Source organism: Symphalangus syndactylus, chromosome 15, assembly GCF_028878055.3.
Source record: "Symphalangus syndactylus isolate Jambi chromosome 15, NHGRI_mSymSyn1-v2.1_pri, whole genome shotgun sequence".
Classification (NCBI taxonomy): Eukaryota; Metazoa; Chordata; class Mammalia; order Primates; family Hylobatidae; genus Symphalangus; species Symphalangus syndactylus.
In genome coordinates, this window is record NC_072437.2 from 96,963,475 (window position 1) to 98,116,907 (window position 1,153,433).

General features: G+C 39.2%; 8 protein-coding genes, 3 long non-coding RNA genes, 1 other non-coding gene and 2 pseudogenes across 78 annotated transcripts; 6 read left to right on the forward strand and 8 right to left on the reverse strand.

Annotated features, from left to right (window-relative positions):
* Nucleotides 1-21,671: 21,671 nt before the first annotated feature.
* RXFP2 (relaxin family peptide receptor 2) lies at nucleotides 21,672-85,343 on the forward strand. Of its 2 annotated transcripts, XM_055244287.2 has the most exons (18): nucleotides 21,672-21,852; nucleotides 40,365-40,511; nucleotides 44,027-44,104; nucleotides 47,403-47,508; nucleotides 48,325-48,396; nucleotides 57,339-57,410; nucleotides 58,034-58,105; nucleotides 60,131-60,202; nucleotides 61,271-61,342; nucleotides 64,407-64,478; nucleotides 65,399-65,470; nucleotides 69,122-69,193; nucleotides 69,306-69,377; nucleotides 71,036-71,107; nucleotides 73,733-73,962; nucleotides 74,608-75,018; nucleotides 79,147-79,365; nucleotides 84,102-85,343. In XM_055244287.2, the coding sequence occupies exons 1-18, from the start codon at nucleotides 21,810-21,812 to the stop codon at nucleotides 84,359-84,361; spliced, it is 2,214 nt and encodes a 737-aa protein (XP_055100262.2). In that variant the 5' UTR covers nucleotides 21,672-21,809; the 3' UTR covers nucleotides 84,362-85,343. The 2 variants fall into 2 exon arrangements, with proteins under 2 accessions (XP_055100262.2, XP_055100263.2); XM_055244288.2 differs by lacking the exon at nucleotides 65,399-65,470.
* Nucleotides 85,344-96,319: 10,976 nt separating this feature from the next.
* LOC129463604 (uncharacterized) lies at nucleotides 96,320-129,787 on the reverse strand. Of its 2 annotated transcripts, none has more exons than XR_008651237.2 (4): nucleotides 129,603-129,787; nucleotides 123,219-123,503; nucleotides 122,323-122,407; nucleotides 96,320-96,401 (listed from the first exon to the last, which is right to left on the reverse strand). It is a non-coding gene; the product is annotated as an uncharacterized lncRNA (long non-coding RNA). The 2 variants fall into 2 exon arrangements; XR_008651236.2 differs by lacking the exon at nucleotides 96,320-96,401 and adding an exon at nucleotides 108,866-109,088.
* Nucleotides 129,788-129,928: 141 nt separating this feature from the next.
* On the forward strand, nucleotides 129,929-583,267 carry FRY (FRY microtubule binding protein). Of its 4 annotated transcripts, XM_063619275.1 has the most exons (64): nucleotides 129,929-130,127; nucleotides 229,718-229,890; nucleotides 360,208-360,407; nucleotides 382,888-382,941; nucleotides 398,000-398,139; nucleotides 404,939-405,029; nucleotides 405,256-405,335; nucleotides 405,449-405,529; nucleotides 412,154-412,322; nucleotides 415,373-415,465; nucleotides 415,560-415,658; nucleotides 417,339-417,440; nucleotides 427,502-427,605; nucleotides 428,058-428,166; nucleotides 429,976-430,062; nucleotides 436,116-436,287; nucleotides 437,881-438,013; nucleotides 447,978-448,085; nucleotides 458,150-458,408; nucleotides 460,729-460,911; nucleotides 462,923-463,009; nucleotides 465,544-465,803; nucleotides 466,211-466,400; nucleotides 467,035-467,159; nucleotides 470,396-470,453; nucleotides 472,315-472,406; nucleotides 472,693-472,865; nucleotides 473,975-474,135; nucleotides 475,262-475,372; nucleotides 482,126-482,280; nucleotides 489,887-489,986; nucleotides 490,622-490,793; nucleotides 497,100-497,356; nucleotides 497,830-497,976; nucleotides 499,069-499,237; nucleotides 500,494-500,584; nucleotides 506,935-507,017; nucleotides 507,992-508,142; nucleotides 508,690-508,793; nucleotides 509,546-509,731; nucleotides 512,228-512,426; nucleotides 514,864-514,985; nucleotides 518,193-518,380; nucleotides 519,676-519,770; nucleotides 520,955-521,562; nucleotides 522,813-522,910; nucleotides 523,272-523,442; nucleotides 527,629-527,769; nucleotides 530,914-531,093; nucleotides 533,110-533,271; nucleotides 535,487-535,561; nucleotides 537,842-538,012; nucleotides 541,587-541,595; nucleotides 545,472-545,672; nucleotides 546,169-546,330; nucleotides 549,323-549,489; nucleotides 551,043-551,232; nucleotides 558,383-558,532; nucleotides 560,138-560,236; nucleotides 562,423-562,506; nucleotides 571,777-571,794; nucleotides 573,541-573,651; nucleotides 578,525-578,727; nucleotides 579,359-583,267. In XM_063619275.1, the coding sequence occupies exons 3-64, from the start codon at nucleotides 360,288-360,290 to the stop codon at nucleotides 579,615-579,617; spliced, it is 8,919 nt and encodes a 2,972-aa protein (XP_063475345.1). In that variant the 5' UTR covers nucleotides 129,929-130,127; nucleotides 229,718-229,890; nucleotides 360,208-360,287; the 3' UTR covers nucleotides 579,618-583,267. The 4 variants fall into 4 exon arrangements, with proteins under 4 accessions (XP_063475345.1, XP_055100862.2, XP_055100861.2 ...); XM_055244887.2 differs by lacking the exons at nucleotides 129,929-130,127; nucleotides 229,718-229,890; nucleotides 571,777-571,794 and adding an exon at nucleotides 315,080-316,117; XM_055244886.2 differs by lacking the exons at nucleotides 129,929-130,127; nucleotides 229,718-229,890; nucleotides 541,587-541,595 and adding an exon at nucleotides 315,080-316,117.
* On the reverse strand, nucleotides 172,995-179,957 carry LOC129464049 (uncharacterized). Its single transcript, XR_008651408.2, has 3 exons — nucleotides 179,513-179,957; nucleotides 179,307-179,372; nucleotides 172,995-174,239 (listed from the first exon to the last, which is right to left on the reverse strand). It is a non-coding gene; the product is annotated as an uncharacterized lncRNA (long non-coding RNA).
* On the forward strand, nucleotides 229,940-237,535 carry LOC129464048 (elongation factor 1-delta-like; annotated as a pseudogene).
* Nucleotides 583,268-588,448: 5,181 nt separating the features above from the next.
* On the reverse strand, nucleotides 588,449-600,114 carry ZAR1L (zygote arrest 1 like). The gene is made up of 6 exons (XM_055244922.2): nucleotides 600,066-600,114; nucleotides 599,068-599,288; nucleotides 595,956-596,777; nucleotides 595,324-595,416; nucleotides 593,383-593,457; nucleotides 588,449-588,772 (listed from the first exon to the last, which is right to left on the reverse strand). Exons 3-6 carry the CDS (start codon nucleotides 596,607-596,609, stop codon nucleotides 588,629-588,631), a joined length of 966 nt encoding a protein of 321 aa, XP_055100897.2. The 5' UTR covers nucleotides 596,610-596,777; nucleotides 599,068-599,288; nucleotides 600,066-600,114; the 3' UTR covers nucleotides 588,449-588,628.
* BRCA2 (BRCA2 DNA repair associated) lies at nucleotides 599,701-685,087 on the forward strand. 8 transcript variants are annotated; one of them, XM_055244877.2, is made up of 27 exons: nucleotides 599,701-600,406; nucleotides 601,159-601,264; nucleotides 603,807-604,052; nucleotides 610,780-610,888; nucleotides 611,793-611,842; nucleotides 611,933-611,973; nucleotides 612,186-612,300; nucleotides 615,147-615,196; nucleotides 616,606-616,717; nucleotides 617,972-619,087; nucleotides 621,952-626,886; nucleotides 628,849-628,944; nucleotides 631,111-631,180; nucleotides 639,102-639,529; nucleotides 640,949-641,130; nucleotides 642,259-642,446; nucleotides 647,030-647,200; nucleotides 647,686-648,040; nucleotides 654,839-654,994; nucleotides 655,411-655,555; nucleotides 661,191-661,312; nucleotides 663,829-664,027; nucleotides 664,262-664,425; nucleotides 664,519-664,657; nucleotides 679,522-679,766; nucleotides 681,720-681,866; nucleotides 682,985-685,087. In XM_055244877.2, the coding sequence occupies exons 2-27, from the start codon at nucleotides 601,198-601,200 to the stop codon at nucleotides 683,591-683,593; spliced, it is 10,257 nt and encodes a 3,418-aa protein (XP_055100852.1). In that variant the 5' UTR covers nucleotides 599,701-600,406; nucleotides 601,159-601,197; the 3' UTR covers nucleotides 683,594-685,087. The 8 variants fall into 8 exon arrangements, 7 of the variants coding, with proteins under 7 accessions (XP_055100852.1, XP_055100853.1, XP_055100855.1 ...); XM_055244878.2 differs by having other exon boundaries at nucleotides 664,313-664,425; XM_055244880.2 differs by lacking the exon at nucleotides 654,839-654,994.
* Nucleotides 669,084-670,944, forward strand: LOC129464044 (interferon-induced protein with tetratricopeptide repeats 1-like; annotated as a pseudogene).
* A 447-nt stretch (nucleotides 685,088-685,534) lies between the features above and the next one.
* On the reverse strand, nucleotides 685,535-719,770 carry N4BP2L1 (NEDD4 binding protein 2 like 1). Of its 17 annotated transcripts, none has more exons than XM_063619308.1 (9): nucleotides 712,626-713,074; nucleotides 710,619-710,701; nucleotides 701,309-701,514; nucleotides 700,767-700,837; nucleotides 692,476-692,603; nucleotides 692,071-692,159; nucleotides 689,011-689,079; nucleotides 687,955-688,005; nucleotides 685,535-686,721 (listed from the first exon to the last, which is right to left on the reverse strand). In XM_063619308.1, exons 1-9 carry the CDS (start codon nucleotides 712,808-712,810, stop codon nucleotides 686,692-686,694), a joined length of 912 nt encoding a protein of 303 aa, XP_063475378.1. In that variant the 5' UTR covers nucleotides 712,811-713,074; the 3' UTR covers nucleotides 685,535-686,691. The 17 variants fall into 17 exon arrangements, with proteins under 17 accessions (XP_063475378.1, XP_063475376.1, XP_063475377.1 ...); XM_063619306.1 differs by having other exon boundaries at nucleotides 689,011-689,205; nucleotides 712,626-713,073; XM_063619307.1 differs by lacking the exon at nucleotides 689,011-689,079 and adding an exon at nucleotides 689,129-689,205 and having other exon boundaries at nucleotides 712,626-713,070.
* LOC129464257 (small nucleolar RNA SNORA16B/SNORA16A family) lies at nucleotides 705,168-705,294 on the reverse strand. The gene has a single exon (XR_008651496.1). It is a non-coding gene; the product is annotated as a small nucleolar RNA SNORA16B/SNORA16A family (small nucleolar RNA).
* A 104-nt stretch (nucleotides 719,771-719,874) lies between the features above and the next one.
* On the reverse strand, nucleotides 719,875-835,852 carry N4BP2L2 (NEDD4 binding protein 2 like 2). Of its 26 annotated transcripts, none has more exons than XM_055244902.2 (10): nucleotides 835,691-835,849; nucleotides 832,698-833,956; nucleotides 824,370-824,494; nucleotides 818,809-818,897; nucleotides 817,999-818,075; nucleotides 814,458-814,604; nucleotides 729,884-731,622; nucleotides 726,169-726,254; nucleotides 723,431-723,475; nucleotides 719,875-720,058 (listed from the first exon to the last, which is right to left on the reverse strand). In XM_055244902.2, the coding sequence occupies exons 1-9, from the start codon at nucleotides 835,727-835,729 to the stop codon at nucleotides 723,452-723,454; spliced, it is 3,585 nt and encodes a 1,194-aa protein (XP_055100877.1). In that variant the 5' UTR covers nucleotides 835,730-835,849; the 3' UTR covers nucleotides 719,875-720,058; nucleotides 723,431-723,451. The 26 variants fall into 26 exon arrangements, 24 of the variants coding, with proteins under 24 accessions (XP_055100877.1, XP_055100880.1, XP_063475359.1 ...); XM_055244905.2 differs by having other exon boundaries at nucleotides 835,529-835,738; XM_063619289.1 differs by having other exon boundaries at nucleotides 835,663-835,727.
* LOC134732674 (uncharacterized) lies at nucleotides 781,496-788,038 on the reverse strand. The gene is made up of 2 exons (XR_010116101.1): nucleotides 785,105-788,038; nucleotides 781,496-784,787 (listed from the first exon to the last, which is right to left on the reverse strand). It is a non-coding gene; the product is annotated as an uncharacterized lncRNA (long non-coding RNA).
* Nucleotides 835,853-882,193: 46,341 nt separating the features above from the next.
* LOC134732585 (basic proline-rich protein-like) lies at nucleotides 882,194-883,818 on the reverse strand. Its single transcript, XM_063618515.1, has 2 exons — nucleotides 882,700-883,818; nucleotides 882,194-882,504 (listed from the first exon to the last, which is right to left on the reverse strand). The coding sequence occupies exon 1, from the start codon at nucleotides 883,816-883,818 to the stop codon at nucleotides 882,802-882,804; it is 1,017 nt and encodes a 338-aa protein (XP_063474585.1). The 3' UTR covers nucleotides 882,194-882,504; nucleotides 882,700-882,801.
* PDS5B (PDS5 cohesin associated factor B) lies at nucleotides 883,007-1,072,620 on the forward strand. Of its 14 annotated transcripts, none has more exons than XM_063619276.1 (36): nucleotides 883,093-883,171; nucleotides 928,214-928,297; nucleotides 947,129-947,255; nucleotides 950,278-950,481; nucleotides 956,709-956,795; nucleotides 956,902-956,999; nucleotides 957,620-957,746; nucleotides 967,387-967,467; nucleotides 972,791-972,931; nucleotides 975,418-975,533; nucleotides 978,401-978,495; nucleotides 983,854-983,999; nucleotides 987,084-987,235; nucleotides 988,353-988,466; nucleotides 994,107-994,188; nucleotides 996,772-996,820; nucleotides 999,647-999,786; nucleotides 1,001,237-1,001,352; nucleotides 1,006,868-1,006,973; nucleotides 1,009,885-1,010,045; nucleotides 1,028,515-1,028,638; nucleotides 1,031,594-1,031,752; nucleotides 1,037,860-1,037,928; nucleotides 1,039,355-1,039,491; nucleotides 1,042,728-1,042,851; nucleotides 1,050,067-1,050,271; nucleotides 1,052,555-1,052,669; nucleotides 1,054,786-1,054,918; nucleotides 1,055,233-1,055,352; nucleotides 1,056,350-1,056,412; nucleotides 1,057,337-1,057,482; nucleotides 1,061,241-1,061,346; nucleotides 1,066,833-1,067,272; nucleotides 1,067,363-1,067,473; nucleotides 1,069,913-1,070,048; nucleotides 1,071,731-1,072,620. In XM_063619276.1, the coding sequence occupies exons 3-36, from the start codon at nucleotides 947,148-947,150 to the stop codon at nucleotides 1,071,764-1,071,766; spliced, it is 4,347 nt and encodes a 1,448-aa protein (XP_063475346.1). In that variant the 5' UTR covers nucleotides 883,093-883,171; nucleotides 928,214-928,297; nucleotides 947,129-947,147; the 3' UTR covers nucleotides 1,071,767-1,072,620. The 14 variants fall into 14 exon arrangements, with proteins under 14 accessions (XP_055100868.1, XP_055100870.1, XP_055100874.1 ...); XM_063619278.1 differs by having other exon boundaries at nucleotides 1,067,366-1,067,473; XM_063619282.1 differs by having other exon boundaries at nucleotides 1,061,241-1,061,340; nucleotides 1,067,366-1,067,473.
* Nucleotides 1,072,621-1,153,433: the final 80,813 nt, after the last annotated feature.

Here is a 1,153,433-nt window from a genome sequence, read left to right on the forward strand (position 1 = left end):
TAGTGTGCCTTCTTCCCAGACATAGCATGACAGCATGAGAGGACCTCTCCAGACTTACACTGGAATTCATGAACCACCATTTGGAGATGGTGTTAAGGTTCCTCATGTGATTTAATGCACTTGAAGCCTTCTTATTTCTCTGCAGTCAACTTCTTCCTCAGTAGAGGCACATTAATCCTTTGGCAGAAACCCAGTTCCTGTCACAGTGATTTCTTTAATTTCACCTTCATGTCCTTGACATTACAACCTTTATTTTGATTTGACTTTATTTTTATTTATAAAAGATATTTAAATATTTATAATTATTTTGATTTCCCAGTCAATTCTTTATAATATGGCTTTTGGCATCATTCTAATTGTTTTTTCTATAAGTCCTTTCTCCTTTTCTCAAATGGTCACTACTGCCTGCACACTGGGGAGCTCAACAGCTTCATCAGAGTCTTCCTACATGTCCCCATCCCAACTTTCAGGATTCTGTTCTTTCCCAATAAATGCCTTTACTCTAACAGTAGACACCTACAGGGCTGAGAGTTCAACTTTTGCTATAATTCAGACAATCACATGACAAAGACCTCTGTTTGATTTTCAACAATTTCAGCTCTGTAGTTACACGAAAGAAGATTCTCCTTCAGAGCACACTTAGAGGCTTTTAGACTATTTATGTGAAGCTGGAACCAGAAATTCAAATTCGTGAGCTCATCCTTTCCTTTTGTCACTTTGTCCAACAGTATTAGGTGCAACTAACTAACATCATTTCATTCCTTCATTTTCCAAAAATGTTCACAGGTATCACACACAGAGTTACTAGGTTTCTTGTGTCTTAAAAGTGGTCAATTAGGAGTATCCAATGCAGATATTTTGGGTCTCCCTATAAACAGTTTATGCCATGAACTACCAGTACTCTCTGTATTATTATTGGAAATAGAGTTCTTAGTATTTTTAAGCCAAATCAGATTATAGAACCAATTCCAGAAACTCCCAAAACAATGAAGAAAAGTCATTCTAAAAATTCTGTTCCTTTAGAATTCCACTCTCAGTGCCAAAACCTGTTTTAATCAGGATTTTCCAGAGAAACAGAAGCAATCAGATGTAAGTAGAGATATAGGGAAGGGAATTTATTAGGAAAATTGGCTCATTTGAATATGGAGAATGAGAAGTCCCACAGTAAGCTGTCTGCAACCCAGAAAACTAGAAAAGCCAATGGCGTGGCTCAACCCAATCTGAAGGCCTCAGAGCCTAGGAAATTTATTGTAATTCTCAGTTTGAGGACAAAGGCCCAAGGCCCTCAGTGCCACTGAAAAGAATCTAACAGCCAGAGCACCTGGAATTCTGACATCAAGGGCACGAGAAGAAAGGCATGCCATCACCAGAAAAGAGATGGTACGAATTTTCCCTTCCTCTCCCTTTTTATTCCATCAGGTTTCTTTTTTTTTTTTTTTTTTTTGAGACGGAGTCTTGCTCTGTCACCCAGGCTGGAGTGCAGTGGCGCGATCTCGGCTCACTGCAAGCTCCGCCTCCCGGGTTCACGCCATTCTCCTGCCTCAGCCTCTCCGAGTTGCTGGGACTACAGGCGCCCGCCACCACGCCCAGCTAATTTTTTGTATTTTTAGTAGAGATGGGGTTTCACCATGGTCTCGATCTCCTGACCTCGTGATCCGCCTGCCTCGGCCTCCCAAAGTGCTGGGATTACAAGCATGAGCCACCGCGCCCGGCCTATTCCATCAGGTTTCTATCAGAATAGATGGTGCCCACCCACAATGATCAGTCCACTGACTCACACTCTATCTCCTCCAGACATACCCTCACAGACACACTTGGGACAACCTAATCATTCTAATCAAATCCCAAACCACTTGAATTTCCCTTTCAGCAGAAGACAGGTGGGCTCAATGCTTACCTAAGCATTAAGAATAAATAATGCTTTACCAGCTATCTAAGTGTCTCTTAACCCAGTGAGGTTAACACTCAAACTCAACAATCACATTGCTTTCCTTAAATAATCACTATTGCATGCATATTGGGGAGGCCCAAAGAGATGATGATGGAAGGGCTGGGCATACTTATTATTTTGTACTAGCTATGTGGCTGCTCAGATTTCTAAAGAAAACATAAACTACACAACCTTGAATTGCTAATTCTAAAAATCTACCACTTTTCATCTGAGACAAAATAACCAGCAAGATAAAGTAACTTTCTCAAAGAGACAGCTAAGGATTTTAGTTTGGTAGAATAAGTTTCAAGAACTAGATGATTTTCAAATTATTCAGAATAAGATTCAAGATTAAATAAGTAAGTACATGTCTAATATTTAAGGCAAACATTTTGTTTTGTCTGGTAGAATTCAGATGTTGACTATTTATGGTATCTTATATGAGTAAACATGGAACATTGATTGCCAAGATAAACCAGTGATAAATAAACACAATTGTAGGAAATTTCTTCTGACATATACATATTGCAAGGTTTGAATTTCTGCTTTGTAGCTTGAAGCCATATATGTAATAATCTTTGAAAGATGTATTGATTCTCTAGGAGAGAGTAATTTTCTCCAGGAACTAAGAAATAGTACCGTATGCTTATAATGGAGGGAACATCTGTTAATCATGATTTTTTTTTCTTAATTCAGAAATCTTTAAATGAACAAAAAGAGAACAATAACCTATAAGATAAACATTAAGACATCAGTAGGTAAATAGATAAATAACCTGAATAGAAAATACACACAAAAAGGAAATATGGCTAGAGAAATAGGGAGGAAAAAAATGAAGGTTTAAAAGTTATTGTTACTCAGACAGAAAAGTGCATTTTGTTTAGGATAATACAGATGGGCCAATTCTAGCTGTGAAAAGATAGCTCTAGGACAAATGTTCCCTTAACTGAAAATAACAGTCTAGGTCTCTCTAAAGCTTTCTTTTCAGAGGTCTCTTTACCCCTGTCTTACGAGATCTGAGACTGAAAGAAGAGGCAGGGTAAGAGGATAAAGAAATATAGAAAATGTTTCCATGTTTCCAGAAATCCACTGATATTGTTTGGATGTCAGTCTGCTCCAAATCTCATGTTAAAATGTGATCCCCAGTGTTGGAGGTGGGGTCTGGTGGGAGGTGTTTGGGTCATGGGGTTGGATCCCCCATGAATGGCTTGGTGTCATCCCCATGGCAATGGGTGAGTTCTCGCTCTGGCAGTTCACACAAGAGCTGGTTGTTTAAAAGCGCCTGGCACCTCCTCCTTTTTCTCTTGCTCCCGCTTTCTCCCCCTTCACCTTCCACCATGAGTGGAAGCTTCCTGAGGCCTCGCCAGGAGCAGACACCACCACCGTGCTTCCTGTACAGCCTGCAGAACCATGAACCAATTAAACTTCTTTTCTTTATAAATTACCCAGCCTCAGGGATTCCTTTACAGCAAAGCAAAAACAGACTAACACATCCTGCCTAATGGCCACTCAGGCACTGGCTCAGGAAAACCCCTCTCTCCTGTTCTGGCTCAGATTCCTTTCTTCTTTCACTGGCTCTCACAGCATGGTTTCTTACAGTGCTAGAATAGCTGTTTCCCCATTTCCATGTCTGTAACATCTTGGTGGTCTGATTTTAAGCATACCTACATTATTCATCTGCTGCATTTCTCTAGCTCTAGTTAATCTCTATTTCAAATTTGCTCTTGCACAGATCCATGTGAATGTTGAGATGGAAGATTCTCCTGCAGTGTTTGTTCTCCAGTGCATATTCTTCCCAGAGCAGGCTCCAAGTTCTTCAGAAACATCTTTTCTGTACATATAACCAATTGCTCCTCTGGGAGGAAGTAGAATCCTGGACTGTTTCAGCTACTCTGGAACTTGGAGAAAGAAAGCAGCTTCAAAGAGCCTGCAAAGCTCTTCCCAGACCTTTGGAAGTCATGGATTCTCTGACTGCGGCATGCACTCTGACACAGTCCTCACCCACCCAAGCACCTGTTGTTTTGCTTCCAAATTTTGATGTTTAACTATTTTATGCTCACTTCTTTGAGAGCTGCGTAGACAGGAATATGGTAACTCAAAAACTGGCCCTCCAGATCTTCCTAACGGTGCTTTCTCTCCATCAGTACTTATTTTGGGAGACCCATCCATTCTCAATCTTAGCCCCCAACCCAGTTGTCACTGTTACCCAATTTGCAATGATATCCCAACGGAATTCCAGTCCCCTATGTAGCAAAATGCACCATCTCAAGTTAGAATATGACCTCCAGTAATGACATCTTGGAGAAAGAATATTTTAAGAAAACATACTTTTTCTAATCATAATTAAGTATACTTTAGTTACGACATATCTATTATTGATTTATATGATTATGCTTAGAATCATATAAAGGGCTTCTAATGTTAAAGAGAGAAATCCATCAAGGTTGAAAAATCAGCTTTTCTTTTGTTTTCTGAGAACTACAAAACATATTTATTAATTTACTCATGAACTACATGACCTCTAAGATTCCTTCAAGCAAACAGTTTTTAATTATTTTATCAATCTAAATCTATTTGAATCTAAATCTATGTGAGTTCTATATTGTGTTCATTTCAGTGAGGGAAACAGCAAGAGAGAAAGAAAGTGAAAAAGAGAAAAGCAATAGAAGGTGAAGAGAAGCAAGCAGGGGAAAGAGAAAGATGCATGAAGGAAAAATCCCCTGTTCACTCAATCAGCAAATATGCATTAAGGGATTCATCTGTGGCCAGCACAGAGCTAAAAAGGAGAAAAAGGAGAAAGAAGGATGAAATCAAAAGAATGGGAGAAGCCTAGTGTTTTTTTTAATTAGAGGGTGTCCGGGGTTAACTGCTATTTACTAAAGCTGTGGTGTGTGAGGTGTTATCGCCTGGAAGACGAAGCCACCTCCATTCGACATTTTATCGAGCTAAAATATGCAAATCACAGTTCTCCACAGCACATCATTAAATCTTCACAGACTCTTCCTGAGATGGAATCATCCCAGTGATAAAATCACACTGGGGGCTGCAGAAGCTCTTGCCAGGCCCGCACTCATATACGGGATATTTGCCAAGAATCAGATGAACAAGGGCTGAGGGCCAAATTTGGCCCATGAGCTGGAGGTTTGCCAAATCCAAAGTAATTCAAGATGCTAGTCCAACAAATATTCTTCAGCATGAAGTCATGTCCTGAGTTCACAGTTTCATGTACTGAAAACAATGAATATAATCAGGGGCTACTTTTTTTATGGCATGCCAACCTCTTTATATTCTTAAAAGATACATTAAATAAAAAATGCTCAATTATAGATGAAATATATAATTGGTGCCTGCTATAAATTTCAGAAAGACTAAATTTATTAAAATTAGTGAACAAAGAGTTTTTAAATTGCAGACCTAGTTCAATCTATTGCTAGCTGAAGACATACTCTGAAGATATATCAGCTTCTGTCAGTTCTTATTTCAGCAAATGGGGTTTTCTGATTTATTCAATGACCAGGACTTTCTGAATTGTTGACACTGTTTTTCTTGCTTAATTCCTTAAAAACCAGATCAGTTTTCTTTATTATTATTATTATACTTTAAGTTCTGGGGTACATGTGCACAACATGCAGATTTGTTACATATATATATACATGTGCCATGTTGGTGTGCTGCACCCATTAACTCGTCATTTACATTAGGTATATCTCCTAATGCTATCCCTCCCCCCTCTCCCTACCCCATGACAGACCCCAGTGTGTGATATTCCCCACCCTGTGGCCAAGTGTTCTCATTGTTCAATTCCCACCTATGTGTGAGAACATGCAGTGTTTGGTTTTCTGTCCTTGCGATAGTTTGCTGAGAATGATGGTTTCCTGCTTTAAAACCAGATCAGTTTTATTACCTTCTTCCCTACTGACCCCTCCAGTTTTCTGATAGCAGTGGCTTCAGAAGTATGTCTGAGAAAAGCCAAAGCAAAGAAGGATGAAATATATCCTGCTTTAGAATATTGGAGAAAGAGCTTTATAAACCTGTCATATTCTTATTTAGCAATTGTGTTTGGTAAGTTTCTCATTATTTATCATTTAGACTTTTAAGCTAAAGTGAGATAAAATTTCGTATAGATTTCTTCATATTCTCTTAAATTCTATTTGCATTTTGTGAAATTATTTTACTGAACTGTAAAATCTTTCTTTATATAAACTCTTTTGAAGGCTTTACTGTATCATGAAATATGATTTTCCTTATGTCTTATGCCCAAGTGGTTTTCAGAGAAAGACATTTTGGTTTTATAATGAAAATCAATGGGCAACTAAGACTAAATGGAAAGAAACTATACAGATACTATGGTTGGGAATGGAACTATTTCAGTATTCCATTACACATTAAGAATTTGGAGTTCTGCAAATTTACTAGAAAAAAAAAACCCCATCAAAAGACAAGCAAATGATATGAACAGACACTTCTCAAAAGAAGACATTTATGCGGCCAACAAACATATGAAAAAATGCTCATCATCACTGGTCATTAGAGAAATGTAAATCAAAACCACAGTGAGATACCATCACACACCAGTTAGAATGGCGATCATTAAAAAGTCAGGAAACAACAGATGCTGGCGAGGATGTGGAGATATAGGAACAGTTTTACACTGTTAGGAGTGTAAATTAGTTCAACCATTGTGGAAGACAGTGTGGCAATTCCTCAAGGATTTAGAACCAGAAATACCATTTGACCCAGCAATCCCATTACTGGGTATATACACAAAGGATTATAAATATTCTACTATAGAGACACATGCACATGTATGTTTATTGCAACACTATTTACAATAGCAAAGACTTGGAACCAACCCAAATGTCCATCAATGAGAGACTGGATAAAGAAAATGTGGCACATATACACCATGGAATACTATGCAGCCATAAAAAAGAATGAGTTCATGTCCTTTTCAGGGACATGGATGAAGCTGGAAGCCATCATTCTCAGCAAACTAACACAGGAACAGAAAACCAAACACCGCATGTTCTCACTCCTAAGTGGGAGCTGAACAGTGAGAACACATGGACACAGGAGGGGTATATCACACACCATGGCCTGTCAGGGGGTTGGGGGCAAGGGGAGGGAGAGCGTTAGGATAAATACCTAATGCATAAGGGGCTTAAAACCTAGATGATGGGTTGATAGATGCAGCAAACCACCATGGCACATGTATACCTATGTGACAAACCTTTATGTTCTGCACATGTATCTCAGAACTTAAAGTAAAATTAAAAAAAAAAAAAATTCTAAAAAAAAAAAAGAATTTGGAGTTTTGGCAATATTTTTGGACAAAGAAACTCCCACCAAAATTCTATAATATAAGAGCTCAGTCATAAAACAGAGCTCAGCTGGCGGAGCCTGATTTGCCTCCTGCAAACCTCCCTTTAAAAGGCTCAGGAAAACAAGAATGAGGTACAAAGTTGCAAAAGCAGTGGATTCTGGAAATATGGGTCAACTCATTGGAAGAACTTCAACTCTCCAGGGTGCAAGTAGGGCCCGCAGGTACAAGAGTGAGAGTGAACTAGAAAGGTACAGCCCATCTCCGATGTCTCTCTGCACCCCTTCCTTCACAGTCATGGGGACTCTACAGGCCACGGGGTGGGCTGTCAGCTTCCTTGATCGCAGAGACCCTTTCTGAAGGAAACAAGCTCATTTCACAAGCATGGCAAACCCTTTCCTCCTCAGAAACACTCTTTCTCACTAATTTTAGGGACTGTAATTTCCAGTACTACAAAAGACCAAGTGCAGAAGCAACAGTGGTTCAGTTCATGTAATTCCTCATGTTATACATTTATATATGACAAGGACTGCCTTAAGAATTCAGGATGAAATGATGAAGATACAGTATTTGCATGAATACGACAGTAAAACAAACACACACAAATTATAATATAAAAAAAAATCCTAGAGGCCAGGTGCAGTGACTTATGCCTATAATCCCAGCACTTCGGGAGGCTGAGGTGGGTGGATCACTTGAGGTCAGGAGTTTGGGGTCAGCCTGGCCAACATGGTGAAACCCCATCTCTACTAAAAATACAAAAATTAGCCAGGTGTAGTGGCACGTGCCTGTAATCTCAGCTACTAGGGAGGCCGAGTCAGGAGAATCGCTCAAACCCAGGAAGTGGAAGCTGCAGTGAGCCAACATCGCGCCACTGCATTCCAACCAGGGTGACACAGCAAGACTGAGTCTCAAATAAACAAACAAACAAACAAAATTCTAGAAAGCATTTCCCAAGGCCTGAAAGCTAATGAAGGGCATTTCACAGGTGACAAGTGGACCATTGCAATGTCTCTTCTCCCATTCCTTCGTAGCCACTCAGCCCTGCCTCTTAGTTAGGCGTATTGCTTCCTACAATAAAGGACTCTGCCTCACTTTCTCCTCTGAGCTATGCTGACATAGTGGAGCTACCAGGTCAGCCCTGGACAGCCATCTTTCCTGAATTATTTTACGTGAAAAAATGGTGCATTTTTATTTTACATTGTTATTTGGGGGCTCATCCGGTGAACCTAAATATAACTGATTCAAGGGGCCAGTCACATGAGGAGAGAAGGCAGAAAGGGCCTAGCTTAAGAAACAAAAGGAGGCATGCAGGGCCAGGAAGGAGAAGACCTCTGAGAGTAGGGTGCTGTGTCATTGTAGTATGGAACTTTCCTACTGGTAGCAAAGGAAGATCTAAATTCTGCTTCAGAACCACTAAGCAGTCACTCCTCATTCTAGTAGAGCCATGGTAGAAGAGTGAAACTGTGGCCCAACTTTGACTAGAAGACCAGGATATCAACCAGCATTTCAGTGGGGAATGAGGTAGCAGCAACAGCAAGGATTCCCAAGAGAAAGTACTGGTGGTGTGTGTGTACGTTAACAGTCACACTAGTGTGGCAGCAAAAATGTCACACTTATTTTACTTAGAAATAGACTTTACTTATTTTCAAGCTCCTGCTTGAGTTGATGTCAACAGGCTCGCCTATTGTAACAGGCACCCTCTAGGGTGCATACCCACACCCACCCGGATCCCTGCCTCCTCATATCCATGCCCTTGTGAAATCCTCTTTCTTTGAGTAGGGATTGGACCAGTGATTTGCTTATAATCAATAGAATATACGCATGTAGGTGTGTAGTAGGCGCTGTCATCTAGGTTGGTGTAAGTACACTCTGTGATGTTCACGCAATGATGAAATTGCTGAACAACACATTTCTCAGAACGCATCCCCACCAACAAGAGATACATGACTGTAGGCAGGAGGAAATGCATAAGTTAAATGCAAACACTAAGCCGTTTTATGTCAGGGACTTGAACATCTGTGGATTTTGTTATCTACAGCGGCCGGTCCTCTGTGGATACTGAGGTACAACTATAAGGTTTCACCTTTTAGTTTTAGATCTCTAATCCATTGGGAGTTTATTTTTGTGTTTTGCATGAGATATATATCTAATGTTACCTTTTTCCAAATTACTATTTCATCCTCCAGTCTCTTCTTTCTCTGTTCCATTTTCCATACACTGCCCGATCAGTCTTACTACAACAGTTTCCTCCATTCTTCTCTTACTCGGCGGCCACAAATGGCTTCTTGTCATTTGTTGCATCAAATCCAAACAAAGGCTTCGTGCCAAAAATTAAAGTTCTCCATGATATGCACCATTTAATATATTCAATTCCTTCTCCATGATCCTAAAATGCACCTGTTCCACAGCCTTTCATCTAGCCTTCAAAATGTCCCCTGAACTTTGGGATTTTGATAGTGCTGTTCTAATTTTTTCTTCCTGTCTACCTATAAGAGTGCTACAACTCCTTAAATCAATATATTTGAAGAAATAATTACTGTAATTTTATAAATGTGGTAAGAACTGAACACCAACAGATCCAAGAAGCTCAACAAACTCCAGGCACAGGAAGCATTTTTTTAAAAAAAATAAAGGACATATTATAATCAAATTACTTAAAACCAATTGTGAAGAGAAAATCTTAAAAAGAACTAGAAGTGGGTAAAGACCCACATTACAAACTGGAAATTAAAAATAAGAATAATCAAAGGCTTCTCATTGAAAATAAAGAAAGAAAACAGGGCAATATCATTTTTAAAGCAGTGATATTAAAAAAACAAAAACAACTATCAGGTTTGGGAGAAAGACTGAGATAGTCTGTGAAAAACTTTTAGATGCTAAGAATGAAGCATAAGATCATTTAAACAGATGTATAAAACAATGTGACAAAATCCAACACCCATTCATGGTTAAAAAAAAAAAAAACACACAAAACTCTTAGCAAACTAAGAAGGGAAGGAAACCTCCTCAATCTGATCAAGGGAATCTAGAAAAAACATTTACATTATACTGAGTGGTAAAAGACTGCATGCTTCCCCTTAAGATCAGGAACAGTCAAGGATGTCCACTCTCATCGCTTCTATTCAACATTGTACTGAAGGTCCCAACGTGTGCAAAAAGGCAAGAAAAAACATACAAAAGGCATACAGATTGGGAAATCAGTGTAACTGTCTTTATTGACAGATGGCATGATGATCTATGAAGAAAATTCTAAGTAGTTTACAAAAAAGCTACCAGAATTAGCAAGTAGGCTTAGCAAGGTTTCTCTATATGAAGTCAATATGCAAAAACAATTGTATTTCATATACATGCCAGAAACAAAAATTGCAAATGATTTATTTAAAGATAGGGTCTTGCTCTCTTGCCCAGGCTGGAGTGCAGTGGTATGAACATGGCTTACTACAGCCTTGAATTCCTGGGCTCAAGTGATCCTCTCACCTCAGCCTCCCAAATAGCTAGGACTACAGGCATGCACCAGCGCACCTGGCTAATTTTTTTTGTAGACACAGGGTCTCACTGTGTCGCCGAGGCCGGTCTCAAGCTTCTGGCCATCCTCTTGCCTCAGGCTCCCAAAGTCTTGGGATTTTGAAATGAAATTTTATTTTAAAAAGTATAATTTCCTGTAACATCTAAAAGAATGAAGGATGATTTTAACCAAATATGTGCAAGATTTGTACACTGCAAACTACTTTCATGGCTGAAAGAAATTAAAGAGGGCCTAAATACATAGCCACTAATACCATGTTTATGAATCAGAAAATCCTATATTGTTAAGAAGTAAATTCTCCCCAAATTTAGTTCTAGATTCCACACAACCCCAATCACAATACCAGCAAATGTAGAAATTCACAAGCTCATCCTGTGGAAATGCAAAGCACCTAGAATAGCATAAACAACTTTGAAAAAGAACAAAGTTGAGAATGTGTTTTGAAGACTTACTACAATGCTTCAGTAGTTAAGACAGGGTGGTATTAGCAAAAGGATAGACTGTAACTCAATAGAATAGAATAGAAAGTACAGAAATAGACCCACAAATGTATGGTCAATTAATTTTTAGCAGAGTTTTCAGGGTAATTCAATAGGGAAATGATAATCTTTTTAACAGCTGTTGCTGGAGCAATTGGACAGCCATATGCGAGACATTGAACCTTGACTCTTTTCACATATCATGAACAAAAAATAACTCAAAATTTACTATGGACTGAAATGTAGGAACTCAAATGTATGTAAATGTAAACATAAAATTAGTGATTTCATTGTATATAAGCTATAACTTAATAACTTGTTTAAATAAATATTTTCATTATTCTACAACACATATTTTGTTTACTTTGTTTATATTGAGTGCTAAAAGAATGAGTTAAAATTCTCCTCTCATAGAAAGCTAGTATTTTACAAAGACCCAGTTCAAATCATAATCTCATCTAGCATTTGTCCTACAAAAGTCTTATAGATTAAAAATCTATGTTTCCTAAGAAACACAGAATTGCATATAATGTTTCAGTTTTTCAGGAAGGTTCCTATATGCATCCACTATATCCACTAAAGGCTTCATATATCACTGAACTTGGCAACAGCTATGTAAGAATTATAATTCCAAACAACTTTTTATATAGTCACCTCAAGAGATTTGTTTATGAAACACTTCAACAGCAAATATCTTAAGGTAAAATTGAACAACACAAAAATAAGAAACTGATAGAAGAACTCTGCTTTAGTAAAGCCAAACCGCCCCCTCAGTAAATATTTCTTAAGCACCAAGCTCACATAAATGCCATAGAAACTGATGATGACGTAAGCTTTGGCCCTCCCCAAAAACCAGCAACCAAGCCATTCCTGTGAAAACTGGTATTTATTACTGAACCATGGGCTGCTGTTCTGTTAACAATATCTGAATGTGATCCTGCCTGATATGGTTGTTGATATGTTGTATGACTTCCTAAGTAACTGGTTGTTAATCATGTCAAATAGAAAAATAACACTGCCAGATGTGAGGTGAATAAAAACTGTAACTATTATTGTCATACTCTTGGAAGAGAAGCCGTCTCACTTTCTGATCTTCCCTAAGAAGAAAAGAAAATAATAGATACAATTCTGGAATTCCCCGACCGCTTCCATGGTGTTCTTCAAAGCATGGCTATGACATTTGGAAATCTCTCATTGTTTTAGTTTATTTTTATTTTTTAAATTTATTTTTATGTACTTATTCTTTTAGAGAGGGTCTCGCTCTGTTGCCCAGGCTGGAGTGCAGTGGCGCAGTCTTGGCTCACTACAACCTCCACCTCACGGGTTCAAGTAATTCTCATGTCTCAGCTTCCCAAGTAGCTGGGATCACAGGTGCGCCACCAGGCCCAGCTAATTTGTGTGTGTGTGTGTGTGTGTGTGTGTGTGTGTGTGTGTGTGTGTGTGTGTATTTTTAGGTAGAGATGGAGTTTCACAATTTGGACAGGCTGGTCTTGAACTCCTGGCCTCAGCCTCCCAAAGTGCTGGGACTACAGGCATGAGCCACCGTACCCGGCCCTCAGTTTATTTTTCTTAACTGTTCTCCACTGTACATGTTCACCTTATAAGTGTTTGTCACTGATTGCTCTACTGCATAGGTTCTTTCTCTCAGCACATCCACTTTTCATATACTGTGTTGTTAGGCACACAGCAGTAAGGACGTGTCCCCTTGCCAGTCCAATCTTCCTAAGTCATATCATATTAGATGACATATATATTTTATATCTATAATATGATAATGAATAATATGTATGTTAAATATGGCTAAGTGAACAGCATGGATAGACTTGGAGATGTACAGAATAGAAGGAAGTATCTGCAGCCTCAGGAGGCCTGCAGAAAGCAAAGGAAGTTCAGATTCTAGACAGCTAGCTGTGCTCCGTTTTATATATATATAAATATGCGAGACATATATATATATATATATATATATATATATATATATACACATATAAAAACTTCAGGCCACTGTTGGCACCAGCCAGTGAAGTCATTTCTCTCTCCAGTACCTCAGCCCGTATTTCAGCTGCCTTCCTCAATCCCTTTCAGATCCCTTGGTCCTTGGTAGAGCCCAGGGGACTCCTAACATAACGCCTTAGAGCAATTATCCTTGCATGCATCTGCCTCGGAGGCGGCTCTGTGATTTAAGAGAGAATCTTAGTCATTCTCTGGCTCTGTGCTTGAAAAAGTCTAGTTATTTGACCTCATCAATTTGATTGAAATGAGTTACTCTAGATCCCATGAAAATATACGAACATTTCAACAGTTTCACAGAGTTTAGTGTTTTATTTTCCCCATTCATTTGTTAACTCTGTATGCCTTAAATACCCATTTTGAAATCCATAGTATTGTATTGAAGGATCCAGCTAATTTTCAGCATATAATTATTGTATGACTTCCTAAGTAACTGGTTGTTAATCGTCTTAAATGGAAAAATAACACTGCTGGCTGTGAAGGGTGATTTTTCTTTTCCTTGGGTTTACCCAACTGAAGCCTGTGTATGCTAGCCACATAATAAATGCTCATTAGATAGTGATCTGATATTAACTGTATGTGGCCCTAATACCTTGAGTGCCTTAGAATTTTAATGACTTTTAATGAATATCTCCTACTATGTAACACTTGAGTGATTTTAAAATTTTAATTCACTTCTCTTTAGCTTTTCAATCCCTTTATTATTATAGTATTTTAAGGAAATATTTTTGCAAGTGAAACTCCTTGTTTCCCAGACTGCACCTCTTTCCTGCATTCTGATGTCTATTTCCACCTGCTGGCTAGACATTGCTGTCTGGATGTTCCTCAAGTTTCTCAGGCTCAGCACATGAAAATACTCAACATCATCCTGATCAAATGCTCCTCTTCGTAAATCTGTTATTCAGTGGCTCAATCCAGAAACCTGCGAATCACCCGACTTCTCTCTCTCCCCCTTCCTCCCATGGCTCATCATCCCATCAATTCTTCCTCCAAAATACATCTCACGTCTGTTTCCTCTCCTCATTCCCCCTGCCACACTGTTGGTTTGTGCCTTCTTAGATGACTGCAGTACACCTTACAGGTCTTCCTGCCTTCAGGGTCTGTCCTCTCCAGCACACCCTCTCCATGGGTCACGCCAACCTATTCTCCCCTCCTTGATTCAAGCTTTGCAACTACTCTCCCTTTCCCACCACATGAAATCTACATTTCTTCCCATGGCTTAAAGGGCACTTCACATGCTCCCCCTCTTCTACTTGCACACGATGCCCTCCCACACCCCCCTTCACACCAGCCTTCTACATATGCCACACCCTCTCATATTTCATCTTAAATGTAAACTCCAAATTTCATGAATGAATACATCAATAAATGAAATAAAAATATGCATCCTGACTGTCCCAGGATTGCCCAAAGAGGAGCAGAGTTAACTCAGATATTCAGATATCAATCTATGTATTGAATAGTTGGGACCTTGCTTCTGCTCATTAATTCATTCATCCAAGATGAACTGTTTAGGGCATCCTGGGGAAGACGTTTTTATCCTGCTAACTCTTGGGAATAGGAGGAGGAAGTGGCTGGCAACTGAAGGCTGGAAAACTTGCTACTGGTAATCGTAGCTTTTAACATTGCACCTCTTTAGATACTTAAAGAATTCTCTGTTTTGGTTCCATTTTGTACACGTTTGAAAAATAATCTAAAGAAACGAGCTGTGCTCACAGGACCTCGTAGCTCCCAAGAATTAAAAAAAAAAAAAATCCACTCGACCAACTTAATTCCTTTTTCTTTATCTTCCCTCCCTCATTCTCCTTCTGTTCCACTCTCTTTTCTAAGCTGTTTCACTTTGCAATACATTGCTGGTGAAGAGTTGCAAAATAATGCAATCTTAACTTGTTTTCTCCTATTTGATTTAAAACTCCTGTATCTAAAGAAATACAGTTGGGGTCATTAATAAAGAAAATCTTTTTATCTGAAAAAAAAAATTCCCAAGAGTTAGCAGGATGAAAACTTTTCTGCATACTTCAGGCAGCCGTCAGAATGAAGGAAATGAGGTAATCGAGAAATGGAGCACAGATCAATGTTCACACTCGCGCAAAAGGCGAGATAGGAGAAGAGAGAGAGAGGAATGGTCATTGTGGGTGTTTGAGCTCAGATGAGGGCCCCTGTGGGCTCAGCCAGGTCTGTGTTTTATAATCCTATCAAATGTAGAGCTGGCATAATGAATTCAAAACGAATTTAGATAAAAATGATTTGTGACTTTTCACTTTAAATCAAAGCTCATTACCCAGCAATATATATGGTTGGCACTCTATAAATAAAAATACATTTATTCAGGGTAAACTTAATACACAGACTTGGAAATTTAAACAGCCCCAATAATGTTCTAATTTATTTTATGTTCCCTGAAGTTTTATAATGAAGGCACTAAAAGATCATGATACACATACCTTAGAAAATAGCACCTGTTGACTAAACGCATACTGAGGTTCAGTCACATTACACAGAATTTCAGAAAGACAAAGGAATTTAGTTAATGTTCAGGAATCATTTTGTGAATAATAAAAGGAATGCCAGCTCTGGAAGTAATCTTTGAATAATTCACTATAAGAAACTTGGGAATAGTATATAATGTAGAACACATTCCAAAAGAAGAAAAGCTCTGCAAAGAAAAAATAAATTTGTGTATTCATTTATTCAGTATACACAGCACATGCCTCTAGGCCAATCATATCAGTTTTAGTCTTGTAAAACTAAGCATTACACTGATGATTTCCAGATTTATCTGTCTGAGTTAATTTTTATTGTGGCAAACACAGCAGCAACAATAAAGTCAAAAATTTCAGTGGCTCACACAGCAAACATGTATGCCTTGCCTATGGGTCTGTGGCTGTTGTGTGGCTCTTCTGGGCCGGGCTGAACTTGGGTTCACGCATGCCCCATGTGATTCTCATCCTGGCTAGGAATGGGGGAGTACAAATGACCATGCCATACCACAAAAGCACACATACAACCTCTGCTGAGCTCACGCCTGTAATCCCAGCACTTTGGGAGGCTGAGGCGGGTGGATCACCAGGTCAGAAGATTGAGACCATCCTGGCTAACATGGTGAAACCCCGTATCTACTAAAAAAAAAAAAAAAAAAAAAAAAAAATACAAAAAAAATTAGCCAGGCGTGGTGGCGGGCGCCTGTAGTCCCAGCTACTCGGGAGGCAGAGGCAGGAGAATGGCATGAACCCGGGAGGCGGAGCTTGCACTGAGCCGAGATTGCGCCACTGCACTCCAGCCTGGGTGACAGAGCGAGACTCCGTCTCAAAAAACAAACAAACCTCTGCTGGCAGGTGGCATATGTCACACCTAGTCACATTCAGTTGGTGAAAACAAGTCTCGTGGCCAAGGCAAAAGTCAATGGAGCAGAGAAATATACTACCTACTGAGGGGCCCTGCCAAGGCACAAGGCAAAATGTGGGGGCACATACTCTTATTATGGGGAGTGGAATAATTGAGAACAATAATCTAATATACCATAATATCTCTAATATGCTTTTTGAGTATCCACCCAGTTTTTGGTCTGGCCTGCAATCTTGGGTCACTGCAACCTCCGCCTCCTGAGTTCAAGTGATTCTCCTGCCCCAGCCTCCCAAGTAGCTGGGATTACAGGTACCCGAGGATGCTCTCAGTTTCACACAGAAGCAAGAATCTGTTTTACTTCCTTCTACCCTTCAGACTTACTTTGGCGTGTGTGCCTTGATACCACCAGGAGAATAGCTGACACTATTTCCTAATCTCTCAATCCATCAATCAAGATGGACAGAGCTGAGGTTTCACCTAATGACCTTCACAGCTCAGATTGTTCCCTTCCCTGAAATGCTATCAAACTTTTGGTCTGCATTTTTCATTTTGGTTCTTACCTAACCTCTTTGTATTCATATATCTTGTGCATGACTTTATTTTACACTCCTGTGAAAAGATCGTTTTGTAGGGTACACAATCTTTAGTTGTCAGTTATTTTTTCTCAGAACTGTGAGCATTACTACACTTCTTCTGGCTTCCGTTGCTGTTGTTGGCAAGTCTACTAACATTCTAATTTTCCCTTTGTAGGTGATCTGCCTTTTCCCTCTGGTTTCTTTTATATTATACAATTTCAAAACTGAAGTCTAAATATGGATTCATTTTATTTGTCCTGCCTAGTAGAAGTTGTCCTTGCCGTATCTATAAATTCTTGTATTTTATCAGTTCTAGAAAATTCTCAATAATTATCTCCTGAGATATTATCTCCTCTTCTTACTCACTAGTTTCTCCTATGGGGACTATAATTAGCTGTATGTTGAAATTTTCCCTGCTTTCCTCCTAGTCTCTTCTTTCCTTTTTTTTTTCATTCCCTGTTTATCTATGCTGCCTTCTGGGATGTTTCTTCACTCCCTTACTTCCATTTACAACTTATTTTCTCAACTATGTTTTGACAGCTCTTTACCCTATCCATTGAGTTTTAAAATTTTAGGAACATAGTTTTCATTTCTGAAAATTCTCTTTGTTGCTTTTTGATAGTTTCCTATTCCTTACTTATTCTGTGATTGCAGTCTTCAAATATTTTACGTTCCATAACTGATCATTTCAACGTTTGAAGTACATGGGGTTCTAAATCTATTGCTTTGTTTTTGTCAACTTTTACCCATATGTCCTTGGTTGATCTTTGATAATGAGCTAATATTTAGTTGATTTTAACCTGGATAAAATCTAAGGGTTTCAATTAAGGATATTTTTCTTATAGAGTGTGCATTTCTTTTGCAATGGTGCTACAGGACACCGCCTTTCATAGTCTGTAGCCTGATCCTTCGAGGAAGCTTTGGCTTAGCTCTCAGATTTGGCCACTGACTCAAGGCCTAAAAGGTGTAGTGCTGATATCTGCATTTTTTGCAAACCAATCTTGCCTTTTACATTTGTTCACTCTGTCTGCTCCATTGCCATTTCAGCATTTGGTTCTTATTTTTGTCATGTATTTTCCCTTTAGACTCGATTCCCCTCATTTTGAAGACTCAAGAAATGCAACAAAATTGTTTCATGCAGGAGCTATTACAGTATTTTCAAGTGAGAAGTCTTTTCAGTGTATCTAATCTACCATACTGCCAGTAGTGGATGTCTCAGGGTTATTTTTTACTCTGGGTTCGTGGCTATGCTCCTAATAGCTGAGCTTGCCAAGAGTTGAAATTCCCAGACAAATGGAGCATGACTTAAATTATTTTAAATTTAGAACATCAAAGTTAGACACTTAAGCCCAGGCATGGCAGCTTATGTTTATAATCCCAACACTTTGGGAGGCTGAGGTGGGAGGATTGCTTGAGCCCAGGAGTTCGAGACCAGACTGGGCAACATAGGGAGAACCCCTGTCTACAAAAAATGAAAATAAAAAATTAGTGGATGTGGTCACATACACCTGTGATCTCAGCTACTCAGGAGGCTGAGGTAGAAGGATTGTTTGGGCCTGGGAGGTTGAGGCTGCAGTGAGCAATGATAGCACCACTGCACAAGACGGTGTCTAAAAAAAGAAAAAAAAAGAAACCTTCATCTAGACTTTCTTGATCAAAATGGACCCTGTGCCAGAACTGGTTTGCTCAACTGATGGACACACTCTGTCGACTATGCTGATGAGATCATGTGATTGTTAGGTTTGCTGTGCCCACAGGGTGCAAATAAATCTCACTGAATAATGGCAATGGTATAAACTCACACATAAAGGCTAATATATAGCTATAATCACAAATACTTAGCTAGTATGGCTGAATTACTCAGATTTTACTATGACTTGATTTATGATAAGGAGGCTATTCAAGTGAACATTGCCATTATTGGCCTGCTATCATGAGCTTGAGATTCTGATGTTTATTATTCTATAATTTATCTTTTTGAGGACAAATCTTGTCTATTCATATAATTTGTTCTTTGAATATCACTATGTCTTGTTTTCCCCAAAACAGAAAGTGATACTAACTGCTAATGGATCGGGTTTTGTGAATAAGAGGCTACATAAAGTGAACAGGTTATAGAAGTGAGAAGTGTTTCCAAGGCTACACTCTCATGAAGTAGAGTAAGTGTTTAGTCAATATCTTAATTGAAAACATTAATTTGGCAAGATAATGAATTATAGCCTATATAAAAAACAATCACACAATTATGAAAATGTGTTAAAATTAGGGTTTCTGACCATTTTTAAGTAAACGATGTTCTTGATTTAAGAATTTTATATTTAACAGTGGTTTCCAAGATGTACACAAAAATTACAATAGAAGCTAAGAAAATGCTGAGCCCGCCCCCCACCACATAGAACTAGGTAATTAGTACTTTCAGTAAATAAATTCCCTTGAACTAGCCAGAATTATATTGAATTGTGCTATATAGTAAATAATATATTCACACGAGCTTTTATAGTATTATTGCTAAAAGTATGGGTCCTACCAACAGGTGACTGGAATGAAGGGATGAGCTGATTCAGGCAAGGATCAATAAAAAACACTTGTGCAGATTCGAAGTTACTATCCAGTGAGAATCAGTTTGCACAAGTCTTTCATCTCAGCTCTGCATGAAGCACTCCCTGGAGCCTCTTTACCAACTGTGGCTTTAAGAATAGACTAAATTCATTCACTCTTATTTAAACACATATATTATATCCCTGTGTACATGTCAATCATTTCAGTTTCAGTGCAAAAGGCTGGATATTCCCACCAGGTAAGTCAAAGTTAAAACATATTAAATGAAATGGTATGTCAAAGCTTGCATGTTCTACCTTTAAAAACCAGTGAGCCAAAGATGTTCCTAGTATTTATAATTAGTGATTTCTGAATGTTTGTGTTAATACATTTCAAAGATTAACATTGAAAAGCCTAACAGGAAGGAATAACAATTCAACTTTTTGGCAATGTATTGCTAGGGCTCGATATCATGAAGAAATCTAAACTAATTTCTTTGACATCCTGACATTTCTTATTTCTCCAAAAATTATATTTTCATAGAAAATATATTTATACTTCAAATAGACTTATGATGGACAATTCATGGTATTTAATTGCACTTAAAAACTCATGCTCAAAATTTCAGTACCAGAAACTAACATCCATCATCTCGACAGCAAAACACAAAACGTAAGAAAAACTAATCATTCCTTTAAGTGCAATAAGGCAATTTTTACCTAAAAAGACCTCGAGGTTAGTGAGGGAAAAAAAGATGCTTGAAATGTAAGAAAAGATCTTGAAGTATTTCTTTTCATCTTTATTCTCTCTGTTGCTTTTTCTTTTGATTTGAAAGATCAGATGAGACCACATATAAATATGTCTGGGAGGTGTCTTAGAGAATTTAACTCACTTCTTAAAAAGAGAAAAGAACTAAATACATTATGTGATAAATAAAGTATTTTTAGTGTAAATTCTGTTTGAATCCTTGTTCTCTCAAAGGCTAGAATGAAAGAAAGAACAAGGAAAACCCCACATTTTATGATTTGTGATGACAATAGTCACCACACAGTAGTTTTTTTCAGTGTTGTTAGGACACAGTTAACGACAACATATAAGAGAATCTGCATCGTTCAGTCACAAAATCTTCTCTCCAAATCAGAACTACAAACTATATTCTAGATAGATATTTCCCTGTTAGTAAAATATAAACTCAGACATGGAAATTCTACATCTTTTTGGAGAAGTCTTAATGATTACACTAGGATCAACAGAATCCTACAACCAAAAGTCAATTTTTATACTTTAACTTGTACTAACTATGCTGTTGAGAAAGCTGCTTTCAGGATGTAAGAACGAAATTATAATTACTGTTTTCTAATAGGTGTGCAATACAGAGCTGGAAGCAAGAATAAAATTATTCACTTCAAGAAAAAGGAATATGATTATGGGGGAAGTATGTGAAGTGAAAATATTGTATGAATGTTTTACAGTAATTATTTAACACAATGCCATATATTTAAATTATCTTTTCATATGTCATTTGAAAACATTTAGGTACATTTGAATAGAAGTGGGTGTTCTTTGTGTATCTGTCAATAAGTAGCCTTTTGACTTTGTTTATTGCATGAAAATATAATTGTAAAGAGTTTCATAGACTATTCAGTGTAAGCCTATATCCTTCATATTTGAGAACTTCGATATATGTTTGGATTTAAATAAGAGCAAATTGTTGTACGTGCTTTGGAGGAAAAAAATTTTTAAGTGATTAAAAAATGTTTCTTATCGGTTAATACCAAAGTCCTATTATACCTTCTTTTACACACCATAATGAATTAGTGATCAAGAACACAACTGTAGATTTAAACTAAAAGAAACAAAAAAGAAAGAACAAAAAAGACAGCCTGCATAGTGACAAGAATCCATCTCCCTTCATGCCAGTGAAGTTCTAGCTGTGAGCATGCTCAGAACATGGGAGGCACTGAACTTACTACATCAGAACTCCTGCTGAGGTATGAGGAGGATACGTCTAATAACTCAATTGCTGTAAACCTATGATTATTTTTCTGGTTTTAAACATCTCTTCAGCCTCAGATTGATTACAATGTTCTTTCTACTTCATTTCATCGTTCTGATCAATGTCAAAGGTAAGGCTGCTACTTTCTCGCTTTAAATGAGTGCAATTCCCAAAAAATACATTTCTATGTAGTTCTATGGCAGTTGTAATAAATGTATTGGGGTGTTTAAAAAAAAACAGACATCAAATTTGCCTGGTATTTGTCATTATATTTCATTGCTTGTAGTCCCATACAGCCTAGTAATTTTTAGATGCAACAAATTTTTCACGGAAACAAGCCTTTGTATGTTATTAAAGCTGTAGATAAAATATGTCAAAAAACAATGTTGACTATATCAATTAAAACATAGAAAACATTTTTGGCATTTGTTCTAAAAAGTATGACAAATTAATAAACTAAAATTGTGTTTTGTGGAATTTCAACCTGTTGAAATATGTCCGTAAAATTCATGTAATTGTTAGTAACTATCTTGCGTTAACATAATTAAACTGGGAACTCCAAAGCCACAGGCAGATCTAAAAAACAGTATCTGTCTCTAAGAGTAAACCTCTCTAAAATAAAGTTATTAAAAGTCTATAAATGCGCATTTACTTAATTTTCTTTTGTTTTTAATTTGTGGAAATTTTTATTTCAGTCAAACTCTTAATTTTCAAGTCAGTACCATTTTCATTGTAAAGCTCACCAAAAAATAAAACCTAAATCTTCACTTGCTTTTAAATAAAAAGATTCGTTGTCACCCTATACATGCATAAACAACCTATTAATCACGCCCAAGATTTGCTGGGGTTTATTATTGTTCAAAAATGTTTCTATTTTAATTTGTATTTTGTCCTAAAGAATTTTGATAAACCTCTGAAAATAAAGGTTAAAATTTGAAATTATTTTTATTTTCTGAGAAATTCATTTTAGGTTTTTTAAATATTCAGTTTTATTAAGTGAATTCCAAGTGAATATTTTAAATCTTGAAACAAAATGCAATATTTATGAGGAATTATTTTAAAACTTCTAACAAACAAAAGATTTTTAAAAGACTTAAAACATCTAAATTTTATTTTGAATTTAAAATAATACTAAAACTTTACTACAAATATTTAAAATATATATTTCCATAAACCTAGCATGACTTTTATTTTATATTTGAATATCTCTTACATGAAAAGCTAAGTATTAACTAAGAAGAAACAATATATGAACTCACCTTGCATGCACTACAGTTGTAGCAAGCAGTCTATTTCTATATTTAAGATCCTACTTCAGAAGTTCATGTTCTATCCACATTTCAACATTCAATTCTATACGATTTTAAGAATATACAGCTACCAAGTAGGTTCTTGGATTTAAGACATGTCATAGAGCTCATCTGTGCCCTTAAAAAGTTCTTTAATGTACAGGACTATAACCATAGTTTAACCAATTTTACTATACTTTTGCTTTTATACATAATGCATTTAATTGATTTTGCTTAAACTGTTTATGAGATGAAAAACATCTATTACTAAAATAACATTTTGTGGTTTACCATAATGTAAAGTCGCCCTTTAAACTAAAAAAGATTCAAGTAATAATTTTCGTTTGATTTTATTTCTAAGTAAAAGCCGTATTTCAAACTCCTAGTACCAACCTAACAAATATTTATTGATTAATTATAATCTCTGGAAATTTTTATTTTCTAATTTTATATTACTTTTGACTACTAATTTAAACCTTTATGTTTAAAATGATTTCAAAGCAAGACACATTAATCAATGTTTTGACATTTTATTCCTACTTATAAAATAGAATTTGCTCTATAATTAGTAAAACTTTTTTCTTTTTCACAATAAAATGGTGGACAATTAAAACGGTAAGGCTTTTCAGAGTAACCAAAGAAAGCTCATTTAGCATTGCCTAAGAGTAAAGGTCGTCTTTTTAATTTAAATAATATTTGCGATAGACCCTTAGGCCAGATCTAAACAAAATAGAAAATTAGAAATTATGTGATCGTCTTTTCTTCTCTGACCATCATCACTCTGGAGTGCCTAAGGAATGAGTGATTCACTGCCTTAAGCTACAGGCACTAACAGACAACTATGCACAACGTATCTTATTATTATTACCTGTATTTTATCATTAATTTATTCACTCTGTATCTTTGTTAACCAGCTTCAAACTATTTTTTAAAAAACATTTCTTAATGGACAAATTAGGAACCATATTACAAATCAAAAACATGGGCTTATGTAGGAAATTAAAAGCATGAAGTATTGAGGCTGCTACTTGGTAACTACCAATTGTGTTTCGTGGAATTTCAACCTGTTGAAATATGTGCATAAAATCCATGTAATTGTTAGTAACTATCTTGCGTTAACGTAATTAAACTGGGAACTCCAAAGCCACAGGCAGATCTAAAAACAGTATCTCTCTCTAAGAGTAAACCTGTCTAAAATAAAGTTATTAAAAATAACTTTAAACTTTTAAACAACGTTTCTTAATGGACAAATTAGGAACCATATTACAAATCAAAAACATGGGCTTATGTAGGAAATTAAAAGCATGGAATATTGAGGCTTCTACTTGGTAACTACCAATTGCTACTTAAATAATTTGCTTAACCTCCAAAATAGGTTGTCCAAAACCGGGCCCGAACAGTATTTTGAGGGGAGCAGTGTTTGACTGCCCCCTAGTGGCCAGGCTCAAGGCATGCCTGGCATGGTCCTTTCTTAGGGATGTCAGTTTCACTTGGCCACTCTGACTTGAGAAAAGGTTTTCCATCTGAATTTTAATTTCACACCTTTACATTCATGCTGTGGATAGTTGTGAAAATCAATTATATTTCGGGCAAGTCATCCCGAAGACCGACCTGCTTGCGGGCTGAATGAAGCCCACTGTGAGGGAGGAGGAAAAAGATTGGGAACATGGGAGTTAAAACCTTTAGAGACGCCAGCTAAATACATCTCACAACAGATGCTTACTCGTGTGTTCATCTTACTGTGAATAAATATGACCAGATGTAATCAAAGAGTTTTAAGGCCTCTCACTTGAAGTGACAAAATTGCCTGCCATGTGAATTTTAGAGGCAAAATTGGGATGCTGCTTTCTAATAGGTTGATATTGAAAAATGGCACATTTTTATTCTGGAATATAGTAACCCAAATAAAATTCAATTAACAAAGAATGATTTTGTATAAGTAGTCATGCAACAAAAACTGCACCTAATTTTTGGGAGTACATATCTATTTAAGAGCCCAGAATGGCTTGGTTTATTTATTTGGTAAACATATAACTTAACATTCTTTGGGTAAAATGAGTGTGCTTGTTTCACATGTGAAGTAGTAGTGGCATTAGAGGCCTAATTATCTAAAAACAAAAAATAAGCCTCTCATATGCTTTACTCACCCGTACTTCCAGGTTTTTGTATGTATTTTAAAAAATTAAGTTTGCAATGAAGGTCAATGTTGTTAAGAAAAGTGCCCCGAAGCCAAAATAAAACAGCTGATTCAACAGTCATGTGATAAACAGACTTTTGAGTGTTTTAAGATGCAAAAAGAATTGAGATTGAGGCCAGGTGTGGTGGCTCACACCTGTAATCCTAGCACTTTGGGAGGCAAGTGGATCACTGAGGTCAGGAATTCAAGACCAGCCTGGAAAACATGGTGAAATCCCATCTCTATTAAAAGTACAAAAATTAGGCAGGGATGGTGGTGCACACCTGTGGTCCCAGCTACTCAGGAGGCTGAGGCAGGAAGATCGCTTGAACCTGAGAGGCAGAGGTTGCAGTGAGCCGAGACTGCACCACTGTACTCCAGTCTGGGCGACAGAGCGAGACTCTGTCTCAAAATTTTAAAAAAAATTAAAGAATTGCAATTGAAAATTTAACTTTATTACAAAGTTAAAAGCCTTTACAATATGTTCAATGTGATTGATAAAGTTCTAGCCCTCCTTTCCCATCCTCCCACTTCCCACTGTTCTGACTCAGGCCCCCTTGCTCCTGTTCAAGCCTCTCTCCTCTCCTTCCCATCTTTATTTATCCTCCCCTCCTCCCTGCCTTTGCAGGCATCTGTCTCAGATGCTCTCCCAGCCTGTCTTCCCTCCATTTTCATGTCACACCCTCCTACCACCATCCCTATCTTCCTGGTGTCCTCACCTCTGAAATCTCCCTTCTGCTCTCCTGGGGTCTGCTCTTCAGCTCTCTTGCTCTCTGAGTTCCCATCTCCTCCAGCTCTGCCTTTGTCCTGGCTACCTCCCATTCTCGGTAACTCTCACACCTGGCTCCATCCTGATTGGTCACATCTGGCTTTTCATTTCCACCTTGGAATACATCTATCCCTCCATTTGCCCCCTTCCTCAAGTATTCCTGTCTCCAGTCACCTCCTGTCTTTGCCGAGCTCCCTCCCCAGGGGCTTCCTGGATCTTCTTTGTCTCCCTTTTTTGGCCTTTGCCTTCTTTCTATTATTTGTCTCTATTCCACAGTCTCCTGGCCTGACCAGTGGTCACCATGTCTGTTGCTTGCTAGAATACATGCCCCAAATACCACCAAATGAATATTGTATCTCCATATTACTTCAATATTGGTGTGCTCTCTTTTTCTAGGTCCAATGATTTGTCTACAATTCTAAAATCCAGAAAGCTCAGAAAACTGAGATAATCACCTTTGCCTACAAAATCTGGTCAGCATTGGCCAGGAGCTATTTAGATTCTTTACACACTTATTGTAAAATTTCATACATTGTGCTATAGAAAAATGTTCATGTGTTTGGTTACGGAACTTTGCCCCAGGCTGGTAGGAAATGTGTTATAGCATGTGCATTAACTTTCTAAAATTATAAAAAAATTATAAATTCTGCAACATATCTCTCCAAAGGGTTTCTGCTATGATGGTACAGATCTCCATTAGCCATGCCCCTCTACAGATCCCAACTGCTCTGTGCCATATTATTCTCGAGTGGTATAATGGCTATTTTATTTGCCCAAGGAAATTCAGTGTTAATAGAATGTGTCTGATGAAGGAAAGATAATTTTAACTAATTCTCCTTTTCTCTGATTCCAGTTTATTTTCTATTCAATAGCTAGGTTTTTTTTTTTTTTCAGTGACTATATTTTTTATTCCAATCATTCCAACTGCGTTTAAAGCTGTCTGTTTGGGGTTTTATAAACTTTCATTCTTATTTCATGATATCTTCCTTCCATTAGTTCTTTGAGAATTTTAATCATGCAGAGTTTAAACTAGTCTTTAAAGCTCTATCAGCTGGGTGCAGTGACTCACGCCTGTAATACCAGCACTTTGGGAGGCTGAGGTGGGCGGATCGCCTGAGGTCAGAAGTTTGAGACAAGCCTGGCCAACATGGTGAAACCCTGTCTCTACTAAAAATAAAAAAATTAGTCAGGCGTGGTGGTGCATGCCTGTAGTCCCAGCTACTTGGGAGGCTGAGGCAGAAGAATCCCTTGAACCCAGGAGGTGGAGGTTGCAGTGAGCCAAGATTGTACCACCATACTCCAGCCTGGGTGACAGAGTGAGACTCCGTCTAAAAAAAAAAAAAAAAAGTTCTATCATCTCTTTCCCAGGTATGAATTCCCCCTTTTTGTGGAGCCCTGGACATTTTCATAAAGTTGGAAGAATGTTTCTCCTGCACACAGCTCTTCAAAATAGTCTCAGAAGTACTTCCACATAGCCCAGGGAGTGTTCAGATCTGAACTGTCGTGTATGTTAGCATGTCAGAGATTTTGCCTGTGGGCGATCCGGTTCCAACTCTCATGCCCATTTGCAGTGGTATCACCACTGCTTTCCCTGCTGGCCGTGAGCAAGCATTATTTAAATCACAATCCTGGGTGGTCAGAGTGATTCCACACCCCATGCATTGTCAGGGCCTCAGTCGCAGTGCTTGGCTTCATGCAGATCCCAGCCTCTGCCAGTTGGGCTGCACTAAGCCCCTTTCTCAAACCGGCACTGAACGCAGTTCTGACTGTTTCTGCAGTCCCAGCTCCCTGCACAACAAGTGGTTTTACGTCCTCTCGCAACAGTGGCTTTTTCTGAATTCATGTTCTATGGAGAGCTTTCTCTCCTACAACCCAAACGTTTTCATGAAAAAGCATAGTATCAGTTTTTTCTGTGTCTATGGAAGAGTATGATGTGAGAGCATATTCAGGGTTTTCTCACAATGGATGACCTTGATCCAGAAGTTCAGCAAAGAAGGTAGCTTTTGTCCTTCAGACTGTGCATTTTCAAAGATTGGACATGGGTGGACATACACACACCAGAGACCTGGAGTCGTGAAGTAAAGTGCTACACAAACGTTAAGAGATTAGGAGACGGGAGGCAGCAGAGCAACAAGGATGCTGGATTTGGGGTCAGCAAACCCATGTTCAAGTCATAGCCCTGACCTTGACTGGTGTTTGGCCTTCGGCATACCAAATAACTTCTCCGCTTCATCCACAATACTCACATAATTATCGAGTTTCCAAGAACCACTTGTCATGATGTCAGAGACATAGATTCCAGAACTCCAGCCCCTGAGGATTCAATAGGTCTATGGTGGTGGGTCATGGGCTCTGCACATTTAGGAAGCAGCCCAGGTGATTCCGATAAACCTGTTCAACGGATCATACACCTGGAAAAACTGGCCAAAATATACATGGGCTTTTTTTTTCTTTGAGATGCTAATTTTTGTTATATTCTTTGTATGTACCAGGATTGCTAATTGGATTCACCTGGATTGTTTGACACATTAATTCTACTTGAAACGGTGTTTTAAATTTGGGGGCAATGAGGACAAATTAAGTATTTGGTAAGGGAATAGCTGAATCTACATTGTCTAGTTATCAATATAAAGTTTCTTAACAAATAGTATAGTTCAAAAACTGTAATTAATATGCTAGTTTACCTATAGAGCAGACTTGATGTTAATTACCACTTCCGCCTTTAAGAGAAATAATAAACTCATAACACAAATGGCTAAGGAAGAATCTCTTCTGATTTGGGGCCAGATTCTACTTCTTATTCGTCACCTGGCTTTCATTATCCAATTTTTTATTCGATTATAGCTCAGCCAGTAGACATTGGATAGTTGATTGCCTTTTTCTTTCTTTTTCTGTTATTCACACCTTGCCCGGGACATTCTGTTTCAACCTCATAGGCTAAAAAATAGTATAACTATTGCTGTAGATATTTCTACTTCTAATTTCCGTTCATGTAAATCCATGGTATACAAGAAATGTAGAAGATACTGATTATCTTTCATTCTGCCTTAAGAGCTGCTGTAAAAATATTCCCTTAAAAGCCTCAAAATTCAGTCTGAGGGTGAGATGATAGTCTTTATGTAAACTTTCTTATAGATAGGAAAAGGATAATAATCTACACTGAGTGTTACGGGAAAACTCTGTTCCCTTATTTGAAGCCATTTCCTTTTTGGCTGTTTCCTGTTTCCCACTTTAAAACGCCGCTCTTACTGTAATAACTAAAGTTAAAATTAACCACTTGGAAAAATAAGTTGCCCTCCCTAAAAGCACAGGGTTGTGTACATGCTGTTATTTTTGTTCATTTTGCCTGTGAATTGTAAGTTTTGAAAAGAATAAAGCATGAGAAAATTACCTGTGCTGTGACCCGATTCTCAAAATTATATGGGCCACCTTACCCCATCCTACATAGATTCCAGCTGAAAAATTAAGTGAGGCCCTTTGCCACCGCTCCTCTTCCCTAGAAAATGGCTTAAAAAAAATAGAAGATGTTGCCAAGCAAGTTTTTCGCTTAAAAAAACTGAACCATTGGTGTAAGATAAATGAAAAAAAGAAAATGAGCATAATGCTTCTATGACATGCACTCAACCCACATTGACGTCATCGTCAGCAGATGTATGCCCAAGTTTGGCCTCAGCTTCTGACACGGATTATCACTGAAGCACTGATGTGCTCTCCACTCCCACATATGGAGCTTTAGGTCTTTGTGGCTCACGTACAGAAACAGCATTGCTGTTCCTGAAAATGTTAATTAAGTTCAGACAACAATTTTTGAGGCATCTGCTATATACTAAGAACTGAAAACTTTTCTAGCCATTGAGAGAATCAAAATTAATAAATTCCATTACTTTTAATGGCAAAAACCACAATTTATTTTGCACAGCTTAATATAATAATAATAATGACATGCTATAAATATTACATAGAGGTATGTGCAAGATGGTTTGGGTAGAAAAAAGGGAAAGTCTGTACTGAGGAGTGGTTTTGAAAAGTCTCAGTAAAGTTTGTGCAAAAATGACTTCTGAGATGATCATCAAAGAAACAGGGAATATAGAGAACAGAACATGCTACAATCTTAGTATCTTAATTATCTTAAAAGTCAGGGCTGCAAAGAATGTTTTCCTAACTGAATATAAGATAATTGTAAAAAGTGAAGGAGAACTGTCCACTGGCTCTGCTTGATCTGAAGTCACTTTGGATGTTGTAGTTTGCTCATTTTCTAGACTATATAGTATGTCACTGAGAAATATTCCACAAATGTTTATCCATTTTATTTTTCAAAGACACTTGGATTGTTTCCGGCTTGGGGCTATTGTGGAATAATGCTGCTGTGAACATTCTTGTATGAATCTCTTGGTGCACATGTGCATGAATTTCTATGGGCATTTACCTAGAAGTAAATCTACTGACTCGTAGGGTTTGCACAACTTCAAACTTAGTAGATAATGACAAACTGTTTTCCAAAGCAGCTGTTCCAATTAACACTCCACCAGTGTATGAGGATTTGCATGATTTTACATCCTCACCAAATAGTGTATCACTGGGTTTTTTATTTTTAAATTACGCCCATACTAGTAATCTTAGTGATATTTTATCATGGTTTTAATTTGCATTTCTCTGATTATGAATTAGATTTAATACCTTTTCAGATGTTTTTTGTCATTCAGATATCCTCTTTTGTTTGGTACCTATTCAAGTCTCTTGCCCATTTTTCTATTTACCGTTCATTTTTTCTTTATTGATTAGTAGGACACCTATACGTTTGCTAATTACAGACCCTTTGCAAATATCCTCTACTCCACAGCTTGTCTTTGCACTCTCTTAATGATGACTTTTTTAAAAGACAGGCCAGGCACGGTGGCTCATGCCTGTAATCCCAGCACTTTGGGAGGCCGAGGCGGGCAGATCAAGAGGTCAGGAGATCGAGACCTACCTGGCCAACATGGTGAAACCCCATCTCTACTAAAATACAAAAAAAAAAAAAATAGCTGGGCGTGGTATAGTACACCTGTAGTCCCAGCTACTCGGGAGGCAAAGGCAGGAGAATCTCTTGAACCTGGGAGGCAGCAGTGGCAGTGGGCCAAGATCGCACCACTGCACTCCAGCCTGGTGACACAGCAAGATTCTGTCTCAAAAAAAATAAATAAAAAGAAGTTCTTAATTTGTATATTGTCTAATTTAGGTATCTTTTCCTTTATGATTAGTGCTTTTATTTGGTTCTTCTTCTTTGTATTCTCCTTAATACATCTACCTCACAGTCATAAAGATTTTTTCTTATGTTATCTTCTAGAAACTGTATTGTTTCACCTTTCATATTTCAACCTATTATCTATCTAGAATTGAGCATCATCTCGCCCCCCTGCTCTGTGGTACAAACGATTACATGTGTGTCTGTCTTTTTCCAAACTCTCTATTCTGTTCCATTGGTCTATTTTTCAATCTTTCCACCAACATCACACTGCCTGAACTATTGTACCATTATAATATGTCTTGCCATACAGATAATAAGTCCTCTCTCCTTGTTCTCCTTCTTCGATGGTGGCCTGGCTCTTCGTGTTCTTTTGCATTTCCATATGCCTTTGAGAATCAACTTATCCATTCCTACACACATACTCCTGGGATTTTTACTGAGATTTCTTTGAATCTATGGATTGATTTGGGGAAAGAATGAACATCTTTAAAATATTGTCTTCCACTTATTTAGGTTTTTAATGTCTTTCACTAACAGTATATACTTTACATAAATGTCTTGCCCATTTTTTGTTAGATTTATTCCTAAATACGTGACCCTGTTCATGCTGTAGTAAAAGGTGTGATTTTTAAAACATTTCATTGTCTAATTGTGGCTGAAATATAAAAATACAATTGACTTTATAGAAACTTTGCAAAATTCACCAATACTAATAATTTATTATTTTAATATTCACAGTCATATTACTTACGAATAATCACAGTTTTATGTCTTCTCTTCCAATATGTATGCCATTAATTTACTTTCCTTGTTTAACTCCATTAGCGAAGCTCTCCAGTACAACAATGAATAGATATACTAATAGTGGACATCATCAGTCTCAAAGGGAAAGACTTCAAAACCTCACTCATATGCTGTGGGGTTTTACAGATAACTACACTTAATTAAATCAAGTAAGTTACCTTCTATTTATAGTTTGCATAGTTATTTTAAAGTCAGGATCTGGCAGTTCCATCTCTGGAGCCTCTCATAAACAGACTTAAAAACAAGTGACAAACTGCAAGAAAATATTTGTGAGTTACAGAACAGAGGACTAACCTCCCTAAAGAATTCTGGTTGCATTGCCAGATTCCGTTTTCTCACACATGGTTCCAAACACTGGTCCTGACTATTGCGTCAGGAATGAAAGTTTCACTGTCTCATCAGCATGAATTAGATGAAAGACAATCTTTTCAAAGGAATACATTTTTCATAAAGCCAAATGTATTCCTTTGAAAAGATTGTCTTTTCTTCTGTAGATAGTCTCTCTAATTTTTAACAATAAAATACTACTTTTCTAATAAATCAATGTTAAAATATATGGCAACTCAGAGTTTTAAATCATCCTTATTTAACAAACTAAAACATTAGTAACTTTTGACAGGTTTCTCTAAATTCTTTAATTGAATTTATTTGGTCTAAGAAATGCAAAAATCTAGAAACCTCTGATCTAACGCATGTCAGATCAGTTAGTGTATTGACAAAGAAAATGGAGCTGATGAATTAAGGAGATAAAGAGGAAGAAAAGGAACTTTTAGAAAATACAGAGGAAAAAAAGCTTTTAACCTGGGGACCAAGGTTGGATGTGTCAAATGCAGAAAACCAAGCAAGATGAGGACTATGAAAGAGCTATTAGATTTAGTGTCAAAAAGGATGATAGTGATTCTGGTGAGAAGAATGTCAGCGGAGCAGCAAGGTCAAGATGGAAGCTATGGATTTAAGGATGAAAGTGTGGTAAGGAAGTGGAGACATTGACTTACTTGTATGGTTCTTCTGAGAAATTTAATTGTGAAGGGGAGGAGAGTATATCTCAGTTTTACAGGCAGGCAGATATAACAGGATTTGGGTTGGTCGACTGGTTTGTTTTGAAGATGGGAGCTGTAAAGTAGAGAGACAAAGATATTGAAAATAGCTGGGTGCAGTGGCTCACGCCTGTAATCCCAGCACTTTGGGAGGCTGAGGTGGGTGGATCATCTGAGGTCAGGAGTTCAAGACCAGCCTGACTGACATGGTAAAACCCCGTCTCTACTAAAAATACAAAAAAATTAGCCGAGTGTGTTGGCACATGCCTGTAATTCCAGCTACTTGTGAGGCTGAGGCAGGAGAATCACTTGAACCCTGAAGGCGGAGGTTGCAGTGAGCCGAGATCATGCCATTGCACTCCAGCCTGGGCGACAAGAGTGAAAATCCATTTCAAAAAATACATATATTTGATATAATATATATAAAATATATATAATTCTATATAAAATGTATATAATATATACAAAATATAGGAACGAAAGGAAACAATGAATGCAGAGTCTGAGAAAGCGAGGTCGAGTTGAGTACAGAACACAGATGGAAGGCTTTACTATGGGAAGGACAAGAGATCTTCATTCTTTGTGCATCACAAAAGAAGAATCCAGGGACTTGGTCTAGTCCTGTGCAGTTTCCATACACTCAGCACGAGCAGTCTATGTGGATGGTACCCACGCTTATGTGAAGTGGGTCATGCCCAAACATATACTGCAACCTGGGATGCAGGTACATTAGTAAGTTGATGGGAATAGAATCTAGGATAATTCACACTTAGAGGAAGAACAGCCAGTGAAAGTTCCATGGGACATAGCAGTCAATGAATCAGAGAAGAATTAAAAGAGAGAGGTGAAGGGACCAAGGTACCACCTTCTCTCCACATTTCCCAAACCAAGTTCCCATCGGGCTTCCCCTTGCCTGTCTCCTTCACAATCCCCCTTTCCATGGTCTTCTCCCCTTCACCCACCACGCTACCCATTCTCTCCATTCACTCGCCTCAGGCAGGCTTTAGGAAGAAGGTAGTTGCTCAACTCATGCAGAACGAGATGAATTTTACATACTGAAAGGTAAGATTTTAACCTAAAAGAATGCATCTCTATAGGTGGAGTTTTGGCAGTTTACCAGTCAGCAGAAATAATACTTTTGGAAGAGAACTCTTCCTTCTTCCCTTAAATCCCTTATAACCCACCAATGGCCACAGCATTCTGTTTGTGACCCACATAAAGACTCCCAGGCAAGGAGGATGCAGGGCTGACACCCATCCCTGGTAAGGACGATGTTGGCAGTTTGAAATTCTCTTTTTTTCCAATATAAATCAAAATGTATTGAGCCTACACTCTGTTCCACGAAGTTAGGCATCATTTCCCCAAATCTGTCTTTCAAACATCAGGCAGTCATCTGAAGAAGGAGGGGGGTAATATTTCCTGCCCCCTCCCCCCAAAAAATCTGTGAGTAGGGTCCTGAGGGACTTTTACCAGCATGAACTGGTTGCTTTGTCCCATAAGAACATGACAGAAAATAGAGGTTGGGAGACATTCCATTAGGGCAGGAATCTCTGAAGTGGAAAGGAGGTGGTGTAAATACGTGTGAATGAAACTGGATCAAAATTCTGAATATAATGATTGATGTGGCCAGGAAACACCATCCAGGCAGGGAGTACCAAACAGTTGCATGAAAGGGTAAGATTGTCAAGTTTGGAAAACAACAACAACAACAACCACCAAGAGGCCAATTTCTCTTCACCTACCTTAACATAAAAGCCTTTTAAGAAAGACTTTCCTAGTTTTCTTCAAACAAACAACAAATCATCTATCCAACAAAGGTGGACTTTTAGTAAAATTGACTGTTCGCAGAAGTAGGGGCAGGCTCCGGCCAGATGCACTCAACTGATGGAGATGCTTCTCCTTGGCTTCTCAGTGGAGCTGCCCGGGATGGTGCTGCTGGGCCCCTCAGAGATCCCAGCACCTAAGCTCCTGGTAGCAATGGACGCTGTCTGCCTTGCTGACTGACAACAAACTGTAGCACACAGTAGGCACTTAGTTAACATTTCTGGATGCTAACTGAATGTTCCCTCTGGTGCTGCAGTTAGTTGGCTCTTTGGAGCAGATGGCACAGGCTTTGCCGGCAATTTTTATAGCCCCTCTGCGGCACCCATTGCCATCCTCAGTGACCAGGCTGTCTGACTTGGGTTAAACACCACTAAGGGTGATGCACTCCTCCTTGGCCTATATCCCCCTGGAGCCATCGCCCCTGGTGTTAGAGCCAGAACATCTGGCTGAGAGGATACAGGCTTTCTTCAGCTTTATGTAGGATTAGCATTGGCAGAGAAATAGAGAAAGCAAAAAGGGACTTGTGTATCTCCATCAATTCTTAAACTGAGGACCTGAAAGATGATTCTCACCTGTTGTTTCCCAATAATCCAGGGAAAGTGTTGATGGGCAGCAAAAAATAGCCTTGGGCAGTTGGCTTTAAAAGGCCATCTAAACGTCATTTTAAAATCTCTTGGCACAGACATGTCCAGAATATTGACCAGAAGACAGAAGAAGGGTGATTACTGAGCAATTCTCTGTCATATGTTCGAGCCTCCTCTCAGCTGTGTGTTTGGCAGGGGTCCCATGGAAACCACTGCAGAAGCCATCAGCACTGCCACCATGCAGGCATCCTCCATTTTTATAATCCCCAAGCTTCAGTAAAAACTGTCTCTTTCCACTTCCACAGGTTGCAGGAAGAATAGACCACAGAATACACTTCCTACAGACAGCTAGTGATTCTTTTTTCACTATGTACCAAGTACAGCAGGGGTTCTTAATTATTATTTAATTTGTATAATTACAGAGTGGAATGATAAATGAAGTGCATGAAAGACTAAAAAATAATTTCTCATCAAAATAACAGCCTAAATCTGCTGCTTTGGGAAGCTTAAATTTTGAAAAGCGCTCTTCCTTCAATTCCTTTTTCTTAAAATTTCTAAATGGCTCATTAATTCACATGTTCATTTAAAAAATTACTGAGCACCAAGTAAGACACTAAGTTAGACAATAGAGATAGAAGACACAGAGAGAAAAGGGTGGGGAATACATTGTATTCATTTATTCTCCTTATACATAAAATTTGTGCTTTAAAATGTCTTCAGGAAGATGCCACTCTAGGGTGGAAAATAGGGAATGATGAGAAATGCAGTAGGCAGGTTCTATTCATACATGTTCAGTGTCTTCCTTCCCTTCTTTGTCCACACTTGTTAGATGCAACTCAATTTTTTTCTAAGAAAAAGGAAACCATCTTGATGCTTTTTATTTGTGACAGTTGATTATTTGTTTGCCCCTGCCACCTAGACATTCTGCATATGTGAGATGGGCATTTAGTTAGGTCCAGCCCTCAAAGAACTCACAGGCAGCCGGGCGCGGTGGCCCACGCCTGCAATCTCAGCAATTTGGGAGGCCGAAGCAGGTGGATCATTTGAGGTCAGGAGTTCGGGACCAGCCTGACCAATATGATGAAACCCCATCTCTACTAAATATACAAAACTTAGCCGGGTGTGGTGGCGTGTGTCTGTAGTCCCAGCTACTGGGGAGGATGAGACAGGAGAATTGCTTGAACTGGGGAGGTGGAGGTTTCAGTGAGTCGAGATTGTGCCACTGCACTCCAGCCTGGGTGACAGGGCAAGACTCCATCTCAAGAAGAAAAAAAAAAAACAAAAAAAACTCATAGTTATTTTCATAATAAACCCTGGAAGGAAACACCACATGCCACCTTCAAAAGATCCTACTCACATCGCCTCACCTCTCTATTTCAAAATTCTCTTTAATCGAATGCTTAATTGCTTCTTCTAAACATTAAGAAAATATTGTTAGGAGGTTGTAAGGACATTTTCCTTGGTTATTTATCATTTACAGTCCTCCTTCAGCTTTCAAAAGGGATTTGAAATAAAATAAAAATCATACATGTGATACGGCTTTTAAGATGGAATAATGTAAAGAAGTAGGGGAAGCTTTTATTTTAGTCCCTATTATTTCTTTCAGAGAAGACACATAAAAAATCATGAAATGCTGAGGCACAGCAATCTTCCATTTTACATAGAGCTTCCTTCTTAACATTCTATTTTCTTACCTTGTATGAAATTGCCTGTGTGCCAACATTAACCCAGGGTTACCATTGGCCAGGCGCTCTCCCCACTTCATAAGCATCAGCTTGTCTAGTCCCCAAAATACACCCACAAGGGAGATGCTCTCATTAATTCTACTTTAAATGTGAGGAAAGTAAGATTTAAAGAGGTTACGTAGCTTGCTCGAGGTCACACAGCTAGTGAGTGGCAGAGAGAATTCTAATCCAGGTCTGAGTGTCTCTGAGGTGCATTATCACTAACGAATGTGTTTAAATAGTGGGTCACATCCCATTAGTGGATCATGAAATCAACTTAGAAGCACGTGATCCCTTCTCAACTGAATAAGATAGAGTAGCAATGATCAAAGCTCATCCCACATAACTTTAAAAGAGTGATATTTCAGGAAATTTTGTTTTCAGTATGTGGATGTGGGTGTGGGTGTGGGCATGAGTGTGCATGGGTGTGTGCTAGTGTGCGTGGGTGTGAGAGTGAGTGTGGGGGTGTAGGTGTGTGTTGGGAGCGTGGGTTTGGCTGGGTGTATGCTGGATTTTGATATAAAATATATTTCTAACTGTAAATTACTGCCTTAAAAATTTCTAAGCCACTACACGAAGATATATTGACTCTCTCGTTCATGTTCCAAACACAGGAGGACTACACATTTTTTTAAATCTGCCTTCTATAGAAATCTTTACAAGCAAGAAATTAAGGGATTTTAAAATCTGTGACACAGTATGCCTCTCCCTGTGTGAACAGGCTTAACAAGCCAACCCCAGCGCCATGCAGCGGAGAAGTCTTCCTAAAATAGTCACAGACTTGACTGGTCTTATGCTTAGTTGCCGATAGTAAATCTTTCATCCACTACTGCAGCAATAGCAGAGAAAATAATTTTTGCTTTTGTAAGAACAAAACGCCAATGAGCAGAAAAGCATCCAAAAGCCACACTCTGAGTCTTCCTCCTCAGTCAGAAAAGACCCAGAGGTTGTGGCCACACCAGCCTCCGAGAGTGTGCACCAGCACACCCGGCTGCCCCCAGAGAGGGCCAGAGGCTCTGCTTTTCCATGCTTGCTGGATCTCCAGGGTCATCAGGACTAAACAACTCAGGCTGAAATGATCTACTCATCCTCCCTAAAGACATCACTAAAAGCTTAATGTGCATTTGTAATTCAGACGTAGTTTTGGTGCCTAAACTCCAACTCCTGCCCTTTAACAAATGACATCATTTGTTAATGAGAGCAGCAGGTTCTACCTCCTTTAGGAGAGTCTCCTGCGGGGCTTTACAAGGCAGCATTTGCTTGGAGGGCTCAGGCCTAACAAGGGCATTTTCCCAAGAACCAAAGTAGATATGCCTTCGAGTTCTCAGTCATTTCCTCATCTTTATTTGGGGATATTAATGCCAACCATACATAGTTGCCACTAACATCAAATCAAGTAACTAGGAAATGCTCAGCACAAAGTAGACGATGTTCCTACTGAAGTTTATTCCTTATCCTTCTGCTGTGTTAAAATATCATCTCCCACACCCGCCCAGGGGAATTCTGGGTCATGATGCCAGCCTTCAGCCAAAGTGCGTGGTTAGGAGCACTTTACCCACATCACTTGCTCCCTTCAATGAGTCACGATGACCTATAGCCATTCCTGTGTTTACACTCTCCTTAAATCAATTTCTGTGAAGTTCCAATTTTTTTTTTTTTTTGAGACTGAGTCAAGCTCTGTCGCCCAGGCTGGAGTGCAGTGGTGCCATCTTGGCCCACTACAACCTCCGCCCCCCGAGTTCAAGCGACTCTTCTGCCTCAGCCTCCTGAGTAGCTAGGACTGCAGCACGCGCCACCATGCCTGACTAATTTTTGTATTTTTAGTAGAGATGGGGTTTAGTGCTGGGATTACAGGCATGAGCTACTGCACCTGGACAGGACTCCTTTTTTAAAAAAACATGACTTCCGTAATTTTATTAGCCAACTTACAAACATGTCTCGTTATTTTCTGAAAAGTATCCTCTCAAAATTGAAAGAATATCTCTTACATATAGATTGCTAGAATGGTTTTGGTCATCCTATCCATAGATAGAGTACTTTTGTAAATGTCAATTATATTTCCTTTCTTTAATTTATTATTCAACTCAGCAGTTATTCAACTCTCATTGGTCTTCTCTTATATACCATGCACCAGAAGATTGTTACTAACTAGTCCTGATTTATGCTTCTTGAAATGCAGATTCCTGAATCGATTGATAGTCTCATAGTACAATGGCTAAGGGTGGGCCTACAAGGTCAGAGGGAGGATTCAATGCTACCCTGTATCACTTCCCAGACGAACCACTGCACACAAGATATTTAACTTCCCTAATCCCAAAACATGAAGGATAATATCGCCCATACCATAGGCTGGCTGAAAGATTAACAATGATAACCACTGTGTGAAGTGTCTGGCGAACAGTAGACCCAGTAGACACGATAGATGAGTGTTCAATGTTCAATTCTAGTTCCCCTCTTTCTAATGTGTTTCTGGATTTCTCTCTAACTCACACTTAAGCTCTCCTTTTGCAGATATATTTTTATCATGTCACCTCAAGTCCTTCTTTTAAAAGATTAATAAGTAAATACATCTACCCATTTGACATTAGCTCATGGTTTTACCTTTCTGTTTCCAAGGGTGGATGACTCCTTGATTTCATACAAAACTAGGACAATACATCTGGTTTTGTTTATGATTACCTTGTGGAGGTGAATTCAAAATGAACCTGGATTCTGTTCTTGATATAGCTGGTGTTGGGTGTGATTATGGCTGTTTAAAATGTTATCATTGGCCAGGCGAGGTGGCTCACACCTGTAATCCCAGCACTTTGGGAAAGGCCAAGGTGGGCAGATCACGTGGTCAGGAGTTTGAGACCAGCCTGGCCAAGATGATGAAACCCTGTCTCTACTAAAAATACAAAAATTAGCCAGGTGTGGTGGTTCACGTCTGTAATCCCGGCTACTCGGGAGGCTGAGGCAGAAGAATCGCTTGAATTTGGGAGGCAGAGGTTGCAGTGAGCTGAGATCGTGCACTCCAGCCTGGCAACAGAGTGAGACTCCATCTAAAAATAAAAAAAAGTTGTCATTAAGAATATTATTCAAAGAAATTGTGCACTAAGAATAATACCAGATGAACTCAACTCATATAGTTCTTGTGAAAATTAAATGGGACAACACGGAGAGAGCTTGGCCATGGTAACACTTTGTTTTTGCCCCTTCTTTCATGTAGATTTTGCACTGACTCAAGGTAGCGTGATCACTCCTTCATGCCAAAAAGGATATTTTCCCTGTGGGAATCTTACCAAGTGCTTACCCCGAGCTTTTCACTGTGATGGCAAGGATGACTGTGGGAACGGGGCTGACGAAGAGAACTGTGGTGAGTGCTCCCCTCGGCTCCCCATGTGTGCCTCACTTTATGAATACCCCAAAACTGTGGGTTGGTTGGATAATGATTGTGATAAACTAGGAAAGCTGATCTGTTGTTTTGTAGGGACTCCCTTTGAAACACAAATAATGACTCCCCAATGTATTTGTGATAACCACCTGAACTTTTGTATGTAGAGGTTACTTAAGTCAGAAATACAATATCATAAAATGTTATATTTTATAAAAATAAAATTATATTTGAAAATCTACTTCAATACTCATATTTTAATTATAAGGGGCTTTCTATGACTACTTCCTTATGGCTGGTAATTTGGTTTAGCTTCAAGAGTATTCATAAAGTGGCCGGGGGCGGTGGCTCACGCCTGTAATCCCAGCACTTTGGAAGGCCGAGGCAGGTGGCTCACCTGATGTCAGGAGTTCGAGATCGGCCTGGCCAACATGGTGAAACTCCATCTCTACTGAAAATACAAAAAAAAAAAAAAAAAAAAAAATTAGCTGGCCGTGGTGGCAGGTGCCTGTAATCCCGGCTACTCGGGAGGCCGAGGCAGGAGAATTGCCTGAACCCGGGAGGCAAGGTTGCGGTGAGCCGAGATGGCACCACTGCACTCCAGCCTGGGCAACAAGAGCAAAACTCCATCTCAAAAAAAAAAAAAAAAAAAGGATAAAGTGTGAATGGGCCTAGCTAGAGAATTAATTGATAGAACAGACCTATATTGAGTGCCCACTATGTGCCAGCAGCTCTCCAAATCACTGGGACACAGTGAGCTCAAGGGAGACTAGTGTCTTGACCTTGTGGAGTTCACATGGGCAATGTGAACTAACATAGTGATAAACCTGTATGTAAAAAATTCAATAATCTGAGTGATAAGTAAGGAAATGAAACAGGATAATGAGATAGAAAGTAACTTGGAGGGAGGGATACTTCAAGGATGTAACCAGAGAAAATCTTTTTAAGATGATGACATTTGGATTGAGAACGAATGAAAGAAAGAAAGAAAGAAAGAAAGAAAGAAAGAAAGAAAGAAAGAAAGAAAGAAAGAAAGGAAGAAAGAAAGAGAAAGAAGAAAGGAAGGAAGGAAGGAGAAAGAGAAAGAAAGAAAGAGAGAGAGAAAGAAATAAAGAAGGAAAGAAAGAAAAGAAAGAGAGAGAGAGAGAAAGAAAGAAAGAAAGAAAGAAAGAAAGAAAGAAAGAAAGAAAGAAAGAAAGAAAGAAAAGAAAGAAAGAAACTATGAAATATTCTGGAGAGGCAGAATTCCAGGCAAAGGCAACATCAAGTGCAAAGGCCCAAGGCTGACTGAAACAGGATGATGTGTTTGATGGTGTGTGGCTCAAGCAGAGTGAACAGGGGTATACACATGGAATGAAGGGGTAACCAGAGACCAGATCCCAGAGCATCTTACAGGCCAATTTCACCTCTGTTTATTGAAACCTAAAAAATATTTTTCTCTGGAGGAAACTGATGCCAAGGGAGGCTGACATGTCTAGTTAATCCAAAAGAATCCTGTGTGTTTTCTCCCACAGAGAGCTACCTCTCTTCAGCACTGCCCAACCATCCATCAAAGTGGGGCAGCAAAGCCCACAGCATGCATCTCTAGAATCTCCTGTCCTGCCCCTGGGTACTCAGGCATGCCTGTCTCTGAAGGACACAGCCTATACCCACACTTCCCGTGGATCACTTCTACTCATTCTTTAGGGCCCGGTTTAAGTGTCTTCTCCTCCAGGAGGGCTTCCCTGGCCCCCCTGAAGCTGTATCACCAGTCTAGGATGGCTGCAATTTCTCTGTGTTATCACAGCACCCTGGGTGTATCTGTACACTGCACAAACTAGAATGCCTTATCTTTTCAGTGTTGTTGTTGTTTGTTTGTTTGTTTGTTTGTTTGTTTTTGAGATGGAGTCTTGCTCTTGTTGCCCAGGCTGGAGTTCAATGACATGATCTCGGCTCACTGCAACCTCTACCTCCTGGGTTCAAGTGATTCTCCTGCCTCAGCCTCATGAGTAGCTGGGATTACAGGCGCCCTCCACCATGCCCAGCTAATTTTTTTGTATTTTTAATAGAGACAGGGTTTCACCACGTTGGCCAGGCTGGTCTGGAACTCCTGACATTAGGTGATCCGCCCGCCTTGGCCTCCCAAAGTGCTGGGATTACGGGCATGAGCCACTGTGCCTGGCCCTTATAATTGTATTTATCTTCCTAGACAGGAACTCCTTGAGAAGAAGCCTGAGTCTTATCACCAGAGCTTAGAGCGGTAGAGTACACAGCAGGTACTCAGTCAGTGCTCAGTTTTGGGGGCAACTCTCTGGATGCCAATGGGCAAGTTACTCAAATTCTCATCCTTTCCTCTTTGCTGCATGGGAATCAGAAGCCACAAATGTTTACCCCGTAAGGATTTCTGAACCCAAATTAAATAATACAAGTGAGGGAGCATCAAAGTAGCATCACTGAGAATATTAATAAGAAATAAAGATTTCAAAGATCAAAGCAGACTGTGGGCAATTATTTTAATTTACTTAGGTATTTGTGTGAACTTCAGTATCTTACATTATAATGCATATTTTATTATTTTATAACATATACTGAAATAACAATACTTCACAATTAGGCCTTCTTTTTTAAAAATATGATTTACCAAAAAGAAGAGGAAAATTTGGCAAATAAATTATATTTACATATGACAAATTGACATTAATATATGACAAATTGAGGAAATGTTATTTTACTAAAAAACCTTTATGTATGTATTTATTTGAGATAGGGTCTCCCTCTGTCACCCAGGCTGGAGTGCAGTGCCATTATCACGGCTCACTGCAGCTGTGACCTCCTGGGCTCAAGCTATCCTCCCACCTCAGTCTCCCAATTAGCTAGGACTACAGGTGCGCACCACCACACCCAGTTAATTTTTTATGTTTTGTAAAGAGAGGGTCTCCCTATGTTTCCCAAGCTGGTCTTGAACTCCTACATGCAAGCGATCCTCCCACCTCAGCCACCCAAAGTGCTGAGGTTACAGACGAGCGCCACTGCACCCAGAAAAAAAGCTTTTATTTTAAGAAACTTTGCTTTTGCTTTATTAAAAAAAAGTCAGATGACATAAATGTTATCAGAACTCAATATATCTATCAAGTATGTTTCTACAAATACAGCAGTATGCACGTGACAAAAACAAAATTCAGATATTTTCTTCAGAGGTCCTCAAAATTAAGGTCAAACATGGAAAATGTCAGTATTAGAAATAGTTGATATTTTCCAAGACATTTATATTTATGTAAAATAATTATATACTTGCATTGCAAATTTTATGATACATACATTTGGAGTACTTTTCATGTAAAAAAGGGACACCTTGCAGATGTTTGCCTAAGTTTTTCTCTCTTACTATGTATTTAAAATATCAATAATTCTATTACTTAAACATATTTTAGTTTAAAATCATTACCAAATTGTTAAACTTTTGTCAGATGGTATTTAATTTCTAGAATAAGTGACACATCTCAATCACCATTTCACAGGTGACACTAGTGGATGGGCGACCATATTTGGCACAGTCCATGGAAATGCTAACACCGTGGCCTTAACACAGGAGTGCTGTAAGTGGTTTTGATTCAAAGACAGTATCAGCTTTGTGAAAAACATGATTTGTGATGCACAGATTTATATGGGTAATGTGACAAATTCCCTTCAGAATTTCCATTTTAGTTCAATGTATTTCACTGGCTAACAGGTCTGCTGTCTGCCTGTGATTGGAAAGACAGAAAAAAAAAAAAACGACCATCTCCATTTATGCTATTTTCATGCATTACTCTCTGACTGCAAGAATACATAAATATTGAATAATTGTGACAAATAGTAAAGTTCTTATTACTTTTAACTACTTTCTTCAAGAGAGATGTTAGGCACTGAGAGGACAATGATGACTAAGATGGAGTTCTAATCCACAAACACCTCACATGTAGCAGGAAAGACAGCTCCTTACAAAAGCAGTGAGGATATAATATTATTGCTAAAAGGGAGGAATAATGTTTGCACCAGGGAATGGGGAAGCCCCTTGGAAGAAATGATGGCTGTGCTGAGGATGGGGAAAGATTCCCAGAGAGGATAACATTTGAGATGGACTTTGAAGTCCATGGATGAAGGAAAGGATACGAGGTGACAGATGAGCAGGGCAGCAAGATCAGCAAATCACTGAGGTTGGAAGATGTGCAGCAGGCTGCAGGATGCCTTTTCACAACCATGCTAAGTGCATGAGGTGGAGGGGCAGAAGCCGAGCCTAGAGGCTGGTGCTAGCCCATGAAGGGTTTTGGTGTACACCTTGAAGTGTGGCCTCTATCCCATAGACAGAATTTTAGGGGCGTGTGTGTATATGTAGAGACATAGATATATAATTATGAAGATGAATGTACAAATTACATACATTAGCATGTATATGTAAATGTATGTATATAATGTATATATATCAAATACTACACTAATAGTATTTTATGTACTCTATACCAGTTTATAATTACCACTTATATATTTTATTATACACAAGAATATTCTATATGAAGATTAGAAAATAAAAAAGGATAAGATTAAAAATAAAGTTCTACTATTTTCTACCTGACCCACAATGAGTTGTCTTGCCCACATCCCATTTTAAAGGTTACTACTGTATAGAACGGGCCTTAGGTTACTACTGTATAGAACGGGCCTTAGGTTACTACTGTATAGTTTTGGGCCTTAGGTTTGTTTGGTTTGGTCTTACATTTACTTCATTTTTTAATGAGGAGGAAGAGCACGTGATCAGAAATGTATGTGAGGAAGATTATTTCATTAGAATTGCAGAGAATGGATTAGAGCAGTGAGTCTTGGCCATGGCAACAGTGCCTGCAAAGAACGTTTGACAGCGTCTGGAGACATTTTTTTTTTTTTTTTTTGAGATAGGGTCTCACTCTGTTGCCCAGGATGGAGTGCAGTGATACAATCACAGCTCACTGCAGCCTCGAACCTCCCAGGCTCAACTGATCCTTCCAACTCAGCCTCCTAAGTAGCTGGGACCACAGACATGCACCACCATGCCTGGCTAATTTTCATATTCTTTGTAGAGATGGGGTCTTGCCATGTTGCCCAGGCTGGTCTCAAACTGCTGGGCTCAAGCAATCCACCCGTCTCAGCCTCCCAGAGTGTTGGGATTACAGGCGTGAGCCACCCATGCCCCGCCTGGAGACACTTTTGGTCTTCCTGATGGAGGAGGGTGGGTTGCTGCTGGCATCTAGTGGGTAGAGGCCAGGGCTACTGCTGAACATCCTACAATGCAAAGGACAGCCTCCCATGACAAAGAACGATTGATCCAAAATGTCAATCATGTTCAGATAGAGGAGAAAGAATGATGATAAAAGAGATACTGGTTATTATGTTTATTCCAATCCCCAGAAAATGCCATTGAGAAGATTGAGGTAGAGAGAGATGCAGAAGGCGTTTCAGAAAAAGAATCCACAGAATCATGGGGGCATGACTGGCTTGCAGGTGTTGGAGGGTGAACAGTTAATGGTCACATTTCTGGTTTTGACAACGCACCCAGCTTGACCATATGAAATTATTCTATTGGTAAATAAATTTCCAACCACAGGTTTTCAATTTAATCATATAACCACTATTTCAAGGGTGGCTATGTCAATAAACATTGACGTAAGCATATGAAAGTTATCTTTAGGAAGTTGAGCTAATTAACATATATGTATAGACAACATAAAATATTTTCCAAAATTTATACACTAAAAGCATCTTTTACATTAAGTACTCAGTAGAAGTTTGTTGGCTTTACTAATAAAATTCAGTAAAATTTATTTTTAAAATAACATTTGGATAAAAGTGATCTAAAAGAAGCAGGGCAACTGAAAAGAACTTATAATTACATTAAAATAAATAACAAAATTCAAAATTAACTCTCACATTCTTAGCTCTATCAGTACAAATATTCATAGGCTTAGAGGAGAAATCAGACTCCAAAAATACTTGCTGTCTCTCTGACAGCCTCTCTCTCTCTCCTCTGCCCTCTTCTGTCTCTCTCTCTCTCTCTCTCTCTCTCACACACACACACACACACACACACACACACAGACATACACACACATACCCATATACACAGTGATTGTCCTATGGACCAGCTTGGCCTGGCTTCTCCTTAGATTTCTCACTCCTTTACATGCCATTATCTTAGTAACCACGTAAGTCCCTTCAGAGTACATCCTGAATCCTTCTTCTTTCTTCTGAATGCTTCAGATAGATAGATCTTTGGTTATCTCAGCTTTGCAGCTTCTCTACAAATTTTACCTTCAACTTTCAACTTCATAATAATGAAAAACAAAGAACCAAAATGAAGGAATATCAGGCTGGATGATTTTAGTAAGGTGCCAGGGTGGTTATGGTAGAACCTGTATCTCAATCTTCTCACGGCTCTAAGGGAAGTTTGAAAGAAGAAAAAAATTGAATCTGATTTTAAACAACAAGCATTTATTGAGCAACTATTTTATGCTATTCAAATGAATTGACTCGGTCATATCCATTAAGAATTACTCAATCATATGAATGTTTTTCATTGAAGTGAACTTAATCTTGCTTCACTAGATGAGTTTATGCTAGTTAATTTTGTGCGTTTTTTCCAATCTCTTGGTAAATGCCTCTGAAATGACTACTAGAAGCTAGAACTGAGATTAACATATTAGTCTACATTTAAGTAGGAGAGAATTCTTATTTAATTTTATTAGGGGCTGAATGAGTTCATTTAACAGATGTAAATTTTATACATTCAATGAAAAGAAAACAATATCAGTTATTAAAGGCAAAGTCATAATTAAAGAAATATATTTTTTTACTAGTGAAATCTTACTCTTTTTGTCCCATTAGTTCTAAAACAGTATCCACAATGCTGTGACTGCAAAGAAACTGAATTGGAATGTGTAAATGATGACTTAAAGTCTGTGCCGATGATTTCTAACAATGTGACATTACTGTGAGTAAAACTTAATTATTGGTGGTATCTGTCCCTATAGTCACATGAAAACCAAGAAAAAACCCAATAGTGTTGCTTGTATATTAGCAAAATAATAGAAACTCTGTTTAAAACTACCAGTCATCAGAGAATTCTCCATGCTTCCTATTCAGGGGGAAAAAATGGTTTACACACTGTATGTTGGATTAGCCTGTGATCAGTTAGCTCACAAATGTCTGTGAGCCTGGAGTTCTTATTTTCAATTGCTTTCTGATTTATGTATGATTACTACTGTGCTTGTGCTGAAATGTTTTTTTTTTTTTAAAAAAAAAGGAAGCACACTCACTTATTCTATGTCATTTTTAACGTTGGTAATCTATCAAAGACTGCAAAGATATTAAAGATCCATGAAGCTGGTAACTATGTTATATCATGCAAAATTTTCTGTACTTTGCATAAAGTTCTTGAAAGCCTCAGGAATTTGCAGTCATGTCATCATTTGGGCATGCATGAGTGGGTAGGGATCTTTGGTTGGTTTTTGGTTTGGTTTGGTTTGGTTTGTTAATGCACCCACAGAGTAAAAACAAAGAAGTTAAATCAACATGGACTTTCCAGTCTACTATACTAACTAGCTACATTTGTCAAATACAAGCTACTTTATTTTGCTTTATAAACTTTTCAATCTCCCATGAAAAATTTTTAGCTATTGTGATGTTCAAATATGGATTAGTGTAATGGACATCATCAAATATTCTTTTCCCAAGCATGTGGCTTCTAGGGAAAAGTTGGGTTGGCCATAACAATCCATAATGAAGTTTGCTTTACATGTTATTTTAGGTCTCTTAAGAAAAACAAAATCCACAGTCTTCCAGATAAAGTTTTCATCAAATACACAAAACTTAAAAAGATGTAAGTAGCCATTAATAGCATATTTATTTTAAAAAGATCCTTGCGGTGGTGTAAGATGTTTTTGATCTAAAAATAAAATGAAATATCGTTTGTTATATTTATCATTACATTTATGTTTCTAAATGTAATTAAGATTAGAAAATAAAACATTTAAAAGTATGTTATCTTTCCATTTCATAATTTAAAGGAGCTGAACCCATTTTATTTAAACTTTTTCGGAGAATTAACTTGGAGTCAAGGTAAAACATCTCAATAGGAAAATACACAGTTCCATTATTTTCCTCAAGATATTGGGAAAATGACATTGCAGATTCAGAGGCACTTTTTCACTTGAAAAAAAAAGAGTGACAGCATAAACAAGAACAATCAGATCATTTCAGATACATAATGATAGGGTACAGATATCCCCCAGGGTGTTAGGAGTGAAAACACAGGAGTTGTGCAATCAGTGATATTAATATATCTGAGGAAAGAAAATGCCAATAAATAGGACGTGATCAGCAGAGAAGGTATTCTGTGACAAAGAAGGGCCAATATGCTTCCAAAATCATCCAACAAAGAAAACTGGGAACTGGGAAATATAATCCCTAGAGATGATCTCTCTTGGAGGGTCAGGATGCACCATCAATCTCCACCACAATTTTCATGAACAATCCCTTTGCTTTGATTCCCTACTCACCAAGCAACCTTAGGATGATGAATTTAGTTTCCCAACGTCTTCATTTTAAAGTATTTGAAAAGTTGCATGGCATAGAGAATAAGAGCATTCCTGTAAGTGGGATGGGATGCTTTCTATTCTCATTAATAAATGGAGAATATTCAAGTTTGTGTATCAGTCATTTGTAAGTTGGATCGGTGTCTGTCAGTCCCTCTGGGCCAGTTGCTCTGCCGCACTGGAGGGGCTATACCTGCTGAGATGATCATTAGACTAGATAACAAAATTAGCAAGAGAATGCTGTACACTCTGCAAGCCCCCTTGGCGGTACCATCATCTTATTGTTTTATCCTTCAATATCCAGCATAGAGGAGAAAAGTTTCTAGAAATGTGAAATTTATGAAAATCCAGGAACAAAAATTATCTGAATCTTTGCTGATACTGGGCACACATATTTGGTTTGAAATACCATCAAGGATTTTGTGTTCCTGAATTTAGGTACAAATTTCCTCATACAAGAAAAGAAGTAGCTAATGGAAGTCCACGAGGTAGAATCTTGTGTGAATATCAATACTCAATCATACCTGGGCTTGATTGTGGCCTTTGTAAACCCTGGCTGCTCTCAGACCTGTTGCTTCATCCTAAAGTATGTGGGTATGTGGTCATGTCATTGTCATACTGGAGTAGCTATGCATTGGCTCTGCATGTCCAGATTCCTCTAGAGAGGAAATTCTAACCACATTCTTCCTAGTCTTCCAAGAAATCCCTAAAATCACAACATGTTCACTAGATGAATCAATGTCATCTTTGTAATGCCTGAATAATACATGTGGGAGGAAAAATAAAATAGCACTAGCAGAAAGGAAGGGAAGAGATTTTTGTTTCAGAATTCTTGTTTCATAGCAATTGAAATTCTATTTTCTAGAGTCATAGAAGTTTTAAGAATTTCTAATCTAATCTTCTCATTATACACTAAGTAACTAAAGTCTGCAATGGTTAATGACTCACCTAAGATCTACAACTAGTAAGTGGAAGACCCAGAATTAGAGCCAATGTCTTCTGATGTCCAAGATAGTGCTTACTTTACCATAACAGGAAACCTTAAGAGGGAAAGAAATTGTTGTAGCAATCAACTGAATTTCTACCAGCACAGACTGTCCCACCCCATGTAGAATTCCCTTGTATATGTTTTGCCCCCTAATTTGGGGCAAGCTGACTTCTGGGGAGGGGGCGGGGTCGCTAGAGGTTCAAGCAGGAGGGTTAAAATTAGACTTCTCAGGCCACGTCCTTCCTTGGTCTATTAACTCATAACTGTGTTCTATGCCAATATCTCCCCCTGTGGTCCCAGGCCCTGCTAGCCCACTGAAGAGAGGAATATAGAAGCAATTTAATAATTCAGGTCCACAATTTTCCAAGTGAAAAAAGATAGAGACTAACCTTTATTGCCAAGATTAGCTAGCAATTTCTCCAAGTAAATGTCTAATTCTACTTTGTTGGAGAAAACAGGCACCACATCATAACCTGAATATCACCTGACAGGGCTTCTCCCCATGCAAGCTGCTATTTGATGATTTGCAGGCAATTTAATTTTCCCAGAGACTAACAGAAAAGAGGTTATGAGACTCTCATCAATAAATATTCACCAAGTATCTATTATATGTAAGATAAAGCACAGGAGGATAAAACACAATTGCTTACAGCCATCTACCACTTTTTAAAGTTTACAAAGATTCCCAATATTTGGAATTTTCATTTTGGCTTTGATCCCCAAAGTGTGAGGTGGGGCAGACACCGTTACAGCAGTTTCAGGAATGAGGAAAGCCACTTGGGGAGAGAGGTTGTTTGCCCAAAGTCAGCTGGCAAGTAGTAGAGATTGGCCTCAAACCCAAACCTTCTGACCATGCTCCTTTGGAAGCCCACCCACATAGTCCAGGCTCAGAATGTGTTATTATCAATGAAACCACCCAGTAAGTAAACTTTGATTTGAAAATACTCAAGTTCTTTATACTCAAATATCCTAGAGCAGCTCATAAGCTCAACAATGCTTCCTTAAATCTCCTTTCCTCCCCATCCCCTTTATCCACATTCTTCAATTCCTCCTGCTCTTTTCCAAACTCCCAGAAAAATAGCCCCCAGCACCAGTCCGACTTCTTGTCCCTCCTGTACATCTACTCTTACCTTTTTCTTCCCAATCCTCATACAATGACCTAAATAACAAATGTGTCAAATACCAAACCATCCCCAGGAAAAGATGTCAGGGGGAGGAAGAAACCAGATGGGCCTCAGCCAGAACTCTTGGTATCTGGTAGTAGGAGAGCAGCAGCTAGCAAGACCCACATATTCATTCACTCCTGTGATGAATATTTATTGATACCTACAAGGTGCTAGGCACCAAGGATACAGCATGAACAACACAGATGAAAAGCCACAGATGAAATTAAGCTTGTGGAGCTTAATTTCCAAGCAAGAAAGATAGTCAATGAACAAAGTTTAAAATATATAATTTGTTAGGTGGTGGTGAGGGCTAAAAGTAAACCAGAAAGAGGATTAGAAGGTGCTGGGGAAATGGAATTTCAAGCAATTCACTAATAATTTTGTCCACATTACTACTGCTCAAGGTGCCTCTAAAGCTTCTCATCATTCCTAAATTTACCCTCAAGAGACTGCTCAGAACACATCTAATCAGTCTTCTACATATGTCTACAGATATTTAAGACTAGCTATCATCACCCTCCACCACACCACAAATCTCTTCCCTAAGTATCCTCATTTCCTTAAATCCTCCGCAAAGGACATAGTTTCAAATCTGTTCTTCATTCTGGTCACAGTAATCTGCACATATTTGCCTACATTTGTCTTGATGGGTGACATCTAAAATAAATGTACTATTATCACTGTAACATGACCGAGGCAAACGGGTAAGAACTCGCATCCCTTTCCTTCTGCACTCTATGTGCCCTATGATTATATTGCTCTTTTGATGACTTCTTGATACTCTTAACTCCTAGTGATCTATAATTTCTAATCCCATGCCACATGTGTTGCTGCTAAGTGATGTGTGTGCTACATCTTGTACTCATGCACTTAGCATTTGAGAATTAGTCGTGGGTCCTTAAATACATCCCTAGTCAGTTTCATCCTGTTAGAATCAGCTTTTCTTACCGGAGTGTGAAGGTCTTTTTGTATTTTCCATCACAGTCACTACTCCTCTCATAATTATGTCATCTGCAAATAAGATCAACTACCTTCACCCAGGTCATGGAGTAAAATATTGAAGAGAACAGCACTAAATTGTCTTTCTATATTCCTTCATCATCATCCTTCAGATAAGAATATGTATCATTCTTTCTTTTGTCCATAAAAAATTATAAAACTGCTTGATCGATGCCCAGTACACATGTAACAATGTTTACCACATAGTTTTGCACAGTCTTTCAAAGAAGAATATGAAGTTGGTCTGCCATGTGATTTCTTGTGAACCCTCCTGATCACTTTCTCTTTGAGGCATAGACAAAGCAGCATCATATTCACCTGTTCTACGATCTTCCCAGGACCAGCATTGAGCTCATCCAACTACAGCTTGTGAAACCAACTTCTTCCCGTTGTGAGAACTTAAGACTACATTTGCCATCTTTTACTTTCCAGCTGCTCATCCTTTCTCTGGATTCCTCAGCAATTGATCATAATTTGATGTTCTCATTTTTTGGCATTTCTTAATTTCTGGGAGAAAATTTCCAAACCAGAGGGCTTTAATTAATTTTGATTAACACCTTCTACCATCTTGGGCTTTCACTGACCTGCCATATAGCCTTTCCATTTGCTTCAATCCTAAGACCATCTTCTTTGATCCAGAACACAGGAACAAAGTAGGAGTTGAGAAATAAGCAGTTGTTCCTTTTATATTATCTCACAACATTATAAAACAGGTTTCAGGAGGCAAACTGAGACTTTCCTTAACACTTTCTTGCTTCTCCAACTAGATACCCATTTTTATTGCCACAGTATTCTCTACTGTTTGACTTTTACACATGACTCGGGTCAACTACAATTCTATTTTCATGAAGCCCTCACTTTCCTTCTCGAAGGAACAACTCTCTGACCACCATACCCTCCTCATGGGCTGGACGGTCCTCCTGGTTCTCTCTTAGTCTACTGAGGCCTGTGTCATAGCATACCTAGTAAGAAACCCATAAGGATTAATGAGTATTTGCTGGATGAACGATGGGTAGGACTAACATGTAGAACTAAAGAGAAGGTGGGGAGCATCTTCACCAGGGAGAAGAAAGAAACATAAGCAGAAATGCTCAAAGGATGTTGAGAAGAGAGTGAACAGGCAGTTTGCCTAAAGGAAAGGCATCCCCACAGGAGATAATGGAGCGTATGCCGGAGAGGTCACTGAATCTTGACTGTATGCCAGCTAAGGCATCTGAATTTTATTCTGTTTGAGCAGAGAACAGACATGCACAAATATGTGTTTTAGGCTGTATTGAGTTAATAAAGTTAATCTGCATATTTAAGTTGTATTGGGATATATCCTATGCCAGGGGTCCCCAGACCCTGAACCACGGACCGGTACCAGTCTGTGGCGTGTTAGGAACTGGGCTGCACAGCAGGAGGTGAGTGGCGGGCGAGCAAGCAAAGCTGAGCTCTGCCTCCTCCTGTCGGATCAGCAGTGGCATTAGATTCTCACAGGAGTGTGAACACTATTGTGAACTGCACATGCAAGGGATCTAGGTTGTGCACTCTTTAAGAGAATCTAAGGATAAATGCAATGCACTTCAATCATCCTGAAACCATCCCCCCTCTCCATCCATGGAAAAATTGGCCAGGCACGATGGCTCATGCCTGTAATCCCAGCACTTTCGGAGGCTGAGGCAGGTGGATCTGTTGAGGTCAGAAGTTTGAGACCAGCCTGGCCAACAAGGTGAACGTCTCTACTAAAAATACAACAAAAACATTATCCGGGCGTGGTGGCGTGCGTCTGTAGTCCCAGCTACTCAAGAGGGTGAGGCAGGAGAATCGCTTGAACCCAAAAAGTCCAGGTTGCAATGAGCCAAGAACTCACCATAGCACTCCAGCCTGGGCGACAGAGTGTAACTCTGTCTTAAAAAAAAAAAAAAAAGAAAGAAAGAAAGAAAAAGAAAAATTGTCTTCTATGAAACTGGTCCCTGGTGCCAGAAAAGTTGGGGACTATTGTCCTGCAAGATCACCAAATTTAATGTCAAGGGAGTCTCCAGTCTGGAATGCTCTAAATATTCACAGTGGAGTTGAGGTCATTTAGGCATCCAAAAAAAAAAAAAAACAAATTCCTAAATCAAAATTAAATCTTAATTGCCAGATGAATAAGTGTTGCTTAACTGATCTGAATGTTTTTACTATTGATCAGTTTATTCATTTTAATAATCTTTTAAAATGTCAGGCCTTTCTAAATTGGGGGTGGATGCAGTTTCAAATGACCTTTCAGAGAAATAAAATACAATTTATGGGATTGACTATAATACTTTATCACTGCTACCATGGAAACAAACAGCAGTTCTCCTCCTTATTGTAACAAAACCTTTTATAAATTAGGAATTCCTTCTTAATCTGGGTTCTTGTCAAATGCAATCACTGAGGCCGGGCGTGGTGGCTCACGCTTGTAATCCCAGCACTTTGGGAGGCCGAGGCGGGCGGATCACGAGGTCAGGAGATTGAGACCACGGTGAAACCCCATCTCTACTAAAAATACAAAAAAAAAATTAGCCGGGCGTGGTGGTGTGCGCCTGTAGTCCCAGCTACTCGGAGAGGCTGAGGCAGGAGAATGGCGTGAACCCGGGAGGCGGAGCTTGCAGTGAACCGAGATCGCGCCACCGCACTCCAGCCTGGGAGACAGAGCGAGACTCCGTCTCAAAAAAAAAAATAAATAAATAAAATAAATAAATAAATAAATAAATAAAATCACTGGTAACAAAATGAAATTCAAGGTGTCTGCCTGGCTCTTGAATACAAAATGGCACATTCAAAAATAGCCTATAAACATGCATGTCATTAAAGCATTTATTTGCTTTAGTTCCGGGTACATAAATTCCTAGTGTTTCTGCTTGAAAAGTCCTGACAGCTGAAACAGCAGGAATTCATGAACCTGTAAGTTATCCTTCGAAAAGGCATTCAGTGTAAAGTATATTAAATGGGCTCATATCTCAGCTCTGAATAAAAAAAAGGGCACCACTTGCCAAGTTGTCATGTTTCCAAATATCCCCACACATTCTTTAAGCTACTATTCTGCAAAGAAGACAGCAGAGACTAAAGGATGGAGTTCAAGTTCAGCAGCCTAAATCTGAGACATGGAACGTAGGAGGGACTACAGTTCTCTATGGGGTGGCAACCAGCTAACTAAATAGAAGACTAGAAGCTCTTCGTTATTTAAGAGTTTGTGTTTTAACTGATGTCAGTGAAGGGAGATAGGTTGTACACATCAGATGAGTTGTGTGGATCATTGGTTTTACTCTTTTTTTCCCTTGACTTACAAGACAAAAGCGTAAGGTCAAATTCACAATTTGCAACTGCACTCATCTCTTCAAGATGTGACAACATGTAGGTAAAATATACATTCCATTTTTGAATTTATCATCTTGAATAAAATGTAAATAGCATTAGTTAAGCAGTGAATTGTATATTTAAGAGAAACTTCAATATACCTACAATACAGTATTTTGCTCTTTTTCTATTTTCATTTGCTACTGTAACATAATTCATCCTATTAACTTTCATTGCATCAGTCTCAAGGCTCTGAAAATGCTAAAACAAATACTGATCTGTGTGAGTTCATCCTATTCATAGCAGAACCTTAAACCAAAAGCAGAATGTATGCTGCTCTGTGAAGCATCTCCCCACAGATATGGTACCGGGAATGGGGGTTAAGATGGCACAAGGTCACACTGGGTTTCAAGTTTACTTTGCAGGATTGACACTGTTGCTTTGCATATCACCACAGATGGAATGCTTTGTAGTGCCAACCCTTGGCATATGGAGGAACATAGGGAAAATGACCATATTTGTAAAGTACTTGGGGTAAAAGATTGTGTCTGCTGATAACTGGAAGCCTGTCCTGGCTTTCTTTTTCCTTTCTAATAATCTTTATTTACTTTCATTTTCTTTTTTTAATTCAAGTTAAATATATATGCTTTACCATCTTTACCATTTTTAAGTGTACAGTTTAGTGGTAGTAAATATTCTTTGTCCCCCTTCATCTCCCCCCTTCCTGACCTCCGGTAACCACTCCAATTTTGGCTTTACCTGGCTCTCTTGAGGTCTGAAAGAGTCACTATCCTGGCATTCTTATAACACAATCGTGACTCAGAGACAAAGGCTGGGGAGCTCTGCTAGGAAATAATCATGGTATAACAAAATTCACAGTATAGCCAAATGTCAAACGAGCATGTGATCTACAAATAGTTTTGCAGTAGAATATCATAACAATGAAACAGCGCTGTGTAATAGTTTAGGAAGCAATTCAAACCAAAATAAGAGAAATGGAAGCCATTCAAAAGACTATGTAACAATTTGTTACTATTAGTGTAGGTATTGCCTGCCCCTGAGAGCCTTCAGAGAACAGGAATTCAGAGCTAACTTCCCATTGTACAATGAAGACAGCAAATGGAAATTATTTACTTAGATACTCCTGACAGCGCAATTACGGAATCAATACTGTATTGTTAAGTTGCTTCAGAGGTTAAGTCAGTCCTGATCCTGTGACTTGAAATTGGCATACTTGCCCTGGTTCAACTACTGATGTCCTTTGACATCCTGAGTACCTAACTTGCCTTGTCCTTCTCACTTTGCATCATGAAATAGAAAAGAATTAAAACTTGCCCTCTCCTTTATTTCATGGGAATAGAATAAAGATAAATGAGGAGTTAAAGGTGCATCTCTGTGCACAAAGAGGAAGAAAGTTCAGCAGTGTGATGCTGGCTAGTCTCCCATGGCCAGAAACTCCTGCCAGTCAGAACAGGTCGGTCACCACACTTCCAGTTTGTGGAAACAAGACTAGATCCTTCCGCAGACACATCACACTGGAGTTCAGTGGTATGAATCAGAGATGCCTCAATCTCGTTGCATGAGTACTATGAGGAAAGCATTGGCTAGTTCGTAGCCATTTCTCACTGACAACATATCCCCAACATGAGAACAGGACTTCGTACTTCAATTTCACAATTGTCTTCAGGTAAAGAAAGCGGAGAATATGTTCAGCAACCTGATATAGTCCATAAACTATAATCACCTGACTCTCTTATCTTATTCCTACCAGATTTCTTCAGCATAATTGCATTAGACACATATCCAGGAAAGCATTTTTTGGATTATATAATCTGCAAATATTGTGAGTAACTTCTTTCTCATATTGTAGGTATAATTTTAAGTAAAGACTAAAAGGATAGAATGGTACTTTTTCAAGGCTCGACTTGATTGTAGGGAAATGGGAGGAATATGTTATCACAAAGTACTTAGATTAGTTATTACACTGAAAGAATTAAAAGATTCCTATCTTTACCAGAACACATATAAAGGTTCTCCTTAACCTTGTCTTCTCTAGCTTGGGTCACTTCCATAATATTTTAGCATTTTATTTCTTTTCTAACTCTTGCTAACTTGCTATGTATTTTCTTAAAATGCTAGTCTACTAAGGATGTCACCAAAAAGGACAAAAGCAAAAATTGCCCCACATACTTAGTTATTATACCCTTACAATCTAACATGATGTAATATCCCAAAACATTTTAGGACCACTTTCTCTGCCCTGGCCCTGGTGTTGCACACACTGGGCTTGTGGCTATCTGTACCTTCTGGATACCCCTTGAATTTGCCCCCTCTGCTCATTCAGCCGAGTACTTTCAGATGCAGATGTCCATATTCATAATCATCATCAGTGGCTCATATTCTAATTATATGTGACTAAAATGGGGTATTGAGTTTGCCTAATTAACTCACCCATGCTATTTGTAGATATCTCAACCACAACTGCATCACAACTCTCAGACCTGGAATATTCAAAGACTTACATCAGCTAACTTGGCTGTAAGTACTCTAATTCTTCTTTCTCCCATAAAGGATCATAGTCTTGATGATATATAACAGTGCTAATATAGTTTCCACTATTTGACATATCTTATTTTTATACTTACTTTCCTGATTATCATATAATCTGCAGAACCTTATCCATGCAATTCAATATCATGTCAAGTAGTGGTTATGTGCCTGTGTATTTTAGGATGCTAAGCACCATCTGTGGCCTCTACCCACTAGATGCCTGTAGTATACCCCTTCTCCCAAGAGTCGTGACAACTAAAAATGTTTCCAGACATTGCCGAATGTCCCTTGGGAGGAAAAATTGACCTCTGCTGAAAACCACTGCACTGAAAAGTAAGCAAGTTAAGAACTTGTTCTGCTTTCCAGAGCATTCAGAGAGAAGTCTGAAAACATAATAGCTTGTAGTATTTCACCACTTTCCAGACTGAGCCACCAGCTCTGATCCAAGAAACCTCACGTCAGATGTCTGTGCTTTCACCAGGAAAATACACAAGGGGTGGTTAGAAAGCTTTCTGTATTGTTTGCCCATTTTCTGCAGGTTGGCCTGGTCTAGTGGAAAAAGCCAGGGCCTCAACTTCATCCAGGCCCTTCTGTATGCCTGGCCCTTAGCCCCACGCTTAGTCTTCCAGGCAACTTTTCTCTTTCTTTCTTTCTTTCTTTCTTTCTTTCTTTCTTTCTTTCTTTCTTTCTTTCTTTCTTTCTTTCTGTCTGTCTGTCTGTCTGTCTGTCTTTCTTTCTTTCTCTTTCTTTCTTTCTTCTTTCTCTTTCTTTCTCTCTTTCTTTCTTCCTTCCTTTCTCTTTCTCTTTCTTTCTTTTTCTTTCTTGTTTGCTTGCTTGCCTTCCTTCTTTCCTTCCTTCCTTCATTCCTTCCTTCCTTCTTTCCTTCTTTTTTTTTTTTTTTTTTTTTTTTTTGAGACAGGGTGTCACTCTGTCACCCAGGCTGGAGTGCACTGGTACAATCTCGACTCACTGCAGCCTCAATCTCTGGGACTCAAGCAATCCTCTCACCTCAGTCTGGAGTAGTTGGGACTACACGTGTGAGCCACTACACCCAGTGAATTTTTTGTATTTTTAGTAGAGACGGGGTGAGTCTCACCATGTTGCCCAGGATGGTCTCCAACTCCTGAGCTCAAGCGATCTGCCTGCCTCATACTCTCAATGTTAAGATTACAGGCATGAGCCACCACACCCAGCCCAGGCAACTTTCTTAATTTTCCTAGACCTCTTTATTTTCATCTGTAAATCATAATTTGTTTTTAAGAGGGATGTTGTGAGGATTATATCACATAACAGTTACACAGTTCCACATGCAACGCTCCTGGCATATAGTAGGTGCTCAATGTGGCTCCCTTCTCCCAATCTTGCCCTCACCAACCACTGCAAGTAAGAGGAAACACAACCTGGCTTCACAGGCAACAAGAGGAATAGAGGCCTATTTCCCCTTACTCTAATTTCTTCTACAAAATATAGTTTAAAACAGTAGTTTGAATATGCAAATAATTTCCCTCTTTCACCCAGAAAGTTCCTCATGAATAGCGTGACATCCATCCATTGATTTATACACACCTTATTTAATACATCAGTTTAACACCATGAGACCAAAGAACCCTCTATGATTTCCTAAAAATTATATTTTCATTCATCCTTCAGCTCAGCCAATCAGTAGGTTAAGGCACTTATGGAGCCCAAATGCATTCAATACATGGAGTTTGTGCCAGACCCAGGTACCCAGAGGTGACAGATACAACCTGGGTCTTTAAGTCCAGCGGGAGGTGGAAGCAGCAGGGAGAAAGCAAAACAATCAGGATCTAACTTGATAAGTGGGATGGAAGCTGTAGGAATTTGGAGGAAAGAGTTGCTCCAACCCACAGAGGGAAGGAAAAGCTCTCAGGGAAGGGACAGGTGAGCCAAGTATGGAAGCACACAAAGGAGTAGGCCAGGTATTCAGGGGAGGCAGGTTTTATTTCACAAATGTCTCTAATATTGGAAATGTTTCTTGATACATTTTGTCAGAATTCTAGATGACAATCCAATAACCAGAATTTCACAGCGCTTGTTTACGGGATTAAATTCCTTGTTTTTCCTGTAAGTATTCATCAACTTTTCAATACATCTCTCGATACATTGCAATGACATCTAGCACTAGCTTACAAAAAGAACCTTTAAAAAAATCAAGCCCACAAAAATTTGTATTAGTCAAAACTTTTCCTGTGTTTCCAGCCACAGTTATTGTTAATATAATACTTCTTGGCCATGGCTCAAAGGGAAGAGCTGACCAGATCATAACGAATATTTTAAGCCTACTAGTTGATTTTTCTATCCCCTTTAATTTCCTTTAGTACTAAGGCATGTTTTTATTTGCAGTGGTTGACCAAAGATTGTATTAATTTTCATATCCTAACTATGTTTATATTTTCTCAGAATCTCCCAGGAGTTCATCTCCAACTCCATTTTTAATGGAGGAAAATGTGCCTTTGCCCAGTGAGACTCATTGAAACTTTCAAAATCTTTGTCCTACCAAGAGAGCTGTCTCACAATAATATTTTCACTGTTTATTAACACACTGGAATGATTTATCAGCAGGGGATTATTATGTTCCTTTACAATTGATCACATAACATCATTATTTTTCCATTTGTCAAAAGGAACCACAATATCATAAATTAATCGTGCAACTTAACATGCTCATGAGTTGTTTTCTTTCCCCAAATTCCCCCTACTGTCACTTCTCCAATTTAATGCAGTTTTCAATGTGGCCCTTTAATATTATAAATGATTAATGATGCCCTTAAGAAGAAACTTTGGATGTATGGTACTGGAAATGATCACAACGTGAAGTTTACAAGGAAAATTACCATGAACTTCAAAATTATTACCCAATATATACTTTTGTTTCATCTCATAAAATTAAACTGTGTAACATCTATTCCTAGGAAATGTATCATACTTATGCATTCATAGTTTCTTTGACAACATCTGCTCCCTAATCTTTGCCATACACATATTTTAAAGACCATTTTGAAATAGCTATGTATGTTATCATCGTAAGATATTAATTTTAGCATGCAAGTTTTGAAATTTTAAAATAATAAAAAGACTGTCCTAAAAGTGTAATATCATTTTATTTCTAATTAACATTTTCTTTGTGTAAAGGTCTATGGTTAATAACTACTTAGAAGCTCTTCCCAAGCAGATGTGTGCCCAAATGCCTCAACTCAACTGGGTGTGAGTATTTATTTAGGAATTAATTTGTTATTTGCCCTGATTAAGGAAACTAGCCATAAAGTTAATTCAAGGTTACCTAGAAAGTCAATCTATAATTTCTTTCCAAAACCAAAATCTGATCATATTACCTTCCCAGTTTCAAAATTATTTGAGGGTTCCCAAAGGGTGAGGGTAAAGTTTGACGTTCCCTTTGAGCATCCAAGACCCTCATTTTCCATTCCTTACCCCATCTAGATGCTGTCCCTAACCCTCCTATGCATGTATCAAACTACTGCTCCTACAGTCAATTCCCTAAGCATATTGTTCCTTGGACTTAAAAAGTCTTGCTCCCTTATTCTTTTGGGTAACTTAAACATTTCCTTCAAAAGACAACTTAAACATCACCTCTAGGAAGCCATTCCTGACACACCAACCAGTTTCAGCAGTCGCCTATGTACTCCCACACATTGCATCATGTACAAAACTCCACCACACTGCCCGTTTTCTACACCTCATCCTTATCTCAGGGTACTATCACCATATAGTCATTGGGCTTATGTCTTTTTTTTTTTTTTTTGAGACGGAGTCTCATTCTGTTACCTAGGCTGGAGTGCAGTGGTGCGATCTCGGCTCACTGCAAGCTCTGTCTCCTGGGTTCAAGTGATTCTCCTGCCTCAGCCTCCCGAGTAGCTGGGATTACAGGCATGCACCACCAGGCCTGGCTAATTTTTATATTTTTAGTAGAGATGGGGTTTCACCATGTTGGCCAGGCTGGTCTTCAACCCCTGACCTCAGGTGATCCACTCTCCTCCGTGCTTATGTCTTCTGTACTGCTCCATAAATTCTGGGAAGGCAGAAACCTATCATATGATTTCCTACCCCAGCATTAGGACAATGACCAGTACATAATAGGTGCTCAATAAGCCTTTGTTAGGATGGATGTACTAAACCATTTCCACTCCTTGTTAGCTTTTAACCAATACCTGTTTAAAACATTCATTTAATTTACGTCGTAGCTTCACCACCATTACCCACCATTCCCTGCCACATACACCTTCACGGTCTTCTGCAACAACCAGGAGTGTCACGTCTATTGCTTTCCTGTTCCGTGAAAATGCTGATGGTACCGCTGCTGGAACTCCTCTCAGTCAAATCATGGAACTCAAGACCCATAAGATGATAAAGTTTTAGTACTTCAGCTTTTGATCCTCTCTAAACTAACCTCAAAATCTCTTGTTACAACACTATTAGGTGGTGGTGTGTTTATTTTCTGATGTTTATTTTTATGTATTTATTTAATTATATGCTGTCAAAAGGCTTCTAAAGCAATAGAGGTCTCATGTAAGTGTGCCACTATTAAAAACGGAAATGATGACCTGAACACCATGAGAATAAGAATAGGTGAAAAGAAAATACTTAGAAACTAAACAAGTGCATATACACAATGGGAAAAACACAGGAAAGAGTAAAGGTAGCAGAAAAATATCAGGGGGCTCAGCCTGCTCTCCCTCCCCAAAAGGGGCATCAGTCAGCAGGAGGTGAGGAACCAGGCTCAGAGCTCAGGGTTCCTGAGACACTCATTTTCACAATGGGCTCCCACAAACACTTGGGAAAAAATAGACACGCAATAAAAACGCATAGGTAGCAAGACAGCCTGATTGCAACCGAGAGCCTTTCAACACAGAGGATAGGAAGCTGAGCGGCCAGACAAGAGAAAACCTGTCCTGGGGAGGCCTCTCCTTTTCCCTTACTTGCTGTCAAGTTGGACAATTGCTCCCACAACCCCAAAGTGTCCTACTTCTGAGAACATGAAAAACACTTTTTCCATTCTATTTCACAATATTTGGATTTTTAGGAGAGTATGGTGTTTGTTATTTTTAATCACAGTATACTGTGTGAAAAATGTACATCTCAAGTTCCTACACAAATCTCCAAGATAGTTTTAAAACAGGATTTTCTTAAAATGACAAAGGGAGTGGTGATTTTAGTGTGACTATGAGAAAAGTTCAGAAGCAGAAAAATAGCTATTGCCATATTTGGGGAACACTGTAAGAAGCTGACTATGAAGAGAAATCAGGAGACTTGGCAGAAAAATGGGCTGTTTCTTCGTCCCCGCATTGCTCAAAGCGGGAATGTCAGAGTGTTCCGGAGGGCGCTGTCTGCGTATGTGGGATGCCACTGACCTGCAGAATTACCTGGCAGAATGAAATCTCCCCAGCAGTGTTTCTCAGACGTCAGCGTGCATCGTAAACAATGGGCGAAATTGCTGAGACACAGATGGCTGGACTTCAGTGATAAAGTTTCTGATTCAGTCGGTCTTGGGCAAGAATCTGCATTTCTAGCAAGTTCCAGGCAGGGCCTGAGGTTGTGTCCCTGCCATTCTGAGCAGCATTTCCCTTGGCATTAGCGTCCTTCAGACATCATAGAAAGAGCCTGCACTTTGGCATCACACAGATCGGGATTCACATCCTGACTCTGGTGTTCAGTATGTACAGGATAACTTTGGCCCGAGATTCTCCTTCAGCAAAACAGAGACAAAAACATCTACCTGATGTTGGAGGGAATGTGAGGATGTAATGATCAATGACGCCACAGACATCGTAGTTAAGTGCTAGGCTTTAGATTCTGACAGATCTGGGCTGGGTCAGTTCTACCACTTACTAGCTGTGTGGCCAGAAGGAAGGTGAATCACCAAAAGCCTCGGATTTCTCTTATGTTAAATGGGGGATAATAGCAGCAATTTGGCAGTGCTGTGTGATGCATGTACAACAGCACCTGGCACCATAAAAGCCCAATCAATGGTAGTTTATGATGGTTTGGGCAATAGTATAATTAATAGCATAGCATTCAGCACAGAAAGACACTCACTCAGTGTTAGGCTGCCCTTTCCTTAATTTTATTAACATTAGTTGGAAGGGGGAAAGAAGCATAATATTAGTTATACTAACCTTGCAATAATTAGGAGGAAAGCATAGTAACAACTGGAATGAAGTAAATATAAACTTGAGAACTGTTTTAAAAAGTATCTCTAAGCATATGATTTGTACAAAAAATATTAAAAGTATCTTTCCTCCATGACTTCCAGGGATTTGGAAGGCAATAGAATAAAGTATCTCACAAATTCTACGTTTCTGTCGTGTGATTCGCTCACAGTGCTGTAAGTATACAATGGACTTCACTAAATGAGGGGAAACCCTATATATTTGGAAGTTAAAAAGAAAACATTGACAAAGAATTTTAAAGTAGTGTTTTGTTTACAGCCTTGGTCTGACACTGCAGTGCTAGAAAATGCACACACTGATTTATTGATTTGGATGTTGGGGCTGAGCCTCAAGTTAAGGTGCCCACCCTTTAGGGACATCATGTGCCATCTTTATTTCTGTGTACCTTCTCAGCTGAACTGGGACCTGAAAGTTCCAGTTTCCTAACCCCATGGTCACCAAGGAAGGGAAATAATGCATGTGAAAGGGGTTAGCTGTACAATGATTAGCCAATGACTCTTACCATTTGATGTCCTTCTCCCTAAAGTAAAAAAAAAAATCATAATTTCATCTAAAAGGAAAAACATCTAATGCATTCTGATTGGCCAAAGATTCTGCCTCATGATTCTGATCGCTGTTTATATTTTTTATGGGGGCGGGAAGGCAGATGGTTTGGTCAATCAGTGCATTCGTGCTGGAAAGCTTCAAAACATGAGTGTTTTGGTTTTGTTTTAATTATAGTTTTCCACATTTAGTAAGCACTTAGTGATGTTTGTTGACTGGATGGATGATTGGGAAAAAGAATGGAAAAGGAAAATTAAAAGAGACATTTTCTAAAATAATTAGATCCAGACAAAATGCAGCTTTCTAGACCGCACTTAGGACCTCGAATTGCTCATGACAGCACTTCCTGAAGAGAACATGGGGATGTCCGTGGTGGCAAAGTCCTGCCTTAGGTTCCACTCCAAAAGACGCCTCCCTTGAAGACTTCAAAGGAGGCTTATAAAATTCTGCCTGGATCAGTGGCCTCTCCCAATGAGAACTGATTACTACAGCAGACGCAAACCCACATGCTGATTCTCGCCATGTCTTACAGGTTTCTGCCTAGAAATCAAATTGGTTTTGTTCCAGAGAAGACATTTTCTTCATTAAAAAATTTAGGAGAACTGTAAGTAGCGTCGTCTACTAGGAAAATATGATTGCTTCTTCCGAGATTATAAATTTAAATGACTAGTGAGACTGCTTTGCCACTAGTAGCAATCAAAATCCTGTAGACTATTGGATATTAAAAATCAATTAAGAAAACCAACATTATCCTGAAGTCCAAAGCACATTCAAATCAGACAGTGGGCTAAATATGGATTTAGCCTACCCTAGTTTCTCTACTTGTTTTCTTTGGGTGATTTCTTATTTATGTGTGTTTGGGAGTAAATGAGTTTTCCATGGCTTCTTAAACACAGGGGTCATTTCTTTCTACTGGCTGGAGTATAGTTAATTCCCAATAAATGTTTGATAATGAATAACTGACTAACTGAAATAATATTAATTCCTTATAACTGAACAAAGGAAAAAAGATGCTTACTATTCCTTGAGAAATTATGACATATATAACAGGTGAAGCAAATCTCAATGTTGAGAATGAGGGTTAGGCTCACTGAAAAAAATATTCAGAGAGCGCATGTGAATTTTTTCTGTTCAAATATTTGTTTTATGGATCTAAGCCTTTTAAAATCATTTCTCTCGCTATTAATTCATTGCTCCCCACATAATTGTGTATCAATGGAAGTTAAAATTAAGTCTGTTATGTTACACATAGCAGTGATTAGGATAGAAAACTCATCTTTCTGATTGAGGCCTTAAAATGGAAATTAATTTCTGAATTAACCACTCCCCATTCTTTACGCCTTATTTTGAAATCCAGAAACGATTGGAGAAAATAACTCAATAAGAGTAATCTAAAAAATAACTCATGAATAGTTAAGGTAATTCAATCTAATTAATGAGCATCGTAAATCAAATCCACACATATTTATGAAGTGCCTGGTATGTGCAAGGTACTGCATTAGAACTGAAAGTATGATCATTTTATGGCAAAAACTTAAAGGCAGCTCACTCAGAAAAGACTTCCTCCCAGGGCATTCCTGCCCAGGCTGTGGAGGATGACTGTGGACTTGGGTTGCATGGTGGGGTAGAGGAATAACCCAGGACAAACAGAGGGGTTTTTTGTTTGTTTGTTTTGTTTTGTTTTGTTTTTGAGATGGAGTTTTTTGCTCTTGTCACCTAGGCTGGAGTGCAATGGCGCGATCTCCACTCACTTCCATCTCTGCCTCCTGGGTTCAAGTGATCCTCCTGCCTCAGCCTTCTGAGTAGTGGGGATTCCAGGCACCTGCCACCATGCCCGGCTAATTTTTTTTTTTTTTGTATTTTTAGTAGAGACAGGGTTTCACCATGTTGGCCAGGCTGGTCTTGAACTCCTGGCCTCAAGTGATCCACCCACCTCAGCCTCCCAAAGTGCTGGGATTACAAGCGTGAGCCACCAAGCCTGACCCAGATAGGTATTTTATATATAAACATAAGGAAACAGTGGTACAGAGTCCATATTTTAAAAATTTTCCTAACCCTCTTCTCATCCTACATATAGGCAGAGGCACACCAAAAATAAGAGCCCACTTAAGAGATGCCAACTTGCTATTAAGATCTATAGTGATCCACTGCAATTCACTTAGCCTAGAAAGCTAAAAGAAATTCAGAAGCTGGTAGGCTTAACTTGAACAAGGCATTCATATGTCTTGAGTTTACAAATGTTAAACAATTTTACTGTGCCTTCATGACAACAAACCCATCCAGGGAGGAATAAGCACAAGTACTTGAGACCCCGAAGTCCTTTCCTCCAAAAGAGTGTGCTTTATTTTTCTAGGTAAGCCTTTGAAAGGCATTTTCTAGGTATATGAGATCATCATCATACTGCTTTATTGTCAGGCTCTCTCTGGCCTGTGCACACCTGTGGTCTCCCTTCTGGGCTGAGATCTAGGTGTGCTCCTCTCATCTGGAGGACTAGATGAGACATCTCACTTTGCAGGACTTCAGACTTTGGTGTCACGACAGCACCTCAAAAGCAACCCATTTGAAACAAAACTAACAAGAGACCCCGACCCGATGGCCAGATTCTTCACCTGGACTTGCCATCTCAGTGCCTCCTTCCTGGTAGCTAGGCTTGAAGACCATTCTGTTTCCCTCCAACTTTCTCTTAACACATGTTCAGCCAGACCCTGAGCCCTGCTCTGTCCCCTTAACCCTCATTTGCTCTCACCTGGTCCATGTAGAAGCTCCTGCCTGGTCTTCCTCCCCCAACTCCCAGGTCTTGTTGCCTGTCTTTCATGCTTCTGACAGAATAATCATTCCATAACCCGGAGCAAATGATGCCATTGCCCTACTTAATGTTCTCACTCCTTGTTGCCTGGTGTTTAGCAAAGTCCTTGACACAGTTCTCAAACATTAATGTGCTGAAGAATCACATGGGATGTTGGCTTAAATGCATGTTACCAGGCTCCCTCCCAGAAAGTCTGATGTGATAGTTCCAAGGTGGGTCCCAGGGATGTGCTCCTTTTATAAGCATCCTTGGGGACTTGGATGCTTGGACTCTACTGTGAAAACTACTGCCTTGAAGCGCACGCATGGCTTTCCTGTTTTGTCTCCACACACTCTCCATGATGTCCTCTACCTCTCCCTATATCTTCCATCTTCCACCCATGTTGGATCACTTCCTGAGTCCTGAAAGTGTCACTGAATTCCAAGCATCTGTGGTTCAGATCATTTTTTACACCCACCTGAGAAGCTGTTCTTTTAGGTGGGCTTTTACCCCACCTAAAATCATCAAGCTTTCTTCAAACACTTTCTAATGTCCCAGGCCAAGACCGATGACTCTTTCCTCTATGTTTTCTCTGCACTTCAATAATAGCACCTGTTTGATTCTTTCCTTGTTTTTATCCAGTTGCTACTCTAAATGTAAGCTTCTTTACAGAAAGAGCTAAGTCGTAGTTATTTGTAACTCCCACATATCCATCAGCAGTTCCAGAGTATCAAAAGAGATCATTTTTGTTTGACTCTTAGTTAGGCAGCTGTATATCTGTTTTATCTTTAACATTTTCTCTGACTCAGAAAAATACTCTGGACTCTTAAAGATTCATTTCTTCTGATTTTAACAGGTCTCTTTTCCACATTTTGTAGAGTCATTTTCTTAGGATTCTGTCTAGATTGGACAGTCCTATTATATTTAATTCTAAACTTGCAATTTCTTCTGCAAAAATAGTCCTGTAGAAGAACATATTAAAAGCGTGTGAACTTACTCAAGATTATCTGGGCAGATACTGAGTGGACAATATTGTCTTGGTTGGAATGCAAAATAAATCAAAGATGCAAGACTTGACCTCGAAAACTGTAGTTGGATAAACAAGAGGCCACATATATGAAGCAAGTGTCAATCATAGAACGATGAAGAGTAGAAGTGTACAAAGAGTACCTAGAGCAGGGGAAATTAACCAAAGTAGATATGAAAGCCAGGTTGGGAATGTGTTGGAGAGAGGGTAAGAGGAAATTCCAGATAGGAACTGGATGAGCAAAGTGTTACATGTCTGTAAGTGTTGGAAACCGTATCCGTTTGGCTGACTCATACGGCCCTGTTGTGTAACAAGTTATCAGGTTGGTTAAATTGGATTCATATTGTCTGTTACATCAAATGGGATGATGATAATTGTGAGGAGTAATAAGTCTGTCATTTACTTCCAAAGTAATTGCTTTGGGTTTTCATTGTCGTCAACAGGGATCTGTCTAGCAATACGATAACGGAGCTATCACCTCACCTTTTTAAAGACTTGAAGCTTCTACAAAAACTGTAAGTTCTACTTCTCACCATAATCAGATTTAAAGGGCAACATTTTGGGCTTCCAAAATAATAATACCTTCAAACTTCTTTTCCTCTCTCATCTAATGGTAAAAAAAAAAAGGAACCTGTCATCCAATCCTCTTATGTATCTTCACAAGAACCAGTTTGAAAGTCTTAAACAACTTCAGTCTCTGTAAGTGAAATATTACAATTATATTGATTATAATTTTAGTGGATGTACTTAGAGACACATTTATTTTTAAATGGGTATTTTGCACACAGGAGCATGCATTTCAGACAATTGTGAATATCACTGATCCCATCAAGTACATACTGAATGACAAATAAGCCTCATTATTTACCATTCAACATGTATGATGTCCATTTCTGTACTTGAAGAAGTTTTCAAGAATGTCCTTCTTGAAAACTGGGTTCATGTGGCAAAATCTCATCCTACAGTTTTCACAAAGAATTAAATTTGCAATAGTTTTGTTTCTAAAAGTTTGGTTAAAACAAATTATGTAAAGACTTGCCTGCTTTTTTTGTATTTTAGTAGAGACGGAGTTTCATTGTGTTGCCCAGGCTGGTCTCAAACTCCTGAGCTCAGGCAATTCACCTGCCTTGGCCTCCCAAAGTGCTAGGATTATAGGCGTGAGCCACCATGCCTGCCCGGTCTTTCTTTTTTTCCTACGATTTATTTACCCATTTATTTCACAAACATGTCTTAGCCACCAACTTACATAAAGCATTGTTTTATCACTTGGGGTACGGTGGCCTCTGCTCTTCAGGATGCTATAGGTTATTAATCAAATAATCACAGAATCCATATAAAGCTGAAACTGTACAAGTCAAGGAGAGAGCCAGAGGGGGAAAAAAAAAAAAAGGAAAATTAAACCTTTAGAAAGGGCTTAGAGTCTCCTGTGAGAGGGGCCACGCAATTACTCAGCAGTATAACAGCTTTCTCAGATTTCATTTCTGACTTCTAAAAAGCAAGGACTCCTTGGGCAAAGGAAAACTCAGAACTATGTTGAGAAATCTTTATTCGGATTAGTCAAAAAGAAACCAAGTGAGAATCAGACATATTTCAAAATAAACATTAAAAGCAAAAGGCCTCTGTCCTTTTAGATCGTCTCTCTCTATCTGCTTCCCGAGAACATGGCAGCTCTTAATTCATACCATCCTAAAGAGATCTTCAAAGTGTCCACATTTGTAGAAGCAAGCATTGAGGTCAACTAAGAGAACAGGAGTGATCCTTGGATCCCTTTGAGGACATTTTATGGGGCCTGAAGGATTTAAAGGAATTTAATTAAATTTAACTTAAATTTAATTAAAGGAATTCTAAGACATACCACTGGTGTCTTAGAAGACTCCTGAATTGGAGTTCCTTTTGCTACCTTCATGGTTTCCCATCCTAAAGACACATAGGCCAGGAATAAATGATCATATTTAAATCCAGATTCTCACAAAACTCACTTCAGTGATGCTCTCAGGTTGGAAATATCATCTCCTGAATGAAACCCTCTAATTCCTATGGCATTACTTATATTAATAAAATCAAACTACAGATCCAATTTCATAATTACACAAATTACCACTGCCATTCTTAAATCAAAGAAATGAATATGTTCTATTAGAATGTAATTCTGCATGTGAAATGACACAATCAGTGCTAAACTGCAGGAGGCATAAATAGAAACAGCCATTTTCTAAGATAGTGTACTGTAAAACTTTCATCCTAATTCGCATTGGTAACATAAGATCTTGAAGCATTATATTTCGGATATGATGAAGAATGCAATTATTAAAACATTTCATCTCAACAACATTAAACCTATTGTGTGTATTTTCCAGAGACCTGGAAAGGATAGAGATTCCAAATATAAACACACGAATGTTTCAACCCATGAAGAATCTTTCTCACATGTACGTATATATAAAAAATGGAGGAGGAAGCACGGTAAAATGTTTCAAATTATCTCCTGTAAACTGTCTAATGTATCACTGCAATGTGTTTCTATGCAACAAAAGTCATTTTATTGAGAACTTTTTAATTTTGTCACCTTTGGTCCCTGTTCAAATAGAGTTCAAAATTATGATGTGCCGACATGAATGACCCTTCTCTCTGGAAACACGCTGTTTATCCAATTGAGGCCCAATAAGAGATCAGGGTACCAGAATGCCACATATTACACAAGATGAAGTCACTGGCTAAATGGTACTCAGGCGACCTGGAAACATTAATTCACCTCTCATGAATGAGCAGTCGGCTGCTCTAAGATTTGAGCCCTTAGGAAGAAAGGTGCTATATAAATTACAGGTGTTGTTACTGTTACTAAGTGCACTACAAAATGGAGGTAATTAATCTTTATAGTAGTTTTTGATAAGTCACTTTAGTATATTTGGCTAAAGTGCACTGTGTAAGTTGTATTAATATATGTGTTCATAATTATTTATCAACTGTGTAATCTATGTGTTCATGATTTCAAAAATTAACCATTGTTATCTACAAAAATAGGGAGGATTCAATGTAAGATTACAAGTTGGGTGCAGCAAGTGGATGAAATGGTTGCTGTGAAGGTGCTCTTTCGGGAGAACATTTTGTTTATGTCTGTGCAGTAGGTGTGATTACTAAAAGACAAGTGTTTGATGCATTTCCACATGGTTTTGTTCGTTTTCTTCTGTGGCACTATTAGATAAATATTTAATGAGGATATCACTTCCTTGTTGTAGGCAGAATATGAGGTCTTCTTAGAATAGAGAAATGCAACCTATTTAGAACGTGATGGAGAAACTGCTGTGTTAAATATAGACCTCAGGCCAAGGTCAAGAAGCGGTCAACAATTAAGAGAAAACACATTAGCTTAGTTACTTCCCTACTAAGTAACCTGCTTACTCTTCTTTCATATTCCTTGTCCTTTATTTATTGAAACATCCCCACCTTGTCACCCCCATCCCTTTCACCTGACAACAAGTAGTGTGGTCACAGCGCAAGGGGGCCCTGAACCACTGAGAGATGCTAGATGGTTCCATCTGAAGATAGCAGATATAATGGAATCCTAAAAGGACCAAGAAGTCAAGCCAAGTGTGTGCCAGGGACTCCAGGGAAGGAGAAGAAAAGAGAGTTCATTATAGGTCAGGTTCCTTTAATTGGATGCCAGATATTAGGAAGCTGAACTGTAAGCTACTTGAAGGCAAGAATTGCCTCCTGTATCTCTTCCTGACACACCCAGTGCTAAATTATTCATCATCCACTTGCTGATCCAAGAAGTATTTGTTGAGTACCTACATGTGCCAGGCACTGCTTTAGACACCAGGGACATAATGATGAACAAAAGAGAGGATGTCTGTGCCTGAGAGCTTCCACTTAGCTTTGGGAACCAGAGAGTAAAGGAGCAAGAGAGTAAATAGTGAGTAAGTGCTACAGATTTAAATAAAGCAAGGTAAGGGATAGAAGGAGGATTGAGGATTACCACTGAGGTGAGGTGGATGGAAGTTGGAGTGAGGTGACATTTGAGCAGATCTGAGTGGAGGCAGAAAGCAGCCCCGGCAGTATCCAGGGGAAGAATCTTCCAGGCAGGGGCATAAGCAAAAGCAAAGCTCTGAGTAGGGCATGAGCACGGCTTGTCTGAGGGTGTGTATCTGGGTGGAGTAAGCATTGCAGGGTAAGAGGCGAGGTGGTGCAGGCAGCCAGGGGTCTGATGCCAGGCAGCCTTGGTCTAGAAACTGAATTGAGAAATAACAAAAAGTGAATTAAACTGACAGCAAAGAGCAGAAAAGCGAACTGAAAGAAGTAGCAAACGAATACAAATAGAGTAAGTTTTATGAAAGAAAATTCTAAACACACAGGTTTGAGGGATGGCGATGGCCAAATGACCTCACCAATTCCAGCACTTCCAGATGCCTTGTGCCCAGAGATCCCAACTCCATTGACCACAAACAAACTTATTTTCCCATAGAAATTAAGCCCTTCCAGACCCTGGTAAGAAATCTGTGTTTAAGGCAGCTGCTTCTCTTCCCAGATCCAGTGAGAATGTATTTTCCTAGCGTCAGAGGTCCTCCCTTCCTGCCAGTGTCAGGGAAGAGGAGGCTAGTTAAAGTCAGTAGACCTCAGTGTTTAAAACTCAGGACAAGACAGAAATGCTCTAGGTGAGCAACAACAGGCTTTTCCCTTCCCAAGCCCAAGCTCCTGAAAGTTTCCTGGAGATCACTTTGACAAGGATAATCCACTTTTCATAATACCTTACAGAATAATCAACAAACCAATGTGACCAGGGAACATAGAGCCCCTGAGATTTCAAATTTTCATGTCCTCCCAAACTCTCCTCATCCAAGTTACTGAATTCCTATGTCCTTTAGGTTTCTCATCTTTAAAAGGATACTGCCTAGTATTTCATGAAGAACTCTTTAATTATATAAACACTACTAAGCAAAAATAAACAAACCTAGTGAAGTTGTATACCTAGCATGGAGTTGCAGCCTCGATAGGATTGCAACTGTAGTTTCTGTATCATTGCCGCAAAGTGACACTTTTTTTCCCTTTGACTTTAGTTATTTCAAAAACTTTCGATACTGCTCCTATGCTCCCCATGTCCGAATATGTATGCCCTTGACGGACGGCATTTCTTCATTTGAGGACCTCTTGGCTAACAATATCCTCAGAATATTTGTCTGGGTTATAGCTTTCATTACCTGCTTTGGAAATCTTTTTGTCATTGGCATGAGATCTTTCATTAAAGCTGAAAACACAACTCACGCTATGTCCATCAAAATCCTTTGTTGTAAGTATGTTTCCAATATAAGTAGATTTAGGGTATCTTCTGTGAGTTGTGCACTAGACATATGTATGTATTTACTGGCTTTCAACAAATGGCATTTAATGTGAATTATACATCCTGGGCACATTTTTTGTTCTAAATATAAAAGTTCTGGCTGTTTATGGCTTTGTTTTAGGTTGTACGACCTTACAGTGGCCTGCTTTCAGGAGTATGTCTTGGGAATGGGCTAATAGGGAACCAGTGAGTCAAGTGACAGATTTTAAAGTTTTGTGGGTGATAAAACTAAGCTGAACTTCAATTACAACGATACCTAAGCTCATTAGGCCCAGAAAATGACTCCCTTTATTAACTCTGAAGATACTATATGTTAATTGTTTAACAACCAGTCCTTCCTCCTTCCAGAAAATTCCCATTCCCATTTTTTTAAACTACAAAATAAAAGCATAGTGTAGTACTTTAGAAATATTACAGATTTTTAAGTCCACTCGCTTCTTGGTACTCTGGTAGAGGTTTACATTAGTTTATTTGACGTAAGATGAAAGGAACTAGATCTAATTAGAAAATTAAAATCTGGAAATAGACTTAATCAGAAAACTAAAACAGAGACATTGGAAACTGATGACATACACTGTTTCGATTCTTCCACAGGTGCTGACTGCCTGATGGGTGTTTACTTATTTTTTGTTGGCTTTTTCGATATAAAATACCGAGGGCAGTATCAGAAGTATGCCTTGCTGTGGATGGAGAGCGTGCAGTGCCGCCTCATGGGGTTCCTGGCCATGCTGTCCACCGAAGTCTCTGTCCTGCTACTGACCTACTTGACTTTGGAGAAGTTCCTGGTCATTGTCTTCCCCTTCAGTAACATTCGGCCTGGAAAACGGCAGACCTCAGTCATCCTCATTTGCATCTGGATGGCGGGATTTTTAATAGCTGTAATTCCCTTTTGGAATGAGGATTATTTTGGAAACTTTTATGGGAAAAATGGAGTATGTTTCCCACTTTATTATGACCAAACAGAAGATATTGGAAGCAAAGTGTATTCTCTTGGAATTTTCCTAGGTAAATTATATTTTTTCATTTCCTAGAAAAACATGATTTTGCTAGAAATACTTTAAATTTCAGCAAAGGTGGAGTTGTTTGTTTCAGAAAGTGAGGTAATATAGTCAAGACTGTCTCCTTTTTTACAAAAAAAGTTTTTACTACTGTGTTTATTGAAGTTTTTATTAAACTTTTTGTTAGACAATATTTAGTGTGGAAAATAAATATATGCTACCAGGATCTCTGGATGATCTTTTTATTATCCATAAGATCCTTTGATTTCATGTTTATATGAAACGACTATGAGCTGGAAGAATTCCAGTTTAGTGCCTCATCCTGTAAACCTACCAAGTTATTTAAACTCTTTTTTTTTTTACAATCTAGTTATGAGTTAAATAAATAATAATAAAACTCAGGAAACTGACAAGTAAGAGATATCTGAATGGAAATACCAGGAAGGTTTATTGCCTTTGTTAAATGCAGCTGTTAAGTCAGCAATCTAAGGATGCTTAATAAAGCTCTTTCCTTTCCAGTTTTCTCAATTCTTTCTAATACTTGGAAAAGAAGACTCTGTGTTCTTTAGAAATGAATGACAAGTTTAGCCCTTTAAAGTTAAAAACACTTTTTTTCTATTTTCTAATATGTATCCCTCCTGCTTAAAATCAAGGCCTTTCCCATGTCCTCTCTTTGGGGTGATCTTCTTTTGACTTTCTCTTCTAATCTTTTCTTCCCATCCAAGGAGCCAACAAGCTCTTCTGTCCTTTCTTTTTCTTCAAAATTTGCTTCTGCTGCTGCTCCTTCCAGTCTCTACCCACTGCTGTTGCCTTGGTTGGAAAGCTTACTCCCTCAACCCTGAATTATTACCTTATCCCTTACTGGTCTCATAACTTCTAGGGCCTTCCCCTTCCTCTCATTTATCTATTCACTACCATTGTTATATTCTCTGACTCTCAAAAGGATTGTGTACACCTCTACTCAGAGACTTTCAATGGCTCCCTAGTACTATCAAGGTCAAGTTTAAATTAGTCACTTAAAACTCATCATGACATGACCCTAACCATCATGCCCAGTTCTTCTCCATTACTCCTTCTTTTCCTCCTCTGAAAAACAGAACATTTAGTTTGCACCACTTTAGTAATACCCCTTACACACTACCCTATTTGGTAGTTATTTGGTCATAGATATGTCATTCCCAGGATCCAGAGTATTATAGGCTATTCTTTGTATTTCCTTATCATTCATTCCCTCATTACTCCTAACATAGGTGCACTTAATAGAGACTCTCCCTGAAACACACCACACACACACACACACACACACACACACACAGCCCATGACACGCATTGTTTCAATAGGCATTTATTCAGCACTTACCATAGGCTGTGCACTATATACTATATTGGGTACTGCAGACACAACAGATCCAGCCTCAAAGGCCTTACAGACCACAGAGGAGGAGGCGGACAAGTCAACATGTCCTCACATCACACACAGGCTGATAAATGCTATCAAGGAAGAGTACAGAATGTTCTAGGAGCCCCAGATCTGAGGAACAGGGAAGCCTTCCCAAAAGAAATGAATTCAACGTGAGGCCCAAAGGATGAGGAGGAATCAGCCAAGCGAAGGCAGAGGAGGGAGGGGTGGGGTCTGTGTTCCAGGAAGACAGTGGATTCCCAGGCTCAAAGCCAGGGAACAGGGTAAGATGAAGGACTGAAGAAACTCATTTGGTGGAACATACCATGCAGGCATGGAGCTCGGCCCAAAGGGGTTAAGTATCTGGGATATCTTCCAGATAGATAAAGAGAGAGTCACACACACACACACACAAAATCATCATCATCAATTTGCATATGAGAGGAAGAGTCCCAGAGCTCTAAAGTACAATTTTTTTTTCTGTTTGAAGAATATAAGAATACATAATTTTTAATTAATGTTTTATTTGAAAATAGTTTTCATTTTAGAAAAGGCGCAAAGAGGCTGGGCGCAGTGGCTCACGCCTGTAATCCCAGCACTTTGGGAGGCCGAGGAGGGCAGATCACGAGGTCAGGAGATCGAGACCATCCTGGCTAACATGCTGAAACTCCGACTCTACTAAAAATACAAAAAAAAAAATTAGCCGGGCGTGGTGGCGGGCGCCTGTAGTCCCAGCTACTCGGGAGGCTGAGGCAGGAGAATGGCGTGAACCCCAGGGGGCGGAGCCTGCAGTGAGCTGAGATCGCGCCGCTGCACTCCAGCCTGGGCGACAGCGAGACTCCGTCTCAAAAAAAAAAAAAAAAAAAAGAAAAGGTGCAAAGATAGTACAATTTTCCACATATGCCCCATCCGGTTTCCCCTATTGTTAACATCTTTCTTATATTACTATCGTGCATTTAGAGCATACACTTTTTTTTTTTCTTTTTTTTTGAGACAGAGACTTGCCCTGTCTCCCAGGCTGGAGGGCAGTAGCGCCATCTTGGCTCACTGCAACATCCATCTCCCAGGTTAAAGTGATTCTTTCGCCTCAGACTCCCAAGTAGCTGGGATTACAGGTGCCCACCACCATGCCCAGCTAAATTTTGTATTTTTAGTAGAGTCCAGGTTTCACCATGTTGGCCAGGTTGGTCTCGAACTCCTGACCTCAAGTGATCTGCCCACCTCGGTTTCCCAAAGTGCTGGGATTACAGGTGTGAGCGACCACGCCCAGCCTAGAACATACACTTTTGATCCTTTCTGTAAGTCTGCTATCAGAACTTGGGGCAGGGGAGCATTTTCTAACAGAGTGATTATCTTTTACGCGTAACTAAATTTTTTGGAAAGAGGCCTAAGACAACTAGTTTTATAAAATTTTACCGTATGGCTTTATACTACGATTTCATTGAATACGAAATGATTTGGATAAAAATAACAGATCACCTTGAATTTAAAGTATTTTTACCCTAGACTTCACCAATCTTACATACAGTCTAGGTTCACATTCATATTTTTTAACAACTTTGCAACTATACGCAAGTCTTATTTTCACTGTGAGAAATGAGATGATCACTCAGGATTTTAACGACAGCAAGAATAAAGCAAAGAGTGACTGAGAAGTCAGCATGAAAGGTAATAGTGATGTTAGGTGGGAATCTTGTGAATATATTTGGGCCCAAAAGAGTAATTCACATAGTTGAATTTTTAACTTTTTTCTTATTTTTTTTAATAAAATTAGTCTAAAGGTTCTGAACCACAGTAGTTTAATTTACTGTAAGAAACATGAAGAAAAATAAACAGAAATACATTTTTGTTCTATGTGTTATTCTTAAGACCAAAAACATCAGGAATAATGTTTCTCAGACAATTATATTCATGATAAATTCCAAATTTATTTTATTCATTTTTTTAAATTATTTTTATTTATTTTTATTCTTTTATTATTCATGTTTATAGGATAATAAAATGGGGTTGTTTTTATTTTTTGAGACGTGCGTATGATTACAGTAATCCCTTAAGGTTTGAATTTGCAGAGAGCTAAAAACAAAAATAGCTTCTTTTCATGCTTTAAAAGAGCTAGAGTTTTCTTCATGATATGCCTAGATCTGAATTTTAGAAGTCTATAATTCCTCATAAGGGTTTATGTATTTGAAATCTCTTTTGCATCTGGTGAACCCAATTTCTTTGTTTTTATTCACTTGAACCCGGGTTTTACCTAACACCGTTGGGCTTGTATAAAAGATATTTCCTGGAAGTGCCCGTGGAAGAGGCACTGTATTTAACATCTAAGTACAGGTTAAGCATTTGTAATTTGAAAATCCAAAATTTGAAATGCTCCAAAATATGGAACTTTTTGAGCATCAACATGATGCCACAAGTGGAAAATTCCTCACCTGAAGCTTTTGTTGTCCGATGGTTCAATGTATACAAACTTTGTTTCATGCACAAGATTATTTAAAATATTTTACAAAATTACTTTCAGACTATGTGTATAAAGTGTATATGAAACATAAATTTTGTGTTTAGACTTGGGAACCATTTCCAAGATATATCATTATGAATGTGCAAATATTCCAAAATCCAAAATCCAACACATTTCTGGTTTCAAACATTTTGGATAAGGGATACTCAACCTGTACCACGGTAATTTTACTGTTGACTTTTATGCCTGAGATATTAAAAGTGTGCTTTTCCCAACAGGTGTGAACTTGCTGGCTTTTCTCATCATTGTGTTTTCCTATATTACTATGTTCTGTTCCATTCAAAAAACCGCCTTGCAGACCACAGAAGTAAGGAATCGTTTTGGAAGAGAGGTGGCTGTTGCAAATCGTTTCTTTTTTATAGTGTTCTCTGATGCCATCTGCTGGATTCCTGTATTTGTAATTAAAATCCTTTCCCTCTTCCGGGTGGAAATACCAGGTCAGTCTCTTCTATCATTCCCAAGTATAATACATCGTGCCTTCTTATGTCCTTCTTTTGACAATCCCAGAGTCTAGGACACATAATAAATTACCCATAAAAACCTATAATTTCAATACAAAGAGTTATTTCCCTCCATGTTTTATAATCAGTATTATAAAACAGAAACTGAGTAGTGGTGCAATCCAACCAGGAATAATAAAAAGCAGGAGCTACAGAGAAACTAAGTCTGAGTATCTTGCTTCTATCTGAGCAAGACATTGGTTCTTCACTAGGAGTATGCATAAAAAAATCAAAATATACATGCCCAGGTTCCACCCGGACTGTTTTGTCTCTAGAGGCTAAGACCTATAGATGAATGTTATGTAAAAATTCCCCCGTGATTCTGATGCACACGCATCTGGCTAGAACCACCATTCTATTCCATGGTCCTAGCCGTAAAATGTCATGCTGGGCTCTGCAGAGCACGAGATATTTCCTGAAAGAGTCTCCTCCAAAAGGCCAAATTCCCTGAACACACCACTACTTCAACCAGAGAAAATCACATTTCCTTAGCAGAATTTCATCTGAAGCCCCTTCTGGAATCTAGAGATCACAGCTATTTAGGGGCCACCACCCAGGGCTTTAACCTAACTCTCAGTAAAATAGTTTGGAATCATCGTCAACCTACTGTTCCAGCCGATAGCAGATCTACTTGGGAGTTGATCCAAGACAGTAATTATGTCTTATATATCTTGACTCCTCAGTGTCAAGCAGGATGCCTGATATTTTGATAGTCCTTATGAAAGAGTGATGAATGCACAGACGATAAACAGCTGTAACAACCTATGTCCCTCCTATGCACTCAGTTGTGAGGCTATGTCAAATACCTTGCTGCAAAATACCACACAACATTCACAACATCCTCTTAAGCTATCAGTTCTGTCTCCACATGGCACAGATGTTCATCAGGCCGTGTAGGATATGAAAGTGAAAATTAGGAAGGAGATCAGGTCAGGGCTGAATACTTGGAAGCCTTTGCTGGGCGGTGAGAGAAGAAGCTGTAAGAGGGTTTTGTGGGAGGTCGTGTGGGGACAGCCAGTTGCACGTGAAGAACAGAGTTAATTAAATGTTAACAGTCACATTTGTTCACTTGATGAACAGCCTCCAATCTATTACTGCTACCTGGACATCTCAATTTTATACCCTAACCTTTCAAATTCAGCAGGACAAAAGTGTCCGTTGGCCTCCATTGCTCATGGAACAAAGTCCAAGTGCTGGGGTGAGCATTATAATATTTCCTACCTCCCACCCTCACACACTGTGATCCAGGCCCACTGGAATGATTGGGCTTTGTTTTCTATGCTTTTCTGAGAAGACACCAGCCTTTCCTGAAGCTGTGCCCCCAAACTGGATTATACTTTCACCTTCTAAGATTCTAGCCTACTAAACACCACTTCCCATCCTCCAAGGCTCAACCCAAATACTCCCCCTTCTATGGTGCAGTGCCATTTTCGATCTCTTCTCACCCCACTTTCATGCAATCCAGTTGCTTAAACGTCCAGGATGGTTTGTTTACACCTCGTTTATTGGCCTCATGTGAACTGCCTCATAGCGACACTATTTCTGAGTGTGTCCATTGTGTCTTCAGATGATAAGCTTGGGGAGGCATGTATGTCTTATTCTTCTGTGCATTTTCCACAGTGTTTTTCACATTGTGTTTTCGAGTAAATGATTAGTCAACTAAAGAAGGTGAGCTGGTCCAAGAGTGATGGAATAGGGGATCAGTCTCATCAACCCCCTCCCCACTACTGTATCCACACTTTCTTAAAAAAAAAAAAAGATGGAGTCTCGCTCTGTTGCCCAGGCTGGAGTGCAGTGGTGTGATCCCAACCGACTGCAACTCTGCCTCCCTGGTTCAAGCAATTCTCATGCCTCAGCCTCCCGAGTAGCTGAGATTACAGATGTGAACCACCACACCTGGTTAATTTTTGTATTTTTAGTAGAGACGTGGTTTCACCATGTTGGCCAGGCTGGTCTCGAACTCCTGACCCCAAGTGATCTGCCCCCTGCCTTGGACTCCTAAAGTGCTGGGATTACAAGCATGAGCCACCATGCCTGACCCCATCTCCACACCTTTTGATGTGCTTTCCCACTTGTATGATGCAGCCTGGTGTGGTGGAAGAAGGACCTGGCAACAAGCAAGGCGGAGGTCCTGGGTTCCTCTCCTGCCCCTGCCACTGACCTGTTGAGAGATCTCAGGGAGACCATCTCACCTCACCTCAATGAGACTACCTCTAGATGGTCTCTCAAATTCCTGCCTGTTTTAATCTTCTTTGAGGCTTTTTCTGTCTGTATGAGACCACTAGGACTGCAAAGGACTTCCAGTTCTGCAGTCTGGAAGTCCAAGATTAGAGTGTCAGCAGGTTTGATTTCTCCTGAGCCCCTCTCATTGCCTCACAGGAGGCGTCCGCTCTGCTGTGTCCTCACACGGCAGCAGGGCTCATCATCCTCAGCGAGTCTATGACACCTCAGATCATGATAAGCTTAGTAAATACCCCCATGAAGGGAACTAGAACAGTAGAACATTGTCTTGTGGAAACATTATTGAGCCACACACCAGTCTTTCTTTACATGTATAGTTCAATAGTCTGAGGTTTGTCTTGAACACCTCAGTGGAACCAGGAAAAAATGTCATGATCACAGTTGACAAAGCTTCTTCTTGCTTGCCCAGCTTCCCATGGTGTTTTAAGAAATGCTGCCTTCACTGACCTAAACCAACCCTGTCCCCACCATCCAAGAAGTCCGGCGTTTACTGGTCATGGCATGTCACTGACAGTACCTGGGGTCACCCAAAAGATAGGCCAGAGTTAGCCTATCTCAGAACTCAGCTGCTGCTAATCTTATAAGAAGTCTCATCCCAGCACTTTGGGAGTCCAAGGTCGGCAGATCACGAGGTCAGGAGATTGAGACCATCCTGGCTAACTCGGTGAAACCCCGTCTCTACTCAAAATATACAAAAAATTAGCCGGGCATGGTGGTGGGTTCCTGTAGTCCCAACTACTCAGGAGGCTGAGGCAGGAGAATGGCATGAACCTGGGAGGCAGAGCTTGCAGTGAGCCGAGATCGTGCCACTGCACTCCAGCCTGGGCGACAGAGCGAGACTCCATTTCAAAAACAAAACAAAACAAAACAAAAACAAAAAGAAGTCTCATTCAGAGTGGAACTTAAGTCTATGGCCATACCACCCTGAACATGCCTGATCTCATTCAGAGTGGAACTTACGTGGCCTATTTGCCTTTGCCTAATTGAAAGCAGGCGCTATCAGGCATTGTTTTTCTATGATGTTGGGGTGGGATTCATGATCACAATTCCCTTTGTGGGCACAACAGAAAAAGGCCACTTATTTTGTTTTTCTTCAATCACTAACTGTTCAGACTGTCTAATTTTTTTAAATTAGGGACAAATAATATAAAACTCCACTTAATTTAAGACAGGCTAAAACATAATTTTTTCTTTCATATTCCTTTTAGTTGAAAAATAAGGACAAGGAAGAGAAGATAGGATAGGAAGAGAGGAAGTAAATATAGAAAAGGAGAGGAAGGAGAGCAAAGGAAAAGAAGAAGGAAGGTCAGATAAGCAGTCAGAGAAGAAATGGAAAAGGAAGAAGACATAGAGAGGAAGAACAGAAAGATACAAGAAACAAGGCAGGGTCAAGAGAAGAACAAAATAACAGTGGCTGAAGGATAAAAAAAAATTATGAGATTGTGAAGGAGGAGAGCAGACAAAGGATGATGAGAGAAAGCATCATTGTTCTTACTAGCCACCTCTTCACCTGAATGGGGAGTTCCTTGAAATTGTGAAGATGTGAGAGGAAGTAGCATCCTGTGGTAAGGTTTGAGGATCTCAAGTCTTAGTGCCAAAAAAGCACATCAGCAGAGCTGACTCTGGCCCAGCCCGCTGGATTCAGTGAGCAAGTTATCACCAGCCCCCTTTAACAGAGAGAGCAGATGAAGTTGAGGAAGCATAAGTGATTCGCTCACACTCACCTAGCGAAGTGTCCGGCCACAGGATTAGGCCACGTGTAAAGGGAAAGATGCATTTCATGCTAACCAAGCAAATGAAATGATGCTCTCAGGAAGGACACTATCATTCCAAATTTCACCTCACAAAGAACTTCTTGTGACCTCTTTCCCTGAATATTCTGGTAGCATTTGTAGGGCTACACACAAGAGAATTTCATCAAGTTTAGGGGATGCATTCCTCTTTGTTCTTCAAAGCTTTTAATAGGATAACAGGATAACCAGAATACCAGGGCAGGGCAACAAGCTTTGAGAACAGGATGGAGTTAAGACCAAGGTCAGATCTGGCTCCTGGACCAGAAATTTCATGAACCTCACTCTATTGACTAAAGATTATTTCTTTATTTTTTTATTTTGCTATAAAGTAAGGTGATAAAATAGGGAAAAAATGCATTATATAGCAATTTATAGTTTACAAAATGTTTTCACATATTTCCTCTTAATATCACAATGACCTTCACATTATTTACTGAAACTCAGAAAAGTTAAATCGTTAAGACCTTGAATTCATAGCTTCTGTGCTCTTCCAACAAAGAGATTTTCCTTCAGGTGAGAGAAAACTTAAAATGTACTGTGTCTCCCTCTCATAAATAGCATTGACTGCAAAGTGTTATTTGTATTTTATGTCTACTTAAAACTTCAACTTTCTTTTTCACACTTTGCTTCCTTTTCCAGACACAGTGACTTCCTGGATAGTGATTTTTTTCCTTCCAGTTAACAGTGCTTTGAATCCACTCCTCTATACTCTCACAACCAGCCTTTTTAAGGACAAGTTGAAACAGCTGCTGCACAAACATCGGAGGAAATCAATTTTCAAAATTAAAAAAAAAAGTTTATCTACATCCATTGTGTGGATAGAGGACTCCTCTTCCCTGAAACTTGGGGTTTTGAACAAAATAACACTTGGAGACAGTATAATGAAACCAGTTTCCTAGCAATCATTTTGGATCACTGGACTTTCAGTGGACTACCTAAAACAGGGCACAGCTTTTGGAAGATGACATCTGCAATGCTTTTCATCTTTACCAATGGCAAGCCTTTCTGCACAGAGAGCACAGCAGAATGGCTCCTGTCACCACATTCCAATGGCAGCTGTACTATCTACCAACCGTGCTGAGGACAGCACCAAAGGTTCCTCTCCTCACCCCACATGCCTGAAAAGCCATGTGAATTCGTATACAGTGGGCTGAGGTGCAGCTGATCTCTAGCTAATCAACACAACCCACCCACAAATGACCACAGGTTGGCACTGTGTGGTCTTTCACATTGGGTTGCACTGTCCATGAAATAGAAACACTCACAACATCTGACTCCAGTGTGGCCATAATAACAGAAGTCTAACTTCTCTTTCCTTGCTTTTTCGATATCAAATAAAACCATCAGCATCCTGCTGGATTGATAGCAAAGGATTTCCAAAATATTCATCTACCCGAAGTCCTCCTCTGTGAAGGCTGGTGGAGTAGCCACTTTGAAAACAGAACTTCAGACCAGGTTACCATGTCTAACCTATGACCAGAGAGTCACACTGATGAAGCCTCATACCATTCGCCTTTTGGATTTTATTTAATGTCAGAAGAGATGAATTCTTAAGATATTTTTCTGAAGGTTGCCCAGGGCACAAAGCAAATTGGACACCTTCACTGCCAAAAACTACACTTTAATATTCTTAAAGTATAATTTCTTTAGAGCAGTATCCCTATTGCTGTCAAGTTCTGCTTTCATAAAATATGCAGATAAGAAGTGTTAAAGGGGATTCAAGAATTGTGGTTTTATTTGGGACTGTTTGCATACTCACAATGGTTTTGTTCTCATTGTTTTTAACAAAAAAGCAACTAAGTTTGGGGTTGTTTTTTGAAAATGAAACTGAAAAAATTATATGTGAAAATGAGAATTGGGTAAATAAAATTATATTTTGCATTTGTCCATATATCATTTAAGCTTAACGAAGACCATGGATGGGGTTTATTGACTGTTAAGCATGTTTCTCCCGATAGAGAATACAGCCAGGCAACACAGTGTTTCAGTTCACAAGACACATCCTACATTTTTCTTTCTTTTCCCCTTTTGCCACAGCATTGAGGCAGTTACTTAATTTCTTCACTGTTCACTTCATTCTGAGTTCCTTTAACGAGATAAAATGTAAGCAGCTGACTAAGACCACCACAACACCTCCTATTACATATTAAATGGACACCCTTTATCCAGTAGCATCCAGAAGAGAAAGAAATTCAGAGTTTATGGGTCCCAGCCATTCTGGTAATTTACTTGTTATTACTCACTATTAACTAAAACCATAACGTGAGTTCCTTCATTTTGATCAAGTAAGATATTTCTCATGTATAATAAAAGATTTTCATTAGGATTCTAGAAATAATGTTCCTACTCATTGACTATGCTGTCCTTTCCCTTATGGCTTTAAATTTTTCTCCATCTTGTCTCTTCAGTATGATGAATTGCTTCCTAACTTGTTTTCCAGGTTTGCTGACATTTTATTAGATGTCTTTGCCAGTCCTTGATCATCTTATGAATTATTTCCTAATACATTTTCTAACACCAGGAGCATAAATAAGGGGTAGACCCTGAGCCAAGGGTATTGCAATTTTAGCACCAATGTGTGCCTCCCGTTCTTGAAAAGCATCATCCGTGGTCCATGAACCAAGTCTTTGGGAACCATGTAAGAGCTCGCACTTTACTGTAGTGCAGTGAGTGGGCGTGAGAAGAGGCACACGACCAGATGCTTTGGGGAAGGTGGCAGCTGTATGGAAAAATGGAAGCTCTACATAGGTCAGCAACATGCCAACAAATAGCACGAACTTCATATCTGATAGCTTGGTGATTTACAGTCCTATTCGGTGCTGCTCTACAAGTGGAAAACCATTAGAAATATGTATTATTTTAGCAAATAATAGTCTTTAATCTGGATTGAGTGAGAACTTTTGTGCTAGGCCAAGCCTGTTTTCTAAACAGGTGGTTATGAAAATATCACCTGTGTCCATGAACCATTTTCCATGACAATATAAGCATCAATTAAATGTCACTGCAGAATTTAAGAGGCCATAGACGGTGCCATCTCTGAGTGGGAGAGGGTGTGGGCAAATCATCTTCTAACTATGCATCTGTATATGACTGATGTCTTGAAGAGGATAAGAAAAAAATACCCTAAAAAATCAATATGGAGCTTCAGATGAGTGTACAGAAGAAGGGTATGTGTTTTATTTGTGTTAGACATTGATAAGATTGTTTACATAGCTTTGCTTCATCCTAGAGGCTTTTGTTCATAGCTTTCACAGCTTTTTTTCATTCAATAGGCTATTTCAGAAATTGCAATCGACATAAACTATTCTATCAAAAGAGTTCATGTCAATTGCAATTGCTGAAATGCCTCTTGGTGGTGTGGGCAGGAGCTTCAGGAGAAATTGTATTTATTTGAGCTTTATGTACAGGTAGCACTATCACCTTTCCCCAACCCTACCCTACACCCCAGCTCCACAGCTCCATTCAGCAGGTCTCCATGGCATCATGAAGCCACAAAAGCAGGCCCATCACCCCAAGGTTTATCTCTTAAGGATGACTCTGCTGCCAGATTGAGTTCATATTTGGTGATTTGCTACAGATTTGCTCATGCTACATTTTCAAGACTTTATCTCACCCAAGGTAAAGACTTACTTTACCATCCTCAAGTTAGTAAGCAATACAGAGCTCCCGAGAGTGCACATAATAGAAAGGAGAAACCATAGAGTATCACCAATCATATCTAACCTATTATTTTATAAATGTCCCAAGGGGAGCTGACAGAAATATATCTTCCAAAATTAACCAGAAATACTTGTAAGGCACATTCCTTTTTCATTGTTTTCAATGTAGCATAAATGGGCACTTACAAATTTGCCTTAGACAACTTCACTCAAGAAACAAAATATTAATTAAAGATAAGAATTTCTATTTCTTTATTCCCTTACCCTGTTGAATAAAGAAAGGGAGAGCCATTACAAAGATCTGCTTATATATTTGCCTGTTTATATGTCAGGTTTTTTTTTTTTTTTTTTAAGACAGTATCTCACTCTGTCACCCAGGCTGGAGTGCAGTGGCGCGATCTTGGCTCACTACAAGCTCCACCTCCCGGGTTCACGCCATTCTTCTGCCTCAGCCTCCTGAGTAGCTGGGACTACAGGTGCAAGCCACCACACCTGGCTAATTTTTTGTATTTTTAATAGAGACAGGGTTTCACTGTGTTAGCCAGGATGGTCTCAATCTCCTGACCTCGTGATCCGCCCGCCTTGGCCTCCGAAAGTGCGGGGATTATAGGCGTGAGCCACCACGCCCGGCCTCTGACATTCTGTTTATGCAGGATGTAAGATGCATATTTAGTAATGATCATTTTCATTTTTGAGCTAGGAAAATTAAATGAAATTAGACTATTCTCTTTTTAAAGGGCTTTTCAGTAGGAGACTTCAAAGTCCTTGAGAAATACTTCCTAAAGCCCTATAAACTAATAGAACCTATTACTCAATGTATTTCATTAGAATTGTCTTCAGGATATTTCCCCACATCCCACATATGGGAGAAGTAAATTAAAAATGAAGAAATTGGAAACAACAAGGCCAAGTTACAAAACTGCACATCCAGAAATGTGAACCTTCTGCTGTCTGAAGCCCATGGTGACATTTCTTACCTCTAAGCTCTAAGCAAACTCATAACTATTTTGAGTTATAAGCTCATAAGTGGCTTCAATATAAGAAGAAATTATTTCTAGACCACCTGAGAATCAATAATGCTGTCACTGGTTTCAAAAATTTCTGAATTCATGATGCTAGGGTGTTTGATTCAGCAATTATTTTTAATGGAAACCATACCCTTTCCTGCTATAGGCAACACACATTCAAGGTAAGGAAATAAAGGCCAAAAGTCAGGGGGCTGGAGCTATAGTTTTAGTTCAACCATCAACTGCTTACATGACCTCAGACAAATATCTTTACATCTCTTCCCTTATCTGTAATAGAGTTTCCTTAAGATCAAATCACATCAACAGATGACTGGTCCCCTGTCTGTCAAAATCCGTTTTGTGGATAAAACCACATGTTGAAGGTCCAAGTGGTAAGCATCTAAAAATTTACATCAAGTGCAAAGATCATTCCATTCTCAATTCCCCTGGGATATTACACATTGTTCACGAAGAGTCAATGCAAAGGGCACCAATGTTCAGAAATCCAGTCCTTTGAGGGGAGGCTTACAGGGCCCCATTCTGCTGTGAAAAGAAAGCTGAAGCAAACCACAGACAATGAAGCTTTTCTGAACCATGGCAGCTTACCAAAGAACAACAGTAAGTACCACGTAAAAATTAGGTAACCTATTGCTAGCAAAATTTAGGAATGCAGAGATCAGGAAGATTAACATGCAATCGTTTTACCACAGATCACAGACTGGTCTCTTCACATAAGTGTAGGTCTACTACTGCCTACATTATTCTCTAAACCAGACATAAATGCACAGGAATGTTTAGCATGTATGAGTGGGTATATTCCTGGGAAAAGTGTTGTAGGATAAAGAGATAACTATTTAATTTCCCCATAGAACCAGGATAGAACATGTGGTTCTTAACCAAGGTTGATGCCTACCTCAAGTCTTGCACCATCAGCAACACACCTTTTCCTGTGTATCATCAGCTTCTCTTCCTCTCTACTGGCTCTTTCCCCTCAGCTCTCAATGCTCACATTTCTCACACCTAAAAAGACATTCCTACCACCCAACACCTTCTTGTAGCTTCTGTCTTGTTCTCAAATGCTCTTTACAGCTAAACATTTTGAAATAATGATAAGCTCTTTGTCATCAACATCTTACCTCACTTTGACTTCTCAACCAACTGAATGTGGCTTCCACACTCACCACACCACTACACCACATTAAAGATTAATGTCTGCCCTGCTGGGTTTCAGACTTGTGTGGGAGCCTGTTGTCCTCATTAAGGTTGCCAGGACGACATCCAGTGAGCATTTGCCTTTCTTCAGCTACTTTGCCTCCCTGGAGAATTAATCTCTGATGTCCATTTTCTCAATCTCTAAACTCCTCTCTTGGAATGAAGGATACCATTCATTTCTGTTCTGAACCACTTCCCTGGCTCTTCCTTCTCACAGCTTTATGAACTTCCCTCTTTCTCCTCTTGGCCCTTAAACTTATGTAGAAATTTCTGGAGATTTACTCTTGGCTCCCTGATCTTTGCCCTCCATACAGATCTCCCTGACTTCAACCTGTCTACAGCTGTCATAGATAAGTTCATTTGTAAAAACTCTCTTTTAAAAACATAAATACAACTAGAGTGAGCTTATTTTGACTTTTCTTACTAAATATTGACACTCACTTTTTAATCTGATCTACAAATTATACAATAAGTTTTGTTGAGGCAGGTGAGCAGTGGCTCATGCCTGTAATCCCAGCACTTTGGAAGGCCAAGGTGGGTGGATCGCATGAGCCCAGGAGTTCGAGACCACCCTAGGCAACATGGTGAAACCCTATCTCTACAAAAAAATACAAAAAATTAGACAGCATGGTGCCCACCCCCTAGAGTCCCAGCTACCCAGGAGGCTGAGGTGGAAGGATCACCTGAGCCTAGGAGGTCGAGGTTGCAGTGAGCGATGATGGTACCACTGTACTCCAGCCTGGGTGACAAAGTGAAACCCTGTCCCAAAAATATTTATGGCTGGTAGCGGTGGTTCATGTCTGTAATCCCAGCACTTTGGGAGGCTGAGGCGGGTGAATCACGAGGTCAGGAGTTCAAGACCAGCCTGGCCAAGATGGTGAAACCCCATCTCTACTAAAAATACAAAAATTAGCCAGGCCTGGTGGCAGGCGCCTGTAATCCCAGCTACTCAGGAGGCTGAGGCAAGAGAATCACTTGAACCTGGGAGGCGGAGGTTGCAGTGAGCCAAGATCATGCCATTGCGCTCCAGCCTGGGCAACAAGAGTGAAACTTCATCTCAAAAAAAAATTATATATATGTATATAATAATGTAGTTGCTGAAATTCTATCCTCCCTGATGAAAATAGGCTATTCTCATAAATGCATCTAAAAGCAATAGATTTTTATATATTTAACAAATGGGTTCAAGACCCACCTAAATTTGGGAGGGGGGATTTTTATTAAACAGCATAGAAAATTCCAAAAGGTTAAAATAAATAAGTGGCCCAGGCTGGAGAGGGGAGATGAGAACCCTGGTGGGTCCATATATACATTTCCTAACTTCTTATTTTTTCTTTATTTTTTTCCTGGACCAAATAATAAGGCACAAACATGTCAACTAAAAGCATGAAATCTAGAAGGTGATCTTAAGGAAAAGTTTCACAGACCCTACTGAAGAAGCACTGAGTAGTGGAGTAAAAACCTCAATTCACATGATGGTTGTTTTAGGCAGTGGTATTAATTGATGCATCTTCCTTGTTTTTATGTCACAGGCAATAACCTTAGAGTGCTGTATTATTCCATTGCTTTGAAACAGAAAATCTTTTGGTTGTCATTGTCCGATCTTCTGCATTTCATGCTCTCCCTTAGATATTCTTGGTTCCTCACTTCCTTTGAATTTATTTCTACCCAGCCCTGCTCTTTGTAAGCCAGTAAGAAAAGGGTTGGACATAATACATAATTCAAGAGTAATAAGATTTTTAAGAAAGTGAATCCCTCCAAAATGCAATCATCTAAAATTCTGTTGTCATCTACTCATTCATTTATTCATTCAACAAATGAGCCTTGTGAAACCACCTGGAGCCAGACATGCTATCCAACAAGATCATCTCCAAGGGCAGGTAAAGTCAGATCTCAAGAAAACAACTGCTATGGTTTGTTTGGCCCCACCAAGTCTCATGTTGATATGTGATCCCTAATGTTGAGATGGGATCTGGCAGGAGGTCTTTGGATTATGGGGCAGATCCCTCATGCATGGCTTATTGCCATTCTCTCAAGTGGGTAAGTTCCTGCTCTATTAGTTCCCACAAGAGCTGCTTATTTTAAAAGTGTCTGGCACCTCCACTTGCCTTTACTCTTGCCATGTGATTTTTGCATAGGTCGGCTCCCCTTTATCTTCCACAATGACTGGAAGCAGACTGAGTTCCTTACCAGAAGCAGATGCTGCTGCCATGTTTCTTGTACAGCCTACAGAATGGTAAGCCAAATAAACCACTTTTCTTTATAAATTTCCCAGCATCAGGTATTCCTTTATAGCAACATAAGTGGGCTAAAACAGAAAATTGGTACTGAAGAGTGGAGTGTTGCTATAAAGATACATGAAAATGTGGAAGCCGTTTTGGAACTAGGTAATAGGCAGAGGTTGGAAGAGTTTACAAAGCTCAGAAGAAGATAAAAAGACAAGGGAAAGTTTGGAACTTCTTAGAGACTGGTTAAATGGTAGTGACCAAAATGCTGATAGAAATATAGACAGAAAAGGCTACATTGAGGAAGTCTCAGATGGAAATGAGAAACTTATTGGGCTCTAGAGCAAAAGTCACCCTTGTTACACCTAGCAAGGAACTTGCATTGTGTTTGTCCCCTTGGGCTTGATGGAAGGCCAAACTTAAGAGTGATGTCTTAGAGTATTTGGCAGAAGAAATTTCTAAGCAGCAAAGCATTCAAGGTATGGCATGGCTGCTTTTAACAGCTTACAATCAGACACAAGAGTAAAGGAATGAACTAAAGTTGGAACTTATCATTAAAAAGAAAGCAGAGCATAAAAATTTGGAAAGTTCACAGCCTGGCTGCATGTTCAAAAAGGAAAGAATATTTTCAGGTGAGGAATCCAAAGATGCTTCAGAGCAACCACTTGCTAGAACAATCGGTGTGGATAAAATGGAGCCAGGGGCTTATAGTAAAGACAATGGGGAAAAGGCCCCAAAATTATTTCAGAAATATTTGAGGCCGCCCCTCCCATCACAGCTCCAGAGGCCTAGGAGGACAGAATGGTTTTGGGGAAATGGCCTGGGGTGCTGCTGACCTCTGAAGTATATTCCCTGAATCTCTGCCACAGCTCAAAAGGCCCCAGATGCTACTTGGTCTGCCACTCTAGCTGGAAGCCTTGGCATCTTCCATGTGCTGTTAAGTCTGAAGGTGTGCAGAATGTAAGAGTTGGGGAGGCTTGGCAGCTTCCACCTAGATTTCAAAGGATGTATCTAAAAGTATGGATGCTCTGGCAGAAGTCTACTGCAGGTGTGGAGCCCCCACAGAGTGACTCAACCAAGGCAATGAAGAGCATAAATGTGGAGTTGGAGCCCTGCAGAGAGCACTTTACCAAGGCACTGCCTAATGGAGGGAGTGAAAGCAGGGCCATAGCACTCCAGACCCCAGAATTATGAAGTCACCTGCATGATGCAATCTCAGCCTAAAAAGGCAACAAGCATTAAACTCCAACCTGTGAAAGCAGCCACATGGGCTCTGCCCAGCAAAGCCTTGGGGATGAGGCTGCCCAAGGCCTTGGGAACCCACCCCTCACACCACTGTGCCTAAGATGTGGGACATGAAGACAAGGGATATGATTTTGGAGATTTAGAGATTATTGTCTGCCCTGCTGGGTTTCAGACTTGTGTGGAAGCCTGTTACCCTTTTCTTTTGGCCAGTTTCTCCCTCTTGGAATGGGATTGTTTTCCTGTACCACCATTGTTTTCCCGCCTGTATCACCCTGTACCTTGGGAGTAAAACCCTTGTTTAGATATTACTGGCTCATGGCTTAAAGGAAGTTGCCTTAAGTCTTAGGTGAGACTTTGGACTTTTGAGTTGATGCTGGAATAAATTAAGACTTTCCAGGATTATTAGGATGGGATGATTGCATTTTGCAATATGAGAAAGACATGAGATTTGGGGGCCAAGGGTGGAATGCTATGGTTTGTATATGTTTTGTTTGGCTCTGTTAAGTCTAGTATTAAAATTTGATCCTCAGTGTTGGAGGTGGGGCCTGATGGGAGGAGTTTGAGTAATGGGGGTGGATTTCTCATGAATGGCTTAGTGCCATTCTTGAGGTAGTGAATTCTTACTCTATTTGTTCTCACAGGAGCTTTTTGTTAAAAGACTCTGGCACCTCCCTCCCCTTCTTGCCTGCATTATTGCCATGTGATTTCTGCACAGGCCAGCTCCCCTTTGCCTTCCACTTGGAGTGAAAACAGCCTGAAGCCCTCACCAGAATCAGATGCTGGTGCCATGCTTCTTGTGCAGCCTGCAGAACTGTGAGCCAAATAAATCTCTTTTCTTTATACATTACCCAACATCAGCTATTCCTTTACAGCAACACAAACAGACTAAGTCAACGACCATAGCAAGATAACTGTAGAACTTCTGTAGATTTGACTCCAAAGATTAAGTCCTGCATGTTTACCAGTCTTATCAATTTTATTCATAGCGCATTCTTTCTTATTGCAATATCTTTTTTCTCTACTCTTCTTCCTTCTCTCTCTTTCAAATACTTTGCTGACATTTCTGACCCTTTTTCTTTTGCTCTCTCATCACATACTATGCACACACATAAACACACATACATACCTCTTTCTCTCTAAGTCTGCTTTCTTGCCTCCTGGTCTCTGTCCTACCTCTATATTTCTATTGTTCTCTCTCTTTCCCTGTTTAGGCAGTGTTTGTACCTCTCTCTGTGTAGGCAGTGTCAAGACAGGATGGAGGCCAAAAGTAAGATGGACACTTATATTGAGTGCATAAGAAAGCAAACTGATTGATAACATTCTTTTTTTTTGAGACAGAGTCTTTCTCTGTCCCCCAGGCTGGAGTGCAGTGGCGCAGTCTCGGCTCACTGCAAGCTCCACCTCCTGGGTTCACGCCATTCTCCTGCCTCAGCCTCCCAAGTAGCTGGGACTACAGGCGCCTGCCAACACACCCGGCTAATTTTTTGTATTTTTAGTAGAGACGGGGTTTCACCGTGTTAGCCAGGATGGTCTCGATCTCCTGACCTCGTGATCCGCCCACCTCGGCCTCCCGAAGTGCTGGGATTATAGGCTTGAGCCACCGCGCCCGGCCGATAACATTCATTTTTATGCTTTCAGCTTGCTGTAAGTGCCCTAACTTGGTAACATGGGTCTAACTGGCTGACAACCCTCATATAGCAACAGAATAATAGTATCAAAACATCACACCTGAACAGTACTTTATATATTGCCATATGCTTTCAAATAGCATTTAATTTGCTGGAAGTCAAGCATTATTTATTCACAAGTGCATGCTTTCACAGACACAAACATACACAGAAACACATCACACATTGGAATTAATTTATTTGGCAACCTCACCTTCTCAGAACATAGCTAACTTTAAAAAAAACCCACTATTTTTAAAGGCCTTTAAGGAACTAAAGACAAACAGTTGTCGCAGATTCATAAATTAAAGTTTAGAAGCAAGATGTGTATAGAAAAAAAGCACAGAGCATCTCATTTGAATTATTCACCCATTCACAAATATTTATTGAGTGCCCACTATGGGAGGAAATATTCTAGGTGATAAAAAAATATAACAGTAAAAACATAAACCTGTCTAAATGGAGCTTTCATTCTTGGGGAGTAGGTGAGACAAACAATAATAAAGGAAAATGAGCAAAATTTATAATACAGTAGAGGATGAGAAGTTTTAAAGCAAAAAATAAATCAGGGAAGTGAGATAATTATTACTAGAGGAGGAGAAACAGCCATGAATGTATTCAGTAAGAGGTGACATTTGAGTAAAATAGCCTGATGCTACCATTTCTTCTCAGTTTATTCATCTTTAAAATATAAAAAATAATAACCACTTCACAAAATTACTGGAAGTTTTAAGTAAACAAATATACTCTAGCACATAGCCTGAAACTAATTAATTACTCAACAAGTGATAGATATGTCTTCATCTCATAAATTTCAATCATCACAGAGATCCTTATCTACTCAGAACCCATTTTTCTATAATTCACATGTAATTTTAACAAGATTATTTTCCTATTTTATTTATTTATTTTTCATTGTTTTGAGATGGAGTCTCACTCATTCTGTCACCCAGGCTGGTGTGCAGTGGCATGATCTTAGCTCATTGCAAACTCCACCTCCCAGGTTCAAGTGATTCTCATGCCTTAGCCTCCTAAGTATCTAGGATTACAGCGCCTGCCACTACGCCCGGCTAATTTTTGAATTTTTTGTAGAGATGACGTTTTGCCACACTGGCCAGGCTTGTCTCGAACTCCTAGCCTCAAGTGATCCACCCATCTCGGCCTCCCAAAGTGCTGGGACTACAGGCGTGAGCCACTGTACCTGGCCTATTTTCTTATTTCTAAGCTCAGATATTTTAAGAAAGTATGTATGCATATACATGAATATGTGTGTATATATGTATGTGTGACATTCATTTGAATTTGTACTATAAATTTAGACTTTCTGTGGTCTATAAACTCTCAAGCCGAGAAATTTACCTAAAAATTTATCTTAGGATATGATACCTCTGTTGTAATTGGAAGAACTAAACATAATCTTCTCTAAAACACATATCCACAACTCAGTCCTCCCAGAATGTTATATCCTTATATTAGTCCAGAATGTTATATCCTTATATTAGCCTTTATAGACTTTCAGAGGTAATGTCTCACAGAGGATGAATTCTTAATCCAAAATTAGTAAATCATGAGGAAATAATCTACCATGAGTGAGATTCAAAAAACACATAAAAATGATGATGAGAATCAAAACCAAAACCAAACCAAAACAAAAAACTTCAAGGAACAGAAATAACTGATAAAATCTACAAAATACATTCTTCAAGAATATTTAAGAATTACAAAAGAAATTGAAACCATAAAATGAACACAACTCTGTGAATAATGCCTTAAAAAACAGAACACCTGGGAGTGACATTAACAAGGTAGCACAGAATAGGAGTTTTCAGCACTTACCTTTCAAAGAAACATCAATTTGAACTACCATCCATGCATGAAGATACCTTCACAAGAGCTAAGGAACCCAGGTGAAAGATTATGGCACCTGGGTGGAACACAGAAATAAGAAAAGACACATTGAAGAGGGAAGGAAAGACAGTTTCATATTACCCATATCATTCACCCATGACCCAAGCCTGTGCAGTATGCATAGAGGGAGATACCCTCTGTGCAGGGGAAGGAGAGTGAAGTGAGCACCCAACTTGCCACAGACCAGAGGACTAGACCAGCCCCAATGAACTTTAGAGCCAGCCCAGCCCCTGCAGCTCCACGCCCACTCCAACACCAGGCCAGCCGCACAGCACCCCCAGTCCCCCAAGCACCCAGACTCCATACAAGCCTACCTCAGCTCCAGGACACCTTCCACATATGGAGACTCCAGAACTGCCCCAGAACCAGGACCATGTCTTATGGACCAAGGTATCAGGCCCAAATCCCCACTGATCAGTCACCAAGACAGCCTACCCAAGGACTCCAGCAGTAAACCTGCTCATCGGCCTCACCAGCTGTTCCAGCCTGAATCCCTGGACAGGCTGATTTGTAAACAGCTTTTCATGCTGAAGTCAGTTGCAAAGACTGCAAGAGATGCCCACTTCCTCAAATGCACAGATACCAACATAAATCCACAATGATCACAAATAATCAGGGGAACTTGACACCAAGAAAGGGACAAAATAAAGCACTAAGTAACTGACCCTAAAGAATTCTTGATCTAGAAACTATGTGACAAATATTTCAAAATAATCATCTTAAAGAAGTCAGTCAGTGATACAAGAACACAGACAACTAAATGAAATCAGGAAAACAATATATGAACAAAATGAGAAGTTCACCAAAGATATAGAAGCGATAAAAAGTCAAACATAAATTCTGGGGCTGAAGAATACAATGACTGAACTAAAAAAATTCCATAGAGAGCTTCAGTGGCAGAACTTGATCAAATAGAAGAAAGAGTCAGTGAGCTCGAAAAGAGATTGTGGGAAATTATTCAGTTAGAGGAAAAAATGTTTAAAAAAAGAATGAAAAATGCTTATGAGACTTATGAGACAGCATCAACTGAACCAATGTATGCACTATAGGAGTTTGAGAAAGAACAGAGAAAGCAAAATAAACAGAAAGCATATTGCCGGGCGCAGTGGCTCACACTTGTAATCCCAGCACTTTGGGAGGCCGAGGCAGGCGGATCACAAGGTCAGGAGATCGAGACCACGGTGAAACCCCGTCTCTACTAAAAATACAAAAAATTAGCCGGGCATGGTGGCGGGCGCCTGTAGTCCCAGCTACTCGGACAGGCTGAAGCAGAAGAATGGCGTGAACCCGGGAGGCGGAGCTTGCAGTGAGCTGAGACTGCGCCACTGCACTCCAGCCTGGGTGACAGAGCGAGACTCTGTCTCAAAAAAAAAAAAAAAAAAAAAAAAACAGAAAGCATATTTACAGAAATAATGTCAGAACACTTCCCAAATCTGGATACATAAATGAACATTCAGTTCCTTGAAGCCCGAAGAACCCCAAATAATTAAACATAAAGAGATTTTCACCAAAACATATTATAATCACATTCTCAAAAGTAAAACATGAAGTGAGAATTTTGAAAGCAGCTAGAGAAAAGCTATTCATCACATATATGCATACTTCCATAAGACTATCAGTTGATTTCTCACAAAACCTTTGCAGACCAGGGGAGGGTGGGTTGATATAATAAAAGTACTAAAAGACAGAAACTGCCAACCAAGAATACTATACCCAGCAAAGCTGCCTAGAAATGAAGGAGAGATAAAGATTCCCGACAAATAAAAGCTGAGGAAGTTCATCACCACAAGACCTGCCTTACAAGAAATGCTAAAAGGAGTCCTTCTAGTTGAAACAAAAGAATACTAACTAAAACATTAAAATATATCAAAGTATAAAATGCACTGTAAAGGTAAGAATATAGTCAAATTCAGAATACTCTAATATTGTAATAGTGGTGTTTAAAGGACTTTCAACTTCAGTGTAAGAATTAAAAGATGAAAATATTAAAAATAACCATAGCTACAATAAAGCATTAATGAATATATGCAGTGTAAAATATATAAATTATGACATCATTAAAATAACATGTGAGGAGATGAGAAGTGAAAGTGTAATGCTTTTGTATGCAGTTGAAGTTGTTCCCAGCTTAAAATAGACTACTGTAACTATAAAATGTTTTTATGGGATCCCCATGGTAATCCCACACCAAACAAAACCAAACAAAAACTATAGCAGATATACAAAAGATAAAGAAAAAAGAATCAAAGCATAACACTCCAAAATAAAGTCATATAACAAATGTAGATAGCAAGAATGGAAGAAAGGAATTACAAAACAATCAGAAAAAAATGAATAAAATGTCAATAGAAAGTCTTTACCTATCAATAATTACTTTAAATGTAAATAGATTGAATTCTTCAATCAAAAGACATAGAACAGCTGAATGGATTCTTTTAATCCAACTATATGCTACCTACAAGAGACCCATTTTAACTTTAAGAACAAACATAGGTTGAAAGGGAAGGAATGAAAAAGTATATTCCATGCAAATAGTAAACAACAGAGAGCAGGGGTGGCTATACTTAAGTGAGCCAAAACAGATTTTAACTCAAATACTGTCATAAGAGATAAAGAGGACATTATATAATAGTAAAGAGGTCAATTCATCGAGAGGCTATAACAATTATAAATATATATGCACTCAAAGTCAGAGCACCTAAACACACAAAGCAAATATTAACAGAGCTGAGGGAAAAACAAACAGTAATATAATAATAGCAGAGACTTCAATACTTCATTTTCAACAATAGATAGATCAGAGAGAAAATAAAAAAGAAACAGCAGACTTGAAGGAAACTATGTGAGGTACTGTATATGTTAATTAGCTTGACTGTGGTAATCATTTCACAATAAATATGCACAAAACATTATGTTATAAACCTGAAAGATATTTAATTTTTTATTTGTCAATCATAGCTCAATAAAGCTGGGAAAAAAAGAACTTCTTGAATAAAAAACATATTTATTAAAAGTAATGATTCAATGGATACTTTACAAAGCAGATTATATACAGCTGAAGAGAACATTATTAAAGTAGACATGAGGAAACCATACAGAATAGAGACAGAAAGATAAAGTAAGAAGCTTTCTTTCTAAAGAAAGCAAAGTTTCTTGACATGATAAAAGGGTTATTTTTAGGACAATGTAATTAATGGGAAGTGTTACAACAATTTCTTCACAAGTCAAGAATAAGCCAAGAAGGTCTGCTATTCAAAGTTGTGCTGGATGTCTTAGGCCATACAATAAGCAAGAGAAAAAAATACATAAAGATTTAAAAATAAGTAAAAGAAAGAAATAAGACTCTTAGTATTCATTGACTATGCAATTGATTCAATAGAAAAATTTGAGAAAGTCTATAAACTATTAGTATTAAAAAGAAAGTTCAGTATGTTTGCTAGGCATAAAAATCAATAAGTAAAATCAAATCAAACTTTTAGAAAATGTGATTAATAAAAGAACTATTTATAATAGCAGCAAATCATAAGATATCCAGGAAGAAATTACAAATCGCAATGATATTCAAGACCTTATGATAGAAATTGAAACTTTAGCCAAGGGTGCTAGCTCATACCTGTAATCCCAACACTTTGGGAGGGTGAGATGAGAATATTTATTGAGTTCAGGAATTTGAGATCAGCCTGGGAAAAATGGTGAGACCCCAAATCTACAAAAAAAAAATGGAAATGTGTTGAAAAAAATAAAAGATGTAATTCCAATCAAAATCCCAACTGGAAACTGTATAGAATTTTCAAAAGCTGACTCTCACTTATATGGAAGACCAAGAAGTCAAGAATGGCAGATATAATTGTGAAGAAATATCAAGGGGAAATCATTTCATTAGGCATTAAGACCTACTATGCAGACTGGGCGCAGTGGCTCACGCCTGTAATCCCAGCATTTTGGGAGGCTGAGGCAGGGGATCACCTGAGGTCAGGAGTTCAAGACCAGTCTGGCCAACATGGTAAAAATACAAAAATTAGCCGGTCTCTACAAAAACACAAAAATTAGCCAGGTGTGGTGGTGGGTGCCTGTAATCCCAGCTACTCAGGAGGCTGAGTCAGGAGAATCACTTGAACCCAGGAGGCGTAGGTTGCAGTGAGCAGAGATTATGACACTGCACTCCAGCCTGGGAGACAGAGCAAGACTCCATCTTAAAAAAAAAAAAAGCCTACTGTGCAAATGCTAAAACTATGTGGTAATGATGAAAGAACTGATGAATAATCAATCCATTGGGTCAGAATAGCATACATAAAAACAGATCTACATAGAGGATCTTGGTATATAACAGAAAGCCTAAAAATCAGTAGAAAAGGTAATGGCTGAGTAGGTACTACAAAATCTACCATTTGCAGATTGAATCTAATTTTTTAAACTCAAAATCTTCAGAAAAATAGAACAGAACACAGACTCTCCATAAAATCACAGTCACAATGTTTAGAATACAATCTCAAATTATTCTACATGCAAAGAACAAGAAAAGTGTGACTCATTCTCAAGAGAAAATAAAAATCAAAAGAACTCAGCCTTAAAGTGACTCAGATGCTGGAATTAGCAGACAATAATTTTAAAGAAGCTATTATAACTATGCTTGACATAAAAGAAAATATGTTGGTAATGAATGAAAAGATAGGGAACTCTATCAGAGAAACAGAAACTATAGGAAAAGAACCAAGTGGATATTGTAAAGCTAAAAAATGCAATGTATTCCTTTCCTGTGGTTGCTGCAACAATTATCACAAACTGGTTAGCTTAAAACAATAGAATTTATTATCTCATAGTTTTGGAGGCCAGAAGTCTGAAATCAAAGTGTCAGCAAGGCCACACTTCCTCTGGAGATCTAGAAGAGAGTCCTTTCATTGTGTTTTCTAGCTTTTGATGATGATTGACATTTCTTGTCTATGGCTCCATCACTACAATCTTTGCCACTGTGCTCACAATGCCTTTTCCTCTTCTGTCTGGCAAATCGCCATTGTGTGTCTCTTACAAAATTGCTTATCATTGAATTAAAAGCCCGCCCAGATTATCCAGGGTGATCTCTTCATCTCAAGATCTTTAACTTAGTTACATCTGAAATGACTGGGTTTTTTTTTTCCAAAATAAGGTAACATTCACATGTTCTAGAGATTTATGTAGATACCTTCTGGAAGACTACTTTTCACCCTTATAACATACAATCTCCGAAATAAGAAAGAAAAAAGAATGTGCTGGATGAACGTACAGTAGCATGGAGAGTCAGCAAACTCGAGGAAAGAGCAATAGAAATTATTCAATATGAAGAAAAGGTAGAAAAAAAGAATGAAAAGAGCCTCAGGAGCCTATAGGTCAATATCAAAAGAGCTAACATATGTGTAACTGAAGTGTTAGAAGCAGAGGGAGAGAAGATGAAGGGAAAAAGTCCTTGTAGAAACAATGGTCAAAATTTTCCCAAAGTCTGTGAAAGACATGCACTGACAGATTCAAGAAGCTCTGCAAACCCCAGCAGAATTAATAAACCTAGGCAAGATTTCTGCATTTCGCATGAAGTTCTGCAATATTAATTCTAAGTAGATTCTGTGGGAATTGACTGAGAACATATATGAGGAAACTTTCCAGGTTGATGGTTCAACATTCAGATCTTGATAAAGGTTTGAATTACAAAAGGGCATGCCTTTACCGAAACTCAGCAAACATACACTTAAGATTTTTACATTTTACTGCTTGTAAATTTTACCTGAAAATTAAAAAATGTAAATAATATTGAACTATAGTTAACATATGCATGCTATAGTATTTAAGAGAAAGTATATCATGCACGCACTTTAATTTTAAATACATGAAAAATAAGGGAAATTGGTAAATGGATAGAAGGATGGACTGATGAATAGATATTTGATAAAGCAAGTATAGCAAATGTTAATGACAGAATCCAGGTGGTGTAGATAAAAGAGTTCACCAGAAAATTACTTTAACTTTGCTGTATGTTTGATATTTTTCACATTAGGATATTGGAGGAAAAATCAATGGGAAAATGAAGGACTGCTTTATATGTAGTTCTGAGTCCATGGATTATCCATACAGAAAAAAGATTAAACAAAATTCTGATTTTGTGGGATACATTAAAATAATTCCAGATGGTTTTAAAAAACCAAATGTGGCTAGGCACGGTGGCTCACACCTGTAATCCCAACACTTTGGGAGACCGAGGCAGGTGGATCATGAGGTCAGGAGTTCAAGACCAGCCTGGCCAACATGGTGAAACCCCATCTCTACCAAAGATACAAAAAATTAGCCAGGCATGGTGGCACACACCTGTAATCCCAGCTACTCAGGAGGCTGAGGCAGGAGAATTGCTTGAACCCAGGAGGTGAAGGTTGCAGTGAGCTGAGATCGTGCAATTGCACTCCAGCCTGGGCAACAGGGCAGGACTCTGTCTCAAAAAAAAATATATATATATATATATATTTTTCCTGTGGTTGCTGTAACAATTGTCACAAACTGGTTAGCTTAAAACAATAGAATTTATTATCTCATAGCTTTGGAGGCCAGAAGTCTGATATATATATATATATATATATATATATATATATATATATATATAAAATGCCACACTGTAATAGCACAAAAGTGGTGAGGTGGTGCATGCGTGCAGTCCCAGCTACTCCGGAGGTGGAGGCAGGAGAATGCTTGAACCGGGAGGCGGAGATTGCAATAGGCCAAGATCATGCCACTGCACTCCAGCCTGGCAACAGAGCGAGACTCCATCTCAGAAAAAAAGTGGAAATAACTGTCTTGCAGTAGGAATATGGATTAATAAACTATGGTTTGTTCAATCAATTTTCATAGAACAGTTAAAATGATTTTATGTATCAAAATAGATAAATGTCAAGACATAATATTGATTAAAAATAAAGTTACAAAAGATTGTGTACAATATATCATCTATTTAAAAATTTAAAATACACAAAATGATATATCCCGTATATATCCAATACATGGTAATGATATACACTCATGCATCACTTAAAGCCTGGAATACATTCAGAGAAATGTGTTGTTAGGCAATTTCATGAGCGTGCAAATATCACAGAGTCTATTTCCAAACTTCGATGGGATAACCGATTACATATCTAGGATATATGGCACAGTCTATTGCTCATAGGCTACAAACCTGTACAGAATATTACTGTACTACACATTCTAGGCAATTGTAATGCAATAGTATTTGTGTATCTAAACATATCTAAACATAGAAAAGATATGGCTAAAACATGGCATTATAATCCTATGGAACCACTGTCAAATACTGGTCTGTCATTGACAAAAAACTTCGTTATGTGGTGCATGACTGTACTCCTATTTCAAGAAAGGACTTACCTCTTGTAAAAGAGAAAAAAATATTTTTTAAATCTTGTGTCTTTAACAATTGTTCTTTTAAAAAGGAGACCTTGTGTAAATAGGACATGATGTAAATATGTCCCTTTTTCAAAAAAAGAGACCTTCTGTAAATATGACATATGTAAATATGATTTATCGGTTTAATTTTGTCAGTACATACATTGTTATCGATTATATTAGTTCATAATATTTTATGTGATCATGTCATCTTTTAAAATTAAAATGTAAATGACTCAAGCCCTCACCTTACATATAGCATATAATGTACGAAGTCTTTTCAGTATTTCTTTGGAATTTCAGGGGATTTACAATTGGCTAAATGAGTTCCTGTTCTGTGAGCATCTTTCTTTCTCCCCTGATCCCTGGCTCTGGGCTTCTGCCAGCCTTAACTGCCTCAGTCTTCTCTCAATATGTTCCTTCCACCAACACATCAGCATAGCAGAGGGAGTCTTAGAGGAGGGGTGCATTGTTCCTCAAACCCCATTATCATTATGAACACGGAGCTACCGTTTATGGTAGATTTGTACTGATAGTTGAGACTAATGAAGGATTACAGCTTAATACTTAAATAAAATATTCTAAAAGCTCATTCAGCCATTTCCAGCTCTGTGTTAGGCCTACATTGTTTCCATCTTCCTGGGCTTTTCTCTTAGGCACAGGTGCACCCCCACACACAAACATACACACATTCTACTTACTCTGACTGCCAGTCTCCTACCTCCAAATCCTGTTAGTCCTTCTGCAGAATAGTTTTGTTCTTCACCCTTGCCTCAAACTAAGTTTTAGGTCTACCTTTGCATATCCAAAATATGAATTCTTTGCTAAACAAAGGGCCTTCTATTCAAGGTCATTATTGTTTAACTGCACAAAACAAAAGGAAAAGCTTTAAAATTACAGGCTTTCCTTTAGCATGATCACATTTTTTTAAAAGACAGCTTATCCCTACAAGTCTTTCTGAAAATAGAGGGAAAACAGTATGAAAATTCACTCTACCTCTCTCCAGAATACATCTGCAAGAGTGGTGAGTCTCTTCCAGTCTCCTCATCCACAATTTACCAAACCTTGCTTCATAAACACAATATACACATGTTAAAAGCTCTGAAATCTTGGTCCATTTAGCAAAGGGCAAAGAATTCCATATATTTTAGTTGATACTGAAGAAATATGTGTATTATTACCCGTATTAAAATGAATGTCCATAATGATGATGCTTTAAATGTTTATGGCATTCTACAGTTTACAAGGAACTTTTACATAAAACAACCTGAAAAGAAATATGTAGGGTCCCATGAATAATTTTTAGTAAAACTAAAGCCAGAGTCCAGTTCTCTTGACTTCCAACATAGTGTCTTTTCAACCCATCATGTTGTCTCTAGCCCCACGATGCCAAGAAAAGGTTAGATTCGTGTCAGAGTATTATCGAAAGGATAAAGCAAAAGGAAATGTAGAAGGTGTTAGAAAAATAGATCATTTAAAAGTTTAAGGCTGGTAGATGAGTGTCTAGGACAGTCCCTAACACAAAATAGGTGCTCAATAATTATTTGTTGAATTAATACATAAAATGTCACTTCTGAGCTGTTTAAAATTACAATCTAGTTACCCAGAATGATTCAAGGGTTTTAAATGGCTGTGACGGTGCTACACGGGATAGAGAAGATGCCTTTATGTGCATAGATGTATCCATAAATTTCCCATAGCCATCATTCTCTTCCTTGCCATCTAATTGTACACAAAACCACATTAGAAAGTGTAAATTATAAACAGTTAATCAAACATATCCAACAATATAAAAACTCTACCTAGAGAAAGACACTGAGATTCAGATAAGATTGTTTTACAAATTTGTGATGTACCATATAGAGGACTTTTGGGTAATCTGCAGTGAAACTAGACTTTCATAAAAGAAAGAGTATGTCTGATATTCTTCTTCCTGGTGCTATAAACAGGGTTAATAAGAAGGGAAGTCAAATCCTTGACTGTGACTGATATGAGGGAGTAAAATCTGCTCCGAGAATGGGACATATCAGAGGGCAGAATTCTGGTCTAGGCTTAGAAACGGCTTCCAGGTGGCTGAGCAAATGGCAGTCTTTTATTTGGCAGAATTTGCTTCAGGGAGTAAGAGAAGAGAGGAGATTTGAAGAAAAAGAGTGAAGATTATTTTCTAAATCACTGATAAAAAGTATTATAATTAAAGCACACTGGAAATTTATAACACTAACCGAAGTATCAGCAATCCCTATCTAGCAAAAATACCAGAGTGTCATTAAATTACCAGCAAAGAACACACAGGAGAAGAGAGAGATCTGCATTTTCACCAAACCACAGCAATCCTGGAGAGGGCTCGATAGCAGGTTAAGGCATTCTAGGTCACAGGATGACATAGGAGGTCAGTACAAGATACAGGTCATAAAGACCTTGCTGTTAAAACAGGTTGCAGTAAAGAGGCCAGGCAAAACCCACCAAAAACAAGATGGTGACAAGAGGGACCTCTAGTCATCCTCACTGCTACACTCCCACCGGCACCATGACAGTTTACAGATGCCATGCCAATGTCAGGAAGTTACCCCAAATGGTCTAAAAAGGGAAGGCATGAATAATCCACCTCTTGTTTAGCATATCATCAAGAGATAAACATAAAGATGGGCAACCAGCAGTCCTCGGCGCTGCTCTGTCTATGCACTAGCCATTCTTTTTATTCATTTACTTTCTGAATAAACTTGCTTTCACTTTACTCTACGGACTCGCCCTGAATTCTTTCTTGCAGGAGATCTAAGAATGCTCCCTTGAGGTCTGGATCGGGACCCCTTTCCTGTAACACCTGCTCTGGAGAAGTTTGGGGTGAAGGAGACAGTCTCACTAAAGGGAGCAAAACACAATGCAAAGAGCATAATAAAAGGATCAAGAGTCAGAAGGTATAGGCCATTTTCAGAAGTCTTGATTAGCACTTCCCAAAATGTTTAGGAAGATGGAGGCAGGGACTGGAGTGATACTGCCACCAGTTAGGAAATGCCTGGAACTACCTGAAAGTGGAATAAACAAAAAAAGATCCTCCCCTAAAGGCTTTCAGAAAGAGCATAGCTCTGCCAACAACATAATGTTAGATTTCTAGCCTCCACAACTTTGAGAGAATAAATTTCTCACCCTGGTTTGTGGAGTAGAGGCAAAATAAAGATACTGGGTCAAAGAAGACCAAGTTAGAACGAGGAAATTAGGTGGCCTTGCTACTCAAAATGTGGCCAGAGGACTAAGAGCATCAAATTGATACAAGTGCAGGAGGATCTTGGGCCCAACCCCCAGACCCATCAAAGCAGAGCCTACATTTTCACAAGATCCCCAACTGATGGACAGGCCCACTAGGACTGAGAATTAGTGCTCTAGGGACACTGATGATGGAATCAGGCCTTATGCTCTTGGTAGGCCTTATGCTTATGTTGAGCATAATGCCTTCTATTCTGACTCTTCTTTAACACCTGTTAAGAAAGAGGCTTAGCCTCTTTTCTTTTGGAATGTAGATAAGCAATGCTGAGACTACAATGGTGAGATCTGCAGAATGTAAACTAGTTTTCTGTTTTTACATGGCCATTATCAGCAAGCATTCTCAGAAGCTTCTTACTGACCTTAAGATGACTACAGACTCTTTTTTTTTTTTTTTTGGAAGCTAAGCAAAATGAGTCACAACCTCACCTCCTCTTTGTTCTTTGTGGTGGCTACAGAGATGTGCCACCCACCGCATGGCCCTTCAATAAAGTACTAGTCCCAGCTGCCCTCCTAAAGGGGCAGCTGGCTTTCAGTGATGAAGTGGGCCCAGCCACTTTGGCCCAGTGCAGTCCAGTGCATGGCAGCTCTGATGGGTCATCTCCACTCCAGATCTTTCCATGGCGCTGGCCTAGGCTGCTGCTCCTGCATTCCAGCTCACTTCTCCCTCTGCCTACTCAGCTCCTGTCCTCTCCCTTCCATGAGTGTTGATCCCAAGAGCGCTCCACAATACTCCCTGAACACTAAATTCTGTCTCTGAGTCTGCTTTCTGAAGATTCCTAGGACATACCATAAAGAAAACGTAAGTTTGCCATGGCTTTGGGCACAAGTGGAATATAAATCTTACACTGGGCATTGAAAGATCTAGTTCAAGTCTCAGATCAGCCACAGAGAGGCAGTGTGGTCTTGAACAAGCATCTTGTTGTTTATGAATCTCAAATATCTGTAAGACAAGAACAATTCCTCCCCATCTATCTCACAGAGCTGTTGTCATGAGGACTTCAGATGAGATAATATGTGTCTGGGGAAAGCACTCTATAGAGTGCAAGACATTAAATATTTTATTACTAGTCAGTAGATTCTAGAGTTTGTTTTGTATTTTGTTGTTGTTGTTTCTTTGCCTGCTTCTTAAATCCATTCTTCTCAGCATTAAACCATTCAGATCACTCTAGCAAAATACTTCTCTGGGTTAGTCTCATATTTGGCTGAGAATGTGAGTCCTAAAGGCTCATAAGGAGTTGTCAAAAATCAAAAAGACCTACCTATCTTTGTCTTCCTCTTTTTCTGGAAGAGAAATAGTCTCAGACTAGTGTAATAATTCACTTACTAGTAAATTTCTATGAGAGAAAAATTAAGAGATATAATAAGAGCCTCTACACCTACAGTAACCTTCAGAGACCTTTGAGCTCCTCATTTAAATTTACTTAAAAAAAAAAAAAAAACATTCCTGGCCGGGCGCGGTGGCTCACGCCTGTAATCCCAGCACTTTGGGAGGCCGAGACAGGCGGATCACGAGGTCAGGAGATTGAAACCATCCTGGCTAACACGGTAAAACCCCATCTCTACTAAAAGTACAAAAAATTAGCCAGGCATGGTGGCAGGCGCCTATAGTCCCAGCTAGTGGGGAGGCTGAGGCAGGAGAATGGCGTGAACCCTGGAGGCGGAGCTTGCAGTGAACCGACATTGTGCCACTGCACTCCAGCTTGGGCGACAGAGTGAGACTCTATCTGAAAAAAAACAAAATAAAATAAAAACAGATTCTTTTCTGCCTGATTTTCTGAGGGCAAAAAAAAAAAAAAAAAAAAAGAATTAAAAAATACATTATTAATCAAAATCACAACTAAATTTCAGTTGTCCTTCAACAATTCTTTGAGTTCAGAAACAGGCAGCTCTTCTCTTTCCCTCTCTGGTCATCTCTCTTCTCTGTTTTCCTTAGGATCTTGCAATTTTTTTTTAAGGTTTTCTCCCTTTGAAGTTCTTGGCCTCCAAAATTCTTTATCCTGAAGCCATCCTCACAGGATTAACAAAAATTCTGGAAAGACATATAATTAACCATTGATTAAGCTGCACTTTGGCCCACTTCCTTGTAATTGAAAGTCAGGTAGCACTAGATACTGATCATTTGCATTCCCATTTTTCTGATGGATAGGCTTTCTGACTTTAGAATCTGTTTAAGAATTAATTTGTATGCCCATTGTTCTTATAGATAGGATCTCTGACATTAGAATCATAAGGCTTTCGTTTAGGAGTTGCTTAAGAGGTTTTTTTCCAAATCCCCAATTCCAGTGACCCTCCACATAGGAACTGAATCTGCATGATAATGCAGTTTCTTCATCTCCCTGTCCCATGACGTCACCGTGCACTCTTCAATGAATCAATGATCTCCAAATTTCAGCCCACCCCTAAACCCTTAAAAACCTTTGCCCTAAACTCCTCACAGAGATATGGATTTGAGGTTTTAAGTGACCCTAAGATTAACCCTCTTTCTCCGCTGCAACTTGGTGTCTTGGAGTACTGACTTGCCATGAACATCAGGCAATGGACCTATTATGGTTGAAATTCTACCTTGGTCCTGCTTGATCCAGTATCATTATTTTGCCTTCACCACCCAACCCAGGATGTATACTTCTTTCCCACCCATACCGCACCCCAATAGTTGATGGATTCTCCTGCTATCAGTATTTAAAGGCTAATTTAGCTAATTCAGAGGTCAACTGGTATTACAGAAAGAAGCTGGGTGGAGACAGGCTGCTTTCAGATAATATATAACATGTGCATGTTAATAATAACCTCCTAAAGGCAAATAGTCTGTGGGAACCATTTCTCCATCAGTGTAATGGTGGAGATTTTGGACTTGACAGTTGAGGGGGCCCAGACGCCAGCTGGTTGTGGGAGCAGAGATAACTGCTAGAAAGGCCACTTTCACCCTGAGGAGGTCCCTCCCCAGCCCTAATCATTTGAAATGGACGTCTTCACCTGCTAGTTTCCTTCCTGCCAAGTTCTGGGAATGTTGATGCTATCTTGCCAAAAGCCTTTCAGGTCTCCTTAATTCTCATTGGTCTAGTCATATACTTGGCTTTAGAACAAAGAGGATTTCAGTGCCTGTCAATGATGATCTCCTGTGATCTAGCAGTTCTGAAAGATGAACTTGCCAAAATGAGAAAATTAAAAGAGAAGTGCCCTATGTAGGAGAAAAATTATGCATTAAAGTGCTAAGTACCACCCAAGAGATAAGTAGTAAGCATAAGTACTCAAAGACACTTACAGTATCTTAACTTTCACATTGAAAAAAAAAAAATTGTGCAGCTTCTAAACTCCCTCAGTTTTGCATTTTCCGAGGTAGAAGATGTGTGAAAAGAGTGATATTGCCTATGGTGTTTGGAAGCTGACTGGCAGTGACATTAGGCAGCAGTCTCCTGTGAGAAGCACAGCTCCCACTCAGACAGGGTGAAGAATGGCAGAGTAAGGCTCCAGGAAGTGAGGCAGGACATATGGAGATGCTATAAAGGTTAAGTGGGAAAGCACCACTGAGAAGTTCAAATACTACTACAAGCAACACAGGCTTACCAGCTCATTTATTGGGTGTGTTGGCATGTGCACACTGAGAGCTCCCAGGGCTCCTGCAGCATAAAAATCAGTATAGGCAAGAATCCCCTTCCTTCCTCTTTTTTTGTTCTTATAAATTGGAAAATATAAGGCCCATATCATTCTGTTGTTCCCAAAAAGTCCTAACTATCCAAAATGATCAAAAGCAAAGAGTCATTCACTCATTCAGTGAAATGAATAGAGAAGAAAATGAAAGGATGGGGATTGGGGAGACAGATTTAACCAATTTTCACATATTCCAGAATGATCTTTATGCCTGCCCCTCATGTAGATGTAATATGTGAACACGGCTGAAAGAGATACTTTTATCTCCCATTAACATATGCATGGAGCTCTGCTTCACATGATTAATGTACATGTATATGTCTGAAATCAGTCAAATGAATTATAATGAAACTTCGTTCCCAAAGGGCTTGTTCATTGAGTTATTATTATTTTTTTTATTATACTTTAGGGTTTTAGGGTACATGTGCACAATGTGCAGGTTTGTTACATATGTATCCATGTGCCATGTTGATTTCCTGCACCCATTAACTCGTCATTTAGCATTAGGTGTATCTCCTAATGCTGTCCCTCCCCCCTCCCCCCACCCCACAACAGTCCCCGGAGCGTGATGTTCCCCTTCCTGTGTCCATGAGTTCTCATTGTTCAATTCCCACCTATGAGTGAGAACATGAGGTGTTTGGTTTTTTGTCCTTGCGATAGTCTACTGAGAATGATGTTTTCCAGTTTCATCCATGTCCCTACAAAGGACACGAACTCATCATTTTTTATGGCTGCATAGTATTCCATGGTGTATATGTGCCACATTTTCTTAATCCAGTCTATCGTTGTTGGACATTTGGGTTGGTTCCAACTCTTTGCTATTGTGAATAGTGCCGCAATAAACATACGTGTGCATGTGTCTTTATAGCAGCATGATTTATAGTCCTTTGGGTATATACCCAGTAATGGGATGGCTGGGTCAAATGGTATTTCTAGTTCTAGATCCCTGAGGAATCGCCACACTGACTTCCACAATGGTTGAACTAGTTTACAGTCCCACCAACAGTGTAAAAGGGTTCCTATTTCTCCACATCCTCTCCAGCACCTATTGTTTCCTGATTTTTTAACGATGGCCATTCTAACTGGTGTGAGATGGTATCTCACTGTGGTTTTGATTTGCATTTCTCTGATGGCCAGTGATGAGGAGCATTTCTTCACGTGTTTTTTGGCTGCATAAATGTCTTCTTTTGAGAAGTGTCTGTTCATGTCCTCTGCCCACTTTTTGATGGGGTTGTTTGTTTTTTTCTTGTACACCAATAACAGACAAACAGAGAGCCAAATCATGAGTGAACTCCCATTCACAATTGCTTCAAAGAGAATAAAATACCTAGGAATCCAACTTACAAGGGATGTGAAGGACCTCTTCAAGGAGAACTACAAACCACTGCTCAATGAAATAAAAGAGGATACAAACAAATGGAAGAACATTCCATGCTCATGGGTTGGAAGAATCAATATCGTGAAAATGGCCATACTGCCCAAGGTAATTTATAGATTCAATGCCATCCCCATCAAGCTACCAATGACTTTCTTCACAGAATTGGAAAAAACTACTTTAAAGTTCATATGGAACCAAAAAAGAGCCCGCATCGCCAAGTCAATCCTAAGCCAAAAGAACAAAGCTGGAGGCATCACGCTACCTGACTTTAAACTATACTACAAGGCTACAGTAACCAAAACAGCATGGTACTGGTACCACAACAGAGACATAGATCAATGGAACAGAACAGAGCCCTCAGAAATGATGCCGCATAGCTACAACTATCTGATCTTTGACAAACCTGACAAAAACAAGAAATGGGGAAAGGATTCCCTATTTAATAAACGGTGCTGGGAAAACTGGCTAGCCATATGTAGAAAGCTGCAACTGGATCCCTTCCTTACACCTTATACAAAAATTAATTCAAGATGGATGAAAGACTTATATGTTAGACCTAAAACCATTAAAATCCTACAAGAAAACCTAGGCAATACCATTCAGGACATAGGCGTGGGCAAGGACTTCATGTCTAAAACACCAAAAGCAATGGCAACAAAAGCCAAAATCGACAAATGGGATCTCATTAAACTAAAGAGCTTCTGCACAGCAAAAGAAACTATCATCAGAGTGAACAGGCAACCTACACAATGGGAGAAAATTTTTGCAACCTACTCATCTGACAAAGGGCTAATATCCAGAATCTACAATGAACTCATTGAGTTATTAATGTATAAAGAAAACAATGTTAAAATGCAAGCCTTAGGAAAATAAAAACAATAGCTTGAGTTTTTGCAAGATCGGCACGCTATTCACTTTTGCTCAGTACTGGTTTCTCAAAATTAATAATCATCAATTGCAAGAAAGAAATAATTCAAGTTTTTTAAAAGTCTTGACTAATGACTCAATTTTTACAAAGCAGAGAATAAGTTGTATGGTTTTTAATAATCTTTTAGACTTAGCATCTGAGTATTTTTTCAATTAAGAAACAACATTTTCAAGGAAAATTCAACTATGTCAGTAACTCCTAATGACTACTATACAATTAAACCAGATTAATGATTTGGTCTCTCTTTTCTAATAAATGACTTACAAAAGCTTAATTTCCTAGAATGTCACGTAAGACTATTTCCATGTATTTTTCTATTAATCAAACATTGAAAATCCAAATGTATGAGTGCATAGATAGCTGATGTTAAATTGGTTTTAAAATGAAGTACATTATTTCTCTGGTCCAAAAGCTATTACTGAATTCTACAGAGACGTCTGTGATTGTGTTTGTAAGCATAACTATAATGGTTTCTGAAATATGATTTAAAAATCAATATCTAAAAGAATTTTAAATGCATACTTGGACATTATTCATCCTAGAGTTTCTAGAAAAATCAAAGGCATACTCTTTCAAAATCAAAATTATATTTTCAATTCTGTCTGCATGATTTGATTGCATAGGAATAATACTTAGATTTAACCAATTTAGAGGAAGAACTATATGATGAAAGAATATTAAACTTGAGTAGCTTAGCCTTCATCTTCTATAGCTAGAACTTGGTGTCTTAGCAATATAAGTCTACCAGAAATATTGACTAACAAAGAAATTATTATAGTAAAAATGAACTATAAGTTTATTTTAACTTAATGTGCCTGAAGAAATACAGGAAAAAGAACTATTATGAATGAGTTCAATATTGTTGTTCCCTAATTATATAATACTTAGCTCATTTTGCTAAGGTATGTTTGCAGAAACAGAATGATGACTTAATATTGTACAGATTAAATCCATGAAGAACAATTGCTAAATAATAAAGCAAAAAATAAATATAAAAATTTTTTGTTGGCTGGGCGCAGTGGCTCACGCCTGTAATCCCAGCACTTTGCGGGGCTGAGGTGGGTGGATCACAAGGTCAGGAGTTCGAGACCAGCCTGGCCAAGATGGTGAAACTCCATCTCTACTAAAAATATAAAAATTAGCCGGGTGCGGTGGCAGGTGCCTGTAATGCTAGCTACTCGGGAGGCTGAGGCAGGAGAATTGCTTGAACCAGGGAGGCGGAGATTGCAGTGAGCCGAGATTGCGCCACTGCACTCCAGCCTGGGTGACAGCAAGACTCCGCCTCGAAAAAAAAATTTTTGTTGTTGTTTTAAAGTCCCTAGGAATTTTAGAATACATCCTAAATGAACAGCTATAAATATATTTTGCTTTAGATAAGGTTTTTCATGTTTCTTTTTAGGAAAATTAGTTTTTGAAAAAATAATTTATAATTATACATTACTTTAAGATTTTTAATTCATGCTCTGATATATAAGTAGATTATGATTAAATGAATTGACACATTAATCTGGTCCATGACATATCAGGCTATAGTTGATTCACCACTCATTACAGTTTCATCTTTAGTCTACGGTCAAATCTAAACCCAACTTTCTTCAGAGGGAAGAAGTATTGAGAATTGTATTTTTATATATTTATAATATTAAATGTTTAACATTTCCAAATTTCATTGAAATGATAAATTTTGTTGATTCTCTGGCACTTCAGAACTTACAATTTAATATTTTTAGGCATATTCTTGAAAATTATTTATAATTTGTTGTGTTTTAGTTTAGTTTTTATTTTATTTTTATTTTTTTTTTTGAGATGCAGTCTTGCTCTGTCACCCCGGTGGCACAGGCTGGAGTACAGAGGCTCCATCTCAACTTACTGCAACCTCCGCCCCCCAGGTTCAAGCAATTCTCATGTCTCAGCCTCTCGAGTAGCTGGAATTACAGGCATGCACCACAACATCCAGCTGATTTTTGTATTTCTAGTAGAGACAGGGTTTCACCATGTTGGCCACTCTGGTTTCAAACTCCTGACCTCAAGTGATCCGCCTGCCTCGGCCTCACTAAGTGCTAGGATTATAGGAGTGAGCCACCATGCCTGGCCTGTTTTGTTTTTAGAAACAAGGCTCCACTTTGTGGCTCAGGTTGAAGTGTAGTGGTGCAATCATAGTTCACTGCAGCCTCAAACACCTGGGCTCAAGCAATCTTCCCTCCTGCACCTCCCAAGTAGCTGGGACTACAGGTGTGTGCCACCATGCCTGGCTAATTTTTTTTTTTTTGGTAGAGACGGGGTCTCATTACGTTGCCAAGGCTTGTCTCAAACTCCTGGCCCAAGGCTCTGGGATTACAGGTGCTAGCCACTGTGCCTGACCTATTGTGGTTTTAGTAGGCATTTTTTCACGATCTCAAATCAGAAGCTTTAACTATAAAATACTTAGAGCCTCTTACTATAGAACTTCATAAGCGTTGATTAGAAAAGGCAATTACAGAAATACATCATTTAGAAATATATAGTGCACAGAAAAAAATGAAATACATAAATATATCACAAGGAATGTACAAGGTCTCATATCTGTATGCAAACCTGAAGCATAGGGAGCTACCTCGTTAGAGTAACTTTCCAAGAACTGTGAAGCCACTGCCAGACCACCACTGGCCCACTGGGCAGCAAAGGAGGGGCTGTGTGCAAGAGAGAAGCCAAGGACAATTCAGCCCAATGATGCTAAGAAGACCTGGACACACTTAACTACAAACTTTCAACCACTAAATCCCAACCGAGACGGGAATGCTCCCTCTTCTTGGCTGTCTATACCCCTCAAGCTGCATTTTATCCATCTGCCTTCAAAATGGCTGTTGAGGCCAGGTGCGGTGGCTCACTCCTGTAATCCCAGCACTTTGGGAGGCCAAGGTGGGCAAACCACCCGATGTCAGGAGTTTGAGACCAGCCTGGCCAATATGGCAAAACCCCATATCGAACTAAAAATACAAAAATTAGCCAGGCGTGGTGGTGGGCGCCTGTAATCCCAGCTACTCAGGAGACTGAGGCTGGAGAATGGCTTGAACTGAGGAGGCAGAGGTTGCAGTGAGCTGAGACTGCGCCACTGCACTCCAGCCTGGGCGACAAGAGCAAAATTCCATCTCAAAAAAATAAAAATAATGCTGTTGGCTGGGCGTGGTGGCTCACACCTGTAATCCCAGCATTTTGGGAGGCCGAGGCGGGTGGATCACGAGGTCAGGAGATCGAGACCATCCTGGCTAACACAGTGAAACCACATCTCCACTAAAAAATACAAAAAATTAGCCAGGCGTGGTGGTGGGCGCCTGCAGTTCCAGCTACTCAGGAGGCTGAGGCAGGAGAATGGCATGAACCTGGGAGGCACAGTGAACCGAGATTGTGCCACTGCACTCCAGTCTGAGTGACAGAGTGAGACTCCATCTCTAAATAAATAAATAAATAAATAAATAAATAAATAAATAAATAAGGCTGTTGAGTTAACCTGATTTCAGATCAATAAATTGTTAAGAAAGAAACATGCTGTTAGAGGTTTTTACACTGTGCGCACATATAGGGACAATGCTGCACTGATTTTCATCTCCACAGGCCTTTCCCTTGGGGCCAATTCCCTCATGAGCCCTCTAGGCTGCCTAGCCAACAAGTATACATGTAATTTTTCTCAGCAGAGCTCCAGAGTTTGGTCTATCTATTTTTAATGTTCCTGAGGATTAATTTATGACAGCTCTTGAAATTCAATGAGTCCCAGCTCTGAATCATGTTGAGGGCCGTGGGTGCAGAACACAAAGTTTCAGGAACCTACCTAGAGCTGGAAATGCTACAGTTGTGTTTTAGAATATAGCATATACATGGTTCTTTTGGCAGTCACATGTCTTTTAATCTAATGAAGGCAGAAAAGTGCTAGCTGGAAATAACTGAATCTGCAAAGCTAGCTAAGATGATTCAAATCTGACAGAAACACTTCACCCTGACCCCAAGCCTGTCCTGAGACAGCTTTGCATTTTATTGAATTAATCATTAATGTTGCAGCACCTCTAGTTTTATTCCATCATTAGAATGACATCATTTGGAAGAAGTAAAGAAGTTGCTATCAGATTAAGTGGACCAAGACAATCAACTGAAGTTTCTTAAAGGTGAAAAGATGGCAGAAATTCTTGTCCTTAGCTTGCCTACAAGATTTCCATTTGCCCACATACATACTATACATTATTTTCAGTACCCCCCACGCCCATCACTTTTCATATTCTCTACAGCAGGTTCTGTATTTTCATGGCAAATAAACTCACAGTTGTTCCACAAACTCGAATTTCCAGGAAAATCATATAAAACAGTAATAGAAAAAGGATAAAAAATTTATATCTTTTCAAATCATTCTTCTTACTTTGTATCTTCTAAAAAAGAGAAACATTTATTCATTCATTTATCCTCATATTGAAAGGAGGAGTAAGATGTGCTCCCTTTTGCAAGGAGCTCACAATTTATGAAAGTGGTTTTTAAAATGTGGGTTAGTAATCTCTTTTGGATTTCAATGAGAACCAAAACGCTTACTGGGAAAACGAACATACCCATATAAAACTTTGAATATAAATGTTTAGGGAGTTGATAACCACCTGTGGCCCATCTATACAGCCCATGTTATGAACTGAATGTTTATGTCCCCCTAAAATTTATATGTTGAAGTTCTCACCCCCAGTGCGATGGTATTTGGAGATGAGGGTTTTGGGAGGCAATTAGGGTTAGAGCAGATCATGAGGTTAGGCCTACATATCAACAGTGCTTGAAACCACAAAAAGAGAAATGACCAGATAATATATTTTCCTGTTGAAAGAACACTACCACCTCCTTGCCAAAGGAACCAAACCTGAGTCTGATCAAGTACCTGAATCCAGTTATGAATTTGCAGGCAATAATGAGGACAGAGATAATTGTTAAACTGAACAATGAGTATTATGCAGTCAACAACTGTGGGAAACTCTATTGGTCAAAAAGTGCCAGTTTTGCAATAGAAAAATTGTAAAGAAAGTAAAGGAATAGAAAAGGAATCTGTAGGCCAGGTGTGGTGGCTCATACCTGTAATCCCAGCACTTTGGGAGGCCGAAGCAGGCAGATCATGAGGTCAGGAAATCGAGACCATCCTGGCTAACATGGTGAAACCCCGTCTCTACTAAAAATAGAAGAAATTAGCCGGGCATGGTGGCACATGCCTACAGTCCCAGCTACTCGAGAGGCTGAGGCAGGAGAATCGCCTGAACCCGGGAGGCAGAGGTTGCAGTGAGTTGAGATCGTGCCACTGCACTCCAGCCTGGACAACAGAGCGAGACTCTGTCTCAAAAAAAAAAAAAGAAAAAAAAGAAAAGAAAAAGAATCTGTAGACTAAAAAAGACGTATCAAATTATAAAATGGGGAATATTCAGTGATAATATCTAAGGATGAAAATTTATTTAGGTGATAGAACTATAAACGTGAGGAAGTAATTATTAGAAGTCGGGCTAGTGGTTACTTAAGGCAGATATGAGGGAGCTGTGATTGCAACAGTGGGGGCTGGAAATGTTCCATTTCTTGATTAGTTGGCTGAGTGGTAGCTACAAGAATATTCTCTTATGTGATTTATTAAGCTACACATTTGTTTTGTATGTTTTTCTTTACCTTGTGAATTTGACTTTTGGTTTCTTTTGTTTTTTGAGAGAGGGTCTCACTCTGGTTATTGGCTGGTCACAATCATAGCTCATTGCAGCCCCAAACTCCTGGGTTCAAGCAATCCTCCCACCTCAGCCTCCTGAGTAGCTGGGACTACAAGCACACACCACCATGCCCAGCTAATTTTAAAAAATATTTGTGGAGACGTAGCATCACTATGTAGACCAGGCTGATGATCTTGAACTCCTGGCCTCAAGCAACGCTCTCCCCTTGATCTCGAAGCACTAAAATTACAGGCCTGAGCCACCACTGCCCAGCCTGAGGTTGATTTTTTAATTCAAGGGCAAGACTTGCACTTACCCCCACTAAATTATATTCATCTCCTGTCTCTAGATTCTTAAGACGCCTTTGGATTCTCCTGCTACCCAACATGATTGTTATTCTTCTTGGCTTAATGCTATCCACAAATTCAGGGGCAAAGTATCTTCATCAAAACAACGAATTAAAAAAAGAAGTTGACAACCCAAATTCTAGATCTTGATTTGGGTGGTGCTTGAACAGGTGTATATATTCATCAAAACTCACAAACTCTACACTGAAAATAGGTCCATGCCTCCCTCATGTTTGCTGGTTTGATTTGCTTTCCTTTCCTGACAGCAGGAGTCATTCATTGTGACTCATCCACAATCATGCAAACAACCAGCTGAAGATGAGGGAACCACTTGTTAGAAGGAACCTAAGGCTCTGCATGACCATTGGGGTACAGCTACTTACTGACTGGGAATGTTTACCTACAGCTTTTAGGTGAGAGAAAAACAAACTTCTTTCATTTTTAAGCCACAATATTGTCAGGGGTATTTGAAACAGCAGCATAGTCTATTACTCTAATAACTCAATTGCCTTCAGGAGCCAAGCAAGGAACAGAAATATACAAAGAGGCCAGGTGCGGTGGCTCATGCCTGTAATCCCAGCACTTTAGGAGGCCGAGGCAGGCAGATCACTTGAGGTCAGGAGTTCAAGACCAGTCTGGCCAACGTAGTGAAACTCTCATCTCTACTAATACAAAATTAGGTAGGCGTGGTGGCACTAGCCTATAATCCCAGCTACTTCAGAGGCTGAGGTGGGAGAATCACTTGAACCCAGGAGGCAGAGGTTGCAGTGAGCCGAGATCATGCCACCACACTCCAGCCTGGGCAACAGAGTGAGACTGTCTCAAAAAAAAAAAAAAAGAAATATATAAAGAGGGCCAGGCATGGTGGCTCACACCTGTAATCCCATATCCCAGCACTTCGGGAGGCCAAGCCAGGTGGATCACTTGAGGTCAGGAGTTCAAGAGCAGACTGGCCAACACGGTGAAACCTGGTCTCTATGGAGAATCACTTGAACCTGGGCGGCAGAGGTTGCAGTGAGCCGAGATCATGCCACTGCCCTCCAGCCTGGGCAACACAGTGAGACTTTGTCTCAAAATCAATAAATAAATAAAGTAACAAAGAGGCAGGAGTAAGACACTGAGAACTGTGGTGAGTCAGTACATACTGTCCTAAAAGCACTCAAAAAACTGTAATTTTTTAAAGCATTCTGTACTGAAAACAAAATGCAGAGTCAAATTCTACCTGATGGCTATAGTTTGCAAACCTAGGTTAATCAGGACAACTGGAGTAAGATTATTCTTCCAGCTACAAATTCATGTAATTTTCTTGTACGCATTTCTTCTCTTTGTATAGAAGTACTTCATAAGAGACCTAAGCAAATGACTTATTAAAGTACACGTTTTCTTGATTAGGATATAACCTAAGCTGCTATCACATGGAGACTTAAAAATGCAGTGGCTCAGATAAAATGCAGGCCTATTTCTCTTTAACATACAACATGTTGGGGGAGATAGGTGTTTTTTCTTCATGTGGCCATCCAGGGACTCCGGGACCCTTTAAGCTGTTGCTCCACCGTCCCCTGGGTATTGTTCTGACTACTTGGTTGATGTTAACTCACCACTTTCAGACTGCAGAACAAGGAAGGAGAAAGTGGAGGGGAGCAATCCAGGGACCAGACTGATGGCTCCTTCTTACACCCCATTAGCCAGAACCTAGTCATGTGGCCACACCCAGCCACAGTGGAGTGCAGAAAGTGGAGTCTCTATATAAGCCATCATGCTCCCAATTAAAACTCAGTGGCTGCTTTTAATAAAAAGATGGGGAGAATGTTTATTGGGGAACAATTAGCAGTCTCTGCCACATATTCACTAGTCTAATAAGTTTCTGGATGATCTGATGATATATTCTTCAACAATCTGCTGGATTCTTGGTCTTCACTTTTTATTAGGAGCAAACTTTGAATAACCCATTCTAGACCCTCACTCAGAATCATTGTCAGGTTCATCAGTCTTACTTTACAGAAATGAATGCTTTTTGCTTTAGAAAACTGGGGTTCACTTTTATTTTTTTCTATCTCCCTAGAGCACTCACCCCTCAGGATTCTTCAGAGATCAATACCTTGGTGACTTCCGTCTCAACCACTCCTGATGCCATGGAATATCATTCTTACAGGTCATGCGACAGAAAAATAAAAAAGTAAAGGAAAGAAATGAAACTATTTCAACTAGTCTAGTGAATAGGCAAAAACAAAGAGTGTTAGGAAATTTAAAAGGGTAATTAAAAAAAATTATTTTTTTTGAGATGGAGTTTTGCTCTTGTTGCCCAAGCTGGAGTGCAATGGCACGATCTGAGCTCACTGCAACCTCCACCTCCCTGGTTCAAACGATTCTTCTGCCACAGCCTCCCAAGTAGCTGGGATTACAGGCACCTGCCACCACACCCGGCTAATTTTTGTATTTTTAGTAGAGATGGGGGTTTCACCATATTGGCCAGGCTGGTCTCGAACTCCTGAGCTCAGGTGATCCACCTATTTGGGCCTCCCAAAGTGCTGAGATTACAGGCGTGAGCTACCACGCCTGGCCAAAATTCATTTTTGAGAGTTTAGCTACATCAAGACAAGGCTTCAAGTCATTTATTAAACAATGGATCATGATTTTTATGTCAATCTTCTTTACACACATGCATCCATAGGGTTTTGTTTTATTTTATTTTACCATCACTCAAGCTAACTAGAATTGCGAACATCAGCTTCTCTGAATAATCACTATGAAATCTTCCAAAAGAAAGGCAAGGGCTATAATCCTAGTCTAAATTTTTGGCAGTCCTCCCAATTAAGTGTCAAAACAATCACTGCCTTCGGGATAACGATTCTTTATTTTACTGAAGAGCCTTTTTAGTGGTTGATTCTGAATAATTATATATCATGCTTGACTTTCCTTGCATATAATATGAATTTTTTTTTTATTCTCTATGGTAACTGCTAAAATATTTCAAGCTGATTTCTTTTCTCCCTTAAGTACATATCTAGTTTTCTGGGGCAGGAGGAATCCGGAAATATACAAAGGCAGAGTTAGTATAGGAAGTTTAGGTTAAAAGAAACATACACAGTCATCCTTCAGTACATGCAGGGGATTGATTCCAGGACTCTCATGTATACCTGTGCATACTTTGTGGAAGGTAGATACGGAAAGGCAGCCCTCAGTATATGTGGGCTTAGCATCCCATGAATTCTGTATTTTTCAACATGTTTGGTTGAAAAAAATCTGTGCATATGTGGACACCTGCAGTTCAAACCCACCTTGTTCCAGGGTCAACTGTATTTCAAGCTTCATCTCTCAAAATCCCCTCCACATTTCAACCACATTGAGTCCATTTGCTTTTTCCTGAAACACATATACATTGTTACATCCTGTGACTTTCATGGTGCCCTTTATTCAACAGGGAATGTCTGTCTTCCCCTTTCATTCTCAGACTATTGATCCTCATTCAACCTTTATTGTCAGCTCCAAATCCACCTCCAGCACGATGTTTTCCCTACTCATCCACAACATAATCAAGTGTTTCTGTTTCAGCTGGCAAATAGCTGCCCACTAACTTTTCAAAGAGAGTGTATGCAAGTGAAATTTTTTTATTTTTAAAAAACTTCATAGTTTTTACATTTATACTACACCCAAAATTATTCTTTTTCATCAGACTACCACTTCTGTGGTCGCTATCTACTGGTATCATTCCTTTCCTGAAATTTAGCCATAAGGTAAATCGATTGTCCTAGAATAGCAAGAAACCCCAAGCTAGCTGATTGAAAATACTAGGGTCTAGCAGACAGCTCAGCAGGAAAGCATTTCGGTTTCTCTCCAGTCCTATCCTTGATTGGCTTTGTACCCATAGAAACAGGTCCCATAAGCATCCTAAGGGACATTAGATCACTGTCTCTGTGACTCTGCCCAGCCACCTGGGAAAGGAGGAAGCCTTCTAGAGAAGTCTGCAAAGCCATGGATGGGGGTAGAGCTGATGGATGACAACCAGCTAAGCTGACCTAGCAACACACTTTCTACTTCTCCGGGACTGTTTTCCCCATGCTATCATATATGACCCAATTAGGTCTGTGCTTTTGCTCAAATTATTTGCTTCTCAATGTATTTAGAAAATTATAATGTTCATTTGCTTTTGCTTCTATCAGTAAAGAATACTTACTCATTTAGAGCTCTGTTTGGTTGGTGCTGATCATATTTGATAACATTCACAAAATGACTTGTTTATATTCATTTTCTCATTTCTTCCAACCCGTAATAACTCCTTGGGGAGGGACAACATCTGCTCCTTCGAGATGAATAGCTTCAGCCTTCCGGATGGTTTCTCCAGGCTTCAGACTCCAGGGAGATCAGCACTCCCCAGTTCTTTTGGATTCCCCAGATTTCTGCACAGAAGTTTATGGAAAACAGAATTGTAATGCTGAGGTGTTGATTAGCTATCAGAAACCTGTGAAAGAGAAGAAAAATGAGCCTAAGATATTGAAAAAGAAAAAGAAACAAGGAAGATTTACAAAAGATTTCAAAGACCTTTAAAATCAATAGTAAATTACCTCCTCAGGGATTAAAAATTCTATAATGAATATTAAATTTCTTCTGCTCCCAAGTGTTTAGTGTCTTTACTGTTAAAATATTAATATTGTGTTTTCCTGGAATGAGACTAACTTTTAAATTCCAGGCATTTAGATTTAGAATTCAATACACAGCTTATTAAAGTGTGGGAAGTGTTAATGTAATTCTCTAATGTTCTTATAACTATGTCCCAAAGCCCTAGAGTACATATGCTATATGGGCCAATTAATTTCCACATTTCATAATGCATGTCATCACCATAGGCAATTAGAACTAAAAAAAATGATTCTCTTTCTGATGCTAACATGACATTGGACATTTAACAAACATTCATTGAGGGCCTACTGAGAATGGAAAGAGGTTAGGGAGGGGGGTAAGGATAGGGATGAGAATGCAAGTAAGGGGAGCGGAAGCAAGGAAATGACCAAAACACGGTACAGGTTGAGTACCCCTTATCTGAAATGCTTGGGACAAAACGTGTTCAGGGTTTTGGATTTCTTCGGATTTCAGAGTATTTGCGTATACATGAGATATCTTGGGGATGGGACCCAAATATAAACACAAAATTTGTTTATGTTTCATATTAGACCTATACACACAGTCTGAAAGTAATTTTGTACAATTTTTTTTTTTTTTTTGAGACTGAGTCTTGCTCTGTCACTCAGGCTGGAGTGCAGTGGCACAGTCTCGACTCACTGCAATCTCCACCTCCTGGGTTCAAGCGACTCTTGTGCCTCGGCCTCCTGAGTAGCTGAGACTACAGGTGCATGCCACCATATCCGGTTAATTTTTGTATTTTTAATAGAGGCGAGATTTCACCATGTTAGCCAGGCTGGTCTCGAACTCCTGGCCTCAAGTGATCCGCCCACCTCAGCCTCCCAAAGTGCTGGGATTACAGGCGTGAACCACTGCATCCAGCCAATTTTGTACAATATTTTTAGGAATTTTGTGCATAAAACAAAGTTTGTGTACATTGAACCATCAGAAAGTAAAGCTGTCACTGTCTCAGCCACCATGGACAGTCTGTGGTTGTTTGGGATCACCATCATTCCTGACTTTTTATTTATATGCCACTGATAAGCAATCATTTTCTTACACTTATTCACACATAAGTACTTAACAGAAAAAAAAGATTTACCATTATTACGGTTAGAAAAAATGTGTTCAGTGTAACCAAGCAGCACAGGAGCATCATCAGAATACCTGTATCAGCTGTTAAACCAGCAGCAACAGACCTGGTGTGGTGGCTTGTGCCTGTAATCCCAGCACTTTGGGAGGCTGAGGCAGGTGGACCACTTGAGATCAGGAGTTTGAGACTCGCCTGGCCAACTTGGTGAAACCCCATCTCTACTAAAAATACAAACATTAGCTGGGCATGGTAGCATGCTCCTGTAATCCCAGCTATTCAGAAGGCTGAGGCAGGAGAATAGCTTGAACCTGGAAGGGAAGGCAGAGGTTGGCTGCAGTGAGCCAAGATTGTGCCACTGCACTCCAGCCTGGTGACAGAGCAAGACCCTGTCTCAAACAAAAAAGAAAAGAAAAAAAAAGCAACAACAGATAACAGTAGGCTTTTGGTCTCCGCATATGATGCTGTATTTTGATTTAAAGGTTACTAAACATTATATTTTACTCTTTTAAATGAGAAGAAACATCAGAAGTAGTTGAGGGACAAGGAAGTGGGTCTTCTAGGGATAAGGAGATATTTGACTGGGTGGCTTTTTTTTTTTTTTTTTTGAGACAGAGTCTTGCTCTGTCGCCTAGGCTGGAGTACAGTGGCGTGATCTCGGCTGACTGCAACATCCACCTCCTGGGTTCAAGCAATTCTCCTGCCTCAGCCTCCCGAGTAGCTGGGATTACAGGCACCCGCCACCATGCCCAGCTAATTTTTGTATTTTCAGTAGAGACACGGTTTCACCTTGTTGGCCAGGATGGTACTGATCTCTTGACCTCGTGATCTGCCCGCCTTGGCCTCCCAAAGTACTAGGATTACAGGCGTGAGCCACCGCGCCCAGCCTCTGCTGGGTGGCGTTTTAAAATGTTTCCTCCGGAGTCATCTGCCTCATTAGCATTGGTTTTTGTCCTAGAAGTCTCTCTCTGATGTTATAAGTGGCATGATTTCTTGCTTTGTTATGAGTGCACCCTGCTCTAGTCCTTCAACAAATAAGCCCATCACACATTTTCACCATGTCATCTAGAGGCGTGAGCCACTGTGCCTGGCCCTGCGTCTTTAGTCACTGTGTTCCAAGCCTTGGAAACAGCATATACAGCATCATTCATGCCAAACTCCTTTTAAAAACCTTCTACACTCACGCCTCTGTTCAATGCTGCTAGTATGCTTTCCAAGAAAGTGTTCTTATAATTACTCTTCATTTGATATTTGGTCACATAGCTGAATTAATGAAGTCACATTTTTGGGGAAAGTATATGGCATAAATGATATTTTTTATGAGAATTTCAGCAGGAGAATGAGCAGGACAGTGGTCAAGGAATAACAATATCTTGCAGTAGTCATTCAGCCCAGCTTTTCTGCAGTGAGCACTAACCAACCATTGGTACAAAATGTTTGTGATACTAGTCAGAAAAGACGTCCCTGGCGATCCATGCCTTTTTGTTAGCATAATAATGGACTAGTAAGAAATTCATTTCTTGAAAACAGCCAAGGATGCAGGCTTTTGCCTATCACAGCAAGTTTACCCTTATGCGTGCTGGCTGCATTAGCACATCCCTGCAGTTATTCCGTCCTTGGCATCCTTAATTCCTGTAGGGGCTGTCTCATCAGTTGCAGTCAGTGTCTTTCTGGGGCAATAATACTAAAGCAGTGATGTTTCATCAGCATTATAGACTTGTTTTGACGTCAGATTTTAATCAGCCATGACCTTGGCAAACTTGTCAATGAATTTCTCTGCTGGGGAGAATCGCTTGAACCTGGGAGACAGAGGTTTCACTGAGCCAAGATCTCGCCATTGCACTCAAGCCTGGGTGACAAGAGCTAGACTCTCTCTCAAAAAAAAAAAAAAAAAAATTTCTCTGCTGCCTCATGATCAGCAGATGCTTTATTACAACTAAAATCTTTAACAATTTAATGCTGTGTTTTTTTCTTAAATTTCTTCAGACTGTTGAATATCACAGTTCCCTTCAGTTTTCAGTTCATCATGAATAATTCTTTTCTTGTTTCATGATCAGTATACCATTAAGTGGCATGTGTTCACTGCAAAGCTGACACATCCACTCTTTCAATACATGATCAAAATCTGCATTTTTAGCTTTATGCAATGTTTTCACATTTTTCATTAACTTCTATTCATCACTTTCAGCATAGAACCTCAACAGCCTTCTGATTCTTCAGGTCATATATGATGGTCATTCCTATCCCATTCTCTTCCGTAAGATGTTTCACACACCCTGTCCAGTTTCTCCAACAACTAAAATTTCTGTGCTATAGATTAACATAAATGCTTCCTCTATTTCTTATCATTGTTACCCACGGGGTATCTCCAGGCCCTTTTGACATTTTAAATAATATTTTTATACCATGGAGCAGAAAATAAGCAAACAAACAAACAAAAAACACAGTGAGCAATGCACTTGACCCAGTGTGGGGCATCGTGCGGAACCTGCCATTGAAGAGTCCAGCCTGCACATGTGCCATTTTATTATCCTATGTGGGCATGCCTGCGTAGGGAAATCTGTGTGTGCATGAAAAAAAATCATAGCTGATGGGGGCTGCAGGGGTCTTCTTTCTAAGTAAACTGTGTGTTGTATACCTGTGTCTTGACTGTAACCCATCACATAGGGTCAGGAATGGAATCTTCCACTTATGCCATCAGGTCAGCACTCAAAAACATTCAGATTTTGGAGCATCTCAGATTTTGGATTTTTTGATTAGGAATGCTCAACCTGTACCTACGTTCAAAAGATGTTTATAATCCCATGAGGGATGGAAGGATGAATGGATGTAAAGGAAGGTGCCCTCAGTATGCTGACATTTGTATAGTGACAATAGAAATAGGCAGCCTCCTGTTTTTACATTGTAGAGTCACTTTTTATGAAACCTGGAATCCAGGGCTTTGTTGAACAGACTCAATTGAAGAGCTAAGACTAGTAGCTAAGTTTTTTTCCTAGGGCTTGTAATGTTTCTAGCTCCCAATCAAAACACAGAAAGACTCCAAGTGAAAAAACAGGTTTCACTTGCTACTGCTTAGAGAGCTTTTTGAGCTCAAAAGTTCTTTGCACTTATAAGGAAGCTTTACAACTTGAAAGGTTGACAATATTGAGAATATAGGATCCAAGGTCAGTAGATGGAGTTTCATCCAACCTCTGTCACTTAAAAGACATAAAGCCTTGAGCATATCCCCTTCACCCCTCTGAGCTTCAAAGGAGGCAATGCACAAAAACCGTTTATACATACCATAAAGGTAGAAACAAAAGTCAGTTGGTGTTACCATTGTTTGCTTATATGATGATGATTGAGACCATTCACCAAAATCACACACTACACCAGGGATAGAAATGACCCAGAAGGAATAGAAAATTTACTTCCTAATTAGCCTGTGCCTCTTTAACTGAGCTCTAGTCCACAGTTCTACTCTGTCCTGTAACTGTCCAGCTTCACTTCCTGTCACACCTCTCACACTCAGCCACTTTGGCCACTGCTGAAACATTACACATCCTTCAGCCCCTTTATGATTGTCTTAGCGCCTTAAACCTACACTTCGTTTACCTCCCTAGAGTGACACCTTATTATATTATAAACTGTCCCCTCAGTAGACTGGGAACTCCTTGATGACAGAGATCATGCATTATTTATCTTTGTACCCATGTCAGAGTAACTTGATAAACATGGATGTGGATTGCTGAATGAATGGATGGATGCTAGTACATAAGTCATAATTTCTGCCCACAAAGAAAGAATTGTGACGTACTCCAAAATACGTGCTTATGTGGATTTCCCCACACCACTATCACTCTGGATACTTTTTTTTTTTTTGAAACAGTGTCTCTCTCTGTCACCCAGGCTACAGTGCAGTGGTACCATCATAGTTCACTGCAGCCTCAACCACCCGGGCTCAAGCGTTAATACAGTTTTATTTTATTTTATTTTATTTTCACGACGGAGTCTTGCTCTGTCACCCAGGCTGGAGTGCAGTGGCACAATCTCGGCTCACTGCAACCATCGCCTTCTGGGTTCAAGCAATTCTCCTGCCTCAGCCACGCGAGTAGCTGGGATTACAGGCACGCACCACCATGCCCGGCTAATTTTTGTATTTTTAGTAGAGACGGGGTTTTAGCATGTTGGCTAGGCTGGTCTCAAACTCCTGACCTCGTGATCCACCTGCCTCCGCCTCCCAAAGTGCTGGGATTATAGGCATGAGCCCCATGCCCAGCCAATACATTTTTACATATCAGAATTATTGAGATACTATTCACATTCCATAAAGTTCAGCCCTTTAAAATGTACAATTCAGTGGTTTTCAGAATATTCAGAGTTGTGCATCCATTCCCACTATCAAATTGCAGAACATTCTCATCACCCTAAGAGAGTCCCATCCATTAGCAATCACTCCCCAGCCCCCTCACCCTAGCAACCACCAATCTACTTTCTATCTCTATATTTTTAATTGATTGCTTGCTATACAGTATACATAGCATTACATATGAGAATGCAACTCTTCTCTGGACAGAAAAGAAATAAACGCTGAGGCAGCTTTGATTTAGCATCGAAATACAGAATCAATCTGTAACCAGCTCTATGACCTCGGACAACTTGTTTAACTGGATTTAGTTTCTTCATAAGATAAAGAAGTCTAGAGGTGTGTAAGGACACCTTCAGGTTAAAGAACAAGCAAAAACAAAAAAGCCTTGGTGACAATTCCAGTGCTCCACCCTAGACAGCCTTTCCTGGGCTTCCGTGAGAAACGAATTTATACAAATAAGATTTCACACCACAGGTGCCGCGGCCACTGCCCTCCCCGCGCACCTCTAGAGATGTTTTCTCTTTTTCTTTTCTTTCTGGCCGTCTATTTATCTCTGGGCTGGCAAGGAGAGGGAGAACTGCAGCGCCCAGGAGCGGAGGCCGAGCACGCCGGTGCCCGCAGGAAGCCTCGCCCAGCGCGGACCGCACCCTCCCGCGACGCCCCCGGAGAGGCAGCCAGTCTCTGTGCCGCCGGCAGCGCGCGCCCCCGGCGTGGGAGGAGCGCGGCAAGCAGGGGCGGGGCCAGCGACTCCCGCAGCCAATCGGGGCGGCGGCGCGTCCTTGGGGGTCCGCGGCTCGCCGGGCGCGCACGGGGCGGGGCTTTGCTTGACCGTGGCGGTCGCCGGGCAGCCGAGCCCGGGCGCAGCGAGCGCAGCGCAGCGCGGGGAGCGCAGGCGGTGGCGGCACCAGGTCCCCGAGGCTCCAGAGCTTGGCGCCGCGAAGTAGCCTCCGGCGGTGGCAACTACAGCGGCGGCGCCGGGGCGATGCTGTGGGTCTCGTTGGGCGCCAGTGTCCTGGCCTCTTCCTCAGGTACCCAGCCCCGCTCCCCCCTCGCCCCGGGGAACCGCAGCGCCCGGGAGGTAGCTTTGTGAGGCTGTGGGCTCCGCTGCCGGGGAGGTGGGCCGGGGAGCGGGTGGGTGGGGCCGGGCGGGGCTGTGCGGTCGGGGCCGCCTTCCCTCGGAGGAAGAGGGTGGGGACCGAGGGAAGCGGGCGGGGGTGGGAGCGCTGTCTCCGGGCCGCCGCTGGTGGCATCCCCGGGCTCCGTCCTCCTCCTTCCTCCATGTGGGTTGAAAGAGGTTTTGTTCCAAGAGAAAGTTTGATGCCCAGACTTGAGGAGCCAGACTCGGGGGTCCCTGAGGTCCGCGCCTTTAAAGAGGCAGCTCACCCTGCCGTGTGAGCCCGTGCCGTGCGTGTGGGCACGTGGGAACCCGTACCCGAGCAGCATTCCTGACACGGGAACTTCTTTGAGAAAATTCCTCTGTGGGAATCCCCCTTGGGGAGGGGGCTTTGTGGAGATGGCACCCAGAGCCCGCACAATGTGGATTTTGCTTGAAAACAGTGCAGCAGGTGGTCAATGGCCCCTTGTTATCTCCCCGTAGAATGGACTCGACCAAGATCTATGCTCTAAGAGCTTCAAAAATTTAAATCTACCTTGCCGTCTAATTAAATATCCCCAAACACTAGTGTGTCCAAGGTGCCAATAATTACTCTGCCAATTCTTAATGTTTTCTTATTGCCCATACTTTCGCTTGGCTTTTGCAGTTTTGGAAAGGGTGCTGTGGGGCATACCAGAGTGGGTAGAAGTTATGGCTCACCTCTCAGGGTGATAGCCCAGTGCAAAAAAAATACAGAACACATGCCTGTCCACTCGAAGATAGGAGAAAGTTTCAGCCTTCAAAGCAAGATAGATTAGGTGGGGGTTATTTGCTTTACAAAACTTCCTCCAATGCAGAGAAGTGATGCTTAGAGTTAAAATTGAGTTTTACACAAGATTGTAGGAACACATCTATCATAAAGCTGCTCAGAGTAGAGGTAGTGACAGGTAGAGGTAGATATCGCATAGTCTTGCCATTAAGCAAATCTCAAAAAATGCATGTTAAATTCTGCATCATTCTCACTGATCACACGTGGATGCTCACATTTACATGTTTCCTTTCTTATCAAGACGTATTCCTACCATAAGACAACTTCATAATTCCCTCAAAACACCTTAGCCAAGGCCATTTTATGGTCCATATAATTTACCCCCATGCTAAAAAACGTATCTGCAAAAACATTTACATTTAAGGGAATTTCTCTAGTGGTGACACAGTAGTGTCCATACATTGAGCATATTTTATTCACCAGACACATTACTAGGTGTGGACATATATTAATACTTTAATTCTTGCAATCACTCTAAGGAGGTATTATTATTAGTTTCCCTATTTTTGAATTTAAAGAGTTCAGGTAATTTTGCCAAGATTATTGGGCAAGTAAGTGATAGAGGCAGGATTTGAACCTGGATCTGTTTGACTCCCTGCCCATGCTCTATGCTATCTCCCAGTTCTTCTTGAGAGTTGCCCTTATTGTAATGCAGTGGCAACATATGCTATCTCTACTGGCCTGGTGCATCAGACCCCTTTACAGAGTGTTTTCTCCCACTGGGAACCCCTACTGTGTACACGTATACTGAAAGGCAACACTGGCGGTCTGCAGACTCTCCCCATCCCATCCCTAGCATATAAATCAGATGGACATATCCAAACATGTAAACCCACCTCATTCTTTCAGATAATTTGGCCCCAGAAGACAGGTAACCAAGTGTTTCCCTTACTGGCACTTAAAGAGCAGTCTCTACCCTCTCAACCATCCAAGTCTATTTTAGCTCTGCATATGGAAGTACAGCCCATCAGTTGGCAACAACACATCCCCTGCAGCGTTCACACTGGCACACTCGTTCTCTTGTACCAACTGTCAGAGAATTTCTGACCCGGGCCAGGCTACCTAAAAGGAAAGACTGAAATGAAGTCGCTGGGGAAAGTAGTATTAGTTCCAGGGAATCCCTGAATTCTCCATGCAGGGCCCTAGGGACAGAAAGCAGGCCTTCTGGATAGTGGGAAATACCACGTATATGATGCAGTCTATTTTCAACACTATTGAAATATGTGTTCACCATATAAAACTCCACCTGTTGTCTTGGTGATGGATGTAGCCACACACCTATTCCTGATTTGATACTCACTTTTATGTTAAAGTAGTTGTTGCTTGGCTGAATAGTATAAAAAACTGATGTCACAATTGTGACAGTTTTGAAGCTGTGCCTAAAAAATTATTTCTATTATAATCTACATCCATTGTTTTATAATTTCTCTTCCCTAGAGTTTTGTGTGTGTGTGTACGTGTGTGTGTTCTCTTCCTTGATATGGTTTTTAACTGTCTCTGGTTCTAAAATAATTTGCAGTAGTAAGCTTTAAAAAAAGTTCATTTTTGAGCTGTGACCATATGCTGCTTGGAAATGTATCCTTATAGTTGGCATTTTACTCATGTTACTCTTGTGCTAAGAATCTCAAAGTCCCATATGCATGCTTTGAGATTTCAAATGGACCCTCCTGTCTTTCACTCTATTCTTGGTAGCAGTAGTAAGGTTTGAGTTTAGAATACAGATCCAGCACCTCACTTCTAATATCTCTAAACTGCCAAAAATCAAAGTAGCACCAACTAAAGTTGGGAAAGAAGAACATGAGGCTTTCTTATCACACTCTTACATCAGAATGGAAGGTGTACCCAAAACATTGTTAGAAATAAGAGTGAATAGACTTTTTTAAGTGGCTAGTGATCTGCAAAACTATGCCAAATTATTGAAATTGTAGTTTTTCTAAAGTTGTGCATTTGCAATACCTTATTAACTTAAAACTGTCTAGAATCAACAAACTTCCACTCTGTGTGCTGTTCTCTTTCTAAAACTTCTTATTAACTAGTATTCCGTCTTTATTTCTATGTTTCATCAAATTAAAAATGCCATCAGTTGTAAGACATAGCATTATTTTTCTGCTGTACGCAAAGAGAAAATTATTATGACATTTCACTTTAAGGATATTCTTCCATGATAATGCATGGATAGGTCACACTAGTCTCGTTGCTTTCAAGTTTCCTTCATCTCTTCCTTGGGTTTCGGTACATTTTCCTGCCAGTGTTATTGGTAGCGTTGCTTGGGGTGTGACGGTTCACTTGCGTGAATCTCAGTAACAAACTGTAACATAGCTTCATTAACTTATGTGTTTCTTTATTCAGTCTGGTAAAGCATTTGGATCTTGCTTTGTAAAATGATATGGAAATGCCAAACAGAGACAAATGTTTCCTTTAGTAATAGAAGGTTTATGTCACACTGCTGTTTTGGTGCCTTCATGCATACACAGTAATGTCTCTTTGCAGTGCCAAATGATAGTGTAATCTTTTTGAAAACCATTTCAGTGGCAATTAAACAGAACACGTGCAGTGCCAACAATGCCCATAACTCAGTAGAAGTGAAAACAGAATGAATAGCTGTGACTAAGTTTATGCACATGCAGGGACATGACAGTTGTGCTGTGGGTACTGCCAAGTTGTCAGTAATTTTAATATACCATAAATGTTAAGACATATCTTGATTTCAGGGATGTTAAAATGTGAAAAAGTAATCTTATCAATGAAATATGGTAATCTGTGTTCACTTAGTTTCATGATCCCTAACCTGATTACATTTTTGTGTATTCATTCATTTATACAGTCATTCATGGTGTTAGACTTCAAGCTGCAGAAGGGCAAGGACTTTTTCTATCTTTTGTTCTCTACTATATACCAATAGCTTAAGACAGTCTGTTATACATAGTAAACCTGCTCAATAAAATAGATAGTAGAATGAGTGAGTAAATATCCTCCATGGAAGCCGTGGAGACACATTGAGAAGCTCACTACCCTCCTGTTGGTTAGAGTACATATTCTTAAAATTATGACACTGACAGGAGTGCCAAACGTGAAAAAGGCGAAGCAGTCCTTGATTTAATTTACAGGGTCCTATTCCAAATATGCCATTACAAAGCTACTTTAGGATAGAAGAAATTCCATTATATCTTTTATTCATCTTTACCACTGAAGGATTATATAACAACTTACATCTTGGTTCTGTTGTATGGTCTAAAATCAATTTCTTGAACTCTATACCTAGTCCAATTTTACATACTTGTCCTGTTGTACATTTAACATCTACTAGAATTAACAGAGAAGTGTCTGTAGGCCTCTCTGAAGCAGAAACTCAGTGCTTGTGACCTTGCTTGGAAATACATCCCCAGGAATATATATATCTACTTAGGTACATTGCCCTAGAGTCCATTTTTTAACCCCGAAAATGGCTGTCTTTACATTTTCACATGTTACGAAGAAAAAGAGAAAGAAACCTTGCTGGGCAACACAGATCTCCATCTGCCAGTGCCTCTGCTTCCTCACTGCTGCCGCCTGCTCAGGCAGAGCGCACTTTTAGACCAAGGACAGGATGCTAGATGAAGATGCCAGCAGAAGGAATGGCACAGAAACTAGCTTAGCACCCTCTCTGAAGCAGTCCCAGGATCTAAAGCCAATTAGCATCGCCCAAATAACCCCATACTCGGTGTAAGAGCTAGACCTGCAAAGACGCACCCAGCTTCCAGTCCAGTGAAATATGGGACCTCTGAACACATATCTTACAAACTGAGGTCGCCAGTGGGTTCCAGCCTGCTAGCTCAGGGGAAGATGATGTGGGCAAAGTGTCATTACTGCCTGTCCCCAAGTACGGTGAAGCAATGTGGCATGGTGGTGGGTGCCGGGAAGCGACATGGTAGATAGCTAGAGCTTGCTCTTTCATATAGTAGAAAATAATGGTTAATTAAATCTTTTTGGTTATTCACTAAAGGAACTTACATATAATTGCTTTTATTAAGTATTGTTAACGTGGGCCAGACAAGGTAATGTAATGTAAACGACAAAAAGTTTAAAACTTGTTTACTGAGCATAGAGGGTGGGATGAAAGAAAACCCAAATAATCTTAGCTGCCAATTCTATAATTATGTGGGATGTTTTAATAGTACCTAGGATTTGTTTTAACCAGGTATGGTAAAACATGCAGACACAGAAATGACTGTCATAAAGGAAGTTTATTATACTCAAGAGTCCCCTAGAAACCAGAGGTACAGCATGGCACGCCACGCAGGGGGCACACAGGGAAGCAGCAGGATCAGGCAGGAGGCAGGGGGAACAAGAAATAATGTGGGCAAGAGCCTTACGGTGGTTTCCATGGGAAGGAATGAGCAAAGCAGGGTAAGCAGGTTCAGGATTGATTAGTTTGCATCATTTTAGCAGGCTCTGAGGTACAGGGCTGTCTCTAGTTGTCTGCTACGTGGCCCTGGGGTGATTAGGGAAGGAGAATAGTGCTCCAGAGTATGAGTCTGATAATGGAGCTGGTGGGGTGTGGGCTCTTTGTTGGTTTGCATATGGAGAGGCGCTTGCAGGTGAGTCCCTTACTGTGTGCAGGCATTGGCTAACCCTGGGAGGGGCAGTCCGTCCAGGCCAGCAAGTCCCCAAGAGGTCAAAACATCAGAATATAGAGAATAAAATTCATGGTGGATGTATGGGGATTTTTGGAAAACAGTCAACTAATGAATTAAGCCTATGTACACATGGGGTATTCAGCCAAATGTGCTTTGGACTCTGACACATGGTATTCAGTAAACATTAATTAAATCTGAGTTGTGGTGCCAGATGGTCCAACCATGCTAACACTCAGTTCTTGAGATATTGTAGTCAGGTGTGCAGTGTTTATCTTGAGAGAAAGAAAAAAGTGAGAAACCTGCGCTACATAAAGGATCCCCAGATGAAGGATGAACCCCACTCAGGACAAAAAAGGCAAAACACTTGACTCTTTTAAAACATTAGGGAACTCTGGCCGGGCGCAGTGGCTCACGCCTGTAATCCCAGCGCTTTGGGAGGCCGAGGCTTGTGGATCACGAGGTCAGGAGATCGACACCATCCTGGTTAACACGGTGAAACCCCGTCTCTACTAAAAATACAAAAAAATTAGCAGGGCGTGGTGGTGGGCGCCTGTAGTCCCAGCCACTGAGGAGGCTGAGGCAGGAGAATGGCATAAACCCGGGAGGTGGAGGTTGCAGTGAGCAGAGATTGCACCACTGCACTCCAGCCTGGGTGACAGAGCGAGACTCTGTTTCAAAAAAAAAAAAAAATACTTGGGAGGCTGAGGCAGGAGAATGGCGTGAACCTTGGAGGCGGAGCTTGCAGTGAGCCAATCGCGCCGCTGCACTCCAGCCTGGGTGACAGAGTGAAACTCCGTCTCAAAAAAAAAAAAAAAAACACACACACACACACACACACCAAAACATTAGTGAACTCTTAAGCAAATACATTTTTAGCTATAAGGTCTTAAAATGAACAAGATAATTATATGTCTAGGGTAATTCCTTATCCACTGTGGATTTGGAATACCAACAAAAATAAGGAAACATGAAGGCTACATGCATCTTTTTAAAAGGGTGTTTCTCAGAGTAAATATTGTAGTTGCAAAGTAAATTGTGTGTTGCAAATTTTGTGCTCAGGAGTAGGCTTCTAAATGGAAGTTACTCAAAATAGCATAAAACATACTTTTCTTCTTGACTACATGTCAGTATTAATCAAATGATCAGATGATATATACACACATATGAAGTAATGATACTGGAGAGAATTACATGAAGGTAATTAACAAAATATGTGTTAGTGGCAAGCTTAGTCACAGAACGTTTAAAATGTACCTGTATTAACTCTGATGGACATGGGTTTAGACTCAGGCACTACTTACCATGATGAATGGCAGGAGTGCATGAAGGTGGGAGTGTTAGGGCTCACTGCTAAGTAAACTGAATGACCTATTGCTATGGTCAGCCTCATGACTTTTCTTTATGTGGTTGGTTAATGATTATAGCACCTTTAAAGTCCTGTGACTTAGAATCTTGACCATGCATGTTAAGAAATATTAATGAAAGCATAAGCAAGAGGTCAATCTAATAATCTAAGAAGAGTAATTCCTTCACGGCAGAAACTCTGAGATTGCCCTCTCCTTACAGCTGCTTTCACCTTGTAACCTTACACACATCTCCTTTGCATTGTGTAGGAGCTTATCCATGTTGATGGAAATTGTATTAATGTATTGCTGGAGCACAGCTGCTCTCCCATTGTGTTTCCAAACTGACATCATAACTCTTTAATTAAAGTGGCAGTGTTAGCCTCAAATGGCCGGCAAAACATTTCTGCCTGGCTAATGGTGTTGAACTGGGTTTGAGGTTGGTCAGGACAATCATTGGCTTTATCCATCCCAGTGAAGCATGTCTCTTAAGACAAATTTTTCAATCCAGGCTTTCATGTCTTTTAACCTCCAATTCCATACACAAATAAGGCCCCTATACATGTGGAATATTTAGTCAAATGAGATAATGTGCAGAAATCCTCTCAGGCCCTTGCTTTCCTGGAGCCTTTTGTTTATGTTGATACTTATAAGTGAAAGCCCATAATGGTGAGGGTGGTGGGTGGAGGGGGCAGGCGAACAGCCTTCCTGGAGCTGTTGTCAGTTTGTGCATTCTATCTTAGCTTAAACCTTCATAAATTTGAATTGCACTGATTGGGGGATGGGGTGGGAAGAGGCAAACCCTCCTTATCTTTTTAGTCCTAGAGCCTAGCATTATGCCTGCAAGTGGTAGGAGCTTAATGTATATTGGTTGAATTTAAAAATGTTAGTTGATTGGTTGACACAGAAATTCCCAGCCTTCTTTGGCTTAAGGATTCCTATAAATTATGAATAAAAGTCCTTACAAAATACTCTATAATCTGATAGTTAAATGATCTAGAAGGAAGAATCAAGAACATAAAAACTGCTTTTTTAATGAATAGAAGCCATGAAGTTAAACTGGCCTAAACAAATTAAAATATCAATTACAAGTGGCTGTTACTAAAATTCTATGATATTGGACTGAACACTAGACAGATTAAAATAAATAGAAATTCCATATTTAGATTATTTAGTGAACTTAATTTAAAACATACAAATGAACAATAGAGCTTTGAAGAAAGGATCAATTATTTAATGAAGTTTGCAAGACCAATAGAATAGCAGTTCTAAGAAGTAAAAACAGTAAGAAAGAGAATAATATACTTTTTGTCATAACCAAATAGTCCAATAAATTTCAGATAGGCCTTAGTGTTAAATGTTGGTGTGAGGGGGCAGGAAGGGGGGAAAAGAAAGCAAACAAAGTAATGTATTTATCCCAGATGTGAAAGCAGTTAATATTTTTTTCTGAATATTTATGACATCTTACAAAAGACAGATGCATTGGAATGAAGAAAACTGAAAAGCATGTAAATAATGAAATATAGTAAGATAATTCTAAAAGGGAAAGTGACAAAAATGATAAAAACATGGCTGATGAAAACTATGGAAGAAACGTAAGGAATTGAGATGAATATGGGATATATGGCATGAGTTCTCAGAATCTGGTTCATGGTGGTTGAGGGAGGTGAGCAGACATTTGGGACCTGGAAATACAAATGGAAGGTTCAGAGCACAAAACATACACATTTATTGCCACCTCTTTAAGATGCAGCTTGTGCTTTGACAAAAATCAGATGTGATTTGAAAAGTTGAAATTCTGTGTCCACTGACCTTTTTTTTCATTTGTTTAACTAGTAAAACAAAAATAACAATAACAATCCTTGAACCACTACTAAAGAAGGTAAATTGTAGGGACTTTATTTAGAACCCACTGAGACAGAATTAAATATCAGGATTTTCTTATTTTACATTGATGCTTTTCCAGACAGTAGAAATAAATTCAACAAAAGTCTTTAGTCTGGTCACTCAGAGACAATGGTAGCACATTAGGCAGTGTCTCTACCTTAGTTATATCTCTTGAAAACACACTTATCCAAAACATTATTAAGGTTTTGAAATTTGGTCTCAATCCCCAGGAAACGTTCACTTCAGCATTGTTTTTCTTATTTCTGTGAGAGCTGGAGGTTAAAACTGTATGAATCGTGCATGGAAATGAAGAATGACTTTTCTGTCTATCAAAAGTATTAAAATAGGGGCTGGGCATGGTGGCTCATGCCTGTAATCCTAGCACTTTGGGAGGCTGAGGTGGGTGGATCAGCCGAGGTCAGGAGTTCGAGACCAGCCTGGCCAACATGGTGAAACCTCGTCTCTACTAAAAAAAGTACAAAAATTACCCAGGCGTGGAGGCGTGTTCCTGTAGTCCCAACTACATGGGAGGCTGAGGCAGGCGAATTGCTTGAACCCAGGAGGCAGAGGTTGTAGTGAGCCAAGATCGCGCCATTGCACTCCAGCCTGGGCGACAGAGCGAGACTCCGTCTCAGGTAAAAAAAATAAAGTATCAAAATAGGGGCCAAGAAGTCCCTGGAGTCATAGCTATATTATATTGGATATGATTTTAGAATTGAAAGATCTTCAGCTGCCGCTCATCTGGACTTGCTTTCCCTCATCCACAGAATGAGGAGAGAATCAATGACTGTTGAAGACTGTATGGTTGGGATCACCCCTGGGGGCTTTACCTTCTCCCCTTATTTCATCCCCACAGTAGTCCCCCATGTGGTACACCCCATTATTGTCTTTATTTCACAGATTAGCAAACTGAAGAACAGAGAGGTGAGGTATTTTTCCCAAAGTCACCCTAATAGCCAGTGAAGAAGCTAGGAGAACCCAGAGTGTCTTCAGAATTATGTATTTAAGCACTTGATATGTGCTTACAAACTCATTTTTGAGTTAAACTCTTCCATTCAGTGAAAGAGAAGTTAATGATGAGCTGCTATGAAAGCAGGCTTCTATGTTGTTTTCATAGCTGGATGTTTCTATGTGCTTATGTCGGCGTACATTATATGACCATGGCATGTGCTTCACATCCCTCTGCCTTTGTTTCCTTGTCTGTAAAATAGGTCTATTCATTTCTACTGGACAGGTTTGTTCTGAATTTGCAAGATAATCTGTGTAAGGCATCTAGTGCATTAAAGTTACAGTTGTTATTGTTGCTTTGGGAAATTAATATAATGGTTTAGTGAAAGTCACAGGCATTTTTATCTCTAGATTTAGCCCAGCCATTTCCACTGCTATGGTACCAACCCCACCCTAGCTGCTCAACATCACACATTCACAGGAGCTTCCTTACTGGCCCTAATAAGTCCACTCTACAACCCTGTGTTTTCTTCCTTACATGAAGTGGCTAGATGAATAGAAAGCAGAAGTGGAAAAGGAAGCACTTCCAAAGGAAGGAGGCAGAGCACAGAGTGGCCTTATTCTCTGCAGAAAGTTGCACCCACTCAGCAGAACAGCAGAATTAAATCCACCAAAAGTAGAAAACAAGGAAAGTTTCCAGTCAACACTCTGGTGCCAACATTGGGGAACTATCATCTTTATTTGCTATCCTTTGAGTCTTGGATGTATTATCTTATCAAATAAGAAGAAAACCATAGGCAACCTCTAGTTTACTATTCATGCACTGACAAAATAGAGTGTATGTAATTACAGGTTCCATAAGATCTTAAGTAGTTAGCAGATCTTAAACATTCTTGCAAATATACTGTAGGCAGTGAAGCCTGCATTGTGTCCTCCTGATCTTTTCTTAAGAGATCCTGGGGCAGCCACTAGGAGCTTTTAGAAATCCAAATTGCTCTTTTATTCTCAGAGGTCCAGCACTACAGGTGTGTGACACCTGATTAACACATTTTAAAATATATTAAATGCATTTTTTTGTATGAATACCTTTTTAAAATGTATTTTTACTATTCAAGCAATATGTGTTCAATGTAGGAAAATGTAAAGATTTAGGTAAGCAAATAGAAGAAAATGGAAACAATCCACAATCCTACCTCCTAAATATAATCACTATTTGCATTTTATTTCTTCCCAGGTGTCTTTTTTTACCTGTAATATTGTTTACAAAAACTGAATTATTTAATATACAGTTTTATAAGCTGCTTTCTTCACATAGGACAACTTATCCCAGCTATTTTTCCATAATAGTAAATCATTATACTGATTTTTACATAGATTAAAGGCATCAGGCCTTGGTTCTTGTGTTTTGGGACACTGGAAAACCCCCTACTCAGTCCCTAGGCTAAGGACTTTTTCCATCTCTACATAAGGCATACTCCTTGCCTCATGGAGTTTTCAAATTGCTGAAGCTTGGGTCTACCTGCTAAGAGGGAGCTCTATATCTGGACTTTTACATCTGCCCGGTAGTCTTGTCATCATGAGCCTCCCACTATTTTCATGATCTAAAAAGGGTCTCTGAGTTATCCTGGTGGTTCTGACATGGAAGTGCAAATGATCTTTTTTTTTGCCTTGCATCTTCTGATATATGAATGTCAGGAGACACACAACCCTGCCAACTGGCCTCTTAAAACCAAGCCCATCTGCCGATAAAAACTGCCATTCAAAATGCTGATACCTTCTTCATCCTATAATTGCTGTTTCTACAGCTGGCTCTCAATTGTCACTTCTCCTGGGAGCCAAGATGCCAAACATAGTTGAAACTCACAGATAATAACCAAACTTCATGATAGTTCAAATCTCCTCCCCATAAATCTTTTAACTGGATCTGCTCACAAATGAACTGGTTCAGGTTTTTTCCTTCTTTTATTTCCCCAATCAGACCCTGATTCAGAGTCTAATGAACAATGAGGTAGCCAAAATTTGGTTTCCAGAGGGACAGGCAGACCAGTGTGTCTTGAGTATGTCAGTCTGAAACCACCATACTGAACTGTGTGTGATGAGTATGAAGTAAGGTGTTGTATACCAATGGAATCAGACACTATTCCTTCTTGGTTCTTTATTCAAATATTTTACCCAAAACACATATCTTATTTTGCTACCAAGGTTCTCCAAAAGCCCATCAAAGCTCTTCAAACATGTTTCAACTAATTGATGTTCTTTTTCTTTTTATACTACCTTGACCTGTTCTTTCCTCAGTCTGCTTCCATCTTATCCCCAACTTCCTGCAAAAAAAGAAAACAAAAAAAATAAAAGCAAAAAATATATGCATATGTGTAATGTGTGTATTATGTATAATTATATATTACAACGTGTGTATAGTATATGTATACACATTTAAAAACCAAAGTCGTCATTCTCTAGCCTCAAATGTTTTCATTCTTTTACCTTCCCCACTGTGGAGCACTGAGCCTTGAGCCCATTAGTCGCCACCTATATCTGTGGCAGTCAAGCCTCCTTTCCACCCCGGTCAGCGAGGAGCTGCCGCTTCACCTCTTCAGCCCTCTCTCTTCCTGTTTCTTCCTCCCCCAACATAAAGTCTCAGTTGCCAGATCCAATCTTCTTTCAGTGCTTCAATTTCTGTTCTCCCCATTTCTTTACTTTTGTACTATGTCTTTTTTATTTCCCTGATATTTTTGTCCTCTCGGTGAGACCATAGGATGTATCTGAAAGAACAAACCTTAAGATCATGGTATTTTCTGTGACCATCACACTGTTAAAGTTTCCTAAAATAGCACCATGTTTTTCCTTAAAGGAAGTCATTCTGTGCTTTTCAAGGCCCTCATGCAGCTAATTGGGTTGTAACTATAAGAAAGGGTTACTGCCCTCTGGTTACATCACAGATGCATTATGGAAGTGCCATTTTGATTTAGGCATTGCAAAGCACTCATTTCTGACCATGTTCTCTCTGTCTTTGCTTTATAAGTGGTTTATTCCTCAGAGGTAGTGGTGATTCAGGCCCTGGAGGACCGCTCCAGCCTATTTGAATAAGCTATCAATAACATTAAAAGCCTTCACAGACACTGATGTTTGCCAGCACTTACAGGCTAGTGCAAATTGGATGAGTGCCTTGTTGGTGTTTTCAGTTCCTCCTCAGTGTTTGTTAAACAGTTGAAGTATTTGTCAGAAATGTCAGTTGGACAGAAATGCATTATAATATGCACTTTTAATTTTTTTTTTTTTTTTTTTTGCTAAAACTGTGGAACTTGATTTCTTGTTGGATTATGTCCTTAGCACTGGAAAGGAACACTGGAAGTGTTGAAAAGAAATTATATGTGAATTACCCTCATTTAGTAGAAGACAGTCAAAGCTGGCACAGCCTCCTGAGCTTTCAGCCAGGGTTGAGTGCCGAAGACTGTTGATTAGCAGGCAGAAAGAGCAGGAGCCCAGAATCTGTGCCCTCCTCCTGTCTTCCACCCAACGAAGTGTCCCAGGCCCACTGACCCAGCAAGGGAGCGACGCCAGCTGGACCCTGGACTAGAAAACAAGAAACACAATTCAAAGCTAACAAGAGCCTGGGGAAAATGACCACAGTACCATTGATTTTATCTGGGTCCTGGTTTAGATTCAGGACATCAGTGATTTCTCCCTTGAAATCTTTGTAAAAGATAGGCAAAATGCATGTGCTTTTTTCTTTTCTTTTCTCTACTTTCCCCTCCTCCCTCCCATCCTTCTTTTCTTTCTTCTGAAGACAGTCTATATCTTTCATCAGATTCTCAAAGGAATCCATGAGTAAAAAGTGTTTAAGAACCACAATTCTAGATTTTCTGCTCTTTAAAATCACTTCTTTGCTGACTATGATTCAAGTTGCTCCTGGAAAGATGGAAATTTGAGGCGACGTCCCCAACTCCAAAGTTTAGATACCATGGGAGATAAAACATTTTAAACCCAAACTTTTTCATGTCCGTAGCACCCAGTGAATCTTAGAAACCATAAAATTAGAGGGAGGCTGCTATGGTGAGGCCAAACAGCACGGACAGTGATTGTGCCCACTCCCAGCATGGTCTGAAGGCTGTAGTATGACACTAAATTGCCTAACAAATGGTTGAACTGGGCTGCCATCTAACTTTTGTGAACAGATCTTTATTATTTTGTCTCCAGTAGGCATATATGCCCACAACTTTGGCTATAATTCTGAACAGCCATAGGTCCAAATACACCTTCTTTGTTCTGAAATTCTAAAATACACCCGACAAACACAGTCATTCAAAAAATATATGTTCTTTCAGATCGTAAGTGCAGTGAGAATTGATGATATTTATTTTGTTTTTCACTCAGAATATAAGTTCCTCAAGAGCATTGATATTGGTCTGTGGAAAGAATGGATGCTTGAAGGACATAGAGTATCTCTTTGTAAAAATGACTGGTCTGAAATAATGTAAATCAAAAGGAAATCAAGTGATATTAAGTCTGGTTCCATATGCAGTTAGGCTTTGAGAGCTTAGGGACTGTCCTTTATCGCATCACATGCTGTCTATGATGAATTGACCCAATAGACATACAGGGAAAAGAAATATATAAAATTTTTACTTTTGAAAGTTTTATATTAGTCTTAATACAGTATTAGAGTGAAAGCTCAACCTAATTTTGGAAGGGAGAGTCTAAGTGAGTTTATTTTACACTATCTATTTTGTTGGCTAAATTTCCTTCTGCCGGCCTTTGGACCTATCAGTTCTGCTCATGAGTTTTATCTGTGAACTTGAGTAAAGTTTCTGAATTTTTGTAGATGGATTTACTTATTTTTAAAACTTTGCATGGTGATCTCTATTTTACTTGAACACACGTTAAATAAGAGGGTATGCTTCACTGAAAGGAAAGTCTTCATTGAGGATTAACCAACCAATGCCAAAGAAAGTGATGAATGACTGATGTTAATTTAATTATCCTGCAGATGATCCTGAACCATTACTGCTTAAGTGCCAAACAGATTCTTCTGTTTACAAATAGAGCACTTTATTTGGCATTAGCAATAGCTTAGTGTATTGTTTGTAGGGTTTATGCTTCCTTTTCTTAAGAAAAAAAAAAAGACATAACCACATCTTTTTTAGTCTGCCATGTGCCACTTCACAAGTACAACAAAGCCTCATTTATCCACTGTTGTAGGGGAACGAACATGTTCCCAATAGGTTAGTTTTTCAGATTGCTTAAGCTCTCACTTTGTTGGTAATCTTTCTAAAATGAAGACACACTCCTCTGTCTTCTGAAGCAGAGAGGGCTGCCAGGAACTTTCTCTTTTCTGGATGGTTTGGGCCATCTGTGTGAGCATGGTGATGTGCCCTCCAGGGCTGTAAGCCTATGTATGTGGAACCATTTGTCCATTAACCTAAGTTACCCCAGATGCGTATGCTTGCTTTCTTATTCTCTCCAATTTTTGTGAAACTTTTAACTCCACAAATTGTCACGGTTACTTTTCCTACCTGCCACACTATCGTTTAATATACAGCTATTTCCTGTAGTTACCTGGGTGGCTCCACACCTCTCTTATGCTATCAAGAGCACTTTAAGAATGCCACACTTTTATTAATAATAAAGGAGTTAATATTGACATTTAATTTAGGGCAATGACACTGGTTTTAATTCCTTTTAAAATGGGCTTAGGCTGAAAAATAACTTCTGGTCCATTACAATGAAATTGGTAAATTTCTAAAATACACCTTACAATTTTTAGTTCTGAACCCTTTAGCAACTATATGTGCAAAGTCCATTATACAACTCTACTTGAAGTCAGTCTATTAATTGTACTTTGTTAAAAATCTCAGCTTGATGTATGTTGTATATTGTAAATAACATTAGTGACAAAATAATGCAATTAACAAGAGCCTAAAGGGAAATAAAATGGGAGTTTTGAAGAGCTCACATCACTCCAAATGTAAATGTAACTTTTCAGTCACTAGAGAGAGATTTAGGTACATTTAGAGTTATATGTCTCCCAGATATAAGGACCTGGCTATGTACTAAAGACTTAAAGACTTGATATATATGTGTGTGTGTGTGTGTGTGTGTGTGTGTGTGTGTGTGTGTCCACAGAAATAATCTTTCCTGGTACATGCTTAGCAATCTGAAAAAAGTTTTTTCATGGAATGGAGACAATATCTCCATTTTTTATTCCATCTTTTATAATATTTATTTGAGCATTGCAAGCAGATCCATTTTTGCCTGTGACAAACATCTATAGTTTTCTTGTCCAAAACTTCTATATAGCTGTGGTGGCAGTGGCTATAAATAGCTAATTAGGAGCCATTTGATTAGGTGAACACATGTTTCGGTTTTGTAGAAAAGTCTGGTTACTACAGCAGCTTCCTCTTTTGTCCTAGAGCAGCATTTAACTTTTTTTCTTTTTTCAGTTCCAGACTAGAATTATTCGTAGCCTTTTTGGCATTTTTTTTCCTCTATGAATGCTAGTCGTCTGGAGCTATGGCAGTTGTTCAGCAAAACTGATTCTTCTGCAGGTTTAAACCAGGTGATTTAGGGCCTCAAGCCATTTTAGACTGAAATCTTTATTTGCTTTTCTCTACTAACCGAGTTCACAAGATAATTACAAATCGTCCCATTCCTTTTTGGGTTTGCTTATAGAACATTATTTTTGTTTTCCTATTTAACTATCATTCCATTTGATTATATATTATCTAATAGTTTATAAGTTCATTTTCCCTGGTGTTTATCAAAATAACACTTCTACACACCTCTCTCACTTCATGAGGGAGAATCCCTGGGGATGACTGTGTAAAAATCTCTGCCTGAGAAATGCAAATCAAAACCACAATGAGATACCATCTCACACCAGTTAGAATGGTGATCATTAAAAACTCAGGAAACAACAGGTGCTGGAGAGGATATGGAGAAATAGGACCACTTTTACACTGTTGGTGGGACTGTAAACTAGTTCAACCATTGTGGAAGACAGTGTGGCGATTCCTCAAGGATCTAGAACTAGAAATACTATTTGACCCAGCCATCCCATTACTGGGTATATACCCAAAGGACTATAAATCATGCTACTATAAAGACACATGCACACGTATGTTTATTGCAGCACTATTCACAATAGCAAAGACTTGGAACCAACCCAAATGTCCATCAATGATAGACTGGATTAAGAAAATGTGGCACATATACACCATGGAATACTATGCAGCCATTAAAAAGGATTAGTTCATGTCCTTTGTAGGGACATGGATGAAGCTGGAAACCATCATTCTGAGCAAACTATCACAAGAACAGAAAACCAAACACAGCATGTTCTCACTCATAGGTGGGAATTGAACAAAGAGAACACATGGACACAGGGTGGGGAACATCACACAGTGGGGCCTGTTGGGGGGGTGGGGGACTTGGGGAGGGATAGAATGAGGAGAAATAAAAATATATATATATCTGCCCAATTAGACCTGACTTTAATAGTGGGTGAGGATAGGCAGACCCTCCACGTGGTGGCCACCAGCATGAGCACTTGGTTTGAGGCTGACATGGAAGGCAGTTGAGCAATATAGGTGTGGCGCTGTAGACAAACCCAGGCTTGTTTCTGATTGCTCATCCTTCTCTAAAATGTGTGGCCCCTACATTGATGAGGGCAGGTGCACAGCAGTAAAGAAGGAAGAAATCACACTGCTGAGCAGTAGAACCAGGGTCGGACAAGTCCAGACCTTTGCTTCTATGCTTGATCACTAATCTCAACCCCAGCACTTGACCTGGACCTGACACAGACTAGGTGCTTTGTTTTCTCATCTATAAAATGGACATTATAATGCCTACTTCAAGGTTTGTTGGAAGGGGAAAATGAGAGAGTAGGTAAACTGCCCAAGGCTGTGCCTAACACATAGTAGGCCCTTGTTATAAAAGTAATTCAGTTATCTCTTATCTGAGGTAATTTGGTTACTCGTGCTGGGATAGTGATGGAAAAAGGAGAATGGAGGCCTTGGCTTTATTTTTTTGTTATTTTATTTGTTTGTTTGTTTGTTTGTTTGAGATGGAGTCTTACTCTGTCACCCAGGCTGGAGTGTAGTGGCACGATCTTGGCTCACTACAACCTCCGCCGCCCAGGTTCAAGCGATTCTTCTGCCTCGGCCTTCCTAGTAGCTGGGACTACAGGCGCACGCCACCACGCCCTGCTAATTTTTGTATTTTTAGTAGAGATGGGGTTTCACCATATTGGCCAGGCTGGTCTCGAACTCCTGACCTTGTGATCCGCCCACCTCGGCCTCCCAAAGTGCTAGGATTACAGGTGTGAGGCTTTATTATTTTTAAATTGTCTCTGAACTCTCTCATGAATGCTTTGAAGTGCCTTGGGTCTGAGTGTTTTAAAACAATTGTCATTCAGAAAAAGTTGAAAGCAAAAACATAGATCCCAACGATACAGCAGTTCAATCCACTACAGTTTGTTCTGGAGTAAAAACTCTTCTTACATATCACTCCATATGCAGAGACGTTCATTTAAACGTCTGAATGAAAATGTCTCTAACACATTGGAGAAGCCAGCTTCCCTGGTGGACTCATTGCAAAGCCACACCTTCCTTTGGAAGGGCGGGCCTCTTCTTCTTTTTGGGGGCTGAGTAGAAAACCATGAGGCTCTGGGTTTGAAAGTGAGTGCGACTTACTGATCCAGGTGGAGCCTGGGGAATTCAGATAAGCTGTTCAGATGAAGTGAAAAATCAATAGGTCAGCAAGAGCTATACCCAGAGCAAGAGTGACGTGAATGCTCTGCCATCATTATTGTTAGCCAGGGAAAAGCAGTTAGACAGCACCACTCTGTCTGTTCTACTGATGGGTATGATAATTTCATCATGTGTGGCTTTAGATTATACTGTCTTAATGAGATCTGCAGCAAGGGGGAATTGAACCGCAGAGAATGATTTTGTGTGTGTGTGTGTATGTGTGTGTGTGTGTGTATGTTTAAGTAGCATCCTAATGATTCTGAAAATTACACAAGGAAGATGCTGTAATCGGCTAGACTGTGGCTGGCTTATCAACACTGGGCCATGTATTGTGTTTCTGCATTTCTAATTTGATTACCTGGAAACTTGCATCATTAAACTAAAAGGTATCCACATTTTATGTCTTGATAGGACAAAAAAAAAAGAAAGATTAATGATACTTTAGGAAATGATCAACTCGACTTTACCCAGGAAATGATCTCTTCTCACTAATGTTTCATTCTAGACTCAACAGCCCTGCCTATAATTCTATAATTAGAAATATAATATTCAAATCCAGGTACTAGAAAAAATGTGGGGCTTATTTTCTCTACCTCTATATTTGCTATATTTGTTTGGCTTATTGTCTTCTTTCTTGCTCAATGAAGAAAATGTATTTAAGTATGAGTATCAGAAAAATAAAATTAAATGATTTATAGAATTTTTTCATTTGGGGAATATTCTACTTTTATACTAGTTAATTGTGTTTTGGGACATAAGACACAGGAAAGGTTTTCCTGTAGTGTTTATGTAGTAACTTTTTAGCCCACAGAAATGTGTTATATTTTCTACCAGTATGACCAGTAAATACTTCTACTCAGAATATCTGAAGGGAAGATACTCAGTGTGATTTCCTGTGCATGATAGTGTGTCTCAAAATGAGAATTACAAAACCTGATAGTGCTGTAAAGCTGTAAAGGTTTTATGTTTAGACCAACATGCTGTCCTAAGGTGTTTACAAATTAACTGCTGCAAAAATACTGTTTACTAAAAATATTTTACTAAAAATATTTTTAAAATCCCATAGCCTGATTGTCTCTTACTAATAATCTTTATTAATATTCACTTGAACTTGATATTACAGTATTGCAGACAGTGCTTTGTAAGACTTTCTAATGGATCAAAGACAACTTTTATTAGTTGTTTGATGTGTAATTCTAGAAGAGTGTAAGTTTCCTTAGACCGCAAGGCCCTACTCTTCGAACATGCTTCCATCCTAGAATCCACTTACTTCTCCACTAGCATATACTATGTAGGCCCAGAAATCAGCTGGTCAGGGTCTAGGAGCTGGGTATATACTCTTGCCTAAGGAGGGCATAATAAAGGGTAGTAGGAAATGACACAAGAAAAATTCAAGACAGAATACCAGCCCTTGATCAAGGCTGTTGAAGACAGAGGGTGAACATGGAAAAAACAATGAGCAAAGAATACTATTAAGTACTCAACTGCACAAGGCTCAAAGTTGTTTTCTTGGTCTTAGGAATGGAATCAAGCAGGGCTGATTTTGTTAGACATAAAGAAAATTAAGCTCTACAGCTCTCTTGGGTAGTATAGAATTTCCCTGGTGGGTTACATATATATTGATAAGACTCCAAGACCAGAGTTTGGTACCTCTTAATATTGATTTATGGTTTTAATGGCTGAAATGTGTGACCCTAGGGTAAACATCCCCGAACCACCCTATATTGTGTACTGTGGGGGTTTGCAAAATGCTATTTGGCATCAGCTGAAAAACTGCACTTCATCTTAGATGAAGCCAAGTCGCCAGTATATAAATGGGTGGCCTCCTTACAAAAAAACTATGTGATAAAAAGGTTGGTCTATAATCCTCCTGAGAGTGGTATAGGGAGGAGAGAAAGAGAGAGAGAGAGAGAGAGAGAGAAACTAATCATTTGCATGCCTCCAAGAAAAATTTCTTGCTTATTGCAGCTTTTCTTAACTCTAAAATGAAGAACATGAATGTACCTATAGTAGCTAATTTAATTGATGCAGACATCCATATCCATATGATTTAGGGGGAAGATATGATTATGCAAGGAGAAAATATACATCAGTGCATGCTCAAGAGTGCTTTACCTCTGCCTTCTAGTTTAGGAATCTAGAAAATGTTCATCTTAACCCCTCTCTGAGAGATCTCTCAAGTGACCAGTGGGCTGCACTGTCAGAGCCTGCCAGGAGAAACCAGTGTGGACTCATCACACTGTGTTAACCTTCTGGACCATTTGCTATAAAATGATGCTGGTCACTTTAGCATCTGCAGCAGGCTTCCAGACTTCACCTGCTGTTCATGAATTCTTTGCTGAAGCACACCAGGAAATGATGCTCGGAATCTGTTTCTTGCTTGGCTTCACCTTTTTTCCTTGTCCGAAGTACTTTTCAGTGGGGACAATAACCTAACATACTGAGTTCAGTGTAAACAGGAAATCTGGCAGCAATAACTGGACCAAGGACTAACTTTGCAAAGCCAAGTTTTAATGAGTAATTTGCAAAGTAATTAATCAAGAGGTCATTGTCCCTAGAAAATGGAGTAAGTGTACCCCACACTGATGTGGACCTCTTTTGGCTGCCTGAGGCCACAGCTGATCTTCCTTAGAACCAGTGGTGACCCACTAGTAAGAGAGTAACCCAGCATTTCCAGGATCAAAGACAGAAAATGTGGAGTCTACCTCTTCAGTCTTGAAAACCTGCAGATCGTGAACCATTAATAACTCATCAGTGGTTCAGAAAATCAATTTAGTGAGTCCAGGCCAACTTTATTTTTTTGAGACTGAGTCTCGCTCTGTCACCCAGGCTGGAGTGCAGTGGCACCATTTCGGCTCACTGCAACCTCTGTCTCTCGGGTTCACATGATTCTCCTGGCTCAGCCTCCCGAGTAGCTGGGATTACATGCACCCACCACCATGCCTGGCTAATTTTTGTATTTTTAGTAGAGATGAAGTTTCACCACCTTGGCCAGGCTGGTCTCAAATTCCTGATCTCAAATGATCTTGGCCTCGGCCTCCCAAAGTGCTAGGATTACAGACGTGAGCTACCGCGCCCAGCCCCCAACAATTTTTTTTAAAAATAGAATATAGTAAAAATATTAAAGTGCGGATCACAAGGTCAGGAGATCGAGACCACGGTGAAACCCCGTCTCTACTAAAAATACAAAAAAATTAGCCGGGCGTGGTGGCGGGCGCCTGTAGTCCCAGCTACTCGGAGAGGCTGAGACAGGAGAATGGCGTGAACCCGGGAGGCGGAGCTTGCAGTGAGCCGAGACTGCGCCACTGCACTCCAGCCTGGGTGACAGAGCGAGACTCCGTCTCCAAAAAAAAAAAAAAAAAAAAAATTAAAGTGCATTGTGTGTTGTGAGGTTAAATATCTTGCAAAAAATAAATACACACAAATAAATATATATACCCATGTATGTACTGAATTATAATATATATTTCTTACCATGAATCTTCTGAAACTTCTTTAAGTTTGAAAACATTACTTTATTGAATATTCTTTTTGAAATATGGAAAGATAACATATTTCCAAATACATTTTAATATAATGATACAAGAGATTGTGTATTTCTTTATGTTTAGGAGAAATAGTGACCCTAGGGGAACAATGCATTGATTTAAAGTTGCTGTATTCAGATAAAATGAATGTGATTGTATAGTCTTCCAAAAAATATGGCATTAAGCATAAACTCTTTGAAATTTTACGCTCGGTTCAAGTATCCTGAAATATTTCAAAGCTATATTTATTACTGTATTTTCGTAGACACTGTTAAGGTATATGCAAATCCATGATGAGAATGCAAATAATTTAAATATGTAAACATTTAAAATCATATTTCAAAATTCAGAGTCCTTACACTAAAAAGAAATAATGAAATCTAATAAAAAGGCAGAAACAAAATAAATCTACAATTTCTTCTAAGCAGTAGAGAAATACTTGGGCTGTTTCAAGGCTGCCAGCAATATTTGTTTCCATAGATTGTCATAGAAATTCTAAAAGTCCTGTTACTTTTAGTAATTGTATAGTTTTCTTTACCTTCCATAGTGGAACATTTATTTCCTTTTTTGGGCTGGTGGGAACATTTTACTTTAAAGACATTATTTTTACTTAAAATATATGAAACAGAGAGGAAACATAGGAACGAACACACTTTGGAGCCAGACTGCTTAGGTTCTATGAGCTAGAGCTAGTCACTTAGCCTGTCTATGCCTCAGCTTCCTCCTTCATAAAATGGGAGACAGAGCAGTATCTATGTTAATGAGGATTCAATGAGTTAATGTTTATGAAATCTAGCCCACAGGAAGTGCTGCTAAGTGTTTGCTATTATTAGGGCACCTACACAGCCTTTATTCATTCAACAAACATTCCCTGAGAGCCCACAAGATCAGACACTGGACTAGGAATAAAAAGGCAACCTCCAGTATCTCACAAATACAGTGGGCAAGTCAGATTTCTAGACAAATTAATAGAAGACAGTGATGTAGAAAAGCTGAATGCCAATTTGGTGATATGGAGGAAGGTATGCTGAGATGGGCAGTGGAGGTGAAAACTAGCTTGTCTTAAATACATGCCATTTGATCAGTTGAAATAAGGTCCAGATGTTGACATTTATTTTGGATTTTTCCCTCAGCCAAGCAGCCTAATTCCTGCCCCTTTCCTTCCTTTTCCTAGTCTCACTTTTCTTTAAGAGGCCAGTCTTAATGGAGCCGTTGAAGGGCTGGATCGTGATAGAGGTGTAGCTGATAACACAGAACTCTAGTTGACAGATGTGCGTCTCTCAGTACTGATCCGTATGCCAACTGTAGCCTACAATTGACTGGCGTACTTATTGGAGATAGAAAGGAGTTACTGCTTTACTTTACAAACTTCCTTTCCACCCCTTCCCAGGGCAACTGCTACACTTATTGGAGCAATGCTGCAAATATTCTCTAGTTGTGTTGGATATGTGGCACAAATCCTCTAAAGTGTATTTCACTCATGAAAAGCCCTGGACCATTCTGATTTCCCAGCAATTTGTCACACTGTATATTTGCAAACAAAGTTAACATTACCAAATGGAAGTTGTGCATTGAGGCCCAGGGTTAGGAGTAAAGGAGCTTTTCCAGGAAAGTAATAGACATGTCATTTGTTGATCAGTTGGTGTCTCAGTCCACTTGTGCTGTTGTAAAGAAATACCTGATGCTGGGAAATTTATAAAGAAAAGAGGTTTATTTGACTTACAGTTCCACAGGCTATACAAGAAGCATGGCTCCAGCATCTGCTTCTGGGGAGCAGCTCAGGCTGCTTCCACTCATGGTGGAAGGGGAGCCAACGTGTAGAGATCACAAAGTGAGAGAGGAGGCAAGAGGGAGAGGGAGGTGCCAGGCTCTTTTTAAACAACCAGCTCTTGTGTGAACCGCCAGAGCAAGAACTCATAACCACGAGGATGGCACCAAGCCATTCATGAGGGATCCACCCCATGACCCAGAAACCTCCTTTTAGGCCCCATCTCCAACACTGGAGATCAGATTTCAGCATGAAGTTCGAAAGGTCAAATATCCAAACTGTAGCAATTGGTAAGCCCCAACTATGGGAATCCAAATATGAATCAGATACTCAAGGATCTCTTAGTTGGATAGAGGAAATGTGTATGGTTGCAAATGTTAGGAGCACAGTAATGGAATCATAAACATATTTCAGTGGTGGCTTAAAGGAGGGAGTGGTCAATTATGCTTGGGGTGGGGAAATACTATTAGAGATCCCCTACTAGATAATTGCCACAACAAGCAGCAGCACGTATTAACTAAGGACCTACTGCATGTGGAACAGAGTACCCAGGGCTATATTACACACCAAGGTGGGACAGTGGAAGGTAGACCAGCAAGCCCACATAGCCACATCTAGCCCAGTCCTGCACCATAAGGTCCCATCTGAGCTGAGGTCATGTTCCAGCCATCAGCACACCTATATTCATGTCATGTCTACTCTTGCAGGGATGGCTTAAAAGTTATTTCCCTCACTACTGAGATTGAGAGTGTGTTTATCTTATCTAAAATGTGCAGGAGATGCTGAAGCAAGCAAGTGAAAGGCAAACTTCTACTAAAATGATCAACATCACCAGCAAAGCAGAAACTTGATCCAAATATAACCATAGAATGTTAACAATGGGAAGGAATAGGGAGAGAAGCTTTGGGAAGGAGTATGGCTTTGAGTCAAATGAGAGATGATTAATGAGTGAGGAATAAAAGCAAAGCATTGAAACTAACACACACTGAGAAAGTGTAATGCAAAACGGGAAGCATTATGGTAAAAAATTCAAGTGACTGAACGAAATGGAAACTGATTTACTGGGTGGTAGGGATACAGCTGGAAGCTCAGCAGTTCATCTGGGAATAAAAAGTAGGAAGTTAACCTGTTCTAAGTGACCCTCCTCAGCCCAGTAATGATATTGTCAAAGGGGAAGGGGAGTGAGTAAATAAAATAAAGGGTTTAACTCCATGCAGAAGAGAAATTTCCAGGTTGGGATCAAGAAACCAAGATGATTAAATCAACCCAGAATACTTGGTGTGAAATGTGATCAAAGCGATAAGAAGATTATCTTCTCAAATTGTATCCTAAGTAGGAGTCCCCAGATGGGGTGGCAGGGATATATGCAGATTATAGAAAATGGCTAGTTTAAACAGTTCAGGAAGGTGGCCTGAAACAAAAAAAAATGGATAATGAGGACAACAACAAAATCCTAACCTATAGAGCCCTCCACATATACAAGACTTAAGAATAAAGGAATCGATTGCCTCTCTCCAAGCCATACCAGTTGTCTGGGTATGCCCAATCACCTTTTTCACAAGTCAGGAAAAGGTACCAGATCTAAAATTAAAATGACAGACAGACAGACAGATAGATTGACACAGATATAGACAGATTCAAAGAAGAGGGCCTTGTTGATTCAAAGCTGGAATAGAGGGCAGAAATGTCACAATTGAGATACAAATAGGGTGGCTCCCAGAACATAAACAGGCCTTGGCGATAGAGGAAATGCTGGACAGACACCCAGAAGCCCTGAATTCTAAGCTCGCTGCTGCTCCTGCCTAGCTTTATGGTCTTGGTGAGGGAGTTGCCTGATGTGTTTCTGTGTTTTCATGCTTGTAAAACAAGAGGGTTGCAATCAATGAATTCGAAGATCCTTCCCACACTTAAAGATTTCCGTAACGATATAAAGAATAGAAGAATATGAAGTGAACCCAGTTCTCATGACAAGTTCAAAGCGAATTCACCACTTGGGAAGTAAATATCAAGTTTCCATCTAGACATTAATTTATTTCTCTTCTGTTTTTAGATTGCCAACCCACTCCTGATCTAAGTTCACAAAAAACCTGTTTCATGTATTTCTCAAAACCTTCCAGGAATGCCATATTATCTGTAATTTAAATTTCAACAAGAATAGGCACATTTGGATTATTAAAGTCCATACTGTCCATATTTGTGCATATTCTTCCTGTTTTGCTCCTGCTGGAGGTACTTTTTGGGGTATTGGAACCCTCTGTTCACTCTCCTCTGTGAGTGTTATTTCTTTAGAATATACATGCCAGGGGACTTAAACATTGTGCAGTAGAATATTACTTGATAACATCAGTTGTATTTATAAATCATCAAATGTAAAACATGAGACACAAATTGCCTTGTTTCTACTGCAGGGTCAGGGGTTCTTTCTCCTGTTCAAGGTAATTAGGCAATGACTTGTATAATAAACCCAAGGTTGGAAAAGACATTTCAGCCTGCCAGTTACACATAGAATTGCACTGACTTTGTATCCGTAGGGTATTTAATGCCACCCTAAGGGATCCGAAAAGCAGGACCCCTCTCTTGTATAGATTCCAAAAGAGTGGAAAGTTATTGAAGAATATTGTAGAACCTTGCATGAAAATATGTCTTCAATAGAATTGAGGCTCTGTGTCCAGAGAGGCAAATCGATGAGAGTGGAGTTAGAGGAAGACGAGAATCAGAAAGGTAAGAGTCAGATGACAAGACTGAGCAGACTGGGGGAAAGTCCTGGTAAATTGCAGACAGCAATCTTGGTCAAGTTACATTTGAATTGCTGATGAGCTGCCTCAGAGAAGATGCTGCAGAGATAGTAGAGAGGCAAGATTCCACAGGATGAAGAGATCTGGGGTGGACAGTAGAACCGGCGACCTAGGAACATAAGGTGGATGATATAATTTGAGTACAGGTAATCGATTTAAAAAAGGCAATTAATGTTTGACAATTAGACAAACAGTGGAATTTATTTTACTTTTTGAAATTCACACAAGCAAGAGGAAGCAAAGTCCTTAAGGCTATGTGTACACTAAACTCACAAGGGAAGTCAGAGGGTCCAGAACATCTTTTAGTGTTCCCTGCAATCCTGCAACCTGGAGTTCCCCAAGAAATTTTTGAAACGGATGCTCCGTCTGCATTCCAGGTAGGATGTTTTGTGTTGGGTTCTGTTTGCTTTGCATTTTGATTCCCTTATAGAATAATCTACTAGAGTGGATTCTGGAACTCCATTCGATCTTTAGAACAGTGTGTTCCTTGAGGATCTGAAATATGAGCCTCCTAGTGAGTTTAAGTTTATAAATGGCCTGCCTTGAACATGCACTTGGAAAGATTAGTGGGAAATCCTCTACAGGCATAGCCATTGATAAAATTCCAGGAGAGACTCAATGATGAGGAAAGTCTTAGTTAAAAAAATCCACCCATAGTTTAATGAGGATAAAGGTATAATAGAGGCAATTAGCATTGTTCACAAGAAGCCAAATTCTGACTTTAATTAAGAAACATAAAGGTAAATTAAAGAAAAAAATTTTATTTAAAAATTCAGTAAAGTACTAGAGAAGAAAATGATGATTATCACAGAATATATCACAGGTTTCTGTTAAAGGGGAGGAAAAGAAATTAGTGTTATCAGGAAGAGCCATTGGTTCAAAAGAGGCTTTTATGAAAATTAGTTTGAGAAAGTGACATTCTTAATTGATGATATGAAAGGTTTAAAACATTTCCTGCACTTTTTTGTCTTTGTGTTTAATTAGTATGCTCTGACATATGTCAGGGCATTAACAATTTTGCAACATTAGTTATCTGCCCAAGTTATTATAAATGTATGTGCATATGTGTGTGTGCATTACTTAATAGAGCAAGAATGTGAGTCTGTAACTTCTAGCTCAGTTTTGAGATACCCAGCCTGGGTTGCCTCTCATCAATAGAATTAATGGAATTTAAGATATATTAAATAGTAACCAATTTATGATATTCTAATCCTTACTCCACAAATATATTGTTGTGTGAGTTTTAAACATTTCTACTTTAGTACCATACTTGAAAATTCAGGGTGTTGGCAGAACGAAAGCCCACTTGAAATATTAACTCCAAAATAGACTCATTTTTTCCTTGCCAGTATAGGCAAATCTACAGGGACCTTTTGTTGCCAGTCAAATGGAAAAATCCTATTTTAGGAATCAACCCTATTTTTAAATAGTTTTGAATCATTACTTAATGAAAGGCATAGCTCTTGATCTGCTGTTCAAAGGATTAAACAAAAATCTGGACTTCAAGTGAAATGTCAACAAATGCCACATATACCCTATATTGAAAAGTTTAAGTGTTGTGGGGCTAATTAATACTAGAGCATCAGAGATAAATTTGCATGACACTAGCCATTTATTATTTTAAGCTTTTTTGGTAAATGTTTTCTTAAACACATGTTAACAATTGTTTGATACAAGGTATAATAAAGGCATCCAAATTCATAGTTTGATAATTTGCATTAAGTTCTTTTCTCTATGCTAAATAAAGTATGGATATTGCTAAGACACAGCTTTCAAAGTATAATGTGTTCAATCATGATCATGATCGATGGCTGAATGTATTTCCAAATATACTCATAACTTTAGCTTAAATGTAGTTGAGTTGAGTGCAGATTGAATAACAAATGGAATTGAGATACAGTGGCAACTTGAAGCTAAGTCAGATAAAGAGCACTAGCATTACCCTTGGGTGTGGACCAGAGTGGAAAAGGAATCTGGGATTCTGATGTTGCAATAGCTAACCCTGAAACTCGATGCAATGCTTGACTTGTGAAGAGACCTAATCATGTGTATGTACAGTATTTTGAAAGGATCAAATATACACACACACACACACACACACACATAGAGAGAGAGAGAGAGAGAGAGAATAGATCATAAGTAGTTTGATAGCTAGATAAATAATCCATTCAAAAAATACATAGAGAAAGCATGGTGTGTGTGTGTGTGTGTGTGTGTGTGTGTGTGTTCTACGGATGGATGGGTGTATACACATATATGTATGTACACTTATATTTAAAGCTCTATCTCAGTTGTCTGGAAGTAATGCTCAAATTGTCTCCCTGCTTTTCCTGTGCATTCCTGTATAACATGGAAGTTGTAAATGATTGTAAAGTTGTCAGTAATGCCCCTAGGCTCATGTTAGCATGTAGACGAGAGCTAATTCTGGGTAGATAATATCTGAGCTTGTTTATTAAAACACATTTTTGCTTTTTTTAAAGAGTTACTTAAAAAAATAAATAAAGGCAATGGAAAGCTTTTCCAGTGATTTTTTTTCATGTGAAATTAAGTTTTAGCCTTAGACCATGTGAGGTGGGGTAGATATCATAGAAACCCAGGACCAAGCTGCTATCCCGAGGGTAACATTTCTAACATTTCTGACTTTGAGATGTAATTTCCATAGGAGCCTGTGGTTCAAATTTGAGGTGTTCAGAGCTAAATCTGGAATTTTCAGATCATGGAAGTGAGATTTATTTTGATGAGGAAACACCCTGTGCCTATGTGGAAACATAAGCTTTGAGACGTCAGTATTCATGTGCATCAGGGTTTATCTTTTATATTACCAGATCTGTTTCTGAATCTGCCCCTGCTCACCAAAAAAGTCTAGATTTGCTTCCAAATTAAAGATATGGTATATAGTACCTAGTGGTAAGAGAGTGAAGATATACAGTCTAGATGCAGTGGGTTGTTTCTAAACATTGCCTTCAAACAAGACTGCAAATATATTAGAAGAAAAAATATTAAGTGATTGAGATAAATATAATTAGCCTTTGGGTTGTTGCTTTTATTATCAATGCAGAAATCTCATTAATTTATGCACAGTTTGGAGTTGATGATTATGTGAGATCTCAGCATACTCTCCAATTTCTATATTTATAATAAAAGAAGAAATAAATAGCGTGGACAAGATAGATTTGCTTACATGAGCAACATAATGAGTGCCTGTAAGTGCTAGGCATGACGTATGTTATATAACTTAATGTTCATAAGTTGTCCATAAGGGGCAGATGATATTATCTGTATTTTACCAATAAGAAATCTGAGGCTTATGGTTTAAGGGACTAATCAGGGTCATGTATCTAAGGAAGTGGATTGAGGATGTGAAGTTGGGTCCTGTGCTTTTTTGAGTACCAACCCTCTTAAGTTCCTTAGGCATTTTTATTCCTTTGTTCAACCCATTTCCTGAGTGACACTATGGTAAACATTGTTTTTGCAAGCAGTATGCTTACTACTGTATTTACCAGTCATTCTTATCTGGGCACTAGAGCAGTTCTCTCAAGAACTTCAAGGTGCTACTGCTTTCTTAGACTGGCAGAGACTGTATATACATTTGAAATATTCATATCCTAGTAATGTATACTCTTTCCGACTCATGCATGTCTCTTACTAGTTTCATTATTGCTGTTTTACTGCGTGTTTTCATGGAACATCTTAGAGTCAGTATTCACCATATAAAAGGATTAATACAGTCAAGACTTAATAGTAGGTACTTCCTGGTAATGTTGTCTGCAAAGGCTCCTTCTGAATCTAAATCCTGAAAATGCTCTCAGATATTGAGCTGATGCTGGCACAAATGAAAATCAGATAGAACTTTTAGGTAGTAATTTTTAGAATCTTTACTGAGTGTCAGGTAGGAGGAAGCAGCTGGGAATATGCATTATTTTTAAAACTAAGAGCAAAGGTTTTCTTGTGTTCTTGTTGCCAGCTTCATGTTTCAGAAAATAGTTGACTCTCCTGATGTGTAAGTTCATAAAGGCATGCCATGCTTCCTTCTCAGCTCTGAATTTGGTGAGCTTTTAGGTTTTGAGAGGTGTCTAAAATATTTCTTTCTCCTATTTAGTGAGACATAAACATTTTTATTGAAATGCACAGGAAAACCCAGCATAGTTCCTGCCATGTGCAAGGCAATCTTGCCTGTTTCATCACTGCTGTTATGTTTTTTGGTGTTTTTTTTTTTTTTTTTTTGAGATGGAGTTTTGTTTTTTTTGCCCAGGCTGGAGTGCAATGGCATGATCTCAGCTCCCTGCAACCTCCGCCTCCCATGTTCAAGTGATTCTCCTGCCTCAGCCTCCCAAGTAGCTACGATTACAGGCGGACACCACCACGCCCAGCTAATTTTGTATTTCTAGTAGAGACAGGGTTTCACCATGTTGGTCAGGCTGGTCTCAAACTCCTAACCTCAAGTGATCCACCCGCCTCGGCCTCCCAAAGTGTTAGGATTACAGGCATGAGCCACTGTGCTTGGCCAATTGTGATTTATTTAAAGCCTTTCTTCAGTCTATGAGATACACTGAGTTCTAAGTGCCCCTGTGAAATGTCAGTGAATGGAAGTGGGCAGGCAATTAAAGAAAGAAGCTATATTGGCATAACTAGACTTTAGCATATGTATTTTAGGGAAAAAAAAGGTAGCTCAAGTGATGGAAGAGTGGAAATATTTTGAAAGATGTCTAGGGATTTGTTAGCAATGTATATCCTACCACATCATTTTTATTATACAATTTTCTCTTGGAAGAATCATGGGGTTTTACAGTAACAAAGACTTTCCCAGGCCTATAATAAGATGATGGGTTGCTTTTTCTCTTTCACTACTGCATGAAATTTCTATTAACAGAGCTAGGCCTCATTAACCTTGTGCCATCATTTCATCTGTCCTGTTACCCGTTTCATAAAGGATGTCCTTTTGTGTCCTATGATCAAGATGGAAACACCTCTAATGAGGGCTTCACAGATAGTGGAATGAGCCCCTGGTATGCACACTGGAAATCTACTATTTTGACATCTACTTGCTTGAAAGTCAGATTTACATAGAGTGATCCTTCTTTAGCAATAATATATGGCCCTAGAACTTGTGGCATCAGGCTATTTCAATCATAATAAAAATATTTTTTATAAAAACAGGTGAAATTGGAAGAAACTTGGAGGTGTTGGGGTGGGTAGAATAAGAGAAAGAACAGGTGACCAGAAGAGAGAGAGGAGGGAGAACAAAAGGACACAAAGAAAGACAAACTTCTGTCGTGTCCCAGTGAAGTTAGAAGCCACCCCAGAAATTTCTCAGATAGTTACATTGATAAACAAGAGTGAGAAGTCCATACAATTGCCAGATGGATTATGTCAGTAAATATGCAAATTGGAAAGTACAGTTTCAACACAGTTTTTCTTCAGAGTTGTGTTTTCCTTTTCAGTCATACTTGAATTGAACACCTAATTTCCTCAACCTTATGTGTTGAGTGAATGTCATCTGGAAGCATATGTATCAGCTTACACACCTATGACTTCTATACTAAAATTAAAATCTCATTTAATTTTAATGCATCTCATTTGCTAAGAAAATAGTAGTAATTTAGGCGGTTGTCTTTGTCACACACACCAAAAGATCAATTAGAATGGTTCCCTTGTTTTTCTTGGCTTAGAATCCTTTGTCTCATACCTGCTGGAAATTAATTTTAACAGTCAGTCACTTATTTAATTAAGTTAGAAGACTTTTAAAAGGGAATGTATCCAATAAAATCGTAGACTAATGGCCACTATGAAATGCTCGTTATGCTAGCAGCCTTTAAGCCTTTAGCAAAAAGAATTGTGAAGAGGGTTTATATGAATGGATTAGATTTCATTTTAAAGTGCATTAAGTGACATAAACAAATGTGAAAAATTTAAGTAACTTACAAGTACCTTAGATTACTAATTAAATGAAAATAGGAGTTACATATTGGAGTGGTAGTAAAGTTTCAGAGCAGCGTTTTCAGGTATGTTGTATTAGTATATCCACCAGAGAGGAATAAATGTGTTTGAAGATAATATAAGGCCTATGATGTCAGATGTTTTCATGTGAGCTACAATTTATTTAAATGATCAATATCCCCCTTGGGCTTGTTTTCTTGCTTAATAAATGAAATATGTGGTTATGCATTATAAGAAGAAATTAATAAGACATAATTCAAATGACAATTTCTTATGGGGAGAAAGTTCTAGATAGTCTATGTTAGAAGAAGCCTTAAAGTGGCATTACATAATAAAACTATAATGTAAGCCATATATATAATTTTAAATTTTCCACTAGACACATTAAAACAAGTAAAAAGAAACAGGTAAATTTATTTAATACATTTTCTTTAGTGCAATATATGTCAAACATTATGTTAACTTATAATTCATATAACAAATTATTAATGGAATTAAAACCTTTTTTTTCGGCCGGGCACAGTGGCTTATGCTTGTAATCCTAGCACACTGAGAGGCCAAGGCAGGAGTTCAAGAGCAGCCTGGCCAACATGGTGAAATCCCATCTCTGCTAAAAAAAAAAAAAAAATACAAAAATTAGCCAGACGTGGTGGTGCACACCTCTAATCCCAGCTACTTGGGAGGCTGAGGCACGATAATTGCTTGAACCCTGGAGGCAAAGGTTGCAGTTAGCCAAAATCCCACCACTGTATTCCAGCCTGGGTGACAGAATGATACCTTGTGTCAAAAAAAAAAACAAAACAAAACAAACAAAACAAAAAAACTGAGTCTTTGAAAACCAGGGTGCATTGTGTTTCATGTGCTCAGTAGCACATGTACTGGCAATTACCATGCTGGACTTCGAAGCTCTGAAAGCAAAGACTCATGGGGCCAAGCAGGCAAGAAAACGACTGAAACGGGTCACCTGGGACCTGTAGCAAACTGCCACTTTCTACATGCACAGGGCTGCTCTCAGCCCAGCCGGTTCCCGCCTTAGCCCTAGTGCTGCCAGATTTTCTGAAGCCAGAAATCCGGAGTCCTATTCTTGATATTTAAATGTTGGCAACTAATGTAAACATCATACCATGCTGGCCTTCAGGTTGCCAGTTTGTGGCCTCTGTTCCTGGGATTTCAAATTTTAAGCCATATAAGGGTTTCTGACTCATCTAACAAGCTGTATTGGGTTTGGTGAAGGATAATAAAAGATCCCTTTTTTCACAAATACAGTGTGTTTGAACATACTTTTAAATTTGTGGAATGGGTTCCACATTAGAATCAACTCAGTGGTTGCCGTTACCACCTTCCTGTGCCTGTAGAACATAGAGCTGGAAGGCTCTAGGATAAACTACTTCGTTGCTCTAGCTTACTTCACCTCTCCCCTGTTGTTAACATTCATCCCACCAAAGCTGTTGTTGAAAGTCCCTAATGCAGTCTTCTTGAAGGCAGGCAGCATCTGTCTTATTCCACACTGTATCTCCAGCACTTGAATGGATGAGTAGGTGATATATAAAACCCAAAGAAGCAGTTTGGCAAGGATATGGAGAATTTGGAACCCTTGTGTACTGCTGGTGGGAATGTAAAATGGTACAAGCTACTATGGAAATACAGTTGGCAGTTCCTTAAAAAATTAAAGCTAGAACTACCATATGATCCAGCAATCCTACTTCGGGGTATGTACCCAAAAGAAATGAAAGCAAGGACATGAAGAGATAGTTGTACACCCATATTTATAGCAGCATTAGTCACAGTAACCAAAAGGTGGAAGCAACCCAAGTCTCCACTGACAGATGAATGGATAAACAAATGTGGACTGTACATAAAATGGAATATTATTTAGCCTTGAAGGAAATTCTGATGTATGCTACAACATGGATGAATCTTAAAAATATTATACTAAGTGAAAAAAGATCCACTGGCAAAAGGGAAACTACTGTATAATTCTTCTTTTATTAGATACCTCCACTAGTCAAAGTCATAAAGACAGAAAGTAGAATGGTGGTTATCAGGGGCTGGGAGGAGAAGGAATAGGGAATTATTTTTTAATGAGTACAGAGTTTCAGTTTTGCAAGATGAAAAGAGTTCTGTGGATGAGTAGTGGTGATGGTTTCACAACAATGTGAAAGTGTTTAATGCCACTGACTTGTATGCTTAAAAATCGTTAAAATGGTAATTTTATGTTACGTATATTTTACCACAATTAAAAATAAATGATGTTTTTTAAAAACCCAAAGAGGTTAAATGATATATCCAAGGTCACAGTATTGTAGTCTGGAGCTTTTAAAACTATCCCAGGCTATTCATAGTATGTTTTGAGGTAGCATAATAATAAAGGAAGGACTTAGAGCTCGGAACCCGTAGACCCTTATCTTGGCAAGTCACGTGATATCTTGGCCCCTCAGTTCCCCTACACATCCACTCTTGTCTTCTGGAACCAACTGACCAGTAAGGGTAACATGATAAAATGAAATATGTATGAGAAAAATATATGTCCTAGATTAATCTGGGCCAAACTCATTATATGCTGGGGAATTCTTGTGTTATTGAGATTTTTAAAAAAAACTTTCCAGTAATGTAGGAAATGTGTAAGCGCCTTGTTGAACCCCAGCAATATGATTCCCCAGTTCAGTTAAAATGATCAACTGAATATAAAAGTTTGCCTCAGCCACTGAGCAAATTTGTTTCACTTTTCTGTTATCTATATGATGATGATGATTTTATTTCGTCGTCTTCCATGTGTGCTGAAATGCCCTAGAAGTCCAATTCTTCTTGTCTTCCTCTCAGAGTAAATTGAGGTGGGAAGAGAATCCCAAGTGCAATAGGATATCTAGTCTCAAGAGGCAGCACCACCCCCTGAAGCACAGCATCTTCAGTGACCTTTCCTGGCTTAGTAACTATGTGAATGTCTGTTATTCAGAGTTACCAGATTTCAACAACCAGAGAAAGACACAAGCATTTCCTATTTCCATTCTCTAGAGATTTGCTTTGTTAGGAAAGCAAGACTCTTAGTTTCTGTCACATGGTGTATTAAGTTTTATTGTTGAAGAGGACGTTATCTTGAGACCAAGAAAGCAAACAAGATTCTATGTTAGTTCTCAATTGTAGATGGCCCAGTTTATCCAGTCTCATGTTTTAAAAATGAACACAGCTCAATGGCTTGCAAGTTGCTACTTACAGATAGTTTCTTCCCATTGTTTGAGAGCCTTACATCACATTATGAACTAAAATAAATTCAAGATAGATTAAAAGAGTTACATGCAGAAGAGAAAACCATAAAAATAAAAAAGAAAATATAGGTGAGAAGCAAATCTTAGCTTGAGGAAAGCATAAAGTCATAAAAGCAATGAAAAAAAATTGCAAAAGGAAAATAGATACATTTAACTGCATTGATAAATGAAACTGCATACAAAATTTCTACATGTTGAAAATATGATAACATGTAAACACACATTAGTCAAATATTCGCAACAAATATGATAGACAAAGGCTAACATAAGATACGGCTTGGCTGTGTCCCCACCCAAAATCTCATCTTGAATTATAATAATCCCCATGTGTCAAGGGTGGGATCCAGTGGAGATAATTGAGTCATGGGGGTGGTTTCCCCCACGCTGTTCTCATGATAGTGAGTTTGTTCCCATGAGATCTGATGGTTTTATAAGGGATTTCCCCGTTCACTTGGCTCATTCTCTCTTGTCTGCCACCATGTAAGATGAGACGTTGCTCCTCATTCGCCTTCCACCATGATTGTGAGGCCTCCCCAACCATGTGGAACTGTAAGTCAATTAAACCTCTTTCCTGGCCAGGGCGCAGTGCCTCACACCTATAATCCCAGCACTTTTCGAGGCCAAGGCGGGCAGATCACAAGGTCAGGAGTTCGAGAGCAGCCTGACCAACATGAAACCCCATCTCTACTAAATGATACAAAAAATTAGCCAGGTGTGGTCGTGGGTGCCTGTAATCCCAGATACTCAGGAGGCTGAGGCAGGAGAATCGCTTGAACCCAGGAGATAGAGGTTGCAGTGAGCCAAGATAGTGCCAGCCATTGCACTCCAGTCTGGGCGACAGGGCAAGACTCCATCAAAAAAAACAAAACAAAACAAAAAAAAAACCTTTCCTGTATAAATTACCTAGTCTCGGGTATGTCTTTATTAGCAGTGTGAGAACACACTAATACAATATATGAATACATCTTTCAAATCAATTTAAAAACCTTACTAAATAAAATAATGGCAAGAGACGTGATTAGAGGTATGATTTTTCTTCACAAAGAAGAAATGTAAGTGGCTAACAAATGTGTAACGGGTCATTATTTTTAGTAATTAAAGAAATGCAAACTAAGATGAATAGGATCAAGACAGTTTCTACAATTAAACTAGGTTTTTTGGTTGTTTTTATAAGGTAACCCTCAATTCTGGCCAAATTACAGGGAGTATAAGGTGATACAGCCTTTCTGGAAAGTTATTTAGTAACAGGTGCTAATAACTTTAAACATGTAAAACTAATGTGTAAAAGTATAAGTAACTGCATTTATAGGAACCTGTCCTTGGAAAATAGTTAGAAATGCCAGTACAGATTTATATACCACAGTGTTCACTGCAAAATTATTTGTAGTAGTGAAAAATTGAAGATCACCCAAATGAACAACTATAAGGAGTTATTTATATAAATTATGGTTCACCAATACTGACATTATTGCTGACATTAAAAATTAGGAGTTTCAAGAATATTAAAATGGGAATATTTATTAAAATGTGTTTAATGTAAATTTGGCAGCTTGTATAATGTGTCATTGTATAAATTTGTAACAATGGTATAGCAGTGTTAAATATATGTGTATGCACTGAGAAAAGATTAAATGAAAATCAGCAATGTGTTAGAAACAGTTTTCTCTGGATGGCCAGATTACAAGTAATTTTAATTTTCTTTATACTTTTCTGCCTGTTCCAAATTTTCCAGAATAGAAGTATGTTATTTTTATAAATGGAAAGAAAGTTTTTAAAGAACTGTGTTGCTAACAAAGCAGATTTATTATGAAGAACACTCTTCAACTTTCTCCATAAACTTTCTCCTGACACTGTCATTCACTTCATAGTTAATGAATCCATTTTTCCTCCATATCGATCAAATTACCAACTTCTACTGTCTCTCTCTTCAATGTCTCCTAGACCTGGCCCTTTCTTTCCCCTCCTGCAGTCAGCCCAGTAGTTTGGATTAGCTCCTCATTACTCTTGGCCTATTTGGAAGCCTTCTCTGACTCTCCATTGCTCTCAGTTTTGAATCCTGAACCCGGCCTGGGATGCATGATTCTCAGTAACATGCTTCTCACCTAGCTTTTCACATTAGTCCTCAGACTCCCTTACACACATCAGCCAGACCCTCACACCCCTATGCCTTCACTTCCCTGTGATGTTCCTGCTACTAGCAATGCCCTTTGTTAATTCATTCATTCATTCAACAGATATCTACTGAGCAAATTTCAGAGCCCTAGGCACTCTGGGGTACAAAGATGAATTAAACACAAGTCTCTGCCTCCAAGAGGCTCAAAGTCAACTTGAGGAGACAGACAAATAAACGTTTTGTGTGAGAAGTGTGAGTTACGTTATTAATGTGTTATACACTGGTGAAACTGATTCGAACCCATGTCTGTCAGCCTCTAAAGCCATGTTGCTTCAAGGTAAGGAAAGAAAAGCAACTGCACTGGTCTGATATGGCTGGCACCTGGGTAACTGTTGAGGAGCAATAGGAGATGAGTCTGCAGAATAGTTGTGTGTGCCATGCTGAGGTATTAAAACTGAATCCTCTTGACAACTAGGATAGCAATAATTAATCATTAATACTCCACACCATGCTCTGCTCTAAGGGCTTTGCACGTGCTAACTCAGCTAATCCTCACAATGACTTTATGAGGTAAAACGACTTCATCTTTTCATAGATCAAGAAACCGAGGCACAGAAAGATTAAGTGATTGGCACAATGTTGCATAGTAATATTTATGTGTTTAATTGTCTTGTCTCTGCAAATAGATTGTAAAACATGAAAGGTTAGAAGCCGTCATGGGCACTTTTGCATTCCTAGCAGGACTCTATTCATGACCTAAATACACATAATGCACACCCAATAAATATGAATTGAATTGAATTGAAAGCCTTCAAGGTCTTCATGAAATACTCTTAATTGCTCTGATTATTATCCAGACCTATATTTTGGGGAGGGGAGGGGGAAGGTAGAGAAATGAAGAGACATCTTAATTTGACATCGCATGTCCTTCAGAAACAAATGACATATCTGTGTTAACTGAACTCACAAGGTAACTTCCGAACTCACAGAATCACAGTCTCCTCAGGTTGATAGCCATCATAGCAGTCGCCTTGTTGAAACTCCCACTCGTTTGAAACTGTAACTTGACTGGAAGGCTCTAAGAACATGATTCTGGAACGTGAGGGACTCTAGCTTTTTAAACTCACTTGTTCTAAGCATGTAACTTTTTGGGGGGAGAGAGTGAGCCCTGCTGGTCAGATTCCAACATAATAGGGTCACAGTGTGTAGGTTTAAAGGAGATGCTAGGCAAATGAGCATGTTTCCTGTTTGAGCCCAGAGATAAAACAGGAAGCGTAGAGTGCATATTAAATTTTGCATTACAGGAATCAGTCGATTGAGCTGCACAGCCACAATAGGAATCTCACTAAAGACTTGCATGCCTGTGTGCACAAAGAGTGGAATATGTTAAGCCTTTTCTCCTCACCCCTCACCCCCTCTCCCTTGCTCACACATGCTCACACATGCGGGAGGAGCAAGCTGCCATGAGGTCATGTAAGGACACACAGCACTTCTCATTCCAACCAGATCATTGCATTTGCTTTAACAGGGCAAGAGGGTGGAGAGGACAGATGAGAGAACAGCGACATCACACACCGTCTTATCCCGTGGCTTTGTCGTAGCTTTCTCTGTCACAGCCCTGCCCTCATCTCACAAACCAAAATCATCCATGGCCTTTGGGGCTAGACTCGACAGATGCTTCTTCTGTAATAACAGTAATCGCAGCTAACGCTAATTGAGCATGCCCATCAGGTGCATGGGTCTGTGTCCTTTCAGGAGGTGCATACTTGTAACCCTTGAGTGATTCATTGTTCCAGGCTGCATTTACCGATTGCAGAAACTAAGATTCAGAGAAGTTTAGTGAATTGCCTGAGGTGACAGAGCCAACAGATGGAGGAGCCCAGACTCGGGTCCAAGCTTCTTGCTCCAAAGCCCAGGCTTTTAGCTTTTGCGCTACATTTTCTTGGTTACAAAACCTCTGCCTTCAAAATTCTCCCTGCCTCCATCTCCAGCCAGAAATCATTTGCCCTTATTCCAAATTCTCACAGTGCTTTATCAGTGTTTCTTTTATGGGGCTTACTGGTTTTAACATCTTATTGTTGTCATTTATATAAAGTATTCACTTTTCCTGTTCGGGTGTGGGGCGGAGGATAGAGAGAGTCAATTTCTTGTTCTTTATTGTATTTTCCACAGCACCATATGTAAAGGTCCTTCAGACAAGGAAAAGCCAGGATGTTTCTGATCAGATCTGCCCTGTCTGAGCACCTGCACCTTAATAGGAATTTGGGAATGTATAAAACTACCTGTAGAATTTAACTCAGATTTCCTAAAGAAAAGTAAAGACCTAGCTGAGAAAGACCGAATCATGTTTCCCCTAACAATAGGCAAATCACATATCATGGTCCACCTTACACTGACTGTCTCTTCCTTCGTGTCCCCATCCCTTACTGTCCTAGTGTTCTTTAGCATCGCAGTCTGCTCAGAACTCTTTTTGTTTATGGTTCACATTTGCTGATCCTTTTCTGCAGGTCTCATTTGTTTTGTGACAGAGTTGAAGCTTCCTTGCATCCTTTATGGCAGGCTTCTGAGATGCTTCCCTCTCACATTGCTTCAGATTCAGACTTTAAAGAATGTAGTCGTCATTAGCTTGCTTTGAAGTTCTTGTATCAATTTATACACCACATGGATTTTAAAACATTCTGTGAGATGCCTGCTGCAGCTGTTTATTACACCAAGAATACCCCCACCTCTCTCTCTCTCTCCTCTCTTTCTGTTTCTATTCTGTCTGTGACTCCCTCTTCCCTCTCTGTAAGGCTGCTTCTCTCTAATCTTGTTTCTTGGGCTGTGACAAATGAGAATGGGTTTAAGTTCATATCCTGATCTAGTTTTTGGCAGAAGAGAGCTGTTTTGAGGATGAACTCAACTCTATAATTCCTCCCACATTCCACCCATAAACATTTTTCTGTATTGCTCAAGGTTTTTCTGTTTAATCATTTCATAATCACTCAGCCTAAGCTGTATGGTGACAGTATTTTGTTCATAATTAACCATATATATTTGCTAATAAATGAATCAGTGGGGAAAACAGGAAGAAAAGAAACTAGAGACTCCAGGTTCACTGGGACAAGCAGTGTACCCCTACTCTTCAAAGTACAACCCTAAACAGGCCATCCAGTCATAATACCACCACTTGGGACCCATTCCTGATGAATTCAGTAAATCACAAAGGTGCTCATGCTTGTCTTGAAGTCAGTCTTGATGTTTGTGCTGTTAATGGAGCACAATCTGCAGCTGGCCCAGATGTTGCTGACACTAGCCCTGCCTGCCTCCATCAGCATAGCAAAGATTCTAGCAAATCTGTAATGTTGTCCATGCACCTTGGTGCAGAGAGTCACATACTGCTCCCTAAAAGGAAAATGATATGGTTCCTTCTGTGTTGTATTTGCTGGAAAAGGCTGGAGACCAAGAAGTTCCCAAAGCCAGGCTACCTTGGCCCCTTGAGTGATAACATTCTTGCTCCTGCGACCGTGTCCTAAGGGAATTGAATGCCCTGACAGTCCCACAGAGATGAGGTTCTGGAAAAACCCCTTAACCCTGCTGGTCCTGGTGTTCCATTACTGCCATGGCTGAAGACAGAGGTCCAGTCTTGCCACTTGTTGAAATTCAACAAGACTACAGAGAAGTGGCACAATACGGCCACTTCGACTGCCAATGCCGCTTCACTGGCACTACCACTGGACCAGGTCCTGCTGGTTCCCCCAGGCTGCAGTGGTTCCTCAAGGGCAAGAGCTCTGTCACAAGGGCACCAGTGGCCTGGCTATCTCATTTCACCTACACTGAGAGCATCATCCTGCTGCCCACCAGCATCTGCCTTGGAGCAGATTCTAGAATCATGGACCTAGACTAATACACCCTTGAAAGTCTAGCTCTTGGTATAGAGGCAGTTGCCTTGGTCCCATCTCCTCCTGCCTTCAGGGGGATTCTTCCCTTAGGCAACTCCGTCCTTTCTTCCATCTAGCCTCTGCCAAGGTATGTTAATAACTTTGAGAGGGAAGGGACTGGGATTCAGATCACTTTAATTCAAAAAGATCTCTCTGCTTCCAAGTAATCTAGTGGGTACGACTAGAGGTACGGGAGAAAGACTCCACTCAACTCCTCCTAGGCCTGTGGAGCTCCAAATGTTGGCACATATAAGGGAGGGAGTAAAACCCCTCCGGTCATCTGCAGGGCTGAGCTCAGATCATGGGTCGACCCAGATGCATGGTCATGTAAGCCATCGTCTGTTTGCCTATAAGTGAAGGGGGAAATCCTTGTCATTGAGTTCCACAAGTTTCTTCCAAGTACATTAACTTTTTATTTCTATTAGTCTCTTTTAGGAAATTATTATTGATATAAATTGATTATAAGTAAATATTTGCAGGAAAAAATATACATATATTTTGAGACAGAGTCTTGCTCTGTCACCTAGGCTGGAGTGCAATGGCGTGATCTCAGCTCACTGCAACCTCCACTTCCCGGGTTCAAGCGATTCTCCTGCCTCAGCCTCCTGAGTAGCTGGGACCACAGGTGTACACCACCACACCCAGCTAATTTTTGTATTTTTCGTAGAGACAGGGTTTCATCATGTTGACCAGGCTGGTCTTGAACTCCTGACCTGGAGTGATCTGCTCACCTTAGCCTCCCAAAGTCCTGGAATTACAGGCATGAGCCACCGTGCCCAGCCAGAAAAATATTTAAAATTTAAAATTTCTACATACAGTTGGCCTACTATATCCTTGGGTTCTTCATCCGTGGATTCAACCAACCATGGATTGAAAATATATATATATATATAAATATTTTTTTTTTTTTTTTGAGACAGAGTTTTGCTCTGTTCCCCAGGCTGGAGTGTAGTGGCGCGATCTCGGCTCACTGCAAGCTCTGCCTCCCGGGTTCACGCCATTCTCCTGCCTCAGCCTCCCGAGTAGCTGGGACTACAGGCGCCTGCCACCACGCCTGGCTAATTTTTTGCATTTTTTAGTAGAAACGGTGTTTCACCGTGTTAGCCAGGATGGTCTCGATCTCCTGACCTCGTGATCCGCCCACCTCGGCCTCCCAAAGTGCTGGGATTACAGGCATGAGCCACTGCGCCCAGCCGAATGTCTATTTTTTAATGGATAGTTGTGTTTGTACTAAACATGTACAGACTTTCCTTCCTTGTCATTATTCCCTAAACAATACAGTATCACAACTATTTTCATAGCGTTTACATTGTATTAAATATACGTAATCTAGAGATGATTTAAAGTGTACAGGAGGAAGTGCGTAGGTTATACGCAGATACTACACTATTTTATATCAGAGACTGGAGCATCTGTGGATTTTGGTATCTGCAGGGGTCCTGGAACCAATCCCTTTTGAATCCCAAGGGACGACTATATATAAATTTTTGATGTATAAAATCTTTTTTTCCAAAGAATGAACAATGTCATAATCTAACACTTAGCCTCTAGAGTTAATATAATAAATAGAAACTTAAAGCGCCACAAGCACTGATTTCCACATGGTAGACTGTGACCCACTGGTGGGGTATAATCATCATTTTTAATGACATAGAAAGAGAATGTAGTGGAACAGGACTGGAAGCAGTGGCTCACACCTGTAATCCCAGCACTTTGGGAGGCCGAGGCGGGCAGATCACTTGAGGTCAGTCAGGAGTTCGAGACCAGCTTGGCCAACATGGTGAAATCCCATCTCTTCTAAAAATACAAAAATCAGCTGGGCATGGAGGTGGGCACCTATAATCCCAGCTAATTGGGAGGCTGAGGCACAAGAATCGCTTGAACGTGGGAGGCAGTGGTTGCAGTGAGCCGAGATCATGCCACTGCACTCCAGCCTGGGCCATAGAGTGAGACTCAGTCTCAAAATAGAAAGATGAGTGCTTTACACCTAGTATGGCTAAGTGTTATTTCATGAAACTTTTCAGTTGTCTGTTTATAAAAGTCTGTATTTATGTAAATCCTTCCGTGCACATACACAGGTCACCCATTTGCATGTATCCTGTAGGTCCTGGGGCCCTGTGTAGAAAGCAGGTCTCATCGTGGACCACAGTCAAGCAAACGTTGAAAGCTACAGCTCAGGAGGCTCCTCACGCCCCTGCTATGCCATCTTTGTCACTACTTCCTTCAGCCACTTTGGATTCTGCTTCCCTTTCTCTAACTTCCAGATGCATCTTTCTTCCCTTAAAGCCAGTCATGCATTCCAGACTGGTAGTGCCATCTTTGAGCCCTTTGTTTTTTTCATTCTTGCAAGATGACTGAGGGGAAGAACAGAAATAGCGATACACAGACATTAGATAAATGGCATTTTATCATTCCCACTTGAATATCATATTAAAAATAATTCCTGTTGCTATTTCAAGATGTTGCTCAATTTAACGTGGTATTTCTGCTGTTCAAAATGCATGCCTGTAGCAGTGCATAATGCATGCTAGTGCTTTGGTACATCGCCCTGCCTGAGTGAGTTTTGCAGATATCTGCCTACATATTCCTTGAGAACAGTCAACCTGGAGAGGCCTAAAAATGCTTAGGAATGTTGAAGAATGGCCTTTTTTTTTTTTTACTACTGAACTCCTTGTTCGGAGGTGCCAGTGAACAGACCATAAAATGTTTGTAAAATGAGGAAACAGTTAAATTTTCTACTAAGCACCAGGCACTCAAGCATGTGACTCCACTTTTGGCTGCTGGTAGCATGCACAAATGAAAGGCTATGAGGCCTTCTCCTAGATGCCAACCCTCCTATCAGTGCCTAGCGCATTTGGAGAACATTGCTATCAGATACAGTAATTCATTTCCTTAAGACAGAACTCAGAGTTGAAAGGAGGTTAAATGAAAAGGAATGCAGCAGTGCCAGGTTTCCAGCCCTTTCCTATGTGCTTAAATATTAATAGACACTTGGCATAAAAGCTTGTGTAGCTTTGTAATCCCTCAGGATAGTGGCAGGGCTTTGGGTTGGATATGCATTCTTAATTCCCCATTGGCTTGTCTTTGGTTACTCAGCATGTTTCTATGTCCTGGGACAATACTGTGACAAATGAGTGTAGTCTAACAGGCAGAAGCAGGTGAAGATGAATCTCTTATGAACTGCACTTCTTATTAAGTCTTCTGATCTACATAAAATATAAAAGGAAGATAATACCTTTCTAAGACACCTTCCATACCTTTGCTCATGGAATTGAACAGAACTCTATTTAGCTGGGAAGTGAAGTAGGTATAGGCTTTGTTTTTTTAATGCATCAAAAGTATTGTTTATCTGAAAGTAAAGATTGATACAAAAACATCCCCAAAGCAAATTAACGAAAGAGGGGCTTATTTTCCAGGGGAAGGTGAGGCAGAAGGCTTGGGTTCCGTGCTGTGTATCAGCCAGGTGACCTTAGCCTGGCCACTAGCCTCTCTGAGGCACAATTTCTGCATCTATAAAGTGTCGTACAAAGCAGCTATGAGTATACCGTGAGATACACCCGTGGAAAGGCTCGGACCCTGAGCACCACGTCACTGTCTTATTCTTGTCTCATTAACAAAGTTATATAACCCATATAATTTAACATGAGACCGGGCACGGTGGCTCACGCCCGTAATCCCAGCACTTTGGGAGGCTGAGGTGGGCGGATCACGAGGTCAGGAGATCAAGACCATCCTGGCTAACACGGTGAAACCCCGTCTGTACTAAAAATACAAAAAATTAGCCAGGCGTGGTGGCGGGCGCCTGTAGTCCCAGCTACTCGGGAGGCTGAGGCTGGAGAATGGCATGAACCCAGGAGGCAGAGCTGGCAGTGAGCCAAGATTGCACCACTGCCCTCCAGCCTGGGGAACAGAGCCAGACTCCATCTCAAAAAAAAAAAAAAAAAAAAAAAAAAATTTAGCACAGAAGACTGTAAAATTGCATGTTGTACTGTCAGGCCTCTCACTTGCTCATTTGAGACTTCATAGTGCCTACTGCACAGGAACAGCCTGTAAATTAGCTTTTCTAATCTTAGGCACATATCAATTATTCACCAGCCCGGCTCTTCTTGTACTTTATCTTATAGAATTCACTGGGAATGTTGCACCACATTTCTAAATCTTAATCTGAAACTGATACATTAATACTAGGTTTCAGTGGCCTTAGGTAATTCTGCATGTCAGCCGATTCTGAAAATAATTTTTTTCTTTTTCCCTTACTTATGTGAAACTCTATATGAAGGTTAAGAAACAAACTGCTGGCTGTTATTTTCTACTTTTCAGTATCATTATGAGATCATACATCTGACATATCAGCCATTTAGCTTTTGAGAGAGAACATAGAAGCAAGAAATTCTGCTTAAATTTATTTTAAACACCATATTGTTTGCAGTGTCTAATAAAATAGTATAAAACGTGTTCACTGTTCTTTTCAAATACATGTAATTCAAAATTACACATATTATAGTTATTTTCATTGCATAAGGAGAAAATTATATACAATATCAATATCTGTTGTTTCCATAGGTAAAGCATAAGTAATTTATGTTAAGTCTATGCCTGTCAGAAAACATAATATGAACATAAGAAATTCAGCCTATTTATGCTTTTTTTAATTAAAAAATTTTTTAAGTCATGGATACAAGCAAAAAAACCACTTAATGTCATTAATGGGCCCTCCTGACAGGATAGATAATTGTCCTCAGAGCACCTGAGATAAACGATTTGATGGTTCCTGGAGAGAATCTAGACAGCTCAGAAAAGGAACAGAGACTGCAGTTACAATATTAGTAGTATTAATGAGCATGTGTGTGTTATCCTTGGAGTGGTTGGGTGCCCCATGATTCATGCCCAGCCTTCAGTATCTGCCGAATTACTTCTACTCTGTAGTCATGAAAATTAGATAGTGGATGATTTCTCATGAGAAAGATAACATTCTTACAGAGATCTCAGAACAGTGCCATTTGACATGCTCTGTGTTTATCAGTGTGTCCGAAGATGGGCTCATGAGTGTTGCCCATCAGTGATATTGCTTCTGATTAGCCTAGGTGGAGGAGAGAGTAAGTGAACTATAGTAAGGGGCTTTGATAGCCTGTGTAATCAGGTGTTAGAGTTAGTAACATTTTAAAAAAACAAATTAAGGTTTAAGTATATCAAGGATCCAATGAAGAGGCCAGGCACGGTGGCTCATGCCTGTAATCTCAGCACTTTGGGAGGCTGAGGTGGGCAGATCACGAGGTCAGGAGTTCGAGACCAGCCTAGCCAACATGGTGAAACCCTGTCTCTACTAAAAATACAAAAATTAGCCGGGCGTGGTGGCACATGCCTGTAGTCCCAGCTACTCAGGAGGCTAAAGCAGGAGAATCGCTTGAACCCAGGAGGTGGAGGTTGCAGTGAGCTGAGATTGCACCACTTCACTCCAGCCTGGGCAATAGAGCAACATTCCATCAAAAAAAAAAAAAAAAAAAGATCCAGTGAAGGAAGTCAGCAGTATCATAAACAGTATCATACTTTAACAACATGCAACATGGAACTTTTTGCCTGCTTCTGGACATCTTCAGAATGGCAAATATATTCTAAAAGTGCATCTTCAGTTTCTTGTAGGATATCACTGAGCATTTTTCACTCTGCCTTTGGTGAGATTATGTTGTATTAAATAAAATATTCTGAAACATTCTAATTTTCATAAATAACTGGATGTTATTTTTGACAATATTTATCCAAATCTTTCTACTTCTTTTGAAGAATATTTTCATGGTAAGAAATATTAATTTGTTTAGTAAATTTTATTCAGCATCTTTTTAAGCTAAGCACTGTGTTAGGGCTGGGGACGCTGGTCACAGTGTCTAGAAAAGTGCTTGTTACATAGAAGATTATTGATATTTAGTGAATAATTGCATAAAAGATGGATAAAATACATCCTTGAGAAACTTGACAAACTCATAATCTAATAGCTCGCCCAGGAGATAGGAGAAAAAGACATTTGAATAAAAAAATCACAGTGAAGCAGAAGTAAGGGCTAATAGGTACCAAAAAGTACTATAAGAGAGAGTAGCAAATGAAAATACCTCCAAAAGATATTAAAGTCCAGTGATAGATTTTATTGGCATTTACATTTACAAAAGTTTGCTTCAAGGGGTACTCAAAGTTATAGCAAATTATATTTGCAGGGAAAAAAATAAAATGAGGTACATTCAGTATGATTTTTTCCCGGAAACAACACTAGAATAGGAATTTGCATTTCTATGCAGTCTTAATTTCCAGTAGTTTTTCAAATAATGAACAAAAGCACCATGTTAAATCAGCCATTTAGCCACCATAAATTATAAACCTTTTTGTTGTGCAGATTAAGCTTCCTGCCATATCAAATTATATTTAATATGACATGGTATTACCCTCAGTTCTCACCTTTATCATCCTTACTATATTTTACAACAACTACTCAAAAGGTCAAATAATTCATGAAGTGGTAGAATTGAGATTAAGTTGTGATAGGCATCTTTGAGGGAGTTTTTGTAAATACTTGGGTTCCTTGATGGCTTATTTGAGGAACTCACATAGAATATATTTTATTCTTTGCTTTCTTTCTCATTTTGAATTGTTCTGAAGCAGGTATACAGATTAGAAACCTAGTATTGATCTTTCAGTATTTGAAGACAAATCCTTCTATGGGCAACATCTCATCTATAACAGTGGTTTCACCTTGAATTCTAATAAAATTCAGTATAATTATATAAATCAGACCAGTATAAAGGACCGGTATAATTGCATATTTAAATTTTGCTATTTGTGCCTTATTTGCCACAGCATTGCTCCCTACTGTTAAGTTATTTGGTTCCTAGTGCCTAGTATGATTAATTTAAACAGGCCTGGGTTTGAGATGGGATCCATGTGTACCAGCTGTGTGAATTTGCACAATTTACCTAACTTCTTTTGAGAAGGAACCCCAATATTCCTACCTGTAAAATGAAAATAACAAGGTTTTTATGGGGACTAAAGGAACTAACTGATTCTCATGATATTCATAGTACAGTGTCTTGCACATGTTGTATGCTTAGTAAGTGTTAGTGATAATAGAGCAAGCTGCTGAAGTTGCAGTGTGCAGCCTGCACAGCTCACTATGGCTGCCATGATTAGCTACTGCATTTTTCTTTGGGAAAAAGTGATCTGAGATCCAAGCACTTGGTTTATCTAAGGCTTTTAGATTGTGGCTTTAAGTTGGAGTTATAAATTGTTGGAAACTTGGGAAAACAAATTAGAGATGTGCAGGGTTGGGAGAGATCTCTCTGAACTGGATCAATCAGAGAAACATCCTTAAAGATTTGATATTTGAAGAATGGGCAGGAGAAAGGGTATCCAAGTTAGGGAAAATGTTTTGTACTTACTCAAGTCAAGGTTTAAATAGAATTCAGTGCTGAGCTTGAAGAAAAGGTGTCTTTGTGTAATTTTGACTGGGAGAAAATCAGAAGGAACATGATTTACATTTACATTCCAACTTCTTAGAATTACATTTTAAGAATGGATTACAATCTTGTTAGGAAGCTTTTTCCCTATCCCCAGCCCCTGTGACCCTGAGTTCTAAAAGACTCACTGTTCATCAGGCACACATCTGATAAGACACTGTCCACCAAGTGAGGCCCATAAACCCTAGTCCTTGTCTGTGTTCCCGTGGAGGGGCCGAGGAGGCTCCACTCTATGACTCTGACAGTTCTGGTGAAAAGAATATCCCTGGCCGAGGAGGCAGCAAGGCTGTCTGATGGCTCACTGAATAGCCCTGGGAGTAAGAGCTGTTTCCCACCATGAAAACGGGGACTCCACCCTCAGAAGAAAGCAGCCTTCACAGCTGCTTAACTAAGTAGCCTCATGGGACTTCTGGGAGCTAAAAACCACAGCAGAGCTTTCTCCCCACAGGGCATGGCTCTAAGACAAGAAAAAGAGATAATTTTAGACCACAAACTTTGACCTTGTGAATAAAAGGAGAATAATGTAAATAAAGAAAAATAAGGTGGAAGTAACTCATAACAAGCAGAAAAATGGTAAGATATAAACCACTGAATCCTGAGATCAGGCATAGTTTTTTAAAAAATTGATAGTTTTTTTATTGATACATAATAGAGGTACATATTTTGGGAGTACATTTGACAGTTGGATACAATCGTATAATGTATAAAGATAAGGGTAATTGGGATATCCATCACCTTAAATAATTATCTTTTCTTTATGCCAGGGACAGTGGAATTATTCTCCACTAGCTCTTTTGAAATATACAGTAGATTAATGTTAACTATAGTCACCCTATAGTGAGCTGTTGAACACTGGGTTTTATTTCTTCTGTCTAACTGTATGTTTGTACCCATTCAGACATAATTTTTTAAAAGTTCCCTAAACACTAATATTGACTATTGGAGACTTTAAACCTTAACCTAGCTTTCATTACTTTTTTTTGGCTGGAGTGCAGTGGCGCAATCTCAGCTCACTGCAACCTCCGCCTCCCAGGTTTAAGCAGTTCTCATGCCTCAGCCTCCTGAGTAGCTGGGATTACAGGTGTGTGCCACCACGCCCTGCTAATTTTTGTATTCCTAGTAGAGATGGAGATGGGGTTTCACCATGATGGCCAGGCTGGTCTCGACCTCCCAGGCTGGACTCAAGTGATCTGCCCGCCTCGGTCTCCCAAAGTGCTGAGATTACAGGTGTGAGTCACTGCACCCAGCCTCATTACTTTTATTTTATTTGTAATGCTACATGGATTAGGAGCTGCTTAACATTATCTGTTATTTTGACATCTATTATTTCTTTACATTTTGCTTTCAACAGACAGTATGTAATGCCCTGCATACTTCTACCATGAGCATATTTATTCCTTATGGCTGCTGTAATAAATTACCACAAATTTAGTTGCTTAAAGCAATTTAAATTTCTACTACAGTTCTGGAGGTTGGAAGTCAACTGGGTCAGCATGGCTGTGTTCCTTCTAGACTGTAGGGGAATCCTGGTCTTGCCTTTTCCAGCTCCTAGAGGCCAACTGCACTGCTTGGCTCCTGGCCGCATAGACTGTCCTCTGTTTCCTGGATCACATCTCCTCTGACTCTGACCCTCCTGCCTCCCTCTTACAAGGCCCCTTGGGCTTGCATTTAGGGCCCACATAGATAATCCAGAATAAACTTCCCATCTCAGGGTCCTTAACATCATCTGCAAAGTCCATTTTGCTGTTAAGGTAACATAGACACAGATTCCAGAGATTAGGATTTGGAACTATTTAGCCTGCTACATTGAGGAGTGTGTGAGACCAACAACCTAGACGGAAATCAGATGGTGGAGAAAACGGTGAAGTGTTTTCTCCGTCGGAGAAAGTGGATGGAAGATTATGCATGGTCAGTTTGTCCTTGTACAGAATTCTATAGTCTAATCCATTTTATATGTAACAAATGAAAATGTTTTCAAGTATGATGATCAAAAGGAGTGAGTGTCTCCCTTACCATCCTATAAATATTTTAATACGTGGTCCAGTCCATCTTTCTCACTCACTCTGCAGTGTTTGATCCATTACCCAAGGTAACTGAGGGCCCACCACCTACTGGGTGCTCCATGAACCCCAGGCAAACCACAGTCAAGTCAGCTCATTTCCTGTGGGTACACAGGGTGTCTTTGTCTTATATTTAGCTTATAAATTGGTTGTCAGCTCCATTGCAGAGCAGTAACACGGACTTGTGGTTTAGCACATCACATCCTTTAAAGGACAATAACGTTTTTCTGGCTTCCCCTTGTGGCTCTTGATAACAAGATGGTGTGGAGAGCAGCAGGAAGAATGTCCAGGGTACAGAGCTGCCCTGGAGTTGGGGCCGAGATAGCAGATGGCACCCTTTCTGTGAGAAGGCTGTTCTGGGGTTGCTGGGTGACTGATGCATCCTGACAGTGCCCGAAGGGGCTGCTTGTGGAGAGGAGGTTGAAATTCAAAATCCAAAGCAGAGTCTCTGCACTGAGGCAGATGGAAGAACTCACTGTAGAAGCTTCACGCTGGGGTGTGCAGCCAAGGGCTTAGAGGTCGGGGCACCTGTGAAACGTGGAAGCCGGAAGGTTGGGAATGGCTTCATTGTGCTCAGACAGGTCCCATCCACAGCTCTGTGATGCTGCTGGGGACTCACATTCTCCTCACACTGGAAGTGCTTGTGCCAGGGCAGGGACCCTAAGACCTACCTCTCTGCATCCCATCCGACTTCTGCCAGCCACATGGATGGTGGAGAGAGCCCAGCTGCCCATGCTCCTCTCTCAGTGGACTGTGAGAAAACCACTCACAAATTGTGTGCTCTCCAATGCATAAGGGGCATTTGTTGATGCCTAATTAAAATTAATATTTATTGAATATCTACTAATACGCCAGACACTATTAGCTCTTTACATGACTTATGCCACTTAATTCTCAGAACTGTACATGGAAAGTGCTCCTAGTGTTTTTTTTTTATTTTTTAATTACAAAAAATGGGCCCAGGGTGATGAAATAACTTGCCCAAGGCCACACAGCTAGTGAGTGGTATAGTTGCCATTAAACCCAGACAGCCTGACATGGAAGCCCACACTTTGCCTGCCCCTGCATCCTGCCAAGAAAAGATGCTGACTCTTTGGTATAGGTATTTAAGAGAATTATAATGGTAATCCAAACACTAACGAGGGCTTTTCGTATAATTCATTTAATCCTAAGGAAACCCCTGAGGAAGGTTTGCTTATTATCAATAGAGGGACTAAAGCATGGGAGGGCTTAAGTAACTTGCCCAAAGTTCACGTTGATAGTAAGTAGCAGAACTGTGATTTGAAGCCAGGCAGCCTGCCTGTGTGTTCTTAGAAAATGTGTTGTCATTGAGATACAGCAATAACACCAAAGTTATAGGCTAAAATCATGGAATTTATTAAGATTGTGGAAGGCACTGTAATCGATGCAATACCGACATGAATCTGAGACACAGTCTCTTTCATTTCTTCAGTGTGTGCAGCCCCAGATAGATGCATACATGCAGCCAATTATAAGCTCAAATGAATTCTGGAACTTAGAAAACACCATGACAAGAGAGAAAGGGCCTTCTGGTGCCCTAGAAGCATTCCTTCTAAGGAGGATGATGTCACCCACATTGCAGCCTCTTCCTTTCAAATTTCATTGGTTACCTCTGCATATAATAGGTACCTTCCTCTTTAGGATGCTTTCTTCTACCACTCTCTTTTTCTTTTTCTTTCTTTTTTTTTTTTTTTTTTTTTTTTTGAGGAGTCTCACTCTGTCGTCCAGGCTGGAGTACAGTGGCATGATCTTAGCTCACTGCAACCTCCACCTTCCAGGTTCAAGCGATTCTCCTGCCTCAGCCTCCTGAGTATTGGGATTACAGGCGTGTGCCACCATGTCCAGCTAACTTTTATATTTTTAGTAGAGATAGGGTTTCACTGTGTTGGCCAGGCTGGTCACGAACTGCTGACCTCAGTTGATCTGCCCACCTCGGCCTCCCAAAGTGCTGGGATTACAGGTGTGATCCACCAAGCCTGGCCTTCTTCTACCACTCTCTGCAGTAAATACAAGTCTGAGGAAATGCAGACCGTGGTGTGAGTGCGGGCTTAAACTGGGAATAAGGCAAGTTAGTTGGCACTGAGGAGGGAAGTGACCCAGGCACAGTGACCCATGAGTGACAATGCAGGGAGGAAGGCAGGACTATGACAAGGCTGACTGGAGGGGGTGGAACTGAGAGGCCGTGACAACGAAGAGTGTGAAATAAATCTGTGATGGACAACAGCAGCAAGTTCCTTAGAGGCCTTTAACAAAGGGAGTGAGAAATTATTAATGACAGAGGTGAGAAAATGCATACACCAAAGATTCTCTACAGCCCTGTCTTCAGGGTTTACATTTTTGTTTAGAAGAGCATCATTCTTACCTCTTTCTTTAACACAGTTATGGTGAGATTTGGTTGTATTTTTAATTTATGATGACCAGACATGATTTGTGCATGAGAAAGGTATTCCCCACACAAATACATGACAGGAGATATATTCTTTCCCTACTGCTGCTGTAACAAAGAACCACAAATTTAGTGGCTTAAAAGAACACAAATGTATTTCTTACAGTTCTTTAGATCAGAAGTTTAACAGATTTCACTCAGTTGGGATCAAAGACGCATTCCTTCCTGGAGACTCTCGGGGACAATCCTTTTTCTTGACTCTTCCAACTTCCAGAGGCTGCCCACTTTCCTTGGCTCTCGGCCCCTTCATCCATCTCCAAAGCCAGGCTAAGTCCTTCTGCTGCCATCTCTCTGGTTCTTTCTTCATAATCACATCTTTTGATATCTGGGTTCTGCCAGTCTTTTGGATGATGCCATTCTCTTCCAAAATTGTGTCCCTAGGCTGTGTGTGTATCAGCTAGGGAGTTCGCAGTGAAGAGGCAGTGATGATGACAATGAGGCAGAGTTGGCAGGCATGTGGCCAGGCATCAGAAGCACAGGCAGGTGGGAGCAGTTCGGAAAAGAAAGGCACCAAGAGGATGCAGCACCAAGAAGGATGTCCTGATGAGTCTGAACTTTTCATTAGTAAAAAATGTGCTTGTCAAATAAATGAAGTTTAAATGCTTCTACACACAAATACATGGTTTTTATTATGCAGAGAAAATAATTCATGATAAGAAGAGTAAACAAGCTGAACAGATAGATATTTACTAACCTAGGCATTGCTGATACATTAGCATTGCAAAGACTTTTTAGAAAAATCTGGGTTCTGTTTGACTTATAGAAATGATATTTTCTATATTTATAAGTATGTATTCTTTAAGTATATTTATACTTCCCATCTCTCTATTACACTCCACATTACAACTCTGGGAGAATATAAAAATTGATCTATATCGAATAGAAACATGACTGGCAGCAAAATAGCTTTCCATTAAAAAACAGAGCAAAGTGGACCAAAAGAAGAGGTAAGCAGATTTTATTACACTTATTTTTGTCCACTTCCTCAGTTTTTCCTGATTTATTTGAAAGTTCTAGTCCCATGGCACAGAACTTACATTTGTGGTTAAATAAATATATTCATTGGGCTCAAGTCCATTTAAGGAAAGTAATGCTAATCTTGGTTCAAGTGACATTTTAAAATCTAACATTCTGTATTGGTTTAGTAACTTTAGAGTGCTGTTGTTTTCAGACTTTGCCCACAAATCCAATTGCCAGCTCTTCTTCACTTTTCTCACTTCCTATATACCATTAAAGCTTGAATGGGTGCCTTTCCTTCCAGGACAGTATTCTCATCTGTTTGCTATTCTTTTTTAATTCCATTCTTGCCTTTCTGCCTTAGCCATATGTTAGTCTCATACTTTCTCTATTGAATAACTCTCTTTGGCTCAATGGATACGAGAAACCAAGCAAAACTTCACATTTGAAGTAAATTATTGGCCTAGTTTATACACTAAGTCTCTCTTAAAATTCTGTAACTGTTTCTTATTCAGGCACATTAGTGAAATTCTAAATGTCAGCAAGCAGTACCAAAGGCCTGTAGTTATATGCTTTTCAAAATAAAGTATCGCCGTTGCCTGCAGTTTTGCATATTCTGGTAAAAGTCATTAACAGTTTCTTTGTTTCTAACTCAATTATCAAGTGGTATCATGCTCAAAAATTGCTGGAAGATTACTAGGGTTTGGTTAGTAGTTAAAGAAGGTGAGTCTGCTCAGAATCACAAGAACATAGTATAAACTGTTTGAGTTGTGCATGTTACATGCAGGGGTTAACTCATGTGCCAGTCTCTGGTGACTGGAGCACTGTGCTGAAAATTCTGGGTCTGTGATCAGTTAGTAATGTCTGCATGGGTGCAGAATTTGGGAGTGGAAATATATATGCCACATACTTTCTATCTTTGCTAAATCTAGGTGAAGTCAACGTAACAGCCTTTAGAGAAAGAGAAAAGCAGCATGGCGGTGGAAGGGAAGAATTTAGGCTCTCAAATCAGATAGCTCTGGGTCCAAATTCCAACCACACCTTTATCTAGTTGTATGACACTGGGAAAGTTAGTTAACTCTTCTGCAACTTATGAAATGTGTATAATAAAACTGGTATTACATTGTTGTTGGAACAATTAATCAGAACTATACATGTAAAGAAGAACATGGGCCCACGGAGAGCCTTCATAAATGATCGTCGTAGTGGTTATTTCCTATTTTATCTTCCCACACTGTTACTCACCTTTCTTCCAAGACAGTCTTCAGGTCATGTGGCTCTAGAGGGAGGAAAGGATATTCTAGCCTAAGCCAAGCACATTGTACTCCTCCCAAGCCACAGCCATTGATTGAGAGTGGAGCTTCTGACCCAAATCAGATCAAACCCAGGCCTTCCCTGGAGAATTTCTGAACTGAGGCTGGTGAAAGAGAGACATTTTCTCCCTGTTAGCATGTGGTCCCAGAGCCATGGGTTCTCCTCCATGTGACAAGGGCTGTCTACATTGTCAAGAAGAAAGTCAGAATGCCACGTATGGAAGTCTAGTTCCGGTGACTGGGGCCCCCAGAGACCTGGACAATTTCCTCCCAAGGTCGGGGACTTTGGTCATCTTTTCCTTTATTCATTAAAGCACCATCCCTCACCCCCATCCCATATACGCATTGCCGGCTGTAGATTTCTGATGGCCTTTAACTTTAAACGAGGTCCAGACTCAAAACACTTCTGACTAATATAGTAGTTATTATTATGTCTGTTTTTTAAGAAGTTTGATTTCTGTAGATTTATCACCTAATTACTGTATTGCTCCTCTCTTGACATTTTTCCTGTCTTCCTGGTACAAGGAAGCCTCAAAACCCAAAGTGGTTTTCAAAAGCTTTTCTTATAAACATGTCATATTAAGTAACTGAGCTATAAATATTTACTGATGATTACATATTGGGAGATTTATTGCTTGGAGTGGCCTAAGTAGATAAAAATTTATTTCTTAAAATAGGCATGATTGAGTGTTCTCTTAGAAAAATTTTGTGCCATAGAGTATAAAACAAAGCCACAGTCATTATTTTGAACCTGTTCAAGCAACTTAGCTCTCCACAAAGAAAGCTCTGCTCCACCTGACAAACTGTGCCCAGCATGTGCTGATGCTGGGGGTCCCTGTGTCCCCAGGATTGCCTCAGCCAAATGCATCAGCATGGTGGAAACCAGAAGCAGAATGCATGGCACTCTCAGCCCATGGTGTCTCATCCCCATCACCACACCCCTCCCACTCCAGTGTCTGGCCATGGCTGGTCTTCCAAAAATGTTTGATTGATCAGAACCACAAATATCAAGAGAACAGCACATTAAACATTAAACTAATGCATCTGTCCCCTGAATCTCACCCCAACAATTGTCTCTCCCTCACCAAGAACCTCTTCGCGTTTTTTTTCTAAGAGCACTTTCTTTCCTATACTCAAAAATGCTGTTCTCAGCTCTCTTAAGAAGCTTCACTTTGCCTTGCTTTTCATTCTGAGATTTTTTGATAATCTGGGTAGAAAAATCAGATCCACTGTTTTCAGTTTATTACTCACAAAAAAATGACCCTTGCCCTTGAGAAATTACCTACATTATTTTAGAAATCCACACAGGTGAAATAGTTGAAAAAAGTCACCAATTCACACTCTCTTAATTAGGAAAACTGAAAAGGAGGCAGCCACATAAGAGTCCTTTTTCTTGTCTGTTTTCCTCATTGTGGCACTAAGCATGAGTAGACCAAACATTTGCTTGTTAATTTGCACTTTAACTAAATGCCTACTTGATCCTGACAGCCTTTTAACACCAATTCAGCTTCTCCTTGTTTTTCAGTCATTTCACCTTGGTTGGTTATTATTATTTATAATAAATAAATTAAAAGAATAATTTTATTCTTTATAAAGTCTTCATGAACCAAATTTGAATTGAGTTTTTATAATTACCTCTATGCCTCCAGATATACATTAAATACTTAGTTGATATTTGATAACTGAATAGGGAATTACAGAGAAACTAATGTCTTTCAGAATCTGTTAGTCTAATGAGAAACACTGGGCAAACTCCATTATTTTATAATTTCCCAAAAAACACACAAATTAATTTAATGAGGTCTCACTTTAAAGCTGAACTAGAGTGCATTACTCAGTGTGACTGAAATTTTTGTGCCCCCCCCCAAAAACACACAGAGAAATATAATGTATGATATGAGCACTGTAGACAAACAGAATATTCTGGGCAGTAACGTGATCTGGTTCATATAATTTCAGAATTTCGTGACCTATAAGAGTCTTTAGTCTGAGTGTTTCATTTTACAGATGAGGAAACTGAAGCACAAAGGGAAATGACCTCCCACAATTACACACTTAACTAGTGGAGAGCTGTGGATCCTCAAACCCCACGTGACCACTTTGTCAAACAACTAGGATGAAATACAATAAACCGAGCATGAAACTTTTTGCGCAGTTTATCTTCTTGATGCTACAGAGCTATGCCATGGTGCTAAAAAACAGTAGAGTCAGAGTCAGAGAGTCCAGCTTTGAATTCCAGCACTCTTCATAATCATGGGCCTGAGGCACACCGTCCAGCCTCCCTGAGCCTCAGTGTTCACATCTGTGGAATGAGTGTGATGGCCACCTCCCAAAGTGGATTTCAGTGTCCACTGAAACCATATGTGTTAAAATATTTTGTAAATTGTAAAGCTTCATGTAAATGTGAGGTTTCATTTTTTTGTTGTTGGAATCTTTAGTTGGCTCAAGGCCTAAGAACATCAGTTACATGGAATTTCTGGTAGCATTACACACATGTCAGCTGAGGGCCAGGTGTGGTGGCTCATGACTGTAGTTCCAGCTACTCGGGAGGCTGAGGCCAGAGGATGGCTTGAGCCCAGGAGTTCAAGGTTACAGTGAGCTATGATTGCACCACTGCACTTTAGCACGGGCAACAGAGCTACGACCCTGACTCAAAAAAAAAAAAGAAAAGAAAAGGAAATTTCAGTTGAGGAAATGCAGGATACACCTGATTTTACTCTATAGTTACTTAATAACGAGATTTTAAAATACTGTATAAGTAAAGGGTGCTTTTAGAGTAAGCTTTCAAAAGAAGTGTGTGTGTGTTTTTAAGGCTTTTCATCCAGAGCAATAAAGAAAAACATTAGAAAGTCTTCTGATTCATTTCTTAGCCAGGTGTCAAGATTTTATTATTTGCTCTGAGATGAGCACTATTAACTAACTTTTATTTCTCTGTCAAAAACTGAATTCTCATCTCTATTCTCCTCCTGCTCAAATTTGGCAGCTCTGCATGACTGTCAGTCACGGCGGTTGGGAATGTTGCTCCCCTCCCTCAGCACTGAAAACGGTGAATAGATGTATTATTGCTGCTTGCAAAGTAATAGAATGTAGCTGCCATGGGAAAATTTAAATGGTCGCAATAACAATAACAATAACAACGCAGCCTGCCTGTCTTTCTTCTTGTGTTCCGGAGCAGAAAGGGAGCTACCACCAGCTGCGCAACTCAGTGGCTACACAAAATGCAAATTTCCCTGGCTTTGAACGTGGAGATTGTCCAACATCTAAAGAAAATTGTCTAAATAAAAGAAAGAATAAGAATTTTGGGGTGAAACAGTGCCTTTTCCAACATTAAGTTTCAATTGCAAATCTTCACAAAGTTAATCCTGTTTTCCTGCAGCAACAGGGGAATAATTTATCATTCAAATCATTGAAACCCAGAGACAATCACCAAACTTTATTTTAGTCAATGGTTTCATGTTTCTTATCAGGAGCAAGTGTTTTCTACAAAGGGTAACAATTTGATTTGAATTTTACCTATTTTTTTGTGCGCTGACTGCCGTTGATTTTGAATAATGTGAGAAAAAGTAGGAAAGAAAGCGAAAGGCAAAGAATATTATTCATAAAGCCAAGTTTGAATGTCTGTATCACAACATGTGCTCATAAGGTTAGAAATATTTAAGTGCATGTTTAGGTGGTTTGGTTATAGAAATTAAAGACATGAGCTGTAAATAGTGAAAAGATATTTTAGAACTTAGGAAAGGGAGATTATGTATGTAAAGTACGTACCGTGGGTATTCATGGTGTTGGACTGAATTTCAGTTGCCCAGCTTCTATGCAGACGCCTTCCTCCTTTTAATCTAGTGATATTGTCCAATTCCCTGGTCACCCTTTCTCTTCATATCTTACTAAGACATCTGTGGTAGTAACTAACTCCACTGACCTCCCTACTTTCCCCAGTTGTTCTCTGGGTACCATACTCCTGATTTCTTCATACTCCACTGGCTTCTTCTTTCCTATCTTCTCTGATAGCTTCTCCTCCCTTGCCCAACCACTAAATGCTGACTGCCCCCAAGACACTGGGTCCCAAAACCCCTCCTGTTCATTATCTATGAGGTCATCTCCTCCAATTCCATGTGCTAGTAATACCCAAATCTATATCTCTGGCACTGGCCTATCCCCAAAATATTCAACTCAAGTCCTAAATGCCTCTGTGTGGACATCTTGGAGACATTGCAGGTTTAACCTGGCCAAAATAAAAGTTGATTCTCTATCACATACCTGTTCCTCCAGTTTTCCTGTTTCTGTAGATAACACCAACATCCAACATCCAGACAAAAAAACTAAGGCTTATTCTTGATTATTTTCTTATTTTCACCCTCTGCATTCAGTCTATCCTATCAAACCTACCTCCCAATCAGATCCCAATCTATCTAATCCTTTCTGTTTCCATTATCAACACTCTAGTCCTAATCACTGTTTGCTCTTGCCCTCGCCTATTGTAAGAGCCTCCCGGTTTTGTCTTCCTCCTCCTATTCGTGTCTCCCTTCAGTCACTTCTTCACACAGCAATGATCTTTTAAATGATCTTTTAAAATAATAATAATATTGTATCACATTCTCCTCCCCATTTATAATACCCCTGTGGCTTCCTATCTCATTTGCAATGAAATCCAGACTCTGCCTGTTTACGAAGCCCCGACATCATCTGGGCCCTGTCTAGTTCTCCAATATCATTTTGCATCGCTCTTCCCTTTTTACACCCCACCCAAACTCTAGTTTACTTTTTATTTTTGTAACACACCAAGCGTGCTCCTACCATAGAGCCTTTGCATGCGTGTGTCTGGGCTGGATGCTTTTGACCCTAATATGTGTGTGGCTGGATTTTTAACATTCATGTGTCAGCCTCATTCTCTCCTCATAGACTTCTCCCTGACACCTAGCCTATTAGGTTGGTGCAAAAGTAATTCGGCTTTGCCATTACTTTTTCACCAGCCTAATAAAACAGTGACGTCTGTCATGTTACTATGCCTTAATTCTCTGTGATGTATTTGTTGTACTATTCGACATTTTCTTATGTATCTATTAATTTTTCCTTTTTAGTTTGTATGTGCGTGCTCACACATAATCATATTATCAGCTTATGAGAGCAGGGGTCTTGTGGTCTTACTCACTACAATAACCTCAGTGCTTGAAACAGTGCACATAGTAGATGCCCAAAAAACACATTTTGAACAAGTGAATAAACCAATTTGAGCAGCAGGAAAATCTGTTAAATGGGAAATAAGCGACATTTTATCTTTTATTTCATGGTGAGGTCTTGGCTGATTTAGCCAAATTTCTAAGGACTAACCGAGAAAATAAAACTGAAACACATCATTTGGCCGATTTGTTTCAGTGAAACCCCTTTCTTCTGAGTTTGTGATCAAGCCCACCATAAAGAAGAGACATGATGGCACTGTAAATCTGATAAATTTCTGATGCGATACATGGCAGTTTAATGCAACTTGGTGACGTGACCCTTATGCTCTTACCACTGCTGGGTCCTCATTCATGTGATGAGACTGTAGACCAAACTGTAAGTAGGTTCTGACAAAGATGGAAAGCTTGGAGTACTAAGAACTGCTCCAGTAATACTCCAGTTCTTTTCCCATTCTTTCCTCCTTTTTACTGATGCAAGATGAAATGGGAAGTACAGCAGGACAAGGAGTGCGATTCGTCCTCAGAGTAGCTGTATTACGGGTTCTCACCTGGCTGGAACTCCTGTTTGCATGGGATTATCTGACGCTCAGCTAAGATACACTGTTTCCCTAAGGCAATTTCAGAGGCCAAGCTCAAAAGTGACACATTTAGAAATTCAGGAGCAAAGAACTTTCTATTTATTTGTCGATGGAGTACTATTTATGACATTTTAATCATGTGGCACTCTTAAGACTGTAATTATAGAGGTCTAAGAAGAATATAGAACATTTCTTCTGACTTATCCTTTTGAGATTTAAAATTGAAAATAGTTTGATCTCTTTTTTCAGCCCCCTCGGAGATAACTTACACGACCTTTAGCCAATTCCCCATTCTTCCTTTCTCATTTCACAATTGCAAATGCTACTGGGTAGTTTTCCTCTGTTTTGAGCCCCACCCTTCCTGTTGCTACGCAGATGAACTGGATTACATAAATTGTCAATTTCTCAGCTGTGAAAATGAAAAAGATAGGACAACGGTAGCAAGAAATGAGGACAGCTGCTTCTAGCACTTGGGATTTAGGGTTAGATGATGAAGAGAGAATCAAAAGGAAATAGGTGAAGTTAGCACAAGTAAAAAGTTAGACACAATTCTATTACTTTAATACAAACTCTGTTAACAGTTGGGTATATTTCCTTCAGAGATTTGTACTCATTATATTAAAGTGGAGTTATTTGGGTTTTTGTTTTTCCTTTATGCCTACTTATAATTTACATGCTCTTATCCTTTGTTTTATAATATTTATGAGTTGCAGTTATTATTTTAATATTTCAGGTTAAGTTGACTTTTAAATATGGAGTCAGTTTTAAGTTTGTGCGTTTTAAAGGGGCATATTTGCATTTCTGACCCACAAAGGCTAACATCACTTGTGACAATTAATTTTCACTCATCTAAATTTTGCGATTTTTTTAAACCATAACAGGTTTAATAATGATAGGTATCCACTAAACATCCAGCTCTTATCACGTCACCTGTAGCTTCCCATGGAAATTTTCTACGAAGCAAACATTGGCTAGTATTACAGAGATTTCAAGTCCTCATGTTTAATCAACTCCATTTACCTGTGTGGCTTTAATAATCGTAATGCCAACTCCGTCTCCCCAGAGTGAGGTAAACAGTATGTATGGGCATAATTAGCAAATCATTTGGTTGTAAGATGTTGTATGATCCACATATTTGGTTTTCTTTAATGAGGCATTCCTCTCCAGACACATTAGTCACTTCCCAAAATGCTCCTTTGCAAGTAGCTATAGAAACAGCAAATAATGAACTAAAAAAGGTGTGCTGCATGTGGGACACCAGAGGGCGCTAGAGTAATGTTATAATGTGCCTCTGCTTTTTTCTCTTCGCTTTGCTATTAAAAAATTAAAGTTTTTAAAATAATACACTACCTTGTCTTGAAGACATTTATTTGAAGTTATACGATATAGCTTTATGATTTGAGTCAAACATTTATTATTATTTATCATTCCAGTCAGCATCTTCTCAAAAGCAGGTATTTTATTCCCATGCTGAATTTTAGAAAAGAAATTCTAACAATAGTTCTCCTCTTAGACTTTTTTTTTTAAGGAAAACACATTATTCTTCCAAGATTCTGACTTTGCCCTCTCCCAAGAGACAGTCACGTGTGTTAAAACGTTTAGTAGTTCTAGTCTGCTAGATATAGAGGAAATGAATTATTTCTAAACTTACTTTTAGAACCACAGAATTTGGGCATTTGATCAGTATTTGTCTACTGTTGAATTTAAAATAAAACATATGAATGTATCAGGATAAAGTGGCAGTGCTGCAAAAATTAGAGTGAAGTGCTGAAAAAAGTTAGAAAATTAAATTTGCATTTATTAATAATAAGCAACCATTTTAGTTTGGCTAGAAGGTTTATTTTCTAGTGTTAAGCTGTCTTAAAAATCAGAAGTATTTTTGTTCAACATAGTTTACTGAAAAGTGTGTATAGAATGCCTAATATGTATGTGCCTAAAATTGCTCTTAGTGACCAAAGATTCACATGCTGGGTGTGGTGGCTCATGCCTGTAATCCCAGCACTTCAGGAGGTAAGAGGTTTCCTTGAGGCCAGGAATTCAAGAGCAGCCTAAGCAACATAGCAGGACCCTGTCTCCACAAAACTTTTAAAAGCAGCCAGGTGTGGTGGTATGTGCCTGTAGTCCTAGCTGCTTGGGAGGCTAAGGCAGGAGGATTGCCTGAGTGCATGTGTTCAAGGCTATAGTGAGCAATGATTGTGCCACTAGACTCCAGCCTGGGTGACAGGGCAAGATCCTGTCTCAAAACAAAAAATCAAACCCAAAAACCACAAAAAATTCACATGACAACTTATGTAATCTAAGATATAAATCACACATACCAAACATGAAATTCTGCAAATGTGTATCAGATAAAATACTATGCGTTTAAAGGATGGGGAAGCTACGTGACTGAAGGGTTAGGGGAGACTGGTGGAATGGAAGGAACTAGCTGAGCTTGAAGGATGGGGTAGGATCTAATTCAGCAGAAAACAAATTGTAGCAGAATAACCATGGCCAGAAAGGGAGAGACGACACAAATGCATGTGCAGCAATATATCAAGCATCTGTTCTTCATTTTTCCACAGGGAGGTCCCGTCTAGCATTGTAAAGGGCATTGTTTTTATGTTATTTATTTGTCTTTCATGTTGTGGTTTGTATTGGTTTGGGTTTTTTGGTTGTTTTCTTTGTATTCTTTTACCAGAAAACAAAAACAGCCTTTCAGAGGGCAAATCATTCCCCATCCCCGATATGATCAGTATATTTTCCAGCCTTTCCCAGCTCTGATCCAGCCAGATGAGAGTGCTGCTGTAATGTCCAGCGCTATAGCTGGGCAGCCTCAGGGAGAGCGAGGGTTCAAGTCCTCAGCCTTCCCGCAATGCTGCATCCAGGTGGATGCCACAGATCTTTCGATGCTGTACCCTGTACAGTGGGAAAGTGTCTGTGTCCCTCTAGGGACTGAGGTTCTCAAGGTAAAATCATGGCCTGATGTCCACTTTGTAGTCCTAATGCTCAATGCACATTAGGAAGTCAGTATTTCTTTTTTTAATGTAATTATCTATTTATTAGTCCAAGATCAGTGTAAATGTATTGTAGAAAATTATAAAATACATATAAGAAAAATAATTTTTGAAAAACATTGTAATCCTACAACAGTTTATTGGTATTACCTTACTGCCTATCCTTCCAAACACTTTCTGTCCATCTCTATATTTATCTGTTTTGCTATGTATCTACCTATCTAGGTATTTTTAAACTGAGATTAGACTATACACACTGTTTTATAGCCAGTGTTTTCTCATTTAATAATCTCCACATTTCCATGTTAGTAAGTATTGATCTTAAATGATTATTCCTATCAACAAACTTGCTGCACCTGGATCTGGAGATTCAGAATCTCCAGGGTTATGGTTCTGGAATTTGTATTTTCACAAGCATCTGAATGCTCATATTCTAGTCACTGATTTACACCATCATTTTGGGGAGCCAGAATAGATTTCCACTGTCTAGACAGATATATTGCATTTAACCAATCCCTACAGTTCAGTTTTTTCATTATCATGAGGCAGGTCACAAAGATCATTAAGTGATGAGCATTGTAAGTTAAGGTGATAGACATGCTAAATCTCTATAAATGTCAACACAGATTTATTTATGGTTAATATAGGAAGTTAAAAATCTATGCCCAGTCTTGACAGATGAGGCTTTTTGGTTATAAGGTGGTTATCCCAAAACCACAAAGCAAAATCATAAAATGAACAGAACTGCAGGGGTGTGTCTTTCTTCCTTCCCTCCTTCCTTCCTCCTTTTCTTTTTTTTTTTTTTTTTTCTCTCAGTTGTGGGCCATGGGAACATAAATCCAGGTGTGGGTAGCCAGATGACTCAAGTCCCCAGATTTGGTGCTCCCTCCTCTGTTTATATGGACACAGTGACTAGTTTTGCCTTTCTCAATCCTTTTGACCTCTGCTGACAGATTCTTTCATAATACTGCTGATTTAGTTGTAATGAAACAACCCTGCCCAGCCCACATTATTTCATCTCACTATGCATTAGCATGACTGCTACAGTTCTCCAAGTTCTGGGCTGCCTCAGGGAAAAAGTCTGCCCATAATTTTTTCATAACTATTTCTTTCCTTTCAATTACATTTTGTAGCTCCCCCAGTTTCATGATGTAATGTTAGTGGAATTAAACTTGATCAGCTTAAAATTAAGTAATTAATTACATGAAGCTTCAATAATAGTTACAAATTGCTCCCTACCTATCTGGGTGACACCCGGTGACAGTGAATTTCACAGTGCTATGAGGGACAGATGGCAAAGCTCCATTTGGCCTGTCATTTAAAGTATTTAGGTAATTAGGTTAAAAAACGTTTTCAAAGAACTCAGATGGGCCACATTTGTCCAGCAGGCTATATATGAATGCCTGGACACCATTTAAGATATAATATTACTGGATGCTGTTTGGGCACAATAGATAGTGCTTAAACGTCTATTTATTTCTGTTGTTGAGATCTTGCTTAGTAAGTGCCAGGTACTGTGCTAGGCACCAGAGATTCTGTGGTGAATAAGAGAGACATAGTCCCTGTCTTCATGGAATTTACAGTCTAAGGGACCAAAGACAAAAAAAAACAAAAAAAAAAAAACAAAAAAAAAAAAACAGGCAATTCCTCTAAGTACAGTAAAGAGAATACATAAGAAAAGCAATTAACCCAGACTTGTAGTGATAGGAAAGACTTCTGTGAGTAATGTCCAAAAAGAAATCTAAAGGACAAATAGAAACAGGCCAAGAGAGGGCAGAAGATGTCTAAGGCAAAAGGACCAGCATCTAGAAAAGTTCATGAGCCACCACCATGCTACATTCAAGGTACTGTAAGAAGCTGGCTGAGACTCAGCATGGAGCTGGCTCTGAGCTGAAGCTGGGTGGGCATGCCAGGCCAGGATACCAGGTTCTTGGAAGCCCTGGCAAGGAGTTTGGACTTTATTATAAGGACAAAGCGGCGCCACTGAAAGTTTTTTAAGGAGAAGAGTGTTATATTTATGTTTTTAAAGGATCACTTTTGTCAAAGTAGGAGGAATGGGTTGAAAAGTTGCAAGATGAAAGGAAAGGAGATCAGACAAACTGTCCTGCAGTCATCCAGCTGAGAGATGCTGCTGACCCATTAGAGAAAGGATTCCGTAATTTTTTTACATTCATCAGGTATAACTATTTATAGCTTATTATATTACACAGCTCGTAACATTGCACTTGGCTCATACTGTTTCTGCCAGAAGCCAGGCGCTTTTCTATGCAGTCTCTGTGTTTTTGGAGCTTACATTCAAGTGAAGAGAGATAGAAAGTAAACACATTTTTAAAATTAATACAATAGCATTTTTCACAATAGCCAACAGGTGGAAACAGCCCAGATGTCCATAAGGAGGTAAACAAAATATGGTATACATACAATGGAATAGAATATTATTCAGCCTTAAAAGGAAGGAAGTTCCAGCACATGCTACAACATGGATGAACTCTGAGGACATGATGGTGATGATGTTTGCACAATATGAATGTACTTAATGCCACTGAATAGTACATTTAGTAATGATTAAAATGGTAAATTTTATGTTATCTTTATTTTTCTCACAATTAAAAAAATGTCATCCTTCCCCACAGCCAAACATTCTATGAAGCTGTGGGGCAAAGAAATGCAAAAAGAGTGGTCCAAAACTATGTTTCAGGTAGATTTTTTTTTTCACTAGGAAAAATTAACACAGGTTGTGGTAATTTATATGAAGAAATCAACCAGAGGATGCAATGGAGAGCAATTTGGAGGGGCAGGTGTGGGCTGGGCACTTTGTTTAGGTGGAGTGGTAAGAGAAGCCCTCTCTGAAAAAGTGGCATTGAAGCTGAAACCTGAAAGGAAGGCAGCAATGCACAGATCTGGTAAAGGAATATTTTGGGCAGAGAAAACAGCAGGGACCTAGGCCCTAAGGTTGTGATGAGCTTTGCAGAGAAAAGGGCTAAAGAATAGTGAAGAAGAAGCTAATGGTAGGAAATGAAGTGAGAGAAGAAGGCGGGAAAGAGGTTCTAAAGGCCTAATAGGTCACAGAAAGCAGATGGGTTTTATTCTCATTGCAGTGGAAGGCACTAGAAGTTTTTAAGCATACCAGTGATAAGATCAGATTTTTTAAACAAAAAGATCACCCTGCTGTAAGGCGATAGGCAGAGGTGGAGGCAGGAGGCCTTGGAGGCTGTCAGAGTGAGAGATGAAGGGGAGATACAGAAAGGAGAATGCATTTGAGAGCTACTTAGAGGGCAGATTCCGCAGGACTCAGTGTTGATTGACTGTTGAGAGTAAAATACTTGATTCTCCCGTGTCTAGCCTGGGCTTCTGGATGAACACTGGTGCCACCCTAGTGGTCTAGTTGGTAGAATCCTGTGTTCACACTGTTGAGGCCTGGTTCAGTTTCTCATGAGAAAAGCAGTATTTGGAAGGAAATGTGTAGTAGCGGGTTAGAGCATTGAACTCCGGGTCAGAGAAGCCTGGGTTTGCGTGAGCACCCCTTCCTAACTTTGGAAAAGATATTTCATCTCTTTTATTTTCTAGTCTCTGAAGTGAGGCTAATAATATGAACTCTGGGTGAAATAGGCTCCCTAAAAATGATTGATGCCCTTTCCCCCTGTGAGCCCCCCTCACCAGCTTCACCAAAGGAAAACCATGAGCTCAAAAGGCAGCAATACAAAATCTTGCCTGAAGGATCTGTCAGGCAGATCTCTGAAGACACCCCAATGCATGCACTTTCCTAAAGAAGCTGAAAAAGAAAAAAGAAAGTATTGACTTGCCGCTTGCCGCTAAGCCTTAGGGAAGTTGTGCATCTAAACTGCCAGACACAACCAACCACGAACACCTAAAGCCTTCTGTCAACAACAACAAAAAAGTGTTAAGTAATGGGGGAAAATAGAGATCTCATTCACAATAACAAAAGCTACACAGTATCTAGGAATAAATCTAAAAGACATTCAAGTCCTTATGGAGAAAATTATAAAATATTACTGAAGAATGTAAACTCAGATGCAAATAAAAAGAGAGATACACCGCTCTTAGAAAGATTCAATAGCAAAGTCAGTTTTTACCAAATTGATTTTAAAACTCAATAAAATTCCAGTCAAACTCCAAGTAGGTTTTGTGTGGGTGTGTGAGGGTGTGGAATTTTACAAGCTGATCCTAAAGTTAATACTGAAAGCATGAAAAAGAAATACCTAAAACATGTGTGAAGACCTGTCTGGAGAAGCTTACTCTATATCAAAACATATTTTAAAGCCGTAATAATTGAGTCAGAGTAGTGTTGGTGCAGAGATAGAAACATAGACCAAACAAAATAGAAAGCACAGAATGTATTCATGCGTATACAGAAACCTGATACATGCTACTTGATACTGACATTGCAGGTCAAGTAGGGAGAATGATTGATAATCAGTAATGGTGCTGGGATATTTGGTTTTCTATATGAAAAAATTGTGTGTGTGTGTGTGTGTGTGTATATGTGTATTTTTTAACCTCATACCACATACAAAAATACATTCCACAGGGCTTAAAAAGCTAAGTGGTGTTAATAAAAAAGCCAAACTCTGTAAAATATTTAAAGAGGTTTATTCTGAGCTAGTATGAGTGACCATGGCCCAGGGAACAGTTTCAGGAGGTCCTGAGAAAGTGAGCCTGAAGTGTTCGGGTTAGTTTGGTTTTATACATTTTAGGGAAACTGAAGTTACAGGCAAAGACATAAATCAATACATGTAAGGTATATGTTGGTTCGGTCCAGAAAGTTGGGGTGGGTACAGGTCACATGTGAATTCAAAGATTTTCTGATTGGCTATTGGTTGAAAATGTTAAGGATTGAGGTAAAGGCATAAAGTCAGTAGAAAGAAATGCTGTAGTTAAGATAAGAGGGGTTGTGGAAGCCAGGGTTCTTGCTGTGTAGATGAAGGTTCCAGGTAGCAGGCTTCAGGGAGAATAGATGGTAAATGTCTTTTTTTCAGACTTTGACAGGTGTCAGACTTTTGGTTAATCTCTCCTAGATCCATGAAAGCCATAGCTACATTAATGGAAATTCTCTACAGATGCAAAATTTCCCCCAAAAAGGATGGCTTTGCAGGACCATTTTAAAATATAGCAAAGACATATGTTTTGTGGTAAAATATTTTTATTTCCTTGAGGGTCTGCTGTCTGTCATGTGATGCTATACTACAGTCAGGTTGGAATTTGGTATCTTATTGCCAAAGAGTCTATTTTGTCAGTCTTATGATCTCTGTTTTAATGTTCATGCTGGTCAGTTGTGCCTAAACTCCAAAGGAAGGAGGGTATAAGAAGGCATGTCCTGGCCCCCTTCCCGTCGGGGCTAGGAATTCAGTTGTTTAGGTTTCCCTTGCCCCAGAGGGGGTCTGTTAAGTCAGGGGGCTTCGGATTTTATTTTTGGTTTACAGTGGGAACAACAAAAGCATAAGAAAAATATCTTCAAAATCTCTTGGGAGGATTTATCAGGATACAGAAAGTACAATCACAATTGACAAGTCTGACTACATAAAATTAAGAGTGTCTGTTCAAAATGAAATTTTAAGCAACATAATGGGAGGAGATATTTGCATTGTATATAATTTATAAATAATTAGGATCCAGAATATATTTTAAATCTATAAGATATAGAAACAGCCTAATACAAAATTAGGCAAAGAAAATGAATGTAAAATACACAGGAAAAAATTTAATTGGGTATGAAAAGAAGCATAGCCTCCTCAGTTATGAAGATGTAAGGTGTAGGCCTTACAGATACTTGTGCAATTATGCAAAAACTCTGTGACGTTAGTGGGAGGTCCAAGACTCACGATATATAGGAGTTCACAGGGTAACAGTGTGATTTGGGGCTAGATGCCAAGTCAGTGCCTAATTATTTCAACTTTGCCAAAGCTTAGAAGGCCAACAATCAGAATAATATGAAATTCAAGTCTCAAGCCAAATCATACAGGGTTTTCAAGAAAGCAGAATTTGGATGAAGACTTGGTCAGATGGGGGTGGGGCGCAAGGCTATAGGCATGAACAACCCAGGAGCATCACAGTTGGTGGACAGGAAGAGTCACAGGAAGCTGGGTTGTGGGCTGAAATCCATGCCACATCAATCCTAATGTCTGTTGGTGTTGGGCAAGTGAAGGCTGGATCCCAAGGCGAGCTGTGCCCCGTGGGGAAGGCGGTGACTCTAAAATGATTTGGTACAAACCTCTGGACACCTGGACACCTCTATCCCTGCTGCAGACCTTTCTCAGTTCTAAAGACTCGGCAGTGTCCCTTGAGCAAGACTAACCCCTCAAAGTGGGAACTGAGATCCTTACCCACTTAGTGTGGGAATTTTCAGTTAACGACATTTGCTTATTCAACACATAATGATTGAGCACCTTGCGTGTACCAGACACTGTTCTAGGTGCTTGGGATACATCAGTGAACAAAATAGACAAAGTTCCCTGCCTTCCTGGAGCTTACATTCTAGTGGGAAGGTGAACATTATAAATAATCTAAATAAGTACATTTATTTATCCCAGGCTCCACCCCAGACTTAAAACAAAGAATATGCATTTTAACAAGTTCCTGTACTGATTTTTATGTACATAAAAGTTTGAGAAGCACCATAAGTGTAGGAATCATTAGCTTTCTACCAAATCAATGCCTAACCTGTTCTTAGTTACAGACAGTTCTGCCATCTCACAGAGGTAGTGGTAGAAAGGGTACTGGTAAGCAGATATTGTAGGCAACATTTACCATGTCATTCTGAATTTAGGACTACTTTCTTTCTATAAATACGCCTATTTCTTATACTGAGCAACTAGTAGCTATAATTAAGGCAACTTTAATGGCAGCCAGTGGTTTCGTACGCAACTTACTATTTTGGAGCAATTTATTTTAGTTCTGGTATATCTGGTTATACAGAAAAAATATTGAATTCTTTGCTAAATAAAGACGTACTATTTTCCTCATCACTAACATAAAGAGGTAGACAGACAGTGAGAACAGAAGGTGAGCAGTTGGAATGGCCTAAAGTCCTTTCTGACCTCCACAGTTTAGCTTCCAACATTGCCACTTCCAGGACGTTCTGTTCATCTTTCTCTGCCAATATAACTCCTATCCATTCTTCGACATCCAGATCCTGGTTAGTCTTTTCCATTAATATTTTCCTGCCCATCCCAAAATGAAGTAATCATTTTTTACTTGCAACCCATAAAGCACCTACTGTCTCTGATTCATCTTAAAACTGATGCTAGCCCTTCCACACTTTGAACGGTCATTCACATCTTGTGAAGTGTCACTGAAATCTTGGTTCATTATTTATATGCTGACACTTTTATATTGTATCTTCCAGTATAGACTGTAGATTCCTAAGGACAGGAACTATGTCTTAGTAGCTGCGTGCACTTTCCTCAACACATCACCTTGTATAAAATAGTCATTCGATAAATACTTGCTGATTTTAGTATGTGTTTGTTCTACGGGTGAACAGTTTTCTTTTGAAAGGTCAGGAATCTAGCCTGTAAATTGTAAAATGTGGGACTGACATCACACAGGCATTTCCATTTGCTATTGGAGTAGAGCTTTAATATTTTAAGATTGGAGTCGAATCATATTAAGATTGGAATGACATTTCTCAGGTTGCTAAGTAGAAAGAAGTCTTCGAATATATGCTGGTTTGTTCATAGTGTGTGAGATGATAGGAGCTGAATTACAGTTTGAAAAATAAGGTAAGTGGTCTATACCATTAGAAAACAAGCAGAAAAGAAATTTAGACTTTAAAGTGAATGCCATTTATTTTCAGTAGGATGTCCCTTGTATAATGTCAGCACCAAATATTTGAAAGAAGGCTGTAATCTAAGTCTAAACAACGTTGTTGCAAAAGCAGAGAAAACGTGAAAAGTATACAGAGATTTTTTTTCCTATACTATAGTGGAAAAGCAATTCTGTACTGAAAATAACACAGTTTCAAAAGAAGTGGTACAGATCAGTACCCTAAAATGTTTTAGCAATTTATGCCTAACTATGCAGTTTACCCAAGAAGAGGAGACTAGCAGGTACTAAGAAATAACTGAGAGAGAAGCTAGAGTTAAGATAAAAGGTTACATTCCTTATGCATTCTTTTTTCTCCAAAAGATGCACATTCTTACTGTATTCTTTTTCCTTTTTCCAAATACCTCCCCTTTATATTGATGGAAGGAAAAAAATGAGCTATCATATTCTTCAGTTTATTTTTAATAGCTTAACACATAATTCTGTGCTACATTGGGCCAACTGGAATATTGCTATACACTGTTCTGCCAAACTTCTCAGTGGGATGAGCTGCAGTTGTCTACAGAATTGAAATTTTGGAAGATGGAAAAAGCAAAAAACAATTCTAAACACTCAAAGCTTATTTTGGAAAACATCCAAGCTCCTTCTCTTCCATGACTTTTTTAGGGTTTTCCTATTAACTGTAAAGTTTCGTAATCTAAAAATGTATCTCCTGAACATCTAACCCAGAGTAGACAGCCACTAATGTTTTTAAGAACTTGAATTGTAGGAGGCAAGCACCCACACTCAGATTTTCAGAAATCTGGTTGCCTCTCCTTCCCAAACTCAGACATATCACAAGATAGAGAATCGACTTGGGGAAAATAATGGCAAGTGTCCAAAAAGCATCCTGTCACACCCAAACCAATCTTTGTGGTCATACGTTTCCTCCTCAGGATGAATTTGTTCTTCCTTTCATTTCTCTATTTGGTTCTTCAAACTGTAGTTATATTTACTGCCATATAAATACTGGGCAAAAGGTGAAAAAAATGACTCTTGGTGCCTTTTGTGAGGGCTGTTTACTGTAAACTTCACATGAGTAGAAAGGTAATGACCATATTAAAGATGGTTTAATATGGCTAGCATAAACCCTTATCTATGTAAACCAAAGTTTTAAAAAATCTAAGTTACTGATTATTTGACTTAAGCAGCATGAGATGTCTTCGAACTATCAGATTCATGCCTCACATATTATTTGATGGAGTTTTGCAAAAACTGAACTAAATTTAGGGAAGATTGTCATTAAACCACAAGATATTTAAGTCACTTGTGATATGACAGAAGGTTTAAAAAAAATAAACTTACTGACAGAGGTTCCACAGTCTGCTTAGAATAGAGACAGCAGACTTATTAAAAGAAGGAAGAATGAATTTAGAATACTTTCAGGGTTAATTTCTTTCTGTTTTAAATTATTTTTAATATTAATATTTTCATTGTACTCCCATCCCCTTGGAATTTAAAGAATCAAACAATCTTACTTTCTTAACAATGTGGGCTGAAGTTAACTGGGCACTTTGAGTCACATCCTTTTGAGTGAAAGAACATCTTTCCTCTGAACATAAATAAGGTAGTAAAATAGGATGAAGAAAATAAGACTAGGAGACATTATTAGAAAGACCAAACAGCAAGAGGAGGTTTCGCTCCACTACCGTTATTAAATGTAGGAGCCAAAGAAGGGAATTTTATTTCAATCAGCTGACATATGTTTTTGGTTTAGTCTCTGGCATTATTACAATCCAGCTCAAATTAATGTCTTCATTCAGTAAACTGAGTACTTTTTAGGCCGAGCACTATGCTGTCCCACAGTAGACAAGATAGGCACAGTTCCCACCCTCAGGCAGCTTACAGTTCAGTGGAACGTTCTTTTGGATACCCTCTAGTTCAGAGAGGACGGTACCCCAATGCCCAGTGAGTCTACATAGTATTTTACTTTTTAAGGTGTGTTTTTTGTTTGTTTTTTTTTTGTTTTTGTTTTTGTTTTTGTTTTTGAGACAGGGTCTCACTCCCATCGCCCAGGCTAGAGTACAGTGGCACGATCACGGTCACTACAGCCTCAACTTCCAGGGCTCAAGTGATCCTTCCACCTCAGCCTCCCATTTAGCTGGGACCACAGGCACATCACCACACCCAGCTAATCTTTTTGTACTTTTTGTAGAAATGAGTGTCTCTCCTTGTTGCCCAGGCTGGTTACGAACTCCTGAGCTCCAGTGATCCACCCACCTCAGCCTCCCAAAGTGCTAGAATACAGGCATGAGCCACCATGCCCAACCTTTTTTGGGTTTTTAAAAATCATTTCATTGAAAAATCTCTCTTGAATTCCATGCTTATATTACCTTTAAGTTTCCCCTAATTTATTTGCTGCTCTTTCTCTTTCCTTTTTTTTTTTAATTTTTTATTGTTATTTTTTGAGACAGAGTCTTGCTCTGTCGCCCAGGCTGGAGTGCAGTGGTGTGGTCTCTGCTCACTGCAGCCTTCACTTCAGGTTCAAGTGATTCTCCTGCCTCAGCCTCCAGAATAGCTGGGATTACAGGTACCCACCACTACCCCCAGCTAATTTTTGTATATTTAGTAGAGACGGGGTTTCACCATATTGGCCAGGCTGGTCTCGAACTCCTGGCCTCAAGTGATCTGCCCGCCCGGGCCTCCCAAAGTGCGGGGGTTACAGGCGTGAACCACCGTGCCTGGCCTTCTTTTAATTTAAATGTTGCTGTTTACTGGGTTTACCCTAACTTTGTTTCCTATGCTAAATGCCCTGTTTTGGGGCAATCCTATTTTCTTTGGTTTCAGCTATCATCTGTATACCATACGCTGATGATTCCTGCATAATTTCTAGTGCTCTTTCTCTCCTGAACTCTAAACTCTAAGTAGTTCCTGAATATCTCCACATCCTGCCTGTCAGGCATCTCAAAGTCAACATAGTTTAAACTGAACTCATCTGTATTTTACAAACTTTTTCCTCCTCCTGTCTTACTTAATAGCATCATTCGTCTCTCAAGCCAGAAATCCTAGAAATCCTGGGGTCATCTTTGACCTCTTCCATTCTCATAGCATGGCTTCTCCCCCAAGGACCCTCCAGGCCTGTCATTTAGTTTTGTATCCTAAAGTCTCTCTCTCTCTTTTTTTTTTTTTTCATCTGTTTAGTTCTCTACATCTATATTGTCTTTGTCCCAATCTCAGGTCATCCTAAACTACACAATGCCTTGTAACTGGTCTCCTTGCATCCAGCCTCTCTCTAATGCCTCCCTGCTGCTCTGTGCTGTGATGGAAGAACACAGGTGTGGAATGGAGAAGGCCTGAAGTAGAGGCTCGCAACAGCATTGTTTTAAGAATGCAATACATAGCACAAAGCCTGACCCATAAGTAGTTTCTCTGACTACCACCACTTATTTACCTATGTTTCCATTAAAATTATCTTTCTAAAATAGTGATAATGATTTCATTCTATTTTTGTAAATTCTCCAATACCATTTGTTTTATACACTTAATACATATTGCATGTGTGTGCACACACATTCGCTTTTTACTAAAAAACAGGATTATGTAAAATATAATATTTTATAAGCTATTTTTCATTTAAAAGATACTTGTTGAGCCATTACTTTGAGCTGGGATCCCTGAGAGATCTACGTAGCCACTGCTGTCTGCCCTGCCTCCCACCCGCCTTGGATAATCTCTGCTGTGGGTCTGTGAATGCTGCTCCTTCATGTCTCAAGCACACACCAAAGAACATCTCCATGTTTCTGCCTCATTTTTCCTGATACCTTACAAGCTCATTTTTCTCAAACACAATCACATCCCAGAAGCAACTCTCAACAAGTGGAGATGGGAGCTGGTATATGAAGTGGGTAAATGAAATGTCCCAGCTCCCAATCCTGCATTAGGTCAGTTCGCAGGCTTGTTTACACAGTTCCTTATGAAGACTGCAGCAGGAGTGAGCTCCAGCACCCACAGACTAAACTGTTCAATCATCTTTTATTGGTTTTTCCCCTATCCCTGTCTCATCCCCTACTCCCTCACTCCCATATCTTTGGATCACCTCCCAATTAAACCACCTGCACCCAAGTTCTTCTCAAGCCCTGCTTCAGAAGACCCCAAACTAGGACATCATCAAATAATTAAAGGCATAATTATTTTAAGTTGTGATGAGTGAGAAAAGCTGTAAGTACGAGATACTATGAGAGAATATAATCAGGCAAAGGCTTTGGAAAAGAAGACCTAACAGATGACTATGGGTTGGGCAGCAGAAAGGGGAAGGGAGTCCATGAACATCTTAAGATATTAATAAATATGGATCTATATCTTTAGCAATCCAATCAGTGAAAAATCTCTTACTTGCATTCCTTTGATCATTATTAAGGCTGAACATTTTTCATATGTTTACAGGTTATTATTCATCTCTTGAATGATGGTAAATTAGTTGTTCATAACCTTAGCTTATTTTTCTGTTGGTGTTTATTTATTAATTAAATATCTATGTACTGAGCATCTACAATTTTCCAGGAACAATACTAGCAACTATGTTGTTAGCCTTTATAATTTAAGAATACGAACCCGCTGTACATCATATATATTGTGAATATGTTTCTTATTTTGTTGTTTGTCTTTTAACATTGTTGATGGTGTCTTTATTGCCAGACTTTTTTTTATGTACATGGTCAAATCTACCAGTGCTTTTCTTTATGGTTCCTATCTTTGTAGCCATACTTCGAAAATCTTTCTCTACCCCCAAGATTGACTTTTCTCATGAACTTGAGATTTTAGCTGTATCTATTCTGAATTCTTAGTAATATCTGTTTCTGCACTTTCTATTCTATTCTATTAACCTTTTTGATTATTTATGTTGCCATATTGTCTTAATTATTATGCTATTAAAACATATTTTCATGCCTAGGAGTATAAGCCACTCTTATTTTATAAATACGTATGTGTGTATGTATATATTTTACATATATGTGTAGTTGTTGTAACTTTGGTATTTGATATAATTATAAACTTACAGACAACTTGCAAGAATGTTACAAGGAACTTCCCTATACCCTTTTCCCAGATTCACCAGTTATTTACTTTTTACCTTATTGCTTTATCATTCATGCTGTCTCTTTCTTATCCTCCTTCCCTTTCTCTTCCTGTCTCACACAGACATATGCATGCTCACACACAGTCTCCACACTTTTTTTTTTAGCTATTTGAGTCATTTGCAGATACAGCTGCAGTGCAGATGCTCTAAATATTAATACTTCAATGTGTATTTCCTAAGTTCAAGGATATTCTGTTTCTGCAATACATTTTCCAAATTAGAAAAAAAGTTTAGAAAATTTAACATCTGATCACAGTCCACATTCAAAATTGTGTCAGTCGTCCCAATAACGTCCTGTATAGGTATTTATACCACCACCACATTCCTTTCAACCCCCCAAGTCCAGGATCCAATCCAAGATCACACATTTCATTTAGTTGTATTGTCTCATTAGCCTCCTTTATTATGGAACAGGAGGTCCTCATTATCTGTCTTTCTTGACCTTGACATTTTGAAAGACTACAGGCCAGTTATAGAATGTTCCTCATTTTGGGTTTGTCTGATGTTTTCTTGTGATTAAATTCAACTTTGGCATTTTTGGCAGGAATATCATAATAACAATGCTGTGTCCTTATTAGATCATCTCAAACAGAACGTTGGTTTGTGCCAGTACTGGTGATGTTGACTTTGATCCCTTGATTAGATTAATGCCATTTAGATGTCTCTAATTGTTTTAGAATTATTTTGTCAAGCTCCCAGAAAAGTCCTATTGGTATTTTTATTGGAAATCCACCTGATTTATATATTAACTTGGAGAGAATAGATGTTTTCTCTATTTTTAAAGCCTGCTTTTCTGTCTCTCAGCAACGTCTTTTAGTATTTTTTCTTTATATAGTTTCCACAGATTTCTTGTTCTGTGTTAGGTTTTTAATATTTCTCATTTTTTTAATAGTCAAAACAGAATTTCTTTTTCCTTTTTTTTTTTTTTTTGCTGCTAGGTAGGAAAGCAGTTGATCTTTATTTGTATACCTACCTTATCTGTCTTTGTTAGGTTTTATAGGTTTTTATGATTCTCTTATATTTTCTAGGTAAATAATCTTATTACCTCAAACAATAATGTGTGTCCCCTGGGTTTGAATTCTCTTTACATTGGATTTACTAATATTTTATTTAGGATTTCTGCATCTGTGCTTCTAAGTAATGTCAGACTGTAGGTTTATGCTTTGCTTGTTTTTGGCACTGTGTTCATCTGCTTTTTGTACAAGGATATGTGAATTTTATTAAGTGAGTTGGGAATTTTCCATCTTTTTCTATCCTCCAAAATAACTTGAGTAATATAGAAGTATTTGTTTCTTAACATTGCTTATAAAATAATTTGACACTAGTGGCTTTGGGGAAATTGTGTTATATTTTTAAATCATTGATACAATTTTGTTCATAATTATTTGTATATTGATACATCAAAATTTTTTTTTAGTTACTTGGTAATAACGTTCTATAAGATTATCTATTCTTAAAAACTTTTCAAATTTGCTAACATAGAACATATATATATATATAATGTATTGTTGTTCATTTACATCTATGGTTACATCTCCTTTTTTATTCCCGAAGTAGTATATTTGTACTTTCTCTCAGGTTTAATCTTTACCTTTGGCAGGAGTTTTAATCTTTACTTTTTTTTTTTTTTTAGACAGAGTCTGCTCTGTCTCCCAGGTTGGAGTGCAGTGGCACAATCTCGGCTCACTGCAACCTCTGCCTCCTGGGTTCAAGCAATTCTCTTGTGTCAGCCTCCCGAGTAGCTGGGACTACAGGCGCCCGCCACCACACCCAGCTAATTTTTTTGTATTTTTACTAGAGACGGGGTTTCACCATGTTGGTCAGGCTAGTCTCAAACTCCTGACCTCAAATGATCTGCCCACCTCGGCCTTCCAAAGTGCTGGGTTACAGGCGTGAGGCAGCGCGCTCTGCCAGAAGTTTTTATCTTTTATTGTTATTTTAAAGATCCAACTCTTAGATTCGTCAGTTCTACAGTTTTTTTAATTTACCAATTTCTGGTTTTATGTCTCTTTTAAATAGTTTCTTCCCGATTTTCTTTGTACTTACATTATTTCCGTGTCATCTTAAATCATATATTTAATTCTCTTATTTTAATTTGTTCCAATTTAATAACAGAAATCTTAGTTTCAAAATTTTGCGTTGTGTCCCATAGAAGAACAAAGGTTTGGGGACTGGAGGGAATTGTCAAAATCATATAACGCAAACCTCTTGTTTTCCACATTCAAAATGCAAACAAGTTAAAAGGCTTGTTTCACAGCTAACTAGTTGCAGAACCAAAGTAAAGACCAGACAATTTTCCTGGCCTTCGTTTTTCACTACAGCACTCCTGCTGGCTTCTTAACCAAAAAAGACACAAGAATAAAGTAAAAGGAGACCATTTCTAGTGGGAATGCCGTTATAGTCTGAGAATCTCCTGGAGTGGCTAGGACATAAAGTAACCAGCTAAGTGCTTTTAGAGCAGATTATTATTTTTTTGTCTTTCTCTGAAACAGAGGTTACTTTGTGTTGACACAAGGTGAATAAATAAGCCTTCTATTGATTCAGGTAGGGTTCAGGGCACCTGTCTTAAAGGGGCAGCACCTTACTTCAGCTGCCCAGCTCTAAGCCAGAGTTCCCGGAGAGAGGACCTCATTTTTCCCACTCATGGGTCTAGTGAGAACCACGCCCCCCCAACCCACATGCCATTGTTCCATCATAACCTGATTGCATTTTCGCCCCAGAGCCACTTAGGAGAAGGATTGCCACCTCCTTGGATTAGAGTTCTTGGAGCAGGGCCACTAAGCTTAGCAGTGGGAGCAGGGAGAGGAGAAGAATAAATGGAGTGAGTGCAGCCCGGCCTGCCTGCGAGAGTGTGACCTGCGTTTCTCCTTTCTTGCCCTGGCTTGAATTAGTGAAAAGGTGAAGTGGGCGGGCAGCGAACAAAGGAGTAATGTAGACATGGATTCAAGAATGAGGTTTTTCTTCCTTTTTACTTACTAAGGGTTGTGATGGTTAAATAAAAAGTTTAATTTAACGCCATTTATTGGTGATCTGCTACATAAAGAAGGTATGAAAAGATGGATGTGAATGTGTACACATGTACATACAAATGTATGCATACATGCACGTGCACACACACACGCGTAGACACACAGTGGAAGAGCCTGAAACCCAAGGGAACTTTGTGGTGAAACATCTTTCTGTACAATGAGGAATGTTTTATAGTGGGAATAATTTTACCCCTTTTTTAAGTGTCTGTTTTGTCTGGGCTGTCTACATTTTGTATGGAATAATACTCAAGATATGTTTTTCTATTTTTATGCATTGCATGAAAATAAATGTTTACTCTTATCACCTGGAGTTACCAGTAAAATTCCATGCAGCTCACAAAAATTCAGAGTGAACCAATGATTATTAAGGGCCAGCTCTGTGTGAAGCACTGTGCCCAGGGACTTTCACAAGAATTATTTCGTTTACTCCTCCCTAACCGCTTCCTGTATAGTTGACGTTAAAACTCTTTTTTTTTTGAGATGGAGTCTCACTCTTTCACCCAGGCCAGAGTGCAGTGGCGCGATCTCGGCTCACTGCAAGCTCCGCCTCCCGGGTTCACGCCATTCTCCTGCCTCAGCCTCCCGAGTAGCTGGGACTACAGGTGCCCGCCACCACTCCCGGCTAATTTTTTGTGGTTTTTTTTAGTAGAGATGGGGTTTCACCGTGTTAGCCAGGATGATCTCAATCTCCTGACCTCATGATCTGCCCATCTTGGCCTCCCAAAGTGCTGGGATTACAGGCGTGAGCCACCGCGCCCGGCTGATGTTATCACTCTTATTTTAAAGATGAAAACAAAGAAGCTCAGAGAGGTTAGGTAACTTACCCTAGATTACACAGCTAATGAATGTCAGAATCTGGAATCAAACCCAGATCTTCTGATTTCAAGTGACATATTCTTTCCTCTGCCTGACAGACAAAAGCAATTTAATACTAGATGGTAAATGTCTTAAGGTTTAAGATAATGCCTTGTTTACTTTCATGCAGTGTGATGCCAGCTGTTTCCCAGAAGATTAAAATATGCTTTGCAGCTTATTATCTTTTATTAATTTTCATTTTTATCACAGTATTACATAGACATTCTTTGAGAGATCAAATAACAACTCTATAAGACCTTTAAAAAGTAGCCATTCCTTGACTCAACATACATAATGAATTTTTTGTTCCAGGGCTATTCTGTGTAGTTTGATTTACAATTAGAAAGTAAAAGGGTAGGGAATAAGAAATTGCTTTTACTTAACAAGTATTAAGTCCCAGGCAATTTGAGCTGCACCTTCTGCAGGTTATCTTATTTAATCTTCAAAACAACTCTGAGGCATCTGACTAACCTATTGTGGGATTCCAGCAATAGGGACTCCCTGGGCTGTTTCTTCCTCACAGGGCTGACTCCCATGTTAAAATGCAGCTGCTTTTCAGTTCTTCCTTCTAGTCATACCATAAATTGATTTGTTACTAATTAGACAAAAATGATGCTAAAACAAATCGGCACCCAGCAATTTATCTTACAAAGTCTGGGTATATTCATTTCCACTCTCTTCCTCCTGAAAACTGATGAACATTTTATAGCTTTATTTTAATTTTCTATAGCTTTTAAATTTTGTAGCTTTTTAGAAGCTATATAAGTAGTACATAATCTTAAGTAAATGTTCTTAATTTGGCTTCTAAAGTATTGCATTTTATCCTGCCCGCAGAATGGCACATAAATAACCCTTTGAACTTGAGAGCAGACAGTACAGTCAGCTGCATTTATGAAATTCAGCACAAACAAGGAATCACTTGTTGGCACAAATTATATTCACTAATTTTTTACTTATATTCATTTCTCTATTTAAGCTATTCATCAAATACATATGATAGAAATTTCATCTCTCTTCCTTTCCATCCCCCACTCATTTCTTAGTCAAGGTATTCTCTGTCTGTTCTTTATGGTAGCCAGACAATTAATCTGGCCAGATAGCATTATTCTCCTTTGTTCGTTCAATTATAAATTCCTAGAGCTCAGGAACTCTGCCAGTTTTTTATTCCCACCTCCCAACCTTGGAGTTATATTTCTGATACATGAAAGAGCCCAGTAAATGTTTGCTGCATTGAATGGAGTGGAATCGTAGCAACTGCCCAGCCTTAGTGGATATCCTGCTTGTACTTCCATGTGCCCTGGTTGTGTGTTAGGGGCAAGCGCTCATAGAAGGGAAATGGGGTTCACAGGGAGGCACAATTCGCTGTGGCACACAGTAGAGCTTTGGCTCCCACAATTCCACCTGCCTGCTTGCCCTCTTCCTCTTGCTGTAATTAAATCCTGTCCCTTCCTCAGTCTTGCCTTTTGCCTTGGAATGGGCCAGTTGTCATTGTCCAAATCTATTTCTATCATCTAGACTCTAGAAATGTCAGTTGAATGAAATGGTACTGGAATCTGCTTCCCTTTCTTCCCCTTTTTTGTATAATTAACAAGAAGAACAATTAGTTTTTCATTATTTTGTTTTTGCACTCTCATTTTGAAAGATAACCAAAGCAGTTGTTGAGAGTCACAAGCCATTTGTGCATCACGAAAATCAGCCTTACAAGGTTAGGGTCAAGTATTCCAGCCTTATCTTTCCATATCAGCCTTTTACCTGAATATTTCGTTTGGTCCTGAACTCTTACTATTTTTCTTTCTCTAACTTCCTTTCTTCTGCTGATATCAACTAGTTAGGTATTTGTGTTTGGTTAAGTGCATGAAAATATAACTTCTAAAGTCCCAGATTGTTTTTAGAGCTTGCAAGGGGTCAGAAGACACAATTCTCCTTGTATCCAGCTCACTCTTAGCTCTGGGTGCCTTCTGCAAGAATGCACATGCACCTGGCAAGGCATAGGCAGCCCCAGCAACTCAGGAGGATATGGCTCCAGTTCCACGGTCTAACAGACATTTACTGAGCATTTATTGTATGCCAGGCACTACACATACAAAGATGAAGAAGAAATGAGTTACATCCCAGCAAGGGAGACTGATATGGAAGCAGATAATTATAAAATAGTGGCAGATAGTTGTATAGAGTGAGGTGGGAGCACAGAATGGCAACGGACTCAGCTGCAGAGAGCCAAAATGATTTCTTAATGGAGCTTGAGAAATTGGGAAGGGATTGTGCAGTGCAGAAAGCGAGGGAAGGGAATTAAGGAGTGAGCAGTGTTAGCAAAGGATTCCAGGAGGAGGTGGCAACATGAACTCAGGCACAGACTGAGAAACAACTGGGGGTGCGCGGTGTTTGGGGTATTAACTGCATGCAGTTGAGTTGCTGAAAGGAGATGACTGTGAAAAGGTAAACTGGCAGTCATAGAGGAAATGCTTAGTCATACCAAGGTATGGAAATAGAGCTAACATTGCATTTGTACCAGTAGCCCATAGGGAGCCTTAGAAACAATTTAAACTGGAGCATGAACTCACCACTTGCCTTTTAGATGGAGCCATTTGGCACCAAATTTAGGATATATTTGAGAGGCAGAGCACTAGAGGCAAAGAGGAAGCTGTTGCAGAATCTAGGCAAAGGTTAATGGAGACCTGCATTAGGACAAGGGTGGTAGGAATAGAGGAAGTGCTGAATGCTAGGAGGTAAAATTGGCAGCACCTAGTTAGCAGTAATTGTGTATAGTGGTGATGAGAGGGAGGAATTTAGAAGGATTTCCCAAGTTAGAAACTCGTTTGGCCGAGAAAATGCAGGACAGGGAGCAATTTAGAGATCATGATGATTTCAATCCTGGTCATGTTGAGTTTTGGATGATCCTGAGTATCCAGATGGAAATGTCGGGTAGTTGGATGTAGGAGCCCAAATTTGAGGCAGTAAAGTAGATTTGAGAACTATATATATTTGAGGAACTCACAGCCAGTACTTGTGAATGGAGATCCAGAGGTTGATTAAATTTATCCATCAATTAACAATACCTGTTTAAAAATCCAAAGCTGCTTAGACATAGATATATAGATATAGACATAGACATAGACATAGATATAGATATAGACATAGATATAGATATACACACACGTGTATGTATATGTGTTTATGTGTGTGTGTGTACTGTCCCCTTCTCCACTAGGGATCAGTATAATAAGTATTTTGTGAAACATTGCATCAGAAGGGGCGTTTGCAAGGAATGTAGACAAAACATAAACCAAAAATCACACACCTCCTCCAAAAAAAGAGTGGTTCATGTAGAAAATTACAGCTTTGGATTCATGTCAAGGAAGAGTGTTTGACAGCTACAGGATATGAAAAAAAGATTCAAATGACTGACTTGTTTGGTCTGAGGAAAGAAAGAATGTTCGCAAGAAGTCAGCGCCCCTTGTATCTTCTGGTATCTAATGAAGTCACTTTAATATACCCCTGCCCCACAGCTGTAACAGTGTTGTTAGTGTGTTTGCCCAGCTGTTTTCTTCCCCCTAGGAAGTAGGAAACTGTACAGTATGTTACTTCTTTTTAGAGCTGGGCATTCACTAATTCTTTTTGATATTTTAAAGTAGAAGTGAAATTGTAGAGATTTTCCAATTTATGTATTTATTGTGAGACAGGGTCTTACTCTGTTGCCCAGGCTGGAGTACAGTGGCATGATCATAGCTCACTGCAGCCTCGACCACCAGGGCTCAAGGGATCTTCCTACCTCAGCCTCCTGGGTAACTGGAACCACAGGCATGCACTACCATGCCTGGCTGATTTTTTATTTGTAGAAACGGGGTCTTACCATGTTGTCCAGGCTGGTCTCAAACTCCTGGACTCAAGCTATTCTATTCTCCCGTCTTGGCCTCCAAAAGTGTTGGGATTACAGGCATGAGCCACCACTCCCAGCATATTGTAGATATTTTCTAGAGAAAAGAAGCTTCATATGTATATCTGTATAGTGTGATGTGTGTGTATGTGTGTTACCTTCCAGATAATACATGGAACTCCCTTATTAAGTGATTTAAATAATTTTATTATGATTCCTGTCCTGGAATGGCAGAAGAAGAAACATTTGTCACAGTTGGTAAATATTATATTTTTGTTTCAAGTATGAATTACATGGAGAATTCCATACTAGTTTTTCCAAAGTTCTTAAATTTAACAGAACTTTTAAGTGTCATGTTACCATAAACTTCTTAAGAACTATATCTTGACTTAGAAAAGGGAATTTAGATAAACCGCAGTTAAATACCTGGCCTTTCCAATAACTACTAGGTAGAAAATAAAGGTCGGCAAAAGCAAAGACATGAAAGCTTAAGCTGAGGTATTCTTTTGAGAATTTTAGAGGAATTATTGTGGAAAATGGAAAGCCACAAAAATAGTTTTATCAAATTACTAGTCAAACTTCATCTTCATAAAGACCAAAGTAAAACCATAAGCAATCATAGATGGAAAAAAACTGACCTCCCTAATAGGATAGCATTTCATCAAGGTGGTGTGATAGTTGATCCTTTGTGGAGAAACTTGTTCAACAACCAGAAAAATACAGGTTTGTGTAGAACACAGTAATTACTGATTTAGTGAGAACATTGTTGACTTTTGGTCGTTTTCTGTCTACTTTGAGGACAACCTGTAGAAAAATGTAAACTATATTTTGACTTCATTTGCCCTCTTCCAACAGTTGGCATATGCCAGAAGAGTGAAAATTTATTTCTTTATTTGCCTGTATAAATTGCAATTATAAAGACAATTCATTTAGCATATATCAGACTCCTGAGTGTCATATAAGTTATTTGAAACTATCCCACCTTCTTTAGCATATAAAAGTGGTCGACATGCGTTGGTTACATAGCATGAAGACCTATGTGCAGGGAATGGGGGCCCACAGAGAGTGATGTGCAGGAATTTAAGGCGCATCATAAAGCTTGTTCTAGTTTCTCCTCTCATGGCCTACCACAAGGCTCACATGGCCGTTAGGGAAACAGTTTTGTGTTAAAGTATAATTTCCCAAAGTGTGTCCCGCAGAACATTAAAGCTAAAGAATACCAATAGTTATTATGTAGACAAAAGGGGAAAGAAAGTTCTATATTCAACTAAGTTTGGAAAATGATGGTTAAACAAACAAAGGTAAACAGGGTTGCTTCTTTGCTGCAAAATTCAGAAGGCTTCGACATGCTTCCTTGCATGTCTACTTGGATGGTCAATCTCCAAGACAGGACAGTTGTTTGCAGAATTTTATAGATGTTTCTCATCTGGGTACACCTCTGAGACTTGGATGTTCACAAATCTGCTATTTGAATATGATGGGTTGGCTGAGAGTGGTGGCTCATGCCTGTAATCCCAACACTTTGGGAGGCCGAGGCGGGTGGATCAGCCGAGGCCAGGAGTTCGAGACCAGCCTGGCCAACGTGGTGAAACGCCATCTTACTAAAAATACAAAAATTAGCCGGGTGTGGTGGTTTGCGCCTGTAATCCAGCTACTCGGGAGGCTGAGGCAGGAGAATCGCTTGAACTCAGGAGGGAGGTTGCAGTGAGCTGAGATCATGCCACTGCACTCCAGCCTGGATGACAGAGTGAGACTCCATCTCGGGTTGGGGTTGGGGGGTGCGGGGAATTAGTTTAAGGCATTTCAGAAGTTCTGTGAAAGCCTGACTATGTGGCCCCAGGAAGTGGGTTAAGTCAGAGGCTTCAACTAGTATGTAATTTTGGTTTCTTTGGCCTACATAGTGTTTTTAAAAACCTAAAGGCAACATTTATAAATCAAGATATTTCAACATAAAAATCCAGGTTACAAGTTTCTTTTAAAAATTAGAGGTTGAGAGAAATCGGGGCCTTCAGTCCTCCAGAGCCACAGTCCACTGGGTCTTGGGAAGCCACTGTCCCTTTAGGGGAGAGATGTTCACCCCAGTTTTCAGAGTGTCTACCACCGTTTATGTTCTTACACTACAGCATCACTCATTTATCTCACTTGGGCGGCCCCTCCCATCCCCATGATGCCATTCACATGGATGAATTCATTCCTTTGGCTGAGAACAGGCACTGAGGTTAAATCTGGGTGGCAGGTGATGGCAAGACAAAGCCTATGGTCTGAAAGCAAATATGACAAAATATAGACAGTGGTTGTCTTGATTGGTGAGGTTATAATATGTTTTCTGACTCCTTTTATTTACTTTTTTGTGCTTTCCAAATATTCTGCAACAACCATGTATTTCTTATGTAACTAAAAGCGAGAATTAAAAAAAAAAAAGCTAGATTGTTTTAAAAGATTTGGTTGGTATGAAAGTATCTGCCTCCCTTTGAATCCTAACTACTAATAGTATTAATACGATGAGTAAGATAAGTATATATTTGGGCAAAAAAACCCCAAAAATATATCTGCTTTAAAAGCTTTCTTAAGATCCTGTTTTTCAGCTGTTCATCATAAATTAATATTACAAATATTTAGTTTTATGAGGGTAGAAAAGTGTTGATTGGGCATCTGTGAAGTTTGGTTTTTGACATTTGGGCCTTTGCTAGCTTCTAGAATATGATATAAAATAAATAAAATAAGATAAAAAATATTTTTTATCTAGAGAGCGATAATAAATAAATAAATGGATGGGTAGATTCATCTGAGATGATAGGAGAGCCTGGGAGAATTGAAGTGGAATATCAAGGCCCACCTTACTGTCGAAGGCAGTTCCCAGCGTTGACCACATGTTTTTGCAGCTGGCTAGTACTCCCCAGCAAGCAAACAGGCCAGACTCTGAAATCTTGTATACTACATAGGCACATTTGGAATCCTGAATTGGAATTTAATTCCTGGCCAGACGTAAGAAAATGGTGACTCCTTTTTCACTCTCGAAAGTAGAAAGACATTCTGCTTTTTGGAAGGACACCTTTTGAAATCCCTCATTTGATTTTGAAATCCCTCATTTGATTTTGAAATCCCTCATTTGATTTTGTTGTTTTCCCTGCATCATAGAAAATGGCCTAGAAATCAGGATGGGGACACGTGAGATGCTTTGTGGATAAGGAACCAGGGAAATGGAAGGCAGAAGCAAAACGGAAGCACTTGGAATTAGTTGGAAAACAAGGAATAAATGGGGAAATGTATATTTTATAGATGTTGGTGTGAATGGAGGAATAGGCATTGTGGGAATTATTTACCTGATGTAGTTTCTCGGCCTCTCAATGTGTTTCCTCCACTGTATAATGGAGATAATGTTAGTACCACACTCACGAGGGTGAATGAAATACTGCACGAGAAATGCTTAGTATAGGACCTGGCCAGAGGAAATGCACAATAATTTATTCAGTTTCAGAGATAATCTTTTTATTTTTTGCTATTTTTAATATTGATTTTCAGTTTTATTGAGTAGTGGTAAAAGAATGCCTTACATAGCGTGACAACATAAAACAAATTGGTATTTTGAGATTTGTTTCGTGGCCTAATACATAGCCCTTTCTTCGTTGTTGTTCTAAATAAGTTTGAAAAACAGTATTTTTGGATGTAGTGTTCTTTGTCCATTACGTCAAGCTTTTTAATTGTCATATTTAAATCTGTATTATTACTATTTTTTGTTTGCTTAATACCAGTTTCTGAGAAACCATCTTACTCCTGTATATGTGAGGTTATGAAAAACGCCAACCCCAAAGCCAAGTTCGCATTTAAATGGCCATGAGTTATAACGTTTTTCCTTTGACTATACCTGAAATTGCACAGAATAGAGCTAGCTTGATGTAGGAGATGACAAGGACATTTTAAGTATTTTTCATTAAATGTGTGGCATCACCTCAACAATCAGTGCAACATGAAATTCAACTCCAGAGCTACCTAAGGTATTCTTGCTGCACTTCCTTCTGGAGGCTTCAGATAGAAGAGCCTGAAGAACATCAGCAGCATCAGAAAGCATGGGAAGAATCTCCAGGTTATTCATTTTGTCCAGCCCTTTGGTGTGTAGTAAGCCAGCACGTAAACCAACTAAGATAACCAGTATTTGGCCGGGCGCAGTGGCTCACGCTTGTAATCCCAGCACTTTGGGAGGCCGAGGCGGGCAGATCACGAGGTCAGGAGATGGAGACCACGGTGAAACCCCGTCTCTACTAAAAATACAAAAAAAATTAGCCGGGCGTGGTGGCGGGCGCCTGTAGTCCCAGCTACTCGGAGAGGCTGAGGCAGGAGAATGGCGTGAACCCGGGAGGCGGAGCTTGCAGTGAGCCGAGATTGCGCCACTGCACTCCAGCCTGGGCGACAGAGCGAGACTCCGTCTCAAAAAAAAAAAAAAAAAAAAAGGTAACCAATATTTATCCTGATCTTGAAGTTCTTTGGGCTAAAATATTTCACAGTTTTTGTTGGTAGCTTGTGAGGAAACTCTTTCTGTCGAGAAATGCTTCCCCCACCCAGCCTCCATTTTGGCTCTTCACTCATTTACTCTTTCCTTCTTTCTCTAATGTTTGTTGAGCACCTTCTCAGGGCAACTCACTGTAACAATGAATGTGTTACCTAGAAATGTCAAAGGAGACATTCTTTCTGACATTCTTGGAGTCTTACAGTATATAAATTAAAACTTAAACATAATTCAGGGTAAGGAAGTCCTTGTCAGAGTGAGAAAGACTCACATAACTCTTGGGCATATGTATATTTTCCACTCACTGTTGATGCAGGTGATAGAATCAGAAGAATTATTTTCACTTTTATTTATTAATTTTATTAGCTGGAGCCAGGCATAGCAGCTCATGCTTGTAATTCCAGCACTTTGGGAGGCCAAGGTGGGAGGATGGCTTGAGACCAGGAGTTGAAGACCAGCCTGGGCAACCATAGTGCCACCCCATCTCTACAAAAAAATAAAAATAAATTAGCCAGGCATGGTGGCATACACCTATGGTGCCACCTACTCAGGAGGCTGAGACAGGAGGATTGCTTGAGCCCAGGAATTCGAGGCTGCAGGGAGCCTTGATCATGCCACTACACACCAGCCTGGGTGACAGAGTGAGACCCTGTCTCAAAGAAAAAAAAATTATATTAGCTGGAATCCATTTCCAAATCTTTGGTCAAATGCACTGAGAGAAGGTGTAGCATTGCCTTTTTAAAAAGTTTTATTTACATATAATTGACATATAATAAACTGCACATATTTATACCATTTGATAAGTTGTTTTTTGTTTTTGTTTTTGAGACAGAGTCTTGCTCTGTTGCCCAGGCTGGAGTGAAGTGGCGCAACCTCGGCTCACTTCAACCTTCATCTCCTGGGTTCAGGTGATTCTCCTGCCTCAGCCTCCTGAATAGCTGGGATTACAGGCATGTGCCCACCACACCCAGCTAATTTTTGTATTTTTAGTGGAGACGGGGTTTTACCATGTTGGCCAGACTGGTCTCGATCTCCTGACCTCAAGTGATCCGCCCGCCTTGGCCTTCCAAAGTGCTGGAATTACAGGTGTGAGGCACCACGCCCAACTGATAAGTTTTGACATAAGTATATACCTATGAATCCATCACCACCCCTTCAACATTTCATCCAGTGTCTTGGTAATCCCCCACTCCCGTCCCTCCACCACTATCGCCAGGCAACCATCAATCTGTTTTCTGTCATTGAAGATTAGCTTACATTTTTTAGAATTTCGTATCGGTGGAATCATACAGTATGCAGCTTTCTGGTCTACTTTCTTTCACTCAGCCTAATTATTTTGAGACTCACCCATGCTGTAGCCTTCCTTTTATTGCTAAATAGTATTCTATTGTATAGATACACCAGTTTATTCATTCTATTGTTGATGGACATTTTGTTTCCAGTATTTGGCTGTTATATAAGTAAAACTGTTATGAACATAATATACACGTCTTTGCCTTCATTTCTCTTGAGTAAGTACTAAGAGTAGAATGGATGGATTATATGGTAGGTGTATGTTTAGATTTTTCAGAAATTTCCAAACTTTTTTCTGAAATGGTTTTACCATTGCATATGTGAATTCCAGTTGCTCCACATTTGGTTTGGTCAGTCTCTTTTAATTTTAGCCATCCTAATAGGTAGGTAGTGGTATGTCATCATGGTTTTAATTTGCATTTCTTTAATGACTAATGATGCCAAACACATTTTCATGTACTTATTTGCCTTCTTCATTTTTATGAAGTATCTGCTCATGTATTTTGCCCATCTTTTAATTGCATTGTTTGTTCTTATTATTGAGCATGGAGATTTCCTCATATACTCTGGATATAAGCTCTTTACTAAATAAATGCCTTGCAAATATTTTCTCCCAGTCTGTCTTATCTTTACATTCTCTTCACCATGTCTTTCAAAAAGCAGAAGATTTTAATTTTGATAAAGTTCAGTTTATTAATTGCCTTCCATGGATCAGAGGTTTTCTCTTACATTTTCTTCTAGATAACGTATAGTTTTAGAGTTTACATTTAGGCCAGTGGTCCATCTTGAGTTAGTGTCTGCATGTGGTATGAGGTATAGATCAAAGTTAATTTTTTTTTTTGCATATGGATGTCCAAGTATTCTATCACAACTTATCAAAAAGACTATTTTTTCTCTACTTAATTGCCTTTGCACTTTTGTCAAAAATAAGTTGTCTGTTTATTTATGGGCCCATTTGCGGACTCGCTGTTCTATTCCACTGACCTTTTTGTCTATCCTTATGCCAGTACCACACTGTCTTTAGTGTAGCTTTATGTCAAATCTTGAAATCAGTAGGTTTTTTTGTTTTTGTTTTTGTTTTTGTTTTTTTAAGATGGAGTCTCCTTCTGTTGTCCAGGCTGGAGTGCATGATCTCGGGCCACTGTAACCTCCACCTCCTGGGTTCAAGCAATTCTCCCTTCCTCAGCCTCCTGAGTAGCTGGGATTACAGGCATGGACCACTTTGCCTGGCTAATTTTTGTATTTTTAGTAGAAACAAGGTTTTGCCATGTTGGCAAGGCTGGTCTTGAACTCCTGACCTCAGGTGATCTGCCTGCCTTGGCCTGCCAAAGTGCTGGGATTACAGGCGTGAGCCACCACGCCCACAGAAATCAGTAGTATTAATTCTCCAACTTTTTTCTTTTTCAGTGTCATTTTGGCTATTCTTGATCCCTTGCATTTCCATTTGAATTTTTGTATCAGTTTGTAACTTTCTACCAAAAAAAATTTTTGCTAAGATTTTGACTGGTATTACATTGAATCCACAGATCAGTTTTGTTATAGCTTAACAATACTGAGTCTTCTGACCCATGAACATAATATATCTCTCATTTACTTAAATTTTCTGTAATTCCTTTTAGTAATATTATTTTAGTTTTCAATAGACATATCTGTCACATCTTTTGTCAGATTTATTCCTAAATATTTAATATTTTTATGCCATTAAAACATTTTAATTTGTTTTTCATTGCTAATATAGAAACACAATTGATTTTTGTGCATTTATCTTATATCCTGCAGCCTTGCTGAGCTCACTTATTAGTTCTTGTAACTTTTTTATAGGTTCCATCAATTTTCTACATAAATGATTATTTTATCTGCAAATACAGTTTTATATCCAATTGGATGCTGTTTATTCTTTTTCTTGACTGATAACACCATATAGAGCCTTCAGTACAATGTTAATAGAAGTAGCAAGAGTAGATGTCTTGCCTTGTTCCTGATCTTAAAAGGAAAGCAAGCATTCAGTCTTTCATCAAGTATTATATCATCTGCATGCTTTTTGTAAATGTCTTTTATTAGGTTGAGGAAGTTTCCTTGTTCTTACTCTGTTGAGTGTCTTTTAAGAGGGAAATGGGCTAACCAGAGGTGGTTAGTTAAGACATAAAAGGCCAAGTGCCATGTCAAAGGTAGAATGCTTAAGGAACTAAGCCTCCAAGTAGCCAGACCTGTTGGGAGTCTGAAGCAATAACTCAAGAATGAGATGATGAATACTACCGCTGGTCAGTGTCAGCAGGGGTGAGGAAGAAGACACAGATCAAAAGATGTTTAAGGGGTAAAAATGACATGATTTGGACAGAATAATTCCAAGGTTTCTGGCTTGGGTCACTGGGTAAATGTGGTGCCATTTTGGTAAAATAAAAAATACAGAAATTCAGGAGCTGCACATTTGGAGGAACCAGTTTTATACATGCTGAGTTTCCACCAGGAAATAGTCAGTATGCAATTAAATATAGATATCTAGGACACTGTGGAGAAGTAGGAGGTGGAGCTTGGACTTAGACATCATCAGCTCACAGGTGCAAGTTGAAACCACAGGTGAGAATGCCTAAAGATGGTGGAGCCACTGATGCATCAGCTGTCTCAGTTACACTGGTCACGTGACAGCCTGGTTCTGGCAACCGCATTTCTGAAGTTAAACAGTGTCCTAGTATTTGGACACACAAAAAATAAAATTTTTCAGTTCTTTTATGAATGCAAATTTTAGTTCAATCCCTTAAACAGAAGAATAAGACATAAACTAACAGTACTTCCTCTCATAGAACATGTGGGTGTGTCAGGGATAGTGTACAGAGGGAGATTTCTTTATTTTGTACCCTCTCACCAAAGAGAGCCACACAAGCCTAGAAAAAAAAAAATGTGCCCTTACGCCTTACCTTAATTTGAGAAAAGGCCAGGCATTTACTGGCATTTTTCTGGGACTTGCACAATTGAGCAAGGAAGAATACAAGTGTAAATGAAGTTAGATTTCAAGCCAGTAAAAAATGGTTCTGAAGCTTTTTAAAAAAGATAAAGTCTGCATGACATTAAAAACTGCGTTAAGAGTCTGCTTCAGCAAATCCCTCTATCACAGTTTCTGGAATAAATAAAGATGGTTTAGGAGAAGAGTTACTTACTGGAGCTAGAAAATTTTAGATTTTGTTAGGAATTACCAACTTGTTTTAAGAGGTTACAGCCAATTTTTTAATGCAGATTTTTTCAAAGTCTGTATTATTATCTGGAAGATGTCTGATATATGATGGTGTTAAAATATATATTATAATACCACTGATTGTTTTTCCTTCAGCTCTCTATTTTCTCAGATTGTCCAATCTTGTTTTTCCAGTGTCCATACTTCTGCATGAGATAAGGTCCTGTGTTGGCACAGGATTGCTATATTTGTCATTCTGTGGACATTCGGTGCTAATGTCACACCTTAGTGCCTTTGCCCAGGGTCCACTCATCTGCCTTGTGAACTTACTACTTCTCCTCTGAGAACCCTTTCCTATCCCCTCTCTCCATCAGGAAGAGAAGACTGAAACACTTTTTTGTGTCACCTCTGCACAGAGCAGTCATTCTGTATTGCAATAATTTGTTTATTGTTGTTCTGCTCCTTTTTTAGATGAAAAGATTCTGAAGAACAGAGATCTTGAACATAGCATGGTGTCAAACACATAACAGGTATTCAATAAATGGGCCTGCCAAAGAGAGGGAGGGAGGAAAACAGACTTTTTAAGGAGTCCCTGAAGAATCTGAGCAGAAGGGACCTGAGACATAGGAAGACAAATGAGAAATAATAGTGTCATGGAAGCCAAGGGAGCAGAGAATTGTAACAGGGGAAGCTTTATCATTAGTGTTCATTTCTATTGAGAGCCAATGAGATACTGAACATCCACATTGTATTTTTAGGATCTAAGAAAAGATTTCCTCAGCCATAATCATGCCACAGGTAATACTGCAAACATTGTTACCCATATTGAGCAAAGATGTGTTGGCAACAAGAGGTGGCTGGTGACCTTTTGGAGGGAGAAATCAATTGACCTGTTTGACTTGGTGATATCCATCATTCTGATATTCTATACTGTTATTTTTTCCTAGTGGCAAACCCACTGATTAGTAGGTCATCTCAGTTGAAAACTGAATAGAGTTCAAAAGTAAGAAATGTTTGCAGGATATGCAGTATAGCTGGGTCAGATTGAGATTTGGAATTAATTTGGTAAATCCATACAGGCCTAAAATCTTCTTGGCAGACCATTTCTATGAAGGTGACAATGAGAAAAATGGTGACAGTTGTAAAATTGTATTATTCTCAATATAATTGCAGCTATCTCACAACAAGCAAAATAATTCAGCAGTTCTATTTAAAAACTGCCAGTAGGGCTGGACACAGTGGCTCATGCCTGTAATATCAGCCTTTTAGGAGGCCAAGGCAGGAAGATCACTTGAGGTCAGGAGTTCAAGACCAGCCTAGGCAACCCCCATCTCTACAGAAAAAAAGCTACCAAAATCCACAAGGAAAGCATGGCTACAAAGTGAGGAAATGTCTTTCTACAGACTATTTGAACAATCTGAGGGCAAGACGATCAAAGTCTTACCAAGAAGAATAAAATTTCCAGATATTATAACATCATTTAATATAAAATACACAACTTCTTGAAGGATAATAAAATAATTCAAAAGAGATTAGTATATTGGATTTATAGGAGAATAGAGACCTTTAAAAACATAATGGTGAGCCAGGCATGGTGGCTCATGCCTGTAATCCCAGCACTTTGCGAGGTCGAGGCAGGAGGATCACTTGAGCCCAGTAGTACAAGGCCAGCCTGGACAACATGGTGAAACTCCATCTCTACAAAAAATACAAAAAATAGCTGTGCGTGGTGGTGCACACCTGTAATCCCAGCTACTCGGGTGGCTGAGTTGGGGGGTTTGCTTGAGCCTGGGAGGTGGAGGCTGCAGTGAGCCATGATCACTGCCACTGCACTCCTGCCTGGGTGACAGACAAGAGACCTTGTCTCAAAAATAATGATGATAATGATCATAATGGTCATTAAAACAGAAAATGTCCATTTATGTATTTAAAATTATTTATTTATACTATAAGTTTTGAAATTCCTCTTAGCCCAAAGCCTGTATCATCATTTTTCTGACCACCTGAAAAAAAAATTCCATTTTGGCTGTTGCTATACAGAAGGAGAGATGGACTTAATGTTGTAGTCTATAAATATTCTTATGTAGACAAACCAAGCTAAATGTTCTGTGGTTGATTGTCATTCATGTGGCAACCAATTTAACTATTTTGAAAGAATGATTTACTTTACTTTTTCATGTTCACAGATTTAATACTACTTTTGAATAAATAAAAATTGTTCCTTGTTTACATTGCTCCAATATTTTAACAATAGAAAATTGAAGTTGTTCTCACTTTTCTCCATTAAAGAAGTGTATTAAATGAGCTAGATCCCCATCTGTTTCTGTTCTGTATGAGGGGAAAATGAGTTGGGCAGGAGAGAGATGAAGTTGGACACATCAGGAACTTCTCTTTCCTCTCTTAGGTCATTTAATTTTTAGAGGTTTAGAAGACTTGATGTACCTCTGAAGTAGGGTAGAGGATTTTTTTTCTTAATCATAAATTAAATGTCAGGAATACATAATACTTTTATCTAAAATGCATTTTAGTGTGAAATGCCTCAACATGGATACTTTATTAGTAATGCAATTACTTTCTAATATACTCTGGCAAAAATTTGAATTTTCTTGCTTTTTCTCTTTCATTCTGTGAACCTCAAAGACCTGCTGACACCTGTTACATAGGGCAAACCTAGTTAAGTGAGCCAGATCACTCCTTCACAGAGTTGATGCAGTGAGAATCTGCTTGAAACCAATAATTGTTTTTAGGAAAGTAGAGAAAGACTTTTAATTCCTTTTAGATATTACACACATTTAACAATTGTTATGGTGGTATAGTTTAAGGCATGAACTTGAACTTTGGAGTCAGATAAAACCCGTGTTCAAATCTTCTCTAATTCCTACGTGTTCGACTGTGTGTCTCAGCATCTTCATCTATACAACAAGGTGATTAGGAAGAATCAATGAGGTAATGCATGCCAAAGGCTTAGCACAGAATCTGGCCAGTTTTAAGCGTGCAGTAAATGATGGCTATTACTATAATGCATTCCAGATACATATGTACTTCATTCTCTGTTTTCAGCGGGACTCTTAAAGACAAAGGCACACTATGCAGACATACCTGGTGTACACTCTGTGTGATAAACACCTTTCCTTAGAGACTTCTATTTAATCTCATACATGCTCTTATGTTGGCCCCTTGGTAACAGTGTGATTGAGAAAGACACACTCACCAAATAGTTTGAGCTTCTGCTTTCCTGATTGCTGAATTTCTCCCAGTTAGCACCCAATCTTTTGTGCCCTAGGATTCTATCTTGCTTTATATTTGAAAATTAAACACTGTTCTTAAAGTTTGGATTGTAGGAATGTATGTTTTTTCCTCCTATTATATCATTATCTCAAACTTTAAAAAATGCTTTTACTTTATATTTCCTTACTAGAAAAAATGTATTATCATTAGTGTGAGGGAGATTCAGGCAGTCTCATGGGCTTTTAGAAATGGTTTCATACAAGTCACTCATATGTTTTGAAGTTCATGGTACATTTCAACTTGACAAAGTTATTCTAGGTCCTGGGAGGGAAGTGGTGTAGATGATTCTCAGAATTGTTGAAATAACTTAATCATTTAATACATAAATATGATTGCTGGATTGTAATTATAATTATGATTGCTAGATTATAATGGCAACTCTCAATTGGGCATACTTGTAAGAAAAAATGCTTTTCTCTCCAGAAAATCTTTTGTGGTTTGGAGACCTGTTGCTGAAAGGGCATAAAGAGAACAAAACTTGTATTAGTGTGGAAGTATATTCTCAATTTGGTAAACAGAACCAGCTCCTAAGTATCAACAAATATTAAGACGTATTTAGCATCTAGGAAACCAAAATAAACAGTGATTTCTGAAATGACCCCTAAATCCGTTATAATGTCATATATCTATTGATTCCAGACACTGGGAAGGGAAAAGGCAAATCTCATCTCACATTGCAACCAGACAGAACACAAAAGGGTTGTTGTGTGTATGTGACAGAGAGAGATTGCTGATGGACATGGGCATAGCCCTGAGGCATGGCTGGGGAAGGTGAATTATAGAGTGATGATTTCTGCATAGTCAGTTAAGGAAAGAAGTGCAGAACATTTCCACATACATAGAGCAGGAGGGAAGGGAGCAAAGGACATAAAAATGCAAAATCCAGGAAAGAGCGAGAAAGAAGCTGGGTGACAGGACAAGCAGGAATCTTGAGTGAAGAAATGCTGGTTTTTCTTAGACCACCAAACCCATTGACCATTTTAGTTTAAAGCTAGGCAGAATCCCCGCAAGGATAATAACATTGACTTTTTATTTGTGAGTGGAGGCCTGTCATTACTTCTATGGCTAAGGCTTGTTTTCTAGACCTCTGACTCCACTGCCAGGCAGTAGGAACTTCTGGAGAAGCTATCTGCCAGCTGGAGCACAGGATGGAAGGGGTGGGTGGCAAGCAACAGCGGGTTCCCGGTACTGCTGCCTGACACACGCCCACAACCGGTTCCTTCCTGGTCATCACCAGTCATCTCTCATCTCCCTCTCCCAGACAACTTCCAGTTGGCGGCCAGCCAAATGAGACATTGAATAAAGAAGGATGTTCGTTCTGTGTTATGTGTATAGCTTGAAACTTAAAGGTATGAGGGAATGTAAAAATGCTTCCCCAAAACTGTTTGAAATCTGTAAGAGTTTGGGAAATGATACAAAAAATTAGACTTGGAATTTACGTAGGCATTTATTCTTGAATAGTGAACTGTGTTTGCTTTATGGCGTTGCACCCATGAAGCTGAAATTTCATGCAGCAACCATTACACCACTTTTGTTACCATCCACTCTGAGTCACATCTGTTCAAATTCCCCAGTCTTCTGCAACTAATTTTTTTTTTTTTTTTTTTTTTTGGATCTCTCCTCCCCTGTGCTATTAACTGTAGAAAGGAGGGGCTACTTAGTAATTCTACACCTGTTAAAGTCCACGCCTATCAACTTGTTAAGCTTCCCAAACAAGTGCAGGGTAAAGCATGAGAACATCAGAGTCTGGGACGGCGGCGGCTGCAACGGTGGCTGTGACGGTGGCTGCTGCTGGGTTTGGCTTTTTGGATTTTTGTTCAAAGTCTCTAATGTATCCCCAACAATGGCAGTTGATGACAGCAATTTATATTCCAGAACGAAGAACAAGCTAAATTCATCTCAAAATGATTATAAATCATCAAGAAGGAGTAGCCTGCCACCTGAACTACTCATAGGAAATGACATTAGAGGAAGACTTCAGAGAAACATTAAGAACTTGGATCCCATTCACCTGAGGCACCTGAAGAAGAGACCATCCATATTTCCAGGTAGGAATTGTTTACATTTATACCATCCAATTGAAACAAAACCAAACACACACACACACACACACACGCACACACACACAGATTATATTTCCCTTGTTACAATCAGATGTTCATTTAAAATTAACTTGGGTTACGTTCGAAGACTTTAAGTAAATAAACATGTCTGAATATAAAAGTTAGAATAATTGTTTGATCTGAAAGCACACTATCTTCTTCCTTTTATTTTTTTTTTATGGATTGTAACATCTTTAAGGACCTGTAAATAGGCAGCTATTTTATTATTTGTTGGCATCAGCAGGAATGTGGAGCTACTTTGCTTGCAATCCTGAAGAATTCCATTGCTGTATTTCATTCTCTGGCATTTTTTTTTTTGCAATATTATTGTATTGTTGAGTGAAGTTGATGTTTGTGTGCACCAAAAATTAACACCATTAAATACTTCAATGCATGCTTCAAATTCCTGTCTTGCATCAGAGCCTAAAACCATTTGTAGTAAAAAGCTCAACTCAACAGCGTGGATGGTGAAATGTATTAGAGCACAGGAGACATGGATTTCAGTCTTGATAAAGGGACTCTGATGTCTGCCCCAGATGTGTATGTGTGGATATTATAGATACGTAGGTTGTCAGAGATACCTGTGACTGCGAACCTTAATTGAGCTCTCTAAGTGATCACTGGAGAGTATGAATTATATGAATTATATAGCCAATTTGGTTTCAATACTATTTGCTTTGGAATTTCCAGGAAAAACTGAAAGTGCCCTTTTTGTTATGGCTGATCGATTTATTGGAGCCTTCTTTATGGGGGACAGATGAGACTAAATTATTTTTTCGTTTCCTGTATTCATAGAGTTAACCCAACACTTAGGGCTAACTCTATGAATGTAGGAAGCCAAAAAATAATTTAGTTGAGTTTTACTTCATAAAAATTATATGGACTACCGGAACAGCTGACTCTTTATACTGCTTTAGGAAAGCGAGAAGATAAAGATGATTTAGAGATATGGGACTCAAGGCCACAAGCTAAAAATTACATTTCTTAAAGAAGCTATTTTAATAAATTTCTTCAGTTCAGTGATATTGCCCTAGTGTCACACTCTTCTGCAGAAAAGAAGCAAAACTCAGCCTGGAGTGGGCCAGAAGGTGTAAGCGTGTGAGTGTGTTAGGGGGAAGGAGAGGGGGATGGTATGAAAAGTGCTAGAAAGAGGAGCATTTGGGTGCCTGAAGTATTTCACAGAGCACAGTCACTTTCTGCCTGTTTGCTTGGATCTCCTGAGGGTACCAAGGAGCTTAGGCCTGCTGTGTTTCCTAAAACTACATGGTATGATGTGCTTTCTGATGAATTGGTTCACTAGCCCTTCTTCCAGAACCTCCTTGCAGAGCAGTTCTTCACCTTTTGCTTTTTTTTCTCTTACGTTATTCTTTGGTTAATTATGTCTGGGTTCAGGTACGTTATAATTCATCCTGCACTTCTCTGCCACCACCAACATAGCCCCACCCCCATACTTCGTGAAGCCTTCTTCTTTCCAAACAACTGGATCCAGGGGAATGCCTCACTCCTGCAGCCGGCATTCCTGCTTTGCACTCTTGTTCTATAAGGTCATCTTGCCCTGGCTGGTAGCTACAGCCACAAACTTATGAGAAGGCCTCTTGGCTTGAATCTTACATAAGTTGTCCTTTCTAAGATCTTGAGTTAACATAATTAATTTGACAAGATGGAGTTGTGAAAAGAGCACTGAACTTCAGAGAGCTGAGTTCTAGTCTAGACTATGTCCTTAACTGCCTGTGTATGTTCTCCAAGCTACCTCACTGACCCCTGTGACCCCTCAACTACACCACCTGTTTCTGCTCTTTCTGTGCCCAGTACTCTCCTTAGGGGCAGCAGCAGGAGAGGGGCGCTTCCCACCCCTCTCCCAACCTCTCCACCAGGGTCTCCAGTGGACAAGTTAGAGAGCCACCTGCCCAATGGCTACTTGATTTCTAAATCCCCACTACCTAAACCACGACCCCACCCTCAGGCAGGCAGGTTTCACTAACTGACTGATTTTTACAGTGGATGATTTAGAAACTCCACTGGGCCATCAGTTTTCCCACAGTGCCTACGTACCACCTGAAAACAGAAATGCACACAGATTGTGATAACCATTCCCGTTCTAGCTATGCAGTGGCACGTAAAGAATAGGCATAATAGATGTGGAACCCAATGGTCAGAGAAATTAAGGCACATCTCAAAATTAATAAACATCAGTACTAAGACTCAGACCTTGGTCTTTTGACTCCAACACTGAAGCTGTTTCTACTCAGTTCCACTTTACTCCATTGTCAATTGTTATAATTTGTCTGATGAGATTCAAGACTTGAAGACATATCAGTATTCCAATCAGCTTTCACTCTGACCCTTATATACATACAGACAACTTTATCCTCTGCCTGAAGTCTTGTATTTTCAATCCTGCACCGAATTATTGATTGATTCATCGGTCACTTCATTCACAAAATAATCATTTGGTTCTTACATTGTGTTAAGGATAAAACTTCAAGGATCTAACTGCATATTACTCTTTTTTTTTTTTTCTACCCATTGCTCCTTTAGGGCCATCTCACACGGCAGATAGTTACCTAAAATGCATATCCACTTGTTTCATTCTCGCATAAAATTCCTCAAGGTTACCACTGCTCTTAGGATGAAGTCCAAACTCTTTAATGTGAAGTACAACAGATGCAAATTCTGGCCACTGCTTCCATCCCCAGCCTCTTTTCCAGCCCTCCTTCCCCTTGTGTTTCAACAAACTCAGCCACTTTCAGATCCTCATGGTCCTTCACATTTGCAATTCTAGTGTAAGTACTGTATACTCTACCTGAACAGTTTCACCCAACCAGTTTCTACCTTGGCTTTGGGGGTCAGCTTGACATCCCCTCTTCCAGGAAGTTTTCTTGATGCCAGTGTTTGGATGGGGTCCTTTCTACATCCTTCTCATAACACCTGGACTTTTCCCTATCATAGCACTTATCACACTATATTGTCATTGTCTGTTTACTTCTCCGTATCTCCCACTTGCCAGTGACCCAGGAACGATATCAGTCTTGTTAACCATTGTATACCTAGTACCTATCACAATGCCAGGCACACAGTGTGCATTCAATAGATATTTATTCAGTTGACTCAAATCACACTAAATGGAATTAACTCCTGGTGTACCTTGTGTGCTCTGGCTTCTCCCAGACTCTGTCTGTGGCATTCTCCCTCACCACCCAACATACAGACACACATTACACACACACAACCTGCATTTCTGTTATGCCTTTTCTTCCATTCTTCCACTGGTTAAAGGCCAAATCCTAGGCTTCTATCTTCTTCCTCTGACCTCCTTTAGTTTTCCTTGATGCCACCTCCTTGTCCTCAGGGATGCATTATAGTAACTTTATGTTTGTATGGAAACTCTCTGAAAAACAGAGACTATCTCAGTTGCTTCCTTGCATGGCTCATTTGTCTAGGAGGGGGGAAGTTGCACAAAATAGGTATCCTATCAACATCTAGTGGTTAATTAACTGATTTGCTATGAAGCTGTGTCAACTCCATGAAGCCTATCTGATTCTGGCTCCAAGAAAGAATTAGTTGGTAGGTAGAGATTGCCAAAGGGAAAGGTCTTTATACTGATTTTTATAACAATCTGAACTCCTAGTTGGGGGAAAATGCAGGTATGGCTTATCTTAGTGTGTCATTCATTCATTATTAGGATTCTGCTATATGCCAGGAACCATTCTAGGCCTTGGAAAGAGAGCAGAAAACCAGACAGTTTCTGGTTTAGGCTGATGGGAAAGAATTTTCCTAGCAGAGTACCTTGTGTATTGCACACCTCAATAAATGTCTCCAGAATAAAGGAATGAATGACCCTCATGGTCACAGCAATGAATCTTAAAAGAAGAAACCAATATATTTTAAAGTCATATTTATATAAAAACATTAAACTAACATTTTGTTTTCCGTTAAAAAAGCCTCAACAATAGAATGTTAGTGTGAGTTATTCGGCTGAGGTTCTATGGTCTTGGGTCTTAAGAGACCAGGCCTTAAGAGTCTAGGCCTCTGTAGTAAACAGGCAGCCTGTTTTCTCGTTCCTTCTGAAAGAACTCCAGCAGCTGAGTTCATAGCAGTGGGCCTAGCTTGGTTTAAGGAAGCAAAAGGGAGAGAGAGAAGTGGTCCCGACACACATCATGCCCACAGGCATGTCAGATTAAAATGAGCGTCTCACCCTGCACCTGGAAAAAAGGGGGGCTCAGACACCAGGTGTGATGGATTGTTCATTCAGCACTCTTAAGCCAACAAGTTGGGGTGTTTAATCAGCTAGTTCTTAGAATATCATGCTGATTTTACAATTATCTGTTATGGAAAGCAAGGAACCATCTGCTTGGAGGAAACAGGCGGCTCCAGGTACTTCCTTGTTGCTTAGTCAGAGGACAAGTGTGATGAGGACTGTTCACAACCAAGAGGAGAAGAGAGCCCCAGCCAGGACTCACATAGCAGGAACACCAGCGTGCAGGCTAACGTTGCTTCTCGTTTTTAATTATTTTATTCTTATAATTAACTGGATTTTGAGCATTTCTAAAGTTAGACTGCTATATTTGTTTTCTTTCTGCATGTAGGTTTTTATTGGAAACACAAGGTAGTCATAGGAACAATGGTGGCTAGATGCTTTCTGACCTTCCTTCGGGTGAACAGCCTCTGTCAAGGAGCTGTAGAGGTGGGGGTCTGGTCTGGGTTCCCTCCTCAGAGCCTCCTCATCACAGCACAATGAAGGCACTCTGTGATTAGGCGTGTCTCCTTTAGTGTTATGTTCTCTGTTAGAATTCTGTCATTCTGGAAGCCTGCAGACAGGTGCGTTTGATGACGTTTCAGTGGGGCCTTCAGGAGACATGCAGAACTTATGGTCAGGGCATCCATAAACATGTGCTATGAAGAGAGTGCCTCCTGAGATTGTATTCAGTGGCCTTAGGTTGCAAATGGGCTCAGTGGTTACAGTTTGTGAGGACAGGAACCGTGTCTTCCTACACCGTGGTATTCCCCACAACACTTACCACAGGGTTGGGTGCTCAAGAGCTGGTGAAGTCATCAGGCAAGGTGGAAGACAGACGACGTGCAAGAAGTGTGTCACAGCCACTCAGCTGGCCACACCCCTGCCCATCTGGTCACGCAGCTTCCTTAAATAGCTGCTTCTCAGGCAGGCCTTGCTCAGGGCCAGAGTCAAGGGAGCCTCAGAGACAAGAGTTTGAACACTTCCTCTCATGAGAGGACTTCAGCCCAGGGATTTCACAAAGTCATATCTGCTTCACAATTGGTTTCAAGTTCTGATCCCCCATCTTACTAAACATGTAATCTGGGACAAGCCACTGGCTCTCTCAGAACCTGTTTCTTCATCTGTGAAATGGGAATGCAAACACCAGTTTCACCAGCTGTCTTAAACCCAAATGAGATAATGCATAACTACAAAATGATACACAAATGAGGTTGACTCTACTATTCTTATTCCTTGGTGGCATTAAAGGTTTTGTTTTTCATAATTAGTACTTTTTCTTTGAATGTGTGGGTGCTAGATGCAATTGGAACCCTTTTGCAACTCTTCTTGGTTGGAAAATTATCTAAAGTTGCTAATCAGACCCTCTGCTAATGTAAATTCTATATAATGAGACACTGCTCAACACCCATTAATTTTAACTTTCTCATTAAAAAGGATGACATAGAAACCCTTCTCTGTAGTCAATATAGGTGTATTTTCTCAAAGTGAATCATTAAACTTAAGGGCTTTGTCATGTGAGGCCTCTGAAAATTGTACAATATTAGAAACATCAATGTCTGTGTTTAATAAACTTACCGGTAGCTTTACTGTGTTGAATGTCTCTACCTAATTTTGTTTGTTTAAAATCTTGCTTTTGGAAATTTAGCCCTTCAACTTTTCTTTAACAAAATCTTGGAATGAACTTCTGATTTAAAAAAAAAGCTTATATATAATATTGTAAATGAGCTCACCACTTGAAAGTAATTTACTTAAATAATGAGATTAAATTTTAAAACCTTTAAGTGTCAACACATTTTTATTTAAAATTTGATATATATGGCCTTTCCTATTTAAAAATACTGATTAACAAAAACTGAGATAGCCTGTTTACTTTTTATTTACAATAAATAAATACAATAAATAAAATTTATTTATTTATTGGACAAGTTTATTGAAGACGGAGTTTTTGGTTTTGTTTTGTTTTGTTTTCTAAAAAAGGACGAAAACACCCTTTCCTTAGGCGTCCCGTGTCCCCCTTTTCCTCCTCCCTGGTTGCCGCGTCCTTGGCTGGCGTCAGAAAAATGGCTACAAACTTTCTACTACATGAGAAGATCTGGTTCGACAAGTTCAAATATGGAGATGCAGAAAGGAGATTCTACGAACAGATGAACGGGCCTGTGGCCGGCACCTCCCGCCAGGAGAATGGCGCCAGCGTGATCCTCCGTGATATTGCCGGAGCCAGAGAGAACATCCCGAAATCCCTGGCCGGAAGCTCAGGCCCGGGGGCGTCTAGCTGCCCCAGCGGAGACCACAGCGAGCTGGTCGTCTGGATCGCCAGTCTGGAAGTGGACAACCAGAGAGACCCGGCTGAACGTGCTGGAGAAGAGCTTGCCCGGCCACCGGGCCACAGCCCCGCAGACCCAGCACATGTCTCCCATGCGCCAAGTGGAGTCCCCGGCCAAGAAGCCAGCCACACCAGCAGAGGATGACGAGGACGATGACATTGACCTGTTTGGCAGCGACAATGAGGCAGCATAGCTGCGGCAGTACCAATGAGGCGCGGCTGCGGCAGTACGCAGAGAAGGCCAAGAAGCCCGCGCTGGTGGCCAAGCCCTCCATCGTGCTGGACTTCAAGCCTTGGGACGATGAGACGGACATGGCCCACCTGGAGGCCTGTGTGCACTTCGTGCAGCTGGACGGGCTGGTGCGGGGGGCCTCCAAGCTGGTGCCCGTGGGCTACGGTATCTGGAAGCTGCAGATTCAGCGTGTGGTGGAGGACAAGGTGGGGACAGACTTGCTGGAGGAGGAGATCACCAAGTTTGAAGAGCGTGTGCAGAGTGTCGACATCGCAGCTTTCAACAAGATCTGGCCTGAGTGTGTGTGTGTGCACGCGTGCGTGAGGCCCTGCCACAATTAAAAACTGAGACCGGCCAAAAAAAAAAAAGGGACGAAAACAAACTTAATGAGGCTGTTAGTGGTAACCTGGTTACTTTTAAGGAAAACAAAAATGCTAATACTGTATTATTTATGTGCATGATTTATTAGCAAGGAGAAACTTTTTACCTTTATGTAGGGACTGATAGTGAGCCCAGTATGAGCAGAAAATGTTAGATTTATAGCTCAACTTTAGGTTTTTCTCCTTGTCATGAAAAAAAAATCAAAAAACAGGGTTCTGAATTCAAGACTTGCCTTGTAAGTATATGGAGAAGTGACTTGAAGAGATGTGACCTAAAAGCAGTTCCTTTTCAATTGTTGCTCAATAGCTAATGTGTATGTAGTTACAGATTTGAGAGCTTCCACATACTTTTCTCTCACATTCCTAAATAATGCTCTAATTATATATTCATATCTGGACTATGAAAATACTTTTATACTGTATAATTTAATATTTCCTCAATAGACTTCAGTAATACTTTTTAAGCACTTGTAGTTGTCTAAGTAATGCTTTTTTTTTTTTTTATTATACTTTAGGGTTTTAGGGTACATGTGCACAATGTGCAGGTTTGTTACATATGTATCCATGTGCCATGTTGATTTCCTGCACCCATTAACTCGTCATTTAGCATTGGGTGTATCTCCTAATGCTGTCCCTCCCCCCTCCCCCCACCCCACAACAGTCCCCGGAGCGTGATGTTCCCCTTCCTGTGTCCATGAGTTCTCATTGTTCAATTCCCACCTATGAGTGAGAACATGCGGTGTTTGGTTTTTTGTCCTTGCGATAGTTTACTGAGAATGATGTTTTCCAGTTTCATCCATGTCCCTACAAAGGACACGAACTCATCATTTTTTATGGCTGCATAGTATTCCATGGTGTATATGTGCCACATTTTCTTAATCCAGTCTATCGTTGTTGGACATTTGGGTTGGTTCCAAGTCTTTGCTATTGTGAATAGTGCCGCAATAAACATACGTGTGCATGTGTCTTTATAGCAGCATGATTTATAGTCCTTTGGGTATATACCCAGTAATGGGATGGCTGGGTCAAATGGTATTTCTAGTTCGAGATCCCTGAGGAATCGCCACACTGACTTCCACAATGGTTGAACTAGTTTACAGTCCCACCAACAGTGTAAAAGTGTTCCTATTTCTCCACATCCTCTCCAGCACCTGTTGTTTCCTGATTTTTTAATGATGGCAAAACACATGAAGAAATGCTCCTCATCACTGGCCATCAGAGAAATGCAAATCAAAACCACAGTGAGATACCATCTAAGTAATGCTTTTAAAAAAGTGTTTGAGAGGATAATGGGCATCCAGTTATTCAGTTATGAAAGAAATGGCCATACCCAACGTTCTTTGTTTCAGATAATTTGGGGGAAAGTAGCTACCTAAGGAATCTTTGCTTCAGTATTTAATTGTTATACCCCAATCTTTTTTTTATAATCTGGAAGAATATGGATTTGGGAATAGAGGTTTAAAAAATGGGATGAAATGGATAGTTTTTGGTGGCATGAACATAAAAACTCTCATTACAAGATGGTCAGAGCTGGGTGCAGTGGCTCACGCCTGTAACCCCAGCTTTTTGGGAGGCCGAGGAGGGCAGATCACCTGAGGTCGGGAGTTTGAGACCAGCCTGACCAACATGAAGAAACCCCGTCTCTACTAAAAATACAAAATTAGCCGTGCGTGGTGGCACATGCCTGTAATACCAGCTCCTCGGGAGACAGGCAGGAGAATCCCTTGAACCCGGGAGGTGGAGGTTGCAGTGAGCTGAGATCATGCCATTGCACTCTAGCCTGGGCAACAAGAGTGAAACTCTGTCACAAAAAACAAAAACAAAACAAAAACAAACTGGGCATGGTGATGCAGACCTGTAATCCCAGCTGCCTGGGAGGCTGAGGCAGGAGAATCGCTTGAACTCAGGAGATAGAGGTTTCAGTGAGCCGAGATGGCCCCACTGCACTCCAGCCTGGGCGATAGAGCAAGACTCCATCTCAAAAAAAAAAAAAAAAAAAAAAAAAAGATGGTCAAAGTATTTTTCAGTCATTATTTTAATGTTTAGAATTTCCATCCTAAGTGGTGTTAATTCTTTTGAGTTAAACAACTGATTGTCAATGTACCCTTGAACATCCTGGGAGTTCAAAGCACATAGATGGAGGAACAACAAAGAAGATGTGTATTTTTGTCACTAGATTAGATTTATTGGTGTGTTCGCTCAGCTGTCAAATAACTTCTCTCCCACCTTGACACTTGACAGACTAAAGTCGTCTTAATGAATAATTAATGCTGAATAAAGTTTTAGAGTAACTGATTTTTACAAGCAAGAAAGATACAATTTCAAGATACACTCTTTTTAGATTTTAAGTATCAAAATAGATGCCAAAGGATAAATGAAAGGTATACCTAAGAAAGACTACATCTATTCAACAAAAATCTAAACTATGTTGTTGCACGTGTATTGGGTGCAAAACACGTTTACAAGGACTCAACAAATGTTAAGACACTGATACAGTAATCTGCTTTCCTATCTAGTTTTTTACTAGGAGAGCAGAATGCTTTAATTTGGGTTTTCCTGCTTCATTGACATCACTATTTAAGCTTCCTTGTTGCACCAGCTAATGGCAGTACTGACACTACGTCATCTGGTAGAGAATCCTTAATTGGCAATGATGTATTTTCCTCCAGGAAAGTCCCAGGGGCCTTAGGTGTCCTCCACATCAGGGTTTCTTAGTTGGGGGTTTGTGTGCTTTTTGTAATTTATGTCTGTTCTCCACCCTCTAAAAAACAGCTAAGTGATTTTGATTTGCATTTCTGATGGCCATCTCACACCAGTTAGAATGGCCATCATTAAAAAGTCAGGAAACAACAGGTGCTGGAGAGGATGTGGAGAAATATGAACACTTTTACACTGTTGGTGGGACTGTAAACTAGTTAAACCATTGTGGAAGTCAGTGTGGCGATCCCTCAGGGATCTAGAACTAGAAATACCATTTGACCCAGCCATCCCATTACTGGGTATATAACCAAAGGACTATAAATCATGCTGCTATAAAGACACATGCACACGTATGTTTATTGCAGCACTATTCACAATAGCAAACACTTGGAACCAACCCAAATGTCCAACAACAATAGACTGGATTAAGAAAATGTGGCACATATACACCATGGAATACTATGCAGCCATAAAAAAGATGAGTTCATGTCCTTTGTAGGGACATGGATGAAACTGGAAAACATCATTCTCAGTAAACTATCGCAAGGACAAAAAAACCAAACACCGCATGTTCTCACTCATAGGTGGGAATTGAACAGTGAGAACTCATGGACACAGGAAGGGGAACATCACACTCCGGGGACTGTTGTGGGGTGGGGGGAGGGGGCAGGGACAGCATTAGGAGATATACCTAATGCTAAATGACGAGTTAATGGGTGCAGCAAAACAACATGGCACATGGATACATATGTAACAAACCTGCACATTGTGCACATGTACCCTAAAACCTAAAGTATAATAATAATTAAAAAAAAAAAACAGCTAAGTGGGAAAGGGTCATAAGTCAAATATCCCTCCTCAAGTCCCAACTTGGGAACAGTTTCTGGTTTTTTGAGAGCATATTGGAGCCCCTGCATAACAAAAGGAATATTAACTTACCAATTTAGGGCTTTTGTTTTCAAATAATAGTGCAAATCTGAATTTCTGGAGGAGGTTTTCCAAAATCCACAGGCACTGGCCAAGAGATGTGATTTACCAAGTCTGCACTGGGCCAGGCATCTAACTGCAGTGTGAACATTTTCCCAGGTTCATCTGATGTTTGTCCCATCCCCTGGTCAAGAACTACCGACTTAAAGAAAGTGGAAAAGATCTTCAAAGATCAAATTTATTTGTAAACTATTCTAAGTTTCATGTGTAAGAAGCAGGAGGTAGCTATGCCTGGCAGGCCTCTGTTGCTGCCCCATGCAATCCAGTCCCCTTCCACGTACCAACCCAGCCACTACTACCCTCAAAGTTTAGTGTATTCTCTGGCAAAAGAGGAACCTGTAATTTGAGTTTCATCATATGCAAAGTGCCTCCGTGTCCCCACTCATAACTGTAAAAACCAGAACTGCAGAGTGCAGAGGTCCAAACACACCCATATTACGGTCTTTGTTCTAAATCCTGCTCACACCATAGGGTAAAACATTAGGACACACTCTGTGCCTCTCAACCGTCTTTTTTTTCCTTTTATTTTTAGTTGACATATAATAATTGTACATATTTATGGGATACAGAGTAATATTTCCATACATATATACAATAAGTACTGATCAAATCAGAATAACTAGCATATCCATCACCTCAAACATTTATCATTTCTCTGTGTTGCAAACATTTAGAATTCTCTCATCTAGCTTTTTTTGTTGTTTTTTTTTTTGAGATGGAGTTTCATTCTTGTCACTCAGGCTGGAGTGCAATGATGCGATCTCAGCTCACTGCAACCTCCACTTCCTGGGTTCAAGTGATTCTCCTGCCTCTGCCTCTCAAGTAGCTGGGATTACAGGTGCGTGCCACCACAGCCAGGTAATTTTTGTATTTTTAGTAGAGACGGGGTTTCACCATGTTGGTCAGGCTGGTCTCGAACTCCTGACCTCAGGCGATCCACCCCCCTCGGCCTCCCAAAGTGCTGGGATTACAGGCGTGAGCCACCGTGCCTGGCTTTGGCTTTATGAGAATATACAGTAAGTTATAATTAACCACATTCACCCTACAGTGCTGCAGAACACCAGAACTCATTTCTCCTATCTAGCTGTAATTTTGTATCTGTTAACCAACCTGTCCCCATCCTTCCCTCCCACTTGCCCTTCCCAGCCTCTAATACCCCCAATCCTACTTTCTACTTTCATTAGCTCAAATTTTGGGGGGGCTCCCACATGTGAGTGAGAACATGCAACAATGAATTTTTTAAAATGGTAACAGTGCCTGTTAGAGGCAGCTGATTAGAGTAAGTTGCATGAATGAGAAACATTTTAAGGTTTTTAAAAATAAAAGCTCTCAACAATGCAAGTGATATTATAAAATATGGAAATTTATAATGAAGAAGAGTTAATGAATATCATGGGTGATACTGAGTGCTGCACAGAAACTTCATTACTCAGAATTAGGGTAAACTATAGCTACATATTTTCTTTTGTTACTGAATCACATCCATATGAAACAAATAGCAATCTGGAAAATTCTCAAAAGAAATATTCTCGAAATGTGATTATTTGTAATAAGGATGCCACGAATCACTACATAATTATTTAAACAAAAGGCAAGGCAGTTTTGGAAAACTATAAACATTGCAAAGTTATGGCCTTGTATTTTTTTCTTATTTTCTGCTAAATTAGAAAGAAATATGCTGTTTCAAATATACTCAAGCTGTTCAGTTCTTCAACAAAAAGTAGGTGACTGAAAATTGTATGTTTAACTATGCTTAAGTTAATATTTACAGTAACGATAGAAGCCATTTTATTGGCAATAAATCACTTCTTGATTTCCACACCAGGCATGCCCACATGCACAAACAGGTGTGTGGGAGGAAGGGAAATGGGCAACAATGATTTCCTTCAAGAGGCTACTGAGAATGAAAACTCACAATCTGTACAAATAGGAGTGGCGGAAGGAGAGGAAGAAAACTCCATGCCAGAAATAACATGCTCAGCAGAGAGAGAGAGAGAGAAGAAGAAGAAGAAGAAGGAAGAGGAGGAGGAGGAGGAGAAGAGGGGAGGGGGAGGGGGAAGGGGAAGGGAGAGAGAGAGAAGGAGGAGGAGGAGGGGGGAGGGGGAGGGGAGGGGGAAGGGGAAGGGAGAGAGAGAAGAAGGAAGGAAGGAAGGAAAGAAGGAAGGAAGGAGAAAAAAGAAAGAGAGAAAGAAAAAGAAAGGAAGAAGGAGGAGGAAGAAGAGGAAGGAGGAGGAGGAAGGAGGAGAAAAAAAACAGCAGAAATAAAATAATGTGGCACCTATATCCGCAGACATATCTTCCAGCAGGCAAAGTGTGAAGTAGTTTTTATTCTGAAAAGTTGATTGATACACACAGGGCTAGATAACTGATAAACTGCAGATAAGAAACTGGGTTTGGTGCTTGCCTGTGGGAAATGAGGATGTTCCTTAAATGTCACCTAGATGGTTAAAAGGAAGGGAAGTATGAGTGAGTCACTGCTCATTTGATGAGTAAGGGTTCCTTCTTTAAAAGGTTCTTTGGGATGGGCACGGTGGCTCACACATGTAATCCCGGCACTTTGGGAGGCCAAGGTGGGCTGATCACCTGAGGTCAGGAGTTCTAGACCAGATTGGCAAACATAGCAAAACCTTGTCTCTACTAAAAATACAAAAATCAGCCAGGCGTGGAGGCAGGCACCTGTAATCCCCAGCTACTTGAGAGGCAGAGGCAGAAGAATCGCTTGAACCCAGGAGGCAGAGGTTGCAGTGAGCCGAGACTGTGCCACTGCACTCCAGCCTGGGTGACAGAGCAAAACTTCATTTCAAAAAATAAATAAATAAATAAAGTAAAATAAAAGGTTCTTTGAAAGTTCCCAAACATTGAAAATAATGATGAATTAACAGAAGATTGAATGAAATGAGATAGTAAGAATCAAAGGTTTCTGTTTCTTTCTCCCCCCAAAACAACAACAGACTCTATCTCTAACCAACTGCTGCCTTTGGAGGTTTTATGGGAATGTTGGCTGGGGTAGAAGAGGAGAACGAGACAGGGAGAGAGAGATTGAGGCTTTAAGAGTTGCTGGCTACTCCTTCTGTTGCACTTCTCCTTGAAAGGCCTCCCTAGGGCAGTCTGCCTCTTATTGCTCTAAAATCAAGATAGGTCTAGGTCTGTTGTAGTTGGGCAGCAGAGGTAGACATTATGCCAATATATGCCATTTTGATGTTCAGACAGAAGTCCAGCGTTGTGAGTTACTTTCATTATGTGTGAAAATACGGTGTGTAGAAGTAGATAAAAATTTGCTCAAAAATTCACTACATTCTTTCAGAAGCTATAGCAGGGCAGCAATTTATGATTTTGTTTCTTTTAAATGTGGAAGTTTGGGATTCACAAATGCTATAAAATAGATAAATATATAAAAGTTGTACACAAGATGCACATTAACCAGCTGGCTAGAATTTTGCCCCAACCCCGAACCAGAATGTTTATGAACCCCTAATCTCTTGTACTCTACAATTCTAATCTCAGTGTGCCACATTGCTGCATGTTACTCATTGCTGAATGGAGTGGCACATAACATCTATTTAAATGCTGCATAATAGAACTATGGTATAGTTTAGGACTTTATATAAAAGTTATAAAATTTGAAATGCCATGAATTTCATCCCAGTGGCAACATTTCTCTAGTCAGCTTTTAAGGAATATAATTCGATGAGATGTATACTCCACTTTTAAAATATTTTAATTATCAGACAAATAGAATTATAGAATTACATGTTTTTGTTTTTTAAAATTACATAGGTTCTTCAAGCTTGGATCTTGCCAAGGCTGGACATCAATAAGCTATTTCAGTCTGTTGTCGTTGTTGTTTTAATCAATGATAGGGCATCTTGGAAAGCCTACGGCATTTCCTCAAAAGTTTCCTTCTTATTTTCCCTCCTAATTATTAATCTTATATAAGATATGCCTTTGATTCTTAGGGATTTACTATTTTTTATTTATAGATCAAGCTTCAAAAAGTGCATGGTGGTTATGCTGTTGAATAACTTAGACAAGAAAATAACTCACTTGGCAGTGAGCACAGTGGAGAATCAAAGAATCAATGAATTGTGGATCTGAAAGAAATCATAGAGAACATCAAATTCAGTGCACTCATTCTACAGATGAAAAACTGTAGACCTACAAAGACAGTTGACACGGAGGGTCTTCTAATTCCCATAATGTTCTATAGCTTCATCCTTCATGAGATCATCACAGAAACCTAGTTTAAGAACCTCTGGGTCATTTTTGTATGCATGAAAAGTGAGAAGAAAATGATACTTACACCTTCCTGTGGGTCCAGAGGCCAGCAATCCATGCATCAACCTGTGTTTATTAAATACCCACATGCCCTCTGCTGTGCACCAGATACTGGTGGGCAGAGCTGGTGTGGAGATTGGAAGTGTTAAAAAGTACATGTCAGTCACACTTGGTGAGACACTTACTCATAGGTGAGCCTTAGCCTAGTGCACAGCATCAAGACATCAACTGGTATTTTGCAGTCTGTCCTTAAGAGAGTAAAAGTCTTTCTTTGATGAAAATAGCCATTAAGTGAAAAAGAGGAGATTTTAGTTCAAGGTATTATAGCTTTAGCTCAAGGAAACACACAGGAAATGGATTCTCCTCAGAGATATGATCCAGGAGAAAACCAGGATCCTAAACATTCCTTTTTGAGGAATATGTCTCAGGATATATTCCTTTTGAAAGGTAAGGGTCTACTAAATGGTCACCATCCTCACAGACTGAGATTTGTTACTACTCCCATTTCACAAGGAGGAAACTGAGGCATATGGAAAACAATCTGTTAAAAGTTAAGAGAACAAATTTGAAACTGGGTGAAGAATTGCAACTTCTTAGCTTTAAGTTCTCCTTTACCAAATATTCTCTGAAGTTTATTCCATTCTCATGTTAAAAAAAAATTGTAACCAAAAGCAGCATTACTACTATGTATCTTAGTAGTTGAACAAAAAAGTGTATCATTTTTCCCACACAGATAATAACCAAATTCTTATTTAAAAATCAGTTAAGAAACCTCTAATTAAAGGGGCAGTGAATGGAAACAGTAGACTTGGCCTAAATATGCTTCTGGAGCAGCTATGGGCCTGCATCTGTCATGAGTAAAATACTCATTTGTGGGAAGTGGGTCCCCTTTTGTAGGTTTTCAGGGCTCAATTTAGTCCCTGAAAAAGATGTCACCCTATTATTTTATGTGGTCCTCAACTTAAAAAGGTGTCTAACTGTAAGTACTACACCTCTAAAGAGAGATGTTAGAAATAATCATTGCCTTGGAAAAAAGATTCTAATAGAGCAAATTTTAAAAACAAATACAAAGCCCAATTTATTCTAAGCACAAGAGTTTGAATATGTAGAAGGTCATTTTGTTTGTTTTTTTGTTTGTTTTGTTGGGTAGTAGAAGGAAAAGATCATATGACTTCATATAACCCAAATGTCATCTGGGAGCACTTTGCTTTCAAAATTTAAGTAGATTCGTCAAGCTTCCATTCCATACCTGTGGATAGTCTCAGGCTCAATCCAAAGATTTTTCAGGGACACGGGTCCTTGTGCTTAAGTTTCTGCTCCTGTGAATGTTTTGTTTGTTGGTTTTTCCTTTTTTGGTCATTTATGATTTTTTTCCTTGATATTGTCTCTATTCTGTACTGTGTGTGGGTTCAGAAATGAAGTTCACCTTCTTGCCTTGATTTCTGCAAATAAAAACTCAACCCAACCATAAAAGCCTCTATATGTGTAGTGGATTTTACTGGATGTCTGGAGAGACAGAAAGAATTCCAAAAGTAGATATTCATTCAGCACAAACAACTTTAACAGCAGAGGGCCCTATTCTTGAAAAGCCCTCTCAACCACCCTCCCCTTCAAGATTTCTTAAAGCATGTTCTACCAGTATTCAACCTCTGGCCATCAAGATGGCTCTTTTTTCCTTCTCTTCCATCTTTCCTTTCAAATTTCTTTTTACCGTAATGTCCCCAGAATTTTATTTTCTTCTTCCTCGATCATATAGAGCATATCTGCTCTTTCCAGCCTTACTCCCAAGCCCTTCTTCAGACCTGTCATTGCACATCTGAAACCAATCAAGGTACCCCTCGTAAACCAAAGGACCACCTGAGACTGCTCCCTTTCAGCCCATGGTTATCATAAGGGTCCATGAGAACCATCTGCAAATCTTGTTAAAATTTCAGGTGCTGGTTTATCAGGTTTGGGGTTGGCTGAGGAATACGTACTTTTAATAGTCATGATTTGATTCTGTTAGAGGGATCTTCAGCTTATTCTTTGAGAAACTCTGTAGTCTAACAAGACTCATCCTGTACAGAAGGCAGTTGGAGTCCAGAGAGCATTTTTTTTTCTCTTTTGCATATATGGTAAACCTTAGTCCAAACAGAGCCCTGGAAAATATGCATGGTGATTGGAGTTAAATATCCCTCCATCATCCTGTTGCTCAGACTGTCTTGCTTACCAAAGACCATGCTCTTTTTAGAAGCTCTATCAATTAAAACTTTGGTACACTCATTAGGAAGGGATAAGACTCTTATTTCTCCTGTCTTAAGAGGATTTCTCTTGCTATGAAAATGGTTGTATTCACTTGAACAGGCACAGTGAGTGGTTTAGTTAAGGCACATAGAAGATAAAGCTTGTTTGGGGACAACCCAGGGAACTTAAAGGATCAGTGAGCAGGACTATCTTGTTAGCAGAGTTCCACATTATTTTATATTTTTATTAATTAATAGTTTGTGATAAGTTCATATGTTAATTTGAGTAACAGCATTACTCAATGAAGGTAGCTTTTTTGCAACTCATTTTACATTATAGCTTTGTCCTTTTTGAAAAATAATTTAATTACAAAAAATCAGAAAACTGATTGGAGGGTCATTATCAAGTGTATAAATTATCCATACTATGAATTGATAAATTTCCTTATATAAATGCATTTTAAATTATTCATTTTATAAAAATGGGATATATGCTTTTCAGGAAGATATCAACTCTTGTGTGAATAAATAAATACCTATATTATTCCTAAGAAGTTTACTGTCTTTTGGCATGCTTTTGTCATTTTTCTGTCTTAATTATTAGCTCTTTGAATAGAAGAGCTAAGTTTTCTATTTTTTTTTCCTTTCCTTGACACGTGTATCCAGTGATTTCTGCCCACAGTGGGTGCTCAGGAAATGCTGATGCCCTTCATCCCCATAACTATGTTATATTCTCCTCCTTCCATTAATAGTGTGTGAATCTAACCAATAATTTACCCACCTAGTGTGCCCTGGATTCTTCCTTCTAAAGTGGGATAAAAATAATAGCTGATCCCAGGAATGTCTACCATCCTAAAGACTCCTGGAGTCTAGAATTGCACTCCTGAAGTAGTTCTCTCATCCACTGGTAGATTTTCTGTAACAACCTGCTTTTTTTTTTTTTTCTTGATAGTGTCTCTCTCATGTTTAAGCTTTTTTTGGAATCAAGCCCACATTCTTCAGCACGGCATTGAAGACTCAGGAGCCCTCCCAGTCTGGCCCCGTGCACAGATGGAAGGCTTTCTTTCCTGGTCCTTATCTGTCTCTGCACACTACTCCAGTCACACCACACCATGGACTGCTCTCTGACCCTGATGGCATTCCCGTGGCATTATGTTCTCACACAGCCTTCCTCATTTGCCCACCTTGCTTGTCTCTGACTCATATTCTATTCCAAGGCCAAGCTCAAATGTCATCATATCTCTCAAACTGTCCCTCGCACTCCCACCCCCACATGATTTAGTTGTATTCTGCCTTTTGTTCCACAGGTCTTTGCACATCATGGTATTATGGTGTTTAAGTCTGTACATATGTATTGGTATTGCCACCCCCAACCCAGGCTCCAAGGCTTCTGAAGGTAGAAAAATGTATCACATAAATGAAGAATGAATGAATGAATGAATGAGTAAATATTTAGCCTGTCTGTCTGAACTGCCTGCTCTGTCTTAGCCATTGGAAACATGCTCAGAGCTAAATCATTTTCTAAGAAACAATAGTCTTCCTTAGTATTAATTTTATGTTGTTTTTCTCTCTGCTCTCCAAGCCCTTATCACTTGGATTCTCACCATTTTACTTTTGCTTTAAGATATCCCTGCTGTCTTATTAACTACTTCAAGTCCTACACAGATTTATGTAAGTGAGAAATATACAATATCCTGTGTACCTCACCTGAGCTAAATAAAGTCATTTTCCATGAAAGGCAGCATCACTGTTTTCACTTGTCTTATTGTATTTTGGATAAAGATGATGTAGGCTTTTCATGCGCCAATCAAGTTGCATAATGTTTTTGAGTCAGTATTATTTACCAATTTATCTTGCTTCTGCATATATTGTTGGCTATGATCATATGACAGTTTCTCTTGTCTAACACAGATTTACAAAATCAAATCTTTCTAATTCACTTCAGTTTTGCTGGTGTCATTATGTATGCCATAGTTGCAAAATTGTGTTTTGTGCAACAATATAGAAGAATAAAATACAAAGGATGAAAAGAGACTCAACAAGGAGAGATAATCTTAAACTTGTCAGAAAATAAAAGTGAATTTCCTAAAATTATTAATATGGTGACAAGTATATACAAATTTTGCATTAAATAATTGGGTGTAAATTCTTAACGCTAAGAAAGCTTATTGAAACGATGGCTCTTTGATGTATGGAATGGACTGTTTACCAAACGAAGCAACGTAACAGATATCTCTGGAATAACCAGCTTTACAGCTGGCAGCAAACTCCTTAGGCCAAAGACTTTACATGTTTGGCACATTGTACTTATTGTATATCAGTGCTGTTTAAATATTTAATAGCAGTTGCTCCCGTACCTATTCCTGGCTGGTCTAGCCTTCCTGACTTGTCATGTTCATAATCAAATATGTAGTTCTACATTAATTTGGGGTGTGGTGCCACTTTTAATCCCAGGTGGGATGATGCCATCTTCTGAAGGCTTGGGATGTGCTCTGGGTGACTAGAATAAAGATAATTAGCTATGAATATCAAACATTACCTTTTCTTTTTCTTATGTAAAAATATGTTCTTTTTTAGAGATAGATTGCTTGCAGAGTGAACTGTATTTTTTTTCTAAAGGTGAAGTAGTCACTGTTTTTGAAGATACTCTAGGACCTGGGCTTCATCATCCAGGCTCTATAACTAATGACGTGACCTGACCTCTCTGGTCAGTTTGGTTATCTGTAAAGAAATCCTCCTGGGCTAATTGCAAATGTTTCCAGCCCCAGAGTTGTAGTATTATTGCCTATTTCCAGTTGTAATATCTGTGCTTATTTATTTAGAAGAAATAAATTAGTTTACTTTTAATTTATACTGGGGAATGTAAAAAAAGAAGTGGTCCTACATAAATGTTTAATCTGTTTTGTGATTTATTTCTTTCAGGGGAATTTACCCAATATTAATTGTATAGAAAAAGAGAGTCATGGCAACATATGAGAACTCCAAAGCATATACATATAGAATAACCTAGCTATTTAATTATGTAAATTTTAAAAGAAAAACAAAATTTAGTGATAGAAAAGAACAAACTCTCTTGGATCTGGAGAACAAAAGTCTACTAATTGTGTAAACTGTGTCCCTTGGGTTCTTTATCAATTAAACAGGAATCTTTCTGTTTACCAGAGAACAAGAAATGAGGTAAAGACACGAAGATCCATTGTGATTGTGGACACTACGATAGGGGAAAAGTTTCTTTTTTAAAAAATTTTAATTGTTGTGAGTACATAGTATATGTATATATTTATAGGGTATATGAGATGTTTTGATACGGGCATACAATATGTAATAATCACATCAGGGTAAACGAGGTATCTTTCACCTCAGACATTTATCCTTTGTGTTATAAACAATCCAATTATACTCTTTTAGTCATTTTTAAACATACAATTAAATTACTATTGACTGTAGTCACACTGTCATGCTATCAAATACTGGATATTTTTGTGTAAAGATACTGCTAACAGACTGATGCTTCATTTTCTGACAAGGGGAGTGCCTTCATCTTCATCCACTCACACTTTCTCTCCCGACCTCTCTTGTGACTTTTGCCACAATTTCCTTATGTCTGGCCACATTTGGAGTTACCATTTTTGCTCATGCAAAACAATATTTGTTGTTGTTACAGCAACACTAATCAGCCCACAGAAGGATTTAATCTGTTACTTGTTTCCATCAATAGCTTTTCCAAACACCCAGATGTATCTGCCAAAAGTGAAGTAGTAAAGGCCCCATGAAAATGCTATCCAAACCCTTTTAGTTTTACCGACTTTGACTTCCTTTCTTATCGGGGAATTCCCAGTCTCCGAAGTTTTGTTTATGCATGCTGCGGTTTCCAAGGGTGACTGCAGTGAACTGGAAAAGTTCTATCTGAAGCCACTTTCACTTGTATGAGGTTAAGCAGTCATTCAAAGAAGTGAAGCCCGGTTAGGTTTTTCTGCAGGAGTACCTGAATGCTCTGCTTACAGTAAATCTTTGGAGTTAGGTAGCCTTCAACACCTAGCAGCAACTACTGTGCTTCCCATTACAATTATTTATGCTTATGTTACTTTCACATTTAAATTATTAGTATTATATATCAATGTGTAGATACAATAGGTATAATACCCAGAAACATATAAACCATGTGCACAATTTTTCTTTTTCTTTTTTTTAGAGACAGGGTCTCGCTGTGTCACTTAGGGTAGGGTACAGTGGCACAATTGTAGCTTACTGCAGCCACAAGCTCCTGGGCTCAAGTGATCCACCCACCTCAGCCTCCTGAGTAGCTGGGACTACAGCTGTGCACCACCACGCTGGTTCATTTTTTTTTTTTTTTTTTTTTTTTGTAGAGATGGGGTCTCGCTATGTTGCCTGGGCTGGTCTTGACTCCTGGCTTCAGGTGATCCTCCCACCTTGGTTCCACAAAGTGCTAGAATTATAGGCATAAACCACTATGCCCAGCTCATGGATGCTATTTTTAAGTGTGGTGTTTTATTTATCTCTCTAAATATCTTTAAAAATGAATACGTCTTCCAAGGAGTCCCTGAATACCAATTTTGACCTTTCCATCATCAACTAAGATCATCTTTCCTTATCTAATCTTCATTTTTGTATTAGTAATACTTGTAATTTTTATTGTTCTGATCTTTGCTCCACATTTTTCTCCTCATGACTGTAATTCATAGAATCATGCAATAAATTATTCATTTATTCTGCAAACAGTTTTTGAGTACCTATTACCTGCCAAACACTGGTCTAGATCTGGCTCATAAGTATTGAAGTCTCCTACTACTGTTATAGAGCTATCTATTTTTTCCTTCAGTTCCATCAGTGTTTGCTTCATATTTTTTGGAGCTCTGTTGTTTGGTACATATATGTTTATATTTTGGGGAGGTGTTTATATTTTGGGTGTGGATTGATCCTTTTATATTTTGGGATGTCCTTTTTTGTCTCTTATAACACTTTTTGATTTGAAGTCTTTTTTTGTCTAGTATTAATGTAGCCACCACTGCTCTCTTTTTGCAGCTATTTGCAGAGAGTAGCTATTCTCATTCTTTCACATTCAACCTGTGTGTCCCTCCTAGATCTAAGATGAGTCTCAGCATATAGTTGGATTCAGTTTTTTATAAATCCGTTATGCTAATCTATGTCTCTTAATTAGGGAGTTTAATTTATTTAAAATTAAAGCAATTGCTGATAAAGACTTGCTATTGCCGTTTTGTTATTTGTGTTGTATAAGCCTTATAGCTATTTGTCTCTCATTTCCTTTTGCCTTTCTTCTTTTGTGTTTACTTGATTTTTTTGTAGTGACATGTTTTGATTGCCCTCTCATTTTCTTATTGTATATTCTATTTTCCTAGTGGTCACCATGGGGATTACAGTTGTTATTTCATCAGATAAGCTCTCTGTCTTTTTCTCTATCTGTTCTCCTTCTGGAACTCTCATAATGCCTATATTAGTCCACTTGATGGTGTCCCATAAATTCCTTTGTTTCTGTTTATTTTTCTTCACTCCTGTTTCTTTTCTTAATCATATAATAATTTCAAATAACCTATCATCAGGTTTACTCATTCTCCTGCATGTTCAAACCTGCTGTTGAACTCCTCTAGCAATAGTTTTTCCATTTTTTTTTTTTTTGAGATGCAGTCTTTCCCTGTCACCCAGGCTAGAGTGCAATGGCGTGATCTTGGCTCACTGCAACCTCCACCTCCCAGATTCAAGTGATTCTCCTGCCTCAGCCTCCCAAGTAGCTGGGATTACAGGCATGCGCCACCACACCTGGCCAAATTTTTTTTTTATCTTTAGTAGAGATGGGGTTTCACCATGTTGGCCACACTGGTCTTGAACTCATGGCCTTGTGATCCACCTGCCTCGGCCTCCCAAAGTGCTGGGATTACAGGCATGAGCCACTGCACCCAGCCTCTACCAAGTTTTTCATCTCAGTTATTGTGTTTTTCAACTCTACAATTTTTGTTTGGTTCTTTTAAAAACTTTGTTGACAGTCTCATTTTGTTCATGCATCGTTTTCTTGATTTTATTTAGTTGCTTGTCTGTGTTCTTCTTTAGCTCATTGAGCATATTTAAGACAGTTGTTTTAAAGTTTTTGTTAAATCCAAGGCCTGTGTTTCCTTTAGAGTCAGTTTCTTGAGATTTAGTTTGTTCCTTTGAGTGGACCATGTTTCCCTCTTTTTTGTATGCCTTGTGACTTTTTGTTGAAAATTGGGCATTTGAAAGAACAGCCTTCTCTCCAAGTCTTTGCAGACTGGCTCTATGCAAGGGAAGACCTCCAATAATCAGGCTCTCATGATATCTCAAGGTCCTTTCAGATTTTTTCTAGAAATGTCTCTTCCCAGGGCCGGCACATGTGCTTTCCCCCCCAACTTCCCTCTATACACAGATGCTTTAAATGTCTTAATTTCTCTAAGAGTCTCACTCTGCTTCTTCTCAGGGCCTTAGATGTTATATTGTATTCCTCTGCCCATAATATTTTGCCCACAGGTGTAATCTCCTTGCAGCTCAAAACCCACTACTCCTGCCACTACTTTCAGCAGCCTTCAATTGATATTCGAGTTATGCTACTATTCCCTTCAGTGCTCCTAGTCAGGTCAAACAGAAACCAGTCCCTTGGACAGCTGCCAAACAAGCCATAAGATTGCAAGCAAGTTCCACTCTTTTTCTTCTCCCCTGAGAGAGGAAGTGAGACTGGGTGGTATACTGTGCTATGTTGGGGAGTAAGGTGACAAAACATCCTGTTGTCAAAACAACGGGACTCAAAAGTTTGGTGTTCTTTTGTTTTTTGTTTTGAATTAGGTACTCACTTTGTTGCTGCAGCTTCTTAACTGGTTTCTAGAGTTCCTACAAGGCTACGTTGGTCCCTGGGTTTCTCTTTATATAGTGTTTCTGTAGGGAAATGAGGGCCTATAGCTTCTAGTCTGCTATCTTGCTGATATTACCCTTGCTCGTAAGTAACTCATAAACCAGGGATAAAGAAAGATATATAATGAGAATGACATAAACAGTTTTGTGTTTAGAATAAAATAACTCTTAAGACTAAATGCTCTTGTACAAAAAGAATAATGAACTTCAGAACCAAAGAAACCATTAGAAACTCCTCATGTATTAGATTAGGCGAGAAATGGTAAAGGCTTAAACTGAGACAGAGGTACATACTCAAGAAATACTCAGAAGGTGCAATTCAAAGATTCAATAGTCTATTGGAAGCATTGGCCAAGGATGTGAAGATGGAAGAGATATGGAATAGAGAAATCAACAAATAGATTCCATTAACTCTGTGATTTTAGATAAGTTACTTAGCCTTTGTGAACTTCAGTTTCATCATCTATAAAATAGGATGGTTGTGAAGGCTAAAAGGATAACACATTTAAGTGCCTAGTAGATAGTAGGTAACTAATAAATGCTAATTTCTTTTTTTAAATATATCTACCTCTGACCAACGTATCTAGATTATGCAGTTTATTGGATGATCATGCTACTCACTGAAATGAACAGGGAAAGCACAAAACAATATTTTAAATCTTTGGTTTTTTTTTTTTAACTCCTGCGCTTCAGTAATAATACACATTAGACAGGTTCTATATAAGGAGCTGTTTGCATTTTTGTTCATCTCTCTCAAACCAGCTATCCCAAGCATCTTAAAATTATTGTCTGATTCCCAGAGCATTCCCCTTAAATTGGGCAGTGTGCAAGGTCACTTTTTGCACACTGCTTGGCTCCAGGCTATTCAATAAGTTCGGGGTAAAGTGATAAAAATAATTTCAGTCTCCTAGCTCTCGAGCCAATGTTTTGTTATCAACTCTGAGACCTTTTAAGAATTCTGTGAGAATCTTCTCCAAATGGCTCTAATTTGACAGATTTACAGCCATGTAAATATATATGTGCATTCATGATGACAGTTTAAATGTTATATGTAGAGTTTATGAAAGGAAAATTGCAAAAGGAATTTCAAATAGCCCCCTTTTCCCCATTAAGGCACTGACCGTTTTATAAAATTATGCTTCCATAGGCTAAGATTCACATTGCTCTCAGTACTAGGGAATGTAAGTTTTCGTGCAACTGCTGTTTCAAATGGACTGTATATCTAACTTAACAAATCATAGTGTAGCTTTTAAAGAATGAAAACGAGCAATTTTAAAACCTATTCTAGTAACATTATTTTTAGAATAATCAGGATAATTTAACTCTTAATAAATAATTCAACAGTTATGATCTATGCATCAAATTTTAAAAGATGGTAATTATGTATACAGATATTCCATTCTGATACAAGAAAAATCCATTGGCTTATAAAATGTGAAAGCTCAGAATTTGGGATAATTCAGGGCCTCCAGCCGGGGAGTGATGCAAGCAGTTAGTACAAGCATACCCTGGGCTCTTTCCTCTATGGCACACCCCACCCTCCCACACCACCAAGAAATGGAATTTTCCACAGTGGTGTATTTGATTTGTTATATGTTTTGAATTATTTTCAAGAAGAACAGAAGCTATAAAAATTTCAAGTAGCATCATCTAGTTTTTTTTCTCCTCATCCTTTTGCTGTGATACATTTCCTGAATCTTATTTCTTGTGAACTAGCCAAATATGTCAGCAAAATGTCACCTCCTATAGAGAAAGTAACAAACACATATTTTTTGGTACAATAAAAATGACAAAATACGAATGGAATTCTTATTATAATTCATTCTTACTCACATGGAGATATTTTTGTTTGGCAAAGTCCTGATAGCTAGAAGACACAGCTGTTCACTGGGTGATGCCTCAATCTATTTTAACACATGGTATTGTATTATTCAGAGATTTGACTCGAGAACAGCATAGGACTGCATTTCCAAGAGATGACACATGGACATGCACAGACACAGATAATAATTTTGCCTTGTAAAGCCTCATCCCATGAAAGCCCTGGCTCAGATGATAAGATTCCTCATGAAGTCCCGATGTAATTGACGCAGGTGCCATCTAGGTGATCGCTGACTTCCCAGACTCGTGCGCTTCACCACCTTCGGGTGCCTTTCCCCACTCGGTGTGGTCCTTCCTCCTTCCCTGTTCCACCAATGCCTTCCTTGTCCTAATTAACTCCAAGACTCTTTCCGAACATGGCTGAGGTGTGAGCCCTTCTGGGAAGATGCCTTGGGATCCAAGCTGAGTTAAGTCTCCTTCAAAGTACTCCCTAGCATCCTCTGCCAACCTTGGTTCTAAGGTTCATTCTAACGTTCGTTCTAGTCATTTGCCCGTGTCCCTCATTAGACTGTGAGCTCCTTGAGGATAAGTACCACCTAATTTGCCTTGTTATTAAGAACACCTAGAATATTGTCTGACACCTAGGCAGGACTCAGTGAGCATGTGTTAAATGAATACATGGACGGATGAATGAATGATTGCATCCTGATCTGTAAATGGCATACTGCCATGTGTATACACGAGTAACAGCTAACTCTCGCCAACTTCTTTCCGTGTGCCAGGCACGGTGCTTGGCTTCTTAGTAATATTCACTCATCTAATCCTTCAAACAAACCTATGAGATAGATATCTTTATTTTCTTTGTTCTGTGGATAAGAAAATGGAGGCAAAGAGAGTTAAAATGACCAAAACAGCACTATGCAGGCAGATTTCAACCTTCGCTTTGTTGGGCCCTTTACAGTCAGGCTATACTTGAAGTTATATGGCTGCTTATTGTAAAAATGTGTTGAAATCATAAAGGCTGAAGGAATAGCTACAAATCTGTCTTTTACTATACTGTTAGTGCTAGTAGAGAAAAAAATCCACATAATTCTTAATACAACTCTGTAAATATTTTGGTTCATTTTCTTCAATTATTTTTTTCACATTTAAAATACATTCTTATTTCCCATATATGTATGTGTAATATTTATATTAACAATATATTATGTTCATACTAGCATTACTGCATTGTCTCCATAATCATAATAGTTAATGGTGTGATAATATTCCATGTCAGTTGATATCTGTAGCCAAGTACCTGCTATTGGACATTTGTTTCTCTCTAACAATATTATGATGAAAATATTTGTGTGTATAGGGAATTTTTGTGACTCTTCCTTCACTTTTCATAAGGGGATTTCAGAATGAAAGCCACACTAATTACTGAACCGTAAAAGAATCCAGAGCCTAGACATTCAGCACTATTTCTATATTTCTAGAGGTGCTATATGAAGAAATAAAGACTAATTGTGATGAATCCTTGAGTTGACCTTCATTAGCTGGGTAATCTGCCTTGGGGAAATGCCCCAGATCCAACAACCCGGAGTACAGTCTGAGGAAGAACCCATAGTTTATATCACATTATAATATAGAAAAAAAATCTGGAGAAAACTAGTGTCCATCATAGTCACAAATGAAAGTCAGATATCGTCAAAAAGGGGCCATGATATCATGAAAGGTTTGTGTGGTTTAGAGGGAGGAGCCCCAGTATGAAAACCTTGCCTACATTGTTTTGGTGGTTCTGGAGGACTTTATGCTGGAAATCTCAGGAATTAAAACGTCAGCTAGTGTCACTGAGGTCTGCTTTCTGGCATAGGCAGCTCCAGAGCCATTTTACACTGAGGCTTTCTGAAACATTTCAGAGAGCAGACTGCTGCCTGGATGAGGGTAGGGATCATTTCTATTTTTGTTTTCATGTTCAACACTGTGTGTCAAGCACTTAGCACAGTACTTGGCACATGGTAGGTGCTGACTAAATATTTGTTAAATGAAAGCATAAGTATAGTAGAGAGCACACGCTTTAGAATCAGAAATATTTGGGCTTGTATCTATCATTTGCATACTGTCTGGCCTTAGACAAGTGACTTAACCTCTCATAGCTTCAGTTTCTCATGTAAAATGAAGACAGAGTGATTTACCTTGCCTGGTGCTTTATACATAATTGCTCAGGTGTAAGGTGATCAGTAAGAGGTACTCACTTGGGGGAGAATCCAGAGATCACCTATGGCCAAACAGTGCCTTGAGTAAGAGATATAAAATAGGTAAGAAGATGGGAGAGAAGTACACAGGAAGCATAACCTTACCCAAAAGCAAAAGAGCAGCAGGAAAAATAGGAATAAGGTGTGGCAGGAACTCATTAGAAATACAGTAGAAAGGGAAAGAACCAGTATTTCTGATTGCTTTCTGGAATTCCTTACAGACCTGATGAGTTATTTCCCACTTGTTGACACCTTAGTTCCTTCTTTGGGTAGTCTCATTTTTTTCATACTGGTTTCTTTCGTACCCCTAGGTAGATTATCATTATAGAACACGTAAATAGACACAGATTTTATGACATGGGGATTTTGAAGTATTGTCTTTTAGTAGATCCTGCCATTTTTTAAAACGTGTGAAATTTATTTTGAAACTCTCACTTGGCTTCCAAAGGACTGCCTAGAAATCTTTTTAGAAGAGTAACTTGGAATAAAATAGAAATTACAGCTTGATAGGAATCCTAGAATCCTAATTTGTCCCTTGCTTTAGAGCTAGTGTACTCCAGTTAGGCTCTGTGTGTTCATGTGTGTCTGTGCATGTGCATGCACATGCGTGTGTGTGACTCAGTAAAATGCTGTTACATACTGCATATGCTGGATGAGAACTCTTGAAAAGCCAAGACTAAAAAACAACAATAACAACAACACTCCCAGCTCACCGTATGCTGATCTGCTCAAGACACTTCCTTACTCTATTGTCATTTCATATTCAAGGATTTCCCTCAATGCTGAGCTTCCTGTAGAGCATTTCTTTTTGATCTTCCACTCTTCCATTATTTGAACTGCACCTTTGATTTTATAAAGCCTGAGCATTGATTAGAAAAAACCTGTTGGCCGGGCACAGTGGCTCACACCTGTAATCCCAGCACTTTGGGAGGCCAAGGTGGGCAGATCACAAGGTGAGGAAATCGAGACCATCCTGGCCAACATGGTGAAACCCCATCTTTACAAAAATACAAAAAATTAGCCAGGCTTGGTGGCACGTGCCTGTACTCCCAGCTACTCAGGAGGCTGAGGCAGGGGAATCGCTTGAACACAGGAGGTGGAGGTTGCAGTGAGCTGAGATTGTGCCACTGCACTCCAGCCTGGTGACAGAGTGAGACTCCGTCTCAAAAAGAAAAAAAAAATTAAAAAACCTGTCAACTCCCTCATAAACCTCCAAGATCTTTATCACTGGGTCGGGGTACCAACTTCCTTGATTCTCCCAAGAATGGATATGTCTTTCCCTTTAATGTATAAGATAAATTTCTCTTGTTTTATTTGTGATTTTTTTAGCTTTAGTTTTTTTCTTTAAATTTAAAAAATTATAAAGCACTCCAAAAATAAAACATATTATAATAGATAGCTGTACACCAACCCTCAAAATGAAAAATGCTAATATTTAAGAAAGTAAATCTCACCTCACATATACAGCTAGATTTCTATCCCCATCCTTTCCCCATTACTCCTCCCAAGAAGTAACCATTGTCTCCTGACATTGGTATACTTTATTCCTATGAAGTGTTTTTTATACAAGAGGACTTTAAAAGGTACATGGAAAATGCATATTATGAAAAAAACTATGCATGGATTTCAAATTTTGACACACTAAGAAGGATAAGGCATCAGTTTGAAAAGAGCCCCTGTCAGAGCAACATGAATTCTGCTAAAATGAAGCAAGAACAAACATCATATATGTGCTGAAGCTTGAGTGGAAGAAAGGTTAAATCTTCCACTCAAAGAAGGGGATTTTGAGGGCCAAAGAACAATAATACCTGTCAATTATGAAAGTGTTTTGAGAACATTAGCCAGAACTTTAGCAGAAATGTGCCTGGGAAAGCTTCACTAGAGAGCCCTTTCCTACCATGACAATGCTCCTGCTCATTCCACTCATCAAACAAGGGCAATTTTTTGAGTTTTTATAGAAAATCATTAGGCATTTACCTTACAGTCCAGATTTGGCTCCTTCTGATTTTTTTGCTTGTTTCTTTCTTTCCTAATCTTAAAAAAATCTGTAAAGACCACCCATTTTTCTTCAGTTACTAATATAAAGAAGACTGCATTAGCATGGTCAAATTCCCAGGACCCTCAGTTCTTTAGGGATTGACTAAATGGCTGAAATCATCACTTGCAAAAGTGTCTTGACCTTGATAGAGCTTATATTGAGAAATAAAGTTTGCATTTTTAAAATTTTCATCTTTTAATCCCATTTTTCCATGAACTTTTTGATGTCCCTTCATATTTTTACCACATATATATTTATTAACTTTTTATTTTTATTTTATTTTATTTTATATATATATATATATATAAAATATATATATATATATATATATATTTTGAGACAGAGCCTCGCCTCTGTCGCCCGGGCTGGAGTGCAGTGGCACCATCTCGGCTCACTGCAAGCTCCGCCTCCCGGGTTCACGCCATTCTCCTGCGTCAGCCTTCCAAGTAGCTGGGACTACAGGCACCCATCACCACACCCAGCCAATTTTTTTGTATTTTTAGGAGAGATAGGGTTTCACCGTGTTAGCCAGGGTGGTCTCAATCTCCTGACCCCGTGATCCACCCGCCTTGGCCTCCCAAAGTGCTGTGATTATAGGCGTGAGCCGCCAGGCCCGGCCACAACATACGTATTTATTGACAAAAATATATCTTGCCATGAGCCCAAGGCCTTATTTCCTGTCTCCAGTCAGCCTGGAACTGAAGCTCCCAGGTTCCCAAGACTAGCCACTGTTGCCAGCCTCTCCTTCCAGGGCCACCATGGCGTCACCTCATGTGCTCACTGGTATTCAATTCTTGGGGCGTTTCTGGAACCCTTTAATTTCTCCTTTTCTAAAAACTTAGCTATGCATGTTAAAAATGGTGTCCCATATTTCAGCCCATGTATCTGGGTGATTTTAACAGGAAGATGTTCATGTTACGTATTCCACAACGCTGCAGAAACCAGAGGTTCTAACTTCATTTTCATAAACCAAACATTTGCCTATAATAATCCCTTTATACTTTGGGGTTTTTTCAATTAATTTTTAAATTGACAAAACTTCTTTCATATGTTTGTGGAGTATAAAGTATGTTTATATATAAATATATATACACACACATACACATCATGAAATGACTGAGTCAAGCTAATTAACATATCCACTACCTCATGTATTTTAAAGTCTGGTTCTAATGTTTTGGTAAGACTGTGCCTTGTGTCAGTGTGCATCAGGGCCTCTATCTAGAATAATGAGTCCCCCAGGCCTCAGTTTCCTCAGTTGTCTTCTAACTGTAAGATTCAGTGATTGTGATGAACTGTAGTAACATGAGACAAGTGTTTAGTATTTGATAGAAGTTTTTACAATAGCATTAACTAAATGTTAGCATAATACTGCATAAAATTTTACAGCAATTTTATTATAAAAACACCTTTCAGCCATGCGCAGTGGCTCACGTCTGTAATCCCAGCACTTTGGGAGGCCAAGGCAGGCAGATCATCTGAGGTCAGGAGTTTGAGACCGGCCTGGCCAACATATTGAAACTCCATCTCTACTAAAAATACAAAAATTAGCCAGGCGTGGTGGCATGCTCCTGTCGTCCCAGCTACTTGGGAGGCTGAGGCAGGAGAATCGCTTGAACCTGGGAGGCGGAGGTTGCAGTGAGCCCAGATCACACCACTGCACCCCAGCCTGGGTGGCAGAGTGAGACTCTGTCTCAAACAAACAAATAAACAAAAGCAAACAACAAAAAAAACCTTTCATTTTCTTCTTTGAAAAAAAAATAGTTCTCCAAAGTGATGGTAGATATTTTCTTTAAAAGACCCGTATGATCATGAAGTAAAACTATTTGCTTAATAAGTGAACATGCAAGTTTTAGCAAATTACCTCAAAAGTTTGCATTTTTTATTCTTAGTAGTGGGCATTTTGTGTTTCTTTCTTGACAATGTTTCTCTTGCCCTTATCCACTCCTTAATCAAGATTAGTTCTAAGTTTTTAATTATAAGTAATTTACTTTGTAAGTTAAGGTAGTTGAATCCTGACTGATTACTGGAAGAGTGAAACTAGAAATCCCACTTAAGTTTCACCCAAAACATTCTATTCCCACAGAGTCATTTTGTCTTTTAGAAACTCTGGGGTGGAACTCCATCCCCTGGACCGTGTTCCCTCTGTATTTTCCAGTGTCCCTCATGCTTTGCTGCAGTCCACATATTTGCTTTAAGGCCAGTAAACTTGAAGTATTCAGTGGCTTTTAGCCAAAATGAGGAATACAATTGAGTAATTTCAAATTCTTCCTGATTAAATATGTTGTTAGGAGATTTGGGGAGATAACACATTCCTTGAGCCCCACCACCTGTAGCCGTACACAGATACACAGTCACAAGGTTGTCCTAGCAGCTTCCCCATGGGAGTTGCATGATGTGGGATTTACCCATATAGAGCTGCAGGATCACCAGCAGAGCCTCTGCTGGCTCCCAGTTCCTAGCCCAGAGGTTTGCACTTAGTTTCAAACCATGACTGAGACACCCATTTTATTCTAAAAATAGTACTGAACAGTTCTATTTCTCCATTAGAAAATACTTTGAAATACATTTTATATTGCTTTGGGGATAAACATAGGCTTAGGAGAACTGAGTGTGACGGAAAACAAAGGGTCTGTTAAAAGGACTGTTGGTGAGATAATTCAGGCAGGTAATTCTGGAAAATTTAAGGAAACCTTGATGTATAAGTGTATCCTGAGATCCTTGGGAAAGGTGAGCCTCTAAGGTCCTCGTCAAGCAGGAGTTGTAATCGGGGTTCTCTTTTGGAGGATGAGTAAAGAATTGAAGGGGCATCCAAACCAAGCAACAGGAAATCTGGATTCTAATCATGGTTCTGCCTCAAAATGTCATTATGACGTAGGGCAAATAGCAGACCCTGTGGTCCAGTTTTCCTCATCTGGAGGTTTGTGGAGGTGAGATGAGATGACACCGTAAGTCCTTGTCCATCTCTAAGGAGCATGTACTCATCAAATTCCTCTCCAAATACAGCCAATTTTAAGTTTGTTTCCTTTAGTACTGGCCCAAATGCTATGGAAGCCTGGTACATATCGGCGCCTCCTTGTTTTTTATAGACAGACTACTTTCACCTCAGGGACTTAGGCTAGGGATTCAGTAACCTGCTCCTTATTCCCTGAAAGCCATTTGATTTCCTCTAGATTCCTTTCTTCAGGTCTTTGCAGTAGTTCAATGCTGACATTAACTTTTTAACATCTCTGTTCTAGTTTAACTATCAAGGCATCTATTGCTCATGCTTCGTTCGACCTTACCACCATGCACCATACCATTGACCTGCTTCTAGGTCCATTTATTTATTCATATATTCATTCAACAATCGTTAAGCACCTCCAATGTTCCAAGCCCTACATGAGGCAGGGGCTCTTGCCCACTTTGGGGTTGCAAACTGGACAAGAACACAGTTCCTAGGAATATATACGTCTGAGCACTGCTCTGGTAGAGATCAGCAAGGTGTCATGGAATTATACAGGAGGCAGTTATTTGCTCCATTATGTTTCTGAAACAGAAGATCTCAAACCTTCAGACCTTTAAATCTACTGTTATCCAATAAACCACATGCCCATTATAACTCTTTATTTATTTCTATATTATTGAATTGGATTCTGCCTCGTATTCCAGTTAGTCACTGCAATATGGTTGCTTACTTTTCTGTTCTCCGTCTAGTTTCTTCAGAAATCGTATTTATATTTATTTCTCTTTGCTCAAATGGATATCATAAGGAAAATGTGAGGAAGTCAGCTATGTTTGGAAATCATTCCAAACAAAAAAATTGCTCTCTAAGACATTGTACTTAGTAGTCAGTTTGTAACAAAAATAACAGATAAAAATATAATATCTAGCCAATCATATTTTGAGTTAGTTTACTCATATATATATTTCTGTTCTTAAAAGCCTACACTAAGGGCATTTAAATGCTTAATTGATGAAGATAATTCTGAAGATGGGACATTTGTTTAGAGTGTAGCTAGACATGAAGAGGAAAAGCAGGAAAAGAAATTTAGATGGAGGTATGATGAAGGATGACAATTAAATGCCATGTTTTTCTGAAAAGAGGACAACTTTTTTATCTCAATAATTTAACTGTAAAACTAGGGGAGCACTTAAATTTGAACAAACCAACATCTACTGGTGAAAGGAGTAATTGAAAGCTAACATTCCTATTGATAGGTAAACGCTGCATAGAATGAAGTAGATCCAAACAGCTTAGTCAAAGTAAAAGTAAGAAAGAATTTTAAGATAGAGTACACAGTGCATGTAGTGGAAATTCTATGGGAATTTGAAGTATATAAACTGAAGGCAATAACAGAGTCATGCATCAGAAGGAGCAATGCTGTGGAGGCCATGCATTTGAAGGAAACTGGGTGGTGGCCTCAGCTCTTCTTTCTTCCATCCCAAGAAAGCCTGCTGTGATGCCCCAATACTTCTGGTGAATTGTTAAATGCTTCTTTGACCTCTTCTGGAAATTTTTGAAGATAAGGAGAACCCTTCTTTGCAAACAGTTTATTCCATAAGTGAGCAACTGTGATTGTTGGAACTTTTTTCTCATACCACAGTCAAATTAACCTACCCGTACCATCTACCAAGTTACTTGCCCTGAAGGCACATGAAGTTGAGTATTCTTCATGATAATAGCCCTTTGCATATTGGTTCTTCTAGATTTCTCAACGATATATTTCTGTTTTAAAATCATTCTTTCTAGGAGCTTGTTTTTATACTTTTCAGTATCTTGGGCTTCAATTTTTCAAGTTCCCTCTTAAAATATGGCACTGATCACTCCAGATGTGGTCTGAGCACTGCCAAAATGACTGGTGAACTCTTTATTACGTTCATCCAGCTCAAGGTTATATTTCCTTTGGAGGGTTAGTTCTTCCATATTAATGTTTATAAAGAGAGTTTAGTACTTTATTCTCAACCTTTCTTAGCTTTGAATATATCCATTCTGTTTATTTCTTTCTATTTAATTCACAAATGCTAATTGAGCACCATGCTATTTTAGGCACAGTGCTGGGCCCTGGGGACAAATGATGAATAAGACTCTGGCAGGAGAATTTTATGATGTTCTAGTGGGAGTGACAGACACATAAAAATAATTACAATGTGATGTGTGATATATATATAAACTTTAGTGCTATTAGAACATAGGATGCGGAGCAAACTGCCTGGGGAAACTGGTAATGGTTAATCATTCACTCAATCATTTGATAAATATTTGCCAAGAACTGTCTATGTGTAAGGTATATAATAGACACTCATTCCTTACTACATTTTCTTTTTGTCTTTTAATCTGGTAATTCTACCAGGATATGAAAGGTGGTTGATATAGTGAATAACTATTGGTTGCTAATGATTGTTGATTTCCTTTCAAAGTTCTTAAAAACTACTTGTTTTATAATTTGCCCTGGAATGTGAACAAAGAATAAAATTCATGCTATAGTTTTACAGTTTGTACGATACGCCTTTTACCTTTCTTTGGAATTTACCACTTCTTCCCTTTGTTATAATTCCTCCAAGACTAATAGCAGCATTTTTTGGATCACATTTGTAGTTTTTTTAGGGTGCTCATTTGTGATTTTGTGGGGGTCATGAGGACTTGAACTCAGAGTCCCAGGGTATTCCTTTACTGTCTCTTATTTATACTAGGCTTTTATTCCCTCTAACTCATGTTTGTTGTAATTTAAAAATAAGATTCAGTATGGAGAAGAAAGACACAAAATATTGTGAGGAATTTAGTACTCCGACCTCAGTTCTGAATCCTTCCCTCCTCCATTCAGTGGATATTTATAAGTGCAAGCTTTGTTCCAGATGCTGGGCTTTGCACAGACCTTAATATTCCTTCGCTCTGCCCTCCTTGGATCCCCACTGCTACTGACCTGGTTCAGGCCCTCATCATTTCTCACCTGATCTTTTGCAACAGCCACTTAACTCATCTACCTGCCTCCAGCTTTGTCTCCCTTGATCCATCATTTGCCAGGCAGAGTTCTCTGATGCGAAAATCTTACTCCCCTTCTGAAAACTTTCATCTGTCCACCACCTACAGGATAAAACCCCAAATCCCCCACTGCTGGCCCAGAGCTGCTTAAGTTCCCTTCATCCTCCATGCTGTGTCTCCTGTCAGTGTCTGTAAAAGCTTCCATATATTGCATACGTGTTACATGCCAAATACTGAGTGACAGATATAACACATGTTGCTCTATCTGCAATGCCTTCCTTGTCCCAGTCCCTTCACCTAGCTCCTAGTTATTCTTCCACACTAAGCTCATGTGTCACCCTTCCAGGAAGTGTTAATTAATACCAGCAACTGCCCACCCGCATCCCTTCCCTGTATAGTTTGAGATGGGAATCCCTTCCTGCTCCCATGATATCCTGCAGCTACCTCTGTCACTGTCCTTACCACATTATTTATGTGTCTTTCATCCCCAGACTAGCGTTGTCCGTTAGGAACATAATGTGAACCACACATATAATTTTAAATTTTCTAATAGCTGCAATAAAATGGTAAATATTAATTTTAATATATTTAACCCAATATGTCCAGTATGCTGTTATTTTAACATGTTATCAACATAAAAATGATTAATGAGATGGTTTACATTCTTTGTTTATACTTAGTCTTTGAAATCTGATGTGTGTTTTACACAGTACATCTCACATGCTCGATAGCCTTATGGGACGTAGTGGCTACCATACTGGATAGTACAGGTCTAGACTATGACTCATTGAGGACACAAACCACATCTTGTGTCCCTGGCACAAAGCCCAGTGCCTGGCATTTAGCAGATGCTCCATTAATGTGGAAGTAGAAGAGTAGAATGGAGCAATCTGCATCCTGTATAAAAAGTAAGAACAGTCTTTATTAAGGTACTTTTCTCTTTTGCATTTCCTTATGATCAATCTCTCCCTATTCTGCAAGGGGCGCCTTTGTTTCTAGACAATTAGGTTTATTGCAACAGAAATACAAAGTTTAAAAAGGAATTCCTATTTAGTTTTCTGATATCCAAAGCTAGCCTTTGTTTTTAAGAAAGAAAAGAAGTTTTTCTGGATTTTTAAAGCTCCCATAGATATATCAAAATTTAGACCTTATAGATTAGCAGGTATACTAACATTTATTCATGCTATTCAATATGTACAAGAAAGTCCCTTCACCTGTCCTCAGTGAAAATAAAAAGAAATTTTGTGGTAGTATATATAACTATGTGTATAATATATAGTTATTATATATGTAATATAAATATTGATATGGTTTGGCTCTGTGTCCCCACCCAAATTTCATCTTGAATTGTACTCCCATAATTCCCACATGTTGTGGGAGGGACCCAATAAGAGATAATTTGAATCATGGGGGTAGTTTCCCCCATACTGTTCTCATTGTAGGGAATAAGTCTCACGAGATCTGATGGTTTTATCAGGGGTTTTTGCTTTTGCATCTTTGTCAGTCTTTCTTGCCGCCACCATGTAGGAAGTGCCTTTCGCTCCCACTATGATTCTGAGGCCTCCCCAGCCATGTGGAAATGTAAGTCCAATTACACCTCTTTTTCTTCCCAGTGTTGGGTATGTCTATCAGCAGCATGAAAACGAACTAATACAGTAAATTGGTACCAATAAAGTAGGGCGTTGCTGAAAATATACCCAAAAATGTGCAAGCAACTTTGGAAGTGGGTATCAGGCAGAGGTTGCAACAGTTTGGAGGGCTCACAAGAAGACAGGAAAATGTGGGAAAGTTTGCAACCTCCTAAAAACTTGTTGAATGGCTTTGACAAAAATGCTGATACTGATATGAACAATAAGGTCCAGGCTGAGTTGGTCTCAGATGGAAATGAGAAACTTGTTGCGAATTGGAGCAAAGGTGACTCCTGTTACATTTTAGCCAAAAGACTAGTGGCATTTTGCCCCTGCCCTAGAGATCTGTGGAACTTTGAACTTGAGAGAGATGATTTAGGGTACTGGCAGAAGAAATTTCTAGGCAGCAAAGCATTTAAGAGGTGACTTGGATGCTGTTAAAAGCATTCTATTTTAAAAGGGAAACAGAGCACAAAAATTCAGAAAATTTGCAGCCTGATGATGCAGTAGAAAAGAAAAACCCAGCCGGTGCGGTGGCTCATGCCTGTAATCCCAACACTTTCAGAGGCCGAGGTGGGTGGATCAGCTGAGGCCAGGAGTTCGAGACCAGCCTGGGCAACATGGCGAAACCCCGTCTCTATGAAAAATACAAAAATTAGCCTGGCGTGCTGGCAGGTGCCTATAGTCCCAGCTACTCAGGAGGCTGAGGCTGGAGAATCGCTTGAACCCGGGAGGCAGGAGGTTGCAGTGAGCCCAGATTGTGCCACTGCAGTGCAGCCTGGGCAACAGAGCCAAACTGTCTCCAAAAAAGAAAAGAAAAGAAATACCTATTTTTTGAGGAGAAATTCAAGCTGGCTGCAGGAATTTGCATAAGTAACAAGGAGCCATGTTAATCCCCAAGACAACAGGGAAAATGTCTGCAGGGCTTGCCAGAGGTCTTCACAGCAGCCCCTCCAATCACAGACCTGGAAGCCTAGGAGGAAAACATGGTTTCGTGGGCTGGGCCCAGAGTCCCCACGCTGTGTGCAGCCTAGGGACTTTGTGGCTTGTGAACCAGCAGCTCCTGCCATTGCTAAAAGGTGCCAAGGTACAGCTCAGCCCGTGGTTTCAGAGGGTGTGAGCTCCAAACCTTGGCAGCTTCCATGTGGTGTTGAATCTCCAGGTGCATAGAAGTCAAGAATTGAGGTTTGGGAACCTCCATCTAGATTTCAGAAGATGTATGGAAACATCTGGATGCCCAGGCAAAAGTTTGCTGCTGGAGTGGGGCCCTCCTGGAGAACCTGTGCTAGGACAGTGCAGAAGGGAAATGTGGGGTTGGAGCCCCCAAACAGAGTCCCGACTGTGGCACCATCTAGTGGAGCTATGAGAACAGGGCCAGACCCCAGCATGGTAGATCCACTGACAGCTTGCCCCATGCACCTGGAAAAGCCACAGACACTCAGTGCCAGCCTGTGAAAGCAGCCAAGAAGGGGGGTTATACCCCGGAAAGCCACAGGGGCAGAGCTGCCCAAGACTATGAGAACCTACCTCTTGCATCAGCATGACCTGGATGTGAGACATGGAGTCAAAGGAGATCATTTTGGAGCTTTAGATTTTGACTGCCCTACTGGATTTCAGACTTGCATGGGCCTTGTAACCCGTTTGTTTTGGCCAATTTCTCCCACTTGGAACAGCTGTATTAACCGAATGCCTGTACCCCCATTGTATCTAGAAAGTAAATAGCTTGCTTTTGATTTTACAGGCTCATAGGTGGAAGGGATTTGCCTTGTCTCAGATGAGACTTTGGACTGTGGACTTTGGACTATGCTGAAATGATTTAAGACTTTGGGGGACTGTTGGGATGGCATGATTGGTTTTGAAATGTGAGGACATGAGATTTGGAGGGGCCAGGGGCAAAATGATATGGTTTGGCTCTGTGTCCCCACCCAAATCTCATCTTTAATTGTACTCCCATAATTCCCATGTGTTGTGGGAGGGACCTGGTCGGAGATAATTTGAATCATGGGGGCGGTTTCCCCCATACTGTTCTCATGGTAGTGAGTAAGTCTCCCGAGATCCGATGGTTTTATCAGGGGTTTCCACTTTTGCATCTTCCTCATTTTCTCTTGCTGCTGCCATGTAAGAAGTGCCTTTTGCCTTCTGTCATGATTTTGAGGCCTCCCCAGCCACATGGAAATGGAAGTCCAATTAAACCTCTTTTTCTTCCCAGTCTCAGGTATGTCTTTATCAGCAGTGTGCAAATGGACTAATATGTATAATATATATATATATATAAAACTATATATGCAGTTATATATAATATAGCATATAATAAATGAAACTGTTCAAAAGAAATACACTATTCAAGGTGGTCAAATGATTTAAATGCAACTGAGACCTTATCACCTGATCATGTAGTGCTTAGATAAAAGATGTCGTGTTATGAAGAACAAAAACATCCTTAAAAAATTAAAAGTGTTAGAGTACATTAATTATATTTTAGGTTTTTACCCAAGTACACAAGAGATTCTTTAACATGCGGATTCTTTCTCCACCTTCAACCTCATTCAGAATGTTCTAACACTGAAAAAAATGTTGTCAAAGGATAAACATACAAGAATGCTATAGAAGAATAGGATTCAGAGGTTCCTGAGAGAAGACAAAGGGCTGGTTTGTTGCTCTTTTACCTACTAGAAAAGATAATTAAGGCCAGGTAGGATGCATACAGTAAAAGAGGGCACCTGAACAAACAAGCATTGAATTTAGAGAATGCCTACGAGTCTGTGCTGGGCTACGTTCCCAAGACAGACTCAGAAGTTACCTGCCCTGCCAGGTACCTCCTAATCTACCCTCTCCAAAGGGAACATTTTCTTCATGGCTGTATGAAGTGCCTCTTGAAAGCTCCAAATCTTATTTTTTTCTACGTGATTAATTGGCACAGTACTAAGTTTGACTCATTATATTAAACAAGTAATTTTTGATGGTGGAATGAATCCAGGGTTCCTTGAAACTGTCCAAATGGTCCTGCATAAAGGAAACACTTCACAGACGTTTCAGTGTACCTACAACTAAAAAATTGGTGTCAGTCTGTAGATTCAAGCTGAGGGTTCCTGTGGGAGAATGCAAATTCAAGGTGAATTAGAAGATGTAAAGTGAGATGCCATCTGTGAAATAAGAAATGGAACACTTTATTTAAATTCTTGGTTCCTTGTAGCCTTCTAATCAGAAATGTAAAAGAGAGGCTTGGCATAGCATTCTGGAATAATACTGTGGCTCCTTTTGCCTTTCCATGTAATCTTATTCTTTTTGTGTTTATGGAACGTAGATAAGATGCTGAGTGCTGCATTCTGCATTTTTTGCTGCAGGCATTTAACAGAATGCCAGCTTTCCACGTGCATGGACCTGCACTCACTCAGTACCTACTACTTGGCAAGCCGAAGTCACCCACTGTGTACCCTTTCCCCTAATGAAGCTTCCATTATCCCACTTTAACACCTGTATTCTCAATTTACTGTCCCTATCAAAATGCTCTCAAGAAATGACCTGAAACCTTTACATAAATCTAGTAAAGCAAATTATCTCATTGAAGGCTCGGCTAGTGAATTAACAGTTGAGACTTCTGTGCTGTATGTGCCTGTGTTTGTTTCTACATGATGAAAAGTCTTCATGTCTGTCCTTTTCATGGGATGAGGAGGATGGATTAACTCAGATGGAAAGATTGTGACTTACTGAGAACAATGGGCTGTTCAAACACTCAAAAAAGAGTGGTTTCTTTTATGGAGGGGAGGAGGGTCCTAAAGGCTTGGCATTCTTCCTGATGAGCTGTCAAAAAGGAATAGAATGAAGGTTATGGTTTGGGTAGAGGGTGAGGTGAAAAGAAATGGAAAGTGGCGAACCTTACTCTGTTGATCCCCATGGGCTTAGGGAACAGAGATGCAGGTTCTGGATTCCAAGTGTTGTTGGATCCAGCTATGAGGCAGGACCTCAAGGGGAACAGGGCTTAGGCTCTCTGAAGGGCAGGCACTGCAGCTTCCACCTTGGGAGGTTGAGCAAAGGGAATACATCTGAGGCCAGCTTCAGGTAAAGGAGGTGGCATTAATGTGAGGAACTTCACTTCAAAATGTCCCACCATTCTAGGCAGAAAGAGGAGCAAGTAAGATTGACTTTCACAGTGAGGAACAATATCAGACAGCAAAGTGATTAACAGCAGCAATGTGGGGCTGCCATGGGACCAGAGGACATAGTGGGAAGTGTTTAATTTAAAATGGTTAATTTTATTTATGTGAATTTCTCCTCACTGGAAGAAACAAAACAGAACAAAACAAAAATCTTAGCAGTGAGGGCTCAACCCTGTTCAGGAGCTAGAAGCCTGGCAAACATCTGGTTGGAACTGTCAAAGAAAGCCACTCATCCTCAAATTACCCAAGGGAAGGCGAGGGAACACCAGAGACCAAGAACTAACAGTGGGAGCAAGAGCTAGTTCTGACTCAGGTTTAATTGGAAAAAATAAAGTGTGATATTTACTTGACCCTCAGGTATTGTTCCAATGCGTATTCATAGTCCCATAAACAACACAGATGGCCCTCCGCTTCCCGCAAATACAAAGCCTACAGAAATACAAAGTTTCAGTGGCATTCCAGCCCCTCTACATGAAGCTCCCTGCCATCTTCCAGCCACCTGGTGTCATTGCAGTTTCCTTATCTGCTCCCTAGAAACAGTAGAAAGATGCTAGTCTGGAATTTCTTAAATTTTGTTTTGTTTTGTTTTGTTTTCTTTGAGACAGAGTCTCGCTCTTGTGGGCCAGGCTGGAGTGCAGTGGCGTGATCTTGGCTCACTGCAACCTCCGCCTCCCAGGTTCAAGCAATTCTCCTGCCTCAGCCTCGTGAGTAGCTGAAACTACAGGTGTGCACCAACCACCCTGCCCAGCTATTTTTTGTATTGTTAGTAGAGGCGGGGTTTCACCATGTTAGCCAGGCCTGTCTCAAACTCCTGACCTAAGGTGATCAGCCCACCTCGGCCTCCCAAAGTGCTGGAATTACAGGTGTGAGCCACTGCACCCAGCCTAAAATTTTTTATTGATATGTAATAGTTGTGCATATTTGGGGGGGGTACATGTGATATTTTGATATATGTATACAGTGTGTAATGATCAAGTTAGGGTATTTGGGCTACCCATCACCTCAAACATTTTTCTTTCTGTTGGGAACATTATAAATCTTCTCTTCTAGCTATTTTGAAATATAAAATTATTGTTAACTATAATTTTCCTGCTATACTATCAAATACTAGAAGTTATTCCTTCTTTCTAACTGTATTTTTGTACCCCTTAACCAACTTGTCAGTTCTTCCCACCCTATCCCATCCCAGCCTCTGGTAACCATCATTCTACTCTACCTCCAAGAGGTGCATTTTTTTTAGCTCCCACATATGAGTGAAAACAAGATATTTGTCTTTCTGTGCTTGATTTATTTCACTTACCACAATGACCTCCAGTTTTATCCAGGTTGCTGCAAATAACAGGATTTCATTCTTTTTATGGCTGAATAATATTCCATTGTGTATATATACATTGTCTGTATCCATTAATCTGTTGATGGATATCTATTGATTCCGTATCTCAGCTGTCGTGAGTAGTGAAACAATAAACATGGGAACACACATTTCAATATACTGATTTCCTTTTTGTATATCCGGCAGTGGGATTGCTGGATCATGTGACAGTTCTGCTTTTTAGCTTTTTGAGGAACCTCCCTACTGTTTTCCAATTTTTAATGGGTCCCCTGTGTGGAGAAGAAGAGCTTTTGAACAACAGACCTATTGTATAACTCTCTTGACCTCTCATTTCTCCCCTACCCAGGGGATATTATGTCTTTCTGCACCACATAAATATTTTATATCTCGGTAAGAAAAAACTTATTTTGCATGTTATCAAACAGTTACCACTTTGTCATTTCTTGGCCTGATATATTCATTCATTTCCCAACAAATATTCAACAAATACATCAGGCACTGTGCTTAGTTCTAGGAATACAAAGATGAGGTTGTGGACCCAAAAAAGTTCTCTAGCTTGGAAAGAAACCAGTTTCTTGGAGAACCAGTTCCCCAAGAAGGAACGCTTACCTTCAGTTGTGAAAGATATTTGACATTATGGTTTTTTGTTGTTTTTGTTGTTTGAGATGGAGTCTCACGCTGTCACCCGGGCTAGAGTGCAGTGGCACGATCTCGGCTCACTGCAACCTCCGCCTCCCAGGTTCAAACGATTCTTCTGCCTCAGCCTCCCAAGTAGCTGGGATTAGAGGCACCCACCATCACACCCAGCTAATTTTTTGTATTTTTAGTAGAGACAGAGTTTCACTATGTTGGCCAGGCTGGTCTCAAACTCCTGACCTCATGGATGCCTGCTTTGGCCTCCCAAAGTGCTGGGATTACAGGCGTGACCTACCATGCCCGGCCGACATTATGGTTTCTTATCTACATCTGTTTGGAAGGTGCTATAGACTGACTGTGTCCCCCCAAAATTCATATGTTGAAACTTAATCTTCAATGTGAAGGTATTAGGAGGTAGGGTCTTTGGGAGGTGATTAAATCATGAGGGTGGAGCCCTCGTGATTGGATTTAGTGCCCTTATAAAAGAGGCCCCAGAGGGATCCCTCAGTCATCCTGCCATTTGAGGATACAGCAAAAAGATCACTGTCTATGAATCAGACAGCAGCCCTCAGCAGACTGAATCTACCACTGCTGTGGTGTTGGACTTCCCAGCCTCCATAACTGGAGAAATAAATTTCTGTTGCTTATAAGATACCTGATATGTGGTATTTTGTTTTAGGAGCCTGAACGGACTAAAATAGAACGAGTAAGAATATAAGTGATGGCAGGGCATGGCACCTCACACCTGTAATCCCAGCACTTTGGGAGGCCAAGGCAGGCAGATCACAAGGTCAGGAGATCAAGACCATCCTGGCTAACAAGGTGAAACCCCGTCTCTACTAAAAATACAAAAAATTAGCTGGGCATGGTGGTGGGCGCCTGTAGTCCCAGCTACTTGGGAGGCTGAGGCAGAAGAATGGCCTGAACCCAGGAGGCAGAGATGGCAGTGAGCCGAGATTGCATGCCACTGCACTCCAGCCTGGGCAACAGTGTGAGACTCTGTCTCAAAAAAAAAAAAGAATATAAGTGACTTCAGGATGTTTTGAAGACCTATTCAAAACTCATCAATACAATATTGTTTGCTTAAACTATTGAATAATTCAAGGTAATTTCTAATCAGCCGTTATGGTGCCATATGCCTTTTTCACAGACACAGTGGCTAAAAGACTATACAGTCTGAAGTGGGATCATTCAAATTCTTTTTTCCAGTTCATTGCATCTCTAACTATGAAGCGTACAATGCCCAAAACAGAATGTCATGGGAGAGGGGATTCAGCCAAAACAGGAGAACAAGCAGCATACGAGTCAAAACTTCAGAAAGCCTAGATATACGCATGTGAACATATTTTGTCCTCTTACAACATAGGTACCAAAGAAGGGAAGAAAATACATAGGACTGGATTCAGAACAATATGAGAAAAACAAAGGCCAGAACTTCCATTTCTCAAAGAGAGAAAGCCTGGATGGGCAAAGGTGACTGTGTTTGCTAACAAAGACATCACCTAGGGAAATGCTGAATACCTCTCAAATTAATCTCTAGTTGCATATAAATATTCTTCTGTTGACTAGAGTGGATTAATAGATAATTTATTTTGAAAAATAGAAGCATAATGGTATATCTTAATTTAAATTCTATTATTTCTGTGATGTAATTTCAGTTCATTTCATGCAGTTTTGCTCTTTTCTTTAGTGATGTTTAACATGCTTGTCATGAGAGGGTAATACTTTCTTTTAGGTTCAGTACTTGGACAATGGTAATTAGAGGATGTGGAAACTTACCTGACACAGTAAAGTACATTCTGGAATGTAAATTTCCCTTTCTCCATGGCATTCTGTTTTCAACTTAACTATTGCTTATGTAGGCTGATTTTACCAGACCCTAGAGTTAATGGGGAAGAATGTTGTAATCTCAGACTTCGCTTGGACAAAAAAAAAATTTTCATCTACTGTATTGGTTGGCCAAAGGTTTTTACCTTGAGTTTTCTGCATTTAGGTTATCTTTTGTGTACTTATAGTTCCTCCGTTATTTTTAGAATATTTGGAATATCGTTGGTTACAATAAATAGGTCTACCAGTATCCTGGAACATACGAGAGTTACAGAAGGTAATAGTAAGAATGTCGTTTTCTGTTTGTATAGCACACTACACATTCATATGCATTGTCTTATTTATCAAACTAAGCATACGAGTCAGATAGTACTACTATTTCCAATTTGCAAATAAAAAAACCTGAGACTCTCAGAGGTTATGTAATTTACTATGAAACACGTTTATAAGTGGCAGAGTTGGGTTCATACCAATGCTGGATTTTGACTTCAAATCCAGCATTGATTACATTTTTTTCCTCAAAAATTATTACTTTTTGTATTTCCCTGAAGCAGTCTAGCGTTTTTGCAATCTAGAGAAATGGATTTGAATCTTAGTTCCTCCAACTACTAGACACATGGCTTGAAAAAGGTGTTTGAGCTCTCAAAGCCTCACTGTTCTGAGGCCATAATGTCCACGTGATGATGGACTAAACTTTACCTTTTAAGATGTTGTGAAGTCCAAATCAGGTTATATTCAAGCATGCAGTTACCACTCAATAAATTTTAGTTATTTTTCTTATTATTCTCAGAACAATTCTTAAGGAGACATGTTTTTTAATTTTGGTAAAATATACATAATTTTTCACCCAGGCTGGAGTACAGTGGCATGATCTCGACTCACTGTAACCTTGACCTCCTGGGGTTAATCCATCCTCCCTCCTTAGCCTCCCAAATAGCTAGGACTACAGACATGCACCACCATGCCCAGCTATTTTTTTGTGTTTTTTTTAGAGATGGGGTTTCACCATGTTACTTAGGCTGGTCTGGAACTCCTGGGCTCAAGTGATCTGCCTGCTTCAGCCTCCTAAATTGCTGGGATTACAGGCATGAGCCACCATGCCTGGCCTCATCTTGACCTTTTTTTTTTTTTTTTTGAGACGGGGTCTCTCTCTCTGTTGCCTAGGCTTTAGTGCAGTGGCGCAATCTCGGCTCACCGCAGCCTTCACCTTCCAGGTTCAAGCAATTCTCCTACCTCAGCCCCCCGAGTAGCTGGGATTACAGGCGCACCACCATGCCCAGCTAATTTTTGTATTTTCAGTAGAGACAAGATTTCACCATGTTGGCCAGGCTGGTCCCGAACTCCTGACCTCAGATGATCCGTCCACCTTGGCCTCCCAAAGTGCTGGGATTACAGGTGTGAGCCACCACGCCAGGCCAACCATTTTTAAGTGTACAGTTCAGTAGCGTTAAGTATATTCACATTGTTATGCAAACAATCTTCACAACTCTTTATCTTGCAAAACTGAAACTTTTTACCCATTTAAGCCCCCCATTGCCTCCTGCTTCCTAGTCCATGGCAACCATGGTTTCTGCTTTCTGTGTCTACAAATTTACCTATTCTGGATACCACATATAAGTGGAATCACACAAGATTTGTCTTTTTGTGACTGGCCCATTCATTTAGCATAATGTCCTCAAGGTTTATTCTTTATTCATGTTGTAGCATGTGTCAGAATTTCCTTCCCTTTTAAGGATAATACTACATCTTGTTTACTCATGAACATTTGGGTTTTTTCTACCTGTTGGCTATTTTGAATAATGTTTCTATGAACATGGGTGTCTAAATATCTCTCCAAGACCCGACTTAATTCTTTGGGGGTACATACCCAGAAGTGGAATTACTGAATCATCTAAGTCATTCTGTTTTTAATATTTACTGCCATGTTGTTTTCCATAGTGGCTGCACCATTTTACATTGCCACCAACAATGCGTAAGAGTCCACATTTCTCTACATCCTCTTCTTTTTTTTCTATGTGTTTTTTTTTGTTATTGTTGTTTGTTTGTTTTTAATGTACCCATCCTAACAGATGTGATTAAGGAGATACTTTAAGAACTGACATATGTAATTTCCACTCTTTTAACCCTCAAGACTAAGATGGTCTGTCTGGCCTAATTCTTCACCCTCTTTTCTTGTGTGTGTATGTTTTTGTTTGTTTGTTTGTTTGTTTTGAGACAGAGCCTCGCTCTGTCACCCAGGCTGGAGTGCAGTGGCGCCATCTCAGCTCACTGCAGCCTCCACCTCCCAGGTTCAAGTAGTTCTCCCACTTCAGGCTCCCGAGTAGCTGGGATTACAGGGGCGTGCCACCATGTCCAGCTAATTTTTGCATTTTTAGTAGAGATGGGGTTTTACCATGTTGGCCAGGCTGGTCTCAAACGACTGACTTCAGGTGATCTGCCCACCTCGGCCTCCCAAAATGCTGGGATTTCAGGCATAAGCCACCATGCCCAGCCACTTTTCTTGTTATTCCCACCACGAGTACTCTGGCAAAAGATATCCTGTAACCATGGTGAGCCTTCAAGGCATGGTATTTCTATTTTGTCCTTCTCAGAACACCCAGCAGCAAATTTTGTATCCATTTACACACTGAGGGTCAATCTTTCTCTTTTACCATTTCTTTCACAAAATAAATATTTTCTGCTTATAGTTCAATTTAATTGACAGGCATAGTTAGGGGAATTTTCAAGTAATAACGTGTCTGGAGTTGGTTCCTTCAAGTGGGTTCTTGGTCTTGCTGACTTCAAGAATGAAACCACGGACCTTCGCGGTCCATGTTACAGCTCTTAAAGGTGGCACAGATGCAAAGAGGGAGCAGCAGCAAGATTTATTGTGAAGAGCGAAAGAACGAAAATTCCACAGCTTGGAAGGGGACCCAAGTGGGTTGCTGGTTGGGGTGGCCAGCTTTTATTCCCTTATTTGTCCCCACCCATGTCCTGCTGATTGGTCCATTTTACAGAGCACTGATTGGTCCATTTTACAAACCTCTAGCTGGCCACAGAGCACTGATTGGTGCGTTTTACAGTCCTAGCTACAGAGTGCTGATTGGTGCATTTTACAAACCTCTATCTAGCTACAGAGTGCTGATTGGTGCGTTTTACAGAGCACTGATTGTTGCATTTTACAAACCTCTAGCTAGCCACAGAGCACTGATTGGTGCGTTTTACAATCCTAGCTACAGAGTGCCAATTGGTGCATTTTACAATCCTCTTGTGAGACAGAAAAGTTCTCCAAGTCCCTGCCGGACCCAGAAGTCCAGCTGGCTTCACCTCTCAATAAGTCAGATGTCAATTTTAGTTTTCCAGAATGATAATTAAGAGTTTCTCACCCTATCTTCCTTGTCTGTTAATCTCATTCGTATTTTTCTTCTCTCTGTAGTGCGTTTTGGACAATTTCTTCAGATAGGCTTTCAGTTCACCAATTCATTCTTTCAGCTGTATTGCATTTGTTGTTAAATTTGTCCACTTAATTTCTAGTTTCAATTGTTAAATTTTGTTTATTTCTAGAAGTTTATTTCCTAACATATTTGGATATTTTATAACATTTCTAGTTTCTTGCACATATTTTCAAACTTGTTTTTAATTTCTTTTTTTACTTTTTGAGACAGAGCCTTGCTCTGTCACCCAGGCTGGAATGCAGTGGTGTGATCTCAGCTCACTGCAACCTCTGCCTCCCGGGTTCAAGTAATTCTCCTGCCTCAGCCTCCTAAGTAGCTGCAATTACAGGTGTGTGCCACCACTCCCAACTAATTTTTGTATTTTTAGTAGAGACGGGGTTTCACCATATTGGTCAGGCTGGTCTCAAGCTCCTGACCTCAGGTGATCTGCTTGCCTCGGCTTCCCAAATGTGCTGGGATTACAGGTGTGAGCCACCGCACCTGGCCGTTTTTAATTCCTTTAAACATAGTAAGTACAGTTATTTTAGAGTCTGTATGTAGTAATTCCATTATCCAGAATCCTTGAGGGTTCTATTTCTGCAATCTATTGTTTCTGCTAATTGTTCCTCATGGTGCCTTGTTTCAATGTGTGTTTAGTTAGTTTTTTGGCATGAACTACATATATATATATCTTTTTTGGGGGGCGGGGGACTTTATGTGTGTGAATTATTTAAGCCTAGGACAAAGATATATTACTCCAGAGTCATTTTGCATTTGTTTGTACTAGCAGGACTGCCTGAAGGCACTACCAGTCAAGAATCACTCAAAATCAAATTTGGGACCTGAGATACTTTGGACTACCTAAGTAGCGTGAATTTGAGCTCCAAGCTAACATGAGGACTGGCTTATGAGTCCAAGTTCTTAGCAATGATTCTTTCTCTCTCTGCTCATTAACTAGATTTGAGACTCTTTTTTTTTTAAATCTGCTGTTAAGGGTGGGGGTGGGTGTCATTTTCTATTTACTTACACCGAGGGTGTAGCCCTTTGCAGTCTTAACTTTATGCTAGAGAGGAAATCTTATTAGATGACTCCCAACCTGGAGGCAATCTCTAGGTTTTTTACCTGCACACTGTGTGGTCATGACAATCAAAGCTAAAGTTCCTGCACTTGAGCAAATGCCCCCAGAGAGAAAGTCAGCTGCAGTGCTCCACTTAACTCTGAGTTCTTTCATTCAGGTATTAGGCCTAAGAACTATTTACCCTCTTAAAATTCATCAGTGCATTTAAGATACTTTAAATATTTTATCCAGAATGCTAAGTTGTTTCCAGTGGGAGGGTCAGTTTGTATACCTGTTCTCCATATTACCAGAAGCAAAGTTCCTCCCCATATTTTTACCAATTCCATCTTTTGTTTCCAATTTGGTGAAGTTTGGTAGAATCGGCAATGAGTGGGAGACAAAATTTGATCCAATAAAAATCAGGAAAATATGGTTAAGCAAACAACTAAGTTATTCCTTTTAAAACATATACTTCCTGTGCTCCTGAGCTAGCTCTATAATTGCTGTACAATGACAGGGTGACCATACTGCCCTCGCTCAGAGAGTAGCTTCAGGCTGATTTCATACATATTCACACTGTGCAAGCCACTGTCACCCCACAAAGTGTTTAGGACCCTGGACCTCTGGCTTGGCAGTGTCCAAAACTGCTAAATGTTGGATTGAGGGATGCTCACACTAGAAGAGCAGATGGAAAGTGGATAGGGATGGGAGACCTGGTGATTGTGGGTCGGTAAGTAGAATCTTTGAGACAAACTGAAATATTATCCCAGAAAAGAAGTTCCAGAAGCAAAGGGCCAGCAGGTGTTCTCACTAGAAAATAGGAAGAAAGATAAATCTTGCTGAATTAATCTTCCCTACCGTTCCCGCCTGTTCTTGACAGCTCTTTTCACCTGGACCCTCCTGCCCTCAACCATGACTTCCCTCTACCTAGACTCAGCTTTATCCACTCCGATCCTTCTCTGCTTTCCTTCCCTGGTCAGCTATTGTTTATCAACCAGAAAAGTCTTTCTCAGCTATTGTTTATCAACCAGAAAAGTCTCTCTTTATAAGTAGGCCTGCAGATCTTCCTCTGTGGAGCAGTTTTCAGAGCCTTTGGAGTGAGACAGACATGAGGCAATAGTTCCAGGATTTAAAAAAAAAAGCCAGGTGTGGTGGCTCACACCTGTAATCCCAGCACTTTGGGAAGCCGAGGCAGGTGGATCATGAGGTCAGGAGTTTGAGACCAGCCTGACCAACATGATGAACTCCCGTCTGTACTAAAAATAAAAAAATTAGGTGGGCCTGGTGGCACACACCTGTAATCGCAGCTACTCAGGAGGCTGAGGCAGGAGAATCGCTTGAACCCAGCAGACCGAGGTTGCGGTGAGCCGAGATCGTGCCACTGCACTCCAGCCTGGGCAACAGAGTGAGACTCTGTCTCAAAAAAAAAAAAGAAAAAGAAAAAAATCCTGGACCGGTTAAATGTTTAGAAAAGTGTAAGGATGGACAAAGAATTTATTCACTTTTTAGTTTTCTAAGTAAGAACATTAAAAGAAAAAAGCAATCTTACCACATATCAACTTCTAATGTTGTATCAGTTTGCTACGTAAGGAACCATCCCTAAAGCAGCACCACCTCCTGTGGGCCCTTCTGTCTGGGCCTGCTCACCTGGAGCCTGACAGTTCAGATACTCTCACTCACACATTTGGACCCTCAGTTTGGGAAGCCAGGTTGGCTGGGGCCTCTCTTCACAGGGTCTCTGATCTCAAGAGGCCAACCAGGGCTTGTTCACATGATGGTCAAGGGTTCCTAGCGGCAAGAGAGAAAATTTCAGGGCACAAGCCCTTTTCAAGTCCTTACCTCACCTTTGCTAATGTTGCATTGTCAAAGCAAGTAACACAGGCTAGCCTGGATTCAATAGGTAAATAAATAGATTCCTCCTCTTGACAAAAGGAGCTACTACATCACATTGCAAAGGGACACACAAACAGGAACAAATTTGTGACCATTTGTGCTGCAGCCTACTACAACCATAATAATCATTTCATAGAAAAAGGTAATCTTACCATGGAAAGTTAGAAAAAAAGTTCTTCCAATGTAAAATATTTAGCTTTATATATATATTTATTATATATAATATAAATATATAGAATATATTTATATATATTATATTTATATTATATAATAAAAATATATTTATATAATATAATAAAAATATATTTATACGTTATATATATTTATATATAATAAAATATGTTTATATATAAATATTTATATGTAAATATAATGCGTAAACATATTTTATTATATTTTTATATATTAATATATAAACATATGTAATATGTATATATAATATATAAATATATAAAAATATATATTTATATATAATATTTATATTTATATATATTTATATAATATATGTATTATATATTTTATGTATATAATATATAATATTTATATTATATAAATATATAATATTTCTATAAACTCACAGCATTTTCCTTATTTTATTTCATTTTTCTTAATACCCTGGACTGGTGAAAACTTTATTCTTAGCAGCACTGTTCCAGACAATGGTGTTTGGAACTATGTTAAGAAATGGAATCTGGCAGCATTGCCTAGGATTAGAGAAAAGGGTGGGGAGACTGGAGGAGGGAAGCCAGATAAGAATGCAGATAAAGATAATGAGAGCAGGAAGTAGGTGAGTGGCCACTGGAATAACCAGAAAGGAGGGAAATGTGATAACTAGCTCAGAGTAGCTCTTTAGTACCAGGATAGGATGGGGTGTGTGCGTGTGTGTGTGCGCGCACGCGCGTGTGTTTGAAAGGATGGAATCCTGATTCTGGGGCTTTCGTTTTCTATTACTGGTGAAAAATCACCACTAATTTAGCCACTTAAAACAACATCCACTTGTTATCTCACAGTTTTCTTTGGGTCAGGAACCCAAACATGGGTTAAAACTTGATCCTCTGCTCAAGGTCCCACAAGGCCAAAATGAAGGTTTTGATCCAGATGGGCTCTTACCTGGAGGCTACGGGGAAGAATCCATTTCCACACTCTTTCAGGGTGTTGGAGGAATCCATATCCTTACAGTTGTGACCGAGGTCCCTCTTTCTTTGTTGGCTGTCAGCTTGTCTTAGTGTACTCAAGTGCCATAACAAAATACCACAGGCTGGGTGGTTTAAACAACAGGCATTTATTTTTTCACAGTTCTGGAGACTGGAAGTCTATGATCAAGGTGCCTGCATGGTCACATTATCATGAGGATGCTCTTCTGGCTTATAGATGCCTTCTGGCTGTGTCCTCACATTGGAGCGGTCGGGGGAGCGAGAGAGCTGTCCGGTATCTCTTCTAAGGGAACTAATCCCACCAAACCAGGATCCCAACCTCATGACCTCATCCTACCCTAGTTGCCTCCCAAAGGCTCCGTCTGACAATATCATCACATTGGAAGTTAGGGTTTCAACATATAAATTAGGAGAGGAGGACACAAACATTCAGTCTTAGGACAGCTCCTGGGGCTGTCTGCCTTTCTTCTATGTGGCCCCTCTACCTTTAAGCCAGCAGTGACCCTAATGCTTCAGGTCTCTCTGTTTCGTTCTTCTGCCACCAACCAGAGAAAGCTCTCTACCTTTAAGGGCTTGTGTGATTAGATCACACCCACCTGGATACTCTCCATATTCTAAGATCATTTCTGCTGTCTAAAATGATCCTGGGATGATAGATATTTCATCATATTCCAAGGATTAGAGCAGGACATGTTCAGGGAGCAGCTTTATAATTTCTGCCTACTGCATCATTTCTTTTTTTTTTTTACTTTTTTTTTTTTTATTATTATACTTTAGGGTTTTAGGGTACATGTGCACAATGTGCAGGTTTGTTACATATGTATCCATGTGCCATGTTGATTTCCTGCACCCATTAACTCGTCATTTAGCATTAGGTGTATCTCCTAATGCTGTCCCTCCCCCCTCCCCCCACCCCACAACAGTCCCCAGAGCGTGATGTTCCCCTTCCTGTGTCCATGAGTTCTCATTGTTCAATTCCCACCTATGAGTGAGAACATGCGGTGTTTGGTTTTTTGTCCTTGCGATAGTTTACTGAGAATGATGTTTTCCAGTTTCATCCATGTCCCTACAAAGGACACGAACTCATCATTTTTTATGGCTGCATAGTATTCCATGGTGTATATGTGCCACATTTTCTTAATCCAGTCTATCGTTGTTGGACATTTGGGTTGGTTCCAACTCTTTGCTATTGTGAATGGTGCCGCAATAAACATACGTGTGCATGTGTCTTTATAGCAGCATGATTTATAGTCCTTTGGGTATATTCCCACATTTCTTATAAAGAGAAAGTGAAAGAATCAAGGAGATTTTTTCATAATATGTTATTGTGTAATAACTGTCACCTCCTAGGATTATTGTTAGATGCCTAGAATATCATGTATAAGGAAATGCATTACAAATATAAAGCCCTTTAGGGATCATACCTCTTATAGACAGAGTGAAGGGCTGGAATGAGCACAGGTTCATAGAACTCGAGTTTGAAATTCACCTCCACCACTGGTCAGTGACCTCAAACATCCCTCTCCTTTGGGGAGTTTTATTAATTGCTACCACTAGGTGTCACCTACCCCGCTGGAGAGAAGATAAAGCTCCCTGAGGCTGGGGGCTGCTTAGGACTGAGACCTGTGCATTGTACAACCCCTGGGAGATTTGGAAGCCTGGAGCAATCTGGAGGAATTCAGCTCTTCCAAAAGAGTGAGCAACTGATTAGCTTTGGAAGGAGCTTATCATCAGTGTAGGCAGGTGGTGGTGACAGGGGCCTGTGATGTTTTTGTTACCTGCCGTGGCCTGGTTGTTCTGGCTGGGAAGTGAAGTGCTTGCTTGCCCTGACAGCCTCAGCAGTGTGTTTTGGTGCCCTCGAGAACTGGGGTGGATGGCATGGCCAAAGCGAAAACCAAAATGCTGACATTGACATCACAGCCATTTTTAGGGTCCAAGGGGTAGTGGTGGAATTCTTTGCTGCCAAGGATTCTGTGAGGCTTGGCTGTCAGGACCTGGACCATGGATACTGTTGTTCGTCACTGGGGCAAACACATGTACTTCAGATACAGTCAGGAACTTGGCATGAGGGGGCAGAGCCACTGCAGGAGGTTTGAGTCCAGAACTACTGCTGGAGCTAATAGAATATAAATGACTTGCAAAAGACAACCCTTGCCATAGAGAGCTCTCCTGCAGGCTGTAGTACACAGACTTAAAAGAGACAACTCTAAATTTATGCTTATTATCTGTGGTGGTGAAGTGAGCTTCAATGTGAGGGAATGCATGTTCATGTGTGCTTTTTTTTTTTTTTCTTTTCTGAGACAGAGTCTCACTCTGTCGCCCAGGTTGGAGTGCAATGGTGCAATCTCGGCTCACTGCAACCTCCACCTCCCAGGTTCAAGTGATTCTCATGCCTCATTCTCCCAAGTAGCTGGGATTACAGGCGCCCACCACCACGCCTGGCTAATTTTTGTATTTTTAGTAGAGATGGGGTTTCACCTTGTTGGTCAGGCTGGTCTTAAACTCCTGACCTCAAGTGATCCGCCCACCTCAATCTCCCAAAGTGCTGGGATTGCAGGCATGAGCCACTGGGCCCGGCCACATGTGTACTATTTTAGCACTAGACTCTAATTACCTAAATTCTGTAGAAGTAACTGCCTATAGCCTTATAACCAGTGCCACTGAAGAAAATATGGACTACACAAGTTTAAAAGTTTGTTTTTATTTAAACTTTCTTAAACTTTAGAAGTTTATTTTTTAACTCATATAATCTCTATGTAGAAATCACCAAAGTTTCAACAACTTAATGTTAAATGGGATGTTTCAGATTTTTTTTTAAGAACACGCAAAAAATGCAAAAGGTAAATTATAAGTGAAATGATTTTTTTTAACCACGGTTTATGAGAAAGTTGGTCTTGAGAGTTATTCTCAGAAGCTGGGATCTCAACAAGGGCATTAGAATATGAAGAAATAGCAGAAATTTTTTTTTGTTTGTTTAAATCTGCCCAAGTATCTAATGCATTCACTAAATCAATTTGTCAAGGACTGAGGAAGATGTAAAGTCCGTTGCAGGCATGCCTCAGTGATGCAAGGGAAGCCAGGATCTGTGACTACCCCTCAGACCCCAGGCCTTTCCCTCTGCTGGCTTGCTCTATGGTAGAGACCTGTTCCTTGAGCAAACACTGATTTCCCTTTGCCAGTAACTCTCGGCCTGTGTCCAGAACATAAATGCATGAAGTAGTGTAAAACCCCATCATCTGTGCATACACCTGTCCCTTCTTAATCTAATTTATAATCAGACCATTTCCCCAGAAATCCTTGTTTCTGCTCAGCCATGACAGGCCTGAGTCGGTTTATTTTTTACATTAGAAATAAATTTGGTAATGAGAGAGCTTTCTAGTCCTTGCAAAGGTATAACAATAATCTGTGGCATTTTTGAATTTTTACTGTGTGCTTTATAACCCTGACATTGACCCATTGACATAGATATTATTGCTATACCCCACTTTATAGAAAGGTGAGCCCCTGGAAAGCAGTATGGCAATCCTCAAAGAGCTAAAAGCAAAACTACCATTCAACCCAACAATCCCAAGACTGGGTATATACCCAGAGGAATATAAATCACTGTGCCATAAGGACACATGCACACGCATGTTCATTGCAGCATTATTCACATAGCAAAGACATGGAATCAACCTAAATGCCCATCAATGACAGATGGGATGAAGAGAATGATAAAGATAAAAAGACAAGAAAATGAAAGAAAAAGATAAAAGAAAATGCATAGTATTTCATAGACACCATGGAACACTGTGCAGCCATAAAAAAACTGAGATCATGTCTTTCGTGGGAACATGGATGGAGCTGGAGGCTCTTATTCTCAGCAAACTAACGCAGGAACAGAAAACCAAATACTGCATTTTCTTACTTATAAGCAGGAGCTAATGATGAGAATTTATGAACACAAAGAAGGAAACTACAGACACTGGTGTCTACTTGACGGCAGAGGGTGGGAGGAGGGAGAGGAGCAGAAAATATAACTACTGGGTATTGGGCTTAATTCCTGGGTGATGAAATAATCCGTACAACAAACCCTCGTGACGTGAGTTTACCTGTATAACAAACCTCCACGTGTACCTCCGAACCTAAAATAAAAGTAAAAAAAAGAGAAAGTTGAGGCTCAGAGGGTGCAGTAACCTTCCCAGTCACATGGCGAGGCTGTAGCCTAGCAGGATTCCCACCTGGGGTCCAGGCTCCAGGCCCTGTACTCTGGTGCCTCTCACTACTATACCTCTCAGGAAGTGTGTGCTCACCTGAGTCTGTGCCTGGAGCCCCCATGTGCCTTTGACAGTATGACAGGAGCATGTCACAGGCTAGCACTCTGAAAGGGTAGTCATTGGCCCTTCACTTGTATGAGATGAACTTTTACCTTGATGTCTGCCTTCTACCCATTTCAGTGGCAGAACTGGTTTTTCAAAGCCTCAGTTTCTTAATTGGTAGAATGGATCTAATTTTTTCACTGCTTAGAACTCCAATGGGGTATTATGAATCTTAAATGAGACAATATATAGTCATGTGCTTGTTAAACTATAATGCATTACCTCATACCAGATGTTATTGTTAGTGTAATTATACCTTATAATTCCACTTTAATAAAAAATGAGACCTAAATTATATTTTTTCTTGGAATTACATTGTCCTGTTCTGAAAAATAATTACTTTTATGTCCTTGCCATGTTTGGGGCTTTCAAAAAAAGAATTACTTTTAGATTCTTTTAAAAATATCTAGATTCTATTTTGCTTCCTGACAGCTATTTTCCCAGTTTTGTGTTTCCTGTGGAGGAGGGGGGAAGTACACCATTAAAAACAATCCTAGAGAGCTTTCTTGCTTGGCACTAAGATAGAATTTAGTTGGGAATCTCTACTAGGGCTGCACTGACATCCTTATTCAGCCTAGTATATGGGAACGTTTTGAGATAAATTCTTGATCATGTAGAAGAGATTCTTTTAAGAGCAGAAGTCAGGAGGAAACATGCTTCCTGGCTTTTATGATTACCTTATCTGGGCATAATAATAAGCTCTCCCTTGCAGGCCACTTTTTTGTCCATAATGTTCAAGAATGTAGGTTACATGGTTCGGTTATAATAACACTTTAAGAACACAGTAAATCAAATTGCATTGCCTAAAAGTCTGTGAGTGTCATGGCAGGTCCAGGACAGAGTGGCCTAGTTGCATAGATTGAGGTTGCTGAGTGGCTCCACTCAGCAGCAACAAGAAGAATCCAGTGTCACTTCAGGCCAGGATGCTCCCAGTCCTGAAGCAGCCCAAACCTATGCAATAAAGAGATAAAAAATGACAACCAGTTAGGATGGATCACCTCTCTAACTCAGTCACATCTTTTTTTCCCCAAGGAAGGAATCAAAATTGTATTAGTCTCTCAAGAGACATCTTATATTCTACAAATAGGGTTAATATTGTGTACAAAATAATATTTGTGAACAAAAGTCTCTTTTAGCTGGTGATACATCAAAAGAACCATTTTTGTGGGTTAGTGCTTTCCTTCCCAATAAAATAATTTTTTGAGCTGTAGTTTTTGTTCAGATTATTAATTTGTCAGATTTTATAGCCTAGCCAGTGTGTTTTTATTTAGTCTTATTAAAGTGCCATGAGTTTCAATGTGACTCAATTCTTGCCTAAACTTCCCTATGCTAACATCATATATTGATCCTGAAGTCCAAGGTGATGTACCTCAAAATAACAAATGTGCAGAGCCTTTATTTAAAACAAACAGTTTCCCTTTCAAATGCTTGGGATTTTTATGTATTCTTATCGTAAAATTGTTTAAAAATAGAATTGGTGGAAGCGCCCAAAATGAATCTACATTATAGTTATTTACTGAGTATATATTAATATGATTTTAATTTTGATATTGATATGATGAATCAATTCAATTATCCCCGTAGCGCCTTTCTGCCTCAGTTAATCTGTTTCTTAAATGTTACTGCCTTGTTCTTGCAATCTGCATGGTGGCCCATCAGAGTTGTCCCCTGAGAATTAAATGAAATGGGAATACCTTCTCTATTAAATTCAGGTTTTTAGTGTCAGATTACTTTTAGTTTGCAAGAAACTACATATAGTATGTGCATATTTGGTTCTATATTTGCCTTCAAGAGTTGTGTTGCAAACTCTTGAAGGCAAATACATATTTTAAGCCTGTTTGGGTTCCCATTGTTTAATAAATATGTCTTAATAGTATAAATTATCATATCTTCTTATTCCCTGACTCCTCTCCTGATTGAATTTTTTCATCCCTCTCAAGCTGACTATAATAACTTCTTTAGGAACTTTGTCTTTAGATTTCTTTGAAGAACCTAGAGCTAAATATTTTCAACCTATTAGACCTACCTCCTTTTTTTGTAACATTTAGTCATGCCTCATTTACTGTCTTGAAGTAGAATTCAAAGATAATACAACTCACCTATACATATAACTTTTTAAAATACATATGTATTTAAATCCCTATCTTTAGGATACAAGAGAAAGGTAAGAACAGTAATCCATGGTAAACTACTCTGAATTTCAACCCATCAGTACTCTGGCACCATTACATGGGAGGCATGCTGAAATAGTAGGATGTGTGCACCTCTCACACAGCCACCATGGATGCACCGCCCCCTCAGCCCTGTGGACTGTCACAGGTATGGGCCAGGTGTGGGCCAGGTGAGGCCCTATATAATTTCCCAAAGTATAATTTCCTGTGTATAATTTCCCAGTGTTATAATTTCCCAAATTGATGGTCAATTGCTGTTAAAGCTTCAAACACAACCAAGTACAGTTTTTCCTCAACTTATATGCTAATGCATGCCTTGAAAATATTAAAGATATTAAACTTGGGCAAAAATATTTTCTTTATATGTAAAACAGATAGATTCCAGACTTAGATCATTGTAAGTTTTTTATCTCCAAGGATGACAAGGAGGAGCATTTGAAAGTTAGGTGAGACGTGGGACAATTTTTTATTGTGCAGGAGAGCGCCACACTTTGCAGGGCATCAAGCAGGTTCTGTCTTCTGCTCATGGAATGTCAGTAGCACCCTCCCCCATCACTAGGATGACAAAACCACCCCACAAATTTTGAAAAAGGCTACACAGTGAGAAACACTATTATAGAACATTGAGGATGCTTTGTAATGAGTGTGATTTTGCTTTATTAAAGAGTATAATTATTGTAGAAATCTATGTTATAGCCACCTTCATATTGAGTGATCATCATTTGTCTTGCTACTAGATCATAAGCCTATCAAGGGCCAAGGTGTATCTTACTGTGTCAAGGGGATCTAACACAGTGTCAGGCAATATATTGGTGATTGGTCTGTTGAATAAATAAAAACTCATGAACAATCTCTCTATTTTCAAAGGAACTGATATTTTAATTAGTAATACATACCACTGTTATCAGACTTCATTGTTAAAATGTTGCTGTTCAGCTATTAAATGCTGGACTGTACAAACCTAGAAAATAGCTAGTGATCTGTGCCTAGTTGGAGCAGGTTATCTTTCTTTGTGTGTTGAAATTTTTATTAATATCATTTAGAAATAGTATGTAAGAAAAGAGATGCTAGCAGCATTTACAGACTGTGTGTTTTTTTCTCCTTTAAAGAAAATTATTATTTTCCATTGTTACAAAACCGTTGGGAGCTTCTTGGTACAATAAGGCAGAGAAAAACAATACAGTCTCCATCCCCTGGGGTGTTGTCATCCATTTGGAGTGATGGACTAACATCTAGAACCATTAAAGCTAACGACTAAGTGCCAGGTGGAATAGTGATGTTGATAGATACAGTAAGAGTCCAAGGAAGGGATTATTATGAGTAATCAGGATAGTCAGAAGGCTCATGGAATGATAGGACTTGAGCTCATCTTAAGTGATGGGTGGAATTTGAACTGGTGAAGAGGACCACATCCTCAGCGAAGGGAGAAAAATGTAACAAAGGTTTAGAGGTGGCAATTAACATGATAGATGTGGAAGGCAGGCAGCAGGGCAGTGGCCAGGGATGATGGTGGGTTGGAGGAGGAAGAGTATGACTATTGGGGAAAAATGTAAGGAAAGTTGGTTGGCAGAGTGAGGGCCAAACTCAAAGATTATTTTGTTTTGGCCAAAATTAACTTTAAAAGATCTGATGTTAATCTTATGTTATACCTTTTTAAAAAACTATTCTCTTCAGAGGTTTTTTATTTTACTTATTTGTGTCAGTAAAAATAAAATGTTCACAGCCAGATTTTGGATTGAATGCTTAGTAGTCATGCAAGTATCAAAAAGCAAGATGTAGATAAGAGAAAATGTTATTTTTTTTACTGTATCATTTTACTGTTATATTTTATGATTTTTTATTGTCTTCATTCAGTTAACTGAAGTTAGAATAGATGAGAATATGGAGTTAAAGGAAGGCCAGGTGGAGAGCTAAGCTTGAATTGGAATCAAGAGTCACTTACAGCTGTGCCACCTTGGGCAATAACTTTACTACAATGAACTTCAGTTTTCCCATCTTTAAAATGGAGGTAATACCTTATCCAGAAACACACTACAGGTCTGTGGATTAAGTGTCATAACAGCCTATTGTGTGGCACAAAGAAGGCACTTAATGGATGTTAGTTCCCTTATTGGATTAAAATAAAATATTTAACTCCTTTAAGATTAGGTACAATTTGTGTTGAGTCATAGAACCATTAAAGCTCATAAAAATTACATCATATCAGGCAAGTATTTATTATGAGTGACCTTGGATTCTCTAAACTTCAGTTTCTCAATCTATAAAATGGAGATAAAATACTCGTAGAGTTATGAGGATTAAGTGAGATAATGCATGAAAAGTACTCAGCACAGTCACTGCTGATACCTAGCAATCATGCAATAAACACTATCATTAGTATAAGGATGTTATAATTATGATGCCTACATGCTACACATTTATACTGCCTCTATCTTCACTACAGTCCTAAGTGGTATGTATTATTAATGTTCTTATGTTTATATGAGAAGGAACTGAAGTACAGGGAACTTAAGTGACTTGCTCAGAGTTTCCAGCTGGTTCATTAGTGAGACGACTTGACCACAGATCCTCTGAATCCAAATCAGGTGTGGTTTCGCCATATCCTTTGCAATGTGCAGGATAACCCCTTCCTTCAAATCCCGCTTTAAAAATGATTTATGGCTGAGTGCAGTGACTCATGCCTGTAATTGCAGCATTTCGGGAGGCTGAGGCGGAACAATCACTCAAGGCCAGAAGTTTGAGACCATCCTGGTCAACATAGCGAGACCTGGTTGCTACAAAAAATTTTTGAAAAAAAATTAGCCAGGCATGGTGGCACATGCCTGTAGTCCCAGCTACTTGGGAGACTGAGATGGGAGGATTGCTTGAGCCCAGGAGGTTGAGACTGCAGTGAGCTATGATCATGCCTCTGCACTCCAGCCTGGGTGAAAGAGCGAGACTCTGTCTCAAAAATAAATAAATAAATATAAATAAAAATGATTTATATAACAGTTTGGAAATCACTGGACAGAATAATGAACCAGACCTGCCTAGAGATGCCTGCCCAATGACGGAGGTAAAGATGAAACAGATAGCCCTGTTCCTAGCAACTCCACTTTGTTTGCAATGCATTTTTCCCAATGCGTTCATGCTCACAGTGCAGGCTGTGGAAGTTGGGTGGGAAATTTGACTATTAGGATTTATTCAACACAGTTTGCCTTTTACTATTGATCACTGCTTTTCCGGAATTGTAAACATGTTTGTATTGTAAACATAGCCAAGTTTCCAAATCTAGTTGTCAACCAATGTTAATAGTTTCTTTGGTTCTATTTAGAGTGACAATAAATATTTTGGAGACACAACAAATATGAACAAAGGTACTGCAAACTTAGACATGTGTTGGGTTGCAGAAGTTGCCATAATAGTCCCATATGTAGAATCGCTCTTGGCACATGGCAGAATTTTAGCAAGTTGAAAATAAAGTTTGCAGGAGCAGGCAAATGTTAAACATCTGCCAAAGTGAATTATGAAACAGAAATTGTATTTACCAAAAATGTTTGTGCTTTTTAATCACCTGAACATTATAATCTTCAGTATTTCAGAGCTATGTGAAAAATCTAAAATCTTAACATTAACATGGGAACTCATATTCTTCATTGGAGTGGAAGTTGGAGGGTGTCCTGTCTTTCTTACTCTTTCATATTCAAGGACAGGCCTTTTTTTTTTTTTTAAACTGCTGTAAGTTCATCTGGTGATTTTTTTTTTTTTTAACTGAATTGCTGTAAGAAAGTATACAGCTCATCTGCTGGCTCAGGGTCTGTGCCAAAAAAACCTTTGGAATAACAACAGCAGAATTCATGAGATTCCTGTGAGTTTCATTCTGTTCTTTGAATGCTGGCTTATTGAAAGATATATGGGCAGCCACAGGCACAGCTAGAATTAGGCACAGCCAGAATTCACCATCTGCCACTACTCGCAGGAGTATAGGAAGATGATGATAATTTTTAACATTATTAATTATTCATCTTAGACATTTATTAAGACTCCACAGTCTTCAGCTCTTGGAGCTCATGCTGTAAATTAAACAGACCTAAGAAGCAGAAATGGAACCAGAAGAAACATCTATCTCCTTTAAAAAATAAAGAAATAAAATGAAACGAGTTGGCTTTAAAAAAACACTACATATAGTAAATTCTACCTAAAATTTATTTTTTCCCAGGTGTTAGAAGGTACAATGGATGGATAACACATTAAGGTTGGGAAAATGCAAAATATAAGTGTATGGCCCTGATAACTTTGATAGAATCTTTAGATGAGAACAAATGTAGACCTTTTCTCTGAGGTCTGTGAACATGTTCTATGAACATGTAGACCTTTTCTATGAGGAATGCCTATATTTGATTCATTAGTAGAAGTAAAACCAGATTAAGAAAATTACAGCATTGAAAAAGGACCTTGAAGTAGCCTAACCATGTGCCCTGTGCATGAAGCTTCTCAATAACATCCTCATGGCAGATGTGTTCAGCTTCTGCTTAAATACCTCCCATAACAGGAAAATCATTACTTCCAGAAAAAATTGATCCACTCAACATATTTACCGAGCACCTGTTTACTGTGTCTGATCTGGTAGAGCTTACACCTACCCAGAAGAGTCAGACAGTAAACAATACATTCAATAAATAAGTAAATTATATATCAAGTTCATTCCATTTTCAGATGTGTTATTTTGTCAGAAAGCTTTTCCTTATATTTCCTTCCACATAATGATTGGTTAGGTGTTTGAAGAAAGTATTTGTTGCCCTCTCGAGTCACCTGGTTTTCAAACTGTACGCTCCTGGTTGGTGAAACCATTGTTCCTATGTATTAGTTTGCTAGGGCCACCATAACAAGGTACCACAGGCTGTTTGGCTAAACAACACGCATTTGTTTTCTCCCATTTCTGAAGGCTAGAAGTCCCAGATCAAGGTGCTGGCAGGGTTGGTTCTTTCTGAGGCCTCTCTCCTTGCCTTATAGATTGCCGTCTTCGCCCTGTGTCCTCCCATGCTCTTTGTATATGTGTGATAATCTTCTTTCGTTTGTTTGTTTGAGAGCGAGACTCGTGCTGTCACTCAGGCTGGAGTGGAGTGGTGCAATCTTGGCTCACTACAATCTCCCCCTCCTAGGTTCAAGCCATTCTCCTGCCTCAGCCTCCCGAATAGCCGGGATTACAGGCACCCATGAGTTGCACCATGTTGGCCAGGCTGGTCTCAAACTCCTGACCTCAGTTGATCCACCTGCCTCAGCCTCCCAAAGTGCTGGGATTTACAAGAGTGAGCCATCACGCCTGGCCGCTAATCATCTTAAAAGGACACTAGTCATATTGGATTGGGTCCACCCTAATGACTTTGTTTTATCTTAGTTGTTACTTTAAAAGCCTTGTCTCCAAATACAGTCACATTCTGAGTACGGAGGGTTAGGACTTCGACATATGGATTTGGAGGGCACAAGTCAGCCCCAAACACATATCCCTTGTCTTTTGGAACCCATAGAAGTGGGAGGACAATTCCATGAATATAACCAGGCAAGATGGTCCCATCCCATGTTCTAGACATCTAGTTTACCTTTGATAGTCACAGCATGGTTGACTGATATTGAGCTTGCAGCCTATGAGAAATCCCAAGTCTCTACACAGCTTGTTTTTTTAGTCTTGTCTTCCCCTATCCTTTGCATAATTTATTCTTTTGTCTAGTCACACTGGGGATACAGCAGGGAACCAAGTAGACATTGTCCCTGTCTCTTAGAACTCAACATACATTAGTGAAGGCTGTCAGTGAACAAGTGAGCAAACAAATATATAATTATAAATTGTAAGATGTACTATAAAGTGAATGAACAGATAAATAGTAGAAGAGACATCCTACTCTTGATAGTTTTTTTTGGTGTTTTTTTTTTTTGGTGGGGGATGCATTTTGGCATTTACCCTGAAATAAAACATTATTTTTAATATATCTGGCCTATTATTCCACCCTACCCCAACCATTTATAGAAGAGATCCTGGCTGTTATTTGTTATATTTAGTGCCCTCATCCTTCACTTTATTCCTAAATGTGATAAGTATGACACCTCTGGCTTTATCCCAGTCATCAATAAAAATATCTAACGGTACAGAACAGTACCATTGTTGTCCTAGAGCTAACAGTAATATCCATTAGCTACACATAGATAAAAATCTAGCCAGCATATATAAAGTGAGACTCTTATTAGAAATATTAACAAGATTAATGCTGCCCACTGCTAAGTTTTTTATTTCACCAGCTGAATCTTAAATGTTCCTCTGGCTGTACCACATTGATCACAAAAGGCCTTTCAAGTTGTCTGCCTGATGATTTTTAAAAGGTCAAATTCATTTAAAGTATTTCACTCATAATGTGGGGAAATAGAAGTCGTTTTCAATCTAACCAGAAAGAACGTCACTTACAAACCAGAATGCCTACATTTTGCAGGGCCAAGGCTCCAAGGTGATGTTCATCAGCTCCTTTCACATGGCTCTAACCTGCCCATGTAGGCCTACTCCAATCACCTGGAAAGTGTGAGTCCAAGGCCAGAACCTACCCAGGCCAGTTCTGTGTTGCCCTCTGTCTCCTTACCTTGGGCATCCTTGGCTTTAATAGCCAATTCTGTACTTGCTGCCCTGGCTCTACCTGGTCTCCCACATAGACAGTTCCCACGTTTGTGTTTGGCCATTGAACGCAGTGTTTGGGTAAGAGGCACTCCAGATCTCTCAGCTGCCAGTCCACTGAGCTGATTCTCTTTTTAGTTGGAGTAGGGAGAGTTTAATCAAATTTAGAGAATTGGGGATTGGAATCATCCAGCAGGCACATCACCCTTGGTCATCACAGGGTTACCCATCCAGAGCAGTGGAGAAAATGAAATGTTTTCAGAGGCAGTCAAACTTGACCTTTAATTTAGCATGGACCGTAGCTTGTCAAGGTTCATCAGCAGAGCAGTACTGTTGTAAGCATTTGCTAATGTAGATATTATTTGACATTAATTTACTTGCTAATTTGACACATTTTTATATAACACAGAATAAGTTAAGTTGCAACAAAATTTATTTATTTATTTATTTATTTATTGAATATTCCTTAAACACCTATCACATGCTAGGCATTGTTCTGGGTGCTAAAATTATAGCAGCGAATAAAATAGACACAGCTCCTTCCCTCGCAGATCTTATATTCTGGTGGGGAGGGTGGGAGACTGAGACCATGTAAATATGTATTATTCAGAGAGTGAAATATGCTTTGAATAAAATATAGAAACGGAAGAAAGTTACAGTGACAGGGGAAGGAAATTTCACCTTATATTGGATGGTCAGGGAACATCTTGTTGATAGGCAGAGCCTGAAGAAAGAGAAAGAGCAAACCATATGGATACCTGGAGAGAGGAAGTTTGGGCAGAAGGAAGAGCAAATGCAAAGGCCCTGGGTTGGGTCTTTTCAAGGAAAAGCAAGGAGGCCACTGTGGCTGGTGTGGAGCCGATGCTTATTCTACACTGCTGCATTTCAGAAAGTGTAACAAAGAACCAGATTGCTCTTTGCTAGACCTGCCCTATTTTGTTGTGGTTGTTAACTAAAAATACATGAGAAAAGGGTGTTTTTTATACTGCTAAGGCTGCATTCTTAATTGGCTAAGGAGTTAACCCCAGGGTGTGTGTGTGTGTGTGTGTGTGTGTGAATGATGTATATACATACCTATACACACACACGTTTGTTTAATGAAATGGGAGAGAAGTTGAGACATACCTTTTTGTGCTTCAATGTGAGCCTGTGAGAGTTAGTAGTTTACCTGATACAAAACTCCTTTGTAATCTATTATGCAGCCTGTTATTAGCAACCAATCCTACAAGTGCTATTATTTTCATCCTCCGAGTAAAGCATAGGAGTTGGGTAAGGGTCAGAATAGTTGGAAATTTGGATAAGAACTGGAATTCTTTACTGACTTCCCTCACACCTACATCTAACTTCTGCAGGAGCTATCCCATTAGTGGTGAATGATATAATAAGCAAAACCTGGGGTGAGTTTACCTCCTGAGGCCAGTTCAGTTTTTAGACATAGCTGGCTTGCCCTGAGCTCTTCTTGGCCTATTTCTGGGCATTATGCATCCTGAGAAATATTGAGATTTTTTTTCTGTTACAAAGCAAACACCTCTCGTGCTTCCAAGTGTTTACATGTATCAGGCCCTAAGTGGTGGCCCTTTCAGGAGCAGAGTGTGCAGGCGATGCGGTGCAGGGTGGGCATGGCTCAGCCTGTGCTGTCTGTGTGGTTCCAATATCCCAGCAGGGCTGTGCCTGTCCACCAACCTGCTGGTGACCACAGCAGACAACATAGTAGATTCAGGGTTCAAGAAGAGCAACCACCCAGAGCAAATGAATAAAACTGTAACTGCTTCATGGCTAGACTCTCTGAAGAAATGCCTCTGACATAACCTCAGTTGGTCCTCAGAAGAAAGTTTGCAAAAACAAGAACAATGTCTGAACTCATTCCTTGACCGTAACCATCAAATTTAAATGCCACAGTTTCTCCATGTGGGAAATTCAAAGACATTGTGGACCTTTGCATGATGTGGAGGTGTATTAATTAGCTAGCTAGCTCCTTTTTGGAAAAGCAAACCTCAGAGTAAGACATAGAGGTCTTTCTTGGCTGGAGCTGCTCTTGCATGAATGATCAGCTAGGTAAGCGTGTTCCAGTAAAATTAAGCCTCACCATTGACAAGTGTTTGGAGAGCATTGTAAGATTCATGCATACATCCTGCGTCTGCCTTGTTGTTTTCTAAGGGTTGAACATATGGCATTTAAGGAAATTTTGTGGTTAGTAACAGAAGATTTCAAAATTAATCTCTAGGATTTATATCTCTTAGATTGGACATTTTAATAAAAACACAATATTCCATAGTGTCATGTTATTGCTAGCCTTTGGTTTGTATGAAACAATTGTTTCACTCTTTCTGTAGATTTCTACAAAAAATCACTTGGCAGATACATACCAAAAGAATATTGTATTTTATATATTTAGTGTATTGAAAGGGATGCTGTCATACCCAATGCTTCTGAGCTCACCCATAAAAATAAACCTCATGTTTATACTTAAATTTATTTATTCAGCTAGCATGTTTTAGAATCTGTTATGTACCAGGCACTATGCTAGATGCTGGTGATTCAGAAATGAGGGACACAGCCTTCCACTTCCATCAAGGGGCTTATAGTTTAGTGGGGAGACAGAGAAGTAAAGTGAAAACACAAGATCAGATCTGGGGCCCAAAGCAAGGGTATTTCACTTTGCCTGGGGAAGTCAGTCAGAGCTTCTCAGAAGAATGGGTAAGGGTTAGAGCTGGAATTAAGAGGAAGGAAAAGCAGAATGTATAGTACAGGGCCTAACAGTAGTTCACAGCCTGGTGTTTTGGCAGACTTGCAGACAGTTCCCTATAGCTGAAGCACAGGGTTGCATGAAGTTAGAGAGGTGGGAAGGGGTCTTGTATGGCAACCAAGGGTTGGGCTTTATCTCAAAAGGGATTGAGAAACATTGAACAATCTGGCAGCAGTTATGACGACTGAGCCAATAGGAAGGCTATTGCATTGATCCAGGTGAAGAATTATAAGTACCTTAATTAACAGAATGATGGTAGGAATAAGGATGAGAAAACAGATAGAAGCAATTTTTAAGAGGTAGATTCAACAGGGCTTGCTGAGTCTTTGAATCTGGGAGATGAGGAGGAAGAAAAGTCTTGAATTTCTAACTTGAGTGACTTAGAAAATGATGATGTCATTCAGGCAATAAAGGAGAAAGTAAGAACTGGGGAAGGAAAGTGGTTAGCTCAGATGTAGCCATGTTGAATTTCAGGTACCTGAGAAGTATCCAGATTGAGGTGGACAATAAGATGTAAAGAGGTAACATATGGACGTGAACTTCCATGGAGAGGTCTGAGGTGTAAAAGTAATTTGGGAAACATCAGACAATAGGTGAAGCTATGGGTTCAGATGAAACATCCTAGGCAATATTTATATATAAGAAGGAATGGGGCTGAATATGGAGTTCTGAGTTATTCTTGCCATTGCAGGGAGGGATAGAGAAGGAGCTCCTAATGCAAAGAGACCAAATAGTCACAGAGGTAGGAGGACAGAGAGACAAATGTCACAGTAGCCAAGTAAAGTGGACATCTCAAAAAAGAAGACTTGACCAGTAATGCCAAATGCTGTCAAGAGGCCAAGTAAGGTAAGGACTGGAAAGTTCCATAGGGCTTAGGCATTGGTAGTCATGACACACTCATTCCCAATGTGCTGGAATGGCAGTAAGTTGGAATGAAGGGGATTAGGAGGGAGAGACAGAGAATTTTCTAAGAAACTTGGCTGTGAGAAGTAAAAGTGAAATAACTAAACATGAGGAAAGAGCTGTCTGCTGCTGGTTGCCGCTGAATCTGTCAAGCTGATTTCTCCCAACCTGAGTGAACAAGAGCAGCAAGGAATGCCCTGCCCCCCCGCCTCCCATCAGCATTCAAATCAACAGGATCTTACTAACAGTGTTTTAAAGGATAAGGATGGCCAATCCTAGTTAGACACCTGTCCTGGGGCTTTGTAGTACCTCCAGTTATTCTGAAGTAGAAAAAGAGTTTCAGACTTACTAGAGATGTTATGGCTTTGATGTAAGCAGTCTTTAGTAGACATAAAACCTTGCTTTGAATAGCATGGATGTGAAATAGCTCCAGTGAGAAATCTCTCCTTTAACACGCAAGAAGTAACAGGATCGATGTCTCAGCTGTCTACCTTAACAGGCATTTGAGGGTACACAAAAGGGCAGTGAATTTTAGTCCATTCAGTTCTCCCAGCAGTGAGGACCTTGGATACATTGTTTACAGCTTGGCCTTGAGGTTGTCATCTATATCATGAGTGGATTTGATTCAATGACTTATAAGATCCACCCCTCCCAGATATGCTGGATTTTGATCCTGTCTTCAGAGCTTCCATTTGTTTTCCCTTTCACCATACCTCCCATGCATTTCCTTTCCTCCCACACATAGAGCTTCTGCAGCGTCCAAGTCTACATTACACTGCTAGGGAAAGAGCCCCATCTACAACTGACATGGTCAGAGGTTGTGTCAGGGAAGTAAGAACTCAAACACTGAGAAAATTGAGACTATTTTTCTCCAGCAGCTTACTTTCCTTGGCTTTTCTTCACCCGTTGCTGCCAGCTTATTCTCCATCATGCTTCTCTTAGTCCAAACGGGACTTTGTTCAAACAGATACCCAAGGGCCTAAAAAAATATGAACAGCTTTTGCATGGAGAAGACTAAAGGCCTGAAGCAGCCAGGGTAAAGTCACTGACCTGCTCTGACTCCCTGTCATTGGTGAGAAGATCTGTTCATTCATTCATTTAACACCATGGCTGTTCATTCAGTAATTACTTACTAAGTGTCTACCATGTGCTATGTTTATTGTGTCCCCCTTGTGTCCTAGAACATAGGAGTAAGATGGTGACCAAAATAAACATAGAATGTACCTAGTGAAATTGATAGTCCAAACAGGGAGAAAGCATATTGAAAACTAGCTACACAATAAATGCATAATTTGTGATAAAGTATTTGTATCAATAAGAAATGTCAACTGTGGCTCTAGATTTAGACCAGGGAGTTAAGGGAAGGCTTTTCTGAGGAAGCAATACTTAGATGGATGAAGGGCAAATAGAATTTAGCCAAGGGAAGAGAGGAGGGCCTCTAGGCAGGTGGAACAGCAATGCTGAGCCCTGAGGTGCAGGAGTCCCGGGCAGCAGGGAAGGTTCAAGATGAGACTGAAGAGTTAGGCAGGGGCCACCCATGCCACACCTGGAAAACCAGGAAAGTGTAAGGTCACGGAAGCAAGAAAAAGAGTTGCAAGAAGAAGGGTGTGGAGCTATATCAAACGCTACGGAGATGCCGTTTCAGTTAAGGGCTGAGAAGTGCCCACTGGCTAAGTGGAAGCTGTTGGTCACCTTAGTGGAAGTGTGGCCAAGGAGTCAGCCTGAAGTGGGCTGAAGGGGGAAGGGGAGTGGAGAGAGGAACTGAAGGCTGCGTATAAAGGCAGCTGTGTTGAGACATTAAGCGATGATTGGGAAGTCAGGAAGGTAGGCTAGGAATTTGTATTAGTCTGTTCTCTCATTGCTATAAAGAAATATCTGAGACTGGGTAATTTATAGAGAAAAGAAGTTTGACTCATGGTTCTGTGGGCTATACAGGAAGCATAGTGGCTTCTGCTTTTGGGGACCTCTCAGGAAGCTTCCAATCATGCCAGAAGGAAAAGGGGAGCAGGCATCTTAACATGGCAGGAGCAAGAGAGAGTGAGGGGGGAGGTGTTGCACACTTTTAAACCACCAGATCTCATGAGAACTCACCATCATGAGGACAGTACCAAGGGAGATGATGCGAAGCCATTCATGAGATATCTACCCCATCATCCAATCACCTCCCACCAGGCTCCACCTTCAACAATGGGGATTACAATTCAACATGAGATTTGATGGGGACACAAATCCAAACCATATCAGAATTGGAAGGAAATGTGGGATAAGATAAGGGTTTGTGTTTTGTTTCTGTTTGCTTGTAAGACAAGAGGTATTGGCTATGTTTTCATAAAGGCAAGAAAGATTTTATAGAAAGCGAAGGGTTAAGATGCCAGAGACCCATAGGAGTGACAGTCTTGGGCAGGAGGCAGAAACAGGGTCAGGAGAGGGGACAAAGGTGGCTTTGTGGATTTGATGGCAGAAAAATGGGACTTCTTATCCGGTGCCATGTAGGAGGCAGGGTCATCCCTGAGAACGAGATGGGTGGAGGGAAGCAGGAAGGCTGTGGAGTGCACAGGGCAGAAATGACTGTTGCAGTGAGGGATGCTTGCTGGGCCCAGGAAAGCCTGGTGGGGAGGTCTGCTTCCCTGACCTGCCTGTGGGGTTTTCTACTGACCACCTCCCCATTGACCCTGCCAGTGTTCTTAGAAGGGTGTAAGAATGTTGTTTTGATTTTGTTCCCATGTTTTTCCAAAGCCAAATTGTACCACGTTATAGAATTTCCTACAGATCCTGAATATTCTGACGTGGGAGCAAGTGCTTTCTGCTCTGGTAATTTTACGCTATTTGATTTCAAATTAATTTCATGATTTGTTTCCTCCCATGTTTACCCTTTGAGTTGCTTATTCCCTTTGGCCTCATCATTTGAAAAACCCATGATTTGGTGTCTGTCTTTTCTGGTTGTTTTTTGCAACCACATCTCACAGTTTAGAGCCTTCCATTTCATTTTATGGAACATGTTATAAAGTTGGAATCTTTCATGCAAGCCCACTTGCAAAAATATCCAAATATTTTTGCCTTATGTATTTCTTGGTATTCTCTCTTTCTCTCTCTTCTCTGTATTTCTTGGTATTCTCTCTGTGTGTGTGTGTTTGTGTGTGTGTGTGTCTGTCTGTCTGTCTGTCTCTGTCACCTTCAGGTAGCATTCGTGGCAATAACGAGAATGTCTGCTGGACCCTTTATGTCTCTCTTCCTTCCCCTCTATACACCTGGTGCTCACGAGGTCCCTGCTGCTGTTTTATCGCTTGACTTTGTATCATATTGAGTTTCTGCCCTGGGTTCTCTGCTTGTACTCTGTCTTCTCCTTTTCATAATCACTCCAGGTCCCTGCCACTTTTTTTCTGGATACCCAGAGTCTTTTTCTTTCTTCCAATGACAGTCAGAAGTTGGGGGAGCCCTCTTGGACGCATCTTGTTTGAGGTTCCTAAGTTCATACCAAGTGTCTTTAGAAATCAGGAAGGATGAGGAACAGAACTAACATTTTATGAGCATCTACTGGTATTAGATGCATTTCTTATGCCACCTTATATTAACCTTTACCATAACCTTGTGGTAGGGAGTATTGTTTTGATTTTATAGACAGATAAATCAATCCCAGAAAGATTCCATAACTTGAGAAATATATCAGGGCCAGGACTAAAACTGTCCTTGTTTCCTGCCTGAAGCTCAGGGTGACTGACAGTTATCATTGTCAATGTCTAGACACGAAATATTCATCCCAGTTAGGCATGGGCCTAGGTGTGACCTCAGATCTTGAACTCACGCTGTGATATGAAAGTGGTCTCCTAGCAGTCAGGCATCTTCAGTCCTGGAGTCTAGACAGAAGGTGCCTCTACCACTAGGTGGGGATGTAGCAGCACCACAAATGACTACACTACAAATGGAAAGACCCTCTAGAACAAAGGCATTCAAACTTAAAAAATAAGAATAATTTATTGCAGTGAAACAACATATAATTAACCATTTTAAGATGACCCTTCTGTGACATTTTGTACATTCGCGGTGTTACACAACCACCACTTCTATCTAGTTCCAACACATTTCCATCACTCCAAAGTAAAAACCCCTTCACCATTAAGCAGATTCTCCCAGTTCTTCACTCCCCGTAGCCCCTGGCAACAGCTGATCTGCTTTCTGTCTCTATGGATTTACCTATTCTGGATATTTCTTATAAATAGAATCATACCATATGTGACCTTTTTGTATCCGGCCTTCTTCAATTAGCATAACATTTTGGGGGTTCATCCATGTTGTAGCATGTTCCCAAACTTCATTCCTTTTTACGGATTAATAATATTCCATTACATATATATGCCTCCTTTTGTTTATTCATTGATCCATTGATGGACATTGAAGACTTTGGGCTATTATGCATAGTGCTGCTGTGAACATGTGTGTACATATACTTGTTTGATAACTTGTTTTCATTTCTTTGGGGCATATGTACACAGTGAAATTACAGGGTCGTATGCTAATTCTATGTTTAACTCTTTGAGGAACCATCAAATTCTTTCCATAGTAGTTAAACCGTTTTGCATTCTCACTAGCAAGGTATGAAGATTTCAAACTTTTTAAACCATGACTCACAATATAAAGTACATTTTACATTGCAACCCAGTATTTAACCGTGTGTATGTACACATACATATATAACAGAGGTTTCATGAAACAGTACTCACCCTGACTGTGAATGACGCCCTCTAATGTATTCCCTCCTATTCTATGTCATTAGAAAAGTGTCTTGGTTTGACCCACCAAATTAACTCCACAACTCAAAGTTAATTTGCTATCAGTTGAAGTCACAGATATTTTCATCATCATTACAGTTGCTTTAGGCCTATTGCAATATTATTTATGATCATTATTTTATTTATAATTTCTTATAATTATTACGCCTCTGGATAATGTTATTTAAAGCACTATTTAAAGAAGCAGGTATATACAATACCACAATTTTGTGTTTTTTTAAATAGTTAAATAACTGTGTTTCAAAATAATTGCTTTCTTTGTCACCCTGTGTCTTCCACATTTTATTCATGTAAACACATTATTCTGAGAAGGAACTCATGGGCTTCGCCAGACTTCCAAAAGGGCTCATGGCACAAAAATACTTAGGAACCTTCTAGAGCTACACTGTCCAATAAGGGAGCCATTAGCCACTTATAGCTGTTGTACACAATAGCTACAAGATGGATGTGGCTAGTCCAAATATAGATGTGCTGTAAAATACCCACTGGATTCCAACTATTTGGTACAAAAAATATTAAATGTCTCACTAATATTTTTTATATTCATTAATTATTGAAATGATTTTTGGCATATTGGGTTAAACAAAATAGATTATTAAAATTTCACCTGCCTGTTGATTATTTTAATGTAGCTATTTAAAAATTTAACACTGCATATGTGGTTCGCATTGCATTTCTGTTGGGACATCACTGGCTTAACACCAGATCGGAGTTCCAATCTTGGTTTTATCACAGGACCAGCAATAATCACTGTTACTGTTACTATCATTACTCTGCTGTGGGACCTACCCTGATAAATCTCAGTTTCCTCTTCTGGAAGAGTAGATATAAAGCCAAAGGAGAGCATATTGCTGTGCTTATTCTGTATTCAGCCTTTTTCCTAATACATTTCTCACTATTGGAATTGTCTAGTCATCTCATCTTTCATCCAGAAGTCTGGTGAAGGCCCACATCCATGTCCCTTCCCTTACGCTTCTGCTACCCCTTGTTGTAATGAACACAAAATATAAATTACATATGGGAAAATCACATACCAAGGTAAGGATATAAGAATTCATAGACAAATAAATATTTAAAAATAATTTTAAAGGATAAGAAAAAGGGGAAACTCCCTTGAGGAGCAAAGAAGTTGGAAAATAAGGCTTGTGGTAGGGTGGAGTAGTAATTTGACCACAGTTGCCACCCATCCTGTATTTATCCAAAGTCCAGAGTGGCATTTGGATAAGACTCAGGCAAACCACCAGCGCATTCCTGGAGTTGATGAATGGCCACTTAAAGAGCAGGACACCCCTGGCATGTTCCTAAACCCAAAACTAAAAGTCCAGCAGGCTGTTACAATGAGGGAAGGTGCCAGCGTGCGTCTTTAAGGGCGATGGGCTGAGCAGCGACCACTCACCCTCTTATTTGTCTGATTCTTACACTGATGGGAGCCCTGAGAATCTAATATTAGCACCCTGGGAATACAAAGCCCTTTCGTCTACATAATCTCCTTTAAGATCATGAAACAACCTTATGTAAAGGGCAGTATCATGTGTACCTTATAAATGAGAAAGAAATAGGTCAAACACGTAAGTGGATCACTGAGGCCATTACTGGGTGGAGCAGGGTTTATCTGACCATGAGCTTGAGTTTCTCCACAGCTAACACTGAGGGTCAGAATCATGACCCTCCACTTCTGTTTCCTTGGGCTTCTGAGTGATCTCACCCCTACAGATGGTCTGCAAAGATCATTACTCTTGACCTCACTTCTGCCTCCTAAGCTGAGCCGTGCAGTTGGAGTCGCTCTTCCCACTAGCCTGTTAAGCTGCTGCCTTCCATCATTCAGACAGTTTCTGACAGCCCCACCCTCCTACACAAAGCCCTGCCTGTCTGGTCAAAGGAGGGTGGTGATTTCCCACCCTTTCTAAAAACACGCCTTGTAAGACTTTCTCTGTCCTCTAAAATATACTTGCTCCTTCACAGTCACATTTTCTACTACTGTATGGTTAAACGTCGTCTGTGGGAGGGAAGGTGATGTATGGGTTTTTCTGCTCCACTGTTGTCGGGCTTAGACCACCATCTTCTAAAGGCAGAAACCTGGGGTCTGTACCAGACAGCTCCATGAACAGATGGTCATTTTGAAGTCTTTGAAGGTGAAATCTGTGATGCTCAGTGAGGTATACACTTATTTTTTAAAGTGGTAGTTCCAAATGAAGTGATGCTGTAACATATCCTTAATTCCTTAGACCACTGTCCTTAATCTCAGTTGTAATAACCTGGTGTGTGACTATTGTTTATTCCTGGTTTACAAGAATTGTCTAGTTGTATAGTTTCTGTTGGCTTTCCTCTAAGCTGAACAAAGCACTTTGATACTACTTCATTAATTTCACAGTAGACAGCTTGATCGTTTTTATATTGATTTATCGCTTTCTAATCCCCAATTATTTTTTGGTCCTATGTCAGCTTCTCCTGCCAGTCAGGCAGTGTGTGTTTTCATGGATACTCTTGACATGAGCTTTATTAGAACATAACCAAGAAGGTGAATCTATTGCCAAAAAATTAAATACTGTTTGCCAAAGAGTTATACAGAATAATTTATTACCCAGTGTTCTGCTTTTCCGATGCAATGGTTCCTCCCAGTGATATAGAAAACCAAAGATTGGCTTGCCCTAAGAGATGAGGAAGTTTGGGGATGGGAAATAGTGTTCTTCTTTTAGTAGATAAATAACATGTCCAAGGTTATAGGATTGGGATCAAAATAAAAAGCAGAATCATGAGTTTCCTAATTCCCAGCCCTTCAACCTTTGCTAATAGGTAACTATAAACATGGTCATACCTAGAAAGAAAAACATTTTAGCACCTAGAAGGAAAAAAATGTAAAATTTAAGTAGCATGCACTAAAAAACTATCCAAAATTTCTAATTTTCCTCAATTTCATTGATTTGAAAATTATAGGTTTTAATAATTATGTATATTAAATGGTATCTTGAGGAAAAGTTGATCTTTCCCTTATTACTTAAACCCTACTGTTTATTTTTGTGTATCAAATTGGTAACATTGGTGGGAATATTCACTCTAGCCATAAAAGGTATTTAATTTTTATCACCAAATAATAGGGGTATCACCCAATAACTTTAATACAACTATGAGAATGCTCTATTTTTTTGTTTTGCTAGATTATCATTCACACAGGGAAGAACCAACATTTTCTTAGTTCTCCTGTAGATGGCAAATCTAAAGGGTGACGACGACTGATATAAATATAATTGTTTTTTATACTGTTAAGCATTATGTATCTGCATTTTTGGTAAATAATAATATGCAAAGTTAATGCCTTTTTTTTTTTTTTTTTTTGAGACAGAGTCTCTCTGTGTCACCCAGGCTGGAGTGCAGTGGCACGATCTCAGCCTACCGCAACCTCGACCTCCCAGGTTCAAGCAATTTTCATGCCTCAGCCTTACGCGTAGCTGGGATTACAGGTGCCCGCCACCACACCCAGCTAAATTTTGTATTTTTAGTAGAGATGAGGTTTCACCATGTTGGTCAGGCTGGTCTTGAACTCCTGACCTTAGGTGATCCACCTACCTCGGCCTCCCAAAGTGCTGGGATTACAGGCGTGAGCCACCATGCCCAGCCGCAAATGCCATTTTTTGCTTCTTCAGAAGGGACTTAATATTTTATAATTGTGTATTAATAGTTGGCTCCTATCGTGGCCATTTATATTCGACCTGTTTGTATCTGAAAGTAAATAATTTCTCAGGTTGCTGGTGGTATTCAAAAATAGGATAATAAAGTTATCATTAGTGTTGTATGCTTTCATGCTAAGGGGCATGAGGTAAATGCTGCCATGTTTTCTCTTTGCATACATGTCTTTAAATACATTAAATACTAAGTGCGCTATGACCTTATTCTGCAGAAATTGAGGTCGAATCTTTATGTATACAAAATATGTATGAACCACAACATATCCTGGTTTTGACTACAGGTTAATGATATCCAAATATGCAGGCCCTACTTTGAGAGGTTGATGAGAAGACTAAATTAGGCAAATTTTGAGATGATACTCACCTAACCGAAACCACTACTCAAATGGAAGTTTACCCTGGGCACCAAATGTTATGACTTAATATTACTAAAATATTAAGTAATAGTGTTTGTATGTGCATGTGTTTAGACTTTCTTCACCTTTCCAAAACTTCCAGCCTTGTGGGCAGATCTACCTTACCTTGGTAGCCAGCAGAGGTGGATGGGGTGGGGATCTCTCTATGATGGACAGGTTCTCTCTCTCCTCTTTCCTTCTCTTCTCTTTTCCTAACCTGACTATGGAGTTAAGGAGGCATTTTGTGCTGCATGTTCTGGGTTCATTTCTCACTACAGATCTGCTACAGAACAGTTGTCATCTGCCTAGGCACTCATGTAATCCTCATAACAGATTTGTGTGACAAGGCACTAGTTTACAGACGAGGAAAATGAGGCCATGAGATGCTCAACAACTTTGCCAACAATACAGCTTTTATATGATAGAACATGGTCTGGTCTACAATGTCACTCGCCTTCTAATTAATATCCTTTGCATGGTCTGGTCTACAGTGTCACTCCCCTTCTAATTAATATCCTTTGAATATTTGTTCTTTTTTTTTTTTGTGACAGAGTTATGCTCTTGTCATCCAGGCTGAAGTGCAATGGCACCATCTCAACAACCTCTGCCTCCCGGGTTAAAGCGATTCTCCTGCCTCAGCCTCTTAACTGGGATTAAGGGTGCCCGCCACCACGCCCGGCTAATTTTTGTATTTTTAGTAGAGACAGGGTTTCACCATGTTGGCCAGGCTAGTCTCGAACTCCTGACCTCAGGTGATCCGCTGACCTCAGCCTCCAAAATGTTGGGATTACAGGTGTGAGCCACCACACCCGGCCTGAATATTTGTTCTTGAAGTCACCATTCAGTTGTCTGGAGCAGGGTCAGGGGAGAGGCTCAATTTTCCTTTCACTAGTGTGCAGGCCCAGGTTAACTGGTGCCCTAGTTCTAATTCATTCTAATGATGTCTCAGTGCCAGTTTTAGAGAAGTGCCCAGCAGGTGCCCAGTAGGTGTGCCCCTTTGTTCAGCTTTGTCTATGCATGCCCTCTGATATACAGCCCAGCCCCAGGCCTCAATATTAGGCCTGAATAAATACCATTCTTTTACCCCACTCTAGACCTATCAAAACACCTTGGATGACAATGGACACATGGAGGGGACCTTCCATGTGCAGAGCAGAAAGCAGGGTAAATTCCAGGCTTTCTTTCCTCCACTCCCTGCTGCCACTTCTCGGAGTCTTTATTGTCTTCTGCTTAAACCCTTCGGGGGCTTCCCATTGTGCTAGACTTCCTCCTGACTCCTTTGTCTTCGCTCTGGGTTCCTTATAAAACCCCTTCGCAGGAGAGCTGAGTAGGAAAGAAAAAATGAGTTCTGCTGCTATGTTTCAGTGATAACAGTTTTAGAAGACATGATTTTTCTTGTTTATGTTTGAATCTGGACAACAACAAGCTTTGCTACAATGAAGTTCTGTTGCATTCAAAAAATGTAAATCTATTTCAATTCATTGAAAAAAATTATTTGCAGTGGATAGTAATGGAGTAAGTGTTTTTCAAAACTTGCTGAATCTATCTTTGTGAAGATTTATGTATGTGGCTTGGATTTTTTAAGGGAATGACTATTGTGTTTGATGCTTACCACATGGACATTGCGTGGCATGATTTCATATTTTTTCTCTAATATTTCTTAGGATAGGATAGATCCGTCCAAATCATGCATCAAAAATAGGTCAAAAGAGAAGTTTGTTATTTATCTCAACACTTTGTCCTTTAGGTTATCTCTAAAAAGCCTCTTATTCTACTGTTTAAAGAAAAACAAAACCCTTTTTCCATACTTGTCACCGTTGATTGCAACTGCTGTCTTTCTATCTCAATTCACGGGATGCCTTATTTGATTTGGAGCTGTTCTTAAGATACAATGTATAATAGTGGGAATATAATATAGTTCATGCTTTTTTGGAAGTTGAGACTGCTGATCAAAAATTGATTAAAAAAATGATTTTCTTGCATTTAGTGATTTTCCTTTGTTTCTTCAGGATGCTAGTGAAACATTTCTGCCTAACACATTCTGTTCATGAATGTACATGTCACTCTGTGACAGTAATTACACATGTGTACCCACGTGCATCCGTCTACAAGAAAAGGGGGTGGATTCCAATCGTAACCCAATCAACTCAATCAGATGCTTTAAAATCATTAGGTAATGGCTCTTGATGTTGGCATGCATCCAGACTGTTTGCAAGGCTTTGTTTCCACATTTTTTTTTTGAATGCCACACAATTTAGCCTCAAAAAATTGTCCAAAATGCTTTTAAAAAAAGAGTAGATTGAGTATGAATTAAAACAAAAAATTGCATTTCTTACACATTTTTTTTCCCACAGGCAACAGATAACAGGCAGACATGACAAGCTTGCTCATTCACTTATTCACTCAACATATGTTTATTGCATGAGGACTTACTGTGTGCTACAGAGATGTAGGGAACACAAAGCTGAGTAAGACACAGGTCTTCTGGAGGGAGAGACAGGACAGATGGTTATAATTGGGGTCAAGACGGGAGGAGAGTAAATGCCATAGATGATGAGCTATAGTCCCTGTATCCTTTACCACCCTCATCCCACTCTGCTACATGGCTTGCTAGGACATAGGTACATAGGTGACCAATAGGCCACTCCTTCTGACCACCTCCTTCCCACTGACCACCTAGAGCTACCACCAGCCCATGTGGTATCTTGATAAAAAAAAAATAGGCACCCCTTCCTCTGGATTGAGTCCTGGGCTGATGCAGACCCATGCCAGGGTAGAAGCAGCCCACTGCCACCTCTGTACCTGCAAAATTGGAGAGTAGAGTTCAGACTAGATTTCCATCCTCAGTCACCCCATCTCCACTCTAGGTCAGACATCCTTGTAGAGACCACAGCCTGTATAATGAATCAAATTAATGTGAAAAATAAAGGCATTCTTCTCTCGGTTTCTCGGAATTGGATACAGCCCCCAGGGAATACGTCACCCAGGCCAAAGCCAGGCAGGAAGGCAGTGAATAGGCTGGGAGAGTCAGTGGGACCTGAAGTGCCTCTGCTGTGTTAAGGAGTACCTTAGCATCTCTTCCTGAACTTTTTCTTTTTTTTTTTTTTTTGAGATGGAGTCTTGCTCTGTTGCCCAGGCTGGAGTAGAGTGGCGCAATCTAGGCTCACTGCAACCTCCGCCTCCCGGGTTCAAGTGATTCTCCTGCCTCAGCCTCCCAAGTAGCTGGGATTACAAGCGGGTGCCACCACACCCGGCTAATTTTTGTATTTTTAGTAGAGACGGCATTTCGCCATGTTGGCCAGGCTGGTCCTGAACTCCTGACCTCAAGTGATCCACCCGCCTTGGCCTTCCAAAGTGCTGGGATTACAGGTGTGAGCCACTGTGCCCAGCCTCTTCCTGAACTTTCTCTAAAGAACTTGGTAACCATGATTCTCACCTTGCTTGTGATTTTAAAAAAATAATAAATAAATAACAAAGTTATGATAAGTGACTCAGGGTCTAAAATAGACCTAAATTTTACTAGCTATATGAGTTTGACCTTATTTTCTGCCTCCTTAAGCCTCAATTTTCTCATCTGTAAAATGGGACTAATAATAGTACTTACTTCCTAGGTTTGAGGTGAGGATTAAATATAAAAATATATATATTTTAAGTACAATATTTATATTCAACAAATGTAGATGGTGTCATTTAGTGTCATCACTTGTGTCAGGCCACTTTCCGACTTTTTCTCCACTCTTTGATACCATTTTCTAAGGCCTTCCACTTTTCCTGTTATCTTTCACTCAGTCCCCAATATCTATGCCTAATTCCATGCTTGACGATTCATTGTATGTTCTCCTAATATTTTTAAGGAAGGATCCCTCATTTTTACAGGTATGAAAGCTGAGATAGCTTTAGGTCCTCTTAAATCATAACTGAAGTCACTAGCAAGCCAGGAACACATTCAGATTTTACTGTTGCATTTTAAAGTACCCCTGCCCAGGTGCCTCTTCTGACTACTTTTTTTAAGCCCCCCAGAGAGAGAGGAGACAAAAGGATAAATGTTTCAACTCAGCTTGCAGCAGGTGTCATTCTATTTGATTTGCAGGCCTTTCAACAAAACAAAAGCCCTTTTCTGTTCTTTTACAACATATGTCCTCTTTTAAGGTACTCAAATGAAAAAAAAAAGCATACACTGGACAAGATTTCAGGTTCTAAGAGACAGAAACTGGGCTCTTAGTTGCTGACTCACTCTTCACAGTGAAAGCTGGATGGCATTGAAAACATTATTTTCTAAGTAGCATTTAAATTTTTATGATTGTTTCCCTTGAAATATATGAGGGGCATTCTCAGCAAGTTAGTATGTTTATAGTAGTTACATACTGAAAACTTATGTATTTAAGTATTGAAAACTTTAAAAAGCCAGTTAAAAAATTTTTAAAATAAAGTCAACAGAGAGAATCTCTATATATTTGAGTAACAATATACAATAGCATATTTGCTTATTGCAACTGATTTTAAATGTCTCCAACTTGCTGTCCCCAAATAGTTACCACTGGTGTTCAAAAGTAATATATATTTTAAACCACATAAAAAGCAAAGAAAAAAAAGTATTTCGCTTTTTAAAAAAAAGTTCTATTCTAGAGTCACTAAGGAGTCATAATAAGAATGAATGGGCCAGGCGCAGTGGCTCATGTCTGTACTTTGGGAGACCAAGGCAAGTGGATCACCTGAGGTCAGGAGTTCAAGATCACCCCGGCGAACACTGTGAAACCCCATTTCTACTAAAAATACAAAAATTAGCCGGGCATGGTGGCGCATGCCTGTCACCATAGCTACTCGGAAGGCTGAGGCAGGAGAATCGCTTGAACCCGGGAGGCAGAGGTTGCAGTGAGCCAAGATTGCGCCACGCATTCCGGCCCAGGCGACAGAGTGAGACTGTCTCAAAAAAAAAAAAAAAAAAAATCAATGTAGCTAAAATTTAATGAAGTGTTAACTATGGGCAAGATACTATGCTGAGCCCCTTTCATACATAGTGTTATTTCTTGTTTCCAACAACTGTAGGAAGAAGGTAGAACCCCATTTTACAGATGAGGAAACAGGCTTAGCAAAGTTAATAGCTTACTTTGGGGCTCAAAGCTAGTAAGGGCTGGTGCCAGGAGCGAACATGGGGCCCTGCCTTGAGATCCCGTGCCATCGTTAATCTCAGGGCACTGTGCAGCCTACCTGTTCATTCACTGCCATCTGAGTCTTGGGCAAGCATCAAATGGGCATAGGTATGAAATTTATTTTCAGATACAATAATTGTTTCAAGGTAAAACCTTTGGGTCTTATTTTACCTAGAATCCATACATTCAAAGTACAAGTGATAAAATCAGCTCAGCAACTCTAGTATGTACATGAATTAAAAAGAAGTCAATCTGATGAGAGATTTCATCAGAATAAAGTGTATAAGTGGAGTTGGAAATCTGAGTGATGGAGTGCTTGCCATTTGGGTAAGTGTAATGAGTTTGAAAAACTAATTATATTGATAAAGTATCTTAGGGCCTTTCAGAACATAGTTCTAAAAGTTTTATTTAGTGTTGAATTTTAAAAATTCTTTGTCTTAAAAATAAAAGTACATTGTAGTCTTTCCCTCCATTTTTAAAATGAACTGTTAATCTAGGAGGTCCTGTTTGTGTGTTGATTTGGGGAGTTTGCCCAACATTTGCTATGTTAAATGCTTATTAACATGGTTTATTACTTTTTTTGTTTTTTAGAAAACATTAATCATGAATGTGCTGGGACTTGGGAAGGATCCTGTAGTTTATGAGATAGTTGGCCAAATCCCACCTCCTCCAACATAACCTGTCATTATTAAAATATGATACTCTTATTTAATCCCCTGGTCAAGCTAAATGATAATGTGAAACAAAGCTAACCAAAATCAGGACACCTGATATCAAGAATTCATGAAATCAAAAGCCATTACAGAGCAAGGAATCTAATGCTTTTGCTGCTTATCCTTTTCATACAAATAAAATAAGCTTCACTGGGCTTGGTGAGTCTTAGAAATGAGAGGTCTGAGAATAAGATCCATTGTGGAGTGTGTGACATTACAAAAACAAGCCAACTAAGCAGTTTATACTGTCCCCTTAGAGTGCACACGTTCGGGCTCCGATGCCCCTTGAAAAGACTGCATTTCTGGAAGGGAAAAGTAAAAATGCAGATTCCACCGTGCGTGTGGAAGGCAGGGATGAAAAAGCCCAGACAAGCGTCATCTTGTTGAGTCTCTTTACTGCAACGAGGCTGACGGATGGGGTTTTTCAAAACGTCGCTGCAACCAGATGCAGGGCTGCAGCTTTGCTTACCGCAGCGTGCTGCAGTTGTGTTTATTTCAGGGACAGACACAAGGGGAAGCAGCAGCCAGAGCACACCCGGGCCGCTCACGGGAAGCCTTGCTGAAGAAAGAGGATCCCCAGAAGCTGGGAAATTCCTCCCGCAGCCTAGGCGGAGACTGAGCCGCGCGGCTCAGGTTGAGACAGTGGGGCAGGGGCAGGGGGCGGCGCTCCCGGCCCATCCCTTAGCCCCGCGGCGGCCGTGTGGGCCGGAGGCTGCCTGCACCGCGTCAGGGAGGCCGGCCCAGAAACCCTCCCTCCCAGAAGAAAGCCGATCCCAGTTCAGGTGGGGTCTTCCTCGGTTGCGTACCTGGCTGGAGCCAAGCTGGTGGGCGGCCGGCAGCCGGCGTTTCTGGTGATGACAGCCCCGAAATGAAAGCAGCGCGGCCGCCGCCTCCGAGGGCTGCAGGGAGATCAGCGCCCAGCAAATAAGAAGCAAGTCCTGGACCCGGAGGAGGAGGAGCGGCCGAGCATCTCTCTCTGCTCCGCGGTGTCCTTTAGATGAGGACTCCCGGCCGGAGCCGGAGGTGGATCCGCAGAGCTGCCTCTCGGCGCCTGACCCCGCGCTGACATCACAACCTGTGACAGGCGCATCACGCCCGGTACCTGCTCCCGGCCACTGCCCGTCCTCCCAGCCTCTTTGTATGCCGCAGACATGGCCAGCCAGCAGGATTCGGGCTTCTTTGAGATCAGTATCAAATATTTACTGAAATCCTGGAGTAATAGTGAGTAATAGAAAATAACCTTTTTGTTTGTTTGTTTGCTGGATGTTGCATAAGGCTGGAGACAGAAAATCTCAGCTGGACACATATGTTTGTGAGCCGCGAAGTTTTTCTTTTTTTCTTTTCTTTTCTCTTTCTTTCTTTTTTTCTTTTTCTTTCTTTCTTTCTTTGCTCCCATCTGCTGTGAAAATCAAAATGTCAGAGACTGAACCAGCTTTCCTTAAGTGCAAAGGCTGCAATGGAATTACAGTAGATTGTGTTTGATTAAATTTTCAAGTGAGGCAGCCCTTCAGACTCTGGGGGAGCTCAGGATCAGGCATTCCTGGCTGCATTTCCTGCCTTGATGTTTATTTGATTTGTTCAGGCTTTCTCTAAATATTTTGTGAAGTGTGATTTAATCAAAGGGGTGTGGCAGGGTTTCAGAGTACTTTGTAATTGCTTTTTTAGGGTATTGTCTGAAGAAAGAAAAGTACTTAATAGTGCAAAACCTAAGGCATCCTTTTTGTATATAGAGGCATCTGCAGATTTATTTCATCTCTCCCTCTTCCATGTGGATAATGTTCTGAATGCCATTTAATATTTGAATTTTTAAAAATCCTGATGTTTGCTATAGTCCAAATAATGTGCTTTTTTGAAACATAAACAAGTGAGGTTCTGACCCTAATTATTTATTAGGATAGCAGAATATGATGGCTTCTGAAGTTCAATTTCTGACCTACATAAGGATTTTAACAATACGCTATTTCAAAAAGACAACCTCTAAGCCGTCGTGGATCTGAAATCAAATTAAAATGAGGCCTTCAGGTGATCAATGATGCCTTGTATTTCCCGAACAGTTTAAAAACAAACTCTTCTCTTATTTCACTAACAGCCTTTGTACTTGCTTTGGATAAAAGATCAGCAGGTATTACTGGTGCTTTATTGTTTTAAATAAAAATTTTTTTCCCCATGAAAATTTTAATATTGTATTATGTGCATACTGATTAACCTACCTGTGCTCAAAGAGCTAGTGATTGTCTCCTACACAAATGACCTGTGGCCAAGATTGTTCTTATGTAAACAAAACCTGGGCAGGAGAACCTGTGCTGTAATTGCTTTGAGGAAAAGAGCTAAAGTACCTTCAGCCTTAAGGTATTCAGGGATCTGCATCTCTAAATGATATCCATAGAAACCATTTTTTTCCAGGTCATTTTGCACCACTGTATACACTATGGGGCTTGTCTGAAGCTGTTTTTCTACAAGTGGGAAGCCATTTGGGAGTAATACTGTTGCCCAAACAGCATTCTTTACTTGTCATAGCTATAAATCATTTAACTTGGATTCATTATTTGTATAATACTTTACACTCAAGGATGAATCTTCTTTTGTCTATCTGCTCTTTGATTAATAAAAGAATTTGACATACAGTGTTGTTTATGGAGCAGTTTTCCAATAACTGAAAAAACTCACTTTTGAGTTTGACATCGGTATGTAGTTTTTAAACATATTTGATTATTCCAAGGCCAGACTGTTTTCTCCATCAATTTTTGTCATTGCCTCATTAAATAGAAAATTATGTTGTGACAATACTGAGGCCAATGGGATTTCTTTTAAAAATCTCTCTCCCCTTGTCTATTTTCAAATCATTCTAGATAAAGGATATATTCTCTCCACCCTTCCTAAACTCCTCTCCCCACATACATACATCAAGAAATGATTCAAAGTGACTGTTCATTTCTACTTTGAGAATATCTGTGATACAATTTTGAATTCTTCCAATTCATTCAGCAAATATTTATTGAATATCTAAGACGCAGTCCCTGCCCGCTATATTAATTTTTTTATTTCAGAATAGTGAAGTTGGTGGCTTTCCAGCATTCTTTTGAGGGGGAGAATGTTTTTCAGTCCTTTCTTGAAAGAGGAAGAGGAAATATACTTTATCTTCTTTAAGCTTGTTACAACACTAACCTGCTTACAACCTAGCATAGTTCTCATTGCTAAGTTTTACATATTTTGAGCAGCAAAGAGAGAAAGGAATTTGTCTGTGTAGAAGACAAAGTAGAAACCGAAGCCCTAAGGCTCAACATACTCAGTGTAACCTTGGCTGAGAGGATGCACCATGAGGCAAGCGGCTAATTGCACCTGCACGCACCTGCACGCGCATGCCTGGCCTCACAAGTTTGAGAGGTGAGGATGTCCACCCACATACCTGAATGGAGACTCAGCCTCTTAATTATATGGTGGTGCTTATTTACAAAAGTGCAGCAATTAAAAAGCAATAAAACAAACTCTATAACTATGGCTGGCTGTTTTGCAAGGTGTTAAAGGTAATTCCATAAGCGTTTCCAGGTAAAGCTTTCCATATTTTTTTAAATGGCACATTGTGGGGAAAATGTAATTATATATATATAAGTCCCCTCCAAAGAATTCACAAGCCAATAAATAGATCAGTCACTGGCTAGTGAGATGTACTAGCTTTCATTCGATGTTCTCCTCTTTATTGGCACATCTACTCTGTCATGCTGCCCTTTGATCTGAATGGAGGTGGGAATTAAAATGGCCTTGATGTCTGGAAATAAAATGTCCTATGTAGACCTGAATATGGAGGCTTTCCTGTCCCCTTGGATGCCTGTCCTGTTGCTCTTCCCTGCTCTTATCCAGCCCTTCCCCAGCTGTCCAGTGGTTCTCACGGCTGCAGCCCCTTGTTGATCATGGCCACAGCCTCCACATGCCCTTCTCAGTTTAACCTGGAATGCTCCAGTGGTGTCCTTACAGGCAAAGGCTGCTCCCCAGCTCCCTTTTGCCTCTGAGTGTCAGTGATAGCCACTCAAGACCCTCTTTGAGCTCCTCATTCATCCTCTCATGTTTTTCTGCTCCAACCAACCAAGCTTAATCTACTCACTCTCCTCTGTATTTAACTAACATGCTCCCAAATTCATGCCTGTACACCCATCAGTCTCCTAATAAGGCCACGCTTACCTAGAATGTAAAAATGGCAGGGCCAAACGGGCTTGGTTCATATCTCTTGCTCCTGCACTTGCATGGCTTCGGACAGTTAAGTAATCACTCTCTCAGTTTCCTAATTTGTAAAATGTACGCAAAAATAATGGGTACCTCATAGGAGTAAATGAGGTATTAAGAGGTAAAGCACTTAGCACAATACCTAGCACATTGTAAATGCCCAATAAACATTAAAATAATATTCATGTTTTCTAATGCCCTCCTCCCTTCTAAATCCACTTCACATCGGATGTAGACCATGTCTTCCCTTAGCCTTGGCATCCAAAGTGGGTTATTTTATGAGTAATAAACACGCTACACTCTAGAGAAGAGAACTACATAAATAAATGTCAAAATTAGTTGGTTATTTTGGGCTGTTTTCTTTTTCTCCCGGATTTACTTTTTTAACTTTACCCCTTGACTACTTTAACTTTCCACCTCACTTACTATTAAAATATCCCTACTTACCCTAAGTGCATACTTTCTAGCAGCTTGGGAGTTGGTCTGGGAATTTTCTTAGTGGCAGAAAGTCACCTTGGCCTCTTAGGTTTGCTAGAGAACAAGTTTAAAGTGGATAGTTCAAGCTGTTTTCCAGGAGAGAAGGGCTTGCTGTATACCACTTCACAGAGCTGGTGTGTGAGCCCCCACACTAATCTGAAAGCTCTAAAGGACTTCCTTGTGTCTCTGTCCACCCCAGGATGCCTGAGGAACACACAGGGCCCAATGAATGAAGGTACATTCAGAATCTGTTCAACACCTTGCTCTTTCCAGGGCAGTGTGAATCCTTCCTAAAACATATGGCAAATCTTGCTACACCATTGAGGGAAACTTTTGAATGCCCATTAACTCTTTCACATATTTAGAATTTCATTGACAAATGAACTGCTCTGAGGAACTGAACAGTCTCTGCAGTAGGAAGGTGTTGGTGTGCATTGTGAAATGTCTGTTGCTCTAGAAAAATCTTGCATCACTTAGGAGCATCAGATTCAGCATTTTTCAGGTATGTTGTAGTGAGTTAAGTTGTAGTGATAAGCCCAGGATCTGTTCAACATAGAAATACTGGTTAGTATGAGGTCAGCTCTGGGGCCAAAGAGAAAAGTCATGTGCAAGTGAGGATGGAAAACATCTCAGATTCTCTGCAGAGCAGTGTTTATTGATGCCTATTTATGTTGCAAGTATACCTAAAGGACACTATGAGAAAAGCTTAAGAAAATCTCAAAATTAATTTTAGTTTTAACCTCTATATAGACTTGGTTGAAGGAAGTGGAAAACTAAGAAAGTTAACTGAGTTGCCTAAATCCAGCAAAGGGGTACAGATCAAGTGCAAGCATATTTAATTGGGTTCTTTAAATAGAGGAAGTACCCAGCACTGCTCCAGGCAATTAGAAGGAGACTTACTCCAGTGTCCCATCCACACCCTCTCTAAGGCCACGGGGTCACTTCTGCTAAAGTAGTTTACAGCTCTAAGGAGAAATAAAACCCCAAGTCAACATCCATGTTCTCTAAATAGAAAGGATCTATCCCTGGGCTTATGATTAAGACAAATCAGAGGGTTTTTTTTCCCTATTCAAATGCATGAACAGTTCTTGAATAACAATAACTGCCACTCTGTATAAAATACTATGCTCCATAATTTATATAGAGGGCAACCACAAAATTGTTTTTCCCAACTGTGACACTTTTGAGAGTAAAAGTTAATAATTATGCTGAGACACTGGGTACAAACTGGGACTGCCCTCAGCAAAGGACGCCATATGACCACTCTGTTTATTATTTTCACTCTTTCCAATAACCCTGTGAGTTTAAGTGTCATGCACATTTTCGATGAAAAAAAAAAAAAAAAACACAGGACTTGAGATAGGGATTTGCTCAAAGCCAGGATGGTAGTAAGCTCCATAAACCCCTCCCCAAGTCCAGCTGATAATTGCATTGTTTGTTTTAATTACTCAAAGGACCAAAGGATAAAGAACACTGTGAGGAACTTAGTGTTTTATAGGTACTTTCATTTTTATTTTTGTTGGCTGATGTCTCTGCCAGTTCTTAGCCTTCTTCACCCTCTCTCCTTCCCTCACTGCTCTTTGTCTCTCTGTTTCTGTCTCTCTCTGTTTTACACACACACACACACACACACACACACACACACACACGCTGGAGAGCACCATCCCCTCAGCATAGGCCTATTTGAAAGACCTTAAGTGTTCACAAGTCTTTTCTGTCATTATTGCAAACAATACATAGACAGTTCTGTGCCCTATGATCATTTGATTAAATATATACAGACATTCACAAAATAGGATTATAGTAGTAAGGCATATTTCTTCTGTTAGGAGTGTTTTATGTATATTTTCCCTAGTTTCAAAAGTAAATAAAAAAGTGTGAATGATGTTTACTTTAGAATGGTAGTTTGCTTGCCTTGCTGAGGGTTCTCTGATGTATTGTTTTTGTTTAGGAAACAGTAGCAAATTCACTAATTGTCTTTAGCAGTGAGATCAGGGAGAATATTTCCAGGGATAATGGAAATCTATCTATAATTCAGGTATCTCATTTACTTGATAGCTCTGGCCTGCTCCATCATAAAATCATGTACAGGACTGGCAGCACCAAGATAAATTTTGACTTACTTGCTTGCTCTTGAATGCTGCTTGATGAAGTCCCAACAAGAGTTGAAATAGAAAGGCAAACAGCGGTAGGCAAGAAGAGATGACCTGGATAATTTTACAATCTGAGAACAGCTCAGACATTTGAGAAAGTTGCCAATATTTAGAGGTTTCAACTGATATAACATGCAAAGATTCTCCTATCCTACCCTAAACAGACACCTGTTTTGAAACATTTTAATACCCATGACTCTGTAGTTTACTTTTGGGTACAGTTTAAGGAGTCAAATAGGTTACATATATCCTAATCATCTTATTACTAACTTCCATATTTCTGAGGCTTATGTGATATTAACACTGAACTGGTGTCAGATGTGAGTTTGAGCTGACGAGAAATGACATTTTACTATGTTAGGGGCTGTTCTGTAGACTAATAGACACAGATATAAGCTTTTTATGCAGGTTCTATTACTGGTACTAAACCTTACATTTATTTAGTGCTTTGTAGTTTGCCCAGCACCTTCAAACACATTACCTCATTTGATGAGTGAGATGCACTGATTATTAATTAGCTAGTTTCTTCTTAAATGCTCCTGGTTTAGAATAAGACTTAATTGTTCCTAAGTTCAGTTTGTGTGGCATGAGATACCCACATGGCATCATGTAGGTATATTTTGAGAAGTTTCAGATCAGATTTAAATGAACAAATAATGATCTTCGTCCATGGTATTTAAAATAGAACTTTTAAAAAATGCAACAAAGCTTGGTATTTATCACTTAAGAAATACAGAGGTCTGTCCAAAAACATATGTATTACGATTTTCCGAATTTATTTGTACCCTAGAATTTCTCTTAGTCCTCTTTTTTAAACATTAAAACATTTATAATTTTTCTTAATGTGGTGCCTTCTGGAAACCATCCACCATTTGCGCACTACCCCAGTGTAGAAGATTTAGCAAGTAACCACTTCCTGGAAACGTGAATGGCATTTGTGGAACAAGATAATACACAACTTAACCTCATTTTTTTTCATACTAATGTCTTTCATTTGATAGATGCCATTCATCATATTCCTTTTAACATTGCTCCATCACAGAACTGCCAGCTATGTGAATAAGAGAATGCTTTCTCTTTCTTTGAGCTGAAAAGGTTGCATCTTCTAGGCTTGGAGAAACAATGGGAATGGGCTTTTCCATAAGACCATCTTTACTTACCTTTCAGTGCTGGATTATACTGCAAGTCTTACTACCTAAGCATTAATTTTTCTTGGTTATTGCTCCAACATGCAACAGTGTCAGAGAAGCAAGGCAAGCACTATTTAATACCTGTTTACTGAGCATCAACTGAGCACAACACACACTTTGTTTTGGGAGCTTCATAAATGCATCCCACCTGGATCCTTCATCCAGTCTCTCAGAGCTTCCTTTCCTTCCTTGTTAGATTCAGAATTCAGTTACATTAATGCAGAAGTTTCCAGGACTTCAGGGATCCTAGGGAGAGGTATCCAATAATGTTTTAGAGACAGAGTAGGCCCTAGAAAATTTTATTGTGGGAGAATGTGTTTGATAGATTCTGTTGACTTTAACTTTATGGATTTGTACTTTCACTGCATCAGAGAACCATCAGAAGCACAGGCAATGGTCTGTAGGAACACTTTCAAATATTTCTTCTAGCAGATGGCTGAAGGAGAAGAGGAAATGTAAGCTATTTACCCTGGAACACTTGACCAGATTTCAGAATATGGGGCAGCAAGCATTTCAGACAGGCATTCCTTACATTAGAAAAATGTGAAGAGGAGTTGCCATGTTTATCAGAATTTTGCACATGGGACAAATTTTTTTTTTTTTTTTTTTTGAGACGGAGTCTCGCTCTGTCGCCCAGGCTGGAGTGCAGTGGCGCAATCTCGGCTCACTGCAAGCTCCGCACATGGGACAAATTTAAAGCCAGTTGTCTTTCATCCTGAGTGGTTCTCTCACTCTTCAAAATACTTGGGTGATTAAACAGAAGGGCTATGTCTGTCTGTCTCTCTCTCTGTCTTTCTTTCTCTCTCTCTCTCTGTCTCTCCCCCACCTCCCCCACTCCGTGTGTGTGTGAGAGAGAGAAAATATATATTTCCATAAGTTAAATTTAATGATCAGATATCTCACCTATATTCTTACACTTTTCTATTTTTCACAGAATATACAAGCACAGGCATTTAAATGTTAGTCACCCAAAACTCCAGATGCTAAGCAGTGAAAGTTTATATTCTGCCAGCATATCAGACTCTGTAATGAGTCTGATTTGGTTTAATTCCTTTCTACTGTTTAGTCATTTGATGAGCTGCAGATGGAAATTTAAGCCAAAGCCATAACATTTCAGCTAATACTTTTTATGCTGCTGTAAGAATTTGTTGTCATGTCAATTTAAGGGAGTTGAAATCTTTTTTGAGAAGGCATTCAAATCTGCATTAAGTGCTTTTATCAACTCTAATTTGATATACAACTCTGACTGCTTCTGCTGTTCTTAATCAATTGCAAAGTGCAAAGTAGTTTAGCAGTGGAAGACAGCTTTGAAATTCCAGGATTTATCAGCTAATGCCACAAGCATAACATTATGGAAATATACAATTAAATTTACATTAAAAATTTTTCCTATGCTTAAGAAACACCAGGCCAACTTCTTTGAGTTTAGCCTTAAATAAGTAAATATGTATTTTGGCAGCCAAGAAAAGAATAGGGTATTAGATTAACTAGGGTAATACTTTGGTAAAATTCCATTGGAATGTTATGTTTATGCAGGAGAGATTTGGCCAATCAATAAGATGGTTTATTTTGTAAGTCAAATCAATAAAATGTTTGAACTGTACAATACAAGATTGGGTTTTTCTTCTTTGTTTTTCTGTTATGTTTCTGTGTGTGACCTTGGCTTTCTCATTCTCTCATTTTCTTATACGAAAGGAACAAACCTGACACTTGTCTGTCACTGATTAATGTGAAGGGTTTTGAATACTTCCACTGAAAAATGAGGTTTCGGTAAACATCATGATATTCATCAGTTATTTCTCCTGCACCTTTAAAGCCAGACTGAAAGAGATTGAGTTGTACATTATTGAACTTGACTGATAACTGGAGGCTGGATCTCAAGCCTAACTTTCTAAGGTTGGTCAGCTTCTTGGACTAGCTTGCTTTTCAGTATTCTGAATAAGAAGAAGTTGTCACACTACACAGCCTATCAGGTTCTTTCTGTTGTTACTTTTTGCAGTTAAGTCACTGTATATCTAACTCAGTAAATCTGAACAGGATTGTCTCCAATATGAAGTGCCAGTATTGTTGGTCTGGAGACAGGCATTTTTTTTTCTATAAAGTGAGATATGGTGTTTATGGAAATTGCTGGCATTCTGAAGGTTTTTAAATATATGATTATACAGCTAAAGGATACTCTCCTACGTTTCAGTAGATATCATGTTTCAGTTAACCCATGTTGAAATATGAAAGGTCATAAGAATGCAAGAGGCTGTTAGAAAATCTGTCTGAAACATCTTTGGTTCACCTTTACTTAATGCCTACAGCTTAGGTAGAAAGCTCTGTCACAGCATTAAAGAATTTTAAAACGAAAAAGTTGCTCTAGGTGAACAGATTGCCAATGAACATAGCAGACTGTAACCAGTGAGTTTACAACTCAGTGTTTACAAGTAAGAGCACCAATTAAAAGACAAATTGAAGTTTTTCTTTCTAAAAAAGTCTGCTTTTCAACTTTTAGTTTATGAACACTACATGTTTAACAAATCTCCCCTAAAAATGAGGGCTTGCAATTGAATGACAACATGGACTTAGCTATAGTATCACTTATTCTAACACCCCTAAAATTAATCTTTTTCTTTTCCTTTTTTTTTTTTTTTTTTGAGACGGAGTCTAGCTTTGTTGCCCAGGCTGGAGTGCAGTGGTGCAGTCTCGGCTCACAGCAACCTCTGTGTCCTGGGTTCAAGCAATTCTTCTGCCTTAGCCTCCCGAGTAGCTGGGATTACAGGTGCCCGCCACCATGCCCGGCTAATTCTTATATTTTTAGTGGAGGCAGGGTTTCACCATGTTGGCCAGGCTGGTCTTAAACTTCTGACCTCAAGGGATTACAGGCATGAGCCACTGCACCCCTCCAGTCTTCTACTTTCTGAATGAGAAATTCAGCTTCCTTAGGGAGTTTTGAGGGTCACACACTGAGTGTTTTGTTTCACTTTCCTCACGATTTGGTGGTGGCTCTGAGGCCTATTGTCAGCTTCTCTTCCAGGTTGAGGGTGCAAGACAACTTGTCTCCCTTCTGTTTTACTTGATTGAATACAGCTGCAAGAGAATAGGAAAATCAGAGATGTTTTTGTGTCTTGCTTGCTGATTTTATGTTTCATTTATAAGAAACCCCCAGTGCTTATCATTATAGGAAAGCTATTCCTAGTTCATGCCAATTGAGAGATCAATTTTTGAAGATGTTTGAAAACCTGGCCCATTTTCATCTGGCAGAGTACACTACTTTGTTCTCGACTAACAATTTAAAATGCTTGAACTTTAAGAAACCTCAAAATTATAAGTGAGAATGAAGATTCTAGCACATTTTAAATATCAAAAAATCCATTTTATCTTAGCTTCTTTTCCTTTATTTCGTTATCTGTTTTGTTAACCATGTCAATCCTTAGCACCACTTTCTAGAGGGGAAGAGGAGTGGACATTTAAATTATATTGTCTCCAGTTAGTCAACCACTTTATGAAAAGAAGGAAGGAAGAAGGGAGGAAGGGAGGAAAGGAGGGAAGAAAGGAAAAGAATCGGAGGGAGAAGAGAGAAAAAAATACAAATTGGAAACAATTACTGTAGGATTTTGAAATCAGTGACTTTCATTTCTAAATCCCTTGTTACTAATCAGAATTTTCAGTAACATGCTACTCACAGGTTTAGTGTTATGGTTATTACATAGAACATATTTTTGCCATTTAGTAATTTGAAATGGGTGCCATTTTAGTATACTTTTGCTATAAATGATAGAATAACCTCATAAGGGCTGAAAGAATAAAGACTTTTAATTAGCTTGCCCAACCCACAGCCTGGAGATGGGAGGTTCCAGGTGGGCTTAGAAGCTCAAAGACCTAGGCCATCCAATCTTTGGACTGGTCACACTGTATGATCACAGGATGGCCACCTCAGTTCCAAATATCTTTGCTTCACTTAAGTCAGGAAGGAAGGAGGCCCAGGTTAGGGCTTTCTTGTAACAAGATTATTTTGATAAAGGTCCCAGCAAACTTCCTCTTGCTTCTCTCTAATAGAACTAGGTCATATGCCTACCCTTAGACCAGTCACTGGCAAAGTTGAATGGAATAGCCAAGTTGACTTAGATGAATCATGATTCAGGCCCTGGCACTGGGCTGGGTACACCTTTTGTGAGTCAAGGGACTTCTACCTGCCACCTGAACAAAACAGAGATTCTTGTACCAAGGAAGAATGATAGGCAACTAATAGTGCCATTAAGTAAAAACTACAACAGTATGTATTAGTCCGTTTTCACACTGCTGATAAAGACAAACCTGAGACTGGGCAATTTACAAAAGAAAGAGGTTTATTGGACTTACATTTCCATGTGGTTGGGGAGGCCTCACAATCATCACGGAAGGTGAAAGGCACGCCTCACATGGCAGTGGCAAGAGAGAGAATGAGAGCCAAGTGAAATGGGTTATCAAACCATCAGATCTTGTGAAATGTATTCACTAACACGAGAACAGTATGGTAGAAATTGCCCCTATGATTCACTTATCTCCCACCAGGTCCCTCCCACAACATGTGGGAATTATGGGAGTACAATTCAAGATGAGATTTGGGTGGGGACACAGCCAAACCATATCACAGTAGATGACTATTATTAGAAACTCAACATCTGTTGTTGTATAACATTGCATTAAGGGCAACAATAATAGCTGATCTTTATAAGCACTTATGAAGTGTCAAGAGCCATATGAAGTGCTGTATATGTATCATTTCCTCTGGTCTTCACCATGACACTGTTTTACACATGTGGAAAGATGGAGGAACCATTTGTAAGTGATGGAGCAAGGGTTCCAACCTAGACTCTAGGATAAACACTACACTATGTGGCCTCTTATCGTCATTGGCAAGATAAAGATACTGGCTAACAGCAGGTGAAATTGATGAACCTCTAGTGGGAGTAGAATTATATTGATGTGTACTTCCTAGTAAGTTACCACAGTGATATTTGTCAAAAAAGCAGTGGCAAAGTCTTGAAAGTAGCCCCTACCAAAAAATTCTGTATTGCTTTGCCTTCGGTTTCAAAAAGGGAACATTTCCTAATGTTTTCTTTATTATACTCACTCAAAAAGAAATGGAGTCTTTCTATTGCTTTAAAAAAAAAGCAAATTATAAGAAAGAATATTTTTAGATCAGTCACTTGAGCCCCTTAAGATTATAATACCGAGGCCAGGCACAGTGGCTCACACCTGTAATCCTAGCTCTTCAGGAGCCTGAAATGGGAAAAGTGCTTGAGGCCAGGAGTTTGAGACCAGCCTGGTCAACACAGTGAAACCCCATCTCTTTTGTTTTTAAATAAATTTAAATTTTAAAATAAGACAAAAAAAAAGAAAAAAAAAGGAATATGTAGGTCTATTGAATTATGCTGTTAGGTTAAAATTAACAAGTTCAATATTTATTTGTTTAATGCTATCCAACAATAGTAGATGAAATGCCCTTAATATTTCCCTTAGACACCAAAAGGACAAAATGTTTTTCTGTTTTCAGATATTTCCATTTCATGTGGAAATATCAGTATTTTCCAGTAAGGTTTATATTTTAATCTTATCGTTCAGATTTAGCTATTAATTTGAAAGGGCTTTATCACTGACTCACTTTCCCTATTCACAGCCTCCCTAAGCTAGGTATCGCAAAGGTTAAATAAGAATAGCTAGCATTCATGAAGGACTGCCATGTTTCAGCCACAGTGCTAAGCACTCTCTCATTTAAACTTCCTTACATCCTATTGAGGCAAATACCATTTTGTAGAATAAAAACCAAATGCTAATAAAGAAATAAGAGACATTCACAATCAGTAAGTGATGGTGCCCAGATTCCAATCTGCTTCTGTCTCTAGAGCCTCTCTTCTTGTTGGCAGCCCAGTTAGAGCCACTCCCGCCCCACTTTTCCTCTGCTCATTTCCCACCAAAACATCTGAAAGAGCCAGATGCTTGCTTGCTTAGCCTTCAGTGCAAGCTTCTGACTGCTCTCCCAGTTGCTAGGGGAACTTCTGGAAAGGATTTTCTTCCTGGAAATGTGAGAAATGCATCTTTTGCCACCCTGATAGACTTGCTGCTTCCAGCCTTTGGACATAGTTTGTGTAGGTGGCTGAAAAACAAAATCAGAATAATCATCTGAGATGATTTTAAGCTGAACTTGAGCCAAGTTCCTGCCCTTAAGAGTGTCAAGTGAAAAAGATCTATATAAATCAATAATTGCAGTAAAATATGACCAGTAATCAATCCCATGAAATGTTCCTTGTGTATATGTGAGTAAGAGTGACTGTTATTTGTACATTATTATACCCGCTGTCCCCTAAGGCCAATTTTCACTATTTTTTCCCCATATTGCTGATATATATCTCCATAATAGGATATTTTCTTATCAACCTGCTGAAGCTGTGACTTCATCTCTCTCCTCCAGGACCTTTATAGGGCTTAGTTCCTCATCAGTAATGCTGAATTTCGCTATTAGTCAGTCCTAGGCAAGAAACTAGACTTTTTTTCAACCCTTCGTTGTTGTTCATCCAAATTGCTGCTAAAACTTGTCTTGTTTTCTTCCTCAAATGACATCTCCCACATCTGGATCTTCGTCACCATCACCTCTGCCAAGGCCTGGTTCCAGGTCTGCATCACCTCCCATCTGGAGTACTCACAATTCCTTCTCACTGGCTATCTGCTGCTACTGCCTTTCCAAGACAGTCTTTCCTAGAAGTCCTTCCCATAGCTTTGAATGCTGATCTTCACCTTTTTACTCTTGTAATTGTGCATCAGCTTCCATAGACAGGGATTGCATGACAAATGCTTTTGATGTCAATGGTTGCAAGCACATTGAATAATTAAAATATCATCGTGAACTGGGAGTGATCATCTAAATTAATTTCATTGACGATATATATGCAAACCATTTGTTTTGGTAGATTCAAGAGTTCTGTGGGATACAGAAATGGACTGAATCTTTGACCTGTAGCCTGTAATCTAAATACCAGTGATATTCTTGGAGTATTAGTCACAGTCATTGGCCAGAGATGAGGTAGGAGTATTACTGTGGTACTACAAACACAATGTAAGTTAAAAGGACTAACATCTGCTACTCTATATTTTTATGCTGATGAGATTTAAACAGGCTAGATTTGACAAGGCATAATGTAGAAATTGAGGAAAGGCTTGCTGAAAGTTAAGACCAAAAGCTAAGTGTAATGCTCTGGTTAATATATTAAATGAGCTCAGGCAGAGGATACAACTACTCATGAAGTATACACACTCCAGTGATGGAAGACCCACTCAACAATTCTCAAGTGTCCCTCGTACACAGAACAACAGCCATCAAACTGGCCCAATGAGCTCATTAAATATCATATTGTTCTGCCAGACAAGGCCCTTGTTTTAGGGAGTGACTAAGAGACTGTCACTTCTTGGGCCAGGAGAATGAAAATGCTCTTCAGGCTCTGGGAAAAGGATAGAGATAAATTGTTGATACTGTTCCTAGGACATCCCTCCCCATTTCAGTCTATGTCTGAATGGCCTATGTTTTATACTGAAAGATGACAACTCAGCTGATTTATTCAGCTCTGTGTTCTCCTGAAGTTCTTGCTATTGACCCACGCAAGAGACAGAAGGTTAGAATCTGTCTTCTTTGTGGACAGTGCTAAGTTAATGCCAAAAGATCTACCCTAGCCTGATGCTGCTGGGGCTGGCAAAGTTATGTGAACTCAGAAGTTGAGACCAAGCCTCCATCTCCTTTACTTTAAGTGGAAAGTTAACACAGTCTGGAAGAGTCAGCCAGGAATATCAGCCCGTTTGTGTTAACTTGCTTTTATTTTTTCTTGTTGAAAACAGAAGTGAATTACACTCTTCACTGAATCCTGCTACAGAGGAAAATGATGCAACACTGGTCACATGACACAAAGATAAAAGGCCCTTTATGCAAACCTAGTTCTTCATTGTGTTTCCATGTAAGGAGAGGTTCAATACCCACACTGCAAAGCAACACCAAATTGTTGTTCTTAATCTTGGATCTTTCTCTACATGGAGAAGCCATGATGTTTTACTTTGTTTTTGTCTCTTTTTAAATTTCTCTGCCTTTTTGACCACGAGATTCATTAATTTTTATGTAATACAAAATATAGAAAGAAATTATATAGGCCCATTTGATTTCTTTTGACTAAACAAGAGTTTTTTTCTGTGTGATTTGGGACTGTTACGATCACGTGCTGTGCCTCAGCCATATACTTGCTCATGTGACCTTGAGCAGGTTACTCAACTTCTGATTCCTAAAGAAGAGACTCGACCTGATATGTATGAGATATGTATGGGTATATATATATGTATATATATATATAGCTACATAATCATGTATATCTCTATAAATAAATGTTTATCTATGTATACCTACTCATAGAGCCATAACAATTAAAGGAGTTGACATTTATGAAGTGTTTAGCATATTCACTATTGTACTTGCTCAAATAAATGGTAGCCATTGTTATTAGTAATTTGCCTAATTAATGCTTGTCTAAATCCCTCTGTAAGTTAATGGTTTTGTCATGTTGGCTCATTACCAAGACAGTATGACCAGGAAAGAAAGAGTCTTGGAGCTTTTTTGTGAGATCTTCTTCACTTGAAGATCTGAACTTTACCACTCCCTAGAGAGGACATTTTGGTAGCAAAGTACATTTCTGGAACTATAGAAAAGTAACCATCTAAAGATGTCCAAGATAGAATGTGTTCCTTCTAAATTCAGAGCTATGTATGATGGCTGAAAATATAACAAGGCATTAGCGTATGCTACAGTTGCAACGCAGCGTTTTCTTTTTCCTTTTTGTTTTTCTTTTTTTCTTTTCTTTTCTTTTTTTTTTTTTTTTTTTTTTTTTTTTTGAGACAGAGTTTCGCTCTTGTTGCCCAGGCTGGAGTGCAACGGCATGATCTCGGCTCACTGCAACCTCCACCTCCTGGGTTCAAGCGATTCTCCTGCCTCAGTCTCCCAAGTAGCTGGGATTATAGGCATGTGCCACCACTCCTGTCTAGTTTCTTGTATTTTTAGTAAAAACAGGATTTTACCATGTTAGCCAGGCTGGTCTCGAACTCCTGACCTCAGTGATCTGCCTGCTTTGGCCTCCCAAAGTGCTGGGATTACAGGTGTGAGCCACCGCACCCGGCCCAGTTACAGCATTTTCTGTGAGCATTTACGTGAATTAAACCTGAAGTGTGAGCTTTTTGGATTTGGACCAAATTCTTATCCTGTGTGTATGAGTTTCACTCTGACTGACCCACTCCACTTCCCCTTCCCCTACCCTTTCTACATACTTCCATTGTAGCAACAGCGGCATTGTGTAACTGCTTTATCTGTCTGGGTCCCTCTGTGGCTAAGAATCAACCATCTTTGCATTTTTCTACCCTCTAGCACGTCTTAGGGCACATTAGCTCTAGTGAATAATCTGTTAGATATTGACTGAGTGAATAAAATCACTTGAGTGGGTGTGGGAGGTCTGTGGCTAAACTTTGCTAGCATGTCTCCCATCAGTGGATGAGCACCCAGCAAGCAGTAACAGTGTTTTGTCTTTTGGGATCTTTCTTTTATTCCAAGCAGGAACTCAGCATCTGATCTTAGCTATAAAGTCTCTTTCCTCTGTAACCCTCACCTGTTGTTTTGTTTGAGTGAGTTCAACAAGCTAAATTGTACCATTGTGTTCACAGAACTCTGGGCAGATATGTCCATGAAATGAAAAGTGTAGAGTGAAGTGATGTTTTATTTGTATAATGATCAGCTAACTTGAGGAAACATTTCAGAGAGAAATTATTTGTTTATTTTTAAATCGTTCAGCACCATCAAGGATTGCTCTCTTTAAAAATACTAACTTTTTCCTACATTTACCTAAATGTCATTTATGTTACAAGGATTTAACTTACTTTTAAACCTTCTAGCCACTTTTGCCAAATTGGAAGGAAACTATGCTCAATGAAGTCTACTGAGCTAATTTAATTCTTTACTCACAAGGTCTTTTTCCATGTGGGGAATGCTGCTGTTTTATATTTATTTGGAGACACTGATGGCCTTACTAGAAAAAAAAAAATCTGAATATAAAGATTTTATCTTCTTGATTAAGGTGCATGTACTCAAATAGCTGCCCAAATTGGACATGCCTGAATAAGCTTCAGGAAGTGCCTGAGAGTGAATCAACAGTCCCCCCTTTACTTTCTTATCAATTATTAAATGCTTACATGTGTAGGGTACTCTGGTACATAGAGTACACAGTGATTCAGCAGGCCCAGCTCCTGCCTTCTCTGGGCTTCACAATCAAAGACAGCCTACTTTGATGAAAGGGAAGGTGTAAGGAAGTTGCAAGAGAACAGAAATAGGTGCTCTGCCCATGCCAGGCATTGTGCTGGGACCTGGGGACACTGACCTAAATAATCATTTAGAGAAGGAAGTGATTCATCATTTTAAGAGGGAGGGAAGAGGCTGAGGGATAGTTCCATGGAGGCTGTGACATTTGAACATGAAGAATGTTACAGAGAAGAGGGGGAAAGGCAGAGGGAAGAACCTGAGCAATTGCAGGGAGTTAGGGAGGTGCCTGAGGGAATGACAACTGGATCCCAAGGTCCCTGAAGGAGTGACAGATGGTGTATACAAAGGCAAGTTGGGTCAGATGACAGGGAGCATGGAAGGATCTGCTGAAGGGTCTCAGCTTATTCTGAAAACACTGGGCAACTCCATAGGTTTTTTTGTTTTTGTTTTTGTTTTTGTTTTTGAGACGGAGTCTTGCTCTGTCGGCTGGAGTGCAGTGGCACGATCTCAGCTCACTGCAAGCTCCGCCTCCTGGGTTCACGCCATTCTCCTGCCTCAGCCTCCCAGGTAGCTGGGACTACAGGCGCCCACCACCACGCCCAACCACATAGGTTTTTAAGCAGGAAACAGCATGATCACATCCCAGCAAATTCAGGGACTCTGGACTGAGAATGGAGGAAGGGACAATCACTGCGAGAATGACCCAGGAAAGAGACGACAAGGACTCAAAATAAAGTAGTAGCAGAGGATTTAGATAGAAGGGAACAGATTCAAGCCAGTTGTCTGGGGTAGAATTGTCAGAGTTTGTTATCTTCCCTGGGTCCAGCCTGTGTTTCATTTTAATGTATGATAAAAAACATGCATGATTATATAGCTCAAGCAAGCTGCTTTAAAAAAAAATAGGCAGAAGCAATTATTTGATGAACAGTGTTTTAAAATTATACTCGGCTAGAAAATATGCTCTTTAAATAGAATATTTGCGTTGAGGGTAAAAGGTGATGGCGGGGTTCTCTCTTGACAATACTCAATTGATTTAATATACCAAATTAACACAGTGGTGTTGTATAGCTGCTATGTAAAGCCCCTATTACATTCATTTTATAGTTATTCCCAGGTTATAGATTGGCGGAGATTTTCTTTGGTTTTGTTTTTCAAGGAAATACACATTTTAGATGGCCACATGACCTTAAACCATTTAAATGTCAAACAAATATCTAATGGATACTGCATAGCTTGTTGGATTACTTTGGGATAGTTTTAGAGTATCAATTCATCTAAGTTGCCTAACCACTTTTTACATATGACAATCTCTTGCAAAAATATAGTGTAATTTTCATAGAAAACAAAGGCATCATGAAAGCTCCCAAAGATAGCACCTCTTAAGAAACAAGTTCAAGATGATCTCTGTCAGGTGCTTTTATTATATTCAGAATTATATATGGCTTGGTCCTGCAGTGACACACAGGCGTTAGCAGTTGTTTCGCCTTTCTTTCTATCCTTCAGGGAGAGCAGTGTGCTTTCCTGGGCCATGTATAGTTGCATAATAAACCCTTCTAGGAGAAAATGTCTCTTAATCTTAGGGGAATTTTTGAAAGCGTATTTTGCTCTGTTCTTATGCCACTTCAACTCCATCCCATTAGGCTAGTTGAATCAGATTCTCCAAGTGCCTCCTCCCCACCCTTAGGTGAGGAAGTTTTAGCAGTCATGTTAACATTATGGGCTGACAGGGCATGACATTCACTACTTCAGAATGCCACAGAGTGCTCTGGTGACAGTTTTTACATAATGGCATCACATCAGTCATCACATAAGAAAGTGAGACAGAGGTGCGCCTAACTCTTCATAATGAAACAACAGGTTGTAAACCTTACACCTGTACTATGTTGTGCACTCTCAGGTCTCTGAATGAATATTGCAAAATAAAGAGACCTAAAATTAAGTTTTAATTATATCCACCACATGCAGCATTTTAGGAAGAATCTTACAACATAACGTGTCAACAGACTCTGAAAAGCAACAATGAGGATTATTCAGGGAAACAAATCCATACCAATATGGTTGAGAACAGAGGTAATAACTTAATCTGAGAGGTTATACAGCCATGAAACTCCATTCATGTAGATACATACTTAATTATTTCCATTTCTTTCTGATTTGGGAGCTCAAAATTATTTTATCCCAGGATGTAGTTGGGTGAGGAAAATGACCGTTTCCCTTTTATTTGGTTAAGGGAGGTTTTGTGGTATAAGTGGGATTTTTACAAGGTCTTTGAAAGAGAAGATGGGTTGGCAGGATTGAGGGAAAAGACATGTCAAGCAAAAAGTGTGTAGTTGGGAGAGGAAGAAGCAGAGGAAGGGAGTGGTGAAATGGCTGGCAAGAGCAGATGGAAGGGAATTAAAGAACTACCTACTGGAATGAAAAAGAAGCCCAACAAAAAACCCTACAAACATTTGCCAGTTTAGCTTTCTGCTTAAATATTGAGCTTGTTTTCCCCAGTGCCCGAATTTCTCCTGAGTTTTCAGATGGATGCTAACTCTGTGAGACCAGTATACTCTATTTACAAGATGTAAATGATTCTGCTATAGGAGTACTCTATGTCAAAATAGTGGTTTTGCTAATGCAAGTTTGTATCAGGAAATCACAATTTTTCAATTCAATTTTACCGGCTTTTCTTCTCACACGGATGTGGTTTTAAAAAATTAAAGATTTCAACAAATCAACCAATATTCATTGAGGACCCACTGTGTACAAAACACTGCAGCAGAAGCGATGATAATTTGCAAAGTATGAGGTGCTTTCTACAAAGAAGCAGGCAAGGTGGAAATCCATGTGATATTTAGAAAGAATGAAGATGTCAGTATAGGAGCTAGCACAAGACAATGTGTGATCAATCATAATGTGGATGATATGGTTAGAGCTAGAGGAAGAGTAAGATATTTAAAAATTTTTTCCCTAGTCAGTTTTATATTTTTGGTTTTGTAATAGATTTGGGTGCCATATAGAAGTATTTAATATCGGAAATCTCTTTTATGATCTTTTGCTCCTCAACTTCTAGGAGGCAATCTGGTATAGCAGGAAGAGTACAAACTCCAGAGATGGAAAAGCTATCTTCTAGTCCTTCCTGGCATTTATTGAGTGTGCTGTCTTTGACAAATTACTTCAGTGTTCTCTTCTATAGAATGAACATAAAGGTGACCACCTCGCAGTCTCACCTAGTCTGATACATTTGAAGTGATCAATAAATGTTATTGAATCAATAAATCAGCATTTGTAATAACTTATTTTTGAATATACATGGCTACATGCATTTACTAATTCATAAAGACACAACACTGTAGCTTTTTCTGAATAGTTTTCCATGTTTATCTGCAAAATTATTCCCTGTGTGTCTAAGTTTTATAAAAAGCATTAACTGGTCTAAAGCAGTGTGCCCATCGCAATACCAGGCACACATGTAATTCTAAGTTTCGTAGTAGCGACATTAAAAAGAGCTTAAAAGCATTGAAATTTTCATAATTTATTTTATCTAATTCAATATATCTAAAATGTTATTTGAACATGTAATCAGCGTAACTATTAATAAAATATTTTACCTTCTTTTTTTGAGGAATTCAGAATTCAGTGTGTATTTTACACCATCAACATATTTAAATTTGAACACCAAATTTATCCAAAACACTTGATCTGTATTTGGATTTAATAAAATTTACAGTTGAAAAAGTACTTTCATATATGCAGATTTGTCCAAACATACTTAAAACATTTCCAATAACTGAACCAAGTGTCAGTTTTTAAGTTTGAATTTAAATTAATTACAATAAAAATAAAAATCAAGTTTCTGTCTGGACACGGTGGCTAATGCCTGTAATCCCAGCGCTTTGGGAGGCCGAGGCAGGCAGCTCACCTGAGGTCAGGAGTTCAAGACCAGCCTGGCCAACATGGTGAAACCCTGTCTCTACTAAAAGTACAAAAATTAGCTGGTGTGGTGGTGTGGGCCTGGAGTCCCAGCTACTCGGGAGGCTGAGGCAGGAGAATCACTTGAACCCAGGAGGCGGAGGTTGCGACGAGCTGAGATGGCTCCACTGCACTCCAGCCTGGGTGACAGAACGAGACTCCATCTCAAAAAAAAAAAAAAAAAAAAAAAAATTAAGTTCCTTAGTAACACTGACCACATTTCAAGGGCTAAGCAGCCATAGGTGGCTAATAGCTACTGTATTAGAACACAAAGGTAGAATTATTTCAAATTGTATTCTCAGGAAGTCACAGACTTAGACAGAAGAGTTATTTTGTAATATAAAATAATGACATTCTAAGACTGGATTTTATTTTGGAAGTTGTCTCTTACCGACTATGCTTAGTAATGACTTCCGACACTCCTCAGCTTATCATTTGGCCTACTAGACTTATGACATATCCTTTGAACGAAGCGCTCTAGGTTACTTGGCCTAAAGAATGTATAGATACTATTAAAATGCTGCAGGACAATTCCTGTTTCTTCATGTATGCACCTGACTTCATCGTCTTTGCAGACAAACTGTCTGGGTCTCAGACTGTGTTAGTTTTCCAAGGTCCCACGGCTTGTTAATGGCAACATCAGCCTATGAACATGGACTTACAGGTCCATAATACCACAGAGTCCATACTTAGCCTCATTTAAGTGCAGGTGCATCTCTGATGCACTTTGGACACTTGGAGTCTTCCCTGAAGGAGGATCGTTTCTTGGGCTATATTTTTTAGTTCTCAAAAATATCATCAACTCAAAATACAAAGTGAAATTTGGAAAAACACATGAGGTAGACTAGGTTGTCTCAAAGAATCCTTCTTAGGTAGAACAGGGTTGTGGGGATGAGGATGTTAGGCAAAGAGGCCTTAGTAGTAAAAGGTTGTGTGGCTTTGTGCCTTCTCTGTGCTCCTTCACTGCACAAGGAGAATCGCTTGAACCCGGGATGCAGAGGTTGCAATGAGCCGAGATCACACCACTGCACTCCAGCCTAGGCAACAGAGTGAGACTCTGTCTCAAAAAAAATAAAAATAAAACAATAAAAGATGCTTTGTTAAATGAAAATAGTTGTTTACTTTCATTCTAACCGTGCCTCTAGTGAATAAGGTCACTCAGAACTGAACTCCCATTGTCAGGTTAATTTTTTTAAGTTTTTAGATGTTTTGAACAAAAATATGAAAACCCTGCAGAAGTGTTTATCCTTTACTGTTAATAGGGTGTCATCTTGAACACACCCCTTTTTTTTTGTTCTGTACGACTATTCAGGAAGTGTTCACAGGGACTGTGAAGGAATTCTGAGGGGTATACTAACTAAATGGCACCACTTGCTTTGCTGTTATTAATTGTATAAATGTTTTTTAGAATTTATGCATTTATCAAGTGATCATTTTTTACATATTGTCTTTTGATTTTCTGCATTCAATTTGCTAGGAGTTTAAAAACTAGACCAAAAAAAAAAAAAAATAAACCTTGCTTGGGTTGTAAATAAGAGTTAGGCTTGAAGTGAGACCTTGCATTATTAGTCTATGTATATCAAGTACGTAGATTTCTGACACCTATTTGGGGCAGAGAAATGGAACCCCTGAGGCTGTTTAAAGGTAAGAAACAGGCGGCGCGCGGTGGCTCACATCTGTAATCCCAGCACTTTGGGAGACCAAGGTGGGTGGATCATGAGGTCAGGAGATCGAGACCATCCTGGCAAACACGGTGAAACCCCGGCTCTACCAAAAATATGGAAGAAATTAACCGGGTGTGGTGGCGGGTGCCTGTAGTCCCAGCTACTCGGGAGGCTGAGGCAGGAGAATGGCATGAACCCGAGTGGTGGAGCTTGCAGTGAGCTGAGATCACACCACTGCACTCCAGCCTGGGCGACAGAGCGAGCCTCCATCTCAAAATAAATAAATAAATTAATTAAATAAATAAATAAATAAATAAATGATAAGAAACCAAAAAGGACAGCAAAAGCAAACCCCAAGTTCTTTTGGTTAACTTCCTGATTCTTCATTATGTTTTGAATTATAGATACAAGGTTACCAGCTAGACAGCTCTGTTTTATTATTTATTTCTTTATTTTATTATTTACTTCTTTATTTAGAGACAGGGCCTTGTGTCGCCCAGGCTGGAGTGCAGTGGCATGATCATAGATCACTGAAGCCTCCCTCCTGGGTTTAAGCCATCCTCCCACCTCAGTCTCCTGAGTAGCTGGGCCCACAGGTGCATACTACCATGCCCAGCTAATGTTTGCGTTTTTTGTAGAGACAGGGTTTTGCCATGTTGCCCAGGCTGGTCTCAAATTCCTGGGCTCAAGAGTCTCCCACCTCGACCTCCCAAAGTGGTGGGATTACAGGAATGAGCCACCATGCCTGGCCTAAGATGGAAACTATTTTAAACCCTCCTGTGCATTCCTCTGCCTGGGAGGATGGTTTACTGAATACTCTGTTCTCATTTATTATTAAATATTCCCAAGGGCCATCAGCAGCTTCCAAACCTGGGTACACATTGGAATCACTTATGGAACCTTTAAAAAGACAAATTCTAGCCTTGCCAGGGGTTCAAATTCTGTAGGTCTTCATGAGGCCATTGAGTCTGTACATTTTGTAAATCTCTCTCCATCTTTGGGTAAACTTTGGGCTCTTGTCAGACCCCTCTCCAAAAAAATAGTTCAGCTCAAGAAACAGAACCTGTGCAATAATCCTCCAAAACAGTGTAATTAAAAGAGGGGCAACAGAAAGATCAAGTGAAGAATTACACATATAGAACTGGGGGGTACCTATAAGCTGAGTAATGGAAATCAGGAAAACCTATTGGAAAAAGAACATTTAGTGTACTTCTGATAGATTTAAGTTAGTATACCTTCCAGAATATTTCTCATTAACATATAATCTTTCTGATTTTTCTTTCCAAGGTCGGGTTTAAGAATACACCTGGTAGCCTGGGTGCAGTGGCTCACGCATGTAATCCCAGCACTTTGGGAGGCCAAGGTGGGTGGATCGGGTGGATCACGAGGTCAGAAGATTGAGACCAGCCTGGCCAATATGGTGAAAACCTGTCTCTACTAAAAATACAAAAATTAGCTGGGTGTGGTGGCAGGCGCCTGTAGTCCCAGCTACTTAGGAGGCTGAGGCAGGAGAATCACTTAAACCCAGGAGGCAGAGGTTGCAGTGAGCTGAGGTCGTGTCACTGCACTCCAGCCTGGCGATGGAGCGAGACTCCATCTAAAAAAAAAAAAAGGAATATACCTGGTAATTTATCAGAGAATGGGTAATCTTTGGAGGTTTAAAGTGAGCCTCTGTATAGGTTCACACAGTCTGTGCCCAATAAGTATCATACACCTGGTTAGTAGAATGCTGCTTCACCAGTAGCTTGTTGTCAGAGGTACCCTGTGCCAAAACAAACCAGTATTTTCCTAGTGGCCCTCCTAATACAAATTTTCAGGTTGCATTTGTTTGCTGGATATGTCTTTAGGTAATGACATGCTTGGCAAATGCTACCTACAACTGTAAGCCTATTTAATAGCCAGTACTTCCCAACACAATGACACATTATCTTTTATGGGTTCCCTGCCCTTATTATGGTTTCCACAGGGAAGAGGCCAGGCTGCAGGTGATGTTTGCTTATGTTGTGCTCCATTTGGTTCCTCCCTTAGCACAGCCTCAGAGGCTCCTTGTCTCTGAAAGTTTTGTTAATACAAGTGAATGAATATATTCTGTACTATGTTATATCACTGAAAAATAGTGAAAATACATAATCCTTTTGTCACTGGCATCTACTGTTAATTGCCATGTTTCTGTGAAAATACTTTAACTCTTACATTTACTGAATTTCTAGAAAGACTAACATGTATGTATCTCATACAAATAAAATGTAACCATTTTATTACTGAAATATTTCACTGAATTTATCACAAACTGGTTCTAAAACCTCAGTTTAGAGAATGTTGGGTTTATAAGACCAATGATGAAAAAAATAAGAATCATCATCAGCAAGTGTGTGCTCTCACTTCAGAGTTTTGAATGAAATAGGTAGGGTTGCAATATGGTCATTTTAAATGATGACTTTTCCTTTAAGTTGGAAAAAAATTCTTGAGTTGATGTGAAAAAGTTATTTCTTGCTTCCCATAGTAAAATAGAGCGGGGAGACTATACAATAAAGTAGGTGGATAGAGTCCAGTAGGTTACATTTATTTTTACTTTTTTTTATTTTTTATTTTTTTTTAAGACAGACTCTCACTCTGTCACCCAGGCTAGAGTGCAGTGGCAGGATCTCGGCTCACTGCAGCCTTCCACCTCCCAGTTTCAAGTGATTATCCTGCCTCAGCCTCCTCAGTAGCTGGGATTAGAGGTACGTGCCACCACGCCTAGCTAAATTTTGTATTTTTAGTAGAGACAGGGTTTCACCATGTTGGCCAGGCTGGTCTCAAACTCCTGACCTCAGGTGATCCACCCATCTTGGGCTTCCAAAGGGCTGGGATTACAGGCATGAGCCGCCACGCCTGGCCTAGTAGGCTACATTTAATGAGAATAGTTGTATGATCTAACCTTTACGCTAATAAGTAGCTATTGGCCGGTAGCCTAAGAACAGTCCTCCCAGAAGCAACAAGGTAAACTAAGCAGACTCAGGAACTTCCTTCCTTGCAGATTCTAAGCCCATAAAGGTAGAAGCACTGGGTTCAACTTTCATTTGCACTTAAAAATATTCGCAGTCGGCCGGGCACAGTGGCTCACGCCTGTAATGCCAGCACTTTGGGAGGCCGAGGTGGGCGGATCACGAGGTCAGGAGATCGAGACCATCCTGACTAACACGTTGAAACCCTGTCTCTACTAAAAAATACAAAAAATTAGCCGAGTGTGGTGGTGGGCACCTGTAGTACCAGCTACTCGGGAGGCTGAGGCAGGAGAATGGCGTGAACCCGGGAGGCGGAGCTTGCAGTGAGACAAGATTGCACCACTGTACTCTAGCCTGGGCGACAGAGCGAGACTGCGTCTCAAAAAAAAAAAAAAAAAAAAAATTTGCCGTCTTGCCATCAGGCCACACAGAAGCAGAAAGGAAACTTTTATGAATATTAGATTAACTTTTAAAGAAAAAGGAAGCATCAGCTTTAAAGTCATTCATTCAATTAATATTTGAGGGTTGTTATGAAACTATCAATTAAGTCAACAATCCGTTTATTTTATTTATTAAATTTAGTTTACATTAATATAGTTTAAAATATATGACATTTTTTAGAATCATCAGGGAGCCATCAATCTATAAATAAACTTCCCCTAATCATGAAGGTTAGCCCTGGAAATAGCAAATCATTTTAATAATTTTGAATACAGTTTTTTTCTAAAAAATATTTTACTATCTCTGTATCTGTTGCATAAAATTCTATCATAATTTAACCACATCTAAATGAATTCAGATCATCAGTGAACATTAATTATTAGAGATTTTATAATATATGGATACTTTCAGGGCTTTTGAAATGTGAAAGGCATTCTCTTTCTATACTAAAATATCTGTAGGCTGCTTTACTTTCTAAGTTTTATGTCTGCTTTGTGTTTTTGTTCTCTGATTTTTCTATTAATATCAGCCATCAGCTGACAGCTGTCACTTACACTGTCAGTATGCCTGACCTTAGGATCCTTCACCTTTCCATGATTTTTTGCTTTTAATTTAACATACATTTGACAGAGAGACAAGATTATGTCTAATGTAGGAGAACATAGGCTTCAAGTGGGGATGGCCAGGTGAGGTGGAGGGCACCAAAGGTGACTGCACTCTGGAATTCAGCTATGTTTTGGATATGCAGGATATCTGGGTAGAAAAAAAAAATGTGTACATTATTTGAGGCATCTCTTAAATGTATATAAAGACAAATACTCTAAGGTTGCCATTGTTTAGAAGTCTCAATCATATTAAGGAAAGCACTAGAATAAAAATTAATAAATGTAGTGACACTGGAGTCTGATAAACCTGTATTTGAATGACCCTGAGCAACCTTATTTTTGTTCTTTTTCGTTGACTCTAAAATGTAGATGGTAATGCTTACCTTATAAGGTTACTGTGAGGACTTAGTGAAATAATACATGGAAAGTGCCTAACTTAGGATCAGAATCAAGGTCAGTCCTCCTTCCCTCAAATGTTAGCTCCCTTTTCTACCTTTTTTTCTCTTCACTTCCCTTAGTATCTATAAAAAGTAGGAAAGAAGAGGATACTTTTTTTTTTCATATTCCTACAAGGCTGTTTTAAGTAATGTTCTTTTAGTTGAATGACAGTCACATCATTTAAGAGGTTAGTCTAATAATAGCACTGGAGACTTGAGGATGACAAAGTGCAAATTTTCAGTTGGGTCTGGACTCCAATTTATTTATTTATTTTATAGTCAACATGGATTTATTTGAACCTGACCACTTTTGACAAAATTAAAAGGAGAAATTGTAGACTTCTACAGTTACATTCACAGATTTGTGCATTACTGTCTCAGAAACTTAGGAAGCAAAAAAAAAAATTATAGAGAATGTAGTATTACACTAAGGAGATAGTGAAGCAGAATTCCATTTTCTTTTTCTTTCATCTTTTTTTGTCATAGATTTAGGTGTGCACATGCTGTTGTGTTACATGGTGATATTGTGTAGTAATGGTGTGGGCTTCCAGTGTACCCATCCCCCAAATAGTGTACCTTGTACCCAATAGGAGGTATTTCATCCCTTACACCCCTCCCACCTTTTGGAATCTCCCATGTCTATTGTTCCACTCTGTACTGGATTCCTAGTTATATGTGGAATGAGAAGGACTTTACCCTCTTCTGTCTGTACACAGATACCTCCATAGGCGCACTACTGTCTTTTAATGGTTTTGACTTCCTTTAGTAAAATGTAAACCAAATGCCACATATTCACTTCTGTCAACTCTACAAAGGCATTCTAAACCCTGAATGTGTAACATGCAGGAGTAGCATGGGGCATCTTTACTGGTGTTTAGCTCAGCAGAATCAGTTTAAGTGTTCATTTTGGTAAACTGGACATTTTCTTTCTTCCTGTGAAATGTTTCAGTTCATCAGTCAATTCTCCTTCCATGCTGTTTTGTAATTACAACCTATATTGCTAAAGAAAACCTTCAATTTACCCTGAGTAAATCAAGAATAGAAAATTACTTGGGTTTCAGTCTCTTCACAGCTGAAATAAATTTTCACTGACCCTCATAGTATTCTGCTCTCAGAAATAATGCCCATAGAAAGATGAATTCGTTACACTTTTGTTTTTAAGTAACTTTGCATTTTCCTTCTCAACCTCATTAACCTAAACCTGTTTACTTTTGAAGGCAGAACACTTAACATTCTCCAATATTGGCTCCATCTTGGTTTTATAAATTAAGTTTTTAACAAGGCAGTTTAGGCTGTGTCTTTTAAAATCATGTAACTATAGATTTGAATCCAATCACTTTTCTTTGCAAGTTATGTCAACAGATGTTCAGTGTTTCGTTTTCCTTAAGGGTGTATGGTTTCTCGCTGACTCTTGGCTTCAAATACAGATTCTCTGCTGTTGGTTTTGTCTGTAAGCATATAAGCTGTTGAAAGCTGTTTGTATTCATGGCCAAGAGCCCCTAGTTCCCAGAGCAACAGTTTATCACTCACCCTGTATTATCTTTGCTCCTACATTTCTTGAGTCACAGGAACACAACCCCAGCCCGTTAGATCTGGGGGGCAGCATGTGTATTTGCTATGCATGGACTGTTTATGGCAAACTGTGTGGGTCGGGCTCATGTTCCTGGAGTGCTTTGAGCAGCTTTACTAATCTGTCAGCATAGTATGTTCTTGTGGATAAATATAGACATACGGGCACTCTGTGAGTTGTAGGTCACTGTCTTACTGTGCGGCTAAAAATTGTCCCATTGGTATGAACAGTCCGCCCTGGACGGAAGGCCTGTTTTAGTTTGTCTTCTACTGTAGGTCTTTAGCACATGACTAAAAATACACCTGGGGCCAAAAATATAAGGGCTGAGACACTTATGGTGGCAGTGAGCAACAGGACCATGGAGCCCATCATTATGTGTTTTGGCTTTGGAACATAGTCTATGTAGCTGTTCCAGACTGTTAGTTTGGGTTTCTTTTCAGGCTCATGGAGATTACAACTGCTTGCTGGAGACGATCCTGTGTGATCAGCTTCATAAAAGGGCTTGGTAGGTATGAAAGGCTGTTAATATGTGTGGAGTGGCTAATTGGTTGTTAAATGCTGAATATGGGAGGACTCTTCTAAAGGTTTCAGCGGATGGGGGTGGAAGTAGCAGTTGCATCTGCATGCAGGGATCTACTTATAATGCCATTGTTCAGAGACAGGAGTAATGCTTGAGGTGTTACATTTGAGATTGTTATATTTTGGAGGCAAGATGTCCTTTTTGTATACGAGCCTGTGGAACAGGCGCCAGGATACAATGGAATTTTTCTGTGCACTTAACTTTCACTAAAAGATTTGGTATGACACTGCAGTAAAATTGCTGTTCTGTAAAAACAGCTAGTATAAATTTGGAAAATAATTAATAGCACATATTTAATATTATAGTAGAAGTAGGATTTATGCTTGATTTCTTCTAAATGTTAATGTTAATGCCCTTACTTATTTTGTTTTAAACATTGCAGTAGGCCTAAAAGCAGTTTTTTTCTTCATTTTTGGCTTAGCCTTGTTCAACATGTAAAAGATAAAATATTTTTCCTTTTTGTTTATAAATTTAAAAACAGGACACTGTATGTTAACCAACATTAAATGGGTCCAAATTGCATGCCACTGCTTTTCCTTTATCAGACAATAGTACAGTTACATTAGTTCTAACATAACATTTTAAGCAATATTGTACAACAGTTCCAAAAAACTAATGAGAGGAAACATCCGTGACACAGAGTTAATTACATGCATTTTGGATATCGGCTCTTTAACTTCATTTAGTGAAGGTAGGAGAAGTTAACTTGTAAGTGGTAAAGGCACAACATATTGCTCTAATCAAGGAGAAAGATTTTGTTTACTAAAGATTTGGGAGATTGAGTTACTTGCTAATTATTCCACTGCACTATCTCTAATGAAATTTCTAGAAGTTTACATATGATAGCCTTCTGTTTCTAGGAAAAAAAAAAAATCCTGTTAGTCATTATTTTACCCCTTACTTTTGTGGTTTATAAAGTGTGCATTAGAGAACTTTTTTTTTCCTCCCAAGGAATTTTTTTTAGTGTATAACAAGCATACAAGATAAATGATAAAATTTATGGTTTCAGGTATTTGGAAAAGGTTGCATCATTATAGGACTCATATGAAATGCTTAATATTTCTATTGTATGGTATCCCTTGAGGATGTTACTAACCATTAGTGTATTTTGGCTGAACAGACCACTCCCACGTCTCATGAACATGTTGACTGCTTTTTCACTCATTGCGTTTCTTGCTCATAATAAAGTTTATAGTGAAGTTAACTTTATAGTACAGTTAGCAAAGTTTTAGGTATTAAACTTTACTATAAAGGCATCAGAAACAACTAATCTGCTTCTGTGAATTGGTAGATTTATTACCATCTTAGATTATAAATTTCTGGTGAGCATGTATTAAGTGAATTTTACGTCTTTGTCCATTTCCATAACTATTTAAGAATTTAATAAAACCTAAAATATTTTTAAATGAGCTGGTATCTAAATGAATAAGCCCATATGAACCAAGAATTTAATAAATATTTACATGTTGATAAAGTCAGACACCAACAAGACTGAAAAAGATTTCACTTATTCACTTAACTCATTGAATAAATGTTTATTGAGCTTCTGTTGTAAACACTGTACTAGAAGCCCTTTGCTTGCTATATATAGATCTTGGAACTGTACATAGTTACCATATATATTTTATAATGGAAATGTATATCATCACATATATTTTAGAATGCATATATATGCATATGTAAGTATATACATATATATGCGTATACATTTTATAATAGAATGCATACTATAATGTATATTGTACTTGTGTATAGGTATATAATTTTACAGTATAATGCATATTATATTAACAAAGACACCTGTAAGATTAGACTGTGCTTCAAGTCACCCTCTGCATCATGTAATCCCCAAGGGCACCCTGGAGGGGCACAACTATAACTTTAATTTGTGACGTTTATTTGTCAAAAGATGGCAGTTGCTGGCACTGTCTTGTGGCAGACCCCCCACCACGTCCAGTTTGCGTAGTCTTCAGTGTCCCTTTCTGTTGGGTCCCTGTGTAATGCACTTGCCAATTCAGCTGCAGAAAACATCACCATGGTGTTCTTCTCTTGCCCTTGGTGTTTGACTTAAATATGATTCTAATAAAATAGCTCAAGAAGCTGGTTTGTCGTTTCTGGCAGAGCTCAGTCTAATGCCCAGATAACATGTGGGAAATACTACTAGCTCCTTAGCCTCCAGAGCCTTTTGACCATGACCCACAGTAAGAAACACACTTTGCATTGTGACCCAGAACTCACACACATACATACCTGTAGACACAGACAGAATCTGAAAACAACAGCTTTGTGAAACAGTGCTTCCCTCCTCACTGTGCAGGATGCCACCAATCTGCTATTTTTCTCTTCTCCTGTTTTCTCTTCTATTTCATCAAAATCAAGCTGGTCAGCACCCACTAAATTATTTTCATGATCCACTAGTGGGCCAGAACTTGCACTTTAACAAACTCTGCTTTAAAGATTCCAACAGCTAGGCATTCACAACATACCCTTAGTCACATTCTTAGCAGAAATGACATGCTGTCATCCTTGATATACTATTCTACTCCTGAGCATATTGGTGCTTTATTTGTCAGAGTATTGCTTTGTTGCAGAAAGAGCTCTCCTGGTAGTTCTGATGCGAGTCTTGGGTTGAATGTAAGGTTTCTAAGCTGGAGACAATGCATGACCTTGTACATCTTAACACTTCCTTACTCCTTAAAGCAATAAGTATTTGTTGAGTACTTGATATTAAGCCTAGTACTGTGCTAGAAGATGATGCTACAGGACGAATAAAGCAAATTCCTTGCCCTTGTTGCAGTTAAGTGTAGTGGGGGAGACAGACAGGAAATGCGTATATAATATGTCATAGTATGTCCAGAGGCAGCCAGAACCCTGGATGACAGTAAAGATGATACAAACTGTTATCAGAGGAGAGTACCAAGGAGTGGCTGGCCAGAACAGACTCTCATAATCCTTGAAGGAAGTGAGCATGTGAGCCATCATGACATTCCCCCCACCATTCATAAATTCCTACAACCCCTCTGTCCCAGTTCTCTTCCACTTTGAAGGTTTCCCTGACTGTCTCTATCGTCAGTTATTTCTAGTTCTCAGCTTAAGTGTCACTATCCCAAAGTCCTGCCCCAACCTCCACAATCACAGATATGTCCCCCCTGCATCTCTCCTGCAGCAGCCGTTGTAGCACTTCTCACTTTGCAATTACAGTCCTGTGTGTTTTTATTCTATCATGCCTCTCTCCCTGCACACTGTCAGCTGTGTGAAGCTATGAGCCATGCCTATTTTGTTCCCCCAGCAGATAGCCCAATACCCCAAGTACACTGGGCCTTCAGTAAATAGTCAATATGTGAATAAATTAACAAATTAGTGAATGAATACTCTCCTAAATTCCTGTGCTCATCCATTGGCTGTTCAACCTGGCTGTTCAACCTTTGGCTGTTCAACCTAGTGGCATACTGTGACTGAATAGATAAAACTTTAAAAATCTTCCAAGCTGTCTTTTTGAATCTATCTTCATATTCTCCACAGAACTTTGCAGAATGCCTTATACTAAGGTCTTGATGAAAATTCTTTATTTAATGATTTGATTAATTGATCACACTCATAGTCTTTTGAAGCAAAAATAGTTCTGAAAGGGCTGTAATCATGTCATATGATAAAAGATGCTTATGTAAATGACACCTCCATTCATCCTTGCTGTGTGTTATGCATGTAGATACTCAGGCCAACATTCAGTTATGCAGACAGTTCAGTTACTCAAACCTATGTGATCAAACCTGAATTACAGATGGTGTTCAATTTTTTAATATAGTCATTTATTTTTCAAATTGGGGTTCTAAGATGGCATTCCTTTATTATTGCCATTGTCAGATATAGGAAACTTTTTATAAATGAGTCTTATCTTTTAAAAAATATTTATTATAAAGTCTTAAACCCAAAAGGAGAAAAAATTAGGACAATATGTAACATATTGCCATCACTCAAATTCTACAGTTATCAAGATTTAGTCATGTTTGGTTTATTTGTACCTTTATTCTTTCGTTCTAATTTTAAAAAAAAATTTTTTTTGAGACAGAGTTTTACTTCATTGCCCAGGCTGGAGTGCAGTGGCACAATCTCAGCTCACTGAGACCTCTGCCTCCCGGGTTCAAGCAGTTCTCATGCCTCAGCCTCCTGAGTAGCTGGGATTACAGGTGCCCGCCACCACGCCTGCCTGATTTTTTGTATTTTAGTAGAGATGGGGTTTCACCATGTTCCCCAGGCTGGTCTCAAACTCCTGAGCTCAAGCAATCCTTCTGTCTCGGCCTCTCAAAGTGCTAGGATTACAAGCATGAGCCACTGCGCCCAACCAAAAACATTTTTTTAGAGAGAGTCTCACTCTGTTGCCCAGGCTGGAGTGCCATGGCACAATCATAGCTCACTGTAGTCTTGAATTCCTGGGCTCAAGCAACCCTCCCATCTCAGCCTCCCAGTAGCTAAGACTGCAGATGCATGCTACCATGCTCAGCTAACCTTTAAATTTTTTTTTGATAGAGATGGGGTCTCACTGTGTTGCCCAGGCTGTTCTCAAACTCTTGGCCTCAAGTGATCGTCCTGTCTAGGCCTCCCAAAGTGCTGGGGTTAGAGGCGTAAGATACCGTGCCCAGCCCTTGTTTCTCTTTGTTGAAGTATTATGAATCAAATATAGATGTCATTTCATTGAACCCCATATAATCAGTATGCATTCTAGGAAATATAGATATTTTCTCATCTACCCACAATACTATTATCACATCTAACTAAATTGATTGTAATTCTTTGCTATCACCTAATATTCAGTCCATACTCAAGTTTTTTATAATCCTAAAAAGTCTTTTAACAATTGGTTTGCTTAAATCAGGATTCGAACAAGGTCCACATATTACATTTGGTTGTTTTATCTCTTCCCTTGACCTATAGAAACTGGTACAGTTTTCCTATAGAACGAACCTACTTCTGGATTAGCTATTTTGCTTCCTTATGGTGGGAACATTAACTTGTTCTGTATCTGCATTGTCTCTTGTGAAGGCACACTAGCTCTAATGTTTTGAAAGCATGATGAATATGGTCACAGGACAATGTATGTTTCCCCCTGGTCATAGGTTATATTCCAAAGTCATTTCTCTTCCATTATTATGATACAATAGAACTGTGTCACTCGCAGGTATACTTCCCTAACAGTTTTCAGTGTGTGGGTACAAGAACTCTGACCAATATATTGCTACAGGTTGGGGATTTTGAGAAAGCTTCTAGAGTCAGTGTACTAAAACCACTTCTTCAGCACCTTATCATCATAACAAGTGCAGGTCTGTTTGTGTAAGATGTAGGACCTTTTTTTCTGTTTTAACAGGCACCAAATAGGTTCCTGCCTTCATTAGTCTTCTCATGGTAGGTGCAGTCATCCTTTAGTTTGTGTTGTCCTTCCAAGCAGCCGGTTTTTCTCCCAATTTACACAGCAACATGAGATCAGCATTCTTTCTAGAAACCCACTGGCTCCCAGTGGCCCTCAAAATAAAGTTCACGTTCATTGGTTTGCCATTTAAGACCTTAGTTCTAATGCTAATAAGTATTTTAAAAGCTGTATTTTTACAGGACTTAAGAGTTTATTAAGTTTTTCCATATATGCTCTTCTTTATTTCATCTAGCAAATACTATATTATAGAATTGGTTGGGTTCAGGTCCACAAATATTAAGTGAGCACAGTTATTTACTTAATTGTGCCATGCACGGTGCTAAGTGCTGGTGATAAAGACGAGATAATCTTGTTTTTGAGGACTCTGCAGTTCCTTGGTGAAGACAAATTTGAACAGATATACTAAGACCAGGGATGTGTGGTAGGAGGGTGACAGGAGAAGGGGGTAAGAAGACACACTTTGCAGATGCCTCTCTGTACCTGCCATGCCATTCCATTTGCCCGAGTTGCCCCTTTCTCTTCTCTACCTATCAAAATCCTACCTATCCTTTAAGACCTGAGTCAAATGCCACCTATTCCACAGTGTCCACCTACTCCGTGGCCCAGAACAGAGACTAGGCCTAATGCAGGGTTAGGTTAGACACAAGTCAGACTTTCAGTACATTTTTTTCCTTAATATTAACAAAAGTCTTGAGTTTACAGGTAGGAATAAAGACAGGCTTCCCCACTGTCTGCCTGCAGTTTAGGGAGTTTCCAGGCTTAAAATTTAATGAAACCAGAGAAGTGAAGATACAACTGGAAAGGTCAGGATTATTTGTCAAGCTTTACTCTGTAGAGAGGATAGATGATAGAATCTCCCTAATTCATATTAATTTAAAGGAAGGCAAGTGTTAATTATTAAGTGTTTGAACTGCAGAGATTTTGAACAAATGATGTTTTCATACATTTTCAGTGCATACTTTTATATTTCATAGAATAGTAGAGGTTGAAAGGACAATCTAACCTAGCCTCTTTAAGAATAACAGGTAAGGCTGGGCGCGGTGGCTCACGCCTGTAATCCCAGCACTTTGGGAGGCAGAGGCAGGCGGATCACGAGGTCAGGAGATCGAGACCATCCTGGCTAACACAGTGAAACCCCGTCTCTACTAAAAATGCAAAAAAATTAGCCGGGCGTGGTGGCGGGTACCTGTAGTCCCAGCTACTAGGGAGGCTGAGGCAGGAGAATGGCGTGAACCCCGGGAGGCCGAGCTTGCAGTGAGCCGAGATTGTGCCACTGCACTCCAGCCTGGGCAACAAAGCGAGACTCCATCTCAAAAAAAAAAAAAAAAAAAAAAAAGGAATAACGGGTAACAGGTAAGGACACTGAAGCCCAGTTGGTCCAAGTTCCTTCCCCAAGGTCACTGAGAGCCACATTAGAACTTAGACCTTGGACTCTGAGTTCAGTGTTCTTTCCACTATATTTTACCTACAAAATGTTAACTTTGTTGGAGTTAATGAAGCATATCAGTTTTTCTATAGGCAGATAAGATTAGAAACAATTTTATTAACTGATTAAATTGCCCTCCTTTTCCTTCCTATTTATTTCCATCAGTGGTGTCAGTGTGTGGTCCCAGGGCAGCAGCACCAGCATCACCTGGGGACTGGTTAGAAATGCAGACTCTCCAGTCTCACCCCAGACTCTGACACTGAATTGGGGTAAGAGGTGTCCAGCCTTCCAGGTGACTGTGATGTGCTAAAGACTGAGCACCAGTAATTCAAATTGTAAGTCAGCAGATGTTTTTTTTGAAGTTAAGAGGCATAAAATGAGCAAGCAGAAGAAGAAATTAGAAAAGAGAAGAAAATGAAAAAAGGGAGGAGAGCCAGCAAAGGACACGTGAATGAGAGCAGTTCGTCACTTCTCTTAGGGAGAAAAAGGAAGTTGAAATTCAGGATTATCCTGTCTCTAGCAGGTTATTCGATCTCCTTTTGGTGAGAAGGGACCTTGAAATGTCAATGTAACCTCATCTTCCTTTGCGTACGGATCTTGGCAGACATTCTTTGAGGCTCGGATGACAGTACCTACTTTGAAAATCAGGGCAACATCCATGTAATCGCATCTTGGCAGATGACAGACATTTATAAAGGAAATCACTGAAGTGTTACTGTCATTTCTTTCAGATAAAATACTGGAAGGCAGAGGAAGACAGAAAAGAAAACATGGCAGACACTTGATGCTAACTTTCTCTTTATTGAACTGTTTCACTCTCTCCAAGCTCTAGTGATCTGCTATACAATTGTATGTATAGCCTAACAATAATATATTATACGCTTAAAAATTTGGTAAGAGAGTAGATCTTCTGCTAACAAAATAAAATAAAAATTATTTTTTAAAAATACAAAAATATATTTATAAAATAAAAATTATTTTTTAAAAATACAAAAATATATTTAAAAAATAAAAGACAGGGCGATATGGGAAGCTCACAAGATAACATCATCACATTCATGGGTCAGATCCTCAGTTGACCACTCTGTAACCTTGGACAAGTCCCTTAACCTCTCTGAATCTGCATGGTCTTATCTGTAAAAGGGAGATTAGCCTTCTAGGATTATTTTAAGAATTAAAGATACTAATTCGTCTGGAGGTATCATGTAGATTCTGAAACTTGAAGGAACACAACATGAGAACTGTAGGAGAATTAAAGTGTAAGTAAAAGGAGGAATGTATGTAATCCACAGAAATGGGAGGAATATTTCACATTATCAGAATTTTATGGAAATTAATCAGAAATTAATTAAGCCTGCCTTTGGATATACTTTTCTTCCAATGCAAAAATTGTTTTTCGGTATTTTTTTACATGATATTCTTTTCTTGGCCCACTTTAAAATAAGTAATTATTTAAGAATCATCTATCACTTTGTTAAGCAATCTTTTTGTGTTGCTGAAACCATTTATTTTTCTTGTCCCAACATTTTTGATTTCTTAATGTCCTTCAGAAGAAAATAATTCTTTCTGTCGTGTTTGGTTGTTTTCTTTTTCTTTTTATCCTAATTTACTTTATGTGACTTCCAGGGTTTCTGGCCATTTGAGTATTTGCAGTACCTTTTTACATGCCATTTCTTAAGTTCCCTCATACTTGCTTTAATGGACAATTTGTTATTGCTCTATACACAGAGTGACATGTTCGCAAAGAAGCTGCGTCACCCTTCATTTATGTTTTATGAAATGTTCCTGTACTGCCAGTAAACAAATTAAGTCTTAGGAGAAAAGGCATTTGAGAGGGAAAGTGTAATTCTAAAGGAAGATCCTAGCTCTTGGTTACTAACAGGGTTTGCCTTCAGAACCTGAAAAATGAATGAAGTATTGAGAACTGGCAGAAAAAAGAATTTATGTACAACCATGAACAAAGAAATCTCATAATTTACTCCTTTGTTGAACGATAAGATTACATTGATCTCTATAAAGTTAAGTTGTTTAATCAGATCACCTTTCTAGGAAGAGTACTACTTTGAATATTTGGTTACCACATGTAATCCCAGGAGCACTTAAAAGAAAAAGGAAGCCATTTTTTATTTCAAATACTCTGGGTGAAATTCCAGTAATGGGAGCATCAGTAAAAGCAATGAGTGTTTTGAAAAATTAGCTCTGGGCTTGTCTGTCTTTGCAAGTTGGTGAAAAAGCAGGCCAAACATCTCTGCTTCCTGAGGAATGGAGTACTTTGTGCAGGAAGATGGGAAAGCAGTGTGCTCATTGGGCATTTTAGTTCATGCCCTTCACAGCCTGGTTAAAATTCTCATCTCCACCGGAACTGGCACACAGATATGGGGCAGGCCAAATGCATGGATCAGGAAAGCAGATCCTGCCCAAGCCATGTGTACCTGGATTTTCTTAGACACCAAGAATACACACAGCGTTCATTCCTTCCTGCAGCAGCCCCAGACTGTAGCACCTGAATGCCTGTAGGCAGATAGAGAAGAGCAGGTCCTTCTAGCCACTCACTCTGTTTAATTTTTCCTTGTTCTTTTAGAATTTATTGTAGTCTAACAGTGTGGTGTTTGTGTGTATGTGGGCGGGTGTGTGTATGTGTGTGTGTATATACACATGAAATGCTGATTATGTTACCCCACCTCAGTACAACATAAGCTCCATTAGAATAGGAACTATCACTTTGTTCACCAGTATCTTCCCAGTGCCTGGAACAGTGCCTGAAGCCTAGTCACTCATTAAATAAGTATTGGTTGAAATGAATGAGTAAGTCAATGAACAATAACTTCTAATGAAAGATGGTATTACTTCTCTGAAAATCTGATTGAGAAAACCAGTTGCTTTCCTGTAACATCTATGCCACCATTAGCCTCTGGGGCTCTTATATGAGGACACTCATTTCATTTCAGTTTTATAATAAAAATGTAGCTGAACTATGAGCTGTGGAGGTGTTTATATTGGTGCTACAGTTAGGAGGGTAGTCTGTCCTGGAAATGTTGGTAATTTAGGGAAATTGTACTGAAGATTTAAACCAGCTAAGAGCGGCCAGCCTAAAAATTAAGCTAAAAGTCAGTGAAGTTGGGGGAAAAATAGTCATGTTCAAAAAGATCATAATGTGCAGTCCGAAATAGATTTAATAAACGGAAAATGAATGGGCCCCAAAAGTATAAAATAGACTTCTCATAATTTAAAGAATGGGCCCTGCTTAATATAAAAGATAGAGACCCAGTGAACACAAGAAAACGCTTCCTGATGTTATCCAACAAAATCAATTAGGAACAGAATTTGGAATAAAAATAATAAAAGAACATTAACAAAACCCATTTAAGACAAAAGAAGGCAATGGAGAAAAAAATTAGAACGTGTTAAAACCAAGATTAAAATGTAAATGAGAAAATATAAAGAGAAGACAAACTTCAAACGGATTCAATAATTAGAAACCTAATTAATATGTAAAAGTAATGCTCTTCTTCTCCACTCCACACCAGCCCCCACCACAGGAGCACTGGTTTGAATGACTTTTTAGAGAAATTGAGCTGTTATATGAAGATAGAAAGGATGAAGGAAAGGAGAATAAAGGCAAATGGAGTTGGAGCTAAAAAATTCATCACATGGATGCCACTGAACCATACACTTAAAAAAGACTAAGATGGTAAATTTTGTCTACTTTACCACAATTAAAAATAAATAAAAACAGATTTTTAAAAATTCATTATATGCAAAAAATTTTAATGGGGGGGTTTAATACAACAGATTAAGCAACAGGAACAATTGTTTCTTCAACAAGTATTTGGATGGGGAAGATGTGATAAAGATTCTGTCAGGATCCTTTCGTTGGGAGAGATCCCTATTTCCAGAGACCTGGCAGGAAGAGAAGGCTGACCCTCGGAGCAGCTGGATGGCACTAGCAGGCAGGGCCCAGACCAAGCCAGGTGGAGGAGACCATACTGACCTGGACCCTGAAAGGTAGGAGGATTTGCTTGCAGGACTGGGTAAAAAGCAAGGAAAGCACCCCAGGTAGAGAGAAGTTGATTCAGTCATTGCATTTGCAAACCTGGAAAATGGGGCCTCAGTGTGGCTAGTACTGAATCCACGTTTTATTTTGTTTTTTCAATCAAAAATAAGTTTCAGTTAAAAATCAGACCTATGAAGGAATAGATTTAATTCTTGAGAGCTAAATTCTTAGAGGCAGTGAATTTTTCCCTTTTATACACCAAAAGTTTTTTTAGTTTTATCTTTTTGAAATGGAAACCTTTGGAAATTTATATTAGTCTTTTTCCCACCTTTTTTACCTTTCTGTGAGACTTAAGGTCATCATAATGAACGTAAACTGTGACAGCAGTCGAAGCCCTCAAGCCTGTGAGACTGTCATATTCAGCCAACTGCATTTTTAAGTTCTGGCGGCTTTCTAAATTACTTATTTTGTTTCTTCTTTTGCTACTAGCATTTCTACCCATAGAAATTACACCCTTCCCTTATAATTTTCTGTTTCCAGACTACTGTGAATTTAGAAACTAGACAAATGACCTTACTTATGTATAGATTAAGGGCAAGCAAATGCTGTGAGAGGGTCTGATGATTTTCTTTCTAATGATAATGCTCTAATATTTACACTAATGTGGACTTTGTGACTCAAGTTTGACTACCAGGGAACATGAGTTTCCTGGTCTGCACTATATTGTCACCAAATAACTCAAGTATTGAAAGGTGCCATGTCCTAATGTTTACTTTTGAAATTATCCTGAGGCTAGGATTTGCCATGAATTAATTAGGGTAGGATGAAGAGGGGTTACTGAAACTTGGAAGTGGACCTAGTTCAAGTACACTTACCCCATTAACTTTCATGCCTCTCCAGCTGCCTAGGCTGATCTGTGTTTGAAACTTAGAACGATGAGTGACACCCCCGCTTGAATCATTTTCTGCTCTGGTACAGGGCTCTGCTGGGCTAGGATAGTTCCAGCTCAATAAGGCTGTTCATATAGTTTTATCTTTTTGAATATCACCTTTGTATTCACAAAGATGTCTAGCTTTGAAGTACAGGTGAATAATATTTTTTATGATAGCAGTGAATTGGCTCTTTAGCTGTTTAAATGGAGGATTTGTCTGAGAGGTTTTCTGGTATCTAAATTTCAGCTCTCTAGTTCAAAATGCAGCCTTGCAGGAGGACTGTCAGAGGTCACTCTCATGAAAATGTTTTCACTGTAGTTAAGACTTTTAGGCCCCAGAGTCATGCAATTATGGATCTTGTCTTGCAATAACTGTATATATTACATCAACCCAATTATTGCTGTCATCTAGAAATGGATCAAATCCTGTGGAAACCCAAAGATAATTAAAAAGTCATACTCCAAATAGACATTTTAGGTTTATATCCCAGTCTCTTGTTCTGTGGCATGATGCCTTTGATACCTGAGGAAGATGTCTTGAGACTGTGTCCTTCTCTAAGCTGGTGTTGGGGAGGTGTCCTACTTCCACAAGGTGCCTGCACTGGGGGAGTAGGAGGTGAAGCAGAGGAGTAGCCAGGACCTCATTTTCGTCACTTGATTTTCAATATGCCCCTTTGGAATAAATAATGCCTTTTAGTGCACTGCTTGCAGTACCATTTAATTAATGACTCTTCTATCACAACTACTGCATCCTTTCTTAGAAGACTGACATATTGCATCTCCTCATGTAGTTCCTATCCCAGGAATCCCTTTAAGACCTGCGGAAATAAAGTCAGGGGACATTTTCAGTTAGTTATTTAAGGAGATTTATTGAGTATTATCTGTGCAAAGAACTTTGTATGACATCTGGGAGTCTACAGTCTTATTAGGGAACTTTTAGGAGATATAGCTAGAAGAGTATATGGTTTAATTACAGGGCCGACCCTAGACAAAAACCTTGTCCCCAATCAATAATTACTTTACTTGGCAGCAGTCTATTGAGCCTTTCATAGGTAATGTAGGATATACATGACAAAGCAAAACACCAAACAGTTTGGGTTAAATGTTCAACTCTTGTAAAGCAAACTAATCAGTGAGGACTGGCCTAGTGGAGGTAGATGTTATGGAGATGAGACTAGAAGAGGCTCTGAAAGAAGAGGAGGAAGAGATGGGCAGAAAAGAATGGAAAGGAACTACAGAAAAGAAAGAAGGAAGAATAAGTGAAGCCAGTGTGCTTACAGGCCAATGAGGGCATCAGCAGGACTTGGGTGAGGGTGTGGAGGCAAACTACTAAAGGTCCTCAAAACCAGGCCAGGGTGCTGAGGCTGGGTGATGGTAATCGAGAGCTATTGAAAGTTTTGAGCAGAAAAGTGTTATGATTAAAGCCATGCAAAAGAAAGATTAGTTTGATATGGAAAACAGATGAAATAATGTCCGCAAAGAAGTTATTAAAATAATCTAGCCATAGGTCTCCAAGGGCCTGGGTAGGATGTGGCCAGGGGGAATGGAGAGGAAACGAGATAATATGCAAGACATTTTATTATATTTTTGTAACTTGTGAGGCCATATTCTTATAGTTTAGTGGTAGCTGAGATCTGGAAAGACCGTTCAGATGTAAGGGGCTCCTCAACTGTAAATGAATTACAGAGGAAGGGTAGGAAATGTGAGGGAGAGTCGTCTATGTAACAATGGGGACATGTTTGTAATTTAATAAAATAAAACGTTATATTCTTTCTCAGAACTTGGCTTGAGACAGAAAGAAGGCAAGAGAAGCCTTACATTTATTTGTAGTTATGAAAAGAGTATCCAACTTTCATGGAGAAAGAACTTTGTTCTCTCTTTAATATTAATGACACCACCATTCTCTTGATATCCAGTCCAGTGTCCAAACTGGAAACCCACTTTTTACTTGACTCTTTCCCTTAATCTCCATATCCAGTTACCCAAAACTAAATACTTATGTTTAAATATATACTTCCTGTTCTCAGCATTCCCAATGCCTCTATCCTAAGCCCACTTGCTCTTATGTTTCTTTCATTGGATATTAATAACTGACCATCTTACAAGGGCTTGTGTGGGAGGGGTGGTAGAATTTAACATATCAAAGTACTGTAAAAAGTAGAGACTCGAATCTGCATTTATGAGTTTAAAATAAGTTTAGCAACTATCTAATTAAAACAGTGTCTGACTCTGTTGCATTCTGAACAGAGGCCACTCATCAGGAGCTTTAATAGCTGCCTCTGTTGAAGATATAGTACTAGTGGGGAATCAACATATTTTATAAAGGAAGCGCAGAGGTCTCCCAACTTGAGCCAAAGGGTGGTGAAAGTGAAAAGTTAAACCCAAACCTTGGACGGCAAACAGAGCACTGCTTGAGCCTCGTATCTTTCAAGAGGTGCATCCCTTTCTGGAGCAAGAGCCAGCTTGGCTTCTGAAAATTGATTCTTGGAGACTTCTGGAAGGAATGACCCCAAAGTCTTTTCCACTATTAGAATGAAGCACAGAAGACAGAGAGCTCCTGACCATGAGGAAAACCTGGACAAGAAATCACTTTTTTTCCCATATATGTTTTCTACCCATTTTCTAAATGAGACTGCTGTTTCCCTAGAACCAAAAAAATAAGCCAAAAACATCTTAAGTATGGTAAGATTGATCAGCTATATTATGAGCTTCCAGTATAATTTACCTAAAGCAATGTAGCAACTAGAATTTTGAGATGATCAAATATGGTATAACACAAACATAGTGTAATGAAAATAATAAAATTCTGACACCATTTCCAAAGAATAAGGCCAGGTTATGATATTAAGTGTGACTTTCTTGATATGATTCATATCTTGATATTTATGGTTTAACACAGTCCATCTGAATATTTATGACATTATTTTCAGCCAGTAAGAATGCCCATTCTGTTTTTCAGCTTCTCCCGTTGGCAACGGTTACATCAAGCCTCCGGTTCCACCTGCTTCTGGCACGCACAGGGAGAAAGGGCCGCCAACCATGTTACCCATCAATGTGGACCCAGACAGCAAACCAGGAGAATATGTCCTCAAAAGTTTATTTGTCAACTTCACCACTCAGGCCGAACGCAAGATTCGTATCATTATGGCAGAGCCCCTGGTGAGTACATGCCGTGGAACCTGCCTCTTTGAAAATTCATCTGTATGCTGAATATACTAGATTTAAACACTATAACAAAAGGTGGATTGCTTTTCCTCTAGTTTGTAAAGGTTCTTTAATATCATAGATAATGTTTTAAAGATAATAGTTAGGTTCCCTGATCTAAGAGAAACAAATTGAGTGTTGAGGATTTTAAAACAATCTTCAGCAAATACTATTCAGTAGCATGCTTCACTGCTGCATTTGGGACTAATAAGCATAATTTAACAAGAAGAAGTATCAAAGAAGTATCAATCACAGAAAAATTGTGTTCAGAGTCTCTATGATATATATATATATATATATCTCACATATATATATGGCAAAATCTTTTGTCCAGTTTTTAAAGGAGATGACAAGAAAAATCATTTTGTTCAGGTAGCTGTGTGGACTTCGAGTTTGAGAAGTTAAGGCCTTGGTACCATATTGTCAGAGAAAGTGTTTTGATGAGTCGTTCAGAAACACCACTTCCATTTCTAAAACTTGGAAGACAATAAATTCTTGACTTACTTACCTTTAGTTCCCTCATTAGACACATGATGCCCTTGGATGTGTCTGTCTTTGGTTGCAGATGCTTCTGCTAGAAAATAAGGCAGGCATGAGTCTGCCTTACATTAATTGCTCTAATAGGACCCTAAAGAGCACTGAATCTCTCCAAAGGACAGTCAGGAAGGAAGGAAGCGCAATTGGTAGATTCAGATTACTTGTTTTCTAACCTTGGCAAGGCCACACACAATAAAAGAAAAGGAAAGGAATTGAGAATGACGCAGCTGTTTCTATGAAGTGTGACTTTGTACCTCCTGTGAGGTTACTGGGGCAATAAGAAGATAATCAGAGGTTTGCTTTGCAGAATTATAACTTAAAATAATTAAATACAATATTCTTAAGCCTGCAATACACATCTCTGAAAATACATAACAGATGATGCACATCATCTGTTAAAAGTGACCTTTACAAGAATTACAACATGAGGTTTGGGAATCAGAATTCAAGAATGTTTGTTAAGTGTGTTTACCTGAAAGTTACAAACTTTGAACATTAAAATTTTTATTATATTAGTGGATGTTATACTTATCCATTCTGTTCATAAAGTTCTCTTCATTTATTGAATTTCCATAATTAAGGGAAATGTTTCTTGCTTTTACAGTTTAAATCATCTAAATTCATCCTTACTACAGGACCTTTATTTCCATTCACTCATGTTTTTATGTTTCTGCTCCTCTTACTACTAATAATAGCTGATATCTGTGGTGTACTTACTATGTGCTAGGCATTGTGCACAACTTATTACCTCCTTTAATCTTCACAATGACCTTAGGTAGATAGCATTTATTTCCTGCTTACAGATGGGGAAAGTTGGCACAGAGAAGGTTAAGTAAATACTTAAGGTCACACAGTGTTGATTTAAACTCAAACTAGGTGGCTTCAGAACCCACATCTGAACCCCTCTATACTTCATTGTCAATCTCTGCATGGTCCTCTTCATGTAGAGGCACGGTTGCAGATACTGTTGCTAACTTTTTAAACCAACACAGGACTCTCCTGTAACTTGAGTCAGCCACCTCAAGTATCCAAAGTCCCATTGCCTAGAACAGGGCTGACCCTTGGAGCCTCCGACCTCTTGAGAGATACTGAGGCAGCACAGACTCCTCCCCTGGTGGAGGGAGGGAAGCTACCTCCGTTTCAGAGGACGTGGGTCAGTTTAAAGAGAGAGTGGTGAGGCACAATAAAGATTCATTTCACCCTGTAGCCCTAGAAAAGTGCAAAAATGACAGGTCTAGTCTCTTTGAAATTGTATATCCTAATGCATTTTCCCGAGGAGCTGTGAAGTTGTACAAAAGTTCAGAGATGCTTACACAGCTGGGTCCTGACACCTTTTGGACCATCCATGTTTCCAAAATAATAGTTGACTGTTTTTTAAGAATTTATGAAGTAAAATAGTTTGGATTTAACATTTTCCCTCTTAACTCAGGTTGGAATTTGTGTGGAGTTTGTTTTTTCTTCTTGGAATAAGGATTAGATCTGAAAAACATACATGTGCCATAGCATTATTTTAATAGAAGTAGACATTTTTGTTCCTCTCTATGAAACAACTAAAATGTCCCCAAACAAGAAAAAACTTTAAAGTGTAAGTTCTTGTCATAAGGAAATCTTCCTTATGTGCTTAGAATGAGGGATTCTGCTGGGTGTTGACGGCCAAGAAGACACACTTGATGTTTTTAGCTGAAGAGATGAATCTAATCAGTTTTTAGTATTATTGTTTTTTATGAAAAGAGACTTTTTTGCTCTATCACCCAGACTACAGTGCAACGGCACAATTTTGGCTCACCACAACCTCGGCTTCCCGGGTTCAATTAATTATTGTGCCTCATCTTCCTTAGTAGCTAGGACTATAAGCATGCGCCACCACACCCAGCTAATTTTTATATTTTTAGTAGAGACGGAGTTTCACCATGTCGGCCAGCCTGGTCTGGAACTCATGACCTCAGGTGACCCTCCCACCTCGGCCTCCCAAAGTTCTGGGATTACAGGCATGAGCCACTACCTCTGGCCTTTTTATTCCCCTTTGATTTTTTGGCAGAAATGTAAGCTTCTGTGCCATATTCTTTTCTTGTCTGCTGAAAAATGCTTAGTAATTTTCTGTCCTTATTTTTGCCTACTTGTAGGCCAGTAAATGTGAATGGATTCAGAGGCTTGTCACCTGATTCTAGAAGTGTGAATGTGCATCTGGCATTCTGTCCTGTAGCTGCAACAAGAGGTGTTATTTTTGATGTATGCAGAGTGCATTTAAGGGGAATTCTATTAAATGTCCTCTGCTATTTCTCTTGTTGAGTTAGCGTCTTTTACAAAGACATTGAATGCTTTAAAACCCTGAATTTAGGTGGGTTTGTGTCAAATCACAAAATTGTATTCTATTATTCTTAACTAAATACAACTTGTATGGGGATGGCAAAGGTAATTTTCAAAAACTTGAAAGTATGGATTTACTATTTGGGGGACTACTCAGGAATCTGTATTTTTCAGTTTTATTTTTAAAAGACTAACTCGGAATTTCACACCCATTAGCTTGTGTGGAGCAGATTATGTACAAGTTTAAATTAAAATGTAAGGTTTTATTTATGACTTTGCAATATCCAGATAGCCAACTTTAAAAAAAAAAACAGGAAATAAAAATGTTCCACAAAACAAATTTTAGATTTGTTTCTTTGTAAATATCTTTCTCTTGTTCTGCAGAATGGCTCTTTGTACCCAAAAGATGCTCAGGTCGTATTCATGAATATTTATGGATAAGTCAATAATTTTATTCTATTTTTATTGCTTCATGGGGACATTTAATAGCATTTGTTCTTGTCCAGTCTTATCATTATTTCACCTTTTCCAAGCAAAGTGTTCTAAACAAGCTAATGGGGTCATCTGTGTCTCTTTTATATTTTTATTTCAAAAGATAAAAACTGCAGAAAATAAATAATGGATACAATTCCTTCTTGCATCCTCCTCCTTCCCTCTGAACTCAGTTTTCTTCTTCCCAAAGTGAATCTTTTTCAGTTTTTTAAGTAAGAATCAGTGAGTGGTAAATTACTCAGTCTTGTTCATCTGAATATCTTTATTTCTCCCTCATTTATCAGTGATGGTTCAGCTGGGAATAGAATTCTAAGTTGAAATTCATTCTCCCTCTGACATTTGAATCTTTATTTCACTGTGTTGCCTTGTCATTGCTGTTGAAAAGTCTGTAGTGAATTTGTTATTTCTTTGTAGATTCTTTACTTTTTTCCCTGTTTACTTTTATAGTTTTTTTCTTTGTCTTGGTATTCTGAAGTTTCACTACACTGTGTTTGGATGTGCATTTATTTTTATTTTCTTGTTTGAGACTCTTGTGCTTCTTAAATTGAGGATTTATATCTTTTCATCAATTCTGGAAAATTCTTAACTATTAATTGTATGAATGTCATCATTTTTCCATTTTCCCTCTTCTCTTTTTTTGGTACTTCTATTTGGTGTAAATTGGACTTTCTTATGCTACATTGCATATCTTTTTACCCATCTTTTATTATTCTACCTCTTTGTCTCTTCTGCATTCTGAGTAATTTTTTCAGATCTGTCTTCCAATTCATTAATGTTCTCTTAGGCTATATAATCTGTTTTACCTATCTATTGAGAATTTTAATTTTGATGACTATATTTTTTACTCCTGGAAGTGCTATTTAGTTCTCTTTGAAAGTCTACTTAGGCTTATTTTCATTGTATTTTGTTTCTTTTTTAAGACTACAACTTTGCTTTTATGTCTTCAATCACCTTGAATGTGTCTTTAGATTATTGTTCTGTTATATCACTACTTGTTGTGTCTGCTGATTCTTCTGTTTGTTGTGCCTCCTAATTCTTGCCCATGATGGATTTCTTTTTATGTACTTTGAAATTTTTCCTTGTGAATTCTTTCATTGAGCCTCTTTTTCTGTGAGTTTTCCTTGCATCCACGGTTGTGGGAGTGTTTCTCCAGCACGGTTTTGCTTTTGCCCCTTCTGTTGCCTAGAGTTATTGCTGTCCGGGGCCAAATATCCGGTTACTTTCTGCACCTGGAACGTGACACAACTGTATATCCCAAACTTGTAAGACTTTGGCCTGTGGTTTCAAATTCTTGGATGTGAATTTTTTTTCTTGTTATTTTACATAGAACTCAAGCAGAGACCACTGGAAACATCTTTTCATCTTCTTTTAACGGTGCATAGATTTTTCCCTAGTCCATTGTTTAGGACCAGACTTTATGTAAGGCATCTTATTTTCCATGTCCCACCTCTCAGGGCCCACGTCACTGTTTCCTATCCCCCAGTGGACAATAAAAAAAGCCTCTAGGATAACAGTCCTCTCCCTGGATAGCCACTATGCTACCTCACTCCCTCCTGTTTTTCCTTTCCCTTTGCCTTTCTTGTGAACTCATTTCTATACCTTTTTTTTTAAAAAAAATGTTATATTTCATTCAATATTTCCAAGCACTTACTCCATGTGAGCTTTTGGGTTATCTGAGCCCATCGTCCTGCCTGTGTCCTCTGCAGAATTCTCAGTTTGTTTCCCATGCAGATAGAGCCAGGGTTGGCCTTTGCTCCGTGAAGCTCATGGTGAGGTGGGGTGTCCTCAAGGTGAATAAAAGGAAGAATAAGGGGCCTGTCACCAATTTTTCCTCCTCTGATCTCATCTGTGAATATTCTCTAAACACAACCCTGTCCATTACATTTCTTGCACAAAACTTTCATTTCATTCTTTTTCACTCCTTGAAATGGCCCAAACTGATCTTACTCCCACCACATACCTTTATGAACCCAGGTTTCTTGTCTGCCACCATGCATTTATGCATGCTGACCCCTCTTCCTGGAATGCCACTCAGCTCCTCATCCTGCCTACCCTTTAAGGCCCAATCCAAAATCTCATCGTCTGAAAAGCTTGGCTTGATTTCTTCCCTGCTATCTCCACACAATCATGCTTATGATAAAACACACTTATACGTATCTGCAATTCTCTACTTTATCTGAGCTACTGTATCATTCTGTCTTGCAAACTATTCTGTCCTTATTGAATTAGAGTAATTAGTATAGACTAAACTAGTAAATACCAGAGTGTATTACAAGTTTTAAGGGTAAACATTTTATGATACTTTCAGTTGTGCATGTGCATACCAGACCATAGTGTATTTTTTATGATGGTAGGGTAGGGGCAGAGATTTTCTCTTAAGCTGAAGAAGCAATGTGTTAGCCTGTAAGTTCCTTGGAGGCAATATCTGTGTGGGATGCATCTTGACACACACACATGCAAACACACACACACACACACACACACATATCCTATGTCCCCATGTTTAGGACAGTGTTTGAGTATCAGAGACAGTAAATGTTTTTTGAATGAATGAATGAAACATTAATATAGTAGCTTGAAAAGAATGTCTTTATTGGAACCTGTGTGTTTCCAAAGGTCATCTTACCAACTCTAAACTAATAAACTAATAATAATAGATTTTGTTCTGTTCTTTGCACTCGACAGATGAATGCCCTACAATGTGCTGAGTACAAGAGGCATTGATTCTTAGCCTCCTGCTTTCAGGCATCTAAGGATACCTCTTTATTCATTGATATGGTCACCTTCTCCTCACCCCGACTCCAGCAATAGGTGACTCTTAGTGATCAGACACAGTATCAGAATATATGCTCTCATTCTCTATGAGTCTGTCTATATAGCATCTATTACTGTAGTCACAGGCAATTACTTCTCAGTAAGCTCTTTCCAAAAACAAGACTCTCCGGTTTTTCTGAATTCAAGTGCTACTGTCAATTTTGACTTTGTAGATCGAATGGACAAAAGAGATAAAGACAAAATAGCTGTTCATTCTGACTGATCCGGATTTGACTCCTGCCTCCACCTCTTTAGTGTTGTGTGACCTTGGACCAGCCAGTCAACCTCCTTTTTTTCTCGTTTGCAAAATGGGAGTAACAGTACCCAGCTCACAGGGTGGTTGAGAGGATTAGAGGGAGTGTGTGGAGCCCCTGATATACTCCTGAGCATGTAGGAGATGCTCATTTGTCCTCATCACCACCCTCCTCATTATCCTCATTGGATGGCTGAGATGAATTTCTGGTATATTTCCTCAGAAGTCAGCCTGGTGCTTCCTCTCTTTGTGTTCACTCAAACATAATGGAGGCTTGAGCAGGGGACTTGACTGTCTGCTGTTGCCATTTATCAATACTGTCAGGTGGCTGTCCTGAGCTCTGCCAAGGCATTGACAGAGGCAGAACCACAGCTCCTTTCGGCAGACCTGGTCTTGGCCCTCCAGGTGCTCATGCTTTGGGAGATGACAGAGGCAAACAAAGTACTTGAGAGAAGACAACACCCCCAACGATCTCACTGTATTTCCAGCAAAATACTTGAGGCCTACACAGGTGTGAATTGTGAAAATCTAGGCAGTAAAACCAGGGATTTGAGGTAAGTCCACCTCTGAGGGTTTTCAAAGGTTTTCAAAGAGGAAATTTCATTGATTCCTGAGAGTAGGGGTCTCAGAAAAAAATAAGAACCACATAATGCCAGGCAGCCCAAAATATGAAAGGCTGGATTATTCAGCTAAGTAAACCAAGTTTAGAAAATTTCAAGAATTTTCAATCACACTTCTTAGGCTTTTGTCCACACCCCTCCCTATAATTTGACCCATACACAAGAAAATTGGTTTTTTATTATAGCCCTGCCACTAACCTGTGCTTCTGGCAAAGTCACTTACGTGTGATCTATCATTGTTTTCTCATCTATGAAAGGATAGTAGCCAGGCCGTTTTCACTCTAGTGTATAAAACAAATGAAATAAAAGCAGCATTCACTCTCAAACCCCTGGGTTTAAACTCTTAAATTCCCAGGGTTTAAAGCCCTGGGTTTAAACTCACTTATTAGCGAGTCTACCCAGGTTTAATCTCCCATTGTCCCTTCCAGGAGCTGCAGTGGAAGCTAAATTGGGGATTGGGCCAGGAATTCCATCTGGATCTAGTCTATCAGCATAAAATATCAACGGGAAGAAGAAAAAGAAATTCTAACTCGCCTGACAAAGAATTACTCAGAAAGTAATTTACTGTGTTTTGATTTTGAAACCTGGAAAAACGAAAAGTTTTTTTTTTTTTAAGTCTGCTTGACTTAAAAAAAAATCTAACTTTCATCTTGTCCTTCAGCAGAGACTAAGAATGAGAGAGCTGTGCTTATCTTCGTCCAACACCCTGGAATTCAAAAACACTTTTTATGATGAAAGATGAGTGAAAATGGGGATTTTCATTATTGAGATTGCTTGAGCCTTAGTAGCCTTGTTCACAAAATAGTTAACGGACAAGATGCAGGCAGGATATTTTAGACATTGCGCCTGTGCTGAGTTAGGAGCACAGGTGTGGGCTGACAAACAGTGATAATTCATAAAGGTGCTAACTGTGTCATGCTGGAATGGAGGCTTAAAAATAATAGAACATGACCTAGCTGGTTTGCTAACAAGAAAGAAGTAAACTCAAAGTAACACAAACTATTTTCTTGGGGTACACAGTCTGAAGAATCCAGGATGCCAAACTCTATTGCATCACACATCATGAATCTGTAATGAAATATGTCATGCTGAAGAACAAACCGTAGGAACATCAGTCATGGCCAGCTGGCACAAACACTGAAAGGCCAAGCAATTAGCTAATAACAGCATTACTGCATGCTAATGTTGTTCCAGGTTCAGGCAGTAACGTTGTTGACATACCTTTGTTCCTTGGCCCAGAGTCTGAGGCTTCCAACTCCTCCTGTGTGCTGATGTTACAAAGCTGGCATCAGGACAACTCTCCTGTTACCCCTAAAGTTAAGTGGGACGCTGTGCTGTAATAAGGACACTGGTGGCCCACCAACAGACGGTATATGATGAGTGGTTCTAGTCATTTTGATGAATGGGACTGTGGGTCTAAGTAAGCAACTCGTTTGGCAAGTGACATACATACTTGTCCCAGCTTCCTCTTGTGATTTTAGACCATATCTGATGAGAAGTAAGAGACTGAAATTAGGATACACCCTGTTTTTAGGTGTAAAAGAGGTTTTTTCATCTCTGGGCCATCAGGAGATTGAACATTCATCCATAGTCTTGTATTTCACTCATTCACATGACTGATGTGTGTGTGCAGACTTCTAGATATCAGAAAATATCAGATCCTTTCATCCGGAACCCTTTTTAGTATTTTAGTAGTTTGTGAATTGGGAAATTCTGCTGTGCTAAAGGACAGAATTACTGCCTCTAATTAAGTTTGGGTCTTTATAAGGCAGATCTTCATAAAACTGATTGTAATTAATCATCTTCATAGGCTTATCACCATTTACTAACCTCAGCCATATGATATTTCATAATATTTTATCATGCCCGCTTGCAATTTGGTGGTTTTTCTGCACTGCTCTACATGCCAATCTTCCTATACTAAGCAAAGGTTACATGTCTGTTGACTAAGGATGTGTAAATAGCAGAAATGCCAGCCTTAATGTCTTTCTGCACTGTGGATTCCAGTCAGCTTCCCAGAAGGATAATCAGCTAGTCTTGTTGGTCAAACTCCTCTTTAAATAGAGGCTGCTGTTGCTTCAACAGACCAAATAAGGGAAATATAGTGTAAAAGTAATTTCATTTAGCTGCCTGTTGACTGTAGTGATAGAATCAAAGTAATGCTGTCCTGAAAAGAGACTAAAACATTGCTGGTCAGATAGGGAATATTTATATCACACTTGACAACATACTGGCTAGTTTTCAATTTATAAATAAATAACTTTTAAAATAGCTGTTTCTTAGCAAAACAGCTTAGCCTGGAACGTCCCTTAAATAATCTATTAAGGATATTCACCAAAAACTTGAAAATTCACCCTAACCCAGAAACATAGCATTGTTAGTGGTTAAAAAGATTTAATTTAACGGCTGAATGAGGTGATCTTTCAGATGAGCTCATAAGTTTGTTTTCTTTATTATGAGTATGCTTGGAGACATGTAGATGAAACACATTTCTTCTGTGGCTCCTAAATGGAACTTCATCAGCTGTGAAATGAGATTTAATGCACCACCATAGTAAAAGTTTGATTGAACCTTATAGCAAATAAATGATGTGAAAAGTATCACAAGGTAATAAAAAATATCAGAGGGCTTTTTACTTCAATTTAATAGTATCCAATTCAATTCATTCATGGATAAGGCCATAATTTTTATTTTTATTTTTATTTCTGGTGACTTTATGAAGAGATTATCGAAGTTTCCTTTTTTTGAGAATACAAAACCAGACGAAGATAATTCCTCATTATTTTCAGTCTAGTTTTTCTGATGATATGTTCTTTGTACTATTTACAAAGACATCCTTTTTAATACAAACAAAAGATCATCTGGAAGTATATGTTTTAAAGTGACAGAAAATACCAATAAAAATACATTCAATAATAATGGCATAATACCAAGTAACAATGGCTCATTCCTTAAGGTCACTGTGATGTACTATTGCTATGCTTTCACACAACATTTTGCATTTCGACATTCCTGAAAATCATCAGTACAGTTTTCAGCAATAGCAAGTTTTACTATAGAATTGTAGCAATTTTAACCAGCACAAATTTTGATTTCTATAGGTCATGCTAACAATAAGACTTGTTTTATTAGGTATTTTTACTGTTGCTTACATACATATCTAGTATATTCTGACTTTTAAAATTTCTTAAAACACAATATTCTATTTGATAATATTTCCTGATGCTTTTGGGAATTTCTACTCAGTTCCTAAGTTGTAATCACTTAGGTTGAAGGCAGGGGGTTGGAATGTTCCTATAGGCTTTCCCAAGGTGATTCAGCCATGAAGAATACAAACATTCAAGGAAAAAGACTATGCAGGCCACAGAGAAGGAATGTCTGGTGGGCACAGTGGCTCACACCTGTAATCCCAGCACCTTGGGAGGCTGAGCTGGGAAAATTGTTTGAGTCCAGGAGTTTCAGACCAGCCTGTGCAACATGGTGAGACCCCCCGATCTCTATCTACAAAAAATAAAAACAAAAAAATTAGCCAGGCGTAGTGGCACATGCCTGTGCTTCCAGAGGCTGAGGTGGGAGGATCATTTGAATGAGGCTGCAGTGAGCCGTGTTAACACCACTGCTCTCCACTCCAGCCTAAGTGACAGAGTGAGACCTTGTCTCCAAAAAAAGAAAAAAAGAAGAAGGAATGTCTAAGACGTAGGAGGAGAACAGATGGGAGGTGGGGGGTGATTCAAGTGGAAAGAAGGGAGTGAACATTGCTGCTAAAAGATCCAGCATGAAAAATGGCCACCAGATTTGCCATTTGGAAAATTACTGGGGTCCCTAGGGAGACTAATTTTAGTGGTGAAAGAAAGGCCAGATTGCAAGTAGTTGAAGACATTTTGAATAGGAGAGGAAAGAAAGACAGGAAATGTAGACCACCCATTGGAGAACTGAATATGAGAAGAGGATTAGAAAGGAAACCACAGCCAGAGGTGGATGTGTGGTCAAGGAAGGCACTACGATGAAAAGGTTTAATGTTGATAGCTGAGAGAAAGACCGAAGAGAAGGGAAGGGTGGAAGACAGGGGTCACTGAGGAGCTGGCTGATGGAGCGATGTCCTGAAGGAGACAGGAAAAGATCCATCCACACACACTGTAGTAGACACTGAAAGTCTACTGAGTGAACGTAACATGCACAGTTAGAGGGGTATATTGGGACAAATAAAATTGAAAAGACCAACAAAATAGAAAGTTACCCAGAAACAAACAAATGAAGGTTATATCTTACATTTCTTAGCAGCTGCTGTAGTTCTTTTTTTTTCTTTTTTAAAGAATGCCTATGAGAGCTGCTCTTTTATTCAATTAAAATGAAGATTAACTTTGTAACTGAATTTAATTGAAGTTTCTCCTCCACTGTTCAAATAATAGGTTTGTACTTAGGATTGTTAAATGTGGCAGAGAAATAGGCTCCACTGAAATGAGCAAAACTACTGCAAATAGGACAGATTATCTCAAGAGATTTTGCTTAAAAAAAAGTGCCAACATATTCTTCCAGATTTACATCTGCCTTCAGTTTTCATAGCATAGGGTACTGGGCAGCATCTTACCTGATAGTACCTTGGATTTATTTCAGCTGTGTCTTCTGTATCATTCTCTTTTGTTCCTTTTTCCCCAATATTTTAGGTGAAAGGCAACATTTATTATTTCGCTTAAGAAAATTCATTTTAATAACTAAATGGAATAAAAGAGGAGAAGTTTTGTCAGTTTCCACAAGTACCCTTCTTCCACAGACCTTCAAGGGTTTTAACAATTTCTCACTAGTTATTAGAAACCTACTCAGGACGTCATAGGGTGATGTCCATTTTTACAAACTGAAGCAGGTTATCAAGGGGGCCAAGTCTTCCACCAGAAGTCCAGTGATCCATGCGGGCAGTCAGTTGACATGACCAGAGTACATCTTCAAGATGAATCACACCACTGGGGCGCCGATTACCCCTCATGATGTGGAAGTCATCTGGGGAGTAATGGTCAGTATTCAGAACTGTGAGTCCTCAGGCTCACTCTTTAGATGTTTTTCCAAACTTGAGTCAAATTTGGCACAAATGAGATCTGATGAGAAAAAGATGTCAGACGTGAAAACATTTGGGACCCCATTATTCTTTGGTTCATACTGAAGTAGAGTGCCTGCTGCTGGGTGCAGATAGTTCTGAACAAAATGCTTTGGTGCATTTCCACAGTTGGGTCCACAGCTCTCTACTGTGAAGGGTACCGCCACATGGGGTGAGGAAGCTCACCACTAGGCATCTTCCCATGTTCTGGTGAAGAAGAGAGATCCTAATGGTGGTAGTTCCATTCTGAAATTCTTTATTAACCACTAAGACCAGACATTTACATTTTAAAATTTCACTGCTGATGATATCAAAACCCTCAGCTGATTGTGTGTATCCACATTTTTTCGAAAAGATAACTGAAGCTTAGAGAAGTTAAGAAAGGGCCATAAGTTGTGAGGACTTGGATTCAAACTCGGGTCTCTCAGATTTCAAAGCCCACACCCTTAACTGCTACATCCACTGTTGTAATAATTAAAAGACTTTAAAATAGCATCTTAAGCAAGGTTAGTGATATATTTAACTAATTGAATAATCTCATATTAACTCCAATAGCATTGCTGGGTTAAACACATTCATTGAAATCTCTCTAAATGCCCAGATGTCACCACAACGCAGTATATCCATGTAACAAAACTGCATTTCTACCCCTTAAATGTATACACATTTTTAAAAAAGAAATATCTCTGAGGGCAGTAATACTTTGGATCTTCTAGATTAGTGAAATCTTAACTATGTGGCGCACCCTTGAAATTTTGGAAGGCCTCTAAAAAGTTAGAAGTAGAAAGTTATTTGTATTAAATGAGCCCCTTGTATACCTCAAATAAAACACCTCTTGATATATCAGACTCCCTCTAGACTTCTAAGTGACTGTGGCCTGTCTGTCTGGCCATCTTTCTTTCCTCCTAAAGATCACAGAGATGTATGACATGAAAAGATTGTGAAGTGAAAATGTAATTAGTGTACACCGAAATTGTTTGAAAATTAAGGTAGAGGGCGATGGCTTTCCTCTGCCCTTCTTAGTTAGATGTGGACACAAGGAGTGTTTAAAGTCTGTATTTTTTTAAGCTGGGAGCAGGGAAGATTGGAACTCCTCAGGGTGTGAGAAGTACAAACAGCTGTATTCCTATGCAAATACTGAAACTCCTGCAGAATTCTTCAGCGCAGGAGAAAATTCCGCTTGTGTGGGTTGGGACAGCAGCAGTCTGTGATTGAGAGGGAGAAAACTCAAAGAGAAGCTCAGAATGCAGACTGAGGGCTACATCTCACTTCTCACACAGCAGGCGAGGCATCTCTGAGATTCGGCCACCCAAACCCAGTCTGAAAATGGGGAGAAGTGGACAGTGGTCCCTTTTATAGCTCCACCAGGAAAAGGTAAAAAAAATTGGAGAATTGCTATTAGAATAAGTTTTGAGAGTATTTTATGTCATCTTTAAAAACGAGACATTGTAATATTTTAACAGTGATGATAAGTGATGCATCACAACCTCCTGTTTTTAGTTTTTGTTTGTTTTTTTTTCTAAAGAATTTAAAACATAAACATATGCAAACAGAATAGCAAAATGAACCTAATGGTCATCTTCAACAGTTATCGACTCATAGCCGATTTGTTACACACTCCCTGAACCTTCCCCTGATATTACTTGAAGCGAATACTAGTAACAAAATCATCTCATCTCTAAGCATTTCCATATGTATCTCTAAAAAAATTCTTCTCTAAACAAAACTGCAATACTATTACTACATCTAAAAAACTAACAACAATCCCTTAACATCATCAAATCTCCCATGTGTTCAAACTGCCAATTGTATCATGAATGTCATATTTTCTTTTAACAAAATATTTGAGTCAGGATCCAAATAAGGTCCACACATTGCAGTAGACTTTTAAAGAAATCAACAGACTCCCCCTCCATTTCTCTTTTTTTTACCCTCTCAAAACTTATTTATTGAGGAAACGTCTTTCTTTCCCGCTCTTTCCTTCAGTCTGGATGTGGCTGATTACATCTTTTGGTGTAATGTAATATATTCCTCTAACCCCTGTATTTCCTAAAAATTGGAAATTAGATAGAAAGGCCTGGTTAGATTCAGGTTTGAGCTTCTTGTTTGTTACTGCTTTCTTCCATCAGAAGGGACGTAATGTCTGGGTTTCACTTTTTTTGTGCTGTGAGCAGCCACTGATGTTCAACGCCAAGTCTCAGTATTTTGGGTTTTCCCAGGACCCCAGGTTCTCGTTTGTTCACTGTCACTCAGTGAGCTGGGGCATCTGGTCAGACCTAAGGTCTTCAGTTTTAGCCAGCTAAGAACTTTCAGGGACCCATCACTCCAAAGTTATGCTTTTTCAGAGTGATTTTGTGAAAATAAACATATTCAATTCATGAAACCAGTACATAAATAAAATTAAACCAAAATATAGAACAAAGACAAATTTTTAAAGTATATGAAGTCTTTCTATTCTTACTTGAAGTACACTGTTCTTACTTGATGAATGGCGTCATTATTTTGAGCTTCCTTTGCCATAATCTGTTTCTACTTGTTGGTTAAATACCTATTGTGTATTCTGTGCTAATTTTGCTTTACTACTTATTTAATGCTCTTTAAAAACCAGGATATCTGAATGTGTAAATCTTGAATTTCATGCAACTGGTGTCCTGCAGTAGAACTGCAAGCAGAAGCATACCTCTACAGTTCTCTTTTCTTTTCTTTATTTTTTATTTTTGTTTTTTGTGGGTACATAGTAGGTGTATATATTTATGGGGTACATGAGATGTTTTGATACAGGCATGCAATGCATAGTAATCACATAATGGAGAAAGGGTGTCCATCCCCTGAAGCATTTATCCTTTGTGTTACAAACAGTTCATTTATGCTCTTTTAGTTATTTTAAAGTGCACAATTAAATTATTATTGGCTATCATCACCCTGTTGTGTTATCAAATACTAGGTCTTATTCATTCTTTCTAACTTTTTTTTACCCATTAACCATCCCCACCTCCCCACTAACCCCCCACTATCCTTCCCAGCCTCTAATAAACATCCTTCTACTCTATGTCTATGAGTTCAATTGTTTTAATCTTTAGATCCCACAATAAGTGAGAACATGCAATGTTTGTCTTTTTGTGTCTGGCTTACTTCACTTAATGACCTCCAGTTCCATCCATGTTGTTGCAAATGACAGGATCTCATTTCTTTTTTACGGCTGAATAGTACTCCATCGTGTATATGTGCCACATTTTCTTTATCCATTCATCTGTTGATGGACACTTAGGTTGCTTCTAAATCTTGGCTCTTGTGCACAGAGCTGCAACAAATGTGGGAGTGCAGATACCTTTTCCAAATACTGATTTCCTCTCAGTATTTGGAAAAGATTGCTGGATCATATGGTAGCGCTATTTCTAGTTTTTTGGGAAACCTCCAAACTGTTCTCCATAGTGGTTGTACTAATTTACATTCCAACCAACCAGTGTATAAAGGTTCTCTTTTCTCCGTATCCTTGCCAGCATTTGTTGTTGCCTGTCTTTTGGATATAAGCCATTTTAACTGGGGTGTGATGGTTTCTCGTGGTAGTTTTGACTTGCATTTCTCTGATGATCAGTGATGTTGAGCACCTTTCATATTCATGTTTGCCATTTGTATTCTTTTAAGAAATGTCTAGTCAAGTCTTTTGCCCATTTTTTGATCGGATTATTAGATTTTTTTCCCATAGGGTTGTTTGAACTCCGTGTATATTTTGGTTCTTAATCCCTTGTCAGATGCATAGTTCGCAAATATTTTCTCCGGTTCTGTGGATTGTCTCTTCACTTGTTGATTGTTTCCTTTGCTGTGTGGAAGCTTTTTTTTTTTGAGACGGAGTCTCACTCTGTCACCCAGGCTGGAGTGCAGTGTCGCAATCTCAGCTCACTGCAACCTCCGCCTCCCGGGTTCAAGCAGTTCTCTGCCTCAGCCTCCCAAGTAGCTGGGATTACAGGCGTGCGCCCCCAGCCCGGCTAATGTTTGTATTTTTAGTAGAGACGGTATTTCACCATGTTGGTCAGGCTGGTCTCGAACTCCTGACCTCATGATCTGCCCACCTCAGCCTCCCAAAGTGCTGGGATTACAGGCATGAGCCACCCCACCTGGCCACTGTGTGGAAGCTTTTTAACTTGATGTGAACCCATTTGTTAATTTTTGCTTTGGTTGCCTGTGCTTGTGGGGTACTACTCAAGAAAATTTGCCCAGACCAGTGTCCTGGAGATTTTTCCCCAATGTTTTCTTGTAGTAATTTCATATTTTGAGGTCTTAGATTTACAGGTCTCTTTTCCGAAGCAGGCCTGAGACTTACTGATCTTTCCCTTGTATTCAGATGGCTCTCTTCTGAGCTGGAGCAAGTTTGCCTCTATCCTTTCCTCTCTTTTTATTTCTCTATCCTTCCTCCCCTCTTTTCTTTCTTCCTCCATCCTTCCTTTCTTCCCTTTATTTTATTCCCTCTTTCCTTCCTTCCATCTTTCTTCCTTCCTTTTTTCCTCCCTTCCCTCCTTCCTGTCTTCATTTCTTCACTCATCCTTTCTTCCCTCTTTCTTACACTCTTTCCCTTTCTCCCTTTCATCTTTTGTTCTCTTTATTTTTTAGCCACTGTGGTATTCTCTTCCCTAGTTGTACTCTTAAGCCTCATTTCACTGATACCATCTATGTTGATGCGAAGATAATCTTGGTAATGTTAAAATGTGAACCTGATTATCTGTGCCCAAAGCTATCTTTCCAAATGCATACAGATATAGTCAGCCATTTAACACACCCTGATAACTTCCAACTGTGTACTAGGGGTATGGAGGAGACAGACAAGTTACGACATGATGGGAATGCTGACAAGAATAGGTACAAATAAAGTACTGTGTGACAACTAACAGGTGACCCTGCTAGGGAAAACTGGGGAGGGGCTTCATCTGGGAAGTGACATTTAAGCTGAGTCTTCAAAGAATATGATTAAGACAGTATATTTGTGTCCAGGCGCAGTGGCTCACGCCTGTAATCCTAGCAGTTCGGGAGGCCGAGGTGAGCGGATCACGTGAGGTCAGGGGTTTGAGACCAGCCAGGCCAACATGGCAAAACCGCAGCTCTACTAAAAATAGAAAAATTAGCCAGGCATGGTGGCATGCACCTGTAATCCCACCTACTCCGGAGGCTGAGGCTGAGGCAGGAGAATCTCTTGAATGCAGGTGGCAGAGGCAGCATTGAGCCGAGATCATGCCACTGCCCTCCAGCCTGGGTGAACAGAGCGAGACTCCGTCTCAAAAAAAAAAAAAAAAGACAACATATTTGTGTAAACGTAGTTAAGGAAAACTTAGTATGTTGTTTTATTGAGGCATTGACCCCAAGTTCTTAGCTAATGGACTTGACTTTTATATATAGCAACAACTTACATATATATCAACTTTGCCTATTAGAGAAAGTGAGCCTGACAATATGTTGTTTCCTTCATATGTATGCAAAAATGTGTAAGTGTAAAATATGTTTATCAGCTTCCCATCTAATTTGTAGTGGGACAAAAATAACTTTTAGGTATGGGAGCTTTGGGATGTGGGTAAACACAGTCACCTTTCTTTCCCCGCTGTGGCAGGATCCTCTTTTAGGTAGTAGTGAAAGAGGACTGCCTTCCGTGCTCCCATTATGTGAACTCCTGAGTTGTTGTAAGGGTCTACAGACCCACAGGTGTGCTGAGTTATCATTTTTCTGGGTTTTAAGGTCTCCCATATAGATGTATTCCCATGTTTCTAGTATGTATAAAAGAAGTATTGTTGCTACTCTAGTACATAACTTTTTTTTTTTTTTTTTTTGAGATGAAGTCTCATTCTGTCACCCAGGGCAGTGGCATGATCTTGGCTCACTGCAACCTCCACCTCCTGGTTCAAGCGATTCTCCCACCTCAGCCTCCCTAGTAGCTGAGATTACAGGTGCCCGCCACCACACCCAGCTAATTTTTGTGTTTTTAGTAGAGACAGGGTTTCACCATGTTGGCCAGGCTGGTCTCGAACTCCTGACTTCAGGTGATCTGCCCGCCTTGACCTCCCAAAGTGCTGGGATTATAGCCATAAGCCACCATGCCTGGCCCAGAACCATTTAAAAGTATCACTGGAGCTGTAGTATTAGCTCTCTGTCATTATGTATAGTTTTAAACAATAGATACTAAAATAAAATTACTATCGTGTATGTTCAGAGTGTGTGTGTGTGTGTTTTGGTTAAGAACTTTTTGAACATTTCTGAACTAAAAGGAATCTTCATAAAATAGATAATGATGATGTTTGAACAACATTTGAATCTACTTAATGCCACTGATTTGTACACTTTAAAGTGTTAAATCTTCTCCTGTATATATTTTACCACAATAAAAAGTATTTTAAAAATTTTAAAACTTATAACAAGATATGTACACAGAAAATAAAGGGATTTTCATATTTGAAGAAACTGGACACCACTGTCCTAGAACTTTTATTAATTTGGCAAATGCGTAGCCAGCACCAAGCAAAATGCACATGGTGGTCTCACGCTACAAGTCTGAGGTTTCATCAAGAGCCTTACAAATCAGCTCCTCTGTCTCCATTGCAAAATACACAGGTTCAAAATGTATATTCATCTAAAACACAGAGAATACTGTGTTCTTATGGGTAAACAAACATTTTCTGTTCAAAGTACACTATTTAGATATAATGAATAAATACTATATGTATTCATCACTCAACAGTGTCTGAAGGTTCACAGTGTGTCACATGCTACATGTCGGGTTGAATGCTACATGTCAGGCAAGCCATGCTCTGTCCTGTGACTTTAAGTATTGAGAGAAACAGAGGTCACTGCATTTCTGGGGCCTGCCACCTAGCAGGGATGGTGCTTGGTGCTTCACTCATAAATGTGTAATTGCACAAGATGATGACTGTGATGTAACTTTGCTCTATGGTAAGGTCAGTGAAAGGACAAATACATGAGGCTTTGCAGGCATGTACAGGGAGAGACACCAAGTGCTGGGGGATGGCTCAGAGAAGGGCTTCCTGAAGAAGTGATAGTTCAGCTGAGGTTTGAATAATGAACAAGTAGAGACAACACTCATGAGAGGAAGTTAACCACATTTCCCCTCTCAGACTCGACTCTTCTCCCCAGTAGCGGGTATCATGTGTTCTTCAGTATTCCACCCCGGCATGTAGCATTTGATGCATTGTGAACCCTCAGTCACTATTGAGTGATGAATAAACATATAGTATCTATTCATTATATCTAGATAGTATACTTTGAGCAGAAAATGTTACTCATAAGAACACAGTATTCTCTGTATTTTACATGAATACACATTTTGAACCTGTATATTTTGCAATGGAGACAGAGTAGTTGATTTGTAAGGCTCTTGGTGAAACCTCAGAATTGCAGGATAAGACCACCATGTGCATTTCTTCAAGAACAAAGACAGTATGGGGCAGGGGTGGGGCTTGTATATGCCTTAGGTATAGATCATCTTTGTGAGTGGAGGAGAGGATTGGAGAAATGATTAGACCCACAGTGAGAGGGTCTATGTGAGCAGGTACATATAAATGGAGTCTTGCTAGGGAACCTGCATTGGCCAAAGTAAAACTTAATATTTTTTGATATATAACTTTTGCATTGTTTCTAATCCTAAACCAAATTTTGGATCAGAATGAGCTTCCATAGCAAAGACGTATCTATATATACACACACACATACATACATACACACACACACACTAACACACACACACACACACACACACAAATAAGGATAAGTAACATAAAATGCTCTGCTGGAGGCTTAAAAAGCAATGCTGCATGAGTTGAGTCATTTTGGAAAGGGTGAATTAGCAATATATATTATTCTATAATTAAAAATTCAAGTTGTCCGAGTTTTAAAAAGCTCTCTGAAAGAGCACAAAGAAATGTGATTTTGAAAACGTATAATACAGTCAGCATAAAACCACTATTTCCTTTGTGTGAATGAACATTTCCCATGTAATTAATTTACTTACAATAGATACTTCAAATCCTTCTACCAGATATGTAAAAATTTTTTTCTGAAATGGATTGAAAACAGAAAACTATTCATGATGAATATTTTCCTCAGAAATTTCAGTCTGGAAAACTGTCTTGCTTTGAGTTACATTTTCTGGAGTTCTCAAAATGTCAATAATGTCTGAATTAAACTCTTTGAATTGAAAAAAAAATGCTCTGCTGGAAGATCAGTTAAAGCTTCCTAATGTAAACAAAGATGTAATAATTAAGGAGAATTGTTTCTGTAGTAGACTCTTGTTACTACTGATATTATTTTTGCAGAGAACTAGATGTGGTGCAAGACAAATCGCATGCCCCAAATTCACCAGTTACACCTAGTAAATGTATGATTGATAGGTTCTCCCTCAGTACTAGTCTAATAAATAAACCTTACTTTGCTTCTAAATCTAGGGACTTGGAATAGTGAATTGCTTTCAACTTTTATTTTTATTTTATTTTATTTATTTTTATTTTTTGAGATGGAGTCTTGCTCTGTCACCAGGCTGGAGTGCCATGGCGCAATCTTGGGTTCAAGTAATTCTCCTGCCTCAGCCTCCCGAGTAGCTGGGATTACAGGCACGCACCACCACGCCCAGCTAATTTTTGTATTTTTAGTAGAGACAGGATTTCACCATGTTGGCCAGGATGGTCTCCATCTCTTGACCTCGTGATCTGCCCGCCTCGGCCTCGCAAAGTGCTGGGATTACACACGTGAGCCAATGCGCCTGGCCTCAACTTTCTATTATATGTCAAGTCTCAAGATAAATATTAAGTTGTTCAAATAAATTTTACATTTTTTATTATGTTGTTGCCGTTGAAGACGTAGGACCACTTATAGCATCAGATTCTTTTTATAAAATTGGCAAATAAAAAGTTTATTTATGGTGTTCCAACATGATGTTTTGATATATGTATAATGAGTAAATCAAGCTAATTAACATTTCTATCACATTACATAAATTTTTTTTGTGATGAGAACATTTAAAATCTACTTTCTCAGCAGTTTTCAAGTATACAGTGTGTCTTAGTCCATTCAGGCTGCTATAACAAATTGCCATAAAGTAGATGGCTTATCAACAATAGACATCTATTGCTCAGAGTTTTGGATACCCAGAAGTCCAAGATCAAAGCATGGGGATATTTGGTGTCTGGTGAGGGCCCCCTTCCTTTATAGATGGTGCCTTCCCGCTGCATCTTCACATGGCAGAAGGGGAGAACAAGCTCCCTAGGGCCTCTTACTGAGGGTTCTGCCCTCACGATTTAATCTCCTCCCAAAGGCTCCACCTCTTAACACCATCACCTTGAAGGTTTCAGCGTATGAATTTTTGGGGGATACATTGAGGACATAGCACATAACTGCAGTTACCATGCTATACAGTAGCTCTCCAGAACTTATTCTTCCTGTCTAAATGAAACTCTGTACTCTTTGATCAACATCTTCCATTTCCTCTCATCCCTCTCTCACCAGCCCCTGGTAATTACCATTCTAGTCTCTGCTTCTGTGAATTTGACTTTTTTTGATTTCAGGTTTATGTGAGATTGTACAGTATTTGTCTTTCTGTGCCTGGCTTATACACTCAGCATAATAATACTCCAGGTTCGTCCATGTTGTCAAAAATAACAGGATTTCCTTCTTTTTTAAGGCTAAATTGTCTTCCATTGTATATATATAGCACATTTTCTTTATCCATTCATCCACTGATGGATACTTAGACTGACTCTTTATTTTGGTTATTGTGAATAATGCTGCAGTTAACATGAGCATGCAGATATCTTTCAAGATACTGATTTCATTTTCTTTGGATACATACCCAGAAGCTGAATTGCTGGATCATATGGTAGTTCTATTTTTAATTTTTTGAAAATCCTCCATACTTTTTTCCACAGTGCCTCTACTAATTTACATTCCCACTAACAATATACAAGAGTTCTCTTTTCTCTATATGTTTGCCAACATTTATTATCTTTTGTTTTTTTTATAAAAGTCCTTATGACAGGTATGAGGTGATATCTCATTGTAGTTTTAATTTGAGTTTCCCTAAGTATCAGATTCTTAATGTTTTGGTCAAAGAGACATGTATTAAGATGAATAGCAAGAGTCGTGACAGTAATGATCAAACATAACTACTATGGTTACAATACCTAAGGGAGAATTCCTCACTCATTTAAAAATTGGCGCCTCCTCATTCCATAATGAGAGAAATGAATGAGAAAAAATGTGACAATAATGGCATTTCCTTTATACTATTTAAGAGACTGTAATAATTATTCTTGCATATATTCTTTTTCTTTCTAGGAAAAGCCATTGACAAAATCTCTGCAACGTGGAGAAGACCCCCAATTTGATCAGGTATGTGATATATATGTTATATACTAGTTTTCCTTTATTTCATCGTTCACGCAAGGCAAGGCCTGCATGCTCACTATTGTTGTATGGATGAACATCCTCAAAGAGGATATGGGTATGTAGTCTTAAGAACTGTACCCTGCAGTTTTCATGGTTGTGGTTTATAGCTGTTCAGTAAATGTCTGTTGGTTAGAATCAAAAAGAACTGGAAAGTATTGGGATGAGTAGGTCTTCAATTGATTATTTCCTAAATCTTTACATATCAGAATTAAAGAAACCAAGAAAAGAGAGTTTAAAGGATATTCCATTCCTTTAAAAACTTGAGATTCTTCTAAATAATTGATACTATGTGATGATCAGATCTCTGCACTAGAGTTTATTCTTGTTTTCATCCAACATTTTTTTGAAGGCCTACTATTTGCTTGATGCTGTGCTAGGTACCGGTGATACAAAATCTAAGATAAGTTTTAGGCCTTCAAGAATTCACAGTCTTGTGAGAAAGATACTACCTCAAAAATAAGTATAAAACAGTATAGGATCTTAGATTCTAATAGAGAAAATAATACATGAACAAAATGATTTAAGACAGAATAAATACAAAGTAAGTCCTTTGAAAATAGGTTAGGACTAGTAAAAGAACATTCAACTCTAAACAGTAGGTAATAAACATATGAAATCAGGATCTGATAGATTCTGGTTCAGTAACTTCAGGAAGGCTCTAGACATGTTTAAAAATGATGGATAACAGGACATCCGAGGAGGCTGGAGGTATGTTTGTGAAGTTTCCTAAACTTTTGCAGTTAATGTCAAAAAGGACATTATGTTCTTCAAAAACCTCAGTTGGTGCCAACGTCAGATACAAAATACTGCTAGATATTCCCTGGCTTGCGCTAGTACGGTGATTTTATGGTCTAATGAAAAACACACAGAGTGTATACTTTCTGTAGGGCTTTGAAATTGCCTTTAATATGAAATCCAGAGAAAGTCTCCCTGGCTGTACAAATTTAGACTTGTGTGATCCAGAAACATCATGATTGTACAGACAAAATCCTTTGTTTTCTATTTTATGAGCTGTTCTGTGAAGGAGACCTCACAGGTTTATGCTCACAGCCAGCCCTGCAAGGGTGGCGTGGCTCTGGGCTTGCTCTGTTGCCAGCCAAGCTAGCCATTTTCCAGAATGCTGGTGAAATGGAAGATGGGCCTCATCTCTTTGTGCCATGACACTATCTTCTCTAGTCACATTGTCCACTGGTGTTGTCACCTGGCAGGTGCCGAGGTGGTCAGAGACCCTTGGTGAATATGGTATATGATGTTTGGTGTTACCATTTTGGAAATGTGGCAAGTTGTGGCTTTTTAAGAATAAATAGTGCTGGGCGCAGTGGCTCACACCTGTAATTCCAGCACTTTGGGAGGCCGAGGCAGGTGGATCTCCTGAGCCCAAGAGTTCGAGACCAGACTGGGAAACATGGCGAAACCTTGCCGCTATCAAAAATACAAAAAAAATTAGCCAGGCGTAGTGGCACATGCCTGTGGTCCCAGCTATTCAGGATGCTGAGGTGGGAGGATCACTTGAGGAGGTGAAGGTTGCAGTTGAGCCGAGTTCACACCACTGCACTCAAACCTGGGTAACAGTGAGACCCTATCTCGAAAAAAAAAATGTAAATACTTATCACCTGTCTTTTGTTATCTTTCCACTCTATTTTATATTCTTTATCTCTTTGTCCTATTAAATTATCACTGTCCTTTCTTCAAAAACATTTTTCTCCAGCTTAATGTTCCTCTCTTTATCCTCTGAGAAAATGGTTCTAAATTTTAACTTTGCAGATAATAGTAATCCCAAATAACTAGGCTTAAACACAATTTCTCATTTGTTACTCAGCTTTCTATTTCTGAATCTCAGTATTGTGGAAAAGACATGACGTTTGGAATTAGACAAACCTGGGTTTAAATCCCACCTTTGTCACTTAATTAGCTGTATTACTTTTAACTTTGCATCTCCAAGTGTTGTCCATGGATCTGTGTCATCAGCATCACCTGGGAGCTTGCTAGAAATGCAGACTGTCAGCCTGGCCCCAGAACTGCTGCATCCGCCACCTAACAAAACTCCCAGGTGACTCACATGCACATTAACGCTTGAGAAGCCCTGCCCTGTAACATATTTCTATGTATTAAAGACACTTTAAGTGTGAACCAATAGTAAGATGGTCACTAAGAACTTTCTAATAGGACACATAGGATTGTCCTCTGATCATTACATCATAAACTCACAAATGAACTGTGAGAGAGGACAAGCCACAAAATCTAGTCCTGTTTTAAAATGATAGCAAGACTTTCAGGCCTGATATGGTTTGGCTGTGTCCCCACCCAAATCTCTCCTCGAATTGTAGCCCCCATAATTCCCACGTGTCATGGGAGGGACCCAGTGAGAGGTAATCAAATCATGGAGGGCCAGTCTTCCCCATGCTGTTCTCATGATAGTGAATAAATCTCATGAGATTTGATGGTTTTATAAAGAAGAGTTCCCCTGCATATGCTCTCTCTTGCCTGCTGCCATTGTAAGACGTGACTTTGCTCCTCATTCACCCTCTGCCATGATTGTGCGGCCTCCCACCCAAGCAGAATCGTGAGCCAATTAAACTTCTTTCCTTTATAAATTACCCAGTTTCTGGTATGTCTTTATTAGCAGCATGAGAACAGACTAATATAAGGCCATAGAGAAACTTGACTAAAGTTTGTCCACCTGTAGATTCAATGGGCAAAAAGTTGGCAAAGCATAATAGCTTTTGAAAGTGCTTACTGTGGTTCAAATGTGTACCCTCCAAAATTCAGCTGCTGTTAATGTGATAGTATCAAGAGGTGGGGCCTTTAAGTGATAATTTTCCCATGAGGGCCCCTCCCTTGTGAATGGGATTAGGTGGTCTTATAAAAGGTCTTGACAGAGGGAGCTCCTCTCTTTTGGTCCTTTCTCCATGTGAGGACACAGTGTTCAAGGAGCCATCTTGGAAGTAGAGACCGAACCTTCACCAGACAGTGAACCTGCTGGTGACTTGATCTTGGACTTCCCAGCCTCCAGAACTGTGATGAATACATTTTTGTTCTTTATCAATTACCAATCTCAGCAGCACTAAAACAGTGCTCATCTGCTGTTTCAACCAACAAACTATAAGAATTTCAGTTCCATTGGTAAGGCCATGAATATAGCAAGGTCTCTTAGTCCTTTGGCATTAAACATTCAAATTATATAATTTTATTCCAAACAGTAGGATTTTAATCTGGGTTCCCACAGAGGTCGGTCTATGGGAAAAGAACATACTGGAGATGCCACCTTGAGTGGTTCAGACTCCATTGCTATAATTGTAGGAGTAGTTGTAATGGTAGAGATAGCATTTATTTAGTACTTATATGATAGGTACTATGTTAAGTGTATCCTTTGAACAACATACAGTTTGTTCCTGTTTAAAAGATATTTGTATCAAGTTCTTTCTTCTAAATGTCACTGGCGTGAAAAACAGGGTATATAGAGCTGGGTATCTACTGTTTCACTGCCTAATCCTGAATGGCCCTTTTTACTCCTCTACCTAACCAGCCCGTGATTCATTTTCTTCTTGCTAGAAATAGAAGCAAAAAAAATTCATGTAATACTTTATAGTTTACCCCGCCCCTTCTCATATCATCTCACCTGACATCACTCAGTCCTTCCAGCAACTCCAAGAAGGTATTATCTCTATATTAAATATGATATATTAATATTAATATTAAATTATATTAACATTAAATATAATAAACTAATATATTATGTTAAGTTAAATTATATTAACATTAAATATACTATTGTATTAATATTAATATACTATTATGTTAATATTAAATATATCTATAGGATATGTAATATTATATTTACTATGATATTATATTTATATAGAGATGATAATAATGATGAGTCTCAGAAGTTTCCCAATATTATATGACTAAAACCTGAAGGAGCCAAGACTGTAATTTATTGTTTCTGACAATACAGCCATGCTTTTTATTAATCCATAATCTTTTTGTCTAAAAACTAGGTTGATGAGAGTTCAGAGGGAAGTTTTCAGCAGGTAAAGGATCTAAAATCTTTTATCAGTTATGATTGGCTTTGGCTACAAATGGCAAATAAAGTAAAATCTTCTTGAGCAAGATTATTTTTTCTTTCTTATGTATGGCTTACATTCTCAAGGTCCAGTATGGCTGCTAGAGCTTGGCCATTGCATCTGTATTCCAGGCAGCCAGAAGGAGAAATGGAAAAAGAATTATAGAAAAACAAAAAACAAAACTTTCCAACATAGCATATACCATTTCTACTTATATCCAATTAGCCAGATGTCAATCACATGGCCACATCTAGCTATAAGAAAGGTGGAGAAATTTTACTTTGGGTGACTATGTGTCCATTTAAAAATGGGATATTTTATACCTAAGGAAGAAGAAAAGAAAAAGAAGAAAAGCTGTTATTGGGTAACAGCTAGATGTATCCACTAGATGTTTAGCCAAAATGCCCAAAGTAGAACTATTTACAGTTCTGTACCTCCTTCTTTCCCACTGGCGGTTTCTCCTCAAATTTGCCAGTTTTCCAGTTTGAACTTAAATATACGTATATATTTAGAAGCTAAAACTTCATGTTTTCTTGTTTTCTTTTATATTCTATATTTTTACACTCATAATTTTATTGGTTTAGTATTTCTAAATTTAACCTAATTACACTCCAACTCTGTAAGAATAAACCTGGAAGGGCCTGGCATAATGGCCCATGCCTGTAATCCCAGCACTTTGGGAGGCCAAGGCAGGTGGATCACCTGAGCTCAAGAGTTGGAGACCAGCCTGGCCAACATGGCAAAACCCAATCTCTACTAAAAATGCAAAAATTAGCCAGGCGTGGTGGCACATGCCTGTAATCCCAGCTACTTGGGAGGCTGAGGCAGGAGAATCACTTGAACCCGGGAGGCGGAGGTTGCAGTGAGCTGAGATTGCACCACTGCACTCCACCCTGGGCAACAGAGTGAGACTCTGTCTCAAAAAAAATAAATAAAAATAAAGAAGAAACCTGGAAAAAAAGGTTTTATAAATGACAAGATGTCTAAACAGGATTTTTAAAGCTCAGCGTTAGTAGGAGAAATATACTAGTGAATGCTTTACACATTGGAGAACTAGGAATTTGTGCCCTCATTTCCAGAATTTCACTTTTCACAAACTTCAGGAATATGAGGTTTTTTCCATTGTTATACAGCACCTACCTCCTCGCAACCATGTGCCAAGCATTATGCCAACTCATGGAAACAAACAGGAAGGAAGCATAGTGCCTACCCTAGAGGCCCCACCACTGGAGTCTTGTGGGAGAGAAAAATAAAACTACAATCAGATAAATGATAACTGCAGACTAGTAAGTAAGCTAAAGCTGGTGTGAGCCTCAGGAGAGCAAACTTTGCCCTGCCCTGAGGAGCCAGGGAGGCCTTCATGGAGCAGGCAGCAGAGGTTGAGAGCAGTATGGGCTATCACTTGTGGTCCATGCTAGTGATAAAGTCATACCAGTTAAAAGAATCAATAAAGGCAGAAGAGAATTCCAACAGCATTTGAAGATGCTTTGATTTGAAGATCACTGTTTATTTTAAATTGCTATAGTAACTGTCAGGGCTTAGCAAGTAAAAGGAACTAAAAATCGTTCTGGTAATAAACTAATTTAGCAAACACTTACTGTACATGTGTACATGTATATACATACACACAAAGTTTTATATGAGACAAAGAGATGTAAGAATGTGGTCCCCAGGAATGTGTTTCACATTCCAGGAGCTCCAGATCCAGAAGAGGGTCAGGCAGTGCACAACCAACCTTGACATAGGCCTGCATGTGTAAGAAGTGCCACATGAATGGTGTGGACAGTAAACATGGTGAGACTTCAGGGACAGAAGACACATGCCTCAGGACCAGGTGCCTGGCTAGAAAATGCCTTCTAGATGAGAACAAGGTTTATCAGGTGCCTAAAACAGTAGAATCGATAGGATTTGCTGAGTGTTGATGGTGAGGAAGACAGGAAATTTCAGAAGAAAGGAACATTTTATGCAAAGGTCCTGAACAGAAAAATGACACTATCAGTTATCTTAGAGGAACCTAGAAATTGATCAATTTAGTTGATGCAGAAGGCATGTATTGTTAAAGGATAATCTTCAAAAACAGGCAAAAATATGACTCACATAGAGATATAAAATGAACCTGTGTGAAACATTTTATTTAACTCGTTATTAGTGCAGGATGTTACAACCAGTTAAGAAATTGCAAAAAACAGACACATTTATAAATCATCACTGAAATGAATGCAATCAGAGGCAAAACTGGCTTCCTTCATGTGGGGGAGGGAAGTCCACTGAACCTTCACTGGGTAGTTTTTCATGTCTATAGACAAGAATTATTTTGCATTGCTATCAGGTGTCTACCGTTTATACAGTTTTAAAATAGCTCAAAAGCATTGACAGGTGTAGAGCCCCCATAGACTCAGAATCAGATAACCCCTTGAGAGGTATGCTCTAGTTCTCCATGATAAACAAACACTTCCTACAGTCTGGGGGAAGTTAAAAAAGAGATCAGCCAGCATAGGTAGGAAGGGATCAGATTGTGGAAGATCTTAATGCCTGTGGGATGGAGCTGTATGCATACTAGTATCAAGGTGTCAACTTGATGTTAACCCTAAGGAGACAATGGTCATGAAGGCAGTAATGGAGAGACCTAAGGCATTTGGGGAGCATGGCATTGATAAAGATTTGAAGCTAAAGGGGCCTAAACTAAAATGGAGGCAGTGAGACTATAAGAAAGGATGATTATAAGCAAAATTATATAAGAAGGATAAACATTGGTTGAGAGAAGGAGAAACAAAGTATAACTGTAGTTTTAAGCATGATTTGGAGCGATTTCCATTCAATTAAACAAACAATGAGTGCCCGACACATACTAGGATCTATGCAAGGTGCTGAAGTTACAAAAATGAGTAAGACAGAGCCCTGTCCTCCAGAGATTCTCAATCACAGAAGGAAGACAGTTATCTACACAAATAAAGTGGCAATGTAAAGGCTATAGTAGAGGTTGTATCAAATGCTCTAGGAACTCAGATAAAGGAGCAGTTAATGATGCTAGGAAGGTACACAAGTGTGTATTACAAGAAGCAACCAAGGAGCAGTGACATTTAAAATAAGCCTTTTATCCAGATGAACAAATTGGGCCAGGGTATGCCAGGCAGCAGGGGTCTCACAGACAAAGGAGAAGTTGAAGGTGAAAAGAGCAGAGTGCTGGGGATGAGGGTGGAAAGGTGGACTGAGCCTATTGCAGTGGGTGGTAGGAGCCATGCTGAGGGGTCTAGATTGTTTTCTATGGGCTATGAGTTCTTCAAGCAGAGGAAACTATACTTGGGGGCAAAAGACAAGGGAAGGCTGTAAATCCGTTGTGCATACTGAGTTTTCAGGCAAGGTGGAATATCTCAAGAAAAATAATGGGTTCAGTTTATTATGTGGTCACTCAACAAACACTGATAGAGACTAGAGCATGAGTAAAGAATGTCATAAAGAGTTTAGTATCAGGAGGTGGGATCTACAAAAGAATGGCTAGAAAAAGGGTAGTTTGAAAAGTGGGAGAAGCCTGGGAGATAGTGCTCTCTAGGGCAGGGATGGCCCATCACAGCAGCTGATGCAGGGACATCACGGAAGATGCAGACCAGGAAGAACTGGAGGTTAGCAGCTAGGAGCTCACTCGAAGTGGCTTTGAGGAAGGCTTTTCCTGCAATGGCTATTCATGGACGTGTAGAGTGCATTTTCATAGTCGATGGACTAATGTTAAATACTTTGAAGCTTGCTTTCACAAGCTAAGTTATACTGGCTGATTATGATTGGTAGCACCATAATAACAAAGCAGCGTGCTAGAACATAATCATGGTACCAGTGATGAGTTCCTTATCTGGCATCTGTGGAGAGCATCTATGAATTAAAGGCATGTGAGCTCACCATTTTACCTTCAAGTGGTTTTCTTCATTGTACAGACATCTTTTTACAATAAAAGTCCACAGCATTTTATTTCAGATTCTCCAAAGAAACAATAGCCAACAACAAAGAACTACTCATCCAACTGTGATGAGCGTGGACCTGGGTGGGTGATGATCAAATTAGCCCATTTTTAAAAGTGAAAAAGCAACCCTCCAGAATAACTCTTACCTGAGGGAGTTTGTGACCCTTACCTGTTGGAGACTGTATTAATGACAGCCACTAGATACAGTTACTCTCAGAAATGCAAATTCTGGCTGATGAATGAAGTCATAAACAAATATTCTTTCACATACCTTCCAGCTACATGCAAATGCTTACTTGTTGATTTGCTCTGCCCTTGGCTCTTAGACCTTTGCTTATGTAGTATTTAATGATGATATAAGCATACAATGTGTTAAATAATACCAAAAATTGTATGCTGTACAATGTTTTTCTGTTTGAAGTATTATTTCAACTTTTAAAAGAGTCTCATGCAGTAAGTGGAAGTTATTTTCTCTTTGCGTAATAAAATCTGATTACTCTGCAAAGGAGCATGTGTCAGAGCAATCAGAATTCAGATCCTTATTGTCACAGATGAATTGTCCCTACTATGCTTTGGCATTTCATGAGGAACAGCATAGAAGATAAGAGAAAGTACAGGAAGCTAATTAAGACAGGGCAACATCATAGGATTCTGGGGAAGAAATCCTTTTCAGGAGAACCTGGTAAATACTGTCATTTGCTCAGGAGACTTCAAGGGAAATGGTTGCAAAAAAGGCCATTGGTTGGCCATTGAATTGTCCCTGCTGATTTTTCAAATAAAGGTGCCAATAATGTGGCAAGAACAGAAATCAGATTTCAAGGATCAAGAAGAGAGTTGGGGCCAAATGCAGTGGCTCACTCCTATAATCCCATCACTTTGGGAGGCTGAGGCAGGTGGCTCATTTGAGGTCAGAAGTTTGAGACCAGCCTGACCAACATGGTGAAACCCCATCTCTACTAAAAATACCAAAAAAAAAAAAAAATTAACTGGGTGTGGTGGTGCATGCCTGTAGTCCCACCTACTCGGGAGGCTGAGGCAGGAGAATCACTTGAACCCGGGAGGCAGAGGTCGCAGTGAGCCGAGATTGTGCTGCTGCACTCCAGCCTGGGCAACAGAGTGAGACTCCATCTCAAAAAAAGAAGAAGAAGAAGAAGAAGAGAGTTGGCAGTGAAGCAGGAAGAGGAAGAAGAAGCACTGCATGGGTGATTGAGAATCTGTCAGGAAGAAGGACAGATAATTGAGAATTAGATGAGAAAGGGGAGAGCAGGATCATATGAGGGCTACATGTGTTTTACAGAACCCTCTTATACCAAATGAAGTACAAGAGCTTCACACTGTGCCTTCTTGCAGAGGGTTGTGTCCATTTGTCACAACCCACTTATATTTGGACTCAACACTTTTCTCAGAGTGGTTGAGGATCCTGAGTCAATAATTGGTTTTATTCAATTGATTGATTCTGGTTCCAGAATAGTCATGAGTTACTATCCTCAGTGTCCCTTCTCATTGGCTTTGAAATGAGCTGTTGCCTGCAGCAAATTCAGGGAGCCAGATGTTTGCTACCTTTCTCTCAAGGGTCTAATGTAGGACAGACATTGCTCAGTGACCTCTAATGCAAGCGTTTGCAAGGCGCCAGGCAAAAGGCTTTGTATTTACATCTGCTGGAGTCAGAAAAGAATGAGAACACAAACTAAGTTGCAGCGGTTCTAATGAAGACCCTGGGAGTTTGTGCTTGGACATGGGATAGGTGGGGATTTTCAGGTTCCCACAATATACTTAGAAAGTGACATTTCTTCAGCTCTGGTGAATAAAATTCTGACAGCAAATTCTGTTACTTATTCTGTTATTAACTTAGCCTGTGATCTCATCACAGTCATTTTTTGTCTTTTTTTTTTTTTAATGCTCCTCTTTCTATATTTGGAAATGAAAGAAGGAAACACATTTTGGAAGGTTTATTATGTGCCCCACATTTTATAACATCTCATTTGTCCTCATAAAATCCCAGTGAGGTTAAGTATTTAGTCCCATTTTACAGCTGAGAACACAAAGCGTCAGAGGAATGGTGGCATGCCAAGCTTATACAGCTATAAAAGGCAGAGTTGTAACTTGAACCCAAGACCATTTGATCATCCCATATATTAGAGAAACTATGAAAACATGGCACGTGAGGGGTCAGTCTCACATGTTGGGTTCTGAGAACATTAAGTTGTAACTATTTGCAATTGAATGTGACATATTCTTAACTAGTGTCATATCCGTGAATTGCAGATCATTTGCCCAAACATTCTAAGTAACTTCAGTTAAGGTTTTCTTCCAGATGTTATGTCTTATGTACTTTTGTGTACTTGTGTACTTACGTACTGTTTACTTTATTTCTTAATATGTTAAAGTACTATCTGTAAACAGGAAACACATGGTTAAACATATTCACACCTCTATAACTGAGCTAAAATCACTTTCTACCATCTTGGTAGTAGTAATTTTCCAGAAAAGGAAGCAGATGAAGAATGTAAGCAATTAAGAGTGAAAACAATTTAACTGGCATTGGATTTACATTAGTGTTAGTCAGCATTGCTTAAATTATTCTCTAGTGGAACACTGTGTTCTATGAAATGAACTAAGATGTTAAAATCAAATAATCTCTTCCTAACTTGAATGAAAAAATATATTTAGTGTATAGATTTTTATGATATTATTTTTTCTATGAAACTATTCTTAAATCTTTGTCATTACTCATCAAATACTATAATCTAGCAATAGTATGATATGTGATAAAGTATAAATAAATTGCATTTGAAATTAAGATATCAGCATTTTATGGTATTACACAGTGAGTATCGTGGCCCTCAGAGTTGCTGACCACTTGAATTTGAGAAATTAGACCATCAGTGCAGTTACTTTAAAATTATTCATTAAATGTTCCATTTATGAGAAGCCAGTCTTATTACTATAAAATATGGAATGACTCCACTGAGTAATTATTCAAACACTTATATGTAAAGTTTCCTTCTTTGCATTTAACAAGTATAATAAAATGCTTATGAAAAATCAATGTCTTAGCTGCAGCATAACAGTCTCTTTTGGCCTATTTATACATAAACTGCCAAAGTAAACATTAAAACATTTACAAAGTACATTTAGTTTTCTTCTCTATCGCCCCAAAAAAGAAAACACAAGTATGAAATAGTTCTGTGATTCTGTGCACTTCATCTCCTCATGCTGCCCAGTACCTAGCTCACTAGCTCATCTATGGTGGAAGAATATGATCATTTAAATGCAACAAGAACATCTTTGTAAATGGGCCTGCCCTCTTTCATCAGGAGCACAGAGCGAGAATTCATCTTACCATTGGCTCTGCTTCCCGTAAATGAAGGAGTTGAGTAACTAAGAAGCCAGCTAGACCTTCCTCCCTTCCTGAGCTTTGAGGGCCAGGTCTTTGCAAATTCCACCCTTCCTTCCTGAAAGCCTGGGCTCAGAAGGGCAGTAACACAAAGATGGAAAAACACACACATCCACCCCATGCTGACCTTTCATCCCTCCTAAGATGGTTTCAATGTTTTGCCATGGAAAGTATGCCCAGTAGATCTAATACCAAGAATGGATTCAGGGTGACTTTTTAATGGGGAGAAAAAAAATATTTTAAGAAATTATTATAGATGAGGTTTGATGAACACTGTGGAAGTTCCCTATGGAGAATGGAGGTTCCACATACGTGAAGTAGCGGAACATTGCATGCATTGTCCAGAGATGTTTAGGAGTCAGACGTAAGTTTCAATCTCTTTTATGGGTCTGTAGTGAATATTGGAACTTATAAATATCCCACACAAGTGTTTTTTGAATAAACTTTTTATTTTGAAATAGTTTTGAATTTGCAGAAAAGTTGCAAAGATAATTCAGGCAGTTGCCAGTTTCCCCTACTGCTATAGCATCTTACACTGCCATGGTACTTTTGTCACAACTAAGAAACCAGCATAGGTACATTATTGTTTTATGTGTTGGGCTTTTTTAGCGGTTTACTATAAAGGACATTGCAAAGGATATAGATGAAGAGACATGTAGGGCAAGCTATTGGGGAAGGGATGCAGAGTTTCCATGCACATTATTGTTAACTAAACTCTGTACTGTGCTTTATTTGTATTTCCTTTCTTCTTCTCTGATATCTTTTTTCTGTTCCAAGATACCATTCAGCATACCACATGAACGTTTAGTCATCATGTCTCCTTAGATTCGGCAGATTTACATAAGTATTTTTAAATTATTGAAATATAACTGTAATGCTTTGAAATTTCATTACCTATGTAATAATTAAGATAGTCATCCTATAGTCAGAAACTGAATTCTGATCCCTTTTTCTTCTATAGGAGGAATGTCCTTCATTTCTCAATTCAAAACATTTTAGATGATGGTGACTTAGGAAAGTAAATATCCTTTCTCGTGTTGGGATAACTTTAGAGACAATTAGTGAATTACTACCTTGCCATGTCATGATTAGCTTCCTTCTGAAAAGTTACTGCTGTTACATTTATGACTGCAGCAGGAAAAATATGTCTTGGCTGTGAATTTCACTAGAGTCAGGGGAAGAGTGACTCTTTAAATAATTAGATTGCTCTTCAGTTTTAAAAAGTTTATGCTGACTAGGTTAACAGGGCAGGCTGAATGCAATAGCCTATTTATTTTTACCTTATATTAACTCATAACTAAAGATAATGTACAATTTTGTATGTGTACATATAACCATCATTATAGGAAAGAGAGCATGAAGTAGGCTATGAAGAGGTAGAATGTGAGAAAGAAAGCAATAAATATTTTATTCCATCTTAAGGTTTCTTTTAAAGGTGACAGTGGAAAATCCTATTGACACAAAGCACTTTAGCTCCCTTTGCTGTCATTTCCTGCTTTATAAAAGGAAGTGAAGCCTGGCCTGCTTAACTGCAGAAATATTGTGAGTTAACTAAGGATTTCCATTTCTTCTGCCATCTCTGCCTCTCAGGCCGAGATCACAAAATGCCTGGAATCACTGCCGTCACCTCATGCAATTCAAGCATGTGTGTGAATTCGCCTCCACATCACCCCACTGTTTGGGGGATTCGACCTCCCCATACACAATTTGTCTGGGCTTATGTCCCTATTCAAAAATTTTTGGAGTCTTCTCATTTTCTAGAGAAGAAAAATTTTCAGCATTATGTTCCTTCACTCTGGCAAAATAAAGTCTTCATACCAGTCAGATATTTCTTCTTTCATTTCACTCAAAACCTTCGTCACATCAATTGTGATAATCATCAACAGTTACTTTGTAACTTCATTACTAAAGGCTTTTTCTACCTTGAGTCTTTGCTTTTTTTTTCCTTGAGTCTCATCTCAAATTTCTACCCTTTCTAAAATAGGCCCAGGTAAACTCTCATCTTCATTTCTCTTAAATTTCCAGCCTCCCTATCCCTCTAGTGATCTGGCCTAAGAACCCCTGGTTTTCCCATGCACTCTATACGTTAGTATGTTTGCTTCTGGTCCTGCTTTCTGCATATGTATACTTACATAGTATCTCTACCAAATTGGACTCATACCAATTAAATGATTCTTCATTTTCTTCATTTACCATATCATGAACATTTTCAAGTCATATTTTTATATTTATGTTAAAATATGATTTTAATGGTTTCATAAATAGTCCACACCAAATTTCACATCTTATTAAGCATTTACATGTAGTTGGACATTTATGTTGTTTCCATCCTTTTGCTGTAATAAATAATGCTGTCCTGCACCTTCTTGCTTATCTTTAATTATGGACTTGAGATAAATTCTAAGAGTGGCCTTCTTGAGAATGATTTTCATTAGGTTCTTGATATGTATTTCCAGATTACCTTCCAGAGATGTTATGACCATTTTTTTTCTATGAGCAGTATATGAACATGTCCACTTTATCACTGCTCATCAACTCTGGGTGTTATAATTTGCATATACAGTTTGTTAATTAGCTAGTTAAAACCTATTTCATTGTAGTTTTACATATTCTGGAGACAAGGCCTTAGTCAGATGTGTGTTTCGCAAATATTTTCTCCCACTCTGTGGTTTGTGCCTTATCACGTTCTTAACTGTATTCTTCTAAAAGCAGAAGCTTTTGGTTTTGATGAGTTTCATTATATCAAATTTTATCATGGACTTTGCTTATGGGGCCGTACCTAAGAAATCCTTGCCTAATCCAAAGTCACAAAGGTTTTATCCTATATTTTCTTGGAGTTTTATATTTTTAGGTTTTATACTTAAATTTATGAGGCATTTTGTGGAAACTTTTGCATAGGGTAATGAGATATGGATTGAAGTGGTTTTCTTTGTAGTAATCAGTTAAAAAATCAGGACTCTTTCCAGATAAGGAAGTTAGAATAACAATTCTACCAAAGGCACATTTGTTCTTTAAAGAAAAAGGGAGAACTTTGTCTTTAATGTAATAGGGGGTAAATTATTGCTGTCCATTTATATTTTGAGTCTAATTTGGGGCATACTTCAAATTAGTGAATAATTATTGTCCAAAACCATACATTATTATTACCACTTAGGTTATTTGGTGATGGGGGTAGATTTGTTTATATCACATAAATTATTAATGTAATTGTATTAGTATATTTATACAACAAACATTTTTAGGACAGAAGAAGCATTCATCTACTTTAGGCAGATGAATGTGGGAACATATTATCTTTGCAGTTCCATGAATAACCTGTATGCAATTAACATCTGATTTCTAAAATGAAAGGGAGTCAAAGTAATTAACTTTCTCAAACTACAAAATTATTCTTATATGAGGAACATTTGTCACCATTAAGAGACAGGCTCTTGGGAATGTACTAATAAAGATTATGAAAGAAAAGACTATGATACGGAAGCAAATATTTTAGTGAGTAATGCTTGGGGTTACTTGTGAAATAAAAAGTTTCTCAGTAATTGGCAGTGCTACCAGTGTTCTGATCACCTGCATTTTCCTCCATAGGTCATCAGCTCAATGAGCTCCCTTTCTGAGTACTGCCTGCCTTCCATTCTACGTACATTATTTGACTGGTATAAAAGGCAAAATGGCATTGAGGATGAATCACATGAATACAGACCAAGAACAAGCAATAAATCAAAAAGGTACGTTTATTTCGTGTAAGGATCATGGTTTTATTTTGTTTTATTTTCAAGAAACATAAATCAAAATTAGAGTTACAAGGCAATTGAGTCTTCCTGACTCTTCACAAGGATGCCTAGCAGGTGCTGCATCCTTGTGTCCGCAGCAGGTAACCCATTTGGAGCACCGAGTCACTGCCAGCCATCACGGGTTGAAAATTCATACACAACCTTGTTTCAACTTTGGTGGAGACAGGTGTGAAGGGCCGCAGGTCACTTTCTTGCCAGCTTCTTTCCTCTGCCCTCTGCCACTGAGTCTACACCCAAAGCAGAATGCTGACTGCAGGCCCTGCGTGACATGCCAAGATATTTTAGTCCTCGTTCCAGTAACCTTGAGTGCTCAGTGTACTGTAGTGGAAGGACGCTGGACTGGACGTTAGTGGTAGTCCTGGCGCTGCCACTATTTAGCCATGTGACTTTGGGCAGCTCCCCGCCTCTATGTACCTCAGGCTCCTTGTGAGCAAAACAAGGAAGTTAGGTGACACCATCTCCAACTCCTCCTTCCAGCTGAGTATTTTGTTTATTTATTCTCTGTTCCCTTCTTCTTGTGGGTTTGAAAAATGGAACTTGCTGCTCCAGGAGCATATCAGCATCTGTAAAACTTAAGGTTCTCATTAATGTATGTCCCCCCCAAATTTTAGGTAAGCACATATAATTTCATATGTTTAGTCAACCTATAGCAAGGCAGTGAATATAAGCAAGATTAATACACTTACTTTTAAAAAAAAAAGATTATTTTAAACAGTAGTTAGATTTCTCCACATGAACAGATTATTCCGATTAAAAAAATACTTTTAAAGTCAGTAAACTGAAATTAGTCAATCAGAAAATCAGACATTAACTATTTTTTGTGAATGATTTATTTCTCTCATTTTTCTTGAAAGTCCTAATACTGTTTCAAGAGACTTCTTTTGAAATTGAAGAATTGTAATATTACCATGTTATACTTCAACCAAATTTGTAATCTGCTTTTATAATGTGCTTGAATTTATGCAAGATTTAATCATATAATTTTGTTTGGGAGAGAGATTAATAACTTTTTCATGTTGAATTTTTTTTTAGTGAAGAAGGAAATTTTTAGAATTTTTAGATATAACTCAGATGCCATAAAATTCACCCTTTTAAAGTATATAATTCAATGTTTTTAGTATATTTACAGGGTTGTACAACTATTACCACCCTAATTTCAGAACATTTTTATCACCCTCAAATCCTGTACCCATTAGCAACCTCTCCTCATGAATATTTTTTAATTTATCAAGTTTTAAAAATAGAATTTAAATTGTTTATCTGAAAAATGGTTCAGACCATCTGACGAAGAAATTAAAGGGATCATTTTATTATTTTGTCCATATTACATGTTGACTTATGAACAGATATTAAACCTTCCCTGGGCAGGGAGTGGGACAGTTTTTAGTGAGTTGAATTGAGTTTTAGTTTTGTTCCTCTGTTTTGTCAAAATTTAGTTGCTGAAATTATATTTTTCATGAATTGATTTCTTTATGGATTAAAAATTATGGTTTTAAAAATTGTATTACTGATTATTTTCAGGAGATCAGAGTAAGTACTGAGATCAGATAAAGAATCGGGACAGTAAAATTTGACTTAGTAGCATTTTAGTTAATGCTTGAATTTTTAAAATAAGAGAGAAAATGTGCTTAGAAAACAGCCAAATGAATGAAGCTCTCTAGGGTATGATGTAGCTAAATGTGAGTTTCTGCTACTAGGAAAAAAAGACTGGGGGGACTTTAAGGAGGAGCATAAACTACTGAAAATAGTCAGATGTCAGGGATGCACATTGGGTTGTGATTTCTGAGATGAGTACAGTATCAGCATTTGGACTGCCAAGTAAATTTGTCAAATGCCTCTGGCTCCTGGCAGTTAGACTGCAAACCAGCAATAAAGTCTAATTCATTATTAGAAATGTATATGTCTTACTTTGATTTGAAAAGATAATTTGGCTTATTAAATAAAATAGAATCAAAGGTCTACATTTTTTTTTTCTGCCAAGAACTGCTACTTTCTCAGGTTCCTCTGGCCACTTGTAAAGACCCTTAGCATCCAGCACAAAAATACTGTCTCTACTGCTGCTGGCCATCTTTGGGAGTTCTCCTTCCTTTTGGTCTTTCCAACTTCCTGTCTCCTTATTCTATAATATAATGGATATAAAGCCTGATTTCTGAGTGCCCTCCTTTTTAATGCAGCTGCATAGGTTTTCCTTTCCCCCAGCTCGCAGTGCCGCTTTCTAGTTCCAGTGGGTCTTGGAGGACTTTAGATAGATGGTTTAGTTCACAGCTCTTTCTCCTGGCAGGGATGTTCGTAAATGATCCTGAAAGAATGAGTTCCTACTCTGCTGATACATTTACTTCTTGAAAGATAAACATGCAAGTTCCTTCTTAACACGTTCTATCATCCACCAGCCTTAATTTGACTTGCTCAAAGTTACAGAGCACACCAGAAGGTCTTCTTTGTATCTTAAACATCACATTCTTTTCTTCTTATTCCCTTTTGACTAAAGAGAAAAACATTCCAGATTTAAAATAGTCTTGATTTATTTTGAAAAGATCTTCCTGGCAAGTCTAAATCCTGTCATCCCTCCTCTTTGGTTTTATTTAATAGATACTATTGAGCATTTATGTGTTTGGGAAATTATGCTAAATACTTTACATTTTTATCTTCTCACACTATTATGTAAGTACTATTATTCACATTTTGTGGATGGAGAAATTGCTGATAAATAGAAGAGGCATAATTTTATGCCAGACTGTTCCACACCAGAGTCAGTGCTCTAAAGGAGCCCAGCAGTAATTTCATCTGTCTTTGTTCAATTCCAAATGAGCCCTCAATCAGTGTGTTAGTCAAGCAGAAAACGGGGTAGAGGGACTGCCTTGCTGTTCTTCTGACAGTGCTGATTCTGCTTCTAACTTTTTTAAACATTTATTTATTTTTCCATACGTTATTGGGGTACAGGTGGTATTCGATTACATGAGTAGGTTCTTTAGTGGTTATTTGTGAGATTTTGGTGCACCCATCACCCAAGCAGTATACACTATACCATATTTGTAGTCTTTTATCCCTCGCCCCACTCCCACTCTTCCCCCCAAGTCCCCGAAGTCCATTGTATCATTCTTTTTTGTTTGTCTGTTTGAGACGGAGTCTCACTCTGTCACCCAGGCTGGAGTGCAATGGCATGATCTCAGCTCACTGCAACCTCCACCTCCCAGGTTCAAGTGATTCTCCTGCCTCAGCCTCCCAAGTAGCTGGGACTACAGGCATGCGCCACTGTGCCTGGCTAATTTTTGTATTTTTAGTAGAGACAGGGTTTCACTATGTTGGCCAGGCTGGTTTTGAACTCATGACCTCATGATCCGCCCACCTTGGCCTCCCAAAGTGCTGGGATTACAGGCGTGAGCCACCATGCCCAGGCTCCATTGTATCATTCTGATGCCTTTGTATACTCATAGCTTAGCTCCCACATATCAATAGAATATTTGGTTTTCCATTCCTGAGTTACTTAACTTAGAATAATAGTCTCCAGTCTCATCCAGGTCACTGCAAATGCTGTTAATTCATTCCTTTTTATGGCTGCATAGTATTCAATCATATATATATATACCACAGTTTCTTTATCCACTCATTGACTGATGGGCATTTAGGTTGGTTTATGATTTTGCTATCATGATTTGTGCCACTATAAACATGCATGTGCAAGTATCTTTTTCAAATAATGACTTCTTTTCCTCTGGGTAGATATCCAGTAGTAGGATTGCTGGATCAAATGGTAGTTCTACTTTTAGTTCTTTATGGAATCTCCACACTGTTTTCCATAGCAGCTATACTAGTTTATATTCCCACCAGCACTGCAGAAGTGTTCCCTGTTCACTGCATCCACGCCAACATCTACTGTTTTTTTTGTTGTTGTTGTTTTGGTTTTTTTAATGGCCGTTCTTGCAGGAGTAAGTTGGTATCACATTGTGGTTTTGATTTGCATTTCCCTGATCATTAGTCATGTTGAGCATTTTTTCATATATTTGTTGGCCATTTGTATGTCTTCTTCTGAGAATTGTCTACTCATGACCTTAGCCCACTTTTTGGTGGGGTGGTTTTTTTCTTACTGATTTGTTGGCATTCATTTTAGATTCTAGATATTAGTCCTTTGTCAGATGTATAGATTGTGAAGATTTTCTCCCACTCTGTGGGTTGTCTGTTTACTCTGCTGACTGTTCCTTTTGCCGTGCAAAAGCTCTTTAGTTTAATTAGGTCCCAGCTATTTATCTTTGTTTTTATTGCATTTGCTTTTGGGTTTTGGGTCATGAAATCCTTGCCTATGTCAATGTCTAGAAGGGTTTTTCCAGTGTTATCTTCTAGAATTTTTATAGTTTCAGGTCTTAGGTTTAAGTCCTTAATCCATCTTGAGTTGATTTTTGTATAAGGCGAGAGATGAAGATCTAGTTTCATTCTCCTACATATGGCTAGCCAATTATCCCAGCACCATTTGTTGAAAAGGGTGCCCTCTCCCTACTTTATGTTTCTGTATGTTTTGTCAGAGATCAGTTAGCTGTAAACACCACATAAACAGAATTAAAAACAAAAATCACATGATCATCTCAATAGATGCAGAAAAAGCATTAGACAGGCTGGGCGGGTGGCTCATGCCTGTAATCCCAGCACTTTGGGAGGCCAAGGCGGGCGGATCATGAGGTCAGAAGATTGAGACCATCCTGGCTAACACAGTGAAACCCCGTCTTTACTAAAAATACAAAAAATTAGCCGGGCGTGGTTGCAGGTGCCTGTAGTCCCAGCTACTCGGGAGGCTGAGGCGGGAGAATGGTGTGAACCTGGGAGGCAGAGCTTTCAGTGAGCCGAGATGGCGCCACTGCACTCCAGCCTGGGCAACAGAGTGAGACTCCGCCTCAGAAAAAAAAAAGAAAAAAAAAACATTAGACAAAATCCAGCATCCCTTTATGATTAAAACTCTCAGCAAAATTGGCATACAAGGGACATACCTTAATGTAATAAAAGCCATCTACGACAAACCCACAGCCAACATAATATTGGATGGGGAAAAGTTGAAAGCATTCCCTCTGAGAACTGGAACAAGACAAGGATACCCACTCTCAGCACTCTTCTTTAACATAGTACTAGAAGGCCTAGCCAAAGCAATCAGACAAGAGAAAGAAATAAAGGGCATCCATATAAGTAAAGAGGAAGTCAAACTGTCACTGTTTGCTGACAATATGATCATTTCCCTTGAAAACCCTAAGGACTCCTCCAGAAAGCTCCTAGAACTGATAAAAGAATTCAGCAAAGTTTCCAGATACAAGATTAATGTACACAAATCAGTAGCTCTTCTACACACTAACAGCGACTAAGCAGAGAATCAAATCAAGAACTCAACCCATTTTACAATAGCTGCAAAAAATAAAATAAAATACTTAGGAATATACCTAACCAAGGAGTCGAAAGACCTCTACAAGGAAAACTACAAAACACTGCTGAAAGAAATCATAGACAACACATACAAATGGAAACATATCCCATGCTCAAGGATAGGTAGAATCAATATTGTGAAAATGACCATATTGCCAAAAGCAATCTACTAATTCAATGCAATCCCCATCAAAATACCACCATCATTCTTCACAGAATTAGAAAAAACAATTCTAAAATTCATATGGAACCAAAAAAGAGCCCACATAGCCAAAGCAAGACTAAGCAAAAAGAACAAATCTGGAGGCATCACACCACCTGATTTCAAATTATACTATAAGGCCATAGTCACCACAACAGCGTGCTTCTAACTTTTAAATGAGCACAAATGACTGCGTTGCTTCTCCTACCTCTTCTTCCTTCTGCCTTTTACTCTTCTCTCTCACCACCCCTTCACTTCTTCATTCCTCCTGTCACTAAGTCTCAAGTGGCAAAAATGTAAGAGAAAAGGGACAGGGAAAGAAAAGAAAAGTAATGCCGATCCTCTTCACCCCTGCAGTCCTGCTCAAATTGGTGATCATATTATTTCCCTCTTGTTTCCTTACATTGTTTAGCTCCTTTCACGAGATCTTTCAATGTCCACCTCTGGTATGGTAGCCTATCTCAAGTTGTTATCACATTTTACAGATGGTAGAATTGCAGAGTTGAAAGCTACCTTAGAAAAGACCACAAGGTGAGGTGATAGACTCACAAATAGCTACTCAAGTTAACATCATTGAAAATTTTAAATTTGAAGTCAAATATTCCGACTTCAAATTCAATGTTTGTCCACTGCAGCACACAGAGAATAGAAAGAGCATTAGCATGTTTTGTTGTTGTTGTTGTTGTTGTTGTTGTTTTGAGATGGAGTCTCGCTCTGTCTCCAAGGCTGGAGTGCAGTGGCATGATCTTAGCTCACTGCAACCTCTGCCTCCCGGGTTCAGACGATTCTCCTGCTTCAGCCTCTCAAGTAGCTGGGATTACAGGCATGGGCTACCACGCCACCTGGCTAATTTTTGTATTTTTAGTAGGGACGGGGTTTCACCATGTGGGCCAAGCTGTTCTGAAACTCCTGACCTCAAGTAATCTGCCCGCCTTGGCCTCCCAAAGTGCTAGGATTACAGGCGTGAGCCACTCCGCCCGGCCAACGTTAGCATGTATCTACCAGTGCAATTATATAATTTTAAAAATGGGTTTTGCAGTCTATTAGGGAGGAGTCCTAGATTTTCGATGAGTTATATTACTCTGAGAATACCTTCAGTGTGCTTTAATGTAAATATTTTAAATTTTACAGCGATGAACAACAGCGAGATTATTTAATGGAAAGACGGGACCTCGCCATTGATTTTATTTTTTCTTTAGTATTAATAGAAGTTTTGAAACAGGTAGGTGATTAATTTATTGTTACTTTTAGATAATATTTATTGATCTAAAAACTACTTAGGTTGTAAAAGTCTAAGTTTTTAAAATTATTTATGAATTCCAAATACTGGGTTATATGAATTATGTTTATTGATTGCTACTGATTGTCATATATAGTTATTGGAAGTACTGTACTGATTTGTTCTTTAATATTCCCTTCTGAGTTAAGAACCACCTTTTTTTTTTCAGATTCCACTTCATCCTGTAATAGACAGTTTAATACATGATGTTATTAACCTGGCATTCAAGCACTTTAAATACAAAGAAGGGTAAGGTGATTTCTCGCCTTAGAATGTTGAAGTTGGTGTTTAAAACTAAATCAGTGGTTTGCTTTTTTCAGATGACCAGGGATCTCTAACTTGTCTAATTATACCCTACTTAGGTACCTTGGTCCCAACACTGGCAATATGCATATTGTGGCAGACCTGTATGCAGAAGTCATTGGAGTGTTGGCACAAGCCAAGTAAGTGAATGCCAGAACCCTTTACCATGAGAACGTGCGTGCTTTCACTGTCCTCCCAGCCCTAATTTAGGGAAGTTGGGGTTGAGCTTACAAGGAACTAGGTAGGGCTCTTTGCCATGTGTACACCATCTCTGAAACTGAATAGAAAGCTCTTCCAAGACAGGTATCAGTTATCTTTTTTACTTGGCACTTGGGCCAGATCCTACCCAGAGTCCGTGGGTTTCAGACTGTTGCATCAAAGAAATGGGGTGACCAGATTACATTTCTCTCTGGCTAAATATTCCAAGGAAGTTTATCACTTTTGAAAGTTCTGTTTTCTCTAGCCCATGAGTGGGTGGTTACAATATATCATCTATCAGTGGGAAAATTCCATTCTAGAATGTCCCCTTTACTATAGACCTTACTTAATTCAGCTGAGCTAAAAATGTCCCAGACTCTGTCATGGAAACAAGTCGGGGGGAAATTCTCATTGCTAAATTTATCTGGCCCCATAGCACTACTTAGCAGGCAAGAACAAAATTGCGTTAGACTATTAGCAACAATATACCTCTTCCAAAAGTGATGTCACACCCTACTTACCCGGCTTCATTTTGTCCAACCCTGAGGCAAATCAGGCAAGATCCCGAATGCCTAAGTTAGGCAAAATGAACCAGAGACATAATGTGAATTCGTGCCAGGAGGCCAGCTTAAAGCAACAGTGATGCTCCAATCCTTGTGAAATGCAATCCTTCCTCAGAAAGAGATTTTTACCTTCAAGGGATTGAATTTCGTAACGTAGTAGCATGGAAATTACACAATTTATCAAAAAAACAAAAATTTTAAAAAGCACTTAGCAATCTTACCTAGCCAAAACATAGACAAGAACGCAGGAAATAGACCCCGTTAACTCCTTGGCATAATTTATTTAATCTAATCCAGTTTATCTACTCATCTTGACTATATATTTTTTAATATATAACACATCAGTGTTCGAAGGAGGAACGGGAACTTCCAGAGGATGATACATAGATGCCATTGAGAAATAAAGCTCAATGGCTGGTGGCAACAGAAAGGAAAGAAACTGGCCAAAGCATACATAAGAATTAAACAATAGAGTTATCTGGGCCATTTTGCATGAGGCTATATTGTAGTTTTATAGCCTATTAAAATAATTGTGGTTCATGAATCATTAAGAAAAAAATGTAATGCATTTTGGAGATATTTCCATTGCAATTGAGTAATGAAAGCACTAGCATTTTCAATGGACAAGCTGTAGTTATCCAGCAAATCATGTGTATCTACCTCATTTCTAGAAAAGATTGGGAAAAATGAGGTATTAACATGTATATTTGCTGATTTGTCAAACCCTGAAAATCTCAACATAAATTTTCAGCTGTCATTTGGAAACTTTAGTATGCCAAAAATGACTTTGTGTTTTCCTCAGTTTTTGTGAATTATGCATAACAATAATATTGGTTACTGTCAAATGACCTTCCTTAGCTCTGTGATTCTGAGTTGGTTGTGAATAAGTTGAGAAACACTGTCATAACTAAGCAATATTCTAAGCTTGTAGGAATTTCCTTTTTAGGTAAGATTTATGGTCCACCAAGCCAGTGTTTGCTTGCCAATGGTGGCTTTTTTATTTTCGTGATGTCAGTATTTGTCCCTATTCTGCAGTAGTAGGGTGTAAGAAATGCCTCCATTTGGACAGTGCTCCAGTACTTTCCAGTCTCTAGTGAACCGTTTCGCCAGTCTGCTCTTGTAGTAAACGCAGACTCCAATAGCCCTTGATGTGCTCTCAACTAGTCAATATGTAGTTAACCTTGATGGATAGATGGTATAAACTTAAACTAGTATCATACCATGAATTATGACATTACTTCTTTCTCATAAGTACACCAGGACCATTACTTTATTGTTACCTTAGAAAAGTACTGTTTCCTTCATTCTCAGGGTGGGAGAAAGAATGTATGCTTATCTGGTATAGTGTGATTATCTTTTTTAAAAAAAGTTGAGTAATGAAATAATTCTAATTTTAGATTATATATCTCATTCCCAATGATAATGCTTATTAAATATTTTCCTGATTATGACTTTAGCTATTAGTACTTACTTTGGAATTTGAGTTTTAGCAGAATCACTATTTTTAGTCTTACTAGTGATGATGCTGTTTAGTTCCTGTCATTTAGGGAAAAAAATTTTGATAGTAAGTGTTATTCACACATAATATTGACTTTTTAAAAGTCAGTTAAAACAAATTTAAGTACTTTGGCCAAAATCTGGTAGATTCATTTAAATAGTAATAATACTTCATTTAAGAATCATAGATTTTAAAACTACTGTCTCTTTATGTGATATTATCTTTATATGTTCATTTACTCATTTTTGTAATATGTACTATACATTTTAAAGCAGAAGTTTATATTCATGTGAATTTTGTAGTATACCAAAGGCTAAGTAATCATTGAGTTACAGTATTTATTAAATAAAATACTAAACAGGAAATACTAAAGGAAAGGTCATTGAAATTTTTTTTTCTTAAAGTCATTTTAAGAGAAAATAGATTTTAAATGCAAATAGATTTGTGGATTGCTTTTGTGCTAAGTAACATGTTTATATCATTTGGGACTTTTAAAAATAAAAGTCTGGGTGTGGTGGCTCACACCTGTAATTCCAGCACTTTGGGAGGTCAAGGTGAGTGGATCACAAGATCAGGAGATCAAGACCATCCTGGCTAACACGTTGAAACCCCGTCTCTACTAAAAATACAAAAAATATTAGCTGGAAGTGGTGGCACGCACCTGTAGTCCCAGCTACTCGGGAGACTGAGGCAGGAGAATCACTTGAACCTGGGAGGCGGAGGTTGTAGTGAGCCGAGATCGTGCCACTACACTCCAGCCTGGGTGACAGAGCAAGACTCCATCTCAAAAAAAAAAAAAAGTAAAAGATAGACTTATTTATTTTTAAATGAGAAATAAACTTTTAGCCACTAACTCATGAGAATATTGAAATAGTGAATTATGCAAATAACTTACCTTTTTCTGTCTCTCCTTGTTTTAGTCATGGATTCAAACTGGAAAACAAACTTTCCTTAGTATCATGTCATCTTTAAAACTATATAACTCTAACTATAATATTTTTCTCTCTAAACTCATACATTTAAAAATTAAAACCATAGTTATTTTGGTATCTGGAAATAATTTGAAAAGAAATACAATTTTTTAAAATTCAGTTTGGGGTTACTGCATTTTTATAATCTTGATTTAAAGTATCACTTCCATTGCTTGACAGGCATGGTCATTTCTGCTTCCTACCTTTTATCCATCTCTACCGAATGTCCTCTGCTCACCTCTACCCCAACTCAAATCTCCTCTGAAATCCTCTCTAATTAATTATGCAGATGAGAAGAGCCCCTTCATTCTATGATGCCCTGAAGCCACTATTTAATAGTGAATAGTGATTGACCATTCACCAAATAGTCGGTGTGAAATATGAGAAAGTGAAGGAACCTGGTGCATCTGACCTCCCTGAAGATCAGAAAGGTCTGGACAGCGTCCAGCAGGTGCTAACACATAGTAGGCCCCCGGTAAATTATTAGTATTGTGATTCACATGGCGCATGGTCAGTGCTACCTTGTCTTATCTTCCTAATTAAATTATAAACTATTCTAGAGAGGGCAGAGACTACATGTCACTGTTACCACTGTCTAAGACAGCTGCGTTGTAATGGAAAGTCCTGGAATTTGTATCAGAAGCCCTGGGTTTGAGTCTCTTCTTTGCCACTGTGGTCTTCCAATCTGTTTCTTTATTTGTTAATTGGAAATGCATTTACTGCCTAATTCACAGGATTGTTAAGGATCAAAATGTGAAATCGTATAATCACTTAAAATGTAAAACCACTTACAGATATACCTTGTTATTGTTATTCTTAGTCTACACCAGTGTTTCTCAAACTTTTTCACATCAGAAACACCTGTAGAGCTTATTAAACACAAATTATTATTCATCCCCAGAATTACTGATTCGGTAGGTGTATTATTCTGCTCAAGCTGCCATAACAAAGTACTGCAGACTAATTGGCTTAAACAACAGAAATTTATTTCCCACAGTTCTGGAGTTGAAGTCCAAGCTCAAGGTGTTAGCAGGGTTGATTCCTTCTGAGGCCTCTCTCCTTGGCTTGTATGTGGCCATTTTCTCCCTGTGTCTTCATATGGTCTTCTCTGTGTGTGTGTCTCTGTACTCATCTCCCAGTTATGTTGGCGTCCTTATAAGAAGGGGAGACGAGTACAGACACACACACAGAGATATAACTTCATTTTAACCTAATAACTTAGCTGGAGAGGTTACATGTTGTCCATTTTATGATAATAACTTTAAGTTAATTACCTTTTTATAAGCCATATGCCCAAATACAGTCACATTCCAATCTCAGAAGGTTCAGGCTTCAACATGTGAATTTGAGGGGCACACAATTCAGCCCTAACAGTAGGTCTGTGGTAGGACCAGAGAATGTGCTGATACCAAATAGATTTTTGTAAATTTAATAAAGTTTCTATTTTAATTTTTGCTGATTTCCTAATCTGAAAAATTAATATACCATTTTGCAGTTAATCTCCATGAAATTTTACTTGTAAAGTAAACACAACTAATATTTTCTACCATATTCTAATAATATTATTTAAATGTCAGAAGGGGCCAGTTCTGCTGTCTTGAAATTGGGTATTCTGTAGAAGTCCACAAAATGCCACCGAAGATTAGGAAAATACCCTGAAATATTCTTAGCGATGCTAATAACCCGTTAGGGAATATCTCATTCATAAGTTGTCTAAATCTTCTTGAAGTTATGTATATTTTCTGCTCTATTGCCTTTTAAAAATCTTTTTTATTAAGAAATACATGTGGCAAACATAGAGGAAAATCCATAAGGCAGTTAAACAAATTATTATAAAATGGACACCATGTTACCTCCCCACCTAAGCCAAGAACTAGAAAATTGCCAGCACTTGAGAATCCCCTCATGCCCCACTTGCCAACCATCAGCCCCTGTACTGCCTTTGGTTAAACAATGTCTCTATGTTTACTGCCTACTTTTTTTGTCCTGAAATTTCTACTTTAAGGTCTCAAGAATTGTTCCAAACTTCCGGGACTCTGTTAGTTCACCTTTCGTTTCTATAATCACAATTACCTCCCCACCACCCCCCGGCCTTTTTTTTTTTTTTTCTTTTTTTTTGGTGAGACAGAGTCTTGCTCTGTCACCCAGGCTAGAGTGCAGTGGTGCGATCTTGGCTCACTGCAAGCTCTTGCCTCCCAGGTTCAAGTGATTTTCCAGCCGCAGCCTCGTGCACACCACCACGCCCGGCTAATTTTTGTGTTTTTGGTAGAGACGGGGTTTCACCATGTCGGTCAGGCTGGTCTCGAACTCCTGACCTCAGGTGATCCACCTAGTTCGGCCTCCCAAAGTGCTAGGATTACAGGCTTGAGCCACTGCACCCAGCCACAATTACCCTTTTTAATCATGGCTTGCTTCTAATTTTTCATGGAACCTCAGGCTAATAGTCTCAGAAAACAAAATACAATAAATCTTAGACTGTTTTCTTTGGAAAGTGTGTGTGTGTGTGTGTGTGTGTGTGTGTGTTTTTGGTGAATAGCCAAACCGGCTGTGTCAGACTTAGTGGTTTGGACAACTTTTATGTGTACATTTCTCTACTCTTAGGTACTTGAAGATCTGCTTCTGCTTTCTCTTAGCTTTAAGATCTGTTCTTTTTACAAACATGGATGATAATATTGTTGTAATTAGGATTTTGAGACGGAGTTTCGCTCTTGTTGCCCAGGCTGGAGTGCAATGGCATGATCTCGGCTCATTGCAACCTCTGCCTCCCAGGTTCAAGTGATTCTCCTGTCTCAGCCGCCCGAGTAGCTGGGATTCCAGGTGCGTGCCACCACACCTGGCTAATTTTTGTATTTTTTGTAGAGATGGGGTTTCATCATATTGGTCAGGCTGGTCTCGAACTCCTGACCTCAGGTGATCTACCCGCATCGGCCTCCCAAAGTGCTGGGATTACAGGCGAAAGCCACTGCACCTGGCCTCCCATTACTAGATTTTTTAACCCAAAAATATTTTTTTCGATAATCATTATCCTAAAACTATAAATGAAATGATAACAGAAAACTTTAGAAATAGATACAGGAATACTTGGCATTATTTGGAATACAAATCCTTAAATCATTTGCTGTCACTGTCGGAAATCACTAACCTAGTATGTTATTGCTCATAGACTCACTATTTGATACTTCAGGCTCTGGGGTCTGCAACTATGTTGAAAATGGCCAAGCCTGAGGAAATGGGGTTTTTTGTGATGCTCAATTTAAGAGCTAGACCATTTTGAGAGGGTCTAAATAAACTGGGATCTGCCGCCTTGCCTGATGAAGATGTTGAGCATCTTGCAGTATAAGAAGGGTAAAGGAGAAGAAAATTGGATCCTTTGCCAAATCCCAAACATCAAATCCTTACAAAATCACGGCTGTTGTACTTCAACTGATTTAAAGGATTCCATTGCTCTGCTCAATCACGCCCAGATGCTGGAGGCCCCCATTACAGGGACTTTCCTACCCATTATTTGATAGACTGCTTATGTTGTCTTCTTAGATTCCCTGCTGTAAAGAAGAAATTTATGGCGGAGCTAAAAGAATTACGGCACAAAGAGCAGAACCCATATGTGGTTCAAAGCATTATCAGCTTAATAATGGGGATGAAATTCTTTCGAATTAAGATGTATCCAGTGGAGGATTTTGAGGCTTCTCTTCAGTTTATGCAGGTAATATCTTAGGCAGGAGAGCTAAGGTGCTCTCAACTTGAGCACTTCCCTTCCTCAAAATGATGAACCTGGAACATGAAAAGCCAGTTACTTGTCAATACGGAGAAACATTCTACTGTCTAAATAATTCATGAAGTCCTTTGTAACCAAATAGTACAGTTGCGGGCACATAATTTCATTTCTCAACTTTCATATCATCTTTGGAGGAGAGTATACAGTGGGATTGCTTATTTGCTGACTTTCTTCTCTTTCACCCACTGGTACGTATTGTTCTATGAATAAAATATAACTGATTTTTTTCACTTTTTAAAATTGATAGCATTAGGTTGGCTACATTGACATTCACAGGCATGAGGACTTGAAATAATAAAGAAATCTGTTTTATTCTTACTGTAAAAAGGAATCTTAATTTTTAAAAACTCAGCTAAACAATACAGGTTTGATATTTATTGCCCAGTGCCCATCATGGTACGTAACAAAAGAATTGCTGCTAAGGAGAATTTAACAGAATACTCAGCTCTTAGAGTTTACAAAACTTTGGTATTTGAAGGAATTTTTAAAATGCTGCTGTGAATTAAATTTGATGATGACCTTACTAGAGGGTTTAGATGTATGGATTGTGAATATAGGCTGTACCATTTTACACCCACAAGGAAGGCTATAGTCAAAAATATAACAATTCTGGGTGAAGATGTGGAAAAATTAAAACCTCACACACTGCTGGTATGAATGCAAAATGGCACAGCCACTTTGGCACAGCCTGTGCCACAAATGGGACAGCTTGGCCCTGGCAGTTCCTCAAATAGCAAAACCTAGAATTACCATATGATCCAGCAATTCCACTCCTAGGTATATGCACAAGAGAAATGAAAATATATGTCCACACAAAAACTTGAACACAAATGTTCATAGCAGCATTATTCATAGTTGCCAAAAAGTGGAAACAACCCAAATGTCTATAAAATGATGAATGGATAGACAAAATGTGATATATCCCTATAATGGAATATTATTTGGCCATGAAAAGTAGTGAAGCTGATACATGCAACAACATGGGTGAACTTTGAAAATGTTACACTAAGTGAATGAAACCATACACAAAAGGCCATGTATTATATTATTCTGTTTATATGGAATGTCCAGAATAGGCAAATCCATAGAGACAGAAAGTAGACTAACAGTTATCTAGGGCTGGGGATGGGGAGTGGATAGGGAGGTTGCAGATGGCTGCTGAGGGGTACGGAGTTTCCTTTGGGTGTCATTAAAAGGTTCTAAATTTGACAGTAGTGATGGATGCACAACTGTGATTATACTAAAAGTCAATGAATTGTATATGTTAAATGGGTGAATTGCGTACTACATAAATTATGTCACAATAAAACTATTATATATGGTGGGGGCTATGTATCAAACTTCTCAGGTTTGAATTCAAGCTCTGGCACTTACCAGCTCTGTGACCTGACCAGTCACACTTAACCCCTCCCATCCTCACTTCCCTTATCTGCAAGGTGATGATAATGACACTAACCTTAGAGAGTGGTTCTGAGGATTCTTAGCACATGACAAACAGTAACTGTTAAATATTTTATTATTTTTATCCCACTCGCATATTAATAATTCCTGTATCTATGTACATGAATTAAGACTTGAGAGAGTATTACATACTTATGCAAAATAATGTAGCAAAAGGATGACTGTTCTGGGAACTATAGAGCTCGTCTGTATAGGAAAGCTGTTTCAGTGACTTCCTATACTGGTGTTGCCTATCTTGAGCTGAAGTCTTAGTATGATATTGATAGAATGAGGACTTTAGGGATTGTTTTTGGCAATCTTTCCAATGGCAACAGAAAATAAAGGGAAATAGCCAGTGTAGATATTAACATGTTATTACATTTAGCCTTGGACTCTTTCTTTTCTTTCTTTCTTTTTTTTTTTTTTTTTTAATTTGAGACAGGGTCTCACTCTGTCACCCAGGCTGGAGTGCAGTGGCATGATCTTGATTCACTGCAACCTCTGCCTCCCAGGCACAAGTGATCCTCCCACCTCAGCCTCCCAAGTAGCTGGGACTACAGGTGCCGCCATCATGCCTAACTAATTTTTGTATTTTTTTGTAGAGACAGGGTTTGGCCATGTCACCCAGGCTGGTCTGGAATTCTGGGCTCAAGCAATCTGCCTGCCTTGGCCTCCCAAAGTGTCAGGATTGCAGGCATGAGCCATGGCATCTGGCTGCCGTGGACTCTTTAATGAAAACAATACCTGATATAGACCACAATAAGTTACTACCAATAAGGCCAGGAAGGAGAGCAAGGTGGGCAGAATTCTGCCCACTTTCCTTTTAAAAAAGTTGACATTTTGTTTAAAAAAAAAAATGTTGGCAGGCCAACTTTCCTACAGAATGGGTCATTGAGCAACCAAGAACACCCTCACATATGACAATAGTCCACAGGCAGTAGTGTCCTTTCTTAAGGAACCCTTCTAAAGGTTTCCTTGTCGAGGTGGGAAAGGGAAGCGTTCCTGACTTGCTTATGAAACTATGTGAATAATAAACACACCTAAAATGTCAGAGCGAACAAGTAAGCAGCTCTGTGCCCGAGGCTGTCAGGCATAGGGCCTAAAATAAGTTTGAAGTCTTCTGCCTCTCTTCCCATGTTTACCTTCCCTGGGGATCTGTGTTTGTGGGCTAACCAGGAGGCCAGGGCCTCACACAAACACTAAGTAATAAATAGAAATGTATTGGAAGTGAATGACTGAATCAACCAGTGACTCAGTGGATACACGTGTGCTTGCTGGTTAGCGACACTTTGTCCTTTTAGAATAGTGATTTGAAATAGAAGAGTGAAAAAACCAGCCTTGCAGAATGTCATTGAAGCCATTGCAAACATAAAAATTTCAATACAAATGTTTGAATCCAGTGATTTTTAATAGACTATGGAATATGCTGTGTTGATACATGATTGAATTAAGAGCTACTTACTGAAACTTGTTTAAATACATGCTATGTGCACATTTCAACCTACTCTTCCTCCCTGTACCCTTTTTCTGCTTCCCAGGAATGTGCACATTACTTCCTCGAGGTCAAAGACAAAGATATCAAGCACGCCTTGGCTGGGCTTTTTGTTGAAATCCTTGTTCCAGTCGCTGCTGTGAGTTACATTTTCATTTCTAAAAACTCCTTCAAATTGTATCACAAAATCAACAATTTTATTAATATAATATTCACCTGCATCTCTATTTCAGGCTGTTAAAAATGAAGTAAACGTTCCCTGCCTTAGAAATTTTGTGGAAAGCCTGTATGACACCACGCTGGAACTTTCTTCTCGAAAGAAGCATTCCTTGGTTAGTAACTATGAGAAAATTGAAAACAGAAACAAAACTGCACAGACTAAAATTCCTAGGCAGGAATCTGTTTGAGGATCATAAGGACTCCATAGATAGGAAAAGTACCTAAAGCTCCCTCAAAAAGAGGCAGCATTTGAAACTGAAGCTGGCGTTTTGTATTGACCATGATTGATGTTCATGTAGAGGGATTAGACCACGTCACCTCAGATGACCCTCTGGTCCTACGGAGTCTGTTGTTCACTTTCAAGATTGGCTTAACTTGATTTTTATTTTAATTTCTGAGAACTTTTTTCCAATCTGAAGGCTAAAGTTTATAATAACAGTTTCTCTTCTCAATCCCCAGGAGCCTGCCCTGGCAAATTTCTATGTGGATACTAGGATCAAAATGGAAACAGGCAGGAAAAGGAGTTGGGAAATAGACAGTTGCCCATAGGAAGGATTCTCTGAAGGCTGGGGAAATAATTCTTGGGAAGGTTTTGGTACTGAAGAGCAGTATAGAAAAGCCTTTTAGGTTACCACCACCTTTTACCCACTATGGTGAATAAAGCTTTGGTTTATGAATCGGCAAGTGGTATAACAGCTGTAATGTGAAAGTCTGGAGGAAGCAAGTTGTTTAGGGATCTGGTTACTGGCATGGTTTATGCTAGCCTCCAGAGGGTGAACGTCCCTACCATGATTTGAGCAGGTACTTGGGGTTGCTTTGCTGGTAATGGTGACAAATTTGCTCATTTGTCTACATTCTGTGGTCATTGTGACTAACTACATGCATATTTTTTAGATTACTGACTAGTGTTAGAGCTGCACTCAGTGGTAGCAGTAGTTCCAATTCCCTTTAAAACTAAGTTAATTTAAAAAAAAACAACTACTGAACTGTTAAGCATTGTGGGCAGTTGTCTCTTGTTAATTCAAGCTAACAGATGAGCCAGTTACATTTTTATTTCACGACCCTTGATTGAGAGGGAATCATAAAGATCTATTACATCTGGCTTAGCAAAATGGTGATGGGTTCTACATGTATGATTTTTTTCGGTGGCTGTTCATTACCTTTGCTGTCTTCTCAAGTTGCTGTGGGAAGCTGGCCCAGCTAGGCAGGAAAAGCACAGTAGCAACTCTGTTTATTCGGTCATAAGCAAATTCCTCCTGTGGTTAAATTTGTCTTGGTAGAGTTTACCAATGCAATAACATTTCTTTTAGGAATCTTCCTTAATTACCAGAAGGTTGCACGCAAAAGAAAATATAGACAACTACCTCTAAGATAGGGACAAATTATTAGATGTCTATGAGCAAAAAAGCCAATAACATTTTCAAAATTTGTGTGCCTTCCTGCTTTTTTTCTGGAAATTGAGAGTGATCTAAGATGGTAAGTTTGTTTTTAAATTTTATAAGTAAAGTCTAAATCATTGAATCAGATTTCTGCATTATTATACATGAAACTTCTTTCATTTTATTATACACTGTCCACAATTCTTGGTTATTCTATCCCCAGCATTATCAGAAAGTGTTTGTGAAATGCGCACCAGTGCCCTGCATCCACTGGGCACTGTTGGGCTACACAGTGTCCTGTTTCTTGCCCACAGGGCCCCAGAGGGAGATGCAAGGTAGCGGGTACAGAGAATGTATGTTACCTGGTTTGTTGAAATATAAATTATCCTGTGACCGCCTCTCCTTTCTCCTCAGGCCTTGTACCCCCTGGTGACCTGTTTGCTCTGTGTCAGTCAGAAGCAGCTGTTCCTGAACAGGTGGCACATTTTCCTCAACAACTGCTTGTCCAACCTTAAAGTTAGTATTTGTCAGCTCAAAACGATCTTTTTAAAAAATTTACAGTAGTTTTTAGGCTGGCTGATGTGCTTCTGGAAGTGACTCCTGATGTTTGCCAGGGGAATTGTCCTATACTGGTGGAAGAATGAAAAAATATTAATAAGAGTTCTTAATAAATATAGTCAATTTTAGAAAGTGACTAGGAATAAGATAAATCACTTCAGATTTGGGAAAAATAAATCCGTTCTAACAAGGATCACTTTAAAAGTAGAATTAAATGTTCCTTTATATGCATCCATTGTCACATTTTATCTAAATGATTTAAAAATAGAATAAGGGCCACATTCAGCTAATAGAAGCATGCGAATTGATCTCAGAAGCTCACTTATACCTTCCCATCCTTCCTCTGTCCCCTCCAGTCTAGGAGAATGTCTCTGGGGCAAAATATGAGCAAAATTCTAAATATTTTGCTCAGATAGCTCCAGTCTATGGAAGGACTGACCTAGCAACAGAGAGCACTTCTTTCTTGTCACTGTCATTTGTGATTCTTGAAGGTATCCTGTTCAAGCCGCATGGCAGTCAGTCCTAAGCGTTCACTGTTTCCAGCAATACACCTGCTACACAGGTGCTGGGTCTTTAAAATGGACTTTATAACTTAAAAGTGGTGAACATGTTTTAAGTTTTAGTAACCTATTGATAAAAGACAGTGAAATTAAAACTATCCCTAACATAAGTGCAAATAGGATGTATTTTTGACAGTTGTTCTTGGTGGTGTCCAAAGATGTGATTAAATTTCTTTTACCAGTTTGATATTAGCTGCTTTTGAATTTTAAGAATATAATTAGTTACAAAATTTTGTATGTGGTTATACACGTTGCCTTTTTTTTTTCTATGATGCTTTAATTTGGTGAAGTAGTTAAGATTAATTATATTATTTTGGCATTTACCATAATTACACAATAATCTGCATTAGAGCTGTTTTAAGCACCAACTATGAGCTGGCTCTAAAAGCTGATTGTGAAATCCAAGATTAGAATCATTCATTTTCTTCAAATTGGCAGTGAAATATAATAGCAGTGGATAGAGAATTAAGCTTTTAAGTACTCTGAAAAAATGAAACGCTTTTCAGGGTTATCAAGTGTTACATAAAGGCCACTTTCAGGTTTTTTTTTTGAGGATCTGCCATATAACTCTAACATGTAGCCTAGTGTCATTTGTTAATTGGTCCACTTTTAAGTTATCCAGCTGTTAGTTCATTAAATTTTTTTTCTATTACATTTTACACAGATAGGAAATGGTCACTTTATTGAAAACAGAGAGGGGAATTATTGAGAGTGCTTACAGTGCAGTTTTCTGTATATTCTGTGTTTAATGTGTCTGGGTTTTTGCTTGGAATTAAAATAATATTTTTCATGACAATCTATTGCTGTGGCCAGAGACCCAAATTTTTTGTCTGAACTTGTTTTTGAAACATAGCAGATCATCTTACTTTAGAACTTAATTACTTCAAAGTTAGAATATTGCTTACAGCTCTAGTCAAACCCCACCAGAAAGATTTAATACGAGGGTTATATACAACCCCAGAGAGGAGCAGGCCTGGGCACTGACAATATATCCCTGTGCAAACTTTTCAAGCACTAAGATTTCTAAGAGGCAGTAAGGCCAGAAAGAGCATGTGGAGTGAATGCTATAGAGACTGAACCGCATTCCAGAATTCAGTTCAGCAGGGACTTATGTAGTGTCCACTGTGTGAGGTGCTAGGGAAGGTGCTGAAAGTGGGAAGGAGTAGGGAAGGCAATTCTATAAAAACTAGATTAGAATAGAGTCCCTGTCCTTGACAAGCTTAGAATTTCATTGGAGGATATGTAACGAAGTTTCAAAATGCGTGGTGCAGACAGTGAAGGATGTAAAAGGTAGGAGTAGGGAGATACCTGTGAGAGTTATAGAGGTCACATGCCCCACGAATCACAAAAGAAGTAGTTATTAGGCAAAGTAAGGCGGAAAGGCAATGATATCTTACTTTATGGGTAATAATCTATTTGAATTCACTACCTCAAGGCTAAAAGATATAAAAATATCCTTGATAAGATAAAAATGAAATAAAATTGTATCGCATATATTTAGAACTAAACCTAGTAGGGATTTGAATGGGACTGTTTAAAAAATGTTATTAATATTCAGAAAACCTTCCAAACCTCCTCTTGAGTCCTTAGTAGGGAAGAAATACCTGAGAAAAAACTAACACAGCTTCGGAGATATACTTTGTCTTGAATTGCTGCAGTATTTTATGGGATTTAAAACCAATTCTGCCATTTCATAGGTGACCACCAAACCAACCCTTCCCCCACGCACCTTCCTGCACCCTTCCCTGCCTTCCTTACCCCTCCCCAGTCACAGATGCTTCAGGATAGTGAATTTCGCACCTGAATCCCACACGCTGACGTTTGGTAGCCACCTGTGATGTATTCTGTAGAGGTGAGCCATCAAGGGGCAGCGTGGCAGAGCAGAGCAGAAGTGTGCGTGAGCACAAAAACCTGCCCACTTGCAATGTAAACAAGCTCTCAGGCTCAACACTCACTTAATGTCAGTGCCCTAGTTTATTCCCAGCATTAGTCAGTCAGAAGCAGGTTGCTTTGGGAGCACAGACTTGAAATCTTTAATATTTCTACTTAATTAACTTAAGCATCTATCAGTAATATTCCATTATAAATGGATGAGAAATGTATAGCACCTTTTCACTGAGACATTCACATCTTTCAGGAACTCTTGTTCCGTGGTGACCAGTACTTTTTCCTCCTATGTATTTTATGTCAGAATCTGAACATATTGTGCTATAAAAAATGCATTCCCTTCACATCTGCCATACAACACCTAATTCTGACAAAAGGAAATATGCTTTGTGAACTTGATTTAATAGTACTTTTAAAATATTGAGTCACCATTTGCAGATAAGAAAAAAATTAAAAATTTAAAAATTAAATAAAATGAAATTATGTTCATAATACTATGTGCTAGTTTCTTATCCTTCAAAATAAAACAAACTGGGAGAATTTCAGAATTTCTTATATTTTATAAAAATGAATATAATATACCAGTGAGGCCCAGATTATTAAAAAAAAAAAAACAGAAAAGAAACCTCAAAGGTTAAGAAATGCATGAATTTTATATGATTAATAATAATAATAGCTCTCATTCACTGGAGACACATTATGAGCAGGCGAGTGGTAGAGGCTTCCTATACATTGTTGTGGGTATCATGGCAATGCCACAGGCTACACTGAGTATTCCCTATGCTTTCATGAATGTTGTTTATGCATTTCCAAATATTTTGCTCAGATAGCAATACTGCATCTGAAGGTTAGACATGATTCAGTTTAGTTTCGCAGTTGGAGAAACCAAAGTACAGAATGAGAAAGAATACTCCTTTTTTCTCAGGGAGCACTTATGCTAGGACTTAAATCCATTCTGTCACTTGCCAACAATTCTTTATAAGTAGTCTACCAGGCACAGTTCTAGGTACTGGGAATAAGTGATGAGTAAGACAGTAGCACTCCCTGGTCTCTTAGACCTTGTAATTTAGTGGAGGAGACAGACCAACAAGCAAATAAATAAATACATGAGAAGAAAAAAAAACAGATAATGATGACTACTCTAAAGAAAACCTAATAGATATTAGGATTGAGAATGATGCATTCAGGGAAGGCAGGCAAGGGAGGTACAAGCAGGGTATTTGATTTCCAGTAAAAATCTCAAAACAAGTGTGGTTGCCATAAATATATTTGATGAAGCTTGTGTATAGCACTTCAATATTTGTATGTAATAATTGCAATGAAGTTTGAATGCTTTTTTCAACTTTTCACGTAATAGTAAGTTTATTAATGTTATCTTTATCTTGTAAGTGGAGACATTGAGTAATATATTAAGGATTCCACAGTCATTGCCTGAATTAATTAAAATATATGGCATTTATTTTAAAATGACTACTTTCCTCTTTTAAATACCAAATTTAAATGGTATAGTATAGCTATTTTAATTATTAATTTTCAAGATGTAGTTATTCCGCTTTACTATTAATCTCATTTCTATAATCTTGAGAAAATCTGTTTCAGATCTACAAAAATAAAGGCACATTTCAAAGATTCCAATAATGCACATAAACTGGACCTAAAAATTAATAATAAGATGACAAGCACGTTATTTTCCATGAATGCCTTATTTATCCAACCATTCAATAGAAAAATAATTGCCATAAAAATGTTGTTATGATAATTTTAGAGATTATCCTAAACTGTAGCAATAGGTTATTTGAATAATATACAGTCATCAAACCCGGTGAATCATAATCAAAGTAAATTGATTCAACTATTAAAAAGAAATGTCAAAAAGATGGAAAGTGTTGCTGTGATATGCAAAATGTAACAGAAATAGATTTACTTAGATGGCTTTCTCTTTGAAATGGAAGAGAAAACTAGAAGGTATTTTAAGTATAACAAAATTAGTAGATGACTAAAATTATCTATCTCACTAGGTCTTTACCTTAACATAACGTAAGAATCCCTACAGAAGCCTGTTATAAATGCAACTTCTTGAAACCCACTTTCCGAGGTTCTGGTTCAGAATATCTAAGGTGCAGCCCAGGAATCTGCATATTTATAAGCAGCACAGGTGACTTGGTGCAAATAGTCAGCTGATGGACCTTGAGTAACATTGTTCTATACCACTGATTGCATCAGCCAGGTTATCAGTGAATTCACTTGTCCCCATTTGTTACCATTAACTCTGAATTGTTTTAACTAAATTAATTAAAAGCAAAATTTAAAGGAGGTAGGCATGTTATTAGGTAGGCTGACACATCCCATGAAGTCAGTGACTGGCAGTGAGGTGAGATGCAGAGGATCCAGGGAAGATCTACTCTGAAGCACACTAGTTTCTTGAACAATTATATCGATGAACCTCAGAGCCATAATAAATGCATACTATTAATTAATTATTGGTTAATTAATTAAGGGAGATGCAGATTACAACAGAAGAATGGTTTTTTGATCTTGAAGCAAGTATCTTTGACACAGAAATCAGTGGTTTGAGACATATGCTGAAATGTCTGCATCCTGAAAATATACATCTAACAGAATAGCACCTATTCTGTTAGCTGCTAAGGAAATACAAAGACAGATGAAGAAGAAGTGCTGTCTTCAAGTAGAGTAGGTACCAATAGCATATGTGTGCAGCCTCCACATAATATTAAAGTGAAGTGGAAAATTTAATGCTTTAAAGCCACTGAGGCCAGATTGCCTAGGTTCAGATTCTAGCACTGTCATTTATTAGCTGTGTGACCTTGGGTAAGTTATTTGACCTCTCTGTGCCTAGAATCTACTCCATACATTGTTGTGAAAATTAAAATGAGTTAATATAAGTGCAGCATTGATTAAAATAAAATACCTGCTATAGCAAGCACCATGTAATACATACATTCCAATTTCTGAGAAAACAATACTTATTAGAGCCTAAGTCAATTCCTATCCCAGCTGTCGTTTACTAAACTGGTTTACTATCATTTACTTTGAGCAATTTATTGGGCCTTCTCTCATCTATAAAATCCTTCAATTGATATCTTGTTACGTGAAAGCACATCTGAAATACCAAAATTCCATACAAGTGCAAGATATTTATTACTGTCATTATAATATGAAAATTAGCTTCACCTACATGGTAAAGTTTGTCTTTCATATAGGTCCTGTACAGATGAATCTAGTTTATGCATCAAGTTTTTCAGCTACTACTCAGATTCTTTTCGATTTTGAATACTTTCTGGTTTTGTTTTTAATATATAACCTGCTGTATGGTAGTCACTGAGGACACAAAAATGAACAAATCAGAATGCCTGGAACTCACTGTCTGGTACGAAATATTCAAGTAAAGGATGTCTGTTTCCTAGAAAACAGAGAGCAGGGGCACTTGGTAGCCTCTCCAGAGGACTGGGACAGGAGTAGAGGGGCAGGGGAATGTAGTAAGAGGAGGTGTCACCTAATTGAATTTAAGTTATCCAAGTAGACAAGGGTAGGAAGGCATTCCAGGCATGCAGGGAATTGCAAAAGGGGTGTTGCAGTGCAAGGTTCACCTACCACAAGGCAGAGGCAGGAAGTGGTACAAGGGAGCCAGGTCACAGAAGGCCCCTCATGTGCCATATTATGAAATTTGGACATTGTCCAGTAGGTGACTAGAAGCCACTTAAGGACTTTAAATGCAGGAAAGTAAAAAAACATGTTTGTATTTTCAAGAATATCATTTGTGCAAGAATGGAAGAGAGGCCAGAAAATCCATTTAGGAGGCAGTTGCAATGATCTGATATCATCTTGAAATGCTAAAAACCAATTAACAGTACATAATCCACAGACAAAACAAACTAAAACCTAAGTTTGCTACTTTGCTTTTCAGTGCATATGGAAGCAAAAATAATCTCAAAAATGTTCTTAAGAGTGAAAGAATATTAGTCACAATAAGATGCAAGAAAAATGGTAGACAGGAAGGACAGGACAAATATTTTAAAGAAGTTGAAGCTGAAACAGAAGACACTAGTGTCAATCAGTTAAACTAGAGATCTCGGTTACGGTCTACAGTGAAATTGAGATGATACTTGCCTTCCTCATCATGATTCACAATGAGAGATTATGAATATGAAAGAATTTCAAATGATACGCTATGCAAATATAAACTGTTATATATATATTTTTAAAAAGGAAATTCACAAAGGAAAGATGTTTCTACTAGAAAAGAAGCTCCTTAAAGGCAGGGGCTACATTTCCCTTGTTTGCTGCTGGATGGCAGGTGTCTTCTACATAATAATACTACAGGCAGGTACAGTGTTAAGTACCCTATGTGCATTAACTCATTTGACTCTCATACACTCCTGTGATGGAGGTAGGATTATCATCTGCATTTCACAGACAGGGAAAATCAGACCCAGAGAGATTAAAATGCTTTCTCTAGGTGGCCACATTGCTAATAAATTATAAGGCAAGGATGGATTCAAACCCAGGCAGTCTGTGTGAAGTCTGCTTTTAACCACTATGTAAGTACACCATAGGCATTTGCTGATTTGGACCAGTTGGAAGACAAGTAGTCAGAATTTCTGAAATTTTTAAATGATCGAGTATTTTAAATGCAGTAAATGCAGCTTTACTAATTTCAAGTCCCCTTTAAGTAACTAAAACATTTGACAAATTTTACCTGTTATATTAACAGGCCAAAAAAAAAAAAAAAACTTCTACATAAATGTGTGCTTCTAAAAAGCCAGGTTTTTTTTTTTTCTCCATGAAGCTAAACAAATAGCTATAAAGTTCATCTAGAAGAATAAACATGCAAGAAAATCTTGGAAACCGCTAAAAATTAAAAAAAAAGCAATGGACTATATAAAGTAGGCCATACTAGATATTAACACATTATAAAACCTGAATAATTAAAATGATGTGGTACTTGAATAGACAGACTAGTAGAACAAAAAAAAAAATGTAGAACAGACCTAAATGTATATGGAAATTTAGACTTTTAGAATAATGACCGCACTAAAAGGTTGTTAGACTACAAAGACTATGAAGTCTATCTTTCCTAAATCTAAAAATTTCTCACTATAGTCTTTCCTATAGAATTTATTTATGTGGATCATCTTTATTCAGTAGCAGTTTAAAGATAAACTTTATCCCAGATCATTTCAAAACAATTATGAATTCTATAAAAATCAGTACCTAAATTATCTACACTAAGAAGAAAAAAGAATCATATGACTAAATAAATGGAGACAGACAAGTAACATAAAGGCAAAAGACCTATCAGAAAGTTAAGACATTGAAAGACTGGTTAGCAAACATTCATTGACCCCATGCAGAACAGCAGAAATTTTAATAGATCTTAGGGGATAATGTCCCCTTTTTTCAGAGAACCTATCATTTATGTGGGAGCTGATGTTTAAACAAGATCTCCCCATAGGTAAGGAGTTGAAGGGCTATGCTAGAGGTATGTATGAGAGTCAGGGGACACTCAGGAGGAAATAATTAGTTTTAATGGGCTGGGATTGAAGGCATCAGGGAGGAACAGAGAAAAAAAAAAAAAAAAAGAAAGCTTCACAAAGGAGAGGACATCCAAGCCCACTATAAAGAATGAACAGGGTTCACTTGGGAGAAAAGAACGATTCAGGAATGGGGGTGGAAGGGCACTTCTATCATGGAAATAGAATGAACGTGGCCTAGCTATGGTTTACAAAGCTTACGGGAGAGTAACAGAATGGGAGGCAGAAGAGATAGGTTAGAGCCAGCTATTGACTAGTCTGGTATGCCAGGCCAAGAAATGTTAGCTTGATCCCACAGGCACCAGGGAAACTACCGATTCTGTGACTTCTATATAGAAAGGATTATCATCTGTGTAAGATAGACAGCCGGGCAAGGATTGAGTTAGGGAGACTATTAGGATGGTACTGCAGCAGTCCAGATGACAGTGCTGGGAGCCTGAGCTATAGCAAAGGAAGTGAGAATGGATAAGATATCAAATTCAAGGGAAATTTTGTGGATAAAATCTATAAAATTGTTTGAAAGGATGGAGTGAGAGTCAGAAGTAAGGAATGGAGGAATGAAGTGTCCACGGATGATGAAACCACACTCTCCTCTCTGATTTGTTAATGCCTGGGTGCCCACAGCTGGTCTCCCTGCCTCTGCCTCTGTCCCCATGCTGCAGACATTGGACTTCCTCTGTGGTCTCTCTGATCTCATTGGCTCCCTGTCACCATCATGAGAAGCCTGTTCTCCTCATGAAAGGCACCTCATGTAGCCCCTGCTTTCCTCTCAAGCCTCACCACCTACTGCTCCTTCACCTGGCCTTGCACTGGCCCTTCACCAGCATACAAAGGATTCTCAGGCTCCAAAACGGGAGCCCTCTGCTCCTCCATTTCTCTCAGTTGCCATGTGCTCTTGCCTCTGCCTACAAACCTCCCCCTCCCACCATTTTTTTTTTACACCTTTCGAAGTATCTAGGGCCACAAACTGTGGCAGGCTCAGCATAGTAACTCAAATGTGTGTGCATTATGAATGAGTATGACAAAAATGGATTTAAGGTTCATCTGAGTTTTTTGTTGTTGTTGTTTTTTTTTTGCTTTTGTTTTTTTTTTTGAGACAGAGTCTCGCTCTGTCGCCCAGGCTGGAGTGCAGTGGCGCCATCTTGGCTCACTGCAACCTCCGCTTCCCAGGTTCAAGCAGTTCTCTGCCTCAGCCTCCCAAGTAGCTGGGATTACAGGCACCCGCCACCATGCCCAGCTAATTTTTATATTTTTTAGTAGAAACGGGATTTCACCATCTTGGCCAGGCTGGTATTGAACTCCTGACCTCATAATCCACCTGCCTCTGCCTCCCAAAGTGCTGGGATTACAGGCATGAGTCATGTGAGTTTTTATGTGCTCCTGGAATCCTTTCCTGACCCATTCCTTGAGTTTGCCATATGTTGCCCTTCTTCCTATCCTCTTGCTTCTGTCCCTACCAGTTTTTCATACTGTTGTAGAGTTGACTCCCATCCCCCATAGATTGTGAACATCTTAAGGGAAAGGATTATCTTTTATCTCTACATCTCAGGTTCTAGCACAGTACCTAGTACACATTAGTCTCAATAAATACTGGAGGGTAATCAGATGGGATGGGGATGGGGTGGAGGCATTGGAGAATCAAAACAATAAAGGTTTAAAAGGACATAATCAACAATAAAAAGAACAGACTCATTCTCCTATTGGTGCTAAAGAATTTGGGTTCCCTAGGGTTGGAGGGAGAAGATAATCTCTTGAGTACTCATCTTGGCAAAGGAGAAAATGACATGGCTTCCCCCAGAATTACTCTGTCCCACCATTTTTATGCCTCCTCATGGATGATTTATCCTATGAGCATTGAGAGGCCAATACCCTGTAAGTCCCAGGTGATGCAATATGCCTCGTAAGTACCCAGCCATCCACCTGGAGCTTGCCTTTTCCAGGCCTTCAGAGAAGAGCCATCTCTAGAGGCTCAGACCTCAGTATTTACATCTGCAGTCTTACATCTTGGTTTCTGTTATAGAACAAAGACCCCAAGATGGCTCGAGTTGCACTGGAATCACTCTACAGATTACTTTGGGTTTATATGATTCGAATTAAATGTGAAAGCAACACAGCTACTCAGAGGTAAGATTTGGCTTGTGTCAATGGTAACCACATCACTCAGCCACTGCAGAGGGTGTTTCTTTTATTACTACATATGCTAACTCAACTAGAAGCTGTTCAAAGCTGATAGTTTCTAGAAGATCTAAGTCCTAAGGGAACATTTTCAGGCTTTCCATAGTCATTGGCTCAACACCCATTACAAAAGCTCCAGCCTCTACCAGGATCAACAGGTTCCACTTCCAGAGTTGCATCTGCCACTTTAACAAAAAAAAACTATAATTTTCCAACTGCTCTTAGTTTTCCAGAAAAACTTTTCATAGAGTAATTATGCGAATGGAAAGAGGTGAGGTGGTTTGTTTTCTTTTTTGAATTCTCTCTGATTCTTAGATAAGATGAAACATCTGCCATTTTCCCTTAAAGAACTGGAGCTCAGACAATCTTGCTTGTTTTCTCTTTTCCCCCTTATCTTTCAGCCGACTTATAACCATCATCACAACACTTTTCCCCAAAGGGTCCCGCGGTGTGGTGCCAAGGGACATGCCTCTGAACATCTTTGTGAAAATCATCCAGTTCATTGCCCAGGTAATGGAGAAGATTCTGGTGGTGGGAATCTTCTAATGGTTTTTAAGCAGCCAGCCTCCTTCTTATGAAGTACTAAAAGATTGAAAGTCTAAATTAGTATCTTACGTGTTTAGACTTCTGTGAAAGATTTAAAGTGTTTTCACACACAGCCTATTCTTTTGCTTCAAAGCACAAGTTGTGAGTTGAGTATGTCAAGTGTTTTCAGCATCTGATAAACGAAGAAACAGAGACAGAGTTTAAGTGGCTCATCTGAGTCACAAAGTCTGTGAATTAGTAAGATTGTCTTGACTCTTCACCTCTGTTTTTTTCCTGTTTCTCTGCTCTGGATTCTACAAGTAAAGAGGAAGCAAAGGATCTGGTGTTCAGAGAAAACCAAAAGAGAACAATTTAGCAAAATTTGAGGAATAAATAATAATGTTCTTTCAACCTATGAAAAAGAATTTAATAGGAATATTAGCATTTATCAAGCACTCTTTTGCCAAGAACTGTTCTAAGTGCTTTATGTATATTAATGACTTAAAAACAGGTCCAGTAATATTAAACATAGTTTTTAATATGTAATTTACTATTTGAACCCAGGAGCTTTACTTTTCAAAACACTTTGTGAGTAAATGGGTTTACCCCAACTTTGGCCTCCTTGTGCAGAGGAACAGGAAAAGACTATTATTCCAGTCCAGCCTCTGCCATGAGCCAGCTCTATAACCTTAAACAAATCAGAGAACATCTTTTTTCTGTTTCTTTATCTGTAAAATGGGGATGAAAATGCTTGCCTCAGAATATCGTGTGCTTAAAGGGAAATAATAGGCATGAAAGTACTGTTGAAGTACAATTGATACTGATATAAAGTGTAAGGTTCAATTGCTACTTCACAGATGATTTGACAGTAATATCTCTCTTTGAGTTTGGTGCAATGGAATAGCTCTGTAATATTTGTACTAGGGAAAGGACATTACTTGCTCTGCAGATGAAAGAATTAATGTAATTTTTCTGCATGTAGTTATCATGTGACTGAGAATGTGCTTTGTTTATTCTGGAATATGTTGTATAAAATGAACCTATTTTATTTATATATATATATAAGTAAATATGTACATATACACACACATATATATACACACAGATACCTGATATATTTTATATATAAATTATATATATTAATTATCTATACCTGATATATATATTCCTGTTATATATTCCGATATATTTTTACATATATTAATTATACATATTAACTATTGTTATATATATACCTGGCATATTATACCTGTTATACTATATATATATATATACACACCCCTGACATATTAAGTAACCTTAATATATCTTATGTATTGATTACATGTCTCACATGCAGAATTGTTTGTTATAATATGAGCCAAAGGATTTTTAATGTTAGAGAATAGAAGAAAATGATCATTTTGCAGTGATCTCTTTAAAAATACATTTTAAAGAGGTACAGTACAAGTAGGAAGAGTTCACCCTCTTTATAAGCCCAGATACCCCAAGTGTTTGGTTATTTGATTTGTGGGGGGGGAGGTCTTTTGTCATTAGTCATACTGTGGTTTAGGGGCCAATTACATATTTTGTATAATGAAGGCCTCCTTGCACACCACACAAAACAGAAGCAGCGCTACTCTCGGTTCAGGTGGGCATGGTCTTCCTCCAGGTTCTCTGCAAGCCACAAAACTGAGCAGTGCCCTTCCTCTTTTAGCCACCACCTGTTTGCTTGGTGCATATTGATGAAAACAGCCATTTTATGTTGAGTTTATATTTTAACACTTTCATTTTGTGTTCTTGTTTTCACTACAGGAACGTTTAGATTTTGCAATGAAAGAAATCATTTTCGATTTTCTTTGTGTGGGAAAACCAGCGAAAGCATTCAGTCTCAACCCAGAGGTATGAATGATCCTTTTATGTACTTCTAACAGAGCATGTCTTCACGGAACCATACCTTTGCTTTGCGGCTTTGGAGAATGGGGTGAGGGATGTCTGCTCACAAAGTCTTCTATTTGTTTCTGTCAGTGTCCAAATTCAGATGATGGTGGAATTTCAGAAGTAAAATTTTGGATTAATAGACTTAGAATGAAACGGTTAGATGAAAGGTTGATGTGCTACCATATTCTGTTCTTGTATAACAAAGTAATTCTTGCCCAAAAAGATAATTCATCACTAAAAGTTAGGTTGTTTTATTTTAGAAAAGTCTGTGCTTTTACTTATAACTGTTTAACAAATTTAGCATCGGGAAGTGATGAAACATAGAAGAACAAATATGTGTAATAATAAAAATAGTAAAACAATGAAATTAAATAAATAATGTGTGCACATCTGTTTCTGTGACAGCATCCCAACTCCAGGGCAGGCAGACTGTGGAGATGAGTATACAGTGGGTATCATACACAACGTGGAGCAGTGGAGGCTGTGCACATGAACAGCACATATAATTTTAAACTTTTAAAAACACTGTCAGCCAACAAAAGTATGCCTGGCACACTGCCTCTTTTTCTATGAGGTTGTAGAAAGAACACTGGGCCAGAAGTCAGCAGAGCCAAATTTGCCACTTGCCACAGGCTCTGCTGCTTTTCCTAGCTGTGTGACATTTACCTCTATGAACTCCAGCTTTTTCACCAATAAAAAGGACAAAATGCCTTTCTACCTCAACTCGCAGAAGAATTGTGGTATTAGGAAGAGTACGTTACAAACTCTTAAGAAAAAAAAAGGGAAGAAAGAAAGGGAGAGAGAGGAGACTGCACACCATAAAAATCAAATACATAGAGAGTTCCCATCATCTCTGTATGATCATCTGGCTCCTTCATTCTGTCAGTGAGGAAGGGGGCCTGGAGGCTGGAGACTGGCAGCTTGTTAGTAGCAGAGGGGACCCAGGTCCCTGTTAGTCCCATGCTCCTTCCCACCACACCCCGTATTCTCTTCTTGATATCAAGGTTGCCACATATCTAGGAACAGCACAAAAAGTCCAAAAATGGGAATTTCTGTGTGGTGTCCATTGACCTCACAGTCTTCTGGAATGGCTGCAGCCAGGGTCTCTGGGCCAATGGGAGGGGGCAGGGCCAGTGCCAAACCAGAGGCTTTGGGCTGGAAGGAGGCCCAGAGCTGTACAGTGAAGAGCCTTCTCTTGCTGGGAAGGTTCTCAAGACATTATTCATTTCTTAGCAGTCATGGCTTTACTGTCTTTAGCAATCATTTCTCAGAATTACTGGATTACTTGTCTAAAAAGGACATGTTAAAAGCTACTACCATCATTATCACTGTCTATAAAATGTATTCTTGGTTCTTTTCTCAAACTCCTCATTCAGTCAGTGAGTAATTAGTTAAGCTCTCTGTGTAGAGCAGTTGGAACTGTGATTTAAAAAAAAGATACCAATAGGAGTAACTATTTGGTTATCTTCTTCCATTTCTTGTGATCTTGTAGATTTATGGAATAATTCATTTATCAGTAGTTGGTAATTATAAGCTCAAAGGCATACCCATAACCCCACTTAAAAGCAGACAGGAGGACAGCATAGTCTGCAAAGCAGATGTCATACACTTGATGAAACATGCTGTAGCGCATTGTTTCTCAGGAAACAAGTTCAGATTGGGTCTTAAATAATATTTTGGAAGTAGCTTGTGGAACAAGGCCTGGAGATCTAAAGGATTATCTTACTGTAAACTTTATGCTGCACCACCACTCAACTCTTCAAAATTTCCAGGTAATTGTCTTGTTTTAGTGCACACCTGAATGACCTTCTATATCCATCCTCATCATCGTGAAGACTTGCTGGTCTGTGAGAAGGGTTTCTTGGTCATCAATTTCTCTGTTTTTCCTTGACCTAAAATAATGCGAAGCCGGAGGTCTTATGTAGTGCTAGCGGCAAGAAGAAGAAATAAAAGCGTATAGATTGGAAAGGAAGAAATAAAATTGTCTTAATTCACAGAGAACATGATTATTTATGTACAAAGAACCTAAAGAAAACCTACTGGAACTAATAAATGATTTTAGGAAGTCTATAGGATACAAGAGAAATAAAATCAATATATTCTAGTTATGAACAATTAGAAATTGAACAATTTACAGTAACACTGAAAAACAAAATAACTTAGCACTAAAGCTGACAAAATATGTGCAATATTTTAATACTGAAAATTACTAAATCCTGAGAGAAATCAAAGAAGGCCCAAATAGTGAAGAGAAATAACTGTAGATTGAATGACTCCCTGTTAACAAGAGGTCAGTTGTCCCCAAATTGATCTATGTAGATTAAACTGTAATCTCAATAATAATAAACCCAATTAAAATCTCTGCACCTTTTCTGTAGAAACCAACAAGCTGATTCTAAAATTTATATGGAAAATCAAAGGAACTAGAATAACCAACATAATTTTGTACAAGAAGAATAAAATTAGAAGACTAGCATGGCCTGATTTCAGGACTTACTATAAAGTTGTATAGTGATCAAGGCAGTGTAGTATTGGCAGAAGGATGAATATAAAAACCAGTTGAACAGAATAGAGAATCTAGAAATCTAGAAATAGACTAAGATATACAGGGTCAATTGATTTTCAACAATGATTCTAAGTTAATTCAATGGATAGAAGATAATGTTTCCAATAAATGGTGCTGAACAATTGGATCTCCACCTGCAAAATATTGAACCTCAGCCTATAATTTGCACTATAAACAAAAATTAACTCAAAATGGATCATGAACCTAAAAGTAAAATCTGATACTATAAATCTTCCAGAAGAAAAGGAGATTTTCATGACCTTCAGGTGCGAAAAAATTTCTAGGACATAAAAATCATAAACTATAAAAGAAAAAAGTTGATAAATTGAACATCATCAAAATTAAAAATGTCTGTACTTCAAAAAAACAGTTAAAGTGGAGAGCCACAGACTGGGAGAAAATATTTACAAAACTCATATCTGACAAATAACTTCCATCTGAATATATAGAGAATTCCCACATTTCAATAATAAGAAAATAACCCAATGTTTTAAATGGGCAGAAGGATCAGCATCTTCACCAGGGAAGAGACACAAATGGCTAATAATCTCATGAAAAGACATTCAACCTCATTAGTCATTAAGGAAATTCAATTTAAAACCAAAACGAGATGTCCTGGGGAAGATAAAGAGCAACTAGAACCTCATATTATTCTAGTGAGATTACAAAAAGGTACAACCACTTTAGAAAAATTTGGCAATTTCTTTTAAGATTAAACGTATACTTAACCATATGACTCAGCAATTCCATCCCAAGGTATTTTTCCTAGAGAAATCAAAACACATGCTCACAAAGGTTTGTGCAAATATTTATAGCAGCCTCATTCATAGTCACTAAAAATAAAAAAGCAACTCATGTCCAAACCCTGGTGAATGGCTAAACAAATTGTGAATCATCAATACAATGGATACTATTTGGCAATAAAAATGAACGAACTGCTGATACTTGCAATAACATCTCAAAAGCATTGTGCTCACTGAAAAAGCAAGATATAAAGTCTATGTACTATTTGATTCAATTTATATCACATTCTGGAAAAGGTGGAATGTGAAAATTAGACAATGTTTGTCAGGTGCTAGGGTTAGGAGAGAAGACTAACTGCAAAAACGCACGGGGGACTTTCTGGACATGGTGGAAATATTTTGGATCTTTTTTTTTTTTTTTTTTTTTTTTTGAGACGGAGTCTCGCTCTGTCGCCCAGGCTGGAGTGCAGTGGCACAATCTCGGCTCACTGCAAGAATATTTTGGATCTTGATTCTGTTGATGGTTACCTGACTATGTATGTTTCTCTAAACTCAAACAACTGTACAACTAAAAGGAGAGACTTTTAGTACATGTAATTTATATCTCAATAAACCTGATTTTTAAAAAAATAGAGTGGGGATTCTGGCTTCCAAGAGATATTTGCCAGCAGCAGCTTTTCAGACATTTTCTTTCATTCTCACAATAGCCCCATATGATTGATAGGTATTACTATCCTCATTTTACAGAAAGGAAGCAGATACCTGGACTTGGAAAAGTTAAGTAATTTTCCAAGGCCAGACAAAAGGGAGAGTTGTGATGCAGAACTATATGAAATTTAAAAAAAAAATAAATTATTTTTGAAGTTAACTTCAAAATGTGTGTACCAAACTATCCCATCTTATTTCTGCCCTTAGTGTTGTCCAGGGAAAGGAAAACTTAGAGAACTGACAAGGATGATTGCTAAATTGGATAATCCACTGGCAGATAATTGAGGCTTGACCACATATGTCATCCCACGGTTATTATATTAGTACTGCATCTGCTGAATTGACCATTTTATATTCTTATCCACAACATTGCTATGTCTTGAGAGACACGCACAAGCCTAGAAATATCTCATCAAAGAACTATCGGCCGGGCGCGGTGGCTCACACTTGTAATCCCAGCACTTTGGGAGGCCGAGGCAGGAGGATCACGAGGTCAGGAGATCGAGACCACGGTGAAACCCCGTCTCTACTAAAAAAAATACAAAAAATTAGCCAGGCGTGGTGGCGGGCGCCTGTAGTCCCAGCTACTCGGAGAGGCTGAGGCAGGAGAATGGCGTGAACCCGGGAGGCAGAGCTTGCAGTGAGCCAAGATCGTGCCACTGCACTCCAGCCTGGGTGACAGAGCGAGACTCCGTCTCCAAAAAGAAAGAACTATCAACAGAGGGAACTAATGGGCTTTGATACACGGATTATTTTTTAAAGTAATATTCTTTCATTCTAGAAAATGGAGAAAGCATATAATTTAAGGCCAAAAAATCATAAAGTACACATTGAATTGCTTATAAATGAGCCAGAGAAATATTTACCAAATCCTGGTTGAATTATGATAACTCCTTAAAGCTTGAATAAATAATTTTAAAATGAATAGAAGTCTGTGTTACTTTATGTTATAAAATGTAATCGTGTTCAACTAAATAGGTGATTCAGGCAAACCAGATTTAGATGCAAAGTTTCCCACTATAGCTCAGTTTCCTCACCTGAAAAAATGAGAATACTTTAACCTGTAAAGTGGGAATACCTTCCTCATATGACTGTGTTAAGGATGAAAGTTAATGAGAAGTTCTGGATATATTTTAGGGACTCAATACATTGTAACTAAATTATTTTCATCAGTCCTAGTAATCGTCATTATTTTCTTCTGTAGGTAGCAGTATACTTAGGGAACTTACTACTTCATGAGGTTTAAAAATATTGGTGTAAATGTTTCACACGTGGCTGTTTAATGGAGTACAGATGCTTAGGTACCTTCTGACCTTTGAAGATGAGCACTAGGGAGAGCACCTGTCTTACTAAGCCGTCTTTCAGGGCCAAAGTTGTGCCATACCTGAGCCTAAGGAAGATCAATCTGGCCCACAATCACATTTCTTCTTACACACCCATATGTTTTCATCAGTAACAGGTTCTGTGGCATTGAATTTTTAAAATTTCTTCTCAAACTTGCTGGCCTTTGTAAATCAGAAGTCAAGACCTGCGGTTGAGAGCAGGTAATGTTCATTTTATGGTTCCCATTTGGAACCCTGGGTGTTTCCATTCAATCTTTGTGAGCTAACACATGTGGTGCCTCCCTTCTTCCAGGAGACATATGAGCCCTTGTTTACCTCAGTTTACCTTAGTTGCACCTGCTCCAGAGGATGAGGCATATCTTTTAGAGATACACTCAGCATTCCCCTCAACAGAATATTGTACATGACCATCTCAAACATGCCCTCCACAGTCGGTGAAATCTCCCGTTGTTTTCTTATAATGCGACAAGAAAAAACAGTGACAGAAACTTAATTTTATTTTCATAAGATTGCTCTACACTCTTGTGCCTTTTAAATTATTTTCTCATACTCTTCTACATGCAATTCAATCTTAACTATCTGAAAGACTTATGGATGTATTCCACTACAATAATTGGGCCTTTCCTTTTGTCATGACAATATTGTCTCTTACAGAGAATGAACATTGGTTTACGGGCATTCTTGGTCATAGCTGATAGCTTGCAGCAGAAAGACGGGGAACCTCCCATGCCGGTTACAGGAGCCGTTCTTCCTTCAGGAAACACGTTGAGAGTAAAGAAAACATATTTGAGTAAAACGCTAACTGAAGAGGAAGCCAAAATGATAGGTGAGTTTCAGAAGTGCATAAGAACTAAGCCTTATGAAGCCCTTAAAATGACCAGTAGATATTTATCTTTAGTGAGATGCACTTTTAAAAATCTTTATAGAAGTAGATGATAAGACATTCCAACATTAATTGTTTTGATTGATTCATGCTGTGTTTTGTTTTACTGCTCTTTAAACTTTTTAGAACTTCCTGGTAAATATTTTGGCATTTAAATGTTAGACTTGTATCTGTGGTCTTTTTAAAGCCTCTAATAATGATTACTACGTTTTTCAGTGAGTCTCCAAGACTTCTGTGTGCTTTGCTAAATAATCCTGTTTATCAGTTCATTCATTCATCTCCTTCTTTTTTTCTTTAGTTAAATTAGTTTAACGTGTTTTAAACATGCCAAATCTCACAACACACATCATGTTATATTGTGGATTTAGACTACGTGAGATGATTTCCTAATTTAACTATCTTATCTAAAGAGATGTTTTTGGCATTTGTTCATTTCTTACCAAGTACCCAAATGTAGACACCTACTACAAACTTTATTAAGATAGTTACTGGATTCTACAGACCTGAGAGAAACACACAAGGAAATTTTTTGCTTTGAAGTATTTCTCTTTAGTTATGCAATGTTTAAATGACTTTTAAAAGGTATAATACGTTGGGTGCAATGGCTCACGCCTGTAATCCCAGCATTTTGGAAGGCCGAAACTCCACCTGAGGTTGGGAGTTCGAGACCAACCTGACCAACATGGAGAAACCCTGTCTCTACTAAAAATACAAAATTAGCTGGGCGTGGTGGCGCATGCCTGTAATCCCAGCAACTTGGGAGGCTAAGGCAGGAGAATCGTATGAACCCAAGAGATGGAGGTTGCGGTCAGCCAAGATTGCGCCATTCCACTCCAGCCTGGGCCACAAGAGTAAAACTCCATCTCAAAAAAAAAAAAAAAAAAAAAAGCAGATGTAATGCATGAGAAATAATCATGAATAATTATTTCACTAAGGTACAAATTTTAAATACAAAGGTATTTACTTTTCATTTGTATAATTCATATACACATTCGTCTTCCAGTGTAGTACATCGACACTGTAGTTAATGAGAACAATAAAAATAATATAGCTAAAATATGTTTTTCTTCATTTTTAAATTTATAATGTGAAGTTATTTTATTTTACTAAAAAAATTCACATATATATTTCAGAGGGTCATATGGAGTTATTAAAGTCCTAACCCCCAATGAGAATTATTCTTTATTCACATAATCACTAATGATGGTGAATTTTCTTATGCTAACTAGAAACTTTAAAATTCAAATTGCTTTAATTTGAATTTTGTATTTTCTTATTATTTTAACTCTTCTGGAAAATACTTCCAATTGAGTATTAGAATTCCTATAAATTGAATTTAAGTGATTATCTGGTGAACACCTACTAAGTGCAAGGCACTATGCTAATAGCTGTGCAGATGAGATTGAATCAGACGGCCCTTTTGCTCAAGGAAGTCATTGACTCATAAGGTCTTCAGTAAAAAATATTATAGAGATGAATACAGGATATCCTTTGATAGATTCAGTTGAAGGTATAACTATGATGCATGTTTTTCAGGCATGTCCTTATATTACTCTCAAGTACGAAAAGCTGTAGACAACATTTTAAGGCACCTTGATAAAGAAGTAGGAAGGTGTATGATGCTGACTAATGTACAGATGTTAAACAAAGAACCAGAAGACATGATCACGTGAGTACAGTAAAGACTAAGTTATCAGTGAAAGATTATCCAGAAGACACAAGTAGACAGTATTCTCATTTGTTCTGTATTTTGTTTTCATCTTCTTAGAGTTCTAAAAAGTAGTAAAGATAGTTAAAAAAAAAAACCTTCACAGTATTTGATTAACTATAAAAATAAGGTCATATCTGTGATTGATCTATTTTATTTATATCTCAAGTATCATTAGGTCAGTAAGTTAGAAAATGAGGCCCATGACTCACTGGTCCATGTTTTCAGAAATGGCATTTTGTTCCCAGGCACCATCACAACTCATGTGACATAGTGACATCCCAAATTTACAGACATTCCATCTTTATACATCTCGTGACAGTTCCTACTTCATAGTTTCTGTGCGACTGTGTAACAGACTGCATTACAGAAAGTATTTTAAGAAAGCATGCATAGCTACAAATGTATTCAAATCAAGTATTCTTTTTTTTCTAATTATACTTTAAGTTTTAGGGTACATGTGCACAATGTGCAGGTTTGTTACATATGTATCCATGTGCCATGTTGGTGTGCTGCACCATTAACTCGTCATTTAGCATTAGGTATATCTCCTAATGCTGTCCCTCCCCCCTCCCCCAACCCCACAACAGTCCCCGGAGTGTGATGTTCCTCTTCCTGTGTCCATGAGTTCTCATTGTTCAATTCCCACTTATGAGTGAGAACATGCGGTGTTTGGTTTTTTGTCCTTGCGATAGTTTACTGAGAATGATGGTTTCCAGTTTCATCCATGTCCCTACAACGGACATGAACTCATCATTTTTTATGGCTGCATAGTAATCCATGGTGTATATGTGCCACATTTTCTTAATCCAGTCTATCATTGTTGGACATTTGGGTTGGTTCCAAGTCTTTGCTATTGTGAATAGTGCCACAATAAACATACATGTGCATGTGTCTTTATAGCAGCATGATTTATAGTCCTTTGGGTATATGCCCAGTAATGGGATGGCTGGGTCAAATGGTATTTCTAGTTCGAGATCCCTGAGGAATCACCACACTGACGTCCACAATGGTTGAACTAGTTTACAGTCCCACCAACGGTGTAAAAGTGTTCCTATTTCTCCACATCCTCTCCAGCACCTGTTGTTTCCTGACTTTTTAATAATCGCCATTCTAACTGGTGTGAGATGGTATCTCATTGTGGTTTTGATTTGCATTTCTCTGATGGCCAGTGATGATGAGCATTTTTTCATGTGTGTTTTGGCTGCATAAATGTCTTCTTTTGAGAAGTGTCTGTTCAAAAAGTCCTTCGCCCACTTTTTGATGGGGTTGTTTGTTTTTTTCTTGTAAATTTGTTTGAGTTCATTGTAGATTCTGGATATTAGCCCTTTGTCAGATGAGTAGGTTGCAAAAATTTTCTCCCATTCTGTAGGTTGCCTGTTCACTCTGATGGTAGTTTCTTTCGCTGTGCAGAAGCCCTTTAGTTTAATTAGATCCCATTTGTCAATTTTGGCTTTTGTTGCCATTGCTTTTGGTGTTTTAGACATGAAGTCCTTGCCCATGCCTATGTCCTGAAGGGTATTGCCTAGGTTTTCTTCTAGGGTTTTTATGGTTTTAGGTCTAACATGTAAGTCTTTAATCCATCTTGAATTAATTTTTGTATAAGGTGTAAGGAAGGGATCCGGTTTCAGCTTTCTACATATGGCTAGCCAGTTTTCCCAACACCATTTATTAAATAGGGAATCCTTATCCCATTGCTTGTTTTTGTCAGGTTTATCAAAGATCAGATAGTTGTAGATATGCGGCATTATTTCTGAGGGCTCTGTTCTCTTCCATTGATCTATGTGTCTGTTTTGGTACCAGTACCATGCTGTTTTGGCTACTGTAGCCTTGTAGTATAGTTTGAAGTCAGGTAGCGTGATGCCTCCAGCTTTGTTCTTTTGGCTTAGGATTGACTTGGCAATGCAGGCTCTTTTTTGGTTCCATATGAACTTTAAAGTAGTTGTTTCCAATTCTGTGAAGAAAGTCATTGGTAGCTTGATGGGGATGGCATTGAATCTATAAATTACTTTGGGCAGTATGGCCATTTTCACGATATTGATTCTTCCAACCCATGAGCATGGAATGTTCTTCCATTTGTTTGTATCCTCTTTTATTTCATTGAGCAGTGGTTTATAGTTCTCCTTGAAGAGGTCCTTCGCGTCCCTTGTAAGTTGGATTCCTAGGTATTTTATTCTTTTTGAAGCAATTGTGAATGGGAGTTCACTCATGATTTGGCTCTCTGTTTGTCTGTTATTGGTGTACAAGAATGCTTGTGATTTTTGTACATTGATTTTGTATCCTGAGACTTTGCTGAAGTTCCTTATCAGCTTAAGGAGATTTTGGGCTGAGACAATGGGGTTTTCTAGATATACAATCATGTCATCTGCAAACAGGGACAATTTGACTTCCTCTTTTCCTAATTGAATACCCTTTATTTCCTTCTCCTGCCTGATTGCCCTGGCCAGAACTTCCAACACTGTGTGGAATAGGAGTGGTGAGAGAGGGCATCCCTGTCTTGTGCCAGTTTTCAAAGGGAATGCTTTCAGTTTTTGCCCATTCAGTATGATATTGGCTGTGGGTTTGTCATAGATAGCTCTTATTATTTTGAGATACGTCCCATCAATACCTAATTTATTGAGAGTTTTTAGCATGAAGTGTTGTTGAATTTTGTCATAGGCCTTTTCTGCATCTATTGAGATAATCATGTGGTTTTTGTCTTTGGTTCTGTTTATATGCTGGATTACATTTATTGATTTGCGTATGTTGAACCAGCCTTGCATCCCAGGGATGAAGCCCACTTGATCATGGTGGATAAGCTTTTTGATGTGCTGCTGGATTCGGTTTGCCAGTATTTTATTGAGGATTTTTGCATCAATGTTCATCAAGGATATTGGTCTGAAATTCTCTTTTTTGGTTGTGTCTCTGCCAGGCTTTGGTATCAGGATGATGCTGGCCTCATAAAATGTGTTAGGGAGGATTCCCTCTTTTTCTATTGATTGAAATAGTTTCAGAAGGAATGGTACCAGTTCCTCCTTGTACCTCTGGTAGAATTCAGCTGTGAATCCATCAGGTCCTGGACTCTTTTTGGTTGATAAGCTACTAATTATTGCCACAATTTCAGAGCCTGTTATTGGTCTATTCAGAGATTCAACTTCTTCCTGGTTTAGTCTTGGGAGAGTGTATTTGTCGAGAAATTTATCCATTTCTTCTAGATTTTCTAGTTTATTTGCATAGAGGTGTTTGTAGTATTCTCTGATGGTAGATTGTATTTCTGTGGGATTGGTGGTGATATCCCCTTTTTCATTTTTTATTGCGTCTATTTGATTCTTCTCTCTTTTCTTCTTTATTAGTCTTGCTAGCAGTCTATCAATTTTGTTGATCTTTTCAAAAAACCAGCTCCTGGATTCATTAATTTTTTGAAGGGTTTTTTGTGTCTCTATTTCCTTCAGTTCTGCTCTGATTTTAGTTATTTCTTGCCTTCTGCTAGCTTTTGAATGTGTTTGCCCTTGCTTTTCTAGTTCTTTGAATTGTGATGTTAGGGTGTCAATTTTGGATCTTTCCTGCTTTCTCTTATGGGCATTTAGTGCTGTAAATTTCCCTCCACACATTGCTTTGATTGTGTCCCAGAGATTCTGGTATGTTGTGTCTTTGTTCTCGTAGGTTTCAAAGAACATCTTCATTTCTGCCTTCATTTCGTTATGTACCCAGTAGTCATTCAGGAGCAGGTTGTTCAGTTTCCATGTAATTGAGAGGTTTTGAGTGAGTTTCTTAATCCTGAGTTCTAGTTTGATTACACTGTGGTCTGACAGTTTGTTGTAATTTCTGTTCTTTTATTTTTGCTGAGGAGAGCTTTACTTCCAACTATGTGGTCAATTTTGGAATAGGTGTGATGTGGTGCTGAAAAAATGTATATTCTGTTGCTTTGGGGTGGAGAGTTCTGTAGATGTGTATTAGGTCTGCTTGGTGCAGAGCTGAGTTCAATTCCTGGGTATCCTTGTTAACTTTCTGTCTCGTTGATCTGTCTAATGTTGACAGTGGGGTGTTAAAATCTCCCATTATTATTGTGTGAGAGTCTAAGTCTCTTTGTAGGTCGCTCAGGACTTGCTTTATGAATCTGGGTGATCCTGTATTGGGTGCATATATATTTAGGATAGTTAGCTCTTCTTGTTGAATTGATCCCTTTACCATTATGTAATGGCCTTCTTTGTCTCTTTTGATCTTTGTTGGTTTAAAGTCTATTTTCTCAGAGACTAGGATTCAACCCCTGCCTTTTTTTGTTTTCCATTTGCTTGGTAGATCTTCCTCCATCCCTTTATTTTGAGTCTATGTGTGTCTCTGCACGTGAGATGGGTTTCCTGAATACAGCACACTGATGGGTCTTGACTCCTTATCCAATTTGCCGGTCTGTGTCTTTTAATTGGAGCATTTAGCCCATTTACATTTAAAGTTAATATTGTTATGTGTGATTTTGATCCTGTCATTATGATGTTAGCTGGTTATTTTGCTCGTTAGTTGATGCAGTTTCTTCCTAGCCTCGATGGTCTTTACAATTTGGCATGTTTTTGCAGTGGCTGGTACTGGTTGTTCCTTTCCATGTTTAGTGCTTCCTTCAGGAGCTCTTTTAGGGCAGGCCTGGTGGTGAAAAAAATCTCTCAGCATTTGCTTGTCTGTAAAGTATTTTATTTCTCCTTCACTTATGAAGCTTAGTTTGGCTGGATAAGAAATTCTGGGTTAAAAATTCTTTTCTTTAAGAATGTTGAATATTGCTCCCTACTCTCTTCTGGCTTGTAGAGTTTCTGCTGAGAGATCAGCTGTTAGTCTGATGGGCTTCCCTTTGTGGGTAACCCCACCTTTCTCTCTGGCTGCCCTTAACATTTTTTCCTTCATTTCAACTTTGGTGAATCTGACAATTATGTGTCTTGGAGTTGCTCTTCTCTAGGAATATCTTTGTGGCGTTCTCTGTATTTCCTGAATCTGAATGTTGGCCTGCCTTGCTAGATTGGGGAAGTTCTCCTGGATAATATCTTGCAGAGTGTTTTCCAACTTGGTTCCATTCTCCCCGTCACTTTCAGGTACACCAATCAGATGTAGGTTTGGTCTTTTCACATAGTCCCATATTTGTTGGAGGCTTTGTTCATTGCTTTTTATTCTTTTTTCTCTAAACTTCCCTTCTCGCTTCATTTCATTCATTTCATCTTCCATCACTGATACCCTTTCTTCCAGTTGATCGCATCAGCTACTGAGGCTTCTGTATTCTTCACGTAGTTCTCGAAACTTGGCTTTCAGCTCCATCAGCTCCTTTAAGCACTTCTCTGCATTGGTCATTTTAGTTATACATTCATCTAATTTTTTTTCAAAGTTTTTAACTTCTTTGCCATTGGTTTGAATTTCCTCCTGTAGCTCGGAGTAGTTTGATCGTCTGAAGCCTTCTTCTCTCAACTCGTCAAAGTCATTCTCCATCCAGCACTGTTCCGTTGCTGGTGAGGAACTGCGTTCCTTTGGAGGAGGAGAGGCGCTCTGCTTTTTAGAGTTTCCAGTTTTTCTGCTCTGTTTCCTCCCCATCTTTGTAGTTTTTTCTACTTTTGGTCTTTGATGATGGTGATGTACAGATGGGTTTTTGGTGTGGGTGTCCTTTCTGTTTGTTAGTTTTCCTTCTAACAGACAGGACCCTCAGCTGCAGGTCTGTTGGAGTTTGCTAGAGGTCCACTCCAGACCCTGTTTGCCTGGGTGTCAGCAGCGGTGGCTGCAGAACAGCGGATTTTCGTGAACTGCAAATTCAGCCATCTGATCGTTCCTCTGGAAGTTTTGTCTCAGAGGAGTACCCAGCCGAGTGAGGTGTCAGTCTGTCCCTACTGGGGTGTGCCTCCCAGTTAGGCTGCTCGGGGGTCAGGGACCCACTTTAGGAGGCAGTGTGCCCATTCTCAGATCTCCAGCTATGTGCTGGGAGAACCACTACTCTCTTCAAAGCTGTCCGACAGGGACATTTAAGTTTGCAGAGGTTCCTGCTGACTTTTTGTTTGTCTGTGCCCTGCCCCCAGTGGTGGAGCCTACAGAGGCAGGCAGGCCTCCTTGAGCTGTGGTGGGCTCCACCCAGTTCGAGCTTCCTGGCTGCTTTGTTTACCTAAGCAAGCCTGGGCAATGGCGGGCGCCCCTCCCCCAGCCTCGCTGCCACCTTGCAGTTTGATCTCAGACTGCTGTGCTAGCAATCAGCAAGACTCTGTGGGCGTAGGACCCTCTGAGCTAGGTGCGGGACACAATCTCCTGGTGTGCTGTTTTCCAAGCCTGTTGGAAAAGCGCAGTATTAGGGTGGGAGTGACCCGATTTTCCAGGTGCTGTCTGTCACCCCTTTCTTTGACTAGGAAAGGGAACTCCCTGACCCCTTGCGCTTCCCGAGTGAGACAATGCCTCACCCTGCTTCGGGCTCAGCTCGCACACGGTGCGCTAAACCGACTGTCCTGCACCCACTGTTTGGCACTCCCTAGGGAGATGAACCCGGTACCTCAGATGGAAATGCAGAAATCACCCGTCTTCTGCGTCGCTCACGCTGGGAGCTGCAGACCGGAGCTGTTCCTATTTGGCCATCTTGGCTCCACCAAGTATTCTTATTCAAAATCTGAAGATCTAGATTTACAATCAGAACTTGCATTTGCTGTTTTTCTTTAACTATGGCAGGAACTAGGATTAAGTTATAATTCTATATTTTAAGAAAGTTTGGACTGTGTTGTTGGGCTATGAATTAAATTACATTTGATAGCTGTGGCATAATTTCCAAAAATATAATTAGGTAAATTTGTTCTGTCATCCATCATTTTCAACTGCAAATATAAGAATTAATCTGAAGATTGTTACCTATATAGAGAGGTTCATATTGTGGTGTGCATTTTTTTTGTGATAGTAACATGTGCTCATGATTAAAGCAAAGGCAAAAATGCAGAATTATTTAAAATATGTATTTTGTAGAATCTAAAGTTAAAATAAAAGCCTCCTCAGAGCCTCACATGAAATCTGCAGCCATTTCTTGGATCAATGTGATTCCTTCCAGACCTTTCCTTACGTCAATATAAATGTATGTGTATACATACCTCTTTTTTTCCACAAAAGTGGGATTATACAATGCATATTATCTTGCAGCTTGCCAATTACTCGATTTAAGTAGTATGAGATGATGTTGCTTTAGACTTTTCATCCGAAATAATAGCAGAATTTATATCGACCAAGATTAATAACATTAAAAATATTATGTACAGTTCTAGTTCTTACCTCACAAATTTGCCAGATTATCAGTAAACTTTCAACCTCATTTTTCCATACTTCTTGCATATATTAAAGCCATTTTCAATTTATGATGTAGAAGATATAAAATAATGCATTACGCCAGGCACAGTGGCTCACACCTGTAATCCCAGCACTTTGGGAGGCCAAGGCGGGCAGACCACTTGAGGTCAAGAGTTCAAGACCAGCCTGGCCAACATGGTGAAACCCCATCTTTACTAATAATACAAAAATTAGCTGGGCATGGTGGCACACACCTGTAATCCCAGCTACTCAGGAGGCTGAGGCAGGAGAATTGCTTGAACCCGGGAGTCGGAGATTGCAGTGAGCCAAGATTGCAGCACTGCATTCCAGCCTGGGTGACAGTGAAACTGTTTCAAAAACAAACAAAAAGAAATGCATATAGCTGTTTCCTTAAAAAAAAAAAAAAAAAAAAAAAAAAAAGCTTTAAAGGACAACCGTATTTGTAATCAATAGGCATCACAAGATAGGTTCAGGACAAAAACAATATATTCAAAATCATAAAAAGGTACATGTTTAAATGTAAACATTTTATTTATGTTTTAATCAATGTTTCAAACTTTTTCTAAGGTTCTTCTTTACTTTTTCCTATTCAAACATCTTAAGACCTCCAGATAGGGCTAGAAACATTTTTCGTGCTAGAATTCAAAGCAGATTCCTGAATAACTCATTGCTTCATTTCTTAAAAAAAAAAAAAAAAAAAAAAAAGGAAGAAGAGAAATGTTAGGGAATCACATAAGCATTTAGGAGAAGAGGGTGGAGGCCCACACAACACTAATGGAACAGTCACTGGAGTTGATATTTGAAGCTGCTCCACCACTTTCCCAGGCCCTACGTAGGGTGAGAACTTGAACATTGAACATTCTGTGTTGCTCAGTCTTTATTCCTCATCCCTTTTGTGGTTCATGCTAGTACAAAAAAAAGAAAGAAAGAAAGAAAATAACAAGTAAAGAATAATAAACAATAATTTTAACATTTGTTAATATATTTTCTTAATTATGTAATTTTGGGGATTTATATGCTTCCCATAAAAGGCCAGACAGCAAAGACTGCAGTAGTAAGAGGAAATCATGCAGCAATTAGTTTCTAATCTAGGCTTGTTTTATCATCTTGGAAGTCTGGCAGAGTTCGCCCTTACACTTCAGGCCAGGCAAGGTCATCCATTTTCCGACAGATATAAAAATAATCCCAGCTGTTAAAGACATCTGGTGAGAAAACTAGTAGAACTATTTAAACTACTCACTGTGTTACAAATGAACAATTAGAAGAGATCTCTAGGCTCTAACACTGTACAGCTATTGAGGATATCATCTGAAAACATTTCTTTCCTTGGCTGATTGGAAAGCCCTGTGCAACTGCTTCCTCTTCTCCAGGGTCCTCAACAGCTCATGCAAAAGCTCTATGGATGACAAAAGTCATAAGATTATTAAGAAAATAATCTTATGACTGCCCACAAAAGCAGATTATTTTGGAAGACAACATATTACATGTTTTATTTTTCACATAAACAATTTTGTATTAATTCTTAACAAACTTGTAAAGGCACACTAAAAGGTATGTCACAGAGTAAAATTGCTGTTTGATTATGATCTTTAGATTACAGAGAGGATTGACTCTGCTAGTTGCATTTCTATTCTGACTACAGTTACTGTTCCAGAAAGGAATTATTTTTATGCTGCTTTGCATTTTCATCATTGTGCTTGTGTCCTGGGATCACATTAATTTGGTACTGATTCTATATTTATGCTCAGAAGACTAAGTCATCAGGCTTTAGATAGGCTGTTATATGTTATCGCTTGGGTCATTTGAAAGATTTTGGTGGGTAGTTTATTCCATAAAGGTTACAGATAAAATAAGTGGTTAAAAATCTAACAGTGACCTATTAAAACAACTAAAAATTGAAATAAAACAAAATATATATTTCTCCTTCACATTTTCCAACAGAATGCAGAAGGCATTAATTATCATTAAACATTCATATTCTCAAGAAATTAATTAAAAATAGAGAAGGAAATCTCCATAGAGGTGAGGCCCATCAGTATCACTTTAAAAGTCAGAAATGAGTGCACAACTATATACGTTTCAGAATTTTACTTATTTTGAAAGATTTATTTTGGAAGCACTTAATTTTTTAGAAACAGGACAAGGGGCTCTAGGGGAGAAGCATAACTCATTAGGGAGAGAAGCTGCTAGATATCACAATTACAAAAGGCACCATTCCATATATATACATATATGTATATGTATATATATCAAATAAACTCCATTTTTAAATGCTGAATGAAATACATTTTTAAATGCTGAATGAAATACATTTCTTCATGTGGATGTACTTAGCCATTTCTGTGATTCTGGTATTTTAAATGCAACTGGACTAGACCCAACTAAAGGGCAAACTCAAGGTAAAATAGTATTGATATCAGCATTTTTCTTTTCAGATATATACCTCTGTCTTACATTTAAATTACTTAAAGTTTTGTTAGAATTGGTCAAGCTACAAAGAGCATAAACATTTGAGAATAATATGGAGCTAACACCAGGCTGTGACTCAGAAGGCATGGATTCTAGTCTTTGTTCATGCACTTAATTCATTTTGCTTTTATTTTCACAGCCTTTTGACCTATTTTAAAATTTTGTCTTCTGATTCTAGGGGTGAGAGAAAGCCAAAAATAGATCTTTTCAGGACCTGTGTTGCTGCTATTCCTCGACTGCTTCCTGATGGGATGTCAAAACTTGAACTTATTGACTTGCTGGCTAGGTAGGTGAGAATATTATTTGACCAAAATTAATTTTGATCCTTTGTTGTCACTCCTGAAAAAAAAAATAGAATGGTAGTTTACAATTAACAAATATTTACCAAATGAGATACTGGGTATGGGCAGGAAAAAACAAATTTTTAAAAATTATTTTTCCCGGCCGAGCGCGGCGGCTCACGCTTGTAATCCCAGCACTTTGGGAGGCCGAGGCGGGCGGATCACGAGGTCAGGAGATCGAGACCACGGTGAAACCCCGTCTCTACTAAAAATACAAAAAATTAGCCGGGCGTGGTGGCGGGCGCCTGTAGTCCCAGCTACTCGGAGAGGCTGAGGCAGGAGAATGGCGTGAACCCGGGAGGCGGAGCTTGCAGTGAGCCGAGATTGAGCCACTGCACTCCAGCCTGGGTGAAAAAGCGAGACTCCGTCTCAAAAAAAAAAAAAAAAAGTATTTTTCCCATGTTCAAGGGGTTTAAAATCCAACTTAGAAGCAAATACATATGCACGTAAGGTCGCTAACAACCCAAAGCCCGTGTTGTGCAAATTAATGGCACAAAAATGTACAATACATGATTCGTGGGTAAGAGATTACTATGGACTGGGGAAGGCAACAAATAACTCCTGAGAGAAGGTGGAACTTGAACTTCCTCTCGAAGGGAAGGTAGAGTTCAGAAAGGTAAAGGCAGAGACATGAGCAAAGGCACAGAGGTAGAACCAGGAAATGAGATGGGTCTGGCCAAAAAAGAGTTCATTCGGAGTCTGATACCCAATCTGAGGCCCACAGACCCCCATGGGGACAAGAATGCAGGTCATGGATATCCTAAACTACTTTTAGTATAGTGCTTCAGAAAGCTGCCCAAAATCATATTTATCACCCTCCCAATGCACAATCCAATGAGAACCTAAAATTTATTTTCTTCGAGTGAAATTATCTTATTCTAGTTTAGTAAGCTTAGTTATCTCATGTTGATCTGGAGCTCCAGTTGACAGTTACGTATGTCTTTAATTTAAAAATCAAAAGTGACATAACCTAAGTGCAATTTGGAAAGCAAAATTATTAGACACGTGGGATGCATGGAATGAAGAAGAACAAAAGTCATTGGTTTGGGGGGAAAAAAGAGAAAATAGTTTACAAACCCAATGATGAAAGGAAATTGAAATAAGACTGAAGAGGTAGATTTTCAGCTGATCATAAGTACTTGTTGAGGCATTTGGACTGATGAAATTTTAAGCTGGGAAATAAGATGACAAAAAATGTCAATTTAGGCTCTATAATCTGATTATGGTGTAATTTTTAAAAAGCCTGGAGAAGGACAACAAATAGTCATGCTGACTGAATGAATGATGCATTACACATAGCCTAGTTTACTCACATTGTCACCTTCTGAGAGCACCTTCCCCTTCAATATTCAAGTAAAAAACCCAAACTTCCACCCCACATGGCTGCACATAATCTGGTGGCCTCCTGAGGCTCTGAGTGTCCCCGTGGAGCCCTGCGTCTCCTGATTATTGTGGTCATGGTCCTCTCTTACGTGGGCAGCCAGCTTGGGTCCCTCTGTTGATTACCTCTTGCTATCTAGTAATAGCTTTTAGAACCTACTGCCCTTTCCCATTCTTTAATTCACATTTGGACACAGCCACTCCCTCCTTCCTGACACCACTAGCTCAAGAACAGTGCTGAATGTGAAGGTTTCCTGAAGGTCTGTTACCTTCAAAACCATGATTTCAAGCCGTTTTGCTCTCTGACCACAGCCTTCCACCTTCTGGCTGCCAATGTCACCCACTCCTGTAGCCTCTTTCTGCTGTCATCAGCAGCCTTCCAGCCGTGGATCCTTCTTCCTTCCAGTCCACACTTAGGGTGTAACTTTTGAGACCTAGCAACCACAATATGAGCGAAGAGTACATTCCCTGGAAGCAGGAAAGCAGAGAGAAATGGGAAAAAATAAGCCTGGATCAAAAAGGGCTTTCCAGTTCAGGGCTAAGGAGAAGACCTGTGGAGGAACAAAGAGTGGATTTCCAAAGAATAATGAACACGATGATTTAGGGGCTGGGGGAAGCTGAGGGAAGGACAGACTAAGACTGTAAGGGTCATCCATGCTAATATTGAGTCACCCGGGATGAGGGCAGAGACTGAGAATAAAGAAAAGCTGTGAGACAAGGGCTAGAGCTACCGAAAACATAAAGGAGAGCCTGTCAGTTTGCTGTGGACAGCATTGGAGGGGCAGCATGACCAGGAGACGTGTATTTCCCAGAGCACAGGTGGCTGAGCGAAAAGCCCCTCTCCAAGGCCTCATGACTATCTGGACAAAGACGGCCACCATCTAACAGACATGTAGGAAGCAGGACACGAGAATGGGAAGAAAACAATCCTCTAAAAGCCTGAACTTCATTTCCCTACATTCCTTTGCCATTTTACTACCTGCGTGATCCGGACAAATTATTTAACCCTCAACCCTATCCTTTTCCCTTGGTAAAATTTTGGTGAAATTGGAATGAGACTGCCTACCCCTTAGGACTGTTGCGAGGGCTAGATGACAAGACTTGTGGTTAGAGAGAGGAGGCGTCTGCAGGGAAAAAGTTTCCAGTTAAATTGAAGTAGAAGGAAAATTCACTTTATTCAATAGAAGTCTAATTGGTGATTATATACACTGAGGCCTTTGAAGTACCAAGTTTTTTGAATGGCATGCAGTGTTCTCTTTCTGGTAAAGTCTCTAATGCTATTTTGCCATAAGTCTGAGTGGGAGGCTCCTACCTCTGAAATCACCTTGACAGCCCAATCCAGTGATGCCCAAACCCTCAGACCATGGTGCCAGGCGTGTTGGGAGGGAATTCTGTCAGATGTGGTTGGAATGCTAGTGCTATTTATAGTGTGTCCTGTTTATTATAAGTTACATTCTTACCAAGCCCAAAGCAATGGGTGCTGTTTTTTGGGTTTTTTTGTTGTTTTTTTTTTCTTTTTTTTCTGAGGGAACAGAACAAATAAATATTCCTGAGAGTTTAAGCCTTAGGGAGAAATCAGAAAATGAAGGGACTTATATGGGAAACCCATGAAGGGACCTTTTTAATAAGCTTCAAAAGAAGCCAGAGGCTGTTCTCCTCAGGGGGAAGGATAACTAGAGTAAGCGACCTGCACATAGAGTCCTATTAACCTGTGAGAAAATGACCCTCTTCAGATCTCCTCGAGAGGGTCAGAGGACAAAAGTGAAGTAATTCGATAGCAATAAATGTGGGTTTCAAGTGCCACACAAGAAGTCGTCACTCACTTTATACCCTCACAGTCCAGTTGCCTTCGGATTCAACTGACCTGAGATAATGTATGGTCTAGTCAGAGAGGGGTGAGACCTGTTATTTCTGACACTTCACAGTCACATCCGTGGTACATTTTTTACTAAAAACTTGTTTTTTTTCATAATTGGTAAAATAAGGGCAGTGTTCCTGCAGGTTGTCCATCCCTCCCAGCTCAGTTCCCTGTAAGGAGTTTCGACTGTGTGTCCCACACAACTGCTCCCAGGCCCTTCCTGCACTTTGAGTAATGGCTGAATACCACAGACACTTACACCTCAGACACATATTAGTATGTTGCACATGACAACAGTGTATACAACAAAGCTGGAAAACTGCCTTCTTCAAGCTACTAGATTTCTGACTTTACACGTATTGCTCAGCTAGCTCATAATATGGCCAAGTGTGAGAACCTTTCCATGTGGCTCCATGGAAGCCTCACAGGCCTCCTGACATCGTGGTGAGACCCATGGGGGTGCTTCCTTCCCATCCTCTGCAGAGCCTGGCCTGCTCAGCTGTCTGGATCCCTGAGGATTCTCCAGATAGAAAGGGGAGCTGTCTCCCCTTGGCAGCCACCATCTTTTTCTCTCGCTCTCCTCTCTTAGATGTTTCCTGCTCTGTCATTTGACCACAAGAGGGAGCTTTCGCTAGCAGTCCACAGGCTCCTGTCCTTGTCACTTCCTGCAGTGCTTTGCATGCACCAAGGGCTTGCTGTTGAGTATTCACCCTCCTCTTTCAAAGCTCTCAGCAAGTGTTAGTTTATTATTTTTAGATATCTTCACATTCAAAGAACATACACCGTGCTATACAATGCATTGCATGTACATTATATTAGGTAAGCTGGGCACATGTTCATTCTTATTTTTAGATAAGGACATTGAATTTCAGAAGGGTAAATCTGATTGCCCAAATTTATAGAATTTTCCAAATGTCATTGGTTTTATGCAAAATAATAAACATGTTTTATGTGGTGTTTCCTTATTATTTGTAGAAACTTCTAAGATAATGCATACACAGATTCCACAGTCTTCTAGGGTATCTAAAAATTATTAAACATTTATTCGGCTTTCCCTTTTCCACATATGCCTGTGTTGTGGAAAGTGGTTAGTTGTTTGGAGTAGCTGAAAGAGAACTCATCTCAATTGTGTATATTGCCTCAACAATTCACTTAGTCATATTTCTGTATTTTAATTGAGATATAGTTCAAACCACTGTAAATAGATGGGGGTTCATTCTTTAATAGCCTCCAAGAAGAAATTTCCACCCCTCCTGGTGAACTACCCTGGTAGTGAACGGTCCACCTCTCTCAAGCTCCTTCTTTTGGAAATCCTCGTCTGCTGGGCTTCACTTTCAGTATTTCTTCCTCCACGGCCCTTGGTGACATTGTGGGGCACTTCTTCCTAATAAGCTTTTGCTTATCTTGCCTAGTTCAAAGGAGGATGTTTCTCCTAATTTGTCTTTTCTTCTGGATATGGTTTGTGAATTTGAAATCACCCCTTTTCTTTCATGCATCTCTGTACAAGAACATTATTAAAAGCTACTAAGCTGATTCCATCAGAATCTGAAGCTCACCTTACACAAGTGTTTTCCATTAAAAGTCATATTTCTGATCCGACCAACCAAGAAGGCAGCTTTGTCCAAGTTCTATTTTTTCCTCATTTTATGGCATGTCCTGACCTGTTCAATAGCACCTTTGTCTGAGCAGCACGTGCCCTTGTGATCACACCACTCACTTGTTCTCCATCACCGCAGACAGGGCCCAGGACCATTGGCAGTGGCACAGGTGGCCTGTGCAGAATACAGCTATGCATTTGCTTTCTGACGTGAGCAGTGAGAATCATGCCAGGCCTGCTTAGTGCTCCTGATCCCAGCTGCCTGGGAGGGGCCGCTGCAACTGATATTGGCAACACTGGTTTCTTTTATTTTAGGCTTCTGAGAACCAAATCAGCTTCTCAGAAATTTAGCCTTAGTTCCCCAAGCTAGCCAGACATCTTCAGAAGTTGCTTTCTCTTAAAGTCTTTCTGTTCTCTCTTAATTGTTGCCACCAAACTCTCTCAAAGGACAGTTTTTAAAATTATAACTGCACCTGTTTAGTTTGCAGCTGAGACCTGTTCTTTCTTTCCTGGTCTAGTTTCTCTATGAAGATGGCCCAGTTGGGGGAACTGCTGTCCCTCACCCTCATCCTTGCTAGAGAAGGAGATCTAATAGGATTTGTAAATCTGTAGGCCAGCTCCATGCTACTTTCCTGAGTAGTCAGAATGGCTGGACATCTTTCTCATTTAACTCCAAGGCTTCTTTTCCCTTTTAGATAGCTATTTTTTCCCCACTTTATAATGTAAAATCTCATGTGTTTCACAAGATCTTGATTATCTGGTCAAAATCTAACAAAAGTAAAAATGAGGAAGAACTGAGTGGAAGAGATGGCAACCGTATCTGACAGGCAGCTCTCTGCTTATATGCTTCGAGGGACAGACACAGGGAGGGAGCTTTGTCCTTTTCACAGCTTCTTCCCCTTACCCCTCACCTGCTACCCATAGACTCGTCTTGATAGGTGATTTCCGTTCAGTCTCAGTTCTGTGGCAGCTGGGCCTTTTTCTTCTACAAACATTCCACTTTTATAACCAGCTGAGCCTTCTAGCCCAGAAGCCCTTTCCCCTCCCTGGTCTTCATCCTCCAGGAATATTTTTGAGCCTTTCACTGGTAGAGCATGTAAACACTGTCATGTTAAGAGACACGGCCACCAAGAATAGCAAGGACCACACTGCCATGGGGCTCGAAGAGTCCTGAAAATGATCCTGCATTGTGGGTTTGAAGTTAAAACAGATTCTAGATTGCAAATTGTGCATGAGAGCAAAGTTAGATGACGAGTAGAATCAATCTCATTTGGAAAGCTGAAAGTATTGGTCCTTACTTAAAGGCTTCATGAAAATAGACCACGACATGGCTTTCGTCCTTGGTGCTTGCCTGGTTTCATGATTATATTGGTCTGCTAGGACTGCCGTAACAAAGTGTCACAAAATGGGTGGCCTAAACACCAAAAATTTATTCTCTCACAGTTCTGGAGGCTAGAGGTCCAAGATCAAGGTGTCAGCGGGTTGTGTCCTGCTCAAGACTATGAGAGGGAATCTGCTCCAACCCTCTCACCTGGCTTCTGGTAGTTTGCTGGCACTCTTTGGCATCCCTTGGCTTGTAGAAGCATCACCCTGATGTCTGCTTTTATCTTCGTATGACATTATCCACGTGTGCTTGTCTGTCTACAAAAGTGCCCTTCTTATAAGGACACCAGTCATATTGGGTTAGGGGCCCACAACCTCTTCTTAATTTAGCTAATTACATCTGCAATGACCTCATTTCCAAATAAGGTCACATTCTGAGGTACTAGGAGTTAGGACTTAAACATATGAATTTTGTGGGAAACACAAAATTGTGAACACTGTCATTACTATCAGTTAACATTTATGTAGTTTCTGCAATTCCTGGTTACTAAACTATTACCTGTCCTAAAAACGGTGGCTTGTTATCTGTGGAAGCTTATTTTCTAAAACCTTCAAGACCATAGACAGGTATAAATATAGTAAATCAGAATAATAAACATAAGATGGGGAAATGACTTCAAGTGCTTTTCATAAACTAGTGTTTTCAAACCATGGACTGCAGAGATGACTCAGCTGTTTGGTGAATGAAGGAATGTTTTCTCCCCAAATTGGTGGGCTTCAGGCCTTTTACCCCCAGCTTTAACCAGAGTGGCTCAGGTTTTATGTATCTATATATTGAAGTTTGTATTAGAGTTCTCCAGAGAGAAACAGAAACAATAAGATGTATATAGAGAGAAAGAGATTTATTGTAAGGAATTGGCTCATGTAGTTATGGAGACTGGCAGGTCCAAAATCTTCATGGGGAGCCAGCAAGCTGGAGATGCAGGAGAGCCAGTGCTGCCATTCTTGTTTGAAGGCCAGCAGGCTGGAGATTCAGAAGAGCCAAGTTTCCAGTTTGAATCCAGACACAGTCTGCTGTAGAACCAGGAAGAACCAATGTTGCAGATGAAGTCTAAAGGCTGTAGAATTCTCTCTTGCTCAGGGGAGTCCAATCTTTTGTTCTAGTCAGGCCTGTAGCTGGTCAAATGAGGCCCACCCACATGAGGGAGGGAAAACTGCTTTCCTCAAAGTCCACTGATTTAAATGTTAATCTCATCCACAAACATCCAGAATAATGTCAGTCAAATATCTGGGCACTGAGGCCCAGCCACGTTGACACGTAAAATTCACCACCACAGAGCTCTATATAAACTTTTGTTGGAAAAAAAGATAGATCTGCTGCTGAATGAAATACAAAGAAAGTTTGAAAACTTCTGTTTTAGACAATTCTAGATTGGAAGCCCAGGTTAAAGCCTTCTCATTCTTCTTTCAGCAACTACTGAAGAACTGTAGATTTAATTGTATAAGACGTCCCTGAAAAATTAGCTTAGATCTTCCTTCTCAGTGTCTGTGTAGAACTTTACATGCTTTTGAGACAGAAAACATATTCCCTGGCTCAGTGTAAATCTGTGAACTAAAGAGCTTTTTACCTGATTTATATTGTCAAACTGGACCAATTGGTGTACTTTATGCTTTAGAAAATAAGACAAGTGTTCGCTTATCTTATCAAACTTTTGAAATACTGTCTATTTGAGAGTGATAACTGGGGTGACTTGTGCCAGGCTTGTTTTGTGGGAAGTATTTTGGATTAAAGATTAGAAGTCCTAAATTGAATTCCTGGCTCTTCCCTTTGTTAACTTTGAGCAAATTCCTTAACCACCCTGGGCGACAATGTTGTCTTGTATTTGTTGGTGATAATATCTGTCCTGGGTATGGGAGCCCCCATTGACTCCGCCACGTTCTTCTCTGACACTGAACCCCTCCAGGCTACTGAGTTCTAAATATCTTTGGCCTCTGTCTGCCCTTGCCCCACCACACTTCTCTGCTTTGGGTCAGGCCCTCACCACTTGTTGCTTAAGTCATTGCGGTGACCTCTTAGATGGTCTATGCCTTGTTTCTTCTCCAAGACATTCTCCCTATTCTTGCCTGACTCTCTTTTCTCAAGAGCGAATCTAACCGTGTTTCTTTCCCTTTAACTTTCAGGATACAATTAATTTTCTTCTAATAATAGCTAACATTACTGAATGCTTACTCTGTGCTCTGTGCAGTGCTAAACATTGCACAGGGATCATTCAGTGACCCTCACGACAGGTTTATAGAATGCAGTTACAGTTAGTATCCCCATTTTACCAATCTGAGGCTTAGAGATTAAGTGACTAACCTGAAGTCAGGTAACTAATAAGTGACAGAGGCAAGACCCTGATCCAGGCATTCTGATTCCAGAGCACACACTCTGAACCCCTTCCCTGCTGTGTTGTCTCCCTGGGTGGCCCAAAGACCCTTCAGTGAGCTGCCTCTGCTTCCTCTCCAGCACTGTCTCACATCTCACTCTTGCAGGCAACCTCACCCAATAGACACAGCCACACCTTACTCCATATCCTAAGTGCTGTGCATAGGGCATATGATGGCTGAATCTTAGGAGGGTCTCTCTTAAAAGCCTTTGCTTATTAAATAAACGAATGAATATGTAAAGCAGTATGTTAGCAGTAATCCACCCTACCAATGTCAAGATTTAATATTATTGTGTTGTTCTAGATTAAACCACAGATACACTAGAATTCTGTTAACTCACTCAAAATTTCTCAACCTTGGCACTATTGACATTTTGGGCCAGAAAATTCTTTGTCACAGGGAACTGTCCTGTAGGGTGTTTTAGGATTGTAGGGTGTTTAGCAGCATCCCTAGCTTCTACCCACTAAAGAAATGCCTGTACCACACCCCAAGGTGTACAGCCAGAAATGTCTGCAGACATTGCCAAATATCCCAAGGAGCAAAACCAACTTAGGACCACAGGCCTGACTCTGATTGCTCATTTATAGTGAGCTTCTGGATGAGTCCTTTAGCTTCTCCGGTACTCAGGTTCCTCATCCTTAAAAATAAGATTCAATACTAATTTATTCTGTAGCCAGTGATGTATTAAAAAGTGTTCATACAGTACAGCTAAATGCAGTGTGATATCTTGGATTGCATTCTGAAACAGAAAAAGGACATCGTTGGAAAACTGGTGAAATCTGAGTAAAGTAGTTAATAGCTTCATCCCAATATTAATTTCTTAGTTTTGATAAATGTACCATGGTTATATGTTAACAGTAGGGGAGGCCGGAAGAACGATATATCGGAAAACTCTGTATTGTCTTTGCAACACTTTAGTAATTCTAAAATTAGAAGTTCGTTTTGTTTTGTTTTGTTTTGTTTTTCTGAGATGGAGTTTCACTCTGTTGCCCAGGCTGGAGTGCAGTGGCATGATCTTGGCTCACTGCAACCTCAACCTCCCGGGTTCACGCCATTCTCCTGCCTCAGCCTCCCAAGTACCTGGGACTACAGGCATGTGCCACCACGCCCGGCTAATTTTTGTATTTTTAGTAGAGATGGGGTTCCACCATGTTAGTCAAGCTGGCCTCGAACTCCTGAACTCAGGCAATCCACCCACCTCAGCCTCCCAAAGTGCTGGGATTACAGGCATGAGCCACCACGCCTGGCCAAGTTAGAAGTTTTTTAAAGGTATTTATGTAAGTCATTTACTAAGCAAAAAATAAGGGAGACCCATTTTCAGACTCAAGTAGAAGAGATATATATTAGAAGATGTTTCTTCTTAGCTCTAGAAGACCAGTTAATAAAGTAAATGATTTTATTTTCTTTTATTCATTTCACAGGCTCTCTATTCATATGGATGATGAATTGCGACATATTGCACAAAATTCTCTTCAGGGTTTACTTGTTGACTTCTCAGATTGGAGAGAAGATGTACTATTTGGCTTTACCAACTTCCTGCTCCGGGAAGTAAATGATATGCATCACACACTCCTTGATTCATCCCTGAAGTTGCTGCTGCAGCTGCTCACCCAGTGGAAACTAGTCATCCAGACACAAGGAAAAGTCTATGAACAAGCCAACAAAATCAGAAATTCAGAGGTGATTTTCACACCTTACCCATGAATTTACATTCTTTTTTTTTTTTTGAGACAGTCTCACTCTGTTGCCCAGGATGGAGTGCAGTGGTGCGATCTCGGCTCACTGCAACCTCCGCCTCCCAGTTCAAGTGATTTTCATGCCTCAGCCTCCTGAGTAGCTGGGATTACAGGTGCACGCCATCACACCTGGCTAACTTTTGTAGTTCTAGCAGAGATTGGGGTTTTGCCATCTTGGCCAGGCTGGTCTCGAACTCCCAACCTCAAGTGATCCTCCTGCCTTGGCCTCCCAGAGTGGTGGGGTTACAGGTGTGAGCCACCATGCCTGGCCAAATTTATATTCTTTTATTCATATATGTGAATGAGTGGTAGTCTAGAACCTTTAGAATTCTTACTTCCAGCCACCTAGGAACTTCCTCCCTAGTGGTGGGCCTTAGTTTTTCCACTGGCATAAATTGTGACCAAGAAACTCAGAGCATGATATTCCATATCAGGTTAGACTTGTTAACATTCACAGGGCCATTTAGGGAATAGAAATTGGTTTTTTCAGAGAAGTATGATTGCAAATCTACTTGTAAGAACAAATGACTACAGGCCAGCGACTTAGAGCTGGATGTGGATGTGGATATATATGTGGATGTGATATGGATATGGATATAGATAAGGATGTGGATGTGAATATGGATTTGGATGTGGATGTAGGTGTGGATGTAGATGTAGGTGTGGATGTAGATGCAGATGTAGATGTGGATGTGGGTGTGGGTGTGGATGTAGATAGGCTGTGGATGTGGATATATATGTGGATGTGATATGGATGTGGATATAGGTAAGGATGTGGATGTGGATATGGATATGGATGTGGATGTAGGTGTGGATGTAGATGCAGGTGTAGATGTGGATGTGGATGTGGGTTTGGATGTGGATGTAGATAGGATGTGGATGTGGATATACGTGTGGATGTGATATGGATGTGGATATAGATAAGGATGTGGATGTGGGTATCGATGTGGATGTAGGTATGGGTGTGGATGTAGATAGGATATGGATGTGGATGTAAATGGATATGATATGGATGTGGATAGGGATGTGGGTGTGGATGTATATGTGGATATAGATGTGGACGTGGATATTGATGTGGACATGGATGTGGATGTAGGTGTGGGTGTGGATGTAGATATGGATTTGGATGTCAATGTGGATGTGATAGGGATGTGGATATTGATGTGGATGTAGATGTGGATATGGATGTGGATATTGATGTGGATGTGGATGTAGGTGTAGGTGTGGATATAGATATGGATTTACATACTGATATGGATATGGGTGTGGATGTAGGTATATAAAAGTCAGCTGTCCACCAGTTATTTTTAGCCAGCAACATATGGGCTGCTTTGTTCAATATGCACGGAGAAGACAGTGCAGTCTTGTGGTTTCTTTATCTTTCATGTCTCAGTCCTAAATGGTTGAGGTAATGATAACATTTTGCAGAGGGCATTGAGGAGGAGTGTTGTCAGAGGAGAACCAGGGCGGTGGGAACTTGGCATTGGCAATGAGCAGATGGAGAAAGGGGTCTGGCTGGAGAAGAGTGTAACAGAGAGTCTAAAGACTGTGGAGGCTCATGGCAGTATAGTAGCATCTGGGGAACAGCTGGGATTCCTGAGAGGCTAACCCCAGAGATGACATTCAGCTCCTTCTCACTTCCCTGTGTTGTAGACATGCCAACACATGATAGGTAGAAAAGCAAAGATTATATATGCTTGTAAGGGGAAAACAAAAATGAAGGTGGAAACTTCCCTGTTGACTGGCTTGCTTTTACTTTAGATTCACTTGGTTGGGGATTGGGAACTTTCAGAATCCATCACAGACCTGTGCAAAACCTAGATTAGAATCTAACATACAAACAAGTAAGCAAGGAGAAATAGAAAGTAAATGTTTGAAAATTCGATTTAATAGTGTCCAAAAGTCTATGGAGAATTTAAATAACAACTTTGGCCACTTTGATTGTATATACAGTGTAATACCAAGTGGTATAGATGAAAGGAGTTGTGTTTTTATTAACATTAATAGCCTTTGAAGAGTTATTTTTCATCAGAAGTAACAGATGGTTGATGGTATTCTGCAGCAACAATTGATCTGAAAGACAGAAGGGGATCTAGGATTTTTCATGAATAGTAGTAAATTCATAGACACGTCTGGTTCTAAACCATTGTCATTTATTTTAATATTTACAAGGTCAAATGTGCAAAAGAGATATAAAACCTGAGTGTATTCTTCTTCCATTGTTATTTTGCTGAATACAGAATGTTGTTCTTATTGCATAACAGCTCATTGCAAATGGCTCCAGTCATAGAATTCAGTCGGAACGAGGTCCCCACTGCAGTGTACTCCACGCTGTAGAAGGTTTTGCTCTGGTTTTACTCTGCAGTTTCCAGGTGGCCACACGCAAGCTGTCTGTTTTAATCCTCAAGGAAATTCGAGCATTATTTATTGCCCTGGGGCAGCCTGAGGTATGGATTAGTCTTATGAATTTTTCCATTTCTTACTTTCAATTGTTCTGAAATTTAGATTAAAAACTACAAATGATGCATTACTATTTCATGTACGTTTATGTTACATGTGGTGTCACATTTTTCATTCATTGTCAGGTTTTAAACGATTGTAATAGCATTCTTGATCTACTAGATGTAAGTCATATTTTCTAAAAGCAATAGAAAAGACCAATCCCAGTTCTCCAGGGACATTACTTTGCTAAGAAGTGAAGAATTTTAAGATTAATTTAGGCTATGAATCATTTCCTTCATAGTGTTCAGCACACATCTAATTAAGAAGATATTATTACTTTATATTAGAGAATAAACTTGAAAAAATAACATATCTCATTTGAAACGATCAAGGTACCAAAGAGTTTGGCAAATTGAAAGATGTTTAATCTTGATGATGGTAGAAAATGGCATCACAAAAAACATGTCCTCTTGAAATGGGAGAAGGCAGCCAGTTACTAAGCATGATCAGTGCCTGCTAACACCCCACATTTGGCTAAATGCTGTACACCTTGTTCAGAGAAAACACTTATTGCTATCTTGCAAGCTGGCATGGGTGGCCAAACCAAATGCATAATTTGATGAAAGAAGGACCAGCTTTTCATGTCATATACTTCTTTAGAAAATTACCACTTTCTATTTTCTTCTTTTAAAAATAACTAATTTTGTTTTATAATACTTGATATAGTCACTGTCTTTATAAAATATTTTCAACTTCACAGGCTTTTCTTTTCACATTTCTTTAAATAGCTTTCTGATGTATTTCAGGGCCACATCTCTCGCATCTCGTAAATGAATCTCTAAGACATGTTATATTTTAGCAAACCTTCATCAAGTTTGTAATTATGAAAGTACTGATAATAATAATTACCATGTATGTGTCAGGTAGTGTGCTAAGTGCTTCATACATAATATCTCACTTAACCCTCATAATAACCTAAGGATTGGTTTGGTTATTATCCCATTGTACAGATACTGAGACTGAGGCTTAGAGAGGTTAACTGCCTTCCCCAAAATCAACAGCTAGAATGTTACAGAGCCAAAATTCAATAAAAAATATATACACATGCCTCTAACGCCCCACTTCTTAAGTGCTAATCCACTAGACTACATCAAGGATGTTCCTCATATGTTGCTTTCTTTGACCAGCCATAATGTTTTTTAAACCATTATCATTCACACACAAATAGAGACATCCCAAGGCTTTTCTATAAGGCTTTTGAGTAAATAATTTTATATTTTCAAATTTCTCCATAATAAAGGATAGTGAATGAATATATAATATATAAATAAATGAATATTCATTTATATATTCATTCCATATATTATGTTCATAATATATAAATGAATGGATGAATTAATTTATAAATTTATGATATATAAATTAATGAATCCATTCATTTCTGTGTTATTCACGTAGAATTTTCACTAAGATACTCTCTCGTGCCCTTTCCAATTTGCATCTTTTATCAAATAGTTACATACTATGTAGATACTACAAAGAGTGTGTGGTCGGTCTAGTTTCTTTGGGACTAAAATTCAGTTACAGTAAACAATTCATCAGTTATTTTAACAGACCAATGACTTAAAATAAGTAGCGTTTTAGTCAGTGGTCTAACAAAGCATGTTCTTGCGGGATTTCTACTCCTCGAAATTAATAACATGAACACTGTAGTGAATAATGTATGGTGCTGGTAGATTCTCATGTGTATGTATGAGTCTGAAATTCAGGTATATGTCTTTTCAGTACAATGTGAAATTGGAGCTCTAATTATCTTCCACTAAAACTTGAAAGATGAAGCTCAGAACCACAGGAGTTTTACTCACTGCCTTCCACCCTCTGGGCACTCACTTTTCTGTGAGAAAATCCTTATCGCTATCTCACAAGCTGTTCTGCTTCATGTGTCAGACGAAGGAGGTGGGGTGGGTGGGGAGGATTCATTTTCCCATAGAGAGTAATCACCTCCCGTTTGTACAGGATGACGACAGGCCGATGATTGATGTCATGGATCAGCTAAGTTCTTCCATTCTAGAAAGTTTTATTCATGTAGCAGTTTCGGATTCAGTAAGTACACATTTGATTCAATTAGTGGCTCTTAAAAGCTCTGGACCTATCTAAAATAGTCAGTGAAAAATTATGTGGAATAATTTGGGTGTTTATGTCAGATTAATAAACTGACCCAAAGGTACTTATGAAGATAAGACTAGTTTTTCAGATGTTAGTTTAAGAGATATTCAGATAAATTTCACACGAAATCTGGGTCTTAGGAATATAGATAATATTTTTAAACTACAGTTTTAAGAATTGCTCAGGATTCTTAAGGAAAATTACTTTGCCTTTTTCATTGTACTTATCACTTAATATTATACTTAACACTTAATATTGTACTTAATATGTAACTTCTATTTATGTGGTACTTTATAGTTTACAGAGTGCTTTCACATTCATTATTCGATTTGATTCTCACAGTTACTGAAACTCAAAAATGTTAAGGGGTAAGTCCACAGTCACACAAAAGGAGAGTTTTAGAGCCCAGGGTGAAGTCTGGGCTCTCGAACTCTCCTTCCCAGGTTTGGACTCTGAACCTAGGAGAGCTTTATCCGCTACACAAATACATTCTTCCTTTTTAAAAGCACATTGGCAACTTTCAATTTCCTGAACAAGTGTAGAAGGGAAATTTAAACTGATTTTAGTTATCTGACTTTTAAAAAATAAAAGTATAATAACAGGACCTGGATTAATTTGGGCTAAATAGCTGAAGGGAGGCAGGGCAGAGCTGAGACTCCTTGCAGAATCCATGTTACTGATGTTGCTGATGCCTGATGTGCAGATACTTGTCAGATAATTATAAATGTATACAAAACCTGAAGACATTCAGAGCTCTTCTTGGCCTTTTCTAACTTGATTGAAAACAGATCTCTATTTTTAGTGGCCCTGTTCTTGCTTATGGTCATAATAATAATACACTAAAACTATAAGCCAGGTACTGCAGACCTTAACAGTAATAGTGAAATAGTCCTACTTCTTTTAGAATTTCAAATTGTTTTGACATGGAACGGAATACTAATCTTTGTTTAATGTACGTATCCTACTTGCCTACAGATAACACTTTATATTTTGTTCATGTGCTTTTGTTCTGTGTGTACCAAAATCAAAATCTTAAGCTGGGTAACTAGCTCAGCAATACTGCAGTTAGGAAGATGTACAGAAACGGGAAGAGAGTAATGGGAGAAGCAGCGGCTGCTTTGTGCCAGGTGTTTTTACAGCTCTTATCTCATGTAATTCACTGAAAGATTTGGTGAGATCAGCATTATAATTCCCAAGTCATAAATTCAATACACAGAGATTCTGGGATGTTCAGTACTTTTCTCAGGTCATAGGTTTTGGGCAGAGCCTATGTTGCCATCTCATCTCTCAGGCTCTGTAGCTCCAACTCTGCCCCTTACAGCCTATTGACCATTGAGGCCACAATTACAACACTCTTACCCATGGGAACTCATAAACCCAACAGATAAATTCATCATTTTACATGCCTAACAGACATAAAGGCAGTGTCGTCTCTTGGCACAATAGCTAGATTATTTGAAAATTGATGTCTCCTGAACTTTGGTATCTAGACTTAAAAGAGAACAAAATGGAATATAAGAACTTACTAATATAGATATTTATCTTTCAAGAGATTTCAAGAGATTTTTATTTTTGCTTGCTATCATAGGGCAAGAATATGTAGGTATCTTGGCCGGGTGTGGTGGTTCACGACTATAATCTCAGCACTTTGGGAGGCCGAAGCAGGCAGATCACTTGAGGTCAGGAATTCGAGACCAGCCTGGCCAACATGGTGAAACCCTGCTTCTTCTAAAAGATAATACAAAAATTAGCCAGGCATGGTGGCGATTGCCTGTAATCCCAGCTACTGGGGAGGCTGAGGTACAAGAATCGCTTGAACCTGGGAGGCAGAGGTGGCAGTGAGCCAAGATCACACCACTGCACTCCAGTCTGTGTGACAGAGCAAGACTCTGTCTCAATAAGTAAATAAATAAATAAGAATACATAGGTATCTTATCTCAAAAACTGTCGGTAGAATGTCCTTCATAAAAGGGATTGTGCTTAGCCATCTCTCTAAATCAAAGGGAAGATATTTCAGTGTAAGGAAAGATAGAGAAGATCATAGCTTTAAGAATGTGTTAATTACAGTGATAAAAACACATTGGTGAATCTCAGAGATGAATAACTTTTCAGAATTTTAAAATAGTGAATCCATGGTTCAGTTTAAATTTACTGTCATATATTCATTCAACAAATAATTAGTGAACAGCTTCTGTGTACTGATGCGCAGTGCTCTGTGGCAATAAACCTGTCAAAATGTGACCCAAGTTCTTAAGTTTTGCACTTAAGCTGCTTATCATCTAGCATCGGAAGACTGATGACCACACACCAAGGTCAAATGTGGTAGGTGCAGGATTGGTGTTTCAGATTCAAAGCCAGCCCAGTGCACTCAGGAGAAGCACTGTGCAAGAATGAGTATTCAGGCTGAGCCCTGATGAGGATGGATAACTTCAGTGCGAGTTTAACTCACAACCTACCTCTTATAACTACAGGCAACATTACCACTCACCCACAATGTGGATCTGCAGTGGTTGGTGGAATGGAACGCAGTCCTGGTCAATAGCCATTATGATGTGAAAAGCCCTTCCCATGTCTGGATATTTGCACAGTCTGTCAAAGACCCCTGGGTCCTCTGCCTCTTCAGCTTCCTCCGCCAGGAGAACTTACCCAAGCACTGCCCCACAGCCCTCAGCTATGCCTGGCCTTATGCCTTCACTCGGCTCCAGTCGGTGATGCCTCTGGTGGACCCAAAGTAAGGGATTCTTGTGTTTTCCTCTGCCCTCTTGTTTTTCCATTTACCCTCTTAAATTTTCATTTTGTGCAAGAGATTGGGATGTTATCATCCCAATTTCTGAACTTCCTACTAGAGAATTCTTAACACTGAGTAAAAACATTAAAAAATTTTTGTCTAAAGCTAGTGGTTTTTTGCCTTAATAATCAGTATGATTGTCTAAGTCTATAATTTCAGACTTTTAATGGTAAAAGATACTTTAAAGTTCTTCTGTTTGACTTTTTATCCAATGCAGATACTCTTTGAATAACATTCTTAATCGACAGTTGTTCAACTCTATTTGAGTACTTCCTATGATCTTTATTTAATAAGTGATATTTAAAATCCAGAACTTAGTTTCACTCTTGTTTTTGACTCCATATTTCTAGTAGCCCAATTAATGCCAAGAAAACCAGCACTGCCGGCAGCGGAGACAACTATGTCACTTTGTGGAGAAATTACCTAATTCTTTGTTTTGGAGTTGCAAAACCCAGTATTATGAGCCCAGGACACTTAAGAGCTTCCACTCCAGAAATAATGGCGACCACACCTGATGGTACAGTGAGCTACGATAACAAGGTGACATGACATGCTTCAGAAGAATTATTCTGTAAGGTTTTTTTTTAGCTTGTTTGTCTAGAGTTCACAGTGCAAATTGCACTGTGCCTGCCATCTGGAGTATTATGGGATCAGATTTTCATCCTACACATTTCTAAATTCCATTGAGTGTTTATATGAATAATTTATTACTCCTCCCTGACAAGTAGGGAACCAAAGATAAAGAAAAGTTGAGAAACTTGCTTAAGACCATAGAGTGACTTGTATTTATTCGTGCCCTGAGGTTTGGTTTGTGTCCTACAACACCACACTACATTGCTCTCACTTCTCACCGAGTATTCACCTTTAAATCATGCCTTGATTAAATAAATTATCTTGTTAAAGATAGCTTTATAGACTTAAATGTTTTTAAAAAGAAGACCGTTATAAAAAAAAATTTCTATAGAATTTGTGTTCCAGGTGAGAATTGCATTCATTTTGCTGTATTAAATTTGTGTGTGTGTGTGTGTGTGTGTGTGTGTGTTTCCTGAAATGATGGCAGTGCCTTGGGATGTGGTTCAGTACTTTGAAACTGTTATAATGGGATCATCCTTTGATTAAAGGAACCATCAGTTACCGTGTTACCTCTTTTTCACTTGTATTCAACTTATTTCAGGCCATAGGCACCCCGTCGGTGGGAGTTCTGTTAAAGCAGTTGGTGCCTTTGATGAGACTAGAGAGCATTGAGATCACAGAGTCCTTAGTTTTAGGATTTGGAAGAACAAATTCCCTTGTTTTCAGGTACAGTAGTCTTAATGAGTTGTTCTAAATTCATACATGCTGCTGCTATTGTAGTTCCTTTATTAACTCAAATTTGAGTCTGTGTGTTGGCATGTGCCTGGAGAGTTTATAGGCTTTGTGTGACTTCCCACTACATCGTCTTGGTTGATGTGCATGTAACAAGCATTCCTTGCAACTGCCTCACCTGTCACTTTTAGTCATTGCAACTTTGATTTTACCTCTCAGATTTTATTTCACTGGCAAGCTTTGTTTTAGACAACTAAAAATGAAGATAGTTCAGTATCAATCCCAGTTAGCCAGACTGTTCAGAGGTTATCACGTCAAAATAATAACAGTCTGCTCCTCAGCCATTTACCCAACAGATTCTCAAAGGTTAAGCATTGATAAAACCCTTTCCAATGTGTTCAGTTCCATTGGTTGATCTTTTCTTTTTTTTCTTTTTTTTTTCTTGAGACGGAGTCTCGCTCTATCACACAGGCTGGAGTGCAGTGGCGCAATCTCAGCTCACTGCAAACTCTGCCTCCTGGATTCAAGCAATTCTCCTGCCTCAGCCTCCCGAGTAGCTGGGGCTACAGACCTGCGCCACCACGTCCAGCTAATGTTTGTATTTATAGTAGAGACGGGGTTTCACCATGTTGACCAGGCTGTTCTCGAACTTCTGACCTCGAGTGATCCACCCGCCTCAGCCCGCCAAAGTGCTGGGATTATAGGCATGAGCTACCATGTCCGGCTTGGTTGATCTTTCTATAGGGCACTTTCTTTGCCTTAATATAACCATATACCTGCTTTCTGGATTCCTTATTTATTCACATTTGCAATCAAATAATCATTCCATTTGAAGTACTGTCAAAGCCTTTGAAAGAGACATTGTAAAATGTTAGTTTGGGTTGCCTCTGATGACTTTAGATAAGCAACAAAACCCTATAAAGACAAATAAAATTGCAAACAAGATTTTCCATGTAGATAGAAATGAGAAACCTCCAAGCATTTATGAGAAACCCTACTTGAAAAACCTGCACATTGTAGACATGTACCCTAAAACCTAAAGTATAAAAAAAAGAAGAAAAATAAAGATTAATAAGATGTTTTAGAAGCTACTGAAAAAGATCTAAGTTATTTATGGTTAGAGTCAGATTTTATTCTTTTTTTTTTTTTTTTTTTTGAGATGGAGTCTCACTCTGTCACCCAGGCTGGAGTGCAGTGGCGTGATCTTGGCTCACAGCAACCTCCGCCTTCCAGGTTCAAGCAATTCTCCTGCCTCAGCCTCCTGAGTAGCTGAGATTACAGGCACATACCACCACTCCTGGCTAATATTTTGTATTTTTAGTAGAGATGGGGTTTCACTATATTGGCCAGGATGGTCTCAAACTCCTGACCTCGTGATCGGCCCACCTCGGCCTCCCAAAGTGCTAGGATTACAGGCGTGAGCCACTGCGCCTGGCCCAGATTTTATTCTTAAAAGAAGTAATTGTGGGTTCTGACTGCGTAGGTTACCAGTTAACCAGGGTTTTACTAGCTATTGGTTAATTAATTAAGACAAAATATCATATAGTAATACAAGGAGATGGCCGGGTGCAGTGGCTCATGCCTGTAATCCCAGCACTTTGGGAGGCTGAGCTGGGTGGATCACCTGAGGTCAGGAGTTCAAGACGAGCCTGGGCAACATGGTGAAACCCCGTCTCTACTAAAAGTACAAAAATTAGCCAGGCGTGGTGGTGTGCGCCTGTAGTCCCAGCTACTTGGGAGGCTGAGGCAGGAGAATAGCTTGAACCTGGGAGGCAGAGGTTGCAGTGCACTCCAGCCTGGGCGACTGAGTGATCCTCAGTCACCAAAAAAATAAAATAAAGTAAAAATAAATAAATAAATAAATACAAGGAGATAACAATAACAATCCCTGAAATTACCCAACATTCTTACCTGAAGAATCTAAGATTGTTTTGCATATATAGACCTCTAAATATTCCTAGAGGCAGGTAAGATTATGCAACCAACTAGCCTCATGGGTCTAGAAAACTTAATGTCTCTGGGCCTCAGTTTTCTCAACTGTAAAATTGGCATAATAAAAATAAATAAGTGTATCTGTCTAATTTTTTAAATGTTAGTATAATTAGAGAATCCATCTCATAAATTTATTGAGAAGGCATATTAAATGTAAATATTCACAATGTAAATATTTGTTAAATGGTAGCTGTAAAGTGGAGGAAACTATCAATGTTATTCCCATTTCTTCAATGAAGAAATTCTAATGTCTGCGTTGGAGAAATCAGGAATAGAACTCAGGCTTTCTGTCTCTCGATGTGGAATGTCATAGAGTTTATCTTCTCATCTTTGGATTTTCCTGGCTGGTGATGTTTAATAGAACAAAATATCCTACCAGAAAGTACAAGATTTTCAAACTTGGGCATAATACAGACAAAATACCTACATACTAGTCTGACAACAAGCTACATCTTATCTTTTTGTCTGTTTTTTGACCTAGCAATTCAGAAGTTATTTCTTGAAGAAGAGAGCTAATTAGATTAGAAAGTATAATGTTGAGAACTGGAGATAATCAGAACAAAGATATAGATTGTGATCAAGACTTATATTTTTACTACATAAAAGAAAAGGTTTTGATGGGAATCTCACAATTTTAGTACTTGCCATACAGAATTTTTTATTTATTATATAGTGGAAATAAAGGAATTTAGTTCTGAAATCCAAAAAAGGCTTTGTTTTAAAGTCAACTATAAGTCAGTTTGCGGAGCACAGATCCCAAATGCAGCACTGTGGTAATTGCACCCATCTCTTTTCCACTAATTAGACTGAAAATTTCTTGTGTACAGGGGCTCAATTTTATTTATCTTCAGCTCCATAACTTGCAGTAAAGTACTTGAATTTAGCAAATACTTGGAAAATATTGTTTGTTTAATTGTTCACATAGGGTTTTGTTTTTTTGTTTGTTTGTTTTTTGCCATAGAGATCTCCAGAACGTTAAATCAAAATCAAGTCAACAAATAGATATTGAGCCAAAATTATATGCATAGCACTGGAATTAAGACCGATAATACAAATTATAGGCCAATACCTGTTTCCAGCTTAGCACGTGATTGGGAAATGAAAAGGTCAGGGAGATTGTGATGTTAGAAGCAAAGTGCAAAAAGCAAGTGATTTGGGATTGAATGGATATAGAGTATTTAGTGACAAGTTTGGTGTCAAAAACAATGAATTTCAAATTTGACCTTTTTCCTCCATAGAGAATTGGTAGAAGAACTTCATCCATTAATGAAAGAAGCTCTGGAAAGAAGACCAGAGGTAAGAATTTGAATTTAAAAAATTAAGGCTTGGTTTTTTGGACAATCATCTGAATTTAAATCAAACCCAGTGATTTCCCCTAAAGAATACAAACACCTGGCCGGGTGCGGTGGCTCATGCCTGTAATCCCAGCACTTTGGGAGGCCAAGGCAGGAGGATCACGAGGTCAGGAGATCGAGACCACGGTGAAACCCCGTCTCTACTAAAAATACAAAAATTAGCCAGGCGTGGTGGCGGGTGCCTGTAGTCCCAGCTACTCAGAGAGGCTGAGGCAGGAGAATGGCGTGAACCCGGGAGGCGGAGCTTGCAGTGAGCCGAGATTGTACCAGTGCACTCCAGCCTGGGCGACTGAGCAAGACTCCGTCTCAAAAAAAAAAAAAAAAAATACAAACACCTAACAGCTTTTAACAAATGAATCTTGATATTTTAACTTTTGTTGTTTTTATTATTTTTCAGTTTTTATTAAGTATTTAGTATAAAATGGTTCTGTAGATTTTATGTCCTAAACATACAAATGCAAAACAACGTAAAATACTCATGTATGTCAACTATTACATTCTTTTGCAAGAAGTTTGAGTTAAAATTGAATTTTGGGTTTTTGTGTGTTTGCTTGTTTTTTTACAAGGAGTCAAATGGCCAAGAATGTAATTTGTTTCATCTGGCATATGAGGCATTTTCCCTAGCATCACCTTCCCTGAAGTGAATTCTGAAAAGGATGAACTTTTAATGTACCAGGATAAAAATAATAATAAGACTAGAAAAGAGCCAGGCGCGGTGGCTGACGCCTGTAATCCCAGCATTTTGGGAGGCCAGAGCGGGCAGATCACGAGGTCAAGAGATCGAGACCATCCTGGCCAACATGGTGAAACCCCGTCTCTACTAAAAACACAAAAATTAGCTGGGCATGGTGGCGCGCGCCTATAGTCCCAGCTACTCGGGAGGCTGAGGCTGGAGAATCGCTTGAACCTGGGAGGTGGAGGTTGCAGTGAGCCGAGATCACGCCACTGCACTCCAGCCTGGGTGACAGAGCAAGACTCTGTCTCAAAAAAAAAAAAAAAAAAAAACCTAGAAAAGAAGGCTTCTCATATAGTAGCAATGATGCAAGAAATAGCAGAAATTACGTCAGGTGCAGTAGCTCATGCCTGTAATCCCAGCACTTTGGGAGGCCAATGTAGAAGGATTACTTGAGGCTAAGAGTTCGAGACCAGGCTGGGCACATAGAAAGACCTAGGTCTACAAAATTTTTTAAAATTAGCCGGGTGTGGTGGTGCATGCCTGTAGTCCCAGCTACTAGAGTAGCCAGGTGTGGTGGTGCACGCCTGTAGTCCCAGCTACTCGAGAGGCTGAGGTAGAAGAATCACTTGAGCCCAGGAGTTCGAGGTTACAGTAAGCCAAGATCACACCACTGCCCTCCAGCCTGGGTGACATGGTGAGATCCTATCTCAAAAATAAATAAATAAAATGTAAAAATAAAGAAATAACAAATTCAGCAGTGTGAATAAGAACAAACAGTGTTACTTCCATGACCAGAACTGGGATTATTTCATGTCCCCTGCTCCTTTCACTGGTTTTGGATGCTTCTGCCTTTCAGCAGACACTGGGAGCATATGGGAAATGAGGCTTGTTGGTTCTCAACATTTCCACCTAATATTTACTAACCCACTTATGATGTGTTTCTCTTACAGCCTGTAGATAGCAAGCATTTCCTCTGAGGATCAGGAAGAGAGAAAAATATATGCTGACTTTTATGCTTAGAAAATTGAAAATGACTAGATTATGCCTTTTGTTAATACCATTTTCTAAAGCAAAGTTAATATTGTTTTGCCTGTGTCTGTAAGTGATACTACCTCTTTCTACACAGAACAAGAAACGCCGAGAACGGCGAGACTTGTTAAGGCTACAACTACTTCGAATTTTCGAACTTTTGGCTGACGCTGGTGTAATAAGTGACAGGTAGGGTCAGAATTCTACCGAGTTGCTTTCTTCTCACCAGACTGATCTTTTTGTTTTCTTTCTGTCTCTCTCTTTTGTCTTTTCTTTGTTTTTAAATATAATACCCTTAACTTAGAAAAATCCAAAAAAGCTCGCTTTTTCTTTTTTCATATTTTCTTTAGACTGCATATAGGTTAGGAACAACTTTAGTGTGTGAGCTGTGACAGTGAATCTTAGTTTTCATGAAGCCTGTATTACTTTGACGTAAAGACTGATCATCTAAAAATTTAATTTTCCTTTATTCCAGCACAAATGGAGCCCTAGAGCGGGATACTTTAGCCCTGGGAGCTTTGTTCTTAGAATACGTGGACTTGACCCGCATGCTCCTAGAAGCTGAAAATGACAAAGAAGTTGAAATTCTTAAAGATATCCGGGCACATTTTAGTGCAATGGTGGCCAACTTGATTCAGTGTGTTCCAGGTACGGTGATCCGTTACAAGAAATTACCATTCATGCTTGGAAGCCCATTCGTGTTCTTTATTACGGTGCTTTCGTCTTTAACCCTACTGGCCTTTATGCAGGTCTGGGATGGTATTGTTTATTTACTTCGAGATACTAGGACATATATATGAGAACAGATTGTCATTACTCAGCACAGAGTTGGAAGGGGAATGATAAGTATTAAATTTGGCTTTGTGTGTGTCATTTCTATTCTTTGTTTTGGTTTCCATCTGAAAATGAACTGATGGATTTCCATAGGAAGGAAGTAATTCAGAAGGAACATTCACACAGGCTTCATTTTTTTCACATTGTCTCTGTACTAATCTGTGAACAGGTAATTTCAGCAACATTTCTTCTCTCTGACTGTACCCTACCAACACATTCAATGTAATTCTATAAAGCTTAATATATTTTACATTTGATTAAATATTATATTATGGAGAAAATTATCCTTCACAGAGCAAGTGGGTATGAAACATCTTCATTCTAATAGAACATAGAAAATAAAATAGCTGGTTAGTTTGCTATAAAAAATTATTCTAATTAAATTTTTTGGTATTATTACAAAAAGCCCCTTATCAACTAGTATTTCCACTTTTCACTATTTTGATGTTAATAACCTTCTTACCAATCCTTCTCATCTTCAGCGACCCTAAATTAAGATTTGAGTTTACCTCTTCAGTTAAAGTGAAGTACCTATGTGAGTTTGAAATAGACAGTCTATGCTATTTCCGAGTTCTCTTAAAGATGGGCAGCAGTCAGAAAACATTTAATATGTAAGCAGCAGCTGAGTGGGAAGTGTTGCAATTTTCCCAGGTATTGATTAGAAAAAAATCTCTGCAGGTCCTATTTTTGATCTTTCTTTCCCTCTCTGAGTCAAGGTGCTGCTGGCTGCAACGTGAGGACAGGAAGAGTGCACACTTAGAAAAGAAAATGTGGCTTGACTTTTTAAGTGCATGTTTCATTGCCTAAAGAAAACTGTAGTTAAAAAATGAAGTGGTTCCTTTCCTCAAAATGTAAGAAATATATATAATAGCGATATAGAGTATGTCCAGTCTTGTAACCTCTAAGTGTGTTTTTCTCCCTAGTTCACCACCGAAGATTTCTCTTCCCCCAGCAAAGCCTGAGGCACCATCTTTTCATCTTATTCAGCCAGTGGGCAGGACCCTTCAGCATTATGTTCACTCCTCTGGATCGTTACAGTGACAGAAATCATCAGATTACAAGATATCAGTATTGTGCATTAAAAGTAGGTGACATTGTACTCACGAATGACTTTTGTCAGATGGATGGTCTCTCTCATTAAACTAATAAACATGCCTTAAAAATAAGCTTAAAATAAATAATACAGTATAAAATAGAATAAAATCTAAGCGCACATACAAAAAAATCACATGGACACACACATACATAGCTTTTCTAAGCTCCCATTTTCTTCTCATATTTCTCCTGTATGGGAACCATATATTTTTGCTCCTTTACCCATTATATAGCTGTCTTGTCAATTAACTTTCAACCTAAAAAAGAAAAAAATAGACATCACCTCAAGTTCAAAATCTACCCAGAGCAACATTCCCTTTTTAATCTCCTTCTATCCTAGAAGACTGCCAGAAATAAATTTCCCCCCAACTAGGACTATTCAAAATCTTCAGAAGCATGACTCCTTTACAGCCTAATTTCCTTCAGAAAACTAACTGTATATCAGCTCTGTCATACAACATGAGTTGCTGACTCTCAGGTTACCTTTGCCTCGGTGGAGCTAATTTAAACTATGGCCCTGATAGTCAGTTGGACCTGCCAATTACAAAGTTATTCAAGATCTCCTCTTCTCCTACTTTCCCTTGATTTATCCCTCCACCCACACCTTTAGAGGAACTAAAGTTTATATTTTTCATTTTATTTACCTTTGATTAGGGATTATAATTATTTACTTTCATATTTTTCATATATTTTATGCTGTCTCAGTTCAATACATTAGTCCAATATTTGTCGTAAAAGCAAAATTTGAAAAGCTACATTTATCTTATAAGCAGAATTCACTTGAAACATTGAAGGAAAGCTTATTTTAAATATTGCAAAATGGTTTTTTGGTTTTGAATACTTACTCTGATCATAAAGAGTTGTTATAATTATAAAATTAAATGTCCACAAAGGTAAACTTATGAGTTTTTAATTCTTATGAAAAGAGCCAAATTTGGAATCTGGTATTTTTTATTAAAGCTACTGAAGAATGCTTTAAAAATCTTGGAGAAATAAGTGTGTTTAGAGGGCCCTTATCATTTATAATTCTGACACTTATGTTTTATAAAGTCAATTGGATACCATTAGATCATTCCAAGTTTCATTTCCATGTCTTGTTGTGTTTTTATCATCAGGCAATGTCAGCAGTACTGTGCTGTGGCCCTGTCTTCGACAATGTGGGCCTTTCCCCAGATGGCTACCTATATAAATGGCTTGACAACATTCTGGCTTGTCAAGATTTACGAGTAAGTATAGGCAAAAATACATTGTTTTTAAATGTCTTCTGTGTTCTGCCTCAGTTGAGTTACTGAGATGTATAAGCATTGTTCACAATACCTCTTCACACATCAGCCACACAAGTATAGATTTATGTGTTGTTCACTTTACACTATGATACATCAAGATAAAAAAGATAGTAACATTTATCAAAACTGACCATAAGCTGGGTCATAAAGCAAATCTCAGCAAAGGTTACATTAGTGAAATGATAGAGACTGTGGTCTCTAATCAGAGTAGCATTAAGTTGGTATTCAATTCAATAACAAAAAGATAATTTTTAAAAATACTTCCTGATAACCAGTGAGTTGAAGAATAAATTACTATGGAAACTGGAAAATATTTTTATCTGAAGAATAATGAAAGTACTATATACTAAACTTGTGGGCTGTAAGTAAAGCCTTTCTTAGAATAAAATGCACAGCCTTAAACACATATACAAGGGGACTTCAAAAAGTTTTGTGAAAGAATAGAATTAAAAGATAAAAATTTTAAAAATATATTTCTTAACGTAATCTCCATCAAGGTCAAGACATTTTTTGAAGTCTTTGCTTAATCCATGCCTAAAGAATCCATCCCAGAACTAAGTCCTGGAAACTTAACCATGTCAATGCCACGTTCTCTACATTATTACCTGAAGAAAATTCAGTGGCTTTTAGAGATTTTTTTAAGATTAGGAAACCAAAAGAAGTCAGAAGGAGCCAAATCAGAACTGTAAGATGGATGCCTAATGATTTCCCATCAGAACTCTTGCAAAATTGCCCTCATTTGATGAGAAGAATTAGCAGGAGCATTGCCATGGTGAAAAAGGACTTTCTGGTAAAGTTCTCCCAGGTATTTTTCGGCTAATGCTTTGGCTAACTTTCTCAAAACACTCTTATAATAGCAGATGTCATTGTTCTTTAGCCTTCCGGAAAGTCAACAAGCGAAATTCCTGGAGCACCCCAAAAATCTGTTGCCATGACCTTTGCTCTTGAATAGTCCACTTTTGCTTTGACTGGACCACTTCCATCTCTCGGTAGCCATTGTTTTTATTGTGCTTTGTTTTTAGGATAGCACTGGTAAAGCCACGTTCCATCTCCTGTTACAATTCTTTGAAGATCTGTAGAATCTTAATTCCATTTGTTGAAAATTTTCATTGAAAGCTCTGCTTGTCTACTGCTGATGAGTTTTGGTGCCCGTCACATGAAACATTTGCTAAAGTTTAATTTTTCAGTCAGAATTGTATAAGCTGAACCAATCGAGATGTCTGTGGTGTTGGTTATTGTGTCTGCTGTTAATCGTCAGTCCTCTTTAATTAGGGCACAAACTAAATGAATTTTTCCCTCACAAATTGGTATGGATGGTCTACCACTGTGGGCTTCATCTTCAACATCATCTTAAAACAGGTTTTCTATTTGTAAACTGCTAATGTCTTTGGGAGAATTGCCCCTATACATTTTTTGTAAAGCAGCAATGATTTCACTATTCTTCCACCCAAGCTTCACTATAAATTTGATGTTTGTACTTGCTTCAATTTCAGCAGGATTCATGTTACTCTGATAGGGGCTCTTTTCAAACTGATATCTTCTCCTTCTTAGTGCCTCAAACTAAATTCTGTTCAGACATGATATAACAAGTTAGCACAAGTTCATTTTGGTGCAAAAAAGTTTTAATCCATGCATAATTTTTTCATAATATACATTTTCCATGAGCTTTCTGAAGGCTCTCATATTAAAGAGAGAAAAGGTGGATAATCAATGACCTAAACATCCATCACAAGAAGTTAGAAAAAGAATAGAATATCAAACTCAAAAACAGTACCATGAAGGAAATAATAGAAATAAGAGTAGAAATTAATGAAAGAGAAACAAATTAATGGTAGTGATCATTAAACCAAAAGTTGAATTTGTTAACAATACTAAAAAAAATCATAAATCCGTGGCAAGTTCAATAAAAAAAGAGGGAGTGACTTTCTTTAAAGTGTTAAAAAAAGAAAACTATAAAACCAGATGGCTTTGCTGATGAATTCTACTGAACATTTAAAGAAAAAATTGCATGGATTCAATGCAAATTCTTAAAGAGAAAACAGATGAAGAGGAAATACATCCCAGTACATTTTGTGAAACCAGAATAACCTTGATAATAAAACAAGAAAAGGTTGTAGCAAGAAAGAAAAGTAAAAGGCAGCCTCATTCATGAGATTGTCTCTAATACATAGATACAAAACTTTAAATAAAATATTAGAAAATTGAATTTAGTGATATAGAAGAAAGATGATTTACCATGGTCAAATTGGGTTTATTCAAGAACTGTAAGGTTGGTTAATATTCAAATGTCTGTCAGTTCATTCATATATTAACTATATTCACAGAATCTCAAAAACACGATCTCAGATGTAGGAAAAGCATTTGATAAAGTTCTACATTTATTCATGAGAAAAACTCCTGACAAAACTACAAATAGAAAAGAACATCCTTAGTTTGACAAAAGGCACCTTGAAAAAAAAACACCCTATGAGCACCATATTTAATATAAAATATGTAAACATCATATTTCATAGTTAATTTGAAAGTGTTCTCTCTGAGATTAAAATGGCCAAGGAAGCTTACTGTCACCACCTCTATCAACATCATACTGGAGATCCTAGCCAGTGGAGTAGGAAAGAAGAGATTATAAAGAATAATAAAACATAAATAAAACTCATTGTTCACAGGTGACACAATTGTGTGTGTAGGAAATTCCAACAAGTCTTTAGATAAAGTGTTGGAATTAATCGGTGAATTTAGCCTGGTTGCCATATGAAAGGTCAAAATTAAAAATCAATTATATGTTAGTACAGCAACGATGGGGAGCTGGAAAAATAAATTTTTAATTATGCCACTTATAATGGCATTTTAAAATTAGGAATTAACATTAAATACTTAGGAATAAACCTAACAAAAATGTGCAAGGCCTCATACATAGAAATATATAAGGCATTAATGAGAAAAATTAAACATCTAATAAATGGAAGAATATACCATGCTATTGAAGTGGAAGATTCACTATTGTAAAGAAGTCAGTTCTCCTCCAGAATGATTTATGGAGACAATGCAATTCCAGTCAAAATCTGAGCAGGATATTTATGACAACTGAAAGTTCCTTTCAGGACCAGAAATAGCTAAGATAATTTTGAACACTATGATCAAAGTGAGAGGATTCACTTTAGCAGAAACCAATACTTATTATAAACGTATGGTCATTAGAACACTGAACTATTGACCAAGAATAAGTATATATACCAATGGAGTAGAATAGGGAGGCCAGAAAATTATGCATGTATTATGTATATGCACACATTTTTTATTTCAAAGATGGCACTGCAGACCTATGAGAAAAATGGTTTTTTTCCAGTAAGTAATTTGGGGTCAATTGGATAGCCTTACTGAAGGAAAGAAAGAAAAAGAAATTTGACCCTTTCCTCACACTTTACAAAAATTCATTGCAGGTGGATTGTAGATCTAAATGTAACAGCTAAAATAACAGTCTCTAGAAAATAACCCAGAAGAATATCTTCATCCCTGGGGTTACAGTAAGATTTCTTGAGCAGAATGCAAAAATTACTAACCCTAAGGAAGAGCTATTAACTTTTATTCACCAAAAGACACCATTAAGAGTGTGAACAGGCTAGCCATAAAGTGAGAGATGTCTATGACACACAGTCAGCAGAGGGTTCTTATCTAGAATATATAAAGGACCCCTACAAATAAATAAGATAAATACAGACTCAATAGAAAAATGAGCAAGAAACTTAAGCAGTTCACCGAAGAGGTTATCTAACTGACCAGTAAACATAAGAAAAGTTTCTCAAGCTCATTAATAATCATGTATCTTAGTCCATTCAGGCGGCTATAACAAAATATCATAGACTAGTGGCTTATGAACAACAGAAATTTATTTCTCACACTTTTGGAGGTCAAGAAGTCCAAGGTTAACGTGCTGGCAGATTTATGTCTGGTGAGGGCTTTCTTCCTGGTTCATAGGCAGCAGTCTTTTTGCTGTGTCCTCACTTGACATAAGGGACAAGGGAACTCTCTGGGGTCTTTCTTATGAGGGCACTAATCTCATTCACAGGGGCTCCCCACCTCATGACCTAATCACCTCCTAAAGGCCCCACCTCCAAATACCACCACCTTGGGGGTTAAGATTTAAATATGAATTGGGGGTTGGGGGGATACAAACATTCAGTCTATAGCATGAGGGAAATGCAAATAAAAGCCACAGGAGACAAAATTATATACCGTATAATTCCATTTATATAGACCTCAAAAACTGCCCATACTGACGAGTAGTGCTAGAAAGTCAAAATAGTGGTTTCTCCTGGGTAGGAAAGACAGGCTGGTGTTTAAGAGAGTGCCCAGGGGAGGGTTCAATGGTGCTGGCAATATTCTGGTTTTTGACCTGGTAGTGATCATAGGAGGGTGTTAAAATGACTCATGATATACATAGGAATTATATACTATTTCTGTGTATTTTGTACCTCAATATAAGTTTCTGAAGTACAATAAAAGCTTGATTCTTCTCTCAAGTCTAACTTTTTAAAGACATGTTTTTTGTTGTTGTTGTTTTTGTTTTTTTGTTTTTTGAGATGGAATCTCGCTCTGTCCCCTGGCTGGAGTGCAATGGCACGATCTCGGCTCACTGCAACCTCTGCCTCCCGGGTTCATGCCATTCTCCCGCCTCAGCCTCCCGAGTAGCTGGGACTACAGGCGCCCGCCACCACGCCTGGCTAATTTTTTGTATTTTTAGTAGAGACATGTTAAGTCATTTGCAATAATATCATCAGCTTTTATCTGCTGCTAATTACTTAAAGCCAGTTGGGGGAAACTAGGTTGAAGATGTTTGACCATCCAGTTAGAATATCACTCCCACCTAGGCCCAAACCCTGTAAGTGAAAAAACATAAAGAAGCCAAAATCTTGCCTTTTCCTCCTGGCTTCAATTGGCAAGAAGAGTGAACAACTTTAAGAGGAGGCACCAGAACGTTACTTTCTTTTTTTTTTTTTTTTTTTGAGACAGAGCCTCACTCCATTGCCCCAGCTGGAGTGCAGTGGCGCCATCTCAGCTCACTGCAACCTCTGCCTCCCGGGTTCAAGTGATTCTCGTGCCTCAGCCTCCCCAGTAGCTGGGATTACAGGCGCACAACACCATGTCCAGCTAATTTTGTATTTTTAATGGAGATAGGGTTTCACCACATTGGCCAGGCCGGTCTCAAACTCCTGACCTCAAGTGATGCGCCTGCCTGGGCCTCTCAAAGTGCTGGGATTACAGGTGTGAGCCATCACTCCAGGCCAGAATGTTAGTTTCTGAGAAGAAAGTAACATATGTAGCCTCTAGGCACCAGGCTTCTCCTGGACAAATGTGCATATTCACTGACCATCTAGTATTTGAGAGTAGCTTCAGGCATCATCGATTCAGCATCCTATTAATTCTATCTAGTATGATTTTTTAATTAAAAAACTTTGAGTAAGAAGAGTCTATTGAGACTGTATTTCTTTTTGTGATATAGGCCGCTAAGCTTCACGCAGCATATTTAGTAACCAATCTTCATAATCATATTTCCTCTGATTTTTTCCTTAAGAGACTTTGTAGTAGGAATAGACATTGATACACAAGCATACTTCATATCTGCCACTATAATTATCACTATTCCTACTGGCATCAAAATCTTTTGGTGAGTGGCCACTCTGCATGCATGGTGGTAACATCAAATGATCCCCCACAATACTCTGAGCTAATACATAGAGGATATCCTTTTGTATATTGGATTTTTTAAACCAAATACATGTATTTTTCAGAAATATTTTAAATGCAAAAAAATTTGCCAATAAAGTCTTCATCCTTTTTTTTTTTTTTGAGACCTGGTCTCACTCTGTCACCCAGGCTCGAGTGCAATGGCATGATCTCAGCTCACTGCTACCTCCGCCTCTCAGGTTTAAGTGATTCTCCTGCCTCAGCCTCCTGAGTAGCTGGGACTACAGGCACCCACCACCATGCCCAGCTAATTTTTTCTGTTTTTAATAGAGATAGGGTTACACCATGTTCGAGGCCAGGCTGGTCTCGAACTCTTGACCTCAGGTAATCCACCCACCTCAGTTTCCCAAAGTGCTGGGATTACAGGCGTGAGCCAACACGCTCAGCCACTCCTTTTCAGAGGTAAAAATTGAGAATAGGTGGACCCTATGTAACAGACTTACATGATCAAATTTAATGTATACATTTCAGATTTCTGTTGCGACATTATACTCTCTTGAAGAATATGTGACATAAAAATTAACCAAAATAAGGCCGGGCGCGGTGGCTCACGCTTGTAATCCCAGCACTTTGGGAGGCCGAGGCGGGCGGATCACGAGGTCAGGAGATCGAGACCACGGTGAAACCCTGTCTCTACTAAAAATACAAAAAATTAGCCGGGCGTGGTGGCGGGCGTCTGTAGTCCCAGCTACTCGGAGAGGCTGAGGCAGGAGAATGGCGTGAACCCGGGAGGCGGAGCTTGCAGTGAGCCGAGATTGCGCCACTGCACTCCAGCCTGGGTGACAGAGCGAGACTCCGTCTCAAAAAAAAAAAAAAAATTAACCAAAATGAAAGCTCAGTCTTCCCTTTCGTTTTACTCAGTTTATATTGACTAAGCTTTATCTGTATCTTTCTCTAGAACATTCTTTCGTCAAATACGAATAATATTGATTTGCTCCATGTATTCAGGTTCATCAACTTGGCTGCGAAGTTGTTGTCTTGCTACTGGAACTTAATCCTGACCAAATAAATCTTTTTAATTGGGCAATTGACCGATGCTACACAGGTTCCTACCAACTTGCATCTGGCTGCTTCAAAGCCATAGCAACTGTGTGTGGAAGCAGGTATGAATTTTTATAAGCAGTGATGAGTGGCAAGTATGTTTAGGGTTACTTTTTGTGATATGAATGACGGAGAGCTGTTTTGCAACTATATGAGCAAAGTAAGTTCTATGAGAATGTAAAATGTTCTGTATGTCCCCAGCAGGTAAACTACTCCCTGTAAGGTTGCAGTTCCATTGGTTTTTCTCATTTTATCATGAAATCATTTGTTGTTATAGTACCTTTCTTTTTAATTGCCTGGAAATTCACAGTCAGGTATTACAGCAGGATTTGAAAATGACAAAGAAGATACATTATAGGAATTAAAGGAATGTCTAGAAATGTTTATAACAAGGGTGAACTATAGCCCATCAGCCATCTTTACAAAAAACCAAACCCAGGAAGTGGCCTAAAATTTTTAAACTCACTTTATCCAAAACTTCAGAAAGGAAAAAAAGAAAAGAAAATGTGGCACCAAAGGTTCTATAGATTACACTTTTAAAACCATTACCTTTGTTATATAAATCAGTTATTCAGTGTAGCCATGCAGCATGATTTATGTGCTGAAATAAGTTCATAGCTACCATGAAAGGGTTAATAAAGGTTCTCCAAGTTGCATAAGCTATTCCCAAGAAAGAGCTTATGTATCAGAAAAATTGAGGGAAACCAGCTCGTTTATTTTTGAAAATATTCATATAGACTGTCAATTTTCCTTTTTAATTAAATGTTGCACTTTAAATAGCTATCTTGAGCTACCAGATCAAGAGAATAAAAGTGAATTAGTTTTAAATTCCAATCTCTTATAGGTCTAAGTTAATAAGAGCGATATTTTGGAAGACGTCTACTTTCAATAAACCTAAAGTGAACATGCTATTTAGAGAGATAAGTTTCTCCTTAAAATTTTTATCTTTCTTTTATAAAGATAGTAGATAACATTTCATATCTAAAGCTTTCAGCAGTAGAGATTTTATTATAGATTTTAATATCCATAAAAGTTAGAGCAAATGAATATAACCTAAATTGCCTGATTTTCCATCAAGTTTTATTTCCTGTTATAAGCATTACTAAAAAATATACTTTAGGACATTACCAAAAGAACATTGTTACAAAAATCTCTTTGTCCAGAGTGCTTTTTTTTAAATTTTCAGATATTTCAACATTCTAAAAATAAAGTTTCATTCACATGACCCTTTGATTTTAAAAAATATATTTAGAATCTATGGCTTGGACTTCTTTCTTTGACAAAAATAAGTTTCACCTCTTTGCTACCCTTCTCCCAGTGAACTTGGCTTGAACTATCCTAATCAAATTTATTGTATTGCATGGCCATCTCACAAAATATTACACTGCATTTCTCTGAATAAATCTAGGTACTTTTCCTTAGGGAGCACAAATAAGTGCTTAATAAATTTAACAACATAGTCTCAATTTCAATAATATCTCTAGTCACAAAAATATTAGGTCATAAAACCTGCTATGTTCCAAGTATTTTTTAAGGTATCGTTGTACACTATCTTGGTTTCTTAGACAAATACTACATATCTATTTGCATTCATGACACTCATCGATTCTGAAGGAAGGGCAGAGGGCAGGAGAATACAATGGCTTGAACCCAACTGTCCAGATAGTGACCAGCGTTTCTGCAATTTCTCAACACAGGGCATGTTCAGAATTTAAAATTTCAGCTGTTGCCTAAATTTGCTCTTTCCACATAAATTCTCAGCCTGTGTGTAGTCTAGACAGGCCTCCAGAGAGGCTTGAGCAGTCATTGTGCTTGTGTTTGCAGTACTTTTTTCCAAAACCAATTGTGATATTTTCAGCTCTTGCTTGATTTGTCTTCTGTAAGTTTGCTTCTAAAAAGCAACTGAAGACCTTATGAAATATGTTTCTCAAAAGTTATATGCAAACTGAATTTTATTTTAAGTTTCTCAAACAAGTTATCTACACAGTAACTCCTACAAGTCATTTTCTAAAGCAAAGAATTCTTGTAAAATAAATAATGATCTCCTTTTCAAATAGGAATGATTATATCTTGGATTTATTTAGAGGAATATGACAGTTTACAAATACATTTATTTATTAAGAAACCACTCATAATTGACTTTAAAATGCCTAAAAGATTAAATTTTTAAAAATGTTCTTGTTGATTTAAATTTTCTACTTTAGCTTTAGAAAAGAGGATTTGCCATTTTTGTGTAATTAATATATCAGTGTTCATTAGCTGTGGCAATGGGGAAAAATGGTTCTCTACATCCTTCTTTTTGGTTACTTTTCCAGCAGTAAAGGACTGTGTGTGAGTGTGAGTGTGTGTGTGTGTGTGTGTGTGTGTGCTGTGAACTTACTGTTCTCTAGTCAAAACTCTACAGCTATGCCATGCTATGACTCTGGTGATATTAGGAGATAGAAAGTCAGAACAGAACTTGAATAGGACCAAAGGAAATGAGGATAAAGGTAGAAAGTGATGGTAGAACTGGCAGTATTAATTTTGCAAAATTTTTCATAAAACATGTTAATATATTTGATTAAAAGCTATTAGATACAGCTCACTACTATAATTTAGTACAAAAAATTGCTTACTTGTTAGGCAGCTTTAGTTCAAATAACTATTTGGCTTCTGTGTGTGTCCTAATTAATTTTTCCCTCACTCCAAATGAGATTAGAATAAGATAGATAAGGAAATTGAGAAAGAAACTAAATGACTTTCCAAGGTTATAAATCAAGGTAAATTGTGTATTAAGAGTATAGGCCATTTCCAATCACTAGCTTAACACACCAGAATTCTCTTCACATTTTAATTAAATACTTAAGAATTTCATTATTTTTACTTTTACCTTCCAACACACTTTTAAAACGTGTTTAATAGATGTTTTAGAATTGTGTGTAAGAACAAAGTGCAAAGTGTTGATTTTTAAATAATTTTGTTGGATTTATTTTCAGTGGTGGTTTTTGCTGGCATTGTTTGTATGTTTGTTTTTCTTTAAGTTAACTTTCTATAAATCTTCCTAATTTAAGTCAGGCCTAGAAAACTTGAATTCTTAAAAGTAAATGCCTATTTCTTAAGGGAATATTATCCATCTATCAACAAGGAAGACAGGCAAAGCTTATGATTCGTAAGTCCCAATCACACTCCCTAACTGATGATAAATAGCCCTATTTGGTTGTGTCAGCCATCTGGAATATTTCAGGAGAGCAGAGTTGGGAATCTGGGCTCCAGAAACATACCGTGTTGGGTTCAAATCCTCACTCCACCTCTAATCAAGCAGCTGTGTGTTCTTGAACAAGTTACTGCAGATGCCTACCCACTAGTAAAATAGGGCTGATGATAGGGTTAGAGTAATGATTAAACAAAAACAACCCGTTGGCCTAAGGCCTAACAAATGGTAAATACCCCATAAATAATGTTATTCAATAGTTGTTGCAGGAGAACAGCTGTGAAGTAATCCCCTCAATTAACCAGTAAAATATTTCTCTTCAGAATACCTCAGAACCATCTTGAGCTTTGTCACATAGTACTAGGTAAGCCAGAGTAGCGGACATTTCCCAAATTCTTCAACATCTCCTCTCTTCTAGATAGTTTTATTTCTTGTTTACTTTTTGAGTCATATCTACCTCCCATATTTATTTTATCATTTGATTTTTATTTGGTATGATCACAGCTGTCTTTTACCCTTGCTCTGCCTATGCTGAATAATTAAATATTGAAAGGTATAAGATTCTATTTCTCAGCCTGTTTTCAACATCTAAGTACAGATACTTTATTTGTACTCTTTCGCTTATTTGAAATCTCTCTCATTGTTTCCTCCTCTGGGTTTCTTTCATTTTCTGGATCTGTTATTCCTTTCAATGTTGTTGCTCATAAATTTAATAGCTCATTCTTCAACAACAAAATAAATGCTCTGATTACAAGGTCAGGTGTATGGCCCTGCCTAGTAAAAGGGAGGCTTTGTCTGCCCCTTTCCTACCTTTAAATCTGCAGTGATCCAGCAATATATTTGGTTCATGTATATGCATATTTGTATATATATAAATGTATTAGTGTTAAATTCCAATGTCAGAAGACAGAGACGTAGGTAAAGCATCTCTGCTACATAAGGCTCAGAAGGGAGTTTCCTTTCTACTTTTATAGGCAGAAAGGTCTGTTCCGAGATACAGCAATTTCTAACAATTCCAAACTACACTGGCTATGAAATGCACTGTTGTGGGCTGTCTAGGAGACTGAGAGCATTGTGGATAAGAGCTTGAATTCTTTGAAGTCAGACTTATCTCGGAGTCTGGGCTCCACCACTTCTACATGACCTGAAGCAAATACTTTTCTCTAGGCCTTGCATGCTTGTTGTGAAGATTAAGTAACAAATCTGAGTAAAGGTCTTGGCACAGTACCTGGCACAAAGTAAGCACATAATAACATCAATGTCACCCGTCATTCAACATCATTCTTGCACTCATCATCATCACCACCATCATCTGGGGGTAGTTCCCCAATTTTTCATCAGACCCAGCAAACTTAGACTGTGTTTATTTAAAAATACAAGTTACAGAAAAATAATCATTTTGGAGTAAAAATTAATAAATCTATTTTGGATGGCAATATATCAGTATGTACCAAAATTTTAAATGTGCCCTTTGACCTTGCATGACCTCTCTATGAATTTTTTCTAAAGAAAGGCCAGCACATTTGGTGTTTGTGGCACTATAATAATGAAAAAGTGAAAACAGTCTAAAATGTCTACCAGTACATGTCAAAAGTCGGATTTCCCAGGAAATAGACTGAGATGGATATTTGAATGCAGGACATTTATTAGGGTGGGCCCTTGGGGTCAACATTTATGGGGAAATGAAGGAATTAGGACTGGGAAGAGAAAAGAAACCTCAGTCATTCCCACTAGGGCTGCTGTTGGGGAACAGATATGACCTTGACCTAGGCAAACCTCTGTTTGAAGGCAGTTCCCAGAGAAGGCTTCAGATCAAGGATTCAGCTGCCATCAGTTTAGCTGGAGGATTGAATGTCTCCATCTTGAAAGAAGGATCTAGGTGGCACACCACAGTACGCATTACAAGAGTAGTTGTTTATGATATGTTCCTAGAATGGAATATGTGGCAGCTATTAGGAAGACTGAAGTGAGCATTATAGTTCAGTGAAAAAGCAGATCATCAAACAGTATAGACAGGTGGTGTAATCACATTTATGTTTAAAACCCTGTGCTTTGAAGGAGAGGTATTTTGATGCAAAGGTCTGTATACAGACTTGGAAGACAGCTGAAATATCAAAATGTTGACAGTAATTGCCTCTTGGATAAGATTAACAATTGGGAGAATGAAAGGACATGAGATACTTCTACATTTTATTCTATTCACTTACCTGCAAGCAACATCAACTTGCAGCCCTGTGAGTGAACCATCTTCAGGGCGGACCCTCTAGCCCTATGTGTTGCTTGAATCTTTTAGAAGAAAAATATATTTATGTCATAAAAATTAATATTCAAGTAATGTTAAAAGTGGAAAAACTTTTTCATGTGTTTAACCAATTCTTACTATAATTTCTCGCTGAACTTAATGTTAAATGGGATGTGTTCATAGTAGGACATGCCTTTCTGGAAGGGTGATTGTCTCATTCTGTTTTCTGTTGCCTATAACAGAATACCTGGAACTGGATAATTTATAGAGAAAGCAATTTATTTCTTACAGTTATAGAGACTAAGTCCACGGTCAAGGGGTCTCATCTGGTGAGGGCCTTCTTGCTGATGGGGACTCTCTGCAGAGTCCTGAGATGGCTCAGGGCTTCACATGGCAGGAGAGTTGAACATGCTAGCTTCTCTTCCTCCTCTTATAAAGCTACTGGCCCCACTCCTATGATATGTGTCAATCCATTAATCCATGAATAGATTATTCCATTCATGAGGGCAGTCTCATGACTCAGTCACCAGTTAAAGGCCCCACTTCTCAATACTGCCACATTGGGGATTAAATTTCAGCATGAGTTTTGGTGGGGCAAACATTCAAACCAAAGCAGTGATTGTTCTAAAACAGAACTTCTTAGACAATGTAATTATGTAGAATCAAAAAAAGATTCCCAAGGAAAAACAACTAATATGTTTTTTCACCTTCAAACTATCTTTTTCTTCCTGAAGTTTGTTTGAAAATAAATAGTAGTAACCCACCTTCTACATATAAATCGTTCAGTAGTTCAACTCAACCAGGTGCAGTTGTTCACACCTGTAATCCCAACATTTTGGGAGGCCAAGTAAGGAGAATCACCTGAGCCCAGGAGGTGAAGACAGCAGTGAGCCATGATCATGCCACTGCATTCCAGCCTGGGCAACACTGAGACCTTTTCTCAAAAATAAAAAAGAGAAGAAAAGAAAAAGTTCAACTCACCAGGAGTTTTCTACTTATGACTTCTTTTCCACTATAATCTAAGAAAATACATATGGTGAAAAGATAACATCTTTAAATAGGGTTACATAGCAAGAAAAAAATGGATTTAATCTCTCTATTCTATATGGTTATACTGCCAATTGCCACATAATCTATTCTGTGTTCCTCTTCCCGCATCCCACACATGCTATCAATTACCAAATCCTGCTGATTTTATCTCCTTAGTGTTCCTCAGATCTCTCCCTTCCTTCTGTCTCTACTGTTTCTGCCCTAATTCAAGCCCTCATTAGTTTCCATTTGCATTCTTGTAATAGCTTCCACTCTTAGCCTCATACAATCCATTCTCCACACAGCAGCCAGAGTGATTCTTCAAAAAGTGAATGCCATTGCCTCCCTCCCCAGGGCAAATCCTGTAGTGCTTCTCTGAAACTTTAGGGTGGAGTCCATAGGCTGGTCATCTTCTGAACCACCTACTGGCCTAGCCTCATCTCCTTCTGTTCCTCTACTTATTTTATTCAGTCTACTACACAAAGATTCTTCCCTTTTACAATAGGCATCTTGCTGTTTCATTCTTGCAATCTTTCAAAATGCTGTCCTCTCTATCTGGAACACTCCATACTACCCCTTCCGTGACCTGGCTAATGTCACCTGGTGCTTCAAGACCCATTTTACTTGTTTCCTCTTCAGAAAAGACTTCTCTACCCCCCATCTAATGTAGGTATCCTTCACCAGGATTCTTGTAGCATGCTGTGGATGTTCCCACAACACTCATCAGAACTAGACTGGACAGGTTGTCTCCATGACTAAACTGTAAGCCCTCCTTAAGGACTGGGACCAGCCTTGCTATCTTTGTATCATTGGTACTTTGCACGTTGTTCCTGATAGTTGTTTGGCACTTAATAAATTTAGAAGAATCGAATGAAAATATTAATTTGGTGAGCTGTTGAGAAATTTAGTACATGTATCCTTTTCTTTTTCACTTGTTGGTTTGCGTTAAAGTCCGTTTGCATCAGGTAGACTTTTGTGTTTTTTTATCCTGGTGTCTCAGTATTTAATTTTAAACCAAAATAAAGTCATTGTGCTTTATCTACTGATAAATAACAAAAGAAGGAATCAAAAAATGGCCAAATGGGGGTAGGAATGTCACTAATAAGTGACCGAGGTCAGCATGCCAGCTAGAATTTTAAGAGGTAACAATCTAGCCAGGCTGTCTTATAAACCATGCTTTTTTTGTTTTGTTCTGTTGTGTTTTTAGGAACTATCCCTTCGACATAGTGACATTGTTAAACCTTGTTCTATTCAAGGCCTCTGACACCAACAGAGAGATTTATGAAATCTCCATGCAGCTCATGCAGGCACGTATCATTTACTGGCATAGAAAATATCCATCCTTGAGTACAGAAAATAGAAATGGTAGTTGATTACCTAATTGCTGTTTATTGTTAGGCCTTTGTTTATTTCTGTATATCGTTTGTGGCTATGAAAAGTGAGAAAGCCTGGCCAGGCGCGGTGGCTCACGCTTGTAATCCCAGCACTTTGGGAGGCCGAGGTGGGCGGATCACGAGGTCAGGAGATCGAGGCCATCCTGGCTAACATGGTGAAACCCCGTCTCTACTAAAAGAAAATACAAAAAATTAGCTGGGCGTGGTGGCGGGCGCCTGTAGTCCCAGCTACTCGGGTGGCTGAGGCAGGAGAATGGTGTGAACCCAGGAGGCGGAGCTTGCAGTGAGCTGAGATTGCGCCACTGCACTCCAGCCTGGGTGACAGAGCTAGACTCCGTCTCAAAAAAATAAATAAATAAATAAAAATGAGAAAGCAATTACATAATCTTTTGTAAACATACTAATTAAACTGATATTTTACCTTTAATACTATTTTTAAATGGGCATTAATTAATTTTGTTACTTCTAACCTTTGTTAAATACAAATGCTCATGAGATATCCAGCTAATGTTTTTCATACTACTTTTTACTTTCCTACCTCTTTATAGATCCTTGAAGCAAAGCTTTTTGTATACTCAAAGAAAGTCGCTGAGCAAAGACCGGGAAGTATTCTCTATGGAACACACGGCCCGCTGCCACCCCTCTACAGCGTGTCACTCGCCCTCTTGTCATGTGAGCTGGCCAGGATGTACCCTGAGCTCACACTCCCTCTCTTCTCAGGTACCAGGCAATAGTCAATAATGACATATGTGATCATTTCTAATAATGACATATGTGATCATTTCTTTGCTCTAAGTAATTTTTCTTTTAAATTCTAGTTTAATTTTAGAGTTATGACCGGGCACGATGCCACTCATTCCTATAATCCCAGCACTTTGGGAGGCTGAGGCAGGCAGATCACTTGAATCAGGAGTTCGAGACCAGCCTGGCCAACATGGTGAAACCCTGTCACTACTAAAAATACAAAAATTATCCAGGTGTGGTGGTGCGTGGCTGTAATCCCAGCTACTTGGGAGTCTGAGGCAGGAGAATCACTTGAACCCAGGAGGCAGAGGTTGCAGTGAGCCGAGATTGTGCCACTGTACCCCAACCTGGGCAATAGAATGAGACTCTGTCTCAAAAAAAAAAAAAAATCTTAGAGTGATAATTAGTGATGCTAAGTTTGTAGGTCAGAATTACTGTGGGCTAGATCCAGTTACATATGAAAGTAAATTCTATAATTGTTAAATGAAAAAAAGTTCTTTATCTAAGGCAGTGTAGGCATAAACATACATATGACAAATGCAAGGTGCTTAGATTAATAATACTAACTTTTGCATACATTATATGTATAAATTTCCCAAAGAAACTAATATCCCACAAAAGCTGAATATGAACAGTATAATTTATAATACATATAATTGCTGCAAGTTGTTTGGTGGTTGTTGCACTAGTGGTGGTGTTATGTGGCTTGTATTTTGCTTACATATATAAGTTGTTGAAAGTTTGAATTTTTGCATATTCTTTACAATCTTCATAAATAGTTTTTGTGAATTTGGCTTTGCATAGTGGATGGATTGCCACATGGAGGATAAACTGTAGTTAGGTAATGCAGAATTGCTAAAGAATTGCATTTGTCAGGCCGGCGTGGTGGCTCACACCTGTAATCCCAACACTTTGGGAGAGCGAGGAGGGCTAATCACCTGAGGTCAGGAGTTTGAGACCAGCCTGGCTAACATGGTGAAACCCCATCTCTACAAAAAAGACAAAAATTAGCCGGGCATGGTGGCCCACGCCTCTAGTCCCAGCTACTCAGGAGGCTGAGGTAGGAGAATCACTTGAACCCAGGAGGCAGCTATTGCAGTGAGCCGAGATCATGCCATTCCATTCCAGCCTAGGCAACAGAGTGAGACTCCGTCTCAAAAAAAAAAAAAAAAAAAAATGCATTTGTCACTTAACTTCTTGCCTAAGCTTATGTAGCACTTTGCCAAGAGACAGACTTTGGCCTCTTGAATTCATCCTGTTTTTCCATCTCTATCACCACCTCACCACTGCTTTGTCCAGATCTTCCTCAGTCCTTCCCTGCCTCTGCATTACCTAACTACAGTTTACCCTCCATGTGGCAGTCCATCCATTATGCAAAGCCAAATATGTACAGCACTTCTTAACTCAAACTTCTCTGCCCAATTGTCCTAAAAATAGCTGATAACAGTCTACATTTAGTGAGTGGATAGTAGGTACCAGGCTCCATGCTAGGCACTTTATGTGCACTGCATTCATCACTTAATATGTATAAACCCTGGTATAGTATAGTGGTTAGAACAGAGGCTTTGGAGTCAGGCAACCTTTCACTAGTTGTTTGTCACAGAACCTCTAAATTACATTCCTTATCTGTAATAGTAATGACTACCCCATAGGATGTGAAGATTAAAGTGATCTAATGAAAACCAAGCAGCTGGCCCAGTCCTGGTGTGGAATTATCACAACTACCACCACCACCATCATCACTGGTTTACAGATGAGACTAAGGTTTAGAGATGTTAAATAATTTGCTCAAGACCATATAGCTAGGAAGCAACCAAGTCAGAATTAAATCTAGATCTGTCTTCCTCCAAAGCCATTGCTATACAATTAGAACTCAGCCAAGGGGCGGGGAAAAAAAAGCTCCTTTTCTAAACTTGCTTTCTACCTTTTCATTCAAGAATCCTCTACTCCAATCCTACTGAATCTTTGACCAATATTCCAGGTCCTCTTGTAAATCTTTGCTTCTGTACATGCTGTTGAATGGCCCTCACCCCTTCTTCCTAACTTCAACTTTCCATAAGATCTAACTTAACATCCACCTCTACTGTGCAGACCTCTCCATCTACCTGAGGCAGAGTTAGTCACTTCTTTGTGTAATACCAGAAACAGTGGAGAGACCCAATAAAAGCCTTTTTAGTAAATTAATTCTCTTCTTGCAAAACTAAAATTTATTTTTATGCATTTCACCCAAGATTTGAGTGCTGCCTACATGCTAGGCACTGTGCTTGGGTTTCAGAAATACAGAGGGAAATAAAAGTCTCTCCCATCAAAGGTTCATAGTCTAGCAGAAGAGATAGATATGCAATCAAGCCAAGCACAGTGGCTTATGCCTGTATCCCGGCACCTTGGGAGGCTGAGGCAGGTGGACCACTTGAGGCCAGGAGTTCGAGACCAGCCTGGCCAACATGGCGAAACCCTGTCTCTACTAAAAATACAAAAATTAGCCGGGCATGGTGGCACATGCCTGTAGTCCCAGCTACTCAGGAGGCTGAGGCACGAAAATTGCTTGAACCCAAGAGAAGGAGGTTGCAGTAAGCCGAGATTGTGCTACTGCACTCCAGCCTAGGCGACAGAGCGAGACTCTGTCTCAAAAAAAAAAAAAAAAAAAAAAAATGTGCAATCAAACGATTTTGATACAGTATAGCAAATGCAATTTTTTAAAAAAGAAAAATGCTCAATGTATTAGACAGTAGCTGAAGGACTAATCAATTATTGGGCCAGGAATATCAGAAAAGACTTCCCAGAGAGAAGTTGATGTCTAAGCTGTAGTTTGAAAGGAGTAGAAATTTGCATAGCAGACAAGTAGTTGATAGACATTACAGACCAAGAGCCCATTGCATATGCACCGGCTTAGAGTTATAAACTAGCATGATGTAATTGGGGGATTATATAGAGGTCAGTTTAGGTAACATAACGTGCAGGAACAGGAAAAGCTAGAGATGGTCGTGGGCAGATGCAGAGGCCAAAATCATATCTTGGAAGGCCTTGCGTACACTAAAAGGTTTGTAGGCCAGCAATCTTCCATATGTGCTTTTTGAATCCCCCTTCAGAGCTCTGTAAACAGAGAGAGCATCCAAGCAAGCTGCTGGGGTTTTGAAAGCCACTGATGAGTTGCAAACGAGAAGAGGGAGTATCAAGATTAGAATGCATTTGTAAAAGCCTGGTTGCAGTATGGAGGGTGGATTCGTGAACATCCAGTCTGGAGAGAGGAGGATAGTTAAGAAATGATGGCAATAGTCCAAGGAGGAAATAATAAATGATAAGGGCCTGAACAAAGACAGCCCAATGAGACTGGAGAGGAGAAACCAGAGCGAAAAGCTGCCAAGCAAAGGCACAGAAGAGAATGCCTACTGTGATATCAGGGAGGTCAGTGGTGATAACCCTCCCAGAAACCCAATACAGGGACAGGAGAAGGTTTGGGGCAAGGCAGAGATCAGGAGCCCAGCCCAGGATGTTGAGTGTATGCCTCTGCTGGACTTCCTCCTGTATGAATGAGCCTGGACTGAGGGAGGTCAGCGCTAGCAACTCACAGAAGGATGGAAGGGATTAGAGCCACGGGCACGGATGAGATCAGGAAGGAGAGCACAGAGTGGAAGAAAGGGCCTGGACCCGACACCCCCACTTTTGCAGACTGGTCCGAGGAAGAGCAGAAGGGTGAGAAGGAATGCAGGGAGAACACTCAGGAGAAGGGTTTCATGGAAACGTAGAGGAAAAAGAGATTTAGAAGGAAAGAGTGAGCAGTGCACAGCCTCCGATGCAGTAGAGAGATCCCAGAAGAGAAGACCTGAACATGGCTCTCTGAGTTTGGAGATTCATTGGTAACTGTCAGTAGTTTCTGCAGGGAGGTAGTGGCAGAAGCCAGATCACAGTGGCCTGGCTGAGAAAGAATGTAGAAAGAGAGGCTGGCCCTCCAGTGGGGTGCAGAGTCAGAGGAGGAGTTTTAAGGATGAGCGATATTGGAGCACGTTTATTAGCTGAGAGGGAGATGCTAGTAAAGTGGGAGTGGTTCACAATTCAGGAGAGAGGAGAGAAAGAGTCCAGCAAGTTTAACCAGGTCAGAGGCTCCTATGAGTTGCAAGCAGGTTCAACCTACATTTTCTTGAAGAATTACCTTTTGGCTGTTTTGGCTTAGGGGAAATTACTTTTTAAAAATAACACAGAAAAATTAGGAGGTTATAATAGATTCCAAACACTTGTTTTTAATATAAACCCTGTGGTGAAATTTTTATTGCCTGTAATTTCAAATGACCTAATTATTGTAAACGGCCAGACAAATTGTTCAGGTCCACTGAACAAGAGCATCCCACTGATGTGATCTCACATTTTATTTAAAGTATTTCTGGAGCGGTGAATAGAGGGCTATTTGCATGTCTATGGCATTTTTCTTTTCTTGTTCCCTTTTAAAAAGGGAACTACCCTTGACTGTCCAGGAGCTACCTGGGTGCTTGGGATACCTCAGACAGACATCCCTACCCTCTTGGTGCTGATGTCTGTCAGACAAAGTGCAATTAACATAATAAACAAGCAAATTATGTAATGCATAAGTCTTTGCTCCAAAAAATCTATAGATTTTTATACCATTGTCAAAAGATAGGTCTTTTGAATAACTGCTCTCTCTGTTATTCATTTTTGGGATTTTTTTCCCCCTCTTAAAGTCCAGATCCTTCTAGTGGAGTTTAAATAGTTCTCCCACCATAAAACTATTCTGAGTCTTTGCACCGAGAAGTCATTTTCTGCCACCGAACCCCCAAAGCACTCTGTTTGTGCCTTTCTGATTCCATTTGTCACTGTTTCCCTTGCCCCAGCGTGATTTGTCAACATAATTTGTCGGAGTCTCTTTCTGAGGGACAGGAACTGCATCATTTGCCAGTCTTTGCTGTCTTTGTCATGTCTAGCACAGTGGCTTGCACCTAGAAAATGCCCCGTACCTTGGGACAAATGAATGTTCTGATTTTATAAGGATTTGAGTATGTGACATAACAGTCACATACATCAGTCACATCCATAAATGTAGAAATCAAGTAAATTTTAAAATTTTGACCTATATAAAACATAATAGCTTAGCACTGTCTGATTATTGTGATATAACATTATGGTCTCCAAAATAAAAAAATATAATTTTAATTTTAGGAAAAGGGCCAAATCGATTAAAGCTGCTGTTTCAGAAGATCCAGTGAATTATCTTGGTATAATTCCTGTCATCTGTGTTGTTCTATTATTTAGCAGCCATGAGCCCTCTAAGCGAGATTGCATTGCCCCACTGGATCATAACACCTGTATGAGACCAAGCTTTCTAATTTCCCTGAGGATAAAATACCTTCTTCTCTAGATATGAGAGATAGGAGATTACATCGGAGCCTACTGCATATACATAATGCTGTGCTTCTCTATCTTAGAAAGTTTATTTGGATTACAAAATTAAATGCTGCTGGCAGTGAAACAATGCCAAAATGCCCTGAGAGAAGGTAATGGTGAAATGGCTGGACCAGACCTAGGGCTTCACTGTTTGGACTCACGTGTCTCACAAGGGATACGCAGCCCTTGGCAGGCACCTTCCACATGCTTAGCAGTTTTCAAGACGACTCTGCAAAGTGGGTTTATTCTTCCTAGAGAGCCACATGTCACTTTTTAACAGCCAATGTTTCATGGAAGACACTTTGTAAGACACTGGGTCAGTGGAAAGATAATCACTGGTGTTAGACTGATCCTAACCACAATTTATAAGAGCCTGATGGATGATAGGCACTGTGCTGAGCACATTGCATTCATTATGATTATATCTTTTAGTCATTACAGTAGCCTGATGTGGGGCCCTATCAGTCCCATTTTACCGACAAGGGAACTGAGGAGCAGAGATGTTAAGTAACTAGCCCAGAGTCACATGCCACTAGTATGTGGTGGATCTGGAATCTGAACACGTGCCCTTCTGACTCCGAGTCCCTTATTTTGTCCACCCTCTGATATACATCTTCCGCTAGCAGTAGATTTGAACTCACTCCACTTTTACCAAGCCTGTGCTTGCCCCACAGTGCTGTACACTTTCCTGCACAGGGCACCAGATGTGGAGCAACAAGCTTGCAGACAAGCCGTGGTTTTATGATTCTGTGGCCTTGCGGAGCTCCTGTGTACGAAAATGTTTTGTAAATGTAGGACACTGTTCAGTCTGCAAGTTGGCATTTGAATTTTAATTTATTTTGGTGGAATAAGGTATGGATGACTCTCTGTCACTGCAATTCTCTTTAGAGGTAAGCCAGCGATTCCCCACAACACACCCCAACGGGCGCCAGATCATGCTTACCTACCTGCTGCCCTGGCTGCACAACATCGAGCTGGTGGACAGCAGGCTCCTCCTCCCGGGGTCGAGCCCCAGCAGCCCAGAGGACGAAGTCAAGGACCGGGAAGGTGACGCGACTGCTTCTCACGGGCTGAGAGGAAATGGCTGGGGCTCTCCAGAAGCCACATCACTGGTCCTGAACAACCTCATGTACATGACGGCCAAGGTAAACTCAGAGGAAGTGTGCTTCAAATAGCATGGCTCCATCATCAGAAAAAAACCCTGGGTTAGTCAAACCCCAGGGAAAATGGGATTCCTTTAAAATCACATGAATGGGGATAAATAGTGGTGATGGTTGCACAGAAATATGAATGGACTTAATGCCACAGACTGTACACTTACAAATGGTGGTGATGGTAAACTTTATGTTATGCGTATTTTACAGCAATTTTAAGAATGATAATAAAAATAAAAATAAGCCTAACATTTAAAAAACTCACATGAATAGGTATTGTGCATGACTGATTTGTGCATTATTAATTACTATCTACTAAAAGATGGCATCTTTCTGATAAATGTCATGTTTCCGCCTTCTTATGATTTTGAGATGGTCATGACCCTCAAAACTACTTTCAGTCAAACCTTTTGCGTCCTTACAGTTTTCACACATCTCTTGGGCCGGTTTTTATTTTGTTGTAGTATGGAGATGAAGTTCCTGGGCCAGAAATGGAAAATGCTTGGAATGCTTTAGCCAACAATGAGAAATGGAGCAACAACCTGAGGATCACCTTGCAGTTCCTGATTAGCCTCTGTGGGGTCAGCAGTGACACAGTTCTCCTACCCTATGTAAGTATCTCTCAGCCCTTCAAGCGTGATTATTCCTGCAGGGACTCCCATGTGCAATTTGCAAGTCAGAATGTGCTCTTTGCTCCAGCTAAAATAGAAATGTCCACTTAGTCACATGAATCTCCTGTGAGCTCATCCAGATATTACATAAAAGTTCCCTTCTGCCCCCTAGACACAGGCTATGTGTGCTAGTGATGCCTCTGTCATCTCCTTGCTCTGAGCCCTGGGACACAGAAACCTATTGATATAGCAGGTGGATATTTTTCTAGCAGTTACCGAAAGCTGCCTTCTATAAACATTGGACCTACCATGTAAGAGACACTAAGTAAAGTGTTGTATTATTACTAATAAGAATGTTTCATGTTTACATCTTGATGCTCTTGAAACAATAAGAAAGCAGAGTATCCTGGTTTTTCTCTTCAAATTCAAGTGGTAGAAGAGAGAGGTAAGCACGGAGAAATCCTTCTGAAATGTCTGATATTTACAGTTGGTATTTAAAAGTGATAGGATCAACAGAATGACAGCGTTTTTAAAACCCAAACTCAATTGGCATTTCTGTGCTGGTTGTTTTTGTGACAGGTTTTTGCCTTCCTGCTGCCTTGAGTCCACATAAGCCTCACTGCAGCTTGCAGGGCTCAGGTTGGACTATGAGGCCTGCAATAATGTGGAGCTTTAATCCAGAGTTATTTTTAAAATTTTAAACCATAAAAACAGCTAAAATTCATTTGTTTCTTGGGGAGAAGAGAATAGCAGGGGACTGGATTCCTTTTTAAACAAAAATAGCTAGCAGTTTTTTCCCAGGGTTTGTATAAATAAAATTCTTTCTGAAGACGAGACCTTTGATGGCAAGTTTTCAGTTTAGATAGAATTCACGTACCTCAAAAGTAACTTTTAAAAACTTAGCCATTAGAAAAGGTAAGGGCTTTAAGAACACACTGTTGTCAGACGTGCCGATGAAGAGAGGTGAATTTTAATCCAAGTCCTTGGTTCATCCTAGGATAGCACAAAGATTAGCTATCACGGTGACAGCTCCTGCATGATGACATCCCTTGTTTTCATGAAACATCCCTTGTTTTCTTTTTTCCTTCTCAGATTAAAAAAGTGGCAATATACTTGTGCCGTAACAACACCATTCAAACCATGGAAGAGCTTCTCTTTGAGCTGCAGCAGACAGAGCCTGTGAACCCCATCGTCCAGCATTGCGACAACCCGCCCTTCTACCGCTTCACGGCCAGCAGCAAGGCCTCCGCAGCAGCCTCAGGTAAGAAGAGCAACTGGGCAGACACCTGGTCACAGATCCCTGGGGTTTCCTTCATGTCGATTCCTGAAAGGATATGAGAATGTGTATGTTACTTTTTTCTTATTCCTGTGTGTGCATTCAATTAAGAGATGGCTTAAGAATAACTGAGACATAGGCTGGGCGTGGTGACTCACGCCTGTAATCCCAGCACTTTGGGAGACTGAGGCTGAAGTCAGGAGTTCAAGACCAGCCTGGCCAACATGACAAAACCCCGTCTCTACTAAAAATACAAAAACTTAGCCGGACTTGGTGGCACGCGCCAGTACTCCCAGCTCCTCGGGAGGCTGCAGGAGGAGAATCGCTTGAACCCACAAGGCGGAGGTGGTAGTGAGCCAAGATTGCACCACTACCCTCCAGCTTGGGTGACAGAGCAAGACTGTGTCTCAAAAAAAAAGAGAATAACTGAGTCTCTTAGGGATCATAGGGTTAATGAAATGATCTTGTAAAGATGACTGAGAATCTGTGGCTCAAGCATCCTCCGTCACAGAACTTTGTATTTCAGCCAACCCCAGCCAGGACACTGCAGTCACTCAGGAATCTCATTTCTGGATCCTCCTTGTATCTGGACCCTCCCTTGGCTAATATTCCTTCAGCGTTGATTAAAATACCCCCCAAAAGTATTATCACTTTTGGTTAATCGGTGTCTCAGCAACTTTTCATGAAATATATGCCATCCTCCTCAAATTCCTTGAAGCCTGCCTCCCTTCTGCTGACCCCATGCAGTAACTGCCTTCCAATTCCTCTCCTCCCCGAGTCTCCTGTGCCCTCTGTTTGCCCTACACCCTGCCACCAGAGCAGTGTTCTTACAGGGAAGCAGTAGCACAGCAATCAGAAGTGCTAGGTACTTGGCCTTACTTCGCTAGCATTAGTTTAGTAACTCCTGGACCCAGAAATACTAAAGAAGCCAACAGCAGGGCCAGCCACTATAAATAAGCTCATTACCTAAGTGGCCAGGAAGAAGAGGTTTCAAGAATGTAGGCTTGCTTTACGAGAGTTAAGGAATTTGGTTTGACCATAACAGATGTCTACGATTCTCTCATTTCAGTGGTGTGGGCTTGGAAGATTGTTTAGAATGTCTGAGATTGTGCAGAAGATGTAAAAAATCTTCCAAACATAAGATTTTACAGGAAATCTTTCCCTGGAATTACTTGAGACTTGAGCTTGACCCCTCAGCTTGCATCTTTTTATAAGTGTTTTTCTTCCAATCCCATCTACAGGAACCACCTCTAGCAGCAATACAGTGGTTGCTGGCCAGGACAATTTCCCAGATGCTGAGGAGAACAAGATATTGAAAGAATCTGATGAAAGGTTGGTACACAAATTTGACTTAATATCCAGTGTAATGTTCTGCAATAATCTACACAAAGACATCAATACAGGTTTGTGGAGTTTCGTAAATTTTGCACATACATAAAAATCCTTCTTTGTTTTTAGAAACTCAGACTTACTTTCCAACTCTACTCAGTATATCCCTAAAGATAACAGTTATTTCTGTGCAAAGTCAGAGAAGAGAAAGATTAAGAAGGGTGTTGTTCTGGTGGTGGTGGAATTCTGCTTACCCCAGGGCTTAGTAAAAACCATGAGTTGTTCTGCTAATGGACACGGACCATCTGGAATTAGAATTGCTATGTGAAATTTTCAAATCTGATTGTTGAATAATTTCTTAGGGATAGAGTAGTCATCTTGAGATGAGTTCTATGAAACATGATTATTCTTATTTTACTTTTGCTTTGTCGCGTCTTGGTTAACCAAAACACCATCTTTTCCTGCTAAACAAAGTCTCCATTCCCTCCACATTAGCTCTTTAATATTTCCCCCATATCTCAGCCTTCTTATTGCCTTGCCTATGAACTACTCATCAGTAGTCAAATCAGAGTCACTGTTTCCTGCAGTTGATTGTGAAGAGCAGGGAGACAAACCAGGAGAGAAAAACAAAACTCAATTTTAAAAAAATGAAAATTAGGATGATCTCACAGTGTTGAAAACGCCTTCGGCTGAGCATTTTATAGTAAAAGGTAATGAGGGAGCCCTTTTACTTAAGAAATTAGTGATAAGGATGAGATGCTCAGGAATTCATATTAAAAGCAATTTAGGGGATCAAGTGGTGAAAATAACTCACTTAACCCAAAATGCCCCAGCAAGCCCACAGTGCTTCCTGAGCATCCTGAGGATTTCATCATGTGTATTGGGGCACAGCAGGGACTGGCGTGGAGACGACCTGACACAGGGCTGCCTGCCCTTGGGGCTCTGAAGGCTCCTTCCCTAATTCAGGCACCAGCCAGATTCCTCACTGCATCACTGGGCAGCTGTGTTACCTTTAGGCAGATGCTCATCCATACGGGCTTCCCTTCAGACTAAAAGCCCAAACCCAGCAGATCATGAATTATAGACCTTGTCCTTTGTAGTTCTCTAATAAAGGCTTTTATTTCTTTCTCAGGAATGAATAAAGGTTTTTATACTCCACATATTAGTGAAGGCACAAGATTATTAATTAGCATGTTATTTTTTAAAATCTATATTTGCTATTAATATTACCTTCTTTGGAAAACTACCTCATGATAAAAGTCACAGTATTTCTCTAAAGATATTTTTACTTTCTCACTAGAGTATAACATTCTTGATCATTTATTGTTTTGTCTGAGTTTCCCGTCTGAATTTTATTTGAGGTAGAAAGATGATAGATCTCCATGTATTACCATCTCATTACAAAGGCCTGTTTAGGGCCAGAGTTCTGAGTGTCCTGCGTAGAGTTTTTAGTGGTGCCTTTGAACTTAAGAAGCCAGTAATCTCTCTAATATCAAGATCACAGAACATCTTCAAGAGAGATTTTCTTGTTTAGCTCTTACTCCTGCTCTGTCACCATATCTCTGCTGGTCATTGGAAAGCCTGATGCAATTATCTACCCATATATATCACACATATTCATACATGTCAGATTCTTTTATACTGTTTATCTACCTATAACATTGATTGATCATATCCACATATATGTGCAAACATATGTCTATGAATATGCTCTCCCAATGGACACCACTATTCCGTTGATCCCATATAGCACCTACACTATTTGTCTACTGTATTCTTTTTTTTCTGTGAAAGTAGACTGTGCCCTCAGCCTAAAATCCTTTTTTCTCCTCGATCTACTTATCACCCTTCCTTCCTTGTAATCCCTGTCATGTTGATGTATGGGTGCTTACAGACACACTTATCTCAACCACCAGATTTTAATTCCTAGAGAACACAGAGAGACTGTGTATCTCTTACACTAAGCTTGTCCAACCTGCGGCCCACAGGCCACATGCGGCCCAGGACAGCTTTGAATGTGTCCCAACACAAATTCATAAACTTAAACGATTATGAGATTTTGAGTGTGTGTGATTTTATTTATTTATTTTTTATTTTTTGGCTCATCAGCTATTGTGTTAGTGTAGACAGTTCTTCTTCCAGTGTGGCCCAGGGAAGCCAAAAGATTGGACACTCCTGTCTTACACATGTTTCCATCCTCAGTGATTAGTCTACTGTGCTGTACATAGTAGGCATTTTAAAGTGTTTATTTGGTAAGTGAATGACAATAGGAGAAATGTCATAGCCCCAGAGGTGGATAAGCTGTCCAACCACCACCAGTCCCCTTTCCCTTACCCTCTCAGTAACCCATCTCGGAGGACAGCAGTTTACTCCTTTCTTTACAGTCCTTATAGGCAAAGAGCCTACAGAGACAGTGTTGTTCAGAAACCCCGCCCCAGGCTGCTGTGTTAACACACCTCAGGAGTGGGGCATCTCTTCTACCATATCCATTGTTGGGCTGAGGGAAGCACCCATGGAGTTGGACAAAATGACCGCCTTGGCACCGTGTTCTTTACAACTAGATTGATGGTTCTTTGATGTGACTCAGTAATATTTAATAATGCCGTTCCTACTGAAAAAAGCACAAACAAACCTTATAGCTTAAGTGAAAGAACATTAAAACAAGAGTAAAAGAACATGTGCCAAGCTAAGGGGAGGGTAAGACAGTTGATGTCTTAACTCCTGACTAAGGAAAACTACAACTTAACATTAACCTAACCTTGAGGCCCCAGTAGCCAAAGTAAGAAAAGGAAAATAAAGCAAATTTTATAACATTCAATTTTTTTTAAAAAAAAAGCTATTCAAGTTAACAGTAATCTATGGAACATTTCAAAATAGCTAGAAGAGAATAATTCGAATGTTCCTAGCATAAAGAAAAAATAAATGTTTAAGATGATAGATATCCCAATTATCCTGATTTGATATTTACACATTAAATGCCTGTATCAAATGATCACATCTACCCTGAAAAATGTACATCTATTGTGTATTAATAAAATTTTTTAAAAACAATCAGAAATTGTAACAGAAAGTACACCTACAGTCTAAGATTTTTCATGTAGTTTATTTTACTGGGCATCAAAATGAACATATATTTATTAAAAGAGTAGTTTATAGCAATTTTTAAAGTATGCAGAAACAATCTTCATAAGGTTTTGTTTTTGTTTTTGAGACAGGGTCTCATTCTGTCACGTAGGCTGAAGTGCAGGAAATCACAGCTTACTGCGGGCTCAGCCTCCCAGGCTCAAGCAGTCCTCCTGCCTCAGCCTCCCAGGTAGCTGGGAGTACAGACGTGCCACCACACCTAGTTCATTTTTTTATTTCTTGTAGAGACAGAGTTTCACTATGTTGCCCAGGCTGGTCTCAAACTCCTGGGCTCAACTGATCCTCCCACCTCAGCCTCCCAAAGTGCTGGGATTACAGGTGTGAGTGACTGCATCCAGCCATAAGTATTTTCAATATATCAATCTTAATAAAAGATTTTTATAAATTTATATGCCCACAAAGGGATTTTTCGTAGAAAGCTAAAGCAGTAAACCTCACCTGTATAAATTTTGAACGATCTATGTTGAAACAGAGGCAATTTCTATCTAAATTGATAGTGTTGGTATACATTAATATATAGTAACTATCAGTTATCTAAGTATTATTAATTTGAGCTAAATCAAGGTAAAACTGAGGGGAACATTTCATCCTTCTAATTTTTCTCTTATCAGAGCTATTTTCATGATGTATTTCTTAAGGTATGTTAAAAGACATCAAAGATTCTACTTAGTCCTTGAAATTCTTCGAGGGACCAGACCCAAAATAAGCTTCTTCAACCCAGAAAAGCAAAGGAAAATAACAGATTTTACACTTGGGAGTCAGTTTTTTGCTTTTTCCTTGCCAGACATACACTTTGCTACACTGTGGCTTCAGTCTTCTCCAGAACAAGGAGAACAGTCTGGAAGGGACTTGCTCCTCCCCTTTATTCCAGCCTCATAAATAAACTCCACCCAGCACCCCTTTAAATCCAACTCAAAAGGGAAAAGAGATGAGTTGTCATCCATCCCATAGTTCTTCCGGGTCCAGGCCCTCCAGGGCACAATTTAAAACCCGACATAGAGCACAGTTCATGGTAGCTGGAAGTGCTGTGGTGCTCTCCACCCGACGGAAACCTGCAGATGTGCCATTTTTTCATCACCCTGCTTTGGTTCCTTTCTGAATGATGCCTGGGCTTAGCAGATCTGTTTATCACTTTGCATTTATCAGCATAAATATGATTAAAGAACTTCTTCAGAAGGTAATAAGTTTGTCCTTTTTCCAATTTATTTTCATAAATACCAGTCTGATTTAGTTGGCCAATTTGTATGAAACTAAGCCAGTGTCTTAGATATTCTGTTCTTATAGATTCACGAATGCCCAAAAGATATAACAGTGAAGAAGGTTTGAGGTATGAAGTTACTGGGGAAAAGATAGCTGTCAGGATGGGGGAAATGCTGTTGCAAATATCTAAGAAGTGAATAAAACCAAGCTCATTACAGTACATTTCTGTAATTCAGCAAATCCAAATCACTGATGCAGTGCCCTAAGGTTGTACACCTGGGACAAGATGGGCATCTTAATGGCACATCCAGGACTTTTTGCTGAAATGTTACTCTTTCTCCACACATTAGTGAGGACAGCAATAGCCCTGCACCTTCCAGTGTCCCCAAAAGAAATAGAGTATTGATCTGTTATGAGTTAAGTCAGAATACCCGGTGAGTAATGTAGAGGGACACACCTATTTTGGCTTGAGTTTTCCAGGTATTTCTAGATAGCCTTAGTTCTTTGTTTTGGCTACATATATATTAAGTTGATAAAACCTGCTGTGTATCATTTTATATAAAATAAATACAGACATACCATTTTGCCCACACTACCCCTGAACCACACCCTTGCCCTACCTTGTAGGCCTCTGTTTGAGAAATATGCTATTGATTTCTTTCTAGAAATCCTAGGTAGAAGCATAATAACTAATACCTTATAGTCAGACAGTATCTTGCAGTTTTGGAAACACTCTCAAACATCCTTTCTTTTGATCCCCCAAACAACCCTAATTAAATAAAAGACAGAGTATTATTATGATGCCCTTTTTGCAGTTGTGGAAACAAGTTCCCCAGGGAGGTAGAAGCCTTGGCCATGGTTACAGAGCTAGTGAGAGAGAGCTCAGCCTTAAAGCTCCGTGTTCCACACAGGGAGTTGGCGTGGCACTGAAGGCCTCCTGCACTGCCACCTCCCTGTGGTCAACACTAGACAAGGTGTATAACTTCACCTCCCCTCAGTTTCCTCATTGTAGAATAAATAATGCTTATCTCAAAGATGAGTGAGCAAGATTAAATAAGAGGATGTCTGTGAATTACTATACTTCAACATTTTTATTTTCTTTTTTGTTGTTGTTTTGTTTTTGTTTTGTTTGTTTTTGGTAGGGGTTACTTCTTAACAAGCCACAAGAGAGACTAGACCAAAGAGTCCTTCTGGTTACATCAATCCCCAACTAGGACCTTTCCCTGAACACTCTCAAACTATTTTAAGAGAAACTTTAATGCTGGGTAAAGTCCAAGATTTATTATAAAGCTGTTTTTGTGTATTTCCCATTCTATGTACTTTCAGTTGTTTAATCATTCGGGAAATATTTATTGACCACCTACTGTGGTTCAGGCTATGTAAATAAGGGAATCATGTTATTCAGTATCATGCCCGTTTTCTTTCCAAAGCAAATGTTACCATTTTCTAGTTCAATTGAAATATTAGGCTTAAAATTTTTATCTTTTCAAGGTTTGGACTTGTGCTTATGAGCAAGAGTGACCACTGACCCTCTCAAGGAAACAAGAAATGTTTAGGGTACAATTTTTACAGCATTCCTTTAAGAAAAGCACCATTGGCAACTAGCAGCTGAAAAACCAACCGCTAAACCCTAGTGTCAGTTTATGAGTAAGAGCATAGGCCGGGCGCAGTGGCTTACGCCTGTAATCCCAGCACTTTGGGAGGTCGAAGCGGGCAGATCACGAGGTCAGGAAATCGAGACCAGCCTGGCTAACATGGTGAAACCCTGTCTTTACTAAAAATACAAAAATTAGCTGGGTGTGGTGGTGCACACCTGTAATCCCATCTACTTGGGAGGCCGAGGCAGGAGAATCGCTTGAACTTGGAAGGCGGAGATTGCAGTGAGCCAAGATCGCACCACTGTAGTGCAGCCTGGTGACAGAGTGAGACTCCAACTCAAAAAAAAAACGAAAAAAAAGCGCACATGCACGCATGTTAATATTTCATTCCGGTTGTTCTTGTATTTGAAGGTTTAGTAATGTCATCAGAGCCCACACTCGCCTCGAGTCAAGATACAGCAATAGCTCTGGAGGATCCTATGATGAAGATAAAAGTAAGTACCAACAGGCTGTGGGCTTTCAGACGGAACACAAGTGGTCAGAGGATGGAAAATGAGTGTTCTGATTGTTCTTGGTCTGATTACTAAAAGGGCCTATAGATATTAAGTAACCATTTAATCCACCTATGCAGATGAGCATAGAGTCAGCATCCTCAAAAGTTAAAAAAAAAAAAAAAAACCATGGACAAATCAAAATTATAAAAATTCAAACTACCATCCACTCCTGTGTTTATATATATATATACATATATATACACATATATATATACATATATATGTGTATATATATATGTGTATATATATGTATATATATATTTTTTTTTTTGGAGATGGAGTCTTGCTTTGTCACCCAGGCTGGAGTGCAGTGGCACCTATAGTCCCAGCTACTTGGGAGGCTAAGACAGGAGGATCTCTTGAGCCCCAGAATTTGAAGCTGCAGTGAGTTGTTTTTGTTTTTCAAACAGAGTCTCACTCTGTCGCCCAGACTGGAGTGCAGTGGCATGATCTCAGTCCACTGCAGCTTCCACCTCCCAGGTTCAAGCGATTCTCCTGCCTCATCCTCCCAAGTAGCTGGGATTACAGGCACGTGCCATCATGCCCGGCTATGTGTGTGTGTGTGTGTGTGTGTGTGTGTGTGTGTGTGTGTATTTTTAGTAGAGGTGGGGTTTTGCCATGTTGGCCAGGCTGGTTTTGAACTCCTGACCTCAGGTAATCCACCCACCTCAGCCTCCCAAAGTGCTGGGATTACAGGCATGAGCCACTGTAACCAGCCCTGCAGTGAGTTTTGATCAATCCAATGCACTCCAGCCTGGGTGCCAGCGAGACCCTGTCCCTAAAAAAAAACTTTTTAATGAAAAATAAAGTTATTTTTACAAGCATACATTTTTAAAATTTATTCTGAAAACATCAAGTAGAGAAAACAAGTCTCTCCCTGAAAATAAAGCACAGTTGTCTTTCTCACCCTCCAGATGATCCAATTTCTCCCTACACGGGCTGGTTGCTGACTATTACAGAAACCAAGCAGCCGCAGCCCTTACCGATGCCTTGTACTGGAGGATGCTGGGCCCCCCTGGTTGACTATCTCCCGGAGACCATCACTCCCCGGGGGCCACTCCACAGGTGAGCAGCATGTGTGGGGAGAAGGAAACCTTAGCTTTGACTGGACTTTTCTACCTATGACAAGAGAAAAACCTAGTCCAGGTCCCACCACATTAAATTATCTTATCCATCAGTGGGATCTTGCCTGATTTGACTGCCAACTTCCAGCATATTAGCAGAGTTTGGTCAAATGTTAATCAACATTCAAAGCTGCCTGTGACCTTTGAATTTCTCCTTGATGTAATCTGGATATGGGCATGCATTCTGTGATGCTTTTTAGACTGTAAGCAACTTGATGAGAGGGACCTTGTCTTTGATTTCTCTTCATCCCTTAGCTCTTATTGCCTAGTGGCTAGAGACTCTCCTTTATGTGATTAGCTCAACCAATGTTTCTTCTTGTTGGTGGAGCTCTATGCTGCGTTACAAGTTAAACTCTATTTCCCTCGAATAAGAGCCTTATGTAATGTTTTAAAAACACTTCAGAGTTATATTGTACTGTAACTTAATGATCTACTAGTATTTCCATCCCCTTCAGAAGTTGCATTAATTTCATTATTTCATTGATTAGGTGCAATATTGCTGTAATTTTTATGACTGAAATGGTGGTGGATCACAGTGTACGAGAAGATTGGGCGCTTCATCTACCATTATTACTTCATGCTGTCTTCTTAGGTAAGACTGGATCTAAAAGGCATTCTAGCCAATCGGGTTAAAAATATACAGAAGTAATTCATAGAGATTTCCTTTCACGTTGACATCCTGTTTGAGTCATTTCGGGAATATTTGATCTCCACCATTTTTCATTGCCCTTTTGTGACATCTGCTCTGAAATGTCAGCTACTTGGTCACTGTTTGAAATTGCTCTATTTCTACCATGTAAATACAGTGGTTTCTCACTAGTGCCACATCTACAAAGATATCCAAAATAAGTTGGGCCTTTTTGAGAGTCTTCGGCTGAAGTGGTAAATTTTAAGCTATGAGGCATAGTCAGCGTATAAAAAGAAAGGATATAGGACAGAGTGGGCCAAGCCCTGAGCTTTGTAGAGCAAAAATGGGAAGAGGAACCAGCCAGGGAAACTCAGAAATTCAGTTAGAAAGAGACTAATACAATCAGAATCTTTCAGTAACAGGGATATCCAAGGAAGAGAACATCTCAAGAAGAAGGAATGCTAACCACATCAAATGCTACAGAGAGGTCAAGAAAAGTTCATCTATCAGCATTTTATGAGAACATTTTACTTAAGAAATAAAGCATTTTATTTTTCCTAAGCCCAACTAATGTATGTTGGTAACCCAAACAATAACAAAGAAAACTAAACATTCTTTTAAGATGTTCCTCCTGAGTATCCTGGAATCTTTACTATCCCTGGAATCTAAACGAGCTTAAGGTTTGTTTATACTTAGATTCTACTGGTTTTTTCCAGGTTTAGACCACTACCGGCCTGAAGTCTTTGAACACAGCAAAAAACTGCTTCTTCACCTCTTGATTGCCCTCTCTTGCAACAGCAATTTCCATTCCATTGCTTCCGTGCTCCTGCAGACCCGAGAGATGGGTGAAGCTAAGACTCTAACCGTGCAGCCAGCCTACCAACCTGAATATCTCTATACAGGTAACAGAGAAGGACTGGTAGAGAGCCTAGGACAGTTACAAATGCAGAGATAACTAACTGTGGGTGCCAGTGGAGCCCAAGTTAGCTTCTCTCATGCTATGACCTCCAACTTTCCACGTGGTAAATCAACAGTACAATAAATACACACCATTTCACTTGATGTGAACTTGCCTCTCAAAAGCTTTCTTTATTACTGAATATTTAAAATATATTTTTCCTGGTTATATAGATGATTGCTGCCCCCATTGAATATGTTCTTCCTGATGCATTGGAAATGTAAGTGCCCACTGGCCAGGAGCAGCAGTCTAGAACACCAAAGGATGAGAACGCACAAAATAGTGACCCTTGCTACTGCCTGAGAGCAGGGCACAGCCATGGTGCCAGATATATCACTTGTGTGCCTTCTAGTGCCCATGAAGGAATTTTCACTTTTGAATGACTGACCTTTTCCTTGAAGATACCATTAGTGGGAGCCTGTTAAAAACCATTGCTGTTTTGAAACAAAAAAAAATTCTTCTTAGAAATAGGAACAGATGGCATTAACTGAGTCAAAGAAATTACTCTGCCATGTCGTGCCATTCATGAAAACGGGTAATAGTGGTTTTCATTTAGAACCAGAACATTTAAAATATCTTAAAATGATGATGAAGATTACCAACTAACAGAGTTCAGGGACTAATTTTTTTTTTTACCTATTTTACACATTGCATTGGCGCTAGCTATGGTGCAACATTTCACATGTCACTGTGTGCTTTCTGCATTACTATGAAAAGGGTGCACCTTTTATTTATCACTTGTACCCACCAATGTGTTGGCTTCTAACAGATGTTAACATAGCTGTTTGGAAAACAAATATGAAATCATCATTATCTCTGAGACCTAAGGCCTACTGACCTCAATTTAAGCACTTCACTTTGAACCAAGCTACACTTAATTGAAAATAACCTATCAATAGCCTCTTAGAAATACAAAACTCCCTTTGCTGTAGATGTTTAATTAAACGGAAGAGTTCTAGCTGCTCTAAGTCCTGAGGATAAGAATGTATTTTTTTAAATGTTAGGCAGAGAAAATTGTAATATCTGATAAGTCGTGTATATCTGTGTACATCAGTTTTGCATTTATTATACCACTGATGTGGTATAAATGATTTAAAGTGAAGATTTACCAAAAACACATACAATATTCATAGGCAAGACAAACAGTAGATAGCTAAAGTGACTGGCTCTACAGGACACAGGGAATAGGTGTACAAAGATTATGGGAAATGTTCTTTTTTTATAAACATTTATTAAGCACCTAGTTTCAACTATGGTTGCTTTCAAATACACACTAAAAATGTGTGTGACAGAAATTATTGTCTTGACTTTATTATAATAGGACACCGAGATACAGAGAATTACATAAATTCCCTGAGGCTACACGATAAGTGGCAGAAATGTTATTCAAACCCAGGACTCCTCACATCTAATTCAGTATATCTATCAGACACACACCAGCACTACATACTTTTTATGATTATTAAATAGGGGAAAAGGGATAGTTGCATATATACATTTTCAAACCCACAGCCTACCCAGAGGTATAGAATGTCAACCAAGTATATAATGAAGAAACGGTATTTGCTTATGCCATATTTCTTTGAATACCATAAAACATATTCTATTAAAATATATCAATATACACGTAATACTAAAGCTTCTGGGCACATTTACTCAAAAATATTATGTATAAGTAACCAGCCATTAAGTGACTGGTATCCTCAAACAGGGTATCATTTCACATGGTTTTTTTGTTTGTTTGTTTGTTTGTTTTTTTGAGACAGAATCTCGCTCTGTTGCCCAGGCTGGAGTGCAGTGGTGTGATCTCGGCTCACTGCAAACTCCACCCACTGGGTTCACGCCATTCTCCTGCCTCAGCCTCCCGAGTAGCTGGGACTACAGTTGCCCGCCACCACGCCCGGCTAATTTTTGTATTTTTGGTAGAGACAGGGTTTCACCGTTCTAGCCAGGATGGTCTTGATCTCCTGACCTCGTGATTCGCCCGCCTTGGCCTCCCAAAGTGCTGGGATTACAGGCGTGAGCCACCGCGCCCAGCCCGTTTCACATGTTTAAGAAGACTAATACCCACGAATAATTTATTAAGTGCACAGTTAGTAGATGAACTGTTACAGTTGAACTGGTCGTTTGCCTGGTCCATGCATGCATACAAACACACACACATACCTTTCTTTTATAGAAAGTATCAAATAGCAGAGTAGAAAGCAGCACATCACCTCCTATTCCCAAATACACACTCATTTACACAGCAGTGCAACTGATTTCCTAAACAAAGAAAAACTGTCAGTCTCATTTAATCATAGCCACAGGCAAAAGCAACCATTTTCTCCCCAGAATTTAAATAACTCCACACTTCTCTGCGCTCCTCTGTGGACCTCATTAAGCATGCTGACAAGCACACTGCCTAGTACATCCCTCCTTGACCTTCTTCTCCCACCAGGTGGCTTTGACTTCCTGAGAGAGGACCAGTCGTCCCCGGTGCCCGACTCAGGGCTTAGCTCAAGCTCCACCTCCTCCAGCATCAGTCTGGGAGGCAGCAGTGGAAACCTCCCACAGATGACCCAGGAGGTAGAAGATGTGGACACAGCTGCTGAAACAGATGAGAAGGCAAACAAGCTCATTGAGTTTCTGACGACCAGGTAATAAGGGGTTAGGAGTCCGCTACTATTTGCAGGTTGGTCTTTTGGAAAATTGCCAACGCTTTAAACCACACAGATGGAAAAGTGATCCTGGGGTTCTAACAAAGTCCTGTTTCTCTTCTCAATTGCAACTGCTGGAGTCTGTGTGAACAGACACTGAGATACAGAGAATTACAATTTGTGAAAGGCAGACATCGGTAGCAGTTTCTGGATCCCACTGATGTGACAGTTGATGGGCAAGGGGATTTTGTAGATAATGATGATGCCGCAGATGGAGGCAGGAGGTGGTAGTGCCCCACAGTGAGCATGCCTTTAGTCATCTATCAGAGTTGCCAGGGGTTAGTAGTTCTGAGACTTGGCAAAGAACATCACTCTGGAAATCAAGGATATTAGCCATGGTCAACCCAGAAGCAGCTGCCAAGGGGACCATTATTTGTTCATCTGGTCCAAAGAGTCATTTGTAAAAGGCAGTCAGAAACCAGAAACAATAGGAAGCATAATAGGAAAGGAATCAAACTAATAAATCAAAACCAAGAGAAACTGCAAGTGGTCCTGGTTAGGTCTTCTGGTTCTTCTCATTAACCATTTAGCTTGTAAGGCTTCAGGATTTCGAACACCCGGCAGTCTGGTAGTTGTGTAAAGCATGCTTACCTGTGACTGGGTGCCATGCTCCCCTTTCTCAGTGAGTTAAGTCCTGGAAATCTAGTCTGTGTATGTGTTATCTAATATCTCACGTGATCTTGCTTTCTTCAGCTAATGCATCAATTAATGCAAACAATAAAAAAAAGAATATTTTCTTTCCACAATTCATGATTCAGGTTATTTTGTGCAGCTCTCAATTTAATGTAGGATTTAATGTGCAGGAAGCTTAGGACAGGAGCTGATGGTGCCTACGTACAGTATGCCTGCACATACAGGGTACTTCAGAGACCCGCATGATTTGTGGAAAGGAAAAGTATTGTCACCACTCACCATCTGTCAGTACCACGTGTTTGGAATAACTCTTCTCTGAAATTCTCCTACCTGGCTCCATTCCATTCTTACTGTTGAAAACCAAGTAGATGACAGAGGCCATGTCTTCAGCTTGATTGTATGGTATTTGCAACTTGATGTGATCCAGATAAAAGCCTTACCTCTGCAAATGCTAAAATGTGAAAATTGAGTCCATGTCTAAATCTTTATTTCACTTAACATTTGATATCATTTTACTTAACAAACAAACATGTAGCACTTATGGTATGCCAAGCACTGTTCTGGTGAATTGGGAGGTTTTAATTTTGTAAATGAATTTAATTTAAAACATTTTAAAATGACTCTATAAATTAGATGTGTTTTGAGTATGCTGATAAGGTTTATAAGACTGAAATGTACTTCCAAAATAATTCGTAAAATTGTTTAAAGTATTTTTTTAACTCACATTTTAAGTTCGAGGGTGCATGTGCAGGGTATGCAGGTTTGTTACATAGGTAAACGTGTGTCAAGGGGGTTTGTAGTACAGGCTATTTCATCAGCCAGGTATTAAGCCCAGTATCCATTAGTTGTTTTTCCTGATCCTCTCTCTCTCCTACCCTCTGCCCTCCAGTAGGCCCCAGTGTGTGTTATTCTCCCCAACGTGTCCATGTGTTCTCATCATTCAGCTCCCACTTATAAGTGAGAACATGCGGTATTTGGTTGTCTGTTCCTGCGTTAGTTTGCTAAGGATGATAGCCTCCAGCTCCATCCATGTCCCTGCAAAGGATATAATCTTGTACCTTTTTATGGTGGCACAGTATTCCATGGTGTATATGTACCACATTTTCTTTATCCAATCTGTCATTGATGGGCATTTGGGTTGATTCCATGTCTTTGCTATTGGGAATAGTGTTACAGTGAGCATATGCATGCATGTGTCTTTATAACAGAACAACGTATATTCCTTTGGTCATACACCCAGTAATGGAATTGCTGGGTCGAATGGTATTTCTGTCTCTGGGTCTTTGAGGAATCGCCACACTGTCTTCCACAATGGTTGAACTAATTTATACTCATACCAACAGTGTAAAAGCCTTCCTTTTTCTCCACAACCTTGCCAGCATCTATTATTTTTTGACTTTTTAATAATCACCATTCTGACTGGTGTGAGATGGTATCTCACTGTGGTTTTGATTTGCATTTCTCTAATGATCAGTGATGTTGAGGCTTTTTTATATAATTGTTGGCTGCATGTATGTCTTCTTTTGAGAAGTGTCTGTTCATGTCCCTTGCCCACTTTTTAATGGGTTTTTTTTTCTTGTAAATTTGTTTAAGTTCCTTATAGATGCTGGGATTAGACCTTTGTCAGATGCATAGATTGCAAAAAATTTAAATATGTTATATGTTTGGAGTCAGGACTGTATGTATAGTTTTAAAAATGTAAAATGACAGTTATATTTTTGACATTTTGTGTGTTTTGTTTAAGGGCATTTGGTCCACTTTGGTGCCATGAAGACATCACACCTAAAAATCAAAATTCAAAGAGTGCTGAACAGCTCACTAATTTTCTGCGTCACGTTGTATCTGTATTTAAAGATTCCAAATCAGGTACTTCATCTTATTTGCACAGATCCCTCTTTCAGCATTGTTCTGTAATGGACACTGTCTCTATATGATGATTACAGCGCCTTAGAGCGGTCCTGCACTCCACATCATAGCACGAGCATATTCACAGGGGAGTTCTGAAGCTTGTTTGGATGCTGCCTAACTGCATGGTATTTAATGCCATGTATATTTGCATTATGCTATCAAATAATTTTCCCGACATACTTGTTCTACTTCTTTCATTTACCTTACTAGAATTAAACTGTGCCTGTAACATTTTCTTTAAAGAAGGCTATGAGGAATTAATCTCATTAATTGACTCTCATCAGTCTGGTTAAATGGCTGGTTAAATGGTCAAACTGTTTTTTTTTTTTTAATTGTGATAAAATGTTTTTGGCTTTAAAAGTTTTTGCTAACAATTCCTGTGCAAATGACTATTCAATATTCTAAATAGAGTGTGAGTCCTTTAGCATCATGATACTTAAGTGTTTGCCTTCTGCTGAATTCCTTCAGGTCCAAGTTGGCCTGGGCTGATTTGTGTGTGAAACAAATCTGGTTTCTCAACAAGTTGTAAAACCATCTCTGCCTTTTTTTCCTCACACCAGGCTGGCAATATTAAATCCAGCTCCCTGGCTTTTCCAGCTGCTCTGATAATTAGCACATTTCCCAGTTTGAAACATTTTGGATTAGCCACATATCTTTTCATTATCAGAGGACACTTACTAAAAAACAAAAGATACCGACAGACCGAAATGGGAGAGTCATTGCTAGGAATAGACTTCCGTTTCTAGTTTTCAGTTTCCCCTTTGGAATTTGTTTAAAATATGAAGACCTCAAAAGCCAATTAATAATTGAACACAGCCCAAAGGAAGAAGTTTACTATTTGTATGTAAACCATTAATTAATCTAAAATCTTGGATTGAATGAAAATAATAAACATGAGAAAATATATAAATGCCTTATACTGAATTCTTGGAGGGTAATTCAGGCTGCATAAAGTCTAAGTCTTTTTGCACCTTGATCAATTTTTACTGATTCTGATTTCCTTGTACATCCCTGCTTTTGGCCTGTTTTCTCTATACATATACAATGTATTCCTGGAAATACTTGTGTTAGTCAGGGCGGCATAGCTGCTGTAACAAACAGCCCCCAGAGCTCAGAGGCTTAACACAACAGAAGATTATTCCTGGGTCCTGTAACAGTTCAGTGCAGGTGTTTGGCAGGTGGCCTTCCGCTAGGTGCTTCAGGACCCTCCAGCCTGAGGCTGTGCCACCCCCTAGGCTGAGGCCTCTGCTGGGCCCTCTGCAACCAGCCAGCAGGTGGAAGAAGAGAGAGTGAGAAGAGGATTCCTCAGGATGAGTTGACACCCCAGACTTAAATGGGGTATCCAGTGGGTTTTTTTCTACATTTCATGGGCCAGAACTCGGGTACCTGGGCACACCTAACTGCAAGGAAGACTGGGAAGTATAGATTCACTGTGTGGCTGGAAAGAAAAAGAAACATTTTCCTTTTCTCACAGGACACTGTTGCGGTGATGGTGGAGTCTGAAGTCCTACTAGTACAGTTCTAGCCTTCAGGTTCATTGTGATTTAAATGGGCATTTGCTCATTTGAATCACATTTATCATTTGCCAGGGGTACCTAACCTCCACACAGAAAATAGGTTCAGTAAACAAACCTTTATTTTGATAAACAAAATAAAGACACAAAAAGCTTTTTTGAAGCATCATTCATAAGATACGAACAGCCTACATGGGTTTAATCCTATGCTTACTACCCTGAATGTGTCTGAAGTTAATTTTCCAGGGCCCTCTGTTTTCTCTGCAGGAACATTTTCTTGTATAATCTATTTGTCCCTAGGGTCAAGTAGCCAAGCTGCAGCTAAGAGCAATGACATTGAATTATCCCTTCTGGCCCACCTTCATGTAGCAGCCAAATGTGCTGCAGAGCCTCTGTGTCATAGAGACAGCCAAAGTCTCTGTTTCCATTCAGTCCTCCTACCCTTGTAGTCTGCTTTTCTCCCTGCAGAGAGGCACAAGTATATAATTTAATGACCTAGAATTCGGTCATGAGCTTTATCTTACATTGTCATTCCCATCTGATCAAATGGTTTTCTGATTACTGAGATTACCTTTGTACAATTGGAAAAACAAATATTCAGGCAAAAGTTTAAATTATGGCTGCCTTCTTCACAGTATCTACACTTCAATATCTGTATATCAATAAAGCAAAGACTTTGGCACAGACCTTAGTTGTGTTTTGAGTTGAATAGACCCACTAACAGCTTTCCTCTATTCTGAAATTTCCTCTACTCTAACAAACTTACAAAAAAAGGAGAGTATTCTATGTAAAAAAAAAAGTAGTATAGAAGAATAATATATGAAAATAGCAGAGTAATAAATAAGAATACATTTGTGAACCTATGTTACGTTTCAGACACTATACTAGGCACTTTGTAAGTTGTTTAATTTTCACAACTTATGAGACAAGTTAAAGATAAGGAAACAGGCTCATGGAGAACAAATTCCTTTCCCAGAGTTAGAAAGCCTCTAATTCAATACCAGGACCATCTTGTTCCAAAGCCTTTTTCTACTACACTATACCTCCCTAAGATTTTGTTTTTATTTGTTTTTATTTTAAAATGAGGTGGGTGGAGTGGCACACACCTGTAATCCCAGCGACTCAGTAGGCTGAGGCAGGAGGATTCTTTGGGCCCAGGAGTTCAAGACCAGCCTGGGCAACAAAGAAAGACCCTGTTTCCAAAAAAAAAAAAAAAAAAGCTCGACATGGTGGCTCATGCCTGTAATCCGAGCACTTTAGGAAGGCAAAGCAGGCAGATCACTTGAGCCCAGGAGTTCAAGACCAGCCTTGGCAACATAGTGAGACCCCATCTCTACAAAAAATAAAAAAACTATCCAGGCATGGTGGCACATGCTTGTAGTCCCAGCTACTTGGGAGGCTGAGGTGGGAGGATCACTTGAGCCCAGGAGGTAGAGGCTGTGGTGAGCTGTGATCATGCCACTGCACTCCAGCCTGGGCAGCAGAGTGAGACCCTGTCTCAAAAAGAGAAAAAAAAAATGGTTGACTTGTAAATAAGTACCACTATAAGGTAGCCCTGTGCCGTTAGCCTGTTTTAAACTTAGAGGTAGCTTTGATGCCCCAGAGCATGTAGAGTAGAGACCGACCTATTCTGTGGCTCTTGTTACCCTAGGCTTCCATCTGGAGCACCAGCTGAGTGAAGTTGCATTGCAGACAGCACTCGCAAGCTCTTCAAGGCACTATGCTGGTCGGTCCTTCCAGATATTCCGGGCCCTCAAGCAACCTCTGTCAGCACATGCCTTATCTGACCTTCTCTCAAGATTGGTGGAGGTGATAGGAGAACATGGAGATGAGATTCAGGTATGGAAGGGAAGACCACTGAGCTCATAAAGGATGAGCTCTCTCATCTCAATGAGGTGTAAACGATTTTTGAGCCTTTCTTCTGTCAACAATTATTCCAGCCATCTGGACATGTACAATATATTTTTTCAATTTTAGAGGTTGACTTTTATATTTACAAAAATTATTCCAAGGAGCCTTGTTCTAGAAATTCAGTGGATATTATCTCTTTTATATAAGCCAACAACTGGAAATCCCCTGGTGGCTTCTTGTTTGTTGTTTTTGTGGTTGGTTTTATTTGGCAGGTGGCCAGGGGATTATTTTGTATAGTTTGGGGTTTCTGGCTGCCAACCTAGGATACAGTTATACAGTCTCCCTTCCCAGAGCAGGGACCTCCACTGTATCTGTGCAAAGCACTACCTCTCTCTGTATGGTTAGTCTCCAGTAGACTGAGAAGAGCTGAAGAAGGAATGGAGAGTGACAGCCACAAGGAGGCCCTCAGCTTAACAGGTTGAGAGCTGCTGGCATTACAAGCTCTCTGGCTCTGGCCAAGTCCTTCTTTCCCTTCAGAAATGTTCGTGGCTGGACAGTGGCTCACGCCTATAATCTCAGCACTTTGGGAGGCCAAGATGGGCAGATCACTTGAGGCCAGGAGTTCAAGATCAGGCTGGCCAACACGGTGAAACCCCTTCTCCACTAAAAATACAAAAATTATCTAGGCATGGTAGCACACGCCTATAATCTGAGCTACTCAGGAAGCTAGGGCAGGAGAATCACTTGAACCCAGGAGGCAGAGATTGCATTGACCCAAATTGTGCCATGGCACTCCAGCCTGGGCAATGGAAGTGAGATTCCATCTCAGAAAAACAGAAATGTTCCTGCATCTGAGGAAGCCTGCACACCTACAGACAATACCTGCTTCCTTCTTTCAGCCATCAGAGGTGCTGTTTAAAACACCACGGAGGCAGCTCTTCCTGTACCTCTCCTCTTGATCTGTGGCTTTCAGACATTGCCACTCTGTATTTCAAATGCCCACCCTCCCCTCCGCAGAGGGTCATGCTTGCCCCCTCGCTGTTGGATTTCAAATGAAAGTGATCTGTTGAGGCTCTTAGACATAGGGAAATAAATTTTTATGATTATCTGCTAACTCCTAAGCCATCTGAATTTCCTAAGTGGCCCTTAAAGCTTATTTTAGACTTCATAAATTAAAGCAGCAATAACATTATTGGAATAAAGTTTGCATTGATTAAATTTATCTTCAGGAAATTAACAATGGTTACAAGCAATACAAAATGCTATCTTTGCATGTTTGGCAGGGTTATGTAATGGAAGCGCTCCTAACCTTGGAGGCGGCTGTGGATAACTTGTCTGACTGCTTGAAGAACAGTGACCTCCTAACTGTATTGTCCCGGTGAGAATCAGCTTAATGATATTTTGACATCAAGTGTACTATACAGGAGTATTTGGGAGTTGCTGGACTTTAGGCAAAGTACAAAGAAGAAATCTAGTTTTTGTAGTATATTTATGACCTGAAAAAGTATGTGTAATACTTTCTTAATTTAAAAAAGAAGTCATAATACACAAACACACACGCATTATATAAGTATTTTAAAACATCAGGAAGATAGATACTGTTATCTCTGAATGATAAAATATTAATAATTTTTCATTTCTTTTTTTGAGTATTTTTCCAAATTTTATGTAATAATTATCCTATTTATTACATTGATAAAGGGAAGCAAAAGCTAAATATTATTTTTAAATGAATATATACAAAGCTTCTGAACTGTTGCCATAAAAACAGTTGGAATAAATGTTGACTTCATTCAAAGAAATTCCTACCTTAGTATCTTTTTTTTGCTCCTGCCAATGTTTAATAACTCATTTCAAATTATTCATGACTCTATATTCTGTTTGTGTTATTGAGTTCATCTTGTTTGAAATTGAGTCGGTAATGTTATCTTGTATCCGATTGGGCCTTGTTTCATTTTTAAGCTGAGCATTTTTTATGGATAGTTTTGGTATGATTACAAACATCACACATATTTATCTATATAAACATAAAGATTCATCTAAATCAGTAAAAATATAGCAAGAATGTTGACAAAGAGTTTTACCTTTTCAGCATAGACTTAGAAATAATTTTTCTTAAATTTTGGTAAGTACCAAAAAATTTCCTTTGACATGAACATTTAACAGCTTCCTTTTGGATAGCATAATTCCCATTTCTGTTCTCCTTATCAGTCAGTTAACAGAATATTGGAGGTTATACCTATCAGGTACATTTTATGTCATAATTACTCCTACCCAAATTCAAGCAAAACATAAATGAAATATCAGTAAACTTTAAGGCCAATTATTGATTTCTTTACATTTTCAATAAGTAGCAGTCAGTATTGGGCTTTTTGTTTTGTTGATGAGGGATTCTCTTGTTTTGTTTTTTATAGCTTTAAGGATAAGGAAAAATAAATGAATAAAAAGTGGCATTTCTAAAGAATGATTTCCCTCCTGCAGTGTTTCTCAGTGGACTTGAAAGGACTGGCTTTTGATGACACATGTTGGCATCCTATTAAACTTATTTGTTTTTATACCTAGCTCTTCCTCACCAGATTTAAGCTCTAGCAGTAAACTAACAGCAAGCAGAAAGAGCACAGGACAACTAAATGTGAACCCTGGAACCACCAGCGGCAACACCACGACTGCAGAACGGAGCCGGCATCAACGAAGCTTCTCTGTGCCCAAGAAGTTTGGTGTCATCGACCGATCCTCTGACCCACCTCGAAGTGCCACACTGGACAGAATTCAGGCTTGTACCCAACAAGGCCTCTCCTCAAAAACCAGAAGCTCATCCTCCTTGAAGGACAGTCTCACAGACCCATCCCACATAAACCATCCCACCAACCTACTGGCCACCATCTTCTGGGTCACAGTGGCCTTGATGGAGTCTGATTTTGAGTTTGAATACTTAATGGCCTTAAGGCTGTTGAGCAGACTACTGGCACATATGCCACTTGACAAGGCTGAGAACCGAGAAAAGCTTGAGAAACTCCAGGCGCAGCTCAAGTGGGCCGACTTCTCCGGGCTGCAGCAGCTGCTGCTGAAAGGATTCACATCCCTCACCACCACAGACCTGACCCTGCAGCTCTTCAGTCTGCTGACACCAGTGTCCAAAATATCCATGGTGGATGCATCCCACGCTATTGGTAAAGCCAGCCTCGTTCACCCTCTCTCAATTCTGATGGTGGTTGTGTTCGTTATTTGGTGCAGTAAGATAATATGAACTTATTGCTTTTAACAATTCTGCTTAAAAATGGTTCCTTGGGAGTAGTTTATTTTTTTCTCATAAAATTCTATATAATGTAAATCTCAATGATCTATATTATAGAAAATATTTTAAGGCAATAGCATAAAAGGGGCCAAAATTATTTTTAAGATATTAGCGATTTCTTTTTAGCTTTCCAGATCAAACTGCAGGTGCTGTTAGTTTATTCCATTGCTCTTGCACAGAAAAAAAAAAAATTCTTTCTTAATTCCTAAATCTTTTATTTTTTCTTTGCTTTTCTGCTTTTCTGTTCTTCTTGGAAATTCTCTTGGTTTCCTCTTGTTTTGAATAAACCCAAATCAACAAACCAGATTTTTTATTTTTTTGTTTTGTTTTGTTTTGTTTTTGTTTTTTGAGACGGAGTCTTGCTCTGTCGCCAGGCTGGAGTTCAGTGGCATGATCTTGGCTCCCTGCAACCTCTCCTCCCAGGTTCAAGCAATCCTCCTGCCTCCGCCTCCCTAGTAGCTGAGATTACAGGTGTACGCCACCACGCCCAGCTAAGTTTTGTATTTTTAGTAGAGACAGGGTTTCACAATGTCGGCCAGGATGGTCTCGATATCTTGACCTTGTGATCCACCCGCCTCAGCCTCCCAAAGTCCTTGGATTACAGGCGTGAGCCACCATGCCTGGCCAACAAACCAGATTTTTAATGCCATGGCATGTGACCCAGAATTCATTTCATGAAGCTGTAGGTTAACAGAGAGGGACTAAGCCATTCCTTATTTTAAAGAGTCTTTTCAATTACATGACTAAGACTTAAATTGGTTGGCCTATGTCCTCTCACACCAGTTTTTCTTAAAATATGTTTTTTTTGATAAAAATTTCAAACTAGTACTTCAGCTCAGTTCAATCTGTGCCAAAAAAATCTGGGCCAGCCATCCTTATTCACAATAGTCCAGTGCAAGATAATCACTGCATCTTAAAATCACAGATCTACTTTAGTGTCTTCTTTGTAACTGGTGCCATTGTGGTTGTGCATTTTTCATAGATTTTGTGTTAGATCATGTTTAAGCTGATTCAAAAAACTGCTTTTGCATCACCTCAGTATAAAAATCTGTCACATGCCTTCCCACTGCTAACAGCTAAAATATACCATATTCAGCTATCTCCATTGTATCTTCTCTAATCCAGGGTTTCCACTGAATGTCTTGTGTCTCCTGCCCCAGCTGATTCAGCATTTTGAAAATCCCAATCAGTTCTGTAAGGATATAGCCGAAAGGATTGCTCAGGTATGAGTTACAGTTCCACACTCAGGCAGATCCATAGAGGCCTTCAGGAAGCCCCAATGTCAGGCAAATTACAAGGCCCAGAGAAGGCAGTGATTTTCTCAAAAACTGGAAATAATAATTAATATCACAGTAATGGACATATAGGGGTGGCTGATGCAAATTGTCTTGCTTGCTGTCATTCTTGAGAATGCAGGTGGGAAGAATTTGTGAAAATTATATTAGCCAAGCTAAGTACTTCCTGTAATTACCAAAAAGTGTATCAGTCTACTTTCCAGACAGCCAGAGTTTATAGTAAAATTGCTAACATTTCTTCCTATTCATTGGGCTATTTTATTCCTAATTGATTTTCTTATTTTAAAAGGTTTGTTTAGAAGAGAAGAACCCCAAACTTTCAAATCTTGCACATGTCATGACTCTTTATAAAACACACAGCTACACGAGGGACTGCGCCACGTGGGTCAATGTGGTCTGTCGATACCTTCATGAAGCATATGCTGACATTACCTTGAATATGGTTACCTACCTGGCAGAGGTAAGCTTTTTTTGTTTGTTTTTTTGAGACAGGGTCTCATTATGTTGCCCAGGCTGATCTCAACTCTTGGGCTCAAGCAGTCCTCCTGCCGTCGCCTCCCAGAGTGCTAGTATTACAGGCGTGGGCCACCATTCCCTGCCAGAGGTAAGCTTTGAAATGAAGGATAAAATCTATTACAGCTTCCAAGGGTAAATTATTTGCATAAAATTGATAATACACTCAGTATACTCTTAACTTCCATATAGTGTGTGCCTATTAAATATTATAATACATGCTAATGGAATCATTTTAAACTCTCACAACAGCACAGTGATGTAGATAATATCATACAGATCTGAGGCTCAGCCAGGTTACATAATTTTTCACAAGTTTAAAGCAGCAGAGTCAGCCTTTAAACCTAGATATAGCTGCCTCCAAAGCTTAAACTCCTTCTGTTTATTATGGTAACACCTGTCAGTACATGGCAGAGATCAGAAATTTTTATCCTAATTACTCTGGGTGTTCAAATCTTATTTAAGGAGTTACCTTGTGGCTTGATATGTTTAATGGTTGTTTGATCTAATTATCAAAGCATACATTCTGAAATAAACTTTATTCTCGCCTTTTATGTTTGTTTTTAAAACTGGAATGGTACTTTGTCATCATACTAATGTGTTTCTAGTATATTCATTACAAACCCTACACTGACTTCTGTGTATGTTGGTGCTAGAAATACACAGAATATTGTTGGGCAAGAGATGAAATGTATTCCGTTTAGCATCTTCAGTCTCCAACAAGTTTATTACACAAGGTCATGAAATCTATAAGGCAAATGATTGGTAATAGCTACCTTGTTTTAGCATTTTCAGTGTTGCTTTTTCTTCTGTGATAAGCATTCATAGCTATCACTAGCACCTTTCAGAAGAGATGAGGACAATCTATCCTAGTTTTTATTTTATTTATATCATCAATCCAGATGCCAGATAGGTTAAAAATCAGCCATTTTCTCAAAGGCTCCATAAGCCTGAAAGCATCTACCTAGCAGAGGAGAGATGCCCCATCCATCAACATTTATAGTTGATTGTGCAGGATTTTGACTTGCAATACAGATCAGTAATGTGTGAACTGTGTTCAGACTGTCAGCAGCCCAGGATTCACTTGCTCTTTCCACACCCACATCTCTGACATTTTAAGGAACCTCTCATAAGTACCACCCTGCTGGTTTTAATAGTCGTCTGGTCATACCTGTCCCTGCAAGAGTTAACTAAGAAAGCACACACACACCTCAGCACAGAAGTAGTACTGAGAGAACTGATTTGTTCTGCTTACAAAGGCAGACCTTGCCTCCTTTAAAATAAGGTGAAGTGTAGATAGCAAGGAGGTAACATTTGTTTGGCTCAGTAACCATAAGAAGTTTCAAAAATGCAAATTGTATGTAGCATATATATACAAGGGGATATTATTCAGGAAGAAATTCTGATGCGTGCTTCCACGTGGGTGAACCTTGAAGACATTATGCTAAGTGAAATAGGCCAGAGGACAAAAGGACAAATATGACAAGATTCTGCTTATATGAGGTACAGAGATTAAGCACATTTATAGAGAAAATGTAGAATAGTAGTTACCAGGAACTGAGGGCAGTTAGTAATGGAGAATTATTATTTTGTGGGTACAGAATTTCAGTTTGAGATGATGAACAAGTTCTGGAGGTAGATAGTGGTGATAGTTGCATAATAATGTGAATGTACTTGAGAAAACAGGTGGAAATAATTTGTGAAGATTATATTAGCCAAGCTAAGGACTTCTGTAACAACCAAAAAGTGTGTCAGTGTACTCTGGCAGTCTGGAAAGTAGACTGATACACTTTTTAAAAAATGGTTAAAAAGGTAAATTTTATGTTACGTGTTTTTTACTACCCATAAAAGAATTGGTTATCTAATTTGTTCTATTCAGTCCTTATCACAAAATTATCACCAAAAAATTTATTATGAACTTAACCAAGGTCCCACTGTATATAATATATATTAACTTCTGTTTCAATTACACATTCTTTCAGGTCTTGGCCATGCACATACATATAATTTTGTGTCACTGTGGTATTCCCTGGAACCTTCTCTGCTCACTTATTATTAACTTTGTGTGTATATTTCTAGGTGTTGGGGTAGCTCACAGAGTGCTGTTTTAAATAACTCTGGAAGTCTATCAGGTTAACGTAACACACTTTGCTTAACCATCTCCCTTTTGTTGCTAATGTTCATAATTTTTTCCATTACAAATGGTCTTGTTATGTAGATCTTTATCAAATGATATTTGAAATTTGATCAAATAATAATAGATTTTATCAAAATCCTTTTATCACATAATATCAAATGACTCTACATTTCCTGAAGTCGAATTATTCAGTCCTGTGGCATGGATTGTGGGCATGTTATTTAGTTCTTCAACATATTCGAGAAGTTGGTCTTCATAAAGATCCCCCCATTTGTAATACTATAAACAATGTATAAATATTCTTGTTTTCCTGTATCCCCACTAAATTTTGTCATTCCGTGTATTTTTTAATTTAATACTTTTTATTAATAATTTTGAACTATTTTAATGTATTTTCTTTCTAGTAAAGATACTCATTTTTCCACATTATAGATTTACATAATTATTTCCTCATGTGTTTTGTTTTGTTTTGTTTTGTTTTGAGACAGAGTCTTGCTCTTGTCACCTGGGCTGGAGTGCAGCAACGTGACGTTGGCTCACTGCAACTTCCACTTCCTGGGTTCACACAATTCTCCTGCCTCACCCTCCCGAGTAGCTGGGATTACAGGCACCCACCACTACGCCCAGCTAATTTTTGTATTTTTAGTAGAGACTGGGTTTCACCATGTTGGTCAGGCTGGTCTTGAACTTCTGACCTCAGGTGATCCACCCACCTCAGCCTCCCAAAGTGCTGGGATTACAGGCGTGAGCCACCGCGCCCAGCTCTTTCCTCACGTTTTAACCACTCCGTAAATATTGTGTAATTTCAACATTTAGTTGGGTCATCTCTATCAACTTTTTATTTTAAACAGTAAACTTTTATCATGATGTCTGTCACGTATATTTTTTCCTTATTTTGCTTTCCTTGTTTTGCTTCTTTATTTTTCCTTATTTGCTTATTTTGGACAATATCATTGATTTTTTATGATTATAAAAGCAGTATATATTCATAACAGAAAATTTGGAAGACGCAGGAAAGCTTTTAAAAAGAAAAGAAAAATTACCCAAAATTATAGAGAAACAATACTAACATTTTAAAATTTCTTTCCAATGTTATTTCTATATAACACACACATGTCAATATTGGCATCATCTATTAAAAAGACAATTGTGTATCCTTCGTTTCCCACTTACTATTATCTGATATCCTCCTCTGTCTTTAAAAATGTCATTCTATTAACTACATGATGTTTCAGTTTGCTGTTAACTTACATATCCATTTCCCTAGTGTTCAATATTTGAATTACTTACAAAGCTTTCTTGTTTTGTGTATGTTTTTTGCCATTATAAATAATGCTATGGTAAAATCTTATACATAAATCTTAACGTCTATCTCTGATTTGAGAAACGTTCCTAAAAGTATAATTACTGTGTCAAAATATTATGGACTTCTTCATTGCTCTTGATCTCATTTGCCAAACTATCCAATTTACATTTCTACTGATATGTAAGAATACCCATTTCTTTATCTCCCCATCAATACTGAGTATTATCAATTTCTAATCTTTGCCGGTTTGATAACTGACAGATTTTATCTTTTGTTTGAATTTGTAATTTTTGATAATTGGTGTCTGATGTTTTCCTTTTAGGTGTTTTTTAATATTTCATCATGTGAATTTTATACTTATATATTCGCATCTCCACACATGATATAGTCTATTTTGATAATATCTTCAGTTCTTCATAATTAGGATTTTATTTCCCCTCCAAAGGAAATGTGCAATCAAGCCAGGCGTGGTGGCTCTTGCCTATAATCCCAGATACTTGCGAGCTGAGGCAGGAGGATCTCTGGAGGCCAGGAGTTCGAGACTAGCCTGGGCAACATAGCAAGACCCTATCTCCTAAAAAAATAAAAATTAAAAAGGAAATGCACAATCCTAAATGTGTTGGAAAACACGGGTCGTTCCATACGGAGATCTGGTGTGTGACTGACTCCAGCCGCACTTTGCCCCCACAGCTGCTGGAGAAGGGCCTCCCTAGCGTGCAGCAGCCCCTGCTCCAGGTGATCTACAGTCTGCTCAGCTACATGGACCTTTCTGTCGTTCCTGTCAAACAGTTCAATGTGGAAGTTCTGAAGACGATTGAAAAATATGTGCAAGTGAGTACTTGGATAACTTCACTAAGCAACCAGTCATTCCAAAAAGATGGAGGCTTTTCCTGTAGCTTGGCTACAAAACCATCTGGGTACCAGGCCACTCATTCATTCCTTGACATCCATGACACAGCCAGGGCAATTAAGAGTGGGAGTTGGCCACACTCTGAGTAGTATTCTGAAGAGAATGAGCACACAAGACCCCGGCACACGCCAGTGCCTTCAAAAGGCACATTTCCGCCTCTTGGGGCCACAGGCTGAGTATTGAAAGCACACACCTGACTTGGAGGGCAGAGGCAGAGTCTTGGTTTTTATATCCCGTTTCAGAGAAGGAGAGGGGACAAGGAACTGTAGGAACTTTCACATGTGCCAGGTTCTAGGCCCGGTGTCTCAACATGTGAAGGGTTATTCAAAGGCTAAAATTGTCACTTTAGAGTTGAAGAGTGGTTAAGAAACTTGCATAAATATACTTGAAAATACTCCGACAAACAAACAAAAAACATTTGTTTGAGGGGATAAATAAAACAAGATGACAAAATGTGAATAGTTGATGAATAGTACAAAGGGGTTCATTAGACTAGTCTCTCTGTTTCTGTGTATATTTTAATATTCCCATAATAAACAGTCTTTATGTATATTTTTAAAACCAAGAGACTGGCCCCAAGATTTCAGTTAGTAAAGGCTGGAGCTGGTATTTGGATCCACAGCCAGTGTCTTTGTTTTATTGTGCCAGGCAGCCTTCCTGGCAGGATACTTGGACATCTCCAAACAGCTACAGATTTTTTGTTTGTTTGTTTTTGAAACTGAGTCTTGCTCTGTCCAGGCTGGAGTGCAGTGGCACAATCTCGGCTCACTGCAACCTCCGCCTCCCGGGTTCAAGCAATCCTTCTGCCTCAACCTCCCAAGTAGCTGGGACTACAGGCGTGTGCCACCATGCCCGGCTAATTTTTGTATTTTTAGTAGAGACAGGGTTTCACCATATTGGCCAGGCTGTTCTCAAACTCCTGACCTCGTGATCCACCGCCTTGGCCTCCCAAAGTGCTGGGATTACAGGCATGAACCACCACGTCCAGCCCAGAAAAAGCCATACTCTGAGAAGACCAGAAACACAATTTATTTTAATGAAAATAAAAATAAATATCAAGGCCAGGTGCAGTGGTTTATCCTGTAATCCCAGCACTTTGGGAGGCTGAGGCAAGAGGATCGCTTGAGGCCAGGAGTTCAAGACCAGCCTAGGCAACAAAGTGACATCCCATCTCTACAAAAATAAAAAAATTTAAAAAATCAGCAAGGTGTGGTGGTGCACACCTATAGTCCCAGCTACTTAGGAGGCTGGGGAGAGAGTTTCCCTTGAGCCCAGGAGATTGAGGTTACAGTGAACTGTGATCACACCACTGCACTCCAACCTGGCCAACAGAGTGATAGATAGGAAGACAGGAATATAGATAGATGGGAAGATAGCTCAAACACACCAGGACGAGTTTCTAGAGCCTGGAAGTTAATCTAAAACACATGACCACAGATTAAAGCAGGGAGGCTCCAGGCCATGGGAGTAGTGCAGGGCCACCGTGGGGTTAAGTAGAGAGTGCCTAGCTCAAGACCATAGACATCCTTTTCTCTACATTGTATTTGTCTCTCTATTTCTTCTCTAGAATGTACTTGGTAACTTGTAGGATTCAAGGGCAAATGCTAGGTTCTCTCTGGAAGCTCATTGACGAAGATATACAATATAAATTTTAGACATTCCTTTCCATCTTTACTTCACCAGATTACTTACAGAAATTATTTAATGCTGAAAGTGACTTGCAAGCATTTTTCAAGTGGCATTGCTCCGTATTACTTACACCACATAGGGTAGGCAGTCAGTTAACAGTTTCTCACTTCACTCACAGGAGACAGGTGGTCAGTTCACACCTTTCTACAAATGTGTGCCCCATTTTGTTGTTTAATGAGGCTGTCCATTTTGTCTTAGGCCTGCGGGCCACCTCTGATACCTTTTATCTTACCTCAAATAGTAGTTTATTTCACATTTAAACCATGGCTTCCCTTGTGCAGAATTTAATAGATGTTTTATTTCATGTGCTTTGACTGCAAAGTCCAGGCAAAAAATAATAAAAACTTTTATCAAATTCGTTTATCTATGTTTCTAATATTTTTATGGAAGCAGCACACAGTCTGATTGGAGGTTGTCACAGAAACAAAGATGGTAAAACTGAGTCTTAAATGAAGAGTAGGAATTTGACATGCCAATAAGGAGGGGAAAGGTATTCAAGGATGAGGGCATAGTATGAGTAAAGACACAGAGGCTGAGAGAGCTTGTCAAGTTTGGGGAACTCCAGCAGCAGCCTGGGGGAGATGACCCTTGCAGGCCGTGCTCAGAGAGTGTGGGCTCCACCCTGTCCACCAGAGGGAGCCTGTGAAGGAGTTTAGTCAGGGAAGTGGCTTGGTCTGAAGAGTTCTAGAAAGATCACTCTAGCTGGATCTGATGCACTTAAGGGCTGCAAACCAGGGCACCAGTAAGGGGCCATTGAGACAGTCCACGCAAGGCCCAAGAGGGTGCTGCTGAGCCCGTGCCAGCAGGAATGCAGTGGAGGGAACAGATTACCAGGAGGGAGGGAAAGAAAGGGTTAAGAAGGGCTTCCAGATTCCTGAGTTAAGTAGTGAGGAAGACAAGAAGTGAGAAGAAAAGAGGGCTGAAGACAGAGATCAAGGTACCCAGGAAGCAAATGGAGCAGGAGGAGCCAGAGGACTAGGAGGAGGACCAAGAAGACTGGAAACCGGAGGTGGGGAGAACTTTCAGAAAGAGTGAATTGAACAGTCAATGTCATAAAATGCATTGGGAGCCTTTTTTTTTTTCTCAAATTAAGGAGGTGCCTCATTACCAATAATGCATCTCATTAATAAGAATTTAATTTAGCTGAAATGGACAAAATTGGTCTTTTTTTATTTGTTTGTCTCCTAAACGTAGCTCCTTTTATATATACATTTGTCTTTTTATGTCATTTGCCTTTTATTTATCATGGAGCCTCCTGCACTGTTTTAAGTCAGTGAATTCTGACTGGTCACTAGCTTCTCACTGGTCATTCTGACATACATTAGCTTTAAAAAAATGAAATTATTTTTAACCCTCGAATGTTTTATTTCCTGCAGAGTGTTCACTGGAGAGAAGCTCTGAATATCTTGAAGCTGGTAGTTTCTCGGTCAGCCAGCCTTGTTTTACCTTCATACCAGCACAGTGACCTCTCAAAAATAGAAATACATCGAGTGTGGACGAGCGCTTCCAAGGAATTACCTGGGAAAACCCTGGACTTCCACTTCGATATTTCGGAGGTACTTAGCTATGTTAACTATTTCTGTGAACTTTAGCATGAATTTGTAGTAGCAAAGGTCAAAAGTAGTTGCCTGGAAAAAAGAAGACTTATTTGACAGTTATTTCAAATGAAGATTTCTAAGGACTAAATTAGGTTTTGCTTTTTAAAGAATGCATTGAGTGTCATATTCACTGGGACTCTCAGTTGGCAGCTTTTAAAAATAGAAACTAGCCTCAGTTATGTAAAAAAATGATTTTAAAAAGAGGTATTTAAAAATGGAACGATCACAAGCATTTTAAACCATGACCTTCACTCATTCTGTATCTGACAATGGTCATGTCTTCATATCCACAATATTCTCCCTGAGTGACAGCCAGTTCAGCAGATGACCAAAATTTGCAGGAATACAGACTCCACTTTTATAGTTGCTTCCCCAGTCTACACTATTTTTAAAACAAATAAAACTAAATTCTTGCCTTGAAGTGGGCAGGGGAGGGAGAGGGAGGAGCAAGAGACTAGGGACCCAAGCTAAGGAGTCAGGAAGAAAAGAAAGGATAGGAAGTGGTCATGTTTACCTGGTAGTCCATGAACAAACATTTGGGAGGCCTATATTGAAGTCTAAGATATAAAATAACTTTGCTTTCTCACATCTCTTACCCCATGACTCATGAACTCCCAAAGCAGAAACCGTACTCTGTTCCTGTTTATAACCAGGGCCTGGAACAACATCTGGTGCATAGTAGATCACTAGTAAATATTTCCAAACTCCGCTGAATGAATAAATTCACTAAGAAATAAACCTGGTGTCAAACACTGCATGTTCTCACTCATAAGTAGGAGTTGAACAATAAGAATACATGGACACAGGGAGGGGAACATCACACACCAAGGCCTGTCGGGGGTTGGGGAACAAGGGGAGGGATAGCATTAGGAGAAATACATAACGTAGATGACAGGTTGGTGGGTGCAGCAAGCCACCATGGCACATGTATACCTATGTAGCAAACCTGCACATTCTGCACATGTACCCCAGAACTTATATTTTTTAAAAAAAGAAATAAACCTGGTGTGCTTATATGGAACTTACTTGCACTATTATGTAGGTCATATCCAAGTTGGGTTTTTTATACAATGGTCCTCACTGACCTTTCATCGTTTCAGTATTCAGGATGAGATACTATTTGCTGCTATTGTGACACCTGCATCTATATTTAATATGTAAATAATATTAAGGTTTCAATTTAATCTTGGTCCATTTTCACATTTTTTTTTAACCTAGCTAGGGGGAAAAGCTATTTTTACTCTGCAATTTGAGTTTGTTGTGTTCCAAAGAGGTACAAAAAAACATGCAGCCAGTTAGCAGCATGCCCCAGAGACCCAGAACTGCCCCAGAATGATGGGTCTCAGGAGCCAGGTGTAAAATTGACAGTTTCTGCCACTGCCGAGGTCAGGCCCATGAGCTGGTGTCTGCAGCGGAGACCTGCTCGGAGCTCGAGTTTGCGAATTGCTGCCTATGCAGCCACCACACTCCGGAGCTCTCGGGAAGTGAAGTTTCTCAAGTGCTGCCCAAGTACCTGGCCCTGACCTCAGTCATTTGAATAATTGAAAAGATATAAATAAGTTAAATACATTTTTAAATAATTGAGCGTATATAAAGATTAATGATTAAAAGTTGGGAGAGGGAAAGGAATTTTGGTCTCTTGTTCTAACTATAAGAAATTTTTTCAAGTTTAAACAATCGAAAACTATTTGGTTTCCTCCATATTTTGCTTCTGTTTATCAGTGGTTTCTAAAGCATATTAAAGAACAAGCAGTTGCATTTTTCTGCCGCTAAAGAGGGGAGAAAATGTTGAAGATGCAAAACGACTCACAATGTATATGTGCATGTTGAGGAAAATGAGCCCACTTGTAACACTGAACTTCTCTAATCTTATTTTTAATCAAATAAGCAGCTCTTGGTTGCTTCTGGGGAGAAGGGTTTCATATATCACAAAACTATTGAGACAGAAGAATGTGCTTTTGTCTTCTTCTCAAGACTCCAATCATCGGGAGGCGGTATGATGAGCTGCAGAATTCTTCTGGGCGTGATGGGAAACCCAGGGCCATGGCTGTCACCCGGAGCACATCTTCCACTTCCTCAGGCTCCAACTCCAACGTCCTTGTTCCTGTGAGCTGGAAAAGGCCCCAGTATTCTCAGGTATGCAATCCTAAACCCACAGCCCTGGGAGGGAGTTTAGGGACCTGTTGAGTCCATATGGCTGGGTCATAAGGGATTCCCTCTTTCACCATCCCAACGTTGTCCACATAGTTCTCAGCACTTCCAAGGATGGGGTCTTGTGGCATTCCAAGGAAGCCATTTGCTCTTTGAACAGTTCATTACCTTGAGTTGAAGTCTGTCTCTTTGTTGCTTCTATCCATTGATTCCAGTTCTCTCAAGGCTTAGAAATTAAAATCTGGTCTCTCTTTCACATGGCAGCCCTTCAGACATTTAAAGAAATTCTGCCCCTCTGCCACTCTCCTAAATGAGTCCAAACAACACATCCTTAGTTCTCCCAACCAATTCTATAGCACTTGGACTCCCAAAGGGTTGATAGGGCTGCACACCCAAAGACCATCCTGTCTGCTGTCCACGGAACAGCACCCCAACCATAGTGTCCATGCACAGGCTGAGCCATGCAGATGGTGAGGGGCGGGGGCACTACTGCCAGATTCTCTGTAGTTCTGTCATCACAGCGTAGCAGAGATGCCATTGGACTTCCTGTCAAGTGAAACTTCTGCATTATTCAGGGGTCTTCTGTTGACTTGTTATAGAAACCCACTGAAAAATTACCTTATATGGTAAAGGAACTTATTAACTTACTCATCTTGGCTTCAAGCACAGTTGGCTCCTAGTTCACAAATGTCAGAAACTGGATTCTTAGACTGTCTCCTTCTCACTGTCCCCACCTTCCCTTCCCAACATCTTGGCCCTTGTTTTCCCCTCCAGTGACTTCGTTCTCAGGCAGGATTTTTCTATGGGAGGCCCAGATGACCTCTGGCAGCTCCAGGTTTACATGGTCTTTGGCTCTGATGACTTCAGAGCGACAGAGGCCTTTCCTCTTTTGACATCCATAGCAATTCTAGAAAGACTCTTGCAGGGCATGTGAGGGAGGCATAGCTTCACTTAGTGGGAATGGAGTCTTTCCGAGATAAAAAGAGGGACAGTGTTACCAGAAGAAGGTGAAGTGGGTGCTGGGAAGGACAAAGTGGGTGCCCAGGAGGACTCACCTTCTCTCTCAAAGGTTAGGGGAATGGAACATGTAGCATAGTGCTGGCTGCAACAGAGCAGGTTCTCAGTAAGTATTCAGCTGAAAACTTCATTGAAAGAGAGAAGAAAAATATACTGCCCAATGTGTCCTTCTACATTGATTCCTTCCCAAAATTGTAAAATGACCACTAAGACTTAGGAAAATCGTTTAGCGAGTCTTCTGCCATCCCTCAACCTCAAAGTCCTCCTGTCTCTGACCTTGAGCAGACACCATATTGAGTGTCTGTCCCCTCTATAATTTGGAAAGAAGGATGCAGTGAATCGAGTTCCGTTAAGAAGAAAAATCTAAGAGTGGCATTGGCCTCCTAGCAGTTTCCACATAACAAACCGTAAATCAGATTAAAGGGGGGAAAATCATTTTAAAGAGATTAGGAAGATTGCTTTAAAAATTCTCAACTCACCAATCATTCTGAGACCTGGGTTATCTGCCACTGGAAAAATGTAATGGTTTATAGAAGAATCCCTATGGTTAAGGGGCTGGAAAATAGGTTTATGAAGGAAAGGAACTGAGTCTGTTTAACTTGAGGAAGAAAAAACTAAGAAAGATTTAATATGGCTTAAAACGAATGAATTTTTTCATTCTACAGAAAGTATTCTTACATTCGAGAAAAAGAGACTCATGCTGTAACTTAATAGAGTTAAAGTGTAAGGAAAGCCTTGCTAATACTGAAAGTTTAACATATAAGAAAAGATTATCAAAGGAAGTGATAGATCTCCTTAAAGAACCTAGGGATTGATTTTCACATACACACACATATACACCCATTGGGATAACTTAGATCACCACTGTCTAGCAGAAACATAATGTGAGCTTCATTTTACATTGTCTATATAGTTACCTTTAAAAAAAGGAAAAACAGGCAAAATTAATTTTAATAATAAATGTTACCTAACCTACTATATTTAAAATATTATTTCAACATGTTTTCAATATTTTACAATTTTTAATTGCTATTTATGTTCTTGTTTCATACCTTTGTGTATTTTACATCTCAGTTCTCTCTATATGTCAAGTGCTATTGCCCTGTATGGCTAGTGGCTAGAAAACAGAGCAGATTTGCTCACAGGACCCCATAATGAAACCTGCCTTGTGTTTCTTTTCCAGAAGAGAACAAAAGAGAAGTTGGTGCATGTCCTTTCTCTGTGTGGCCAAGAAGTAGGACTGAGCAAAAATCCATCAGTAAGTTCTGTCATGTATCATAGTTATTTTGGTATCATATCTCCTTTTTCATTGGTCTATTTTTGCCTTTGGTCATATAATTTAGAGGATTCAACTGTGAATGACAAGTATGATAGCCACCGTCTTATGATAGCCACCGTCTTATGATAGCCACCGTCTTGAGCAAACCCCTGGACTATTTCTCCCCACACCATGATTTTTAATCACACTGAGTTCAGAAACAATGAAAGATCTTATTGGCTGTTCGCTCGTTTGTCTATGAATACTGTTTCTTTTCATTTTTTAATTTCTTGGATTTTTTTATAAATATGCCCAGACTTTCTTATAACATAAATAGTAATCTCTACTGACCACCATGTATGACATATATGCTCATATCTCTTGGATATAATTTTACTCTCTGTACACATGCTTCTTACTCTGATGTCATTAGCTTACCCACATACAATAAAGATGAAAATAATATGTTTCTTTGCATATAAACTTCCACTGATGTTACAATAAAAAAACTAAAAATAAAAATCATGCCATCAAGCTTTTGAATGAATGGAGGCTTCAAGTATTATAAGTAAACTTGGGAAGCTTTTCTAAAATTTAGAAAAATTTGAATTGTGTATACGAGTATAACAAAAACAATAGAAGTGTCTGCTGGTTTCACCAAGTATTTTTGTTTCACCTGTGTCACAGAATATTTATTATTTATGAAAAAGGAATAGCAAACTAAATAATTTCCCAACTAAAGTAAGAATTAGCAAACACATTTCTCGGTGGAGCTATTTTTAAATTTCAAAATAGATCCACTGACATAGTTCATGAGCAGGTGAAATATTAGAGGCTCATAAATACTTGCTAAAGTACAAAGTGGTATTTTTTATCATCTGGGAAAGCACCCCAGCCAGCCATCAGCTAAGCTGGACCTCCATTTAAGTCACTTCTTTGGTGTTATTGATCAGTGGGTTTTCTGCTGCTCCTGTGACAGTATTTAGGACAGAGGGGACAGTGGCAGAGGCAGATAGAGACTCCTAGCCCACAGCGAAGAGACCCAAGTATGTTTTTCCTCTGCAATGCAGCACTGCCAACAAGGCCTACTTCTTATCGCTTCAGGCTCCTACCGTCTGCCCTGTGCTAAGGCCTTTTCAGCTAAAATATTTACCTGGAGTAGGTTACAAATAAGAGAAGCAGCACTAACTAGGAAAGACAGCCTTCAGCTGAGGAAATCAGAAATCTCATGTCTCGTCTCTCACTGACTAGTTGACTAGTCCTCAGGGCTCTTTATCTCACATACACATTTGCAATCCCTGTGTAAAACTATGTGTCAGGTGCTATAATGAGAGGCTATCATATGCATCATATACTATTCTTAAACACTAGAGGAAAAAAGTACACTTGAAATCCATTCACTCTTTCTACTTTTGAGAGATGTTGATTATATTTAAATTCTTATAAATGATTTTGCCTACTTTTCAAGGACAACTAGGACATTGTAATGGTTATACAAAGAATACTATTAATTTTGTTTAATATCAATCTATGTTCAGTAGAGGCTGGATAGCAAAACATTTACTCTCATTTACAGTTTATTATATACCAAGTTCTACCAAAATGGGTCAGTGAAAAGAACCTAAACATAGAAGTTAATTTTAAAACATTAACATACTAAAGATTTTAGTAGTAAAAAAGGTTTTATTTTGTTTAAATCTACAGGAGAGGAATTTAAGTATAAGTTATGGGCCTGGTTACTCACCTACTCTTCTATGGACAAGTATTGTAATTTTTGGCTTCTGTTTTTTTATTTCTTATCAATTGCTGGTTTATCTCTAAAAGGGTTAAATCCTTTGTTCCCACATTCATTCTACAATAACATATCTTGGTATCAGTCCTTAAAATATTATTTATATGTATTTGATATATGTGTGTAAACGTGTATAATTTCTAACTCTAATCAGTTCAGAAACAGTGGAACATTTTCCTGGCTGCTCCAGTTTACACACACACACACACACACACACACACACACAGGTAGTATACAGTCTTCATCCATTAAGAAGCAGCGATGTGATTCTTGAACATTTTCCTGGTGCATGAACTTGCGTCTTTACCACGAGTTTAATCTGAAGGCACCTGTCCAACATAAATAATAAAAGAACATTCTAAAAATACCCACTGAAGGAATTAGGTGTGTACTGGAAATACGGTGCTATGAAGAGCCAATTACAGTTTTTCGTAGCACAAACAACCAAAGGGAGAACGGTTTCTCAGGAGAGGACTCTTGATTCGCAGGTGATTTTTTCATCGTGTGGGGATCTGGATCTGCTTGAGCACCAGACAAGCTTGGTATCTTCTGAGGACGGCGCCCGAGAGCAGGAGAACATGGATGACACCAACAGCGAGCAGCAGTTTAGAGTCTTCAGAGACTTCGACTTCCTAGATGTGGAGCTGGAGGATGGAGAGGTACGGTGTATTCTCTGTAAAAATAATCCCCGCACCCTTTTCCTTGACTAATGAAACTGTTCTTTTTACCTGCTAAATAATGAGTTTCTGTAACAAGATCTTTAATTGGAAGGTTGTAAACTTTATTTTGAATCAACTTATTCAAAGTACAGCCCCTAAACTTTGGCAAAAGTTACCACACCCTTCCTGTCTGAGACCATGGCAGAAGCTGCCAAGTTATTTCTAAATGGCAAAGACCTGAGTTTTAATGACCACACAAAGACTGTATGTGTGTGTGTGTAGTCCCAAGCTGGACTTAAAAAAAAAAATCACAAAAAACATTTCAGTTCTTAGCCTGTTCACTGGTACCTGAGTAAAATATGCTAAGCATTTAATCATTTCTAATGTGAAGTTTCTCTAATTTAATTCCTTCAAAGCTTGCCTGCTACAACATGAGACCAGAGCCTGAGGGCTCAAACATTTTTGTGCTTGATGAAATTGTTAGAACTGGAAACAAAATACAACGCACACAAGAGAGCTCTTTGCTCTGCTTAGCTCGGTGGCTGGTGTTCTAGACACTGGAGCAGCCAAGTTCAAGTCTCAGTGGGCAAATGCAGATTCGTTTATTTTGGATGATAATCATGGTAATAAGATACTTTCAGCTATGAATCATGTTTGCGAAAACAGGTATTGAGAGGAGGAGCATCACCTGTCAGTCACCTTCATTTCAGTAGCTTAGAGGCATATTCCACCTGAGAGGCAGTCTTTTGCCTCATGGGATCAAAAGTCAGTTCACTTAAGTGAGATTGGATGATGTAAAGGTGCCTGGTTCGGAACCTGGCTCATGGTGTTGTCAAGCTCATGTTTAACTGCACCAGATTTCCCAAACGACTCTCTGCTAGTCTTACAATTGAGGAGGCAGGCCCAGATCCCAAGTTTAGGATTTCCTGCAGCAGGTAGGCACCTCCTTACTTAACTACAGGCTTGTGGGAAATGATGCTTCAAGTAGCTGCTTACCTTCCCTAAAAGGATTTTGTTACTGACCAACCCACTTATGTCTAATTGAAGCCAAAGAGCCCTTTGCTTTTGTCCTTCCTGGCCCAGTGATGACCCTGGATGTCTGCCCCAGCAGGAGAGAATCATGTCCTCGGAATAAAGAAGGTGTTCTTCACCAATTCTTTCCCTGGAAAACAAGTTTAGCAGACCCAGTCCTTAAGCAGTATGAAGGCACTACTATAATGTATCCTTAAAATAACTGCCAGCTTAATTTTCACCTTGAATTGCTTAAGAACCAGTAAAAAGTATTGCAGGTTTCTATAATCCATAATAAATGATAGAGAGAGCATTCACTGAATGCAGTGAGGATAGTTTTAAGTCTAAACCAAATACAACTGTTTTGAATACTTTCAAAAATGTCTCTGAGACAGAGCTCAGAGTTCAGCTAATGTCAAAAGACCAGCTCCCTGATCTGACAACTGACCTAATGTTTGCTCTTCGGTTAAAATTCAAGCTTGGACACCTGTTTCCCTCTGGAAGTTATACAAGGGAGGGAAAAAACAGATGAAGCAAGAGAAGCATTATTTCCTGTCTCAGCCAGAGAAAAATGTTATGTGAAATGACCTAGCAGGAATGATGTAAAGCGAAGTAATCTGACACAATTTCAGAACAGCTCACAAATTTAGTTTCTATCAAAATAAAGGAAGGAAAAATCTGGGATGCCCATTACTTAAAAATAAATATTATACTAATGTTTTTCAGGGACAAGAAATAAGGAATACTACACCTTTTTTTCTGATCTCCTCTTTATTGTCCTAGCCAGCAATAACTAAAAAATCACAATGATTATTTTATCTTTCATTGTTAAGAGTTTATAAAGAAACTGGCTGGGCACAGTGGCTCACACCTGTAATCCCAGCACTCTTGGAGGCTGCGGCATCCTAGAGGATCACTTGTGTCCAGGGGTTTAAGACCAGCCTGGGCAACATAGCAAGACCGTGTCTCTACAAAAATTAAAATTAGCCAGGTGTGATAGCACATGCCTGTGGTCCCAGCTACTCAGGAGGCTGAGGTGGGAGTATCACTTGAGCCCAGGAGGTCAAGGCTGCAATGAGCCATGATTGCACCACTGCACTCAGACTGGATGACAGAGTGAGACCCTGTTTCCAAAAAAAAAATTTAGAAGAAGAAACTCACGGGGCTGAGAGTGTACATTTTATCCAAATAAAACAAGGCATTTGAGAATGTTTTGCTACTTCCCAATAAAATCACAGTAAGGGATTCTAGCATTCTTGGAGTAGAAGAGTGAAGATGCCTGGACTTCAGAGTCCAACAGCTCCAGGTTTGAATTTCACCTCTGCCACTGACCTTAGCTATATGACCTTAAGCATGGATGCAATTCCTCTTGCTCTCCACTTCTTTGTCTATTAAGTGGGTATAAGAATACAGGTTGAGCATTCCTCATCTGAAAATTCAAAATCTGAAATGCTCCAAAATTCTAAACTTTTTGAACACTAACACGACATCACAACTGAAAGATTCCACACGTGACCTCATGTTACAGGTCATAGTCAAAATGCAGTCAAAACTTTGTTTCATGCACAAAATTATTTCAAAATTGTATAAAATTATATTCAGGCTATGTACTTAAGGTGTATGTGAAACATAAACAAATTTCATGTTTAAACTTAGGTCCCATCCCCAAGATAATCTCATTATGTATATGCAAATACTTCAAAAATTTTTAAAAATCTGAAATTCAAAACACCTCTGGTCCCAAGCATTTTGAATAAGGCATACTCAACCTCTACCTGCCTGTAGAGCTGACATGAGGATTAAATAAAATAACCTATGTATAGTGTCTAGCAAAGTGTCAGGCATATAGTTGGCATTGTAAATGTTAGTCTCCTTGTACTGTCATTGGTGAATAATTTTAGTATATCCTCATCTGATAAAGTTGGGCATACTTGGCTTTTAGATCAAAACACAGTTGTCAAAAAAAGAAAGACAAGTTATTTTGTTATATCTATTCCTTTTCATTGGTCGCAGAATTTACTGAGTGATATCTACAAGAGTTTGCCCTTGAACTTTTTAGAATCTTTAAAAGGTGTTGTGTCTTTGCTATTAATTGCATATCAGCAGTAAGCATCATGATCACAAACACTTTTAGCTTTGTGAACAGGCTCAGGTGATGCCACCTTTATTTCCAGTTGATGACCCTCATTCGTGTTCCCATAACATTTAACAGTTTTTTCACGAATACATATTTAGGCATTCCAAAAAAAAAAAAAAAGTGTTGAGGAGACCAAAGTTGTCACAGAGGTAGAAAGCTATTTCAGAAATTGTAGTAATGATTTGTTATCCCAGCTCTATCATCCACAGCCAAAGGATTTGGAATTTCTGATGTTTAATGTTGATTTTTCTCTTTGGAGTTAGTGTATATTTACCTTTTCTTTTAAGGTGCACCTACTGAAGTGTATATTGTTAGCACTGTTAGTTAATGTGTTAACACTAAGAGAAATGTTCTTGAGTATCTTTAATATAATCATTGTAAATAGACCTTTTGTTTGTTTTTCTGCTCATTCAATCTGCTACCCAGGAACTTCAGGTAAGATGATGCTGTTTTTAATTCAAATATGCTAGTAGATGTTTTGCATCTTTGCAGATTTATAACAATGTAATTGCTTTTTTCCTCCCTTCCAGAATATATATGCTTATTTGCGTGCATATTTCCTTTTAGGTGTGTGATATAAGAGGTATTTTTCTTGGCTGCTCTAGTATGGAAATGTTTTCTAAAATGTAAATACATTTTTAAAATCTTTATATGCCTAGTTCTGAAAGTTGCATGATTATATCTCAGAGAAGTGGAGTTTTCAAATCTGATCTATGGCAATCCTATCATTTCTCATTAAGTGGTTGCACAACTGGATGGGTTTTATTGTTAAATTCTTGTATTAAAACTGAAATCACCAGGTACGACGGCTCCCACCTGTAATCCCAGCATTTTGGGAGGCTGAGGTGCCAGATCACTTGAGGCCAGGAGTTCAAGACCAGCCTAGCCAACATGGTGAAACCCTGTCTCTACTAAAAATATAAAAATTAGCCACGCCTGGAAGTGCACGCCTGTAATCCCAGCTACCCAGGAGGCTGAGGCAGGAGAATCCCTTGAACCCAAGAGGCAGAGGTTGCAGTGAACCAAGATCATGCCACTGCACTCCAGCCTGGGCAACAGAGCGAGACTGTGTCTCAAAAAAAAAAAAAAAGTGAAATTAACAATTTGCATCTAACTATATACCATATATACTTTCAATTGAATCTTTTTTTCCCCCAGGAATTAAAGGCTATCTCTATCTCTGTGTAGTGACTAGATAACTTTTCATCCAAACCAGGGCCCTTTTAAAAGTAAAAGGGGGTACTAATAATATTTATGCCCAAACCACAGGCATTAAAACCGGGATCATCCTGGGCAAAGTGACCTATGATCAGTCTCTATCTACGTATATCAGACTTACTCTAAGTAGAACATTTGGGGGAGTATATTTTTACCACAATGCACCCAAATTTCTTCAACAATAATTCTTGTTTGACAGAGTTCCAATATGAAAAAATATGTGTCAAAAAATAGTATTTCTAACATTTCTAGAATGTTTAATCATTAATACTTTCCCATCTCAGTGTAAATCCTGAGTGGTTTTTAAGTTTGATAACTGACATATACAGAGTGTTCATCTGGACTAGCCATCCTCTGCATTTTCTCACATATAGGAAACTGTTTTGACTTTTCACTTTGTATGTAACATAAAATACAAATCTGACATTTGGGGGAGAGGAAGGATGGAGGGTGGGTCTCCCACTAGGGCCATGCTGAGAAAGCCTGGTTGAGTTTTCATCACCATGGACTTTACCTGGGGCCAGACTGCAGCGTTGTTCCATCATCTCAACCTCTCAGCCACCGCCAGGGGAACCATTTCAACACCCTTGCTTCTAATGGAGATATTACATCTTCCAGCAAAACAGCCAAGCCTTATTCCTGCAAGAACAGCTTTCCCTGCCTCCCTATTTTCACACCTGATTGATTCAGGTCTTCACCAGAGCTGCCGCCAAATGAGCACTAGCAGTGACCTGTGCCTGGTGTAGCCTTCTCCCACCTGGATGTCTGTATTCCTCTGCAAGCTCCTGGTTCTGTCTCAGGTGCAGCGTGGGAGACCTCCAGAATTGCTGCCTAAGATAGTTCATCCAACCCTTCCAGTCATTTGGCACAAGAGAGTCAGTTTTGTGAATTTGTGTTGGTATATTTGTCCCTATAATTTTCACATTCTTCTCTTTTTACTCTGTATAGTTAGTATTCTGATTTTTCTGTATTTTCTTCCTTTCTTTACACATTGGATTTTCCTTTTCTTCTGAGAACTTTTGCCTCTTTCATATATTTTTTTATTTTCTCACTGCAGTGGCTATTTTTAAAATCCCAGTACAACAGTTAGCCATTTTCCACCAGAAAAAAAGAAAAAAAAATATGGTGGTAATTTATCATAGCAGATACTGGATGTTAGAAACAATATTCTGAGTCTGCATTCTTTTTTATAATCAAACAGCCCTAAGAGCAATCATAAATATCATATGTGAGGATGAATAATGCTAATTTCTATATCTTATCCAGATTGTGCTTAGGATTTGTGCCTGTTGCCTTCTACCATGAATATCCCAAGCAGACTTTGAAAAAGCTATGCCTCTGTTATATGACAGATCTGTGAGAATGGCAAGCTTGTTTCACTAGGAGACAGACACGACCCTCTGCTTTAAAACAGAGGGAAATTAATAAATGATAATGCTCATAAGTTTAACAGTAACTCACATCTCTCATATTATGTTGTTCACTGAGCTCTCATCAGAAAAAGTTGTTTTATTTTATTCCAATGAACCATCAGGCAGTGTTTCAAATTACCAGTAAATGAAAAGATTCTGTACTAGATTTTGTCAGATCATTTGTTTAGGTTAAAATTTGTGTATCACTCGGCTGAGTAATATTTTTCTTCCTTTATTCCTATCTTAACAGAGACAAAAATAAAACCCAAATCCATTTCTAGAAAAAAAAAGTTATGTTAGTCAAATACACTTATTTATTAACTGATGGTTTGTAGAGAAAGTCTGAATGCAACTAAAAGCTTTCTTTAACACTTACATGGCCACTTAAGCTAGTTCTCAGTAATTCAGAATATACAAATCAACAATAATATTTGGGGCCAGGTGCAGTGGCTCACGCCTGTAATCTCAGCACTTTGGGAGGCCGGGGTGGGTGGATCACTTGAGGTCAGGAGTTCAAGATCAGCCTGGCAACATGGCAAAATCCCGTCTCTACTAAAAATACAAAAAATTAGCCTGACATGGAACCTGGAAGGTGGAGGTTGCAGCGAGCTGAGATCGCGCGCGCCACTGTACCACTCCAGCCTGGGCAACAGCAAGACTCTGTCTCAAAAGAAAAAAAAAAAAAAAAAAAAAAATAGGCCGGGTGTGGTGGCTCACACCTGTAATCCCAGCACTGTGGGAGGCCGAGGCAGGTGGATCATGAGGTCAGGTGATCGAGACCAGTCTGGCCAACATAGTGAAACTCCATCTCTACTAAAAATACAGAAAATTAGCTGGGTGTGGTGGCACGTGCCTGTAATCCCAACTACTCGGGAGGCTGAGGCAGGAGAATGGCGTGAACCTGGGAGGTGGAGGTTGCAGTGAGCCGAGATCGCGCTGTTGCACTCCAGCCGGGGCGACAGTGTGAGACTCCATCTCAAAAAATAATAATAATAATATTTGGTACTGAGTCCAGGAAATTAACAGTTTTCTACACCGGGACAATTATTTAAAGATGAGCCTAAAGCAAAAGTTAAGGTATTGCCGCTCTGGCCTCTGCATAGTGCATGATCCATCAGACTTTGCCCAGCTGCTCTGATAGTCTTTAACTCTGCATTGTATCTGTGAAAACCGCTGTGGCAGAAATAGGCTGGAATGTTTACCTAATGCTCTTCCACTAAATACCCAAAGGATACTGGAATGTGCTACAAGCAGCATAGCTCCTACTTTTTTCTCCTTCTGAAAACAGTACTAAACAGGGGCCGACCTCAGGGTGGTGGGAGTGGGTGACACCTCTTTTGAAGTTTTCATACTAATGGTCTCTTTCTTACAGATTTTTGAAAACACAGATCATTGGTAGGTTTACCAAAATCAACTTTTTAAAAAATGTAATTATTACCCACCACGCCAAAGAAAAGTATGTAATCACTTCTACCTATGACTTCACATGAGTTTACATGAAAATAGTGTGCTTTTACTACTTTTCACATCGGGTAAACAAAGGTTTTGATACCGAAGTCAATGAAGGCCTAAGAGTTAATAATGACAATATTTGTGCCCAAGCTATGACTAACTGAATGTGTGAACATGTGAGTGCAAGAGGATTTTGGCATAAAAAAACCGGCTGATGGTGTGATTTCAGGGTGAGAGTATGGACAATTTCAACTGGGGAGTGCGCAGACGTTCTCTGGACAGCCTGGATAAGTGTGATATGCAGATTCTGGAGGAGCGCCAACTGTCAGGAAGCACTCCCAGCCTGAATAAAATGCACCATGAGGATTCCGATGAATCATCCGAGGAGGAGGACCTCACAGCCAGCCAGATCCTGGAGCACTCAGACCTAGTAAGTAGCAGCTCTCCCATTCCAAGAATTGGGAGGCTTATTTTTTGTAACTAACGCAGGAGGATAGTTTCCAGTTGCAGCTAAGGAAACTTTCCACAGCTGCTGAACTAAAATTGGAACCGTCAGGTGGTGTCATATGGGTTCTAGCTGGCAGAGTCTTCTCTGTACGTTGCAGATGGAAACAAAGACTGGGGTCCATGTGATTCACCCGGAAAGCCACCAGATCTGTTAAGGCCTAGATTTTTCCCAAATACCTTTTATGATTCTGGAATCTTTTTAAAAATTCCCCAGATCTCTAAAGTGTGGAGATATGACAGACGTTTTGACGTGATTATCTGAAAATACCTGGATTACTAGCTGCTATGTTTAGGCCCAATAATGGTGAAATGTGGAAGTTAAAAAATTAAGACGTATTAACCAACAACTAGAGAATAATTGGAGCTTTTAAAGAATGGGAACTTCATACTATGTTTAATTTCCTTTGCTTTTTAAACAGATCATGGCTCTCTCCCCCTCTGAAGAGACAAATCCCATGGAGCTGCTCACCACAGCCTGTGACTCGACCCCTGCAGAACCTCATTCCTTTAACACCAGAATGTCCAGCTTTGATGCTTCCTTGCCTGATATGAATAATCTGCAGATTTCTGAGGGTTCAAAGGTGAAGAGATTTTAACAATGATGATTTGTACTTCCCTTAAAACCCTTAAAAAAAAAACCACTTCCAATTTTCTGAGAATTCTTAAGGGGTCTCAAGTAGAAAGACTATCTTTATCTTTTTCTTTCTCTCTTTTTTAAAATAATAGAAGTTTGTGCACCTGAGCCTATGTTTTGAAGTTGTTTTACCCCCACAAACTTGAGCAGCCATCTTCTTCTTGGCTGAAAGACTTGATTTGAGGTCTTTTTAAAACGAGACATTTTGCATGAACACTGCTGGTGGATGGCAAAACCAGTGGTGTATGTCTGAGATGGCTGTGACTGGGAAACTGCTGATCTTTGTCATGAATTTTGTAAAACAATATGCTAAGTGAGGTGTGGGTGTACGCACATATTTGGGGGAATTTTTTCCTATGTAGGAAACAATTATACAATTTGTATATTGATTCAGTGCTTGCCTTTTGGCATGCTATCAGAATTTTTAATGTCAATCATAGTCTTATGCCAGATTCACACAAAACTCTTCTCGCCAGAGTCTGTGAGGAGAAAAGTAACTAATGGATGTAATTTTCTTAATTAGAAAAAATCTAACAGTATATATTTCATTTAAAGTTTATTTTATTAAAATGTCCTGAAAACCATCCACTTGCATGCTATGCCCACATCTATGCCCATCAGTATAGAACTGTATTTCCTTATAGTAGAAATACCAAAATAATCTATTGCTGGTAAGATAGAGTCAAGCACTCTTTATCATGAGTTTGGTTATGGTTGTGCAAGTTCAAAAGAAAAAATAAAATCGAAAAAAATTTCATAAAAGTATATTCCTTCTGACACTTCTAATGGAAAAATATAATATTGGCTATTCTATATTCTCTGATAGCATAGTAAAAATAGATCAGAAATCTAGGAAAATCTATGTGCTTTAAACCAAGGGCAATCACCAAATTACAATTACCTAAAAATATTGAAGCTTAAATAGTAATTATTTCTGAGATCGCCTCATTGCAAAGGTACTACAGTCAGGATTCTTGGAATTAGCAGAGTTCTTTTTTAGCCAAAAGAAAAAAAAAAAGCCCAGAAAGAAAAGTTGTCTAAGTTAAAATTCTAAGATTATGAAATTAAATTTCATAGAAAAAACATCACAAAATATATGTGCATTTGATATTTCTCAATGTCAATATGGTCATTTTCTCCATTTTTCTATTTTGAATGCTAAAAACATATAGATTTCTTATAGAAAGTACTATCTAAGGCCAGGCGCTTTGGCTGACACCTGTAATCCCAGCACTTTGGGAGGCCAAGGCGGGTGGATCACGAGCTCAGGAATTCAAGACCAGCCTGGCCAAGATGGTGAAACCCTGTCTCTACTAAAAACACAAAAAAATTAACCGGTCATGATGGCAGGTGCCTGTAATCCCAGCTACTCAGGAAGCTGAGGCAGAGAATTGCTTGAACCCGGGAGGCAGAGGTTGTAGGTAGCTGAGATCACACCACTGCACTCCAGCCTGGATGACAGAGCAAGACTCCATCTCAAAAAAAAAAAAAAAGAAAAAGAAAGTAATACCTACGTAATAGATCTCATCCTACCAAGAAAAAGTCGAGTCCCATTTCTGAAGAGCTATCCCTGTTTTTCACATAAGTTGCATTACTGCAATGTTTGATATAGCTATGACATTAGAGAAAATAAAATGTATTTTAATAAGAACTCATCCCTTCTCTAATGGGTTAAGTGTATGTACGCTAATAACCTAGACCAGGCACCAGTGGCCAGCCTCATTGGCAGCCCTGTAGTTTTAAAAAGCAGATATGGATAAACCTCTCAAACTCAGTATTTACCAGCAAGTCCCCCAAAGACATGAGATATCTTATTTCCCTAATATATTTTTACTATTCCTGGAAATTTTCCCTATTAATTCTAGAGTCAAAGTATAATATATATATTTTAGATATATATTTACACACTGAATGAGTGGACAGATGTTAACTCGAGATAAAGCTCTAATTCATATACACTTCTATTTTGCCTTGCTTTTGTTTTTGTTTTAAGAAAATGAGTCACTGTAACATGTACATCTTTCTTCCTCTCCCTTCTGATCTGTAATCCAGTTGCCTTCCTTCCTCTCCTAAAGAACAATCAGTCCTCCTTTTCCCCCTGGCCCAGGCCCAAACCCAGCCTCTTTTTCCATTTTACTTGCTGTGTCTCTTTCCTGCCTCTCACTGATCCTGGTTCTGCCTGCCCTAGAGCCCTTTCATTGTCCTGCTCATTCCACATTTTGTAGTCAGGTAAGAGCAGATACTCATATCTGTTATCTGTGGAGGGTATTCTCAAGGGTAAAGCATACATGCAAATGGATCTTAGAGGATCCCCTATATGGAAAGACCGAGCAACCCAGCAGGCTTAGGGAAGGACTCCGGATCACTCATGCACACTACAGGTATCCTGGGCATCTACTGTGCCAGGCCCTGATGATTCTACATTCCCTTGGTAAAGGGGTTCTATGTTAGAGAATTAACTCTGGATAGGCTTGCTTTAGAAGGCTGGGTTTGGACAATGGAAGGAGTTCTGAATCCAAAAGCAGTATTTCTTGTCCCAGCTCCAACTCTGAGTATGGACCTGATGCTAGACAAGTTCCTTTCCCACCTGGAGTATTGTTTCCTTATCTGCAGAATGTGGAAGTGGGATTGGAGGTCTTGGTGGTCTTTTCCAAGTTTAGCGTTCATACCCTATAAGCATGGGCCAAGTATGAAAATCTACTGAGAGCCCCTTTGGGGACTATTATGGAAGAGATTGAAAAGAAGATAAAGAATGAACAGTACTTCAGAGAATTCCTGAGTCCAGCCTAGAAACGGACTATACTGTAGCTAGAAAACAAATGTCCCCATTTCTATCACCATCAGCATTTCAGTCTCTCTTATTTGTTCCTTAGTTGAACAGGTTGTCCTGTATGTTTTCTTACACATTGGGGGATTCTTTTGTCTTTTTATTCTTCCAGGCTGAAGCTGTTCGTGAGGAGGAGGACACCACTGTGCATGAGGATGATCTTTCTAGTTCCATCAATGAACTCCCAGCAGCTTTCGAATGCAGCGACAGCTTTAGCCTGGACATGACTGAGGGGGAAGAAAAAGGCAATCAGGCACTGGACCAGTTTACCCTGGCGAGGTAATGGAGCCCTTGGCTGATGTGAGTGGTGTGAATGTGCATGGTACATTATATGGCATTCACACTCAAGTTAAATGTCACAGTTGCACTGCTGGGACATCCTAATGAAGGACTCCAAAGTGACATATATCATGGCGGGCTCTCAGCTGAGTTAGAGTCATCCAATCCCATTATAGGGCCTCGTGTGGAACAAAGAAAGGACACTCACATATGAATTCATAAGGCCAGAAAGCAACGTAAAAAGCAAAGGAAGAGCCTGGAAACATGGTCCAGACCTTGTAAGCTTTGAAGATAAGCAAGACTTGGCAAGCCTTGGAAATAAGCTCTTTCCATTTGGAGTTAAAACACTGGAACAAGAGGCTCTTTATATAGTAAATACCTACTCTTTAAGTGGGTGTCTTTTGGCCTGGTGGCTGATATTTCTGAGACTAGTGAGATAGAGAAACAGAAAAAAAATGTGAAGAGAAATAGATAAAACACCAGAGGTTAGACTAATCCAGCATCTAGAATAAATCACAAATAATAATGCTACAGATCTACTTCAGGAAAAGAAAGTCGAGATCCTAAAATTACGCTTCTGAAAGTTGAAAATAAGAACTAAGTAAAAGCTTCTGATATGCTAGACAAAGGCCTTCTGTTACAGTGAGCAATGTCTGTCCATCAAAGGAAAAGGTTAAGGTAACACCTAGAGAAGAATTTGACCTTTCATTTTTTATTCATTATCTCTTCTTTCTTCCTGCCTCTTTGTCTCTCTTTCCCTGCGTATCTCTGGTTTCCTTGTCTCCCTCCACCTTTGTCTTCCAGGCATTTGTGCATATGCGTTTATTAATACTCTCCCTCCAGAAAGGAAAAATTAGAAGATTCAAAATTTATATAATTTTTCATAATGAAAAATGAAGAATGAAACTGCCAAAGCATAGGACTATGGTTTCCTTTGGGGCATAGACTCTGTGAAAGTGAGAGGCATTGCTGAAGGCTAAAAGAGGTACCAAGTCTATAGAAAGGGAATCAGAAATGGAGGAATCACAGAAATTCTAGATGTGCAAATTCTCTTTCCTCGAATCATGAAAGCATCTGTGACCTCTTGCCAGGCGCGGTGGCTCACACTTGTAATCCTACCACTTTGGGAGGCCAAGCTGGGTGGATCACTTGAGGCCAGGAATTCAAGACCAGCCTGGCCAACATGGTGAAATATTGTCTCTACTAAAAATGCAAATATTTCCTGGGCATGGTAGCACACGCCTGTAGTCCCAGCTACTCTGGTGACTGAGGCACGAGAATTGCTTGAACCCACGAGGCAGAGGTTGCAGTGAGCCGAGATCACGCCACAGCACTCCAGCCTGGGCGACAGAGTGAGACTCAAAACAAACAAACAAACCAAAAAGAATCACAGTGACTGCTCAATGAAAGCCAAGTCCCCAAAGCAACTTCAAAAGGAAGAGTGGGTAGAACAGCTACCTCATTTTGCTGACTCTCAGGGTGAGAATGTATAAAACCCAGTATAGGATGAGAAGGACATCACTTCTTGACATAGCCGTTTTCATTTTTTCCAGCTTTGGAGAAGGTGACAGGGGAGTCTCTCCCCCTCCCTCACCCTTCTTCTCAGCCATCCTTGCCGCCTTTCAGCCCACAGCCTGTGACGATGCCGAGGAGGCCTGGCGCAGCCACATCAACCAGCTTATGTGCGACTCAGACGGCTCCTGTGCTGTGTATACATTTCATGTGTTCTCCTCCTTGTTTAAGGTATGTGTGCTCACTGAAAGTGCAGAGGACTTAGTTTCTAAGGGGAGCCGGGTAACTTTGAATTTAAGGAGAGGTTGTTCTTCTGTTGTGGGGTTATACTACTGTACTTTCTCCTCCAGACACCGCTAAATTTCTTCTGACTTTAAAATTTCTTCTATTTACCCTTAATCTCGTCATCCTTCTCAACATGGTATTGATGATTTAGGCTTCCATGAAGAACCTTTCATTCCTGCCTTTCTTGGTGTTACTGACATCACCAGTCCTCAGCAGCCATGACATCAGGACCATTAAGGGAATCTTCTGCTGGGCCTATCCTCCATCCCACCCCCCTTTACCTCTCTTTTGTTTTTATTATTTTTATCTTTCCTTTCCTTGTCTTTTCTCATTTTCCCACTCTATGAATTCCTTAGCGTGCCAGCCATAGCTGTGAACACTTGCTTACTCCCTTGAGTTGCTTTTGAACAGATGAAAAGTCATTCTTGCTGTTGTAGCCGGTTGCTGTGCACTGCAGATTTCGTTTTATGAAATGGGAAAATGCCGCCTACTTGGTAGCCCTTAAGAATCAGGCCAGTCTAACTACTGCCTCTCCCGTGTGAACCACAGCCCCACTGTCCATAGCGTCTTTGTGCAAACTGTAATGAATGTCTCTGCCTCCAGAGGAGTGCAGTACCACACTTGGCCAGCAGAGTGCAGGTGGGATTCCAACCCCACTTCCAATCCCTCAGCCAGACACCCTAGCATCTTGCACACACAGCTCTCTGTGGCAGTCTCATGTGTGGACATGCTTAAATCTCGCTTGTTACCTCATAACATACTTACAATGACTGCTTCCCATTAACTCCTCTACGCATCTTTCTGTAAACTTTTATGCTCCAAATTTCATCAAATAATTGGCAGGGGCAGGAGGTGGCAAAAGAGAGAAACATGCCTTGCTGTGAAGAAACATCAGAGCTCTTTGAAGGCCATTGCAGTTAACTAGACCTATGTCTGAGCTTGAAGCAGATATTGACTGTGAAAATGGCAGTGCTGGGAATAATGAGGCCTGGAAGCTACGAAGATGAGGTTGTAGGGGAAGATTTGTTGATGTGGAAATATGGTTACCATACTATAGTTAAAGAGAAAGCTAGTTTAAAATATATATATATACATATATATACAGATAGTATTCCTTTTTTTAAAATGCCTAGAAAATAATGAAAATTATACACCAGAATATCATTGTATCTTTTCAGGGTAATGATATTTGGGGTGTTTTTTATTTCCTTCTTTTTACTTTTTTTCAATTTCCTGTTTTTTTAGGGGGTGGGGAGACAGAATCTTGTTCTGTTGCCCATGCTGGAGTGCAGTAGCATGATCTCAGCTCACTCCGCCTCCCAGGTTCAAGCGATTCTCCTGCCTCAGCCTCCCGAGTAGCTGGGATTACAGGCATGAGCCACCATGCCTGGCCAATTTCCTGTTTTTCTATAATAAAAAATGCTTTTCTTTCAGCATTTTCTTGAGCATATTTTTAATAACTCATTAGACAGAACTCCCACAGGTAATGCAAAGGAAAAAAATGGGAAGGAACTATGTAGTTCCAACTTTGAATAGACTTGAATTTTGGATGAATGACCAGACAGAACAGTTAGAATCTAGTTAAACTTGTGTAGCTGTTGAGTTCTGTTGAGTAGATCATGGAAGAGGGACAATAATTTAGTTGGACTGAGGGAAGGAGCCCTCTAATCACCTTGAGGAAGAGCCATGGCCGAAGGGAAAGGCAGGAAAATAAGGAATGATATATCAAAAGTGCAAAACTAAAATTATGTCCCTCTTAAATTGGTTGTTAAGAAGTCTTGGGGAGTAGGAGACTCTATAGATAAATCTGCCTTAAAATATCATTTCAGCATTTCAGTAGCCAGTGTCACTTGACCTCAGTTCAGCTCTAAGGTCAATGGCATTGCAGCAGGTTGCTGTACATTGCAATTTCTTTTTATGGTATGGGAAGGTGCCTCCTACTTAGTAACCCTCAAGAATCAGGCCAATCAGCCAGGCACAGTGGCTCACGCATGTAATCCCAACACTTTGGGAGGCCAATGTGGGAGGACCACCTGAGGTCAGGAATTCGAGACCAGCCTGGCCAACATGGTGAAACCCCATCTCTACTAAAAATACAAAATTAGCCAGGCGTGGTGGCACATGCCTGTAATCCCAGCTACTCGGGAGGCTGAAGCAGGAGAATCACTTGAACCTGGGAGGCAGAGGTTGCAGTGAGCCGAGATCGCGCCACTACATTCCAGCCTGGGCAACAAAGTGAGACTCCATCTCCATTAAACAAACAAACAAACAAAAGATAACTTATTAATCTGTTATTCTAGTGAGCAGAAGGTTAGGCAAAACTGAAATAATCTACGTTAAATAATTTCAAATTCAGGATGACATATGTTTAGTTAACATAAAAGTGAACTCTGTTTTGAGCCTGGAGGCCCTTCTTATAATCCATTTTTGAAGAATTATATACCAGTAGTGCAGATAGCTACTTGGACTAGCTCAGTTGGAGTCTTACTTGTAGTGCTCTTTCAACTTCTTCAATTTACTCTAAGTGAAAACCTAGTAGAAACTTGAATGGGCAAATTAATGTCATGTTTGAGATTAACTTGGGGCTGGAGGAGATGTTAGGCTTAAGACAGAAAACAATTGGCTGCTAAAAGATAAGAATTCTAGAAATACTTTAAACATTAAGCCAGATTGAAATTTTAAAGCAAACTACCAGAAAGCTACTATTTGAGGTAAATTTAATGTTAAGGATTGAGAGGCAAAGCAACTTACTAGTTATATTTTTCTAAAAGCTTTTTTTTTTTTTTTGAGATGGAGTTTCACTCTTGTTGCCCAGGCTAGAGTGCAATGGCACGATCTCAGCTCACTGCAACCTCCACCTCCCAGGTTCAAGCGATTCTCCTGCCTCGGCCTCCCGAGTAGCTGGGACTACAGGTGCGCGCCACCACGCCTGGTTGATTTTTGTATTTTTAGTAGAGATGGGGTTTTGCCATGTTGGTCAGACTGGTCTCAAACTCCTGACCTCAGGTGATCCACCTGCCTTGGCTTCCCAAAGTGCTGGGATTACAGGCATGCGCCACTGTGCCTGGCCTCTAAAAGCTATTTTTAAAGAATGATTAATAATATATATTTAAGTTTGGCTGTTATGGTCATTTTTATTAAAGTTATTGAATTATTCATGCTTAATTTGACAGTCCTGCACAATGCTTTCTCTCTGCCTAGAACTGTCATCTCCCCTTGTCCCTGGGCTACACTCCCAGTTACATTCAAAGCCCTGATTGGGTGTCACTTCAGTTAGTAAAGCCTTCCGTTACTTCTTTCTCCCTTCCCCTGGCATCTCAGGATTTTGTACTTGCATCCGTTACACTTGTGACTCTATATAATAATAACTTGTTTTGGTGTCTGTCTCCCATGAAGAGGGCAGGTAAACAGTGCCTTGCTCACCTTGATTTCTGACAGTTTGTAACATACACTAGGTGCTCAGTAAATATAGGAAGAATAAATGGAAACCTTAAACACACAGCTTCTAACTTCATGTCAGTAGACCAGCGGGTTCATTACCAAGACTGAGAGGTCAGCCATGGCCCACAGCTGTGGCCACCATTCAGCCTGACTTCCTCTCCCACCTACCCAGATATGCAGGTAACATAGGAAGGCAGAAGGGAGGCCCTGTCTCCACCCTCTATCTGCCTGGCACCTGGCAACTCACCAGTTGAGATGCTAGTGAGGCATAAAGAGAAAAGAGTTGTATGGGATGGTGATTTCCAGGTGGAAAAAGAGTACAGTGAAGTCAGGCTAGCCTTTGAACCTACCTACGTTCAAATCCCAGTTCTGGCCACTTACTAGCCTGCTAGGCCTGCAGACAGTCCTTAAGTTCTCCAAGCCTCAGTGTCCTCCATCATACAATGGAAGTGAAAACAGTGTCTATGAGTTTTATCTTTCAAAGACTACTTATGAGAGCTCACATGGAGAAACAGCTCAAGTCGTGCATCTAGCAAGCTGTCAGCACAGGCTGGCTGCTCCCATTTGGCTGCTCTTCCCTATGGCCATTGGCATGTTCTTTGTGGCCCTGGCCCCGCCACAGAGTCTGGATCCTCTGGTGAGAGTCCAGAAGCGACTGACTGCCCACCACAGAGAGTTCTGCAGCCCTGCCCGCACAGCATGAGCCACCTCCACTGGGGACTCTCTAGCCACTTATGAGAGAATACTCAGATTGCAGCAGAGAGACCTAAAGAGAACAAAGTGGCTGTAGGAGTGAAAGGCCTCAGATATCCCATCCAATGTCCTTGTAGAAGATGACCCCTTCCCCTGAGAGGGGCTGATGTGCCATTTGTTGTCTGGTAACAGTGAACTCTTCTAGGATCTTTCGCCACTCCAGCAGCAAGGCAGTGGGTTCAGGTTTCACAGCATCCACTGTCCAGAGAGCAAAGTGGTTGTGGAGAGAGAGAGAAGAAAGTACTAAAAATTAAAATGCAAATGAGCTAGAAGGTGGGGCCAGGCGTGGGCCCTGGGGGGACTCATTTGGATTTGAATTTCCTTTTCATCAGTGTATTAAATTAATCACCCTATGGAGCTTATCTGCAATAATAATACTAATATAATAATTTTTTAAAATGCATACCTCCTATTTTGCTTTTTAATATTACATTTATACTTAAGAACTTTCTCAACCCTGATCAGATGCTGTATGAAAGTAACACTTGAAGCGAAATAGGCATTACTAAAATATGCTGGAAATGAAATATATTTCAGACCTGCTTTCTGCCTGTTATGAATCATTTGTCATTTCCTCACAATGTCTGTTTACTGTTTCCCAACATTTCCCCGTAAATGTGAATACAATGTTTCCGTGTTTGGCTGGATTTTGGAAGAGGTAGGGAGGAGGTAATTGTGAAAATAATTTGGTTTTAAAAACAAGGAAATGGTTTCTGTCGGTACAGTATGGACATTTTTCCAAGTGTCTCAGTCATTGTATTTTCTTCTTGTTGCTCGTATGCGAGAATATCATCATCATGTGTCACATAATGTCACCAAATTATATAATGTGTGATGGAATTCACAAGAAAACAAAACTGAATTTATATCCCCTAAATGTCACTGGGTATGGTGGTACACGCCTGTGATACCAGCTACTCAAGAGGCTGAGGTGGGCAGATTGCTTCAGCCCAGGAGTTTAAGGCTACAGTGAGCCGTGTTTGTGCCACTGTGCTCCAGCCTGAGTGACAGAGCAAGACCCCGTCTCAAAAACAAAACAAAACAAAAAACATTGTGCGCTAGAAGTTCAGGGGGTAAAAGAGTTTTTTTGTTTGGTTGGTTTTTGTTGTTTTTTTTTTGAGACGGAGTCTTTCTCTGTTGCTCAGCCTGGAGTGCAGTGGTGCGATCTCGGCTCACTGCAACCTCCACCTCCCGGGTTCAAGCAATTCTCCTGCCTCAGCCTCCCAAGTAGCTGGGATTACAGGTGCACACCACCATGCCCAGCTAATTTTTTTGTATTTTTTTTTTTTAGTAGAGACAGGGTTTCACCATGTTGGCCAGGCAGGTTTTGAACTCCTGACTTTGTGATCCTCCTGCCTTGGCCTCCCAAAAAAGTGTTCCTATTTTGGCACTGACACAGGCACAGTGAATCAGATTCTTCTTAATTATGTTTTTTGTTTTTTGTTTTTCCCCTCAGGTAGTATAGGAGGAGCAGTAACCTTAGGAAGCAATCTAGATTATGGAAAGATTGTAAACTTTGGAGTCAGACCCATCCTTACTCATTCACTTACTAGTTGCATGACCTTAAGCAAGTCATTTAACCGTTCTTAACCTCAGGTTGTTCATCCGCTGATGAGGATTAATGAGTGATGTATATTAAGCTCTAAGACAGAATTAGGCTCGGTTGAGACACCTGACCAGACGTGCCCTCAAGAGGAAGAGAGATCCCATTCAGCATTTACTACTTTACTCTTCAGAGGCTCAAATTCACAGTTTCCATGCTCTGTCTCAAGGAGCTCTGATCTTGGGAAGCAGAAAAGAGTTATGCCTCTTGACCTTTTTCATCTTGTCCACATTGAAATAATCTCTTTTCACCAGTCTGACAAACACGCAAGGAAGACTCAGACTCTGACTGGCACTAACCACAGCAAAAACAAAAACAGTGTTGATCAAAAAAATTATACAGGCGGAGCATCCCAAATCCAAAAATCCAAAATGCTCTAAAATCTGAAACTTTTTGAGTGCCAATGTGACACTCAAAGGAAATGCTCATTGTAACAACTCAAGTGGTTATGTATCTGCAAATATTTCATGTCTGAAAAAATCCAAAACCCGAAACCCTTCTGGGCCCAAGCATTTCACATAAGGGATACTCAACCTGCACAAGCATCCACACATTGGGAAATGGCATTTCAGGAAGAAATGTCCACACTAAATGATTACTTAGTTGATTTAACATAAACATTCATTCTGCTCCCCTCCCCCATTACCCTAAGGACCCATTCTCATGCGATATTTTTATAAAGATTTAAAAGTAGGGTTTTTTTCCGTTAATAATCGTGTATTATATTCTTGAAAATTGCTGAGAGTAGATTTTAAGTATTCTCACCACCAAAAAAAAAGTGAGGCAATGCATGTTAATTAGCCCAATTTAGCCATTTCACAGCGTACACATATTTTAAAACAACATGTTGTACACAGTAAACATACACAATTTTTATGTCAAGTAAAAAAATCAGGGCCAGACGCGGTGGCTCATGCCTGTAATCCCAGCACTTTGGGAAGCCGAGGTGAGCGGATCACGAGGTCAGATCGAGACCATCCTGGCTAACACAGTGAAACCCCATCTCTACTAAAAATACAAAAAATTAGCCGGGCATGGTGGCAGGCACCTGTAGTCCCGGCTACTTGGGAGGCTGAGGCAGGAGAATGGCGTGAACCTGGGAGGCGGAGCTTGCAGTGAGCCAAGATCGCGCCACTGCACTCCAGCCTGGGGCGACAGAGCTAGACTCTGTCTCAAAAAAAAAAAAATCAGTTAATGTAATTGGAATATAAAAGAAGCAGCTACCCCTCCCCCAAAATATTTTTTTTCATATGTAAGTTTAACTTGACCTTTACAAATGGTCACTATTTTGCCTTGCAGAATATTCAGAAAAGGTTCTGCTTCCTAACCTGTGATGCAGCCAGTTACCTTGGAGATAACCTCCGGGGAATCGGATCCAAATTTGTCAGCTCTTCCCAGATGCTCACCTCCTGCTCTGAATGTCCTACACTTTTTGTGGATGCCGAGACTGTAAGTATCCCAGTCCTGCTCTGACAGTGAAGGGCCCACGCAACCTACAGTGCAGAACTTCAGGGTAGCATGTTTGCACTGTGGTTTGAAACTTTTAAAGATGCCTTCTGGCTGGGCACGGTGGCTCAAGCCTGTAATCCCAGCACTTTGGGAGGCCGAGGTGGGCGGATCACAAGGTCAGGATATCGAGACCATCCTGGCTAACATGGTGAAACCCCGTCTCTACTAAAAATACAAAAAAAAAAAAAAAAAAAAAATTAGCCGGGCGTGGTGGTGGGCGCCTGTAATCCCAGCTGCTCAGGAGGCTGAAGCAGGAGAATGGCATGAACCCGGGAGGCGGAGCTTGCAGTGAGCCAAGATCGCGCTGCTGCACTCCAGCCTGGGTGACAGAGCGAGACTCCGTCTCAAAAAAAATAAATAAATAAAGATACCCTCAGTGTTATGAGCAGCGCTGTATTGTGATATGACTCTCAAAGGTCTGCAGTATAAATACTGCATATGGCCAGTCCAGGCCAAGGCAGGGCTATTTCACAGAATAAGGAGAAAAATCCACCTCTGCTCTGTCGGCATCCTTGGCACTGCTCTCTGATGACTCTGACTTTGACAGCTGTGCATATATGGTCAGATAACCTCCTGGAGCTGACCTAGCCGGTGCCCATGATGCCAGGTTGCCCAGTCAGATGGGTCTTCAGAGGCAACATGTCAATCAGTTTCCCCACCCCCAAGTCTCTAACAGAGAGTTATTGCCCTCTGGATTTGCCCAGCTCAAACTGCAAATGATGAGTTTAAGGGATAATCAAAACAGTCTCTGGCTGACGGTAATTCATGGCTTTACGCATGGAACTCTAACCATGCGAGACTGATGAGCTCCTGGAGGGTGGGCGTTGTGTGATACCTTTTTTCTTTTAGCCCCTGTGATACGACAGAATCATCACATGCTCAGTAATTACTGAGGTTTAGAACCAGTGAGGATGTGCTTTGATTTTAAAAGTCTCTGAAGAGTCAGGTCCTTCTAAGAACCTGTTTGGTGGCTGTCTTGTAGCAAAGAATACAATATGAAAAGTCATTCTGTCTTAAATGACTTAAGGTATAGATTAAATACAAAATCAGTTTGAAAGTCTTTTTGGAGGTTTGTCTTCATACTGCTTGGAGTATTATTGGGTGATGACTGTAGAAGTCATGTATAAAATGGAAAACATATCTTAGTGTGGGCCTTTATGGAATACTTGGTATGTCTTATCTGCCTATGCTAATATGGGAAAGAATGGATATTTTCAAAGGAGGTGTGCATTATCAAGCTAGGATTCAATTGCAATTGCAGCTGATAGTTGAGCAAAATTCCAAATTTCACAGCTTATTAAAATGGATACATATGTAACAAACCTGCACATTGTGCACATGTACCCTAAAACCTAAAGTATAATAATAAAAAAAAATAAAAAAAGAATAAAAAGCCAAAAAATAAATAAATAAATAAAAATAAAATGGATGGCACTTGTACCCCTTTAACAGCACTTCTAAATATACTTCTGTTTTCTGTGTAGCCATGCCTTTGTGTTGGTATCTCTCTAGTTGTTTTAATACCAATTATTTTCCTGTCTTTAGCTCCTTTCATGTGGACTTCTGGACAAGCTCAAGTTCAGTGTGTTAGAACTGCAAGAATATTTGGATACCTACAACAACAGGAAAGAGGCCACACTCTCAGTAAGCGTTTGTGTTTCTGTGCATGTGCAGTCAGTTAAAACCAAATGAACCCAACCACTCTGAGTTCTTGGGCAGGGTTGTGATTAACCTAAGACATGCAGACTTCATCTTTTCCTTTGTTAAGGATTACAATTCTGATTTAATGGTGGTAGAACTGTATACAATACTATTAAAAATGGTATCTACAAAAGATAAATTTTTCAGCATTCACTTTTAGCCCTACCAAGAAATTGAAAAAAAAAAATGGGTATGTACTTGATATGTTACTTACCAAAGTTACAACTTTTCTCAGATATTTGAAATTGGTGATTATTTCCTTCCAGTGTTAGCCTCACCCAAAACTAGTTGTGGCAGATCTCTCTGTTCTCTTAGCCACTCTTGGAGGCTGCGTCTGCCAGTCCCCAGGGCTTCTCTTGGCCTCAGCTCTTGCTCTTTACTTTTTTCTTTCTTCATAGATCTAGATCACAAAATGTTAGAGACAGAAGTGACCTAGAAACCATCCATGCAAGCCACCTGTTTTCTGACAGATACACAGGTGGAGGCCCAGAGAAGTCAGTGGTTCAATAATAAGAATAATTGTATGTAGTATGTATTAAGCACTTCCTATAGTATGCCAGGTACTATAGAAAAAGCATGGGTTTTGAAGTCAGATTGACTTGAGTTTAAATCACAGCTCAGTTATTTAACGGTTAGTGACCTTGAATAAGTGACTTGCCATCTCTCATCTCAGATGCATCATCTGTAAGCCCTTGGTAATAATAACTAATTTGCAGGATTGTTGTGAAGATACAACAATTATAATAGTCATGGCAGCTATCATTTCCTGAGTCCTTTTTATGTGTCCAACAATCTGCTAAGAGTTAAATATCTTAAATTATATCATTTAATGCTCACAACTACCCTGAGAGTTGCTATTGTTACCCTCATTAGCTAGCTAGGAACTGGAAGAGTGGGATTGAAACCCAGAGCTGTGGGATTCAAAGGCCCATGCTCTTAACTACATCATGATATTGCCTTGAAAGCAGAAATAATATCTGTAAACTGACCAGCACAATGCCACATAGAAAGAAAATGTTCATTGTAAAGTTACTGGTTTGGGGTTTGTTAATTGCTATTGCTGTTATTGATGTTATCTTGACCTGCCCAAGGGCAAGAGTTCTAACTTTCCACCATAACAATTATCTTTGTCTTCTGTTTCTGTGGCCTTTTACCTGCCACTCTTTTCAGCTTCTCAGTCATCACCCAGTAAAAGTAATCTTTTTTTTTTTTTTGAGACGGAGTCTCGCTCTGTCGCCCAGGCTGGAGTGCAGTGGCGCAATCTTGGCTCACGGCAAGCTCCGCCTCCCGGGTTCACGCCATTCTCCTGCCTCAGCCTCTCCGAGCAGCTGGGACTACAGGCGCCCGCCACCACGCCCGGCTAATTTTTTGTATTTTTAGTAGAGATGGGGTTTCACCGTGGTCTCGATCTCCTGACCTCGTGATCCGCCCGCCTCGGCCTCCCAAAGTGCTGGGATTACAAGCGTGAGCCACCGCGCCCGGCCAAAAGTAATCTTTTTATTCTGGTTGGTGAAGTAATCTGGCCTTTAATGTCAAGTGTGAACTTCAGTTCCTCAGTGCTCATTGTTTTCTGCTGAAAGGTTCCCTTTCGCACCTGTGTTAGTTACTATCCCAGATGCTTAAGACTGGCAGGATCTCTCAGTAGCTGAGCTATTACCGTAATAGCCTTTCTTATAGTGAAGGAGATCTGCCCCATAGCAGATGCAGCCACCGCAGCATGACAGAAGTAGGTGTGTCCAAGTCAGGTCATGTTGACCAGAATCACCCAGCCTGTGAGGAAGTATTGGTCCTGTCTTCTAACCCCAATTGTATGGAAGATTTCTAGCCATATATATTCATTTATACATAAATTAGAAACAGTGTGGTGAAACCATTCCCTAGGGCAACACAGTATAATATTGAAATTGTATTTTTAGATGACCATTACTGAACCCATATAAACAGATACTTTTAATTTCCAACAGTTCATCTTTAACCCCCAAATACGACCCTTTTCAAAAAGTCATTACAGCACAATTTCATTTTACTATTATTAGAACTTTAATGAATTTTTCCTAATGGAATTGATACTAAAAATGTTCTCAGAACATTGCTGAATCTACCTATGTCTGTCCCTCTCTTTCTGACAGTGGCTTGCAAATTGTAAGGCAACATTTGCAGGAGGATCAAGAGATGGAGTAATTACCTGTCAGCCAGGGGACTCCGAAGAAAAGGTAATAAAAGCCTGTTAGAATGGGTCTTTTGTGTGCTCTAACATTGTGTATTAGTTTTGGTCTACCCAAGAAGCCTGGAACTTGAGAAAAGAAGAGGCAGAATGAGTCATCCCAAACAATTACATGAAACCAACAGAGTAAGACAGAATGCCATTCCAGCATGACTGTGTGTTGATCGGATTTGTGGGGAGGTTTCTTCGTTTTGGAAAAGTAGAGGTATAAAATAACCTTTTTTGCTGGATACTGTCTAACTATACTAATAATTTCCTAATAAATTTATTCTTTATTCAGATTATAAGGCCAAATTTCATTAATTCTTCACTGAACCACTTAGTTTCTTTAATGAAGGAAGTTTCTCTCAACCTTTCAGCAGTCACTCTAAAACAGATTTTCTCATTTAGAATTGCTGCACAGCTCAGACCAGTGTGCCGTACTATAAAGGAAATTAAAGGACAAAGTAGGAATGGATGAAAATCATTCATTCTGCAGTTACGTATTGAGTGCCTCCTGTATGGCCCCATGGAGGACACAATCGTGAGCAACAGACAAGGCCTCTGCCCTTGTGGAGCTTCTGATCTTGTCAGCGAGACAGACATTAATGAAACAGTCATACAGCTATTAACTGCAACAAGGACCATCAAGGACAGGAAAGAACAGAAAGCTGAGAGATCACAAAGCAAGGCTGCCTGATCCGACGGGGAGGGCGGCTCTGGGAAGGGTTCTCCATGGATCTTGGCAGAGATCTAAAATATGAGATGAAGAGGAGTGGGCCTGTAGTCTGCGTAAAGGCCCGGAGGCAGGGGAACCAGGCCTTTCCAAGAACCAAGGAGAGCCCACGTGGCTGAGAGCACTGAAAGCCCCGTGGAGAAAAGGTTGAGAAGAGTCTGGAGAAGTTGGCAGAAGAAGCCCATGCAGGGCTTTGGTGTTTAACAGCAACAATAAGCAACTGAAAAGGGTTAACAGTGAGGATGATTAGATCAAGGCTTTCCCACTCTGTCTACTGTGGAAACAGCTCAAAGTGGCAAGAGTGGTTCAGGGAATTTAGGAGGCTGCTGCCCCATCTAGGGAGAGAAGGTGTTACCTCGGAATTATGTCATTACCATTGGAAAAGTGTTTTACATGGCACACCCTCTGGAGGATCTGAAAACGTCTTCCTGTGTTAGAAACAGTACTTTATTACATAAAAAGAATCCAGTAAAGTCTGGTTTCTGGTCAGAGGTTTGGAGTGAACATTTTCAACCAAACACCAGTGGTTCCATTCCAATTTGGTATTTGTTATTGAGCAAGTTTGCAGTCCTGAGAGTAACACTGTCCATGCCAGTATTGATTGAGTCCCTTGGTGAGTCCCTTGATAAGTTTTAGTGAAGAGATCAGACATTGAAAAGCAAACTATAAAGCTGAGAAATATCTACAGAGGGCATTGAAGTAGAGGTTGCATTTCCACATTGCTGCCCTTCTTGAAGACGCACGTTTATATCTCACTTTATGGTTTACAGAGCACTTTCACACCCCTTAAGTCATTTGCTCTCTCTGGATGGGAAGTAGGGCGGTAGCATTTGCCCATTCTATAGCTGAAGACACCACAGCTTGACTTATCCAAGGCTCCATGGCTGAGAAGTGACAGGCAGAGATGCAGCTTGGACACAAAGTCTGTCAACATAGGCAAATAATAACTAGTTTGCATATATTTTTAAAATAAGTGTTTAATGACTTACATGTCTCCCATAAGCAAACAGAATTGAATATACAATTCAAAAACCACAATAAACTCCAGCATTTCCCTCAATCCCTATATATGCATCTGTGATATCCTGTCTCAGATGATTTGTGACTTAGATTTTCACTGAATAACCTGTGCCATTAGCATATCCCAGAAGTAATATATTTTAAGAAAATAATTACCTAGGTTTCAGATTTTATGGCCACCCAGTAGTACTCATGGCTTGTCTTTCCAGCCCAGCCCTCCCTTCACTATAATCTGCTGTTAAGACAAAATGCAGCCCAGAGAAGTTACCAAGTTAGGATTTACATTGAACACAAATCGAATCCAGCCCATAGTATAGTTTGTATAGTAGTATGTAAAAAACAACTTCTTATCTGAAAACTTGTCCTCAATCATCAAATTCTATTATGTTCTCTGTAACAGAACCTCAGACAGGAAAGTACGTTAATACGCTGCAGATTTTTAAGAAAAAGGGTTGAAACCAAATCTATTACTTATTTGTTTGTTTCTTTATAGCTTCCTGGTTAACCCTAAGGATAACCAGAAATTCCAGTTAACTTATCCTATTTCCCAAACATTCCAACTTTAAAATATGTATTTCTGTTGTGCTTGTGGTTTATTTCTATTAAGTTGTTTTACTTGGTATTAGTTGCTCCCTCCTTTTTTCCTGGTTCTTCTTTACCTTCCTCAAACAAATATTTATCTTATTTTTGCTTATTGTTTTTACTTATTTCCTATTCATGCACCTCTTTCTTTGCTTCTATTTTGTAGTACTTATTCCTCTCCCTCTCTTTTCTTGTGTTTTTACTAAACCCAAGGACTCAAAAAATAGAGTTCACCTATTTATTCATTTGTTTAGACGTGACAACTCTGTTAGCATTACTATAAAGGCTTGAGAGTACAAAAGTAGAAAGAAGAAACTAAGGTTTTCAAGTACTGTACACATGTAATCTCATTTGATCCTTTACAACAGTCCTTTGAAATAAGGGTTTTTCCATTTTGTAGCTAAGAAAACTGAAGCTGAGAGGCAAAGTCTAAAGGCCATATTCTTTCCATTTGTCCACACTTTCTCTAGCTTAATTTTGGAGGCAAAACATACACATGGGAAAACACTCAAGAATAATTTCCAGCATATGTCTAAATGTCTAATATGGCTTTAGGAATATGCATGAATAAGGAGGGAAGATGCATAAAACACCCAAGAGGGATGAGAATGGGATTTACTAGGAAAGGAATGATGGAAGGGCAAATTCTGAGTCTGGTGTTTCCAGTGTTTTCGCAAAAACCAAGCTTTGGCCCCATTGTCAGTATTAGCTCAGTGTTTCAGAATATTTCCAAATGGCTCATGGACACACTGGTGACCAGAGAACTCAGGCAGTGACCAGATGTCCTGAGGAAGATGCTTCCAGGCCTACATGTGTAACAATTCTGGAGTCTGCGGTTGATCTGGAAGGCAAATTATATGCCACCTAACAAAAGAGGTTGGCAATCCTATTAAGTCAGGCAAGGCGGGGAGATTTGTTTAAGTCGTCTGGATACTTGGTTACAGTTATTCTCTGTTTTAATTGGTTAGTAGATCCTGGAAGTAGTCTGGCCACTGTGCATGCAGCTCAAACCTCACACTTTCTAATTCCACCAGCCTTGAGGCATGGCTAGGCACCATGCAGAGTACACAAATCAGGCAGCCTCGGCTCCCACCATAGGTAACACTCAACAAGGCCAGAAATGGGCTGTGAGAGAAAACTGAGTCCTTACACACGAAAGGTAGGCCTTGAGGAGAAATGATGGTGTCATTCCACTTAAATATTAAGATCTTATATCTAGAGATGTGGAGATATAATTTTGCTGACTAGAGCTACCATTTGGCCTCCAACCCAAAACAAAACCCAACAAATGTCTGGCCTCAGAGCACTGCTTAACTTACCTCTAAGTGATTCTCCCCAACACTCCTGTGTAATCAGGTTCTCAGTCTTCTGGAATGATTTGATGTTGCCGGTTACTCTGAGCACACCCTTGCCTGGGGACAGGTAGAATGGGGATAAGAGAACTTATAACTTGCAGAATCTATGTCTGGATATAAATAGCAATATGAATATGCCAATAATTATTACTCATATCTGTTCTATTTCAGAGAAGTGTGCACTTCATGAAAGGATTAGTGCTTACCCGACTAAACTTAGCAAAGTAAATTCTTGAATAAAGATATCAGTCTGTCAGAGATGGTGACAGTGTACAGACAGGCATATGAAAGCTTCTCAACCCCCAAGCCCTACCCAGTCTGGTCCGGTCTTTGCCAGTAGGAAATTCCTAATCATTCTTAACAGGTGATTTAAGTGAGGATTGCTATAGAATTGTTTGTAGAAGACAATATATCTCTTTGTTGGGTGCTGAATATTTATTTTTCCAATTTTTCTTCGATTCTTAACATAAAGTTGTAGACTTAAGAATAACGAAGAAAGTTTATGCACTGGTGGCTTGTGAACTATAACCAATTCACAGACATATTGTGTTAAGCTTGCACAATATTAACTGACCCTGCATTTAAAAATTTAAAACTTTCACACATACGGCTGGGCGCGGTGGCTCACGCCTGTAATCCCAGCACTTTGGGAGTGTGAGGCGGGCGGATCACGAGGTCAGGAGTTTGAGACCTTCCTGGACAACATGGTGAAATACAGTCGCTACTAAAAATACAAAAATGAGCCGGGCGCAGTGGTGGGTGCTTGTAATCCCAGCTACTCGGAAGGCTGAGGCAGGAGAATCTCTTGAACCTGGGAGGCGGAGGTTGCAGTGAGCTGAGATCGCACCATTGCACTCCAGCCTGGGTGACAGAGCAAGACTCCATCTCAAAAAAACAACAACAACAACAACAACAAAATCTTTCACACATGCACACACACTCAAAACAGAATTCCTGGTGTCTCTAAATAAGAAGATCTAGCAACACTGGGCCTGCCTTCCTCAATGACAATAATGAGCTAGCACTAAGCATAGACTGCCCCATGTGGACTCTCCACCATCCCTGCTGCCCAGTCAGTTCCTAACACTGAAGGCAAGAGCCAGGCACCAGTCATCATGATGCTTGGCCTATTGCTTTTCTTATAACGGAAAAATATTTCTCTGTACGTAAGTCCTCAAAATGAAGAATAAAGCTAGATAGAAAGGGCTTGAGTTCCCAAAAAGAAAACAAGAAAGAGTATTATTCTTTGCATATGCGAGAAGCATCTCTGCATATGCAAGCACCTGTCTGCTGAACTCACTTTCTGAGGGATATGTTGGAGAGACATTCTCAGCGCATGTTCAAAACAAACCATGTTTCTAAGAAATTTATTTCCAATATTTGGGAAGTGTATTTCAGGGAAGGCTCTTTTTTAAAGACAGCCATTATTAGCCAATGATTTGGGCTTCTTGGTGATAGTCATACCAGTTCTCTGTGCAGCATACACTAAATAGGACATAAATCAAGGCATGTGATTTGCTTGTGTCATAAGATCACTTTCATTCATTTGCGGACACTACTTCAGTAGTGTTTTCTCAGCCTGCACACATCAAAAGGAGAAATAAATCACTTCATGACTTAAAATCAGCATTTCCAACTAATGATTTTGGTTTCCACCAACCTCTCCATCTCTTGTGGAATTCATTCTGGAGTGGCCACTAGTCGAAGGTTTAAGTGAACATAAATGCAGGTCAGGGAACAAAGTCTGCAGACCTCTTGACTCCCGGTTCTGCAGGCAGTGGCTTTAGTCTCCTTATAGCTAATTAACATAATTCATCATCCAGTTCTGCAGAGGTGGCCCCAGAAAAGCTGGAGATGTTTCCATATCATGTATTGTTGATTTTAGTGAATGCATTCATAATTCAACAGATATTTCAGAGCACTACTTGAACATCTGACTCTTTGAACTCAAGGACAATAATTTACATTTAGCTCTACTACATTTCGTCTTCTTATATTCAAATCATCATTCTGTTAGGGTCTTTTTGGACACTAACCTTCTCAGTTATGTATTTTCTATCTACATAATCTATGAATGAGAAGCCTACAACCTCTGTTCTTATACAAATTGAACAAGTTAAGTGTTGAACAAGACAAGACTTTTCTCCAATTAAGTTATAATCTATTAAACATCATCCTTCAGATATAGTCAGTCTTTCCTCTATAAGCCATATTCTTTCTCATAATGGCTAAAGAAATGTCTGTTGAAGATAGCTTACAGATTTCTTGAAAAAAGTGAATACCTCAGGATGTGTAATCTGTATCATAGGTGTATTTATCTTTCAAAGCTTTGAGGGATCTTTATGACCAAGATCCAAAAAACTACTTAAGAAAGATAATGCCATAGCCATCAATGTGCCTGGCTCAAGCATTATTAGCAACAAGTGGGTACATACTATTCCCACCTTTTAGGAGATTTCATCATTAGGCTAGGTTATTTAAATTTTATCTCATTAATTTAAACCCAGGACTTTCAGAGATTAAATGTGATGAAAATAATAGCTACTATAGTACACTGTGGTTCATATTCTATCATATCAAAAGTTTCTTAGATTTTTACTGACTGGTTATGTCATAAGCATAGAATCCACCTGAGAACAGAAGACAGAACCCAGATATGGCTGTGCTACTGTCAATCAGCAGGAGTTCAATTATTCTAGGCTTTTAAAAGCTATGCATTCCTCGATTGTTTATGATAAATTCTTAACATCTTGGCTTCTTGATCTTTTTTTTCCTCATTTTGAGAAAACATACCTCTAAATCCAATTTTATAAATCAGGCCATATCAGGAGAGCAGGAAGGGGGCTTGAAGAAAATCCTTGTGACTAAATAAATGTTCAAAAGAACCTAAAGCCACCAAAACACAGATAAGTTTATAAAGACTTCTCAAGGGATTATTTTTAGAATGTGGATACAGAAAAACATTAGAACGGGACGGTGGGACAAGGGGAATTTTAATACTTTCCATAAAATGGCCCGCCAGAAAGGCTTTTTTCACTCTTTTTGGAACTCTAAATGCAAATTAGGTCCCAGCCTGTGGCCTACACAAAGATTCTGAGATAATAAATATCAAGGAAGCCTGAACTAGCCTACCTAAAAAGGAACGTTTAGGAAGAATCCTGAGAACTGGCATTCATCACAGTTGGCCATCTCCCAAGACAAACACTGTTTTGTGCCCTGAGAGCTGAGTGGGAGGAATTCATTGACAGTGAAATTCCTTAGCACCAAGCTGGAGTCGAAAAGTTTCCTCTGCCTTTATGAAACAGAAAAGATTTTACCTGAACTGATTTGATGACCTACTTGGATTATAACCTTGTTTTGGAAAGCAATAAAAAGCCATTTTCTTCACACAAGACCTTGTAATTTACTCAGCACTTGCTTCATTTCACACTTCTGAAAAGTAAATCCCATAGTAGCAAATGTTTACTTCCTAAACTGCATACTAAACATTTCAGTCATATTTGATGTTGTCCAAAAAGTCTTCGCACTGGAAATTCTGCGTCTATATAGACTTAAGACTCTCCCTGTGTGACTATCTTATATGACATTGTATTTCAGAACAGAAAGTTTGGTTTTAGAAACCTTTAGATGTAAAGTTTTCTTGAGAATAGTAAATACCTGAAGCTGTGTAGGCTCCACATCAGAGGCTTACAGGTGTTTGTCTTCCAGACTTTGAAAGAAATGTATGGCCAGGGTCCAAAAAACTACTTAGTAAACATAATATAATATGCATCAATGTGCCAACCCCACATGATGAGCAAGTGATAAGTAAGGGAAGAACAGACCCTTGGAGGATAGGGTAGGGCTTTTTGGCAGTCCTTTAATTACATTTGTAGATAGTAATGAATAAGTTGATAGTTTCATTTGTTCTTATTTACTGTACCTTATTTTCAAGCACAATACATTAAACCGATGATAACTCAGATACTTTTTGAAAGAGCTTTAAAATAAGGGGGTTTTATTGGATTAGAAACTGTTAGGTCCTTAAATATTTTGAAAATTCAGAACCGGATATGTTGATGCATAATTAGGAATGGTCAATTTGATTTAAAAAAAAAAAATACATTCTATCAAGTTTTACTTATCTCTTTCTACATACCCAAACTTTCCATAAACCAATTCTATGATATGGTAACATCAAAAAATGGTAGCTGCTGGCCGGGCACGGTGGCTCAGGCCTGTAATCCCAGCACTTTGGGAGTCCGAGGCGGGCGGATCACAAGGTCAGGAGATCAAGACCATCCTGGCTAACAAGGTGAAACCCTGTCTCTACTAAAAATACAAAAACATTATCTGGGCATGGTGGCAGGTGCCTGTAGTCCCAGCTACATTGGGAGGCTGAGGCAAGAGAATGGTGTGAACCCAGGAGGTGGAGCTTGCAGTGAGCCAAGATCACGCCACTGCACTCTAGCCTGGGGAGACAGAGCAAGACTCCGTCTCAAAAAAAAAAAAAAAAAAAAAAAATAGTAGCTGCTGTTGAACATGGCCCAGTTACAAATTTACATTATTTTAGACTAACTATTAGTTGTAGATTACTTTTAGAAATTGTCTATTGAGTCCAGGCATGGTGGCTCATGCCTGTAATCCCAGAATTTTGGGAGGCCAAGGCGGGCAGATCACGAGATCAGGAGTTCGAGACCAGCCTGACCAACGTGGTGAAACCCCATCTCTACTAAAAAAAAAAAAAAAAATCAAAAATTAGCCGGGCATGGTGGCACGCACTTGTAATCCCAGCTACTCAGGAGGCTGAGGCAGGAGAATCACTTGAACCCAGGAGGTGGAGGTTGCAATGAGCCAAAATCGTGCCACTGTACTCCAGCCTGGGCGAAGGAGGGAGACTCCGTCTAAAAAAAAAAAAAAAAAAGAAATTATCTATTGGAGAAAAAATTTTTATAAAAAGTAAAATGCAAGAAAATTACCTGTCATATCTCACACTTGTTTGAGGGTATACAATGTTCAGTCCTTTGAAAGTAAAAATTATAGCAGTCCTTTAAAATATTCTCTATGTGCAAGGCAATCCAACTAAAGAAAATACCATGTAGATTGTTCATTATATTCAATATTAATTGGAAGGTCATAGTTTAGTAGATATGAAACTGAACATATTAAAGACTCTGCCTTAATACAAAGCAATAGTCTAATTTGTTTGGGGCTATAATTCTTCAAATAACTAAGCTGGCTTCCTCTCAGTTTTACTGTGTTCACATATTATGCACACTTATATGCTAAAATCTTCAAGCAATAAAAGTTTTGATTTTTGGTCTCTAAAACTGACTGACAAAATCTAAACTGATTAATCAGAGAACCTAAAAACGTAAACATTATGTTTTTTCAGTGATATGTTTCCCATTAGAGCTTGTTTTTAACTAGAACGCTATGCATGTTGAATGGGTACAACATTTGCAACATTTATCAAGTTTGGGTGAGCAATGCTAATACTGCTGGCGGTTCTGCTCTTGGAAAAGGGCCGTGCTTTCTGTTGCATGCAGACACTGACCCTGTACTTTCTTTCCTTTCCTTTGTTTCCTGTGCCATGCTTGCTGTGTAGCAAATGGAATCTCTTGCAGTAAGTTAACTTTCTTTCATACTCTTTGTCCATTTAGGCATGGACCCATAACAAACCCTATTTTTACTGTTACTGTTACATCTCTTAGCATGTTTTCCCTTTCTCATTTTAATTTATTTTATTTAGTAGATTAAGACATGGCAGTTTATTAGTAGCATTCTGGGCTGCTTTTGCCCCAAAGTAGAAACCTACATTGCTATGAATTATCATACTATCAGTGGAATATTTTGTGTAATAATTACCATGATTTGGCACTTAGGAAAGGCAGAGTTTTCATAGCTAGGTTTCACCCAAATTGTGAAGGTAATATTGTTTTTAAACAATACTTTTTTATTTATTTGCAAGTCTCTAGCAGTTATCTTTTATACCAGAGTTTTAAAGGTTTCCCTAAAGAGAAGTTTAAAAACCACAAAATACAATGTTTTACTAAAACAACCAAACATCCAATTTGAGTTAATTAGTCAGTGTAGCTGCTTCTTTAATCTTAGGCTGGTTACCAGTATTGAGAGATCAAAGAATCTAGGCAGAACTGGTTTTCCCCTAAAGAGCAGGGAAGGGCTGGGAAGAGAAAGGAAACCATTCAGCATAGTCTTAGCGTGAATTTTAGTAACTTTTAAGATTTAGGATCAAAAGTCTGTTAATAATACCAATAGAATATTCTTCCTAAAACCTAAATTCTTGTGATTTCTCTCCTTAAACAGATTGGAGGAAACAGTTTTAAGTCACCTTAGAAGCTCTCGATTCTGAGCTGCATTCTTTGTAGTCTTTGGTAAAAGAAAGGCCCTATTTATCCTACCCCATTTGAAAACTGAACAGTGAAGCATTTAGTTTAAACCACATATTTAACCCACTTTCACTGGTGACTGCTGGCCATGAAATTCTATTGAGCAAAGGCTGTTCCTTTCCTTTCACAGAATCCCATCCACTCACTACCTGGGAGCAAACTCATTCTGGGAATAAACTAGGCAAAGTGTAGAGGGTACAGCTCAAAGACTAGTCTTGTCACTGGCATTGGAATTGTTATTTTTCCCTCATACTATACATAAGCAGTGTAATGAACACATTATAGGGTACAGAGGCACAAATGTGCCCCTGAAACATTTTAAATTCCAGAGGTATTTATGTGGCTCAAGGGCCATTGTGTATGATTACTTTTTGATGTCCTTTCCACAGAAATTTTCAAATGTGTTAATAATTTCTTTTTTTCTAAGCATTTTTTGGTCCCTTTTTATCTCTCTTTAATTCAACAAGTACTTACTGAGCACAGAGTAGACAGATCATCAGTAAGCCTGACTGTTATGTTTACACAGGCCCAGGCGTCTACAGAATTTGTAAGTTTAACACCTAAAACTACTTAATGTTTTGCCTTTCAAATATACCTTTAATAAAAGGAAATTTTTCTTTTTAAAAATAATTTATAGCTTATAAAAATGAAGACAGCCACTCAGCTATAATTGGTAGGTATTTAATTGGCAAATATAATGGAAATTTGGTTGTTCACTCAGTCCCTTTATAGGTGCTACTCTCTAATTAGTCATCCATTACACAAACTATAATGGAAATTATACCATGGATTTCTCACTGATATTTAATAACTGTATTTTGTTTTTCTGTTTTATTTGGAATAACAGCTGGTTATGTTTTCTTAATTTAAAAAAAAAAGTTTGTCTCCATTGAGATTTCACTAGTTATATGTGAATGATCCTTAATAATAACTATTTCTTCCCATGCAATTTCTCTCTTTAGCAATTGGAACTATGTCAGAGATTATATAAGCTACACTTCCAGCTGCTATTGCTTTTTCAGTCCTACTGTAAGCTCATCGGCCAGGTGCACGAAGTTAGCTCCATGCCAGAGGTGAGTCCACATGCTTCCCAACCCCACGTCCCACCACGAAAATCATTTCTTTTGTTCTTCCTCACTCCACCCCATTTATAACTGCCCAAGTGATTTTATTCCCGCATAATTATTTTGCTCAAGCACAAGTCTGAAATAAACATGTCTTGTATGTATTTCTATTCTCATTTTTAAAAGCAAGGTTAGGAGTAGGTATGGAAAGTGAGGTGCCTCAGAATTTAAGAACGCGTGTAGGAGGGAACCTTCCTGTGGGTTACACCTAGGTGCCTTGCTTGCATCTCCCTGATCTTGGCCCTGGGGCTGGGCATCCTTATTTGAAAATTTTCTGTGTGTGTGGGTTTTCTTCTTTACATTAGTTTTTCATACTTGCCCTTGCCTTGAGGTAAGAAGGAAATGTCTGTATGATGTGTTTGGTTCTCTTCAGTTTCCCTGCCCTGCTTAGCACCAGGATACTTTAATATCTTGAAATATTTAAAATAAATAACTTAAACATATTACTGCTGAGTAAGCCAAAATTTTTCTACAAATGAAGAAATACTACTGTAATGTAGTCAGTGGAATAATGGTGGTGTATACTGGATACTATAGAAGCAAAGAGGACTAATGCCTCATTTGCTTAGGGGTAAGAAAGGTTGAAACCAAAGAGCTTGCTGGAGGAAACCACACCTGAGTGGACTCTCAGAGGGTGAGGTGGAGTGAGGGAGGAGCATTCCAATAAGAACAAACAGCATGGCCATAAGCCTGATGGGAAGAAAGAGAAAGGAACTACAAGCTACTTAGTATTGCTAGAATAGAAGGTGCACCAAAAAAGAGCTATGAGATAAGGCAGAAAAGAGAGGGGTAAAGGCGAGATCATAAGATATGCTGCACCTAGGAGTATTTCAGGTAGATCTCTGTGGCAGCCATGCGGAGGGTGGGTCTGATGACAACTAGACCAGAGACGTGGAGACCAGTGATGATGCTGCTGAAATAGTTCAAGCAGAAGGAGAGAGTTTGAACTGGGACAGAAGTGCTAGGTATGGAGAGGAGGAAGGAAATGGGAGACACAGGACAAACGATCAATGAAACTGATGGGGGGGCCGGGCGCGGTGGCTCACGCCTGTAATCCCAGCACTTTGGGAGGCCGAGGCGGGCGGATCACGAGGTCAGGAGATCGAGACCATCCTGGCTAACACGGTGAAACCCCGTCTCTACTAAAAAATACAAAAAAATTAGCCGGGCGAGGTGGCGGGCGCCTGTAGTCCCAGCTACGCGGGAGGCTGAGGCAGGAGAATGGCGTGAACCCCGGGGAACGGAGCCTGCAGTGAGCCGAGATTGTGCCACTGCACTCCAGCCTGGGTGACAGAGCAAGACTCCGTCTCAAAAAAAAAAGAAACTGATGGGGGGATGAAAGAGAAAGAAGAGTTGAGGAGAGGATGACACTCAGGTTCCATCTTATATAAACCAGGTGACCAGTAGCACCAAAGCTGAGACAGGGATATAAAAAGAAGGACTGAGGCAATGCTGTGTCCAGACAGTCAAGCCTTCTGCCGGCTAGTCAATGGCTGCATACTAGACCAAGACCTGGCTTAAACGGCAACTCACCTCTTGCAGGTGGTTAGATGTGAGGTGAGGGGAGAGATCTGAACGAAAGGCACAGATGTGATTGTGAACAAGCAGAAGTCGATTAAACCATGCCAGTGACAGCAGAGAAGTGAGGATGAAGCCTGGGAAACCTCACCGTCTAAGAGCAGAGGAGGAAGAGCCACAAGAGACAAACTACAACCATTTTACCGTTTTTTATTACTCAGTTTGAAAAAACGAAAAAACTGTACAACTTTATACTTTCAAATGCTTATTTCAAGAGAGTAGGCCGTCACAACCAGTTTTCCTCTATTCAATTATAAGTTGTCAGATAATAGGAATCAACTCTTTTCTTTTTTATTTGCCACATGGTCAAGATAAACTTCACTTTTTTTTTTTTTTTTTGAGATGGAGCTTCACTCTTGTTGCCCAGGCTGGAGTGCAATGGCACAGTCTCAGCTTACCACAACCTCTGCCTCCCAGGTTCAAGCAATTCTCCTTCCTCAGTCTCCTGAGTAGCTAGGATTACAGGCATGTACCACCACGTCTGGCTAATTTTGTATTTTAAGTAGAGATGAGGTTTCACCATGTTGATCAGGCTGTTCTCAAACTCCTGAGCTCAGGTGATCCACCTGCCTCAGTCCCCCCAAAGTGAACTGTGAGCCACCGCGCCCCGCCAGGATTCACCATTCTTGATGCCATTAAGGACATTCATGATTAATGAAAGGAAGTCAAAATATCAACATTAGCAGGAGTTTAGAAGAAGGTGATTCCAATGGACGACTTTGAGAGGCTCAAGACTTAAGTAGGGGAAGTAACTGCAGATGTGGTAAAAATAGCAAGAGAACTAGAATTGGAAGTAGAACCTGAAGATGTGACTGAATTGCTGCAGTCTTATGATAAAACCTGAATGGATGAGGAGTTGCTTCTTATGGATGAACAAATAAAGTTTTTTTGTTGTTGTTGTTTGTTTGTTTGTTTTTGAGATGTAGTCGCACTCTGTCACCCAGGCTGGAGTGCAATGGCACGATCTCGGCTCACTGCAACTGCCACCTCCCAGGTTCAAGCAATTCTCCTGCCTCAGCCTCCCAAGTAGCTGGGATTACAGGCCTGCACCACCATGCCCAACTAATTTTTGTATTTTTAGTGGAGACGGGGTTTCACCATGTTAGTCAGGCTGGTCTTGAACTCCTGACCTCAAGTGATCCACCCCCGTTGGCCTCCCAAATTGCTGGGATTACAGGCATGAACCACCACACCCGGTCCAAAGAAAGTTTCTTTAGGTGAAATTTACTCCTGGTGAAGATGCTGAGAACATTGTCAAAATGACAACAAAAGTTTTACAATATTACATAAACTTAGTTTATAGAGCAGTGGCAGAGTTTAAGGTGATTGCAGTTTTGAAAGAAGTTCCAAGGTGTATAAAATGCTGTCACATGCTACAGAGAAAGATTTCATGAAAGGAAGAGTCAATCAATAAAGCAAACTTTGGCCGGGTGCGGTGGCTCACTCCTGTAATCCCAGCACTTTGGGAGGCCAAGGCGGGCAGATCACGAGGTCATGAGATCGAGACCATCTTGGCCAACATGGTGAAACCCCACCTCGACTAAAATACAAAAAATTAGCCAGGCACGGTGGCCCATGCCTGTAATCCCAGCTGCTTGAGGGGCTGAGATAAGGGAATCACTAGAACCCGGGAGGCGGAGGTTGCAGTGAGCTGAGATCGCGTCACTGCACTCCAGCCTGGTGACAGAGCAAGACTCCATCTCAATAAATAAATAAATAAAGCAAACTTCATTATTGTCTTATTTTAAGAAATTGCCCCAATCACCCCAACCTTCAGCCACCACCACCCTGATCAGTCAGCAGCCATTAAGGCAAGAACCAGCAAAAAGATAATTACTCACTGAAGGCACAGATGATTGTCAGCATTTTTTAGCACTAAAGTGTTTGTTAATTAAGGTATGTACATTTTTAGACTTAGTGTACTTAGACTACAATATTGTGTAAACATAATTTTTATAGGCATGGGGAAATCAAAAAATTGACATGACTCACTTTATTGCAGATGTCTAGAACTGAATATTTCCAAGGTATACCTGGTGTGTATTTATATGTGTACATACACACACAGTGTTTAAATACTATATAAGTTTTAAATAAAGTATATATACACACATAATGTTTAAAACTTGTCTAGGTTTAAAATAAGGAGAAATTTGCTTTCAAATTTAAAACTACATACAAAATTAAGATACTCTAATACCTTGTTTTAAAAGATTATTTCAGTAAATTTTAAACCTACTTCTATAGTAGGTAGTTGTATTTAACAGGCATGTGTGCCAAGAAAAAATAATCCTTCAAGGCTTCAGTTTTTTATTGTTTGTACCATGAGTGAGTTGGGAATGAAGAGGAAAAGCAAAGATGTTGAATAAATAACTTTCCAAAGTAAACAGGCATCATCAACTTGCATTACAAAGAGAAAAAAACCTTTAATTTTATGCCAATTTTTTTAATGCTCTTGAGATCAAATTGCAAAACAACCATCTTCCATAGTATATTTTGAGACACTTAGAAGTGACACAGGTTTTCTTATGCTTTACTTTTTAACACCCTGGATCCTTTGGTTCCAATAACTTCGAGGAAAAATATCTTTTACTGCTGTAGCATTAATACAAACATTAGTTTAAGATTATTCTATCTCCTCAAAATTGTGTCTTCAGCTTTTTCCCATGGCGTGGAACCAAGAGTGAGGAAAACTTATTATTAGGACAGAGTCCATGGTCACGATTACGTTAATTGAGCACTTAGGTGCTGGACTGTACTAAGCATTTTGTATATATTATTTCCACTTAATCTTTAAAATAAACCTTTAGGATGGCTATTATCTTCAGTCTCACAGATGAGAAAACTGAGGCACATAAAAGTCAATTAACTTGTCCATGTTCCTACAGTACACTGCAGAGCTGGCATTTGAACCCAGATCTACTCACTCTTGAGCCTGATCTCTTGTACTCTTTCCTTCTGTATTTATTCCCTATTTAAGTAGAACTTAAATAGAACACATTTTAAATGAAATCTTAACCTTTTCTATAAGGAAAGCATCTCAGCAGTTGACACATACTCAATGCATCCAACTCCACAATCCCCTACACATACCATGGAGTACAATGTCATCTATCCTATTTGAATTTACCAAGGTATTAAGCTTATGCTTAACCACACCCATAAGATCCATTTTTTTTTCCTTTTGGGATGTAAAATTCCCCCAGCACCTAAATATAGTTTAAAAAACATTTTTTTTAAATAGCTGCTGAATATGTCCAGGGAACTGAGTGACCTAAAGAAACACCTGAAGGAAGCCAGTGCAGTCATTGCAGCTGACCCTCTCTATTCAGACGGCGCGTGGTCCGAGCCGACCTTCACGTCCACTGAAGCGGCCATCCAGTCCATGCTGGAGTGCCTGAAGAACAATGAACTCGGCAAAGCTTTGCGGCAGATCAGGGAGTGCAGGTGACTCTGCTATTTCTTTTAGAGGTGGTTGCAGGAAATGCACACCTGGTTGTTACTCTGTCATGGTTGGAGTCTAGCCCACTACGGAAGGCTAGATATTTTACAGATCTCGTCTCAGATCTTTACTGCTGCCAAACCAGAAACACTCAGCTTTCAGAACACTACATGTTGAAAGTGTTGGTGTTGGTTCTGGCCATTTGTCCTCCCTAAAATGACAAAATGCTGAAGCACTTCAAAATATACCTTCATATGATTTTTAACTAACATTTGAATATATCCTTTTTGGTTTTGCCCCTACATTCTGATACTGTATTCACATTCATTGAAACCAGAACGCTATAGCAAATAAGGTAAATGTTTTAGGGGTATCAGATTCCATTCTGATATTTTTATACTTTTGATATTTTATCAAAATAATATTCTAAAATTGATTATGGCGATGTTTGCACAACTCTGAATATACTAAAACCCACTGAATTGTTTACCTTAGATGAGTGAATTACCTGATACGGGAATTCCATCTCAATAAAGCCTTTTTAAAAAGTAATATTCTTATATTAATGAAGACTCATAAGCTCTCAACTTTGTGACTAATAGTGCCTGTAATCTGTGCTGTTCTTTTTGACTGCAGAAGTCTGTGGCCCAATGACATCTTTGGAAGCAGTTCTGATGATGAGGTCCAGACACTACTGAATATTTATTTCCGTCACCAAACTCTGGGACAGACGGGTACTTATGCCCTGGTGGGGTCTAACCAGAGCCTGACCGAGATCTGCACCAAGCTGATGGAGCTGAACATGGAGATCCGGGACATGATCCGCAGGGCCCAGAGTTACCGAGTCCTCACTACTTTCCTTCCAGACTCCAGTGTTTCTGGCACTAGTCTCTGACAGGAGCCTCCTGTCCCCACTGGGTTCCAAACTGGCAGTGCTGCCATGCTGGGGCAACGTCATTCAGTGTCTTCTCGGCCTTCAAAAGGCTTGGACAGACTGTTCTCCCTCTTGTTACCTGTAGGGCTTTTTCTAAAGAGGATGGCAGAACTTCCAACGTGTAGCAATACTATAAGAACCAAGGTAGCTTAGAACGTCCTGGACAGACTCCACTCGTCATGCTGTGTGGCACAAATGTGTTACATTTGACCGAGCATATGCAACTCACTACTGAAGAAGTGACTTCCGTTGCATACCAAAGCCAACTACACTGAACAGTACCTTCCTTTCTAGAAACAATTTTAGATTGGCAAAAGTGCAATGTTTTCTTCACTCAAAAAATTTTATATTCTCAAACATGTACATTCTTTCCCTGTCTTGTTCCATTTTCTTTTTTCTTTTTCCTTTCTTTCGTGGGCTGAGAAAGGGGCAGGCAAAATGAAGCTGGCCACTGAAAACTGTAAGATGGTCAAAAGCTGACAGCCTGTGTGTGTGAAAAGGGAATTGTAAATGGACTGCGATGTAATGTACACTGTAATTTGAATACAATTACTGTATCTAAAAGGAGCTGCTATGAAGTACCTTTCTTAAGTTGCTAGGCTACTGTTTCTGAAAGCCCTGGATCTCTTTGCACCAAAAATGGTCCAGATAGACTCTTTTTAAGGATCTTGGCTGCTTTTTACTAGAAGGTTGCTTTTATGAGCATATTTATACTGCTGAAGGATGAGTGTTAATTTTAATTAACTTTGCCATTTTGTAGAGAAAACTTTCACAATATAAATTCCAAGTCTTTTCACCTGTCAGGCATGCATATTTTAGTATCTGTTTGGATAGTCAGAAGTAGAATCATAAAGGTAAAATATGAGTTGTTATTTTGTTTCTTCAATGTCATATTTTGTGTGTAATATATATGTAAAGGGCCATTCTTAAGTTCTCTCCTTAAACTTAATGCTGTCAAGTGTTAGATGTGTGCATGCGAACTTGTTGCACAGCAGAAACATATTCAGAGTTTATCTATGTAACTTATTCACTCTGTAAATACATTTAAAGTTTTTGTGATGTAAGCTTAATTGATATTCTGTTCAGAACTTTCTTTAGACTAAAAAAAAAAAAAAGACAAAATACATGTTGACCATGGACTTTATTTCTGGTTAATGAAAATGTTTGTCCTGGGCACACATGAAGTTTTGCATGTGGGTTGCCAAAGTAATAACCCCAAGGGGCACCCCTCACATGTATGCTCTGAATGGCACTCATGGGGGTTATGCTATGCATGGCCCTGTGAAGCTGGAGGTAAGTATTATCTCTTTGGAAATTGGCATCAAAACTGTGAGCTTCAACCAATTCTCTGTAATCAACCAAAGAGAAAAATCAGAAAAAAGTGAGAGCTCTAATTCTCCATAACCTATAATTAGGTTGTCATCCTTCAAATTTGGAAATTCATTCTATAGTGAGCAGGAAAAAGTAGTAGAGTTGTAATTCTGTCACCAACACCTATCCCCTATCTACCCCACTAGGAAAACAGGAACACAGGGAGAAACATGTAACAATCTCATTTATGCTGTCTTCCTACTCATATTTTACATGGACCAACAAATATAACTTGCTTTACTAGCATATGGCTACTGAATCATTGGCAGTAATATTCTAGGAGTATTCTACAGAAGAGAGCCTAACCTAGGATTTTTTTTAATGTTGCCACAGATGCAACTACTGGATTTCAATAATTTTCTGGACTGCTGAAAACATATTTTTCTGATGATTTATTTTTTCAACTTGCCTGAAAGATGATTTGCTATGATTCGTAGAAACAACTGAATCATGATCTCTCTGAAAAATATCATAAAATCAGGTTTCTGTGGGTAACCGCAGTAGGCAACTGTCAGAGAGCTGTGTTGGGAGCCACAGTAGAAAGAACAGATTTGTCATGAACTGAGTTTTCTACCATGCCTTCTACCCGGCAGAGAACCACCGTGATGGTTTACTCTTAAAAAGGGAAGAAAAAAAAAAAAGAATTTCAACAGTACATTGCAATCCAAGATATTAACATAGGAAGCAGTGGTTTGTGTTTTTCTCAATTTTATTTTTAAAAGGAGATGTATTAACGTGAAAGATTTCTTCTACTTTCCTCTATCTCTTCATCTCCTCTACTTTAAGTGGAGATGGGAAAAATTGTGTAGGATGCAGCCCCACGCCAGCAGAGCCCAGCAATAACTTTAGATCTACCAGTCAAATCTTGTCGGCTATTGCTCTGTGCCTCTGTTACAGAAGCATTAATGTTAATTGCCTTCCCCAGGGATACAAAGAAGTAGAAGTACCAAAGGAAAGGGTAGATATTTAACAGATGACTCAGTGATAAGAAAGATGCCTCCTTGTGTCTCACTGTTTTCTAGCACTGAAACATGATACACTTTGTATCCACCTGCAGAATAAAGCAATCCAGACAGGTGCTCTGTAACTTAGACATCACTTGATTAAAATTATAGTCTCCAAATATAGTGTTTTAGAAAAGACACTGCACATTTTTAGAGGCACGTGAATGTCATTCCCACCTCTAACCCATCTAATGTTGGTGAGATGTTAAGAAAATGTGCCGATGTTGCTGTGAAATAAAGATGCCTGTAATCGTAGGCATCACACACATGCATGAACATCCAGAGTTAGGTCTCAAGGCTCTTCTGGTTCTAAGTCCTAACAAACAATGATCTTTTCAGTGAACTGTAGAATTCTGGAAAGAATAAGGGTACCTCCAGGCTGCTTACATCAATAGCTTACACGTGCTTCCTGATGCCTGCCTTAACAACAAAAAATTAGTGTCCATGGGTGAGTATTAGGGTGTGTTCATTGTATCTCAATGAAACTAGTTTTTAAAGTTTTCAGTGCATTTGTTTTAGATCAATTAATATTTGAATACCTATCATGACCCAGGATATTTCTTTGTTCAGCAAATATTTATTGCATGCCCACTCTGGGCTAGGCACTGTTTTAGAGAACACCGCAGCTATCAAAGCAGATGTGGTCCCTGTTCCCATGAGGCTCCTACATTTGAGAGGAAGATGTACTTGTCTACGTTGGGTGATGATTAGTGCCATGAACAACAAAACGGATACAGTGAGTAATGCGGACGGGGCTATCTTAGCTATCACTCTAATAAGGTGATATCTGAGGAGAGATCTGAATGAAGTGAGGATACAATGGATAACCAAGGAAAAGAGCATTCCAGCAAAGGAAAAAACACATGCAGAGACCTGGAAGGAGAAGCAGGGTCACTTTGTCAAAGGGACGGCAAGGAAGCCAATGACCGGGTGAAATGAGTGAAGAGAGCGTTCAGAGAGGACAGCCAAAAGCTCTGTGGGCCACAGCAGCACTTTGTCCCTTGCCGAGCAAGATGGGAAGCCACCGAATGTTTGCGGGCAGGGTAGTGACATGCTGTGACTTATGTTTAAAAGGATTACTCCGTTTGGGATGATGAAGAAAAGCTGTATTACAAAAGTTCCGTTGTGGTTATACAGCATTGTGAATGTACTTAATGCCAATGAATTGTGTACTTTAAAATGGTAAATTTTATGTTATATATGTTTTACCACAATAAAAATAATTTTTTTAAAGGATCATTCTGGCTGCTATGTGCAGAATAGACTGCAGATGGGCAGAGGTAGAAGCAGGAAGACTAGAGAGACGGCTGTGGCAATAGTGCAGTCACCAGGTGATGCTGGCTTGGGCTAGGGTACTAGCAACGGCTGTGATTAGTTGTGGGCATATTCTGGAAATAGTTCAGAGCTAGAGCTGACCTAGCTAGAGCTAGGGCTTACCAATGACACATGGAATGGGAAAGAGTTTAGCCCAAACAGCTGGAGGAATGGAGTTGCCACGAACTGAGATGATTGAATGCATGTTTGGGAGGTAGAAACCAAGATTTATTCTTCAGACATGTTAACTTTGAGATGTCTGATATCCAAGACAAGATGGTGAGTAAACAGGTGGATGTGTGAGTCTGTTGTTGAGGAGCAAAGTCTGGGCTAAAGACATACGTATGGCATTTAAAGCCCCTGAGGAAAAAAATAGGATACTCCCCCGTCCCCAGCTGGGACTGGGATCTCTCATAAAAATTAGAGTGTAGGTAATGGGCTCAAAATTTCAGATGCAAATTAAATCATGTCAGAGACTTAAAACCCCAACACTCAGCCTTCCTCTTAATTGATTTGATTGGTCTGAAGCTGTGCTCAAACTCCAGCGCTGTTTAAGGTTCCCCAGATGATTCTAATCCACTGCCAAGATTGGAACATTGCTTTCTCCTTTCTAGACCTAAGAATCACCCCAGGGTATTTGTCGAAAATGCAGAATCCCTCAGGTTGACCCCTCTAGTGACCAGTTTGGTAAATCCAGCTCAGGATCCCTCAAATCAGCATTCTAACAGCCACTCCACTTTGAAAGACACTGCAACTAGGAGAAACTTCCTGTATAGCAAAGTGCTCTTTTTTTTTTTGAGACAGAGTCTTGCTCTTTCTCCCAGGCCAGAGTGCAGTGGCACGATCTCGGCTCACTGCAAGCTCCGCCTCCCGGGTTCACGCCATTCTCCTGCCTCAGGAACTACAGGCGCCCGCCACCACGCCCGGCTAATTTTTTGTATTTTTAGTAGAGACGGGGTTTCACCGTGTTAGCCAGGATGGTCTCGATCTCCTGACCTCGTGATCCGCCCGCCTCGGCCTCCCAAAGTGCTGGGATTACAGGCGTGAGCCACCGCGCCCAGCCACAAAGTGCTCTTTCTTCTAAAGTACACCCCCAGTTGTTTTTCCACGTAGGCTGTTGGTGTAGTGATTCTACCTAAATCTGTTATTGATGTTTTTGTAACTTTGTTTCCTATTTGAGGTCACTGTGAGTGAGTGACTAGAATTTACTGCATCCACTTACAGATCAGTTTCCTCGCAGATACCTCCTTCTCTGTCACCATCTTCTGTAATCCAGATCCTTCTTTTAACAGCAAACTTGAATGGATATTGTATTCGAATTTCAGATTCCAAGAACTTGGGCCACCTGGTGCGAACTTCCAGGAGCCCCTCGGCCAGGAGAACAAAGAGATTCCTCCTGGTCCCCTTTACTATGTCCAACCCTTTTCTCCTCATCTCTATTTCAAAAAGCCCAGAGACTTTGAAATTCTTGCCACCTGGCTGTACTAGCCACCTCCTTCCCCAACGCCATCACTGTCATCCACAGCAGTGGCTGTGACCCTCAGCTGCATTAGAAGCACTGGGGAAGCTTTTTAAAAATTCTGAGGCTTGGGCCCCCCTCTGGATCCCTTAAATCCTTTCTAATGCTCCTCTGATGATTTTGAATTGCAACCGCGCTTGGGAACTGCTGACCTAAAGCCCACCTGCTTCCTGCCCCTTATTCATCGGAGAGACTAGAGCTTCTTGCTCACCCCAGCTTCCGATGTCATTTCCAGGACTTCAGGAGTCTTGTGTATAACCTATACGAAATCTTTTCTCTCTCATCCTGTTAACATTCTTACCTCCAGGCATTTTCACTCTTTTCTACCTTGGCCATCCAATTTCCTGGCTATACCAAAACCTGATCCATAGCAGTAAGTGAACCAGTTCCAGAATCCCACCTTCAGGCCCCCTACTCAGGAATTTTCCCAGTTCCCCTTTACTCCAGCCCCCACCCCTCTAACAATTCTCCCATCATGAATATCAGTCTGTGGCCCTCACAGGTCTTTACTCCCCTTTGGAGCATGTTTAAATTCCATGGGTCATTATAATCCCTCCCTTGCTGACATTCACAAGGGATGCCCTACCCCTGTCTTACTCAGCTGGTAAACCCCAAGCCTGGTTGAACCTAAAACTGACTTTTCCCACACCTGCACCAGAAGTATGACATTACTAGGATGAAGATATTACTAGAATGCAAGTCACACATGCAGTGTCGCACTAATAATGACACTGGTAATGTTACATTTCTAGTAATATCTTCACTACCGGAAGTGTTTTCCTTACCAGAAGTGTGACATTACTAGTATGCAACTGCAACCAAGAAAATCTCAAATCTCAACACTATCAGACAATCTTGTAATACACTTATGCCTTCCTGATCATTTCAATTTCCTAATGCCTCAGAGAGTTCTCATATTTTCCTCTCTTCTCAGCATCCTACCTGTCTCAGCTGATGGCTTTGCTTCATAATTCATTGAGTAAACAAATGAGTCTCACCTTCCCCACCAAAAATATAAAGTTATCTTTAACTAGCCCTATATTCTAGGTGCTTCATCCTTTTATAATCAAAGGGATATCACTGCTCCCCTCAGGGGCCATTTGCTCCACTGGCGCTCTGGACCCCATCTCTGCTGCCTATTCAAGGGCTTTGCTCCCACAGACATTCCCCTCTCTGCTCTGCCATCAGCTTCTCTAAATGATTCCCTTTAATATGCCAACATACTCTGCGCCTCCGCTTTCCCCAAATGCCATTCTAGCTATCACCAGTTTCTCTGCTTTCTTACAGCAAAACATCTAAGAAGTACTACTTCTGTTCACTATTTGGACTTTAACACTGCTTCCCTCCACACCACTCCATGGAAACTTCTCTCTTCAACCTCACCCATCACCTCCATGCTGCCAAATCCAATGGAGCTGTCGTCACCTTTCTCGACCTCCCAGCAGGATTTGACTCAGTCGACTTTCCTACCTTCTGGAAATACTGTTTCAGCTTCATTTTGATCTCATCATCCTCTTCCTATCCCTCTTGACCTCATCTTTTATCTAACCACTAAGTTCCTGCTGCTCCAAGTATAGTCTGGGGAACCAGCAGCATTGATGGCATCTGGGAGCTTCCTAGATTTGCAATCTCAGACCCCAGACCTACTGAATCAGAATCTTCATTTAACAAGCTCACCCAATGACTCCTGGGATGTTAAGGTTTTAGAATCATTGCTCTAAGTGTTGGTATGCCCCAGAGCCCTGTGTTGTACTCCCTTTTATTCCTGCTTCTATGAAACTATATTTTTTAATTTTTTAAATTTTTTTATTTCCATAGGTTATTGGGGAACAGGTGGTATTTGGTTACATGAGTCAGTTAATTAGTGGTGATTTGTGAGATTTTGGTGCAGGTGATTCCATCCAGGCCCATGGCTTTAAAAACTACTTGTTATCTCCAAATCTATCCCTAGCCCTGACTTATCTCCTAAATTCCAGATACATATACCCAATAGGCTACACGACATCTCCATTTGGATGTCTCCAACACTTCAAACTTATGTTGAAAACAGAAGCCCATCCCCACATCACTAAATAGCTCCACTAAAATAAGAGGTAAATGTACTGAGCCCTCAAAGTGACAGGCACTAATTATTCTAAGTGATGAACATGCTTCAACTCCTTTAGTTCCTATCTCTTGATGGTGTGAGGACTATCACTATCCCCATTTTACAGATAGGTAAACTGAGAGAGAGAGTAACTTGCCCAAAATTATCCCTTAAGTATGGCACCCAGGATTTGCAATTAGGTAAATTGACTCTGGAACATGCCTCCTACCTGGTATAGCTCTCAATTCCATTCACCCTACAGCTCAAAGCACAATACTGAGTCATTGTTTGTTTCCTCCATCTTCCACCGCCAGCCCTGCACATTTTCAAACATTATCTTAAACCCATGGATTTCTCTTCCTCTCCCTGGCCACCACCCTTGTCCAAGCCATCAGTTTGCTCCTGTGTTCATTAACCTCCCAACCGGTCTCCCTCTAAAGTGAGCTTTTTGAAGTGAGAATGTGTCTGCACTGTTGAAAGCCCCTCATGGGCTGTCACTTGCTTAAACATGGCCTTGAGAATCCTTTGTGATTAGAGCCCTGTCTTCCGCAGCCTCATGCCCCACGTCAGCCCCAGGGGGCTCCTATTCCTCAGCCCCTCAAGGCCTTTGCTCCTGCTGTTCCCTTGGATCAAAACTATCTTCTCCCTGCTCCCTTCATCCTGCAGGTCTCAATCTCATGTCACCTCTTCCCAGCCACCCTGTCTAAAAGGTTACTCTATCATAGCACTCTGTTTCCTTCATGGCATTTATCACAATCTGAACTGGAGAAGTATAAATGTAATTGTGAAAGCATGGAGCAAGTCCTACTCTACCTGGTTTAAATCCTGGCACTCTAAGGCTGGGAGCAGTGGCTCACGCCTGTAATCCCAGCACTTTGGGAGGCCGAGGTGGGCGGATCACCTGAGGTTGGGAGTTCGAGACCAGCCTGACTAACATGGAGAAACCTCATCTCTACTAAAAATACAAAATTAGCCGGATGTGGTGGTGCGTGCCTGTAATCCCAGCTTCTCGGGGGGCTGAGGCAGGAGAATCGCTTGAACCTGGGAGGCGGAGGTTGCGGTGGGCCGAGATCGTGCCATTGCACTCCAGCCTGGGCAACAAGAGCAAAACTCCGTCTCAAAAAAAAATAAATAAAAATAAATCCTGGCACTCTGCTCTGGCCTCTGTGTGGCTCCATCTCCTCAACTATGAAAAGGTATAATAGCTCCTACTTCATATGGGTGCTATGGTGAGTTATAGTAATGCACGGCACATGCTAAAGGCTGCTTCAGCATTTGCTATAGTTGTGTATACTTGAAGGAAGGACCTTGCCCCTTCATCATCTCTATATATAACGCTTAGAACCAGTGCTTAGAACATCCGACTTATAAAAATTTGTCAAAAGAATGGCTATTTTTCTTCATTGTTCTCCTTCATGTAAGTGACAGTATCTACCATTTCCCAAAGCCCTATATTGATGTTTTTACCCTAGGATCACCAATTAATGTGGCTTCATGATCTAGTTCACATGCATTTATTTTATTCTATTCACATTGTACAATTGTTACACAATCTACAAAAAGTACAAAAGCCTAGCCATTTTCCAATGCCAGGTCAGAGCCAAGTTGCAAAAAAGGAAGACAGCACAGTAAGTTACAAGAAGAGCTCAGGGGTCCGTTACAAGTCACACTGTACAAGTCACATCACATATTTAAAGCTGTAAATATTGCCACAGGAGAATCTCTTGTCTTTGCAGCGACCACACAGTTCCTGTCGATGAGGCCTCCTTAGATCAATGTGCCTCTTCTTTTGAGGACAGGAACAATGAGACTTTGAGCAGGTCTTTAGGAAACAAGAGTTTGGACGCTAAATGATCAGTTTAGTGTTTCAAATGTAATCCTCAAATCACAGTACTTCTCCCTATTACCCTATCCCTGAAACCTTCATCCTCTGAGTCCTACGAGAAGGCCAAGACCAAGTTGTACAAAATTACTTGTATCACAGTAAATGTCGGATATTTTTTCAAGATGAATGATCACAGAAGATATTCAAGAGAATACTGCAGAGCCAATCAAGACAACATAACGTAAAAGGAATTTAAGAGTTTTGTAGAATTTCTTCCCTATGTAGATTTTTACATTTGTAGCTAAATCAGTCAAGGCAACATAATATAAGAGAAAAAAATAAGTCAAGAGTTTTATAGAGTTTCTTCGCTCTGCAGATTTTTAGATTTGTAGGCAGGTCAGGGTGAGTGGCAGTGGATAGGAATTAAATGAACGTTTAAAAAAGACTAGAGCAGATGTTCTCAACCGGGGTGATTTTACTCCCCCATCTCCAACCCCAGTGGACATTTGGCAATGTCTGAATATATTTTGGGTTGTTAAAACTGGGAGAGAGGGGTATTCTGGAGGAAACTAAATGTTTCTTTCCAGATGTGCCCAATCTTTACTAGGATCTAAAATAGTGCCTTTCAACCATTATCTCATTTCTGTCTTCCAATAATTAAAACTAATATCCTATGGAAACTGGTACAGTACCCTGGTTCCATCCCCCCAACCCTGCCATTCTATTTTCTACATGTCCCATAGCCACATGGAATAAGTCAAGATTTACCTTTTTTTTTTTTTTTTTTTGACATGGAGTCTCGCTCTGTCACCCAGTCTGGAGTGCAGTGGTGAGATCTTGGCTCACTGCAACCTCCGTCTCCTGGGTTCAAGCAATTGTCCCTGCCTCAGCTTCCTGAGTAGCTGGAATTACAGGCAATCGCCACTACACCCAGCTAATTTTTGTATTTTTTAGTAGAGATGGGGTTTCACCATGTTGGCCATGCTGGTCTTGAACTCCTGACCTGAGGTGATCCATCCGCCTTGGCCTCCCAAAGCGCTGGGATTACAGGCATGAGCCACCATGCCTGGCCAAGATGTACCTTTGTATATTGTGAAGATAGACATTTTTCTTCTTCTAAACGCAGTCTTAAACATGATTTAATCAAACTGTTCTGTTGAAGAACATGCCTCCTTATAAGAAAATTCCTTTTTTTTTTTTTTTTTTTTTTTTTGAGACAAGAGTCTCGCTCTTTTGCCCAGGCTGGAGTGCAGTGGTGCTATCTCAGCTCATTGCAAGCTCCACTTCCTGGGTTCACGCCATTCTCCTGCCTCAGCCTCCCGAGTTGCTGGGACTACAGGCGCCCGCCACCACGCCCGGCTAATTTTTTGTATTTTTAGTAGAGACGGGGTTTCACCATGGTCTCGATCTCCTGACCTCGTGATCCGCCCGCCTCGGCCTCCCAAAGTGCTGGGATTGCAGGCGTGAGCCACCGCGCCCGGCCCTTATAAGAAAATTCTAACAAGTAATATTCATATGGTGTTTACAATGTGCCTAGCACTCTCTTAAGCACTTTATATACATGAATTCATTTAATTCTCACAACATCCTTACAAAGAAAGGCTCAGTAAAATAAGGATTTACCCTAAAGGTTGATTTCTGCTTCTGGAAATGGTGGATTAGGTAATTCTAACCAAGCCTCCTGGATGACCAGAAAAGCTGAGCTAAAAATAACTGTTTGGATCACACAAATTGTCAGAGCATTAGAGATGAAAGCCCAGAAATAGGTGTGAGCTTGACTTCCGGGACTGCTTACTCTCACTATAGTTTTTCACATGTGTAGCTAGCACTCAATCAAAAATAACCAGGTACTGTATATGAGGAGACAGAACAACATACTTGAAAGCCAAGAGGACAGCAATAGACTCACAGGGTATTGAGTTAATGGAGTTCTCTGACACAGATTTTAAAATCACTAAGTGCTAATATGTTCAAAGAAATAAAACTAATATTTCCAGCAGAAAAATTGAAGTTTTCTTCTAAGGCAATAAAAATTCTAGAACAGAAAAATACAACAAATAAAATCAATAGTTCAATGGATGTTTTAATCACAGATTAAAAAGAGCTGAGATGAGAAATACAAATGGAAGACGGTTTAGTAGATAATATTCAGCCTAAAGCAAGAAGAGCTTAAAGCATGGAAAATATAGATAAGCACATAAGAGACAGAAAGAAATATGGTGCGAAGGTCTAGTATGAGTAATTGGAAGAAAGAAGGAATAGGAGCAGAAGTAACATTTGAAAAGATAACAGTTAATAATTTCCCAAAAGTAATGAAAATCTTTAAGCTGCAGTTTCAAGAAACACTATGAAACTCAAGCAGGATAATTACAAAGAAACTACAACTAGGCACATCATTGTAAAACTGCTGAAAAGTCAAGGCAGAGAAAAGTAAGCAGATTTAAGAAGGGGAAAGAGAAGAGGAGATTACTTCAAAAGAGATGCAATAAGAGCTATATTGTTTCATAGAAACAATGAAATTCAGATCCTTAAAGGGCAGAAAGAACTATTTCCAACCTAGAAATTCTATATATACCCAGCGAAAATATCTCTTAAAAAGATATCCAAGGCTGGGCGTGATGGCTCATGCCTATAATCCCAGCACTTTGGGAGGCCAAGGCAGGTGGATAACCTGAGGTCAGGACTTCGAGACAAGCCTGGCCAACATGGAGAAACCCTGTCCATACTAAAAATATAAAAATTAGCCGGGTGTGGTGGCATGTGCCTATAATCCCAGCTACTGGGGAGGCTGAGGCAGGAGAATCACTTGAATCCAGGAGGTGGAGGTTGCAGTGAGCCAAGATCATGCCCCTGCACTCCAGCCTGGGCAATGGAGCAAGACTCTATCTCAAAAAAAAAAAAAAAAAAAGATATCCAGACAAAATAGAATTTGTCACCTCCAGACCAATACTATGGAAAATATTAAAGTTCAAGTCAAAGGAAAGTGGCCCTAGAAACAAGATACAAAGAATAACAGAAAGAATGTATAGCTAAAACTAAATGAATACTGACTATAACACAATAATCTTATAAAATTTTAAATATAGGTAAAATAAGTATACAATAATAGCATATAAGTTAGGATGTAGTTAGAGTGTTCTGGAGTCTTTGCATTGTCTGTGAAAGGCAAGATTAGGCTGAGCGCAGTGGCTCACGCCTGTAATCCCAGCACTTTGGGAGGCCGAGGCGGGCGGATCACGTCAGGAGTTTGAGACCCGCCTGGCCACCATAGTGAAACCCTGTCTCCACTAAAAATACAAAAATTAGCCAGGCATGGTGGCAGGTGCCTGCAGTCCCAGCTACTTGGGAGGCTGGGGCAGGAGAATCACTTGAACCCAGGAGGCAGAGCTTGTAGTGAACCAAGACTGCACCACTGTACTCCAGCCTGGGTGACACAGCAAGAGTCTGTCCCAAAAAAATGCAAGATTAACAATTTAGACTTTGACAAGTCAGACAGTCATGTTATTTGTATGGCAACCATCAAAAGGACATTAAAAAATGATAGAAAACTGAATATTAAAAAAAATTCAAGTGAACATAAAAGAAAAAGTGGTGGAGAAAAAAGAAAATACATTTAAACCCAGTTTAATAAGTAGTTATATTGAACATCATCATCAGACTAAGAATGTCAGACTAGAAAACCAGAGGATGAATCACTTATAAGCTAGTTTTCAAAATGTCAATTAATTTATTAATTATTTTTGAGATGGAGTCTTGCTCTGCTGCCCAGGCTGGAGTGCAGTGGCACCATCTCGGCTCACTGCAACCTCCTCCTCCTGGGTTCAAGCAATTCTTCTGCCTCAGCCTCCCGAGTAGCTGGGACTACAGGCACCCGCCACCACGCCCACCTAATTTTTGTATTTTTGGTAGAGACGGGGTTTCACTATGTTGGCCAGGCTGGTCTGGAACTCCTGACCTTGTGATCCGCCCACCTCAGCTTCCCAAAGTGCTGAGATTACAGGCGTGATCCACCATGCCTGGCCCATTTATTTCTACTAATTATAGAAAAAGAAGAAATGTTTTTAACTAAGGACTTAGGTTAAAAAACATTGATTACAAAAAGCAAGTTAAGGATCTCACCTAGTTCTGTGAATTTCTAAATATTGGAGACATCATAGAATCCAGTCAGAGCTCTAATGCTATCCATCTAACCTTGGGAAAGTTATTTGAACTTAGCTTTCAGATCTATAAAATAGGAATAACATCTCCCACAAAAATTAGATGAAAGGAGGTAATGCATGTAAAGCACTATCTCAAAATTTGGCATGTAGTAAAAAATTAATAGCAGTCACCTTTTACATTACTACATTCTAACTATGCCCAGGGTGTCAGAGGAAAAACAAACACACCCCATAAGGCAACTTGAAATAGTGAATCTTCCCCTCTTTCCCTTCAAAAAAGATGCAAACTAGAATTTATGCTTTGATTGTTCTAAAATATAACATTTCAAACATACAGAACACTCACATACCAATATCCAGATCTACCAAATCCTGACATTTTGTCACAGAGGCTTCATTTTAGTAACGAAACATTATAGACACGATGGAAGTGTTTCATATGCTCACCTGACATTGGATGGCTTCTACTCGATAAGGGTTAAAACTCTTTTGGCATTTACAACAGAGTTGTTTGAAATAAACCTAAAGAGAAATATGCTTTTTTTTAAATACAAGCTTTTATACACAGCCACACCCTGCAAAGTCTCCCAGTTCTTAAGTAATCCATTGTATCTTGCTTTTACCAACCTCTACCCTTGCCTTGCCTTTTATCTTGCTTTTACCAACCTCTACCCTTGAGTTTCAAGGTGTACTAGTTGTTTTTAATCACTTTTTCTTTGACTCTAATTTTCCTTACCCATAAAATTGGAATTTTTTTTTTTTTTTTTTTTGAGATGGAGTTTTGCTCTTGTTACCCAGTCTGGAGTGCAATGGCAGGAAATCGGCTCACTGCAACCTCTGCCTCCCAGGTTCAAGTGATTCTCCTGCCTCAGCCTCCTGAGTAGCTGGGATTATAGATGCCTGCCACCACACCTGGCTAATTTTTTGTATTTTTAGTAGAGACTGGGTTTTGCCATGTTGACCAGGCTGGTCTCAAACTCCTGGCCTTAAATGATCCACCCACCTCGGCCTCCCAAAGTGCTGCGATTACAAGCCTGAGCCACCGTGCCCAGCCAGAATAATACTATTAATACTTACTTTTTCCATAGTTCTGAAAACTCCCTAATAATGTACACCAAGTACCACAGTAGCTACTGAATGGGAAGTGGCGGTCATACTTTTTGTCCTTATCTTTTAGCTCTTACATGTTTCAATTTTCAGTATTTCCCGGCTTACACTTTAAATTACTTGTGGTTACCCATCAATACCACCTGCTTTCTAAGCTTTGTGCAATTTCCTGTGCACATTTTCTCTCTGCCTTGCTTGGTGAACTCTTCCTCCTATTTATTCTTTCAAATCCTGCTTGGACATCAAGCTGTCTTCCCTCAGACAGGGCTAATCCCCTCCTTCCTGTGCTATCTCTGCACTGCTTCCATATGAAGGATGCTACTGCATGTATTGCCAAATTACATTTTGTTTCCATCACTCGTATCAAAATAAATTCCTTGAGAACAAGTCCTGTGTTTTGTTCTTTGTATCCTAGTGCCTTGGAATGTTTGAATTAAACTCGTTTTTCTTCTGGCAAGAGAAGGAAGTAAATTCAACTTCGACTTTAAAAATCTATTCACTCTCTAGGTCTCTAGTAAATGGCTAGTGTGAGAAGTCAAGTTTTCATCCAGAACTCAATGCCTCTTTGCCCTCTCCACAGTCCTTTGGCCAGTAAGGCAATTTCTAAACATGCGACAGCACAGGGCGTTCACACTCAAATTCTTATGGAGGTTAATAACATCGGGCCACGTAGACTGTTGCAAAACGAGGTGCACAGGGCAAGGAAAAGAAGAGGAAGCCTTAGGGGCAGCCTGCTGTTCTCATTCTCAAACGAGGGTCTCTAGTGACCAGAGCCTACAGGATTCACGAAAACGCAGAAATGCAGAATTTAATGTGAAGTCTTTTCCAATCCTAATATGTTGGCAATTAAATTAGGAAGGGGGCAAAAGAAACCTTAGGCGTAGCCTAAGTCTCTTACAGGCAAATCTTTACAGCAAGTTTTTTCACTTATTGCCCCACCTTGTGGACAAATAGTGGAAATTTCCTAGCGCTAAGGCCCAGACCTGTTCCAAGCATACCAACTAAAAACCGAAAACTTCCAATGTAGACAAGAACAAAAGTTCACCTAAGTAACCTGACATTTTGTCATATATAACGCCAGAGTATGGTTCGGAAACTCAGGTGGACAGTCCGATTCAGTTCCATTCCTTCACTGAGCACTTCCTGTACACCTGGCACTGAGGATGCCACCAAGATCAAGACAGGACTATGAGAGCCATGCTCCCTCAGGAATCAGATTCTTCCCCGCTTAACATCTGTGCCCACCCCATCCTCCTCTCACCTCCTACTCTTTTTACTTACCTTGTTCGTTCCAGAAATGCACCACACGTAAGCACTCTCCCACCTGGTCTTACAATCTTTGCAGTGGAAATAGCCATATTTTGGTTCCAAAAACTGAAAATAAAGAAGAAAAGTACTTTACCATCATGCAAGGGGGAAAAAAGCCAGATCCTTCTTTATGACTTTGTATAAGGAAAAAAAATGACTTCTTTAACCTCACTTGTATCTATTCTCAAGACTACTGCATTGACTTAGCTTCTCATCTCTCTTAAAGATTACTCTGGGATTCTTCTTGCTGCCGTCTTTTGTACATTCCCAATCCATTTTCCACAATGCTACCGGCACAATCTTCCCAAAACGAACGTCTGATTTCATGTATCACAGACTCGAAGCCCTTTTTCGTCACCAAATTCCCCCATAGCAGTGGTTGCCAGACTGTTGGTTTTCACAGACTTAGTTGGGTTGGCACCTATTTTACCCAAAACTTACCAAACATACAGGCCACGTGATATACATATTTTCAGAGCTCCCTCTCCTTCACCAAGTACATGGAAGAAGAGAGAGAAGATTTTGCTCTTATTGCCCCCATAGATGGAAAAGGAGGGAGGGGATGGGGCTGGTCGAGGACTAAGAAGGGGGAAGAGAGGATATACCTGGAAGTTGGGCCTCCGGAGCGGCTCGGAGGCGGCGTCTCCAGGCACCTGCTTGCTCGTCGTTTCCTGAGGGCACGGGGCGTCTTTCTCCCCCGATTCCTCCGGCTGCCCCGGCTCCTCCTGCCTGTGAGATTCTGACCTCCGTGGTGGTGGCTGCGGCTGGCTGGCCTCCGCAGGGCCCGGGAGCGCCTTGCTCTCCGCGTCGTCCCCATCTCTCCGCAGGCGGATCAAGCCCCTGCGGCCGGTGGCGGGCGAAGTGACCCTGCAGGCTGGCAGGGGCTCCCGGGAGTCTCTGCCGTCCCAGGGGGAGCAGCTGCTGAGGGTGCGAGGCCCCAGAGAGCACTGCACAGCCTTGTCCACCCGCGGGCTCACCTGCACGCCCACCTCCTTGGTGTTGGGCTTGCACAGCCGCGGGCTCAGGCTGGGGTTCATCTGGGAGAGAATGGCCTTAAGCTGCGCCCTCTTGTAAGGGTCCATGCAGTAGTCAGGGGCGTTCGCGGGCACCAGCAGCCCTGGCCTGGCCAGAAAAGTGGGAGGACCCATATTTTGCCTCCAGTCTGCCTGTTTGTGCCCTGAGAGTCCAGGCTGGCCCAAAGGCACTGTGTTCCCATAACCCTGGTACAAGCCATAGGGAACACGGACAAAGCGCTCCATCCGCTCAGGAGGTGCTCAGGCGCAGCCTATATCCTAGCCAGTTTGTTTGTGTCCTTATTTTGCCTTCCTCCTTCATCCGCCCCTTCTTTCTCCTCGTCAGGTTGGTTCAGATTCATTCCTGGCTTCTCCATTTATTTCAGATTCTAATGGGAGCTGCTGCCTATTACCCTGATTGAGGGAGAGAAGCTCTATCTACAGATGTCTAATTGCCACCTGATTCCTACCTAATTGCTTTTCCCTACCTCTTCAATTCACTGTTCGGGAATCTTTTTTTCAAAGCTGTTTTTCATTTCCAGCTTATTCACACATATGCTTTAATTAGTGATTAATTCATATATTCCTGTAGTGACCATTCTAAAGATCCTTTGTAAGGTAATGTGGTAATGTTAGATAATGTTGTAAGGTACAGCCATTATGGACAACAGTATGAAGGTTCCTTAAAAAAGTTAATAGAAGTACCAGATAATCCAGTAATCCCAGCACTGGGTATTTACCCCAAGGAAATGAAATCAATATCCTGAAGAGATACCTTCACTTCCTTGTTCATTGTAGCATTATGCACAATAGCCAAGTTATGGAAACAATCTAAGTGTCTGTTAACAGAAAAATGGATAGAGAAATTGTGGCATGTATTTATACAATGGAATATTATTCAGCCTTAAAACAGGAGATCCTGGCCGGGCGCGGTGGCTCACACCTGTAATCCCAGTAGTTTGGGAGGCCGAGGCAGGCAGATGACCTACAGTCAGGAGTTCGAGACCAACCTGGCCAACATGGAGAAACCCTGCCTCTAATAAAAATACAAAAATCAGCCGGGTATGGTGGCACGCTCCTGTAATCCCAGCTACTCGGGAGGCTGAGGCTACAGAATCGTCTGAACCCAGGAGGCAAAGGTTGCAGTGAGCTGAGATCACACCACTGCACTCCAGTCAGGGCAACAGAGAGAGCAAGACTCTGTTTCAAACAAACAAACAAACAAAAAACAGGAGATCCTACCATTTGCAATAACATGGGTGAAACTGGGGGACATTATGCTAAGTGAAATAAGCCAGATAGAAAAATACTGCATAAACTCACTGATATGTGGAATCTGAAAAAGCCAAATACATAGAAGCAGAAAGTAGAATGGTGGTTACCAGGGACAGGAAGTTGGGAGGAATGGAGAGAGACTGGTCAGAGCCTAAAATGTTACAGTTAGGTAGAATGAATAAGTCTGGAGAGCTAATTTACAGCACAATGACTACAGTTAACAATACTGTATTTTATAATGGAAAGTTTCAAAGAGAGATTTCAGGTGCTCTCACCGCACACAAAAGAAAGGTAATTATGTGAAGAGAGGGATATGTTAATTGCTTGACTGTAGTAATCATCTCACTGTGTACATACACATGTTGTGCACATTAAATATATAAAACTTTCAGGAAATAATGGTTTTTTGGGTTTTTGTTTGTTTGCTTGTTTGAAATGGAGTTTCCTTGCTCTCTCTCCCAGGCAGGAGTGCACTGGCATGATCTCGCCTCACTGCAACTTCCACCTCTGGGGTTCAAGCGATTCTCCCACCTCAGCCTCCCGAGTAGCTGGGATTACAGGCACATGCCACCACACCCAGTTAATTTTTGTATTTTTAGTAGAGACAGGGTTTCGCCATGTTGGCCAGGCTGGTCTCGAACTCCTGACCTCAGGTGATCTGCCCACCTCGGCCTCCCAAAGTGCTGTGATTACAGGCGTGAGCCACCATGCCCAGCTGGAAATAATGTTTTTAATAAAAATTAAAGCATATTGTAAATTGAATACAAATAGTAAATTGAGCAGCTGCACTAGAAGAGAATAAGTAAGAAAGTCTATTATGGTAGAGCTAATAAGTGGCAAGTCCCTGGCACAAAGAGAACAAGAAACGTAAAGATATCGCTTCTCGGCCTTTTGGCTAACATCAAGTGTAAGAAACATAAAGATATGGGGGGCTGTATATAATGACGGAAAATGTTATTTCTGAGACTTGTGTGACATGCCACGGGTTCTCATTAGTCCACTCCTAGTGAGACACCCCTCCCCCCAAAAAAGGGGACAAAGCAAATTGTTCTGATTTATAGGGTAAATAAATCACATGTTAGTTAAATGTATGAAGTCAAATGGACTAGAATTCAAACCTGGGCCTTACTACCAGGCACATTACTTAACTACTTGATTCAGTATCCTCATCTGACAATACTGACCCATTTATAGGATTACTGTAAGATTAAACATGATATTGCTTGAAAACCCAAAGCAGAATACCTAACTCATAAAATGTTTGGTAAGTGGTAGCTGTTATTAGTAAGGATCACAGATGTATTTCTTTGTGAATTAGACTTAGAGCAAAAGCTTTATAATCTATCTGGATTAGTAAAGCCTCCTGCTACAACTAAGGATTACTGATTATCAAACTAAAATTGTCCCTAAGGAACCAAGTGGAGCCCACCCTTTTTCTAATCCAAGGTTGCTTCTGTTTACTGCTCAAGCACCTTCTGGAAGCAGCGAGGCCCCCATGGGAGCAACTCTCACTGAATCCATTTGAAGGCTTTGTAGGTCTTACAACAAACCCTGTTCAGCCTTATATTAGGCATGTTACAGAACCAACAAATTCGGAGATGAAGTCAGGTCTTCCAGTTCAGCCTGTGAGGAAGACAGGTGATCCGAATCCTAGCAATGCAAAAGATGGGCCGGGCGTGGTGGCTCACGCCTGTAATCCCAGCGCTTTGGGAGGCCCAGGCAGGCGGATCACCTGAGGTCGGGAGTTTGAGACCAGCCTGACCAACACGGAGAAACCCCATCTCTACGTAAAAATACAAAATTAGCCACGCGTGGTGGCGCATGCCTGTATTCCCAGCTACTCGGAGGCTGAGGCAGGAGAATCACTTGATCCCGGGAGGCGGAAGTTGTGAGCCGAGATCGCCCCATTGCACACCAGCCTGGGCAACAAGAGCGAAACTCCTTCTCAAAAAAAAAAAAAAAAAAAAAAAAAAATGCAAAAGATACTACCAAGGTCTGCGGAGCGAGGTACCTAACACTTCATGAGCGAGTTAAGATGGGTTTCACAATTTTTCAAGCAAGGAAACGGGCTCGGGGGTCTTGAACACCTGCTACCCAATAGCAGCACAGCTACTGGAACTAAAATCCTCTGATTTCAAATAACAGCCCCGCCAACTACCACGAAGTGAAATCATCCACAACCACACACCGACCACTCTAAGCTTTTGTAATATCGGCTCGCTTTGGGGAACAGGTCTTGACAGAACATCCCTTTTAAGGTCAGAACAAAGGTGTTTCATAGGTCCCAGGTCGTGTCCCGAGGGCGCCCACCCAAACATGAGCTGGGGCAAAAAGAAAGGGATGGGGGACTTGGAGTAGGCATAGGGGCGGCCCCTCCAAGCAGGGTGGCCTGGGTCTCTTAAGGGTCAGCGAGAAGAGAACACACACTCCAGCTCCCGCTTTATTCGGTCAGATACTGATGGTTGGGATGCCTTACAAGGAATTTCCTTTCGCCACACTGAGAAATACCCGCAGCGGCCCACCCAGGCCTGACTTCCGGGTGGTGCGTGTGCTGCGTGCCGCGTCACGGCGTCACGTGGCCAGCGCGGGCTTGTGGCGCGAGCTTCTGAAACTAGGCGGCAGATGCGGAGCCGCTGTGGCTCTGCTGCGCCTCGGGTCTCTTTTGCGGCGGTGGGTCGCCGCCGGGAGACGCCTGAGGGGACAGATTTGTGACCGGCACGGTTTTTGTGAGCTTACTCCGGCCAAAAAGAACTGCACCTCTGGAGCGGGTTAGTGGTGGTGGTGGGTGGGGACGGGCGCGTCTTCCGCAGTCCCAGTCCAGCGTGGCAGGGGAGCGCCTCACGCCCTGGGTCGCAGCCGCGGCCTCTTGCCCTTTTGTCTCTGCCAACCCCCACCCATGCCTGAGAGAAAGGTCCTTGTACCGAAGGCAAATTTTCGCCAAGCAAATTCGAGCCCCGCCCCTTCCCTGGGTCTCCATTTCCCGCCTCCAGCCCGGCCTTTGGGCTCCACCTTCAGCTCAAGACTTAACCTCCCTCCCAGCTGTCTCAGATGTCGCCATCTGAAATTTCTTGGAAACACGATCACTTTAACGGAATATTGCTGTTCTGGGGCAGTGTTTTACAGCTGCTGGGCACGCTGTATTTGCCTTACTTAAGCCCCTGGTAATTGCTGTATTCCGAAGACATGCTGATGGGAATTACCAGGCGGCGTTGGTCTCTAACTGGAGCCCTCTGTCCCCACTAGCCACGCGTCACTGGTTAGCGTGATTGAAACTAAATCGTATGAAAATCCTCTTTTCTAGTCGCACTAGCCACGTTTCGAGTGCTTAATGTGGCTAGTGGCACCGGTTTGGACAGCACAACTGTAAAATGTTCCCATCCTCACAGTAAGCTGGTATCGTTCCAAGAGATGGGACTGAATTAGAATTCAAACAAATTTTCCAGCGCTTCTGATTTTTACCGCGGTCACATAATAAGGAATGCATCCCTGTGTAAGTGCATTTTGGTCTTCTGTTTTGCAGACTTATTTACCAAGCATTGGAGGAATATTGCACGTAAAAATGCCTATTGGATCCAAAGAGAGGCCAACATTTTTTGAAATTTTTAAGACACGCTGCAACAAAGCAGGTATTGACAAATTTTATATAACTTTATAAATTACACCGAGAAAGTGTTTTCTAAAAAATGCTTGCTAAAAACCCAGTACATCACAGTGTTGCTTAGAACCATAAACTGTTCCTTATGTGTGCATAAATCCAGTTAACAACGTAATCATCGTTTGCAGGTTAACCGTATGATAAATATAGAACCTCTAGTGGATAAAGAGGAAACTGGCCCCTTGACTAGCAGTAGGAAGAATTACTAACAAATCAGAAGCATTAATGTTACTTTATGGCAGAAGTTGTCCAACTTTTTGGTTTCAGTACTCCTTATACTCTTAAAAATGATCTAGGACCCCCGGAGTGCTTTTGTTTATGTAGCTTACCATATTAGAAATTTAAAACTAAGAATTTAAGGCTGGGCGCGGTGGCTCACGCCTGTAATCCCAGCACTTTGGGAGGCCAAGGTGGGCGGATCACCTGAGGCCAGGAGTTCGAGACCAGCCTGGCCAACATGGTGAAACCCTATCCCTACTAAAAAACACAAAAAATGTGCTGGGTGTGGTGGTGCGTGCCTGTAATCCCAGCTACTCGGGAGGCGGAGGCAGGAGAATCGCTTGAACCCCGGAGGTGGAGGTTGCAGTGAGCCAAGATGGTGCCACTGCACTCCAGCCTGGGCCACATAGTGTGACTCTGTCTCAAAAAAAAAAAATAAGAATTTAAAGTTATTAACTTATTTAGAAATAATGAAAGCTAACCCATTGCATATTATCACAACATTCTTAGGAAAAATAACTTTGAAAACAAATGAGTGGAATAGTTTTTCATTTTTGCAGTTCTCTTTAATGTCTGGCTAAATAGAGATAGCTGGATTCACTTATCTGTGTCTAATCTGTTACTTTGGTAGAAGTACATGAAAAAAATTAACCTCACAGTTGAAAAAAGAAATATTTTAATAGTCTTCAGTGACTTTTTGGTATTTTTCCTTGTACTTTGCATAGATTTTTCAAAGATCTAATAGATATACCATAGGTCTTTCCATGTCGCAACATCGTGCAGTGATTATTTGGAAGATAGTAGTGTTCTGAATTATACAAAGTTTCCAAATATTGATACATTGCATTAAACAGTATTTTAAAAATCACATTCATTAATATCACCATGGATGTCAGAAAAGTCTTTTAAGATTGGGTAGAAATGAGCCACTGGAAATTCTAATTTTCATTTGAAAGTTCACATTTTGTCACTGGCAACAAACTCTGTTTTCCTTGCAGCAACAAGATCACTTCATTGATTTGTGAGAAAATGTCTACCAAATTATTTAAGTTGAAATAACTTACGCTGTCAGCCGTTCTTTCAAGTAAAAATGACTTTTCATTGAAAAAATTGCTTGTTCAGATCACAGCTCAACACGAGTACTTTTCTAGGCAGTATTGTACTTCAATATGCAGAAGTGCTTTATGTATGCTTCCTATTTTGTCAGATTATTAAAAGAAGTGCTAAAGCATTGAGCTTTAAAATTAATTTTTACTGCTTCATTAGGACATTCTTACATTAAACTGGCATTATTATTATTATTTTTTTTTAACAAGGACACTCGGTGGTAAGGAATATAATGACTACTAGTATTAGTTTGGTGCCACTGCCGTAACTCATGCAAATGTGCCAGCAGTTTTACCCAGCGTCATCTTTGCACTGTTGATACAAATGTCAACATCATGAAAAGGGGAAATGATTCCATAGTGTTATTATGAAAGTAGTTTTGAACTGTAATGGTAGAGGATGGATAGCTCATAATACAAATTTGTCATTTCCCTTTAAGAGACAATTCCCATTTTATGTGAGAGTCCACATGTTCTTCATACCCATAGATTTGCCACATCTTGTGTACTCTTCAGAATTATTTGAATTTTATCTGTGGAACGTATTCTTTTTTTTTTTTCTTTTTTGAGATGGAGTCTTGCTCTTTTGCCCAGGCTGGAATGCAGTGGTGTGATCTCGGCTTACTGCAACCTCCGCCTCCTGGGTTCAAGTAATTCTCCTGTGGCAGCCTCCGGAGTAGCTGGGACTACAGGCGTGTGCCACCACACTCAGCTAATTTTTTGTATTTTTAGTAAAGGCAGGGTTTCAATGTGTTAGCAAGGCTGATCTCGATCTGACCTCGTGATCCGCCCGCCTCAGCCTCCCAAAGTGTTGGGATTACAGGCGTGAGCCACCGCACCTGGCCGAATTTTATCTGTGGAATGTATTCTTAATGTGAGTAGTTTTTGATTCTGAACTATGAATAATAAGAAAATAAATAAAATTTAATTAAATGAAAATAAAAGCTAATATATATAGCTTTTAATAATATAGTTAAATGCCATCTTGCCACTTTTATGAACTCTTGTTACATCTTTCCATAGATTTGCAAGAGAATGGATTAATGATCTTATTTAATTAATATGCCTTAACGAAAGTAATCCATAGTCAGGATCTTAAGCATTTTTTTCCTTATGATCTTGAACTGTTCTGGGTCAAATTTGTCTGTCACTGGTTAAAACTAAGGTGGGATTTTTTTTTTTTAATAGATTTAGGACCAATAAGTCTTAATTGGTTTGAAGAACTTTCTTCAGAAGCTCCACCCTATAATTCTGAACCTGCAGAAGAATCTGAACATAAAAACAATTATGAACCAAACCCATTTAAAACTCCACAAAGGAAACCCTCTTATAATCAGCTGGCTTCAACTCCAATAATATTCAAAGAACAAGGGCTGACTCTGCCGCTGTACCGATCTCCTGTAAACGAATTAGATAAATTCAGATTAGACTTAGGTAAGTAATGCGATATGGTAGACTGGGGAGAACTACAAACTAAGAATTCAGGCAAACCTGTGTTGAAATCTTAGCTCATTCATTAATTTTGTCATGCTGGGCAAATCAGTCTCTCTGGCCTCACTTTCCTCACTCAAAAAATGGAGACGATGAAAATAATGTCTCATAGGTTTGGATTAAATTAAATAATGTAGGTACTTAGTAAATGTTCTCTTTCATCCCTCCTTTGATAAATTTGCCAGCTGAGATTTCCTGAATTATGTCTTTCTTATACCAAAAAAACCTAGGACTTGTTTTGGCGTTAATTAAACTAAACTGTATTTCTGCAGGCTATCACAGAGGACACAGATTATTTTACCAATACACTATAAGTATCATGATTTGGGAGTAGTTTCCCTGGCGTAGGTGCCGCATGTTTCTAAGCAATTATGTAATAAGATTATACATTCAGTCATTCAAATAATTATTACCTACTTGACATAAGTAATGAACTTTCCCTTTTCTTCAGAGTATTAATCTCTAGTAAGCGGAATAAAGAGTACACAGTTAAAGTATAGTGTAGGGTTGAATGTAGTATGTGCCAAGAGAAAAATATAAAAAAGTATAATGAGAGTTCAGAAGAAAGAGCAAATAGTATTGGGCAAAGTTAGGCAATTATTCCTTTGAGCTGAACCTTGAAGGATAGGTGAGATTAAGAAATTTGAAGATGTGGTAGAGTGATAATGCTCTAGGCAGAGGGAACAACATGAGGAAGAATATGTAGTTTGTTCAGAAAATAGCAAGTAATTCAGGTTGGCTTTGGTTGTTTTGTATATGAAAGGGACCAATAGACAAGGCAAAAAGGCAGACTAAAGGCAGGCATTGAATGCTAAGCTAAAGAAATTGAATTTATTTGGTTGGTTGTTGAGCAGAGAAATCACATGCAAATTTGATCATGCTACTTATTGTGTCAAACCTTTGATCACCTCCCTTTGTCCTTACAGCAAAATCTAAACTTGATACAGCTTTCAAGTTCCTTTGTGATCGGCCCTTGATTTACTCTCTTGGCTCAGCTTGCCATATTCATCCTCTCACCTATCTTCATTTGCCATTCATTCCTACTGAATTTCTTTTCGTTATCAAAACCACCATGCTCTCTGGCCCTTTATTAAACATATTGTTACCTCTACCCACAACTTACTTTCTTCTTCCCTACTTTTTGTCTAGCTAATTTGTGTGCTCATCGTTCAGATCTTGGCTTTTTTCTGCTTCTGAGAAATACTTCCTGTCTGCCCTCATTGAGCTTCTAGTGAAGGAGACATACATAAGCAATTATAGTGTGATACATGCTTTGAAAGAAATTCATGGCAATGGGGAGTGCATATACAAAGGGAATATAGGTAATGGGCAAATGTTTTCATGTATGTTATTGGATACCAAATGGTATACATAGGATTCAATAAATATTTGTAGAGTGAGTATTAGTATTATTTGCTTTAGAAAGCCTAATGATCAAACAGCAGTCTTTGGAGATAACATTTTTCAAAATGTCATGCCTGTGCCATTAGAATCTTCAAGACTGCTCATTGAAAGGAGTCTTCCAGGCCCCACGATGAATCTCTTAATTTATAATATCTGGAAATGATGCCCATGAGTATACATTTTTTTTTTTTTTTGAGACAGAGTTTCGCTCTTGTTGCCCAGGCTGGAGTGCAGTGGCGCAACTTCAGCTCACCACAACCTCCGCCTCCCAGGTTGAAGCGATTCTCCTGCCTCAGCCTCCCAAGTAGCTTGGATTATAGGCATGAGCCACCACGCCTGGCTAATTTTTGCATTTTTAGTAGAGACGGGGTTTCGCCATGTTAGCCAGGCTGGTCTCGAGCTCCTGACCTTGTGATCCACCCACCTCGGCCTCCCAAAGTGCTGGGATTACAGGCGTGAGCCACCGCGCCCGGCCCAAGTCTACATTTTAAACTACCTGAATGATCCCTATAAAAAGGGAAAACTGGAGGTAGGAAGATGAGTTAGGGGATATGTAATGGTCTAGGTGATAGAGACAAGTGCCTGAATTACAGTAATAACAGTGAAAGTAGATATGGGAGATAAAACTATAGGACCCTGCAGTAGTCTAGATATGGAGGATTCAAAAAAAAGGAACAAATGACAGGGCAGAGCATATTTAGAGCACAGTAGTAACAGTCATAGAAATGGATAAGGGAGTCATCCATTCCACAATACTTACTGCTTACTTGTGTCTGGCAACCTGCTCAGCGTTAAGGATACAAATGTGAATAAGATGTCCGTTGACCTCTAAGTACTCAGTCTTGTAAGCACGTCTTGTAAGCACATCTTGGTTGTTTCCATAAAAATAAATATACTAATGTGATATAAGAGCAGGTACTAAGTGCATGAAAAGTGAGCAGCCATCTCACTAGTTGGTCAGAAAAAGCTCCCATAAAGCAGTTTTTGCTGAATCTTGAAAGATATACCTAAGGTCAAATGGTTAATTCTTTAATCGTAACCTGCTAGAATTGATCTATAACCAAGGAAGGATAGTAAGGAATTAATAAGGCCACTCTCAACTCACTGCAAAGGAGTTAACTTTTTGAAGCCTATAATACATAAATCTGCTGACTAGTCTCTTGAGACCTTTTGCTTTTAAGTTTACTTTAGATTCAGTGTTGAAAAGTAATAGACTTAGGCTATGTTTTTCAACCTGCTTTGTTCAGTTCTAACATGTAATATATATATTTTTTTAAATTATTCCTAAAGTTTTGTGAGGAATTGTGCTGTTCCTGCCTCTCAGCAGCCCTTCCTTTGGCATTAAATTGTATGCATTTCTCTTTTTTTTTTTTTTTTTTTTTTTGAGACGGAGTCTCACTATGTCACCCAGCTGGAGTGCAGTGGCACGATCTCGGCTCACTGCAACTTCCGCCTCCCGGATTCAAGTGATTCTCCTGCCTCAGCCTCCTGAATAGCTGGGATTATAGGCATGCGCCACCACCCCCAGCTAATTTTTGTATTTTTAGTAGAGATGGGGTTTCACCATGTTGGCCAGGATGGTCTCGATCTTTTGACCTCGTGATCCACCCGCCTCAGCCTCCCAAAGTGCTGGGATTACAGGCGTGAGCCACCTTGCCCAGCCTAATCATATACATTTCTCTTACCATTCTTCAGCTTATTAATGAGATCCTCAGGTTATTTGGGAAATGTTTATTTGGTAATTAACTTTTTTTCACCTAGTTCATTTTTTAAACTTTTTTTTTTTAAATAGCAGGGTTTCTTTTCATTGTTGAACTAAAATGGATGTGTTATTATTAACTGAACTCCTTAGTTTACATTAGAGTTCACCCTTTGTATGGTTCTATGGATTTTGACAAATTGTATAATGTCATATATCTACCATTATGGCATTATACAGAATAGTTTTGCTGCCCTAAAAATCTCCTGAGTTCCACCTGCTCACCCATCCCTCCTCCTGAGCCCCCTGGCAGCCACTGATCTTTTTACTGTTGTATAGTTTTATCTTTTCCAGAATGTCATGTAGTTGGAATCATACAGAATATAGCATTTTCAGACTGGCTTCTTTCACTTAGCAATATGTCAAGACCAGCTCGATCATAGAGACCCTAACCCAGCGGCACTAGAGGAATTAAAGGCACACAGAAGGCCGGGCGCGGTGGCTCACGCCTGTAATCCCAGCACTTTGGGAGGCCGAGATGGGCGGATCACGAGGTCAGGAGATCGAGACCATCTTGGCTAACACGGTGAAACCCCGTTTCTACTAAAAATACAAAACAGCCGGGCGTGTTGGCGGGCACCTGTAGTCCCAGCTACTCGGGAGGCTGAGGCAGGAGCATGGCATGAACCCGGGAGGCGGAGCTTGCAGTGAGCTGAGATCGCGCCACTGCACTCCAGCCCCGGGGACACAGCAAGACTCTGTCTCAAAAAAAAAAAAAAAAAAAAAAAAAAAAAAGCACACAGAAATATAGCGGTGCGGAGTGGGAAATCAGGGGTCTCACAGCGTTTTGACAGCAAGCCAGTGATAAGCATTGTTTCTATAGATTATAGATTAACTAAAAGTATTCCTTAGGGGAAATAAAGGGATGGGCCGAAGTAAAGGGATGTGTCTGGCTAGTTATCTGCAGCAGGAGCATGTCCTTAAGGCACAGATCGTTCATGATAACGTTTGTGGTTTAAGAACGCCTTTAAGCGGTTTTCCGCCCTGGGTGGGCCAGGTGTTCCTTGCCCTCATTCCGGTAAACCCACAATCTTCCGCGTGGGTGTCATGGCCATCACGAACATGTCACAGTGCTGCAGAGGTTTTGTTTATGGCCATTTTTGGGGCCAGTTTATGGCCAGATTTGGGGGCCTGTTCCTAACAGCAATATGTGTTTAAGGTTCTTCCATGTCTTTTAATGATTTCATGCTGAATAATATTCCATCGTATTGATGTACCACAGCTTGTTTATCCATTCATCTATTGAAGGACATCTTGGTTGCTTCCAAATTTTGGCAATTATGAATAAAGCAGGTATAAATATTCACATACAGGTTTTTATGTGAACATATTTTCAACTCATTTTGGTTCACACCAAAGAGCACGATTGTGGGATCATATAGTAAGAGTATGTTTAGTTTTATGAGAAACTACAAGCTTTCTTCCAAAGTAGCTGTTGCGTTTTGTATTCCTACCAGCAGTGAATAAGAGTTCTTGTTTCTTACATCCTTACCAGCATTTGGTATGTCAGTGTTTTGAATTCTAGCCATTCTAATAAGTGTGTAGTGGTACCTCATTGTTTGTTTTATTTAATTTTTTTTTTTTTTTTTTTTTTTTTTTGAGACGGGGTCTCGCTTTGTCGCCCAGGCTGGAGTGCAGTGGCGTGATCTCGGCTCACTGCAAGCTCTGCCTCCTGGGTTCACGCCATTCTCCTGCCTCAGCCTCCTGAGTAGCTGGGACTACAGGCGCCCACCACCACGCCAGGCTAATTTTTTTGTATTTTTAGTAGAGATGGGGTTTCACTGTGTTAGCCAGGATGGTCTTGATCTCCTGACCCCGTGATCCACCTGCCTCGGCCTCCCAAAGTGCTGGGATTACAGGCGTGAGCCACCGCGCCCGGCCTGTTTTACTTTTTAAAGTCAATTTTCTTTCAAGAATTAGCTACTTTTTAGTATCTTTAGTTAAAAATCTCATTAGAGAAGGAGGTTGTATTTTGTTGAAGTGGGGTTTTTAAGTTACACATACATTTGCTTTATTAATGATTATGTCTAGTCCATGTTAACTGGAAAAATGAGAATATAATGAGACATTTTATTTATGCTGCTACAAATAGTTTTAAATTTGGTCTTCACTTTATTTTAGTAACATTGATAGAGCTTATTTTTCCCAAAAGCTAAGTTAGAGATTATAGGACCAACCAAAGCAACTATTTTCTAAGAGTAATAGTAAGTGCCTCAGGTGCCACGCCAAATTTGTAGTTACCATCAGCTATTGGAACCACATGAGTACTTAATGCCCTGGAGAGTCAAATATAATCTACTCTAATACAGAAAATAGAAATATTGAAAACCTGTAAATCAGATTTCATATTGTTAAAACCACCTATAGCTTTAGAAACTCTGAACATTATATTCTTAGAAAATGGATGTGTTCAATAAGAACAGAAATTATGTATTACTGTCTGCAACTCACTTTGTCTAATTATATCCAATTTATTCATCCAGTCAATATTTCAGGAGTGACTAATATACCAGACATTTTTGTAGTTGCTAGGGATACGGTGATAAATAAGACAAAATCTCTACCTCAGATTGCTCACAGCCTAGTAGGGGGAAAAAGAACAGTGTATGATCAAACTCTTCAGGGAACACATAGGAGGGGCAAACACTTAATCTCACCTTAGGGATCACTAAAGTTTTTTGGAGGAGGTAGTTTTTAAATGGAAGCCTGAAAGAGTTGTTCCAGGTCAAGAGAAACAAAGAAGGGGAAATAGCTTATACAAAGTCCTAGAAATTAAAGAAAACATTATTTCAGGATATGCAAATGGTTGGGTATGGCTAAAAAGTAGACTGTAAAAGAACGGCATCATAAAAATTAAGTAAATTGTCACATAAATATATGTATTTCTTATGTACCCACAAAAATTAAAAATGAAGAAATTAAGTAAATTGTGAAAGGCCTTCATACTATGGAGTTTGACTTGATCTTAAAAAGTAAGATCTTGAAAGGTTTTCAGCAGAAGTGATATGGTCAGATCTGGTACATTGGTAGGCTTTCAATAAATGTCTTCCCTTACTCCTTTTTTCTCTTTCTTTTCTTTTTTTGTTTAAAGCGACAAGATGTTGCCCTTTTCCCAGCCGGAGTACAGTGGCATGATCATAGCTCAAGCTCCTGGGCTCAAGTGATCCTCCCACCTCAGCCTCTCAAGTAGCTAGGACTACAGGCATATCACCACACCCAGCTTTTTCTTTGTAGAGGCAGTCTCACTCTGTTGCTCAGGCAGGTGTTGAACTCCTGCCTCAAGCAATCCTCCCACCTCAGCCTCCCAAAGCCCTTGGATTATAAGCCACTGTGCTGGGGACATCCTTTTTGGAGGGTAATCAGCAAACTGAAAAACCTCTTCTTACAACTCCCTATACATTCTCATTCCCAGTAAAGAGGAGACTTTTTGTTTTTAAACACTTCCAAAGATTGAAAATTTATAATCCAGAGTATATACATTCTCACTGAATTATTGTACTGTTTCAGGAAGGAATGTTCCCAATAGTAGACATAAAAGTCTTCGCACAGTGAAAACTAAAATGGATCAAGCAGACGATGTTTCCTGTCCACTTCTAAATTCTTGTCTTAGTGAAAGGTATGATGAAGCTATTAAAATATTTAAATGAAACATTTTCCTACATATATTTGTTTTATAAAGATGAATCTGATTTTTATGCTAATATTTTGGCTAAGAGCCTGGTGGAAGATCTTACATTTTTAAATAATCTTTTAGGCTGAGTCCTTTAATAGAATAGTTTTTACATTAGAAACATATAAGTTGTTGTTCTTGTGATGTTGAATTGGCTGGTTTTCTGTATATTCTGTGTTTTTTTTTAAGTAACAAAAATAACAGTGGTGAAAAACAGTCAGTCCTTGAATTATCAATTTAAAATAAATTGCGTAGTTTTCATCTTTGGAGAGAATATGATTTACTTTACAAATTTTTTTTTTTTTTTTTTTTGAGACAGAGTCTCTCTCTGTCACCTAGGCTGGAGTGCAGTGGCGCGATCTCGGCTCACTGCAAGCTCCGCCTCCCGGGTTCATGCCATTCTCCTGCCTCAGCCTCCCAAGTAGCTGAGACTACAGGCACCTGCCACCATGCCCAGCTAATTTTTTGTATTTTTAGTAGAGACGGGGTTTCACTGTGTTAGCCAGGATGGTCTCAATCTCCTGACCTTGTGATCCACCCGCCTCAGCCTCACAGAGTGCTGGGATTACAGGCGTGAACCACTGTGCCCAGCCTAGTTTACAAAATTTTTGAGTTTAAAATATACAGTTTCCAGCAGCTGAAATTTGTGAGTACATATATGTTGGCATTTTAAACCTTGGTGATTACTTAATGCTTCATGAGAGATTTACTTTTTAAAATGTAAAATAAAATATCTAAAAGTAGTATTCCAACAATTTATATGAATGAGAATCTTCTTTTAAAAATAAGATAAACTAGTTTTTGCCAGTTTTTTAAAATAACCTAAGGGATTTGCTTTGTTTTATTTTAGTCCTGTTGTTCTACAGTGTACACATGTAACACCACAAAGAGATAAGTCAGGTATGATTAAAAACAATGCTTTTTATTCTTAGAATACTAGAAATGTTAATAAAAATAAAACTTAACAATTTTCCCCTTTTTTACCCCCAGTCGTATGTGGGAGTTTGTTTCATACACCAAAGTTTGTGAAGGTAAATATTCTACCTGGTTTATTTTTATGACTTAGTAATTGAGAATTTGACAATAGCGTTATACCTTTGCCCTGAGATTTACAAATCTGTACCTAGCATTCTGCCTCATATAGGCATTCGGTAAACGATAAGTGAAATAAAGAGTGAATGAAAAAATAATATCCTTAATGATCAGGGCATTTCTATAAAAAAACTATTTTCTTTCCTCCCAGGGTCGTCAGACACCAAAACATATTTCTGAAAGTCTAGGAGCTGAGGTGGATTCTGATATGTCTTGGTCAAGTTCCTTAGCTACACCACCCACCCTTAGTTCTACTGTGCTCATAGGTAATAATAGCAAATGTGTATTTACAAGAAAGAGCAGATGAGGTTGATAATTGTCATCTCTAATACTTCTGTTAAAAAGAAAATATGAAAAGAAAATATTAGATAATGTCTTTGATAAGTGTGTTAGTAATTGACAATAATTTTATTCTATTAAGTGTAGATTGGGATAAATACAAATACATTAAGTGGTAGTCTGTCCACCGGTGTCAAGCATTATGTTTTAGTATGATGTGATTAATGTAGAATAGCTCACAAATATTCCTTTACTGGCCCATATAAGCATTTAAGAGGCAGTATTTGGTGTGACTGAATTTTTTTTGCAAATGATTGTGGTAATCAGGGCATTAAAGCAGCATTAAATAAGCTTTTGTTTTCTCTACTTAAATGTGTTCTAAGGTCTGTATTGCCAGTAGTACTGAATTGAGGTCTTAAATTCCACAAGTGTAATTACACAACTATGTGATAAACTGCAAAATTTAATTTATCCATTCATTAAACTGTAAACTCTTTGCAGTCTCACCATAGTTTCTGTTACTAGGATCTAGAAATATTTCCTATTGTAGGCTGGTTGCAGTGGCTCACGCCTGTAATCCCAACACTTTGGGAGGCCAAGAAGGGCAGATCACATGAGGCCAAGAGTTTGAGACCAGCCTGTACAACGTGGTGAAACCCTGTCTCTACTAAAAATACAAAAATTAGCCAGGTGCGGTAGCACACACCTGTAAATCCCAGCTTCTTGGGTGCTGAAGCATGGGAATTGCTTGAAACTGGGAGGCAGAGGTTGTAGTGAGCCGAGATTGTGCCACTGCACTCCAGCCTGGGTGACAGGGAGGCTGAGGTGGGAGGATCACAAGGTCAGGAGATCGAGACCATCCTGGCTAACATGGTGAAACCCTGTCTCTACTAAAAATAGAAAAAATTAGTTGGGTGTGGTGGCAGACACCTGTAGTCTCAGCTACTCAGGAGGCTGAGGCAGGAGAATGGCGTGAACCTGGGAGGCAGAGCTTGCAGTGATCTGAGATCGTGCCACTGCACTCCAGCCTGGGCGACAGAGCAAGACGCTGTCTCAAAAAAATAAAAATAAAATAAAATAATAAATCCTGTTATAAAACTACTTAAAAATCTCTGAGTAGCTGAGATTTGGCTAATCATGACTTAGTATTTGAAAAGTTGTGACTTTTTTTTTTTTTTTTTTTAACTGAGACAAGGTTCTTCTCTGTTGCCCAGGCTGGAGTGCAGTGACACAGTCTCAGTTCACTGCAGCCTCAACCTCCCAGGCTCAATTAATCTTTCTACCTCTTAGCCTTCCAAGTATCTGGGACTATAGGTACCGTGCCACCAGTGTACTACCAGTCCTGGCTAATTTTTTTTATATTTTTTGTAGAGATGGGTCCCGCCATGTTGCCCACACTTGTGTCAAATTCCTGGGCTCAAGCAGCCACCACACCCACCTGTGATCATTCTTTTTTATTTTTATGAGATAATGAACATACGAGTTTAAAGAAATGTCTAAATAAATGTGATTGTAGTACAAACAAGTATTTGGAAGTTCATCTAAACAAACACATCACAGTTTATAGGCAAAGCACGAAAGATTGGATAATAATGGGAAAAAAAGTAAATATTCACCAACATTCTTTTCTTTTTTTTTTTTTTTTTTTTTTTTTGAGGCGGAGTCTCACTCTGTTGCCCAGGCTGGAGTGCAGTGGCACCAACTCGGCTCACAGCAACCTCTGCCTTCTAAGTTCAAGCAATTCTTCTGCCTTAGACTCCCGAGTAGCTGGGATTACAGGCACCCACCACCACGCCTGACTAATTTTTGTATTTTTAGTGGAGAGGTGGTTTCACCAGGTTGGCCAGGGTGGTCTCGAACTACTGACCTCAAGTGATCCGTCTGTCTCAGCCACATTTTTTTTTCAAAGAAGATACTGGGCCAGATCATTGTTTCTCAAATTGCAGATTATGACCTATTCATAGTTGTGAAACTTATTTTGTGAGTCATATGTGCTCTTTTTAAATGAAATGAAAATTCTGAGTACATCACATGTAGTTAGGGTTTAGAAAATAAAAAATACAGTATATCTAGTTAAATTTGGACTTCAGGTAAACAATGAATAATTTTGAGACATACTTAACACTAAAAAAATTCATTGTTTATCTGAAATTCAAATTTAATGAGGTGTCCTGTATTTTATCCAGAAGTCCTGCACACAGTAAAGTTTGTTTTGTAAAACTTTTTTACTTAACCTTTGTGTGCCCATGTGTGTGTGCAGTCATAAAGTGTATGTGTGTGTGTATTTAAAAAACTAGGTTGTACTCAAAGCCCGAGCTTAATTTATTCCCAAACCAGTATTACATTTTGTTTATTCTAGCAAAATGACATTCTGTTTTGATTCCTCTTTAGCTGGGAGTAAGTTAACCCTATTCTGTTGCTTAGATGAAATAATATGGATAAAATCATTTTGAAAAGATGTGTTTAACATACAGTATGCCTTTAGGCTGTAGTATTGTCTAAATGAATGCTAAAGTCTCCAAGCTTTAGCTTTTAAGTCATAACCTCACAACATCATCTGATTTTCCAACTCATTGTGGACAGTATTACCATAAAGTAATGATCACCAAGCCATATCTTACCACCTTGTGAGTAGTACTAAGGAAGTAAGTATAGTTTATTCACTGTGCGAATTGACCTTTCTAATTACTATACTCGAGTACTTGAATCAGTTCATTTTGTTTCAAATGTGTCATGTAATCAAATAGTAGATGTGCTTTTTGATGTCTGACAAAAAATAAAGTTTTTGCATTCTAGTGATAATATACAATACACATAAATTTTTATCTTACAGTTAGAAATGAGGAAGCATCTGAAACTGTATTTCCTCATGATACTACTGCTGTAAGTAAATATGACAAATTGATTAGACTGTTGAAATTGCTAACAATTTTGGAATGCCTTGTTAAATTATTTATCTTACATTTTTAATTTCCTAATCTGTAATTTATCTAAGCCTTTGAGAAAGTCTCTAAACCTGATCCTATATGTGATTTTAACTTCCTGTGAAACTCTGCTGTCTAAGTTGCATATATACAATATATACAGTAGTCCCCTATTCATGGGGTATACATTTCCAATATCCCCCAGTGAATGCTTGAAACCTGAGATAGTACCGAACCCTATATGTATGTTAAAAATGTGTAGTATTTATATATATATACCTATAATCTTTTTTCCTATAAGCACATACCCTGTGATAAAGTTTAATTCATAAATTAGGCACAGTAAGAGATTAACAAGAACTAATAATAAAATAGAACAATCATAACAAAGTACCGTAATAAAAGTTATGTGAACGTTGTCTCTCTGTCTCAAAATATCTTATTGTTCTGTACTCATGTGGCAGCAGCTTCATCAGCAGATGTGGCCTCTCCAGTAATTTTTATATTTTTCAGTCCAAACCTGTTCTTGAATCTGTGTAACCATCCCTTACTTGCAGTAAATGGCTTGGTGTCATTCATTTCAGGGGATCCCTTGCTGAAGTTTTCGTTTAGGCTTTATGCTTTCTGGCATAATGTGTAGCTGTCAATCAAAACAATCTGTTCATGTTTTCTACCCACAAATGTAATACCTTTTCTATTTCTATGGTGCACTGTGTGGCCATAACTTTTGCAGTTTGAGGTGTGACAGCAAAACCAGCTCATATGTCTTTCTCCTTCACGATCTCACAGATTTGTTCTTACCATAGATTTCACAGTACAATTTTTTTCCTTTCCTTAAGTCAAGAACTTTCACTGTTTCAATTAAAGGAAGCACTTTATGGCTTCTTTTTGGCATATTTGAATTGCCAGCATCATTATACTTGTGCTTTGGGGCCATTGTTAAGTAAAATAGGGTGACTTGAACACAAGCGCTGTGGTACCACAATAGCCGATCTGATAACCAAAACAACTACTAAGTGACTAATAGGTGGGTACCATATACAGCCTGGATACGCTGGACAAAGGGATGATTCATGTCCCAAGTGGGATGGAGCAAGATGGTGCAAGTTTTTTTTCTCCATTTCCATTTTCCTTTCCTAAGATTTCCACATCCTAATGGTGCAAGATTTCATCACACTACTCAGGATGGCACACAATTTAAAACTTATTAATTGCTTACTTCTGGAATTTTCCATTAAAAATTTTTGGACCTAAGTTGATTGCAGGTAACTGAAATTACCACAAGTGAAACCATGGATAAGGGGGGACTACTACTATATGTGCATTGAGAGTTTTTATACTAGTGATTTTAAACTATAATTTTTACAGAATGTGAAAAGCTATTTTTCTAACCATGATGAAAGTCTGAAGAAAAATGATAGATTTATCCCTTCTGTGACAGACAGTCAAAACACAAATCAAAGAGAAGCTACAAGTCATGGTAAGTCCTCTGTTTAGTTGAACTACACGTTTTTTTGTTGTCGTTTTTTGTTTTTTGTTTTTTGTTTTTTTTTGAGATGGAGTCTTGCTCTGTCACCCGTGATCTCAGTTTACCGCAACCTCTGCCTCCCGTGCTCAAGCAATTCTCCTGCCTCAGCTTCCCAAGTAACTGAGATTACAAGCATGCACCACTACGCCCAACTAATTTTTGTATTTTTAGTAGAGATGGCGTTTCACTATGTTGGCCAGGCTGTCTCAAATGGGTGTGAGCCACCGTGCCCAGCCTGAACTACTATTTTTAATTGGCACCATTGAAGGATTGCTCCTCTTTTCTTAAAGAGAAAATACGTTACTTTTCCTTTCTTGACTACTGAAGTAGTGTTTTATCTCAAAGTATTGAGAGTAGAAACTAACTTGATGTGCCTGTGATCCCAGCTACTCAGGAGGCTGAGGTGGGAGGATCGCTTAAGCCCAGGAGGTCAAGGTTGCAGTGAGCTGTGTTTGTGCCACTGCACTCCCACCTGGGTGACAGAGTGAGACCCTGTGTCAATGGAAAAAAAGAGAAACTAATTTGATTTCGATGACAGTATTTAAATACTGTATAAGACAGTACTATTCAATATGTGGTTGTGACACAAAAACAAAGCCTATTGAAAATTTTCAGAGACAATAAGATATATAATTAACAAAATCTGAGCTTTTTTTTTCTAATTAGAAAGTAAATGTGGTTTAGATATACCATAGTTTACCTAATCAGGTCATGGAATATTGCATTTTTCTTAGTATGTGTGTATGTCTGTATAACTGTGTAGGATTTGATACCTGTTTTTGTCTGTGTGGTATCATGTACGTATGTATATGCATATGTAAAATCAGATTTACCCTTGTTATAGTGCCACAAAATTGATTTGGAACATCTGTTTTGATAGGTCTTAGAATATTTAATTGTATATATGGTAAGATTAGGTGAGTTTTAATTGTGTAGAACTGCTAAAGAAAGATTTTTAGGGATTGTTGTATGGATAAAAGGCTTTAGGTTCCTTGGAATCAGGGGAATCAGGCTTTACTAGAAGAACAGGAGAAGGAGTGACTAGCCAAAAAATAAAATGCCAAGTACTCAGAATAACCCTTTAAATACTGACATGCAATATTTAGAATATTCTACATATACTGTTTCTATGAGAAAGGTTGTGATAATAATATAAATTATATGGCTTATAAATTGTTAATGTGCTTCTGTTTTATACTTTAACAGGATTTGGAAAAACATTAGGGAATTCATTTAAAGTAAATAGCTGCAAAGACCACATTGGAAAGTCAATGCCAAATGTCCTAGAAGATGAATTATATGAAACAGTTGTAGATACCTCTGAAGAAGATAGTTTTTCATTATGTTTTCCTAAATATAGAACAAGAAATCTACAAAAAGTAAGAACTAGCAAGACTAGGAAAAAAATTTTCCGTGAAGCAAACGCTGATGAATGTGAAAAATCTAAAAACCAAGTGAAAGAAAAATACTCATTTGTATCTGAAGTGCAATCAAATGATACTGATCCATTAGATTCAAATGTAGCAAATCAGAAGACCTTTGAGAGTGGAAGTGACAAAATCTCCAAGGAAGTTGTACCATCTTTGGCCTGTGAATGGTCTCAACTAACCCTTTCAGGTCTAAATGGAACCCAGATGGAGAAAATACCCCTATTGCATATTTCTTCTTGTGACCAAAATATTTCAGAAAAAGACCTATTAGACACAGAGAACGAAAGAAAGAAAGATTTTCTTACTTCAGAGAATTCTTTGCCACATATTTCTAGCCTACCAAAATCAGAGAAGCCATTAAATGAGGAAACAGTGGTAAATAAGAGACATGAAGAGAAGCATCTTGAATCTCATAGAGACTGCATTCTTGCAGTAAAGCAGGCAATATCTGGAAGTTCTCCAGTGGCTTCTTCATTTCAGGGTATCAAAAAGTCTATATTCAGAATAAGAGAATCACCTAAAGAGACTTTCAACGCAAGTTTTTCAGATCATATGACTGATCCAAACTTTGAAAAAGAAACTGAAGCCTCTGAAAGTAGACTGGAAATGCATACTGTTGGCTCACGGAAGGAGGACTCCTTATGTCCAAATTCAATTGATAATGGAAGCTGGCCAGCCACCACCACACAGACTTCTGTAGCTTCGAAGAATGCAGGTTTAATATCCACTTTGAAAAAGAAAACAAATAAGTTTATTTATGCTATACATGATGAAACATGTTATCAAGGAAAAAAAATACCGAAAGACCAAAAATCAGAACTAATTAGCCATTCAGCCCAATTTGAAGCAAATGCTTTTGAAGCACCACTTACATTTGCAAATGCTGATTCAGGTACCTCTTTTTTTTTTTTTTTGTAGATAGTACGTATAGTTTTATAGATGATGATTCCTTATGTGTTTTTTTGTGCATTTTAAAATCTTCATATCTTATATTTAATCTTAGGCATCATCTATGTGCATTATTGTTTAGGTCTTTAATTACCGATGTTTAGAATCAGGTCACTCAAACATGGTAGATAAGTTTGCATAGTTTGTGTATATCCATCACTCTTGAGACAGTTTTATTTTAAGTTCCAGGGTACATGTGCAGGACGTGCAGGTTTGTTACATAGGTAAACGTGTGCCATGTTGGTTTGCTGCACCTGTCAACCCTTCACCTAACTATTAAGCCCAGCATGCATTAGCTATTTTTCTTGGTGCTCTCCTTCCTCCCACACACCCCCACCTCCTGACAGACCCTAATGTGTGTTGTTCCCCTCCTTGTGTCCGTGTGTTCTCATTGTTCAGCTCCCACTTATGAGTGAGAACATGTGATGTTTAGTTTTCTGTTCCTGCATTAGTTTGCTTAGAATAATGGCTTCCAGTTCCATCTATGTCCCTGCAAAGGACATGATCTTGTTCCTTTTTATGGCTGCATGGTATTCCATGGTGTATAGTTCCACATTTTATTTATCCAGTCTATCATTGATGGGCATTTGGGTTGATTCCATGTCTGTGCTATTGTGAATAGTGCTGCAGTGAACGTACACGTGGATGTATCTTTATAATAGAATGATTTATATTCCTTTGGTTATATACCCAGTAATGGGATTGCTGAGTCAGATGGTATTTTTGGTTCTAGGTCTTTGAGGAATTGTCACACTGTCTTCCACAATGGTTGAACTAATTTACATTCCAGCCAACAACTTGAGACAGTTTTTGATTCATAAACATTCAGAGCTTGGCTAGCTAATTCCTGCTTTAATTTCAAAAGTGTTTATTATATGCAAATTGGACAACTCTATAAATATGTGGTGCTATTTACTATGTATTTTCTCAAAAGCATGTTAAAAAAAAAATAAGCTAGATATAGTGGCTCATGCCTGCAATCTTAGCACTTTGGGAGGTTAAGGCAGGAGGATCACTTGTGGTCAGGAGTTTAAGAACACCCTGGGCAACATAGCGAAACCCTATGTCTACAAAAAATTTAAAATACCCAGGCATGGTGGCATGCTTCTGATGTTGTAGCTACTCAGGATGCTCAGACAGGAGGATCACTTGAGCCCAAGTGACTGAGGCTGTAGTGAAACAAAATTGTATCAGTGCACTCCAGCCTGGGCCACAAAATGAGACCTTGTCCCTAAAAAAAAAAAAAAAAAAAAAAAAAAAATTTAAATAGAGGAAATACTAGCTAAGTTTAATGTAGGCCAGTTCTAAAATAATGATTTGTTGCTGTTGTTGTTACATAATTTTCTTAAATATTTTAAAGATTGCATACTGTTACTGCTCTGTTTCTGCATCTTCACGGTGTAACTCTGTCCTCTTTGTTGTTGCAACAGTTCACTTAGCAACTAAACTGTATGTTTACAAAGTGATTTTATCTCCCTATGAGGAGGCTTTAGTGAATAGCTCAGTGAATAGTAGAGTTGGTGAGACCAGAGTACAGAACTGAAGTTTGGGTTACATTTTTAGAGGAAAATGTTTGATACGATGCATATCATAGTTAAAGCCAATGAAAAAGCTAACATAGGCCGGGTGCAGTGGCTCACGCCTATAATCCCAGCACTTTGGGAGGCCAAGGCAGGCAGATCACTTAAGGTCAAGAGTTCAAGACCAGCCTGGCCAACATGGTAAAACCCCATCTCTATTAAAAAAACAAAAATTATCCAGATGTGGTGGCATGTGCCTGTAATCCCAGCCACTCGGGAGGCTAAGGCAGGAGAATCACTTGAACCTGGGAGATGGAGGTTGCAATGAGCTGAGATCATGCCACTGCACTCCAGCCTGGGTGACAGAATGAGACTCCATCTCAAAAAAAAAAAAAAAAAAGCTAATACATGTGATCACTGATGAAATGCAATTAAGAACTGGTTAGTAGAAAATTCAGAGGGTCAAGAAATTTAACAGAGCAGTTGAACTCATTTGCCTTTATCATTGAGATTAGATCATCTTTCAGGCTGTTAGTATATGGACCCTGTTTTTAAAAATTGTGGTTTGGTTTTTTTCAATGTGAAAGAATTAACGAAATTGTTACTTTTCTAATTCTTTCTCTATGCCTTGCTTTTCTGTTCACACTAGTATTAAAAGCCATGAAATTTTTTCAATTTTATTTTCCAATAAAAATTACTTAGAGTTTTTTTTTTATGGTAGCTAGCTACTTCCTTGACGTAGATACTAATTTTGATTGAGTTGGTAACTATTATTAAAAAAAAACTTAGGTCTAATTTATCCTGAGCTAAAAAATGTAATAACTGAAAATAGAGCATATTTAGGATTCTTTCTGCTTTAAATTTGACATTCAGTTATTTTCATGTAATTTGTGAACACTACCTTTTAATTTATTTTTATTTTTTAGAGACTGTCTCATTCTGTTACCTAGTCTGGAGTGCACTAATGTGATCTCAGCTCACCGTAGCCTCAACCTCCTGGGCTCAAGCAGTCCTTGCACCGCACCCTCCTGAGTAGCTGGCACCACAGGCATACACCACCACACCCAGCTAATTTTTATTTTTCGTAGAGTCGTGGTCTCACTGTGTTGCCCAGGCTAGTCTCGAACTCCTGGGCTCAAGCAGTCTTCCTGCCTCAGCCTCCCAAAAGTGCTGAGATTACAGGCATGAGCCACTGTGCCCAAACACTACCTTTTTAACTTAGTGAAAAATATTTAGTGAATGTGATTGATGGTACTTTAATTTTGTCACTTTGTGTTTTTATGTTTAGGTTTATTGCATTCTTCTGTCAAAAGAAGCTGTTCACAGAATGATTCTGAAGAACCAACTTTGTCCTTAACCAGCTCTTTTGGGACAATTCTGAGGAAATGTTCTAGAAATGAAACATGTTGTTCTAATAATACAATAATCTCTCAGGATCTTGATTATAAAGAAGCAAAATATAATAAGGAAAAACTACAGTTATTTATTACTCCAGAAGCTGATTCTCTGTCATGCCTGCAGGAAGGACAGTGTGAAAATGATCCAAAAAGCAAAAAAGTTTCAGATATAAAAGAAGAGATCTTGGCTACAGCATGTCACCCAGTACAACATTCAAAAGTGGAATATAGTGATACTGACTTTCAATCCCAGAAAAGTCTTTTATATGACCATGAAAATGCCAGCATTCTTATTTTAACTCCTACTTCCAAGGATGTTCTGTCAAACCTAGTCATGATTTCTAGAGGCAAAGAATCATACAAAATGTCAGACAAGCTCAAAGGTAACAATTATGAAACTGAAGTTGAATTAACCAAAAATATTCCCATGGAAAAGAATCAAGATGTATGTGCTTTAAATGAAAATTCTAAAAATGTTGAGCTGTTGCCACCTGAAAAATACATAAGAGTAGCATCACCTTCAAGAAAGGTACAATTCAACCAAAACACAAATCTAAGAGTAATCCAAAAAGATCAAGAAGAAACTACTTTAATTTCAAAAATAACTGTCAATCCAGACTCTGAAGAACATTTCTCAGACAATGAGAATAATTTTGTCTTCCAAGTAGCTAATGAAAGGAATAATCTTGCTTTAGGAAATACTAAGGAACTTCATGAAACAGACTTGACTTGTGTAAACGAACCCATTTTCAAGAACTCTACCGTGGTTTTATATGCAGACATAGGTGATAAACAAGCAACCCAAATGTCAACTAAAAAAGATTTGGTTTATGATTTTGCGGAGGAGAACGAAAATAGCGTAAAGCAGCATCTAAAAATGACTCTAGGTCAAGATTTAAAATCGGACATCTCCTTGAATATAGATAAAATACCAGACAAAAATAATGATTACATGGACAAATGGGCAGGACTCTTGGGTCCAATTTCAAATCACAGTTTTGGAGGTAGCTTCAGAACAGCTTCAAATAAGGAAATCAAGCTCTCTGAACGTAACATTAAGAAGAGCAAAATGTTCTTCAAAGATATTGAAGAACAATATCCTACTAGTTTAGCTTGTGTTGAAATTGTAAATACCTTGGCATTAGATAATCAAAAGGAACTGAGCAAGCCTCAGTCAATTAATACTGTATCTGCACATTTACAGAGTAGTGTAGTTTCTGATTGTAAAAATAGTCATATAAACCCTCGGATGTTATTTTCAAAGCAGGATTTTAATTCAAACCATAATTTAACACCTAGCCAAAAGGCAGAAATTACAGAACTTTCTACTATGTTAGAAGAATCAGGAAGTCAGTTTGAATTTACTCAGTTTAGAAAACCAAGCTACATATTGCAGAAGAATACATTTGAAGTGCCTGAAAACCAGATGACTATCTTAAATACCACTTCTGAGGAATGCAGAGATGCTGATCTTCATGTCATAATGAATGCCCCATCGACTGGTCAGGTAGACAGCAACAAGCAATTTGAAGGTACAGTTGGAATTAAACAAAAGTTTGCTGGCTTGTTGAAAAATGACTGTAACAAAAGTGCTTCTGGTTATTTAACAGGTGAAAATGAAGTGGAGTTTAGGGGCTTTTATTCTGCTCATGGCTCAAAACTGAATGTTTCTACTGAAGCTCTGCAAAAAGCTGTGAAACTGTTTAGTGATATTGAGAATATTAGTGAGGAAACTTCTGCAGAAGTAGATCCAATAAGTTTATCTTCAAGTAAATGTCATGATTCTGTTGTTTCAATGTTTAAGATAGAAAATCATAATGATAAAACTGTAAGTGAAAAAAATAATAAAAGCCAACTGATATTACAAAATAATATTGAAATGACTACTGGCACTTTTGTTGAAGAAATTACTGAAAATTACAAGACAAATACTGAAAATGAAGATAACAAATATACTGTTGCCAGTAGAAATTCTCATAACTTAGAATTTGATGGCAGTGATTCAGGTAAAAATGATACTGTTTGTATTCATAAAGATGAAATGGACTTGCCATTTACTGATCAGCACAACATATGTCTTAAATTATCTGACCAGTTTATGAAGGAGGGAAACACTCAGATTAAAGAAGGTTTGTCAGATTTAACTTTTTTGGAAGTTGTGAAAGCTCAAGAAACATGTCATGGTAATACTTCAAATAAAGAACAGTTAACGGCTACTAAAACAGAGCAAAATATAAAAGATTTTGAGACTTTTGATAAATCTTTTCAGACTGCAAGTGGGAAAAATATTAGTGTCACCAAACAGTCATTTAATAAAATTGTAAATTTCTTTAATCAGAAACCAGAAGAATTGCATAACTTTTCTTTAAATTCTGAATTACATTCTGACATAAGAAAGAACAAAATGGACATTCTAAGTCATGAGGAAACAGACATAGTTAAAAACAAAATACTGAAAGAAAGTGTCCCAGGTGGTACTAGAAATCAACTAGTGACCTTCCAGGAACAACCCGAACGTGATGAAAAGATCAAAGAACCTACTCTGTTGGGTTTTCATACAGCTAGTGGAAAAAAAGTTAAAATTGCAAAGGAATCTTTGGATAAAGTGAAAAATCTTTTTGATGAAAAAGAGCAAGGTACTAGTGAAATCACCAGTTTTAGCCATCAACGGGCAAAGACCCTAAAGTACAGAGAGGCCTGTAAAGACCTTGAATTAGCATGTGAGACGATTGAGATCACAACTGCCCCAAAGTGTAAAGAAATGCAGAATTCTCTCAATGATAAAAACCTTGTTTCTATTGAGACTGTGGTGCCACCTAAGCTCTTAAGTGATAATTTATGTAGCCAAACTGAAAATCTCAAAACATCAAAAAGTATCTTTTTGAAAGTTAAAGTACATGAAAATGTAGAAAAAGAAACAGCAAAAAGTCCTGCAGCTTGTTACACAAATCAGTCCCCTTATTCAGTCATTGAAAATTCAGCCTTAGCTTTTTACACAAGTTGTAGTAGAAAAACTTCTGTGAGTCAGACTTCATTACTTGAAGCAAAAAAATGGCTTAGGGAAGGAATATTTGATAGTCAACCAGAAAGAATAAATACTGCAGATTATGTAGGAAATTCATTGTATGAAAATAATTCAAACAATACTGTAGCTGAAAATGACAAAAATCATCTCTCTGAAAAACAAGATACTTATTTAAGTAACAGTAGCATGTCTAACAGCTATTCCTACCACTCTGATGAGGTATATAATGATTCGGGATATCTCTCAAAAAATAAACTTGATTCTGGTATTGAGCCAGTATTGAAGAATGTTGAAGACCAAAAAAACACTAGTTTTTCCAAAGTAATATCCAATGTAAAAGATGCAAATGCATACCCGCAAACTGTAAATGAAGATATTTGTGTTGAGGAACTTGTGACTAGCTCTTCACCCTGCAAAAATAAAAATGCAGCCATTAAATTATCCATATCTAATAGTAATAATTTTGAGGTAGGGCCACCTGCATTTAGTACAGCCAGTGGCAAAATCATTTGTGTTTCACATGAAACAATTAAAAAAGTGAAAGAGATATTTACAGACAGTTTCAGTAAAGTAATTAAGGAAAACAATGAGAATAAATCAAAAAATTGCCAAACGAAAATTGTGGCAGGTTGTTACGATGATTGTATGGATGATTCAGAGGATATTTTTCATAACTCTCTAGATAATGATGAATGTAGCATGCATTCACATAAGGTTTTTGCTGACATTCAAAGTGAAGAAATTTTACAACATAACCAAAATATGTGTGAACTGGAGAAAGTTTCTAAAATATCACCTTGTGATGTTAGTTTGGAAACTTCAGATATATGTAAATGTAGTATAGGGAAGCTTCCTAAGTCAGTCTCATCTACAAATACTTGTGGGATTTTTAGCACAGGAAGTGGAAAATCGATCCAGGTATCAGATGCTTCATTACAAAAAGCAAGACAAGTGTTTTCTGAAATAGAAGATAGTACCAAGCAAGTCTTTTCCAAAGTATTGTTTAAAAGTAACGAACATTCAGACCAGCTCACAAGAGAAGAAAATACTGCTATACATACTCCAAAACATTTAATATCATCCCAAAAAGGCTTTTCATACAATGTGGTAAATTCATCTGCTTTCTCTGGATTTAGTACAGCAAGTGGAAGGCAAGTTTCCATTTCAGAAAGTTCCTTACGCAAAGTTAAGGGAATGTTAGAGGAATTTGATTTAATCAGAACTGAGCATAGTCTTCACTATTCACCTACATCTAGACAAAATGTATCAAAAATACTTCCTTGTGTTGATAAGAGAACCGCAGAGCACTGTGTAAACTCAGAAATGGAAAAAACCTGCAGTAAAGAATTTAAATTATCAAATAACTTTAATGTTGAAGGTGGTTCTTCAGAAAATAATCACTCTATTAAAGTGTCTCCATATCTCTCTCAATTTAAACAAGACAAACAACAGTTGGTATCAGGAACCAAAGTCTCACTTGTTGAGAACATTCATGTTTTGGGAAAAGAACAGGCTTCACCTGAAAACATAAAAATGGAAATTGGTAAAACTGAAACTTTTTCTGATGTTCCTGTGAAAACAAATACAGAAGTTTATTCTACTTACTCCAAAGATCCAGAAAACTACTTTGAAACAGAAGCAGTAGAAATTGCTAAAGCTTTTATGGAAGATGATGAACTGACAGATTCTGAACTGCCAAGTCATGCCACACATTCTTTTTTTACATGTCCCAAAAATGAGGAAATGGTTTTGTCAAATTCAAGAATTGGAAAAAGAAGAGGAGAGGCCCTTATCTCAGTGGGTAAGTGTTCATTTTTACCTTTTGTGTTGCCAATCACTATTTTTAAAGTGTTTATTCAGTAGACTTGGTATGCTAACAATTAAGAGTGTTATAAACTAATTATGTCTTTTCAGCCATTTTTGTATAGTTAGTTTGGGGGAGTATGGTTTGATATACAGATACACAGATTAAATATCTGTATACAGATGCGATATCTCTGAATCTGTATACCAGGAAATCATGTTTTAAGGGTCTCAATGTATTTCAAAAGATTATTAGTATAATAATTGAGAAATTACTGTTAAAAAGTTTGAGTTTCTCTAGAAAATTTGAAACTCTTTTAACCTGCATAATACTAACTTAAATGTTTTCATATACATAGCAAGTTCAGATTCTGACTTATATGAACTTTAAAAGTTGGTTTCTGGTTATCCCATTTACTGGGTAATATATACTACTTAGTTATACTACTTACATAGCTTCGGTTTCCTTATCTGTAAAATGCATGATCTATAAAATCCTTATCTATAAAATCCATGAGGGCTGGGCGTGGTCGCTCACGCCTGTAATCCCAGCACTTTGGGAGGCCAAGGTGGGTGGATCACCTGAGGTCAGGAGTTTGAGACCAGCCTGACCAACATGGTGAAACCCTGTCTTTACTAAGAATACAAAAAATTAGCCAAGCATGGTGGTGCGCACCTATAATCCCAACTACTCCAGAAGCTGAGGCAGGAGAATCACCTGAACCTGGGAGGCAGGGGTTGCAGTGAGCCGAGATCACACAACTGCTCTCCAGCCTGGGCAACAGAGCGAGACTGTCTCAAAAAAAAAAAAAAAGTGTATTGAAAGCACTTAGCAGTGAACTTGACACATAGTAGGCAGAGAGCATTCAGTAAGTGTTGGCTTGCTCCCTTTTTTTCGTTTAGGAAGTGATCTAAAAACAGTATTGTTAGTAAATAGTATCTTGATCTTAATGTTATGTGGACTATTCTAACTTCCCTTTTAAATGTATATATATCTAACAACTTAGTTCAACTACAGTGATGTGTCATTTGACAGGGATATATGTTCTGAGAAATACATTGTTAGATTTCATCACTGTGGGAACATCATAGAGTACACTTACACAAACCTAGGTGGTATAGCCTACTACACACCTAGGCTATATGGTATAGCTTATTGCTCCTAGGCCGCAAACCTATACAGCATGTTACTGTCCTGAATACTGTAGGCAATTGTAACACAATGGCACTGTTAAACAATTAAACAAAGGTCACTGTTAAACAATTAAACAACTTTTATAATAATCTAACACCTGCTAAAGCCTTGCATGGACATTTTTATTTATTAAATTATACAAATTTATTCCCTGTAATAAAGCATCAAAAAGCAAAGTACCTGTTACCATATATTATCTCAGCATGACATGGAAATGCCTACCTTGAATTATGGTTTAATCTTACCCTCTTAGCCTCTGTAGAATTTTTAAATAAGAATTGTTTCTATTACTAGTACTTTAATGTAATTTGGTTATTTTAAAAAGCCTCTTAACTGTAATTCAAGGACCTACATAATAAATTCCTCCTTCAGTTAATGGTTGCCCCCGTGCTGAAAAAAAAAAAAAGAAAAAGAAAAAGAGTTTATTTGAAGAAATTTTGTTAGGCCTTATTGCCAGTAAACCTAGAGTTATATTCAGTGTCAGTTTTTCAAAAAGTAGCTTATCTGTGGTATCTGGTAGCATCTGTTTATCCCTAGACCCTATTAAATAGTGGTGTTTTAAAGTGGTCAAAACAGAACAAAAATGTAATTGACATTGAAAACTGACCCTTCTCTTTCAAAGATTAGGTCACTATTTGTTCTATGTATTTTTGTTTAACATTTAAAGAGTCAATACTTGAGCTTTAAAAAAATGGACTATAGGCTTTTGAGAAATAAAACTGGTATTATTTGCTTTAAAAACATATATGAAATGTTTCTTTTTAGGAGAACCCCCAATCAAAAGAAACTTGTTAAATGAATTTGACAGGATAATAGAAAATGAAGAAAAATCCTTAAAGGCTTCAAAAAGCACTCCAGATGGTAAAATTTGCTTTTTACTTATATCTTTTCTCCCTCTATAGGTATGGTATATAATATTCTGACCTCAGATGATCCACCTGCCTCAGCCTCTCAAAGTGCTGGGATTACAGACATGAGCCTCCGTGCCCAATCAAGGACCTCTTTATACTCTTAAAAATTACTGAGGACCTAAAACAGCATTTGTTTATGTGGAATATATCTATTGATATTTACCATATTGGAAATGTAAATTGATTAATGTTAAAATTTGTAATATTATGCATTGGTCATTTGGAAGATATGAGTTCACTGAGTTATGCGGATCTTCCGAAAGTTGACAATTTTATTATGCATTATTAAACAATCACTTTCATTGATGCCATTACTGATCAGAAAAGTTTAAGTAGTAGAAAGCTGTCAAGCTTACAGAGCCAGATACAAGCTTCCCAAAAATTCTGATTTTCATCTAAAAGCTTGAATTTTTCCCCTGGCAGTAAGTATTGTCACTTATTTTTCTTCTAGTTGACAACCTTATTTTCATTCATTTTTGAAAAGATGTCTGCCGAATACCCGTCTGAATAGCTATAGTTTGTTGGTTATTCTTTCAAGTAAAAGGTATTTCATGAAAAAATAGCTAGTACAGCTCACAACTCAATCATTTAAGTGTGTTTTCTTGAGAAACGCACTGAAGTATGCAAGCATAATACACCAACAGTACAAATATCAACAGTGAAAAGGACATACATAACATCTTACTGATAAGACGGTTTTGACAGCTTGGATTCCCTAAAATGGTTGTAGGTACCTCACAATCAGGATTCCACTGATCATTTCTTGAGAATCATTGTCCTATAGTATATACATAATAATCTAAATTTACAATATCAGTATTAACTACTGACAATAAAACTACTAAGGAAAATATAAGAATTGTTTGCAGTTTTTGTCCTTAGAGTATATAGGTTGAGTATCCCTATCTGAAATGCTTGGGACCAGGACTATTTCAGATTTCAGATTTTTTCAGATTTTGAAATGCTTGCATATACAATACGTAATGAGATATCTGGGGATAGGACTCAAGTCTAAACACGAAATTTATTTAAGTTTCATAAACACCTTATACATATAACTTAAATGTAATTTTATACAATATTTTAAATAATTTTTGCATAAGACAAGTTAAACTGTGACACGTCACATGAGGTCAGATGTGGAATTTTCTACTGGCCTCATGTTGGCACTCAAAAAGTTTCAGATTTGTGACCATTTTGGATTTTCAGATTAGGGATACTCAACCCATATATTATTAAGAATGTGTAGTCAAAATACTGTGTTCAAATGTCACTCAAAATAATTCTTCTGGATGTGGTTACCAATTTGATAATTAGGTTACGTTGCTTTTTTTCCATTTGTTTTCAGTTTTAGGATTTGTCTAATTTTACATTTGAATAAATAAAACATTACATAGTTCATTCATCAGAACTACAAAAAGGTATACTTAGAGTTTTTATTCACCCACCTCTTGCTTACTGTAGGTAATCTTTTTTAGTGGTTTTTTTTTTTTTTTCAGGATTCTTTTTAATAAAAATAATCAAATACATGTATATACTCATTACCTTTCTTACTCAAAAGATACAGTATATACACCATTTTGCACCTTATTGGTTGTTGTTTACTTAAGAATTATTTGGAGATGACTCCTTAATGAGTATATAGAGATCTTCCTCATTCTTTTTTATAGTTACATAGTAGTTGATCATCTGGCTGTATCAGTGTTTCCTAGCTTATTTAACCAGTTTCCAACTAGTGGACTTATTGAAGATTTAATTAGGTACCAGTTACATACTGAGAATGAACAGTATCTAAAGCTTAGGTTTTAAAGCTTCATAAGACTAAATTTTAAATTTGGTATTTGCGTCAGAAATTAGCTAACGCCTTTGAGTTATGATGGTTAACATAAACTTATATACTGATTTCTGTTGTATGCTTGTACTGTGAGTTATGTGGTGCATAGTCATTATCAACTTGTGAATCAATAATTTATTTTCATAGTTATCATTGAGCATCCATTACATTCACTGAAAATTTTAAAGCCTGTAATTGTCTCAAATTTTTTGTGTATTTACAGTAACATGGATATTCTCTTAGATTTTAACTAATATGTAATATAAAATAATTGTTTCCTAGGCACAATAAAAGATCGAAGATTGTTTATGCATCATGTTTCTTTAGAGCCGATTACCTGTGTACCCTTTTGGTAAGACATGTTTAAATTTTTCTAAATTCTAATACAGTATGAGAAAAGTCTCATTTTTATAAATGAACATTTCTAAAAATAATGACACTAATATGAAGAAGTTAACACTTGCCGTTTTATAAAATTTATAAAATACTTTGGTAGTATTTTATAGTGCTGTTCATATCATTATTTTACTTTCTAATTTTATGACAGCTTTGTAAAGTAGACAGATTTTATTCTAATTTTATGGATGAAGTACTAAGGTTGAGAGGAATTAAGGAAATTGCTAAAAATCAGTTAACAAAAAGATTGCAGATATTAAAAATATCCTTTTATCTCTCCTCTCTAAACCCTTCGAAAAGTACTAAGATAATTTTTTTAATGTATAATTCCCAAGGACAATGATCAGAAGAAACAACAACAAAAGTTTGGAAGCCAAAAACATGAAGGATTTAGTAAGCATGAGAAAGCTAAAATCTGACAGTAGAGCAAACAGAGACACTTTCCCCTAAAAAACCTGAAAAAGATTCAAATTGGCAGCAACAGGTACTTCTGAAGGTGAAGCAGAAAATAGGAAGATTAGTTGAAATTCTTTTTAAGAAACATCTATATTTCCTCCCCCAGTGCAAATAGGCAGTTATCCTTCTTCCACCAGGAAATCAGAAGTTTGTTCTTGAAAAAGATGAATTGAGAGGATTCTGAATTGAAGGTGGGCTGGAGGGAGAGGGCACCAGGCACAATTGGGGGAAAGATACTAAAATGAAAGATCAGATACAAATCAGTATGTCAAGCAGTGAGACCTAGCTCCTTCCCACACTTGGTTCCCAAATGCAGGCCCTCTAGGCATGAGACTGGAAGATTTTTTTTTTTCTAGGGAATATGCCTGACCCAATAGAAAAGACCAAAAAATACTGACAGTTGAGGATACTCAGATGAAACAGTATAGCCAGTCATCAGACCAGGAAGCTAACTGTTGACATGCACAGAGCTTCCAGGAAGCTACTTAGTGCTTCACTTTTAAATAAGAAAAGATAGTCAAAGATAACTAGTCATTGGAAGAAAGCTACTATGAAACATAGTCACCAAAGTATAAAATCCATAGCAGAAAGGAACCTAGAGGAAATAGACTATGAAAACTTCATAAAAACCTACTAATATTCTCAGGTAAGAAAAGAAAAAAAATAGCCATAAAATAAGAACAAGTTGCTATAAAAAGCTCTTAGAAATTAAAAATATGATAGCACAAATAAATTAACTCAGTAGAAATAATGGAAGATAAGAATCATGAAAGTTCCCAGAATACAGAATAAAATGAAAAAAGGTATGAAAAGTCAATTCTGTGGATCTATCATCTGAAAATACAGAGTTTGAGAAGGAAGGCACAGAAGAGAAATGAAGAAAGAAATTTTAAAATAAATACATAATTTTAAAAGTTTTGCTAGTACTGAAGGACATGAGTTTCCTTAAAAGGGCCCACTGAGTGAGCATACAAGTAAAAATGACCCACAGTAAGGCACATCCTTGTGAATTTTTAGAATAATAGAGGCAGACAGGAAGCTTAAATTCATTAGAGGACCAAGAAGTTAGGTTTCAAGTCATAATAATATGAATTCTCTTATTATCAACAATGGAATCTAGAAGACTGTAGATCTTATATAATACAGAGCAGTGCCTTCAAAATACTGAGAGAAAATGATTTCCAACCTAGAATCTGAATTAAGTGTGAGGGTAGACATTTTTCAGATACGAAGTACTAAAAGATCTCTCATGTGCTTTTCTCAGGAAACTAACCAAAACAAATGTGTAAACCAAGGAGGAGGAAGGTATAGGACTTAAGAAACGAGAATTCAACATAGAAGAGAGGCAAAGGGAGCTCTCAGGATGATATTGAAGGGAGATCCCAGAGTAGCTGTGTTGCTAAGTCTAGAAAGGCAGCTAGACTGCTTTGGAACTGAAGAAGATAAGAGACTTTGGAAGAGTTTGCCTTCAAGATAAAAATAAAGCAGTACCTGCATGTTTTAATGTATTAGGAAACTTCTTAGTAAAGATGGTGAATTGAGGCCAGGCACGGTGGCTCATGCCTGTAATCCAGCACATTGGGAAGCTGAGGTGGGTAGATCACTTGAGGCCAGGACTTCGAGACCAGCCTGGCCAACATGGTAAAATCCCGTCTCTACTGAAAATACAAAAATTAGCCAGGCGTGGTGTCACAGGCCTGTAATCCCAGCTACTCCGGAGGCTGAGGCACAAGAACCGCTTGAACCTTTGAGGTGGAGCTTGCGGTAAGATTGCACCACTGCACTTCAGCCTGGGTGACAGAGTGAGACTCTGTCTCAAAAAAAAAAAAAAAAAAAGATGGTGAATTGAACATACTCATCTCCTTTCTTTGCCTTCCAAACTTTTACCAAAACATCATTGAAGAAACTTACACACACAAACAAACAAGGAAAATAGGAAATAACAAAGTAACTAAATTTCTCAAAGCATGCAGAAGGAAACTGAATGAAAGCTGGTGGTGGGGACAGCAGAGAACCAATGATTTTACACTCAGGTCTCAAAAGCCCAGGAATTGGTGGCTTCATTTCTTATCTTTAGAATTGGGTGGTGCAGAAGGAGGGAGCCAAAATGGGATAAGTTGAAATTATGTTTAAGAAGCAATACTCGCTGGGTACGGTGGCTCACGTGGTGGCTGAGGCGGGTGAATCACCTGAGGTCAGGAATTCGAGACCAGCCTGGCCAACATGGTGAAACCCCATCTCTGTTAAAAATGCCAAAATTAGCCAGGCATGGTAGCATGCCCCTGTAATACCAGCTACTCAGGAGGCTGAGGTGGGAGAACTGCTTGAACCTAGGAGGTGGAGGCTGCCGTGAGCCAAGATTGTGCCACTGCACTCCAGCCTGGACGACACAGCAAGACCCCATATCAAAAAAAAAAAAAAAAAGCAGCAGCAATACTTATGAAGCTGGGCAACTGTCTCCTGCCCGCTCTATGAAAAGAACCAGAGGCTTATTCTCCAGAGAGGATACAGTAGAGGGTTAACACACTAGGCACAGTTGAAGGCAGGAGCAACTACTTGAAAGCAAGAAGAAGTCAATATATGCATATTGAATGTTGGGATCTCCCCTCACCAAGCCCTTTTCCACCACTCAGCTTCCAGAATATATACAGCTAAGTTTTCACTATTGGAAGTTTCCATTTAATCAAGCTACTGTGTAGCTTGCAGTCAACAAGTTCTATCTTTGTACCAAGTGCTTCAAAACAGCCTTTTGGTCCCTCACTCTTAACTGTAAACAAACATCCAAAGATTATGAGACACCAGAAAAAGCAAAAATAAAATAACCAAAAAACACATTAATGAAAACAACTTAGAAGAAACATTCAAGGAGAAGAAAAAATGTTTTTTTAAAAACTATAATTTGTGAACAGAATGAAAAGAGGTTTATATATATAGCTAAGAGTTTAGATGTGAATAAACAATAAGTACATAGAAAATAAGCAGATTTTAAAAATTGCCTCAAGAGAAAGCAAAAGTTGTAAAGGAAATAAACTATATACTATCCATTAGTGGCCGGGTGTGGTGACTCAACGCCTGTAATCCCAGCACTTTGGGAGGCCGACATGGGCGGATCACAAGGTCAGGAGATCGAGACCATCCTGGCTAACACGGTGAAACCCCATCTCTACTAAAAATACAAAACAAAATTAGCCAGGCATGGTGGCGGGCACCTGTAGTCCCAGCTACTGGGGAGGCTGAGGCAGGAGAATGGTGTGAACCCGGGAGGTGGAGCTTGCAGTGAGCCAAGATTGCACCACTGCACTCCAGCCCGGGCGACAGAGCGAGACTCCGTCTGGAAAAAAAAATAAAATAAAAAAATAAAATATACTACCTATTAATACTACATATACTTTATACTGACAGCTGTAATGTAAATGTTGAACATTGATAGTGAGAGGTGAAGCTGCTGGGCTTCTGGGTCGAATGGGGACTTAGAGAACTTTTCTGTCTAGCTAAAGGCTTGTAAACACACCAATTAGCGCTCTGTGTCTAGCCAAAGGTTTGTAAATGCACCAATCAGTGCTCTGTGTCTAGCTAAAGGTTTGTAAACGCACCAATCAGCATTCTGTAAAACAGACCAATCAGCAGGATGTGGGCGGGGCCAAATAAGGGAATAAAAGCTTGCCACCTGAGCCAGCCCCAGCAGCCGCTGGGCTCCCTTTCCACGCTGTGGAAGCTTTGTTCTTTCACTCTTTGCTATAAATCTTGCTGCTGCTCACTCTTTAGGTCCGCACTACCTTAATGAGCTATAACACTGCGAAGGTCTGCGGCTTCACTCCTGAAGTCAGTGAGACCACGAACCCACTAGGAAGAAGAAACAATCCTGTATGCGCCATCTTTAAGAGCTGTAACACTCACTGGGAGGGTCTGCAGCTTTGCTCCTGAAGTCAGCAAGACCACGAACCCACCAGAAAGAACAAACTCTGTACACATCTGAACATCAGAAAGAACAAACTTGGGACACACCATCTTTAAGAACTGTAACACTCACCGTGTGGGTCCGCAGCTTCATTCTTGAAGTCAGCAAGACGAAGAACCTACCAGAAGGAACCAATTCTGGACAGAGTAGAATCAAATACATAATTTAGGAAGATGAAAGGCAAGAGTGTGTGTGTAGTAGGGTAGAAGTATGTTGACAGAGCTGAATCTTCATTTTCTATAGGGGTACTTCAAGAGAAAAAGTCAAGAAGAAACATGTCACTTAGACATATAAATATGATAAAATCATCTAAAATTGTTTAGTTGGCAAAATTTTTTCTAGCTAATAAATTTTTAAGCCTAAAAATATCATTGAAATTATTTTAATGTTACCTTTTATTTTATTTTATTTTATTTTTTTGATATGGAGTCTCACTCTGTCACCCAGGCTGGAGTACAGTGGCATGATCTCAGCTCACTGCAACCTCCGCCTCCCAGGTTCAAGTGATTCTCCTGCCTCAGCCTCCCAAGTAGCCGGGATTACAGGCGTGTGCCACCGTGCCCGGCTAATTTTTTTGTATGTTTAGTAGAGACGAGGTTTCACCATGTTAGCCAGGATGGTCTCGATCTCCTGAACTCATGATCTGCCCACCTTGGCGTCCCAAAGTGCTGGGATTACAGACGTGAGCCACTGCACCAGGCCTAATGTTACCTTTTCAAAAACACCTGCTTGTGGAATTGTTGAAGTCACTGAGTTGTATTTCTGGAATGTGTTTTTTAGCGGGCTGCACATACATATGTAGAAAGCCAGGTGATTTTTTTGTTTCTTTTTTATCAAAAACAGTTGTATTAAATAAGAAAGGAAGTTCTTATTTACTTGTGTATTACCTTAATTTATGTGTAAAATGGGAGAATAGTTTAATGTATTTAACAAACAAACATTTGTTAAAGTACCTGCTCAAACTAATATATACTATAGTGATGGATATAAAGATAAATAAGTCTGACTCAGATTGCTAGCCTGGGAACCAGACATGAAAACAAAAATTATAATGTAATATAAATTCTAAAATAGATGTTAAAAAGTGATGTAAGAACATAGAAAAAGTATCAGCGAATCACGTGACAGCTCAATGGGAAAAGTACTTCAGACAGAATGTAAAGAATGCTTGGTTAAAGACGGCATTCCAAATCTTGGAATTTGGTTGGGGGACAGAGGGAAACAAAAAGAAATGGGGAGGTTAGGACCAAATAGGAAGCTTCCTGTATGTCATTTCTGATAAGTTGAAACCTAGGTGGGTGATAGGCTGTCTTTGGAAGTTTCTAACAAGAGGAACAAAATAAGATTGGTGTTTTAGAAGTAAACCAAAGCAAAACTGTTGCAAGGAGATTAGTAAGTACAGGTCTTAACCTAGCAAAGGAGGTAGAGTGGAGGGTAGAGAATGATTAAGATAGAAATTCAGTAGATTTGGCCAGATAGTGATAAGTTGAGACTGGCAAATTATTTCCACTTAGATTTAAATAGGCATCTTGAGCATAACCTACAAGGCAAACTCCTTATACTAAAAATATTCTGAATATTTAAAAAGAAAGGATTAAAAGATCAATCAATAGAAGTTTGGGGACAGAAGGTTTATTCATTCTTGTGCATTAGATCTCATCTAGATCATCTATTTGAAGAAATCAGTCAAGCAATTATCTTCTCTGTCTCCTGCATGGATTTTTTTCCTCTCTAATAGATTGTTCTCATCACCCTAAGCAGTTGTTGTACATCTCTCATCTTAAAAAGAACAGCCTTTCTTAACTAATCTCACCAGTCCATTTTCTTACTTCTTTTAAAGCCCAGCTCATTAGAATTGTCCCTCCTCTTTTCACTTCATGTCTTTGAGTACTCTCCTGAACCCACTCTAGTCAGTCCTTTCAGTAGAACTGTTCCCCCTGCTTACCTCCCTACTCCTCAATACACAGTGAATTCTCAACAAAGAAGCCAGGGGATCCTTTTAAACATAAGACAGATTATGTCATTTCTTTACTCAGAACTATTCCGTGGTGTGCCATCTCAGAGTAGAGACTAAAAAGTCCTTGTCATGGTGTGCAGATTCTTCATGATCTGGCTGCTTTGCTATTTTTCCAGTCTCACCTTCTAATGTTTCCCTTGCTCTCCTTGCTCCAGGCACACTTGTGCCTAGGCCAATGGACATATTTGTTTGTCTGTTTCCTTCCACTGAAATGTACATGCACAAACAAAATTTTGTTACTGTGTTCCCCAGCAAAACAATGTCTGGCACCTGGTAGGACTTCATTAAATAGTTGATGGATAGACGAACGGATAAAGGAATAACTTCAAGTTCCAGGTATTCGGGGTTTGGTAAAAGGAAATCTGGGGTTTTCAACAAGATGTCAAGTATTAGGAAGACCATGTATGCTGAGAAAGGTGATTACTTTTGGACATGTTGAGTTTGAAATGAGTGTGAAACATCAAGGTACAGATGTCTGATGCTATATGTAGTGTAAAATGTAGGAACAACCCTAGGAGAAAAGTCGGGCATGAGGATGAAGGATATTTTCATTGTTAGGTGGTAATTTAAGCAATGGAAATGATTCACATTAGCAAGGGAAAGTGTCTAAGGAAGACATCCAATTTTGGAGACCTTTTTTTAGGAATCAGGAAGAGATAAAACCAGTAAAAGATGAAAGAGGTACAGTGATGGTGAGGATTTTAAAAGAAGGAAAATGTAAACTGTCATAGCTATTAGGAAAGTTGAGTAGAATGAGTTTGTGCGCATCCCACATGCATCTGGGAAGTCATTAGCAACTTTATTGAGAACAGTTTCTGTAGAGTAGTGGGAGAAATGAGAGTTTATTGAGTAGAAATTGAGGAAGTGAAAATAGCTACATGACCTATTGAAGAAGGCTGACTGTGGAGTATAGGTAACAGTGAGTATTAGCTTGAGGCAGAGATAAAGGTGAGTGAGAAAATGAGTTTCAAAGGTAGGCAAGACTTTTGGGCTAAATAAAAAGGGCACTTTAAAAAAGGTATAAATAGGTAGAAGAGGGAAAAGGGAGCGAGGCAGGATAATTGAAAGAGGGGATCTCCTGTGGAGACTGAGGTATTAGGCGGAGTAGAGAGTTCAGGTGAAGATGTGAAGGTGAGAGAAGAGGATGGGTAGACATTTCCCTGGTGAAGGAGGTAAGGAGTACTATGATGGAATTAGAGGGGACACACTGAGAGGGTCCACAGTTGACAGACTCTCTTCTATTATGTGTTATGTGAGGTAGATTGTAAAGTCAAAGGCTAGCCTTGAAAAATGTGATTTTGTTTTGGAATGGCAACCACGATGAATGCAAAACAGTTACCAGAATGGGATCACCATGTAGCAAATGAGGGTCTGCAAAAAAGGCATATTCCTCAATATTTATATGTGTACTGGTCAATAAACTTAAATATTTTCTCCCCATTGCAGCACAACTAAGGAACGTCAAGAGATACAGAATCCAAATTTTACCACACCTGGTCAAGAATTTCTGTCTAAATCTCATTTGTATGAACATCTGACTTTGGAAAAATCTTCAAGCAGTTTAGCAGTTTCAGGACATCCATTTTATCAAGTTTCTGCTGCAAGAAATGAAAAAATGAGACACTTGATTACTACAGGCAAACCAACCAAAGTCTTTGTTCCACCTTTTAAAACTAAATCACATTTTCACAGAGATGAACAGTGTGTTAGGAATATTAACTTGGAGGAAAACAAACAAAAGCAAAACATTGATGGACATGGCTCTGGTGATAGTAAAAATAAGATTAATGACAATGAGATTCATCAGTTTAACAAAAACAACTCCAATCAAGCAGCAGCTGTAATTTTCACAAAGTGTGAAGAAGAACCTTTAGGTATTGTATGACAATTTGTGTGACGAATTTTTGCCTTTCAGTTAGATATTTCCCTCATTAAATAATGTCCTGATGGTTTTCTCCCTTTGGTGGTGGTAATTTTAAAACTCTTTTTAATGCTTTAGATTTTCTAAATCCAAAGATTAGGTTTAAATTATTCTGATGTTTCTTTCAAAGATAACTTCTTGTGGACTTGTTAAAGAAAATTAGACACACAAGGCCGGGCGCGGTGGCTCACACTTGTAATCCCAGCACTTTGGGAGGCCGAGGCGGGCGGATCACGAGGTCAGGAGATCGAGACCACGGTGAAACCCCGTCTCTACTAAAAATACAAAAAAATTAGCCGGGCGTGGTGGCGGGCGCCTGTAGTCCCAGCTACTCGGAGAGGCTGAGGCAGGAGAAAGGCGTGAACCCGGGAGGCGGAGGTTGCAGTGAGCCGAGATCGCGCCACTGCACTCCAGCCTGGGCGACAGAGCGAGACTCCGTCTCAAAAAAAAAAAAAAAAAAAAAAGAAAATTAGACACACAATCTAGGACTGCTGTTACTGGAGTATATTTTCTATCATGCTACGAATTTTCTTTTAAAAATGTGATACAAATAGGGCCAGGAGCGGTGGCTCATGCCTGTAATCCCAGCACTTTGGGAGACCAAGACGGGCGGATCACCTGAGGTCAGGAGTTCAAGACCAGCCTGGCCAACATGGTGAAACCCTGTCTCTACTAAAAATACAAAAATAAATAAATAAATAAATAGCTGGGCATGGTGGCAGGCACCTGTAATCCCAGCTACTTGGGAGGCTGAGGCAGGAGAATTGTTTGAACCTGGGAGGCAGAGGTTGCAGTGAGCCGAGATCGCGCCACTGCACTCCAGCCTGGGCAACAAGAGCGAAAAACTTTCGTCTCTAAAAGAGACAAAAATAGTAAAGATATTTATATTTATACAGCTTTACAAGTTGAAACATCCTTTCATTTATGAAGAATTAAAAGGGGTACCCTTTTTAGAGAAAAGGAGAGCATGTAAACTTCGAGGAAATTAATATGTATTATTTTATAAAGCAGGGGTTGCGCTTTTTTTTTGAGACAGAGTTTTGCTCTTGTTGCCCAGGCTGGAGTGCAATGGTGCGACCTCAGCTCACCGCAACCTCCTCTCAAGTTCAAGTGATTCTGCTGCCTCAGCCTGCTGAGTAGCTGAGATTACAGGCATGTGCCAACACACCTGGCTACTTTTTTTTTTTTTTTTTTAGTAGAGACGGGGTTTCTCCATGTTGGTCAGGCTGGTCTTGAACTCCCAACCTCAGGTGATCTACCCGTCTCAGCCTCCCAAAGTGCTGGGATTACAGGCGTGAGCCACTGTGCCCGGCCAGGGGTTGTGCTTTTTAAATTTCGATTTTATTTTTGCTAAGTATTTATTCTTTAATAGATGTAATTACAAGTCTTCAGAATGCCAGAGATATACAGGATATGCGAATTAAGAAGAAACAAAGGCAACGCATCTTTCCACAACCAGGCAGTCTGTATCTTGCAAAAACATCCACTCTGCCTCGAATCTCTCTGAAAGCAGCAGTAGGACGCCAAGTTCCCTCTGCGTGTTCTCATAAACAGGTATGTGTTTGTCTACAATACTGATGGCTTTTATGACAGAGTGTAATTTTATTTCATTGACTAGTATCTACAAATGGCTTTGTTTAAAGAATGAACACATTAGTGCAGGAATGGATGAATGAAATCATCATATTTTCTAATTAGCCTACAGTCGCAGCCTCTGGCCCCTTGCTAGGCCTGCCTCATCCTACTAAAGTGATCTGTGCTTCCAAATTACTATTTCTTTTCCCCCTTCAAATCTTTCTTATTTTGTCATTGTAAATGCTCTCAGCTAGGTGTTAAAGTAGTCTTATTGATATTCAATGTGAATAAATGTAAGCCCTGAACCTTCTGTGAGCTATTTATATTTTCAAAAGAGGATTCTCCTTAAGCCAATACTATCTAGGTAGAATTTTAGGCAATGGAGAGGTGAAAATAATATTGATGACATTAATAGCTAACTTTGAGCATTTTCTAGGTGTGAGGTGCTCTTCTAAGCACTTCACATGCATTAGGTATATCTTGCTTAATCCTCACAGTCACCTTGAAAGAAAGGCACTGTTATTTTGTTTCCATTTTGCAAATGAGAGAACCGAAGCATAGGGAGAGTTAAGTAACTGCCCCAAAGTCACTTAACTAGTAAGTGGAAGAGCTGTGATTCCAAAGCAAAGAGTCTGACTCCAGAGTCAAACTCTGAACAAACAAAAAGACACTTTGGGTTAGATATCCTGGGGTGAAAGCAAGCACTTTGAAAGTAAGCCAAGCCTATGTACAAATCTGACCACCTGAGGTCACATTCCCTAAAATACTTACACTTCTCCCTTTCGTTTCCCATCTAAGTTTTTGAACTTAAGAGATTTTGTAAGACATCACATTTTTTTATCCTCACAGTACCTTCCTATGGCAGATGTAGCAGGAGGCGTATAAACGGGGTGGAAAAGGTACAGCAGACTGTGGAATGTATGGATCATTTATATTACATTAAAATTTTTAGTTTCTAGTAAGTAACTTAAATGTTTTTGTAGTAAAGATTCTAGTAGTTAATGAAAATTTTTGGTAAATTCAGTTTTGGTTTGTTATAATTGTTTTTATTGTGTGATACATGTTTACTTTAAATTGTTCTTTTTTGTGTGTGTTTATTTTGTGTAGCTGTATACGTATGGCGTTTCTAAACATTGCGTAAAAATTAACAGCAAAAATGCAGAGTCTTTTCAGTTTCACACTCAAGATTATTTTGGTAAGGAAAGTTTATGGACTGGAAAAGGAATACAGTTGGCTGATGGTGGATGGCTCATACCATCCAATGATGGAAAGGCTGGAAAAGAAGAATTTTATAGGTACTCTATGCAAAAAGATTATGTGTTAACTTTTATGTATTCCCTCATCCCTCTTTCTTCTCTTAACTGTCTCTCGAACTAAAAAGTTGGCTAGAAATCAAATTTTTATGCATTTAATCATTTTAAGTGCATTAAGGTTAAGCATTCTGTAGAAGTCTTTTGAAAAGTGCTGTTTGTCCTGGGGTTTAATGAACTGGATTTTCTTGATTTGGGACATTTTTCTTAGGCATTTATAAATAAAGGCCGATTTATAAAGTTAAATTTGGCCGGGTACAGTGGCTCACGCCTGTAATCCCAACACTTTGGGAGGCCGAGGCGGGTAGATCATCTGAGGTCAGGAGTTCGAGACCAGCCTGGCCAACATGGTGAAACCCCATCTCTACTAAAAGTACAAGAACTATCTGGGCATGGTGGCAGGCACCTGTAATCCCAGCTACTCGGGAGGCTGAGGCAGGAGAATCGCTTGAACCTGGGAGGCAGAGGTTGCAGTGAGCCAAGATCGAGCCACTGCACTCCAGCCTGGGCAATAAGAGTGAGACTCCATCTCAAAAAAAAAAAAAGTTAAATTTGAGGTCCGGGCATGGTGGCTCATGCCTGTAATCCCAGCACTTTGGGAGGCTGAGGTGGGCAGATCTCTTGAGCACAGGAGTTTAAGACCAGCCTGGGCAACATGGTGAAAACCCATCTCTACAAACAAATTAAAAAATTAGCCCAGCCAGGCGCGGTGGCTCACGCCTGTAGTCCCAACACTTCGGGAGGCCAAGATGGGCCGATTACCTGAGGGTCAGGAGTTCGAGACCAGCCTGGCCAACATGGTGAAACCCCCAGCTCTACTAAAAATACAAAAATTAGCCAGGTATGGTGATGCACGCCCGTAATCCCAGCTACTCGGGAGGCTGAGGCAGGAGAATAATTTGAGCCCAGTAGGTGGAGGTTGCAGTGAGCCAAGATCACGCCACTGCACTCCAGCCTGGGCGACAGAGCAAGACCCTGTTTCAAAAAAGGCCAGGTGTGGTGGCTCACACCTATAATCCCAGCACTTTGGGAGGTTGAGGTGGGCAGATCATCTGAGGTCAGGAATTTGAAACCAGCCTGGCCAACATGGCGAAACCCCGTCTCTACTAAAAATACAAAAATTAGCTGGGCATGGTGGCATGCACCTGCAATCCCACTTACTCGGGAGGCCGAGGCAGGAGAATCGTTTGAACCTGGGAGGCGGAGGTTGCAGTGAGCCAAAATCACACCACTGCACTGCAGCCTGGGTGACAGAGTGAGACTCCGTCTCAAGAGGAAAAAAAAAAAAAAGGGAAGTTAAATTCGAAATGGCCTTATGGTAGATTCCTCTCCCGACACACACTTACTTCATGTTTTCTTTCATTATATATTTTAATGGATACAAAATATAAATAAACACTAAAGTTTAAACAAATATTTGAATATCAATAATGCCAAATAACTAGAAAATCTCAGAGCCCTAAAACAGCAACAATTTAGAAACTATATAACCTCTTTTTATTGTCGTTTTTACAGAAACATAATTTAAAGCTTTTTGTTATCAGAGATAAATCCCATCTTTTGCCACTGGCATAATGTAATATATTTCCTCAGCATCCTTATTTTTAAATTTCTGTACATCTTTCCAAAATTTATAGCTTTGGAAAGTGATAAAACTTTTTTTCCTGAATTTTGTTTTAACTTTTAAAAACAGAAATATTGTTCACGTCTTGCATATCTTATATAACAAGCATCTGCTTATAGATTCCAGTAAGAAAAGTCAGTTAAACAGTTGTATTATTTTCTTGTACTAAATAGACTACATAAGGTAGAAGTTAAGAATGATTGCCCTGTAGTCTAAGTGGGAATGTGGAAGCTCTCGTTAGTTTTTTCTGATAATTCAGCAAATCTCTATTGAGCACTTGCTATGTGCCAGGTACTATTCTGGGTACTAGGAATAATAAAGCAAAACAAAAAAGTCCCTGCCCTGATGAGTCATACATTCTAGTGGGTGTGGAAGGCATAGAAACTATTGAAATATAAGTGAATTGTATAGTATGTTAGAAGAAGATACATACTATAAAGATAGATAAAGCTGGAAAAGTGGCAGAGAAAGTTGGGCAAGGAGGTACGATTTTTAATCTAATAAGTAGTTAGGAAGGCTTCACTGAGTCAGCTACATTTGATAAATGACCTAAAGTAAAAGGAGGGAGCATAGGACTATCCTAGCAAAAGACCCCCAGCCTCTAAGAGGGGAGCATGCTTGAAGTATTTGAGGAACAGGAAGTTAGTGCAACTGGAGTAGAGTGGGCAGAAGAGTAGTAGTAGATGAGATACAAAGGGAAGACCTCATAGACCTTCATAAGACCCTTACCTTTTACTCTGCATGATTTTTACTGAATAAACCACTGGAAGGCTTAAAGGGCAACATGATCTGACTTTTTTTGAGACAATCTCACTCTGTTGCTCAGGCTGGAGTGCAGTGGCGCAATCTCGGCTCACTGCAGCCTCCACCTCCCAGGTTCAGGAAGCGATTCTCCTGCCTCAGCCTCCTGAGTAGCTGGGACTACAGGTGTGCACCACCATGCCCAGCTGATTTTTGTATTTTTAGTAGAGATGGGGTTTCACCATGTTGGCCAGGTTGGTCTCAAACTCCTGACCTCAGGATCCACCCTCCTCGGCCTCCCAAAGTGCTGGAATTACAGGTGTGAGCCACTGTGTCCAGCCTGATCTGACTTACTTTTGAAAAAATAATTGGCTGTTGAGGAGAGGGGCAAGGATGGACGCACAGAGACCACTTAAGCTATTGCAGAAATACATGTGAGAGGTGGTTGCTTGGACCAGGGAAGTGGCAGTGGAATTGGTGGAAAGCAGTTGGACTCTGGGGTATTTTGAAAGTGGCACCATTAGGAGTTGCTCAAGGATTAGATATAAAATGTGAGAGAGGAAGAGAATAAGAATGGCTGTAAAGATTTTGGCCTTAGCAGCTGGAAGGATGGAGTTATGTGTAACTACCAGAATTGAGAAGACCAAAGATGGAGGGAAATGGAGAGTTTGGTTTTGGACATTTGAAGCTAGGGATATAATAGTAGACAGCCAAGTGGAGATGTTAGGTAGGCAGTTGGATATGGAAGTCTATACACAGGTAAAGTATAGGCCAAAGAAATCAATTCACAAGTCATCGGCCTATAGATGGACTTGAAGGCCGTGAAAAAGAGTCTGAGAAAGAGCAGCCAGAAAGTTAGGAATAAATGCAGAATGAGGTGTTGCATTCCAAGTGAAGATGGAATTTTAGGGAATAGAATATGACCAGCTGTGGAAGCTGCTTCTAATAGGTAAAGTAAGATGAGAACTGAGATTGGCCGCTGGATTTAGCACTGCAGAAGACATTACTAATGTTACTAAAAATAGCTCAGTAGATTGGTGGAGTGATATCCTGATTAGAATGCAATTAAAGAGCAGTTGAAGAGGAGGAGTTGGAGACACAGAATACAGTCGATTCTTTTGGGAGTTGCCAAAAAGAAGCAGAGAGAGAGACATTGCTTGGAGAGGAAGTAGGATCAAAGAGTCTTAGTTTTGGCTTGTTTTAAGGTAGAAAAAAACCGTTTCTTATGCTGATTCACATCGTTCAGTAGAGAGGGAAAAAATTGATGATGCAGGAAAGAGAGGAGGCATTTCCTGATCATTGGCCTTGTAGGCAGCAAGGGGTAGGAGCTAGTGCACAAATGGTAGAAGAGGGCAAAGTGTAAGGATGCAGATGCTTGGAAGAGGGCAAAGTGTAGGGATATAGATGCTGTGAGTAGATAGATATGAGGGTGGGAGCTTATGGAAGTTCTCTTTTGATTACTTCTGTTGTCTTAGTGCTAAGAGTATGAATGAGAAAGGAGTTAGAGATTTGAGAACAGAGGGGACAAGATCAAGGAGAGCACCAACACTAAGAAAGGCAGTTCTCAGGTGTGATTTCTAAAAACAATCTCTTTCATAAGAAAAATAATCTAAAATATAATTATTTAAAATCAAGGATCACATTTTTCAGGAACAAATATGAGTTGAAATCATTCTGTTGACTGTTAAGTGGAATTTTTTGTTTTGTTTTTATATTTTGAGATAGGGTCTCACTCTGTTGCCCAGGCTGGAGTGCAGTGGCACTATCATGGCTCACTGCAGCCTCAACCTCCTGGGCTCAAGCAATCCTCCCACCACAGCCTCCCAAGTAGCTGGGACCACAGATGTGAGCTACCACTCTTGGCTGATTTTTTTTATTTTTTGTAGAGATGTGGGGATCTCACTATGTTGCCTAGGCTGGTCTCAAACTTCTGGCCTCAAGCAGTCCTCCTGCCTCAAGCTTCCCAAAATGCTGGGAGTATAGGCATGAGCCACTGTGCTCAGCAAGTGAAGTTTTTATCAGTATGATACTTTGATACATGTCAAATAATTTTCTGAAATTATATTGTAGATCATATGAACTCATAAAAACTTACCGAATGATCTTGAACAATGTAGTTTTTGTACAGAGAATAGTCGTAGTTGTTGAATTCAGTATCATCCTATGTGGTTTTTATGATAATACTCCACCTTTATTTGTTCAGGGCTCTGTGTGACACTCCAGGTGTGGATCCAAAGCTTATTTCTAGAATTTGGGTTTATAATCACTATAGATGGATCATATGGAAACTGGCAGCTATGGAATGTGCCTTTCCTAAGGAATTTGCTAATAGATGCCTAAGCCCAGAAAGGGTGCTTCTTCAACTAAAATACAGGCAAGTTTAAAGCATTACATTACGTAATCATATACTGCAGTATTGTTAAGGTTTCTGTGTAGTCTGTGACTTCCATGTCAAAATGTTGCACAAGCCAGTTGTCAGTGACAGTTGCCATCCCACACTGCTGTTCTCTTGTCATCCCTAGCCCCCATTTAAGAGAGATCACACACTCATGCATTGCTTGCTTCCCTCTTTCCCCACCCCCTCCTTAACCTCTTGACATATGAGAAGAATATAAGTTATTAATTTGATCCACTATTTGGGGATTGCTAATAAAGCATTTTTGCATTTTATTTTTTGCTTTTTAAAAAGAATTCATATTTTAACAATATGAAACAATATATTGCTAGCTACAAAATTTTAAATTCTCAATATTTCTTACATAAATTCAGTTTTTATTCTCAGTTATTCAGTGACTTGTTTAAACAGTGGAATTCTAGAGTCACACTTCCTAAAATATGCATTTCTGTTTTCACTTTTAGATATGATATGGAAATTGATAGAAGCAGAAGATCGGCTATAAAAAAGATAATGGAAAGGGATGACACAGCTGCAAAAACACTTGTTCTCTGTGTTTCTGACATAATTTCATTGAGCGCAAATACATCTGAAACTTCTAGCAATAAAACTAGTAGTGCAGATACCCAAAAAGTGGCCATTATTGAACTTACAGATGGGTGGTATGCTGTAAAGGCCCAGTTAGATCCTCCCCTCTTAGCTGTCTTAAAGAATGGCAGACTGACAGTTGGTCAGAAGATTATTCTTCATGGAGCAGAACTGGTGGGCTCTCCTGATGCCTGTACACCTCTTGAAGCCCCAGAATCTCTTATGTTAAAGGTAAATTAATTTGCACTCTTGGTAAAAATCAGTCACTGATTCAGTTAAATTCTAGAAGTTTTACATTTAAATTTTAAATACTAAGGATGCTCAGTTTTTTAAATCTACTGATAATTTTAGTATAAAAAGCATATTCTTCAGACAGTTAAAGTTTTTATGCAGTTTTTGGGAGGGCCAGAGATCTTTCTTGAGCTTAAATAATGCATTTCCAATTAAAAAGCAAAAGTAAATTTGCACCATTTGATTTTGGTATCTGTAGCTTTGCTGCCCTCTTGTTCTCATTGCTTTGCTTTGATCAGGTCCCTTGCTTTGATCAGGTCCCTATTCCACTCTGGATTAGAGAATTATATTTTAGTACTTTTCAAATATGTAATAGATACACTTTTCATCTCTATGTAGATTTTAAACTACATAACAGGACTTTGTCATATTGAATGGTCTGCAGTATTGCTATCTAAAATTACCTATAATATTGTACATTTAGATTCACTTAAGAGGTAACCTTGCAGAGAATTTACTTCTGTGGTATTCTGGATCACTCTAAAGAGAACGTTTTATAAATTAAACATTTTTAAGGTAAAGATATATTATGTTTGGCATTGGTTCCATGTTGGATTGATTGCTTTTTACTGAAAGTATTCCATCAAGCTGAAACCATCTTTTGTTTTATGTTGCTTAGAATATCCAGCTTGCAGTGGCTTTCATTTTCTTGTTTTTTTTTTTATCAAATCAATGCATGTGCATAATTTGGAAACTCAAGTAATGTAAGACATATGACCAAAAAAAAGCAGTTGCTAGCACAGCCCTCGCCATCCTCATTCATGGTCCCAAGAGGCAATCGTTTCCAGTCCCTTTGACTATGTTTTAGCTTGTACTGCTGTCTTCTTTCTCTCTTCAGTTTAGACAGCAACGGTTAACTTCCTGCTATGGAAAATGAGGATTTCATTCTCTTACTCCAACACTGCTACATATTTCTCTACCCTCTTCCCCATCTTCCCTCTACTAATACAGCGTGATTTTTAGTGAAGTCTGTATTCAGTGTATACATTATAATGACTGAAAAATATTTTTTGCAATTTAATACCTAATATACTATGATCACATTTCCTTTCTGTACAGCTTACTGCTTTCCATGACGTTATTAACTGTCCTTTTCATTTCTATTAATTTTCTGTGTCCTTACACAGGAGCTATAAAAATCCTGCCCAATATGTTAAAATTTCTCCATTGGTTCCATTTCTGTTTCTTGGAGAACCCCTGGACTTCTTCATATTCTTACTCCATTCTGAAGTGCTCATTTCTTATGTGTGCCATACAGCTCTCATTCTGTAAATTATTCTTACCTCTTTTCTGTGTTAGAAACCCCATTTCCTGGTTTCCATATCATCTTTCTAGAATTTTTTCCCCCAGTTTTAAGGGCCCACAACTCTCAGAGGCTTGTTGTGAAAAGGAGCATGCAAGCTTTTTGGTATCTTAGGGTAAGGTTGGCTGGATATAGAAATCTAGGTTGAAATAATTTCTTCAGAATTTTTAAGACATTTATTTTATCTTCTTTAGCATAGCTCCTGCTAATTTCAGTGCATTCTTTTTTTTTTTTTTTTTTTTTTGAGACAATGTCTCACTCTGTTACCTAGGCTGGAGTTTTTTATTTTGTACAGACGAGGTCTCCCTATGTTGCCTAGGCTGGTCTTGAACTTCTAGGCTCAAACAGTCCTCATGCCTCAGCCTCCCAGAGTGCTGGGATTACAGGTATGAACCACTGCACCTGGCCTGCGGTGCTGTTTTTATCTTCAGTCATTCATTATGTGCTCTGGTTTTAAGAAGTTAAGATTGTTTTGTCTTTATTTTTATTTATTTATTTATTTATTTTTGAGACAAAGTCTCGCTTTTGTCGCCCAGGCTGGAGTGCAATGGCGTGATCTCGGCTCACTGCAACCTCCGCCTCTCGGGTTCAAGTGATTCTCCTGTCTCAGCCTCCCAAGTAGCTGGGATTACAGGTGCCTTCCACCACACCCAGCCAAATTTTGTATTTTTGGTAGAGATGGGATTTCACCATATTGGCCAGCCTGGTCTCATCCTGACCTCAGGCGATCCACCTGCCTCAGCCTCCCAAAGTGTTGGGATTACAGGCGTGAGCCACCATGCCTGGCCTGTTTTGTCTTTATTTAAATTTGACCGTAATGTACTTTGGTGTCTTTTTTTTTTTTTTTAAAACTTTTTTTTCCTTTAATTCTTGGCCCAGATGCTTACTGGCGCTTACTCTAGAAACACATAGTCCGTCATTGAGTTCTGAAAATTTTCTTTAAGTGGTTCTTTTATAATTTCCCTCCATTTTTTTCTCTAGTTTTTTCTGGAACTCCTGAAGTTTGGACACTAGGCCTCCTATATTGTTCCTCTAATTTTCTTGTCTTTTCTCCTACTTTCTATTTCATTGTCTTTTTTTATTCTAACTTCTGGGATGGTTTTTAATTTTTTCTTCTAATTCTTTTTATTAATATGCCATGTTTTATAGATTTGTCTTTAAATATTTTTACATAGTTTTGTAACAAAATACAAAAAAAGCAATTCCTAAAAATTTAGAAAGTCAAATGAAAGCAAAGAACTTAAGTGTATTTTCAATTAGAGCATAATCATACCAAGAAAGTATTTCAAGTAACTTAAAAGATGTTTTATGTCCATAGTGGTGTATACCCCAAGAACAACAATAGCAACAACAACTATAAAATGAAACAAAATCTTAAGCTATTGTTAGTAATCATATTGTTGGTGGTAGTGTTGGTATTCCTATTCTGAAGTTATAGTGGATGTGAAGTATGTTGTATGTGTATACTCTTTTATGTATATTTGTTGTATGTGAGTAATTATATAATTATAGAGAACAGGGATCTTTTTATCAGAGAAAGGTACAGATGTGAGATTGAAGTAAAAGAAAATTTGTGGTTCTGCATTTGTATTGGAAATATCATTATGAACTCGAGATCTATATTATCTTTAAAAAATACATGCTGGCTGGGCACAGTGGCTGACGCCTGTAATCCCAGCACTTTGAGAGGCCAAGGTGAATGGATCACTTGAGGTCAGGAGTTCAAGACGAGCCTGGCCAACATGGAGAAATCCCGTCTGTACTAAAAATATAAAACTTAGCCAGACATGATGGCATGCTCCTGTAGTCCCAGCTACTGTGGAGGCTGAGGTGGGAGAATCACTTGAACCTGGGATGCAGAGGTGAGCCAAGGTCGCACCACTGCACTCCAGCCTGGGCGACAAAGTGAGACCCTGTTTCAAAGAAAAACAAAACAAAACACATGCTTATTGGTTTCATCTATCAAAAAGAACAACAACAACAAAAAGGAACAATCCAGTAGTACTGCGTATCCCTAGCTCTCAGACTGTTTTCTAAGTACCATTTTCTCTTAAAAGGATGCAAGGTGTCTTGAAGAAATGTCTGATTCCAGATTCAGGGGAGGAAATATATGAATCTGGAAAGTCTTGACATACCAGAAAAAAACTAAGCATCAAACTCTACTAGTGTCATGTCGAAAGGACTTAGGAGTGTGATAGAATAGATTCTTACTGATCAGAGATAAAATAATTTGAGCATCAGAAAGGATAATAACAGGCTGGGCACGGTGGCCCACACCTGTAATCCCAAGATTTTGGGAGGCCGAGGCGGGCAGATCACTTGGGGTCAGGAGTTAGAGACCAGCCTGGCCAACATGGTGAAACCCCATCTTTACTAAAAAATACAAAAATTAGGTAGGCCTGGGGGCAGGTGTCTGTAATCCCAGCTACTTGGGAGGCTGAGGCAGGGAGAATTGCTTGAACCCAGGAAGCGGAGGTTGCAGTGAGCCGAGATTGTGCCACTGCACTCTAGCCTGGGTGACAGAGCGAGACTCCATCTCAAAGAAAAAAAAAAGGATAATAACAGCAAAAAATTGAAATTCATAACAAATGATACCTCTACTCTCATGTTTTAAAAACTAAAGCCCAGGTACAGTGGCTCACGCGTGTAATTGCAGTACTTTGGGAGGCTGAGGCGGGCAGATGGCTTGTACTCAGGAGTATGAGACCGGCCTGGGCAACATGACAAAACCCCATCTCTACAAAAAATACAAAAATTAGCCAGGTGTGCTGGTATGCGCCTGTAGTCCCAGCTACTTGAGAGGCCATGGTGGGAGGATGACCTGAGCCCAGGAGGCAGAGGTTGCAGTGAGTTGAGATCGTGCTACTACACTTCAGCCTGGGTGACAGAGCCAGACCCAGCCTCAGAAAAGCAATAAAAACTAGGTAAAAGGAGAAAAAAAATCAAGCATTTATCTTTCTTCTCTTATATGATCTATATTTTGGGACCCTCAAGTAGATGAGGGGAAGTTTCTGTTTATAAAAATGTTTCAATGAATAAGGAATAATAGAATTAAAATATAACCATTTTGCAACCCTCAGATTAGGTTTGTCTTTTCTTCTAATTCTTTTTTTTTTTTTTTTTTTGAGACGGAGTCTCACACTGTCACCCAGGCTGGAGTGCAGTGGCACGATCTTGGCTCACTGCAACCTCCGCCTCCCGGATTCAAGCAATTCTCCTGCCTCAGCCTCCTAAGTGGCTGGGATTATAGGCACCCACCACCACACCTGGCTAATTTTTTTGTATTTTTAGTAGAGACAGGGCTTCACTATGTTGGCTACGCTGGTGTTGAACTCCTGACCTCGTGATCTGCCCGCCTTGGCCTCCCAAAGTGCTGGGATTACAGGCTTGAGCCACTGTGCCCGGCCCTTTTCTTCTAATTCTTAAGGTGAATTTGTGTCTACTAACATAATTTTCAAGAGACCTTTATTATTCCCTAAATGTTTTTCTTTTTTTGTGACATTCAGTTCTTGTTTCATAGTGTCTTCTCATCTTTCTAAAGCTAATGATTAATGTTTTATTTTCATTTTCATTTTTTCTGCTCCCTGCATTTTTTTTTTTAATGAAAACCTTTCTCTATTTGAGTCTCTCAGGTTAGAGACTTTCCTCAATGGTGATCATTGATCCAGAAGTTGTATGTGAGGTGAGGCTTGTCAGTTCATAGGGTAGTAACATGGTGATTTAGTTTTTAACTAGGAGACCCTCAAATATCAGTGACTGTTCTGAGAGCTGAGCAGAGTAAGGAAATTAATGGGGAGACTCATTGTCAGTGTAAGAATTTTATTTGTTTTGTTTTCTTTTTTTTTTTTTTTTTGAGATGGAGTCTCGCTCTGTCACCCAGGCTAGAGTGCAGTGGTGCGATCTCGGCTCACTGCAACCTCCGCCTCCCAGGTTCAAGGAATTCTCCTGCCTCAGCCTCCCGAGTAGCTGGGAACTACAGGCGCCTGCCACCATGCCCGGCGAATTTTTTATTTTTAGTAGAGATGGGGTTTCACCATCTTGGCCAGGCTGGTCTCGAACTCCTGACCTTGTGATCCACCCGCCTCGGCCTCCCAAAGTGTTGGGATTACAGGCGTGAGCCACAGTGCCTGGCCCAGTTTTGTTTTCAATAATAGCATCTCACCCCCACCCTGGCTGTGTCCGTTCAGTATTCCAGAGTCCACAACATGTATGGTTCAGCCCTCCAGAAAATAAAGTCTCTTGCATGTTTTTTTTTTTATGCTGCAGCAAGAATAGGGTCCTGGGTTCTTTTTTAGTATGAGGGAGGGACAGCCACCGGGCTACTTGGGATAGGAAAGAAAATCTGGTGTTTTGACTACGTTTGTACAAAATGTCAACGATTTCTTCCTATTTTCAGCCCCACCATATGCTCCTGCCTTCACAGGTACCTGTTGCCTCCAATTTCTGAGTGCTTTCCTTTAATTATTTTGTTTCATATTAACTCCTTACAACAAGTTTGGTAGCTGAATAACCTTGGGCAAGTTGTGTCGTTCTCATATACTTTAGTTTTATCGTCATCTATAAAATGGAGATGAGTCTTCGGATTATTGTGAAGATAATTTGTTTGTTTGTTTGTTTGTTTTTTGGAGACGGAGGTGCGCTCTGTCCCCCAGGCTGGAGTGCAGTGGCACAATCTCGGCTCACGGCACCCTCTGCCTCCCGGGTTCAAGCAGTTCTCCTGCCTCAGCCTCCCGAGTAACTGGGATTACAGGCGCCCACCACCTCACCTGGCTACTTTTTTTATTTTTAGTAGAGACAGGGTTTCACCATGTTGGCCAGGGTGGTCTCGAACTCCTGACCTCAGGTGATACACCTGCCTCAGCCTCCCAAAGTGTTGGGATTACAGGCATGAGCCACCTTGCCTGGCCAAAGATTAATCGTTAGTGTACATAAAGCGCTTAACACCATGCCAGGTACCTTAGTAAGTGTTCGATGAATATTTGCTCTTCGTATTAGCCATAATCATTCTCAGGCTGCTTTGTCATTTACTTGTTCCACAAATTCTTAGCTTCCAAAATTTTGGTGATACCTCATTTCCTATTCTCTCTAGTTGCCTTTGTCTATGTAGGTTTTTTGAGGAAGCTTGGGTAAATAAGTGTATTTTAAACTATTATGTTTAAATTGAAGTTCCTTTTATCTGTTTTCTAATAGAAACATTTAAATAGCATTAAGAACTTGTAGCAGTATAAACAATACATTTGAGAAGTACTATATTTTGAAAATATTTTCACTTTTATACAGTTTTTTACTTATTTACTGCCTTACTAATCTTCCTAAGACTTTTTAAAGGGAATATTTTTAAGGCTGTTCTAGAAGAATGAAAACTCTTATGATATCTGTAATAGAATTGAACACGTATTTAACTACTAAATCAATACATGTATTAATTTGTCCAGATTTCTGCGAACAGTACTCGGCCTGCCCGCTGGTATACCAAACTTGGATTCTTTCCCGACCCTAGACCTTTTCCTCTGCCCTTGTCATCACTTTTCAGTGATGGAGGAAATGTTGGTTGTGTTGATGTAATTATTCAAAGAGCATACCCTACACAGGTATGATATATTCTTGCAACTTACCATATATTTCTTTCTTTTGATACAATTAATTTGTTTGTTTCTTTGTTTGAGATGGAGTTTCGGTCTCTTGCCCAGGCTGGAGTGCAACGGCGTGATCTTGGTTCACCGCAACCTCTACCTCCTGGGTTCAAATGATTCTCCTGCCTCAGCCTCTCAAGTAGCTGAGATTACAGGCACGCACCACCACACCCGGCTAATTTTATATTTTTGGTAGAGAAGGGGTTTCACCATGTTGGTCAGGCTGATCTCGAACTCCTGACCTCAGGTGATCCACTAACCTCAGCGTCCCAAAGTTCTGGGATTACAGGTGTGAGCCACTGTGCCTGGCCTGATACAATTAACTTGAATGTTATATATATGACTTTTTTGGTGTGTGTAACACATTATTACAGTGGATGGAGAAGACATCATCTGGATTATACATATTTCGCAATGAAAGAGAGGAAGAAAAGGAAGCAGCAAAATATGTGGAGGCCCAACAAAAGAGACTAGAAGCCTTATTCACTAAAATTCAGGAGGAATTTGAAGAACATGAAGGTAAAATGAGTTACATGGTACACATTTTTATTTCTAATATGAGAACAGTTTTAGAGACTTTCAATTTAACATTTTTAATGAGTAAGTTTTTATTTTGAGTAGTAAATTGACTTTATTTTTTAGTATCTAAAGTATTCTTTTTTGATATTAGAGTATTCTTTTTTGGTATTAGACAAAGAATAGCAACAAGGGACAGAAATATCAGATTATTTTTCCCTAAGCCATTTGTAATATTTTTCGTGAATTCTTACCTATATTATGTGACTTTGGCATTTTTGTCATTGTAGTTATTAGCTTTCATGTGTTATTATGCCTAGAACTAGGACCTATTGTGGTGTCATTTTAATATTAAAAATCATGGTGTTTTTATGTTTATATGACATAAATTTTATTTTTTCGTATCTCCCTTTTGTTGTTACTGAAGATTTTATGTTTTTCTGCATTTCCTCATGATTTATATAGATGTAACATGTTCTATAGGACATGTAACTTACATGTCCTATAGAACTATAAGGTACATGTCCTATAGAACTTATAGTTCTATAGTTATCTGCAGAAATATTGCTCCGTAAATTTTATTTGCTTGAAATTATCACTAGATCATACTATTTTCATAAATAAGTGAATATGAAATCATTCACAGGCATACCTCAGAGATACTGTGGATTTGATTCTAGACCACCGCAATAAAACAAATATTACAGTAGAGCATATCACATGAATATTTTGGTTTCCCAGAGCATACAGAAGTAATGTTTACACTATAGCGTAATCTCTTAAATGTGTAGTAGCATTGTGTCTAAAAAAAAATGCCCATACCTTAATACACTTTATTGCTAAAAATGCTAACGATCATCTGAGCCTGCAGTGAGTTGTCGTATTTTTGCTGGTGGAGGATCTTCCCTCCATGTTGATGCCTGCTGAATGATCAGAGTGGGAGCTGCTGAAAGGTGGGGCAGTTGTGGCAATTTCTTAAAATAAGACAATGGCATTTGCAACATTGATGGGCTTTTCCTTTCATGGAAGATTTCTCTGTAGCATGCAATGTTGTTTGATAGCATTTTATCCATGGTAGAACTGCTTTCATAATTGGAGTCAATTCTGTCAAACTCTGCTTTATCAGAATATTATGTAATATTCTAAATCCTTTGTTGTCATTTCAACAATATTCACAGCACGTTCACCAGGACTAGATTCCTTCTCAAGAAACTACTTTCTTTGCTTATCCATAAGAAGCAGCTCTGTATTAATCTGTTCTCACACTGCTATAAAGAATACCTGAGACTGGGTAATATCTAAAGGAAAGAAGCTTAATTGACTCACAGTTCCACATGGCTGAGGAGGCCTCAGGAAACTTATAATCATGGCAGAAGGCAAAGGAGAAGCAAGTACCTTTTTCATAAGGTGGCAGAAGAGAGAGTGCAGGGGAAACTGCCACTTTTAAGCCATCAGATCTCATAAGAACTCCCTCACTAGCACAAGAATAGCATAGGGGAAACCAGCCCCATGATCCAATCACCTCCCACCAGGTCTCTCCCTCAACACGTGGGGATTGCAATTTGAGATGAGATTTGGGTAGGGACACAGAGCCAAACCATATCATTCTGCCCTGGACCCTGCCAAATCTCATGTCCTTTTCACATTTCAAAACGAATCATGCCTTCCTAACAGTCCCCGAAAGTCTTAACTAATTCCAGCATTAACTCAAAAGTTCAAGTCCAAAGTCTTCATCTGAGACAAGACAAATCTCTTCCGCCTATGAGCCTGTAAAATCAAAAGCAAATTCGTTACTTCCAAGATACAATGGGGGTACAGGCATTGGGTAAATGTTCCCATCTCAAGTGGGAGAAATTGGCCAAAACAAAGGGGCCACAGTCCCCATGCCAGTCTGAAACCTAGCCAGGCAATCATTGAATCTTTTTGTTTTTTGAGACAGGGTCTTTCTCTGTTGTCCAGGCTAGAGTGCAGTGGAGAGATATTGGCTCACTGCAACCTCTGCCTCCTGTTTCAAGCAAGTCTCATGCCTCAGCCTCCCAAGTAGCTGGGATTACAGGTGTGCACCACCATGCCTAGCTAATTTTTGTATTTTTAGTAGAGATGGGGTTTCGCCATGTTGGCCAGGCTGGTCTTAAACTCCTAGCCTCGCTGGGTGTGGTATCTCGTGCCTGTAATCCCAGCACTTTGGGAGGCTGAAGTGGGCAGATCACAAGGTCAGGAGTTCAAGACCAGCCTGGCCAACATTGTGAAACCCTGTTTCTACAAAAAATACAAAAATTAGCTGGGCGTGGTGGCACACATCTGTAATCCCAGCTACTCCAGAGGCTGAGGCAGGAGAATTGCTTGAACCCAGGGGGCAGAGAGTGTAGTGAGCCGGAATCACACCACTGCACTCTAGCCTGGGCAACAAAGCAAGACTGTCTCAAAAAAATTAATAAAAAATAGTAAATAAAAAAAATAACTCCTAGCCTCAAGTGAGCCACCGCACCCAGGCCAGTCATTAAAGCTCTAAAATCTCCTTTGACTCCATGTCTCACATCCAGGGCATGATGATATAAGGGGTGGGCTCCCACGGCCTTGGGCAGCTCTGCCCCTTTGGCTCTTCAGGCTACAGCCCCTGCAGCTGCTTTCATGGGCTGCCGTTGAGTGACAGCTGCACAGTGCAGGCTGTCAGTGGGGGATGATGGCCCTCTTCTCACAGCTCCACTAGGCAGTTCCCCAGTGAGGACTGTGGGAGGTGGCTCCAACCCCATACTTCTCTCCTGGTTTCCCTCCCATACTGCACTAACAGAGGTTCTCTATGAGGGCTCTGCCCCTGCAGCAGACTTCTGTGTGGACATCCTGGCACTTCCATACATCCTCTGAAATCTAGGCAGAGGCTCCCGCAGCTCAACTCTTGTCTTCTGCATACCCGCAGGCCCAACACCACATAGAGGCCACCAAGGCTTAGGGCTTGCACCCTCTCAAGCAATGGCCTGATCTGTACCTTGGCCCTTTTTATCAATGGCTGGAGCTGGAGCAAGTGGGACACAGGTTGCCATGTCCCATGGCTGCACAGAGCCGTGGGGCCTTGGGCCCAGCCCACAAAACCATTTTTCCCTCCTAGGCCTCAAGGCCTGTGATAGAAGGGTCTGCTGCGAAGATCTTTGACATGACTTGGAGACACTGTCTCCATTGCCTTGGCTATTAACGTTTGTCTCCTTGTTACTTATGCAAACTTCTGCAGCTGGCTTGAATTCTTTCCCAAGAAATGGATTTTTCTTTTCTACTTCATGGTTAGGCTGCAGATTTTCCAAACTTTTATGCTCTGCTTCCCTTTTAAATATAAGTTCCAATTTCAAACCATCTCTTTGTGAACACGTATGACTGTGTGTTTCTAGAAAAAGCCACATCACACCTTGAACACTTTGCTGCTTAGAAATTTCTTCCACAGGATACCCTAAATCATCTCTCTGAAGTTCAACATTCCACGGATCTCTAGCGCAGGGGCAAAATGCCACTAGTCTCTTTGCTCTAAAGCATAGCAAGAGTGACCTTTGCTCCAGTTCCCAATAAGATCCTCATCTCCATCTGAGACCACCTCAGGCTGGACTTCATTGTCCATATCACTGTCAGAATTTTGGTCAAAACCATTCAACAAGTCTCTAGGGAGTTCCAGACTTTCCCACATCTTCCTGTCTTCGTCTGTGCCCTCTAAACTGTCCCATCTCTGCCTGTTATCTAGTTCCAAAGTCACTTCCACATTTTCAGGTTATCATTATAGCAGTCCCCCACTCCTGGTAGCAATTCTCTGTATTAGTTCATCCTCATACTGCTATAAAAAATACCTGAGACTGGGTAATTTGTAAAGGAAAAAGGTTTAATTGATTCACAGTTCCACATGGCTGGGGAGGCCTCAGGAAACTTATAGTCATAGTGGAAGATGAAGGAGAAGCAAGTACCTTCAAGTACCTTCTTCACAAGGTGGCAGGAAAGAGAGTACAGGGAGAACTCCCACTTTTAAGCCATAAGATCTCGTGAGAACTCCCTCACTATCATGGAACAGCATGGGAGAAACTGCCCCCGTGATCCAGTCACCTCCCAACAGGTCCATCCCTCAACATGTGAGGATTACCATTCAGGATGAGATTTGGGTGAGGACATAGAGCCAAATTGTATGAAGCTCCTCATCATTTAAGTTTTATTGTGACATTGCAGGAAGCTCCTCATCATTTAAGTTTTATTGTGACATTGCAGTAATTCAGTCACATCTTCAGGCTTTACTTCTAATTCTAGTTCTCTTGCTATTTCCACCACATATGCAGTTACTTCCTCCACTGAAGTCTTGAACCCCCCCAAAGTCATCCATGAGGGTTGGAATCAACTTCTGGTAAACTTGTTAATGTTGATATTTTGACTTCCCATGAAACACTCATGTTCTTAATGGTATTTAGAATGGTGAATCCTTTCTGGAAGGTTTTCAATTCACTTTACCCATGTCTATCAGAGAAATCACTATGGCAGCTATTCTTTATAAGACATGTTTCTTTTTTTTTTTTTTTTTTTTTTTGAGATGGAGTTTCGCTCTTGTTGCCCAGGCTGGAGTGCAATGGTGCCATCTCGGCTCACAGCAACCTCTGCCTCCCAGGTTCAAGCGATTCTCCTGCCTCAGCCTCTGGAGTAGCTAGGATTACAGGCATGCGCCACCACACCTGGCTAATTTTGTATTTTTAGTAGAGACGAAGTTTCATCATGTTGGACAGGCTGGTCACGAACTCCGGACCTCAGGTGATCCACCCGCCTCGGTCTCCCAAAGTGCTGGGATTACAGGCGTAAGCCACCGCGCCCGGCAAGACACGTTTCTTAAATAATAAGACTTGAAAGTTGAAATGACTCCATGATCCATGGGCCACAAAATGGATATTGTGTTAGGAGTCATGAAAATAACATTAATCACTCTATACATCTCTGTCAGAGCTCTGTGACAGAGACATGAAGTGAGCACACACTGTTGCAAAAATGGCACCAGTAGGCTTGCTCAACTTAGTTTCCACAAACCTTCAATTTGTGTTTTTAAAAAAATGCAGTATCTGTGAAACTCAATGAAGTGAAATACATTAAAACAAATATACCTATGCTTAACTCACATATTACTGTAATTAAACTCTGTATGACTTTTTTTTTTTAACCATGAGTACACTAGTTTCAAAATTTCCTAGAAAACTTATAGCAGGCCAGGTGTCATGGATCACATCTGTAATCCCAACAGTTTGGGAGTCCAAGGTGGTGGATCACTTGAGGTCAGGAGTTTGAGACCAGCTTGGCCAATATGGTGAAACTCCGTCTCTACCAAAAATGCAAAAATTAGTCGGGCATGTTGGATATGCCTCTAATCCCAGCTACTCGGGAGGCTGAGGCAGGAGAACCACTTGAACCCAGCAGACAGAGGTTGCAATGAGCCGAGATCACACCACTGCACTCCCAGCTTGGGTGACAGAGTGAGACCCTGGCTCAAAAAAAAAAAAAAAAAAAACTTTTAGCAGATATATAGTTTCTTATTTTTAAATCTCCCTTCTTTGGGTGTTTTATGCTTGGTTCTTTAGTTTTGGTTGCTTTTAAATTTACAGTTTAGTGAATTAATAATCCTTTTTTTTCTTAGAAAACACAACAAAACCATATTTACCATCACGTGCACTAACAAGACAGCAAGTTCGTGCTCTGCAAGATGGTGCAGAGCTTTACGAAGCAGTGAAGAATGCAGCAGACCCAGCTTACCTTGAGGTGAGAGAGTAAGAGGACATATAATGAGGCTTGATGATTATTCAAGGTGAGAAGCTGTTTTAGACTCTCCAGCCATCACAGGAAGGAGTATGTTGAAATGCTGCATTTCTCAAAAGGGATGTGTACATTTCTGGGATTTTCAGTGATGTACCAAACGAGTGTGGTGGTGTGTTTTCAACTATATACCAAGTAGAGGATGGGAGGGTTCTAGAATTTTAGGTATTAATTAAATTTGGTTTAAAATGCAGGCAAAACTTGTTTTATTTTTGTCCCCTCTGTACTCTGAAGCAAAAAAACTTTTTTATTTTTAAGATAAAACAAATATCTTCAAAGTAATGGCTTAGTTTCCATGTTCTTAGCTGCTTCTCAAGTCCTACTTGGAGTGTACTTGATAATCCTCTACCCTAAGGGTACTTGGGTAGAAATGTTTCAGAAGCACTAAACTGTTAGAAGTAGCATAGGCTTTAGAATCGTGGCACTCTCATTTTATTAGCAAAGTAAATGAGAATAAAATGGCTGGCCAGGCGCGGTGGCTCACACCTGTAATCCCAGCACTTTGGGAGACCGAGGCGGAAGGATCACCTGAGGTCGGGAGTTCGTGACCAGCCTGGCCAACATGGTGAAACCCCGTCTCCACTAAAAATACAAAATTAGCCAGGCGTGGTGCACGTGCCTGTAATCCCAGCTGCTCGGGAGGCTGAGGCAGGAGAATTGTTTGAATCCAGGAGGCGGAGGTTGCAGTGAGCCAAGGTCATGCCATTGCACTCCAGTCTGGGCAACAAGAGCAAAACTCTGTCTCAAAAAAAAAAAAAACTATTAAATGGGCATAAAATGTTGTTTTAGGATCAAATAAATAATCTATATAAAAATTCCATATAAATGTTAGTTACTATTATTAGAACATAATTTTATATATTAAGCTACCTCCTAAATTTTTAGACAGGTAGATATCTAAAAAAAATTCAAATTCTAAGATTAGTTTGTTAGGGAGGAAGGAGCAAATATTTTACCAAAACTACTGGTTTTTAATTGATTAATTTCATTTACTTGATGACTTAACAAATCTTGTGAATATAGCCTTAAATTTCTTAAATAGTGGGACTACAAAATAAACAATATTTCATCAGTAATATAGGCAGTGCTGTACTAAGTAGAATTCCCTCCTCTTCTGAAATGTTACGATTTGGGTTCTCCCTGTGAGAAGTGAGTCCAGTTTTAAAACCTGTGAGTATACTTACTGCAGGTCTGAAAATGAAGGCTTTATGATTCTTTCTCGAAAAATTATTTGCCTCTATCTTTTATAATATTATTTGTTGAAGCTTGTGCATTCTATGAATCATCATGAAGATAGCTTTAATTTCATCCACAAAATTTAACAATATTTTTTTGTCTGGACATAAGGAGGCAGAATAAGAGTTGGAGTAGGGCCTTGCCCAGCCACTCTGTAACTGGACAAGTGATGTATTTATTTCTTAGGACCTCATTTCCACCTTCTATCAAGGGAAAACCTAAGAGTAGGTTATCTTTAGGGTTCTAAGTGCCTATGAGTCTATGAGATTTGACTTTATTAAAGTTATCTTTGTAATTCTTTGAGGAGAACATAGGCATCCATTTTTAAAACAGTCCTGTTAGAATTTGTTTGCAGTAACAATGTTGAATGTTGGCCTTTTGAAATCAGGTTTTACAACAAAATTGTTTAAACACTGCCTGCATATTTAGAATCTCTATACCTCTATAAGATACAGAGATTGGATAGTCTCCCTTTTCAGTATAGATAGTCTCCCTTCCCAGTATAGATTAGGATATTAAGATGTATAATATCCTAAAGTGTAGCAGCAGTGTGGTATGTTACATGTCTAAATTCCATTTCCTATTTTATTTGTTTATTGATTTATCTGTTTATTTTTGTTACACTAGGTAAGATTCCCAAGAGGTACAAGTAGAAATTTGCTAAAGTGAGTAGGAGAGAAGTATAGAGGCTAACATAAAAGTATATTTAATACATATCTGTTTTAAATTGTATCTACTATTTCAAAGTTAATGGAATTATACTCCCGGGGCTAAGAATGAGGGTTCTAGAGCCAACCTCTATTTATGTGGCTTGTGTAAATTAGTTGTTCTCTTTGTGCCTCAGTTTTACCTACAACACAGAAACAGTGATATTACCTACCTCATGGATTGTTGTGAAGATTAAATGAATTAGTACATTTACTACACATAGATCTATTTCTCAAAATAATGAGCATTCAGATGTTAGCCATCTGTAATGCAGTTGGTGATGATTATGATTATTAGAGTACATTTATAATTGGAGGATCATTTTTGCCGTAGGGAAATAGAATTATTAATAGTTTGAGGCACCTGAGAATATTATGTGAGAAACTGTTCACATTAACCACACCCTTAAGATGAGCTCTAATTTTGTTGTATTTGTCCAGTTTAAAGCCATCCAGTTACAATAGATGGGACTTTTATGTTTTGATTGCTTTTTATTCCAATACCTTAAATGGTCACAGGGTTATTTCAGTGAAGAGCAGTTAAGAGCCTTGAATAATCACAGGCAAATGTTGAATGATAAGAAACAAGCTCAGATCCAGTTGGAAATCAGGAAGGCCATGGAATCTGCTGAACAAAAGGAACAAGGTTTATCAAGGGATGTCACAACCGTGTGGAAGTTGCGTATTGTAAGCTATTCAAAAAAAGAAAAAGATTCAGGTGAGTATGTAAATGCTTTGTTTTTATCAGTTTTATTAAGTTAAAAAATGACCTTACTAACAAAATGATTATAAATCCAGATAAAGTATAAAGTTAGTTTATATCAGAGAAGCAAAATCCACTACTAACGCCCACAGAGAGATAATATAAAAGAGGATCTGTATTTATTTTGAAACAAAAATTTAAATGATAATCACTTCTTCCATTGCCTCTTTCTCATCTTTCTCCAAACAGTTATACTGAGTATTTGGCGTCCATCATCAGATTTATATTGTCTGTTAACAGAAGGAAAGAGATACAGAATTTATCATCTTGCAACTTCAAAATCTAAAAGTAAATCTGAAAGAGCTAACATACAGTTAGCAGTGACAAAAAAAACTCAGTATCAACAACTACCGGTACAAACCTTTCATTGTAATTTTTCAGTTTTGATAAGTGCTTGTTAGTTTATGGAATCTCCATATACTGAATTTTTGTTTTGTTTTCTGTAGGTTTCAGATGAAATTTTATTTCAGGTTTACCAGCCACGGGAGCCCCTTCACTTCAGCAAATTTTTAGATCCAGACTTTCAGCCATCTTGTTCTGAGGTGGACCTAATAGGATTTGTCGTTTCTGTTGTGAAAAAAACAGGTAATGCACAATATATTTAATTTTTTTATTGATTCTTTTGAAAAACATTGTCTTTTAAAATCTCTTATGATTAGTTGGAGCTACCAGTTGGCAAATTTGCTAGCTAGCTAGTGATCTGAAAGTAAGCCTCTGAACCTCTGATTTTTAATGAAAAGAAACTCTATATTATTTCAGGGGTAACAATTGACATCCTAGTCTGTGTACTTAATTTTATAGAAATTGTCCTTAATTTTATTTTCTGCAATTTATGTTTTCTTACTATTTCTAGTGTATGTATTTATCCCATTGTGATGTTATATTGGTGTCCTCAATTTATTTCTTTGGCAATACACTCTACTTTTCATTGTACAGGGCTATTTATTATCTCAGAGTCAAGCCTTTTTTTTTTTTTTTTTTTTTTTTTGAGACGAAGTCTCACTCTGTTGCCCAGGCTGGAGTGTAATGGCGCCATCTTGGCCCACTGCAAGTTCCGCCTCCCAGGTTCACACCATTCTCCTGCCTCAGCCTCCCGAGTAGCTGGGACTACAGATGCCTGCCACCGAGCCCGGCCAATTTTTTTGTATTTTTAGTAGAGACGGGGTTTCACCGTGTTAGCCAGGATGGTCTCAATCTCCTGACCTCGTGATCGGCCTGCCTCGGCCTCCCAAAGTGCTGGGATTACAGGCATGAGCCACCGCGCCCGGCCAGAGTCAAGCTTTTATTGAATATATGGTCTTACTAAGTTCAATAGCATGAATCTGTTGTGAAGAATTCAAGAATTTTCTTCTGTTTGTTGAGTTTTGTTTTCTTAGGAGTTTTGCTCTTTCTCTTTTGCTGTGCTCTTTTCTCCTTATTTTTTAAACGTGTTTGTGTTTGGTGAGTTATGTTTGAGTGCTTTGTGGGTTTTTCTTTGACTATATTATATTAGTAAGCCACATTGTTCCCATGCCATTTTATTTCATCTTGGTCACATTTGGATGACTCGTTTCACACATTTTATTGTTATTATAGAAGGTGGATAACTTTTGTTCATTTAATTCATCAATTTTTATTTAATGACTGTTATGTGCTAGACAGTGTTTTAAGTGCTGCTGCGTACATAGCAATTAACAAAACAGATAAGAATCCCTACCCTCATAAAGCTTACATTATGAGGTTGGGGGAGCGAGATTACAAAGAAATAAGTAACATACATGTGTATAGTTTTTTTAGTGCTCAGAAAAAAAATTAAGTGAGTTGGGGGGTAATGTCAGAGAAGAGAGAGGGATGTAATTTTAGATTGAGAGGTGAGGAGAGAGACCTCTCTGGAAAGCTGACATTTGAGTGAAACTTGAAGGAATTGAGGGAGTGAGGTGAGGCATGTGGCCATCTGGAGAAGAGCTTTCCAGGCAATTACAAAGGCCGCAGTGCAGCAGGATCATGCCTAGTGTGCTGTTAAGCATTGGCAGAGACCAGAGAGTGAGAAGTAACAGCCAGGGACAGAGGCAGTGAAGAGCCAGGTCGTGTGGGGGTCCTTGTGTGGACTGTAACTTCCTGTGATGACAGGAAGTCACAGGAAGATTCCAGGTAGAGGGACACAGTTTGACAGGTTTTCACAGGGTCATTCAGACTGCTGTGTTGAGAATAGACTGTAGGGGGCGCAAGAGTACAAACAAGCCATTTGGAGGCTCTTTCAAGCACTTAGGCAAAAGATGAAGATGAACCGAACAAAAGCAATGGCAGTGGTGAGAAGCAGTCAGATGCTTGTTGTATTTTGAAGGTAGAGGACAGTGCAGGATGGTCTGAGCATTGGGAAGAATGGAATTGCCACTTAGAAGGAAAGACTGCAAGAAAAGCAAGTATGTGGGGAAGTTCAGGAGCTCAGTTTTAGACAGTTAAGTTTTAGATGCTTATTAGGCATCTAAGTAGAAACGTCTCCTTGATGGTTACATAGGAATCTGTTCAGAGGAATGGCTGGACATGAATTTGGGAGTCTTTACTACAAATTTTTTTGTATTTTTAGTAGAGACAGAGTTTCACCATGTTAGCCAGAATGGTCTCGATCTCCTGACCTCGTGATCCACCCGCCTTGGCCTCCCAAAGTGCTGGGATTACAGGCATGAGCCACTGCGCCCGGCCAGTCATACAGGGGACATTTAAAGCCTTGAGACTGGATGAGATCACTGTGGGCATGGGAGTAGATAGAGAAGGGAAGAGATCCAAGACCTGACTGAAGCCTTTTATACTTAGAAGCAGGGAAATATAAATATAAATATAGGAGTCAGTAAAAGAAACAGAGGAATGGCCAGAGAGATTGGAGGAATACTGGAGAGAGTGAGGTATGCTGGCTGAAAGCCAAGAGAAAAAAAGAATTGTCGAGTAGTGAGAGTGATTAAGTCTGCCAAGTGCGATTTCATAGAATTGATAATGAAGTGAGGACCAAGAATTGATCATTGGCTTTAACACCATGGAGGAGCACTTTCAGTGGACTGAAGTGGGCCAGAGGAAATGCAGGGAAAGGAGGAATGACAGTGAATATAGGCATTTCAAGGATTTTTGCTTTAAGAGAAGAAGAGAAATGAATCAGTAGCCAGAAGGGGAATCAGGATCAAGAGAACATTTGCTTTTTCAGATGAAAGTGCTAATAGCATACTGATGAGATACTGTATGCTGATGAGAAAGATCCAATAAAGAAGGTAAAATGCAAGATGGAAGCAAAACAGGAACAGCTGTGGGGCGCTGTTCTCAGATACTGTGTGGTATGGTATCTAGAGGCTCTGTTGAGATTGGCCTTAGCTAGCAGGAGAGACTGTTCATCTGTAATCACAGGTACAGATACCAATGGAAGAGTTGATATACAAGAGGAAACTTGTGGCAGACCTCTTTTGATTGCTCTATTTCCTCACTGAAACAAGGCACAAAATCATCAGCTGAGAGTCAGAATGAAGAAAAGGGGGCCGGGTGCGGTGGCTAACGCCTGTAATCGCAGCACTTTGGGAGGCCAAGGTGGGTGGATCACGAGGTCAGGAGATCGAGACCATCCTGGCTAACACGGTGAAACACCGTCTCTACAAAAATACAAAAAATTAGCCGGGCCTGGTGGCGGGTGCCTGTAGTCTCAGCTACTCCGGAGGCAGAGGCAGGAGAATGGTGTGAACCTGGGAGGCGGAGCTTGCAGTGAGCCGAGATCGTGCCACTGCACTCCAGACTGGGAGACTCCGTCTCAAAAAAGAAAAAAGAAAAAGAAAAGGGTGTTGAAGGTTTGAGAGAAGAGGAAAGGCATGAAATCATTATCTAAGAAAATGGTAGAGTAAAAGGACTAAGTAAACACATCATGACTGCCAGGGCCCACTGGGGTTTAATGTTCATGAATATATTGTTGTTGTGTGATATTTTTTCAGCCGTGTTCAGCTCTGATGGTGTGGGCATGAAGTAGTTGGAAAGTAGAAATTAAGCAGGTCTGTAGTTTAGCTGGGTAAGTAATGCAAAGCAAGAAGGGCAAAGAATTTGGGGGTATATGCAAAAGGAGGATTTAAATAATTGACCTTGGACACAATGCAGAGCAAAGAAGAGACATTAGAAGAGTGTGGATCAATGAACAGGAGATAAGAAAAGCTGATTGTAGGTCCCGGTGGGTTTGAGTTAGGGTTTTAGAGGGAGTGAACTGGGCAGATCAAAGGTAGGTGGTTGAAGAAGGAGGTACTTTAAATTGAGATTCTGGGGGAAATGGAGTTATTGGAAATAAAAGTCTTGGGTATGTCCATTGGAGTTACCAATGGAAAATAGAGGACATGATCATTTAAGAAGAAAACAAGGAACTTGGGAGCAACAGAGTATTGGAAGGATTGCCTGTGAGGATACTGAAATTTCCAGGAAACAAGACCATCGTGATGACAGAATGACAGTGAGTTATGAGTTAAAATCTTCAAGGAATGAAAGGCAATGAGTGAGCCGGGGTCAATGGATGCCTGTACCAAGGAACAGTAATGAATGACAGAGTCTGATAACAGGAGGTTCAAAACTGAGTGTTTTTAGAGTGGGAGGAGCAGCAGTGAAGCATGAGGAAGACATCTGCCTCATCTCAGCCTCCAGTAGCACAAGGTCTGCAGGGGCAACTGTGCAGGCAGACAAGAACCAGATTTGTTGCAAAAAGATGGCAATGAGAGCACCTGCAGGAAAGGGTGAGGGTAGTAGAGATCTTACTGAGTTCCAGAGGCCCCAGTGAAAGGATTCGAGGAGATGAAGAGGTAGGAGGAGATGGTGCCCAGAAAGGCCACATCCACAGCCTGGAAACGGAATCCAGGGAATTTGGGACGACTGAGAGCCTGCGCTGCCTTTTTTAAATGTTAATTTTTGTGTGTATATAGCAGGTGTATATATTTATGGGGGAGCCTGTGCTTGTTATGGGGACTGACACGAGATTAGCTCTTGGCCCGAAGGCAAGGTGTGTGGGAGAAGAAAAAGTGAGGAGGCCTAGATGTCAGAGGAGTCCGGCTAAACCACTGCAGAACTGCTGCCTAATTCACAGCAACCATGAGTAAAAATGCTGATGATCATCAGGTCAAGGATAGTCTGGAGCAGTTAAGATGTCACTTTACATGGGAGGTATCAATTAAAGATGATGAAATGCCTGATTTGGAAAACAGAGTCTTGGACCAGATTGGGTTTCTAGACACTAAATACAGTGTGGGAATACACAATACACAACCTACTAGCCTATGTGAAACACCCGAAAGGCCAGAATGAGGAAGTGCTGGAGAACTTGAAAGAAGCTGACGACTTAATCCAGAAAGAACATGCCAATCAGTTAGATGTGAGAAGCCTGGTAACCTGGGGCAACTTTGCCTGGGTGTATTACCACATGGGCAGACTGGCAGAAACCCAGACTTACCTGGGCAAGGTAGAGAACATTTGCAAGAAGTTTTCAAATCCTTTCTGTTATAGAATGGAATGTCCAGAGATGGACTGTGAGGAAGAACGGGCCTTCCTGAAATGTGGAGGAAGGAATTATGAACAGGCCAAGGCCTGCTTTGAAAAGGATCTGGCAGTGGATGCTGATAACCCTGAACTCAACACTGGGTATGCCATCACCGCCTATCGCCTGGGTGGCTTTAAATTAGCAACAGCGGATCACAAGTCATTTTCTTTGCCTACCCTAAGGCAGGCTGTCAGGCTAAATGTAGATGATGGATATAGTAAGGTTCTCCTTGCCCTGAAGCTTTGGGATGAAGGACAGGAAACTGAAGGAGAAAAGTACTTTGAAGCAGCTGTGGCCAATACGTCCACGCAGACCTTCGACTTTGGATATGCAGACCTTTGTCTTTGGATATGTCTTTGGATATGTCTTCTCTTCTTACTGAAGAGAAGGCTTTGTGGATGAAGCTCTTGAGCTCTTAAAAACCTCCTTGCAGGCAACTCCCACTTCTGCCTTCCTGCATCACCATATAGGGCTTTGTGACAGGACACAAAATATCCAAATGAAGGAAGCTACCAACAGGCAGCCTAGAGGGCAGAACAGAGAAAAGGTAGACAAAATGATGAGATCAGCTGTATTTCATCTTGAATCTGCTGTGGAACAAAAGCCCACATTTGAGGTTGCCTATATAGACCTGGCAGGAATGTATATAGAAGCAGGCAATCACAGAAAAGCTGAAGACACTTTTCAGAAAGTGTTATGCATGAAACCAGTGGTAGAAGAGATAATGCAAGACAGTTATTTGCACTACGGTAGATTTCAGGAATTTCTAAAGAAATCTCATGTCAGTGCAATTAACCGTTATTTAAAAGCAATAAAAATAGAAAAGGCATAATTTTCAAGGGATGAAAGTGTCAATTCTTTGGAGAAACTGGTTTTAAGGAAACTTCAGAGAAATGCATTAGACCTGGAAAGCTTAAGCCTCCTTAGGTTTCTGTACAAATTGAAAGGAAACATGAATGAAGCTCTAGAGTACTGTGAGTGGGCCCTGAGACTGGCTGCTGAGTTTTAGAACTCTGTGGGACAAGGTCCTTAGGCACTCAAATATTGACCACTTTCATATTTCATTTGATTTTTTTGTTAACATGTACTAATCAAGGCTGAGGTGAGTGGATCACCTGAGGTCGGGAGTTCAAAAGCAGCCTGGCCAATGTGGCGAAACCCCTTCTCTACTAAAAATACAAAAATTAGCCAGGTGTGGTGGCACACACCTGTAATCCCAGCTACTCAAGAGGCTGAGGCAGGAGAATCGCTTGAACCTGGGAAGCAGAGGTTGCAGTGAACTGAGATCGCACCACTGCACTCCAGCCTGGGCCACAGAACGAGACTGCATCTCAAAATAAAGAAAAAGTGATAATCATCTTTTCTGCTTGCTGTTTTCAGAAACATATTATGTAATTCACTGTAATGATGTAATTATTGAACAGTTACTCAAATCTTATAAAATATTAGTTGCATTCAACAATTAGTGAATCAATGTGTGTGTGCATGTAAGAGAAACCATTTGTATGAAGCAGAAAAAAAATGTTAGGTAGATTTGTAGGAAACAAAACACTGGACTTACACTAAAATAAAGTGAGAAGTTTGGTGCCATGACCCAGTGTAATTCTTGACTCTCTTTCTACTTATCCAAGATTAATTCCCCGCCCCCCCGCCTTAGTTACAGTGTTAGGGCTAGATATTTGAGTTTCTATTCATGATACAGTATATATCCCTGGAAGATGTCTCTGGTTCTAGATCATTTTTCCCAGTTCAATGAGTAACGCTGTGTATTTATTTGCTATAACAAAGAACCATAGACTGGGGGCTTAAACAACAGAAATTTGTTTTCTCACAGTTCTGGAGGCTGGAAATCCAAGATCAAAGTGTTGGCAGGGTTAACTCCTTCTGAGGCTGTGAGAATCTGTTCATTGCCTCTCTCTCTGCTTCTGGTGATTTGCTGGTATTTTTTGGCATTCGTTGGCTTGTAGATGTCTCACCTCCACCTTTGCCCTCATCGTAAGGTGGTGGTCTCTCAATGTACATGTCTGTGTCTAAATTTCCCCATATATTAGGACACCACTCAGTATATTAGAGCCTACCCATATGTGTGGGTGGAGGATTACCCAGGTGCCGAGGCAAGAGACTGAAGGCACAAACTGTTTCAGTATAATAAAAAAAATAGTTAGATTAAGAATAGTCATAATACAAATTAGATATAGAGATGATCATGGACAATTAGCAATCATTATAAACCTTAATCATTAGCTTTTAGTAGTATTCTTTGCTGCATTACTAATATAACCTAGGAATAACTGGCGGGTGTAGGGTGAGGTGCTGAAGGGACATTGTGAGAAGTGACCTAGAAGGCAAGAGGTGAGCCTTCTGTCACTCCTGCATAAGGGCCACTTGAGGGCTCCTTGGTCAACCGGTAACAAGTGTCTGGGAAGGCACCCATTACTTAGCAGACCGCGAAAGGGAGTCTCCTTTCCTTGGAGGAGTCAGGGAACACTCTGCTCCACCAGCTTCTTGTGGAAGCCTGGATATTATCCAGGCCTGCCCGCAGTCATCCGGAGGCCTAAACCCCTTCCTGTGGTGCTGTGCTTCAGTGGTCACACTCCTTGTCCACTTTTATGCTTCTTCCATACTCTTGGTTCCTCTTTGAAGTTCGTAGTAGATAGCGGTAGAAGGAATAGTGAAAGTCTTAAAGTCTTTGATCTTTCTTATAAGTGCAGAGAAGAAAATGCTGACGTATGCTGCCTTCCCTCTCTGCTTAGGCTACCTAAAAGGGAAGGGCCCCCTATCCTGTAATCACGTGAATTGTTCACCTTGTCAGTCACTTAGAAGATTCACCCTCCTTACCCTGCCCTCTTGTCTTGTATGCAATAAATATCAGCCAGCTCAGCCATTCGGGGCCACTACCAGTCTCCCGCGTCTTGATGGTAGTGGTCCCCTGGGCCCAGCTGTTTTCTCTTTATCTCTTTGTCTTGTGTCTTTATTTCTTACAATCTCTTGTCTTCACACACGGGGAGAACACCCGCTAAGCCCTGTAGGGCTGGACCCTACACATATGACCTCTTTTTTTTTTTTTTTTGAGGTAGGGTCTCACTCTGTTGCCCAGGCTGGAGTGCAGTGGTGCGATCTCAGCTCACTGCAACCTCCACCTCCCCAGCTCGAACAATTCTTGTGCCTTAGCCTCCCGAGTAGCTGGGACGACAGGCACGTGCCACCACACATGGCTAATTTTTTGTATTTTAGTAGAGATGGGGTTTCACCATGTTGCCCAGGGTGGTCTTGAACTCCTGAGCTCAGGCAGTCCACTTGCCTCAGCATCACAAAGTGCTGGGATTATAGGCTTGAGCCACTGTGACCAGCGTGTCTTAGGATTTTTCAACTTTATAATGGTCTGAAAACAAAACATGAGTACCTTACAACTATTCTTTTTCACTTCCGGTACAGTATGCAATAAATTACATGAGATATTCAACACTTTTTTTTTAAAAAACAGGCCTTGTGTTAGATGATTTTGCTCAACTGTAGGCTAATGTAAGTGTTCTGAACACATTTAAGATAGGCTAGGCTAACCTCTATGCTCAGTAGGTTAAATGTATTAAATGCAATTTTTTTTTGAGATTGAAAGTCACATTTATTGCCACATGAAGGAAAGCCAATTAAGTCAAATTGATTAATGTTTGCAGAGTATATCTGTTTCGATCCTTTTGTTTTTAATCTACCTTTGTCGAATTTAAAGTGAGTGTCCTATAAGGAACAAATAGTAGGGTTATAATTTTTTATCCACTCTTTCAATCTCTGTCCATTGATTGGATATTTACATCATTTACAATGAATGTAATTATTGATATGCCAGCATTCAACTCTGTCATTTTATTATTTGTTTTCTATTTGTTTCTCCTGCTTTTCATTCCTCCATTTCTCTTTTCTTGCCTTCCTTGAAGGTTACTTAAATATATTTTAGGATTCCATCTTGATTTATTTTTAGTGTTTTTGGGTATTTTTGTATGATTTTTGTAGTTGTTTCTCTAGGTGTTACAACATACATGTATGACTTACAACAGTCTACTAGTATCAATATTCTACCACTCTAAGTGAAGCATGAGAATTTCGCTTTCATTTTGATTTTGGAGGGAAAGGGATTGGATAGTGACCATATACAGACCTTTATCTTCCCTACTTTTAAGTACTATTTTCTTGGATATCATAGTATTATTATTTTTGTTTTAATCATCAAACATAATTTATAAACTGCATGAGGAAATGATAGCTTATCATATATGTCCATTTCTCAAACTCTTTCCATTGTTTCTTCCTCCATCCTATCATGCTCAGTCCTGGTGCTCTGAGAGTCCTCCTTTAATCTTCTCTTTTCTGTTTAAACAATTTCTTTTAGGCAATCTTTGAGTTAGAGAAAATTCTTTTAGTTTTCTCTCATCTCAGAATATTTTATTTCTCTTTTATTCCTTGAGAATTGTTTCAGGATATAGAATTTGTAGTTGATAATTTTTTCTTTCAGTACTTGAAAAATATTGTGCCACTTCCTTCTGGCCTCTGGTCTTAGATGAGAAATCCGTCATCATTCCAATTGGTGTGTCCCTATTTAAATGCATTTTCAACTAACGACGGGTTTATTGTGACATAACCCCATCATAAGTTGTCCTCAACTGTTTCCAGATAAGGCTACATTCACAGGTACTGGGAATTAGTCACAATGCATCCTGTAACATCCTGGAATCTTTCCTTATGTCAGTCAGTCCTGGTCACGCGTTTGGTCCCCGGCAGTTTTTTCTCATTTCTATTCAGAAGAAGAAAAAGGTAAAGATACCTCTTCTGTTGTTTTCTTCAGATTTAGGAATAATAGAATTCTCAAAAATGTCATTTTACCAGTTTAGTTGGGGAAGGAGATTAGTCTCTGAGCCTTCCTGTGCTTAGTTCTATCCATAATCTTCTGTTTCTTAATCACCAGATTTTAAATTTTATATGATAGTCCATGTTTGTAGATTTTGGGTGAATGTTTCCTTTTTAAAATTTAATTTGTTTTTAAGTGTTAAAGTTCTATTAGAAAGTTTCAAGGAGCCACCTTAAACCAGAAGTCTTTATCTAACACCTGGATCTAGTCATGATGCCTCCCAGCTTAAAATCTTCAGTGGTCCCCTGTCCCTTAGAAAATGAAACCCAGACTCTTTCGTATACCCCTAAAACCATTCAACTTCCTGCCTTAAACCACCACCGTACACACTTCAGCTAAACTCTGATTTAGGCTGGGCGCAGTAGCTAATGCTTGTAATCCCAGGACTTCGGGAGGCTGAGGCGGGAGGCTCGCAAGGTGAGGAGTTTGAGACAAGCCTGGGCAACATAGTGAGATTCTGTCTCTATAAAAATAAAAGCTAAATTTAAAAAAAAAAAAAAACTACTTTAAAACATAGTAATAAAACAAACTGTACAAGTTCATATTCCTGATGCATGATAACATTTAATGCTTCCTACCTTTAAAAATGTTCTTTGTTTTGCTTAGATGTTCTTTTGTTCTTCCCCTCTTGATGAATTTGTCCTATTCATTATTCAGCTCAGATATTACCTCCCTAGTCAGATGCTTACAGTCTGGGTTAAATCCTCCTTCCTCCAGCTTTTGAAGCATTTTGTTTGCTTGGCTGTTTCAGCACTTGTCACATGGTCCATGATCCTACCTGTACATTTCTGAATAAGCCACCTACTAGCCCCAGTAATACAATGATCTCTTCAAGGACAGGGACTCTGGATTTCTACTTCCACTTCTGACATAATGGGTTGAAGCAGGGGTCAGTTGTTGAAAACTCCAGGTATACAGCATCTCATACAGTCCTCATCGTCACACTGTTCGTTTGCTGTTATCATCCCACTTTACAGATGGAGAAACTGGAGCTCGGAGAGGTTAAGTAGCCTGCTCAGGGTCACAGTGCTATAAATTGATTTGAACTCATGCTTTCAGGCCCTAAAGCTCTTACGTTCTTTCTTATACTTCATGCTGACAAAACAAAAGCAAACTCAACATTTGAGAGTTGGGCTTAAAACAGGGACATCTATATTTTTAATCTAATGCTTTGTTACTGTATTACAGAAACACTGATATATAATGAGTTAATTAAATGAGAACATTTCTTAGGTTGGGAAAGATTTGTTTTGGGGAAAGCCTGTTTCCCTGGGAAACAGACTTACAGATTTCATGTAGGAGATTAGAAAATGCCCTTAGGAACAGCACTTGTGAGGAAGCAAATGCAGCAGGATTGGGCAGAAGGAGAAGAAAGGTTCAGTTAGTCCCACAGGGACTTCTGGAGCTGGGTGGCCCTTCAGAATCTTGCTAGCCTGAGGCAAGAGCCAGTCATTGCATAGTGGCTCCTCCAGGAAAGGGCATAGCCTTAAGCAAGACAATGCCTTTCGACAGAGGGCAAGTCCAGGAGGGAACTCAGAGGTGAGTTGTCAATAGCTAGCCCTCCCCAGAAGCTGGAGGATCATGTGCCTTGGTCCTGAAGGGGATCTGCACCCGCACCATGGCATCCACTCCAGGTAGAATCTGTGACAGTGGTTTTATAAATTGCTGAGTCCTTTATTGTTTCAATGACATTTTCTAAAAGGAATTTAAAAGGTTCGAAGAATTCTATGCAAGTTCAGAGTAGGCCAGACCACAAAGCTGCAAAAAAAGTTTCTTCTTATCCTTTTGTCTTGTGAAGATTTACCTAGTGTAGGATTCTAAAAGTGTTACACTAAAAATTCTTCCAGTTGTTATCAGTTGTACAAGATGCATGATTATTAAAGAAATAAGTAAGGCTTCCATTTCTTTTGATGGAATTTGATCCAGACCTGGAAACCTCCACTTACATAAAAGTGAAATGAGGAAAGTACACTGTTTACTTTTTATTTTTCTGTATTCTAAATGTTTTTCAATAAACATGTATTTTGTAATTGGGGAAAACAAGATCTATTTAAAAAGGACATTTGGGAGCAGGACAGTACTATCATCAAGTTTTGAATATAATTAGAGGCAAATTCCAAAATTAGAAAATGGAACATGCTTGAGAAACTTATAATTTCTTTAAAAGCAGTGTTTAAAATTAAGATCCATTAAATAAATTTGAAATGAAAAGAAAGAAAAGATGAACCATCATTTGCAATAGGATAAACATCCTTATCTGAGAATGACATTTCCATTCCCTGTTATTTACAACGGATACATAATTCTCAGAGTAACAAAAACAAGAAAGTATAAAGAGTAGAATTAAATGCTTAGTGCCTCTTCCAACTCTAGCTTTCCTAGCCTCACTTCTATCCTGGTTTATCCCGGGATAGAATGGATAGCACCTACCCATCTTTCACTTTAGAATTTTATAACTCTTGGCCAGGCACAGTGGCTCATGCCTGTAATCCCAGCACTTTGGGAGGCCAAGGCAGGCGGATCACTTGAGGCCAGGAGTTCAAGACCAGCCTGGCCAACATGACTTGAACCCGGGAGGCAGAGGCTGCGGTGACCCAAGATTGCACCACTGCACCCCAGCGTAGGCCACAGAGCGAGACTGCGTCTCAAAAAAAAAAAAAAAAATTATAACTCTTTATTTTGAACTAATTTCAGACCTTTAAACAAGTTGCAAAAATCGTGGAATTTCCAAATATTCCTCACCTAGCCTCCCTAATGTTAACATCTTGCATAACCATAGTACAATTAGAATCAGAAAGTTAATCGTGGTATAATTACCCATATTGTATAGATGTATTTGAAAAATTGTTTGAGTTTAAGGTATTTTACCCTGTTTCCCCTTTTTTGTTCTGGGATCCCAAATTGCATTTAGTCATTTTTTTCCCCTGTATTTTCTACCAATCTTTAACACTTCCTGTCTTCTTTTTCATGTTCATTATGCTTTTGAATAGACCGATCAATTATTTTGTAGCATTGCCCCCAATTTGAGTTCGTCTGATGTTTTCTCATGACTAGGATGAAGTTATGCATTTCTGGCAAGACTACCACTGACGTGATGATGTGTCTTTCTCAGTACATCATATCAAGGGGTTAATGATACTGATCTTAATCACTTGGTTAAGGTGATATCTGCTGGGTTTCTCCTCTCTACAATAACTTCCTTTTTCTTTGTAGTTAATAAATATCTTGGGGGAGATTCTTTGAGACTGAATCCTATTTCACATCAAACTGTAGCATTCATCAGTTGATTTTGTTTGCAACAATGATTACTGTGGTATTTGCCTAATTATGATTTTTCCCCCTTTCTTTCCTTCTACATTAATTGGAATTCATTGGAATTCTATAAGGAAAAGCTGTGCCCTTTCCACCAGTGTATTTATTTGGTTATTTATATCAGTGTGGACTCAAGAACATTTATTTTATTCTGCAGGTTAAAATTTAGTACCTTCATTATTTTATTGTTTAACGTTTTTTTTTTAGCTTTGACCATGAGGAGCTTTTTCATATAGACTCCTGTGTTGTTTCAACAAGCTTTCTTCACGTTTTGAACATTTCCTTATTTTTTGACATCACAAGATGTTTCAAGTTCATCTTGTATGTTCCCTGCCCCAGTCTTGGAATCAGCCATTTCTCTTGGCTCCTTTTTTTAGTAGAAAATGGTGTTTAGATCCAAGATCTGGTTGCTAGATAGGCTCATTACTTTACTGTGGAGGCATCAGTACTGCCAGGCCCTCTCAGCAGACAGAGGTGGGAAATGTTTGTCTTCCATTTTGGATTCCCTCATATCTAGTTGGATTTGTTTGTTGGTTGGTTTGTTGGGTATGTGAAATATCACTGCGGTTCTAGGAGTCAGACCTGTACAAAAAGATGTGCTTAACATCACTTCCTCCTTATCCTTGCAGTCCCAATCCTAATCCTCCTTTTTCCCCCACTAATACCCTGTTCCTTTAGTTTCTGGTTTATCCTTCCTGATTTCTTTTGCTCAAATGAACAGATACATGTATATTTTCTTATATCCCCTTCTTCCTTATAAGAAGGGGAACATACTCTAGCCTTTCTTTTATGCTTTTCTTTTTTAGCTCAACACTGTGTCCTGGAAATCAGTTCATAGAAATCATCCTCACTCTTTTTTGCAGCTACGTGGTACACCATTGTTTGGATATACCATAGTTTATCTAACTCTATCCTGTATATGAGCTAATAAAAGCTGCTTCCAATATTTTATAATTATAATGTTTCAGTGGGTAACCTTGTTCACAGGTGTTTTCGTGAACTTTATGTTCATGTGTATTTTACTATTATTAGAGGTCTATCTTCAGAGTGGAGTACAAGAAATGGGATTACTGGGTGCAAAGGTAAATGCATATGTGGCTTTGCTAGGTATTGCCAAATTTATCTCCAGAAAGCTTGCACAAATCTGTACTCCTGTTAGCAATGTATGCATATACCTACTTCCACATGACTTCAGTAAAAGAATGTGTTGTCAGGCCGGCGTGGTGGCTCACGCTTGTAATCCCAGCACTTTGGGAGGCCGAGGCGGGCGGATCACGAGGTCAGGAGATTGAGACCACGGTGAAACCCCGTCTCTACTAAAAAATACAAAAAATTAGCCGGGCGTGGTGGCGGGCGCCTGTAGTCCCAGCTACTCAGAGAGGCTGAGGCAGGAGAATGGCGTGAACCCGGGAGGCGGAGCTTGCAGTGAGCCGAGATTGCGCCACTGCACTCCAGCCTGGGCGACAGAGCGAGACTCCGTCTCAAAAAAAAAAAAAAAAAAAGAATGTGTTGTCATATTGGTATTGAAATTTTAGCACTGTAAGCAACAGGTCATTTTGGAAAACCTGAGCTTTCACCAAATTCAGCTATTTTGATTTGCTTTTACTATTAGCATGTACCAAAATAAATAGACATATTAGAGTTTCCTTTCTTGCATCTTAAAATTCATCTAACACATCTATAATAACATTCTTTTTTTTTTTTTTTTCATTCTAGGACTTGCACCTTTCATCTATTTGTCAGACGAATGTTATAATTTACTGGCAATAAAGTTTTGGATAGAACTTAATGAAGACATTATTAAGCCTCATATGTTAATTGCTGCAAGCAACCTCCAGTGGCGACCAGAATCCAAATCAAGCCTTCCTACTTTATTTGCTGGAGATTTTTCTGTGTTTTCTGCTAGTCCAAAAGAGGGCCACTTTCAAGAGACATTCAACAAAATGAAAAATACTGTTGAGGTAAGGTTACTTTTCAGCATCACCACACATTTTGGTATTTTTCTATTTTGACAGTCCAGTGTCAAGGAAATAGCTTTTATACAAATTGGATAGTTGAGGTAGTGTGTGAGGTAAAGTTTAATCATATATTAATTGCCCATGAACCTCAGGAGATGTGGGAATGGGGAAATGACAGCAACTAGAAAGAGAAGAATGACTTGAAGGGAAATGAGTTGGGAGAAATTGTGAGAAGGATGTTCAGAAATGCAGACTTTGTAAGCAAACTGGAAATTGGTTACAAGAATAATATGAGTTATCTGTGGTTTGCAGCAGTTAGCAGTGTGATTAGTTAATATGCAGACTACAGGTTTACATTTAAACTTCATATCTAGTGTTTTATACAGATTATATCTCTTTGACTTGATTTAATACCAGATAAGAGACACTGACATTATTTTCCCTAGATCATGTATGCATTTTCTGCTTAAATCTATATATACATTATATAATATTAGCTGGTGTTTATTGAGTGTTTACTATATGTCAGACCTTGTTCTAAGCTTCTCATTTAGTTCTCCCACAACCTTATGAGGTAGGGAACTGTTTTTCTATTTTATCAGTGAGAAACAGGTTAAATGGCTTGCCTTAGGTCAAATGCCAAGTTAGTAAAACTAAGATTCATACTTAGGCCATCGAATGCAGAACCCAGACTAGGAACTGCTACGCAATGCTGCTTCCCAGTAAAATTTGAGATTTCATGAATTGGTAACTAGTGAAGAATACACAAAAAATAAGCCTCTTAATTCTGTAGTTTAATATTTGAAATGTGTGTTATTCAGAATTTATATAAAAATATATTTTAAAAGCATTAGAGTAGCTGTATAAAGAAAGCTGTGTTGATATTTTACCTAAAGACTCTATGCATAAGGAATAACACTCTGCTATATCTAGTTTCTAAATTAGGGGTGGGAGTTGTAGTCATTATTTAGTTCCCATACAGTGTATCTACTGTTTACACCCTAGATTTTCTTTCTTTCTTTTTTTTTTTTTTTAAGAGACAGAGTCTTGCTTTGTCACCCCCAGGCTGTAGTGCAGTAGCACAATCTCAGCTCACTGCAGTCTCTGCCTCCTGGGCTCAAGCGATTCTCGTGCCTTAGCCTCCCAAGTAGCTGGGACTACAGGTGCGTGCCACCACACCCAGCTAAATTTTGTATTTTTAGTAGAGACATGGTTTCACCATGTTGGGCAGTCTGGTCTTGAACTCCTGGCCTCAAGTGATCTGCCCACCTCGGCCTCCCCAAGTACTGGGTTTACAGGCGTGAGCCACCGAGCCCGGCCTACACCCTACATTTTCTCTGAGACATCTTCAAAGGCAGTTTACTAATCCTGCTGAAGAGACAACTGTCATTTACGTAGCATTTTAAAGTTTTACAAAATACTGTCATGAATTAGGTTAAACCATATGAAATTGCTGATACTTGACCAGTTGTGACTTCTCAAACAACAGTTTCATGTAGTTTAACCTACAAATTATTTCAATTAATTCTTGGAACAGACGTGAGGTAGGTGAGGCAATTCTCTCTTTTCACTAACCAAAGAAGTACCTTTATAGATGTGAGATGATTCCCAGCTATTAAGTAGTAAATAGAACTAGGACTTGAGCCCCAATCTTCCAGCTTCAATTCAGATCATATGACAGCTTGCTGATTAAACTAGATGACTGAGAAGATCTCTTTCCTTCAGATACACATACTTTTTCTCTGTTCCCCTCTCCCTATCAGCTAGATTCCCCTAAATCACTGATACTGGTTTTGTAATTTTGCATAGGCATGTTTGACAATTGGTATCACATTTAGGGTTTTTCATTCTTTTTTGGTCTGAACTTTTCATTTCTGCTTTTAAAGGAAATACTTTTGGAAACATAAATATGTGGGTTTGCAATTTATAAAGCAGCTTTTCCATTTATTTTCTTAGAATATTGACATACTTTGCAGTGAAGCAGAAAACAAGCTTATGCATATACTGCATGCAAATGATCCCAAGTGGTCCACCCCAACTAAAGACTGTACTTCAGAGCCGTACACTGCTCAAGTCATTCCTGGTACAGGAAATAAGCTTCTGGTAAGTTAATGTAAACTCAAGGAATATTATAAGTATTATATATGGAGGCCATCATATACTCTGTTGTATACCTAGTAAACATGGTAAAATGTAATTAAACTTAACTAGAAAGTGTGGTTGTTATGTGGCTGCTGTAAGTATAGGTTATTTAGAAATTTTATTTATTGAAGCAAGATATGAAACTTTGGGTGCACACTTTCCAAACAGGTGCTTTCATTTACATGTGATTGAAAAGTATTTTTTGCCTATTTATTTCACTGTTCCATACAATTAGGGTTGTTTCTAAGCTGTTTGTAAGCTGTTTCTAAGCCATTTAAGTGGTTAAATCACAGTAGATGCAAATCAAGCTAAAGTCTTTAATACTGGCTAATGGCTGATTCTTAAATAGCTAATACTTGCTAAGGGTATCTATATTAACTCATTTAATCCTCATAACAACCCTATGAGATAAAACCTAAGTCCTCGCTTAACATTGTCAATAGGTTTTTGGAAACTGATTTTAAGGGAAGTGATGTATAACAAAACCATTTTGTTTTCTCATCACTGTTCTAACAAAACGATGTTGAAGGAGATGACATTGCTCAAAGACCTGCTATACGTTGTTTGACTTAAAGTCACAGTTTCCAAGAACCTATCAATGACGTTAAGTGAGGACTTTACTGTATTATCCTCATTTTATAGATGAGGAGACTATGGCATAGAGAGAGGTTAAGCAATTGCCTAATAAGGTCACAAAGCTAGAAAAGTAGGTATTAGAACCCAGATAGTGTGTGTTCTCAAGGTGGCTTTAAAATGTTTATCTTTGTTTAATCTGTTAATAATAAAAAAGAAAAGATTAAAAAGCATAAGTGACATCCCCTACCTCCTTTTTTATCTTTTACTGTGATTATTCTTCATCTTCCTTTCTTTTCATGTCATTTTCTATGCTCTTATGTATAATTACTTCCATCTAGAATAGGAATAATGTGAATTGAAATCACCTAACCTATTAGCAGTTAGGGGAGGGATACTGTGTGTAATATTTGCGTGCTTAAATATTTTCAATGAAAAGTTACTTTGATTTAGTTTTTCGTGTTGGTACATAATTATGATAGGCTACATTTTCATTTTTTTATCAGATGTCTTCTCCTAATTGTGAGATATATTATCAAAGTCCTTTATCGCTTTGTATGGCCAAAAGGAAGTCTGTTTCCACACCTGTCTCAGCCCAAATGACTTCAAAGTCTTGTAAAGGAGAGAAAGAGATTGATGACCAAAAAAACTGCAAAAAGAGAAGAGCCTTGGATTTCTTGAGTAGACTGCCTTTACCTCCACCTGTGAGTCCCATTTGTACATTTGTTTCTCCGGCTGCACAGAAGGCATTTCAGCCACCAAGGAGTTGTGGCACCAAATACGAAACACCCATAAAGAAAAAAGAACTGAATTCTCCTCAGATAACTCCATTTAAAAATTTCACTGAAATTTCTCTTTTGGAAAGTAATTCAATAGCTGACGAAGAACTTGCATTGATAAATACCCAAGCTCTTTTGTCTGGTTCAACAGGAGAAAAACAATTTATATCTGTCAGCGAATCCACTAGGACTGCTCCCACCAGTTCAAAAGATTATCTGAGACTGAAACGACATTGTACTACATCTCTGATCAAAGAACAGGAGGGTTCCCAGGCCGGTACAGAAGAATGTGAGAAAAATAAGCCGGACACGATTACAACTAAAAAATATATCTAAGCATTTGCAAAGGCGACAGTCAATTATTGACGCTTAACCTTTCCAGTTTGTAAGACTGGAATATAATTTCAAACCACACATTAGTACTTATGATGCACAATGAGAAAAGAAATTAGTTTCAAATTTACCTCAGCATTTGTATATCAGATGTTCTTTGCCCGATTCTGTATTGGTATACTTTTGCTTCAGTTGCATATCTTAAAACTAAATGTAATTTATTAACTAATCAAGAAAAACATCTTTGGCTGAGCTCAGTGGCTCATGCCTGTAATCCCAACACTTTGAGAAGCTGAGGTGGGAGGAGTGCTTGAGGCCAGGAGTTCAAGACCAGCCTGGGCAACATAGGGAGACCCCCATCTTTACAAAGAAAAAAAAAGAGTGGGGAAAAGAAAATCTTTTAAATCTTTGGATTTGATCACTGCAAGTATTATTTTACAAGTGAAATAAACATACAATTTTCTTTTAGATTCATTAAATGAAATGAGGTCTCTTAGTATAGTTATTTTGATGCAGATAATTCCTTTTAGTTTAGCTACTATTTTAGGGGATTTTTTTTTAGAGGTAACTCACTATGAAATAGTTCTCCTTAATGCAAATATGTTGGTTCTGCTATAGTTCCATCCTGTTCAAAAGTCAGGATGAATATGATAGAGTGGTATTTCCTTTTGAGCAATTCTTCATCCTTAAGTCAGCATGATTATAAGAAAAATGGAACCCTCAATGTAACTCTAATTCCTTTTTACTCTTCCAATGTGATCTCTGAAATTCAATTACTTCATCTAAAAATTCAGATACTTCAAATCAGAAGTTTTCATAGTTAATTTTTTTTTCAACAAAATGGTCATCCAAACTCAAACTTGAGAAACTATCTTGCTTTCAAATTGGCACTGATTCTGCCTGCTTTATTTTTAGCACTATCACAGGACCCAGAGCCTATGCCCTTTTAAACTTACCACAAAAGCAGATTAGTTCAATTTAAGATGATACTCTCATTTGTTACTTCCTTTTTTTTTTTTTTTTTTTTGGAGATGGAGTCTCGCTTTGTCGCCCATGCTGGAGTGCAGTGGCATGATCTTGGCTCACTGCAGCCTCCACTTCCCGGGTTCAAGTAATTCTCCCACCTCAAGCCTCCGGAGTAGCTGGGATTACAGGGACACACCACCATGCCCAGCTAATGTTCGCATTTTTAGTAGAGACTGGGTTTTACCATGTTGGCTAAGCTGGTCTCAAACTCCTGACGTCAGGTGATCCATCCGCCTCAGCCTCCCAAAGTGCTGGGATTATAGGCATGAGCCACCGTGTCCGGCCTTATTTGTTACTTTCTTATGTTTAATAGAGAAAAGGGATAAAGCATTTCTAACTGGGAGTTGAGTTAATAGCATGGAGAAGTTCTTAAATCACATGTTTTAATGCCTTAAATGTATATATAATATCATGTTTTCAAATCTCATTATAAATACGTTTAAAGCCAAGAATAAATCTTTTAAAAAATTGTTTCCTTCCATAACTGTGATCCATGATTTTTCTCTTCTGTAAAAAGCATTAACAGAATTGTCTATTTTGCTACTCCTCGTAACTTAAGTATTCTGCAAGTCTTATTAATGAGACTTGTTTTGTTTCTAAAACAGTTTGGTTTTCACATCCTAATTTTGCAGTGATCCACTCTAGAACAAGGAATAAAACTTGGGTTTCAGGAGAACAGAAAAAATTACAAGAATTTAACCTTTTCTTTTTTGAATCCTTGGTAAAACTGCTATTGTCTGTTCTCATGTAGAACACCCATTATGTTGATAGATATGTAATGCACACACTCTTTTTTATAAATTATAAATAACATCCAAGCTACATGAACAAAATATGAAGCTTGAGTATATGTGTATATTATCCCCTCAAAAGTGACAATTTAATGATTACAAAGTCAACATACTGCATCATAAGGGATAATGGTAAAAATTTGTGTTATTTATTCAGCAGTCATTTAATGAGACCCTATTGCACATAAAAAGCATTTGCCAGTTCTATGAATGATGCAAACAGTGAACACAATACAAGTCAATATTGGGTGTTCAAAGAGTTATACAAATCAGAAGCCATGGGAGTTGAAAGGAAAAACAGATCACTTCTATAGGGGATAAAGTTGATGGCATTTAATCAATTTGTATGGTTTACAAACCAAATATTTCAGGGGTCAGCTAGGGAAAGAAGAGACATTAAATAGGCCAGGAAACTATTCTTTGGAGCTCTACAAAAGTTATATAACCCAGAGCCACTTCTCCATAGTGGTCGTTCACTTAACCCAGGTAAGCCAAAAACCCTAAAGCAGGGAGCCAGCCAAGTCTGGAGGGCTTGAATCTGGTCCTTTGAACCGCTCCTGTGAAATCAAAGGAGGGTAATTTCCACTTTGGCCTCTCTGACATTTCTCCCCTCTACTAGCCCAGATGAGTCAAGCCATCCATATTGAGCGGGTTATGCCACCACCCTATCAACCAAGATACCCAGGACTACCTGGGCCTGGAAAATCGGAGCATTATTAAGTAAGTGGATCATTAGGAGATTATTATATGTTGTGCTTGGAGATACAGAATTCAGCAAAACTGATAAAACCTTAGATTCATTGGGATTTACTATTGTCAGCCAAACTTACTCAAAGGAGATACCAGTTTTTAAAATGTTACTGAAGAAAACATGACACCTGTGGTGTTGGTAGTCGTGGAGATGTTGAGCAGGTTTCAGTAGTGTCAGACAATGTTAAAACAGTCTCATGTACACAGATCAAATAGATAAGCAACTAAATTAGAAGGTTGCTTTTGTCATTACCTTTACGATTCCTAATTATTAAAAAAAGACTGGTAAATAAGCCTGTGATACAGAAAAACTGGTATATTGTTGAGTTTCTTGGCATTTAGGTAATTAAATTTTTTTATTGTTGAACAAAAAAAATCCAATGACAAATCCATATAAATGTGATACCATTTACAATTTTTAATAACCATAAAAGCACCATTATATAAGACACTTAAAATAATTTTTCACAGAACATTAGAAAGAAGCTGTTGGCCAACAAGAAATAGAGCATACGTCCTCTGTGGTCTTGTCTATCATGATGTCACACTAAATCGGATTCCAACCTGTCAAATTAATTTGGATTCATAAATTCAGCATCAGTATAAGAAGACATTCCAGAGTTGTGAGGACTTGATTGTCTTAATGCCACATAAAACATCAACTGCTCATTTTGTAATGAGCATGGCTTTTATATATCCCTGTATGACCTATATCCTGGGGTGCCTAACTTCTTGCACTCCCAAACATTTGAGCTGCCAACTAATTACACGTTAATAGGCATAATTTTAGAAGTTGTTTATTCCTTTTAAAAGTCAGTGTTTTATGAAGGCAGGCTTACTTGATTTACACTATTAGCACAACAGCCAAAAGTTATTCAGGTTTAATCCTGCTGAATAAAGTAGTAAAAACACAAGGTGTGACTTTAAATAATGACACTGATTTCCCTCAGTAGCTCCTATAGCTATTAAGGATTTGACAGTATTTTTAACAATGATACATCATTAAAATAAAGGAATAACTTCCCAAAGTGTCTACTTTGAAGGACAATGTTCCCTTAGATGTAATACTTTCTGGCATATTAAAGGAAAATCAGTATCATAGAATCGCACATCTCACATTTTTAGATACATAGATTATCAAAATAGCAATGGCACTAAAACTTTTCCTGCCCCCACCACTTCTCTCCACCTTCCCAACTTTCCTGATGGAGATGAATTTCCTGAAAAAATAAATAGATCACTTCAGAGAAAATGGTACTGAAGCTTATATATAATATAAACACTTTATTTCATCTATGAACCTATGTAAATATATTCTTGGGTGTGTTCTCAAGTTTTGGTTTCAAATTCTTACCCTAGAGAAAGAGATTGTTTACTCAAATCTGCAGAATTCCCAGCATCAGACCATGCATATAGAAGCACTTTAACAAATTTTGGGGAAGATAATGAATATAATGACTTTGCTCAGAAACTTTTGAGTTCAGCTATTTACACTGGAATTGGAGCTCTGACCAAAATGCAACAAAGAATAACAGAAACTGAAGTAGAAACTGACTTAGGAAAATTCTGCATGGCTGTAAGATAGGCCTCTAATATCCATGGTGACAACCGCCCCTTCTGTGATAGGAGCTCTCATTTGTAAATCTGCCGTGGGCCCTCCGGTTTGGAAATTCTGTGTAGGAATTCCAGTATCTGGCATTGTTGGAAGGCAATGCATTATTCCTGTCCTGGTTTCTGTTCATTCTGCTTGGTTTTTCTGCATGAAGCACACTCTGAAAAGTAACATCATGTTCATACCGTTCTTTCATTCGGTGGATTTTTTCTCTTGAGACACCATGAATGTTTCTTCTACATAGATAAAAAATGCATTTAGTTAAGGCAGGATACCGCAATGAGTTACTTCTTATATTTTACAAGTCCTCTAGTATTGCAGATATTGCAGTCCCTGTTCTCAGGACTTAGCGCTGGCAAAAGCATAACATCTTGTTCAGCAGTTCTCTTTCAGCCTCCACTCATGTTTTTCATGCTGCCCTGCACACCCCCAAACCACCCTGAGGCTAGCAAGGAGCTAAAACTTCAGAAATGCTTTGTTTCTGGTCCTCTCAGTTATGTGCTTCAAGACATAAAAGAACACCGTGAGATTTTTAAAAAAGCATACATTTGCCTGTTAATGTCATGCATATATCTATCTATTTATGTTAATCAGTCCCTGATATATATTTCTAGGAGATGCTTATTAAAACAATCTTAAATTCTAGTGGGCAGAAGAATCAACTGGGGATATAGTTAGAAATATAATTACCAGAGATTCCAACTACTGAATGGGGTCCATGAACTCGGATTTTAATAGCCACCTGAGGCAATTCTGATGGAGAAGTCCACAGATCCACTTTGAAGACACTATCTGCCTATTACCATAAGAGGAACCAGCCTTACTCCTAAGAAGTAAATTCTTATCTCACTGGCTATTTTAAGTCAATGACATTATCAAATAATACAGATAGAGAATATCCGAACCCATGCATTCAATCAACAAGTTAGTATTATTTGAACATTTATTGCTTTATAAATTAGAAGCAGCATCTAGATCATAAATGAATCGCAGACTGCTCAACATCTGAAGATCTTTATTTAGCCTAAATGCAAAAACACCATTGACATGTGCAGTCCCATGCAGATAAAGTGCTTTTAAATGTTCCTTGATAAAGAAGCGTTTCAGCAGAATGTTAAATGCATCCTTTTAAAGGACCAAGTCCAAGCCAAGATTTAGCATTTAGCATTATATTAGAAAACTGACCCAAAACTAAAGTCTTCACATTAATAATTCCAAAGTTATCAATTTCCAAGAATTACCATTTCTGGCCTGAAAACTACCATGTCCATTTCCAGCCTGAAAAGATTCTTTTGTTCGGTCTGAAATACCTGAAAATAGCAGGATACATAATGAGGAACTAGAAAAACAAAGAAGTACCTTGCTAACTCTTGAACGTTGAATTTCCAGCGAGTGTCAGGTTCTCGGAATATAACTTCATAGTTATTTTCAAGTGCCTGATTTTTCAAAAGTACATAAAACATTGAAGACATGGTATGTATGTTTGGGAATGTTTATGCTGCCATTTAACATTTACTACAAATCTTTTCTAGAATTCCTTTTGTTTTACCAGTAATCCATCCAATGCCTTAATTTATCACAATAAATGCAGTTGTTTCATTCCCATACTTAGCCACTCTCATAATTCTCCATGATAAATTTTGCTCAATTTTATCTAGTATGTAGGAAATTTGTAAAGGTTCTTTGTTTTGGACATCTTTAAAAATAGATGACTGAGCTAGTTTAAAACGTCCTGAACGCTGGTATGAACAATGAACTCAGTGACTTCTCAAAGTCACTTACGAGATTTTTGTAGATTTACTTGTCAGATGCCTTGTCCTATTCCTCATGCCTTCCTTTAGAAAGTGGGAGTACCATAGGAACATAACTGGTGAAATAAAAGTGATAGTCACATACTTTACATCATCTTCCTTCCAAAAGTAGCTCTCCCCATTATGCAATACAATTTGGATCAATGCTCTGGGCCCCATTTCCTTGAGTTTAGAAAACTATTGTAATTTCCTTATAAACATTCAAATATTCTTTGCATTCATAAATTGACTACTACCTTATCTCAAACTGAATTTTCTATTACACTATAATTAATTTATTGTGTTTATAAAACATAGAGTGGAAAGAGCTAAGCAAAAAGGTTTCCTTTTCATTCTTTAGATGGGCACTTCTCAGTTGGGAAGGATTTAAACAACACAACCGGAAACCTCTCATTTCTAAGTCGAATTAATAGCTGAAGATGGCTGAAAAAGATTATACATATCCAGAAGATAAAAAGTAAAATGAGGCCGGGTGCGGTGGCTCACACCTGTAATCCCAGCACTTTGGGAGGCCGAGGCGGGTGAATCACTTGAGCTCAGGAGTTCAAGACCAGCCTGGCCACCATGGCAAATCCCCGTCTCTACTAAAAATACAAATACTAGCCGGGCGTGGTGGCATGTGCCTGTAATCCCAGCTGCTGGGGTGGCTGACACATGAGAATTGCTTGAATCTGGGAGGCAGAGGCTGCAGTGAGCTGAGATTGTGCCACTGCACTCCAGCCTGGGAGACAGAGCAAGACTCTGTCTCAAAACAAAACAAAAACAAAAGTAAAATGACTTCCCTTAGGCTACTTGTCAGTTAGTCCTTAAGTCTTGGTTTTAAGTGATGGCCTTCATTCAACTGACTCTTCATGTGTCTGTTCATTTCTCGCCCAAGTAGACTAGACATGAACTGAAGTAACCACAAGTTTGGGGCTTATTCTTCCTTACATTCACCAAAGCCCCACAATCTGGGCAAAAGTGGAACTGATGATGATCATTAGAGAAAAGCACACCTGTGAGTATGCCAGTTAGCTCCAGATGTAAAAAGAAGCCTAAAATCGTGAGCCCAGTCTGGACCTATTCACTTCACAATTAACCAGGTGGGGATTCTGCATGATGCAAGGAGGATACTCCACTGTCTGCTTCCTGCCCCATTTTTTTTTTTTTTTTTTTTTTGAGACAGAGTCTCACTCTTTCGCCCAGGCTGGAGTGCAGTGGTGTGATCTCAGCTCACTGCAAGCTCTGCCTCCTGGGTTCATGCTATTCTCCTGCCTCAGCCTCCCGAATAGTTGGGACTACAGGTGCCTGCCACCACGCCTGGCTAATTTTTGTATTTTTTTTTTTTTTTTAGTAGAGATGGGGTTTCACCGTGTTAGTCAGGATGGTCTCGATCTCCTGACCTCATGATCCACCCGCCTTGGCCTCCCAAAGTGCTGGGATTACAGGCGTGAGCCACTGCGCCTGGCCTTCCTGCCCCATTTTTATGGTTCTGGATCCTTCCTCCTTTCTAGACCCAATAGGGCATGAAAACATTATCACAAGAGATGGAATAGGTATGAAAAAAGACCAAATAGACTTCACAATTAAAGGATAATGTGCACACTGTTACAGGCATCATACTGTTCTTTGCTATTCTGACAATGGAAAGCTGAGTTGTTTTTATTTATATTTGCATTCTACCATCTCAATAAGGCTACAGTGTTAATCCTAAATCTGTTATTTTTTAATTTAATTTTTTTGTTTTTTGAGATGGAGTTTCACTCTTCTCACCCAGGCTGGAGTGCAGTGGCGCGATCTCAGGTCACTGCAACCTCCGCCTCCCAGGTTCAAGCGATTCTCCTGCCTCAGCCTCCCAAGTAGCTGGGATTACAGGCGCCCGCCACCACGCCCGGCTATTTTTGTATTTTTAGTAGAGATGGGGTTTCATCATGTTGGCCAGGCTGGTCTCGAACTCCTGGACTCAAGTGATGCGCCCGCCTCAGTCCCTCAAAGTGCTGGGATTACAGGCGTGAGCCACCACGCCTGGCCCTAAATCTGTTTTTAGACTTAAATATTCTGTTGCCCTGGAACTCCCAGGCAGCAACAGTCCACAGTGTGGAAATCCCCGGCTCACCAGAGGCAGAACCGACCTGCTGTGACCTGTAGCCCCACTAGGAGCGCCATCTAGTTCAGTATTAGTATTGATCTGAACGTTTCAGTGGGTGCTCCTCTGTATGCCTTGCCTTAGGAAAGTAATTAAGACAGAAAAGTTATCAAGAATTCACACCAAGGACCATTTGCCAAGGACTATTTTTAAATTGTATCCTCAAGTGAGATTAGCATCTCAGCAAACTTCAGCCATTGAACAGCAGAGAAACACTAAAATAAAACCTCGTTACCTTCTCCCTGGGAGAACTACTGTTAGCAAATATGAAATCACGGAACATCAGAAAAAGAGGAAAGAACAGATGCTTCAACTTTCTCACAAAATGTCCATAACTGAAAATTCAGAATGATACTTCTTCCTACCATGACTGCATAGGGCTTCATTTCCCAGGCGTGGAGGTTGGTATTATCAATAATAATGGGGGATATGCCATTCCTCATTGCTTTTCTTGCTGCAACACAATGTTACATAACAGTGAACAACATGCAACAATCAGAGGGAAGGGTGAGCGTAATCTCTATTTGTCATTTTTATTACAGGATGCCCTCATCTCCTCATCACACAATTTCAGTGCCACCTATTTCAGAGCCCTATCAGTAATTTTCTTTCTCTGGAATCTAAGGAGGTTATGCTCTGGTGTTCTGTTTTGGGGGAAAAATTGGCAGAACTTTCGGTTAAACTCCTTCCATAAAATTTATTCAGTCTGCAGCAGCTACAATCTATGTGCACATCAGGGTTTCCCAGGAGTTTGGAAAGGAATTTGTCACCTCTTTTTTGGTTCCATTCATGAGCTTCCTCCAGGAAGTCAGGATTGAACTCATAGGCACCATCTTCCCTGAAGAAAAAATCATCCGTGCTGAAAATCAGGGCCCTGGGAAAGTCATGCTGCAATTGTCTGGAAAGTGGAGAAATGAGAGAGAGAGATGTTTTAAATACATGTATAGTCTCAGTAGAAATAATTTCCTTCCATCTCTAACATATAGCAGTTTATAATTCTGAGACCACCAGGTTTGGAGTTGTTAAAATGCAGTTTCAAAAGAGAGATGTTTATCATGTCTAGAAGGCATCACTCCTTAGCAGGAGATGGGAGAGGGCTGAGAGGCGGCAGTGTGTGTTGCCAGTCCTTGAAAGTAAGAGGCACAGCCACTGCGGCTGCCTTCTGCAGCGGCAAGAACTGACTCAAGAAGAAACTGAAGCTAAGTTGTAGGCCCGGTGACTGTCTTTCCTCCTGGGCACCAATCCCGGTGCCCATTCCTCTCCGAGGCACCAGTGCCCCTGCCCAAGACCTGCCCATGGGTGCCAGACCCCCACGCTGCAGCCCTTCCCTCGGCCCCCTAAACTCTGAGCTGGCCCATTTCCTTGGAGCTCTGTCCTCTGTAAGGACCCATCTGAGAAACTAGTTCTAGTGAGAAATGTGGGTAAGTGATAAATACGTTACTTTATCAGGTAACATTTATGTTTTAATGATGATCCGAGCCAAATGGCAGAAAAGCACAACAGGAGAAGGAAAGTGACAGAGCCACTGTCCCCTATCTTCCTACCCTCCACCCCTCTGAGTCTAAGTAGGAAATATCACAGCAAAAAGAAACACCACCGTGGAGCTCCCCTTTAAAGCAAAACCAAACCAAAATGAATATGCTTATTCAGTTCTGCACACAAGAACTTCAAAGAGAAGATGTTTCCACTTGAAATCCTTGTTCATACTATCTTTTGGCAGAAGGTGGATGTCATGCTCCGGAAGAACTGGAGACGTCTCTGAGCTTCCTCTCCTCATCCGTAAAAACTGAGGACAAACAAACCCAGCCAACAAACAGAAAATATGGTCACGTGGCCATGCTCAGAATAAGAAGATATTTAAAAATCGGAGGAAAAAAGGTTGGAGAATGACAAGGGCAGGAAATGCAAAGAGACAGCAAAGCTATTCAATGTCTTTTTTGTTGTTGGTCTTCTCCATGGAGCAGAATGATCTTTAATCCAGGAAGAACAGAACAAACATGAGGCCTTGGGGCCACAGATGAGTAAGCACTTCAGGTGCCCCGACAGGCTTGAGAGCTTTTGTTTTCTCAATTGTAGAACACAGATAATTATCCCTACCTACTAAACAGAGCTTCTAATCAGACTGAAATGAGGCCAGTATGAGAAAACATTTTGTACCCAGTAAGGCACTTTACAAAAGTAAAGTGGTGTTATAATAACAATGAGGCCAAATTGACCAACCCAGACTGTTTCTATGCCACAGTAATAAACACATCGGAGCGCGCATGTCAAGTAGTCCTTGAGGTACTGCGGTGAATTAAGAGGGAGATGAAAGACAAAACTAAAGTAAAATGCTTCCCTTTTCAAAAATGAGTGAATATACATTCCAGAAATGATAACTAAATATCTGTCAAAATTCTTCAGAAGCTTGATAGCCTTTAAGAAGAAGGCAGCATAGATCACTGAAAAAGTAATTCCAAACCAAATGCATTTTCTTTTTTAATGAACTAAACAGTGGCAAACAAGGAAATTCAGTGGACATACTACCTTTGTTTAAAAAGGAATCTGACAGTCTCCCTTGATAGCCTTTGCAGGGAAATGCGGGCCAGTAGATAATACACTTTAATACCGAAAGAATATTAGTTAATTATCCAACCCATTAAACATTTATTGAGCACTTAACATGTGCCAAATGCCAGGTGAAGCGTTAAGGTACAGAAAGAAAGTAGCTGCTTTCAAGGAATTCATGGCCCAGCCAAAGGAGTCAGACCTGGCACAGCCCGCGCAGCGCACAGAGGAAAAAGCTGGCCCAGCAAAGCGCTGAGAGAGTCAGGAGCCGGGGAAAGTGATGCAACGGAGTGATGCAAGTTTGACTTGGTCCCTGAGGGATGAGAAAACTGTTGCCTCTTGGGGGAGGGGCAGGAAAGAGAGGAGGAAGCGAGTGCTGTAGGGCTTGTTAGGGGAGAAGGGGCTGTAGGGAAAAGCAGAAAGACTCTAAGGGTTGAAAGAGGCAAATCATCTTTGAAACGCTGTTTTCAATTCTGACTGCCACACAATGTAAAGAGAAATTTGGCAAGCTTGAACGTGTCCAGAGAAGAGTGATCAAGTAAATACAAGGTCCAGACACCATGTCAGAGGAGCAAAGATCATCGGAGACATGCGGAGTGTTTCAGGCAGAACAGATAATAAAAGGGATAAGGTGATAGTTCTCAGACGCTGGGAAGTCTGTTGTGTGGGCGCGGGAATGAACTTCTTTTGTGTTGGCAATTTGGGCTGGGCTCAGGTGGGCTGATCTGCAGGCCTTGCCCGGGGTCCCTGCGGCAGCTGCGTCACCTGACAACGTGGGGCTGGGCAGAGTGCCCTAAGCAGGGTCCTTCCCACGTCTGATGGTGCTGGCTCTCACTCTGCAGGGCCTGTCATCCTTCTGAAAGAGCCTCACCCAGGTCTCTACACAGACCGCGGTATTTCAAGAGAGCAAGACAAGAAGCTGCTCGCCAGCGCTCCAGCACATTCTTTTGGTCAAAGCGAGTCACTTTGCTGGCCCACATTGAAGGACGAGGAAAGTAGACTTCTTGATGGAAGGAAGAGCAAAGAAAATGTGGCAACTTTAAATCTAGTAGAGATAAAGCCAGTGACACGAAGGAAGGGATAAGTATAAAGAAGACTTGATGAACCAATGCTCATGGTTTCCGTAGGAATGTCTGTTATTCGACTTTAAAGATACGCACATCGAAAAGTCCAAACCTTAACCTCCGATGCAAACAATTATACAGACAGGAAAAAAATCTAAGGGTAGCACTGATGTATTTTCAGGTATGTATATTTTATATTTGTGAACACTGTACAGTTTTAAAGTTATTTTCATCAATATTATTTAAAAAATGAAAGTTGTGTTCAGAGATTAAATAATAGTGTATAATGTATTTCCCTTATCCTCTGTACACTAAGTTAAGCAACCATGGTAACTGAATCCAAGATTTTTTTTTTCTTTGTGGTCCCAGATTTGATATACCTTCTAAATCTGGTTTCATTCGTTCTTCTATTAAATCTGCTACTTATAAGTTTTGTTTTGTTTTTTGAACATTTTCAGACTTGAATTTTTCTTTTCATATACATACCCTTATCTGCTCTTGTTTTCCTCTTTGTGGTTTATATTATTGATTGGAAGTTAATACTTTATAATATTTCCTTTAAAAAGACTTTAAGGCATGAGTATCCAATTCACTGTTTGTTTTGTTTTATTTGAATCCTATTTCCTTCTAGAAAACAAAAACAGCACATAACACTACTGCCCTTTTAATCACAAAATTTTACCTTAGAGTAAAAGCTAAATGGTTCAAGATCACTGTGGGGCAAGAACACCACCCATCATTTCCTGAGACACATCTGACTGTGGCCTCCATACTCTTCCTAACAAACAGGCAGACAAAACTAAGGATGTTTTTCACCTTTAAGGCTCTCATGGATTTTTTTTTTTTTTTGGCCTGTATGATCTTCCTGAATGACTTTAAAACTCGTTTTATCTTCACCTAAATGTTAAATTAGCACTAGCAGCCATAGTAGCATGCTGAATAGGCAGGACAATGAAAACTCTATTAGCTAAATAAAGAACTGATTAAATAGACAATCTTGAGATTCTCAAACTTAAGTGGAAGCAATAAATACCATTCCATCAGCTTCAGAAGTGATGAGGGTTAAGCCCCAGTTCTATCTTTATGGTGGTCAGGAGCCTCATGCATTAGGGAAATTGAGAGAATGAAAATAAAAGGGAAAAAATAGAAAGACAATTAATTCCATACAACCTTCACCTCCCACAAACCCCCCTCAAATTCATTTAAAATCACTATTATAAGAGAAACTCAGGGGCTAATCTTGATTTCAGGACTTATTCTTTTGTGTAATTCTTTATTTAATAATAGAGAACCATAGAGATAGATTTAGATATCTCTTCAGCCAGTCAGTCACTCACTGAGAAAGTCAGACATTGCATGTAATTTTAACTTGATGCCCAGCTTTTTACTAGGGAAATTTTCAAGCATGCAAAAGTAGATGGAATAATATACTCAATCCTCATATACACATGACCAGTTATCAACTTATGGCCAGTCTTCTCTCATGTCCTTCCTATTTCATTGCATCAGTCACTCCATCAGTGTTTAGTCTCCCTGCTTGTCTCATCAGTGTTTTCCTCCACTTGGTGTGTGTGCATCAGGGACCAAACAAGATCCCCACATTGTGTTTGGTTGCCATGTCCCTTAAGTCTCATTTATCCTATAGTTTGCCATCTCCTTTTTATTTCCACCTGAACTTCTCCCGCCACAACCTTTTAATTAGAAAATATACAAACCTATGGAAATGAGTTGAAAAACAGTATATTGAACACTGCTTACCCTTCATCTATGGTCACCAGATGTTCACATTTTGCCTTAGTTTAAGTCTCTCCTATATATATTTTTGGAGAACAATATGAAAGCAAATTGCAGGCCGGGCGCAGTGGCTCATGTTTGTAATCCCAGCACTTTGGGAGGCCAAGACGGGCGGATCACTTGAGGTCAGGAGTTTGAGACCAGCCTGGCCAACATGGCAAAATCCCGTCTCTACTAAAAATACAAACATTAGCCAGACTGGTGGCACACACCTTTAATCCCAGCTACACGGGAGGCTGAGGCATGAGAATCACTTGAACCCAGGAGGCAGAAATTGCAGTGAGCCAAGACCGTGCCACTACACTCCAGCTCCAGCCTGGGTGACAGAGTGAAACTCTGTCTCAACTATCTCAAAAAAAAAAAAAAAAAAGATAAACTCCATACATCGTGATACTTTATTCCTAAATTCTTTGTCAAGTATCTCTTAAGAATAAGAACAATTCCCTGCATAACCACAATACCATTATTACATCAAAAAAATTAAGGCAAAGTGCCCTAAGCAAAGTCCTTCACACGTCTGGTGGGGCTGGCTCTCACTCCGCAGGGCCTGTCATCCTGAAAGAGCCTGAAAGAGTGATTAATTCATAAGAGCTAATGTTATGTTTTTATTTTATTTTTATGCATTTATGTACTTATGTGTTTATATAGAGATGGAGTCCCATTCTGTCGCCCAGGCTGGAGTGCAGTGGCACGATCTTGGCTCACTGCAACCTCCACCTCCCGGGTTCAAGCAATTCTCTTGCCTCAGCCTCCCGAGAAGCTGGGATTATAGGCGCCCACCACCATGCCCAGCTAATTTTTTTGTATTTTTAGTAGAGACAGGGTTTTGCCATGTTGGTCAGGCTGGTCTCCAACTCCTGACCTCAGGTGATCCACCTGCCTCGGCCTCCCAAAGTGCTGGGATTACAGGCGTGAGCCACCGCTCCTGGCCTGTTAGGTTTTTAAATTTAAATTTTTAAAATTTCCCCAATGGTCTCAAGAATATTTTTCATAAGCTTCAAGTACTGCACTTGGTCCGGTTAATGTCTTTGAATCTAGAACTGTGCTCATGCTTTCGGTTTCTCTAGTTGGTATGAGAATGTTCTGCATTCTGGGTTTGTGTGGTTGTTTCCTAGTGATTAAACCCAGATTAAATGTTTTTTAAAAGCAAAGGGCAGAGGTGATGTTTGTGTACTTCTGATTACACATAATGACAGTCTGTCCCACCATGCTAAGTTCAATGCTAAGTTCGATCACTTGGCTAAAGGGTGGTGTTAGCCAGACCTCTCCACTGGAAAGGTACCTTGCTTCCTTTGTAATATTAACTAATACGTGGGACAAAACTGTGAGCCCATGTACCGATCCAATTCTCCAACATTTCCCTCAGCAATCTTTACATCTATTTCTCTGATCACAAAACAAAAAAAGTGCAAAAAAGGAGGGAGGTTCCTATATTCCCCCATCTACAGATAATTATTAACAATTTGGTCTTCTTTCCAGGACTGGAAATATATATATATATATATAATTTCTTTTCATTTTACCTCTTGTTACATGAAGAGGAACATCATGTAGAGTAGACCAAGTTTGCACCAAGCTTTTTTTTTTTTTTTTTTTTTGAGACAGAGTCTCACTCTGTCACCCAGGCTGGAGTACAGTGGCGCGATCTCAGCTCACTGCATCCTCCACCTCTCAGGTTCAAGTGATTCTCCTGCCTCAGTCTCCTGAGTAGTTGGGATAACAGGCATGTGCCACCATGCCCAGCTAATTTTTGTATTTTTAGTAGCAATGAGGTTTCACCATGTTGGCCATGCTAGTCTCAAACTCCTGACCTCGGGTGATCCACCCACCTAGGCCTCCCAAAGTGCTGGGATTACAGGCGTGAGCCACTGTGCCTGGCCTAACCAAGCTTTTTTTCATAGCAAATTATTTCCCACCTTATAAAATATTCTTCTATGACATGATTTTTAATGATATGGAATACTTATTCTACGGATGTGCCATAATGTAATGCTTAACCAATAATTTAATGCTTAACCAATGGTCTATGGTTAGGCATTTAGTTTGTCCCTACTTCTTTAATTATCAGCAAGATTAGTTTGTGTGTGTGTGTTGATCATTTAGAGATATTCTTTTGTGAACTGCACTTTCACGTCCTTTGGTGAATAAAGCCTCCTTATTAGGAGGTTTATCTTTCTTATTGAATGTCAGTTTTTTATTATGTACAGCAATTGCTTTTTGTTAATTTTGTTTGTAATAATCTCTAAAAGTCTAAATTTTAGCTGGGTGCAGTGGCTTTCTTTTCTTTTCTTCTTGTCTGTGATTCCTCTCATGTTTGGCTAAGATTGGTTGTTCCAATAAATTCTATTATTTTTTTAAAAGAGTACTAAGCAGTGAACAAAGAGCTTGGCATATTCTGTCTCTTTAACCTTTACAACAATTTTATGAAGTAAATCATTTACTTTTACTTGGTTTACAAATAAAGAAACTAGGGCTTCAAGAGCTTAAAAACTGGCTTGAGTTTCTACCGTTTGCATGTGGGGCTGCCAGAACCTTACCTCAGGTCTATTCAGTCAGGGCACATGGGTGTTACAGACATTGGGAGCTCTTGTGGATCTGAGAAGCCTTTCTGTTGTCTTCGTATGAAAGACAACAGGCTAGATGAGAATTACTGAACTACAATCTTTTCCCCACAGGCATTAATATTTTAAATTTAGGTTTCAGTTCAGAGTGGCTTCACATGCATTGAACAGAAACCCCAGTTAGTGGATTTCTAACAGTGGTGGCTTCAATAAAATTAAAATGTCTATATCTTGTGTGTAAAAAGCCAGAGGTAGAATCCACAGCTGGTATCACAACTCCATGATCAACATGGACCCAGGAGTCTAGCATCTTTTCTAGCAAGAGGCTTCCATTCTTCAGAAGGCCTCCTAGTGGTCACCGCAGGGCCAGGCTGCACCTCCATGTTCCTCACAGCCGAAGAGGCAAGGGGGCCTTGAAAACTAGTTTTATAGGTGGGCACACTGCCACACCCAACAAAGTGTGCTTGCTAAAGAAGAAAGGGTAGTTAACTAGCAGCTTTTGCAACAGTCTTTCCAGGATATATCTAGATATTGAATTTATTTTTTTATCACTTCTGAGTCTTCAAGTCAAATATGTTCTACGATATCTTTATTTGTTGCTTTGGTTGTATTTACTCTGGTTATTTTTGGCTATATTTTCACATTTGTCTTCTACATTATTGTTTGATGTTCTGCATTGTGACTCTGCTTATCTCTAATATACTTTAAAATTCTAACACTTACTTTAGATTCTTTTATATATCATTTAACTCCTTTTTAATTTTCTGCTTCTTAACCAACTTCCTTCGTATTTCAGACTCCTAATCAGGAGTTTTTCTTTAATCTTTTATATCATAGAGAGGAATTTTTTAGAAAAAATGTAAATATAGAGAAAGACAAAAGAAATAATAAAACACCTGCATACACACCACCTAGAGGTCATAATCATGAACATTTTCTCATACTTGTTTTGTTGGCTTAAAATTCAACCAACCCCCACTTTAACTCTGGCACTCCCAGAAACCTTTACCGTGCTTCTCTCTCCCCTTTCCAACAGCACTTATCACCGCCTAAATTAACATACGGTTTCCTTAGCGGTTACATCCATTTCCCTACCTCTGGCACATAAGGTCCACAAGGGCAGGATCTTTGTTTTGTTCACTGATGATTCCCAAGTACCTAGAAGACTGTGTGGAACATATAAACACTCAATAAATATTTGTTGAATTAAAAAATGAAGGAGCATTACATTTTTTAGATCTATTCATGTTGATATATAGACTGAGTCCATTTTCTTTAACTGCTACATAGTACTCCATTATCAGCAAAATAATAAATATAGCCAACGTTTATTAAGTGCTTATTGTGTGCTAACCACTATTCTAGAGGCTTTACATTTTTTACGTAATGCTCAAATAGACCTGGGAGATATAAGCACTGCTATGAATCCCCAATCCCCGTGTTACAGACAAAGAAATTAGGGCCAGTGAGTGGTACAGCTGGATTAAAACCTAGGCTTCTGGCCCCAGGGCCACACACTAAACCGCTGTGCTTGAGTGCTATAAAATAACCACATTTATTTATGTATTTTCTCTAGTAATACTTGTTTGCAATTTTCCATATCATGAACAAATTTCAGTGAACTTCCTTATGCCTACCTCTTGTGCGTATGTGGACATTTCCTGGGGATATATACCTCCAGTGGCATACCTGTGAAATCCTTTGCTTATTTTTTGAGAGAACAGAGCAGAGCAGATGCTAAAATTGCCTTTTTTCCTCGAGAATTTTTTTTTCTCTGAGAGAATACATGTTCCATGAAGGCAGGGATTTTTGTCTCCTTTCTCCACTGCTCCATTCTGAGCATCTAGAAGAATGCCAGGCACATGGGAGATGCTCAGTAAATATCTGTGAATGTATTAATGGCTCTTGAATACAATGCCCTTTTGGCCTAATTATGTAAACTCTTTTTTTCTGTTCCCGCCCCACCCCCCCTCCAGACAGAGTCTTGCTCTGTCACCCAGAGCTGAAGTGCAATGGCGTGATCTCGGCTCACTGCAATCTCTGTCTCCTGGGTTCAAGCAATTCTCCTGCCTCAGCCTCCCAAGTAGCTGGGATTACAGGCATGTGCCACCATGCCCAGCTAATTTTTGTATTTTTAGTAGAGACGAGGTTTCACCATCTTGGCCAGGCTGGTCTTGAACTCCTGACCATGTGATCTGCCCGCCTCGGCCTCCCAAAGTACTGGGATTACAGGCTTGAGCCACCATGCTCAGCTGGCAAACTTTTTTATAGAGCCCCAAGCTGTGTGAGAATTTCTATTTACTCATTTTTGTACAATGAGAATTTTACCCAAACCTTAGATTCAGTTCATCCCCGATATGGTTTGGCTGTGTTCCCACTCAAATCTCATCTTTAATTGTAGTTCCCATAATCCCCATGTGTCATGGGAGGGACCCGGTGGGAGGTAATTGAATCATCAGTGGTTACCCTCATGCTGTTCTCGTGATAGTGGGTTCTCACAAGATCTGATGGTTTTATAAGGGGCTTTTTCCCCTTTTGTTCAGCACTTCTGCTTGCTGTCACCGTGTGAGGATGCATTTGCTTCCCCTTCCACCATAATTATAAGTTTCCTGAGGCTTCCCCAGCCATGCTGAACTGTGAGTCAATTAAACCTCTTTCCTTTATAAATTACCCAGTTTCAGGTATGTCTTTATTAGCAGTGTGAGAACGGCAAATTGGTACCACAGACAGTGGGGTGCTGTGGTAAAGATACCCGAAAATGTGAAAGCAACTTTGGAACTGGGTAACAGGCAGAGACTGGAACTAATGGAAGGGCTCAGAAGACAGGAAAATGTGGGAAAGTTTGGAACTTCCTAGAGACTTGTTGAATGGCTTTGACCAAAATGCTGATAGTGCTATGGACAATGAAGTCCAGGCTGCGGTGGTCTTGGAGATGAGGAACTTATTGGGAACTACAGTAAAGGTCATTCTTGGTATGCAAAGAGACTGGTGGCATTTTGCCCCTGCCCTAGAGATCTGTGGAACTTTGAACTTGAAAGAAACAATTTAGCGTATCTGGTTGAAGAAATTTCTAAGCAGCAAAGCATTCAAGAGGAAGCAGAGCACAAAAGTTTGGAAAATTTGCAGCCTGATGATGTGATAGAAAAGAAAGCCCCGTTTTCAGGTGAGAAATTCAAGCCAGCTGCAGAAATTTGCATAAGTAACGAGGAGCCAAATGTTAATCGCCAAGACAATGGGGAAAATGTCTCCAGGGCATAGCAGAGGACTTCATGGCAGCCTCTCCCATCACAGGCCTGGAGACCTAGGAGGGATAAATGGTTTCATGAGATGGGTCCTGGGCCCCCCTGCTGTGTGCAGCCTTGAAACTTTGTGCCCTGCTTCCCAGCAGCTCCGGCTGGCCATGGCTAAAAGGGGTCAATGTACAGCTCAGACCGTTGCTTCAGGGGGTACAAGCCCCAAGCCTTGGCAGCTGCCACATGGTGTTGGGCCTGCGGGTACACAGAAGTCAATAACTGAGGTTTGGGAACCTTCACCTAGATTTCAGAAGATGAATGGAAATGCCTGGATTTCCAGGCAGAGGTGTGCTGCAGGGGTGAAGCCCTCATGGAGAATCTCTGCTAGTGCAGTGCAGATGGGAAATGTGGGGTCAAAGCCCCCACACAGAGTCCCCACTGGGGCACTGCCTAGTGGAGCTGTGAGAAGAGGGCCACTGCCCACCAGACCCCAGAATGGTAGATCCACCGACAGCTTGCACCTTGTGCCTGGAAAAGCCACAGACACTCAATGCCAGCTTGTGAAAGCAGCCAGGAGTGGAGCTGTACCTTGCAAAGCCACAGGGGTGGAGCTGCCCAAGGCCGTGGGAGCCTACCTCTTGCATCAGCATGACCTGGATATGAGACACGGAGTCAAAGGATATCATTTTGGAGCTTTAAGATTTGGCTACCCTGCTGGATTCTGGGCTTGCATGGGGCCTATAGCCTCTTTGTTTTGGCCAATCTCTTCCATTTGTAATAGGTGTATTTACCCAATGCCTGTACCCCCATTGTATCTAGGAAGTAACCAACTTACTTTTGATTTTATGGATTCATAAGCAGAAGGGACTTGCCTTGTCTCAGATGAGACTTTGGACTTGGACTTTTGAGTTAATGCTGGAATGAGTTAAGACTTTGGGTGACTGTTAGTAAGACATGATTGTGTTTTGAAATGTGAGGACATGAGATTTTGGAGGAGCCAGGGGCAGTCCCCACCCAAATCTCATATTGAATTATAGTTCCCATAATCCCCACATGTCATGGGAATTACCTCTGATGGGAGGTAATTGAATCATGGGAGCAGTTACCCTCATGCTGTTCTCATGATAGTGAGTTCTCACAAGATCTGATTTTTTTTTTTTGAGATGGAGTCTTGCTTGGTCATCCAGGCTGGAATGCAGTGGCGTGATCTAAGCTCACTGCAACCTCCATCTCTTGAGTTCAAGTGATTCTCCTGCCTCAGCCCCTTGAGTAGCCGGGATTACAGGTACTCACCACCATGCTTGGCTAATTTTTTTTTTTTTTTTTGTATTTTACAGATGGGGTTTCACCATGTTGGCTAGGCTGGTCTTGAACTCCTGACCTCAGGTGATCTGCCTGCCGTGGCCTCCCAAAGTGCTGGGATTATAGGCATGAGCCACTGCGCCTGGCTGATCTGATGGTTTCATAAGGCTTTTCCCCCTTTTGCTCAGCACTTCTCCTTCCTGCCGCCATGCGAAGAAGGACATGTTTGCGTCCCCTTCCACCAAGATTGTAAATTTCCTGAGGCCTTCCCGGCCATGCTGAACTGTGAGTCAATTAAACCTCTTTCCTTAAATTATCCAGTTTTGGATATGTCTTCATTAGTAGAATGAGAACAGACTAATACACCCCTTAAAGGAGACTGACGGAGAGGATTCTTCTTGGATCCCAGCACTTCCTCTGAATGCTACTGACATTCTCCTTGAGGACTTTAAATTGGGAGATAGAAAACAGATTCCATGGCTCAGCAGCCTGAGAGCAAGGAGGGAGCCAAGTTATAGATGACATAGGCAGTCTCCCCTGAGGCCAGGTGTGGCCGAACCTGGGCAGTGCTGCCACCCACCCCACCAGGGCCAAGTCCTGTCCTTGGAGAGTCAAGCCTCAATCACTGCTAGCCTCAGGTGTCCCCAAGCCACAGTGGCTAGGGGGACTCAGGGAACAGTTCCCAGTCTGCCCTACTTCTCTTACCTTTACCCCTCATACCTCCAAAGTAGACCATGTTCATGAGATCCAAAGCCAGACTCCCAGAGAGCCCTCATTCTTGTCAGTGTGGTCCCACAAACTCTATTGAGCAGAAATTCCTTTCAGTATCTTGCATGTGAACAGCCCCCTTTTGTAGACTCTCATAGCTGTGCAGGTTTCACCTGTTTGTGTTCTATTGGTTCAGTCATGAGCAGAACTGGGGAAGGAATCAGGCACACCTACCTCAGTACTAATTTTTTTTTGCTGTCTTTTCCCAAAATGTCATAGATCAGTTATAGATAACAGAAGAGTAACTGTACAGGAAAACTGTCACTTTGGGCTGTCTGTGCTGCTTAAATGGGAAGGCAGCTGCATCTTTGATCCCAATTTTTAAATTTCTTCTTACTGTAACTATGAGGTAAAGGAGCCGGCACATCAAACATTTTCACCTGCAACAAATAGGAATCATTTTCTTATGCACCGAATTGAGAACTTTGGAATGAGTGGCTCTATTCTTTCTTTTTTTCCCCCTTGTCTGTACTCCATATCCCATTCATTCTTTTTTATTTATTTTATTTTTTTGAGACTGAGTTTCACTCTTGTTGCCCAGGCTGGAGTGCAATGGCAGTCTCGGCTCACTGCAACTTCCACCTCCCAGGTTCAAGTGATTCTCCTGCCTCAGCCTCCCAAGTAGCTGGGATTACAGGCACCTGCCACCACGCCCAGCTAATTTTTTGTATTTTTAGTAAAGACCGGGTTTCACCATGTTGGCCATGCTGGCCTTGAACTCCTGACCTCAGGTGATTCCACCTGCCTCAGCCTCCCAAAGTGCTAGGATTACAGGCACGAGCCACCGCGCCCGACCTCATTCTTTTACATTTCTCTTTATGTGAATAATCTGCTCTTTGGTTTCGTTCTTTACTCAAGAGCCATGCTGACATCCAAGCTTCCACATCTTAGGAGGCATCTCACATTGCGTTTCATGAACTATTCCATTCATCAAATGGATTCTTTTAGGAGCTGGACAGAATAAAGTTCCTGATCTCATGGAATTTACATCATATCTCATGAAGCTTACATTCTAGTAAAAGAAATAGATAATAAATAAATATATGTCAGGTGACACCAATGCCAAGAAGAAAAGAAAGCCAAGGTACAGGGCAACAAATGGTAGCACGAAAGTCCCTTTCAGGCCATCTTCTTCAGCATATCCTTAAAACCTGTGGGGAAAGAGTGCTGGACAATCCTGGCTATACAATCATACTTCAGCAGGACTCCCCAATAATTGTGAAAGTTCATGTTTGTCCATGAACTTCCCTAGTAACGTAAGACCACTCGGTGTGTTATGAAATCCCGAGTCTCTCAAATGTGTCACTCTCTGATCCTAAAATCCTCATATATAAAATAAAAATGACTACATCCCAGGGTTATTGTGAAGATTCAATAAGCCAGTGTCTAAAAAGGGCCAGGCAGACAGTCAGCAGTAACCATGTGCTCGCTTTTCTTTCCCCATTTCTCCCTTCCCCTTTCCCGGACTCTTACCTTGATAAAAACAGCCTTCTCCCCAAGCCATACACATGATCTGACAGACAGCCTTACGAAGGAACAGTTAGAAGGCAGACTAACTTTTCTTTATTATAAAATTTCCTTAATCCCAGAAAGCCTCAGTATCTTCAGATAACTTGGCATGACTAAAAAAAATGTCTTATTGGGTTCATCTAGAGTCTGAGTGGCCTTAGGCAGGTGCTATTATGTAGAGGAAGGTTCAGGAAACTGCCATGAAGGAACTAAGGCATTGACTTACAGATATCCTAACATGTGAGCAGATGAGAAAAAGACTTTAGACCTGCTTAGGAGTTGGAAATTGACTACCACATATCTCTCCAACACATCATAACCAGGATAAACACGGAAACTTATTTAAAAATCTAAATCTCATTTCCTCCCATTGCCCTCAATGGTACCATATTAATAAAATAAATTCCCTGGTGAGTTATATTTTTATATTATGAGAAACATTAATATTGACAACAAAAAAATGTAGCTTCCTTACCCTGACAGTTGAAATCCAGGTTAACTTAGCCCCCTTATAAGGCTCTTGTTTTTTCATTATACGACAGATCAAAACCAAACTCATTACCCTTTCACCAGATCACCCCCCCTTCCGGCCTCTTCTTTTGGTGTACACAAAAAAAGCTCTCTGTTAGAAATAGGAGACACATCCCTTTGACCCTGATCAAGATGTTTAGCCTCTCAGTGTCTTGGGCTCAGACCAGGTGAACTCCAAGGGAGTTCCTATACATCTCCTGAACTTTTCCTATGAAAGTATTCTTCCCCTATTCTTCCTTCCTTCATCCATTTTTACTTCCTCTTGGGTCATAATCCACACCTGCAATATCAGATTGCCCCAGTTCAGCAGGGTCTTCTTCCATTGTTCCAAGAGCTCTAGGAGTGTGTTTGTGGTGAATCTCCTGTATAGCTGGGCAATCTTTCCTCATACAGCCTCTTCAATGAGCAAGGACACGCACATACCACAGTGTATATTTGCACTGTTTGTTAAATAGATACAGCTTTTAAGTCCTCATTCATCCCAGCCTCCAGAGAGAGGGTAAGGACAAGGACTCTTGATAGTGAGGAGAGGAGATTTAGGACCCACCTTAGGAAAATTGTGAAAAATACAAAAAGCTAGTAGTCATTTTCCAAGTAGACCTAGAAGACTAAAGATTTGATATATCACCTGTCTGACCCTCCATTTTTATATTCACAGAGTTGGAATGCTGCAAACTTTCTATTTTGATCTTGCTTTTATTAATGAGGGCCCTGGCCTCATAAAGAAACACACCACAGTCCAGGCCTGCTGGCTAGGAGCACTGTGGAGCAGAGAATTCTTTGGGGTCCAACTACTCACTACTTAGCCAACCTAACTGGCCCCCTGTTCTCACTGTTCCTCACATTCCACTGCTTATCTGGTTGTAAAGTATACTTTTCTCCCCATCTCTGCCTTACCACTGCATCACATTAGAAAAGCATCCTTTCACTTCTGTGCAAGGCTGTATAATGAAAAGAAATAATGAAAAGGTACTTCTCATGATGGAAAATTCCATGTTATCCAGAGATATGAATAAGGAGAAAAGACAGCTGTCAGTGAGCATCCTTTGAGCCTAACTGAATCCATGTTACAAACCATTTGTGATGGTGCCAAAAGGAACCAGAACATTGCAAAGGATGCAACATGTACCACAGTGTGGTTCCCCCGACTTTGCTTTGATTGAAATGTAAAGATTCAAAAAAATTCTGGGGAACTGAAATAAGATTGACAACTTTTAATTTTTCAAATAAGACCATTAAAAAACAAAGAAAGGCTACCCTCTATTATGGCAATTTCATTTAAAAAGGATGTTTTAGTGGTATGCCCATACAAGGTAATATTTTATTGAGATATAAAAATAGTAAACTTCTGACACATGCTACAACATGGACGAACCTTGAAAACATTAAACTACATGAAATTTAGCCAGACACAAAAGGACAAATACCATATGATCCACTTACATGAAGCAGGTAAAGGAGGCAAATGCATAGAGACAGGAAGTAGCTGAGAGGTTACCCGGGGTTGGGGGAGTAGGGAATGGGGAGTTATTGCTTAATGGGCACAGAGTGTGTTTGGAGTGATAAGAAATTTTTGAAATAGATAGTGGTAATGGTTGTACAACATTGTGAGTGTAGTTCCACATAATACAATGCCAGTGGATTGTATACTAAAAATAGTTTAAATGGTCAAAACCGGAAGGCATTTTAACACACACAGTGGAAAGCACAGAGGTTCACCCACGGATGCTTTCACTGAGGTAGCGGAAAGGACAGGTGCAGTTCCAGGGGAGTTTGTCAGCTGAGCTGTGAAAGAGAGAGTTCTGGCTCATCTGCTGAGAATGAAAGGGTCTTGGCATTAGAGTCTTATTTCTTCGGACAACAGCTCTCTACTCCTTTGTTCAGCCTTTAATGTTCTCCATGATCTGGTCCTGGGCTTACTTCACCAATACACGCACTACAATGAAGCCTTCACTTCAATCAAGCCTGGGAGCACACCCAGCTCTCTGCCACCTCCATCTCCTTAGTTGGGCTGTTGTTCCTTTTCCTTGGTTCAGCCACCTCCTTCCCATCTCCAAGGCCAGCTCAAGAACCGTCTCCATGTGGAGAAGATCCTTTCTCCCTAATTAGCCTTCATCCTCCTCACTGCCTCCCCAGCCTTCACCACCAACGGCATTTGAGATGCCACTCCCCACTGGCCCTTACCCACGGCAGTGGGCCGATTACGGCTTTCCATTGGTTAATCCCAGGCAGGCGCCTTCTCATACTTATTTGGCATATGCTTCCCTAAACAAGTGCTAAAGGTCTTATAAGTACTTAGTGGACACCCACCTCAGCCTCCCAAAGTGCTGGGATTACAGGCATGAGCCACCGCTCCACCCTCCAATTATTTCTTAGGATGAATTCCAGGAAATAGAGCTTATAGGTCAATGGTAAGAACCTATTTGTAATATGCTTTTTAAATGAAATACGGGTGATAAAACAGATTTAGGGTACATGCTAATTTTTCAGTACTTTGATGTGCTCAAAAAAATTTTAACCAGTTAAAACTCCAACTTTTTAAAAATAAATTCAGAGAATTTAAATAGATGCTTTTCCACATTCCATCCACTTCAAACTATGAAAACATGTAAAAAGCACAGAAATCTAACATTGATTTGGGAGACAAGACATATCCTAATTTCAAAAAAATTTTTATTAGTTCTTTAATCAAATGAGAAAAAAGGTTAAGCAGAAAAAGATGAACCCACATTCATAAAAAGCGATTTCCTCCAAATTTTGAAGAAAAAAAATTTTATTCTAAGAAATACATATTCATTATAGAAAATTTGGAAAATACAGAGAATAGAGAAAATGTGAATTTCCCAGAATCCAACAATATACAGATAACCTTACAGTTTTACTATTTTCTATACATGTGTATTTTTAAACAATTTGCTCTTCTTTTCTTCTTCCCCACCCTACCTCCCAAAAAAGTGGGGAAGGCAGCTCCTGGTGGGCCACACCTGAGCCTGCCTCTCCACCATTCCATCCTCACCACCAGCCTCCCTTCCGCTGAGCTGTGGCCCGTTTCCTCGCTTACGTCCCAGACTTTTCTATAAACACGCAATCCACCCCATGGCATGCCAAGGCTGCTCTGCTCCCAGAACTGCCAACGCCCAGCGAAATGGGAGGACTCAAAGTCAACTACCAAGCTACCTTCTTCACTCCAGAGCCAGGCTCCAGGGAACACTGAAGATTTATCTCAGCTGACCAACAACGGAGCAGTAACTGATACCTCTTAAAATGTATATAGCACTTTAAAGTTTAAAAAGTCCTCCCACACACATTTAATCTTCACAAAACCCTCAGAGGCAAACAGAACAGATATCCCCATTTAACAGAAAAGGAAACCGAAGCACAGAGGGGTTGGGTGAAAAGCAAAACTAGTGAACGGTAGAGCTTGGATGTGGAGCCATAAATTGACTCCAAGGTCAGAGCTCTTTAACATAGCATTAGCAAACTATTTTTAATCTGACCACTGGAAATTAAGAGTCAGAAGGACCTTTAATAAATCCTCTAATCTAGTAGCCTTTTAGTAGTCACATGTAAGGAACATAAGGCCCGGAAAAACTAGATGACTGACCAAAGTCGCCAGCTAGTGAGTGACGAAGTAGGTCTGAAGGCACAATCTTCAGACTCCCAGGCCAGTGCTCACTCCGGTCGTCCCTAGAGAGAGAGAGATGGTCTGTAATAGGTGGTCTCTCATCCGGTGTCTTCTGCTTAGCCAAATGTCAATCAGGAATTAAAATCCTAAAAGTGTAGAATGTTAGAGCCAGAAAGGACCCTAAGGACCACTCAGGCAACGCCCTGGCTTCACAGATGAGGAATGTGAATCCAAGCCCCTGATGTTCCATTCTGTGTATCTTGCACCCATCACGTTACTTCGCTTCCCAACAGAGTCAGAAATTAAATCAGGCCAAAGACGTTTACTTCCTTGACACTCAGTGTCTCTTTGACACGCAGTATGAGGCAGGCCACAGATCAGCAAAGCGAAAGTGAAATTAAACAGGATTTGACATTCAGAAGATACTTGGTTGGTAACAGATTTACCCACCGTGACTGTATCACAAAATAACCAACTTCTGCTGAGTTCCAAGGTGGCTCCCCGACTCTGCCTCTGTCCTCCACCTCCCCTCCCCAGCGAGCCAGAGAGGGTCTACTGAAATGTGTCCCTGGTTTAGGAAAGGGTGCCCACGGTCCTCCAGAAGTCACATGGCCCTACAATTTGTGAAAATGTAGCAATACTCTGGCCAAAAGCTTCTACTCCGCAAGTCAACCAGGAGCACCTCCCCAGGCTGTCCCTCCTCCTAAGGTCACTATCTCGGCACCATCGAAATCCGCACGTGACTGTCCATCACCTTGATTCTTCTGCAGTTCCTTGGTCCCATGGCTAGCCTTATCTCTCCAGTGAGACGGGAAGCCCTTTGAGGGAAAGGGACCACTTCCTCTATTGAACAGCTACTACGTGCCAGACAATGTGCTTGTCAGGGTAAGACATGGCTCCTACCTTCAAGAAACTTACAGAAGGATAAGCAAAATCATGTGCAAAAAAGTAAGCGCAGTCAAGTAGGTGTAAACAGGAAGCCAAGGAGCCCAGAAGAGGGGCATCTACTGGCGGGGTCGGGTAGCTGCTCGGTCTTAAACGGCAAAAGAAGGCGGGAGGGCAAGCCAGGCAGGAAGGCCAGTGTCAAGGAGAGAAGCGGCTTGGTTTACAGGAGATAAAAACAGTTCGAAGTTGCTGGAACATCAAGCGCAAGGCAGGGAGCGGTGGGAGTTCAGGCTGGAGCTGTGGGGCCTAGCAAGGTGGCCGCAGGCACGAGCCCGCGTAATTCCCAGCGGCTGGGTACAGGGAGGGCCGCTTACGCAATTCGCAAGTGAACGAATCTGGGCGCCCATGGCGAGGCTCTGTCAATGACGGTCGGTGGTGGCGCCGCCAGCCCCCCGCCCCCGTGCACCTGTGCGCCTTCGCAGCTGCCAAAGCAAACCCAGATTTTCAAAGCGGGCCGCCAGCCCCGGGCCACTGCCACGGCCACGGCCGCCCCGGGCCCCCGCCCCCCGGACCCCTCGTTTATCCGCTCGGGTTACAGCGCCTGTTGACGCACTGTGGCGGCCGCCTGCGCGCCAGCGGGGCCCGGCGGTTTTCTCTGCAGTCGCCACCGGGTTTTCCCGAAGAAGGGTCCCTCCCGACCTGGGGCTGGGGAGGCTGGGGGCGGCGAAGGCTGCTTCGGCCCGGCTGGCCCCCGGCGGGGCACGGCGGCTGGGAAGGGGCCGGGGCTGCTGGGGCTTGCGCGAGGCGCAGTACGGGAATCTGTCCCCCCCGGGACAGCGCGACGGGAAACAGGACAAGCGCCCTCCTCTCCGCGCCCGCGCCTCCAGGCGCCAGGGGTGGCAGCGGCCTCAGGGGTCGAGGGAGGCGGCTTGGGCTCCCCGCGCTGCCAGGCTCAGACTTGGGCTGGGGCCGGGACCGCGGCAGGCACCCGCGGCGGGGGCGCAAGCGGCGCCCTGGAGCGGCTTGGGGCAGGGGCGCGCTCGGCCGGGGCGCTTGGTGGCCCCGGGGCCCGCGCGCCGGCGCCCAGACCGCTGTCATTACCTGGCCAGTGTAGTTTTCCCGGAGCCCGGGAGGCCTCGCAGGAGGTAGAGGTGTTTCCTAAAGCTGTGGCGGCGCGGAGGTGTCCCCCGCGGGGGCGGCCGGGGCGGCCGCTGCCGCTGCTGCTGCTGCTGCTGCTGCTGCTGGAGGCTCAGCCTCCCAAAAGATTGAAGGAAACTGTCCTCCATGGGCAGGAGGGCTGGCTGCGAGAGCCCCGGGTTCCCTTTCCTGAAGTCACGGTCTTGGCCAAAGCTGTTGTTTTTGTGACTCTCCGGCCATGTGATGGATAGAGGGGCGGGCGCTGGGAGCCCAGCCCCTCCTTTCCACCCGCCGGAACCGCGCTGCGTGGGAGGGGGCGTCCCTACCTGGAAAGCTGGGGACACTGGGAGACTCACAGCCCGGAAAACAAGGGTGACGCACCCACTCCCACCTCGACCCCCGCTCCGCCTCCTGGTGCCCTTTGCCCTGAGGGAGCGGAGGGGAGGGGCCCCGTCTAGTGGGTCTCTGGGACACTTTCCCGGCCTGGAAGCCAGGCCTCCTGCCACAGCCCTCCCCAACCCCAGCCCCGACCTGCTTAGACCCTGAAAGTGAAATCATTTTAGCTGATGATTAATGAGCTGCCCGGCATTGTAAATGGCAACAGTAAAGGCCATTGTCTCCCCCGATTTGTGAGCACCAACATCTGGCTGGCGTCCCAAGGGCTACCACCACTCTCCCAGGGCTTGTATCTTTTCTTGTTTCATCTTTCTTTAGCAGCCTGCCAAAAATATTATTAGAAAGCTTTATTGCCTCTACATAACTTTAAATCTCTCCTTCCTCAGAAAAAGCACCCATAAAACTCAGATTGATTTATGAACAGTAGCATAAGGGCTACCGCCCAGGTACCTGCCCTGTTGCCGCCTGAGAAGTGGGGGCTTCTTGGAGAACTCTTTCAGATCCCCGGGGAAAGTGAGTGGCAGAGTCTACCGAAACCATTTATAGAGAAGTATCCAGACTGAAGTTCTCAGTTCCAGGAACTAGGGAGCACCCATTGGTTGATCACCACAGTGACTCTCCAACAGTTCACCCTCAAGAGCGTGACAGAGTGATCCTGTTTTCTGAACCAAAATTCACCATGCCTGCCTGAAAGAAACAACATTCAAAATTGACACCATCCTGGGAAATCCAGAATATATGGTGGCTTTGGCTATAACAATTATTGTAAAGTAATAAATTCTATTTCTGGCAGCTAAGATACTAAAATTGTGAAAAGAAACTATGAAAAAAGTGTGATTTCCTTCTAAAACAAAATCCAGAGATTTCACAGTTAGCTTTTAGGAAAGGACTATCCAAGTGGGGAGGGGCTCTGTGCTGAGAACTTCCCCTTCCGCTAGAGATTTCCCTCTAGGGATGGGGTAGGGTGGAGTGGGAGATGAGCTGCTCTCCCTTGAAAATCCATTCCCAGCGTGGAAGAAGAATACTTTCCTCATTCTTCTCAGCACTGCTAAGAAACAATGGAATTTCAAAGACCTCTAAATATTAGGAGGGAACCCATAGGGAACAGAAAATATACATGAATCATAAAAATGGTGACAAAATCTCTGTATCTTATCATAATTTGCCCAGCCTCACATGCTACCTTTTTCATTTTAACCTGCACTGGCTAATATGGGGGCCACTGGTCACATGTGGCTAGTGAGCACTTGGAATGTGGCTACTGCAAACACGCTGTGCCCGGGCCCGGTGCAGTGGCTTATGCCTGTAGTCCCAGCACCTTGGGAGGCCAAGGCAGGAGGATCACTTGAGGCTAGGAATTTGAGACCAGCCTGGGCAACATAGTGAGACCCTGTCTCTATCAAAAATTCAAAAATTAGCCAGGTTGTGGTGGTGTGTGCCTGTAGTCCTAGCTCCTCGGGGGGCTGAAGTGGGAGGATCACTTGAGCCAGCGAGTTCGAGACTGCAGTGAGCTATGATGGTACCACTGTACTTGAGCCTGGGCAACAGAGCAAGACCCTGTCTCCTAAAAAACAGAGTAAAATTTTAAAAATACACACTGAATTTTGAAGATTCAGTATGAAAAAAGAAATATTAAAAATTTTTTTATACTGGTTATATGTTGAAATGGTGTGCTGGGTATATTGGGTTAATATATTATTAGAATTAATTTCATTTATTTTTATCTTCCATTGTGGCTCCTAGAGAGTTTAAGTTACATATGTAGACGGCATTATATTCCTACTGGACAGGGCTGCATTAAGCATCCGTCCACTTCCATTTCCCTCTGTTAAGAGGTCCCAGACAGCAGCTGCAGGAAGACAACGCAGCTTTGTGGGTAGGGGTTTCAGCACAGGGCTTGTGGCAAGTAGAGCTATCTAACAGATGCCAGGAAACGTGATTGTGCTCCTTAGGAGAGGGGGCTGAACTCAGAGCTTTGGAAATCCTTGCCCCTATGAGGAGATAGAGAAGAGAGAAGACAGCTGAGGAAGGGGTCCTGAGGACACCAGCATTTAAGGACTGTGCCCTCAAGTGGATCTAGCAGAGGAGAGGACGATTGAATGACCAACAATTAAATAGAACACTGAAAGATGCAGGGAGGCCCAGGGAGGGAGTTTCAAGGAGGATCACATGGTCAGCAGTACCTGGAGATGAACCTACACACTTTCCTTTCACTTTTCTTTAGTTGACATTTAACTAGTCAATAAGTTCTATTTTCCCCAATGTATTCCTCAAAACCACAGTTTAAAGTAAACTGTTTGGGTATCTTTTTCCTCTCACTAGAGGAAGTGAGAGGGCAGGGATAGTGTCTTATTTATCCTTGTCAGCCCAGGCTGTAACACAATATCAGCCTGATATTCAGAAGGTGCTTGATAATTGTATATGAATCTAAACTATTTTCTTAAAAGATAATCCTGAGTTTGGGATTTACTAAAAATTAAGACTGAACAGGCCAGGCGCGGTGGCTCACGCCTGTAATCCCAGCACTTTGGGAGGCCGAGGCAGTTGGATCACCTGAGGTCGGGAGTTCGAGACCAGCCTGACCGACATGGAGAAACCCCGTCTCTACCAAAAATACAAAATTAGCCAGGCATGGTGGCACATGCCTGTAATCCCAGCTACTCAGAAGGCTGAGGCAGGAGAATTGCTTGAACTCGGGAGGCAGAGGTTGCAGTGAACCGAGATCGTGCTATTGCACTCCAGCCTGGGCAACAAGAGTGAAACTCTGTCTCAAAAAAAAAATAAAAATAAGGCTGAACAAGATAGTGATAATGTAAGGGAGTAACATAAACAGAGCCAGCACGATCTCACTTTGCTGCACCAGAAACCATTACTATCATGGACAGAAAGAAAATAACCTTATAAACACCATTTTTGGCAAATGAAGAAACATTGAAATTTTTCTCTAACTATCACTGTTTAACAAGATGTGGAAAAGTCAGAAGGTGTGAAGGAAGAGCCAGTGGAAACCGGGAATGTAACCCTCAAACCTAGAGCTCCAAATAACCCTGGACTTGGAATGCTTAGCAATCAATCAGTGGCGGGGCATGGTGGCTCAGGTCTGTAATCCCAGAACCTTGGAAGGCTGTGGCAGGAGGATCACTTGAGGCCAGGAGTTTGAGACCAGCCTGGGCAACACAGCAAGACTACTGTATTAGTCAGGGTTCTCTAGAGGGACAGAACTGATAGGATGGATGGATAGATAGATAGATAGATAGATAGATAGATAGATAGATAGATAGGAGATATAGATGGAGTTTATTAGGTAGTATTAACTCACACAATCACAAAGTCCCACAATAGGCCATCTGCAAGCTGAGGAGCAAGGAAGCCAGTCTGAGTCCCAAAGCTGAAGAGCTTGGGTCTGATGTTCGAGGGCGGGAAGCATCCAGTGTGGGAGAAAGATGTAGGCTGGGAGGCTAAGCCAGTCTAGCCTTTTCACATTTTTCTGCCTGCTTTATATACTGGCCATGTTGGCAGCTGATTAGATGGTGCCCACCCAGATTAAGGGTGAGTCTGCCTTTCCCAGACCACTGACTCAAATGTTAATCTCCAGGATCAATTCTTTGCATCCTTCAATCCAATCAAGTTGACATCAGTATTAACCATCACAACCTCATCTCTATTTTAAAAAGTTAAAAATTAGGCATTGTGGCACACATCTGTGATCCCAGACTGGGGAGGCTGAAATGGGAGGATCACTTGAGCTCAGGAGTTCCAGGCTGCAGTGAGCTATGATTGCACCACTGAACTCCAGCCTGGACAACAGAGCAAGACACTGTATAAACAAACAAACAAACAAACAAACAAAAACTATCAGCCTCAGGTTCTCCTGCCCAGGGATGCCAAAATAGCAGAAAGTCTGAAACCAAGATGAAGCTTCCAACATAGTGTAACCAAAGACCTTTTAACATAATAGAATCTTGATAAATATTATAGTAGGAGCTTTCCCAAGTCTCTCTAGTACTATGTCCAGAAAAACTTCTTTTCTGATTTTTAAAAATTCACTCAAAAATGTAAATTAGTTTTATATACATATTCATCTTGTTACATACATATAAGCGATGTATGAATTGAGAGGACAGGAAAGAAATCTATCTTTGCCCGCTTAGCCATTTCTATGATGGGCTTCTGATCTGTTTAGGACCTTCTGCCAGATTCAGATGGAAGTGTAGGATCCAGCCAGTCAGAGGGGGACTTTGTCTCCCCCTCCCCCAACACTGCCTCCTTCCTGGCTCTTCTGACATCCTTCCCCCTGAAGCCTGATGGAGGCTTTGGGGAGCAGGAAGAGGCTAGGGGAAGGGGGACAAGGGAAGAAAAGCAATGGGAAAGATGTCAGCTTAGCCAAATTGGCAGAGGGAAATGTCCAGGGCTCTGGATATTTCCAACACAGAAATATTCCCTAGATAAGGCTGACTTTGATCACCCTGCCCCACACTGCTTTCTGTGTTCCATCCCTCTTTTTGGTGTCGAACTCCTCCCCAAAGGGGAAGACCAGGTCTCCTATTTCCACAGTACCTATATTTGCCACAGTATACAGGGACACTCGGTATGAGCTTCAGGGAGGGAGTCTGGGAGGGAGGAGAGGAGCCCAAACCCATTTCTCTACTGCTCCATTCTGGAAATTAGGGCAAGGTCATGAAGGCAGGGGCTGGAGAGAGCTGGGGGCTTTCTGGAACCCAAGTAAAAGCCTGGGTGGCTGTTCAGCTGGTATGTATCAGTACAGCATAAAAGTGCTCCACAACCGGTCCTGCCCACACCACCCATTGTCAAATGTTTTGAATACCACTCTTGGGTATCACCATGATGGTGTGGATTCTAATATATTCACTAGAAAGCCACAAATGCTTTGCTGTGGAAGGCCCCTAAGAAAGCAAGAATTTGCCAGATGCCAAGATCCTTCCCCAGCTCTCTATGCTTCAAACCCTAAACTAGTCAGATCTGCCTTGAAACCATCCCATCCTGGGCCAGAGGCAAGTCTAATTTGATAAAGCCTCTAGGAGCCTGCAGAATTCAACAAACACTGAAGACCACTGTGTCTGTCCAGAAGAGACCCACAGTTTACTGGAGAAAGAAACATAAAACTGTACAAAATGAACATAAGGAAAACACTGAGATATCTTAAATGCAGCACTAAATTCCCAATAAAGATGACAGATTAAACACAAGTATTCAATTTCTACTTCCTCTTTGAAACCCTGCTAGAATGTAAAGGGGGTTGATTTGGCTTATTTTATTTTTTTTAGTAGGAGTGGTTGTTTTGTTACTATTTTTGTTTTAAGCATAAAGAAGAGGGAGAGATCACAGCAACAAAATTTTGGAAACTGGAGAGCAAAAGGCCAAGTGTTAATTGATTCGGCCAAAAAAAAAAAAATCCTCTGATTTATAGACAGCCAAGAAACAACACAAATTACCCAGCATAAACCCTAAATCTCAGAAACTGGAAGGTTTGGAGGTGGGGCTCTACACCAGAAGGGCAGTTGCAAGTCTGTTTAACAAACAAATGTCCATACCCTAAGCAGCTGCCTGCCCGTCCCCAGGCCTAGAGGTTTGCTCCTTTGAGAAGATTAGACAGAAGATCTGGGAGAAGTAGGGTAAGATAAGACCCGGGGCTGTCTTTCTGCAAATGGGGATTAAGTTAATGTCTACATGTTGAATAGTGCGTAGTCACTCCTTAATTTATATTTTGTAAATATGAATTTTCATATTTTAAGTTTATTAAGTACAACTAAACTAAAATAGAATAAAAAATAATATTAGTAACTTCTAGTATAGTACAAGTCCCACAATCCCTAACCAAAATTGTAGAGGTCAGATATACTTCAGAATTCAGAAAGTGTTTGTTGTTTAAAGGTAATGGTACTGTATATTATCCTATATTCCCAGTGGGGTGTGGCGCAGACCTCTGTAGTTAAACACATTAATATGTTTGCAATGAAATATATGAATATACTTTATACATTCCAAGTGGGATAAATAAAGAGTAAAATTAATTGCCTACCTTTTGGGGTCAGATTTTTTTTTTCTTGGCTCACTGCAATCTCTGCCTCCCATGCTCAAGCGATCATCCCCGCCTCAGCCTCCTGAGTAGCTGGGACTACAGGCGCATGCCACCACACTTGGCTAATTTTTGTATTTTTTGTAAAGATGGGGTTTCACCATGCTTCCCAGACTGGTCTCAAACTCCTGGGCTCAAGTGATCCTCCTGCCTCAGCCTCCCAAAGTGCTGGGATTACAGGCATGAGCCACGGTGCCCAGCTTGTATTTGGGTCAGGTTTGGCTGCAAACTTAGTTTTAATGTCAAACTTATTTAAAAAACAGAAACAGTGGTTGCCAGGGGCTGAGGAGAAGGGGGAAGGAGGAAGGGGGAAGGGGAAAGGAGGAAGGGGGAAGGGGGAAGGGGGAATGGGTCATTGTTTAATGGGTATAGAATTGCAGATTTGCAAGATGAAAAGAGTTCCAGAGATGGATGCTAGTGATGGTAGCATGAATGTATTTATAACACACTTAAAAGTGGTTAAGATGGTAAATTTTATATTGGTGTATTTTACCACAATGAATACATTTGGAAAAATAACTATTGATTTTCAGAGCTTTTTGGATTTCAGAATTCTAGAAATGGGATCTCAGACCAATACTTGGATATAGGGGCTAAACTTTTAATCCTAATGCAGTTTTAAAAATAAGGCACTCAAGTTTTCTGTGCCTTATTTTCTTCTATCAAACAAATTAAAGTATGGCATACATCTTCAAATTAGACAATAAAATGTTCAAATTGTTACCTCCTCTGTTGAGTTTTATTATTCAGATAACTTATCAAGAATGGTTAAACAGATTATCCAAACTGATTTTGGTATCCAACGGGTATGTCTCTGGAAAGAATCCCTTGGGTTGGCACTGAGCACTCTGATTTTCTCCGTGATCATGATCTTCAGCAGTACCATGAAGACAGCAGAACTCAACTACAAGCAAACACAAGCCCAGACAAGACCAGAAAACATGTGACATGAACAGTTTGTTTTCAGGTTCCCAGCCTTTACTTCCTGAGTTATGCCACTCCCCTGGCATCCAGGACTTCACAGCTGTCCCCACAGTCCACACTGCTTAGTCCTGCCTCATTCAAGAGCCTGTTCCCTGACATTTCCCAACTCCCTGTGCTTTAGCTGAAACTTGTTCTAGATCCCATTCCCTGAGGATCCAGCTACGTACATTACAAAAAATTAAAAATAAATTCATGCAAATGTGTTAACATGTTTACTGGGTCAATATGTTCCTCTGCTAAAGAACACAATTTCTATTTTGCCAGAGAGCATTTCAAAGGCAATGTTTTGGCCGGGCACGATGGCTCACACCTGTAATCCCAGCATTTTGGGAGGCCGAGGTGGGCAGATCACCTGAGGTCAGGAGTTCAAGACCAGCCTGGCCAACATGGCAAAACCCCATCTCTAAAATAATAAAAATACAAAAATTAGCTGGGTGTTGTGGCGGGCTGTAATCCCAGCTACTCAGGAGGCTGAGGTAGGAGAATCGCTTGAACCTGGGAGGTGGAGGTTGCAGTGAGCCACAGTACTCCAGCCTGGGCGACAGAGCAAGACTCCATCTCAAAAAAATAATAATAATAAAAAAGGCTGGGCACGGTGGCTCATGCCTGTAATCCCAGCACTTTGGGAGGCCAAGGCAGATGAATCATGAGGTCAGGAGTTTCAGACCAGCCTAGCTAACATGGTGAAACCTCGTCTCTACTAAAAATACAAAAAAAAAATTAGCTGGGTGTGGTGGCGGGCACCTGTAATCCCAGCTACTTGGGAGGCTGAGGTGGAGAATCGCTTGAAACCAGGAAGGCAGAGATTGCAGTGAGTCGAGATCGCACCACTGCACTCCAGCCTGGGCAACAAGAGCAAGACCCCATCTCAAAAAAAAAAAAAAAAAAGAAAAGAAAAGAAAAGAAAAAAAGAAAGGCAATGCTTTAATCCAAGGCAGTATTTAGGGGAAGGGAATTCACTCTTATTATGAGTCTATTATTTTTCAGGCACTAGGCTCCACACTTTGCACAGTTTTTTGTGTTTTGTTTTGTTTGTAGAGATGGAGTCTTGCTCTGTTGTCCAGGCTGGAGTGCAGTGGTGCGATCTCGGCTCACTGCAACCTCCGCCTCCCGGGTTCAAGCAATTCTCCTGCCTCAGCCTCCTGAGTAGCTTGGATTACAGGTGTGTGCCACCACATCCAGCCAATTTCTTTTTCTTTTTTTTTTTTTGTATTTTAGTAGAGACAGGGTATCACCGTGTTGCCCAGGCTGGTCTCGAACTCGAGCTCAGGCAATCCGCCCGCCTCAGCCTCCCAAAGTGCTAGGATTACAGGCATGAGCCACCGCACCCAGACAGGTTTTTCATTTAATAACTTTGCAAAGTTATTTCATTTAATCCTCATTTAAAAGATAAAAATTTTACAGATTTTAAGAAACTGAGACTCTGAGAAGGGTCCTCTGTTAAGAGTCACACACAGCTAGTCAGGAGGAGCCTTAAGATAGGGACCCATCCTCTTCCTAGCACCCTGCCCCACTGCCGTAAAGGAGTGCCATGACATTAAACACCCTGGCAACCAGCAGGGAGAATATTTGTAAATGGGCACTGACTTGTGGCTCCCAGAGCCAACCAGATTCTCCTGCTATTTCCCTCTTTCTAAATTTCTGTTTACCCCTTGAGACAGACTGGTCAGTACTTAAAGCCAAACATAAAACAGGATGCCCTTTCTCAATAAAATAGTAAAAAAATCTGCACATAGCTACAGCACTCATAAAATTCCCTAAAAAGAAAAAAATAATAATTAAGGGCAGAATGCTCTGTGAGAAGACCCGACAGTTTAGGATACATGTGGGAGATCATCATGAAAATCAAAATTACGGTTGCAAAATGTCCTTGACACAAATCTACCATTTTTAGCAGACAGAAAAGACTCCTGAAATTGGCCACAGCAAAATATATCCATGCTTGCTGCATGCTGCTTGTACTGGTGTCTCCTCATGTTGGGGCCACCTAGGGGAACTTCACTCACTATAATCTAACTTCAGTCAGAGGTAGGCTAGAGGCTCACTCAGCCAAGTCCTTGCCCAACATGCTATGGCGTTAAATCAAATCCCCACAACATAAATTCCATGAGGGCAGGGGTGTTTTTACTGCTATATCTTCAGTGTCTGACATGAGGCACCTCAATAAACATTTGCTGAATAATTTTTTTTGAGGCGGGGTCTCACTCTGTCGCCCAGGCCGGAGTGCAGTGGGGCGATCTCAGCTCACCACAACCTCTGCCTCCCGGGTTCAAGCGTTTCTCTTGCCTCAGCCTCCTAAGTAGGTGGGATTACAGGCAGCTGCCACCACACCTGGCTAATTTTTGTATTTTTAGTAGAAACGGTGTTTTGCCATGTTGGCTAGGCTAGTCTGGAACTCCTGACTTCAGGTGAACTGCCTGCCTTGGCCTCCCAAAGTGCTGGGAGTATAGGCGTGAGCCACCACACCCGGCCACATTTGCTGAATAATTGAATGAATGTCTTCACTTCCTTCCTCTGGAATTCCTCATTGTCTCTTATCTCCTCCTGTACCATATTTATGCCACATTTTTCTAGTGGCCCCTGCAAATCTCTAAACTCCTCTCCCAAATCTTCAGTTCTTCCTCTTCTTTCAGGGGAAGCAGGATTAAAACAAACAAAAAACATTTTTACAGGGTATACATGTATTTCTAGTTGAGAAATGGAAACTAGAATACTCTTAGAAATAAGTTAAAATGAAAAAACATACGGCAAATGCATAGTGCATTCAATTCTTATCAAATGCAGACATATATGCACTGAAATCGTACCAGCTGTGTTTATTTCATAATTTAGGCATTTGAAAAAAATGCAATGTGTTTATTTTAATGTCAGCTTGATGACAAGTTTAAAATATAACATGAGTTCATCTATATGTTTTACCTCTTTTCCTAGAGAATCTAATATTTAAATAGAACCTACACCCAGCCCTCATCACATACTAACCCAAGGGGGGAAATGTCTCATGAATTGTGTGTTGATAGAATGTTATAAAATATGTTCTAACCAATAAAGTGGGAAAATAAATTTGGGAGCAACAATCTAAGCTTTGTTGTATTTCAGAAAAGATCTACACTTAAAGGAAATAAAAACATGACATGTACAATAGCACACAAGGTTGCTATGGTAACAAACTTCATTTTTTATATTTTACTTTACTCTCCAGTCATGCTATAATACATATGAGCTATTACAAACAAATAATGTCAAGATTAACTATTTTATGATCAAACAGAGGTCTCTAAGTCGTACTTACAATTCAAGGAATTTTCATTTTTCAACCAATCTTCTTCTGTCTTTTCTAGAAATTATAATTAAAATACATAAAATATTAATATTTGGCATTGGAGTTAAGTTTGCATGGTCATTTTACTCATGTAGGGACACTCCTAAAATGACAAAAGAAATGTAACAGTGGCTCACGCCTGTAATCCCAGCACTTTGGGAGGCCGAGGTGGGTGGATCACCTGAGGTCAGGAGTTTGAGAACAGCCTGGCCAACATGGCAAAACCCTGTCTCTACTAAAAATACAAAAATTAACTGAGTGTGGTGGTGCATGCCTGTAGTCCCAGCTACTTGGGAGGCTGAGGCAGGAGAATCACCTGAACCTGGGAGTCAGAAGTTGTAGTGAGCTGAGATCGCACCACTGCACTCCAGCCTGGGTGAGAGTGTGAGACTATCAAAAAAAAAAAAAAAAAAAAAAAGGAAGGAAGAAAGAAAACACTTATAAATATCTAATATCTATCTATCTATCTATCTATCTATCTATCTATTTATTTATTTAGAGACAGAGTTTTGCTCTGTCGCCCAGGATGGAGTGCAGTGGCACAATGTTGGCTCACTGCAACCTTCGCCTCCTGAGCTCAAGTGATTCTCCTGCCTCAGCCTCCCAAGTAGCTGTGATTACAGGCAAGTGCCACCACACATGGCTAACTTTTTTGTGTTTTTAGTAGAGACAGGGTTTCACTATGTTGGCCAGGCTGGTCTCAAACTCCTGACCTCAAGTGATCCCCCCAACTTGGCCTCCCAAAATGCTGGGATTATAGGTATGAGCCGCCATGCCTGGCCACAAATGTCAATTTAAACATTTAAAACATTGCTCTGTGTGTGAGTATGTGTGTTTTAAGTGGCAATAATGTCTCCATGGGGAATAAGTAGAAACAAGAAGTTGAGGAAAAATGTATTTGGTTTTATTAAATGGACAGACAAAATGAGTCTACTTTGCCCATAGAGGTGTTTATGAGAACAGTTAAGAAATACCTACTGTCCTGAACTATTAGGTCTAGAATGATTCACTAAATTTTGACTTTACTATTCATTTCAAAATGCACCCATTAGCATTGCCTCTGGACACATTTAAATAATAACCAACTGGCCGGGCGCGGTGGCTCACGCTTGTAATCCCAGCACTTTGGGAGGCCGAGGCGGGCGGATCACGAGGTCAGGAGATCGAGACCACGGTGAAACCCCGTCTCTACTAAAAATACAAAAAATTAGCCGGGTGTGGTGGCGGGCGCCTGTAGTCCCAGCTACTCGGAGAGGCTGAGGCAGGAGAATGGCGTGAACCCGGGAGGCGGAGGTTGCAGTGAGCCGAGATCGCGCCACTGCACCCCAGCCTGGGTGACAGAGCGAGACTCCGTCTCAAAAAAAAAAAAAAAATAAAAAAAATAAAAAAATAAATAAATAATAACCAACTAATGTGAACAGAACCCCAGCCACCCCCACTAGGTTAGGTGAGGTACTGGCTTTTCCAGATTTTCTATCATCCTTCTAACCTTTCAAGCCAGTCCTCCTCCAGCTACCTGGAAAATGAACAGCCCTCAGAACAGTTACATCTGTCACTGTGGACCACAGATCACAACAATAGGAAGGTGCTTCCAAGTCAAGTAACTACAAATCTAATTTGTAGCTGTTACTCTATCTTAATGGATAAGACTGAGGGCTGGACAGGAGAAAAAATGTAATGAAGAATAAAGGACTCACCTACAGTGGGCGCCTTAGTCATCCCCAGTGAGTCCTTATACCTGTATATTCCTCCACAAAGTTAAGGAATTAAACGCAACCTTCTCTTTGGGACTAATTGAAAGAAAACATGCCTATATCATCCACTCATCCCCATCCATATATATTCTTTTTCTAATTTAAGGTATGGAGCACTTCTCTCAAGTTTGATAAATTTTATTTTTTATTCCATAATTTTAAAAATTTTATTGACATAATAATTGTACATATTTATGAGCACAATGTATTTTGATACATGTGTACATTGTGTAATGATCAAATCATGGTAATCAGCATAAATATGACTTCAAACATTTATTATTTCTTTGTAGTCAGAACATTCAAACTCCTCTCCTCTAGCTATTTTGAAATATATAATGCGTTATTGTTAACTACAGTTAACTATAGTCACCCTGCTGTGCAATGAACACCATAGCTTGTACAATGGAATAATATTCAGCCATAAAAAAGAATGAAATCCTGTCATTTGCAACAACATGGATGAACCTGGAAGAAATTATGTTAATTGAAATAAGCCAGACACAGAAAAATATATACTGCATGATTTCACTCATATATGAAATCTAAAAAGTTAATCTCATAGAAGTAGAGAATAGAACAGTGGTTTCTTTTTGAAAGCCATAAAAATATACCTTCACTGGCCAGGTGTGGTGGCTCATGCCTGTAATCCCAGTACTTTGGGAAGCCAAGCCAGGCGAGTCACCTGAGGTCAGGAGTTCAAGACCAGCCTGACCAACATGGAGAAACCCTGTGTCTACTAAAAATACAAAAACTTAGCTGGGTGTGGTGGCACATGCCTGTAATCCCAGCTACTAGGGAGGCTGAGGCAGGAGAATCACTTGAACCCAGGAGGTGGAGGTTGTGGTGAGCCGAGATCACGCCATTGCACTCCAGCCTGGGCAACAAGAGTGAAACTCCGTCTCAAACAACAACAACAACAACAAAAAATACACACCACACACACATATATACCTCCACTGACATCTTCCATTGCAAGTAAATCATCTTTAGTGTCTTCCAGTCAAGGGGAACCACATAGTCATCAGGCAACAAGGATTCTGTGAAAAAAAGAAAGAACTAATCTCATCTCTAATGTCACACAGATTTTTACCCTAACTGTGAAGACATGCAAACCTGATCTCTAACTCACCATACCATTAAAAGTCTGGTTTTAAAGATATTTCGGTGATGTCTAAAGCTGGAGTTTGTCTCAGATCTCAATTAGTAAACACTATCCAGACTCTAATACTAGGATTCATTTGAGTTCTTGCCTTATTTGCAAGGCCACTGACCATGAGCTTGGCTCGTCCAATCTAGCCAAACAAATCGCTTCATAGCCTCTACTTATGGTTTTCTCTTTATCTCTTTCAAGTACATGCCATTTCCAAATATGAAATTCTTTCCCTCTGCTTTTCTTTCAAGCTACATTCTTTCTCCCTTGTATAAACAGTGCTTATAATGCACTTCCACATGGAAGGCATTCCAGAGAAAACTATAACCTCAAATTCTCTTCTACAATCCTTTTAGCACTATTAATGTCACTCACAAAATATTCATAAGCTTATCATTTATATTTTCTATATGCACTAAATTTTGTTTTATGTTAGTCTTGTCTCCCCCTTTGGAAGATAAGCTATTTGATGAATGAGGTCTGTTTCCTTTAAAAAGCTTTCTGAAGTTTAATTAACGGATGCTTGATCATTGTTGATTATGATGACATCGTGCACTCAAGGTAAGAGGAGGCATAGAATCTTTTCACAATAGTATCTTGATGCATTCTGGTGCCCCTCTAAGGGAGTGATTGCTAATCTTTTCACATCATAGACCCCTCTGAGGAGCTGATAAAATCTACGGACCTCCCCCCCGCAAAATGGCACAAAATAACCCCCAAAATTTTACATACAATTTCAGAATATGGACCTTGGACTAAGATCCCAGATCTAAAATGTCTTCAGTTATCACTTAAAGCTCCCCAAAGCAAATGCATTTACTTTGAAAAAAATTGGTATGATTTTTTGGTGTAAGTAGGTGGGTAGAAAAATTACAACAAATAGGCTGGGCGTGGTGGCTCAAGCCTGTAATCTCTGCACTTTGGGAGGCCGAGGTGGGTGGATCACGAGGTCAGGAGTTGGAGACCAGCTCGGCCAAGATGATGAAACCCCATCTCTACTAAGAATACAAAAAAAGAAAAAAATTAGCCAGGCGCAGTGGCGGGCGCCTGTAATCCCACCACTTGGGAGGCTGAGGCAGGAGAATTGCTTGAACCTGGGAGGGAGATTGCAGTGAGCCAAGATCTCACCACTGCACTCTAGCTGGGTGGCAGAGCGAGACTATGTCTCAAAAAAAAAAAAAGGAAAAGAAAAATTACAGCAAATAGTCAAGATGTAATTATTCACAAAGTTTACAAATATGATAAATATGATGCCAGAGTCCCAAGAGCAGGTTGATAATTATGACAACTTGGCCCTAGGACTTAGTCAATCTTTGGTCTCAGCTGTGGGACCAAATTTATCTGGAATATCAGAAACTTAGGAGCCAAGTAAAAAAACTCAGGATGACAAGCTTTGAGATGGAATGGGTCCCCAAGGAACCCTGAGAGGTATAGAACAACAGAAGATACAGGAGAACTGCAAAAATTGGAGCTTTGGCCTCTTGAGTCTTACAGCTTCTGTCCCCAAGGAACAGCGGTAGAAAATATCAGCTATTGAGCTACAGATAAGGAAAAGCTGGGATAAATATCATAAAGACATTATCTTATATATGCTTATGATTGAAAACAAATTTTTTTCTTTTTGAAACAGAGTCTTACTCTATCGCCCAGGCTGGAGTGCAGTGGTGCGATCTCAGCTCACTGCAACCTCCACCTCCTAGGTTCAAGCAATTATCCTGCCTCAGCCTCCTAACTAGGTTTACAGGCATGTGCCACAATTCCTGGCTAATTTTTATATTTTTAGTAGAGATAGGGTTTCACCATGTTGGCGAGGCTGGTCTCGAACTCCTGACCTCAGGTGATCCACCCGCCTCAGCCTCCCGAAGTGCTGGGACTACAGGCATGAGCCACTGTGGCTGGCCCAAAAATAAATTTAGTTGGAATACTAAAAAATCATATTTTTGCTTGTTTTATTCACATGTAGATTTTTTCATTTCCAAAAATAACAATTTTTTTTTTTTTTTTTTTTTGACAGGGAGTCTCACTCAGTCGCCCAGGCTGTAGTGCAGTGGTGTGATCTCGGCTCACTGCAACCTCTGCCTCCCAGGTTCAAGTGGTTCTCCTGCCTCAGCCTCCTAAGTAGCTGGGATTACAGGCACACGCCACCACGCCCAGCTAATTTTTGTATTTTTAGTAGAGGCATGTTTTCGCCATGTTAGCCAGGCTGGTGGTCTCAAGAGACTCCTGACCTCAAGCAATCATCCCGCCTCAGCCTCCCAAAGTGCTAGGTAGGATTACAGGTGTGAGCCACCACATCCAGCCCCAAAATAACAACCTTAAGAGCCTGAAGGAACCTTTTAAGTCAACTAGTCAGGCTTCCACGTCATTCCTTCAGTATCCTTTTCAGACTGCCTTTAAAAAGTAAACTCAACTATTTCAGATATCTTTCCTTCATGTAATCTTTGCAATCTGCCATTTACTAATGTTGTATTTGGGAGCCATAATAGTGAATGAGAAAGGAAAGAGCCACGTGTCAAACAAAATAAAGGCAGAAAGTAGAGTTTCCTTTCTGGTGGCGTGGTGGTTCAGGCCTGTGATCCCAGCGCTTTGGGAGGCTGAGGCGGGTAGATCACCTGAGGTCAGGAGTTGGAGACCAACCTGGCCAACACAGTGAAACCCCGTCTCTACTAATAATACAAAAATTAGCTGGGCATGGTGGTGGGTGCCTGTAATCCCAGCTACTCAGGAGGCTGAGGCAGGAGAATTGCTTGAACCCGGGAGGTGGAGGTTGCAGTGAGCCAAGATCGCACCACTGCACTCCAGCCTGGGTGACGAGAGCGAAATTCTGTCTCAAAGGAAAGAAAGAAAGAAAGAAAGAAAGAAAGAAAGAAAGAAAGAAAGAAAGAAAGAAAGAAAGAAAGAAAGAAGAAAGGTTTGGCCAGGCACTGTGGCTTACACCTGTAATCCCAGCACTTTGGGAGGCCAAGGCAGGTGGATCACGAGGTCAGGAGATCAAGACCATCCTGGCTAACACTCCTCTCTACTAAAAATACAAAAAAAAAAGATAAATAAAAAAATAGCCGGGCGTGGTGGCGGGTGCCTGTAGTCCCAATTACTCGGGAGGCTGAGGCAGGAGAATGGCGTGAACCCGAGAGGCGGAGCTTGCAGTGGGCTGAGATCACGCCACTGCGCTACAGCTTGGGAGACAGAGCGATAAATAAAGCAGCCTATCTCTAGTGGTTACATAATCCCTTTTTGCCTGCTTCATTCTCCATTCTTCCCAGTATCTACTGAAATTGAGAGCCCAAGTATTCTAAGTTCTCAAAGACATTGAAGGAGACATGAAGACTACTGACAGCAAAGGGTGGGGACTTTGAAGATCAAGCATCGTTTGCTATGGATCCTCACTCACTGCTGAAAAGCATCACGAGATTAATAAACTGCATGAGATCACTAACCACCAGGTAGAAACACCTCCAAAATTACTTACATATGTTAAACTGGATCTTTTACTTTTAGCAAAAGAAAACAACTTACCCATTGGAACGCCTGGAGATCCAAAAAGCTTTACTAATTGAAAGGCAAACCCTTGTGATAATGGTAGCCCAAGGGAACTATAGTCAGTGCTTGTTAAGTCTTGGCTGTCCTCAGTTGGTAATTGCTTAGGTTCTTCCCATCTTTTCAGCTTTCCATCAAACCTTTCATTTAAAAAGCGAAAATCAGAAGTGACTCCCAAAGAGCACGAAGTGTCAGGATGACTATGTAAAATTTCTGGAGAAATAAACCCTGCATCATTTAGTATATTACCTACTCTTGTCTGGGATTCGAAAGTCAAAAACAGTTTCTTGTTTGTAAAAGATGGCTTCCAAATACTAGACATATTATGTAGCACAAAAGAAGGAATATAATTTTTGTATAAAGACGCAGAGCACCTTAGTCTGTTAAATGACAGGCAATGAGAATAACACTGTCCACCAATATTTAATGGGGTAGCTTTGATAATATCAAGGTAAAACCACAATGGATGATGATCAAAGGTCATAAGTTTTTGCATATTCTCCTCTTCACTGTTCCTTTCTGAAATTCTATCTTTTTCTTCTCCCAAAGTAATTTTTAGTCCATGGTGTTTTGTTAACAGGTCACATTTCTCCCTTTCTTTTACACCGATATGACTCTGTCCTAATAAGTTAAAATTTGGTACCAAATTGAAAATCCTTTTCTTCCTCCTTGTCTTATTTTTTGTTGATTCTAAGGCATTCTTTGGTATATCCGGTTGAGGTAAGCAGCTTCTGAAGAGGTTTGTTTCTATGAATGAACCCATAGTTTCAGGTGGAGGTGAAAAATCTTCATTTCCTATCAGTAGTTTGTCTGTCAATATTTCTGGATTGTTTCCTGGTTCTGATGCTGCCACCGAAGTGAAGATCAATTGAATCCATTGCCCCCTGCTGTCAGGACCAGCCAACTTACGTGCTCTATCTTTCCTTGGTCTCTGTTCACATATAAACTTACGAGGTCCTGCAGGCCAGCTACCAAAATAGGACTGTCTATCAGAGCCCAGCTGTAAATCTTCATCAGATAAATTGGTTGTGAAAAAAGTCCAATGATTGATTTTAGTTGCATACACTTGTTCCTCTCTTAAAACTTTATCTGACATTCTGATTCCATGTGTATGGCACAGAATGGGTTCATGTGGGAGACTTTTATCTACTATTTCTCTCTTCTTCATAAATAAGCATGAATTTTCTGCAGAAAGGTCCTGGGTGTCTAATGCTATGGTATGCCTATTCCTAATATGCTTTTCTACCTTCATGCCAGAGCAGTCATCAGTTGTTACATAGGAAAGGTTTTGAGTCAGTATTGGACAAGTAACAGAGATTTCATTTGGCCTCAGTAACAAACTTACAAACAAGTTATCACCTTCCTTAGAGAAGTAATTCTTTGGTGTGTTGTCCAATTCAACTATAGACATAACGTTTTGGAAACTGTCTTTAGGATCTTTATTTTTCCATCTTTTTCCTTTATACCCAGTTACAAAATCTCCGACTTCATTTTGTAGACCACCAATGAAGGGATATTCTGATTCTCTTCTGGTCTTTTCAATGTCTTCCTCCTCACTCTGAGATGGGTCCTGATCTCCTGGTGTAAGATCACTTAAGAATTCTAATGAGTTTTCCTCCATGATTTTACTCTGACTGTTCTGCTTTTTGTTTCTTTTTCTGTTCCTCTTCTGTTTGGTTTTGCTGAGCCTATGACCAGTTTTCTTCAAAACTCTTTCTCTGAAATATCAAAGAATTAAGAAAATGTATGACTTATTACATGTATAACATAAGCAAACTATAACATCATACTCTTCATGTGCAGGTTTAAAAACCTTTAGTACAAGAGACTCTCAAGTGTGCATGTACTTTTTGTTTGTTTGTTTGTTTTGAGATGGAGTCTTGCTTCATTGCCCAGGCTGGAGTGCAGTGGTGTGATCTTGGTTCACTGCAACCTCCGCCTCCCGGGTTCAAGCAATTCTCCTGCCTCATCCTCAAAAGTAGCTGGTATTACGGGTGCCCACCACCACGCTTGTCTAATTTTTTTGTATTTTTAGTAGAGACAGGGTTTCACCACGTTGGCCAGGCTAATCTTGAACTCCTGATCTCAGGTGATCTGCCCGCCTCAGCCTCCCAAAGTGCTGGGATTACAGGCGTGAGCCACCACGCTGGCCATACTTTGTACTATATTTAAAATCACTTTTAAAAAGAGATACTTTAATCCTATACATTAAAAATGAGTATACTTTGAGAAAGTTAAAGCTAATATGCATATAATCATTTCATAAATCAATAACTTTATAAAAACCTAATATTTTCCTTAAAGAAAATATTTCATATATAAGCATGTATTAACAAGGATATGTCTGAGAAATGTGTCATTAGGCAATTTCATCACTGTGTTAACACAGAGTGTAGTTACACAAATCCACATGATGTAGTCTACACCACACCTAGGCTATATAATATAGCCTATTGCTCCTAGGCTGAAAAACTGTACAGCATGTTACTACATTGCATACTCTAGGCAATTATAAAACATGAGTAAGTATTTGTGTATATAAACATATCTAGAGGCCAGGCACGGTGGCTCACACCTGTAATCCCAGGACTTTGGGAAGCTGAGGTGGGTGGATCACCTGAGGTCAGGAGTTCGAGACCAGCCTGGCCAACGTGGCAAAACCCTTTCTCTACTAAAAATACAAAAAAATTAGCTGGGCATGGTGGTTCACTCCTATAATCCTAGCTACTCAGGAGCCAGAGACAGGACAATCGCTTGAACTCGGGAGGCACAGGATGCAGTGAGCCAAGATCGTGCCATTGCACTCCAGCCTGGGCGACAGGGCAAGACTCCATCTGAATAAATAAATAAATACATATCTACACTTAGAAAAGGTACACAAAAATATGGTATTATAATCTCAGGGGACCACTGTCATATATATGTTCTGTCATTGGCTGAAATTTTGTTATGTGGTGCATGACTGTATACATAAAACCTACCAGTAAATATCTTGGACCTCCTAACATCTTAGATTCTGAAAATTAAAAAGTGGCTGTTAACAGTCTCAGAATGGGACAAATTTAGTGGCTTTAATAGCTAGGTTTCCTCTGGACATGAAGAATGGTTGATAATGAGCTGTCGAGTCCAGTATTTGAGTGGCATGCTGCTAACTGCCCAGACTGTAGTGGTTCTAACTAGAGACTACACCACTACTCTGTGAGGTACTTGGAAATATGTAAAGGCATTTTTGGTGGTCAGAATGACTGGTAATGTGTTACCACACATTACTAATATCAGACATTTGGGCCTGAGGCCAGGGAAGCTAACCATCCTGCAATGCCCAGTGAAAAATTATCCCACCCAAAAGAACAATGGTGTTTCATCCAGCACACTGAAAGTTCACAGCTCCCTTTAACTGAAGACAATATTTGATCCTAAGAGAGAAAGGAGGATTTAGGAAGTTTTCTAATTTAGAATATAAAGATCTAGTTATCCTATCTTTCATCCTGGATAATCAGAGTCAGGGTCAAGGTGACAATGAAGACTTAGTAAAATGTAGTAGCGGAAGGACAATTGACACCGCTGAGGGAAAAATCCAGGACAGAGGAATAGAAAAGCAAGCAAACAAACCTGGAATAAGAAAGAGATGATGAGGAAAAGAGAATAGTCAGTTGATTGGCTGGGCATTGGACAAATGAGATTAAACCTACCCCCAGCCGCTAGCCTGGTTTATTCCATATGCTGGGCAATTTTCAATAGGTAGGACACATGAAAATCTTGTTCTTTGTCACTAATTGCTGCTGCCCTTGTTTACACATTCCTAGATGTTGGTTTAGAAAATACTCTAAGGAACACTAATGTACCTAGAAACAGTTGTGATGGGGTCTCTATAAAAAGGATATTGAGTGAAGAGTGCTATCTGTCGTTGTTAACTCTCCTTCACGGCCAGTTCTACCTGATTCCAGTGAAAGTCCTAGTTGCAGTCCAAGGTGCAATGTCAGTTATGAAATTCATCCTGCAGACTAGTATGTCATTCTGAAAACAAACTCCCCTGTCTTTACTCAAATGTGAACCATCCTGTTGCAGGGCAAGGAGAAAAAGAACAAATAGAGTTTGTTGTTGCATTATTCATTTGATTAAATGGTAATATACTAAGGATGTAAGAGACTCACTGCTGCACTGGTGATTCTGTGGAGTTTAATGCACTTAATGTGTAGTCCCTGTCCCTCAGAACAGCTCTCTACTGTACAAAGAGAGCCCTAATCTAGGGAAATGCAGTTACTGAAATATAGTTCATCACCAAAATGTTTATAGTTCCGTATACCATCAGAAAGACTAAGGTCTACAAGTGTACTTGGAAAATTGGCTTTAAAAAAAAAAAGATGTTACACTTATTATGTACTGGAACTGTTTAATTGCTTTACATGTACCAACTCACCTAATCTTCAAAACTATATCAAATAAGGGCAAAGGCTAGTTTTAACCCCATCTTACAAAGACAACTGATATACAGAGAAGTTGAAGAATGTGCTCAGGATCACATGGCTAGTGGCAGGTTCAGACCTAGTTTGATTTGCTCCAAAATCCACACTCTTTAACCATTATGCAACACTGCCTCTCGATTTAAAGAGAAAATTGTACAAAACATTTCCTTCTCTCTTTTTCTTCCTCCTCTCATTTTCAAACCCTCACATTTGCATACACAGAAGATAGTCAGCTGGCAAGGGTTGAGTCCTTTTCATGAGAGCAGTTCTTGGGCCCTGACTCCTATTATCACTAACTTAATAGTATCTTGAGACTTTTCTCCTGTTGCCTCTCCTTTCTCTGGATCAAATCAAACAAGAAACAACAAGAGGAAGTGAGAGGAGATACTGTGGAGCAGGAGCCTCTCTCCCTAATCTGCCCTCGTGTCAAGGCTCCATATGAGCAACGGGAAAGCCAGACTAGATGGCCCACAGCTGAGATCAACAGATGGGCACAAGTGACTCCTCCTGGAGTTAATTCACTCATGGGGTGGAGGCAGTGAGAAAGGATCACATTCTGGATACTGTTTTGAAGGAAAAATAAGCAAGATTTGAAAACAAATCAGATATAGGGTATGAGGAAAAAGATAAGAATCAAGTATGAGTACAAGGATATTGGCCTGGCTCATTAGAGGGATGAAGTGGTTACTTACTGCAACATAAAAGTCTGCGAGATACGGGTTTGGAGAGAGGGTTGGTAAATCAGTTCCCTCAAAGTCCAGCTCAGAATAGGCCAATCTGTCCTTAAAAAAGAGGTCAGAAAGTGAAAAAGAAGAGGGCTTCTCTAATACTCCTCAAGAGTTCCTTTGTTTTCTAAGCAGCTGCTTCAGAAAAGGATAATAAGGACCCTGCTAATGTCTTTTTGTTGTTGTTGTTGTTGTTGTTTTCTCCTGAGTCTGCTTTCTAGGGAAGGACCTGCTAATGCTAACAACCCACTATGCCTGCAGAGAAGTAAACACTGGACCATGAAAGAATAAGGTGGCTTAAAAAGTAAACTATCAGAGTCTGGGAGATGAGGCAATTTATTAAGGCAGTTTGCTAAAAGTTAATCAAAGGAATCTCTAAGGATTAGAATTTCAACTGAAAATACAACACAATGCCAAGAGGTATGAAAATCCTAAGACTGACTCTACAATGAAGTGCCAGAGACATGTACCAGTTCTGCACCATTGGAGCTCTATATAACTACCGTCCTTGTTTCAGAAACAGTGGACATGGCCTTCTGGAAAGGAACACAAACCAATAACAGTGACTTGTGAAGCCCCTGGGAAATAAAAGACTTGGTAGTGATGGTGGTGGTGATAACTTCTGCTTGAATGTGGCTAATCAGTAGATGCATTTTCTTTAGAAACATCTATCTAGAAAGTGTGAGAATCTCATCAAAGCTGTGTCAAGGATCGTTAAATGTGATCTCACTGGTGCTGCTTCATTTAGGAATGAATGGCACCATTAGAAGAAAAAAAATCACTAAATAAAGTTAGTCATGGAGAGGAAATCAAAAGAGTTAGAGGCACAGGATGTAGCTTTGAAAAGAAAGAAAATAAGAAATGAACAAATGGTAACACATCTATGATGAGTAAGATTTTGCTTTCTAGATGATGGCTTAGAATCCAAGCTCCTAGGGAGCAATGGAGTGTACCTCTCAAGAATTAGAAAGTGTTTGTTCAGATACAAGCTAACCTGACCAAGTGAACTGTGACCTGATGACAAAGGTGGAAGAGCATCCAGATAAAGCTGAAGAAAGCAGGAAGGGAGGGTGGAAAGCACGGTAAGTAATAACCCTCATGAAAAAAAATAATTAAGGGGGCCAGAAAAAAAAAATTTCCCAATGCAGAATCCTACATACTAATTTATGATAATGGGCAATAAATGAAGTAAATCTGAGATTAAAACACATGCAGATTATAAAAGGTCTCATGACCTTTGGAATGACCAGTTGAAATAACTGAGACCCAGGTCCTGGTCCTGGCTCAGTAACAGCCAAGTCCAGGCCTTAGCTAGCAGTGGGATCTTAGGCAAATCATGTCTTTCTAAAATGAGGAAAATACCCCTCCTTGCAAAGTTGTTGTAAGGACTACTAATATAGATGCTCTTAAATAACCTCTACTCAACTGATAGAGCAGATCAATTGATTATCTCCATTGCCTCTGTACAATAATGACTGATATTAATGACTCACACTAAATGCTCCCAGCTAGATGTGTAATTGCACACTTTTGCTGTCACTGTTTAGAACTGTATATTTATAAGGAGTCAGATGGGTTTATTCCCAAGTCTGTTGATGCCAATAATAATTTTTACTATAATTATATAGTTTGTCTCACTAAACATGAAGTGCTAAACAAGTGTTAAATAGGCAGGATAACTATAAAATTTGGTTAAAAATAATAAAGACCTATGATTATGCACTCATATTGCTTTGAATATTTCTTTGGGTTCTACTTCCAATTTATATCAACATAAACTAGAAATTCTTGATGACACATTACAGATGTGGTTTATGCATGAAAAAAGTTGAACTGAACAAAATTATACATAAAAATTGCTGAATAAATACACATAAAAACATGTATTTTAAGTTCAAATAAAATGTTTAAAGTATTTATCATTTCATAACAATTCTTCAAACAATTTTTTCAATGAACTAACCAGCTATCTGTCCCAATCATATTAGAGAAGAGGGCTTTAATTATAAATAAAGCACCTAGCACAATGCTTGACACATAGTGGGTACTTCATAAATGGCAGCTCTTATTTTTATTATGTATTAACAACAACAAAAGCAATCTTATAAATTTCACTGAGACTCCCACGAAGCAATTCAAGAGTAGAATGTGGCAATGTGATACTTATGATTTACTTAAAACAAACAGTTGAGTTAGAAGAACTGGAAAATTCTCCAAAAATGTAATTTACTTAATGTAACTGCAAATGATTGGAAGTGGAAAAAAAATTTTTTAAACCAAGTGGCCATATATAGACAAACTGATAAATCCACCATCTTTCTCAGAGATTAAAACACCTTTCTCAGTAATTGATAGAACAATGAGACAAAATACACAGAAGTTTAACTAGCATAATAATGACTGAGTGCACTAATATGGAACACCACAACCAACAATTGGTGAAAACACATTCTATTCATGCTTACTTATAATATCTATAGAAATTAACTAGGCCATAAAGCTAGACCCCCACAGATTTCAAAGAATTACTAATGTATGGACCATAATATAGTTAACTTTGAAATTAGTAACAATAAAGTTTTTGGAAAAAATTGTAAACATGGAAAAATTTATAGGTAGAAAAATTATAATGGAAATACTTAGAACTGAATAACAGTAAAAAAATTAAATATAAAAAGTGATTTTTTTTTCTTTTTTTGAGACAGAGTCTCATTCTGTCACCCAGGCTGGAGTGCAGTGGTGTGATCTTGGCTCACTGCAAGCTCCGCCTCCCAGGTTCAGGCCATTCTCCTGCCTCAGCCTCCCAAGTAGGTGGGACTACAGGCTCCTGCAACCACGCCCGGCTAATTTTTTGTATTTTTAGTAGAGACGGGGTTTCACTGTGTTAACCAGGACGGTCTCAATCTCCTGACCTCGTGATCTGCCCGCCTTGGCCTCGCAAAGTGCTGGGATTACTGGCGTGAGCCACCACGCCTGGCTTTTTTTTTTTTTTTTTTTTTTTAAGATAGAATCTTGCTCTGTTACCCAGGCTGGAGTGCAGTGATGTGATCATGGCTCACTGTAGCCTCTACCTGCAGGGTTCAAGTGATTCTCCTGTCTCAGACTCCAGAGTAGCTGGGACTACAGCAGCGCCACCATGCCTGGCTCTTTTTCTTTCCTTCCTTTCCTTCCCTTCTTTCCCTTCTTTCCCTTCCTTCCCTCCCTCCCCCTCCCATCCCCCGCTTCTCTCTGTCTCTTTCTTTCTTTCTGACGTGTTCTCCATATTGTCCAGGCTGATCTCGAACTCCTGGACTTGAATGATCTGCCTGCCTCAGCCTCCCAAAGTGCTGGGAATACAGGTGTGAGCCACCGCACCTGGCCTAAAAAGTGATACTTAAAGGGATATTTGCATAAACATTCACATTAAAAAGGAAAGACACAAAATTAATGAGTCAACCACACAACTGAAGAAGTTACAGAAAAAAAGAGCAGAATAAACTTCAAAAGAGTAGAAGACACTAGCCATGGTGGCTCACGCCTGTAATCCTAGCAATTTGGAAAGCTGAGGTGGGAGGATTGCTTGATGCCAGGAGTTTTAAGTCCAGCCTGGGCAACATAGCAAGATTCTATCCATATTTAAAAAAAGAAAAAATATATATATATACACACATATTCTTTTAAGTAGAAGAAAGGGAATAATAAAAAACACAACCCCCAGGTGAGATTAAGGAAGAAAAAAAAGGAAATGAGTATTAGAAAGAGAAAAGAAGGCACAATTACAGATCCAGAGAAAATTTAAAAGATAAAAGATTAATTATATGAATAACTTTATAACAACAAATTTGAAAATTTAAATGAAATGTAATTTATACATTTATTTATATATTTAGCTAGAAAATACAAGTTATTTAATTAACGTATTTTTTGAGACAGGGTCTCACTCTGTTGCCCAGGCTGGAGTGCAGTGGTGTGATCACCACTCACTGCAACTTTGAGCTCCCAAGCTCAAGCAATCCCCCCATCTCAGCTTCCCATGTAGCTGGGACCACAGGTATGTGCCACCATGCCCAGGTGCCCAGCTATTTTTTTTTTAAGAGACAGGGTCTCACTATGTTCCCCAGGCTGGTCTTGAACTCCTGGGCTCAAGCAATCCTCCTTCCTTGGCCTCCCAAAGTTCTGGGATTACAGGCCCAGCACACACAGCCAAAAACACAAGCTATTAAAAGTGACTAAAAAGAAACAGAAAGCCTGGGTAGTCCTAGAATGGTAAAACAATAAACGTTAAGTTTTTCCCCCCAGCAAGGGAATTCCAAGTTCAGGTGACTTTTCAGAAAAGTTCTACCAAATATTCAAGGAATTGTTCATTGCAATCATATGCACAATTTTCCAGAGAAAAGAAAAAGAAAGAATACCTCCAGCTTTTTTTTCCTTTTCCTTTTTTTTTTTTTTTTTTTTGAGATGGAGTTTCACTCTCCTTGCCCAGGCTGGAGTGCAATGGTGCAATCTCGGCTCACTGCAAACTCTGCCTCCTGGGTTCAAGTGATTCTCCTGCCTCAGCCTGCCGAGTAGCTAGGATTACAGGCCTGTGCCACCATGCCTGGCTAATTTTGTGTTTTTATAAGAGACAGGGTTTCTCTATGTTGGTCAGGCTGGTCTTGAACTCCCAACCTCAGGTGATCTGCCTGCCTCAGCCTCCCAAAGTGCTGGGATTACAGGTGTGAGCCACCACTCCCGGCCAGCACCTCCAGCTTTTTTTCAAAATGCTAACATAGATTGATAGAGCCAGGAAGTTACACAAAAATGAGAACTTTCAGGCTAGTCTCAGTTAAATACAAAAACCCTAAATAAAATATCACCAAACTACCTCCAGTAACGTGTAAAATAGATAAAACATTATGATTTAACTGGTTTATCTCAAGATTGCAAGACTCATTTATACTAGACTATCCATTAATATAATTAACCACATCAGTAGGTTAAAGGATAAAACACATCTAAAAGCTTTTTAATAGTGGTAGAAATTATTTATTTTTGGCCGGGCGCGGTGGCTCACGCTTGTAATCCCAGCACTTTGGGAGGCCGAGGCGGGCGGATCACGAGGTCAGGAGATGGAGACCACGGTGAAACCCCGTCTCTACTAAAAAAAAAATACAAAAAATTAGCCGGGCGTGGTGGCGGGCGCCTGTAGTCCCAGCTACTTGGAGAGGCTGAGGCAGGAGAATGGCGTGAACCCAGGAGGCGGAGCTTGCAGTGAGCCGAGATCGCACCACTGCACTCCAGCCTGGGCAACAGAGCAAGACTCCGTCTCAAAAAAAAAAAAAAAAAAAAAAGAAATTATTTATTTTCTATCTATGTACTTAAAACACTCAAAATCCATTACTATTTAAAAATAACACACATAACTCTTAGTAAACCAGGAATAGATGAGAACTTCCTTAATTAACAATGAGTACTATGATCCTATCATAAACATAACTTCTAATATGAGAAATATAAAAAACATTTCTTTAAATCAGAAACAAGACAAGAATGCCTATTATCACCAGTTCCATTCAACGTCGTATAGTCCTTCTGCATTCATGAAAGATATATCAGACAAAATAGAAAAGGAAAATAATGAAGAGATATAAGGACTGTAAAGGAAGAAAAAAATTGTTATTCTTGGCCAGGCACAGTGGCTCACATCTGTAATCCCAGCACTTTGGGAGGCTGAGGCAGGTGGATCACCTGAGGTTGGGAGTTCGAGACCAGCCTGACCAACATGGAGAAACCCTGTCTCTACTAAAATACAAAAAATTAGCCGAGCATGGTGGCGGGCACCTGTAGTCCCAGCTACTTGGGAGGCTGAGGCAGAAGTGCTTGAGCCAAGGAGGTGGAGGTTGCAGTAAGCCCAGATCTGGCCACTGCACTCCAGCCTGGGTGACAGAGGGAGACTTTGTCTTCAAAAAAAAAAAAAAGTCAATTAATGAGTGATGTCAGCAAAAATTGTTGAGTAACAAACTCCAAAAGCTCATCCCTTCACAAGAGAAGTGACTAAACAGGAAAGAACTGTCAGAATCAACTTTATCAGAACTATGAAGACAGATCAAGGGTTTACAGCAACTGGGCAAAATGTTTAATCAAGAGAAAAAAAAAAAAGCTGAGTCTCAGTAAGAAATCTTTGTTAGTTTTTTAAGTTTTTTTGAGACAGGGTATGGCTATGTTTCCTAGGCTGGAGTGCAGTGGCTATTCACAGAATTGAGCATAGCACACTAATGGCCTCAAACTCCTGGCTTCAAGTTATCCTCCTGCCTCAGCCTCCGAAGTAGCTGGGACTATAGGCATATGCAACTGTGCCTAGCTCTCTATAGTGTTTTTAACTTACTCTGGCCCCATCTACTGCTCTCCAGATTAATACTGGCCCTGAAGACAACAACCTACTTTCTCAGTACAGGTTTTTAGTACCAAGGGTGGCAGAAAGGATCTTCTTCTCAAAGAACTGTGGTTGTTTTGACCTTGCTGGTGACTCCAAGCTCAAAGGGCTTGTGCCTATTTTAACTAACTCAAAACTTTCCTAGGACAAACACAACTACCCAGTGTAGGGGGCATTTGTGGGATATATTTAAAGGCAAATGAATTAGCCACTGTCAGTTGGGGTAAGGCATAACTGCCACTTGGGGTAAACAACAGATAATCCAAAAAGCTTGAGAAGAAAAGATGAGAAGTGAGGCATTTTAGGGAATAAGGGCTTTGAAAAGCTCCCACATATTCCTGGGAATCTAGAAGGCCATGCACTTACCCAAGTCAGGCTGTATGCTCAGAAAAGACCTAAAAAAGCTGTCGCTTCTGGCTGACACCCAGACTCTACACAAGCAGGAAATGAAGACAAGGGCAGAATTATAAACAGCCTTAGTGTAGAAGGTATCCCAACACATACACAAAGATGGAACATTTTTGTTGATGATGATGATGTTGCTATTCCAGATGTTTAAGGAAACATCTGTTGAATCACTAGCTGACTACTAAACTAATGGAACAAAGACTTCAGTAGAATATAGATTTTACAAAATTAATGCAGAAAAGTCACTAAACAAACAACAGTTACAACAAGGAGCAGAAACAAACCTTGAGGAGGGGTGAAATATGATTACAGATTTCCCATATTATATTATTTAAAATGTCTAATTTTCACAAAACCTATGAGACATACAAAGAAGTAACTGTGGCCTACACACAGGAAAAAAAGAAATTAATAGGAACAATCATTGACAAAGCTTAGATATTGGACTTATTAGACAAGACTTTAGGTTAACTATTTTAAATATGCTAAAAGAAACAATGGATAAAGAACTAAAAACAAATAAGAACAATGTCTCACCAAATAATTAATATCAATAAATAGATGGAAGTTAGAAGGAGGGGCTTCAAGACAGCTGGCTAGAGGCATCCAGCACTCACCTCCTCCATAAAGAAGACTCAAAATAACAATTAGATAATCACACTCTGAATAGAGCATTTAAGAGAGAACACGAATTCAACAGAGAAATTATAGGAAACACCTAAGGCACAGAAGGAGCAGAAGGCAAGGCTACCAGCAGAGCTGGAATCAGCTGGGAGCCCAGAGAAGCTTCCCAGTACAGAGAAAATGTCAATGATCACAGACTCTTGCAACCTGGGCCAGGAGAAAACCCCTCGACCCTTGTAAGCCCTGAGACTACTGTAGGGAGCTGCCTGGAGATGACATGATAGCATTGCTCCAGAGAGGGAGCTCACACCAGGTCCCACTGTCCTACAACTCCTAAGCAGCAGCAGCATGGCACTATTTTGAGAGCCTAGTCCATGCCAGACTGCATGCTGCTAACATCACTAGAAATATCCCCCCACATCTATCCAGAGGGCTGTAGCGGCACAATGCAGGTTAAACCCAGGGGAGTATCAGGGAACTCAGCACTCTAGCACATATAGTATGCTGCACCCTGGGGAATGTGCAGTGTACCACACTGGGGAGGGTGCCCCCAGGACAAAGGGAATTAAAGTGTGTGCTTTCTAGAACCTGAGACTGCCTACCTGGGGCAGCCACCACAGACAGCAACCCCATTCTCCCAGCAGCAGGGCTGATGTGCACAAGCCCTGAGAACAGACTCTGCTGCTGCCCATTGCAGCTGCCGCTGCTGCTGCAGGGGCCAAAGTACATACTAAAGGCAGTAACCACACCCTCTTCAGCAGCAAGGTCACAGCACACTTGCACATGCCCTGAGGACAGATCCCTCAGCTGTCCCAAACCCCCGCACTCTCAACACTTTTGCAACCACCTAAGCACTCCACTGGGGGCCTGGGGCTCACCCTGCCCACTACAGCTGGTGCCTCAACATACTACTGGCACTACCGAAGACAGGCCTGCTCAGCCTAACACTGCCTCCCTGCCAGTGCCCAAGCCCACTACCCTGGGGCCTGAGGATTGCCCCACCCTATCCACCACTGATGGGATCTCTGCACTCCTCTTCAGAGCCTGAGGACAGGCTTACCCTGTCTGTCATTACCAACACAGCCAGCACCTGCTCAAATGTGCCACCTGGAGGTCTGGGGGCTGGCCCACCCAGCTTGTCACAGCCAATGCTAATACAAACATATGCTACTTCAGAGCCTGATGGTTGTCCCACCACCATGACTGCCATCACCCAAACAAGCACATTGCCCCGGAGACCAAGAACCTATCCCCCTACCTGGTTCACTGCTGCTACTCCTGGCACCTGAGCAAGTGCCTAGAGGCTGAAGAATCATCATATTGGGGCCCACTAACACTGGTGCTCATATATGCCACCCAGAGGCCCAAGGATAGGCACACTCAGCCTGCCAGTGCCACCACTTGGGCCTGAGGACTGAGGACTGGCATTCCCTTCCAGAGTAAACCTCATCACAACTTCCACTAACAAACTCAGCCTAATCCACTGAGAAAACCACAAACACCACAGATGCTGTTTACAGTTGAATAAATCATATGGAAACTGCATGACTTCATGCACCCAGAATAAAAGCTAAAGTGTCCTACCCAACCAACACCATAGATACATCCTTAGGAAGAAGTCTTCCCCTATAAAAGCCTAGCCAAAAAAATTAGATGTGACAGTTATACCAGATGTGCAGATATCAACATAAGGAAAAAATAAACATGAAAACACAAGGAAATATGACAACTCGAAAGGAACATAATAATTCTTCAGCAATAGATTCCAGTGGAAAATAATTTTATGGAATTCCAGAAAAAGAACTCCAGAAAAAGAACTCAAAATAATGATAATCAAAGTTGCTCAGTGAGATACAAGAGAACACAGATAAATAATACAAAGAAATCAGAAAAACACTTCAAGATATGAATGAGAAATTCACCAGAGATAGATATCTCTTGGGAGGCTGAGGCACAGGAATTGCTTGAGCTTGGGTGGTGGAGGTTGCAGTCAGCTGAGATCACGCCACTGCACTCCAGCCTGGGCAACAGAACGAGACTCCATCTCAAACAACAACAACAACAAATCAAACCAACAACTAAATAAATAAATAAATACATAAAAAGAATGAACAAAACCCACTTGGTGTATGGGACATTATGAAATTACTAAATACACAAATTTGGAGCATTCTAGAGGGTAAAGAGAAGAGTAATGGCACAGAAAACCTACTTAATGAAATAGTAGCTGAAAATTTCTCAAGTCTAGCAAGAAATTTAGACATCTAGATACAGGAAGCTCAGGAAAACCCAACCAGACGTAACTCAAAAAGCTCTCCATGGCACATTATAGCCAAACTGTCAAAAGTCAAAGAGAGAATTCTGAAAATGGCAAGAAAAAAGTATCTAATCACATACAAGGGAATTCCTATCAGACTAACAGTGGATTTATCAGCAGAAACCTTATAGGTCAGGAGAAAATGGATGATATATTCAAAGTGCTGAAAGAAAAACAAAATTATCAACCAAGAATACTATACCCAGCAAAGTTATCCTTCAAAAATTAATGATAAAGTCTCTTTCAGAAAAGCAAAAACTGAGGCAATTCATCACAACTAGACTGGCACTACAAGAAACGTTAAAAGAAGTCCTATACATGGAAGTGAAAGGACAGTATCTACCATCATGAAAACACATGAAGTATAAAACTCACTGGTAGAGCAAACACAAAAATGAAAAAGAGAAGGGATTCAAATGTTGCTACTATTGAAAACCACCAAACCATAAAGATAAACAATAAAAGAGAAACAAAAGAACAAAGGATATATAAAGCAACCAGAAAACAATGAACAAAATGACAGGAATAAGTCCTTACATATCAATAATTACCTCAAATGTAAACAGATTAAAGTTTCCACTTAAAAGATACAGACTGGCTGAATTGATTTGTTTTTTGTTTTGTTTTGTTTTTTGTTTTTGAGACTGAGTCTTTGCTCTGTCGCCCAGGCTGGAGTGCAGTGGCATGATCTTGGCTCACTGCCAACTCGGCCTCCCAGGTTCATGCCATTCTCCTGCCTCAGCCTCCCAAGTAGCTGGGACTACAGGTGCCCGCCACCACACCCAGCTACTTTTTTGTATTTTTTAGTAGAGATGGGGTTTCACTGTGTTAGCCAGGATGGTCTCAATATCCTGACCTCATGATCCACCCGCCTCAGCCTCCCAAAGTGCTGGGATTACAGGTGTGAGCCACTGCACCCAGCCGAATTGATTTTTTAAATTACCCAATTACACACTGCCCACAAGAAACTCACTTCTCCTGTAGAGACACATACAGACTGATAGTAAAGGGATGAAAAGAGATATTCCACGCAAATGGAAACCCAAAGCAAGCAGGAGTAGCTATACTTAGATAAAACAGACTTTAAGTCAAAAACAGTAAAAACAGACAGAGAAGGTCATTATATAATGACAAATGGACTGATTTAGCAATAGGTTATAATAATACTAAATACGTACGCACTCAACATCAAAGCACCCAGATATATAAAGCTAATATTATTAGATCTAAAGGGAGAGAGAGACTCTAGAACAATAATATTATAGTTGGGGACTTCAACATTCAACTCTCAGCATTATAGAACACCTACACAGAAAATTAACAAAAAACTTAAGATTTAAACTGCACTTTAGACCAAATGGACCTAATAGATATCTACAGAACATTTTATCCAACAGCTGTAGAATACACATTCTTCTCATCAGCACATGTAATATTCTCCAGGATAGACCACATGTTGGGGCACAAAATAAGTCTCAACAGTTTTTTTAAAAACGGTAATTATATCAAGTATCTTCTCAGACAACAATGGAATAAAATTAGAAGTCCATAACAAAAGGAACTTTGGAGACTGTACAAATACATGGAAATTAAACTATATGCTCCTCAACAACCTTTGGATCAACAAAATTAAAATGCCAATCAAAAAATTTCTTGAAACAAATGAAAATGGAAATACAAACTACAAAAACCTGTGGGATACAGCAAAAACAGTGCTAAGAGGGAATTTTATAGCAATAAATGCCTACATTAAGAAAGTAGAAAGATTTCAAATAACCAATCTAATGATGCACCTCAAGGAACTAGAAAAGCAAAAACAGCCAACCCCAAATTAATAGAAGAAAACAAAGATTAAAAATCAGAGAAGTAAAAAAACAGAGATCAAAACAAGACAAAACAACAGATTAATGAAACAAAAAGTGTTTTTTTGAGATGATAAACAAAATTGATAAACCACTAGCTAAACTAACCAAGGAAAAAGAGAGAATATCCAAATAAACAAAATCAGAAATGAAAAATGAGACGTAACAATACCACCAGAAATACAAAAGATCATCATAGACTGTTATGAAAAACTATATGCTAATTAAGTAGAAATTCCATAAGAAATGGATAAATTCTTGGACATATATACATCCTACAAGATTGAATCAAGAAGACATAAAAACCCTGGTTGGGCGCGGTGGCTCACGCTTGTAATCCCAGCACTTTGGGAGGCCGAGGCGGGCGGATCACGAGGTCAGGAGATCGAGACCACAGTGAAACCCTGTCTCTACTAAAAATACAAAAAATTAGCCGGGCGTGGTAGCGGGCGCCCGTAGTCCCAGCTACTCGGAGAGGCTGAGGCAGGAGAATGGCGTGAACCCGGGAGGTGGAGCTTGCAGTGAGCCGAGATTGCGCCACTGCACTCCAGCCTGGGCAACAGAGCGAGACTCCATCTCAAAAAAAAAAAACAACAACAACAATAAAAAAAAAAAACCTGAACAGACCAATAATGAGTTATGAGATTGGATCTGTAATAAAAACTCTCCCAACAAATAAAAGCCCAGGACTGGATAACTTTACTGCTAAATTGTACCAAAGTTATAACGAACATCCCATGCTCATTGATCAGAACACACTACCCAAAGCAATTCTCTTAAAACTATTTCAAAAAAAATGAAGAGGAGGGAATTGTCCTTAACTCTTTCTATAAGGCCAGGATTACCCTGATACCAAAATCGGACAAGGACACAGCAAAAAAAGAAAACTACAGGTCAGTATCCCTGATGAACACAGATGCAAAAATCCTCAGCAGAATATGAACAAATTGAATCTAACAGTACTTCAAAAGGATAATACACTATAAGCAAGTAGGATTTATCTCAGGGATGCAAACATGGTTCAACACACACAAATCAATAAACATGACACATCACATTGACAGAATGAAGGACAAAACCATATGATCATCTCAACAGATGCAGAAAAAGTATTTGATAAAATCCAACATCGGCCGGGCGCGGTGGCTCAAGCCTGTAATCCCAGCACTTTGGGAGGCCGAGGCGGGCGGATCACGAGGTCAGGAGATCGAGACCATCCTGGCTAACACGGTGAAACCCCGTCTCTACTAAAAATACAAAAAAAAATTAGCCGGGCGTGTTGGCGGGCGCCTGTAGTCCCAGCTACTCGGGAGGCTGAGGCAGGAGAATGGCGTGAACCCCGGGAGGCGGAGCTTGCAGTGAGCCGAGATCGCGCCACCGCACTCCAGCCTGGGGGACAGAGAAAGACTCCGTCTCAAAAAAAAAAAAAAAAAAAAAAAAAAAAAATCCAACATTGCTTCGTGATAAAAACTCTCAAAAAACTGGCATACTTCAATATAATAAAGGCCAAATATGACAAACGCTTAACTAACATCATACTGAATGGGGAAAAGCTGAAAGCCTTTCCTCTAAGAACTGAAATAAGACAAGGATGCTCACCTTCATCACTCCTATTCAATACAGTACTGAGAGTCCTAGCCAGAGCAATCAGTCAAAAGAAAGAAATAAAAAGCATTCAAACTGAAAAAGAGGGGGTCAAATTGTCTTTGTTTGCACAGGGCATGATCTTGCATTTAGAAAAACCTAAAGACTCTACCACAAAATTCTTAATTTGATAAACAAATTCAGTAAAGTTGCAAGACATAAAATCAACATATAAAAATCAGTAGTATTGCTATATACCAACAGTGAAATATCTGAAGTAGAAATGAAAAAGGCAATTCCATTTATAATACCTACACACACAAAAATGGAAGAAAACACACATACAAAATGGAAAGGCATACCATGCTCATGGATTATAAAACTTAATATTGTTAAAATGAACATACTACCCAAAGCAACCTACAGACTCAATGTAATCCCTGTCAAAATACCAATGTCATTTTTCAAAGAAATAGAAAAAATCAATCCTAAAATTTGCATGGGACCAAAAAGAGAGTCTGAATAGCCAAAGCAATCCTGAGCAAAATAACAACAACAAACAAACAAACAAAAAATAAAAATAAAAAACAAAGCTGGTAGCATCACACTACCTGACTTACAAGGCTATAGTAACCAAAACAGCATGATATTGGTATAAAAATAGACATATCAACCAATAGAACAGAATAGAGATCCCAGAAATAAATCCATGTATTTACAGCCAAATGATTTTTGACAAAGGCACCAAGAATGGACACTTTCTTTGAAAAATGGTGCTGGGAAAACTGAATATCCATATGCAGAAGAATGAAACTAGACCTCTATAGAAAAGTCAAATCTCACCATATACAAAAAAACAACTCAAAATTGATTAAAGGCTTAAGCATAAGATCCAAAACTATAAAACTACCAGAAGAAAACACCACAGGATATTGGTCTAAGCAAAGAATTTATGGCTAAGACCTCAAAAGCAGAGGTAACAAAATAAAATAGTAGATAAATGGGACTTAATTAAATTTAAAAGCTTCTGCACAGCAAAGGAAACAATCAACAGAGTGAAGAGACAACCTGATGAATGGAAGAAAATATTTGCAAACTAATCATATGACAAGGGACTAATATCCAGAATATACAAAGAACTCAAACAACAGCAACCCAAACGCAAAACAAATAAACAAAAAACAACAATCCCATTAAAAAGTGGGCAAAGGATCTAAATAGACATTTCTCAAAAGAAGACATACAAATGGCCAACAGGTCTATGAAAAAATGGTTGAAATCACTAACCATCAGGGAAATGAATATCAAAACCACAATGAGATACCATTCTACCCCAGTTAGAATGGCTATTAATATTATTTAGAGACAGGGTCTCACTCTGTTGCCCAGGCTGGAGTGGCAGTGGTATGATTATAGTTCACTGCAGCCCTGAACTCCTGGGCTCAAGTGATCCTCCTATCTCAGCCTCCTGAGAAGCTAAGACTACAGGTGTGCACCATCATGCCTGGCTAATTTTTGTTGTTATTGTAGAGGCAGAGTCTCACTATGTTGCCAGGTTGGTCTTGAACTCCTGGGCTCAAGCAATCCTCCCACTTTGGCCTCCCAATGTGCTGCCATTGTATGTGTGAGCCACTACACCTGGCCACAGAATGATTGTTATTAAAAAGACAAAAAAAATAATAACAGATGCTGGGGAGGATATGGAGAAAAAGGAACTCTCATACACTGTTGTTGGGAATGTAATTTAGCACAGCCATTATTGAAAACCATATAAATATTTCTCACAAAACTAAAAACAGGACTGCCATATGATCTAGCAATTTCCGCTCAGGATATTTATCCAAAGGAAAGGAAATCATTATATCAAAGGGATACGTGCATCCCCATGTTTATTGCAGCACTATTCACAACAGCAAAAACATGGAATCAACCTAAGTGTACATAAATGGATGGGTGGATACAGAAAATGTGGTATATATACACAATGAAATACTACTTGGACATAGAAAAAATAATGAAATCCTGTCATTTCCAGTAAGATGAATGGAACTGGAGGTCATGTTAAGTGAAATAATCAGGCACAGAAAGACAAGTATCACATGTTCTCATTCATACATGGAAACTAAAAGAGTTGATCTCCTGGAGGTTGAAAGTGAAAGATATTACCAGAGGCTGAGGGGGGTGTGTGTGTGGGTGAGTGGGTGGGGTGTGGAATGGATGAAGAGAGGTTGGTTAATGAGCACAAACATACTGTTAGATAAAAGGAATAAGTTCCAATGTTTAATAGCAGAGTAGGGTGACTATATAGTTAAAAACAATGTATTTATATTTCCGAATAGCTAGAAGAGAGGTCTTGAAACGTTCCCAACACATAGAAATAAATGCTTAAGGTGATGGATACTCTAAATAGCCTGACTGATTATTAGACATTCTATGCATGTAACAAAATACTATATGTACCTCCATTAAAATGTACAAATATTGGCCGGTGCAGTGGCTTACACCTGTAATCCCAGCACTTTGGGAGGCCAAGGCGGGCGGATCACAAGGTCAGGAAATCAAGACCATCCTGGCCAACATAGTGAAACCCCGTCTCTACTAAAAAAAAAAAAAAAAATACAAAAATTAGCCAGGCGCAGCAGCACATGCCTATAGTCCCAGCTACACAGGAGGCTGAGGCAGGAGAATTGCTTGAACCCAGGAGGCGGAGGCTGCAGTGAGCTGAGATTGCACCACTGCACTCCAACCTGGGTGACAGAGCAAGACTCTGTCTAAAAAATAAATAAATAAAATGTACAAATATTATACGTTAATAAAAAAATTTCAAAAACAAATAAAAAGAGATGGAAATACAAAAGAGACCCAAATGGAAATTCTAGAGTTGAAGAGTATAACAACTGAAATAAAAAATCCAGTAGAGGGGGTTCTACAGCAGGCCTGAGCAGGCAGAAGAACAGTGAATATGAAGACAGGGCAACTGACATTATGCAGTCTAAGAGTCACAAACAAAAAGGAATGAAGAAAAGTGGAGAGCGCTGAAGAGACTGTGGGACACCATCAAGTACACCAACCTAAGCATAATGGGAGTCTTAGAAGATTAGAAAGGGGACATAGGCCAGGCGGGGTGGCTCACGGCTGTAATCCCAGCACTTTGGGAGGCCAAGGTGGGCGGATCACCTGAGGTCAGGAGTTCAAGACCAGCCTGGCCAACATGGTGAAACCGCATATCTACTAAAAATACAAAAATTAGCCAGGCATGGTGGCGCCTGTAATCCCAGCTACTCGGAAGGCTGAGGCAGGAGAATCGCTTGAACCTGGGAGGCGGAGGTTGCGGTGAGCAGAGATCCCACCATTGCACTCCAGCCTGTGTGACAGAGCGAGACTTTGTCTCATAAAAAAAAAAAAGAAAAAAAAGGGCACTTATAAGAGATCAGCATTAGGATTAAGAGATGAATTCTCAACATAAACTACAAAGGCCAGAAGGCAGTGGGTTGACATTTTCAATGTGCTGAGAGAAAAATAGTGTGAACCATGAACTGTATATCCGTAAAACTATCCTTCAAAAATGAAGGAAAAATTAAGATATTCCCAGATAAACAAAAACCGAGAGAGCTCACTACTAGTAGAATGGCCCTACCTGCCCGTGACCAAAAAAAAAGGTAAAGAGAATCCTTCAGGCTGAAATAAAAGGACACTGCATAGTAACTCAAATCTATGGGAAGAAATAAAAAATAACAACAACAAAAAAAAAGACTAACAGCAAAGGAAACTACATAGGTAAATATAAAAGTGAATATATGCTTTGTAAGTCTTTTTTCCACATGACTTAAAAGACAATTACATAAACAATATTTATAAATCTATACTGATGGACCACAATACATAAAGATGTAATTTGTGACAACAACAACAATATAATGGAGGGAACAGAGATATATAAGAAAAGTTGTTGTGTGTAATTGAAACTAAGTTGGTAAATTCTAACTGGATTGTTACAAATGAAGATGTTAATTATAATCCCTGCTGTAGGTTATCTTGCCAGCTCATTTCCTAGGTTCTACCATAGAAATTATTGGTAGGACACTGGAGGTGAGAGCGGGAAAAATATGTTTGTGTTTTTTTCTGGCTTCTGATGGCAATTCCAACAGAGTTGTTGCAACGCACAAGTGAAGGCTCCTGAGTTGCTGTTGAGAAAGCTCACATCCAACAGGAGAAGCCTCAACGGCACAATAATCATGGGTTCTGGGTAACCTCATTTTCTATTTCACTCTTTTAGCACTAGGAATAACTGCAGCTTCTTGCATATATCAAGGTTTTGGAAACTTAACATCCACTTTTTGCTTCTCCAACCATTTCAATGACTTTGTAACCAATTCCTTGTATTAAATCCCCCTATTTGAAATATCTAGAGTGTATTCTCTCTTCCTTACTGATATAGACTACTGACTGACAAAAGGTTAGTATCTAAAGTACATCAAGAAATCCTACAAATCAATAAAAGAGATAAAATAACTAAATAGCAAAATAAGTAAAAATCATAAAAAGGCATACAAATGGTCCAAAATACATGAAATAAAAACCAACCTCATTAGTAATAAAACTAATACAAATTAAAACCACAATAAGATAAAATTTCATGTCTGCCAGATTAACAAAATTGTTAAATCATCCAACACCAAGTGTTAACAAGAATCTAAATTCTTGTTTGTTTGTTTGTTTTCTTTAGACAGAGCTTTGTTTTTTTCACCGACAATGGAGTGCAGGGGCTCAATCTCGGCTCACTGCAACCTCCGCCTTCCAGTTTCAAGCGATTCTCTTGCCTCAGCCTCCAGAGTAGCTGGGATTACAGGTGCCCGCCACCATGCCCAGCTAATTTTTGTATTTTTAGTAGAGATGGGGTTTCACCATGTTGGCCAAGCTGGTCTCAAACTCCTGACCTTGTGATCCACCGGCCTCAGCCTCCCAAAGTGCTGGGATTACAGGTGTGAGCCACTGCGCCCAGCAGGAATCTAGAAAAAATTCTTATTCACAGCTGGTGGGGGTATAAAAAAGCACAATCACTGTGGAAAACATTATGATTATTATGTAAAATAACCAAACAGGTCCCCACCCTAAAACTCAGCAATCCTATTCTTAGGTAACCCCAATATGGATTTATAAATCCATATTGATGGACCCACAATGAGAACATAGCAACTTTAAAACTTTTTTGACTGTTACTCAAAATAAGAAATTTATTTTATTGCCCTTCTCAATACACACAGTCATACACACAGCCACAAAAAGTTTCACAAAACAATATTTTCCCATAATATACTATATATGTAATGCACACTGTAAAAGCATATGTAAAACTATAATGCATATATAAAATGGAAAATGTGTATTTTCTTATTTATTTTAGTTTTGTTTCTTTTTGAGACAGAGTCTCCCTCTGCCACCCAGGCTGGAGTGCAATGACGTGATCTCATTCACTACAACCTCTGTCTCCTGAGTTCAAACGATTCTCCTGCCTCAGCCTCCTGAGTAGCTGGGATTACAGGTGCGTGCCACCACTCCTGGCTAATTTTTGTATTTTTAGTGGAGCCGGGGTTTCACCACGTTGGTCAGGCTGGTCTTGAACTCCTGACCTCATGATCCACCCGCCTCGGCCTCCCAAAGTGCTGGGATTACAGGCGTGAGCCACCATGCCCGACCTAGTTTTGTTTCTTAACTGCTAGATGATGTGAGACTGTTATTTTTTTAATATGCTGGTTGCAATCTACCAAATTGATTTTATGGCCCTCTAATTGGTCACATCCTACAATTTAAAAACTACTACCCTAAAGAAATTCCAGCACATGGCTACAGGGCATTCTTCAGAGTAGCAAAAATCTGAAAACAACCCATCTATCCATCAATAGATCGAATAAGCAAATTATAATATGTTCATAAAATGGAATATGATATTGCAGTGAAAATAAATGAACTACTAATAGCTGCATTAATATGGCTAAAAAACAATATTGAGCAAAAGAAGCTAGTCACAGAGGCCAGGCGTGGTGGCTCACCCCTATAATCCCAGGACTTTGGGAGGCTGAGGCAGGTGGCTCACTTGAGGTCAGGAGTTCAAGATCAGCCTAGCTAATATGGTGAAAACTCATTTCTACTAAAAAGACAAAAATTAGCTAGGCATGGTAATGGGCATCTGTAATATCAGCTACTCCAGAGGCTGAGGCACAAGAATCCCTTGAACTCAGGAGGTGTAGGTTGCAGTGAGCTGAGATCAGAGACTCCATCTCAAAAAAAAAAAAAAAAGAAAGAAAGAAAGAAAAAAAAAAACCTAGTAACAGAATACCCACACCATGATTGAGTTTATAGTAAGTTCAAAACTGGCATGTCTAAACCCTATATTGTTTGGGTTTATACTATAAAGAAAAGGAAGGGATCAACAAATACAAAACTCAAGATAGTGACTTCCTTTAGGAAAAAAGGAAGGGCCTGTGACTAGCAAGGGTCTTCTTAGTTATATATAATATTCTATTTTTTAACCTGGGTAGTGGTAACATAGATATCCATTTTATTATTAGTCTTTAACCAAATAGCTGCATCTTACATGTTCTTTTATATGACACATGTCATAATAAATATATTTTTAGGTAGAAAAGGGAGTCTTCCCTAAGAACTCACATAGATTCACACCAAGACCTGAAAGTTACTTCATTTCCTTCTTTGATAAACTCCTGAATATTGGCAGATAAGAGATTTTAGTAAGGCATTTTAAATAATCTCTAACAATATGCTTGTAGATAAAATAACACAAACTTGATGTAGTAAAATTAGATAAATTATTAGGTTGATATAAAATGGCCATTCTCATAGAACAAAAATAGTTAAGAATTAATTTCATATGATTCAACCTATTAATAATATATCTGCTAGAGATAACATGAAGATGAAGAAATACTAGCTGATTTGAAAGACACTGGAAGTAGAATTTATAGGCTTGGAAATTGGTTATTATTATGCAAGAGGGGCATTTTTTGTTTTTGTTTTTGTTTTTTTGAGATGGAGTCTCCCTGTGTTACCCAGGCTGGAGTGCTGTGGCACAGTATCAGCTCTCTGCAACCTCCGTCTCCTGGGTTCAAGTGATTCTCCTGCCTCAGCTTCCTGAGTAGGTGGGACTACAGGCAAGCGCCACCACGCCCAGCTAATTTTTGTATTTTTAGTAGAGATGTATTTAGTAGAGTATTTTTAGGGTTTCGCTATGTTGGCCAGGCTGGTCCCAAACTCCTGACCTCAAGTGATCTGCCTGCCTCGGCCTCCCAAACTGCTGGGATTACAGGTGTGAGCCATCGCACCTGGCTGAGAAAGGGCATTATTCTAGAGACAAAAGAATCAAGATTCAGACAACCACTAGGTTAGTTATAACATGAATATAGGTAATAATGAAAAAAATTGTTTGAGGGCTATAGTGAATTGAAAAATAACGCAGGCCAGGCATGGTGGCTCATGCTTGTAATCCGAGCACTTTGGGAGGCGGAGGCTGGTGGATCACCTAAGGTCAGGAGTTTGAGACCAGCCTGACCAACGTAGTGAAACCCAATCTCTAATAAAGATACAAAAATTATCTGGGCATGGTGGTGGGTGCCTGTAATCCCAGCTACTCAGAAGGCTGAGGTGGGAGAATCGCTTGAGCCTGGGAGGCAGAGGTTGCAGTGAGCCGAGATTGCACCACTGCTCTGTTGCATGGGCAACAGAGCAAGACTGTGTCTCAAAAAAATAAAAAAAGGAAAATAATGCATTTGCTTTTAGATATGCTCAGTTTCAGGAGGCCCTTATACTCACAAGTGGAAATGCCAAACAGGCAGTGAGAGATATGCATTCAGTTCCCAGGTAGGAAGTAGGGGCTAAAGAAAAAGTTATAGGAGACAGCAAAGAAGTGGGATTGAAGTCACGTTTGAGATGGCCTCAGGGTTAAGGAAGAAAGAAGATGAGAGCATGGAATAGAACATTGGAAACAACATTGAAGAGGTCATTAGTGCAAAAAGAGACAAAAAAAAAGAAACTAAAATAAGAAGAAGATATGAAAAGAGGAATATTTTATAAGTTGAAGGAAGAAGTAATTTCAAGAAAAAAGCAGTGAAAATATATTTTAACAAATATTTGAGTGCTACTGTGTCCCAGACATTGTAAGATAAGGCCGCCAAAGAGTTGATACTCTCTTTCCTTTGTTCTGTCGATATTTTCATTGGTAAAGTGAAGAAAAAAAGTAAAGATGTACTTTATTTTCAAATGAGTGAAAGGAGTAGCAGCTGATATGACAGAATCAGGATCCAAATGTATTCCAATATACTGGAAGTGATGGGCACACGTAAGGTACATGGATGTGCTTTGGTCAAGGAATAGGCCAAGTTGGACATCTGGGACAGAGTGACTCAGCGAATTTAGGGCACAGGTGCATACTCTGCTTGTTACATAACCTGTTTGTGTAAGCTCATACTGGGGTCAGAGCCACTATTGTTTGAGAAAGGTATAACTGCCCTGCTGATGCCCTGCACACCCAGAGAAAAGAGAGAGAACCAGAGTTGTTTGTCTTATAGACAGGGGAGGGCCAGAGCTCAGCTCGGCTTGTGCCCAGAGAGAGAAAAAGTTAAGCTGCTAACCCTGTAAGGGAGAGCCAACCTTGTAGCCCAGGGAATGCAGCTGTGTGTGGGAGTGGCAGGAGCTGCAGAGCCAGAGCAGATAGCTGAGATAAAGGCAGGCAGTGTAAGAGAGCTGCTGTGAGAGAGCTGCTGCTGAGAGAGCTAGTGTGAGTGAGCTGCTGATGAAAGAGCTGCTGAATAAAACCATATTCAACTGCTACGGTCCCGGAGTGTTCTGTCAGCTATTCGTCAACCATCCACCTCTTCCTTTTGGACCTCGGCATGGGCTAGAACCTGCCCCTGAACCTAACATTTGGTGTAGTCCTCAGCAGAATGAGATGAGTGGGTCTTCAGCTCACAAGGCTCCCGGGTCGGCAATGTGGCTGCAGCATGAGCTGTGGTACCTAGTGGCAGCTGTGCTGCGTGGACGGGCCCCGGTGGAGACATGGGCGGCAGTGGACAGGTCCCCTGTGAGTGTGGAGATGGCACTGAAGCACCTGGAAGTGCACAGCACCGAGAAGGTACATGCCTTTGTCAGCAGAGTCAGAGGGATGTTTATGACTGTGCTGCGGGACGTGCATGCCCAGTCCCTGTGGGATGCAGCGCAGGGAGAAGGAAGAACCTCGGTTGCAGGCTCACCCAGTGGTCCACCAGAAAATAAAGCATAAGCAGCTGTTGGGCCCCAAAGGTTGGCCTAGGGACCCCCACCCCCATTGAGTTGTGGGAGTTAGGCAATTAATGTCTGCAGCGTCTAGGGGATCCCCTCTCTGCCTGAATATTCCATCTCTGGGAAGAAGAACTAACATATTTCCTGCTCTGCCTCCAAGATGGAGAGGCTAGCTTCTTTAATTAAAGTGTGGACTGGTACTGGTCCAGAGAAATACCAGAGACTGTCAGACGATGGAAGTCATGTACAGACTTGGTGCAAGTCATTTGGGAGAAGGACGTTACTGTGCGGCCCAGTCCTGCCTAAGTGTTCCAGTTCAGGGAGTACCTGCTGCAGTCAAGTGGATGTGTAAAGCCTTTTCTGTTTGATGAGGGAACTGGCTGAGATGCCTGGCTCAAGGGACACTGGACCACCGCAGCCACATGTGGACTTGGCAATCCACTGGTCCCTGAACACGGATAAGTTTCTGGGTAGGGCTGCATCAATTAATGGCTATGAAAGCCAGTCAGTGAAAGTGAGACCTGTATCTTTGCACCTTGGCATCAGCCGCTTCGCTCTCTGCTTATGCATCGTGTATGTCTCTCCCATGCCTGAATGTATTCTGGGGGTGGATGTTTTGCACAGCTTGGCAGCTGTGCTGTCTGTCACAGACTTGATGGACCACTTGACGATGGAACTGGGACTTCTTTTCCAGACAGCCAGGAACAGTTTGCCTTCATGGGAGGGCGACAATGGACTTTCACAGTGTTGCATGGTGTCATACTCTTATTAATGATGTTATGCTAACCTCTGATTCTTTTACAGGTTTAAAAGCGGCAATGTCCCTCTTGCCTGGGATTGGGATAATGAAACTGAGGCAGCCTTTTCCAATAGCCAAGCAGGCTATTCAGTAGACACAAGCCCTATGGGTAGTTGACCAGGGGTGCTCATTTAAGCTGGATGTGCATGTGATCACAGATAGTTTTGACTAGGGCCTGTATCAATGCATGAGGCGCTTGGGAGTGACAGTAGGCTTTTAGTCCCAACTACGGAAGGGAGCTGAGCTCTGATACTCTGATAGGGAAGCAGTTAGCAGCTATATACGCTTCCCTTCAGGCTAATGAGAGCGTGGCAGGACAGACGACTTACCCAATAGCAGGATGGGTGCATTAACAGGTAACAAGCCCCCGGACTGGGATGGTGCAGATATCCACTTTAGCAAAGTGTAGCACCTACTTAGAACAGCAGAGTATGCTGAGTACAAGTCCCTTAGCTGCAGTGTTACAAGAGGTCTTGGGACCTGCAGTCCTAAAGCAAGATAAGGCCATGAGGCCGGGCGCGGTGGCTCACGCTTGTAATCCCAGCACTTTGGGAGGCCGAGGCGGGCGGATCACGAGGTCAGGAGATCGAGACCACGGTGAAACCCCGTCTCTACTAAAAATACAAAAAAATTAGCCAGGCGTGGTGGCGGGCGCCTGTAGTCCCAGCTACTTGGAGAGGCTGAGGCAGGAGAATGGCGTGAACCCGGGAGGCGGAGCTTGCAGTGAGCCGAGATTGCGCCACTGCACTCCAGCCTGGGCAACAGAGCAAGAGTCCGTCTCAAAAAAAAAAAAAAAAAGATAAGGCCATGGGGCCTGAAACACCCCTAGACCCTGAGCCTTCACCGTTAGGAAGAACATCCTCCCATTCTTAATAGGGCAGGGTACACAGATAGGTCTAGCTGGGATGCTACTGCTGCCTGGACTGCTGTCACAGTCTAGCCTAGTACTGACACCATATGGTTTGAAACCAGGTGCAGACAAAGTAGCCAATGGGCTGAACTCAGTGCAATGTGAATGATGATCACCAAGGAGGTGACACCTACGGTAATCTGCACTAATAGCTAGGCAGTTTATCAAAGCTTATGTATGTAACGGGCCTGTGTGTCCAGAAGCTTATGTATGTGTTGGATCTGGGGCCTATGTGCCAAACCTGTATATCAGGCCTGCATGCCCAAAGCTTATGTGTCAGGCTTGTGTATGAAGCCTATGTATGTTTATTGGGCCTCTGCCCCAAACCTTCCTCTCTTGGCCTAGAGGGTGGAATGTAAGGTATATGGATGTGCTTTGGTCAAGGAATAGGCCAAGGTGGACCTCTGGGCCAAAATGACTCAGTGAGTTTAGGGCGCAGGCGCATACTCCACTTGTTATATAACCTGTTTGTGTAAGCTCATACTGGGCTCGGAGCCACTATTGTTTGAGAAAAGTATAACTGCCCTGCTGACACCGTGCACAGGGCTTGTGCAGGTGCACCCAGAGAAAGAGAGAGAGAGAGAGCCAGAGTTGTCCATCTTGTAGGTGGACAAGGGGGAGCCAGGGCTCGGCTCGTCTTGCACCCAGAGAAAGAGTTAAGCTGCTAACCCTGTAAGGGAAAGCCTGCCTTGTAGGCCAGGGAATGCAGCTGTGTGGGGGAGCGGCAGGAGCTGCAGAGCTGGAGCTGACAGCCAAGATAAAAGCAGTGTGAGAGAGCTGCTGTGAGAGAGCTGCTGTGAGAGAGCTAGTGCGAGTGAGCTGCTGATGAAAGAGCTGCTGAATAAAACCATATTCACCTGCCTACAGCCCCTTGAGTGTTCTTTCAGCTATTTGTTGCCCATCCACCCATTCCCTTCAGACCTCAGCATAGGCTGGAACCTGACACTGGGTGTGACAGCACACCCTCACAAAAGGATATCTAAAAAGAATAAAAATATATCACCTATGAACTATTCTTGCCCAAAATATTTAACCTGAATTTAATCAAGCCTCTCTCTAGGCCTAACTTCCACTTTACAAGAAATGCAAAGGCTAGAAGATGTTAAATGACACTATGAGGAAAACAATCAGATAAATCCAGAAAAATAGGATGGTCTATAAGACAACTGGCCTGAACTCTTAACAAAGACAACACTGTAATGAGTGGATTAATAAGAAAAGGTGGAGGACTGTTCACATCACAAGTGACCAAGAGGAGGTCATATGGGAACTCTCTGTACTCTGCTCAAATTTTTTATAAACCTAAAACTGTCCTAAAAATATAGTCTAAAAAAATAGAGAAATGCTGAGTCAGTCACTCAGAGAGAGAAACGTCAATACTAAGAAGATTCCACTTTCTGGTTCTTACTCATTTGGTACTGCAGAATCAGTGGCTGAAAGTGCAAAACTTCCTTTTTGCTGTGCTGGTTATTTTTCTTCACATATAATGCCACTGGTAAGTATGAAGAACAGTTTCTTTTTCTTCCCCTCACACTCAAGGGAAGTCTAAACAGCTGACCAAGGAAGGCACGTTCATCACCTGCTGGCACTGATCAAAGCAAAGGTACCCAAAACACCTGAAAAGCTCCTCCTAGAGTAACAGATATGCCACCTGGCCTAGAGCTCTGCCTCAAATATGGCCTATTCAAAGTTTTGTATTCTGAAGATGAAGAAATCAAGCTCCAGAAAGGTCACACTCATGAGATGAAGCTAGCTGAGCTTAGGCGAGGAACCCATCTCCTGACTCCTAGTCTGCCACTCTTACCCAGTACTTTCAGTGAAAGTGAAAATAGCCTGGCAGACATCCCTCCTGCTAGAACTGCCTTTTAGACAGTAAATAATTCCCAAATATGTAGAGCACTATCAAATACAATAGCCATTAATTAATAGGTAGCTACTAAGCACTTGAAATGTGGCTAGTCTGAATTGGGATGTGTTGTAAGTCTAAACTGGATTTCAAAGAGTATGATTTTTAAAAAGTAAAATAACTTATTAATAATTTTTAAAATATTGGTCAGGTGCAGTGGCTCACGCCTATAATCCCAGCACTTTGGGAGGCCGAGGCAGGCAGATCACCTGAGGTCAGGAGTTCGAGACCAGCCTGGCCAACATAGTGAAACCCCATCTCTACGAAAAATACAAAAAATTAGCTGGGCAAGGTAGTGGGCACCTGTAATCCCAGCTACTCAGAAGGCTGAGGCAGGAGAATCACTTGAACCCAAGAGGCGGAGATTGAAGTGAGCCAAGATCGCACCACTGCACTCCAGCCTGGGCAACAGAAGGAGACTCCGTCTCAAAAATAAATATTTATTATATGTTGAAATAATATTTTGATAAGTTAAACCAAATACGTTATCAAATTTATTTTTAAAAACAACCAAAGATAACAAGCAACTAAACGCAAGGTGTGAACATTGACTGGATCCTAGTTTGGGGGAAAAAAAATAAAGCTATAAAAAACAGTGTATTCATTTTCTATTGCTGCTGTAATAAGTGACTGTGTAACAAGTCACCACAAATTTAGTGGCTTAAAATCATACAAGCTTATTATCTTATAATTCTATAGGTCAGAAGTCCAAAACAGGTCTTACTGGTTTAAAATCAAGGTTTCAGCAGGGATAGGTTCCTTTTTGAAAGGCATATGAGAGAATCCATTTCCTTGTCCTTTCCAGACCCTTTTCCAGAGGCCACTGACATTTCTTGGCTTGTATTCTTCGATTTTCAAATCCAGCAACACTGTCTCTCTCTGTGCCTTTCTCCCATAGTCACATTTCCCTCTAACTCTGTTTTTCTGCCTCTATCATCCACTTTTAAGGACCCTTGTGATAACATTGGGCCCACCAGATAATCCAGTATAATCTCACTATTTTAAGGTCAGTTGATGAGCAACCTTAATTCCCCTTTGCCATGTAAGATAACATAGTCAAGAGGTTCAAAGGATTAGGACATAGATACCTTTGGGTACAGGGGAAGCATTATTCTGCTTACTACAAATAGTTTTGTGACAATGGCAGAAATTTGAATTATTATATAATTTTTGTTAATTTGCTTGCATATAATAAGGGTATCATGGTTATGAAAGTAAATGCCTTTATTCTTAGGAATGCCTTCACTTAGGAGTGAAAGGTCTTATCTGCAACTTATTTTCAAATAGTTCTGCAAGTAAATAAATGTGTAAACATATACATATTTATATATATGTATATCTATAAAGCAAATATGGCAAAATGTTAATGATTTTGAATGTAGGTAGAAGGTATATACAGTTTATTACTACTATTATATTATATATATTAACTTTTCTTTACATATCAAATTTTCCTTAATAAAAAGTTGGAAAAATTCAAACAAATCCACAAAATGTCACGGTCAATTATACAAATACATATGATAGAAATGTACTTAGTGGCCTATCACAGTGGCTCACGCCTGTAATCCCAGCACTTTGGGAGGCCGAGGTGGGCAGACTACCTGAGGTCAGGAGTTTGAGATCAGTCTAGCCGACACGGTGAAACCCTGTCTCTACTAAAAAAAAAAAAAAAAAGAAAGAAAGAAAAAAAATGAGCCGGGCATGGTGGCATGTGCTTGTAATTGTAATCTCAGGTACTCAGGAGGCTGAGGCAGGAGAATCACTTGAGCCCGGAGGGCAGAGGTTGCAGTGAGCCAAGATCGTGCCACTGCACTCCAGCCTGGGCAACAGAGTGAGACTCCACCCCAGCCACTGCACTAAAATAAAAATGTGATTTAGCCATAGACCATGTGATAAAAGAGCTAGTGGTGTTATATTTACTTTGATTTAAAAAAGTCACATGGCTAACAAAAAGTTAATATAATCTTAAGTAGCATTTAAAGGATTATCTGAAAGAGTATCTTCTTCCTGTGGGCTGCTGACAATGGAATACTGTACATGATCTATGCATCCATATGTGCATAAAAAATGTCTAAAGACTGAATACCTGTCACATATACCTGTGTTAATATTCTATATAACTATATAAATGAGGTTATGATTAATTAAAAAGTGTCACTTAGCATTCTATTATTATATATTTTTCATCACTGGACACCAAAATTATACTGTCACCATGCAGAAACTGTTAAAATTTGTCACTTCAAAGCATTCTCATATTCAAAAGTGCTGAGAATCAGCACTATAGATAAATGCCCTCAGTCTGTTCTTGCCCAGGTCAGAGCAAATGTAGATTAAAAAGAAATTATTTATCTGCGCACTCACTTAATCAAGAAATGATTTATGGTGGCTTACTGAAACAGCTCTGTTGTCTGGGCTATATACCCTGATTTTTGGTCAAGGTTGAGAAAGAATTCAGGACATGGGCACACACGAGGAGTGGGTTTAGGAGCAGAAAGTTAAACAGAAAAAGAAGACAGAGAGAAAGCTTCCTCATGCAGAGAAAGCAGGTCATCCAAGAGAGGGTCTCCGAACAGAAAAAGGATTGGCTAGCAAGAATGTGCCAAGTTTTATAGTCCAGTTTGAGGAGCCGGTGTCTGATTTACATAGGGCTCATAGATTGGTTTAATCTGGTATGACGTCTACATAATGCACAGGGAAGGCTGGTTACCCCACCCTAATCTTATAATGCAAAGGGACATTCCAGTTGATCAGAGCCACCTTGTCTGCTTCTTTCTGTACACGTGGCTGACAAAGAGAAGGGAAGATGGAGCCTCCATCTTGAACATGATTGGCATGACTGCCAGCATCTATGTCTGCAGCTCTTCATTAGAAAGGAAAATAATTTGGGGCTGCTTTTCATTAAAAAGAAAAGCCTTACCGAGGATTCCCATACCCCTACTATCTGCCTAAGTACTTTCTTAACTCCTATATCATTATGAAAGCACATACACTATAATGAAAATAAGTTGAAGACAGATAAGAAAAATATGGCAAAGGGAGAAGGGCAGGAAAGACAGAACAAGAATCTCTCACACAAAAGGCATGGTATATCTTGTTAGAGGTGAAATATTTCATGCAGTTCTATCTGGATACCTTAAAATGGTATTGAGGAGAATTACATTTCCAGGAATGTAGTAAGTAGGTAACAGGATCAAACAACTAAATCCTGGATTAAGCATTTTTTCAAAATATTTTCTAAATGCACTGATGAGCTTCTGAAAAACTACAGAATTCCCAGGATTCCTGAAGGCAGGAACCCAGAAGGGTCAGCTGACCTCAGCCACCTTTGAAAACATTTGATAAACCAGATGAACTGGATCTTCAGGGTTTTTGTAAACTTAAGGCTTTTTGTGGGCACAGGTTAACAGGGTAAGGGAGCAGGCCAATAACAATTCCCTCTCTAATAAAGCTGAGACCTCAAAGGGCTTCTTTGCTTTTGTCTAAAAGTGAACAGAAACTTATCTCTACCCTCCAACCAAAACTGCAAGGAAAAATAAATTATGTGGAATTCTGATGCTGAGTGGATTAGGGTAGGGAACATCACATCTAAGGATCTGGAACCACAACCCATCCCTCACAAGCTGCTCTCTGTCTAGTCTAGAAAACTGCAGACCAGTAATTTAGAATGATCTCAGGCTGGTACTGCTGCCAGGCACCTGGCAGAAGTAAATATAATCCTTGCTGGAGAAATCTATTTTTATCCAAGGGCTCAAAAATACTGATACAAATAAAATTCCAAGAAAAATGAGTAGCTCATAGCAAAAAATAACAGAATACATCGGAAACATATAACCACGAACAAGGAACAGCAAAAACAGACCTGAAGTACTGTGGATATACAGCATGTAAAATAACCACATTCACTATTTATAAAGATACATCTAAACTGACTGTAGAGAATAAGAAGCTCTAAATAATAACTAAATAAAGTTGAAAAAGTACCCCTGGCAGTGTGGTGCAAGGTGGATGTGGCAGGACTATGGGGCTCGAGTGCAGCTCCGGCGGGAACACAGACCATTTTAGTTTTGATTGCTGTTACTACTACTGATAATTGAGCCAAAGTAGTGATGCTACTTGAAGGAAATTTCTGCAACCCTCAGTCAACGATCATATGATTGTGAGCCATGCCTTTAGTGAAGAGGAACACCGAGCCCCAGCACTTGTGCTAGGGAGCTCTGCCTGAGGGGATTACCAGTGAACTTGAATGTGTAACCAATAGTACTCTTGCCACTATCATACACCAGCTGAGCAGTCTGAGATCTACTTATTTATCCTTGGGCAGTCAGAAGGTGGAGGAGAGGATGTCCTGGCTATGAACATTGCAAGGCTTAGAAGGGCCAAAATGCTGCACCATTTACATCAACGACCCCCTTAAGAACCATTTTCTGCAAAAACTTCATCAGCACAGCCAAGTACAGCATGTGGTCATTTCTCCCTGAGTTTTTGTATCTGCAATTTACCAAACCTGCCAATGCTTTCTTGTTCATTAATGTATTGCAGCAAATTCCAGATGTGTCTCCAACAGGAAAATATACAACTCTCTTGCCTCTGATTTCAGGGATCAAAGAGGTTATAGAAGATTGTAAATGACATATGGCAGACAAAATAGTTAATACAAAGAACTGGGAGTTCCTTCCTACAGACATAGTCCTGATGTCTTCCAGTGAACCTCAGCTGATTGTTATATAGCAACACCTAATCTGGATGGAGAGACAGATCCAAAGCTACAGCAAGCTTTGCCAGAAACAGGTTGAATGCAATAAAAAAACCGATTGTTCAGCCTATCTGGAAAAATAGACCTAATCGTCATTTCATAGCTTTGCTGGAACCTTGAGCCTAAGTGGTAAAAGCTCTGTTCCAGTTGGGCCTGACCAGGTCTTGTTAAGAGGTATACAGCTGAGAAATACTCAGTGGATCATTGGCATAGTTGTTTACACTGGATTTGAAACAAAATTCATGCAGAATTCTGTCAAATCACCTCTCAAGAGATCAAAGGTTGAGAAAGGGATCAATGTGCCAGTCTCCCTTTTGTTCCTGCTGCTCTTGGTCATGTCCTTGATTCCAGCTACCAAGTCATTGTTTGACATACTGGTGTTCATCATCTTGTACCAGAACCTCATCCCCATTAGTCTGCTGGTCACTGTGGGAAAATTGTGAAATATATTCAGGCCCAGCTTATACACTGGGATGAAGATATGCATTATAAAGTAAATAATGTCTATGCTATGGCCAGAACATTCAATCTCAATCAAGAACTTGGGCAGGTAAAACACCTATTATCTAATAAAACAGGAATATTATGACATTTAAGAAGTGTACCATTGCAGGTGTAATTTACGGTTAGACACTTTCTTCCATCCTAGAGTCCTGTGAATTTAATGACCCCAAATTATTGGAGAACTTTGAGAATGGCCATCCCACAAAAGACTATATAACGCAATTTCTTACCCTGTTATCTGTGTGCCACACTGTTATTCCTGAGAGATGGAAATAATATAATCTACCAGGCTTCCTCCCCAGCTAAAGCAGCTTTAGTGAAAGGAGCAAAAGAACATGGCTTGTTCTTTGTACAAGAACACCATACTCTGTCACCACAGAAGCTACGGGAGAAAAAATACTTTTGAAATTCTTAATGTCCTGGAGTTCTCTAGTAACAGAGAAAGAATGTCTGTAATTGTCTAGACCCTTATGGGACGCCTCTGGCTCTACTGCAAAGGGGCTGATACAGTGATTTATGAGAGACTTTCAGAAGATTCTCTATTTGTTCAGGAGACAATAACCCATCTGGAATGTTTTGCCACAGAAGGTCTGAGAATTTTCTGTGTTGTGTATAGAGATTTAACTCAGAAAGAATATAATGAATGATTTCGGAAGTACAAAAAAGCGAGTACAACTGTACAAGACAGAATTCAAAGGGTAGAAAAATGTTATTATATTATTGGCCAGGCACAGTGGCTTACACCTGTAATCTCAGCACTTTGGGAGGCCGAGGTGGATGGATCACCTGAGGTCAGGAGTTTGAGACCAGCCTGGCCAACATGGTGAAACGCTATCTCTACTAACAATACAAAAAAGAAATTAGTTGGGAGTGATGGTGGGTGCCTATAATCCCAGCTACTCACGAGGCTGAGGCAGGAGAATCACTTGAACTCAGGAGGCAGAGGTTGCAGTGAGCCAAGATCACGCCACAGCACTTCAGCCTGGACAACAAGAGCAAAACTTTGTCTCAAAAAAAAATAAAAACGAATGTAATGATATTATTGAAAAGGTAACATAGGCCATATGTACTCTATATGTCAAGATAAATATGTGAAGGAAATCTAGGTATCAATGTTTTCATATCTTGAAGTAATTTTTTATTATTTATTTATTATTTATTTTTTGAGATGCAATCTGACTCTGTCGCCCAGGCTGAAGTGTAGTGGCGTGATCTCGGCTCACTGCAAGCTCCACCTCCTGGGTTCATGCCATTCTCCCACCTCAGCCTCCTGAGTAGCTGGGACTACAGGCGCCCGCCACCACACCCAGCTAATTTTTTTTGTTGTTTTTGTATTTTTAGTAGAGATGGGGTTTCACCATGTTAGCCGGGATGGTCTCGATCTCCTGACCTTGTGATCCACCCGCCTTGACCTCCCAAAGTGCTGGGATTATAGGCGTGAGCCACTGCGCCCCGCTAGTAATTACTGAAATAATGAAATTTTTTTCTTCAGAAAAAAAAAAAAAAAAGAAAAAGTAAAAGGATCCCCAAAATGTATAAATATGAAAAAATATTAATTACTGAAAAAAACCTTGTCAACAAACAAGGTCGTGAGTTAAGGACAGCTAATGGAAGAATTAGTAAATGGAAAAAGACATCTGCAGAAAATATCCAGAAAGCAGCAGTAAGAAATAAAATGATAAAAATATGAAGATTAAGAGACAGAAGGGAGAATGAGAAGATCAACATACATATAACCGGAGCCTCAGAAGAAGGGAAGTTCAGGGAGAGACGGAGAGAGAGACAGAGACACAGACTGAGAGAGAGAGAGGAGAAAATAAGACAGAGTCAATGTTTGAAGAGATTTATCACTGATAAATTTCCAAAACTGATGAAATACACCATCCCACAGATTCAAAAAAAAAAATGTAGCAAATCCAAAATAGGATAAAGACCCAAAAAATCCTCACCTAGACACATTATAATGAAACTTCAAAACATTAAAGTCAAAGGGAAGGCCTTAAAATCAGCCAGAAAATGACAGGCTATCTTCACAGAAACAACAATTACACTTCTAGCTGACTTCTTATCAGAAACAACTGAGGAAGAAGACAGTGGAATAATTTCAGTGTAATGAGAGAAAAGAACTGTCAACCTACTATTCTATATCTATTGACAATATTGTTCATGGAAGGGAGCAAAATAAATATATTTATTTTCAAAGAAACGAAAACAGATTTGACCTGGAGAACCTCATTTAATGCAATTGTAAAGAGTGAAATCCAGGCAGAAGGAAAGTAATATCAGATAAAGAGTCCAGATTAAAAGTCCACTTGACAGGGAATTTTAGTGAGAACTGAAGCACTTACTAGTTAGTTGGATGGCATCATATTTAAAGTCTCTTCAACAATAAAGAGACTTTTTTATACATAATTTTAATCTTTGAAAATCAGACACTAGATCCATTATATCATTACTTGGAGTTTCCATCTCACCTGAGTTGCTGTCTTACTAGGAAACATTTGATATTTCTTCAGTCACACCTGAAAATGGAAATAACATTTAGATTGTGCTTCACAACTTTTAAAGTGCTTTCATAAACATCATCTTGTTCAAATCCACAACTGTGCTACTATTATTTTCATTTTATAGACTGAAGAACTCACAGAGTATGATTTCTCCAAGACTGTATAGTTAATAGAACTCAGAAAGGTTTTCTGAACCTAAAGATTGGAATTTTTAGGCCAGGCACGGTGACTCACACCTATAATCCCAGCACTTTGGGAGGCTGAGGAGGGCAGATCACTTGAGGTCAGGAGTTCAAGACCAGCCTGGCCAATATGGTGAAACTCCTTCTCTACTAAAAATACAAAAATTAGCCAGGAATGGTGGTGCATGCCTTTAACCCCAGCTACTCGGGAGGCTGAGGCTGGAGAATTGCCTGAACCCAGGAGGCAAAGGTGGCAGCGAGCCGAGATCACACCACTGCACTCCAGCCTCAGCAACAGAGTGAGACTCTGTCTCAAAAAAAAAAAAAAAAAAAAGATTGCACTTTTTAGATTGTGTTCTGCCTTTAAAAGTTCCCTAAGTATCTTTAGGGTTAAAACACATTTATTAATCAAAATTTTAAATGAAATCCACATATATAAACAAGTGAAAGTGGAGGGAAGTGTTCTGGTTGAAGAGAGGGCATAGTCAAAGCTCCACTTACACAGCTTCCCACTATCTGCCTGCAATGGCTCCTAAACTCTTCTGTGGACTAGTTTGAAGCTCACTGATTGACACTATCATCCTACTTTCACCTTATAAAGTAGTCTCAGACTCATTCACATTACTTAGTCTCTAACTCAAATCACTTTCTCTCCACCACAAGCTGACTACCAGTATTCACTTACAGATATTCAAGACTTCAGAGGATCTTTGAACTCCCCCAAATTGAATAGTATATGTATGTACATGTATGTAATTTTAATGGAAGAGGGACTATTACAAGGACTGTTTATAGGCAGAGGAATTATTTCATTGGGTTTTGAAAGTAGACCATGATTCAAAAAAGGGGTAAGATCATGGCTTTAATTCACACCTCAAATCTTATTTTCAGGGCCAGTTTTTCTGGTTTTTGTTTAGCTTTCCTTCTTGACTATTATTCAAACTCTTATTCTGTAAATACCTGATTCAGTCTAGTCCAGTTTCTGGAACTTTATATCTGAATGCAGATGGTGACCCTGTCATACTCTAGCCTTGGGAACTAGATGCAAATATTGCCTACACTGCCTTTATTTTGTGTAATGAATTTTACAGTATTCTACAGTTCAAAATTTAAGTATATATTCGTGTAAATATATATAATTTAAACCTTCACAGCTCTGTTGCCTATATCTTCCAGGGTATATGGTACATGGGGGCTTTGAACTATATTTGTAGCTGGCCTACGAATAAATGAACACCATTGGCTTATGCTTATCTTTTCTGTATGTCTTAAATATTGCATGTAAAATGTCAATAAAAGACATACAAAACTTAAGCAATACCCTCCAGGATGCTAGCCAATGCCTGATTCATAATGGGTGATCAATAGTTATCTGTTAAATAAATTTTTATTCATACTAGGTTTAGTTGTTTTATCAGGTTGTCATTACACTTAAGATGACACAATGTATTTATTTTAGCTGACTGTATACAATGAATTGTTATAGTGGGGTTTACATAACTAGTGTGATTATAATTAAATTGATTACTTGTAATTAGACTTGTTTGAGACAGAGTCTCACTTTGTCGCTCAGGCTGGAGTACGGTAGTGCCATCTCGGCTCACCTCAATCTCTGCCTCCTGGGTTCAAGTGATCCTCCCACTTCAGCCTCCTAAGAAGCTGGGACTACATGACCAGCTAATTTTTTTTTTTTGTATTTTTGTATTTTTAGTAGAGACAGAGTTTCACCTTGTTGGCCAGGCTGGTCTCAAACTCCTGACCTCAAGTAATCCTCCCACCTCAGCCTCCCAAAGTGCTGGGATTACAGGCGTGAGCCCCTGTGCCTGGCCATAGACTCTTTACAGTCATATTTCATATAGTTTTCCTATCAGTAGGTGAAAGAGAAAAAGACTGCTTCTACTCTGAATCCCAGAGAATAACAGGAAAGATTACAAAACTAAGACATCATTTTGTAAAAGTTTTCATGTTATTTCATCTGTTAAGAATGTTTAGGTGTTTTGTTTTGGCTAGAAAATTTAAATTTCTCTTACACTAATTTCATATGACAATATTACCTTTTGGGTTGGTATTTGATTCTATCTACTACTAGTTTGTTTGTATTTCAAACTAAGACATACTTTTTCAGACTTTTTAAATTCTAGTGTGTTCTAAATTCAATTACTTTTCAATGTCTATGAATTTTCATCCAATTATTTCACTAATGTGGTAAACTTAAACATTGATGTCTGAAGCAGTAGCCATTATATTTGGTTCATTAGTTTACTTACAGCCCAGCACTAATGTTTATTAGTCAAATGAAATCTTAACTTGGGAAACCCTCTTCTTACACTTAGCCAGAGGCTATAATTCACAACTAGTATTTTCACAAATGAGTTCAACTGAAGACAAGTACTGTGGGAAAATGTAGATGGGCAAAGCAAATCCATCAGGGCAACTGGAAAACTAAGTCAAGTTCATATGCTACAGATAAGGGCAGAGAAGTGCCATCTCACTTTCAAAAAAGAAAAAAAATGCAGGTGGCCTTTGATGAACAGAATATTTCTCTTCAACCTATTTTAACCTCTATATTCTTATCTAAAATTTCCTCATTAAAGCTATTAAGGTAAGCTTCAGAATATTTCCTGCTATAACTACTTAGTAAAACTAGCTAGTGTATAAAAAGACAATTGATTTTTGTAGGTTGTACATCACTAAATTTCAGCACATCTTGGCATCCAGACTAACACACGGTGAAAGACAGGAACATGGCAGATGATCTTTATTTATACTTACTGTATGGGGGTAGAGCAGCAATGGATAATAGCATTGCATGATTACTTTTTACTTTTAAAAAATTAATTTCTAAAATAATAATTTATAATTTTATCCTACAGTTTTTTGTTTTGCTTTGTTTTTTTTGCTAACACCCCTCACCATCACGTAATACATTTACAAGATGGGAATGATACTACCAGGCTCACTTTCAGGAGTTGTGTATGTCTTAGTCTAAGAAAACCAATACAAAATTAGCCAGGTGTGGTGGTGCGCGCCTGTTAATTCCAGCTACTCGGGAGGCTAAGGCAGGAGAATTGCTTGAACCCGGGAGGCAGAGGTTGCAGTGAGTCAAGATCACACCACTGCACTCCAGCCTGGGCAACAAGAGCGAAACTCCATCTAAAAAAGAAAAAGAAAAGAAAAACCAGTTGGGGCCAGGCCCAGTGGTTTACAACTTACATAATCCAAGCACTTCGGGAGGCCAAGGCAGGAGTGCTTGAGTCCAAGAGTTTGAGACCAGCCTGGGCATTATGGCAAAACCTCATCTCTACAAAAAATACAAATATTAGCCAGGTGTGGTGGTGCACGTCTGTAGTCCTAGTTACTAGTGGGTGAACTGAGGTGGGAGGATTGCTTGAGCCTAGGAGGTCAAGGCTGCAGTGAGCCGAGATCATGCCACTGCACTGCAGGCTGGGCGACAGAGCAAGACCCTGACTCAAAAAATAAATACATAAAAAATAAATTAAAAATAAGAAAAACAGTCTCATATGCTATTAGTTGCATTTAACTGCAAACATATAACTTGAAAAAAATATAGCTAAAGGTTTTTCATCTTTAATAAAGTCATTTTTCTTCTTAAAAATGGATCTAGGGTAGGTTTTTTTTTTTTTTTTGAGACAGAGTTCCACTCTTGTTGCCCAGACTGGAGTGCAATGACGTGACCTTGGCTCACTGCAACCTCCGCCTCGTGGGTTCAAAGGATCCTCCTGCCTCAGCCTCCCAAGTAGCTGGGATTACTGGCACAGCGCCACCATGCCCAGCTAATTTTTGTATTTTTGGTAGAGATGGGGTTTCACCATGTTGGCCAGGCTGTTCTCGAACTCCTGACCTCAAGTGATCTGTGAGCCTCTGTCTCCCAAAGTGCTGGTGTGAGCCACCATGCCCGGCTGTAATTCTTTTTAAAAAATAGCTAGAAAATACAATCTTGCCTTTATCTTAAGTATATGAAATACTGTTAGAATATGTTGAATTATTTCTACTTAGATAACCTCATAACTAAATTATTGCCACAATATGAATAGCCTTTAGCCATAAAATTAAAAGCATAAGAACACGACATTTATAAAGAATACTTAGAACGCAGAAAATTTTCAACTTACAAAATAGTTGTTTTCTACAGAGCTGTGCAAACTGACATCTTGGTACACTGCTACAAAATAATTTTATTATAGTCACAGGCTAACCTCAAAAAATTTCACTAGAAATATGTCATTTGTTTTCCTTCCTTCCTTTATTCTCACCTTCTTTGTTATTTTGTTATTGAAAATGGTATAACATGCCGGGCGCGGTGGCTCACGCTTGTAATCCCAGCACTTTGGGAGGCCGAGGCGGGCGGATCACGAGGTCAGGAGATCGAGACCGCAGTGAAACCCCGTCTCTACTAAAAATACAAAAAATTAGCCGGGCGTGGTGGCGGGCGCCTGTAGTCCCAGCTACTCGGAGAGGCTGAGGCAGGAGAATGGCGTGAACCCGGGAGGCGGAGCTTGCAGTGAGCCGAGACTGCGCCACTGCACTCCAGCCTGGGCGACAGAGCGAGACTCCGTCTCAAAAAAAAAAAAAAAAAAAAAAAAGAAAATGGTATAACATATTATTCTTGTCAAATAAGATTAAAGTCATTTACTTTTTACCCACACAAAAAGGAAATCAGAAGAGTTTCTGAAGTAAATGAAGAACAGTTGGAAAAGGAGGTAAACTAGATTTTAAAAGATGTTCAGAACTTCACACACAAAAAAAAGCCCAGGCCCAGATGGCTTCATTGGTGAACGTTATCAAACATTTAAAGAAGAATATCAATTCTTAAGAAACTCTTCTAAAAATAGAAGAGGAAGGAATACTTCCCAATTTAGCCTGTGAGGCCAGTATCACTTTGACATCAAAACCAAAAACATCACACAAAAACAGAAATACACAAACCAGTATTTCCTACGAATATGGATGCAAAACCTCAAAAAAATAGCAGACTAAATCTAGCTACATAAAAAAATGATTACACTCTGTGACCAAATGTGATGTTATCTCAGGAAAGCAAGGTTAGTTTAACATCCAAAATTCAATTAATGTAATAAACCATATCAGTAGAACAAAGGATAAAAACCACATCATCATCTGAAAAGATGCAGAAAAAACATGGGCAAAATCTAACATTCTGTCATTACAGAAACCCTTAACAAAGTAGAAACAGGAAGAAAACTAAGAGCTGGGCACAGTGCCTCACACCTGTAATCCCAGCACTTTGGGAGGCCAAGGTGGGAGGATCAGTTGAGCCTAGGAGTTCAAGACCAATCTGGGCAATATAGTGAGACCTTGTCTCTACAAAAATATTAAAAAGTTAGCTGAGTGTGGTGATGTGGGCGTGTAGTCTGAGCCACTCAGGAGGCTGAGGTGGAGTGTTGCTTGAGCCTGGGAGGCAGAGGTTGTGGTGAACCAAGATTATGCTACTGCACTCCAGCCTGGGGAACAGAGATGTCATCTCAAACAAACAAACAAACACCAAAATCAAAATAAACTAGGAACAGAAACGAAGCTCCCCAAACTGATATAAAACATGTATGAAAACTCCACATTCATCATACTTAATGGTGAAAGGCTAAATATTTCACCCTGAAGATCAGAAAAAAGACTACAAGAATGTACACTCTCACCATTTCTATTCAACATTACACCAGAGGCGATTAGGCAAGAAAAAAATTCTAAAATACAAATTGGAAAGAAGCAAAACATGTCTATTTGCAGATAATATGATCTTATACATAGAAAATTCATAGGAATGTTAACTAAAAACTATTAAAAATAATAAACTGGGCCGGGTGTGGTGGCTCACGCCTGTAATCCCAGCACTTTAGGAGGGTGAGGCTGGTGGATCACCTGAGGTCGGGAGTTCAAGACCAGCCTGGCCAACATGGTGAAACCTCATCTCTACTAAAAATACAAAATTAGCTGGATGTGGAGGCTTGCACCTGTGATCCCAGCTTCTCAGGAGGCTGAGGAAACAGAATCACTTGAACCTGGGAGGCAAAGGTTGCAGTGAGCCGAAATTGCGCCACTGCACTCCAACCTGGGCGACAGAGCAAGACTCCGTCTCAAAAATAATAATAATAATAATAATAATAATAATAAACTGGCCAAGCGTGGTGGCTCCCACCTGTAATCCCAGCACTTTGGGAGGCAGAGGCAGGTAGATCATGAGGTCAGGAGATCGAGACCATCCTGGATAACATGGTGAAACCATGTCTCTACTAAAAATACAAAAAATTAGCCAGGTGTGGTGGCATGCGCCTGTAGTCCCAGCTACTCGGAAGGCTGAGGCAGGAGAATCGTTTGAACTCAGAAGACGGAGGTTGCAGAGAGCTGAGATCGCGCCATTGCACTCCAGCCTGGGCTACAGAGCGAGACCCCATCTCAAAAACAAATAAATAAATAAAAAGAAAGCAAGCAAGAAATTAAAGAAGCCAGGCACAGTGGCCCGCACCCGTAATCCCAGCTACTCAGCAGGCTGAGGAAGAAGGATCACATGAGGCCAGGATTTTCAGAGCAGCCTAGGTAACATGGTGAGACCCCATCACTAAAACTATTTTAAAAATCAGCCAGAGACTACAGCCAGTTTGGTGATATATGCCTGTAGTCCCAGCTACTCAGGATGCTGAGGCAAGAGGATTGCTTGAGCCCAGAAGTTTAAGCCCAGCCTGGGCAACATGGTGAAATCCCATCTCTACCAAAAAAGTACAAAAATTATCTGGGCATGGTGGCATGTACCTGTGGTCTCAGCTATTTGGGAGGCAGAGGTAGAAGGATCACCTGAGCCCAGGGAGGTTGAGGCTGCAATGAGCTGTGATCGTACCACTGCACTCCAGTCAGAGTGAGACCCTGTCTTTAAAAAAAAAAAAAGGAAAAAGAAAAGAAAAAAAACCGTAGAAGATAAAATATTCAGGCCAGGCGTGGTGGCACGCGCCTGTAATCCCAGCTACTCGGGAGGCTGAGGCAGGAGAATCACTTGAACCCGGGAGGAAGAGGTTGCAGTGAGCCAAGATCACACCACTGCACTCCAGCCTGGGCAACAGGCGCAACTCCGTCTCAAAAAAAGAAAGAGGTTATCGTAGAATTAGGTGAGATTTTATATATAACAAATATCTTCCCCATAGCAGGCATATAGGAAATATGAATCATTTCTTATTTTTATTTCACTATGTTGTGAGCATTCTTACAAGCTCTTTATTTTTCTGAATAATTATGCTTACTATATTAACTAAAATTTATTTGATTTTTTTTTTTTGATGGAGTTTCGCTCTTGTTTCCCAGGCTGGAGTGCAACAGTGCAATCTTGGCTCACTGAAACCTCCACCTCCCAGGTTCAAGTGGTTCTCCTGCCTCAGCCTCCCAAGTAGCTGGGATTACAGGTGTGTGCCAACCACACCGGACTAATAAGAGGTGTACTATCATCATCCCCATTTAACAGATAAAGAAATAGAGGTCTAGTTTGCATAATTAATAAATACATGGAACTAGGCTTAAACCCAAGTTTCTCTGACTGCAAATTTTATGTTCTGTACCATTATACTATACAGCTACGTTAGGATGGATTCAGCAAATGTGGTATATATACAACATGGGATACTAGGCAGCCATAAAAAGAATGAGATTATGTCCTTTGAAGTAACATGGATGGAGCTGGAGGCCATAATTCTAAACAAATTAGTGCAGGAAGAGAAAACCAAATACTGCATGTTCTCACTTATAAATGGGAGCTAAACATTGGGCACACATAGATATAAATATGGAAACAAGAGACACTGTGGACTACTAGAAGGTGGAGGGATGAGGATGGGTAGTGAGTACAATGCTTAAGATCTAGGTGACGGAATCCATACTCCTAATGTCAGCATCACACAATATTCCCATGTACTCAATCTGCACATGTACTCCCTGTAACTAAAATACAAGTTGAAATGAAAATAAAATAAAATTATACATTTAAATTATAAATTATCATCTCGCAATTTTAATAAAAGTGTGTATATGTATTTGTATATTTATATATTTAAACATATATGCATATACATGTTTAGAAAGACAGGAATATGCAAAATGTTAATGGTGGTAAATTTTAGGGGTTGGTTTCTTTGTGATTATCTGTGTGGTGAATGTGCTACTTTTGTAATAGAAAAAATAAATAAATGCACTCCAAATATTTTCTTCAGTAAAGAAATTAGGCAAAAAAAGAAAATACACAAATCAATGTGTTTAAAGTTTTCTCAATAAGCTCCACTTTAGAATAATAAATCCACCTATATACTGAGTATAAACTTTGATTAATAAACATAAACTCATGGTGGCACACACCTGCAATCTCAGCTACTCAGGAGATGGACGCAGGAGAATCTCTTGAACCTGGGAGGTGGAGGTTGCAGTGAGTTAAGATTGCACCACTGCACTCCAGCCTGGGTGACAGAGCAAACTCTGTCTCAAAACAAACAAACAAACAAACATATTCTGTAACAGAAATACCCTGTGTGCAAATTCAGTCCTAGCTAACAAGGCTTAACAAAAATTATTAACTCCCAGATTCTAAAAAAGTTTATTTGGTGACTTTCTTATTTGATGACTTCACTACATTCTCGTCAGCTATGAATTAGAATAATTCCAATTTGAACTATAGTGTGATGTGTTGAATTTTTCCGTTTCTCTCATGTACGCTGTTTTTACTTTGAGATAATACTGCTTTAAAGTTTATTATTGCCAGTAATAACAATAACAACTGCTAAGTCCTAAGTTAACATCTACCTTATCCTTAAACTTCATTATATTTATCCTTAGCCAAATTTTTAAAAAATGTATGGAGATCAAGCAGCATATATTTTAAGAATATAGATTATAAAAACATCATTTTCCTGAAAGTCAAATTCCTCAAAGGAACTAGTTAATTTTCAAATCTTCTAACACCTTCTCATTACTTCAATGTGATTGCTTCAAATATGGAAAAGAGTTTTTATTTCCCCTTGACAAGATCACACTGCTGTGTGCATATAAACTACGATTAACAAGGTAAATTGGTTGGTTCAATATTCTATTAACTCCAATTCTATCAAAAGGTTCATCCTGTAATATTACAAATTTAGTTTAATCACCAAGATTTGGTCAATTCCCCTCCTGATTAAAAAAAAATACTTGCAGTTCATTTCCAATGCTAAGAAATAACACAATACATTGACAACATTGCTTCATAGATACCTACTGCTAAGAAAAATGTACAGCTAAATATAATTTTGTTATTATATAATAAACACTAAATAAATCAGGCTTAGATTTTATGCTGTGCAATAATTCTCTTAATAATTGTTTAAACCAAAATTAGGACAACTAAGGTGCTCAAATGTCACCTTCTCAGGTAAAGCCTATATTGACCCCCACCTTGTTTAACACTGCAACCAGTTCCCCTCCATCCCCCTCCCCTACGCACATAATCTTACCCTGGGCAAAGCATTCTTTCTCCTCCTCCTCCTCCTTTTTCTCCTTAATACTTATCACCTTCTAACATCCATATAATTTGTCATCTTCGACTTGTGTTTTGTCTGCCTACTATTACATAGGACAGAGCCTGTGACATAGTAGGTGCCGTTGAATGAATAATTTTACCCACTAGGTGGGCAGTGGAAGCTACTGTTTTGTTTTGTTTGTTCGTTTGTTTTGGAGATGGAGTTTTGCTCTTGTCACCCAGGCTGGAGTGCAGTGGCGTGATCTTGGCTCACTGCAACCTCCGTCTCCCAGGTTCAAGCAATTCTCCTGCCTCAGCCTCCTGAGTAGCTGGGATTACAGGCACCTGAAACCATGCCCGGCTAATTTTTGTATTTTTAGTAGAGACTAGGTTTCACTATGTTGACCAGGCTAGTCTTCAACTCCTGACCTTAGGTGATCCACCCGCCCCAGCCTCCCAAAGTGCTGGGATTACAGGCGTGAGCCACTGCGCCTGGCCGAAGCTATTGTTTTTATCTGAGTATTTGGTGACTTACACAAGCAGTCCCCAACCTTTTTGGGGGTGGTTTCGGAGATGAAACTGTTCCACCTCAGATGATCAGGCATTAGTTAGATTCCCATAAGGAGTGCAGCAACCTAGATCCCTCACATACACAGTTCACAATAAAGTTTGTGCTCCTATGAGAATCTAATGCCACCACTGATCTGACAGGAGGCAGAGCTCAGGCAGTAATGCTCACTTGCCCACCGCTCACCTCCTGCTGTGCAGCCCAGTTCCTAACAGGTCAAGTCCAAGTTCCAGGGTTTAGGGATCCCTGACTTACACAAATTGGTGGAAATATAATGTTTAGTTTTGTAATTAGAGTAAATCCTCATTTTTCACCCAGATTAAAGCAAAAAAAAAATACTTTTTTCAGGAGCCTTGAGACCTACTAATGCCTCCAAGGTTTAAGACAGACTTATACAGTGGCTCTCAACCTGAAAAGAAAAAACCGAAATAGAACCCAGAGAAAATCCATAGTTCTGAGATTTTGAAGGGAAAAGAGGCAGGGTGGTAATTTTTTGCTATCTGGGAGGAGGTCTCAAATGACTCTTCCTGCATGGTTATTGCAATGTTTTTCATCATGCTTACCATGCATATTTTACATATATTATAAAACTATTACATGCTCATGATAAATTACAAAGGTTCACAGATCTCAGCATTACCATTATTACTTTGACTTAGCCTGCTCCTGTTATACTAAGTAGATGAAACACAAAAAGGGAAAATAATTTCTGTGGCTGTAGAAAAATTCTAGTAATTTGAAATTATAAATAGTGCCTTTTGATGGGCTGGTCACACCAAAAGAACTCTAGGCTACAAAGTAGTTATGTCAATAATCAACAGTTTTTATAGTAATAAAAACTGAAAAAACTATATAAACTATATATATACTATATATAAACTATATATATACTATCTATAAACTATATATATACTGTCTATAAACTATATATAATATATAAACTATATATACTATTATGTATAAACTATATATATATATATATATATATATATTTTTTTTTTTTTTTTTTTGAGATGGAATCTCACTATGTCGCCCAGGTTGGAGTGCAGTGGCACAATCTCGGCTCACTGCAACCTCCGCCTCCCGGGTTCAAGCTATTCCCCTGCCTCAGCCTCCCAAGTAGCTGGGACTATAGGCACATGCCACCATGGTAATTTTTTGTATTTTAGTACAGACGGGATTTCACCATGTTGGCCAGGATGGTCTCGATCTCCTGACTTCGTGATCCGCCCGCCTCGGCGTCCCAAAGTGCTGGGATTACAGGCATGAGCCACTGCACCCGGCCGAAAAAAGTGTATTTATTCACCAGAAGCTCTTCCTAATTGAACTGGTGAGTTATTATGGAATTTGCATACATAGAAAAAAGATTTACTTTGTAAGAAAAGTCTTTTCATATATTCCCCACAAAGGCCTAACTCTGACAACTTGAAAAGCAACAAATGACTTTCTGAAAACTATCGGAAAAGAAAAATGTTATCATACATAACTTGTTTAATTTTGCTTCTTGTCCTAAGCCTGAGATAGATGACATCTGTTAATTTTGCTTCTTGTCCTAAGCCTGAAATGAGATAGATGACATCCGTGCATAATTTCATATGTGCATCACTCTTATGAACCTAGGATTTAGCACTTTTAAAAGACATTATTTTTTACACATCCCAAAACACCAGTTTTTTTTTTTTTTTCCAGACGGAGTCTCGCTTTGTCACCCAGGCTGGAGTGCAGTGGCGCGATCTCCGCTCACTGCAAGCTCCGCCTCCGGGGTTCACACCATGTCCCTGCCTCAGCCTCCCGAGCAGCTGGGACTACAGGTGCCCCAGACAAATTTTTTAAAAATCATTTTTCCTATGTAGCAAATATCTTTAGGCCTAGCATCTGTTTTCTTATCAGAAGTTAATATATTTAAGATGAAAATTCATTTGCACGTTATGCTTGAAAAGGATATTAATACCCTTTCACATGGCAAACTTACTTTTTAAGTAAATTCCATTAGTAACAGGCGCACTATTAAGAGAGCCCGATTTACTACTTTTTGAGTTCTCAACATGTTGGACACAGGTAAAACAGTCACAGTTGTAGTTTTAAAACAAATTTAGCAACCACATTTCTAAACCTTTTCAAACATGAGAGTAAGAAATAAGTAGCATGCTCTCAAAAAATAAAAAATTTCCAAAAGTGCATGGTATCAAAAGTACAAATTAAAAATTTTGTATATTTAAAATTGAGGATTAACTTTAAAGCTCATCATTTATACAGAGACATAGGAAACAACAAAATGTGTGAATGTTTTGTAGCTTTTTTTTTTTTTTTGAGACAGAGTCTCGCTCACTCTGTCGCCCAGGCTGCAGTGCTGTGGTACGATCTCAGCTCACCGTAGCCTCCGCCTCCTGGGTTCAAGCGATTCTCCTGCCTCGCCCTCCCGAGTAGCTGGGATTACAGGTGCCTGCCACCACGCCCAGCTAATTTTTTGCATTTTTAGTAGAGACGGGGTTTCACCATGTTGGCCAGGCTGCTCTCGAACTCCTGACCTCAGGTGATCCACCCGCCTCAGCCTCCCAAAGTGCTGGGATTACAGGTTTGAGCCACCGTGCCCAGTCTCTTTCTTTTTTCTTTTTTTAAGAGATAGCTCACACCCATTTTCTGGCTGTCCGTCGGGCCTGACTTCTTTGATTCAGTTCTCATGCCTCTATCTATTTGTGCATCATTATGTTGCACATGTCCAAGAATTAAGTGTTGACTCTCAGTGGTGTAAAAATAAAAACAACAACAAAACCTATTTACAGTACATTCATGGTTTAAACTGGTACACAGTTTTTCTTAGGCTTTTATCATTTGCCAACATCACCATACCCATTCAACAAAAATTATATAACTTCTCGTTTCTTTATGCCTATCTGAAGAACTCAGACTGCTGGGTACTGTGAGTTGGATGAGTCCCCCCGCCCCTCAAGAGCAAAATTACAGCAAAGTCTCTGTCAAGGTTTCATATTAAAATGTTGAAAGTGGATACAAAATCAAGAGACTAAAACAGTGTATTTTCAATCATGTTTCACACTATTTTTAATGTATAAGAAGGAAACAAACCTTCATATAACTGCCTGAGGCATATAACTACCTGAAATTTTCTGGGTAGCCAGCGTGGCAACTGACAAGGATTCAGACTTATTGATGAACATTAAAAACTGCAAGCTAATGTTACTCACTATAATACTTAGATTTTTGGTGGAGCAAAGAAATGACTAAAAGATAGGTGTCCTAGATGCTAGTCCTAGTCCTTCTACTGACTGTAAGTGGTAAGTTATTTTCTCTCTTTGGATTTCGCTTTCCTCATCTATAAAATGTGAGATTTGGCCAGGAGTGGTGGCTCACACCTTTAATCCCAGCACTTTGGGAGGCTGAGGTAGGCAGATCACTTGAGGCCAGGAGTTTGGGAACAGCCTGCTAACATGGTGAAACACCATGTCTACTAAAAATAAAAAAATAAAAAAAAAATTATCTGGGAGTGGTGGTGTACGCCTGTAATCCCAGCTACTCAGGTGGCTGAGGCATGAGAATCTCTTGAACCTGGGAGGCGGAGGTTGCAGTGAGCCGAGATCGCGTCACTTCACTCTAACCTGGGCAACAGAGTGAGACTCGGTCTAAAAAATTAAAAAATAAAAATAAAATGTGAGATTTGAAGGAGATATCCTGTAAATCCCGTTTAGCCCTAATACTCCATTTTTTTTAGCATGTTAAATACCATCAAATAGAAACCAATAAGATGTTTACTATTTTTGACAGAATCCAGAATATCCATAAATAGCACCGCATTCACAGTATTCACAGGAGAAAACAAAAAAGTACTATCTTTAGGCCGGGCGCCGTGGCTCAAGCCTGTAATCCTAGCACTTTGGGAGGCCGAGGCGTGCAGATCACAAGGTCAGGAGATCGAGACCATCCTGGCTAACACAGTGAAACCCCATCTCTACTAAAAATACAAAAAAAAATTAGCCAGGCATGGTGGTGGGCGCCTGTAGTCCCAGCTACTCGGGAGGCTGAGGCAGGAGAAATGGCGTGAACCCAGGAGGCGGAGCTTGCAGTGAGCCAAGATTGCGCCACTGCACTCCAGCCTGGGCGACAGAGCAACTCCGTCTCAAAAAAAAAGAAAAAAAAAAGGTACTATCTTTATATGCAGTATGAGTCATGAACTGGGACAACAACTTGCAAAAGGTCACAAAACTGCAGCATCCTGAGAACAATTATACTAATTTTTTACTTTGTTTTCCTTTTTTAGAGACAGGGTCTCGCTCTCACTGCAGCCCCAACCTCCCAGGCTCAAGTGATCCTCCCTTCTCAGCCTCCCAAGTAGCTGGCACTAAAGGCATGTGCTACCACACCCAGCTAATTTTTTAGTAGAGACAAGGTCTCACTATGTTGCTCAGGCTGGTCTCAAACTCCTGGGCTCAAGTGATCTCTACGCCTCAGCCTCCCAAAGTACTGGGATTATAGGTATGAGCCACTGCACTAGGCTGATCCTATTGATTGTGATTGCAGTATTCTATTCACTATACTATCTTTGTTGCTGTTTCACCATACTTAGCAATGTGTGTAACCTCTCTTGCTCCCAATTAGCCAATTTGCTCTCTAATGGACTCAAACTTACCCTGCTCAATTTTTTACGGCTTGGTGTCCAGAACATTCTCTTTCCACTTCAGTTCTAGCATTAGAATAATTACCAACAATACCTTCCCGTGTTTCCTAAGCATACAAATTGGGGTTCCAGGTACAGTATTTGTCTCATTTTCTATATAATTAACTTTGTACATAAATTTTAACCACATTAAGACTCTGTCACTACTATCTCTACATAAATCAATATCTGCTCAAGGCCTGTACCTTTAAACAGATCCAATACACCTAAGCATCAAGTAGCTGAAAAAGACACCAGAGACTCTTTGTACTATTTGCTACAATGGTTTTGGACCTTCCTCCCTTCGTGATTGTTCTCTTATGCTCTTTCAGGACTCCCAGGCTCCTAGTCCTTGAAATCTATGAATGAAATTGGTTTCCCAGGTTCTCTAAAGACGTTGGCTTGAACATTTCTTCTGCATTTTTCCATAACTTTCCCAAGCAGAATATCCTGCCCTAGCTGTGTTCTCCAAGACCTATGTTCTATCAATAATCTGGCTGGCCAAAACCTCAACAAAGTCCTTTGCTCCCACCTCCTCTGCACAAGTCTTCAGACTTCTCCCTAAAACTGGCAGACATAGAAACACATCTGTTGTTAATTCAACATGTACAAGTGAGAGGTCACACTCTATTCCCTGTACCCAGGAAAGATAGAGGGTGTAAATTCTAGCTTCCAATTAGTTCCAGCGAATACCACCTTACATTCTTTTTTTAAAGAAGGTAAGTGAGAAAACAATCCCTAATCCAAAACCAGTACTTATCTACCACATCCTGTAGGCACTGGTCCCACTTTCTGCTGAGCTCCACCTCTGACAAGTTCCCCACCCACAGCTCCAGCTTTCCTCTCACTCTAACTGCATTTAAGAGACATCTTGTAATTATTCTACAAGCAAGAGTTCAAAATAAGAACCTTGGCCGGGCGCGGTGGCTCAAGCCTGTAATCCCAGCACTTTGGGAGGCCGAGGCGGGCGGATCACGAGGTCAGGTGATCGAGACCACGGTGAAACCCCGTCTCTACTAAAAATACAAAAAATTAGCCGGGCGCAGTGGCGGGAGCCTGTAGTCCCAGCTACTCAGGAGGCTGAGGCAGGAGAATGGCGTGAACCTGGGAGGCGGAGCTTGCAGTGAGCCGAGATCGCGCCACTGCACTCCAGCCTGGGCGACAGAGCGAGACTCTGTCTCAAAAAAAAAAAAAAAAAAAAAAAAAAAAAAAAAAAAAAAAAGAACCTTTCAGCTACTCTAACAATATGGGTTCTGACCTGATAGCATCTTATCACTATTCTTGCCCAAGACTTGACAGGCCAGCCCATATTAGGGTAGGTAGGGTTAGGTGGAAGTGGTGTGAGGTGTTCATAAAAATTAAAGTGAACTCCTGCTTCTCAAAGAAAACAAGGTCTCTTTTGGTCAAGAAAAAGAGGGGTTTCACTAAAGGACACTCTTGGTAACCTGCCATCCCTTTCAAATGGATGTATTCACTTTCAGAGTGAGGTTCAGATTTTCCACAATACAGAGAGGGAAAACACGAGTTGAGGAGAACCTCATTTTCCCCTAATAAATGCTAGTGCTTTTTAATGGGGGAATACAAACAAAAACCCCAAAGAACTCTGGCTCTTAGAGGACCAGGGTACTCTCATGTACTAACTGCATAGAAGGCATAAACCAGTCTACTCGTCTTTCTTTACATCAGAGAGGCCTCCTTGCTCCCAAGATTTTAGTTTTTAAAAACTTTATTCTAACCAATAACCTGGACAGCCGAAATGATCCAGCTGATTCTCTGTCACATGATCTGGAAATCCAGGCAACAACAGAGGTCACACCACCCTGAGATGCTCCACTCCAAATCCTTTGTAACCCTCTGGCCATCACTGAAACTAAGACAAATAAACTGGATCAACCAAGAGATGGCCAAACATAAGCTACACCTGACCAAAGTCATGGCCACCCTGCAGTGCCTCCCAAAGGGCAGAGTGCTGGAGGAAAAATGGGGGAGACTACACTATCAGAACGGCAGATGTGCCTCTCAGTAGAATGAGCCCCATACAAATATTATGGCTTTGCCACACCACTGCCCTGACAGGCTGCCTCAGGCTGCACAAGTTATTCAACAAACATGACAAAATGTTCGGTGGCCTCCCAGTTGATACAATGTCCACAGCTGTTTCCTTCTCTCACTACTCTAGTATGCTGCACACCAAACTGTGCTACTCAAGTGTCATTCATACTGATGCCAGTCCATGAAGTTTGCTACTGATCCACAAGTACAGAAATTGAGAATAAGTTAAAAAAAAACTTTTGTAGAAATTAGACACAGTAATTTTTTTTCTTTGAGAGTGTCTCCCTCTGTCGCCTGGGCTGGAGTGCAGTGGCATGATCTCAGCTCATTTCAACCTCCACTTCCTGGGTTTAGGCGACTATCCCATCTCAGCCTCCTGAGTAGCTAGGATATAGGCATGCGCCACCATACTTGGTTAATTTTTATATTTTTTGGTAGAGATGGGGTTTCACTATGTTGGCCAAGCTAGTCTCAAACTCCTGGTCCCTGTAATTCCTCCCAAAGTGTTGGGATTACAGGCATGAGCCACTGCATGCAGCTGACATATAATTATGTCTGTTGAATTTAACAAAATATTTGGTTTGTATTTTAAAATTTTTTGTAATTCACTTCATTTATTCATTCATTCATTCATTCATTTAAGATAGAATCTCGTTCTATTGCCCAGGCTGGAGTGCAGTGGTGTGATCTTGGTTCACTGCAATCTCCGCATCCTGGGTTCAAGTGATTCCCAGCCGAGTAGCTGGGATTACAGGTGTGCATCACATGCCCAGCTAATTTCTGTATTTTTAGTAGAGATGGGGTTTTGCCATGCTGGCCAGGCTGGTCTCGAACTCCTGACCTCAAGTGATCCACCTGCCCTGGCCTCCCAAAGTGCTGGGATTATAGGTGTGAGCCACCACACCCGGACCTAGTAATCACTTCTTTATTATACATTACTAAAGTATCAGACTGTGATGGACTGGAATTTTTAAAAAAATTTATCTTTTGGTTGGGCTATGGTGGCTCACCCCTGTAATCTCAGCACTTTGGGAGGCTGAGGCAGGTGGATCGCTTGAGCCCAGGAGTTCGAGATCAGCCTCGGCAACATGGTGAAACCCCAAGTCTACAAAAAAATTGGCTGGGCAGGGTGGCACACACCTGTAGTCCCAGCTACTCAGGAGGCTGAGAATCGTTTGACCCTGGGAGGTAGGGGTTGCACTGAGCAGAGATTCTGCCATTGCACTCCAGACTGAGTGACAGCAAGACTCTAAAAAAAAAAAAAAACTTTAAATTTAAAAAAGAGATATTGTTGCACGAATAAATACATTACTGTTTCTTGCCTCTAAGCCTTTGATTATTCAGCTGCCACAGCCTACAGGCCTTTTCCCATATTCCTTCCTTCTTGCTAAGTCTGACTTGAACTAGGCTTAGGCACCAACTCCTATAGGAAGCCTTCCTTGAACCTGGCCCTCTACTTTTCACTCACTGACTACCAATCCATTAACTGAACAGTGAAAAGTAACCCACGGCTACGCAATCACGCAGACAACAGAATTTTACTACTTCTTCTCACTACTGGTTCATATTTCTGCAACCAGAAAACATCATTCCACCCCTAGTAACTATGGCTTCCACTTGTTACTTCCCTACTACACTAAGCACTTCTTTACATTAACTGCATAGGTTGGGGTGGAGTCAAGATGGCTGAATAGGAACAGCTCCGGTCTACAGCTCCCAGCCTGAGCGACACAGAAGACCGGTGATTTCTGCATTTCTGTTTGAGGTACCGGTTTCATCTCACTAGGGAGTGCCAAACAGTGGGTGCAGGATAGTCGGTGAAGCGCACTGTGTGCCAGCCAAAGCAGGGCGAGGCATTGCCTCACTTGGGAAGCGCAAGGGGTCAGGGAGTTCCCTTTCCTAGTCAAAGAAAGGGGTAACAGACGGCACCTGGAAAATCGGGTCAGTCCCACCCTAATACTGCGCTTTTCCAACGGGCCTGGAAAACGGCACACTAGGAGATTGTGTCCCGCACCTGGCTCGGAGGGTCCTATGCCCACGGAGTCTCGCTGATTGCTAGCACAGCAGTCTGAGATCAAACTGCAAGGCGGCAGCGAGGCTGGGGGAGGGGCACCTGCCATTGCCCAGGCTTGCTTAGGTAAACAAAGCAGCCAGGAAGCTCGAACTGGGTGGAGCCCACCACAGCTCAAGGAGGCCTGCCTGCCTCTGTAGGCTCCACCACTGGGGGCAGGGCACAGACAAAAATTCAGCAGGAATCTCTGCAGACTTAAATGTCCCTGTCTGACTGACAGCTTTGAAGAGAGTAGTGGTTCTCCCAGCACGCAGCTGGAGATCTGAGAACGGACAGACTGCCTCCTAAAGTGAGTCCCTCACCCCTGAGCAGCCTAACTGGGAGGCACTCCCCAGTAGGGACAGACTGACACCTCACTCGGCTGGGTACTCCTCTGAGACAAAACTTCCAGAGGAACTATCAGACAGCTGAATTTGTGGTCTCATGAAAATCCGCTGTTCTGCAGCCACCGCTGCTGACACCCAGCCAAACAGGGTCTGGAGTGGACCTCCAGTAAACTCCAACAGACCTGCAGCTGAGGGTCCTGTCTGTTAGAAGGAAAACTAACAAACAGAAAGGACATCCACACCAAAAACCCATCTGTACATCACCATCATCAAAGACCAAAAGTAGATAAAACCACAAAGAAGGGGAAAAAACAGAGCAGAAAAACTGGAAACTCTAAAAAGCAGAGCACCTCTCCTCCTCCAAAGGAACGCAGTTCCTCACCAGCAACGGAACAAAGCTGGATGGAGGATGACTTTGACGAGTTGAGAGAAGAAGGCTTCAGACGATCAAACTACTCCGAGCTACAGGAGGAAATTCAAAACAATAGCAAAGAAGTTAAAAACTTTGAAAAAAAATTAGAAGAATGGATAACTAGAATAACCAATGGAGAGAAGGGCATAAAGGAGCTGATGGAGCTGAAAGCCAAGTATCGAGAACTACGCGAAGACTGCAGAAGCCTCGGTAGCAGATGCAATCAACTGGAAGAAAGGGTATCGCTGATGGAAGATGAAATGAAATGAAGAGAGAAGGAAAGTTTAGAGAAAAAAGAATAAAAAGAAATGAACAAAGCCTCCAAGAAATTTGGGACTATGTGAAAAGACCAAACCTACGTCTGATTGGTGTACCTGAAAATGATGGGGAGAATGAAACCAAGTTGGAAAACACTCTGCAAGATACTATCCAAGAGAACTTCCCCAATCTAGCAAGGCAGGCCAACATTCAGATTCAGGAAATACAGAGAACGCCACAAAGATACTCCTCGAGAAGAGCAACTCCAAGACACGTAATTGTCAGATTCACCAAAGTTGAAATGAAGGAAAAAATGTTAAGGGCAGCCAGAGAGAAAGGTCGGGTTACCCACAAAGGGAAGCCCATCAGACTAACAGCGGATCTCTCGGCAGAAACTCTACAAGCCAGAAGAGAGTGGGGGCCCATATTCAACATTCTTAAAGAAAAGAATTTTCAACCCAGAATTTCATCTCCAGCCAAACTAAGCTTCATAAGTGAAGGAGAAATAAAATACTTTACAGACAAGCAAACGCTGAGGGATTTTGTCACCACCAGGCCTGCCCTAAAAGAGCTCCTGAAGGAAGCACTAAACATGGAAAGGAACAACTGGTACCAGCCCCTGCAAAAACATGCCAAATTGTAAAGACCATCGAAGCTAGGAAGAAACTGCATCAACTAACGAGCAAAATAACCAACTAACATCATAATGACAGGATCAGATTCACACATAACAATATTAACTTTAAATGTAAATGGGCTAAATGCTCCAATTAAAAGACACAGACTGGCAAACTGGATAAGGAGTCAGGACCCATCAGTGTGCTGTATTCAGGAAACCCATCTCACGTGCAGAGACACACATAGACTCAAAATAAAGGGATGGAGGAAGATCTATCAAGCAAATGGAAAACAAAAAAAGGCAGGGGTTGCAATCCTAGTCTCTGATAAAATAGAATTTAAACCAACAAAGATCAAAAGAGACAAAGAAGGCCATTACATAATGGTAAAGGGATCAATTCAACAAGAAGAGCTAACTATCCTAAATATATATGCACCCAACACAGGAGCACCCAGATTCATAAAGCAAGTCCTGAGTGACCTACAAAGGGACTTAAACTCCCACACAATAATAATGGGAGATTTTAACACCCCACTGTCAGCATTAGACAGATCAATGAGACAGAAAGTTAACAAGGATATCCAGGAATTGAACTCAGCTCTGCACAAAGTGGACCTAATAGACATCTACAGAACTCTCCACCCCAAATCAACAGAATATACATTTTTTTCAGCACCACACCACACCTACTCCAAAATTGACCACATAGTTGGAAGTAAAGCTCTCCTCAGCAAATGTAAAAGAACAGAAATTATAACAAACTGTCTCTCAGACCACAGTGCAATCAAACTAGAACTCAGGATTAAGAAACTCACTCAAAACCGCGCAACTACATGGAAACTGAACAACCTGCTCCTGAATGACTATTGGGTACATAATGAAATGAAGGCAGAAATAAAGATGTTCTTTGAAACCAACGAGAACAAAGACACAACATACCAGAATCTCTGGGACACATTCAAAGCAGTGTGTAGCGGGAAATTTATAGCACTAAATGCCCACAAGAGAAAGCAGGAAAGATCCAAAATTGACACCCTAACATCACAATTAAAAGAACTAGAATAGCAAGAGCAAACACATTCAAAAGCTAGCAGAAGGCTAGAAATAACTAAAATCAGAGCAGAACTGAAGGAAATAGAGACACAAAAAACCCTTCAAAAAATTAATGAATCCAGGAGCTGGTTTTTTGAAAAGATCAACAAAACTGATAGACCGCTAGAAAGACTAATAAAGAAGAAAAGAGAGAAGAATCAAATAGATGCAATAAAAAATGAAAAAGGGGATATCACCACGGATCCTACAGAAATACAATCTACCATCAGAGAATACTACAAACACCTCTATGCAAATAAACTAGAAAATCTAGAAGAAATGGATAAATTCCTCGACAAATACACCCTCCCAAGACGAAACCAGGAAGAAGTTGAATCTCTGAATAGACCAATAACAGGTTCTGAAATTGTGGCAATAATCAATAGCTTACCAACCAAAAAGAGTCCAGGACCAGATGGATTCACAGCTGAATTCTACCAGAGGTACAAGGAGGAACTGGTACCATTCCTTCTGAAACTATTCCAATCGATAGAAAAAGAGGGAATCCTCCCTAACACATTTTACGAAGCCAGCATCGTCCTGATACCAAAACCTGGCAGAGACATAACCAAAAAAGAGAATTTCAGACCAATATCCTTGATGAACATTGATGCAAAAATCCTCAATAAAATACTGGCAAACCGAATCCAGCAGCACATCAAAAAGCTTATCCACCATGATCAAGTGGGCTTCATCCCTGGGATGCAAGGCTGGTTCAACATACGCAAATCAATAAATGTAATCCAGCATATAAACAGAACCAAAGACAAAAACCACATGATTATCTCAATAGATGCAGAAAAGGCCTTTGACAAAATTCAACAACCCTTCATGCTAAAAACTCTCAATAAATTAGGTATTGATGGGACGTATCTCAAAATAATAAGAGCTATCTACAACAAACCCACAGCCAATATCATACTGAATGGGCAAAAACTGGAAGCATTCCCTCTGAAAACTGGCACAAGACAGGGATACCCTCTCTCACCGCTCCTATTCAACATAGTGCTGGAAGTTCTGGCCAGAGCAATCAGGCAGGAGAAGGAAATAAAGGGTATTCAATTAGGAAAAGAGGAAGTCAAATTGTCCCTGTTTGCAGATGACATGATTGTATATCTAGAAAACCCCATTGTCTCAGCCCAAAATCTCCTTAAGCTGATTAGCAACTTCAGCAAAGTCTCAGGATACAAAATTAATGTACAAAAATCACAAGCATTCTTGTACACCAATAACAGACAAACAGAGAGCCAAATCATGAGTGAACTCCCATTCACAATTGCTTCAAAGAGAATAAAATACCTAGGAATCCAATTTACAAGGGATGTGAAGGACCTCTTCAAGGAGAACTACAAACCACTGCTCAATGAAATAAAAGAGGATACAAACAAATGGAAGAACATTCCATGCTCATGGGTTGGAAGAATCAATATCGTGAAAATGGCCATACTGCCCAAGGTAATTTATAGATTCAATGCCATCCCCATCAAGCTACCAATGACTTTCTTCACAGAATTGGAAAAAACTACTTTAAAGTTCATATGGAACCAAAAAAGAGCCCGCATCGCCAAGTCAATCCTAAGCCAAAAGAACAAAGCTGGAGGCATCACGCTACCTGACTTTAAACTATACTACAAGGCTACAGTAACCAAAACAGCATGGTACTGGTACCACAACAGAGACATAGATCAATGGAACAGAACAGAGCCCTCAGAAATGATGCCGCATAGTTACAACTATCTGATCTTTGACAAACCTGACAAAAACAAGAAATGGGGAAAGGATTCCCTATTTAATAAATGGTGCTGGGAAAACTGGCTAGCCATATGTAGAAAGCTGCAACTGGATCCCTTCCTTACACCTTATACAAAAATTAATTCAAGATGGATTAAAGACTTATATGTTAGACCTAAAACCATTAAAATCCTACAAGAAAACCTAGGCAATACCATTCAGGACATAGGCGTGGGCAAGGACTTCATGTCTAAAACACCAAAAGCAATGGCAACAAAAGCCAAAATCGACAAATGGGATCTCATTAAACTAAAGAGCTTCTGCACAGCAAAAGAAACTATCATCAGAGTGAACAGGCAACCTACACAATGGGAGAAAATTTTTGCAACCTACTCATCTGACAAAGGGCTAATATCCAGAATCTACAATGAACTCAAATTTACAAGAAAAAAACAAACAACCCCATCAAAAAGTGGGCAGAGGACATGAACAGACACTTCTCAAAAGAAGACATTTATGCAGCCAAAAAACACATGAAGAAATGCTCCTCATCACTGGCCATCAGAGAAATGCAAATCAAAACCACAGTGAGATACCATCTCACACCAGTTAGAATGGCCATCATTAAAAAGTCAGGAAACAACAGGTGCTGGAGAGGATGTGGAGAAATAGGAACACTTTTACACTGTTGGTGGGACTGTAAACTAGTTCAACCATTGTGGAAGTCAGTGTGGCGATTCCTCAGGGATCTAGAACTAGAAATACCATTTGACCCAGCCATCCCATTACTGGGTATATACCCAAAGGACTATAAATCATGCTGCTATAAAGACACATGCACACGTATGTTTATTGCGGCACTATTCACAATAGCAAAGAGTTGGAACCAACCCAAATGTCCAACAACGATAGACTGGATTAAGAAAATGTGGCACATATACACCATGGAATACTATGCAGCCATAAAAAATGATGAGTTCGTGTCCTTTGTAGGGACATGGATGAAACTGGAAAACATCATTCTCAGTAAACTATTGCAAGGACAAAAAACCAAACACCGCATGTTCTCACTCATAGGTGGGAATTGAACAATGAGAACTCATGGACACAGGAAGGGGAACATCACGCTCTGGGGACTGTTGTGGGGCGGGGGGAGGGGGGAGGGACAGCATTAGGAGATACACCTAATGCTAAATGACGAGTTAATGGGTGCAGGAAATCAACATGGCACATGGATACATATGTAACAAACCTGCACATTGTGCACATGTACCCTAAAACCCTAAAGTATAATAAAAAAAAAATAAAAATAAATAAAAAAAAAAAAGTAAAAAAAAATAAAAAATAAAAAAAAAAAGAGGAAGTCAAATTGTCCCTGTTTGCAGATGACATGATTGTATATCTAGAAAACCCCATCGTCTCAGCCCAAAATCTCCTTAAGCTGATAAGCAACTTCAGCAAAGTCTCAGGATACAAAATCAATGTACAAAAATCACAAGCATTCCTGTACACCAATCACAGACAAACAGAGAGCCAAATCATGAGTGAACTCCCATTCACAATTGCTTCAAAGAGAATAAAATACCTAGGAATCCAACTTACGAGGGATGTGAAGGACCTCTTCAAGGAGAACTACAAACCACTGCTCAATGAAATAAAAGAGGATACAAACAAATGGAAGAACATTCCATGCTCATGGGTTGGAAGAATCAATATCGTGAAAATGGCCATACTGCCCAAGGTAATTTATAGATTCAATGCCATCCCCATCAAGCTACCAATGACTTTCTTCACAGAATTGGAAAAAACTACTTTAAAGTTCATATGGAATCAGAAAAGAGCCCGCATCGCCAAGTCAATCCTAAGCCAAAAGAACAAAGCTGGAGGCATCACGCTACCTGACTTCAAACTATACTACAAGGCTACAGTAACCAAAACAGCATGCTACTGGTACCACAACAGAGACATAGATCAATGGAACAGAACAGAGCCCTCAGAAATGATGCCGCATATCTACAACTTTCTGATCTTTGACAAACCTGACAAAAACAAGAAATGGGGAAAGGATTCCCTATTTAATAAATGGTGCTGGGAAAACTGGCTAGCCATATGTAGAAAGCTGCAACTGGATCCCTTCCTTACACCTTATACAAAAATTAATTCAATATGGATTAAAGACTTAAATGTTAGACCTAAAACCATTAAAATCCTACAAGGAAACCTAGGCAATACCATTCAGGACATAGGCGTGGGCAAGGACTTCATGTCTAAAACACCAAAAGCAATGGCAACAAAAGCCAAAATTGATAAATGGGATCTAATTAAACTAAAGAGCTTCTGCACAGCAAAAGAAACTACCATCAGAGTGAACAGGCAACCTACAGAATGGGAGAAAATTTTTGCAACCTACTCATCTGACAGAGGGCTAATATCCAGAATCTATAATGAACTCAAACAAATTTACAAGAAAAAAACAACCCCATCAAAAAGTGGGCGAAGGACATGAACAGACACTTCTCAAAAGAAGACATTTATGCAGCCAAAAAAACACATGAAAAAATGCTCATCATCACTGGCCATCAGAGAAATGCAAATCAAAACCACAATGAGATACCATCTCACACCAGTTAGAATGGCCATCATTAAAAAGTCAGGAAACAACAGGTGCTGGAGAGGATGTGGAGAAATAGGAACACTTTTACACTGTTGGTGGGACTGTAAACTAGTTCAACCATTGTGGAAGTTAGTGTGGCGATTCCTCAGGGATCTAGAACTAGAAATACCATTTGATCCAGCCATCCCATTACTGGGTATATACCCAAAGGACTATAAATCATGCTGCTATAAGGACACATGCACACGTATGTTTATTGCAGCACTATTCACAATAGCAAAGACTTGGAACCAACCCAAATGTCCATCAAAGATAGACTGGATTAAGAAAATGTGGCACATATACACCATGGAATACTATGCAGCCATAAAAAAATGATGAGTTCATATCCTTTGTAGGGACATGGATGAAACTGGAAACCATCATTCTTAGTAAACTATCACAAGGACAAAAAACCAAACACCGCATGTTCTCACTCATAGGTGGGAATTGAACAATGAGAACTCATGGACACAGGAAGGGGAACATCACACTCCGGGGACTGTTGTGGGATGGGGAGAGGGGGAGGGATAGCATTAGAGATATACCTAATGCTAAATGACGAGTTAATGGGTGCAGCAAAACAACATGGCACATGGATACATATGTAACACTCCTGCACATTGTGCACATGTACCCTAAAACCTAAAGTATAATAATTAAAAAAAAAAAAGAGAAAAACTGCATAGGTTGCCCCAAGGGTCAAGATACACCTTAAAAACTTAAGGGAAAAAAAAAAGCATTCCTATATACACTGGTAAAGTCAAGGCAGCAAGGAAGCCTCATTTGCTTTCTATACAATGTTCTCACGACCGCCAAAAGCTAGAAGTCTTCTTCTGGGCCTATTCAACGTCAATCTCATGAACTCTCATTTCCAATTTACATCTGTCATGTTCTTCACACTGTTCTTGCATGGACTCCAATCTCTTCTCTATACCTTGGCTAAGCACACACAACCTGGGCATAAAGAGTCAGAGTAAACTATGGAAATTTACCCAAGCTTACTTCTTCCTGTCCCACCCTCTATCTGACCAAGGACAATCCAGATAAAGCCTTTGTTCACGGCTGGGAAGGCAGGCAGGAAACTTATAGTCCAATTCTGTACCTTTAAATCAGTCCATCTCTCACCAAGAAACCATACAGCTAACAGCCACTAAAGCAAGCCTCAAACATCCCAACACCACTCATGGCAATGCTCTAGAATCATTCTTCTACACACCTAACCTTACTCAGTTCCATCTTAGTTCTTGGCTCCTGACTTTACCAGTTTACCATGCCGTTGTCTAATATTTGCTGACTGAACTTTTTTCCCAAGCATAACCTTTGGTGTTTTCTGAGACTTTTAGTTGGGTTCTACTGTGGCTCTTTTCACTGCTTGTTGCCTTGGGTATGATGCCCACCTGAGCTTCAGCCCTGGTGATCTACCACAGGCTCGGTGCCTTTAGCAGGTCTACCTTGCTCCCAAAAGAATTAATATGACCAAATACATTTCTTGGAAGTTCCACATCAGTGTCATACCATAGCAACTTATCCACATCTTGCTTGAACAATTATTTAACTATTGATGAGCTGCTTTTCATTTCCTTTCTCTACTGAATGCTATCTATCCTGTCTACAGATAAAATTATTTCTCTATAAGTAAATTGTTTCTAAATAACTTCTACTTCAGTTTAAAAGTAGAAAATAAAAAGTAAGCCAGGAAGAACAATATAATTAAAAATTCAGAATATGTCACCAGGTGCAGTGGCTCATGCCCATAATCCCAGCACTTATGGAGGACCACTTGAGTCCAGGAGTTCAAGACTAGCCTATAGAGATCCTGTCTCTACAAAAAAAAAAAAAAAAAAAAAAAAAGCCAGGCATGGTGGCACATGTCTGTAGTCCTAACCACTCAAGAGGTTGTAATAGGAGGACTGCTTGAACTGAGGAGTCCAAGGCTGCAGTGAGCTATGATCACGCCACTGAACTCCAGCCTGGGTGACAGACGGAGACTTATAGTCCAATTCTGTACTTTTAAATCAATCCATCTCTCACCAAGAAACCATACAGCTAACAGTCACTAAAACAAGCCTCAAACATCCCAACACCACTCATGGCAATGCTCTAGAATCAGAGCATTGAGACTGGAGCACGGAGACCGTGTCTCCAAAAAAAAAAAAAAAATGCTACTATTCTTAAAAATAAAAAATGTAACAGTATCTTAAAATATTATAAACGTCCTCTTGTGCCTTCCAACATGTGCCCTCTTCCCCTGTGTCTACTGAGTCTTATGACAACTCTGTCACTTTTGTCTTTTCTTTTTTTTTTTTGAGATGGAGTCTCACTCCCTCTGTTGCCCAGGCTAGAGTTCAATGGCATCATCTTGGCTCACTGCAACCTCCAACTCCTGGGTTCTAGCGGTTCTTCTGCCTCAGCCTCCCCAGTAGCTGGGATTACAGGCATGTATCACGACACCCAGCTAATTTTCTATTTTTAGTAGAGACAAGGTTTCACCATTTTACCCAGGCTGGTCTTGAACTCCTGACCTCAAGTGATCTGCCCACCTCGGTCTGCTAAAGTGCTGGGCTTACAGGTGTGAGCCACTGCCCCTGGCCCACTTTTCTAACTATTGTGAAAACAGAAAACTGACATCCCCTCAAAATGATGCTCCCATTCTGAATGAGTCATTTCACAGGAACCCAGGATGCAGTTAACTAATGGTTTCACATAACTACAGATAGGCTGATATCACACTGTCACATGAAGATTACCCATAATGTTACGTATGAGAAACAAGGGGAAAATGTCTCCATGAAAACCAAGAGATAGGAGAAAAAGACTTGCCACATTAAGCTTGACATTAAAACAAAATAAAACCTTTTTTTTTCTTTTAAAGAAATGGGTTTGTGTGGGCTGTCCAATACACTGCTGTGTGAAATTAATCACACCAAATTTACCAGTAAAAAAACGAAAACATCGGCCAGGTGCGGTGGCTCTCGCCTGTAATCCCAGCACTTTGGGAGGCCAAGGCAGGCGGATCATGAGGTCAGGAGATCGAGACCATCCTGGCTAACATGGTGAAACCCTGTCTCTACTAAAAATACAAAAAAATTAGCCAGGAGTGGTGGTGGGCACCTGTAGTCTCAGCTACCAGGGAGGCTGAGGCAGAAGAATGGCATGAACCCTGGAGGCGGAGCTTGCAGTGAGCCAAGATCGCGCCACTGCACTCCAGCCTGGGAGACAGAGCGAGACTCCATCTCTGTCAGAGATAGGGAGACTCCGCCTCCAAAAAAAAAAAGGAAATATCAACGTAATTAGATCATACCAACAGTCTATGCAACATAGGTGAGAAAACCTTTCCAGTATTCATGATAAAAAGGCATATGCATCATCACAAATTGTTTTGAGCAATTCCAGACTAATCCATCTATGCTAATGAGGAATATATCTGATAAATTCGAAAATGAAAAAAATCAAACTTTATCCTTCCAGACCTACTACAGCATTTTTTTTTTTTTTTTGAGATGGAATCTTGCTCTGTCGCCCAGGCTGGAATGCAGTGGCACGATCTCGGCTCACTATAACCTCTGCCCTCCTGGGTTCAAGGAATTCTCCTATCTTAGCCTTCCAAGTAGCTGGGATTACAGGCATGCACCACCACATCCAGCTAATTTTTTATTTTTTATTTGTATTTCTGGTAGAGACGGGGTTTCACCATGTTGGTCAGGCTGGTCTCGAACACCTGGCCTCAAGTGATCCGCCCTCCTCAACCTCCCAAAGTGCTGGGATTACAGGCGTGAGCCTAGCCTATTACAGCATTTCTAACTACTATAAAACTGGGTTGTTTCCATCTCTGCTCATCTTCACTGTATTATCAAAAGAGGTAAAATCATCAAAAGGCAAACAAAAATCACAGAATTCCACGGCTTTATAAAATAAGACTAAAATAAGAACAATTTCAGCTGAAACTCTAAAATATTCATCTTGCTTAATCCATCCAATAACCCTACATTGTAGATTAAAAGGCATAATCATTTAATTATGAGGAAAAGTTTCAGAAAATTAAGTGACTTGATCAAGTTGCAGTCAAAACCGCAACCTAATTTCGAATTCTGCAATTTCAAACTCTGTGTTGTACTAAATTAGTGGTTTCTGTCTCCCTCTGCCCTTTACAACAATCCCTCATACTTCTAAGGAGCAGTCTGAAACCACAGAACTCCACTGCTCCGTGAACACCAGTGTCAAGCAACTCACTATATACTTCTTGATGAAACACATTCCATTTTCAGAAAGCTTTGAATACTAGAAGTCATTAAAAGCATTTATATTTGGACAGACATGGTGGCTCACACTTGTAATCCAAGCACTCTGGGAGGCCGAGGTGGGCAGATCACCTGAGGTCATAAGTTCAATACCAGCCTAGCCAACATGGAGAAACCCCATCTCTACTAAAAATGCAAAAATTAGTTAGGTGTGGTGGTGGGCACCTGTAATCCTAGCGACTTGGGAGGCTGAGGCAGGAGAATCGCTTGAACCCAGGAGGTGGAGGTTGCAGTGAGCTGAGATCATGCCACTGCAGTCCAGCCTAGGTGACAGAGCAAGACTCTGTCACAAAAAAAAAAAAAAAAAAAAATTATATTGCACTAATTACTGACTCAAAACACTTATGGAACATAGTATGATTTAATTAAATTTAAAGTATAATACTATAACGTCTCAGTGTTGCTTCTTAAAGCTGCCAGAAGAAATAATTTCTGGGGGTATTCACTCTTCAAACACAAATCAAGCTTTTTTTAGGTGCTTAATACTGACCCAGACCCTAAGGATATAAAAACACAGTCCCTGCATTCATAAGTGTTAATCCCACAAAGCAAGACTAGTACTAATCCACATTCTATATAAGAGCCATCAGGTTCCCACCATCTTTCCTTCATAAAGCTATATATTCAAGAGTAGGAGGCTTACCTTATTTACTTTTATATTTCCACCACTAGCATGTAAAAGTGGTGCAATAAATGTTCAATGCAAGTCTAGATAACAATTCCTTAAAATTTAAAAAGCTAAGTTTTTAGGCAGTATAAAGGACAAACAAGTTATTTCCATCATTAATTCACACAATCAACTTTTTTACTTCAAATAGTCAAATTACATTAATAGATCATAAGCTACAAAACCAAGGGAAAACTTCCTTAGAACTTAGTCATGGCCACGTACAGTGGCTCATACCTGTAATTCCAGCACTTTGGGAGACCAAGGCAGGAGGATCACTTGAGCCCAGAAGTTTGAGACCAGCCTGGGAAACACAGTGAGATCCCAACTCTAAAAAAATTTAAAAATTAGCTGGGAGGATTGCTTGAGCCCAGGAGTTCAAGGTTACAGTGAACTATGATTACGCCACTGCACTCTAGCCTGGCAGCCTGGGTGAAAGAAAAAGACTCTCTTAAAAAATAAATAAAAAAGAGTCTTGTCTAAGAATTCTGAACCTGGGGTCCCCAGATGGATATAAAACTCCAAAAATTTTTGGAAAAAACATATAACAGATGAATTAGGACCTAAAACTTTAAAGAACCACTGATTAAGGCAAATGCCCTAACATTACACACAAAGGAACTGCAAAAAAGAAGGAAATGTCTCCAAAGTGCCTCTCAACTAACCAGTGTTAAGAGCTAGGGTTCCCACAACAAAGTACCAAAGACTAGGTGGCTTAAACAATAGAAATTTATTTTCCCACACTTCTGTAGGCTAGATGTCCAAGATTAAGATGTTCACAGGGTTTCTCTCTTCTCAGGCCTCCCTCCTCAGTTTGTAGATGGCCTTCTTTCTCCAGTGTCACCACATGATCTTCCCTTTGTGTTTGTCCTAACCTCTTCTTACAAAGACACCATATTGGATTAGGGCTCACACGTCATTTTATCTTAATTACCTTTTTAAAGGCCCCATCTCCAAATATGGTCACATTCTAGGTACTAGGAGTTAGGACTTTAACTTACATACATTTGGAGAGCATAAAATTCAACCCCGAAAATTCTGCCATCTGGCCCCTTAAAATTCATGTCCTTCTCAGACACAAAACACATCCACTCCATCCCAACAGCCCCAAAGTCTTGACCCATTTCGGTATCAACTCTAAGCCCCAAATCTCATCTAAATATCATTTAGATCAGGTACAGGCGTACTCAAGGTTTCACCCTGAGGCAAAATTCTTCTCCAGCATGAACGTGTGAAACTAGACAAGTTATTTGCTTCCAAAATACACCACTGGCGAGACAGGCATAGGATAAACATTCCTATTCCAAAAAAATCAGAAAGAAGGGGTGATGGATCCCAAGCAGGTCTGAAACGCATAAAGGCAAATCCCATTAGATTTTAAGGCTCAAGAATAATCTTCAGCTTCATTCTCCATCTTTCCAGCTGACAGGGGTGGCAGCCCTGTCTTCTGAGCCCACCAGTGTGGTAGCCTACCTCCCTCAGCCCTAAGTAGTAGCCTACCTTGACTCCTCAGGCCTGAGCCCTCTGGTCCTGTGGTAGCAATAGTAGCCCCTTTGCCTTCTGAATCATCTTCAGGGTCATTCTTCCCTCTTCTTGAAGAACACATGTTCACAGCCAGATAGCTCTACTGACCCATTTTATAGAATCCCAGAAATCCAACAGACTTCCTTCATTTTTATCCCTCTGTTCCCTTCGGTACCAGCCAGCAGCATTTCCATTGGTATAACCCCATCTCTATCCTGGTTTCTGCTAGTTGCTGCCAAGATGGCTGATTGGATCCACAAGTCACATACCCCTAATTGCTTTAGGAAATGGTTGTCTTGCAACAACTTTGATGTTCTCTCCAGAACATGCTAATTTTTGCAATATGGATAGACTGAGAATTTTCCAAATCTTCAGGTTCTGGTTGCTTTTGGCTTAATAATTCCTTCTTAAATTTCTCTCTCTCCTCTTGCATTTTACTTTAAGCAGCAAGGAGAAACCAGGCCGTATCTTTAATGCATTGCTTAGAAATCTCGGCTAAATATTCATCACTTTGTAAGTTCATCCACTTTCCACAAAACACAATTTGGCTATTTGCCACATTATAATAAGCATTGCCTTTCTCTCAGTTTCCAACAATACATTCCTCATTTGTTTGAGTTCCTACCAGAAACACCTTTAACATTCATATTTCTACCAATATTTATTCAAGGTGACATATGTATACCTCTAAGATGACAGAAGCTTTCTCAACAGCTCTATTTTCTAAGCTTCACCAGAATCACCTTCAACATCCATATTTCTACCAACAATCTCTTCAAGGCAGTCTACGTTTTTTCTAACAAATACTTCTTCTGGCCTCTACCCATTATCTAGTTCTAAAGCCAATTCCACACTTTTAGGTATTCATTACACCAGCACTCCACTTTCCAATACCAAAATCCGTATTAGTTTACCAGAGCTTCCATAGCAAAGTATCACAGATTGGGTAGTTTAAAGAACAGAAATTTATTTTCTCACACTTCTAGAAGTCCAAGATCAAGGTGTCAGCAGTGTTGGTTTCTTCTAAAGCCTGTAGATCTCTTTGGCTTGTAGATGGCCATCTTCCTCCAGTGTCTTCACATGGTCTTACCTTCTTGTGTGTCTGTGTCCTAATCTCCTCTTCTTAATGGAAACCACTCATATGGGATTGGAGTCCACCCATATGACTTCATTTTATCTTCATTACCTTTTTAAAGGCCCCATCTCCAAATACAGTTACATTCTAGATTCTACAGTTAGAACTTTAATTTTCAATGTATCAGTTGGGTGTCTGTGTGTGGGAGTGGGGGGTGGGGATGGATAATTCATCCCATAACAAACCCAAACTACTCATATTCACTTATTGTATGAATACTGAATACCAATCTTTCCCAGCCACCATGCTAGCTGATGACCAAGCAACAGTGAACAAAACAGGTATAATACCTGACTCATTAGCTTAAAAATAATGAAGGGAAATAATAATATACAAATGAATAAAGTACATGAGAGCACATAAGATGTATTTGGGACCTCATCAAGCTTGCTATGTCCAAGAAAACTTTGAAGAGCTCAAATCTGAAGGACAAGAATGGAAGGGGTGGGTGCACATAGAATTTTTTAGCAAGAGGGAACAGCATACCACATTCAAGGAATTGAGAGGTGGCTATCAGGGCTGGAATACAGAAAGTGAGAAGAGTAATTAAAAAAACATGAAGTTGCATAGGAAAAACAGTAACATCATCCAGGATCTTAAATATCACATTATGATTTCTGGTCTTTATTCTAAGATCAATGGGAAGCAACTGAAAGGCATTAAGCATGATCACATTTTTCCTTTAAATAGATCACTCTGACAGAGAGAGGGCACAAGGAGCTTCTAAGGTGCTAGTAATGTCGTATTTCCTGACCTGGGTATTAATTATATAGATATGCTCACTGTGTGAAAATCCATCAAATGATGGCAGTTTAAAATGTAGAAACAGATCCAAGAGATATTCAGGTGGCAAAGTCCATAGAATCCATTTGATGGATTGAATATGAGGGGGAAAGAAGGCATTGAAGAAGACTCTCGACTTTCTAGCTTACAGAAACAGATGAAAAGTAAATCCATTCACTGTGGCAAGAAATTCTGGAGTCCCAGATTTAGAGAGATCACAGGTTCAATTGGAGGAGCCTTTTAAGCTTAGAAGTGGAAATGTCAGGTAGACAGTTAAATATACAGACTGGAGCTCAGAGGAGAAGAAAATACATTTAGGGGTCAATATTGTTAATAGAACCAGTAGGTACAAAAATCAATCAGCTGACTACTTAATGAGCTCCTACAGTACTATAGGCACTGGTTAGATTTTGTGGACACAGCTGTGAACAAAATAAACACGTCCTCATTTATTCATTTATCCTATATTCTATTTCAGGAATACTGCCAACAAATCAGTAGTAACATCAACTACTAGTACTACAGTGAAAGTGACATCTCAGGTGAGACCTAAACGTTAAGAAAATGCTAGGCATAGGAAGAGTAGACGAGAAGAGCATTCCAAGAAAGAACAGCTAGAGCTTTTAGCAAGGACAAGCTTATCATGTCTAAAGAACAGTTCAAAGAGGCCAGTATAGACGGACTGTAGTAAATGCAGACTGGTATAAGACAGGGTCAGAGAAGCAGCCAAGGACTAGATTATGTAGTGTTTAAGCAGTGAGTGATTTTACGTATTTTAAAAAGAATTTATAGACTACTCTAGCTGCTCTGTGGATAAAATTGTAAGGTGGCAAAAATAAAAGTGGGGAGACTGCTATGTCCACATGAGAAATGATGAGACCACATAGGGAAAGCTAAGAGTAAGAATAGAAGATTGTCTAGAACTGAAATTTGAAGAATTCTAAAATTCAAGGACCAAGAGGAGAAGGCAGCAAAGGAGACAGAAATAGCCACAGAGATCTGAACAAAAACCATGATGTCAAGGAAGCCAAATAAAGTATTTTAAGGAAAAACTGATCAAAAGTTAAATGCCTGCTGAGTAGTCAAATAAGATGAGCAGTGAATAATGCCCACAAATACAGAGGAATATTCTGGAGACCTTAAAAATCAATTTAGAGGAATGACAGGGACAGAAACTAAAATGGAGTGGGTTCAATATTAGCAGAAGTGAGGGAGAAAAAGAAAATGAATGTAGACTACTCTTTAGAAAGAAGTTTGGCTATAAATGAGCTGTGTCAAGAAAGAGGGACTTTTAAATCGGAAGACTTGATCATGTTTAATTGTTGATGGGTCAGACTCAGGAAAGACGGTGAGGCTGAAGTTACAGAGAGAAGGAATAACTGACAATGTATAAAATTTCCTGAGAAGGAAAGAGATGCAATTCAGAGCACAAGTGAAGGCATTCGATAAACGAGAGAGAGGATGGACACAAATGGAGGTGGAACTCAGACTGCCTAACTCTTGTAATAATGTTTTCTTCCCAGTAAAATCATGCTACGAATATTTTGAAAAGTGTCCAAAACAGGTCAACAAAATTAACTGAAAGAAAGTTACTGAATTACTGAGGTTGAAGAGCCAAATAATGACCCAATATATATTATTTCCAGATAAATAATGAAAAATCATGTAAAGATATGCATCAGTACCAGCTATTCTTGATTGCTGAATACAGATAAATATGTGAAAAAAGATGCAAGCATTTGTGTTTTCTTTTTTTAAGTTAGACGTAGGATCACAGTTCTTTGGGAAAAGGGTTCTAAAAAGTGATTATGAACTTTTTGTTGAACTACTTTAAGACTGGGACAAATACCTGGAGTATTCTTCTCAGACAGTCTAGAAATTCTTCTGTAAAGTGTTAAAGCAAAAAACCTTAAAAGAAATAGATAATCAAAAGCCTCAACTTTGCTCTACTAATCTGTATTCTAGGATTTAATTTCTTGATCATAAACCACAAATCTAAAGACTACTGGTGAGGTTAAAATGGAAGAAAAGGCTCTGATATGGCATCGGATACACCAAGTTAAATGCGTGATCCTTCTTCTCTGGTGGTCTGGAAATCCTTTCCCCAGCAAGTATTAAATACAACTGATTCCTGCTCCATCTCCACGTTTCCTATACAGGTTGAGCACCCATAATCCAAGAAGCTCCAAAATCTTGAACTTTTTGAGCACTGATTGACATGATGCTCAAAGAAAATGTTCACCGGAGCACTTTGGATTTCCAGGTTAGATATGCTCAATCAGTAGGTATTCTGCAAATATTCCAAAATCCAAAAGAAAATCTGAACTCCGAAACACTTCTGGTCTCAAGCATTTCAGATAGGGATACTCAACTTTTATTACAAACTGCCCTGTAACGTTGCTCTTCTTTGATTACTGCTTCCTTTGTATCAAAAGTTTGTTGACTGTTTTAGGGAGAAGACTGTGCCTAATATCGAATAAAACAGTTACTGATTCTTAGTAAAGAATAAAGCTCCTAGGACACAGCAGTGATCCAAAGATAACAAGATCCCTGGTTTTAATTTTCAAAATGTCTAGCCCATTACTCTTATCACATTTCCTATAAATACTTCAATTTACTTATATTCTAGATAAATGTCTTAACTGCATCTCTGCCAAGGGTTACATTGAACTTTATTCCTATAATCTCAATACCCTTATGTACTGCTTACCAGTTTCCTGAATTGAAAACTATCTGAATCTATTCATAAAACCAATGACATTTCTTCTTTTCTATTCTAAACAAAAACTCCAACTTTTCTATTCTAAACAAAAACTCCAACTCTAACATTTAGAACAATGAAGAAAAAACATAAACTACTCTTAAGGAATTAAGAGAAACCAAACAAGACCCAGTTCTTCAATTTTTTTAAGTTGACTAAAACAAAATAAAGCAAATACCCAACAGTAAGAATTCTGTACTTCAAGATTTTCCTTGTAAAATTTAAATTATTTACAAAGCAAACTTAAGTAACTCTTTTAGTGTTCTTTTCGAAAATTAATTTAAAATTCCATAATAAAAAAGTTCCTATTATAGAGAAAAAACTCCTTTAATTCTTCAAATATTCAGAAAATTTATGTAATTTCCATGATGTCTACTACTAACATACTTACGTAATAAGTGAACATAAAAGAAAAATAAGTAAAACCACTTACAAGTAGTATTGACTTATTTTAGGAAATACTGCCTGAAAATTAATTAGGGTTAAAAAAATTCAACTTAACATAATTTAACAATCCATTTATTGAACACTATACATTTCAAATGCTAATTAAAATAATAAAATATTAAAATTAAAGCCTTAAAGTACAACAGTATATGTAAATAATTCAATGGAAAAAAATGTTCCTGAAATATGATTATCAAGTGCATTGATGTTTAATTTACAGAAAACATTTAAACATTAAATAGTATAAACTCTATCAATTTTTTTTTTTTTTTTTTTTTGAGATGGAGTCTCACTCTGTTGCTCAGGCTGGAGTGCATGGCGCCATCTTGGCTCACTGCAACCTCTGCCACCCAGGTTCAAGCGATTCTCCTACCTCAGCCTCCCGAGTAGCTAGGATTACAGGCACATGCCACCACGCCCGGCTAATTTTTGTATCTTCAGTAGAGACAGGGTTTCACCACGTTGGCCAGGCTGGTCTCGAACTCCTCACCTCAGGTGATCTACCCGCCCGGCCTCCCAAAATGCTGGGATTACAAGCGTGAGCCACTGCGCCTGGCCCAACTCTTTTCAATTTTGACTTTTAAAAACAGAATTCTAAATGGCCTCTTAAAGATTTCTTCATTTAACTTTCCTGATAAATCAACATACCTTATAACCTTAAAAAATAAAGATACCATAAAGATGGAATCAACTCTTCACTGGAATTTCTTTTTAACCTTGGAAAAACACCAAATTAAAAAAAAAGATAACTATGTGGTTTAAAAATAATACAGGGTTACAGTAGATAAATGTCTAACATAGATTTGAATCACAGTTTTATCTCTTACTAGAGAAATCATGTTAGTAAGTTGTTTAACCTAAATTTTTGTTTCCTCTTTCTAAAGCCATTGTAGAATTGTGAAAATTAACGACTGTAACAATCACATTTAGATGGGGGCCTAGCACTGATGGGCATTAAATAAGCAGCAGTTATTTAAATGGATATTATTAAGACTTTTTGCTACAAAATTCCTATTGTTTGTTGCAACAGCATTGCACCATATAAGAAACCACTTGTAAAAATTTAACTCAAAATAGTTATCAGCTTTCCTTCAAAATCATTCAGTTAAGGGCAACCAGCAACCATGACATAACAGTGAATTATGTAACAGTGAATTTCAACCCACTGCTTATCAACTAGCATCCATCATCATATAATTAAGTTAATGTAAATATTTTTTCTCAAATCCATACATTCAAGTTCTATGCCATGTTATGGATTCCCCACCAATGATTAACATAATAGATTTTTATAAATATTTCCAGCCATTTTCATATCTAAATTCTACCTAACCCACAGGGTCAGGAAACTAAATGCAGAGCTGTGGTGTATAAATTTAACTGGGTTAAGTAAGGCTGAGAAGGAATGAGTTCCGTAGAATACAGGAGGGAAAAAGATATTATCTCCCGCTTCGCCAGTCACTTACCATTCCATCATCTTCATTAAGAATGTTAATGAGGTTACAGGAGGACAGCTGAGCAGAAAACGAATAGAATGGAAGAAAACATGTATACAAGAAAAGACTATGAAAGAAAAAGAAATGTGATTTCTAAGATTAAGAAAAACGGAAAAAAAAAAAAAAAAAAGGAAAACAAAGAACCCACAATCCCTTCCTGAGTAAATTTTCTTTCATTTTGTTATATTAAAAAACTGAAGAGTTCAGAATTACTCTTCAGAATTTCTTTCAGAATGAAGAGATATTCTGAAAGCTGTATAATTATTATAATTACCAATTGAAAATTAACACCAAGAAACCCGGGAGGCAGAGCTTGCAGTGAGCCGAGATTGCGCCACTGCACTCCAGCCTGGGCGACAGAGCGAGACTCCGTCTCAAAAAAAAAAAAAAAAAAGAAAATTAACACCAAGAATAAAACTTTAACTTTACATGTACCATCTGAAAACAGTTAAAACTGCAAAATAAGAAAATAATCCAAATAATAAAGTGTATTTCAATGGACTCTACTAAACACAATTTCAACCATGAAAAACCACATTATTCTTTTTCCCTTAGTTACTAGCAAAACTGAGAGGCAAACCCAATAGCTCCTTCAAAGTATTTCAATCTTCCCATCAATTTACAAAAAGTAGTTCCAGTTACAAAAAAAAAAAGGAAATGGAAATATTAAAAACCAAACCAAGACTTCGATGTGAAGTCTTCAGTTACTCACCAATTGCTAATGCAATTGTGTCTAGTTTTGAGATTAGGGATCAGACTGTGCCTGTGTCCATGCTACAGAAAAATAATCTATTTTTTTCACACTGAAACTTAAGAGAACTTACTGAAGTTAACATATTCCATTCTGGGAAGTGAATTATAATGTGTAATTATTACAATTACCACAACTGGAATGTAACAGGGTTATTTTTCAGAGAACAGAATTTGCCAGAAGGAGAAGGAAGAAAAAGAGATTATGAATAATTAAATAAATTTCCATTGGATATACAAAAAGTCAAAACTTTTCAACACATACAGCTTAGCTTCTAGAATTAATAACTATTTACCGTTGAGACTCTCTTTCCAAAGTTATTTGTACTACTCCTTCTTCTTGTTCTTGTGCATAGAGTGATAATACATTAAGAATTTCTGGCCAGGCGCAGTGGCTCATGCCAGTAATCCCAGCACTTTGGGAGGCCAAGGCGGGCGGATCACGAGGTCAGGAGACCGACACCATCCTGGCTAACACGGTGAAACCCCATCTCTATTAAAAACACAAAAAAATTAGCTGGGCGTGGTGGTGGGCGCCTGTGGTCCCAGCTACTCAGGAGGCTGAGGCAGGAGAATGGCGTGAACCCGGGAGGCAGAGCTTGCAGTGCGCCGAGATCACGCCATTGGACTCCAGCCTGGGCGACAGAGCGAGACTCTGTCTCAAAAAAAAAAAAAAAAAAAAAAAAAAGAAAAAGAAAAAAAAAGAATTTCTGTAGGAGATCTTCCAAATTACTGCTTACATATACACCACTTAATGTAGTCTAAATTACTGAGAGTAAATTGTAGCCATTCTTTTACATGTTTTCTGAACTCAGTCGCAGATAATCATAATCATTAGCTTTTCAAGGTTTGCCCTGAAACTTACAAACCATGCAAAAGTGAAAACTTAGGCTTAACATATTTGGCAATTTAAATCAACTAAATTGAATCAATCTAAATACTGCTTTGCAAAGTAAAAAAGGAATCCAAATGACACATAAGACAATCACTAATCCCTATATTTTTAGGGTCTATTTCAAGAAATTTACTACTACTTCTTACCATCCTAAGGATAGTGTAAGAAAATACAGTATACATACAGGGAAGCCAACTGTTTTAATGGTACCTTTTAAAAATAAAGATTTGTATGCCAATCTTATCACCAAACATTCATTAATCCCTTAATACAATCTCTCTTTCTCAGAAAATTTACAAAGATACAGCTGGTAACTTTAATAGGAAAATTTTTAATTTATAAATTGTAGCTCCTAAAACTTAACTCTAAAAAATCACTAACTTAACTTACTCCTGCTGCTGCCACCAAATTATTTATTCTCAATGTTCTGAATTATTTATTCTGAATCATAAGCTAAGATTTTGTTATAAGACATTGTTCAATGTGGATTGCAAATGTTGAGGAAAAAAAAAAGCAACAACAATACAACTTTAGCCCTTATTAGTTATTGTATTCATGTCAGAATACATTAAACTTCAATAGAGTAGCAAGCCTATCTGGCCAAGGCACTAGAACACACAACTACATTTCTTCTACATTTTCCAAAGAGACCACAACCAATTTTCTTTATAAATAGTTAGAAAACCAGTTTCAGAAAATCAGACATTTTTGCAATAAAAAAATTCAAGTATAGCCAATACAAACATTTCATATCCTCTTAAATCATACTTTCAAAACTTATCTATATGTAAAACTGAAAAATTCCAGAATCTGTATTAATTAGACAAGAGATAAGCAAAGTTCAAATACTTAAATCACCCACTCCAACAATTAAAAAAATTCATTCTTTTGTAAATAATCTTACTTTTAAAACAGACAAAAATATAAAAAAGCTAACATTATCTTTTACAAAGATAAACACTGAAAATAAAGATTACCTGGTTAAAAAGCAATACCAAAAGTTCAAATTAATTATCACACAAGAATTTTTACTAAAATTATGAAACATAAAAAATCATAAATTCATTTACCACAGAAAAGTAACTTCTACACTAAACCTATGGAACAAACAAAAAAAAAATACAATTTAATCTTACTGAACCAAACTAGAAGTTGTATTCTACTTAACTAAGATGTACCCCATCTTAGTTAAATATGATTAATATCCACTTTAATTATTTGTGATGGAGATGGCTAGAATGGGGTATAGCAGCAGGTGTCTATTCCACTAACACTGTATCTGGCTGAGTGCCTGTAATCCCAGCTACCAGGTAGGCTGAGGCAGGAGGATCACTTAAGACCAGTTCAAGTCCAGTCTATACAACAGAAAGAGACCTCCTCTCTTAACGCTACCCCCCAAAAAAGACTGTCTGAATAGAATTTTGATGAAAAATTGTAAATTTCACATTTTTATAGATTTTTAAACACCAATGACTTTAAATAGTTATTTTAGTATTTCCACTGCATATTCATTCCTCCATTCTGTTTTTAATTAAAACTAGCCATAATGTTTAGGAAAACAACTGTTTTTCCACCTTAAAAAAAACCAACTAGGCCTGGTGTGGTGGCTCATGCCTGTAATCCCACCCAGCACTTTGGGAGGCCAAGAGGCAGGTGGATCACCTGGGATCAGGAGTTCGAGACCAGCCTGGCCAACATGGTGAAACGCTGTCTCTACTAAAAATACAAAAATTATCCAGGTATGGTGGCGTGCGCCTCTAATCCCAGCTACTCGGGAGGCTGAGGCAGGAGAATCGCTTGAACCTGGGAGGTGGAGGTTGCAGTGAGCTGACATCATGCCACTGTACTCCAGCCTGGGCGACAGAGAAAGACTTTGTCTCAAAAAAAAAAAAAAAAAACCATCACTAAAACTGGTGCAGTGGCTCATGCCTGTAATCTCAGCACTTTGGGAGGATCACTTGAGGCCAGGAGTACAAGACCAGTTTGGGCAACAAGGTAAGACCCCATCTCTACAAAAACATTTTTTTTAAGCAAAATAAGCCAGGTGTGGCAGTGCATGCTTGAAGTCCCAGCTACTTGGGATGCTGAGAAAGGAGGACCCCTTGAGCCTAGGAGTTCAAGGTTTCAGCGAGCTATGCTCACACCACCACACTCCATCCAGCCCACGTAGCAGGACAAGACCTTGTTTGTTTAATTCCGAGTAAGAATGTTAGCTTTCCTGCCTCAGTAAGATTTATTTATTTATTTGGACTCCGTGATGCAACAGTAGTTGCCTCACTAACATTATAATGTAAGAAAATTAATTGGTAATGACGAATGATCTCTAACTGATTATTATTTAGTAGTTAGAACTAGGAGATGAAGACAAGTCTATAATAAAATCTGGAAATTAAAATAAACTTAATATGAACATATTTCCTCATAATCTGTTTCTCCCAAAGGCAATGCTCTACTTTCCAAAAATAAATTTAAAAGTTATTTTTAAAAAATTATTATTATTATTATTTTTTGAGATGGAGTCTTGCTCTGTCTCACAGGCTGGAGTGCCAGTGGCGCAATCTCTGCTTAGTGCAAACTCTGCCTCCCAGGTTCAAGTGATTCTCCCCCCTCAGCCTCCCAAGTAGCTAGGATTACAGGCACACACCACCACACCCAGCTAATTTTTGTATTTTTAGTAGAGATGTGGTTTCACTGTGTTAGACACACTGGTCTCAAACTCCTGACCTCAGGTGATCTGCCCACCTCGGCCTCCCAAAGTGCTGGGATTACAGGTGTTAGCCACCACGCCAGGCCAAAAAGCTAAATTTATAGTACTATTATTCCTAAGTTTATGAAGACAGAGGGAAAGGGACATATAGTCTACCTAAGAGTTGTTTCACCTGTCCCAAAATGAAATCCTTTTGTACGATTTTCAAACTGCGCTCATCCACAGAATAAAATACTTAGAAACGCAAGTCCAAACACCAACAAGTATTACTCTAAAAGAATATATGAAAACGTAGATGAAGATGTGTATATGTATACAATATACATTTATACACAAAACATGAATTAGCATATTCTTACATCGTAGTTAAGATGAACAAATATATACAAACACACGTATTAAACAAGATAAAGGTAATATTCATTCAAATGTTAACAGCACTGAATAGTACAAATAAAATCAAATTCTTATTTCACTAAAGGCAATGTAACAAAGACCTTGTTGATAGCAGTGAATCTAGTTTTTGGTCTCACAACTTAAAAAGTAATATAAAGATGTGAGACAATATTTAAAGTTGAAAGGAATAGCAAAAGGTTTTAAAACAAAGAAGTACTATGGGATTCAAGACGTGCTGGTTTAGGAGAAAGTTTAAAGGCCACAAAATATTATGTAAAACATATAAAGAATCATAATGCTTAATTTTCAAAACAGCACTGTGATTAGCTGGGGTTTTTTTTCCCTAAAAAGAGTAAATCAAAAAAGTAAATCAAAACTGTTGAAGAAATATTCTTCAGAAGACACTGGTAACAATGGCATTAAGAGAAGTAGTAGTGTTTTTTTCCTCATGTTGCAAAGAGAAATGCTTAATTATCTAGGTTAGTCTAGGTAAAGCTTGGTTTGAAGGCAGAGGATGAATGACAAGACCTCTGAAATGAATTCCATCTCAGTTTTTAATCTTATATGAAGAAACACATCTAATAAAGAAAACTATCCAGTGAGAGAAATATAATTTGCTCTACAGAAAAATTAGTACTAGAAGATATTCTATAGTACAAATCCTCTTATGACCATGTTAAGCAACTGTTCAAAATATTTTTATACTAGAATTATATCACGTTAAATTGAACAGAGAGAAGTAAAACATTATTAGAATCACTTTATCCCTTCAAGAACTGGCAAGCATGTGGGGTTAGGGAGATGGGTTGAGAAGGAGGATGATAACTATGTATGCATTACAAGATGAATACGCATATTATGCAGAAAACTCCCCAGGTGATTGATATACCTACTATCTATCATTTGCTGGGGAATTTTGTTTGAACTAAGTGATGTGCTGATTATAGCTAAGAAATAATTTTGTCACAGATCAATCAGCTGAAATATAACTTTACCTGTCTAATGAATAGAGAAAACTAAGGTACCCTACACCAAGTTAGTATTTCTTGCATATTTAAGGTAGTGAAGGAAAAACACTAAAGTTTTATGAAAAGTTAGATTTAGATATGAACTATTAAAAAACTGTTCAATAGTATCTATAAAATAGATAAATTAGTTTAAAATTCGATTGTACAAAACATCCTAGCTCCTACCCACCACTCTACTACTCAGGTGTTTCCATAAAAGCCAAGATTATTACAACAAGAGAATATAAAAACATTTAAAATACAATTTCATATAATTTTTATTTACACTTTAGCAACTTGCTGGGAATTTAAACAACTTGCTGGAAACATCCTTTGTGAGGCAATGTAGCCTTTTTTAATTTGAAACTATTCAAACTCCAAGACAGGCTCACTAACTCTTTTTCAAGTGCAACAACAAATGTGTTAGCTGAAATAGTTAATTTAATGATTATTTGCGACACAGACATGATTATGTGAGCCAAGAGAGCCTCCCCACCTCTGTCTCCCCTGTGGAGGAGGAGGTCTTTGTGTGCTTTTGTGTGATGGTTCCACTGAATTCATTACAATAGAAATGGACATTTGATATTCGTAACGATCCAACATCTGAGCAATCTTCTTTCGAGACACACCATGTTTATTCCTCCTAACAAAAAAGAAAAGGATTGTAAATCTTTGTTGCAGAACGTACAGAATGTACAGAATTAACTGTTTTAGAGAAAAAGTACACAAATTCTAAATAATATTTTGCAAATAATATATACTTCATCTGCCCACATTTTATGTAAAAAGACTTATTAAAAACTCAAATGTTTTTATCAATATTTTAAAAAGGTATAAAGATTCCATATATCACAGAAAAATGTTAATTACATCCTCTTCACATAGAACTACCTATTCACTGAGCCTGCTGACTATATCCCCTCGTTAATAACAAAATTAAAGATTATGAGATACTGTTTTAAGAATTACAGAAAGATTGGACTTCCAGGACTTGCAAAAATTGAAGTAAAATATCACTTTTTAGAAGTTATTTATGACAGTTCCTATCACATTTTAAAATGGACAACACCAAATTATTATTACAGACACAATTTGAACATCTCTTACAAACATAATGTTGAATGAAATAAATTAGACACAATGAATATAAACTGTAGGATTCCATATACATGTATTATACATAATATAAAGCTTTGATAAAAGGCAAAACTAAACTATGGTATTTTTTTTAACCTTGCTCCTGCCCCCAAACTATGATATTAAGGCCAAAGATATTATGGCAAAACTTTAAAGAAAGAGATTATGATTACCCAGGCAAAACAATGGCTACCTTTAGAGAATAAAAGGTAACTGTGACTGGGAAGAGGAATGCAAAGAGCTTCTGAGATGCTGGCAACGCTCCCATGACATGGGTGATAGCTAAACGTGTGTTGATCTTGTAAGAACTTTGTTAAGTTATATATTTATATTTATGTACTTTTCTGTATGTGAGGTTATATGACACTAAAAAGTGGTTTAAAATTTATTCTGGACCCTCAAAGAACTCCTGACAACTTATTTTACCCTCATAGTTTTCTGTAACTTGACCTGGACATGACAAAACATACAGGAAACATATTTTTACATTTATCATTCTAGATGTACAAATGCCAATTTATTTATCTTGGAAAAAGGCCAGAAATGTCTACTTTTCAAAGCTGACGTTTACATTCAAGATAAGAAAAGAAAGCAAAAAACATAGAAGAAAAAATGAGATGAAGTTGAAAATTAGCAAGATATGGCTAAATCTGGCTGGGTGCAGTGACTCACAGCTGTAATCCCAGCGCTTTGGGAGGCTGAGGCCAGCGGATTGCTTGGCCCAGGAGTTCAAGAGCCCAGTGTAGGCAATATGGCGAAACCGTCTCTACCAAAAAAAAAAAAAAAAATTAGCTGGGCATGGTGGTGCACACTTGTAGTCCCAGTTACTCCCAAGGTGGGTAGATCGCTTGAGTCCAGGAGGCAGAGGTTGCAGTGAGCCAAGATTGTCACTGCAAGCCGGGTGCAGTGGCTCACACCTGTAATCCCAGCACTTTTGGGAGGCCAAGGCAGGTGGATTGCTTGAGGTCAGGAGCTCGAGACCAGCCTAACCAACATGGTGAAACCCCGTCTGTACTAAAAATACAAAAAATAGCCAGGCGTAGTGGTAGGTGCCTGTATGCCCAGCTACTCAGGAGGCTGAAGCAGGGGAATCGCTTGAACCTGGGAGGCAGAAGTAAGCTGAGATCACCCCACTGAACTCCAGCCTGGGCAACAAAATGAGACTCTGTCTGAAAAAAATTTTTAAAAAAAGATCACTACTGCACTCCAGCCTGGGTGACAGCAGTAGACCCTGTCTCAAAAAATATGTTTTTTAATTTAAAAAAAAGATTAAATCCACAAGATGCCAATATTTATGATTCAATCAATCCCTTTCAAAAATCAAACTACACCAGGTATCAGTTAAACTGGCTTTGTTATATAAAGGTAAATTTATATTAAGAAAATAATAAATTTTAACAATTCCTCAAAAATGTAATGAAGCCATAACTGCATAGCATTTTACCATTCATTTATTCAGCATTACTCAAATATTTTTAATTTTTAAGCCTCTGTCTCTTCCACCTCAGGTATGATACACACACACAGCTAGGCAGGCAAAAAATATCAGATATTAATACCAATCTGTTTGTCTATCTACATGAACACACAGCATACAAATCAGAAAGAGAAAGTAGCCAAAGGAATGAAAGAAGAGGGAAGTAAATTAGTTGGACCCCATACACAGAGTAACAGCTTGAAGCAAAGTGAGGTAGAAGGGGAAAAACTGGTTTAAAAAAAAGAGGAGTGAAGGTTGCACAACTCTGTGAATATACAGAAAAACACTGAATTGTATGCAATTAAATAGGTGAATTGTATGCAATTAAATAGGTGAATTGTAAGGGTACATGAATTTTATCACAATAAAGTTGTTACCTAAAAACAGAGGTGGGAAGGTCGGGGACGAGGAAGAGAATAAAAGTAAAAATAAAAGGCCAGGCGTGGTGGCTCACGCCTGTAATCCCAGCACTCTGGGAGGCCGAGGCGGGCGGATCATGAGGTCAGGAAATCAAGACCATCCTGGCTAACACGATGAATCCCCGTCTCTACTAAAAATACAAAAAAATTAGCCGGGCATGGTGACCAGCACCTATGGTCCCACCTATTAGAGAGGCTGAGGCAGGAGAATGGCATGAACCTGGGAGGCGGAGCTTGCAGTGAGCTGAGATTGCGCCACTGCACTCCAGCCTGGGCGACAGAGCGAGACTCCATCTCAAAATAAAAAAAAGTAAAGAAAAGGAGTAACAGTCAGGAAACACAGTGATATGAAGGGAAAAGGTAAAGATAGGTACAAATGGAAGAGTTAGGACTGAAAATAGAAGTTCACAATCTCTCACAATTACTGAAATCTGGTTAAGCTGCAAAAACTCAGTTCTCCCTGACTCATTTGGCAGCAAACTTTACCCAGATCTGTATTCATTTGGCAGAACAACTTACTCAGAACTGACTTTACATTATGCAGATTCTTTGTTATTTACTTGAATTGACTAGTCATGATTTGCTGCAGAAATATTAAGATATTTGATTATAACATGCTCCCCCAAACTCTGAAAAGGGAGTTTTAAGATTAGATGTATATGCACTATATTACCTTTCAAAAATTGCTAAAACCTAAATTTCAAAACACATTGATTCCAAGGATCTTGGTATAGTATTATGGTCCTGTAGTTGAAAAGATAGAAAAGTGGGAGCAACATGAAAGCACAAAGTAAAAAGTTGATGGGACCTAAAATGGGAAGGAGATGAAGGTGGAAGGACAATGCAGAGAAGTGGCCTAGCCAAAAACCAGAGTAAAAAGGTCCTCACATTTTACCCTCAGTTTCCTGAACCTACATTTGTATTCAATAAACTGTGAAAGGATGTCAGAATTCACAAAAGAAAGAAGAAAAGATAAGGATTCAATAAAAATTCGAGTGTCTTACTTTTCTAATTCTTCAGGATCAAATTTCCACCAAGTTTCAGGTTCATGAAACTCTACTCTGTATCCTTTTCCTATGGCCTACACAAAGGAAAGGAAGAAAACAAAAACCCAGAGAAGTACTTCTTAAAGTAAAAAGAAGGCAGACAGATAAATTTCATTTTGACGATACTATAAACTTGCTCGACCAAGAAAAATGATGCTTTATAAAATAATATGGTTTATAACAGTTAAGACTACTTAAACTGGATAAATTTTGATTACTATTCTCAAGGAATAGTAATTCCTTAAGATTACTATTCTTAAGGAAAGTCAAAACAATATGAGGCTGGGCGCAGTGGCTCATGCCTGTAATCCCAGCACTTTGGGAGGCTGAGGAGGGCAGATTGCCTGAGCTCAGGAGTTCAAGACCAGCCTGGCTAACATGGTGAAACCCTGTCTCTACTAAAAATACAAAAATTAGCTGGACATGCGTGCAGGCACCTATAATTTCAGCTACTCAGGGGGCTGAGGCAGGAGAATCGCTTGAACTGGGGAGGCGGAGCTTGCAGTGAGCCAAGATGGTGCCACTGCACTCCAGCCTGGGTGACAGAGCGAGACTCCATCTCAAAAAAACAAACAAAAATTAACAAGATGAACATGTTCCTTAGAAAACAGTATTCACAATTTTTTAAAAAACTAAGCAAACCAACAAACCTCTTTAGAAAACAAAGGACAAATGTTTTAATAATCAAGATCCAACTAGCCAAAATTTTAGAATGTGAAAAAATTGACAAGAATAAAAAATAAAAACTTTCTCATATTTCATATTTACCACTTCCACATATGGCTTCATTTCCCAAGCTTGTATATTAGTGTTATCTATTATAACTGGAGATCTTCCCTGATCGATAGCTTGTTTTGCTGAAATAAAATATAAATTTAAAAATAAAAAAACAAATTAGGTTAAAATATACAAAAGTTAAACATTTATTATTAAGAAATGTACTACATCTCTGTACTTAAAACCAAAACTGTAAAATCTCTTCAGTCAGTGTCATGAAAAAAAGAACTCCACTAGATTGAAAGGGAATTAAAGGACACAACCATATGCCAGGTGTATTCTCCAGACTGGATGCTGGCTTTGACAAACTGGCTCTGAAAGGCATTTTGCTGAACTTACAGCTAATAAAGCTTTCAAGTCTAGGACTAACTTTCACTTATGGGAAATATAAGAGATGAACAATTTACATCTGAATATAGACTAAGTAAGAGAAGAGGTGAAAAATTATTTTGACACGGAACGATGGAAATTATTAAATGAAAATGGCAAGTTACAAGACAGTAGTTAAATATGATCCTATTTAGGTCAAAAGATAGAGCTGGGGAAGACTTATGGAGATATTAAAAGTGGCACCTGTAGGTGGTAAGAATATTTTCATTTAACATTTTATCTATATTTTCTTTTTGGGAAAGTTATTGCAGATGATTATCTGTATTTTCTAATTTTCTACAATGTACAAATAATGCTTTTGAAGTAAGGCTTATGTTTTTGAAAAGTTATAGATTTGAGTCATTACTTACCAGCAAAACTTTAGATACCAAGTAGCTAAAAATCATAGTCAACTGACTCTGCGGATATTTCTTAGAACTATGGTCCTCAAATTGGGAGTTGCAGTAGAATGGAACTTTTCTGAACTATTATCTCCCATCCAAATGCCATCTTTTGCACCATGAGATAAGAATCACTGTCACAAGGCTGGGCGTGGTAGCCCACACCTATAATCCCAGCACTTTGGGAGGCCGAGGCGGGTGGATCACGAGGTCAGGAGTTCCAGACCAACCTGGCCAACACGGTGAAACCCCGTCTCTACTAAAAATACAAAAATTAGCCGGGCGTGGTGGTATGCGCCTATAGTCCCAGCTACTTGGGAGGCTGGGGCCAAAGAAGCTCTTGAACTCTGGAGACAGAGGTTGCAGTAAGCCAACATCGTGCCACTGCGTTCCAACCTGGTCGACAGAGCAAGACTCCAACTCAAAAAAAAAAAAGAATCACTGTCACAAGCAGCCACTGTTAATGACAGGAGTATGTATATCTCTGAGATATACCAGACAAGAAAAATAATTAAGAACCCTTGATAAATTTTAAAAACTAAGGCCAGGTGCAGTGGCTCACGTCTATAATCCCAGCACTTTGGAAGGCCAAAGCAGGTGGATCACCAGAGGTCAGGAATTCAATACCACCCTGGCCAAAATGGTAAAACCTCATCTCTACTAAAAATAAAAAAATTAGCCAGGCGTGATGGTATGTGCCTGTAGTCCCAGCTACTTGGGAGGCTGAGGCACGAGAATTGCTTGAACCTTGTGAAGTGGAGGTTGCTGTGAGCCAAGATCACACCGCAGCACTCCAGCCTGGGCAAAGAGTGAGACTCCGTCTCAAAAAAAAAAAGGCCGGGCACGGTAGCTCACACCTGTAATCCTAGTACTTAGGGAGGCCGAGGCGGGTGGATCACAAGGTCAGCAGTTCAAGACCACCATGGCCAAGATGGTGAAAACCCATCTCTACTCAAAATATAAAAATTAGCTGGGCATGGTGGCAGGCGCCTGTAATCCCAGCTACTCCAGAGGCTGAGCAAGAGAACTGCTTAAACCCGGGAGGCGGAGGTTGCAGTGAGCCAAGATCGCACCACTGCACTTCAGCCTGGGTGACAGAGCAAGACTCCGTCTCAAAAAAAAAAAACAAAATTAAAAGGCTGAAGCAAAACCAAATATCATATGTTCTCACTCATAAGTGGGAGCTAAGCTATGAGGATCCAAAGGCATAAGAATGACGCAACTCTGGAGACTCAGGGGGAAACGGTGGGAAGGGAGTGAGGGATAAAAGACTACAAATAGGGTGCAGTGTATACTGCTTGGGTGATGGGTGCACCAATATCTCACAAATAACCACTAAAGAACCTACTCATGTAAACAAACACCTCTTGTTCCCCAATACACTATGGGGAAAAAAAGGCTGAAGCAAAATGCAAAGATGTGGAAATTTTCTCAGGAGTTAGAATTCAAACCACTAAGTTCAACAGAATGAAAACATTTATACAGATGTCTAGGACAGACAGAATGCTAAAGGTCAATTAGAATAATCACTATGGGGAAATACATATTTGGGAGATGTCTCTAAATACCAAAAGAAATTTAGAATTTGGGTCATAAATAGGTGCCATCATCTATTAGTGCTAGCTTGGTGCTAGCACCAAGACACTATCATCTCCCACTGCTCTGTCTCTAATCATAGTGATCAAATCTTCCATTCAAAACCTTATTAAAATTATTCTCCTAATGTCTGATAGGCTCACACATCCAAGGAGTTGTGTTCCAGAAAAGAAGCTTTTATTGACCAAATAAATTTCTGATTTTAGGAATGGGGAGATTATCTTCTTTCCATTATCATCCAATACCACAGTCTAGTACGTTCCACGAAAAAAGAGCTCCTAAGAAAAAACATATTTGAATACCCAAAAATGGGAATAGTTTTCTTAAACAAATGAACTATCATACTGTAAGAAAGAGAAGAACGACACTTTGGAGATATTTTCGATTTTTAGGTGTTCTAAAATTAATTTAGATTATTTCAATAATAAACATGAAGCAGACAGATTTTCATAGAATGGTACGTAGCATTTAAATATATTCAAGTCCATATTTATTATTCTGTTTTAATAATAAGATACCATTATTCCATTTAGCAAGTATAATTAACATAATTCAAATGACATAAACATTTTAATGAAATATTCTGTACTAGTTTGTTTGTTTGTTGAGACAGAATCTTGCCCTGTCACTCAGGCTGGAGTGCAGTAGCATGATCTCAGCTCACTGCAGCCTTGACCTCCCTGCCTCAAGCAATCCTCCTATCTCAGCCTCCCAAGTAGCTTAGACTACAGGTGTGCACCACCACGCCTGGCTAATTTTCCTACTTTTTGTAGAGATGGGGTTTCCTCATGTTGCCCAGGCTGGTCTCTAACTCCTGGGCTCAAGTGATCTGCCTGCCTCGGCCTCTCAAAGTGCTGGGATTATAGGCATGAGCCACTGCACCCAGCTATGCTAGTACTGCAAAGAGAAAAAAAAAAATGTCCCACACAAATAAACTTCCTAGTTCACCAAAGGTATACTGGCTCTGCCCTGTCTATTCATTCAACTTATCAACTAATCTTGCTCCCCTTACCTTTAGGCCGGTAACTCCAAACATTTTCAGAATTGCAATACCATCATTATTTGATTTGAGCAAAAATGTTCTATGGCATTAAAAAAATAAAAAAATTAATTTTTTTTAGACTGCTATGCCACCCTCTAATATATTTGGAGAAATTCTAGAGAGTTATAAAATAAATACTAGGAAACAGTCTTATGATCAAACTTATCTGATGTTTAAACATTCTTGTGAAACTATAAACTGTAACTCGAAACCATCCTCAGCCAGGCACTGTGGCTCATTCAAAATTCTACAAAGTTTTTTTAAAAAATAGCTGGGTGTGCTGGTACACGTAGGTAGTCCTAGCTACTTGCCTGTAGTACTAGTTACTCAGGAGGCTGAGGCAGGAGGATCCCTTGAGCCCAGGAATTCGAGGCTGCACTGAGCTATGATTGTGTCACTACACTCTAGCCTGGGCAACAAAGCAACACCCCACCTCTAAAACACACACAAACATCCTCACTGAAATTCCTTACTGAAATAGAAAAGCATTACTATTTTTCTTGTATATATTATACTTTAGGGCAACCCTAGTTTGCAGCTTTGAGAGAAGTTCTTCATTACAGAAGAATTCTATTAAACATGGAAGGAATAACTAAACTAAAAATCACCACTTTGCAATTCTGAATGAAATAACTGACTCAGGAAACAATTTATTATTGGATAAAACCATCAGATATAAGGTTAATAGGGAACTTGATAGCAGACGGAAGGAAGAGGTTGTCCCTGTGCAGCTACTGATTAAGCTCACCATTACTAAGAATAGGACAACCAAATATCTGCTTGCCACAAAAAAAAAAAAAAAAAAAAAGTTGAACCTAATCAAGCCTCTAATCTAATTTCCATTCACAGAAAACAAAGAAGAGGAGCAAGTTAAATGGGTAACACCAAGAAGCAAATAGACAACTACAGCATGTGGAACACTCTACAGGACAAACAACCTAGTTTCTGCAACAAGTTAATGGGATGAGGGTTAAAAGAGGGAACATGCTATGGATTAACTTAAATAAAACAAAATGCATTTTGAGGACTTTGGATCCCAATTCAAACAAAATAACTGAAGAGATTTTTTAGAACAACAGAGGAAATTCAATTACACACTGGGTTACATGATCTGAAGGAACTGATATTTTTTTAAACGTGTGATAACGGCACTGAAGTGAAAGATGTGATTAAGTAAAAAAGTTAATTTGAAATGTATAAAGTATGATGTCTAGAATTTGCTTTAAAAAGAGAAAGGGGTAAAAACAAAAAGATAAAAGCCCATATACCAAAATCTTAATACCTGATAATTCTGGGTGATGGGTCTATGAGGTTCATTACAGTCTCTTTAATCTGTTTAAAATTTTTCATAATAAAAGCTATTTGTTTAATCATCAATCCATTCTTTAAAAATAACATAGTGTATGTATTTACTTATAGTTCAGATCAACAGTTTTCAATTCTAACTATACATCAGAATCATCTGGAGAACTTTCAAAACAGAAAGTATCAATGTTTAGGCCCCACCCCAGATCAATTAAACCAAAATATCTAAGGCTGAAGCCAGGCACACTTTTTTTTTGTCTGGTTTTTTTTTTTTTTTTTTTTGCTTTTTTTTAAACTCCCCAAGAAATTCAAAAGTGTAGCCCAGGTTAAGAACCCCTATTAATGATAAACAGAAATTGACCCATGTCCATCAAAAAATGTATTAAGTTTCTTGTAGAGCAATATCAATGAGAAAAACTTTTAATATTCACAACCAGTATATTAAGCCTTGGAAAACATTAGCATTATTCAAGGCGAAATAACTTTGGGACTACATAATAATGGTGCAGATTCAAAGTTCTCTGAATTTACTCATCAAGTATAAAATAAAGCCTCTTAAAATATCCGATGCTGCTATTATTTTACCAGCTTATACTGATAAACCATTTACAGTTTACAAAGCGTTTTATCTAAATTCTCTGCTTTTCACAGAAACCTTGATCAGGTAGGGCAAGTATAATTATCACCACCTCTAACAGATAAAGAAATTAGGTCTCAAAGGTATTTAAACAGCTTGCCTAAAGTCATTCAGCTGGTAAAAACCTAAGTTGAGAATAAAATCTAGGTCTTTTGACTCCTAGCCAAATATTCTATCCCGGGACACTTAGCCCAAAACAAACCTCTGTTCTGGTTCCAGTCATGGGCATCACCAAGTTGATTAACATTATACCTGTACCCATCTTGATGGTGAAAATAGTCATCAGTGCTGAACACAATGCCATCACGATTCTGACCAAGCAGAATTCTGTTAATAAAAGAAATCATAAAGGTGCCATTTACAAAATCTATAACCATCAGAAATAAACCATCAGAAATAAATATAACCAACTGAAATAAATCACACAGGAAAGGTTATTAAATGGATTTCTGATACTTACCTGAAAGTATATTAGGAACCGACCAGCACAAGAGTTGAATAATCTTACAAAGATTTCAGATTTCAAATCACTTTACACTTAAATCTACACAATTACAGATGCTAACTCTTTTTTTTTTTTTTAGATGGAGTCTCACTCTGTCGCCCAGGCTGGAGCAGTGGCGCGATCTTGGCTCACTGCAACCTCCACCTCCCAGGTTCAAGTGATTCTCCTGCCTCAGCCTCCTGAGTAGCTGGGATACAAGCATGTGCCACCATGCCCGGCTAATTTTTGCATTTTTAGTACAGACAGGGTTTCACCATGTTGGTCAGGCTGGTGTTGAACTCCTGACCTCTTGGATCCACCTGCTTCGGCCTCCCAAAGTGCTGGGATTACAGGCATGAGCCACCGTGCCTGGCCATAACAAAAACTTTTTGAAGCAGCATTTGTATTGCAACTTTTTAAAACATTATTTACCCAATCTCAAAATTATATCAACTATTATCCATGTTTTCATTTTAGTATATTTTTATTTGCCTCAATCTAGTGCAACAGGTAACCTAAAAAGCAAGTAAGCCTAAGCAAGCAATTCATTTGGAAAAAACCATATGTGACTCTAGACAGCTTTAATAAACTCATTTCCATGAAGCATATATGATCCTCTAGTGAAAGTCAGAAATAGTTGGAGGCTTAAGGTTATGGAACAATCTGTGATCCTCCAAAGTATAATCAAACTTTAAATTTTTAAGAACTTAAGTCGCTAAATGAAATTATTAAACACTAAATAAAAAATAAACTCTCAGTTCAGGTCAATGATAATCAAGCTTTGTTTTGAAAATGATACTCCCTTAAATTGACAAGACTAACAAGTACTCAGAACTCTCATTATCAATGACTCATGAAAGAAATTGGGAGTGTGCTATGATAGGGAAAATGCAGCAAGATAATGACTTGGATCCAAGAGCAACAACGAGAGTATTTTGTTGTTTCTCTCCTCTCCTTGAACCTAGGCATTTGGACATCACTGTATAATTTTGAGGGGATTGGTGGGATGCAAGGTGGTATTAATAGAAGGAATTGAGAGTAAAAGAATATTGGCCTGGAATGATTCAAGCTTACTTACTTCTCACTAAAAAAGTAGTAGGAAGGGTTTCAACTATTAAGATGACAAGTGTCATCTCTCCATCCCTCAGCTTATAATGGTATCATATACAGTTCTCCCTCAATATCCATGGGAGATTGGTTCCCGGACCACACTTGCTGCTCAAGCCCTTGATATAAAAATGGCTGTTTGCATATAAACTATGCACATCCTACCATACACTTTAACTTATCTCTGGATTACTTGTAATACCTAATACTCTACAATGTGAATACTATGTAAATAGTTGTTATACTGTATTGTTTAGGAAATAACAAGGAAAAAAGTCTGTACAGTTCAATACAGATGCAAGATTTTTTCTCAAATACTTTCAGTCCAAAGTTCGTTGAATTCACTGACGTGGAATCAACAAATATGGTGGGTCAGTGGTGTATTTTATAAAAATAAAATCACTTGTATCAAAATAAAACAATTTAAGTATGTATAGGTTGGTGTGAAAGTAATTGCAGTTTTTGCCATTAAAATGCCAATTAAAAACTGCGATTACTTTTGCACAAACCTCTATTTCCACTTACAGAATTACAGTCCAAATCACTTCAGACAAACCAAATGAAAATAAATGGGTTGGGTTGTGTGTTTGCTTTTTGGGGGACTGGAGTTGGATTTCTTTTTCAAGCAGCCATGATTTATCCAAAACATTGTGTATCTGACATATTTGGCATCTTACTGCTTATACAGATAACCTAGAATATGAAAATGCCACGATATTAGCATTCTAAAGCAAAACTCAATCACCCAAAAAGAGATTTTGATTGTAACTGATCATGTGATATCTAATTACATTCAACAGTACCAGAAATCCAGATAACACCTTTTCTAGATACTCTATGCTTCCTTTTTTGTTTTTTTTGTTTTTTTTGTTTTTTTTCCATTCTATTACTTTATTAGCAGGTCATTTCTTTTCTTTTTTTTTTTTTTTTTTTTTAGACAAGAGTCCCACTCTATTGCCCAGGCTGGAGTGCGGTGGCACGATCTCGGCTCACTGCAACCTCCGCCTCCCAAGTTCAAGCGGTTCTCCTGCCTCAGCTCCTGAGTAGCTGTGACTACAGGCACGTGCCACCACGCCCGGCCAATTTTTGTATTTTTATTAGAGATGGGGTTTCACCATGTTGACCAGGCTGGTCTTGAACTCCTGACCTCAGGTGATCCTCCCACCTCAGCCTCCCAAAGTGCTAGGATTACAGACGTGAGCCACCGTGCCCGGCACAGGTGATTTTTAAGATGTTAATAATATCATTCTACATGACAATCATATTTTTTGTATCTAAAAAATGGTTTAAATTTTCTCAAAATAAAAGGTGAGGGAGCAATAAAACAATTTATATCATTAAAACAAGTCAACATTACAAATCTCTATAAAGAACATTTTCTTAAATATATAAATCATAACTATAGTAAATAAGTTTAACCTGAAAAGACTTTTCCTCCCAGGTAGCATAGACTGTTCATACATCTTTTTCAAATTCCCTGAATTACTTCAAACCATGAAGCTTTATTTTATGGACTAAAAAAACACCTATATGAATCTAGGAATATCTGAATGTCATATCAAGCCTCTAAAGCAAAAATAAATTATTTAAGAACATCAGTATTTTCAAAATTCTTAGACTCCATCAGAACTCTCAAGTCAGGTACTAAAATGGATTCTCAGAATGTCAAAATTTAGAAATGTGAGTAAGTCAAATATTTAATTTTAAAAAATCAAATCTGGGCTCAGTGGCCACTTGATTTCTATTTTTTCAAAACAATAGCTATCTTTTTGAGAGCCTATTTTATGTCAAACATTTTACATAAATCTATGACCTCATTTAATCCTCATAAAAGCCTGCCAATTTGATAATAAACTAATCCAGGAGAAGAAATAATTTTGGCAAGTTAGATGGTAGTGGGAGAGCTAAGATAAAGCACCTCCTTGACCCCAAAACCAATGGCCTCCAATGATCCCTGCCTCCTGGTACTCACAACCTTGCATCCTCTTATCCTGCAGTATGCTTGGATTTAGTCCCCAGCTTCTAAGGAATAGAATATGATACAGGTGATGGGATGTCACTTCGGAGATTACTAAAAAAAAAAATAGCTTCTGTCTTAGACTTGAGCTTGCATGCTTTCTCTCTCACTTTGAAAGAAATCAGCTGTCTTGTGAATGGACAGAGGCCAAGTAGCAAAGAAATGAGAGAAGCCTCCAGTCTCTAGCCAGCAAGGAACTGAAGTCTTCAATCCAACATAGCTCACAAGGAACTCAGTCCTGTCAACAATCTTGAGAGAGCTCTTAGAACCAGATCCTTCCCAAATCAAGCCTTCAGACCAGAAACAGTCCTAGCCAACATCTTGATCACAGCATTCTTAGAGACACTGAACCAAAGGCACCCAGGTAACTATAACCAGAGTCCAGACCTACAGAAACTACAAGGCAATATATGTTTGTTGCTTTGAACAACTAAGTTTTAGGGTAACCTGTTACACGGCCTTGAGTAATCAATGTACTCTATACTTATAATTTCTCACTTAAGAAACAAGTAAACCAAGAGAACCTGTTCCCAAAACAAGGCCTACAAGACAGTCCATTTTCATGGTTTGGTTTTTAAATTTCTAAGAACTGAGCATTATTTTAATACTTTCATGTGCATTTACAAGTGATTTTCAAAAAAAAATACAAAATCTAAGTAAAACTGACACATCATGAACCCTTTTTCTCCTTATCTACTGAGTGCCTTTATATACTTCCTATCCTGAGACTACTTTACTGGGGTACTTCAATCTCTCAACACTCCCTGAATTAAGAATAAAGGGACCTACATGAAGAAAGATAAGTCTTTCCTCTGGAGTTAAGGAGACTTACCTCCTTCAAAAGAAGGGAGAAAAAAAAAGTCTCCTCCCGTCTCTCTCTAAACTACGGTAAGTATATTCGTTTCTGTAACTTCTATAACATCACAAACTTAAAAACAACAGGAATTTATCTTACAGTCCTGAAGGTCAGTAATACAAAATCAAGTTTCACTGAGCTAAAAACAAAGTGTGTGCAGACCTGTGTTCCTTCTGGAGGCTCTACGGAATATGTTTCCTTGCCTTTAACAGCTTCTAAAGGTTAGCTGCACACCTGGGCTTATGGGATGTTCCATCATCTTCAAAACCAGCAGTGCAGCATCTTCTCTCTTGACCTTTGCTTTTGGCCTTAACCCTTCTCTGACTAATTCCTCCTGCCTCCCTCTTATTAAGAACCTTTGTGATCACACTGGGCCAATCCAGTTATCCAGGACAGCCTCCCCATTGCAAGATCCTTAATCAAATTTGCAAAATCCAATTTACCACCTAAGGCAACATATGCACAGGTTTTAGGGATTAAAACATGAGTATATTTGGAGGGGGACATTATTCAGCCTACCATTGCAAATATCCACAATAATCTGTGAAACAGATGACAACAACAAAAAACTAATTTCTTAAATTCCCTCACTTTTTATTTATTACGGGGTAAGAAAGATCCCACTGTTTTACTCATTCTCTCAAATTACTTTTAAAAACCTCTATTTTCTTCCAGTTTCCTTGTTGGTTTTGTTTCTACTCTTAGTCCTTTATCCATCTAGAAGTTATTTTTGTGAATGATTTAAGACAGGGGCTTTAAATATTTTTCCAGACTGACAATCAAATATCCTATTACCATGTACTGAATATTTTGCCCTACTAATACAAAATGTCATTTCATCAAATATTAAATTCTTTTATATGTAGGTATGTTTCTGGATTCTCTTTTTTTTTTTTTTTTTAAGAGAGTCTTGCACTGTCGCCCAGGCTGGAGTGCAGTGGTGTGATCTCGGCTCACTGCAACCTCCGCCTCCCGGGTTCAAGCAATTCTCCTGCCTCGGCCTCCCGAATAGCTGGGACTACAGGCACATGCCACCATGCCCAGCTAATTTTTGTATTTTTAGTAGAGATGGGGTTTCACAATGTTGGCCAGGATGGTCTCGATCTGTTGACCTCGTGATCCACCCGCCTCAGCCTCCCAAAGTGCTGGGATCACAGGGGTGAGCCACCGGCACCCGACCTTTTTTTTTTTTTTTTTTTTTTTAAATAGAGACAGGGTCTATGTTGCCCAAACTGATCTCAAACTTCTGGCCTCAAGTGATGCTCCCCACCTCAGCCTCCCAAAGTGCTGGGATTACAGGTGTAAGCCACCACACCTAGCCTGTTCCTGAGTTCTCTAATTTTATCTATTTGTTCTTTTGCTAATAATTGCAAAGTTTTAATTATAGTAGTTTCTAAATTTTAATAGCTGGTGGGGTAAGTCTCGTTTTTTTAAACTGTCCTTGTTATAGTTACATACCAAACAAACTTTATAGGCTTCTCAAATTCATACAAAAATTCCTTTGGGATTTTGGTTAAAGTTTCACTGAATTTATAAATCAATTAGGGGGAAAAGTGACATCTTTATTGGGCTATCCTACCCATAAACACTCTATGGGCCAAAACTATGGCCAAGGCTATTATGGCCTACTGTCTCTCTCTCTCAGAATATCATCAGACATCTTGAATACTTACAATGTTAAAGACATGCTGATTGAGATGTGGGCAAAGACTAAATTAAGTAAGAAGAGGACTTGAACACTACCTCCAAAGAATATGAATTCTATCCAACTGCCTACACTCATTACCACATACCAAACATAAACATTACTAATTTTTTTTTTTTTTTTTGAGACAGGGTCTCAATCTGTCACACAGGCCAGAGTGCAATGGCATGATCACGGCTCACTATAGCCTCGGCGGCTCAGCCTCCCAAGTAGCTGGGATACCCAGGTTACCCAGGCTGGCCTTGAACTCTTGGGCTCAAGCAACCTGCCTGCCTTGGCCTCCCAAAGTGCTGGGTTTTCAGGCGTGAGCCATCATGCCCAGCCACTCTTTTAATTTGGTCCTCCAAATCAGCTCAACTCTGATCTACCAGTTTTCACTCTATTATTTTGTTAAAGCTTGTTTTGAATGTGAACTCCTATATTAAGCCATTCCTCACCTAAGAATATATGACTTTATATCTAATTCCAAATAACCAACACCAGTTCACTCAAAAAGCGCTGACCTAAAGAGGTACAGACCAGGCTCCTTGAAGTCAGGAGTCACGTATAAGACTACACAACCATTAAGCATTACAGTGAAGGCAAAGGAAAAACATACTATAATTTTATTGCTAGTCTGAGCTCTTATTAGTTTTTGTAACTTCTAAATCACTTAACCTCAACTTCCTTTAGCCTCTGCTCCTTCTATAAAATGAAAAAAACAACCCATCGCACAAGATTTTTATATATGAAAATACTCTGTAAATTGTGAATCATAATATGAATGGTACTTGTTGGTACTACATACAACTTTCATTCTTATATATCTATTCTTCAAATAAATATACATATTATATCTAATCACCTCTACCATCTCCCACTACAATATCTCCTTTAAATTCTATCGAATTTCCACTACTTTATTCACCTTTAATTTCAACATACTCCAATATGTTGTCTCAAATCTAACTTCTCTTCCTTAGGTTTCTTCTATACCCACTCTTGGTCAAGTGGTCCCAACTAGCAGACTCTTTCATCCAGTTTTCAAATTTCAATTATTTATTTTCTCTGATGGTATACCCTAAATCTAGAAGACAGCCCATGTTTGTGAGACCTCACTCCTAACTTCTATTATTATAGAGGTGAAATTTCATCTTCTCTACAAAATCCTCACTAAAGTAAAAGGAATCAAAATACAAAGACCAAAATTTAATTCTGGAATGAATTAATTCATTCACAAAGATCAGTTTATAATCTAGCTTGAAATATCACAAATTAAATCTTTCTCTAGTGTCTTTTCTCTGAAAAAAATGTTTATTTAGGTTTAGATTGCCTTGTCAGTAAATATAAAACATTTGCAGAATGGTTTCTTGGACCTCTCCAACCTCACCCAAACATACCAAAAAATTTTCTTTTTCTCCTTGTCCAGCACAAATCTTGAATCATCTTATGTAAACTCAAGATAATTTGTACTGCTTTCTTTACACTATTTTTTCACAACTGCATAAACATATTCAAGTGCATCAATAGTTTAAAAATGTAAGCAAAAAAAAAAAAAGGATTTGAAATATCTTGTAATACAATAAACCACCACCAGTTCTAATGCCAATTCAGGTATTACTCACTTCAAACTCCTGAATTTTAAGAAATCATAAAAGGGTTCCTTCTGCCAATCAATGGTATGAACATGGCACAGTGCTCAACACATTCAAAACTCCTTTCCTTGGGTTATCTCATTTGATTCCCAATTCCAGAAAAAGTAAGTATCATTTATTCCATTAACAGACAGCAAAACTTGCCCAAGGTGAAAAAGTGAAATAACTGGGTCAATACCCAAATTTTCTCTTTTTCTCACCTCCAGCTGAACTTGAAAAACTCAAATTTTCTAACACTGAGTCCAACTTTTCTTGAATAGCTGACTCAAAAGGGTATGCCAGGACAGTTCTCAAGTAGCATTTGCTTTCATCACTGCCATAATTATACATAGTGTTATCTATTTTTAAAGCCCTTAGCAGAATCTAAATATAAACATATATGCCAATTCTCCTTTCTTCTATCAGAAAAGATTTTTAAATAGTTACACTGTCAGATGCTATTCTCAAGTATAGCAAATTAAAGATTTTCTTCTACTAGAAACATAAAAGCATTTGTCAGTGATTACAAGTATCATTACAGTTTTAACATTTTTATTTCATTTTTTAGAGACAGAGTCTCACTATGTTGCCCAGGCTGGTCTCAAACTCCTGAGCTCAAGTGACTGGTCCACCTTGGCCTCCCAAAGTGTTGGGATTACATGCATGAGTCACTGCAGCCGGCGACAAATATCATTTATAATTTTTAAATAATGAATTACCAAGTATTCAGTTGGTATCCTTTACTTACCGAGACAATGTTGTTTTCCCAGAACCAGGCAGACCTCTTAAAAGAATAAGTAACTTCTGCAATTTATTTAAGTTTTCCTCTTGAAACTGCTGGTTCCCAAACCTGTCTGTTCCACTATGCTTGTCCATACAATGATCTTTCCAGCATCTTTCTCTGACTTCACAGAAACCATTACTCACATATCGATCTTGCATACTGCAGCCATTTCCAGAGGGATGAACACTACCCCTGTTGTCACTACAGTCAGTATATGCATTGTTCTGATCAAAAGTCATGCAATTCCAGTTAACATGACCATTATTTACATAATATCCATTTTGTATCTGAGAGTCACCTTGGGCTTGGAAAATATTTGATGGTGGATTTGGTGGAGCACTGAATCTTTGAATGTTTAAATGATAGTTCAAACTGGGAAGAGGGGGACCATAGGGCACTATAAAAGGATGTACTGACTGCCATTCAGGCCTGAAAGAAGTAAATGAAGTGTCACAAAATGTAGGTATTACTTGTCCATTACAGGGATATTTGTCTGGCTCCTTCCCCAAGTTCTGTTGATAATCACAATGTGATGGAATAGCTTTATTACTAAGATCTTTCTTTTCTTCATCAGGTTTTAAGAGACCATTATTATGACCCTGATAAAATGGAATAAATTGTTCCTGAGAAGGTTCAGATTCTTTACAACTGTTCTCAAAATCATCTTTTTCCTTTTCAAGCTCTTCAATTTCTTTGTAAAACTGGAATAATTCATTGTCAATCTCTGATTTTTCAGAGTTAAATTTCTGTTTCTCTTTTTGTCCTCCTCTGTCATTTATACCATTTAGAGCACCTGCCTCATTCCTCCCTTCATTACGTTTCTTCTTCTCAGGGGGTTTGTAAATGGGTCCTATAAATGCTTTACTTGTGCTATATATCTCATCGTCTGTGGATACTAATGGAGGACGTGCTTCCTGTAAAACCTGTGAATCAATGGATTCAATAACATCTGGTCTATTATCAGGCATCTCATCATGCAAAGGTCTATGCAAATCTGTAGTTTTGGTTTTGTTCTCCTGCAAATAACTATGTCCTCTGACATCAATGATGGTCACAGGGACCCAATCATTTCCAGTTTTCTCTTGGATTCTGTGAAAATCAGCATTACTATGATTGTGAAAAACATACGCCTCTGTAGTTGACTTCAATTTTTTACAGCGTGGTTCACTCGTTACTTCTTCTCTAGGTCCCAAGAATTTACCTTCAATTTCACCATAAGACATCTGAGAAATAAATAAATCATACAATTACTAGCTAAAATATTAAAAATCTAAATAAATGTTTCTTCAAAAACAAGAAATTAGACAAAGACATTTAAATTTGTGATATATTTAATGGTAACAATTTCCCAAAATACCAGTCACTTTTATAACCACTTATTATTTAAGTACAGTCATAATATGGTGGTTTATGGGAGAGATCTCGTTGAATATCCTTTTTTAAAAAAATATATATATATATCTCAACTTTAAACGATCCATTTCTGAATTTGGAAGACCTAAAAGATGTAAGTATGTCTGTAAAGTTGAATCAGTAATATATATTTTTATGATATACACAATTGTGTATTTAAAAGGAGATTGAAACCGCCAACACCAAATTAACACATACTCAAACTGGCTGTGATACACTGCATCCTAAGCATTTCCTTACTTAAAACCACTGTGTTTTTGAGAGTAAATAGCTCCAATTCTCTCCCAAACCTCAGACAACCAATCTCCTTAGCATCCAAATGTTAGATTAACTGAAGTGCCAGTCTTTGGAGACCCTTTACTGTGAGTAGTTAGTGCAAAAGAGGTTCCTAAATGGGTGTAGTGTGTTCATTTAAAAGGGGGGAAGAGATAACTTAAGTTGCAATGATAATAACGGAAATTTGTTTAATAAAGAAATCTGGTAACTCCCAAAGTTCAAAGCCTTCATCTTTTCCGAATAGTCTATCATGAAAATAAAATTTGCTTCCCTTTAGGCCTGGCAGAGTGGCTCAAGCCTGTAATCCCAGCACTTGGGAGGGTGAGGTGGGCGGACTGCTGCTTAGGAGTTCGAGACCAGCCCGGCAACATGGCCTAACTCCGTCTCTTAACAAAAAAACAATAAATTAGCCGGGCACGGGGGCGCGCACCTGTGGTCCCAGCTACTCGGGAGGCTGCGGTGGGAGGATCGCTCGAACCCAGGGGGGCGGAGCTTGTGGTGAGCCGAGATGGCGCCACTGCACTCCAGCCTGGGCGACAGAGGGAGACTCCGTCTTGGGGCGGGGGGAGGGGAATTGCTTCCCCTGAAATACCTTTGGGACCTCAAAGTACAACCCAGAGGCCTATTCCACCCAATTCTTCATTGTGCCACTCTCTGGTGTTCCTAACACGAGAGAAAAAGAAATGGACAAAAAGGCGAACTACAGAATGATGCAAGTAGGCCACAGAGCTGGAGGAAGACAACTGCGGAGAACGCCAAAAGGCCTCCTCTCGGTTTCTCGTTTCCTCATTCGAAATGTGTCAGAAAAGTCCCGAAGAAAAGCAACCGGGTTGCGTTAATAAACAGCGTGATCTATACACTATCCGAGCCCCATGCCTCCAGACTTCCAGAGTGAGCGACCCGGGCAAAAGTGCGTCATCCAGCTTTTTTGTCCCAATAGAGACATGCTCAGGTCCTGTCCAGTAATTCTGGAGGTCTCTGAGGCGCAAAAGTTGACACAGAGCTTGCTTCTACGTTTACAGCTAATCTAAAGGGTCCAGTCAAGAAGTGAAAGCGAAAAACACCACCACCGCCCCACCCTCACCTAAAACGGGGTGTCTACTCACCTTACTCTACCCCTACGCATTGACCTTTACCTCCCAATAAAACCTTCTTTTAGGAAGACACGAACCTCTGTGAAGGTGAAAGAAAAGCGGAGACACAGCACTAACGCCGAGGTCTGGAGGGACTAAAAACCCACCTCTCAGAATCGCGGTAACAAACCTCACCTCCGTACGCAAGATGGCGGTCACCTCTCGGTTACCCATGCCAAAACTAGGCGTTTGCGCCAGGCATTGTGGGAATTGAAGTCCGACGTTCACAGCGGCTCCGTAAACCTCACGGCATGGAAACTAGGTCTCCCAGAATCCATGGCGTGACAAACGCACTAATTTGGCAACAAAAGTAGACCGGAATTAGTTCCTAGATCTGGAGCAGGGAAGTTATCTAAAAACACCAACTTTCGTTAAAAGAAAGCAGCGACCTCCTCTGGCGTTTATCCCCGAAGGAAAAAGGAATTTGAGAACCTGGCGCCCCCAAATAGATGTATAATCGGCTCTCAGTGCATGCTTCTTAGAGCTTTCTAGAAGACAGAGAACCAGCTGACTTTTCCAACGGAACTCCACAGTTGGTACCACAAATTTGGATTCCGGTCGTTTCTACGAAAGACCACCTGACGTAATTTTAGGCTCATGCTTTTCTGTGGAAGGAAAGAATTACTGCGGCGCAGGTCCCCAGTAACAGATAAAAATACTTATGAACAAAATTGTTTAGTGTCATGTCGCTGTTTTGTTTTTGGAAATACAGACTAATCACTGAGCTTTCCCATTAAAAGAGTCAATATGTGCAAAGCACGTAGAACAGCGAGCTCCTGTTAAGAATAAGCGCTGTGTAAGTGTTTGTTGCATTAAAAATAAATACAAATGAAACAACTGGCAATCCTCAACTGAGGGCTCCTTTTCTCTTCCCACCACCTCTCCAACCCCTCCTCCCTCCATTGGTTCCCCATCCCCCATAATTTCAGGTCCTTGCAAGGAAAACTTAACATCTCTTCATATTTAAATAATTCTTTCTAAGATATGTACCCTTTTCCATCCCCAACGTGAAAACAATTTCGTTTGTTGTTAAAGTTACAGTCTGGAATATATACATTTGATTATTTAACTAACAGCCTTGTAATCAAGAGTGTTCACCAAAGCAACCCATTTTCTTACAAAGAAAAATCTATCTCAAATACAGATTTCTACTACGACCTTTGTCTCCTCATAATTAAAGTCATGCATCCTACTTTGAAACAACCACATTTACGTGAGGTTGTGGCGTTCTCAGTGTGTTACATCCGCAGGCACACTATGCTCATTATAAAATAATATTATTCTTTGTCACCCCATCAAGGTATTGTCCTGTTTCTCCACGGCATATTTTCCCCCTTAAAACTAATAATCAGCCGGGCGCGGTGGCTCACGCCTGTAATCTCAGCACTTTGGGAGGCTGAGGTGGGCGGATCACCTGAGGTCAGGAGTTCGAGACTAGCCTGGCAAACATGATGAAACCCCATCTCTACTAAAAATACAAAAATTAGCCGGGCATGGTGGCGGGCACCTGTAATCCCAGCTACTCGGGAGGCTGAGGCAGAAGAATCGCTTGAACCCCGGAGGCAGAGGTTGCAGTGAGTCGAGATCAGGCCATTGCACTCCAGCCTGTGTGACAAGAGCCAGACTCCATCTCAAACAAAAAAAACCCAAAAAACAAAAAACAAACAACAACAACAACAACAAAAAACTAATAAGCAATCTGTGAGGTTATACTTTGAGACCAAGCAAATATCCTGCACCTAATCAAACTTTACCTTACGGTTCAGATTCCATAAATGTCGGGATTTTTTTTTCCCACCTCCTTCAAGCCTTCCACATTTGTCAATCCAGATGCTGCTATACAGCAGAACCCTACTTATTTATTTATTCACTATCAGTATGAATTTATGGATTCCTTTTGTTCAGGGGGTTATACTCCATTGCTCTCCTTACTTATTTACTATTACTAGACTATTTTTAGGATGGTTTTAAATGCACATAAAAATTGAGCAAATGGTAGATTTCCCATGCACCACACACACACACACACACACACACACACACGGTTTCCCTTATTACTAACCTCTTACATTGTTACAACTAATTACCTAACATTGTTACATTAACATTAACTTGTTATAACTTATTAGTTATAATAACATAATATGTAACATTAAGTTATATATCAGTTATATATTAGTTACATAACTTATTCATTATTCAAATTTCCTTCATTTTTACCTAAATGCCCTCTCTGTTCAAGGGTTCTATCCAGGATACCACCTTACATTTAGTTATCATGTTTCCTTAGGCTCCTTTTGGCTGCGACAATTTCTTAAATTTATTTTTTAATATCTTAAGCTTATTTTTGATGACCTTGACTTTTTTTTTTTTTTGAGACAAAGTCTCGCTCTGTCGCCCAGGCTGGAGTGCAGTGGCACCATCTTGGCTGCCTGCAACCTCTGCTTCCCAGGTTCAAGAGATTCTCCTGCCTTAGCCTCCTGAGTAGCTGGGACTACAGGTGCCCACCAACAGGCCTGGCTAAGTTTTGTATTTTTAGTAGAGACGGGGTTTCACCATATTGGTCAGGCTGGTCTGGAACTCCTGAGCTTAAGCGATCCACCCGCCCCTACCTCCCAAAGTGCTGGGATTACAGGTGTGAGCCACAGCGCCTGGCCGTCCTTGACAATTTTGAGGAAAACTGATGAGGTATCTTGTAGCATGCTCTTATATTGGGATTTGTTGGATGTTTTTTGCAGCCTCCAGAACTGTGAGAAATAAGTTTGTTATTTGTTATTATTTTTATTTATTTATTGAGACAAGGTCTTGCTCTGTCACCCAGGCTATAATGTAATGGCACAATCACGGCTCACTGTAGCCTCAACCTCCTGGTCTCAGGTAATCTTCCCACCTCAGCCTCCTGAGTAGCTAGAACCATCGGCATGCGTCACCATGCCCTGCTAATCTTTGTACTTTTTGTAGCGATGGGGTTTCACCATTTTGCCCAGGCTAAATTTTTCTTCCTTGTAAATTACCCAGTCTCTGCTATTTCTTTTCTTTTCTTTCTTTTTTTTTGGCCACTTCTGCTAGGGTGTTTGTTTGTTTGTTTGTTTGTTTTAAGGCAGGATCTCACTCTGTCACCCAGGCTGGAGTACAGTGGTGCCATCACAGCTCACTGCAGTCTCAACCTCACGGGCTCAAATGACCTTTCCCCACTCAGTCTCCCAAGGTAGTAGCTGGGACTATAGGTATGTACCACCATGCCCAGACAATTTTTGTATTTTTCGTAAAGACAGGGTCTCACTATGTTGCCCAGGCTGGTCTTGAATTCCTGGCCTCAAGTAATATTCCTGCCTTGGCTTCTCAAAGTGCTGGGATTACAGGCATGAGCCGCCAAGCCCAGCAGAATGTGCTACTTTTTATAGGAGCACAAAGAAACTAAGATAGGGTGTTCTGCTCCTCCTCCGTTAGGGTGGAATATTGTAGGGGAGGGAAAAATATTTTGCTTCTACCCTTTGGTTCTCAGCTGAAACTCTGTAACTAAAGAAAATTATACAGATTTATTTAACATACGTTTTAGATGACATGGAAACCTTCATAAGGTTATGAAGACCAGAAAAAATAGTTAAACCTGAGTGTTTTATACAAGGTTTGATGAAGAGGGGAGTCATTGAAAAATGTGATAGGACAAAGGGGGTATGAGCTAAGTGTAGTAAACTGGGGGAAATTAGCCATGCTTGTTTAGATTCCTGTTGGTGTCCCTCTATTTTCAAAAGTAAGGTTGTTCCTTTTCTCCACAAAGAGGAAGGGCACCTCTCACATGAGTCTTATGACTTGCCTCAGGAGAAGGTCAAAGAGCCCTTCTTGCACCTGCCATTTCTCAGATACTTCAGCTTAAAATATTTGATATGTCAAAATTGTGCCATAACTTAAGAAACAAATTAACTGAAGTTGCAAGGTACAAAGTTAACATACAAAAATCTATGTATAAGCTAACAATGAAATATTTGAAGAAAAATAAAATCTCATTCACAATAGCTACAGTGACCTAAAACGGAGTGTCTACTCACCTTACTCTACTCCTAAGGATTGATCTTTACAATACAATACTTAGGAATAAGTTTAACAAAGGAGGTGAAAGATTTATACACTCAAAACTATAAAATATTGATGAAAGAAGTTGAAGATGACACAAATAAATGCTTACGGATTAGAAGAATTAGTATCGTTAAAATGAACATACTACCCAAAGAAATCTACAGATTCAATGCAATCTCTATCAAAATTGCAATGATATTTTTTCACAGAAATAGAAAAAACAATACAGAAACTCATGAAATCACAAAAAAAGCCTGAGAGCCAAAGCAATCCTGAGCAACAAGAACAAAGTTTTGCATCACACTACCTGACTTCAAAATATATTACATGGCTATAATAACCCAAGCAATATGGTATTGGTATAAAAATAGACAAATTGGCCTGCACGGTGGCTCACGCATGTAATCCCAGCACTTTGGGAGGCCAAGATGGGAGGATCACTTGAGGTCAGGAGTTCAAGACCAGGCTGGACAACATGGCAAAACCTCATCTCTACTAAAAATACAAAAATTAGCCAGGCATTGTGGTGCACACCTGTAGTCCCAGCTACTCAAGAGGCTGAGGCAGGAGAATCACTTGAACCTGGGAGGTGGAGGTTGTGAGCTGAGATCCTGCCACTGCACTCCAGCCTGGGTGACAGAACGAGACTCTGGCAAAAAACAAAACAAACAAAAAAACCTCATTGACCAATGGAACAGAATAGAAGACCCAGAAATAAATCTATGTATTCATAGCCAAACGATTTTTATTTTTTTGAGACAGAGTCTCATTCTGTGGCACAGGCTGGAGTGCAGTGGCACGATCTCGGCTCACTGCAACCTCTGCCTCCTGGGGTCAAGCAATTTTCCTCCTCAGCCTCTCAAGTAGCTGGGATAACAGGTGTGTGCCACCATGCCTGGCTAATTTTTGTATTTTTAGTAGAGATGGGGTTTCTCCATGCTGGCCAGGCTGGTCTCAAATCCTGATCTCGTGATCCGCTTACCTTGGCCTCCCGAAGTTCTGAGATTACAGACGTGAGCCACCAAAGAACAGCCATGGCCATGATTTTTTTTTTTTTTTTTTTTTTGAGACAGAATCTTGCTCTGTCACCCAGGCTGGAGTGCAGTGGCATGATCTCAGCTCACTGCAACCTCCACCTCACAGGTTCAAGTGATTCTCCTGCCTCAGCCTCCCAAGTCACTGGGACTACAGGCACATGCCCCCATGCCAGGCTAATATTTGTATTTTGGGTAGAGACAAGGTTTCGCCATGTTGGCCAGGATGGTCTCGAACTCGTGGCTTCAAGTGATCCACCCGCCACGGCCTCCCCAAAGTGCTGGGATTACAGGCAAAAGCCACTGTGCCTGGCCAACCAAATGGTTTTCGACAAAGGTACCAAGAGCATACATTGAGCTTAAGCCATCTTCCTCTTTGATAAATGATGCTGGGAAAACCAAATATCCATATGCACAAGAATGAAACTAGACCCCCATGTCTCGCTATATACAAAAGCCAACTCAAAGTGGATTGAAAACCTGCACATAAGACCTTAAACTAGAAAACTGCTAGAAGAAAGTATAGGGAAAACACCACAGAACATTGGCCTAAGCAAAGATTTTATGGCTAAACCCTCAAAACACAGGGGACAAACTAAAAAAAGGCAAGTGGGACTTAATTAAACTAATATCCAGAATATACAAGGAACACAAACAGTAGCAAAAACAAACAAATAAAACAAAAAAATTTATCATCTCATTTAAAAAATGGGTAAAGGATCTAATTAGATGTTTCTTTTTCTTTTTTTTGGGCAGTCTTCTTCTATCAGCCAGGCTGGAGTTCGGTGGCACGATCTTGGCTCACTGCAACCTCTGCCTCCTGGATTCAAGTGATTCTCCTGCCTCAGCCTCTTGAGTAGCTGAGATTACAGGCACGTGCCACCATGACCAGCTAATTTTTGTATCTTTAGTAGAGACAGGTTTTCACCATGTTGGCCAGGATGGTCTCAATCTCTTGACCTCGTGATCTGCCTGCCTCGGCCTCCCAAAGTGCTGGGATTACAAGTGTGAGCCACCGCACCCCACCAGACATTTCTTAAAAGAAGATATACAAATAGCCAACACTTAATAGGGACAAAGACAGTCTCTTCAATAAACGGTGTTGGGAGGCCTGATGTGATGGCTCACATCTGTAATCCCAGCACTTTAAGAGGCTGAGGTGGCTCCAGGCACGGTGGTTTATGCCTGTAATCCCAGCACTTTGGGAGGCCAAGGCGGGCAGATCACCTGAGGTCAGGAGTTCAAGACCAGCCTGGCCAACATAGTGAAACCCCATCTCTACTGAGAACACAAAAATTAGCCAGGCATGGTGGCAGGCACCTGTAACCCCAGCTACTCAGGAGGTGAAGGCAGGAGAATCACTTGAACTTGGGAGGCAGAGGCTGCAGTGAGCCCGGATCAAGCCACTGTACTCCAGCCAGGGCAACAAAGCGATCCTCCATCAAATAAATAAATAAATAAATAAATAAATAAATAAATAAATAAATAAAGCAAGCAAGCAAGCAAGCCAGGACGCCCCCTGAGGTTTAGTCTGTCTTTGCATGTGCCCACTTCCTCCTTTGACTTTCTCTGCTGTATTTTGATGCAGTACAAAAACTCTCACCAGAAGTTGTGCAGATGCTTCTTGTACAGACTGCAGAAACGTGAGCTAAATTAACTTCCTTTCTCTATAAATTACCCAGCCTCAGCCTCAGATATTCCCTTATAGCAACACAAAATGGACTAAGTCCATAGTGTCATTAAGTAGGAAAAGAAAAGCTAGCAAGAGAAATAGGCCATGTAGTGAGTAAAGGGGGTAAGTATTGATTAATTCAATTTTGTACATGGTACATATTATTTGCCTAGAAGATCACCAAATGGTAGTGTTGGGGATTTGTCTGAATTTAAGAGAGGGGTTGGAGATGAAGGTTTTGGGAGTTTTTAGTGTGGAAGAACTAGTTGAAGCCTTGGGCTTAGCCAGACTGATTCAAGGAGAATATGAAGATTACCTAAGAAAACTAGAAGACTGAGATAAAATTTCTCAAGATCACCGATATTGAACAAGCAGGAAAGAAGAGGAGCCTGCAAAAAAGAACAGAGAGGTGGGAGATGAAAGTATCTAAAAGAAGGTGATGACCAAGAGCGTTAAATGCCCCAGGGAGAGGGGGACAACTAGGTATCCAAGGAACTGGAGGCAAGGAGCTCACAGCAGGCATTAGTAAGGGCAGTTTCCACGGCATGGTGGGAGTTGGAAGCCTCGTTAAATTAAGGTCTAACTGTGAGTAAGAAGTGGGTTTTTTTACAGCATGGTTATGAGATTGTTATGACGTCTGTAATATAACAGATACATAATTTTTTATATAGACAATATCATATGTAAATGTGTGTTAAAGCCACATGATAGATGCAGCTAGCATTCTAATCAGTCATTTATATGGGGAGCAGGAGACAGTCAGCTAGCCTTATATCAAAAAGACTGTGTTCCAGAGGGAGTACAACCACCCCTTTAGCTATTTATACCTCCATCAACACTACTTTGCTCATTAATGTCATAAATGACTTTTCAAAACTAATGGCTTGTAAATATCATGAAGGACATAAGAAATGGATTCTCACTGGTGAAATTAAAAGTATTCAAGTTAGGCTGGGCACGGTGGCTCACGCTTGTAATCCCAGCACTTTGGGAGGCCGAGGCGGGCGGATCACGAGGTCAGGAGATCGAGACCACGGTGAAACCCCGTCTCTACTGAAAAATACAAAAAATTAGTCAGGCATGGTGGCGGGCGCCTGTAGTCCCAGCTACTCGGAGAGGCTGAGGCAGAAGAATGGCGTGAACCCGGGAGGCGGAGCTTGCAGTGAGCTGAGATTGCGCCACTGCACCCCAGCCTGGGTGACAGAGCGAGACTCCATCTCAAAAAAAAAAAAAAAAAGTATTCAAGTTAAAATATTTTGGAGACACTCGCTCCCTTTACTGAACAAATGGTAAGAACAGAATGGGCCGGGCGCAGTGGCTCACGCCTGTAATCCCAGCACTTTGGGAGGCCGAGGCGGGAGGATCACGAGGTCAGGAGATCGAGACCATCCTGGCTAACACGGTGAAACCCCGTCTCTACTAAAAATGCAAAAAATTAGCCGGGCGAGGTGGCGGGCGCCTGTAGTCCCAGCTACGCAGGAGGCTGAGACAGGAGAATGGCGTGAAACCCGGGGGGCGGAGCCTGCAGTGAGCCGAGGTCGCGCCACTGCACTCCAGTCTGGGTGAAACAGCAAGACTCCTTCTCAAAAAAAAAAAAAAAAAAAAAGAACAGAATGAAGACTGTAGCCCACACCTGTTGAGATGACATTCAACCATAAGTAGGAATTGTGGTCGTCTGATGTCAACTATGAAAACTATAGCATCTGCTTAAAAAGAACCTTTCATGCAACATAGTAGTCAGAGTACTAAAAGGACAAAGAACGGTCATCAGGCTTACTAAGTAGGCTCTATAAGCTATTCTGTGCCTGCTTGCTAAATGTTTGATATATCTGTAAGTGAGAAAGAAACTTGCTCTCAAGGTTGCTGGGAGAAGGTTTTTTTTACTTGATTCTAATAACTGAAGGCAACTGTTGTCTATCAAAAAATAATCGTAAGAGTTGGGTTAATAAATCTGCATGGTCAGCTCACAATAAAAATAATGAAGAGAGATGGGGCTTTGGCAGAAGATTTTAAGGCTATCTGTCTGTGTTCTTGGCTGCTTTGCTTTATCTGAGGTGTCATGGCCTTACCAGCCTAAAAGGCATAACCTGTTCACATTTGATAGATGATTGATTTTATCATTGCTTAGATGACAGACAACCAAAACTTTTTAATTTATTCCCCCAAGGATGAGATCCCAAGAGTTAAAAAGTGATAGCAACAGCTGAATTACACTTTTACAGCTGGCTAAAATGATAAATATGATGTTATGTTTATTTCACCACAATAAAAAAGTGATAGATCAAAGACCTAAGTATCAGACCTAAAATTACAAAAATCTTAGAAAATATGGGTGAAAAGCTTCATAATGTTGGTTTTGCCAATGATTTCATAGATATGACACTAAAAGCACAGTCAACAAAAGAAAAAAACAGGGGCTGGTCACAGTGGCTCACACCTGTAATCCCAGCACTTTGGGAGGCCAAGGTGGGTGGATCACCTGAGTTCAGGAGCTCGAGACCAGCCTGGGTAACATGGTGAAACTCCACCTCTACTAAAAATACAAAAATTAGCCAGGCATGGTGGCGGGCGCCTATAGTCCCAGCTACTTGAGAGGCTGATGCACAAGAATCGCTTGAACCTGGGAGGTAGAGTTTGCAGTGAGCTGAGATCGTGCCACTGCACTTCTGCCTGGGTGACAGAATGAGACCCTGTTTTGCACTCCTGATTGGGTGACAGAGTGAGACCCGTCCCAAAAAGAAAAAGAAAGAGAAAAAGAAAAAATAGGTAACTTAGGCTACATCAAAATTTAAAACTTCTGTGTATTGAAGGACAATCAATGGAGTGAAAGGGCAACCCATGGAAATTTGGGAAGAAATATTTGCAAATCATATATCTGATAAAGGGTTAATATTTAGAATGTATAAAGAACTGCTACAACTCAATAATAGCAACAAAACAACAACACAAACAATTTTTTTTTTTTTGAGACGGAGTCTCGCTCTGTCGCCCAGGCTGGAGTGCAGTGGCGCGATCTCGGCTCACTGCAAGCTCTGCCTCCTGGGTTCATGCCATTCTCCTGCCTCAGCCTCTCCGAGTAGCTGGGACTACAGGCGCCCGCCACCATGCCCGGCTAATTTTTTGTATTTTTAGTAGAGACGGGGTTTCATCGTGGTCTCGATCTCCTGACCTCATGATCCGCCCACCTCGGCCTCCCAAAGTGCTGGGATTACAAGCGTGAGCCACCGCGCCCGGCCAACACAAACAATTTGATTAAGACATGGACAACGCTGGGCATGGTGGTTCACACCTGTAATCCCAGCACTTTCAGAGGGAAGGCAGGAGGATCTCTTGAGCCCAGGAGTTCGAGACCAGCCTGGGCAACATAGTGAAACTTAGACACTTTGTCTCTACAAAAAAAATAAAATAAAATTAGCCGGGTGTGGTGGTGCGTGCCTGTAGTCCCAGCTACTTGGGAGGCTGAGGTGGGAGGTGGGAGGATTTGCTTGAGCCTGGGTGGTAGAGGCTGCAGTGAGCTGAGATCATGCCACTGGATTCCAACCTGGATGACAGAAAAAAAAAAAAAATATATATATATATATATATATATAATTTTGTATAGTTTCTTTGGAGAAATGTCTCCAAATGCGCAAGGTCTTGACTATGTCTTCATACTTGCCCATGGTCTTTGTATGTCTTTATATGGGCAAGGTCTTGAGTAGACATTTCTCCAAATAAGATATAGAAATGGCCAATAAGAACATGGAAAGATGCTCAGCAGACATCACAACTATAATGAGATATCACCTCACACCCATTAGGATGGCTGCTATCAAAATAAAATTTTTAAAAAACCCAGAAAATAACAAGTGTTGGTGAGGATGTAGAGAAATTGGAACCCTTGTGTATTATTGGTGGGAATGTGAAATGGTGCAGTTACTGTGGGAAATAGCATGGTGCATCATCAAAAAAATGAAACATAGAGTTACTATGTGATCCAATTCCGCTTCTGGGTATATACCCAAAAGAGTAGAAAGCAGGGTCTCACAGAGATATCTGAACACCCATGTTTATAGCAGTATTATTCTCAATAGACAAAAGGTAGAAATGACCCTAGGACACATTGGCAGATGAATGTGTGATAAACCTAATGTGCTATTAACATGCAATGGAATATTACTCAGCCTTAAAAAGGAAGGAGGCCAGATGCTGTGGCTCATGCTGAAATCCTAGCACTTTGGGAGGTTGTGGCACAAGGATCACTTGGGCCCAGGAGTTGGAGACCAGGTTGGGGAATGGAGTGAGACCTTATATCAAAAATTAAATTAAAAGGAAGGAAATCTTATCACATGCCACAATATGGATGAACCTTGAAGACACTGTAGTAAAATAAGCCAGTTACAAAAAGACAAATGCTGCCTAAAATAGCCAAACTTATAGAAACAGAAAGTAGAATGGTGGTTGCCAGGGACTGAGGGAAGGAGGAAATGGGAAGTTGTTACCTAATACGTACAGAATTTCAACTTCGCAAGATAAAAATTCTAGAGATTGGTTGCACAACAATGTGAAATGTATTTAACACTACTGAACTGTATACTTAAAAATGATCAAGATGTTAACATTTTTATGTGTATTTTACCCAATTTTTTTTTACAAAGTCATAGTGACAGGGAGATCCAGTAATAGAAAAATAGATATTTTCAAGTACTTGAATAGAAAGAAAATTCTTTGAAGGAAACTAAATGAAAAAAAAAAGGATTACATGTAACAATTTTTTTTTTAGCTGAAAACATTGGGGAAAATATTGCTGAAGAGATTATTAGAGAATATTTTCTGCTCCTAACATGTCTCTTCTGTTAACTTTCCTGGATAAGGGGATAAGGAGGCTGCCCAGTCCAGGAAATCTTGGGGCTCCACTGTCTTTAAGGCAGTGATGTTGGCATCTCTTCTGATATTTTACTTCACAGGATGGTTCACAGAGTGTAGCCGCCTCCGACTCCTAGCAGTAAAGAAGATAAATGCTGTTCAAGGTGGCTTTGCCTTGAGGCATGTGTTATAAGTTACTCTTAAGAATTGAATTTCACACTTTTCCTTAAATGTCATGAGAATGAGAATCTTAAAAGCAGGAAAAATTATCAATCATCAGTAAATATGAAAAGTATTTTCATTTGATCAAAAGGCAAGCTTATGACGGTTTTCTTCCAGCCCATTCTTGGACACCACAAATTGGGCTGGCTTCCTGAATGTGCACCCCATTTTCAGCTCAGAGACCTGTGCTCCAAAGGATAAATACACAAGTGTCTTTGCTTTATGGATTTTCCTGTTAACAATTATAGGGGAAACAAAATGTACCAAGAGGACAATTCCAGATGTTTCACATTTCGACAGTGTCACAGCAATGTCCCTTCTGCTGTGCAGTTACAGTGCCCCCACAGCAATGGCCACAGGATTATCTCAGCCCTGTCAGTTTCCCCTGGAAGACCCAGGTTGTCAGGTGGGCAGGCCTCATTTGTCCTTGACTTCTGCCCAACACAGGTATCAGAAGAGGGAATTTCTACAAAGAAGTTGATCATCAAATCATGGTGAAACGTACTTCCCAGCACCAAAGGACTGGAATGGCAAATGTATGGTGTAATCTCATTTTGTGAAAGGAAGGAGGAAAAGGAAAAGAAGAAGCAAGGAAGAAACATCATATATGTGTGTATATATTTGTAGAAACTTGAACAGTGATGTGGAAGTAGACATTCCATAACGCAACAGTGCTTGCCTCGAGAGGAGTTTAGTGCAGTGAGGACTGGCAGGGAGGTGATTCACTTTTTCTTTACGTATCTCTGTATTTTTGACTTGTTACAAGAATATATTAAGTGCATTTTTGCAAGTTCAATTCTATCCTATAGCATTGTTTTATAGTGATTGGATGAAAATTATTATACTATTTTTAACATGAACACATGCAAATCCTCCTAAAGTTAAATTTATTCACTTATTCTCTGCAAGACATACTTCTACTTCAAGTTTAGAATCAGTATCATTTATGGCTAAAAGTGTGGACTCCGAAGGCAGATTGCCTGGATTCAAATTCAGTCTCTCTCTCCTACTGGGTATATGACCTTCAGCAAAGTACAAAACCTTCTGAGCCTTGGTTTTTTAGCTTGTATAATGAAAATGATAATAGTTCTACTTCACAGGACTGCTCAGGAGATTTAATGAGTCAAATATGTAGTGCATTTAGAATAGTGTCTGACAAACTATATGTTAGTTATTTTTAAGTTTTCTGTGTGGAGAACCCATCATTTATGAATGTAGATTATAGAAGCTGAGGTTTTTGCAATATTTTTTATTGCCACAGGGCTAAAAATCTCCATAGTAATATACTTGTGCAAAATGCACATAAAATGCTATGTACTATGAATTTTAAGTAACAATTATACTAAAAGCTTGAATATTTACTAGGATGTTTAAATTATAATAAAATAAGATTTTCAGATTATAGTGCATGTATAATAAATATGGAGAAAGGAAGACAGCAAGTACACCTTTACATGAAAATCAAAGCTGTCACAAGGGCTGGGTGTGATGGCTCATGTCTGTCAACCCAACACTTTGGGAAGGCAAAGTGGGGGGATCCTTTGAGCCCAGGAGTTCAAGACCAGCCTGGGCAATAGAGTGAGACTCTGTCTCTATAAAAAATTTAAAAACTCACCAGACATAGTGGCATGGACCTGTAGTCCCAGCTACTTGGGAGGCTTGTTGGGAGATCACTTGAGCCCAGGAGGGACTCTGCAGTGAGCTGTGATTGCACCAGCGTACTCCAGCCTGGGCAACAGAGCAAGACTCTACTTCAAAAATAAAACAGGCCAGGCACAGTGGCTCACGCCTGTAATCCCAGCACTTTGGGAGGCCAAAGTGGGCAGATCACTTGAGGTCAGGAGTTCAAGACCAGCCTGGCCAATATGGTGAAACCCCGTCTCTACTAAAAATACAAAAAAATTGGCTGGGTTTGGTGGCAGGCGCTTGTAATCCCAGCTACTCAGGAGGTGGAGGCAGGAGAATCTCTTGAACCTGGGAGGCGGAGGTTGCAGTGAGCCCAGATCACACCATTGTGCTCCACTCCAGCCTGGGCGTTGCAGTGAGACTCCATCTCAAAAAAAAAAAAAAAATTGGCCGGGCGCGGTGGCTCACGCTTGTAATCCCAGCACTTTGGGAGGCCAAGGCGGGCGGATCACGAGGTCAGGAGATCGAGACCACGGTGAAACCCCGTCTCTACTAAAAATACAAAAAATTAGCCGGGCGTGGTGGCGGGCGCCTGTAGTCCCAGCTACTCGGAGAGGCTGAGGCAGGAGAATGGCGTGAACCCGGGAGGCGGAGGTTGCAGTGAGCCGACATCGCGCCACTGCACTCCAGCCTGGGTGACAGAGCGAGACTCCGTCTCAAAAAAAAAAAAAAAAAAAAAAAAAAAAAATTAAACAAAACAAAAATCTGTCACAAGAAAACACCAATGGGTGCTTAAGGATTATAAATGTGTCCAGAGCTTTTCTGGCTACTGTGGGATGAGCCGTAGGGGATTCTGGTGGGTACAGAGATGTCGATGTGCTGAGGAGGTGATAGTGGGTAGGTTTGGTGCTACCTTCTAGAACACTTCACCACACTCTTCTCCACAACTATAAGGGTGGAAACAGGCATTTAACACAACTAGGCAAAAGACATTGCTCATAGACTTTTCTTTCCTCCATGAAGTAAACAGGTCTTTCCACCCCGACTTTTTTCCCAGTTTTTGTGGGTTTTTTTGTTTTAATTTTTAATTATTTATTTATTTTGTTTGTTTGTTTTTAGTCTTTCCCTTTTAGATAATGTCCGTGGGAACATGGCTTTTCTTTCTCTCTCTGTCATTCTCTCTCACTTTTCTTCCTTTTTTTTTTTTTTTGAGACAGAATCTTGCTCTGTCACTCAGGCTGGAGTGTAGTAGTGCGATCTTGGCTCATGGCAACCTCTGGCTCCCAGGTTTATGTGATTCTCCTGTCTCAGCCTCCTGAGTAGCTGGGACTACAGGCGCCCGCCACCATGTCTGGCTAATTTTTTTTTTTTTTTTTTTTTTTTTTTTTTTTTAGTAGAGATGGGGTTTCACCATGTTAAACAGGCTGGTCTTGACCTCCTGACCTCAAGTGATCCACCCACCTCTGCCTCCCAAAGTGTTGGGATTACAGGCATGAGCCACCGCTCCCAGCCACTTTTCTCTTCTTCACCCTCACCTCTTCACCATGACCTTTCCTTCATCATCCCCATGCTTGATCTTTCTACAGCATTTATCACTCCAAACAACAAGGTCAACCGCCACTGCCTCCTCTCCCTGACACGCCCTTCTAAGGCACTTCACTGCACTTATCTTCCTATTTCTTACTCTGTACAGTGGATCTCCAGATCCCCTCATCTTTGAACAGAGGTGCTATGGACTGAATATGTCCCCTCCCAAACTTATAAGTTGGAACTTAATCATCAATGTGATCATATTAAGAAGTGGGGCATTTAGGGAGCAATTAAGTCATGAGGGCAGAGTCCTCATGAATGGTATTAGCGCCCTTATAAAAGACGTGCAAGGGAGCTGTTTACCTCTTCCACCACGTGAGGACACAGCTAAATGGCACCATACATGAACCAGGAAACAGGCTCTTGCTAGACGCTGAATCTGCTGGTACCTTGATCTTGAACTTCCCAGCCTCTGGAACCATGGGAAGTAAATTTCTATTATTTATAAACACCCAGTGTAAAGTATTTTGTCATAGCAGCCCAAACAGACTAAGACAAGAGACACACACAAGCTTAATCTTTTTAAAATGTTTTATTTATTTAATATTTAAACATATATACACACATTCACATCATTTAAAACTCAAAGATACAAAAGGGTATTCTGCGAAAAGTCCCTTTTTACCCCAGCCTCTCCTGAAAGCAACTGTGCTGCTTCCAGAGACATTTTATATATGTATATGCATATGCCTACATATTGTATGTCTGTATGTATACACATTCATGTGTATAATATGCATGTGCTATTTTCCTCTTTTTTTCACATAGTAGCATCAGTACATCCTGTTAAGCATCTTGCTTTTCTTAAATAACAATGTAACTCTAAGATCATCCTATATACATGCAGAAAGAACTTCCTCATTCTTTTTTATTACTGTACAGTATTCCACTGTGTGAATATATCATAATTGTTTAGTAAGTCCTCTATTGATGATCATTTAAGTTGTTTCTAATCTTTTGTTCTTACAAATATGTCAAAATACAGTTCTGAGGTTCCTGTTTTTCTCATTCCATATCTCCCTTCCCACTTTCCCCACTGACCAAACATCTCATTCAATTATGGCTTTACTGATCACCAGGCACTAGACAACTGACAACCAATTTATATCCTGCTCTGTTCTCTTTTATAAGCTCAAGTCCCACATTCCCAACTGCCTATAGAAGAAGAATCCACTCCCTCAGACTAAGCATATCCAAAGTGAAAAAATAATCCTCCCCTCCCACTCTGTCCTGCTTGTGCTAATTTTATCTGGGGTGCATAGCACTTATTCACAATTCCCCTCACTTATTCATACTCACTCATGCTGCTGCTGTTGCCATGTTTTCAATGTCCCCATATACAGTCCACAACCACCTACCATCCCAGAAACAAGAAACTAGAGTTGTATGGTTATGCATGGAGATAATCAAGAGCTCATCAGATTGCATGCATGAGCACCCATCTTGAAATGCCATTTGAGCACCTCATGCCCATCTCATCATTGAGAACCTTCAAAAAGTGTTCTTGCATGTTTCATACAGATTCACTCATCTTTCATTTCCTTCAGTTTTAGAGACCTAGCCAAGCTAAGGGAATAAATCAAAATCAACTGATAACAAGGGTGAGGTTTCTCAAACTGAAACATCCTGTTAATGTGGGGTAAGACCACCTCCATAGGTGGTCTTCAGGTATAAGGCCATGAGTCTTCAGGTACAAGGCCTAACACCTGTGGCACGTAGTGATGCAGCATTTTTCTCTTATAGTCCTCGGAAATAGAAAGTTTGTTCAAGAGACAATGGATGTGTTCACTGCAGTAGAATGTTACAACAAAGTAAATGAGAACAATAACCCTAGGACAGGGAGCCTACTGCTCACTGCTCAAGCATCTGCGGCATACTCCTGAGGGGACACATTGAGTCAGCAGAGAGACATTTCCCAAAATAAACATGGAGGGAAATATAGATGGAGGAGTCATAGTGTGGAGGGTAAAGTGACTCCATCTTGGAAGCTAATCCACCATGTTGACTTCTGATTAACCCTGGTCCCTGGAATGCCTCTCAAATTTCCATTTTATCTATTGTTCTTTGTGTAAGAACATAGGCCTACCATAAATCCTGCCTTTTGATCAAATTATACACCTGCCTTTCTTCATGGTGTATAATCCCTGGTTCTGGGGGATAATGGTGTGGAGATCTACCTGTTTCACAGCTTCCTAAGACCAGGCTTCTGTCCCTAAGTTCCCAAATAAAGTTACCTTATAACAAGTGGGATTTGTCTGCCTCCTTCTTTGGTTTACTGGCTCCTTCTATGTTTGGAGGTTGATTTGCATATACAGCTTTTTCATAAAACACACATGAAAGCAGAAAGACCCAGTGCTGGACACCTAGAGCTAGAAACCTTAGCTCTAGGTTTTTAAGCTCTAGAGCTTATATATCTTAAATAAGGTCATCATTGTGGAAAACAATGTGGCGATTCCTCAAAGGCCTAAAAACAGAAATACCATTTGACCCAGCAATTCTACTACTGAGTATATACCTGAAGGAATACAAGTTGTTCTATTATAAAGACACATGCATGTGTATGTTCATTGCAGCTCTATTTGCAATAGCAAAGATATGGAATCAATGTAAACGCTCATCAATGATAAAGAAAATGTTGTACATATGCACCATGGAATACTAATGCAGCCATAAAAAATGAGATCATATCCTTTGCAGGGACCACGATGAAGCCTGAGCCATTATCCTTAGCAAACTATTGCAGGAACAGAGAACCAAATACACATGTTCTCACTTATAAGTGGGAGCTAAATAATGACAACACATGGACACATAGAGGGGAACAACACACACTGAGGCCTACCGGAGGGTAGGGAGTGGGAGGAGAGAGAGGATCAGGAAAAATAACTAATGGATACTAGGCTTAATACCTGGGTGATGAAATAATCTGTGCAACAAACCCACACGACACAAGTTTTCCTATATAACAAATCTGCACCTGCACCCCTGAACTTAAAGTTAAAACAAATAAATAAATATATTATATTATATATATACACAAACACACATATGGTTGTTTAACTTTACATCTTCCACAACTGAATATAAACATATTACATGAAGAATTTAGTTTCTGGAGAATTCTGTACAGGGATCTCTAGCTCAGATAAATGTAAACTCTAGCATCTGGCCTCCAGTTTGAAATGGAAAACAGGAATGATGCTGTATTAGACCGTTCTCACGCTGCTATAAAGAACTGCCCGAGACTGGGTAATTTAGAAACGAAAGAGGTTTAATTGACTCACAGTTCAGCATGGCTGGGGAGACCTCAGGAAACTTATAATCATGGTGAAAGGTGAAAGGGAAGCAAGTCACCTTCTTCACAAGGTGGTTGGAGAGAGAAATGCTGAGCGAAGGGGAAAGAGCCCCTTATAAAACTATTAGAACTTGAGAAAACTCACTCACTATCAGGAGAACAGCATAGGACACAAAGCCTAACCAATATCAGGTGCCGTGGATGGACCAGACACTTTGAGGAATTTTTTGGAAGCTATGAAGCTGATAAGATGGACCAAACTTTACTTCATAGAGTTAATAAAACTGTACAATAAACTGCATGTATTTTAAAGTCTATGATTTATTTTATTTTATTTTATTTATTTTAGAGACAAGGTCTCACTCTGTCACCCAGGCTGGAGTGCAGTGGTGCGATAATAGCTCACTGAACCATTAAACTCCTGGGCTCAAGTGATCTTCCCACCTTTGATCCTGAGTAGCTGCAACTACAGGCGCACACCACCACACCTGATTATTATTATTAGTATTAGTATGTGGGGGGTGGTTTGAGATGGAGTCTTGCTTTGTTGCCCAGATTGGAGTGCAGTGGCGCCATCTTGGCTCACTGCAACCCCTGCCTCCCAGGTTCAAGAGGTTCTCCTGCCTCAGCGTCCCCAGTAGCTGGGGACTACAGGCACATGCCACCACGCCTGGCTAATTTTTGTAGTTTTTGGTGGAGACACAGTTTCGTCATGTTGCCCAGGCTGGTCTCGAACTCCTGGCCTCAAGTGGTCCACTCACCTCGGCCTTCCAGAGTCCTGGGATTACAGACGTGAGCCATTGCACCTGGCTTTTTTTTTTGTTTTTCTTTAGAAACCAGGTCTCCCTATCTTGCTGTGTTGCCCAGGCTGATCTCAAACTCCTGGGCTTAAGGGATCATCCCTCCTTGGCCTCCCAAACTGTTGGAATTACAGATGTGCGTTACCACAACTGGCTTGATTTCGTTGTGTCACTGTATATTAGTTAACATCTTCTAGGCCAGGCATGGTGGCTCATGCCTTTAATCCTAAGCTTGGGAGGCCAAGGCTGGCAGACCAGCCTGGCCAACATGGTGAAACCCTCTCTCTATTAAAAATACAAAACTTAGCCAGGCATGGTGGTGGGCGCCTGTAATCCCAGTTACTCAAAAGGCTGAAGAAGGAGAATCACTTGAACCTGGGAGGTGGACGTTGCAGTGAGCCAAGATCACACTACTGTACTCCATCCTGGGCGACAGAGCATGACTCCATCTCAAAACAAAAACAAAAAAACAAACAAAAATTTATAGAATCTAAGAGGAATGAAATCACAATGTATGTACTCTTTTCGGCAGACTTTCATTCCACAAAATTATTTTGTCAATGCCTTTGAAAGGGGGAGAAAGAAAAATTTTAAAATAAGTATTATTTTGAGATTCATCTATGTGTTGTATGTATCAATAGTCCTTTTCATTGGTGAATAGTCTTCCATTGTACGGCTATGCCAATTTACTTATATATCCATCTATGATAGATACTTTGGTTGCTTATAATTTGAGGCTATTACAAATAAAGTCATTATAATCTTTTTTATTTCTATACAAATATTTGTTTGTATATATTAATATGTTTTCATTTATTCTTGGCATATACCTAAGAGTGAAATGGCTGGGTCATATGGTGTTGTATATTTAAAATATTCAGAAACTGTCAAACTCTTACCATATTATTATATACCTCTCTACCAGTAGTATATGAGAATTCCAGAGGCTCCACATCCTTGCCAGCACTTGTTGTTTTAAAGTTTAGATGTTTCAACAGATGTGTAGCAGTATAACTCATTGTGACTTTAGTTTTCACTTTTCTCATGACCAATGATGTCAAGCATCTTTTCATGTATTTATTTGCCATTCATATAACTTCTTTGGTGAAGTGTCCATTAAAATTTTTTGCCCATTGGAAAAACATTGGTTATTCTTTTATTATTGGGTTCAGAGAGTTCTTTATATATTCTGGATACACATTCTAGGTCAAATATGTGATTTACAAATATTTTATGCCAGTCTGTAGGTTGCCTTTTCATTCTGTTAACAGTGTCAAGAAATTCAAAGAACAGAATTTCTTGTAGGGGGAAAGGGGAGATGAAGAGAGGTGATTAATGGGTACAAACACACAGAAAAAATATGACCTAGTGTTCAATAGATCAGTAGAGTGACTATAGTTTACAATAATCTATTGCACATTTCAAAATAGCTAAAACGAAATAAGTCAAAAATTTCCTCCCAGCATAGACTAAGAAAAGAAGAAATAACTTACATATTTCTAACACAAAGAAAAGACAGAGATGGGCACAATGTGCACACCTGTAGTCCCCAGCTACTTGGGAAGCTGAGGTGGGAGGATCATTTGACCCCAAGGGTTTCAGTCCAGCCTGGGCAGCATAGTGAGACCCTGCCTCTAATAAATAAATGGCAAATATTTAAAGTGATAGATGTCCTAAATATACTGATTTGATCTTTACACTTTATGTGAATGTATTAAATTATCATGTGTACCCTGAAAATGTGCACATCTATTATGTATCCATTTTTTAAAAAACAATCTCTTAATTTTGATGAAATCTAACTTATCAATTGTTTTATTTTAGAATCATGTTTTTGCTGTTGAATCTATAAAAGTTTTGCCTATACCGAAATAAAATAAAAATTTCTCCTGTATTTTCTTTCAGAAGTTTTGTATTTGGAGGGCTTATATTTTGTCTATAATCTATTTTGAGCTTTTTTGGTATATGTTGCAAATTATGGATTTTACTTCTTTTGCATATGGATATCCAAATGTTTCAGTACCACTTGTTGAAAAGATTATTTATTGTCTATTAAATTGCCCTTGAAACCATCAAAACCAATTGACCATATATGCATGGGCCTTTTTATGGAATCTCTGTCTGTTTTATTGATTTATCCATCGTATGCAATTTCTCATTTTCTTGACTACTGTAGCTTTATAATAAACTCTGGAAGTCAAGTAATATGAATCCTTTTATATCTTTCTTTTCCAAGTCATTTAGGCTATTCTAGGTCCTTTGCATTTCCATATGAATTTTAAAATCAATTTGTCAATTTCTATAAAAAAGATCCACTGGGATTTGGGTTCAGACTGCATTAAATCTGTAAATCAATTTGGGGAGAAGTAACATCTTAAAAATATCAAGTCTTTTCATCTATTAACATGGTATATATCTCTGAGTTTTAAGGCCTTTTAAATCTCTCTTAATGTTCTATAGTCTTCAGGCACTCAGACTTTACATATTGTTTATCCAATTTATTTCTAATTATTTTATATTTTCGTGTAATTTTAAATGGTTTGGTTTTTAAATTTCAATTCTTTTTTTTGAGATGGAATCTTGCTCTGTCACCAGACTGGAGTACAGTAGCGTAATCTCAGCTCACTGCAACCTCCACCTCCCAGGTTCAAGTGATTCCCCTGCCTCAGCCTCCCAAGTAGCTGGGATTACAAGCACATGCCACCACACCCAGCTAACTGTTTGTATTTTAGTAGAGACGGGGTTTCACCATATTGGCCAAAATGGTCTCGATCTCCTGACCTTGTGATCTGCCCACCTTGGCCTCCCAAAGTGCTGGGATTACAGGCGTGAGCCACTGCACCTGGACTAAATTTCAATTTCTAATAGAATGTTGCTACTATATAGAAATACACTTGAGGCTGGGCACAGTGGCTCACCCCTGTAATCCAAGCCCTTTGGGAGGCTGAGGTGGGAGGATCATTTGAGGTCAGGAGTTCAAGACCAGCCTGGCCAATGTCATGAAACTCTGTCTCTACTAAAAATACAAAAAAAATTAGCTCAGCATGGTGGTATGCACCTGTAATCCCAGCTATTCGGGAGGCTGAGGCAGGAGAATTGCTTGAACTCAGGAAAGGGAGCTTGCAGTGATCTGAGATCACACCACTGCACTCCGGCCTGGGCCACACAGCAAGATTCCATCTTAGAAAAAAAAATTATTTTTCTGTGTTTCTGTTTTATCTTGCAACCCTGCTAAGCTTACTTATTAGTGCTATTAGCTCCATTTTGTAGATTCTGTAGGATTTTGCATATAGATAATCATGTTGTCTATGAATAAAGATAGTTTTAATATTTTCTTTATAGCTAGAGACCTTTTAATTTCTTTCTCTTGCTTTATTGCACTAACCAGAACCTCTAATGGACTTCTTGCTAGAGTTTTATCAATTGCATTGAACTCTTTTACTGAACTAGCTATTATTACGTTGATTTTTAATTTTCTTCTGTTTTGTTTTCATTAATATTCACTCTGATCTTTATTATTTCCATTCTTCTGTATAAGTTTTATTTGCCCTCTTTTTTTCTAGTTTTTTTGAGTTGGAGGCTGGGGTCTTTGATTCAAGACTTTGTTTCTTTTCTATTCTTTTCTGGTTTTTTTTTTCAGGAAACATGTTCACAGATGTAATGCTTAAAAGATGCACTGCCGGCCGGGCCTGGTGGCTCACACCTGTAATCCCAGCACTTTGGGAGGCTGAGGAAGGTGGATCATGAGGTCAGGAGATCGAGACCACCCTGGTTAACATGGTGAAACCCCGTCTCTACTAAAAATACAAAAAAATCAGCTGGGCGTGGTGATGGGCACCTGTAGTCCCAGCTACTTGGGAGGCTGAGGCAGGAGAATGGCGTGAACCTGGGAGGTGGAGCTTGCACTGTGCCAAGATGAGATCATGCCACTGCACTCCAGCCTGGACTCTGTCAAAAAAAAAAAAAAAAAAATGCACTGCCAAATGCCAAATCCTAAAAAAAAAATGTTTACATGGTGTAACCTCTCCATGCTCAATTCCTGCCTCTCTTCCCATCCTGGTGCTTCAACTTCACACTCACCTTCCTTCTTTTAATGGAATTGGCCTCACTTCTGTCACTCTGGGGCCTTTGTACATACCGTCCTAGGTGCAAAACATATTGCTGATAAAACAGGTTGTGGTAAAGAAGGTGGCCAAAACCCAGCAAAACCAAGATAGTGAGGAAAGTGACTTCTGGTAATCCTCACTACTCATTATATGCTAATTATAATACATTAGCATGCTAAAAGACACTCCTACCAGCACCATGACAGTTTACGAATGCCATGGCAATGTCTGGAAGTTACCCTATATGGTCTAAAAGGGGAGGAACCCTCAGTTCCTGGGATTGCCTACCTCTTTCCTAGAAAAATCATGAATAATCCACCCCTTGTTTAGCATATAGTCAAGAAATAACTATAAGTATACTCAGTCAAGCAGCCTATGCCACTGCTCTGTCTATGGAGGAGCCATTCTTTATTCCTTTACTTTCCTAATAAACTTGCTTTCACTTTACTCTATAGACTCACCCTGAATTATTTCTTGTGTGAGATCTAAGAACCCTCTCTTGGGGTCTGGATCAGGACCCCTTTCTGGTAACACCTGGACATGGCCCAATTTTTGTTGTGACTTCTGAACCCAGTTTAGATAAGAAAAAATTTCAGCTCAAACTTGGATAGCTCAAAACACAAATTCATGGAGCTTCAGAATCTGAGAACTTACCCAGGTGTTTCTAGAGGGAGGACAGAATGAGTCTGGCAGGTACCTTGTTTGGTCACTCAGTGCTCCTGGGGGTTGAGAGAAGCTCTACTTTGAATCCCACTTCTGACACCAACTGCTAAAAGAAAAATCTTAGGCAAATTTAATTTGTCAAAGGTTTTTTTTGTTTTTTTTTTGAGATGGAGTCTCGCTCTGTCACCCAGGCTGGAGTGCAGTGGTGCAAGCTCTGCTCACTGCAAGCTCCGCCTCCCGGGTTCATGCCATTCTCCTGCCTCAGCCTCTCTGAGTAGCTGGGACTACAGGTGCCCGCCACCACACCCGGCTAATTTTTTGTATTTTTAGTAGAGATGGGGTTTCACCATGGTCTCGATCTCCTGACCTCGTGATCCACCTGCCTTGGCCTCCCAAAGTGCTGGGATTACAAGCTGAGCCACCGCGTCTGGCCAATTTGTCAAAGTTTAATTGAGCAAAGATTGATTCATTAATCAGGTAGCCTCCAGAATCACAGCAGATTTAAAGAGACTCCAGTGCTACTGCATAGTCAAAGAAGATTTGTGGACAGGAAAAGAAGTGATATACAGATAATGGAAGAGAGGTACAGAAATAGCCAGACTGGTTACAGCTTTGCCTTTGCCTTATGTGAACCCAGTTTGAACAGTTGGCCACCTTTGATTGGCCAAAACTCAGTGGTTGGAAGAAGAATATGTTACAGTCTGTTTATACATCCAGTTAGGTTACAGTCTGCTATGTAGGGAGAAACCTTTCAAATATGTAAAGAGGCAGTTTTAGGCTAAATTTAATTTAACAAGCCCCAAGTGTGGTACCCTTCTGATCCCAGGCCCTGTGCAACTGCTTTGGTTGCATGCTGTTATGAGCAGAATGTTTTTGTTCCCCCCAAATTAATATGTTGAAATCCTAATCCTTGAGGTGATGGTAGTAAGAGGTGGGATCTTTGGGAGGTAATTAGGTCATGACGGTGGAGCCCTCATGAATGGAATTAGTGCCCTTATAAGAAGAAATATGAGAGAGGTGATTTCTGTCTCCGCCCTGTGAGGATACAGTGAGAAGACCACCATCTGCCAACCAGGAAGTGGGTCCTCACCAGACAAAGGTCTGCAGGCACCCTCATCTTGGACTTCCAGCTTCTAGCACTGTGAGAAATGTTTGCTGTTTAGTCCACCAAGTCTGTGGTATGTTTGTCATGGCAGCCCGCACTGAGACACACAACCGTGAAGCTGGGCCTGAATCTGATTCACTAGACAATGAATAGTCAATTGAAAAAATTGATCTGCAACTCCTGTGCCAATAACTACAGAGGTATTTTTCCTTAGAAACAATCTAAATTCCCAGCCGGGCCCAGTGGCTAATGCCTGTAATCTCAGCACTTTGGGAGGCCAAGGTGGGCAAATCACTTGAGGTTAGGAGTTCAAGACCAGCCTGGCCAACATGGTGAAACCCCGTCTCTACTAAAAACACAAAAATCAGCCAGGCATGGTGGCAGGCGCCTGTAATCTCAGCTACTCAGGAGGCTGAGGCAGAAGAATTGCTTGAACCCAGGAAGCAGAGATTTCAGTGAGCCAAGATCGCACCACTGCACTCTAGCCTGGGCGACAGAATGAGACTGCGTCTCAAAAAACAAAAAAAAAGAAAAAAAGAAACAATCTAAATTTCCAACAGTAGGTAAATGCTTTAAGTTTACTATTATATGTGTTGTGGATAATTATTTGACCATTAACAATGACTACCAACATTTTAATCCCATGAAAAATAAATGCTTATGCTACATTGGTGTTTAAAGGAAGTAGGATTTTTAAAAATTGTATTTGGATTCCACGATCTAAGCTATGTATGTAGAAGAAAAATTCATAGAAAAGACCTAAAAAGAAAGATACCAAATAATTAAGTTTTCTTTGAGTGGTAAGCTTAGGTGTGATACTTTTTAACATCTCTCTAGGTGATTTTGTCTTTTTGGGGCGGGAATTGGATAATTTCTAGTATCTAATCCAATGCCAGCTTTCTTGTCAGTATACCCATCTTCCTGGTGGAGAATACCCATTTTCCTGGTAGAGAATACCTATTGTAGGTAGTGTTGGTGGGAGCAGTGCCACAACAAAAGCTGAAGGGGCCAGATTCACCATTTCCTCTCCCTGGTACAGCCAGTGTATGAGCACATGACCTATGATTTGGATAATTAAGTATTTTCCTAGTATTTTGAATCTTGATCTAACGTCCTAAGGCTATGAGTATGGTCAAAGATATTTACTGCAAGCAATCTTCATTGCACTGCTGATGGGTTTTTCTGATGATGTAGTTTCTGTTGCTATGGTTCTTGTAGCCAGCCATTCCCGCACAACACTGGCATCAGTTCACTCTCACCCTGGGTCCCCAGCAGATCCTGGATTCTATGTCCTCTAATATCCTTCCTATAAACTCCCTTCTGCTTAATCTACTCAGATTTGGTGTTCATTGCTAACTCCAAGTAGTATAATTTATTTATTCTTTCTGTATTTCCACATTTTCTCTGATGAAAGCATGTCACTTGGATTATATATATATATATGTTTTTTTTTTAACTGAGACAGAGTTTCACTCTGTTGCCCAGTCTGGAGTGCAGTGGCACCATCTCGGGTCAATGCAACCTCTGCCTCATGGGTTCAAGTGATTCTCCTGCCTCAGCCTCCCTAGTAGCTGAGATTACAGGTGCCTGCCACCATGCTGGCTACTTTTTGTATTATTAATGGAGACGGGGTTTCACCATGATGGCCAGACTGGTCTCGAACTCCTGACCTCAAGTGATCCACCCTCCTCGGCCTCCCAAAGTGTTGGGATTATAGGCGTGAGCCACTGTGCTCGACCAAACAGAAGTTTTTAAATAGGAAAAACACTGCTAAATCATCCCCATATCACTTTTTGCTCAGCAGTTTTAGACAATGATTTAGTTAAAAAATAAAATCAGCTTCACATTTCTAGGCTGTAAAAAATAAATGTCATCTTTATGTAATGAAACATTATTTTTAAAAATAGATTTTAGAGCATAGTAAGCACAAGTCTTTATAATGGAAAAATCAATAGATCACATCACTGATGGAAAATTAATGAAACCATTAAAGTCACACATGAGTTTTTATTAAAGCCATATCCTTATATTTTTAAAGCAAATATATTGACTAGTTCTTCTGAAAAATTGCTTGCAAAATGTAATTTCTAATGAACTTGACACTAAACAGCCAAAAAATATGCTATTTCTGCAATTACTGGTTAGAAGCATAAACGGCTTCATGCACAGAATCAATAAAAATTTGTGGGAATTAATTCCATTCCATGAAGTAAAATTATAAAATGTTTTATGGCATAAGTTAATTTTCTAATCCCCCCACCCAGTTTCGTGTTCAAGGTACAAAAGTTACCAGAAGCAGACTTTCTTTATTAATAAGATAAAAATTTGTGTGGCTTTGTTATCAAGATAGTTTTGTTGTAAAAAGAGCTCCCTTAGGGTTCACTGAAAATAATTGCATATATATATATATATATATTTTTTTTTTTTTTTTTTTTGAGATGGAGTCTCATTCTGTTGCCCAGACTGGAGTGCAGTGGCGTGATCTTGGCTCACTGCGACTTCCGCCTCCCAGGTTCAAGCAATTCTCCTGCCTCAGCCTCCCGAGCAGCTGGGATCATAGGCACGTGCCACCTCACTTAGCTAATTTTTGTATTTTTAGTAGAGATGGGGTTTGGCCAGGCTGGTCTCAAACTCCTGACCTCAGATGATCTGCCCACCTTGGCCTCCCAAAGTGCTAGGATTACAGGCATGAGCCACCACGCCCAGCCTTCTTCTTCCACATATTTTTAGCATAGTTTTATTTGTGTGAACTATGGTACTCCATGTCCATTGTAAAGTCTTGATTTTCCTGTGAAGAGGGACTGAAAGGTGAGTGGGGGAAATGATCCCTATCACCAGAAAGTGTACTTGTGAGGACATCTATTCCTGGACCGACCAATGCCTGGGCCAAGTTGAGAAACCAACTTCTGCCTTGGGGGCCCCAATCCGTCTCTGACGTTATCACCTTTTTTTGCTGTCGCCACTGGTTCGGATTCCCCCTCGCTTCTCTCTTACTTCTCTGCTTAGGATTTTCTCACACTGTCACTTTCAGAAACAAATACACTAAGCACAACAAGGAAATAAAAGTATCATTTTATTATTTACAAAATGCCTCCTGGTGTCATCTTGGGAACAACGCAATGCAAGTCATGCAGGCAGACAAATGAACTGGGGCTTTGCTTATGACGCATTCTAAGTTGACCGTAGTTTGTTTTTTTTTTTCCAAATGCTAGTTTCTAGCATAAACAATGTGATATCAGCGTGTGTGTTTGTTTAAATCTACACTCTAAGACTGGTTTGTGCCCTAATTAGGAATATGTGTTTCAGCAATAGTTAGCTAACATTTAATGAAAGGCCACATTCCTGTCTCAAAAAAAAAAAAAAAAAGGCCACATTCCAAAGGTGACTACAACATCCACTTTAGCTCTCATCAACACAGAGTTTTGTAATTAGCATTTGGGATGCTAGAAATAGGTTTTGTTGATGAAATTAGTGGTGTTCAAGACGTATATGTAGATATATATAGAAAGTTGTGTCAATATGCAGAAATACAGAAACAATCCTCACCTTTGCATTAAAAGGGTAATCTGGCCATGCGCAGTGGCTCACTCCTGTAATCCCAGCACTTTGGGAGGCCGAGGCGGGTGGATCACGAGGTCAGGAGATCGAGACCATCCTGGCTAACACGATGAAACCCTGTCTCTACTAAAAAATACAAAAAATTAGCCGGGTGTGGTGGCAGGCACCTGTAGTCCCAGCTACTCGGGAGGCTGAGGCAGGAGAATGGCGTGAGCCCAGGAGGCAGAGCTTGCAGTGAGCCAAGATCGTGCCACTGCACTCCAGCCTGGGTGACAGAGCGAGACTCCGTCTCAAAAAAAAAATAATAAATAAAAAATAAAAGGGTAATCTTTGGAGTGGTATGAAGTTTTATTCTGATAAAGTTTGTATTCCGCCCCTATATTAGTCCATTCTCACATTGCTATACAGATCTACCTTAGACTGGGTAATTTAATTCTATTCCATGAAATAAAATTATAAAAAGTTTTAAGGCATAAGTTAATTTTCTCACCCAACCCCCCATAAAGAAAAGAGGTTTAATTGACTCACAGTTCTGCAGGCTGTATAGGAAGCATGGTTGGGAGGCCTCAGGAAATTTACAATCATGGCAGAAGGAGAAGGGGAAGCAGGCATGTCTTACATGGCTGGAGAAGGAGGAAAAGGGCGAAGGGGGAGGTGCTACACACATTTAAACAACCAGTTCTCATGAGAACTCACTCACTATCAGAAGAAAATAAGGGGAAATCCAACCCCATGATCCAGTCACCTCCCACTAAGCTAGAAGCCATATGTAGGTCAGGTGCGGTGGCTCACGCCTGTAATCTCAGCACTTTGGGAGGCCGAGTTGGGCGGACCACAAGGTCAAGAGATCGAGACCATCCTGGTCAACATAGTGAAACCCCATCTCTACTAAAAAAAATACAAAAATTAGCTGGGTGTGGTGGCGCTCACCTGTAATCCCAGCTACTCGTGAGGCTGAGGCTGGAGAATCCTTGAACCCAGGAGGTGGAGGTTGCAGTGAGCTGAGATTGTGCCACTGCGCTCCAACCTGGTGACAGAGCAAGACTCCAACTCAAAAAAAAAAAAAAAAGAAAGAAAAGAAACCATATGTATTCCTTTTTAGAGACCAAATGTATGTTTTTTTAAGAAACTATGTGGGCCGGGCATGGTGGCTCATGCCTGTAATCCCAGCACTTTGGGAGGCCAAGGTGGGAGAATCACTTGGGCCCAGGAGTTCAAGATCAGCCTGCACAACATGGTGAAACCCTACCTCTAAAAAAATTTACAAAACTTAGCCAAGCATAGTGGTGTGCACCTGTAGACCCAGCTACTTAGGAGGCTGAGGCAAGGGAATAGCTTGAGCCCAGGAGGGTAGAGACTGCAGTGAGCCATGATTCCACTGCTGCACTCTAGCATGGGTGACGGAGCAAGACCTTGTCTTTTTTTTCTTTTTTTTCCAAGACAGAGTCTTGCTCTGTCGCCCAGAGCTGGAGTGCAATGGTGCAATCTCGGCTCACTGCAACCTCCGCCTCCTGAGTTCAAGCAATTCTCCTGCCTCAGCGTCTCGAGTAGCTGGGATTACAGGTGTGCGCCATCACTCCCAGCTAATTTTTTTTTTATTTTTAGTACAGACAGGGTTTCACCATGTTGGCCAGGATGGTCTTGATCTCTTGATCTTGTGATTCATTTGCCTCGGCCTCCCAAAGTGCTGGGATCACAGGCGTGAGCCACTGCACCGGGCCTACATATGGTTTCTTTAGGGACCTCCTGCTTTCTTCCCTCCTTGGAATGATTCATGTTTGCAAAATTAAAATTACTTTTTAAAGTTTGCCAATATTTTGAAGCTATCTTTTCTTTATATCATATATACAGTTCTTATCTTTAGCCATTCTATCCTTAGTGGTTACACACTCAAAATTGATAGGATCATTTTCTATAGGCTGATTTTTGTATTTTTATTAGAGATGGGGTTTCACCATGTTGGTCAGGCTGCTCTCAAACTCCTGACCTCAGGTGATCCACCCCCATCGGCCTCCCAAAGTTCTGGGATTGCAGGCGTGAGCGACCGTGCCCAGCCTGGATTTCCTTCTTTGGAAAGGCTGAATACTATTACACTGTGTACATACACCATGTTTTCTTTAGTTATTCATCTGCTAATGGACACTTAAGTTGGCTTCATGTCTTGGCTATTGTGAATGATGCTGCAATGAACATGAGAGTGCAGATATCTCTTTGACATACTGATTTCACATCCTTCAGGTGTATACTCAGAAGTGGAATTGCTGGTTTATATGTTAGCCTTATTTTTAACTTTTTGAGAAAACTCCATACTGTTTTCCATAATGGCTGTACTAATTTATATTCCTACCAACAGCGTACAAGGGTTTTGTTTACTCCACATCCTTGCTGCTTGTATCTTTTGTCTTTTTGATGATAGCCATCACAACAGGTGTTAGGTGATATCTCATCGCTGTTTTGACTTGCATTTTCCTGATCATTAGTGATGTTGAGCATTGTTTCATACACCTGCTGGCCATTTGTATGTCATCCTCTAAGAAAGTCTATTTATATGAAATATCTTTGCCCATTTTTTAGTTAGATTGTTTTCTTATAATGGTGTTGTTTGAGTTATTTATATATTTCAGAAATAACCCCTTATCAGATATATGGTTTGCAAATATTTTCTCTCATTCTGTAGGCTGTTTCTTCACCCAGTTATTTCCATTTGTGTGCAAAAGCTTTTTAGTTTGATGTAATCTCATTTGTCTATTTTTGCTCTTGTTGTCTGTATTTTCGAGTCATATCCAAGAAAATAATTGCACAGACCAATTTTGTGTTAGCCTGTTCTTGTGTTGTTATAAAGAAATACCTGAGGCTGGGTAATTTATAAAGAAAAGATGTTTATTTTGGCTCATGGTTCTGCAGGCTGTACCGGAAGCATGGTGCTGGCATCTGCTTCTGGTGAGGGCCTCAGGGAGCTTACAATCATGGTGAAGGTGAAGGGGCGAAGCATATCACATGGTGAGAAAGGGAGCAGGAGAGAGAGGGGGTGGTGCCACACTCTTCTAAACAACTGGTTCTCCCATGAACTCAGAGCAATAACTCACACATCAGCAAGGGTATGGTGCTAAGCCATTCATGATGGATCCACCCCCATATTCCAGGCACCACTGCAGCATTGGGGATTACATTTCATATGAGATTTGGAGGGGACAAACATCCAAACTATATCGAATGTCAAAGAGCTTGTCTTGTATGTTTTGCTTGCCTGCCTGCCTTCCCCTCCCTTCCCTCCCTCCCTCCCTCCCTCCCTCCCTCCCTCCCTCCCTCCCTTCCTTCCTTCCTTCCTTCCTTCCTTCCTTCCTTCCTTCCTTCTTTCTTTCTTTTCTTTCTTTCTTCTTTTTTTCTCTTGCTCTGTTGCCCAGACTGGAGTGCAGTGGCCAATCTCAACTCACTGCCACCTCCACTTCCCAGGTTCAAGTGAACCTCCTGCCTCAGCTTCCCGATTAGCTGGGATTACAGGTGCACACTACCATGTCTGGCTAAGCGTATGTTTTCTTCTAGTAGTTTTACCATTTCAGGTCTTATGTTTAAGTTCTTAATCCATTTTGAGTTGATTTTTTAATATCGTGTGAGATGAAGGTCTAATTTCATCCTATATATAGATATCCAGTTTTCCCAACACCATTGATTAATTGATTGATAGACTGATTGATTGAGACAGGTCTCACTGTCATCAGGCTGGAGTGCAGTGTTGCAATCTCAGCTCACTGCAGCTTTCAACCTCTGGGCTGAAGCGATCGTCCCACCACAGCCTCCCAAGTAGCTGGGACTATAGGCACACACCACCACACCCAGCTAATTTTGTTTTATTTATTTATTTGAGACAGGGTCTGGTTCTGTCAGCCAGGCTGGAGTGCAGTGACATGATGTCAGCTCATGGCAACCTTCAGCTCCTGGACTCAAGCCAACCTCCCACCTCAGCCTTTCAAGTAGCTCGGACTAGAATAGCATGCCACCACATCTGGCTTTTTTTTTTTTTTTTTTTTTTTGAGACAGAGTTTTGCCCTTGTTGCTCAGGCTAGAGTGCAATGGTGTGATCTCGGCTCACTGCAACCTCCGCCTCCCAGGTTCAAGCGATTCTCCTGCCTTGGCCTCCCAGCATGTTGGGATTATAGACATGAAACAACGTGCCCAGCCCGTATTGGCTTTATAATAACCTACCTTCTGGGAACTAATCCATTCCCCAGAGAACCAATCTAGTCTTGTGAGAGCTAGAACTCACTCACTATCACTAGAAAGGCACCAAGCGATTCATAAAGGATCCACCCCATAATCCAATACCTCCCACTAGGCCTCATCACCTATCTCTGTCACACTGGGGATCAAATTTCAACATGAGATTTGGTGGGGGATAAACAAACCATATCCAAACCATAGCAGTCACCATCTATCTAATTCCCCAACTCCCAAACTTAACATCTAGACTTTTGCTCCCTCCTTACATCTAATCTGTCACTTCTAATTCTGTTCTTTCTTCTCTGCTATTATGGTGCACCATCCCCCAATTTCCCTTACTTATTTTTCTCTCCTGTCTGAGAAATATAAAGTGAACTGGACAGCTGCATGTTTTCCCCTGTAGGCTTGAACCCAAGCTGGGGCCTTGAACATTTGCAGGCACTGAAAAAGGTATCTAAGTTCTTGCCCAAAGCACTGAAAGAAACTAGCTCTAGCCCTGAGCTACATTCCTTAAACTCGCACGTAAACTCCATAGCCAAACGCCCTAGTTGCAGACATATCTGGGGAGAACATCCCTTATCTCCCTGTCCCAACGAGGACAGCTTGCAACCCCTTCTGTTTCTAAGTTCCCCTAATAAATGTTTTGGATCGATTACCTTGGTATCTAGTGCTTTTTGCTTTTTTTTTTTTTTTTTGAGACAGAGTTTTGCTCTTGTTGCCCAGGCTGGAGTGTAATGGTGTGATCTCGGCTCACTGCAACCTCCACCTCCTGGGTTCAAGAGATTCTCCTGCCTCAGCCTCCTGAGTAACTGGGATTACAGGCATGCCCCACCATGCCTGGCTAATTTTGTAATTTTAGTAGAGACGAGGGTTTCTCCACGTTGGTCAGGCTGGTCTTGAACTCTCGACTTCAGGTGATTCACCCGCCTGGGCCTCCCAAAGTGCTGGGATTACAGGCGTGAGCCACTGCACCCAGCTGCTTCGTGCTTTCAAATTCCAACCAGACCCATCTCAGGATGATTTTGGGCACTCACCTGTGGGTACTCCCCTGCTGTGGTTTTTGGGGTGACTCCAGCTATGTGTTCAGTCAGGATGAAACATGGACACAGGCCCTCATCATTTCTGTTCTGGATTATTAGAATAGCTTTCTAAATCGATGAGCTGCTGCCTTTCTTTTATTTTGTAGCCCATTCTCCACAAGGTGACTTAAGTTATTTTCTTAAAATCTGACCATAAATGTATTTAATATATAGTTATCTAGTGCTTACTATGTTCCTGGCACCACACAAAGTATAGATATATAATGTTGTAAAATAGACACAGAGTCTGCTCTCAGAGAACTGCAATCTAGAGAGTGGCTTAGGAAAATACATAGGCAATAAAAATGGAGTGTGATATGCTGTGATGGTTACTTTTAGGTGTAAACTTTGCTGGGCCACAGTACCCAGATATTTGGTCAAACATTATTCTGGATGTTGCTATGAGAGCGTTTTTGGATGAGATTAACATTCAAATCTGTGGATTTTGAGTAAAGCAGATTGCCCACCATAATGTAAGTGAGCCTCATGAAATCAAGACCTGAATAGAACGAAAGATGGACCGCCCCCAAATCCCACGCCTCACTCCCAGCAAGAAAAATTCTGCCAGTGGGTGGCCTCCAAAGGGCTGCAACAACACAAGCCCTTCCCCAGATGTCCCTCCTGTTTACCTACCCTGCAGATTTTGGACTTGCCTTCCTTTATTATGAGGTAAGCCAATTCCTTAAAATAAATTTCTTTGACCCCTGCAGATATCAAAATCCAAGCATGCTCAGTCGCTTATATAAAATCATATGGTATTTGCAGATAACCTACACACATAATTCATATACCTTAAATCATATCTAGAATACTTATAATACCTAATACAATGTAACTGTTGTGTAAATAGTTCTACCGTATTTTAAAAATTTGTATTATTGTTATTGTATTTTTTATTTTTCCGAATATTTTTGATATGCATTTGGTGGAGGGGGGACTGTATATATGTCCTATTGATTCTGTCTCTCTGGAAAAACCTGAATAATACAAATGCCCTATGATGGAGGAAGTATAGGTTGTCATCAGAGTATGTACCAATGGCACCTGACCCAGACTTGTGGGGTCAGAGAAGGCAACACCTCAAACAATGTTCATGAGTAGATTTCATCTCACGTACCACTGGAATTACTTGGTAGTGGCTGTCTAGTGCTCTGGTCTTTCAAACGACTTGAAGCCACATCAGGGATTAGGGGGAAAGAATGTCATGTGAAAAGAAGGAAAATTAAATTTGAGGCTGTGCTGGTTAGCAAGGGCCTGATCATTAGCAGGTCTTGTAATGTTTCTAAGTGAGACTACTTTATCCCCAGGGCAGTTGGATGCCATTAAAGCCAGGAAATCACTTGGTCAGGTTTTCATTTAGGAATTTACTCAATGTAGAGAAATGAGAGAGTTCTGTAGTAGAATGTTAAAAATATTTTATAAATGAGGAATGTGAGGTTCAAAGGGTTAAGTAAATCTTCTAAGATTATACCCCTACTAAGTCTGGAGTCCCATTTCTAACCTAGCTCTGTCCAGCCTATGGTTGCTCTTCCTATAATCTTCTAGTACACAAATGCCATCACAGTTGTCCTTAATATGCCATAGTCATTCATGTTCATTCATTCCTGCAATGTGTGAGCCACCACACCTGGCCGGTCTTAGTTTATTGTTATTTTTATTTTCCTTAGAGACAGAGTCTTGCAAATCATAATTCACTGCAGCCTGAAACTCCTGGGCTCAAGGGATACTCCTGCCTCTGCCTCCTGAGTAGCTGAGACTACAGGTGCATGCCACCATGTCTGACTAATTAAAAAATTTTTTTGTAGATACAGGGTCTTGCTATTATGCCCAGGCTGGTTCCAAAATCCTGACCTTAAGAGATCCTCCTGCCTCGGCCTCCCAAAGTGATGGGATTACAGGCATGAGCCACTGCGTCTGGCCTTTGATTTCTTTTTGAGAGGTTTCTTATGGAAGATAAAATTGCTCACTTATAAAACTTAATATTAATTTCCATTTATTAAGTGACTATAATGTGTCAAGAATTGTACGTGGAACTTTACATGTAATATTTCAATTATCACAACATCTTTAAAAAGTGGTCAATATTATCATTTAGATTTTACAGATGATTAAACTGAGTAGTCGAAAGTTTCATAGCGTAGCATTTGCAATAAGTTCATTTTATATCAAAATCCACTCTCTTTACACAACCCTACAGCGTCTTTGTTTGTAGATGTGCTGTTTGTATTCTCATATGTTGGGTAGGTCTGTTCACTTTGAGGTGCTGACTCATATTTGTAATTACACTTCTTTCTAATTTATTTCTGGTAGTCCCTAGACATTAGATTTATTTCACTAAGCATTTTTTTTTTTTTTTTGAGACGGAGTTTTGCTCTGACACCAGGCTGGAATGCAGTGGTGCGATTTCAGCTCACCACAACCTCCATAACCCAGGTTGAAGTGATTCTCCTGCCTCAGCCTCCCGAGTAGCTGGGATTACAGGTGTGCACCACCATGCCCAACTAATTTTTGTATTTGTAGTGGAGATGGGGTTTCACCACATCGGCCAGGATGGTCTCGATCTCTTGACCTTGTGATCTGCCTGCCTCGGCTTCCTGAAGTGCTGGGATTACAGGCATGCACTATCGCATCCAGTCTCACTCAGTATTCTTTAATGAAAGAATCATATGATAATTTTTAATCTTTACATTTTACTTTATAATATTGTACTATGCAAAAGCTCAAACTTATTGGTTTTTAAATTAAAATTCTTGGTGATGGCATTATCTCAAATTATGTTTCTATAAAATTGCATTAATACTGATTGTATGTGAACCTGACAAAAACAAGAAATGGGGAAAGGATTCCCTATTTAATAAATGGTATTGGAGAAACTGGCTAGCCGTATGTATAAAGCTGAAACTGGATCCCTTCCTTACATCTTATACAAAAATTAATTCAAGATGGATTAAAGACTTAAATGTTAGACCTAAAACCATAAAAACCCTAGAAGAAAACCTAGGCAATACCATTCAGGACATAGGCATGGGCAAAGACTTCATGACTAAAATACCAAAAGCAATGGCAACAAAAGCCAAAATTGACAAATGGGATTTAATTAAACTAAAGAGCTTCTGCACAGCAAAAGAAACTACCATCAGAGTGAACAGGCAACCTACAGAATGGGAGAAAGTTTTTACAATCTACCCATCTGACAAAGGGCTAGTATCCAGAATCTACAAAGAACTTAAACAAATTTACAAGAAAAAATCAAACAACCCCATCAAAATGTGGGCAAAGGATACGAACAGACATTTCTCAAAAGAAGACATTTATGCAGCCAACAGACACATGAAAAAATGCTCATCATCACTGGCCATCAGAGAAATGCAAATCAAAACCACAATGAGATACCATCTCACACCAGTTAGAATGGCGATCATTAAAAAGTCAGGAAACAACAGGTGCTGGAGAGGATGTGGAGAAAGAGGAACACTTTTACACTGTTGGTGGGACTGTAAACTAGTTCAACCATTGTGGAAGACAGTGTGGCGATTCCTCAAGGATCTAGAATTAGAAATACCATTTGACCCAGCCATCCCATTACTGGGTATATACCCAAAGGATTATAAATTATGCTACTATAAAGACACATGCACATGTATATTTCTTGCGGCATTATTCACAATAGCAAAGACTTGGAACCAACCCACATGTCCATCAAAGATAGACTGGATTAAGAAAATATGGCACATATACACCATGGAATACTATGCAGCTATAAAAAAGGATGAGTTCATGTCCTTTGTAGGGACATGGATGAAGCTGGAAACCATCATTCTGAGCAAACTATCACAAGGCCAGAAAATCAAACACCGCATGTTCTCACTCATAGGTGGGAATTGAACAACAAGAACACTTGGACACAGGGTGGCGAACATTACACACCGGGGCCTGTCATAGGGTGGGGGGAGGGGGCAGGGCTAGCATTAGGAGATATACCTAATGTAAATGGTGAGTTAACAGGTGCAGCACACCAACATGGCACAGGTATACACATATAACAAAGCTGCATGCTGTGCATATGTACCCTAGAACTTAAAGTATAATAATAATAAAAAAAAAACAGAAGAAAAAAAAATACTGGTTGTGTGTGGTTGTTGATTTACACTGCCCGTGTGGTAAAACTTGGGATAAATTTTCTGGAGAACTGTTTGGGAAGATGTGACAAAACTTTAAAATCAGTATACTTTATAAAAAAGAACCTAGTTACTCTAGACTATTTCAAACATATATAAAAGTAGACAGAATACTATAATAAACACTCCTGTGTCTGTCACTGATATGTTTTGGCTGTGTTCCCACCCAAATCTCATCTTGAATTGTAGTTCTCATAATCCCCACGTATCATGGGAGGGACCTGGTGGGAGGTCATTGAATCATGGGGGTAGTTACCCCTGTGTTGCTGTTCTCATGCTAGTGAGTGAGTTCTCATGAGATCTGATGGTTTTATAAGGGGCTTTCCCCACTTTTGCTCGGCATTTCTCCTTGCTGCCGCCATGTGAAGAAAGACGTGTTTGCTTCTCTTTCTACCATGATTGTAAGTTTCCTGAGACTGCCACAGCTATGCTGAGCAGTGAGTCAATTAAACCTCTTTCCTTTACAAATTACCCAGTCTCAGGTATGTCTTTATTAGCAGTGTGAGAATGGACTAATGCAGTAAATTTGTACAGGGAGTGGGGCGCTACTGTCAAGGTACCCAAAAATGTGGAAGTGACTTTGGAACTGGGTAGCAGGCAGAGGTTGGAACAGTTTAGAGGTCTCAGAAGAAGCCAGGAAAATGTGGGAAAGTTTGGAACTTCCTAGAGATTTGGAGGGCTTGGAAGACAGGGAAGATGTGGGAAATTTGGAACTTCCTAGAGACTTGTGAAAGGGCTTTGACCAAAATGCTGATAGTGATATTGAGAATAAAGTCCAGGTTGAGTTGGTCTCAGATGGAGATGAGGAATTTGTTGGGACCTGGAACAATGGTGACTCTTGTTATGTTTTAGCAAAGAGACTGTTGGCATTTTGCCCCTGCCCTAGAGATCTGTGGAACTTTGAATTTGAGAGAGATGATTTAGGGTATCTGGTGGAAGGAATTTCTAAGTGGCAAAGCATTTGAAAGGAAGCAGAGCATAAAAGTTTGGAAAATTTACAGCCTGACAATGCAATAGAAAAGAAAAACCCATTTTCTGGGGAGAGATTCAAGTCTGTTGCAGAAATTTGCATGAGTAATAAGGAGCCAAATGTTAATCACTAAAGATATTGGGGAAAATGTCTCCAGGGCATGTCAGAACTTCATAGCAGTCCCTCCCATCACAGGCCTGGAGGCCAATGAGGGAAAAATGGTTTCCTGGGCTGGGTCTAGGGCCCCACTGCTCTGTGCAGCCTGTGTCCCAGTTGCTGCAGCTCGAGCCATGACTAAATGGGGCCCAGGTACAGCTCAGGCCATTGCTTCAGGGGGTGCAAGCCCCGAGCCTTGTCGGCTTCCACATGGTGTTGGGCCTGCAGGTATGCAGAAGACCAGAATTGAGGTTTGGGAACCTCTGCCTAGATTTCAGAGGATGTATGGAAGCACCTGGGTGTCCAGGCATAAGTCTGTTGCAGGGGTGGGGTCCTCATGGAGAACCTCTGCTAGGGTAGTATGGAAGGGAAATGTGGGGTTGGAGCCCCCACACAGAGTCCCCACTGGAGAACTGCCTAGTAGAGCTGTGAGAAGAGGGCTACCATCCTCCAGACCCCAGAATGGTAGATCCACTGACAGTTTGCACCCTGTGCCTGGAAAAGCTACAGACACTCACCACCAGCCTGTGAAAGCAGCCTGGAGAGGGGCTGTACCCTGAAAATACACTGGGGCAGAGCTGTCCAAGGCCGTGGGAGCCCACTTCTTGCATCAGTGTGACCTGGATGTGAGACATGGAGTCAAAGGAGATCATTTTAAAACTTTAAAATGTAACGACTTCCCTATTGAATTTTGGACTTGCATCAGGCCTGTAACCCCTTTGTTTTGGCCAATTTCTTCCATTTGGAGCAGGCATATTTACCCAATGCCTGTACCCTCATTGTATCTAGAAAGTAACTAACTTGCTTTTGATTTTACCGGCTCATAGGCAGAAGGGACTTCCCTTGTCTCAGATGAGTCTTTGGACTTGGACTTTCGGGTTAATGCCAGAATGAGTTAAGACTTTGGTGGACTGTTGGGAAGGCATGATTGTGTTTTGAAATGTGGGGACATGAGATTTAGGAAGGGCCAGGGATGGAATGATATGGTTTGGCTATGTCCCCACCCAAATCTCATCTTGAATTGTATTTCCTATAATCCCCATGTGTTTTGGGAGGGACCTGGTGAGTGATAATTCAATCATGGGGGCAGTTACCCCTTTGCTGCTGTTCTTTTGATAGTGAGTGAGTTCTCATGAGATTTGATGGTTATATAAGGGGCTTTCCCCCCTTTTGTTTGGCACTTCTCCTTGCTGCCACCATGTGATGAAGGATGTGTTTATTTCCCCTTCCATAATGATTGTAAGTTTCCTGAGGCCTCCCCAGCCATATGGAACTGTTAGTCAATTAAAACTCTTTCCTTTGTAAGTTAACCAGTCTCAGGTATGTCTTTATTAGCAGCATGAGAATGAACTACGACAATCACCCAGCTTCAACAGTTATCAACTCATGGTAAATCCTGTTTCATATATACCCTTTTTAAATATATACCCTTTCATATATACCTTTTTTTCCCTTTCTATATTATGTTGAAGTAAATCCTAGATACTATATCATTCCTTTTTTTTCTAAAAAAATTATATATGCCATGTTTATCATTTGCATTTATATTTTCAAATTTATACTGAACTATAATGTTCATACAGAAAATGTGGTGCTCTCTAAACTTTCACAAACTGAACACACTGGGTAACTAATAGCTAGATCAAGAAACAGAAGACTTTGTATTCAGCAAATTTTTCAACATAGCTATTGTACTATTATTGCAAAAAACAAACAATAATTCTTTAATATCATTAAATATCCAGTGTTCAAATCTCCAAATGTCTTATAAATGTCACAATTTATTTTTTACAGTTTATTTTTTTGACTCAGGGTCCAGATAGGTACACACATTGCAACGGACTGATTGGTTAATCTCTTTTAATATTTAGGTTTCTCCTCTGTCCCTCATTTATTTCTTCCTTGGAATTTATTTGTGTGAAAAACCAAAACATGTTCCTATGTATTTCTTGTAAATTGATACTTGTATCTAGAGGCTTTTTCGTATTCAGGTTAGATTTTTATGGCAAGATGACTACATAGGTGCTGGTGTATTCCTCTGTCAGTGAACATCTAATGCTTTATTCTCTCTCCTTGTGATGCCAGCAGCTACTTATGTTCAATGTCTGGATCAGTTATTTTCATTAGGGTTTTTAAAATAATAATATTCTACTTTTTACATTCCTTCTTCATTGGTTAGCTGGACTACTTCTGTTCGCAGATTACTATTTGATTTTCCACTGGTACAGTATGTACAGAGCAGGCAGGATAAATGATTGATTCTTTCCTTTATTTGTCAGTTTAAAAAATAATGAAATGGTTGATTAGCAACCGCCTACAGTGATTGTTTTTCTTTTATTTATTTATTTATTTATTTATTGAGACGAAGTCTTGCTCTATCTCCAGGCTGGAGTGCACTGCTGTAATCTTGGCTCACTGCATCCTCCACCTCCCAGGTTCAAGCAATTCTCCTACCTCAGCTTCCTGAGTAGCTGGGACTACAGGCATGTGCCACCATGCCTAGCTAATTTTTGTATTTTTTTAGTAGAGACGAGGTTTCACCATGTTGGCCAGGATGGTCTGGATCTCCTGACCTCGTGATCCTCCCTCCTTGGCCTCCCAAAGTGCTGGGATTACAGGCATAAGCCACCATGCCTGGCTGAATGTTTTTATTTTTAAGCTATATTATGAGTCATGGATTTAAATAAATTTTGTGTGTTATAATTCATTATCGAACTACTCAACAACAGCGGTTCATTAAGTAAGTCAGAGCATAACTACAGAATAAAATAGTTTTACATAGCCACTAAAATAATAATATCAATGTGTATTTATTCACCAGAAAGTTATTTATGATATTTTATTTAAAACTTATTTTTAAAAAATTAAATGCACGCTCATAGTACCAAAGGTATTACAGTGACAGATTTCTCTCTCACCTTTGTTCTCAAGTCACCTAGATTCCCGTCTAGAAGTCCTCTACTTTTGTGTAACCTTGTATATTCTTCCAGAGATTTCTAGAGCTGATAGTTCACCTGGCATTTATTATTTTGGCTGTATTAGTTGTTAAAAATAATGAAACACTTCTATAAGGTTGTTATACAGTCGGTTCCCTGAACCTACCCCTTCCTCCTTGGGCACCCAAACCCTTCCCTGCCACCCCCAAGACCTTGCCCATCACCTATCAATTGAAGAGTTAATGCTTCACACAGCAAGCAGCATATGTGGTCCTATTCAAGCTACAGCCAGTATCTGTTCTCATTGGTCCTTGCCTGTCCTGTACAGTTGCAAATATTTTAATATTATCCTTGGAGATTTCTATGCCTTTAGGAGCAAATTTTATATTATAAACATTATGTTTTGTAAAACAAAATCTAAATCTAAATATATGAATATAATATGTTCTGGACTGATATATACCAAAGCATTATAAGTAATTTTTTCTGGTGGCATAATTACAAGTGATCTTTTATTCTTTTTAATGTTAACTGCAGTTCCAGTTTTCTCTATAATGGGCAGGTTATTTACACAGAAAAAAATTAAAGTGTATCTCTAAACCGGTTTTATTTCATTAAAAAGAATGGAGATGTCAACATTTTTCAATAGCTCCATCTGCTGGCCGCTGAATAAAGCTAATTTTAAATATCAAGTTTTAACTAAATGAGACAGCCAGGAGAAGAAATAGAATTCCTGTGTTAGAACAAAGTATGCTTTCTACATATCCATGAAGAGTAAGTATTAGGAGTCAATTTTCTTGGAATAAGAAGTGATACAAACTTGGTTCCAGATAGAGTGAGCTACTATACCCTATGCTCAAAAACAGGCTGCTTGCCTAGAACAGAAATGTGAAACTGAAAAATTGTTTTGGAGTTTTTGGACATCTTACACTGGAATGCTGATGTTTAAATTAAAAAAAATTTTTTTTTTGAGACAGAATCTTGTTCCGTTGCCCAGGCCGGAGTGCCGTGGTGCGATCACTGCTCACTGGAACCTCTCCCCGTGGGGCTCAAGTGATCCTCTCTCCTCAGCCTCCCAAGTAGCTGGGACTACAGGTGTGTGCCATCATGCCCAGCTAACTATTTTTTATAGAGGGATTTCTTGCTATGTTGCCCAGGCTGGTCTCAAACTCCTGGGCTAAAGCTATCTGTCCACCTCAGCCTCCCAAAGTGCTGGGATTGCAGGAATGAGTCACCGTGCCCAGCCTGCAGATTTTTCAAATAGTGCAAAACTAAATAACATTGATTAGTGATTGCATGTAATATATGTGAAACGTATTATATTGAAGGAATTTATACGCCTTTGCACAAATATTCAAAGCAGCAGTCTAAATTCTCCTTTGTCATTCTCCTTACTTTTCAAGTGAAATTGCTCTTGGTTACTTATCTCTTTACTATTTCCAGAAGTTGAACTGATGATAAATGCCTTCTTAAACCCAAATCTCTCTTTGGATGATAATGCAAGCTACGATATTTTGTGTAAAAATTTCTGACTTCTATCTTTGGAACTGTTTAAAAAAGGTAGATGTATCAAACATATTCCAATACAGTTTCTGAAGATCTAGTTTACAGAAATTTCCCAGATGATTTTGGTATTCTTCCACTCCACTCCAGTTAAGAACCGCTGCCCTGGGACTGTAGATGAATGTGGCATCCTTTCAGGAATATTTGCATTGTAAAGAGAATCACAAGATGGGCACAGTGCCTCATGCAGGGGATTAATTGTGGAGGGAGAAATTTGAGGCACCAGGGGCTGAGTCTTGGATGAGGGTGAAGGAAAAGAGCCCATATGCCATCTTTCAGCAGTAGTGATGTCATGAACGAAGGATCAACTTCAGGGGCTTGGAGTTTATAATAATGCCTCACCTGTTTGCCTAATGCCTAAAATATCACAAAGCTAATTTCTATTGGGCTTAGTTTCTCCTAATGGATACAAATGGGTTAGTGTTTTATGGTTTTTTTTTTTTTTGAGATAGAGTCTCGCTCAGTTGTCCAGGCTGGAGTGCAGTGGTGCGATCTCCGCTCACTGCAACCTCCCCCTACCGGGTTCAAGCAATTCTCTGCCTCAGGCTTCCAAGTAGCTGGGATTACAGGCACCTGCCACCACATCCGGCTAATTTTTGTATTTTTAGTAGAGACGGGGTTTCACCATCTTGGCCAGGCTGGTCCTGGACTCCTGACCTCATGATCCACCTGCCTTGGCCTCCCAAAGTCCTGGATTACAGGCGTGAGCCACCGAGCCCTGCCTAACTTTTTCAAGTAACACAACCACATTCCAACATGTCTTCTGAGAATCCGATGCCTTAACCCAATAAATTAGTCTAGTGGGAATTTCAGCACTGTTGCAGGCTAATAGGGATCATATTTTTGTCTTGTCTAGCCTTTGGGACATACCTTGAATTATGCTGAACAGGTAATGTTTGTCTAGGTAGGGCCCAGTCTCATCATTTACTAATTAGCTGCCCAGTGTGCTCTATTATGTATGATATGATAAACATTTCACCACATTTTGGAAACCATGCTGTACTGTAACAAGGCTGTACTCAAAATGCAGTAGGGGCCATGGGGGTATATTTAGGACTGTCCAGGTTAATTGCGTGCATTCCTGATGTCTTTCAACTTCCTAACCTCTTTAACCTCAACTTTGGACTCTATTAAAAAAAGCCCAGGTAACCCAAATACGAGTAATGTGGCAGGCTGAATAATGGTCCCCCTACAATATCCATGTCGTAATCCCCAAACCTTTGAGTATGTTATGTTACATGGCAAAGGGGAATAAAGGTCACTAATCAATGGACCTTAAATTAGAGATTATCCAAGTGGGCCCAATATAATCACAAGGGTATTAAAAGTGGATGAGGGAGTCAGAGGAAGAGCTACGGTGACAAAAGCAGATCAGAGAGACGCCATGGAGCTGGCTTTGCGGATGGAGGAAGGGGGACTTGAGCCAAGGCATCTGGGCAGCCTCTAGAAGAAGGAAATAGTAAGAAAATGGATTCTCCTTTGGAGCCTCCAGAAAGACACACGGCCCTGATAACACCTTGATTTTAGCCCAGCGAGATACCTGTCAAACTTCTGCACTCCAGTAAGACAATAAGTCTATGCTCTTTTAAGCCACCAACTTTGTGATAATTTGTTATAGTGGCAATGTAAAATTAGTAGAGGTGGGAACTACATTTGTGGTTATTCATAATCAAAGACAATTCTCCTAACCATTTTTGTATAAAACCAGCATTTGGACATAATTCCTACATAATTTCTCTTTCTTGGAGTAGAAAGCATTCACAACTGAGTTTTGAATGGTTCACACTCTTAACTGTCTTAAATAATGTTGTGTTATGTTGCTCCTAATGAATTGCAACTTGGCTATTTTTAAAAATCCCAAACACAGAAGATTATTTTTGTTCAAATATCAATTTTAGATTTTAGTTTTCCCAAACAGTATTGTTTTAAATGAAGGTTTATATTACTGATTTCTATAAAGCCACTTGCAGTCATATAAAAGTATGCCCTTTCGTTAAAACTATGCCTCATTAAAGCTTTAGAGTTTTTCCTCTGTCTGTCCTAATGGTAATTGCCCCATTGACCCTTACCATGTAGCTGTTTTGAAGGCTATCTCCTTTCTGCCCACTCTTTTCTTGGGCTTAATCCTGTGGTGTTAGCAGCCTAATGTGGGCAATATGTATTCTGGGCCTCATTGAAATTCAAGGCATCATTTTATAAGAGAGAGGGTTAATGGTGAAACTGGCGAAACTGCTCACAAAGTTGACGTGACACCTTCAGCCCTTTGAGGACTCACTGCCATATACAAGATGTAGAGTGACATTCTTAAACAATTCATACAACCAGCAAATTTACTGAGGCTTCTAGGTGTCCAATGATGGGGATAAGAGCACCGAATAATTTATACAAAAACTCTTGGCTGGGCGCGGTGGCTCACGCCTGTAATCCCAGCACTTTGGGAGGCTGAGGCAGGTGGATCACGAGGTCAGGAGATCGAGACCATCCTGGCCAACATGGTGAAACCCTGTCTCTACTAAACATTACAAAAAATTAGCCAAAAAAAAAGAGGGCAGAAAAAACTCATAGTAGACTTCCTCAAGGAATGTATAAAATGGGTAGAACCTGGAGTATTCAGTGGCAAAATCTTGGACATAGGAATACAGTAACACAACATATTGGTCTAGCAAGCACTGGAGGAGACTGAAGTGGAATTGTCCAGGGAATCCCACAAAAATGGAAATGAAGAGGTCTCAGTATCTTTAGGTGCCCTGGTCCGATGGAATACCGCTGTACATACCTTTTCTAACACAGTAACATTAGTTTATATATCAGCATTATCTCTCTTTTGTTTCAGTTGATAAGTATCCTACTGTCATCCATTCATTCACCCTTTGCTTGTTCATTGTTGAAACAAATTCTCCCTGGAACAAAATTCTAGTAACCAAATACATCATATCGGGGGAAACTTCCTTACAGCAGGGGTGATATTAAAGTAAAAAGAGGAGGAAGTCCCTTCTTCAGCTCTGGCAGGGACCTGGCTGGGGAGGAAACCTTCCCGGCAAGGTAGGTGATCTGCTGTGGTGACCAGGCTAAACCCACTCTACAGCTGCAGGAGGGGCTGGCATCCCTTAGAGGTGAAGAGAGGAGGAGACCCACCTCCTGGAATGTGTCCCTGTGGTCTCCAGATAATTTCTTCCTCTAATAAGGACAATTCTGCCAAAGGAATGGAATGCTTCGTCACAGGCTCAATTACTCTGTGTCTCCGCCAGCCTACCACCTATAAACAACTCCTCAAATTAGGAAAGCGGGGAGATTTAATAAAGACATAACACGTAAAGTGTAGGAAAACTAATTGTATGGCATTCCGAGACTACTAGGTCAGAGTTAACGAGGAGCAAAGTAGTTAACACCAATTCTGTTTACCCATCAGAACACCTGTGCTGAATGTCAGTGTCTAAAGAAATCTCCCAACCTTTATCTGAAAAGATAGGGCTACGTAACAATCGGTGTGGTTTTTGTCGGTAGAGGTCTAGGAAGCCGCCAAGGGCAGTGGACGCCTTGACAGCTGCCAGTCTCACGGCCCCCGCGGCGGCGTGCCCGTGTGGCTGCGTGCGCGCGGACGGGGCGGGGCTGAGGAGGGACGTGCGCGCGCGCAGACGGGGCGGGGCGGAGCTCGGAGGGCGGGCGCGCGCGGGGCCGTCTGGTCGGCAGGGGGCGCTGCGCACCCATGCCGCGCTCTGCCTGCCCCCGGGTGCTGTCCGCGGCGGTTCGATTGGAGCAGCCGCCGAAGAGCGCTTGGCGCCATTTTGAAGCGGAGAGGAGGAGGAACGGCCGGGCTGGCTGCGGAAGGGGAGGGGGGGGAGAAGGCGATTGGATGCGGCGGCGGCGGCGGCGGATCCCGGAGAGCCCCGGAGTGAGAGGAGTAGCGAGTCGGCAACCCGGAGGTAGGAAACAATTCAGTTAACGGAAGGAAAATGTCTCTCTTCTCTGGCTGCGGCGCTCCATTTTTCAGCGGCCGCCACTGCCGCTGTGTGTGTGTGTGTGTGTGTGTGTGGCAGGGCTGAAGCGCCGCCCGCCTGGGTGCCAGGCGCGACTCGCCTCCTGGCATCGGGGGCTGCAGCGAGTGGCCCGGGGCGGGGGTCGCGGGGCGCGGGCCGGCTGCGCGGTGGGGGTGGGGAGGGCCCCGCGGCCGGCGCGCGCCTCCACGCCGCGGGCTCTGCCGCAGCCTCTGGAAATTAAACTTGCCGCTCTGATCCCGGCCGGGGCGGCGGCGGCGGCGGCGGCGGCGGGCGGTGACCTTGTGCGCGGGCGGGGGTCCCGGGGCCGCCCGGCCGCCCGCGCCCTCCCGCCGCCGCCGCCGCCGCCGCGCCCCTCCCCCCGCGCCCCGGCCGGCGGGCGGCTGTTTCCCGGGCGGCAGGCGGGCGGCGCGGTGCTCCTGTTGAATCCTCCCGCGGGCGGGCTTCTCCCCCTTCCGGGCGAGGGGCGGGCGGGGACCGCGGGTCGGGGCCGCGGGCGTTCTCGCCCCCGCCGCGGGGTCCCCGCGCGCCGCTTGGCCTCCGCTTCGGGCCAGGGGACGGGCTGAGCGTGACATTTTTGCACTGTGCCTCGCCGCTCGCCGGAGGGAAATCGCGCTCACCGCGCCGCCCCGAGTGGGTGCTCGGGGAACCTGAGGACCCAGTTGAAGAAGAGCCCAGCGCTGGCGTGGAGGGACTCCTCCCAGGCGGCAACTGGGTTCTAGCTTTCCTTTCAGAAGGAACGGCGGGGAAAATGGTGTGCAATTGTGACTCGTTATTTTTGCACTGTTATTTTAATGTTACTTTGAAAGTTTTCGGTCCGGAGAAAAACCTTGTTTGTTGTTGTTGCTGCTACTGCTGTTGGTTTTTGGTAGAGACGTGAAAGCTAACTCTTAAGTAGCTCGACAGTTATTTTGGAGGAATGACTGAAACCAGAAACGCCGCCCCTCGCCTTCGGAACTGCAGGCTGCTGCGTTCCTTGCCGCGGACCGGGCGAGCTCCGGGAAGGGTTGATAGAGCAGCTACCCACCTACTCCACGCGCGTCTTCAACAGCCTTTCTCCCCTAGCGAGGGTTAACTCTTTTTTATGTCGAAGAAAGTGCTTCTCGTACTTTTAATAAGAGGTAATGGATGGGCAGTGGTGCCCCGACTGATCCTACTCTGTTGATGAAATAGTTTCGCAAACTTTGGGTATAGCTTTAATTTAGAGGGTTGGTCTGCGGTGTGGAGAGAGTTGGGTAATCCTATACCATCTTCCTAATAAACTTCAAAAACTCAAGTTGTGTTTACATACAGGAGGCGAGCTGTAAATAAATCGTAATTACCCAATACTTGAACGGCAGTATAGTCATTGTTCTCAGTTAACATATCCAGAGTTCCCAGACAGAACGTTTTTTATATTAACTCATGTAGTGGTCAGGTGAAGTAGTTAAAAGCCACAAATATGGACTTGAAAGACAGCTCTTTATGCAGTACACATGTCTGAGATGTTCGCATCTTTAGGGACAATAAAATGAGTATTCAATGGTGTATGCAGGTCAGTTCGTGGAACAATTAATCTTGTATCTCATGGTGATAGCAGAAAACCTAATTAAAATTTGTAGTGCTGAATATGTAGGTGAAAGTTACATGGGACCTTTTCTGTGAAGATAGATTTAGTCTCAGAAACGTAACTGTAAAAACACATCTTAAGAACATTATTCCTTAGAAATAAAATATGTACTTAATGTACATTTACAAATATGTATAACAAGATGCAGTTTAGACTTTATAAAAATTACCAAAATAGTGACATTTTCCTCCTTTTTCTGTTGGTTTTAAAAATTGTTCTCTTCTCAGCTGGCGTTTACTTAAAGGTGTATTTTAAATGGGAAGGTAGTGTTTGTCTTGGCCTTTTTTCTTTTCTCTTTGTTTTGGTTAAGGCTGATTTTCCCTGTATTAACTTTTCTTTTACAGCAGCTTTTGTTACTCTTGTCGCCTTTATTCTCTCGTGTTATGTCTCTCCCCTCTCATTTTTACCCTCATATTAGAGAGAGATGTGGTGATGATAGCGATTCTTGTCATGAGATGTTTGTATTAAGCTTATTTGTAATAAGATTCTACCGAGTTGGCTGTTGGATGAAAGTTGTTTAAATTGTTCTGCAGCTTTGTTTAACAAAGTAACATTTTGAGCAGCAGGCTTTATCAATAATTTATTAGGCCTAAGATTAAGTGATACTCTATATTAGACAGGGCTTGCCCTGGAGAAGAATGCAATGGTAGAAAATACCCAAAACTTTGTGGGGAAGGAATATTTCGGGAAGTTGTATTCTTTCTGCTTATTCCTCTTGGGAAATTTAGAGACTGCCTTAGAACTAACAGGAGTGCTCGGTATGATTTGGCATATGGACTCTTGAATGACATGGACTGTATATAACGTATATTGGAAAAGAATACATTTGTGTTTCCTCTGTTAGTGTTAGAGAGCAACAAGAAAACTTAAGGATATCTCCAACGCACTTATACATGAGAAATTAGGTTCAGATTTTAATTTCATTGATTTATCTGAGGTCACAGTCATATTCATGTGGTGGAATTGGGGCAGCCCTTAGATATCCTGGAAGCTTAGAAGTTTCCCCATTGTCTTTTTTTGTTCTATTCAGGATTTAGCAATATTTATTAATAAAAATTCAGGGTAGCACATTACCCTCCATCCTCTTCTCACCTTTTTATTCATTTAACCAAGAATAAAGTTTTGTGGTTAGCCATCTGTTTCAGCGTCTGGTTTTTAATAATTTCTGTTTAGGATTCAGTCCATTTAGGTTGTCTCAGAAGATAACCTCTTGTAGCTCTCTGTCTCCGGGAGCCGTCTTTCATTATGTAACATTACTTGACATGGCATTTATTTATTTATTTGTGAAACTTCTAAGAGTAATTTGGGAAAGTTAGTATTGACCTTTGTTTTGTTACAAGATACAGTGCGTGCATGAGTGTGCATGTATTTTTTCATTTTTAAACTCAGTTTGCTACACAAGTCATCTGTCACTTCTAGTTACAATAGGCGTTTTATTTGGTTTTCGTATTCCTGTTCGGGAATGTTAAAGGTTCCAAAAATACTTAGTTTAAAAATAAGCCCAGTAATTTCTCTGAGAGTGTATTTACTTTTGAAGCTTAGTTAAGAAGCTGCCAAATGGTTCGCAATTCTGACTCCTTGGAGAGTAGAGGTAAGCCCTTTCCTCACACTGTTCTGTTATAACCACCTGATTCTAACCATTTCCCCCCATTACTTGAAAAGGGTTTTAGAATCCTTTCTCATTAGTTCAGAATTAAGAATAAATCTGCTGTGTTGAGACTGTAATTGTTTTAGCTGGCATGAGTGATCATGCACAGTGAAAAAATCATACTAAAACTTAGATGAATAAAATTTAGTTGTTCAAATCTTAAAGCCTTTGAGGTTTAAAAAGTATCTATAATCATTGTGTTCTAATAATTAGACATTAATAATAGGTAGTAATTAGAAATAACTTGGTTTAGCTGTGTAAAACTTAAAAGCTAACAGGCTTGGGGGAAGGACTGATTAAAGTAAGAAACTATTTTGAGGCATCTTCTTAAGGCCTAAAAGTATTCCACTAGCCTGCCACTCTCTTTTTTGACAGATAATTACCTGATTCAGTTAAAATGAACAGGTACAAAACTTCCATATACATACAGTACCAGGGATGATGCACTAAACAGGACTGAGGACACCCTGTCCTATAGAAGTGTAGAGTAGTGGTTGGCCATCCACAGCAAGGTGATGAGAGCTGAGACAGACCAGAGAGTAGGATCTCTGCTGTTACTTAGTTCCGAAGGAGCAGGCCCTCCTTCCTTTTCAGTGACAGTTGAGATTGCTCTTTTTATGTGGGAGAGTGAAATTAGCCAAGATTAGATCCCATAAGGAGAAGGAGGGGCTCTTATAACCAAGACCATTGTCTTTCTCTAGAAGAGGATGGTTAGGGACCTGAAAAGAAATGAGAGTTTGTGTTTCCTTAGGTAGGATAGGATTCTTTCTCCTCAGAGGTCATTTTAGGGAAGTAATTGAAGAGATTTTGAAGGAAAGCTTCATATCTCTAAAATATTATTTAGTAGCTGAAGTTCTAACAGGTAATTTCAGTTAGCTTTCATATATGGGATGCTTTGGGTTGGGTGTGGGGGTGAGAGTTGCAGGGGCAAGTTGCAGGAGCAAGATGCAGGGCAAATTGCAGGGGTGAGAGTTGCAGGCCTTAAGTACTGTATTAGGGGAGTAGAGTACCTAAACAATTGTGTATTTTAAGTAAAAAGTTATACAGGTATATGGTAAAAAAAAAAAAAAAAAAAAAAATTAATGGTACAGAGAGTAAAAAATGTTACTTTTCTCCTCCCCCCACAGGTAACCCGCTGTTAACAGTTTCTTAAAAGTTTACTTAAAAAAAAATTGTACAAAGAGTATTATTATACTGTTGTACTGTAATTTACTATTTTATTTATTTATTTTATTATTATTATTATTTTTTGAGATGGAGTCTCGCTCTGTTGCCCAGACTGGAGTGCAGTGGGGCGATCTCGTCTCACCACAACCTCCACCTCCTGGGTTCAAGTGATTCTCCTGCCTCAGCCTCCTGAGTAGCTGGGACTATAGGCGTGTGCCACCATGCCTAGATAATTTTTGTATTTTTAGTAGAGACTATGTTGGCCAGGCCGGTCTCAGACTCCTGACCTCGTGATCTGCCCGCCTCGGCCTCCCAAAGTGCTGGGATTATAGGCATAAGCCACCACGTCCGGCCTACTATTTTATTTTTTAACTGTAATTTACTTTTTTCCTTAGTTAAGTCACAAGCTCTTTTCATACTGGCACATACAGATAAACATAATTAAGAAATGATTAGAATATTTTATTATAACATAATTTATTTTTTCTGACTCCTGTTGAGTAGTACTATGTTGTAATAGTTTACATTAACCAGCAGTTTATGAGAATGCCTGTGACATGTATTTACCAACATTGGACTTTAAAATATTGCCAATTTGATGTATGAAATTTGTCTTGTTTTGGGTTTGTATTTCTTTGTGAGTGAAGGTAAACATTTGTTTATATGCTTATTAGTGGGAGGTCATTTGCAACATAGTCTTTAATCAAGTGGTTTAATGCTAGTTTAATTTACTTGCTGCCCCCACCACCTACCTTCACCCTTACCTAAGAGCTAAGATGGTCTGAGAGAGGTGGGATTTTTAGAAAAGGAAAAATATTTTGGGGCTCGTGGCACCTTGACGGGGAGCAATGCTCTGAATGGAGAGGCTACAGCACCCGGCTTTGAACAACTCTGGGTCAGTATGAGAGTATTGAAAGCCCTTGACTTGGTGTAAACATAAGGTAGAAGAGAAGCTGAAGCGACACACAGGAAGGGAGATTTGAGAGTCAGGGCAAATGAATTTTGTATAGAGTCAGCCCCACCTTGTACCATCTGCTTATCCTGTCTCATCACTTCTCCCTCCCACCTTCAACTATCATTTGATTTTTATTCATACTGTCATTTGGTTTTCTCCTCTTTTCCTGTCAGGCATGGCAGCCTGGACCTGGGTATTTCAATTGCCCCAGAGATGAGGGGTGCTTAGTTTTTGGTTTTCTTTTTTTTGAGATGGAGTTTCACACTTGTTGCACAGGCTGCAGTGCAGTGGTGCGATCTCGGCTCACTGCAGCCTTGGCCTTGGCAGGTTCAAGCGATTCTCCTGCCTCAGCCTCCTGAGTAGCTGGGACTACAGGTGCACGCCATCATGTCCGGCTAATTTTTTGTATTTTTAGTAGAGACAGGGTTTCACCATGTTGGCCAGGCTGGTCTCGAACTCCTGGCCTCAGGTGATCTGCCCATCTTGGCCTCTCAAAGTGCTGGAATTACAGGCGTGAGCCACTGCACCTGGCCTAAGTAAAAGCTCTTGAGCACTTTTTCCCTCTGTCTCTTTGGTACCATTCCTTTCAGCTTTCGACTCTCCTAGGCAGAATTCTGGGGTAACATAAATAGGTCATAATAGACTTGAACATCCCTAGGAGCATATATTGTGATATATGCTCCTACGATATATCAGGATGTGATGCTTGATAAGTGGGGTCCCTTTCTAAGGAATGCAGAAGAGCATGGTGGTTAATTTAAGCATATAGACTTAAGAGTCAAGACAGCTTGGGTTTTTATCTCCTCTAGCTAAACGAGCAATTACCTAATCTTACTAAATCTCAACTTCTTAATCTGAACAGTGGGACTAATAGCAGAAACCTCATTTTTAAAAGCAGCTTTATTGAGATATAACTCACATACCATAATCCACTGAAAATACACAATTCATTGTTTTTTAGGATACTCATAGGTTTGTGCAACCATCATCACAGTCTGATTTTGGAGCATTTTTGTCTCCTGTGAAAAACGCCAAACCAAATGTAAATTAGTAGAGCCATTATGGAGAATATTATGGGGGCTCCTCAAGAGGTGAGAAGGGATAGAGAGAGGTTGGCTAAAGGCTACAAAATTTAGCTAGATAGGAGGAATAGGTTCTAGTGTTGTACGGGGTGACTACAGCTGACCCTTGAACAGCGAAGGGGTTAGGGGCACCAAGCCCTGTGCAGTTGAAACTCCACATATAACTTTTATTTCTCTAAACTTTGCTAGTAATAGCCTACTGTTGATTGAAAGCCTTACTGATAGCATAAAACAGTCAACACATGGAGTGCAGTGGCGTGATCTTGGCTCACTGCAACCTCCGCCTCATGGGTTCAAGTGACTCTCATGCCTCAGCCTCCGGAGTACCTGGGACTACAGGCACCTGCCACCATGCCCGGCTAATTTTTATATTTTTGGTGGAGATGGGGTTTCGCCATGTTGGCCAGACTGGTCTTGAACTACTGACCTCAGGTGATCTGCCTGCCTTCGCCTCCCAAAGTGCTGGGATTACAGGTGTGAGCCACTACGCCTGGCCTCCATACTGTATTCTTAAAGCAAGCTAGAGAGAAGACAATGCTATTAAGAAAATTATAAGGAAGGAAAATATGTTTGCTATTCATTAAGTGGAAGTGGATCATCGTAAAGGTCTTCAGCCTTCTTGTCTTCTTGTTGAGTAGGTTAAGGAGAAGGAGGAAAACGAAGGATTAGTCTTGTTGTCTCAAGGGTGGCAAGGTGGAAGAGATAGAGGAGGTGGAAGAGGAGGCAGGAGAGGCAGGCACACTGTAACTTTTACTGAAAAAAATCCATGTATAAGTGAACCTGCACAGTTCAAACCTGTGTTGTTGTTACGTATTTTCAACTAGCTAGAAGAGAGGCTTTTGAATGTTCCCAACACAAGTAAATGATAAGTGTTTGAAGTGATGGATATGTTAATTACCCCGATTTGATCATTACACATTGTATGTATCGAAGTATCACCACGTAACCCTCAAACATGTACAATTATATGCTGGTTAAAAAGCATAAAAATAAAACCCCCGAACCTACTAGCTGTCACTTCCCATCACCCCTTATTTCTTTAGTGTTTGGGATAAGCCAGGTCAAATGCTTAGGTTGGTGCCAAAATGTAAGTACACAGTAAAAAAGCAGTTATGACTTTTTGCAGGGAGGCTATGTGTGGCAAAGTCCATTTACATAGTTTTAGAGAATGCAAAAATGGGATAATTACTGAATGTATGTTTGCATACTTGCATACTGTGCAAGGATGTGGTGCGCAGTGCTGGCTAGAGATATAAAGATGAAAGATATTCAATCAAGAGATGTATATTCAAGTGGGAGGAAAGAGGCTGGTATAAAAATAATTATAAAACAAGCCAGAGTATAGTTAGTGCCTTCAGGAAGGTCTCAATACAATATTTGCAATTGGAAACTTGACAAATGGAGATTAGTCATGTTACTCTAAGAGTATAGGAACTATGAAAAAATTCTTGAAGGACCGACCATTTTGACCAAGTCTTAGATGATGGAAAGATGGGATTTCTGGCTTTAATGAAGAGTAAAGAATGCTATGGTTTTTGAAGTCTTAAATTATTTGTTTTTGTACCCTCATGCTGCTGCCAGATGATTGCCTCTGGAAGCTATTCCTACACCTTTTTTTGATGTTTCTAATCTGTTGTGAACCTGGGGGACTAAATTAGTAAATAATGTTTTAGTGAGAGCCTGATGTCTGTATGAAAAGGATACCAATATATGGTCTTACGCTGTCGTTTTGATATAGTTGCTTTTTTAGTTTATTCTGTGGGTCTTGGTTTCATCCCTGTTAATTGGTCTTACAGAATAAGTAATTCCTAGATAAATTAGCCTCATATACGTGTTTTCTTCTCCAAGGCTTCTAGTAACAACTATGTCCCCTGACCATTCTCCTGAATTTCCCATCTTCTTCTTCTAGTGCACTGTTGGACACAACACCTCCAGTACAATACGTCTCAAACTGATCTACCTTCTCTTACTCTTTAACGTCTTTCCAACTTGTACCTTGATGAATAACAGATTTCTTTCTCTTAAAAAAAAAAAAGTTGTAAGAGATGACTAGGTTTATCATCATGTTAGAAACTTAGGAGTCATCTCGACTTCTCCATCTCCCCTACCGCTCACATTAAATAAGTTACCAAATCCTGTTGATTCTGATATAGTATTTTTAAAGGTTATTATTATTTTAAATTCTATGCACATATATACTCCAAAGGTAAGATGGCAAAAAGAAAAAAGATATACAATAAAAAAACTCTCATTCCTTCCCCATTTGCCTCATTCCTAGACTCCTACAAAAGTTTATATATGTTAATGTTATGTTATATCCTTCTGGGTGTTTAAAAACACAACCATATAGAAGGAACCACATACTTAAACAAATAATAACACACAGCAGGGGATTTCCACAATAAAGGTATACACAGAGTCTGTGAGAAGGAGGAAGAACCACCGTGCATTCCCTAAAAGAAGAGTTAGGTATTGGAAAAACCTTCCTATTATGTCCTGAATAGAAGATGAAAAGGAGGAATTTGGACACGTGAATAAACCAAACTGAGCTGTTAATAAGCAGAGAAATATCAATTAGACACAGAGACAAAGGGTCTAACAATAGGATGCTAGAACATTTCATTGTTTGGGGGGTTCAAAGGACCTATAAGAAAATAAAAGAAAATCCTGGCAGCCACACACAGTGGCTTACATCTGTAATTCCAACACTTTAGGAGGCCAAGGTGGGCTTCCTGAGGCCATAGACTTGCAGTTACTTTGGGATCTAGCAAAGATTTCAGCATATTGTAGATGATGAGTATTTATGGAATGTGTGTAAGAATGTATATATACTAAACATATGTGTGACAACCCAAGAAAAGGAAAATTAATACAATATTAAGCTCACAGATTTATTTAGAAATTTAAAATTTTATTTTTATTGAGGTGTAATTAAAATACAGTAAAATGTGCAGATCTTAGCTGTTCACTTTGATGAGGTGTGACGATTGTACACATGTAACCAATAACCACAAGAAGATGTAGAGCATTTTTTATTACCCCATAACATTCCCTTGTTGCTCTCTCCATTCAATTTCTTTTGCCTCCAAACACTCTGATTTCTGAATGTAGATTAGTTTTGTTCTATCTCCATACAGTGTGTGCTCTTGTGTATCTGGCTTCTTTTGCTTAACATATTTTGAGATTCATCCATGGGGTTGGATGTATCAGTTTTTATTGCTGAGTAATATTTCACTGGGGGAATATTTCACAGTTTATCTTCTGTTGATGGACATTTGGGTAGAATCCAGTTTTTGACTATTATGAATAAGGCCTATACAGGTGTCTTTGCAAGCATGTGTTTTCATTTCTCTTGAGTAAATACCTAGGAATGGAATTGCTAGTTTATAGGCATATGTGTGTTTAACTTTACAGGAAACTAGTTTTTCAAAGTGGTTTTCCTCTTTATATTCCCACCTGAATATATGAAGGTTCTAGTTGTTTTACATCCTCACCAACACTTCGTTAGTCAATCTTTTTAATTTTAGCTATTCTAGTGGGTGTGGAAGGGTATCTCATTGTGGTTTTATTTTGGATTTCCTTGATATCTAGTGATGTTGAGCACCTTTTTGCATGGTTATTGACAGTATATTTTCTTTCGTAGGATGCCTCTTCAAGCTTTCTGCCCATTAAAAAATGGATTATCTTTTTATTATTGATATGCAGGAATTCTTAATGTACTCACGATACAAATTCTATGTCAGATCAGAGTATTAAGAGTATTTTCTCCAGTTTTGTAGCTTGCCTTTTCTTTAACAGTGTATTTTGATGAGTGGAAGTTTTAAATTTTGATGAAGTCCAGTCAATCAACTTTTTGTTTTATGGATTGTGCTTTGAGTTCTTTTTATTTTTTATTTTTTTGAGACAGCATCTCACTTTCCCAGGCTAGAGTTCAGTGGCGCCATCATAGCTCACTGCAGCCTGGAACTTTTGGGCTCAAGCCACCCTCATATCTCAGCCTCCTGAGTAGCTGGGTGTACAGATAAGTGCCACCATGGCCGGCTCATTTTTTTTTTTTTTTTTTTTTTTTTTGTATTTTTTGTAGAGATGGGGTTCGCCATGTTGCCCAGGCTGGTGTTGAACTCCTAGGCTCAAGTGATCCTCCTGCCTCAGCCTCCCAAAGTGCTGGGATTACAGGCATGAGCCAGTGTGCCTGGCCGTTTAATTTCTTTTTCACATATTCTTGCAGCATCTAGGATCTTCAATACAACATTGAAGAGAAATGTTGAGAATGGCTGGGTTCAGTGGTATGGTCCTGTAGTCCCAACTACTTGGGAAGCAAGAGGATTGCTTGAGCCCAGGAGTTCGAGTCCAGCCTGGGTAATGTAGAGAGACCCTGTCTGTTTAGAAAAAAGAAAGAGGCCGGGCGCGGTGGCCCATGCCTGTAATCCCAGCACTTTGGGAGGCTGAGGCTGGGAGGTGGGGTGGGGGTTGGAGGTGGGGATGGGGCGGCAAGGGGGGCGGGGGTTGCAAGGTCAAGAGATAGAGACCATTCTGGCTAACATGGTGAAACCCTGTCTCTACTAAAAAATACAAAAATTAGCTGGGCATGGTGGCGTGCATCTGTAGTACCAGCTACTCAGGAGGCTAAGGCAGGAGAATTGCTTGAACCTGGGAGGCGGAGATGGCAGTGAGCGGAGGTCGCGCCACTGCACTCCAGCCTGGCGACAGAGCGAGACTTCGTCTCAAAAAAAAAAAAGAAAAAAAGAAAATTAATTTCAATGTTAACATAAAATATGTTTTAAAATGATGAATTTTTTTTTTTTTAATGAGAGTGAATATCTTGTTCTGATCTTAAGGGGGAAGGCATTTAGTCTTTCCCCAGGAAGTAGTATGTCAGCAGTGGATATTCTGTAGATTAAAAAAAAAAAAAAAATCAGACGATGTTTCCTTCCAGTTTACTGGGATTTTAATTGAATTAAATTAATTAATTTACTTTTTGAGATGGAGTCTCACTCTGTCACCCAGGCTGGGGTGCAGTGGTGCAATCTTGGCTCACTGCAACCTCCACCTCCCGGGTTCAAGCAATTCTCCTGCCTCAGCCTGTCAAGTATCTGGGACTACAGGCGCCTGCCACCACGCCCAGCAATTTTTTTTTGTATTTTTAGTAGAGATGGGGTTTCACTATGTTGGCCAGGCTGGTCTCGAACTCCTGGCCTTGTGATCCACCTGCCTTGGCCTCCCAAAGTGCTCGGATTACAGGCGTGAGCCACCGCGCCCGGCCAGGATTTTTATTTTTAAATTATTAATGGGTGCTGAATTTTGTCAGATACCCTCTCCCCTTTTTGGTATTTATTGAGATTATTGTAGTTTTTAAATATTCCATTTTATTAACTTATTTAGAGACAGGGTCTCACTGTATTGCTCAGGCTGGAGTGCAGTGGTGTACTCAGTTCACTGTAACCTCAAATTCCTGGGCTCAAGCAGTCCTCCTGCCTTAGCCTCCTGAGTAGCTAGGACTACAAGCACATGCCACCAAGAACTTCCTTTAATGTTGCATGATGCATAGGTCTAGTAATAGCATCGGTTTTCATTACTTTAAATATATCTATATTTTACTGTCATTTTTCAAGGATATTTTTGTTGGATATAGAATTCTCAGTTGATGGCTTTTTTTTTTTTTCTGAGACAGGAGTCTCGCTCTGTCACCCAGGCAGTAGTGCAGTGGCACTATCTCAGCTCACTGCAGGCTCCACTTCCCGGGTTCATGCCATTCTCCTGCCTCAGCCTCCCAAGTAGCTGGGACTACAGGTGCCTGCGACGGCACCCGGCTAATTTTTTGTATTTTTAGTAGAGACGGGGTTTCACTGTGTTAGCCAGGATGGTCTCGATCTCCTGACCTCGTGATCTGTCTGCCTCGGCCTCCCAAAGTGCTGGGATTACAGGCATGAGCCACCATGCCCGGCCTCAGTTTTTTTTCTTTAATCACTTTAACGATGTCATTTCATTCTTCTCTGGTCTCCATTGTTTCTTTAACTATCAACAATTTGATGTTGAAAGTTATTGTCATATAAATATAACATTCATATTGAGTAGGATAAAGTTATATTGAATTTGTGAATTGTTTTTGCATTCTGTTTGGAGTTTGCTGAGCTTGTTTTTTTTTGTTGTTGTTTTTTTTTTTTTTTTTTTTTGCAAGATTGCATCTTGTTTTGTCACCTAGGCTGGAGTGCAGTGGTGTGATCTTGATCTTGGCTCACTGCAACCTCCACCTCCTGGATTCAAGCAATTCTCCTGCCTCAGCCTCCCGAGTAAGCTGGGATTACAGGTGCACGCCATCATGCCCAGCTAATTTTTCGTATTTTTAGTAGAGATGGGGTTTCACCAGGTTGGTCAGGCTGGTCTTGAACTCCTGACCTTGTGATCTGCCGGCCTTGGCCTCCCTCCCAAAGTGCTGGGATTACAGGCGTGGGATTACCACACCTGGCCCATTTGATTTGTAAGTTGATACTTTTTCCCAAAATTCGGTACATTTTAGACCTTACTTAAAAAATACCAGCCAGGCGTGGTGGCCAACGCCTGTAATCCCAGCACTTTGGGAGGCCAAGGCGGACGGATCATGAGGTCAGGAGATCTAGACCATCCTGGCTAACATGGTGAAACCCCATCTACTAAAAATACAAAAAGAAATTAGCCAGGCATGGTGGCGGGCACCTATAGTCCCAGCTACTTGGGAGGCTGAGGCAGGAGAATGTGTGAAACCGGGAGGCGGAGCTTGCAGTGAGCCGAGATTGTGCCACTGTGCTCCAGCCTGGGTGACAGAACGAGACTCTGTCTCAAAAACAAAAAACAAAAAACGAAAAAACAAAACCTTTTCTGCCCCATTCCTCTGTTTTTCCTCTTGAGATTCTGCTTATACATTATTCTGTTTAAAATTGGTCCATGAGTATGTATTAATTTTTTTCTTTGTTTTTCAGAGACTCTTTTAAATGTTGTATCTGATGTGCAGTGAAGCCTGTTTTCAACGAATGCACCCTTCAGTTATAGTATTCCATTTAAAAAATTCCATTTATCTGCCAAGATTCCCCATTGTGACCATATTTTTCTTTAAGTCTTTGAATGTATTCATAATAGCTGTTTTGAAGTCCTTGTTTATTCCTTTGTCTGTATTAATGGGCTTTTTACTCTTTTTTCCCCCTTGATAGTAGGTCACATTTTCCTGCTTCATTTCATAAATAGAAAATTTTTGTTGTAAGGAGTGGGTATGATACATCATATCTCTAAAGTCTTTTTATCTTCTGTTGATGAATGTTAAAATTAGTGGCTGATTATATTGAATTTGTGGAAACTTGGTCTTCTGTTTTAAGATGGGTCTGTAGAAAGTCTGAGGTGTTGGCCAGGCGCAGTGGCTCATGCATGTAATCCCAGCACTTTGGGAGGCCGAAGTGGGTGGATCACTTGAGGTGTCAAGAGTTTGAGACCAGCCTGGCCAACATGGCAAAACCCTGTCTCTACAAAAATACAAAGATTAGCCGGGTGTGATGGCAGGTGCCTGTAATCCTAGCTACTTGGGTGGTTGAGGCAGGAGAATTGCTTGAACCTGGGAGGCAGAGGTTGCAGTGAGCCGAGATTGTGCCACTGCACTCCAGCCTGGGCAACAGAGTGAGACTTCGTCTTCAAAACAAAACAAAAAAGTTTGAGGTGTTTACCAAGCCCTTCTCACTTGTCCAAACTTAAAGCTCATGTCTCCTCCGCAGTGGAAGCAGCTAAAATTGCTGCCGAGTTCTTTGAGCTTTTTAGTTGTTGTTTTCTTCTAGGATCCTTGGAATCTTCCCTGAGCATATGAAGTTCAGGGATCAGCAAATAATTTGAAGGAGTTTATATTTTTATATTAGTATTTGAGGCTTCCCTACTGTAGCTCTCTCCTTTGAATTTTCCCTTGGATTTTCTAGCCACTTTGTAGCCTTGAATAAAACAGCTTTCTGCTTGAGCTCTATCTGCCCTATGCTGCTGCAAACTGGGAGTGTCCTCAGAAGTAATGCTGTACAAATTTGAATCTCCTCCAGTGTACTTCCCTTCTTTCATGGTCAGATCTCCAGTTTCTACTTGCTCTTGATTGCTTTCCTCTGTTTTCAAGTCATTCTTTAAAAGTGTTTTTTTCCCAGGGTTTATAATTGTTATTTGTGGAAAGGTTATTTTAGTGAGTTTGCTGAATTCTTTTCCACCATATCCAGAACTGTTCACACTCATTTTCATTCATTTTAAACTGGGCATTAAGCACAGTTGCTAACTTAACACACATCTTGTTTTAGAATAAGATAGAAACTCAGTATTGTTTCAGTCACACACACTTGATAAGAATAGGTTATTTGATGGAAAGCTAAGAGCTAATGAATGTTTATGAAGGCTGGTGAAAGGGACAGCCATATTTCTACTGTTGTCTGTTTTCCTCTTTATTAGCAGCAACCTGATAGACAGCAGTGGGAAACATGGTACCAGATGATACTGGAAGAAAATATCATTTTTTTTAGCTGTCTTTGAACTTTACCCCTCTTGATATTTCTACTCTGAGGAAAAAATACTAAAATGTAATTGTTTGTCTCAACTGCTTCAGTCTAAAAATAGATAGGGCTGTTGGACATTTATCTTTAAATGGTTAGGTAGGACCAGCTCAAGTCCAAAAGACCCTTTAGGATCATTTTACAAATATTTGTTTATGGCTCTGACTTTAGCTAAGCAGATTAAAGAAAAGGTATGTTCAAGAGGGAACTAGATTGAATTGGTTTTAGAGATGGCACATACGTCTTTTAATAAGTTGGTTCTTTTGTATTGCTAGCACAAGTATAAGAGACAATGTAGTTTAAATGCATTTATTAAAGCTGATTTTTCTTTTGAATTTGAACACTGCCCGTTTTGTTTTAATGTAAACGTAACTGTAAGAAGTTAGGTTTTAATATTTCATCTTGCTCCTTTAGGAAGTGAATGCATTCAAAACAATGTTTTTCAGTTAAATTCTTTTTTTTTTAATCCTTGTATTTGTTTTAAAATTATACTTTAAGTTCTATGGTACATGTGCACAGTGTGCAGGTTTGTTACATATGTATGCGTGTACCATGTTGGTGTGCTGCACCTGTTAACTCGTCATTTACTTTGGGTATGTCTCCTAATGCTATCCCTCTCCCCTCCCTTCCCCTCACCCCACTACAGGCCCTGGCGTATGATGTTCCCCACCCTGTGTCCAAATGTTCTCATTGTTCAATTCCCACCTATGAGTGAGAACATGCAGTGTTTGGTTTTCTGGCCTTGCGATAGTTTGCTCAGAATGATGGTTTCCAGCTTCATCCATGTCCCTGCAAAGGACATGAACTCATCCTTTTTTGTAGCTGCGTAGTATTCCATGGTGTATATGTGCCACATTTTCTTAATCTAGTCTACCTTTGATGGACATTTGGGTTGGTTCTAAGTCTTCGTATTGTGAATAGTGCCGCAAGAAACATACGTGTGTGTGTGTCTTTATAGCAGCATGATTTATATCCTTTGGGTATATACCCAGTAATGGGATGGCTGGGTCAAATGGTATTTCTAGTTCTAGACCCTTGAGGAATCGCCACACTGTTTTCCACAATGGTTGAACTAGTTTACAGTCCCACCAACAATGTAAAAGTGTTCCTCTTTCTCCACATCCTCTTCAGCACCTGTTGTTTCCTGACTTTTTAATGATGGCCATTCTAACTGGTGTGAGATGGTATCTCATTGTGGTTTTGATTTGCATTTCTCTGTTGGCCAGTGATGAGCATTTTTTTCTGTGTCTGTTGGCTGCATAAATGTCTTCTTTTGAGAAGTGTCTGTTCATATCCTTTGCCCACTTTTTGATGGGGTTGTTTGATTTTTTCTTGTAAATTTGTTTAAGTTCTTTGTAGATTCTGGATATTAGCCCTTTGTCAGATGGGTAGATTGTAAAAACTTTCTCCCATTCTGTAGTTTGCCTGTTCACTCTGATGGTAGTTTCTTTTGCTGTGCAGAAGCTCTTTAGTTTAGTTAGGTCCCATTTGTCAATTTTGGCATTTGTTGCCATTGCTTTTGGTGTTTTAGTCATGAAGTCCTTGCCCATGCCTATGTCCTGAATGGTATTGCCTAGGTTTTCTTCTAGAGTTTTTATGGTTTTAGGTCTAACATTTAAGTCTTTAATCCATCTGGAATTAATTTTTGTATAAGGTGTAAGGAAGGTATCCAGTTTCAGCTTTCTGCATATGGGCTAGTCAGTTTTCCCAATAGCATTTATTAAATAGGGATTCCTTCGCCCATTTCTTGTTTTTGTCAGGTTTGTCGAAGATCTGATGGTTGTAGATGTGTGCCATACCTTGGGCAGTATGGCCATTTTCACAATATTGATTCTTTCTATCCATGAGCATGGAATGTTCTTCCATTTGTTTGTGTCCTCTTTTATTTCGTTGAACAGTGGTTTGTAGTTCTTGAAGAGGTCTTTCCCATCCCTTGTAAGTTGGATTCCTAGGTATTTTATTCTCTTTGAAGCAATTGTGAATGGGAGTTCACTCATGATTTGGCGTTTTGTCCATTACTGGTGTATAGGAATGCTTGTGATTTTTGCACATTGATTTTGTATCCTGAGACTTTGCTGAAGTTGCTTATCAGCTTAAGGAGATTTTGGGCTGAGACGATGGGATTTTCTAAATATACAATCATGTCATCTGCAAACAGGGACAATTTGACTTCCTCTTTTTCCTAATTGAATACACTTTATTTCTTTCTCTTGCCTGATTGCCCTGGCCAGAACTTCCAACACTATGTTGAATAGGAGTGGTGAGAGAGGGCATCCCTGTCTTGTGCCAGTTTTCGAAGGGAATGCTTCCAGTTTTTGCCCATTCAGTATGATATTGGCTGTGGGTTTGTCATAAATAGCCCTTCTTATTTTGAGATACGTCCCATCAATACCTAGTTTATTGAGAGTTTTTAGCATGAAGGGCTGTTGAATTTTGTCAAAGGCCTTTTCTGCATCTATTGAGATAATCATGTGGTTTTTGTGTTTGGTTCTGTGTATGTGCTGGATTACACTTATTGATTGCGTATGTTGAACCAGCCTTGCATCCCAGGGATGAAGCCCTCTTGATCATGGTGGATAAGCTTTTTGATGTGCTGCTGGATTCGGTTTGCCAGTATTTTAGAGGATTTTTGCATCGATGTTCCATCAGGGATATTGGTCTAAAATTCTCTTTTTTTTTGTTGCGTCTCTGCCAGCCTTTAGTGTCAGGATGATGTTGGCCTCATAAAATGAGTTAGGGAGGATTCTCTCTTTTTCTGTTGATTGGAATAGTTTCAGAAGGAATGGTACCAGCTCCTCTTTGTACCTCTGATAGAATTTGGCTATGAATCCGTCTGGTCCTGGGCTTTTTTTGGTTGGTAGGCCATTAATTATTGCCTCAATTTCAGAGCCTGTTATTGGTCTATTCAGGGATTCAGCTTCTTCCTGGTTTAGTCTTGGGAGAGTGTATGTGTCCAGGAATTTATCCATTTCTTCTAGATTTTGTAGTTTATTTGCATAGAGGTGTTTATAGTATTCTCTGATGGTAGTTCGTATTTCTGTGGGATCGGTGGTGATATCCCCTTTATCATTTTTTATTGCATCTATTTGATTCTTATCTCTTTTCTTCTTTGTTAGTCTTGCTAGCAGTCTATGAATTCTGTTGATCTTTTCAAAAAACCAGCCCCGGGATTCATTGATTTTTTGAAGGTTTTTTTGTGTGTCTCTATCTCCTTCAGTTCTGCTCTAATCTTAGTTATTTCTTGCCTTCTGCTAGCTTTTGAAAATGTTTGCTTCTCTAGTTCTTTTAATTGTGATGTTAGGGTATCAATTTTAGATCTTTCCTGCTTTCTCTTTTATAGCATCTAGTGCTATAAATTTCCCTCTACACCCTGCTTTAAATGTGTCCCAGAGATTCTGGTATGTTGTGTCTTTGTTCTCATTGGTTTCAAAGAATATCTGTATTTCTGCCTTCATTTCGTTAATGTACCCAGTAGTCATTCAAGAGCAGGTTGTTCAGTTTCCATGTAGTTGAGCGCTTTTGAGTGAGTTTCTTAATCCTGAGTTCTAGCTTGATTGCACTGTGGTCTGAGAGACGGTTTTATAATTTCTATTCTTTTATATTTACTGAGGAGTGCTTTACTTCCAACTATGTGGTCAATTTTGTAATAAGTGCGATATGGTGCTGAGAATATATATTCTGTTGATTTGGGGTAGAGGGTTCTGTAGATGTGTATTAGGTCTGCTTGGTGCAGAGCTTAGTTCAAGTCCTGGATATCCTTGTTAACTTTGTCTTGTTGATCTAATATCGATAGTGGGGTGTTAAAGTCTCCCATTATTATTGTGCAGGAGTCTAAGTCTCTTTGTAGGTCTCTAAGGACTTGCTTTATAAATCTGGGTGCTCCTGTATTGGGTGCCTATGTATTTAGGATAGTTAGCTCTTCTTATTGAATTGATCCCTTTACCATTATGTAATGGTCTTCTTTGTCTCTTTTGATCTTTGTTGGTTTAAAGTCTATGTTATCAGAGACTAGGATTGCAACCCCTGCTTTTTTTTGTTTTCCATTTGCTTGGTAGATCTTCCTCCATGCCTTATTTTGAGCCTGTGTGTGTCTCTGCACGTGAGATGGGTCTCCTGAATACAGCACACTGATGGGTCTTGACTCTTTATCCAATTTGTCAGTCTGTGTCTTTTAATTGGAGCACTTAGCCCATTTACATTTAAGGTTAATATTGTTATGTGTGAATTTGATCCTGTCATTGTTAGCTGGTTATTTTGCTCATTAGTTGATGCAGTTTTTTCCTAGCATTGATGGTCTTTACAATTTGGCCTGTTTTTGCAGTGGCTGGTACTGGTTGTTCCTTTCCATGTTTAGTGCTTCCTTCAGGAGCTCTTTTAGGGCAGGCCTGGTGGTGATAAAATCTCTCAGCATTTGCTTGTCTGTAGAGGATTTTATTTCTCCTTCACTTATGAAGCTTAGTTTGGCTGGATATGAAATTCTGGGTTGAAAAATCTTTTCTTTAAGAATGTTGAATGTTGGCCCTCACTCTTCTGGCTTGTAGAATTTCTGCCGAGAGATCAGCTGTTAGTCTGTTGGGCTTCCCTTTGTGGGTAACCCAACCTTTCTCTGTGGCTTCTCTTTACATTTTTTCCTTTGTTTCAACTTCGGTGAATCTGACGATTATGTGTCTTGGCGTTGCCCTTCTCGAGGAGTATCTTTGTGGCGTTCTCTGTATTTCCTGAATTTGAATGTTGGCCTGCCTTGCTAGGTTGGGGAAGTTCTCCTGGATAATATCCTGAGGAGTGTTTTCCAACTTGGTTCCATGCTCCCTGTCACTTTCAGGTACACGAATCAGACGTAGATTTGGTCCTTTCACATAGTCCCATATTTCTTGGAGGCTTTGTTCGTTTCTTTTTACTGTTTTTCCTCTAAACTTCTCTTCTTGCTTCATTTCATTCATTTGATCTTCAATCACTCATACCCTTTCTTCCACTTGATCAGATTGGCTACTGAAGCTTGTGCATTCATCATGTAGTTCTCGTGCCATGGTTTTCAGTCCATCAGGTCATTTAAGGTCTTCTCTACACTGTTTATTCTAGTTAGCCATTCGTCTAATCTTTTTTCAAGGTTTTTAGCTTCTTTGCGATGGGTTCGAGCATCCTCCTTTAGCTCGGAGAAGTTTGTTATTACCGATCATCTAAAGCCTTCTTCTCTCAACTTGTCAAAGTTCTAGCTTTGTTCCGTTGCTGGCGAAGAGCTGTGTTCCTTTGGAGGAGAAGAGGTACTCTGATTTTTAGAATTTTCAGCTTTTCTGCTCTGGTTTCTCCCCATCTCTGTGGTTTTATCTACCTTTGGTCTTTGATGATGGTGACGTACAGATGGGTTTTGGTGTGGATGTCCTTTCTGTTTGTTAGTTTTCCTTCTAACAGTCAGGACCCTCAGCTGCAGGTCTGTTGGAGTTTGCTGGAGGTCCACTCTAGACCCTGTTTGCCTGGGTATCACCAGTGGAGGCTGCAGAACAGCAAATGTTGCTGCCTGATCCTTCCTCTGGAAACTTTGTCTCAGAGGGGCACCTGGCTGTATGAGGTGTCAGTTGGCCCCTACTGGGAGGTGTCTCTCAGTTAGGCTACTTGGGGGTCAGGGACCCACTTGAGGCAGTCTGTCCATTCTCAGAACTCAAACTTTGTGCTAGGAGAACCACTACTCTCTTCAAAGCTGTCAGACAGGGACGTTTAAGTCTGCAGAAGTTTCTGCTGCCTTTTATTCAGCTATGCCCTGCCCCCAGAGGTGGAGTCTACAAAGGCAGGCCTCCTTTAGCTGGGGTGGGCTCCACCCAGTTTGAGCTTCCCTGCTGACCTGTTTACCTACTCAAGCCTCAGCAATGGTGGATGCCCCTCCCCCAGCCTCGCTGCTGCCTTGCAGTTCGATCTCAGACTGCTGTGCTAGCAGTGAGTGAGGCTCTGTGAGTGTGGGACCCTCCGAGCCAGGTGTGGAATATAATCTCCTGGTGTGCCGTTTGCTAAGACCTTTGGAAAAGCGCAGTAGTAGGGTGAGAGTGTCTGATTTTCCAGGTACTGTCTGTGACGGCTTCCCTTGGCTAGGAGAGGGAATTCCCCAATGCCTTGCGCTTCCCGGGTGAGGCGATGCCCCGCCCTGCTCCGTGTGCTGCACCCACTGTCCGACAAGCCCCAGTGAGATGAACGCGGTACCTCAGTTGGAAATGCAGAAATCACCCGTCTTCTGCGTCGCTCATGCTGGGAGCTGTAGACTGGAGCTGTTCTTGTTCAGCCGTCTTTAAGAGAGATCTTCAGTTAAATTCTTAAATATTTTTGCTGATGGAAGGAAAGCCAGTGCATGATTACCACAAAAGGGCTGAATAGGTTCACCTGCCTCTTCTCTACCTCATATAACGCCGACTGACTTCTAAAAGTTGCAAAAATTTAGTTGGGGTTATATGAGGTAGAGAGGAGACAGTTGGACATATTCACCCCCTTTCTACAGTAGTCTAACCCTAAATTACATTTCCATCTCTGTTAGCTAGGGTTTGATTAAAGAAGCAAAATTGTTGTGTTTAAGAGATTTATTACAGTGATCGATATATATATATATTTTTAACCAATTGTAGGAAGCGTTTGTATGCTCCTGAGTCTGGTGCTAGACTTGAAGTTGGTAGGGCTGGCAGTTGGGAAGGGATGATAGACATGAAGTGGGGGAGATCATGGTTAAACTGGAACCTACAGAGATTTGGAAGTCGTGGAAGTGAGCTGACCCATAAGCTCAAACTTGAACCTGCATTGCTGTCTCACTGCTTCTGAATCTGCAACTTTGATGATGTGGGCAGTAGGTATGGCACACTTTACCATGGAACTGCACACAAACTGGTCCCAGGATTATTTGGAGAAGTTGGAGAACGAGATTTGATAGGCACTGGAGGAGCTGTGAGCCCAGTTGCTACCCTATGCCATCAAAGGTGAGCCAAAAGATTGATGACAACATGTGAGAAAGTGGCAGTGCTTATGTTGACCTACTGAACACAAACATGGCTACTGCTTCACTTTTGTCTTCTAAATTTCATGGAAATTTCTTTTGAGGCGAACCCTGACTCATACCCATTCATGGAAAACAATTTAGAGAAGGGTAGTTGCAACCTAGCTAAGTTGATACAATACAAAGCCATCACAGTTCACCCCCTTGTCATGCACACCTCTTTTAATCATATTTAATTTGCAAATAAAGATGGTTGGAAAATTGTACTTTTGCTGTGCATGATGCAAGTATCCTTAGTTCAAATAACACATAAATCCTCTCCTTAAGAGAGGCTCCAAATCCCTTTATCCATTGTTGGATTAATTTTTCTTTTACCTAAGTCACATTATGTATTTAATTTAAATACTGAGATATGAGGCTAGCTACTGTTAGATGGTTGTAGAAAAGGCGAGAAAAGAATAAATTGGTTAATTATATGCACAGATTTTTTTTTTACATTAAAATAAGAGGAAAATACTTATTAGAGTTCTTCTGCAGCAAGTTATGTGCTTGTAGTTGTTATCTGTAATTACCTTCTTCCACTGCCATTCCATGTTCCCTCTGTCTTTGGCTAACAACTCAGTTGTGGTTTCTTGCCTGGTGGGGTGAACCAAGCTTGCTTGCTTGCTTTCATTCATTTATTCTGTAATTCTGGACCATTAGCAGTCTTGCCTGGATTGTTCCCACTGACTTTAACCATAGTCCATGGAAATAGTAAGTGGTGTCCCAGAGGAACTCTTGCATTCCAGACATACTTTTTCTTAGCCCCCTTGTGTAGTAGCAACCCAGTTTCCCCTTGATAGTGAGATCAGTCACTCTAGTCAGTTCTGTAATCTTCATCTTTTGTTGGTCATGAAGAGTCCAAAGTGGCTGGGTGGCAGTCTCAGCTTACAGTAATGGAACCATTGCTGCATCCCTTGGTGGAAACGTTCCTTCCTTGGGAACTGAGATCTCTAGCAGAGGCTAAAATTGTGGGGATGGGAAGAAAAAAAGAAAAAAAAAACACAAAAGAAATGAGAACACCTTTTTATGCTAATGGCAATAAAATTTAGTAGAGGAAAAAAATTGATGGGGGCAGGAAAGAGATGATAGAATTGCTGGAGCAGTGTCCTGTAGTAGGAAAAGATTGAGTAACTAGTTTAAGAGTTGGCTTATTTAAGAGCACTGAGAATTTCTTGTAACATGAAGAGATGGTAGAGTATATAGACATAGATGCATATAGGCTGGCAGATGATGCGGTGTGTCTTATGTATCAGTGGATTAGATGATCAGTTGAGAGTGACAGTGAGTTAATACAAATCAATGTAGGTACATATAGGTAATACTTGGGAAGTTAAGGGAGCCCAATACAAAAATGTTAAAGAAGTATAAATATATCAAGAAAGTGCATAATAAGTTAAGGGACAGGTTGCTGTTAGCGATTGAGTTCTAATTCTAATTCTAATGATATTCTCTGAAAGACAATTTTGAGGATTAGATAAAATACGCTATGTAAAGTGCTTAAGGTGTAATGTCTTGATGTATTCCAATAAGTACTCAATAAATGTTAAGTATGATTATTAGTAACACTAACAGTTACTCTGGTATTTTGCATTCCTAGCCAAATGTTTATAATAATCCTGTAATACTGTGATCTTTTCCTTCTTACACTTGAGGAGATGGATAGAGTTGCTTAAAAGTTACCAATGTGCTAATGTTGGTAGCAGATCCAACATTTGAACCAATTTTTTTTTTTTTTTTTTTGCTTTAAAAATCTAATTTTTTGCTTTGAGAGATATATAGTGGTTAAAAATGTGGGCTCTGAAACTTCACTGTGTTTGAGTCCTGGCTCTCCCCTTACTAGTTGTTCATCCTTGAGTGAATGATTTAACCTCTTTGTGCCTCACTCTCTAGGAAAGAGATTGCTTACCTCAGAGTTGTTGGTGAGGATGAAATGAATTAATACGTATCAAGTGGTTAGAATTTTGAGCACTGGGTAGGTACTCAGCGTTATTCCTGTCCTCTTAGTATTATACCATGCTGCCTTTAGTTCAAACCTTTTAAAACCTTTCTTATTGAAAAGTTTAAGTGAGGCTGAAATTATCACTCTTTCCTTTTTAGAGCCATCTATTTATTTTCATAAAGTAGTATTAATCTTTATGGTTTAAGTTCCCAAATATAATAATTATGGATTTTACTTATGTGAACCGATTACAAATAGGGGCATTTCAGTTTGGAGAAAAACTATCCCACAGGATTTTGTCTTTTTTGTTTTTCCACCTCGTAAGCGTTTTCGGCATAGTCATTCATTTCTATGGCTTCCGTTATATGTTACTCCCAAATCAGCATCTGACGTTTTACCTCATTTCTCATTTTCATTCACTGATTTCTTTTCTTCTTTCTTCAATTAGTCACTAAATTTACTTCTTATATTATCCCGAACCCTTCTCTTCTCTGTGCCTGTTGCTTTCGGTTTAGTTGAGGTCCTTATTATTATTTTTTCATTCATTAGTGTAGTAGCCTCCTAACTGGTCTCCCAGTTCCAGTCTTGTCTTTTTCTACTCCATCCTTCAGTAATTGTTGAAACAGTTTCTGTGAAAGACATTTGATCATTTTATTACTTTGGTTAAAACTTTTTTTTTTTTTTTTTGGAGACGGGGTCTTGTTCTGTTGCCCAGACTGGAGTCCAGTGGCATGATCTTGGCTCACTGCAGCCTCTGCCTCCTGGGCTTTAGTGATCTTCCTGCCTCAGCCTCCTGAGTAGCTGGGACTACAGGTGTGTGCCACCACTCCCTGCTAATTTTTTGTAGATGCAGGGTTTTACCTTGTTGCCCAGGCTGGTCTTGAACTCCTGGGCTCAAGCGATCCTTCTATCTCGGCCTCCCAAAGTGCTGGGATTACAAGCATGAGCCACTGTGCCTGGTTCTCACTGCCCCCGTCCCCCTTTTTGTTAACTTCTCATTGTCTGCAAGAAAAAATAAGTTTGATCATTCAAGGTTCTTGATACATCTGTCTCTGCTTCCCTCTCCAGCAGAATCTTTACTTCTCAACAGAATTTCTGAGTTCTGGCTATATGAAACTGTTGAATACTCTCATATTCAGTACTTTTAATTTCATATGAAATCTGCCTGGGTTTGTTCTGTTGGCAGACTTTCAGACTGTGCATCTTTTTTTTTTTCTTCACCTAGGCCATCCCTCAGGAGCCTCTGCATCTTTTTAAAGATTTAACTGGTGTGATTTCTCAGGGAATTTTCCTTACCTCAGTGCACATGTATTCAGACACCTGGAATCTTTACCTGTATTGGTATATGCCTTTATTACAGCATTTATCACCCAAGCCCAGCTAATTTTTTTGTATTTTTAGTAGAGACGGGATTTCACCATGTTGGTCAGGCTGGTCTCGAACTCCTGACCTCAGGTGATCCACTCCCCTCAGCCTCCCAAAGTGCTGGGATTACAGACGTGAGCCACCGTGCCCGGCCCACATTGTTTTTTTTAAGAACAATTTTATTTAGATATAATTTACATATTGTACAGTTAACTAATTTAAAAGCTGTACAGCTCAGTGGTTTAGTATATTGACAGAGTTGTACATCCATCACCACAATCAGTTTTAGAATGTTTTCATTACCCTCAAAAGAAACCCTGCACCTCCTAGCCAATGCCCTCTGCTATGGTTTGAATGGTTCCCCAAAGTTCATGTGTTGGGAACTTGATTCTCATTCAGCAGTGTTGGGAGGTGGGGCCTAATTTGAGATGATTAGATCCTGAGGGTTGAGTGAATGGATTAATGCTGCTATTGCGGAAATGGGTTAATTATCACAGGAGTGGATTCATTATAAAAGGGGAGGCCCTTTTCTCTTTTTTTGCCCATCTGATGCCTTCCCCCATATTATGTTGCAGTAAGAAGACCCTCATTAGACGCTGGCCCCTCAATCTTGGACTTTCCAGCCTCCATAATTGTCAGCCAAATAAATTTTCATTCCTCATAAATTACCCAGACTGTGGTATTCCGTTACAACAGGACAAAATCGACTAAAACACCCCTCAACCTTAGGCATCCACTGACTGACTCTTTGTCTATAGTTTTGCCTATTCTAAACATTGCGTATTAATGAAATCATATGGTGTTTTGTAACTAGTGGCATTCATTTAGCGCAGTTTTTCAAAGTTCATTGATGTTTTAGCATGTATGAGTACTTCATTTTTTCTTATTACCAAATATTTCATTTTATGGCTGTATTACATTTTGCTTATATATTAATCAGTTTTATGGGCATTTGGGTTATTTCCATTTTTCAGCTATTATAAATAATGCTGTTTGAAGATTTGTGTACAAGTTTATGTTTGGGCATATGTTCTTTCTCTTGGGTATAAACGTAGGAGTAGGATTGCTGGATCACATGGTAGTTCCACATTTAACCATTTGAGGAAAAGCCAGACTGTTTTCCAGAGCTACTGCATCATCTTCCATTCCCTCCAGCAGTGCATTCGTGTTTCAGTTTTTCCATGTTTTTGTCCATACTTATTGTCTGTCATTTTGCGGTGGGTGTAAACTGGTATCTCATTGTGGTTTTGATTTGCATTTCCTGATGATTAATGATGCTGAGCATCTTTTTATTTGTGTATTGGCTATTTGTATGTCTTCTTTGGAAAACTGTGTATTCAGATCCGTTGCCCCTTTTTAAATTGGGTCATCTTTTTACTATTCAGTTGTAATAATGCTTTATATATTCTAGATACAAGTGCCTTATCATATATGTGATGTGTATGAATGTTCTCCCATTCTGTGAATTGTCTTTTTACTTTGTTGATGGTAGCTTCTGAAGCACAAAAGTTGTAAGTTTTAATCATGTCTGTTTAACCTATTTTTGCTATGTTATTTATGCTTTTGGTGTCATATCTAAGAAAATGCTGTCTAATCTAGGGTTGTAAGGATTTAAATCTCTTTTTTTCCCTCTAAGAATTCTATAGTTTTAGCTCTTATATTTAGGTCTTTGGTCAGTTTTGAGTTAATTTTTGTATATGGTATGAAGTAGGCATGCACATTCATTCTTTTGCATGTTGGTAACCTGTTCTGTCACCATTTGTTGAAAAGACTGTTCTTTTCCCATTAAATTGGCTTGGCATCCTTGGAAAATCGATTGTAAATATGAGAGTTTATTTCTAGGCTGTCTGTTCTGTTCCATTGGTGTATATCTCATTGTGCCAGTGCTGTACCGTCTTAGTTAATGTAGCTTTGGGGTAAGTTATGAAATCGGGAATTGTGAGCCCTCCAACTTTGAATTTTTTCTGAAGTTTCATTTGCCTATTTTGGGTTCCTTGAATTTCCATGTGAATTTTAGGATGAGCTTATCTGTTTCGGCAAGAAAATCAGCTGGGATTCACATTGGATTTTTTTTTTTTTTTTTTGAGATGGAGTCTCACTCTGTCACCCAGGCTGGAGTGCAGTGGTGTGATCTCAGTTCACTGCAACCTCCACCTCCCGGGTTCAGGCGATTCTCATGCCTCAGTCTCTAGAGTAGCTGGGATTATAGGCACCTGCAACCACGCCTGGCTAATTTTTGTATTTTTAGTAGAGAAGGGGTTTCACCATGTTGACCAGGCTGGCCTTGAACTCCTGACCTCAAGTGATCTGCCTGCCTTGGCTTCCCAAAGTGCTGGGATCACAGGCGTGAGCCACTGGGCCTGGTCCACATTGGATTTTTAATAGTTTACTCATCTGTCTCAAATATTTATCTAATAATTAATTTCTTATAATCTATGAACCCGGCAAAGTAGATATTACTTATTGCCAGGTTTATTTTACAAACGTAAAAACATTCAAAATGGTTGAGTGAGCTGTGTAAGGTGACAGTGGCTCAAGTCAATACGTTTTGGCTGTTGACTCCAAATGTCAGGTTCTTTCCACTATACCTACTCATATGACTGATTTTCTTATATCTTCCTCTTAATCCTGTTGGAAGTCTTGTGAATATTTCTCTGAGACTATTATTATTTAAAGTTCTCCAGTAGAGATTGATTGAGCTTAGTTGAGTTTGTCCCTTTTATAACTTTTTCTTGATGTGTGTACAAAGTAAACGCAAGTTTATAAGTGGACAGGTTTGTGAATTTTTACATGCTTATGTAACCAGCATTCAGATCAAGAGACAGAACATCACCAACACCACAGAACCACCTCCATTGTGCCCCCTTTCAATTATTATTACCCCAAGGGTAGCCACTATCCTGATTTTGTGATAGCATATTTTGTCTATTTTATAATTTGATATAAATTGACTCATATCTATATATAGTTTGTTGTATCTGACTTATTTTGTTCAACATCATGTTTATGAGGTTCGTCTACCTTGTTGCGTATAGTAGAATAAGCAGGGATACTCCTGATACTTTTGTCATTAAATTCCTATACATTATTTTCAGTTACTCATCAGATAGTTTTTCATCAGTTGCAAAATTATATTATCCAAAGCCGAATTGAGATTTGTGGGAATCAGAATTTTGATAGAGTGATTAGGAAGATTCCTGGTATACAAAAGTAAAATGTGCTATCATAATTTATTATATAAAGCACGTGTGCTGAATCATCAAGAATAGATGGCTCCTACTGGGATTGATTGTACTTTATTATATTTTGCCTTTTCTGTAATTTTTAGTTGTGACGTTTTTATAATGAGCGTGATGAGAAAGTCTGTACCCTTTAAAGACACTCATTGAACTTCTAGTCATCATGGTTTAGTGAAGAGTGTGTGAATTTTGGAATTCTATCTGGAATTAAATTCCAGCTGTATCAAATACAAGTGTTTTGACCATGTGAGCTCTGGACATGTTGCTTCTCTTAATAAGCGTGGATATCAAATATCTCATGGTTGCTGGAAATATAAATCATAGAAAGTACATGTAAGTAACTTATATAGTCCCTGGCAATAGGTGCTCTGTGAATTTTAGTTTTAATCTTTATTATGTAATTAGTGCAATAATTCATCAATCCAGAGTAGACTTTTGTTTTCAGGATATTGAAATATTTTTTATAGTGTCTAAATTCTTGCCTAAAGTCAAAGACTTCCTTGATACTATGAAATATAGCTATATGTTGGGTTCTGGAAATACATCAAGATGCTAAGCTAGAAGTGATATTTTTCCTCCTTTCTCTCTTTTTTTTTTGAGATGGAATTTTGCTTTTGGTGCCCAGGCTGGAGTGCAATGGCGCGATCTTGGCTCACTGCAAACTCTGCCTCCTGGGTTCAAGCGATTCTCCTGCCCCAGCCTCCCTAGTAGCTGGGATTACAGGCGCCTGCCACCACACCCAGCTAATTTTTTGAATTTTTAGTAGAGACAGGGTTTCACTATGTTGGCCAGGCTGGTCTCGAACTCCTGACCTCAGGTGATCCACCCGCCTTGGCCTCCCAAAGTGCTGGGATTACAGGAGTGAGCCACTGCGCCTGGCCCCTCCCGTCTCTTTAAAATTTTTTTATACTTTAAAAACACAAATGGGACCATACTATGGATACTATTTTGCCTTTTCAATTTAGTGATGCATTTTGGACTTTGAGCCAGCACATAAAATGCGTCATCATTTTATGATGTTACCAAGAAATATGTAACTTTTCTATTGAAGGACATGTAGGTATTTTCAGTGTTTTGCTATTATGCCTACGTCTGCATATAAATACAAGAAAATGTAGCCCGAGTTGCCATTGTCTGATATCTTATCCAAGGGAATTGGACAGAAATGGGGCCAAGAACATTGTTGGAACTGTGCTGAAGCCTTCTTTACCTTGGGATTATTTATTTACCCGAGACAATATAGCCTTTTAAAAAAAAATTTGTTTAAGGTAGTTGAACTGTAGAATTTTGTTCCTTAACAATTCAAGAATCCTAACATATTGCAAGCACTCTCATTTTTCAGTTGTCCTAGTGGAAATGCCCTAGTGTTTCTAAGTTTACTGTTTATTTCTGAAAAGTACTATTTATCATAGTAAAGAATTTTCCTTCTCTTCCTGATTTTCTCTAAGGGATTAAAGTCAGGAATAATAAACAGTTTAATTTAGATGATCCTGTGCATTTTCTTCTTTTACCTATTAATGTAATTCATCTATTAATAGTTTCTCTGACGTTGACAGTCTTTGCATAGAGAACTCATATGCAAAAGAGAGCTCTCCCAGTAGTGAGACAGTGAAATCATGTCCATATTATGTGTCTCATCCAAAACAAATTTCTGAGCTACGGTCAGACCACCTCTGAATAAATAACCTCTGGCTAGAAGAATTGCTGTATCCCAGTCAACTTAAATCTGTTTTATCCTAAGCCATTTATTTAATATAATCTAGGGTGATGAAATTATCCTGTCTTGGCCACCAGTTAGCACCTACTTACAGAGTTGCTTGTTAGTACTTCCCTAAATTTTATTGTAGTTACATTATCAGAGAGAGAGGTGTCATGATTGTGGGAGAGGCAGCCACATACATATCTACAACATAGACATATTGTTTTGGATATCTTGGGAACAGAAAAATATGACATAAATAAGATATGTAAATATTGGAAAGGAAGAGAGCACTGTGGCAAATGCTGTTTTTATTCAGTAGCTATTCTCCCACTTGTTTCTTGCAAATATAACTCAAGATTTTTTACAGGTATTCAGGGCCCATTTGGTTCAGAGGAGGCTGGTCCCTGTGAACCCTAAGGGTTAAATAAGAGTAGTTTAAACCAGCTGTGGCATTTCTGTTTCCCTTGCTGTTATCTGGCTTAATAATGGCATTACCTGTTTCAATTTTTGCTAATTCAGTGGGTGTAAAATCCTCAATGTGGTCCTAATTTGTATTTCTCTCATTGCAAATGAGAGGGGTACAACATGTCAAGTGTTCATTGGATATTTCTTCTTTTGCAGTGTGCTTGCTATTCTTACTGTTGGGTTGTGTTTTTCATCATTATGTATGTTCTTTATATATTCTGGTTACTAACTTAGTCCTTTGGTGCTGCTATAACAAAATACTTAAGGCCAGGTAATTTTTTATAAAGAGCAGAAATTTATTTCTCACAGTTCTGGAGGCTGGGAAGTCCAAGATGAAGGCACTAGCAGGTTGTGTAGTCTGGTAAGGGCTGCATCCTCCAGAGGTGAATAATGCTGTGTTCTCATATGGTGGAAGGAAGGTGGAAGGGCCAGATAGCCAAATGCTGGCTGCCAGGAGCTGCTTTTTTAAGGGCCTAATCCTGTTCATAAGGGAGGAACCCTCGTGGCCTAAGCACTCAGGCCCCAGCCTCTCAATACTCCTATAACATTGGTTGTTAAGTTTCAACACCAGAATTTTGGAGGGGACACATTCTACTAACTTGAATTCACTAACTTTAAAAAAAAGTCAGTTTTGTGAGTTGCAGATACAATAGTCCTACCCAAGGTTTTGCTTTCAATGATTTCAGTTACCAGTGGTCAACCATGGTCTGAAAATACTAAGTGGAAAATTGTTATAATTAAACAATTGCTGTTTTAAGGTGCCCACTGTTCTGAGTGGTATGATGAAATCACGTGCTATTCTGCTCCATCCTGTCCAGGATGTGAATTATTCCTTTGTCTAGTTGCCCGTCCAGTGTAATACTACTGGCCCATTACTGTGTAGAAAAAAATATGTATATACAGGGTTCAGTACTATATGTTTTGGACATCCACTGGTGGTCTTGGAGCATATCCCTCACGTACCTTCTCCCTCGCTTCTCCCTTGTTGAGGTTAATAATTTTACTTTTTTTGGTGTCTTGTGAAAAACAGATAGTCTTAATGTAGTAAGATCTTTTATGGTTTATATGGGCATTCATGTATTTATTTATATTTACTTTTGTTTAAGAAGTCATCTCTTCAAACTTGGGTAATTAAAAGTCTCCTGCTTTAAAGCTTTGTCTTTCATCTCAGTCCACTGGGGTTGCTTTTTCTCTTTTTTCTCCACCAGTAGTGGAACAGGGATTGATACTTACTTTTTGCCATATGGATAGTTGTCACAACCTCATTTTTTAGAGTCCATCTTTTCTGCAGTGATGTGCAGAACGAAGTCTCATAATCAAGTTTCCATATACATGTGAGTCTGTTTCTGGACTCAATTCTGTTTTGCAGCCTAATTGTCTATCTTCACCGTCATACCACACTTCCTTAATTATTACAGCTTTATACAGGTCTCACTGTCTGGCAGGGCAGATCCCCCTACCCTGTATTTCAGAAGCTGTTTGGCTCTTTGCATGTCCAAATGATTTAAAAATTTGGTGCTAAGGTCTTTGAGGTACCCTGTTGGGGGAGAATTGACATCTTTATGATATTGAGCATCTTTATGATAGAGACATAGAGTTACATGTCACTTAACAACAGGGGTACATTCTGAGAAATGCTTTGTTAGGCAATTTCTTCACTATGTGAACATGGTAGGGTGTACATAGGCTACACGGTGTAGCCTGTTGCTCCTAGGCCACAAATCTGTACAGCATGTTACTGTTCTGAATAGCATAGGCAATTGTAACACAATGGTATTTGCATATCTAAACATACAAAAGGTACAGTAAAAATACGATGGATAAAAAATGTAGAGCACTTACCGTGAATGGAACTTGCAGGACTAGAAATTTCTCTGGGTGATTCAGTGAGTGAGTGGTGAGTGAATGTGAAGGCCTAGGACATTACTGTACACTAACGTAAATTTTATAAACACTGTACAATTAGGCTATGTTAAATTTATTTCAAAAAATAAAGTATGATATCATGGTTTATGATGTCACAAGATGATAGGAATTTTCCAGCTCTATTATAATCTTATGAGACCACCATTATATATGGTTTGTTGTTGACGGAAACATTACGTGGCCCCCAAAATGTAGTAATTTTCTCCACATAGGTCTGAGACATCTTTGGTTAAACATTTTGTTTTATTTTATTTTATTTGAGATGGAGTTTTGCTCTTGTCGTCTAGGCTGGAGTGCAATGGTGCGGTCTTGGCTCACTACAGCCTTTGCCTCCTGGGTTCAAGTGATTCTTCTGCGTCATCCTCCCTAGTAGCTGGGATTACAGGGGCCCACAACCACGCCCAGCTAATTTTTGTATTTTTAGTAGAGATAGGGTTTCACTATGTTGGCCAGGCTTGTTTCAAACTTCTGACCTCAGGTGATCCACCCGCCTCGGCCTCCCAAAGTGCTGGGATTACAGTCATGAGCCAATGCACCCGGCCCTGGTTAGGTTTTTAAAATGTATTTTATAATAAACTTTTTGGTTTAAAATTACAATTTTAGCTGCTTTGGCTGGTATATGGAAATGAAACAGATTTTTTTGGTCCACCTTGCTAAGTTTCAATGTTCACAATACTAATTTTTTGAGTTTCTGTATAGACAGTACTATCACCTGCAAGTAATGAGACCGTAGTTTCTTTCCAGTCCTTATGTTGTTGATTTCTTTTTCTTTTCTTAGTGTGCTGGCCAGGGTCCTTTGGTAACTGTTAAAATGTGGTAGTGATAGCATGGTGTCTCACGCCTGTAATCCCAGCACTTTGGGAGGCTGAGGTGGGCGGATCACGAGGTCAGGAGATCGAGACCATCCTGTAAATGGTGAAACCCCATCTCTACTAAAAATACAAAAAATTAGCCGGGTGTGGTTGGCGTGTGCCTGTAGTCCCAGCTACTTGGGAGGCTGAGGCGGGAGAATGGCGTGAACCCAGGAGGCGGAGCTTGCAGTGAGCCGACATCGTGCCACTGCACTCCAGCCTGGGCGACAGAGCGAGACTCCGTCTCAAAAAAAAAAAAAAAAAAAGTGGTAGTGATGACGGGATTCTGATTGTTTCTAGCTTTAGAGGAAATGCTTGATGTGTTTCAACATGAAGAATGATGTTGTTAGTTTTGGATAGATAACCTTTGTCAGGTAAAACTTTTCTTTTTATTGTTATTTTTAACAAATGGGTACTGATTTCTACATTTGTTGACATAGTTTTTTTCTTTCTATCTGGTGATGTGGTGAATAATAAATTTTTCTGATAATAAACCAACCTTGCATTACTAGAATAAACCAAGCTTGGTTGGGATATAGCTACACTGGCCAACATAGTAACCACTAGCCGCATTTCAAGTGTTAATTGTGGTTATGGCTATAATATTGGAAAAACAGAAATTACAGAACATTTCCATTATTGTGGAAAATTCTATTAGCGCTGTGGTACAGTTGTCTTTTTAAATACATTGCTGAAGTTATCTGGCTAATCTGCGTATGTATGTTTGTAAGTTTTCATGTCAAACTTATATTTGTTTCATTGAAAGAGATGGAATGGCTGGGTGCGGTGGCTCATGCCTGTAATCCCAGCACTCTGGGAGGCCAAGGCAGGCAGATCACTTGAGCCCAGGAGTTCGAGAGCAGCCTGGGCAATATGGCAAAATTTCGTCCCTACAAAAAATAAAGAAATTGGCTGGGCATGGTGGTGTGTTCCTGTAGCAATCCCAGCTACTCTGGAGGCTGAGGTGGGATGATTGCTTGAGCCTGGGAGGCAGAGGTTGCAGTGAGCCAGTATTGTGCCACTGTGCTCCATCCTGGGCGACAGAGCAAGACCCTGCCTCAAAAAAAAGAGGAGAAGGTGGAAAGTATTCTCTTTGTTTCTGTGTTCTGGAATTGTTTGTATAAGATAGAGACAGTTCTGTTCTTCCAAAATTTGGAACAGCTCATCAAGCCTGGTGTTTCTTTTTGGGAAGATTTTAACTTAGTTTCTTTGATGATTACTGCTCTATTCAGGTTTTAAATTTCTTCTTGAATAATTTTTTGTTAATTACATTTTTTTTTCTAGGAAATATCATCTAAAATAGCAAATTTATTGGTGTAAAGCAGGACTCAGCAAACTATGGCCTGTCACAGGCTGCCTGCCTCTTTTTCTAAATAAAATCTTGCTGGAATATAGCCACACCTAATCATATTGTCTGGTTGCTTTAGTGCTATAAATGCAGAGATGAGTAGTTATGACAGAAGGTATGAGCCCCAAGCCAAAAACATTTACTGTCTGGTCTTTTAAGAAGAAGTTTGCCAGTCTCTGGTTTGAACTATTCTTTATCTATCATTCTTTCAGTATTTCTTTTAATCTCTGTATTTAACATCTCATTTTTTTTTTTTCCCTAATGTTAATCTTTTTTTTCTATTCTTCATCAACTTCACCAGAGACTTGCTAATTTTGGGCTACTTAGATGCATTCTCTTATTTAATTAACTAATTTCCGCTTTTTTATCTTCTTTCTCTGTTCTTTGATTTCATTCTCATTTTATTCTTCATTTCTTTTCCTGGCTTAAGTTTCATGCTTAGCTTATTTGTATTAAACTTTCTTCTTTTCAGTATAAACATTTAAGGCTATAAATTTCCGTTTCTATACCACTTTTCCTAATTCCTACAAGTTTTGTATGTATTATTTTCTTTACTATTCAATTATAATTATTTGTGTGTTTTTACATTTCCTAACATATGGAAATGACCTTTTTTTTTTTTTTACTGACTTAATTACATTTTAGGAATATGTGGTGGGTGAGATTTGGATTATTTTGAATTTGTTGAGACATGGGTTAAGTACCAGATTGTCATTAGTTTTTGTAAATGTTATATGTGTGCTTGAAAGGACTGTGTAAGGGTACAAAGTTTTATAAATGACCAACAAAATGCACTTGTTAATTACCTTAAGTCTTCCATGTCTTTACTAGTTTTTCTAGTATATGATCTATCAGTAGTATAAAAGATGTGTTAAAACTTGTACTGTGCCGGTGGACATGTTGGTTTGTCCCTCCAGGTCTATCAGTTTTTATTATTTTCATATTGTTTAATAGTTAATATAAATTAATTTTTTTCTGATAATTTGAATCTTTTAATCATTTTGTGATGGCATCTATATGTGTTATAATTCTTTGGTTTTAAAAATTTGTTTGGTGTGATGAGAATGTAGGTGCCTGTTACAGCCCATTCAGGTTCTTGCCTGCTGCACAGAAAAAAACCAGTACACTGAGACAACAGGTATTGCAGCAGAGAAAGAGTTTAGTTGCAAGGCAGCTGAGTGAGGAGAAGAATTTGGAGACTAGGGTTTTTAAGGGTGGTTTGGCAGGCAGGCAGGGATCTAGGGAATGAGTTCTGCTGATTGGTTCGGTTGGAAATGAAATCACAGGGATGTCAACTGTTTTCGTGTGCTGAATCAGTTCCTGGGTGAGGGTTACAGGACCAGTTGAGTCATTTTCTTGGTATGGGTCACCAGCCCTGCATGGCATCAGTTGGTAGAACAGAATTCAAAGTCTGAAAAATATCTCAAACACTAGCTTTAGGTTTCATAGTAGTGATGTTGTCTATAAGAGCAATTGGAGAAGTTATACATCTTGTGACCACTGGCTACATGATTCCTGATCAGCAAGTAATTATAAAAAAGGGGGTTAGGGAACAATGACTGGTTACTGTTTATGCTTATATCTTAGTAGAATTGAGGCCCCTACCATAATTCTAAGCTTGTGGCCTTGAGTTCATTATGCAAAGTCGGTTTTAGTCCCTCAACAAGGAGGGGTGGATTAGTCTTGGGAAGGGACTATTATCCTCCTTGCTTTAAACTATAAACATAGTAACATCATTAGCCTGACCTATGTATAGGAATAAGCAAAGGCAATTAGCTTGTGAGGTTAGAAGCAAGATGGAGTCAGTTATGTTAGATTTCTCTTACTGTTACAATTTTGCAAGGCAGGTTTCATACCTCCCTTTCTGGTTGTTATAAATTTCATTTTCTTTTTGCCCTATTTTTCCCTTTTCTTTGCTTGCATTTTTTTTTTACTTTCAAAAAAAGTTTAGCCCCTTCCTTCCTCTCTCCCTCTCTCTCTCTCTTTCTCTCCCTCTCTTTCTTTCTTTCTTGCTTTTTTGCTTTCTTGCTTTCTTTCTTTTCTTTTCTTTTCTTTTCTTTTCTTTTCTTTACTTTTCTTTTCTTTTCTTTTTTCTTTCCTCTGTGGCCCTGGACTAAACTCGGCTTGCTGCAGACTCCCTGCATCCAGCTCCCGTGATTCTCCTTCTCTGGCCTGCGGGCTGCCTGCAATTGCCGCCGTGCACCACCGCCCCTCCCTGGTTTTTCTCCTTTGGCTGGAGGCGCGGTTTCGCCATGTCGGCCAGGCTGGTCTCCAACTCCTGAACTCCAGTGCTCTGCCCGCCTCAGCCTCCCAAGGTGCTGAGACTACAGACGGAGGCTTGCCCATTCGCTGCTCAGTGTTGCCCGGGCTGGAGTGCGGTGGCGTGGTCTTGGCTCGCTGCAGCCTCTGCCTCCCAGCTGCCTGCCTTGGCCTCCCAGGGTGCTGGGATTGCAGCCTCTGCCGGGCTGCCACCCCGTCTGGGAGGTGGGGAGCGTCTCTGCCTGACCGCCCATCGTTTGGGTTATGAGGAGCTCCTCTGCTCGGCCGCCCCGTCTGGGAGGTGAGGAGCACCTCTGCCCGGCCGCCACCCCATCTAGGAAGTGAGGAACATCTCTGCCTGGCCGCCCATCGTCTGGGATGTGAGGAGCGCCTCTGCCCGGCCGCCCATCGTCTGGGATGTGAGGAGCGACTCTGCCCGGCCGCCCATCATCTGGGATGTGAGGAGCGACTCTGCCCGGCCGCCACCCCATCTGGGACGTGAGGAGCGCCTCTGCCCGGCCGCCCCGTCTGTGAAGTGAGGAGCGCCTCTGCCCGGCCGCCCCGTCTGGGAAGAAGTGAGGAGCGCCTCTGCCCGGCCGCCCCATCTGGGAAGTGAGGAGCGCCTCTGCTCGGCCGCCCCGTCTGGGAGGTGAGGAGTGCCTCTGCCCGGCCGCCACCCCATCTAGGAAGTGAGGAACGTCTCTGCCTGGCCGCCCATCGTCTGGGATGTGAGGAGCGCCTCTGCTCGGCCGCCCCATCTGGGAAGTGAGGAGCGCCTCTGCCCGGCCGCCCCGTCTGGGATGTGAGGAGCGCCTCTGCCCGGCCGCCCCGTCTGGGAAGTGAGGAGCCCCTCTGCCCGGCCGCCCCGTCTGGGAAGTGAGGAGCGCCTCTGCCCGGCCACCCCGTCTGGGATGTGAGGAGCCCCTCTGCCTGGCCGCCCCGTCTGGGAAGTGAGGAGCGCCTCTGCCCGGCCGCCCCGTCTGGGATGTGAGGAGCCCCTCTGCCCGGCCGCCCCTTCTGGGAGGTGAGGAGCGCCTCTGCCCGGCCACCCATCATTTGGGAAGTGAGGAGCGCCTCTGCCCGGCCACCCCGTCTGGGAGGTGAGGAGCACCTCTGCCCGGCTGCCCCGTCTGGGAGGTGAGGAGCGCCTCTGCCCGGCCGCCCCTTCTGGGATGTGAGGAGTACCTCTGCCCGGCCACCCCGTCTGGGAAGTGAGGAGCGCCTCTGCCCGGCCACCCATCGTCTGGGATGTGAGGAGCGCCTCTGCCCAGCCGCCCCGTCCGGGAAGTGAGGAGCCCCTCTGCCCAGCCGCCACCCCGTCTAGGAAGTGAGGAGCGTCTCTGCCTGGCCACCCCGTCTGGGAAGTGAGGAGCACCTCTGCCTGGCCGCCCCGTCTGGGATGTGGGGAGTACCTCTGCCCGGCCGCCCCATCTGGGAGGTCTACCACAGAGGCCAGAAGCAATGTGGGGGCTGGATGTGGTGGCTCATGCCTGTAGTCCCAGTACTCTGGGAGGCTGAGGCGGGTTGATCACTTGAGGCTAGGAGCTCGAGACCAGCCTGGCCAACATGGCGAAACATATGAGAAATACAACTGTCAAACCAACCAACGAACCAAGCGACAACAAAGCAGGTCTACCCTGGAGTCATACTCTAATTTTTTCTATTTTCCTCCCTTTCTGATCCTTTATCCCACTTTCTTTTTCTTCCTCTTCCTTCTCCTTCTTCTTTGTCAAATGGAGGATTGAGTTATTATCATTGATCCATACAAAGTCCCTCTCTCATTTATTTTCTTTAATTCCCACCCCCCATTTCTATTCCCCGTCTTCCCATGTGCAACCTTCCTAATATGTTTGATATGCATCTTTTTGTTAGTATGTACTTTTAGAAAATGTTTATTGTTTTGTGTGCAAAATAAAATAAAATAAAAAGAAAAAAAGTTTAGTTACTTTCATTTTTCCACAATCCATTTCTTTTTTCTTTCTGTTAGGGACATTACAGTTTATGATCTATTTCTTCCCTTTTTTTCTTTGTTGTTGTTGTTGTTGTTGAGAGAGTCTGGGTCTCTTGCCAGGCCGGAGTGCAGTGGTGTGATCTTGGCTCACTGCAACTTCCGCCTCCTGGGTTCAAGTGATTCTCCTGCCTCAGCCTCCTGAGTAGCTGGGAATACAGGCATGTGCCACCACACCCAGCTAATGTTTGTATTAGTAGAGATGGGGTTTCACCATGTTGGCCAGGCTATTCCTTTAAAAAAAATTTTTTTTAACACTTGAAATTTTGCCCTCTATACTTAATTCCTTAGCCCTTTGCAAAATTGACACAAAGGCCCTTTTACCAATCTGGTCAACACTCCCCTTCCAACTTCCATGTTGATGTTGCCTAGCATTTTATTCACCCTTTTATCCCCCAAATTGTACATGCTATTATGTATTTATATTTTGCTTTCATGTTTAGAGTTTCTTTTTCTTTATTTTCTTTTACTAAGATTTCAAAATTGTCTTTTTGTCCTCTAGCATCTCCTAATTTCATTTAAAATTTTTCATCTGTTTGTCTCTTGGCCCTGCATTTTGGGTAGTTTCTTCAGTTACTAATTTTTATAAAACTCTAGTCGTGTTTAATCTGCTTAACCTGTCCATTGAGGTTTTGAAATCAACAATTACTGTTCATTAAAGTATTTGTTACTGTTCAGTCTCTTGTTATTTTCAGCAGCCTCTTGTTGCTTTGCTGATTTTGTGATTTCATTTTTAAAAGTTTAAACATTCATATTTTATATTTTGGCAATGAAATTTCAATACCTGAATTCATTGGGGCATGAATCACTCTTGGTGTTTGGTTTTCTTATGTATTTGTTGGTCCTTGGGAAGGACTCATGTTTTGTTGAGCTTGGGATGTGGAAAATTTGGGTGCCTAAATTGAGGAATTTTTTTAACTCCACAGAAGATTTGCATTTGCTTCTACTGAGAAATAGGATTTGTCATCCACCTGGGAACTTCCTAGAGTCCAAGCTCAATTGGCAAAAGGGCAAATGCTGATATGTACATTTGCCCTTTTGCATCTCCAAGTGCGTACTAACTGTTCAGGTTTCAATTTACCCTTTTTTTGTGCAGATAAGAGACAGATGGTGAGTGTGGAAATGAAGGTTGGGTGTGGGTAGGTTCTTGTAGATTTTCCTTACTTTTTTGAGCTCAGCAATGTGATAACAGTTTTCTGCTGGATTTATTGGGCCTTTCAGGATATACAGTATTAATATATATACTACTGGAAAAAGATGTTCAATTTTTAAGCTCTGTCTTTTCATTCATTCACTCATTCATTCGTTCATTCATTTTGAGACAGGATCTCACTCTGTAGCCCAGGCTGGAGTACAGTGGCGTGATCACAGCTCACTGCAGCTTTGACCATCTGGGCTCAAGCGATCCTCCCACCTGAGCCTTCTGAGTAGCTGGGACTACAGGGTGTGAGGTGGTGAGATCAGAACTCTCTGCAGCCTTGAACTCCTGGGCTGAAATGATCCTCCTGTCTCAGCCTCCTGAGTAGTTGGGACTACAGGTGTGCTCCACCATGCCTGGCTAACTTATTTTAGTTTTACATATACAAATCTCTGTACATTTCATTGTGACAGCACTAAAAATTAAAAAAAAATTCTTTTGTGTTTTTCTGTGTTAATGTTTACTTTTACGTAACCTGTTGTGATTCTCAGTTTGTGCACCTCTTTTGGACTATTTGAGTCTCCTGATGTATTTTTTGATTTATCCTGATGGGGTTTTATGTATAAGTGGAATTTCATTTTATTTTAATTAATTTCAGGTATTTTGAGAAGTCATTGAAATAATTTCTTAGGCTAGAGTTTGTAAATCAGGTTTTAATTAAAGTAGAAAACCTCAGAATGAATTACACACAAGGATATTGTTTAATGAAACGTTTTTTTTCCTGAGTGTATTTATGTACTGGGTTGTGTTGCAATAAACAAAAAAAAAAAGTTTGAAATGCATTGTCCTAGCTTTTAGTCTGTGAAGCAGCCCAGACCAGTATTTTTTTTTTTTTTTTTTTGAGACAGGGTCTCGCTCTGTTGCCCAGGCTGGAGTGCAGTGGGGAAGATCTTGGCTCACTACAGCGTCTGCCTCCTGGATACAGGCGATTCTTGTGCCTCAGCCTCCAGGGTAGCTGGGATCACAGGCACGCACTACCGACGCCTGGCTAATTTTTGTGTTTTTAGTAGGGATGGGGTTTTGCCATGTTGGGCAGTCTGGTCTTGAACTCTTGACCCCGAGTGATCTATGTGTCTCAGCCTCCCAAAGTGCTGGGATTACAGGCGTGATCCACTGCACCCAGCCCCAGACCAGTATTCAAGTGAGATGTTTTGTAAAGTTGAGCTGCTCTAATTGAAGGTCTGGGGCACCCATAATCCTTTCCCTACTGAGTTGTTGAAGTGCTAGAGGCCCCTGTGAATGCAGTTACAGGTGTGGAGGGAGATAAGCCAGACCGTGGTCTTATGTTCCTCCTCAACTACAAACAGAACTTTGCTTTTTCTGTATTTTGTAACTTAGAATTTAGGGGAGATTTGGCTTGAAAAGAGGGCTCATCTGCTAAAGTGTATTGGAAAACCATTGTTAGATAATCAAGGTTTTAAGGCTGAATTTGACCTTGTCTTTAAATAAACCATGAAATAGGCAACATTTGGGAATTTTTTCTTCTTTAATTATTGTAGTCAGTCTTTAGTTTTGCCTCCTGCTTTTCAGAGCAAAATGTGATGATGAGCCTCCTGTCACCATCCTACTCATTTTTGACATGTTTTCAGTCTTGATGGTTTATTTTCTTTGCCTTGTCTGCAGTGAAGAAAGAGTAAAGATGTTGTACAATTGTGCAACTTACATCTATGAGAATCCCTTATAAATGTACAGTGAGACATTCCCAAATGTTCTGTTCATGGTGTCCTTAGTGTCTCATCATTTTTTCATGGAGCCAAAATAGAATACATAACAGTTCTGTTTTAGTTAGATACAAGTAGCCTAATAAGTATTTATGGTTTAAGAATTATATGTTCAATCAAATAAAAACATTCCCTTTTTATGCTTAAATAATGACATATGCTTACTGATCTGATGTGTGTGCCTGTTGGGCATATGCAAAGTTCTTAAGTCTTGGAATCAGATTGAACACTGCCACCTATGTTTCCTGTTTTCCATTGATTTCCATCTAGTACTTTTTATCACATCAGCTGCCCCAAAACCTAGCTTCTCAAAGATATATTACCTTCAAAAAGAAGGTAGAACAATGATCTCATGTTCAAATGGAACTACCTTGAGCTGGTAAGCTTACCTGGTGTCTGACAGATCTTGAGAATAGCTGTATTTTCCTTGAGAACTTAAAATATCCCCCAATGTCTGTGAATTTGCTGTGGTATCTAGGGGGCTCTGAGATGTCTTGTTTTACAGTTTGGTAACTGCAGGTGCAGTGCTTTACAGTCTGTACAGTAATTAAGCAGATGGATGCTATCTACATTTTATGGAAGAGAAATGGAGTCGACTTTGTAGAATTAGCTATAGATATTTGTACAAAGCTGCTCTGTTGAGTTATTTGCATCTCACAAGACAGTATATACTTTATAGTTTATTTCTGAATGGTACTTTAAAAATATGTAGTTCATTTCCTGGGTTTTTTTTTACTCTTTTTTAGGAAGAAAGTTTTTAAATTTTTTTATGTTTGCAAGGGGATTGAAAAGAAATATCTTTTTTCTAGCAGAACCATTTTCTGTATTGCAGTTCTTTCCATTGTGATTTGTTTTCCTGGGAAAATGAAGGAAAAAAGAGAAAAATTAATTTGCAAATTAGTAATTGCAGTAATTGCATTAATGAATATTTAAAGAACAGATTATATTTAATATTGTTGGAGTGAAAAGTATTAAGGATTGCCAAAAACTGCAAGTACATGATATAGTAAGATAATAGAATTGTAGAGTTTTAGATCTGGAAGGTGGGATGAGGATGGAGATGAGAGTTGGGTCATCTAATTGAATTCTTGCATACCGTTTGAGATCTTACAGTGGGAGGCGGAGGAGAGAGTAAGAAGGGAGAGAAAGAGGTTAGTGGGGAGAAGGAAGAGGAAAGAGGGTGATACTGTATGATTGTATTCTTGTTAAAAGCAGAAGCACTTTTGACATTTCAGAATAATTACTCTCTTGGCTCCTGCCAGAGTATATAGTCTAGAATAGATCTGTTGCCCAATCTTCATTTAAAGTTCAGTTTTAAGGGAAAAAAATGTTAATAGAGAACAGCCTTGAAGGATAGGCAATCCATAATACCTATAGATTATTAGTTTTCTTTCTTTAAGGATTGCTTTTAAAAAATACTTTATTACAAATACTTTGAAATAACATATCTACAAGAGATGTATCCTTTCTTCCATCCCAAGCTCAAATCATTTCTATATTCCATTTTTACATATTTGCAATAATAATACAAATAATTTTGGGCTAGGTGTGGTGGCTCACACCTGTAATCCTAGCACTTTGGGAGGCTGTGGTGGGTGGATCACTTGAGGTCAGGAGTTCAAGACCACCCTGGCCAAGGTGAAACCCCGTCTGTACAAAAAATACAAGCCGGATGTGGTGGCAGGTGCCTGTAATCTCAGCTACTTCGGAGGCTGAGGAAGGAGAATTGCTTGAACCTGGGAGGTGGAGGTTGGAGTGAGCCGAGATCGTGCCACTGCACTCCAGCCTGGGCGACACAGCGAGACTCCATCTCAGAAAAAAAAAAAAAAATTATGCTCTATACTTCCCATTAATTTAATTATCTACTTTTTTTTGGTGTTTTTTATTGCCCAATTGGTACTTTTTTGGTGCATGTTATAGTAGTGTTTGTTTTACCAAAAATACTGTTAAACCCACACATGTGCATACACATACACACTTGAGTATAATGCCTTTCCCACTCATTAGTATATTAGTATTATTGGCTAATACTGTTATATTTTTTCTTTGTAATGACTGCATAATATTCCATGGTAAAGATTTACCACACTTCATGTAGCTGTGGTTCCCTTTTCGATGTCAGATTTTTTTTCCACTTTTTTAAACAGTGCTAAGATAAATATTCTGGTACATTTATATTGACATTTTTATTCTTGTGAGAATTGGAAGAGAAGTATTGCTGGGTTGAAGGGAATATGTCATTAAAATTTAATAGATATTAACATAGTTCTTTTCAGAAAGGCTGTAATAATTCACATGTCCAATAACATCTGACAGATCACTGGTTTTCAAATTTTTCTCTGCGAACTTTCTTGACAAGAGAAGTTGGGGCTATTGGAATACCCATCACTCAATTCAGCCAGAGCAGCTCTCTTTTAACCTATTTGATATATTGCACGTGGTTATAATGTTTTGGCTAGAAGAGTTTGTTTCATGATTAAAATAAGTTTGACGAATCATTGCGAGTTGTTCGATTTTTTTTTTTTTTAACCTTTTCCTTTTTTTCTAGGTCAAACCAGATATTGAGATCACTGGCTTTTTGGATACCTTGTGTTGGCTGCATTTCTTGTATATTTGGATACCATGTGTTGGCTCCGTTGGATACCTTGTGTTGGCTACAATTCTTGTAGAATGTTTTCTACTGAATCATACTTTAAGTACTTTGAATTGTACTTTGGCTTGCATTGAGGGATAAAAAGGGGTGACTAAAACTCACTTCTGTGCTTATTCTTGATAGAGTTATCCATTACATTACTCACTGACCTATTAGGTTTCAGCGAGGATGCAGATGTCACATAAAGCTTCGCTTCTCCTCAATAGCTCTTAGACAATTTTCATCTTATGGTTGATATTTCTTATTCATCTTATGCCCTTTGATTTATTGGTTTTGTACCTTACAGGGCTTTTATAGTTTATTTTTGAAATAAACCAAGAAGTTGAGTGTGCCTCTGTGGCCATTTCCAGCCATATAACCATGTAAGCAGGTAAGATGTAGTTCTAATTCTGCCATTTGGGAACTTTCTGATCTTGGGCAAAATCAGCGAATTTCCCTTGTCCCAGTTTTCTTCATTTGTTAAAAAGTATGGATGATAATAAAATCAGAGTTGATGATTTTCCAAAAACATCTTTCAGCAAATTCAGTGACTAGTTCATAGGCTTTTAATGGGTTACTTAATGAAAGCCAAAAAGAAAAGAAAGAAGATACCCAATTGCATTCAACTAACTGAAAGTGAATGTAGGGGCCAAGACAAATATAGCTCAAATTTGGAGTTTCCAGGTGTTGTTCTTCAACATCCTTGAGATATTAGAAGCAGTGTTCCTTAACTTTCTTTTTTGGCTATAGATGTTAGAGAATACACCATAAGCTCTGATCCATCTCCCCAGAAGAATATACATTATCACATGCATGCAAACTCTGTATACTCTTTTAGATGACTATAGATGGTTCATAGACCTCCTGAAGACCATTTATGGGTTTCCTATGTGGAATCTGAGTGTAAGAACAGACCTAGAGCAGTAGTTCTCAGTGTGGGGTGATTTTGCCCTGCAGGGGACAGTTGGCAATGTCTGGAGACGTTTTTGGTTGTCACAACTGGGGGTGGTGATGGTATGCGTGTGCTACTCATGTCTAGTGGGCAGAGCCCAGGGATGCTACTGAACATTCTACAGTGCACAGGTGCACCCTGACCTCCACTTGCAATAAAGAATTTTTGGCAAAAAACCTGAGAGTGCTGAGGTTGAGAAGCCCTGATCTAGAGGAGGTGATGAATGGGATTTCTTTAAAAAATCCTTCAGAAATATAATTGTTCTCTGGCCTTCTTTGATAATAGTTGGGTAGTAGATAGTGCAAGGTTAAAATCTCTGAGCCTCACTCTGTCTTGAGTATTCTTCCCTCAGGTATTTGCATGGTTTATCATCATTCTTTTTCAGGTTTCCACTCAAATGTCACCTTGTCATAGAGTCCTTTCCAGTCTTTGCAAGCTGAAACAGCTCTCTCCCCTACTTTTTTTTTTTTCCAGACGGAGTCTCACTCTTGTCCAGGCTGGAGTGCAGTGGCGCCATCTCGGCTCACTGTAACCTCCGCCTCCCGGATTCAAGGCATTCTCCTGCCTCAGCCTCCCAAGTAGCTGAGATGACAGGCATGCACCACCATGGCCAGCTAATTTTTGTATTTTTTTTTTTTGGTGGAGACAGGGTTTCACCATGTTGGCCAGGCTGGTCTCGAACTCCTGTCTCAAGTGATCCACCTTCCTCGGCCTCCCAAAGTGTTGGGATTACAGACATGAGCCACCACACCTGGCCATCCCTATTGACTCTTTTTTTTTTTTTTTGAGATGGAGTCTCACTCTGTTGCTCGTGCAGTGGCGGGATCGTGGCTCACTGTAGCCTCGACATCCCTAGGGTTAGGTGATCCTCTCACCTCAGCCTCCCAATTAGTTGGGACTAATTTTTTTGTGTTTTTTGTAGTGGTGGGGTTTCACCGTGTTGCCCAGGCTAGTCTCAAACTCCTGGGCTCAAGCAGTCCACCCGCCTTGATCTCCCAAAGTGTTAGGATTACAGGCGTGAGCTGTGGCACTCGGCCCCTATTTTTCTTAACATTTCACATTATCTAACACACGCATTGACATTTGTTGTCTGTTTTCCTTCAACTTTAATACAAGCTATGCCATGAGAACAGTAATCTTTGGCTTTCTCCTACGGTTATATTCCCCAGTCAGCAGTACCTGGGATATAATAGGTGCTCAATAAATATTTGTTGTTGAAAGAATGAATGATCTGAGTCTATTGTGGCAAGTTTGATTGTATTGTTTTGGCAGAGCCCAATGTTTTAGAGATCAAAGGTGCAGTAAAGTTGACAGTTCTTTTGTGAAAATTAGGAGTTCTTAACTAAGTTGTCAGTTGGATATAGTATAGGCCAGGAATATGTATCTGAAGGCAAAGCCAGGATTTAAGGGAAAATAAAAAGTTCTTTGGCTTCTTTACAACACGAATTGAGCACCTGAAGTTGTGTTCTAAACTGTTTTCTAAACTTGTCTGACCATAGGAATTGTCTGAGACATTCCTTAAAAACAGCAGAATCTGAAACTTCTCCCCACACCTGCTGAATCAAAATTTCTAGAGGAGGAACCAGGATATCCTTATTAAAAACAAAGAGGGAAAGAATATCTTCAATAGATGACACTGGGACAACTGGATTTCCACATGCAAAAGAATTAAGTTGGACCTCTCCTTCACATAGTACATAAAAATGAGCTCAAAATGATCAATGATGTAAATATAAGATTTAAGCCTGTATACTTTTAGAAGAAAATATGGGAGTAGAATTTTATGACCCTGAATTTATTAGCAGAAACAATAAAAAATATATATTGGACTTTATAAAAATTAAAAACTTTTCTGCATCAAAGGACATTATCAAGAAAATGAAAATACAACCTACAGAAGAAGATATTTGCAAGTCATATCTTTAACAAGGATTTAATGTTTAGAATATACAAAGAACTCCAAGTCAGTGACAAAAAGACAACCTAATTTAAAAGTGAGCAATGATCTTGAATAGACATTTTTCCAAAGATACACAAATGACCAGTAAGCACATAAGATACTCAACACCGTTAATCATTAGGCAAATGAAAATCAAAACCATAATGAGGTTAGACTGCATACCTACTAGGATGGCTATAAAAAAACAAAACCAGAAGATAACTGTTGGAGAGGATGTGGAAAAATTGGAGCCCTCATTTGCTGGTGTAGCTAGCTGCTGCTGTGAGAAACAGTTTGGTGGTTCTTCAAAAAGCTAATCATAAAGTTACCATAAACTTAGCAATTCTGCCGCTAGCTGTATACTGAAAAGATTTGAAAAGGGACTCAAATGGGTATTTGTACAGCAATGTTTGTTGCAGCATTGTTCACAATAGCCAAGAATGGAAACCAAGTGTCCACCAGCAGAAGAATGGATAAACAAAATGTGGTATATACACATAATATTCAGTCATACAAGTAATTGAAGCTCTGGGCCAGGCGTGGTGGCTCACATCTGCAATCCCAGCACTTTGGGAGGCTGAGGCGGGTGGATCTTGAGGTCAGGAGATCAAGACCGTCCTGCCCAACATGGTGAAACCCCGTCTATACTAAAATACAAAAAACTAGCCAGGTGTTGTGGCGCGCGCCTGTAGTCCCAGCTACTCAAAAGAATTTAAGCTCTGATACGTGCTGTAACAGGATGAACCTGAAAATATACTCAGTGAAATTTGACAGAAAAGGACAAATACTGTGATTCTACTTACTTGAGGTACTTAGGGATAGGCAAATTCATAGAGACAGATAGTAGAAGTTACCAGGGGCTGGGGAAAAGAGGTCATGGGATGTTATTGCTTGTTGATTACAAGTTTTTTTCTGTTTTGGGTGATGAAAAAGTTTTGGAAATGGTGGTGGTTGCACAATATTGTAAATATAATAATTAATGTCACTTAATTGTACATTTATAAATGGTAGATTTTATGTTACATATATTTTAAGCCAAAAATAAATGTATTAGATCTAAAACTATTGAATTGTACACTCTAAAAGATGAATTATTTGATATGTGAATTATAACTTAATAAAACTGTTTAAGAAAACAAAAACAAAACCAGCTATCCGTGTTTGGACAACACTGTCACCCAACAAAGTTGTTGATTTTAGCCAGGAAGCATATAAGTTAGATGTAATCAGTGAGACTAGATTTAGATTAGATTTAGTAATACTAATCCGTATGCAGTCCCTCAAAACTAATGTCTTTCAGGAATATATCAAGTGTTTGTGTACTATAATGATTTTGTTAAGTTTTCCCCATTATAGGGAAATTTATTGAGAAACTTATCAAATTAAACTTTTTGGTGGACTTGACATCCTAATTTTTCTTATAACCCTTCCCCCAGTTTACTTATTATTAATATTTTATTTCAAGGTACATAACTTTGTAAGCAGATTTGTTAATTAAATATTTGTTTATCATTATGGATACTGTGTTACTTTTAATGAGGTAGAATTAACAGTTGTACTCTCATTTGTCCTGTATACAGTATGGTACATTGGGTCCTTGCATATCAATACGGGTGGTACTTTTATGTCCATTTTATTGTCATCTTAAAGAGATACGTTGTAGTGTTATGCAATGCCTCCTGGATTTTACTTCTGTCTCAATCTCTTTTCTCCTACTAAACTATACTTGTCTTCTGTTTTCTGTTGTATCCTCTCTTCAAATACTTTTATGTTATCTTCCAATTGTTCAGAGCTTCCTGTTACTGCTTCAGTGAGCCTCTTGCAGTCCCTCATAGATTCCCGCAGTCTTCCTGTGTTCTAGCTGGTATGTCTTTGTCTTTGGAAATTCTCTAAAATACAAATCTCATTTCTCTTTAAATTTCTTAGAAAAGAAAGAAAAAAAATGACAACTGCCTTATATGATAATGACCAGACTCCTTATCAGAGACTTAAAGCCTTAGATTAACTGGTCCCAATTTCTTTTATAACACCTTCACCAATATGTGCACATGTATATGTACATGCACAGAATCTAGTTGGTTCACTTTTGTTTCAGTACTTTTTTCCTTTTTATTCCAATTAGTATCATTTTGTTTATCCATTCACCAGTTAATAGACATTTGGATTGTTTGTACTTTTTGGGCATTATGAATAATACTGCCACGAATATTCTGGTAAAAGTCTTTGTGTGGATATAGGTTTTCTCTTGGACACCTAGAAGGGGAATTTCTAGGTCATATGGTAAATTTACATTTAATTTTTTTTTTTTTTTTTTTTTGAGAACAGAGTCTTACTCTGTCACCCAGGCTAGAGTGCAGTGGTGCGATCTCAGCTTACTGCAACCTCCACCGCCAGGGTTCAAGTGATTCTCCTGCCTCAGCCTCCTGAGTAGCGGGGATTACAGGTGCCCGCCACTGCACCTGGCTAATTTTCGTATTTTTAGTAGAGATGGAGTTTCACCATCTTGGTCAGGCTGGTCTCTTAACTCCTGACCTTGTGATCCACCCACCTCGGCCTCCCAAAGTGCTGGGATTACAGGCATGAGCCACCACGCCCAGCCAACATTTAACCTTTTAAGATACTGTGAAACGTTTTTCAAAAATGGCTGCAGCATTTTACATTCCCATAAAATATGAGGGTTCCAGTTTCTTCACAACGTCAGCAATACTTCTTACTGCCTTTTTTTTTTTTTTTTTAAAAAGAGGCAGGGCCTTACTCTGCCACCTAGGCTGGAGTGCAGTAACTTGATGATAGCCTTGAACTCCTGGGCTCAAGCCATCCTCCTTCCTCAGCCTCCTGAGAAGCTAGGACTACAGGCATGCACCACCATGTCCAGCCAATTACATTTTTTTTTTCTTTTTTTGTGGAGATAGGGGGGGTCTCACTGTATTGCCCAGGCTGGTCTAGAATTCCTGCCCTCAGGTGACCCTCCTGCCTTGGCCTCCCAAAGTGCTGGGATTACAGGTGTGAGCCACTATGCCTGGCCTGTCTTTTTATTTTTAAGACAGTCTTGCTCTGGTGCCAGGCTGGAGTGCAGTGGCGTGATCTTGGCTCACTGCAACCTCCGCCTCCTGGATTCAAGTGATTCTTCTGCCTCAGCCTCCGAGGAAGCTGGGATTACAGGCGCGCACCACCACCCCCAGCAAATTTTTGTATTTTTAGTAGAGACGGGGTTTCACCATGTTGGCCAGGTTGGTCTTGATCTCTTGACCTCGTGATCTGGCCACCTCAACCTCCCAAAGTGCTGGGATTACAGGCGTGAGCCACTGTGCCCGGTCTGGCTTTTTAAATTAGTGCCATTGTACTCATCTAATTAAGCTAAAATATCTTTGTGCCTTGAGTTTCTGGCTGGGCTAACGTTTTTGTTTCTGTTCAGTTCGCTCCGATTTTTAGTATTCTGATTTTTTTTTTTTTTTTGAGACAGAGTCTCACTCTGTTGCCCAGGCTGGAAGTGCAGTGGCGCCATCTCGGCTCACTGCAAGCTCCGCCTCCCGGGTTCACGCCATTCTCCTGCCTCAGCCTCCTGAGTAGCTGGGACTACAAGCGCCCGCCACCACGCCTGGCTAATTTTTTTGTATTTTTGGTAAAGATGGGGTTTCACTGTGTTAGCCATGGTGGTCTCGTTCTCCTGACGTCGTGATCTGCCTGCCTTGGCCTTCCAAAGTGCTAGGATTATAGGCGTGAGCCACCGCGCCCGGCCTAGTATTCTGATTCTTAATTTCCAATTCAGCGTTCCCTAAAGAGCCTGAAGTAAAAACGAGAAAACTTGACCTCTTGTCATTGCTCTGCCACTTACTACAGGGTGACTGTATGTGAGTTTGTCAGCTTTCTGAACTTCATTTTCTTCATCTGTAAAATAGGGATAATTCCTACTTTTATAGAATTTTGAAGGAAAATGTGTGCATGAAAGAGCTTTGAAGACCATGATCTGTTTTTAAAAAATTAAAGCTGCCATGCTTACGTATATAAAGTATCAGAAATGCTTACAGAGATAGTAGTCAGAATTAGCACTATGTTGTAATGTTAAGGCATTTGTTACTAAACTCGGCATGTAAATTTCCTCATGGAGCTTTTTTCATATGGAAGTGTTTGGGTCTGATTATTAGAGGATTCAGCAGTGCACCGGAGATGGAAAACCATTAGGTTAAGGGCATAGGCTTTGGGAATCAGATATGGCTCAATTTAAGTTCAGTTGTTGATAACTTTAGCATAGTTGTTTAACCTCTTTGAACCTCAGTTTTCTCGTTTATAAATGGGCATAATTATATAGTTCATCTTAGTAAGTACATTTATTCAGCTTTTCCTTTTTAACCAGCATTGTGTTATGCATTAGGTATGTAGCAGTGAACAAATTAGGATCCCTAAACTTTTCTCATACGGTTTGCAGTTCAGAAGGGGAAACACATTAGAGAATTTCTATTTGCATTTATGATAAATTCTTTGAAGGAAAAGTGCAGGGGTGGTGTGAGAGCATGTAGTCGAGATTTTATTTGGACTGAGTAGATTTGGGACAGCTTCCCTGATTGACAGGTGAGACTTGAAAGAGCAGTGTTAGCCAGGCATGAGGGCTAGAGAAGAGAAAAAGTTTATTGAAGCAGAAGGAATAGCACACCCTGAGACAGAAGGATCTTGGTTTAGTGTCTTCAAGAAATAGAGATGTGACTGGAGTGTATGAGCAAATGGGCAGATTAGTATATTTGAAACTTATTCGAAGGGCAGTGGGAACCTATTTAAGAATTCTAAGTAAGGTGGTGATATGAAGAGATTAGCTTATTAAGATCATTCTGGTTGTTCCCTGAAGAATGAATTGGATGTGGTATAGATTTATGTTGTGGTGAAGTAATGGCTAAATAAGGGTTGATTTCATTTACATTTTGCAAGGTAGCATTTATAGGACTTGATTGTTGATTGTAAATATTGAAAGGGAATTGCCAAGCTTCATTCCCAGAAAACTGTGAGGAAGAAATGGGTACATGAAGGCAACGCACACTGAAGAAGGAGAGGAATGAAGAATGAGGATTTTTTTGGAGGGAGAAAAAAATTGGGAGACATTTTGTTTAGTTTTGAGTATCTTGAGTTCGCGGTATCTTTGAGAATACCCAAGTGGAAATGTTAAGTAGACAATTGTATGTGCGGACTGGAGTTGAAAAGAGAAATCTTTATGAAGTATGTATTAAAAGAAAGCTTAGGGCAAAAGCCTTGGGAGAAGAACATAAACAGTAAAAAGAGAATTGAGCTCTGATGAGTTAACTGATATTTGGAGGTTGAGTAGAAGAGAAATCAACAAAGGAGACAGGAATGGACCAGTAAGGTAGGAAAAAAAATCAGGAAAAGGCAATGTGTTACTAGTAGAAACAAAAGGAAAATAATGTTTCAAGGAGGAGGCTGCGGTCAACTGTGTATCATACTGCTGAGATGAATAAAATAAGGATTAGAAAAGTGTTCACTTGATTTGGCAACATAGAGGTCAACAGATGACTTTTAGTTAGCTTTTACTGCATAACAAATCACCTGAAGACTTAATTACTGAAAACAACTGTTCCCAATTGTGTATATTGGCAATTTGGGTTTGGCTTATCTGGGTGGTTCTACTGATCGGACCAGGCTTAGCTGATTTTAGCTGGGGTTGCTTATGCATCTACAGATATGCCTCTGTGGTCACCTGGTGATTTGGCTAGGGCTGGCTTGTTCACGATGACCATAGCTGGGACAATGTGCCTCTGTGCACATACGTTCTAATTTTCCATTGGGATAGCTTGGACTTGCCGACATCTCCATAGCAGAATTCCAAGAGCAGTAGGTAAGCTAACCCAGAGCACAAACACTTACTAAACTTCTCAATGTCCCATTGCCTAAAAGAGTCATAACGCCATCTCAGATTCTAGGTCTGAAAAAACACTTATTTCTTGATGGGAGGAGCAGCAAAGTCACACATTATAAGGGTGTAGATACAAGGAATGGAAAAATTTGTTGTCATTTTTTGCAATCTGCTAGTGACTGCGGCAAAAGCATTTTGCTGATGAGGCGGAGTGTGTGGGTGGGGAACTGTTTGGAAGCCAGGTTGGATTAATATGAATAGTGAATGGGAATTGAAAGTAGATAGTATAGATTACTCTTTGAGAAGCTTATCTGTGAAGGTAATTTGGGAGAGAGGACAATAGCTGAGGCAGGGGAGGTATTTGTAGTCTAAGCAGGTATGTTGTATTTTTTTTCCCTTCCTGCCTGAATGCCTTCCATCCATCCAATAACAGAATATATTTGAATGCTGAGAGAAAGTATGTAGTAGACACAGAGCATGCTGGTACGGGGGAAAGAGGAGATAACTAATCAAGTAAAAGTCTCTGAGTAGAGGGTGGGATTTTGTGTGCTTATGAAGGGGTTAGTGTTTTGATGTGAGGAGGGCTATTTCTGTTATTAGGAAAGAGGGAAGGAAGGAATGGGGAAGGAGGGAAGGAAGGGAATGGGTGCAAATGTACATAGGCATGTAAATTGAATGGGGAAGGAGGGAAGGAAGGGAATGGGTGCAAATGTACATAGGCATGTAAATTGGGTAATAAGAGGTTGAGGGTTTCCGTTTGATGGTGCTTCTGTTTTCTCAATGAAGCAGCAGCAGTCTACATGGGGGCGTGGGGCGGGGGCGGTGGCATACAAGAATGTGTGTTGGAGATTTGACGTGAATAGACAAATTCGTAATTTTATCTGCCCCCCCCCCAGCCCCTACAATGGGATATCGAGTTGACGACTGACCAGAGAAATACTAATCACTCAATAAATGAGAGAGATTATCACTATTAATATACAAGAATTACTTTAAAGAGCTTTAACAGAACACTTTCTGTGCGGTTAGACACTGATGCAGGTCGAGATATTCCAGGGCCTGGGGCTCGTTTTCTGTTTGAGCCAGTTAAACTGTACTATCTTCCATAACATTGATGGTCCTTAAAAAATGATGTAGGCAAGTGACCATGTTTGCCCTTTTACAAATAAGCATTAACAAAAATATGTATTCAAAGAAAGGGTCCAGTTTCTAAAGTGTTTAGAAGTATTTAGAATACTTCCTAAAGTATTCACTGTCACTCTGTTTTACCAGAACAAATAAGGAATAACATAAATACACTGATTTTGAATTAATAAAGATTAATTCAAGCTGCATGGTAGATTAGTCAAAAATTGTATGTTGAAAAAAGCATCTTTTTGTTTAAACAGTTGGAAAATATGTAAACAGGGCTTTCAAGTTATATGCTTAGGGGAGAATAGCATAATTTACTTAGCCTTTTTTCTCTTAGGAAAAACTCCCATTAGATTTTTGGTTGTCCCTCAACAAGAGTAAGCCTAACTTCTTACACTGTTCAAGTATTGTTTACTAAAGAGTTGTCTTTATGGAGGGCACCATCTGCTGGTTGTAAGAGGTAGCAGTTGTGGCGAAGACTGCCTTCTGCAGTTGTATCAGACTCTTCACAAAATCTTATGTTTTCCTTTGAATTCCACCTCAAACCTGGAGTGAAATCCCAGAAGGAAAAACAGCTTTAAATTAACATGGCCCAGTACGGATTCTAGTAGTGGTTTGATTTGATTTCTGTGACTGAATTTTTAAGAGACATCAACTTGAAACTGGCAGATGCCAGTCTTTATTTGTTGATTTGGATGCCTAAATCAACTAAAAAATAGGATTGCTTATTGTTATGACTGCTCTTGCTCTTTAGTCAGTACTTTGTTTTCCTTTTCTATTCAGTGAAAATATCTTACATATTTTTTACTACAGTCTCTTGTTTAGTTACATCTATGAACATTTGTTTATGTCTGATAATATTAAAGAATGACTATTTCATTGATTTTTCTTGTACTCAGTGTGATTAAAAGATTCTCATGTATTTCCTTTAACGATCATTTTATTTGAACTTTAAAAAAATCTTTCATATTAGAATCTTTTCTTTTTTTTTGAGAAGGAATCTTGCTGTCTCACCCAGGCTGGAGTGCAATGGCACGATCTCAGCTCACTGCAACCTCCACCTCCCAGGTTCAAGTGATTCTCCGGCCTCAGCCTCCCGAGTAGTTGAGACTACAGGCATGAGCCACCATGCCCAGCTAATATTTGTATATTTAGTAGAGACGGGGTTTCGCCATGTTGTCCTGGCTGGTCTCAAACCCCTGACCTCAGGTGATCTGCCCCCTTTGGCCTCCCAAAGTGCTGGGATTACAGGTGTGAGCCATTGTGCGTGGCCTAGTATTAGAATATTTTCTTATGCTTACTGTTCATACTGAACATAAAAATGTAAATATAATATGCATATGATAATTTTTGAACTGAATTGTTTTCTGAAAATGCTTGTTTCAAATAACCCTTTGAAAGAAGGGAAATTCTAGGTTATAGTTTTACTATAAATTGGTGGTAAATTTAAAGTTTTTATTTTTTAAATGGAGAAATTGATAAATCAGCACATTGTTGGCCAGGTGCGGTGGCTCACGCCTGTTATCCCAGCACTTTGAGAGGCCGAGGCAGGCAGATCACGAGGTCAGGAGATCGAGACCATCCTGGCTAACACAATGAAACCTCATCTCTACTAAAAAAAATACAAACAATTAGCCAGGCGTGGGGGCGAGCTCCTGTAATCCCAGCTACTCGGGAGGCTGAGGCAGGAGAATGGCGTGAACCTGGGAGGCAGAGCTTGCAGTGAGCCGAGATCGCGCCACTGTACTCCAGCCTGGGTGACAGAGTGAGACTCCGTCTCAAAAAAACAAAAAAACCCACATTTCTCTGTAATATACTACAGTTTATAAAATAGAGTCTGATACAGGCCAGTTTTATATGACTATTTTCTAAGTGCAGTTATTTTTCATTTTTTGTTTGCTCTACCTTAATGGTGAATAGTTGAGATTCCCCAAAGATGAAAGGAACTATTATATGTCAAATCATTTATTTGACATTCTGTTTAAGGAGCAGGTCTGTATCAATACCTGTTTTTCATTGACTTAATGATACCCTCTTCTTCTGCATTGCTCCTTTTCTGCTTCCTCTTTTTTCTTTTCACCTTTTTCTTATCTTGTAATTTGGTATTCATTCCCATCATTCTCTGGACACTTTTCTCTCAAATATCCTGTCAAGTTCAAGGGAGTATTTGCTGAGGTCATTTTGTATGTTTTCACTGAGGGTAATCATCACTATATATCACCCCTCCATCTTCAAACTTTTTTGCCTAGGTTTTTGTAATATCACTGTATATCACCCCTTCATCTTCAAACATTTTTTCCCTAGATTTTTGTAACAATTACTCTCATTTTTCTAAAGCCATTTTCTTGACTTTCTTCTGTTTTCCTTCTTTATCTCCCCTGTGGGCTCCCACCACCCCAATCACTATAGGTATTTCATTAAGGTTTAGTGTTGGTATCTCATCTCACCCTACTCATTTTCTTTACTCATCTTGTAAACCCATAAAGCACGAACAATAAATTGTTCTAAAAATATTTTCTCATTTTACACTTTTTTTCTAGAACTTTAGATGTATAATCTACAGTTGCCTTCTGGAGCAAACTTTATTTTTCCCAAGACTTAATCTCTCTCTGGGTTTTCCCCCATCTCCATTACAACGAGGGCAGAGCTCTTTCTTGTACATTTGCTCATCGTTGCATTCCTAGTACTTAGTATATTGCACGAAGCAAATTCTCTAAGTATTTAAATAAATGGCTTTCTAGGAACAAAGGTTTTGAATCTTATAATCATCTTCTGCTTCTCTGGTATAATCATTCATAAGTCTTTCAATCAGTTTTCTTGTTTTGTAGTCATTGCCTACAGTCAGTTCCTCATTACTTCTTTCTTGGAATTTTGCAGTAGTTTTCTAACTTGTTTTAATTTCTCCTATGTCTAGCTCTACTTTTTGCTGTAACCGTAATTTCTTCGAATAGTTCTGGTCATTCATTCATTCATTATTTCCTGAGTGCCTCCTACTGATAGTAGCTATTATATACGATAGATGCTAGCAGATAGATGCTAGCATAAATGTTATATGCTACTTTTCTTAAGGAGCTTACAGTGTAGTGGGAGAGACAAAGATAGAAATAAGTACAATAGATACAATGTGATACATGCTAATTGTAGTAGGTTCAAAGTGTGACTAGCTGTAGGGGAGGAGCCTAGCTCTGCCTGGTTGAGGTCAGAAAAAGTTGAAATGAGACTTTAAGGTCTATAGAGTTTGCTTAGTAGACAAGGGCCAGTATGTTTTACTCGGAGGAAAAACAACCTGTGTATATTCACAGAGATGTTTCAAACCTCTCCTTATAATGCTGTTTATAAGACTGAAGTGCAAATTGAGTAACCTCCCTCTTTGTTGTCTCTTCTTTTTCCTGTCTTAGCTCCTTTTTCTTCCTTCCACCTTTTCCTTCAGTCACACTTCTGGTCCAGTAACTGAAATTTGCTCTCTCAGATTTATTCAGAATTTTTTTTCTGTCTTTTTATTCTCTGTATTATTACCACTTTACCCCTGTCCACTTACAGAAGTGGTTTTTCTTTCAGTCTTATTTTTTCCAAGCTTGTTGTTTATTTCTGTTAGGATAATTTCAGAATCAACTGTGATTCACTTATTTAGGGGAATGTCTGTTTCTCTTCATGGATTTTGAGACCCATTTTACGTGTTTTGCTCTGTAGTTTCTGCTGTTGTGTTCTGTATATGAGGTGCTTGATAAATTTTTGATTACATGGATGAGTATATTTTACAAGGTCACTCTGTCTACATTGTGTAGCTGTGGTCTGTGGCCATATTCATGTGTTTGTTTTTATGAATCATGAACAACTTTTGTCTCTGAAATAAGGCAGAGAGACTTTCTTCCACTCCAGACTCAGTGGAAGAGAAGCCTATCACATTTATCAATCTTTCCCTGGAGCGCTTTGTCCCAGGCATTGGCTGAGTACCTTCTTTGGTTGAAGGAATGTAACTATGAACTTGGTTCTTGCCAGTGTTTTTCCTAACCTGAAGTCATGCAGCTATTCTCTTGTATCATATTCTAAAAGCTTTTAACACTTTGCCTGTATATTTAGGTTGTTACTGTACCTCGAATTCATTTTGTATATGGTGTGAAATATAGGTACAGTGTCCTTTTTAAAAAACATAGATATGAAAGTGTCTTCAGAACTTTTTATTGTATTCTCTCTGTTCTTTCCTGTTATCTCTACCACTTTTTTTCATATACAGTTGCGTACCACACAACTTTTCTGTCAGTGACGGACTGCATATATGATGGTGGTTCCATAAGCTTATAATACTGTATTTGTACTGTACCTTTTCTGTGTTTAGGTACATTTAGATACACAGATACTTACCATTGTGTTACGGTTGCTTACAGTATTCAGTACAGTAACATGCTGTACAGGTTTGTAGCCTAGAAGCAATAAGCTATACCATATAGCCTAGGTATGTAGTAATCTGTTCCATTTAGGTTTGTGTAAGTACACTGTATGATGTTTGCACAACAGTAAAATTCCCCAACAACGTATTTATTAGAATGTATCCCATCATTAAGTGATGTATGACTAATCACAGGAGGAACACGGATTTTTGGATGCTAATCTTGTATCCTGCAACCTTGATGAACTAGTAGTTTATTTTTTGTAGATTCCTTTGGCATCTTCTGTGTAGATAATGATGTTGTCTGGATGTAGGGACAGTTTCTTTTCCAATATGTATGCTTTTTATTTTCTGTTTCTTTGTGTGCTGCCTAGGGCTTCTAGTATTATGTTGAATAAAAGTGCTGGGAGTAGACATGCTTTCTTTGTTTCTGATCTTAAAGGGGAAGCATTTAGTCTTTTACCATTAAGTATTTGTGTTACCTGTTGTTACCTGTTGGTGACTTATGCTTGTTATGGATGTCCCTGATTTATGGTGGTTCGACTTAGGACAGTTTTTTGACTTTATGATGGTGTGAAAGCAATACACATTTGGTATGCTTCTTGACATATGATAGAAATGCACTTTTGGCTTAACGATACTTTAAATTTACAATAGGTTTATTGGGACGTAACCTTATTGTAAGTTGAGGAACATCTCTATATTGATGTTTTTTACTTTTCATCCTTGCTAAACTCAGTCTTAATAATTCACATGTTTTATCTGTAAATCCTTTGGAAGTTTTTATGTACATAAACATATCATCTGTGAATAATGACTGGTTCATTTTAAATCCTTATACCCTTTATTTCTTTTTCTTTCCCTCCTTTGTTGATTAGCATCTTTATTGCAGTGTCAAATTAAAAAAAAAGTGACGGTAGTAGGTATGTTCCTGTAGTTCCTGAACACAAAGCTTTCAATGGATTGTCAATAAACATTATTTATGCTGTAGGGTGTTTATAGCATCCTACTTTTCTCAGATAAAGGAAACTTTCACCCAATTCTTAGTTTACTAAACTTGTTTCTTGTTTCGTTTTTGTTTTACAGTCATGAGTTGTTGAATTTACCAAATTTTTCTTAATTTATTGAGATTTGAAAAAATCTGTTTAGTATATAATTTAAATATGATTTTCTTTTTAAGCCTGTTGATGTGATGCATTTAACCTTGCCTTCCCGGGATAAACACTTACGAATATATTGCTGCATTTGGTTTCCTAATGTTTTGTTTAGGAGTTTTGCATTTATGATTAAGATTTGTCTGTGATTTATTTTCTCTGATTGTTCTTTTCTTTTTCAGATTTAGACTCTCTGTTGCCTAGGCTGGAGTGCAGTGGCACAATCATAGCTCACTGCATCCTTGAACTCCTGGGCTCAAGTGATCTTGTCACCTCAACTTGGCTAATTTTTTATTCATTTTAATTTTTTTGTAGGGGCAAGGTCTTGCTTTGTTGCCTCTACATGAGATTGTTCTCATTGGGTTTTGTTGTCAGAGTTATGCTAATTAGTTGCTTAAAACTAGTTGAGAAGGATTCGCTTGTTTTTCATTTCTTGGAACTATTTATATGACATGGGAAATATTTCTTCCTTTATTTGGCAGGACTCACTAGTAAAGCCATCTAGACTTGGATGTTTTTCCTTGTGGAAAGATCTGTTAATTATTGATTTTGTTTCTTAATCGTTTTTTTTTTTTCTTTCTTGAGTTAGTTTTGGTAATAAGATGTAGTTTCTCAGCTTTATCTACATTTTCAAATGTTACCAAATTTATAAGATTGGCCTATGATTTTTGACTTCGTTGATCCTATGCTTGTTTTCTTTTGATTCATTGATTATTAAGAAGTGCTTTAAAAAATTTAAATGTCTGGAGCTTTTCTTGTTATCTGTTTTGTTAAACTTTTTGTTGAAGTATAACATACATTCAGAAAAGTGCGAAACTTATGTCTTTAGCTCTATATGACTTCACACAAAGTGAAAATACTTGTGTAACTAGCATCTTAGAAGTATCTTTTCACCCCTTTCTCTGTTAACATTTGTCTCCCAAAACATCACTGTCCTGACTTTTACCATCATAGATTAGGTTTCTCTGTTTTTGAGCTTATAAATGTAATCATACTCTTATGTAGTGTTTTGTGTCTGGCTTCTTTCACTTTAGTGTGTGTGTGTGGGTCTGTGGGTGTGTGGTGTGTGTTGAGACGGGGTCCGCTGTGTCACTCAGGCCTGAGTGCAGTGGTGTGATCATGGCTTGCTGTGGCTTTGACTTCCTGGGCTTAAGCAGGACTTCCACCTCAGCTTCCCGGGTAGCTGGGACCACAGGTGCACACCACTATGCTTGGCTAATTTATTTTTATTTTTTGTAGAGATGAGGTCTCACTGTATTGCCCAGGCTGGTCTTCAACTCCTGGGCTCAAGTGATCCACCTGCCTTAGCCTTCCCAGATGCTGGGATTACAGATGTGAACCATCATGCCCATCCAGATGTTTGTAATGTTAATCCATATTATTGTGTGAGGCAATGATTTATTCACTCTCATGGCTGTTTTTTTTTTTTTTTTTTTTGCCCCCATTGTGTGACTATATTACAAGTTGCTATTCATTCTAGTGTTGATGGTCATTTGTGTTTTCTGTTTTGGCAACTGAATAGTATTGCTGTGAACGTTTTTTTATATGTCTTACGGTGGACAAACTATACGTTTCTATTGCGGAAATAAAATGCCACAGTGTGAATCTGGGGCCTATTTATCTTTTTTTTTTAACTTGATATTTAGCTTAACTGATTTTAGTGTTTGCATGACATAATTTTCCATCCTTTTACTTTCAACATGTATCCACATTTTTCATTGTCTTTTAAGGTGTTTATGTTGAAATTTAAAAATCTTTTAACCTGATTGTGTATATACATACACATATAGTACTTAGTATGTGCTAAGCAATGTTGTAGGTACTTTGTAGGTACTTTATATAGAAATACTTAACACCTCTTAGTTTTCATTTGGCTAATTTGCCCTTGTTTTACTCTGCACTTAAAAATTATACTCCTTGGTTGTAAACTTTAGATTTGCAATTATATTCTTTCTCCACTTTGAAGATAACATTTTGCTGTCTTCTGGCTTACGTTGTTGCTGTTGAGAAGTCACCTGTTAGTTTAAATGCTGTTCCTTTTAAGGTACTGTGTGTGCTCTAAATTTTGTTTTCTGGAATTATTATTATTTTAAATTTAAATTCAATCCTGTTTGGCTTATTGAATTTGTAGGTTGGTATTTTATGATATTCTCTGTAGGTATTTGTCCTCTGCTTCAATCTAGTCCTTCTGGTACTCTCATGAATCCCATGAATGAATCTCTCATTCTTCTTCCTCTATAGCTTCCATGAATTGTAGGCTACATTTAGGCCTTTCTATCCTTATGTATTTCAGTTGTATGTTTCACTGTGTTGCACTCCGGATAATTTCTTCTGACCTTTCACTTCATTCTTTCTGTTTTGAGACAGGTGGAATGCAGTGGTGCAATCTCAGCTCACTGCAACCTCCACCTCCTGGGTTCAAGCAACTCCCCTACTGCAGCCTCCCTAGTAGCTGGGACTACAGGAGTGTGCCACCACATCTGGCTGATTTTTGTATTTTTTGTAGAGATGGGGTTTTGCTATGTTGCCCAGGCTGGTCTTAAACTTCGGAGCTCAAGTGATCTGCCTGCCTCGGCCTCCCAAAAGTGCTCGGATTACAGGCGTGAGCAATCCTACCTGGCCTTTAATGGTTTTTCATATCTGCCAATACATTGACCTGTTGAGTTGTCAATTTCAGTAATTGTACTTTTTTCATTTTTAGAAGTTCTATTTTAAAAAAATCTTCTAGTTTAGTCTTTATAATTTTTTTGTTTCCTGTAGATATTTTTGGAATTGTCTTATTTCTTTAAGATTATAGTGGTTTTACAGTCTTTGATAGACACAAAAATTGTGTCTGTCTTTGTTGTCTGGTGTTTCTGCTGGTTCTCCCTCATAGTTGCTTGGTTATTTTTGACTTGATACTGCTCATTGTTCTAGAAGCATCATAGTGGGGATTCTTTGATACTTAGGATGAAGGCACCCTTCTCTAGGCGGGACTTGGATTTAATTATGTTAGGTGCTTGGGGCTAATATTAACTGGGGGTCTCTGAGTTCATGTTTTGAGATTCTCTGGGCCACTTAGGTCATGTCAACCCCAGCAAGTGTGCAGGCCCATGGCCAAAACTAATTACCTGTTCCTTCCCTGTGTTCGTGTTGCCTTTCTCCGTTCAGCACCAAGGCAGCCTTCTCAGCAGTTCCCGGGGCGGGGGGGAGCTGGGGAAAAGAGGTGTTAATTTCTAGTTTGCCCTCTCCTTTGCAGGTATATCTTCTTTTGGTAGGGTGGTGGCCTACATTAATGTCAGGAGAGTTTCCTATTTGACTGTCTGCCTTGATATGTTCAGATTTACTTCTGTTCCCCTTGCCCTATAAGACCATCAAAACTGAATCCCACATTTGTCAGAAATGAAAAATGCTTTCAGAGTATAAGTAGCTATAATGTCCCAGTGTTCCCACTTACTTCCCTGGATTCCTATTTTTCTCTTAGGTTTTAGTTTGAGTACTTTGTGGTGCTTTTAAAAAGTATTTATTTTTTATTCTTTTTCTCCAGCTTACTACTGTTATTATTATTATTATTTTTAGTTGGAGGGTTAGGACAAATAACAAAGCTTGCCGCTGAGGAAATGAAAGTAAAAATAAGTTATGTTTTTCTAAAAATAATTTTGGGAAATGTTCAATAGAGTGATTTTCATTAAATGGTTAAGTAAATTACTGTAAATTAGGAGGTAGTTACAAATTTTGGTTGGTGGGGAAGGTTACCATTTATGTTTGTTAAGAATGTTTATATCTATTTTTTGGTTTGCATCTAATAGTTTTCTTGTTTTAGGGGTAGAAATATTTCTGTCATGGCTCATTCAAAGACTAGGACCAATGATGGAAAAATTACATATCCTCCTGGGGTCAAGGAAATCTCAGATAAAATATCTAAAGAGGAGATGGTGAGACGATTAAAGGTGAGTAAAATTATGTTCTTTTGGACATCTGTGTAGGGCAGAGGTCCCCTGTGGAAATCACATAGGGCTATAATATATCTTGTTAGGGTAACTTAAAAAAGCAAAGCAAAGCAGCAAATGGCATAGAAAAGATCTAAGGGAGTAGAGTATATAAGAAACAGTGGGGATTATTTGGCTATGATTAATGGGACAGCAATTAGAAAGGTGAAGCTTAGATTTTCTAGGATCTCCTATACTTGGGTATAAAGAATGAGTCTACAATACTCATATTTCTTATTGTCTATACAAAGTTGTCTCCTTTCTCCTATATAGTTTCTAAAGACAGCCACTTTAAGGGAGTTTTAAGTCTTTATACTGAGTAATTAGGCTGTGTACTACTTTCTTGTAAGTTATTTTCGAAGTAGGTCAAAGGGCTTCACTTTAAGCTTCTCCCTCTGCTTCTGACATGTAGTAATGAATCAAGATTGCTGGTGAACTTCTATGGATGAGGCTAGGGCCTCTTCATATGTGTTTGAATAATATTTTCACTTTTTCCTTTAGGGTGGTGATGATCTCTGTAATTGTTAAAATGGATAAAGAAGCATAGTGTCCAAGGAGAATGTTAAGCTGGTCTATCAGTTAGTTTAGATGGTCTTTATTTTTGAGCATTTCCAATCGAGGTTGTATCTACCTAGATATTTATGTTGCTTGATATATTATTATTTACCTAGATGTCAGGACTGAAAAACGTTCCCAAATTAATCATTGAAGATCCAGGGGCTTAAAAACAAATACTCTTCTTTATTGTTACATGGTGTATATAATTTTTATAAAGAGAAAAAGATGCTAATACGATCATAAATTTCACATAAAGTCAATATTGTACATATATATATTTATACTTAAAGTATTAGAATGTCAGATATCAGATGTTTATTCAAAGGAAAATCATCTTTGAGCAGATTAAATTTACTAATAGGTGGATATTTTATCTAGTTGGAAACTGGTGTGTATTTTATTAAGAATAGTCAAGCTATATGCAGTGAGCCGAGATTGCGCCACTGCACTCCAGCCTGGGCGACAGAGCGAGACTCCGTCTCAAAAAAAAAAAAAAAAAAAAAAAAAGAATAGTCAAGCTATAAATCCCTTCTATATATGACATGCTTCATTTTCTGTGTATTTACCTTCTCTTGACCTATTGCATTTTTAGAGAAACTAATACGTTTATTACCTTATATTTGTTTATACTAAGAATAAGTGAGCATTCCTGTTATTTGTTGAGAAACTAATCTTGAACTCAGAGCCTACACTTAAAACTGATTAGCATTAGTGTCTTTTAGAGATGTTATTTTCTCAGATTTCTTTTCTAATTTGGAGGACTCATGAGTTATTAATGAGTTTTATAACAGCATTTGAGTTGTAGACAGTAGTGAGGAATTCCCATTTTCTGGACCTTGAACAAACTTTGTGGTTATTGTTGGTGGAATGATTGCCTCAGTACTCATATTTAATGTTTGTAATATGCTTTCATTATTTTGTAGACATTTATGTCTAGCAGTAATCCAGTTATACTTTTTTCTCATTTATTTTCCTGATTTATGCTTCCTATTTTTAGCATCCTCCTTCTTAGAAAAATATGAAAAAATTATGTAGGATGATATGTACAAATACTCATGTAAGTTTTATACATTATAACCATTTGTTAATGTGCAAGCTGACACTTTATAAAATTTTTTTCCTGTAACATTTTATTCAAAATTTGCTTAATCTCTTATCTTTTGTTAAGAGATCTACAGAAATAAATAGTTCCATGCATGCAGTTCTTTTTTACCCTTTGTGGTTTTTCCTAAACATATAGGCAATCAAAGCATAAATCTTAAAAGTAATAAAAAAGTTAAAAGACCCAGACATCATACCCTTAATCTAAATGTAGTGCCAGGTTGGAAGGATTAGTCTACTGTTGCTTCTGGTATCTGGCATAATAGAACTGAGAGGTTGCTCTGTGAGGAACAGTGTTTTCCACAGCTGCTCCGAGAATTCAGTAGAAATCGAGCCATTTGTTACTCAGAAGTCTAGCTGGATGGCAAGTGGAAATCGTTGCAGCATAAAGGACCAAGACATTTAACATTGATACTTTGTGGCCAGCCCCACTTGTTGTCTAGTATTTGCAGCACCACCTAGTGGATGCTGGATGGTCACCTTTCCATTGGAGTTGTATTTAAATGTCAGTTCCTGTCAAGTTAGGCAATTTTGTTTCATCTGAAGTAGGAATAGTGCAGACTGAGATCATCATTGTAATTACTAATATTGAAATCAGAGAAAGCTCTTCTCAGAATTAATGGTATACCATTCTATTTTCTATTCACCTTTTATAGAAATATTTTTGAAAAAAGAACCATTTCTTTTAGCTTCCTTTGGCTTAACTCACATGTGCAACTGAATTAATGAATTATCCACATCATATTCTCTTTTACTGCCACACAAGAAATATTTTGTTGGATGCTGTGGTAGATACTTCATAGTAGCTTTTCAGTGTTGAGGGATGCATCTTTGACATCCTTTCTTAAATAAAACCATGTGACTGGAGTGGTTTAATGGCTTAAATGGAAAATTGTCATCTTAGGGTTTTCTTTAGGCATATACTTTTTCTTCTCATGAAAGGATTAGAAATATTATTTTTAAAAAAGATGGTATTGTTAAGGACATACTTCTTTTAGTCCAGTTGTACAAGTGAGACCAGAAGTTTCCACAAATATTCTATTGGAATTCTTCCAATAATGACTACTACATAAGGGCAATTTAAACTTTAAAAATCTGGTTAGCAGATATTTTGGGTAAATGAAAAAATATTTTAGTAAGTCTTTTAAATAAAAGTTTACTTTGTAGTTTTAGAAGGATTGTGTTCTCTCAAATAGAGACTTTCTGCAGAAAAATGAAAGTATATTCATTTGAAGTTAACCTTAGCAATTAATATGACCTTTATTTCACATGACTGTAGTTTTACATGGAGCATTTCATTATTTGATTTTTTATTTTTGTATAGATGGTTGTGAAAACTTTTATGGATATGGACCAGGACTCTGAAGAAGAAAAGGAGCTTTATTTAAACCTAGCTTTACATCTTGCTTCAGATTTTTTTCTCAAGCATCCTGATAAAGATGTTCGCTTACTGGTAGCCTGCTGCCTTGCTGATATTTTCAGGATTTATGCTCCTGAAGCTCCTTACACATCCCCTGATAAACTAAAGGCAAGTACTGATTTAAATAACTCCAAGATTGACTGATACTTTGATTTATCTTTCTAACTAAAATAACAGTTAAGGTATTTAGATGATTTCCTTGGATTCTTTGACATTAGCTACAGTAATCTTTTGCTAAACTTAATGTTTTTTTTTTTAGAACTTATTTTTGAAAAACTTTCTGGTCTTGAGGTTAAGAAGTAGATTCATACAGTGTATAATTTTTTTTATATTATGTCATCATTAGCTCTGTTTCTTTCATTATAATTTTGGGGGCAATTGCTTTTCACTTTTGAAAATCCATATTGAAGACCATGGCCATTATTTAAAACACAGTACCTAGTATAAACATGAGTTTATAATATATAATCCTAATTTATTTAACGGAAGGTGTGATATAAATTGTTATGAAGAAAATACAGGCCAGGCGCAGTGGCTCAGGCCTGTAATCCCAGCACTTTGGGAGGCCGAGGCAGGACGATTACTTGAGTTCATGAGTTTGAGACCAGCTTGGGCAACATAGCAAGGCGTTGTCTCTACTTAAAAAAAAAAAATTTAGCCTTGTGTGGTGCCATGTACCTGTAATCCCGTAACTATTTGGGAGGCTGAGGTGGGAGGAGTGCTTGAGCCCCCGGGGGGTGGAGGTTGCAGTGAGCCAAAATGGCACCACTGCATTCCAGCCTGGGCTGAGTGAGACCATCTCTATTAAAAAAAAAAAAAGAAAAAAGAGATTCAGTGAACAAAATTTTAATGGAAAGGTACAAAAGACATGTGGTACTTGGTTACAGTATCTTTAAAAGATGAGAAGGGGAATAGCACGAATGATCTTTTTAGGAAAATGCTGGTGGAAAGCATGAAGTAATTAGAGTTGTGCAAAAGATACTGAATATTTATAAGGCAGATCAGGTAGGAATTAAAAACAGCAACAGTAAAAGATAATTGTGGAGGCCGGGTGCGGTGGCTCACACCTGTGCACTTTGGGAGGCTGAGGTGGGCGGATCACCTGAGTTCAGGAGTTCGAAACCAGCCTGGCCAACATGATGAAACCTGATCTCTACTCAAAATACAAAAATTAGCCGGCTGTGGTGGCACATGACTGTAACCCCAGCTACTGTGGAGGCTGAGACAGGAGAATCACTTGAACCTGGGAGGTGGAGGATGGAGTGAGATTGTGCCACTGCACTCCAGCCTGGCCAGCACAGCAAGAGTCTCAGAAAACAATAAAAGATAATTGTGGAAACTGTGGGTTAGAGAATGAGTCCATAGAAAGATTAATCCACAGTGTGAAAAAATGGCAGACAATTTATGTTTATTTCACTTAATAAGTCTTGCTGTTACTTATGTGTCAGGAACTGGATTTACAGTGGTGAAAAAAACCCAGGCATGGTTCTTGGACTCATGGAGTTCTTGATAACTGAAGTGAGGAACGTGCTCATTTGATTAAGTCTACCAAAATTCAAGTAGAGGATGTGCAACCTGTTTTGGGCATGCTTGTTTTAAATTTTGATTGGTGAAAGAATCTTAGGATGAGGGAGGTAGAGGGCAATATTTGTCATTTAAAGGTGGAATTGAATTGTAAGATTTGAGAATGGTCGGAGACTTAAAGAAAGTAGATAACATGAGCTGTTCCATGTAGTTGTATACCGAGGTACTATCTTGATTCCTAAATGTGAATTTCTCATTTGGAGATACTTAATCGGTTTAAGGAATGATTCCATTTGTTTGACGGTGGCTGTGGCTCTCCCGTACTAGATGTCTTGTTGACATTCTCATGACGAGGAAGTCTAACTTAAGACTGCTACCGTACAATTTATTTACCTCTCTTGGGGATCTTTCAGTTTGCATAATCAAGGACCTATTTCAGGGCTTTGGGGGTAACGAGAAATTCTCCCTAAAGAATAGCTGCATATCTGTTCTGTTTCTAACTGGACAATTTATGAGAAGACTGTAAAAGAGCTGAAATTAGGGTCTTTGTGCATTATTCCCTAGCTGAAAAATGTTAAGTATTTGGCTTTTCTGATGAATTTTTGAGTCTTATTCTAAATTATACCTCTTTTTTCTTTTTGGGGGATAGTACTTAAAAATTATTGACTTTGAGGGTGCTTTCTAAATATTTAAGAGATTTCACTTCGTCTTGATTAGCATCAAATTCCTATATCTGTATGTCTATATATTTTGTGTACAGTAGTGTTGTATACATATTAGAAAACTGTGATATTTGAGCCTTACCTTTCCACTTTCAGTTTGTTATTGTCATCAGCAAACCCCTTTTATATAGTTGGCTTCATGTTTAGGCAGTAATTGGTGAGCTTATAAGTGACTGTTGTCTTTCCATCGCCACATAGGGTCAATATGGCATGTGTACTCTTTCAACAATCCAGGAAGGGTTCATTCATAGAGAACATATTTTCCACAGTACTACTATCAAAGTAACTTTTTTTAAGTAACCTTTTTTAAAAAAAACTTTTATTTCAGGTTCAGGGGTACATTTGCAGGTTTGTTATGTAGGTAAATTGCATGTCATGAGGGTTTGGTGTACAGATTATTTTGTCACCCAGGTAAAAGCATGGTTCCCAATAGGTAGTTTTCCGATCCTCACCCTCCTCCCACCCTCCACCATCAAGAAGATGCTGGTGTCTGTTCTCTTCTTTGTGTTCACATGTACTCAGTGTTTAGCTCCTGGTGATAAGTGGGAACATGTGGTATTTGGTTTTCTCTTCCTGTGTTTGTTTGCTTAGGATAATGGCTTCCAGTGGCATCCATGTTGCTGCATAGGACATGATCTCATATTTTATGGCTGTATAATAGTCCATGGTGTATATGGAATATTTTCTTTATCCATTTTACTGTTGATTGGCATTTAGGTTGATTCCATGTCTTTGCTATTGTGAATAGTGCTGCTATGAACATATGCATACATGTGTCTTTATGGTAGAATGATTTATATTCTTTTGGGTATATACCCAATAATGGTATTGCTGGGTCAAATGGTAGTCCTGTTTTCAGTTCTTTGAGAAATTGCCAAACTGTTTTCCACAATGGCTGAACTAATTTATACTCCCACCAGCGATGTATCAGCACTTCCTTTTCTCTGCAACCTTGCCAGCATCTGTCATTTTTTTTTGACTTTTTAACAATAGCCATTCTGACTGGTATGAGATGATATCTCGTTGTGGTTTTGATTTGCATTTCTCTAATCAGTGATGTTGAGCATTTTTTCATACGCATGTTGGCCATACGTATGTCTTCTTTTGAAAAGTATCTCTTCATGTTCTTTGCCCAATATTTATTTTTTTTTTTTGAAAAGTATCTCTTCATGTTCTTTGCCCAATATTTATTTATTTATTTTTTTAGATGGAGTTTCGCAGTGTCGCCCAGGCTGGAGTGCAGTGGTGCGATCTTGGCTCACTGCAACCTCCATCTCTCAGGTTCAAGTGATTCTCCTCTCTCAGCCTCCCCAGTAGCTGGGATTACAGGTGCCCGTCACCACGCCTGGCTAATTTTTGTATTAGTAGAGTGGTTTTACCACGTTGACTGGGCTGGTCTTGAACTCCTGAGCTTGTGATCTGCCTGCCTTGGCCTCCCAAAGTACTGGGATTACAGGCATGAGCCACCACGCCTGGCCTGCCCTGCCCTCTTTTTAATGGGGTTGTTTTTTGCTTGTTAATTAAGTTCCTTATACCTTCTTGATATTAGACCTTTGTTCAATGTATGGTTTGCAAATATTTTCTCCCATTCTGTAGGTTGTCTCTTAACTCTGTTTTGCTGTACAGAAGCTTTTTAGTTTAATTTGGTCTCATTTGTCAATTTTTGTTTTTGTTGCAGTTGGTTTTGGCATCTTCATCATGAAATCTTTGCCAGGTGCTATGTCCAGAGTGGTATTTCCTAGGTTATCTTCCAGGGATTTTATAGTTTTAGGTTTTACACTTAAGTCTTTAATCCATCATGAGTTGATTTTTGTATATGGTTTGAGGAAAGGGTCCAGTTTCAGTCTTCTGCATATGACTAGCTAGTTATCCCAGCACCATTTATTGAATAAGGAGTCCTTTCCTCATTGCTTGTTTTTGTGCTTTTGTTGAAGATCAGATGGTTGTAGGTGTGCAGCATTATTTCTGGACTTTCTATTATGTTCCATTGTCTGTGTGTCTGTTTTTGTACCAGTACCATGCTGTTTTGGTTACTGTAGCCTTGTAGTGTTCTTCAAAGTTGGGTAATGTGATGTCTCCAGCTTTGTTTTTTTTTTTTTTTTTTTGCTTAGGTTTGCCTTGGCTGTTTGGGGTCCCTTTTGGTTCCATAGACATTTTAAGGTAGTTTTTTCTAATTTTGTGAAGAATGTTCTTGGTAGTTTGATAGGAATAGCATTTAATTCAGTAAATTGCTTTGGACAGCATGGCCTTTTTAGTAATGTTGATTCTTCCTATCCATGAACATGGAATGATTTTCCATTTGTTTGTGTTCTATGGTTTCTTTGAGCAGTGTTTTGTAATTTTTGTTGTGGAGGTCTTTTACCACCCTGGGTAGCTGTATTCCTAGGTATTTTATTCTTTTTGTGGCTGTCGTGAATGGAATTGTGTTTTGTGTTTTTTTTTTTTTTTTTAAAGACAGAGTCTGGCTCTGTCACCCAGGCTGGAGTGCAGTAGCACAATCTTGGCTCACTGCAGTCTTTGCCTCCTGGGTACAAGCAATTCTCCTGTCTCAATCTCCTGAGTAGCTGGGACTACAAGCACATGCCATCATGCCTGGCTAATTTTTGTATTTTTAGTAGAGATGGGATTTTGCCATGTTGGCCACGCTGGTCTTGAACTCCTGGGCTCAAGCCATCCACCTGCCTTGGCTTTCCAAAGTGCTGGGATTACAGGCTGAGCCACTGTGCCTGGCTGGTATTGTGTTCTTGATTTGGCTGTCAACTTCAACATATGTGGTCATCATTATGTGGTGAATCACATTTTAAAAATTTGCTGAAGATTGTTTTATGGCTTATTATGTGGTCAGTTTTAGAGTATGTGCCATGTGCAGATGAGAAGAATGTATATTCTGTTGTTTTGAATGGAGAGTTCTGTAGGTATCTGTTAGGCCCATTTGGTCAAATGCTGAGTTTAGGTCTGAATATCTTTGTTAGTTGTCTGCCCCAATAATCTAATTCTGTCAGTGGAGTGTTAAAGCCTCCCACTAGTATTGTGTCATTATCTATGTCTCTAAATAAGTCTCTAAGAACTTGCTTTATGAATCTGTGTGTTCCCTTGTTGGATGCATATATTTTTAGGATAGTTAGGTTTTCTTGTTGAATTGACCCTTTATCAATGTGTAATGCTCTTCTTTGTCATTGTTGGTTTAAAGCCTGTTTTGTCTGAAATTAGAATAGTAACCCCTGCTTTTTTCTGTTTTCTGTTTGCTTGGTAGATTTTTCTGCATCCCTTTACTTTGACCCTATCAGTGTTGTTGCATATGAAACAAGTCTCTTGTAGACAGCATACAGTTGGGCCTTGCTTCTTTAACCAACTGACCACACTGCACCTTTTAATTGAGGCAGTTAGTGTGTTTACATTCAAGGTTAATATTGGTATGTGCTGGTTTGGTCTTGTCATCATGTTGTTAGCTGGTTATTATGCAGACTTGATTGTGTGGTTGCTTTATACAAATGTAGATACAAATGCAGATATAGTAATAAGTCAAAAATATGAGATGGGAATAGATTTAGAAAGATGGGGAAAAGCAGGTAATTACAAAGATTGGTAGGAAGCTTGACATGTTGACTTCTAAGGGTCTAAGCTTCTCTGTGGTATCTATTGTATTGTCATTTGGCAATTAAAAAAATATTGTTTCCCAAACTGCTCTTGCTATTTAATTACCATATATTTTGCTGTTCCAGGAAACCTGATCAGCTCTCAGTCATTGCAACACTTTTTATTCTAAAAATAGCATAAATTTTAGCTGTCTCAGTTTTCAGGTTTATTTGTTTAACTTTTGCTATAAGATGAAGTTTTTTGACTTTAAGATTATGGCAAACGGTTTGCTGTTTTCCTGTGAAGGATAGTAAGATATTTAATGTAAGATATTTAATGTTGTTCATATAAAGGTGTACTTTTAAAAAATTTTAGCCAAATAAAATTTTTTTCTGGTTCTTTATAGTTTATTATGGTATGTGAACATGAGTGCTGAATAAACTCTAGGAGTTTCATGGATATTTTCATTTAGCGTTCATAATCTAAATGGCACTTTGTCTTTTTTTATTTAAGGATATATTTATGTTTATAACAAGACAGTTGAAGGGGCTAGAGGATACAAAGAGCCCACAATTCAATAGGTATTTTTATTTACTTGAGGTAAGCAATATCTTGTATCTTGATGACATTTTAAACTGATTTTTTTGTTTGTATATTTTTAATAATCAAAATGCTTAACTTTCACTTTTCTATGTCTTATTTTTAGAACATTGCTTGGGTCAAGTCATATAACATATGCTTTGAGTTAGAAGATAGCAATGAAATTTTCACCCAGCTATACAGAACCTTATTTTCAGTTATAAAGTAAGTTTATTTTATTAAGTATATAACATTAAAAAAAAGTAACAAAGTTTGAACTTGCAGGTGAATCTGCATGAACTGTTACAGTGAATATTAGAAGGCTAAGAGATGTAACTTTTAACACAAATTTATTTTTATACAAGTTTCAAAAATGAATAGAGCTTAATTTTGTATTATATGTAATTATTGGTTAGAGGAGTGGCATAAAGCCAGTGTAAAATTTTTGGATTGTATTATTTGTCTATAAAACATACATACTAACTTCTTAATGCCTGTGGCTATTTGAGCTTTTTGTGTATTCTTTAAAATTATTTACTAGAATTAACTTCAGAGCAATTCGATTTTCTGAATTTAAGGCAGAACTGAAGTTGCTTTTGATGTAATTACTTTTGATTGTGAGACTGGTTAAAATTAGGGAAAAATCTAAGAAATGTAGTTTAAAAATATAATTTTTATGCTTTTGTATGATGTGGGAGAGAGGGAAGCTTTAAACGAATATACATAGAATTTTATTTAATATTTTAGTATTATTTTTGTAAAGCATAATGCTTGTCAGTATCATCTTAAGAGTAAATCCTGTATATCTCAGTTGTAATTGAAACAAAATCTGTTTTGAATTGCAGCAATGGCCACAATCAGAAAGTCCATATGCACATGGTAGACCTTATGAGCTCTATTATTTGTGAAGGTGATACAGTGTCTCAGGAGCTTTTGGATACAGTTTTAGTAAATCTGGTACCTGCTCATAAGGTGAGTAACAATGTATACTGTAATGTGTCTAATGCCCGTTAATATTAAGGCTTAAAATTTGTGCTTAGGTTCTAAATATGGTTTATCCTGCTTTAATCTTTTAGAGAATCTGTTTGTTTAGTTATATTAATACATATTTATTGTGATTAATGTGTAATAAAAAGATACACTTAATAACTAATAAGAAATTGTAGATTTCATGTAATAACATATTTGTTATAATTCAGTTGCATATAGAGTGTATTTCAGGGAGTGAGTTAGTAGTAGCTACTTAGATGCTATTACATAACTCACTTGTCAGAAGATGGAACCAAGTAGGGCCATAACTAAAAGACAGTGATAATGTAGATAGAGAGGACTGGTGAAATTTAAAGGGAAGTTTCTACTAAATGGGAGAGGAGTGATATGTTGGTGACAGTGTTTCTTGCCTGCGTGATGTTAAGATGTTATGTTTGTGTGTGTGTGTGTGTGTGTGTGTGTGTGTGTGTTTTGATTTTAGAAAATGACTGAATCTCCAGTTAGAAATACGGTTCTGTAATTTAGAAGGGGTTTGGGTTAAGGAGAGGAGGACAGGAATCACCAATGTAGTTATCTGTGCAAATATAAGACCTCTCTGGCAAGATAGAATCTCAGTGTAGAGCTATGCAGGATTGACACAAATAATGGTTCAGTTAAAATGATCTCATAATTCAAACATTCCAAACTCTTCAAGAAAACAGTCTCTGAATCCTGAAACTTAGCAGACACTACAAATAGCAAGATTAGAGTTCAAAAATTCAGATAATATATTTATTAAATAAAATCTACAGGTCCTGGTGTGCTGTGGGTTCCTAGTCAGCTGCCATCTTGCTCCTCTTCCCACCCCTCACTCCTTCCTGCTGAACCTTCTGAATGCAGCCCACCATGTCCTGATTCTACCCAGACCAGCCTCACTTCTGCCTCTGGTGACCACAAGAGAGAAGGGGGAAGCTGGCAAGTAGACCTGCAGAGGCTTGTCCCATTGTCTCCTACACCTTGGTGCCCACATCTAGTTATAATCCCCGTTAATCCATTTTATTAAATGAGCTGTAAAAATCAGCCTGGGGCCCAGCTACTGACTTCCGCTGGGCAAATGAACACCTGGCCTGATGACACAAGCTCTGCTGCCTGTGTGCTCAGGTGAGAAGGCAGAGGTCATGAATCCAGCCACAGAATGCCCTAGGGAGGAAGGCTGAATTCCCAGGGGGAGACCTGCTAAGCCTTTCAAATGGGCTGTGCCTGACTGGACTCTCAGCCTAGCTCTCTGGAACCCTCATCCACTTGTCAACTGTGTTAGACAAACCCTCCTAGACACAAATCGAGTATCTAGCTTGGCTTTCTGCACTGAGCAGCTGACTACCAGAGGCATCTGAGGCCTCCATCCATCCATTGTCATGGAGAAGACTTTGTTGGGGAAAATAAACCCACCCTTCCTGATTAAACATTTTCTCCTTGGCCTTGTTGTGGGGAGAGGACCTGTAGGTACTTCTAGAAACTAGAATCATAGGATCTTGCAAACTTCCTAAGTATGGAAGCTGGAATCTTTCCACCAAGTACTTACAGATTCAATCTTTTGCTTAGTCCATTTAGCTTAGGGTGGAAATTTCTCAAGGCAATTACTGTTTTGCAGCCCTTTGCATAACTTGCATAGCTCCTTGTAGTTAAGTGAATGACACTGAATGAAATATTCTGACAGAATTTTTTTAAAAATTATAAATACTCTTGAAAGGATTAATGATAAAATGTTTAAGAGGTAAAAAACGTAATAACTGACATATTAAAGGAGAAAATTAGGAGAAAAACTCATTAGCAATGAAAAATGCTTGGGTGCAGTAGCTCATACCTGTAATCCCAGCAATTTGGTAGACCAAGGCGGGTGGATCACCTGAGGCCAGGAGTTCAAGACCAGCCTGGCCAACATGGTGAAACCCTGTCTCTACTAAAATTACAAAAATTAGCCAGGTGTGGCAGCATGTGCCTATAATCCCAGCTACTCAGGAGGCTGAGGCAGGAGAATTGCGTGAACCTGAGAGGTGGAGGTTACAGTGAGCTGAGATTGCATGACTGTACACTCAAGCCTGGGTGACAGAGTGAGACTCTGTCTCAAAAAAAAAAAAAAAGAAAGAAAGAAAGAAAAAAAAATGGCCACCAAAATATAAACCTTGATTGAATTATATGTAAAAGATAGAGAACTGGGATAGATATGAGGAAATTATACAGGCACAGTGAGATGAAACATGAAAGATAAGGTCTGACATATTTAATAGTGATTTCAGAATAACAAATGGAGAATTGAGAAGAGATGATATTCAAGTAGAAGTTAGCTTGAAATATTCCAGAATTGGTTAAAGCCATTAATTTATGGATTAGTGAGAAAAAGTACCATGACTAGAGTAAAAAAAAATAAATAAAAAGAGGAAATCCCTGTCCAGGCCCATCCTGAAATTGTGGAATACTGAAAGAGAAATCATATATAAAGCACCCAGAATGTAAAGGCATGGCCCTTACCAAGAAATGAAGGCTAAAGTGATTACTGACTTCTCATTTGCAGTGTTAGAGAATAAATGAATCTTATGTAAAATAGAGTGGTTTAATGGAATTAATAAGTGATATGATCCTGGGATGATCAGGAGTATTTGGAGCTATTAAATTTGAACTTTAAATGAACCATTTATGTTAAAATTTTAAGGATTATAATGGAAGAGTTACAGTAAATGTAAATGGCCTGTATTTACCATGTAAGACAGGTTCTCAGATTGGATTGAACATAATCTGGGTGATTATTTTTACTAAGAAATACAAATAAAACACATTCACAAAAGGTCGAATATAAAAGGATGGAAAAAGTACTTGCCAGGCAAATATAAACCAAAAGAAAACCAAGATATATATATTAGACATAGTAGTCTTTAATGGATAAAGAAGAGCTTTATATAATGAGAAAAGATTCAGTACTCGGAAGATATCTAAACTTGTATGCACACAGGCTCAAAATATATAAAGCACAAATTGAAAGAATTATGGACAGAAAGAAGCAAATTCACTATTTGTGTTCCATTTTAACGTGTTTTAGTGACTATAAATCAGGTAAACTGAGTTTATAAAAATATTGAGGATTTGAAACACAAAACTACTAATTTAATAACAAGCATAATTAACAGAAAGAAGCAAATTCACTATTTGTGTTCCATTTTACATGTATTTTAGTGATTATAAATCAGGTAAACTGAGTTTATAAAAATATTGAGGATTTGAAACGCATAACGACTAATAGCAAGCATATAATCCGACAAAACATTAAGTCATAATGGCAGTTAAAATATTTAGAAATGATAATTAAGTCATACATATTAAAACTTGCAGGATACACTTTAAGTGTAACTTTATGGCTAAATGTCCATTTCAAGGAGTAATAAAAACATGAGAATAAACAAATTATGCAAGGAAGAAAGTAGTGAAGAAATGAAATTAGTGAAGTAGAAAACACAGTGACATTCCATCAAAACCCTAAGTTAGTAATTTGAAAAATGTATTAAATAAGCAAATGCTTGGAAAGCTAGATCACAAAAAAGGAAATGGTGTCTATGTAGAGTTTTAGAATGAAATGAGGAACAGTGGACATGAAAAAGATCAAAAACAATTCCATGAGGAATATTTTATGCTAACATATTTGAAATTAGAATAAATTCCTAGAAAATATAACCTGGCAAATTTGTCTTGAGAGAAAATCAAGACAAATAGCCTATAACCAATACATTTAGTTGGTTTTAAAAACTCTACCTATAAAACAAAACTCTTCTTTTCAAACAACGATAGCAACAATAACAGCAGCAAAAATAATAACAGCAGCAGAACTCAAACCAACAACAAAAGAACCTGTAAACCCATTACCAGGGATTTCTGTTGATTATTTAAGTGGCAAATATTCCTAACTTTCAGCACACTTCCAGATTATAGAAAGGACTACTCCATAACTCATTTTATGAACAGAAAATAATCTTCCTAGGGAAACCAGGTGCAAACCAAGCAAGAAAAAAAAAAAAAAGGCTAATTGATTCTCAATGTAAAATAGTAATTTCCAGAATGATTTAAAATACTATTGATAATCACCAAATTGGCTTTATTTTAGGAATACAAGGATGGATTAACATTACGTTAGTGATAGACTAAGATACTTGTTTAATAGATCAAAGAGAAAGACAAATTTTAATAGATATAGAAAAAGATGGATACAATTCATTGTAATTTATAACTTAGCAAATTTGAAATAGAACTTACATTGATAAGGAGATATGTATGATACAGTATTTAATGGTGAAATGTTGAAACATTCTCTTTGACGTGAGGAACATTGTAAAAATACTGCTTCTATTCAGACAAAAAGGCAAACATGCTTTAAAAAAATTTTGTATTTATTTATATATTTTGAAATTTCAGTAGCTTTTGGGGTACAGGTGGTTTTTGGTTACATGGATGAATTGTATAGTGGTGAAGTCTGAGCTTTTAGTGCCCCTGTCACCTGAGAAGTGTACATTGTACCCAGTGTGTACACAATGTGTTTTTTGTCTCTTGTCCCCTCTCTGCCTTCTGATTCCCTGTAGTCCATTATATCACTCTGTGTGCCTTTGTGTACCTATAGCTTAGTTCCCACTTATAAGTGAGAACATACAGTATTTGGTTTCTCATTCCAGAGTTACTTCACTTAGAATCCAAGTTGCTGCAAAAGACATTATTTCATTCTTTTTATCGCTGAGTAGTATTCCATGGTGTATATATACCACATTTTCTTTATCCACTCATCAGTCAGTGGACAGTTAGATTGGTTCCATATCTTAAGCATGCTGTTTTTAATCCTCATTATAGTAGGTGTGTTGTTATTAGTGGAATAAAACAAGGCAAATACAATATAAGAGGATTAGAAGAAACTGAACCGAAATGGGATTGTGCAGAAAACACAAAATGGTGTACAGACAAATTTATAGAAAATATTAGAACATTCTAGAAGGTTGTGAGACATAAGAAGATACAAAAACCTGCTAGCATAATTTCAAAAATTTTTCATTTGTAGCTTTAACAAAGATGTAAGGTACTTAGAAATTTAACCGTAATGTGTATCACCTTTATATTGAAAATTGTTATAATTGACTGAAAAGCGTAATAGAAGACTTACATATGTTGAGAGATTTACTGTTCATGGAAGGGGAGACTCAGTATCATAATGATGTCAATCTTCTGCATACTGATCAATAATTCAATCAAAAATAGAAACCGAGGCCAGGCTCAGTGGCTGTCTCTCATCCCAGCACTGTGGGAAGCCGAGGCGGGGGAATCATGAGCTCAGGAGTTTGAGACCAGCCTGAACAACGTGGCAAAACCCTGTCTCTACAAAAATTAGCTGGGCAAGTGACTCATGTCTGTAGTCCCAGCTACTTGGGAGGCTGAGGTGGGAGGATCGCTTGCAGGGAGGTCAAGGCTGCAGTGAGCCGTGATCACACCACTGCACTCCAGCCTGGGCGACCAAGTGAGACTGTCTCAAAAAGGAAAAAGAAAAAAAAAAAGAAAGCGATAGCATATGTACTTGTGTGTAATTTGACAAGATGAATCCAAAACTGACGTGAAAGAGCAAATGACCAATAATAGCCAAACAGTTTTGAAGAAGAATAAGAAAACAGGGACCTAATCTTGACATTATTTTCATGTGTCCCTTTGGCTATAATCAGTCAGTGATAGACAAAGGGACATATGGAGATAATGAAGAATTTCTGAATGAAAGCATCCTTACGTAGAAGCTGAGAGAGAGTGGGTATTACAAGTTATCAAAGGGGGGAATAAGAAATTAGTGAATGGTTTTAGGACAGTTTAGCACTTATATGGAAAATAATAAAAATTAGATACTTATCTCAGACCATACGTGAGAATAAATTACAGGTGGAATAAAGGTCTAAATGTGAAAAGTAAATTTTTAAACTTTTGTTTGAAAATAAACGTCTTTGGGGGCTGGGCGCGCTGGCTCACGCCTGTAATGCCAGCACTTTGGGAGGCCGAGGCGGGTGGATCACAAGGTCAGGAGATCGAGACCATCCTGGGTAACACAGTGAAACCCTGTCTCTGCTAAAAATACAAAAAATTAGCCGGGCGTGGTGGCGGGCGCCTGTAGTCCCAGCTATTTAGGAGGCTGAGGCAGGAGAATGGTGTGAACCCGGGAGGCAGAGCTTGCAGTGAGTCGAGATTGTGCCACTGCACTCCAGCCTGGGTGACAGAGCAAGACTCTGACTCAAAAAAAAGAAACATCTTTACAACCTCAAGATAGGAATGAATTTCTTAAGAAAGATACAGAGAGCAAAGCTGTATGAGAACAGACTGATAAGTTGGATTACATTAAAAATAAAAGCTATTTGTGGTAACCAATATATGGAATTGAACTGTGTCTATCAATGGATGAGTGTATAAAGAAAATGTGGTGTATGTATACAATGGAATATTATTCCAGCCACAAAAAAATGAAATTCTGTCATTTGCGGCAACATGGATGGAACTGGAGGTTATTTTGTAAAGTGATATAAAATGAGAACAGGAAAACAAATATGTTTTCACTTGCGGGGGCTAAAGGAAGGTCTCATGGAAGTAGAGAATGGAATGGTGGTTATCAGAGGCTGGGAAAGGAACTGGGGAGGGGAGGAATGAAGCAAAGTTAAGGAGTACAAAAATACACGTTAGATAGGAGGCATAGTTCTTTCTAGTATTTGTTTGTTTGTTTTTTGAGATGGAGTCTCGCTCTGTCGCCCAGGCTGGAGTGCAGTGGCGTGATCTCAGCTCACTGCAACGTCTGCCTCCCAGGTTCAAGCAATTCTTCTGCCTCAGCCTCCCAAGTAGCTGGGAGTATAGGCATCCGCCACCACGCCCAGCTAATTTTATTTTTACTGGAGACTGGGTTTCGCCATGTTGACCAGGCGTGGTCTCGCACTCCTGGCCTCAGGTGATCCACCTGCTTCTGCCTCCCAAAGTGCTGGGATTACAAGTAGGAGCCACAGTGCCCGTCGTCCTCTTTCTAGTATTTGATACTACAGTAGGGAAATTATAGTTAACAACAATTTATATTTCAAAATAGCTAAAAGAGAAGATTTGTAATGTTCCCAGGACAAAGAAAACATAAATATTCGAGGTGATGGATATGTCAGGTACCTTGATTCGATTATTATTGAGTGTATACATGTATCAAAATAGCACATGTACCCCCAGAATAAGCACAGTTGTTACATATCAATAAAAAAAATGAAAAAGCGTCTCCATACTTTGACACCATAAATATTGTGAAAAGACAAATATAGACTAAGGTGTGTTATGCATGTACAGACAGTTCCTGACTTAATGGTTTGACTTATTTTATAATGGGTTTATTGGGGGTATTAAATGCATTTTGACTTACTATGGGTTTATTGAGATGTAACTTCATCATAAGTCGAGAAACATGTATAATTGATGAAAGTTTAGTCCGTAGAATCTATGGAGAAAATCTAAAAATAAATAAGAGCAAGACTAAACAGCCTAATTGAAAAATGGCAAAGATAGAATTTACAGAAAATTACTTCTCATTTACACAAGGAGACTTGTACAAGACATATAATTTAATGTCAATGAATAGGAGAATCAGTAAAGAATCTAGTATATCTAAATAGCAGTTAGTATGAATGAAATAATAAAATACAATTTTAGACCTAAAACCATTAAAATCCTACAAGAAAACCTAGGCAATACCATTCAGGACATAGGTGTGGGCAAGGACTTCATGTCTAAAGCACCAAAAGCAATGGCAACAAAAGCCAAAATTGACAAATGGGATCTAATTAAACTAAAGAGCTTCTGCACAGCAAAAGAAACTACCATCAGAGTGAACAGACAACCTACAGAATGGGAGAAAATTTTTGCAACCTACTCATCTGACACAGCGCTAATATCCAGAATCTACAATGAACTCAAACAAATTTACAAGAAAAAAACAACCCCATGAAAAAGTGGGCGAAGGACATGAACAGACACTTCTCAAAAGAAGACATTTATGCAGCCAAAAAACATATGAAAAAATGCTCATCATCACTGGCCATCAGAGAAATGCAAATCAAAACAACAATGAGATACCATCTCACACCAGTTAGAATGGCCATCATTAAAAAGTCAGGAAACAACGGGTGCTGGAGAGGATGTGGAGAAATAGGAACACTTTTACACTGTTGGTGGGACTGTAAACTAGTTCAACCATTGTGGAAGTCAGTGTGGCGATTTGTCAGGGATCTAGAACTAGAAATACCATTTGACCCAGCCATCCCATTACTGGGTATATACCCAAAGGACTATAAATCATGCTGCTATAAAGACACATGCACACATATGTTTATTGCGGCACTATTCACAATAGCAAAGAGTTGGAACCAACCCGAATGTCCAACAACGATAGACTGGATTAAGAAAATGTGGCACATATACACCATGGAATACTATGCAGCCATAAAAAATGATGAGTTCATGTCCTTTGTAGGGACATGGATGAAGCTGGAAACCATCATTCTTAGTAAACTATCACAAGGACAAAAAACCAAACACCGCATGTTCTCACTCATAGGTGGGAACTGAACAATGAGAACTCATGGACACAGGAAGGGGAACATCACACTCCGGGGACTGTTGTGGGGTGGGGGGAGGGGGGAGGGACAGCATTAGGAGATATACCTAATGCTAAATGACGAGTTAATGGGTGCAGCAAAACAACATGGCACATTGATACATATGTAACAAACCTGCACATTGTGCACATGTACCCTAAAACCTTAAGTATAATAATAAAAAAATAAAAAAAAAAAATAAAGCCAATTAAGATCTTTAAAAATATAAAAAATAAAATACAAGCATTAAGGCAGGTAAATCTAAAAATATGCTGAGTAAAGAGTGTGAGTTTAAGGATATATACAGTGTTCCTGTTCTCTGGAATATGTTTAAACTGGGGTACTGACTCCTTTTTTTATCTTTACTTCCTTGTATCATTATCAAAGTCTCTTAGAAACATAGCTTCTTATGATGTTTTTTCTTGTTATCTTCCCCCTCCGTACTTTACTATTTGTTGTATTTCCTGTTGTATCCTTCAACTTACCTGTGCTCTGAAATGTGTTTGAGTAATCTGCTTTTTTACAGCTGCCCAAAACTCCTTTGTCCTTCCCCGCCTATGGGATCCCCATCGCTGCCCACATTAGAACATAGTTCATTCTCTTAGGGTATTTTGTGTTTTTTGGACCTGAAGTGGAACAGCCTGTATTTGTACTTAACTGATTTGATTTTGGGACTAGATCTAGAATGACTGTATCTAATAAGCATTTATTGACCATTTCTGTGTGGTTTACATTATGTTATGAACAAAATAGGAAGAGAATATAATTATCCTTACGTGGATAGAATCTTAGATCCAGTAGGCCAGTTAGTCCTAAAAAAAGAAAAGTGGTTTTGCCTTCTCTCTTTTATTCCAATTGAGTCTTAGTTTTTTCATTCATTTACTCGGGTAGCATTTTGAATACAGGTAATATTTTGCTTTTCATAGTTAGAGATATATAATATAGATATTGTTTATGTTTTTCAGAATTTAAACAAGCAAGCATATGATTTGGCAAAGGCTTTACTGAAGAGGACAGCTCAAGCTATTGAGCCATATATTACCAATGTAAGTCTTACTTGTAATTGGTTGTCAGAAGGATTAAACCGAAAATTTAAAGACTTGATAGATGCAAAATTTCGTCAGATAGTATATAGTTTTAAAAACAACAAATATGTGTTGTTTTAACCCTTAAGTAATATATTTTCTTTCTCCTTCTTAAAATTATTCTTGCTTAATATTTTTTGGAAGGCTTGCTCTCATCCTATTTGTTCTTTATCTTCTTTTCAAATTGCCTGAGAACTTAAACAGTTTTATTTTGGTTAGCAAGATATTCTGTTTGTTTCTACTGATAGAAATAGAGTTAAATGTAATTAGATAAAACATATGGAACTTTTCATTATTCAGAGACGTTGCTTACAGGTTTTTGGAGCTTAAATTGATTTGTACAAGAAGAAGATATGAACTTATATTAAGACCTAGAAATTGAAGGCAAGTATGAATGGCAGTAGTGATTTAGTAAAAGTTGCTTATCTATTGCTATTCCTGGGGTAGATTCCATATAAATCTATCTTTTCTGAAAAAAAGGAACAATTGTAATAAAATGAGCCCTTTCAGTATCACCCCAAATCTACTTACTTATGATTGACTATCTTGTATTTATTTATAGAAAGAAATATTTTTTAGCTGCTAGGTTCACTGACAGAAGTTTATGGTAAGTTTTATTTTCTCTCCACAGTTCTTTTGAGTTGTACAGATTTAGGTGGCAGTATTCATATTATATTCTGTGTGAATGGTGCCTCCTGGAATACAAATGTAGAGTACAGTGTTAATGGTGGCCCTTGGAATTGTGTAACAGTTCAGTCCTTCCACCTGCTTTTCAGTTTCACTCACCTCCAGACAAGTAAAGGATATAAATTTGCATTCCTGAGTAAAGTAAGAAAGAAAGCCTTTAATAATTACTTATGCATTCTCCTAAAATTTATTGAGGGAGAGTTTTTCTTGTAGTATACACAAATTTAAAGTCAGTGTATGAAATATATCATGAAAAGATGTACTTTGAAAACTAACTACTTCATAAAACAGTAACTTAATAAATTCCAGCTTTTGTTTCTGGCTTATAGCCTTAGAGAATCCTAAAGATACGATGATTTGGAAAAATTAATTTAATTTGTAAGGAAATTGTTTTGAAGGGTAAACTTTCAGAAGCTGTGGAATCAAATCTGTAATCTATCTTAATTGCTCCAAGATTTTCAGGGAACTTCAAATACTGGTTTCTGCAGTTTTGTAAGTTACGGGTACTGGCTGAGATAAATTGGTTGGATTGAGTTTTTTCATCATTGGCTTAGTGGCACTTGAAGTGTGTAGACCTAGACTTAAAACATTCTGTAATTATCCTTTTCCCTTGCTTCAAGTACTTCTAAATGACTATTTCCATGGGCCATTAGAGCACACTAGGTGAGCTCCTCCTGGTGGCCATTTATTTAAACTCATATTGCCAAGCCAGTTTTTTTTTTTCTTTTTTTTTTGGGGGGTGGGGGACCCATCTTATTTTGATGTCTTTTCCTGGCATAAAAATAAGAAAAGAACACTATACCGTATTGATATCTCTACTATTATTGGGAAAAATCAATATTTGATTGGGGTAATTAAAGGAAAAAACCTACAATAAATGATGATACTTGTTCGGTGATTAGGTTCGTTATACTGTTCTCTCAAATTTTGTATTTTTGAAAATGTTTATAATGGAAGTTAAATAAAAAAAGGCTGAGGAAATATTTTTAACAATCCCAGAATACATCAAGGTAAAAACATTTCTTTATCACTTATACCTTGTGTTAATTTCCTGTTTTTCTTGCTTGCAGAAATAGAATCCTTCCCCATTGAACTCCCCAAACTTTCATATTATGTCTATTAAAAGCTGGGGAGCAGGGGCCAGAGTGTTCTGAGTACACATTGAATTATATACTTTCTCCCAGTACGTTGTCCACTATTTTCTTATTTCTCCCTGTTTTCTTGTTCCTTGCCTTATTTGAAGGTTAGCTAGGAAATAAGAATTGCTTTTTCCTTCCCTTTAGTTCCTTTATGTCTACTTATGTTTCCATTTCAAAACTTTATAATTACATGTAAAATCACTTTCTAGTGGACTTAATTGTCTTGTAGTAGGGTAAAATTAGTTCAGTGTTAGAAATCATTCTTAGCCCTTTTGGACTTACAGTTAAAACAGCTATTATTTATTCATCCTCCTAGTTGAGAATTAGCAAGTAAAAATAGGAATAAGATACTGAGATAATAACCCTACTTCTCTCTCTTTTCTGTTTTTCTTTTTCATTCACACATACAGACACATTCTTTTTTTTTATTGATAGTATTTCTTACATATCAAGACTTAAGAAATCACTGTGGAGGTATAGGTTATTTATTTATTAAAATTTTTTGTTGTTGTTGTTTGAGACACAGTCTTGCTCTGTCACCCAGGCTGGAGTTCAGTGGTGTGATCTTGTTACACTACAACCTCTGCCTCTGAGGCTCAAGTGATCCTCCCACTTCAGCCCCCTGAGTAGCTGGCACTACAGGAATGAAACACCATGTCTGGTGAATTTTTCCTTTTTTAAAAAATTTTTTGTAGAGACAGGGTTTCACCATGTTGCCCAGGCTGTTCTTGAATTGCTGAGCTCAAGCAATCCGCCTAAGATTATAGGCGTGAGCCACCATGCCCAGCCTAGGTTATTTTTTTTAAATAGAATTTGTTGTAACACAACAATCCAGGAAGCTAAACAGTACATATATTTTTGTTTAAAAGGTAAAATGGAGTATCAAGAACAAAAAGTACATGATGATAATTCTAAAAATTTCCTACACACATCACTTCTTAATGATGTTATTTTTCACTAGTTCTTTTTTTGTCACAGATTTTAGGATATGGCAAAAAATTATTTTGTTGGACTGAAAAAAGCACATCCAATCCTTGTTGGAATAGGTAAAATTTGGTTAAATTGCTGAATTCCACTGAGCCTCTGTTTTTGCACCTGTAATGCTTGGGTGGTGGTGGAGAATGTGTTATTTAATGTGAAAGCACTTTGTAATTAAAATTAGCCATGTAAATTTAAGGTAGAATTTATTACTGACTGGTGACATCTTTCATTAGGAGGCATTTGCTGTACAAAAAAATTAATTTGTAGTATGTAATTAGCTACCCATTTGTAAATGAAAGAATTTTTGGAAGGAAATATTTTAATCAAATCTAAATCTACCGCCACTAAATTTTCAGCTCTTAGGAAGGGCTTGGATTGTTTTACCCATATTTGTATCATACTGTCTTTTGCATATTTTTTATTCGTTTACCAAACATATATTCTATGCCTCCTCTGTGCCAGGCACTGTGCTAGGTAGGCTTTTACACATTGGAGAAGACCAACTTGGTCATTGCCTTTTTGGCGATTATAAAAGTGTTCAACACGTTTTTTTTTTTTTTATGGAATTTGTGAGAAATTAAACCAGGGAATGTTTTTTTTCCTTAATTTTTCAAATAAGTTTTTCCTAGACTGTTAGAAGATGATGATGGTTTGACCACTTTGGTGGTGAGACTGGGAATAATTATTGTTCTTTATTAAGGAAAATACTATTTATTAAATAAATAGTACTTGTTTTACTGTTTTTTAAGCAGGAGGAAGTTTGTGAATGGAAGCAAAAAAGCCACTTTATTTTCAGCCTGAACAAGAAATTAACCTTTGATGTCATGAAATTCTCTTCCCATAAAATTGATAAATAGGAAGGACAAACAAGTTCTTTTTAAAACAAATAAAGAAAGAATAGCAAAATAGAATTTGTTCTTCTTTCTTCATGGCTAGGTAGTCTGGTCTGATTCATAGACCTAAAAAAGTCACATAAAAACAACCCAAGAAGTAAAAGTAAGCAGAAAAGACATAGAAATATGAAATCCTCCACTCTGTACTTTCAGTATAGAAAGCTAAAGCCTAAATAAGCCAGTTGTGTGTTAACTGTCACAGAAGAGATTAGGGCAGCTTGTATGGTATAAAGAATCCTTGACTCCTTCTCCGCTGAGACTCAGGAAACCATTGAGGATACATGGCAGGGTATGCTTTTGGTTAATTTTTTATGTTTTTGGGAGATTTTAAATAGGAACTTGACAGTTATGCCATGCATCTTTGCCAACTTCAGTAGTAATCTGATAAATGATCTGAGTGTGGAAACTAGTTAGAGCTAGCCATATGGTAGGGAAAAATTGTTTAAATTTGGATTTTCCTTGTGTTTGTGTGTGCTTTTAATTGGATTTTAATTAGTGTTGTAAACCGTGTAGATATGTACACATCAGAATGTAAAAGAAGACAGAGGATTAGGAAGAGGTAGTTTTTTATCAAAAATAAAAATTTGCAAATTTCAAACATAGAATTGCCTTCTATGAAAATGTAAGAAGGCTGTGTCTATGGGATGATGTTTTCTTCCATATGTACTAAGGTGAACAAGCTATTATCCCTCACCCTTAGGGAGATTAAGACATTGTATTAGGGTTTTCTAGAGAAACAGCCAATAGTGAGTGAGTGTATGTATATACAGACACACATACACATATATGTGTGTGTATACACACAGACACAGAGACACATGTATATGTATGAGAGGGAATTTATTAGGGGAATTGACTTATGAGATTACAGAGTCTGAGAAGTCCGAGATTAGGCTGTCTGCAAGCTGGAGAACCAGGGAAGCCAATGGTGTTACTCTTAGAGGCAGAAGGCAAGGCTTGAGAACCTAGCAGGGGACTGGGCTGCTGGTGCAATTTCTGGAGTCCAAAGGCAGGAAAACCTGGAGTTCTGCTGTCCAAGGATAGGGGATGAATGTTCCAATCCAGAGGAGAGTGAATTCACTTTCCTTTGCCTTTTTGTTCTATTTGGCCTTCCAGCCTGTTTGGATGATGCCTTCCCATACTGAGGGCAGATCTTTCCCACTCAGTCTACAAGCCAATCTCCTCTGCAGACATCATTGCAGACACACCCAAGACACAATGCTTTACCAACTATCTAGGTATCCCTTAATGCAGTCAAGTTGACACATAAAATTAACCATCCAGAAATATACACAAATAATAGAGGATAGAATATAGTCAGTATTATAATGGGGAGCAGAGTATATTTGAAAAGTAGAATGTTTATTGAAATGTTTCGGTCTGTTTTATTGTATACAAGATGGATTCCATGTTTTATCTTTTCATATAGCCTATATTGGTTTCCCATATAATGTTAGAAAATATTTTGATATGCCTAGTTTGACTTTGTATAAAATAATGATGAATTTGGTCAAATAATATTTTAAAACATTCATCTTGTCTCTGGTTTTTCTACTAATGATAGGCTTTCTTTCTCCTCAAAAGTTTTTTAATCAGGTTCTGATGCTTGGGAAAACATCTATCAGCGATTTGTCAGAGCATGTCTTTGACTTAATTTTGGAGCTCTACAATATTGATAGTCATTTGCTGCTCTCTGTTTTACCCCAGCTTGAATTTAAATTAAAGGTAACTTGTAAAAATAATACGATTCTACCAACCGAGTTATTAGCAAAGAGCATTGTTTATAGCTTTTTAATTTTTACAGTAGTTTTAACTGAATGTAAGAGACGAGGGGGAAGTATTACTATTATTTCTTCACGTATTTGTGCCGTGTCTGTCTGTGAATCTTTAGTGCCTGGCAGGTGCCTAACAGATAGTAACTGTTTAATAAATGATTAGCAAGATGGTATTTTCCTCCAGACATTTTCCAGATAAATTCTAGGATTTGACTAACTTTTGAAGTCTTAGCTATACATCAAGCTTATGTTTTCAAGGCACAGTTTATAGTAGTTCCTTTGACCACTGAGGCCATAAAAATAGTTTAGAGTTTGTTATCCACATAGTGTGAAATGCTTTCCCTTTATGCATATTATCTCATATTGCCTATGTTGAAAGTTTGTTTGCTTTTTATATAGTTCTGTGAATTTTTTATTTTTTTGAGACAGGATTTTTTTTTGTTTTGTTGCCCAGGCTGGAGTGCAGTGGTGTGATCTTGGCTCACTGCAACCTGTGCCTCTCGGGATCAAGCAATTCTTCCACCTCAGCCTCCCAAGTAGCTGGGACTACAGGCGTGTGCCACCACCCCTGCTAATTTTTGTATTTTTTGGTAGAGGCAGGATTTCACCATGTTGGCCAGGCTGGTCTCAAACTCCTGACCTCAAGTAATCCATCTGCCTCGGCCTCCCAAAGTGTTGGCATTACAGGCATAAACCACTACCTCCGACCCAGTGAAATTTTTTGGTAGCATGTTCCTAACTGCTTTGACATTAAATTATGCTGTAAAATTGAGCAGAATTGGAGAATACTGTTTTCTTTTTCAAATCATTACAATAAGATTAAGTAAAGCTGGTTATAATTATTAATCTTTGTGGACCCAGAAAAGTTCTTAAATTATGTCTGTGTCTAAAAATTTGGATTTTCTTTCAAAAACAAAACAGTCCACATTGGTAATATGAACACCCGAAGTAGCCAGTAAATAAGTATTCTTCTTATATTCTGGAGTAGTTTTTGGTATATTTCTGAAATGAGCCATTCAATTAACTGGCCTTCCTGTCCCCCTTTTAATGTGGTTAGTGATTTGGTGAGGCAGCAGGTAGCCACACCTCTAATTATTTGTTGGTTTATATGATTTTCTCAAGTAAAAATATTGAGTAAATGCTATGCATGTTCCCACACACTATGAGAAATATAAAAATAAGGAAATTATCATCCCTGCTTTCAGCAAACTTAACATCTAGTATGAGAGGAAGAGGAAAAAAATCCAGATCTAATATGAGGCCAGATATTATAAGTGTCATAAGAGATACAAACAGCGTACAATTGAAGCAAAGGAAACAGCATGCAGAAGCATATAGAGGTAGGAAGGTTCCGGGTGAATTTGTGGAACACAAAGAATTATAATTGGAAGATAGCATAAAGTAAGTTTAAATCACTCCTGGCTGCATATTAGAATCTTTGCTTGTTAAGCCTTAAAGAAATAGCTGTCCAGGCACTAAACCAGACTAGCTGATTCCGAGTTTTGGGGAATACAGGTTTTTTTTTTGTTCTTCTTGTTTTAATTTTTTTTTTTTTTTTTAAGTTTTGAGATGATTCTAATGTACAGCCAGGCTTGAGATATAATTACTTAGATGAATAAAGAAAGAATAGAGATGAGTTAGGTCATGTTGTCGGGGCTCTTGGCATGGCAGGTTGTGGCACTGGTTTAAAATTTAAAAACAATTTGTGTAGTGACATTTCCATAGCACCTTGAATATCAGTGCCTTTTGATATACCTGATTCTCACACGTTATGTTCAAGTCTAGTATTGTGACTGGCTCATTCACTTATCCATTGAGTCATTTGTTGGCAGTGCCAAAATCAATAGTAAAATTGAGTTCACATCCCTAGGGTGCCCCCAATATAATATATAAAACAAATTTGAGTTTTCACAGGTTTAAGGCCTCTTTTTACTGTTGAGCTCCTTTTAGAAATCTGGTCTATGTAGATGAAGTGTCTTACTGGGAGACTGTAGCACATACTAATAGAGCTAAAAAGTATATTCACACAGAGTTTTCTGTTTTCTGTAGGCCTGGCCTCTGTCAGTGTCTGTTCTGAAAAACCACACATAGTTTTTCAGGGGTCCTGGGTAGGTTTTATAAGAGTTCATTTTTTATTTTGACTCTGAATAGAAATAAACTTTAATTGTAGGAGGGGCCTCTAACATTGGAACAAACTTTAAAGATGTATTTTCATGAAAGGTACTTCTTTAATGGAATTTGACATGATTAGAGCATTTATGATGACATTTAATTTTGTGACAAGTATAGTGAGCATTTTTATGTAATTTTTCATTTAGAGGTCGTGAAAGATTTTCTGTGGAATAGGAGCATCAGGGAAATCATGGCAAAGAATGGGCAGCCTTATTCTGAATATCTACTGCATGGTTTTAAAGCTGTGATTGTGTTTTATTTTAGAGCAATGATAATGAGGAGCGCCTACAAGTTGTTAAACTACTGGCAAAAATGTTTGGGGCAAAGGATTCAGAATTGGCTTCTCAAAACAAGCCACTTTGGCAGTGCTACTTGGGCAGGTATATGCTTTTGGTTTCCCATTTAAAAGTAATACATGATTCTACTGACCGTTTTTTTTAAGAAACATTATCCACATTTGAACTGTGTTCTCTGGAATCATAAAAATGAAGGATTTTTTATGTTGAAAGTTTTGAAAGTTGTTAATGACTGGCTATATTTATATTTACTCTTCTTAGTCTTTATCCTCAGTAATTTTTAAAAGATAATACATTTTAAAGCTATCTCTTATGGTTTTATGACCATGAAGTTAATATTATTACTTTAAGGCAGTGATTAATTCCAACTGAAAATACCTCTTTGGGAAATATAGCCTCTCTACAAATTAATTACAATTAATTAGGTTGTTTGGAGATATTGACAGGATAAGAGTATTCACAGAGTGAATAAAGAAATGACTATTTATATTTCTCTTCCTAACTTCCTTTTTATATTTCTCAGTTAAAGGAAATGATGGCCTGGATTCCTTGTATGGTTTGAATGATGCACAACATCCCTGAAATGGTTGCAAAATTTTGAGTGTGTTTGTGTATGTCACTTTTCTGTGAGAGGTATTCATCCCTGACCTTGAAATATTAAAAGCCCGACAAGTGCCTTGGCTGAAACCTGCTTTGACTCAGAAAAAAAGAGAAATTTTCCCCTCAAATTATTCTCATAACAAATAATGCAGTTAAGTCATAAACAAACAAGTAAGATCTGGCTGGGCGCGGTGGCTCATGCCTATAATGCTAGCACTTTGGGAGGCTGAGGCGGGTGGATCACGAGGTCAGGAGATTGAGACCATCCTGGCTAACACGGTGAAACCCAGTCTCTACTAAAAATACAAAAAATTAGCCGGGCGTGGTGGCAGGCACCTGTAGTCCCAGCTACTTGGGAGGCTGAGGCAGGAGGATGGCATGAACCTGGGAGGCGGAGCTTGCAGTGAGCTGAGATGGCGCCACTGCATTCCACCCTGGGCAACAGAGCGAGATTCCGTCTCCAAAAAAAAAAAAAAGGAAGATTTAAAGGCCCTGATTTTATTTTCTTTGTGTTGAAATATTTGCAATGATATGACCACTTTCTTTACATTTTAATGAAAACTGTCAGTGATTACTGTAAATTTAATATTTTGGTCTCATTTTTCTGATTTGTTAAAAGAGGATATAAGTTGTGATAAGTGTTTGTTAAGCTTCAGATCTCCAGTCTGATTTCTTGTTTCTTATTTAGCTCAATAATTATATTCAGTGAGTCAAGTTAAGCCAACTTTTTTCTTTTAAATACAGTGGAAAGTTTTTAGACAGTAGGGAAGAATGTCAGTTTAAATTATACAACTCAATTTAAAGTTTAATATTTTAAAACAAAAATACTTTTACTGTATATATATTTATTATATCTTTAAATTAAGACTTGGATTAGCCGGGATGTATTTTATGGGTTTTTAGCTGGAGAAATCCTAATGTAAATGTATATGTCACCTTTCTATTATGTTGTAATTTTTCCTTTTAATATTAATAACATAAAACTTACACAGTATTAAATGACACCAACTTTAAGGAGTTAGTCTTTTAAAAGACATCTTAGTATATTTATTTTTAATTGTTGTAAGGTGCATGTTTACCTGAGAAATGGTAAAGTATATAGGATTGAGTACCTGAATTCAAAACACTCAGGAAGCTATATGGGACCAGAGGCTAGATTTTATAACTTTTGGGAGGGGAGGTATACTTCATAGAGCATATATGCTTTTTTTTCTAATTTTTATGAGTAATTTGGTGCTGGTTTTGAAGACTTTTTCCCCCTCCTTTATAATGCTAACTTTAGTTTCTTAGGTGTTGAATGATGTAAGATTTGGGAGCCTTTTGATTTCATAGAATTAAGACATATGGAAATATCGAATGGAAAAATCTTGGCTTCACTTTAATGTTCTTGATACTTAATTTTTTTAATTACTATTTTACATTCTGTGATAAAGTAATGTATACAGACTGAACATCAGTGGTTGAGAGACAGCTAAACATCATGTGCTTCCTGACGGAAGAAGACAGTGCCATCTATGGTATTTTGGTAGTCTGGCAAAAAAAAAATTGACCCAAATATGATCAAGTCTTTAGATCTAACTACCAGTTTACAGGATTTAGAAGAGAGAGGAGCCTGTTAATTCACATCAGAATGATACAGTTAGCAAAATCTAAATATGGAATAAAACCATACACATACACAGCAGTTGCTCTAGCAAATTACAGGAAAAAAAGAGTTGGAGGGAAAACAAAAGATTTGAGGCTTAAGTGACATATCAACCAAAGAATTTTAACTTTTTAGGGATACATACATATTTACAGATGTAAAAAGTGGCCTTGCCATTAGTGGCAATGTAATAATGGTGATGATTAATTGGATAGTAGTAATTTGGGTACACTTTTAGAGTCATGTAATATACTATAGGGTTTAGTGTGAGATCTGCCATACATTAGTGAATGCCCTATATTTAAAAGGGAATACTTTAGGGAAAGTTTTCTTTCAAACATAGTTTGGGATTTATGATGTTTCTATGAACTATATATGCACACTTGCATAAATAGATGTATTTGAGAGTATAATGTTGATAGGAATTTTTTTTGTCATTCTTATATTTGAGCCAAATGTATATGGTTTATTCAGGTTCCTTAAAATCACATAGTTCTCACAGGAGATTGCCCTAGTTTATATAGAGTTTCCAGAGCATTCAGACATACATGTATACCAGAAACTTTGTAAAATGGTTTGGTTCTACTTTGCATTTTCCTTCAAAAACTGTTTTTTCTTTAATTAGATAAATATAAATTGGGTACAGATTTAACACGTCTGTTTCTCTTAATTTTAAAGATCACTCTGTGCTTTTATATCCTATCAGGTTTAATGATATCCATGTACCAATCCGCCTGGAATGTGTGAAATTTGCTAGCCATTGTCTCATGAACCATCCTGATTTAGCAAAGGACTTAACAGGTACTGTATATATGTAACAGCAAATATTCTTACATGCTCTTTAGTGGAAAAAAATAAGTTTCATGGGGAAAAAAAATCCCTTTTTTGGGGGGTGGTAGGTGAAGTCTTGTTTTAGTTTAAGGTCATGGAAGTTGTTCTCTGAAGCTACATTTTTTTTTTTTTTTTAAATAGAGACAAGGCTCGCTATGTTGCCCAAGCTTGCCTAGAACTCCTGAACTCAAGCTCTCCTTCTGCCTTGGTTAAATTAGTTTACCTTGACTCACCTAAGTTCTTAAAATATTAAAGAACATTAGTCTTATAATCTAGTCAAAGTCAAGACCTGTTCAAATCCAAATGTCTAAAATAAGTTTGGAGTTGTCCTTAAACTAAGAAACTAGTAATTGTTCCTGGAGACAGACATTTTTGTAGATGCTTCCAGACTACGTAGGAACTATGCTGCAGAAATTCTAGCTTCAGGCCGAGCACAGGCCAAGGTGGGCGGATCACCTGAGGTCAGGAGATCAAGACCAGCCTGACCAATATGATGAAACCCAGTCTCTACTAAAAATACAAAAATTAGCCGGATGTGGTGGCATGCGCCTATAATCCCAGCTACTTGGGAGGCTGAGGCAGGAGAATCACTTGAACCTGGGAGGCAGAGGTTGCAGTGAGCTGAGATTGTGCCATTGCATTCCAGCCTGGGCAACAAGAGCGAAACTCTATCTCAAATAATAATAATAAAAATAAATAAAACAGCAGATATTTTACCAGTTTCATCCTTTTTGGGAGACATCCCACTTGGAGCTTTCTGATTTCCTACTCACATCTGCAGTGCTTAGACTGCTTGCTCTGAGCTTCTGCTATACAGCATTGACCTTAGGGTCATCCATTCTTCCTCCCATCTTTGCTCTCCCCTTCCATCCTCCTCGCTTCTTTTTCCCTCCTTTCCTCTTCGTGTGTGTGTGTGTGTGTGTGTGTGTGTGTGTGTGTGTGTGTGTCTGTCTGTTTCTACACCTCCCTTTTCTCCTTCCCTTTTTCTCTGGATGTTCCTTTTTCTTTAGCATCCTTTTCTTGTGTTGCTAATACAGTATTTTCTCTGAGAGTGTCAATGGTAGTTTTTTGGGGAATTTTTCTTTTTCTTCCAACGTGTCTGTTTCTGCTATTTGTTTTTTTCTCCTTATATTTGCTTTTGTCTTTGTTTTCCATGTTAAAGGCTTTCCTCAAATGATTGGCAATCCGAGGCCATCTGCTCATGATTAAGAGTGGGGGGGCTAAATCAAAAGCTGTTTGGAAAGCCCTGAGTATATGCTTTCCTCAAATGATTGGCAATCTGTGGCTGTCTGCTCATGATTAAGAGTGGGGGGCTGAATAAAAAGCTGTAAACTATTTGGAACACTCTGAGTACATGGTTGGGTCTGTCAACTCTGAACTTCACTTTTGGGTTATCAGAGTGAGTTGTTTGTTGGGGAGCCCTTAGTTTAGATACTTCCTCTTCATCCTGTCAAATTTCTAATAGAAAAGTATCTTATCTGGAAGTTAAAGGTGAGTTACTAATGTGTTTGGGAAAAGAATGATGGGTTTCTGCATTCACATTTCGGATTAGATGTCACATAATCCCCTTTTGGGGTATGGTATCCATGCCCTCAACCGTTTAGTGTCCCCCAGTTTAGAGCTACTGTTTTATATTTTTATTATAGTATTTATCTCCAGACTTCTTTTGGTGTGGAATAGGGGCAGTCTCCTAGATGGATTTCTCAAACAGCCTTCACCCAGTCCTTCCTTCTCTTCCTTGTTTCAAGATCCAGAAGTACTTGTTGCTAGTCCCTATGCCTTTTGAAGAGTGTAGTGTATATTGAGTTGGTTGCCCTGTTTTTCCTCTACTGGCTTAGGATTTTGTTTTCCTGGGAATCCAAGGTTGATTATATTGTTCATCTGTTTTTCAGAGCCTATTTTTTTTTCTCCCGTCATCTCTTACTTGTTCATGCCATTCCAGTGGGTTTGTTCTCCAAAGTATTTAGGTGTGTTGTATCTCCAAAATATTTTTAATTGTATCACTCATCTTTAAGGAGCTTAAAGAATTTTAAATAATTCTGTATGCAATAATTGTTCACATTTCTCTTAAAATTTATCTTTTTTCTAGAAAATGATTTTAGTGATATATAATCAAAATGATAATTTTAATATTTATGCTACATTATTATTTTCATGCTTTCATTTTAGATTTTGAATTTTTTAAAAGTAAGGTTTATTGCTTAGTTGTGATTTTTAAATTGTTTTTTAAGATACAGGGTCTTACTCTATTGCCCAGGCTGATTTTCAGTTTTTTTATTGAAATATTTAAATCATGTTTTTCAGTTATTAAGTAAAACCCGACCCCTGCTTTTTTACTGTTGATAATGTGTAGCAGTGTGCACCAATTTGATTTGTACATGGCTAAATAGAATTTCTGTTTCATTGAACTTGCTGTCATGTTAGGTTACATAGGCCGCAAAGGATTTATACTGACTGAGTAGGAGGGAGACAGTGCTGGAAATATCCTGCCAATGTATACCTTTCCTTCTTAGGCTCATATTGGCTTCCCATCTCCTCTTTCCCAGTAGCCTTAGAGAGTCAGTCATTTCTTGCTTTTTAACTTCTACTCGCTGTTGCTACAGATGAGGGCTTGCTTTATCCTTCTGTTATCTCATTCTATAGAAGATTCTTTCTTTCTCCCCTACCTGAAATATGACGGCAGGTTTCAGAGGTTTTCACTGCTAGATAAAGTGATAAAAGTGTAAGAGTAATAAAGCAATCCTTGCTTTTGTTTGAAAGAGTGAGGCTTGAGGCTGGGCATGGTGGCTCATGCCTGTAATCCCAGCACTTTGGGAGGCCGAGGTGGACAGATCGCTTGAGGTCAGGAATTTGAGACCAGCCCAGCCAACATGGTGAAACCCCACCTCTACTAAAAAAAAATTAGCCAAGTGTGGTGGTGCACGCCTGTAATCGCAGCTACTCGGGAGGCTGAGACAGGAGAATTGCTTGAACCTGGGAGGCAGAGGTTGCAGTGAGCTGAGAGATCGTGCCACTGCACTCCAGCCTGGGCGACAGAGCAAGACTCAGTCTCAAAAAAAAAAAAAGAAAAAAAAAAGTGAGTCTTTGATTTTTTTTTTTTTATTGGTTTCAATCACATCTTCAGTTATTTTCTTTTAAACCCTATATACCCTGTTCCATTTTACATTTCTCCAGCTTCATTCCTGACTTGCAGGATCATTTCACTTTATCCATGTGAACCTTATATTGTAGTGCTTCTCAACCTTATCAGACCCAGTACCTCCCTTTTTAAGCAAATAATTTGTAATTCTCCCTTTGAGATCCTTAAATAAAATGAATAGATAAAACAATCCACTTAAAAAGTTAAAAAATTAATTGCCCTATTTGTAATATACAGGAGAAACAAAAGGGAAGTAGTTTATAATGAAGTAGTATATATTGTAATATTTAAATGTTTGGATATGACAGAGAGAGATAACAGATGCCTCCACAAGTTTCTCACTTAATTATTCTCTGCCACAGGGGGATATGGAAAGCTCTGTGAATCCTAATTGATAAGGTATTTGGATGACTACCTGAACACCTAATATAGATAAAATATAGATTTATCTATATTTTAGAGAAAATATCAGTCTTTTCTACAGTTTTTTTTTTAACTTAGAAAAAGAAGTGTAATTAACTTAAAATGTGCAGATCCTGAGTGTTCAGTTTGATGTTTGAAGAGACAGTGAATTTCCATGATGCCAAAAAGTCCCCCTATATCCCCTTCCAGTTAGTTCTCTCACCATTTTCTGGTTTCTATTTCTGTAGGTTGGTTTTGCCTGTTTTTGAATTTCATATGTGTTGAATCATACAGTGTGTACTATTCTTTTTGAGGGTGGGGAATGGAGAGAGATCTGGCTGCTTTCACGTAACGTGTTTTTGAAATTTATCCTGTATTGTTAATTTATTCTTAATTATTATTCTGTTGTATGAATATACCATAATTTGTTTATCCACTTCTTCTTTTGATGGTTATCTGGGTTGTTTCTGATTTGAGGCTATTAATAGTGATTACTGTGAATAGTCTTATACAAATATTTCTGTGGGCTTATGTTTTTATTTCTTTTTGAAAACAGTAATGAAATTGCTGGTCATAGTGTAGATACATGTTTAACTTTATAAGAGACAGTGAAAACAGTTCTCCATATTAGTTATACTGTTTTATATTTGTACCAGCAATGAATGAGAGTTCCAATCATTTAGCATCCTTGACAACATTTTGTGTTTTCAGTCTTTTTGTTTTTAACCATTCTTATAGGTTCTTAAACTGTTTTAAATGTTTTCGGTGTTCTTTGTGGAGATAAGCTTGTTTATTGTTTTCTTTCCCATTTGGGTTTCATCCTTTTCCTTTGTCCTGTGACATTTACTTGTTGTCCATCTGCCAAAATTTTGTCGACACATCTCTTCTTGTGATCTCCTCTTGTTATTTGTCCCTTTTAAAAAACTTTTTTTTTGAGACAGAGTCTCTCCCTGTCACTCAGACTGGAGTACAGTGGCACAATCTCAGCTCACAGCAACCTCCATCTCCTGGGTTCAAGCAGTTCTCCTGCCTCAGCCTCCCGAGTAGTTGGGATTACGGCTGTGTGCCACCATGCTTGGCTAATTTTTTTGTATTTTTAGTAGAGACGAGGTTTCACCATGTTGGTGAGGCTAGTCTCCGGGCCTCAAGTGATCCCCCTACCTCGTCCTCCCAAAGTGCTTGGATTACAGGTGTGAGCCACCACGTCTGGCCTTTAAATTTTTTTTTTTTTTTTTTTTTTTTTGAGACGGAGCTCTGCTCTTGTTGCCCAGGCTGGAGTGCATTGGTGTGATCTCCACTCAGTGCAGCCTCTCCCTCCTGGGTTCAAGTGATTCTCCTGTCTCAGCCTCCCAAGTAGCTGGGATCACAGGCATGTGCCACCACCCTTGGATCATTTTGTGTTTTTAATAGAGAAGGGGCTTCTCTGTGTTGGTCAGGCTGGTCTCGAACTCCTGACCTCAAGTGATCTGCCCGCCTTGGCCTCCCAAATTGCTGGGATTACAGGCGTGAACCACCACACCTGGCCAGGTTAGTGAATTCTTAATCAAGTTCCCAATCTACCAAATGGAGAGGAGGCTCTTACTACTCAATTGGATGTCACGGCTCTGTTTTGACTGAAGAACTAATCTTCCTTCTTTCTTCCTTCCCTTTCTTTCTGGGCTCTTAATTTTCTTGAAACTTCTACTTAGGTATTGTTTTGCTAGGGCGTATTTTCAAGGGTATCATGCAGTGTTTTAAAAATATTTTAGTTATTAAAATTTCCACTGTAATAAAATGTTATCTTTCAGAGTATCTTAAAGTGAGGTCACATGACCCTGAGGAAGCTATTAGACATGATGTTATTGTGTCAATAGTTACAGCTGCTAAAAAGGATATTCTTCTGGTCAATGATCACTTACTTAATTTTGTGAGAGAGAGAACATTAGACAAACGAGTAAGTATGAATAAATAATTATTACTAAGTTTTCATTTTTAATACTTGAAGTTTAACAGTATTTGAAAATATATTTATATATATTTAAATATAATTAGCCTTTTTTAGGGGAGTGGAGGCATTTTAATATTTAAAATTACCTTTATGAGGTTTTACTTTCTGTTACATTAAATTGCATCAGTTTTTCTTCATTAAAGATGTTTGTTCTAATCCTAAAAATAAGACAGCTCTTAATGGTAGTCAATGTTTATCCTGTATACCAGTGTTAATGATAAGGGACTTTTGTAAAGGCCTGAGATACAACTTCTCTTATGTTGTTGACTCTTCTTTTTCTTTCTCCTTTCAGGGCTGTTGTTATATGGGTATGAATTGATAGTTGTCTAGCTGGTTGTGTTATAATCAACATGGAATAGAAAATGAAAGATGTTTTCAATTTAGCAAAGCTAAACCCGATAGAGCACCATGCCTCTAGCCTATTTTCTGTGACCTCAAGCCAGCTTTTTTGAATGAGTACCCACTAGCTCCACTCATTAAACAATGAACTTGTTATGTTTGTGTTTCATACTACATGGAATATATTAGGCACTCAGGAAATACTCTGATGAATGTTCATTCTGTCCCCCTCCTGATTGCCATAATGGCATCTAAGCCTCATTTAGGCATAAGAGTAATTTTGGTGAAGGGTGAGACTTTCTGACTTATTTAAGCGCTAATTAGCAAAGAAAGTGGGAGGCCTGCTTATAGGTTGTTGGAATATCTTTGACTAGGTAAATTCTTTAAAACATTGTAGGCTGGGCACGGTAGCTCACGTCTGTAATCCCAGCACTTTGGGAGGCTGAGGCGGGCGGATCATAAGGTCAGGAGATCAAGACCATCCTGGCTAACACGGTGAAATCCCGTCACTACTAAAAATACAAAAAACTAGCTGGCTGTGGTGGCGGGCGCCTATAGTCCCAGCTACTCGGGAGGCTGAGGCAGGAGAATGGCGTGAACCTGGGAGGCGGAGCTTCCAGTGAGCTGAGATCGCGCCACTGCACTCCAGCCTGGGCGACAGAGCGAGACTCAGTCTCAAAAAAAAACATTGTAACAGGTCGATTGTGCCATCTCCCCTGTTTAATACTCTCCTTGATAATGCTGGTGGTGCATGGAGGATAAGTGGGCAAGAAGCGCATGGTTTTCCCTTCAAATCTGTCGGTATCCAGAACAATTTATTTCAACTGATAAACTTGGACTTATATTTATTGAATATTTCGTTGTGGTATTAATTAGTGAAAAGGGCCAAAAGGCATGAAGAGGGAAAGGATATTTGCATTGTTCATAGGATAATAGCCTTCTAAATACCTTTTTTCGCAGCTAGACTTAGAATTTGAGCTGTTTTTGTGTATTGTTGGGATCATAATGTATATTTTTGATCATCATGTTATGTTGTATGGTTGCTTGGTTCATTCATATAAAAATTGAGCACTGAAAAATAATTGACTATATTTATGTTCTTGGTAATATTAGAATATGATGTATCTTTAAATTCTCTTTGAAGAAAAGGGAATTAAGAGATACAACATAGGGAGTTAGACATACAAAGTTTTTATAAACAAATTGAATACTTATTTTTTGAGACAAAGTCTCCCTGTGTCACCCAGGCTGGAGTGCAGTGGTGCCATCACGGCTCATTGCAGCCTTTACCTGGGTTCCAACAGTCCTCCCACCTCAGCCTCCTGAGTAGGTGGGACCACAGGCACGTCCCACTATGCCTGGCCAATTTTTTTTTTTTTTCTTTTATTAGAGACAGGGTCTCACTATGTTGCCTAGGCTGGTCTCCAGCCATCCTCCCACCTCGGCCTCCCAAAGTGTTAGGATTACAGGCATGAGCCACCATGACTGGCCTGAAATCTTATAAGACTTGTAGAAGTCTTTTATTTCAATAAGTAGTTGGTGGATGAATGAGATAAGAACTATTCTTAATATACTGTAATTAAGTGAAAGAAAAGCCAAGGGAATAATTTGTTGCTATGAATGACAGACCATAGCAAAAGAAAAAGAACCACAAAGGAAAAAATTAATAATCTCCGCAGATTCATGATGTTTTCAACATTACCAGCTTCCTTTTGATTACAGTGCTGTTTATGTAAAATTAAAGAATGAACTTATTCTAAGATAATTAATGCCAGATGCACTGTAACAAATATACACTTTTTAAAAAAAAGTTGAATACATTTCCCTTATACTTCAACTCAGTCCCAGATGTACAGAATGGACCACTGATAAGTATTTTTACATTCAGCATTTGATAAAGCCAATATCATATATGCTTTTAATACATCTTAATTACTATTATTTGTAATAGTGTAAGTATGCCCAATATAGACTACAATTTAGAAAAAAAATTATGAGGGATGGGTCACAGTTTATCCATTTAATTCTGTCTTTGTCTTTTAATGTTTGGTTTCTTGAGCTGGCTGCAGTGGCTCACGCCTGTAATCCCAGCACTTTAGGAGGCTGAGGTGGGAAGATTGCTTGAGGCCAGGAGTTGGAGACCAGCCTGGGCAACATAGACCCTGTTTCTACAAAAAACAAAAATAAAAAATTAGCTAGGTGTGGCATTGTATGCCTGTAGTCCCAGCTACTCTGGAGGCTGAGGTGGGAGGATTGCCTGAGCCCAGTTGTTCGAGGCTTTGGTGAGCTGTGATTGCACCACTTCACTCCAACTTGGGCAACAGAGATCCTGTCTCTAAAAATGCATGAACAAAAATTTTGGTAGCTTGTTTTTCCTCACCAATTTTAAGTCACAGTATGTAGAGTGTGATTAGCTTTTGTTTTCAGGCATAGGTGATAGGTTTAAGACATGAAAGCATTAAAGTTCTTTACACGTGTTGATTTTTCTCCCATACTTTACATGGTAGAAATATTTATGTGATAGTTGTGTGCTTTTTTTATAAACGTAGTAATTATAAATTGATATTTAGTATCTGAGACTTAAAAAAAACGTATAAAGGGAAGGAAAACACAAAACTAGGAAACTAGACTTTCCTTAATTTATATAATGGAAGCCGTTTTACATTATAAATAAAACTTTTTGTTTTTAAGTGGAGAGTACGCAAAGAAGCCATGATGGGACTTGCCCAAATTTATAAGAAATATGCTTTACAATCAGCAGCTGGAAAAGATGCCGCAAAACAGATAGCATGGATCAAAGACAAATTGCTACATATATATTATCAAAATAGTATTGATGATCGGTAAGTTAAGGATGCTATAAATATTTGGTGACTTTGAATGTTATATAACTTGATTCATTGTTTTATGCAAACTGTTTTCTTTATGACCTTACACTTCCCTCAGTTTTTAGTACAAGGTAATGGTAGTGAGTGACTGGGCTCATTCCCACCCAAGCCATAAATAAAGCAGTAATGTACATATAACTTTAGGGATGGGTACAGGTTTTACGTTCCACTTTCTTATACTGTATTTGAACAGTAATATCTAAAAATAGGTATGTGTATAGTTATAATTTTAGTTCATAGGTAATTGTGTTACAAGGATCTTCATTAATTTTTTTCAAATAAAACTTTAAAAACCTGTTGGATTTTACACATTTAAAAACAATTTCTACTGAAGGCTAAAAAACAGTTTATAAATTTATATAAAAACACATTATCTGGACTGCAGTCATTTATTGGTTAATAGAGCTCTAAATCCTGCTTATAGTCTGAAATGATTTGATAGGTTATTAGTGGAGACCAAATGATTTTGCCCGTAGCAGATCAGAATGAGAAAATTAAGAAGCAGGTCACACTAAAATTTTAAGAGGCATAGATACTAAAAACTGGATTATCTATGAAACTTTATAGTTGTTTTTATAAAATAGAAGTTTTTGTACTTTTTGAGGGTATGGCATCAGTGCACAAAGAATTACATTATGATTTTTTAGGGCTTTTTTAAAGTACTTTTAGCCAGGTCTGTTTTCATGATGATGCCTATGAAAATGCAAAAGAATCTTAAGAGTTTCTTTAGTTTTGACTTAGAAATTTAGAACTTGGCATTTGAAAGGACCTGGCATATTTTAAAACTGTATTATACAGATAAAGAAAAAATCCCTGGTGCATAATGTGCCCAACATCCTGAAGCTGGTAGTTGTCTTAGCTGGGTGTAGGGCTGTTTTCAGTACATCCAGCTAAATCCTGTTTTGGTCCCCTTCTATCTACAGACAGAAGGTTTTGATTTGGAAATCTCATTTCCACTCAGAGCAGCAGGAACTTCTTTAATATATGTTCTTTACATAGTTTTGAAATTTTATATACAACTTTAGAACATTACAAAAAAATCAATACAATGCCTTCTCTGCTTTTTTTGTAGACTACTTGTTGAACGGATCTTTGCTCAATACATGGTTCCTCACAATTTAGAAACTACAGAACGGATGAAATGCTTATATTACTTGTATGCCACACTGGATTTAAATGCTGTGAAGTATGTTTCAAATATCAAACTCTGTTCTTTTCATCTTTTGCAATATAATGTATTTTATGGAAAAGAAACTACAAACACCTGTATTTTAAAATGTAATCTATGTAGTGTAAACATTGTTTAAAGGGTTATGTCATAATATAGTACTTGGCTATTTTTTGCAGAAAGTACCACTTTAAACATGAGATGAAGCCATTACAAGCAATTGAAAAATAGAGTTGATTGACATGAAATCTTTTAGGATTTGAGTTTTCTATTCATATTGTTGGTGTCTCAGGAAACGTTGATGTACCTATTCTTTTTTGTTTGTTTTCCTTAAGGCATTAGAAACATTCATATTATGAAAATACTACCTTTTTATTCTCACTTGGTGTACTGATTTGCATTACGGTGGAGAGCAGTAGGCTGCAAATTTTGTGCTGCGTAGCCTGAGCAGCACCGTGTTATAGTTTGACATAAGAGTAAGCACAAATACATTTTTATTACTGCATGTCATTCAAAAAGTACTTTTGGGTGTTTAGGTAAGGTGGCATTGGCATGTTAGACATGGAAAAGACATCTAGTCTAATTGAATCATACTAAGGGTTAGGAAATTGAAGTCTTAGAGATTTGCTTTAGGTTTTAGGAAATGTAGACCCTTAGTATTCCAGCAAATGTAGTTTACAAATATTAAGGGTTAAATGTTGAGAAATTTGAGAGATCTAAGGGGCTGTATGTAATTTTCATTTGTACCACTGTTTAATGAGACTTTTGACTTCATTTCTTCCATGGAAATAATTATATTTTCTGTTTATGTTTTATACAGAAATAGTGAGGAAAAGGTTGTAAAGGGGAGAAATACACATTTTTTTTTCCTACCTGCTGTATTTCAGGCACTGGAATTTGTATTATGTATAACTGCTTTTGTGCTACAGCGGAAAAGTAGGTTGTAAAGAGATCTGATTGCCCACAAAGCTTAAAATATTTACTGTCTGGCCTTTTACAGAAAAAGCTTGGCAATCCTGGTTTAAGTGATATTTTTCCTGTTTTACATATGATGAAATGAATCCCACAAATGTTAAGTTCCACAGAATCACACAAGGAGTTAAGAGGGAGCCAGGATTTGCACTCAGTCCTGCTTGGTTCCAAAGCTTGTTCTTTTTCCACTACACGTAGTAAAACACGTTACTCTCATATTTACTTTTATTACTGGTAAACTTTTCTCTGGAATTGAAATACATCCTAAAATTATTGGCTTGTCATAGCCTAATTGGTGGCTCTTTTTCTCATGGCAAAATTAATTGATAGCCTCTTAAATTGGATGAAATATGGTATTTATATCATATTTGAAACTACCTATTGGAAATCATAGTAAATCTAGACTTCTCTACTTAGCCCAACTATCATTCAAGAGTAAAAATGAAATGTCACTTTTAAGCAAAAATGAAGAATTTGCCAGTCCTACTTGAAAAAATTACTAAAGAATAACCTTGTTTTGGTAAGAAAGGAAATTAAATCTATAAAGAAGTAATAAGATTCAAGAATTTGAAATACTTCTATAAATACAAATAATAAAGGACCGTAAAAACAGTAATAATACAGTTTTATTTGCAAGGGGTTGGGAGTGTGGATTAAAAAGTAGGTAGTATGTAGGCCAATTTTTAGCCAGTACCATACACCACTGCAGTACTATGTGAGATTTCCTGAGTGTCCCTGGAATCCTCCTTCCTATGGTCCTGCCATGCCTGGGCAGGGCTGGAATGTCTCCAGGACCTTCTTGCACTGCCCATGGTTCTGACTGGTTGATGCCTGATGCCTTTGTGAAAAATTTTGACCGCAGGTGGGTCCTATCAGATAACAGCATGTAAGGTAATAGGTAAGTAATGAGTATGAAGGTGTTTCAAGGTTCTTTTATCATGTTAGTGAGGGCAGACATGTTGACTAACTATGTTATAAGTGGGCATTTAACAGTCACCTCTGAAAGCAGTTAAAATGTATAGCTTCCAAACACAGAGGAACAAAAAATAATTAATGAAAACTTTAATACCAGAAACAAAATAGAAAACAAGAAAAATAACAACAAATACACAAAGTATAGATAGTTGTTATAAAACTAAACATGTCAGATATCACTCATCACTTAAATGATAAGTATATTTAATTGAATTCAAAAGTGAAACAGTGCCATTCACAAGAGATATATTGAAAAATAATGCCATTGAAAAGTCGAAAGTAAATTCCAATCTGGACCAGTACTCAAAAGGAAAGGCTTTGATTCTACAAAAATGGTTGGTGAATGAATGGATATTTATCTGTTTTAAGATAAAGCATTTAGGGTACATATATATCATTTTTTAGATGAATTTCACTTTAACCAGCTGTTTGTAATTAGCTGACCAACTATTATACTTACCAGTATTTTAGTACTTTATGTTTATCTATGGTTGTTTTCTCCAAAATCCATTACCTTTTTTATTATGTAATAATAAATCACATATATATGTTATGAAGCATAGTAATAAAGTAAAAATACCTACGAATCTATTACCCAACTTGTAAACTTTTCTCCCATTCATCTTCCTCCCAGAGGTAACCTCTACCCTGGTTTCTTGTTTCCTTTAAAAAATTTTTTTAACATATATACGTATATGTATGTGTATATATGTGTATCCCTCAGTAATATATTTTTGCTTGTTTTTGAACTTTATGAAAGAAACAATTGTGTATACAGTGTTGTGTGTCTTTTTTTCTATTCTATTTCCAAGATTTAGTCATAACATACATAGCTGTACCTTATTCATTTCACTGTGATATAGAATTGCACTGTCATTAATCCATAATTTTATTCCATTATTTTGATATCAGAAATTTGAGTCAGTGCAGAAAATGGATGTCTGTATTACTTTCTTTTTTATTTTTTTACTATTTCAAATAGTGCTGCTGTAAATACTTTTCAATTTAATATACACATGCAAGAGTTTCTTCTCTAAGGTATGAATATGAGTTATTCTCAAATTTAGCTACTTATTGAAATCACCCTGGGAGGTTTAAACAATTGACAACTAAGTCCCTCCTTCAGAGATACTTACTTAATTTGTCTGGCGTGTAGTCTGGGCATTTTGATTTTAGAAAAGCCTTTCAGGAGATTTTAATGGGCAACCAAGGTTCATAATCACTAGTATATAGCTAGAAGTGGAGTTTCTATGTGCCTTTTCATCATTGTAAACTAGTGTCAAATTGTTTTCCAACATGATTATGCTAGTTTATACTCCTACCAGTGGTTTATGGATTTCTGCATCCTCCTGTGTATTATCAGACATTTAAATTTTTCCTAATCTTTTGAGTATCAAATTTTCTTATCTTTAATTTTCCTGAATGCAGATAATATTGATCTTTTATAGTTTTATGGTCCATTAATGTTCTGATTTCACCACACTCCCCACTACTATGTATTGCAGCACCTGTTCCTCTTTATTCATTTAAATTACATTCTAGTCCTGAAGTCATTTGAATATATGACTTCGACTTAGTTTGAAAGGGACTTAAAAATAGCTGCTTGTCAGGCATGTTCCTGGTAAGAACTTGTTTGGTTAGGATTCCTCTTATTTGTTGAAAGAGCCATATATTTTATTCTCTGACTACTTTTCTTTGGGGAAGACAAAGTATTTCTTAGATTTCAGACTTTTTATGTGAATCAGTTTTTGAATAAGCTCCTAAGTAAACTAAATATCTTGATTACTGAAAAAGAGAACAGTGTGTACTTCCACCTCTCACAAGTTCCCCAGAACTCCTATTAGCGACAGTAGTAGAAGATGGTATCGGGATCTTTGTTGTGATCTTGTCTTTTATTAAACAAGTTTGCGTCTAGATAGTTTTTTTTTTTTTTTTTGAGACAGAATCCGATGGGTAATTTGTCAGTTGGGAGCTAAAGGTTGGAGGACAGGTCCTCTTCAACATTTGGACAGGCCACTGACTGAAACCTGATGGTAGCTGTCTTTTTTCTTTGAGTTGCAGCAAACTCGTGGTTTGGTAACAAGGAGATTGTGGAAACTAATTGTCTATTTAAAACGTCAGGTAACAAATATGAGAATATCCAGGCTGTAACTGGAGTTTTTACATTTACTTAGCAACAGAACTGCAATTCAGACTAATATTAAATAGAGATTTTTCCTATTGTAATACTGCTTCTCCTAGTATAACTTTTTTCCCTTTTTTAGAGAATTATTTATAAAGGCAGTAAACAGGCACAGATTGCCTTGCTGGTTAATACAATTTTATTAAAATACTTGAAAGGACAGTTCCTATAAACGTGTTATAATACAAGTTCTTAGAGATGGTCACTTTTTGATTTAAGCTATAGCCATAATAGTTTATAATGGGCTTTAAAACAGCTTGACATTTCATCTTTAATGAGTAAAGTAATTTCCCTTTTATTTTAAGTGAAAGCAAGCTTCAAAATCTAGGCCTTTCAGAAGTTAAAATGATTAAGTGTATAGGAAAGAGAGAATACATTGACTTTGGAGTTCAGAAGTAATTTTACAAATGACTACCCCGTTTCTTTGAAAATTATTTTAATCATACAACTCTTGTTAGATTTTTAGTCCTCTGGAGTATGAACATTTTGCTTTCAATGTTTATATTCTTAAACTGTGCTTATGAAAATTTATACAACTTAGTAACTTGAAATTAGTAAAGTATAGCTATTTAAAATATAACTTCTAAGATGAAAATGTCCTAATAATGTTGCTTTGCCAGTACCATTTTGACGTGACTACTATAAAGGAATTCAAGTGTCCCAAATTTGAACTGGTTTATCTCCTTTAAAAAATCCAAAGGCATTTTTCAAACATATTGTTAAAGAAGAGAATTAAAATATTAAATGGTGTTCTTTGTCTATTAAAAGAAAAAGAGTTTTTTATATGCCTCTGTGTTACTGCTTTTTGGCAGTGCTTCATATGTATGGTAATAGAGGTTAATAGAAGTGTAGAATAATTGAAAACAAACTGATGAAAAGTATTCCTTGTTTTTGGAGATTTCCTTAAAAATTTTTAATTGTGTGGCTCTATCTGTAATCAAGTATTTCATTAATTGTTCTCTATATGTTAATATAATATTTATATATTATAATATATTAAACAATATTATAATACAATATTGTTGCTTATATATTGAGGACCTGTATGATTATTTTTAGATTTAAATTTCTGCCTGAGAACAATACACCTATTAAGAGAACATCAGAGTTTTTGACATATAAAAATACTCACTTATGAATAATTCTAGACTGTTTAAAATTTAAATAAGATTTGTCTTAAGAAAAAGTATCCCCATTCTCTAATAACTAATTCTTCTTTTTATATTTTTGATTCCATTTCATCCTGCCTGCTACAATACCTTACGCTGTCAGTTATTCCTTTATTTCTCAAATTTATAATTTCTCTGGTTAATTCCTACCCTAATTCGACCACTGATTATTTCTTTTGATCCTGCTGTGTTATATTTGATTCCATTCTTTATCTCTACACATTATCAGTTGCTTAGTCCTGTGAATTTCATCTCATCTCTGTCATCTCCTTTTATAATTTGAACCTCATATAATAGTAATATTCTAGAGAGATTTTTATTCTGTTTTGTTATTTAAATGTGTATGTTTGTGTTTTTCAGAGCATTGAATGAAATGTGGAAATGTCAAAATCTGCTCCGACATCAAGTAAAGGATTTGCTTGACTTGATTAAGCAACCCAAAGTAAGTAAGAATTTTTTCCTTCAATGTTTTTTAAAACATATGTATTTTAATTACTATTTACCATTGCTGCTATGTGTTAAACAATTCTTTCTGTTTGCAAAAGTTGTAATTGTAGAGGTTAGGATTCCTTGCTTAGAAAACTCTTAATTTTTAAGAAACTTATTAGATAGAAAGTGATAAATGTTTATATCTGCAAAAGGTGATACCCAACATTACAGAGAGTGTGGGTCTGTGTACTCAAAGTTTTTTGGTAGCCTTAAAATAAAGATGTAAACAATAACTCAGCATTATTGAAACCATAGAAAATCAAAAGAAATTACGCTTTATATTGCCACTCTAAGATGTTCCCTACTTTTTTGTATATGCTTGTGGTTTTAGAAAGTTTCAATAATTATGTAATTATAGTTAGATATCTTGATGTTTTTACTTAAAATTAATATTTATGGAGATTTTAATGTACTACCTAGTATTTATAATGCAATGATGGTATTCATCCATTGGATGTATCATATTTTATCTTTTATCAATCATTTAGAATGATTCTAGGGTTTTTTTTTTCCATGGAAATGCTGTATGTAGACATGTAAAAGGCATAATTCGTCTAATAAGCAGTGTGCCTGGTCATTTTAAATTGCCTTCAAGGAAAACAAGAGTGTTCTTTTTTCTTTTTCAGTTTAGAGTGCTCTTTCTCAATCTCCCTTCCACACATACACTTCATAGGACAGAGGTCATTGGAGCAGTGTTGTTTTCATCTAAGGGGTGAAAACTTTCACATTTTCCCTAGGCATAAATTCACCAATTGCTCTACAAATCAAAAAACTCACACCATTTGTTTGAGTGGTTTATAGTGACCCTCTCACTATTTTTTTAAACCTTCAGATCACTAGTAATAAGACATTTTGTACCACCTTTTTGCCTAATTGAAGCTTACATTTGAGTAGTATTTTCGTTTTATAGGTTAACAATGACCTCTTTGTGTTTTATTGAACATAACCTTTTTTCTGTGATTATTGACTATATTGAACCTGTTAAAATATGTTTTCCTTGAAAATAAATGACTTTAAACTAATTGAGTGATTTTGCTGTTTCCTTTCTCTTAAACCCTGTTAAGTTAGTATGTTTTAGCCAATAAGCATGTTTCAATTAGTGTCATAATGTGGTAAGTTAGTGTGTTTTCGTTAATAATCTCTGATAAAGTGCCTCTCTTTTCTACTTGGAGCTCTGTATATTTACCTGCTTCTGGCCTGGCCAAAGATGTAAGAGTGTTTATTAAAATTTTAAGATGTTCTTACTTAACATGTATATAAAATTATTTGTGTTTAGGCATTATCGAAATCATAATAGCATCCAGGTAGTATGTTAAGTGTATAAATCATATGTTGAACAGCATGATGTGTGAGATTGTAATCAAATATAACTTTGTTTTTGATTCTCACTGTTCCTCTGAAATTTGTGTATTTAGTTGGAGCTTCTTCATTTTGCCTGTTTGTTAAAAATTGGGAGGGTCTTAGACTTTCCTGCTGAGTCATACATGAAATCACTAAATACTCAATTCAGCTAGAATGTCTCAATTCAGCTAGAATGTTTTAGTTCTCTTCTACAGTGTGGAATTTTCTTTTTGCTTGTCTTAAAATAATTACCCAGTTATCCACATTAAAGATGGAGTTCTCATTCATGTGTGATGGGTTTGAAAAAGTAACAGAATGGAGGAGGATAGCCCAGCACCGCTTCGTTCCCCCCAAATAAAACAGCAACAATAGACATCTTACATGTTTCTAGACAGCTGTTAGATGCTTTAAATTCCAAATAGTTGGGATTTAATTCTTGAACTTTATTACAGTTTAACTCTCAGTTCTTCTTAGCAAGCTCATTCTCAATAGGGATGGTCTTTTTGTGTATTTATTTGATTTATTGCATTCAGTTCAATGTTTATTTAGCTCAGTACTTTAAATACAGTTGCTCAATGACTTTTTTGTTTCTGTTTTTTAAAATAACACTACTCTGATGCAGTGAATAATTAGCACTCTAAGAAATGTCTTTTATACATGTGACTTTACATGCAGTAGTACATGAATGTATTGCATACGGTATAATGTAGTGAATTAATTCACTGAAATAACACTTCCCTGATGCAACCCATAACTAACACTCTTAGAAACATCTTTTTTACATGTCAGTCACATCTTAATTGTCTTTCTCCAGTGTCTTCCCCATAAGCTTCATGACTATGCCTTATAATTCTCAGGTCTAAACATTGTAGGAGTTTTCCCTGTTCTTTCAGCTCTAAAAAAAAAAACAAACCCAAAATATGTACCTGTTACAAAATGTAGTGCAGCTGTCTGATTTCTGTTTGGAGGCTAACACAACAGGGTGAGGTAAGACATGATGAAAGTGGAGAAGTTTACTTCTACCTCCTGTCCAGTTTATCTAGAGTTTAATAAAAATAGATAAAGAAGGTGACAGTAGTGGTAAGAGCATGGGTCTGCAGCATTAGTGGGTTATGCTTGTCTAATTTTTTGCAGAGTGTGATGAAGTTTTCTTGTCAGGGAATTTTAATTTTGCATTTTTTTGTGTGATTTACAGACAGATGCCAGTGTCAAGGCCATATTTTCAAAAGTGATGGTTATTACAAGTAAGTTATTTTAAAATCTGTATAAAATGTAATTTTAATTGGAACATTTTTTATAATTTTAAATGTTTCGTGCAGTTTTGTTATAGGCTATGATTATATAGGAATTTTAAATTTTCTGTAGTGTCTTATATGAGCTAGATCTGGAGAAAGGATGTAATACATAAATTTATTTTTAAGAGTTTATTGAAATCATCATGTAAACTTGTAAAAACTGAATCTGTGTTTGGTATTGCATGCTCTAATGTGACCAGCTGAAGCTAATTCACTCCAAGCCAAAATATAAAGGATATACCTAATAACTTCATACATAACAGCTTCTTTGAAAAAAATATTAATTTGCCTTTTTGCTTTAGGTGATGTTAAGTAAAACGGTATTTCATTTAACAGTAAATACAAAAGGATTATGTGGAACATCTCCTTTGTTCAGTGGAAAAGTAGGGAAAAGTTGCTGTTTTTGCAGGTCGTTTGCTTTTCCTCCCACCACAAAGATCACTGTATAGCAAATGGATAGAGGGATAATCAGAAACACCTGGAGGAATACTTCTGCTGAGCTTCCACTTGGTGATAATGAAGAGATCTTAAGATGGATCTGAGACGCTAAATATTCCAAGATGTGTATGAAAGTAATGTTAAGACACTGAAGATAACAGTAAACCAAACTCACTGGCTTTTGGATTAAGTAATGGGAATATTAGAATGAGTAGAACTTTAAGACCAAAATGTTCTTCTGTCCTGGGAAAACTACTTTCCAGTCCCCTGGATAACTTGCTAAAGCAAGTTGTTTTGTGCTGTTCCTTTAAAAAAAAATAATTTGATGTTTAGAGATGAGATCTTGCTCTTTCGCCCAGGGCTGGAGTGCAGTGGCACAATCATAACTCAAAGCTATCTTGACCTCCTGGGCTCAAGCCATCCTTCTGCCTCAGCCTCCTGAGTAGTTGGGACTCCATGCATGTGTTAACACACCTAGCTAATTTAAAAAATATATTTTTTAAGAGACTAGGTCTTCCTATGTTGCCCAGGCTAGTGCTGAACTGCTGGCCTCAAGTGCTGGGATTACAGGTGTGAACCACGGTGCCTGGCCTATCACCTTTTTATAGTTTGGCTATGGATGCTGTCTCCTAAAAGAGATCATTCCCTAAGTTCTTTTTTTTTTTTTCCTATCAGTTTTCTTCCAGTGAGTTCAGTATTTCCCAGATTCTGTTTCAAGGAATGCTGGTATCCTGCAGGTGTTGATAGTATTGTGAGAAAAAGGGGTTTCATTGTCATATATGTTTATAGAATGCTAAATTGAAAGAGTTTTCTTTATCTCTTCTTTTCCCTCTCCTCTTTTGCTTTTTTTTTCTGAAATAATAGGCCTTATTGTAGCCTTTATTATGATGCCCATCCATTATGAAGGGGCTGTAAAATAACACTTTACAAAATTATTTGAAAAAATACCTTTTCCTAAACACTGTTAAACTCCACTGAACTGCTAGTGGTCTTTGGAACACAGATTGCGAAGTGCTGCACTAGCAGTTTTCCAGCTTGCCATCAGGTGCTTATTGTGTGAACTTATAAAAACATTCCATTTATCTTTTATAAGTGATCATATTTATCTGTTGTATTATAATGTGGTTCTCTTTCCTTGCAGATTTTTTTCCATTATAGAAACAGGAAAAGGTCATACAGAAGTATTTAGGAGGATTAATATATTTTTAGATTCTAAACTACATTGTCATTAAATATCTCACCAAGACATAAAATGAGATTTCAGAATTGTATGTGAACTGGAAGACTACATTTACTATATTCGTATTTTGGGATTTGCTCGAATTTCTACTACTATTTTGATAGTCCACAGAGTTCTGTGTGTTTTTTTTTTTTTTTTTTTTTTTGAGACAGAGTCTCGCTCTGTTGCCTAGACTGGAGTGCAGTGGCGAGATCTCAGCTCACTGCAGTCTCCGCCTCCCGGGTTCAAGCAGTTCTCTGCCTCAGCCTCCCGAGTAGCTGGGATTACAGTCATCTGCCACCACGCCGGGCAGGTGTATTCTTTTAGTAGAGACAGGGTTTCACCATCTTGGCCAGGCTGGTCTTGAACTCCTAACCTCGTGATCCACCTGCCTCGGCCTCACAAAGTGCCAAAGTTCCATTTTACAATTTCTGTTACCGGAGATGCTGTATTCTAGTCTGGCTCTCTACAACAGTTAAGAAGCCAGGAAAAAAAGATACCACAGTCAACATTTTATTAGCTTTCATAAGTATTTTGATACATAGACACATTAGCAGAATAGTATAAAAATCATTTTTGATTCTACAAAGACTCATTCTTTCCCATGCAGTAATGACTTACCCAGCAGTAACACCTGGATAGGTTGCTCAGTATATGTCACTGCTAGATAGCATGCGTTATATGTAAACTCTCTGGGTTGGTTTAACAATAAACGGGAATACAGGAAAATAGTTCTTAAAGGTAAAACTTAGTGATTAATCTCTTAAATTGCAAGAGAGCAATGTATGCAACAAGCTCAAGGGGACAGTAATAAAATTGGCATTATTCAGGTTGACACTTGATGCCTTTAAATATTATAAGGGATTACTTAGAAGTAGCCATTTTAGACTTTCCTTGCATATATGTCCCTTCACAATGATCCTGTTTTATATTTCTAGAAAATATATTTTTATTTGTGAAAATTGACTATTGAAGGTGTTTCACAATTTATTTTGTTAAACTAAACTGAATTTGTACGTAAGGATTTTAAGGCAATAAAAGGAATGAAAAATATTGACCTATTATTATTTTAAGAATGAAAAAATATTGATTTTAATTGAACTTTAATTTATTTTAAGGAAATTTACCCGATCCTGGTAAGGCTCAGGATTTCATGAAGAAATTCACACAGGTGTTAGAAGATGATGAGAAAATAAGAAAGCAGTTAGAAGTACTTGTTAGTCCAACATGCTCCTGCAAGCAGGCTGAAGGTTGTGTGGTAAGGAGAGAAAAGAGCTGATGTTTGAAAAAGCCCCCAAATCTTCTTTATTGTCTCTCACTTTTATAAAAGTAATTTATATTCATTATATTAAATTTGAAAAATGTCACATAAATAACAATGCAGATAAACTATAATTTCTCCATAGAGGCAATTGCTGTGAATATTGTGTATGTCCTTCTAAAATGAGATATTATACATATAGTTTTGTACATTTTACTTTTTCATTAATTAGTCTTTTATAGTATTTAATAGCTCCATAGCATACCATTGAATACATGTACTATAATTTGTTGAGTAGTCCACTATGTTACACATTTAGATTTTTTCCTACTTTTTGATTACTATGAAGAATACAATTAATATTTTTACACAGTATTGATTCTTTCTTTAGAATAAATTCTAAGAAGTACAATTGCATGGGCTAACAGCTCATTTTTAAAGCCTTTAATATGCTTTGGCAAAGTGTTCTCCAGAACTGAATTAATTTTATGCTAATCACCAGTAATGAGAGTGACCATTTTCTCACACACGACAATATTGGTCAGTATCATTGCTGGAAACAAAACTCAAGTAAAACCAAACAAAAACACAGTTATTTTGATAGTATTTCTATTTGTTAGTCGCTAGTCATCTGGCCATTTTTGCTCCTTGGGATTATTGGCCATTCATATTTCTTTTGTAAGTTGCGTTTATAATATTTGCCTATTTTTATAGAATGGTATTTATCTTACTGATTGGTGAGTTTGTCATATGGCATTTGTTAAGTTGCAGATAATTTTCTGTCAGTTTTAGTTTACCCTTTCTTTTTGTTTATTATGTTCTTTACATACCATAGTTTCTATCTTTATCTAGGTAAGTCAGTATTTTCCTCATGGTGTTCGGCTTTGCTGTCTTGCTTATGAAATCCTATTCTGTTATAAGTCAATGAAAATATTTATTGTTGTCAGTGATTCTTAATCTGTTACCTATGTACCTTCTGAAATGCTTTTTAGAGAAAGATGATTCTTGACTTCACCCCAGATCAACTAAATGAGAATCTTCAGAGTTACATACAGGAATCTATAGTTTTAACAAGCTCTTCTGATAATTTTACTTCCTCAAGTTTGTGCATCCAGTGACTCTTGGTTTTATTCATTCGTATTTTTATTCTTTTGGAATATTTTTGATGTAATATATGAGACAGGGACCTTACTTTGTTTTTATTCCAAATTATCCAATTATTTCAATGCAGTGTATTGACTAGCCTACCTTTTCCCTGATTACTTGAAATGTTACCTTTTTCATATGCTAAATCCTTAATTCAGTTTTTTTTTCTAGACTTGTTCAATTCTTACTGTTTTTTCCAGCGTCAGTACTACATGGTTTTAATTATTGTTGGTTCTTAATATTTTACCATAATGATTTGTTTAAATGTACTTTTGTAATACTGAAATAATCTGTATTACAGCGTGAAATAACTAAGAAGTTGGGCAACCCCAAACAGCCTACAAATCCTTTCCTGGAAATGATCAAGTTTCTCTTGGAGAGGATAGCACCTGTGCACATAGATACCGAATCTATCAGGTATTTGTATATAAAATACTAAGTTCTCATTGCTGTTCATTAATTTGTACATTCGGGAATCAGTCATTGTTGAGTGTCTGCTAATACAAGGCACCAAACTAGCTACACATCTGTGTGTGTTGTGTACTCCTCTGTATATACGCCTCTGTATATATCTGTGTTTGTATATGCACACACACACACACACAGAGAGACACACACACATATATATACACACACTCATCTGTACCTGTATATTTGTTGTTATTCTTGTTATTTATCTTAATTTTAAGGATTGGTTCAAATTGTGTGAGAAATTGTCAATCTAAGCCTAATTCTATCTGTTAACAGTATACCAGACACTCTTCGTTTTTGTTAAGTTGTATAATTCAGGTAATATAAATAAATTTTATTTATACCCTTGGGAAACTAGGTGAATCTGTTGCAAAGGAACAAATGATGCATTTTCACAGATAATGTGAGAACTGAAAATGTTGTTTTTTAAAACAACCCTCATTTAAAGTTTCAGCTTTGATACTACCTGTGATAAGTTGGAAACTTGTTTCTTTTTATCTCTGCATTCCCTTTTGTGAAATGTGGGAAGAAGTGTTTTTTTATTTTTAAACTTTCCCTAAAATGTTTTCCTCTGGTTGAAAAAATAAAGTATTTATACAATATATATAGGGCATACTGACTTACTAGTTAGTCATCAGTAGTGTTCTTTGAGGGGTATATATTATAATCTAAAATAAATAATACTAATGATTTTTTCATCTTATACTCAAACCCTTTTGGAGATGTTTTGTTGGGGAAGGCATTGGGCGTAGATTTTGGTCATTGACCCCTTACAAATAGACCCTACTTTGGTTACCTGTCAGTCACTTTGGACTCCTCTTGTATCAGTTTTCATTTGAAGAGGTAGTTGTGAGGTTTAAAAAGCAAGACAAGAAGTAGAAGCCTCTGTATTTGTAAGAGAAAGACTCTGAATCAGACAAATTTATTAAGTAAGTAATCCCATGCCTTCTCTATTCAAGGCAGTACTCTTTAGGTACTGGCAAAGCATAGTCTGCTGTTATACCTTCTGTCAGTAGTGGAATAAAGATTTCAAATCAGTTCAGTAAGATTATTGCAAATAGAGTTCACAGTATTGAAAGAGGATATCTCTAAGGGGTAATATTTCATCTAAGAGGGGAGAATGGGTAAGATTCTGTTTTTATAGAAGTGCCATTCTTGCCATTGAGGTTAACATAAATTAAGCTTATTTGATAGTAAAGAAGAGGGATATTTAGAAAATGATTGCCATCTATTTATAGTGTAATGTGGCATCGTATAAAACTGTTAGGAGATGATCCTTAAAAAGCCAGATTGGGAGCAGATTGTGACAGCCTTTAACATTGAGCTTCCTTTTACTTTATCTGTTGAGAACTATGGATGATTGAGATGATGGCTAGGAGGAGGGAAGTAGAAGAGATAGATTGCCAAGGTGTTTTAATTGTCTATGGCTAGTAGTGGAATGGAAAGGAGACAACATATTTGAGGGAAATTTTAAAACAACAACCTAAAAAATTGCCAGCTTACTGGATATGGGGAATAAAGGCAAGGAAGAACCAGAAATATTAGGATTCAAGTCCAAATGATGTGGAGAATAGTAGTACCTTGAAAAGAATGAAAGGAGCTGTTTTTGAAGGAGGCAAGAGAGGATGTGCTTCCTACTTGTACATGACAAAGAATTAAAAAAAATCAAGGCCTATCAAGTTTAATGTGAAACTATGAGAATGGATTAATCTGCTCAGATTGTATAGAAAGAAGTAAAAAGATCATGGACAGAACTTTGGAAATTTTTTTTACAGTAGAGAAATTGTAGAAATGTAAGAAGACCAGGTTATTGTAATGTTTTGAGTTAAGATGGAGGAGGTTTTCAGAAGTAAAGTATATGGTGGACAAAGAGACTGAAAACCAGGAATAGATCTTGGCTTTAGGAATCAGAAGGTCATAGTGATCTAGAAGATATGTCAAAACATAAACAATAAAAACAAGTAGCAGTTAGTGCTTTATAATGTGCCTGGTGTTATTCTAAGAATTTATGTTTTAACTAACTTCTTTCTTCATGGATAGGAACTATTATTATTCCCATTTTACAGATAAAGAGCAGTAAATTGCACATAGGGTGAGTAACCTCCCTACTGCTGGAGTGCGGAAAACAACATTTAAACCTAGGAAGTCTGTCTCTAGAGCCCACTTGGTTAACCACTACACTGTACACAAAGATTCTACTTTTAGTCCGCTATAGTAGTCGGTGAATGTCCATTTCATCTGACTCTTCCTAACAGTGGCTGTTAATTTTTTCAATATTGTCATTTTATAGGTGAATGAAGAGATGTACCCTTTAAAAATTTTTTTTGTGTTTCAAATAGAAAAGTTGAGCAATTATTAATAAGGTTCAACTTTTTTTTTCCTTTATGTCTTCGCTAATTTTATCCCTTTGGAGAATGCCTTTTATTTTTCCATAGGGACTCAGTGAAACTGTCTTTTTCTTATTGATTATAAGAATGCTTTATAAAATAAGGCTGTTCACGCAGTTGAATCACCTTTTAAATCTGTTTGCAATTAACACATATTACATTGTATAAGTAAATGTCAGTCGTTTCCTTTGTAGTTTATTTCAGCCTTTGGTATCATATTAATAGCTCTGCTTTTTTACGTTTAAATCTGTAATTAATCTGGAATTTAGTGTAAGGTGGACATAGAGACTTAGTCCTTTTTTTTTTTTTTTTTTTTTTTTTTTTTGAGTAAGTCTCACTCTGTTGCCCAGGCTAGAGTGCAGTGGCTTGATCCCAGCTCACTGCAGCCTCCGCCTGCTGTGATCAAGCGATTGTCCCACCTCAACCTTATGAGTAACTGGGATTACAGGCATGTGCCAGCACATCCAGCTAATTTTTGTATTTTTAGTAGAAATGGGGTTTCACCGTGTTGCCCAGGCTTGTCTCGAACTCCTGGCTTCAACTGATCTGCCCGCCTTGGCCTCCCAAAGTGCTGGGATTACAGGCATGAGCCACTGTGCCCCGGTCTTGACCCAGTCCTTTTTACACTTGATCCTAGCCAAAAGGCTGAGAAGCGATGACCCAGTCTTTTTCAAAGGCACATGGTAGATAGTTGTATGAACTCCATTTACAGAGAAATTGATTCTCATTTGATTTGAGGTGTTCCTTTATTATAGCATAAATTCTTACATGGTTTGGATCCTTACTGGATTCACTTTGGTTTTTTAGTCTTCAGAGGTTGTGATACATTAGAGGAAGTTCTTTCATCCCTCCTTCCGTAAAATTTATTGGCTGTTCCCAAGCACTAATTAATTCTTCCATATGAGACTTAGTATGTACCTGTGGAATCTTGTCCCATACCAAATGACATAGAGATTCTGTACATTACAACTTTTTAGCTATTTTTCATATTTTGACTTGTTATTGTGAATAGATTTCTCCTCTCTATTTTTTTAGGTAGCTTTTGCTGATACAGAAAAGTGCTATTGATTTTTGAGTGTTTTGTTTTACCCCACTGAATTCTTAGTATTTTAAAATAGTTTTTCAGTTGGTTTTCTTTGATCTTTCAGGTAGGTGCTTTCCCATAGATTTTCATGTGCCTGGCTGTTAGTAGTTCAGTTGTCCTTCCTCAGAAATCCCTTTCCTAATTACCCTGGCTATGGAACTCTTCTTCTTGTTGTGGCCTTTTTTTGTAGTCCCTCTTGTTCTCTGATGATCTTTTTAATGTGTTTGTTAACTTACTGTTTACTTGCTTCACTTGACTGAGAGCTTCATGTTCTCAGTCGTGGAAGAAAATGAGTTTACTTTTGGAAATGTGATAGTTTTCATTCCTGCAGTATATCTAGGTTAAAAAATCTTGGGGCTACTGAAAATATGGAAAGAGGATTCAGATTGAAGATTTGTATTTGGAATAGTTGGAGATAAGAGAATAAGTTGATTAGGGAAAATGAGCAGAAAAAGAGAAAACACCCTCGGAAATACCAGCTGTTAAAGAGATGATCAGTTTAAGGGGACCCTATAATGGGGACAGATATATTTAACTCCTAACTTGACCTTAAATTTGAATATATAATATTTTTGTAGAAACATATTTACTAAACATTTTAAGGAACATTGAATAATTGAATTTTCTTGTATTTTGGTATGTTTTCTGTCTCTGGTGGTGTTTTTTATAAAAAGGACAAATACACACCCAACAGTGTAAATGATTATTTTAGATAATTGTCAATGCATTACAAATGTTTATTTATATTTTTAGAGATGGGGTCTCACTCTGTCACCCAGGCTGGAGTGCAGTGGTGCATCATAGCTCACTGTAACCTCAAACTCCTGGGCTTAAGTGATCCTCCCAAATAGCTGGGACAACAGGCACACACCACCATGCCAGGCTAATTTTTTAAATTTTATGTAGAGACAGGGTCTTGTTATGTTGCTCAGCCTCGTCTTGAACTCCTGGCCTCAAGTGACCCTCCTGTTTCAGCCTCCTAAGTGGCTGGGTTTACAGGAGTGAGCCACTGTGCCTGGGTACAGATGTTTATTTTAAAATAACAAGCTTGGCCGGGCATGGTGGCTCACATCTGTAATCCCAGCACTTTAAGAGGCGAAGGCGGGCAGATCACTTCAGGTCAGGAGTTTGAGACCAGCCTGACCAACATAGTGAAACCCCGTCTCTACTAAAAATATAAAAATTAGCTGGGTTTGTTGGCATACACCTGTAATCCCAGCTACTTGGGAGGCTGAGGCAGGAGAATTGTTTGAACCCAGGAGGCGGAGGTTGCAGTGAACCGAGATCCACGCCACTGCACTCCAGCCTGGGTGACAAAGTGAAACTTCGTCTCAAAAATAAATAAATAAATAAATAAATAAATAAATAAATAAATAAATAAAATAAGCTTGTTTTTATTAGAAGAAAGCTTGAAAACATCATGTTTCCTTTTGATCTATTGTAGTTCCTTTTCTGATGTTATAATGAGGTTTTATTGTATGTCTGTTACCTAGGTATTCTTACACCTTTTAGGAGGAGGCCTAGGTATATTTCTGACTCTGACAGCTGTGCCTGACACACAGTAATATTTGGTAAATGGTTCAGAAGTGCTTAATGTTTCCTTTATCCTTTTCTATTTCTGTGTATATTGTTCTACTTGCTGGACTAATAATCAGTTTTAGGTAATTAAAAATAATTTGTCATTTATGTGTTTGGGCTCAGACCTGCCATGGAAAAGATGATAATAAAGATATTGATAGCATTAATAAAGAGCAAATTGAATAACATTTTGACCTCATTTGAATGGGCAAGGGAAAAGAATCGTTTTTGAAAAGAAACATCTGAAAATACTATAGTTGTTTTGCAGTAGTGTTAAAAACCAGCTATATCAAATTTGTATTTGGTTCGGATATGTTTATATATGTATGTGCACATATATGTAACACAGGATTATTTTTCTTAGACATTGCTAGAAACATTTGAAACAATGACTTTTTTGGTCATATTTTAGTGCTCTTATTAAACAAGTGAACAAATCAATAGATGGAACAGCAGATGATGAAGATGAGGGTGTTCCAACTGATCAAGCCATCAGAGCAGGTCTTGAACTGCTTAAGGTAAGTATCTATTTAAAATTAAGTGCCTAATTAGATACCTGTTTAACGTATACAGTTTATATTATTTGTTCTTGATGTTTTCTTCTTAAGTTTGTATAATCCAAAGTAAAATTTTCTCAGTTGTTTTAGATGATTTAGAAGTTGCATATTTATTCTTACATGTAATCTGATTATTTTGGGGTTTAAATGCTATAATCTAACCTAGTACTAATTATATTAAAATAGTGGAATATAATTCAGGGTGTCATTAGTGAGCAAAGAAGGTACAACTCTACTGTAGAATGAGCCAAATTCTTTCTAAAACTCTGTTTTTTTTTGTTTCATAAAATATTCTGTCCTTTACTGATTGTAAAAATATTAGTTCATTATTGACAACTTTATATAAAATTATAAAAAACATAGGTTGATCATCCATAAACATTAGTTTCTTTTGTTTCCTTTTAATCTTCAACAAATGCATAGTTGGGATCGTTGAGATCAAACTGAATATATAATTTTGTATCCTTGACTATTTTCCCTTATTAAAGTATACGCATTTTTCTCGGTGTTTTTCAAGAGTTTTTTTTTAAGAGTGTCTAAAGCAGATCTGGTTTTTGGCTGTCATTTAGTAGCTGTCTGCCTTTGACCACATTACTTGCCTCACTTCCTCGTATGAAATCGAGATAATAATAAAGTACTTGTCTCGCAAAGGACGTTAAAGCTTGTACATGAATTTCTTAGCACCATGCCTAGCTCATAGTAAAAATAATAATAAACATTTTTGAAATGGTGATTAGCCCATATTTGGGGTATCATACTATCCTACCGAGGTAGGAGGCAGGACTGGACTCCAGAGGCGGAGCTCAGACACAGGACCAAATTGAGGACTAGCTAAAACAAAGGCAAGATAGAAGCAGCTTTCCACAAGACACACCCACCAACGTGCCTTGTCAGTTTACCGTTGCTATGGCAATACCTGGGAGTTACTGTCCCTTTCCTTGGTGATGACCTGATAACCCAAAAGCTACTCCCCCTTCCCTAGGAATTTCTGCATAAACTGCCCCTTAGTCTGTATGTAATTAAAAGTAGGTATAAATATTACTGTAAAACTGCCCTGAGCTACAACTCTCTGCATCCTACCTATGGGATAGTGCTGTTCTGCAGAAGCAGTCATAGAGGTGTATGTAACACCTCCTGTGCTGTAAGACTGCTGCTTCAGTAAAGCTATTTTCTTCTACCCTATCACTGGCTTGCCCTTGAATTCTTTCCTTGGCAAAGCCAAGAATCCTTGCGGGCTAATCCTCACTTTGGGACTCTCCTTTCTCTGTATCATTAGTATTTTCCTGTTGTTGAATATTTTGATTTTTCTACTTTTATTCTTACAAACAACACTAAGCTGAATGTTTCTACGTAAGATCTCTTGGTAATATCTTATTTTTTAGAAAACTAGGAGAGCATTACTGAGTTAAAGAGAGTGACCACTTTTAAAATTCTTGGAGCAATATATATTTAGATTGCTGTACAGGGAAATTTTACCGATATATAATCCCATCACTAGTATGTGAAGGTACCCGTCTTTTTAACCTTCAAAATACGGAATGTAATACATTTTTAAAAGATTTGTGAATCTGATAAGCAAAAATAATGTTTTAATTTGCATATTTAATACTAGTGAGGTCCACCATCCGTATGTTAATCATTTGTGTTTTCCCTATGATAAATTCATCATTTTTGTCCTTTGTTCATACATCTACTGACATCTCTATCTTTTTTTTTTTTTTTAACTTATTTAAATGAGCTTTTTATTTCCTTTGCTTTTTCCTGGGACATATTTGATATATGTATAAACATGTATTCTCTTATATGTAAATTATGAAGTGTAGTAACCAAGTGAATACAAGTGAAAAGTAAATAGAGTGTCAAATTAAATTGAATATTAAAAATATTGTTCAAGTTCCCTGAGTAGTCTTTTTTTCTTGCCTACTTACATCCCCTTACCAGGTATCATTGTCCTGAATTTTGGATTTATTATTCTTTCAATATTCTTTATAGTTTTATCATCTGTGTATGTATCTCTAAATAACATGTTGCTTATTTTGATTATTTTAGAAACTTATAAATGTGACATTATACTTAGTATATTTTTCTGCTGCCTGCTGTTTTTTTTACATTCCACATTTGATTCCTTTTGTTTATTTTATGCTTTAAAAAACCCTATCTTGTACAGAGGGTTTTTGTTGTTTTTGTTTTTTAAAATCTTAAACACAACCCATCTGAAATTTAATTTGAAAGTGTGTTGTGGGGGCGAGGGGTCTAATTTGATTTTCTCCCAATAGCTATTCAGTTTTCCCAGGACTATTTATTTTCTGTTGACTTCTTTGTAGTCGCTTACAATTTATATAATGTAATTTTTTATATATTCTAGAGTCTACTTACTGCCTTACATTTTCTGTTTCATGATTATTCTAATGTTCGTACCATTGTGATTTGGACATTGGAACTTTATAGACTTCTTTACTATCTGGTCAGTCTAGTTTATTCTCTTCTTATTCAGTCTCTGCTAATGATGTTTATTGAGAAGATGAGAGATGTTTTGTTAAATTCTCTCTTCATGTCCGCTTTTCTCCTCTCATTCTCCACCAAAAAACCTGAACAATAATCAAAATCTAAATTATTTTGACTAAAATTATATTAACATGTAATTTAATTTTGGAAGAAATTACTTCATTATCTCATACAATCTTCCTACAGAAGAACATTTCCGTTACATAGTTGAGTATGTTTTAAATTTTATTTATAGGGCTCTCAGATTTTGGTTAACATAATTTTTTTAATTGACTTTGATTTATAGTATTTCTAATATGCAATATTTTGAATTTGTATTATAAAGATGAAAAAGTTTTACAAATCGTTTTTATGATTCATTTTATAGGTACTCTCATTTACACATCCCATCTCATTTCATTCTGCTGAAACATTTGAATCATTACTGGCTTGTCTGAAAATGGATGATGAAAAAGTAGCAGAAGCTGCACTACAAATTTTCAAAAATACAGGAAGCAAAATTGAAGAGGATTTTCCACACATCAGATCGTGAGTTGAGTTTATTTTCAGAAATATTCTGGACATCAGAAACATAATTATTTCTTGATTTATGTAATAATTGGAATCTTTCAAGTTTTGAGGAAAAACTGTCTAGGTTATCTTAAGTCTGTAAGGTTCAGTTTAGATTCTCCTTTCCTGGGAGAAAGCGTTGATTGGTATTTTAGAAGATGCATGAATGTGGGGGATAAACATGGCATATCTTTCTGATGCATCAGTTAGATAGTCCCTGGTATATTATGGCACAGAATAAACAATTCATATGAATTTAAGGTATGATGGGAAATTTCAAAGGAATTTCACCAGGACTATCCATGATATTCTTTAGTTTCCTCTGTGATTTAGGGTACTGAAACAAAAAAAATTCAGAAGCAGTGCTTTAATTGACACAGGGAAGTAGAGAAGCATGGAATACTTACCTTAACAGCAGTGCAATTTTTTCTGTGTTCCAGTATTTCCCATAATTGCAAATTGAGCTGTTATCCTGGGATAATCATATTTCAAGATTTTATAATCAGAAGAATAAATCTTCATTTCTTACATGGCACTGCTTACTTCTCTGTGTATATCTCTTCTAGTTCTTGGAGAGAAGATGGAATAGGTGGTTCTAATACTGGCATAGTCATAGGTGGTTGCTTTCACCTCTACCTCATCACTTCTGGCTTACCTATTAGTCTGGTTAGTTGTGATTGGGGTACCATGCTTTTATATGGAGAAGAATTGCCTATGGGTCTGTTCCTTAGAAAGAGACTGAGAGTAAAGCTAGCTCGCAATTAGAGTTTCAGATATAATTTTTGTTATTCCTTTCTTTTCATGTGTACTTAATTCTAGAAACTGCTGATAAATAGAACAAAGGCATTATTACTATTTTCTTTCTTTCTTTTTTTTTTGAGATGGAGCCTCACTCTGTTGCCCACGCTGGAGTGTAGTGTGGTGTGATCTCAGCTCACTGCAACCTTCACCTCCCAGGTTCAAGCGATTCCCCTGCCTCAGCTTCCTGAGTAGCTGGGATTACAGGCACCCGCCACCATGCCCGGCTAATTTTTTGTAAAGTAGAGACGGGGTTTTGCCATGTTGGCCAGGTTGGTCTTGAACTCCTGACCCCAGGTGATATCACCTGCCCGCCTCAGCCTCCCAAAGTGCTGGGATTACAGATGTGAGCCACTGTGCCTGGCCGGCAATTATTTAAATGGTAATAGAAGCATACTAAAATTTTATAACAGTAGTCTTTCTGGCAAGAGTACGAAACCTTATTGTTTGGAACTGACTTGAAGTCTTACTCTGTCACCCAGGTTAGAGTGCTGTGGCCCAATCTCGGCTCACTGCAGCTTCTGCCTCCCAGGTTCAAGCAATTCTCCTGCCTCAGCCTCCTGAGTAGCTGGAATTACAGGCCTGCACCACCACACCTGGCTAATTTTTGTATTTTTAATAGAGACGGGGCTTCACCATGTTGACCAGGCTGGGCTCCAACTCCTGGCCTCAGGTGATCTGCCCGCTTCCGCCTCCCGAAGTGCTGGGATTACAGGCGTGAGCCACCATGCCTGGCCTTGACTTCTAATTTTTAAGTAATCCCAGAGCATAAGCTTCCCTTTGGGTGGTGCTATGGCTCTCCTAGTCAGATCAGAGATGAGAGTTTGGTTGTATGTATGTGTACGTGTGTATTTGTCGCACACACATATGTAATATGTATACATACACACACACATTATGTATAAAGTGTATATAACAATATATCATTTGCTGAATGCCCACTTATTATACTGTCTCACTTAAACATTGTAACAATTCAGTGAAGTGCGGTTATTATCCTAGTTTTCCAAATGAGGCATCTAATGTTCAGTGGTAAATGGATCCAGGTCATATAGCTAGCAAGTGACAGAGCCAGGATTTGAATTTAGGCCTGTTTGGCTCCAGTGCCTATGGTGTGATATCCATTACAGCAGTTTCTTTTCTAATTAGAGCATCGACAAAGTTCAAATTTGGCTTATTCCCTGGAGGTTTTGTTATTTTCATTCTAGATTGTTTTTCCCTAGTAACTTTTATATTTTAAAGAAACATGGTTTGATATATTTGTAGAACCACAAGAACAGGGTCAAAAGGTGGACGTTTTAAAACGTACGTGGAGCATTTTAAAATGTATTGCTTTAATATGGAACTGAAGTATTTAAAATATTTGATTTATATACTGAATATATTTAAGATACTTCTCATGAGGAGAATTAACTCAGCTGATACTGAATTCCTACAGTGTGTACACACTGTTCTTGATGAAATAACTCATAGTAATTTCTTCCAGGAGATAAACTGTATCTGTAGATTTAATGTTTTAAATTATTAAATTGGGTGAGTTGATTTTGAGGAAAAATAATATAGTTAAGAGAATGTTGATTAAACTGTCTTCCCTTGAATTCATGAAAATAATTAAAAAGAACCTAAAGAAAAATGTATCTAAGTAAAGCTACCACAAACTGGACAGAATTGGCACCAGATGTGCCATTAAGACTGTATTGAAAGTGAGAACACTGACAAGGGATATGTATTGGCAGTGTACTGTAAGTGTCCTATTATTTGCTAATTTAGAGGGAGGATATTGCTGTATGGACACACTTTAAGAGAAAGAAAGAAAACCTGGTTTTAGCTGTACTAGGACTAAAGAATAGGCTTTGTGGTCATAGTATTTTTCTTTAGGTCAACCTGTTTACCAGGAAGAGCAAAGTTTAGTGATGAGGTAAGACTAAGGAAAATCATGAAGGAAATATCTTTTTACCGACTTTACGGGAACAGAAGAAAATTATACGCTTAACCCATTAAACAAAAAATGATGATGAGTTATGGGGTTCTGTAACGATGAGTTATATGAGTTCCATTGTGTCTCAGCTAGTCTCTCAGGAGTCTGACTCTCCTAAACGTAGTTAGATGTGCCAAAACTGAGGATCCTGTCATAGCATGTGATGTACCCATAGCTCAAGTGACTGGTTGTTATCCTTGTAAGAGTTTTAGCAAATTTGGAGATAAATTACACAGAGTAAAAGGACTTACTACCTTTAGTCCTAACTTCCATTCCTATGCTACTTAGCTAGGTGATGAAGCAACAGTAGCCTGAGTTGGGAGCTTTGATGTTAATTTTTTAAAGAAGTGTTCAGTCATCTGGGAGATGCTAACTATACTTTTGTTTAAATAGCAAAGCCAGAGAGAATTTTTCTTACTCAAAGATGAATGAACAGAATACAGATAAGCAAGTTAACAAACACAAAACCTATGTAAATATCTTAGCATTCCAAAGTAACTGATAAGCAATATTTAAATAACTGTCTTAGACAGTTATTTAAGCTGCCAAGGAAGGTAAACAGCAAATGACATGAGAGAAAAAAGATAACAAAAATGAAGTAATACATGAAAAAGAGCTAAGGATATTGACTATAGAATATAATTTAATATAAGTAGCAAGAAGCAGAATAAACAATGTGGAAGATGGAATCAGTAAGCTAGAGATTTGGCTTGAGGAAATCTGCATAGAATATGGAGAAATTGGAGAGAAAAAATGGAGTTAAAGGGAATGAATTGCAGATAGTGAAAAACCATAATTGACATCTTTGGAGAAGACAGTAGAATAATGGGAAGTGGAAAATATTCAAGAGAATAATAATAAAAATTTGTTTTGAATGATTTAAAATATGAATCTGGAGATGAAGACTCATTTTTGGAAAATATACTGGTGCAGTTTGCTAAATTTTCAGGGATTGCAAAAGTGATTTCACAAATACCAAGAAAAACTAGTTATATCGGGGAACCTGCCCCAATAATCACGTAGGTTCTTTTCTACTTTTCTTTTTTTTTTTTTTTTTTTTTTGAGACGGAGTCTCGCTCTGTCACCCAGGCTGGAGTGCAGTGGCGCGATCTCGGCTCACTGCAAGCTCCGCCTCCCGGGTTCACGCCATTCTCCTGCCTCAGCCTCTCCGAGTAGCTGGGACTACAGGCGCCCGCCACCACGCCCGGCTAATTTTTTTGTATTTTTAGTAGAGACGGGGTTTCACCGTGGTCTCGATCTCCTGACCTCGTGATCCACCCGCCTCGACCTCCCAAAGTGCTGGGATTACAAGCGTGAGCCACCACGCCCGGCCTTCTTTTCTACTTTTCCTAAGCATCAGCCGGCTTGAGAAATAAAGGGACAGAGTACAAAAGAGAGAAATTTTAAAGCTGGGCATCCGGGGGAGACATCACACGTTGGTAGGATCCGTGATGCCCCACAAGCCACAAAAACCAAGTTTTTATTAGAGATTTTCAAAAGGAGAGGGAGTGTGTGAATAGGTGTGGGTGACAGACATCAAGTACTTAACAGGGTAATAGAATATCACAAGGCAAGTAGAGGCAGGGCGAGATCACAGGACCACAGGACCGAGGTGAAATTAAAATTGCTAATGAAGTTTCGGGCACCATTGTCATTGATAACATCTTATCAGGAGACAGGGTTTTGAGATCAACCAGTCTGAGCAAAATTTATTAGGCGGGAATTTCCTCTTCCTAATAAGCCTGGGAGCGCTATGGGAGACGGAGTCTATTTCATCTCTGCAGCCTCAACCATAAGAGACAGGTGCACCTGGGGGGGCTGTTTATAAGCCTATACCTCCAGGCGTGTATTCTCTTTCTCAGGGATGTTCCATGCTGAGAAAAAGAATTCAGCAATATTTCTCCCATTTGCTTTTGAAAGAAGAGAAATATGGCTCTGTTCTGCCTGGGTCACCAGCGGGCAGAGTTTAAGGTTATCTCTCTTATTCCCTGAACAGTTGCTGTTATCCTGTTCTTTTTTCAAGGTGCCCACATTTCATATTGCTCAAACACACATGCTATACAATGTGTGTAGTTAATGCAATTATCACGTGGTCCTGAGGCAATATACATCCTCCTCAGCTGACAGGATTAAGAGATTAAAGTAAAGACAGACATAGGAAATCACAAGGGTGTGGATTGGGGAAGTGATAAGTGTCCATGAAATCTTTACAATTTATGTTTAGAGATTGCAGTAAAGACAGGCATAAGAAATTACAAGAGTATTAATTTGGGGAACTAATAAATGTCCATGAAATCTTTACAATCCGCGTTCTTCTGCCATGGCTTCAACTGGTCCCTCTGTTTGGGGTCCCTGACTTCCCGCAACATAGTTAGGTCAGTGCAGTGGAAAATAATGAAGCTGGCTGACTACTTTTCAAACCACATACAATTTCTGAAGTTAATGATTCAACAGCTGGAGAGTTGTGATGGAAAAAACAGTGTAATAACTAAAGAATTTCCTAGGCAGCCCTAGCTATTTTTAAGTAGGGGCAAATGAAGGATATACTTAAGTATACAGGATTCAGTAAATGTACCACCCGTTTTTTATCATGAGGTTACCCTGTCTACCTAATTGTATGCTTTTCCGTCTGGAATTCAGTTTTGCTTATGCCCTCTAAATCTAGATTTTGTTTTCTTTTTGTTTGTATATCTCTGATTTGTCTTTGCCTATCATTTTACTCTAATTATTTAACTTTTAGATATGGCTATGTAAATATATTTGAAAACCTGGATTTTTAAGAATGATGTAAGTTCAAGACAAGGAAAGACAAAAACCTAACAGACTCTAGTTATAAAAAAATTGAAACATTATTCGCTAATAAAAGCACCAGCGTTAAGTTGTGTCTTGAGGGAGATATTGCAAATCTATAAGAAACCAGGAATTCTAATTAATTGTTCAGAGTATAGAAAAGAAAGCACTCATTTTCTTTACAGCCAGGATAACTAACATGAATACTAAAACCTAGTAAAAGATATCCTCCCCACCCCCCCAAAAAAACCCTAAGACAAATCTTACTAATATGTGATTTTTGTATAAGTAAGATATTAGCAAAAAGAGAATTTAAATAATAAAACGAGAATATATTGTGGCCAAACATGGTTAATTTTAGGAGTATACAGAGAGGGTTGGTATAACATTAGTAAGCCTACTATTTATGTTTATAATTTATTATGTAAGTAGGGAAAGGGTATACAATAGATCATTTTTGATAGATGCTGAAAGGGCTTCTGATTTTTTTTTTTTTTTTTTTTGAGACGGAGTCTTGCTGTGTCGCCCAGGCTGGAGGGCAGTGGCACGATCTCGGCTCACTGCAAGCTCCGCCTCCCGGGTTCACACCATTCTCCTGCCTCAGCCTCCCGAGTAGCTGGGACTACAGGCACCCGCCACCACACCTGGCTAATTTTTTGTATTTTTAATAGAGACAGGGTTTCACTATGTTAGCCAGGATGCTCTCAATCTCCTGACCTCGTGATCCGCCCACCTCGGCCTCCCAAAGTACTGGGATTAGAGGTGTGAGCCACCGTGCCTGGCCAAAAAAATCAATCTGTTTCTAATTAAATCTAATAAGATAGGAATCTGTACGTTCATAACATAATTAATATCTCTCAAACCAATGGGCAGCATCATGTAAAACACCAGTAGCATTCCCAGTAAAAGCAGGAACAAGATGAGAAACCACACTCTCTCTGCTATTGTTTAACATTGTTTTGGAAGCATTAGCTAGTGTAATTACATAAGAATATAAAATAAGAAATACAAGTGTGGGAAAGGAAGAAGCTTTCATTTTTCTTGGAAAATCCAGGAGAATCAACTGAAAAACTACTCAAAATGGGGTAGCCAAAATGAGTATATAAAAATCCAAAGTTTTCTGTATATAACCAACAATCATTTACATTATTATGGGAGTAAACATCAGAAGACCTAGAAGTAAAGTGTACAAGAAATTTGCAATGCTGTAATAATGGTGGATGGGAGGATATAATACTTAACAAATACATTGGTCAGGAAAAGGTAGGTTACCTAGTAAATAATTAGCAAGCAGTTTTGAAAGGAAAATAGACTGCTTACTTTGATTTTACATATATTCCAGAAGAATCAAAGACAAATTATTGCATTAAGTGTATAACATGGATTTGCTTTAAGTATATAACATGGATTAATCAAAGTACTAGTAACCAGTATATTTTTATAACTTCCTTGTTTGTAGAGGAAGGGACACTTATACCAAGTCATGAATGAAATATTGATGGGTTGGATTATCATTATTATTACTATTATTATTTTGTTGAGATAGGGTCTTGCTCTGTTACCCAGACTGGAGTGCAGTGGCTCAGTCATGGCTCACTGCAGCCTCAACTTCCTGGGCTCAATCAGTCCCCCGACCTCCGCCCCCCAAGTAGTTGTGTCTACAGGCATATGCCACCATGCTTGTCTAAATTTTGTATTTGTTGTAGAGACAGGGTTTTGCCATGCTGCCCACTCTGGTCTTGATCTGCTGGGCTCAGGTGATCTGCCTAGCTTGGCCTCCCAAAGTGTTGGGATTACAGGCATGAGCCACCATGCCTGGCCTACATTGTATTATTTTTAAAAAATTCATTTGTTGCAAAAAAATCTATGGGTTACCCCCCACTCCCTGCCCCACCGTGTATGGTACGGTTCTAGGTGTACAGTACAGTTCTAGGTGTCGAGGACATTGTAATAAAGGGGACAGGCTAAGTCTCTGCCCTTTTATTTTAGTGGGGGTGAGGAACCACTATTTAGATAAAAGCCGAAATCATGAAATAAGTTGGAAACACAAATGATAGGCTGGAAAACTATCTTCAGTATATATTAGTTAGAAAGGTTAATACCTGCAATGTATAAAGACCCCCCCCCCCTTTTTTTTTTTTCGTGACAGGGTTTCACTCTGTCTCCCAGGCTGGAGTGTAGTGGCTTGATCTCTTGGCTGGAACATCTGCCTCCCAGGTTCTAGCAATTTTTGTGCCTCGGCCACGCAAATAGCTGGGATTACAGACGTGTGCCACCACCCCTGGCAATTTTTTTTTGTTTGTATTTTTAGTAGAGACCGGATTTCGCCATGTGGGCCGGGCTGATCTCTATTGCCTGGCCTTAAGTGATCTGCCCGCCTTGGCCTCCCAAAGTGTTGGTATTACAGGTGTGAGCCACTGTGTCTGGCTGCAATGTATTAAAGATTCTTAATGAAGGAATAACAAATATAAATCTTATAGTAGAATACTAGCAAAGAGAATGAACAGGAAATTTATAAGCAGGAAGTCCTGTCAGCCTTCCAAATCGTGAAAAGATGCTTATGTAATCAAGGAAATACAAATAAAAGCAATTATGTGATGCAACCAGTATTAGTTAGCATTCCAACAATGCTGTCTTGGTGGGAGTATAAAATGATGCTATGCTTCTAGGTTGGTAATGTGGTAATATATGCAAACTTAAAATGTGTATAGTTTTTGACTCTGCACTTTCAGGAACTTACCCCAGAGATAATTAGAAAAGATGTGCACATAATCTATCATATAGCTCAGGGTTCAGTCAGAGAAACAGAAACTATACTAGGTATAAAGTCATGTAGTGCATAGTGGTGTGTTGGTTAATGATAGACCAGATGTATGTGGTGGTCTCGTAAGATTATGATGGAGCTGCACTACACAGGGGTACAAGTTTTATCTTTTATACCATATTTTTTCAGTACCTTTTCTATGTTTAGATATACAAATATTTACCACTGTGTTATAATTGCATATCGTATTCAGTACCGTAATATGTAGTACAAGTTTGTAGTCTAGGAGCAATAGGTCATATGGTGTGTAGTAGGCTATACCATCTAGGTTTATGTAAGTGTACTCTATGATGTTCTCACAACAATGAAATCATCCAGTGATGCATTTCTCAGAATGTATCCCTATTAAGTGATGCATGACTGTATTTTAAACAAATTAATACAGATGTTTAAAGGACAAAAGAGAAAAATATTGCATTGGTAATTCAGAGATACAAATTGGTGGAAGCAGCTACTACCTCTAGAGCTGGTGGGATAATTGGGAAGAAGTAACGTGAAGAGGTGGAGGAGCCCTGTCAGTATCACCCAACAGACTGCTAAAGTATAGCGTGACCTGGCTGTTGGTGGGGAGCAGTGAAACTACTGCTCAGAACGCCTTAAGAAGCTCTAGTGTCGTGTAGTGAAAGAAATTAATAGGAAACCAGCTCTTTGCAGATTTACAGCTTCAGGATCTCTGAGCAGATTATGAAAGGATAGGTTTAAAGCTCAGAGACAGTATGTAAACAGCCAGCACAGGGATATTCATGGTATTGTTGTTAAGGTGTTTTTAAAAATTTTTAAATCTAAAATGCTTATCAGTATGAGATGAGTTTTGGTATAGCCATACACTGTACATACACTGAGAGCTATGTGACTGTTAAAAAGAATAGTGCTTAGCAATATTTGACAAATGAGGTTCTATACACATTGTTGGTTGAAAAAAATGTTTCCAAATACTGTGTATTTTATATCCTTACTTATTAATGTCTGTATAATAATATGTCTAGAGAAATTTTAGGAGTGTTCACCAAAATGTTGACAGTATTGTTTCAGGGTAGTGATATGCTGAGTTTTTTCTTTAGGGTTTTCATGTATTTTTCAATTTGAATGTATTTTTCATTTTCTATATTGGTATGATTGTTATCAAGGAAAAAACTTGAACTCGAAGGTCGAAAGTCAATTTAATGGGGGAATAAGAAATTCTTTTTAGTAGGAAAAGCAGTCAGCATAGGTGGTTCTTTATTTTCATTGACTTAGTACTGCAGAATTCTTAAAATTGTTTTTTCTTTATGTTCATTGTTTCAGTTTGTTTTCTTTTAAAATAAGTGAGTATGTAAAACATTGGATGAGCTAAAAGTTTCACATAACTATCTTGAAAAATCTCAGCTAAACTTGCTAGTGTGAACAATAATTTTTCTCTTAGATTATAGGTGTTTGCATTATCAAATCTGATTTATGAGAAGATAGGTCTTATCTATGAAGTTTAGTTACTGAAGTAACCACAGAATAATAATCTTTTATTTCACAGAGAAACCACAAACCATAGACTAAAAGATTAGTGTTTTAGTTATACTAATTTTATTCCACGTTTTATTATTGAAATTTTCAAACATATACAGAAGTAGAGAGAATACAAATCCCCAGGTATTCACCAACCAGCTTTAACAATGAATAAACTTATAGCCATCTTTATTTTTTCTGTGCCTCCATACACTCCCTTGTTCCTCTTACATTTGAAGGCAAATCCCAGATATTGTCATTTCATCTGTATATCTTTATCCCAAACACAGTTAACACTAATAAGTTAATGTCCAATTGGTTTTGTCAAAAAATGTGTTCTTGTTGTTGTTTGTATCAAGGTCTCACTCTGTTGCCCAGGCTGGAGTGCAGTAGTGAGATCGTAGCTCACTGTGGCCTTGAACTTCTGGGCTCAAGTGACCATCCCACCTCAGCCTCTCAGTAGTTGGAACCACAGACACCACATCCAGCTAATTTTTTTTTTTAAACTTTTTGTAGTTATGGAGTCTCGTTATGTTTCCCAGACTGGTCTCAAATTCCTGGGCTCAAGCCACCCTTCCTCCTCAAAAATTGTTTGATTCAGGTTGCAAGTAAGATTTATACATTGTGATTGGTTGCTGTGTCTTTTAAGTATCTTGTTTCTTGTGGGCTTTCTCTTTAGCTCTCACTCCGCTTGCAGTAGGAATCAGGTTGTTTCTCTTGAAGAGTTTCCCATAGACTGATTTTTGCTAATTTTATTCCTTAGACATAATTTGATAGGTTCTTCTTTGTTGTTTGTTTTGATTTTTTGCGACTAGGTCTTGCTCTATTGCCCAGGCTAGAGTGCAGTGGTGCAATCACAGCTCACTGCAGCCTTGATCTCCTGGTTCAAGCAGTCCTCCCACCCAGCCTCCCAAGTAGCTGGTACTACAAGCGCATGTCACCATGCCTGGCTAATTTTTATGTTGTTTTGTAGAGACAGAGTTTCACCTTGTTGCCCAGTCTGGTCTCGAACTCTTGGGCTCCAGCAATCTGTCCACCTCAGCCTCCCACAGTTCTGGGATTACAGATGTGAGCCACTGTGCCTGGCCATATTTCTTTATTTTCTCTAAAATGATGATTGAATCCAGAGACCTGATTGGATTCTGGTTCAACTTTTTTTATTTTTACAGGACTATTTTATAAGATTGGTATGCTTTCCTGTCAGGAGGCTCATAATAGCTGGCCATCTCTCTGTTTATGATGTTTGCAGCTGTTGATATTAGTAGTCAGTCTTGATATTCTTATTGTCAGTCTTCTTCATTTCCTAGCTGAATACTTTTGTAAAAAGCAAATTCTTACCGATTCTTTGGTTTCCCAGTGTTATATTTTTTTAGGAAAGGCAGAATAAATGCTTGATTTTTTGAATGTTATTTAGTAGTATTCAAAATAAAAAGGACTAGTGTCCTCCAAAGGTGACCAGTTGAGTGTTGTTTTTAAAAAAATCATAATGGGTTTACACATATTTGTGTTTCAGTCAGTTATAGTGATCGCATGCATTGATGCCCAGATTATCCCGTGTATAATCTTGGAAGCCTCTTCAAGTTAGTCCCTGAGTCCTTTGGAACAATCCCAATAATCTCTGTAATTTCTTTGCTATCTTGTGTCGGATATTCCAGGACCATCTTGTACTTGTTCTGCCCCAGACCTGGAATTGGCCAATCTCTGAGGGGCTCTGGTTCCCTTTAATGGGAATGGTATTAAGAAATCACAACACGAGTCCTGTGGGTACTAATTGCTAATGTATAAGTCATGACTCTATGATAATTCAGTAGACATACCTTTTTTGAAAGATGAAATTCATGTTTGTTTATACGGGTACTTCCAGTTCAACTTCAGGATTACATGGTTTTTACTGAACTTCAATTTTACATTTATATCTCTTTTTTCCCTGATGGCACAGGATAACAACACTGTAATATTACATAATAACTCAATTGCTTTATCCCATAATACATCCATAGCAGTCTCATGATAGCAGTAGCACCACCAATATGATTCCTAAAAGTAGTCATTTACTTTTTTAGCTAGTTCTCTTTTTTATTTAGCATGTATCATATGAGAGATCTGCAGTCAAATTCCCGTTTTAAAGTTATTTGGAATAATAATTCTTTGGGTGGTTATGCTAGCACATGGATACATATCCTTGTTCATTTGTTTCATTCTTTTTGAGAGGTTGCTCTTTTAAAATTTAATTTTGCTTTTTAATTATATGAAATGTGAAATGGCTTTAAACGTATCTAAAGGAAGCAAGATAAATTTCAGGAAGTCCAGCATCTGTTCCTCAATCCTCTAACCTATTCCTTTCTTCCCCATAGATAAACTTAAAAAAAAAAAAAAGCCCCCTTCCGTGCACGTATCTGTCTGCATATGTATGCACATTTGATAAATGAATAAGATAAACTATATGCACTTTTCTTCACCTTTTTTCTCTTTAATGGCATGCACTGGCAGTTATCTCATTTAAATATAGAGAGATCCCCATTTATTGTGTGGCTGTATCATAATTTATTTAACCAGTTCGTTATTTATGGACATTGGGTTGTGTTCAGTATTACAGTCTTGCAGTGAATAGCTTTGTATTTGCGCCTTTTGTATTTTTTGACAGTTATCTTTGGGAGCAGTTCTTAGAAATAGAAGAGTACTTTGGGAGGCCGAGGCGGGCGGATCACGAGGTCAGGAGATCGAGACCACAGTGAAACCCCATCTCTACTAAAAATACAAAAAGTTAGCCGGGCGTGGTGGCGGGCGCCTGTAGTCCCAGCTACTCGGAGAGGCTGAGGCAGGAGAATGGCGTGAACCCGGGAGGCGGAGCTTGCAGTGAGCCGAGATTGCGCCACTGCACTCCAGCCTGGGCGACAGAGCGAGACTCCGTCTCAAAAAAAAAAAAAAAAAAAAAAAAAGAAATAGAAGAGTAAATGCATGTACAATTTTGCTAGGTGTTACTGTGTTCCTATCCATAATGGTTATACCACTTTACATTCTCACTAGCAGTATGTAAGAGTGTCTGCTTCCCCACAGCCTTGCCAATAGACAATGTTGTTATGAAATATGTCTCTTCCTAACTCTGGTCATCTTCCTTGTTCTGCAGGCTTTTGTGTCTGAGAATAGTGTAGCCATTTGTACTTTTCTTTGATCCTAGTGTTTGTAAGGCATATGTTTTTCCTTTTTTTTCCTTTCCATTTTTATTCTTCCTGGGACTTCATATTTAAAGTGAGTTTCTTGGCCGGCCATGGTGGCTCACACTTGTAAATCTCAGTACTTCGAGAATATGAGGCAGGAGGGTCACTTGAGCCCTGGAGTTTCAGGCTGCAGTGAGCTATGATTGTACCACTGCATTCCAGCCTGGGCAATAGAGCAAGACCCTTAAAAAAAAAGTTTATTTACTTTTAAATAAATGTCCTAGTTGTCTTTCTGTTGTAGTTTTTTGTTTCCTTGTTTGCTTTTATATTGGTTGTTTTGAATCCAATTTGACAAACTGTTTCAATGGGAGTGCTTAGAGCATTTACACTTATTGTAATTATTGATATGGTAGGGTTTAAATCTACCATCATGGTAGTTTTCCTCTTATGTTTTCTTCTTTATGTCTGCTTTCTTTGAGATTAATCAAGTATTATGATTTTATCTTTACTATTGGTTTATCTACATGCAATAAAATTATACTAATGTGTAAAAACTTTACTGCACTATACTTCCATGCCCATTTCCTCCAGTCTTTTAAGTTTTGTTGTCTTATGTTTTGTTTTTATATGTTATAAACTCCGTAATATGTTTTTGATATTTTTAGTCTAGTGTATCTCGAATTAATAATGACAAATTTCTTTTACACACGTAATAACCATTTCTGTCACTTTTCATTTGTTGGATGTCTATCCATGTTTTCATCTGGTATCATTTTTCTTCTGGAAGAACTCTTTTTAATATTTCTTGTTGTATAGTTCCCTTTGTAGTGAATTTTATAGTGAATTTTTTGGTCTGAAAAAGTCTTTATTTTTCCCTCATTTTTAAAAGATAATTTTGCTTGGAATAGAATTTTTGGTTGACAGTGATTTTCATTTAGTGTTTAAAAGATGTCACTCCATTATCTTCTGGATTGCAGATTCTGATGAAAAGTGTTCTATCAATCCTTGTTCCTCTGTTTTTTTTGCACTGCTTTTAAGATTTTTCTATTTTTCACTAATTTTTAACCAAATGAATAATAATATGCCTTGAAATGGTTTATCTTTTTTTCTGCTTGAGGTTTATTGAGATTCTTGGATCTCTAAGTTTATTTTAATCAGATTTGGAAAATTGTCCATTATTATTTTGAATACTTTTTTTTTTTTCTATTCTCTCCATCTGCCTTGTTTTCTGTGGCTCCAATTACAGGTATTTTTGACTACTTCATACTGTCTTATAGATCACAGCTGCTGTCTTACTATTTTTTCATGCCCTTTTTTCTCTCTCATTTTATTTTGATAGTTTCTATTGCTGTGTCTTCAAGTTCACTGATACTTTTCTCTTGCGGTGTATAATCTGCTTTTAATCCCATCAGTTTATTTTCCATTTCTGTTGTGTTTCTTATATTTAGTAATTCTATTTGTGTTCTTTTTTAATATTTTTATATCTATTTATATTTTTTATTTTTTATGTTTTTCATTTCTAGCACTGCGTTCCTGATTTATTCTACCTTCTTGAGTCTATGTAGCATAGTGTTTTTGTAACAGCTATTTTAATGTCTACCCTGATTCCATCACTTATGTCATTTTTGGGTCTATTTCTATTGAGTAATTTTTCTCCAGGTTGTGTATTATAAAGGCTTTCTACTATGTCTGGTAGGAATGAGTAATTACCCGCCCTGTTTGTGTTGAGGGAATTTTTTGTCCTACTGCTTTCCACGGTCCTTTTCCTGGTCTCACCTAGTTTTCCCTCCTAACATGAGTTGAGGATCATTATCCAGCCAAAGACTCAGGGCCAGCCTCTGCAGATTAGCAGAGCTCATGCTGCCTTTCCCTTTGTAACTCCTTCCTTTCTGGTATTGTGCTCTAGAAATCAGAGCTTCCTTGGCCTCCCTGCACTCCCATCTTTATCTCCCTCAACCCAGGCTCTATTTGGGTCATTTGTACTACAGCCTGGAAACTATTTAATACTTCCATGCAATAAGCTGGGCAATAAAGCTCTTCTAGTTTGTTTCTCATTTATCAGGGATCACATTTCTCTGCTGCCTGTTCCCTAGTGTCTGAAACCTTTAGCATATTTATCTCTTCTGGGCATTTAAGGCAGGAGAGTAAATAGTCTTAGTTACACCATTGTAATCTGAAGCAGAAGTCCTCTTGTTATAGTTTTTTTAAAAAAATATGTGAAGGTAAACAGTTTTTCATACATTTTAGGGTAATTTATATGTCTTCTTTTTTTAAAAAATTAAACTTTGAGTTCTGAGATACATGTGCAGAACGTGGAAGTTTGTTACATAGGTATACATGTGCCATGATGGTTTGCTGCACCCATCAACCTGTCATCTAGGTTTTAAGCCCCACATGCATTAGGTATTTGTCCTAATGCTCTCCCTCCCCTTGCCCCCCACCTCACAACAGGCCCTGGTGTGTGATGTTCCCCTCTCTGTGTCCATGTGTTCTCATTGTTCAACTCCCACTTATGAGTGAGAACATGTGTTGTTTGGTTTTCTGTTCTTGTGTTAGTTTGCTGAGAATGATGGTTTCCAGCTTCATCCATGTCCCTGCAAAGGACATGAACTCATTCTTTTATATGTTTGCATAGTATTCCATCATGTATATGTGCCACGTTTTCTTTATCCAGGCTATCAATGATGGGCATTTGGGTTGGTTCCAAGTCTTTGCTATTGTGAGTAGTGCTGCAGTAAACATATGTGTGCATGTGCCTTTATAGTAGAATGATTTATAATCCTTTGGGTATGTACCCAGTAATGGGATTACTGGGTCAAGTGGTATTTCTAGTTCCAGATCCTTGAGGAATCGCCACACTGTCTTCCACAATGGTTGAATTAATTTATGTTCCCACCAAGTGTAAAAACATTCCTATTTCTCCACATCCTCTCCAGCATCTGTTGTTTCCTGACTTTTTAATGATTGCAATTCTAACTGACGTGAGATGGTATCTCATTGTGGTTTTGATTTGCATTTCTCTAATGACCAGTGATGATGGGCTTTTTTTCATATGTTTGTTGGCCATATAAATGTCTTCTTTTGAGAAGTGTCTGTTCATCTTCACCCAGTTTTTGATGGAGTTGTTTGTTTTTTTCTTGTAAATTTGTTTCTCGTAGATTCTGGATATTAGCCCTTTGTCCAATGAATAGAGTGCAAAAACTTTCTCCTGTTCTGTAGGTTACTGTTCACTCTGATGTTAAGTTTCTTTTGCTGTGCAGAAGCTCCTTAGTTTAATTAGATCCCATTTGTCAATTGTGGCTTTTGTTGCCATGCTTTTGGTGTTTTAGTCATGAAGTCTTTGCCCATGCCTGTGTCCTGAATGGTTTTACCTAGGTTTTCTTCTAGGGTTTTTATGGTTTTAGGTTTTCCATTTCAGTCTTTAATCCATCTTGAGTTAATTTTTGTATAAGGTGTAAGGAACGGGTCAAGTTTCAGTTTTCTGCATACGGCTAGCCAGTTTTCCCAGCAACCTTTATTAAATAGGGAATCCTTTCCCCATTGCTTGTTTTTGTCAGGTTTGTCAAAGATCAGATGGTTGTAGATGTGTAATGTTATTTCTGTGGCCTCTGTTCTGTTCCATTGGTCTATATATCTGTTTTGGTGCCAGCACCATGCTTTTTGGTTACCGTAGCCTTGTAGTGTAGTTTGAAGTCAGGTAGCATGATGTTTCCAGCTTTGTTCTTTTTGCTTAGGATTGTCTTGGCTATATGGGCTCTTTTTTGGTTCCATATGAAATTTAAAGTAGTTTTTTCTAGTTTTGTGAAGAAAGTCGGTGGTGGCTTAATGGGAATAGCATTGAATCTGTAAATTACTTTGGGCAATATGGCCATTTTCACGACATTGGTTCTTCCTATCCATGAGCATGGAATGTTTTTCCATTTGTTTGTGTCCTCTCTTATTTCATTGAGCAGTGGTTTGTAGTTCTCCTTGAAGAGGTCCTTCCCATCCCTTGTAAGTTGTATTCCTAGGTATTTTATTTTCTTTGTAGCAATTGTGAATGGGAGCTCACTCATGATTTGGCTCTCTGTTTGTCTTTTATTGGTGTATAGGAATGCTTGTGATTTTTGCACATTGATTTTGTATCCTGAGACTTTGTCGAAATTGTTTCTCAGCTTAAGGAGTCTTTTGGCCGAGACGACAGGGTTTTCTAAATATACAATCATGTTATCTGCAAACAGTGACTATTTGACATCCTCTCTTCCTACTTGAATACACTTTATTTCTTTCTCTTGCCTGATTGCCCTGGCCAGAACTTCCAACACTATGTTGAATAGGAGTGGTGAGAGAGGGCATCCTTGTCTTGTGCCGGTTTTTAAAGGTAATGCTTCCAACTTTTGCCCATTCAGTATAGTGTTAAAGAACGTTTTACCTTTTTCTGTCTTGCCTGTTTTTCTGTGTTTTTGTTGGTCTCTTTATTCTCCATTTTTAGGCCTTTACATGTTAGGAATATATTTCTTTTAATTATACTTCACCTTTGGTATCTTTGTGAGACTCTACTCTTAGTGTGATAAGCACTGGGTTGGTATCAGGCAATGAGGAAGATATGGAAGTTTCTTTTGCCTTGAGATGTTTGTATAATAGTTTAAGAGCTCCTTTATTCGGTATTCATTTTAAATGTTTGAGTTATGAAATAATACGATGCATGAATGTTCTTCCAGGTGGCTATATGACTTACTCAGTACCTCCCTCAGAACTCTGCTCACATGTTTATCAGGGAGATCTTCTGTTTAAAATTGTAGTTCTCTTATACCTCCCTCCCTGTTGCCTATTTCTATCCTCCGTCTTTAAAAATTTTTTTCTCTGTAGCAGTCTCACAGTTTAACATAACATTTATTTTGTTAATTTATCTTGTCCCTAAAATGCTAGTAGCATTAAGTTAAATATTGGAGCCTTTTAATAGTCCCTGGCATGTAATATTGCTTAATAAGCATTGTTTAATCAGATTTTCCTTTTTGTGGTTTGCCCTGGCACAAAATGAAAGGTGAACTGGAAGAGGCAGAGACTTGAGAAAGAAGAGACAGTGTCAGTTTCATACATGTGTAAGGTGGCAGAAGCTTAGCTGGAATGATAGCAGTAAGAATAAAAAGAGAAAGGCCTGTTGGGAGCGACATTAACAGGAGAGTGTGAGTCACCAGCCTTGTTAGTGTTTGCTATTGGTGAATAAAAAGTAAAAAACACCACATTTGTGTTTGGATTACATTTTTAATATAAATATTTATAAAGCAAAATCATAGGCCTTTGAAAGTGAGTTTGAGTAAATCTTGGTGACTTTTTCTGTCCTTGTAAATCATTACTTAAAAATACAAATATTAAAGTATCTAGCAGAAGTCTTGTTGATTTTTCTGGTTTATTGTTTTTCTTTGATTTTTTTTTTAATAGAGCCTTGCTTCCTGTTTTACATCACAAATCTAAAAAAGGACCCCCCCGTCAAGCCAAATATGCCATTCATTGTATCCATGCGATATTTTCTAGTAAAGAGACCCAGTTTGCACAGATATTTGAGGTAATGAGAAAAAAATTTTCTTGTTTATTTCATATGTCATAGTTACAAAACAAATATTGATGATTTTATGGAATGTTCACATTTGGTGATGCATCATTTTGTAATATATTTTCAGAATTTGAATCAGTAAAATCAACATTGATAAGTGTTAAAATATGAAAATATCTGAGTATTCAAATGTTTAATGATAACAGATTCAGAAATCAAGCATTGTATATTTTTGTACATTGGTTTATATATTTGTATTTGGAGACTTATTTTTTAACAGGTAATTACATATAAAATCATAGTTACAGATAGTAGGTAACAGATGATGATTCTTTCATTTATAGGATTAAAAAATTTGAATTCTGTTTGAGAAACTATTGAAGTGTAAGGTTTTGTAAATCAGTACTAATTGTTAATATAAATTAAGTTTATGGTTTTATGACTGACCTAATTTTGTGTCAGATATAAAGTGTCTTTTCAATATATATTTTATGTTATTTTATCCACATTCTAAATAACTTTTACCCAGGCATTGCAATTTTATTGCTGCCTATTGTAATTAGACCCTAACACTAACACTGTTATTGCAAATAAAAGCTAAGCAGAAAATTCATAAAATCCTACTTTGTAATTTTAGTTCAAGAGCCTTGAGTAAAGTCAAAACAATTTAGAAATTATTCTGATGCTCCTTGACATAAGTACTTGGACTTAATATCTTTGTTTTAGAAACTTGGTACTTTTGTCATATTTTCATGTGTTATGTTAAAGACCTGAAGGAGAAAGAGAAGTAGTTTATCCTCCAAACACCATCTTTACTGTAGATAGCAGATAATTTAATTTTTGTGTATTTGGGAATGGAGGTATTTTCTGTAGTCTGTGTTTGTATATGAGAATGGCTTCAATAAATTGATGTTAATTTATAGGAAAGTTTTTTTTTTGGTTGCTCTCCTTTTCCTCTCAATGGTGATGAGAGAAACACTGATATAAGTTGAATTTCAGAGTAGTTTTGTTTTCATTTTGATATTGTATCTGCTGTTTTATCTTTACAAGAACCTCTGCAGTCCTCCTACTATGTAGCATTCGGTTGGCTGGCTTCCTGAGAAAAGGTTTCTTAGAAATATCTGGCATTTTTGAGGTTCCACTAATCTAGGGCCTGGCCATTAATTTTGCTTTTTAGAAATGATTTTGTTATGGAAAATTATCAAACTTATAATCTAATTGAAAAAAACTACACTATGATATTTTTGTTTATAATATGAACAATAGGCTGGCAAGATGTGCAATGGAAGTACTGAGGGAAGTCTTCAAGAATAGCAAGAAGTAAACTCATTTAAATATATTTTTGACTAAATAAGGCCTCATATTGCCCTAATTTGTTGGGAAAGAACAGTTTTGTATTGGCGTTTCAAGCCTACAATTATTGGTGTTCAGTGTGGGAGAATAGAGCAACAGTTCTTCATTAAAATGTGGCATTAAAATGTCTAATAGAAAATATATTCACTTGCTTCAAAATCAGAAGGATGCAAAAAAGAATATACAGTGAAAAGTTCCCCCACCCATGTATCCCCAGCCACTTAGTTTCCTTTCCCAGAGGCAGAGCCATTGTTACTAGTTTCTAAACGTACTTTTCCAGAGATATTTTATTCATATACAAGTAAGGGCATATAAATATGCACATGCACACATGCATGCACGTACACACACATATTTTGTTTCCCTTTCCTCTCTTTGTGCCAATGGCATATTTTAGTCACCCTTCTGGTTTCAAAAATTACACACACACACACAAACATATATTTTGTTTTCTTTTTTTTTTCTGAGATAGAGTCTTGCTCTGTCATCCAGGCTGGAGTGCAGTGGCGTGATCTCTGCTCACTGCAACATCCACCTTTCTTGTTCAAGCGATTTTCCTGCCTCAGCCTCCTGAGTAGCTGGGACTACAGGCATATGCCCCAAGCCTGGCTAATTTTTGTATTTTTAGTGGAAACGGGGTTCCACCGTGTTGGCCTGGCTGGTCTCGAACTCCTGACCTCTGGTGATCTGCCTGCCTTGGCCTCCCAAAGTGCTGGGATTACAGATGTGAGCCATCGTGCCCGGCCTTAACAATATATTTCTGATATCATTTTATATGTGTATTTGAAGAGCTTCTTCATTCTTTTGTCATGGTAAAATGCATATTAATGGTTGGGTTTCCTATCAGAATAACAAAAGTCATTTTATTTGTTATGGTATTTAATATTTGATGCTATAGTGAAGATCCCCAAATTCAAGTGACTAGACGTAGTAAAAGCTTATTTCTTGCTTCTGAAAAGTCTAGTGGGTGTTTGAATGACCCTCTAATCAGTGGCTTAGGGACACAGACTCATTCTGATTAGTGACTTCTCTTTAAATCCCACTGGATCCTTGGCATCAAGCCAGCCAGTGAGTAGAGCCTGTGGAGAAGACATACTGCTCATACCTACGTCAGTACATATGTGGCATACTTCATTTTACTCCCACTCTCTTGACCAGAACTCATTCATATATCCTCACTTAACTGCACAGGAAGCTGCAAGTAGAGTCATCCTTATGCCCAGGAAATTGAAGTGGATATTGGTGAGCCCTAGCACCATTATTATATATATCTAACACATTCATGTATATGGTCATAAACTATATGCTATGAAGTCTGTGTCGAAATGTTTCTTTACCCTACCTCTAAACTGAATTGGGCAAAACTGAAAATGTTTGAACCTGATGCCTTCTGGACATAGATAACCTACAGAAGTCTAAATATAATCTTGAGTTACTACTTGTACTATGTATATTTATTGAAATTTTTGTAGTTTTTATAATTTGAATTACAAAATAAATTAGAAAATAAATTTTGTAATTTATAATTTTGTAATTTGAAAATGAATGAAATATGTAAACAGTTTATTTGCATATGTGTAGAGTTGAAATATATTTTCCTCCCCTCATTTTCAGCCTCTGCATAAGAGCCTAGATCCAAGCAACCTGGAACATCTCATAACACCATTGGTTACTATTGGTCATATTGCTCTCCTTGCACCTGATCAATTTGCTGCTCCTTTGAAATCTTTGGTAGCTACTTTCATTGTGAAAGATCTTCTCATGAATGATCGGGTAATTTATATTTTTTAGATTCATGTTCTTTGTAATGTTAACTTTTGAAATTTTATCCAACAAGGAAAGAAGTGAAATGATATCAATAATACTTCCATTTGACTGCCTTGATTTTAGGTGTTCCTGTTTAAAAAAAATAAGCCTTGTCTCCATTATAAGCAAAACCACGTTGAAACATCTTTTTAGTTGAGAATAGGCATATGACCTCAAATACATTCCTTGATAAATATAAAATATAACCTGATGCTATCTATTTCAGATTTACAGGGGTTTAATTTTTGACAGGACATCTATTTTTAAAAATATGCAGATTGGTAAACCAGCTCATAGTATGGTTGTCATGATTGTAGTTTTACCTTTTTCTGTATAAACTTGTTCTTTTCCCTACATTGGGAGAGAACGAAAAAACATTGGGAGAGGAAATAATGATTTTGTTAGTCTCCAGTTATTTTGTATCTGCTGTGACAGCACTATGCTAGGTTCTCTGGAGAATTAAAAGAAACATGAGATAAAGTTTTTCCTCCAAAAAGTAAACATAATGTAAGTAGTGGGTTAATCTGCCACCTGATTTTTTATTTTCAGTTTGTCTTGTCGGTTGTGTTTATTTTTCTCTTTTCTTATTTTTGATTAAATATTTTTATTTCATTTTACCAGTCTGTTTTACATTTTGCTATTATTTTAGTAGCTTTCCTAGAAATTACAACATGGACTTTTGACTTATTAAAGGCCAGTGTCAATTGGTCTGCTTTGAACTTTCAGTATAGCACAAGGAACCTCTTAATCCCTTTTATTCCTTGGTGCTTTTTTGTGCTCTTGTTCACCCGGTTCTATTACTGCTGTTATTTTATGCAGTTAATATTTATTTAGATTTGCCAACGTATTTTCTCCTTTTGTTTTTCATTCCTTTCTATGTAATGATTTTCTTTCTATCTAAAGAACTACTTTAGTACTTTTTTTTTAGTTTGGATTTCCACTAATGAATTTTCTCAGTTTTTGTTTGTCTGGAAAGATCTTTATTTTACCTTAATTTTTTAAAGGATGCTTTCTTTGGGTTAAGAATTCTAGACTGGCATATTTTCCCCCATCAATGATTTGAATATATTATTCTATTTTCCGTTTTCTTTTTTCTTGAAGTTTATTGACAGTCTTGTTCCTCTGAAGGTCTTTTGTCTTTTTGCTGTGAATGTTTTTGTCTTTTCTATTTTCCATTGGTTTCCAGTTTTACTATGATGTGTCTGGGTATGCTTTCTTTTATAGTTATCATACTTGGGGCTTACAGCTCTTTTTGTATACATAGCTGAAAGTCTTTTACAAATTTTAAATAAATTTTAGGCATTATCTTTACATATACGATTTCTTTTCATATTCTCTTTCCTTTCTTATTGCAGTTCTATTAATACACTTTAAACGTACATTTTTTTTTTTTGCTGTGACCTAGCTGTGTGACACACTTTTTCTGTACTTTTCTGCCAGCCTCCTCATGCTTCAGTTTTTGTTTTTTTTTCTGACCTATCTTTGAGTTCACTCTCTTCAGTTTTGTCTAATCGTATGTAAAGCTCATGCATTGAATTCTTAATTTCACATACATACACATACTTCAATTCTGTAATTCTATAGTTTTTAAACATAGCTCTTTGTTTTGCTGCAGAATTTGCTTGTCATTAAATCCTTGAAAAATCTTAATTATGTGAAGTTTGTATCTGTTAGGCTTATCATCTTGATCTCTTGTAACTTTTGTCTATTTTCTTCTCTAAATTTTTGGTCAAATCTTATCTTGTACATATATTGCTTTTGATCGAGTGATAGACTTTTTGTGTGAAGAGTTGTTGAGATAATGTGAGGCTTCAGATGAGTTTATATTCTTCCAGAGTTTTACTTTTGTTTCTGTCAGGCAGTTAAGCTATCGTCAGATCACTTCCATTCAATGAAAATGAAAGTTTGGCTTCAGTTTTTGACAAGCTTTTTTTTTTTTTCTGGTCACCTTATGTCTAAAGTATATTTGTCTGGGATCCACTCAGAAGTCCAGGTTGTTTAACAAGGCCTTTACTTTTTAATGGGCTCAGGATTCTTAATCTTGTTCTTCTAGCTCTGTGACAGGAAAGCTTTGCTCAACTTCTCATCCCCCTTTCTTTCACTTTCAGAATCATTAATCGTCTATGTGAAAAAACTAATCTCAGTGCCAGACTCAAATCTTTGCTTTCCCTCCTCGTTTGAAACTTTGCCCTGCAAATTCTCACTGCTTTGGTAGCTGTTCCCTTCAAACTGATTTTTTAAAAATATTTTGTTTAGCCTTTCCGTTTGTTTCAGTATGAAAATTGGTTCAAAACAACCTAGTCACATCTTGTCAGAAACAGAACTGCTCACCATTTTAATCCATTAATTTGACTTGTTTTATTATATATTTGATATGTACAAAGGAATATATGTAACATTTGTATAACATGTTTCATAATACAATGAACACCTATGAACTCTTAGTTCCTTAGAGTTCTTAGAGTTTTATTACTCTTCAATCCTTTCTACTTCCTCCCTGTCCCTAATATCTACTCTCTTGAATCTTGGGTTAATCTGTAACAGCAACAGAATTTACCACATACTTGTTTAGTTTTGCTTGTTCTTGAGGTTTCTAAGAATTATATCACACCCTGAATAGACTTGGAGGATTTGCTTTTATCACTCCACATTTGTTTCTAAGAATTATCTTTGTTACTAAATCTAACTGTGGTTCATTCATTTGTTACTCTATAATTTCACTGTGGAAAATATCTCATAATTTATTTATTCTTCTAGTAGATTGCGGAATATTTCCATTTCTTTACTCTTTTGGACAGTGCTGCTATGAATGTTTCTATTGAAGCCCCCTGCTACATATGAGCAAGAATTTCTCTAGGTTTTATTCCTATGAGTGAAGTTGATGAATCACAGTATATAGACATACTTAACTTTTCACTTTTTTTTTTAAATTTTTTTAATTTTTTATTTTTTATTATACTTTAGGGTTTTAGGGTACATGTGCACAATGTGCAGGTTTGTTACATATGTATCCATGTGCCATGTTGATTTCCTGTACCCATTAACTCGTCATTTAGCATTAGGTGTATCTCCTAATGCTGTCCCTCCCCCCTCCCCCCACCCCACAATGATGAGTTCGTGTCCTTTGTAGGGACATGGATGAAACTGGAAAACATCATTCTCAGTAAACTATCGCAAGGACAAAAAACCAAACACCGCATGTTCTCACTCATAGGTGGGAATTGAACAATGAGAACTCATGGACACAGGAAGGGGAACATCATACTCCGGGAACTTTTCACTTTTTTTAAATCATTTTTTATAATGTTTGTTAAAACTTATTTTTCTATTAAGAAATCTGACAATAATGTTATACACTGTTGGTAGAAAATATCTAACAGATACAGTATCTCATTATAGCTCATTATAGTCCCAGTATGCATTTCTGTGGTTGCTAATTAAGTTTGTGGGTCTAGTCACCATTCATGTTGCCTACTCTCTGAAATTACCTTTTGATGTATTTTACCTTTTATTCCCCTTGGTGTTTTTTTCCCATACGTAATCTTTACCTACATTAATCTTTTATCTGGTGCATGTTATAGTATCATCATGAAGTGTGTAAAACTTCATTTTTGTGTGTCTTTTCACTCCTTTATTGTGTCCTTTGATCCTTTCAACAAAAGTTATTCCTTTTTTTTTTCTTTTTGAGATGGAGTCTCACTCTGTCACCCACGCTGGAGTGCAGTGGCGCCATCTTGGCTCACTGCAACTTTCACTTCCCACATTGAAGCCATTCTCCTGCCTCAGCCTCCCGAGTAGCTGGGACTACAGGTGCCCACCACTATGTCTGCCTAGTTTTTGTATTTTTAGTAGCGGTGGGGTTTCACCATATTGGCCAGGCTGGTCTCCAACTCCTGAACTCATGTGATCCACCCAGTTCAGCCTCCCAAAGTGCTGGGATTACAGGCGTGAGCCACTGCACGCCCGGCCTGAACAAAAGTTATTACTTTTAATGTAGCTGTATTTATCATTATTCTTTTGTAGTTAATACTTTTTACATCTTAAGAAATCTTTTCCTACTCTAATGTCATGAAAATAGCCTCCCATATGTTCTTGTAAAAGTTTGAAGGTTTTCTTTTTTTGCACACACGAAAATCAATCCATCTGGAATTGATTTACTTGTTTTTTTGTATGCTGTGATATAAGGATTTCGTTTTTGCTGCATGTTAGGGTTACCAAATTTCCCAGCACTGTTTATTAAATATCTTACCATCTCCTGGTAATCTGCAGTGCTACCACTCATGTCTCCTATAGAGCCTCTGTTCTTTTCCACTGATTTGTTTGCCCATCTGCAAGATGTTTTTCCTTAACATTTTATAGTTTTCTCTAAAAAGAAAAATTTTAAATTTCTCTCACACAACTTATGTTAGGCACTAAATAAAGTTTTTAAGATGATGTTTTATGTTTATGATTGATAAGGTGAATTATTTGGTAGTTCTGATTTTATATCCATCTTTCTTGCTAAATTCTAATTATGTCAATTATAAAGAATACCAGCTTTGATTATTTTCTAATCCTTGCATACTTTATTTCTGTATATTTACTTCCATTTTAGGTATTTATCCTTTTTCATCCTAACTTACCAGTTTTTGAAAGAGATATATTCACATCTTCTGCTGTGATGAAGTTTTCAATCTTCTGATTTTAATCATGTTTGTTCTGCTTTATTTCGATGTTATTCTGCTAGTTGCGTAAATGTTCATGAATTTTGTATTTTATTTGGTGTTGTAAGATAAAATATATCAGTATCCCATTTAAGTCCATATCCTCTTCAGTGCTTTTCATCTTGACTGGTATATTTTTCCATCCCATAATTTTCAGATTTCATATGTCGTTTGTTTTTGTTGTATCTTTTGTGGCTTTATTATTTATAAATCTACCTGATAGTCTCTGTTGTTTCTGGTAGTATCTGATAGTTTCTTATTTATGTAAGGTTTTTGTTTTCATTTTTCTTTGTATTTGTAATAGTTTATACTAATTTAGTTTTTTCTTGTAAATTAAATATTTTAGTGTTATCTTTGAGTAATTCTTTCAACATGGATTGTAATTTGGAAGCTTTCTGTCTTGAATTCTAGTGTTCATTCTTCAATACTGTTTTTTGGATATTAGAATTCTGTGTTTCAAGTCACTTGAAAATTCAGAGCATTGTTTTTTTGGCATCTCGTCTTGCAGCTGAGAAATCTGAAGTTAATCTTTTATTCCTTTTTGGTAGTTTCTCTATGGAAGCTTTTGGGATCTTGACATCCTTAGTTAGAAATTTCATCACAAGGTGCCTAATGTGATTCCTTTTTCATTATTTTTACTTCATACTTTGAAGGCACTTCTCAATGGAAGAAATGAGTCCTAAACTGTGTGTGAATCTGTAGCTCTTTGTGTTTGAGGGAGTTTGCCTTTTTAGGTGTTAGGGCTACCTGTTTTGTTGCCAGAGGGTTACCTGAGGTGGTATTCAATTCCTGTTCTTTGACCTGAGGGTAAAAATGGGATCTCAAGTGTTCCAAGATTGGTTCAGCTCTTTTGCCATCTTATTTTAATTTCCTGGTTACTACTGTAAACACCTACCTACTAGTACTCGCACATGATCACCTCAGGATTAGTTTGGGGTTGTGCTGTAAACAGAAACAAAACCGCTCCAGCCCAAGATTTTTTTGTTTTTAATACCTTTCCTTTTGTTTAAGAGCTACACCTTTTGGCTCCATTTTTTTTTAAGTCCTAGTTCTTGAATTGAATAATTGAATCTCAAAAGGGGCTAAATAAGGGAGTGATGTGTAAGAAGTTAGAGTTAGTCCCACCACAGACCTAGAAAGAACCAGTTGTGATGGATCTGTAAGTGCTGTACATAGGTGCTAGTGAAGGTATGCCTTTCAACCTTTTTTTTTTTTTTTAAGTAAATAGGGTTAGATGAAGTACTTTAGTCATATATAACAAATGTCACTGCAGAAGGTACAGATTTCATTCATTTTCTAAGTGCTAATTGAAAAGGAGAATTCATATTTATATTTTAAAGTCCTTTTTTTTTTTTTCCCGTTTATTTTTAGCTTCCAGGGAAAAAGACAACTAAACTTTGGGTTCCAGATGAAGAAGTATCTCCTGAGACAATGGTCAAAGTGAGTAATATGCATAGATCTATTGATTTTAATATAGTCACCACATTGTAATATTTGAGGTATTAAAATCTCTATTTCTATTGCAAAGATATTAAAATCACTCAAGTATTTATATTTATTGTATGACATCTCATGTGCTGTGAGACTATAGGGTAATAATGAGAAAGCTGGGATTTTGTGGACAGCTGCACATAATCTAATTTGAGGAGAAAAGAAGATTTGAAAGCTGCTTCCCTGATGGCAAAAGGCAGTGCTAGTTTTTATGGACTTTACTCTCTTCTGTAAAGATGATAATTCAGATTTCAAGCCTGTTCATCTTTTCCATGGGATTTAATAAAACTTTTTATTTTTAAAAAATTCAGCCTATAATTTATTGAATTAGGAGTTTTATAAGATTGCTCATCATTGGTATAGACTCTTGATTTATTAAAACCATCTATGGCCTGTAGTGTGACCTCATGTCAATCCACTACCAAGATATGAAGGCCAAGAATAAATACATTAAATATTATTTTCTAGCTGTAATTTCTTATAAACCCTTTCAGTCTATGTGTGTGTGTGTGTGTGTATTTGTTTATAGTTCGTATTACGAACTACCTTTTCACATTGTTCTAGCTTGAGGTTATGATACTAGTTTTGCAGACTTGTACAATAGCCACACCTTTACATCAGTGAATGATGCTTGATACTTTGAGTCTCAGTATAAACCTGTTTTTCTCGGCATTGGTCTCAAGCTGCAGTTTTTGTATACTTGAAAGCAGCACCGGGCTAGAAGGTAGGCCACTTACCAACTTACCATTTGGTAGGCATACTTACCAACTGGCCAGGAAAGAGATCTTCAGTCTTTGCCGCTTTGCCGTGAGCCAGACACTATCGAAGACCCTCTTAGCATCTGAGCCTTAGCTCTGTAAAAAGCTGAGCTAATATGTGAAAGATAATTTGTACATCATTTTAAAAAGAGGTAATATGTACTTCTTCAAAAGAATTCTTGGAAACATTAAAGGAGCTAATGGGTGTAAAAATACTTTAAGTACTTCATAATCATAAAATGTAGAACAAATATGAGTGGTATCATTTTTTAGGCAGAAAAGATTAAATGTAATTTGTAGTTGGGAACTTAACTTTTCTGATTAGAGAGGTTAAGCATGATTTTACTGTATGTTCTACAAGATCAAATACATGTTGGGGAAACATTTTAAAACAGCAAAGAACAAGCTAGTCTTTAGTCAAATCATTCTTTTGCCGTTTTCTTGGAGGTTTGAAACATCTTTAATTTAAAACATTCAAGATTATCTTCATATATACAGAAAGGAATTTTTTCCTTAAAAAGCATCCATTAAATACCTTTTATTTTTAAAAAAAAGTTGATACAGGAATTCTTTCAAAATGTACCAATGTTTTATTTGTCGACTTGTCTCTTAAATAGATTCAGGCTATTAAAATGATGGTTCGATGGCTACTTGGAATGAAAAATAATCACAGTAAATCAGGAACTTCTACCTTAAGATTGCTAACAACAATATTGCATAGTGATGGAGACTTGACAGAACAGGGGAAAATTAGGTATGCAATTACTATTTCACAGTTCTTTGGATTGCATAATATTTCAGCTCTTATAACTGTTGAATAGTGCTGTTTCTTTTTTTTTTAAAATTAGAATTGCTTTGTACATGTGCATATATTTTTATTGGAATGTGCTTTTGTACAGTGGTTATTTTACAGTGGCGGTCACATGTCTGGTGCAGGGTACTGTTACACATTGTAAATATTTTAAACAATAGATTCTTACATTTTAGAATATCTTGTATGAAAGTGTGAGTGTACCAGTCAATAACTAGTGTTTTACATTCTTGTTAAATATATAAGGGGAAACAACAGACTGGGTGAAAGGCAACTTATTGAATCTATTTCCAGAAGTATAAATAAATGCATACTTTAAAAATGTACTTGAAGTAAATTACTGAAAATGAGCATACTTTTTTGTTTTTTGTTATTTTATTTTCTTTGAAAGGTGTAGTAAGTAGAGTGTAGTGATTGAAAACTACTGGACTCTGGGGCCTGGATTCAAATTCTGGTTCCACCACTTACTAGTCAGGTGAACTTTAGTAAGTTGCTTTAACTTCTTGGTCCCTCAGTTTCCTTACCCACAAAGTAGAGGTAATAATTATGTGTACCTGGCTCATCTAGCTGTTATGATATAACTAAGTAAGTTAGTATACCTAAGGCATTTAAAACACTACTTAGCACATAATAATTAGAAGCATTGATGATAATGGTGGTTATTATGTCAGTGTTAGTTAAAATTTAAGGTTTGTCCTCTGTGTAAACCAAGTGCCATTTGGTGCCCCTCCTTGGTAATACAAAATAGGACAATAGCTCTGTGCTCCTTAATATATCTAAAGACTTTAATAAGAAAACATACAAAGATGACTGCCAGCTGCCTTCTGCCTTTCCATCTTGTATGTTTTGCTTATACTGTATTCTCCTTGTATGTTTTGCTTATACTGTATTCTTTCATAGAATGTTAACAGAGGCACGTCCTTCTCAAAACATATAAAAAAAAGTTGGTAAACTATTCATTCTGTATCTGTTTACTTTCTTTTATTCTAATTAATTATTCTATTCTGTTTTCATGTCTCTATTCCCATAATTTATATATGCCAATATTTAGGACTTACAAATAATAAGTATGTTTTGATTTAAAAATTTTACTGAATTTGAAATAATTTTGTATTGATCAGCTCAGCCTGGTAAAGAAATTTTCCTCAGTGTTAATACATTTGGCCTTATAAATCAATTTATTAATTATATTATTTTATACTTTTTATTTGGCCAATTATATTCAGCTATATAAACTTTTATCAGAGAGGCAAAATACTTTGGTGGCTTACAACATTCAGGCAGATTGAAGACACTACACAGGTTCAAATTGAGGTTCCACCATTCATCAGCTGCTTTTATTTATCAGCAAGTTATTTAACTTCCACATGTCTTAGATTCTTCATCTGTAAAATGAGGATAACAATAGTATCTCCTTATAGAGTTTATGTAAGGATTATATGTATTAAAATATGTAACGTAATTGGAATAACACCCAGTATATAATGTCACTTAAGCTGTGTTTTGTGGAACCCATATGACATTCAGGAATATTTAGGGGCAGCCTAGAGTTGGAATAAGAAGTATTTCTGGTAGAGACATAACAGGTAGAGTCTTGGGAGTTGGTAGGTGGGGGTCTCTGTCCTTTCCTTAAGTAGGAAGCTTGCATTCCTATTTAAGCAAAAGTGATTTTTTGTGTTTACACCTTAAACTTCTATGTAAGATTTGGTTTCAAGAAAAGTTTCCTCTGCTTAATAAAGCTAAAAACAACAAAACAAAAAAAGTTTACGAGGTTAAATAGAAACCTCTGGTCCAGATGGGAAATTTTAAGGACAGATACACAGGAAGCATCTGTTATCCATATCTGTGAGGAAAACATCCAACAGTTGGTTTGTACTTTTTGCACTAAGAACTATGATTTACTGATTAATAGCTACTTGGAATATTGTTGTTGATGAGATGAGACACGCCTTTGAGACAAGGTCCTACAACTTTAGAAACTTACTAATGTTGGCTAGCATCCAGTCAATATTTTTACATGGCCAACTAGATTATTAAGTCTTGGAAAACTAAGACTGTGTCTTTTATTTTAAATACCCCGCAGTGCTATATGTACACAATAGACATAGATTTGTTGCATGGATGTTGAATAACAATCTTTTACTATAGAGCTACAAAGGGAGTTCTGTTTAAGGAGTTACTACTTCTCCCTCCTTATATTTGTTCAAGATCCCCTTTATTTCAGCTAATATATCACTATATTAGGAAGGATTGTTTAGATGTATTTACTGGTCTGGAATTCTATGAATTGTGCTTCATTTTAGCAGTTTTCTTTCCTTGAACTTAAAAAGAGCCTCTTGGTAATATTTGAGAAGTTGAATTCTAGCTAAGAATAGTAATGTTTTCCTCACCACACCTGCTTTCATTCTTCTTCTTTTGTGCTTAGCACAGTAGTTGTGTTTGATTTATTAGCAAGCTAGAACATATTTGGTGCCTCATCTATGCATAAACATTTCTCCAACAAAATCCATAGTAGACATAAAACCTAACAACTAAACATACAGACAGATTTCTTCCACACTTGACTAAGACCTGTTTTATTTAGAATGAGGGAATTAAATGACTTGAGTGACACTAGCATTGACTTATGTTTAAAAGAAGAATTTTTTGGTATTAGACAACATCTTCCAAAGTTAAATGAGCGTAATATGGTGTTCAGTATCACTAAATTATGTTCTGTCTTAGCCTGCTCAGACTGCTGTAATAAAATACCAGGCTTATAAACAACAGAAATTTATATCTCACAGTTCTGGAGGCTGGGAAATCCAAGATCAGGGTGCCAGCATGGTTGGGTTCTGGTGAGGGCCCTCTCCAGGGTTGCAGACTGCTGGACTTCTTGCTGTGTCCTCAAATGGCAAAAGTGGTAAACAAGCCCTCTCAGGCCACTTTTTAAAGGCACTAATCCCATTCATGAGGGTTTCCCACAATGACCTAATCACCTCCCCAAAGGCTCCACCTCCTAATACTATCTCCTAGGTACTTGCATTTCAACATAGGAATTTTGGGGGACACAAACATTCAGATCACAGCATTTTTTTAAAAATTTTTTTGTGCCAGAATTTTTAATAAAATTAGATGTACAGAAGATTTTGTACAAACATTTTAAATGCTAATCTATATTCATTCTACTCATTTTTCAGTAAACCAGATATGTCACGTCTGAGACTTGCTGCTGGGAGTGCTATTGTGAAGCTGGCACAAGAACCCTGTTACCATGAAATCATCACATTAGAACAATATCAGCTATGCGCATTAGCTATCAACGTAAGGAAATGGCTGTGTACAACTACTTTTTGAAGGTCTTTGACTTTTAGGAAGGAAAAAAATCCACTGTGATACATAGATTAAAATCTTGAATGTGTATGATTTGTTTGTTTCTGAAAAATTTATGCATGAGAAATATTTCAGAGTTCTGAAACTGTCATTTGAGTTTTGGGTTGCTAACATAGTACAGTTGATCTTCTTATTTGTAATCGTTTTGTTCTATAATATTATCACAGGCATTCAATTAGCAGATACTGAACAGTTGCTCTTAGGAGAACTCACAGAATAGATTCCTTCAAGCCCCTGGCCACAACATTTTCATCATCCTGTTAATATACAACCTTGTTTTATGTATGTTTCTGTTTAAAGACTATTTATTATATAGAGTTGTCTCATTAACACTGAACTCACAGCCAACAGCACTGTAACTCATACCTGAACAAAGCTTATCTAGCACACACATTTTCTCTGTAAGGAATATCAGAGCCTTCTTGTGCTTTGAAACACCAGACAGTACTTCATCATGAAATAACAAAAACATCAACCACAAAACTGTGAAAAATGTGGCACTGAATAGACTTCAAAAAGGACACTGTTTACGTATGAAAGCTGAAACAAGAAGGCACAGTGTTGCCTTCTTTGACATTAGCTGGGAATGTGCACATCTGGCTACTTACATTTTTTGCTGCTTTGTGTATTTACTTTGCAAATGACCCAAAAATTGCTTCAAGTATTAATTTTGGTGTTACAAATAAAATTTAATGAGTATGCAAATTCCTAAATATAGAATCTGCAAATCAGGAAGACTGACTGTATGTATTCAGTTCCTGAAAGGAAAACAACAGTATCGAAATGTATGCTTTTATAAAGACATGACATAGAACTAATTTCAGGTTAGAAGCATTCCTTATTACTCAGTGAGTTAAGTTTTCAGATTATAAGCAGTGAAACTTTCAGATTCCTATTCCAGTTTTATGGATTTCTTGTTAGAATAAGTTTATATTTGGACTGTACCACTTTAGAAGTCTTTAGCATCATTGAGAAAAGTAAAAAGGACTTTCACATTAGTAAATAAAATAGTTTCAGTATGAGTTTTTCATTAATAATTTCGTTATTTTACACTTAGTTTTTCTGTTCTTTTCCAAGTAGTCTTAAGAATTTACTTCAGTGATCATTGCAATTCTTCCTCCCCACCCTTTATTCTAGTACATATTTTTAAATTGCCACTTATGTATAACTCTGTAGACATAGTCATCTATTTTTAAACTGTAATCATTTTTGTCAAATGATTTGTCAAGACTGGTACTTCAGTCTTTTAAAAACAGCTATTTCGGCCAGGCGCGGTGGCTCACGCCAGGAGAATCGCTTGAACTCAGGAGGCAGAGGTTGCAGTGAGCCGAGGTCGTGCCATTGCACTCCAGCCTCGGCAACAGAGCGAGACTCCATCTCAAAAAAAAAAAAAAGAATTTTGGGGAGCCCATAACTTCCTTGGTTTAGTTTCCCCACTTAATTTTTGGAGATAATCTTATAAGAAACTGAAAATTGTTTAAAAAGCATCTATTACATTTCTTAGAAGAAACCAACATAAGTAATTATTTTATTAAAATGGTAAGACTTGCAGTCTGTTTATCAGGTTCTTGGTATGGTATTTCTTAGAGCATTTGCTGCTATCATTATTGAAGTGGAAATATTTAAAAAACACGAAGTATGGAAATACAAGAAATGGACTTTATTTGAAACTTACAGTATATAAGAAGTATGTGCCAGCCATTAGGTAAATGTCCACTATAAGTAAAAAGCATCCACGGTTACTGACTTCTGAGGACTTCCTTTTCTAGCAAATATTTGTTATACATTGCCACCTCAAGCACCAAATTCCCAAGGTGAAAGTTCAAATGGCCTAAACTTTAAGATAGCTTTGGAATTATCTTGACTATGGAACATGTGTCAGTGGTTAAAAATCAGTTACTAGCATCTTCTCACAACTTAGAAACATATCAAATTACCCTGTTTTAAACAAAGCTTTTCTGTAATTCTGTTCTTCCTTTAAATCACATGCCCATCTCTTCTTTTTAAACCTCCAAACCTCAAGAAAGAATAATCTATCTTTGTCTCTCTTACTCTCTTATCCTGTCTTCTCTACTCATATTTTGTCATTTGCCTTTGTTGTTTTCCAAAAATGTTCTGTCGAAGTCCTCAAGTCCAGTGATACTGGGCTTCATTATATTTGACACAACTCATTGCTCCTTTATTCTTAAAACTGTCTTATTTCGTTTCTGTCTCTTGATTGTTGCTTTACTTATCTGATTACATTTTCTGGCTCTTCCTCTTTTTTTTTTTTTTTAATGTATGTGTTTTATGAGGATCTGTCTAGGATCAGCTTCTTCACTTACACAGTCTTCTTTGGCCGTCTCATCATCTATGTAAATGACTATTACATCAGCAACGTTAAGTTTTTTTCAAGACTAAGGTCCTACTTCAAATGCTAAACAGAAATTTTATACTTTTATGTTCTGTGAATATAATATTGAGATTTATAATATTTCCCAGATCTATTCTTTCTTGACATATAGAGCCTATATAAGTGTTAAATATAATAGTTCCCAGATCTATTCTTTCTTGACATATAGAGCCTATATAAGTGTTAAATAAATCTGAATGGCATTTCTTACACATAAAAGCATGGTTTATATTTGACTCTTGGCTTGTCCTTGCACCTTGTTGCAAAGTACAGATAATTCTGTCCTTTGATATCCATTATATAATTTTTATTCATACTTTCTTGACCATTCTTATTGCTGTAATCATCATTAGCTGTCACCAAGACTGTTGGGAATCTTTTTTATTGTTGGTAAATTTCCCTAATTACAGTTATGATCATGTCGTTCCTCTGTTCCAAAAATATTTAGGGGGTTTGTACTTGTAAAAACAACTGCACATACAACCTGGTGTTTGAGCCCGTCTAATATTTTAACGCGAATCTACACTTAAAAATCTTGTTGAGCACACTCTACTTAACCTCATTTCGTGTAGCTGAACAGCTTTTTTTCTTTTATGTGCCTTGTACTTTGCTGCCTTTAATTTTCTCTTTACTCTCCCGTTTCCACACATCCAGCCTAACCCTTTCTGTAAGTCAGTGCTCAGACACAACCTTCTTTACAAAACTCCCTCTGATTCTTTTAGCTGGAAGAAGTCTTTGATTTCCTATGGATTTTATCTGCTGTCCTCTGATACATACAAGACTATGCTTTGCGCTTTACTACATGTACTTTATTTCTTGAGTTGGGGCTCTTTAAATGCAGTATTGTATCTGGGAGGCTGCTGTTATGTATTTGAACAGAAAGTACATTTGGAGAAATTTAATAAAACAATATGAATTTTAACATAATTTAATAATTACTTAGATATTTTAGAACTTGGAATTCAGTTCATGAAAGATTTACTCTGTACTTCTGTGTGCTGTACATTGTTCTAAGTTCTGGAAATACAAAGATGAGTAAGTCATGGTTGTAGCCCAAAGAAGCTAACAATTTCTTAGGAGAACAGAAAATAGAGATGTATCAATAATACAGTGAGATACACAAACTAATTGAACTGTTTACATGGTATTAATGGTAGTTTTGAGATACTTTGTATTAGAAAAGGCTACTAAAAGTGAATTTACTTAAGCTGCAGACTAAAATTAATTTCATAGTCAGTAGTGAATAAAAGCTTTGATTGGAACTTTATCTGGGGGGGCGGGGACCTTTGTAATATTAGACACCATCTGTTTTTTTCTTATGTTTAACCAATTATATCCAGTGTTTGCTTTTTTGAGGGTACATTTTTTTCAGATAAAATTGTATTACTCTATTCTTTACTTCACATTTAACTTTTGTAATACCAGTCAAAAGGATAATCATCTTTGCAGAAAAATATTTGAAGACTTCCTCAGTTCCCAGTAGCGCTTTTTATACTTATTTATTCACATGATTCTCTTGAAGTACCTATGTGTGTGTCATCATTCCTGTCAATTTTCTCTTCTTCAGTTGTTATTTATGTTAGTGGAATTGCCTATGATTTCCCAGTTCTCTAACATCACTTTGATACTTTTTGAAAACCTGCTACTTGTGTGATGATTCAAGCATTGACATTGCAATTAATTTGTCTTGTATTGTTGCATCCTGAATGATTAGTCAGAGAGGGACAAAAACTTGGACTTGATTGGGATTTTAATTAATGGCCTGTTCATTTGTGAATACGCTTGTGATATGTGGATTTTTACTTACCCACTTTGTAATTGGGTATTTTCGTAATAATTCTATAACAGAGACTCCTCTCCTCTGTGGGACTGATACTGAGGGCAGGGTGAGTTAATGTTAACTTTGTTTCATGGAATATGAGGGTAGGTAACTGTTACTGTGAGAACTAGACTGCTTCTTCCCCTTCCCTCCCCACAGCTAATTTTTCCCCCCCCGAGATGGAGTCTTGCTCTGTCACCCAGGCTGGAGTGCAATGGTGCGATCTCAGCTCACTGTAACCTCTGCCTCCTGGGTTCAAGCGATTCTCCTGCCCCAGCCTCCCAAGTAGCTGGGATTACAGGTGCCCGCCACCACACCTGGCTAATTTTTATATTTTCAGTAGAGACAGGGCTTTACCATGTTGGCCAGGCTGCTCTCGAACTCCTGACCTCAGGTGATCCACTTGCCTTGGCCTCCCAAAGTGTTGGAATTACAGGCGTGAGCCACTGCGCCCGGCCTCTGTGTGTGTGTGTGTGTGTGTGTGTGTGTGTGTGTGTGTGTGTGTGTGTTTTAAACTTTAGGTTCAGGGGTACATGTACAGGTTTGTTAGATAGGTAAATTGTTTGTCACAGGGGTTTGGTGTACAGATTATTTGATCACCCAGGTGATAATTATAGTACCCAAAAGGTAGTTTTCCATCTTCACCCTCCTCCTACCCTCCACCCTCAAGAAGGCTTTGGTGTCTGTTGTTTTCTTCTTTGTGTTCACGTGTACTCAATGTTTAGCTCCCACTTACAAGTGAGAACAGCAGTATTTGGTTTTCTGTTCCTTTATTCATTAAAGATAATGGCCTCCAGCTCCATACATATTGCTGCAAAAAGCACATGGTGTATCTGTATCACATTTTCTTTATCCAGTGTACTGTTGATGGACATTTAGATTGATTGTGTGTCTTTGCTGTTGTGAATAGTGCTGCAGTGAACATATACATACATACATGTGCCTTCATGGTAGACATGATTTATAATCCTTTGGGTATATACCCAGTAATGGGATTGCTATGTCAAATGGTAGTCCTGTTTTCAGTTCTTTGAGAAATCACCAACCTGCTTTCCGCAATGGCTAAACTACTTTACATTCTCACCAGCATTGTATTAGTGCTCCCCTTTCTCCATAGTCTCACCAGCATCTATTATTTTTTGGCTTTCTAATAATGGCCATTCTGACTGGTACGAGATGGTGTCTTGTGGTTTTGATTTGCATTTCACTAATGATTAACGACGTTGAACGTTTTTTCATATGCTTGTTGGCTGTGTGTATGTCTTCTTTTGAAAAGTGTCTGTTTATGTCGTTTGCCCACTTTTTAACGGAGTTGTTTGGTTTTTGTTTGTTAATTTATTTAAGTTTCTTATAGATTCTGGATATTAGACTTTTGTTGGATGCATAGTTTGCAAAAATTTTCTCTCATTCTGTAATTTGTCTGTTTACTCTGTTGATGGTTTGTTTCTTTTGCTGTGCAGAAGCTCTTTAGACTACTTCTCTAAAAGTAGATGTTTGCTATTTTGATAAACTGAAATTTAAATGAAATGAAAGATTATAAAATAAGGATTTAAAGATAAGGACGAGATGTTATGACCAAGATTTTTGGGGAAGATAAACTAAATGATCATTCTAGATGAAGAAATTGTTACAATAGTAAAAAACACACCATACCTTATTTAATTGGTGGAGTGTAAGGTGTAATCATGAAGGTCTTTGTAGGCCGTGTAGAAAAGTTTGAACTTTCCCTGTGCAGTCTGCCCTATCTGTGGTTTTGCTTTTCCACAGTAAGATATTTTAAGAACAAGGGAGACCACATTCACATAACATTTATTATAGTATATTGTTATACTTGTTCTATCTTATTATTAGTTATTGTTAATTTCTTGCTGTGCCTAATTTATAAATTAAACTTTATTATAGGTATCTATATATAGAAAAACGCATAATATGTATAGCATTTGGTACTATCCTCAGTTTCAGGCATCCACTGTGGGTCTTGGAATGTATCCTCTACCTCCACTGATAAGGGGGAACTAGTGTCGTTCAGAAAAACTTCTGATCATCTATGTGCCAGGTTTTGTGTTAGGCTTAGAGAGGTAAAAACACAATTCTTTCTTCAAGGAACAAGTACTGATGGGTAAGACAGACATTTAAACCAATCATTTTAATACTTTATACTAAATGCTATGCTGGAGATAAGTACAGAATGCTAAGATCACAGAGGTGGGTGCTGGATACAGATTACACACTGCTTTCTGTCTGATATATAAGCTGTCTTTAAGGATAAGTAGGAGTTAGCTAGGAGACTAGGGGTGGGTAGTTTAGGAGAGGGGAGTAGTATGAGTTAAGCAGGCACACGGGTAATAATCAGCCTGGTTTAAGTATAGAAGTCAAAATAATTTGGTGTTTCTGAAATGGATTAGTAATCCTTACCTTCAGAGTTGTGCTTTTTATTTCTTAAGAGACAGGGTCTTGCTATGTCTGCCTTAGCCTCCCGAGTAGTTGGGACTACAGGTGTGTACCACTATGCCCAGCTAGAGTTGTACATTTTAATATGAATAGTTTTTTTCAGTGATAGAACTAAAATGTATAAATTGGACAGTTTTATCTTGCCCAGTAAATGAAAAAGATATATATGAGATGGTGTTTAAACCTTAATTTTTCTATGTTATTTAAGTTAGGGCAGATTTATATTTACTAGTTTTTTTCTGTTTTAAAAGTATGTTTGTTTTCTAACACATCTAACTGGTACTTATTAGGGCCCAGATGAATATTGCAGCTTTGAAATGAACTTTAGTCACAACATGTCACTCTTTTGAGCAGTGAAGCAATTATTATAGATAAGCTTGCTACTGTTTACTCTTTTCTTTACTTAAAATAGAAAATTTTATATCTGAAGTTGTTACTCTTTGCTGCCATTTGAATAATATCTGGAATAATTGTGTCTTTACAGGATGAATGCTATCAAGTAAGACAAGTGTTTGCCCAGAAACTTCACAAAGGCCTTTCCCGTTTACGGCTTCCACTTGAGTATATGGCAATCTGTGCCCTTTGTGCAAAAGATCCTGTAAAGGAGAGAAGAGCTCATGCTAGGCAATGTTTGGTGAAAAATATAAATGTAAGGCGGGAGTATCTGAAGCAGCATGCAGCTGTTAGTGGTAAGCATATAAGAAAATAAAAAGGATATTTTTTCAGCCTGCTAGTTTCAGTTTTATAGAATACAACATGATATATGATATTACTGTTATTTATTATTTGTAATTGACACTCATTATTGCCATTTTTCGATAACTGCTTTTCATTTAATATAACGGTCATTTAAAAAATGCATGGTACTTAAATATCAACCTATATCTCTTTATGTAAAGGACTAAATGGCCAAGGAAAATAAACAATGACATTGGAGGTACTTTTAACAGAATAGTAAAATTTGTACGTTTATATAGATTGTCTGAGCATTATCTTATTTTAGTTGAAAAAAAGTACAGGTCTTTGATCTTTGTTGTGTGTTCTCACCTGTAGCTGACATTAATATCAGGTGTTTGCGTGCCTACTTTTCATCTGCTCACTTTACCCCATTGAGGTTAGTTGGTGTGCCTCTTGACTTCTATGATTTAACGAACAGCCTTGAAATCCATCCATTTATCTCAGTCAGAAATCAGAGGCATTATTCATACCGTTTTTCCCTCGTCTCATCCGTCACCAAATTCTGTTAATTCTTTCTCCAAATGTCTTGAACATTTATCTTCTACTCCTCTACCTTGCTGTATTTTCACTTGGATTCTTGTATACATTGCCTCCCTGTTGTCATTGTTCCCGTGCCTCTGACCCACTGCCTGCTGTATCACATTGCTATCAAAATTATCCTTCTAAAACAGATTAGATCACATCAGTCCCTTGCTTGAAATTTCTGTTGATTCTCTGTTGCTTGTGGGATAAAGTTGAAACACCTTATAGCCCTTTATAGTTTGCTCTCAGCCTGAGTTTCAAGCTTGCTTTCTGCTCCCTATTATGAAATCTGTGTTTCATTTACTTTCGATTACTTGAAATTTGTGTAACAGTCTTTTTTCTCTGTTGTCAACTCTATCTGGAAATTGCCTCCCGTTTCCAGACAAACAAACAATGAACAAAACCAAGGAACATGGTTGACACCTTTTGAGTGCTTTAAAATACAGTTTTGGGGTTACCACATCACTGTGACCCTCTTTCTTTTTCTTCCTTCCGCTGGAAAATGTGAGGGTTCTGCAGTCACATCCCACCTCTGCCGTTTACTGGTCGTATTTTGTCAGATTACTTAATCATTTGTGCCCTAGTTTCCTTATTTGCAAAATTGGTATAATTATACTGATTGCTTGTGGTTGTTGTGAGAATTTGAAAAATTACATAGAGTGCCTGGCATAATGTATGGCCCAAAGAAGTGCTCAGTATGTGTTAGCCATTCTTACTTTGGTGCACCTTTCACATTGAAGTGTAGCTTCTGTCTCTGATTATGCTTTAGTGTGAGCTCTTTACCTAGTCTTACTCATCTTTATATTTTTAGATTCTAATATAGGCCTGGAACATAGTAAACACTCAATAAATATTTGATAGAATTTAATTTTAATTTCACCAGATTTTGAACCGTGTTACCTTTTTCTTTCCACATCGGCCTTGAAATGAATGATGTTAAACACAAACTGTTCTCTGTAGATGTAGCAATAGAAATAAAGAAAATTTGATGCTTTATTGACACATATACATGAGGTTAAAACATCCAATTTATATTTTTATTTGAAAAACAGGAAAAATAAATGGAAATTGTCCAGAATATGAGTCCCAGTCTATGTGTACCCTTTATTAAACCAATTAGGATTACCATTCTGACCTCTCTAACAGAATATGCTTATCTCAGCCAACATACAAAAATAATTGCATTTAAACTAAATAGCTGTTTCTTTATTTAAAATGCCCTAGAAACTCTTAAGTCTGTTCCTTTATTCCGTTCTTCTGTTACAAGTAGTATCAACCTCTTGTTCCATACTGACTCTGAAAAATACTAGATGTTACTCATTTTGCTCAGCAGCTTAGAAGAGAGTGTTAAACATAGGGTCACTTCTAATAGGAAAAATAGATGTTTTTTCTCTCACTCTTGAATATAGTTTGTTTGGGTCACTTTTTCCTTATGTATTTTAAAACTGAAATATTTGTTTTTGTAGCCTCAGCCCATGGTGTATTTAGTAGACCATTTCAATATTGAACATGGTAGATGAATGAATAGACTGTTTATCATGTACCTCAACACAGGGTATTTCAATATATTTTTCTTCAAGTCATTGTGGTGAACTGTTGGGATGCAGAAAATATAGTACGAAAGAGTGTGTAAGATTTGGTTTTCTAACCTGGATATTTTTGTTTTGTTTTTTTCTTTTTCTTTTTCTTTTTCTTTTTTTTTTCTTTTTCAGAAAAATTATTGTCTCTTCTACCAGAGTATGTTGTTCCATATACAATTCACCTTTTGGCACATGACCCAGATTATGTCAAAGTACAGGATATTGAACAACTTAAAGATGTTAAAGAGTAAGACTTTTTCCATCCCATTTTCATATTTTCTGAAAGTTATTTTTTCTCCTTAATGCTGATAATTGGATCTCAATTATAATTAGTTTATTGATGTATTTCATTTCTTAGGCATTTAAGGTTCTTTATTTGCTCTCTTGTCTTTCTTTTTTCATACCATCTCTTTATATTACATTTTTAATGTAGTTTCCCAAAACTTAATCATAATTATTATAGTTATGTTTCTTTACCAGTCTGGTGTTCCTTTTCTATTGAAGTAATTCATTAAAATTTCCATTCCATTTCTTATCTTTTCCTTCTTCCTTCTGAAACTGTGTAGATTTTCATATGAGGTCAATTAATAATCTCGCTCTTACTCATGTAGTAAGCACATTTTTCTTTGCAATAACTATCTTCCTCTGTAGAAAGAGAATGGCCTAATTTAACAATGGGCCAAATTCGTAACTGGGGAACTACTCCCACTTATTACTTAATTGGTGATTCTCCAACTAGAGTTTAAAATATTTGTAATTCTTTCAAAGATTATTGCTTAAAGACTGAAAACACTGTACATGCCTGGATGGGGAATAGAAATACAGTGATATTTAGAGAAATCTTTTTAAGACCAGCATAATTCTTTAAATAAGCTCGAGACCCTGGTCCTCGTTCAGTTACCATACAAGATTACCATTGGGATTTTTAATCAGCTAATTTATGATGCCTTTAGTTTCCTATCATATTAAAATATTTCTTAATGTCTTAATTTATAGAAGTATTTTATAGTTAAATAATTTGAGAAGCCTCAGGAGAATAAAATGAAATTAATGATGAATTCTCATGGCAAAGGAAAAAATGCCATTTTTTTCCCACTGCAGTTTCCTTTTTTAAAGATGAGAAATTAGTTCGGCCAGGCCTGGTGGCTCATGCTTGTAATCTCAGCACTTTGGGAGGCTGAGGCGGGTGGATCACCTGAGGTCAGGAGTTCCAGAACAGCCTAGGCAACATGGTAAAACCCCGTCTCTACTAAAAATACAACAAAATTAGCCAGATGTGGTGGCACGTGCCTGTAGTCCCAGCTACTTGGGAGGCTGAGGCAGGAGAATTGCTTGAACCTGGGCGGTGGAGGTTGGCAGTAAGCCAAGATCGTGCCACTGCACTCCAGCCTGGGCAACAGAGTGAGACTCCGTCTCTATTTAAAAAAAAAAAAAATTAGTTCTATCAAAATTAGTTTTGTGTTAGAGTGATGAAAACTGTTGAAAACTTCTAGCCACTTCTTTCTGAGAACATTTTAAAAACAAATAAAACATCCTTTGGAATTTACTAGACACTTAACGGTTGTATTTCTAAGTAGCCCCAGTGTAGCCATGCGTAATCTCCATTCTATCAGGGAGCCATTTCAGAAGAACTTATCCTGTACCTGAGTTCCTAAAGGTTATTTCTTTTCTGTTCTAGAATAATACCTTGCTTCACATTTTTCTCCTTCTCCCATTACTTTTCTCCTCTATGTATCAACTATAACTTTGTTCCTTTCTGTCTGTATAATACATAGGCAAAACACTTTTCATTTTTTATTGAATAGAGTTTTACATAATTAACTTTAAAACTGAGCTACTGAAGCTTTCTGTTAATTTTTCCCTTTTTAAGCAAAGACAATGCTTATAGTTGTCAATCGTGACTTTTTCTATTAATGAATATTCTTAACTGTTTATATTTAATAAGGCAGTTGTATTCTCTTGAAGAGTTCCCATCAGGACTGTAGTCAGTCTTGAGTATCTGAGGCCTCACTTGATCTGTGGCCCCACTATTCCTTTGACAGTCTTTAACTCCCTGTCATAGCTGAGGGTTAAGATAACTTCATCCTTTCTACCATTTGTGTTTCCCCTTTAACCTGCCTCCTTGGAAATCTAGTGAGATTTTAAGAAGGGATCTTATAAGCTCATGTCTGCATTGTTGACCTGTTTTTATGTGTTTGTGTGACATATTCTTTTTCCCTGCTGGTTTGTAACTGTTTCTTTTTTTTTTCTTCCTGGAGTTATACAATCTAGGTTCGTTATATTTATATTTAGAATTAGTGCATTTATATTTAACAAAGGATGATTTTTTTCTATATTTCTTTTTTACTTTTTTTTTTTTTTAGATGTCTTTGGTTTGTTCTGGAAATATTAATGGCTAAAAATGAAAATAACAGTCATGCATTTATCAGAAAGATGGTAGAAAATATTAAACAAACAAAAGATGCCCAAGGACCAGATGATGCAAAAATGAATGAAGTATGTAATTCTTTGTGAATAATTATGGTTCCATATTGATTTAAAAATTTAGGGGTAAGGTATGAAACTTCTGTAGTATTTATAGATGGCATCAAATGATTTTTTCTATTAGTAATTAGAATTACTAACGTAGAATTAGTAATTTTATTACAAGTAAATGAGCAAAACCAGTAGTGTAAGCTAAAATGCTTACACAGACTATTGCTTTCATTAGTTTACTATTCAGACTGGATTCATGTTCTGAAATTATTCCTAGTTTACAGAGTTTAGATTGCCAGCTTAAGTATCTGTTTTTTAAAAATATACTATTGCAGAAACTGTACACCGTGTGTGATGTTGCCATGAATATCATCATGTCAAAGAGTACTACATACAGTTTGGAATCTCCTAAAGACCCAGTACTACCAGCTCGTTTCTTCACTCAACCTGACAAGGTAGTTACTTTACAATTTGTTTGTATAAGTTGAAATAAAATGTATTCTCAGCACTGGGTTGTATGAAGATCAGGAAGGATCATGGAAAAATTGCTGTGAGTCTTAAGAATGTGATTTAAGATCAGAACCAGAATATGAGTCAAACTGGAAGACACACATAAGGTTCAGATATTAGGATGATCTGGTGTTTATGTTCAGTTTTAAGACAGTCTTAGAGCACAGGCAGAAATGTGATCAAAGCATGTGAATCTGTGAATTAATGGCCATTGTTCAAAATGGGAAGGAGAGTGCTGATAGAGATACAGTCTGAAGTTAAAAGCCATTTATTGGGATTTATAATTGGTATGAGGAAACAAGCAGAGAACAGACACTGGAACATGCCTAAGACCCTGGGAATACTACAAGAGTGTTACCAAACCATGCTCCAAAAAACTCGAGTGTGATATGAGATGTAAAAAGTGTTTCCCACAATCCCTCTTACTCCCTCATTATTTATTTATTTAATTCCTCATAATTTAGCTGAACATAGTGAGTAACAGAGTCTGGAAATAACCACTAACCTCTTTTTGCTTTTAAAGCAAAATGCCAGTTAAGACCTTACCAGTGTATAGAGATTTGGAACAGCCCTGTAGGATTGCTCAGTAGCTAAAAGGGCTGTCAACGCTGGTGTGAGCAGAGTAATAGGAGTATGTATATGTGATCTTTCATATACATATGGTATTATTAAAGAAGCATGTGTGCTATTAAAGAAGCATGTGTTTTCTGATGCACTGTTAGAGCTCTAACATGTTAGAGCTCAAATATGTTTTGTTAATATTAGAGTTGGCATGAGGTTGGTTTAACCTTACTGCAGTAGTTAAAATCAGGGACTGAAATTTTGTGTTTCATATGATAATTTAGTTTAAATAAAAAATGCTGTTTGCTTTGTTGGCTTTTGAACCACCTCGTAGATAGTGTTTTAATATTCACTGACAACTTCTTTTTCTCTTGGTTGTAGAATTTCAGTAACACCAAAAATTATCTGCCTCCTGAAATGAAATCATTTTTCACTCCTGGAAAAGTATGTTTTGAGAATCATTTTAATTTTTATGTGGTAGCTTATTTTAGCGTGATTATTGGCAAAATTGTGTTATTTTGTATTTCTTCAAAAATTTATATTCTCAAGCTAGAAAATATAAGTATTAAGTATCTTCCATTTACTAGTAAGAAATAATTATATTTACTAGATATACACAAGCTGAAATACACAAACTTACTTTTTAGCTTGTAAGAAAGTCCTAGGAGACCTGATTCTTAGACTTCTTAGGTTAATATCAATATAAAAAAAAAAAATCTTAAAAAGCATTTTTTATTTATTTATTTATTTATTTTATTTTATTTTTTTTTTTGAGACAGAGTCTCACTCTGTCGCCCAGGCTGGAGTGCAGTGGCACATCTCAGCTCTCTGCAAGCTCCTCCTCCTGGGTTCAAGCCATTCTCCTGCCTCAGCATCCCGAGTAGCTGGGACTACAGATGCCTGCCACCATGCCCGGCTAATTTTTTGTATTTTTAGTAGAGACAGGGTTTCACCGTGTTAGCCAGGATGGTCTTGATCTCCTGACCTCGTGATCCATCCACCTCGGCCTCCCAAAGTGCTGGGATTACAGGCGTGAGCCAGCGCACCCGGCCAAAAAAGCATATTCTTATGTCTTTCCATGGCAAGAGTCTATCTATTTTCATTGTTGATTATTCATTTCATTTATTCTCACTTTTTATGTAAGCTGTTTTCTCCAAATAACTAAGAAATTCAACTGTTATGCTGTCTGTATAGTTTTTAATTTGTTCAAGTGATATTTAGTTTATACTTACTATTTTGCTTAAGGATAGACACATTTTTCATGATTTGTAAGTAAATACTTTGAGAGAGATGTTATTTATGGTTCTTTAGATGTAACTTTCTTTTGGCTTTAACCAAATAAAAAGAGATGTGCATTTCTCATTTCAGCCTAAAACAACCAATGTTCTAGGAGCTGTTAACAAGCCACTTTCATCAGCAGGCAAACAATCTCAGACCAAATCATCACGAATGGAAACTGTAAGCAATGCAAGCAGCAGCTCAAATCCAAGCTCTCCTGGAAGAATAAAGGGAAGGTAAGTACAAAAGAAATGCCACAATTTTCATTTAAGGATTCTAGCAAGGCTATGAGATCTGAAATAATATAATCCAAAATGTTTCATGTCAGTAAATGGAAAGTAATGTATTACTTAATTTTTCCATTTAACATTGGTAGTCACAAGTTCATACTTATTTGCTTCCTCATTTTGGATGGGTGCTCCATCTTAGTCTTTCATTCTTTAGCTTGTTGGGGGTAATCTGCGTTATACACATAAACTAGTTTCCAACCTCAGTGTGTAGCAGTTGTAAAACTGATATATTATGGTGTATGATACAATGGAATACATAGTCATTAAACATGATGAGGTCTGAGTTAGTGTGGAAGAGTTTCCACGATACAGTATTGAGTGAAAAAGGCAAAGTATATAAAACAGCATTATGGAATCTTTAAGTTTTGAAAGCAGATTTATGTTCACATTTGTTTTTATATGCATAGAAAGTTTTTTTTGAAGAATATACAAAATCTTAACAGTGTTTATGTTAACCTAGTATAGAAAGGGAGGTTATTTTATACTTTCTGGTATCATTTGAATGTATTTGTATAGTACCATGTACATGTATAAACTTTTTTGTTTGTTTTAAAAGTGTGTTTTTGCTTTTTCGGTTTTTTAAAATTCAACTTTTATTTTAGATACAGAGGGTACATGTGCAGGTTTGTTACATGGGTATATTGCATCCAGGTAGTGAGTATAGTACCCAATAGGTAGTTTTCAGCTCACATCCTCCTTTCTCCAGCTCCCCCAGGAGTCCGCATTGTCTGTTGTTTCCATGTGTATGCCCATGTGTGTTCGATGTTCCCTCCCATTTATAAGTGAGAACATGCAGTATTTGGTTTGCTATTCCTGTGTTAATTTGCTCAGGACTATGGCCTCCTTGCTGTGAAGTACATGATTTCATCCTTTTTATGGCTGCGTAGTATTCCATGGTATATATGAATTCCATTTTTTTAATCCAGTCCATTATTGATGGGTACCTAGGTTGATTCCATATCTTTGATATTGTGAGTAGTGCCACATTAAACAGATGAGTGCATGTGCCTTTTTGGTGTAATGATCTATTTGCGTTTGGGTATATAACCAGTAATGGGATTGCTGGATCAAATGGTAGTTCTGTTTTAGGTTCTTTGAGAAATCTCCAAACTGTTTTCCACAGTGGCTGAACTAATTCACATTCCCACCAACAACGTATAAGCGTTCTGTTTTCTCTGCAGCCTCACCAGCATCTGTTTTTTGACTTTTTAGTAATAGCCATTCTGACTGATGTGAGATGGTATCTCGTAGTTTTGATTTGCATTTCTGTGATGATTAGTGATGATGAGCATTTTTTAATGGTTGGCCATTTGTCTTCTTTTGAGAAGTGTCTGTTCACGTCCTTTGCTCATTAAAGAAGAGTTTTTAAAATGATTCTTTGAGAAAAATAAAAGGAAAATTAATTCATCCTTTCACTGGTTTTAGCATAAGTGCTTAGGGCACGATTTGTTAGCACAGAGCATTGTATAGGGCTAAACTGCCACTATTTATTGATTTTTGCCAAGTTATTATTAAAAGACTGTACTGTCTTTTTCATTGTTGATAACCAATCAGTAAAGAAGGTAGGTGACATTCTATAAAATCTTACCAAATTTCTTATAATGAATAAATTGTTGAATGATATATAGTATGATAGAAATAAAATAAATTGCATTTATAGCTTTTGTTTGTTCTAGATTCCTGTATTAATGCATGTTAGTGGCTAAATACCTAAGTGACCCTTTAGTTATATCAGTTGGACATTTTCTGTCAAGTGGCCTCATATTAACATGACCAGAAACATTTCCATCAACTCATTTTTCTAAATTACTGGTTTTTCTCCTTGAATTCCTCATTATAGTCAAAGATGATCTAATTCACCTAGGCAGAAAGCCTCGAAATTGTGTTTGACTCTCCCCCCCTCTATATTTGTGCAGTTGCTAAGTTTTGCTAACTTTTTTCTGTGCAATGTTTTGTACTTCTCTTTTTACTGTCATCATTTAGTTCATTTTCTTTCTTTAATTATTGTTGTATTTGACTAATTTACTTCCTTATTCCTCTCAACTGTGTATGTTGTATCACTGCTAGATAATCGTTTAAAAATACTACTGTTGTGATGTTATTTCATTGCTCAGAGATCTTAATTGGCTTCCCTTGTTTGCTTTCAAGACAAGTATAATTTCACCCTCTCCTTATCATCCGTTTGTTATTCAACACAAAAGTATCCTAATTTATACTTTTTCAATATAGTTTTCTTTAAACTTTCTTTCAACGTTTGACCAATCTGTTTTGTTATTTTTTGTCTTCCAAATTCCATCTGTTTAGTGGGACTGTTTCCAGGGGAATGAAGTAGGTATATTTGAGAAACCTGTTTGGTTGGAGAGTAGGAATGAGGGGAAAATTATGAGAGGAAGTTGAGAGGTAGCCTGATTATGTTTGGACTTTGTGAACCATGGTAAGGAGTTTGGATTTGATTTTAAGTGCAACTGAAAGATTTGCCAGGGAGTCTAGCAATCTAATTTGTGGTTTAAAAAAAAAAATTGCCCTGATGATTTGTGCAGAATGTACTATAGAGGAGCTAGAATTGAGGTAGAAAAACCAGTTAGGAGTCAGTGAATCATAATCTATGGCAGGGAGGGAAGAAGATGGTAAATAGTCAAATTTCAGATTTTTTTTTAAGAGTAGTCAAATGCAGTAGTGAGAAGGGAGGAGTGAGTTAAAACAAGGAGTTTGATGTGTAACTAACTATGAACAATCAGTTGAGAATAACTCACTACCTTTAGACCACCCACAGATTTATTTTGATGTTAGATAGATGCAGATGATCTTTCTGATGGATTAGATGTGAACAGTTAGGGAAAGGGAGGATTTAAGGGTGTATCCTGGGCTTTTTACCTGAGTAACTGGAGAGATGGTGGTACCGTTTACTGAGATATAGAAGCCTTGAGGAAGAACAGGCTCTGCTTGTATGTGTGTGTTTTGGGGAAGTGGGAATAAGAAGAGTGTTCAAATAACTATTTTGGCTACATTAAAGATCAGGTGCCCATTAGAATTTCAAGTGAAGTGTTGAGTAGACAGCTGGATATGTGAGTTTAGAACTCAGCGTAGCTGGACCAGAGATTGAGAGTTAGAGTTCAACAATGTATAAATAGTTTTAAAAACTAGATAAAGATGAGACCACCCAGGACAGAAGCCTGGACCTTTATATGAATGCCTACTCTGTGCCTGGCACTAATTTAAGTGCTTGGCATACATTGATAAGTAAAATTGATTGACGTAAGATTCATGCTTATATTCTAACAGGGGAATGCAGTCAATAAGTAATATAATAATTATAGTGTGTTAGAGAGTGTTAAATGCTACAGAGAGAAGAAAAAATAGAATAGGGTAAGGAACCAGGGCAGGTTGCAGTGTAGACCAAGCTAACCTGCCAACAAGAAAAGTTTTAATTGGTTCTATGATCTGACCCCAAAATAGAATTTAGGTTTTAAAAAGACTTAGAAAAATACTAGATTTAAATTTTTGATTTTTAAAATTTTCTCACTATATTAAATTAAATGAGCTTCATTGCTTGTTGAGTTGGTACCAAATATGGTAGAATGAAGCTGATTCATTTTTGAAAAGAATGAAATTTTTTCCATAAATCCGTAAAGCTACACTAGGAACAGAAAAAGCTTGTAAGGTTATTTGATTGTAATAACAATTACAAATGTCTCTATTAAAAGGCTTGATAGTTCTGAAATGGATCACAGTGAAAATGAAGATTACACAATGTCCTCACCTTTGCCGGGGAAAAAAAGCGACAAGAGAGACGACTCTGATCTTGTAAGGGTGAGATATTTGCATTGATTTTATAATAATATTAATGATAATTTTACTTAGTAATGTTTACACCGAAACCAGTTGACATGACTATCAAATTTACATTTTATTTTATTTTAGTGGCTTTAACCACAAACCTGAGTTTATAATTATCCTCTATGTAATTTAAGTATATAGAATCTGTGCTTCTTATCAATGTGATAAGTAATCTCAATTGTTCAGATTTTTGGTATTAGACTTGCCAGTTGCGTACTCAACTGCTTGGTTTTTGTATTGTTTTGTTTTCCTCATTTGCTTGGGGTTTTGTTGTTGTTGTTTTTGTTAACATAGGATATTTAGACGTAGCCTTAGAGAAGGGGAATGGAACGAGGATCCTTAAAGCTTCTTTCATTTAATTTATTTCTTGAGCCTTTTACTAAATAAGCTGCTGTTAGAGGTAGAAGATGCTATAATTCTCGTCAAGTCCTTGTTCAGTTTTTTAATCTTAATAGAAATGATAAAATCATAACTTGTATGATAGACAGTTTGTGTTATTTTAAGACAAATTTGCTAAAGTTTTAGCATAGACACAAAATACAGTTATGTCTTCTAACACAACTCAGTGGACTTAACTGGGTTCGTTTTGACTTTACAGTTCAGCTTCAGATCATTTCTTTAATAACTAATTAGGCTATCAGAATCAGTTTTCTTATCTGTATATAAATTATGGATACTTAGCTGGTAAGCTTTATCAGAGTAAGTGACTTAGCCCAAATGAATTGTTGCTGCGGTTTCATTGTTACAACTTTTGATTATGGTTATCATAATAATAAAAGTTAAAATGTTTGAATCTGCATGATTAAGAGAGGTGAGAGGTTAACCAAGAAATGATTACTTTTACTTTCTCTAAAATATTACTGCCCATCTTGTCTTCCACGGGTCCAACATTACACATGCCAAGAAGTTTATCTTCATGTTTCTCCAATAACTTATTTTGGCAGAGTGTTTATTTCCATTTAGAAAGAATTATTCTCTTTTATTTTGTTTTGTTTTGTTTTTTGAGACACAGTCTCACTTTGTCGCCCAGGCTGGAGTGCAGTGGCGCGATCTGGGCTCACTGCAACCTCCGCTTCCCAGGTTCAGGTGATTCTCTTGCATCACCCTCCTGGGTAGCTGGGACCACAGGCATGTGCCAGCATGTGTGGCCAATTTTTGTATTTTTTAAAGGCGGGTTTTCACCATGTTGGCCAGGTTGGTCTCAAACGCCTGATGTCAGGTGATCTGCCTGCTTTGGCCTCCCAAAGTGCTGGGATTACAGGCTTGAGCCATACTGCCCGGCCGTGAAAGAATTATTCTAAAATTTTACTGAATTCTAACTATGTATACTGTAAGTTATGATGTTTATTGGCTGTTTAAAATTTTCACATGAGCAAAATTAATAATTGATCACTTAGCTTGAAAACAATCTTGTTATCTGGATTTACAGAAGAAAATCCTTGAATTGGAAAAGGTATTATGTCTTCTTAGTTCTCACTTACTGCAGAAATTCCTTTATTATTAATGAGAGCTGGTCACCACGTTGAAAATGCTTTAAGCAGAGAGCTCATGATATATTTCATTTGTTGGAAAAGTCAACTAGGCCATTCATACCCACACCTATAGTGTACTACACTTATACCTTGGTGTTCCCATCCTCCAAAAGTTGGGAAACATGGTTTTTATTAATTCTTAATATTCTGTTATCCTATAAATTTTGCATCTGCTTTTACCTTTTGGGATAGTACAGAACAAAGTCTATTTTTCATAGAACTGTTTTGAATTTTTGAGCTCTTGAGATCTATTAGTATGATTGTAATGGAGGCCTTTTGCTATTTGTTGTGGCATGGATGATGTATAACGTTAGCTTCAGTTTTAGAGGTGCTAGAAGAATCTTATTAATAAGCTAGTTTTGACTGAAGTGCTCTCAGAGAGATGAGCATTATGAGACAAGTTGAATTTAAAGACCAGTAGATTATAATGAAAGAGCACGGTCTCATTTGCTTGTTACCAGCTTCTCATTGAAATTTCACAGCAAAGGAATTATTTTTCATATACGTTTGTATTTAAATATGTAGCTTTATAAATAACATATTTTCCCTATCTTTTGCTTCTAACCTCAATTTTATACTACCTCTGTTCTTAAAACAGTGCAATGCAAAATGAAAAAGAAATGAGCAGTAGTGGTGCTTTAGGAAACTAGATTAGTATTCTCAAGAAAGTAGACATTGGGTTTTCTTTTTACCACCAACCTTTTCCAAAGCATAAAGGAAATCATCTACCTTTTTAGATCTTTGGACATCAAAAAGAATTGTAGTAATTAAAATAAGAAGTGATGTTTTAAATTTAGTTCTAATTTAACATTTCTTTTACCTTGTCATCTTTGAGTAACAACAGGTAATTTTTAATTTGTGCACAAAACTCTAAATAAATAAAACAAACTAAATCCAGTCATGTATAGCTCTTCCCCTCTCCTTAGAATGTAAGGATAGCTTAATGTTACCAAATCTTTTACTATAATAGTATATTAAATAAACCAAAGGGAAAACCAAAAACAAAATAATTTCAGATCATGCCAAGAGGACAAAAATAAAACTTAAAATCCGTTCTTGACAAATAGGAACTTTTAGTAAACTAGTACCAGAAGGATACATCTTTAACGTGCTATAAGTTTTGTCTATTTTAAATCAGTAGTCAATGCCATTCTTCCTAAAGGCAAAATACTTGAAGCATTCTTTTTAAAAATCAGGAACAAAACAAGCAACCTGCTGTCAGCACTGTTTTTTAAAATTGCTCTAGAATGTTTGACCAATTGTTATTTTTGTAATCTTAGAAAAATAAAAGAAGCAATTGAAAATCTATCCCTACCTATGTATATATTTATGTTTGTAACTAACATTACTCTGATAATTTTGTTTTGTATCAGATGTACATTTAGGGGAAAAGGGATTATTTTCTTCATCACAAGAACCACTGCAACAGCAAACTTAGATTGATTGATTGACAGATTCATAGATTTAAATATACCTTAAAAAGAAATAGGGAGTACCTATATGTAGAAAATCTCAAAACTGAGATAGGGAGGACTTGAAGAGAGAGAAGACAGGCCATGTTTTATATAGGAAAAAGGAATAAAAAAGGATGAAAGTTTTTTCCAACTGAATATATAATTGCGAAATTCCAGCATGGTTTTGTTTCAAGTCTGTGTGGAGGAATAAATAAATATAAAAGGAGGAGAAATAAAGGTAGGTTCAGCCCTACCAGATACAGAATTAGTAAAATACTGTGCTTCTGTTATGATAGTCCATAAATATTCTTCTTGTTCAAAACATACAAAATAAAGGAAGCACCACAAATCATTGATTCTGAAATGGTTGGATGTGTCTTTGGGAGTGGAAAATCCAGTTTAGAATCTCATCTCACATTCTATTCTAAAACAATATACCATAATGTCTTAATCAGCTCAGGCTGCCATTATAAAATACCACACACTGGGTAGCTTAAACAACAGAAATGTGTTTTCTTACAGTTCTGGAGGCTGGAAGTACAAGATCAAGGTGTCAGCAGATTTGGTTCCTGATGAGGGCTGTCTTCCTGGGTTACAGATGCCACCTTCTCTTGTGTCCTCACATGAGAGGTGTGGGGTGGGGGGAATAAGAAAGGCACCCAAGCTCACTGATTTTTCCTCTTATAAGGACACTGATCTCATCATGAGGGTCCCACCTCATGACCTCATCTCAACCAAATACCTCCCAAAGGCCCCATCTCCAAATACTGTCACATTGGGATTACAGCTTCAACATACACAACATACAATTTTTTTCTTTGGTGGTGGGGGCCACAGTTCAGTCCAAAGCAAGTAAGAAATAACACTTAAAGGCCAGGTGCAGTGACGCCTGTAATCCCAGCACTTTGGGAGGCCGAGGCAGGTGGATCACCTGAGGTTAGGAGTTTGAGACCAGCTTGGTCAACGTGGCGAAACCCCGTCTCTGCTAAAAATACAAAAATTAGCCGTGCATGGTGGCACATGGCCTCTAGTCCCAGCTACTCCTGAGGCTGAGGCAGGAGAATCGCTTGAACCTGGGAGGCAGAGGTTGCAGTGAGCCGAGATTGCCCCACTGCACTCCAGTCTGGGTGACAGAGCAAGACTCTGTCTCAAAAAAAAAAAAAAAAAAAAAAAAAAAGCTGGGTGCGGTGGCTCACGCCTGTAATCCCAGCACTTTGGGAGGCCGAGGCGGGCGGATCACAAGGTCAGGAGATTGAGACCATCCTGGCTAACACGGTGAAACCCCCGTCTCTACTAAAAAATAAATAAAATAAAAAATTAGCCAGGCGTGGTTGCAGACACCTGTAGTCCCAGCTACTCGGGAGGAGGCTGAGACAGGAGGATGGCTTGAACCCGGGAGGCGGAGCTTGCAGTGAGCAGAGATCGTGCCACTGCACTCCAGCCTGGGTGACAGAGTGAGACTCCATCTCAAAAATAAATAATGATAATAATAATAATAAAGAAATAACACTTAAAAATAAGCATAGAGACATACACAAAAGCATAGAAGAATATAGAGAAAACCCACTAACACCCCAGTAATCAAAGTTGACAAAGGACACAATACGAAGGATGTAATTAGGCAGTTCACACACAGGAAACTCAATTTAAAGTTAGAAAAAGTTACAGATAATTCGATAGTTTTTGTTGTTTTCTTTTCAGTGATTTTTGAAAATATAAATTGCTGCAGACTTTTGGAAATTAACTTTGTACTATAAGTGTTCATACATAAAATTTATTCTTGGGTCTTTGGAGATTTTCTTCAGCATTCACGCTGGTTCACATATAGATTCTCTGAATATAGAGTAGGATTTTATTTTAAATGTGAAAGCCACTGGTTTTTTGTTGTTTCTGTTGTTAATCAGTTAGTTATACCTAGAGAGAAGCAGTATTTCTAATTCAGAAGTGTTTCCAAAATTTATAATAAATGATGAATATGTTTACCTTTTGTATCTTGCAACCTCCGTTTGTAAAATAATAGTTCTTTTATGATGTTGTAAGCATGTTATATAGTTAATATTTTATGTCTTATGTACTGTGTGGTAAAATTAGAATTACTTAAATTGACTGTCAAAACAGATACTTTAGTATAGTTGTCATTTAGGACCAAGCACTGAATTTATAATGCTCTTTTTAATGAGATATCTCTTCACTAAAATGTATAATTTAGTAAGATACTGATCTTGAGAGGTTTCCTTTTAAGACACTCTAGCTTAAAAGTAAGAGTGCAAATGTACCCTTTTACCCCAGATAAGTTTTTAAAATTAAAAACTATAATAAAAGCAAATAAATACAGTTCTGGTGTATTTAAGAGCTGTATATTTTAGGTACATGTTTAGGACAACAATAGATAACAGATTTTTTTGTTTCATTCCTCAAAATATGTATACTCACAATTTCATAACCATAAATTGTGATTTTTTTTTTCCCCTAGTCTGAATTGGAGAAACCTAGAGGCAGGAAAAAAACACCAGTCACAGAACAGGAGGAGAAATTAGGTATGGATGACTTGACTAAGTTGGTACAGGAACAGAAACCTAAAGGCAGTCAGCGAAGTCGGAAGAGAGGCCATACGGCTTCAGAATCAGATGAACAGCAGTGGCCTGAGGAAAAGAGGCTCAAAGAAGACATATTAGAAAATGAAGATGAACAGAATAGTCCGCCAAAAAAGGGTAAGAGAGGCCGACCACCAAAACCTCTTGGTGGAGGTACACCAAAAGAAGAGCCAACAATGAAAACTTCTAAAAAAGGAAGCAAAAAAAAATCTGGACCTCCAGCACCAGAGGAGGAGGAAGAAGAAGAAAGACAAAGTGGAAATACAGAACAGAAGTCCAAAAGCAAACAGCACCGAGTGTCAAGGAGAGCACAGCAGAGGTAAGCATGTGTAACTCTAAACTGCATCTGTTTCGTTAGTGTATTGTAAATCATAATTTGATGCTATCCACATTTGGGTCTTCCCCAAAGCAGAGCAGAATCTCCTGAATCTAGTGCAATTGAATCCACACAGTCCACACCACAGAAAGGACGAGGAAGACCATCAAAAACGCCATCACCATCACAACCAAAAAAAAATGTGTAAGTTGTAAATATTACATTTCAAACCAATTTCAGATTATTTTGCAAAAGTTCCTAAATTTGTAAACATACATATTGCTGTGTTTAAATTCCATATATTTAGCCCCATTACACTAGGTAAGATAAAATTTTTATAAACTTACTTTAGTGATTGATATCTCAATAAACTATCTTGTACATTTTTACAGGTGTAGGCAAATCTTTATAAATGAATACCAAATAATATATTATTTCCTTTACAGACTTTATGATATCTAAAGAAATTATAAGGTATTTTTAAATAATCACCACACATTGACCAGGTTGCCTTGTCATTCCACACTACAATTTTTTTTTTTTAATGTTTCTCATTAGCACCTTTTCCTTTAAAAAAAGGAAAACAGGTCTTATGCTTCTGCTTTTTTTCTTTGAACTTGTAGTAGGAAAGTAACAGGTATCATTTTTAAAAAATTATATCCATAGAAATTATCACGTTGGTCTCAAGTGTTTGATATCTTGGTTTTGTTTGTTTTCTAACCCAGTTCGTTTATCTACATCAACATGTATATCGTTTTAGATGTTCACACAAACACATTTATAAGAGAGGTACAGTAACAATCTGTACCCCAAATTTTAGTGTCACCAGAGTATCAGTGCTATAATTTGTAGATTTGACAGTATTTTTTTCTCCTCAGTTATGTGAGTGGAAATAGAGTAGCATGTCTTCTATTAGTCGGAAATTTAGCACACTTTTTCTGAGAGTAATCCCACCCATACATAATTACTTCAGTGGCTTGACTTTTCAGAGTTGCCAACGTACTGTCGTTAAATACTCAATTATCTTAGAGATTTTCCTATTCCTGTGTATTCCACAGGAAGAGGAAAAGTTGCCTGGGTGTCTAGCCAGTACTTCATGCCATCTTCCATGTAATTTTTCTATCAGGTTAAAAGTAAAGGTAAGTATATTTTTGTGGCAGCTTTATAAATGTGTGTGAATTCAACCAAATCACTATTTCTAAACAAAGAATTCTTAAGGAATCCTTTATTTAATAAAATACACATGAATGATGTAACAAGGAAATAACAAACCTCATAATTTTAGTTTGTTTATATTTGGACATCATAAAATTCAGGGTTTAAATGATTATTGTGCTCTCCTAAAATTACACAAGTCCTATGAATGTTCTAAACAAAACAAGTATTTCTTAAAAAAAAAAAAAAATTTGGTACAGAAGAAGATTCTGTAGTCTGTCTTGGAAGCCTATCTTCCTTTCACTGGGAAGCTCTTTCTAGAGCTGGTATACTAACATATGTTAGGATTTGTTTCTTTTTCTTGTTCTGACCTCAGTGAAATTGAAAAAGATTGTCATTATGTTTCATGTAATTTCTATAGTTTCATTAATCTTGAAAAACCAAACCAAGTAAAAAAATTGTTTGGTTTGAGCATGAGTTAAAAAAATACATATTTTGGATTGCTTATAGAAGTGATAAGTTATGTTTCTAATTTTAAAAAATAAATATCAGGAGGGATCCATTTGATTAGATGGTTCTATTCTATATTTTTTGATGCCACCTGTGTTTCAGAGAGTACTAGGTGCTGGGGACACAAAACAGATATGGTTCTTGTTCTCATGGGCTCGTGGTTCTTCCACCATCTAATGGAGTGAGGAAGTTTTTTCTTTAAAAGTAACAATGAGTTGATATCTTGAGAATAGTAGGGGCTAGACAGGCAGAGAACAGGTGGCATGAACACTGTATTTGAAGTTTCTGAAGTGAAAAAAAATCTTGGCAAAATCAGAAAGCTAAAGGAAGGCAAGGGCTTGTTGGATTTTAGTTGTGGGGAGTTGAGGAGCAGAAAGAGATGAGAATGGACAGGTAGGCAAAGACCATCTACTCTTCCTTACATACTGTGTTAAGGAGGTTTACAAAATTATTCTCAGCTCAGTAGGGAGCTCTGTAGTGACAGTAACATCATCTGTTCTTGTACTTTTAAAAGATAACTTTGTAAAGAGAAGAGGCAAGAGATGGGAATGGTTTGAATTAGGTGGTAGCAATGGAGATGTGGAGAGAAGTGAATGGATTTGAGATCTCTGTAAGAATCTATAAGGCCAGACAAAGACAGGTGCACTATATTCAAAGCAGAATTCCTTTCTGCTTTGAGCAGCTCAGTAGACGTAGATGCCTTTTACTGCGTTAGGAAAGATGAAAGGAAAAGCAGACTTTAGGTTATGGTATGTTCTCAGTCACTTTTTTTGTTGTTACTTGGTAGATAATATGTAACATTCTATGATTAAATGCTGGTTTAGGATTCAGAATATTAAAGAAATGTTCTTGTCTCATAAAGTAACTGAGGGTAAACATGATAGGACAATTGATGAAATGCTTGAAGCATTTCTTCTAACGAGGTAATCTACTGAAAGATAGGAACATTCATTGTGTTTTACATGTGTTTTACTCTAGCCGTGTAGGACGCTCCAAACAAGCAGCTACTAAGGAAAATGATTCAAGTGAAGAAGTAGATGTGTTTCAGGGTAGCTCTCCTGTCGATGATATTCCACAGGAAGAAACAGAGGAGGAGGAAGTTTCTACAGTAAATGTATGTGTTCAAAGTTTCTGTGAGTGGTGTGGGATATAAAAACAGAGTTAGTAAATGTTTGGTTAGATCATTTAATACTTGTTTAGTATTTGTATATTTTACCTCATTAGTTTATAGCATCATTTTATCTACCAGGTTGGGTAATGGAGAACATCTTTTATGGAAACCCAAAACTAAGCAAATAGGTGTAGCTTAGTGAGAATGTAAATGTCAAGTCTGAACTGAATGTACAGCATTCTAATATTGACACTTTAAGCATTTAAGTTGTACCTTGATTTTAGGGCACTGATACCCATTAAGTATACTGTTGTTTATATTTTACAACTCTCTGTTTGGTATTTCTATTTGGGTTTCATAATAGAAATTAGAAGTTAGTTACACAGAATAAAATCAGCCTTTGGAATTGAAGTTTGAGCTGAATGATAATTCATAAAATTGGTAATACATACTTATTTTGCAAAAGTAGGTATGTGTTACTTCCTGACTTTTTTGTTTTTGAGACAGCGTCTCACTGTGTTGCCCAGGCTGGAGTACAGTGGTGCATGATCTGGGCTCAGTGCAACCTCCGCCTCTCAGATTCAAGCAATTCTCCTGCCTCGGCTTCCCAAGTAGCTGAGATTACAGGCCAGTGCCACTATGCCCAACTAGGTTTTGTTTTTTTAGTACAGACAGGGTTTTACCATGTTGGTCAGGCTGGTCTTGAACTCTTGACCTCAAGTGATCTGCCTGCCTCGGCCTCCAAAGTGCTGGGATTACAGGCATCAGCCACTGCACCCGGCCCTTCTTGACTTTTAAAGTAATAAATAAATAACTTTACCGGTTAATACAACTCAGATATTTCTCTTAAGAAAAAATACAGTACATTTAAGTAGAAGCTCTTCTCCCATCTTTGTTTGAGAAACCCAAGCTCTATAATCAAGTCTCAGGTTGGTCTCTGCTGTTTGTCCTATTTAATGGAATCAGAACTCCTATCTGTACCAGGATTCATTTTTGTGAATAAGCGAGTTAAGTACACAGGAAAATATGCTTAATTGTGGCCTCCAATTAGTTTGGCTTGTTTCTTAAAGGGTTTTGGGGGAGAACATCAAAGTAAGGCTGAAGAGTCAGTAACGATTGATGTCTTCATCAGAGAAAAACTACATAGTAAATTAAAACCCTCTTTTATATTCCTATTGTTAATATTGACATTTTTTGAACTGGTTTTATGCTTTCATTAGTGCTTGCCAGTAAATATGTTTGAATTTTAGGTTATTTTACTGTATTGATAATTGTTAAGATCCAAACTCAGTAACTACTTTCCCAGAAAGATAATGTAAGTTCATAAATGTGAAGTGTTTTCATTTACCACAGGAAACATAAGTAGAAAGATGATTAATCTGTTTGAGTTATTTTTCTTGCTGTGGACATTGATTTCTGTTCATTTCTCTTTAAAATTATTAGAAAAGTAAAATAATTTTTTTCTTTCACTGTTCAGGGGAAGTCTGTGAGCCTGTAAGGGTTCAAATGTTATAGAGGTCTAAATATGTGATGCCAGGGCAGAAAGTAAGGATTAAAAGTTTCAGGGAAAGGAAAGCGAAGAAAATCAGGAACAAATGAGAATAAAGATTAGTTAAAAATGATTACTGCATATCGTATGCACATATACCCATTTTAATTAAGCATCTGGTGACTTTCCTTTTAAGGTACGGCGGCGAAGTGCTAAAAGGGAACGGCGATGAACAAATGTAATTAATAACTTTCCCTGTGAAAGCTTTGGAAAAATCCTTCTTTTTTTTTTTTTTGTCAAGCTTGAGGCTGAATAAAGCCTTTGATGCACAAAATGGGACTGCTGAAGAGTGGACAGTTGGACCTTACTTTGGTGACCCCATACATTTGTGGTCACATGCTTTAGCCATACGCATGATAACATTGACTGCGGAGTCTTGTGAAAGTGTAATGTGCGATGGCTATGTAGACATAAAGAAGAAACTTGTAAATATCTTTTTTCTTTTTTTAATGTTTCTGACTTCTGAAGTGCTTGTATAGCTTTTATCTGCGGCTTTAAACTGACAGTACCCAACTGTTTATTGGATCTATTGATTTGAAAAGAATTTGTTGGGATAGATCTTAAGCAGTAATCTGTCAGTGTTTGTATTTGTATTCTCTGCAATTTTACTGTGAAAAAAATTTGTTTTCAACAATTAGTGTCATTTTCTTGATGTCACTATTTGTTGGAGAGTTAAATGGTCTCTTCCCTTTGTGTATCTTACCTAGTGTTTACTCCTGGGCACCCTTAATCTTCAGAGGTGCTAAATTGTCTGCCATTACACCAGAATGATGCCTCTGATAGGAGGACAACCATGCAAATTGTGAAATAGTCCTGAAGTTCTTGGATTACTTTACACCTCAGTATTGATTTGTCCCAGAATTTTCTGGCCTTTCATGGCAATGAAAATTTTAAGAAGAAAGATTTAAAGTATTTTAATTTTAAAGAGTGTGTTATAAAATAATGTACTGAATTCTTTATCCCATTTTATCATCCTTTCAGTTTTTATTAATCTACTGTATCAATAAAATTCTGTAATTTGAATGAGTTTTTAATAGTCTAGAATGTTATTGTGTATAAATATTTCCTCTTGAACATTATGTTCAGAAAATGCAAATTACACTATAATATAAAACCTGATATATACACATTAGAAATATTCCAGTTCTCCATAACAGTGTAAAGTTAATCAGAAAGAAAAAATTTTATTGATGCAGTGTGTCTTTATAAAGCTGTTCTTGAAAGCCAAGTGTTTTGTATTTTATAGTGAGTTGCATGTTTATGAAAAAAAGTGCTGAAAATGGGATGTGCTCTTTTCTGTAAATTCATATTTAGCCATAGTATATGATAGATTGCCCCATAACATAGTTTTTCATCAAGAGTTTATTATTGTACTTTATTTTGGAGCCAAAAAATTGATTTTGGGGTGTGGGGGCAGAGTAGAAGTGGTATATGCAAGTATATCAGCTACTGTAGTTGTCACAGTCTTGTGAACTTTGAATGAAATTCCACTTTGTCCGGATTGGGAGAAGTGGAAATTTATTTGGATTTAGAGCAGGTCTTTTTTTTTCTTCATTGTAATCTGCAAAACACAGAAATAAATTACTTAAGGCAGTATCCTTTATACAGTTGTATAAACTGTATTTTGAACCAAAACATATAGGTTACTACTTAATGCTTACCTAATTTCATTTTAGTATTTTAGGTGCTGTTAAGTTTTTTCATGGTTAACACCAGAGGGGAAAAAATCATATTCTAACTTATTAAATTTATCACATTGAATAGTGGAACATTTTCATATGATACACCATTATGTTTAAGGTATATTTCCAAGATTGGTGATAATAGATGGGGCATATAATAAAGAAGCTACTATTTTGGAAAATGACATTTTACTATTTGCCAATGTATATTGCAATTGATGTGATTATTTTTCTTTTAAAGATTTGTTCGTGTTTATGAAACAGCCATTTATTTTTTAAAAAGTGTTTTGAATTGTGTCTTAATCTCTCCATATTTAACTATTCTTCATTTACAACAATACTGACACCAGTAATTATGAGAGGCTGTCATATATCAAAGCAGCTCAGGTTGGATCAAGATACATTGGTTTTGAAATGTTTCCTTAGCTCGGTTCTCCCAAACACATAATTTCTGTTTCAGCAGTACAAAGGCATGTTTTAAAATCTATAACATAAAGAATAAGGAATAGCTTTGTATTTTTGTCATTGATTAAATTGCACCGGAAATGTTTATGGAAATATTAAGAACATTTTATAAAACATACGAAAAAATGATTGTGAAGGATTTTTATTTGCATGATCCATAGTTAACCAAATTTCATTGCACATTTTTGTAATGCTGTACAGCAGTTCACAAAAAAATGTTCATTGTAGATTTTGTTATGTTCAATGCCAATGAGTCTGTAATTTTACGACCTGTCTGTTCTTTTTTTGGGTGGATTATGATGTAAATTTTTCTTTTTCTTTTTTTTTTGTAGAAAAATAGGTGCAATAATGATCAAAGTTTTGATGTCTTGAGTCTCCATCTTAGGGGATTATCTTATGTTTAAACTTAACATTTCATGTAGTAACATTTGGAGAGCCACATACTTTACAGTAAAATTAAGTGTGTATAAAACATTAATTGCTAACAATTGTTAGCAAACTTTCAGTGATAATGTTCATTTTGAAAATATGTACTGTATAACATTAAGAAAATATTTAACTCCCTGTAACAAGTTCCATTATGAAAATCTTATTCCTCAGTGAGGTTATCTTGCTGCACTCTGTAGCAAATTTGTTTAATCTACATTATAATAAAATTTCTTGCTGCAGTGCAACAGGAAGCTTTTTCAGTGATCTCCACTGTATATGTAAATTACAAATGTGGCTGTAAAACTTATTCCAGGTATTAAAAGTTAAATTACTTTCTATATCTTCTTATAACTTGTAAGTTTGATTTTTAAGATTTCCTTTTGTCCACTTGTAAGAATGTCAGGAATTTAAGAATTTGCTTAAATTAGGCATATCTCTGCCACCACATAGTATTATGTCACCATTATGAACAATTGCTATTTAAATAGATAACCAATTTTCAGACACATTTTTGGATTTCTGTGAAGTTGAATAAACATAAAAGCTAATATAATTGTATTATTTTGTTCATGTAAATCAACATATATATTTAAATACTAAATGGAGAGGCACATTTGATGATTTTTAATTTTGGAGCCTTTGTTTCATGAAGTGGAAACACATCTCAGTAACTTTTTCCAAACCTTTTGTTTAAACTTCTCATGCAAAATGTTGGTGGACAGAGAATTGTAAGTATTATTTAAGTTAAATAATTGCGTAACTGAACAAAATAAATGTATAATATAAACTTTAAAAATAAGCACTAAATAAATAAGTTGCCAGTAGCAGTTTTATTAATTCGTTCGGCAAACATTTATTGAGTGCCTTCTATGTGCCAGGCACTCAAAAATTTTACTCAGTTTTGCAGCGGATAAAGTGTGATCAAGATAGAGTAAGTCCCTGCTTTTGTGGTACTTTCATTATGTTAGAGGTGGGTGAATAAGCAAAAAAAAAAAAAAAAAAAAAAAATTAATATATAATGTCAGATTGTGAAAAATGCAGTGAAGAAAAGGAAAAGTAGGATAGAAAGTACTAATGATAGGTGGAGAAGTTATTTATATACTTTGAAACATACAGTTTAGGATTGTTATATCTTCATGATGAAGTGATATGGTTTATAATTTAAAATGTCACTTGGTATCTTTATGAATATTTTTAATCTACTTTGCTTGATATTAATGTAGCCATATCAGTTTTGTTTCAGCTATTGTTTGCATGATAAAACTTTTCCTTTTATTTTCAACATACTTATGTTCTCATGGTTAAAATGTGTATCATGTAAACATTTTATACTTGGATTTTGTTCTTTCATCTGAGAATCTTTGTTCTTTAATAGTGTTTAAACTCTAGTGTAGTTACTTATATAGTTGACTTTAAATCTACCATTTTGCTATTTATTTTCTTTTATGCCAGTCTCTCCTTTATTTTCTCCTTTCCTGCCTCCTTCTGGCTCAGTTAAAGTGTTTTTTATTATTCTATCTCTTCCATTAGCTTTTTAGTTAAACCTGATTGTGTTTTTTTTTTAGAATTACAGTATTTATGTTTGGCTTATTATAGTCTGTGATTAATGCTTTTGCCACCATCAGAACAATGCAAAAAGTTCAAAACAATTCAGCTGTATCTGCCTCTATCCTTTGTGCTAAAGTTGTTGTCTATTTTCAGTATAAAAATGCTACAATATCCTTGTTGAATAGTCTATGTTCTCATATTTACCCATAGATTTTCCGTTTTTGCTGTGTTCTTTTTTTAAGAATCATTTTATGCTATCATCTTAGTTCATTTTTCTTCTTCTTCTTTTTTTTAATTTCTTGATTTCGGCACTTTGACTATGGTATGCCTAGGTATGATTTTCATTTTATTTAATTTGCTTAGAGTTTACTGACTGGTTCATGTCTTTCATCAGTTTGGAAACATTTTTGGCTGTTATCTCTTCACATATTCTACACTGTTTTCTTTCTGACATTCCAATTATACATCTATTAGATTGCTTGTATCCCATCTGCCTTTAAGTGTGTTTTCTGTTCTTTCCACTCTCTTTTTCTCTCTGTGCTTCATTTTGGATATTTCTGTTGATCCATCTTCAGATTTCTTTTGCTACTTCTGTTCTTCCCATTAACTTTTCAATTAGTTATTAATTTCAAATATTGTATTTTTCAAGCCAGTGTGGTGGCTCACACCTGTCATCTCAGCACTTTGGGAGGCTGAGATGGCGAAACCCTGTCTCTACTAAAAGTAAAAAAATTAGCCTGGTGCCTGTAATCCCAGATACTCTGGAGGCTGAGGTAGGAGAATTGCTTGAACCTGGGAGGCAGAGGTTGCAGTGAGCTGAGATCATCGCACCACTGCACTCCAGCCTGGGGGACAGAGTGAGACTCTGTCTTTAAAACAAACGAACAAACAAAACTGTATTTTTCAGTTCTAGAATGTCCAGTTAATAATATGTATAGATTTCAGTTCTCTGTTGAAAGTCTCTTTTTACTCATCTTTTCCCCTTTTCTCTTAATTATGTAGTCCAAATCTTTACCAGTTAACTACAACTTCTCAATCATCTGTCGATCTGATTCTTCTGTTTTTTCTATTGAACATCCATCAAAATTTTCCTGGTCACATTTTTTCTTTCCTTGTGTAGATCTTGTAACTTTTTTCTTATTTGAGGACATTGAATTAAAAGTACTAAAGGATTGAAGTTGATGTGATTTTTCTCCCAAGAGAAGATTTGCCGTTTTTTCTTTTAGGCATTCATTGTAGAGATTGATCACTTCAAGAGTTGAGCCTGGGTTGCAACTTTAGTTAGACTCAATCTGGTTGTTTCAAATGTCTTAATGGTAAGACATGCATTATATGACAGACTAGCACAGCAAGCCTGCAAGAGATTTCATTCAGGCTGTTCCGTCCAGCTCCCCAGCAGGAATGCTATTTGACACAGAGTAGTCAAAGGCGGCTTCTTTGAGAAGGTGACATCTGAGCATGGACTTCAATTAAGTGAGGCATCAAGCCTTATGAATATCTGGGAGAAGAGTATTCCAGGCAGAGGGAAGAATAAGTATGAAAGTCTTTAGGCAAGAATGAACTTTGTGCATCAAGGATTTCAAGAAGGCTGATGTTTCTGGAGTTGAACTGAGCAAAAGATGAACGAAGGGGTAGGATAGAAAGGAGATAAGAAAGAGCCAGATCACACCTATGATGTCTCTTGGCAGTTTTGTTCAAAAGTTGATGGGAATCCATTGTAGGCTTTGAGTAGGAGAGTGGCAAGGTTTCTTTGTCTTAATTTTTAAAAATACTACTCTGTTGATGAGAATGGCTAATAGAGTGTAAGAATAGAAGCCCCCCAGTTTTATTAAGTTATATTAGTAGTCTAGACAATTTGTTCATTCATTTCACAATAAGAGTGATAGAAATTGTGAGAAGTACTTGGATTCATGATGTATTTTGAAGTTACAGTTAGTAGCCCTTTGGTAATGGATATGGAAGTGTGAGGGAGATGAATCAAAGATGACTCCTGAACTTTGAGCCAGAGAAACTGAGTGAGTGGTGTCATTTACTGATATGAGGGAAGCTGAGTGGGACATATTCTTCAGGATAAAATATTTGGTGTCAGGATTCATCAGTTTCAGCATGTGATTTATTAATATTTACATAGTCTTTGGGTGCTTTGGATATTTGGATTCCAGTCCTTTATGTGAATTTCTGTTTGAAGGTGGAAACAGCTTCAAAAAGAAAAATGTAGGCATTTTACATCATGTGGCATTTCTAAAATCTGAAAGCATGTAACTATTAAGAAATTTATTATAATACCTCCAATTCAGCATTTCTGAAACTAAATGAATAACCTTTCCTTCCCAAATCTGATCATCTTCGTATGTCTGAAAATGGAATTAGTATCCACCTGGTAATGCAAATCTAGAAATTTGCTTTGACTCCTGTCCCTTAAACCTGTATCCAGTCTCTCATCAAGTCCTGTTGAGTTTACCTCCTGATTATCCCTCGAGTTTTTCTACTTTTTTCCACCAATCTCCCTTAAGTTCTCATCATTTCTTTGCCTCTTTGTTGGTCTCACATTTACTCTTGCCCCACCTCAAATTCATTTTCATAATGTAGCCAGATTGTGAAGTACCATGATTTCATCTACCCCCCAGCAGCAGCAGCAGCAGCAGCAACAGTAGCAAATAATATAAGCCTTATATCTCTTCAATAATTTACCATCGCTTTTAGGATAATGTGCCCCACGAAGCTCTGCATCATGGGTCACTCTTGTTTAGCTAATTCTTAATTCTTCCTTCATATTTTGTATTTTATTTCATTGATTTCTTTTTCTAATTTTTATCTTTTGCCTGTACCAATATCTAATTCACTATACTGATAAGTTTTTATATTTGGTCCAAAAATTCTCCAAGTCTTAATTTCAAAAATGTCTCGGTCATTCCTTGGCTCTTCTTGTTATTTTCGCTTATTCAGTATTGAGTCTTCCCACTGAGTTAGATTTTTTTAAGGCCTTCCTTTCAATACAGTTTTTATTTTCTTCATAAGAATAGGCTTTGCACCTTTTAAAATGCTTTATGGATTTTATTATTATTACTTACATTGCTATTTCCATTATTTTCTAATTGGTATAGCTGCTATGCTTTTCTTTCTTTCTTTTCTTTTTTTTTTCTTTTGAGACAGTCTTGCTCTGTGCAGTAGAGCAATCTCAGCTCACTGCAACCTCTGCCTCCTAGGCTCAAGCAATTCTTGTGCCTCAGCCTCCCGAGTAACTGGGACTACAGACGTGTGTCGCCACACCTGGCCAATTTTTTATACTTTTAGTAGAGATGGGGGTTTCACCGTTTAGCCAGGCTGGTCTCGAACTCGTGGCCTCAAGTTGATCCGCCCACCTTGGCCTCCCAAAGTGCTGTTACTACAGATGTGAGCCACTGAGCCCAGCTGCTATTTTGTTTTTAGCTGCTTTGTTGAACTCTAATTCTAATCGTTTTTCAGTTAATTCTCTTAGATTTGTTAGATGGATAATACGATCTGCAAATGGTTTTGTCAGTATTATTTTATGTTGTTCTGAAACGTATACAAAATGTCTTTCTGGTCTAATAAGCATTGGTTGGCTCCTTCAGAGCATTGTTAAATGGAAAGCATTCTGCCTTTTCTAATTTAAGAAAGTATCTAGTTCTAATCAGGGTTATTAGAAAATAAAATCTGGAATATATGTTGAATTCCATGTTTGTATGGAAGTTTATGTTTTTAAAAATATATAATAATTTAATGAATTATATTAATAAACTTCATATATAGAATCATCCTTGCTTTGATAGGACTAACTCAGCTTGGTCATGCTACTAGATTCAGTTTGCTAACATTTTACTTAGTATTCTCATGTCCGTCTGAGATTGCTTTATAATTTATCATATTAGCATTATTCCAGTATTGATGTAAGGAGTTTTGCTAGCCTTCTAGAATGAGTTTGAAAGTTGTTTGTATTTTTCTATGAACGTTTATGTAGTGTAGGAGTTATTTGCTTCCTGAAATTATTATAGAATTTTAAAAAGTTTTATTTGGTGCTTTCTAAAATTTTAAGTAAAAAAGTGTTTCAGACATGCAGGAAATAATACAGCAGACATTGATTATCTCATTATTAGATATTCATGATCTCATTTCCCAAGTTTAAAAGATACCAACGATGCTATGTTTCAGTTAGCATTAAGTTCTCCCCCTCAACACCCACACACACACGCGTGCACGCATATGTGCGCACACACACAGATGCACACCCTACCCACTTCCTGTGAGTAAGGAATAAGATCTCAGAAACGTTTAGCAAGCTGTGTTTCTTGGGTTTGAAGGATGTTCTATAATTGTATGTGTCACAGGCACTGTGGAGTGATTGATTTGTCTCTGTCCCTTGGTGGAGAAGATAAGCTCACTTTTAACATATAAAAAAGCTGTGCACAAGTTGCAGTCCCTTTTTTGTCTTATCCTAATAATGTGTATCATTCTCATGCATGTGTTCATCTTCATTTTACTTTGTGTATTTAAAATACATAGGACTATTTCGTGTTTTTAAAATTTTTTTGGAAAAAAGACATCATAGTTATCATTTTGAAACCTATTTTTCACCCAACACCGTGTCTTTGAAATATAGCCATGTTGACATTTGTTGATCTCCATTTCTTCACAATATAACATCTTTTAAAATTGGGATGCTTCCTAAATCAGTGGTGTCTTAAAATTGGCAGCATTTTCTTAATGACAGAATAATGCTGTACTTTATAATTGATAGTATCTTAGATTTGATTACATCCAGTAGTTCATTCCTCTTAATTGCTGTAAAGCATTCTGTTGTTTGAATATACAACAGTTAATCCATTTCTCTATCATAGTTAATCATTTTTCTTATTGGTAGATAATCAGGTTGTTTGCACTTTCACTTTTATAAGCAGTTCGAAAGTAAACGTTCTTCCTGTCTCATAAACAATTATTCTGAATGAAAATGTTGAATTTAGTAAATATGGATATTCTGCTTTCTAGGTATTGTCAAATTGCATTCCTAAGTAGTTATATTACTTTATACTTCCGCCAGCAATGTATAAGAGCTCCTGTTTGCTTTTCATTTTTAGATTTGTATCAGTTTGAAACTGTATTTATGTTGTGAGCTAAGGATCTTATTTTCTGTTTTTCAAATGGATAGCCATTCACCTCAGTATCATTAGTTATTGAATAGTTTATTCTCTACTTGACTTACAGTGCTCTATCTGCCATATACTAAATGCAGGAGGTTACAGATTAAGATCTGTTTCTAGGCTCCCTTTACTATTGCATTAGCTTATGTATGTAGTATATTTACTGTAGTTTTATAGTAAGGCATTTCCTTATTAATACTCTTCAAAATTGTCCTGGCTATTGTCTTTTTATAACTCCACAAGAATTTTTAAATCATGTTGCCTGATTCTGGGGAAAAATCTTTAGGATTTTTATTAGAACTACTTTGAATTTAAAAATATATATTTGGAGAAAATGGCCATCTTTATGATGTTGAATCTTCCCATTTATGAATATGGCTGGTTAGTTGGTCAGTCTCTTTGTATCGATCTTGCTTCTTTTTCTATCAATAAAGTTTTACAATTTTCTTTGTAACAGTCTTGCACATTGTAACTTTCCTTGAAAGTACCTTTCTAATTGTTTGTTGTTGGTGGGTAAGAACACCAGTTTAGTCTCCATATCATATTACTAAAAACTGTGTGACTCCTTTGGTGCTTAGCAGATTTTTTTAGGAGCTGAAACTTTTATTGTCTTTTTAGCTGCTTTTATGGTTGGTAAGTTCCTTCTACCTGGCTCAATTTTGGTAATCATCTTTTCCTTGAAAATCATGCATTTCTAGGTTTGAAAATTTGTTAGGAAAAGTTTTAACATAGGCTGTTTTATTTTGTAAATTTCTGCAGCATCTCTCTATATTTTATTTTCTTGAGTCTAAGTTTTTTGTCAACATTTTTTCCTTTATCATTGGAATCATTAAAAATTTCCAAGAAGCAGCTTTTGGTTTTATTTATTGAGCATTTATTTCTATAATTTTTGCAGTGATCTTCATTTCTTTCTTCAACTTCACTTGCACTTAGTAGTTCTTATAGTCTCTTGGGTTGAATGCTTAGTTCACATACATCTTGGTCTTTCTTGTTTTCTAATATATGCATTCCTCTTCTAAGTACTTCTTGATTATATCACATAGGTCTTATTTGGTGGTGTTCCCCTTTTTGCTCATTTCCAAATAGTCTGTCATTTTAGTTTTGATTATTAAGCCTAGTATTTTTTTTTTTTCCTCCCAAAAGAGGAAAAAAATGTGGGGATAGGCTTGAAGGGAGGGGTATATTTTTTATTTTATTATCCTTTTGTTATTCTGATGTAGCTAAATTTATGGGCCAAGAATGTCACTTGTATAATTTTGGTTGTCTGTATTACTGAGATTTTTCTGTGTTTTTATGTATGCCGAAAAGAAGGTTTATTCACAGTTTGTGTGTATCTGTAGTTTAGATTGAGCTTGTTTATTTAAGTTATTTACATTTTTATATCTTGTTTTTATTGTCTGTCAAACTTTCTGGTTTAGGGGAGATGGTTTTGTTAATGTCTCCCATAAAGATTAGAAATATTTCTCCTTGTATTTGTATCAGTTTTTACTTTATATATTTCAAAGTTTTGATGTGAGGAGTCCTATGACTGATATGTATTCTTGATGCATTGTATCATGTCAGCAGTATTAAATACCTGTTTTTTTCTCTTTAATGCTTTGGATTGAATTCTATGGTCTTAATCTTGCTATGCTTTTTTATTAGTATATGATACTCCTTTTGCCAACTTCCCTGTGTCATTTTGTGTTCCATCTGATTCAAAAACAGCATTTAGCTATCCATTTTCTCTATTTTTCTTCAGGAAGTCTTAGAGTTTTTGAGATTTTAGAGCCAGCTGTCTTCCGCATCTCAGCTTTACCCTGGCAACGCTTTTCTCCAGCGTGTGCTTTGGGCTATAATTCTTTCTCAAGATATACTTTTTTTCCCAGAATTTGTCAAGATTTCTACATTTCTTTTTCTCATTATTGCGGATTTCTCTAGTATGTTTCTGTGTTTTTATATTATCTCCCATCATTTTATGAGGGAGGGTAGTTGCCAGTAATCATTGTTCTGTCTTGATCCTGTGATGTCCCTCCCTGATTCCAGCACTTAGGTTTTATTCTTACCTGTTTTGTTTGGGGCACAAGAGTTTCATAAACCGGTATTCAATCTATCATCTTTGAGCCTTCCTGAGCTGCTTCTTAAAAGGCCGTTATCTTACAGCGTGTCATTATGCTACTACTGTTCATCTCGTAAGTTGGAGGCACTTCAGTTCCTCAGGGCTTCTGCTAGCCACCCCAGATGGAGAGCAGCTCATGTTTTGGAGCTACTGTTGGAGAGTGTCAGTGACTATATCCCATCCTTTTTTGTAGGTCCTATTGATGACTTCTGTATATCCCTTCCTTTTTACTGGCCCCTGTGACACTATTGTAATAGGGTTCTCTTCCTACTTTTCTCTATCCCCCTTATTTTCACTGGTGGTTTTTCTTCACTCATTACTTAATTGGCATTGCAACTTAATGTAAGAGTCATCGGCTTTTTGTCCTCTTTTTAAAGGTAAAAAATAATTGTACTGACTTTTATACAATAGTAATTGTATTTTTATTATCCCTTAAGAAAATATATGTGTATATAGATAACAGACATATTACTTTGGTAGAGCCATATCATTAATATACACTGATTTTAAAAACACTTGCTTTGAAAGATCTCACTCTACTATCTTCTTTAATCATCACAACAACATATAGTATGATTGGATAAGGCAGATAAAATGAAGTAAATCTTGCAAGGAAGCAATAATATTTTATAAATTTACCTATTCTGAAGGGTCTTTTTTTTTTTAAAAATGGGCTCTTGCTGTATCACTGCTGGAGTGCAGTGGCATGATCTCTGCTCACTGCAGCCTCCATCTTTTGTGTTCAAGCCATTCTCGTGCCTCAGCCTCCTGAATAGCTGGGACTACAGGCGTGCACCACCATGCCCGACTAATTTTTATATATTTAGTAGAGATGGGGTTTCACCATGTTGGCCAGCTGGTCTCGAACTCCTGACCTCAAGTGATCTGCACACCTCGGCCTCCCAAAGTGCTGGGATTACAGGCATGAGCCCCTGTGCCTGGCCTGAAGGGTACTTCTGACCATACCTAAACTTAGGCAGTAACTTTAGATTTGCCATGCTCTATAAGTTTTTACTCCTCTCCACGTACATTTGAATGATACTACATTTATGGGGAAAATATTTGACACTTTATATTGGTGTAGATGTGTTTATTACTTGTGTTAACTCCAGATGTAAAGCAAAGTGTAAATAGCTGATGGAGCCTTCATTCTACTGGCTCTGCAAATGTAATAGATATGTGATCACAGGCAAGTCATTTATCTGTCTGCACTGTGGTTTCCTCATCTATCAAACAGGCAAAAAAATAGCTCTTAAAAACTAGTGTCATCAATCAAATAAAATATGGTGTGTGCGAAAAATCTTTGTAAAGGATAAAGAACCCATGACAGGCTTCACTGTCACCCATGCCTACCTCATATAACAAATAACAGTTAAAATTGTTAGCCTTTAGTTATCAAAGCATATGTCATGAATTCAGTTCATGGGGATCCTTGCCCACTTGTGGATAAGAGGATAATAGTTGGTATTTAAAGAAAACATTAACTGCAGAGATATGATACAGATATGTAGCTATAGATATATCTCACTGAGATTTATATGAGTCAGAGGTGGAGAATATCCAAGCCATGTTACCATCTTCCAGTATCCACTTCTCATGGGCTCTCAAATATCAGACCTTTGCCCATTGCCTAAACTGCAGTTCATCTTGCCACCTGGTTTTGTTTTGATTCCTATTTATTCTGTCTTAGGCTGTAATCTCATCCAGACCTGATTCTGAGACCAAGCTCTGTGTCTTCTTGCCTTACTTTCTGCTTTTGACCTTTTAAACTAGAGCTTATCATTTTAAATGGCCCAACTTGATTACACTGTAGATAAAACTAAATACTGTGACTCTGAGAAAAAATAAACTTTATTTGAGCTACAAATTATTGGCAGCTTCAACTCTGATGAGTAATTCCCAGTCTGTGTCCCTTAATGACCTCTGGACTTTAATTATGATCTGTAGTGACTGATTATTTGTTTTACTTATTTTTATTTTTTAGAGACAGTGTCTTGCTTTGTCACCGAGGCTTGAGTGCAGTGATGTGATCATACCTCACTGCAATCTCGAACGCCTAGGTTCAAGCGATCTTCCTGCCTCACCCTCTCGAGTAACTAGAACTTCAGGCTCATACCACCATGCCCAACTAATTTTTAAAAATATTTTTCGTAGAGACAGGGTCTCCCTGTGTTTCCCAGGCAGGTCTCAAACTCCTGGCTTTGAGCCATCCTCCTGCCTCGGTCTCCCAAAATGCTGGGATTACAGACATGAGCCACTGTGCCTGGACTAATTACTGATTATTTGTGTTTCCTGTGACTTCATCTTCCTTTTCTGTTCTCACCACAGCCCTTCTGCCTACCATCATCATTGTGAGACATCATTTTTTCAATTACCTGGGATATAGACTATCAAGGAGTCCTGATTATTTCACTTTTTAAACCAGAAGACATTTTACTTTCCATGCTTATTGCAACTGTTGAAAACAGGAGGATTTAAATAACTAGGAAACTTCAGTTAAGGGGAGTGGGGAGAAAGCCTAAGTTTATACCACAAAGTAGGAAGAATATCTACCAAATATTTTTGGACTAAAACCAAAATCAGTTGGGATAGACTTCTCAAGCTCGAGAATGAATTCTCTGAAAGTGTTACCACCCTGAAAAACCCACTCGAAGATCCTCTGGTAGGTGTGACAAAGATGATTAAAGGGCTTCCACTGGGCCCAAGACACATTTTGAACACCCCTGCAGTAACTCAGTTCATTCATCTTAAGGGTGTGGAATTGATGAGAAATCTCATTGAAACACTGCACTTTCTGCATTCTAGCCTTCAAATAAATCCTGAAGTGAGAAATCGCCAAGGAAAATACAGCTGCACAACCCACTTGCAGGTGGAGACGGAATTCAGCTGTGAGAAACAACAGATGGGTCTCTAGAGAACCCATGATAGGCTTCACTGTCAGCCATGCTACCTCATACTCTACAGAGGCAAGGCAAAAACTAAGGATGGGATCTGCCCCCTACTCCTCCTCAGTGAGATTGTATCATGAAACTCAAGTTGAAGCTACCAGCTGTTTCAGGTGGCCAATCTCTTACAATGTCACGCATTTTGTAAACAGAGGGCCTAGATAGACCTGCCATCCTCAGAAGGTGACTAGTGGCAAAAAGGAACCAGCAGGTGAACTATGAATAGTTACCACAACCCAGCATCTCTGCCCTCCTACCCACTTCTGTCCCCCTACAAAATAGCTATCAAAAGAATATCCCAGGAAAGACTTCAGACATTCTCCATACTCACAAATCAATTAGAGAACTTGAATTCTGAAAAAGAGCTCAAAGAACTAATGATGAGATAAAGATGAAAACTGTGGAAAAAGTTACATATCAAAGTATATAAGGGATCAAAATAAGGTAGATCTAATAGAGATGTTAAATATTGTAATTTTGAAACAATACACCTTTTCAAGAAACTGAGTCATATGGAAATTGGCTATCAAGCCAAAAGAATCTTTTACAAAATTAAAAATGAATTAAAATGAAATATCTAATTACCTGGAATTTTAAAAAATATTCTCAGGTCAAGGAAAAAAATGACAAATATTTAGAAAGTGGCTCTAATAAAAATACGTATTAAAGGCAGTATATAGCTATACTATATATATGGCTGAGACTGTGGCTTTGCAGCCACACTCTGGGTTTCATCCTCAGTTTTGATGCTTACCAGTTGTGTAACCTTGAGCAAGTTGTATAACCTCTCAAAGTCTCAGTTCTGAAGGATTAAGTAAATGTAAAGAAGTACATGGCACAGAGTAAGTGCTCAAAAAATATTAGCCATTGCTAGTATTTTCCAAGATGGCCAGTGTGGCTAGAATGGAGTAAAGATGGAAGAGCTTTATATGAAGTCAGGGGTGTGGAAGCACAGATATAGGACCTTGTGGACTATTACAAGGACTGTAAGCAAAAGCCATAGGGCTTTTGAGTGAGATGGGAAGCCACCTGAGGTTTTGAAGAGAGGAGTCATATACTCTGACTTCCATTTAAAAATGATCCTCTGGCTAGTGTGAGGGAGGAGAGCTGAGGCAGACTAAGGAAGCGGTTGTGCTAATCTGGGTTATCTGTGACTGGAATGGCCTTGATGGATGGGATGATAGTAATGGATGTAGTGAAAAGTGGTTGGGTTCTGGATATATACTAAAGGTAGAGCCAACAGAATTTGCTGGTATATTGGATATGAATTGTGAGAGAAAGCACCTGACCCAAGCACTGGAGAGAGGAGTTGCCATTAACTAAGGGATACCTGTTATCACCAGAAAACAAGGCTAAACCATAATAAGAGAATAAATAGTCTTCCCTAAATAGGGTTGGACTCTGAATTCTCCAAGGAGTTATGAGCTGTACTTAACCTCATAGCTGACCTCTGTGGGAATCAGCCTGCGCCTAGGTCTCAGTGGGACTGGAGCCTAAGCTGACTCCTGGGGATCTCTGTTCACCTTGTTCATGGGACGATAGCCCCCAGCCTACAGGAACCTTCAGATGATTGGACAGTGGACAGTCACGCACATCTGGCAGACGGTGCAGGAAGAAACCGTGAGGTGACGCTTCTCCACTAGTAGGGGTATGGGATGAGAACTCCCTCTTGTGAGATCACCATTCAAGTTGGAGAATACTCAGTCTTGATTCTGGGGATCAGCTGGCTTCAAGCTTTCAGAGGGGCTAGGAGCTGTCCTTGGTGAATATGGAGAGGAACAAACTGAGTAAAGGCAAATGTTGGAGGAAAGAATTTGTCAAATGAAATTATGTTCATTGTGTAATTTCACCTTATTACTACCTCATTCAAACAATGATATATTTGATGTGATTGGATTTGTTTGGGCATATTGGTGGAGAAACTAGATTCCCTGTTCTTATTGACACAAGGCAGAATTGGAGCCACAGAGACACTGACATTACTGTTTTTGGTATTTAGTGACTTGTGAAATCACAGGTGACTTTTGATAGAGCAGACTTAGGGCACTATTGGGGTGGGGGAAAAGAAGGCAGAAGCCAGATTGCAGTGGGGTGAGCAAATGTGAGTTCAGGAAGTGGAGATAGTGGAGGCTGATTTGGAGAAGTCTGGATGAGGAGGAACAAGGAGATGCTTTTTTTTTTAAGGATAAACTATACTTGAACATTTTTTCCCATTAAACATACATATATTGGGGTACCTGCCCACAGCCTTTTTAATCTGCCCTGGCACCTTGCCTCTACTGAGTTGCATGATCTTGTCTTCCCTCTGATCCTACCTCAGAGAAGAGTAGTCCATTCACAATGACCTATGTATTGTGTGACCTGTTTGTATTTTCCTGTAGGAATTTGAAGTAAAAGACACAGACAACAGATTCCAGTGAGTCATGGACAGTAAATAAAAAATCCACAGGCTACTCTAGGCCATATGTGAGAGAAATTTAAGGGAAAGCCTGCTGCAGGACAAAGGTGGGTGAGCAGATGTGTTGAAAGAAGAAGAGAAGTCCCTAGAGATTCCGTGAGAAAGAGGTGGCCTCGATCTGAATCCACCCCTGCACCTTCTGAGCCCTGTGGCCTTGCAGTAACCCCCTCCCCATTTCCTGTTATTCAAACTGGTTTGAAGGGATTTCACTTTCTCCCAGATGAAAGGACCCTGACTGGAGCAGTCTTCCTTGGACCTCTTCATCTTCAGCCCCTGTTTGTTCAGATGTGTTGTACAGATAAATACCAGAGTGTGTGAAGGTGCTGTCTTACCATGTTGTTCTTTTCTCTTTTTAGAGACAAGGTCTTGCTCTGTCCCCGAGGCTGGAGTGCAGAGGCGTGGTCACAGCTCACTGCAGCCTTGCACTGCCGGGCTCAAGCAATCCTCCCACCTCCATCTCCCAAGTAGCTGGGACTACAGGTTTGTACCACCACACCCGGCTAATTTTTCAGTATTTTTTTGTAGAGACCAGGTCTCACTATGTTGCCCAGGCTGTTCTTGAACTCCTGGACTCAAGCAATCCTTCTGCCTCAGCTTCCCAAAGTGTTGGGATTACAGGTGTGAGCCACCCTGCCTGACCTCCACCAAGCTATTGTTCTCCTGCTCACAGCTGTCTACTACACAATGAAGTATAAAATCAACAAGCCTTTCACAGCCTGCCAGAATATGGCTCATCCTACTTTCCAAACTTTTTTATGGTATTTTCTGTTAACTTTACTTCTGCCAGACTGACTGTACCTGTCATTCAACACACTGTATATCTATACCCTTAGTCCTGGCTTACATCATTCTACTTGTCAGTGATCTAGGCCCTTTGTATTCAAAGTGTGGGTCAAGCAGCAGGATGGGCATCACCTGGTAGCTTGTTAAGAATGCAGAATCTCACGGCCCACCCCAGACCTCCTGAGAATCTGCTTTTCAATAAGATCCCTGGATAATTGAAATTCACCTTAAAGCTTGAGAAGCATTGGTCTCTGCTGCCTGTGCAAATATCGCTTCTGCTTTAAGTCCTAGCCTAGGGGTTATTTGTCCCATTATATTTTTTTCTGACCATACAGTGATAGTGGTTCGCTTCAACCGAAATTCCTATGGCACCATGAGAAACGAATAGTAATAGTTTGAGTACTTGCTGTGAACTGATCACTAGAGTAAGCATTTTATATGTGTCACTTAATTACTCCTCAAAACAATCCTATGAGGTGTGTTTATCACAGTTTTATGGATAAAGGAACCAAGAGTTGGAGAGTAACTTGCCATGTTCAAACGGCTCGGGTCAGAGCCAGAATTTGGATTTAGATCTTTCTGATTCTTGAGCCCACAAAGCATACATATCTTTATAGTAACAAGACTGAGAAAACCAGTCATACTAGAGCATATGACTCTAAATGAATACCTCAGAGTATTAACTGTAATGACTTGTCATTATCATCTTGCTAACTTACAGCTATGAAATTATCTGTAGAGAAAATTAACAATCCATTAAAGAAACTCTGATTACTTTATGGCCAACCCATGCATAGCCTATGCCACTTCTTAATTTTAGTGTTTTCACCATTTTGAGGTGGAACATCATACAACTTGTCACCTATGCTTCTATAAAACAGAGACTTTTAAACATTTAAAAAATGCTACATAAAACTGCCACAGTGCTTTGCACATAGTAAACATGTAACAAATATGTACTGAATTCATTTGATTCTCACAATTAATTGTGTCATAATCATCCCTGATTCAGTCTCTAATAACATATCCAAAACTGAATTCCTCGGCTTTCCACCCATGCTCACCTCCAAACCCGGTCCAGCCTCAGCTTTCGCCATCTCCGTCTGTAGCAATTTCATTCTTTTAGTTATTCATGCCCAAACCCTGAAGTCGATTCCATTTCCCTCACACATCCTTTCTAATCTGTCAGGAAAGCCTGTTGACTCTTCTTGCAAAATATATCCAGGATCTAACCACTTCCACTGCTACTTCCATCCAAGCCACTATTATATCTTACCTGGTTTATCAGTTTGCTAGGGCCGCCATAAAAACTACTATAAACTGGATATCTTAACAGAAATCTATTATCTCGTAATTCTGGAGGCCGGAAATTCTGGAGACCAAAATTAAGGTGCTGGTAGTGTTGGTTCCTTCTGAGGGCAGGATTTATTCCAGGTTTCTCTCTGGCTTGTAGATAGCTGTCTCCTCCATGCATCTGTTTATATCATCTTATGTGTGTATCTGTGTTCAAATTTCCCCATTTTATAAGGACACCAGTCATATTGGATTAGGGCCCACCCTAATGACCTTGTCTTAAAACCTCTGTAAAGACTAACTCCAAATAAGTCACATTCTGAGGTAGTGGGGGTTAAAACTTCAATATATGAATTTGAATGGGGGGGCACATTCAACCCATAACATCAAGATTGTTGCAGAAGCTTCTTACTTGGTTTCTCTACTTCTTCTCTTGTCTCCCAGAGCCCTTTCTCCACACAGCAGCCAGAGTTACTCTTTTAAAATGGAATTCGGGTCATATGTCTCTTTTGCTTAAAATTCCCCAATGCATCAACATTGGAGTGGAAGCCAAGGTCCTTACTGTGGTCTCACAGGCCGTGTGACCTGGTCCCCGTCACATCTCTGACTATATCGCCTCCTACTCTCCCCTCACAGGCTGTGCTTCAGCCCCCAGGCTTCCTTGCTGCCCCTCTAACGTACCAGGCAAGTTTCCTTCCTTGTCATAGTGCTTGTATGTGGTATTTCCTCTTCCTGGAATATTATTCACCCAGGTGTAGGTGAGTCTTGTTCTCATCTCCATCAAGTCTACTCAGATGTTTCTGACCCAACATGGCCTTCCTGACTTTCTAATTTAAAATGTCATCCCCTACCTCAGCACTCCTTACTACTCTCTTATGCTTTACTTTTCTGCATGGCACTCACCCCCTTCTGGTACATACTATAATAGATGTTCACATTTTGCTTATTGTCTGCCCCTCCATTATAATATGGCTTAGTGGGGTTTGCTCTCTGTTGCAATCCCAGGGTCCAGCACACTGTCTACTAGAAGACAGTCAATATACATTCAATACAAATAAAAGAATCCTATTTTAGAAATGCCGAAACTGGAGAACACGGCAGTTAGGAATTTTTCCAGGTTACACAATAAGTTAGTGACAGAGCTTGAAGTAGAACCTTGGAGGCCTCTTGGCCTCGTAACCAGACTATAAATATTTTCTTTGCTATAATGACATCAATATATATGCTAATTAAAGCTGAAAATACAGATTTTAATTTTCATTTTAAAGTTTGTCTCCTGCGGCTAGGTGCGGTAGCTCAAGCCTGTAATCCTAGCACTTTGGGAGGCCGAGGTGGGCGGATCATGAGTTCAGGAGTTCGAGACCATCTTGGCCAATATAGTGAAACCCTGTCTCTACTAAAAATAAAAAAAATTAGCAGGGCGTGGTGGCGGGTGCCTGTAGACCCAGCTACTCGGGAGGCTGAGGCAGGAGAATGGCGTGAACCCGGGAGGCGGAGCTTGCAGTGAGCCGAGATGGTGCCACTGCACTCCAGCCTGGGGGACAGAGCCAGACTCTGTCTCAAAAAAAAAAAAAAGAAAAAAAAAATAGTTTGTCTCCTGCTTGCAAGCTGTTTCTTTTTTTCTTTGAAATGGTATTTCGCTCTTGTTGCCCAGGCTGGAGTGCAGTGGTGCGATATCGGCTCACCACAATCTGTGCCTCCCGAGTTCAAGTGATTCTCCTGCCTCAGCCTCCCGAGTAGCTGAGATTACAGGCATGTGCCACCATGCCTGGCTAATTTTTTGTATTTTTAAAATAGAAACGGGGTTTCTCCATGTTGGTCAGGCTGGTCTCGAACTCCTGACCTCAGGTGATCTGCCTGGGCCTCCCAAAGTGCTGGGATTACAGGTGTGAGTCACTGTGCCTGGTCTGTTTCTATCTTAATAGCCAATTTAGATCATTGCATCATCATCTAATTAGTCTAACCCTAACCCACATTGCAAGTATCGTTAACAAGGCCCCCAAATACAAAGCATTTCTCTCTTGACTCAGTGGCTGCATCTGGACTGTTAAGTGACACTGGTAGTGTTTTATTTTTTATTAAGATAATTATAATTTGTATAAAGTAATACATAAACATGATTGAAAAAATAAAACATTATGGAAAGGCCTGTAATGAAATGTCCCAAACTCTCAACGATAGTGTATTCTCAAATCCTTACCCCCACCCCGACCCCACCCATGCTTTTCCCTGAACCTGGCTCTTGGAGCTTTCTGTCTTTCTGTTCCAGGACCGATGCACAGCTCTCATTCTGTGACCGTCGTTCTCTTGGGTAGATTCTACTGTTTGTTTCATACATCTCACGTCTTCCTCTTAGATTATTTCCTTATTTTGCTGGAGCTCATCCTCAAGTACGTTCTTAAGAAAGGGTTATGGGAAGTAAATTTTGTGAGTACTTGGATGTTTGAAAATAAATTTATTCTACATTCATGCTTGATTGTCATTTGCCTGAGAGCACAGACTCCACCTCTCTAAGTAGTGCCAGTGGCAGTGGTGTGGCTCCCTGGAGGACTCAGTTGGCCACAGGTGAGTGACTGGAAATGGATGGGCTTTGCCTCCTTCAGCTGCATGTCCCTCCTTCCCTGCCTGGCCTCTGATTCCTCACTCCCTCTGTCCTGTGTGCTGTCCGTAGCCTTTGGAAATGTTGGCCTTTCTGACCCCTGACTCTTGGCTCCTGTCCCATCCCAGTGGCAGCCTTCTTCCCTGTGGCTTTCTTTCTTGAACTTTGCTGCTACCCTCAGTTCATGCGCCATGGACACTTTAATACACTCAAAGATCTTAGGAAGGAAAAGTTTTGGTTGTAATTAAAATAATTTAATAAAAAGGAAAGTACAACAGAAGTAATTAATCCCTCTGCCCTGTAAAGTTGTCTACTGGCAGACAACTTTCCCCTACTCCTGCTCAAAAAAAAAAAAAACAAAAAAAAAATCTAAAGTTGGAGAATTCTAACACAAAGAGCAATGAACTTAAATGGAAATGGTTTGCATTTGAAGGCATTTATTTAGTTGGCAGAAGGATTATTTCAAATAAGGGGCTTCCTCCATAGATGTATGTGTTCACAGATGAGTGAGTGAGTGAGTGGCAGAGCTGTTTAGAGCTCAAGGACGTGGAGCCACAGCCAGCAGAAGACAAAATGAAAGGCAGGCCACCCAAACATGCTATGATTGTGCATGGCAAAGTGTGAATGGGTTTGAGAACTGGTTAGAGAAGATATAAGGGATCTTCCATATAAAGGAAGATGTAAAGTAGCTGACTGTGTGGAGAGGGAGAGAGGATATATTGGAAAAATGCTGTGCTGTGAGCCCCCCATTCACCACCCATAATGTGCTGAGTGGCTTGTTCAGCGTCCTGCTGCCTGGCCTACCTAGCAAGATCTGAGGGGTCAGGGGAGAGGAGTGGGGGTGGGGTAGTCATGAAGGTGGAGGGAGAGCAGCCGGTCTGGGCAGTGTCTGGAAAGCGCTACCCTCCCCTCTGCTGGCCTGGCTGGTCTACAGTCCTGGATCCTGGGCAGTGGTGGATGTAGAATCTGGGTAAGAGGAAGTCCTGGAGTCACTGAAAAGAGATTTTTGTCCAAGAGGGTGGCCTTCTAGGGTGAGGACTGCTCAGAATTGTGGGGGATTCCAAAATTAAGAGGGAATTCTAGAGTGGCTGACTGAAGGAGAGCCACTCTGAAGGGGCATGTGGGGGTAGGTGGCTCAGCAGGGGAGAAAAAAAAGCCTAAGAGGGAAAGAATCTGCCAGAAACATCTGCCCAGCCCAGAGAGGTTGCCCACGACCAAGACACAAGTAGGAGCTTGCTTTCTCCAATCTCTGTTCCTTCCTTATTGCACCCTCTGATTTGCCATGTAGCCTTCAGAAATGGCTTTCAGACATTGTGGATGTGGGTAGGAAGGGAGAAAAACAGCACATTTTCCCCCAAAGCAGGCCAACCACCTGCCAGCCTTAGTTTGATAGAGGAGGGCAGAGGGAAGGGAGGGGAGTGAAGTATTTGTTAATATATTGGACCAAACATTTCAAGTTTGAACTGAAGATGGATGGCTTCAAGTAACCATAGAGTTTTGTGTATCTAGTAGTAGTGAGAAAGGGCATGGGCTTGCTCTCATTCCGAGGTTAGGGCAATACCCACCCCCCCACGCCCCACCCAATGTCTAGATTATAAGCCAGAGTGGAAAACAGAAGAAGAAACATGGATTTTGAGTGCACCTCAGTAATTATGCCACATCAATGTACTGGTAACAAGAGCTTTGGCAAGATTCTTTTATGGCTACACCCAGAGCCTTGGGCTCCTCCAACCCCACTTCCCATGGTTCTCAGGAAAGACTCAAGTGGAGAGAAGCAGAGGGAGGGGCCGGCCCATTGCTCTGCGTGGTGGTGGGTGGGGGCCAAGAGTGGCAAGGGCAGACTAATAGAGGCTGTGTGGGTTAGAAAGAAAATACTCATTAGCACTTCTGGAAAATTCTATGATGCATACACTACACAACACATTATTTTAGATCTCATTAAATGACATATGTTCTAGTTAGAAACCTGTAGAAAACAATAAAAATTTAGAACAACCTAAATGTATGGAACAGGGAGTAGAACTGAGTAAATCGGAGTTTATTCATATGATGGAACAAGATGCAGTCATTAAAAACTATGTTTTTAAAGATATTTGATAGTATGAAAAAGACACCTGATACATATGTTAAAACATATGAGATTGCCGTTTCCATATGACAAAATGGCTGAATATTAACAATTTCTTATGGTTTAATCCAGTAATAAAACTGTTACTACAATACTGCAATTTTGAAGGGAAGAAACTACATAGAACTACATACAAATACAATTGAGTGCCTTTTGCATGCTAAGTTCATTATTATTATCTCAAATCCTCAGAAGCCCTGTGGGATGCCTACTATTCTTATCTCCACTTTACAGATGAGGAAACTGAGTCTCATTGGGTTTGGAGTAATAAATGTGATAGGCTTATTGCAAGTCCCAAGTTTAGTAGGGAGCAAGGAGAAAGCGACATTTTTTTTTCCCCTTCCCTGTCACTTCAAACCCACTCCCTTCTTTCCCACCGGGGGATGTTACAGGTCCCATGGTTTTCCTGGGTGACCACAGACAGGCTTCTTCTCACCTTCATAGCCTGGTCCCCTGGTGCCTCTAACTCCTGGACACCACTTGAGCTTCCTTCCCTTCCTTCTTCCCCTTCCTTCCCCCACTTGACTTGTAGAGAGTGGAATATGGTGTCCTCTCCTTGCCAGCCTGAGCATGCAAACCCAAGCTTCAAGGTCTCTTAGGTGTCCTGGTAGGTGCTTTCCATCTTCCACATGGCTCGTGGGACACAGAATGCTTGTTCTGCCATGGACTTTTAGACAAAACTCTGAGACAACTGGAATAGTTGCAGCTAACACTCTGTTAATCTTGCAAAGGGCCACACAGAAAACGGCAAGGCTAGATCTGAATGTAAGTCTCTCCGGCTCAGTGACCTTATCTGCCTCTCTACAGCAATTAATTTAAAAGAAAATGATTTGAGGCCAGGCGGGGTGGCTCACGCCTATAATCCCAGGACTTTGGGAGGCTGAGGTGGGCGGATTACCTGAGGTCAGGAGTTCGAGACCAGTCTGGCCAACATGGTGAAACCCCGTCTCTACTAAAAATACAAAAATTAGCTGGGCATGGTGGTGCATGCCTGTAATCTCAGCTACTTGGGAGGCTGAGGCAGGAGAATTGCTTGAACCCGGGAGGCAGAGGTTGTGGTGAGCCGAGATCGTGCCACTTACACTCTAGCCTGGGTAACAGAGTGAGATTCTGTCTCAAAAAAAAAAAAAAAAAAAAAAAAAAGAAGAAGAAGAAGTGGTTTATACTTGGCAGAAAGATTTCAAATAGGGAGCTTCCTTCACAGATGTATGTGTTTAAAGATCAGTCAATGAGTAGTAGAGCTGTTTTGAGCTCAAGAACATGGAGCCACACCTAGGAGAAGATTAAATGAAAAAAATTCCCTAAAAAGAAAAGAAAAAGGAAAATACCCCCACCAAGATCTCAGTCACGTTCCAAATCAAGATACCCCACGCATCTCACTCAGCTTCTCATCCTCAACTTAGATGGCGCCAGAGATCCCAATCAAGATCATATCTAGAAGGCAGAAATCTCCAGGAAGAACTCCACCAAGACGAATGCCTGCTCTACCCAGGCCTAGGAGAAATGGCTGTGCAGTGGGAGGATGAAGGCATTCATCAGCATTCTTGTCCAGGAGTAGCTCATCATCCTCTCCTGTCATTTCTGGTCACCACCAAAGAAGTCTCCCAAAAGGACATCTAGTCTCTAGTTAAGGCAATTAACTAGTGAATTAACTATTGAATTGCACACTAAACGGGTGAATTGTATGGTATATGAATTATACGTCAGTAAAGCTGTATATATACTGTGTGTGTGTGTGTGTGTATATATGTGTGTGTGTGTATATATATATATATGTGTGTGTGTGTGTGTATGCATATATATACATACAATAGAAATTCTAAGGAACCAAGCAATAAATCTAAGAAAAATTGCCAAATAATGGAGAAAATAATATGGTACATTTAAAAACATTTAAAAGGTAAACTAGAAATATGCCATATTAATAGGAAGAATCATATAACAAAAAAAGTCAGTTGTCCCCAAATTCAAAACAATTTGAATACAACTCTCATTTGTATTTTCAGGAAACTTGATAAACAATTCTAAGATTTAGGTAGAAGAACAAAAAAAAATGGTTAACCAAGACAATCTAGAAGAAGAAAAAGATGGGAATGGTTCCTCTATCAAGACTTAGGATGAAACTTTGCTAATTAAGACAATATGTTGTAGTGCAGGGATAGAAAGTTGACTAATGGAACGAATTAATGAGCCTAGAAATGGACCTGTCAATCTTTGGAAATTTGATTTATGGTGGAGAGAACGATGCAGATCAGTGGTGGAGAAGGAACTGCTCAGTGAGTGGTGCTGGGGCAATTGTCTCTCCACATAGAAAAATATGAAATTGTATCTCTGTTCCACACCCAATGGATTAAGGGCTTAAGTGTGAAAATAAATATTTTAAAAGTTATGGCCAAGTGCGGTGGCTCACGCCTGTAATCCCAGCACTTTGGGAGGCCGAGGCAGGCGGATCATGAGGTCAGGAGATCGAGACCATCCTGGCTAAAACAGTGAAATCCCATCTCTACTAAAAATACAAAAAATTAGCCAGGTGTGGCGGCAGGCGCCTGTAGTCCCGGCTACTCGGGAGGCTGAGGCAGGAGAATGGCATGAACCTAGGAGGCAGAGCTTGCAGTGAGCTGAAATTGTGCCACTGCACTCCAGCCTGGGCGACAGAGCAAGACTCCGTCTCAAAAAAAAAAAAAAAAAAAAAAAAAAAAAAGCTTTCAGTCTGGGCAACATTGTGAGACTCATCTCTACAAAAAAAAAATTTAAACAATTAGCCAGTTGGTGTGCACCTGTAGTCACAGCTACATGGGAGGCTGGGGTGGGAGGATTGCTTGAGCCCAGGAGGTCAGGGCTGCAGTGAGCTGTGATTGTGTCACTGCGCTCCAGCTTGGGTGACAGAGCAAGATCCTGTCTCAAAAAAGAAAGAAAAGAAAAGAAAATTTTTAGAAGAAAATGGAGGACAATATCTTTATTACCTTGGGATAGATAAGGATTTCTTAACTAAGACATGAAGGAAAATATTAAATTTGACTACATCGATGTTAAACAATTTCTGTTTATTAAAGGACATCATAAAGAAAGGGAAGAATCAAGCCCCAATCTGGGATACAACTGCAACACATATAACTGATAAAAGATTAACATCCAGAGTTAGCAAGAACTCCTGTATAGCAAAGACAAGACAACCCAGTATAAGAATAGGCAAAACACTTGAACAGACATTTCACACAGAGGAAACACAGATGGTAAATAAACATGCTCAACCTCATCACTAATCAGGGAAATCTAGATCTCAACTAGAAATCATTTTATACCCAGCAGATTGGAAAAATTAAGAAGTTTGCCAATCTGAGTTTCGGAAATGATGTAAATGAAAGAAATTCACAAGCACTAGTGAGAATATAAATTGGTACATTGGAAAACAACTTGACATCATTTTGTAAAGCTGTACATTTGTATATCCTATGACAGAGCAGTTCGACTCCTAGAACATATTCTAGAGAAACTCTTGTACATGAGCATCATGAAACATAAAAGAATATTTAATACAACCCTGTTCATGAAATAGTGAAAATGAGTGAGCATGGATGAATCTTAGTACCAGAATGTTGAGTGAGAAAAGCTAGTTTCAGAAGACTACGTACCTAAAGAGACATTTTTATGAAGTTCAACAAGCAAAATGAAACCCTATATTGTTTAGTGATACATATGTTATAAAACTATAAGTGTATATGTGTATGACTCTGTATATATAAAAAGATAAGGAAATGATAAAACCTAACATTCAAGAAAGAGGTTATACCTGGTGAGATCACAAGGTTGAGATATAAAAGGAGTACCTAGGTAGAAGCAATGGTAGTGCTTCTGTTCTGCTGCTTAAATTTCACGGCTTAATAATGGACATTTCATTCATTATTATGCTGTGTGGCACATTACATATATTCTTGTTTATGTATTAAATGCATTAAGATACACATGAAAAATGCTTGCTTTAATTCTGGACTCAGATACAACTGTGCACATCAAGTGGCTTTGGTGGGTAAAACGGGGAGGGCAGCCTACAAGAGCTCAGTACGATAGGGCCTGAGGCCCTTCCACCGGAAGAAGGAGCCAACTCCTCCACCCCCACATCAGGGCCTAGGATTCCAAAAGCAAAGAGGCATTTTCAGTAAGCCTTGTAGTTTTTCTTTCACTTGATCCGCTCTTAGCCCACATCTGTGTCCGAAAGAGAGAGAGGCCTGTAAGTAAACAGAAAAAGGTCTGTTATTAAAAACCTCACAAGTCTCTGGGGTAAAAGCTGCCCTGATTTGGAACACCTCTAACTGAATATTGTCTAAAAAGAAAAGGCAGCCATTTCTCCCTCTTTGCAGAGCTCTGAGTGCGCTGTGAGGTCTCCGAGGTAAAAGTGATGGCCCAGGATGCCCTAACAGGAGGGTGCAGGTCTGGGGAAGTGGTCCTCATGCCTCTTCCATGTGACAGTGCCCCTTGGACAATTTAGATGCCAACAGAGCTCTGCTAGATAGAGGCTCAGTGCCCAGGGAGTGTCACGTGAGACTAGACCCTGTGTATCCACAAGAGCAAGTAAGAGAATGTTAGCCAAAGCAATCTTGAGCAAGAAAAACAAAGCTAGTGGCGTCACACTTCCTGATTTTAAAGCTACACTAATCAAAACAGTGTGATACTGGCATAAAAAACAGACATGTAGACCATTGGAACAGAATAGAGAGCCCTGAAATAAACCCACTTATATATGCCCAACTGATCTTTGACAAGGGTGCCAAGAACACATGATGGAGAAAGGACAGTCTCTTCAATAAACGGTGCTAGGAAAACCAGATATTCACATGCAGAAGAATGAAATTGGATCCTTATCTTGCAGCACATAAAAGTATCGACTCAAATGGATTAAAGACTTAAACATAAGACCTGAAACTAAACTACTAGAAGAAAACATACGGGTAAACATTCTTGATATTGGCCTGGGCAGTGATTTTTTGGATGTGACACCAAAAGCATGGGCAACAAAGGCAAAAATAAGCAAGTGGGACAACATCAAACTAAACAGCTTCTGCACAGGAAAGAAAATAACCAACAAAACAAAAAGGCAACCTAGGGAATGGGAGAAAATATTTGCAAACCATAGATCTGATAAGGGGTTAATATTCAAAACATAATAAGAAACTAAAAACTACTCAGTAGCAAAAACAAACAACAACAACAACAACAAAAACAAAACAAAACAAAAAACCAAATAATCCAACTAAAAAAATGGGTAAAGACCTGATTAGACATTTATCTAAAGAAGACATACAAATAGCCAACACGTATACAAAAAGGTTCTCAACATCACTATTCATCAGGGAAATGCAAATCAAAACCACAATGAGACAGCACCTTCCACCTGTTAGAATGCCTGTTATCAAAAGGACAAACAATAACAGGTGTTGGTGAGGATGTGCAGCAAAGGGAATACACGCTGTTGGTGGGAATGTAAATTAGCACAGCCCCTGTGGAAAACAATATAAAGGTTTCTTAAAAAATTAAAAACAGACCTACCATATAATCCAGCAATTCCACTTCTGGACATGTATTCAAAGGAGATGAAATCAATATCTCAAAGTGATATCTGTACCCCCGCTGCAGCACTGTTCACAACCACCAAGATATGGAAACAACCTAAGTGCCTGTTGATGGATGAATGGATAAAGAAAATGTGATATATATATATATATATACTCGTGTATTATATATACATATATATACACATACATATATATGCAATTAATACTCTATCATGTGTGTACCTATATACACATATATTATTCATAATATATAATTATATACATATATACTTATATATTATATATAATATATACACACACACACACACACTAGAGTATTAATCAGCCACAGAAGCAGGAAATCCTGCCATTTGCAACAACATGGATGAAGCTGGAGGACATTATGTTAAATGAAACAAGCCAGACGCAGAAAGAAAAATACTGTATGATCTCGCTTATATGTGGAATCTAGGAGGTCAAACTGAGAGAAGCAGAGAGTAGAATGATAGTTGCCAGGGGATGGGTGAGAGGGGAGTAGGGAGACACTGGTCAAAGGGTACAAAGTTTCAGTTATGTGGGATAGATACCTTCTAAAGAGCTACTGTACAGCATGCTGATATAGTTAATAATACTGTGTGATTATATATACTGAAATTTGCCAAGAGAGCAGAGATCAAGTGTTGTCACCACACACACACACACGAGTAACTAGGTGAGGTGTGGATATGTTAGCTTGATTGTGGCTACCATTTCACAATACATACGTATATCAAAATATCACACTGTACACTTCAAATGTATACACTTTTCATTTGTCAAGTATACCTCAGTAAAGCTGGAGAAAAAAAAATAATAATAAAGAGTAAGACCCTTGGAAAAGCCTTAAGGTACTTGGTGACAGTCAATCTTCTGACCTCATCTATATCCACAGCCCAGGTTATATTTCTGTTTAAGAGAATAAGGTTGTATTTTTGTTTACTGGATTATAATGTCAGCATTGGTCATAACTCTGTCTCCTCTCTCTCTCTCTTTCTCTCTCTCTCTCTCTCTCTATCTAGCTCTGCTTCCCTCTCTTCCCATCTCCCTCCATCCATCTAGTAGGAATATTGTGCTGGCCTTGGTTTCCGCGCTCTCCCTCCCGTATGGCTCCCTCACTCTGCCTCGGCCTGAGCGAGCATGAATCACTTCTGCTGGGGTGTGCTCTGCTGTACTGCTTTTGTTCTCAGAGCTGTGATGTAAATACGACTACTTTAGTGTTTTAATTTTGCCCTTTCTCTGGTATTGTGCTTCTTAACTCAACATATTCTAAACAAATCTCTTAAGAATCTTTACACAATTGTTAGTGTTTTATGTGTAAATGCCAAGGTTGACAAACTGCTCTGAGAAATTTAATTATAAACTGGGTAAGCTTATTTGAAAACTGAAAGTGGTATTTTATTTGCTCCTAAATATATTTACACATAAAGAGAACATAATGTGATGCCCGACCCCAAGAGAGACTGAGCACACATTAATTGATGCTGATGGCAAAAGCTTAAGGGCATCATTCCATTCAAACTATGCAGATCCAACTTAATTCAATAATGCAAATCTCTGCATAGCTAATGGTGGTCAAACTTTAACAATAGTCACTTATGTCAGACAATAATCTAAATATGAAAGTTTTGAAGCATTTTTTAGAGATCGTTGCAATTGGTTGTCCTATAATATAAAGATGTACTACTGTCTTCACAGGCAACGTGGCCTTTCAGAGTTCAGTTTTCTTAGATCAATTTGAAATGAGATTGTCAGATCAATACACTGAACTCTGAAATGGCAATCTCACCATTCAAACAATTACAGCTGGCTGTTTAAAACTTGCATTTTGTAAGGTAAACTTTTTACCACTTGTAGTCTGGAGACATCCTTAGATTTTAGCAGAAAGCAACAGCTTGGTTAATTACATGAACTCTGTTGGGCTACTTATTAGAATACTATTAGGTTTGTGTCAACATGGTATAAACATTGATTGCTGTCTAATCTCTGTGGATCTAGAGAATTAATGTTCTGATTACAAATAATATATGTGTGGTAAGAACAACCCTGCTGTTAATAGGAATAATTGCTGTGAATATTTTTGACAGTAAAACTGGTTTTGAACCTTCAAAGTCAGTTTTAAAGACCTCAACATTATGAGAGGATAGCAAAGAGAATACACATTTCTTTCTAGTTAGAGCTTTTGTTAGGTTTAGCTGCCTTGTGTTTAATTACCAGGTTTTTATTCTTTGCTCTATTGCTGAACAAAAAAAAAAAGAAACGAAGAAAGAAAGGAAAGAAAGAAAAAGAAAGAAAAAAAAAGAAAGAAGAAAGAAGATCTGGAACCAAACCAATTTCCAGTGGGTTAGAAGTAGAGTTGTTAGCATCTTTGAACATAAAATTCAAATTCAAATTCAAAATATCGAGAAGATGACTTGTTGGCAAAACAAGTTAAAATTATGTTTATTGGGAACAAGAGTATATTTGAGTGGAAAGCCTAAGGCAGTGAAAAGAGCCATGGATTAAGAGTGAAAAGATGCCATCCTGGCTAACACAGTGAAACCCCATCTCGACTAAAAATACAAAAAAATTAGCCAGGCCTGGTGGCGGGCGCCTGTAGTCCCAGCTAGTGGGGAGGCTGAGGCGGGAGAATGGCGTGAACCCGGAAGGCAGAGCTTGCAGTGAGCTGAGATCGTGCCACTGCACTCCAGCCCGGGTGACAGAGCGAGACTCCGTCTCAACAACAACAACAACAACAACAAAAAAGAGTGAAAAGATGTAGGTTCTAGCACTGGCTTGAGATCCTGAAAAATTTGCCAGACCTTTCTTGGCCTCAGTTTCCTTATGTGTGAAATGGCTGATGAGACCTGGTAGTCTGTAATGTATCTTCCCAGTAAGAAAAAAAATGATTTCCCTGAACAAAACTGAGAAAGGATTCACTGCATACAAATACAGAAGAACTGCTAGGGTTCCTAGTGGTAGATGAGATGACCATGTCATATAAAAGAAGATTGTTCTTGTGCTGAGAGGCAGCTCTGTGGCAACTCTCTTCATTAGATGCCCACTTGTGTCCCTTTGAATCACTCTCTGCTCTTCAACCCTGTGGATGAAAAATGATATGGGCGGATGTCTCCAACTGTTGCTGAACATGTCTACATTTCACCTTCTTGCCATTGGGCATTCAGCACGCAGTCAGCTATCTTGAGGCATGCAACTGTTATACCATGTGGGAACCTCAGGCTTTGGGCTGTATCATGCTGTCATGCATTACGGAAGTGCAGCTTCCTGTCACCCATGACCTTGGCACAGGCTGAACTGCTATATGTTTCCGAAGATGCCTCTCTGTAGCATGACTTTTCTCATCAGAACTTTTCCTCTAACCATGACCTTTGGGATCATTTGTTAGTTCACCTTTCCTCTTCCCTGTACCCTGGAAATGCTGGCAATCTTTTCTATCTGGATCCAGGGACTGTCTTTTGGGCCACACTATTTTAATGCCATATATGTACCCTGAAACACTCTCTCCTTTAAAGTCTGTATCTATATCCATATTTATCTTTTGTAAAATCTCCAAGAGCATGTATAAATGTCCAGGACACTTTATATTATTGGTGCTGTTTACCTGGTTTGCATTCTCTGAGCACCAGAATCTTGGTGGTAATAGAATCTTTACTGGGGTCTTTAATAGAAAGTCTGGTTTGGCTGCAAGAAAAAGAAAACTCCCAACTCAATTGGCTTAAACAAAAAGAAGATGTATCACATATAACAAGAAGTCTGGCTCCAATGTTGACTGACTCATAAACTAAACACATCATTGAGAACCCGGGGTGGGTAAAGTAATAATCCAAGTTCAAACCTCTCAGCATCCTTGCTTGTCCTCATCATTGCAAAATGGCTGCAGCAGCTCAGTCATCACATGTCATTGTGATCATGTCAGCAGCAGAAGGGGGATTTTCCTGTGTGTGTGTGTGTGTGTGTGTGTGTTGCTGTTGTTAAAAAAAAATACCCTTTTTGTATTGCCCACCCCAACCACCAGATTTTTATTAGTATTTCAATGACCAGAGTTGTATGCCCATGCCCTCACCAGTTACTGGTAAGAGGAATAAAACTATCATGGCTCCTATTTAACTGCTATCTTGTCTTATTTCACAAGTTTATTTATATAGGCATAATAAGAGGTATTAACTAATACAAAAATACCTTTTTTTTGTTATGGCTAACAAAGCTAGAGCCACATGATATTGAAGCTTTAGAATGAATTTTTTTTTCTGGAGGCTTTGCACCGTTCCTAGAGGGGTAAACTTCTTACATGTGTGAGAAGAATTTTTATCATTGTTATTAGCACTATTTTCTCTGAGATCCTCATATTTGTTAATATTTCTGGCCTGCTAGGAAATGAATTTACTGTCTGTGAGGCCTAATGTCACAAGTCATCTGGTGGACTAGTTTCCTAGGAAGAGTTTGTAGATGTCATTCCCACATGTAAAATATAGGCTTTGTTCTTTAATAGTGAGCTTATCACATCTAATTAAAAGGAACTTTTGGCATAGGCAATACCCAATTATATTCTGGTAAGAAAGGGAAATGATCATAAGTATTAATTCCCTCCAGTGGTGAATAAGCTATATCAATTTCTTTAGCTATTTTTTTTAAATTTATGTAATAGAAAATTTCATTGTGAAAAATAAAGAAATTAGAAAGGGCACTATCCACATTATTTAATCTTTGTTATTATTGTTTTGTTGACAAGGCCAATGAATGTATGTCATACTCTACAAAATTGTTATTTTAAAATTGTCTTGATGACATATTAGCTTACAATTTATATCTCATGGGAGAAGATCGCTCATGGGATTTTTTTCTTTTGAATTTTGACAGTTCCTTTGGGACAAAATACCAGGTAAAGAGTGCTTTATTCTAGTGTGTGAGTAGGTGTAATCTGTTAAACTGAGGGTGAAGGATAGATTAAGAATAACTTTTTTCTAATGTAGATTCAAATAAAATATTAATCATAATGAAAACAGTTCATTTAGTCCAATTAGTCCTAGGCAATTTTTGTTACGTTGAGCTTGGGCTTTTGACTTTTTAATAACATTTAATACCATGAAGTTCAGTTTCTGAAAAATGTACCGTTCAGTGGATTTTAGTATATTCACAAAATGCTGCATTAATCACCACAGTTTTATTTCAAAACATTTTTATCACCTCTAGAAGAAACCTCATACTCACTTTTCCCTTCCCTCAGCCCGTGGCAAGTACTAATTTAGTTTCTGTCTCTGTGGATTTGCCTGTTCCGAATATAGCATATAAACGGAATCATAAAATACATGTTTTTTGTGCCTGGCTTCTCTCACTTAGCACAATACTTTTAAGATTCATCTGTATTGTATAGCTTGTATCAATACTTCCATTGTGTGGATGTACCACTGAATTAGTTTCCCATGGCTGCTATATAACAAATTACCACAAAATTGGTTGCTTAAAACAACACACATTTATTGTCTTACAGTTCTGGGGGTCAGAAGTCTGAAATCAATTTCTCTTGGCTGAGATCAAGGGTCAGTAGGGCCATACTTCCTCTACAGGCTCGGGGAGAGTCCATTTCTTCACCTTTTTCAGCTCCCGGTGACTGCTGGCATTCATTGGCTTATGGCTCCTTCCTCCATCCTCCAAGCCAGAGTGTAGCATTTTGCTTCAGTTGTCACTTTGCCCTCTGTTCTGTAGTCAGATCCTCCTCTACCTCCCTCATATGGGGACCTTTCAGATTACATTGGGTCCACCTGGATAATTCAGGATATGCTCCCTATTTTAATGTCCTCAAGGTAGCAAGGCATGGTGGCTCATGCCTGTAATCCCAGAACTTTGGGAGGCTATGGCAGGAGGGTCGCTTGAGCTGAGGAATTCGAGACCAGACTGGGAAACATCTCTACGAGGGAAAAAAAAAAATAGCCAGGTGTGGTGGCATGCAACTGTAGTCCCAGCAACTTGGGAGGCCAAGGTGGAAGGACTGCTTGAGCCCAAGAGGTTGAGGCTGCAGTGAGCCAAGATGGCACCACTACACTCCAGCCTTGGGTGGCGGAATAAAACCTTGACTGAAAAAAAATTCTTAACGTGATCACATCTGCAGAGTGCTTTTGCCATATAAGATAACAACCACAGGTTCCAGGGATTAGGACCACTGGAGGCCACTATTCAGTCTATCAGAACCACGGTTTCTTTATCCATCATCAATTATGAGCATTTGGTTTGTCTACATTGTTGCTGTTATGAATAAGGCTGCTCTAAACATTCATTTACAGGCTTTATGTGGACAAGTGTCTTCAGTTCTCTTGGGTGTACCTAAGAGTAGAAATGCTGTGTCACATGGAAACTTTATGTTTAACTTTTTGAGGAATTGCCAAACTATTTATTTATTTATTTAGACGGAGTCTCGCTCTGTCGCCCAGGCTGGAGTGCAGTGGCACCATCTCGGCTCACTGCAAGCTGTGCCTCTCAGGTTCACACCATTCTCCTGCCTCAGCCTCCTGAGTAGCTGGGACTACAGGCGCCGCCACCACACCCGGCTAATTTTTTGTAATTTTTGGTAGAGACGGGGTTTCACCATGTTGGCCAGGATGGTCTCGGTCTCTTGACCTCGTGATCCACCCACCTTGGCCTCCCAAAGTGCTGGCTGCACCATTTTCCATTTCCACTATCAATGTATGAGGGTTTCAATTTTTCCACATCCTTACCAACATTTGTTACTGTCTGTCTTTTTGATTATAGCTATTTCAGTGGATGTGAAGTGGTGTCTCGGTGTGGCTTTGATTTGCATTTCCCGGATGACTAATGATGTTGAGCATCTTTTCATTGGCTCATTGGTCATTTATCTGTCTTTCAAGAAATATCTATTGAGGTCCTTTGCCTATTCTAAAATTAGGTTATTTTGTTGAGTTGTAAGAGTTCTTTCTATATTCTAGTTATAAGTCCCTTGTTAGATATAGAATTTTCAAATATTTTCTACTGTCTTGTACATTGTCTTTTTGATTTCTTCATGTTGTCCTTTGAAGCACAAAAGTTGTTAGTTTTAATGAAGTTTATCTATCTTTTCTTTTGTGCTTTTGGCATCCTATCTAGTACCATGGTGAACTACCATGGTTCAGACCAACGGGAACCACCCCTTTTGACACATATATGTAGCTGTGTGGGTTATCTTAGAAAAGCAGGGCTAGAGCAGGTGCGATGGCTTACGCCTGTAATCCCAGCACTTTGGGAGGCAAAGGCAGGCGGATCAGGAGGTTGAGAGATCAAGACCATCCTGGCCAACATGGTGAAACCCGTCTCTACTAAAAATACAAAAACTTAGCTGGATGTGGTGGCGTGCACCTGTAGTCCCAGCTATTCAGGAAGCTGAGGCAGGAGGATTGCTTGAACCCGGGAGGCGGAGGTTGCAGTGAGCCAAGATCGTGCCACTGCACTCCAACCTGGAGACAGCGAGAATCTGTCTCAAAAAGAAAAAAGAAAAAAAAAAAGAAAAAAAGCAAAGCAAAGCACAGTTGGCCATCACCAGGGTCCCCTGCAGGTCCCCCAGGTCAGGCAGTTATTTATCACAGTACTTGGATGGGTTTTAACCCCAGAACTCTATAAAGTCACAGAAAAATTACTTCAATGTAACAGAACCCAAACTAGGAAATAAGATCTCTTTGCAGTTTATGTTACACACACACACATACTCTCTCAACCATAATTAGACACAGCAAACCATAAATAAGACACAGCGGGGTTCACGTCACCTTCCATCTCTCTCATGAGGGAGCTGGAGGGCGCCTTCGTCAGTGTGGATCCTGTCCAGCCTGCTCCTCTGTGAGCTCCCTGACATGGGAGCAGTGCTGTTCTGTGCTGATCTCACCCAGCAAATTGCTTCCTCCTTTTGAGCCTTTGTTGTCATTTGTATTAAAGTCTTGGCCTCCACTTTCCACTTACTCTCGATCTGTGTTCACTGAATCAACCGCCCAGGGCTGTTGCTGGTGTCACATAACCTGGGAATGGCTTTACAAACAAAACAACACCCATTCCTGGGACCTGCTGCTCCTTTCTAGTCTCTGACCTGCATTCAGCTGCCTCTCTGTTGCATCCCTCTTTAGCCACAGGAAGGGTGCTTTGTATTCAGCATCTTTTTTCTTTAATTAAACAAAAATAAAAACTTCCGAATTGGATCTTCTGTTGTAGGGAAACGCAATGTGTGTCATTCCTGGGGGACACTCCAGTGGGCATCTCTGCAGCTCCTGTTGCCGGCGGTGCTCACTCATTACGGCATGTCTACTGCAGCACAGGTGGGACAGGGACCCCACGGGGCCTGAGAATCACGTAGTAGGTCTTCAGCAAAGGCCGACTGAATGAGTACAGGTTAATGACGGAAACTGAGATCCTTAGAAATGGAGTAACTCCCTCTAGAGACAGAGGACGAACTAAGTGGCCTTTTCTAAGTGAGTAGTCATCAACCTTTGGGGGAACAGATACCCAGTTTCATTATAATTCACTTTTCAATTTATTGAAATACTGAATTTATTATTCAGTTTATTGATGAAATGGAAGTAACAGTTCCCTGCAGTGTTTGTATGTGTGTGTTTGCTGAAGGAGGTGGCCATGTATTTCACGGTAAATTTCAGTATCCAGAGCATTTTCTGCTTTTAGTTTTGATTTTCTCTTATGTTACTAGATACATTCTTAAAAGGATCTTAATGCAGTTAAGTTAGCTTGTAACGGCTACGGGAGAAAATAGGCTCCTAGACAGCAGATTATAATGCCCCTTCTGAGAAAAGAGTTACAGCAAAAGCTGGACCCAATTGTAAGAACATTAAACTTACAAAAGCATGAAATTGCTTCATAGGGTGTACGTGAATTAATATCCTTTTGCACTGGTGGTTTTCCCATATAGTACATCACTCAGGCTCAACAACACACAAGTATGCTTTTGTACCAGCGAAGATTGCATTGCAAATCTGTATCATCTACTGAAAAACAAAGAAAAAAAAGAAAAAGAAATACCCAGAATAGTTTGGGCTGGTCCAGGAGTGAAGGACGCTTTAAAGATTGCCTTTCTCCTGAACTCCTACCCTGTTCTCTGCCCTTTCTTGTGGACTAATGGCCTCTCGTGAGTTGGCATGACTTACCTATCTTGATCTTCTGGTCCCAGGTAAAACTCACGTTCTGATACCCAGAGGATCAGAGCCAGCCTAGACAGCCCAAAACCACGCAGACAACCGTGCCATGGACACTTCAACTCAACTGCAATGTCGATTTGTCTGCAAAGATGAGCCAGTACTGTAAATGTCAAGCAGCATTGCTGTGTGCAGCAGAGTCAGCCATCTTTGAACTCACCAGAAAGTACCTGTGAGACTTGTGGACTTTTGAGCATATTACATTGATCATGTTGAAAGATAGAGGGAAAAAGAACCTGTTCCTGCCTGTGTAGCAGTTTTTTATTCTTTTGATTTTGAATAAGAGTAACATTTTTTGACCAGCACTTTGAAAATGGCCCTCTCTGAAGAATGGTTCTCTAGCATACTTATAAACAGGCAGTAACATTTTGACTTTGGAATGACCTGCAAGGAGCTCCATCTTCCAGAACAGGTGAAAAGGGCATAGGCTCTGGAATCAGAAAAAGCACATTTAGCTGCAGGCTCTTAACACAGGGGGCCATACTAATCTCTGTATTGTTCCAGTTTTAGTTCATGTACCGCCAAGGCAAGCACAGCCATAGCCTTTTAACATGTTTCTTGGCGTTACTAATAAATCCACAAAAATGGGGAAGATTTAAAAGACTTAATATTTTTAAAATGCAGATCTGATTCTGTCACTCTCACCGCCACCCTGATTTCCTCAGTGGCTTCCCACTGCACTTGGAATAAATTCACACTCTTTGCCATGGCCTAACGGCCCTGCACAACCTGGCACTTTCTACTCTCAGACCTCACTTTATACCTCCTTTGCCTGGCCCCCAGCTCCAGTTATAGTCTGTCTTTCCTAGAACACCCCAGACTTGTTCTGCCTCCGGGCCATTGCACCTGTGATTCCCTTTGCTCGGAACTCTCTTTCCCTAGAGCTTCAGCTCTTCATATGCCTGCCTCTCACCCTTCAGATATCAGCTCAGCTGGGTGCAGTGGCTCACATTGGAATCCCAGTGTCCCCGTGCTTTGGGAGGCCAAGGCAAGAGGATTGCTTGAGACCAGGAGTTTGAAACCAGCCTGGGCAACATAAGGAGCACCCCCCCACTACAAAATTAGCTGGGTATGGTGGTGTGCACCTGTGGTCCCAGCTTCTTGGGAGGCTGAGATAGGAGGATCACTTGAGTCTGGGAGGTCGAGGCTGCAGTGAGCCACAGCACACCAGCCAGGGTGACAGAGCGAGACTCTCAGAAAAACAAACAAACAAACAAACAAACAAACCAAAAAACCAATCCCACTCCCTCACCAAAATTCAAATATCTAGCTCACATGAAAGTAGCACCTTTTCAGAGGTGATACTTTTTTTTTTTTCTTGAGTCAACTTTTATTTTAGATTCAGGGCGTACATGTGCAGGTTTGTTACTTGTGTATGTTGCATGATGCTGGTGTTTGGGGTTCATAGTTGACCCTATCCTCCAAGTAGTGAGCACAGTCCCCAATAATTAGTTTTACAACTGTTGTCCTTCTTCTCCCTCCCCCTGTATATTAGTTCCCAGTGTCTATTGTTGCCATCTTTATGTCTATGAGTACCCAATATTTAGCTCCCACTCGTAAGTGAGAATATATGGTATTTGGTTTTTTGCTCCTGCATTAATAATGGCCTCCAGCTGCACCCATGTTGCTGCAAAGGACAGGAATTCATTCTTTTTAATGGCTGCATAGTATTCCCTGGTGTATATGTACTTCATTTTCTTCATCCAGTCCACCGTTGATGGGCACCTAGGTTGATTCCATGTCTTTGCTATTGTGAATAGTGCAGCAATGAACATGATGAACACGTGTCTTTTTGGTAGAACGATGTATTTCTTTTTGGATATATACCCAGTCATGGGCTTGCTCTAAGTTCCTTGAGAAATCTCCACACTGCTTTACACATTGGCTGAAGTAGTCCATGTTCCCAGCAACAGTATATTATCATTCTCTTTTCTCCACAACCTTGCTAGCAGCTGTTATTTTTTGACTTTTTAGTAATGCTTCGGACATCAGAATTGCTGTCATAGTGGGCTATAGACTGCATTCCAGACCCTGGAGCTACTGTAGCCCATGCCCCAGACCCTGGCTCCTCTGCTGCTGTACTAACACCCATTCCTGGCACACCATCTCCAACACTGCAGTGGAGAGGGGGGGTGGTGCCTGCATCCCAGGCACCAGTGCCACTGCTGCCTCAAACCCAGGGGCCATGGGTCTTCCACAAGTTCCTGAATTCCCAACCTTGGCCCTGTGGCTACTTCACAGGTGCTGCACACTGGACAGTAGTGCCACTGCCACCATGAGCATGCCTGTGAGCTGGATCTGGCTTCAAGAAGGATCTGTCACAACTTCACCTGCGGGAGAAGAAGAGATCAGGAAGACCCCAGCATCCTTCACCACCCCATAAGCCCTTGCTGTCTTTGCAGACACTTGGCCACTGAGGACCTCTACCTCTGTACAGTTCTGTCAGCTGAGGTGAGCATTAGTGAAGATTATAGGGGAGGTTCTGGCCAAAGGGATCTCTTGGTACAATAAAAGGCAATAGTTAGTTCTTGCCTATCAATAATTATTTTAAATGTGAATGGATTAAACTCTCTAATCAATAGACATAGGATTTAAAAAGTAGGGTCCAACAATATGCTGTCTACAAGAGTTTCATCTTAGCTTTAAAGATACAAATAGGTTGAAAAAGATATTCCTTGAAAAAGATATTCCATGCAACTGGAAAGCAAGAGAGGGAAGAGATAGTTATATCAGACAAAATAGACTTTTAGTCAAAAACTGTAAGAAGAGACAAAAATGTCAATGTGTAATGATAAAGGGATCAATTTATGAAGAAGACATAATAATTATAAATATATATACATCCAACACTGGAACACCTAAATACATAAAGTGAATATTAAGAGATCTGAAGGGAGACATGGAGAGCAATGAAATAATAGTAGATGACTTTAATACACCACTTTCAACAGTGGGTAGACCATCTATTCTGCCTAGACCATCTAGGCAGAATACTAATAAGGACACATTGGACTTGAACTACACTTTAGACAAGAGGTGTCCGGTCTTTTGGCTTTCCTGGGCCATATTGGAAAAAGAAGAATTGTCTTGGGCCACACACAAAATACACTAACACTAATGATAACTGATGAGCTAAAAAAAAAATCACACAAAAAAATTTCATAATGTTTTAAGAAACTTTGCGAATTTGTGTTGGGCCACATTCAAAGCCGTCCTGGGCTACAGGTGGCCTGCTGGCTGCGAGTTGGACAAGCTTGCTTTAGACCAAATGTACTAAACAGACGTATGCAGAACATGCCATTCAACAACAGCAGAATACCCATTCTTCTCAAGCTCACATGGAATATTCCTAGGATAGATCATATGTTAGGCTACAAATAAATTTTTATCAAATATCTTTTCTGACCGCAATGCTATGAAACTAAAAATCAACAACAGGAAGAAAATTTGAAAATTCACAAATACATGGAAAGTAAAAACACTTCTAAATAACCAATGGGTCAAAGAAGAAATCAAAAGGGAAATTAAAAAAAAAATTTGAAATAAATAAAAATGAAAATACAACACACCAAAACTTATGAAATGTAGCAAAAACAATTCTACAAAGGACGTTTATAGTGACAAATGCCTACGTTATGAAGAAAGAAAAATCTCAAACAATTTAACTTTACATTTCAAGAAACTAGAAATAGAAGAGAAAAAGAAGCCCAAAGTCAGCAGAAGGAAGGAAATAATAAAGATCTGAATAGAAATAAATGAAATAGAGGCTAGAAAAACAGTAAAAAAAGATCAGGCCGGGCGCGGTGGCTCACGCTTGTAATCCCAGCACTTTGGGAGGCCGAGGCGGTTTGATCACGAGGTCAGGAGATCGAGACCGCGGTGAAACCTCGTCTCTACTAAAAAATACAAAAAAAAAATTAGCCGGGCATGGTGGCGGGCGCTTGTAGTCCCAGCTACTCGGAGGCTGAGGCAGGAGAATGGTGTGAACCCGGGAGGCGGAGCTTGCAGTGAGCCGAGATTGCGCCACTGCACTCCAGCCTCGGCGACAGAGCGAGACTCCGTCTCAAGAAAAAAAAAAAAAGATCAATGAAACCAAGTGTGGGGCTTTTGAAAAGATGAAATTGACAAAACTTTAGCTAGACTAAGAAAAAAAGAGAAGACTCAAATAAATAAAATAAAAAATGAAAGAGGTGACATTACAACTGGCACACAGAAATACAGAAGATTATAAGAGATTACTCTGAGCAATTATATGCAACAAATTTGATAACCTAGAAGAAATGGATAGATTTCTTCAGGTACATTTCTATATGTACCCATGTAGGTACATAGAACCTACTTAGAATTCTGAAGAAATAAAAAATCTGAACAGACCAATAACAAGTGATGAGATCAACTAGTAACAGAAAGTAATAAAAAGACTCTATCAAAAAACTGTTAAACTAGTAAGCAAATTCAGTAAAGTTGCAGGATACAAAATTAACATATAAAAATCAGTAGTGTTTCTGTACACTGACAGGAAAGTATCCAACAAGGAAATTAAGAAAACAATCCCATTCATAATAACATTAAAAAGAATAAAATACTTAGGAGTAAATTTAATGAAGGAGGCAAAAGAACTGTACACTGAGAACTATGAAACATTGATGATGGAAACTGAAGAAGACACAAATAAATGGAAAGATATCATGTTCATGGATTGAAATAATTAATATTGTTAAAATGGCCATACTACTGAAAGCTATCTACAGATTCAATGCAATTTCCATCAAAATTCCAATGACATTTTTCATAGGAATAGAAAAAAAATTCTTAAATTTATACGGAACCACAACAGACCCCAAATAACCAAAACAATTTTGACAAAAAGAACAAAACTAGATTTTAAATTATGTTATGAAGCTATAGTAATCAAAACAATATGCTACTGCTACACCCCCCAAAAAAACCTCAGACATGTAGACCAGTAGAGAGCCCAGAAATAAACCCATAAATATGCAGTAAAGTAATTATCAATAAAGGCACAAAGATACACAATGAGGAAAGGATAATCTCTTTCATAAATTTTGGTGCTGGGAAAATGGAATATCCACATGCAAAAGAATGAAATCGACCCTTTATCTTTTTTTTTTTTTTTTGAGACAGAGTCTTTCTCTGTCGCCAGGCTGGAGTGCAGTGGCACCTCTGCCTTGAGGGTTCAAGCGATTCTCCTGCCTCAGCCTCCTGAGTAGCTGTGACTACAGGTGTGCACCATCACGCCCAGCTAATTTTTGTATTTTTACTAGAGATGGGGTTTCACCATGTTGGCCAGGATGGTCTTGATCTTGTGACCTTGTGATCCGCCCACCTTGGCCTCCCAAAGTGCTGGGATTACAGGCATGAGCCACTGAGCCCAGCCGAGCCTCTATCTTATACCACACACAAAAATCAACTCAAAATGGAGTAAGGAGTTGAAGGTAAGACCTAAAACTATAAAACTCCTGGAAGAAAACATATGGGAAAAGTTCCTTGATAATAGTCTTGGCAATGAATTTTTTTGATTTGACATCAAAAGCACAGGCAACAAAAGCAAAACTAAACAGATAGAACCACATTAAACTAAAAAGTCACAAAGGGCGCATAAAGCACAGCAAAGGAAACAATCAACAAAATGAAAAGCAGCCTATAGGATGGGAAAAATATTTGCAAACCATGTTTCCAATAAGGAATTAATGTCTTAAGGTACATGAGGACTCATACAACTCAGTAGTAACAAAAGCCAAATCACCCAATAAAAAATGTGCAAAGGACCTGAATAGATATTTTTCCAAAGAAGACATACAAATAGCAAAGAGGTATATGTAAAGATGTCACTAATCATCAGGGAAATAGAAATCAAAACCACAATGACATGTCACTTCATACCTGTAGGATGGCTATTACAAAAACGTTAAAAGTTAAGTGTTAGTGAGGACGTGGAGGAAAGGGATCCCTTATACACTGTTGGTAGGAACGTAAATTGGTGCAGCCATTATGAAAAACAGCCTGGAGATATTGCAGAAGCTTAAAAATAGAACTACCCTGTGATCCAACCATCCCACGTCTGAGTATATATCCAAAGGAAATGAAATTACTATCTTTAAGAAATATCTGCACCCTCATGTTCATCTCAGCATTATTCACAGAGGCCAAGATTTGGAAACAACATAAATATTAGTCAGTGGATGAATGGATAAAGAAAATGTAGTGTGTGTGTGTGTATACATATTTCATTTTATATATACATATACATTGTATATATAATGGAATATTATTCAGCCAACAAAAAGCTACCCTGACATTTGTGCCAACATGGATTGACATGAGGTTGTTATGTTAAGTGAAATAAGCCAGACCCAGAAAGACAAATATTGCAGGATTTCACTTACATGTGGAATCTTAGAAAAAAAAAATTGAACTCATGGTAACAGAGAGTAGAATGGTGGTTACCAGGGCTGAGTGATTACAGGTGGGGTAGGGATTAAGGGTGCAAACTTTCTGTCCTAAGATGAATAAGTTCTGGATACCTAAAGTACAGCACGATGACTACAGCTAATAATAGGATATTGTACACTTGAAATTCTCTCAGGGAGTACATCTTGTGTTACCAGGCACACACAAAAAGGGCACTATGTGAAGTGATGGATTTATTTTTTTTAGTTTATTTATTTTTTATTTTTTTTTTGAGAGGGAGTTTCGCTCTCGTTGCCCAGGCTGGAGTGCAATGGCATGATCTTGGTTCACTGCAACCTCCGCCTCCCGTCGAGCAATTCTGCTGCCTCTGTCTTCTGAGTAGCTGGGATTACAGGCGCCAACCACCATGTTTGGCTAATTTTTGTGTTTTTAGTAGAGACGGGATTTCACAATGTTGGTCCGGCTGGTCTTGAACTCTTGACCTCAGGTGATCCAGCTGCCTCTTCTCCCAAAGTGCTGGGATTACAGGCGTGAGCCACCACACTCGGCCAGAAGTGATGGATTTGACTGTGGTAATCATCTTACCATGTATACATATATCAGAACATCACATTGTACACCTTAAATACACACAATTTTTGTCAATCATACCTCAATAAAGCTGGAAAAAAAGAATAAATTCAGTTCTATCATCTCTCTTCTTTTTAAAATTTTCACTGACTCTTCTGCCCTCATACACACATTTGCACGACTAGACACGTCCTAGCACATGTAGATACCTTTCTTAAGACTCTCATTCAATCCTCACTCATCGATTTACTACGTTACTCGTTAATCTATTCACAAACCTATCTGCCTGCTTCTTTCTTCTATGGGCTTCTTGAGGACAGAGTGAATACATTTTATCAGTGTGTTCCAAGCACATAGTGGGGATGTAATACATCTTTCTTGAATGAATGAATGAATGAATGAATGAAGGAAGGAAGGAATGAATGTTTTCTCCAGAGAGCAGAAATGAGCAGACAGTTGGCAAGTGAATTGGGAGAAGAAGAGAGAAGAATGTTTTTAAAATATTTAAAAAATCTAATATGATGCTGTGTGGCATTACATGTGCTTCCTTATATAGTTACTGATTTGATCCTCACAAAATCCTCCAAATGGGAGCGGATAATACTATTTCTCTTCAGAAATGAAGGGCCAGAGGCCTCGTGTGTTTGAGTCTGGACTGACAGTTAGCAGGTAGTGAATCTAAGACAAAAAGCCAGGTTATTGGATTTCAAGTGCAGTGCCTTTTTTTGTTTTGTTTTGCATCCATCTAGGGTGAGTTTGTTTCTGATACAACACAATGAGATGCGTGCTCTCTCTTTTTTTTTTTTTTTTTTTTTGAGACCGAATTTCACTCTTGTTGCCCAGGCTAGAGTGCAATGGCATGGTTTTGGCTCACTGCAACCTCCGTCTTCCAGGTTTAAGAGATTCTCCTGCCTCAGTCTCCCAAGTAGCTAGGATTACAGGCACCTGCCACCACGCTGGCTAATTTTTGTATTTTTAGTAGAGACAGGGTTTCACCACATTGGCCAGGCTGGTCTCGAACTCCTGACCTCAGGTGATCCACTCATCTTGGCCTCCCAAAGTGCTGGGATTAAGGGCGTGAGCCACTGTGCCCGGCGGAGATGCATGTTTTTTTTTGTGGCTGATACTCATATGAAGGCAAATCCATCGAGGACAAATGACATTGCTTTAGGCAAGTGCAGCATCACTGGAATAAGAGTGTCACTGCAAAAGGGCTAGGGTGGGAAGACCCACTTAGGTGTACAAAGACATGGGGTTTTTTGGCTTGTTTTTAATTGTTTTTAATTAAGAGTCTCAGCCGGGTGTGGTGGCTCACACCTGTAATCCCAGCACTTTGGGAGGCCAAGGTGGGCGGATCATGGGGTCAGGAGTTTGAGACCAGCCTGGGTAACATGGTGAAACCTCGTCTCTACTAAAAACACAAAAATTAGCTGGGCATCGTGGCGAGCGCCTGTAATCCCAGCTACTCAGGAGGCTGAGGCAGGAAAGGCAGGAGAATTGCTCGAACCCAGGAGGCGGAGGTTGCAGTGAGCCGAGATTGTGTCACTGCACTCCAGCCTGGGCAACAGAGCAAGACTCCGTCTCAAAAAAAAAAAAAAAAAAGAGTCTCAATTTCATTCCTTGACTAAAACAGGAGCTGAGAAACAAACGAAGCATGGGTCAGAATTGGGGGTAGTGTAAGGAAAAGAGTGGCAAGAGCAGGGTGTGGTGGGCCAAATGAAGCCGGCAGCCTTGAGGACTAGAGGAAGCTGGGTGGTACTTAAAGGGACAGTGAACCTTTGGTGGCAGGAAAGTGGCCAGAGGCCAGAGTGCCTTGTTCCAAGGTGAAGGACAAAGTGAATGCCCCAAGGCCGGCACTGGGAGCCGGTGTGCCAATACCAGACATTCTCCAAATCCACAGCAGTGTCCTGATCTCGGGAAGCCTCTGCAGGGAGCCCGCAAAGCATGGCTGCATGCATTTCCTATGGGCTTTTACTTTCGCTATACCTCAAGCTTTGTCTTTGAACAAGCTGAACTGTCTACACTGGATCCTGAGAGCAAAATGCCGTGAAGTTGCAACTTCATTCTTTTCTTCCTTCATCCTTCTGGCAGAGCGCTTTTGCTGTGTCTTTGTGTCCTCTCTGGGTGGTGGATGCAGGGGGATGAGGACCGGCCGAGGAGTCCCCCTGGAGCCCTTGAGGGAGCTTGGAACATAGACAAGTCCCCCTGGCTGTTCGAGGCCATTTCACCCTCACCAGCGGTTCATCCCTGGGGCCTGGCAGCAGCCTTGCTCAGTGTTGGTTGTCTTTTCTGAGCACTGGCCGCTGCTGTGGCTGGTAAAGCCATTTTGGAAGTCCTTATTACGCCCGCCAGCTTCACCTGTCCCTAAAATTTTGATCCCTAAAATTTTCCTCACTTCTTCAAACAACCCCCAAATGTTGCTGCTTTTCATAATCTCAGATTTTTCCTGACTCTTCCTCTCCTTCTTTACTTTGCAGCACAAAATGCCCACGGGAATCACATCCCTGACATCCATCACCACCCTTTCAACAGTGGCCCTCAAACCTGTCTGGAAAATGACGACATCTGAATTATGTCATTTACAAATAATTTATATAATACCAAAGTGCTGGGATTACAGGCGTAATTTAAAATTGCTGGGGGCAATTTTAAATCAAGAAAATTCTATCAATGAACATAGTCCCCCGTCCCCAAATGGGGATGGAGTGATGATGAAATCCTGGCAGTGGAGCCCCTTGTGCTGCTGTTGGGAGCAGGCAGTATTTTAAGGAAAAAGTAGAAAGGGGGTGAGAATGACATGGACTGAGCACCTGCTATTGGCCAAGGCTGGGACTTTAGAATTTTCACCCAGGAGTCATTGCAGGTGGGCCCAGAGGACTGGAGAGAGTTAAAAATGGCCAGGGGGTCCCTGGGAAGCTCCAGGCCAGCATTCTTACACCCTGGAGGAGAGCTAAGAAGAAGCTGGAAGGGGTAATACTGTACGAGCTAACACTTAGAATACTGCTTATGTTACACCAAGCACTGTTTTCGGTGCTGACGTATATTAATTTGTGGAATCCTTGCAACACCGTGTGAGTAGGTATATTTGAATTATCTCCATTTTACAGACGAGAAAACTGAGGCACAAAGAGTTCGCTAGTCGCCCAAGGTTACTTAGTAAAGGTGGGATTTACACAAATTATGCTTTTTCACTGCTGCCTTGCACCACCTTGCTGAGAACTTCTCTACACACCACCAGTGTGCTGGCTCATTAAGTCGTGTGTTTGTGAGTGTGTATGAGTGTGTGAGTGTGTGCATGTGTGTGTGAGCCTGGGGTGAGCACTAAGCTCCGGTGCTGCCGAGACTGTTTTACTCACTGCTTTGTCCTCGGCACCTAGCACAGTGCTCAGGAAATGTTTGTGGAATCAATGCAGGAATAAATACACTTAGATTTTTCTAAGTACAAGCTCCTGTAGCTCCTTTGTTAGGAGTTGTTTTGTGGCTGTCATTATGGCCCAATTTTCTTTTTTCATTTGGGTGAAAAATGATTTTGGCATTTAAACAGCATGACTTCATTATTGATTTTTTAAAAAAATCTGCCCCTACTATCAAATTCCTCTCTTGGCATTTTGTTACTCTGGATATATTTAGAAACATCTTTGTAGTGTTCTCCTTTCTTTTGTATCTAGGATGCATTTTAACAAGGAGTATTCTATGTATGCAAAATTGTTGTATTTTTATTTTTGTTTATCTCCTGCACTCCATAATAGAGGTTAAGAGTATGCCATTTTGATAACAAAGAACTTTCTTACTGTCTTTCGATTGACTGAATAGGCAAAGGAAACACCATAATTGTGTGAAACGGTCTGATTAAGAAACCAATTATAAGGAATGTAATTATCTACTAATGAAATATGCATGTAAGTCCTTGGTTTGCTGCTTCTAATATCACTGTAGACAAATGCATAGCCAGGAGAAAACTTGCATAAAGTAAATTGAAAATCACCCATTTCTAGATTATTACTGAAAATCTCATGACACCTAACATCCCAGAACCAAAAAGAATACCTGTTTTTCACCTGCAAGTGTCTCACTGTGTTTGTATGTATATGTGTGTATATGTAACATGTATGTGTATATGTGTATGTGTTTGTGTGTATATATGTGATATGTATGTGTTTGCATGTGTACATGCATGTAATAGGTGTATGCGTGTACTTGTATGTGTATGCATGTGCATGTATGTGGGCGTGGGTAAATGTGTATGTGTGTGTATGTATGTGTATGTGTGTGTGGGTGAGTTTGTATGTGTGTGTGCGTGTATGTGGATGGGTTTGTATGTGTGTGTATGTGTGTGTGTTTGGGGTGTGTGTGTATGTGGGTGGGTGAGTGAGTTTGTATGTGTGTGTGTGTGTATATGTGTGTGTGTGTATGTGTGTGTATATGTGTGTGTGTGTATGTATATGTGTGTGTTGGGGGGTGAGGGGGCAGTTGGGGCTCAGACGGGGTGTTTTCTGGTCAAACCTTAAGGTCCACAGCTCCCCCTTTCTGTCTACTGATAATTCTTGATGATTAAATCCATAGGTTTCTCTGGGCTACAAAGCTAGAACTCTAAGGTCCTTTTTTTAAATTGTAAGAATGAAAATAGAAGAAAGCCTCTTTGGTTTTCTTAGGAAATGCGTGATTGAGAAACGGCCCGTTGTCCTCCTCAGTTTTAATAAGCCGTGCACAGTGAGACAAGGGAGCAGAGCCCTGGGAGCCGGCACACTCTCGAGACGTGGGCTGTCGGCCTGGGGAGAAGACGGCAGACTGTGCTTCTGAGCTTTCGCCCTCTCCCTCCTTGGCAGAAGCGCTTGTGAAACGTTTGCTACGGTTGGGGCGGGGTGGAGAAGGCAGGGTCAAGTTGCACAGCCCCAGGGCAGTGGTGCCATTCTCCATGGTGCTAACAGACTGTGAGTGGGATGCTGAAATTTTAGGGTCCCATTTCCCACAGACGTTTGCCTTGCTCATGGCTGTGATATCAGAGCAAATTCTCCTTATCCTAAGCCAACCAAGCTTGCTTTATTAAAATATCCTTTATGCCTTCTTGTCCCCACTGCACTGCTCCAGTCTTTTCACTTCCTGAATTTTGTCAATTCTAAGACACGTTTTGGGTATATTTGAGCAATTTGAAATGGGGATGCCTCTTACAGTCAATGCTTGTCATAGTTTAATTGGCAGCCTTGGGACATAACATAATGGTATGCTTTATAATCTACGGTGCCCTAGGTTTGATGAAATATGACAACAACTCTATGGGCTTTGCAAAACTGTCTCCCTTTCCAGCCTTGTCATATGCTACTGCTTCATACAAACTGTCCTGAAGCATGTTTTGTGATGACTTGCGTCCCTGGAATGCACTTTCTTTCTGGGCGATCTTTGCTCTGGTTTTTCTCTGCCTCTGACGCTTTCTATTATAGCTTCGTCTCTGCCTATGCAAATCCGTCCTCTTCTTCAGGGCTCAAAGGCTCATCACCACCTGGAGTCTCCCCTGATGATCTCATCCAGAACTCATCCCTTCCTGCCCTAAAATCTTACAGGGATTTGCTTGTGCTTCCTCATGGCATTTAGAGACCTTTTAAAAACTAATGATCAAATTATTTCTCTTTCTTAATAAATCCTTATCCTTATCTTTCTTGGTATTTGGAAGCAAAGATTACATTTATATTCTCAAACAGTTTTTTCATGGGCAATGTGGTAAGGAATGTTGGCCAACACTCAACTCCAATTCAGATGGAATATCTGTGGTCAATTTTATGCAAAACCTTTCTTTCTTTTTTTTTTTTTTTAAAGAAAAACACTTTTTGAGGTATGATTGAGATATAAAAACCTGTACATATTTAATGTATACAATCTGATGAGTTTGGAGATGAGTACCGTCAGCCTTCCAGATCTACAGTTTCTGCATCTGGGTATTTAACTAACTCGAACCAAAAATATATACAAATAATACAAATAAAAAACAATGCTGTATAGTAACTACGTAGCATTTAGGTATTATAAGTAATCCAGAGATGATTTAAAGTATATGGGAGGATGTGCTTAGGTTATATGCAAATACTATACCACTTTATATGAGGGACTTGAGCATCTACAGGTTTTGGTATCTCTGGGGGTCTTGGAACCAATCCCCCTCAGATATTGAGAGATGACTGAAACCGCCTTTGCAAAAATTATAAATGAGGAAATTATGACAGTGAAAGAGATCAGACCTAACTGACTCCTTCTCGCTTCTGAGCTTTAAGTTGTCCTTGTTCATTCCTGGGCATAGGCTGAATTAACTTTGGGAAAGAATTCAGTTTATGGATTTCTTAACTGTTTTTGTTCTGAAACAAAATTGATAATAGCCTTTTCTTGAAAAGACCTCTTTCCTGCCTGGGGACAAGTTTGCCTTTGCAGGACTAACAATTTAGCTACAAGATTAAAAATTACAGTTTAAGAGTCATGCAACTTCTGGTTCCAGGAGTCTGAATATCCCCAACTTGCTCCTGGGGATAGCATCATTATTGTAACACCTAAGATCAGTGCTTGAGATATTTTGCAGACCCTGCACTTGATGGATTAGCTGACACCATCGAGATCGGTCATTTGGCTCAACCAGTTCTGCGACCCCACCCAGGAACAGAAGACAGTAAGAAAACCTCACTTCGACCCTTACCCGCCAAATTATTTTTAAAAACCCTACACCGGGCCCAGTGGCTCACACCTGTAATCTCAGCACTTTGGGAGGCCGAGGTGGGTGGATCATATGAGGTCAGGAGTTTGAGACCAGCCTGGCCAATATGGTGAAACCCCATCTCTGCTAAAAACACAAAAGTTAGCCAGGTGTGGTGGCGCATGCCTGTAGTCCCAGCTACTCAGAAGGCTGAGACACAAGACTTGCTTGAACCCGGGAGGTGGAAGTTGCAGTGAGCTGAGATTGCGCCACTGCCCTCCAGCCTGGGAGACAGAGGGAGACTTTGTCTCAAGAAAACAAAAAACAAAAAAGAAAAAAACTCTGGTCCCCAAATGCTCAGGGAGACTGATTTGAGTAATAATAAAACCCTGGTCTCCCACACAGCCGGCTCTGTGTGAATTACTGTTTCTTCACTGAAATTCCCCTGTCTTCATAAATTAGCTCTTTCTAGGCAGCGGGCAAGGTGAACCCATTGGGTGGTTACAAATTTGGGGGCTTTCCCGGGATTGCCCTTGTGGTTACCTGACCACGGTTTGGTAGCCCCTCTCTGGCAACAGATCCAGAGGCCAGCCCAAGTGGCTGCCTAGTTCTCTTGGACTGGGGGCTGACTCTGCTACCATCTCTACCCATGGGGCACTGCCCACCCAATGTATATGGATTTAATTGCAATGGAGAAATAGTCCTGGGGAAACATCCCATAACTGGCCCTATCACAGGGTGTGTCTGTCTGTAGCCCCATTGCAGGGTGTCTGTCTGTAGCCCCATGGTGGGGTGTCTGATTTGGTGAGTATTGTAGGCGCTGCCCACAGCCCCTTTCTTCTCCTGATGTTGGCCTCTCTGGATGTGCTGTTGTCTCTTGGTAGCCTGTTGGGGTATCTGTCTGCAGCCCCATCATGCGGTGTCTATTTGTAGCCCCATTATAGGTGTCCGTAGCTGTAACCCTGTTACAGGGTGTCTAATTGGACAGAGAATAGGGGACTTGTTTGGAGGAATACTCTTGGTTTGAAACTGGGTCTGGAATCTGTGTTTCGAAGGCCTTCTGTTCGTTTTACTCTGTGTGTGTGTGTGTGTGTGTGTGTGTGTGTGTGTGTTTATATGTGCGGAGGGGAACCCTGAAGGAATTGCTGATGAACAAACGTCCAGCAGCCCTAACTCAGGGTGACTGCTCTTCTATCTTGCCTAAAGATGCCCATTGAGTCCATGGTGGGAGCTTATCTCTCCCCACTGTGAGTGGATTGAAGACAACAGGGACCACCAGGAGAAGGTTTGAGCCTTGCCAGGTCGATATTGGGTGCTGAACGAGGTGACTAGTGTCTGGTTTGCTATGTGTATTTTGCCTTGGCTGGGATGAAAAATGCTAATTCGGTTCCCCGTGCAACCTGCTGGGCAGCATCTTGCAAAAATAAGAATCTTTTGCCTATGGTTCCGTAAAACAGAAAAGAGTGATTTTCTTTTATAAAGTGGCTTGACCTCTACAACTATGGCACAGGGAGCTGAGTCATCAAAAGCCGCTTCGTTCTTCTGGAAGCTGCAGAGAAAGGGAACCTGGAAACCTAGTATGCCAGGAAAAAGGGTAAGAATTTCTTACTAGACAATTATTTGATATTTCTCTCTCTCTCTCTGTGTGTGTGTGTGTGTGTGTGTGCGCTTGGGTGCAAACAGTCAACAACACTGTCTCCTCTGCAAAGACAGACTGGTCCCCAGGCAAGAAGGGGGCCTTTGTGGGAAAGAGTTATTATCAATTTTGTTTCAGAGTCAAACCATGAACTGAATTTCTTCACAAAGTTAGTTCAGCCTATGCCCAGGAATGAACAAGGACAGCTTAAAGGTTAGAAGCAAGATGGCGTCAATAAGTCTGATCTCTTTCACTGTCATCATTTCCTCAGTTATAATTTTTGCAAAGGCGGTGCACCATACATCTGTGAAACCATCAGCACAACCAATGCCATAAACCTCCTTCAAAAGTTGCCTCTTACTCTATTATTATTTTAATGTGAATCTTTCCATTTAAGGCTCAATTGGAGGATACGAAAATATAAGTAATTATTTTTTACCCTAAACATCTTATTAATTTTTCTAAAAATTCCAGATATATTTTTTCAAGTTAAAACATTTCAGGGAAAGTACAGAAATTAAAAGATTTTAGGCCAGGCACAGTGGCTCACGGCTGTAATCCCAGCACTTTGGGAGGCTGAGATGGGCAGATCGCCTGAGGTCAGGAGTTCGAGACCAGCCTGGCCAACATGGTGAAACTCCGTCTCTACTAAAAATACAAACGTTAGCTGGGCATGGTGGCGGGCACCTGTAATCCTAGCTACTGGGGAGGCTGGGGCAGGGGAATCCCTTGAACCCGGGAGGTGGAGGTTGCAATGAGCCAAGATCACACCATTGTACTCCAGCCTGGGCAACAAGAATGAAACTCTGTCTAAAAAAAAAAAAAGGTTTTGTTCTCTTTCCTGTGTCCATGTGTTCTCATTGTTCAATTCCCACCTAAGAGTGAGAGCATGTGGTGTTTGGTTTTTTGTCCTTGCGATAGTTTGCTGAGGATGATGGTTTCCAGCTTCATCCATGTCCCTACAAAGGACATGAACTCATCCTTTTTTATGGCTGCATAGTATTCCATGGTGTATATGTGCCACATTTTCTTAATCCAGTCTATCATTGATGGACATTTGGGTTGGTTCCAAGTCTTTGCTATTGTGAACAGTGCCGCAATAAACATATGTGTGCATGTGTCTTTATAGCAGCATGATTTATAATCCTTTGAGTATATACCCAGTAATGGGATGACTGGGTCAAATGATATTTCTAGTTCTAGATCCTTGAGGAATCGCTTTTCATCTGAATTTTTTGTTTCTCCTTTTCCAGTTCTAAGCCTTTCATTTTTAGCATTGATAGGGATAGAGAAATAGCCCATATTCTGGGGGATTTGCCTTAAATGCCAGGATGAATGTTTGGGTTCAATTCTCCTTAGCTCTGAGAAGCCATGGAAAGTTTGGAAGTGAGGGAGGTGGTTGAGAGTGACACCAGTTGGGTGGGGACTGCATTTTTCCCTGTCATGGCCATGGGAAGATGAGCATGGCACCAAGGTCCTCCACACCCAGTCAGCCCACAGTTAGCGCTTCCACTGTGTGTCAGGGAGAGGAGGAACGCACGTGTTTGCGAGGAATGCATACCTGGCACTGGGCTTTCCATACTGTATGTAAAAATGAGTAAAGCTTTTAACATGTCCTAGGTTAAAAGTGTCAAATGTTGAGTCTGGATGAACTGAATGATGGGACTACAGTAAAAGTAGATAAATAAGGTAGAGACATGATTTTAAGAGACCAAATGAGGAGTTCAATTAGGCTCCCCAAGGAAATCTGTACTGTCTTGTGAACCCCAGAATATCTGAGTCAGGTCTCAATCAATTTAGAAAGTTTATCCTCAGGAGGTCCTGACAACATGTGCCCAGGGTGGTCGGGGTACAGCTTGCTTTTGTACATTTTAGGGAGACATGAGACATCAGTCAATACACGTAAGATGTCATTGGTTCGATCTGATCTGGAAGGGTGGGACAACTCGAGGTTGGCAGGGAAGAGTTATTATCAGTGGAAAGGAATGTCTGGGTTATGACAAGGGGTTGTGGAGATCAACGTTCTATCATGCAGATGAAGCCTCTAGGTAGCAGGCTCCAGAGAAACTAGATCATAAATGTTTCCCGTCAGACCTAAGGTCTGTGTTGATGTTAACGCTGGGGGGATCTAATGAGGCATGTCCACCCCCATCTTTCATCATGGCCTGAGCTAGATTTTCAGGTTAGCTCTGGAATGCCTTTGGCCAAGAGGAGGGGTCCATTCAGATAATTGGGCCCCTTAGAATTTTACTTTTGGTTTACAGTCTCAGCCTTAGATGAAAAACTTCTTTAAGCTGTTATCAGCATGTCCACCTCAGTGTGAATGAGTTTCAGTTTCCACAGAGCAAGTTTTAGAACAGCAGGAGTGGGGAGCTCTCTGCATCGCCGGTGTAGGGAAAGGGTGGTTGGGGAGGAGCCTCCTTTCCCATGAGCCCAAGAGTCTGCCCTGGAGGAAGAGTCAGGGGCTAGGCCTGCTCCTGTTTTCCTCTGGGCAAGGGTTATGCCTGCCGGGTGACCTGCAGGTTCCTGAGAAGCTGAGTTCCATCTCCAGCAACTCCCCTGCAGGACACACAGTGAGTCAGCCAGTGTCAGCCTCTGCTGGGTCTGAATGCTGTGAATAAGGTGGCCTTTGCAGCCACATGCCTTGCACGCACCTTCGTCTCCCTCTTTCCACAAGTCTTATTTACACCTGTGATGCAGCACATAAAGAAAGCTGGGTGAGTCACTGAGCATCGTGGTGAGAAACGGACTTTCTGTCATTTCTCCTGGAGACACCGAGAGTTAATATTGCACAGGCGGTGAGGCAGCTGGTGTCATCCTGCAAAAGTATTCCAGTGTGTTCTCACTCCCCCATCACTCAAGATTCTTCCCTGCGGGAAACTCGCAACCAAACAAAAGGGTTGTTTTCTTACTCCCTTAGGTGACAGCAATATTGAATCATTGCATCGATCTGTCTTCTTATGGCTGGCTTTGTGTCTTTTAAGTGAGAAGGGGATACACAGCCTAACCGCACACCTTAAGAGCTTTGCCTTGTTTTTCAGAGCACTGCATGGCAATGGTAGCAAGCATCTACTGTCCACAGAAGGCCTTGTGGTCTCCCCACGGAACAGTTTATTGGCAATGCAATTTTCTTAATTCAACTCCAAAGCAATTAAACATATTGAGCATCTGTTATGGGTAGTCTCGGGGCAGGGGGGGAGTGCAATAATGCATAAGAAACCATCCTTCACTGAGAGTTTCGTTCATTTCTTTATTCAACAAATCCCTGTTCTAGGCACTGGTGACACCACAGGGAATAAAATAGAAAAAGTTCCTGCCCACATGTTGTTTTATTATAGCAGGGGCAGGAAACACCATCATGGCAGGTAGTGATACGTCATAGGAAGCAGGATGGTCAGAAAGACTTCTCTGAAGAGGCGGCATTTGGGTAGAATTGAATACCTCAGTGAGTGAGTGTGGGTTACCTGGGGGAGGAAACCCCTAAGTGAGAGCAGAGGCCCTGAGGTGGGAGCCTGTCTGTTATGTCTGAGGATCAAAGAGGAGGCAGTGTCGCCAAGCTTAGGGAGCAAGGGGGGCTCTGCAGGCCATGAAGGTCAGAGAGCCAGGCCAGACGGAGCAAGGGTTAGAGGCCACTTACGGACCTGGATTTTATGTCATTTCAGTTTAATTTCTGCATTTGGGTTTTTTATTCTTTTTTAGCATATGGGACTTTGAAAAGTAAAATTTTTTACTGAAGCATAGCCAACACAGAAACATACAAAATCCTTAATGTGTAGACACAGCACTTGTGTCTGTGTTACACTTGTGTAACCAGTGCTCAGAGTGAGAAATCGAATTTCACCAGCGCCCCCACCCTAGTGGCCTGTCTCAGTCACCCTCCCCTCCCCACGGAGAGCCACTATCTGATTTCTAGAAAGATAGACTGAGTCTGAACTTTATGTAAGTGGAATCATACAGTATGTACTCTTTTATATCTGGTTTCATTCATTCAGTATTGTGGTTGTGAGATTCTTTCATGTTATGGGTTATAACTGTTCATCCTTGTTGCTATTTTCCATTGTATGAACATTCCACAGTTTATTTGTCTATCCACTAGGATTGTTTCCAATTTTTGGCTAATACAAATACAGCTTCTAGGAGCATTCAATGTGTCTTGGTCTATATATATATGTGTTTCTACTGAGTATAATAAACCTAGAAGTGGAATTGCTGGTTCGTGGGCCATATATGTGTTCAACTTAGTAAATATTGCCAAATATTTCCATAGCACTTGTGTCAGTTCACTCCCACCAACATTTAATAAAAGTTCCTGTTGCTCCATATTCTTGTCAGCACTTGGAATAATTTGTATTGTTTGTTTTAGCCATTTTGATGTATATGTAGTGGTATTGCACTGTGACCTTAATTTGCATTTCTCTGATAACTCATGAAGTTAAGCACCTTTTCATATGTTTGTAGGCCATAATTAGGAAATCTACTTTTGTGAAGTACCTGTTCAAATCTTTTGCCCAGGTTTTTTTCTGTTAATTGACCGTCTTTTAAAAAACAGTTTATAGGCATTCTTTGTGTATGCTGGACACAAGTCTTTGACTGGATATTTATATTGCAAGGAACTTCTCCCACTCTAATTTGCATTTTCATCTCAACGATATCTTTTAGGGGAAAATTTCTTGATTTTAACATAGCTCACAGGTTTTGATGACAGGCCTCATAAGTAAGTTACAGGGTAATACTGGCCTCATAAGTGAGTTGGGAAGTATTCCCTCATCTTCTATTTTTTTTTTTTTTTTGAGATAGAGTCTTACTCTATTGCCCAGGCTGGAATCCAGTGGCTCAATCTCGGTTCACTGCAACCTCCACCTCCTCAGTTCAAGCGATCCTCCCTCCACAGCCTCCAGAGTAGCTGATACTACAGGTAGCCGAGCACTACCACGCTTGGCTAATTTTTATATTTTTTATTAGAGACGGAATTTAGCCATGTTGGCCAGGCTGGTCTCATGCTCCTGACCTTGAATGATCCACCTGCCTCAGAGTGCTGGGATTACAGGCATGAGCCACTGCACTCTTCTCTGTTTTTTAAGAGTTTGTTAAGAATTGGTTTGAGTTCTTCAAATGTTTGGTATAATTGCAGTGGTGAGGCCATCTAGGCTTGAGCTTTTCTTTGTGGATAGTTTATTGATTACTAATTTAATCTATTCACTTCTTATAGATCTATTCAGACTTTGTATTTCTTTTCAAGTCAATTGTAGTAGTTTGTGTCTTCCTAGGAATTTGTCCATTTCTTCATCTAAGTTATCTAATTTATTGGCATACGATTGTTTGTAGTATTCCCTTATAATCCCTTTTATTTCTGTAAGACTAGCAGTAATGTCCCCTCTTTTATTTCTGATTCTAGTAACTTGAGTCTTCTCTCTTTTTTTTTCTTGGTCAATATAGCTAAAGGTTAATCAATTTATTTGATGTTTTTGAAGAACCAGGTTTTGGTTTCATTGATTTCGTCTGTTATTTATTTTCTTTCACTAATTCTGCTCTGATCTTTATTATGTCCTTAGTTTTGCTTGATTTTGGTTTACATCACTTCTTTTTCTGTGTCTTTAGGTAGAGGTTTAGGTTAGGTTATTGATTTTAGATTTTTCTTCCTTCTTAATATAGGCATTTAGAGTTAAAAATTCCCTCAAATCACTGCCTTTACTCTATCCCACGAGTTTCAGTATGTTGTGTCTTCATTTTCATTTAGCTTAAAGTATTTTCTAATTTCTGTTTTGATTTCTTATTTGACCCTTTTTTAATTGAGAAATGCATTGTATTATTTCCATATATTTGTGAATTTCCTAAATTTCTTTCTGTTACTAATTTCTAATTTCATTTAATCATAGTCAGATAATATACCTTATATTATTTTTATTCTTTTGAATTTATTAAATTTTGATTCATGGTCTAGCGTATGATGTATACGGGAGAATGCTCCATGTGCACTTGAGAAGAAAGTATATTCCGTTGTTGTTGGGCGTAGTGTTCTACAGATGTCTGTTGGACCTAACTGATTTATAGTGTCGTCCAAATTTCTATCTCTTTTCTCATTTGTTGCCTAGTTGTTATACTTATTATTGAAAATGAGGTGTTGAACTCTCCCACTATTATTGTTGAATTGTCTATTTTTCTCTTCATCTCTGACAGTTTTTGCCTCATATATTTTGGTGCTGTGATATTAGGTACATATGTGTTTATAATTGTTATATCTACCTGATGGATGAAACTTTTTATCATTATAAAATATTCATGTCTGTTTTGTCTGATATTGGCATAGTCATTCTAGTTTTCTTGCGGTTTCCGTTTGTATGATATATCATTTTCCATCTTTTTACTTTCAATCTATTTGTATCTTTTAATCTAAAGTTTGTCTCAGGTACGTAGCTAACATATAGTAGGATTTTTAAAAATCCAATCTGACAATCTCTGCCTTTTGATTATATTTAATCCATTCACATTTAATGTTTCTAGTTTCTTTACTACTTTCTTTTGCATTATTTAAATATTGTCCAGTGATGTATTTAAGTTTCTTTAATTATGTTTTCACTATGTTTAAAAAATTTCTTTACAGTGGTATCGCTAATGCTTACCATATTCACCTTGATTTATCAGAATCAGCTTCTGATTTACACTAGCTAATTCTAGTGAGATATAGAAGCATTACTTCTGTATAGCTTTATTCTCTTCCCCTTCTTTATTATTATTATTATACATGTTACATTTATTCATGTTACAAGCCCAATATATTGCTATAAAGACTTTATCATTTGTAATCATTTTTATACAGCTTTGCTTCCACCCACCTCCTTTTTTCTGTCGTTGACAAATATATTACACAGAAATACATTACATTATGGAAATTTAATATAGATATCGCATTTCTGTATGTTATGGGTTCAATAATATGAGGAGTCTTCACAAAGTTCATGGAAAATGAATATTATGAAACACTATGCATAGATTTCAAACTTTTTTTTGTACCAAAATAAACTTGTACTAATGTGTTATTAATGTCTGAACAGGATGTAGTTTGAGTTGATGTTGAAGATGGAGACCATGGTGCAGACTATCCACATCAATTTTTGATGCCCTAATTTATGCACCAATTGAAGATAACTAATAATAATACTACAAATAATGCCAACACCACAGACATCTCAGTTGGTTCAGCTTACACAATTCTGAAGGAAGAATTAACGTTGAGCAAAGTTTCCCCTTGATGGATGCCAAAACTGTTGTGCCCACATCAGCTGCAGGCAACAGAGCTTTTGATGGGAATTTTAAACAAGTGGTATCAAGATCCTGAAGCATTTCTTTGAAGAATTGTAATAGGAGATGGAACATGGCTTTGCCAGTACTATCCTGAAGACAAAGCACAATCAAAGCAATGGCTACCAAGAGTTGGAAGTGGCCTAGTTAAAGTAAAAGCAGACCAATCAGAGCAAAGGTCATGGCAACAGTTTTTTGAAATGCTCAAGGTATTTTGCTTGTTGACTTTCTGAAGGGCTAAAGAACAATAACACCTGCTTGTTGTGAGAGTGTTTTGAGAAAGCTAGCCAAAGCTTTAGCAGAAAAGTGCCCACAAAGCTTCACGAGAGTCCTTCTCAACTACTATGAATGTTTTTGTTCATTCCTCTCATCAAACAAGGGCAGTCTGGGGAGAGAGTTTTGTTGGGAAATCATTAGGCATCCACCTTACAGTTCTGATTTGGCTCCTTCTGATTTCTTTTTGTTTCCTAATCTTAAAAAAGTCTTTAAAGGGCACCCATTTTTCTTTAGTTATAGTGTAAAAAAGTGGCTCTCAAGTGGGGACATGTTTAACTAACCAGGGACTACAGTTCTTTAGGGATGGACTAAATGATTGGTGTCATCACTTGATGGAGCATATGTTGAAAGGTAAAGTTTATACTTTTTGTTTTTATCTCTTAATTTCATTTTTTCAATAACTTTCTGAAGGCCCTTTGTATATTATATACATATTATTATATACAGTTGCTTTTAAAATCAGTGAAGAGAAGAAAGGAGAAAAAAATTGCAGTTAAACTGTCTTTTATAATGGCATAATGATTTTACTGTTGCTCTGTGTTATTTTCTTGCAGATTTGAATTACTGCCTTGGGTCACTTGCTTTCAGCCAGAATCTGTCCACTGTTTTTTAGTATCTTTCACTGGTTGATTCTCTTCTTCCCACCCAGAGTTCATGTTCCCTAGGATTTAGTCTTTGGCTTTCTTCACTGCGTTTGAGCAAAAATTTGTTTTCTCATGGCTTCAATTTCCATGTAGTTGACAAGGACCAAATTTGTGTATTAATCTTCAGTCTTGATTTCTCTTTTGATCCCCATATCCATCAACTTACTATACAACTCCTCCTATATATCCCTCCTCGTGGGGTACCTAACACAAAATGTCAAACCAAATTCATTACCTTTCCTAATAAAATTTATGCCATGGGATTCCCCCATCCACCACAGACTACGTATCTACACATATTCCTTTATTGCTTTTCTTCCTTGTCTTCCCTAGACCCAGTGCTCACTATGTTCTTCACAACATCTCTGTTCTTCCAAAGCTCCTGTCCCTCCTTTCATACTCACCTCTCCATCTTGATTCTCTTCCTCTGTTTTTATAGCCATTTGTAACCTCTTTTATAGCTTCTTTTGTAACCTTTTACTATAGTGGCTCTCAACTGGGCACATTTGGCAATGTCTGGAGATTTTGGTTGTCACAACTGGCAAGCAGGTAGGGGAAAGTGCTACTGGCATTTAGTGGGTAGAGGTCAATAATGCTACTAAACATCCTACAGTGCACAGGGCAGCCCCCACAACAAAGAATTATCCAGCTCCAAATGTCAACAGTGGCAAGACTGAGAATTCCTGTTTTAATGTAAAAAGGAATAAGTTCAGATTTTGTAGCAGCTGAAGCAAATATAATTTGGGGGAGCCTCTTTAAGCAAAAAATATAAAATCACAAATAGAAAATTGGCTAGATTCTTTTTTTTTTTTTTTTTTTTGAGATGGAGTCTCGCTCTGTGTCCCAGGCTGGAGTGCTGTGGTGCAATCTTGGCTCACTGCAACTGCTGCCTCCAGGTTCAAGCAATTCTCCTGCCTCAGCCTCCTGAGTAGCTGGGACTACAGGCATGTGACATCACGCCTGGCTAATTTTTGTATTTTTAGTTTAGATGGGGTTTCGCCATGTTGGCCATGCTGGTCTCAAACTCCTGACTTTAAGTGATCCACCCGCCTCGGCCTCCCAAAGTGCTGGGATTACAGGTATGAGTTTCAGGGCCTGGCTGAAAATTGGCTAGATTCTTTGTTTGGGCTGCTATAACAAATGACCACAAACTGTGTGGCTTATAAACAAAAAAAAATTATTTCTCATAGTTCTGGAGCTTGGGGAGTCCGAGATGGAGGTGCTGGCAGCTTTGGTGTCTGGTGGGGGTCTGCTCCCTGGTTCATAAATGGCTGTCTTTTCACCGTGTCCCCGCAGATGGAAGGGACAAGAGAGCTCTCTGGGGCCTCTTTTATAAGGGTAATAATCCTATTTGTGAGGGCTCTGCCTTCATGATCTAACCATCTCCCAAAGGCCCCACCTCCAAGTACCATTACTTCGGGGATTGGATTTCACCACATGAATGTGATGTGTGTGGGGGGGTTGGGGTACATTCACATATAGCAGCTAGGAATGCAAATATTTATCTAGCATAAGAAAAGAAATCACAACAAACTACTAGAGTTTTAGATATCCAGGTCTCATTCTTCAGAGATATTTTTAGGGACATTTTCAGAAATGCCTCCTGTTTGCAACCTGACTTCCACTCCCCACCTAGACCACCCCAGGAACCAGTCTGGTGCAAGTAAAGAGCCCAGATGCTTAAGCTTCATTATCTTCAGGATAAATCTGCTTCTGACTGTATCATTTGTCATATTTGCATTGCAATTGTCTATAGCAGGAAGGGAAAGACTAGAAACCTAACACAATTTGCTTCCTCCTTCTAGAAGATGTTCATATGCATGAGTGCGTGTGTGTGTGTACACGAGTGTGAGTGTGTATGTATGTATGTATGTGCTTATGTATGTGTGTATGTAAGTGCGTGTGTAAATGAGTGTATGAAGATGTGTGAGCGTGCATGCACGTGTGTGTCATGAGTCAAAGCATAAATGAGATAAATCTTGACTGCATCTTTCTGCTCAGAGCTGCTATTAAGAGAGGGAGGGGCCTGAGAATCTGATCCCGTTAAAAGACTGTAATTTGCACTGTCAAAACCTGGAGTCTTCTACTAGATGGAGCTTGGTTAGCAGTCAACCCAATGAGCCTTCTAATTTATAAGGCAAGATCTGGAGAGATACGTGGGCAGGGAAGGAACTTTTCATGACAAAGTGGGAGAGAATCAGGTTTTTCTGCCACAGAGAGAGGGGAAGCTGTGTGCTCTGCTGGCGTGACCCCAGCAGCGTGGTTTCTAGAGTGAGATCCAGGATGCAGGCCAGAGCAGTTTGTGAAAGCCACAAGGCCAGGTGAGCTATGGAGGAGGGAATTTGGAAGGCGCAGAAACTAAGAGCCAAAGATGAGTAGGCGATGGGAGGGGGTTGAGCTCAGAAAGGCCGTTTTTTATTAAAATATTACAAAATGTAACTTCCCAATATTGGTGACATCGTGAACACCTAGGCAGCCTGATTTGTTCCTGTTACTGTCTCCCAAAATGGGAAGTGAACTCCTCCGGAAAAGGAAAAGGGCCTTCATTTGAGCACATCTAGAACATCTGACATCCAGCACAGCAGGGGGCTTGGTTGTTGACTTAATCAGTCAATGAGTGAGGGATGAATAAGGATCGAGAGAGAGAGAGAGAGAGAATCAAGAGAGAATAGAGACTAGGCGTGCTAGAGCGGGCCAAACAAGCCCGAGTAATCAAGGCCGGCATTAGACACGAAATCCACAAGATCAAATTCGGCTGGGCTGAGACGTGCAGCAGCCACGTTTTCCTGAGCAGAGAGGTGAGAGCGCTGCAGGGTCCCATCCAGCTGGGCTGTGAGGTCGCAGAGGAGGATCTTTACTCTGGCTGGGGACTGTATTTCCGGCCTTTTTTTTTTTAAGGCAGCCACTGACCACTTGCCTTGATTATAAGAAGTATTGCTTGAGTGACTTTGCTCTGCCTGGACAATACTCAGTGAAGCGATGATGTATGGCAGCCATTGAGTTAGCAGTTGCAAACCCATCCCTCGGCCAGCAAGATAATATTGCTGTGTTCTCCAGAAGGTCCTTCTCCGGAGTTTACTATCCTTCTTGTGGCTGTAGTTGAACAAACTTACATTTGACTTAAAGGAAGGTGTTTATCTAAGCTGTCTTCCTTTTAGGAAAAATAATGGACACAGTGACGTGTAAATCCACTGAGCACCTCGGACATCAGAACCAGAGGGTCATGTGCCCCTGAGATTGAGTGGACTATGCCTTGGGGGATGGGAAAGGTGGGGGTGGGGTGAAAGCCCGCAGTTACATTCAGACAGCACAGCCCTGGAAATGGATCTTAATTCATTTCACAAGCAATTCCAATGTGCTACAGCAGCTGAGCCCTGTCTGTATTTGCTTGTTTGTTTAGCAAAGGGAAATATCCCTAGCCTAGCAGCCTGCACGAACTGTTTGCCTAGAGACAGTCATAATAATTGAGCCAACCTGGAAGGCAGGAAGTAGGCCTCTAAGAGTAGGTTTTGGTTTCTTTTCTTAAAGAGGTATTTAAAAAATGGCTATGCAATTTTCCATTCCCCCAAGATGAACCATATTTTTAAGACTTTCTCTGTTTTGTAGCTCTTATTTTCTCAGTGTCACATAGAAGGCACTCAAATAAATATTGCTTCAATACATTTGGTTTGTTTTCAGTTTTTGCCTTTTTTTTTTTTTTTTTTTTTTGAGACAGAATCTCACCCTGTTCCCCAGGCTAGGGTGCAGTGGCGCCATCTTGGCTTTCTGCAACCTCCGCCTCCTGGGTTCAAGCCATTCTCCTGCCTTGGCCTCCTGAGTAGCTGAGACTACAAGTGTGTGCTATCATGCCTGGCTAATTTTTGTATTTTTAGTAGAGACGGTGTTTCTCCATGTTGGCCAGGCTGGTCTTGAACTCCTGGCCTCAAGTGATCCGCCGCCTTGGCCTCCTTAAGTGCTGGGATTATAGGCACGGGCCATCAGGCCCGGCCCCAGTTTTTGTCTTTTTAAGCAATGATGCATTCAACCCATGGGTACCTGCAAGCTGTGCATGCATCTGATTACTTTCTTGGGATAAATTCATTTATTCCTACAAATAAATTAGAGTACCTTAGGGTATGTATAAATCACTTGCTGGGGTGGGCCTTATTTCAGTGCAGGCTCTAATTCCATAGGTCTGGGATGGGGCCTGAAAGTCTGCTTTTTTAACAAGCTTCTGAGGCGTGCCAGTGCTGCTGGTCTGGGGACCACACTTTGAGATGCAAGGCCCTAGGTACCACCGTAAGCAAGTGGAGCAGTGCCCAGCCAGGGTGGTGGCTCACCTCCTGGAGGCAGCTTAGAGCAAACCAGGCCCCTGTAGATTCAGGGAAAGGAGAACATTCAGCCCCAGTCTCCAGTATCAACCCCCAGACTCTCCAGTGTGAATTTCTGCCTCTGCTCTCATGAAATGTCAGAAAGGGTAAAGATATCTCAGTGGCGAATTTTGTGATCTATTTGGAATCAAATGGTTGCTCTGGGAGTCCAGAGGAATTGTTAATAAGCCAATAAATGGGATACTGGCAACTTGCCAATTGCTAGTAGTGTCCCTCCAAGCTGCAGATGGGGAGCAGGTATCAGAGTGGTCAGCTCAGAGGCTGGCTTTGCTGGGGATAGTCACACTGTGGTCCCCCCAAACTTTGCTTAAGGCTTAGAGCAAGCTGCTCCCCCTCCTTTCTCCTCTGTGGAGTTGTGAGGAGTGCTTGCCTTATCCTGCCCTTGGTCAGCAGAAAACCCTTTCTCAGGGGAAATTTGACCCTTGATGGCTATTTTCCTTTGTCCAGTTTTCCGCCTTTATTTATTTTTTAAATTATTATTATTATTATTATTATTTTGAGACAGGGTCTTACTCTGCTGCCCAAGCTGGAGTGCAGTGGCATGATCTTGGCTCACTGCAACCTCCACCTCCCAGGTTCGAGTGATTCTCCTGTCTCAGCCTCCTGAGTAGCTGGGACTACAGGCGTGCACTACCACACCCAACTATTTTTTTGTGTATATTTTGGTAGAGATGGGGTTTCGCCATGTTGGCCAGGCTGGTCTCCAACTCCTGACTCCAGTGATCCACCCGCCTTGGCCTCCTAAAGTGCTGAGATTACAGGTGTGAGCCACTGCGCCCCACCAGTTGTACTCCTTCTTATACTTCCAGAAACTGTTCTCTTCAAGGCAGTATCCAAGGGGACTTGTCAGAGAGAGGCAGGAAAACACTGTGGGTAGCACGCGGCTCCCAAGAACATCCCTTCTGGCAGATTTCCAAATGAAATCTGAGATCTGGCTTGTGGCTGACCTTCAGGGATAGCCTTAAAAGTTGCTGCGGTTTTACCTGGTCTTATAAATGGTTTCATTTGGAGAGCTTTGCCCCTGAGGTGAAATGCAATCTAAAAACTAAATAAAGAAATGATTCATCAAAAGCATCTTTTGACCAGCGAGGGGAACAAAATCACTGCTTCCATCCAGCCCTGTGTCTCCTAAGAACTGAATGACTTGAGAATGTGGAAGGATGTCACTAAATGCTGCAATTACTTTCAGGTGGTCTGCTGCGTCTGTGTTTCTGCTGGTTCGACCACCTGAGAGAAATTTTGCCCTCAGCAGGCAGTTCCAGGGAGTTGAGCCGTGCAAGCCACCATCCAGGCCCCCTAGGAAGGCAGGAGAGGCCTGGAAAACTTGGGTGTGCTTTAGCTCGGCTACATGACCCAGCTGGGGAGACAAACTGGAGCCATGCCCACTGTCCTGGGACCCCAGCCAATGTGGCACATTCACAGGAGTGAAAACTAGAGACCAGCCTGACCCACACATCAGTCTCATTTCTCAGGGGAAGCAGTGTCTCCCACCATGAAGTTCGGTGAGTCCTGTCTCTTCTGTGTAACACTCTCATGTCACTTCTGCTTTTCATCTTAACAAAGTTATTTACGAATTCATCTTTACTCCCTAACTTCTAAGCTTCTTGAAGACTGTGTTAGGTCCCTCTCCACTCGATAGCCTTTGCACATAATAGACTCTTGGGCTCTTGTGAGTGAATAACTAGTGGAGGATTAGATAGGGCCCAGTCAATCTGAGAGGGCACCCTGGAGGAGATGACTTTCCTCCTAGGTTTTGAAGGAAGCGGTGGTCTTGGATTTGTTGAATTATCCCCTTGGTTCTCCTTTTCCCTATTTTATTTATTCTCTACCTCCCTATTCTTATTTTTAAATGTGACTGATCCTCCATGTCCATATATATATGTGTGTGTACACACACACACACACACACACACACACACATGCATATACATTACAGGTTGAGCATTCCTAATCTGAAAGTCTGAAATTCAAATTTCAAAACTTTTTTGAGTACCAACATGGCACAAGTTAAAAATTCCACACATAAGGACTTAACATAACTTTGTTTCATGTTAACATAAACTTTGTTTCATGCACAAAATTATTAAAAATATTGTATAAAATTACTTTCAGGCTACACACAAAGGACTGTATGAAACAAATGAATTTTGTGCTTAGACTTGGGTCCAAGTCTAAGGGTATTGTGTACACACACACACACACACACAATACTCTTTCCTTTGATAATGTTAACCCTCATCTACATTTAGATGGCTTCTCCCTTGCTCCCAAACTTCAATTTCACGTTTCTAAATACCCTGTGGCTGGCAGCCTCTGAGACAGACCCTAATGATTCCTGCCTCCTGGTATTGATGACTTTGTAAGATTATATTCCCTTTGAGTAACTTGCTTCTAACAAATATGGCAATATGAGAGATGCCACTTCCATGATTAGGTTACAAAAGATTGTAATGTCCCTCTTGTTAGAAGACTCTCTCTGTGGCCTCCGTGGCTTGGATGCTTCCATGCAGCTGCTGTGTTGGTGAGGCCCACATGGCAAGGGACTGAGAGTGGCCTCTGGCCAGTAGCCAGCAAGGAACTGGGGTCTCCAGGCCAACAGCTCATGAAAAATTGAATCCTGACAACCATATGAGTGGGCTTGGAAGTGGACCCAACCCCAGTTGAGCCTTCAGATGAATATGCAGTGCCAGCTGATGCCTTGACCACAGCTTTGTGAAAGACCCTGGAACAAAGGCACCAGCTAATTCCTGACCCACATAAGTTGTTAGATAATAAATGGGTATTATTTTAAGCCATGGATTTTTTGAAATAATTTGTTACACAGCAACAGATAACTAATACATACTGTCAATCTAAATAACAAACAGAGAGAAGCTCTCTAAAAGAAAAATATATTTATTCCAGAGTAGGGCATTGCAATGGGAATAGACGTGTATTAGCAAACTATGTGTGTATCCAGGGAGGTAAAGGAGGAAAAGGTTTTAAAAGAAAAATGAGGAGGATTACATAATTGTTTTGAGATAATTATCCTTGGGTACGAGGATCAACAACAAGGGTGACGCCAGTTTGAGGTTGCACAGGCAGTTGCTGGGCAGATGTCCTCAAAGACGTGTATTTTTGTTTGTGAGGTTGTGATGGTCTTTGTGCAAAGTTGTGGCTTTTGCAGTTTTTTGAGGCAGTTTTTGTTATCAGGCATTTAGGTATGAGAATCCTCTCATCATAGCCTTCCCTGGCTCTATTTGTCAGGGTTATTTTTGTTTTTGTTTGTTTTTGGTGCCACACACTTTTAAACAACTGGATCCATGAGAACTCACTATCATGAAGACAGCACCAAGTGAGGATGAAATTAAACCATGAGAAATCACCCCCCAAAGTCCAATCACCTCCCACCAGGCCCCACCTCCAGCACTGGGGATTACAATTCAACACGAGATTTGGGTGGGGCACAGATCCAAACCATATCAATGGAGAAACAGTGTGGGAGGCTCTCTGAGGTCCATACAGCTCTTCTGGGGCTGCAGTACCCCACAAAGGAGGCTTCCCTGCCAAGGTTTGTATGGTCACAAGCACTCATTTGTTTATGGTGTATGTCTTATCAAAATGCCAAAAATACTCCTTTTTACTGCCATTTTGGAGGAAAAATCCCGTTAAGAGCTGATTATTTGAAAGGGAAAAAAGTCTACATGCCAAGAAAAAAATTTTATCTTGCAATAAAGACCTTTTCCTGTTTTTTTTTAAAAAAAAAAAACCCAAATAACCCCCCAAAATTGGTGACTCTAGTTTAATTCTGACAACTTTCACAATGTGCCATGACTTTTGTCGCTGGAATATCAAGACTGAATTCATCACTTTTGCCCTAGTTTTCCCTGACCAGCTCCTTCTGCTAATCTCCCTGCCCTGGTTCTTGGCCTCTCAATCCCTATCTACCCAGTCTGTAGGCTTGGAAGCCCTCCTCACTCCTGCTCCCTCATCTGTGTTTCTACATCTTGGGTCCTGCTCATTCTGCTTGTGCTGGTCCTAGGAGTGCCTGCCACAGAGGCCTTTGCCAGGTGGAAAGCTCCTTCCCCTTTCCCAGGGTGGTCCTGCATCATTGGGCTCCTCTGCTTCCACAGGCTTCCTCCTCCAAGCAAGATGCCAAAGCAACCTTTCAGTATCACTTTCTCTAGGCAATTCTTTTTTTTTTTTTGAGTTGGAGTTTTGCTCTTGTCACCCAGGCTCGAGTGTGATGGCGTGTCCTTGGCTCACTGCAACCTCCACCTCCCAGATTCAAGCGATTCTTCTGCCTCAGCCTCCAGTGTAGCTGGGATTACAGGCACACGCCACCACACCTAGCTAATTTTTTTGTATTTTTGATAGAGACTGGTTTCACCATGTTGGTCAGGCTGGTCTTGAACTCCTGACCTCAGGTGATCCACCTGCTTCAGCCTCCCAAAGTACTGGGATTACAGGCGTGAGCCACCGTGCCCAGCCGGCAATTCTTTTTATTACAGCCCTTCAGTGGCCCCTCTTTTCTTCTCCTCCATCGGTGGTCAGTGTTGGCCTGTCTCTAAGATCCTCCCAGATCCACCCCCTTTCACATTCCCGCCTTCCCCCACTGTCTCTTCTACCCTGTAGGGTGCTCTCCTCACCACTCACACATACGCCTCATTGATGCCAACATTTAGGTCTCTGCTCACCTGGGTGTGGTCGCTCATGCTTGTCATCAGCGTTTTGGGAGGCTGTGGCAATAGGACTGCTTGAGGCCAGGAGTTCGAGACCAACCTGGGAAACACAGCAAGACCTCATCTCTACAAAAAAATTTTAAAAATAAAAAAATTAGCCAGGGGTGGTGGTGGGCACCTGTATTCCCAGATACTAAGGAGGCTGAGGCAGGAAAATCGCTTGAACTCAGAAGTTCAAAGCTGCAGTGAGCTATGATTTTGCCACTGCAATCCAGCCTGGATGATAGAGTGAGACCCTGTCTTTAAAAATAAAAAAAAAAAAGGTGTTCATGTTGAAATCTCACCTGAGGGGATAAAAATCCTGTAATTTCCTGGAAGCCCAGCTCAAGCTCCATCACCTGTGCTCAGTGGCAGATCTCACTGGAGCACCTTCTGTGTGCAGACTCTGTGCTAAGGGTCTGAAATTCAGCGATGAGCAAAACCGAAGTATCCCTGCTTTCAAGGTATTAACAATCCAGCAGGAAGAGAGAGAAAGTAGCAAATACAAAACGCAAATCAACACCACAAACTGCAGCAAAGTCTCCGGGGGAAAAGACTCAAAAGAGGATCAGAAAAGGTACCTTGAGGAAGTAGGCAGTGAAAGCAACCCCTGAGGAGGATAAGAGTTAACTAGTTGAAGAGATGGGAAAAGCAGAACAGCACATGCAAAGACTCTGAAGCATAAGTGAGTGAGTCTCTCACTTCTTATCTCCATCTCCTCTGATTCCCCACAGACAATCAACTCTGTGCTGCAACATTTAGCAATTAGCCGCATGTCTTTCTCTCTCTGCCATTTCATGGATTAGCCTTGTCTTCCCAATTAAACTGGAAGCTGCAACCATATCTCATAATTATTTTTTCTTTAGGGCACTGAAGCACAATGAGAAGGACAGAGCAGATTAAAATAAAAAGGCATCAGCTGCTCAGCCTGAGGCCCAATGGTGCATGTCCCCTGGAGCTCCCAGTGTGGGTCTTAATTCAGTGATGGGGTTGAAGAGCCACTGCATGTGGGCGCCAGCCAGCTGCAGGCGGACGTCCAAATACACAGAACAGACCATTTCTACCTTCATGAGCGAGCTACCCCACTGGGGTGCAGGTGGGGGACCTTCAATTTTGGCCCACGTGATTCTGTGAGGACCTCCTGTGCAGCAGGCTTGTTCCCACTCAGGGAACAGTGTGTGTCAAGCAGATATGACCTTGCTGACAATCTGACTCTTTTTGTAATTCCATCGCCGAACTGTTGATTCAGTTTCCTTGCAGCCTTTTGCTGAGTGTGACTCAAATCATCTGTGACATTGATTCAATGACAGGAGGCTCACGGCTCAGGAGGAAATGTGCTGTGGCATCAGAGTGGGCAGAAAATGTCCACCTCCTCCTGTTTGTGCAAACATTTCAGATCCAAATTCAAGGTGCTCTCACCTTTGGCTCTGCTTGACTTATGAACTAATTAGTCATATTTGCAGCGAACCAAGAAGCGCTATAGGAATGACCTGATTTATTTCCTCTTTCAAGAATTCGTTATCAGCAGCCTGAGCCAGAAATATCTATGGAGCACGTACCATAGACACACATCTGGGAGGGCTGAGATTTAAAAATGAAGGGGAAAGTGGGCAAGGGTGATTCTTTGGTCATTAAACTTAACTTCCCAGGCATGGACAGGCAGGTCTCCGGGGAACAGGAGACACATGTTACCTTCTGATCCATGGCAGGGGTGACTTCAGCTCTGCTGTATTCCATGCTTCTGGCTTTTCACAGGCAAACTAGAGCTCAATGGGGTGCCCTGCGAGGAGGCTATGAGGCAGGTGCAGAAGCAGAAGCCTTCTAGAAGAGCCTAGCATATTGGAGACCAGGAGAAAGCAGGAGAATAACATTTTATAGCATTGTATTTCGTGCATATTTCACCATGCAAATAAGAGTGCGACAATTAGGTGAGGGCAATAGTGAAGGATAAGACCATATTCGTGTTGTCAGCAGTGTTTAGAGGGAGGAACACCAGAACACTAACAAGAAATAGGTACTCAGGGCTTCACAACTCCAGCTCCATAGGCAGATCAGGCTTTGATTGAGGATTGTACTCCTGGAATAAGTACAGTCTTCCTTCATCTTCTTCTGCCTTTTCACTTCACTGAGCTGTTATTCTTTTTTTTTTTTTTTTTTTTTTTGAGATGGGGTCTCATTCTGTTACCAGGCTGGAGTGCAGTGGTGCGATCTCGGCTCACTGCAAGCTCAGTGTTCCGGGTTCAAGCAATTCCCCTGCCTCAGCCTCCAGAGCGCAGATGGGACTACAGGTGCCCGCCACTACGCCCAGCTAATTTTTGTATTTTTAGTAGAGATGGGGTTTCACCACGTTGGTCAGATGCTCTCTATCTCTTGACCTTGTGCTCCGCCTGCCTTGGCCTCCCAAAATGCTGGGATTACAAGCATGAGCCCCCAGGCCTGGCCACTGTTATTCTTTTTTTTTTTTTTTTTTATTATACTTTAGGGTTTTAGGGTACATGTGCACAATGTGCAGGTTTGTTACATATGTATCCATGTGCCATGTTGATTTCCTGCACCAATTAACTCGTCATTTAGCATTAGGTGTATCTCCTAATGCTGTCCCACCCCCCTCCCCCCACCCCACAACCGTCCCCGGAGTGTGATGTTCCCCTTCCTGTGTCCATGAGTTCTCATTGTTCAATTCCCACCTATGAGTGAGAACATGCGGTGTTTGGTTTTTTGTCCTTGTGATAGTTTACTGAGAATGATGTTTTCCAGTTTCATCCATGTCCCTACAAAGGACACGAACTCATCATTTTTTATGGCTGCATAGTATTCCATGGTGTATATGTGCCACATTTTCTTAATCTAGTCTATCGTTGTTGGACATTTGGGTTGGTTCCAACTCTTTGCTATTGTGAATAGTGCCGCAATAAACATACGTGTGCATGTGTCTTTATAGCAGCATGATTTATAGTCCTTTGGGTATATACCCAGTAATGGGATGGCTGGGTCAAATGGTATTTCTAGTTCTAGATCCCTGAGGAATAGCCACACTGACTTCCACAATGGTTGAACTGGTTTACAGTCCCACCAACAGTGTAAAAGTGTTCCTATTTCTCCACATCCTCTCCAGCACCTGTTGTTTCCTGATTTTTTAATGATGGCCATTCTAACTGGTGTGAGATGGTATCTCACTGTGGTTTTGATTTGCATTTCTCTGATGGCCAGTGATGATGAGCATTTCTTCATGTGTTTTTTGGCTGCATAAGTGTCTTCTTTTGAGAAGTGTCTGTTCATATCCTCTGCCCACTTTTTGATGGGGTTGTTTGTTTTTTTCTTGTAAATTTGTTGGAGTTCATTGTAGATTCTGGATATTAGCCCTTTGTCAGATGAGTAGGTTGCAAAAATTTTCTCCCATTCTGTAGGTTGCCTGTTCACTCTGAGGATAGTTTCTTTTGCTGTGCAGAAGCTCTTTAGTTTAATGAGATCCCATTTGTCGATTTTGGCTTTTGTTGCCATTGCTTTTGGTGTTTTAGACATGAAGTCCTTGCCCATGCCTATGTCCTGAATGGTATTGCCTAGGTTTTCTTGTAGGATTTTAATGGTTTCAGGTCTAACATAGAAGTCTTTAATCCATCTTGAATTAATTTTTGTATAAGGTGTAAGGAAGGGATCCAGTTGCAGCTTTCTACATATGGCTAGCCAGTTTTCCCAGCACCATTTATTAAATAGGGAATCCTTTCCCCATTTCTTGTTTTTGTCAGGTTTGTCAAAGATCAGATAGTTGTAGCTATGCGGCATCATTTCTGAGGGCTCTGTTCTGTTCCATTGATCTATGTCTCTGTTGTGGTACCAGTACCATGCTGTTTTGGTTACTGTAGCCTTGTAGTATAGTTTAAAGTCAGGTAGCGTGATGCCTCCAGCTTTGTTCTTTTGGCTTAGGATTGACTTGGCGATGCGGGCTCTTTTTCGGTTCCATATGAACTTTAAAGTAGTTTTTTCCAATTCTGTGAAGAAAGTCATTGGTAGCTTGATGGGGATGGCATTGAATCTATAAATTACCTTGGGCAGTATGGCCATTTTCACGATATTGATTCTTCCAACCCATGAGCATGGAATGTTCTTCCATTTGTTTGTATCCTCTTTTATTTCATTGAGCAGTGGTTTGTAGTTCTCCTTGAAGAGGTCCTTCACATCCCTTGTAAGTTGGATTCCTAGGTATTTTATTCTCTTTGAAGCAATTGTGAATGGGAGTTCACTCATGATTTGGCTCTCTGTTTGTCTGTTATTGGTGTACAAGAATGCTTGTGATTTTTGTACATTGATTTTGTATCCTGAGACTTTGCTGAAGTTGCTAATCAGCTTAAGGAGATTTTGGGCTGAGACAATGGGGTTTTCTAGATATACAATCATGTCATCTGCAAACAGGGACAATTTGACTGTTATTCTTAATTCTGGTGTTGCTCAGTGCTTGGACACCAGGACAGGGTTTGTCAGGCAAGTGTCCTTGTGTAATGTGTGCATCATGTAACCATTGCTTAACTTGCAGGGTTCATTTTGACAAATGATTTGCTCTCCATAGTGCCTCTTATGTCTGCTTTTTCAAAAAAAAAAAGCTTCTGGTAGCTCTTCCAGTTAAAAGACAATAGTCCTGTCTGTGAGGGGGGGGGAGTGTGTGTGTGTGCACACGCATATGTGAAGAAGGGAGAGGGAGAGATTAACGCTGAGTTGATTTTTTAGAATGTTTTTGACTCGACTATCACCAGAACTAACAGTCTATTTCTCAAAAGGAGCCTAATTTTTTTTTTTTTTGGTGAGATAGAGTCTCCCTCTGTCGCCCAGGCTGGAGTGCAGTGGTGCAATCTTGGCTCACTGCAACCTCTGCCTCCTAGGTTCAAGCGATTCTTGTGCCTCAGCCACCTGAATAGCTGGGATTATAGGTACCCAGCACCACGCTGGCTAACTTTTTTGTATTTTTAGTAGAGAAAGGGTTTCACCATGTTGGCCAGGCTGGTTTTAAACTCCTGACTTCAAGTGATCCACCCGCCTCGGCCTCCCAAAGTGTTAGGATTACAGGCGTGAGCTGCCACATCTGGCCCCTAATTCTTTACAAACCAAACATGAGCAGTTTCTCTCCCTTGGCAGTGCCTAACAATAGCAGAAACTATTTATAAAAGACGAGTACCCTGGGCACCATTTGAACCTCAGTGCCGCTAACTCTGAGACAACTTGGTGATAAAGGGTTAGCACATCAAGGGAAATGGGTGTTCCAGTTTCTCTCCCCATCTTTGACCATTTTTCCTAACATCCTGTTTTTAATTCACTGTATTCTCTAAAACCTACCAAAAAGACTGCAGAATTCTAGAGTCCCTAACTACCAGTAAGTAAAGAAAAAGCAGCAGCTGGAAACACAGAGTGCAGGGAAGACCAGTTTTCAGATGCAAGTGAGTCTGGCTGGGGTTAGAAACTCTGTTACAGCAGAGCTGAGTGGCCTATATAGCCTGACTGCACACGGCTTACTCCACAGTTCAGGAAGAAATGACAGGAAGGTGAGAAAGCCATCTATGGTGTCATTCCTCAAATTGGCCCAGATACGCACTTTGTGTGTAGGTATGTGTAGTAGAAAAATGATGGCGATTTCTTCCTGGGCATTCCTCTAATTAATAAAGCAGATACAGGCTGAGCGCAGTGGCTCAAGCCTGTAATTCCAGCACTTTGGGAGGCTGAGGCAGGTGGATCACTTGAGGTCAGGAGTTTGAGACCAGCCTAGCCAACGTGGTGAAACCGTGTCTCTACCAAAAATATAAAAAATTACCTGGGTGTGGTGGTGGATGCCTGTAATCCTAGCTACTCGGGAGGCTGAGGCAGGGGAATCGCTTGAACCCAGGAAGTGGAGGTTGCAGTGAGCTGAGATTGTGCCACTGCACTACAGCCTGGGTGACAGAGCGAGACTCAGTCTCAAAAAAAAAATGGCAGATACATCTAAGACGTTCAGCCCTAAATTGGTCCTTACACAAAACACTTGCTCCACTCAGCTGTGAGACCCTGCTTACCCCAGAGTTTGCCTTCTAGGAACCTTCCAGATCCCCTGGATTTGAATCTCAAAGAGCTTTCTGAAGGGCCTAGAAGTCTATCCGTGAACCTAGAAATATTTGAAACAGGATGGAACATGAAGATGATTCTCTTTCTCATCATCTGTGAAAACAATTTCTAAAATATCTCTGGTGGGTCAGGGTCATGGCCAAGGTGGGAAAAGCAATGAGTGCCTGAAACACAGGCTTAGACGAACCCATAGGAGCACGTGCTCATCAAACCCTTGATTCAGAGTCTTGGGAGGAAGGTGTGTGGATGTGGAAGAAGCCTGGGACCCAGGAAACAGTGTGGAAAGCGGGACCAGGAGGAGAAGAGTGGGGAGAGGACAGACAGTGACTCATGGGGTCACCTCCACCGTTGTCTTCAGACCTTTTGCTGATGAGCACCTTGAGTGTCTTGGGTGATGTACTGGCTCCGTGGGGTCCAGTGAAGCCATGACTCAGCCCCTCCCACCTGCTTCTCAGAGTCTAGTGGAGGAGTCGGTGTGAGGACTGCAACTCTTTGAATGCATGGAACACTGTATTATAATAAAGATTTCATAAGCCCTCTGGGAACCCTCAGGAAGGAAAGACTAATTGTATCTTGGGCCAGAGGGAAAGCCTCCATGCTGGAGAAGGAAGCTGAGTTCTTGCAGGAGACTGTTACCTAAGCCTGGGTTCTCCTCTCGGATGAAAAGCTGGGGGAGACCGGGAGGAACAGAATTCTTTTTGGAATACTCCAGGGACTTGAAATCAACTCAGGATGCTATTGGCATATGGAGACTGTCACAAACTATAAAAAGAGACCAGAAAATATATTCCGAATATTTTCTGAATGTAGAGGAAATCTATAATCTTTGGCAGCATTGAGGCATGTTCCACTCAAGCTGGAGCACTTGGCAGGATCCGTTGACCGATCGCTTTCCTTCCACGGGGAAGCTGATAAGCTCCGGAGCCTGGGGGCTGACATGGTGCTCAGTACTCAGTGCTTGATGCTGAGTATGCAGTGCTCGGGGCTCAGTGTTCAGCACTCCATAGTCATATGGAGGACAGAAGACACTCTGGGATGTTAATGATTTAATGGAATTCACAGGCTTCTCAATAGCTTAAGAATATTGGACAATTATAACTTCCACTCTTCTTGTAGAGAAATCCAAAGAAAACAGTTCTTTGGGCTGTAAGTGCTTTCTGCATTTTTCAGAAAAAGCAATCCTGGAATGAAAGAAACAGATGAGGGTTCTGATCCTACCTCCTCTCTGGCCTCAGTTTCTTCATCTGTACCAAGAGGGGGTGGGACCAATGAGGCACAAATATTCTTTTCTGCGGTGACATTTTCTCAGTCTGAGCTCTATGCAGCCCAGCAGCTGTTTGCAATTACTTAGCCAGGCAGGGTATGTTCTCTCCCCGCCATACTTCTGCATCTGCCAAACTGAATTCTTTTTTGGGGCAACATCTGCTTTTATTTCCCATGCGAAGTTGTCTCAGTTGACCACAAAAATAATTACATACTTATTCTGAAGTAATCAGTTCATCCCAAACCTTTTCAACAGGATAGCAAATTTCCCTGGGAAAGGTGACATCTCAGGAACAGAGTTGCTCTGGGGTACCATAAATCAGGGAGCTTACCAGTGAGTGTCCTTGACTTTGGTTGGGGGTGGGGGGTGGGGGAAAAGCAGAGATGACCCTGTCATTTGAGCCATGCTAGACCTGAAAATCAGCCTCCTTTTCCTCGCCACTCTTCTTTCCTTTAGTGCCGAGCCGTGGGAGTGGGCTGTGGGAGGTGACTCAGATGGAGAACCAAATCTAATATAAAGTTTATGGTCGCGTAGGCAAAAGGAGCAAGAGATTTTATTACAGCCAAGAGTAACAAAATTAAATACATTCTATTTCCTTTTATATGTACCTAAAATTCATAAAGTAAGAAAGTAGTAAAACGAATAAACAGTATGCTTGCAACAATATCATGTCTTTTTGAGCTCTTGTACGTGACATGACTAGGGAGGTAGGGTCCGGGGGCAGTGCAGGATGATATGAGATGATAATAATTTTGGGGAAGTGACTGAGGGTCTGTATAGCAGAAGACAGTACTGGAAAGATAGACTAGCTGTTAGATCTTGGATGACCTTGAATGACAGGCTGAGGCTTTGTAGTCATTCTTATGGTAATTCATCGGAGGGCTTTGAACACTCTGTTTAGTTGGATTTCATGTCTTTCTTATCTTAGGCTGCCCACTGTGAGGGAGAGGGAGCAAAATGTGTCATCTATCCCGGGGGTGTAGTGTTCTGATCTCTGTATACTACCTTCTTTTTCCCCATATGATGGTTTGGCATAAATGTTTTCCAGGGAACTGTAGTTTTCCTGTGTCTGGGGGTATTGTTAAACTTTTTAAAGGCAATCATTATGGAACTGATCTGTGTTTATTTATTCGGTTAACTAATGTATTAAACACCTACTGTGGGTCAGATACTATGTTAGCTTCAGGGATACGACAAGTAAATATGGTCCCAGACCTCAAGTACCTTACAGTGGGGAAAGAACCACTAAGAGATCATTATATTATAATACAGTAAGTGAGATAGGAAAACCACCAGGATTTGTGGGATTATAGAAGTTCAAAGGAAAGGCTTCTTAGAGAAGATGAAATATGTCCTGCAGGTTAATGGATAGCTAAGAATTCAGTAAACAGGTCAAGAGGGGTACAAGTGCATTTCAGGCCGGCAGATCAGTTTGGTGTGTATGGTTTTGTGTTATTAGAATGGAGTGCTTCAGAGAGAGGAAAGCAAAAGCCAGATTGTCACACTTGGGAACGGAAAGGAACGGGAAGAAGTGGAGGCAGGGAGTGAACAGGCCTGTTTCAATAAACATGCTGGTTCTAGAAATATGCAGAGCTAGAAAATCTCAAATCCTTCCTCAAATACCCAGAAACTCTGGAAAAAATATAGCAAATAATCCTTTTTTTTTTTTTTTTTTTGAATGACTAGCTAGCTTTTTTTGTGAAGGAGAAGAAATCTCTTGCTTTTAGAAACAGAGAGAAAACTAAAAACCAGAATGGTAAGCTCTTGTTTATTACCTGGGTTAGGAAAGAGGAGGGCAAAGAAGGCTGTCAGTCTCTGTAGCCCAAGAACTTGGATTTTAATGTTCATTTGGCAATAGGACTTGAGGCCAGGAGCTGATGAAAAAGAGCTTCAAATGAGCCAAATCCTTCCTTTAATCCAGATGCTTAAATGGCTATACCCTCAGCAAAAGGTTTGAGTAGGAAAATCTGTGCACTGGCACAGAAAGATAAAGGGAGCTAGTTTGTCTTTGAGTAGAGAAAAAGAGACCCTCCTTCCCCTAAATCCATAACCACAAGACCACGTTTCATCTGAGTTTTGTGTAGTGAATTTACACTACCCGTATAATCCAAACTACCACTACCCAGTAGCCAAACCAAATTTTTTTTTTTTCCATAAAACCTGGTCCTAGATTGGGGATATAGCTAGGACTCTTTGCAGGAATGAATGCAAAAATGTCCTGGAGGGAACTTGTGCATGCAGGAAAGAGCTGCTGCGTATAATTTTAAATATTATTTAAATACTTAAATAAAATTAAAAAAATTCAAATATGACCAGGTTATTCTACTGCTCAAAATGCTTTCTTGACTCTGTGTGTGACTCACCAGCAAACAGTAGGACTCTTTCTCCACTTCAGTAACAGATTGTTCTGCATTGTCTTCTCAATGTTAAGAGCAAGCCAGTGCATTTATATTTATTGTTTTATAGTTATGCAAAGTGCTATTACTCAGGTTCTCTCTTTTTACAGATTAATTTTGGAATTTCACAAATATTTATTAAACACTTTCCCAACAGTGCCTTGATTCCACATTCATTCCAGATGCTTCTCTTTCTTAAAAGAGAAACTTGAAAGTTTCTTAAAAGCCAAACTTTTTCAAAGAACGACTTACACTCACATCTCCATTTTCTTACCTCTTATTCACGACTCAGCCCTCTTTAATCAACCTGAACAGCTCTCATCAAGACCACCGCATCATTAAATCCAACAGAACTTCTTTATTTTCGTCTTACTGGCTTTCAATAGCGTTCAACCCAGTTGACGCCCCCACTTCTTCTTCAACAACCTCTTGCCTGGGCTTCCATGAAATCATTCTCTCTCCTCTCATATGTAATCCATTATCCAGCCTGTTAACTTGCTTTCTTGGTTGTCTCTTAATTCTTTTACTACACTTCAAGCTACATTACCTCTTGCATGGATTACTACAGTGGTTTCCTAATTGATTTCCCCTCTTTCCTCATTCACTCAAATTAGTTCTCCACCCTCCAGACAGAATAATATTTAAAAAATTCAAATGTGATCAGGTTACTCTAGTGCTCAAAAGCATGTAATGGTTCACGATTGCTCTTAATATAAAGATCAAATGTCCCAATACGGCTTAGGAGACCCCACGAGCTCTATTGCCTAGGACTCCAGCCTCATTTGTACATACCACTCTTTGTTTCTTGCGTGGCAGCACATTGGTCTTTTTGCCCCAGTCTTTCAAATTCACCATTTTTCTCTTGCAAATGCATTAGCTTTTGCACATGCATCACTTCTTGACCATCTACTTGGTCAAGGCCTACTCATCTTTAAATTTATTTTTTTTAAAGAGATGGAGTCGTGCTATGTCACCCAGTCTGTTTTCAAACTCTTGGGCTTACATAATATCCTCTTCCCAGCCTCCTGAGTAGCTGGGACAGCGGGCACATGTCACCTACTCATCTTTTAGCTTTTACTTCAGAATTTACTTCCTAGAAGAGGACCAGCTAATGATACATGAATAATTGAATTAATTCTAAGGAATG

What these genes read in the sequence shown, in the direction of transcription:
- RXFP2 (XM_055244287.2), top strand. Translation starts at nt 21,810, where the DNA reads ATGTTCTTTCTACTTCATTTCATCGTTCTGATCAATGTCAAAG. An exon ending in TGTGATTCGCTCACAGTGCT is followed by an intron (nt 64,479 to 65,398) that starts GTAAGTATACAA and finishes CATGTCTTACAG; the next exon opens with GTTTCTGCCTAGAAATCAAA. An exon ending in TTGAAGCTTCTACAAAAACT is followed by an intron (nt 69,194 to 69,305) that starts GTAAGTTCTACT and finishes AAAAAAAAAAAG; the next exon opens with GAACCTGTCATCCAATCCTC.
- FRY (XM_055244886.2), top strand. Translation starts at nt 316,048, where the DNA reads ATGGCCAGCCAGCAGGATTCGGGCTTCTTTGAGATCAGTATCAAATAT. An exon ending in TCCTTGTTCCAGTCGCTGCT is followed by an intron (nt 415,466 to 415,559) that starts GTGAGTTACATT and finishes TCTCTATTTCAG; the next exon opens with GCTGTTAAAAATGAAGTAAA. An exon ending in ACACAGTTCTCCTACCCTAT is followed by an intron (nt 497,977 to 499,068) that starts GTAAGTATCTCT and finishes TTTCCTTCTCAG; the next exon opens with ATTAAAAAAGTGGCAATATA.
- ZAR1L (XM_055244922.2), bottom strand. Translation starts at nt 596,609, where the DNA reads ATGGAGCGCTTTGTCCGTGTTCCCTATGGCTTGTACCAGGGTTATGGG. An exon ending in GCATTTCTGGAACGAACAAG is followed by an intron (nt 593,458 to 595,323) that starts GTAAGTAAAAAG and finishes ATTTCTCTTTAG; the next exon opens with GTTTATTTCAAACAACTCTG. An exon ending in TAGAAGCCATCCAATGTCAG is followed by an intron (nt 588,773 to 593,382) that starts GTGAGCATATGA and finishes TGTTTCCTAAAG; the next exon opens with ACCTGCTCAAAGTCTCATTG.
- BRCA2 (XM_055244877.2), top strand. Translation starts at nt 601,198, where the DNA reads ATGCCTATTGGATCCAAAGAGAGGCCAACATTTTTTGAAATTTTTAAG. An exon ending in GGAAAAGAAGAATTTTATAG is followed by an intron (nt 642,447 to 647,029) that starts GTACTCTATGCA and finishes TTATTTGTTCAG; the next exon opens with GGCTCTGTGTGACACTCCAG. An exon ending in GGAATTTGAAGAACATGAAG is followed by an intron (nt 655,556 to 661,190) that starts GTAAAATGAGTT and finishes TTTTTTTCTTAG; the next exon opens with AAAACACAACAAAACCATAT.
- N4BP2L1 (XM_055244910.2), bottom strand. Translation starts at nt 712,810, where the DNA reads ATGGAGGACAGTTTCCTTCAATCTTTTGGGAGGCTGAGCCTCCAGCAG. An exon ending in CTCACTAGCTGGCGACTTTG is followed by an intron (nt 701,515 to 710,618) that starts GTCAGTCATCTA and finishes GCATTCTTCTAG; the next exon opens with ATGCTCAGAATGGAGCAGTG. An exon ending in TGAATGGAACCAAAAAAGAG is followed by an intron (nt 692,160 to 692,475) that starts GTGACAAATTCC and finishes ATTGTGTTGCAG; the next exon opens with CAAGAAAAGCAATGAGGAAT.
- N4BP2L2 (XM_055244900.2), bottom strand. Translation starts at nt 835,729, where the DNA reads ATGGGTAACCGAGAGGTGACCGCCATCTTGCGTACGGAG. An exon ending in ATCTCCAGGCGTTCCAATGG is followed by an intron (nt 726,255 to 729,883) that starts GTAAGTTGTTTT and finishes TTTTTTTCACAG; the next exon opens with AATCCTTGTTGCCTGATGAC. An exon ending in AATGGAAGATGTCAGTGGAG is followed by an intron (nt 726,092 to 726,168) that starts GTATATATGTGT and finishes CTTGTTGCCCAG; the next exon opens with GCTGGAGTGCAATGGCGTGA.
- LOC134732585 (XM_063618515.1), bottom strand. Translation starts at nt 883,818, where the DNA reads ATGTCACGCTCAGCCCGTCCCCTGGCCCGAAGCGGAGGCCAAGCGGCG.
- PDS5B (XM_055244893.2), top strand. Translation starts at nt 947,148, where the DNA reads ATGGCTCATTCAAAGACTAGGACCAATGATGGAAAAATTACATATCCT. An exon ending in AAAAGTGATGGTTATTACAA is followed by an intron (nt 996,821 to 999,646) that starts GTAAGTTATTTT and finishes ATTTATTTTAAG; the next exon opens with GAAATTTACCCGATCCTGGT. An exon ending in ACGACTCTGATCTTGTAAGG is followed by an intron (nt 1,061,347 to 1,066,832) that starts GTGAGATATTTG and finishes TTTTTCCCCTAG; the next exon opens with TCTGAATTGGAGAAACCTAG.